The sequence below is a fragment of the Schistocerca gregaria genome, chromosome 3, assembly GCF_023897955.1.
Source record: "Schistocerca gregaria isolate iqSchGreg1 chromosome 3, iqSchGreg1.2, whole genome shotgun sequence".
In the NCBI taxonomy this organism is placed as follows: Eukaryota; Metazoa; Arthropoda; class Insecta; order Orthoptera; family Acrididae; genus Schistocerca; species Schistocerca gregaria.
This window is the reverse complement of record NC_064922.1, coordinates 200496967-201650399: the sequence shown is the minus strand read 5'-3', so window position 1 is coordinate 201650399 and position 1153433 is coordinate 200496967. Positions and strand designations below refer to the sequence as shown.

The 1153433-nt window shown below is 43.2% G+C and overlaps 1 protein-coding gene and 2 non-coding genes across 3 annotated transcripts; 1 reads left to right on the top strand and 2 right to left on the bottom strand.

The window, feature by feature from the left end:
• The first annotated feature begins 213844 nt into the window (after positions 1–213844).
• LOC126355309 (uncharacterized) lies at positions 213845–1066427 on the top strand. Its single transcript, XM_050005601.1, has 20 exons — positions 213845–214505; positions 328141–328194; positions 663740–663779; positions 745068–745166; positions 812559–812659; positions 848582–848726; positions 863129–863279; positions 887561–887787; positions 922200–922361; positions 941604–941629; positions 951071–951246; positions 958874–958952; positions 967147–967312; positions 976527–976729; positions 976820–976893; positions 990240–990316; positions 1019697–1019877; positions 1021230–1021441; positions 1044610–1044706; positions 1062565–1066427. The coding sequence occupies exons 1-20, from the start codon at positions 214428–214430 to the stop codon at positions 1062770–1062772; spliced, it is 2556 nt and encodes an 851-aa protein (XP_049861558.1). The 5' UTR covers positions 213845–214427; the 3' UTR covers positions 1062773–1066427.
• Positions 575823–575897, bottom strand: Trnas-cga (transfer RNA serine (anticodon CGA)). Its single transcript has one exon. It is a non-coding gene; the product is annotated as a tRNA-Ser (tRNA).
• Positions 576122–576196, bottom strand: Trnas-cga (transfer RNA serine (anticodon CGA)). The gene has a single exon. It is a non-coding gene; the product is annotated as a tRNA-Ser (tRNA).
• Positions 1066428–1153433: the final 87006 nt, after the last annotated feature.

Genomic DNA, 1153433 nt, shown 5'->3' with positions numbered 1-1153433 from the left:
ACTTCACACATGAGCATTAAAACAAAACAGAATAAAAAACGTCTAAACATCTTTACAAATAACATAACATAATACTAGAAAAAATTCTACAACATAACTCTCATCAGATAAACACATAAAGACAGGACGAACACAAATATACAAGAGTACATAAACACATAGAGGGATAACACAAAAGGAAAGGACAGGGTTTGTTTCACTGCAGTATTTTGCATGGAGATCTCCCTTCCTTCATCATTATTCCCAAAAAGTCATATCTGAGCCTGCTTTCTGGACCCTGTTCACATCCTCTTTCAAAAATAGTTTTTCTCCACCGAACACTAAATTTTTTAGCCAAACCATTTTCTTATAGCTTCTCAATGCATTTCTTTCAATTCATTATAGTTATTTTCTTATATAGTCTATCCTCCTCTTAAGCTAACTTAAATCTACTGAGATCAGATATAAACTAAGGGACAAGGCAATGCAGCAGCACAAAACAATTAACATAAACAGCAATGACCAAAAAATGGAAATTGGCAAAGCAAGCACCAGCAAATGCAATAACTTTTATCTAAACATGACACAGCTAAAGCAGAAAAAATATTACAGAAAAATGGCCATGCTTAATATCTATGTCACATCTTAACACTAGGGTGATGCATCACAAAAACTTACTCTGCAAGAAAGTTACCAAGTCATTCAAAAAATATTTATGGAATTCCTTTGAAGGGAAATGTCTATTTTTGCTCTCTTTTCTACGAAAGTACATCATAAAATTATTCCTTACGGGGCCTGTAGACAGAAAATAGTGATATTACTACATCTATTAAATTTTATTTTAACCCATGCTGTTGCAGCTAGAAACTTGATATTAAACAAAATGAGCAAAATCTCAACTAGAAAGACAATAGATGCAAAATGTTTCTCATCATTTCATTAGGCATTTTAGTAAATATCATAAATTAAGAGCTCCACAGTATAATCATTTCTACAAAGAAATGTCAATAGTGAGGATAATGGCCCCTTTTTTTTCTCCACCTGTGCCTCTGAAAGGAACACACAAATGGCTATTTTCCAGGCTAAAACATGTTTTACTTTCCAGAAGAATTCAGAAAAACTCTGCAGATATAAAACAGATACACCGCAAAAGCAATATTGTAAACTGTCACTCATTAGTAGCGTCGTGATAAAATCGTGTAGCTTTCACATAAACTAACCACTGTCATCTGGTATCCCACAGAAAGTACTTTAAATCCAGAATGTATTTTCAAGTAAACCAAAATGTTGCATTAAAATCTCATTAGCAGAACTGGTAAATGTTCTAAGTATGTGTGAGCTTTATAGTCGTTACGTAATCGTGCAACTAACAAGCAAGAATGTACTCACACAATCATTCGTAATTTCTGTTTAAATAAGTTCTCTTGGTTCTTGACTGGATATTTAACTTCAAACATTGTTGCATGTTAACAGATTCTAAGTCTGACAAAGCATACTAGTAATGTTAATTGAAAAGTGATATGGCAAAGACAAAGTTAAAAAGCATATTATCTGTCAATAAACGGTTTTACATGTGAAATGTGGTGTAAACCTTTACTATTCCTAGTACGCAGAGTTTCAACTTCAACGCAATTATCATGTGGTATACGTCGGATTCTGTAATGTCCATTGTAAATTAGAAACAATTTGTAACTCAAGTGTTTCTTCTTATGTGACAATGAATGAGCTTTAATGAGAACTTTCTGACCAATATATAATTTCTTTGCATTTGCTTTACCGTGTAGTTTTCTCCTTTTGTCTGCTGCAGATTTTATATTTATAATAGCCAAATCAGTTATGTCTTTGTGTCGAACTTTACGTGTATTCGACAAAGGTACAAGCTCTCTGATTCTGTTCGGTAGTTCTTCATTCTTCAGTACAAGAGTAGGTGGTAAAGCAGTGGAGTCATGAGGCATTTCATTCAGCACGTTTTGAAATAAGTGTAAATATCTGTCCCAATGCTGATGCTTTCTGTGACAATTAAGTCTGCAAAGTTTATTGATTTCTTTCATAATCCGTTCGGAGGGGTTACAATGTGGTGAGTACAATGAAATAAAAACAGGTTTGATTTTATGATTCCGAAGCATGCGTGACCAAACAGCAGATCTGAATTGCGGTCCGTTATCTGAAATGACTTTACTAACGTGTCCAGCTTCACGTAAGAAATTTTTAACAAAGGCGTTGGATACAGACCGTCCAGTGGCTTTATGTAACGGTGTGAAAGAATTTTGAAGTAAGTTCAGTAGCGACTAGAACGTACGAAAATCCATTAGATGTTCTGACAAGCGGTCCCAAGACACCTTGCGAGGTGTCGTGATTTTCATGAACCATAATTTGCAGTTCTTTTATGGCTGCTTCGTGATTCTGTAACGCATTTTCATGACGCGAAAAAATAGGTTGGAAATACTCACAAATTTGTGTTTTTACGTCATTACAGACTTTTTGACATTTCGATTCGATGTTATGTAACTCAGAAGTTAAATCTGCACGTGTTTGTTCATGCGTGGTTGCTAACCTTTGAAGATGTTGTTCCAGTGTGTCTAACTTTTGAAGATTTTTTCCATTGTGTCTAACTGTTGCTGTGTTTGTCTCTGGTGTTGTTCCATTGTCTCTAACGTTTGAAGTTTTGTCCAATTTGTTTCTGATTTTGTTCACGCGTTGTTTCTAACATTTGTAGCCTTTGTCCCATTTGTTGCATTAACTGTTATAACAGTGCATTGGTGTCTGAAACATGTTCCTCAGTGCTATTCGGCAGTGCATTTGAACCGGCAACATTCGCATTTTGAAAAGCAGAAAATGTGTCTTGATTTATGCTTCCCTGTTCACTAATTGTTTCACTGCCTACACCATTATTTGCAACCCGCTCCATTTCCCTATGCACAATTACCAAACTACTACTTTGAACATTAGTTAATTCATTACATGGTGGCGCTAACACACTGCTTTCGTCTTCACTGTCATTTCTCAGTTTGCTTTGGAGGCTAGTATTACGTTCCAGAATGAGATTTTCACTCTGCAGCGGAGTGTGCGCTGATATGAAACTTCCTGCCAGATTAAAACTGTGTGCCCGGCCGAGACTCGAACTCAGGACCTTTGCCTTTCGCAGGCAAGTGCTCTACCATCTGAGCTACCGAAGCACGACTCACGCCCGGTACTCACGACTTTACTTCTGCCAGTACCTCGTCTCCTCTTGAATTAGCATGAGCCTATGTGACGTCACCTGTTTTGAAAATGTGTCACGAAGGGGCGTATCTGTTTGTATTTTATTTTATATTAAAATTTCTTGTGATACCCGTCATTGCTTAGAGCTTATCTCATTATTGTAGTCTCCTTTTGGGAGCTTTACTGTGTACAGAATTTAATTAACTTGCGAGTAACTTAATGCTTGTTTAAAGATTAATGTTTTCCGTGCTTTTAAGGATTTTTTGCTAACTTACTTTATCACCAAAATTTTAAACATAAAATTTTGTTTTGCCAAAAAAGGGTTTAATAAAAGTGTTGTGATAAACTGTAAATGTTGCTTATGTTGCCCCGACCTCCCGCTCAACAGCAACTGGCTGATTAGGGTGAATTGACCACCACACTTACTACTGAGAGCGAAATACTCTCTCCGGGACATGTATGGTTCAATCCGCGTCCATCGGCAGTTTCCGTAAACATTGTACCCCAGAGTGGTAGTTCGTCGCAATAAAACCCATGTTTCTCTGAATCCTAACATTTCTCATTTTACGTGGAGGAAAACCTCCCCGGATGGCAACCTGAGCTCCTGATACCATCCTGACTATTCACATAACTTCACGGCAGATACAAACTGTGCCTGACCGGGACTCGAACAGGGGAAAGAAAAAGTTTAGAGGTTCGAATCCGGAACACAGTTCTAATCTGAGAGGAAGTTACAAATCATTATTATAGAGCATCTACGCTTATTTCCGTCCATTGGATAAAGCTCTTTCCAAGTCTGTGTTAGGTATTTTGTGCACATTACAAAATTAATATATCTTTTATTGGTTTTAACACTTATGAAGATGAAACTTCCTGGCAGATTAAAACTGTGTGCCGGATCAAGACTCGAACTCGAGACCTTTGCCCTTCACCGGCAAGTGCTCTACAATGTGAGCTACCCAAGCACGACTCACGCCCCGTCCTCACAGCTTTACTTCTGCCAGTGAAGCTGTAGGGACGGGGCGTGAGTCGTGCCTGGGCTCAGATGGTAGAGCACTTGCCGGTGAAAGGCAAAGGTCCCGAGTTCGAGTCTCGGTCCGGCACACAGTTTTAATCTGCCAGGAAGTTTCGTATCAGAGCACACTCCGCTGCAGAGTGAAAATCTCACTCTGGATACATTTGAAGATGTTCAAAATTTTTACGAGTTCGGTAACCGTTGTAAATAAAAATGCAACAAATGTCTGTAATTAAAAATTTTAGAAGAACGTCGTTGTAGTTAGTCTCGTATTAATATTTTGTCACGTAAAATTCTACATCAGTCGGTGTCTTTCAGATCTCAGGACTAACGTACATCTAGATGTCTGCATAGCCTCTTGAGACATATTAAGAAACTTATGAATTCAAAGTTTACAAATGTACATCTTATCTTCCCATACTGGAGTTTTCCTCACTCTCCTAATCACTGATGCTCCGATACAGCAGATCTAGTCACAGTGCTGCTCATAGATTTTTATGCAAACTGAAGCAAATACAACAGTAATGACAGAGCCGTCCCAATACCTCGCCCTCTTCCCTGTACAAAAAGCTAACTTCAGGTAAAATTGGTTTCAGATAGAATGAAGTGATTTGTGTAAATGATTGTAACTCAAGCATACCAAATTACTTTAGAGTCATCGATAGATGTACTGATAAAATGCATTGTCCATTTTAGTGTCTCCCAGATGGCACTAACTTAGAGCTAAGAAAGAGAGGTTACCTCTTTTTTTTATTGTATGTGTTGTATGCAAACTAAGTATCGAGGCACATCATCTGACTCCAGTTTTCTTCCAGTACCACAGCCATAAAATTCGATGACATATTTTTACGAAATCGATATGTCAATTAATAAGTAACTTTTCTACGAGAATAGACATTCTTAAATAGAAAACTATTCGCATCCTTTACGATAAAGGCTAGTCCTTTATTCAACTACATTTTTATCTATGAAACGAATCTTTTTCGTTCAACGAAACGTTGCACAATGTTTCATCGTTATAATTAAAATATCACGATTGGAAACGTCGCAGTAAAGAAAATTAATGTTTTCTCTGAAAGCTATCTGCAACCGATATTCAGACGCCAGCTGATCGAGATTTTCATTTCGCAGCCATGTTCCCTTTATTTTTGGTGAGCAGATCAGGACAACAGAAGAAGGCTTACAATGAAATGAATACCCCTAGCTGCATATAGGCGTTGATATACGTCAACGAGGACAGTTGGAAATGTGTGCACCGACCGGGACTCGAACCCGGGATCTCCTGCTCACATGGCAGACGCTCTACCCATCCTTTTTTTTTAAGTCTCATTTTGTTCGTTGTATCTTCTCTGGGCGGATGTCGCAAGACGCCCGTTACACTTCGTCGTTGATCCATTGACTCAGTTTTTAATTAGAGAGGGCAGCTAACCCTCTGACCGAACACGTTGAGTTACCGTGCCGGCATCCATCTAAGCCACGGAGGACACAGAGGATACTGCGATGGCAGGGACTTACCTCTGGCACGCCTCCCGTGAGACCCTCACACACAACTTATTGTCCCGCACTGTATTAATAGCGCCCCTGTTTATTCTACTCATAACTCGAAGCTTTACTGCCGTTTGCCGTAAGAGTTCGGGCACTGTTTGTGCTTACGCACAAAAGAAGATGGTCAAATGGCCGGTGATATATATATATATATATATATATATATATATATATATATATATATATATATATAAAGATGGTATCTGTTCTTTCGGACATGCAAACTGAACATGTCCGAAAGGACACATACCATAGAAGAAGGCTTGTTCATTTCTCCTCCTTCTATCAGAGGTTGTCTTGCTTAACTGTCCATTGAACTGAATAAACGGTAACTGCTTCGTACCCACAGCGACCACTTTGTACGTTAGCAGTTGCTGTTCGGACTGCCCTCAATGTGTAGCAGTCAACATTGTTGTCACTTGTCGTTTCTCCGATATTGTAATGACGCCATGTGTGGTTTTTCCTCAGATGCGTTGGCGTTATGACAAGCTCTCTCTGCGGATAGATGCCAAACGCAGCATCTGCATATCAGTAAATACGGTTCTCGTTAAAGAGCGCAGTTCTAGCTCATGTCACTTCCAACGGGACGGAACGAAGCACATAAACACCATCGCTGACGTGATGAGTGGCAAAACGTAGAGTTCTCAAAGTCTCCCATATCAACCTGTACTATTGAGGACAAACACAAACTGGCTGTCTGCATTGTCAAGACGAATAATAGATGACGACAGATCAGGTGGTTTGCGGGTACCATTACATACAATAAAATGTCAACTGCTGTGTGTTGAAGTCAGTTTGAACAGCTATCGTACATAATGGTCGTGTTGAATGCTTAGGTACTGAGTTCCATTCAGTTTTCTCAGCGTTTCTGCAAGACAATGAGTAAATGTGGGGAGCAGTGTGCAACCAACCATCTGTTCCCTCGGTCTGAAAGTGTAAAACGACTGGGACATGGCAATAGCTGCTCTTGATGGTTTGTGCATTCGTGTACATACTGCACGGAACGGGACTTGCAGAAAAACATGCAGGTCTTCTTGGAACCCACGCCGCAACATTCAGACTGTGATCTAACTGTCTTGCTGTACGGTCTGTTTCGTACTGAACTGTTAAATCTGTTATTGAAGAGCGCTGCTGGGGTCGTCGTCGTCTCATGCTAACGGTCCTACACGTTGATTACTGACCTGTCTGACATTTAATAGTGGATGTGACCCACGTGTCACTAATGGAACTGTTACTGAACTGAGATATATTTATAACAATCTAAGTGGACGCCATCGACATCATGCCAACACTGTGTTCCTCGATGTCACTGTAGAACCACGTTCAGTATTTCCTCTGGTGAAAGATCGGCCGAAACCGATAACCGTTCCCGCTTTTGTACAGGCCGTGCCTTCTCATTTAGATTGCTGTTATACAGCCTACCGAATCCCCAACGCTCCAGGTTCTGAATTATAAATCATTACTCTCTGTTGCTAGCGGGCCCATGGAGATAATATATCCTGTTTATACTTACGCACACTTACAGACAATGTTGCATCACAGAAGACGCTTAACCCAGCATTTAAACACAATCAAAACGTTGTTAGTACCAAACTGCTACTTCATACAACGTCGCTTTGTAGATCTCAATGTTCAGCTTTCTGCCTTCAATTATTTTTTCGTTGTTATTATCTTGACTTTCAACAGTACTAATTGAATAATAAAGGCACTCGACAATAGGTCCGATGAATGAAATTGCTTTTTATGATTGAAATAGCTATTAATTAATTATTAATTAATTAATCCATCGTGATCAGTAAATTCTATTAAAAAAGAGATGAATGACTGATCAACGCATACATTAACGTAAGACAAAGACTTCACAGATAGTTATCCTGTATTCTATGTTAACAATGGACTATTATTAAACTAGACTGACGGAAAAAATAATGAAGGTAGTACACCATTTTAGAGGTTTCCGATCAACTCAAGATTTATTGTTGCTACAGTGCATATGGAGTACATGAAATAATTACATGTGCACATCAGCTGCACAAGTGAGGTACACAATTGAGCTCTAGGGGTTGCGTCTCTGAGAACTAATCAAAACGTCGTATGGCCCATGTTCAAATAGCGCCACCATTTAAACTTGGAATCAAAGTCCGCATTGGAGGCAGAAGACTTCAGACGTAAGAAGTCACACTCATTCTGCCAACGGACCTGTGAAAAGTATCGGAGGAGCAAACAGAGGTTCATGGCACTCTCATACGTATGGGTTGGGAAACTGTCCCTAAAGGCGGAATTATCAACTTTAATCAATTGTATGAGGATGCGAAAGGCAATGTAAACCACTGCATTAAAGACACATAATGAGTACCCTCAGGACATGTGGCCTGTACTCGAAAAACTGTCTTGATGATCTCGCCATTGGCAAACCATTCCGGAATAATCCCCCATTCGGATCTCCGGGAGGGGACTGCCAAGGGGGAGATGACAAAGCCAAAATGATTGAATAAACGTGTAAGTAGGCTGTTTAGGTTCTTATATTGGCAGCGCCACGTAGCGCTCTGTATGAAAATCACTGGCTGCGCTGTGTGCTGGTTTGCATTGTTGTTGGCCATTTTAGTGTTGGGCAGTTGGCTGTGCACAGCGCGTAGTGTTGCGCAGTTGGGAGGTGAGCCACCAGCAGTGATGGATGTGAGGAGAGAGATGGCGGAGTTGTGAGAGCGGATGATCTGGACTGAGACAGTAACTTTGTAAGACTGGATGTCATGAACTGATTTATATAATATGACTTTTGAACAATATTAAGGTAAATACATTGCTTTTTCTCTATGAAAATCTTTCATTTGCTAACTATGCCTATCAGTAGTTAGTGCCTTCACTAGTTGCTCGCTGTATTGCAGTAGCTTGAGTAACGAAGATTTTTGTGAGGTAAGTGATTTGTGAAAGGTATGGTTTAATGTTAGTCAGGGCCATTCTTTAGTAGGGATTATTGAAAGTCAGATTGCGTTGCGCCAAAAAATTTTGTGTGTCAGTTTAAGCACAGTCATGTAGAATTTTTCTAAGGGTACGTTTCATACGTTGACCCTTTGCCAAGGATACCTCACTGGAATCTTCTGATTTTTTCTTGTAGTTTGTGTAATTAATGTAGATTTTTTTTATTGCTAGCGCGTAATCATAGAGAGAATTTCCTTTGTAGTTGCAGTCTTTCATTGTTGTACAGTAAAATAGTTGTGGCATGCATGTAGTTTTGCACCAAGTATTTCGCAGCTGCGCTTGCAGTTAACTAGATATTATTTTCAGTGCTATGTTAATGTGTTCTCTTATTTTTGCTCTTCAAATTGTTGTTTTCTGTGTTATCGTGTGAAATATTGTGACAATAATGGCGTGTGAAAAACGAAACACTAGGCTCCAAAGTAAACTGAGAAATAATAGTGACGACAAGCGTAGCTTACCAGCACCACTGTGTAATGAATTAACAGACATTCAAAGTAGTAATTTGGTAACTGTGCATAGGGAAATGGAGTGGGCGGCAAATAATGGTGTAGACAGTGAAACAGGTAGTGAACAGGGAAGCATTATCGATCGATCGGTCGGCAACAGCTCGCTTCAGGAATCGGGAATGACAGAACACCATATTGAAAATACTGTAGACTCAGGTTTTGGGTTCTCACCGTTTTCTCAAATGAGTCAAGACACATTTTCCACTTGTCAAAGTGTGAATGTTGCTGGTGCAAATTCACTGCCGAAAAGCACTGAGGAACATGTTTCAGACACCAGTGCATTGTTATTACAATTACTGCCACAAATGGGACAAAAGTTACAAAAGTTAGACACAATGGAACAAAATCTTCGGAAGTTAGTCACCACGCTTGAACAAACACGTGAAGATATAACTACTGAGTTACATAACATTGAATCGAAATGTCAAAAAGTCTGTAATGACGTAAAAACACAAATTAGTGAACATTTTCAACCTATTTTTTCGCGGCATGAAAATGCATTACAGTATCACGAAGCAGCCATAAAAAAACTGCAAACTGTTGTTCATGAAAATCATGACCTGGCAAGCTAAAATTGACTCAGTTTCATCTACCAATTCGGTTACGAACTTGCAAAAACTCAGGAAAACTTAAAGGACACAATTGGTTCAGAAAGACACATGGAGGAAATTAGTTACGTAACGACTATAAGGCTCACATACTTAGAACATATACTGGTACTAGTTACGTAACGACTATAAGGCTAACATACTTAGAACATATACTGGTACTGCTATGAGATTTTAATGCAACATTTTGGTTTACTTGAAAATACATTCTGGATTTAAAGTACATTCTGTGAGATACCAGATGACAGTGGTTAGTTTATGTGACAGCTACACGATTTTATCACGACGCTACTAATGAGTGACAATTTACAATGTTGCTTTTGCGGTGTATCTGTTTTATATCTGCACAGTTTTTCTGAATTCTTCTGGAAAGTAAAATATGTTTTAGTAGTAACTTTTGTGGTATAGCTACAATGAGACAGCCTTTTCCGTAGCACAACAATACGTTACATTATAGTACTTTCTTGACCACGGTAAGGTACGTAATAACTACGATATCTATATGCAAAGCATTTCACTTTCGTTTATGATGAGGTAAGTACATTGACTTCAGCAGAACTTTGCTTACAGAGGACGATGACTACACTTCCACAGAATTATCTTACAGCAAGACGCACATTTAGCGCTAGAGGACACGCATTTGAGTGATTAATTTTGTACTTAAACCAGTTTTTTTCAAGATTTTTCAATTAGAAAGAAAGTTTTTCGTGATACATTTCATTCCATTTCTGTAATCTGTAACACCTGAGGGTATAATTACATTAATCCTCAGGGGGTACACGCTTACTTTGTGCACCATGTGTTTGGGTAGCACAAGAAGCCCTAGCTAATATGGTATTTGCTTATACAACTTTACACATCGGTACCATATTGCTCTAACACATAAATTACACAGCTATCTGATCATCTAACTGGGAGAGACAAACATTTATTATACTACGTCAGTGACAAATGTTTACGCAATTACACACTTGGATAACTTCATACTTATCGAATTGTATTTTGTCTGTACTTAGTGAACTGTTCATATTTTTTCGGTACCATTGTGATTCTATGAGAGCTTTGAATGATGTATTTGGTATGGGATCATGGTTTTTAAAGTGCGTTTGAGGTAGATGAGCCGGCCGCGGTGGTCTCGCGGTTCTAGGCGCGCAGTCCGGAACCGCGCGACCGCTCCGGTCGCGGGTTCGAATCCTGCCTCGGGCATGGATGTGTGTGATGTCCTTGGGTTGGTTAGGTTTAAGTAGTTCTAAGTTCTAGGGGACTAATGACCACAGTAGTTGAGTCCCATAGTGCTCAGAGCCATTTGAACCATTTTTTGAGGTAGATGACACTATTGAAATGAGCATAGAATTTTTTTTAGGTTTTGACATTATTGCAGAAAGCTACGGCGTTTTAGAGATTTGGCTCCGGTGTTATGATGTTATTTTTACGACGACGATGTGTATTATGCTGTTGAGGTATGTTTATGATCAATAAGCTGATGCTATATGAGGGATTTGATTATGCTATGTATTTATTATGATGTAATATTGAAGAAGTGTCGACGAATATGTATATGTGTACTAAGGTAAGGCATAATGAATAGTGGTTAGGAACTCTGGTTTGTGAAACAGAATGTTGGAAACCAAGAATCGTACTTTAAGAGTTATGAAATGTGTGTATACGTGTGAATGTATCACAATGCCGGCGAAAATTCTTTGGACGCTGTTATATTTACAGGATTTTGTTTCTACACATTTGTAAAGCAAATTCTCGACCTGTGAAATTTTTATATGAGACTGTCACTGTAGTGCAAATTGGTGTCGTAAATATTTCGGTAAGAAAGTTAAGTGACCACCTTCACGTAATGCGTCATGGGCACCCAGTCACCTGGAAAAAAGTCATTAGTGTGTGCCTTTCAGGGGCACAGGTGAAAAACGAAAAGGTGCCATTATCGTCGCTATTGACATTCCTTTGTAGAAAGCATCGCAAATACGACACGCTCAAACTTGAAAACATATGATTATACTGTGGAGCTCTTAATTTATGATATTTACTAAAATGTCTAATGAAATGATGAGAAGCATTTTACATCTATTGTCTTTCTAGTTGAGAGATTGCTCATTTTGTTTAATATGAATTATGCTTTGTATTACTGTGTTAAGCCAGTTTTGCTACTGATTTATTTTTCTTGTTTGCTGCATATTGCCTTATATTAGTTGTAATGTTGCAATTGCCTTGCTATTTTATATTTTTTGCTGCTTTCTTTGCCAATTTGAATTTTTTTGTCATTGCTGTTTGTGTTAATTGTTTTGTGCTGCTGCATTGCGTCGTCCCTTAGTTTAGCATCTGAGCTCAGTAGATTTCAGTTAGCTTAAGAGGGGGTAGACTATATAAGAAACTAACTATGATGAATTGGAAGAAATGCATTGAGGAGCTATAAGAAAATGGTTTGGCCAAAAAAGTAGTGTACACTGGAGAAAAACTATTTTTGAAAGAGGATTTGAACAGAATACAGAAAGCATGCTTGGATAGGATTTTTGTTTGGCTGGAGCAAGTGTTGAAATAAGAGGGACGATCTATGGAATGAAGTTGTGGGCTGGACTGCAGTACCAAATGTTACACTGAAAACGAACTCTGTCATTTCCTTTTGTATTATCCCTCTATGTGTTTGGGTACCCTTGTGTATTTGTGTTTTTCCTGTCTTTATGTGTTTAGCTGATGATAGGTATGTTGTAGAATTTTTCTAATACTATGTTATTTACTTCGTAAAGATGTTTAGACATTATTTATTCTGTTTTGTTTTAATGCTCATGTGTGAAGTTGATAAGTTATTCTGATCTCTTATGTATGAACTTATGTCATAATTCCTGTAACACTGATGTACATGTATATTTCTATTCTTTTGTAAAGCCTGTATTACTACAAATGTTATCTGTGTTGTTATGTTCTTTAATTATATATTTTGTACCTTTGTTACTGTATTCTCATGTTATACTATTGTAATTGACACCAGTTCATCAAATTAAGTAACTTGTAAGCATTCATTTCACTGCACACATTTCTGTTGGTCATAGTATATACACAACATGTGAAAGAAAACGGGACTGTTAGTGTTTGGACGTGTGTTGATAATTCAGCAAGGGACTGGTTAACAGCATTGCTGGTTCCAAGGACGATTTTTTTAAAAAAAAACCTCTTTGAGTGCACAAGTGGTGATTTATGAAAGTACTATATTCTCCGCAAGATTCTTCGATGGTGATTGTGCACCTGCACAGTCTCAACAGATGGCTACTGGCCATCTCTACATGGACTACACTGGATCTGCATCTTTGATGGCCCACCAATACCATTATTTCTACAAGGGCTGCAGTGGGTCTGCAACTCTGGTGGCCCACCAATACCATAATCTCTACCAGGACTACAGTGGGTCTGCTCTGTGATGACCTACCTACCAATATTCGACAAAACGTCGGCTGACTCTGCTGTGGGTTTCCTCTGTTGTGGCCCATTACCTGTCTGCATGTCAAGAGTCAGCACTGTCTTTCCGTTGGAAGTACGACACTACTTCAAGACTGCATGGAAATCCACCACTTCCGTGTGCATTTTCTTTTACTGCTCAGACTTTGAGAGAAAAAACACTGCAATTTTACTGTGATGAATGATCAGAACTGTCTTTATGGACTGCGAGAAAATTTTAGCTTTTGCCCAACATTGTATCAATAAGTGTGTGCATTTGATACCTTTGTTATTGTAATTATGAAAAATTTTATCAAATCATTATTGACCACCGACCAAAACAATTTGTAAATTTTTTTGTTGGGAGCATGGGGGCTATGTAAGTAGGCTGTTTAGGTTTTTCTATTGGTAACGCCACATAGCGCTCTGTATGAAGATTACTGGCTGTGCTGTGTGCAGTCTGTGGCTGGTTGGCATTGTTGTAATACTCGCCATTGTAGTGTTGGGCATCTGGATGTTAACAGCGCGTAGCATTGCGCAGTTGGAGGTGAGCCGCCAGTGGTGGTGGATGTGGGGAGAGAGATGGCGGAGTTTTGAAATTTGTAAGACTGGATGTCATGAACTGCTATATATATTATGACTTTTGGCGATATTAAGGTAAATCTTTCGTTTGCTAACTATCCCTATCAGTAATTAGTGCCTTCCATAGTTTGAATCTTTTATTTATCTGGCAGTAGTGGCGCTCGCTGTATTGCAGTAGTTAGAGTAACCAAGATTTTTGTGAGGTAAGTGATTTGTGGAAGGTATAGGTTAATGTTAGTCAGGGCCTTTCTTTTGTAGGGATTATTGAAAGTCAGATTGCGTTGCGCTAAAAACAATATTGTGTGTCAGTTTAAGCACAGTCAAGTATAATTGTTATAACGGGACGTTTCAATGTGTGTGATGTCCTTAGGTTATTTAAGTTGAAGAGGAAAAGCGAGTACTCTGTTCAAGAATCACAAGAGGAGGAGGTACACTTGCAAAAGTCCGGGAGGTACGGGAAGACTTCAGTTAGTTTACACCATAGTCATACAGAAATTCCGAAATCAGGTACCGGAGTGTAAGATGTACCTAGGAGCAGATATAGACTCAGACCACAATATGGTAATGATGAAGAATACTGTGCAGTTTAAGAGATTAGCCAGGAAGAATCAATACGCAAAGAAGTGAGATACCGAAATATTAACGAATGAAGAGATACGCTGAAGTTACCTGAGGCTATCGATAAAGCGATAATGAATAGCTCGGTAGACTGGTCAGTTGAAGAGGAATCGACATCTCTAAAAAGAGCAATCACAGAAGTTGGAAATAACAGTATAGGTAGAAGGAAGCTAACTGAGAAGGAACTAAGGGTATGAAAAGAAATACTTCAGCTGATCGAAGACAGTACAATGTTCAGGTAATTTCTCGAACATAAACATACAAATCACTTAGGAATGAAATAAACAGGAAGCGGAGGGAAACTAAGACGAAATGTCTGCACGAAAAATGTGAAGAAGTCGAGAAAGAAATCATTGCTGGAATGGCTCATTCGTCGTGTAGGTAAGTGAAAACAAGCTTCGGTGAAATTAAAAGCAAGGACGGTAAGATTAAGAGGGCAAAGGAAATTCCCCCTCTATGAAGGGAAGATTTGTCTGATGTGGCAGAAGGAGAAAGCGGGATCGATTTAGAAGATAGGGGGGATCCAGTATTACAATCAGAATTTAAGAGAGCTTTGGAGAATTTAAGATCAAATAAGGCAGAAAGGATAGATAACATTCCATCAGGGTTTCTAACACCATTGGTGGAAGTGGCAACAGAATAATTATTCGCGTTGGTATATAGAACGTATAAGTATGGCGACATACCATCCGACTCTCGGAAAAACATCGTCCTCACAGTTTCGAAGACTGCATGAGCTCGTAAGTGCTTGAATTATCGCACAATCAGCTTAGCAACTCATGGATCCAAGTTGCTAACCAGAATAATACACAGAAGAATGGAAAAGAAAATTGAGGATGTGTTAGATGACGATCAGTTTGGCTTTAGGAAAGGTAGAGGCAAAAGAGAGTCGATTCTGACGTTGTTGTTGATGATGGAAGGAAGACTAAAGAAAAATCAAGACACGTTCACAGGATATGTCGACCTGGAAAAAGCGGTCGAAAATGTCAAATGGTGCAAGATGTTCAAAATTCAGAGGAAAGTAGGGATAACCTATAGGTAGAGACAGATAATAAGCAAAATGTACAAGAGCCAAGAGGGAATAATTAGAGTGGAAGACTAATAATGAAGTGCTCGGATTAAAAAACGTGTAAGACAGCTACTGATTAATCTATACATCGAAGAAGCAGTTATGGATATAAAACAAATGTAAGAGAAGCAGTTATGGAAATAAAAGAATGGTGAAAGAAGATCAATGATACGATTCACTGATGATATTGCTATCAGCAGGGAAAGTGAAGAAGAATTACATGATCTTACGAATGGAATAATTAGTCTAATGAGTGGGTAAGATCTAAACTGAAAAAGACGAAAGTAATGAGAAGTAAAAATGAGAACAGCGAGAAACTTAATAACCAGCGACGGACGGAGTAAGGAGGAGAACATCAAAAGCAGACTAGCTATGGCAAAAAGGGCATTCCTGGCGAAGAGACGTCTACTAGTATCAAACATAGGACTTAATTTCAGGAAGAAATTTCTGAGAATGTACGTTTCGAGCACAGCATTATATGGTAGTGAAACATGGATTGTGGGAAATCGGAACAGAAGAAAATCGAAGTAATTGAGATGTGATGTTACACACGAATGTTGAAAATTAGTTGTACTGATAAGGTAAGGAATGAGGAGATTCTGGGCAGAATCGGAAAGGAAAAGAATACGTTGAAAACACTTAGAGAAGACAGAGGATGATAGGACATCTGTTAAGACATGAATGACTTCCATGGTACTAGGGGGAACTGTAGAGGGCAAAACTTAGAGGAAGGCAGATATTAGAATACATCCAGCAAATAACTGAAGATGTAGGTTGCAAATGCTACTCTGATATGAAGTGTTTGCCACAGGGGAGGAATTCATGGCGGTCCACATCAAACCAGTCACAAGACTGATGAAAAAAAGTGTTTCTGAGGTACTACGTGTTGATCCACTTTGAAACACTCACATTAGTACGCTTGTAACTCTACATTAGGGCTTAACGATGATGCCATCCTGTTGGATAAAATATGATGGAGGTAAAATTGTCCCCCATTCGGGTCTCTGTGAGCCGTTTTCATAGGAGTGTTTCATTGTCAGGAAAAACAAATGGTGTTCTACGGGTTAGAATGTGGATGTTATGCACTAAGAAGGCAGGTAGGCTACAAAACTTAAGAATGAAATTGGATAGCTTGAAGGTGGATATAGTGGGAATTAATGAAGTGCAGTGGCAGGAAGGTGTGTTCAGACCTATAATACAAGTACGCCTTATAATGTATAAGAATATATGAATGTGGGTAAGCTATTATGAGTAGGATAGTGAGCGCATTGTGTAATGGTAAAATAGAGATTTAGAACCACGATTTTTAACTGCAGAACGTATCCAGCGTGAGAAGGTATTCCGAAGTTAATTTGTTTGTTATGAACTGCAGAACAAACCGGAAGGATCAGCAAAAGTACAGGAAATGAATGAAAAGTAACCTGGAACCGAAGGTTTTTCAGAATTTCAGGGGAATCATGAATACAATAGAAGACGACTGTTAGCTTTTAGAGATGCAACAGCGAAGGCAGCAGAGGTTCAGACAGGTAAAAAGACGAGGAAAATTACAAATATTTGAATGACGCAGGTTGCTGATGACAGAATGGATATTGTCTTGAAAAAGAGATTAAATTATGAACACCAACAAAAGTAAAAGGAGGGCAGTAGACTGTAGTCGAATTGAATCAGGTAATGCAGAGGGAATTAGATTAGGAATGAGACACAAATTAGCAGATTATTTTCACTTATCTGATAGCATAATAAATGATTACAGCAAAATTAGAGAGCATATAAAATGAGGACTGTCAATAGCGAGAAAAGCATTTATGAAAAAGAAGAATGTCTTAATGTCTAATGTAAACCTAAACGTGATGAAATATTTTCATCAACATCATCACACCACGTCATCCTACGTTCTTCAATGAGTTTTGCGAGAAGAAGCTCCACCAGTTATGGTATTTCAACTTCTCTCTCTTCTCTCTCTGTCCTTCTTTGTCTTTCCGGCCATGCTACGAATCCTGCTGCCTCTTTATTTCTCATGGTCCATGATTCACAACCATATGTGAGAATGGGAATGTATTAGGATTCCTAGATGAGGCTCTTACGTTTTAGCGGTACTTTATAGTATGATGTCAGGTCTTTGACTACCAGAAGTTACTGTATGCTGGAAATCTGTATTTTCTACACGTATATTTTCTGAATTTATATTTTATGGAGTGTAGCCTTGTACTGAAGTGAAATTTGGAAGATACGTAGCTCAGAATAGAAAAGAAAGAGCCTTTTGAAATATGAGATAACGTGACTAATAGAAGGCATCCGCTGATAGGATGTGCTATAACCTGAGCTATGAAGGAATTCCTAGTTTGGTAATGGAAAGAAGTGTACGTGTGTGTGTCTGGGGGGAGGGGTGCACAGTATAGACTTTTACGCCAGGTAAAGACGCCTGGTACTCACTTAATAGCAAACTGAGTGGAGCTGCCGCCACCCTGAGTGGAATGAAGAAACGTCCACTCCACTACCCAGAAGAACCGAACTGGTGTCTCGTATTCTACACACTAGACAACATGGTCACTTTCTTTGTCATTTGTATTGTTGCTTGGTCGTTTCTTTTGGTTTCGGAGGGTTTTGCCTGTCACCGCCCTCTATATTCTGGTACCGAGCGCCGCGGGTTTCGAATCCGCGCCAGATGGCATGGACCTCGATGACCACTAGAGGTCGCTGCAGCAGTCGCGCCGTGAGCCATGGCTGCACGCGCTTCTGGTGCCGAGTGTAACGTGAGGGCGCCACTGTGGAGCACGTAGTCCCAGAGGCCAATAGCGACGTACCCTGTCGTGTATTCACACTGCTGCATCTCATTGAGCAAGGTCCCTCCAGATCCTTGAGCGTCATTCACTCCACCCCGTCTTGCGTATGCGCCTCCCGTCCTCTATGATCTTATCCCTTTCCCCCATCTGCTTCTATTCCACGAACATATCCACATCCTCTACACCTCCCGCCGCCTTGAACCCCGTCACCCCCTGGTTGCTCCTCTCCTCTCCCATCCCTGCCCCCTACCACGTCTTCACTGTTGTATCCCCCCTACCCTCCATCTCTACACCCTACATCTCCTTTCCCAAGGTGGCTTTCATCAACTCTTCCTCCTGGATGATGCCCTCTTTTCCTCCATTTATCCTTCCAATCACTCTGATTCTCACTCCCCCTCCTTTCCTCTGTCCTTTTTCTGGGCTCCCTCTCCACACCCTTCCTTCCTCTTTTTTTCCCAACTCCCCTCTCGCTGCCCTCCTCTCTCCCCCGAGTCCTTTTGCATTTCCTGCCTCTGCCTCTTCTTATTCCCTCTCACGTCTGCCCTGCCCCTCTCCCCCCTTATGAGTCCTCTCCCTCCTTGGTTCCCCCCTTTCGTTTTCTCCTCTCCTCCCTCCTTGTTTTTTCCCCCTCCTCCAGTTCCCCCCCCCCCCCCATCTGCCATCTTTGGAATGTCATATTTGTGCCACCATTTTCGTGCCGTGTTTTACAGTGTGCGTTTTGAGTGTTCCGTGGTGTGTCTTTAGGGACGTGTAGCGTACAGCCATCATAGTGTCGCTGGGTGTGACTTTTTATCTCTTGTGAACAGAAACCAGACTGTCGCCATGATTTTTAATTGTGTGTCTACTATGTTACTTCTCCGATTCCTGTGTATTTTATCGACATTGCCAACCCCTTTTGCTTTCTGTTTTAACTTTCGGCATTTTTACGCTGTTTTACACTTTAAGTCATCATTTTATCGCCTGTTTTTCCTTGTTTCTTTCTTCTTCCTTTTCTTACAAAAAAGTCTGTAGGCTATAGAGCAGCGTACTAAGCTGCTGCCAGCCAGCCCCCCTTCGGGGGGAATTGCAAATCAATTAAGAAAAAAAAAAATCAGCAAGGCAGTCTCTTATTCGCGTTGACTCAGTTGACATCTCGCTTACAGACATCGTGTTTACGTTTCTTGTGTTCACTTCCCATTACGAGTGGATGTTGTTTTGATCTCGTGAGTTTGTCTTTTGTGACCGCGTGGTTTAGTACTTTGTTGTCGATCTTGGTGTCTTCCTTGGTTGTCTGTCTCCGTGCTTGTCCTTCCATTCCCGTTCGTCCGTCTTGTTTGTTTGCTGGCCGCTCCCGTCGGTCCTGCCGCGTATTCGTTAGCGGCAACCTCGCGACAGTCGCTGTCGCGGTTACAACACCTACTATCAGTTTAGAAAAACCTCACCTGACGATTTTCCCGTCTCCGGACCGTGATGGTCTCGGGTTCTTCTTCACGTATTGCAATGATATCTATTGCTGATAGAAAGTAATTGGATAATGAAGAGAACAGGAGGATACTACAGACCAATAACAGACAGCTAAAAGAAAAAACAGATATTCCCATTGAAATGAAAGGCAGTTTCAATAGAGGTAGGTGGTAACGAGCCAGCCCCCAATTGCAGACTATCTAGCCGATGCGCAAGTTTGCTGTGGGCCATGCCACTGTTACGTTGAAAGGCACAAGATACGAAAAAAGATAATGAGAACTTTTCTAATCGTTAGAAAGAGTTTCGATGCAGTTTAACATAGATGAACTGCAGGATTCGAATCACAAGCTGTGGCAAAAAGCCTTGAGTGGAAACACGTTGCGAACATATGGACAGGGCAAGCACGACAGAGACCACCCAATGTTCATCAATAAAACCGGGAGGCTGATCTCTCACCATTCAAACCGAATATTTACCTCTTAAACACGGTTGACTTTGCTATGAGCATTCTACTGTAAATGATTCGATCAAAACTGAGCGTAAAGGTGGTTGGTTGCTTCTATGGCGATGGAAACGAACACTTGCAGTGATAAACGGAGTATACTGCCGCACGACTGCTGGAGACGAAATGAAGCCTACTATGGACTGCTGCGAACTGACCCTACCAAGCACTGTCACGACCTGAGGGAGAGATGGTGACCCTCAGTAGTTTTATACTCTCAGGTCCTCACATACTATTAACTTGCTAAATCTAAACTCCGTACGAACAGGCCTTGGAAGGCTCAACGGTACCGACCGGCCGCCGTGTCACTCTCATATCACAGGCATCACTGGATGCGGATACGGAGGGGCATGTTGGCAGCACACCGCTCTCCTGGCTTTATGTCAGTTTACGAAATCGGGGCCGATACTTCTCAGTCAAGTAGCTCCCCAGTTAGCCTCACAAGGGCTGAGTGCACCACAGTTGCCAACAGCGCTCGGCAGACCGGATGGTTACCCATCCAAGTGGTAGCCCAGCGTGACAGCGCTTAACTTGTGTTATATGCCTCCTCCTACGGCAAAGGTCCCTGCTGCTAACATGAGCGAGGATGGAAAAGCCGACGTCGCTTAGGTTTTTTGTCGGGGGTCAGTTCGGCCCTCCACGGACTGGTGGGCTTTACTGGGATAGCGCCAGGCGTCTGGCCTTCGGAGGCCGGTGTCTCTCTGTGCAAAAGTCGCCTTGGCGTGGATATAACTTTTAAGAGTGGAGTAAAAAATTAATTTTAATTTTAATAATAAACAGCCTTAGTTTTACCTAGAATTTACCTAGGTTTCAGTCGGGATAACGCAACCTTCTTCAGAATAACAGTAACTACCGTTTGTCCATAGTGGACATAGTCAAACTAAAACTACACATACATAAATGATCGTTAGACTATAAAACTTATCTGGAACTGCCTCGGCGCCATTTCGCGACCGCGATGCGGCAGCCACGAGTACAGTTGCTGACAGGGCCGCGAAATGTTGAAGATACTCACTAATTACAGACGTACATTAAAGTGTTCAAGGTAGCACTCTTTTCGTTGTAAAGCAAAATAATTTTGACATAGTTGGTTTATTCAGTAACGTATTCTGTACTACGATTAAAGTTGCCTCTTAATGGCTTAGAGACACGTGCTGCAAATGCGAAGATGTATTTCTTTCAGCTTTATATCAAACGTCGAGTTCTCAGGAGGATTATATGAATTCATGAGTAGGCTACTTCATGTAACCTGTTTTGACAACATTGATCAGAACAGAAATTGACGCACAATAGAGTTCGACAATAATATTGCAAATGGTTGTCAGTTTGCTGCATTACACACACACACACACACACACACACACACACACACAATAGATATAAGTACAACACGTGGTACGAAATATTTCTGTTAGCATTTGCAGAAGAAACCCACATGGGAGATGTAGAAATTCGTAGTTTAGATGAAGCAGGCAACCGTTCTGGTAATGTCGACGTGTATAATGGCGTGCTTAAGTGTTGTTCTGATCTGATAGTTCTCTTCGTCAGTCAGTTTCTCAGCAAGCGACATGAGGTGCATGACTAAAAATAAATAAACAGTCTTTAATCACACACAGAATGACGGGAACTTTGTGCAACTACAATATGTCGAAATATGGAGCCGTAAGGAATCTGCCGGAACGCTGAAATTCGCTCTCAGAGACCATCATATAGTCCGACAGCCAGCTAACATGGAGATCACTGTACTAACTGTCTGACAGCCTGTTTTACGGCAGCTTTAATTAAGATCGCTGGTAAGCGACTACTGCTCGACGCCGTTGCTCTGTTTCAGTTACTACAACACGGCATTCGTAGAAAAGGAGTGACGCTCGTATTCGGCGAATATTTCGCCACAGTTTCCCTGCGTGGCACGCAACGTAATTTTGTTCCGCAATACAAACATTCCTCCTGAGGCAATTACACACTGCGGTGATGTGACATTCGTTATAAACACTATTTGCTGCGAACTGGAACGGAGTTACCTGTTTTGACGATCCGATTACAGTTACACGAGTGCTTTAATACCGTCCTTAAGTATTCTACATGGGTTAATACCTGCCTGCAATACTGGCTTAACACTCTCTCTGGAATTCCTATTTCGTACTAACAGTTCAGATCAACATTTGCGGCTCCTGACTACTATGTAAAAGCAGTAGCTTTCTTTCCACAAAATCGTCACGTTTTGCCGCACACAGTCACATTTAATTCATTCAGTTTTCTCTAAGGCCTGTACTTTTCACAATGCGGTCCTGCGTTTCTACATTACACGCAGCACTGCCTTCAATTTTTTTGACACGAAGAACTCGTTTCAACGAAGATAGACCATTTACCACAGTTCATTATGCGCAATTTTGTCGCAAAGTAGTCGTTGGTAGGGCACGGCAAACGATACTATCGTTCGAACGGGCTCGAGATTTCCCGATACGCCGATGCGTTCGATACAGTATCGAGCTTGTTCGAAAGATCACGTGACATTTGAATCGAGCGGCGTTAGTGCAAAGGATACGCAAGAATCAGCGAAATAGCCGCAACGCTACAAATAATTCAATACCTTCTCTTGCTGACAGTACGGGTAATGTAACTGATGATGATAAACAGAAGGCCAAAATTCTAAACCTAGCTTTCAAAAACTAGTTTACGATAGAGGACTGCAGCACCATTCCCCCTTTCAGTTATCGAACAAACCAAAACATGGCAGACATAGTGTTTAGTGTATCTGGGATTGTAAAACAGTGAAGATCCTTAGACGCCAGAAAGGCATCTGGCCCAGACGGTATCCCCGTAAGATTTAATGTTGACTATTCTACAAATATAGCACCATTCTTATTCGTCATCTATCAGAGAACACTGGAACGGGACTGGAAGAAGGCCAAGGTCATAGCAATCTATAAAAAGGGTAGAAAATCGGATGCACATAATTACCGGTAGCAGAAGATAAGATGTATATTTGTAAATGTTGAATGCATAAGTTTTTTCCAGAATGAGATTTTCACTCTGCAGCAGAGTGTTCGCTGATATGAAAGTTCCTGACAGATTAAAACTGTGTGCCGGTCCGAGACTCGAACTCGGGACCTTTGCCAGTATCAGTCTCCTACCTTCCAAACTTTACAGAAGCTCTCCTGCGAACCTTGCAGAACCAGCACTCCTGAAAGAAAGGATATTGCGGAGACATGGCTTAGCCACAGCCTGGGGGATGTTTCCAGAATGAGATTTTCACTCTGCAGTGGAGTGTGCGCTGATATGAAACTTCCTGGCAGATTAAAACTATGTGACGGGCCGAGACTCGAGCTCGGTTTCTTAATTTGTATCAAGAGACTATGCAGACAGCTAGATGTATGTTGGTTCTTAGATCTAAAAGACACCGAATGACGCAGAATTTTCACTGACATCGATTTGTTGTAGAATCATGGCACATATTTCTAGACTCTTAGAAGCTCATCTGCAGAAACCAGCACCGTTTTAGGAAACAGCGGTCGTGCGTGACATAGCTGGCCCTCTTTGTGCATGATATACAACAGGCTCTAGATACCGGGTCCCAGGTTGATGCAATATTTCTCGACTTTCGAAAGGCGTTCGACTCGGTTCCTCACTATCGCTTCCTACAAAAAGTGTGCGCTTACGGTCTATCCAATGACATATGCGGTTGGATAGAAAGTTTTCTAACAGACAAGGAGCAGTATGTCGTCCTGAACGGGGTAACTTCAACAGTAACAGAGTAACTTCAGGTGTGCCCCAGGGCAGTGTGATAGGTCCTCTGCTTTTTACTATTTACATAAACGATCTGGTTGATGGTATTGACAGCGGCCTTAGACTGTTTGCCGATGATGCTGTAGTCTACAGGAACGTAGTATCACACGAAAGTTGTGAACCAATCAATAAGGATTTGCAGAAAGTAAATGCGTGGTGTAATGACTGGCAGATATCTCTCAACATTAGTAAGTGTAATCTACTGCGTATAACAAGGCGAAAATTCCCATTAATGTATAAGTACAAAATAAATGATCAGTCTTTGGAAGCGGTAACATCAATCAAGTATCTGGATGTGACTATTCGAAATGATCTCAAATGTAATGATCAGATTACACAAGTAACGGGTAAGACGAACTGTACATTGCGGTTTATTGGTAGAATCCTGAAGCGATGCAGTCCTTCAACAAAGGAAATAGCTTACAATACGTTAGTTCGTCCAGTCCTGGAGTATTGTTCGTCTGAATGGGACCCTTACCAGTTGGGCCTGATTCAAGAGATTGAGAAGGTCCAAATAAGAGCGGTAAGATTCGTGACTGGTACATTTAGCCATCGCGAGAGCGTTACAAATGTCATAGAAAGTTTGAAGTGGGACAAACTTGCAGATAGACGACGCGCTAGACAGAAGGGGCTGCTCTCTAAATTCCGAAATCCAATCTTCACCAAGGATGCAGAGCATATATTATTAAGCCTACCACCAACTTCCATATCGCATAATGATCATCATTCAAAGATAAGGGAAATAAGAACTCGTACTGAGGCGTTCAGACAGTCGTTTTTCCCTCGCGCGATCCGCGAGTGGAACAGAGGGGGGCGGGGGGGGGGGGGGTGAAATATGACTTTAGCGCGAATTGTGCCCTCCGCCACGCACCGCGTGGTGGCTAGCGGAGTATATATGTAGATATGTAGATGTAGATCAGTAAGCTATGACTCTGCTTAAGATCTGACGATTTCGTGAAACACTGGAGAAAATAACATTAAATCCTACCACTACACAAATTCCCATTGTGTGCTACTAAATTTGCAGGATGAGTTCTCAAGCAGCAGTAGTATGTATGGATTCATAAGCATTTATGATTATTTTTAAGTAAAGATAACAAATATGAAAGTGTTATCCAAAAATGTTGCGTGCTGACCCCAGCATAATAATTTGTTTCTGACAGGAGGTAATGATTTACCATGTAGGTAGCAAATGAGGAATTTATCTCCTGTTCCCTTATAGGAATAGGTAACCCTTTCAGCCTCGAAATATCAAAAAATAAAGTTTTTGAATTTTCTTCTTTTTATTACGTCACTAGACATGCACTGAGACAGAAAAATGTGAAAAACAAGTATTACATACATTGATTGGAGACGTACCGAATGGTTTCAAGGGAGATTCGAAACATATGAAGTTGCTGAAGCTGCAGCCGCTACATTGCAGCATCTACCGAAGACGTAAATGGTGGGTACAGATGCAGCTACTGTCCATATGCCACGAAAGGAGAAAATCTCAGGTGGCTTCAAACGGAGCTCCATCGTCTGAAAGGGTTAAGATAAAAACGTTACCATAATTTAATCAGTTTGACAACAAGATGGCAACATTCAGACTAAACAGCCAAGATAACTGATAAAGAATTAAGTATGGAACTAACGAAATATCTTATAACGAAGTGACTGAATTACAGCCGTACGACCGGTTTTGGAGATAGTACCTTCAGATCTCACTACGTCGTGGCACGAGCGAAAATTCGAAAATTGGACACTCACGACTGCAATCATTTATTTATTTATTGGTCTAATGATGTTAAACATGACATGCTCCCTACAAGATACACTAGTGGCCATTAAAATTGCTACACCACGAAGATGACGTGCTACGGACGCAAAATTTAACCGACAGGAAGAAGATGCTGTGATATGCAAATGATTAGCTTTTCAGAGCATTCACATAAGGTTGGCGCCGTGGCTGCACCTACAAAGTGCTCACATGAGGAAAGTTTCGAACCGATTTCTCATACACAAACAGCAGTTGACCGGCGTTGCCTGGTGGAATGTTGTTGTGATGCCTTGTGTAAGGAGGGGAAATGTGTACTATCACGTTTCCGACTTTGATAAAGCTCGGATTGTAGCCTAAGGTAGGATTATAGCCTATCACAATTGCGGTTTATCGTATCGCGCATTGCTGCTCTCGTTGGTCGAGATCCAATGACTGTTACCAGAATATGGAATCGGTGGGTTCAGGAGCGTAATATGGAACGCCGTGCTGGATCCCAATGGCCTCGTATCACTAGCAGTCGAGATGACAGGCATTTTATCCGCATGGCTGTAACGGATCGTGCAGCCACGTCTCGATCCCTGAGTCAACAGATGGGAGCGTTTGCAAGACAACAACCATCTGCACGAACAGTTCGACGACGTTTGCAGCAGCATGTACTATCAGCTCGGGGACCATGGCTGCGGTTAACCTTGACGGTGCATCACAGACAGGAGCGCCTGCGATGGTGTACTCAACGACGAACCTGGGTGCACGATTATCAAAACGTCATTTTTTCGGATGAATCTAGGTTCTGTTTACAGCATCTTGATGGTCGCATCCGTGTTTGGCGACATTGCGGTGAACGCACATTGGAAACGTGTATTCGTCATGGCGTATCACCGGGCGAGATGGTACGGGGTGCCATTGGTTACACGTCTCGGTCACCTCTTGTTCGCACTGACGGCACGTTGAACAGTGGACGTTACATTTCAGATGTGTTACGACCTGTGGCTCTACCCTTCATTCGATCCCTGCGAAACCCTACATTTGAGCAGGATAATGCACGACCGCTTGTTGCATGTCCCGTACGGGCCTTTCTGCATACAGAAAATGTTCGACTGCTGCCCTGGCCAGCACAATCTCACACCAATTGAAAACGTCTGGTCAGTGGTGGCCGAGCAACTGTCTCGTCATAATACGCCAGTCACTACTCTTGATGAACTGTGGTATGGTGTTGAAGCTGCATGGGCAGCTGTACCTGTACACGCCATCCATGCTCTGACTCAATGCCCAGGCGTATCAAGGCTGTTATTTCGGCCAGAGGTGGTTGTTCTGGGTACTGACTTCTCAGCATCTATGCACCCAAATTGCTTGAAAATGTAATCACATGTCAGTCCAATGAATACCCGTTTATCATCTGCATTTCTTCTTGGTGTAGCAATTTTAATGGCCAGTAGTGTATTTCAGTCCGTCTTCCACGCTTATTTTTATCAACCAAATCCGTAGTGGATTAAAAATGCGAAGACGGGTCGATGTGTTAGTACCAACAATTGTCAGTATATCGCAAGTCAACCGAAAGATCTAACAGAACCGGAGATTTCCCGAGCTGTGACAAACGGTAGGAATAGTTCGAGTCATGTCAAACACAGGCCCACAAGTTAGTTTAGAAGAGACATATAGTTTAGGCAGACTACGAACGTAAACATAATACCTGAACAGATTTGCGATTGTTTTGGTCACTACATAGCAGACAGAACTTACAAGTACGTCGTTATCGATGGAGAAACTTCATTAGAAGGAAATATCGGTTAAAAGGGAAAGACAGAAGGAAGATTTTCAAATAAAAAGGCAGTCTTTGTTGTAGGAATTTATTTTTAAATGGACGCGTTTCGCGCTAGAGAAAATTTGTGACCTCGAACTTATCTAACCCCTGCTAAGTAAGTATTGCCTCATTAGCCGGTTCCTCTACGGCTAGGTAACCACCAGCAGTATATACGTTTCTCACTCCTACTATGACATCTTTACTCTTCTGATTTTCGACCCAATATTTTGGTAACTACTTTCAAGGCAGTTTTTAATAACCATAAATGTATTTAAACTGTGTGCTGCTGGTATTATCTTGTAGCATTGTTTTTAATTATCCTTCATTATCTAAGTAATGGCCACGAACCAGGCACAGCTAGCGCCATCGCTTGTTGCTTACAAGACCAGTACGCGCCTCGCTGTCACAGCCAATACATTGCAGAGCACAGTTATTGTTTATTATTGTGCAATTTGCCTGTTCACTGCAAGCCTATCCACACACCTGTCTTCTAAGTGATTCGGTGAATGTGACTAATAACTCCTGGTTAGCTTCTTCGTGTCCACAGATATGGAAAATCAATTGTAGTAATTATCGGTTTTAGATAGAATTTTTATGAGAAAAATTATTTACTTTCTGGCTTACGGTTTTATATTTGACGATTAGTGTTACGCTCCATTCCATGTTTATTTTTTTACTACGGCGGTTCAAGCTGTCTAAGGAAAGTTCTATTTATACGTTACTTAAGTGAACAGTATGGGTAGCTTTGACAGATGAAATAGTGAAGGTAGCAGAGGATCAAGTAGATAATAAGACGAGAGCTAATATAAATCCTTGGGTAACAGAAGAAATATTGAATTTAATTGATGAAAGGAGAAAATACAAAAATGCAGTAAATGAAACAGTCAAAAAGGAATACAAACGTCTAAAAAATGAGATCGACAGGAAGCGCAAAATGGCTAAGCAGGCATGGCTAGAGGACAAATGTAACGATGTAGAAGTGCATATAACTAGGGGTAAGATAGATAGTCCCTACAGGAAAACTAAAGAGATCTTTCGAGAAAAGAAAACCACTCGCATGAATATCAGGAGCTCACATGGAAACCTAGTTCTAAGCAAAGAAGGGAAAGCAGGAAGGTGGATGAGTATATAGAGGGTCTATACAAGGGCGATGTTCATGAGAACAATATTATGGAAATGAAAGAGAATGTAGATGAAGGTGATATGAGAGATATGACACTGCGTGAAGAGTTTGACTGAGCAGTGAAAGACCTAAGTCGAAAAAAGGCCCTGGGAGTAGACAACATTCGATTAGAACTACTGATATTCTTGAGAGAGGCAGCCCTGACAAAACTCTACCATCTGGTGAGCAAGATCTATGAGACAGGCGAAGTACCCTCAGACTTCAAGAAGAACATAATTATTCCAGGCCCAAAGAAAGCAGCTGTTGACAGACTTGATAATTACCGACCTATCAGATTAATAAGCCACGGCTGCAAAATACTAACACGAATTCCTTACAGACGGATGGAAAAAACTGTTAGAAGCCATCCTCGGGGAAAGTTTGGATTCCGTAGAAGTGTTGGAACACGTGAGGGAATACAGACCCTACGACTTATAAAATAGATTAAGGAAAGGCAAACCTACGTTTCTAGCATTTGTAGACTTTGAGAAAGCTTTTGACAGTGTTGACAGGAATACTCTCTTTCAAATTCCGAAGGTGGCAGGGGTAAAATACAGTGAGCGAGAGGCTATTTACAATTTGTACAGAAAACAGATGGCAGTTATAATAGTCGAGGGGCATGAAAGAGAAGCAGTGGTTGGGAAGGGAATGAGACAGGGTTGTAGCCTGTCCCCGATGTTATTCAGTCTGTATATTGAGCAAGCAGTAAAGGAAACAAAAGAAAAATTCGGAGTAGATATTAAAATTCATGGAGGAGAAATAAAAACTTTGATGTTTGCCGATGACATTGTAATTCTGTCAGAGACAGCAAAGGACCTGGAAGAGCAGCTGAAAGGAATGGACAGTGTCTTGAAAGGAGGATACAAGATGAACATCAACAGAAGCAAAATGAGGATGATGGAATGAAGTCGAATTGAATCGGAGGATGCAGAAGGAATTAGATTAGGAATTAAGACTCTTAAAGTAGTAAATGAGTTTTGCTATTTGGGGAGCAAAATAACTGATATGGTCGAAGTAGAGATGATATAAAATGTAGACTGGAAATGCCAACGAAAGCGTTTCGGAAGAAGAGAAATTAGTTAACATCGAGTATAGATTTAAGTGTCAGGAAGTCGTTTCTAAAAGTATTTGTATGGAGTGTAGCCATGTATTGAAGTGGAACGTGGACGATAAATAGTTTAGACAAGAAGTGAATAGAAGTTTACGAAATGCGGTGCTACAGAAGAATGCTGAAGATTAGATGGATAGATCACATAAATAATGAGGAGGTATTGAATAGAATTTGGGAGAAGAGGATTTTGTGGCACAAGTTGACCAGAAGAAGGGATCGGTTGGTAGGGCATGTTCTGAGGCATCAAGGGATCACCAGTTCAGTATTGGAGTACAGCGTGGAGGGTAAAAATCGTAGAGGGAGACCAAGAGATGAATACACTAAACAGATTCAGAAGGATGTAGGTTGCAGTAGGTACTGGGAGATGAAGAAGCTTGCACAGGATAGAGTAGCATGGAGAGCTGCATCAAACCAGTCTCTGAACGGAAGACCACAACAACAGCAAGAACAATTGAACAGTCGCTTAGAAGTGGTTGGATAGACTTGTGGTCACAAAGTTATGTAGTACGTACGTTATTGCCAAACAGAAAATCTGAAGAAGCGCCAGTAGAACTAAACACGTCAGTTTTCAATAAGTACCTCTAAGATAGATCACCCTTTTATTTGGAAATTGCATTTCTGTTGCTAAAACAGATGGGAGATAGACTTGAGAAATGTGACAGGGGGAAGAGATGCACGATCGTAAGCGGGCCATGGTTTTTACAGTGGCTTTTCTGTTGTGTTTATCGATCGGAACTATGGTGCTTGGCTCTGTAAAAATCTTACAGAATAAGACCAAAAACTGACTCCAATATAACATCTGCAGGTAGCCTGTTTATCAGCCAGTGTCATATTTCCAGTCACTTATCACAACACACCGGACGAAAGATTACACGTTTTGGAGAGATCTTTAATGTATAAGTTGGCTTTGTTGTTTTTCATTTTTTTCAGTTCAGAACTTGACACATTTACTGTTTCTCGCGTATGATCAGCTCTCGGCGTTTATCAGGTATCGTGAAGAAACAGTAGCATTTTCTTGACGCCACAGATCTTACGTTGTGATTGGTTGGCAAAGGCAGACTGAGCTGTTTCCTTGTTGATTTAAGTGTTTGCAAATCTAATATGCGTTTTATCTGTTTTTCTTATGTATGTTACTTTCATATTAGTAAATTATGCAGCTTAAGTAATATACCACATGAAATATCTCTCCAACACGCCTCATTTTAGCAAGGTTTGCTGTTCTAAATGATCTGGAAATCTGACATCAAACGTTCTACCGCATATTCAGCCTTTTTTAAGGCACACAATATGCTGCACTTATTCATAGGAAAATAAAATTCACAGGAACTCAGGCACCCGTAAATCTACATAAATAAACTTGCTAATAACGCTCATTATCCCGCAAACACTGCTAGCAAGAAAGCAAATTCTTAGTAACTGAAAGTAACGGCACATTTTTCCCATACTAATTTTCTCTAATTATTCGTGAAAGTCCTGCTAGGTGGTGACACTTATGTTAGCTACTATACTACACTCTAGCGAGACATTCAAAAACGAAGCATACCTTTCCTACTCTGGACAGAACTGCGATTGCCAGAAACAAATCAACTTCAACACTCTCAAAACATTAATATTAAACGCGAATAAACGACGCAGGAAAGGATTAGAGAGAGTTTCATATTCGGTAGCAAAGGTTCAGCCGCTTTGTTAAATTCCTTTCGTTGTAGGCAGCAGAGTGTGAAAATTTTGTGTAGGTTGTTACAACATCCTACGGCAGAAGGAGGTGAGCCTTTGGCAGGCCCGTAGGAGCTGCAGTCTGTAAAAGACAAGCCCCCTATATCTCTGCTGCATGGAGCTGGTAACTGGGATTTCAAGGTGTAGCCGTGCTACTGACTACTACCTATTCCAAAAATATGTCCCAGAAATGTTGACTGTCAATATTTAAATCCAATGGAATATAGCTGAAACGCGCTCTGATAATTTCAAGTCTATAATATAGGTTGAGATTATATGATAATGAATATTTTGCAGCCACTCTACCTCAGAGCCTTTAAATACGACCAACAGGTTTTCATGATACATACAGATATGTTCTGTGAGCATGAGAGATTCAGTGAAGTGTTCAAAGAACTGCAATGAGGAGCATTAAAGCAAAGATGCCTTACGTTTCAAAAGCCCATTTTCCAAAATGTATCGAGAAACATGCTTTTCCTTCAACATGCGTTACTCGTTACGACTAAGACGCAAAAAATACAAAATTTCGACTCGATAAGGATGGGAGCACGTAGTACATCCGTGAAATTAATAAGAAAAGTGGAGGGGAGGTATGTGAGCCTGGTACAGCGGTACATGAGTACTCTCGTGTATCGTACGGTAGCTTGGGAAATACAAACGTAGACTGCTCTGAGGGGAAGCAAATGTGGCCCTCCCTATCTCAAGAAACATTTACGTGGACCATAAAAGTTGCATATTGCCGGTAATGTATCGCGACAATGTTGTCCGACAACACTGTAGCCACATGAATGGCAGACACATGTACTACAACATTACTCAACAGTGTTTATGGGTTTCCGCGTTCACTAGGACCCACACTATTGCCACAGGATGGACGAAAACGAGATAGTGAAAGTGAATGTCGCTCTACCGCTTTTACATCACAAAAGAAATCAAATCTTTTTTATTTAGGCAGTAACGGTAGTTACAAAAGCGTCATTTAACATAATCGCGATTTCCATAGTAGAACACTAAAAATGAATCAAGAACAAGAGATATCTGGCTCTGTGGTTGCGTTCATTCTTAAGTAAGTGCAATGGTTCAGAAAATTTAGCCGTTGAATCGATGCTAGATAAAAAATGCTCGAGAATTTTGGCGAGGATGTAAAAACACGACCACAGCTCGTGGTCGTGCGGTAGCGTTCTCGCTTCCCACGCCCGGGTTCCCGGTTTCGATTCCCGGCGGGAAAGGGATTTTCTCTGCTTCGTGATGACTGGGAGTTGTGTGATGTCCTTAGGTTAGTTAGGTTTAAGTAGTTCTAAGTTCTAGGGGACCGATGACCATAGATGTTAAGTCCCATAGTGCTCAGAGCCATTTGAACCATTTTTTTGTTGTTGTAGAAAGCCGATTTAGAATACCTCGTACAAGCAAATGGTACCAAAATTACGAAAACCGACACAGTAACACTGTCCGCTCACTTGTCAGAAGCCTGAATAATGAACTTTAGTAGTGCGGATCGCTGTGAGACTTGCAGGAAGAGAGTCAATGAAGCCCTGAAAGGTACTGGAAGCAATGTGGAACCGTGTCAACTAAAGCGTTGTAACCAGCTGCACTAGGTTCTTGAGTTAAGGGTGCGTGGCGCGAACAGCTAGACTGAGATGGTCCACAGATCCTCCATTGGCTTTAATCTACATCTACATCTACATCTACATCTACATCCATACTCCGCAAGCCACCTGACGGTGTGTGGCGGAGGGTACCCTGAGTATCTCTATCGGTTCTCCCTTCTATTCCAGTCTCGTATTGTACGTGGAAAGAAGGATTGTCGGTATGCTTCTGTGTGGGCTCTAATCTCTCTGATTTTATCCTCATGGTCTCTTCGCGAGATATACGTAGGAGGGAGCAATATACTGCTTGACTCTTCGGTGAAGGTATGTTCTCGAAACTTTAACAAAAGCCCGTACCGAGCTACTGAGCGTCTCTCCTGCATAATCTTCCACTGGAGTTTATCTGTAATCTCCATAACGCTTTCGCAATTACTAAATGATCTTGTAACGAAGCGCGCTGCTCTCCGTTGGATCTTCTCTGTCTCTTCTATCAACCCTACCTGGTGCGGATCCCACACTGCTGAGCAGTATTCAAGCATTGGGCGAACAAGCGTACTGTAACCTACTTCCTTTGTTGTCGGATTTCATTTCCTTAGGATTCTTCCAATGAATCTCAGTCTGGCATCTGCTTTACCGACGATCAACTTTATATGATCATTCCATTTTAAATCACTCCTAATCCGTACTCCCAGATAATTTATGGAATTAACTGCTTCCAGTTGCTGACCTGCTATTTTTTAGCTAAATGATAAGAGACCTATCTTTCTATGTATTCGCATCACATTACACTTGTCTACATTGAGATTCAATTGCCATTCCGTGCACCATGCGTTAATTCGCTGCAGATCCTCCTGCATTTCAGTACAATTGTTGCAACCTCTCGATATACCACAGCATCATCTGCAAAAAGCCTCAGTGAACTTCCGATGTCATCCACCAGGTCATTTATGTATATTGTGAATAGCAACGGTCCTATGACACTCCCCTGCGGCACACCTGAAATCACTCTTACTTCGGAAGACTTCTCTCCATTGAGAATGACATGCTGCGTTCTGTTATCTAGGAACTCCTCAATCCAATCACACAATTGATCTGATAGTCCGTATGCTCTTACTTTGTTCATTAAACGACTGTGGGGAACTGTGTCAAACGCCTTTTGGAAGTCAAGAAACACGGCATCTACCTGTGAACCCGTGTCTAAGGCCCTCTGAATCTCGTGGACGAATAGCGCGAGCTGGGTTTCACACGACCGTCTTTTTCGAAACCCATGCTGATTCCTACAGAGTAGATTTCTAGTCTCCAGAAAAGACATTATACTCGAACATAATACGTGTTCCAAAATTCTACAACTGATCGACGTTAGAGATATATATAGTTCTGCACATCTGTTCGACTTCCCTTCTTGAAAACGGGGATGACCTGTGCTCTTTTCCTATCCTTTGGAATGCTTCGCTCTTCTAGAGACCTACGGTACACCGCTGCAAGAAGGGGGGCAAGTTCCTTCGCGTACTCTGTGTAAAATCGAACTGGTATCCCATCAGGACCAGCGGCCTTTCCTCTTTTGAGCGATTTTAATTGTTTCTCTATCCCTCTGTCATCTATTTCGATATCTACCATTTTGTCAACTGTGCGACAATCTAGAGAAGGAAGCACAGTGCAGTCTTCCTCTGTGAAACAGCTTTGGAAGAAGACATTTAGTATTTCGGCCTTTAGTCTGTCATCCTCTGTTTCAGTACCATTTTGGTCACAGAGTGTCTGGACATTTTGTTTTGATCCACCTACCGCTTTGACATAGGACCAAAATTTCTTAGGATTTTCTGCCAAGTCAGTACATAGAACTTTACTTTCGAATTCATTGAAAGCCTCTCGCATACCCCTCCTCACACTGCATTTCGCTTCGCGTAATTTTTGTTTGTCTGCAAGGCTTTGGCTATGTTTATGTTTGCTGTGAAGTTCCCTTTGCTTCCGCAGCAGTTTTCTAACTCGGTTGTTGTACCACGGTGGCTCTTTCCCATCTATTACGATCTTGCTTGGCACATACTCATCTAACGCATATTGTACCATGGTTTTGAACTTTGTCCACTGATCCTCAACACTATCTGTACTTGAGACAAAACTTTTGTGTTGAGCCGTCAGGTACTCTGTAATCTGCTTTTTGCCACTTTTGCTAAACAGAAAAATCTTCCTACCTTTTTTAATCCGGAGAGTTTGGTGGCCTGGCGTATTGTTGCAGGGCGTCGATGGTCGAACTCGGGGCTCCAGATGGCCGAGCTGAAGCCGGGACCCACCGCGCTGCTTTTCGTCAGGAGGCCGAGCAAGTTCAAGAGCGTCAAGGGGCAGTGATACAGCGGTATTCGGAAGTATTTGAACATTATTTAGTGTACTATGATGGTTGCAGTGTAGCATCGGCGTGCCGCCCGCAGCGTTGTCCCACGAGTCCAGTCGGCTCAGCAACTCCTAGTAGGCCGAAACCGCTGCTGCCATCTGTAAGGCCGCTCAGCTGGAGCTCGGTCGCGCTCCCCTAGTCGCTGCTCGCCAATGCGTCGTGGCTTGCGCCGCATAGCTGCTTGTGATTCTCCGGAGACTGTTACAGTCCCCGGTCCCCGCCGCCCTCCGACCATGGGGCCCCTGCTGCTCCCAGGACAGGACCGGACTCGAACCCGCGCCCTCCTGGATGCCGTGCCGCAGCTTACCACTAGTGGTGCTTGCCGGATGGCAACAACCACCGCCGACTCTGGCGCTGCCGCGCCTCTTACAGCGCACGCCTTGCCCGTACCCTGTTACCCCGGGTGGGAAGCGAATGTGGCCTGTCCTGGACCCACTGCAGACCGCTGTCGCTGCCCTCCTTTAGGCAGACCCTACAGTCTCCAAGAATCCAGCTGCCGTTCCGTCTCGCCCCGGTGTTGTGTGCCCTTAGGCGGAATACATCCAGAACAAGTACACAGAAACAAAGAACAGATTTACATAGAATATTTACAACATCGCTGCCACGCTGTCCCCTATGGGCATAGACCAGCACAGGTCTGACCCGGCTCTGACCTGTCACACACCCTGAAGCTAAAAGTGCCTGACTGTTTACACTGATTTTCCCCTCACTTGTGACTGTGTCAGCAGGGGTAAATTCGCATGTCAGCCATTTACACATCGCCCTGCTGGCTCTGACCTAGTGCCCCCGTCTCATACATCGCGATAACTTCAAGCAACGCTGCAGTTCCCTGCCTTGCTGTTGCTTCACACCAAACAAATCATGCTTGCAACAACGCCATCACAGCTCTGTGCCCTGTTTACTCTGCCTGGCCTACTGTCTGCCGACTATTACTACACACTGCCATCGCCCACCCGCGCCTTTACAGATTTTTAAAAATATTCCCCTTTTCTACGACTAAGACTAACACTAGTGCAGAAGTATTTTGAACCACGAACTTCAAAACACTACCGGCTACTACTAAATTACAACACACCGATAATATTATTTCTGGGTTGGGATATTTGAGTCACCGTGATCATGCGTAATTAGAAGGTATCGGACTGTTTTTATTTCTCTAATAATTTCTGTCGAAGGGAAGCAGAAGCAGAACAAATGGAATTCGAACGAGGGTTCTGTTACTAGTAAAATAAACTAGAATTACGCAGAAGGAACCTGTCGCCAGGCTAATTAGGCAAATTTGTACCAAATACTCGGACGGTTCATAAAGAAAGTTGAATGTTATGCTTGATTTTACTTGATACTGATCTTTTTTTTTTCAGATAAGATAGCGAGCAGTGGCGCAATTTCTCAAGCAGTGTAACGGTAATCTGGCATGAACTACATACAAGTAATATTAATAGTTTCCGCAACAAATGTCAATAGCACTTACCATCTGTATATTAAATCAGAAAGCTAACGATCATTACAAGTAAGTGATTTACTGGTGGTGTGGCGCTAATAACTTGTACTTGGTGTTATGCAAATTCTCTTCTTAGAGTCGGATTTTTTCAGTACAGAATAATGAATAATAAGCCAAATTAAATCCCCATACGAGGCTATATTATGTAATCTTGTAGTTCTTCGTACCTCGTTTAGTTCACAAGATGCGAACACATTCCTTCTAACCATCGACTACTTCTTGCCACAAAGGGGCCTTGCATTTAGACCTCTAGACCCACGTTTTCTATCCCCGTCTAGTCAGTTTTGTTTCGAAGGGACTTCCCTCCAAGTTTTACAGGATTACAGACCTATTTTCAGTATGTATGAACCAGTAATACAAGTAAAGTTCTAACATCTTCATTCTTTTATAGTGCACTACTTTTAAAATCGCGTCCATAGATTAATTAAAATTACATAAATGGTCATAAATAATGAATAAAACATTTACATCGAAGTTACATCCAAGGTAATGGCTATACAGAAGTAACATTAAGTAAAGACGGGCAAAGAAACTGGATAAGACAATTATAGGTAATATCGATAATGGTGTTACAAGGTAGACTGCGAGCTATGTGACACGTTGCATTTTTCTGCTGGTAGATGACATCGTGCCGAGAAAGAAACAAACTCCACGTCGGGTGGACGTTTTCCCCCAAAACAGATGGGTACTTGTGTTAAAATTCATTGTGCAATGCAGAATGATGAAATCATCCAGGGAATGTCGCGAACACATCCCCCAGACCACAATGCTCTCTCCTCCGGCTGGACGCTTCCTATGACCGTTGCAAGGTGTTTGTTTTCAGACGTTTCATGCCGCACACGCCAATGGGCATCTATCCAATGAAACGCGACTCATCTGAACAGGTCACCTGTCGTTATCCAGCGGGCGTTCAGTTGCGTTCGTCAATATGGGTTCGCTGGACAGTCGTTCATGAGAAAGTGTTGGTAGACCCTTTGGTTCATATGGGCTGTCAGTTGACCGTATCAGTCAAGCATGTCATGGACAGGATCTTAATGTGGTTTATTAAATATTTTTAATTTTTTTATGCCTACACCACAGTTTTCCAATCACAGAGGTCCATGATTAAAGAATTTGCTGCTAGTGTTGTCGAGCAGATGTAATTTCGATGGATTGCTCACGCGCTGCCTGCGATATGTAAGCTAGAAGAGAATCTGAGACCAAAGAGCAGTATTGACTACAGTAGGAACTTGTGTAGCAGAAGGAGTAAGTTGATGCTAGCGAGCAGTCGTGTCTGGTGTATCGTGTTGGCTGGGCCGGCCGTGTGCAGCGATGGCGGAGCAAAGCGTTGTAGGATAAGGTAAAAGCAGCCTCGCGCATATGTAGTTTTGTTACATCAAGTCCCATGTAAATGTTTTAAAAAATCTGTTAATAATAATCTTTCTCATAAAAAGTAACTTTTGACATTCATCTCAATTTAAAGAATTCACTAATTTCTCCAATCCTTGGCCATCCCGAGTATTGAAAAGAAAAATCAGTTCTTTCCTTTTATATAAGACGAATCTATCGGCCAGCATTGCACTTAGCTGCGCCAGGAAAATTTCTTATAGGAGCAGATATATACGCGTTATCCGGCGATCTAATTAAGGTAAGATTTTTCAGTTTATTCAGAATGATGTATCCGGGGCATGACGCAGCATTGCTGACGTCCAAATTTACCAGGTTAAATTGACTATCAATTATTGAAAGGTTATAAGTGACCCACATATTTTATTGAGAGATTACTCACATTTTTATTATTGATAGGTGTTGTTGTTGTTGTCTTCAGTCCTGAGACTGGTTTGATGCAGCTCTCCATGCTACTCTATCCTGTGCAAGCTTCTTCATCTCCCAGTACCTACTGCAACCTACATCCTTCTGAATCTGTTTAGTGTACTAATCTCTCGGTCTCCCTCTACGATTTTTACCCTCCACGCTGCCCTCCAATGCTAAATTTGTGATCCCTTGGTGCCTCAAAACATGTCCTACCAACCGATCCCTTCTTCTATTCAAGTTGTGCCACAAAATTCTCTTCTCCCCAATCCTATTCAATACCTCCTCATTAGTTACGTGATCTATCCACCTTATCTTCAGTATTCTTCTGTAGCACCACATTTCGAAACCTTCTATTCTCGTCTTGTCCAAACTAGTTATCGTCCATGTTTCACTTCCATACATGGCTACACTCCATACAAATACTTTCAGAAACGACTTCCTGATACATAAATCTATATTCGATGTTAACAAATTTCTCTTCTTCAAAAATGCTTTCCTTGCCTTTGCCAGACTACATTTTATATCCTCTCTACTTCGACCATCATCAGTTATTTTACTTCCTAAATAGCAAAACTCCTTTACTACTTTCAGTGTCTCATTTCCTAATCTAATTCCCTCAGCATCACCCGATTTAATTTGACTACATTCCATTATCCTCGTTTTGCTTTTGTTGATGTTCATCTGATATCCTCCTTTCAAGACACTGTCCATTCCGTTCAACTGCTCTTCCAAGTCCTTTGCCGTCTCTGACAGAATTACAATGTCATCGGCGAACCTCAAAGTTTTTACTTCTTCTCCATGAATTTTAATACCTACTCCAAATTTTTCTTTTGTTTCCTTTACTGCTTGCTCAATATACAGATTGAATGACATCGGGGACAGGTTGCAACCCTGTCTCACTCCTTTCCCAACCACTGTTTCCCTTTCATTCCCCTCGACTCTTATGACCGCCATCTGGTTTCTGTACAAATTGTAAATAGCCTTTCGCTCCCTGTATTTTACCCCTGCCACCTTTAGAATTTGAAAGAGAGTATTCCAGTTAACATTGTCAAAAGCTTTCTCTAAGTCTACAAATGCTAGAAACGTAGGTTTGCCTTTTCTTAATCTTTCTTCTAAGATAAGTCGTAAGGTCAGTATTGCCTCACGTGTTCCAACATTTCTACGGAATCCAAACTGATCCTCCCCGAGCTCTGCATCTACCAGTTTTTCCATTCGTCTGTAAAGAATTCGCGTTAGTATTTTGCAGCTGTGACTTATTAAACTGATCGGTAATTTTCACATCTGTCAGCACCTGCTTTCTTTGGGATTGGAATTATTACATTCTTCTTGAAGTCTGAGGGTATTTCGCCTGTCTCATACATCTTGCTCACCATATGGTAGAGTTTTGTCATGACTGGCTCTCCCAAGGCCGTCAGTAGTTCTAATGGAATGTTGCCTACTCCGGGGGCCTTGTTTCGATTCAGGTCTTTCAGTGCTCTGTCAAACTCTTCACGCAGTATCGTATCTCCCATTTCGTCTTCATCTACATCCTCTTCCATTTCCATAATATTGTCCTTAAGTGCATCGCCCTTAAATAAACCTTCTATATACTCCTTCCACCTTTCTGCCTTCCCTTCTTTGCTTAGAACTGGATAGCCATCTGAGCTCTTGATATTCATACACGTGGTTCTCTTCTCTCCAAAGGTCTCTTTAATTTTCCTGTAGGCATCATCTATCTTACCCCTAGTGAGATAAGCTTCTACATCCTTACATTTGTCCTCTAGCCATCCCTGCTTAGCCATTTTGCACTTCCTGTCGATCTCATTTTTGAGGCGTTTGTATTCCTTTTTGCCTGCTTCATTTACTGCATTTTTATATTTTCTCCTTTCATCAATTAAATTCAATATTTCTTCTGTTACCCAAGGATTTCTAGCAGCCCTCGTCTTTTTACCTACTTTATCCTCGGCTGCCTTCACTACTTCATCCCTCAGAGCTACCCATTCTTCTTCTACTGTATTTCTTTCCCCTATTCCTGTCAATTGTTCCTTTATGCTCTCCCTGAAACTCTGTACAACCTCTGGTTCTTTCAGTTTATCCAGGTCCCATCTTAATTTCCCACATTTTTGCAGTTTCTTCAGTTTTAATCTACAGGTCATAACCAATAGATTGTGGTCAGAGCCCACATCTGCCCCTGGAAATGTCTTGATATGTTACGCAATTTATTTTTTGGGAGGTTACACTAAATGAGAATATTATTCATATTATTTTATTTTGTGGGGAGGTTACACTTGTCGACAACCGGCCAGGATCGTATTTTTGTGAATTTCTGAGAAGTAGTCAGTTATATATCTCCTCTATTTTACTTAATATTAAAAGTAGTTTGCATCTGGCGCAACGCATTTACTAATTTGCCACTTTTTCTTTCACAGATCATCGGCAATTTATTGCTCTTTGTTATAACTGTATTTGTTCCATTTTGCTTTGTCCTTGTTTGATTTTGTCCTTAGCTTTGATCTGTGAAAATGCCACGAAAAACTGCTAGCAGTACATCGCGAGTCGTAATGGGTGAAAAAGCCGACTTTAATAATTTGACTGATAATACTAGCGACACTCAGTGTCTTGATGATAATCCTCCAGTTACAGACAATCAATGCGTATCGACCACTAGTAATGATTTTGATCCTAATGATGAACAAACAAATTCAATTTTGTCCAAGTAAATGTAACAATTTACGACGCGGCACGTTCCGTTACAATGAGCGCTGTCCAGTTTGACACGCCTGATTTGCAAAATTTACGTAGCGAACAGATAATTGTTTCTAACGAAGGTGGAAAATATACACAAAACACGTCAGATTTATTTGATTCCGATGTAGTAGCTAACAGTGCACATACAATTCACAAACCTTTTCGTGAATCAGACAATAACCAAATGGTTACACAAAACGTGACACATGCAGATACACCATCACACAGTACAGTGAATAGAGTCGCTAATTTTGGCTGGGATCAAGTTATGGCATTATTACTACAACTCAACGAAAAATTCGACAACCATTTCAAACAACTTAATGAGGAATATGGCAACCATTTCAAACAACCTACTGAATCTTGCAAACAACTTAATGAAAGTTTCAAACAGTCGAATGAAAAACACGACAACCTTAATGAACAGAACAAACAACTTAGTGAACAGATTACAGCTGTTACCGTAGAACGTCATGTTACTAAAGAACAATTACGTGAGGAAATTAAGGTTTGTGCTAGGAACCGTAGTGAAGAAATTAGATCTGTTGCACAAGAATTAAGTAGTACACATGTAACCACGACGAAATTACTTAGAGATGAAAGTAGTGCAATCGCTATACAATGTTCTGAAAACGCAACACAGTTACGCGACGAGTTTAAATTAACGTCAGGAGAACTTTCACGCACTGTGGATTCGAAAGTAGACACGAAATTTGACCAACAGAACAACCAAATTGACGAACGTTTTAAAGTGACAGAGGTGAAAAATGTTGCAGTCTCCAACACGCCACAGCATACGCCACATTGTGAATATTTGTCACATTCACACAGCCAATGTAATTTAGGTAATTTACAGAGTGTACGTGACTTAGATTCCGAACAGTCACACACAAACAGATCATCATACAATCCTGAACCTGCTCAGACAAACAGAGACGATAATTTTAATTATAAGTACTTTCTATCCGTGAGAAAATTTAAGGTATTTAAAAATGCAGAACGCAGATGCACCCTTTGGATTGGATACAACAATTTAGCTTTGCTTTTCCACCAACTTGGCCTTTAATGCATAAACTAGAATTGGACTGGATACAACAATACGCCACATTGTGAATATTTCTCACATTCACACAGCCAATGTAATTTAGGTAATTTACAGAGTGTACGTGACTTAGATTCCGAACAGTTACACACAAACAGATCATCATACAATCCTGAACCTGCTCAGACAAACAGAGACGATAATTTTAATTATAAGTACTTTCTATCCGTGAGAAAATTTAAGGTATTTAAAAATGCAGAACGCAGATGCACCCTTTGGATTGGATACAACAATTTAGCTTTGCTTTTCCACCAACTTGGCATTTAATGCATAAACTAGAATTGGACTGGATACAACAATTTGCTTTTGAATTTTCACTGGCATTGCCTTTAACGCAGAAACTCAGATTTATTTGCAGTGCTTAAGCGACCTCAGGGGATTCATTACACTTCGATGAATATGTGCCGTAGCGGGCACAGGGCCCCGAGCCGTATTAGTGCTATTTCATCTTTAGTTTTCTGCACTGCAGCCTTCTCTTAATATCCTTTCTATCTATCAAAGCAGCTCTTCAACTATCTATCTATCTAGGATTATGAATGAGTAAAGACAACCTGATACGACGAGTTTTACCTGAAAGTGACAGTTATCTTTTGACACTCCCGAAATGGCAAGAACTATTAGCATAATTTTAATCATCAGTATGTACAAAATTTTCAGCAATCTCAGACACATTTTGGCAACAATAGAGGGTTTTCACCGCAACAGCATCAAAAGCAGCCGGTTAGCATACCAAACCAACAATGTAGTCTGCAAGGTCAACCAAGCTTTAATGTTTCGCCGCCTACACGTATATCGTCGGCTCCACCAAATAGTAACGCACAGCAACAAGGAAATCACTACGTACAGAAAACACATCATTTCAACTCCTATCGCAACGCGCCGTATAGCAATGATTATCATGACAGACCTAAAAGTAATGAGCACAGCTTTCAGCGTAACAGTCGGTCTTACCAGCAGCAGAATCATCGACAACAACAGATTACCATGAATGAACCAGACAGTAGATATCATCCCGAACGTAATACGTCAGGGAGAAATAAAAGAACAGCACAAATAGTGGAAATGCCACAGCATCCTCCCGCAAATTACAGCACGTCAGATAGAATTTGACTAGATACAGCACAGGTTGAACCTTCCAGCGATGTAAGCAATACTTTTGATACACAGACTCTTGTTCACGAAAATGTTATTACTTTTGACGACATCCGAGACGCTCTTTTGCAGGAAAAACCAGTTATTCAAAAAGCATTTCCCACCCTGTCATTGAAGTAAAGATTGGATCATCCACATTTTCAGCAGTAATAGACTCTGGATCACCTATGTCAGTTATAAATGAGGAAACTTTCAACGAATGTAACGAAGAGAATACCTATCCTACGTTACCATTAGGCAAAACTAAAGTAAAAGGAGCAGTATCTGGTAAAGGAGTAGATGTAAAATTACAGACACACTTATCATTTTGTATTGCAGGTCATACGTTCCACTCAAATTCTTGGATAGTTTCCTTATTGACAACATTCGTCATTTTAGGTACGAAGTTTTTGGTACAACACGACGCAGTTATTGACTTTCAAAATTCCTATTTAATGTTAAAGGATGAAAATGTACAACTGGCATTAGAATTTCAGTACTATTATCTGCAGAAGAACAAACAATTAATCGGACAGAGGTCATTTCTGCATCATGTAACATAAACTGTAAATCCACATTGTTCGCCGGCCGCGGTGGTCTCGCGGTTCTAGGCGCGCAGTCCGGAACCGTGCGACTGCTACGGTCGCAGGTTCGAATCCTGCCTCGGGCATGGGTGTGTGTGATGTCCTTAGGTTAGTTAGGTTTAAGTAGTTCTAGGTTCTAGGGGACTAATGACCACAGCAGTTGAGTCCCATAGTGCTCAGAGCCATTTGAGCCATCCACATTGTTCAGAGATACGTATGTTCGCAACTACCATACACCAGACGAAGCCGACTATGACGTTATACAAATGATTTCGGATAAGGTTAAACAGAGCAGTGCAAATACAGACGACGAACGTACGCAACTACGCAAAATTCTTTTACAGCAAGCTCCAGTTTTTGACAACATCCCTGGTACTATGTCCGGTTTCATGTATGAAGTTCAAGTTAAACAGTACGACAGGTTCAAAGCTAAACATTATCCCATTCCGTATATTCACAGAGAACAGGTTAAGAAAGAATTGAAAGCTATGCTTGACCAAGGTATTATTGAACCGGCAGTTAGTCCGTACGTAAACCCGCTCCAAATTTTTAAGAAAACGGATGGCTCACTTCGGCTCGTACTTGATTCGCTTTACATCAATGACATTATTATTAATGAAACAGATCGCCCACAGACACTAGAAGAACTTCTACAGAAATTTCATGGTACTGATGTTTATTCCACATTAGATTTGAGATCGGGATTTGGGCAAATTCAGCTCCATCCGAACTGCAGAAAGTACACAGCATTTCTCTGTTTTGGTGACTGTTATCAATTTTGTAAATTACCGTTCGGTTTAACAATTTCTTCAGCAGCGTTTATTCGCGGTTTTTATTACTATACTTCCGACAGAACTTAAAGACAGAATCACAACGTATGTAGACGACATTCTTATTGCAGAAGCTAACTGGTCTGAACACAATTTGATTCTGGAACAACTGTTGCAAACTTTTCGTGCACGAGGACTGTCAGTTAATCTTAGCAAATCACACTTTGGCAAAACTTCTATAAAATTTCTTGGACATGTAATTTCAGCAGAAGGCATAGCGCCTGACCCGGAAAAACGTCAAGCTTTACGTGACATTACTGTTCCAACGACAAAGAAACAATTACGCAGCTTTCTGGGATTAATTAACTTTTTCCGTAAATTTATTCATTACTCTGCTTTAGACACCCCTAGATTATGCCAACTGACGGGTAAAAACACTATTTGGTCCTGGGATAGCCAAGCGCAGTCTGAATTTGTCAATCTGAAACAAGCTTTGTAGAACGCACCACTTTTATCACACCCAGATCTCACTAGAAATTTTTCCATTGCCACCGACAGTTCTAACACAGCTTTAGGCGTACACATTCTTCAGGAAATTGAAGAAGACGTAATACAGTAATTAAAAACATCGCCTTTGCAAGTCGCATTCTGTCACCTGCTGAACGCAATTATTCTGTTACAGAACTTGAAACATTATGTGTTGTATGGGCATTTACCCGATTTAGGCATTTTCTTTATGGAAGACATACTACCGTTTATACAGACCACAGAGCTATCCAGTTTTCACTTTCCGCTAAATTTACACATGATAGATTAAGCAGATGGAAACTTTATTTACAGGAATTTAATTTTACAATTGTTCACATTCCCGGTACACAAAATATTGTAGCAGTCGCACTATCCCGTTCTCTCTGCAACAATCAGCAAGACATCGCAACCGACTTCTGCCAAGCAAATTCCAGCGTCATGTATATTCAACATGTCGCATTTGAAAAATTCATTTCATTGTCATTACGAGACATAGCACAAGAGCAGAGTAAAGACAACGCATGGAAAGAAATTAAACACCTTTGGCAAGATAAGAATAACGTTACAATTAGAAACCATTACACGGTACGCAATAACATTCTGTTCCGCCGCTCTCACTCTGACGGCAACAACTGGTTATTATGCATTCCTGACGAACTTGTTAACAATTTAATTTGGTATACTTATTTTAGTTACGCACATTATGGAGCCAGAAAATGTTTTCTTACACTGAGGCAGAAATGTCATTTTGCCAACATGGAGAAACGTATTCGACGAGTTTTAGCGTCATGTAAAATCTGCCAGAAAGCTAAATCAGACACGACTTCACATATTCCTCCGTTACATCCCATTGTACCTGTTAAATTGAGACACATGGCCGCTGTAGACATTTTTGGACCGATTCCCAGAACTAATAGAGGTTTTTGCTACATCTTTGTCGCTGTTGAACTCACTTCTACCTTCACTCCGTTGCGCAAAGCTACTGCTAAATCTATTTCGAATGCACTTGCAAAACGTTTTTTATTTCATGTAGGGCATGTATTGAAAGTAATTTCCGACAATGGACCACAATTTCGATCTGCGATATGGACACGTATGTTACGAGCTAGAGACATGTCTCCGATCTATATATCCAAATATCACGCTTCTTCGAACTCTTGTGAACGAGTGATGAAAGAAATTGGTAAACTGTGTGGAATGTACTGTTATAAAAGACATATTGATTGGGATACACACATACTCTCATTCCAGGATGTAATTAACTCCATACCAAATGAATCCACTATGCTATCTCCGACTGTTATATTGAAAAATGTTGAACCACCTAACAAAATCAAAGAATTAGTATCCTTTCCTACATCTCGTCGACTACGCCACCATGAAATAATTGAGATTGCGCTCAACAACATCAAACGTGCCGCAGAGCGCCGGAGAAGACAGCAAAAACAGGTTTGTACACGCCGTGTCTTTCACATTGGACAGAAGATATTAGTACGCACACACTATTTATCCAACAGAGGAAAGAGTAGAGGCAGTAAATTTGAACTTCTATACGCAGGTATATACAGAATTCGCAGCATTCCTCATCCCAATGTGGTACATGTTGAAACTTTGAGAACCAGAAAAAGCAAAGGAAATCACCATGTCTCCAATATTAAACCCTTTATTGAATGAACATACTTTATGATTTATCACATTGTAATGCCTTTTCCGGTTATTGATATGAACACTTACTGATGATTATCCTATTTTTTCCTGGCAAGTGCCCGGCAAGGTAAGGTTAGCAGGTCGTTTTTCTTGTCGTTATATATCAGACCGTGCACATTTCCGATTTTTTGTGTATGTATGATTTTTTTCCTATCGAAAGTAGAATTTTTGTCCGTATGCACTACGAAATGTTTAAGATGTAAGAAACACCAGTTGACATTGACATTTTGCATTATGATATCTCAACATCTTGACTATTTTACATTTTTTGCTACTACATTATGATACTGTGTGTACACTTCAAAACTGTCTATGTTTTTGACCTAATATGTTTTCTGTCACGCTATGCTGTATGCTTAATTATTTTACTAGAAACAAGCTTTTATTTAATGGGTATATGAATTAAATGCAAGATATTAATCCATATTCATCATTTTTCAGAAAGCAATACCGTGTAAAAGAAATGAATTAAACAATCACAGTGGTTTACTATGAAATGGAAATTTTACCATCAGAATCAAGGAAAGAAAATGCAATATCTTGTCATGAAGAGTAAATGGATCAGAATTAACAAGCATTAACCAGAATATACTGTACACATGGTATGATAGCAGTCTTGAGTAATTATTTTTCTTTCAGAATACAAGGCGATTGATGCAGGCTGTCAGACAGAACTACAGATATTAATTTTAGCGATGATGTATGCTAGAAGTAAGAAACTCTATACTAAGTTATTATAATATGAATAATCAAGTGTCTATTTTTTGCAGATGATAATAAATGATGATGAACAGTTATATGAAGAATATGGTAATATGAATAATGAAGTTTTTCTTTGCAGATGATGATAATGATGAAGTTTGTATATTTACTGTTAGTTAAGACATGATATGTAGTTATTTAAGTATTTGTGGCAGTTCCTTTTGACAGCATGTCTTATGTCGCATAGTATAATGACTGAATGTTTTGTAAAAGACAGCGAGAGTACACACATATTAAACATGTTACATTACCTGTTAATCCGAAGTTCACTATTTTTCAGCATAATATGCATTTCTTCTTTCAGCTCAATAATCCATTTTGTATTTTTTCCGGGAGAAGCTTTTCGTGACATAATATGCTATAAGTAGTTAGTTATTAAACCCGTTCTAGTACTTGCATTTTTTTACCCAGTTGTGTCTATCATTTATGAATGTGATCACATATACTGTACTTGTTTCATAACCTTGCTACAGCTGACTCATGACGAAAGACATTAATAATCCTTATTTCCAGCAATAATTCAAAAGCACATATTTTCGTGCCCCAGTAATTAATTATCGATCCCAGTGCAATGCATTGCTAGCAAAAAAAAAAAAAAAAAAAAAAAAAAAAAAAAAAATTACGAGTCCCAACTATTACCAGTATACAACTAAATAAAGATATATTCTTAGTCCTATAGATAATGCAAATTTTCTGTGTATTGATTCCATTATGTCTATGTATTTTTGGACTACCGACCTTGAGTAATAGTTCCAATGCCTTACATTTTAAATATGTCTTATGTCACTTACATAATATCATATATAAACACCAGTAGCTTGATGCTACACTCAGTAGCTCCTGTTTTAAATGATGACTTGTGAATAACACTGAATAATGTTTTGTAACACTATACGAATACTTTGTAACTGGCCAATGAATGGCACTGATTGCTGTAATATGATGACTTATGCATAAATGTTATGCCATTAATTAAGTCTTGCTTTGAATGATGACTTCTGAATAATGCAGAAAAATGTTCAGTAACTAACCAATGAGTGCCAATAATTGTTCATATCGGTTGATACATTAGTGTAATTCTATGATGACTAGGATAAGACTTAATGTGTCCTTCACCTTCTGACCTAATTACCAGCAATTACTGCAATATCCGTTTATCGTGTCCGTCCTCATGATCATGGAGCACTATATTGGTTTTTGCACTAATTCTACGTTGCTGTAAGAGTATGGATTCTACAAGAATATGGTGTTGACATATCAACCTGTCCACCACCTTGAACGATGGAGATGTTATTATGGTCCTACTGTTTGGTGTACCTAATGTACTACCAAAATGATAGCACTGAATATTAATACAACATTTCAGTGTCTTGGCTACACTGATAAATACTTCAGGGAAGAGAACTTCAGATTGTCTCACTTGGTGTTGTGCTTCTGTAGAAAGATATGGACTTTCAGTGCAGCTACGTGCAACCTACTGTGCTACAACCATGATGCAATCCTTCCCATTCCTTTCCTGGTTTTTATAAAAAGGTAAAGACTTATACAGTGCGTTTAAAATTTTGTAAAACGATGGAGACTTATACAGTGCGTGTGCACTTCATTTCATTTGTTAACAAGATCAGTTGTCCTAAATATGCTCCACAGAGCGTGTGCACTTTATTTCACTCCTTGGTATGTTTATTTGTTGTAGAAATGCTGAGGACTTATACAGTGAGCGTACACTTTATTTCATTTCTCAATTTGTTTAAATACTTGCAAAATTGTAAAAACTTTTATAGTGTGTGTGAACTTTATTTCATTTGTTAATGTGATCAGTTCATGTAAAAATGCTAAACACTTATGCAGTATGTGTGCACTTTATGTCATTTGTTAATATATTTTGTACTCATTGCGTATATACTTTGTCATTTCTGAATATGTTTTGTACTCAGTGCATGTGCGCTCTATTTAATTTCTTAATATGTTCTGCACTTATCAATGATGTATATACTCTCTGACTGTAGACACAGTAACTAAATAGATTATAGAAAAATTTGTTGCTCATGGCAAGTCCAATTGACTCACCATCGCTGCCAAATGTTTGACCCCCAGTGGAGGGTTATGTAAGAGGTCCATGATTAAAGAATTTGTTGCTAGTGCTGTCGAGCAGATGTAATTTAGATGGATTGCTCACGCGCTGCCTGCGATATGTAAGCTAGAAGAGAATCTGAGACCAAAGAGCAGTATTGACTGCAGTAGGAACTTGTGTAGCAGTAGGAATAAGTTGTTGCTAGCGAGCAGTCGCGTCTGGTGTATCGTGTTGGCTGGGCCGGCCGTGTGCAGCGATGGCGGAGCCTGAGCGTTGTAGGATAAGGTAAAAGCAGCCTCGCGCATATGTAGTATTGTTACATCAAGTCCCATGTAAATGTTTTAAAAAAATCTGTTAATAATAATCTTTCTCATAAAAAGTAACTTTCGACATTCATCTCAATTTAAAGAATTCACTAATTTCTCCATTCCTTGGCCATCCCGATTATTGAAAAGAAAAATCAGTTCTTTCCTTTTATATAAGACGAATCTATCGGCCAGCATTGCACTCAGCTGCGCCAGGAAAATTTCTTATAGGAGCAGATAAATACGCGTTATCCGGCGATCTAATTAAGGTAAGATTTTTCAGTTTATTCATAATGATGTATCAGAGCCATTTCGCAGCATTGCTGACGTCCAAATTTACCAGGTTAAATTGACTATCAATTATTGAAAGGTTATAAGTGACCCACATTTTTTTATTGAGAGATTAGTCACATTTTTATTATTGATAGGTTACGCAATTTATTTTTTGGGAGGTTACACTAAATGAGAATATTATTCATATTATTTTATTTTGTTGTGAGGTTACGGAAATTATTTTGTTGGGAAGTTACACTAAATTATTTTGTAGGTAGGTTACAAGTTAAAGTTCTATAAATGGTTTCAGTTGCTATCGGCGACCATCTATAGATGTAGTCATGGAGAAACATACATTCGCAAGTACCAAAACGGTGGGAGGGGCCACCCAATCTTCGACATGGTGCCTCTATCCGCTCGGCAAATCCGTCCGGCGTAGTTGAAAACGTCATGGTGAGCAAGTCAATCTGTAGACATTAATTTTACAGGTTGACGGTAAGGTAGCAAATTGTTCAGTTGCATGAATAGATGTCTGATCAAAATCTCATTACTTGCAATAATACAACAGGTATTCTCGTGAGAATAGTACACACATCAAAAAAAGTTTTGCATCACCTCAGGTCCGAGAGTTCTGGAACCTGTACAGAAAATTGGAATAGGGATCAACATAAACATCTTTTACGCCCTTTTTATTGCTCATGAAAACAACACATAGCATATGCTGCCAGTATGGTTGATGATGGCATTCACGTATCGAGCAGCCGTTAGCCCCCTTCCATGAACACGAGCGGCATACGTCGGCCCCACATAATATCACTCCAAAAGAGCAGCGAACCTCCACCTTGCTGCACTCACTGGACCGTGTGTCTAAGGCGTCCAGCCTGACCGGGTTGCCTCCAAACACGTCTCCTACGATTGTCTGGTTGAAGTCATATGCGACACTCATTGATGAAGAGAACGTGATGCCAATCCTGAGCGGTCTATTCGGAATGTTGTTTGGCGCATCTGTACGGCGCTGCATGGTGTCGTGGTTGCAAAGACGGACCTCGCCATGGAGGTCGTGAGTGAAGTTGCGCATCTTGCAGCTTATTGCGCACAGTTTCAGTCGTACCACGATGTCCTGTGGCTGCAGGAACAGCTTTATTGAACATGTTGGCGTTGCTGTCATGGTTTCTCCGAGTCATAACCCGTAGGTATAGGTCATGCACTGCAGTATTAGCCCTTGGGCGGCCTGAACGAGGCATGTCTTCAACAGTTCCACTCTCTCTGTATCTCCTCCACGTCCGAACAACTTCGCTTTGGTTGACTCTGAGGTTCCTGGACACTTCCCTTGTTGAGAGTCCTTCCTGGCACAAAGTTACAATGCGGACGCAATCCTACCGCGGTATGGACCGTCTTGGCATGGTTGAACTACAGACCACAGGAGCCGTGTACCACCTTCCTGGTGGAATGTCTGGAACTGATCGGCTGTCGGTCCCCCTCCGTCTAATAGGCGCTGATCATGAATTGTTGTTTACATCTTTGGGCGGGTTTAGTGACGGTCAAACGGACTGCGTATCTATCCATAGTCAACGCCTATCTTCAGGAAGTCTGGGAACTGGGGTGATGCAAAACATATTTGATGTGTGTATATGCAACGGTTCGAAAAATTTTCAGCTGCTCTGTAGTCTGGCTTACACAAGAACGATGCTGCATGGCGTATAACGTAGCCATCTTTATGAAATATGTACAAATTGAAGGATAATATGAAATAGCCCGTACAAATCTACGTGTGTGTCGTTGAACTTTGTCATCTGTGGCGTGTGGTGCACCACAGTTCCTTGGCGACGTTTTTAGATAGCGTCATTTTGACATGCTCGGTATATTTTAACCACGGCGGCACGAGAACTCTTTGCAGACATAGCTGTTTCGGAAATGCTTCTATCTTTGGTCCGAAATCCAATGATCATGTTTTCATGGACGTCAGAAAAATCTCTCCGTTTCTACGAAAGGACATCGACTGCCCCGTTTCCCGCGTCCTTTTGACATGCTTGGTATATTTTAACCACGGCGGCACGAGAACTCTTTGCAGACATAGATGTTTCGGAAATGCTTCTATCTTTGGTCCGAAATCCAATGATCATGTTTTTATGGACGTCAGAAAAAATTCTACGTTACGACATCGACTGCACCGTTTCCCGCGTCCTTTTGACACACTTTATATACACTCCATTGTTAGTACTGTCACCTACGGTCTGTGATTACTGCGCGTTGATGGCGAACATAGGTGGTGGTCAAATTAATATGCCTGGGCGGTGTATAAGAGAGCGTATACCAGTTATAGCTCGATTGGTAATCACCCTTCCGTCTTTTTCCTGTTGGTGATACGTACAGAAGTTTAATATAGGTCTTTACAAATTCACCATTCGTCAATAAACCTCATGGTACCAGCAGTATGCAACGCTTTGGTAAGACTACAAGATTTCAGTAAGGGATATTTGAAACAGAAATACAATTTTCATTTTATTTTTGTTTTCAGACCGCTGTTTGCACTAGCTGTTTCTACTTCAGGTACGTTTCGAGATAGAATGAAAGTCATGACATAAAATACTAAAGAGAGCCACCCGCGTTTCCATTCTTCCTCTGCAGCTCTTTTATTTCGCATTTCGCGTAAATTCGAAGACTGAATTGTTTTCTGTGCTTCATCAAGCGTGCTTCCGAGGTGACCGGCAACAGCTTGCCACCAGATTTTACGGTTTTCGGTCTTTTTAGACATTACTTTCGACGTTCCACACCTCTGATCGTAGATGAACTGAATTTATAAAATTTATAGTTCTCCAGTGCTGTGCGCAACAAACGCAGCAACACGTAAACAAAACATCTGGCTACATATACGAGCGCAAACTCTCGAACAAAAGCCGGCCGCGGTGGTCTCGCGGTTCTAGGCGCGCAGTCCGGAACCGTGCGACTGCTACGATCGCAGGTTCGAATCCTGCCTCGCGCATGTATGTGTGTGATGTCCTTAGGTTAGTTAGGTTTAAGTGGTTCTAAGTTCTAGGGGACTGATGACCACAGCAGTTGAGTCCCATAGTGCTCAGAGCCATTTGAACCATTTGAACCATCTCGAAAAAAAGCGAAACGATTTTGTTTTCGCTCACGTTACTGCAGCGTTCTTGGTGAGAGAAAGACATAAATATTGCCCTGAAATACCAAATATGCTGTAACCGCGAGACCGCTACGGTCGCAGGTTCAAATCTTGCCGCGGGCGTGGATGTGTGTGATGTCCTTAGGTTAGTTAGGTTTAAGTAGTTATAAGTTGTAGGGGACTGATAACCTCAGAAGATAAGTCCCATAGTGCTCAGCGCCATTTTTGAACCAACTATTTTCTATCTTCCGGAGACAATATCTTCCACATTTCGGCAATGCGGCGGCAAGTATCTGCAATATCAACGATATCGTCCAGCCATACCGCAAAATTGACGACAACTGCACTCAAATTGTAGCAATGTTGACGGCAACAGTAGTGCAGCGAAATATGGCCGTAAAATATGGCCCATCAATACGCACCGTCACTCGCTAACACAGCAAGGCGCTCAGAAATCAGTCTAATAGTTCTGACTGTGATAACAAGCTCTCCCTCTTGCTTTACGCACCCAACACTCCTCCCTGACGTCACTTTTACTGTGCAACCACTCTAAACGTTTGTAGACGATCTCAACAAATCTGTAATGCTACTAATATATTCTTGTGTCCTTACAACTAGGAAAATTCCCTGCCAATTCTAGCATGTCACAGATTTGAAACGCTTCAGATTACAAGTGTTGGACATAAAGAAGTGCTGTGATTATTCATTGAACCACTGGAGTAATTGCATCTTGAGAGTTCTGTATAGCGTTGGAATGTTTCTTTCACTCGTTGACACTGATCATTAAGTTTCAAATGGTTCATATGGCTCTGAGCACTATGGGACTTAACATCTGAGGTCATCAGTCCCCTAGAACTTAAAACTACTTAAACCTAACTAACCTAAGGACGTCACACACATCAACACATTTAGAACTACGTTGTTCACCAGGACGGCGTTGACCGTTGGTTAGCTGTGCTTGAGAAGTGAGAGCGACGCAAAATGCCGAACTGTAAAGAGCGTTCATGAATCATTTTAATTTCGACAAAAAATGTTTTCTGGGCTTCCGCTAAGAATGAGAACCATAAACATAAAAAGTAACGAATTCTTGAGTGGTTTCATATATCACGAAAGTATAATTGTAGTTAACTTCTTTCTGTGCTTTCAGAATTCTTGTGGATTTTCGTATGTAAGGAAAGTATAACTGGAATTATTTTGAAGCTAAGACTTAATTCATCTGCATCTTTAAATTTCTGCTATAACGAATATGCAACACTACAAAAAATGTTATATAAACATGTCTCATATGTACTTTTATCAAAATGTATTTATTGTAAACCTTAAGAAACACAAATATTGCATTTTCAATTTTTTGTCTTTATTCGGTGATAATTCTGTTCAAAGAGAGGCGATATAGTAAGCAATCACTACATTTTAGTGCATCTGGCAAATATTCGAAAAGTTTAAGACAATATTTTTGGAGTTATTGCATGTTAGTCGATGTATTTTATGAGCAGCAAAAATGAGTAGTTGTAACTCAAAAGTTAGCAGTGACCTGTGATTTTTCATGAAATACGATTTCATTATTTAGATTTTTCTTCCTTTTCTATATTGACTGGTTGGTTTTGGTAAAAATAAATGATATATGAAATTACTTCTTAGTTCTGGTACACAATTTCAGAATTGTAATATGCAGTACATTCTATAATTTAGTGATATGGTGTGACTTTTAGCTATTGTAGGATTATTAAGTATTTTGCCCATAAACTAAATGATCATTTCAGAGCAGACAGTCATTCGTGTTTCATCTTTTTTTTGTAGTAGGATAATAATTTACAATGGGTTCCACTCTAGCGAAGGTCTCATCCCAGCGCAAGATTGTTTGGCTACTGCAGTGCCCCAGATGGGAAGGCGATGATGAATTTCAGTAATCAGAAGGGGTACGGTTACCAGAGGAAGCTGCTGTCACTAGGTGTTCAGAGCAGAGTTGCTCCTACGTCGAACGCGTCCATGACTTCACGCAGTCTCCATCTCGCTCCACAATCTTATCTCGGTTGTATAGGAGCAGTTGTACAGCAATAAGCGACTTTGATTTTTGAACATTCTAGCTCCAATCAAATAACGCAGTCTGAGTATCCGTTAACAACATTGTGTAGCGCTTCCCGTAAGAAAGAGGACTAGATTGGTTTTGCAGTTTGGTGAACTTCACTGAACTATGCCGACAGTAATTTACCATGCAACGTTTCTAATATACTTCAGCTGTGACGATAGCGATCCCAGAAAGACTATTGCAGGCCTATACAGTCATAAGTGACAGTCGATGAGAAATAGCTTTAGTGAGTGTAAACACGGTACGGGATATGCATTAGTGATTTTAGTTGGTATTCCACGAGAAATCGAGGAACGGCAGCTCTGTCTCTAATTTATGATTCTCACTAAATGCAACTTTGTCTGGATGTGTACATGTGAACAGTGCTAAGCGCCAAACCGCTGGCTGCCAGGAGTAGTAACATGTGTACTGTTCGTGCCAAGAAAATGCTTCTCAGTGACGATGTGGAATGATGTGAATAACTACGACACAGATAAAGATCCTGAATACGTTCCTCAACGAAAATGCACTTCACGCTTCAAACGTTGTTGTTATTCAGGTAAATATGAATAAGTATTTAAGCAAGTAAAGAATGTAAGTTGTGTCCCGTACCATTGTTTAAGTGAATTTACGTGACACTGTGATGGCAAAAATATTAAGGGTCAACTTCAATATCGTTCATCTGTTGAAGTGAGGAGACAATATAATTAATATTGTATTTTGCAGAATCATAATCAGTTTTTCAGCTTGTTATACTTCATTATTGGAAAAATTGGTAATGCAAATCTTAGTGTGAAGAAAACTGAAACAATTCAGACATTTTAAATTTGTATTTTTAAGATTTTTCACAGTTACCTTTCGTCAATTAGTCCAGCAAGTAAGCAGTGGTAAGTCAATACTGCCCCATGTTAAGTACACTCAGAAAATAAGCACTGTCAAGTATCCGTTGACGAATTATTAAGAATAAAATTTTGAATATAATTTACGATTATTCTAGAAATACTTGAAAACTGTGGTGTGCGTACTGTAAGACCTTCGGTACATACACCATGAGATCATTTGACTTGTCGTTCTAACGAAGTAGGCGAGTATCAGCAATCTGTCTCGTTGTCTTATCGTGGCGTGTTTATGTTCTGCCGTTAGATCAGAGGATAGGAATGCCACTTGCACGCTTAGAGTAGCAAATTGACGCTGACCAACTTAAAACAGAACTTGATTAATTTTCCCACACATTTATTAAAATAATAAAAAGGATAGACATTACATAACTTGATTCTAGATACTGTTTACAATTGACAACCTGAGGTTCCTTTGGTCTAGGTACGTTAATCCTATTCTCACATATTTCTGATACTCGACAAAATGTCTATACATTTGTCTTCATGGCTATGTTCAGGAATATGGTAATCTTATTAGGCGCAGACTGATACTTGACTATAGACTGGTGCAGACAAATACAGACTGGTACAGACAGGTGCAGATAGATGCAGACTCGTACAGACTAATGAAGACTGACTAATTGGAGTTCTGTACACTCATTATAATACCTCGTGCGTTCAGGAATCACTGCACGCCGCGAGGAGAAAAGGCTCTACGTTAGCAGCAATCTCACTGGCTGCGTTACATATTAATACGCGGATCGGCGGAAGCAGAATTTGGTCCGTCTCTAAGGCTGCGCCATGTCGTAGTGCGAAGACGGACGAGCGCTGCGCCTGCGCTGTTGTGCTCAGTGGAGCGGGCTCTTGTGGGTAACTTGTGTACGCGCTGACTACGCAGAACTATGTACACAACAAAAACAATGACTTACCTGAATTAAAAAATCACTGTGGATGGTTTGAGAAATATCTTCTTTATGAGATTGTATTGAAACTTTATTGTGCTGTTTCTCAAAAAATCCAGCTTGTCGCTTTGTATTGTTTACAGCTGTGGTCTGCAATTGTTAGAAAGGAACATCTATACCATATCCATTCCAAGCCAATTATTGTGACTATAAAGGACTTAGAGTCATAAACATCAATGGATCGTTTTCAGAACATTATCAGTTCTACTAAAGAAGTGTGTTAGGACATGTGGTAGAAAGAATATTTCCTTCCATTGAAGAACTTACATTGTAAATTTACTGCGACGGAGAAGTTGCAGTTCTCGGATGAGGCACCTAAAAGTTTCCTACAGTAGGGAGTCGTATGGGTACACTGTTTTCTTAGGAGTCATTACCAACAGCGTGTGTTGCCACTGTAGAATAAATAGCATTGGTGTTTTCGTAGCCAGACAGACAGTAGCAGGCTCACAGAAAGCTGGAAATTTTTTTAGAAAAACTAATTCTCCATTACCTTTCCTCTAATACAATCGATCAGCTTTAATTTCTTATGGAGCCTTGCAGATGGGTTCTACTGAAAACTGCAGGGCATTAGGTGAGCGTAGTTTGAAATGGGAAACTGCAAAAAAGTTGTAAAAATAGGAATTTAAGAGATTATCCGACAGTCCCACAGATGTACTGCCGATTTGTTGTATCCAGCAGGCCCAATTTTTCGGCTAGTAGACATTTCACCATCATCGGGTGTACTGACGAACACTCCTACAGGGGTGCATGGACGATTTACATTCCCTTCCAACAACATGGATCGTTTCGTAAGTACTATACTTCACTGTCTCTCGCTTTCCCAATAACGCATGGACATCAAAGACGAGCTCGGTTTACGGATGACCATATACCAAAGTTCTTGCCAATGTGGAAAATCACATATTCAACAAACTGTTCGATTATCTTCATGGTCCTTTCGTACTAATGGAGATAAATAAATTTAGGATAGAAAACGGCCTGCCAAGAATACTGCAGGCGTGCTCGACGTAATTGTCCAAACAAGTCGGCGATCGCAGAGCACTGTTTACCCGAGACTTACGCGAAGAAATATGAATGCGACAGGATTGTTGCACTTACGTCGAAATATTGGGACAGCGCCATCAGAGTATCCATCGAAATTCTCATGATGGCTGTCTTATCAACTGGGAAAACAGCCATAGTCTTAGCGACGCTTGGGAACAAGCACTGAGTCTAGCTAAGGAGAAGACAGTCACTAAGCATAAGGAGCTGGGGCCAGGGCGGACACAGTGCCCACATCCTCGCTGCCACAGCTCTAATGCCGCAGCCAAGCGCCCTCTGGTGCTCACAACGTTTGGAGAGGCCCACGAAGGAAGGGGCTATAAGTCGGGAGAGCGCCCCAAGAAGCAAGTTCGTCAACACACCTGATGGAGATATTTCTGACCACTTAAGTATGGTACGCACTGTACACTGTGAGCCAGCTGTACACCCAGGGACTGTTCGATCAACTAATACCCTCTGAGAAACCAACGAATCACATCTAAACAGTTGCCATTCTGACTAAAAGTTTTTGGTGTGCTCTTCTAATTCCAACATATTGTTGAAATAGTCTTCCTGGCCGTCAGCTAAGGAAGGCGTTTGCTGTCACGCGCTGGGTCAGTACAACAGCATGCCAGCAGCTCCGTAACACGACCTGGCCACTGGGCAGAGTCCAGCGTTCGAAACAATACAGCGGCGCTTGATAAGCCGCAAGGCCTGCCATGTCGTGTGTACAGGTTACATGAATGCGTTATGTCTGTTCTGTCGAACCGTTTTTATGAATGCGTACGACGGAAGAAACACAGCGCAGAATCCGCAGCTGTGAAACGTATTATGCAAATTGGAGGTGGGAGAAAGGAAATGAAAAGGCTCTGAGCACTACGCGACTTAACTTCTGAGGTCAGCAGTCGCCTAGAACTTAGAACTAATTAAACCTAACTAACCTAAGGACATCACACACATCCATGCCCGAGGCAGGATTCGAACCTGCGACCGTAGCGGTCGCTCGGCTCCAGACTGTAGCGCCCAGAAACGCACGGCCACTCCGGCTGGCAGCATCAGCAGCGGCGAGTGAATGTATGTGCCGGACCGCGATTCGAACCTGGGATCTCTTGCTTAATACGTTTTACAAACGCGGATTCTGCGTGGTGTCTGTTCTTTCGGAGATGGCCTGCGGATAGATGGCGCTAGGTGGGAATGTGCCTATGCGATAAAAACTGTGTCTGGGTGGTGCAGTGGTTAATTCAGTTGTCTAGTAAGCACGCGATACCGGGTTCGAATCCCAGTGGCCCACATTTTCACTCGTCGCCGCTGCTGCCGCACAAATTCTTGATGTAGCTGGTTCAATAACCCCTTCTCTTTCCTTTTCCTCGTTCCTCCTCCAATTTGCGTAGTAAACACGTTCGCCGTGTAACTAGGCTGACAAGATGTACCAGTCGCCTTCGAAATCGTGAGTGTAGGCTTCCTCTGCGAGGCCGTTAACTTAATTCAGCCATCTCGAATGGACCGTCAGTAGGTGGTCCAGCTGCAGCTTAATCACGGAGTCGCATCCGTCCAATGTAGTTTGTAGAGTAAGCTGTCCTGTGTATCGCGCTAAGGGTTTGTCATGCGACGGTCCCTTGTTTCCGAGAAAATCGAAGTTTTGTGGCTACCTCCTATACCAGTAACGTAAGTCATGTTTCGACCAAGTGACAGTGGTACAGTGGGTAAAGTTCACCACCATCCTGCTGGAGCTACTTGTACCTGACCGTGTACTTACTTTTCTTCAGTTTCATCGTGCAGAATATATTAAACACCGTATGTCATGCAACACTAATCAACGACGAGTAATTTCAAAATTGATCAGTCACTACAACAAATTTTCTTTTCATTTGTATTCCGTTTGTTACAGAATTGAATACAGAATCGCCTTTCTAGCTGTCGCTTCCGTCGCTAGCTGTGCTACAATTCCGGATTGAACTTGTTGTAGAAACAATCGAAACACGAAATCATGGAGAACGACGTATTTTTAATGAAAGCTACTGCTTTACAGGAAAGCGGATGCATGAGAAGCTATACCGCAGAACACAGTTCGTTTGAATTCAAAAAGATTGTTCCTTCTTCGATCAAGGTGTATCTGATCATTTCCGTGAAAGCAGGTGCACAAAACTGATGCAGAATTAAATAACGCACTTTTACGAAATTTCCGTCGAAGCGATTTCCCTATTACTTTTTAGGAACTCGGGAAAATTTTAACTTTTCTGTGTAAACAGACATCATACGTTTGGAAGAAATGGAGTATATCTGGGTAATATAAATTTTACGGTGCAGATGCGAGCGTTTCTTTCAGCTACAAAGATCTGGTTGTACAGTATCTCATGAAGTTGCCTTCCCCACGAATCAATAATGTAAAGAAAGTTTCCTTGTCCCACGTCCGGAAGAAGAATTCTTCCTACAGCACTTTCCTGAATTATGCTGATTTATTGCAGGTCACTATTATTTTTTTAAATTTACGATTAAACTCGTGATTTTTAACAATACAACCAAATGTAGCGTAGTAAGAAAACGAAGGGAATGTCTTTCCTGACGCAGTTATAGGACACTGTGGTTTGATGGAATGACTAATATTCTGCAAATCAGTTTTCGCTCTTGGTTCCGAGAGGGATCTGTTGTACCTCGACTGCTACTGGCAGCCAGTTTGAACGGTAATGATTACATAATAGAGTTCAAAATTTAAGATGGGTACTTTCGTCTGTTTCTGGAGTCCTTTCGCAATTGCTAATACTTCGCCCATCGTTGCAAACTCTTCGGAGCTGCTGCCCAAATATTTGGAATTGTAACCACGAACCACAAACGGATTACACATTTGAAGACACTGTGCTGTAATGATTAATTTATTAATTAATTATTACAGCGAAAATGACTATTTTAGCATAATTTTCCATGACATGTACTGCCGGTAATTACGTTTCGTTTACTTCACTTGTGGTGAACAAGGGAACATTTACAATCTGTGCACAGAAAATAAAGCTACATGGAAAGGTCTTAACCTGTACCACCAGCCTGATAGCCTTCATCCTTAGCCCCTCCGCTACGATCGCTGCCTCGGAACTAGATTAACATAACTATTATATGAGCTATGCATAAAGCTTCAGCATCAGTTTTTTAGGAAGCTCGTCGCATGAAAAGCCGCTCGTGATAGGTCCCTCTACAACATTCGTAAGACTCATCAAAATCCTTGATTAAATGACGTGATGGTCCCCTTGTTAGACAGGCCTCCAGCTCCAAACCACCGGGGGCCGCCACGGGCAGTCCATGTTCTCCAGCCACAGGTCTGGAGTTTGACTGCGGGCAGTGCTGCTGACTGACGATGGCCTCAAGGTTGGCCCATTCCACTCACGATTAGAACCAGAAATGCTTGTGCATTTTGCCGTGAAGTTTCCAGTGTTAGTTATGACCCAATAATACTTAAAAAGAATACACAAATCATTAAGGCAGTGAATTGCTCTTCTGTATCCTCCTGGAAGGCGGCGTGTGGGTCTGCTCCTGAAAACTGAAAGACTGGCCGAATGAAGGAAGCGAGTAGGAGCAGGAAAAGGTAAGACATGTCGGTACTGCAAGAAAGTAAAAGTGCTTCAGACCCCCTACTTGTGCATGAATATATACAGGGCATACATAACTTTGCACGTAGGTGCGAAGCCTTAAACCCCGTCGTAAGTAGAGCTTAGTATATGAAGCGAAGCTGAAGCGAAGTGTCCCGGCCGCCTGCTCTTGATGAAATGGGGTAGAATCTGGAGTGGAGCTCGTAGAGCTCTCCCGCTCCGGCTAGAGAGCGCTGTCGTCGGTGTCTGTCGTAGTGCCAACCTAGCAGAGAGCACCTATGTTGTGGCATCGTAGCTATCGATACCACATGTTCTATGGGCATGAAGTAACTTATTTTGTTGCAGCAGTTTTTTTCTGTTGTCCTGTTTGCCATCGTCACTGCATGTATCTGATTATGCGTCTGAATTGCTTACTGAAATTTCATGAGCGGTGTTTTATGGCGTTCGAGAACGAAGAAGAACAAGCTGCGACGTATAATGTGAAACTGTAAGAAAGCCACGAATGTGATTGATCAACAAGTCAAGTATGGTTTTCAGCCGAATGTTAAAACCCGACAACTCGACTTCAGTCATTAATTGTCTCGCCACATTGCCTGATAGTTATAAGAATTTTCAATTAGCTTGGTGGGAAGTGTCGTATCAACAGTCGGTCAATAAACCTGTCGATATTTGACAAAGGTGAAACCAAAGCAGGGCATATGTCAGCATATGACATGTGTCACTGGAAAGAAGCTGTGTAAACTGAAAAGATTTTCCACAGCAAATAATTTAAAGGCTGGTAGTTACGTTTAGATTACTTCAGTTGTGGTGAACAAGGGTATATTCAGAGACTGTCTATGTACAGAGAAATGAAACTACCCTTTTAATATAATTTACACATATCTTACTCTTTTACGAGAAAAGAAGTATTTCTCAGACAAGAAAAATAGGAAGCTATAATAAACAAATGAAAAGAGTTGCCACAGCAAAAAACTGGAAGGCCGGCGGTTACGTTTGACTTGCATCGGTTCTCGTGAACTGGGATAGATTCAGAGAGTGTGCACGTACAAAGAAAAGAAAAACACTTTTCTAGGGTAATTTAGACATGTCTTACACTTTTCCAACAAAGAAATTTTTCATCAAACAGTTTTGGAATGCTGGACTTGATGATATCCTTTTGAGCATAAGCTTAGGATAATAACATCAGTTAACACTTAACACATCAAAACTAGTAAGAGAGCCAAGGCGCTGTAGCGTGACACAATATTTAGAAGTAGCTTGGAATGTGTAGCTACGTGAGGTCCCTCGCTAGAGAACAGAGTGCACGAGAAGCGCTGACTCCGACGCGTCTGCGACAGCCCGCACCGGTTGGGAGTTCGTTGCTCGTACCCTGACGTCTGCTTCGCATGGATGCGTATATCCAACGACTCTCATCCATCGGCACCCTTTACGACGTGAATGCGGGTAGGAGACTCGATGAATGCCGTGACTGTTCAGTTTGGGTTGCAACCAGAACTGTCACGTACGTGTCAACGAATGGTACGAGCGAGAGCAGTCACGTAGTACGTGTCACTTGTTCGGCAGCCTGCGTCACGTGGCCAGACGTGAGAAAACTCAGCGTGCTACTACGGATGTATAGGGGACGATTCTGGTTGAGGATACTGGCGTGAAACAGCGTAGGTATCTGCATTTGTATTACCTTTTGGATGTCCATTAGTACATACAAATACTGCGATAATCTTCGTGGGGTCAGCGTAAGTATTCTTTTCACCCGATTTATTTCTAACTATATTCGAACGATGTAAATTACGAAAGATATACAATCGTAATATTAGCTAATTAGCAGATAAGCTCTAAAATGAATAGTCATCCAATGTAATTTCGCACAACTCCCACATACGTTTCAATTAAGAACTACAGACGAGAGGTAGCCCATGAAGTACCTTCAAACGACGACACTGCAATAGCTCGCATTTAATGAGCGTAAAACCTCTAATTATTTCAATTCAGTTTTTCGTTATTAAATCTACCCGAAATACGTTAAAGTGTACCAACATGTTATACCAATAAGCAAAATACATCTCTCTTAATATGCGTATCACTCGCATTCGTGAAATTGGTTAGTGTTAAAACGATTTTAGGATGTTATGAGTTATTATTTACTCTGCAGTGTAGTGGGAGTTGTTCGGAAAATTCTGAAAATTTATGTCAGGGGGAAACTATGGGCTGGTGCAGGACTCAAATCCGACTGCCGGCCGCTGTGGCCGAGCAGTTCTAGGCGCTTCAGTCCGGAGCCGCGCTGCTGCCACGGTCACAGTTTCGAATCCTGCCTCGGGCATGGATGTGTGTGATGTCCTTAGGTTAGTTAGGTTTCAGTTGTTCTAAGTCCAGGGAACTGATGACCTCTGATGTTAAGTACCATAGTGCTTAGAGCCATTTGAACCATTTGAAATGCGACTTTCGTGGGCAACGATAAATTCCTGCTGGAAAGCGTCCCTAGGCCGCATTTGCGCCATTACATCGAGACAGAATTTCTTCCAGTAGTTCTGGTGCAGCTGGAATGTACGATACTTGCTGTGAAGTATGGAAAGCAGGAGAGTGATAGCGGTACATGTGACGCGGTGAGGGTGGAATCTGTGAACTGTGTCTGCATAGTAGCTGACCTGGCCCTGCATTGAAACTCCCAGGAAGTTTCAAAACAGTGCACACTCCGTTGCAGAGAGTAAGACAGCGAGAAATTTCCCCACAGTGTTCATTCTTCTAGTCCAGCAAGATAAGCTGGCCAGCACGTGCGAGGGTGAGTCAAATTAAAACCTTAAATTTGTAATAACAAATCTAAATGTTACGTCGTTAGCCTGTATGTTGGTACCCGTGCTACAAACAGCGTGCACAATGGCCTGCAGGTGGCAGAATAGTGCAGATGCACATATACCGTCGCAGTATCAGCATAAAAATGGCCGCCACTCTTGGGACTTGCACCAGGGAAGAACAGCGTTCTGTTATTCGGTTTCTGCGTAGTGAAGGTGTGAAACCTATTGAAATTCATCGACGAATGAAGCTTCAGTATGGTGATACATGTTTGTCACAGCAGCAAGTCTACAAATGGAGTAGGAAGTTCGCAAATGGTGTGACTTCAGTGGAAGATGATCCTCGTCCAGGTCAGGCACAACGAGTTGTTACTTCACAGAACATTGTAGCAGTTGAAGCGATAGTGAAGGACACCGCCGAGTGACACTCAGTGTCATTGCAGCATGTTTACAGATTAGTCTTGGGTCGGCATACCACATTGGACATGATGTGCTCCAGTTTTAGAAAGTGTCTGCAAGATGGGTGCCTCCTGAATTGAGAGAACGACGTCTTGATACTTGCGAAGAACTTTTTCGGCTCTTTGAACGAGAAGGCGATGGCTCTCTTGCAACAATCGTTACTGGAGATGAAACCTGGGTTCACTTCCACCAACCGGAAACGAAGAGAGCGAGCAAGGAATGGGGCCATTCCTCATCACCAAAACCAAAGAAGTTTAGGACAGAACCATCAGCAGGGAAGGTTATGCTGACTCTCTTTTTGGACGGAAAAGGCGTCATTTTGGAGCATTACATGCCTAGAGGGACCACTGTCACCAGTGCATCATACACAGATCTCCTAAAAAAACCATTGCGGCCTGCAGTCAAATCAAAGCCACGTGGATTGCTGTCAGCAGGTATGCTTTTGCAACATGACAATGCAATGCCCCACAGTGCCTGTACAACAGTAGCAACAATCACAGACCTGCATTTTGAGTGTCTTCCTCATCCACCACACTCACCAGTCCTTGCCCCAAGTGATTTTTATATGCTTGGACCACTCAAAGACCCACTGGGAGGAAAGAAGTTCCGTTCTGATGAAGAGGTAAGTCAAGCGGTGCATGAATGGTTGCGCGGACTACCAAAATAATTTTTTTCTACAGGCATTTATGCACTTTGTAAGCGCTGGAGAATTTGCATTGAGCGTGGGGGAGATTATGTTGAAAAGTGAAACAGCTTTGTACTACTTCTGCGCAATAAATAATATTTAAAAAACTATTTAAGGTTTTCATTTGACTCACCCTAGTATGTTCTCAAGTTCGGGAAGCGAAGCTTCCGAGTGGGTTGCCAGTCGTTAGTACGTAATATGCCGTGAATTACGGGACACATGCTTTTCAGATCCACGTGAGACGTGGCGGCTTCTATGAGGGCTCGCGCGTGATCCTACTGGCGCGACTTGGCACGTGTTCCATAGATTCTGGCCCTCGTCGTATCGTCTTTACTTGGTGATGTGTTCTCTCTGGTGCTGTGTGGTAGTGAGTGGTGGTGGTGAGTGAGAGACAGGGCTGGACGGTGTGCCTGAACACTCGGCGTCCTGGCGATTACAGCGACTTGGAACCGTTGACCGCGTTTTCCTGCAGCGTTGAGCGTTGCTACTGGCGCGTTTATCTGGCAGGGAGTGGCTCTCGTCCTGTGCAATCTGTGGTATACTAAATAAGCTGAGTTGTACTGAGCAACTTGTTAGCAGCTATGAGCAGGAGGGCAGTATTATACGGTGCCTACCTGGTGTCCCGAAGCAATTGGACGCCTAGGCATTTATTTGAAATTATATATGAAGACAGTTCAGTAAGTACTGTACTTAAACATCGTTAATTTTGCCCCTTTTTTTGAGCGGTAATGAATATGACTCCTCTATACCTTTCAGTGATCCCTTTTGCCCATCGGTGTGTCGGTCTCGAATTTGTAGAGCTTATGGTGCAACGGCCTTGCACCAGTGGATACACCGGTTCCCGTGAGATCACCGAAGTTAAGTGCTGTCGGGCGTGGTCGGCATTGGATGGGTGACAATGCAGGCTGCCATGCGCTGTTGCAATTTTTCGGGATGCACTCAGCCTCATGATGCCAATTGAGGAGCTACTGGACCGAATAGCAGCGGCTTCGATCAAGAATACTATCATCACGACCGAGAGATCGGTGTGCTGACCCCGCGCCCCTCCTATCCGCATCCTCCACAGAGGATGACACGGCGGTCAGACGGTCCCGGTAAGCCACTTCTGGCCTGAAGACAGAGTGCTCTCTTTGTAGACCTTATGGCCTTTTCTGGTTTTGGCCTGTAACTAAAGTTGTGTGCGCGCTTGTGGGTCATTTGTGTGTGTGTGTGTATGTGTGTGTGTGTGTGTATACATACTTCTACTTACACACTTACTCCGTGCTGAGGAGCTCTTCCGGTTTTAGTTGTACATTTTAACGGGCCATCTGTCATTTGGTCCTTATTCAAATTGCAAACGTCTATTTGTCCGTAAGAGGCCACAGCAAACTATTATTTAATTTTGTTTCCATGATTATCTAACTACTATTTTGAATGACTTTGTCCATAGGTTCTTGTTATCGTTAGGAACATTGACTTGCAATGTTATGAACGGACCGCCCCTAGACTAAAGTTTTAATAACTGGTTTCCTTGAAAATACTCATTAAGTTCCCGTCGAAGTATTGCTGTGTATGTTAATTTCTATCAAACGTGTTTGCTCTTCGTTGTTTGATATATATTGACAGCCTTGTATCGGCAGCGGCTGACGCATTGGTGTTGTGCTCGTCCGGCTAAGGGACACGTTTCTCTTCTGCTTCGGCGCCCTTCCCGTCATCGCACGAGGCCTAAGCGTTGACAGGTCACACGAGCATCTGTGGATCTCCCTTCTCAGCGTTGACATGTTTTTCGAGTACCACTTGTAAGGTAATGTGTAACGCAAGTGTCTTTATATATTATGATATTAATTTGAAAACCCTTGTATGAATTTGGTAAGAATCTTCGTAACTGTTAGTTTGCTTATGATAGGACTGTTATTAAATAAAAATATTTGTTTGGGAATGATAAATGAAGCATCAAGATGGGCCACCATTTCACGTGTTTTCCTTAATCCCCATCCTTGTTTCCGGTCTCACCATAGTGAGGGATGGGGGTGGCGGGTAGGGGGGCGGAGCGAGGTATTCATCGTGATCTGCCAAAGTGTCACGCAGACGTCGGCAGCAGCTTGCGTCCGATGGTGGCGCCACCATACGGCAGCTACGCGAAATCTCAGCCGACGGGTTCCGGAATTAAGACTCCCAGAAAGAAGGCACGTTAGCTAGCGGCTAAGAAGGCTGCCAGTTGGACGAGGCGGAATACAAACTGATGCAGCAAAGCAGCGGAGGCAGCCCAGGTGGAGTTGGAGTCTGAGATTGCGGTGGCTCACTGCCAAGACCGAGCACTGGTTGCAGTCTGGACTTGAGAAAGAAGCCTGGCTTCGCGGATACAAAGTAGGTGGTGCTTCCGCGATACAAGTTGTAACCAGCCGCAGTGTGCGTTCAGTCACGACTCTTGAAGGAGTTTCAAAAATGTTTCAAATGGCTCTGAGCACTATGGGATTTAACATCTGCGGTCATCAGTCACCTAGAACTTAGAACTACTTAAACCTAAGTAACCTAAGGACATCACACACATCCAAGCCCAAGGCAGCATTCGAACCTGCGACCGTAGCAGTCGCGCGGTTGCGGATTGAGCGCTTAGAACCGCGAGACCACCGCGGCCGGCTGTGTTCGGTGTATACCTTGGTCATACACATGAGTGTGACTGGTCAATTTAAATGGTGCAACAGTTCTTGTTGCCCACTCGGCGAAGTCACTGTCTTAAACACAGAGAATCTATATTTTATTGCTTATTGTGTTCTATAAAACTGTGATCTGTTTTACTGCTGGGATGAGAGGATTGCTCTCTCATGTATTGTGGGCTGCGGTCAACAGTAGGTAAACTGGCTGACGTGTTTCATTAATTATCCACGTTTATCTTCTTAATTTATTTTCTGGTTTACGGTGTAAACTTTTGGTGGTGTGTATTTTGGGATATTTGACGTTACGTTTTAATTATTGTCGTTGTTCTTGTCATCCTCGCGCAGTTGCTCTAGTGTTTTATGAGCTCTTAATTTATAGCTGAAAATGTTCTGAGGGGGACAGGTTTTACCCTATGTTAAATTATGCTTGGTAGTAAGTTAGTATTTTGTAGATTAAGCGCTCGGGGTTTTGCTTACGATCATCTTGCGCACGCGCTCGGACTTGCTCAGTCTGATGTCTGTAACTTGTTAACGCAACCACCAATCACTTTCTACTCCTACAGTTCTCTGCACCACAGTAAAATCACTGCCAGCAAAGACAATATTTTGTTTCGAGTCCCGATTTATCACACAGTTTCAGTCGACCAGGACGTATCAATTGTAGAACATTTTTGCTAATTGCGCCAATATTCAAAATAAAGAAATACTAAATCAAACTACATTCCTGGAAATGGAAAAAAGAACACATTGACACCGGTGTGTCAGACCCACCATACTTGCTCCGGACACTGCGAGAGGGCTGTACAAGCAATGATCACACGCACGGCACAGCGGACACACCAGGAACCGCGGTGTTGGCCGTCGAATGGCGCTAGCTGCGCAGCATTTGTGCACCGCCGCCGTCAGTGTCAGCCAGTTTGCCGTGGCATACGGAGCTCAATCGCAGTCTTTAACACTGGTAGCATGCCGCGACAGCGTGGACGTGAACCGTATGTGCAGTTGACGGACTTTGAGCGAGGGCGTATAGTGGGCATGCGGGAGGCCGGGTGGACGTACCGCCGAATTCCTCAACACGTGGGGCGTGAGGTCTCCACAGTACATCGATGATGTCGCCAGTGGTCGGCGGAAGGTGCACGTGCCCGTCGACCTGGGACCGGACCGCAGCGACGCACGGATGCACGCCAAGACCGTAGGATACTACGCAGTGCCGTAGGGGACCGCACCGCCACTTCCCAGCAAATTAGGGACACTGTTGCTCCTGGGGTATCGGCGAGGACCATTCGCAACCGTCTCCATGAAGCTGGGCTACGTACCCGCACACCGTTAGGCCGTCTTCCGCTCTCGCCCCAACATCGTGCAGCCCGCCTCCAGTGGTGTCGCGACAGGCGTGAATGGAGGGACGAATGGAGACGTGTCGTCTTCAGCGATGAGAGTCGCTTCTGCCGTGGTGCCAATGATGGTCGTATGCGTGTTTGGTGCCGTGCAGGTGAGCGCCACAATCAGGACTGCATACGACCGAGGCACACAGGGCCAACACCCGGCATCATGGTGTGGGGAGCGATCTCCTACACTGGCCGTACACCTCTGGTGATCGTCGAGGGGACACTGAATAGTGCACGATACATCCAAACCGTCATCGAACCCATCGTTCTACCATTCCTAGACCGGCAAGGGAACTTGCTGTTCCAACAGGACAATGCACGTCCGCATATATCCCGTGCCACTCAACGTGCTCTAGAAGGTGTAAGTCAACTACCCTGGCCAGCAAGATCTCCGGATCTGTCCCCCATTGAGCATGTTTGGGAGTGGATGAAGCGTCGTCTCACGCGGTCTGCACGACCAGCACGAACGCTGGTTCAACTGAGGCGCCAGGTGGAAATGGCATGGCAAGCCGTTCCACAGGACTACATCCAGCATCTCTACGATCGTCTCCATGGGAGAATAGCAGCCTGCATTGCTGCGAAAGGTGGATATACACTGTACTAGTGCCGACATTGTGCATGCTCTGTTGCCTGTGTCTATGTGCCTGTGGTTCTGTCAGTGTCATCATGTGATGTATCTGACCCCAGGAATGTGTCAATAAAGTTTCCCCTTCCTGGGACAATGAATTCACGGTGTTCTTATTTCAATTTCTAGGAGTGTATATGACTGTGTGGTATGTTTTTTCATACATGTCCAAAAGAACATCGCTTCCCACGCTCGGGTTCCCGGGTTCGATTCCCGGCGGGGTCAGGGTTTTTCTCTGCCTCATGATGGCTGGGTGTTGTGGGCTGTCTTTAGATTAGTTAGGTTTAAGTAGTTCTAAGTTCTAGGGGACTGATGACCATAGATGTTAAGTCCAACAGTGCTCAGAGCCATTTGAGCCATTTCCTAAAGAACAAACGATACGCAGTTATTGACTTCATATGCTTAGCTGGTCGATGGCTCTACCTTCGTCAGTGCGGATGCACAAATATGTCCGTTTCCATGTGGGAATCTCAGAGTAGCGGACATGGAGTAAATAGATAGGGACAGCAGGTAGGTGGCGCTCAGTGGGAATGTGGATAGGCCGCGAGGCGTGTCGAGATAGTCGGCGCAGGTATAATAACGCTCTGTCCCGGATGGCGCAATGGTTACCGCACCTGTCTAGGAGGTTCCAGGGTAGAATACCAGTCCGGTACACATTTTCGCTCGCCACCGCTGATTCCTCGTAATGTCTCGCCGCAACTGACGGCACTGATCCTCTTCAATCTAGGTACAGTAAATGAAACGTTACAATGCAAAGGCTAAACATACTCTTAATATAACCATGTGCTACAATTTGTACCATGTTTAACCAAAAGTATTCGGACATCCCTGTGTAATGCATAATTGACCACTAAATGCCACGAAAGAGGTATCTGCCAGTATGAAAGGAGACAGTCAGTATTTTGATGCCAGAAGAGAAGCGGTAATAGCAGAATGGGTCGGCCAGGACACCTTCGAATGTGGACAAGTAGTTGGCTACTATCTGAGTAACAACCCCGTCAATTACATTTCCATCCTTCTAGATTTGCCCTAGTCAACTGTTGGAGATGGGATTATGAAATGGAAACGCGAAGGACGAACTATATCTGAACGAAGACCAACGGACCTCCTGTATCGAAGGACAAGAACCGTCGAGTATTTCGGAGGGTAGCTGTAAGTAATTGCTAGAAACAGCGGAAGTAATCACTCACGAGTTCGAAAGTGCTACAAGCGGTCCATCTAGGACTGTTCGCAGGAAGTTCAAATGAATGGTCACCAGCTCGAACAGAGCCACAAATCTCTGTAGACGGTGCTAAGCGACGCTTGAGACGATGTAAAGACTGACGCCACTGAGTAACTGGAAAAGGGTGATTCGGAATGATGTAATGTCTTGCTTTGGCGAATGCCTGAAGAGCATTACCTGCCATCATGTGTAGTGCTAACAGTGAAATATGGAGGAGGTGGTGTTTCCGTACAGGGATGTTTTTTGTGATTAGGTTGTGTTTCCCTTACTGCACTTAAGAAAATGTTAAATATAGCAGAATAGGAACACATTTTATAGCACTGCATACTGAGTAGAGCTGAGGAACAGTTCGGAGGACAATGCATCCTCTCATGAAGCAACATCTCTGAGTCATTGGTCCGTGGGCGACTACATTCCTGATATGGATTGGTCTTCCCAGAATCTCATTATGAACCAAATGGAGCACCTTAAAGATGACTTAGACGTTTGACTTCCCTCCAGACTCCAGTGTCCAACATAATTATCTTCCCTGTTTTCGGTTGTTGTGGAAGAACTGGCTGCCAATCCTGCACCGACATTCAGACACTGCATTGAAAACGTCCTCAGAAGACTGAAAGCCGTCATAAAGCGGAAGGGTGGTGGATCATATCAGTATAAAATGAAGTAATACATAGAAATCTACTCGATATAGATAGATAAAACGAAACTAATACACATCCGAGTCACACACAGAACGACATACGACGCCACAATAATGCACATACACATGCGCATAACGAGGAAGATCAAATGAATCAAAGGAAACGACGGGCCACAAGCACACAATATGAAAATGCAGAAAATAAAACAGAATATGACATGACAAAATGTAGAAAAAGAACAAAACCAGTACTTTTCATATACGAGCCAGCGTACACATCGCAGCCAAGCTAGAGACAGAAAACGAGAACGACCACAAGGCCACACAAGATACTAAATGCAAATGCTGTCATTGAAGACAGCAAGATCTCAAAAATATCAAACAGTAAAACAAACCTGATACAAGTACGGAAAGGTAACACAGCCACTGTAGGAATAGAAGCAGGTAGCGTATTACCTACATCATATACACTCACACGCAGAGAGAAATATCCGACTGAAACAAAACTGGATAAAGACACACTAAGAACAGACGGAAACCCAACGAGAAACGAAGCGTCACGTAATAAAGAAGACAAGAAAAGTGCAACAGGTAACAGCGAGTTAATACCTAAAGAATTTCAAAGTAATCTATAAGTAAATAGAAAATAAAGACATTTTACGAACAGCACTAAGAATGGTAATACCGAACAAACGGATAGAATGATACTCAGAATGGGAAATCTTCAGACAGACGACCACATCCTTATCAAATTCAATAAGGGGTGAGGGAATAGACTGGAGCGAATTTACGTGGATTCCGTAAGTGCTCACGGGCGTGTTTACTATGATCATAAAGAGGTAGGACAAAAAAGCGATATCTATACACCATCAACGTAAAACTTATACAATAAACTGCATGAGAAGTACCTTAGCGGGGACAGAGCTAATAAAAGTAATAGAGAGCGAAGCGGATGTAATTTACGTACAGGAAACATAAATACGCAATCGCAAAACACCTGGCACTGCACTGTAATAACAGATTCCAGCCGGCCGGGTGGCCGAGTCCTTCTAGGCGCTACAGTCTGGAACCGCGCGACCGCTACGGTTGTCCTTAGGTTAGTAAGGTTTATGTATTTCTAAGTTCTAGGGGACTGATGACCTCAGAAGTCCCATAGTGCTCAGAGCCTCAGAGCCATTTGAACCATTTTGAACAGATCCCACATACGCAACGTTAGCAATCGTGGTGGCAGGCACAAAAATAACGCACACAAATTACACAGCTGAACACGGAACACACAGTAACAATAGAAATCACACTAGGCGGGGAATACTGGGTGATATCTTCCATGTGTGCTCAATACTTACTAGAAAAATAACCATTCACAAACAAAATAACGGACATGACACAATTTGCCAGAGGCAGACCCTTTCTGATACACACCTACATCAAGGCATGCTTGACCCTCTGGCATACCTATAGAACTGACGCCAGAGGACAAGACGATGTCGACACAGTAAAACGAATGTAATCTCTTCGTGATCAATAACACAGAACAACCACCGACCGTCTGGTGGTATGTAGTTGGAACCAGTAACATTAACATTACTTTCGCAAATAAAAAAAATCCGTCACACACGTTCTAAACTGGCATGTTCTAGAAAAAGTCATACATAGTGATCACAACGTAATAGTCACAAACACACAAACAACACAGCACCCACTGTTACCGCTACGCAAGGGAAACTGGCAAACTCATAGAGGAGATCAGTGACTCAGTCCTCTATATTACACATGGTGGCACACACTGATACATAAGTTACAAAAAGACAAGTCATCAGCCATACCAGTAGTAGTAGTAGTAGTAGTAGAAGTAGCAGCTTTATTCATCCGTATATCTCTTTTTACAAGGATGTAAGACATGTCAAAGTATTTACAAGTTTAGATCAATTTAAAATAAGCTAATTCGTATAGACATATATTTACAGAATTCTAGTTAGAGACAATCGTTAGATTTACTCCTGGTATAGAATACTTTTCTTACAAATAACTTATTAAATAATGTAATGCCACACTGTTTACTCATATCTCACTATCAGCCAGTGCACACACTATACACACGTTGTTTCATAACACTTCACTCACTACACACACACACACACACACACGCACACACACACACACACACACACACTGGTGATCTCTGGGCCATTTTCTGTACCGCAACTTCCCATTTGCTATCCTGAAAAACTGAGTCAACATCCCTCCATAATGAGTGAGATGTTGAGCTCAGAAAGAGGAAGAGGTGGTAGTATTGTGCTATCCATAGCCTGGGGGTAAATATTTCTAGACAGGAAAGAAAGAAGAAAGAAACAAAAATTGAAGGTGTTCTGTGGAATGTTGGATGTATTATAATCATTATTATTTTTATTTGTATAACATTTTTTTATCAAATTCCTACTCTGTTTTATCTAAGTAATCCTTCAATGTATAAAATGTTTTGCATAACAGCTACTTTTTAGCTGCCTTTTTAAATAAGTGTATTTTTGCAATTTCTTTAATCTCTTTTGGTAATTTATTGTACAATTTTATTCCTTGGTAGAAACGAAAAACGCAGACAGGGAATGCCATGGTTCAAAACGATGAATAGACTCCGGAAACACTCAAGAGACAAAAGACGACTCTATTAAAGGTCAAATGCAGCACAAGGACGGGAAATTAGGTACAAAATCTATTGTGACGCTATAGGCAGGTATAAAACCGAACTTAACAAGGCAAGAGAGGACCAATGGAACAACTTCGTATGGACTCAGAAAATATATGTGGAGAGAACCTTACGAACTGCAGACTGATAAAATCAAGTCAGCACTTGTAATTTACATGCTCAGACGCCCAGACGGCTCCAATACGCGAAGCCGTAGCAGTTATGCAGAATGCTTTCTACAAAAGCTTCTCCCAGACGATGATCCAACGCAGGACCAACAACAACATGTCAATCTCCGCCGACAAATAGGAACTAACAATGCTTCTGACCAAGTAGTCATCTCAGGAGAAAGTTGACCTGTCAATTAACAAACTCAAACTCAAAAAAGCCTCAGGCCTCTATGGAATTCCCCCAAAAACCATCAGGAATGCTACACGGCAAATCATACCATTTCTGATTGAATTACTGAATGACGCATTACAACAAGATACCCACAGCATGGAAATCTACAGATGCAGTGATCATCAAGAAGACAGGACAGAGACCGGAAGGATCCGAAGACAAACAGACCAGTTCGGTTGATAAACGCGTTGGCAAAGTTTCAGGAAGGGCTACTGTGTAACAGACTTCAGTCGCACAGACAGCTCTTCGGCCTTAGTCCCCACGAATTCGTTTTTAGATCACAGAAATCTATAGATGAAGCCATTAACAATGTACTGCAGACAATACAAAAAAAAATCAAGACAAATATGTAGTTGCGACTTTCGTAGATTTAGCCGGTCCCTTTGATAACCTCTGGTAGTGTGCTCTATTTGCATGATTTATATTAAAGTCTCCTGGACTACTGTAACAATGGCACGCAGGCCATCAGAAGGTCGTTAAAAGAATTACGAAATGCCGCTCTTTGAGGTCTATATGCAGTCCCATATTCTGGGACATCGAAACAGAACATCTCTTAAACCCCCTTGATGAAGACAGCAGTTGCATATGCAGACAATGTAATGGTGGTTACACCCTCAACACAAGAACAAAGCTAGATATACAATACAATACAGATACAGAAAAAAGTAAATAACTGGTGCAACAACAACAAACCTCGAATAGCAGCGAATAAAAATGCCTACGTACTGCTACAGGGAAAATTTAAAAAAAATATGGTAATCAGACTTCATAATACCATCATATAACACTTACCATGAAAAATACGGGAAGATACCTCGGAGTACATCTTGACGAAGAACTCTTATTCAAAGACCACGACAATGGACGCGCTTTCTGTAGGACGACGATTCAAACCCGCGTCCGGCCATCCTAATTTAGGTTTTCGGTGATTTTCGAAAATCGATTCAGGCAAATGCCGGTATAGTTTTTTAAAAGGGCACTGCCGACTTCAAAACCCATCCTTCCCTAATCCGATGGGACCGATGATCTCGATGTTTGGTTTAATACACTACTGGCCATTAAAATTGCTACACCACGAAGATGACGTGCTAGAGACGCGGAATTCAACCGACAGGCAGAAGATGCTGTGATATGCAAATGATTAGCTTTTCAGAGGATTCACAGAAGGTTCGCGCCGGTGGCGACACCTACATCATGCAGACATGAGGAAAGTCTCCAACGTTGTTGTGATGCCTCGTGTAAGGAGGAGAAATGCGTATCGTCACCTTTCCGACTTTGATAAAGGCTACAGCCTATCGCGATTGCGGTTTATCGTATCGCGAAATTGCTGCTCGCGTTGGTCGAGATACAATGACTGTTAGCAGAATATGGAATCGGTGGGTTCAGGAGGGTAATACGGAACGCCGTGCTGGATCCCAACGGCCTCGTATCGCTAGCAGTCTAGATGACAGGCATGTTATCCGCATGGCTGTAACGGATCTTGTAGCTACGTCTCGAACCATGAGTTAACAGATGGGGACGTTTGCAAAACAACAACCATTTGCACGAAGAGTTCGACGACGTTTGCAGCTGCATGGACTATCAGCTCGGAGACCATGGCTGCGGTTACCCTTGCCGCTGCATCACAGACAGGAGCGCCTGCGATGGTGTACTCAACGACGAACCTGGGTGTACAAATGGCAAAACGTCATTTTTCGGATGACTCCAGGTTCTGTTTACAGGATCATGATGGTCTTTTACGTGTTTGGCCACATCGCGGTGAACGCAAATTGGAAGCGTGTATTCGTCATTTCCATACTGGTGTATCACCCGGCGTGATGGTAAGAGATGCCATTGGTTACACGTCTCGGTCACCTCTTGTTCGCATTGACGGCACTTTGAATAGTGGACGTTACATTTCAGATATGCTACGACCCGTGGCTCTACCCTTCATTCGATCCCTGCGAAACGCTACATTTGAGCAGGATAATGCACGAACGCATGTTACAGGTCAAGTACGGGCCATTCTGGATACAGAAAATGTACGACTGCTGCCCTGGCCAGCACATTCTCCAGATCTCTCACGAATTGAAAACGTGTGGTCAATGGTGGCTGAGCAACTGGCTCGTCACAATACGCCAGTCACTATTCTTGATGAATGTGATATCGTATTGAAGCTGCATGGGCAGCTGTACCTGTACACGCCATCCAAGCTCTGTTTGACTCAATGCTTGTTCTGGGTACTGATTACTCTGGATCTATGAAGCCAAATTGCGTGAAAATGTAATCACATGTCAGTTCCAGTAAAATATATTTGTCCAATGAATACCTGTTTGTCATCTGCATTTCTTCTTGGTGTAGCAATTTTAATGGCCAGTAGTGTATATCATTATTGGCTAGTTGATTAAAAACATTCTTTATTTATTTATTGCTATTAGTTGGTTTGGATTAGTTCCTCATTTTCTTTTATCTCTACTCCCCTGACAATCTGGGAAATATAAATATTTCGTTTTAAATACCACAGGAGAACAAGAGATGTATCCCTCAGCGGCGACAGCGGCGATATCGCGGGATTTCCTCGTCGCTATCTGCTCGACCTAAATTCTCTAAAACCTATACTCGCTAAGCAGATCGTTCGGCACAATTGTGTGGTATGTTGTTTGATGAATCTGGATGATAGGTCCAACAACTTATCAAATTAAAGCTTATTAATTCGGAGATAATCTCTCGACGAAATACGACAGTGTAAAATGCAGGATCGCACTGTCGTTCCAAACTTCACCTCCGAGCGATCTGCGTCTCGTCATATCTGTACCGTGGTAATCAACTAATTTCGGTGTGGAGATATACACCCCTTGAATACTTGATGTTATTTATTGGATTTTATTTTATGTAAAAAACTATTTGAACATTTACTACGTACCGTGATGGCGTCTCACAACAATAAAATCTCTCCCCTCCTCTTACACGATCGAGCTCTCCATTTTCTTCACAAATACTTCGTAATCTTTGTTTCGGTAAGGCACAGAGATGCGTTCGTGGCACGGAACGTCCGATTCTCGCAGTGGGTATATGCCGTTCACCTTAATATCAAAGACAATGCAAAGCTCGTAACTGATCTGGCGACTAAACTGATGCATAAACTAGACAGGCACAATTCTTCACGGTTTAAGACCTCCACCCATCGTCCCTGCATCGCATCACGCTAAACCATAGTACGACTCGGACAGAGAAGCATCCTTTTAAGAATGCCCTGCATCGCATCACGCTGATGCATAAATTAGACAGACACAACACTTCACAGTTTAGACCTCCAACCATCGTCCCTGCAACCTATCACGCTAAACCATAGTACGACTCGGACAGAGAAGCATCCCTTTAAAAATGCCCTGCATCGCATCATGCTAAACCATAGCACGACTCGGACAGAGAAGCATCCCTTTAAGACTGCCCTGCATCGCATCACACTGATGCATAAAATAGACAGGCACAACGCTTCACAGTGTAGACCTTCAACCATCGTCCCTGCATCGCATCACGCTAAACCATAGTACGATTCGGACAGAGAAGCATCCCTTTAAGAATGCCCTGCATCGCATCACGCTAAACCATAGTACGACTCGGGCAGAGAAGCATCTCTTTAAGAGTGCCCTGCATCGCATCTCGCTGATGCATAAACTAGACAGGCACAACGCTTCACAGTTTAGACCTCCAACCATCGTCCCTGCAACGCATCACGCTAAACCATAGTACGATTCGGACACAGAAGCATCTCTTTAAGAATGCCCTGGATCGCATCACGCTAAACCATAGTGCGACTCGGACAGAGAAGCATCCTTTTAAGAATGTCAGGAGCGTTAGGGACAACATCTGTAGAGGTATTATGCGTCGTCCTGGTTGTCTAACCAATAGACGTCACCATACTTTCTAGAGCTGCAGAATAACAGATGAAAATGGGAGGACAGAACAAAGTACAAGCCGGCCGGTGTGGCCGAGCGGTTCTAGGCACTTCAGTCTGGAACCGCGCTACCGCTACGGTCGCAGGTTCGAATCCTGCCTCTGGCATGGATGTGTGTGATGTCTTTAGGTTAGTTGGGTTTAAGCAGTTCTAAGTTCTAGAGGAGACAGCAAAGGACTTGGAAAACCAGTTGAACGGAATGGATAGTGTCTTGAAAGGAGGATATAAGACGAACATCAACAAAAGCAAAACGAGGATAATGGAATGTAGTCGCATTAAGTCGGGTGATGCTGAGGGAATTAGATTAGGAAATGAGACACAAAGTAGTACAGGCGTTTTTCTATTTGGGGAGCAAAATAACTGATGATGGTCGAAGTAAAGATGATATAAAATGTAGACTGGCAATGGCAAGGAAAGCGTTTCTGAGGAAGAGAAATTTGTTAACATCGAGTATAGATTTAAGTGTCAGGAAGTCGTTTCTGAATGTATTTGTATGGAATGTAGCCATGTATGGAAGTGAAACATGGACTATAAATAGTTTGGACAAGAAGTGAATAGAAGCTTTCGAAATGTGGTGCTACAGAAGATTGCTGAAGATAAGATGGGTAGATCACATAACTGATGAGGAGGTATTGAACAGAATTGGGGAGAAGAGGAGTTTGTGGCACAACTTTATAGAAGAAGGGATCGGTTGGTAGGACATGTTCTGAGGCATCAAGGGATCACCAATTTAGTTTAGGAGGGCAGCGTGGAGAGTAAAAATCGTAGAGGGAGACCAAGAGATGAATACACTAAGCAGATTCAGAAGGATGTAGGTTGAAGTAGGTACTGGGAGATAAAGAAGCTTGCAGAGGATAGAGTAGCATCGAGAGCTGCATCATACCAGTCGTAGGACTGAAGACCACAACAACAACAAGTTCTAGGGCACTGATGACCTCAGATGTTAAGTCCCGTAGTGCTTAGAGCCAGCTAACAAAGTATAGGAAATTACAGGCCACCACATAACTGACAAGAAACAACTCAATAAATGGCGAAATGACTCCTAGCGCACCGAATGGGATACAACAGACAAAGGACGCACAGTACACACATTCTTCCCGTACAGCTGGGAACTAATGAACGTGAAATATACAGATCCACTTTCTTACAGGCCATGGACCGTACCCACAACATCGTCGTTTTGGACTAAGGGACGCAGACATATGCACATATGGAGAAATCGGCAAAGCGGAACAGATCACTTTATACTGCGACTTGTTTGGACACATACGACCACAACAGCATGACAATGACGTACGACAAAGGATCGAGCAGCCAGACGACACTATCATGAACAAAATTTCACAATCTCTCCACACACCATACAGACAGGATCAACCATACATGCAACAACGAATAGGGAATAAAAATAAAAAAAAACTCAAATGGTTGTGGAATCTCATGGGACTTAACTGCTAAGGTCATCAGTCCCTAAGCTTACACACTACTTAAGCTAAATTATCCTAAGGACAAACGCACACACTGACTCGAACCTCTGCTGGGATCAGCCGCACAGTCCATGACTGCAGCGCCTTAGACCGCTCGGCAATAGGTAATCACCCTATGAGACAACATAACACGTGGAACGATTCCGACAACACCAGAACGATTGTCCCAAATGCCTCGATAAACTTAGATCATTACAACATACATACGTAGAAAAATATAAAAGTAAAAAACAGAATGTACAAAATAAAAGTGTATATAGGACATTAAGCAACGATACAAACTGTATAAGGATTGTAACTACAAATAAATAATTGTTGTTGTTCTTGTGGTCTTCAGTCCTGAGACTGGTTTGATGCAGCTCTCCATGCTACTCTATCCTGTGCGAGCTTCTTCATATCCCAGTACCTACTACAGCCTACATCCTTCTGAATCTGCTTAGTGTATTCAATATTCTGAAATACTTTCTGAAACGACTTCCTGACATTTAAATCAATACTCAATGTTAACAAATTTCTCTCTTCAGAAACGCTTTCCTTGCCATTGCCAGTCCACGTTTTATATCCTCTCTACTTCGACCATCATCAGTTATTTTGCTCCCCAAATAGCACAACTCCTTTACTACTTTAAGTGTGTCATTTCCTGATCTAATCCCCTCAGCATCACCCGACGTAATTCGACTACATTCCATTATCCTCGTTTTGATTTTGTTGATGTTCATCTTATACCCTCCTTTCAAGACACTGTCCATTCCGTTCAACTGCTCTTCCAAGTCCTTTGCTGTCTCTGACAGAATTACAATGTCATCGGCGAACCTCAAAGTTTTAATACCTACTCCGAACTTTTCTTTTGTTTCGTTTACTGCTTGCTCAATATACAAATTGAATAGCAATTTGCAAATAATAGCAATATCAAATAAATAATAGCCAAGTTTAATTTCTGAACGGCTTACATTACAGAAATACACTGAGCTAAAATTTCCTAGGATGGCGAGGCTCGACGAACTTACAAGTCTCCTCTCGCAAAGGAAAACCCACGTCATTGCTAGTAATTTTTCAAGAACGTCATGCTCCCGTCAAATGTCATCTAAGATGTAAGTTTCCCAAATCAGATTATTTTCCATAATGCATTACTAGAAACTGCTCTATAACAGAATTAATTAGAGAAATGTTTTTTTAATCTATTAAATATACGGAAAATGGTGATTACATAATTCATTATAGTTTGTACTTTGGTCTAATCTTCTGCTGCTCCATCAGGGACTGGCTCAAAGTTGTTCACATACCAACCCACCTGCCACAGCAAGGTAGTGGACAACTTTTTCCATCAAAAACCTCTCCTGCCACCTGTTAGATTCTTCTTAAATAAGCAAATTGTTTCTGTTTTCTTTTTCTCAGATTACGTTTATTTTTCATCAGTATTAATTTGTTATTGCTACTTTTGTTCTAATGCTAAAAGCGAATTTTTTTGGGACAACGCACTGTAATACGTAAAACTGTAAAATGTACGACCTGATTTTTTAAAACAGGCAGCAGGTTTTTAAACATGCAAAAAATGAAATGAGCCCGATTAATAACCTCTAATGGGCGTCCCACTACTTTCGGTGGGATAGTATAATTAGTACCAGGGAGACTTAAATTAATAAGCACACCTCGTATCATATTAGTCACACTCTTAAGGGTGCACACTGGTCGCTTTGGTACGCTGTGGGTGGCGTATAACTGGTAGAAGGACGCCATGTGAGACTCCACCGCTAACGTGAGTCGTGGCTGTGAATTCGGTTGCATGGTGTTACCTGAATGAGATGGTTCGACGCTCGGCCGTGAAAGAATGAAAGCAGCAGTCGCCTATGTACGTGCTCGTAATCAAAACATGAGCGAAGTAGTAAGGTGTGTGTTTTTGAGTGTGTTTACGTTTGTGGATTAGGGCCACTCAACGACGAGGTTATCAGCGCCAATACAAAATTAGTAGAAACGAATGTAATTTGACGGAGAAATTTCGAGAAGAGACATAAGAATCAATCTGAGATAAAATCACACACACTCTCACCCAATCTAGCCCTTTGTCATCCACACAACCACATTAGGTCACATAATGGAAGACAGCGTTAAAAGTGTTCAGATGGTCTAAAACTGTTACATAAAGCTGAGGAAGACTAGAGGAATTCTAAATTATTAGATTCATACAAAAGTTCCCAGCGTTTTAGTTTTACATCTTGGTATTCCGTTTTCTGTGTTTGATTTATCGATTGTCTTTCTTTTTAGTTCACTGTTGTGTTTTGAGTTTACATATTGTCATTTTGTCATCTGGAAGTAATGAGTGGAGGTGTGGACACTACAAAATGGAATGCCAAGTGGAGAAACTGGAACATTTCGTACGTATTCTTCTGTTTGAATTCAATAGAGAGGTGACAGCAGCGGAAGCATCCAGAAACATTTGCACCGTATATGCGGATAATGTCGCTGGACAGAGCATGGCCAGAAAATGATTTTCTCGTCTCCATGTTGAGAAAGACCTCCGGGGTTTCATGAAAATCGTTTAAACGCATTAATCTACTATGATCCACATCACTGTAATCGAGAACTGGTGTATGTGATGAACTGTAATCATTCCGCCGTGCTGTGATAGTTACATGCAATGAGGAAGGTTAAAAAATCATATACCGCAGGCTCTAAGTCAAAATCATAACAATCAGCAGTTGGCTGTATTTGCATCTCCTCTTGCTCGTCATCAATTGGCTCGTGAACAACACTGGGCGTTCGTATCATGTGCGTTACTGGTGAAGAGGGAAAGTGTCCTTATACCAAAATAAGGGAAAGAAAGCAATTATTGAGCCCCAGAAAAGCAAACTTCCCCATACAGAGACCTGTGCGCATCGACAAAAGACAGTGTCATGCATCTGTTGGAACAGCGACGGTGTCGTGTAATGCGAACTTTTTTTCCCGAGGTGTGATCATACCTTCTGACATTTATTGTCAATAAATGCATTTTCAGTCCATGAATAATGACCAGGAAGACTGCGTGAAGTAGTGCTAGTCCGTAAGGACCCGCCCACATTCTGCCAAACCGACAAAAAACAGTATACGTAAGTTAGCTTTGGAAGTCATTACGCATCCGTGTTACTGACCTGATCTTGTGCTCTCACATTTTCATATTTTTCGCTCCCTTTCGGGCAACGTTCAGGGAAGTTCCTTTGCGGATGAAAATACATTCTGAACGTGGTCAACGAGTTCTTTGCCTGAAAACCACGTGATTTCAATAGTAGCGCAATAAAAAAATTACCCCAGCGTTGGTAAACTGTTGTAAAAGGTGAAGGAGAATTTCTTATTGATGACTAAATCCTCTCTTATGTGTATCTGTTGTGGTCATTAAACTTATGGAAAAACCCTACGAACTTATGCAACACGCAATAAATTCCGAGGACACTGTAGCTGTTTGACCACTTGCACGAATGACCCTGCCGCCCCAATACCACACTGAAAACGTTGCCCTAAAATTTTTTGGGCATAAGTCGCACAAGTTACAGCATTTTAAAAGGCTTGTTTTTGTACAGCTTATATTACACTCATAGGTAGTGATAAAATAAGATCTGATACTTTCATGATATGCGGAATAGCAATACGTAATTCCCAAGAGAAATTAGTAACGCGATATAACACGAATATATATGAAAAATAATCACATGCAACGCGCTTGCATAAATTCAGCGCAACTGGAAAAAAGATTGCGGCCTACATATCGAAATACCGAATATATTACGTGAGTGAATAGTTAACATGAAAGCAACGTACTGCTTTCAATACGTCAGTTTTCCGCTTAAAGCGTCGATCTGTGGCACGGTGCAGTCTCCCTGGTTGTGTATGCATAAACTGAGAATGCAAAAGTAGTTACCTAGCACAAATGTCATTTAATAAAACAGTAATTTCCCATCGGGGGCGTAATCATAGCAGTTCAGTGAAGCAGTGCAATCAAAAGTCCATCAGTCGCTGATATGTAGCTAGCGTGTACAGAGCTTCTAGTGATCATTATTTGTACTTTTCAATGTCTGCCTTGCAGCTGAGTGGCGATTCATTAAATTGACTGAATACCATATTTCACTTTCTTAGCATGACAAAATGGTGGCTCATTACTGTGGCACATTTAAATAAAACATGTATACAGGATATTATGTTTCTGGGTAATGAATCTGCAACAAGTAACTGTAATAGACGATTTGTTGAACTTTGAAAAATTTTGAAATATTTTACAATCTCGTAGGGAAAATCTGACTTACGCTGCTCTTTAAAAACTTCATAACATAAGACAATCTCACAGTCCATGAAAATGTAACATACGTGTATTTCAGACAGCAGAGAATGAAATGAAGTTATAAATAATGCAGTAACCAGGTTCTAAGCTATTATGAATTCACAACAGCTTCGCTACCACATCACTGCCGATACTAGTACACAAAGCTAGCTAATCCGAACCAGGAAATTTAAGTTCAGCGTTGAATATAAATTTAGTTGATCTTACCAGACATCTTCTACATAGTAATAGCTGGTCAACATTGTGACTTCAACCAAACAGCATGCGACCTCGAAAATAACTCACCAATTTACAACCGGAGTCAGATTAGACGTAGTAACACAATACAGTGTCCAAATCTCCTCGAACAAGGAAGCCAAATGACTTGCAAGAAGCCCACGAAAGCTATTGTTTGAGAGAAAAACTGACTTGCCTAAAACATAGGTAAAAAAGTGTTTGTGAGAAAGCATGTATCACTATACTCTGACTGGCAAAACTTTAGGACGAAAGTAACATTCGCATGACGTGTCACTGCCAATAAACATAGCTCGATGAAGCTTGGGCCACTGTACACATCTGGGTGAGTATAGTAACTACACTGCAGTAATAACGGCTCCTTGATCACTAAAACGGGAGGGACATGGTTCTTTGCAGCGTGTGTGATTATCAAGGATGACAATGCACGGATCTGAGTAGGGTGTGTGAACACCAAGAGCGGCATTGCATGACCTGCAAAATGCTCCTATTTGCAACTTACAAGTGAATCGGACTTCGATACGAAGTACACTCATACTCATAAATTAAGGATAATTGCAGAATGTGGTGCCATACAACCTGGCACTACACAAAACTGGAGCTAACAGCATAGGCACATAGGAACACACACGACACAGATCTGTATATTTCACGGTATTGGTGATAAGTTGAAAAAACCGTCCTTAAACAGATGTGCTACAAATCGACACTGTTTCCTGCGCATGTACCCCGACATCAATATGGGATATGATCACCATGCACACGTACACAGGCCGCACAACGGTTTGGCATACTCTGGATCATGTGGTCGAGCAGCTGCTGGGGTATAGCCTCCCATTCTTGCACCAGTGCCTGTCAGACCTCCTGAAGTGTCGTAGGGGTTTGAGGCGGTGTATCCATACGTCGACCGAGGGCATCCCAGATGTGCTCAATGGGGTTTAGGTCTGGAGAACAGGCAGGCCACTCCATTCGCCTGATATCTTCTGTTTCAAGGTACTCCTCCACGATGGCAGCTCGGTGGGGCCGTGCGTCACCATCCACCAGGAGGAAGAGGGGGGGGGGGACCCACTGCACCCCTGAAACGCCGGAGATACTAGTGCAAAATGACGTCCCAGTACACCTGACCTGTTACAGTTCCGTGTCAAGGACATGCAGGGATATATGTGCACCCATCATAATCCCACCCCACACTTTATAACCACGACCTCTGTACATTAAAGTCTCGGTATCTGGTTCCTCGATCACGCCAGATGAAAACCCGGCGAGAATCACTGTTCAGACTATACCTGGACTCGTCCGTGATCATAACCTGCGACCACTGTTCCAATGTCCATGTACTGTGTTTTTGACACCAGGCTTTACGGGCTTTCCTGTGACCAGGGGTCAGTGAAATGGACCTTGCAGGTCTCCAGGCAAATAAACCATGTCTGTTCAGTCGTCTGTAGACAGTGTGTCTGGAGACAACTGTTCCAATGTCTGCGGTAAGGTGCTGAGAGAGGCTACCTGCAGCATTCCGTGGCCGTCCGCGGGCACTGATCGTGAGATGTCGACCTTCTTGTGGTGTTGGACACTGTGAACGTCCCGTACTGTAGCGCCTGGACAGCGTTTCCTGTCTGCTGGAATCGTTGTCATAATCTTGAGATCACACTTCGTGGCACTCAGAGGGCCCGTGCTACGATCTGCCCTGTTTGACCAGCCTCATAATATGATTTCTTTGAGCCATTTTCAACACGCAGTCACCAATAGCACGTTGGAAAACGTCTGCACACTTACTCGGTGCGCCTTACTCTGACATGCACCAAGGCACCACTGCGTATGTGGACTACTGCCAGCGACACCGCGCGACGACCAAAGGTCAAATGCACCGCATGGTCATACGCCGAGGTGATTTAAACCCGCAAACCACCCAGCAGAGCGTTGTTTCACCATGTAAGGTATTATGCTTTATTTAAGAGCATGACTGTATTTTAGGTACTCAATATTTAAATACTGCGCTAAAACTGGCATCCAAAGTCAACAAAGACAGTTTGTTTTGCTGTGGGTAATATAATTAGTGAAGTTAAAATCTGGATTTCACTATACGCACCTTAATCGGTTTCACATTTGCAGTGACGGGTCTATAGTGTGATAGGCACCAGTCCCTAAATAGTAGACAAAACATGTACCCCAATCTCTGAAAATACACTCCTGGAAATTGAAATAAGAACACCGTGAATTCATTGTCCCAGGAAGGGGAAACTTTATTGACACATTCGTGGGGTCAGATACATCACATGATCACACTGACAGAACCACAGGCACATAGACACAGGCAAAAGAGCATGCACAATGTCGGCACTAGTACAGTGTATATCCACCTTTCGCAGCAATGCAGGCTGCTATTCTCCCATGGAGACGATCGTAGAGATGCTGGATGTAGTCCTGTGGAACGGCTTGCCATGCCATTTCCACCTGGCGCCTCAGTTGGACCAGCGTTCGTGCTGGACGTGCAGACCGCGTGAGACGACGCTTCATCCACTACCAAACATGCTCAATGGGGGACAGATCCGGAGATCTTGCTGGCCAGGGTAGTTGACTTACACCTTCTAGAGCACGTTGAGTGGCACGGGATATATGCGGACGTGCATTGTCCTGTTGGAACAGCAAGTTCCCTTGCCGGTCTAGGAATGGTAGAACGATGGGTTCGATGACGGTTTGGATGTACCGTGCACTATTCAGTGTCCCCTCGACGATCACCAGAGGTGTACGGCCAGTGTAGGAGATCGCTCGCCACACCATGATACCGGGTTTTGGCCCTGTGTACCTCGGTCGTATGTAGTCCTGATTGTGGCGCTCACCTGCACGACGCCAAACACGCATACGACCATCATTGGCACCAAGGCAGAAGTGACTCTCATCGCTGAAGACGACACGTCTCCATTCGTCCCTCCATTCACGCCTGTCGCGACACCACTGGAGGCGGGCTGCACGATGTTGGGGCGTGAGCGGAAGACGGTCTAACGGTGTGCGGGACCGTAGCCCAGCTTCATGGAGACGGTTGTGAATGGTCCTCGCCGATACCCCAGGAGCAATAGTGTCCCTAATTTGCTGGGAAGTGGAGGTGTGGTCCCCTACGGCACTGCGTAGGATCCTACGGTCTTGGCGTGCATCCGTGCGTCGCTGCGGTCCGGTCCCAGGTGGACGGGCACGTGCACCTTCCGCCGACCACTGGCGACAACATCGATGTACTGTGGAGACCTGTCGCGGCATGCTACCAGTGTTAAAGACTGCGATGGAGCTCCGTATGCCACGGCAAACTGGCTGACACTGACGGCGGCGGTACACAAACGCTGCGCAGCTAGCGCCATTCGACGGCCAGCACCGCGGTTCCTGGTGTGTCCGCTGTGCCGTGCGTGTGATCATTGCTTGTACTGCCCCTTCGCAGTGTCCGGAGAAAGTATGGTGGGTCTGACACACCGGTGTCAATGTGTTCTTTTTTCCATTTCCAGGAGTGTATTTTGCTGCCCTTCCCGTGTTATATGCAGGTAGGCTAGAGTTACTACATGCACTGACGGCATAAAAGTCACAAAACCAAGGAGTTGTGCGACATAAACGAAAGCTGACGTGTTTCTACATCTGAAAGATGACTTGTCTTCAGATTTCACGTCAGTCGCATAAGAGAGGATCTAGCAGAGCTACTATGAAGCTGCAAGTAATGTTTGCCTTAATACACGCTGTAATGGTCATAAGCGTTAGTAATCTTTCAGATTAGACGTGGCAATGTCAGTCAAGAACGTCTTTAAGGTGACAAAGACGCCATTATAAACACCTCACAGAGTTTGAACGATATCGTGTAGCAGGCCAACGATAAGCTCGTCAGGAATACAGCCACTGTACATGTTTGCCTATGGTCGCAAGAAGACCAACTCTGAATGGCTACGTGGCACAACCGAGACGGAAGACCATCGTGTTCGGCGTATGGCTGTGGCGCATCGTACGGCATATGTATCAATAATGTGAGCAGCAGTATGTATGAAAGTGGAACAACGAACTGATACAAATCGGTTACTACAAGGACATCCCCGAGACTAAAGCCGCACAGTGTGCTTCCCAGGGGCGCCCATCCATTTCCTTTTGCGTCGTTATCGGTGACAAGCTAGAGCTCATTGGAGGACAGGGTGCAGGTCTGAATTGTCTTTTGATGAAAGCTGGTTCTCTCTCGGTGCCAGCTGAGGGCGTGCAACCAACCCGTCTGGGTGTTATACACTCTGAATCTGCACCTGGAATTATGGTCTGAGGTGCGATTTCGTAGGACAGCGGAAGACCTCCCGTAGTTATCCCACGCGCCCTGAATGCGAATTTGTACATCAGTCTGGTGATTCGACCTGTTGCGCTGCCATTCATGAACGGCATTCCAGGGGGGGGGGGGGGGGGGGGGGGGTTCGAACAGTAAACGCTCGCCCACATAGCGCTCTTGGAACCCAGGTCAGAGTGTCGAATTTGTCCTGCTCAATCACCAAATCTGTCTCCAGGCAAGCAAATATGGGACATAATCGGACGATAACTCTAGCGCCATTTACAAACCGCACTAATCGTCTCTGTATTGAGCGACCAAGAGCAACAGGTACGCAACTCCACCCCACAAACTGACTTCCGGCACTTGTACAACACAGTGCATGCACGTTTGCAGGCTTTCACTCAACATTCCGGCGGTTACACCGGTTATTAATGTACTTCACATTTGTAGTGGCTTATCTCACGATTACTTTAACCTGTGATCTTGCCCTTAAATATGTTTCCTGGTCAACCGTATTTCCGAAATGTCATTACCCTACGTTAATTATTTTTTGCTGTTGCGTTTTTTCCCGTCACTGTATACGTAGAATAGCATGCTGCTATCTGTCTAATAAAAATAATCCCGCTAGCATGGTCTCTCATTGCTGTATTACAAAAACGAGAACTGTCAGCTGCCACAATGTGAATCACTCTCGTAAAAAGTGTTTTATTTTACTCACTCGGAAAACACATGCCGAGCTACACTGCTTTCTGAAAATAAAGACGTAGCCAGTCACACGTAAGAGCAATATGGTCCGATTCGCAACAGATTACTTAAAGCAACATAGAAACTCTATTGTAATTGTATTTTGAAAGAAAAGATGTTGTCTGCAACACAATTTATGAAAGAGACATACTTGATTACTTACATTCTATTTTAACATCCTTATTTAGCATTTTGCCCAAAGTTTATCAAAGCTCTTTGCTCTTCCCTGCTTAAAATCTCACGAAAAAACGCTTTTCTGGGTACGTAATCTCAGACATGTTATTATACCACAGAAAAAGGCAACACATTTCATCCCTCCATCGAGCTACAAGATCATTTCTCTTGATAATTAATTTAACATGGCAATATGAAACAATAATTATCTTTTGTATAATTATATCTTACTGCTCATTTTAATAAAGCTTGCTGGCCAGCTTAGTTGCCCCGTTTCAACAGACCTGTCACTGTTATCTTCATTCAACATCTCTTACAAGTTCTCCTAAATCCCCACAGACGGCAATGCTCTCTTTACCCTCAGAATCTCTCTATTTTTCAATTATTTTTTTTTTTTTGACGTGAAAAATGTCAAGATTTACTCTTTCTGCAAATACACTTCTCGAGTTTGCCACCGTATCGTATAGTGTAACTCACACAATATTTCATCGATGGAACTGCTCGACGTCATCAGGTGGTGGTAACAGCTGCTGTCACTGCTGCAAGGTGATAATCGCGCGGCGGCGTCGGAATTTATCATGCCAGGATCAGGAACACGCGTGCGCGGGAAGACGCTCGTAGTTAGACGAAAGCCGCTGGGAGCCGCAGAAAGGCCGTCCGTGCGTACGCTATTGGCAATGACTGTGCTGCCGGACGCTCCTCTGAATTAAATCGTAGTAGTGTAGGCGTCCCGGGATGAGTCTGAAGTTCATTTTTTCCCTGTTTTTATTTAACGGCAGCCACTGCTGAACTCCAGGCGGTGCTTAGTTGAAACCCTGTATCCCTGTTGATAAGATTGTCTGCCTTACAGATGTGTAAGGCCTCCTTAACTTCACATCCTAGAAAGATGACGCTGGACATAAAATTTCAGTCCATCCGTAAAACATACGATGTCATATATCCAGGCAATGCTCCGCTACTGCAGATATACACTACGGGCCTTTAAAATTGCTGCACCAAGAAGAAATGCAGATGATAAACGGGTATTCATTGGACAAATATATTATACTAAAACTGACATGTGATTGCATTTTCACGCAATTTGGGTGCATAGATCCTGAAAAATCAGTACTCAGAACAACCACCTCTGGCCATAATAACGGCCTTGGTACGCCTGGGCATTGAGTCAAACAGAGCTTGTATGGCGTGTACAGGTACAGCTGACGATACCACAGTTCATCAAAAGTAGTGATTGGTGTATTGTGACGAGCCAGTTTCTCGGCCACCATTGACCAGACGTTTTCATTTGATGAGAGATCTGAAGAATGTGCCGACCAGAGCATCAGTCGAACATTTTCTGTATCCAGAAAGGCCCGTGCAGGACCTGCAACATGCGGTCGTGCATTATCCTGCTGAAATGTATGGTTTCGCAGGGATCCAATGAAGGGTAGAGCCACGGGTCGTAACACATCTGAAATGTACCGTCCACTGTTCAAAGTGCCGTCAATGCGAAGAAGAAGTGACCGAGACGTGTAACCAATGGTACCCCATACCATCACGCCGGGTGATACGACAGTATGGCAATGACGAATACACGCTTCCAATGTGCGTTCACCGCGATGTCGCCAAACACTGATGCGACCATCGTGATGCTGTAAACAGAAGCTGGATTCATTCGTAAAAGTGAAGTTTTGCCATTCGTGCACCCAGGTTCGTCGTTGACATGTGATGCAGCGTCAAGGGTAGCCGCAGGCATGGTCTCCGAGCTGATAGTCCATCGTGATGTAAACATCGTCGAACTGTTCGTGCAGTTGGTTGTTGTCTTGCAAACGTCCCAATCTGTTGACTCAGGGATCGAGACGTGGCTGCACGATCCGTTACAGCCATGCAGATAAGATGCCTGTCATCTCGACTGCTAGTGATACAAAGCCGTTGGGATCCAGCACCCACCGATTCCATATTCTGCTAACAGTCATTGGATCTCGAGCAAAGCGAGCAGCAACGTCGCGATACGATAAACGGCAAACGCGGTAGGCTACAAGCCGACCTTTATCAAAGGTGCATTTCTCCCCCTTATACGAGGCATCACAATAACGTTTCACCAGGCAACGCCGGTCGACTGCTGTTTGTGTTTGAGAAATCGGTTGGAAACTTTCATCATGTCAGTACGTTGTAGGTGTCACCACCGGCGCCAAAGTTGTGTGAATGCTCTCAAAAACTAATCATTTGAATATCACAGCATCTTCTTTCTGTCGGTTAAATTTAGCATCTGTAGCAATTTTAATGGCCAGTAGTGTTTCAGGTTGCCCCAGGCGTGTTTGACGTTGGTGTTCGACGCAGCGTTCTTGCACGATCCGGCATGTCTGCCCAATTCACGATTTTCCACATTGGCATCAGATTTTATACACTCCACGTTTCCTAAGCCCAAGGTCACGTTTGACCGAGAACAATAAATCCCTTAATTTTACTGGTGGCCACAAAACACACTTGACATCGTGCCTCTTGAGGGTTCTTTCTATTCTTGAAGAAATGATGCCAAACTGTCAAGAATGCTCTTGCAGTGGGTGCCTCCGCTTCTTCATTTGCATCCCTGCTTCGAATTTGCTTAGAACGGAAGGCATGGCGTATCTTCCTATCGGAATAGCCATTCTGTTGGAATACCGTTCGTAGGTGTTGTAGCTTACCGGGTAGACTGTCGTCATGGAGACCTCATGTGCTCTATGCACCAAAGAGTGTGAGACACTACAGCGTTGTGCCGGGGGATGGTAACCTGTGGCCTGCAAGTATAGTTCCGTATGAGTTGTTTTGCGATAGACGCTGCGACCCAGTGTACCATCAGCATTTCTTCTGACTAAGACGTCCTGGAATGGTAATATGCCATCCTTTTCCACTTCCATAGTGAACTGTATATTGAGATGGAACGAGTTCAGATGTCGGAGAAACACAGGTAATATCTCTACCCCGTGGGGTCACACCACAAAAGTATCGTCTACATACTGCCAAAAGTAAGAAGATTCGAGACTTGCCGACTGCAGTGCTTTTTCCTCAAAGCCTTCCATAAAATAGTTGGCCACCATGGGAGACAGAGGACTTCCCATGGCTACACCGTCCACTTGTTCAAAATATTGGTGATTTAATAAGAAATGAGGTAAGCACACGTTTAAATGATGCAACGATGTCTTTCTGAAACTGGCCGTTGATAAGTTCTAACGAGTCTTGCAGAGGTAATTTTGTAAATGAAGATACAACATGAAAGCTGAAACCTCCTGGCAGATTAAAACTGTGTGCCGGACGGAGACTCGAACTCGGGACCTTTTCCTTTCCCGGGCAAGTGTTCTACCAACTGAGCTACCCAAGCGGGACTCACATCCCGTCCTCACAGCTTTACTTCCGCCAGTAGCACGTCTCCTACTTTCCAAACTTCACAGAAGCTCTCCTGCGAACCTGCCAGGAAGTTCCATAACAACACACACTCCGCTGCGGAGTGAAAATTTCATTCTGGAAATATCTGTGCCTAAGCCATGTCTCCGCAATATCCTTTCTTCCAGGAGTGCTAGTTCTGCATTGTTCGTAGGAGAGCTTCTGTGAAGTGTGGAAAGTAAGAGACGAGGTACTGGCGGAAGTACAGCTGTGAGTACCGGGCGTGAGTCGTGCTTCGGTGGCTCAGTTGGTAGAGCACTTGCCCGCCAAAGGCAAAGGTCCCGAGTTCGAGTCTAGTTCGGGCACACAGTTTTAATCTGCCAGGAAGTTTCATATCAGCGCACACTCCGCTGCAGAGTGAAATTCACATTCTGACAACTTGGAAAGCTAACCATAATATCCGACGCTTGTTTCTTAAGTTTCTTCAGATGTCCTATGAAGTCCTCTGAATTCCATATGTGATGTTCACACTAGACTATCAGAGGTCCCAACAGTGTAGTAAGATGTTTGGCCGGAAAATAAGTAAGCGCTCCAATGATGATGTCGAGCAGTTGCACCGATGAAATATTGTACAATTTATATAACACGATCCAGCGGCAAACCCGAGAAGTGTATTTGAAACAGATCAGTCGGGAAAGCATCAAAATTCACATCAAGTCTTTCTCTTTATACTTAACTAAAAAAAGACATCTTACGTGATTTATTTTTCACTTTGATGCTGCGATGAATTATCTACGTTTCAGAGAATACAAAAATCACGCTGCTTGTGAACGAAATTCGCGTGAGACTATCCTCTTTATCACGCTGGACGCAAGTTCAGTAACGAGTTCTTGTGGTAGAACGTCCCATTCGCTCACCAGTGCGGCTTAGAAGTGTTGAATGGTCGTTGGTGCATGTGGACGTGCTCTAATAGGTCTCCCCACGCAGCCCAAGTTTTGGTGGTCCAGACATTATCGTGTGGGGAGGCACAATGTCGTTTAGGCGTACTAATCTCTAAATCTTTGAACACGTTATATTCACAGGTCAACATAGTACTCCTTCCCTATGTGCCGCCGGCCGCGGTGGTCTCGCGGTTCTAGGCGCGCAGTCCGGAACCGTGCGACTGCTACGGTCGCAGGTTCGAATCCTGCCTCGGGCATGGATGTGTGTGGTGTCCTTAGGTTAGTTAGGTTTAAGTAGTTCTAAGTTCTAGGGGACTAATAACCACAGCAGTTGAGTCCCATAGTGCTCAGAGCCATTTGAACCATTTGAACCCTATGTGCCATTACTTCACTTTGATGGATGACAATTCGCCACCGCATAGAACTAAGCAGGTGCCTGAAGTTTTGGACCAAGACGATATTTAGTGAAAGAACTGGCCTGACCGTTTCCCTGACATAACCTCATTAAGCTAGTGTGAGATGCGTTGCAACACTTCCGCATGCTCCAACGACCATTCAGTAATAGTCAGTCACGCTGGTTGAAGAAAAGAACGCCTCGACAACTTTGTGGCCAAAACGGCAGCGTGTTGCACAGCAAGCATTGTCGTACATTGTGATTACACACCATACTTAGAACCATGTTCCGACTTTTGTAACGTCCAACGTGCATCAAAAATCTCCCTGCACTCAGTGTAGATACTGTCTTTGGATAAAGTCCCAATTCCGTTAATCTCATTGCGGATTTCATTCAGTTACATTCTGTTCTATAATGTAGCAGTTCTTTCTAAGTATGGCCCAAGTTTCATCAAGCTACGTTATTTGATAGGGACACGTCATGCGAAAATTACTGATGTCCTTATGTTTTGTGCACCAGTATATATTGGAACAGACTATAGCAAGATCTGAAAGACAGTAAAAAATATTGAAATTCACAAAAAAGTATAAGATGTAAGGAAAAGAAACAGCCAACTAGCAGACACTTTTCAAAATTAACTAATCTATTGGTGTCGAAGTCCGTTCAAAATATTCTTGAACATTCGTAATTTCGGCCCATGATGTGTTGGAGTGAGATGCGATTGAGATCTCTGCACACGCCTCAGTTTAATGAGTAACCAGTGGAAGTCTCATTGTTATATCTCTGCTAGCTGTTGTTCAGCACTGTTTGGAGTGGAAGGTTATGTCGCACAGTCTGAGAATTTCTAGACGAAAGAGTTAGAGGGGCATTGCGTCTGCATTAAATGTCTGGTGAAACTCAAGAAAACCTTTACAGAGACACATTAAATGATGCAGGAAGCAATGGTGATAAGTGCTTAAGTCGCGCTTAGTGTTACGATTGGTCACACTGTTTAAAAGTGGCCAAACGAAAGTTAAAGATGACCGTCATTAAGGACGCGCTTCGACGTCTACCGACGACGCTCCTGCCAGGAACGTCAACGACGTTGCGTGTACCAGTCGAAGACTGACTGTCCGAGGGATTGCAGAAGAAGGTAACAATTCAGTGGGATCATGTCATGAAATCCTGACACAGCTTGTTGGAATGCAAGTTGCCGCCAAGTTTGTCCCATGGCTCGTGAGTCAAGACCAGAAAGACCTTCACCTCGCATTCTGTGAAGAGCTTTTGGAATGCGCAAATGAGAACGAGACGTTCCTTAAGACAATCATAACTGGTGATGAGACGTGTCTCTAGGGTTATGATGTTGAGACCAAGGTACAGTGTTCACACTGGACCGGCAAAGGTTCTCCAAGACCAAAAAATGTTTGTTAGGTTAGGTCAAATGTCAAAGCCAGGCTCATGGTTTTCTTTGACTTTGAAGGATTAGTTCATCATGAATTCGTACCACAGGGAGAAACTGTTAATCGACGATACTATCGAGACGTGTTGCGACTCCTGCGACAAAATATGAGAAGGAAATGGCCTGAAATGTGGCGAGACAATTCATGGGTCTTGCATCACGATAGCGCACACGCACATTCATCCCTGTTGGTGCGTGGCTACTGCACAGAAAACGAAATCACTGTGCTGCCCCATCCTCCGCAGTCACCAGATCTGGCCTCTCCGGAGCTTCTTTTATTTCGAAAGTTGAGAACCCCGTTGAAAGGACGAAGATTTGCAACGATAGACGATATGAGAGGAAATTCACAGACGGCGCTTCGCGCGATTCACCAAATGCGTACCGCGACTTCTCCCGGAAGTGGGAATGGCGTTGGAGTCGCTTATCAATTGTGGAGGAGAGTATTTCGAAGGAGACCATGCACACTGAGTAAAAGATAAGCAGAGTGCAGAGAAACATGATTCTGAGATCAGTGGGGGCATACAGGACTACACCGGGAGGAGCCCTGTTAGTTATAATGGGGCTCTGTCCCTTGGATATCAAAATTCGGGAGCAGGCCGCTTGGTACTGGGCCAAGAAGGGGAATTTGGAGAAAACTGAGGAAATTCTGGGCAGCAGGACCGAAACTAAAGTAGAGATGAGGCAAAAAGGGGAGCTGCTATGGCAACATTCGTGGGAAAGCGAAGAAACAGGTCGTCGAACCTTTGAGCTCCTACCAGATGTCAGGGAAAGGATGGGAATGTCATATTTCGATCCAACCCGGGGACTAATCCACTTTCTCACTGGACATGGACCGTACTCGACATACCTATGCCGATTTGGTAAAAAGGCGACACCTGCGTGTGACTGTGGTGTTCCGGAGGGTACTCCTGACCATGTAGTCTACGAGTGCCCCCTTTTCAATGATGTGGCCTCAGTACTACGTGACCAACTACCACACAACGACACATATAGACTGATCAGACATCGCGACACTTTTCATACCATCAATAAACTGGCTAACGCGGTATCTCAGAAAGTCTTAAAGGACTACTTGAGAGAATTATACTAGCACAAATAGGAGACAAACCCAAACAGAGTTTGATACCCTACTTCCCAACCGCCTGGGCGCGGAAAGGTCGACTTGCTCAGTCTGAATCCGCTGCGCCACAGGATTTTGGGGGAGTGGGGTGCAGCCTTACTGAACTAGAATTCGCACCGGACTTGACCTCAGGATAAGTTAGTTGTAGGACTTAGTTTTTAGACATTATTCTTAGAAACCTGCAGCGATTACCATCTTGGCCTGCCCAGTGTCAGGGGCACGCTCATTGGGGTTAGCTCAGTGAGCAAGGCTCTATAGTAGGTTTATACTAATTCAGCTGACACATTTGTAACGCTGTAGGACTTTGTAACTAGTCTTAAGTTTACATGATTGTGGTAGATTAACATATTAACTTTTGCCCATTGCTCACTCCTAATAGCTTACCTACTAACTAGTTACTAAAATAGGACTTAGAATTAGCTGCAACAAATATCTTTCTATAACTATTTTGGCCCACTAATCACATAAGGAGGTGGGCTAGATGTATAAATAACATTCATTCTGGAAATAAAGAATTTTTTTTAAAAAAAAAGATAAGCATAGATGTATTTTGTGGACAAAGTTGCGGGATTTTTTGAACAGACCTCGTATCAGCGCACACCCGCCGTCAGGTGCCTTGTAGAATATGGCTGTACTTGTAGATGTCTACAAGGAACAGTGTATATCTTCAGCCATATTACACCATAAGAGAGCTCGTCACTGACACGAGCGTGAGAAGAGTGTCAGGCTTTGTCAGTGGCAGTCTTTTCAAACACACCAGTAACAGCTTGTGTCAGGGAATGCAGGTCCACTTACTCCCAGTTTTCGGGCGAACAATGCAACGAGAGATGAATACTGCGAACATTTTGAGTCGGGTCTTTGCTGACAGCGCCGCACAGAGCTGCATATCTGCAGTGGGACAACCAACACAGAAAGTGGACAGTTCCTGAGTGGAAGAGTGTGGTGTAATCCGAGGAGTCCAGATTTTGCTTCTTCTCAAATGATGCAAGGTATCTGGTGTACCTATGCCTCAATGAGCCGTTAACACCCTTGTGTGGAGTGTGCAGCCTGAGGCGGTTCCTTAATGTTCCATGCGTGTGTTTCGTGCCATGATTTGGACTCACGTACTCATGTAGAATCTTATTTCAGCATTCTCGGTGACCAACTGTTGCCCTTTCTTGTACTTCACTGTGAATATTCTGTGAACACTCCTACTTTTCAAGAACAGCCGAGTTCACAGGACTGTACACATATCTTCCTGGCTTGACAAAGACTCAAGCAGCGTATCGTATCCCGATCGGCTTGTTAAATTACCGAGTCTTAATTCCAGAGAAAATACCCTGGGCTGTTTGGAACAGCAAATAAAAGTAACTATCAACATCGACTCAGTCTGGTAACTGTAGGGGATCAAAACATTAATAAGTCGCTTCAACTGGATGTAGAAAATGTGAAGAAGTTTGTGTAATCTATTTCTACCCGAATTATGGCCACTATCAAGACTGGACATGGTATTACGTGGCATCTGCGGGTCATTTGTGTGGTGTATTTAATACGGTCCAGTACGGCAAACTCGAAACTTTTTGTAAAATTACATGCTATTGAAGAAATGCCAACCGGCCGGTGTGGCCTTGCGGTTCTACGCGCTCCAGTCTGGAACCGCGAGACCGCTACGGTCGCAGGTTCGAATCCTGCCTCGGGCATGGGTGTGTGTTATGTCCTTAGGTTAGGTAGGTTTAAGTAGTTCTAAGTTCTAGGGGACTGATAACCACAGATGTTAAGTCCCATAGCGCTCAGAGCCGTTTGTTTGAAGAAATGACGGTTGAGAATTTTAAGTTTCGGGAGGAAAGCCAAAAGTGCAGAACTATGGACGTGACTCTGAGAAGTAAACTGAGGACAGAATAGTTGGGCTGTAGCCAGGAGCCGAACCTTATATTGAATTTTGTACAATGTTTATACTTCATCGTATGGTACGATAAATTTTGTTTACGCTTCAGTTTGCAACTTGCTTACTTTCTGGTCTTCGCCTCGTGAATCTTTCGAAGTATAGTCAATTTCGCTTGGCAGCTAAACTAGTATTTAAGTGTATTGTCGTGGGGGCGAGTCACCCTGTATCGGACATCCGGAGATTCGTCCAGATACTGCATGGTATGGCAAGCAGGAAATTTCCTTTCAGAAATGTCTCCCAGGGGCGTCTGTTTATTGAGCGACCGTTAGCATTTTCTGTCACTGTAGATGTTATTGAATAACAGTAGGTCGCAAAAATTTTCAGGAGATGGGCATTCTCCACTTAAATAACTATGTATTGATTAAGGTAAGAGATTTTTTCAGCTTTCGGTGTACAAACATTAATTATTTCCAATTTTAAACTCAGGTGTTCCGAATCCACTGATTTATTTACGATTACCGAATTTTCTTTGAGTTTGTGTGTGTGTGTGTGTGTGTGTGTGTGTGTGTGTGTGTGTGTGTGTGGGTGGGTGGGTGGGTGGGTGTTTGTACGTGTGTACGCACGTGCGCGCAGTTCGGAAGAAAGGAATGCTGCGATGCTCGGCCGGACATCTAGACAGTACACAAGTCACGCCATTAATGTTTAAATTTCCTAACATTCCGACTTCAGCGCAGCCTATACCTAATCGAACCTGTCAGCTGGAGCGCAGGATTCGTCATGTAAATTAAAGTTGTAGTAGGACATCGTACTGCACTCTAGAAAGACACAGTGCCATTTGAGAGCTGCAGAATCGATGGAAGTCACAACACGGTTTGCGACTTAGCACCGTTATTCACTTATTTCCCATGGATTTCAGCTTAGCCCTTTTTTTGACTGTAATTCATTTATCTGATTGCGTAGGACCAAGGTAACCAAAGCTACTTGATCACAGAATGTTTTAGTACAAAGTTTATAGAATTCTAGTTAGAGTATTTAAGTTAGTAAACCGAAAGAACTAATAAGTTCATTAAAAACGAAAAAAAGACAAAATAATATTTTACTGAGAAAAATTACTGTCTACTGCTGCAATGAATCCGTTCGACTTCGATCTGAAAACTGGAGGCTTAGCACTTTTCCTTTCAGGTCTGTTAGAAGCCTATTGAAAACGAAAACTGCCTTTCGGCACGATACCTAACGAAGTGTTATCACAATCTTAATCGATGTTCCATGTAGTGTTCACTGAATGACTACTGTAGTTCCTTCTGAATGAGTCAACAGTGCTAACCACAAAACGCATCGCAGAGAGACAGCTGACCAACAGCGCAAGAATATCGCAAACTGACACCGCACATATGCCTTTTTGCCATTTGGGGCCTGATCACATTCTTTCTGAGTCTACAGTGGAGCCTCACAATTTACTGTAGAGAGATAATACAGTGAATGTAAGCACAGAAGTAGCGAAGATTAATCTCATAATGAACATAGTAAAAAATGTTATGTGGACTGACGGTGTTGACACCATTCTGAATAGTGTTCGCAGTGCAGAGTTTTGTTTCGTGCCTTGTAATCTGTTACTGTTTTGTGAGTTATTTAAAAATGTGTGATGAATCAGACACTCACTCCTTTGGTGGAGGAACAAAACAGCGTTTGTGCTGTGAATATGAAGGCGGTCTACAGTCAATAAAAACATTATCATGCCGAAGCTTTAAACGTATTACACCAACCAAAGATGGTTTAATGTCAGAATAAATAAAAAATAGAATTATACATTAAGTTGCCGCTTGTCGTATTTTTTAAAATTAGCGGAAGTTATTTCTTCAAAAACACTAAATTTCTTCACGCCATGACGATCCAGAATTCGCTTTAGTATCACGCGTTTCAAAGCCAAGATATAAAGCTTCACGTACTACCGGTTAGAGACGGGCAAAACAGAGAGCGGATTACACCCTCGCAGTCAGCAGAATGAACGTGCACTTTTGCAAGACTTACTTACGCCCTCAGTTCGCCTGCTCGCATGTTATAAAGAATCCACCGCGCTAAAAGTACTACTTCGAAGGAAAGCATCAACGAGAGCTTTACAGGAATCAGGCAGGAGGAGAGCCTAAGCGCGGATTGATTAATATAATTCAGGAGAGGGTTAGGTTAACTAGAGTATTCCCTGATGGGAAGTCATGACCAGTTATACTGTATGTCATCCATACCCCTTTCTACGGACTTGTGGCCCAACTGAGAAACTTTTTTTGGAGGATTGGTATTGCGAGAGGATGTTGCAAGGGCACCGACATAGTAGGACACATAATATATTCAGAACCAACCAGTGAAGCATTGGGTACAGCAATTATCTGGATTCTCATAAGTTTGAGGAATCATTACCCCTAGGAAAATATGCTCAGATAATTGGGTTCATGATGTCCCTTTCGGAAGCGTGCGTTTAATTCTTTTCCGTAGAATTTTTTGGAACACTACTCTAAGAAAAACGGCTTTCAGCAGAATAATTTTAAAATTATGGCAAGTAACACAGTCTTGATCGCATTTGTGTTGTATGTTTCGTTTGGTGACTGGATTCGGTCTTTTATAAGAGAATAATCAGACCCTTTTTACGCCTTGGTGTCAATAGGAGAGGTTGGAGTGAAGCAGGCCGCTCTGGAGGTCTGTGGAGGAGCAGTGTTTTAGCATTGTTCCAGACGCCTGCAGAGGGGCCTGCTTCGCGACAACAACTTCTGCTCTCATCAAGGAATAAAAAATGGTGTGATGATGGTCTTACAAAAGACCGAAACCCGTCACAAAACGAAAAGCAGAGCATATATGCGATCAAGACTGTTTTACTTGAAATAATATCAATACCTTACTCTAGACCGAACGTGGCCGTTCAGTGTTGTTTTTTGTTACCTGAATGTACGAGGGTGAGTCAAATGTAAACTTTAAATAGTTTTTGAAGTATTATTTACTGTGCAGAAGTGTTACAAAGCTGCATCACTTTTGAACATAATCTCCCCCACGCTCAATGCAAGTCCTCCAGCGCTTACAACGTGCATAAATTCCTTTAGAAAATAATTCTTTTGGTAGTCTGCCCAACCACTCATGCACCTCGTTGCGTACCTCTTCAGCAGAGGAAGACACTCAAAATGCAGGTCTGTGATTGTTGCAACTGTTGTACGGGCAGTCTGGGGCCTTGCATTATCATGTTGCAAAAAGATCACCTGTTGACAGCCATCCACGTCGCTTTGATTTGATTGCAGGCCGCAGATGAGTTTTTAGGAGATCTGTGTATCATGCACTGGTGACAGTGGTCCCTCTAGGCATGTAATGTTCCAAAAGGACGCCTTTTTCGTCCCAGAAGAGAGTCAGCGTAAACTTCCCTGATGGTTCTGTTTGAAACTTCTTTGGTTTTGGTGATGAGGAATGACGACATTCCTTGCTCGCTCTCTTCGTTTCCGGTTGGTGGAAGTGAACCCAGATTTCGTCTCCAGTAACGATTCTTGCACAGGAAGCCATCACCTTCTCGTTCAAAGCGCCGAAGAAGTTCTTCACAAGGATCAACACGTAGTTCTCTCATTTCAGGAGTCATCTGCCATGGCACCCATCTTGCAGACACTTTGTGAAACTGGAGCACATCATGCACAATGTGGTGTGCTGACTCATGACTAATCTGTAAACATGCTGCAATGTCATTCAGTGTCACTCAGCGGATTTCCTTCACTACGGCTTCAACTGCTGCAATGTTCTGTGGAGTCACAACTCGTGCCTGACCTGGACGAGGAGCATCTTCCACTGAAGTCACACCATTTGCGAACTTCCTACTCCATTAGTAGACTTGATGCAGTGACAAACATGCATCACCGTACTGAACCTTCATTCGTCGATGAATTTCAATAGGTTTCACCCTTTCACTACGCAAAAACCGAATAACAGAACGCTATTCTTCCCTGGTGCAAGTCGCAAGTGGGGCGGCCATTTTTATACTGATACTGCGACGGTGTGTGTGCGTCTGCACTATGCTGCCACATACAGGCCATTCTGCACGCTGTTTGTAGCACGCTTAAGAACTTACAGGATAACGGCGCGAAATTTCTATTTGTTATTACCAAATTAAGGTTTTCATTTGACTCACCCTCGTATTGTACGTCCGCTGCTGCCCAAATATCTCTTATCTTGTGGCCTCAAGAAGTTATTATTTTCTTCACAAGTAATGTTTTCAGTTTTCCATTTGCATTTGGTAGTAATGAATGTTGGCCTAAGTGGCCCCGCCCTTGATTTCAGTCGTTACATCAACACCTTTCATTCCGAGGGTTGCCTAAAAAATAAGCACCGCATTTTATTCTGAACCGAAAACAATGCTACGAATGTGAAACGTTACGTATGTTCAAATGGTTCAAATGGTTCGGAGCACTATGGGACTTCACATCTGTGGTCATCAGTCCCCTAGAACTTAGAACTACTTAAACCTAACTAACCTAAGGACATCACACACATACATGCCTGAGGCAGGATTCTAACCTGCGACCGTAGCAGTCTCGCGGTTCCGGACTGAGCGCCTTAACCGCGAGACCACCGCGGCCGGCGTTACGTATGTATTGTTTGAAGTCTCCTGAGTGAGTACGCCAAGTTTCCGTCACTTCCGGCAGATACCATAGCTGCAGGACAGTTTTAAAATGGCGTCTGTAGGTGACGTACGTTACAAGCAACGTGCCATCATTGAATTTCTCACTGCAGAGAAAGAAACCGTGGAAAACATTCACAAACGCTTGTGCGTAGTCTATGGAGCATCTGTCGACAGAAGTACAGTTAGTCGCTGGGCATGGAGGATGAGGTCATCAGAAGGCGGCTCGGCTGAGCTCCACGATTTGCATCGGTCGAAGAGACCATCCACGGCTGTCACACATGACAAGCTGCAACGAGCTGATGTCTGTCATTCGCGACGACTCGGCAGTTGGCGCTGCATCTGTCAATCAGCAAAGGAAGTGTGGATGTTCAAAAGTTCGTCCAACATGGATCCCGCAGTGTCTAACGGTGGATCACAAATCAAACAGAAAAAATATTGGTCTTGATCAGTTGCAACGTTTTGAAGCTGATGGAGAGGCCTTCTTGTTCCGGCTTGTAGTTGGTAATGAAACCTGTGTTAACTATTTTGAGCCCAAAAGAAAACGACAGTCGATGGAGTGGCGCCATTCTCAATCCCCACAGAAAAAAAATACTGTGAAGGTGTGATTCTCATTGATGTGGTGTGGTGCCAAGAGGCGGCACCATTAATTCACAACCAATATCAACACAATAACATAACTCAAGACGGGCTTCTGGTGACTTCGGCGCCACAGTAGCCCAGGAGATGTTTTTTTGACACACAATAACGCTCGGCCTCACACAAGTCTGAGGACTGCGGAAAACATCTCAAAACAGGGTTGGACAGTGTTACCCCATCCACCCTACCGCCTTGACCTAGACCCCTCGGATTTCCATTTGTTTAGGCCATTAATGGATGCCATTCGTGGAAGACATTTTGAGGAGAATGACGAGGTGATTCATACAGTGAAGCACTGGGTCCGCCACCAGGACAAGGATTGGTACCGACAGGGCATACACGCCCTTGTTTTGAGCTGGAGAAAGACCCTAGAATGAGATGTGCGTTAAAATAGGGTGTGTAGATAAAACTGTGGTGTCACCGCCAGACACCACACTTGCTAGGTGGTAGCCTTTAAATCGGCCGCGGTCCGGTAGTATACGTCGGACCCGCGTGTCGCCACTATGTGTGACTGCAGACTTAGCGCCTCCACACGGCAGGTCTAGAGAGACTTCCTAGCACTCGCCCCAGTTGTACAGCCGACTTTACTAGCGATGGTTCACTGACTTCTACGCTCTCATTTGCCGAGACGATAGTTAGCATAGCCTTCAGCTACGTTATTTTGTACGACCTAGCAAGGCGGCATTATCTGTTACTATTGATATTGTGAATCATGTACCATAAAGAGCGATGTTCGTCATTAATGGATTAAAGTTAAGGATTCCACCAGCTACGTCCGTTTTTCTCAGTTGTAATTCCCTTGTCATGTTCCAGACCTCACGCCAGCCTACGTGAGCTAAAACGCTTGCATTTCGGCCTCCTTTACTAACTCGGTTGGCTCTCCTGCCAACCACAACAAAAACACAATTCTTTCGTTTGTGTAACTCTCATTGTGTTCGATATAGAATTGTTGAAGCACAAATGTGGTGCATTACTTTCTGGGCAACCATCGTATTATTAATTTTGGCAGGAACCGCACCCACGACTTATTTGTCTGGGTTATTAATTTTGCAATCGTTTCAGCTGAGCACAGTTTGTCGCATCACACTTCAGGTAGTGAGGGGTGATCTGAATATCGAAGGGTTTCAATCGATTCAGACCTCAGGCACAGATTTCTTCTAACCATAGCCCAGTGGTGACTTGAATTTTCGTACTCGACTCACGTTGGCACTTAGCAAATGTAAGTGAAATGATGGAAAGCAACATGACCAGGCTGGTCTAGGTGGACCCACATCTCAATAAAGTTAAGGAAACAAACATCTTACTTTGTCAAAGTATGCAGACTGTAGAGGAAACTGATTGATCAGTGTCTTCAAAGTGTGCAGGCTCTTGAGGAGCGACCTGAAACTTTAGCTATAGAACCAATTCAGTTTGCAGAATCTGAGGAGTTCTATTGAGTTATTAAGGAGGGTGACTGAGCGACAGCAGGTCACAGTGTCATTGACACCAATGAAAGTAGGTGGAGAGATGACAATGAGCAGGAGAGTTTCGAAGGTGCCTAATGTCACACACACACACACACACACACACACACACACACACACACACACACATCAATCCAATATGGGACCAGTGCAACAGTGCGCCGAATTGGGTTATGAGAGCGTCAACGAACAGGACTTTAATGACAAGGTTCTCACTGAGGTTATTCATCACTTATATGGCATGTGAAGTCCTGCAGATCAAAGCAAGGATTGGGCAGTTTAAAAATAGCCTACTGAGTTCCTGGCAAGTTTGTCGGAAGCTGCAGTGAGTGGAGATGTAACTTGAAAGGGTTATCAGCCACAAGGCACTGTATAACCCTCGCAGAACTTGATTCACAAGTCATGTAGATGCTAGCCAGTAGAGATAGGTGATTGTGGAAGAAACTGTAAATATCAGGAAAGCGGCATTACAACAGCATAGGAGGAAGGCGAAAAACGTCAAGCAACGTTTCTTCTACACACGATGGAAGGTGCTGGTGTGAAACCATCGCCTCTCCTGCAAAGTGAAAAATGAATCACGGAAGCTATCCTCTCTCTTCACTGCCTATACTAAATAAAACGTCTGGTGTTCGCAAATGCAGCCACTCTAGAGACATTGTGCATGAACTAGGTAATTCTCACACACCTCTTCTCAGATCTGAAAGCAACCACACTCTAGGATTACTTTAGTGCGGGTTGTATAATTTGTATTAATTATTTTACTTTATTCAGTTATGTGCTCCCTACCGCTGTTTTTGTTTGTGTCTAGCAGTAACTTTTTAAGTAATCCTTATATGAGACTTGTGATCTCATTATTTTATCTACTTGTTTGTATCTGTTTGGTGTAGATCGAGGGTAGAATGATGCATTGGAAATTGAAACTACTCGTACCTCGCAAAAAGAGATTTTTACTGTTAAACATAAGAATCAGTATCAAAAACGCATGCAAAATGATGCCATGTTGCATGAGCATAGTGCCTGTTATGCAAATGTTTTTGATAATGAAGTGCACCTACATTCAGCAATGATTGTCGGCGGATCCTGCCATGCATATTATATTTTTCTGTTGCGGAAGCGTCAGGGTGCAACATGACAAAATTTGATCTAAAACTATTTTTTCTCATGGTGCCTGACCTCATTTTCTTTTGGATTTCTGTCCATATTGTGTCTAATAAGTTTTGTTTTGATGTCGCACATCTTTCTTTGAAGAAACCGTTAGTTCCTGCCAATTGTTTAGAATTTAAAGCGGCAGTGGATCGTGTAGTGCTGTGAGATGTTGCTTTGTGTGTATGACGAGAAGGATTTAAGGATGTTGTATTCTGCGTCGTCAGCGAACGCGCTGCAGATGTTATTATGAGATTTTTTTGACTTAATAGTAGCTGCGAATTGGGGCATTTGCCGAGTAGTTTTGAGGATTGGTCAGTCGCCAGTTTTAGCAAACACAGTGTTGAGTGAACCTGGCTACATCTATGTTAGAAACTAAGGCATCCTCTGTGTCACTTTCGTATGTTCACTAGGTTGTATTGCTGAACATTTTGTCTAATTTTGATCATGCCACCTTATCTGGACTTACTATAGGTTGAGCACATCTATTTTAGACGATCATACAAACACACGTAAGGTAGAGCACGAGTATTCATGATTTTGGGAGTAACGAGATCTGAGTAAGACACTGAGTAATGAGCTTGACCCTATGAGGATTTGCAGTTAACGTTTGCTGTTGAAACTATGTTTTGAGTTGTTTTGATTTGTGAGTAAATTAATTGAATTAATATGTGAAGCCAAAATACTTTTATATTCCGTTTTGATAGGTTGCGCAGTGACATTCATTCTAAGGTTCAAGCACATTAATACACCGATGGAGTATTATTTTGTGCTGGGGTAATGTTGTGGATCAGAATTATTTCGTCTCCATAATGGCAACTTTTAAAACTTTTACCTATTCGGTTTTGGCTTTAAAGCAGTGTAATTTTAAATGCTATTTCTTGTACATTATTATTAAGTATTCTACACGCTATATGATCAAGTTCTTACTGCCAGTTTTAGCTATTTTAATTACAGCCATATATATTTTTGTGATTTGCTAGTGCTACCCCGGCAGCATCTGCTTGTTAAGGAGTTTTAATTCCTTTTATAGCCTGTCTCCTCCTTAGATGTTTTACGTATTTTGTATTTTTATAAGCTTTCACCTTTTTCTATTCAAGTTCTAGAAGTGATTTTACTTTGTAATTGGAGCTAATGCAGTTATTTTATGTATTTAGTTGCATTATCTGTTTATTAATGTATTTTCATTAAAGCCCGCTGCAGTTATGCATGTGGTGTACTGGTGCTGTATGAAAGTGTTTTGCTTCTAAATTTTTATACACCATATCATGTCATTTTTGTGTATTATTTTAGTATATTCGTTCTTTAGAATGTCTTATTCACTAATTTTGATCCCTATTATATGCGTTTAGTTAAAAATTTTATTTCGAAATTAGTCATGAAAAACATCTGTGTATTTCCGCCAGAACGTTCTACGGAGCACTTAGTCCCATGCATAACTGCTTACATGCTTGACATCTTCAACAGTGCTTGTCAGATTTTACTGTACTGTGTTTAAATGAAGCCACATGTCCACAATTCCATGAGTGTGGTCCTACCCCTGCACCGCCGTGCCTGCCGTTATGTGTGTGCTGAAGGTAACGTTTGCACTTTTCATTTTTTCTCTGCTATAGTACTTCTTCCTCGTTCTTTAGAGGTTTGCCTATTACTTGTTATTTTTGTGTAGGCGCACTTCCTTTTTCGAGTGATCTTGACGTATGCTTATTTTACAGCCTTACAGCAAACTTATGTTTTATTGCTAGTGGTTTGTAGACACTCCTTTAATAATTTTATTTCGAGTTGTGTATACCTTTTTGTCTTTGATTTCATTCTCTTTTTGTAGAAAATCAGATGATGTCTAAAAGGTGAAACAGTTCATTAAACAATAGTTATTGGAAACAATACCTTGCTGTATGAGATCAGCCTGGAGGAATGGGGAAAGTTGGATACAAGTTTGTTGTGTCATACCCGGTTTAGTTCAAAAGTAGATGAAGATACAGTGCCAACAGTCCTCAGAATATATCCCCCAAAGGGTGAGTTCCAGTTAACATCGACAAAATAGTTATCTAATCTACACTACTGGCCATTAAAATTGCTACACCAAGAAGAAATGCAGATGATACAGGAGTATTCATTGGACAAATATATTATACTAGAACTGACATGTGATTAGATTTCCACGCAATTTGGGTGCACAGATCCTGCGAAATCAGTACTCAGAACAACCACGTCTGGCCGTAATAAAGGCCTTGATACGCCTGGGCATTGAGTCAGAGCTTGGATGGCGTGTACAGGTACATCTACTCTTGCAGCTTCAACACGATACCACAGTTCATCAAGAGTAGTGACTGGCGTATTATGACGAGCCAGTTGATCGGCCACCATTGACCAGACGCTTTCAGTTGGTGATAGATCTGGAGAATGTGTTGGCCAGGGCAGCAGTAGAACATTTTCTGTATCCAGAAAGGCCCGAACAGGACCTGCAACATGCGGTCGTGCCTTATACTGCTGAAATGTAGGGTTTCACAGGGACAGAATGAAGGGTAGAGCCACGGGTCGTAACACATTTGAAATGTAAGTCCACTGTTTAAAGAGCCGTCAATGCGAACAAGAGGTGACCGAGTTGTGTAAGCATACCATCATGCCGGGTTATACGCCAGTATGGCGATGACGAATACACGCTTCCAATGTGCGTTCACCACGAAGTCGCCAACCATGGATGCGACCATCATGATGCTGTAAACAGAACCTGGATTCATCCAAAACCAAGACTTTTGCCATTCGTGCACCCAGGTTCATCGTTGAGTACACCATCGCAGGCGCTCCTAACTGTTATGCAGCGTCAAGGGTAACCACAGCCACGGTCGTCGACCTGATAGTCCATGCTGATGCAAACGTCGTCGAACTGTTCGTGCAGATGGTTGTTGTCTTGCAAACGTCCCCATCTGTTGACTCAGGGATCGTGACGTGGCTGCACGATCCGTTACAGCCATGCGGATAAGATGCCTGTCATCTCGATTGCTAGTGATACGAGGCCATAGGGATCCAGCACAGCGTTCCGTATTACCCTCCTGAACCCACCGATTCCATATTCTGCTAACAGTCATTGGATGTCGACCAACGCGAGCAGCAATGTCCCGATATGGTAAACCGCAATCGCGATAGGCTACAATCCGACCTTTATCAAAGTCGCCGCAATCGCGATAGGCTACAATCCGACCTTTATCAAAGTCGGAAACGTGATGATACGCGTTTCTCCTCCTTACACGATGCATCACAACAACGTTTCACCAGGCAACGCTGGTCAACTGCTGTTTGTGTATGAGAAATCGGTTGGAAACTCTCCTCATGTCAGCACGTTGTAGGATCGCCACCGACGCCAACCTTGTGTGAATGCTCTGAAAAGCTAATCATTTGCATATCACAGCATCTTCTTCCTGTCGGTTAAATTTCGCGTCTGTAGCACGTCATCTTCGTGGTGTAGCAACTTTAATGACCAGTAGTGTACATATGTTGTAAACACGTTGTGACATTTCCTTATGATTAGGGAAAAGAATCCCTAGAACTCTTCCCAAATAGAAAGAAGTAAGTTTCCTCATGCCGACTGTTGGGGACGCACCACTCCCCCAACCCCCTCCCCACTTAGCACTTTTGATCACTGACTATATTATCGGGTTCTCCTCTCAAATGGTTCAAATGGCTCTAAGCACTGTGGGACTCAACTTCTGAGGTCATCAGTCCCCTAGAACGTAGATCTAGTTAAACCGAACTAACATCCATGCCCGAGGCAGGATTGGAACCTGTGACCGTAGCGGTGTCGCGGTTCAAGACTGCAGCGCCTAGAACCGCACGGCCCCTCTCGCCAGCGTTCTCCTTTCCCTACCCCTTTTATTCACGTCCGCATGCCCTGTCCTCCTTTTCCTCACTCTTTCGTCCATGAAATAATGCATAAAATATTGTTACATGTAAATGTGCGATGTAGTCCAACATATGCCACTGTTACTTATGTTTTAGATGCTTGACGTGCAGACTGACTTTAAGGCGACTGGAGGTCGTGTATCATGTACCACGTTGTTTTAACGCACAAGGGTGTGATGTTAACAGTTACAGCCAGCCACATATATCAACAAGAATGGGAACAAATACTGGATTTTGCTGCAAGGCAACATTTACAACATGATGTGCTTGTCTGGATGAGCGTTGTGGTCTTTCACGGACTTACCTTTGTAATGAGTAATGTGAATGAAATCTGTCAAGGTTGTACGTTGCATATAAGAAGCTGCTGTCTCGATCATTTTCAGTGGACGGCCACTTAAACGTGTAACTATTGTTTTTAGCTAATATTGTTCGGTTCTCAAGTTTTGGCGATTCGTTATCGTTTTTCCGTTTGTGATTGTTGCTATCAAGTGTTGTTTACCCGTTGCTTCGCTAGTCGTGTAGTGTAAAGGAAAAATACCCTATAAATAATGCTGTTAACAATGAACTGCTAACAACAATTGCAACGCAACAATGGGTAACTACCAATCTCAGACTTAATGGAGACGAAGTACATAGTATACAACTCGATAGCACACGGTCAACGGTTTACTTCGCAATTTGTTTGGGCCGGGTTTACGAATGTGTTATTCGTGGGTGTTCAGGAAACTTTGAAATGGTACTAACTCCCGTACCTGCTTCCAGTTTTCTGTCGGTGCAATAGAAGGCAACTTGACTACTGTGGGAGAGTTCGGTATACGAGTGGAAATGCCGAGCAGAGTTATAAGACAAAAGTCACCTTATGGTAGGATCCCTGGTGTTCGAAACGACGTATGACCTATTATTCGTTTCCCGTACCCAATGACCCAATCGTTACGATAAGTAAAACCGGAATTCAAAAAGCCAGTTACATCAGCTATAAATGTATGGGACTATCAAGGCAACTCCCAGTGTGTTTCATATGCAACCAAAACGACCATCTTAAGAAAAAGGCGAAAATTTCGTATGGAAATAGATGGCACGAAACATCAGCCTCTGTTTTCGATTTGGTTGTGGGTATAACCAGAGATTCTGTTGTAAATATTACCGCCCCTGTTGTAAACAATAAGGACGTTGTTCGTCATCTCGTTGAAGCAATTGCAGTCGGTAGTTTAGAACATCACAATGACAGCAATAATGTACCAAGGGAATACCCACCGTTGCCTGCAACATATCTTATGGAGAACAGGCTTGACAATGATAACAGAAAAATAGCTTCGTCAGCAACTGCACAGAATGAGTCTAGACACTTAGTCGAGGTTAACAATGCAGTTCACATCACCAATGATGAAAGACGGAATCATTATCCACACGACCTCCTAGACAGAAGTGTGAGCAAGGGTCGGCAAAATCCAGAAACCCATCTTACCACTTCCCAGAAGGAAGCAGATCAAACCGTAGAATTATTTGTAGAGCCGGTGTCAAACTCTGAAGTGCAGAGAAATATCTATCCCACAGAAACGGGCACAGAAATACAAGTTCAGAGGACAGAGTAGCTAAAAATGGTAACATGTGAAATCCACGATGTAGGCTCAGGTACTGACACGAAGAACCTACAAGGAAGATGCCCGTCCACATACTTACACACAGAAGGAACAGTCTGAAAGCAAGATACCCGGACGTATCAATGAAGAAGCACAGGAAGAAATAGAACAAGAACTCTGAAGAGAGTCAAATACTGATCACGTTGAGTGTGGTGTGGAAGATACAGTAATGTCAGTTCACCCCCCGACTCCTCCCCCCACACACACACCTATAAAGAATCGCGAAGGCGGAAAGAAAATACCTAAACAGGAAATAATCGTGCCCACTGAAATGAAGCGTAAATACAGAATAAGGGACACAGAACCGTATCTGATCACAAACTAGAACCGATTATCAGGCACTCGACACACTGAGGAAGTGAAAATGGCGTTTCCAATTATAAAATCTGCACTTTCAACGTTATGAAAATCTCACCACAGTTAAAAGTTGATGTATCTCCAATAGTTTTTATCTGTAGCTGAAACAGACATAGCCATGAAATACAGGAAGTTGCTGCATCCGATCTCGACTCAGTTACATGTAACAGAAATGAAAGTGCTGGCACTGCTATGTTAACGAAATATGGAATACCAATTGCAGAAACAGGGCGGTATTAAACGTACGGACGTTAGCAATTTCTTTTGCAAGTAGATTTAACCGTATACTCTACATAGAAGGTATAAAATGGCAAAGGCAGAGTTCTTTACACAAGAAGTAATGCTGGTTTTGCCGATGACGCGGTACAATGTTTTAATTGGGCAAAGTTTCATCAGAGTTATAAACCGGAGGTATTAAGTGGCAAATTAAAACAATTGCGTAGAACTGGAGCATAGAAAATTCAATATGTGGGATACGTGGGAGGTTGCAAGCGGTGACGCAAATGTACCCATGTAACGTCGGAAAGTAGAGCTATAGGATCTGTGTCTCACGAGGCATAGCTGTTAATGTCTCATCTGCTAAAATATGGCTGGTAAACTTGTCGGATCAATGTGCCTACAGAACCAGAATTAATGTGAAGAAACAACAGATCTTTCGGGGAAGCGGCTATTGGAAACTAAATACCATCTTACTCAGCGGCATAGATGAGATAGTATTAGAAAAATCGATGGTTTCCATTAGGAGTAATAGGAAACACTCCAACAAGCTGCAGTGGTCGGTGGTGCGAAACACGAAAATAGAAGACGCTGCTCAGAACAGTATGGTTTATGCGTGAGTGGGAGAAGCATACCCTCTCCTTTGCGTTTGGCAACACTACCAACATGCAGAAGAAATAACCATTCATATACGAATAAAACAAATAAAAGCGCAAATAACATTATTGTAGAGAAGGAAATTGGAAGTTTCTAACGTGACATCAAGAAATGATAACACCTCACAAGAGGAAAAACGCCTTCCTTTACCACCTAGTCCGAACAACAATACGAGTTCTACAGAATATAACTGAGAAACAGTGAGGTAGAGAGAAGAGAACAGCCCAACAGCATCTTACAAAATACTGAGTTATTGAACATTTGCGGAAGCGGAAGCAGCTTTGTTTCTGCAAAATGTTGGTGCTGCCGTAACTGAAGCAGAAAACAGCGCCCCACCGACGCCTTCACAGAAGGGGAAGTATTTGAAGCCCTGTCAAGAAGTCGGAGAGGAAAATCACCTGGTTTAAACGGACTACGTGCGGAACTCAACCCTGTTTATTGTGGCATCCTAAAAGACGATCTTGTATTCAACGACGCTTGGAACACCGACAACTCCCTGCAAATTATAGGGAGGGCTAATAATTTTAGCACCTAAGAAATATTTACCAACGAACACTGAATGTTGAAGGTTAATAACTTAAACTTAGAAAATACTATATGTGTACGTATTACGAAATTCTGCACCGAACTATTTCTCCAAGCTGAATCAGATAAAGAAGAACTTGATAAGAGAACACTGTTCGTTCTCAGTACTCGAACGTAGTGTCACATCGATTTTTGTAATGAATCCGCACAAACGGACATCTGCAGATTAATAAGCCTCAATAAGCATTTGGCAGTGTCTCCCATAGTTTCCTACTGAAAACAGTGGAGTCGTTTGGAATTGGTAACAAATTCAGCCTGCCAATGAAAGTAGTCGTGTTGAACACGGGGGGGGGGGGGGGGGGGACGAGTAACGGGCAAGTAACAGAACCCGTTGACACTAAGCGATCAGTGTGACAGGTTTGTCCATTATCAGTGGTTTTTTACGCCATCGCGGTGGAGCCACCGTTGAGGAAAATGGACAGTGCGATTCAGGCTTTGACATTATTACGGCAAAAGGTTGTGTGCCGAGCATTCAGCGACGACCTGAACTGGTAAGGTTATCAGTCCCTAAGCTTACACACTACTTAACGTAAATTATCCTAAGGACAAACACACACACCCATGCCCGAGAGAGGACTCGAACCTCCGCCGGCATTAGCCGCACAGTCCATGACTCAGCGCCTTAGACCGGACCTGAGAGAATTTGTTTCGTTACAAGATCAGATAACGTCCGTCAAAACACACTTGAAACTTATTACCGAGCTACTGGAGCCGTTATCAACAATAATAATGCTCGGACAATGAACCTTGGTAGTTCTCTACAGTTAGACTAACAACAGTGGTCCCCTGTAGCGGCGAAGATCCAAAGTCTAGGGGTCGACCTTACATGAAACCGACTAGATATGGTGGCAAGCAACTGGCGATCAAATTATAGACAGCACCTAAGCTCACTCAATTCTTAGTCTAAATATGCTTCAAAAGACAAAACTGGTAAACGGCTGTGTCTTATCCAAAGTTTTCTATGTCATACACGTATTGCCAGTCCACTCAACAATAGTTAAAAGTTTCATGTCAGGTCTAGGATTCTTCGTGCGAGGAAATACACTCAAGGTCAAATACAAGACATTAACTTTACCCTGCGAGAAATGTGGAACTGGAATGACCGATGTAGAAGTGCAAGGCTTTGGAAGTACACAATATTATCAAAAGAATAAAAGTAAACTCTACAAATGTGGCTGGTATCCTTACAACTGCTATCTCCCCTGAAAGACACATGGCATCTGTTAACACTGGAATAATACATCTGACACTCAGCTTCTTGAAAAGCGTAGTAAAAGAGAGCCCAGCTACGTAACATGGAGTGTTACACTGCAGAGAAATGGTACAACCACCTCAAGACTGGGCTGACTTCTGGAAAACAACCAAAATATAATTTTTATTATGCCAATTCGTATGTAGAGCTCGCTCTACAGGCCGACCTGCCAGTTTCGCCGATATAGACTTCTCCACACCTACAGTCCACCTTGTGCACACCTGCATCGTGCAGATCAAGAGTCTTGACCGCTGTGGGGCGCAAAAGCTGGTCCCGGCGGAGGTTCGATTCCTCCCTCGGGCATGGGTGTGTGTGTTTGTCCTTAGGGTAATTTAGGTTAAGTAGTGTGTAAGATTAGGGACTGATGACCTTAGCAGTTAAGTCCCATAAGATTTCACACTCATTTGAACAGTTTTTGGAGCGCAAAACAACCTGGATGTTCCAAGTACTTCAGAAGACGGGCTGGACACCAAATCTGGCGAAGGTGTCGGGTCAGTAGATTCTTCACACAAATCAATGGTTTTGAAATCGTGCTCATTAGGGGAATCATGATGAAATATAGTGGACTGTATACCAAGCAGTACATCACTAGACATAGAGGGAGCTCACTGTAGCCAGGACGAAAACGTTTTATTTAGTGACGGTTATTTTCCGTATGATGTATCATGGCTGAAAAACATTTGTGGTAACTCCTCAAGAAAAGTTTTGTACTACAATCATGGTAAGCATAGTTTGCTCTTTTCATCGAAAGAAAAATCATTCCTAATATTCTTTTGAACATACATAGAGTTACTTAAAGTCACGTATCTAATGGAAGCAACAGTGAACCCGAAATCTCTGCATGCGTCAGTAGAGAGCATCGTGTCTCCAGTCGTGAAGAGTGGGACACGGCAGCTCCTGTGCGCTACTGTATTCACGAAATGCACTTGGCGGAAAAAACAGCAAGAAGAAAAGCTCCTACTACTGACATTATTTGCTTTTAGAAGGTGGCTTGCTTACACAGAGTGACTGTAGAGCCTCGTCATAGTGCCAGACAAGATTAGGTAACAGCTAGAGATAACTGATGGCAACAAAGATTAGCGACAACTCACAGTAGTTGTAACAACGATGCTTTGTCCCCAAGCATGAGCCACCAGCTGAGTTGGTAGCTGATGATTCGAGACAAAACTTTGTTGTTACATGTGGGCCGCGCGGGATTAGTCATGGACTGTGTAGTTGGTCCTGGCCCCCTCGGGCATGGGTATGTGTGTTTGTCAAACAATGGTTCGAATGGCTCTGAGCACTATGGGACTTAACATCAGAGGTCATCAGTCCCCTAGAACTTAGAACTACTTAAAACTAACATAAGGACATCAACACATCCATACCCGAGGCAGGATTCGAACCTACGACCGTAGTAGTCACACGGTTCCGGACCTGAGCGCCTAGAACCGCTCGGCCACAACGGCCTGCCCAATTCAGGGGAAAGACCTCATGGGGAGGGAAGTACACGCCAACTCGATACAATAGGTGCCGTGGCCTAACAGCTTGTACTCAGTATGCAAGACAACACATTCAGTACTCTGACAGAGTAGAAGACGCCGACCAACGTCTCCGGAAGTCGGAAACGTGACACCTCATATCTCCTACAGAGCTTCTGCTGGAGCTGACAACACAAGAATTATCCCAATTTGTACGGCTGGCTGCACCAGCCTGTTGTGACTTACAGGCCAGGAGTGCTACTGTTTTCAGAAATGCTAGCCAAGTCACCTTATGTGTACACCACCTGGGTCTCGGTAGTGTTCAGTTGTATACAATATGCCTAGTTATGCATGCAGGACCAGCTCTTGGTCACGAGAAGAAGACCACTTGCAGTTGGAGATGCAGCAGCCAGTGGCTTCCATCAGACTTTGCTCCCAATAGCTGCGGCCCTCTGCCTTAGTCGAGTCTGAATGCAGTCTACATGGCGCCTTCGCACTGTCGGATCACTCACAGGGTACCGACGGGTACCTCCCTGGTGGGCCACAGGTTCGAGTCTGGACCGTCTAGCTGACCAACGAGCACTGCCCTGTAGCTGTTCATCCCCCACAGCAGCAACACGCTGTTGTCGTCAGCCTTGCCAGAGGCCACAGTTTAACTCTGCCTATTCTGGTGCATTTTTGGCTGAGTTACAGAAGCAGGCCAGCAGCCTAGACTACCCCTACTGCCTATCGCCAGTTGCCACCGCTGCAGCCGGCCAGGGTGGCCGAGCGGCTCTAGACGCTACAGTCTGGAACCAAGCAACCACTACGGTCGCAGGTTCGAATCCTGCCTCGGGCATGCATGTGTGTGATGTCCTTAGGTTAGTTAGGTTTAAGTAGTTCCAAGTTTTAGGGGACTGATGACCTCAGAAGTAAAGTCCAATAGTAGTCAGAGCCATTTGAACCACCGCTACACTGCATCAGTGCTCCGCTGCTCTGCTGGTGGATGTGCGATGCTGCCCGCCGTTACCACGCCGCGTTGACCAGCAATCTGTGAATTAACGACCATTTCACTCTCATTTAAGTATATCGCTGAAAGAGTCAGCCATGAGAAATTCCGAAACGAACCCTAACGTCCAGGACCGTGTGCCACAAAGAGCGCAGATTCACCACGCGATGGGGAAATTCACAGGCGTCTGTTGTGCTGAATGAGGCATAAGCGCTGTAGTGTGCAAGTGAGACAGACAAGAACCTACATCTTAGGGAAACCCCGTAAAAGCTCTTTGTGGCCAGGGAGACGTAGCAGTGTTAAATATGGCGGACCTCCGATTGGCCATAAAGGGAAACATTTATGAATATTATTTAATTCGGTAGTAATTCAGAGAATGAAGCGACTGTAATTTTAATCTACCATCCTTCATTAATTTTCATGATGAGCCCAATAAAACTTGAATATTGATCATATTTATAATATTTTAGGATTTACTGTTATAGTGAAATTAACAAGTTCTGTAAGAAAGACCTGGATGCAAAAAAAAAAAAAATGAACGCTTCGGTCGATTTCGACGATTGACATTTCAAATAAAAGCCTATCATTAAAATGACAAATTTTATGAATAGCAACTCCGTAACTTTATTTGTTTAAAAGATGTAGTAAATTTAAATTATCAGTATTTTCAGTTAAGCATCAGATCATCATTTCCTCCACACAAAACACGCTGAGCGATGACAGCATGACACCTTATTGAATCATTAGGTAATAGAATATTTGTTGTAAAGTTTAGTGAATAACAGTTACTTTTGTTTCTTATTTATTTATCAGAAAACGCATTGGTGCAAGCCTAATGCCTGTGGCATTCGAGGCTAAGAAGGAAATTGTATTGGTTTTATGTAAAAGAATTTAACGTTTATTATGTAATGGATATTATTGTTACTTTATTTAAAGTGGCTCTGAGGACTATGGGACTTAACATCTGTGGTCATCAGTCCCCTAGAACTTAGAACTACTTAAACCTAACTAACCTAAGGACATCACACCCATCCATGCCCGAGGCAGGATTCGAACCTGCGACCGTAGATTATTTAAAGTGTGAAAGTGCTCAAGTTTTGGTTATTTAAATATGTTAAAATGGAAAATAGTGTAGCATAAGCTAAATCAAATGAGATGGACGACTTCAGCAAAGGGAACTGCCCTAGTCAGTTGAGCGAGGAAATTCGGCGCGCAGGAAACGCGGCCGGAGACGGGCAGAGGAACAGAGCTGGTGGAGACGCGAAAGCCGACTGTCGGTCTTTAGGTAGCTACGAAGTGAAACGACTCAGACAATTTCACGTTGTGTGGTATCAGTGGACTTAATCTCTGATCAGTGAGCAGCCGCGCACCTGGTGTGAACTCTAACATTTTTCTTCGTATTGGACTTGTAATTCTCGATGTGATTTTGAATGGTCGAACTGTATCAAATGGATATGCGCTCGAGTGTAATAGTAATTCGAAGCACGACCACTTTCGCTATTAGTTTGCTTTCGGAATAAATATTATTCTAACCAAATGGCAACGGTGTGCACTACATCATTAATGGATCGTTAATTTACCTCTCGATATTGTTGTTACTGTAGTCATTTGTTAACGTTGTATATTTAATACAATTTCGTAAACTTGCCATCAGCCAGACAATTTAACCAAAGGGTCACAAGTGTCTAATTTAGGTCGTGTAATGCGACACGTGTGGTTCAACCCCTAGACAAGATTGAGCCAAGACTTTTCGACGAAGAGCAACCGCATGTGAGTCCGAGCATCTTTGGGATGTTAGCTCGCAATTGGGGCCTCGTCCGGGATAGGTATTTGGGATGTGTTAGTTGAGTGATAAGAATCTTGGAAAGTGTTGGAACAGGATTGGATTTTGGAAAGTGGTAGTTACGGAATATGAACTCTGGAAAGTTTAGAATTGGATCTGAATTCTGCAAAGTATTTTATCTGAACTTCAATATGCAGAACCTCTCGCAAAAGTTGAATGTGAGTTCGGTGCAGAACTGAATATTAGGTATTTTAATATTTGTGAAATTACAATTGTAATTATCACAGTTAACGACATTCTGTGATCTAGGGCCATTCTAAGTTCTAGGGGACTGATGACCTCAGAAGTTAAGTCGCATACTGCTCAGAGCCATTTGAACCATTTTTTTTTGTGATTTAGGTCCCAAGTCTGTGTCAGTTTAGGCAGTTTGCGTGGGGGCTCTGAGCTACGAATTTTCCAACAGTTGTGTGAGTTGTGTGCACCGAGTTTTAGCAGTGGTTAGGAGTGATAAAAAAGTAACGCGGAAGATGAGGCGACATAGGGAGCACGTGGTTCCAGCCAGCGGCGGCATCTACAACGGCGATTCATCGCGCAGCATCGGTTGCCGTACCACGGCATGGGCTACGAGATCTTCAGCGTTGGCTTCAACTGCAACGTCGGCAGCAATACCATGGTTGAAGGATGCAGCACCACAAAGCTTAGTACCTGTGCTGGTGTGCCAGAGTATGTATGATTCTGTAGTTCAATCGTCAATAATAGACGTTGCTAATATTAAGCAGTCGGCCAGTTTGTGTGGGTCCGAAAATACTAGCGAATCGCTTAGCCCGAAGTCGGAGCGGGAGAGCGTGATCGGCAGTGAATTTTGTACGGCAAATAGTCCGAAATCAGGCAAGGGAGTTGAATTTGGGGGAGACATAATACCGCAATTAATGCAAATGATAAAAGGTTTGGGATCCAATATTGATTCTGTTAAAACCGGTATGGGGGCTGTAAATTTAAGAATTGATTCGGTTCAATCCTAAGTAGATTCGGTTGTGAAAGACGAAGAAGGTAAAATTACTAGTGGAATCGAGGAATTGATAGACGAAAATTAGAGACTATTTGGGATGAAATAGGCAAAATTTCTGATGAAGTATGGATACTTGACTCTAAGGAAGATCAAGGGGAGAAAAATTTCAGTGATAAGGCGGAGAAGTTGCATGCGGATCTGGGAGGGAACGCAAGAAATTGTATGAGTAGGCAAGATACTCTAATGTCTCAAACGAGAGAGGCTATTAGCAATTTATCTGTTCGAATAGGTAAAGGGGAGAAAGGAGTAGATAAAGAAACAAGTAGAATCTGAAACAAGTATAATTTAAAAAGCAAATCAATGAAATAAAAAGCGAGTTGAATTCTTTAGCTAAACATCAAACCTCTACAGTGATCAGTGTTGATGAACTCGGGAACGGTCAAATGTTTTGGAATAACGGGAAATATCACCCAGTAAATTTTCTAGCAGCGTGCAGGGATGGCTTTATAAGGGGAATGTCCGACGAGTCGAAGACAAGATTCGTGAAAAGACATTTGGAAGATGAGCCGCAATCGTGGGAAAATATACACAGTGATACGTTCACTACATACGAAATATGTGAAAGCAGTTTCCTGATCAAGTTCCGGTGTGAAGCGAAGCAAACGCGACTCCAAAATGAGTTTCTGAACTGGCCAACATTTAAATACGGGAACGAGTCGATGCGAGAATTTTGTAAAGGTGAACTTTCGAGATTAATGCATGTGTAACGTCCATTTGGAGTGCTTACTGAAATTACGACACTGAAAATGCGGTTTCCGGAAAATTTGCAGTGGGATCTAGTGCACAGTACTAGCAACTCAATAGACGAATTTTTGTACTTTGTAGAAAAATTAGAACGGACGTTGAAATTTAAACCGCGAAGTAAGCAGACAAATAGTTCTTGCAGAGGAAATCATAACTACAGTCCGATTAAGGACTACGAAAGGCATCCAAGAAGTTAACAACGGAACGCGAAAAACAGTTGTGATAAGGGGAACGGTAACAAGAACACAAACACATCCAGTGATAAATTTCAAAGGAGTAATAGGAACACATACTTTAGTGACACGGACCGACACAAAGAACGTAGATTTGAGGCTACGGCACTTGGCGAAATGAACCAGCATGATGGAAGATCGAGAAACTAAGTTTCGCCGCATCCCAGGTCCAGAGATGGCAAAATAACCCGGCGATGAATAGGACGCGAGTAAACGGAAATGTGACAGGTGCCAATAAATCGGCAGAAAGGCGCAGAATACTGAAATGAAATTAGTAAGAGATGAGAATCAAATAGGTTAAGTTTCAAATCAGATCGTACGTAAAAGGAGTAATCCTAAGATAATGAAAGATAACGATAAAGGCGATGACGACGATTCACGGCTAAATGATTTGTTTTATGAATGTGAGACGAAAGAGTATGTGAATGTTAATATAATGAAAGATTCTATGTGCCACAAGGAGGCTGAGGTGGAGCTGAATTTGGGGGAGTTAGATGATATGGAAAATTCTGAAGAGGTTCTAACCAACGGTAACGATTATAGTGATAAAGGTGGTGATGTTTCAGGTGATATTGTGACGGTGAAGGTTGTCTAGGAGGTTAATAAGGGCGGAGTACCATTAGTCTAGTCAGCCGTTGATGAATCTGTGTGTGTATCGGCGGATATTGGTGAATTATTTTTGAAGGAAGGTAGTAATGTTTTATGTGCTGAAGTTACGAAAGTTGAAGCTGCTGGTATTGATACTTCAGAGAAAGAAATCTGTGCGTATCTTTCTACTTATGAATGTGAACCCAAAAGTCTGGATGGATATGTGGATCTTGAATGTTTGAGAATAAATGTGAATCTGAATTTTATGTGAGATCTGAAGTTAATGTGGCGCAGAAGTGTATAGGAGAGGAAAAGGTATTACGCTCAGGTTTAAATCAAAGCGCAGTGGAATTTAGTGGTACTGTTGATTTGGAAATTGCACGACGCTGTAGCTACAATTTAGGTGATGTAACCCAGAGACATAGAGAATGATTCATTGAGGTAATAGTGTTTATAGCAAAAAGAAATGATTAATGTTCAGCATATCATTGAAATTAAAGCAAATGACGAGAAAGTAGACGTCCTGCTCGATTCTGGAAGTAATGTGTCGGCAGTATCGGATGATTTTGTACATACGGCAAAGAATAAGAAATTAGTGTTATTGCCTGAAAATAGTGTAAAAATTAAAACGGCAGTTGGTGGTTTTAAGAAGTACTCTTGGAATTGAAGTGCGAGGAGAGTCATTTTAGTATAGGATGCTTTGTAGTGAATGGACTTATAAAAGATGTGTTGCTGGGAACAGATTTTTTATGTAAATATAAAACTTCACTTCACTGCGTGGGAAGGCGCTTGGATTTTAAAATTAAGGATGAAAAAAGGTACGTAAAATGTAAGCATCTTTTCACGGGGGACAACCAGATTGTGCACACCATTACACATGACCGGGATGAAGAGAACAACATGTGTGACAAGGTAAAGGAAAGTAGATACAGTTGTGGGTATATCGGAGGTAGAGAAAAAGGAGTTATGTGAATAGTTGTGCTGTTATACGGAAATACTTTCTGATCGTCCCGGTAAAGTAACAGACTTCGAATACTCCATTAAAATGAAACCACACGAGCCGATTAAGTGCAAGCCCTATATAATTCATATTGTTGATCGGGAAGCCGTCAGGGCCAGGTTAAGGCAAATGCTAGAATGGGAGATTATAGAGCAGTGTAGGAGCGATTATTGTAATTGTAATTGCAAAGAAAAAATACCAATAGGTTATAATGGTGTTATATCCATGTACGATAAATAAGGTAATTGTGAGACAACTCGACAAGCCTGGTAATACGGAGGAACTACTGCAAAACTTCAGGAACATAAAATTGATGTCTAGCGTTGACTTGACCTCAGGATTTTGCAAATTCCACTGGCAGAAGAAAGCAGACGTCACACAACTTTCTTATCGAAGGATGAAGTACCGGTTTATGGTTATACTGTTCGGCTTCATGATTTCAGTGGCAGTATTTTTTAGAGCGCTAAGCCAGATCTTAGGAGAAAGCTTAATGAGTAAGTTGATAATCTATGTGGACGGCATTTTAATAGCGACGGAATCCTGGTACGAACACTGTAAATTACTAGAGGAAGTGCTTATGGCCTTAAGAGGATGAGGGATGACGTTAAAGATTGCCAAATGGGAATTTGTCCGAGGGGAACTTCGGTTTCTAGGACACACTCTTACATCTGATGGTATTTTACTGAGTACCCAGAAAATAATGTCAATCACAGATTGTAAAAGACCAACCAACAGAAAGCAATGAAAATCATACTTCGGATTATGTGGGTTTTATCGACAAATCTTGGGGATAGAGGAATGAATAACCAAAGTTTATCTAAATTATTAAAGAAAAACACATCCTGGAAATGGACCGAGGAATGTGAAAGGAATTTCAGAACATAAAGGATAAACTGTGTGCGAGGAAAATGCTATATTATCCCGATATGCCGGCCGGAGTGGCCGTGCGGTTCTAGGCGTTACAGTCTGGAACCGAGCGACCTCTACGGTCGCACGTTCGAATCCTGCCTCGGGCATGGATGTGTGTGATGTCCCTAGGTTAGTTAGGTTTAATTAGTTCTAAGTTCTAGGCGACTGATGACCTCAGAAGTTCAGTCGTATAGTGATCAGAGTCATTTGAACCATATCCCACTATGACATTTCCGTTCTGTTTGTCTTCGGACAGTTCAGGTTATGGGATAGTCTGCGAAATCTTCTAAGAAAAACAAATCTACGGGAAGATAGAACACGAGTGTGGCTTTCGCCAGCCGCATACTCAACAAACACATACACGGGTGCCGCATATAATTGAGGAGTTGCTTGCAGTCGTGTATAGATTCAAAATGTTCCGTATGTATTTGGAAGGTAGAGAGGCAACAATGCTATCTGATCTTAAGGCCCTTAGCTTCCTGCAAGATTGTAGATTACTAAACGACCATTTGTTGCGCTGGGCAATGTTTCTGCAGCAATTTAGTTACCAGAAAAGTTACATTAAAGGGACCGAGAACCGTATTGCCGATGCTCTGTCGCGGGTGTCCGTTGGAGAGGAAGACAATGGAAGGGAGGAGACAGAGAACGAATTTCAGCTGCTGTACATGGAAGGAGTACCGGGGGAAAAGGGAATTCCTGCGGTCTGCAGGGATATGCGGAGAGCGCAAAATGATGACCATGAACTGAAGAATATCAAAATCAACTTTGACAGCACGGGCTAAGAAAAAATACCCCTCTGTTTTAAGATCCACAAGAGTGTACAGTTTCGCAGAAGAGACGAGAAGACGGTTCACTGGAGACTGTGTTTCCCACACAAATATGTGGAACAGCTGATAGATTACGTCCATGTAAGTTATGGTCATTACGGGACCCAGAAGTGCACGGTACTTTTAGAGTAACACATTCACAGTAATAACCTCGGCAGACGAGTACGAGCACAGCTGGCTGCCTGTGATCGGTGTCAGCGAGTAAAACATTGCACTATATCTCAACAAGTGGAAATGCGAAGTATAGGGCGTTTATAAATGAATATCGGAACTTTAACGATTTATAATATTTATTATATTAAAGTTACAGTTATAAATGATATGTCAAATGTAAGAGCAACTCAAATAGTTTTACCAAGAAATAAATGTTCAGTATAAGCACCATTTGTCATATGGCACACATCACGTCTATAGCCGAGAGCTGGATAGGCTGCAAGGGGCCCAATGACAGGGCTTGCTGTGCATGGCCTCCATGTTTACCCGACCTAACGCCACGCGATTTTTTTCTTTGGGGCTTCATCAAGGATGGTGTGTACGTGTCTCCGCTATCAGCAGACCTCCCTGAATTAAGAAACGGGGTTGAATCAGCTGTTGCTACAATCACTGAAGACACAATTATCAACGTTTGGGAAGAACTCGGCTAAAGACTTGATCTTTGCCCTGTGACAAACGGTGCTCACATTGAACATATATAAGATTCTTTGTAAAACTGTTTGAGTTGCTCTTTCATTTGACATATCATTTATAACTGTAAGTTTAATGTAATAAACATTATAAAGCGTTAAAACCCCGATATTCATTTATAAACACCCTGTGCAATATCAACCAAGGTAGGAGAGTCACTGGCGCTTGACAATTTTGGCCCACTGCCCACAGGACGTGGCGGTACGAAGTACATATTTGTTGTTGTGGACCTCTTTTCAAAATTTATTAAACTCTATCCGATGCGGAAAGATAACAGCAAGACACTCATAGCCAAATCAGAAAAGGATTTCTTTAAAAACGTAATCAAACCCGGCTGTGATCTGACAACGGATCTCAATTTACATCAAACGTTTGGAACAAATTTATGAACGACTACGGTATAAAAACACCCGCTGAGTAACCCTTACGAGCGGTATATGCGAGAAGTTGGACATCTGTGTCGGACATATGCGCTTGATAGACACTCAAAGTGGGTGGAATACGTACGTTCATTTGAGGAAGTTCTAAACAGCGTGAAGAGTAACGTAACTGGATATTCGCCCTTGGAGGTGATGACGGGAGTCAAACTCGAAATTTCTATTAACGGAAATTGTGGAGTTCCCGCAACGCCAGGCTGAGTCGGCCGCTTATGGGGAGGAGGCGTTAAAATCTCGTATGGAGAAGTGGGCACCGGAAAGTAAGAATGGGCGGTACAAACCAGTTAAACACAAAATGGGAGACAAAGTCCTAGTACGTACGAAAGAAAAGTCCAACGAAGTGGATGGAGAAATAATAATAATAATAATAATAATAATAAAACGTTTGAGCTGTACTATGGGCCATTTGTAGTGGCACAATGTCCGCATCCTACCGACGCGAATATCCTGTTTCAGGAAAATTTATGGGATTAAGAAATGTGACTGAATTGAGACTGTACAACGAGAAGGGGAAAGTCGGTGAAGAAATAGGTATATCTGTGTTTAGATTAAAGATTATTTGGAGGGGTAATTTGCAATGTTTAATTTCAGAATTTATTGCACCTTGTTTGTTGTTTCGTCACATAAAGATTTTTTTGTCACAAAGTCTGTGCAGTTATAAAGAGATAGTTTAGATGCACATTTGGGTGCGAGGAGGTTGGAGCACTCAATTATTTGATGGATGGTTTCAAGTCAAAAATCAGTGCACAGTATGCATATAAATTAGGATTTTGGGGGTATAAAAGGGATTTACTTACGTGTATGTACGAGTTGGGCTTATGTTTTTAATGCTTTTTGTTTCTTGTAATATCAAAATTATAAGTTCTGGTCACGGGAATTTGGGTGCAAGGACGTCGGAGAAATTTGGAAAATGATAATTAATAGTGATTACCTAGGAACACAGATGTATGTTAATCTACTTACCTGAGAATATTTTTAGGGAATAACGTATTGTTGTATGGAGTATCGATTTGTTTACGCAGCTTTACTGCACAGAATTAAACGAGGGGTGAGATTTGTCCACATTTGTTGTTTGCTTGTTAGCTCTAAGGGAATTATTTATATAAAAAGAAAAGATTCATTTGCCTATGAAGCCGATTGGGAATCAGTCACCACATGCATGTCTCTAGTGGGACTTGAATAACATCTCAGAACCATTGAAGAATTTACGAGCATCTTGAAAAAGCTGTAAATCAATTGTTCACTGTGTAGATCCGTTTATATCGATTCCATTGGGGAAAGAGTTCATTGCCGATCCTGGGTGCCGACTTCTGTGGTCGAGCGGTTCTAGGCGCTTCAGTCCATAACCAGGGGGCTGCTACGGTCGCAGGTTCGAATCCTGTCTCGGGCATGGATGTGTGTGATGTTCTTAGGTTAGTTAGGGTTAAGTAGTTCTAAGCCTAGGGGACTGATGACTCAGATGTTAAGTCTCATTGTGCTTAGAGCCATTTGAACCATTTGAAGATCCTGGGTGATTTCGGAAAATGTTTGTTTTCTGGTATCTACACCTGATTCGAATTTCAAAAGATTTGTTCCCGCAAAACGATGGCGATGGAATCCAGAGCCATACAGAATTTGGCTGAGTACTCGGATTCAAATCCGTGGAGCGCCGTTGGAGACGTCATAGTGACGAAAAGTTTCTGTGAAAGTGAGAGCAATGGCGCTGATATTTCTGCGGCATTTCAATAGAGAGTTGATTTTGAGAAATGTATAGTTTTATTTGGCATTTAATTAATATGCCACAATTCATAATTTATGTTAGATATAAGTTTCTTTAAATTTAAAGCATGCTGCATCAACACCACTCCAAACAATTACACTATTGATCTGCCGCATAGGATATTTATGTTATTGTATTATGCGTTTGTGTCTTGTAAATTTGGGTGCTACTTCATAACATATATGTCACGCCAACATGTAATAAAGTGGAGGTGTGTGAGTTAAGGAGCATTTTGATCTAATTTAAGTATATAGCAGAAGGTGTCAGCCTTCAGGAATTGTGAAACGAACCCTGTCGTCCAAGACCGTGTGCCACAAAAAGTGCAGTTTCATCACGAGATGGGGAAACTCACAGGCGTCTGTTGTGTTGAATGAGGCCTAAGCACTGTAGTGTGCAAGTGAGACAGACGACAACCTACGTCTTAGGGAAACCCCGTAGAAGCTGTTTGTGGCCAGGGAGACACAGCACTGTTAAATATGGCGGACCTAAGATCGGCCGTAAAGGGAAACATTTATGAAAAATATTTAATTCTGTAGTAATTCAGGGAATGAAGCCACTGTAATTTTAATTTACCATCCTGCATACATTTTCATGGTGATCGCAATAAAACTTGAATATTGATCATACCTATAATAGTTTAGAATTTACTGTTAAAGTGAAATTAGGAAGTTTTGAAACAAAGACCTGAATGCTACAATCTGAACACTTTCGTCGATTTTAACGATCGACCTTTCATATAAAAGATCACCATTAAAATGACAAATGCTGTAAATAGCAACTCTGTAACTTTATTTGTTTAAAAGATATAATAAATTTAAATTACCAGTATTTTCAGTTAAGCATCAGATCATCATTTCCTCCACACACAACACATTGAGCGATGACAGCATGACACCTTATTCAATCTTCAGGTAATAGAATATTTGTTGTAAAGTTTAGTGCATAATAGTTACTTTTGTTCTTTATTTATTTATCAGAGAGCACATTGATGCAAGGCTACTGGCCGTGGCATCCAGAGCTGAGAAGGAAATGTTATTGATTTATGTAATGGATATTATTGTTACTTTATTTAGAACGTGAAAGTGGTCAAGTTTAGATTATTGAAATATGTTAAAATGTAAAATAGTATAGAATAACCTATAGCCAATCAGATGGACGGCATGAGGGAAGGGAACTGCCTTAGTTAGTTGAGCGAGGATATTCGGCGCGCGAGAAACACGGCCCGAGACCGGCAGTGAGACGCGAAAGCGGACGGACGGTGTTCAGGTAGCCAGGAAGTGAAACGGCTTAGAAAATTTCGTATTATGTGGTATTGCGGGACTTAAGTGGCCTGGTGTGAACTCTAGTTAACGAGGTGGAGTAATGGACTTGTAATCCGCGATGAGATTGTGAATGATCGAACTGTGTCAGATTGATATGCGCTCTAGTGTAACTGTAATTTGAAATACGACCACTTTCACTATTATTTTGCTTTCTGAATAAAGATTACTTTAACCAAATCGCAACTGTGTGGCCCACACCATTTAAAGGTCGTTAATTTACCTCCCGATATTGTTATTACGGTTGTTCGCAAATTTGCCATCAGCCAGAGAATTTAACCAAAGGGTCACAAGTGTCTAATTTAGGTCGTATAATACGACACGTGGGGTTTAACACCTTGTCGAGATTAAGCCAAGACATTTCGACGAAGAGGAACCACATGTGAGCCCGAACATCTTTGGGATGTTAGGTCGCAAGTCTGACTACTGCTAACGGCAGCATCCTTCGGCAGATGTTGTCTTCGCCGTCACGGATGCCAGAAGTCAGCTCCGATTCCATCACTGTAACTCTTGTGAATAAAAGAATTTCTCAGCCAGGATTGTTTACCTGTCGGGATTGTTTATCCGACACCTGCCACCATCACTACTGCATACACACCCTAGCACCTGAACTGCGTTACATCGTGATATACCAGCAACCAACACATCAGCCACCGACCCTAAATAGACAAATTGTACATAACTTAATTATTGTTAAGGTGGCCCTTGGCAGTAGCTGACTGTGCACTTCACTTATCTTAATTCCATTATGGACCAGTCCTGTATTGAGTGAATAGCTTAAATGGCTCTAAGCACCATGGGACTTAACATCAGTCCCCTAGACATAGAACTATTTAAACCTAACTAACCTCAGGATATCACACACATCCATGCCCGAGGTCAGATTCGAACCTGCAACCGTAGAATGATAACTAAGATCGTTTGTAGAATGTCTAGTTGGTCTTTTCACTGAAAAAATACAGCAACCAGCCACTTTTTAATGCGTTTTTTTTTATTTACGCCAATATGCATTTCGGGTTTGCACCCATCTTCAGCTGGCAAATTACATGGATCTTCAGTTACTACAGTAGTACAATGTCGACAGCAGTTTGGATGCTGCAGCAGGCCTGTGCAAAAGCAACGACTCCAATCATTTACTTCAATTTCGCGAGTAAATGATTGGAGTCACTGCTTTTGCACAGGCCTGCTGCAGCATCCAAACTGCTGTCGAGATTGTACTACTGTAGTAACTGAATATCCATGTAATTTGCCAGCTGAAGATGGGTGCAAACCCGAAATGGATATTGGCGTAAAAAAAAACGCATTAAAAAGTGGCTGGTTGCCGTATTTTTTCAGTGAAATATCATTATCCACGGCCACGGAGCTCAACAGTCCAAATAAAATGGACAAATTGTTATTGTTCTAGTTGGTCTGTTCCTGGTGGCGAGTGTTCTGATGCGGTCTTAAGGTACTGTTAATACTGTGCGATACTTTTGATACTGAGTGGAGCCAGCGTTGACATACCCATTTTCAGTGAATAAATATCCACTTAGGAACATATGGTGACCTAAGACGGAATCGTAAAATAGGTCTTCCCCATGCGTATTCTCTACTACAAGCGACCCTCAACTCATTTCCAGCTGATTTTTAGGCAACTCAGCCCTCGACTAATTACAGCTGTGTTCCATATCTTCGGAAAGCTTACCGTAGACTGTCTATTAAGAAGCTCCATTTCAAGCTCAGATCGTGTGTGCATTGTTATTATCTGGTAAGAAGGGTTGTCATCAAGGGAAGTTGCCTGCCGAATCTCAAGTAGATGTTTGCCTTAGCCGGTTTCCTGGATGGACACTCAGTTCGTCTTTGGATCTTTGAACTTCACCTTTTTCACAATACCACTTTCTACGTGTCTTTTTCTCGTGTATCTACATTACACTTTTAAATGGTATAGCATTCTGTATTTTATTTTGTTACTAAAACATCGAATCGCATCGGTATTCTTTTCGTCAGCTTCCTCTCCCTGGTTTCTTCCCTGGCCACTGCAAGCCCTCCCAGTGACCTCCTTGCATATGTCATCAGTCATTCTGTGTTCTCTCAGGACACCTGACGTATATTTCTATTTCGCAGACTGTAAACGAGCTTTTATTATATTTGTGTTGTTATGCTATTTTATGAACTTTGTTAACGAGTTGTTTTTCAACATTAGTTAATGTTACATATTTCTCTTTTTTAATATAATTGGCGAGTTTTTGCAACAATATTTTTATTCTGCTTTCAAGAAGTTTGTGGACGAATTATTCACTAACGTTAACGCATGGTGTCTATTGCTACACTCTTCGCTATTTAATCAATTCCATTATATCTTGTTTTTCGATACTATATCGATACAGCTCGATAGTGACCTTGGGGTAAAAAAAAATCGGTCGTGGTTTCCAAAACAAAAGGTGTAATGGTGCTGGTATTTTATTCAAAATGTTGTGTTCAGACAACATATGTATTGTAACAATTTACGTATGGAAATACCATTGGGGCACATTATTTGTGAGTTCATTATCATCTCTCAGACAACAAACTGGACACGTGTGAGTGTGTGTGTATTTATGTGTGCTTAAAATAACGTTGTGACACTTGATCTAATCATTGCACTGCTGACGTAGTTTTGCAGAACCTGAATTAACATTGTGACAGTTGACAAGCATCGCAGAACAATTTAAATGTGGAAAATATTTAATTAGAATACCCGTTGTACTTCACACTAAGTATTGTACAAACATTGAACTCGGCTGCTTAGAAGTGGTGATTGAGCTGCAAGTTCACGATGTAAACCTGTGTGTGTGTGTGTGTGTGTGTGTGTATTTTAAAATATAGCCAGTCACACTCTTTACGTATTTTTTCGGATAAATATATTTGAACAAAGCACAAAAATTCTGCTTCTTGGTGACTTTTTCGTACGACAAAGATGGCTGCGTTTTGGCTACGTTGTGATTAGCTGATACATTTTCATGACTGCTAAAATACTATGCTGTAGCTGGTTGTTTAGTTTTAATATTTGCTACTATTACAAGAAATAAGTTGTGGCTTCTTGGGAGCTGAGTAACGTCATAGTAAGGAGGGCGTGGCTTGTCACGTTATGATGACGACATCGTTGTTAAGGCTGATAACATCAGTGATAAGAGCGATGAAATCAGTGATAAGGACAGCAAGGCCTGTAACGTCATGGATAGGGCACTTCTTGCTAACATGGCAACACATATGTTAACAAAGTGAGCTAAAGTTCTCATAGATGTCTTGGCATATGAGCTTTTGATATTCCTACAGTTGCTTCACTTTTCTCCAAAGTTCTCTCTAACTTTCCTATAGGCGGCATCAACCTTTTTACTAGCTATGGACGAATCTACAGCCTTGCATTTGTGCTGTAGCTATTCTTGCGCAGCCAGTTTGCATTTTCAGTCGTATTTGGCTGCCCTGCAGTGATCGAAATGTAATAACTTTTTCTTAATTTCCGTCGACCACCTGCTTACATTTTTCAGTTTCCCACCAGCACTATCTTGCAATGTTTGGAGCATGTACTAGTGGCAAACCCTTGAACTGTGCTCCACAGTGACTACGTGATAAAATGTGCCGCCATCTTAGATCTTTAGAGTATATAAAGCTCTGATAGCTGTAACCGATCAATTGTATGTTGTAGTGGAATGTGTCTATATGGCATCTCAAAAAGTATATAAGATTTCTCAACTATTAGAGAAGAAGATGAAACCAACTGACGAATTCTTAGGTTTGCGTTTATTCTTCGAGAACGTGGACGATCTTGTTAGTGACATTGGTAACATAAATTAGAACGAAACTAGCTTGCTCCTTAGCAAGAATACAGAAATGTTTCGTGGCCACATAATGGTGATACGGTGGTAAGGACTGTGATCAGCGGGAATGACAAGAACAATTAGAGAATGGACGGTCTGTAACGTTAAAGAAGGAAACGTGTGGCCCTTTTAACAATTATTTATGTGGTAAATTCTTCAAGTTCATCTCTGCGAGACAGAGCATCAGAACAGAACTGCCATTACTCCTGCATGGGAACGACCATGTGGCAGCAAGAGGCATACTGGAAAAAAAGGGAAGGAAACACAGGAAACCGTATCGAAGAAATACAAAGGTTCTATGGTTGTACTGTATAAAGTGGAACTGGCTGGCACGAAAATCACTGTACTAATGAATGAACTGGTGGGATACTACAGCAGATCGTTGTAAACAACTTTTACCCTGTGGGTCTGCTTACAACTGAAAATTTTGGTTGGACTTTTGGCAAAATGTAGATGTATAATTACCTAACAACTAACCACAACTTCTTTGTAGAAAGGCCACCAAGCAAATGCAGTCAGGTTGTTAACAATGATAAGGAACTTAGGATGGGCTACTTAATGTAGATGATCTCGAGTTGGGGAAATAAATACACAGCAAATTTATACGTCAAATCAGAAGCCCAGAAGTCGACACAGATAGCGATAACTATCTTGTTAATTTCCCAAAGGTGCATCAATGAGAAGCTTTTAACACCTTACTTAGCTAAAGAAATGGTTTTTACAGAGTGGGATCTAAGATTTGTAACTACACTCTGAACTCTGTGTTTGATCCACTGCAAGACTCTCCAAGTGTATTAAACACGAACAAAAAGTATTTACAATATGCTCTCCTGTATTCTGTACCAATCCCTTCTGTTAGCTGCAAACTATTGGATAGCTTACTGAACGTTTGCTGTGTTATGTTTAATATTGTTTTGCAGGTTGTCTGCAGCACAAATAAACCTCTGAGGTCGGCCGGGTGACCGATCGGTTCTAGGCGCTTCAGTCTGGAACCGCGCTACCGCTACGGTCGCAGGTTCGAATCCTGCCTCGGGCATGGATGTGTGTGATGTGCTTAGGTTAGTTAGGTTTAAGTAGTTCTACGTTTTAGGGGACTGGTGACCTCAGATGTTAAGTCCCATAGTGCTCAGAGTCATTTGAACCATTTGAAACCTCTGAGACAATCCAGACGAAGAAAATATTGTAAGATATGTGCTGTCTGCCAATAGTTGTAATTATTTACTCATAAAACTTATGGATATTATATTTGCAAACTCCAAAATTACAACACAAGTATTCTACATAACATCCACATTAAAGCTGCAAAAAATATGTTTATATACCCAGGACGTTATTCCTCAAAATATAGCTGAATAAAGATATAAATTAATAACATTATTCTGCAGCTTTGAAGGAAAAGAACCAATGTATTGGAAAAACTTAAACTACTCCCTACCAAAGAAATTATTTCTTTAAGAAAAGTTAATTTGTTATGTGTAGACAAAAGAAAACTAGAAATGGAAGATATAGAAGTCAAGAAGTGTTTGATCCACTGGTGAAAACAACTGCAATAAATTATGAACAATATATAAGAATATAAACTACTACTGAAAAAAGAAAAGCCATTGCAGATGAGCAAGAGAGGCTCACAGTGTTGGGAGAAATCTGGGTACAACTGAGGAATACAACATAACAGCATTTAGCGTAAATATCAACAGAAAGTGGCCGTAAGTTGGAGTACCTGCAGAAATCAATGGCTCCAAGGACGTTTACTGTATTACAGGATATAAGATAAATCTGATTATGAAGATCCATACCCATTTTGACCTACTTAAAAAGGATGATGATCATGATGTTTGTGGGGCACCCAACTACTTAAAAAGGACGCCTACATTCTTTTTAGATGTGGTGGACAGGACATTGAGCATCTAGTAACCTCCAGCCTCTTCCATCGCAATAAATAATTTCCCAGCCAATTTACCATCCTGATTTTCCGACTGCTTGCACTGGGCCTGGGTTCGATTCCGAGCCGGGTCAGAGGTTTTCTCCGATCGTAGACTGGGTGTTGTGTTGCCCTCATCATCTTTTCATCCTCATCAGCGGTCGCAGGTCGTCCAGTGTGACGCCGAAGGAAATAAGACTTGCACTTGGCGGCCGACCCCGACAGGGACATCCCGGCCAACAATGCGATTGGATCATTTAATTTTATTTACCAACCAGATTAACAATTGGCATAATTGTATTTACCGAACGATGATTCATTATCTTACGTCTCCCAATTCTGTAGCAATGTTTGAAGTTGTGTAACCACTTTCGTTGAAATCACTGATACCAACGTCGTGCGCAAATCGATTTGCATAACTTAGTAGGTCACTACCATTCACAACCTGTAAATCATATAGAGCATAATTGAAACGTGCAAATACCATTTTTTCTAAAAAGTTCGTCTTGTCCTCTCTTGAATATCCGTAGTTTTTCTTATGCATTACATGGTCTTATTGCTGTGGCCTCATTCGACATCTATTCGTAGGATTTTTTCCTATGCTGAATATGATTTCCATGTATGCATTTATGTTTAGTATCTGCTCGTTGGACAACGATCGTCCTTTACTACGTTACATTGCACACGGGATTTGTGGCTCTGCCCGGCATGGATGATGAACTACATGGCTCGACACCTGTTCCAATGTCACTTTCACTTGTTAAGCCCTTATGGGCATCACTGTACTCCTCATGTACACGGTAAAGCGTACACGACACCACATTCCCCTGTCTCACCTTGTAGAAAGACTAATACTTCATCTGCCGTTTCTTTCTCACTCTGCAAAACTCGTTGTTTTCCTTTCTGACGGGATGTTAGCTTCGGCGACCATTGTTGAAGATATAATGCATTTTTGTTTTGTTTATCGTTGCTATTGTTCTGCTTTATATCAACACCACCAGCATTGTAGTACTATTGTGAATAACTCTTCAACTGAAAAGTTCAGTTACGCTCCGTAGCCTCATGCTGTGCTCACCATTGTGTACATCTGGTCCCGTTCCTTGTTACCATTAGCAGCTAAAAATGTGGCTGCATGTAAGACAATATGCGAGGCATTGAATGCCATAAACATCATTGGCCTTTTACGACCTTACTCATAGGGGGTTGAACGAATGTACGCACTGAGGATCTATATACAGGAAACAAACGTCATAACTATTTATAGGAAGCAAATGGAGAAATAGGTGAAGATGAGAAGGAAGTTATGATACTGTGAGAATAATTTGAGAGCTCAGTGGATGTCCCAAGCGGAAGCAAGGCCCTTGAAGTTGACGACTTCCCCTCTGTGTTACGAATCTTTTGGAGAGACAGAAATGACAAAGTGTATCCACACGATGTGCAATATGTACGACGTAGCAGAAATGCCCTCAGACCTCAGGAAGACTGTTACAAATACAATTAAAAAGAAGGCACGCATTGACAGGTATTAATACTACCGAACCATTAGTCTGATAAGTCATGGTTGCAAAATATTGACAAGAGTTATCTACATGAGAACTGGTAGAATCTGACGTTGAGGTAGATGGGTTTATATTCCAGAGAAAAGTATGAACAAACGAGACACTTCTAACCCTGTTACATATTCAAGAAAATATACTATGTTATCAAAAGTATGCGGAACCTGGCTGAAATGACTTAAAGTTCGTGGCGCCCTCTATCGGTAATGCAGGAATTCAATATGGTGTTGTCCCACCCCATGGCCTTGATGACAACTTTCACTTTCGCAGGCATACACTCAACCAGGTGCTGGAATGTTTCTTGGGGAAGGGCAGCCCATTCTTCACGGGGTGCTGCACTGAGGAGAGGTATCGATGTCGGTCGGTGATGTCTGGCACGAAGTCTGCGTTCCAAATCATCCCAAAGGTGAACTATAGAATTCAGGCCAGGACTGTGCAGGCCAATCCATTACAGCGATGTTATTGTCGTGTAACCACTCCGCCACAGGCCGTGTATTATGAGCGCGCTCGATCGATCTGAAAGATGTAATCGCCATTCCCGAATTCCTCTTCAACGATGGGAAGCAAGAAACTGCTTAAAACATCAATGTAGGCCTGTGCTGTAATAGTGCCACACAAAACAACAAGGGTTGCAAGCCCCCTTCATGAAAAACACGACCACACTATAACACAACAGCCTCCGAATTTTGCTGTTGACACTAGACCCGCTGGCAGATGACATTCACCGGGCATTCGCCATACCTACACTCTGTCATCGGATCGCCACATTGTGTACCGTGATTCGTCACTCCACACAACGTTTTTCCACTGTCCAATCGTCCAATGTTTACTCTCTTTACATCAAGCGACGCGTCGTTTGGCATTTACCGGCGCGATGTGTGGCTTATGAGCAGCCCCTCGACCATGAAATCCAAGTTTTCACACCTCCCGCCTTAGTACTTGCACTGGTTCCTGGTTCAGTTTGGAATTCATGTGTGATGGTCTGGATAGATGTCTGCCTATCACACGTTACGACCCTCTTCAACTGTCAGTCAACAGACGAGGTCGGCCTGAACACTTTTGTACTGTACGTGTCCCTTCACGTTTCCACTTCACTATCTCGTCGGAAACAGTGGACCTATGGTTGTTTAAGAGTGTGGAAATCTCCCGTACCCACGTATGACGCAGGTGACACCAAGTCACCTACGACGTTCGAAGTCCCTAACTTCCACTTAGTACCCCATTCAGCTCTCTCACGATGTGTGATGACTACTGATGTCGCTGATACGGATTACCTGGTAGTAGGTGGCAGCTAAATGCATCCTAATGTGAGAAACGTATGTTTTTGGGGGTGTCTGGATACTTTTGATCGCATAATGTAGGTTGAAAGAACGTGAACTTACATTTACAAGCTTTTGACAGTGTTGTATGGAACATAGTCTCATAAATTGTGAAGGGATGCAATACAGGGTATGGAAGTTAATTTGGAACTTCTGAAGAAACGAGACTGCAGTTATAAGAGCCAACAAATGTGAAAGGAAGGCCGTTCTTGAGAAGGGAGTGAAAAAAGCAATGGTTTTATATAATCTGTACATTGAGAACTGTGAAAAAAGCCCTAGGAGAAATTGGGAAATGGAAAATTGTAACAATTTCAGAGATAGTAACGGACATTGAAGAGCAGTCAAAAGGAAAAGGCGGTGTCATGAAGAGAGACTGCAAAATGAACATCAACAATAGCAGAACATGATTAATAGAATAGAGTCGAGTGAAATCTGACGACACTAAGGGAATCAGATTAGGAAATGGAACATTAAAAGTAATAGTTGATTATACCTGAATTAAGAGAATGTGAAATCCAGACTGTCAACAGCAAGCAAAGCATTTGTGAAATGCAGGAGTTTGTTAACTTCTAATGTAAATTTAAGTGTTATGAAGTCGTTTCCGAAGGCATTTGTCTGGAGTGAAGCATTGTACGGAAGTGATGTGTTGACGATAAGCAGTTCAGACAGGAAGGTACTGGTAAATTTTGGCATGTGGTGCTAATAGGCCATTGCTTAAGATTAGATGAGTAGATAAAATAATTAATGAGGAGACAGTTCAGTGAACTAGGGAAAAGGAATTTGTGACAGAAGTTGACTAGAAGATGGAATCGACCCTTGAGACACATTCTGAGATATTAAGGAATTGTCAATTTGGCCATAGAAAGAAGTGTGAGGATTACAAATTATTATTACGACTCCCCCAGACCTAGGCTCGAATACAGTAAATAGATTCAATGGGACGTAGGTGTAGGTAGTAATACATAGATGAAGAGGATTCCACAGGTTACACTAGTATGAAGAGTTTCTTCAAATCAGCCTTCGGAGTGAAGATCACACAACCAATTCAGGAATGCAACTTTGCTCTCCTGCTGTTCAGCCTACAGATTTGGGAAGCAATGAAGAGCATGAAAGAAAGGTTCAGAGGTGGATTAAAAATTCAGGGTGAAAGAATACGACTGCTAAGATTCGCAGATGACTTCCTTATCCTCAGAGAAAGTGAAGAACAATTACACGACCTTTTGAATGGACTGAGTACAGAATAGGGATTGAGAGGAAACTGGAGAAGGGTAAAATCAATGAGGAGGAGTAGAAATAAGGTTAGCGATCAATTTAACATCAACATGGTGACGTGTAGTAGACTAACAAAAATGAATTCTGTTATGTTGCAAGCAAAATAACATGTGATAGATGAAGCAAGAAAGGCATAAGAAGCAGATTAGCTCGGGCATGGAGGGCATTGACAACCGAAATAGGTCTACTAGTAAAAACATTGGCCTTAATTTGAGGAACAAAGATTTGAGGCTGTGCTTTTGAAGCAAAGAATTGCACGGAACGAAGCCACTGGCATTGGCAAAACAGGGAAAGAAGAGAATTATAATATTTGAATTAGCATATTAAAAACGTCAGTCTCTTAATCCACATGATGGGAAAGGCTTCCTCTAGGTGCATAATCATTAATAAGCCATTACCTAGTAATAAATGTCTGCACCGTGATCCGTGGATGTATATATGAAAAGAAAATAGGACAGGAGCGTAGGACATGCATTACGTCATTACGGAATAACTTTAAAGGTACACATGTCAAAAAAAAAGTTTTGCATCACCCCGGTCTCCAGAACTCCTGGAGGCAGACGTTGACCGTAAATGTACAGACACGGTCCCTTTTACTGTTCAGAGATGTCCCTAAATCCGCCGAAAGATGTAAACAATCATGAATGAGCAACGCCTATTAGGCGGAAGCGGTCCGACAGCCGATCAGTTCCAGTCACTCCACCAGGAAGGAGTTACACGACTTTTGTTGTCTGTAGTTGAACCATACCTACACGGTCAATACCATGGTTCGATCGCGTCCGCATAGCTACTTTTTGCCAGAAAGTGCTCTCAACAAGGGTAGTGTCCAGGCATCTCGAAGTCAACCAAAGCGATGTTGTTCGGACATGGAGGAGATATAGAGAGGTAAGAACCGTCAGTGATATGCCTCGCTCAGGCCGCCGAAGGGCTTCTACTGCAGTGGATGACCGCTACCTACGGATGATGTCTCGGAGTATCACTGACAGCAACGCCACCATGACCTTCGACGACAACACGCAGTTCGGTACAGATAGGCCCAACAACATGCCGGATGGACCGCCCAAGATAGGCATCACGTTCTCTTCACCGGCGAGTGTTGCATATGCCTTCAACCAGGCAATCGTCGGAGGCGTGTTTAGAGGCAACCCGGTCAGGCTGAATGCCTTAAACACACTATCCAGCGAGTACAACAAGGTGGAGGTTCCCTGCTGTTTTAGGGTGGCATTGTATGGGGCCGACGAACGCCACTGGTAGTCATGGAAGGCTCCGTAACGCCTTTACGATACGCGAATGTCATCCACCGACCGATAGTGCAACCATATCGGCAGCATATTGGGGAGGCATTCGTCGTCGTGGACGACAATTCGCGCCCACAATGTGCACATCTTGTGAATGAGTTACTCCAGGATAACGACATCGCTCGACTAGAGTGGCCAGCAAGTTCTCGAGACATGAAGCCTATCGAAAATGCCTGAGATAGATTGGAAAGGGCTGTTTATGGACGATTACACACACCAACAACTCTGAGGGATCGCAGTCGAATCGCCGTTGCGAAGTGGGACAATCTAGACCAACAGGGCCTTGATGAACTTGTGGATAGAATGCCACGACGAATACTGGCATGCATCAATGCAAGAGGACGTGCTACTGGGTATTAAAGGTATCCGTGTGTACAGCAATCTGGACTATCGCCTCTGATGGTCTCGCTGAATGGTGGTACAATACGCAATGTGTTATTTTCATGAGCAATAAAAGGAAAGGAAATGATGTCTGTTTTGATCTCTATTCCAATTTTCTGAACGGGTTCCGGAACTCTCGGAAACAGGGTGATGCAAAACTTTTTTTGATGTGTGTATTGAAATATCCAACAAATAATTGAGAACGTTGGAAGCAAAAGTGCTATTCTCATATGTAGACATTGCTTAGGACAAAAACTTGTGACTTGTGGTGGTAACCACGTCCAACCAGTCAGAAGATTGATGACACACCTCGGACCCCTCCTCGGAAAAGACCTTTTATGCGTACCTTACTTGCTCTCGTAATTGTACGCCCAAACACAATTTCTAAGAGATGCTGGTTATGTAACATATTTTGAACATTTTATTTTCACTGAAATATAACAGTTATCGACATACAGTCTGCTGCTTTAACATGAACTAGTGGCGAGTTTCTAATTGTCGAAGGTATTTTCTAAATAACAGCTCATTACAGATTGTAGATATATATTACGATAACCAAATACATAAACAATCGTCTGTATGTTTAATGACTGAACGCTCCCATATGAATTAAAACATGTTCTTATGTTTCATATGTATGTGATACTGTATCACAGTATCAAAGATACACAGAATTCAAAACCCTATACGTCTGATTACCTGGTGATGCTGTAAAACTGAAAAGGCTTAATTAAATCTCATCGTCGGTAGACTGTACGTAATTATTTTTAAGTCCACATGTTAGAGTGAAGTCAAAAATTACTGCTTTGTGAATTTCTGCACGTGGTGCTGGCTCGGATGCGTTGTGCAATAAATTGTGAGAGTATTACCGTGCCATCGCGTGTTTTTGCAGTTCTAACGAGAAATACTGCAGCCGATACCTGTGTCAACTACACGCATATACCCACACCTCATTCGAGGCTGGTTAGCACTTCTCACGGTTGCAAGCTTACCTCTTATCACATTGTCAGTAATGTTTACTTGGCGAGCTTAAGGACTCCACTGTCGAGATATGGTACTACGCTGTTTTCAAATCCTTTCTTACTGTACCAGTGTTTACAGTTACAAGTAGTACATGAAGAGTCCTTTGTGGCACACAATACATAACACAATATAAAAGATAATGCTGATTCTGAATGAGGTTGTTCAGTCATTAGTCACTGGACGTCAAGGAAGGAATTGCGCTGTCATCATACTGAAACTTTTTCACTTACTTAGCAGCAAAGATAATTATAATTCTCCAACGTATTTAGAAATGAGCGGAAATGCGTTGAACATCTTGTAAGATCGTAAGTGCAATAATACAGTGTAAACAGTAAACATATTTCAAAATAGAATGAAGAAAATATTTAACAGTCGAACAGTCATTTCCACATTCTTTGTTCATTTGACAATACATGATGAAGAAAAACTGAGAAGTGATTGAATTCGATGGAAGCGCAATCTGTGAACATTGCGATGAATCTGACAAAAGACAGACGAAAGTAATTATCGATGAGGTCTACAGGGAGCAGCGGTTCCGAGTAAGCGTATCTCTACATCTACATCTATAGCTACAACACACTCCACAGTGGTGTGTGGCGGAGGGTACTTTTGATAGCACTATCTGATCCCTCCAACCCTGTTCCACTCTCGAATAGTGCGTGGGAAGATTGTCGGTAGGCCTCTGTGTGTGGCTCTAATTTATTGAATTTTCTCCTCGTGGTCAATACGCGAGATGTATGTGGGGGAAGTAATATGTTCTCCGACTCTTCATGAAAAGTGCTGTTGCGAAATTTTAATAATGAATCCCTCCGAGATGCACACCGCCGCTCTTGTAACGTCTCCCAGTGGAGTTTGTTTAGCATCTCCATAACGCTCTCTCGGCAGTTAAACGATCCTGTGACGAAACACACCACTTTTCGTTGGATCTTCTCTGTCTCCTCTACCAGTCCTACTTGATAGGGATCCCAGATAGATAAATGATACGCAAAGAATCCGGTGAACAAGCGCCCTATGAGCCATTTCTTTCGTGGATGTGTTATATTTGCTTAAGATTCTTCCGATGTGTGTGAGTCTGATACCCGTTTTTCTCATTTTCTGTTTTATGTGGTCATTCCACTTAAGGTCACTCTGGATAGTTACGTCCAGATATTTTACGCCAGATGCTGCCTCCAGATTTTTTATTGATTGTCGACTCCATGGAGTGTTCTGTGCACCACGACCAGATAATGGATATAACTGGAAGGAGAAACAGCATTGCTCGTATTTTTTGCTTTTATTATTCGCAAATCGATTTTGCGGATAATAAAACAAAAAATACGACCAATGCTGTTTCTCCTTCCAATTATCTCCAGCTTTTTGTTATCAGTAATGTAATTTCACTGTAGTGGATTTCTTTTCCTATATATGAGCAATACGTTCCATTTAATTACGTTCAACTTCAACTGCCAGAGCCTGCACCATTAATTAATTCTCTGCAGATCGTTCTGCCAATTCTTACTATCTTCCGTCGTTGCAACTTTGGTATAGACAACTATATCATCTGCGAATAGCCTTAAAGAGCATCCGACGCTTTCTACTAGATCGTTTATATGTATTGTAAACCGGAACGGTTATTTCACACTTCCCTGTGGTACTCCAGATATTACCTTTACATCTGTAGGTTTTGTTTCGTTAAGAGCGACGTGTTGAGTTCTATCTGCAAGAAAATCTTGAACCCGATCGCAAGTCTGCTCCGATACTCCGTAAGCCTGTATTGTTTTCATTAAACGGCTATGCGGGACGGTGTCAAATGCTTCACTGAAATCAAGGAAGACGGCAACAACCTGAGCGCCGTTGTCCACTACACTACGCTTATTTTTTATGTATTTTATGTATTTCTAGATTTATTTATTGGCCTTGGTATTTTACAACATAGGCAGTGGTAATTGGATCTCAACTGGAAACGGAATTTTGTCTTCTAGTGTTGCTGCATGCAGCTCGTTACGTTGTACTGATAACTTGAACCCAAATACCATATGACCTGTATTGGCTATTTCATGTTGGTATTCTGTGCAAGGACAGTTTGCGACTCTGATTTTGTACAGATGAGCTGCTTAAGACCTATGTCAAAGCCGCATATAAAAAAAGGAGGTAATCATTCTTCTGCACCTAAAAAATGTTGGTATTGACGTGATATTTCTATCTTTCCTGTTCGTGAAAGGAGCTACTGTTGAAGCCATTGTTAATTTAAGCACGACTTGTCCATTTTTTATTGTGCGTGGAGTTTCTATAACATAAATGGATGACTCCAGGGTTCTCAAACTGAATGCTTCGCTTTTCTACGTGGTTTCTACAGGTTTTGAGGAGATTGAGGTTTCTTCGTGTGTGTGTGTGGGGGGGGGGGGGAAGGGGTGAGGTGGAGGGGGGAGGAGAAAGATGGCGATTGTGCAAGTGCTGCTACCACCATCCTCTCTGCATTCCACGCTGAGGGCGGCCTTTGTTACGACAGTTATGCTCGCCAAATGCTGAGAGACGGCGTTCTGGCTATTTATCGTTCGATTTTTCGATAACTATGCGAGAAAAAATTTGTTTGCCTATCTTATAGTCTGTTATCTTCCCTTGATAAAAAAACTGAATTTATTTTCGTTGTCCGCCATATTTACTGAGGTGCATTAAATTAAGTGAAGCACTGCAGGCAGTTTTAAACAATATACAGAGGTAAAAAAGCATTGAGTGAACTTTGCGGGTGGCTGATTTCAGCTCATACATTGCAGTGAATGAAATGTACGAGTAGATGAGATATCGCAATTTTATTTAAAATTGAGAGCAGAACGATATCTCATTTCGTTCTCGAGTTACTTCGTTTGACATCCCATGGGCGGTAATGCACTACGCACCCATTCACGTCGTTGCTCATTGCTAATCACGTGACGACAGCAATCGCAATATTTCATAAACAATTAAAGATATCGAAACGAGTATTTTTTTAAAAAATAATAGCACGCGGTGGGGCACATATATTGTACGATAAATACTCGATATTCTTTTATTCGCCGAGATATGGAAGTACACGTCTGCAGCAGTGAGAGATTTACATAGTACTGCAGGAACCCTTTTATTCAACAATTATCATAACATGGAGTGCATAATAAAATTAATACCCTTGCATCCGATCAGAGAAATATTACTCTTAAAAAGCTGCTAATACCAGATATAAACAATAATACACCCAGCCATAGAAAATAATAACTCTCACTTAAAATGAGCAAAATTAATTTACAAAAAAATTCTAAAACACGTCTATAAATTTGTATCATAGATAAATTTCTAGTTTGGCCAATGTGGTTTATCAGTGGACATGAACTAGAGTGACAGTTTATTATCTGTCCATAATAAAATTGACAAATGGACAGAGGGAATCACATTACGTTACTAGGACAAGTAACCACATCTGTAAAGATCTACATTCCACAGGCTGAGTCACTAACTATTGCCGCCAAGAATAACTCCTAAAGTATGATGGGAGCTGAAAAGTTTGTGGGACAAAAGTTGCATGGGACAACGGGGATCATAATATGACGCAGAGATTTTTTGTCTAGGTTGGGTCGCTTCAGAGATATGAAGGTCAACTTTGTTTTTTTAAATGGGATGCCATAGTTTGGTACTATTTTCTAATATCTGCTATCGAGACGAATTCAATTATGTGCAACCGAAAGGTCTTTGAAGGTCAACGAAAGTCACAAAGCTGGCATGAATGTCCATATACAGAAGGTGTACGGCGTGGTGATTGTAGGTATCAATGCAGTGCTGCAATTTTCTTATCATGGATTGAGTGGTATTCCGTATCACATCGGCTCTTACCGAAGCACATGCTCTGACAGTTCTCTCTCGCATATCTTCACGTGTAGTTGGAATGTCTTTATAAACAATGTCTTTTACGAATCTCCACAAGAAAAATGCAGAAGCGTCAAGTCTAGCGAACGAACCGGCCACGACACATCTCCTCCACGTCCAATACGATGATTTGGGAATTGTCCCTGGAACTCATTTCTAGCCATCAGCGTAAAATGTAGCGGACACCCATCGTGCTGATACCATATTCTGTTCCTTGTTCCGAAAGGTACTTCTTCCAAAAACAGACCGAATGTTTCTTGCAGGATTGTGGTGTACTTCCTACCATTAATATTTCCTTCGATGAAATAGGGAACTATAATTCTGTCCTCAAGAATCCCACACCATACATTCACCGACCACGATTTTTGGTGTGCAATTTTTCACAGCCAACATGGATTTTCAATTGACCAACAATGCATGTTATGCAACTTAACATTTCCATGGTTCTTGAATGTAGCCTCGTCAGTAAGTAAAATCAAATTAATAAATGTATAATTTCTCTGAATCTGAAGTTGAGCCAAACGGCAGAATTCAATGCGACGCATACAATGCTTACCAGTTAATTCTTGGTGGAGCCTGATATGGTAAGGATGATATTTATGGCGATGCAGAACACGAACAACACCACTCTGGCTTACACCAGATTCCCTTGCAATCAGACGCAAACTAACACAAGGAACTCGAACCACAGTGACAAGAGTACCAATTTCAGTTTCCTCGTTAGTAACTTTCCTTTGCCATATATGTTTCCGATGCATTAAAGATCCAGTTGTTTTCAGTTTATCACACACATACTTACATGTACGAAGTGTAGGGTGAGTACATTAAGGGTATCTTTCACCATATAAGTCTCTAGCGCTCACTGAATTTCGTTGCATACTCCTTAAATGAGAAGCATATTGACTTGTTTTTCGAAGGAATACATCATTCAATTCACTTGATTCGTCGATACTTGTCTTACTGTTTCTATTAGTGTTGAATTGCGAAACCATCGAATGGTGTTTACATGTCAATGGCACGTTAGATGGATACGACGTATTCGGAGAATATTTACTATTTGCACCATGTACGAGAGAGAATTGTCAGAGCATGTGCTTCGATAAGTGCCGATGTGGTAAGGAATACCAGTCAATCCATGATACGAGGATTGCAGCACTGCATTCATACCTACAGTCCTAACTTCGAACATCCTCTGTAAATGGACGTTCATGCCGTTTTTTTCACCTTCGTTGACCTTGAAACATATAATTGGAGTCGTCTGGAAAGCCGCTGTCAGAAAATAAGTACCGAAATATAGCATGGCATGAAAAAAAAAACAAAAAACAAAGTTGACCTTTATACCTCTGACGCGATACTAAGTGGCAACTAAAAACCAACATCATATTATGGTCCCCGTTGTCCCACAAACTTTTCTTCTACTATCATACTTTCGGAGCTATTCTAGGTGGCAATAGTTAGTGACTCACCCTGTATAACTATCAGCGTTTACCCTCTGCCAAACTACACTACATAGACAAAGAAAAGGCTGTGCAAAGCAGATAGTTTATCACCAATATACAATCATGAAAGTTGCTACTCACCATGTAACTGAATCGCAGATAAGCACAACGAAAAGACTGTCACAAATAAATCTTCCGGCAATCAAGGCCTTTGTCAATACTAGACGCCAAACACTCACACACAGACGCAGATCACACACGAGTGCAGTCTCAGGCAACTGAAACCACACTGCCACTCTTCATTTCATAAAATTGTTACGTTCCGTCCTGGATTTTCCACTCTTTGATATAGAATCGATGCATTACGTCTCTCCGTGGTCAATACTGTCTCAATAAACGCCCTTCTACACCTATGATTTCGGAGTATTGTCTTCGAGTAGTAATCTAAACGTCTAGGGTCCCAGGTTTGAACTTCGCCATTGTTTCAATTTTGGATAAAGTCATTAGCAATGACGGCCGAAGACTTCTGGCATGAGATATGAATATGATGTCCGAAAGAACAGACAGCATTGCTGATCTTGCAGCTCACGAAGAATGAAATTACAGTGAAATCTAGACCTTTTGGAGTTGCTTACATGCGTGCGCAGGGGCACTACAAATGTAGTACGTCGACAATAAGTTGGAAATGTGAGTCTCTCGGGGAGCGTGCCTGAGATAAGTCCCTGAAGTCGCACTATCCTCTGTGTCCTCGATGGCTCAGTCAGATAGAGAGTCTGCCATACGTGCAGGAGATCCTGGCTTCGAGTCCCAGTGGGGGCACACATTTTCAACTGTCCCCGAACCACCAGAATTTCGAAAAAAAAATCATCGAGACAATTCCAGAGGTAACGAGGGCAGGTAAGTGCGAGAACTATTGTATAATCACCTTAGCAGCTTATGCAAACCAAGTTTCTGACAAGAATTTTATACGAAAGAATGGAAGAAAAAAATTGAGGATGTTTTTGATGCCGATCAATTTTGTCCTTAGGGAAGATTCAGACAATAGAGGGGCAGTCCCTACGTTTCCCTTGATAACGGAAACACGACTGTAAAAAAAAAATAATCAAGACGTATTCATAGGATCTGTCGCCCTGGAAAAAGCGTTCGACAATGTGAAATAGTGCAAGGTGTTTGATATTATGAGAATAACTGATGTAAGTTATAAGGAAAGACAGGTAATATACAATATGTTCGAGAGCCATGGTTCAAATGGCTCTGAGCACTATGGGACTTAACATCTATGGGCATCAGTCCCCTAGAACTTAGAACTACTTAAACCTAACTAACCTAAGGACATCACACAACACCCAGTCATCACGAGGCAGAGAAAATCCTTGACCCCGCCGGGAATCGAACCCGGGAACCCTGGCGCGGGAACGGTACCGCACAACCACGAGCTGCGGACCGAGAGCCATGAGGGAACGATAATATCTAAAGACCAAGAACGAAGTGCACGAATTAAAAAGAGTAGAAGACAGGGATGCAGTCTTCGGCCCCTAATGTTAAAGCTATACGTCGAAAAAGCAATAAGGGAAATAACAGAAAAACTAGAGAGCGCGATGAAAATACAGAGTGAAAGGATATCAATGATAAGATCTTTATTTGTAATGAAGGTGAAGAAGTATTGAATGGGATGAACAGTCTAAGGAGCACAGAGTGTCGATTGAGAGTAAACCGAAGGAATTAATGAGAAGTAGTATAAATGAAACTAACAAATTTCATATCAAAATTAAGGAAAACTTAGTAGTCGAAATTAAGGAATTCTCTTACTTTGGAAGCATAATAACATACTACTTATGAAGCAAGGACACAAAAAGCTGGTTAGCACAAGAAAGGATGGCATTGCTGGCTACGAATGGACGGCCAGTATCAGACATCACTCTTAATAAGAGAAAGAAGTTTCCAAGAATGTGTGTTTAGGGCACAGCGTTGTATTGTAACGGATGACGGACTGTGGGAAGACTGGAAGAGAAACTGTCGAAAGGATTGCAATGCGGAGACACCGAAAAATTTTGAAAATTAGGTGTACTGATAAGACACCGAATGAGGTGGTTTATCACATACTCAGTGAAGAAACGAAGGTATTAAAAAACTGACAAGAAAAAGGGACAGGATGACAGGCCATGTGTTAAGATAATAAGGAACATCTTCCATAGTACTAGAGGGAGCTAAAGAGAGGGAAAACTGTAGAGGAAGACAGATTAGGATACGTCCAAGAAATAACAGGTACAGTGCAAATTTTCGTAGCGCTTTTGTTTTGGATGTTGGTATTTCAGTTGCTATGCTTTTATTTATTACTTGTCTTTGTTCATTTGTAGCTCACTGCTGCTGTATGAATTTGCGTGTTGTCACGTTAAAGTAGTGAGTGGAGTTGTGGACGCTAGAAAATGGAGTACCAAGTGGAGATATGGCAACATTTCTGACTTGTTTATTCTGTTTGAGTTCGGCGAAGGCAGAGAGAAACTTTCGCTCCTTATAAGGGGCTAATTCCATTGGATAGAGCACAGCAATCAAACGGTTTTCTCGTATTAAGAAGGGTCCTTTTGACATTAGTTACTCTCCATGTCCAGGAAGACCTTTAGGGTTTGGTAATGATCGTTTAAACGCATTAATATACAATGATCCACATCATGGAACTTGAGAAATGGCAAATGTGCTGAACTGTGATCATTCCACCGTCGTGGAACTTTTGCATGCAGACGGGAACATTCAAAAATTAGGTTTGTGCTAACATTAGGAGAAGAAAGGAAAGGCTGAGCTCACACAAAGCAGTATCTCACCGTACAAAGAACTCCGTGCATCCACAGAAGCTAATCTTACGCATTTTGTGGAACAACTGTGGTGTAGTGTACTACGAATTGCATCCCTGGGGTGTAACTACTACTGTTGACGTTTGTTGTCAACAACTGAGAGGTCTTGCAGACGTAATCCAAGAAAACGACCAGGAAGACTGCGTGAAGAGATGGTACTTCACGATAACGGCGGTCGCATTCTGCCAGACTGAAAAAAAAAACACCATACTGGAGGTGGGCTGGGATGTCATTTCGCATCCATGTTATTCATCTGATCTTGTGCCCTCAGATTCTTCTTCATTGCCGAACAAATTTCAAGGTACTTCCTTTCTGGATAAAAATGTGCACCGAACACCGCTCGACGGTTTCTTTGATCAAAACCACAACTGGGGAATCGAAAAGTTATCCCAGCGTTGGCAGACTCTTGTAGATTGTGAATGGGAACAGACTCTTGTAGAAAGTGAATGAGAATGTTATTATTGACTGAAATCTCTGTTATGTGGAAAAAACGCTACGAACTTACGAGCCAAAATTTGAAATTAGCGTAATTTATTATGAAAATATTTGAAAAAGAAATAATTAGTTATGTTTAAATCTTTCTGGACATTAAAGAGTCGATACTTTGTAAGATTTCTGTGCTGTGTGTAATGGTATCTTTGTAGTTTTTTGTGGATACATTTGTGGTATATTTTCTTCCGAACATTTCCGGAGAAACGGACACCATTTAGATCCAGCAGCTACTAGGAATTAAGAAACAAAAAATTTACAGACATTGGTAGCGAGTGGGCATTGACTGAAATCAATGGAGAAAGTTGAAAATTTTGTGCCGGACCGCTCTTGACCAATGTCTGCAATTCCTTTGTGCTCTTATTGAGCTAGATTTTTACGGCGAGTGCCAAGAGGAAATCATGTCTGGCCTGTTGTAAATATACGGTTTGTGGTGTGTGCAGCAAGGAAAAAATACACTCCTCGAAATGGAAAAAAGAACACATTGACACCGGTGTGTCAGACCCACCATACTTGCTCGGGACACTGCGAGAGGGCTGTACAAGCAATGATGACACGCACGGCACAGCGGACACACCAGGAACCGCGGTGTTGGCCGTCGAATGACGCTAGCTGCGCAGCATTTGTGCACCGCCGCCGTCAGTGTCAGCCAGTTTGCCGTGGCATACGGAGCTCCATCGCAGTCTTTAACACTGGTAGCATGCCGCGACAGCGTGGACGTGAACCGTATGTGCAGTTGACGGACTTTGAGCGAGGGCGTATAGTGGGCATGCGGGAGGCCGGGTGGACGTACCGCCGAATTGCTCAACACGTGGGGCGTGAGGTCTCCACAGTACATCGATGTTGTCTCTAGTGGTCGGCGGAAGGTGCATGTGCCCGTCGACCTGGGACCGCACCGCAGCGACGCACGGATGCACGCCAAGACCGTAGGATCCTACGCAGTGCCGTAGGGGACCGCACCGCCACTTCCCAGCAAATTAGGGACACTGTTGCTCCTGGGGTATCGGCGAGGACAATTCGCAGCCGTCTCCATGAAGCTGGGCTACGGTCCCGCACACCGTTAGGCCGTCTTCCGCTCACGCCCCAACATCGTGCAGCCCGCCTCCAGTGGTGTCGCGACAGGCGTGAATGGAGGGACGAATGGAGACGTGTCGTCTTCAGCGATGAGAGTCGCTTCTGCCTTGGTGCCAATGATGGTCGTATGCGTGTTTGGCGCCGTGCAGGTGAGCGCCACAATCAGGACTGCATACGACCGAGGCACACAGGGCCAACACACGGCGTCATGGTGTGGGGAGCGATCTCCTACACTGGCCATACACCTCTGGTGATCGTCGAGGGGACACTGAATAGTGCACAGTACATCCAAACCGTCATCGAACCCATCGTTCTACCATTGCTAGACCGGCAAGGGAACTTGCTGTTCCAACAGGACAATGCACGTCCGCATGTATCCCGTGCCACCTAACGTGCTCTAGAAGGTGTAAGTCAACTACCCTAACCAGCAAGATCTCCGGATCTGTCCCCCATTGAGAATGCACGTCCAGCACGAACGCTGGTCCAACTGAGGCGCCAGGTGGAAATGGCATGGCAAGCCGTTGCACAGGACTACATCCAGCATCTCTACGATCGTCTCCATGGGAGAATAGCAGCCTGCATTGCTGCGAAAGGTGGATATACACTGTACTAGTGCAGACATTGAACATGCTCTGTTGCCTGTGTCTATGTGCCTGTGGTTCTGTCAGTGTGATCATGTGATGTATCTGACCCCAGGAATGTGTCAATAAAGTTTCCCCTTCCTGGGACAATGAATTCATGGTGTTCTTATTTCAATTTCCAGGAGTGTAGTTCAAAGTAGCTGTAACTTTATTATCGATGTTAATATTATGCGCGTATTCAGAACACGAACATTTACTTTTGTCTTACCGCAATCAGCTAGACAACAGGGACAACGAGAAGAAGATATCTACAATCGACTACAGCGAAAGAAGTTAAGTAAAACTATTTTCTTTGAAATTGTTCATGTGATTCATGTATGAATTCTATGTTCTCCGTTCTTTTCCTTCGGCTGTTTACCGTGAAATTTTTATTTAATTTTCTAAATTCTATAAAAAAAGTTAAAGATGGAGAACATTAGAGTTCCCGGGTTCGATTCCCGGCGGGGTCAGGGATTTTCTCTGCCTCGTGATGTCTGGGTGTTGTGTGTTGTCCTTAGGTTAGTTAGGTTTAAGTGGTTCTAAGGTCTAGCGGACTGTTAAGTCCCATTGTGCTCAGAGCCATTTGAACTATTTTTTGAACATTATACCTGCTATTAAGCTGCCGCCTTACTGGCGACTCAGAAATGCAAAGAAGGGCCCCTGAACGCACTCGCAGACAATTCTCAAGAAACTGCCGTCTGCAAGCCACTAAGGAACTTACAGATGGCAGTTGCTGGCGCTGCGACTTGAAACGGCTGCATCAGCTCGCATCCTCCAGCCGCCGCACAGGCATTTCAAAGTGAGATCGAGAACGTTGGCGCCCCGTAATCAAGACTGACAGGGTGAAGTGAACCAGCATTGATCGTTCACTTCGGGACCATGAAAACTGTGCCCACCAGTTGCAAGAGGACACGTCAGAAACTTCAGTGCTGTAAAGGCAAGTGTGGTGGAAAGAGAACGAATCTCCAGAGAAGGATCATTTCTGGGATCATTCATTCTGAGAGACGTTCAGGAGATTTTCATGCAGTGTCATACTAAATGATTCTGACTCCGCATTCTGTAGGTACGTTATCTACTTCGTTTTCAAATTTTGGGTCTGATTCCTTATTTACCGCAATTTTACCGTCATTTTGTGACCCTGCAGGTTTCATTTCAGCTCGGGTGGTCTATCTTTCGGTCCAGTGTTCGAATACGTCATTATTCGCCTGTTCGCCTGTGTTTCTTTCACTTCAACATCTCAGAATAAACTTTGGACACTGTCTCTGCTGTCAATTACTGCAGACATCAGCATCAGGAGACAGCGAGCTAGCCCTGCGTCGACCTCCAGACTGTGGTTCTACCTGGGGGGACTGGTGATCAGAATGTGGTTTCAGCTCCTCTGAACGTAACCCATGAAGCTGCGGGTTAGTTACTTGTTCCATGGATCATTTTGCACCTTAAATCGTAGTGATGTGGAAATAGTCATTTTACATTCACTCCGCAAATCAATTTGTAGATGCGGTTATATTCTGAACATTTCTAATGGTCTCTTCCAAAAAGAAAAAAAGCATACGTATGTGAGTTAGTAATTCCTACCCACCACCTTTTCCATATGACAGTAATAGAAATTTTCTACAGAATAGGAGGAGTTGTTAAGTAGAAACTTTCTCAGTTTGTTATCAAATTATGCTTTGCTGTCTTACATTTAATTTCACTTGGTAGGTGATCAAAAAATGTTTTAGCACCATTGTGCGCCTCTTTTAGTGTTAAATACAACCTTAATGTGGAGAAATGAATGTCTTTTCCCCCCTGGTATTATAACAATGTCCTTCATTCTTCCTTTTGCTCTGTAGTAGATTCTTTACAACAAACGTCATGAGGGAATAAATATGCTATGAAACACTAGTCAGAATGCCCAAATTCTTAAACAGACATCTACAAGAGATAGTGGGTGAGAACCACATGTCATTCATGCAGCACGTTTTTGCGCCATGAAAACTTGCTTTCTTAAAGATGAGTTACCTCAGACCATTTTTCCGTATGGCATTATTGAATAAAAATATTCAAAATATATCAACATACAGATTTGTGTCTCCACAAGATTTCCCATGATTCTACCCATAAATGTGGCTGAACTAAGTTATTTTAGGAGTTCCAAACTGTTTTTTCCCCAATTTAAATACTTATGAATGTGGACCTGTAAGGTTGAGAAGAATTTTGAAATTTCCCATCTATTTATTTTTTCCTCATTATATCTTACACTTATTATTGGTGTACTACCTTTTGACGTGCACAACAGAAAATGTTGTGTCTTTTTAAAATTGATGGTGCCACCATTCGTAGAAAACCAGACAGTGATACTTTTACGAAATTTGTTTATCATTTTTTTTGCTTCTGTACATACGGCTAAATTGATTACAATACTAGTGCCATCTGCATAAAGGACTAATTATGCTTGTTGTATACTACATGGAAGACCATTTACATATATAAGAACAGTAGGGGACCTAACATTGAACCCTGAGGAACCCCATACATCATTTATACCCCGTCAGAATTATGCATGAATCACTATGTACATCTTTCTTCATTCTTTTAGTTAGAGATGACATTATTCATTGGGTGGCTGTACCATTGGCACATTTGTTCGCTCACTGCTTGAATATTGCTCAACAGTGTGGGATCCGTACCAGATAGGTTTGGTAGAAGAGATTGAGGAGATCCAATGGAGAGCAGCGCACTTCGTTACAGGATCATTTAGTAATCGCGAAAGAGTTACGGAAATGATAAATACACTCCAGTGGAAGACTTTGCAGGAGAGACGCTCAGTAGCTCGGTACGGACTTTGGTTGAAATTTCGAGAACATACTTTCACCGAGAAGTCAAGCAGTATATTGCTCCCTCCTACGTATATCTCGTGAAGAAACTGGAATAGAAGGGAGAACCGATAGAGGTACTCAAGGTACCCTCCGCCACACACCGTCAGGCGGCTTGCGGAGTATCGATGTAGATGTAGATGTAGATTGTTCCTACAACCTGCCAATTCATTTATTAGAGTACTGTGATTCAGTGTGATTTAGACATTCAAGCGCCTCAGAGAGGTCGCAGAAAATACCAACCGGCGCTGTTTTATTATTTGATGCTTCAAAAATTTGGTGAATGAACGTGTAAAAGGAATTCTCAGTAGAGCAACCGCTGTGGGACCCAAACTATGAAATGCTAAGGATTGTCGTGTTGCTATGGTGAGATACTATTTTTGAATATATCATCTTCCCAAAAATTTTGAAAATGATATCAGCAGTGAAACAGGTCGGGCTGCACAAAGGTGCAGAGATGAATGCTGTCAGCTGTCACTCAATGGGCAAGCGATACGGCACTGGCTCACCTGGTCACTGACATGACTTGCGAGTATCGCATGTCACACCAACAGCCTGCACCTTTACCCACTCCCATTTCCCCTTCCTCTACTGGCCCAATTACTGAATAGTCAATGCTCGGGGAAGAAGGCTTTGAAAAATTTGTATTAATATAGCTAATACATTGTTATAAATGTAAATGTAATTTATGCTACTCCCTTTCTTGGTTTTATTACATTATCAACGGATAGTAAGCAGCGTCACTTCGATTTGCTGTCCAGTTATGGAACATAAAATTGCGGACCCTGCAATTGTTTCTGTATTCGTCTGTATCCATATGTAAACGAGAACTCCTGGTAATGGTGTTCGATATTGACAGCTGTTGTGGTAATAATTTAAACAACTTAACATTGACTCACAGACGAGAACGTATAGCCGTACTAAACAACACATACCACAAAGAAGCAGAAATATGACGAATGTTGCGGTTGGAAGATTGTTGTTGTTATCTTCAGTCCTGAGACTGGTTTGATGCAGCTCTCCATGCTACTCTATCCTGTGCAAGCTGCTTCATCTCCCAGTACCTACTGCAACCTACATCCTTCTGAATCTGCTTAGTGTATTCATCTCTTGGTCTCCCTCTACGATTTTTACCCTCCACGCTGCCCTCCAATGCTAAATTGGTGATCCCTTGATGCCTCAAAACATGTCCTACCAACCGATCCCTTCTTCTAGTCAAGTTGTGCCACAAACTTCTCTTCTCCCCAATCCTATTCAATACCTCCTCATTAGTTACGTGATCTATCCACCTTATCTTCAGTATTCTTCTGTAGCACCACATTTCGAAAGCTTCTATTCTCTTCTTGTCCAAACTAGTTATCGTCCATGTTTCACTACCATACATGGCTACACTCCAAACAAATACTTTCAGAAACGACTTCCTGATACATAAATCTATATTCGATGTTAACAAATTTCTCTTCTTCAGAAACGCTTTCCTTGCCATTGCCAGTCTACATTTCATATCCTCTCTACTTCGACCATCATCAGTTATTTTACTTCCTAAATAGCAAAACTCCTTTACTACTTTAAGTGTCTCATTTCCTAATCTAATTCCCTCAGCATCACCCGATTTAATTTGGCTACATTCCATTATCCTCGTTTTGCTTTTATTAATGTTCATCTTATATCCTCCTTTCAAGACACTGTCCATTCCGTTCAACTGCTCTTCCAAGTCCTTTGCCGTCTCTGACAGAATTACAATGTCATCGGCGAACCTCAAAGTTTTTACTTCGTCTCCATGAATTTTAATACCTACTCCAAATTTTTCTTTTGTTTCCTTTACTGCTTGCTCAATATACAGATTAAATAACATCGGGGAGAGGCTACAACCCTGTCTCACTCCTTTCCCAACCACTGCTTCCCTTTCATGTCCCTCGACTCTTATTACTGCCATCTGGTTTCTGCACAAATTATAAATAGCCTTTCGCTCCCTGTATTTTACCCCTGCCACCTTTAGAATTTGAAAAAGAGTATTCCAGTCAACATTGTCAAAAGCTTTCTCTAAGTCTACAAATGCTAGAAACGTAGGTTTGCCTTTTCTTAATCTTTCTTCTAAGATAAGTCGTAAGGTCAATATTGCCTCACGTGTTCCAACATTTCGACGGAATCCAAACTGATCCTCCCCGAGGTCTGCATCTACCAGTTTTTCCATTCGTCTGTAAAGAATTCGCGTTAGTATTTTGCATCTGTGGCTTATTAAACTGATAGTTCGGTAATTTACACATCTGTCAGCACCTGCTTTCTTTGGGATTGGAATTATTATATTCTTCTTGAAGTCTGAGGGTATTTCGCCTGTCTCATACATCTTGCTCACCAGCTGGTAGAGTTTTGTCATGACTGGCTCTCCCAAGGCCGTCAGTAGTTCTAATGGAATGTTGTCTACTCCGGGGGCCTTGTTTCGACTCAGGTCTTTCAGTGCTCTGTCAAACTCTTCACGCAGTATCGTATCTCCCATTTCGTCTTCATCTACATCCTCTTCTATTTCCATAATATTGTCCTCAAGTACATCGCCCTTGTATAAGCCTTCTATATACTCCTTCCACCTTTCTGCCTTCCCAGCTTTGCTTAGAACTGGGCTGCCATCTGAGCTCTTGATATTCATACACGTGGTTCTCTTCTCTCCAAAGGTCTCTCTAATTTTCCTGTAGGCAGTATCTATCTTACCCCTAGTGAGATAAGCTTCTACATCCTTACATTTGTCCTCTAGCCATCCCTGTTTAGCCATTTTGCACTTCCTGTCGATCTCATTTTTGAGACGTTTGTATTCCTTTTTGCCTGCTTCATTTACTGCATTTTTATATTTTCTCCTTTCATCAATTAAATTCAATATTTCTTCTGTTACCCAAGGATTTCTAGTAGCCCTCGTCTTTTTACCTACTTTATCCTCTGCTGCCTTCACTACTACATCCCTCAGAGCTACCCATTCTTCTACTACTGTATTTCTTTCCCCTATTCCTGTCAATTGTTCCCTTATGCTCTCTCTGAAACTCTGTACAACCTCTGGTTCTTTCAGTTTATCCAGGTCCCATCTCCTTAATTTCTCACATTTTTGCAGTTTCTTCAGTTTTAATCTACAGGTCATAACCAATAGATTGTGGTCAGAGTCCACATCTGCCCCTGGAAATGTCTTACAACTTAAAACCTGGTTCCTAAATCTCTGTCTTACCATTATATAATCTATCTGATACCTTTTAGTATCTCCAGGGTTCTTCCACGTATACAACCTTCTTTCATGATTCTTAAACCTAGTGTTAGCTATGACTAAGTTGTGCTCTGTGCAAAATTCTACTAGGCGGCTTCCTCTTTCATTTCTTAGCCCCAATCCATATTCACCTACTATGTTTCCTTCTCTCCGTTTTCCTACACTCGAATTCCAGTCACCCATTACTATTAAATTTTCGTCTCCCTTCACTATCTGAATTATTTCTTTTATTTCATCGTACATTTCTTCAATTTCTTCATCATCTGCAGAGCTAGTTGGCATATAAACTTGTACTACTGTAGTAGGTGTGGGCTTCGTATCTATCTTGGCCACAATAATGCGTTCGCTATGCTGTTTGTAGTAGCTAACCCGCATTCCTATTTTCCTATTCATTATTAAACCTACTCCTGCATTACCCCTATTTGATTTTGTGTTTATAACCCTGTAGTCACCTGACCAGAAGTCTTGTTCCTCCTGCCACCGAACCTCACTAATTCCCACTATATCTAACTTTAACCTATCCATTTCTCTTTTTAAATTTTCTAACCTACCTGCCCGATTAAGGGATCTGACATTCCACGCTCCGATCCGTAGAATGCCAGTTTTCTTTCTCGTTGGAAGATTATTAAACATTATAATAGTGTAACGTAAGGCCATTCCTGTTCTTTCAAATATTTTTATCATTCCTGTACAACAATATTTTAAGCTCTCGTTCAATATTTCAAATCGATATGAGGAAACACTCTCATGTTAGTAATTCGTGGGGCAGTTTGTTTCTGGAACAGGACAGTGAATCCACCATCTTACAAGATGCATTCAAGTCCTAAGGCCTCAGATTTTTTTTTTCTATTTAACTACTCACCCGAAATCGATGAAACTGGCGTTACTTCTCGGCGTAATCGCCCTGCAGACGTACACATTTTTCACAACGCTGACGCCATGATTCCACGGCAGCGGCGGAGGCTTCTTTAGGAGTCTGTTTTGACCACTGCAAAATCGCTGAGTCAATAGCAGCACGGCTGGTGAATGTGCGGCTACGGAGAGTGTCTTTCATTGTTGGAAAAAGGCAAAAGTCACTAGGAGCCAGGTCAGGTGAGTAGAGCGCATGAGGAATCACTTCAAAATTGTGACTTCTGAAATTTTCCCGGCGTGTTTGTTCTTCTAATAATTTCCGGGTATGCAGCCGGATCCCGTCGACATTCTGCCACGATATTTCGGCCCGGAGGCGTCCGGCCATCATCAGGTGAGTACACAACTACTGAAGAGCCCAGGTGCAGTCGCGGTATTTATTTCGGCCCAGAGACGTCCGGCCATCATGTGTCAACACGTGACGCATGCGCTGTAGGATGCCACTACATTTCGCATGCGCGAGATTCGGCATAAATACCGCGACTGCACCTGGGCTCTTTAGTAGTTGTGTACTCACCTGATGATAGTCGGACGTCTCTGGGCCGAAATATCGTGGCAGAATGTCGATGGGATCCGGCTACATACCCGGAAATTATTAGAAGCATTTCAAAGTTGTTATCACGAAGAAACTGTTGCGTAAAGTTAGCTCGATGTGCGGGTGCGTTGTCTTGGTGAAACAGCACACGCACAGCCCTTCCCAGACGTTTTTGTTGCAGTGCAGGAAGGAATTTGTTCTTCAAAACATTTTCGTAGGATGCACCTGTTACCGTAGTGCCCTTTGGAACCCAATGGGTAAGGATTACGCCCTCGCTGTCCCAGAACATGGACACCATCATTTTTTCAGCACTGGCCGTTACCCGAAACTTTTTTGGTGGCAGTGAATCTGTGTGCTTCCATTGAGCTGAGTATCGCTTTGTTTCTGGATTGAAAAATGGCATCCACCTTTCATCCATTGTCACAACCGACGAAAAGAAAGTCTATTCATGCTGTCGTTGCGCATCAACATTGCTTGGCAACATGCCACATGGGCAGTCATGTGTTCGTCCGTCAGCATTCGTGGCACCCACCTGGATGACACTTTTCGCATTTTCAGGTCGTCATGTAGGCTTGTGTGCACAGAACCCACAGAAATGCCAACTCTGGAGGCGATCTGTTCAACAGTCATTCGGCGATCCCCAAAACAATTCTCTCCACCTTCTCGATCATGTCGTCAGACCGGCAGGTGCGAGCCCGAGGTTGTTTCAGTTTGTTGTCACACGATGTTCTGCCTTCATTAAACTGTCGCACCCACGAACGCACTTTCGACATATCCATAACTCCATCACCAAATGTCTCCTTCAACTGCCGATGAATTTCAGTTGGTTTCACACCCCGCAAATTCAGAAAACGAATGATTGCACGCTGTTCAAGTAAGGAAAACGGCGCCATTTTAAGTATTTAAAACAGTTCTCATTCTCGCCGCTGGCGGTAAAATTCCATCTGCCATACGGTGCTGCCATCTCTAGGACGTATTGACAATGAACGCGGCCTCATTTTAAAACACTGCGCATGTTTCTATCTCTTTCCAGTACGCAGAAAAAAAAATCCGAGGCCTTAGAACTTGAATGCACCTCATATTAGCTGACAACAGTTTTGATTTCAGATATGACCTTTTTTCCTCTATTGGTTGTAAGTTGACTATTTAGGTTATGTAACGGCCCAGAGTTGCGCGGATAAGTTTTCCAAGCAACGTTGGATTTAAATTACTAATATTTTTCTCTGTCGCTTCAATGTAAAAATAATGAGGAGCTGCACTATGTGCAGTCATTTTTGTAAAACCTTTGTTCACTTCTTTGCCGACATGACTCCACTTTGATTCTGTTTAGTACTACTATCTGTGAATGATGATATGTCTGACAATTACTACTTTTTCTCCCATTGTGCCACACAACTACAGAACAATCCCTGAATATACTGTCTGTAATCAAACCCCAGTTTCCCTGAACCCTAAGTGGGAAGTACACGATCTGTAAGTATACTATCTGTACCAGGTTGAAGTAAATCCATTAACATTTTTTTCCTCTGGACAATCAGTCAGGAAGTTATTATTGGAGTACCCACTCAAAATCAGATTCATGTCTGACAATGGTCTAAACGGCCAAAACGGTTAAACAGAATAGTAAATAAGAATTTATTGTGACCTGGAGTGTTGCTTTTGTTATAATATCAAGTAAGATTTCTCTGTCCCTCTCTCTATTAAATTGAAATTAAATTATTATGACTGAATAATATCTAGTTACTTGAGTAGAAACTTTTGGGCGAGAGAAGGCGGTTCCCCAATATTTTAACTCAAATACCTCACACATTCGCAGGTATAAATTTAACTCCTGTCTGAATTCTCAATTCCACAAAACAAAATGATTAGGCGGTTATAGTTCTGTCTGCCTCTCGATGTTGATAAAATCTCAGTGGCTCGGCAGAATTCCAGGGATCCTTGATTCTGAAAATTCTTAAAATAGAGGTACAATCCCTACTCTGTGGGGAAACCATCTTGGGTTCAAAGACGTACTCACTCTGCAGCACGATAATCAATGTCTAAGCTGTGTATTAATTTTGATAAAAGTGAAGAAATTAATATCCCAAAATGGAGCATAAAAGACTTTGTGCAGGCATTACTAATTTCCCTGGATACAAAGTTCCTTACGAGTTACGACACAGCAAGTAATGCTCCGAGCGACAAAGCAGAATTTAAAATAATCAAGGAATTAAAACGTACGTTTTCCGTTCATGGAACTATATTCTTCCATAAATTATCTTCATTTATGTATTTAATTTTATTTCAGGATAAATCATCCTCTTTTATAAGGTGAAATGTTATCATAATCAACCACATTATATTTCGTATTCAAAATGGCGGCTTCCAACAATACCTCTAATTACAGTTCCGCTGCGATCATACTCTCAACAATTGCTACATCAGAAGTAAGTAAGTTCACAGTACATGTAATGTTCTACATTATATCCACAGAGTTTTTATACCACGTGGTAGAGATAATCTCTGTCTGTCTATCTGTCTGTCTCTCTCTCTCTCTCTCTCTCTCTTTCTCTCTCTTCCCATCCTCTTCATCTCCCCCCTCTCTCTTTCTCTCTCTCACGCAATCGTCATGATCACTTGTGTATTTAAGCATAAATATTTGCGCTTAAAGAGGAGAAGCGTTATACTACGGTAATAGCGTTGCTCGCTTGCTACAATACATGTTCGGATGAATAATATAATGATCACGGATGAAAGAGTCAGAAACGTTACAAGTCATTTGGACAAATCGGGTAACTTCATTCACGGAATGATCACTGGTCGTATAAACACGATTGTATTTTTCTGCCATTCTGTTAAGTCTCTATGTCTGTCAGTCTTTCTGCACTGACAGCGGTACTTTATGGGCTGCTGCTTTGATGTGATGGGCAACTATACGTTTATTTTTATACTTATACTATAGAATCGAAGCCTCTCCTCATTCACTGTTTCAATCCAGGTGGTTTATCGATTTAATGAACAGTAATCAATGACAAGAGTTGGTTTTATATTCCAGAAACCTTTCTGGCAGACGAAATCAGTGGTTCCAGAAATGGTAATAAAGTCCAAATAAAATGAATTTATTTTAAAATAGCGCAAACATCCTGAGAGATTTGTTGTAAAAACTCAATAGCTGGAGTACTCGTAGGCTACAAAGCTGTCTCATTTTTCAAGTAAAATATACTCTTAGTTTTGACGCACCTATGCCGTCACGGATTTCATATGCCTTCAGTAATCTGACAGGGAAGCAGCAGCAACAAAGACTCGTCACATAAATAATGAACTTTTAGTACATAGTGGTTTGCCTTAAATCCGAGACCATTACGAATGTAACATTATGGAAAAAATTAATATTACCAAAAGGATGTTAATAAACGACAAGGATCTCATTGTTGAAAACAGGGAGAGGTACAAGTGTGGAAAACATAGAAATAGCAGCATGCTGGACACTGGATACGAATTGTGTATTAAGTCTTGCGTAATAGGCTTAGAAGTAGTATCTGCCATTTAAGTGAAGAACAAATGCGCTGTCTACACCGTATGCACAATTTGGGTTAAAACAAATGATTTAGAAACGAATCGCATTTAACAGAGAAACTTACTTAGTCTTCACTTAAAAACTTCCGGGTTGATAGGCCGTGATCGAAATATAAAATTCTCTCCTGACGTTTCGTCTCCGACTCCTGGAGACATCCTCATAGGTAAAGCGGCGAACTGCGAAAAGAACCCGAGGAAGTGCTGATTATATAGGTAGTACAGAGGGCGCCACTGTTATCCTCGTCAGTTTTGACGTTGTGTTGTTATTTACCATGATTCCGGTAAACGAAGCTATCTTGTGCATAGCGGATATTTTTCCTTCCGATATTGTGGCATTATTCCGACACTGCCTCACCACAACTTACTTTCAATACAATAATAACTTTTATGAACAGATTGACGGGGTGGTTATGGGCAGTCCTCTCAGTCCTGCTGTGGCTAACTTATTTATGGAGACTTTTGAACAACGGGCGTTGCAGGCTGCCAGTAAGAGACCAGCCAGATGGTATCGCTATGTCGATGACACATTCGTAGTATGGACACACGGAGCAGAGGAGTTGGATGTCTTCCTGACACATTTAAACAGCATTAATCCGAAAATCCAATTCACTATGGAGACGGAAAGGAATGGGCAACTGAACTTCCTGGATGTGTCTGTGATTAAACGACGGGACGGTACGTTGGGCCATAAGGTGCATAGAAAGCCCACACATACTGATCGTTATCTACACAAAAAATCAAAGCACCACACTAGACAAAAAAGAGGTGTAATGAAAACTTTGGTAGACAGGGCGTACAAACTTTGCGAACCTTTTTACTTAAAAGATGAGATTGAACATCTACGGTCAACTTTCGTGAAGGATATAGATCGAGCACTTCGCTCTAGGAAGAGAATCAGGAGTAACGACGAACAACAGTCGCCCAAGGGCAAAGTTTTTCTTCCGTTCATTAGTAAGGTCACAGACCGCATTGTGAAAGTTTTAGGCAAGTATGGAGTGGAAACTATTTTCAGACCCACCAGGAAAATAAAAGAATTTTTAAAGTCGGCAAAAGATGCGCGACGCCCTTTGGCTCCACCGGGGGTATATAAAATTCCTTGTAGTTGTGGACAGGTTTGCATCGGTACCACAAAGTGTAGTGTGAACACCCGTCTTGTTGAACATAAGAGGAATTGCCGCCTGGGTCACACGGATAAATCGGCCGTAGCGGAACATGTTTACCAGGAAGGTGATCATGAAATATAATTCAGCGAGACGAGCGTCATATCAAAAACCTCGCATTATTATGCACGCTTGTGTAGAGAGGCTCTCGAGATTGATAAACATAGTAATAATTTTAACAGGAAAGACGAAGGTGTTAAACTGGATTAAACTTGGATGTCAGCGTTGCACTTCAAGTGCGACGATCGATTACTTTCAATCGATAATGTTGACATCACCAGAGACAACCTCATAGCCGACGCCACGCGATCGACAGTGGCGCCCTCTGTATAATCAGCGCTTCCTCGGGTTCTCTTCGCAGTTCACCGCTTTTCCTCCGAGGATGTCTCCCGCAGTCGGAGGCGAAACGTCAGGAGAGAGTGTTATATTTCGATCACGGCCTATCAACCCGGATGTTTTAAGTGAAGACAGTACCGATCGTGCAAGATTACATTGTATGATCAAACTTACTTAGTATTAATAGCTTTCTATAATGTAAAACAATCACCGGTCAGAATGGCCGTGAGGTTCTAGGCGCTACAGTCTGGTGCCGGGCGACCGCTACGGTCGCAGGTTCGAATCCTGCCTCGGGCATGGATGTGTGCGATGTCCTTAGGTTAGTTAGGTTTAATTAGTTCCAAGTTCTAGGCGACTGATGACGTCAGTAGTTAAGTCGCATAGTGCTCAGAGCTATTTTTTTCTTTTTTTGTAATACAATCGCAAGGTTACAGAAGATTTAAATGGTAAATTTAGAAAGTCTTGAGCCATGCGCGGCTCGTGTTCATGCCGTTTATTGTTTGTCATCTTCTCATACGGTACTGCCACCTCGTTTTCTTATTTCATTTACTGGCTTCACTAACTTCCTACGTTACCTGTCATGAGTGGCAGCACCAGCGCTTATCGATAAGTGTAGTGTCGTACCACCTCTGGAGTGACCGACGGTAATTCTGGGTCGTCGTGTGTCTGGCAGTGAGTTCGGGACCCAGCAGCAATGAAGTCGGTGACGGAGCGTCGGCAAGGGGTGGACAGCCCGTGCTCTCCGACCGCTGGCGGTACCCCTTGAACTGTCCGACGGAAGGAGACTGGAGCGAGAACGACCGAAGGTTGGTTGTACGGTCGGTCGTCTCATCGGCCGACGTGTATTTGGTCCTTTGACCGTTTCCGGGCCTAGGCAGTCTGTCGGTTGCGGCAGAGCAGCGAGGAAGTCTTCGTGGCGCGTTGTCAGGCTGGAGACCCTGGGGGTAAGCACGCACGGTTGGAGTTGTGTGGCGCCTCTTGTGAAGGTTACGAAGTTCGTCGCCCACCGATCCTGGATACTAAAGTTGAGTGCTCACTTAACCTACTATCAAGCCTCAACTCCTATCACATCTCTTCGTTTGGTCCTGGTTATCACTTTCTGGGAGATTCCCGCGAGCAACAACTTGTGTGCATTGAAGTCGGCTAGAATTGCAGCCATATTCCTGTGTGGTGTTTAACTTAATTTAATTCATCGTTACGACGCTATAGTGATAATTTTTGGTCGAACATCGTCGTAAGCTGTTGTTGTTGTTGTTGTTGTGGTCTTCAGTTCTGAGACTGGTTTGATGCAGCATTCCATGCTACTCTATCCTGTGCAAGTTTCTTCATCTCCCAGTACCTACTGCAACCTACATCCTTCTGAATCTGCTTAGTGTATTCATCTCTTGGTCTCCCTCTTCGATTTTGCCCTCCACGCTGCCCTCCAATACTAACTTGGTGATCCCTCGATGTCTCATAACATGTCCTACCAACCGATCCCTTCTTCTAGTCAAGTTGTGCCACAAGCTCCTCTTCTCCCCAATTCTATTCAATACTGCCTCATTAGTTATGTGATCTACCCATCTAATCTTCAGCATTCTTCTATAGCACCACATTTAGGCTATCAGAAACTGGTTCGTCGCTTCGAACCGGAAACAAAACGGCAATTTATGAAGGGTCGCCACACCGCCTCTCCTCCAAAGAAAAAGTTCAAACCGCACACTCAGCCGATACAGGCATGGCAACGGTCTCCTGGGATTCTGAAGTGGTTATTCTGTTTGATGTACTCCCTCACGTCTCAGTGATAAACTCTAAAGTGTATTGTGCTACAAAAAAAAAATATCGAACGTGTTGTAGTCTTATGGGACTTAACTCCTAAGATCATCAGTCCCTAAGCATACACACTACTTAACCTAAATTATCCTAAGGACAAACACACACACACACCCATGCCCGAGGGAGGACTCGATCCTCCGCCGGGACCAGCCGCACAGTCCATGACTGCAGCGCCCCTGACCGCTCGGCTAATCCCGCGCGGCGTATTGTGCTACCCATAGGGAATTGGAGAAACGACTTCAGTGTGTTAGTGGCCACAAAAATGCAAACGAGCTTCTCCGTGACAACGCAAAGACTCACACAATTCTGCGCACCCAAGAGGAGCACACAAAATTTCGCTGGACTGTTCTTCCTTATCCACCGTACAGCCCGAATCTCGCACCTTCCGACTTCCATCTGTTTGGCTTATTGAAAGATGCATGGATGATGGAGAGGTTACTGATGTAGCAAGGCGTTGGCTCCGACGTTGACCAGTAGGGTGGTACCAAACAGGCATACAGGCCTCCCAGTAGGGTGGCGCAAGACCGTCGCATTGAAGGGAGATTATGTTGAAAAATAGGGTTCGGTAGCCAAAAGAGTGGGAAATAATTGGTTGCATTGGGATCCTTGGAATCTAAATAAAACCAACCTGCTTTCAGGAGAAAATATGTTACATTACTTATTGGAAGTCAGTCGCACATATGGAACATTATATGTGATGGAGTCACAATTAAAATTTTGGAAGACCGTAACTGTTCCTAATTTGCTGTACGAAAATGAGTCACGAGTCACATATAAACAACAACTGCATTAGAAAATACAATCCATGACAATAAACAGATCAAATTTAAATGAAAAGTTTGGGAAGACGAGAAGCTGAAGATTGCCTTTCAGAATCATAGTACACATATTTAAAGGAAGAAGCCTACCCATTAAAAGATGTGTACCGCAGGAGGCAAATGCCTGATGTTTGAAGTTTGGATGAATAAATCATATTAGCCCTTATTCGATGTTTTCATCTGTGGCTGCGGTTCTGGGGAGGCTTTCACGCCCTATAACTATTTAGCCTAACCAACAAAGATAAAATAGAAGGGTTTGCAAAAAAGATTCGTGCAGTCGCAGATTTATGCACAGTGGTATGAGGGAGTACCATAAACTTTTTTAACATAGGAACTCGCTTAAAGACAGCAAATAAGTACACATTTAATAAACCGAAAGTCAATACAGTGGGAATTCTTTTTTATATTCTCCGATTTTACGTGTTTCGCTATTCTCCACCACGAATTCGTCGCCCCTATGAAAAACTCGTAAGATCAATACTAAAAATTCTCCAATTTTACATTTCCTCCTACTACGGTATACTTCGATTATAAGTTCTAACTCTGCGTCTCGCCTGACTTCGCCTCATTTTCTTGCTATTGACATTCGATTACACTGAACAAGTTATAGCCAGCCGCTGTGGCCGAGCGGTTCTAGGGCCAGGTTTGAATCCTGCCTGGAGCATGGATGTGTGTGATTAACTTAGGTTAGTTACGTATAAGTAGTTCTAACTTCTAGGGGACTGATAACATCACATGTTAAGAACCATAATGCTCAAAGCCATTAGAACCATTTGAACAAGTAGCTCAAAAGAGATATGGTTTGCACCGTGGGTGGTGGCGGAATTAAGGGGATATTTTAGATCGTTCTGGAGAGAGATGTGAGAGAGGAAATGCTTACGTAATCCACGGTTGGTGTTACGAGCACACCGTGCATCATTTAGCTTCACCGCGCAAATATGATACAACTACTGCAAGGCTGCAGTGGTTATGGAGAAACAAGACAGTTGACTCCCAGTGTTCTGGACTGAGCCAATATGTGACGAAGGGGCCGAGTCACACATTTTCTTGTGCCACTTCTAACTCAGTCTCACCATTTTTTCTTGTGTTTCCAGCGTACAGTATTCAGCAACAATATCAGTCGTCAACCATTTAAATTCAAACACTGAGTCTCGAAGAATATGGTCGGTCATAAACCAAGAAACCTCGTCCATTTCCGGCTTGTGAACTCTTATTGGTTGGCGACTTGTCAAGTCACCCAAGAGCCAGCGCGGCCACCACACAACACAAACATACGTAAAATGACCTCACGTACGGCATGTGTGGAGAGGGGGAATGGGCGGCCTTCAGCGACGGGAGTGCAAGTAAGGGTGTCATCATTTTGTGGAGTGCTGACAATATACTTCTCGTGCAGAGGATGTGCTATGACAGGTGTCACATGGAAATACAGGAAGGGTTTTGCGATGGCACAATTCAAAGACTTTCGTGTTCAAATCTGACATTATATAGTTGCAACAGCTATATACACTGTTCATGTGTATACTTTGCACGAAACACCACACACTGTAGGTCGTAAAGATTGGCAGCAGCGATAGAGGACATGATACTGTAGTACCTGAGTTTTCTTTCAAGTTTCCATTTTACACAGTGTACGTTAATTCACTGAGCTCATTATGGTCAGCTTGTAGCATCGATTGGGGAAGTAAATTCATTTTTTTCTCGTCTCTGTTTCTCTCATGAAGAGTAATACAACAAATTGACGTCGGTGAGATATGAAGTGCACTTCATAAGAAAAGCATTAAAGAACAACAGCAATGATGGCAAAGTATGTCATTAATCAGATGTCCGAATTTATGCTTATGGTTTAACCAATTAGGTGCTGTGATGTTTTTAATTTAATTCAACATGTTCATCAATGTTTTTCTCTGGCTGAGCTTAAGTGCGTGTTTTGAAAGTATAATTTGTAGTTGTAGCATGTCGGAAAACAGCTCGATCAGCTTGTACCAACAAACCAGTTTCAGTTCTTTCGATGAAGTTTTACTTGTTGTTACACATCTACAATTTTTTAAGAACTGATGAAATTTATTACCACAAATTATTGTTTAAACATTGTATTGTACACTTGATTTCCTTCACTTACACAGATTTTGTGCAAAGTTTTCGAGAGGACTGCAGTTCTTAATCACATATGAAAAATACTTATGGTTTTGCTCATACTTTGGGGGTTTTAACATTTTCCTCAATTTTGCATTTTTTTTCAGTCTGGACCGCACAAAAACGTAAAATGGGGTTTCAATGACTATAAACAGAAACTCACTGATTTTATCTACGTACGTAAGGGAAGTGGACAAGAAGTTCTGGGAACGTGTAGACCGTAAACTGAAAAACAAGCAGCGCTCATGGTTGAGGATGCACTCATAGTAGATTTACTTAATTTCTAGACATAGGGATTTATTTCTTAGTATTATTAATAACTCATATCTCTATTCCACGTTGTGTTAACGTGCTTTGTGGAAGATAAGGTCCCCGGGCATGTCTGCTCACTATGTTGCTAACGATCCGTAAGGCGTGCTGCGAAAGATTCAGTACAACTTTATGAAACACGCAGTAGTTTGGGTACAGTGATTGACGAGATGCCTGCTCGTTCTTCTGTTTGCAGACTCATAAAGAAGGAAGTGTATGAACACAATCTGGTAACCTTCCTTCCCTTACGGTTCTTCTTTCGTCTCCTCCCTCATTCTCCCCCCCCCCCCCTCCATCGCCACTCTCCCCTCTACCCCTCTCTCTCCAACCTGTTACACCATCAGAACAGAACTTATCCCTTAATACGGCCCTAATGCCCTTTGATGTGGTGAACGCATTTAATATTGATATTCAGTGTGTGTTCTGTCCCACAGGACAGACGCCAATCTGTCACACGCAAGCGGCGCCCCGATCCATTAGCTCCACAGCTCCCAGCATTCACTAAATCCTAAAATGGATCGGAAGATATGGTGCATTCTCAGTGAAAGTACCGAGCGAGGTGGCGCAATGGTTAGCACACTGGACTCGCATTCGGAAGGACGACGGTTCAATCCCGTCTCCAGTCATCCTGATTTAGGTTTTCCGTGATTTCCCCAAATCGTTTAAGGAAAATGCCGGGATGGTTCCTTTGAAAGGGCACGGCCGATTTCCTTCCCAATCCTTCCCTAACCCGAGCTTGCGCTCCGTCTCTAATGACCTCGTTGTCGACGGGACTTTAAACACTAACCACCACCACCACCACCACCACCAATGAAAGTACCTACAACTGTCCTCGCTCGTATATACAGGGTGAACATTAACAAAACCGACTAACTGCAAGGACGGATTCCTGACTGGGAATGAAATAAAAAAAGGTCCCACAAATTTTTGTGTCTGGAAACGCATCGTTGTCACGACAGATGGCGTTGACGAATAAAAGTTCCTCTGTGTTCCGTGTGTTCCTTGTGTGTTGCAGGCTGTGTGAGTGGCACAGCGTACTGTAAGCAGCAGAATGGTCCGATATTTATGTCGGAAACAAGCCCACATGGTGTTGATGTGCGGTCAAGCAGACGGAAACGGTCGAGACGCAGCGCGGCTGTACCAAAACAAGTACTCTCACAGATACCAACCACATAAGACAACATTTCAAGCCCTTTTTGTGGTTGTGTGATCGTGGGTCCTTTCAGACATATGAATGTGCAGGGAAGCGGCGGACTGTGTGTACACTATATTTGGAGCACCGGGTTCTATACGACATTGAGAAAGACCCTAGAAAGGTTACCTTGTTTGCTTCGTGTGGCGATGTAACTTGCAGCCTGCGCGCTGTGTACGGCTTAGGAGTTGAGATCTGAGGCGGCATGAAAGAAATGCAAAAATCTCACGGTCTAGTGATCAGGCAGACGGATCGCAATTTACTCTCTTCCAGAGCCCTTAAAACACGGTAGAATTCAGTTTCTGTCACCCCCATTCGCTGGTCTTATCAGGGGCCAATTTGGCTCACTTATACGTCAGAGCACACAAGGATATCAAACGTCAAGACTGGTAGACCAAAAACGCATAGGTGTGCCCTCGACAAACAAGTACTCCGAGACGTTTGAAGACACACTGTCGATACAGTAAGAATTTCACCACAGGCTCTCCAGTCTAACTACTCGCAAGTGAAGTCAGTCTCAGGACAGGTCCCAAGCACCAACCGCACATACCAGAGCTTCGACCAGAAGTGCTCTTACCAGACAAAAGTCCAGCCCTCACGCGCCTCGTACCTCTCCAGATAAAAAAATAAAAAAAATAAATAAATAAAATAAAAAAAAACGTTTTCTCGCAAAGTGCACGAACGACAGCGCCTCCACGTCGTCTTTAGCCAATCACAGGGCTATACAGGCGCTAAATCTCCCCTCCTACACGACAGCACAAACTGCTGCCCAATCAGGGCAAGAGCTAAGGGTCCCGCATATCTAAAAGAAAAAGATACCGCCAATAACCGGCTTTTTTAAATTTTTTGCGAAGAGTGAAGACGTTTCCTCTGAAGACTTATCGCTTACCACGGCTACAAGGGAACAGATACAACCTTAAAGATCTTTATGTAAATCGCCTGTGCCTTGGAGCTTGTTACTCCCAGCTATGAGATGTAATGAAGATTCTATCTCTCAATGTTTCTCAGACGCTGCAGTTTCATACACAACCAAGGCAGCCAATGGAAGTGGGTTGCAGACCTATTTGTATTACGTCTGGATCTGCACACAATGCCTCATTTATGACTCCACTGTGTAGACGCATCCCTTCAGTCCCAGTCCAGCCTTCCACTGGCGCAGCGGCAGATAGCACGGCATTTTTCTGCTGGAGACCTGTCCTGTCTAGGGGCTGCCCTGTATGCTCTGTACAGCTGTGGACCTGTCCGGCTATATTTACTACGGGACGGGCTTGACGCCAATTGCTTTCTACTCCCAACATGATGTTCCTATGAGCTAAGAACCATATAAATACCTCATGTTTTTAGTGCCCTATCTGGCTCCATCAACGTCTGCTCAGGCCGTTAACTTTATAGAGTCTCACTCAAGGTGCATAAGATTGTAACGAAATCTTTAATAAATTTCCATATACGAAAAAATAGGTGAGAGACTGACTTGTCTGCTCTCACCCCAGTGCAAGCTCCAGGCAAGTGGCCCGCCGACATGTGTAAGCTGAAGTACGATAATGCGTATCCTGCATGGCAAACACTATTATTCCTGTCACCTGAAACGAGTGCAAAGGATTATCAGCAGCGGATTTCCTTCTATGGGAGGGATTTTGTCGATGGTTATTGTACCAGACCATCACAGTTACGAGATATCTGCCATCAGTCCTCTTTACCAACGAAGCAAACTGTAGCGGAAATTGCATTATGTATTTGAATAATCGTCATCTAGGGAATGGTTGAGGCATCTCGTCAGTGTCAGTTCAGCATCAGTGTGTGGAGAGGTATTTTTGGCTTCTACATGCTTGGACCGTTTACTTTCCAGAATTCCTCGACAGACGAACGTATATGGACGTCCTGTGGAATACTCTATCTGGACTGCTTGATACTATGTCTCTGGTAATACGACAGGTTATGTGGTTTCTGCGTGATGGAACAGCACCGCACTTACGCAATGCAGTTCACCGACACCTCAGCAACGTGTTCCCCAGACACTGGATAGGACGCAGAGATCCTATGGCAGGGCCTACTAGACCACCAGATTTAAGCCCCCTACCTTTTTACCTCTGCAGGCATCTGTCAAGCACTGAGTATGCTGATCCAGTTCCTGATGCGCAGACCCTTCAACAGGATGTTCACGACATCTGTGACACTATTTGGAGAGAGGCCGGAACGTGCGAAAAAATGTGGAAATCCATGATGCGAAGAGTGACTGCGCGCATTACATCCCATGCAAGCCACTCCAACATCTTTTGTGACGTGGATGCAGTACAGCTCTCTGCTGTGTTCTCGGACGATTTGTTGTCTTTCACGCTCACCGTCCATTTCTGGACACATGTACATAGCACCTTTTTTCCTACTTTTCCAGACAGGATGCCGTGCTGGAAGTTTGTCGGTTTTAGTAGTGTTCACTATATTGAATAACGTGTCTGTTCTGTCGGACGTGTTTTTAATATTTTGTAAAGGAAAACATGGTCCGTAGCAGGCTGTAATATTCGTTATTAACTGTGCAGCTACTGCAGATAATTTTTCTTTTACAAAATTTTTCGAGGCTGTAGACGTACCGAAGAACAAAAACATTTTAAAATATATGCCATTTTTCCTAGCTCTAACACTCGGAAACTATTAGCTCTAGAGAAAACTGAATGGGACATTTTTCAGGAAATTTAACGTAGTTTAACTGGGAGCCTAGAAACGTCTCAGAGGCTCCGACCCAGCCGCCGCCGCAGCGGTCCACAACCCGAAGACGATTACCGCAGTCCAGTTCATCCTACCGCCACCACACACCGAACCATTCTTTCAGTGTTAACGAGCGTAACCCCTATGTTGGAGTGGTAGAGTAATGGTAGTGTACATGCAGAACTTGTTTGCGCAGTAATCGCCGACATAGTGTAGCTGAGGCAGAATAGGAGGAACCAGCCGGCATTCGCCGAGGCAGACGGAAAACCGCCTAAAAACCATTCACAGACTGGCCGACTCACCGGACCTCAATACAAGTCCGCCGGGCGGATTCGTGCCGGGGACCAGGCGTTCCTTCTCAGTCCAGAAAGCCGTGCGTAAGAGTGTGGGCGGGGTTAATTTTACATTGCGAAAACTTTTGCTAGAAGCCGCAGTTTTCAAGAAAAACGCACATACACACCGCACACTCACATCGCATCTGTCGGGATTTTTAGTATTTTGTTCATGGCATTCTGTCCTACCACAGCACAAAAATTTGCGACTACACGAATGATTTCCTCTACGTTTCTTTCGCTGACTGGACTAATTTGGAATCTTTTGTCCAAAAAATGGCTCTGAGCACTATGCGACTTCTGAGGTCATCAGTCGTCTAGAACTTAGAACTAATTAAACCTAACTAACCTAAGGACATCACACACATCCATGCCCGAGGCAACCTGTGACCGTAGCTGTCGCTCGATTCCAGACTGTTGCGCCTAGAACCCCACGGCCACTCCGGCCGTCGGAATCTTGTGTTCAAACGTAGGCTACGAGAAAGAACACAACTCACTAATCTTACCCAGTATCAACAGACAGGCCTTTACACTAGGGTAGCGCAAGTCAGAGCTGGAGTCGTGCAGTTATTGACAGTGATGCGATCAGATACGATCTTGGCGTCGTTGGCGGTCGTTTGCTTGTGCGCTGTCGACCGGAGGGTAGCATTTACGAGCAGTGGCGTACGCATCGTGTCCATAGGTATAGAAAGATACACAAAATTCAAACTACTCTCCAATGTTCCGTATCCGTACCGTTACCTGCGTCCATGTACTTATAGCTATTTCTGCAATGGTGTCCTGCCTTACACTTTCCAGTTCGGTACAGTCGCCCGCTGCACGCATCTGCATTGTTCCTGCATTTATCCAACCGTCATCTGTAGGCCTTCCATTGTTTCTGTATTCGATGCTTTACTCGCACCACATAGATTAATATTTAATGGTTTTCTTTTCTTTTTTCATTTGAATCCGCACTTTATGTGAAACCGCCATTCACGCACGCCTGAATATTAGTCAATAAACTTCTACTTCGTTTAAAATACAATGTTCTAGTTTCGTCACCACTATAAATCCTGCGGGATTTTATTTATTTATGCACGGAGAACCAGAAATCCACCAAGAAACTTTAAGAAGATTTTCGAGTAAACCATCTGAGTATTTTGGGGTGAGGAACCCATGTTCTCCAGTATTTCGTTACAGAGTAATTCATAATTATGACTTATATCATTTGTTTCACCGTTCAGCTTTGTCTCCGCGAAAATACTTTTATAAAAATGGCTCTGAGCACTGTGCGACTTAACTTCCGAGGCCATCAGTCGCCTAGAACTTAGAACTAATTAAACCTAGTTAACGTAAGGACATCACACACATCCATGCCCGAGGCAGGATTCGAACCTTGGACCGTAGCGGTCGCTCGGTTCCAGACTGTAGCGCCTAGAACCGCTCGTGCACTCCGGCCGGATAAATATGTTTATAGAAAGGGCGTTGAGTAAGTAATGCAACACAATTTTTCTCGGCCTATTTTGGTTGAAAAATGCTGAATTTGTTGTGGAATATTCTCACTTCAACCCCTATGGTTTCATGAAGTTCCCATGGGTGACGCACTATACGTAGCCTTCAAAATGGCGTCTGTTGTTGAGATGCGTTCCAGGCAGAGAACTGCGATTTAGTTTCTTAATGCAGAAAACTAGGGAGCCGTAGATATTGCAGAATTTAAACAGAGACCTGGTAGTGAACAAAAGCACGGTGAGTCGTTGGGCGAGGCGTCTGTGATCAAGATAACAAGGTCGCGCAAACCTGTCCGATCTCCTGCTGGTCGGGAGGCTTTACACAGCCATGCATGACTGCTGCAGTGTTGGAACGTGAGAAAACTCTTACACGAGGCGATGAACAGATCACAATCAGACACCTTGCACAATTGGATGTCTCTGTTCACAGTGCTGATAAACTTGTTCACCAGCTGGAGCTACTCAAAGGTGTGTTCCCGCTGGGTTCCTCGTCATCTAATAGAAGACCATAAGGAGCATGTGCTTGACCCAAAGAAGGATGCCATCCGCGGAATGTAATACGTGGATGATGAGTAGATTATTCATGCATCAACACGTTGGCTCCGACGTTGACCAGCAGGGTGATACCATGAGGGCAGAGAGGACCTGTCAATAATATGGAACAAGGCCGTCGCATTGAACGAAGGATACGTTGAAAAATAGGGTTATATAGCCAAAACAGTAAGGGAATAATATGGTGTATTGGAATCCCGAATAAGACCAACCTGTTTCAGGCATAAAATATGTAGCATTATTTTTTGCACGCCCATGGTATCAATGAAAATGATTGTAATATACTATCATTCTAACACGAGAGGATCCAATTTTCCTTAGGTGCCTAAGTACAGATACCAAATTCTGATGAGGCTGTCGTCTCCGCTGGAACAGCTCACCATAACGTCGCTCATCCATTGTAGTCGATGAACCCGCACGCGAGGCGTGCTCTTCATCACTGAATGTAGTTCGAAGAGCCAAAGAAACTGATACATCTGCCGCATATCGTTTAGGGCCCCCGCGAGCACGCGGAAGTACCGCAACACGATATGGCATGGACTCGACTAATGTCTGAAGTAGTGCTGGAGGGAACTGACACCATGAATCCTGCAGAGTTGTCCATAAATCCTTAAGAGTATGAGGGAGTGAAGATGTGTTCTGAACAGCACGTTGCAAGGCATCCCAGATTTGCTCAATAATGTTGATGTCCGAGGAGTTTGGTGGCCACTGGAGTGTTTAAACTTAGAAGAGCGTTCCTGGAGCCACTCTGTAGCAATTTTGGACGTGTCGCGTGTCGCATTGTCCTGCTGGAATTGTCCAAGTCCGTCGGAATGCAAATGAACAGGAGTGGTTGCAGGTGATCAGACAGGATTCTTACGTGTCACCTATCAGAGTCGTATCCCATTCACTCCAAATTCACACGCCCCACACCATTACAGAGGCTTCACCAGCTTCAACAGCCCCCTGCTGACATGCATGGTCCATGGATTCATGAGGTTGTCTCCATACCCGTACACGTCCATCTGCTCCATACAATTTGGAACGACACTCGTCCGACCAGGCAACATGTTTCCTAACTTCCTGGTAGATTAAAAGTGTATGCCGGACTGAGACTCGAACTCGGGACCTTTGCCTTTCGCGGGCAAGTGCTCTACCATCTGAGCTACCCAGGTACGACTCACGACCCGTCCTCATAGCTTCAGTTCTGCCATTACCTCGTCTTTCTGGGAACATGTTTCCTGTAATCAATAGTTTAAAGTCGGTGTTAGTGGGCTCAGACAAGGAGTAAAGCTTTGTATCACGCAGTCGTCAAGAGTATACGAGTCGGCCTTCGAATTGGAAAGCCCATATCAATGATGTTTCGTTGAATGCGTCGCACGCTGACACATGTTGATGGCCCAGTACTGAAATCTGCAGTAGTTTGCGGAAGGGTTGCACTTCTGTAACATTGACGGTTCTCTTCAGTCGTCGTTGCTCCCCTTCTTGCAGAACCTCAATGATATCAAAGATTTGATATTTTACCAACTTACTGGTCTTTACGATACACTTGTGAAATGGTCGAACGGGGAAATCCCCACTTCATCGCTACCTCGGAGATGCCGAGTCCCATCGCTCGTGAACCGACTATAACACCACTTCCATCTCACGTAAAACTTGAGAACCTGCCACTGTAGCAGCGGTAACCGATGTGACAACGGCGCCAGACACTTGTTGCCATTCAGTGTATTTCTACTGCTGTGTATCACTGTTTATATGATATTTACATTGCTGGAAAAACAATCTCCAGGCACAATCGAGCAGTGCGGAATGCAAGATTGACCGCGTAGTCTGAAGTGGGCGTTACTGCTGTGAACAGGAAGTACCGTCAATTAGTGGAACAACTTTGATTCCAAGCAAGACAGAGTTCACAAATCGTCGACGTAGGCACTGCTGTTTACTATTTTCAGTGCAATATAGATACAAAGCTAACTGTGGCAGGAAGAGCGTCTGAAAGCTGGACGGTGTGTCCGGGATCTATTTCTTACCGTGCACACGGGACGAGACAGGTGACGTTGACTAGCGCACAGACGACATATCCCACCTCACGACATACAGCACCGCTGGCACTCACCACTACCGGTTTGACGTGCTGTCACTATCCATCGGCAGATGTTGGCTTTATCTGATTCCCAAACCATACAGTTTGCTCACTAAAACGGGTGCGCATAGAATTTATTCGTTAGTGCTATTAAAACGCACATAACCTTTCTTGACCATGTGTTATGTTGATACACATAAATAAAAATTTCGACATCCTGGAACGTGTAATAAGACCTCAATGAAACATATATGACCACTCAGGAAGGACATCACCTTTAAAAAAAGGTCACTTCTGATTGAAATCGCCCTTATGATTACATAACGTCAAATATTGACTCCCACAACCTTTCAGAGCACGCGCAGGTGGGAAAAAAATCTAGGGTACAGTGGGTTGGTTCAAATGGCTCTGAGCACTATGGGACTTAACATCGGAGGTCATCAGCCCCCTAGAACTTAGAACTACTTAAACCTAACTAACCTAAGGACATCACACACAACCATGCTCGAGGCAGGATTGGAACCTGCGACCGTAGCGGTCGCGCGGTTCCGGACTGAAGCGCCTAGAACCGCTCGGCCACACCGTCCGACTGGTACAGTGTGGCACCTGGGCTCCGTTTCATGGCGTTTCAACCAATTACGCTATGCTAATGATTCACCTCAATTATTGTCGAATCTTACATTACAATGCTCTAAAAGCTTCAATAGCCGAACTGTTATAGATATTTCAATATAACAAATCGTAGCAACAATGACACATTTACATGAAACTACCTTCAAATGGTGGTTGCTTTAATACGGCCTTCTCTCACAACACGCGAACTAAATACGAAAAATTTTCAGCCACCAGTATGATGTTTTCCGTCATTTTACTACAAAAAATCGTACGAATAACGATTCTTTCGCGAGACACTCCCTGGTCTGGTGCTTAGAAGCAACATACACTCCTGGAAATGGAAAAAAGAACACATTGACACCGGTGTGTCAGACCCACCATACTTCCTCCGGACACTGAGAGAGGGCTGTACAAGCAATGATCATACGCACGGCACAGCGGACACACCAGGAACGGCGGTGTTGGCCGTCGAATGGCGCTAGCTGCGCAGCATTTGTGCACTGCCGTCGTCACTGTCAGCCAGTTTGCCGTGGCATACGGAGCTCCATCGCAGTCTTTAACACTGGCAGCATGCCGCGACAGCGTGGACGTGAACCGTACGTGCAGTTGACGGACTTTGAGCGTGGGCGTATAGTGGGCATGCGGGAGGCCGGGTGGACGTACCGCCGAATTTCTCAACACGTGGGGCGTGAGGTATCCACAGTACATCGATTTGTCGCCAGTGGTCGGCGGAATGTGCACGTGCCCGTCGACCTGGGTCCGTACCGCAGCGACGCACGGATGCACGCCAAGACCGTAGGATCCTACGCAGTGCCGTAGGGGACCGCACCGCCACTTCCCAGCAAATTAGGGACACTGTTGCTCCTGGGGTATCGGCGAGGACCATTCGCAACCGTCTCCATGAAGCTGGGCTACGGTCCCGCACACCGTTAGGCCGTCTGCCGCTCACGCCCCAACATCGTGCAGCCCGCCTCCAGTGGTGTCACGACAGGCGTGAATGGAGGGACGAATGGAGACGTGTCGTCTTCAGCGATGAGAGTCGCTTCTGCCTTGGTGCCAATGATGGTCGTATGCGTGTTTGGCGCCGTGCAGGTGAGCGCCACAATCAGGACTGCATACGACCGAGGCACACAGGGCCAACACCCGGCATCACGGTGTGGGGAGCGATCTCCTACACTGGCCGTACACCTCTGGTGATCGTCGAGGGGACACTGAATAGTGCAAGGTACATCCAAACCGTCATCGAACCCATCGTTCTACCATTCCTAGACCGGCAAGGGAACTTGCTGTTCCAACAGGACAATGCACGTCCGCATGTATCCCGTGCCACCCAACGTGCTCTAGAAGGTGTAAGTCAACTAGCCTGGCCAGCAAGATCTCCGGATCTGTCCCCCATTGAGCATGTTTGGGACTGGATGAAGCGTCGTCTCACGCGGTCTGCACGTCCAGCACGAACGCTGGTCCAACTGAGGCGCCAGGTGGAAATGGCATGGCAAGCCGTTCCACAGGACTACATCCAGCATCTCTACGATCGTCTCCATGGGAGAATAGCAGCCTGCATTGCTGCGAAAGATGGATATACACTGTACTAGTGCCGACATTGTGCATGCTCTGTTGCCTGTGTCTATGTGCCTGTGGTTCTGTCAGTGTGATCATGTGATGTATCTGACCCCAGGAATGTGTCAATAAAGTTTTCCCTTCCTGGGACAATGAATTCACGGTGTTCTTATTTCAATTTCCAGGAGTGTATTCAACGTACAAAATAAAACCTTCCAAACAGGGGCTTCTACTGAGCACGAAAAATACAGTATGGTGTCTTGTTTACTGCCTGTGACCTAGAGAGAGTTCTCGCTTCCTATTGCTTCTACTTAAGGTGGCGCGTTGCTGAAATATAGCCGAACTTATTTTGTGTTTCATGCGACGATATAGCTCCTCAACGAGAAATAGCAAGCCGGCCGCTGTGGCCAAGTGGTTATAGGCACTTCAGTCCGGAACCGCGCGACTGCTACGGTCGCAGGTTCGAATCCTGCCTCGGGCATGGATGTGTGTGATGTCCTTAGGTTAGTTAGGTTCAAGTTCTAGTGGACTGATGTCCTTAGGTTAGTTAGGTTCAAGTCCTAGGGGACTGACGACCTCAGATGTTAAGTCCCATAGTGCTCAATGCCATTTGAACCATTTTTTTGAGAAATAGCTGGAAGTGATACCAGAAGAATCGCAGAGCTCCATGTCAACGTTACCTATCTTGTTCCGTGCTGACGGCTTTACTTAAAAAGACTAAGAATCAATAATGCAATAAATGTACGGGCTGTAGAGCGCTGATGAATGACCGGCACTTTGATACCATAAAGATTCAATCCAGTATAATCGGTCGTGAATTGCACACACCGATAGCGGTACAGAGGACTGCCGTACGGTCGTAACTTCTATGTACGGTTCAACGTGCTGCACATAATAAATAACCAAACGGTTCATTAAAGAGTGGGCTTTCCTTGACAAATATTTATAGGGAAAACTGAAAGGAAAATTAGTTTACTCATCTTTTTGTGAATCGATTGTTAAACTATTTTATTTACTTAATAAAATGTAGTTAAATATTTTCGGTTACAGCATTGTTTCGGAAAAGCAAAGTTCGGGGTTCGAATTCCTGTCTGGCACACAGTTTTAATCGTCCTGTATGTTTGATTCTGCGAACTGCTCTGCAAGTACATTTTGTGTAGCTTCGCCGTTATTACAGGAATCTCCTCTTCATACGTGAGATGGCGGTACACACGTTATCTGGCCTTTCGTGTGTAAATGACCGCTTATTTCTATGAGATAGAGTCTGAAACTAGTTTAATGTTTAACAAATAATTTATTATGTGGCGCTACTGCTTGATGGTGTGCAGTTTTCATTTCCCTCCATTGTTTTGACGTTATCATTACCGTCAGTGTCTGAGGTCACCAAGCACATTTTACGCTAAGTTCACTCTTCTCTGCAAATTACGTGTTTAAACTATTTACATAATTTGACGGTACTATTGTCTTGTATCAGTAAACAAACGTAAAATAAAGTAAAATATATGACTGGCTTACGTAATGACCTTTCGACGTTAGTGAAAAAGTTTCATCCACAAACAAACTCATCCCACGTATATTATCGTAGCGTTTGCGTGTGCTACGTGGGAGGACTCCAGCAATTATTACGATAAACTGTCACAACAACGTTAAGATTCGTATTGGGCAGAGTAACGTGAAGCGTCACTGTTACATGACGAAATCAAATTAAGGAGAATTCCAGTACTTCTAATGTTAAGGGTGAAACTCTGACAGAAAAATATTGTGCAGTAGTACAAAACACGTGCAAAGATTGCTTGGATGTTCTCTGTGTGCCGGTGTGTTGAAGTGCAGTTATTAATCAACTTTGGATCAGACCTTGATATGGCTTTGCTTTCATACAATTTGAATTTGGCGAAGCGAAATATTTCTTCCAGTGAGGGAAAGGAAGATGACCTTTTTTCCCAGCGGCGGCGGTCTTACACTTTAGAGGACGGATGTATGGCGCTTGTCTTTGAAATTAAGTCGATGAGACCGTTATTTGATGGATGCACGCCGCAGATTAGTGAATTGCATTCCTTACCTTTTGCAAACAGTTTTCTAATGATGAAACCACATGAATCATGATTTATTTTTTCATTTTGTTTTATGATTAAATACTATTTAGATTTTACGTCTCGAGCTTATACAAGAATGGAAATGAATAGCAGCACCAAAAAATAATAAATATAGAGCAATGAAATTTCTGGACTACATTTGTCCAGGTGACATATTTAAGTGATCAACATTGCAAGATGACAGATCAATGTAAAAGCGACATAAGCCATTGCAAATGTGTAGTGCCTGTACATTAATAACCGGTGTAGCCGCAAGAATGTTGAATGCAAGAATGCAAACATCCATACATTGTGCTGTACAGGTGCCGCATGTCAGATTGTGGGATGGAGTTCCATGACTGTCGCACTTGATCAGTCAACATAGGGGCGGTTATTGCTATTTGATGGTCCCGTTGGAGTTGTCCGATGACGTCCCATGCGTGTTCCACTGGAGAGAGATCTGTTGATCGAGCAGGCAAGGCAACATTTCGACACTCTGTACAGCACATTGAAAGACAACAGCAAAATGTACCAAACATTATCCTGTTATAAAACTACAAGGAATGCTATTCATGCCGGCTGCTGTGGCCGAGCGGTTCTAGGAGCTTCAGTTCGGAACCGCGCTGGTGCTACGGCCGGAGGTTCGAATCCTGCCTCGGGCATGGACGTGTGTGATGTTAGTTAGGTTTAAGTACACTACTGGCCATTAAAATTACTACACCACGAAGATGACGTGCTACAGACGCGAAATTTAACCGACAGGAAGAAAACGCTGTGATATGCAAATGATTTGGTTTTCAGAGCTTTCACACAAGGTTGGTGCCGGTGGTGACATGTACAACGTGCTACCGATTTCTCATACACAAACAGCAGTTGACCGCCTTTGCCTGGTGAAACGTTGTTGTATGCCTCGTGTAGGGAGGCGAAATGCGTACCATTACGTTTCCGACTTTCAAAAGGGCGGATTGAAGCCTATCGCGATTGCGGTTTATCGTATCGCGACATTGGTCAGAATCCAATGACGTAGCAGAATATGGAATTGCTGGGCTCAGGAGGGTAATACGGAACGCCGTGCTGGATCCCAACGGCCTCCTATCACTAGCTGTCGAGATGACAGGCATCATATCCGATTGGCTGTAACGGATCGTGCAGCCACGTTCCGATCCCTGAGTCAACGGACGTGGACGTTTGCAAGACAACAACCATCTGCACGAACAGTTCGACGACGTTTGCATGGACTATCAGCTCGGAGACCATGGCTGCGGTTACTCTTGACGCTGCGTCACAGACAGGAGCGCCTCCGATGGTGTGCTGAACAACGAACCTGTGTGCACGAATTGCAAAACGTCATTTTTTCGGATGAATCCAGGTTCCGTTTATAGCATAATGATGCTCGCATCCGTTTTTGGCGACACCGCGGTGAACGCACATTGGAAGCGTGTATTCGTCATCGCCATACTGGCATTATCACCCTGCGTGATTATATGGGGTGCCACTGGTTACACGTCTCGGTCGCCTCTTGTCCGCATTGACGGCACTTTGAACAGTGCACGTTTCATTTCAGATGTGTTACGACCCGTGGATTTAGCCTTCTTTCGATCCTTGCGAAACCCTACATTTCAGCAATATAAGGCACGAGCGCATGTTGCAGGTCCTGTACGCGCCTTTCTGGATACAGAAAATGTTCGACTGCTGCCCTGGCCAGCACATTCTCCAGACCTGTCACTAATTGAAAAAAAACGTGTGGTCAATGGTGGTCGAGCAACTGGCTCGTCACAATACGCCAGTCACTACTCTTGAAGAACTGTGGTATCGTGTTGAAACTGCATGGGCAGCTGCACCTGTACACGCCTTCCAAGCTCTGTTTGACTCAATGCCCAGGCGTATGAAGGCTGTGATTACGGCCAGAGGTGGTTGTTCTGGGTACTGATTTCTCAGGATCTATGCACCTAAATTGCGTGAAAATGTAATCACATGTCATTTCTAGTATAATAAATATGTGCGATGAATACCCGTTTATCATCTGCATTTCTTCTTGGTGTAGCAGTTTTAATGGCCGGTGGTGTAGTTCTAAGGCTAGGGGACTGATAACCTCAGATGTTGTCCCATAGTTCTTAGAGCCATTTGAACCATTTCTGCTCTTCATGAATGGCACCACAACAGGTTGAAATACCAGACTAACGTACAAATTCGCAGTCTGAATGCATGGCATCATTAACAACGAAAGTGCACCTGTTGTCACATGATATGGCAGCCCAAGATCATAACTTCACGTGTAGGTCAAGTGTGCCTGGGATGGTGACAGGTTGGTTGCAGACCCTCAATTGGCCCGCTTCTAACCGCCATAGGGGCTTCAATGGCACCGAAGGAGAACAAGCTCTTTAAGGAAACACAACACGCCTCCACCTCGCCTCTAGAGAGCTCTCGCTTAATACCCCTGTAGTCGCAAACGGCGGTGGTTTGGGGTCAGCGGAATGTACAATACAGTCTCGGAGCTGTCCTTGAAGAAACCGATTTGTAATAGTTCGTGTGGCTCTCTGGTGCCAACTGCTGCTCAAATTGCTGCTGCAGATGCAGTGCAATGCACCCGAGCCATAAGCAGAGCCTTGCCGTTAGTGCCACATAGCCGTTTGGAGGCCAGTCTTCTCGTGATCACCGCTGCCGTTAACCATGTACAACCACTTCATTCCTGCCAACTATTTCTGCAATATCGCAGAATGAACATCCATTTTCTCGTGGCCCTGTTACACAACCTCATTCAAACTCGGACAGGTGTTTGTAATTACGTCTTTGTCGCCTTAAAGGTATTCTTGACTGATATCAACTCATGACGTCGAATCTCAGAAGGGTTCTATTCGGCTTCGGCGAAACTGGAGTAGGTATCATATTTCATATGTAGTATCGCGCCTATCAACTTTCGCTTATGTCGCAAAACTCCGTCTTGGTGCTGCGACTTTTTTCCGTCCCTGTATTTCATTTGTCTAAATCAGAGGGGCAGCAGCCTTTTCAGTAGTTGCAGGGGCAACAGTCTGGATGATTGACTGGTCTGGCCTTGCAACAGTAACCAAAACGGTCTTGCTGTGCTGGTACTGCGAACGGCTGAAAGCAAGGGCAAACTACAGCCGTAATTTTTCCCGAGGACATGCAGCTTTACTGTATGATTAAATGATGATGGCATCCTCTTGGGTAAAATATTCCGGAGGTAAAATAGTCCCCCATTCGGATCTCCGGGCGGGGACTACTCAGGAGGATGTCGTTATCAGGAGAAAGAAAACTGGCGTTCTACGGATCGGAGCGTGGAATGTCAGATCCCTTAATCGGGCAGGTAGGTTAGAAAATTTAAAAAGGGAAATGGATAGGTTAAAGTTAGATATAGTGGGAATTAGTGAAGTTCGGTGGCAGGAGGAACAAGACTTCTGGTCAGGTGACTACAGGGTTATAAACACAAAATCAAATAGGGGTAATGCAGGAGTATGTTTAATAATGAATAGGAAAATAGGAATGCGGGTAAGCTACTACAAACAGCATAGTGAACGCATTATTGTGGCCAAGATAGATACGAAGCCCACACCTACTACAGTAGTACAAGTTTATATGCCAACTAGCTCTGCAGATGACGAAGAAACTGAAGAAATGTACGATGAAATAAAAGAAATTATACAGATAGTGAAGGGAGACGAAAATTTAATAGTAATGGGTGACTGGAATTCGAGTGTAGGAAAAGGGAGAGAAGGAAACATAGTAGGTGAATATGGATTGGGGCTAAGAAATGAAAGAGGAAGACGCCTAGTAGAATTTTGCACAGAGCACAACTTAATCATAGCTAACACTTGGTTTAAGAATCATGGAAGAAGGTTGTATACGTGGAAGAACCCTGGAGATACTAAAAGGTATCAGATAGATTATATAATGGTAAGACAGAGATTTAGGAACCAGGTTTTAAGTTGTAAGACATTTCCAGGGGCAGATGTGGACTCTGATCACAATCTATTGGTTATGACCTGTAGATTAAAACTAAAGAAACTGCAAAAAGGTGGGAATTTAAGGAGATGGGACCTGGATAAACTGAAAGAACCAGAGGTTGTACAGAGTTTCAGGGAGAGCATAAGGGAACAATTGACAGGAATAGGGGAAAGAAATACAGTAGAAGAAGAATGGGTAGCTCTGAGGGATGAAGTAGTGAAGGCAGCCGAGGATAAAGTAGGTAAAAAGACGAGGGCTGCTAGAAATCGTTGGGTAACAGAAGAAATATTGAATTTAATTGATGAAAGGAGAAAATATAAAAATGCAGTAAATGAAGCAGGCAAAAGGGAATACAAACGTCTCAAAAATGAGATCGACAGGAAGTGCAAAATGGCTAAACAGGGATGGCTAGAGGACAAATGTAAGGATGTAGAAGTTTATCTCACAAGGGGTAAGATAGATACTGCCTACAGGAAAATTAAAGAGATCTTTGGAGAGAAGAGAACCACGTGTATGAATATCAAGAGTTCAGATGGCAACCCAGTTGTAAGCAAAGAAGGGAAGGCAGAAGGAGTATATAGAAGGTTTATACAAGGGTGATGTACTTGAGGACAATATTATGGAAATGGAAGAGGATGTAGATGAAGACGAAATGGGAGATACGATACTGCGTGAAGAGTTTGACAGAGTACTGAAAGACCTGAGTCAAAACAAGGACCCCGGAGTAGACAACATTCCATTAGAACTACTGACGGCCTTGGGAGAGCCAGTCATGACAAAACTCTACCAGCTGGTGAGCAAGATGTATGAGACAGGCCAAATACCCTCAGACTTCAAGAAGAATATAATAATTCCAATCCCAAAGAAAGCAGGTGCTGACAGATGTGAAAATTACCGAACTATCAGTTTAATAAGTCACAGCTGCAAAATACTAACGCGAATTCTTTACAGACGAATGGAAAAACTGGTAGATGCGGACCTCGGGGAGGATCAGTTTGGATTCCGTCGAAATGTTGGAACACGTGAGGCAATACTGACCTTACGACTTATCTTAGAAGAAAGATTAAGAAAAGGCAAACCTACGTTTCTAGCATTTGTAGACTTAGAGAAAGCTTTTGACAATGTTGACTGGAATACTCTTTTTCAAATTCTAAAGGTGGCAGGGGTAAAATACAGGGAGCGAAAGGCTATTTACAATTTGTACAGAAACCAGATGGCAGTCATAAGAGTCGAGGGGCATGAAAGGGAAGCAGTGGTTGGGAAAGGAGTGAGACAGGGTTGTAGCCTCTCCCCGATGTTATTCAATCTGTATATTGAGCAAGCAGTAAAGGAAACAAAAGAAAAATTTGGAGTAGGTATTAAAATTCATGGAGACGAAGTAAAAACTTTGAGGTTCGCCGATGACATTGTAATTCTGTCAGAGACGGCAAAGGACTTGGAAGAGCAGTTGAACGGAATGGACAGTGTCTTGAAAGGAGGATATAAGATGAACATCAACAAAAGCAAAACGAGGATAATGGAATGTAGTCCAATTATATCGGGTGATGCTGAGGGAATTAGATTAGGAAATGAGACACTTAAAGTAGTAAAGGAGTTTTGCTATTTAGGAAGTAAAATAACTGATGATGGTCGAAGTAGAGAGGATATAAAATGTAGACTGGCAATGGCAAGGAAAGCGTTTCTGAAGAAGAGAAATTTGTTAACATCGAAAATAGATTTAAGTGTCAGGAAGTCATTTCTGAAAATATTTGTTTGGAGTGTAGCCATGTATGGAAGTGAAACATGGACGATAACTAGTTTGGACAAGAAGAGAATAGAAGCTTTCGAAATGTGGTGCTACAGAAGAATACTAAAGATAAGGTGGATAGATCACGTAACTAATGAGGAGGTATTGAATAGGATTGGGGAGAAGAGAAGTTTGTGGCACAACTTGACTAGAAGAAGGGATCAGTTGGTAGGACATGTTTTGAGGCATCAAGGGATCACAAATTTTGCATTGGAGGGCAGTGTGGAGGGTAAAAATCGTAGAGGGAGACCGAGAGATGAGTACACTAAGCAGATTCAGAAGGATGTAGGTTGTAGTAGGTACTGGGAGATGTAGCAGCTTGCACAGGATAGAATAGCATGGAGAGCTGCATCAAACCAGTCTCAGGACTGAAGACAACAACAACAACAACAAAATCAGAATGAGGGGAGTGCGCGATATGTGGCGATGGTGTAACAGAGAAAAGTGACATGAAAGACAACATGTCCTGTGATTATGCGAGGCAAGGCAGAGATCAGCTCTGTAGGTGAACTCTCTAATGAGATAGAACGACGTTCAGTGTTTGTGCCATGACCTTCGTAGGCCTCTGCCCTTGTCGCCTGGGGCCACAGATAAAGCCGGAGGTCAACTGGGCGTGGCCTTACTAAGCCGCTTCCCTAGGCGGCTCTTTTGTTTTTACGAGATCATGGCGGTCTTCTGCTGTTCCCTGACGCTCTGACGTATTTTCGAAATAGAGCTCAGGGGCAAGCAGTAGGCACCATGAGGGCACCCCACTCTTATATTTCATAAACGTCCCACAAGCCGAGACAGAGCACATGGCCCACACTGTCGATCGTTTTGCCAAGTTATTTTATGGAAAATGATCCGTACGATTGCGGGATCGATGATGTGTGTGAGTGTTTGTGTGTCTTTATCTTCGCTAGATTCACGAGTACATGTTTATATTCCTCGCCCAGAGCGGGCAATTGGCATATGCCGATTTAAGCGGAGCGCTCGTGCTCGCCAGGTTAGTCGTATGCAGGAGCAGTGCCTTCGCTCGTGAGTCAGACGTACCGCTTGGTCGTACCGCTCCTTGTTGTGATCGAGTGGGATGCTGCTGCTTGGTACCTTTGTTTCGGGTGCATTTCCTGTACTCCACACCCGGCTGTTAACTTAGAGAAGCACCTTAAGAAGGAAGTGGGCTAGAGTACGTTAACATTCTCACACAACGGCGACTACTGTGAAATCGTTATTCTACGAAGGTCACAGAAGGAAATAAGTTTGTCGAAAGCCTTATGTAAAATTTCATTTTTTTGTGTCTCACCGGAGATTGGTGATGAACTTTAACCTATTGCTCTCAGCTGTTGTGGACATTTTGTGTTTCTGATCATGAGTGTCATTTAACCTGAGCGATACATACTGGTATATACTGAGTCACATGATTTCGGTTGAATTATTTCTTCTTTTTTTTAATTATTACCACAGTTATGGAAACGTCTTAATATAACAGTAGTTTATTTTTTCAAAGGTAAGTTAATGTCGGGAGTGCTAAAGCAGAAAACATTTAAGAGCACTCAATCGTAACTATCTTTTGTTTGTATTCTGCTGTAATTTTCAACATTTTAAATTTTCATCCATACATGTTTGATCACTCTCCTCGCTTTTAGTGACCATATTTGATTTGTGTTTAAATTCTTATTTGAATGGTGTAAATGCTGTTTTTAATTATTTTGCTTTCTATCTGTTACGACCATCAGTTATTTTATCCTGTCCGGTTGCTGATACCATTCCAAACGCCATTCGTCTCATTATGCCCACCCCAGTGAACCAGGAGTATACTTCATTTATTTTTTTCAAAAAAGAGTGTTTAATTAATAGTTATTTAAAGTATTGTTTAATAATTTCACTGATATTTTAGCTAAGTGTTGCTAAACAATTGCTAAGCAGTTCATATACCTGAATGTTGCACCTGTAATTAATTTCTTATTTCTTTCACTTTTAATTAAAAAAAAATGCTTCAAATGGCTCTGAGCACTATGGGACTCAACATCTATAGTCATCAGTCCCCTAGAACTTAGAACTACTTAAACCTAACTAACCTAAGGACATCACACAACATCCAGCCATAACGAGGCAGAGAAAATCCCTGACCCCGCCGGGAATCGAACCCGGGAACCCGGGCGTGGGAAGCGAGAACGCTACCGCACGACCACGAGATGGGGGCACTTTTAATTTGATTAAACATTCACAGATAATAAAATTCGAGTATATGCTCAAATAAATTTAATATTTTTCATTTAGTAAAGTAATGAGTCAATAAAAGTTTTGTGCTAACATCCTGGTTAAAATTATCCCTAGTAATTCAAACCCCCTCCCTTCCCTTACCAGAAATAGTATCGGAAATCCCCAAGTTCATTGACCTCCACATTACAAGATTAGATTCAAATTTAAATGGGCCACATTTCAATAAATAAAGGAATGTAAAAGATGTGAGGGTAAGAATACTTTCCAAAACAGATATAATAGTTAATCAGAAGAAGTGGTGACTTTTAGTAGGCTCTTTGACGCAAAGAAACCGACACTCAGCTACCGGAAAACTCACGCTAGTCTGCAGGCAGTTCCATAAATATACTGAAGTCAACACCCTTGATGTCGATCAGAGTGCGGAGAATTTTGGGCAAGTATTGTTCATTTGCAAAGGAGACTGCATGCGAGGCTAGCGTGACCTGTTCTTGGGCACTGCTCGAGTGTTCGGGATCCGTATTAAAGGAAGACATGGAATAAATGGAAAAGCAGGCTGCTAGGTTTGTTACCAGTAGATTTGAACATGTAGGTTTTACGGAGATGCTTCGAGAACTCCAGTGGGAATCCCTGGAGAGAAAGCGATTTTCTTTTCGACGAACGCTATTGAGAAAATCGGGAGAGTCGCCATATGAAGCTGACTGCAGAACGATACTGCCGCCAACGTACATTTCACGTAAGGACCATGACGACAAGATACGAGAAATTAGGACTCATACAGTGGCATGTAGATAGTCGTTTTTCCCTCACTGGTTTTGCGAGTGAAACAGGAAAAAAAACTAGTAGTGGTACAGGGTTCCCTCTGCTACGCACCGTATGGTGACTTGCGGAGCATGTATGTAAACGTAGATGTAGAGTGTAAGATGATAACAATTTAGGCGTGGTCTCCATTCGGTGCCACCTGTTTGAGATCCGGGACCATCAGGTCTAGATGACGGCTCGAAGACCAGCGGCTAGTTGATTAGCTGCTTGCCAAATTGGAGGTTGCTCGGTCCCGCATTGTACGAACGGCTGGAGTGGAGACTGTCAAGTCAGCTGAAGTACATGTGCTGTAAACGACTATGTGGTAAGTACTTAGTCACTGTGGCCACCAATGTCGGGGCAGCAGACCAGCTCTTGTCACATAGGTGGTTACCGAACTATGTGGAAACCCAGTCCATTCTCACAGCAGACTACTGTGTTTCAGAGTTCTGTGTCAGCAGTCCTGGCACCCTGTGGTAGAATTTCGCAGGCAGCTTACCTGCATTCCCTCGATGAGTTACGAAGTCAGGTCTGTGGCAGAACCACATCTTCCCTCTCAGTTGAATTTGGTCCTTGAAATCCAGAGTCTTGCTAAACCCTCGAATATCTAAATCAGCCTCGTACTATTGTGTCTACGTTTCCCCCTGCTCACGTGATGCACACCCTTATTTAGACTTTCGACGTAGTATTTCCTTCTTATGTGTACACTTCATCACACAGTGCAAGGTGATCGGTATGACCATTCAGACCTTGTGGTCGACGAATTAGATTAGGAGATAAGGTACTGGAAGTTCAGGTGGGTGGATGCTTCTTCGTTGTTTATGGAAATAAGGTGTAAGAACGAGGACCGGGATTAAGATAGTTCCTGAGGATTAAAGTCCTACCACCATGACCTAATGCTGGTACCTGCTGGGGTCCTGGACGCTGGAACATGTATTCGGTACTTACGCACCCATTCCGTCCGGCTATAAGCTCATCCAGAGAACTACTCTTAAGTTTAATGGTATTTAAGTTATTATGCATGTAGTATTGGGCTATTTATAACGGATTGTTGGGTAGAAACAGCAGAATATACGCTAGGTGGAGTCGCTTCAGATGACCGCTCGAATGGGTCATACACTGTAAGAGAATGGTCCAATAAGACATGTCGAAATCTACGATGAAATTTTTTACACAGGAAGAAGACAACGAAAGAAATGCATTGTCATAATTTTAGCTGCTAAGAGGCACTCCAGTATTAAAAAAATTGCCAGGTGGTGGTATAAATGTACACCACTACTGGCGCTAAAGTAACTGCGTTTGCGCGGCTAGGCACACACTGAGCCGTGGTTGGTTGTATATATGTAAACAGGCAACACGACACAAACAGATCGTAATTTGTAATTGACGTTTCCGATTACCGTTCGTTGACAATTTCTCTGACACTACAGTACATAGTTACTATTCTCTCGAATTAGTCACTCAAGTAACATCTAATACAAACTATCAGTTCTTCTTGCAGGCAATACAGACACAGCTGAATTAATGTTTATTGTGCTTTCGTAACGCATGCCTGCTAATAGTACGTTTTTTCCCCATCCAGTTTCACAGTAATGTGGAATCCAATTAACGTTCTCAGTTTCGCAATTATGAAATATGAAGAAAGTGGTCTGTACCCGAAATCACCTACTTCTCCTGAGGACGTAGATATATCTCATTTGTTAGTTGATTTCCTTGATATTCATTCGCATGATATGGACATTTCGTTTGAAATTGTGGATACGTTAGAAGAAATAGGAAATAACTGTGACGATTCCATGAATTGTGGTTCGGATGACACCAGTTATGCCAATAACAGTTCTGAACAGGAATACCTTCCAAGCCTAAAAAAAAAAAAAGAAAGTTGTGCACCAGCTTTCAGCGGCAAAGAAAAGGGGCAGTGAAATATTGCCTAAACGAAGGGGGGAAAAAGCGCTTGCAGTTATGCAGTGAGCAAAGGCGTTTCCATTTCGTCAAATCGGAGGGTGAATTGTACAAATGAATGAATTACACGAAGTAAGAAATATGCGCCAAATGGAAAGCCGAAACCATCTGAGTGAAAAACTGTTCAAAAAATTTAGAACTGCTCATGAGAGGCTATAGACCGTTACCGATGGAGACCTACGAGACTGGACCCTCCGAATTGCATCAGACATGAACACTGCTAATTCCCAGGCTTAGTCTACCTGGATAAGCAAGTTCAAGAAATTGTACCGAATAGGAACTCGCACAATTATCAAGTTTACGTGACGCAAGCGCGTAGAGCAGCTGCCAGCGACGGAGCGACAGACAATGTTGTAGAGAAATTCATAACTGACGCAAATGTTGTTTCTAGCGCTGCTCAATCAGGTTTCGTGAAAGAAGTGTGTGCACACAGCACTTTTTCATTTCTGAGTGAAGAAAAGACGGATACATTCACATACGATAATGCCAGTGATATGAGTACCTTCCGTTTTTTTTTCTTTTTTGTTTTTTTTTGGGGAAATTTGTTGTAAGTTCTGAAACGTCCCCTTAGAAAAATTTATACGAGACTGTGCTTAAACTGACACACAATATTTCTAGCGCAACGCTATCTGACTTTCAATAATCCCTAAAAAAAGAATGGCCCTGACTACTGATAGGCATAGTTAGCAAATGAAAGAATTTGATAGAGAACAAACAATGTATTTACCTTACTAGTGTTCAAAAGTCGTAATGTATATAGCAGTTCATGACGTCCAGTCTTACAAATTTCAAAACTCCGCCATCTCTCTCCCCACATTCACCACTGCTGGCGGCTCAACTCCAACTGCCCAACGTTACGCGCTGTTCACATCCATCTGCCCAACGCTACAATGGCGAGTATTACAACAATGCCAACCAGCCACAGACTGCACACAGCACAGCCAGTGATTTTTCATACAGAGCGCTACGTGGCGTTACCAATAAGAAAACCTAAACAGCCTACTTAGAGTTCTTATGGGACCAAACCGCTGAGGTCATCGCTCCTTAGGCTTACACACTACTTAATCTAACTTAAGCTAACTTACGCTAATTGCAACACACGCGCTCATGCCCGAGGGAGGACTTGAACCTCGAACGGGGGGAGCCCTGCGAACCGTGGCAAGGGGTCTCAGACGGAGAGGCTAAGTAAAGTGGTTAACTGTTTCCGCAGTTGGACATCTGTCTTCAAGAACCGCAAGGCAAATTAAAACCAAAAATAAGAAAAGGACTGTTTAGTTGCAAAAATCTTGTAATCGACTGTTCAAAATCTGGAGAAATAGGAAAGAACGCTTTTCAACAGTTCGTTCCAAACGTTCCTATCAGCTGCAGAAACTAATTCATTGCTTTTTTTGGATTTATGGTCTGGACATAACGAAGCCTCTGTTTTTGTGAAGAACGACGAAAGGTCCGTAGATATGATGTGTATTCCGTCTGAAACTCCCAGCGCGATTCAACCTCTCGGTAAGGAATTTTTTTTTAGACAGTTGAAAGCATTTTTCAGGAAATTATGAGACAATATAATTTACGATATGTCTCCTTTCAGGTTTATCAACGGAACAGTATTCTTAAGCTTCAGTCATTTGTACATTGGCAGTTTTCTCCGCCACGTTTTACGAATTTGATCAAGTATGCCTGGTATGTAGCACAACATGCAAAAAACGGCTGGGACCATTTCTGACTCCATCCCAGTTCAGTGATTACTGCGAAGTGTATGACTGCATCAATTTTTCCTTGCGTGGTGTGCCTGGGGTTAGAAAAATGTTTTCTTTTATCATTCAATACGCACTTCGCGTTTTTGTGACGACTACAGGGAATAAACAAAGAAATGTTTCACTGATAGTCATATGTACAAACATTACTGTAAGGAATGGCCTACAGGAATTGTCATAAAATCTAGGACCGCAAGACACATTTAAAGACATTACAAGTCCTCATTGATGGAAGCTGTCTGTGACATCAAACACTGCCATGATTTGATTTTATCTGCTAGCCTATTTTATCGGAATTACATGTGCAAGAACTGAACAGTCGATATAAAGTCATTCAAAAAATATTGTTATAGTTTAAGCCAGGTTTTCACCAGAGAAAAGTCCACCCCCGGTAGCTGAGTGGTCAGCGCGACAGACTGTCATTCCAAAGGGCCCGGGTTCGATTCCCGGCTGGGTCGGAGATTTTCTCCGCTCAGGGACTGGGTGTTGTGTTGTCCTAATCATCATCATTTCGTCTCCATCGACGCGCAAGTCGCCGAAGCGGCGTCAAATTGAAAGACTTGCACCAGGCGAATGGTCTACCCGACGGGAGGCCCTCGTCACACGACATTTCATTTCATACCAGAGAAAACTCGCTAACAAGCACGAGCAAAAGAGAATTTTCGCTGGTACACTCCGTAGGCCTCTGGCAGCTCTTTCAACTGGGCGCCACTGCAGCCACTTATGTGTCCCTATCCTTCCCCAGTTTGCTAATTGGTAAATGGAGACTTGCAATTTAACATGGTATCCGACCCACCTGTTTTTCGTGGCCGCTTCAACACCTGTGAGAAGTGAATGCTCGGTCAAAAATCATAGTGAAAAAGTTATCGTCTGAACGCGATTTGATTCCGAGCTCTCTGGATCACGAAGCGTGCACTTGACCGCCGTTTTTTTTTTTTTTCTTTTGTCGTTCGTAGCAGGCGTCAAACAACTTCCATTGTTTGAAGGGGCAGCCAGCCCCCTGACCGAAAACGCTGAGCTAACGTGCCGCACAATTAGACCGTTTTTGTTTTAGAGAGAGAGAAAAAAAAGACCATTGGACCTCACACACGTAGTGGAAGCTCTAACTGTGTCAACCCTTGAGATGATGCTCGACGTTGGTAACTAGTATTCTGTTTATAAATTTCCTCTCAATGGTAATGAGAAGTAAAGGAGAAATGGCAGCCGACATACAAGGAGAATTTTGGATAAATGCTAAGGAGAGATCTAGATGCAATTCATTGTAAAGTGCACGATCTCCACTCATGTCACGCTTCCATACAAACTGACACACTGAAATTCGTCCTTCCCTGTGCCATTTTGCATACTCCGTTGACAAAACTGCGCTCGCCATGCAAAATAATCCTCACTGGGCAGCAAAGTTTCGCATTGTGGCTCTAACAACATAGAGTTGTATCCTGTACGCTGAATTTTAGCTCCATAAACTAAAAACTAATAACAAAGCGTTCATAGGCAACGTCCGCTACCTCGTGTTCTCTTCCATTCCCTCCAGTATAAACGATTCTACCCATATACGAGCGAATGATCGTGAATTGTCTGAAAATGTTCATTCACAGGTGTTTGTTTCCATTCACTCCATTATAAACCAGGCTTTATGTGCTTAAAATTGGTGTCTGTGATATCTGGATAATTCCGTTACCCGCCGCAGAGTGAGTGATTCGCCGAGTCGCGCACTAGACGGGCAGGGCTGTACAAACTACTATTATAAGCTGTTCTTTGCAAGGCAAAAATGTGTAGCTTCAACAATTTTTACACAATACTTTCTGTGTCTCTAAGCAGCTAAAATTTTGGCAATTTACTTCTTTCGTTAGCTTCATCCTGTGTAAAAAAAACTTCAGGGTAGTTTTCGACATGTCTTATACGACCGTTTCCCTGTGAGTATACCTTCTGAAAATATGGCTGATTCGGATATCCCATGGACTTCCTGCTGCATCTGTTCCCCGATAAATGGTTGTATCTCCAACGTCTACTGCGATCGTAACCTGGAGCCTCTGATGACGTTCCATATTAAGTCTACTGCTGAAAAGACTAACAGATCTACTTCACATACACTACATTACTACGAGAAAATAAACAAACAATTTGCTGTCATCTGAAGCTGAATGCAAGTCAAAAACAAAACTCAAACTTACTTCACTAACAAGATTGATTGATTGATTAACTGAGGGGTTTTGTGGGACTAAACGGCTAGGTCATCAGTCCTGCGACTCCATAGTTATACAAGGAAGAGAGAGGGTTCGCTAAAAGTGAATGGATGCAGTCAGAGAAGTCAAGCTATAAAAACGATGAAGTTAAATGGTATGAGACGGTAGCGCAAATCTAAAAACTAGGAAAACGAATAAAAGAGTGATCTTTGAAGTGGAAGTGGTCATGGGTCCCAGACCACGAAAACATGAAGAGAGGACCCAACCACAACCACCCTATACCTGCTCCAGGAATAAAGCAAAACCTTATATCTGAAAATGAAAACCACTAAAACTAAGGACCAGTTCAATCGTCTGTGAATGGTCAGCTAATATTAAAATTAAGGAACCTGCAAGACTATACTTAACACGAAGGTCTAAAAAAAGTGGACAGTTCATCAGTATGTGGGATATTGTCAGTCTGGCTCCACAGCTACATTGTGGGGGAGGTTCGTTAAGCAAGAGGTTCATATGGCTCTGAGCACTATGGGACTCAACATCTTAGGTCATAAGTCCCCTAGAACTTAGAACTACTTAAACCTAACTAACCTAAGGACATCACACACACCCATGCCCGAGGCAGGATTCGAACCTGCGACCGTAGCAGTCCCGTGGTTCCGGACTGCAGCGCCAGAACCGCACGTCCACCGAGGCCGGCTAAGAAAGAGGAAACAATGAGTGAACCTGGTATGACCAATGCGTGGACGGCATAAGACAGTGGATTCATTCTAAGAAGAGCGGGCCGGCCGCGGTGGTCTCGCGGTTCTAGGCGCGCAGTTCGGAACCGTGAGACTGCTACGGTCGCAGGTTCGAATCCTACCTCGGGAATGGATGTGTGTGATGTCCTTAGGTTAGTTAGGTTTAAGTAGTTCTAAGTTCTAGGGGACTGATGACCACAGCAGTTGAGTCCCATAATGCTCAGAGCCATTTGAACCATTTTTTTCTAAGAAGAGCGGAAGTAAGAGCCCCAAACTACAGTAGGCTCCATTATTGTGTTGAGTTTATTATTGAGAGCAGTAGAACACCACATGTCATTCCACTTTCGGGCGAAGACAGATCTGAAGTAGATCCACATAGCTGCATCTGGAGTCATGAAAGGGAATGGAGGGTAAGTATTTGATTCTCTAGCCAAATGGTCAGCCAATTCATTTCCTGGCGTTCCCACATGTCTTGGGACCCAGACAAAGACAATTGAGCAGGCAGCACAGCCAAGGACAGAGAGAAGGTCATGAATAGCAGAGGCAAAGTGTGAAGAGAGTAGCTTCAGTCGATAGCCTGCAGGCTTCTCACTGAGACGGTGCATGTTAAAACACTGTGGAGGAAGACCTGAAAAAGAAAATTTAGAGCCCTGCTGTGAAAACATGACATGATAACACCAAAAAATGACGTTCTTAGCAGGTAGGAGACGTGAAAGCGTATCCCGCCTTATGCATCATGTTGGAACCATCATGCTAGAAGATGGTGGCACCCTGAACTCTGCAAGGACGGAAAGTACAAGACGCCAGAAAACCATAGGGGCGATAGCGACCTAAAGACCCTGGAACTGGTCAGTTCTAATCTGGTCTAAGCACAGTTTTTCAGAAAGGCCGTAAGATAGATCCACACAATTATAAACCTATATCGTTGACTGTAGAATTATGGAACATGTTTTATGCTCAAGAACTGTTGCGCATTTAGAAAATGAACATCGCCTCTATAAGAATCAACATCGATTCCGTAAACAGATATCCTGCGAAACTCAGCTCGCTCTGTTCCTCCGTGAGATCCACAGCACAGTGGACAACGGCGCTCAGGTTGAGGTGGTGTTCCTTGGTTTCAGTAAGGTATTTGACACTTTACCGCATTTCCGTTTAACGAAAAAAATACGAACTTACGGAGTATCAGAGCAGACTTGCGATTGGGTTCAAGACTTTCTTCCAGATAGATCTCAACATGTCGTTCTTAACGGAACTAAATCGACAGATGTAAAGGTAATATCCGGAGTACCACAGGGAAATGTGATGCGACCGTTGCTGTTTACGGTATATATAAATGATCTCGTAGAAAGCGTCGGATGCTCTTTAAGGCTATTCGCAGACGATGCAGTTGTTTATACCAAAGTAAAAACGCCAGAAGGTAGTAAGAATTTACAGAACGACCTGCAGAGAATTGATGAATGGAGCAGACTCTGGCAGTTGACCCTGAGCGCAAATAAATGTAACATATTGCGCATACATAGAGAAAGAAATTCCACTACTGTACAGCTACACTATTGATGACAAACAGCTGGAGACAGCATCTGCCGTAAAATGTCTAGTCGTAACTATCCAGAGCTACCTTAAGTGGAATGACCACATAACACAGATAGTGGGACTTTTACGGAAATGTAAATCATCCAAGAAAGACGTGGCTTATAAGGCGCTTTTTCGACCCATTCTTGAGTACTGTTCATCTATCTGGGATACCTATCAGATAGGACTGATAGGGGACATGGAGAAGATCCAATGAAGAGCGGCGCGTTTCGCCACGGGGTCGTTTAGCTGGCGAGAGAGCGTTAAGGAGATGGGAAACAAAATCCACTGGCATACGTGACAAGAGATGCGTCGTGCATCACGTAGAGATTTACTATTGAAGTTTCGGGACAGTGCTTTTCAGGAAGAGTCGGAGAACATATTACTTCCTCCCACATACATCTCACGTATTGATCACGAGGAGAAAATTCGAGAAATTTGAGCCACTACAGAGTATTATCGCCAATCATTCTTCCCACGCACTATTCTCCAGTGAAACACGGTTGGAAGGATCAGACGGTGATACCGATATTACCCTCTGCCACACACCATTAGGTGGCTTGCGGAATATGATGTAGATGTAGATTCAAGGGGGCAGGTGTGTGCGCCTATCAGGAGGGAAACATCCTTCGTTTGCAAAGGGGACATGGTACACGGGATGATTACGGAATCGGCGAATGGCCATTGTGTAAAGAACCGGGAGTTGGCTTCATCGTACTTGTAGAGGGGTAATCCCCACTTCTGGGAGGATACTGTCAATGGGACTAGTGTGATAGGCACCGTTAGGCAAATGCACATCACACTGTGAACATGGTCATGTATTTTCAGAGTGGACGGAGCCACTGAGCCACAAACGTGACTACCGTAATATAGCCTGGACAAGATCAGAGCATGGAGAAGAGTAGCACAGTCTGCATCCAGAGATGTGTGGGCCAGAAGGCACAGGCAATTAAGCTTCCTAAAGCACGTAGTCTTCAGGTGGAGAATATGGGCAACCACATCAGTCTTTTATCAAAAATAATGCCCAAGAAACAGGACTGTGCTACAGCATCGAGGAGCTTGTTACCTAAATAAACTTCTGGTTTGTGGTCACTGTGGGTCGACGACAGAAATGCATACCACGCGCTTTGCAGGAAGCCATGGGAGACAGCCCGTACAGAGGCATGTTGGAGGGCACCTTGGAGCCGGTACTTCGCAGATTCTACTACGTGGATGCTGCATCAAATGCAAAAATCGTGAATACACAACGCTAAGATACAGTATGTGATCAAAAGTATCCGGACACCTCCACAAACATACGTTTTTCGTATTAGGATGCATTGTGCTGCCACCTACTACCAGGTACTCCAAATCAGCTACCTCAGTAGTAATTAGACATCGTGAGAGAGCAGAATGGGTGCTCTGCAGAGCTCATGGACTTTGAACGTACTCAGGTAACTGAGTGTCACTTGTGTCATACGAGGGTACGCGAGATTTTCACACTCCTCAACATCCTTAGATCCACTGTTTCCAATGTGATAGTGAAGTGGAAACGTGGAGGGACGCGTACAGCACAAAAGCTTACAGTATGACCTCGTCTGTTGACTGATAGAGGCCGCCGACAGTTGACAAGAGTGGTAATGTGTAATAGGCAGAAATCTGTCGAGAGCATTGCACAGGACTTCAAAACTGCATCAGGATCCACTGCAAGTACTATGACGGTTAGGCAGCAGGTGAGGAAACTTGGATTTCATGGTCGAGCGGCTGCTGATAAGCCACACATCACGCCGATTAATGGCTGTTGATATACTTTCCGGGATGTGAGGTCGTGGTCCAAGAACTTTTCTGCTCCTTACGTTTCGTCCAGCGCAGTTCTGGATGAAACGTAAGGAGCAGAAAAGTTCTTGGACCACGACCTCACATCCCGGAAAGTATATCAACAGCCATGTCACCCGGTCGTGAAAGCCTTCATTCTACACGCCGATTAAGTGTAAGGAGCGTAAACATTGGACGATAGAGCAGTGGAAAAACGTTGTGTGGAGTGACGAATCAAAGTACAGACTGTGGCGATCCGATGGCAGGGTGTGGGTTTGGCGAATGCCCGGTGAACGTCATCTGCCAGCGTGTGTAGTGCCAACAGTGAAATTCGGAGGTGGTGGTGTTACGGTGCGGTAGTGTTTTTCTTGGAGGGAGTTTGCACCCATTGTTGTTTTGCGTAGCACTATCACAGCACAGGTCTACATTAATGTTTTAAGCACCTTGTTGCTTCCTACTGCTGAAGAGCAATTCGGGGATGGCGATTGGATCTTTTAATGCAGCTGTTAATTATGCACCGCCTGTGGCAGTGTGGTTACACGACAATAACATCCCTCTAATTTACTGGTGTAGAAAGAGTCATGACCTGATTCCAATAGAACACCTTGGAATGTTTTGGAAAGCCGACTTCGTGCCAGGCCTCACTTACCGAATCTATACCTCTTCTCAGTGCAGCATTCTGTGAAGAATTGGTGCCATTCCCCAAGAAACCTTCCAGCACCTGACTGAATGTGTGCCTGCGAGACTGTAGGCAGTCATCAAGGCTAAGGGTAAGCCAACAACATATTGAATTTCAGCATTAGTGTTGGAGGGCACCACGAAATTATAAGTCATTTTCAGGCAAGTGTCCCGATACTTTTGATCACATAGTGTAACTACAAACCCAACATAGTTATAAGCCCATTGATGGGTGTGACGAAGAGTGTCACACTTAACACAGAGCCCTGTGGGATAACGTTCTCCTGAATCCGAGGTGTGCTGACTGAAGAACCAACTCGAATCTAGAAGAGCTGGTGGAACAAAAACTCCTATATAAAAATCGAAACAGGTCGGCGAGAGCTGCAGTGATGGAGGGTAAATAAAATGTGATGGCGTCAAGCCGTGTTGTATGCCTTAGGTGGTCAAAGAAGACCAGAACAAGATGCCGTCAGTTGTCTGTTTCCAATCTGAGTCAATGGTCAGCTGGTGATCGTCCTTCGTGGAGGCTATACTGTTATGGTGACAAAAGGCCCCGAAATTCGAGTACCCAACATTATCAGAAGCTAACCATCCTCTCAAGCTGTTTACAAATTACATTCATCGGGCTGATCGGGTGGCAGCTGTTGAGAGACGTTAGGTTCTTCCTGGGCTTAAGGCTGGAGAAAACTATACGTCTCACCACTGCAATGGGAAAGCATCCATGAGCCAAGCGCGGATGAAGACCCTGAGTGGATGTTGCATGTGGGTAGCGTCCAGTTGTTGGATCATCTGGTTTGGGATGAAATCCAAGTCTGGGGCCACGTCATGTGAAGAAGTGAGAGCCTGTAAGAATTCCTATTCAGTGAAGATCTCATTATAGGATTCAATGGGGAGGGAGGGGGATTGAAACAGAGAGGGGTCTGTTCAACTTGGAGTTTCTGCCACAGAAATGTAGCGGGATAGGAAGAGAACGCCGACGCCAGTGCGAAGTGTGTGGTGAGATGTTCTGCAAGGATCAGTGGATCAGATCACAGAGCACCTGGGAGGATAAGACCCTTGACAGGTGACCGTCACTTTCGCCCCAGAAGGCTATGCAACTTGGACTAAACCTGTGAGGAAGAGACATACGTCCCCATGGAAGAAACCTAGCGCTCCCACGATTCCCTCTTACTATGGTTAGTAAGATAACAACCCTTAACACGGAACCGCTTTAAAGTGAGTAGTCTGTCAAGAGTGTCGTTTATATAGTTGCAGCAGCCGACGGCGATCCTGGACAGGGACTGCTACATCCTTGGTCCACCGTGACAGCAGTCGACAATGAGGGGTACGTGTAGATAGGAGACAGCATGAAGAATAGTGGCAGAGACGCACTCTACGACTGCATCATTGCAATTCGAGAGAGGCGTCGAAGTGCACAGCAGGCGTACAAAATTCAGATTTGCCCTGTGGAAAGCAAAATGTAGGGGCCTATCTGCCTGACGGTGGCAAGGAAACGACGGAATCACCGAATGTGGTCACAGTTGCAAAGATCATCGTTGGGTGACCTATGTGGTAAGCGACAAGAGCAGTGGAAGACATCGTGAGATCGATAGCAGAAAAGGTGCCATGAGTGGCGCTGAAGTGGGTGGGGGAACTGTTTTGAGGAGACACAAATGAAAGTCTGTAGTACGTGGTCAATTAGGAGACCCCTACCCTTTCAAGTGGCACTCTCCCACAGGGGTTGGTGTGCGTTGAGGACCTTGAGGAGAAGAAATGCCTGTATTGCTGTATTATGGTAAACAGTGGCCTACCTGGCGGGAGGTAGACATTGCAAACGGCGATTGATGGTCATTTGCACTCTAACCACTATTGCGTCCACGCTGAAACAAAGGGAGATCCAGTCGCTAATGACATCAGGAGCGAATCAAAGTGCAGAGCCCTCCAGATGCTAACTAGAGCTGGCATGCTTCTGACAGAATGCCCAATAACCACGAAAGTGAGTGGTCATCACAGAAGTGTTTTTCTTGAATAGCAAGACAGAACACAGAATCGGAGTAGAGGAAGATAGAGCTATCGAAACCCTCAGGCTTTGATACGGTATGTGACGTTGTTTCAGTGATTACACAATCGAGTCAGATTTACAAAGAATTTGACAATATGACACTACATCTCACTAAGACGTTGCACGCCCTCTGAAGTGGATGCATACACTGATTGGTTGGATAGGCCGTCATAAAGCCGATGTATCTTCTACTGAGCCAAAATGGCCCAAAACTGTTGTAATTGGTTTTTGACATCCGGATACTACATTGTACTGGGACAGAATAAATGTTCGAACTGATCCTAGCATGTTCCGTGCGGGGAAAGGCCTGGGGCACGGGAGTGCATCACACAGAGATCTCATAGATACGTGTCACGTGCGACGAGTACTCCGCGGTATCAACGTTCGATACCACACTTGTTAGGGGTTGCAGTTATCCGTCGCGGTCCGTGTTAGTATCGCTGGACCCGCAAGGCAACCAGCGCCGCTAGCGCCTCTCAGCGGCTTGCATCAAGTTCCTAGCGAGCTCTCATCCACTCTTGCTCGGGACGTCAAGTAGTAAAGTAGCACAGCCTTCAGCTGATAGGAAGCAACCTCTAACAAGGCGCTTAGTAACGTACGGCCTAAGTGAGGCCGCAATAGCTATCTGTTTATATGTATGCAGCCAAGAAGCATCCTGTACAACCAGTTAAGTACAATACATATTATTTCTTACCAACTTCTAATTATTTTAGTCGTTGCAGTTCCATACCATGCTGCCAGCACCTTATCGAAGTTACTGACAAAGCTGCTATGATTTATATGTTTCTGTTCATCATTCGCCACCAGTCATCATAACATACGCTTCTCCCGAAAAATAATACTATGGTGCTGACGCTACGTAGATTAAACATGAGGATCCAGGATGTCCATGGCGTACCGTTTTGGTATCAAGATTTCCTTAGTCATTATCAGCCGTGACCCGAAAGGCAATGCGCGTGAGTGACAAGCTAACAAAAATACGTTAGCGAAACATACACGGATGGGGGATCACCCTTGCGAAGATATGGGTTGGAAATTTGGAAAGTCATTGAGAAAAGCGACCTTAACTAAAAGCAGATTATTATTGCTCAGAGCATGTGAAAGCGTTTGTCGAAAATGGGGAAGCAGGTCGAATGTTCACGTGCGACTACAGTGAATATCTAAGGATGGAGGAGTCTTATCTGGTATGTAAAGGAGGATAGAAGGCGATTTATGGCATCTCTGCTGAAATAGAACAATGCTGGAGCACGGACAAGTGTTTCGTAGTACATAGTTCATCGTAGATCGTTGAACATGAAGCTTCGCAGCAGACCACCCCCAAACGTATTCACACGTTGACTCAACGACATCTCCAATTGCAATTGCAACTGCAGTGAGCAGGAGACCATCGGAATTCGACCGTCGATCAAGGGAAACGTGTAGGCTCTTAGAGTGAATCTCATTTTTGCTACGCTAGGTCGATGGTCGTCTGCATAACCGCTATAATGGGGGTGAACGGCTTCATGAAACGTGCAGTGCGCCACGGACGCAGGTTGGTGGGAACAGTATTATGCTATTCTCCAGAGCTTGCATGGGACCTGTGGTAGTAATCGTAGACAAGCTGACAGCTGCGAACCACCTGTTTGATGTCTTCCCCGACTGGGGACACAGGGAAAATTGTCGACTGGAACCGTGCTAGAGTGGTTTGAGCCGCATTATAGTGAACTCACTCTGATGTCCCGGCTAGCATATTCGCATGATGTAAATCCTATGGAACCAATATAGGTCGCAATAGCGCGTCATCACTGCGTAGACAAATTTATTCGTGTTACTTACGCGAATTACAAGACCTGTGAGCATCGATCTAATGCCACATGCCTCCACAAACGTAGCAACAAAATTCTAATCCCCGATATGCAGAATAATTTATGTATTTCTCTCCAAAAACGGCCAGACAAGCTATTAAGCAGGTTGTCATAATGTTTTGGCTCATCAGCGTGTACCCTCCCTGTCTATAAATAATAAACACCGACAACACATGTAAAGTGCAAAAAAATTGTGTTTTACAAAAATTGAATGTGCTGTCTACCTACGCAAGACTAACATACGCTCCATAGCCATATATTTATGTTCGTGTCTGGTCTTAGTACACTGTTGTTGCTATGAGACACTGTAATTCACCCAAAGTTGGTGGGGGGAAAGAGGATCTCTACAGTGTGAAAGGAAATTGGTTATCTTCCCGCCCATCGCCACGCTCTACGCATTGATGTTTCTCACCGTTATGGAGGGCGTCTAGCAACTGAATCTCTTTTGGTCTGATACACAGACGTAGTCGTAAAGAGCAGTACAGACTCATGGAAAATATCTGAAGTTCAAGTGCACGAAGAGCAGACTTCTCTGGACTTCGTGTAAGAAACTGTTGAAGGCTTTGTTGAACTAGCACTCGGAGAAGGCCTGCAGATTGTCTTTAAACTGCCGATACTATGCTTTAACGGGGGAACCGCGCCTATTTGTCGTCACTGAATTCGACCAAGTTTATGGAGCATATAGGGCTTTCCCATAGATGAAAGTGACAGAAACGGGAGCTCCAAACGGCTTAGTATTTAGAAAAAAAAAAAAATCGCAAGGTTGTCACAGGTCGCAGGACACATGAGCCATTTAATATAACGTATTTCCCAGGCAGTGGTTGGTGCACTGGAAAGAGCACAGAACGGTAAACCGAGGGTCGTTGGTTCGTGTCGCTACGTGGAATCTTTTTGTTTTTAATTTTCAGTTTTTAAATTACCTATTGTGGTGTGCGTACTGTAAGACCTTCGGTACGCACACCATCAGATTATTTGAGTTGTCGCTGTAATGAAGTAGGCGAGTGTCAGCAATATGTCTCGTGGTCTTATCGTGGCGTGTTTATCTTCTGCCGTTAGGTCAGACGATGGAAATGCCACTTGCACGCTTAGAGTAGCAGATTGACGGTGACCAACTTTAAACAGAACTTGATTAATTTTCATACACGTTTATTAAAACAATAAAAATCATAGATATTACGTAACTTGATACTGGGTGCTGTTTACAATTGTCTTGGTACGTTAATCTTATTCTCACAAATCTCTGATACTTGACAAAGTGTCTATTCATTTATTTTCATGGCTATGCACAAGAATATGGTAATCTTGTTAGGTGGAGACTGAAACTTGACTATAGAGTGGTACAGACAAATGCAGACAAATGCAGATTAATGCAGACTAATGCAGACTGGTACGGACTGGTGCAGACAAATTCAGACTAATGCAGACTGGTAGGGACTGGTGCAGACAAATGCAGGCTGACTAATTGGAGGTCTGTACACTCGTTATAATACCTCGCGCGTTCAGGTATCACTGCGCGAGTATGATCCACGAGGACAGAAAGGTTCTACGTTAGCAGCAATCTCATTGGCTGCGTTACATATCAATACGCGGATCGGCGGAAGCAGAATTTGGTCCATCTCTAATGCAGCGCCATCGCGTAGTGCAGAGACGGACAAGCGCTGCGCCTGCGCTGTTGTGCTTAGCGGGGCGTGGTCTATTGGGAAAGTTGTGTACGCGCTGACTACGCGGAACTATGTAAACAACACCTATACTCTAAATAAACTGATATAATGTCCAGTGTACGAGGGCTATACAGAAAGTGAGGCTCCATCAGACGCGAAACGAAAACCATGGTGAAAATCAGAAATGTTTTATTTGAAACAGTTTGCTACACCTTTCAGATACTTCTCTACGTAGTCACCCCTCCGTCTTCAGCGTTTGTCGTAGCGTTGTACGAAGTTTCCAGTACTTTTTTCATAGACGGCAGCCGCCTGTGCTTTCTCCCACTACTGTACACTGGTCTTCAGTACGTTGTCTGTGCCAAAACGTTGTCTTCATATCCAGCGGTAAATGTGACCAGAGATGAACATCAGAGGGAGCTAAGTACAGGCTGTGTGTTGGCTGATCAAACATTTCCGATCGCAGAAGCTGGAGGGGTGTCTTCATTTTGCCCGTGTAGTGTGCGGTTGAGAACTGCTATGAGGAAGGAACTGCATAACAGTTATGTCATGTGGTGTTGCATGAAATCAGGCGAAACCTTTCAGTGGACACGCACACTTGGCCAGACAACTATTGCTCTGGGCACCTTTACGCGCTCACTGTGTGCCCAAATTGAAAAGAGTGAAGTGACGTGATAGACAAACATACTAGAGACACAGCCCAACACATATGTGCAAATATTCATCGGATTTTCAACGTCAGATCTTACTTTATAAATAGCTCTCGTAATGTACTTCTTGATATTTTCATAAAAGACATGAAAAGGAAAAGCAAACGAAAATTTCGGATTTGAAATAAACTTCCAGAAAGGGTTTTTAGGACGCATACGAAAATTTCACATACAAAACTAGATAATTTTATTACTTTACAGTTGATGGTTTACACTTGCTGGGTTAATATTCATTGCAGGAACAGGGGAAGCAGAAATTGTCTCTGCATCTTGCACACATCATAAACGCTACATTTTCTCCTATTACATGGTAGCATTAAAATTTCTGTAGATGAACTACCTTGGTTTTCATTCATAAGAGAATGTCTCATCGCAGAATTTGTCAGCACACTTCGTGTAACGCATCATTTCACCAATTATTAGTGAGGGTAGCTGATGAATTACAACGGAATGTATTTTGATACACTCTTCTCAGGATGTGATTTCCCTCTCTCTCCCAATGGGCCGATGTTAACTACACCGGCAACAGATTGTTCGTGTGCAGATTCCGAGGGCTGCTGTAGGGGCAAAATGAAACTAACGGAATACGAAGTTCCCCAAGGTGCAACTATTATCCTACTTAGTGGCCATTTGCAGAGACGTCGTGGTCGCTCTAAGTAGAATCATTTATGGGAATTTTTTTCATTCCAAATTTTCCTTTGCCTTTCCTTTTCAAGCTTTTCATGAAAGTATAAATAAATACAATGTAATGATAACTACTGATACACCTGCCTAATATCATATAGGTCCCCCTCGGGCACGCAGAAGTGCCGCAACACGACGTCGCCTGGACTCGACTAATGTATGAAGTAGTGCAGGAGGGAATTAACACCATGAATCCTGCAGGACTGTCCATAAGAGTGCGAGAGGGTGGAGATCTCTTCTGAACAGGACGTTGTAGGGCATACCAGATATGTTCAATAATGTTCGTGTCTGGAGTTTCATGGGCAGCGAAAGTGTTCAAATTGAAAAAGAGTGTCCCTGGAGCCCCTCTGTAGCCATTCTGGACGTGTAGGATGTCGCATTGTCCTGCTGGAAATGGCAAAGACAGCTGGAATGCAAAATGGACATGAATGGATGCAGGTTATCACATACGATGCTTACGTACGTGTCACCTATCACAGTCGTATATACACGTAACAGGGTCCAACTGCATACACCCCTACCATTACAGAGCCTCCATCAGCTTGAACAGTCCCCTGGTGAGATGCAGAGTCCATGGATTCATGAGTTTTTCTCCGTACACGTCCATCCGCTCGTTACAATTTGAAACGAGACTCCTCTGACCAAGCAACGTATTTCAGGCCTCGACTGTTCAATGCCGACGTTGGCAGTCCAAGGCGAGGCGTAAAGCTTCGTCGCGTATAGTGATCAAGGGTGCACAAGTGGACCTTTGGCTCCGAAAGTCCATATAGATGATATTTCGTTGAATGGTTTGCACGCTAACACTTGTTGATGCCCGAGCACTGAAATAATTACTTGCTCTAAGTAATTGCACTTCTGTAACATTGGATGATTCTCTTCAGTCATCGTTGGTCCCGTTCTTGCAAGATCTTTTGCGGCCGCAGCGATGTCGGAGATTTGATGTGTTACCAGATTTCTGATACTCACAGTACACTCGTGAAATTGTCGTACGGGAAAATCCCCACTCCACCGCTCCCTCGGAGATGCTATGTCCCATCTCTCGTGCGCCGACAACAACACCATGTTCTAACCACTTAAATATTGATAAGCTGCCGCTATAGCAGCAGTAACCGATCTGACAACTGCGCTACACAGTTGCCTTATTTAGGCGTTGCCCTCACTCGTATCCGACCTGCTGTAGTATGTCCAGCTCACTACGTACTTAGTGCGTTATTTTGCTTTCAGAGTTCCTCCGCTTCATCTACTTTGAAGCGCCAAATTTTGTTGTTTTTGTCGCTAGATTTCTGCCAATAATCTTACGTGTGGTTTTCTTTGGTTTACACTCAATCCATAATGCTCCTGCATTACACTATTCATTCCATGCACTCCTTTCTCACTTTCGCTAACAAGTGTCACCGAGCACACAGTATGAACGTTCCTCCGTTGTCTCTCACCAAGTGACCGTCCCCATCCGAGCTCTAGTCTCCTCCTATGATGGCTGCGCAGAATGCTTCAGGCGGTGGACTACAGGGAACAGCGAGTTAAAATGGTCCAAATGGCTCTCCCCATCGCACCCACCTCAGTTTTAGTTATAAGTTGGCACAGGGGATAGGCCTTGAAAAACTGAACACAAATCAATCGAGAAAACAGGAAGAAGTTGTGTGGAACTATGAAAAAAAATAAGCAAAATATACAAAGTAAGTAGTCCATGCGCAAGATAGGCAACATCAAGGAGATTGTGAGCTGAGGAGCGCCGTGGTCCCGTGGTTAGCGTGAGCAGGTGAGGAACGAGGGTTCAAGTCTTCCCTCGAGTGAAAAGTTTACTTTCTTCATTTTCAGATAATTATTATTTGTCCGTCCTGGGCATATGCAGTGTTTGACGGTCTACACACGGAAAAATTTGAAAACGTTAAAAACATGTTGTGACAGAGCACAGGGAAAACTGTGCGACTGTGAAACTGTTGCATTCATTTGTTGCAGTTTATCTGACAAAGTCTTATGTTTTCATCACTTTTTTGTAGTGATTATCACATCCACAAAAAAACCTAAATCGGGCGAGGTAGAAGAATCTTTTTACTCATTCGCCAAGTGTACAAGTTAGGTGAGTCGACAACATTTCTGTCATGTGACGCACGTGCCGTCACCAGTGTCGTATAGAATATATCAGACGTGTTGTCCTGTGGAGGAATCGCTTGACCTATGACCTTGCGATCAAATGTTTTCGGTTCCCATTGGAGAGGTACGTAGTTTCGTCTGCTAATCGCACGGTTTTGCGGTGCGGTTGCTAAACACAGACACTAAACTTATTACAGTGAACAGAGTCGTCAATGAACGAACGGACAGATCATAATTTTGCGTAAATAAAGTACACTTTTTACTCAAGGGAAGACTTGAACCACGGACCTCTCGTTCCTCACCTGGTCACGCTAATCACGGGACCACGGCGCTTCTCAGCTCTTACTATCCTTGATGTTGCCTGTCTTGAGCATAGACTACTCAGTTTGTATATTTTACTTATTTTTTTCATAGTTCCGCACGACTTCTTCCTGTTTTCGCGATTGATCTGTGTTCAGTTTTTCAAGTCTTATCCACTGTGCCAACTTATAACTAAATCTGAGGGGGGTGGGATGCGAAGGTTCCCTTGTGTGCACTATGGGACGTAACTTCTGAGGTCATCAGTCCCCTAGAACTTAGAATTACTTAAACCTAACTAAGGACATCACACACATCCATGCCCGAGGCAGGATTCGAATCTGCGACCGTACCGCTGGCGCGGATCCAGACTGTAGCGCCTAGAACCGCTCGGCCACTACGGCCGGCAACAGGAAGTTACCCTCAAGTTTAACCGAACCCGCTGTGCAACTGTAGGAGGAAATGAGGGCTTTGAAGGTTGTCTAGCAGGTCCCTCGAACAGGACCGCGTGGGCGGACGCGGCGTCACCTGTTGCTTCCGGCGGCGCATGCGCGCTAGAGACGGGAGAGACGCCCCGAAGCGTCGGCTAGGAACACCAGTCGCCCACCGGCGCCCAACACGAGCGCTGCCACGGAGCCGTCGTCGTCCGACAGCGCTCTCGCCGCGGCGTACCTCCTGCAGGTCTCACGACACCACTCATGATCTCCCCAGTCTGCCCAACTCACCGCTCGCTGCGCCCGTATGTACGCGCCGACATGGTCACTGACGCGCCGTAATATCGAGTAGAAAACGTAAACGAAACTGTTTCGCCAGTCACAACCGCACGCGGCGGGAAGGCGCGTATCAGAAGTTTGTATTACCAAGTAGCGCTTGGTTAACTGTGTAATTACGCGAATCTGAGATGCGATAAAGTGGCACAGTTGCAGTCTACGGATCATATCTGTGCGATAGCCTATCAGGTGATACGTTCCTCTGACGTCGCCAGTAGCTTCAGTCTTGAGTCTGAGACAGTGCGAAACACACACTCGTTCTGCCGTCGTCCGGGCGTCGGACTTCCAGCAGTATGTAGTACCGGATCGGAGATTCCCCCTGTGAAAGTTGTGAGGGAGGGTTTGGTGACCTGTGTGAAATTCCTTCGCGATTTTCTTTGCTAGTGGACGGAGCAACCTTCCTCCTGTACACCACCACTTCGGATGCCGGAACTGGTCGCGGCCGAGCACCGTTTTCGTCGATAGCAACCAAAACTTCATAGCGGCTCTCGCTTCGTAGTTCCGAAAGCAGACGGTTGCGTTCAGGCAAGTGAACAGAGAAGCGAAATTCGTTATATTCGCTCTCTGGTGCGACACTCGCGAAGCTCAGCGACAGAGGTGCGCCTACGTCGCGTTCGACAACACTGTGCGCGGGAGACAGTGGCAAGCGGCGGTGTTTTTGAGCGCCGGCACGTCACTGGTCGCCAGCGACGCTTGTTTGCTCAAGTGGTCTGCTGTCGACGGCCAACGTTTCTGCAGGCGTGCTGGCGTCTGAAAGGGGCGGCGGCTGCCGATTCCCACGAGCCTGCTCTCCGATTCGTAGTTCTGTGGCCGTGACGGGGCGTGGAGAACGGACACAGTTCACTGCGTCTGTTCCTAATAATAATAGGAAAATCATTCTCCTTCTCGTCCCATTGTCCTCTCCCATCCATTCCCATCTCAACAGCCGCACCTCCACTCCTCGTATAACGCAACGCAATTAGGATCAACCAAATAATCTAGTTTGAAGTGAAGTGCAAAGACAGTTTGAAGCACTCTTTTGTGGCTTGCTTTCGTGTGGAAAAAGTACATACATATATTGTTTTTGGGCCGTATTTGTGGCGGAAAGTGAGAGTGAATTTTGGTGCTGTGAATCGTCGTAAGTGTACGGAAAATTCGTTTTGTGGAACACGTGCGGAATTTCTGGCGACCACGAAATGGACAACGTAAGACCGTAAGTCATGAAGCCCCATCTGATGGAATTGATAGCTTTCTGGACCTTGATGGCGGTGTTTCCTGGCAGCATCATCGGCGATGCGGTAAGTACCACACACACGCTCTCTACGTTTCAAATCATTGTTTGTTTCGTCTCCACGCAGGCTGATACCCTAATGGGCGTAAAGGTGTGCGTGAACTCGCGTTACAAGGATGGTTCGTGAACTGTAAGAATCAGATGACTTTAAAAACGTTATTTTCAGCATCTCCAAGGAGATACATAATTATTTGGTGTCACTTTGCGAAATGCACTATAACACCACGTTCAAACTCATGTAAATATTGACCACCTGCCATTGAAGCGGCATTAACCGATCTAACAACTGCGGCAGACACTTGTTGCTACAAACGCTTCATTTGGACGAGAAAACTTGGCACAAAAGTAAAAATTACCCCTGAATTAATATAAGAAAAGAATTCCATGACAACTGAACTCCATAAAACAAGATCGTTAAAAAACCATTATATTCCATGACTGATTTCGTCAGATCTATGCTGTCATCATTGGATAGTAGCCTTTAAAATTTTTTACAACATGTTGTCCATCGTGATACAAGTCACTGCACATCGTGTATGCACTCACCATTACCATGACGATCACAACAGATCAGCATGTCAAATATAAAAGTAGAATAGGAAGGAAAATCAGCATTGGCTGTATTTTTTTGTTTTATTGTCTGAAAAAACGATTTTCGGTCACTTAGTGACCATCCTCAGTGGTGTAAAATACAATTAAAATTGGTAGGCACTGGTGGCAAGCTATAACCACAAGCTTAGAGCGCTCACATAAACCCAAAATAAGAAAGTAAAAGCATTATGCACAAAACCTAAACATAGCTATATTGATCCGATTACAGCTGTTTCACCACCTACTGTCAAGCGACAGAAGTGGTGTAAACAGAACGATCACTATGTGCGTACACCGCCACATATATAGCGTGCTATATGCAAGGCGATAACCCAGTCGACCCCCAAGTGCCACCTGGCGTACACACATGATCGTCATCGTGTTTTCACCACTACTGTTGGTTGCCAGCTGGTGGTGAACAGAAACAGTTGTAATCGGCAACATAGTTGTGTTTATGTTTGGACTTTAAATTTTTATATGTGAATTTTAAAGTATAAGAACCAATGATGAAAACATAGTTCTGTCGAAACTCGCCATCCTGTAAAATGTGTTTTTAGTTATCTCCTCTTGCAAAATTTTCTCCAGTTATCATACACTGCAGATCGCCCCCACTCTGACTATAAATCAGTTTCACACAGGAGCTGTAAAAGATTCTAGTAAAACACTGTAATTTCAGCAACCAAACAAGCAAGTAACACAAACGCCCGAGTAAACAACGGTTAATAAATTCAGAATAAAAGACCAAGCTAGTTCTACAGATTTTACCTCTTGAAAGGTGCGTTCCGCTATTTGTTTTCCGTTTTTTCCTTTGTTTTCTCTTTAATAAATCTACCACGAAACACATGAAAGAAACTACTGAGTATCATTTGCGTCTGCTGAAACTTTTACAGGGCAGGGTAAGGGTCTAAAATTGTAACTTTTTATATAAACGAGTTGGTCAGTTTCGAGAAACTGGGTGCCATAAGAACTACTTTCTATAGGTGACATATAAAAGGTTATTATATCCCTGAAAATTGATCATTATTGAGTCAATATATGAAGAAAAACTTTTTACAAGGACCGGGGGAGTGTGTGTGTGTGTGGGGGGGGGGGGGGGGGTGTATCCCTTCTTTCCCGCCTTGTGGGCGCCTATGTTGAATATAGATCTAAACCCTTACGAAGACGTATCCCTATTGAGGACACCGTGGCCTTCGTCTCCTTCCGTTCTTGACCCACTTCTGAAGCCTTTACGCTGCTGGCTTTTCCACTTGTTGCTTTCCCTTCGTTGGAAGGAGCAACCTCAAATTTAAAACACGTTGTTTTTCAGTTGTTTACAGTCCTGAAGGAGAGGCTGTTTTTAACCTCAGTTCGTTCGTGCTTCTTGCGTTTAATATCTTGTGTGTCCCTGTCTCATGTTAGAGAGAAGCAACTCTTCTAGCACCTGAAACAAGAGTAGCTCTGAGATGTTGTTATGCGCAAATGAGCTGGAAAGTTATCGCTGTCGACAGTCTATTGGTTAAACAGGTATCTGTCAATGGAACATAATTCTACGTACACTGAAGTAACAGGAGGTGTACCTGACTTTCACAATGTTGTCGTTGTTCAATGGTTTATCGTACTGCCGGAAATCGCATTACGTGGGTTATACTGATCTGAGGGGCTCGCCGGAGTTGGTTCTAACAGCTTTGCGCCGTTAGCGTGTTTGTGGATCGGGGGACATTCTACCTCCGCGCAACTAATCCACGCAGGGCACGGCGCCGGAAGATAAACCTGTTTGCTTTTCATTATCGCTCTCCTCAACGTCTGTCGTTCGTAGGGCGGCACTGCGAGCTGAAAGCTTTTATACCACTTCTTTCTCGTATTGTTTATATTGAGAGTGGAGGTGCAGAGACGTAACCAGGCAGTAAACACGACACGTTGCCTTTAAACGGCTGTGACAACATTTGCATTTCGTATTAGCACCCCGGAATTAGACCCTGAAATACAATTCGAATTTTGTTAAGAGCCATGGCAACAACCACGGTCCAGTCGCGTAAGAACAACAGCTCTTGGAAATTATGAGATAAACTGTTACAACTGATGAGTTAGTCGGAAAAGAGTTTATATAACAAAAATATATTTTTTTCATGGGAAAGCTTTTAAGAATCAGATCAAAATATTTAACCGTACAGATGCGCATGTAGGTGTAATATTTTTGTTAGAGAAACATAGCGACTGTCAAAAGATCCACGTAAACTAAATAGTTAAGTGTAACAACACATATACTGGTCTCTTCGTTACGTTGTATACTGAGCTAATGTACTACATCTTGTGTCTTCTATTCGTTTTCTAAACCTTACCTCCTACTTCTTTGCTCTCACTTTCTCCGAAGCCTTGATTGTTAATTTTCTTTAAAGTTGATGTACGCAGTCCGCTGAGGTGGCCGAGCGGTTCTAGGCGCTACAGTCTGGAACTGCGCGACCGCTACGGTCGCAGGTTCGAATCCTGCCTCGGGCATGGATGTGTGTCATGTCCTTAGGTTAGTTAGGTTTTAAGTAGTTGTAAGTTCTAGGGAACTGCTGACCTCAGAAGTTAAGTCCATAGTGCTCAGAGCAATTTGAACCATTTGATGTACACAAACACAACGCCTTTTTAAACTATGACATCTTAAGTTCTTATTACTTCAAAACAGTTTGTCCATTGAAGTAATGGACATTTAATGACTGAAAATCGATTTTTTTAGTCTTCTGACTATTTTCACGCAGCCAGCCACGAATTCCGCTCCTGTGCGAACCTTTTCATCTGAGAGTGTCTACGGCAAACTACGTAGCTAACTCCCCAATTATTCGCTGGATGTATTCCGATCTCTGACTTCCGCTACAGCTTTTTCGCTCAGTGTAATGGGCCCAAAAAGGACTGCGACTGACTGTATGGGTGACAAGGTCGCATTACTTCAGTCCACCCAGCAGCGAACAGTAGAGGAAAAGAAGACGGATGCAAAACGTTTCCCCTGATTTTGCAGTAACTGCGTGTCATGTCACAATATACTCTAAGTATCTAATGTCAGATTAGGCACATTACAAAATTCTATTTGAGGATGATGAAAATTGCAAACAGTAGATGTTAATTACATCTCATGAAACGTCTAAGCAATTTTGATTTCTTATAAAAAGTATTTCTCATGGAAGACAAGTTCTTTAATGATGATTTACAAAAATTTAATTTGATGACCCATTTGCTGATCACGGTGAACGGATGTTTTTGCACAGAAGCTAAAACTGTCTGCGGCAACTACCTATATGTAACACTTAAATACTTCTTTCTGACAAACATAGCGACAAACTACACATGTTGGAAAATTTTTAAACCTCGTACCTACAAACAGTCTTGACCTCGTCGACGATGTCAGATTAAAGAAATGGATTAGCACGATGTCATGAAGGCCACGGTGATAACTAAAGACAATAAATCCGTCAAGAATGTTAGAAGAATTACTATGCTGGAAAGCAGATAAGCAGTCATTAGCAGCTCACGTAGTGGTTTAATACAAAAATTTGCAGAAAAGGAATTTGTTGCATTCTCGGTCAACAAAACAGCTAAGAACTGTAGAGAGACAAAAAGAAATAGTAGATATCTGTGTACCTGTCAAGATGTGCGACGCATACAGCGATTTCCTCTGCAACACGATGGTGAAATATCTAGCCTAGAATATTACACTGCTGGCCATTAAAATTGCTACACGACGAAAATGACGTGCTATGGACGCGTAATTTAACCGACAGGAAGATGATGCCGTGATATGCAAATGATTAGATTTTCAGAGCATTCACACAAGGTTGGCGCCGGTGGCGACACATACAACGTGCTCACATCAGGAAAGTTTCCAACCGATTTCTCATACACAAACAGCAGTTGACCGGCGTTGCCTGGTGAAACGTTGTTGTGATGCCTCGTGCAGGGAGGCGAAATGCGTACCATCACGTTTCCGACTTTGACAAAGGTCGAATTGTGGCCTTTCACGATTGCGATTTATCGTATAGCGACATTGCTGCTCGCGTCGGCCGAGATCCAATGACTTTTAGCAGAATATGGAATCGGTTGGTTCAGGAGGGTAATACGGAACGCCGTGCTGGATCCCAACGGCCTCGTATCACTACCAGTCGAAATGACAGGCATCTTATCCGCATGGCTGTAACGGATCGTGCGGCCACGTCTCGATCCCTGAGTCAACAGATGGGGACGTTTGCAAGACAACAACCATCTGCACGAACAGGTCGACGACGTTTGCAGCAGCATGGACAATCAGCTCGGAAACCATGGCTGCGGTTACCGTTGACGCTGCAACAGAGACAGAAGCGCCTGCGACGGTGTACTCAACGACAAACCTAGGAGCACGAATGGCAAAACTTCATTTTTCGGATGAATCCAGGTTCCGTTTACTGCATCATGATGGTCGCATCCGTGTTTGGCGACACGGCGGTGAACGCACATTGGAAGCGTGTATTCGTCATCGCCATTCTGGCGTATCACCCGGCGTGATGGTATGGGGTGCCGGTCACCTCTTATCCACATTGACAGCACTTGGAACAGTGAACGTTAAATTTCAGATATGTTACGATCCGTGGCTCTACCATTCATACGAATCCTGAATAACTCTACATTTCAGCAGGATAATGCACGACCGCATGTTGCAGGTCCTGTACGGACCTTTCTGGGTACAGAAAATGTTCGACTGCTGCCCTGGCCAGCACATTCTCTCACCAATTGAAAACGTCTGGTCAATGGTGGCCGAGCAACTGGCTCGTCACAATGCGCCAGTCACTGCCCTTGATGAACTGTGGTATCGTGTTGAAGCTGCATGGGCAGCTGTACCTGTACACGCCATTCAAGGTTTGACTGAATTCCCAGGAGTATCAAGACCATTTTTACGACTAAAGGTGGTTGTTTTGGCTACAGATTTCTCAGGATATATGCAGCCAAATTGCGTGAAAATGTAATCACATGTCAGGTCTAGTATAATATATTTGTCCAATGAATACCCGTTTATCATGTGCATTTCTTCTTGGAGTAGCAATTTTAATGGCCAGTAGTGTATAATCTTTTGCTCCTACATAAAATCTCTAAGTGGATTCGTTACACATCGAGGCGAATCAACTAGACGAATGAGTTACGTCTGGTCTATCGGACATGTCGACCACCTTCATTGCAGTTGCCGAATTACGTCCGGCCTACTACGGCAGTTTCAAAGTAGCGAGCTTTGAGGGCATGGATGGGGACTGCAGATAGGTGGCGCTAAGTGGGAATGTGGGTCGCCCTATACGCGCACGGAGGTAGTCAGTGCAACTGCGATGAACAATGTGTCCGGGCGACACAACGCAAATGTCTCCTACACAGGAACTCCCGTGTTTCCATCCGTGTCTGGCACACATTTTGACTCTTCGCCGCTGATTCTGCATAAAGTCCCGATGTAGCTGACATCAACAGTTCCTTGTCGGTTCTTCCAAGCATGTCCGGAAGGACATACACCATACATTCATATGAAAGTCAGTTCTGCGGTCAGATCGCATAGGACCTCGGATGTCGTTGTTGGTGGCCAAGCAAAGGTATGGTATACGGGTGCGTATGGAGTGCACAGTGCTTAATTAGTCTGTCACATCTGCTGGAGTCGTCTCGTTACGTGAGGCGTCGGCTCGCTAGCCTCAGCGGAAAGGCTCAGTATGGGAATAGTTCTCAGGGCTCCATTGGTTAGCCGAATTCCATCATGGTGCACAACGCCCAACAATTTTAAATAAGAGGATCGTGCAAAAGCGTATACCGTGCACAGGTTATCAAGCCAAGATCGCTCGAAGACTCTATAAAACTGGACCACATAGGTAGCTCCGTGAACTCAAATGAATACTCTATGGTAAAAATGACATTCTTCTTGTGAAACACTACTAACAAGGAATAGAGAACGGATACGTTCGACGGACTACACAACAATCCCACTGTGTTGTGGCCAGAGAGATCAAAAGTAGTGCGAAAATTTATAGATAGTTGTTTTGACTGGCTACACTCTACGTCCTACTTGACTGTGTAGTTTTCGTTTAGGTGGTTATCACAGAGGTCACACAAACAATGTCAGGCTATTTCTGGATCCCCTCATTCTCGAATAGTCGGCCGGTGTGGCGGCGCGGTTGCAGGTTCGAATCCTGCTTCAGGCATGGATGCGTATGATGTCCTTAGGTTAGTTAGGTTTAAGTAGTTCTACGTTCTAGGAGACTGATGACCTGAGATGTTAAGTCCCATAGTGCTCAGAGCCATTTGAACCACTCTCAAATAGCAAGTGGGGAAAACGATGCCTAAATCTTTCCTGCAAGTTCTGATTTTTCTCTTGCGATGGTCATTTCTTCATACTTAGGAGAAGAAAGATGTTGATTGAAATTTCTTGAAATTATCTTGCTGCAACGCAAACGCTTTTGTTTTAATTATTGACACCCCAAACCCGCTTATCATATCTGTGACATTGTCTCTTCTCTTTCACGATTGTACAAAACAAGCGCCCTTCGTTGAATTTTTGCGAAGTCTACCGTCAATCTTAGGATAAGGGTCGCATAAGGCGTAGCAATACTCCAGAAGAGGATGGGAAAGGGTGGTGTAGGCATGTCGTTAGTAGATTTGTTGTATCCTTAAGTGTTCTAAGAATAAAATGCAGCTTTTTGTTCAGCTTCCTCACAACATTTTTTGTGTAATGGTTCCAGATTAGGTTGTTTGTAATTTCAAGGTCTTTAATTCAGTCGAGTACCTGGAACATTGTGTGATTTTTTGTACAATTGAAATACACGGAATTTTATTAGACTCTTAGCGACACCACACGCTCTTTATTGTCCACGGCCAATTGCCACTTACGCGTAATGTAGGCAACCTGCTTATTTGAGTGTTCTAACAACAAAACGCCTTTTTATGTTCACCTTCCTCACAACATTTTCTGTGTGATAGTTACAGTTTAAGTAGCTCGAAATTCCAAGGACTTCAGTTGAATGAGAACCTTGACGTTCGCGTTATTTGTTTTTACATAGCTGATATTTTTTTTAGACTCATGTGGAGCGCTTCACACTCTTTGTTGTCCGTGGTTGACTTTTGCTTTTTGCACCACGCAGATATCTTTTCTAAATCATCACGACCGATGTCAGTAGACGGCAAACGAAAGCATCAGCTGCAAACCACACTCCTGGAAATTGAAATAAGAACACCGTGAATTCATTGTCCTAGGAAGGGGAAACTTTATTGACACATTCCTGGGGTCAGATATATCACTTGATCACACTGACAGAACCACAGGCACATAGACACAGGCAACAGAGCATGCACAGTGTCGGCACTAGTACAGTGTATATCCACCTTTCGCAGCAATGCAGGCTGCTATTCTCCCATGGACACGATCGTAGAGATGCTGGATGTAGTCTTGTGGAACGGCTTGCCATGCCATTTCCACCTGGCGCCTCTGTTGGACCAGCGTTCGTGCTGGACGTGCAGACCGCGTGAGACGACGCTTCATCCAGTCCCAAACATGCTCAATGGGGGACAGATCCGGAGATCTTGCTGGCCAGGGTGGTTGACTTACACCTTCTAGAGCACGTTGGGTGGCACGGGATACATGCGGACGTGCATTGTCCTGTTGGAACAGCAAGTTCCCTTGCCGGTCTAGGAATGGTAGAACGATGGGTTCGATGACGGTTTGGATGTACCGTGCACTATTCAGTGTCCCCTCGACGATCACCAGAGGTGTACGGCCAGTGTAGGAGATCGCTTCCCACACCTGTGTGCCTCGGTCGTATGCAGTCCTGATTGTGGCGCTCACCGGCACGGCGCCAAACACGCATACGACCATCATTGGCACCAAGGCAGAAGCGACTCTGATCGCTGAAGACGACAAGTCTCCATTCGTCCCACCATTCACGCCTGTCGCGACACCACTGGAGGCGGGCTGCACGATGTTGGGGCGTGAGCGGAAGACGGCCTAACGGTGTGCGGGACCGTAGCCCAGCTTCATGGAGACGGTTGCGAATGGTCCTCGCCGATACCCCAGGAGCAACAGTGTCCCTAATTTGCTGGGAAGTGGCGGTGCGTTCCCCTACGGCACTGCGTAGGATCCTACGGTCTTGGCGTGCATCCGTGCGTCGCTGCGGTCCGGTCCCAGGTCGACGGGCACGTGCACCTTCCGCCGACCACTGGCGACAACATCGATGTACTGTGGAGACCTCACGCCCCACGTGTTGAGCAATTCGGCGGTACGTCCACCCGGCCTCCCGCATGCCCACTATACGCCCTCGCTCAAAGTCCGTCAACTGCACATACGGTTCACGTCCACGCTGTCGCGGCATGCTACCAGTGTTAAAGACTGCGATTGAGCTCCGTATGCCACGGCAAACTGGCTGACACTTACGGCGGCGGTGCACATATGCTGCGCAGCTAGCGCCATTCGACGGCCAACACCGCGGTTCCTGGTGTGTCCGCTGTGCCGTGCGTGTGATCATTGCTTGTACAGCCCTCTCGCAGTGTCCGGAGCAAGTATGGTGGGTCTGACACACCGGTGTCAATGTGTTCTTTTTTCCATTTCCAGGAGTGTATATAAGAAGGCTGTTTAGGTTGTTTCATGAATCCTGTGTGTGGACTGCTGACAGCAGAGCGTGCTCCCCGCCTAGATAGCCGTGCGTGTTAAGGCACCGCTGCTGGGAAGGGGAGGTGCGCCTGCCCTGCATCAAATCCGCCCATCGGATTAAGGAGAAGCGTCGGTGTAGCAGCCAGCCGGGATTTGGGTTTTCGCCGGTTTCCCACATCCCACCAGCTGAATATCGGGCTGGTATCCAAGTGCAGCATCAGTTACACGATTCGCAAATATTTAGAAAAATTTCGCCCACTTTGACATGAATAACACTACGTGCAGACAGTTGGGGTACACATATTCCGTCCCGAGGTGTAACGGAGTGGCTACATAAGTGGTATTCGGCCAACCCTTAAAATGAACATTTCCAAAAGAACTGATAACCATGTCCACCCTGCCTGGATGCGGAATAAAGGGACAATAAAAAGAAGAAGAACAGCAGAGGGTCCAAAATAATTCCATGGGGAACCCCAGATGGTTTTCACAAGATGACTCCTCATCAGTTACTTCTAACTGTAGTCATCCTGGCTGGAAATTACCAATCCAGTCGCACATCCTAGATGATACTCCATAGGCACACAGTTTAATTAGAATTCGTTTATGAGGAACGGTGTCAATAGCTTTCTAGAAATATGTAGTAGTAAGGAGGCAACCTGCGATCCCCAGTCGATAACATTACTTCATTTGCGTAAAGAGCCAGTTCTGTTTCGCAGGAACGATATCTTGTGAACCAGTGCTCATTATGTGTCAGTAGATCGTTTTCATCGAGGCATTTGTGAGTAGAGCGGGAGAAGCAATGACTTACAGCATTCTGCGTGGTGGCTTGCAGAGAGTGTATGTGGGGGTAGACTCGAATGTTGGCCCTGAGATCTATATTCTGGGCACAGATGTACATTTAAGGAGTCTTACAGATGAAAACTATTACGTCCTAAATGATGCTTCATGCTATTTGAACGATCAATGCCTCCAGTCTGTTACTCAACCGTACTCAGTGCGCTGTGGTGTCGAATATGTTCATACGGTAGATATTTACTCGCTTCTAAACACCAATGAACTGACCACACCATAACGAGGAAAAACGTCCAAATACTGTAACACTACCACTTCTGTTCTTCAGTGTTGACAGTGGAGATGATGGAAGCTGACGTTGTCCTGAAGTTCACCAAGCGAAATCCTTCAGAGAGCGTGATTCATCATTAAAACATTATAATCATTATGAATTACCTCGAAGAGAATGTTCTTTCGATACACAGTCAACATGGACGTAAAAAACATTTTTCTTCTGAATCACAACTAGATCTTTTTTCTCGCCTGAAGCGTTGAGTGCTATCAAAAAGCGATTTCAAACTGATTCCGTATTTCTACACTACTGGCCATTAAAACTCCTACACCAAGATGCAACGCAGGTGATAAACGGGTATTCATTGGACAAATATAATATACTAGAACTGGCATGTGATTACATTTTCATGCAATTTGGGTGCATAGATCCTGACAAATCAGTAACCAGAACAACCATCTTCGGCCGCAATAACGGCCTTGATACGGCTGGGCATTGAGTCAAACAGAGCTTCAATGGCGTGTATTTTTGTGCACAGGTACAGCTGCCCATGCAGCTTCAACACGATACCAGAGTTCATCAAGAGCAGTCACTGGCCTGTTATGACGAGCCAGTTGCCACCATTGACCAGAAGTTTTCAGTTGGTGAGAGATCTGGACAATGTGCTTGCCAGGGCACCAGTTGAACATTTTCTGTATCCAGAAAGACCCGTACAGGACCTGTATCATGCGGTCATGCATTATCCTCCTGAAATGTAGGGTTTTGCAGAGATCGAATGGAGGATAGAGCCACGGGTCGTAACACATCTGAAATGTAACGTCCTCTGTTCAAAGTACCGTCACTGCGAACAAGAGGTGACCGGGACGTGTAACTAGTGGCATCCCATACCATCATGCCGAGTGATACGCCAGTCTGGCGATGACGATACACGCTTCCAATGTGAGTTCACCGCGATGTCGCCAAACACGGATGCGACCATCATGATGCAGTAAACGGAACCTGGATTCATCCGAAAAATGAAGTTTTGCCATTCGTGCTCCTAGGTTTGTCGTTGAGTACACCATCGCAGGCGCTCCTGTCTGTGATGCAGCGTCAAGAGTAACCGCAGCCATGATCTACGAGCTGATTATCCATGCTGCTGCAGACGTCCTCGAACTGTTCGTGCAGATGGTTGTTGTCTTTCAAACGTCCCCATTTGTTGACTCAGCGATGGAGACGTGGCTGCACGATCCGTTACAGCCCTGTGGATAAGATGCCTGTCATCTAGACTGCTAGTGATACGAGGCCGTTGGGATGCAGCACGGCGTTCACTGTTACCTTCCTGAACCCACCGATTCCATCTTTGCTAACAGTCATTGGATCTCGACCAAAGCGAGGAGCAATGTCGCTATACGATAAACCGCAATCACGATAGGCTACAATCCGACCTTTATCAAAGTCGGAAACGTGATGGTACGCATTTCTCCTCCTTACACGAGGCATCACAACAACGTTTCACTAGGCAACGCCGGTCAACTGCTGTTTGTGTATGAGAAATCGATTGGAACTTACCTGATGTCAGCACGTTGTATGTGTCGCCACCGGCGCCAACCTTGTGTGAATGCTCTGAAAAGCTAATCATTTGCATATCACAGCATCATCTTCCAGTCGGTTAAATTTCGTGTCTGTAGCACCTCATCTTCGAGGTGTAGCAATTTTAATGGCCAGTAGTGGAGATTTCCAGAAAGCTTTCGATACTGTACCTCACAAGAGGGTGTAATGGCTCTGAGCACTATGGGACTCAACTGCTGTGGTCATTAGTCCCCTAGGTCTTAGAACTACTTAAACCTAACTAACCTAAGGACATCACACACATCCATGCCCGAGGCAGGATTCGAACCTGCGACCGTAGCAGTCGCACGGTTCCGGACTGCGCGCCTAGAACCGCGAGACCACCGTGGCCGGCAGGGTGTAATGAAATTGCATGCTTAACAGTTATGCGACTGATTCGTATTTTTCCTCTCAGATGGGTCACATTTCGTAGTAACTGACGCAAAGTAGTCAAGCAAAACAGAAGTGATTTCTGGCGTTCCCCAAGGTAGTGAACGGTCCCTCTGCTGTTCCTTATATGAATTATGATGTAGGAGACAACCTGAGCAGCCATATTAGATTGTTTAAGATGATGCTGTCGTTTATCGTCTAGTAAAGTCATCAGAACATCAAACCAAACGAGTTAGGAAAGATATCTACATGGTGCGAAAATTGCTCATTGACCGCAAATGATGAAAATGTCTGCTAAAATGAATCTGTTACACTTCCGTTACGCGATAAATCAATGAAATCTAAAGATCGTATATTGAACTAAATACCTAGGAATTACAATTACGAACAACTTGAAACGTCCCCTTAGAAAAATTAATGGATTACCGTGCTGATAAACCTCTTACGTTATTTGATTTTCAAACAGCTGAGCAGAACTGAACGTACTCATACATTTGTCTCTTTACTTATTCTAATCAACAGTATACTGACACACAATATTTTTAGCACAAAGCAATCTGACTTTCAGTAATCCCTACAAAAGAATGACCCTGACTGACAATACCTATACCTTTCACGAAACACTTACCTCCCAAAATTCTTCGTTACTCGAACTACTTCAATACAGCGAGCGCCAGTACTGCCAGCTAAATAAAAGATTCAAACTACTGAGGGCACTAACTACTGATAGGCATAGTTAGCAAATGAAAGATTTTGATAGAGAACAAACAATATATTTACCTTAATAGTATTCAAAAGTCATAATATATATCAGTTCATGACGTCCAGTCTTACAAATTTACTGTCTGTCATGGACAAACGTCCAGATCATCCGCTCTCAAAACTCTGCCATCTCTCTCCGCACATCCACCACTGCTGGCGGCTCACCTCCAACTGCGCAACGCTACGCGCTGTTCACACACAACTGCCCAACACTACAATAGCGAATATTACAACAATGCTAACCAGCCACAGACTGCACACAGCATAGCCAGTGATTTTCATACAGAGCGCTACGGGGCGTTAACAATATAAAAAGCTAAACAGCCTACTTACAAACTTAAGTAGGACAGAGCACTTAAACAATGTTGTGTGGTAGGCGAGTACTTTTGGAGTACTGTTGCGAAGTGTGAGATCGTTACTAGATAGGATTAATGTAGTAAACCTGGAAAGTTGAAAGAAGGGCAGCACGTTTTGTGCTATCGCAAAATAAGGGAGCGACTGTCGCGGACATGATACAGGATTTGGGTAGGACATCATTCAAAGAAAGGCGTTTTTCGTTTTGGCGAAATCTTTTCACGAAATTTCAGTCACCAACTTTCTCTTCCGAATGCGAAAGTACTTTATTGACGTCGACTTAACAAAGAGCGAAACGATCATCATAATAAAAGAAGGGAAATAAGAGTTCGTACAGAAAGATGTAGGTGTTTGTTTTTTACGCGTTCTTTTCGAGAGTAGAATAATAGAGTATTTTTGTGAAGGTGGTTCGATGAACCGTCTACTAGGCACTTAAGGGTCACGCTTCTGAACGGGCTGCATTTTTAGTATTATATTTCCCCCCATGGTGCAACTGATCTATAAATGAGAGATAGCTCAAAATTCTTACACACAATCGGGGTCATTAGTCAAACTATCATTGAGATATTTATTATATTTTAGTACTGACAACAGTATTTATAACAGTATAAAAAAGGAACACTATTTCACTGCGGCACCATTTTCTTTGGAACCACTGACTGCACAGCTTGGAAAGAGAGTCAGAGTACAGACAATATTCACTTGTTTTATGCCTCCAGTTTCTTCCCCTGATTCTGATCTGTGAAAAATGCGAGTAATTTATTTTACTACGACAAAAATAATTAAAAATGATGCTCAAATATCAATGACGTTATCGTGTTATAATTTTTTCAGGAAATAGTAGGCAAGGGAAGTAGAGGAGGTCATTCTAAATATCTGTACCAATTTTTGTGAGTTTAACTTCAGTCATTTAGGAGAAAAGTGTACCTGAATGATGAAAAATATAGTTTTCGGTAAATTGCAAAAGAATATTTACAGATTTATTAACTTACCAATATGCTCGTTTAGAACATTCTAACTGCATACTCCAGTTGTCCTCCTGTTTCCTTATCCTCCATACTCTCCCTATTCATATTTTTCTTTATCCTTGACTCCTTGGTAGCAGCTACTGCAGCTGTCCCTGCTTCGGTTACCCAGCGCTTATCAGAGCTGAAGCTATATTCCTTCCCGTCTGTATGTTTAATTTCTTCATATCCTTTAAATTGCACCATCATTGAATGTTATTATTGCATCCATTACACCAATCAAATGGTTCAAATGGCTCTGAGCACTATGGGACTTAACATCTGTGGTCATCAGTCCCCTAGAACTTAGAACTACTTAAACCTAACTGACCTAAGGACATCACACACATCCATGCTCGAGGCAGGATTCGAACCTGCGACCGTAGCAGTCGCGCGGCTCATTACACCAATCTTCAGCACTGTCGTCCCAACAAACACAGTTTTGGGTATTCTCTCCCATATACAGCTGCTGAAGCTTTCATTTGCATTCTGAGAGAGACCATGTATACATTTCCTAAGTTGATTTTTATTTGCCAGATCCCTGTATATAGGCCTAACTGCCTCCATTACCCACAAGTGGTAAGGAATGCTTGTGGGTATATTGTATGCCTGCAGCTTTGCGCAACCAGTACTTACACCACGGATCTTCCCCTTTGGGACACAAACCATGTTGTGGGTTTCATCTGTTGACACTCTGTGAAATCATGTTGCCCAAATAGCTCGTCCCATTTCTCCTTATTGCTAGTCCATAATATTGAGTCGACGTATGAATTTCACTTTTTGTGAGACGACCTGGACCAACGCTGTGTTTTCCTTCACACAGTTTTTTCCCACTGAAGTATTTACATACTTTTCTCAGCCGAGCTCCCATTCTCTTTTGTACATGCCCAACACATTTAGGCTTTTCGATCAGGGTGTCATTAACTACAGTAGCGTGTCCTTTACACTCTCCATCCCCAAAGGTGGCCTACATACCTCACACCACGACTGACCTCTGATATTCTAAAAATGTTTAGAACTCTTTTCTTTTCCATGTTTCCACTTGGGCCATCAAAGTTCTTTACACAAACATGGGTGCCAATAAAATTACTTGAACAACCCTGGCAGAGCTTTGTTAGACATTCATAATCTAGTATTTTACCAGTTTCAATAAATGTGGCAGTTACAACCCCACTCAGAGAAGTGTGACCGCTCTTCTGCCAAGATCCATCAAATGCTGCTATCATGTCTCTATTCTCAGACAAGGCTATTGCTTCTTCTGCTGCTTTTTTCATTAAATGTTCACTTAAACCACATAAAGAATTATGTATTAATTTATTGTATCTGTCAAACCTCAGTGGAAGTGGAGGCAAATCCATAACTGCACAAAAAGTCTGGGAATCCCTCCTCCCCTTTTCAATACATCGCATTGCATAAGCAAGGTGAATATTTACACTGTAATGCCGACTATCAGTTACTGTGTATGTCACAGTATCACTATCTTACATGAGGCACAGGCAATTACTAACCGACTTGAAAGATCCTTACTTGTTGAAATGTCTATCTTCACAGTTGTAGTACTTACATTTCACAGCACTATTCCAAAGTTTTGACAGCATATTTAGGTTCACAATAATATTTCCGTCATTATTGCTGCTCACAGTACTGCTAGGCTTGTTCTTATTACATTCAGAAAGCGAAAGTTTACGTCTAGAAGCACTGCCTGTAGCCACAGTTTCTGTGGGCCACTTTTGGAGCAACTTATGTGTATTATATCGGATGTCATTGGAACTGGTTGCAGCGAAACTTTCGTTTGGGACTAAATTTTTTTTTGTCTCAGCGTTTTCAGCACAGGAAACACACCCACAGAAACGAAACAACACACAATAACTTCAAAGCCACATGCGTATGAAAATCCGAAATCATACATTCTCAGATCTTTGTTTACATTCGAACCATAGCCTTCGAGACATGCCTGTACTCAGGTTCCGGAAGTCAGTGCCCTCTAGAATATCAATACTTTCAGCATTTCGCTTCCCTGTCAGTAACCGTACAAATATTAAATTCAAAATTAACAGCCTCAGTTGCGGAGTTACCTAGATTTACCTAGGTTTCAATTGGGATAACCCAACCTTCTTCAGAATTACACTTAGTAATGTTTGTCCATAATGGACAATACACCTGTGTTAATGATCCTAACTAACGAAGGAAAGAATGGAAGAACAAAATAATGTATCACATATTCTGACGCTCTTCAACCTGACAGATGAGCATAGCCATTGTGCAACATTACGTTCAACCTGAATTTTAGAACGAACAGAAAATGATAATGCCCATATATTACACATTTTTGATATCAGCATGAAATGATCTTTTCTACAAACCACGATATCTTTTTTTCGAATTTTTGGTCATTTTCAGGAGCATGTCCCCTTAAGTGTGATTTGTATCAGTGTAGATGTAGATGTAGATTCTCGTCAGCAAACAATGCCAGAAATTAAACAAGTGGTAAGTGACAGTTTTAAATCATAGGGTTCACCGGATACGAGCTGCAGACCATTGTGTGGGTACGCTGACAGTGTGGACATACTCAATTACTTAATCACGAATGTTTAAAAAATTGTATATCGCATATTGTAAAGACTGTCATTTATCCTGTAATAGAGCCATTTAGACAAATTCTCATTGTATCACAGCTGTGTGGCATCACGTGTGGTTAAGTATCTGTGTTTTGATGCACTAGCTATTTAATTGTGTTGTTACTTGCGCTATGTCGCCCGCCTCCATAACTGAAATGTCTAACGTAATACTGTGTGGTGCTTCCCGAAATGACGGTAGCCGGTTAAAATTCTGGAGAGGAGAGATGGTAACGTGAACTGCCTGACCACGACCTTTTGCCCGAGGTCCCTGTATTAAATTTCAAACATATTCACAATGTGTCATGAAGTGAGAGGACATTGACGTTGCTGGTGGTGATCTGTTGGTTAGATGAGGGACCTTAAACATTGTAAACCCCTTAGTGCTATTCGAGGGGAGCAAGCTGTGTACCGACACTTGGTTTCAAACTTTCCCGTCTCTCAACATTGCACAAAAACGACGCCACAGTTGTACATACATCTATTATTCCCAACCACACTTATACGATATTTAAGACAACATTCCTTGCATGTCGCTATAAAATACGCTGTTCTCAGTAGGGGAAGGAAACCCTATCCAATTGTGTTGCCCCTGAGCCAACAAAATCATACCCTTCTTTTCCACTGCATCGCCCTGGAGATGTGCACTGTGGACCCTGGATACAGTATGTCAGAGCAGCAGCACATTGTGGTCTCTCTTCGTGAATGTAACTAACGGTCTGCGTCATCGGTCGATAAGTGGGCCAGAACCTGTTGCATTCCCTGGTTTAACGCACGCTTCATTCAGATTTCATATAGAACACGGTCGGAGTGTGCTGTCGATTGTTCGAGCTTCCACCGGAGCATAACTGAGCTGATTACTTAGATTTAAGCAGACTTAGTTATTCCAAAGCTATTTAGCACATCCAGGAACAAGTCTTAACAGCTGCCAGGTTTTCAGCTTTGAGGTGCCAGCAGTGGTTTCGTCGGTGCGTCATCATAAATTTAAAATTTTTATTTAATAGCATGACATATTACATTTTTGGGGGGGGTCATCAGTCTACTGACTGGTTTGACGCGGCCCGCCACGAGTTCCTTTCCTGTGCTAACCTCTTCATCTCAGAGTAGCACTTGCAACCTACGTCCTCAATTATTTGCTTGACGTATTCCAATCTCTGTCTTCCTCTACAGTTTTTGCCCTCTACAGCTCCCTCTAGTACCATGGAAGTCATTCCCTCATGTCTTAGCAGATGTCCTATCATCCTGTCCCTTCTCCTTATCAGTGTTTTCCACATATTCCTTTACTCTCCGATTCTGCGTAGAACCTCCTCATTCCTTACCTTATCAGTGCACCTAATTTTCGTCATTCGTCTACAGCACCACATCTCAAATGCTTCGATTCTCTTCTGTTCCGGTTTTCCCACAGTCCATGTTTCACTACCATACAATGCTGTACTCCAGATGTACATCCTCAGAAATTTCTTCCTCAAATTAAGGCCGGTATTTGATTTTAGCGGACTTCTCCTGGCCAGGAATGACTTTTTTGCCATAGCGAGTCTGCTTTTCATGTCTTCCTTGATCCGTCCGTCATAGGTTATTTTACTGCCTAGGTAGCAGAATTCCTTAACTTCATTGACTTCGTGACCATCAATCCTGATGTTAAGTTTCTCGCTGTTCTCATTTCTACTACTTCTCATTACCTTCGTCTTTCTCCGATTTACTCTTAAACCATACTGTGTACTCATTAGACTGTTCATTCTGTTCAGCAGATCATTTAATTCTTCTTCACTTTCACTCAGGATAGCAATGTCATCAGCGAATCGTATCATTGATATCCTTTCACCTTGTATTTTAATTCCACTCCTGAACGTTTCTTTTATTTCCATCATTGCTTCCTCGATGTACAGATTGAAGAGTAGGGGCGAAAGGCTACAGCCTTGTCTTACTCCCTTCTTAATACGAGCACTTCGTTCTCGATGATCCACTCTTATTATTCCCTCTTGGTTGTTGTACATATTGTATATGACCCGTCTCTCCCTATAACTTACCCCTACTTTTTTCAGAATCTTTAACAGCTTCCACTCCTGAACCTTTCTTTATTATTACATAGTACAATAAATCTTAAAATAACATGTAACAGCAAAGCATTAAAATCCAACAACAAGTAATTGATAGATGGTAAATATTCAGTAATAGACTAATGCTCTCTATATCAGCACGTAATGCAGGAACCATTAAAATGAATTAAAATAATATCTAAAGATAAATAACATAATAAAGTACACTAGCGCGAATGAGAACAGTTTAAAAACACATAAGCAGATTCATAAATGAACTGACTGCACGTGGACCAGAGTACGAAACAGAATATTGTAACAACAGTGAGGCCATATATAGGATGAGGCAGCGAAGGCAGGCCACCCCAAATATATCCAAAGCGAATAAATATATCTGAAATGCGGTAGGGAGCTAGTGTTGAGTGGAAAGGTACTGAGCCATAATTGATTTGTTAAAGTTTCTAAAACACAAATGAATTTATTTTTAAAAAGTAAAACTCCAAGAATAGCATTAACAAATTGCTTCTAGAACTGAATAGAGAACATTTCAGTAACACAACTGAAAATAAACACAACACGGCAACAGTATAAAATCACTTCATTTTAGTAAAGTAGTAAATGAAGTAAAAATACATTTCCATAACAAACAAAAAATCATATGATCAAATGCCGGCCGGGGCGGACGAGCGGTTCTAGGCTCTAGAGTCTGGAGCCGCGTGACCGCTACGGTTGCAGGTTCGAATCCTGCCTCGGGCATGGATGTGTGACTTCAAAAATGGTTCAAATGGCTCTGAGCACTATGGGACTCAACATTTTAGGTCATAAGTCCCCTAGAACTTAGAACTACTTAAACCTAACTAACCTAAGGACATCACACACACCCATGCCCAAGGCAGGATTCGAACCTGCGACCGTAGCAGTCCCGTGGTTCCGGACTGCAGCGCCAGAACCGCACGGCCACCGCGGCCGACTGTGTGACGTCCTTAGGTTAGTTAGGTTTAAGTAGTTCTAAGTTCTAGGAGACTGATGACCTTAGACGTTAAGTCCCATAGTGCTCAGAGCCATTTGAACCATATGATGAAATCAATACACCACAAATATCAGCCATCGGCTATTGCACTATGGGACTTAACTTCTAAGGTCATCAGTCCCCTAGAACTTAGAACTACTTAAACCCAACTAACCTAAGAACATCACTCACATTGATGACCGAGGCAGGATTAGAACGTGTGACAGTAGCGCCTACAACCGCTCGGCCACAGCCGTCGGCCAGTAATTATCAAAAGGCCATTGCCTTCGAAGTACCCATAAAGACTGACCAATGTGATTCAGATTTATGATGATAGAGGCGGTGACAGAGGTGACGCCAGTGGCAACAATTCCCCCTTCTATACGAACATAGGGCGGCGGTTGCCGCTACCACAATACTAGAAACCTTCATTAAAAATTTCAGCTATTGTACACAGCCACCTTCAACTAAACCACAGTTAACAAAAGATCGAATCACCTGTCCTGTAACACAGAGACAAGTCGTTAATTAGTTAGTAAATATTGAACATACTACAAATGCAAAAACGTGCAAACATTATGCAGAAAACATTGACCTGACTACTGAGGCATAATATTTTCCTTTAATTTTTTTTTGGTAGATGCAAACGATTTAGTAAACAGCTCGAGCTCGTGATACCAACCAACAGGTAACTACAGACATACTTCAGAAATAAGGTGGATATATTAAACAATTTTCACTGACTGTAAAATACAATTCGTAAATGAGAAGACTTAGATCTGCATTCTATACCCGTAGATTCTAAAATCAGTTTGGAATAGTGACAGCCACAAACCCACACACACACTGACAGAACTGAACTCAAGTAGTAACAGGCAAAACCTTCATAAATAACACACACACACACACATTATATATATATATATATATATATATATATATATATATATATATATATATATATATATATATATATATATATCAACTGGAAACCACGATACGGAGTCAAAACAGCAACCACGTGACACCAGGTGACGTGCACACTAATCGGATGTTCCCTGTGATTTCTCGTATAATCCAACACCCGTTGATAAACTTTTGCTTAGAGAGCGGCGAGAGAAGGACGTAATGAAGATTACTCGTAGACGGAAGCCCACGGGTATTATCCAGCAGACGTCAGAGCATCCAGTACTCGCAAGGGAGGTCAGACTGCACTCTGTCCTGGCACTGCTTGCAACTTCAGTGGCATAGGACACGCCGAATAATTGTGCGTCCTGCTGATGTAGCTTTTAGAGAGCAATGTTCGCGGCTGCGATCAACTCTCGGCGCCGCCAAACCCGGAGTGAGAAAAAGCGCAACTCTTGCCAACAGGCCACAGCAGACGCTCGGCCACAACAGATCGCCGCCTCATTTGCGCTTCTCGCCGCCCGTGTCACACCCCAGGTCGCCGCAGCCCGTAACTACCTACGCCATCTACCGGCAACAGTATCGTTCCATGCGCTCTTGCTACCAGGGGGATTCCAAATCTGCGGGAATTACGCGAAATTAAACTCGACTGTAGCAGCTGCGCGGTTCGGGACTGAAGCGCCTAGAACCGCTCGGCCACAGCGGCCGGTGTTTAATTAATACGTGCACGGGACGTTATGTCCTAAATACGACAAGTTTACACACAGTAAGGTGACATAACGCACATCTTCTTTATTCAGACACTAATTCTCGCAAATGGTTGATGCAGGTGAGCAGATAGATCCTGTTCTTATACTTGTTTGGTTTGATTACTTACTGTGGGTCCTCTGTTAATAATATGGGTATTTCGCTAATGCCATGCATGTGGATTAGTGATCCCTACATTTATTAGCTGTCCCTGCTGAGTGCTCGTCTTTATATCCTCTTATCACTCCCCCCGCCATCCACAGCCCTCAAGCAGCCACCAACCGGTCGGCTAGTGCCGCGGACCTACTGCGGTGGTGCGTGACGTGTGACGGGGGGTGTCGATCCAGGGTCTTCAGAAGGGCCGCGGCCGGCGCTGTAGGCGAATCTTTGCTGGCGAGGCGACAATGCGTCTTCGTCTTCTTCCCTTGCCACGATGGAAGCGGACGTCCAAGTAGATTTCCGATGTGCTACGTTCGTGCTCAACGCTGGGTCCCAGGCCTTGTTTAATTGAAAGCCGCTGTCTTTATTCATGTGGTCAGTACCTCAGAGATGCTCCGAACATGAACGACACACAGACGACGTATAGCCGACAAAGTCCTCTGTTACAGATTACTGTATCTCCCACGGATATATCATGACTTACGACGACACGATGTTGCTGCAACAGTCCAGCACCTTCTGGAATTGTATTCTCAAAGAGACTGCAGAGATCCGACTACATGACGGACTAACGTCAGCGGCTTTCAGTTAAGTAAGGCCTGCAGCATGATCAAATCACAGCGTCAGTGTGCGTGGGAATCCGCTCCGGTTGTGACAAGAAGACGAGAGGACGCACAGTCGCCTAGGCAGCAAGGATTCGACCGCCGCCGCTACTGAAGGCCCTGGATCGACACCCGACATCTCGCGTCTCCCACCACCTCAACACTCCGCCCCCACAGGCTAAATGAAGGGCGGGAGAGGTGGGGAGAGTATGTAAACACGACATCCAGCAGATATCAGTCAGTAAACAGGAACGCTTGAAGATGGCAAGAAGTCAGCCTGCCGAAATATCAGACCCTCTGAACATCAGGCTATGCGAATATCCAAGAGATAGCCAAAAGGACTCAGTACGTCATATTGTACAAATAACACCACAAAATGACAGCACCATTGGTGTGAAACAACCTTTAATGTTAAAAATGTAATAAAATATTTATCAGACAGAGTCAGCATCTCTGTGAGGTTGTTTGCTCTTTGTTCGCAGAAAATTATCGTCGTTGTTTAACCGAAGGGAGATGTCAAAAGTTTTGAACAAGATTCCAACTTATACCAAATGGCATCTTTCCCTAAATGTGCATAAAGGTCACAGAATGCGCGAAACAAACAGAAAGATCATGATAATACCAAGTTGCCAGACCGACCGGGATGGCCGAGCGGTTCTAGGCGCTGCAGTTTGGAACCGCGCTACCGCTACGATCGCAGGTTCGAATCCTGCCTCGGGCATAGATGTGTGTGATGTCCTTAGGTTAGTTAAGCTTGAGTAGTTCTAAGTTCTAGGGGACTGATGACCTCAGAAGATAAGTCCCATAGTGCTCAGGGCCATTTGTGAACCCAGATGCGAGATAAGCAACGGACATAGTGCGTATGTCTCATCCTCTAAAACGTTTAAATTTTTTACTGATTTTTGGAAGAGGTAGTATGGACCAGAACAAGAAATAATGTCGGGAAACATGGGCTCTACAATTCATAAGATAAGAGTTACGAGCAAATGTTCAGTAGCAGAGACGTCTTGCACAGTCATAGGGAGCGCCTGAAGATGGCAAGGACTCGGCTTGCCGAAATATCACTCATTTTGGACGATGCCACCCGGTTGAGCATCGGTGAAATATTCAAGAGGACACAGTTCGCTATATTGGAAGGAGAACGACGGAAAGACCAAAAGAAAGCTCTTCAGGTATGCATTTTAGATCCCATGTTTACTGGACTTTTTATCTTGCTTTGGTCATACTGCTGCCTCTAAAATATCGAAAGTAAAGAGCTTGCAGAATAACAGAGGTGTTCCACGGAAGTGGAGATGAAAAAGTGCCCACGGCTCTCCAGTTATGCATTTCAGAGCCCACGTATATTGGATATTTGTTTTCGTTCGTGCTACGCCCTCTCAAAACTAGATCTACTTTTATTTATTGGTAGCACAAACAAACGACAGGAAATGGGACAAATAAGTAATATCTACATTAGCTAAGGTAAATGAAAGATCTACACTCCTGGAAATGGAAAAAAGAACACATTGACACCGGTGTGTGAGACCCACCATACTTGCTCCGGACACTGCGAGAGGGCTGTACAAGCAATGATCACACGCACGGCACAGCGGACACACCAGGAACCGCGGTGTTGGCCGTCGAATGGCGCTAGCTGCGCAGCATTTGAGCACCGCCGCCGTCAGTGTCAGCCAGTTTGCCGTGCCATACGGAGCTCCATCGCAGTCTTTAACACTGGTAGCATGCCGCGACAGCGTGGACGTGAACCGTATGTGCAGTTGACGGACTTTGGGCGAGGGCGTATAGTGGGCATGCGGGAGGCCAAGTGGACGTACCGCCGATTTGCTCAACACGTGGGGCGTGAGGTCTCCACAGTACATCGATGTTGTCGCCAGTGGTCGGCGGAAGGTGCACGTGGCCGTCGACCTGGGACCGGACCGCAGCAACGCACGGATGCACGCCAAGACCGTAGGATCCTACGCAGTGCCCTAGGGGACCGCACCGCCACTTCCCAGCAAATTAGGGACACTGTTGCTCCTGGGGTATCGGCGAGGACCATTCGCAACCGTCTCCATGAAGCTGGGCTACGGTCCCGCACACCGTTAGGCCGTCTACCGCTCACGCCCCAACATCGTGCAGCCCGCCTCAAGTGGTGTCGCGACGGGCGTGAATGGAGGGACGAATGGAGACGTGTCGTCTTCAGCGATCAGAGTCGCTTCTGCCTTGGTGCCAATGATGGTCGTATGCGTGTTTGGCGCCGTGCAGGTGAGCGCCACAATCAGGACTGCATACGACCGAGGCACACAGGGCCAACACCCGGCATCATGGTGTGGGGAGCGATCTCCTACACTGGCCGTACACCTCTGGTGATCGTCGAGGGGACACTGAATAGTGCACGGTACATCCAAACCGTCATCGAACCCATCGTTCTACCATTCCTAGACCGGCAAGGGAACTTGCTGTTCCAACAGGACAATGCACGTCCGCATGTATCCCGTGCCACCCAACGTGCTCTAGAAGGTGTAAGTCAACCACCCTGGCCAGCAAGATCTCCGGATCTGTCCCCCATTGAGCATGTTTGGGACTGGATGAAGCGTTGTCTCACGCGGTCTCCACGTCCAGCACGAACGCTGGTCCAACTGAGGCGCCAGGTGGAAATGGCATGGCAAGCCGTTCCACAGGACTACATTCAGCATGTCTACGATCGTCTCCATGGGAGAATAGCAGCCTGCATTGCTGCGAAAGGTGGATATACACTGTACTAGTGCCGACATTGTGCATGCTCTGTTGCCTGTGTCTATGTGCCTGTGGTTCTGTCAGTGTGATCATGTGATGTATCTGACCCCAGGAATGTGTCAATACAGTTTCCCCTACCTGGACAATGAATTCACGGTGTTCTTATTTCAATTTCCAGGAGTGTACATCCGTTCAGGTCAACTGTGTCTGTAAAGACCAGTATTGGAGTTTCTGCCTCTACGACGTTCTTAGAGAATACGCACGATAAGAGAATTCATAAGAACTGAGGGCATCGTAACGAATCATGTAGTAGGTCGGTGTAGCACTTAATGACAGTGGAACTTAGGCGCTCGAATAACGTAAGTGGTGATCTCTGGAGTAAAGGCGATGTTTTTCTCCTGAAATCCTGTTGAATAAATTTAGGGAAACGGTATTAGAGGAAGACTGTGTGAGCACTGCTGCGAGTCTCATATATCTCCCTTCAGAGCTGTGAGAACAAGGTAAGATCCATTACGGCGAGACCAGAGTCAACAGACAATCACTTCTCTCTCGTTCATCATGCCAGCTATTCTTCGCCACACACTAAACACCGACTTGCGAAGTAACGAGCTAGATGTAGAGTAACTTCAAGCGCGAACATTTTTAGTTAGGGTTCACCTTGACTATCGTTGAATACGAATGAAAAAACAAGATTATTGTTTTAGTCACTGTTTATTTACTCCCACAAGGCATTTCGAAGTTCATACCTCTATCATCAGGTGGATTTATATGTATTAATGTGGCAGGTGCGTGTTGTGTTACGAATTTGGAGTAATCTGTAATAGTTTGTAGTAGACGAAAACAAAATATTTATGTACCTGGCTCATAGTTTTATGATATCATAATTAATACTTCTGATGTTCCTAAAATGTCACCATGATTACTTAAATGTATACGAAGTATCAAGTAATGTGTAAACCCCTCTGAGAAGAACTTGTGACCAATGGAGATATTTAAAACTACATTTCTATTCATCAGCACAACCAAAGGTCTCAACAATGCTTTGAGACTTGTTCTGAAATGGTTTTGTTTTACTATATGTACCTCGCGCGTATTAGACTCAAGACGCCATCTTTGTTGACTCGGTGTTTACAGTCATGGTGAAAGGAGTCTGCGACCACTGGAGGTATTTTTGTTTTATTTATTTTATTTTAATATTGATATTTTCGTTCATGCTTACAGCCAGCTCCATAAAACTATTAGCCATTTACTGAAATAGTGTTTTGGTTTCGCTGTCAGACAGTACAACAGGTTGCTTCAGAGGCGTGAAACAACATATACTCCGGTCGGAGTGGCCGAGCGGTTCTAGGCGCTACAATTTGGAACGGCGAGAACGCTATGGTCGCAGGTTCGAATCTTGTCTGGGGCATGGATGTGTGTGATGTCTTTAGGTTAGTGAGGTTTAAGTAGTTCTACGTTCTAGGGACTGATGACCTCAGAAGTTAAGTCTCATAGTTCTCAGAGCCATTTGAACCATTTTGAACAACATTTGCATGTCATATTAATCCAGATAAATCCACATGACGACTGAGGTTTAAAACTTATAAATGCGTTGTGGAAGTACCTGAACAGTGGCTAGTATTAAGGAACTTGTTGTGTCTTTAGCTGTTGATGTTCCACGTGGATGATTTGTTTCGGTAAGTATAGAAAGCCGCGAGCGGTAATCAATCATCACACCAAATTCGTGGTCTGCTGCCTCTAAATATTTATCTCCGTAGCCGACATAGCTAGCCAATTAATAGGTGTAGTCGGTTACAATAGCAGGGAAGGGACGGAGGCACACGAATGCAGTCGCCCAACTGTTACATGGTGGACAAGTGATACTATCAATGGTAATCCGTCCTTAGGTAAGGGACATTACGCTTTCACATTTAAGGGGACTGGTTCGTGAACACAAGAGGAGTTCTTGAATAAATTGGCAGTTTTGTAAATAGTGTAGCTCAAATAATAGGAGATGTAAGACCATGTAATGCATACTATTTTTTGACAGACCTTTTGGGAACAAATTCATGTTTGAACGACAGAGTTTCGTCTGCCACTTTTTTGTCGGTTGCATTTTTCGTTTCAAGTGAAATAAAGCATATTAATTATTTAGGTACAGCAAAGGTACACGTATCTCTAAATAAAAACAAAGCCTGATTTTTCTGGAATATCTTTGCACTATTGTGTTTAAAGTAGACTTTTAAAAAGATGTTGGTGTAATTCATTATGGCTGAACAGATTTTTATTAATGATTATCAGAAATTTCAGAAATTAACTCACAGTTTTTCTTCGAAAAAGTCTTTAATTTTCATATTTAAGTCATAAGAACAGTCTACTTTCTAGCTAAGTTTGTTATAAAGCAGTATACAAACTTTCAGCCCTCTACCTTCAATAGCTTTTAACCAATGTGTACCAGAATATCAAGAAAGTGAACTTCTGGGAATTTCAAGTTAAACTCAAAGCTTGATTCTCTATCTAACCTGCATAACACTAATGCATCCCACGCCCATGTTCAACTTGTTTCTGGTATTGTTCTTCCTCTTTTCAGAATTCTTCATACTTTGCATCTTTGGTGGCTTCTAACACTGATTTCTCTGGTTCAAAGTCTCCTGCAGTCAAAGGCAATTAAAGATATTTGAATATGTAGTTCACCAGACACTCCCATCAATTCCATAAACTTTAAATTTGACACTGCAGCGTCACTGAAACATAACAGAGCATCCAGCACAGCTGTTTTCAAAGTATTTAGTCCTAACATAACAGTTTTTGGTATCCATTCCTATATAGTTAAAACTTTGAACTGCGTTTTGAGTCATACCATGTAATTACTTCTCCAACACTCTTGTGTCATTGAAATATTACACAACCCGCATCTCGTGGTCGTGCGGTAGCGTTCTCGCTTCCCGCGCCCGGGTTCCCGGGTTCGTTCCCGGAGGGGTCATGGATTTTCTCTGCCTCGTGATGGCTGGGTGTTGTGTGATGCACTTAGGTTAGTTAGGTTTAAGTAGTTCTAAGTTCTAGGGGACTGATGACCGTAGATGTTAAGTCCCATAGTGCTCAGAGCCATTTGAACCATTTTTTATAAATATTACACACTAAAAATTGTATAAAACAAACATGTGAGAAGAAAATTCTTTTTAAATCCAGCTGTGTTTGTGACATTGGGGCGTTGTCATGTGTGCAGACACTTTTAAATTCCACTAACTTTAGGCTTTCTTCGGTACAATTTCCCCGAAGAAAATTTTGTCTTGTTCAGAAAACTACAGAGACTTTTTTAAAATAAAAGCTAAATAATCGACATTTTACACTTATTTATGTACGAGTCACCTTAATACAATCAACTAAATAAGCATGGAAGAACTCACTGATGCATATTAATTTTCCTGGATAACTTTTTTGATTCAGGTTCGAACTAATGGCAGTGCGTATAAAAGGCGTGTCCCAGTGTCGGAATATATTAGTCTGAAGTGCGTAATGTGCTCTGGATCCGGTAAAGAAACGGGAGTACCAGAAATAAGCCAAGAGTGGTGCTATGGAATTCTCCACCTCATCTTCCAAAATTACCTAACCTAAAACATTGTATGATACGTTTACTTGAGTTACGAACTGCAATAGAAACTCAGTGGCAGACGGAGCAATAGAACTTATCGTGGAGACTGTCGGAATCATTCAGTAGTTTCAATGACGCTTGTGACAGAGAACATTTTGATTCTAGACCTTCTTTAGCGTTGTTCTCCCAGGTACACCATCATCTGCGAACACTCCACCGATGAGTTTAACTTTCATTTCAGACTAGGTTCGATTTTGAAGTAAGACAAAATCCCCATTTCCAGAATGTATGAGGTACGTTCTGCGCCACAGCAAACCAATTCGACAGCAATCAGGGCCGTTAGTGCTGCTGATTTATTACTACACAGAGACTATGAATATAAATGAACGTGATTCGAACGCTATGAATGTAGACGGTGTTTGAGATGACAGTGGTAATGACTCGCCATCATATAGGGTTTGACAAAGACGCGTTCGGTATTATCAAGTAAGGGTATTTTGCACCTAAACATTGCTCTGCAATAGCATTCTCTTCCAGTTCTCGCTTGTAAGTAAATCAGAAGCTTTATTGACCACGGGAACTATCTGTGCCGTTCTCTTTCCTTTTTTCCAATGCCTGCATATGATTTCGAACAACAGATTCAAAACTCGACAGACAATTAGCAGTTCAAAACCTTGTTCTAACACTCGTTTTTTTCACTGACTCTTAACTTTAGTAGGGGAAAGTTAGAATACAATTACTACCATACATCATAACGACAGAAGAATTCAACGTGTTGGACTACATAGACCACAAGTTTCAGAGTAGAAGTTCTCTAACCGCTCTCTGCGCAAAAGTGCAGTTTAATGACGAGTAACTATGGTATTTTTTGATGTAATATTCCGAGAACATCGTTATTTTAACAAATAACAGTGTATGAGACTGTGTATCTAGTGCAAGAAATTAGTTAAAATACTAAGTCCTCAAGCAGCTGTTCATACAGTGAAGTGCCAAAGAAACTGCTATAGGTCTGAATACACAAATATAAACACATGTGAACAGGCAGAATATGGCGCTGCGGTTGGCAACAACTATAGGGTATAAGACAACTAGTGTCTGGCGCAGTTGTTACTGCTGTTACAATGACAGGTTATCAAGATTTAAGTGAGTGTGACGTGCTGTTATAGCGGCACATGAGCGACGGGACACAACATCTTCCAGGTAGCGATGAAGTGTGGGTTTTCCGTACGACCATTTCACGAGTGTACCGTGAATATCAGGAATGCGGTAAAGCATCAAATGTCCGATGTAGCTGCGGCCGGAAAAACATCCTGCAGCGACGACTGAAAAGAATCGTCCAACGTGACAGAAGTGCAACCCTTCCGCAAATTTCTACAGATTTCAGTGCTGGGCCATCAGCAAGTGTTAACGTACAAACCACTCAACGAAACATCATCCATACGGGCTTTCGAAGCCGAAAGTCCACTCGTGCACCCTTGAAGAGTGATGGCTCTGAGCACTATGGGACTTAACATCTGTGGTCATCAGTTCCCTAGAACTTAGAACTCCTTAAACATAACTAACCTAAGGACATAACACACATCCAGGCCCGAGGCAGGATTCGAACTTGCGACCGTAGCGGTCGCGCAGCTCCAGACTGAAGCGCCTAGAACCGCTCGGCCACTGCGGCTGGCACCCTTGAAGACTGCACGGCAGAAAGCTTTACTACTCGCCTGGGCACAACACCGACATTGGACCTTTGATGACTGGTAACATGTTGCCTGGTTCGACGAGTCCCGTTTCAAATTGTATCGAGCGGATGGACCTGTAAAGATATGGAGAAAACCTCATGAATCCATGGGTCTTGCATGTCAGCAGAGGACTCTTCAAACTGGTGGAGGCTCTGTAATGGTGCGGGGCGTGTGCAGTTGGAGTGATATGGGACCTCTGATAGGTCTCGATACGACTCTGAGAGGTGACACGTGCGTAAGCATCTTGTCTGATGATCTGCATCTATTCGTGTCCATTGTGCATACCGACCAACTTGGGCAATTCCAGCAGGACAATGCGACACCCCACCCGTCCAGAATTGCTACAGAGTGGCTCTAGGAGTTTAAATATTTCCGATGGCCACCAAACTCCCCAGACATGAACATTATTGAGCATATCTGGGATGCCTTGCAACGTGCTGTTCAGAAGAGATCTCCACCCTTAATACTCTTACAGATTAATGAACAGCCCTGCAGGTTTCATAGTGTCAATTGCTTCCAGCACTACTTCAAACATTAGTCGAGTGCGAACCATGTCGCGTTGTGGCACTTCTGCGTGCTCGCGGAGGACTACACGATATTAGGCAAGTGTACCAGTTTCTTTGGCTCTTCAGTGTGATTCTGCTTAAGCATAGAAAATTGTTCACATCACATGGTTTAGTTCAGTGACATCTTACTTTCTTATTGATAAATTTTCCTAGTACATGATTCTATCGAACGTTATTTTATGAAAATAAGGTAACTGCGTCAAATTTCTCTTTCCTTTCTCAACGTGGTTTGATCCCTCCATTTTTTATTGCATCAGTTTAAATTCTCTTGAATGTTCCATATAAATTTACTGCCGAGTCATCTTATAAGATATTAAAATACTTAAATGTTGAGCGTTTCGGTCCTGTTGCTGCGGCTTTCCTGTAGTATTTTATTAGAAGATGCTGCAGTATACCCAGAAGGATGTTAATGGGACTGGCACAGGCCGCCAAAGCTTACTTATTTATGTCCTTTCAACACACACATCCTCAATCTTTGAGAGACTTTGTTTGCTGTGCGACAGTGAGAGTGGTGTGTATTAAAAATCTGGGCGTAGTCCATTTCCTAAACGCATTGAAATTCAATTAAAGGTGACATTTAGAATCTCTTCTAGTACTGTATGCCTACTAAGATTCACGAACTCGTTTGTTTAACTGGTAGCAAGCTAGTAAGGCACTTTTCACGCAAGAACGCCAAGCCACATACTCGTCTGACCATCCAGATCTATGTTCTCCTTGGTTTCCCTTAACTATGTAAGATAAATGCCAAGATGGTTCCTTAGAAACGCACGACTGATTTCCTTCTATTATTCACAGTGAGAGTTTGTACACCGTTTCTAATGACCTCTTCGTCTGGGAGACGTTAAGCTCTAATCAGGCTTTCTTCCTTCTTTCTGATTGTAGTTTATTAAGTTATACATAATGTGAAGGACAGCCAAACAATTGAAAATCAGAGATGGTAAAAATAGTTTACATTTAACTGAGTGTAAGTCCAAATCCCCAGTAGCTGTTTATTTTTTTTTCACTGTGTGACTACCGGTTTCATACCCTGGAGGCATATCTTTAGGTCATGTTGTTGTTGTGGTCTTCAGTCCTGAGACTGGTTTGATGCAGCTCTCCATGCTACTCTATCCTGTGCAAGCCTCTTCTTCTCCCAGTACCCACTGCAGCCTACATCCTTCTGAATATGCGTAGTGTAGTCATCTCTTGGTCTCCCTCTACGATTTTTACCCTCCACGCTGCCCTCCAATACTAAATTGGTAATCCCTTGATGCCTCAGAACATGTCCTACCAACCGATCCCTTCTTCTGGTCAAGTTGTGCCACAAACTTCTCTTCTCCCCAATCCTATTCAATACTTCCTCATTAGTTATGTGATCTACACATCTAATCTTCAGCATTCTTCTGTAGCACCACATTTCGAAAGATTCTATTCTCTTCTTGTGCAAACTATTTATCGTCCATGTTTCACTTCCATACACGGCTACACTCCATACAAATACTTTCAGAAATTTCTTCCTGACACTTAAATCTTTACTCGATGCTAACAAATTTCTCTTCTTCAGAAACGCTTTCCTTGCCATTGCCAGTCTACATTTTATATCCCCTCTACTTCGACCATCAACAGTTATTTTGCTCCACTAACAGCAAAACTCCTTTACTACTTTAAGTGTCTCATTTCCTAATCTAATACCCTCAACATCAACCGACTTAATTCGACTACATTGCATTATCCTCGTTTTGTTTTTGTTGATGTTCATCTTATATCCTCCTTTCAAGACACTATCCATTCCGTTCAACTGCTCTTCGAAGTCCTTTGCTGTCTCTAACAGAATTACAATGTCATCGACGAACCTCAAAGTTTTTATTTCTTCTCCATGGATTTTAATACCTATTCCGAACTTTTCTTTTGTTTCCTTTACTGCTTGCTCAATATACAGATTGAATAACATCAGGGAGAGGCTACAACCATGTCTCACTCCCTTCCCAACCACTGCTTCCCTTTCATGTCCCTCGACTCTTATAACAGCCATCTGCTTTCTGTACAAATTGTAAATAGCCTTTCGCTCCCTGTATTTTACCCCTGCCACCTTCAGAATTTGAAAGAGAGAATGTAACAGTATAATTAACTAAATTTTTTCGTTAACTGCTCGTGAAAAATTATAAAATCACTGCTGCAAACAGAATGTTCTTTAATCAAATGAAACTATATATGGTTTCACACACCTTTTCAAGGCCCAAAACTATGACATATAGACTGAAGCGACTGTGTCGGGGTAGCGCGCTGGTTAAGCGCATCTGCGTAATGAGCAGAAGACACGGGTTCGAAACTCAGATTTGATATACATTTTCGTTCGTTGCTTCAATCCGCATGATTTTTGTCGCGCTAGAGGGCAGAGAGAGCCCGTGGCATCGGCACAAAAACGGAGTCACCCAGAGTTCTGGCCCCATTACTCTTCGGCCCGTATGCCAATCATAAAGTAGCCCTACTACACGATCCACTTGCTGTAAGACGATATGACCGTCACAGGTAAGCGAAAGTGCTTAGATGAGGTAGAAAAAGTCCCGGTGAAAACGCATCGAGCACCATGTCACAATACTACAAGGAAAATTTCCTTAAACCAAACCCCTAAAAAGCACACGTCTGCCCTTCCATATTGGCCTAAAACGAGCAAACCGAGCAAAGACTAATTTAATTTGGCATCACCTTGCAACACACACATTAACCGGGAGCAATAGTGAACTTATCATTAACGTAGAAACATTACTGCAAAAAGTCATAAAATTGCAACAAGAAATAATGGACTGACAAGAATCAGATTTTCACTCTGCAGCGGAGTGTGCGCTGATATGAAACTACCTGGCAGATTAAGACTGTGTGCCGGACCGAGACTCGAACTCGCGACCTTTGCCTTTCGCGGGCAAGTGCTCTGCCAACTGAGCTACCCAAGCACGACTCACGCACCGCCCTCACAGCTTTATTTCTGCCAGTATCTCGTTTCCTACCCTCCAGACTTTACATAAGCTCTCCTGCGAGGCACTTGCCTGCGATAGGCATAGGTCCCGAGTTCGAATGTCGGTTCGGCACACAGTTTTAATCTACCGGGAAGTTTCATGTACTGACAACGTTCGGTAACAGCAGATGGGCAGCCAGGCCAAAGATTCTCAGATCCACAAAAAGTCATTCTGCGAGAATCGCAGTACGATACATCGCCACGTATTTCATAAACATCTTATTAACAGTATTATACTGGCGCTGTGTCGAGACGAATCCTGGACTATGGGTAAACCGGAGTAGAAGAGAGCGTTTTAGATGTGGTCCCATAGAAGGATGTTGAAAATTAAAAGTAATGAGGAGGCACTCAGCGGAATCGGCGTGGTGAGAAACATGTGGAAAACAAGGACAAGAAGGAGTGACACGATGCTAGGAAGTATGTTGAGACAAAATTTTGTACATGGCTGCACGTTCAGAGACCGTGAATAGTTGCAATTGAAAGAGAAACAGCCCTCGGTCACTATATTGTTAACAAATTAACCTGGTTTCAACACTGCTAGGAGTGTCTTTTTCAGAATTTAAACAAAGAATGATCTACATTCTATAACATGGTCACAGAATAATGACTAAAAACGTATGATAGGGTATAAGTACGGAATCATTATAAACACAGACAGTACTTATATGTCAGTTATAAGATAATAAATATGCCAAAAGGGCATTATCACAAAGCTATTTAAGATAAAGAAAACTGTGATGGCGAGCCACTAGGGGCTGTTCGTTACTTGCGTGGTGCAGATCGCAAAACTTCCAGGGTACTAAGTGAAAGGAGCTGGCAGAGGGTTAAAACTGTTGAAGAAGATAGAGACTTGAATATACATCCAATTAATAATTGAGGTCGCCTGGTGTAAGTGCTACTCAAAGATAAAAACGTTGACACACGAAAGGAATTCGTGAAGAGTCGCATCAAACCAGTCAGAAAACATGAAAATAGAGAGGAGGTAATCTCGTAGCTATCCAGACAAGCGCGCTCTACTCTCGCCCTTCTTCCTCTCTCCCTTCCTGTTGTCTCTCCCTCTCTATTTCTTCCACTTTGTCTCTCTCTTCCTCCCTCACACGCTCTCATATATGCACAAACCTTAACGGCTAGTGCAGTCACTGTACCGCAGTGTGGTCCCTAGTACGAACTGTTACTTGAGGCAACTAAATGCACCTTCTTCTGGCACGTAATTACGTGTGGTACCTCTCCTGGTCCTTTCCGAGCTTTTCCCACATTCTGGCGACCTCAGTTTCTCCAGAATATTAAAACAAACTTTCACCATCTCTTCCTTCCTGGCGAAATTTAGTAATGAACTTGAACGCTTTTTATGCTTGTGGTGCAGCTCGAGCAGGAACATTAACATAGTATGACACATTTAAAATCATAATTTGTGCTTAACGTACAGTTCTCACTGATTCTACATCGCTGTGAAGATCGCTGTTAAAACGCCAGTGAGTATTCTTACTTTTTTAACGCATGTAACGAAACGTTTGGCTGTCTTAGGCTTTAGAGAGAGAACACCTCATCGGTATTCGTTTTGATCCACACCGTTCGCACAAAAAATGAGGATTTCTCTTTCTTTTCTTTAGTAAAATTTATTATTAGCTTCTTAGGCATCAGCAATTGAAATTGTAAGGTGGTAGTGTAAATAAAGATCAATTTCATACCTTACATAAGAGTTTTATACATCATAACAGGAAGGTGAATATGACACCTAACTTACTTCGGCAGTAATGAGCAGATTTCCCTATAAGTATGTAATGCAAAAGGGATGACACTCAATCGATGGTATTAACACACTGCTCCTATATAATGCGTGTCAATGAGCAGAAGGTGAAACTAGCAGCGAGAGGAAACGTTTTGTGTGGAAGCAGGTGTGGGCAGAAGTATGGGCTGCACCAGGGAAGGCTCCACGAAAACTTCTTAGGGGGCGTCCCGCGCTGGGGGTCAGCGACTGGACAGGTGACGCATAATTGAGAGCAAGTAGCGGGCCACCAGAAATAGGATAGAAAGAAGCTTTAGAAAACTGCGTTTCGGAATTCCAAATGGATACGAACAAAACCAGTGATGCAGTTGATCATATGAACAGCGAGTGGTACACATGTCGTGTATGCACGTAACTTTTAGGTGTCTGAAGTGGGCACAAAATGTCCGATTGGCAGAAACGATCTAGGAAGGAGAAAAGTGGCGAGATTTCGATGCAGTTTAATGGTAGAGCCCTTGCGATTGGCAGAAACAGTTTCCACAATAACAAGAGACACACTCCTATTGGTCGAAAATAACCATGACATGGAGAACGAAAAAACCCAGGTGGGGAACAGTTTGGCTACGAAAAAGACAAGACAGGGGGCTCTTCTCTGAACTGGCATCAAGGGCAGAATGGGGAGCAAAAAGCTCTGTACGACACAGAGGAGAAATTTGTGTGAACAGTGCGTTCACTGCAGCTGATATTCAGCCAGATATTAGCTGTAGCGTCGTTCAGCTCCAACTGTGGATAAACAAACCAGTCAGTTAGTTAACTGTGCTTCCAGGGACTGAGAGGGCATTTTAATATGCACACTGCTCCAGCCATGTGTGTGCATGTCGCCATATCCCAAGACTGGGGACGAGTACATGTTTCCTCACATAACGAGAAACATGGGGAGAATTTCTGCTGGAAAAATCAGCAAAGGCTTAATTAGTTTTTATAGGAATTTCAGAGGACGTGAGCGGCCATGCAGATGACAGCCCATCGCAGCTAAGGTAAATACCGCGAGCAGAGGTGTAAACTTGTTGGTTCACCAGCTTACGTCCTTTGTAAACTCGAGCGACCTAGGGTAACCTTTTTCTCAACTTGTCACAAAATCAACCACCCTCCAAAGACTTGATTGTCATCCTAAATAGTACGGAACTTTGAAATGGAATCGGATGATTCATTGTGGTACTGGCCAACATCATGACGTAGTCGAAAGAATAATTTTGTAAAGGAACTTCTAGTTAAAATTTACCATTGTTGTGTTTAGGATTAGTTCACTTTCTGAGAACGATATGCGTTCGTTTGATAACTGTTGTAACATTGTCACAATGTAAACTGTGTAAATGAATGTATTTCTGAGTTAAGTTTGCAACATCAAACTATAAAATACACTCCTGGAAATGGAAAAAAGAACACATTGACACCGGTATGTCAGACCCACCATACTTGCTCCGGACACTTCGAGAGGGCTGTACAAGCAATGATCACACGCACGGCACAGCGGACACACCAGGAACCGCGGTGTTGGCCGTCGAATGGCGCTAGCTGCGCAGCATTTGTGCACCGCCGCCGTCAGTGTCAGCCAGTTTGCCGTGGCATACGGAGCTCCATCGCAGTCTTTAACACTGGTAGCATGCCGCGACAGCGTGGACGTGAACCGTATGTGCAGTTGACGGACTTTGAGCGAGGGCGTATAGTGGGAATGCGGGAGGCCAGGTGGACTTACCGCCGAATTGCTCAACACGTGGGGCGTGAGGTCTCCACAGTACATCGATGTTGTCGCCAGTGGTCGGCGGAAGGTGCACGTGCCCGTCGACCTGGGACCGGACCGCAGCGACGCACGGATGCACGCCAAGACCGTAGGATCCTACGCAGTGCCGTAGGGGACCGCACCGCCACTTCCCAGCAAAATAGGGACACTGTTGCTCCTAGGGTATCGGCGAGGACCATTCGCAACCGTCTCCATGAAGCTGGGCTACGGTCCCGCACACCGTTAGGCCGTCTTCCGCTCACGCCCCAACATCGTGCAGCCCGCCTCCAGTGGTGTCGCGACAGGCGTGAATGGAGGGACGAATGGAGACGTGTCGTCTTCAGCGATGAGAGTCGCTTCTGCCTTGGTGCCAATGATGGTCGTATGCGTGTTTGGCGCCGTGCAGGTGAGCGCCACAATCAGGACTGCATACGACCGAGGCACACAGGGCCAACACCCGGCATCATGGTGTGGGAAGCGATCTCCTACACTGGCCGTACACCTCTGGTGATCGTCGAGGGGACACTGAATAGTGCACGGTACATCCAAACCGTCATCGAACCCATCGTTCTACCATTCCTAGACCGGCAAGGGAACTTGCTGTTCCAACAGGACAATGCACGTCCGCATGTATCCCGTGCCACCCAACGTGCTCTAGAAGGTGTAAGTCAACTACCCTGGCCAGCAAGATCTCCGGATCTGTCCCCCATTGAGCATGTTTGGGACTGGATGAAGCGTCGTCTCACGCGGTCTGCACGTCCAGCAGGAACGCTGGTCCAACTGAGGCGCCAGGTGGAAATGGCATGGCAAGCCGTTCCACAGGACTACATCCAGCATCTCTACGATCGTCTCCATGGGAGAATAGCAGCCTGCATTGCTGCGAAAGGTGGATATACACTGTACTAGTGCCGACATTGTGCATACTCTGTTGCCTGTGTCTATGTGCCTGTGGTTCTGTCAGTGTGATCATGTGATGTATCTGACCCCAGGAATGTGTCAATACAGTTTCCCCTTCCTGGGACAATGAATTCACGGTGTTCTTATTTCAATTTCCAGGAGTGTATTTACAGCTTACACAGTTGTTGTTCTGTCCTCAAAACCTTACAAAATGACTTAAAATATATCGGAGTAACATGTGACCATCTTCATATGAATGTAGGGCAGTCATTCTAAAATTGTCCTTCAGGTTCAAAGTGTTGCCGACATAACATTAAATCACTATCAAAATGGTTCAAATGGCTCTGAGCACTATGGGACTTAACTTCTGAGGTCATTAACCCCTAGAACTTAGAACTACTTAAACCTAACTAACCTAAGGACATCACATACATCCACGCCCGAGGCAGGATTCGAACCTGGGACCGTAGCGGTCGCGCGGTTCAAGACTGTAGCGCCTAGAACCGCTCGGCCACCTCGACGGGCTAAATCACTATCTGAAAATTGCTAGCTGATCACTTGTTGTATTAAAGCATTTAATTTAGTTTTTATTAATTTCAATGCCCATCATTCTTATTAGATTTTGAATTTTTTTCGTGATACAGTGAACTAACTCTAACAACTGGGGCGGTACAAAATGGCAAGCAGTTACTATCAAGGGAGTAGTCCCCATTGCCCTCCATCCCCTCAGATTTAGTGGTAAAATGGTCCAGTGTATATCCCGTCAGAAACTGAACACCGGTCATTCATGAAAACAGGTAGAAGGTGTACTGAACTGTGAGAAAGAGCAAGCAAAATAGAGACAGCGAACGATCGAAGAACAAGAAATGCGATAAAGAGCAGATTGAAACTACAGCGACGTCGCGGGTAAGTGGTATGGTGTTGGACTGCCAAGCGTGCGAGTGTTCAAAACTCCCGCGTACCATTTATTCCTTTTCTTTACAACATTATAGCCTGTCCGTCCGGTCATTGGAATATTTGTTCTCTTTCTGCAGTCGTGGTTATAGAATATGAGTCATGTAGTAAGAGTACGTTACCGTCGCAGGTAAATGTGATGAATAATGAGAGAAGGCCAGACACCACATAGACGTCTCCCAGAAATGAAAACAACAAACAAACGAGTGTGAAATATGTTACGACAAAGGAATTGAAGAGTCCAGACTTCCAAAAAGTTCAAAACATATGTTTTGACAGAGCGCAGAGAAACTGTGTGATTGTAAAACTGTTGCATTCATTTCTTGCAGCTTAAATGACAAACTATTATGTTTTTATCATTTTCTTGTGTATGATCAATTTCATACTCATACGAACACATATATCGTGCAAGGAGGCATATCTCACTCACTAACCAATCGTAGAAATTAGGGGCGTCGATAAGAGATTCCTATCATATGACACACGCACTGTGTCACTAATACCGTGTATGACGCGCCAGAGGTGATTTCCGGTGGGGATCCGAATGACTTGTCGCCGTGTCATCTAACGTTTGCTGTACCATCTCGACAGCCACTTCCTTTCGGCTGTTAATATGGTACATGTGCGGAATCAACTTTCATTTAGGGCCCTACCTTACAACTAGCGGTTGCAAACGTATGTTACACTACGACACAGACGTAAATTTGAATAAAGCAAACAGCGGAAATAAAAGTGGCACGAGGGTGGTTTGAACACCTCTCGCCTTCTTAGCAGTTCAATACCGTAACCACTTAACCACGACGCCATTTCTCTTACTGGCAGTTCCGTATTGCACTTCTTGTACTTGTACCGTTCACTGTTTCTGTTTTACTTTTTTTTCACAGTGTAGTATCATTCTTCCTGTTTTCATTCTCGATCTGTGCTCAGTTTTTGACTGGCTGTCCACTTGGCCCTCTTATCACCAAATCTCAGGGGGATGCGATGGGGAGTTTCCTTTGTAATTGTTGACAGCTGCTTTGAAAACTGACTCATCATCACATTGATTGTAAGTTATGCCCAATACGGCCGATTTTATGTAAGTAGGGGGGGGGGGGGAAGATCTACGAGTGAGATTCATTCTCACAATACACTCTTATTATTTTTATTGATTATCTGGAATTTTCAAACATGGCGGTCGTGGTGTGAATGACTGTTAACTTGCATAGCATTTACCTCTCATTGTTTGACTCTCATTTCATTATTACTGACTCTGTAACATCGAGTGTTGCCTTACTTTCAAGACGATGTCTGTGTACGGTAGTTTTGCGCCAACATGTGTTCTGCTCCTATCTGCATCATTAACATTAACATGTGATACTCTCACGGGAACGAGGACTATTGTTCAGTACGGACTTAGGGCAATGAACTGTAAGAAGAAACGAAGTTTAAAATGAATTTTTCAGCTACGTGCTCAGGAAACCAAGTCATGGTGTTTTTCCAGGCCTTGTAACAACATGCTTGCTTGTCTTGACCAATCGGCGAAAGTATTTGAACATAGGTACACCTACGTGGAGTCTGACGAAAAACGCAAATGGTTCGACATTGGCCTGCTACTGTTCTTGCTTTAGTCATTTTATTTGAACCAGGCAGAATTAGTCCTGTAGTTCTAAAAATGTATAGCAGATTACTAACCATAAAATTCTGTACCTGATGAATGAATAATATATTTCAAATGCATTTAATGTACACTCCTGGAAATGGAAAAAAGAACACATTGACACCGGTGTGTCAGACCCACCATACTTGCTCCGGACACTGAGAGAGGGCTGTACAAGCAACGATCACACCCACGGCACAGCGGACACACCAGGAACCGCGGTGTTGGCCGTCGAATGGCGCTAGGTGCGCAGCATTTGTGCACCGCCGCCCTCAGTGTTGCCGTGGCATACGGAGCTCCATCGCAGTATTTAACACTGATAGCATGCCGCGACAGCGTGGACGTGAACCGTATGTGCAGCTGACGGACTTTGAGCGAGGGCGTATAGTGGGCATGCGGGAGGCCGGGTGGACGTACCGCCGAATTCCTCAACACGTGGGGTGTGAGGTCTCCACAGTACATCGATGTTGTCGCCAGTGGTCGGCGGAAGGTGCACGTGCCCGTCGACCTTGGACCGGACCGCAGCGACGCACGGATGCACGCCAAGACCGTAGGATCCTACGCAGTGCCGTAGGGGACCGCACCGCCACATCCCGGCAAATTAGGGACACTGTTGCTCCTGGGCTATCGGCGAGGACCATTCGCAACCGTCTCCATGAAGCTGGGCTACGGTCCCGCACACCATTAGGCCGTCTTCCGCTCACGCCCCAACATCGTGCAGCCCGCCTCCAGTGGTGTCGCGACAGGCGTGAATGGAGGGACGAATGCAGACGTGTCGTCTTCAGCGATGAGAGTCGCTTCTGCCTTGGTGCCAATGATGGTCGTATGCGTGTTTGGCGCCGTGCAGGTGAGCGCCACAATCAGGACTGCATACGACCGAGACACACAGGGCCAACACCCGGCATCATGGTGCGGGGAGCGATCTCCTACACTGGCCGTACACCTCTGGTGATCGTCGAGGGGACACTGAATAGTGCACGGTACATCCAAACCGTCATCGAACCTCCGTTCTACCATTCCTAGACCGGCAAGGAAACTTGCTGTTCCAACAGGACAATGCACGTCCGCATGTATCCCGTGCCACCCAACGTGCTATAGAAGGTGTAAGTCAACTACCCTGGCCAGCAAGATCTCCCGATCTGTCCCCCATTGAGCATGTTTGGGACTGGATGAAGCGTCGTCTCACGCGGTCTGCACGTCCAGCACGAACGTTGGTCCAACTGAGGCGCCAGGTGGAAATGGCATGGCAAGCCGTTCCACAGGGCTACATCCAGCATCTCTACGATCGTCTCCATGGGAGAATAGCAGCCTGCATTGCTGCGAAAGGTGGATATACACTGTACTAGTGCCGACATTGTGCATGCTCTGTTGCCTGTGTCCAGTGTGATCATGTGATGTATCTGACCCCAGGAATGTGTCAATAAAGTTTCCCCTTCCTGGGACAATGAATTCACGGTGTTCTTATTTCAATTTCCAGGAGTGTAGTAAACTGTTTTTTTTTGCACAAATGGTCTAGCCTGAAACTTTGAAAAAACAAAGTTCATCGTGTTTTGTACTGTCATATACAATTTACCTCCTATTAATCTAGTGGATCATCTAGAAATAATAAACAGGGTATAAAATTCTAAGTTATTAAGTGTGCACAGTGATTAAATGTTAAACTGGAAAAACTGTATAGTAGACCTGGTAAAACATTTCGGTTCGGCTACTGCTGCCATAAGAATAATACTCAACTTTGCGGATACAGAAGTTAGTACGTTAAAGTATTTTTGCATATTTTCATTCATTGACGTGCTATAGGATAATATTCTACGCAAAAGGTATCTATTCTGCAGAAGAAATTAATTATGAACAGGCGTGGAGATTGCAGACGTACATATTTCAGTTATATCTTAAAGCAGCATAAGCGACTGGGAATATTAAACACATAGAATAAAGGCTTTCACGACCGGATGACATAGCTGCTGGTAAACTTTTCGGGATGTGAAGTCGTGGTCCAAGAAACTCTTCTGTTCCTGACGTTCCGTCCAGGACTGCCCTGGACATCCTAAGAGGCGCTACTCGTGTATGTCGTTCTCGGACGTCCGACCGGTCAGTCGGCAAGATTTAGCGGCGGAGCGCCGCTGAGGATGTCCAGCGAAATCCTGGACGAAACGTCAGGAACAGAAGAGAGTCTTCGACTATGACCTCACATCCCAAATTATATATTAACCACAGCATCACAGTTACTCATTTACGAAATTTTTTGTCAGAAATTCATCTAAGTTTGAGAGTAGCAGTGATATTCAGCAAGATAAACACTAGAAGGAAAGGTCATATTTGTTACTCCCGTGTTACTCCTTACTTTGACACGAAAAGAGATGAAATATACAGCAATAAAACTTTTTTAACAATCTACCAGTCGAAATGAAATGTCTGACAGATAGCCGAAGTGTCTTCAAATGTTGATTAAAGATGTTTCTTCTTGACAAATTCTTCTTTACCGTAAAGGAATTCTTGAGTAGAAATAATTATTTTTGTTTATTTTTTTAGTGTACATAAGTATCCTATGCTTTTTTCTGTTAAACGTTCCATGTAATAAGATTTATCGCGAATTTGATGTATGGAACAAGTAAAAGACTAAAAAATACCAAAAGGTTTGATGTCAGGGTAGGTTCGACTCCTAGAGGTTTCAAGCATTTTTCATGGTTGGCAGATTCTTGAGCAATGAGTACCAGTAATAACTTAGCGATAGGAATTCGATTTTACTGGAAAACGTGCTCATCATCTGATTCTCCATGTGGCTGTGCACTGATGACTCGTCCCTCAGTTGATCGTGGAGCTCACTTCACTGTATTGACAAGTGGATGTGGCGTAATTGCGAAACGAGACCTTGTGACTGGTACACAGTTGCCTAACGCATGTGGCGGATGACACCTCATCCGGTAAGTGATTTGAAAGGCAGCATCTGTTCTGTGAACACGAGTCGCATTCTACACGACGCCATCCGCAGCTGCGCTTGTTACAAGTTACCTTGTCGTCTGGTGCATGTCGTCCAACCATCTTTCCTAGACACTCACTCCACTGTCTCATTGACTGCTGACCAGAAGACCACACAGAAAAACAAAAACCACGTTTCGACTCAGGCAGGGAATTTGGGAAAAAGGATAGTTGGAGCTAAACTCCTTCACAGTAACAGGACGACTGTAGACTGCAACAAAGCGGAGCACATGAAATGCTTTCTTTGTAGTATTGCAACATTTGCTGTTGCCATACGACAGCGTCATTTATCATAAATACGCAACGTAGAATGCTGCTCGGTTGTTAATGATCTCTCCCACACCAATAAGTCATAAAGTCGAACTTTAACCGAATTTAAGTGCATTTTTAGAATTCACCATACTTGCATTGCATTATTAACAAAGGGAAGAAATAATTACGAAGAATGCAATGATTAGTTATTGTTTATTCCTATTTCCAGCTCGTTACGCAAAGTCAGATGTGACTGAAACACTTTTTCCTATTTATTCTTAATTCATTTACGCCGAAACAAATTTTCATGGCAATTATCACACTGCCGGCCGCGGTGGTCTCGCGGTTCTAGGCGCTCAGTCCGGAACCGTGCGACTGCTACGGTCGCAGGTTCGAATCCTGCCTCGGGCATGGATGTGTGTGATGTCCTTAGGTTAGTTAGGTTTAAGTAGTTCTAAGTTCTAGGGGACTAATGACCACAGCAGTTGAGTCCCATAGTGCTCAGAGCCATTTGAATTATCACACTATATTTACAGCATAAAATCAAAATCAGTCTGAGATGAGAAATAACATTTATACAGGACAAAAACAGATCACGCGTTGTTCAGATGTACGTGCTGGAGACAAGAGCCAGACCAAGAATGCAGCTGGCGCGCATCGCGTGTGTCTGTAAACCCAGTTTTTGCGAGACGGTGTAAATGTGATGCCCTCTGTGAACTGCTTCGTCAGTATGTAAACTTAACTGCAAGTGAATGTCCATATCTGTATGTTCACTGACGTTGCCTGTTCTACGGATACAGAGAAAGACAAGAGCAGTTTTCCTTTTCGAATTCTGAGCACTGGTATCCGTTTATGTTGCTACACACAAGCAGAATACTTGAGCTCATCGAAAACGGGAACATAAAAAAAAATACACACACCAAAAAGGTTATACATCACCTCGGTTCCGAGCTGTCCGTGGTGGCCGAGAGGTCCTAGGCACTATAGTCTGGAACCTCGTGACCGCTACGGTCGCAGGTTCGAATCCTGCCTGGGGCATGGATGTGCCCGATGTCCTTAGGTTAGTTAGTTTTAAGTAGTTCTAAGTTCTAGGGAACTGATGACCTCAGAAGTTAAGTCCGATAGTGCTCAGAGCTATTTCAACCAACCTCGGTTCCGAGAGTTCCGGAATGTTAAATTGAAATAAAGATCAACATAAACATCATTTCCGTCATTTGTATTGCTCATGAGAACCATACATTGCATGTTGTACCACCATACATCGAGACCTTCAGAGGTTGTGGCCAACATCATCTTAAACACCGGGACCACTAATATCCAGTAGCACGTCCTCTTGCATTGGTGCGTGCCTACATTAGTCGGGGCATACTATCCACAAATTCATCAAGGCACTATTGGTCCAGATTGTCCCACTCCTCAACGGCAGTTCGGCGTAGATACCTCAGAGTGGTTGATGGGTCACGTCGTCCATAAAGAGCCCTTTTCAATCTATCCCAGGCCTGTTCGATAGGGTTTATGTCTGGAGAACATGCTCGCCAATCTAGTCGAGCATTGTCGTAATCCTGAAGGAAGTCATTCATAAGATGTGCACGACGGGAGCGCGAATTGTCGTCCATGAAGACGAATGCCTCCCCAATATGCTCCCAATTTTGTTGCACTATCGGTCGGAGGATGGCATTCACGTATCGTACAGCCGTTGCGGCGCCTTCCATGATCACCGGTGGCGTACGTCGGCCCCACATAATGCCACCCCAAAACAGCAGGGAACCTCCGCCTTGCTGCACTCGCTGGACAGTGTGTCTAAGGCGTTCAGCGTAACCTCCAAACACGTCTCCGACGGTTGTCTGGTTGAAGGCAGATGCGATACTCATCGGTGAAGAGTACGTGATCTCAATCCTGAGTGGTCCATTCGGGATGTTGTTGGGCCCATCTGTATCGCGGTGCCTGGTGTTGTGGTTGCAAGATGGACCTCGCCATGGACGTCGGGAGTGAAGTTGCGCATCATGCAGCCTATAAAGCCTAGTTTGAATCGTAACACGACATCCTATGGCTGCACAAAAGCATTATTCAACATGGTGGCGTTGCTGTCAGTTTTCCTCCGAGCCATAATCCGTAGGTAGCGGTCATCCACTGCAGTAGCAGCCCTTGAGCAGCCTGAGCGAGTCATGTCATCGACAGTTCCTGCCTCTCTGTATCTCCTACAAGTCTGAACAACATAGCTTTTGTTCCCTCCAAGTCGCCTTGTTGAGAGCCCTTCCTGGCACAAAGTAACTATGCGGATGCGACCGTACCGCGGTATTGACCGTCTAGGCATGGCTGAACTACAGACAACACGAGCTGTGTACCTCCTCGCTGGTGGAATGATTGGAACTGATCGGTTGTCTGATCCCCTCCGTCTAATAGGCGCTGCTCATGCACGGTTCTTTACATATATGGTCGGGTATAGTGACGTCTCTGAACAGTAAAACGGACTGTGGCTGTGACACAATATCCTTAGTCAACGTCTGTCTTCAGTTCTGGGAACCGGAGTGATACAATCTTTTTTTTGTATGAGTGTAGATAAGATATACTTCAGAGAAAAGGAATATAAATAATCGAGACACAGATGTCTATTGTTACATTGCGTCAGCAACGCACTATTGTTAGCTACTAAGCGTAAAGAACACTTTTGGTAATAATAACAGCTATATGGTTACTTTTCTCAGATGTGAGTTTTTTACGCAACATAAAAATATTCGGAAGAATCACTGAGTCTCTTCTACGTGTTTCATTTAGAATTCTGTCTTTATTTTACTAAACTGACAAAGTGTTTCCAGTTCTTACAACAAATCCATTTCATGGCTTTCTTTTAATTGGTGGAGGACTTAAACATTTTGAATTACATTTTCGAATAGGCTTGTTGTGTTCTGTAGAGGTAGCACAGCGGCTGAGCTTGCGTCTCTGTTGTGTGTAAATCCTAACCATTTTCTTCCAAGAGTACATGTCCAGTTCGTGTAATGTCAAATTATGGAGTTCAGTTTTTTTAAATGATTGCTGATCCTAGTTACTCCATGCATCAGTGAAGCTCGAAAGCTCGTATACTTTTCTTATTGTTAGTTTCTTATGTCTTATTGTGCGGATTGTTTGGTAAACTCTCTTGATTCCCAGAGGATATTCTTAGCCCTTGAAGGGGCGGTGAGGTTGATCTGCAGTGTCAGTCAACGAACTTCACTTAGGCCGCTGAGTAGTTTCAACCTTCATGCAGTTACTTATCAATCGGCTTTGTTATTGGTAACAAAGACTAAATCGAAAAATGTTTCAGTACTCGTTCAGTGAATACTACACAGAAAAAAAGGTATTTCGTACCTGCTCTCTCTTTGTTTACTACACATCAGAAAGGAGTGTTTTGTTCTGCACGTTCCACATACATTTCGTAGAGCTTTTATGTGCTGTTCTAGGGCGTATATGGCAAATCTGCCTCGATTTATCCTAGACGGGGTAAACTAACAAATCCCCCTCGTAGGTTTGGCGGCGTATCCCTTCAGCCAGGTATTCTGGATATCCTCACAGTCCCGCAATCCAGCGCTCTACGGATAGCAAAATACATGGCCGAAAACCTGACTACAGTACACATTTCTGTATTGTGTATTACACCGGGAACCTAGAAACGACGGAGAGACTTCGTCCCGCCATAGCCCTCAGTAGCTGACAATCCCGCAACAGCCCACAGCAGTCCACTCACCTCACCGCCGCCCCACACCGAATCCAGGATTATTGTGCGGTTCGGTCCCCTGTGGACTCACCCCGGGAACGTCTCATACCAGACGACTATACCCGAAAATGTTTGCGTGGTAGATTAATGATGATGTATCAATACACATTTACTTGAGCATTGTTCTCAGTTCAAAGTTTTCTAACTGAACTTCTAGTGCGCTTTCAAAGTTTTATGAACAACAACGATGTTTCGATTCTGCTCAAAAATCATTTCACCACCCCTGGTAACAAATAACTTAATGAGGGAGAGACGCGAGGGACATAAAACTTACAAATAATGATTTTCTTTTTTCTTCTACCCTGACGAATTCTCATGTTGACATTCATACTGCCGCAGTACCTTTATTAGACACATAAGTGACAGATGTCATGGGATACCGCCTAATATCTTGTCGAAACATATCCTGTCCCGCGCAGTGCAACAATACGACATGGCATGGGCTGAACAAGTTCTTGGAATTCCCCTGCAGAAATATTGAGCCGCGCTGCTTTTGTAGTCGTCCACGATAACCGGTGCTGGGGTTTGTCCAGGGACTGACATCTAGATTATGTTCAATGGGATTCATGTCAAGAGCTCCGATCGACCAAATCATTCGTTCTTCAAACGAGTCGCGAACAACTGCGGCCCGGTGACATGACAACGTTATTTGGGAACATGAAGTCCATGTATGGCTCCAAATGCGTCCAAGTAGCCGCAAACACCATTTCCAGTCAATGACAGGTTCAGGTGGACCACAGGATGCAGTTCATTCCATGCAAACAAAGCCCACGCCATTATGGAGCTATCACCATCCTGTACAGTGCATTATTGACTGTTTGGTTCCATGGCTTACTTAAGTCTGCGCCACACTCGAACCCTACCATCAGCTCTTACCAACTGAAATCGGGACTCATCTGAACAGGCCGCCGTTTTACAGTTGTCAAGGGTTCAATCGATATGTTCATGAGGACAGGACGGGAGCTGCAGGCGATGTAGTGCTGTTAGTAAGGGAACTCGCGTCGGTCATTCGGTACCTTCACCCATAACGCCGCACTTGCGTAACGGATCCGTTCGTCGTACGACCTACATTGAGTCTTGTCGTCATTTCTGGCAGTGTTGCTTGTCTGTTAGCACTGAATGGTTCAAATGGCTCTAAGAACTACGAGACTTAACATATGAGGTCATCAGTTCCCCTCGACTTAGAAAAACACTACCGGCCATTAAAATTTCCACACCACGAAGATGACTTGCTACAGACGCGAAATTTAACCGACAGGAAGATGATGCTGTGATGTGCAGACGATTAGCTTTTCAGAACATTCACACAAGGTTGGCGCCGGTTGCGACACCTACAAGGTGCTGACATGAAGTAAGTTTCCAACCGATTTCTCATACACAAACAGCAGTTGACCAGCGTTGCTTGGTGTAACGTTGTTGAGATGCCTCGTGTAAGGAGGAGAAATGCGTACCATCACGTTTCCAACTTTGATAAAGGTCGGATTGTAGCCTATCTCGATTGCAGTTTATCGTATTGCGACATTGCTGCTCTCGTTAGTCGAGATCCAATGACTGTTAGAAGAATATGGAATCGGTGGCTTTGGGAGGGTAATACGGAACGCCGTGCTGGATCCCAACGGACTCGTATCACTAGCAGTCGAGATGACAGGCATTTTATCCGCATCGCTGTAACGGATCGTGCAGCCACGTCTCGATCCCTGAGTCAACAGATGGGGACGCTTGCGAGACAACCATCTGCACGAGCAGTTCGATGACGTTTGCAGCAGCATGGAATATCAGCTCGGAGACCATGGCTGCGGTTACCCTTGACGCTGCATCACAGACAGTAGCATCTGCAATGGTGTACTCAACGACGAACCTGGGTGCACGAATGGCAAAACGTCATTTTTTCAGATGAATCCAGGTTCTGTTTACAGCATTATGATGGTCGCATCCGTGTTTGGCGACATCGCGGTGAACGCACATTGGAAGTGTGTGTTCGTCATCGCCATACTGGCGTATCACCCGGCGTGATGTTACAGGTCTCGATCACCTCTTGTTCGCATTGACGGCATTTTGAACAGTGGACGTTACATTTCAGATGTGTTAACACCCGTGGTTCTACCCTTCATTCGGTCGCTGAGAAACCCTACATTTCAGCAGTATAATGCACGACCGCATGTTGCAGGTCACGTAAGGGGCCTTTCTGGATACAGAAAATGTTCGACTGCTGCCCTGGGCAGCACATTCTCTAGATCTCTCACCAACTGAGAACGTCTGGTCAATGGTGGCCGAGCAACTGGCTCGTCACAATACGCCAGTTACTACTCTTGATGAACTGTGATATCGTGTTAAATCTGCATGGGCAGTTGTACCTTTACACGCCATCCAGGCTCTGTTTGACTCAATGCCCAGGCGTATCAAGGCCAGAGGTGGTTGTTCTGGGTACTGATTTCTCAAGATCTATGCACCCAAATTTCGTGAAATGTAACCACACGTGAGTTCTAGTATATTGTATTTGTCCAATAAATACCCCTTTATCATCTGCATTTCTTCTTGGTGTAGCAATTTTAATGGCCAGTAGTGTACTTCTACCTAACTATCCCAAGGACATCACACACATCCATGTCCGAGGCAGGTTTCGAACCTGCGACCGTAGTAGTAGCGCGGTTCGGGATTGGAGCGTCTAGAACCGCTCGACCACAGCGGCCGCCATTAGCACTGACAACTCTACCCAATCATCGCTGCTCTCGTTCGTTAAGTGTAGGCCGTCGGCCACCTCGTTGTCCTTGATGAGATGTAATCCTTGAAAAGTCATATTCTCGGCGCACTACTAATGCTTTGGAACTTCGAATATTACATTCCCTAACGATATTCGAAAAGATATGTCCCATTTGTCTAGCTACAACCACCAGTCTTCGTTCAGTCTGTCAATTTCCGTCGTATGTCCATAATCACGTGGGTAACCTTTGCTTACGAATCACTTGAGTACGAATGACTGTTTCGCCAATGCAGTGCTCTCTTGTATCTCGCGTGCGCAAAACTGTGGGCCTATATCTCTGACATCAATCTGTTGTAGAATTTTAGAACATGTTTTTTGCTCGCGTATCATGTCATTTCTGGAAATCCCGAATCTACTCTGTAGGAATCAACATGGATTCCGGAAACAGCGATCGTGTGGGACCCAACTCGCTTTATTTGTTCACGAGACCCAGAAAATATTAGATACAGGCTCCCAGGTAGATGTCATTTAGCTTGACTTCCGGAAGGCGTTCGATACAGTTCTGCACTGTCGCCTGATAAATAAAATAAGTGCCTACGGAATATCAGACCAGCTGTGTGGCTGCATTGAACAGTTTTTAGCAAACGGAGCACAGTATGTTGTTCTCAATGGAGAGACGTCTACAGACAAAGTAACCTCTGGCGTGGGACAGGGGAGCGTTATCGGATCATTACTTTTCAAAATATATGTAAATGACCTAGTAGATAGTGTCGGAAGTTCCATGCGGTTTTTCGCGGATGATGCAGTAGTATACACAGAAGTTGCAGCATTAGAAAATTGCAGCGAAATGCAGGAAGATCTGCAGCGGATAGGCACTTGGTGCAGGGAGTAGCAACTGACCCTTAACATAGACAAATGTAATGTATTGCGAAGGCATAGAAAGAAGGAATCTTTATTGTGTGATTATATGATAGCGGCAGAAACACTGGTAGCCGATACTTCTGTAAAATATCTGGGAGTATGCGTACGGAACGATTTTAAGTGGAATGATCATATAAAATTAATTGTTGATAAGGTGGGTGCCAGGCTGAGATTCATTGGGAGAGTCCTTAGAAAATGTAGTGCATCAACAAGGGAGGTGGCTTACAAAACACTCTTTCGACCTATACTTGAGTATTGCTCATGAGTGTGGGATCCGTACCAGGTCTGTTTGGCAGAGGAGATTGAGAAGAGCCAAAGAAGAGCGGCTCGTTTCGTCACAGGGTTATTTGGTAAGCGTGATAGCGTTACGGAGATGTTAGCAAACTCAAGTGGCAGACTCTGCAAGAGAGGCGTCCTGCATAACAGTGTAGCTTGCTCGCCAGGTTTCGAGAGGGTGCGTTTCTGGATGAGGTATCGAATATATTGCTTCCCCCTACTTATACCTCCCGAGGAGATCACGAATGTAAAATTAGAGAGATTCGAGCGCGCACAGAGGCTTTCCGGCAGTCGTTCTTCCCGTGAACCATACGCGACTAGTACAGGAAAGGGAGGTAATGACAGTGGCACGTAAAGTGCCCTCCGCCACACACCGTTGGGTGGCTTGCGGAGTATATATGTAGATGTACTACCGCCATCAGTATATCTGCATATCGCTATGCCATGACTTGTCACCTCAGCGTGTGTTCACGCCCGCTTGCCCCACTATTACACATCAACATGCAACGAGCCGTAGTCAAAGTATCACGTTCTCAGCAGACGCGGCCGAAGTACGTTATCGGATGTTTATCCTTTTTGCGTTCTTTGTGTGATATTGAAACATGTCAGCACTTCTTTTATCGAGCTCACTATCGGGAAAATTAGATAACCAGAGCGCAGCGAGCTCGCTGATAACCCAGAGCTGGAAGGTGTTTGCGGCTGGGAAGAGGCAGTCTGAGCGCATTTTTTGCAGACCCGTTAGGTTCATCTCCAAATGTGGTGCCTGTGTAAGCGAAAACTAGGTAGTGTAGAGAAGGAAACGGGAAGTTGCACCTAAGGTATTTTGTGGACGTGCAGGCAACTGAATAACAGCTGCATCTACCCTCTGCAAGCCTTCTTAAGGTGTGTGGCAGAGAGTGCTTTGTGAACTAATGTCGCTTCTCTCTGTCCCTGTTATAGCCACGAATGTTTCGTCGGGAGCAACGATTGCTAGTAAATCGTGGGCTCGAGTTCCTCTTTTTTTTCATGATGTTTTCGCGAGACATACGTAGAGGGGATCAATAATAATAAAAATTTGAAAAAAAGCTTCATTCATAATTTACATTCTATTCGTTCCCCTTTAGAAAAATCTGGTGTCTACAAAATTGTCTGCGATACTTGCTCCTCTTACTATATAGGACAAACTGGACGTGCCTTCACTACCAGATATAAAGAACACTTGCTGAGAAAAAATGGCACTACCCTCCAAAATTCGTCTTTTGCCGACCATCTTCTAATTACAGGTCATTCACCTAAAGCCATCAACGATAGCAACATTTTGCACACAGAAAAGAAATTGCGTAGACTAGATATTCTAGTAGAATTAGAGATTTTCAAACATCTTGCTCGAAAGGATAGCCTCATACTTAACGAACAGCTACAGCTACGTAACAAAATTTTTTTCAACGGTATAAAGCCGTTACTCGATATGTGACTTCGGGTCTCCTTGTGCAGGTTGCTGAAACGTTCTTTTCCTTCTAAGGTAGTGCTATGTTTTCTAATTATCAAATGTTTCGTGGCTGTATTTCACGTCAGTATTGCTTTCTACGAGTTGTCATTCAGTCCTATCTACATTTTCATAATTGTGTTTTCATGTTTTATCTTACAGTTATAAGCTTCGATGTAAACAAAATGTTATGTTGCAGGCTACTATCAAACAAACATTGCTTTCCATTATGTACCAAATACTGTTCATTTATAATCATTTCTGTCTATATTTCAATGTGAAGTAGCCTAACGGCATCTACGGCTACTAGATGGCACGCTCGTTGCAATGCCATGTTCACCTGGCCGCATTTGTTAACGCGGGCACCTCAGTCCGTTTGCAACCTGCACCACGCAAGTAACGAGCAGCCCTTAGTGGCTCGCCATCACAATTTTTTTCTTAAATATATTAGTGGCTAATACCCTTTTGGCACATTCATTATTTTGTAAATGACATATAAGTAGTGCCAGTCTTTCACGATGATTCTGTACTTACACTCTGTATCATGCGTTTTTAGTCATAATTCTGTGACCATGTTATAGACCATTCTTTGATTTAAATTCTGAGGAAGACACTCCTAGCAGTGTTGGAACCCGGTTAATTCTTTAAAAATACTGACCTCGGTTTGTTTTCTTTCAATTGTTGATCAATAAATAGTTTACTCCTCCAGGAACATACGCTCTCTGCACCTCAAAAGTAGACCACACCCTGATGCAGAACGCCTCTTTCGCAGAGTTGTCACTTGTGCTGGCTAAACACCTCCGTGACGCTTTCGTGCTTACTAAACGAATCCGTAACGAAACGCGCTGCTCTTCTTTGGATCTTCTCTCCATATCGTCTGGAAGGGATCCCAGACCGACGGACAGTATTCAAGCATACGTCGAACGACTGTTTTGGGTTAGGATTTACTACATTTCCGTAGGATTCTTCCAGTGAATTTCAATCTCGTATCTGTCTTTGTTGTGGCTGTACCCTCTTGTAATGTATTTGTGTTTCCTGGCTGGATGAGGAGAGTGTGGTATTATATGTGGTTGCCGGTTTCCCTCTCACTACAAAAGAATATGCACACGTGGTTACAATACACTTTATTACAGGAACCAATAGAGTATTTAACCTCAATGGTGTCCGTCCTGAACTTCTGTGGTTAACAGAAATCAAATAACATGTACTAATATTTGAATCTTGTCCGTGGCTGTATCACAACTATATACAGCAACTAACGTATCCTCATAGCTAGCTAAGGCACGAGGCGACGACGGACGATCACCGTGGAAGACTGGAGCACAGTGCGACGTATTGAGGTGCAATGCGAACTGAGTCCTGATGCGATGTGTACTGAGGTACTGAGCATGAGAGATTGAGACAGCTCGGTTGGCGGCGGCAGCCTATATGCACGCTGCCGAGAGGGTATCATCGGTGGGGGGGGGGGGGGGGGAGGGGGGGGGCGTGTCTTGGTCTTCTCTTGTCATAGGCGCCCTTAGTTCAGCGCCTGCTATACAATGTTTCCTAGTGCCGACCGGTGTGCCGGCGAAGGCGTAAGCCAGCAGAGCCTTACCTTCGATTAATGTTATCAGTCGAGATCGCTCCATAAGTACAAAAAAAATGGTTCTGTTGTCATCAGACCCTTAGAACTTAGAACTACTTAAACCTAACTAACCTAGGACAGCACACACATCCATGACCAAGGAAGAATTCGAACCTGCGACCGCAGCGGTTACGCGGTTCCAGACTGAAGCGCCTAGAACCCCACGGCCACACAGGCCGGCCCAAACGTACAGCCGTAGACTTTTTATGTACGAGACTGCTAGCAGTGATTGTTCTGCAATCGTGTAATCCACAACTGTGGGTCTTCCAACCTATTTATGAACATTACTTTACATCTTTTTATGTTGGGTGTTAGTTGGCAGTAGCTGCATCAACCGTCGGTACTCTACAGATCTTCTTGCGTCTCGCTGCAATTTACTAGCCTTGTGATTTTTGTCTGTACAGCAGTATGATTCACGAGATCGTCATCTGCCACCATCCAACCTTCAATGCAAAAGATAGCAGATAACTCTTGGATGGTGGCAGATGACGTCGTGGAAGACATCCGGACAACAAAAGGAAAATTACTGAATGAATCTACCAGAACCAACCATCGAGCATTCAATAATGGACCATCAAAATCGATGTGTAAGCGTTGCCAAGGGGAAGTGACTTTTGGCCATGCAAAGAATTTCCGCGGTGGTGCTGATTGTTGTTCGGCACACACCATGCAAGAAGAGCACATATTCGTAATCGCGGCATCGATTCCAAACCAAGTACAGTGCTGACGAGCAAGTTGTTTCGTTCTCACTATACCCCAATGTCCTTGGTGGAGAAGCTGTAAGACAGAGGCCTCCTTGGTGCAGGTCTTATTATATTCGACGCCACATTGGGCGACCTGCGCGCCGGATGGGGATGAAATCATGATGGAGACAGCAAAACATCCAGTCTCTGAGCGGAGAAAATCCACAAACTAGCCGGGAATCGAACCCGGGAGCGTAGGACGGCAATGCGTCACGCTGACCACTCCGCTATCGGGGCGGACAGCGCCAAAGATAAATAACGCACACGACAGTTGCAGTGTGTATTTAAAGAAAACCTGATGTGCTTCCTCACTGCGGCGCGACCGGCGATAAATATGAACAGGCATCATCTTTCAGATGTAGAACCACACCTACCAACTTTCGTTTATGAATCTCGCAACAACTTCTTGGTATTGTATGTATGACGTTAGTGGATAATCTCACATCTGTTGTGATATTCCATACGCTCTTATTTTGTTCATTAATTGGCAGTGGGCAATCTATCTGCCGCCTTATGGAAGTCAAGGACTACAGCATCAAGCTGAGCACCTGTATCTGTGCTTTCTGGATCTCGTGATCGAACAGAGCCAACTGGTTTTCACACGATCGTTGTTTTCGTAATCCACGTTGATAGAATATGCCGGTCGACATTTATTTTAAAGTACAACCGTTTTCGATTACCAGACACCTTCACGGCTTCTATGTACAGCGAATAAGAGTGTAAGAGAAATAAGAGAAGTGACGTGAAGTCAGAAAAATTTAAATGTTGCAGGCCTAGTAGCTGCCATAGACCTGTGAACTACTGTGAAGTTTGGAAAGTCGGAGATGAGGTACTGAAGAAAGTTAGGCTTTGCGAACGGGTCTCGAGTCTTGCTCAGAGCAGTTTCCTGCGAAAAGAAAAGGTCTCGCGTTCGAGTCTTTGTGTGGATTTCAGTTTTAAACTGTCAGAAAGTTTCAAATCAACACACACTCCGCTGCAGAGCGAATATTCGTTCTAGGGACGTTTTCCCCTGCTGCAGCTAAGCCACATTTCCACAATATCCTTTCTTCCGGGGGTGTTAATCCTGCAGTTTCCCAGGAGAACTGGTGCGAAGTCCGGAGGATGGGAGATGAGGTACCGGTGGAAATGTGAGAACAATTCGAGAGTTGTGTCTGGGTAGCTCAGTCTGTGGAGAACTTTCCCATGAAAGGCAAAGGTCCCTGTTTCTAATCGTGGATCGGCACAAAGTTCCAAGCTTCGAGAAAGTTTAAAATTTTGTAAGGCTACTTGATAACGGCACTGTCAATGTGAATGCAGCGATATCGCCACCAGGTAACCTGTACTTCTGCTTAATGTACTCCTCGGAAACAAATTATCCTTTAAAATCTTATTTGATGCATTCTTGTCCACTAAGGAGTGCGCCCCAATAGCTGAACGGTCAGCGTGTTGGAATACCAGGTACGGGGACCCGGGTTCGATTCTCGGCTGGGGTGGGAGATTTTCTGCCCTCTGGGACTGGGTGTCGTGCTGCCCACTATCATTTCATCACCATTGTCGACGCGCAGGTCACCAAACGTGGCGTCGAATATAATAAGACCTGCACTTGGCGGCCGAACTTCCCAGCTGGGCACTCCCGGCCACTGACGCCATACGATAATTCCCATTTGTACACTCACGAGTTCTGGCATACGTTTCACTAAAGTCAGAAAATTTGTGGAGATTGCCTTGGTACAAAGTCTTGCAATTTGCGGGTATTATTGATGTTAATTGCAGTACACGCAGGGCATGCTGGTGTTATTATACTCGTAAAATTATGTGTTTTCTTCGGAACGTAATAATTGATAAAGAAGTTATCCGCAAAAGCACTGTGGACAGTTAAGCTGCTTTCGTAATGATTCGTAATTAAGGGTAGAACTGCGCTGTTAGGGGAGCATACAAGCGGAGCTGTAGGCATTGTATTGTTCACGATATTGAATGCTGGTCTCTACCAGGACGAAAGATTCAGTACGTAGCATCTGCATGTAGACGAGGTGCAGTAGAATGTTTCTGAAAACAAAAATCTAAAATTTCCGGAAACGACATATTAACAAACATAATGCTTCCTGGTGTTCTGTGTATTTCACATTTCAACACCATCGTATTACTGAATTCCTGCACTACCTAATTCCACGCGATAAAATTCACTTCCGATATACTACTATTGTCACTGAAGTTTGGAAGGCTGGAGAGAGCCACTGGAGGAAGTTCAACTACGAGGTGGGCCGCGTATCGTGATTGGATAGCTCAGTCTGTAAGAGTATTGCTCGCGAAAGACAAGGGTTCCGGGTTTAGGTCACAGTGCCGCACACAGTTTCAACCTGCCAGGAAGTCTCACTCCTGTTATGATTTCAGCTCGGAACGGCTTATGAATTATGGACATAATTATACGCTGTATCACTGAAATAAAGTAGCTCAACTTGTACTCATAGGGATGACACGACGTAGCACGTGTGACTGAGCCGCTTGTAGAAGGCTTGCGACGAAAGTCAAATTTGATGACATTATTAGTGAGACAACGCTGGAGATCAAACGTGGCTGAAAATGCCATTCCTTTTCATTAATGCATAAAGATAATTTTGCTAAAAAGACTCTTCGATCGGAAGCATAATATCGGATACTTCACCATCAGAAACAATTGTTATATCATCGACATATCCCCTGTAAAAGTGAATTTTTGTGGAAGTGTAGGAGGCCCGTATGAAATAGGCAACATCAAGTAGTTCACGATTATACCTGCAAGACAGTTACCCATCGACAAGCCATCTGACCGCCTACAGGATTCGTTATGAAAAGTGATGTTAGTTGTACCCGGTCAAGGGCCTAAGAATACTTACAACCTCGACAATTTCATCAGTGGACAGATGTTGGTGCCTAAAAAGGTTATTCTGAATTACTCAAATAACTTCTTCTAGTAGACCATTTATATGTAAATTTTTTACATCAAACGACAATAAAGTGCACCCTGGAGGGAAAAATTTATCGTGTAAGAGTCATAAAAGTTTCCTTCTGTTAGAAATCTCAAAATTTCACGAACTGTGAACTCGCTTTGAATCAAGTGTAGCAAATATTTAGAAACCAGGTCGCCTGGATTCCCAAACCAGTTAATAACAGGACATAAAGGAAAAATATACTTAGTGAGTCCATGCTTGTTAGGCACCTTAGGATTCATTATTTTAAAACTGGGTAAGAGATCAGAATTCATTATATATGCGCATCCATCTGAGGAAGCCTTAAGCTCTTTACTGCAAATGTCGATATTATCATAATCTATACCTAGAATATCATTAGCCTGGGAAAACCGCTGGATTTTATCAATGTAGTCACTTTTATAAACGACAACAGCGGTGTTCACTTTGTCAGCCGGACTACACTGCCATTATTCGAGTGATGCCTTTTATTGATAGAAGCCAGAATCATACGGTCTGTATTATAATTGTTACCATGTGTGGCCATCGCAGTAAGTTCACTGGCTTTACTAACGATTCTCAGTTTATCGGATTTGCTACAATCTGAAGCATCAGTGGCGATTACGATGTCCAGTACCAAGGAAGCGGCAGTGAAATCGTATAGCCTTGGCTGTATGCTATACTTAAGGCATTTGTTGAGCATGTTCAGTTGTTTTTCACTGAAAACAATATCAGTAAGGTTGATAAGACGCTGCACAAAGGAAAATGGGCCTTCAGCTACTTATCTCGGTAATATGCAGTTGTCGTGGTTGTTTTTGTTGTGGTCTTCAGTCCGGAAACTGGTTTGATGCGGCTCTCCATGCTACTCTACCCTGTGTAAGGTTCTTCATCTCCCAGTACCTACTGCAACCTACATCCATCTGAATATCCTTAGTGTATTCATCTCTCGGTCTCCATCTACGATTTTTACCTTTCATGATGCCCTCCAATATTAAATTAGTGATCCCTTAATGCCTCAGAACATGTCCAACCGACCGATCCCTTCTTCTAGTCAAGTTGTGCTACAAATTTCTCTTCTCCCCAGTTCTGTTCGGTACCTCCCCATTAGTTATGTGGTCTACCCATGTAATCTTCAGCATTCTTCTGTAGCACCACATTTCCAAAGCTTCTATTCTCTTATTGTCTAAACTACGTATCTTCCATGTTTCAGTTCCATGCATGGCTACACACCATGCAAATACTTTCAGAAATGTCTTCCTGACACTTATATCTATACTTGATGTTAACAAATTTATCTTCTTCAGAAACCCTTTCCTTGCCATTGCCAGTCTACGTCTTTTATCCTCTCTACTTCGACCATCATCAGTTATTTTGCTCACCAAATAGCAAAACTCCTTTACTACTTTAACTGTCTCATTTCCTAGTCTAATTCCCTCAACGTCACCCGATTTAGTTCGACTACTTTCCATTATCCTCGTTTTCTTTTGTTGATTTTCATCTTATATCCTCCTTTCGGGGCACTGTCTAATCCGTTCAACTTATTTTCCAAGTCCTTTGCTGTCTCTGACAGAAATACAATGTCATCGGCAAACCTCAAAGTATTTTTTTTGTTCTCCATAGATTTTAATTTCTACTCCGAATTTTTCTTCGTTTCCTTTACTGCTTGCTCAATATACAGATTGAATGACATCGGGGATAGGCTACAACGCAGTATCACTCCCTTCCCAACCCCTGCTTCCCCTTTCACGCCCCTCAACTCTTATAACTGCCATCTAGTTTCTATACAAGTTGTAAATAGCCTTTCTCTCCTTCTTTTTTTAGCTCTGCCACTTTCAGAATTTGAGAGTATTCCAGTCAGAATTGTCAAAAGCTTTCTCTAAGTCTACAAATGCTAGAAACGTAGGTTTGCCTTTCCTTAAGATAAGTCGTAGAGTCAGTATTGCCTCACGTGTTCCAACATTTCTACCGAATCCAAACTGATCTTCCATGAGGGAGGCTTCTACCAATTTTTACATTCGTCTGTAAAGAATTCGTGTTAGTATTTTGCAGCCGTGACTTATTAAGCTGGTAGTTCGTAATTTTCACACCTGTCAAATCTTGCTTTCATTGTCATTGGAATTATTATATTCTTCATGAAGTCTGAGGGTATTTCGCCTGTCTCATTCATCTTGCTCATCAAATGGTAGAGTTTTGTCAGGGCTGACTCTCCCATCGCTATCAGTAGTTCTAATGGTATGTAGTTTACTCCCGGGGCCTGGTTTCGACTTAGGTCTTTCAGTGCTCTGTCTAACTATTCACGCAGTATAATATCTCCCATTTCATCTTCATCTACGTCCTCTTACATTTCCATAATATTGTACTCAAGTTCATCGCTCTTGTATAGACCCTCTACATACTCCTTACACCTTTTTACTTTCCCTTATTTGCTTAGAACTGGGTTCCATCTCAACTCTTGATGTTCATACAAGTGGTTCTCTTTCCTCCAAAAGTCTCTTTAATTTTCCTGTAGACGGTATCTATCTTACCCCTAGTGATACAAGCCTCTACAGCCTTACGTTTGTTCTCTAGCCATCCCTACTTACCTATTTTGCACTTCCTATCGATCTCATTTTTGAAACGTTTGTATGTCTTTTTTATGCTTCATTTTTATATTTTCTCCTTTCATCAATTAAATTCAATATTCCTTCTGTTACCCAAAGATTTTTGCTAGCCCTCGCCTTTTTACCTACTTATCCTCTGCTGCCTTCACTATTTCATCTCTCAAAGCTAGCGATTCTTCTTCTACTGTATTTCTGGTCTCTGTTCTTGTCAGTCATTCCATAATGCTCTCTCTGAAACTCTCCACTATCTCTGGTTCCTGAAGTTCCGACCTATTTGCAGTTTCTTCAGTTTTAATCTATACTTCATAAGCAATAGATTATGGTCAGAGTCCATATCTTCCCCTGGAAATGTCTTACAATTTAAAATAAGGTTCCTAAATCTCTGTCATACCATTACACAAGGGTTGGAACTTGAACAGTGGCAACTATTTAATCACAACCGATACAAAAGAGTTACATGTTTGCACGTGTTACTGTTCTTCAAAGTAGTCACCAGTGTTGTGTAGAGCCCGTTACCAGCGATGTGGGAGACGTAGTGTGCCGTTAGCATAACCTTTTCTGTTGATGGTGTGAATGGAGTGGTCTACTGCCTGTCGAATCTCTTTAACAGTTCTGAAATTAATACCACGGAGTGGTTCCTTCATCTTCGGAATTAAATCAAAGTCACAAGGACTTAAGTACTTCCCAGTCCCATCGGCCAAACAGAGAAGCCACAGCTTGTGCTGTATGCACCCGTGCATTGTCCTGCAAAATGATTGGTGGTTTGCGCAGAAAGTGTCGCCGCTTCTTTCGCAAAGCTTGTCGCAAGTATGCTCTAAACACCAACAGTAATACTGTGCATTGACGGTCTGCCATAGAGGAGCTTGATGCGTTAGGGTAACACCCCCACAGTCGTACACGAGAATCACCATAACTTTCACCATACTCTGGCTCTGACTTTCGCGGCACTCATACTGACGATATCTTTGGATTGGTCTTTCGGTTTTGGCTCTTACGATATGCCCATGTCTCATCCAGTGTTACGATACGGCGTCAGAAAGCCTCTCCTTCGCGCTCATAGCGCCCCAAGTGGGTCTGAGCAGCGTCATAACGCATCCATCCCTGCATTTCCGTCAAGTCATGCGGAACCCATCGTGATGCAGTTTTTAGCATGCCCAAGCGTTCCTTCAGGATGCGAAGAACAGTTGTATGCTCTAATCCGGTTTCGTGAGCGAGCTCACGAATCATATGGCGTCGATCACTGTCCACTACCGCGGCAACAGCATTCACTTCTTTCTGAGAGATGTTGGGACGCCTTTCCCGATGCATGTCTGCCACAGTTTGCCGACCATCGTTGAAGGCTTTTACCCAACGTGCCACTGTTCTGTATGGCAATGCCGATTCCCCGTACGCCTCTTGAAGACCTTGATGACACTATCGTTCTGTAAGACCTCTGGAATATTCGAAAACATAGTGACACCGTTACGTTAGACCGCTCGCTCACAAATGACTTTGTTTCCTTCGATAGCGCGCACGCCGGTGACGTGGGACGGGCGAGTCCATTTGCTCGGAGGTAAGGTAGGTGTGTCAACAAAGTGTGCTATCAGCGACAATAGTAGATTCCATTGCATAGTGTCTCCACAGCAGTGTTGCCACTATGTAAGTTCCAACCTACGTATAAACAACCTGAAACCTCATATACGCAGCAGTATGGCAATAAATTTTCCCAATATTAGTTAGTTTACGCTGTTGTGAACTAATCATCAGTTGGACACCCACTCATACATACATGGGAACATGAGAAAGTGTTACATTTCTATATCAGCATTACGCCTTTAAGTTGTAAGGTGCCACTCCGTATTACTTACTGATTCATACTTGGTTATTACACTCCTGGAAATTGAAATAAGAACACCGTGAATTCATTGTCCCAGGAAGGGGAAACTTTATTGACACATTCCTGGGGTCAGATACATCACATGATCACACTGACAGAACCACAGGCACATAGACACAGGCAACAGAGCATGCACAATGTTGGCACTAGTACAGTGTATATCCACCTTTCGCAACAATGCAGGCTGCTATTCTCCCATGGAGACGATCGTAGAGATGCTGGATGTAGTCCTGTGGAACGGCTTGCCATGCCATTTCCACCTGGCGCCTCAGCTGGACCAGCGTTCGTGCTGGACGTGCAGACCGCGTGAGACGACACTTCATCCAGTCCCAAACATGCTCAATCGGGGACAGATCCGGAGATCTTGCTGGCCAGGGTAGTTGACTTACACCTTCTAGAGCACGTTGGGTGGCACGGGATAAATGCGGACGTGCATTGTCCTGTTGGAACAGCAAGTTCCCTTGCCGGTCTAGGAATGGTAGAACGATGGGTTCGATGACGGTTTGGATGTACCGTGCACTATTCAGTGTCCCCTCGACGATCACCAGAGGTGTACGGCCAGTGTAGGAGATCGCTCCCCACACCATGATGCCGGGTGTTGGCCCTGTGTGCCTCGGTCGTATGCAGTCCTGATTGTGGCGCTCACCTGCACGGCGCCAAACACGCATACGACCATCATTGGCACCAAGGCAGAAGCGACTCTGATCGCTGAAGACGACACGTCTCCATTCGTCCCTCCATTCACGCCCGTCGCGACACCACTTGAGGCGGGCTGCACGATGTTGGGGCGTGAGCGGTAGACGGCCTAACGGTGTGCGGGACCGTAGCCCAGCTTCATGGAGACGGTTGCGAATGGTCCTCGCCGATACCCCAGGAGCAACAGTGTCCCTAATTTGCTGGGAAGTGGCGGTGCGGTCCCCTACGGCACTGCGTAGGATCCTACGGTCTTGGCGTGCATCCGTGCGTCGCTGCGGTCCGGTCCCAGGTCGACGGGCACGTGCACCTTCCGCCGACCACTGGCGGCAACATCGATGTACTGTGGAGACCTGACGCCCCACGTGTTGAGCAATTCGGCGGTACGTCCACCTGGCCTCCCGTATGCCCACTATACGCCCTCTCTCAAAGCCCGTCAAGTGCACATACGGTTCACGTCCGCGCTGTCGCGGCATGCTACCAGTGTTAAAGAGTGCGATGGAGCTCCATATGCCACGGCAAACTGGCTGACACTGACGGCGGCGGTGCACAAATGCTGCGCAGCTAGCGCCATTCGACGGCCAACACAGCGGTTCCTGGTGTGTCCGCTGTGCCGTGCGTGTGATCATTGCTTGTACAGCTCTCTCGCTGTGTCCGGAGCAAGTATGGTGGGTCTGACACACCGGTGTCAATGTGTTCTTTTTTCCATTTCCAGGAGTGTATTTGCTGAAGTGTGGCCGGCTGCTGGGGCCGAGCGGTTCTAGGCGCTTCAGTCCTTAACCACGCTGCTACTACGTTCGCAAGTTCGAATCCTGCCTCGAGCATGGATGTGTGTGATGTCCATAGGTTAATTAGATTTAAGTAGTTCTAAGTCTAGGGGACTAATGACCATACATGTTCAGTCCCAGCTATTTGAACCATGAAATAATTGGTCATCCTATTTACGTGCTATACGTACATATGTTTACGTTGACATTTAACGGCAGATCACTGCGCTAAGCGTTGATCCTCGGATGTTCTTCCTGCATCAATTAAAATTTTATAGCGTGGCGACTTTTGTCCGTATGCCAGTACATCAGCGAACAGCCTTTTTGAACTTTCGACATCATACATTAGGTGATTTATATGTACTTTGAAAACTTATGGTCCTGTAATACTCCACTCAAGTACAGGCAAAGTTACTTTTAGGTACGATGATTTCTCGCCGTTAAAAACATCATGGTGTGTTGCTTTTGCTGTTCACTGCTACGGTTCATTGTGCTGCAGCTCTCTATAACGTCTGGCTAGACTTCCTCTATCGTCGTCTTTGCTACAACCATCATTAACTGCTAGGCCTTTAGTCGTGTAATACACCTTTCTTTCTCTCTTTTCTTTTTGGCTTTCATATAAAGATATCTTACCTATATTTTCTTTTATATGTTCAATACAAGCTGCATAGTTATGTCCCCTGTCGCCTCTAACTTGAGACTTGGAAAAATCATAATAATAAAATACTTTGTTGGCTCTTCATGAGTGTGGTTCCGAGGGGAAAAAATCTTTTGCGTTAATAACATACACAAGACAGTGCAACTTTCGAGATTACCTTAGTATTTTTTTCCACAATATAACCTCGAGCATGATCTTGCATTTAAACACATTTCTTCTCTTGCAGTAATTTGAAGTACCCCCACGTGCCAATATGCTATCTTATAATTATGAATATCTGACAATGGAGGAACCGATAAGGAAAAGCATCCTATAGTCTTCAACGACGAGCTAGAACTAATTTCTGTGGCATCATCTCCGTCTTCGAAAACAGACGGTCAGAAGAATGCACAGAGAATAATATGATCCTTTGTCCTGCTTCATCGTACGTGGAAAATCTATTTAATATCAAGAAATTGCGATGTATGTTCGGGGCACCTAAAAAATACTAGACTCACACGCACGATAGGGCGGTATTTCTCCTAGTGTGTAATAAAACTGAATAACTGCACTAATATCCATTTAAACCTGCATCTCGATAAAATATCATGTCGGTGTAAAGGATGACAGCTAGCTCTTAACGTTCACAAATGGAGCCTTATGAACTTCGTTTTGTTTGACTGTATGATGGATGACTCACTTATGTAGTCGGTCATCTCATTCAAATATTTGAGAAATATCATTGTGTATAGATATGAACTGATACGATTGCATGGGCTCGGTTGCAAGTAAAGCAAATTACAAGCTCTGATTCATTGGTAGGACACAGAGAAATAGCTGGTTGTCAACCAAACAGCGATGATGGAAATGCAAAGTCTATCACCATAAAGCGTCAGTCGTATTTTTATTAAATTTCGTGCATATGAAACTGGCAGGTTAAAACTGTGTGCCGGAGCTGATTTTTATCCTTACGGGCTATACGCTTTGGTGCAGAAGAGAAAATTAGAGAACCAGTGGGAAAAGTGGGAAAATGCTCCTATGAGAGCACAAAAATGTTAATATGTTCCTGGTTATTAAAAGGCTTTGGCTGAAAAGTTGGGTACCAGTTAACTGATTCTACCTTCGTCATAATCTTTAACAATTTTGACAAAAATTTTGGTGTGCGAACATATTTGCGCTTTGTTATCCTAAGAGTGAAGAAGATAGTGGCAATGGCAAAGAGACGGAAAAGTAATAAATACTGGAAGCAAGTAGACACTGGTAGTGTTATGAAAAGAGCGGGAGACAACGGCGGAGTAAAAGAAACAGAGAGAGACAAAGTGGCAGTGGAACATAGTTGACTGTGACAGAAGAGTGCGAGGAAAAGAATGAAGGAGACCGTACTGGGGATGCGGGAGCGGAGGGGTGGAGGAATGAAGAGAAGGAGAAACTGGAAGTGGATGAGTGGCAGTGGTGATGAGTGACAGTGTGACAGGGAGAACGGGAAAGTGGGAGATAGTGAAAGGGAGAAGAGCCAGTAGCAGTAGGAACAAAGGAATGAGATGTTGGCAACAAGACAAAGCAAGAGGAAGACAGTGACAGCGAGAGAAGACTGTAATAATAGAACAGAATGGTAAGAACTGCAGCTGTGACACGCGAGGCAATGACGGAGAGATACGGAGAGATAATGAAAACGAGTTAGTAATTTTTGAGAACATTTTCCGTGGAGAACAGCGGTGTTTCTTAGTACTTGAGAATGAACAGAAACACTATTGACCGCAATAAACCTTAATTTTTGTGGCTACCGATTCTGTTCAGTTACTGAAAATCTTCAGACCCCATACCACTTTGGTGGCGGTGAACGCAGCATGCGTTACGAACTCTATTGAAGGCAGCTGACTTTCGTGGAGATCGTAACGCTGCTGTATTGACTGCCACTGCCTACCAACGTGGCATGTGGTCTGAAGATGGTCACTATCTGACCGAAACCGGTAAGCACAGAAACAAAGGTTCTTTTCGGTCGAGACTCTTTACGTTCATTTCAAACAATTGGGAGCTGATGGGTATGTGCGAGGTGGACTAGTGGGTGTGAGTGAGTTACAGTTATAGGCGCTTGTGGGAGTTTGAGGTGAGCTGCATGTTCAAAAAAGAGCGACTGTGTTTGCATGTCTACATTCTTGGGGCAGGTAGAAATAGGCAGCTGGTACCCCTAGTTTTAGTTAGTCTTTTAAATAAACGGGACCATATTCGCATTTCTTGTGCTCCGATAGAGGTATTTGCCGTTGGCTTGTGTATGAAGATGAAATCCAATTCTTTCTTCACTTGTATGGCCATATTGTCCGTATTTGCTTTACAATTCGTGAGGGTATTTATGTTCTGTCGTTACAACTGCAAGGAATGCGTTTCTTTTTTCGATCTTGAAAACGAATAGAATTGTAAATACCTTTACTACAGACAACTGATGATGCCTTGCCTCAATAAGACGAAACGCATCTAGCGAAAAAAAAACTTGCATTTTCTTGGAGCGTAGGAACGAAAATACCATCAGAAATCCAATTCTGACTGAGCAAGACATCCTCTGGGCCTTGACTCTTAGATCGTGGGAAGTCTTTAGTGGTTTTTAAACCCCTCCCACAACCCCCTGTAGTTTTACGTCCTGTTTTCTGATCGGTACAACCATGACATGTTCATGGTGACCCACGTCTCGGAACCGTATTTCACTTGTGCCTCACAAAAACATCGTAATTTTTCTCACGTGCTTCCTCAATGGACAACAAATAAACGTTGGATGTGTACAGTAGACACGGTTTCAGTGCCATCTCCGCGAGATGCTTTTGCAGAGTGACACGTAACAAAGGCTACCGGCCGTAAATGTCCCGCGCTAACGGCGGCGAACGGTTCAGCGCTCCCCGCCCACGGGGAGGGGCAAGGTCGCCGGCTGCTCCAGGGGTTAGGCGAGGTGACACGGCGCGCTATTCCTGTTCGCGCGGGCGTAAACCGCGAACACACCGTCGAAGCCCCCGGGGTTCCGCCCGTAAACACACGGCGCTATTCGCGCGGGACGCAAATATCCTGCGCGACTACCGGATCGCGGGCAAAGCGCGCGCACAGACAGCGTGCATTGTTACGTCACTTCTCTGTACTCCCACGCACTCGAGTCTCCGGCAGTGCTATAACGGCCGTCACGAAATAGCTATGTCAAGGTTATCACACTGCCCTAAAGCATCGCCACTTGTTACAATTCCAAATTGTAGTAAAAATTCCGATGAAAAGTTAGACGTCTCTATTTTTAGTCTAAAATATGATAGAATATTTTCTAAAATCAAATTCTTGTCAGCTGCTACGGAAAAAAGTTAAAACAAATGTTACAACCAATTCTGAAGAAACACATTTTTTTTTTAGTTCAAACATTCTCAAAGTGTATATTTATTTAATCGTATGGCTAGGGCTCTCCGTCTGGCAGGCCGTTCGCCGGGTGCCCGTCTTTCAATTTGACGCCACTTCGGCGACCTGCAGAAAAAAAAAAAAAAAAAATAAAATAAAATAAAATAAATAAAAAAAATAAAAAAAATAAAAAAAATGTGGCTTTGAGCACTATGGGACTCAACTGTTGTGGTCATCAGTCCCCTAGAACTTAGAACTACTTAAACCTAACTAGCCTAAAGACATCACACACATCCATGCCCGAGGCTGGATTCGAACCTGCGACCGTAGCCGTGGCACGGTTCCGGACTGCGCGCTTAGAACTGCGAGACCACCGCGGCCGGCACGTGCAGTCGATGAGGATGATAGGATGTTGATAAGGACAGCATTACACTCAGTTCCTGGGCGAAGAAAATACCCCGAAGCAGCAGGGAATCGAACCCAGGCCCAGAGGATTGACTATCCGTCACGCTGGCCACTCAGCTTTTTTTTTTTTTTTCGCTGCGGACGTACGATGACGCTTGTTCAAGTTCATCGGTGATCCAATACTCAGTTTTTTTTTAGTTACAGGGGGCAGCTAGCCCTCTGACCGAACACGCGCGCTGAGCTACCGTGGCGGCGCTACCGGGGGCGGTCCCGAAAGTGTATAGATGCATGTGATACATTTTTATCATGAAAACATAAAAGTATTCCGAGATAAAAAATAAAATACCGTAAGAGATGTGAAGATATTACGCCTGTTTAACGAAGAATGTCGCCGCCGATGAATCTGTGTTTTGTAGTATCCTGCAGAAACTTCCAGAATTGAGAAAACTATGAAATTAATTTCCTAATCTCTGAGACATCATTACTGTATCGTGTCATGTATGAAAGCATTTTGTTTATGAGAGACTGCGTGAGCGTCAGCGCACGAGTACCTCTGTGCCACCACCAAGATTTTAGTTCCGGCGGCTTGCCATAATACCACCGAGAATATTACATACCTACCGAAAATTACTACCCTTCGTCACTATAGCGTACATCCAAATCGCCGACATATGCTATACAAAAGTAATTGTAGGTATTTTCAGGTTGATATTTCCATTAAAGTCGAGCAAAATATGTTGCCACGTGAGGTTTTCTGAAACCCAAGTCTTATCGAAGTACACTACAAGACTTTCTCTGCACGCATTTTACGCAAAACATTGTTCTTTCTTTAATAGTGTCTCTGCATTAAAATCTTTTGTCCATATTAATACCTTCTGTTTCATAAACCAAGGGTGAGGAGAAGGCAAAGAACGGATATCTCTGACCCAGATTATTGAATTGATTCACGGAGATCATTCTGTATTTTTCTGGCTGTCGAATACTTTCGTCTGTCGTAGTTTTGAAGTACAGTAATACACAGTAACTTTTTGTCAAGATCGCCAGACCCGTAATTTCCATTTTTATTGACGCTGGTGAACCAAAACATGACGACAACCTGCTTAATAGCTTCTTTGTATGTCTTTGGAACGAAATACATAACTGATCATGCGTATAGGGGTCCAACAGTTCGATGATACATTTGTGGAGGTATCTGCCATTAGATGTCTACAAGCAGGTCATGTTCTGATGGTTCAAATGGCTCTGAGCTCTATGGGACTCAACATCTGAGGTCATCAGCCCCTTAGAACTTAGAACTACTTAAAACTAAACCTGAGGCAGGATTCGAACCTGCGACGGTAGAGTTCGCGCGGTTCCGGATTGAAGCGCCCAGAAAATAACGGGCCGCTGGTTTACGTACTAGGTAGTGGCTCCCGATAGCGACACAGATGGGTTCCATAGGATTTACATCAGGCGGAGTTGGTGGCCGAGACATCAACATGAGTTCATGATAGTGCTCCTCAAACCACTGTATCAAAGTTCTGCTGGGTCGGACAGTCATTTCCTTTCCGATTTCTCCTTTTTTTTCGTTTTGTAGCCATTTCGCCTTAGCTTCACTGAACTTTCTATTTATTTCCTTTCTATGTGACTTGCAGTTCCTTATTCTTGAATTGCCTTGACCATTTTTGTACTTCCTTCTTTCATCGATCAGCTAAAGTATTTCTCCTGATATTCATGAGTTCTTCGCAGGTACCTTCTTTGTACCTATGTTTTTCTTTCCATCTTCTGTGATTGCCCCTTTTAGAAATGTCATTCCTCTTCAACTGGACCGCCTTCTGAGCGATTCGTTACCGTAGTATCTATAGCCTTCGAGAACTACAAGCGTATTTTTCATTTCATAGTAATTCTGTATCACACTGCCTTCTGCATTGGTTCTTACTGACTAGTCTCTTAAACTTCTGGTGCTGTTCATCAATACTGAATTGTGGTCTGTGTCTCTATCTGCTCCTGGGTACGCATTACAGACCAGTATCTGATTTCAGAATCTATGCCTGATGCTGAAGTAATCTTACTGCAATATTCCCATATCTACAGGCCTTTTCCTAGTATACTTCCTCCTCTTGTGATTGTTGAACAAAGTATTAGCTGTTACTGAAACCACTATAACGATGTTGGGCTGAGCAGCGTTCCTGCCACGTATGTCATATGTCCCCAAACGGAAGCAGGACAATCTTTAGGAAACTCTCATCAACTTCGGGAGTAAGATTACATGCCAGTATTGAAATATTCCACTACTGTGTTTGCGAAAATAACTATACTATTACAATCATCATTGTGAGTAAAAGCGACTTCTTGTCGATGCTGCAATAGGAGCGCGTCAAGCTGAAGTGTCTGTAGAAAGCTGACATAAAAACACATACCGTTTCGGAATCTAAGTAAACCATGTAAACCTGTTCTAAAATTACCTTGATCATTCCTACAAGCCAATCGTGAATCTCTAATGAAGTTGGCTGCGCGTGCCTCGTGGACTTGTCAAAACAAAAACTGACCGTACCAGCGTGTGGAATGTTCCCCAGGAGCCATGAACGACATCTCGGCGTAAGACAACACCGTGTCAAAATTGAATCACAAACACGAGACTCTGGGAGACAAACAACGACGTGACGCACACGAAGACTCACATGACTCTCATGGAAAGCGAGGGAGCTCTCGCAGTGCTACGACAGAAGCAGGAACAGGCAGTACTTATTCACTCAACGCACGAAGCGGGAATGAGCTACTAGACTACTCACAGCGAACATGTGGCAACAAAGCTTTGAGGCACCGGGTGACTGAAGGGATCGAGTGTGACCTTGTGTCTTATTTCGTGACGGTATATCATCTCAGGTCTCCCTCTTTCAGACGATACCCGCCCTTTGGGCGTATTATTAAAAATATTTTATCATCGCCTTTATCGGATGTGTGAAAACTGCAGCCAGTGAAACTGGCGAGCAAACAGAAATTTGTGAAATTTGAACTTTGCGCCCAGTCTCCCTGGAAACTATCTGCACACCGAGAGTTCTTGTCCAGCGGAAATACTCTCTATGAGCCATGGTCTATCTGTACTCACCTCATCCACCACTGTGGATAACCTTAAGAAGATTCTTAACTGGCATACATGATTAAATTTCTGTGCTGCCTTCTCGAATCCGCTCTGACGTCGCCATGGAAATGATTAGCAGGGTAAACAACCAGCTGACGGAAAAAAGAGCGCACCACCAATGGTCGACATAATGATCTACAATGCACCCTTTTACATGCAAATATTGTTCTGGTTCTATCTTGCTTTACCTCCTTTGTTATGCATACTCTGTCTTAACATGGAAAATCGTGTTATTCACTGTCGCAAAAAAGTTTTTTTTTTTAATGGTATGTAGTCTGCCTTTTAAAGTTGTTGTTGTTGTTGTCTTCAGTCCTGAGACTGGTTTGATGCAGCTCTCCATGCTACTCTATCCTGTGCAAGCTGCTTCATCTCCCAGTACCTACTGCAACCTACATCCTTCTGAATCTGCTTAGTGTACTCATCTCTCGGTCTCCCTCTACGATTTTTACCCTCCACGCTGCCCTCCAATGCTAAATTTGTGATCCCTTGATGCCTCAAAACATGTCCTACCAACCGATCCCTTCCTCTAGTCAAGTTGTGCCACAAACTTCTCTTCTCCCCAATCCTATTCAATACCTCCTCGTTAGTTACGTGATCTATCCACCTTATCTTCAGTATTCTTCTGTAGCACCACATTTCGAAATCTTCTATTCTCTTCTTGTCCAAATTAGTTATCGTCCATGTGTCACTTCCATACATGGCTACACTCCAAACAAATACTTTCAGAAACGACTTCCTGATACATAAATCTATATTCGATGTTAACAAATTACTCTTCTTCAGAAACGCTTTCCTTGCCATTGCCAGTCTACATTTTATATCCTCTCTACTTCGACCATCATCAGTTATTTTACTTCCTAAATAGCAAAACTCCTTTACTACTTTAAGTGTCTCATTTCCTAATCTAATTCCCTCGGCATCACCCGATTTAATTTGACTACATTCCATTATCCTCGTTTTGCTTTTGTTAATTTTCATCTTATATCCTCCTTTCAAGACACTGTCCATTCCGTTCAACTGCTCTTCGAAGTCCTTTGCCGTCTCTGACAGAATTACAATGTCATCGGCGAACCTCAAAGTTTTTACTTCGTCTCCATGAATTTTAATACCTACTCCAAATTTTTCTTTTGTTTCCTTTACTGCTTGCTCAATATACAGATTGAATAACATCGGGGAGAGGCTACAACCCTGTCTCACTCCTTTCCCAACCACTGCTTCCCTTTCATGCCCCTCGACTCTTATGACTGCCATCTAGTTTCTGTACAAATTATAAATAGCCTTTCGCTCCCTGTATTTTACCCCTGCCACCTTTAGAATTTGAATAAGAGTATTCCAGTCAACATTGTCAAAAGCTTTCTCTATGTCTACAAATACTAGCAACGTAGGTTTGCCTTTTCTTAATCTTTCTTCTAAGATAAATCGTAAGGTCAGTATTGCCTCACGTGTTCCAACATTTCGACGGAACCCAAACTGATCCTCCCCGAGGTCTGCATCTACCAGTTTTTCCATTCGTCTGTAAAGAATTCGCGTTAGTATTTTGCAGCCGTGGCTTATTAAACTGATAGTTCGGTAATTTTCACATCTGTCAGCACCTGCTTTCTCTGGGATTGGAATTATTATATTCTTCTTGAAGTCTGAGGGTATTTCGCCTGTCTCATACTTCTTACTCACCAGCTGGTAGAGTTTTGTCAGGACTGGTTGTCCCAAGGCCGTCAGTAGTTCTAATGGAATGTTGTCAACTCCGGGGGCCTTGTTTCGACTCAGGTCTTTCAGTTCTCTGTCAAACTCTTCACGCAGTATCATATCTCCCATTTCGTCTTCATCTACATCCTCTTCCATTTCCATAATATTGTCCTCATGTACATCGCCCTTGTATAAACCTTCTATATACTCCTTCCACCTTTCTGTCTTCCCTTCTTTGCTTAGAACTGGGCTGCCATCTGAGTTCTTGATATTCATACACGTGGTTCTCTTCTCTCCAAAGGTGTCTTTAATTTTCCTGTAGGCAGTATCTATCTTACCCCTAGTGAGATAAGCTTCTACATCCTTACATTTGTCCTCTAGCCATCCCTGTTTAGGCATTTTGCACTTCCTGTCGATCTCATTTTTGAGACGTTTGTATTCCTTTTTGCCTGCTTCATTTACTGCATTTTTATATTTTCTCCTTTCATCAATTAAATTCAATATTTCTTCTGTTACCCAAGGATTTCTAGCAGCCCTCGTCTTTGTACCTACTTTACCCTCTGCTGCCTTCACTACTACATCCCTCAGAGCTATCCATTCTTCTTCTACTGTATTTCTTTCCCCTATTCCTGTCAATTGTTCCCTTATGCTCTTTCTGAAACTCTGTACAACCTCTGGTTCTTTCAGTTTATCCAGGTCCCATCTCCTTATTTTCCCACATTTTTGCAGTTTCTTCAGTTTTAATCTACAGGTCATAACCAATTGATTGTGGTCAGAGTCCACATCTGCCCCTGGAAATGTCTTACAACTTAAAACCTGGTTCCTAAATATCTGTCTTACCATTATATAATCTATCTGATACCTTTTAGTATCTCCAGGGTTCTTCCACGTATACAACCTTCTTTCATGATTCTTAAACCAAGTGTTAGCTATGATTAAGTTGTGCTCTGTGCAAAATTCTACTAGGCGGCTTCCTCTTTCATTTCTTAGCCCCAATCCATATTCACCTATTATGTTTCCTTCTCTCCCTTTTCCTACACTCGAATTCCAGTCACCCATTACTATTAAATTTTCGTCTCCCTTCACTATCTGAATAATTTCTTTTATTTCATCGTACATTTCTTCATCATCTGCAGAGCTAGTTGGCATATAAACTTGTACTACTGTAGCAGGTGTGGGCTTCGTATCTATCTTGGCCACAATAATGCGTTCACTATGCTGTTTGTAGTAGCTTACCCGCATTCCTATTTTCCTATTCATTATTAAACCTACTCCTGCATTACCCCTATTTGATTTTGTGTTTATAACCCTGTAGTCACCTGACCAGAAGTCTTGTTCCTCCTGCCACCGAACTTCACTAATTCCCACTATATCTAACTTTAACCTATCCATTTCCCTTTTTAAATTTTCTAACCTACCTGCCCGATTAAGGGATCTGACATTCCACGCTCCGATCCGTAGAACGCCAGTTTTCTTTCTCCTGATAACGACATCCTCCTGAGTAGTCCCCGCCCGGAGATCCGAATGGGGGACTATTTTACCTCCGGAATATTTTACCCAAGAGGATGCCATCATCATTTAATCATACAGTAAAGCTGCATGTCCTCGGGAAAAATTACGGCTGTAGTTTCCCCTTGCTTTCAGCCGTTCGCAGTACCAGCACAGCAAGGCCGTTTTGGTTAATGTTGCAAGGCCAGATCAGTCAATCATCCAGACTGTTGCCCCTGCAACTACTGAAAAGGCTGCTGCCCCTCTTCAGGAACCACACGTTTGTTTGGCCTCTCAACAGATACCCCTCCGTTGTGGTTGCACCTACGGTATGGCCATCTGTATCGCTGAGGCACGCAAGCCTCCCCACCAACGGCAAGGTCCATGGTTCATGGGGGGGCCTTTTAAGGTATAACTTGCTTAATACGCATTTTTATGAAAGTCATATAGCTTCCACTTGTTCATACTGACAATGACACACATAATTATAATTACTAAAAACAATATTTTCATGGTCTGAAGTCACATTATTACGATCCATGCGTGCAGAGCAAGGAGTAACAGGAGAAGCATGGTGTAGCTTACCCCATTCTCGTATCTGCGTACATCTGTCGTTTTAGCTTTTAGAACAGTACATATTACATATAATACAAGTATAATTCATTGACCTACTACTGTACACCATATCGCCGGCCGCGGTGGTCTCGCGGTTCTAGGCGCGCAGTCCGGAGCCGTGCGACTGCTACGGTCGCAGGTTCGAATCCTGCCTCGGGCATGGATGTGTGTGATGTTATTAGGTTAGTTAGGTTTAAGTAGTCCTAAGTTCTAGGGGACTGATGACCACAGCAATTGATTCCCATAGTGCTCAGAGCCGTTTTTTTTAGACCATATCTTGAGTTAATTATGAAGTATGACATGGATATGGCTTTTAAACTGCGTGCTTCTAATTTCCTTTTTGTGTTTTCTGTTATACTTTCTGAAGATCTGGTCATAAGCCGAAGTTTTGAGGCTGCGTCAGACATATTGTAAAATAAAATTTAATCATATACGAATTTTGGATTTATAGTGATTACTTATTATGAAACAAAACACCATGCAAGATCTGTTGGCTCTTCTGCCTGACAGGGATGTAGTGGCTTGGAGAGGAGGATTAGTGTACCCTTTCTTGAGCTTTTCTGGGCGCATATTTCACTGGGCGCAGTTGACTGTGTGAAGATATTATTCCTGGTCGCTTTCGGGTGTGGCTGGCTGGCGCCTGGGGTGGAGGGATTGAGGAAGTAGACGACTAGGAAAGAGGCGGTTCTTTCGCTTGGCTGCAGTTATCCATGGATATCCGCGGTAGTATTTAATTTGCGGAAGGAAGTCCGCTCCGCGAGTGTATCTGCTAATTTCTGCTGTAGTGATTACGTTTCGGGTAAAAATTAAAGGACAATGTCAGTAAAACCATTTTCGTCTATTTCTTGTGCAAGCGAATTATTCTTTAATTCATTACTATTTCACTCTGTGGGCAGAATGCCACTATTCTTGCTTGAATACGTGTCCTGGAAATATTAGATGTCTTTCTGACATCACGACAGTAAGCACATGTTCCAGGTTCTTCAATGTACTCCCAGACACAACAGTCCGAGGTCACAGAATTAATAAACACACTCAGAAAACTACACGGAGATTGTTGCATGAAACTCCGTTTGTTAGAATCCTGGCTTCATTACTTGGCTCCTGTTTGTGTATCAAATATGGAACGTTTAGTATAACGTAAGTGATCAAGGAACCCGGGAAAAACTTTCACACTTTTTAGTTTTAAATAACGACAGCATTTGGAATAAATGTAGTCGTTTGGATACGGTAGTCGTGGGAATTAAAACATGTTTAAAAATGAACCAAAAGGCGTGAAACAATAATCATGGGTTTATGATACATCCCTGTGTATAAAAAAAATTTCGTTCACATAATTCTGTGATCGGAGACTTTCCAGGCGTATGTGTGGTTTTCAGGCCTCTCGTGTGTCCAGCCGGATGCGATCGTTGAAGTCCGATCGCATCCGGCTGGACACCCGAGAGCCCTGAAACAACACATAATTCTGAACAAAATTCTCTACAGAGCATTACAATACTTTGGCGTAAACAGTATTTGATGTAAAAACGTAATTTTGGTATAAATCTTGTTTTTCGCTTTCTTCAAGTGGTACAAAAATGTTAGTTAGTTCAGTTACTCCTGGAAAGGTACATTATCTGTAAGAAATGCCAGTATTTTGTAAATACAATCCTGATTATTAAATCTTTAATCCAAGTGATATTTTTTATAGTAATCATACATGCAATTTCAGTAGGCTAAGCTGGCCGCGGTGGTCTACCGGTTCTAGGCGCTCAGTGCGGAACCGCGCGACTGCTACGGTCGCAGGTTCGAATCCTGCCTCGGGCATGGATGTGTGTGACGTCCTTAGGTTAGTTAGGTTTAAGTAGTTCTAAGTTCTAGGGGACTGATGACCACAGATGTTAAGTCCCATAGTGCTCAGAGCCATTTGAACCATTTTTTTCAGTACGCAACTGTCTTCTCGACAATTTAAAAGGCATGCTTGGGTCAGATGGTGTTAAGTTTATATTTTGTATTACAACAGTCTTCCCGCGGTCAACCATCTGAGCATTCAATAAAAACAATACCAATCGCCGTTGTATAAACTTATTTCTAGGCAACCAGTTTCGACGTTACGTATATAACGACGATTGGTATTGTTTTTATTGAACATTGAACAGAAGTAGCCCCATACTCCACCAGAAGATTGAGTTATATTCAGCGGAGCATTGGTTGTAAGAAGACGACCCATGCGAAACTTCCGCGCTTTTATGACAGTAAATACTGACAGTATTTAGAATAAGTGTAACATCGTCAAAAATGAATTGAACAACGAAAAAAAATAATTCAGAATTTATGATACATCCTTGTGTGTACATTTCCATGCACATAATTTTGAACAAAATTCGAATACAGTAGTCGCGTTAGGCCATAGTCGCAATAGGTAAATCATTATCCAAGCCGGACAATGACAAATATGTTCCTAGTTTCGGAAAGAATATTCGTTTATAAAAGTGAACTTGTATGACAGGCAGAGAGATCAATAACAATGATGTATACATAATTATCCAATTAATAAGTGCTTTAAAACAAATTAAATGGTATATGTGATAAGGTAATATGATACGAAAACAGATTCTCTTATTTGGGGTTAATAAGTCAGGTTCGCAGAATACGGTACAGGCTTGAATCTGGGCATCAGTGATTCCATTTTCCCTTTGACACTTAAAAATCTCTTTTGTGTTAAAATTTTCAACAAATAATAATTTTTTTGACTTTCAGTCAGTAGGCGGTGTCAGAATCCGTTTAGAAAGCCTTTCTAGTGATACCCCACTCGTCCCTACACGATAAATATGTGTTGTGAAAAAGGGATGTTGACTTGAGAAATACGAATGATTTTCGGAAAGTAAGGTCCGATCGGTCGTGAACTTGAAACCACAGTGAAGGTGACAACTGTTTTATACCTAATAGTTTGCTACACCTTCAACTTACTTATCTACATAGTCGCCGCTCCGACTTAGCCATTTGTCGTAGAGTTGTACCAACTTTCGAATAACCTCGTCATAGAAGGCAGTCGTCTGTGCTCTCCATCACTGCTCTACGCTGGACTGCACTGCGTTGTCTATGCCAAAATGCTGTCAAGGGAGCCAAATCTGGGATGTATGGTAGGTGATCAGATACTTCCCAACGGAAAGGCTGCAGGGAACTCCCCATTGTTCCTGCAGCGTGTGGCTGAGAATTGGCATGAAGAAGGAAATGCATGACAGGCACGTTATGTGGAGTTGCATGAAATCAGATGAAACCTTGCAGCAGAAACTCATACATGGCAGGAGTCACTATAGTTTTAGGCATCCTTACGTGTTCACTGTGTGCTCAGAACTAAAAAGAGCCACGTGACGCGATCGACATTATACACACTGCCCAACACATCTCTGCAAAGATTCATAGGATTTTGACTGTCATTTCCATTTCGCAAACCTATCGGAACTTACTTGCCGAACAGCCCGCTATGTGATCAAAAGTATACGGACATCCAAAAACATACGTTTTTCGTTTTAGGTGCATTGTGTTGACACTTATTGCCAGGTACTCCATATCAGCGACCTCGGTAGTCGTTGGACATCGTGAGAGAGCAGAATGGGGCGCTCCGCAGACCTCAAAGGACTTCGAATGTGGTCAGGTGATTGTGGATCAATCGTGTCATACGTCTGTACGAGAGATTTCCACACCCCTAAAAATCCCTATATCCACTGTTTCCGACGTGATAATGAAGCGGAAACGTGAAGGGACTCGTACAGCACAAACGCTTACAGGCCGAACTCGTCTGTTGACTGACAGAGACCGTCGACAGTTGAAGAGGGTTGTAATGTGTAATAGGCAGACATCTATCAAGACCATCACACAGGAATTCCAAACTGCATCAGGATCCAGTGCACGTACTATCATAATTGGGTGGGAGGTGAGAAAACTAGGATTTGATGGTCGAGCAGCTGCTCATAATCCACACATGACACCGGTACTTGCCAAACGACGACTCGATTGGTGTAAACATTGGACGTTTGAACTGTGGAAAAACGTTGTGTGGAGTGACGAATCACGGTACACAATGTGGCGATCTGATTTCAGGGTGTGGATATGGAGAATGCCCGGTGAACGTTATCTGTCAACGTGTGTAGTGTCAACAGTGAAATTCGGAGGCGGTGGTGTTGTGGTGTGGTCGTGATTATCACGGAGGGTGCTTGCAACTCTTGCTGTTTTGCTTGGCACTATCATATCACAGCCCTACATTGACGTTTTAAGTACCTTCTTTGTTTCCACTGTTGAACAGCAATTCGGGGATGGCAACTGCATCTTAAAGACGATCGAGTACCTGTTCATAGTGCACGGCCTGTGGCGCTGTGGTTACACGACAATAACATCCCTGTAATGGACTGGCTTGCACAGAGTTCAAATGGTTCAAATGGCTCTAAGCACTATGGGACTCAACATCTGAGGTCATTAGTCCCTTAGACTTAGACCTACTTAAACCTGACTAACCTAAGGACATCGCCCACCTCCACGCCCGAAGCGGGATTCGAACCAGCGACCGTAGCAGCAGCGAAGTTCCGGATTGAAGCGCCTAGAACCGCTCCCCCATAATGCCGACTCACTGTATTCAGTAAGGAGTATCCTACAGTCAGAGCGCATTATTTCTTTCAAAACCATGAACTGTGTTCTAACTACATCGAATACGACAGAAAATTACCGTCGTTTAAAATCATCGTGAATTACAATATGTGATACCACTGCTTAAGCTATAATCCACAAAATCTGTTTCAGGAAATTATGGCTTCAGTAACGAATTTTATTACTTTGAAGGATGGAAATACCTGCTTGACTTTTTCTCCGTTCCTTCAGAGCTTAGATCTGTTCTCCTGAATAGCGCCTCAGCGTTTATTTAAAGCTCTAGGGACTGAACTATTAACAAATATAGACAAAAATTGGTAAGTGCCCTATTTGGTTACGTAATATTCACAGTAAACACACTTTGACATAAATATCTATTATCTATATTTATATAATGTTAAATTCACTGTTACATATTTGTTAAAGTAGAAATATTAGTTTAATGATGAATTAAATATTGGTTTCTGAATAATTACAGATTTACTTATCTAAGAAAATACACAATAATTCTTTACTTTTGAACTGTATAATCCTTATTTAATGCGCAAATCGAGAAAAACCGTTCCTGTTTTGTTGAAGCACGGATCAGCACTACACTAATCGCAGACTTGCACTTCGGTGTTTTATATTCGCCTCTCGTGTCAGGTACACCTGCAAATGCTACCGTCGTGAGTAACTTGACTCTGAGAGTTTCAGAAGAACTACACAAATGTCTGTCTTTCGAGAAGTACTAATACAGAAACAGTTCTAATCAACACCACAGCACAAAACCAGATAAATGCGAAAACCAGCAGAACCAGTCATGCAGGTATCAGCACTCTATCTTCTCTGGCTGCCACACAGCCACTTCAGCCTTCTTTCTATTAAATGATGCAAGAATGATTGTCTACCACAGCAAATGAGTTGACAAACTTGGAACCTTTAAGAAAAAGCTCGCAAATTTTCGGAATATTATCTACCGTAGCAATTTTTTTGTCCAGACGCCTCTCAAAATTACCTTTCTCGTAGAATATTTTTTAAAACTCACCACTTATTCATTTTAAGATAATGAATATCAACAGCTGAAAGTAATTTGTCCACGTTAGATAGAACTTCCGAGATGAAAACTGCACAAGTGGTTCAATAGAGTGCATATCCTCCTGTAATCATACACGTTGCAAATCTGCGAGGTGACTTGCGGCAACCGCGCGAAGATGCTCCTCTCTACGCGGATACGACAATATTTCTGAAGCGTTACAAATCTGCCGAGTTCGTCCACAGAGAGTGTGCCACCTCGCCGCTGTTGGGGAGTACCCCTCCCCACCCATTCCCTCCGCGCGCTTCACAGTTCATAAAGAGCTTGCCTAGGTTTAAGATGTGATTAGAATTAAACTGCGCCTGGGATTTAAAGTAATTCCCTGCTCCACTACCGACGGTCGAAATCGTCACCCGTTTGAAAAATAAATAAATAAGGATAGCTGTCTGCCCCGGATTTGCAAAGGACAGCACTAAATATCTACTACAGACGACGCTTCAGCCGCAGAGGAATTATATACACAAACTTCCCTCGTGAATCGGTCTGCAGTGTGTCAGTGGAATACGTATCAAAATATCTGTAGTAGTTCCTGATATTAGCCTTGGCATTAAGACAGAAAAACGCAGCGAGCGACCTTAAATTCATTTATTTCTTTTTCCTTTGTTGAAAGATGATTGGTTTTATTTAGACTTCCAATACACCACGTTATTCCCTACTCTTTTGTCTACAGAACCGTATTTTTCAACACTTTGTGCGTTCAATGCGACGGCCTTGTGCTACATTACTGAGCGGCCCCGTATGCCCACGTGGAACCCCTCTACTGGTCTACGTCGGCACCACCGTTTTGCTGCACCAGTAACCTCCCCATCTTCTATGTACTGCTTCCCGCGGAGTGCATCCTTCATTGGGCCAAAGGACTGGAGGTCGGAAGGTGTGAAATGCAGATTACAGGGCGCAAGAGGAAGAACGGTCCAACGAAATATTGTGAGCTCCTCTCTGGTGTGCCGACTTATGCCAGGCCTTGCATTGTCATGGAGAAGTTCGTTTGCATTTTTGTGGCGACTGACACTGTGTAGTCGTTTGTTCAGTTTCTTGGAGGTAGCACAGTACACATTTGATCGTTGCACCATGAGGAAAGACAGATTGAATTAACGTCTTCAGAGTCCCAGAAGCCCAGAAGACCGCCACCATGATTCTAATGGCTGAAGATGCGGCTTCGAACTTTTTTTTTTTTTTTTTTTTTTTTTTTTTGCGCAGATGATCCCTCACTCCTCTTTACGGTTTCCTGATAGGCCGCGAGGAAAGAAGCGGACACACACCCCAGAGTACCCCAGCTGGTGAATTTATGTGTCAGCACTGCCAACAGAGACGTCCAGTTGTTCAACGAACAGTTCGAGTATCATCTGTTGGTAACCAACATTAAGAGTGTCCGTAGGTCCTAACACTACAGGAACCACATTTGTATGCGGCCGGCCGTGGGAGGTTGCACAGGTTTTCGCGACCATGTTGCGTCGATGACAGGCGCCTCGCCCAAAAACTCACCGTGCTTTTATTCAATGTCAGATCTCAACAGACGTTCTGCCAGGGCCTATGATTATTTGCGATGCCCTGGTTGTCCGCCAAAAGATACTCAATTGGTGACTTGTAACGCACATTCACTACAGACGCCATTTTGAGGGTTTGGTATAGCGCCAACACACATAGCAACTTCATGAAATTATAGACGCGTCTCACGACAAACTCTGCTTTCTTCAATTGAAAGTGGCCAAGAAAGACGTTGAACTACGTACAGTACACCTCTTGTACATATAGAGCCAAAGAAACTGGTACACCTGTTTAATCTCGTGTTCTGCACCCGTGAGCACGCAGAAGAACTGCAGTACGACGAGGCATGAACTCAACTACTGTCTGAAGTACTGCTGGACGGAATTGACACCTTGAATCCTCCAGGACTGTCTATAAATCCGTATAGGCTCAATAATGCTCATGTGTAAGTAGACTGTTTAGGTTTTTATGTTGGTAACGCCACGTAGCGCTCTTATGAAAATCACTGACTGTGCTGTGTGCAGTCTGTAGCTGGTTTGCGTTGTTGGAATATTTGCTATTGTAGTGTCGGGCAGTTGGATGTGAACAGCGCGTAGCGTTGTTCAGTTGGAGGTGAGCTGCCAGCAGTGGTGGATGTGGGGAGAGAGATGGCAGAATTCTGAGAGCGGACGATCTGGACGTATGTCCATTGGAAAGAGTAAATTTGTAATATTGGATATGATGACCTGATATATATATGATGACTTTTGAACATTATTAAGGTAAATACATTGTTTGTTCTCTACCAAAATCTTTCATTTGGTAACTATGCCTGTCAGTAGTTAGAATCTTTTATTCAGCTGGCAGTATTGGCGGACGCTGTATTGCAGTTGTTTGAGTAACCAAGATTTTTGTGGGGTAAGTGATTCATGAAAGGTAAAGGTTATTGTTAGTCAGGGCCATTCTTTGGTAAGGATTATTGAAAGTCAGATTGCGTTGCGCAAAAAAAAAAAAAAAAAAAAAAAAAAAAAAAAAAAAAAAAAAAAAGTGTCACTTTAGTGATGATCAGAATACGTAAAGGGAGAAGTGTCTGAGTACGTTCAGTTTTTCTCAGCTGTGTGAAAATCAAAGAACGTAGAGGTTTTCCAGCACTGTAATTTATAAAAATTTTCTAAGGGGATGTTTCACACTGCCAGCACAAGTATTTAAATTGAGAATGGTGTTCCTGGAACCACTGTGTAGCAATTATGGACGTGTTTCGTGTCTCATTGCTCTGATGTAACTGCCGAAGTCCGTCGGAATGTACAATGGACATGAATGTCGATGGAAGTTGTCGATTTTAACAATTTTCTGCACGGTAGTTTATTAGCAATAAATACTAATTTTGCTACTAATGCAAAGGATTTTATATAGTTTATCTCTCTCCAAGCTTCGCGGTGGTTGTGGAGCTCACATGGCACAAGTATTTTATGTTATTCCTCATCTCTCTATGACAGATAAAAGATCTAAGGCGGAAAAAACAACTGCAGTACTTTAAACAGTTTGTATCTCCAAGAGTTTTCCGCTAGTTGCGCACCTCACAAGCGCATCTCGTTGTGCAGGATCGAAGTAACACAAGCAAAATATCTAATGGAGGAAAATTTAGTAGTTGACAAGAAATCGTATTTCACCGTATTGCAATTCAATGGCTCGTTCTCAAAATGCTTTTCCAGTGTTTGATGCTGATCGTCACTCGTAAACGAGTAAATTCTCTGCTAACTGGCTTACACGAGAACGACTGGGGCAGCGTAATTATTGGATGTTTGTTGTGAGCAGATATTATGAAATTGTGACAAAAAGGGAGAGAATAAGAAGACTCCTGCTTCCAGGTCGATGAATTTTACGAATCGATGACAGTAATTTGATACAGACGCTAGAAACGGAGAAGGGGTATGTACAAAGGTCACGTGACTCATTTAGTAGCGAATAAATGGATTAGTTCCACGAACCAGGACAATACGTCGGAGTGTTTGCAGTTCGCTTTCTGTCGATGCCATTGGTACTGTCTCTATTGGCTCTGTCGCTGCGTAAGGTCACACCTATGTCAACTCAGGGGCTGGCGACGCGGAGCCCGTTGCTTTCGCAGTAACCGTGAAACGCACTAAACAGCTGGCGTCGTACCGCACTCATAACGTGCAGATAGCTGCAGCTTCTACACCTTCTATCCATCTACGCATCAAATTCAGAACGCCGGCTTATTCATCGTTCATAAGTTTAGAATACAGTACTCCGATGATCTGGTTTACAAGTGATTGCGGAATCTGGATTTGACGTCGAAGCATCGTGCGATCTTGGTACAATGCGACGGGAAACCGAGAACGTTTCCTTTTACATGTCGACTGTGAAAGACTTTAGTCAGACACAGTGTTATCTGCAATATCAACGTGACACAGCCTGGTAATAAATTGTGCTAGGATGATGTACTAGGAATGCTCATAGATCGCAAGACAAGACCACAAGACTACGTCACAATACACGTTTGACATCTCGTCATCACATTCCTAAGCCTAAGCCTCGTCGTTGTCCTGGTCTCCCTTCATCTTTCACTTTTCATCACTTGATTTCTCCGCACCCTCTTCAGCTTTTCCAAGTTTTAAAAATCTTGTATTCTCTTTCTACATCCACCCCTTTTAACTCACTAATTTTTGCCACAGTTTCTTTATTTGGCATTTATTGCGCCTAGACATGTGATCTGTAAGCTACATATTTATCCTCATCAAATGTATTCGTAATTGAGAATATGGACATCCATTAACTGTATATTGGAATGACAACTGTGAAGGTTTGTGGCAGACTGGGACTCAAAGCCGGATTTCATTCTTATCACTAGCAATGTTCTTACCATTAGGCTATCCGAGTAGAGCACGACTCACGGTCAAACTCAAAACTTCAATATGCATGCATATCGCCCGCATCTCGAGGTCCTGCGGTAGCATTCTCGCTTCCCGCGCCGGGTTCCCGGGTTCGATTCCCAGCGGGGTCAGGGATTTTCTCTACCTCGTGATGGCTGGGTGTTGTGTGTTGTCCTTAGGTTAGTTAGGTTTAAGTAGTTGCATGTTCTAGGGGACTGATGACCATAGATGTTAAGTCCCATAGTGCTCAGAGCAATTTTATTTGCATGCATGTCCAAGGGAACATTGCATCGTAATTCGGAATAGGACAGGCACTGCAATATCGTATTTTAATTGGAAGGCGCCTGCCCTGTTTCGGCGGGTGAATATGATATTGCAGTGGCTGTGTTCAGAAATACGATGCAGTGTCGTTCGGACATGCGTGCATGAAACTGGGCAAGCGACTTTCAATTGAAAATGCTGAAATGTACAACATGTATGTTCGAGTGCAGATTGTAGACACATTGTTGTCGACACAATGGAAATATGGATCCGGTCGTGGATTGTGCTAGCGTGCGACCGCTCGCTGTAAGCGGGAAATCAGGGTTCAAGTCCCGGTCTGGCAGAAATTTTCACTGTCGTCATTCCATTAATTATCTGATGGTTGTCCATATTCGCCGTTGCGAATACATTTCATGGATTTCAAAAACGCGTGTAGTCGCCACAGTGCCTGGTTCTTCGGTTGCATCGAACGTTTGAGCAACACAAGCACTATATATATTATCGTATCGTCGTCACATTTTAATCGTTCCTGTTTATTTATTGCTATTACGAATTCCAGATATCTGCTGTGTGCGACAATAAAAATTGTTACCGAAGAAATATTCATTCTCTTTCAATGGATAAACTGTTTAACAATGTCACTTTCCACAATTCAAGCATATAGCAGACAACGAAAAAGTTTCAGGTAGTGGAAACAAACCATGCTTTTGTCATAAAGTCATCATCATCAGTTTTCTGCTATATTAGCAGGTCCTTTGCCTCTCCATTTTCTGCGATCCATTGCTTCCTTCTTGAGACTGCTGAATGTTGTACCGTCCATCACGTCATCCAGTATCTTAAATCACATCACTCCTCGCTTCCTTTTCTCTTGTAACCTACTAAAACTGTTTTTATCAGTCCACCATTCTTTCTTAATACATGCCCAATCCTATTTCTTATTTTTATTACTTCTAGTAACTGTCTCTTCTCTCCCACTCTTCTGAGTACCTCTTCATTTTTTACTGTGTCCATCGAACTTATTCTTTCCATCCTCCGCCATGTCCATATTTCAAAAGCCTCCAGCCTCTTTCTTCCTCAAAGTCCACGTTTCAGTGCCATATAGAAGAACACTCCATACACGACATTTTATGAGTCTCTTCCTGAGTTCTCTGTCCAGAGCGCTGCAGAAAATTCTCCTTTTCTTATAAAATGCCTCTTTTGCCATTACTATCCTCGTTTTAATTTCTGTGGTGCACTTTCAGTCGGTGTCTATAATGCTTCCAAGATACTTAAAATTTTGCACCTGTTCTGGTGTTTCTCCGTTCAGCACAATTTTTATTTCTTTAATTTCTCCCAGTGCCAATACTTTTGTTTTCTTTGTGTTAATTTTCATTCCATAATTTTTTTTCCGTTTGCTTCAATGGTGTCCACTAAACCCTGTAATTCTTTTTCCCCTGGGGTTAGAAGGACCATGTCATCAGCAAACCTCAAACACCCTACTCTTTTTTCTCCAATTTCCACTCCTTTGTCATCCAATGAGCATTGGTCAGTCATATTTTCTAAGTAGAGGTTGAAAAGATTAGGTGATGGACAGCATCCTTGACTTACTCCTCTTCCTAGTCCGCTCCAGTTTGTACTTTCTCCTCTAACTTTAACTGAGGCCTTTTGTTTAAGTTTTAATATTTAGAAGTCTTCTGGTTTTCCAGTCCACTCCATTTTCCTTCATTATAGTCACCAGCGTGTCCCAAACCACACTGTCAAATGCCTTTTCTACATCGATGAAGCACATATATAGGTCTCTTCCTTTTTCAATTAACCTTTCTCCCAAGATTCGTAGGAGCCGTACTGCATCCCTGGTGCCCGTATTCCATCTAAAGCCAAACTGCTCCTCGCCAAGATTCTTCTCCACTACTTTTTCAAGTCTTTTATTAATTACTCTTAACGTCACTTTGGATCCTTGTGAAATTAGGCTGATTGTCCTGTGTTTACTGCATTTATTGGTTCCTTGTTTTTCGGTAATGGAATCATTACTGTTGTCAGAAAGTTCTCGGGCCATTCACCACTGTCATATATTTTATTACATAACCTCAATATTTCTCTTATTCTATCTTCGTTCAAGCATTTTAATATTTCTCCCGGTATCGTATCTGTACCTACCACTTTGCCATTTTTCATTTCAGCTACGGCAGACTTTACTTCTTCCATTATGATGGTTAGTCCTTTCCCATCATTACTTACACCGTTGTGTGATTCAAGTTCCAGAGTTTCTGGTTAGCGATTTGTGTCGTATAGCCCTTTTAGATATTCTTGCCATCTATGGAGGACATCGTCACGGTCTTTGTACACCACCTCTTCATCTCTACTAAAAAATTCCACAGTAGCACTTCCTGCTCTGTTTTGTTCCCGCGTCATAGTCTTCACTCTGTTTTATAGTAAGTCGTATCTTTCTTTGCTTTCAAGTTCTTCAGTTGCATCGCATTCCTCTTTTAGCAATTTTTTCCTAGCCTGCTCTGTTTCTCTTCACAGTTCATTATTTAACCTTCGGTATTTATTTCTTGCATCTTTAGTGTTCTTGTTTTTAAATTTCCTACTCTTCTCCATCTTGGAAATCTTTCTTGTGTGACCCATTGTTGTTTTTTTTGACCTTCTCCCTTTTACATATCCTATATTTTGCTGTCCTGTTTTAATGATTCCTTCTTTCAGCACATTCCACTACTCTTTGACATTATCAGGTGGTTTTTTGTATCCTAATGTGTTTAGATACTCACGTAACAGCATTTCCCTAATTTGTTCATTGTTGGATCTTATCTTCTCTAGATCCTACTTCTTCGCCATGGTCACCTTCTTCAGTTTTTTTTCATTCTTATTTCTATTTCTGCCATAAGTAAGTTGTGGTCGCTATTAATATCTGCACCTGGTAATTTGTGTACCTTCTTGATTCCATTCCTGTATCTTTCTTTTATCAGTATAAAATCTATTTGGTTTTTGTATTTACCCCCTGGTGATTTCCAAGTGTAGAGCCTCCTCTTGTGGTTCTTGAACCATGTGTTCGCCACTATCAGCTGCCTTTCCCTGCAAACGTTAGTTAGCCATTGACCTCTATCATTTCTCTTTTCAAGACCAAGACTGCCTACTTTGTTTCCCTCTTTCCCTTTTCTCACAATGGTGTTTCAGTCTCCCATTACTATTCTGCAGCATTTTTTATTTTCATCCATTATTCTTTCTATTACATTGTACGTTTCCTCTTCAATTTGGTCATCATGTTCTGAAGTTGGCATATACACCTGGACAATCAGTAAATCTTTTTGTGCTCCTTTCAGCCTTACACCAATAACCCAGTCATTTGCATAGTCCACATATTCCACACATTTAGCCAGTTCTATTGTCATAATCATTCCTACTTCATTCATTCCTCTTACTTCTCCTTCTGAGTAGTACATAACTTATAAAGTACGTAACGTGAACCCATATCTCATTTCTGAACAATTAACTCCCTCTTAATTCAACTTTGCTTGTATTAAACGCAAGAGCATGCAGTAATCAAAAGGGCTTATATGAGTTTGCTCCACTTACAGCCTATAGTTATTTGTCGGAAGGGCAGATTGTGCACAATAATGAAACAGTATTTTGGAAAAAAGTGTGTCCTATAGAGAATAATAATTGACATGTGTTATAGACTTACTTTAGACTCTACAACAGAAAATGTTTAATTCTGAATATGGTCAATATGTGTTCCAAAGAGGTGTTTCGTGATTGTATCTACAATAAATTAAGTAAGCGTATAAAACAATATTACGAGAATGATCAAAATGTATACCTTAATTATTTAATATTATGGCAATGACATACTACAGCAAAATTATATGTACGTCACTTCCCATGATATATTATGCGTTACACCGCTTCGGAAGTGGACGAGTATCTCGTGAGAAGGATTCGTTTGTTTTGGGGATGCATCCACTAGAGTATCACAATTTTCAACTTTTCATCGAAGAACAATGCCTCCCACCCGACGTTAATCTTTTCGTTTCAGTTTGGTGACAGTGTCCAAGACTTAATCTCTGGTAACATTTCTTCCACCTGGAAATGATAAAAAAGAAAAAAAAAAAACGCACACGTACTGACTCGACGAGCTCTCAATTCATCAGTCAACTGACGTGCCACCAATCTTACGGACACTTTACTGATTGAAAGCGCATCAAGTACAATATTGTGTGCCTCTCTACCTTTAATATCGAAAATAATGGCAATTTCGTTAACAGGAATACCCTTATACCCCTGTTTTCATTCAGAAGCGCTTCTAATGCGGCAGGGTTTTAGTTCGTCGCTACACAATGTGCCTCGCCCGGACACCGAGTGTCTTCCGTAGACGTTACATAGGCTGTACCACTCGCACACTTTGATACAAACACACAGACGAGTAACCGTGCTGTACTTGATTTCACTCTGAGTTGCATTCGCATACGTCTGACAGATTAAAAAAAAAGTCGCTCAAGAACAAGCTGCTAACTGTTGGCCCTCAGGCGCGATACGTGGACAACTCCTGCCAGACGCCAAAACGAGAGCACAAGTTTTAGGAACTGTACTGCATTTATAAGGTTCTCATTTGAATCGCCTTCGAATATGCAAAAGTCAGTATCGGGTTGAAACTCACACATATTGCGACAGGACCCTCCCCCCCTCCCCCCTCACACGACACTGCGACAGCCTTTCAGTGTGTACCATTCCAATATTTCGCTCTGTTGGCTATCGAACGAGTGCCAAAAACATGTCGTGACTGATGAAATCTCGCACATGGTCAACTGACAACATGTCCTGTGAAATTCTTTATTCATGTGTCTATTTAAGTCGTTATTTAAGCCCCCCATCTGTACCGCGTGAAGAAATACACGCACACAGTCACAGGAGCAGCAGATGCAAGGGAACTGTGTAGGCAGAACACAAGGTACATACTTGCCAGATCCAAGACGAACGTCAGCCCTGGCAAGCAGGTTATGTCTCTCTCATTCCATGCTGAGTTCACATTTTACGGGTTGCTCTCAAGCTTAGGACTCGTTCAGTTCAGGTCTCGTCCCCAATACGGGTGTTAAAAAATCCCTGACGGTAAATGTGCACTTCAGCAAAGTGTCACACTGACATACCTCGTGAATCGGACACAGTAATATTCCCCCTGTGGCTCAGGTTTCGTGCAGCGTTACAGGCGTCAATAAGGCGTTCCAGATTGGCAGTGACGTAATTGGGGATAACAGCAAATGCCTGTCCGTATTGGGAAGCGTACCTGTTGGAGCTGGAGCAGGCGTGCTCCAATTGGCTGGCCGATACCTGTTCGACATGCCGACTGCATTGATATGAGGAACGTGATGGTTTGCAGGCATTCACAGACGGAGCGTCGGCCGCGCGTTCTGAGTGAGGGCTTTCTGAACGTTAACCATGCTCGGTCCAGTAATTAGTGCGTACTGTCACATCTTTAGTAACTTATCCAGGACGATTGCTAGTAATTTCGCGCAGTTTGCCCACAATATTTGTAACATGGCCATGTCCTTGAAACCTAACATTTTTACTAACACACATTTCATTAATTATTAATATGTAAAGCAGTATTTGAATTTGCCCCTGGACTCAGATCCTGGAATAGGGAACCAGCCAGGGAAGTCCACTGGAGGAGTTTCCTCCTTGTAGCCTTCGGGGCCACTACCAGTCATATTATCCTAGCTGCTGAGCTAGCTGTTGCGTTGGTACACTGTTTTCGTCAGTCATCGTTGAGGTCTGCAATCTGTTAATCTTCACAATAAGAAAAAAAAAACAATGGGATGGATCCATGGGCAAACGGCCTAAGCACAAGGGTAGGACCAATATTTACAATTCTGGATCGAGCAAGAACGAAAACCTGGAGTGTAGCAGAACTGCGAATAAAGGAGTCAAACCTGAACACGATTCTAAATAATGTATATACAGCGATTATTACATAAAAATTAAAAGGTACTGTAGAATTAGAAGCTTATACGCTAGTACATAGTGGTGTTCCAGAAAATAGAAGAACAGGCTTCTGAGCAGCAATTTTAATGAATAGTACATTGGGAAGTAGCACAATAAATTATAATAACATAAATGAGTAAACTTGCAACAAGCAGATTTAAAATAAACGGTTGATTTTTCACATGGTAGGTGCTTACGCCCCAGAAGAAAGAATGAAAGAAGATCAAAAATTTTTGTGATGCCCTGAAGAAGGAAGTAGATAAAATACATAAGAAAGATCATGTATAATATCTAGAGACTGAAATGCACGAATTGGCAACCATCCGATGAGAGAAGTGGTTGCCGCTTTTAAGACATTCATGATAATGAGGGACAGATGAAACAGTTTGCGACACATAATCAGCTAAAAAACATGCAGCTTATTCCGCAGGAAAAAGGATAGACATAAATATAAGTGGTTGGCTCGAGGCTTAAAATCTATAATATATTATTTGATTGTAACCTCAAAATGACAAACCAGGCACAAGATGTAAGAGTTTAGAGGGGAAAGGACATATATTAAGATCATTTCCTGCTAGTGTCAACTGCAACATAAATAGCTAAATGGAAGATATTTTTTTAAAAGAAAACAGTTTTTAGAGAAGTATTCGAAGCATATTTGATGGAGGAGGAAAGTGTAAAAAACCTTTATCAAACAGGTTCAAGCAACATTTTTGAAACACTCCAACATTCAATGTAATAGAGATTAAGTGAGTGGAATAATACTAAAGACGGTGTACAAATGCAGCACTTAAAGCGGTCGGAAGAAAGAAAAAAATAAGAAGAAAAAGGGAACTTGTGATATAGGAAGCCTTGAAAGAAAAACAAAATGAAAAGTGCAGGATACAGGAAGCCTTGAAAGCAAAACAAACTCTAAACGAACTTCTACCACAAAAATAAACGCAAGGACAGCGGCAATACAAAAATAAGCGAAACCACGCAAAACAACTAATAAGGATAGGGAAAGAAGAGTTTTCGGATAAATTGATTACACATGGGACATGACATACATGGAAAACAGAATTTTGTTATATAATTTTGAAAAACATTCATCACTCTAAAAGAGAGAATGGCAGAGTTAATAAACCAATAAAGAGCAACGCATAAAGCATTACAAGAATCCTATGCTATATTGAAATTTCCAGCAAGGCAGTAAGATAATTGACTCAGTAACATCAGACGAGCTCCAACAGGTTTTAAAAGATCTAAAAATTCGTAAAGCGTGCGGCCCAGATTTAATAAATTTGACGCTGCGTGAGTTAAGGCTCTTACATTTATTCAATAGATGCTGGCGAAGTTACAAAGTCTCGGATGACTGGAATGACGCAGACGTAATTTCTATTTCTAATTTCTGAAAGAGTATGTGACAGTTACAGAGGTACTTAAAAGTGTTTTAAATTCAATTTAGATAATCTACTCAAAAATATTAAATAATCTCTTGACGACAATGGAAGATGTATTTCTGCTAGAAGAACAAAGAGATTTTGGAAGGGACACAAGGATAATATTTTTAGCATTAACAGTGTTCTGGCGTAACCACAAGCGCCAGAACGAAGATGAGGAGTGCGAGAGAAGAGATGGCGGTGAAACGACGTCGGCCAACGGTTCGCTGACTATGATGTCACTACGACAGGAGCGGCCTCTACAAGAGGAGAACAAAAGCGCCGCTCCTGCCAGTCTCTGCCGCTCAGTATTCGGACAGCATTAACGCGGCCTAGCAGAGAACGCTACGATAGCACTTATTAGTGTTACACATCCATTGCTTGTTTGGAACTCTCTATAGCGAAAAACATTACTGTTTGCTTGTCGCTCATCGCTTGCGACACTTGTGGTAAAGAGAAAGTTAAGTATTGTGAATCTGATTCATTAAAATACACTACTGGCCATTAAAATTGCTACACCACGAAGATGATGAGCTACAGACGTGAAATGTAACCGACAGGAAGAAGATGCAGTGATATGCAAATCATTAGCTTTTGAGAGCATTCACACACGGTTTGCGCCGGTGGCGACACCTACAACGTGCTGACGTGAGGAAAGTTTCCAACCGATTTCTCATACACAAACAGCAGTTGACCAGCGTTGCCTGGCGAAACGTTGTTGTGATGCCTCGTGTAACGAGGAGAACTGCGTGCCATCACGTTTTCGACTTTGATAAAGGTCGGATTGTAGCCTGTCACCATTGCGGTTTATCGTATAGCGACATGGCTGCTTGAGTTGGTTGCGATCCGATGGCTGTTAGCAGAATATGGAATCAGTGGGTTCAGGAGGGTAATACGGAACGCCGTGCTTGGGTCCCAACGGCCTCGTATCACTAGCAAACGAGATGACAGGCATCTTATCCGCATGGCTGTAACGGATCGTGCAGCCACGTCTCGATCCCTGCGTCAACAGATGGGGACGCTTGCGAGATAACAACCATCTGCACGAACAGTTCGACGACGTTTGCAGCAGCATGGAGTATCAGCTCGGAGACAACGGCTGCGGCTATCCTTGACGCTGCATCACACACAGGAGCGCCTGCGATGGTGTACTCAGCGACGAATCTGGGTGCACGAATACCGAAACGTCATTTTTTCGAGTGAATCCAGGTTATGTTTACAGCATCATGATGGTCGCATCCTTGTTTGGCGACATCGCGGTGAACGCACATTGGAAGCGTGTATTCGTCATCGCCATACTGGTATATCATCTGGCGTGATGGTATAGGGTGCCATTGGTTACACGTCTAGGTCACCTCTTGTTCGCACTGACGGCACTTTGAACAGTGGACGTTACATTTCAGATGTGTTACCACCCGTGGCTCTGCCCTTCATTCGATCCCTGCGAAACCCTACATTTTAGCAGGATAATGCACGATCGCGTATTTCAGGTCCTATACGGGCCTATCTGGCTACAGAAAATGTTCTACTGCTTCCCTGGCCAGCACTTTCTCCAGATCTCTCACCAATTGAAAATGTCTGGTCAATGGTGGCTGAGCAACTGGCTCGTCATAACAGGCCAGTCACTACTCTTGATGTGTTGAAGTTGCATGGGCAGCTGTACCTGTACACAAAAATACACGCCATCCAAGCTCTGTTTGACTCAATGCCCAGTTGTATCAAGGCTGTATTACGGCCAGAGGTGGTTGTTCTGGGTACTGATTTCTCAGGATCTATGCACCCAAATTGCGTGAAAATGTAATCACATGTCAGTTCTAGTGTAATATATTTGTCCAATGAATACTGGTTTAATCATCTGCATTTCTTCTTGGCGTAGCAATTTTAATGGCCAGTAGTGCAAAACTACTAATTGTTATTTGCTTGAATCGTTGTATAAAATTCTGAGAACGCAGCATCCATTAGGCACCTTGTACGGTACGAGAGAGGAAGACCCCACAAACAGTATTTTGGGAAAAGGGTGCAAACTAATTCTACAAACAAATGTGGCTTTTATCGACTCCGGAAAAGCTTTTTACTCTGTCGTTAGAAACCTACCGCAGACAGTAATGTACCAAGGGAGATATCCCATACGTGTTGTACAGCCAACCAAAATCTTAAGGTTTCAAAATAATCAGAAACACAGGCAACTCAAAAACAGAAGAAATAATAATAATTCAAATTGTCGGGCAAACGAGCAGCTTGTCAACTACACTCATTAACATCTATATCGAGGATCTTATAAGAAAATGGAAGAATGAAGTTTATTTTGTATACAAGTGAAAAGAAGCTACCATCTTAATGAGATACGTTATGCAATCAATGTAGTCTTAATGCAGAATAAAGAGGCAAGCTTACAGCATTCGGCTTGTGGGTTATTTGAATTAGGATGACGATGCTGCAATCTGAAAATACCCACCACTAAAACTGAAGTGAGAAAACTCACTATCGAAAACACCCAGGCCGATCAAAAATTGCCATTTCTAGACAACGCACATTACCAAGACGCCAGTTTTAGATGTTCAGAGCGCGGTACCAGTCTAAAAAACGATAATGAATCACAGCATAAAATCAGTAAATTTCAACACATATGTGGAATGGAAATGGAAAAGCCATGTGGCAACGGCCTCCCGACGGGTAGACCGTTCGCCTGGTTCAAGTCTTTCGAATTGATACCACTTCGGTGACTTGCGTTTCGATGGGGATGAAATGGTGATAAGGATAACACAACAATCAGTCGCAGAGCGTAGAAAATCTGCGACCCAGCCGGGACTCGAACCCGGGCCGTTAGGTATGTCATTCCACCACTTAGCTACCGGGGGCAGGCATATGTGGAATTATACATTCAAATGACTGAAGTCAAGGGATACCTCCTAATATCGTGTCGAATCTCCTTTTGCCCGGCATAGTACATCAACTCGACGTGGCGTGGACTCGACATGGCCGGCCGGAGTGGCTGAGCGGTTCTAGGCGCTACAGTCTGGAACTACACTACCGCAACGGTCGCAGGTTCGAATCCTGCCTCGGGCATGGATGTGTGTGATGTCCTTAGGTTAGTTAGGTTTAAGTAGTTTTGAGTTCAAGGGGACTGATGATCTCAGCAGTTAAATCCCATACTGCTCAGAGCCATTTGAACCATTTGACTCGACATGTCGTTGGAATCCGCTGAAGAAATAATGAGACAAGATGCCAAACAACCGTTCATAATAGACAAAGTGTTGCTGGTACAGGGTGTTGTGTACGACGTCACCTGTCGGTTATGTCCTACGAATGTTCGATATGATTCATGCACGTTCATACGGATGGCCAAATAATTCTCTCTAATTCTCCTGGATGTTATTCATGTAATGGAAAATAATTGTAGCCCAGTGACGTGACATCGTTATTTGGCAACATGAAGTCGATGAATGGCTGCAAATGGCCTCCAGGTAGCCGAACATAATCATTTACATTTTATTAATCGGTTCAGTTGGACCAGAGGATCCATTCGTTCCATTTAAACGCAGCCCACAGCATTAGGGACCACCAGCATCTTGAAAGTGTCTTGTCGAGAACTTGGTCCGTGGCTTCGTTGGATCTGCGCCACACACTAACCATACCATCAGCTCTTACCAACTGAAATCATGATCCATCTGCTCAAGCCCCATTTTTCCAGTCGTCTAGGGCTCAAGAGAGACGGTGAGGATGGCAGGAGAGGCGCAGCAGGCGATGTCGTGCTGTTAGCAAAAGGCACTCGCGTCGCTCGTCTGCTGCCATAGCCCATTAACACCAGATTTCGACTCACTGTCTAACGGATATGTTCATCGTACGTCCCACATCCATTTCTGCGGTTGTTTCACTCAGTGTTGCTTGTATGTTAGCACTCACAACTCTACGCATACGCCACTGTTCTCGGTTGTCAGGTGAAGGCCCTCAGCCACTGCATTGTCGGTGATGAGAGATAATATATGAAATTAGGTATTCTCGGCCTACTCTTCAAACTGTGGATCTCAGAGTACCGAATAATTGCCTAACGATTTCCGAAACGGCACGTGCCATGCGTCTAGCTCCAACTACGATTCCACGCTGAAAGACTGTTAGTCGCTGTCGTGCGGCCATGATGTCGTTGGACACCTTTTGCACTTGTATCACATGAGTACAAATCACAGCTGTATCAATTCGATTCCGTGGTATACCTTGTGTATTCGGTACTACCGCCATCCGTATATGAGCATATCTCTATCACATGGCTTCTGTCACCTCAGTGCAAACAGAAGCTTGAAGAACAAGACTGGAAAATAAATAAATTAAAAGATTTACAAATCAATGGCTGTGACAAAATTTCTGTATGACAGTGTATCTTCGGTTGACAAAAAGAAAGACAACATCAGCATACAATCGGCTGAAATGAAATTTTTGAGGTGTGTCAAACATTGGTCAAGCAGGTCTCTTATAAGGAATGAGATTATACGAGAAGAATTAGGGATACTTAACTTGAAAGGCGGTGTGCAAGAAGGCAGGCAACAAATTAATCGTGTGGAATAAGACTGAACTCCAGTCATTGTAAACAAGTTTAAGCCGTCAGGAAAAAGAGAATTTGGAAGAATGAAACAATGTGGTTGAATAACACTTAGGCCGTTTTTTGTTCTACTGAATTTTATGTGTATGAACTAGTTTTCGGCTTATTAGGCCATCTTAAGGTAACTACTGGCTATTGTTTACAAGGAGCCTGTATTCTTATGAAACAGACATTCTGGACTAAGATTCAACGCACTTACATACGATCTTTAGTTGTGGTATTGTCTTTGGAATTGTCAAATGGATCTTATGACTTTTTATTCTGTAAAACTGTTCTTTAACATAATAAATCATTTTTTTATGATTTATCAGTATCATGTATGAGAACAATTAGAATTATTTAGAATACACATTACTACAAATTACAATTTTTTGCTATTTGTTGACCTTGAAACTAATTGTTGACAATTCCAAGGACATTACCACAACTAAAGATAGAATGTAAGTGCGTTGTATCTTAGTCAGGAAGTTTGCTTCGTAAGAACACAAGCTCTTCGTAAACCATAGCCAGTAGTTACCTGAAGATGGCCTAATAAGCCGAAAACTAGTGCATACAAATAAAAATCAGTAGAACAAAAAACCGCCTAAGGGTTATTCAACCCTCAATATGGAATTGTTCTATCAAGAAGCGGCGGAAGAATCCATAAATAAAAAACAAGGTGGTGCTTAGTATGTAAATTCTTGTCAGAAATATTGTCTAAACTTTGATGTGAAGAAGAAGAAGAAGAAGAAGAGCTAGACTCTAATCATGCCTGATTTAATTCTTCGGTTATGAAAGCAGCGAGAAAAAAAGTAATAAATCAGAAAATTATTGTGCTCGTCTCACTAGCATGTGACAACACACATGGTTTTCTAGAGTGAAACAGGTCGGAGTGGCAACAGTGATTGGTATGTAGTCACGGTCTGGAATATGAATGTGGAGATATGACAAAAACTTGTGTTTGTAAAAGTCATTCAGGGAATAGAGGATAGATGAAACAAACTTTAAACCTGAGAACAATAAGATTCTGTATTGAAGAGACACTGCTTGTGGCAAACTCTTTTTCGATCTTACACAGAAGCGATTGGCCAGAGCCTACAAGCAGGGTACCCGAGTTGCGGTAGCGTGGATGTAGGAGCAGACGCCTTTCCGCCGCGTTTTCGGCCGTCAACGCTCGTTCTCGAGCGCGGACTGCGAATGGAACGGGCCGAGGAAGGGAGGGGATAAATATCAGTCGTGCGCGCCCTCAAGGTCAGTTGTTCAGTGCGCCTGACGATGGCGACACGTCTGATGGCCGAAATATTGTGCCCATTCGGCACTGTGCACTGAGATGACAAAAGTCATGCTACACTGATGTGCACATATACAGATCGAAGTAGTGTCACGTACAAAAGGCATAATAAGGCAGTGCATTGACGGAGCTGTCATTTGTACACAGGTTATTCATGTGAAAAGGTTTGCGACGTTATCATGGCCACACGACGATAATTAACAGACTGAACGCGAAATGGTAGTTGGAGCTTGATGCAGGGGCATTCCATCTCGGAAATCGTTAGTCAATTCAGTTTTCCGAGATCCACAGTGTCAAGTGTGTGCCGAAAATAATAAACTTTAGGCGTTACCCTCGCCACTGACACCCCACTGGCCGACGGCCTTAATGACCGAGAACAGCGGTGTTTGCGTAGAGTTGTCCGTGCTAACAGACAAGTAGCACTGAGTGAAATAACTGCAGAAATCAATGTCGGATGCACGACAACCGTGCAATATATGTGATTAAAAGTATCAAGACACCCCGCAAAACATACGTTTTTCGTATTAGGTGGACTGTACTTCTACCTACTGCGAGGTACTCCATATCAGCGATCTCAGTAGTCATTAGACATAGTGAGAGAGCAGGATGGGACGCTCCGCGGAAGTCACGGACTTCGAATGTGGTCAGGTGATTGGGTGTCACTTGTGTCATACGTCTGTACGTGAGATTTCCACGCTCCTAAACATGCCTAGGTCCACTGTTTCCGATGTCATAGTGAAGTGGAAACGTGAAGGGTTACGTACAGCATAACAGCGTACAGGCCAACCTCGTCTGTTGACTGACGGAGACCACCGACAGTTGAAGAGGGTCGCAATGTGAAACAGGCAGACGTCTATCTAGACTATCACACAGGAATTCCAAACTGCAACAAGATCCACTGCAAATACTATGACAGTTAAGTGGAAGGTGAACAAATTTGGATTTCATGGTAGAGGGGCTGCTCATAAGCCACACATCACTTCTGTAAATGCCAAACGACGCCTCGCTTGGTGTAAGTAGCGTAAGCATTGGACGATTGAATATTGGAAAAAACGTTGTGTGGAGTGTCGAATCGCGGTACACAACGTGGCGATGCGATGGCAGGGTGTGGGTATGGCGAATGCCTTGTGAACGACATTTGCCAGCGTTTGTAGTGCCAACAGTAAAATTTGGAGGCGGTGGTGTCATGGTGTGGTCGTGTTTTTCATGTTTGTTAATTTGCGAGGCACTATCATGGCGCAGGTGTACATTGATTTTTTAAGCACCGTCTTGTTTCCCACTGTTGACGAGCAATTCGGGGATGGGGATTGAATCCTTCAACACTATCGAGCACCTGTTCATAATGCACGGCTTGTGGCGATGTGGTTACACGACAGCAACATCCCTGTAATGGACTGGCCTGCACAGAGTGGTGACCTGAATTCTGTAGAACAACTCTGGGATGTTTTGGGACGCCAACTTCGTGCCAGGCCTCGCCGACCGATATCTCTCCTCAGTGCGGCACCCCGTGAAGAATGGGCTTGTCATACCCCAAGAAACTTTTCAGCGCCTGACTTAACGTATGCCTGCAGGAGTGGAAGGCAGCATCAAGTGTGCCAACACCGTATTGAATTCCGGCAGTACCTATGAGGACGTCACGAACTTTTAAGTCAGTTTCAGCCAGGTCTCTGGGTACTTTTGATCACATAGTGTATGCTTTAGGATGGTGAGTTGGGATCTGGCGTTAATGGGCTACGGCGGAAGACGTCTGACCCGAGTGCCTTTGTTAACGGCACGACATTGACTGTAGCGCCTCTCCTGGGCCCGTGAAGATATTGTTTGGTCCCTAGGCGACTGTAAAACGTTGTCCTGGACAGACGAGTCCTGATTTTAATTCGTAATATCTAATGGTAGGATTCGAGTAAGACGCAGACCCCACAAAGCCATGGTCCCAAGTTATCAAGAAGGCACTGCGGAAGCCGGTGGGGGATCCATATTGGGGAGGGCTGTGTTTACATGAAATGGACTAGGTGCTCTGCATGTTCGGCTACTTGGTCACCATTGCAGCCATTCATAAGCGTCATGTACTCAACAATGATGGAATTCATGTTAACTGAATCTTCCGTGGGTTCTTGGTGGATCAACATTATAATAAATGAAAAGCGCCAGTTTACTTTTGTTCAACAGTACTAGCTTTATTATGATAACAGGTTTTCCCCCTTCAAGGCCATCTTCAGACATTTACTGAATATTGTCATCAACGAAGTTGCAGTGTTTGTAAACAACATTTGAGGAGAAGTTGCACGTCTAGATTGAAGCAGAAACATACAGTGAGTAGCATCTTTGGCAGTGTGGTGGTAATGCAACGAAAAAGTAAAAAATTGAACAGTAAATAAATAAAAAATCGAATAGGCAGGAAAAACCATATAACAAAATAGAAACAGCATGTCTACATAACAGTTTCTGTTAATAAACAAAACTAATAAAATAAAGTAAAATTAGTACTTGACAAGGCTACTTCAGGAGGCATAAAACATGTAGAGTGAGAAACAAACCAATTAAAAGACGAAACAATTATCAATGTAACTACATAATACATAAGGAACTTAATCGATGTCAATAAGATAAATATAAATAAATAAATGCAGCAAAGTGGAGGAATTTGATGAAACATACAGTAAATGAAATCTTTGACAGTGTGGTGGTACGACTTTTTAAAAGGTAAAAAGGCTGAACAATACACAAATAGAAAAAGAGGAAACATATCACTCCAATACAAACCAGTGGTCCGGCAAATATCTACAGAAATGATTTCCAACATTTAAATTTATATTACACATTTTTCAAAAACCTCATCTGCTACTTGTCGTGTCTCACTTTCATATCCAATACCCTCACCATCGGTCGATTTAACTGTATTTCATTCTACTACCCATCATTTACTTTTGTTTAAATTGCTCTTGTGATCTCATTTCAACACACTGTCCATCCGTTCAATTATTCCTCCAAGCCCTTTACCCATTGACGGAATTATGATGTAATCGTCAAACAAGAAATCGTTATTCAAATGGAACTATATGGTTCCACAGACATTTTATAATCTCAAGTATCTTTGGTGTATGTATGCAGATTGAAGCAAAGGACGAAAATTTGCACGAAGGCCTGGATTCTCCAGCCGTCTTGGAATAGCACACCAGTACCGAACGAAACGGGAAATCCTGACTAACCTGACTGACCTTCAACATCAGCATTGGACTGTTGATGACTGGAAACGGAGGAGTCTCGTTTCAAATTGTACGTGTACAGGTATGGAGAAAAACTCATGAATCCATGGACCTTGCATGTCAACAGGGGAACTGTTCAAGCTGGTGGAGGCTCTGCATTGGTGTGTGGCGTGTGTAGTTGGAGTGATATGGGACTCCTGGCATGAACAGACGCATTCTGTCTGTTCACCTGTATCCGTACATATCCATTGTGCATTCCACGGATTTGGGCAATTCCAGCAGGACAACGCGGCATCCCGCGAGACCAGAATAGCTACAGAGTGGCTGAGTTTACACACATCTTTTGGCTACCAAAAACCCCAGACATGGCCATCATTGAGCATATGTTCAATACCTTGCAACGCGCTGCTCAGAAGAAATCTGCATCCCCCTCGTACTCTTACGGTTTTATGGACAGCCTTGCAGGATTCATGGTGTCAATTACCTCCAGCACTACTGCAGACATTAGTCGAGTCCATGCCACGTCGTGCTGCGGCACTTCTGCGTGCTCGCGGGGGCCCCACACGATATTAGTCAGGTGTACTAGTTTCTTTGGCTCTTCAGTGTATACATGCAGAATGAAACGACGAACGAAAATTTTTAGCAAGCCCGTGATTTGAACATGCGGCTCCTGCTCACTAGGCAGATGCGGTAACCAGTATCCCAACCTATTCCTGGGTTTCAGGCAGGATCTAACGTTTCGTTCGATGCTGAGATGCTATTCCCTTAAAGTTGGAGAGCCTCTGCAACGCTTTTCAAGTATGGGTAGGGATACCAAGTGGGCTGAGGTGTGGACTGGAATTTGGATTGAGGGAGGAGGTGATCTATGGTATTCCATGTAGGAGTGCAAAGCCACTGTGGCAGGGCGGCATAGTGGTTAGCGCATCTGCCTAGTGAGTAGATGAGTCGGGTTCGAATCCTGCTCTTCGTAAGAATTTTTATTCGTCGCTTCAGTTTGCCTGTTACATCAAAACACGTCATTCCTTTCATTGTCAACGTTTCACTTTCATAAGTTAGTAGACTCCAAACTTTCCAGTTCCAATTCAGTATTTCACAGCAGTGAACTAACGTACTAAAACAAATCTCTCTTTTTCTATACCAACCTTCTCTGTACGTGTTTCTTGGTTTTAATGCTGTAGTCAGTCTGATGATATTATCTTATTTTCCTAATTCGTCCATATTTTCAGCAAGATGCAGATTTAGCACTGGCTGCCTTTTCCTTTTTCATTTTTATTTATGTTTTCAACTGTTTATAAGTTCTCTGAAAACAAAACTGTTTAATTTTATCTCTAACTTACAATCGTTGTTATACTATTTCTTTGCTTTCTCTCACTCTTTACTTTGACATTTCTTTCAAAGCCACTCACTCTTAAATTTCACTTATGTCGCCCTAAAAACTATAAATAGTGATTTCAGTTCATATGGATGGTGGCGTTCTTTATGTTCTCATATAGCATGCATGTCCTCCAGTCATTCCCTGAACAGCTAAACGGGCCTCGAATGAGGTGATTTTCCTCCTTATTCCTTCAAGGCACTGAGAGGTAAGTATCTTACAGTTTCTCGTGTGACAGTGGAGAGAGTCACGTCGAAATCTGATGTAAGACAGTGACGCGAAAGAAATACATGATGGCTACATGATGGCGTTAAATCTATTATGCAGCAGAAAACGACGCAAAAAACTTTCTCACCAGACAGTGACACACGAAACAAGGGAAAATCTCTTACATATCTACCATAATTTTAATATGAGACAGTGACCATGAGAAACACATTAAAATGTAATGAAGTTGCGTTATCAGTGATAAATGAAAGATATGACGAGTGAGCTAATCTCCACTCAGTACCAACGTTCAACTACAACACGGAACAAAATTGATACTGGACGCATAAAAGGCCGCAATCAGGAACGAAACGTTAAAACCTTTCATCACATGACTTTCGGGATAATCAGCACTTATCGTGGTACATTCGTTGAGTACTAAACTCTACAGCTCTGAATCGCACTGTTATTAACAGCATACAAAGTAGCAGTAAGAAACAGAACTGAAACTTCCATCTTAAAGACTGAGAAAGTACATTAAGTACCAGTAAAAGAAAGTTATTGAGAAAAAAACACAAGTAATATGTGGCGTTCCCCAAGGAAGTGTTACAGGCGCTCTGCTGTTCCTGATCCACATAAACAATTTGGCAATATGAGCAGCCTTCTTATATGTTTTGCGGATGAGTCATTTACGATCTTGTGAAGTTATCAAATGATTTGGACAAGATATCTGTGTGGTGCGCAAAGTGGCAATTCACTCTAAATAATGAAAGGCGTGAAGTCATCCACATGAATACTAAAAGCAATCCGCTGAATTTGGGTTACACGATAAATCACTCACATCTGAGGTCTGTAAATTTAACTAAATCTCAGGGATTACAAGAATTACGAAAAACTGCAAACAATGGTTCAAATGGCTCTGAGCACTATGGGACAACATCTGTGGCCATCAGTCCCCTAGAACGTAGAACTACTTGAACCTAACATGACACACATCCATGCCCGAGGCAGGATTCGAGCCTGCGACCGTAGCGGTCACGCGTTTCCAGACTGAAGCGCCTAGAACCGCACGGCCACGAAAACCTGAAATTAGAATGATCACATAGACAATGTTATGGCCAAAGCAAACCACAGACTACAATTCATTGACAGAACAGGAAATCCAACAGATCTGCTAAAGAGACTGCCTGTACTAAGGTAGTACGACATCTTCTGAGGTACTGCTGTGTGGTGTGGGATCCGCATCAGATAGAACTGACGATGGACATTGGGAAAGTCCAAAGAAGTGCAGCTCGTTTTGTACTGTCACAAAATAGGGAAGCGAGCGCCTCGGATATATAACACGCGAATTGGTGCGGCGGTCATTAAAACAAAGGCGTTTTTGGTTTCAGCAGGATCTCCTCGTGGTATTTAAATCGCAACTTTCTCCTCAGATTGTGAAAATATTGTGACAAATTCATGTTAGCTAAAAGATCCTTGAGATTATCTGCTAACTCTGCGTTTCTGCTTTAGATATTTGCCTTGGTATTACGTAAGACAGGACACTTGCTTTTTAAGGAGCTCCTGACACGAAAACCTAGCAAGCTCAAAAGCAGAAACAACATTCTACGTAAACTCAGCAGCACTCGTTGGGGACCGTTAGCAGACTTTCTTCGGGTCGACCTGGCATACTATGCAGCAGAGTTCTGTGCGCCTGTCTGACTTACTATTTTCCACGTAAAAAAGATAAACGTGCAGCTCAACGAGGCCAAGACCAATGTTAGTGCGTCAATACGATCTACTCCCACATTCTGGCTACCTATCTTTCCATATCCTGATATCAATCGGAAAGCGCGCTACTGCGTAGATATCAGAAGACTGTTGAGAACATTGACTTCCCAGTATTGTACAATATATTGCCCGTAAAGCGGAAAAGAACTCAAGACATTCCACTCTCATCACAGTCAAGACTCTCTTGAAAAGTTAATTCAGTATCGTCAATGAATGGAAACGCTTCTGGTAACAAAACTGTTTTCCACAATGCCTGACAATGCCTTACATGTAGAAGAAACCCCCTGCATTCGACCAGCCTCGGGCAATTAGGACTAACCTGAACCGCAACCGAACCGGCCACGACAGATGTCCAAGACATTTTACACTAGCCCGTCAAAATCTTCATGACTTTCGTGTGAATGCGTTTCGGAACGACAGAAAGTTGCCCATATTGTACCAACATGTTCTGCACGGGCCTACAAGGGTCCTTTCGAAGTTTTCTTGACAGCGACGAGTGATACACAAAAGAACTTGATATCTCTAAGTAACTGTTCTCCTTTGTGTCATTTAATGCTGGAGTGATGTGTTTAAATGAAAGTTCCTGGCAGATTAAAACTGTGTCCGACCAAGACTCGAACAAAGGTCCGAGTTCGAGTCGCGGTCCGGCACACAGTTTTAATCTGCCAGGAACTTTCATATGAGTGCACACTCCTCTGCAGAGTGAAAATCTCATTCTGGATGTGTTTAACTATTGACACACAGTTTTCTAATCTTTATACATGTATCACCAGATGGTAAATTAAATAAAATGTGAAAATATTTTGTTGGCGTCTACCTACATGACGAGAAACGGTCATCATAATAAAATAAGAGAAATCAGACTTCGCACGAGAAGATTTAAGTTTCCGCTTTTCCAGCTCGAGAGTGTAAAGCTAGACAAAAAGCTTGAAGGTGGTTCGACGAACCCTCTGCCAGGCACTTAACTGTGAATTGCAGTGTAATTATGTAGATGAACATGTAAACACTATAACAGCGAACGTAAGTCCCACTACGCTTTGGACGCCATCACACTCCTATATTTGGCGAACTGAAGAAGAATTTCTTTTGGCTTGTTGCGAATTGACTTTTTCTATAAGCCTCATCTGAAAGATTTTTCTTCACGCGTTGTGGTGTTCAGTACTTACGCTGAGCTTCTTTTCTTTCTGTGTTGGCATCACCTGGGACTGTCATCTCGTTTTACGTATTGTATAAGGTCGATGGGTCGATGCAATCTTGACGGCATGCAATGGAACATATCCCACAGTGCATTTCGAATGGTGGCATTAACAAACGCCATCAAAGGTGCGGAACGGAACAGAACTTCGCTTTCAAAGCTTTGCGGGAAAAAAGTTTAATGTTACCATGGTCTACTAACATCAGAAGTTAAACTCTTCTCGTGGCTTAATTTCATCTTATAGCAGAGGATACTATCTTTCTGTCTATTTATCTTTATTTTATTGACTATTTCATTTTCGTGATGCGGTATGAACGTTGTATTTGTTCCAGGAAAGAGGGTCAATGTCTGAAAGTGACAATTAATTTTGGTTTCACAATACCCCAAAATTAGAAAAAAACTTACACTGTGCATAAATAAAAACGTAAAAATATAGAAAAAGTTTCTTTAATCAAAATACTTCAAAAGTAAAACAGGGAGCTCCTCAGAGAGAGAAATATAATTATTTTGCAATTTACGAATCAGAAACGAAAGAAAAAGCAAAGGCTATGGAAAATACGGCAAATACGAGGCCGTGCTGGAAAGTAATGCCTCCGAAATGTGTATTCGAAAAATCTTAAAGCTTTTTAAATGAAACAAATGTTACTACCATTATACATCTTTATACTTCATGCCTGCATATTAGCAGTCCTCTACCGCTACAGGACTATGAACTGTAGAGTGTAACATGGCGGTGTGTAACGTAACTATGTCGGTGCTTGAGAAATCCTCAGAAAACTGAATGCACAAATTGGAAGTGTGCGTCCACACGTGGAACACGTTCACCTTCTGCATGTAATGCCAGACTACACACGAGCGCTGCAAGATCAATCAGACGCCTTGGCTTTACCGTCATCGATCATCCCCCATAGAGTACCAACTTGGCCTCAACCGATTTTCAACAGTTTCCAAAACTTAATGAGCGCCTCCCCAAGGACTTCATTTTAATAGTGCTGAAGAAGTGTAAGTAGAGGTAAGGTTGTGACTCCGTCAACAACGTCGAACTTTCTACTGTGACTGTATCAACAAACTAGATTCTGGTTGGGTGAAATGTTTTCGTTGCAAGTGTGACTATGTTGGGACACATGTGGAGATATGAGGAATAAAGAGGTATAATGTTAATAACTTTTGTTTTATTTTAAAAGCTTTAAGGATTTTAAAATTACAAATTCGGTGGCATTTCTTTCCAGCACGCCCTCGTAGATGTTGCGCAGTGCCGTCCAAACATTGTTGTCAAAATTGCGCTTTGTCGGCCTCGGATAATCGGTTTCGACTTTTCACAAGCAATCATCTACTGCAATATTATTATGGCTTTAGTGTCCAGTTATGACAAATTGCCTGTTGGCATTGTAGAGACATTTACTGTTCCAAGACGACTGTTTTCAACAGTCTTATGTTGCCATCACCTGATCTTTTCACGCTTTGGCTTCATGTAACGTAACATGGCAATTTTATCGCCAGTTCCAAAAGATTAGATAATGGTGGCATAAAACTGCCGATCCTGTACCGAGCGACGTGGCGTTGTGTTGATGTTCCGTCTATTATGAAAACAACACAATTTGAAGTTGGTGTTACTCTAAACATTCATGGTGGTGTCTGTTTGGTGGTGGTTGTTAGTGTTTAACGTCCCGTCGACAACGAGCTCATTAGAGACGGAGCGCAAGCTCGGGTTAGGGAAGGATTGGAAAGGAAATCGGCCGTGCCCTTTTCAAAGGAACCATCCCGGCATTTGCCTGAAACGATTTAGGGAAATCACGGAAAACCTAAATCAGGATGGCCGGAGACGGGAGGTGTCTGTTTGTTATATATCGTGTCTCCCTACCACTTTCGCGCAACGACTCTCTGAGCGTGTTTTTTTAGGAAATTGACTAGATTGAACCTGGGATCTGTTGCTGGTAAGGAGACGCCAGACCACACATGACATGTAGAATTCAGAAGAGTTCAGTGAGACTAGCGATGATATAACCAAATACTAAATGATCTCAGCGTCAGCTCCACTGCACTCCCTGTAAAAGAATCTTAATACTAACTAAATATAGTGGAATTGGTTCAAGGCTTTCCTATTTTTAGTTAGCTGGTAAAATAACGTCGAAAAAGCAGTTAAGTTTACCACTGGAAATTTTATTCTACTCACAAAACATCGTTTATAAATTGCACTATAGATAAAAGGAAATGTTTTAATACAGGATGGTAAAAACCAACTGCGTTCAACAAAAATGTGAACGAATATTCCCTAAATGGGTTTCCAAGTTCTACAATCGATCGAAGGATGACCTATGGCATATCACATCTATAATCTAGGTTTAATTTAAGTTTCACAAAAGAGAAAACTATCAAAATGGTCTACAGTGACCCTCAATTATCTTTAATTACTTATCTAACTTGTCGTAAATTACAGTGGCTGATGTGGCTTCTCAATAACTATATAAAAGAAAAATCATCGCGTTTCAGATCTGTTCTTCAAGTGGCAAATGTGAACACCGTGAGTTTTAATTAACGATCGACACTAGTATTACGCAAAAAGGGGTGTACCAGATGAGTCTTCTGCAGTTCTGAGTGAAGCCTTATGCGCTCAAAAATGCGGCATCGCGTGCGTTCATTACCTTGTCGGTGTTTAGGCAGCGTCAGGGCGACAGCGGCCGGCGCAGCAGCCATCCAGCTCGCCGTCTCGGAACTAACTCTCCTCTAACTTCTCCTTACTACAATTTACCGAAGTTAGTTAAAAAAAATATCTGGCTATGTTTTCATCTGAGCAATCAGGGTCTCAATGTTGACCTTAAGCTCCGCCTACAAAAATTCTGTCTATCCAATGAGAAACGTTATACTTTTCGTGGTGGGGCAATGTTTTTAAAGTTTGCAACGCAACAGAGACGCTAAAAAGTCTCACGCTAAAACCTGTAGCTAGTGTGGTCCTTTTAGCGTTATCGTAAGATCTATACTGTTCTTCTGGAGGGCTCTAGCTTTTACCATGGGCTGGGGGGTGGTCCTTCACGTACCTGAGACGCGAAAAAGTCTCACGCCAAAACTTGCGGGTGGTAGTGGCCCTTTTTGTGTTATCGTAAGATCTATACTGTTTTTCTGGAGGGCTTTAGGTATTAACATGGGCTGGGGGGTGGTCCTTGACGTACCTGAGACGCGAAAAAGTCTCACGCTAAAACTTTCGGGTGGTACTGGTCCTTTTTGTGTTATCGTAAGATCTACACTGTTTTTATGGAGGGCTCTAGCTTTTAACATGGGCTGGGGGGTGGTCCTTGACGTACCTGAGACGCGAAAAGTCTCACGCTAAAACGTGCCGGTTGTGTGGCCCTACTGGTTAGTTGGCGCCGTAGGTGTCCAGACCTTCCCTTATCGTCGGGCCTTCTAGCTTAACACGGTTCTGCTCTCGGCTTCTGTCCTCGTTTCTCCCCTCGGAACTGCATCTGCCTCACGGTGGGAAGGTACGACATGCATTTAGGCATTCTTGTGTTAGTCTGTGGTATTCCATTTTGCTCACTCGTTATTCGTATTACTTTGGTTAATTTAATGTCACGATTTATTCGGAGCTATGTGACATACTACTAGATTTGCTTATTATGTCAGGGTTTTCATGGAAGGTGTTGGATTTGCCTGACACCTTACATTACTTTCCATCGGCTTTTCCTTCTCTTCGCTGTGAGTTGCAATGCGGATCGGGCCAACACCCCGCGCCCCAGACCGTGGCTGTTTGAGCCAGAATTTTTCGAAACTTGTCGCTGCAGGCGCGTATAGTGGTCAGTGACCTTTGGGTGAACGCGTGGGCCTCTACCCCGGGGGCAGATCTAGGGCTAACTACGGTGTGAGGCTTTCTGTGCACTGGCGCTGCCAAGCCTGTACTTCGGCTTCCGTGTGCGTGCGGCTACCCAGGGGTTCATGTGCGCGACACAGTGGTTCGCAGTGGCGTCAGCTACAGCTTGACTTCCGGGTGTGGTGGGAAACGGCTTTGTTCTACATTAACAGCAATCAATTTACTGTGCAACACGTGGAATGGGTGACCGATGTGACACGCGGTGCCTCGCGTTTCACAAAGGGCATATTACAACAATGTTCTAAAGATAAAACAATTTAACATACTCGCTTAGTACTTCGGATGTACAGAGAGAACCTCTTTACTCAGACACCACGCGCACCTATCACGTCTATCGTGATAAGGATTAACAGTGCTCGATGCTATATTCTGGTCATCGCAATTTTAACACAAAAGTAAAGATTACTCTTTGAATTCGTCATTGGAGTCTCATTCCCGCGCAAACTTAAATTACACCCTTGTCGAGTACAGTCGCGTACTTATGTGCTGCAACGGGAACAACCAAGCCAAATGAAGAGTACAAACTAGCGCTTCCTAACAACTGAACACCAAAACGTCATATATATGAGAAAAATATCATCACAACGGTATCTTGAGAATGTCTTTATTCTAACACATGACAAGTTTCGGCGGCACATTACCCTGGGATTCTAGTTACTAACCCACGTTTGCTAATAACAAGGATCCCATAGTAAATGCGCCAAGGAAATCATATAACCTTTTGGCAGTGGTGGGGCATTAGGATGGCGGTAATGTGCTGCCGAAAGTAGTCTTGCATTAGAATGAATATATTCTCAAGATACAGCTGTGGTAGTACTTTCTCTCATGTATATCATCGTCTGAACTCCCTTGTTCATACAATAAGATGGGCATGCATAAATTGAACAAAACGTTAATTTCATTCTATAAATGAGTCATACAAACGACAAACAGCACGAATACATTTATTTCTATTTTGGAGCATGAAATAGCACACGGCAAAACTCAGTAACGGTCTTCACCGAGTATCATGTGGTAATCGGAAGTTGCGAGATAGAACATGCAGCAGAAAGGACCTGTCGAAACGTGGGATATTTTATCTGCGTCAAGGAAATATGATATAAAAGCGTGTTGTTAACATTTCACCGTTTAACCGAGGGCTGAAGTAACAGAAGTAAAGACTACAAGTAATTTCTCAACTCGATGCATTTGGTAATTGGGTAATCCATATCGCAACTGTAGCTATACTGATAACGAGCCGATCAACCAAAACCTGTAGCCATCCGATTCTGATGCATCCACTTTCAATCACAAAGGTATATTTTTCACAAAACCATCATATTTTCCCAGCACACGCGATTCTCGTCTTTTCGTCTGTTCCGTAGGCAGTTTACATTTCATTTTTCTTTCCGTGCACTTAATACACTCGACACAGAAGATTCGAAAAACTCAGTGTCACATAGGTAGCGGCAGATGCTACTTTTCAATAAACTTCACGAATTATTATGTAAATTGACGCTGGAGATGGGAGAAAGGAGAGGATAAGGAAAGAACAAATGACATCAGCTCATCAGCTGCATCGAGGCTTTTTGAGGAGTCAGCAGCGACGACTGAAAATTTATGCCGGACCGGGGCTTGAACCGAGGATCTCCTCGTTATTACGCAGTTGCGTTTACAACTACGCCACCTGGGCTCAGCGTCAAACGCAAATACGTGGACTATTCTGGTTCATATAATCATATACATGTACTTCTCGAAGACATTAACTACTATATATGTCTCGCAAATTTTTAACGGTTTTCTGCGTACATGTTTGAGTACAAGAGAGGAGGCAACTCCACACATATTTACGGCGCTTATGAGAAACAAGACCACACGAGAACGACTAGCGAAAACAAGTAAAACATGAGTTAAGCATTTAACACTGTTATCAGCAGAACAATGAAAACTTTCTACGCTTTAGCGCTGCTCATTGTTTCATATAGACTATAATAACAACAAAGTTGATAAATAGTACCTACCTGCAGTCGCGTCGGAACATCAGGCGTAAAAGCACCACGCCCAATGAGCAGTCTCCGAGTGTACTGAGAGTCCGTTTGTTTACTTCCTGATGGAACTTACGATCAACAAAGTATACTTAACTGGGGGGAGGGGGACGTTGACGAAACTTGACGATTCAATTGCTGAAATACGTAAATAACCCTTCTCGTCGCTAAACAAAGGATAAGAGTCAACTCTTACCTTCTAATTATGTGTGACATCAATTTATGTTTGTAGTTATGAAGCTCTGCTTTGATATTCGATATGGAATGATCATTCTGAACAATGATTCTGTAATGTGGCCGTTGACGCTCACTTCATAATTTTTCATTTTACTTCGTGTCACAGGTACAGCAGTTCAGCCATCACATTCCAGTACTCAAGAAATCTTAGTAAAAATATTTTCCTCTGTGGTAACGGTTTCATTATTCGTATTTCACAGAAAATTATTACTATGTGGTTTAAACAATAATTAGGATTTACAGAAGCCTTTTTACATTATGCGTCACCTTTTGGCAGTAGCTCTCAATTATATTTTCTGTAGTACTTCTCTTTTCTATTTATACAACTTTTATTTTACAGATTCTCATGCAGCCATCTCCAACAGAAGTTCCTCAGAGCGATGTTAAAAGAGACGTAAGTCCAAATATAATTTTACAGTAACAGACTAATTATTACGAAAAACTGTTGCATGGCTCAGAATCATGCTAATCTGTACGTACTAGGTTGTCGGTAAAATATTAGGACTACATTGTGAATGGAAAGTTACCCTTGTTATTTAAAAAAAATTGTCCCAAATATTTCGCTACGAAGCCTTAAAAATCGGTATATCGCGGAACTCACTATTCTATGTTTCGAATGATGATCTCCATAGATTTAAGAAACACCATAGATTTCTTAGTAGCTTTATAGATAAAAAGGATACACTGCTTGAAATACACTAAAGTACAAGCGTTTTACGCATTATCATTCGCTAGAAACTGCACCTCACTACATGTAACCGTTTACAAGATTTTCAGTGTGCCCATGTTACGTCGTCTATTGTGCGCTTTCTGTCTCCGTTTTGCCAGAGACTCTGAGGTCCAGAAGTTAATAAAAATCTGTCAACGTTCTAAATTTAATCAAATGTTGATATTAGGAAAGAAAAACAGTTACTGAGAGCACGTGAAGCAAGGCAGGAACTTAGTTCAGCAGAGATAAAATACAACCAAATGTTACTGCGAGATCACTTTGCCTACTATTCTAAAAGCAAATTTTATTTCATTTCCAGCTTATTTGTTGATGGTTACGGTTGATATCAGTGATTAGAGACGCTTAAAAAATAAAATTTGTGGTTCTGTACACATCTCTATTTAAATGAAGATGGGTTAATCGCTATCTAATAACAAGGCATCGAGTCTATAGGCAGAGTGCTTGAAATGGGAGAGTGAACTATAGCCATGCACCGCCCGCTGCGAAAAGAAAACTTGGCTCTTTTTCACGGAAACAGGCGCCAGTATCAACATTTGTGTTTTCCTTCGATTCAGCTGAAAGCCCAGGCCATGTCTGCTTATTTTTGTGGTACATACTCCACTGAGGCTGTCTTCCTCGCACCTTCAAACTATTAACAGCCCTCCGGGAAGTGGCAAAGTAAACGTATGATACAGCAGCTGATTCACACAATCCTAACGCAGCCTATGGGGAACATCAGTGATAACAATTGTATAAGATACTGATCGGAAACGATGCCAGTGATGTTAAGTCTCATTATTGTTCTTTGTTTCCTCCAAACTTTCAAATATTTATTTAACTTTAAGGTCTTTGAAGGACTACCAAGAAAACCTATATCACTGTCTAAGTGGCCTTTTTTCTTTAATTCCATTAATTTTAATGGCCCAGTTTATAACATCCTATTCAGATTCCAACTAAGAAATTCCACGACAAATTTCCTTACTTTAGGAAACTTTTTAATAAGATGTCAACTATCTAATTCCTGGCGAAATACTCTGGCGGTTACCCTACACCATTAACGATTTAGTGCCCGTTCTAAACATACTGTATAACTGCAGAGGCTGTAAGGTGGTTTGCTAGCTGCATGCTGCCTTGCCACAATACAGAGTGGCACTTGTGGACAACACTATATAGGAGCAACGTACTGGTCGCCTTTATACACTATGTGTGACAGATATTTTCAGTATCCACACGCCATGCAATTAGTTGTAAAAATTATCAACTACGTCTACTCAAACGCAAAAACAGACTGACAGTTCAAATCTTTCATAGAAGAGATGTACAATGACGAGTTTCCCTGTGCTTTTTGACTTCGCTTAGTTAAACGCGTGTTGTTCCAATTAATCGATTTGATCAAAGAATTTCGGCAAAAAAGGAAGCTCTTTCCCTGACTTGATGACCCACAAGGACTATTAGATATGGTTCATATTATATATGTCGTTTGGTACTTGCAAACGCAAAACATATGGTAGAAGCGGGTGAAATACTTATTTCTGATTTAGAGCTAAAAGTGTTCAGCTCTTATACCAAGTTAACACTGTTTCGGATGGACCATGAGACTAAACTTTTCGCTCGTTTTAAACGTCTGAAGAAAACTGACGATACTCTAACTGAATTTCTGATGGAAACAGCGGATTATTTATGTAAAAGGTGTGAATTCAGTGATGAAACAAATGTTAGATTAAGTGACTTGAAAACACGTGGACCTTAATGCTCATTATTTGAGAGTCGATCCTGGCGCTGGAAGTGGGGAACAAGGAACAGTCCCGTTTCACCGCCAGTAATCAAAAATCCAGCAGCTGTGTGGTTGAAACTACTGCAACTGCAAAATAGACTAAAAGGACAGAAGCGAGAAGGTTTCTCAGCTCTTGAATTTTGAAGCAAGATACCACTTCAAATATTAAATGAAATTTGCATTTATGTTATGAAATGCTTTCAGTGTATATGGAAAACAATATTTTTGCAGTTTTGAACTTGGCTGTTATTGTGGAACCGTATACTGGTTTCAACAAAGGATTAAACAGCCAACCGGTTGCACATAAACGGTAGGTACATTGACCTTAGTTTCGTTACCTACTAGGGGTGTCTTCATCATAATAAACGTTGCTAAATCGTAAAATTACATTGCTAAGAAGCAATAGTCAGAATTTGGAGCAGCAATGCTCCTGTCAAAACTAGGATATAACGTTGTAGCCACGAATGCCCAGCTTGGAACAACATAAGTTGCCTGTTGTTTTTTTTTTCGTAAATAAGGCATGGTCTCCGTATTGCTCGTAACAAAAACGGTAAATGCCGAGTGATATCGACAAATTCCACAGAACTGTGTACTGTGTACAGTAAAGGAACAGTTCGGAGATTAAGTTTGCATCAGCACAGCAGTAAACGCTGTCGTAAAGAAGGGTCTGTGAGGCAATGGTCTGTTAACCGGAGTGGCCTGCCCATAGTACCTATTTGTACACAATGGAACATCTTTGGGATGAGTTGAAACATCGACTACAGTCCAGACCCCAGCGTCCAACATACCTTCTCTTGTTTCAGGTCTTGAGGGATAATGGGTTAACTGACATCCAGACACCTCATTCAAAGTGCATACACCCCACGTTAACGTCGACCAACACGTGTGCGAATACTTTTCGTCACAGTGTATTTTAGAGTCTCTATCAAAGCAATATAATGTGTCATCTGGATCATTAGTTCCTGATTTTGTTTTTTAATTACGTCCCTTAATTTAAAACAAATGACACATAAATCGCGAAATTCAGTTGTAAGTGAGCATTGTAATGAAAATTTACCCAACCTTAACTCGTAACTGCATTTCGACCCCTAATAAGTACAACCTACTTGAGAGTGTACACTGATAGGCCAAAACATTATGATCACTGCCTACCCAGTCGTTGGATGCTGCCTGGTGGTGTTGAGAGCACTTGACGCGGTAAAAAAAGTATGTAAGCGGACGATACACGGATGGAGGATCACTCTGGGGAAGGTAGGGGCTGCAAATGGGGAAATCCATTGAGACAAGCGACACTGACGAAGAGCACATTATTATTACGCAGAGCCTGTGAACGAGCATCTCGAAAATGGCGAAGCTGGTCGAATGTTCTCGCGGTATTGTATCTACAGAAAGACGTAGAAGGTCAGTGGAACTACCACCAGGTGCTAAATGTTTGGACGTCCACAACTCTTCAGACAACGTGGGGTTCGGAGGGTTGTCTGCTCTGTAGTGTAGGGTAATGGTGATGTGGGGCATATCTGTCAAAAGAGCTCAATGCTGGTGCACCCATAAGTGTTTTGGAGCACACCGTTCATCGTACATTGTTGAACATGGAGCTCCGCAACAGACCAGCCGTACGTATTCACCTGTTGATCCAACGACAACGTCAGTTACGATTGCAGTGGGCCCAGGTTCATACAGATTCGACCATCGATCAATGGAGACGTGGTGCTTCTTTGGGTGAATTACATTGTCGTTACACCATGCGACGGATCGTTTTCACAAACGCCATCAACGAAGTGAACGGCTGCTCGAAATCTGGAGCACCTGCAAGGACACAGGCTGATGGGAGACATACTCGTGTGCTTGCATGCGACATGTGGTAGATGCATCCCTTCACACTTGATGTCTTCTCCGACGGCGATGTCACCTTTCAGCAGTATAATTGTCCCTGTCTCGGAGCAAGAACTTTGCTACAGTGGTCTGAGGGGCATTGTAGGGAACTCACGTTGATATCTCGGCGACTAAATTCGCCAGAGGTGAATCCTATGGAACCCATCTGGCTCGCTATTGGGAGCCATCACCGAGTACGCTTATCAGCGGCCAGTTATTTACGCGAGTTAAGTGACCTTTGTGCGGACATCTAATGCACATAACTCCACAAAACTACCAACAAACTGTCGGATTCTTGATACGCAGAATCAGTGGTGTATTTAGTTCCAAAGACGGACGAACTAGCAACTAAGCTGGTGGTTGTAATGTTTTGGCTCATCAGAGTGTATTTTGTATGAGAAATATGCTTATTATTCTGCTGTTATGCAAGTAACAACTGAATGCATGTGAGTATCTTTTATACTTACAGTTTTAGTAGTTTTCTACATAAGTTTGTGATACGAAAGGAAACGTCATGAACTGAACGTACTACGTTATTGCACCCTTTAAAAACCAGAAATCACAAGCGCAATAAAGACAAATGATATAGTCTTTGAATTTGTTAATGTTGTATTTTTTTATCTGCGAAAGGCACAGTCGTTTAGTGACAGAAATACGAGGTTACCAGATTTGTAATTGAATTCATTGCGGCCTTGCAGACAGGACAGGAGAAGTAGTAAGAACGTAAAGATGTGCATATACGCATGCGAAACTGTCGGATAAGCCCCTGCATCAATGCATCACATTCGCTTGAAAGTCGGTTATGCTGTCAAAGCGTGAACCCTTCAAATAAATTTCTGCAATTTTCTGTATTGTGGTAGTTTCGTACTGACAATATGAATCTCGTCACCTATGACGATTTTTTCCAGAAAAGGGCTTTCCACGTTTTGCATATGATTGCACTCACAATAGGCCTCGTACTTCTGTTCGGGAGTCAAGGTGTGCGGAACAAACTTCCCCGATAATTTTTTCTTCTTCAAAGCATTCTTAAAATAGTCTTGAACAATTGATTTAGAAATTTTGTGGCATTTGCGGTCTCTGGCACTACAATTTTGACACACTGTAGCTACACGTCCACTACTTAACACTCCCTGTTCACAACTGACTGGTGAAATACACATCTGTTATTTACAGTTGTTAGTTCAAGCCGCTACCATAGATACTGCGCTGAAGTCGCTTTCACGCCATGAAAAAAAAAATATCTGCCTCGGAACGTTTTGAACGGATTGCTTATATCAGAGACGACATACAACTTGGAAGAGGACTTGAATTGAGTGAGTAGTGTCTCGAAATGTGGTTTTAAATTGAACAAAAGGAAAAGTAATACAAGGACGAAGGAATATAGTGAAAGAAAATCAAATGATACAGGGAAAGTAAGAGATGAGATGAATTTTGCTACATTGGTGGCTAAATAACTGAACACGGAAGAAGCAAGGAGGACATCTTAACAACGCATGTAAGACAGCTTTTCTCAAAGTGTTCTTCTGGAGTGACGTATTATAAGCGAAACATTGTTGACAAGAAATATGCACAAGAAGAGATTAACAGCTTTTTAACCGTGGCATTAAGAATACTGAAGATAAAACGGGCAGATCAGATAACAAACGAGAGGGAACTGAATTGAACCGGGATATACCGGGTGATCAGAAAGTCAGTATAAATTTGAAAACTTAATAAATCACGTAATAATGTTGACACAGTGGTAAAAATTGACACACATGCTTGGAATGACATGAGGTTTTATTTGAAGCACCCCATATTGCTAGACGCGCCAAAGATCTCTTGCGAGCGTCGTTTGGTGATGATCGTGTGCTCAGCCACGACTTTCGTCATGCTTGGCCTCCCAGGTCCCCAGATCTCAGTCCGTTCGATTATTGCCTTTGGGGTTACCTGAAGTCGAAAGTGTATCGTGATCGACCGACATCTCTAGGGATGCTGAAAGTCAACGTCCGACGCCAATGCCTCACCATAGCTCCGGACATGCTTTACAGTGCTGTTCACAACATTATTCCTCGACTACAGCTATTGTTGAGGAATGATGGTGGACATATTGAGCATTTCCTGTAAAGAACATCATCTTTGCTTTGTCTTACTTTGTTATGCTAATTATTGCTATTCTGATCAGATGAAGCGCCATCTTTCGGACATTTTTTGAACTTTTGTATTTTTTTTGGTTCTAATAAAACCCCATGTCATTCCAAGCATGTCTGTCAATTCGTAACTCTCTATCTACGTTATTCCGTGATTTATTGAGTTTTCAAATTTATACTGACTTTTTGATCACCTGGTAAAGAGCTGAAATCAGAAATATGTTGACAGAACACATGGTGACGCATTAAAGAATCGGTAGTTTGGTAATGGAAAAAGGTGCGTGTGTGATAACTGTAGAGGGAGAGCACTGCTTGAATGGTGTTATCAGGTTCAAATAAACGTAGGTTACTGTGGTTATGATGAAGTAAAGATACTTGCACAGGTCAAACTAGGGTGGAGAGACGATTCGAATCAGGCTGGTGACTTAAAACTACAAAAGATATAGTAAATTATCTTGGAGCTGCCAGTCTAATTTGTAGCGAAAACAGAGATGGATTATGTTCTAGAAATCGTCATGCCACTCTCCTCTCTAGAACGAAGTTGACTGTCTTTTGGATATGCGCGTCGCTACGCACAGAACGTATGCGTTGCCGGACAGCTTCGCCCGAGGCAACAATTACAGAAAATTCCAAGCTGAAACTCTCCCCAGGATTGCGAACCCGAGTCTCACGCTGGGTCCAATAACGGCAGGCAATAAAATTCCTTAGTGTCTGCAAAGAGCACAGGAAGTGAAAGGTCATCCGAAATAGCAGTTCAGCTTATGAGGTAGGACTGAACTCACCAACATTCCACAAATGTTTCCAGATGTGTATCTATATTTACGCTCTGCAAATTTGTGCGAAGTGCGCTGCGGAGGGCACTCTTTTGTACAGTTGATTAAGATTTCTTTACTTTCCATTCACGAATGAAATGCTGAAAAACTACCATTTGTACACGTATGTACGAGATGTTATTCCTTGACATTATATACTCGACCTCTATTGAATACGTGAGTAAGAGACAAGAGTACTAGTACTTTCTGTTGAGGGAGAAGTGTGTGAAAGTTTTGCTAAATAGGTTTCTCTTAGATGTATGTTTTCCGAATGCAGCCGATTAAGATTTTTCTCCATTTCTGTTACACTGTGTTGCTAGGGGAACAAGTTTGTGAACATCTGGGCTACTTTTCTTTGTATCCTCTTGAGGTAGAGGGGGCCAATGTAACTTGGCTCGTACTTGCACATGTGGCACATTAGGGAAGGAGACAGCGGTGGGACTCCATTCTGATCGAGCACCACCACGAAGGGCAGGTGAAGTTTGACAGATGAAGCCTATGCATAACTTATGAGCTATAGCTAGCGAGTTTGGACACTATCGCATTAGTGCGACCAATAATTCCAGAAAAAATTAAGTTCAAAATCAGCACTTTCTCAATAGAGCAGCTAAAAGATATAATCGCATACTCAATGAGCTGTGCGTGGCTCTCGTTCGTGCCGTTTATTGCTTGACAGATTGTCTTTGCGGTGCCGCCGTCTCCTTTTCTTTTCATTCGATTTACTGGCGTCAATAAGGTGCTAGTTTGCTTGCCCGGCAGCGGCAGCAGCAGTAGCAGCACTTATCGATAGGTGCACTGTCGTACTATCTCTGGAGCGACGGCTAGTATTTCCGGCTCATCGTGTGTCGGCAGTTCAGTCGGGACCGAGCGCCAGTGAGATGCGGACAGCCAGTACTCGTCTACCGCTGGCGGTACACTTGAACTGTCCAGCAGAAGGAGACTAGAACGGGACGACCGTTGGTTGGTCGTTCGGTAATTCGTCTCATCGGGCGACGTGTATTTGGTCGCCGACAGCTTATGGGTTCTCTGTGTGTTTCGACATGTGATTGCTTTTAGGATAGTTCGAGTTCTTGTGGAAGTGTATTCTTGCAACTGTGTCTAGCCTGTGTGAGTTCGACTGAGAATTTGTGTTAATGCTAACAATGCACTAGAGTTGTCAGTCGGTCGGTGGGACAGAGTCTGTCACGGCGTGTAGTTTGGCAGCCTTTGGTTTTGTTCATGTTTTTGTGTTGCGGTTGGCAGGAGAGCCAATACCGTGTTAATAGAGGAGGCCGAAAGCCACGCGTTTTAGCTCACGCAGACTGGCGTGAGGTCTGGAACAGGACAAGGAAATTAGAATTTAGAAAATCGGATGTAGCTGGTGGAATACTTAACTTTAATCCATTAATGATGAACGTCGCTCTTCACGGTACATGATTCACAGTATTAATAGTAACTCAATATGGCGCCTTGCTAGGTCGTGGCAAATGACGTAGCTGAAGGCTATGGTAAAGTATCGTCTAGGCAAATGAGAGCGTATTTTGTCAGTGAACCATCGCTAGCAAAGTCGGTTGTACAACTGGGGCGAGTGCTAGGAAGTCGCTCTAGACCTGCCGTGTGGCGGCACTCGGTCTGGAATCACTGATAGTGGCGACACGCGGGTCCGACGTATACTAACGGACTGCGGCCGATTTAAAGGCTACCACCAAGCAAGTGTGGTGTCTGGCGGTGACACCACATTACTCCCCCGCAAATCGGTTCTGGCATAGGGCTTCCGCCCGCCGTGGGGAGGACCCCATATTGACGTATGCGACGAGGTGGGGAGCCTAACAACAGACGAGGCTGTACCACCCGCACCCTGCCATTCGGACGGCGGGGAGCTAGGAAACGCCTGAAAACTTGCTCCAGGGTGTACGGCAACATGCGGTGTATGCGCCCGTAGAGAGGCAGGAGGGGCCGAAGGGTCGACCTCCATCGGGCTGTGCACCCGACGGGCGAAGACGACACATGGTCCGAAGCGGGCAATAGTTCCATGTAGGAGGACAACTAGTCCCGGGAAGCGATCGGCGGCGCGTGACCCAGGGAGGCGCCCGGCGGTTGCAGCGACGCGTCCACTGCGGGCGTCGCCGGCGGGAGAACAGGCGGCGGCGGTGGCGGGTAGCCATGGGGCAAAACGGAAGGCAGCTTCGGTAACACCTGTGGCTGAGGCGAGCCAGTAGATGGGTCCCCAAGGCACTGACCGGACGGCACCGACGCTGAAAGCAGTCGGCGAGCGGCAGATCCCGTGCGACGACAGAGGCGCAGCTGGTTGAGATGCTGGCGCACCCCACCAGAGGCCCCAAAACCAGATACATAGCGCGTCCGAGGCAGCGAAGAATGCGCCCTTCGAGCCAACGCCGTGAACCTCGGTAGTGGCGATAGTAGACAACGTCGCCTGGGGCAAAAGCAGGTGTCTGCCGCTGTACAGGAAGCTGATGCGGCGGATGTAGCAAATACATCAACGTTCGATGAGGGCGACCGTGGAGCAACTCAGCCGGTGAGCGACCATCTCGGGACTGAGAGCGATACGAGGACAAAAGGAGCAATAACGCGTTCTCCCGAGAAATCGACTCTTTCAACTTCAACATCTGTGACTTGAAAGTCCTGACCAATCGTTCAGCGGCACCGCTTGACTGTAGCGAAAACGGCGCGGACGTCAGATGTTGAATACCATTGGCCTTCCAGAATAACTGAAATTCTGCGGACATGAATTGTGGGCCATTGTCGGAAACAATAGTCCGTGGAAGACCTTCAATGCAAAAGATAGCAGATAACGCTTGGATGGTGGCAGCTGACGTCGTGGAAGACATCCGGACAACAAAAGGAAAATTACTGAATGAATCTACCACAACCAACCATCGAGCATGCCAGAATGGACCAGTAAAATCTATGTGTAAGCGTTGCCAAGGGGAAGTGGCTTTTGGCCATGCAAAGAATTTCCGCGGTGGTGCTGATTGTTGTTCGGTACACACCATGCAAGAGGAGCACATATTCGTAATCGCGGCATCGATTCCGAACCAAGTACCGTGCTGACGAGCAAGTTGTTTCGTTCTCACTATACCCCAACTTCCTTGGTGGAGAAGCTACAAGACAGAGGACTGTAACGAACGTGGTACCACGACCCTCGACTGTTCATTATCAGAACGCAACAGCAAAACACCACGTCGAACAAAAAGTCTCTCCTTGTGAGCAATAAATCGGAGAACAAACGGGTCCCCGATCTGTGACTTTGACGGCCATTGCGTAGCAACAAAACGCAGAACGGAAGCAAGGACAGGTTCGGCAGCTGTGGCTGTAGCTACACGACGAAAATCAATCGGAAACGATTCGACCACGTCATCGGTTTCCACATCAATGAGCATGCAAACAAGTTCGGAGGAAACGAATGCCCTTTTTTATAAAGGATGGGGCTCTCCACGCCCACACCAACGTGGTGACCAAACCAAAAGTTCTACTGTCACCTCCGTAAACATGTTAGTTTTCGAATCAGGCGTCACAGGATGCGGGCTTTGATGTTGTCCATGCGTCTGGGTAAGATTACTCATTAACATGGTCCATTAGGAGATAGAAGTGGTCGGAAACGATTTAAGGGTAGCGGTTGTAAGGGCAGAGGAAAAAAAGTGCCAAGGCAAGCGCCAAGGGGAAAAAACCTCTGCGACAGTGGGACGGGTAGTAAGGGCAGTAGCGGCTTGCTATCTGCGACAGTGCATGCAAGGTGTGGTTGTGTTAGTTCGAGGTATCGTGCATCGTTACCTTTGTCGTTGTTGGAGCTTGTTACGGCGCTTGCTGCAGTTTCTGCGTCCCTCCAACAGTTCAAGGTCATTGTAGATTAGTGGGCGATCGGTCATAGATCGGCTCACAGACAGTGTAGGGGGTGTGTGGCTGGTTTGCGTGCTCTGTACAATACGGTTTCCCTGCGGTTGCCTGTTTTTCGGCTGGTCGCACATTTGGGTTTCCAGTAATAACTGTGTTGCAGGGGCTCGCCAGTACTGTCGTGTTAGCGTTCTATGGACCATAGATGTTTAGTTCCTAGCCAGTAATGTCTTTGGTCTGTTATGCTTCCATCTATGGTTGTGGTCGTAGTTACCCAGAGAAAGGATAAACGGGTTGCGCAAGTGTCTCGTGTTATTGTACAGTCGTGTGGACAGTTTTTGGAATACCTGCAAGATAGTATCTAGCCGGTATTACCGGTGAAGGTCCGCGATGCGTACGAATGCCCTATCCTCAGCAACAGGCAAGCGGGACAACGCATTGGCTTTTCCGTGCTTAGCAGTGGACTGATACAAGGTATCGTAGCGGTACTGCGAGAGGAAAATAGACCAGAGAATGAATTTCTGCGCAGTACATGGAGGTACAGGCTTGTTCGGATAAAAAAGCGATGTCAAAGGTTTGTGGTCTGTGATTATGGTAAAGTGACGACCATACAAGAAATCATGAAACTTTGTAACACCAAATACGAGAGCCAATGCTTCTTTCTCGATCTGTGAATAATTTCTTTGCGCCGACGAGAGCAATTTGGACGCAAAGGCAACAGGACGATCGTGCGATTCATATTTGTGCGCAAGCACAGCACCGATCCCGAAATCCGATGTATCCATCAACAAAAGGGGCTTCTGGGGATCGAATGACGTAAGGCAAGTGTTGGAAAGCAACGCCGATTTCAACTGGCGAAATGCACGTTCGCATGCTGTCGTCCAGACGAACGGAACACCATTACGGCGTAAGCGATGAAGCGGAACGGAATTGGAAGAGGCATGTGGCACATATCTGTTATAATAATTTATTTTTCCAGGCACACTCTGTAGCAGAGTCTGCGAGGAAGGCCTGTATGGCACAGAGGTGCTCGGGACTGGGATGTATGCCTTGCGCATTGAGTACATGTCTCAGGTATTGCAAGTCACGAGCAAAAAACACACATTTGTCCTTCCGTAAGCGAAGACCATTTTGTTGCAAGACATGAAATAATGTTCAGAGATTGGCCAAATGTTCTTCTTCCGTGTTTCCGCAGATCACAATATCGTCCAGATAATTTGCTGCAGTAGGGACCGACGCACAAACAGTTTGTAGATATTGCTGACACAATGCAGGGGCGGGTGGACACCCGAATGGCAGTCGTTTGAATTGATACGACCCAAGATGCGTGTTAACCACCAAAACGCGCTGGGATTCTTCGTCCACCGGTATTTGCAAGTACACATCTTCGAGGTCCAACTTCGAAAAATATTTACCCTGGCAGAGTTTGTAAGAATTATCTTCTGGACGGGGTAAAGGAAAAGTTGCAATCAGTAGTTGTGGATTCACTGTTGCCTTGAAGTCCACACAAAGGTTTTGGAAAAATTACTAAGGGTGATGCCCAGAGAGAAGCCTGCACACGTTCAATTACACCTTGTGATTCCAAATCGTGTAATGTTTTTGCGAACTCATGACGCAATGCGTGGGAATACTTCGCGCTCTGAAAAATTTCAGTTGCGCGTTTACTTTCAGTTCCTAATGTGCTTTATAGTTCTGAGCGGAACCGAGGCTCGGTGCAAAAATGTCTGCAAATTCTTCACATAAACGAGAAACACAGTCAGAAGTCACAGTCTGGTTCACTGATAGGACCTGATTTACTATAGACAAGTTAAACAACTGAAATAAATCGAAACCATACAAGTTCACTGCAGAAGAAGAATGAAGGACGTAAAATGACACAAGTTTTGTTTGTCTTTTGTATGTTGCAACAAGGCTGCACTGTCCTAACACAGGGATCTCTTGACCTGAATGGCTAGTTAACTTAACATTAGCGGCACGCAACGGAGGTGTGCCCAGCAATTTGTGTCTTGATTGATCAGTGAAACTGCAGCTCCGGTATCTAGCTGGAATGGTATCACTTTGCCGTTAATGTCCAAGTCCACAAAAAGTTTATTGTCCTGCTGATGACAAGAGCGACTGTCTCATGCAACGTGAACTGACAGTGGTACTTAATCACTTGCGACTTGATGGGATTTCCGGCTATGTCGACGTACACTATTTGTGGGACGAACACAGTCAGTGTTAGAGAGATTGGCACTGGGCGGAGTGGAATGAACTACATGAGTTTCCATGGGCGAAGTTTCGCAGGCCTGAGTATCCTTGGTTCGATTCCGATTCCGGCGCGAAGCAAAGGGCTTGGAATGGTTTTGAGCTTCCGATCTGACCTTTTTCTGGCAAACACTCTAAACATGTCTTTTTTTATTACAGGAAAAGCAAATAGTTTGGTGCGACGGGCAATTCTCACGCAAATGTCTAGTAGCGCACCGCGTTCATGATTTTGGCACTATTTGCGTGCCTGCGCGGCACACGTGGCTGAGAGCCTGGAGGCAGCGGCGCGGCCGTGCGCGAGGGCTGTTTACTGCTCGGTACAGCTCGCCCGGCGGGCCGGGTAACCTAAAACATGGCTGGTTAAGTTTCAAATGATTCCTGAGCAAAGTCAAGTGTGTCCTGCCGATCCAATATGTCCATCACTTGTTGAAGGGAGGGACTGACTAGTTTCAAAATCTGTTCCCTTATCCGAACATCAGAAACGTACTGTGCAATTGCATCACGTACCATAGTATCTGAATAAGGGAGTCCACTTTGACACTCAAAAGCACAATCCGTAGCAAGGCCTTGCAAGGTTGCAACTCACTCCCGATTAGTCTGCCCTGCGGTACGTTTTGTACGAAAGAAGGTATACCTTTTCGCAACTACATTGACTGATTCTTTGAAATATGCATCTAATGCAGACAAAATTTCTTCGTAGGACAGAGTCGCTATGTCGCGTCGGAGAAATAATTTGACTGTCACACAGTACGTTTGTATGCCGACTGATGATAAGAGATAAGGCTGCCGCTCGTTACCTTGAATTCTGTAGGCGGTGAAATGGAATGCAAATTGGCGTGACCACTCCGTCCAGCTTTCCAGTGCAGCATCAAAAGGTCGAAACGTGGGTGCAACAGCGTGTTGTGGCTGCGTTAGCGGTGGAGCGGCGGCTGCCGCATCATTTTGCGTTGCACGTTGATCCTGGACGAGCTGTCCAAGGGCATCCAGTAAGGCCTGCGTCTGCTGATTCTGTAAGCGATAAAATTCAGACAGTATATCTGGAGATTGTGCTGAAGCCATTACACAAGTAAATCAGGGCAATATCGATACAAACGCGGTTTTGCCTCGTCGCCAATGTTGTGGTTGGCAGGAGAGCCAACACCGTGTTACTAGAGGAGGCCGAAAGGCACGCGTTTTAGCTCACGCAAGCTGGAGTGAGGTCTGTAACATGACAAGGAAATTGGAATTTAGAAAAACGGACGTAGCTGGTGGAATACGTAACTTTAATCCATTAATGAAGAAGGTCGCTCTTGACGGTACATGATTCACAATATCAATAGTAACTGAATATGGCGCCTTGCTAGGTCGTAGCAAATGACGTAGCTGAAAGCTATGCTAAACTATCGTCTCGGCAAATGAGAGCGTATTTTGTCAGTGAACCTTCGCTAGCAAAGTCGGTTGAACAACTGGAGCGTGTGCTAGGAAGTCTCTCTAGACCTGCCGTGTGGCGGCGCTCGATCTGCAATCACTGATAGTGGCGACACGCGGGTCCGACGTATATTAACGGCCTAACCTACCGAGTTTGGTGTCTGGTGGTGACACCACATTTTGAGTTGTTATTGCGCCTCGCTAGCCATTCTACGTAGGACGAGAGTTTCTTTATATAGGCATGCATAGTCTATATGGAAAATTATTTTTACTTACTATATATCTGTGAATTTCGCAGTTCGTCCCAAGCATGCAACGCTTACAGGTTTTGTGGGCTGCATAACTTTACATTTCTGTAACTTAAGATTAACTCGTAGACGCCGCTCTATGCTGTAGGTTGATATTTTGTCGCGATCTGACTGCATGTTACAGCAATATCTACAGCATAAAGATATCACACAGATAATTCCAGTACCCGCGCGTTTCCTGAGGCTGTAACTAACACCATCCGTGAAGTTACTAACGGGTAACATGAACACTAGCACCCATGTAACACATCTGGAAATTAATGATCGTGAAGGACACTCAGAGCAACTTGGAGGTCCGTTAGTGATGCCTCCACAGCGTGAGCGAGCAGAAATCGAGAAGCACACATTCTTAGTAATATTTTGTAGAGACCTTTCAGCAACAACGAATTATAAAGATTAGTATGTAAGTTTGAGACAGTAAGCAGTCCAAGTGAAAGTGGATTATGATCTACGAAACGATTGTCGATACATTGTTCAACAGCCGGTAATGAGAAAATGAATTTTCAACGAAACGCAGCCTAATGACTTTAATCGAAAATTGATTACTTTCATATTTTCAGTGTAGCATAATTCTCTCATATTTCTATGAAATCGTTTAAATGAATAACTATTCTTAAAGAAAATGTGTAATTTGTAGTGGAACGTTTCTGTTTGGTACGTTTTAGGAGGCACTGAGAACATAATCGATCCGAAAGGATGGTTCAAAACGTACAGACAATGTTTAAGAGGTTAATGTGGTTCCCTTACTGAGATATTGGATACGACATGCCATTTATATGCAGTGGCTTATTGCAACGCAATTTCTTCAGATGATTATCCCTGTTATCCTTGGAGCTTTGCAGCCATATTAATTGTTTATGATGCTTCTGAAAACGGATTACTATGTAGGATGACCTGTTTATGTTATTAACTATGGACAAATGAGAGGGAAAGAACAACGATTACAGTTTAACGTCCCGTCAACAATGTGGGTATTGGAGGAGCAGCTCAATCTCGGATTACGAAAGGATAGAGAAGGAAATTAGCCGTGTACTTTTCAAAGAAGACATTTGCCTGAAGCGATTTGTGAGAAAACCTGGAAGGCTGGATGAGAATCTCAACCGTCGCCGTCCAGAATGCGAGTCCAGTGTGCTTACCACTGCGCTGCCTCGCTCGGTCGCTCAAATTAGAACCGGTTACGATATGAACATCGATGTTCACTGGAATTTATATTCCCCATTCGAAACATTTTGCTGAATTATAGGTGCAGGGGATAGCAAGATACTCTTTTCCTCAGGCGACTTCCTACGCAGGAAGTGTCTGCCGGCAACATTTGCACAAAAATATAAAATTCCATTCTGAAACCTAGACAGGTACGCATATTCTAAATGTATACTTTCTATATTTCTCTGAATTTCGCAGTGCATCCTGAATTTACTCTATTAATCACAAATAGAGGGAGGGAGTAAAAGTATTAATGAATGAGTGTAAGAATCCCAATGATCCAGAAGAAGCTTCTGTAATGTGTTAGATTAACAGCCCTGTATAACTTTAGTGTCGTTGACTTCTGTACCGGAGTTTGCTCAAAAGCAATACCTTCGAATTTTTTATATGAAAACTCATTGTACATCTTGAGTCTTCATGTCTACGCTATTTAATTCTCAATATAGTCACGCTGGCGACGAACAATTTCTCTCAACGAGCAACTGTAAGTGTTTGACTTTATTGACGGACCCACAACCTCACCTCAGCTTGAACCGCTTAAGTGAAGTCTCCGAAGGTGTTCTTTAACTTTTGGCACCAGATGCCCGCATCCCGTGGTCGTGCGGTAGCGTTCTCACTTCCCACGCCCGGGTTCCCGGCGGGGTCAGGGATTTTCTCTGGCTCGTGATGGCTGGGTGTTGTGTGATGTCCTTAGGTTAGTTAGGTTTAAGTAGTTCTAAGTTTTAGGGGACTGATGACCATAGATGTTAAGTCCCATAGTGCTCAGAGCTATTTGAACCATTTTTTTTGGACTGTCAACAAATGATAGTCAACACAACGAGTCGGATTGTTGTAGATGTCGCAGCGGTCGTTAGTGAGCCGGGATTGTCATGCTGAAGGAGAGAGTGCTTGATGTGTGGACGAACTCTTCGGATTCGGATCTCCATTACAGCATCGACGTACTTACGTTACTTACCGCACTGTCACAAGCTACAGTTCGGAGCCTCTAGCGCAGAGGTCTGTAAATATGACATGAAGAATAAATATGTAGAATCTTAATAACGGCCGCCCGAAGTGGCCGAGCGGTTCTAGGCGCTACAGTCTGGAACCGCGTGACCTCTACGGTCGCAGGTTCGAATCCTGCCTCAGGCATGGCTGTGTGTGATGTTCTTAGGTTAGTTATGTTTAAGTAGATATAAGTTCTAGGAGACTGATGATCTCAGAAGTTAAGTCCCATAGTGATCAGAACCATTTGAACCATTTCTTAATAACGTTCGTTTTATTTAACAAGCTTTAAGAGAGTTCGGATGAAAAAATTCGAGGGTATTACTTTTCGTCATGCTTTCGTATAGTAAGTAATGTTTTGACTTTATCAGCATAGCCCCAGACGACTACACCATAGAACAGCTGAGTGAAAGTGTAAGGTGTCAGGCAAATCCAACACCTTACATGAAAACCCTGACATGATAAGCAAATCCAGTAGTATGTCACATAGATCCGAATAAATCGTGACATTAAATTAACCAAAGTAATACGAGTAACGAGTGAGCAAATGGAATACCACAGACTAACACAAGACTGCCTAAATGCATGTCGTACCTTCCCACCGTGAGGCAGACGCAGTTCCGAGGGGAGAAACGAGGACAGAAGCCGAGAGCAGAACCGTGTTAAGCTAGAAAAGAGAGGGGCTGGGCACCCACGCCGCGAGCCTACCTGTACAACTATACAACCCGCACGTTTTAGCGTGAGGCTTTTTCGCGTCTCAGGTATGTCAAGGACAACCCCCAGCCCATGTTAAAAGCTAGAGCACTCCAGAAAAGCAGTATAGATCTTACGATAACATAAAAAGGGCCACTACCACCCGCAAGTTTTAGCGTGAGACTTTTTCGCGTGTCTGTTACATTAGGATCACCCCCAGCCCATGTTAAAAGATAGAGCCCTCCAGAAGAGCAGTATAGATCTTACGATAACGCTAAAAGGACCACAGCAGGTTTTAGCGTGAGACTTTTTAGCGTCTCTGTTACGTTGCAAACTTTAAAAACATTGCTCCACCACGAAAAGTATAACGTTTCTCATTGGATAGACAGAATTTTTGTAGGCGGAGGTTAAGGTTAACATTGAGGCCCTGATTGGTCAGATGAAAACATAGCCAGACAGTTTTTTTTAAACTAACTTCGGTAAATTGTAGTAAGGAGAAGTTAGAGTAGAGTGGGTTCCGAGACGGCGAGCTGGACGGCTGGTGCGCCGGCCGCTGTCGCCCTGACGCTGCTTAAACACCGACAAGGTAATGAACGCACGCGATGCTGCATTTTTGAGCGCATAAGGCTTCACTCAGAACTGCAGAAGTCTCATCTGCTACACCCCCTTTTTACATAATACTAGTGTCGATCGTTAATTAAAACTCATGGTGTTCACATTTGCCACTTGAAGAACATATCTGAAACGCGATAATTATTCTATTTTTATATAGTTATTGAGAAGCCACATCAGCCACTGTAATTTACGACAAGTTAGATAAGTTATTAAAGATAACTGAGGGTCACTGTAGACCATTTTGATAGTTTTCTCTTTTGTGAAACTTAATTTAAACCTAGATTATAGATGTGATATGGCATAGGTCATCCTTCGATCGATTGTAGAACTTGGAAACCCATTCAGGGAATATTCGTTCACATTTTTGTTGAACGCAGTTGGTTTTTACCATCCTGTATTAAAACATTTCCTTTTATCAATAGTGCAATTTATAAACGATGTTTTGTGATTAGAATAAATTTCCAATGGTAAACGTAACTGCTTTTTCGACGTTATTTTACCAGCTAACTAAAAATAGGAAAGCCTTGAACCCTTTCCACTATATTTAGTTAGAATTAAGATTCTTTTACAGGGAGTGCAGTGGAGCTGACGCTGAGATCATTTAGTATTTGGTTATATCATCGCTAGTCTCACTGAACTCTTCTGAATTCTACATGTCATGTGTGGTCTGGCGTCTCCTTACTAGCAACAGGTCCCAGGTTCAAACTAGTGAATTCCCTAAAAAACACGCTCAGAGCGTCGTTGCGCGAAAGTGGTAGGGAGACACGATATAGTACAACCAGACACCACCATCAATGTTTAGAAAAGTATGCAAGGTATGTCGGATATTTCGTCTACAGGTCAACGCAGCGATACATTTTTCTGTGTGACAAATAGGCAGAACTAAATTTGCTAGCTAGATTATCCACATGATACCCGCACATCACTTTCTTACACACCTAGATGACTTGAAGTTTCATACCTTTCGTTTCATTTAGTCTCTCCAGTGTTCTCTGCATCTCGTATCTGTAAGAAATTTTTATTGTTTTGTAATTGCAGAACACAAATCTTCGTCAGATTAAGAGCTCAGCTTGCTGCTGTGGACCATTTGCACTATGTCCTCGTATTCTGTTGGGTGTCTCTGTATCTTTTATGGCTATATTGATCTCCTTTAGCAGGAGGGGTGAGTATTATACCTAGAGGATAGTGTAGCTAGGGACATATGATGGTTCTTTGTCCAGATCCCAGTCTACTAACTGATTTTGAATCACATAATGGAATTCGCGGTAGGGACGTACACAAGCAGATTCATCCATTTCCTAAATGTTTGGTATTGTTCGACAAGGTTGTATTTTGTGCAGACTTTTCAAACCTTTCACACTCTATACAGTTATGTGCTTTATAATACATTAAATGCATTTGAAATATACACTCCTGGAAATGAAATAAGAACACCGTGAATTCATTGTCCCAGGAAGGGGAAACTTTGACACATTCCTGGGGTCAGATACATCACATGATCACACTGACAGAACCACAGACACATAGATACAGGAAACAGAGCATGCACAATGTCGGCACTAGTACAGTGTATATCCACCTTTCGCAGTAATGCAGGCTGCTATTCTCCCATGGAGACGATCGTAGAGATGCTGGATGTAGTCCTGTGGAACGGCTTGCCATGCCATTTCCAACTGGCGCCTCAGTTGGACCAGCGTTCGTGCTGGACGTGCAGACCGCGTGATACGACGCTTCATCCAGTCCCAAACATGCTCAATGAGGGAGACCTTGCTGGCCAGGGTAGTTGACTTACACCTTCTAGAGCACGTTGGGTGGCACGGGATACATGCGGACGTGCATTGTCCTGTTGGAACAGCAAGTTCCCTTGCCGGTCTAGGAATGGTAGAACGATGGGTTCGATGACGGTTTGGATGTACCGTGCACTATTCAGTGTCCCCTCGACGATCACCAAAGGTGTACGGCCAGTGTAGGAGATCGCTCCCCACACCATGATGCCGGGTGTTGGCCCTGTGTGCCTCGGTCGTATGCAGTCTTGATTGTGGCGCTCACCTGCACGGCGCCAAACACGCATACGACTATCATTGGCACCAAGGCAGAAGCGACTCTCATCGCTGAAGACGACACGTCTCCATTCGTCCCTCCATTCACGCCTGTCGCGACACCACTGGAGGCGGGCTGCACGATGTTGGGGCGTGAGCGGAAGACGGCCTAACGGTGTGCGGGACCGTAGCCCAGCATCATGGAGACGGTTGCGAATGGTCCTCGCCGATACCCCAAGAGCAACAGTGTCCCTAATTTGCTGGGAAGTGCATCCGTGCGTCGCTGCGGTCCGGTCCCAGGTCGACGGGCACGTGCACCTTCCGCCGACCACTGGCGACAACATCGATGTACTGTGGAGACCTCACGCCCCACGTGTTGAGCAATTCGTCGGTACGTCCACCCGGCCTCCCGCATGCCCACTATACGCCCTCGCTCAAAGTCCGTCAACTGCACATACGGTTCACGTCCACGCTGTCGCCGCATGCTACCAGTGTTAAAGACTGCGATGGAGCTCCGTATGCCACGGCAAACTGGCTGACACTGACGGCGGCGGTGCACAAATGCTGCGCAGCTAGCGCCATTCGACGGCCAACACCGCGGTTCCTGGTGTGTCCGCTGTGCCGTGCGTGTGATCATTGCTTGTACAGCCCTCTCGCAGTGTCCGGAGCAAGTATGGTGGGTCTGACACACCGGTGTCAATGTGTTCTTTTTTCCATTTCCAGGAGTGTATTATTCATTCATCAGGTACAGAATTTTATGGTTAGTAATCTGCTATACATTTTTACAACTACTTGTATAACATATTGGGAGTTAAGCCGTACTTAGTCGACTGTGAATCATTATGTGCCTCGTCTTAAGCAGTTTCTGAGTCTAGTACCGCGTCATAATGTAAAAACGTATACTGGAGAAACGAACGTTTCAGTCGTGGTTACAGTAGCCCAGAGGAAGGTGAGAGCAACAGTGGCCGAAACGTTCCTTCTCCAGTATACTTTTTTGCATTATGGAGCGGTACTACACTCACAAACTCTCATGTCAACTGATTCCGGCTGCGGAAGCCTACGCAATTGCAGCATGTGCCTTGATGCTGATGAAGGTCTTTTACTATGGACCATGTGACACCTGCAAATTAACCGAATTTCTTTAGTATGTTAACAGTTTTACCTGTCTTGAAACGAGAAAGTAGTTTGATAAAATCTTCCCGGGTTGACAGCCGAGTCAAGGCGTTGTACTCCAGAAACGTTTCAGCAAGTTTCTTACTTGCCATTTTCACTTTCCCTGAAGATGGCAAGTAATAAACTTGCTGATACGTTGCTGAAGGACAACGCATTGACCTGACTGTCAACCCGAGAAGATTTACATCGAGATTCGCCGAGAAAGCCTGCATTCTCATGGAAAGTAGTTTACTTCCCAATAGCTCCTATTTAAAAATGTATTTAACTTGCAACTGCTTTTATAGTACTTACATTTAATGCGATTTCTCTTACTTGTTATTGGTGTGTAGTATAGTAATAATGTATGACATAGACTATTGAATACAGTACTGAAAAGTTTTATCAGGGCTCCTAGATAAATGAACGTGTTGTACCTTGGAACATGTTTTCTCATTTGAGTAAGTATTGTAATTTCAAAAAAGACTGCTGCATATTGAAAGCGAATGCCAACATTAACAAATGGAATAAGAATGTATGTTAAACTTCTGTTATAGGCTGAGAGTCTGACAAGTGTACCAATGTACTATGTAGGGTGCACTATACTTAATTTTCCCCATTCCAAATGTAATTTTATTCTTGTTACGTAATTTTTTAAAATTTGACAAGCCGTACTCTGCAACCATGATAAGAGCCTGTTAATAGAAGGGCGATGTAGTTAACAAAACTGCGTTTTATTTTAATTGGCAGGAATTATGATCTACGTAATCACAAGGTAACAGGTAATGCTGATAGAGTAATTATTCTTGCTTACTTCTACCACACTCAGTTTATGAGACAACTTATTGTTTCTTCTGAGAAAGTGTAGAAAACTGCCGGATACTTGGTCCAGTATTTTATTATAAGCTACATTCTTAAAAATATTTCAGTAAACGAAAGGAATATAGACGGTCCTATACTGAGGTAACAAAAGGCATGGAGTAACTCTTGTTACCCTGTCGACCTTCCTTTGCCCGATGTAGTTCAGGAACCCGACATGGCATGGACTCGTCTTTGGAAGTCTCCAGCAGAAAAATTGAACCATGCGGCTATAGTCGCCCCTAATGGTTAATATGTTAGCGGTGTAGGATCTTGTGCACGAACTGACCTCGATTATGTCCCGCAAATCTTCATAGTATTCATGTCGTGAGATCCGGAAGGCCACATCATTCGCTCGAACTCTCCGGAACGTTCTTCAAACCAATCGTGAACAAATGTTAGCCGGTGACATCGTAGATTGTCATCCATAAAAATTCGGACCTTATTTGGGAACATGAAGTTCATGATTAGCTGGACATGGTCTGCAAGTAGCTGAATGTAATCAGGACCCAGTTTATTCCATGTAAACACACCACTATGGAGTCACCACTAGCTGGCTTATAGACAAATGGTTCAAATGGCTCTAAGCACTATGGGACTTAACATCTGAGGTCATCAGTCCCCTAGACTTAGAACTACTTAAACCTAACTACCCTAAGGATATCCCAAACATCCATGCCCAAGGCAGGATTCGAACCTGCGACCGTAGCGTTCGCGCGGTTCCAGACTGTAGCGCCTAGAACCGCTCGTCCACAGCGGCCGGCTGCTTATTGACAACTGGAGTCCATGGCTTCGTGGGGTCTGCGTCACAATCGAACCCTACCATCAGCTCTTGCCAACTGAAATCGGAACTGATCTGACCAGGCCAGTATTTTCTAGGTTTCAATCGATATGGTCAAGTGTCCAGCAGGGCTGCTGCAGGCGATATAGCGCTGTTAGCAAAGTCACTCGGGTTGGTAATCTGCTGCCATGGCCCACTACCGCAAAATTTCACGACAGTGTCGTAATCGATACGTTCATCGTACGTCCCACATTTCAAGCAGTGTTGCTTGTCTGTTAGCACTGAGAACTCTACACAAACGCCGCTGCTCTCGGTCGTTAAGTGAACGACGTCGGTTACTGCGTAGTCCGTGAGGACCAAATGCACGAAATTTGGTATTCTAGGCGCACTCTTAACAGTTTGGATCTCTGAATATTGAATTCGTTAACGATTTCCGAAATGAAGGTCCCATGGGTCCAGCACCACTTCCCATTCCGCGTCATAGTCTGTTAATGAGAAGTAGTAGAAATGAGAACAGCGAGAAACTTAACATCAGGATTGATGGTCACGAAGTCAATGAAGTTAAGGAATTCTGCTACCTAGGCAGTAAAATAACCAATGACGGACGGAGCAAAGAGAACATCAAAAGCAGACTCACCATGGCAAAAAAGGCATTTCTGGCCAAGAGAAGTCTACTAATATCAAATACCGGCCTTAATTTGAGGAAGAAATTGCTGACGATTTACGTCTGGAGTACAGCATTGTATGGTGGTGAAACATTGACTGTGGGAAAACCGGAACAGAAGAGAATAGAAGCATTTGAGATGTGGTGCTACAGGCGAACGTTGAAAATTATGTGGACTGATAAGGTAAGGAATGAGGAGGTTCTACGTAGAATCGGAGAGGCAAGGAATATGTGGAAAACACTGATAAGGAGAAAGGACACGATGATAGGACATCTGCTAAGACATGAGGGAATGACTTCCATGGTACTAGAGGGAGCTGTAGACGGCAAAAACTGTAGAGGAAGACAGAGATTGGAATACGTCAAGCAAATAATGGAGGACGTAGGTTGCAAGTGCTACTCTGAGATGAAGATGTTAGTACCCCCCCACAAAAAAAGTCTGTTCATTACTTGAGTAGAAATGGCAGTTCCGTCGATGCATACCTTGTGTATGCGATACTCTCACCACCTGTACGTGCGATGTCGCTATGACGTGACTTTTGTCATTTCAGTGAAGAGCCATCTATGTAGAGGTGAATATCCGAACTCCTTGCACATAAATTACTCTATATTTCAGTGAAAACGGTGTCAAATCCCTATAGCAGATTCTGACATTTACCTAAACATACAAACAGAACCACGGTGGCTGACTTTAGTTTGCCTATGTAATGATGATCGATGGTGGTCATACAATGTCAACAGTAACGGCTTCGAGCAAATCCTGTGCACTGTTATTTGTTCTCATGCAGAACACATCGTTTATTCGTTTTCTACCGCTGTTACAGTATCCAGAAATAGTCAGCTAACAACAATTTTAATGTTAACACTTTGAAATATACTGAATGCATTCTGGGCGCGACTGCCGTTTGGTTGGTGAAGATTTCAATTAAAATATTGTGGCCACATACTTACGTCACACATCTCAAGTGCAATAAGAAAACGAAATTTAAAATATAGGTATAAACCTTTTAGTAGTATGTAAAAGTAATCTATAATAGTGTGGTAGCCCTTAGCTGCAATAATTAAGTAGACCAGCACAATTTCTACGCTATAGCGATACTAACAACCTGCTCACATCACTAATGCACCCGCACGTCCTCGTTTAACAAAATAATAATAGCTATGTGCCAAAAAAATGTTTTCACAGGCAATTTTTCACGAACAATGGAAGGGAGGCTGTACCTGTTTTGTTTCTCCAAATCACAGCACTAAAACAACCGAAATTAAAGAGCCCAGTCTGACAGGAGGAAAAAAAAAGAAGGCCAAATTTTAATTTACACGTGGAACGATGTCATTTCGCTTTTTCCGGTGAGCCGGCAGTGTTGGCTCACCGAATATTACGTTTGTAACTGCAAATACGGCTGCAGAGTGCGTTTCGTTGCTGTTCCTCTATCAAATTAGGCAACCTTTCAACTACTATTTACTCGTTGACGTACGGTCTGAAGTTACTGTACTGTGACCCTTAGCGCATATTACATTTCACGGAAATTCACCGTCAAAATAATTTTGGTATGAAAAATAATTCTAGTTAACAGCCTAGCAACAAGGTCGGGAAGGTGAGTGTGCGTCCCTAAGAGGAAAATTAAGTACGGCTACTGGCTTCCCTACCTCCATTGTGGAGCGGTTCGCACAAAAATTCAGAAAAGACATGTCATCCAGAAATACTTCCTTCCAACGAAATAGAGATTGGCAGTTAACTACTAAGTGCTCTTTCTCAGATTTTTATGTTTTGGGTTAAGTCATTTTGAATCCTAGAAGGTCCGATTTTAGCCCCTCATGACAGCAATGAAACACTATTACGATATGAACACAGTTTTTAGCTATGCTCTTTTATTTCAATTACCGCACATGTATAAGAGATTTCTCACTAAATCTAACGTGGACTTGGAACGGGACGAGTTTTATGACGCCACAAAGTGTAATTTCACATTGAGAAGCTGTTTCGTCCACAAAAAAAAGCGTCAAGCCTTCTAGGATTGCAGCAAGATTCTGCGATATGATGAAGTAGAAGCAACGAATGCAGTATGATGAAGTGGATTTTTTTTTTTTTTTCGCTCTTCTGACTGGTTTGATGATGCACGCCACGAATCCCTCTCCTGTGCCTCCTCATACCTTACCTCATCAGTCCACCTAATTTTCAATTTTACTTTCGTCTTTCTTCGATTTACTCTCAGCCCAAATTCTGTACTCATTAGACTGTTCTTGGCATTCAGCATATCCTGTGATTCTTCTCATTTTAACAGAGGATAGCAATTTTATCAGTGAATCATATATCGAATTTTAATCCATATCGAATTTTAATCCCTCTCTTGAAAGTTTCTTTTATTCCTGTTATAGTTTTTTCGATGTATAGACTGAACAATAGGAGCGAAAGACTGTGTCGTGGCTTACACCATTTATAGTAGGAGCACTTCGTTCTTGGTCTTCCAGTCTGATTGTTCCCTCTTGTTTCTTGTACTTATTTTATATTACGTGTCTTTCTCTAGAGCTTGACCCTTTTTTCAAAGAATTTCAAACATTTTGCACCATCTGACATTGTCGAACACTTTTACGAAGTCGAGAAATCCTATGCGTGTCTTGATTTTTTTTCAGTCTTGCTTTTACTATCAACTGCAATATAGAATTTGTATTTTCTTATGCCTTCACCTTTCCTAAAGCCAAACTGAACGCCATCTAGCAGTTCCTTAATTTCCCTTTCCATTCTTCTGTACATTATTTTTTGTCAGTAACTTTAATGTATGATCTGTTAAGCTGATCGTGCAATAATTCTCGTTCTTGTTTGAGTCTAAACCACTTTTATATTCAGATTACAATACTGAATCCCCTATTACTTCCCCGTCGGCTCCTGTTTCTTGCTCCATCGTATCGTCAGACAATTCCTGCCCCCTTACAGAAGACAATTCCTGCCCCTTATAGAGGGCTTCAGTGTACTTTTTCCACCTATCCGTTCTCTCCTTTCCATTTAAACGTGGAATTCTCATTGCACTCTTAATATTACCATCTTTGCTTTTAATTCCACCAAAGGCTCTTTAGACTTTTCTATATGCTAAGACAGTGTTTCCAAGACTTATTCCTTTTTCGATTTCTTCACATTTTTCATGCAACCATTTCATCTTAGCTTCCTTGTACTATCGATTTATTTCATTCCTGACTTGCATTACTGTATTCCTGAATTGTGTACGCAATTTTGTACATACTTCTTTCGCAATCACCTGAAGTATTTCATCTCTTACTCATGGTTTCCTAGGATTTACCTTCCTTTTACGTGTGTTCTTCTTTACAATTCCTATAACTGCCCTTTTTAGTGATTTCCATTTAACTGCCTATTGAGCTATTCATTACCGCAGTAACTATAGCCTCTGATAACTTCAGGTGTCTGTTCCTTCCTTAGTACTTCTCTGCACATTGATTCTTCCTGACTAGTCAAACTTCAGCCTATCGTTTACCATCATTAGCATGGTCAGAGTCTATATCTAATCGTGGGTATGCCTTACAGTCCAGTATCCGATTTCGGATACTCTGCTCGTCCATATGCAATCTAATTGGAATCATCCCATTTATCCCGGATTTTTCTAAGTATACCTCCTCCTCTTCTGATTCTTGAACAATGTTTTCGCTTTACTAATTGAAATATATTGTAGAACTCAATTTGTATTTCTCCTCCCTTATTGCTACTACCAGGTCTGTATACTCCCATAAGTCTTTCTGCTATTCCTTCACCTGCAACCGCATTCCAGTCCCCCATGATTGTTAGATTTTCATCTCCCTATGCGTACTGCTGAATTCCCTGTTCAGTATCCTCACATGCTCTACCTCTCCAACTTCTGCTTACTACGTCGGCATGTGTAATTGAACAACTGTGGTCGGTGTTGGTTTTCTGCCGATTCTTATGAGAACAACCTTACCAATGAACTGTTCATAGCAACTCACTCTCTGCAGTGCCTACTTATTCATAATGAACCCTATTCTCGTTATACCATATTCCGCTTCTTGATATTGCTCTTTCCTCGTCTCACTAGAAATTCTTGTCGTCTTTCCATTTCCCTTCACTGACCCAACTACATCGAGACACAGATATTATCTCTCTTTTCAGATCTTATAGTTTGCCTACCATCTTCTGACATGTGATATTCCGCCCCCCGATTCGTAGTACGTTACCCTTTCCTTGGTAATTCAATCTTTTTGTCATATTCGCCTCCGCATTGGCAGTCCCTTCCGGAGATCCGAATTGGGGACAAGTCCGGAATCATTTGTCAACCGAGAGATTGTCATAACATTTTTTCAACTTCTGGCCATATTCTCTGTGGATACACATTATATGCCTTTAATGAAGTGGTTTCCATTGCCTTCTGCATTATCATGCCGTTGATCACTGCTGATTCTTCCGCTTGTTATGGGAGTTTTACCACTCCAAGGGCAAGAGAGTGCAATGGACTTCTGTCCGTACCTCCGCCTACTTTGACAACGCCACTGGCAGAACGAGGGTGAATTCTTAAGCCGGAAGTCTAGTTATACAAGTTATGACAAATACTGATGGTTTCCTCTCGAGTTAGTTTTCAGAACTGCTTCTGGTTTATCAATTAGCACATAAACTGCCAATATTCTACTTTTCCCGGCTTTATGTTCGTAGTTCAGATTTACATTTGCAAGACCAGTGGTGGTGGACAAAGGTGCATCACAGAAAGAGACACGTAAAATAAGTATTCAAATAACCCTAATAATTTTTGTGATACATTGTACTGTTCAGTATGACATGTGCTGTTTAATACGCACTGAACTTTGGACAGAAGTGGCTCAGCTGCTGCATTCTTCCCTTCTCCATATTCACGAAACTTATTTCAGTAAAGGTTGTGGTTTTGGTGATCATAGAGTCAAACGATATAGATTTCCGTGTCGGTAAATTCGTAGGCCTCACAACACAATAACATGATGCGTCAAGGTCTTAAAAATTACAGAATATCTAGTGACTATCAGAGGGCACATTCCACAAACACAAAATGTAGTTTCCTATATAATACGCATAGTTAATTATAAAATTAACGGTCAAAACATTTTAGCTGCCTGAGTAAAAAATTACAAAACCAAGGAGGTATGATACGCTATTAATATGCGTTGTCCATCTCGACAATCCACAAAAAAGATATACAATTGTAATTCCAAACCGTGAAGTCTTTGAAATATATTACAGAATTAAAATGATGGTTACTACGCTACGCACAGTACGTGTTTACCGAACACTCCATAAGATAAAATAAGTAGCAATAAGTGAAACATCTCTGAAAAGATTAGGTTATCAAACATTGACATTTGCATCTGTCTGAATGAATGGATTGCAGACCTCATATGTAGTGAGGAATGGCAAAAATCTTAATATTTCTTTGACAAGATTCCATTAAAAGTAGTGATATAAAGCACAATACGTAGAAACCTAATGTCCGAGTGAACTTAAACAGGTTAAAATTGCAAAACTAAGGTCATTTACGTAATTTATCTAGAGGTTCTTGCGAAATACAAGTCTGGAAAACGTGTCATTTCACTGACCAATCGAAAGTGAAATATTCATTACGAAAATAATTCTCCAGGAGAATGTTTCTACGAAATAACAACGCAGGAGGCTGCGCATCTGTTAAGCATTCTGGTGCGAATTTCAATGCCGCCCCTATCCAGTGGAAATTATGTGGCAATCGCAGCAAGCAGACTTTAATTGCCAAACTTACCACGCAGTTAGCGCCGGCCATCAAGCGTAATGGACTCTAATTGTCCTATTTTAGGCTCTTCGACGCGCAACATGAAGTTAGGAATATCTCTGTTGGATTTCAATTACGATAAAACCGATGTGGTATTTGCCGTTAAACACTCCAGAGGCCTACAGATGTCTACTGTGTGATGGCTACTGTGTGCCGGCTTCCTGAATAAATAGCACTAACGTTCAAAAAAGAAACAGCAAACAAAATTCGACCTCTGTTGTAATGAGGATTCGGAAACCAATCGGTACACCGCGCTGCATGTTCGGCAGGATCGCAGGTTAGCTTTTAACCCTCGCAATACTAAGGAGAGAAGGGTATTTCGTACATACCTTTTGAAAATGCTGTAATGCAATCAGTTACTTAATATTTTAAAAATTAAAAAGAAAATCTAGTGTCTTTAACCTATTCATCCAGCAGATTCCACAAATATTTTAAATTCTTCGATACCACTTAATCTAAAAATTTAACTCTTAGTAGTATCCGTCACTAACTGGGGAATGTCATGTTCAACACGTTCAGGGTCAGAACCTTACTTACGCAACAATATTTCTTTATAAAGTTCATAAATCGCACCCCCCCCCTCCCCCATTCGTCGCGATAGTACACGTTACAGACAGTGCGTTGATGTTGTTTAACACCGCCCGAACAGGCCATGAAGGCCCAACGATACCGACCGGCCGGCTTGTCATCCTCAGACCATAGGCGTCACTGGATGCGGATATGGAAGGGCTCTCCCGGCCGTATATCAGTTTCCGAGACTGGAGACGATACTTCTCAATCAAGTATCTCCTCAGTTTACCTCACAAGGGCTGAATGCACCCCGCTTGCCAACAGCGCTCGACAGACCTGATGGTCACCCATCCAAGTGCTAGGCAAGCCCGACATCGCCGGGAACTGGTGTTACCACTGCGACAAGGCCGTTGGTTTGATGTTACTTGGAGTGTGCTAAAATTTATTTTCATGTTCAAGACAACGCTAACACATCTGCACGTCTTTAAAAATGTTGTTGTTAATATCTCTACAAGAGTTAACGAATTTTGTGCTTTCCTTTTCAACTTCCTAGGGTGTTCGTTAGGTACAGCCCACCCCATCACCTGGTAACAGGCTTTATATAAAATAAGTTGGTACTGATAGGGTTAACGTTCTGCTGTCGACGAGAGAAGGACCGCAATTTCGGATTGTAAGAAAGGAATCAGCTTCGTTCTTTTCAAATAACCATCACACTATTATCCTTAAGCTGTCTGCGGAAACAATGAATGCTTCAATTGGCTTTAAGCACTATGGGACTTAATATCTAAGGTCATCAGTCCCCTAGACTTAGAACTACTTATACCCAACTCACTTAAGGATATGGCCCACATGCACGCCCGAGGCAGGATTCGAACCTGCGACCGTAGCAGCAGCGCAGTTCCGGACTGAAGCGGCTACAACCGCTCGGCCACAGCGGCCGGCGGAAACAATGGGAATCTGGATAACGTTGTCAGGACAAAATTTTGAAAAGGTGTCCTCCTGAATGCTAGTAGCTTACGTCACAATTCCGCCTCCTTGTGCTAGAATGCGTGTAAAAGTGGAGGTTAATAGTCAATCCTTTGCCAAGAGGTTCACGAGGAGACTTCGAAAAGTAACTCACACATTATCACGGTAGGCCAAAGAAATTTTATTGAATGTTCCTCTACGCTTCAGAGTGACACAGATATATAACACTATAATGCTACATCGCCATCAATCCTCTGGGAACAAAGCTCAGGGTACTGTACCCATATTTCAGTTCCTCGGCGATAGAAATCCCCTCGTTATTCAAGGAGCCATCCGAGAGCCGCAGTGTGAACGTCCCCATTATTGGACAATCTCTCTCCTGGAAGTTTGTGTCGTCTTGCCAAAAAGGTGAAAGTCCAACAATGAAACATACAGATTTCCCTTTCAGCATAACCCACGACTGTGCAGCCTTGGTCACATTGTTGAAATCGTTTTATTACTGCTGGACACAGGCATTTAGTCCACGTGTCACCAGAATTTCACAGTTAATACGTTCGAAAATTTAGACCTTTTCCCCTCAAGAATCGTACCGTTCCACGTACTTAAGCTGCGGAGTACATTTAGAATTTCCATGCCATTTGCTGCACCCCGACATTAGCCCTTTGACCACGGGCGACAGGAAGCATAAGCTCCCTCACACAGTGCGATACTCTTGTTGCGTCTTTGTCTCACCATGAACGATAAGTGTAAATCACTTTCTGAAATCCGTACATACTGCGCACATGACACAGCATGCAGTGGGTCATTCGTAATGGACAGAACTTTTCAGACGTTTGCTGGAATAAGCTGTCGCCAGCACACCGATCGGCAAAGAGATCGATAGAAGATGGATAATAGCCGCTGAATGAAGTGCGCCTATGAGGAGAGAGGCCAAAGACAGACTTGTATGCAACGCGCCGCCAACGCCCTCTCGACCGCCAATATTGAGATCTCCAACAGGGCCTGGAGGGCCTCCCGTGTCCGGCTATCCTGATTTAGGTTTTGCATGATTTCCCTAAATCGCTCAAGGCGAATGCCGCGATGGCTCCTTTCAAAGGGCACGGCCGACTTCCTTCCCCGTTCTTATGTAATCCGATGGGACCGATGACCACGCTGTCTGGCCTCCTTCCCCAAACCAACCAACCAACCAACCAACCTGGAGGGCCGGTCAGTCACAGAGAGTTACCCCTGGCGTAGACGGAGTTGCAGTCAGTCGCAATTACTAGCGCAGTCACAAGTTGACGTCTGCAAGTTTACATCTTCAGTTACAAGGGTGTTGTATTTATAACGGGACTTGTACCTCACCAGCTTAAAGATAAGTGGCCTCTTGTTCTTGTTAATGAAGAATGTTGTGGTTGGCAGGAGAGCCAACCCCGTCTTTCTAAAGGAGGCCGAAATGGACACGTTTTAGCTCACGCAGGCTGGCGTAGGGTCTGGAACATGACAAGGGAATTAGAATTGAGAAAAACGGGGGTAGCTGGTGGAATACTTAACTTTAATCCATTAATGACGAACGTCGTTCATGATGGTACATGATTTACAATATCAATAGAAACTGATCATGGCGCCTTGCTAGGTCGTAGGAAATAACATAGCTGAAGGCTATGCTAACTATCGTCTTGGCAAATGAGAGCGTAGAAGTCAGTGAACCATCGCTTGCAAAGTCGGCTGAACAAATGGAACGAGTGCTAGAAAGTCTCTCTAGACCTGCCGTGTGGCGGCGCTCGGTCTGCAATCACTGATAGTGGCGACACGCGGTTCCGACGTATACTAACGGACCGCGGCCGATTTAAAGGCTACCACCTAGCAAGTGTGGTGTCTGGCGGTGACACCACAAAGAACCCTGTTAAAACACGTGTGCAGTTGTTGAAAGAGTTTACCGACCATCAAACAATATCCTCTCTCTTGCTTCCCCTGGTACAAGACTCTACAGTGACAACGATGACAAAAAAAGATTCGGGCAGGCTGCAAAGGAGAATCAATCGCCGATACTTTTCGTAATCATAGATATTATTTCTCAAAGTCAAAATCCCCTTTTCTCAACACATACTAATCGTACAGGGGTGAATAATAAATTATGTGGTTTCTGACATGGCAAGCCAATTTTGCCCTAAAGTTTGCAACACAGACAGAAACAAATTCGCGACACCAAGAAATAATTAATGTAGAGTAATTAAATTTGTGGAATAGGTTGTCTGGGTAACATATGTAAGTGATCACCGGTTAATGTACGTGCCAGATGCCCGGAACGGAATGGGAAATACAGTGTATATTGGTAACTGGTGTAACGCCCGAATGTTGAATGCAAGAATGGAAATGTGCATACATTGTGTACAGGTGTCTGATGTCAGTTTCTGGGATGGAATTCCATGCCTGTTGCCCTTTGTTGGTCAACAGTGACGACTAATACTGTTTGTGGATGACGCTGGAGTTGTCGTCCAATGATGTCCCATATGTGTTCGGTAAGGAGACAGTTCTGGGGATCGAGCTGGCCAAGGCAACGTGTCAACAATCTGTAGAGCATGTTGGGTTACAACAACGGTACGTGGGCGAACGTTTTCCTGTTGTAAAATACCCCCTTGAATGCTACTCATGGATGGCAGCACAAAATTTCGAATCACCAGACTGAATTACGAATTTGCAGTAAGGGAGCGTGGGATAACCATAAGGGTTCTCCTGCTCTCATAAGGAAACACACCAGAGGCCATAACTCGAGGTTGCTTGCAAGCGCTCATCTGGCCTCCTAGTAACCGGCACATGGCGATCACTACCACTGAGGCAGAACCAGCATTCATCAGAAAACACAACAGATCTCCACCATGCCCTCCTATGAGCTTGCGCTCGACACCACTGAAGTATCAAATGGCGGTAGTTTGGGGTCAGTGGAATGCACGCTAGAGGGCGTCTGGCTCGGAACTGTTTTGAAGTACATGATTTATAACAGTTCGTGGTGCCAACCGCAGTACCAAGCGCCAGAGCCATTTGTAGTACACGATGGTCTTCCGCTTCGGTAGTACCACATGGCCGTCCAGAGCCCTGTCTTCTTCCGATTGTACATTCTCGTGACCACAGCTGCTAGCGATCAAATATGTAGATTCCTGTCAAGACTTTCTGCAGTATCGCGAAGGAGCTTCTTGTAGCCCAGTTACATGACCTCGTTCAAACTCAGTGACGTGTTGATAATGGTGTCTTTGTCGCACTTAGGGATTTTTGACTAACATCAACTTATCTCGTCCAATCTCAAAGCCAGATAAACGTCCGTAACAGTATGTGCTTAAATCAAACCTGATTCGCATTCAGGTAGTTGCTATACTAGAACCATTCTGATGCGACTAGTGACAAATTCGAACAAACATCATTTTTGAGATGTAGAAACACGTGTGTTGCATAGCTTCTTCCTAGTGTGCAGCAACATTCTAAATTTGCTCTTCGATTTCTGTTATGGGTCGAAGTTGATGACTCGTGGCCGGGCAATATTATATGGAGTGACGAGACATATTTTACACTAGGGGTAGCAGAACTGCTGAGTTTAGAATACTGCTAAACAGCGTGTTATGCACGAAGAGCCATGGCACTCGCCATACGTCACTGTGTGGTATTCTTCGTCCGTTCTTCTCCGAAGACAATACACTCAGAGCCCTGTCAGGTGTACCGCTACGTCTGCACGCTACTGAGACCTCCTTGCACAGATTTTACGAGGCAACACCTCACATTCGTCACCCACGGACGTGTAACGTCCAGAGGTTTTTCATCTGCATTGTCTGGAAGATCACATGACCCGAACCCATGTGACGTTTGGCTCTGGAGATATCTAAAATAACGTGTTTACCAGTTGACGGGGACAAGATGCTCAGATTTCACCACAACTGCTGCGTATAATTGTTAAACACGTCATTCCAAGGGTGCAGCATCTCGTCGACGTCTCCAGTGCTGATAATGAACAAACTTTATAAGCGATGGTTAATAGTGAAATAATGTTATGACTCTCTCTTTTGTTTGAACTTTTCTGGCCACATTAATGTAAGAACAAGCGGCAAGTGTCTGAAGGTCAGCAATGTGTGACCACGTGCTGTTGAGGAATAATGTACAGGTCAAAAATTAATCATGCGAAAAAAAAAAAACACCGAGAGGATACATAAAGGGAGGAATATAATAGTCTATGAAGAAAGAACACTCAAACGAAATGCTCATACGAGCCTGTACACAAACAAAATTGCCAGTATACGTTAAACAAGTTACGGTATAAGTTCTGGATTCGGGATAACACTTCGACCAGACTGTGACTTAAATGCTCCCCGATGGTTACCACATCGAGATAACCCTTCACCCTGCTCTACAACGCATGTACATATACGCATACACATACGATATTTACACTCCTCACGCATGCACAACATTTAAATTTTTAGCTGGGACAACGCCGTCAACGAAGATGGACGATGCCCCAGAAATAAATCAATATACTTCCAATACCCCAGTTATGATCAAGGTTTTTGGAAGGGTCCCTCGGTTGTAAGGCGTGTTCTGAAGCCAGCAAGCCCTCCTATTTATTCCCATTTCGGATCTCCCATTTTCCTCAGCATAAGCTTGTCTTATAAATGGCTGAATACAATCACGAGTCTTAACGGACCAGATCTGGGACAGCCCGCTCCTGTTCTTGGAGTGGAGAACGAAAAGAGTAATAAAGTAAAATAAAATAAAATAAAAAATAAAAAATTGCCACATTTACATCCACATGATTACTCTGCAGTTCATGTGTGTTTCGTACAGGGCACATAGAACTAATTTCAGTTTCTCTTACGTTCCAGTTCCGAATAGCACATGGAAAAACGAACAACTAAAACTTTCCGTGTGACCACAGATTTCTCTTAATTTTATTACCATGGTCATTGCTTCATGTGCAAATGGGTGACAACAAAATGTTTTGACACTCGGAGGAGAAAGTTAGTGATTATAATTTCGTGGAAAGATACCGCCGCAACAAAAAAGTCGCGTATCATGTCCGCTATATTCTCTTCCTTATTTTGCGATGATACAACATGAAACTTCTGTCATTGAACTTTTTCGATGCGCTCCTTTCTGTAAGGATCCCGTAACAAGTAGCACCCCAGAAGAGGGTGGACAAGCGTAGTGTAGGAGTTACTTTAGCCAAGTTGTTGCACTTTCTACGCGCTCTTCAATATAATGCAGTCGTTTCTTCACCTTCCCCACAACGGTTATTAAGTAATGCTTCCAGTTTAAGCAGTTTGTAATGGGAATCGTAGGTGTTTGGTTTAATTTTCACATAAAAATATGTATTATTTATAATGAACAGAAGTTTAAGGGCTTTTTTGTACGTTTTCTTTGTTGGAGATATCTTCTCTAAATTATTTTGCTGCTGGGTTTGATCTTCTGACGGCTTTGCTGGACGGTAAACGTCATCATCATCGGCAAACAATCTAAGATAGTGCTCGGATAGCCTCACAAGAGTTTCTATACATTAACAGAGGAAGATGGCCTACAACACTTCATTGTGGATCACAAGCAACAAGGATAGGTATGGACCACATTGGGCTCACAAAACATACACTAGTTCCACAACAGAGCCACTTGTATTTGTCGGGAAGACGACTGAATAGGTGTTAAGTGGATGTCAGCTCGATTCGCACAGATATGCAACATTTGTACAGTCCTGTAAAATTAAAATCTCCGGAAGGCCTTTGTCAGTACGGGAAGTAATAAACAAAGATTTTGCTACCAACTCCACTGTGGATAGCACATTACATTATACCGTTTCTCATGAAATCATCTTCTGTGGCTTCAGCAAATCACAACCGACCTGTCATCTTCCAGCCTGACCTAAACTTCAGATTGTGCTGCAGATCTCCTTGTTCACCAAAACCTACACGCCAAAATAATTATTTTAATAAATATAAATTTTTAATATGGAGTTCTTAAAATCAGACTGAAAAGTATAAAATAATTCCTCCCACCCTAATGCAGATTGAAATTCCCACACGCATAGTTCTGATAATTTGGGATTTTGAATTTTTAATGGCTGTAAGAATGCTTGAAAGGTTGATAACGAAAAACGTGGGGTATATGGAGTAGATAATAATTAGGAGGTGAACCATTGATGCACCAGTTGTGAACTGTATGCGGCTCATGTTTTTCGCTATAAGGCCTTAGAAGTTTTTTCATAGCCATTGAAAATTCACAATCACATATTTTCGTAATTCAATGAAGGGGGATTTCAGTCTGTATACATCTAAAAAAAAGTTAGTTCATACTTTTTAGTTAGATTTAAAACATGTTATATTTTTATTCAAATAATTATTTTCTTCTTTCTAGTCTGTATTTCTGAAATTTCTCTTTGGGTTTTAAACATTTTGATGAGATTATAAGAAAGAAGTATGTTAAATTTCAGGTTTATTTCAGAGTATTTTAATCTAATAAAATGTTAAACAGAACCGTGTTATACGTTTCTATGAATAGTACAGGGTGTCCATAAATTGTCCATTTCCATGTCAATTCAAGCTCTCCACGGTGACATGTTCAAATGCATCGCAAAATCGTGCCTTCAAGTCCTGTAGTCTCTGACATTACTTCAGTACACTAGATCACAAAACCCCACAAGAATAAGTCTAATGATGTGAGGTCAGAGGCTCGTGGCGGCTATCAAATTGGACTATCTCGTCCAATCCACCATCAGGAAACTTTTCATCTAGAAATTGACAGGCATTTAGGGACCAACGGTGAGGTGCCTCATCCTGGTGGAATATGATATCTGGCAGCAAGTGTTTCAGTTGTGGCACAGCAAACTCTTTTAACATGTCCAGGTAAACATCACCGTTGACGGACCACTCGATGAAAGAGAATGGAACAGTGATGCAATTGCACATCAGTCCCCACGAAATGTTAATCTTAGAACCGCCTCTTTCCACTTCATGCGTAACATGAGGATGCTGTGAACTCCAAACATGAACGTTACGACGATTCAGTCAACGGGATACATGAAACGTGTCCTCGTAATAGAAACGAATCTTTTCCGGAAAATCATCGTTCGCGTCATTCTTGCCTAGCATTCCCTCTGCACACTGTTCGCGCTGGGCTGTATCCGTAGGCTAACGGCTTAAGTAGCTGCATCGTGTTGGGATATGGGCGTAACTTCTTATGCAAGACATTGTCCACTGTTGATCGTTTCATTTCCAGGTCTCTGGCTGCTCTACGCACCATTTTGATGGACTCATTGCGAACGCCTGCCATACCTTGTTTTGTATCCGCGGCCTATGGGGCTTCTCCTGAATTCAGAAAAAGAGGCACAAGGAAGGAAGCGAGTAGGTTCAGGTAAAGCACGTCGCTACAGCAAGTAAAGTAAAAGTGGTTTTTTACTAGTGTATACACATATGCAAACATATTAGATAACTTTAGGTGATGAGCACGTAGGTGAGCAGCCGAAGTCCAGATAATAAAGTCTCAATAGCAAGTTAATCCAAAGCGATGGTTCTCGGCCTCTGCTCTTCATGAACTGCGGCGAAAGTGGAACGGCGCTCGTAGAACTGCACAACGTCGGCTAGAGGGCGCTGTCGTCGGTGTAGAATGTCCCCTCTCATAGTGCCAACCTACGCTGTGGCATCTTTACTATCGATACCATACCTTGTCCTCGTTGGCGCCTGAAACAAATGGTCAAACCGCCACCATTTTATGAAGAGGACTACCTGTTTGCGTAAATGACGTATGCCAGGTCCGAACAGTTGGTGTACGAAAGTTTCGTTGGCCTCGGGTATCGAACCCCGTCTGTATGAACCAGGCCACACACCACACACTGAGCTTCGTTTTGTGGTATCCACACTTTATCAGGTTTTCACGTTCTATTTTGTGCTAAAACTTTGTCAAGTGGAAGACTGAAAAAGCTTTAGGTTATCGTGTTAAAAACCATTTGTCAATATCTGGTATAAGTTTTAAGTTGTAAAGATAAAACATGGACACCCTGTATATCGAACGTTTGTTATTTTCCTAAAAAAATAAGATAAAGAAGGGAGCAAGATTAACTACTTACTATATGATTAAATACTTTTATTTTCATTGTTGCGAGCTATTGTGACTATAATCTGACAATGATCAATAAGAGTGAAACAACCAGCAGAGACAGGCGGATTGGCCAGGCGCCGTCAACAGTGGTGGTCTGTGAACGGGAGGACAATAAGACGAAAATGGAAAACGAGATGGCACGGCAGGATAACAAAGGTCAAACGAGTAATCTGTGAGCGAAAACCTCAGGTGTAGCGAAATCTGAGACCAAACCACCAGTGTGTAATGAGAACGAAAGTGAAGCGAATACACAGCTGGAGGAAGAGCCGTGGCGCTGCCAGCTTTGTAGTGAAGCCAGAGGCACTAATTGTCTGGCAAGGTGGGCAGGGCCCTGTAGCGGCGTGTGTCCACCGCTGCAAAGGCGATACCAGCATTCCTGATGTGGCAGTGCGCCCTCGCGGCCGTCATCGAGTTCCACGCATACCGCCTGGAACACATTCCGATACTACCCGCACAACAAGCCAGCCCTGCTGGCGTTACCAAAGGTGGGATCTAAAGTGCGCCTCATTTACGACGTAGGCCGAGTTTAGGTCTGTTCTGCGCATCGGACGTCACAAAACACAGTCAGCCAATGAACAGAGAACGATGTTGCCAGAGCTCGACTGCAGTGCAGAGCACGGACGAGTATTTTCAGTATTAGAAACATTCAGTCATAAATAAAGTAATTTAACGAAAGCAATGTCTTCATAGCAGATTTTCTTCTATAGAAAGTTTGGGAAAAGTATTCTTTAAACCAATTGCTTCATATTCTATTAATTAATTAAACCAAACAAGAAATAAGCCTCCTAATTCAGGCGATAGCAAGGAAAGCTGTTTGTATCATTCTGACTAACCGCTTTTTCGCAATAAAGAACAGCAGTAATTGTTTATTTCCTGTTGTACTTCGACGAAACGTGAGTAATCCATAGTCATACTAACAGTGTTCGTCGGTATTTTGCGTGACGTTTAAAGTGCTCTGGGAAATCTGAATTAGCGTAATAGTTAAAGTGTATGGCTGCTATGTGAAAGGTTCTGAGTTCAAACCGTGTTTGGTGCTTAATATTTTCTTTATTTAAAAACAATATCGAAGTGTCTTACTTCATGAACTTTGTTTGAATGTAACTTTTGAAATTTTTAGTGGCAACTAAAATCGACCATATGGAAAGTATACACTATGGACTTTTACCTCTGCAAACTCTTCAAAATTTCGTGCAATGGTTTAGTACATCTAATGCCGCACAATAACTGCATTGAACATCGAAACCAAATTAAGTCATTTATGAGGGGGATGGTATCAGTTAAGAATATGTGTAAAAATCAACTTTTGGGCCAAATGGTTTTTGTGAAATCGAATGATAAAGCGTGTCAAAGCAGTCGAAACACCATGTGTCTGCACAGGCGAGCAGTGCAGCGATGACAAAATCGCGCACAGCGCGGAATGCGGGGAGCACGTCTCTGTGGCAGCGAAAGGGTTAATGCGGCCGTGGTGGCTTTACTTCATAAACTTCGTGCTCCCCTTAAACGTAAGTTTGCGAACTATACTATGGCGCCGCTTCTCTTGGCGCGTACAGCTGGCAGTGCAACAATCTCCTGCGTCTGGGCGGGCATGTGCGAACCGCCAAGATAAAAGAATTGAACTATAGGTGGAACAGACAGACAGGTGAGAGAGTTAATATTGCATTGTCATCCAATTCTGTGTATGTTTAAAATTTCATGTCTATGGCTCATTGCGATCTTAGTTTAAAATGTGTACCTTCTAAAAGGCTTTAAAGTAATACATGAGCAAAATGAATGTTTCCTGCGTTCTTTTCCGTCTCTGTTTGCACATGTTTGTCGTTACACGGCACATCATTACGTTACTAGTCGAAGTCGACGTTCGGTTTTGGTAGATTCAAACTACCATTTACAAGTTAGGAAAACAGTTGTCTACTGCTATGGCAAATAATTTTTCACCAATGACACTGTCTATAATCGTAAAATTAATTTTGCTTTTACTCTCATCTAACAGCGTTTGGAGGAACTCAGTTAACCCAACAGCAGAATGCGCTAGTTCCCTGTCTTTCTCTGTCTCTCTCTTTCTCTTTCTCTCTCTTTTACGTACCTATAGATAAAATCAGTTCGTTACAATCACTAACTACGCTCAGGTAGTAACCACACTGGCAGTTTACTGCCTACTGGTGGGTTTACTGGCGACTTGTCATCATCGTTTTACTGCTTACCAGCTAAGCCAATAATTTTTTTAAAATTCGAACGCTTCAAGATATAAAATGTTGAAACACCAAAATTCCTTCGTGCTATAGGACGATTAGTATTAACAAAGTACGTAAATGACTAGAGGATATCGTCGGAAGACCCACAAGGTCGTTTCCATAATAAGCTGTTACCTACAGTGAAATGGCAACGCTAGGTAATGCAAGACGACCTGACGGTAGTTGCAGAGACTGACAGACGACAACATAAATAAATATATCAATCGCCCAAAAATAGGTAGAAAGACCCATTATTGCGTGACTACACTACGGGAAAGCAATCATTGGATGCAGTCACATCCATTGAAGGTTTGTGAGTTTGTATACGAAGTGATTTAAAATGGACTAATAACATAATAAAAATCGCAGAAAAAGTAGATGCCTGAAAGACGCATTGGCAGAATCCTCAGGGTGTGCATTCTGCCCACTAAGGAAGTACTGAACGTAACATCGTTCGTCCCACACTTATTTTTCGTGCTTCCGTGTCCAGACAGCACTGATAGATTAAACCGAGGAGATCCAAGGAAGAGCAGCGCGTTTCGTCGTCTGTTCGATTAGTAAACACGAAAGGGACTCAGAGATAATCAACAAACACTACTGGTAGGTGCTTCGAGAGCGGTGCTGTACATCGCGGTAAGGTTTACTGCTGAAATACAGAGACAGTACGCTCTTCGAAAGATCAAACAATACATTCCTGCCTCCCACGTAAATGTCGCGAGGCACATCATAAAGCGAGTTCCGGACTATGTATATACACAGAGGCACCAAATAAACTGGTATAGGCATGCGTATTCAAATACAGAGATATGTAAACGGACAGAATACGGTGTGCAGTTGGCAACGTCTACATGAGACAACAAGTGTTTGACGCAGGTATTAGGTCGGTTACTGCTGCTGCAGTCGCAGGTTATCACGACTGTACCGTAAATGTCACGAATCCCGTAAAACATCAAATCTCCGACATCGCTACGGCCGAAAAAACATCCTGCAAGAAAGGGACCAACGACGATTGAAGAGAATGTTTCAGCGTGACACAAGTGCAACCGTTCCACAAATTGCTGCATATTTCAATGCTGGGCCGTCAACAAGTGTGAGTGTGCGAACCATTCAACGAAACATCGTCGGTATGGGCATTCGGACATTCAGAACCGAAGGCCCACTCATATATCCTTGATGACTGCACGACACAAAGCTTTAGGCGGTGTCTGGGCCGTCAACAGCGACACTGGACTGTTGCTGACTAGGAACATGTTGCCTGGTCGGACGAGTCTCGTTTGAAATTGCATCGAGCGGACGGACGTCTACGGAAGTAGAGACAACCTCATGAATCCATGGACTCAGCATGTTCAAACTGGTGGAGGCTCTGTAATGGTGAAGGGTGTGTGCAGTTTCAGAGATATCGGACCCTCGTACGTCTAGATAGGACTCTGACAGGTGACACTACGTAAGCACCCTCTCTGATCACCTGCATCCATTCATGTCCATTGCACATTCCGACGGACTTTAGCTATTCCAGTAGGACAATGAGAGACCCCACACGCCATAATTGCTACAGAGTGGCTCCAGGAACACTCTTTTCAGTCTAAGCAGTTCCGCTTGCCACTAAACTCCCGAGACATGAACATTATTCAGCATATCTGGGATGTCTTGCAAACTTGCTTTTCAGAAGAGATCTCCAGCCCACCATACTCGTACGGATTTATGGACAGCCTGTAGAATTCATGGTGTCAATTGCCTCCAGCAATAGTTCAGACATTTGTCGAGTGCATGGCACGTCGTGTTGGGGCACTTCTGCGTGCTCGCTGTGGCTCTAGAGGATATTAGGTAGGTGTATCAGTTTCTTTGGCTCTTCAGTGTAGATTTAGGTTTCCAAAGTATTATGAAGACGATTTTGTGATACTTGACTATCTTTGGGATTGGAAAACGAGTCTTCCCTGCGTAGTGAGAAATGCTGAGACTGTTGACACACTCTTCTACATTTTTAAAATACCAAGTATTACTAATAGGGCGACACATTTTCATTCCAATAAATATACAACAGCAAGTTACCAAAGTGGCTTCATACAGAAAGACTTGCACCAGGTGGCGGAACAGCATCAGACAGAGTCTCTAGGGCAATAATGCCATACCATCATTTCACTGAAATTCCCGATACAGCGTTTACTTCCGAAAGCCAATACCAGGAGATAGACTGTTATTCCAGTCAATTTCACTGTGTCACTGAAATCACTGGCATTTTCCGCCTGCGCTGCCTTGCGCATATTTGTCCTTTCTCGATAAAAGCATTCGCTCTGATAACCAAACAACATCTTTCACCTCCATTGTTTATTGTCTACAACTGCACAGCTATCAAAGTGGGCGCTCTTTGTTGTAATGAATCAGGGATGGGACAGCTGTAGGCGCGACGTTTCCGGAGCCCTGGGGACGCCCACTTGCTTTGTTTCCTTCATCTTGGTTTTATTGCTGACTGTACAGAAGATGTCCATTATATTCTTAGCCTTCTGGCTTTTACTGTTTTACTGTATATATCCCGACTAGACCAGCAAACGTTCTCAATGAACATCTCTACCACTGTACACACCACTCTGGGACGGAGGTACCTCTTGTTGGTCAGTTCCATCCCGCTCACTCCCAATCATGCTACCAAATATAGTAAATTGTATTTAATTATGAAGAAACTATAGGGTGTCTGCAACCAAATCATCTGCCTTAAATACCTGAGTTGTTTTTGATTAAAACAACAGTCGAGATCTCAATAACATTTGTTCCTTATGACCTGTTTACACTTATGTTAATGCCATCCTCTGATTTTTTGCCCCCCCCCCCCCCCCCCCCTCCTGTGGCTGGTGATGGCGGCGCCTCGGTTTTGCACGTGATACCACAATCGTATTCCGTACACAGGGTTATCGTGGTATCACGTGGCATACCGAGGGCTTGCTATCGCCAGCCATATAAGGAGCCCGAAAAATCTGACGATGGCTTTGACGTAAGTCTAAACAGTTCAGCCGGCCGTTGTGACCAAGCGTTCCTAGGCACTCCAATCCGGAACCGCGCGACTGCTACGGTCGCAGGTTCGAATCCTGCTTCGGGCATGGATGTGTGTGATGTCCTTAGGTTAGTTAGGTTTAAGTAGTTCTAAGTTCTAGGGGACTGATAACCTCAGATGTTAAATCCCATAGTGCTCAGAGCCATTTGAGACATTTTTTTCTAAACAGGTCACAAATAAACAAATGTTATTGCGAACTCGACTATTATTTTAATGAAAGTATAACACCCGACCGCTGCGCTCTGTGGACAATGTTGCCTAAATTTATGTACCCGAGATACATTGTAATTAATATAAAAACAGACACGGTTGAAAGGAGGCAGGCTATTCGGAAAGTACCGTTTGATAGTATAAGAATATACAGCCTACAGTTGCAGGTTAACTTTATCGTTTACCTAGGTTTCAACGTTAGTAAAAACGTCTTCTTCAGAACACAAAATATTTAAATGTTTGCCTAAAACAAGTCATGTCCTATGTCAACTTTATAAAACTTGACTCATAACCATAAGGTTTTGTCACTTCTATTAAACAAGCTGTAGCAAATTCACTTTAAGACCGTTGTATGGGCCTCGTCGAGTGACTAGTCTCTTAGTTCTTCAACCGATTCAGAAGGGGTGCTGTGTTCTTCACTTCTCAGATGACCACAGACAGAAAAATTCAGAGGACTGAGATCAGGTTCTGGTAAACGGCCCAGTGATTGGGAAAGTCCGCCGGCGAGCTTGGACTTGGATCTCGGCCGCTCAGTAAGGCTGTCACACCCGCGAGGGCCCCGCCACCACACAGTTGGCCAGCTGGAACTCACGGTCACCATTACGTTTGGAGACGTAGCAGGATAGGGCTCAACAGTGTATTCGCGTCCCTATTGTCTAGTCGTGGCTACACACCGTTGGTTCTTCGTCTCCACCTTCTTTACGTCTCAGGTTCTCTCTCTCCGGATCAAATGGTTCAAATGGCTCTGAGAACTATGCGACTTAACATCTGAGGTCATCAGTCGCCTAGAACTTAGAAATAATTAAACCTAACTAACCTAAGGACATCACACACATCCATGCCCGAGGCAGGATTCGAACCTGCGACTGTAGCGGTCGCTCGGTTCCAGACTGTAGCGCCTAGAACCGCACGGCCACTCCGGCGGCCGGCTCTCTCCGGATCGATCACTGGATTTTGATAACCTGTCAATCCGTTTTGTGTGTGTGTGTGTGTGTGTGTGTGTGTGTGTGTGTGTGTGTGGGTATGTGTGGGTGGGTGGGTGGGTGGGTGTGGGTGTGTTTGTTTGGAGCTTGAGGGTGCTCACGCCTGAAAAGAAAAAACTGTGAATAAACTCACGAAAATGTTAACATATCCCCTAAGATAACGAATAAATAGTAAAAGGTACTATACAGAACATTAAAACACTAATACAACGACAGAAGAGCAAAAAGAGAGGCACAGGAAAATGTGAGTGACTGACCGCTTACAAAAAACATCGGTGTGTCCGTCACCCTGTTAACACGTTAAAACCATCTCCCTAAAACCTTGGGAAAAATGTTTCACAATTCACAAAATTTTAAAACTCTCCCCACATTCGTTTGGACGTTACCTGAAATGGACGGCAGATCCGTCGGCAAATTCGCCGCGGCCCACTGGTCTGAAAATAAAACACAGTTCACTCAAATGTGGCACACAGTGATGTGTACGCCACAAGCACCACAATTTGGAGGGTTTTCTCGCCGGAGCAAGATATTATGCTTCATAGGGCTGTAGACTATGGGAAGACGAGTAAGTAGGACCTCGTCCCGTAGACGTGGCTGGAAAAAAGTAACCCACGGCCGAGTTGTGGGCTTTACTAGACGGAGCTTATTATCTGTCACTCCCAGTCATTAATCCTCTCGCCACACAAAAGCCTGGATCAAAGTAAAGGGGCTATAACATGGGGATAGAGCACACGGCCGGCCGCGCAGCTGATACGGACGCATGTTCGAATCCTGCCTCGGGCATGGATGCGTGTGATGTCCTTAGGTTAGTTAGGTTTAAGTAGTTCTAAGCCTAGGGGACTGATGACCTCAGATGTTAAGTCCCATAGTGTTTAGAGCCATTTGAACCAGTTTTGATAGCACACGCCTTTTCGGTTGCCAGATCCGCCCTTTAGCTCCGCACAATAACCACGTGCCGTGGTACCCAGCGGAAATACGCCTCTTTCCTCAGTCGTTGTAGTTGGAGAAGGACGTCCTGGATATTCTCGATTCTTCATCTGCTGGCTACAAATGCTGTTGAAATGGAAGGGAATAAAGAGAATTGGAACAGACGAGAAATTTAGCACCGGATGAACGTCTCATCTGCTCCATTGCCCACAAGATCGCATATAATTCAGCGTCGAAGGGAGTAAGGTTGTGAGGAATTCGGATCTTGAGGACATGATCCGGGAAAACAACAGAGCAACCATCAGTTTCGTGGCGCTCATTTAAAATAATGTATTAGAAACATTTGCAGGAGTGCAATCTGTTCCGTAATACACTAAACCTAAAATTAAACGGACGAACAACATTATGGCATGCGGGTGAAGTCGATGCTGCTCTCAACTTACATGCCTGAGGAGTTGCAATCAGATTGTAAGTGGCGGTTCACGAGCGTCAGCACAGAGACTGGGTAGGGGGGGGGGGGGGGCTGGTTTTGTGTGCACCGCGGTAGCCTAATCCCCTCATGGAGGACAGCGTCAATGATCTTCAAATAGGAAATCCTCGTTGATCCATAAATTGTGCCATCATAGTCTAACTGCTAAGGCACGAAAGACCAATAAAATGGACCAGACGCGCCCTGTCTGTTCAACAAGACCTGTGGCTAAGGAACTTCATGATGTTGCCTTTACGGTTCTCTGGCTTTCAGGTCATAGAGGTGTGGGAACCACGACAATTCTGAGTAAAAAATAAGTACCAGAAACCTAAGTCTCTTAAAAGTAGGATGGTGTCCCTCAATCCGCTGTTTACGACTCCAGTTATCGAATATGGTTCAAATGGCTCTTAAGCATTATGTGACTTAACATCTGAGGTCATCAGTCCCCTAGACTTAGGACTACTTACACCTAAATAACCTAATGACATCACACACATCCATCCCCGAGGCAGGATTCTAACTTGCGTCCGTAGCAGGCGCGCTGTTCCGGACTGAAGCGCCTAGAACCGCTCGGTCACAGAGGCCGGCTTCCAGTTATCGGGTTCCTCTGAAGTCGTTCCCGACATTTGGGAATGCAGGTGATCTTGGGGGACAACAGAGGTCACGCTGGGCGTATATATTTCGTCGGGGCATAATGGCGCCCCAGACGTCTTCTTGCATGAACAGTAAAATAGCTCTGCGCCTCATGGTACATGTACCACACTCCCCAGTGGGAAACTCAAGTAGTACTGAAAGACATGACCGCATAAATCGAAAGTATCGTTGTGAATCAGATTTTATTGGAAGAACATGTGGCCCAACGAGACGATCACCTGCTACCTTTAACTAGGGATGGCGGTTATCGCTGAATCAACAGGTTTTCGATTATCTCGTTTTTTATTTCACGCCAACTTAACCTGAGCATTAAAGCCGCTCAAACTAATAAGTTACTGAGACAACTATTTCTTATAACAGATGCCGAAATCGAGCAAAGGTTGAAAAATTCTGACATGTTCTGAGATACATAGAATCCGAATATTATATGAAATAGGCAAATAGAAGGAAACTTAGTCCGTCCCCGTTCGCTGCTTTCTCGAAAAGTAATAAGTGGTTAATACTACAAAAAAGTCACCAGTATTCTGTTATTGACTAAGTTTATGAGTCTCCGCTAAAAATCATGTTTTAATCGGAGATCATTACACTGGTTGAACATTATGAATAGTCAGTGATAAAAGGTGAAAACTGAGGTTAAAGAACTTTGTTTCACGGATTACTTTATCCGTTTTGAAGGGATACCAGGAGATGAAGACATGTTGTGTAGACGCAGGCAGTAGATCAGCTACTTTCTGTTTTCATTACATACAGTAAACGCACTGCGTTAATTTTTTAACTTCTTCTTGTTGTAAGTAGGCTGTTTAGGTTTTTTTATTGGTTCAAACGGCTCTGAGCACTATGGGACTTAACTGCTGTGGTCATCAGTCCCCTAGAACTTAGAACTACTTCAACCTAACTAACCTAAGGACATCACACACATCCATGCCCGAGGCAGGATTCGAACCTGCGACCGTAGCGGTCGCGCGGTTCCAGACAACACGCCTAGAACCGCTCGGATGCTCCGGCCGGCTTTTTATTGGTAACGCCATGTAGCGCTCTGTACGAAAATCACACTGTGCTTTGTTCAGCCTGTGGCTGGTTTGCATTGTTGTTTGCTATTGTAGTGTTGGGCAGTTGGCTGTTAACGGCGCGTTGCGTTGCGCAGTTGGAGGTGAGCCGCCAGCAGTGGTGGGTATGGGGAGAGAAATGGCGGAACTTTGAGAGCGGATGATCAGGACGTGTGTCCATCATTTGTAAGACTGGACGTCATGAACTGATATAGCGCCAATACTGCCAACTAAATAAAAGATTCTAACTACTGAAGTCACTAACTACTGATAGACATAGATAGCAAATGAAAGACTTTGATAGAGAACAAACAATGTATTTACCTTAATAGTGTTCAAAAGTCATAATATATATATCTCAGTTCATGACATCCTGTCTTACAAATTTCCTTTTTCTGACGGACACACGTCCAGATCGTCCGCTCTCAAAACTCCGCCAATTCTCTCCCCACATCCACCACTGCTGGCGGCTCACCTCCAACTGCGCAACGCTACGCGCAGTTAACAGCCAACTGCGCAACACTTAAATAGCAAACAACAATGCAAACTAGCGACAGATTGCACACAGCACAGCCAGTGATTTCCATAGAGAGCGCTACGTGGCGTTACGAATAAAAAAACCTAAACAGCCTACTTACACTGTAACCATAATTTCCTCCCTCTTTTATTATTTCGTTGAAATTTCAGAAAAGTCTTCAATCTTCTAAAGCAAATGAAACATTGTGCTAGGGTTGGTGCCATAATGTAATTAATACAACGGATGTCCAGCAACGACAGCAGGACATTACCCCACCTACGTGCAGGCCGACTATTCTTGTACACTGCACGTACCCACCGACCTTAAGCCACGACACATGGCGACAGAGACAGCACAGGGCTATTCAAAGAGAAAGAACAGGTTTCAAACATTAATTGCTTCTAAACTTCAAAAGACAGAGACACTGTTCCAAGGTTCCTGCAAAGAGAAAAGTTTAAATTTTTATGCACTCAGTGTAAGCGCCACGTGTTATACGGTGGCTCATTCCCTGAAACACGCGAATCAGTTGGTTTCACGTTATCGAATTCACAGCTTTAGTAATGCGTTGCCGCAGACTTTCAAGAGTGTCAGCCGCAGGGGAGATAAAAACGCGATCTTTTACGTAACCCCACAGATAAAAAATCACAAGGTGTGAGGTCTGGAGACCTGGGGGGCCACCGGCAATGTTCATCTTCTCCTGCTCCTCTTCCAACCCATGGTGCTAACTTTTGTACCCTGGTTGATATAAGTGTTGGAAATCCGTTCCTTCTTTACCAATAATCCTTTTTTTGTCTCAGCAATGCTGTACCTATTCTTATACCACGTATTTGTTGCTCGTTTCTGTCTGAACTGTTATTACCTCTCCAGTCCTGAATTATTTTAAAAATAGAATAAAATATTCTTGCATTTTTTCATGTGTTTATGGACCTATATTTGAGCAAACTTAAAATTTGTCATACGTGGTTGAAAAATATAACAAAAAGTTGACCAACAAATTAGATATTGGGCCTGAAAGGTAGTTGAGGACGCTATATAAGAAGTTAACGGTTTTCACAATCTTAATCTTTATAGATACCTCATTCTCGACATATTTTTTGAGCACTAGAAAGGGTGCATATTATGGTAATTGATGCGTAAATATGACTTTCCTGAGTTGAAATACGACTAATTTCCGTAATAACTTAATATTTCAGACCACTGCAAATTTTACGAATAAAAATACTGTCTTTTTTAAAAAAAACAAAGGTTTGCTGAAAAACGAAATGTTTCAGCACTGCTGTTATGGGTAATTAATATTTTAGCTATTTTTCTTTGTTATTAGTAAAAAATAAGAAAGGCAGCTGTTATAATCAATAACAACAAAAAACAACAAATACCGGTTATTCAGAATTAAAATACTGGCATCGGTTCCAGCCGTTCTGTTTTTTCCCATCCCTGCAGGAGATGTAAGTTGGGTTGTGTGTCTTAAGATTAAGGACCAGTTTTGTTTTGCAGTCAGTAGCGGCTTTATTGGTTCAAATGGCTCGGAGCAATGTGGGACTTAACTTCTTAGGTTATCAGTCCCCTAGAACTTAGAACTACTTAAACCTAACTAACCTAAGGACATCACGCACATCCATGCGCGAGGCAGCATTCGAACCTGCGACCGTAGTGGTCACGTGGTTCCAGACTGTAGCGCCTAGAACCGCTCGGCCACTTCGGCGGTCGGCTTTATTGGAATATCTGCAGGGATGGGAGGTTTAAAATAACACTCGGTTGGCGTACAGCAATGAATTTCTGCTTTACAACGAACGACCGCTAAGTGGACCAACATTCAGATGCGTTTGTAACAATAAAGGCTTGCCTTTCTCTTTACCTCCTCTTTCTCAGAATCATACAGTCATGAAGACAAGTTGAGGGTAAGGATCGTACGTGGTGCAGGAAACCGCTAATTTCAGAAAATAGGAAAGTGACTAAGCAGTCGTTAGGTTCGTTTCGTAGAACAAGCGAGTACTGTGTCAGGAAAATTTGCAGCTGCCAGCTGCGGATTGTCTGTGGTTATGGTGGCGGCCTCCGGGCCCCAGAGAGGAGCAACAGTTTATACTGGCAGGTAGAGTAAACTCGGCACGCCGCCGTTGTTTCTGCTGTGTAAACTGACACTGGCACTCTGTAACCAAGGCCGAGTCGAAGACTACAGCGCAGAACGACGTGGGCTGCAGTTGAGCCGATGACTCAAGTCACAAGTATCCGATCGGATATCGCAGTAACCTACTCTGTGATGGGGATATTGCCCTTTTTTTTACGCAAAGTCGAATGTCGAGGTCGTTTGATACCCTTGACACGTAATCTGAAGTTGTTGGACATGTGGACCAGTTTGCCTTCCATTCTTTTGACAAATCACGCAAGACGAGTGCGTAGAAACTCAGTGGTGGTGTGATCCTCAGTCCGAAGAGTGGTTTGATGCAGCTCTACACGCTGCTCTACCCCAAGGAAGCCTCCTTCTCCGAATAATTACTGCAACCTACATCCTTCTGAATCTGCTTACTGCATTCATCTCTCGGTCTTCCTATACGATTGGACACCCCTCCACACTTTCCTCTAACACCTAACTGGTGCTCCCTTGGTGTCTCATAATGTGTCCTATCAACTGATTCGTTATTTTACTCAACTTGTCTCCCAAATTCTATTCAATTGCTCCTCATAACTTAAGCGATCTACCATGTAATCTTCAGAATTCTTCTATGGCACCACATTTCAAAAGTATCTACTCTGTCTAAACTGTTTATCGTCCATATTTCAGTTACCTATATACTACACAGAAATGCCATCAGAAGAGACTTCTTAACATTTCATATGCTCGATGTTAGTAAATTTATCTTTTTCTGAAATCTTCTTGTCATTTCTTCCTTACTTAGGCCATAACCAGCTATTTTGCTGCCAAAACAGCAAAACTCATCAACTACTTTAATTGTGTCATTTTCTAATCTAATTCCCTCAGTATCACCTGATTTAATTGGAGTACGTACCATTATCTTTGTTTTACTTTCGTTTATGTTCATACAGTATCCTTCTGTCAGGACATGTCCATTCCGTTAAACTACTCTTCCAAGTCTTCTTCCTTCCCTGATAGACTTACAATGTCATCGGCAAATCTCAAAGTTTTCATTCCTTCTCTCTGAACGTCAATTCCCACTCCAAATTTTTTTTTTGTTTCCTTTACTGCTTGCCCAGTCTACAAATTACATCGGGGGTAGGTTACAACCCTTTCTCACTCCATTGTCAAACACTGCTTCCCTTTAATGCCCCTCGATTCTTATATCTGCCGTGTGGTCTCTGTACAATTTTGCAAATAGTTTTCCACTCTCCGTATTGTACCCCTCGTATCCTCAGATTTACAGAGAGAGAGCGTTTTAGTCAACATTGTCAAAAGATTTCTATAAGTCTACAAATGGTATAAACGTAGGTTTGCGTTTCCTTAACCGACCTTCTAAGATATGACGTACAGTCAGTATTGGCTCGCGTTTTCTCACATTTCTGCAGAACTCAATCTGATTGAGATCAGCTTCCACAATTTCTTTTCCATTTTTCTGTAAGGAATTCGTGAAAGTATTTTGCAACCATGACTTATTAAACTCAGTGAGTATACGCAACGAAACGTGATCTAGAGAGAGGGGAAATACCACTACAGTTCTAAAGCACGGTTCGATACTGCGTCCATAATTATCATGTCATCTGTCACCGTGTTCTAAGAATATGATATTTTAGTCTTTACGTACCGTAGCTGCTAAAAGCAACAATATTTATAATTTGCTGTCCACTGTCCATATTCTATTGCTTGCGTGCCGCTATCCTATACTGCTTCTTCGAAAATAAAGTAACAGATATGCCATGAAAGACTTGGAACCTACACCCTAAAAGGACATTGATAGAACGATAACCATTTATGAACGCCTGTAGCAAAGAAAATTGTAATATTTTCGGCTAAAACATCATTCACATCCTTCGGTAATCAATAAGGGCACAAATTTGCGTATCAGTTTCATTTACAATGATAGAGATGGTTTACAGATATTGATATAGGGATATATTACCATGCTTTTTTGAGATGAAACATAGTTATACTAAGTTACTAATTATCATCAAGATGTTTTACCTGAGGAGCTCACGACAGGAGCCGCAGAAGTTACTGTTTATGAAGGAGGATCTAGTTTAGTTTTTGTTTTGATGCCCTTCTGCGAAGAAGTGAATTGTATCTGTGTGCTTTAGTGTACTGACTAGTGTATACTAACTGATTATAAGTTTTTGCGTAATTCTTAGTGCATTTGCATTGTGTGAGCTTAGTCTGAAGCGTAGTATAAACCACAAGTAGCGTAAGAGCATTACTTAAATTGAGTCCAGCGACTGTCTGGGTTATCGTTATATACCTGTCTGTTATAATTAAACTTTCCCTATTTAACACGTTATAACACGGAAACTAACTACCGTACGAGTACCTATCTTGGTAGCATTATTGTCCAGAGTATGGGGTTAATAATTCCCATGCGTCACAGCGCCACCGCCAGGTTCAACAATGAATCATAGTCTCACACACCCGACCTGCCGCAGCGTGTCAACATAAACGTGGATAAAAGGAGCAGGGCATTCTTAGTGAAGCTCCATTATCAAAACAATAGTAATGCTGCAGGTGCACTTCAAGAATGTCGCTGGCAGAAAGGATTACGTAAGGATCCTCTTCCTCCACCTGCTGTGCGAAGCATAATGAGGAAGTTCAAATCAACTGGAGAACTGGGCGTCGTTTCGGGAAAGAGTCCGACAACCGGATGCATCACAGGTGGTTGAAGATATCGCTGTTACTATGGCAGACAACGCTGCGTGCCATTCCCGATCTTCAGGCAGTGCGCGTACTGAGCACGACAGTTGAACATCCGTGGTCCACTGTACAGTTTTCATTATCAGTTCCGCTAATGGAACTTAGTGATGGTATTAATTCTTCTCTCGTATCCACCCATCTACACAACGTTCTTTCCCCAGCGACGGCTGACTTGGCAGAGACCTTCGTTGTAGAAGTCTGCATTGTGCATTTTAGAAAATGCACCTCGTCGTTATTATGAAAATGCCCACCACGTAGGTGCTTCGTCTTTCGCCGAAAGAGGAAGATATATGTGGATGCAATGACTGCAAACAAAATGTGCTAGCAGAAAGAAGCACCTGTAGTGGTGGAGAAAACACCCTGAAACTCGTTACATGACATACATTCGATGCACCTGAGACGGTTTCCAACTTACGAGGATAATCTGCTAGCACCTCACCTTGGAAATGGTAAAAGGCTATTAGCATCACCTAGTGCGATCACGACTGGTTTTCACCTTATCAGGGGACGGTGAATCCCCACGCTCTCACAGTTTGCTTTGCACCTTCGTCTCGCAGTCATAATATACGCCAAGTACTTGTCCAGGTGAATAGGTGGCTAGAGAGGGCACCTAGATTGATCAGAGACAGCTGCAATATTTCCATTCTGTCTCGGTTCGGAGGGCTTTTTCAGTGGATGTGAGCCTGAATGGCGCCTTCTTCTATTATGCTCAAAATGTGGAAAACTTGCCCACCTGTTCCACTATCGCTCTGAGTGTGAAACAAGTCTTCTTCTCGTGCAATGTCCGATCTTGCATGGAGATTCGATCTGCAACTTATGGCCATTCTAGTTGCTTTAAGCTTACACCAACTCAGCAACCTTGGATCCAGGCTCAGATTCGCGTTCACATTGACCTCAGCTCGCTCCCAAAGGAGGTTACCCCCCGTTCGGTATACCACTCCCATTTTACCGAACTTCGTTCGTTAATATGACCTTCATTTATACAGATGGCTCTCAGACCAATGACGGTGTCGGGTGTTCTTTTATTTTCGGGGCACAAAGTTTCAAATACGGGCTCCATGGCCATTGTTCGCTCTTCACAGCTGAGTTCTTTTCCGTCTACCAGGCTGTTCTTTACATCTGCCGCCACCGACATTCTGGTTATGTCATCGGCTCCGATTCCCTGAGCACCATCCAGAGCCTCAGTGATCCGTATCCGGTTCACCCTTTCGTGCACCGGATCCAACGCTCTCTTCAGCAGCTGCTGGACGACGGTTCTCCGGTTAGCTTTATGTGGGTTCCTGGCCATGTCGGTATCCCTGGGAACGAAGCTGCAGATGCCGCGGCCAAGGCTGCGGTCCTCCAGCCTCGGGCAGCTTCTTGTTGTGTCTCTTCATCAAATTGTAGCAGGGTCATTTGTAGGCGCATTTTATCGCTGTGGCATGCCGATTGAGCTGCACTTAGGGACAACAAGCTTCGGGCCTTGAAACCTCCTCCCGCAGCTTGGACGTCCTCCTCACGTCCTTCTCGGCGGGAGGAGGTCTTTTTGGCTCGGCTACGAATTGGACACTGCCAGTTCAGCCATCGCCATCTGCTGACGGCTGCGCCGGCGCCGTTCTGCCCATGTGGGCAATTGCTGACGGTCCGCCACATTTTAACGTCCTGTGCGGATTTTAATACACTGCGTCTTGATCTTGGCCTGCCATGTACTCTGGATGCCATTTTAGCGGATCACTCAGGAGCAGCTGCTCGCGTTCTTCGTTTTATCAATTTGACAAACCTGTCTAGGGATATTTGGCTATGCTGTTTTTTTTTATCCTCTGCCTGCCTGTCTTTTATAGTAGTGTCCCTTTTAGTTGCTGTTTTAACCTTGTGCCTCGCGGTGCATTCCTAACTTAATCTGGGCGCTAATGACCATTGTAGTTGTGCGCCCTAAAACCACACGAAAAAAACCAACTCAGCAGGGCTTGGTTGCATCGTTGTTCCCACTGAAGCACAGAAAATGAAGTCATTCACAATACCCCATTATTTTTGTCAAACTGGTACGCCATTTTGTCTTGTCTTCTCTAGCAACGTGTTGTGGCTCTATAGCGTGAGGATTTCGGCGTACACCACGACTGCAAATAATTAAAAAAAATTAAGTACGCAATATTTTTCGAGGTCATAATGGAAACTTTATGACTACTCTCTGTGTGGAAAGACATGGGACACATTTATCGATCAAGTTATGTCACTGTAAGTGCAACACTAACGGAAGAAAAATCGCAACACCAAGAAGTAGGCCGGCCCCTGTGGCCGAGCGGTTCTAGGCGCTTCAGTCCGGAACTGCGTTGCTGCTACGGTCGCAGGTTCGAATCCTGCGTCGGGCATGAATGTGTGTGATGTCTTAGTTACGTTTAAGTAGTTGTAAGTCTAGGACTGATGACATTAGTTGTTAAGTCCGATAGTGCTTAGAGTTATTTGAAACAAGAAGTAGTTGTGCTACATGAATGAATGTTGGAGGCGTGTTTGTACATCTGAAATATGATATCTGTTCAAATTTCGCGCCAGCAGCTTCATTCCTGCAAGTAGTACCACTATGAGGATGCAAATCAGGTTTTCTTGAAGTAAACGCTGTAACGGTCCTGAGCGTTAGTTACCTTTGAGATTGGATGTGGTGCGTTGAAGTTAATCAAGAATGCCTTTAAGGCGACAAAGACACCGCTATCAACACCTCTGGAAACTTTAGTTGGGCAACGAGGAGCTGGAAGCTGCCACTGTACATGACTACTGGCAACGGTGGTAAGGAGAATGTACAGCCGCAAGAAGACCGAGCTCGGAACGCCACATGGCCCTACCGGGAGGGAAGACCATCATGTTCGATGTATGGCCCTGGTGAATAGCAGCGCATCTGCAACAGCAATTTAAAGAGCAGATGGCGCCGCAGTAAGACATCGAAGTGTTATAAAATGTTTACTTCAAGGCAAGCTCCGAGCCAACCACGCTGTAGCGTGCATTCCACCAACCCCGAACCGCCACCATTTGCGACTTACGTGCTGTCAAGAGAGGGCTCATTGGAGAGCACGGCGGAGGTGTGTTGTGCTCTGCGATGCAAGGTGGTTCTGCCTCGATACCAGTGGTGCCCCTGTGTTTGATACAAACAGGACAAGTGAGGGCTTGCAACTTATGTGTCCGCATGCTAGATTCACTGGACCTAGACCTGCAGTTATAGTCTGGGCTGTGATTTCGAATGACAGCAGGAACACTCTCGTCGTTATCTCACGCACCTTGACTACAAATTTGCGCGTCAATCTGGTGACAGGACATGTGGTGTTGCCACTCATGAACAGCTTTCCAGGGCGTGCTTTCCAACAGGATAACGCTGGCCCACATTCTGATGGTCTAACACAACATGCTGTCCAAAGTATCCATATGCTGTCTTCAACTGCTCGATCACTAGAAATGTCTCCAATCGGGCACATAGGGGAAATCATCGGGCGACTACTGTAAGTAGGCTGTTTAGGTTTTTTTTATTGGTGACGCTACTTAGCGCTCTGCATGAAGATCACTGGCTGTGCTGTGTGCAGTCTGTGTCCGGTTGGCATTGTTGTAATACTCGCCATTGTAGCGTTGGGCAGATGGATGTGAACAGCGGGTAACGTTGGGCAGTTGTAGGTGAACCGCCAGCAGTGGTGGATGTGGGGAGAGAAACGGCAGAGTTTTGAAATTTGTAAGACTGGATGTCATGAACTGCTATACATATTATGACTTTTGATCATATTAAGGTAAATACATTGTTTGTTCTCTATTAAAATATTTCATTTGCTAACTATCCCTATCAGTAGTCAGTGCCTTCCGTAGCTTGAATCTTTTATTTAGCTGGCAGTAGTGGCGCTCGCTGTATTGCAGTAGTTCGAGTAACCAAGATTTTTGTGAGGTAAGCGATTTGTGAAACGTATAGGTTAATGTTAGTCAGGGCCATTTTTTGTAGGGATTTTTGAAAGTCAGATTGCGTTGCTCAAAAAATATTGTGTGTCAGTTTAAACACAGTCATGTATAATTTTTCTAAGGGGACGTTTCACTACTCCAGCGCCATCCACAACCATAATAACCAGTTCCTGTACTGACCGACCAAGTAGAACATGCATGGACCTCCATATCACAAACTGACATGTATCACTTGTAAGACACAATGCACGCACGTTTGAGTGCTTACATTCAACATTGTGGCAGTTACACCGTTTATTAATGTGTTATTACCAACGTACCAGCATTTCACATTTACAATGGCTTGTCTCGCAATTATATTAAACTGTCACCTTGCTATGTTTATCACTTACCCATGTTACCTACACAAACGTATTACCGAAATTTCGTTACTCTACATTAATTTTCTGCGTTTTTTACCGTAATTGCATTTACGTATTGTCGTGGGCTGCAGATCGAATGTCTCCTGGCGTCATCAAACTCCAGCAAATCAACATTCTACAATGCGGTGCTGAGCATGCTCCAGTTTCGGCCGTCCCATTGGATAGATGTATCAGGCAGTAGATATCTATGTCGCATGTTCAGTTCGCACTTCTCCAGTACCTGTCAGGAAGTCACGAAGGACGGACTATGGACTTCGATGGATGTTGTTACATATGTTCTTACGCTTATCGCCATACACAGTCATATACTCGCACTTCAGGTTGACAGTGAATTAGATCTCATGTCGTACAAGCAGTCGACCATGATCTACTCATTTTTCGTGTGTTCTCAGAGTAAATCGGTGCATGTGAAACTTAGTAAAAATTTGAAAACAAGTTAATGGGACTTATCTTCTGAGGTAATCAGTCCCCTAGAACTTAGAACTATTTAAAAATAACTAACCAAAGGACATCACACACATCCATGCCCGAGGCAGGATTCGAACCTGCGACCGTAGCGGTCGCGCGTGAAGACAAGTAAATCCATGAATGTGAAGCTACAACTGTCGTTATAGCATTGGTGTTTACAGGCGACCATTCGAGATGTAAATTCCACTTCCCAACGAGACAATTTATGTTGTTATTGCCAGTAAGGCAAACACGTGCGGGCACGAAGAGGTTTGTCGAGCTAGAGCAAAATATAGGTTAGGTCATAGCTGTGAGAGAACCGCATTTGCTTGTTCAAGAGGTCAGCGTTGGCTCGTAGAGCAAAGATATACAGTCACGCTATTTGCATTTTGAGTCCATTCGTACCAAGATACATAAATCGTGTACCCACATTCTCCGAAACTGATGAATCCTTCTCGTACAGCAGAAGTCGTCAGGAGTGTTTAGTTTTCTTGTCTACTCTCGTCACCAGCGTTTTTTCCCACAGGATATTTTCTCAGCAGAATGTGTGCCGGAAAAATTGTACGCCCTTTTTATGGTGTCCATATCTATGTAACTGGAGAACTGTAAAAATGTCGTCAATGTATCATCCAGACTATTTATATAAAGTCCAACTTTTTCACACTGCGAAAATATTATGAAGATAATATCAAGACCATTTATGTAAAGTGTAACATTTTAGGCTATCAAATTATCGTGAAATATAAACGGCATGTTTCTCTACAAAATATAACGGCCCATTTCCTCTCGTACTCTTGTTTATTCTGTCCGTCGTATTGCAGGAATGAAGTCTTTAGATCATAAAGCCTCGTAGTCAGCTCTATATGCTTGATTACATCAGCTTCTCATTGGTACACAACGCCCCTCCCCCCTCCCTCTCCCTCGCTCTCTGAAGACTTGTTAACTCCACCTGTTATTACCAATTAGTATGCCTATTTTTGTAGAAGCTTACGATAGATGGTATAAAAAAGCTTGACAGATCCAAACATATGCTTGTGACGCAATCATCCTTGCAGAATAATGGAAATTATACTGTATCTGATTGTGTACCTTTCCCAAGACGGAAACCAAAGCAGTAACCACGATAATTTTTGTAAGGGCTAGGTGTATGTGGGTAGTTACCCACAACATGCTTATGGCTCGCGATAAGCAAGAAATCCAGGTTCGTAAGCCGGTCTAACGCAAATTTTGTAATATTTTCTGTTTTCACAATTTATTCATTTTACTTTTTCGAAACATTTTCTTTCCATTTTCCTAATTACATTGTCTATGGTTTGTTATAACATTATTGCACTTAGAGCCTTATTATTTACAAGTATTGTATTGGTTTTTAGAAACTCTTATCGTAATTTATCTGTGATACTTAAAAGATACTTGTTCACATAATATATTCCTCTATGTCTCTTACCTATATATTGATATGAGTTTGTTTGTCTCTCCCTTTCTACTTTTTTATGACTTACCACATTTCTTTGTTTCAGGTCTACTGATTACACCTAATTTTTTCCTTAGATGACTGTTCTTCACCAGTCAGTGTTCTCCCAGCCCCCTCCTTTTATTTTGCATTATTGCCGTTATTTATCTTGGAACATATATTTAAAGTTCAGTTTTTTACTGTGAGTAATATTGTGAATACTTTCTGGTGAGTTCGTTAGAGATCCGATTTAAGTTACTGTTGAGATTTTGAAGAATTTCCCATTTACATTGAACCTCAACTGTATTTTGCTACTCCTCTTGGAAGTCTTACAATCTGAACTTTGATAAACGTCTTTAGCAGGGATTTTTTCCAAATCTAATTTTTCTGTAATTATGTTGACCGTTGAGAAGCAGCAAAAGTGAGATTAGCAGCAAATATAAAATCACAATTGGGAATTGCATTAAGAACTCTGGCAAGACATAGAGAACAAGGACAATGTATGAATGAGACTAAAATTCCTAGAGATCTGATGTGTGTCACTTGCCTCTAAAGTGGTCAAACATCCGCTACCAGCTATCGCTCCGTTATATAGGCGACACACGAACACGGCGGATCACTTCACAAAAGCTGTTACTGTGTAACGCGGAGCAATCTGGATGCAACCGCCGCGAGATACAACGGAAATGGGAAATGCTCTGCCAACAGCTGATTTTGAGTGACCAAATACTGAACTGCCGCAGACTACGCGTTTTGCAGCCCTGAATATACACTTATATCGCAACCTGTCCACAACCTTGTTCTGTCCAATGTATTAGAAAAACGGTGATTAACAATCTGCGGAAGAACTGAAATCACGATTACTTCGTTCACGGCTATTAAAGCTAAACTCTAAGATCAAACTCAATATAATAATTTGAGTCTCAGCGCTAAAAGCGAAATGCAATGTCTCGGCATCACTGGTTGCCTGGAACTATTCTCACACTGGATACACAAACTGCATCGTCACAGTCGTGCTTGGTGTTAGTTGCAGATTCTAGGTGACACTGGCGGATTAAAAACGAAAAAGGAATGATAGGAAGAAAAATTAGAGCAAATGAAAACGTGCGTACGATGATGAAAACGACGCCGCAAACTGTTAGAGAGCTAAAATACATTTAAACCAATTAATTCAATAAAAATGATAATCATAGTCTTTCGATTAGATTAATAAATAAAAACAGTTTCGTTACATTCGAACCTACTACCCTCAGCACATTTGATTTATATGCTAAACACTTCCCTACGCCACAACACTACATTGGCTTGTTATATTTATACCTCTGGTAACCGACTCGCTATGATGAGTTGCACCCTTCAAAGACTGGACTTCATACAATGTAGTGTGACATAGTATGAAGATATTCTTGAATTTATTCTTGAATCGGTGAACTACTATCGTAGATAAATTTGACGAGTTGACGCTACTATTATCGTTGATAAGTCTGTCGAGTTGACAATTAAAACCTATAATCGTTGATAAGTTTGTCGAGTTGACACGTATCTTCAGAGGTTATGGAGCGTCTTATCGATATAAATGAAGTGATATAATCGTTGTGATTTCGTATTAGTGTCTTCCTTCGTTTAACTTATTTCATTCTTGAATTCATTCTGCGAGTAGTAATAATACCTTGCCCGCGACATCGTTTGCGTGGATCTTGTTGATCCCTCATGAGTTTTCAAAAATCCGGAAGCTTATTGTCGATAAGAACAACGGATATAAAAACTGAAGGTGAAACTGCCAAAAGGGCAGAACGGTAAAGAACTGATGTTTTTAAAAGCACATACTCTGTAATTTTCGTAATTTCTTTTAAATACAGCTCTAGGCTATTCCTCTACCCAGGCCCATTCTTACTCCATACTTATAATGCCTGTATCTGTGCTTAACCAAGACATCTATTCTTTACAGTTGCTCTCTTTTGACAGCTTCATCTTGGTTATTTTGTATCCGTTTTTCTCGCCGACAGTATAGTTAAGGACTTTTTAGAATTCATGTGGGTTCGAAATCCACGCGAACAAAGTCGCGGGCAAAAGCAGGTACGTACTGAAAGGCCTGACTCAAGATTCTGTATCAAAAAACTCCAGAAAAGAAAACTAAACAAGGAATTGTAAGTGAACTGGCCAATTGTTGTGCCTGTTTGGCAACGATGTATGGTACAGGTCTGACGTTGAGCGCTCTGATTGGATGAAACCAGCTCCCAGGCATGAAGTGTCAACTAGCAAGTAATTTTAATCGGACTACAGTAAGCGCTACGAGAGAATTTCTCACTAAATGGTGTGCTGGTATCAAACATAGACCGTAATTAGGGGAAGAAATTTCTAGGAATATACGCGTCGAGAATCATGCACTGTAGAAAAGCTGGAAGATACGTTGTATTAGAGAAGTATACTGAATTTCAAATGGTCTATTGAGATTAGAAATGAAAGGGTTCCAGCAGCGAATAAATGTAGAGGTAAAATGTTGGGACCTTATAGCTAATTCACTCTCCCTCGTCTATCTTACATTCAATGTTCAGTACCTTTCATCATCTTCGGCTTCATTTCACTTACATATTAAATACATACAAATTACAATAATTACAGTGATATAATAATCAATGAATAATCACAGATGAAGATATCATTTGTGGATAGAGTGAAAATAAACACTAGAGTTTATTGTGGTGTCACCTTTTAAAACAAACCGCTTTAAATTTACGGGTCGCACCGAACCAGTGAGAAGGTGATGACTCTAAATAAAAATAAAGATTAAAATATGGCGGATAATGGATTAGCTAAAGCCTAGGGGTAGTTTTCAGAATGACCTGGCAATTCCACAGCACATATTAGGCTTTAACGATACTCTCAGGTATACGAAAACTGTGTGTCGGAATGGGATCGAATTCTGTCGTTCAACATCCACAGTCAACGCTCTTAACAAGTGAATACTCTGATTTTCGTGACCCCAATCCATAACAAGCTAGTAAAAATATCGTAGATATTTTTTACGATGAGAAATCTGCAAAGTAAACGGCCCACTTGACAGACATAAAGTAAAGCATTAATTATAATTGTTAAGCAAGAATATTCATTTGTAGAATTTTATTCTTTTAGAAAAATCTTTTGGCAGCGTTTCAACAGGCAATGTGTTCAGTATTTTATTCATTTGTAGGGTAAATACGTCAGTAGACTCTCATACCTTTGTCAAAGGAAAAATAGAAGTGGCTGTTACTTCAGACTCTCATACATTTGTTAAAGGAAAAATAGAAATGGCTGTTACTTCGCACACATACGGAAACTGCATCGCCAACTACTTACTGTTCAATAAACATGAAGTTTGTTCTTCTGTTTCTGTGCTTTAGTATTCAGACTACCGAGAAGTTTAACAGCCAGAAGTTCTCTATAAAAACAAGTGTTTGAATCTTGTTTGTGAATTGAGGGCTGCCAAAGAGAAAGGTTAGTTGCCTGCGTCGCGACGGCTGAAGTTAAATTTCTTGGGAGATGGAAAGTTCATTCGCAGTAGCATTTCGCCCTAGCTCGAACTAAGGAGAAGCTGTTCCAGCCTTGATCTGGGAATTTTCCTGTGTAAAAGTTACGAGTTAACGAATATCATATCTCTTGTAAATTTGACACTTGCTGTTTTGTTTTCATCAGTACAAAAATGGCCATACAGACCTCGACAGTAATGCAACCTCGTAGGGCTACCACGTGGTACATTGAATACCACGGTATGGCTGCCCTAGCCATCTCCGAACTCCCGTCTCATGTCTCTCTCTTGTGACATTAACTGTGTCAGAAGAAATTCTTCAACTGCTATGTAGTCAAGATTTTATGACTTCTTTACGTTTTCCTCTCACTGATGTTCGGTTTTCGAATTCCACCTCGTCCTGCACCTCTTAGCTTACGGTGCTCTCCTTGTATTGTTTTGTGCTGACGTGAGACGCGAGTGTGACTTTCTGAAGTGACTTCTGTAGCTGTCGTCCTCTTTCTTTTCATTACAATCCTCTTCAATGACCTGTCACAATGCACGACGCACACGTTCGTCCGCTTTATGACTTAGCGAACGTTAATTTCCATCTTTCCCTGCATGTTTAAATCTTCAATACGGCGTCTCTTGAAACACTAAACACTTCGTTGGACTTGGGTATGGAAGCACCAACCTTACGAGTACACATTTGAAATCACTCAGCTCCGGCGTAATGCACTTACGACTGTTCTGGCCATGACAGACGCTTGCAACATATTGAACAATAACGGCAGGTGCCGTTCAAGGTCAAATAGAACAATGCGAGCTGCAGGCCTCTCTAGCATCTCTGTGTTCGAGCATACATTTTTCTCAGCGTTTTCATATTTCTGTCCATCCTCTTTATTTTCTGCCGTAGAATAAAACGGTGGTGCTTCTTTGGAGAGCCACCGAAAATGACACGGAGATTTGTTAGGTGCAACGGAAAGATCAACACTAACACCTGCGAACTGAAAGTACCCAACGCTGATTCAACTTATTTCGTAAATACACTAATTAAAGGACTGTTTTGTGTCTTATGTGCGATTCCTGTTATCTGACATCTTCCAAGGGAGCGCAACTCGTCTGTAGTAAACTAAATGAGTCTACTATTTCAATGAAATTTATCGCACATCAAGAGGTTTTTCGAGACAAAAATTACAAGTGCAGTTGTAAGCCACACAAGTAATTGCTTAGTATTGCTAGCAATCGTTGCTTTTTTTCTACTGTTTAGAAGAATCGCGAATGACGAGAGCAACCAACAACTCGACAGGGTAACAACCTTGAAATTCTGTGTATTGCAACTCGTATATTCAGGGGCATTTGACTACTGACTGGACTCTAGCTCCGTTAAATTGTTGCGTACTTTTGAACTGAAATCTCTTCTACGTCTTCGTCTTCCTCAGTCATGCGCTAGGCCTTGCTCAGCTTGCTGCAGCTACATTTGTTTTTTCTATCTTTGTGCGGTCTTCCAATCAATCTTTCACCTTGTATAAGATATTACCAAAAATGTAATCTTTTCTTCATTCGCAAGGGGTGGGCTACCAGTTGTTGCCTGTTTTATTCAACCTTTCCATTTGTATCGAATATTTTCAATTCCTTCCTTACATCTATATTTCTTTTATTTTACAGTTTGGTATCCTGTTACGTTCTTAAGGAATTTCATTTCGTTGGCCTGTAATCTTACAATTTTCCAGTTACAAAGATTCACTTCCACACAGCAGTTTCTGTAGCGGCATGGTTTCATAAAATTTAAGAGAAGTTTCGGTTCTTGCTTTCTTGTTTCTTTTTTTGGAGATATCTTCTAATGGTGGCCCTTATGTAACTGAACTTCTCAGTTTTGTATTTCTGCTCTGCTTCCCACTGTACGATAGTATTTCGAACATTTGGGTAAAACATGGGATCTTCATGGATCTACAACAATTATCTTAATGTTTCTTCCACTTTTAGTCGACGCCCCGCGAAAACTGTAACACGAAAATACCGATTTTTAGCCACCAGCTGGCTAAATTCACTCACATTTATTACCATGGTAGTACTCACTGGATTACCCTCGCATCTGGCAATGAGTAATTGCTGCTCAAGCAGTTAGTCAAGATGAGCAATGAGTGAACTCATTAAGACCAGGCCCTGAAAAAGTGTGGAAGTCTTTACATTGTCATATGATACTTTGTACTAGAAATTAAGTGACTAAATGAATTTGCCCAATGGAATGGTGGCCATAATAATGCTGATGGGGAGCGTTGAAACTGCGTAAATACGATTTAGTAAATACTGTGTAACTCACGGTGTTTTATCGAGAAAAGAAGATTAACTACGTCACTTGTAATCTTTATTTCTATCTTAATGTACTGGAGCTAATCAAGTCAAATTATTCGCAAAAAGTGTCTGCCTACTAACGTTACTGTTGATATACGCTATTTTACGCAAAAAAATGACGAATAATTTTCAGTATTTACATTATTCATCAAGAGCTTGAATATAATGCAGAGAGAAATGAGTTAAAATAAAAATCAGTAATGATGCACAATTAATGCACTCTGCCATTATCCATAATTTTCAGCTACGTATATTTAGAACATTACGTTCATTGTACATCTGATTTTGGTAACTTCATGTGAAACAACACACATCACGCGCTCTTATGTAAAAAATCATTTTACCCTGTAGCTATTATCTTTGCATTGTTTTCGTTTTTCAAATATTCTCTTACCTCTGAACTGAGCCCCACTGAATTGACTGTGTCTATTTACACACACAGACACACACACACACACACACACACACACACACACACACACACACACACACACACAAACACACACACACAAACGTATATATACACAAAAAAAAAACTTTTGCATCACCTCGGTTCCGAGCGTTCCGGGAGCTGTACAAAAAATTGGAATAGAGATCAACGTAAACATTCATTTCTGCTCTTTTTATTGCTCATGAAAACCACACATTGCATTTTGTACCACCATACTGCGAGCCCGTCAGAGGTGGTGGTTCATATTGGTGTACACACGTACACACTGGTACCTCTAATACCGAGTAGCACGTCATCTTGCATTCATGCATGCCTGTTTTAGTCGTGGTATACAGTCCACAAGTTCATCAAGGCACTGTTGGTCCAAATTTTCCCACTCCTTAACATCCATGAAGATGAATGCCTCAGCAATATGCTGCCAGTATGGTTGTATAACAGTCGGATGATGACATTCACGTTTTGTGCAGCCGTTAGGCTCCTTCCATGACCACGCGCGGCGTACGCGGTCCCCCATAATATCATAATATCACTCCAAAATAGCAGTAAACCTCCACCTTGCTGCACTCACTGGACCATGTGTCTAAGGCGTTCAGCCTGACCGGGTTGCCTCCAAACACGTCTCCGACAATTGTCTGGTTGAAGGCATATGCGACACTCATCGGTGAAGAGAACATGATGACAATCCTGAGCGGTCCATTCGGCAAGTTGTCGGGCCTATGTGTACCGAACTGCATGGTGTCGTGGTTACAAAGATGGACCTCGCTATGGACTTCGGGTGTTAAGTTGCGCATCATGCAGCCTATTGCGCACGCCACGTCGTGTGGGTGCACGAAGTGCATTATTCAACATGGTGGCCTTTATATCAGGGTTACTACGAGGCATAATCCTTAGGTAGTTGTCATCCACTGCAGTAGTAGCCCCTGGACGGCCTGAGCGAGGTATGGCATCGACAGTTCCTATGTGTATCTCTCTTTGGTTCGCTCCGAGACGTATGGACACTTCCCTTGTTGAAAGTCCTTCCTGGCACAAAGTAACAATGCGGACGCGATCTAACCGTGGTACTGACCGTCTAGGCATGGTTGAATTACAGACAAGACGAGCCGTGTATCTCCTTCCTGGTGTAGTGACTGGAACTGATCGGGTCGGACCCCATCCATCTGATAGGCGCTGCTCATAGATAGTTCTTTACATCTATGGGCGGGTTTAGTGTCATCTCTGTACAGTCAAAGGGACTATGATACAATATCCGTAGTCAGCGTCTATCTTCAGAAGTTCTGGGGACCGGGGTGGTGCAAAACATCGAAGAAGAACGCAATATTCTGAGACAGGTACTCTTCCCCGAAAGAACAGATGATGGATACAAACTACAATACCGACAAACTTCGCGGTCGGCATAAGAAAAAGAAGACAAATTTTGTAGGCATATCCACAGACACCCAACAACAGGGATCACTTACAAAACTGAGAGGTATACAAAGCTACTGAAAACACGTTCTCGTTGCAGCAGTTCAGAAACGTTTCTAAAAATAATACTGTACATTCACACCTCATATACACATGCAATTGACAACGCATTGGTTTTTTGCATTTCATCCTACGAAGCAATTTTCCGTCACATGGATATGATGGTGATGAACTAACACGAACTAGTGATGCAGTATTTGCGAGTACGCTACATATCCTTTTCATGCCGAATGCAAACATTGTAATAATTGCTGTGTGATCTGCTCGTGCGATGAGACTGCTGCCTTTCCACTTTTAACAGAAGTTTCTAATTTATAGCAATACTTCTAGTGAATGACCCAATCAATTTTAATATACTTTTTCGGAGAAACGTACTGTAAACATGTAATGCAGGTAATTATATATCCTGCCAAACAGCAAATCCATTATATTTCTCCCTCTTTCCATTCCCGTCCCCTCCGTTACCACATTCTGCAATAACACATACTTTCATTTTGTTCCCTATAATAGAGTTGCAATTAATAAGAATTAAATTTTCATTGACGATCACGTGCACTTCCTGAAAGCACCCAGAAGAATAGTAGGATGTCAACGCAAATGTCACTTTGTACACTAACACACGGTCCGTGGGTAAGTAAATGATGAGAGTAGCAATTCTATATGACGGTTAGAACGGCCACTGGGACTCGTAGAGTGTATAGGGGACGTCAACAGCTTCAGATGTTGAGTGACCACTGTCAAGGGATTTCAGATGCCACGTATTTGTGTGAGACGACATTATAAGAACCTGACAGAGCTTGAAATGTGCCTCATTTTGGGTTTCCATTTGGCCGGCTGGCCGAATCGTGCAATATCGACATTTTTTGGGGATTTGGATGTTACAATAACCCGATGTTTGACGGCGTGGAGACGTGAGGGCAGATATACTCGGAGTCAACGTTTCCAGTCCACCACGCGTGGCCCCTAGAAGGGAGGATCGCCTTATGGTGCTTCAAACATATCGTAGCCCCTTCACATCTAACAGGACATAACCCATTCTATGAGAAAAAGTACCACCACAGCTGTACCTTGAGAATGTCTTTATTCTAAGGCACGACTAGTTTCGGCGGCACGTTACCGCCGTCCTCAGGCCATGTTAACCAGAGAACAATTACACAATCCCAGTATTTAAAAACTTTATCTGTCGAATGCCGATCCACGTTTACGGGTATTTTATCGACCTTTTAACGACCATTTCGCTGCTTCTTGTCTTACCATTTCGGTGTAATCGTGATAACGAGTTCAAATGGCGCTGAGCACTATGGGACTTAACATCTATGGCCATCAGTCCCCTAGGACTTAGAACTTCTTAACCCTAAATAACCTAAGGACACCACACAACACCCAGTCATCACGAGGCAGAGAAAATCTCTGACCCCGCCGGGAATCGAACCCGGGCGCCGGAAGCGAGAACGCTACCGCACGACCACGAGCTGCGGACGATAATGACTTCAGCTGTGATTTGTATTTCACCAGTCGCTTTATAATTATCAGCTAACATACTCGTTATAAAGTACATTATGTGTTCCACAGTTCGCTTAGGAGTTTCTAGGGTCAGCAGTTCTTATCAGGGCATGCTCTTGTGGTGGTACTTTTTCTCATATATACCCTGATGTTCCTCGTCCATGCAATAAGATGGACATTTAAAAACTGAAAGTAACGTATTCCCTGCGACATGTCATGTTATGTGAACCGTGGACCTAGAAACGAAGGAGAGGCTCCATCCCCGCCGCAGCCGCAGTGCTCCGCAACCCCACGACGAATACCGTAGCAGTCCATCCCTCCGCCGCCCCACACCGAACCCAGGGTTATTGTGCGGTTCGGCCCCCGGTGGACCCCCCAGGGAACGTCTCACATCAGACGAGTGTAACCCCTATGTTTGCGTGGTAGAGTAATGGTGGTCTACGCGTACGTGAAAACTTGTTTGCGCCGCAATCGCCGACATAGTGTAACTGGGACGGAATAGGGGGAACCAGCCCGCATTCGCCGAGGCAGATGGAAAACCACCTAAAAACCATCCTCAGACTGGCCGGCTCACCGGACCTCGACACAAGTCCGCCGGGCGGATTCGTGCCGGGGACCAGGCGCTCCTTCCCACCCGGAAAGCCGTGCGTTAGACCGCACGGCCAATCGGGCGGGCCTCCCTGCAACATACAGCGTCATCTCGTACCACTGAGTGAAGACGAGCAGCCAGCGCAAGCACAGGCCTCCATTAACATCACAACACAAAACGACTGCGTTGAAAGTTACGCAGCGATCGGGAACTATGCTGAGGAATGTCGTCGACTGCCTTCACTCATGAATCGCGCTCCAGTAGCATCTCATCCGGACAGTGTCAGCGATTATGGAGGTGACGTCACATTCTTCCAGTTGTTTGGAGACGGTCGGTCACGGCTGGTAGTGACTGATGGAACACTGACGGTAAAACCTACGTCACCGACATCCTACGCCCTTGTGCGTTACCTCCCACGCGCCAGTATCGTGGTGCCACTTTTAAACAAGACCACCCCTCAAGATCTGCAAATCTGTCCACGATAGAACATATGTGGGATCAGCTCCTAGGACAACTCCGCGCCCATGGTAGTGTCCAGGACAACAAGAGCCACAGTAGTTGTGGGCCGGCATCATCACAGCCTCCCGATATTTTTTCCTCCTCGCCTCATAAACTGAAAGTAAAGTATGAGGGGCTGTACTTATTTTTTAGGCAGTAGGTTTTGGCTTATTTTCAGCCTACAAAAGAAGAAGAATTTCGATCTCTGTGACTTTCATAGCAACTCAGTCTTTTAACTAGCTTTCTACTCATAACGAATCCCGCGCTTATTACGCCAATCAGTGGTGCTGTTGTTTTACAATATCGGGCGTCCTAGCGACCCGACAAGGTATGCGCTCAACAATCGTTTGAAGTCCGCTGCAGAAATATTCAACCATGATGTTTCGATAGCCGTCCATAATTCCGAAAGTGTTGCGGTGCAGAATTTTTTTGCTCGAACTGACACCTCGATTGCGTCCCGTATCGGGCGTTTTGGGTGGTCAAATCGAATGGTTTAAATGGGACTTAACAGCTGGGGTCATCAGCCCGCTAGACTTAGAACTACTTAAACCTAACTAACCTAAGGACATCACACACATCCAAACCCGAGGCAGGATTCGAACCTGCGACCGTAGCAGCCGCGTGGTTCCGGACTGAAGCGCCTAGAACCGCTCGACCACAGCGGCCGGCTTTGGTCAAATCATTTGCTCGAAATGTTCAGATAGCTCTTCAAACCGATCGCGTACAATTGTGGCCATTTGACAAGGTTCATTGTCATACATAAAAATCGCATCATTGTTTGGAAACATCAAGTTCACTAATGGCTGCACATGGTCTGCAGATAGTCGAACTTAACCATTTCCAGTCAATGACCAATTCAGTTGGACTAGAAGACCCAGTCCATTTCATGTAAACGCAGCCCACACCATCATAGAGCCGCCATCAGCTTGCACAGTGCCTTGGGTCCACGGCCATGACAACAGTTCCTTTAGCGACCCACTGTTTCGTGGAAGAGTACACATGTTTCTTGAAAAGAGGTAAGACCAGAGCTAAATCCACGGTGATACAACCTGCTGGTGGAAGGCGCCACCGTTGATACGTGTGAGTTGAAGCAGTTATTCTGATGAGGTTAACGAGAACAGAGAAGGAAAGACCTAACGCTGTGCGCGTCGCAGCTAGAACTCTGGATGATATACGGTATCTTGAGAACGTAAAAGGAATGCGTAGCGTTTGATTTCGTAGGAATACAATGAGGTGACAAAAGTTCTGGGGTTGCGATATGCACGTATAGAAACGACAGTACCATCGCGTACATGAGGTATAAAAGTTCAGTGCATTGGCAGAGCTGTCATTTGTACTCACGTGATTCATGTGAAAATGGTTTCCGATGTGATTATGGCCCCATGACGCGAATTAACGGACTCTGAACCCGGTACAGTAGTCGAAGCTAGACGCAAGGGGCATTTCATTTCAGAAATCGTTAAGTAATTCACTACTCTGAGATTCAAAGTGTTAAGAGTGTGCAGAGAATACCTCATTTCAGGCATTACATCTGACCGCCGACAAAGCAGTGGCCGTCACCTAACGACCAGGAGCAGCGGCGTTTGCGTAGTGTTTTCGCAGAGTTGTCAGTGGTAACAAACAAGCAACATTGCCTGAAATAAGCGTAGAAATCAGTGTGGCACGTACGACGGACGTATCCGTTAGGGCAGTGCTTCGAAATTTGGTATTAATGGCCTATGGGGTGATGGACTATAGAAGCAGACTTACAACAGGAGTACGTTTGCTAACAGCGCGACATTGCCTGCAGCTCCCTACCTGAGCTCTTTACCATATCGGTTGGACTCTAGACGACTGCTGCTCAGTTTAAAGAATCGGTACGACGAGAGTTTTGAAAGCCAACTTTCTCGAGGATGAATAACATTCCGCAGGATTCTCCTAATGTTTCTCGTACTGGTATCTACCAAGGATGTCCTAGATGGCTAGTGTTCATCGGAGGTGAGGGTATCATCTGGAGTGCCCCATGGAAGTGTGGTAGGTCCACTGCTGTTTTCTGTCTACATGAATGATCTTTTGGATAGGGTGGATGGCAATGTGCGGCTGTTTGCTGATGATGCTGTGGTGTACGGGAAGGTGTCGTCGTTGAGTGACTGTAGAAGGATACAAGATGACTTGCCAGAATTTGTGATTGGTTTAAAGAATGGCAGCTAACTCTAAATATAGATGAATGTAAATTAATGCAGATGTATGGGAAAATGAATCCTGTAATGTTTGAATACTCTATCAGTAGTGTAGCGCTTGACGCAGTCACGTCGATTAAATATTTGGGCGTAACATTGCAGAGCGATAAAAAGTGGGACAAGCATGTAATGGCAGTTGTGGGGAAGGCGGATAGTCGTCTTCGGTTCACTGGTAGAGTATTGGGATGATGTGGTTCATCTGTAAAGGAGACCGCTTATGAAACACTAATACGACCTATTCTTGAATACTGCTCGAGCGTTTGGGATCCCTATCAGGTCCGATTGAGGGAGGACATAGAAGCAATTCAGAAGCGGACTGCTAGATTTGTTACTGGTAGGTTTGATCATTACGCGAGTGTTACAGAAATGCTTCAGGAACTCGGATGGGAGTGTCTAGAGGAAAGGAGGCGTTATTTTCGTGAAACGCTACTGAGGAAATTTAGAGAACCAGCATTCGAGGCTGACTGCAGTACAATTTTACTGCCGCCAACTTACATTTCACGGAAAGACCACAAAGATAAGAGAGATTAGGGCTCGTACAGAGGCATATAGGCAGTCATTTTTCCCTCGTTCTGTTTGGGAGTGGAACAGGGAGAGAAGATGCTAGTTGTGGTACGAGGTATCCTCCGCCACGCACCGTATGGTGGATTGCGGAGTATGTATGTAGATGAAGATGTAGATGTAGATGTGGAAGGATGCGACGGATATTTAATCATACCAGTTTATTTCGAATGGCAGCAACCAGAAGCAGAAAAAAAAGTAACCAAGAAGGTTGAGGCTCAAGTGAGAGCATTCCAAGACGTAATTAAGTGTAAGGAAAATAATATGAAGGTGCCCCCACAAATATGAAACGCAGTTTAGAAAGATGGAAAGAAAAGTTGGTAAGCCAGGAGCCGTTGACTGGAAATGGTTAATACGTGTCAACGAAAGAACGAAAGTAAAGTAGGAAGAAACCTGAAGTTTGTACTGCGCAGAAAAGCTGCCACACAGCATTATCGAAAAGGTGGCGGAGTGTAATACGATCCGACATAAGGAGAGCACAGAATGAGTCTGAACAGCTTCGGACAAAACGCTACGGTGATTTCATTTTACCGCTTTTAGTTATTTTATAGAGCGTCCACTTTTCCCCGTTTTACTAAGGCTTTTATGAAATCCCGAGGCGATGTTACAGGTTATTAGAGTGCCGCTTCCTGGGGGTAATTCTTTGTCAGCTAAGGTCACCATTTTCCGTTTTCCTCTATTGAGTCGCTGACGCTGTAGTGGCTGATGCTAAATTAACTTTAAAGTAACTGAAACCAGAAAGCTTATACCATTTACATTAACTGCACAATTTTGGAACATCACTGCTGTTCGGCTGTGAACAATGCGGTAGTAACTGACAGATTCCAAAAGCTGGACAAGAATAGATGAAAGGCTTTTCATGTAAACGGTTAATTATTGATTTCCATATACTCTGCCCAGCATCTCGATATTACACAGATTTTCATACGAATAAAGTGCAAAGTAGGTGGTTCTATTGTGTGGACGAATAGTTGCGAATGTTATCGATGAAAATTAGTTCGTCCTAAATTCTGTGGCCTCCTTATGGTAAGTTGCACGTAAGAATCTCTTTATACCTATTAAATTACAAACACACATGTCATAGTTTGCGATAAATCTGGAGCGGAATCACTGCCTAGTTATATTGAGCCTAAGTGGGAATAATTACCAAACGGTTAATTAATCTCAGTTGACTTTTTTTCGGTAGAAGAAATGTTGAAAGAGAGCGAAAACGAAGTTTCGCGTTTTACGACGCTATGCAGATATTTTCGTAAATGCAACGAATCTGGTCTGGCTACTTCTATTGTATTTGTACTTCAAATACAATGCTTAGATAAAGTATTCCGTAACACAAATGTGCAATGAGTTGTTGAAGTATACATGATGTAGAATACGGGCAAAATAGCAGCCGCAGAGGAACTGTAGTTTACGTATACAGAGTTATGAGTTGTGATTAGTTTGGTTTGTACGTTGCCATGAAAAGTTGCCGTATGATAGGAAGGTAAGGATACCATCGTATCAGCAAAAACATACTGCATTTAACAACGCAGTACGAAGGTAAAGCGCGCACATACTCCCCTCTGCCATCCAGTTACAGGGTTTAATCAGGAGTTAGGAAGTTGGAGGAATCCCGATATTGGATTTTCATCTCCGGAATTTTCCTAACCTGGAGAGGAAATGTGATGGCCAAAAGCTCGTCATGCGCTAATACTTAGCTTAAATTCATTAGGCTTCCGTAGTGCTTTATGTGAGAGAGTTGTACTAGCTTTCATGTCGGTAAAGATGTTGGGGTTGAGCATAGGTAAAAAAAAAAAATCAAGGATAGGAAATGTAGTGCTACAGAAGATGTTGCAAACTGCGTATACGATATGTAGAACGAAATCAGGATCTATTAGTAAGTGCTAGTGAGTCAAGAAATTCGTGGAAAGACGTCAGTAAGGTATTTCTAATGGCAAAGAAATCTGAAACTGACAGCAGTGTTAGCAGCAACGTCATCAACGACACAGATGCGGCGCGACACGCACTGACCATAGCCACCAAAGTTAAGCAGCTGCACTCACACACAACACGCATGTTTCCAGAAGGAATTGTTGCTATGTACACAAAAAGTTAAATACTCCATATTTCCAAACAATTCAGTTAATAATGCAACTGACAGGCGTGATAATTAATTTACTTTGAGAGATCGGCTTCAGCTGTACTAAGTATTTATTTAAATCACGGCTGGTTTCGATATTTTAAAATCCCAACTTCAGGTGTATTAAATTATACTGAAGCCGTAGTTGGTGTTCATATTGTGCGGCTGCCCAGCGGTGGCCAATTTCCGCCTACATGTAGTGGCAAGTCCGAGGGCATGTTATGTGTTACCAAACACAATAATCTATACAACTGAAGCTGGGATTTTAAAATAACGAAACCGGTCTTGGTTTGAATAAATAATTAGTAAAACTGGAGCTGATCGCCCTAACTTAATCAACTAATAATGGAAAAACCGTGCCAATCGGTTTACTTACATCTCATCACTGTTCAATGCACACCAAACAAATACTGCACACAAACACACATAAAACAACTGTACAACTACAACCGTGCAACTAACAACTCGGTATACATAGAAATACCATGTAGCTATGAAACACTTGCTGCTACACAATTTTGACACAGCTCGAAGGGTATAACGTGAGAATGACATCTTGCCTAGTGTCTTTTGGCTTTCATTCCACTTCATCCGATAATCTATAATCTACTTTCACCGAAAAACAAAATTCGTTATACCATGGAAGCATCGTTTAGCTTAATTACACAGTACTGATTTTCCCTGTTTAGAATGAAATTCTTGCTTGTTTTCTTCTTTAAGTTCAATGTCTATCCATTACATAACGAGTAAATGTAATATTGACTGTACTCTCTACAGGGAAAGATGATTTATCTGCGTTTGCAATGAGATAATTTTTCACTCAATGCTCATTAGGTTAGTCACCGGCTCCTCGAAATTTCCAAACAACAACGTTGCCGTATTCCGACCACGTACCAATCTGTCATCGGAAAAACATTCCCTCGTCAAAAACATTTACGGGAAGCAAAATAATTGTTATTATTCTCCTCGTCATCAACCGAAGCCTCATTTGACGACCGTTTACTCTGTGCAGCTCTCCACGCGTACCGCAATCTAGAGCTAGCTGAATCTGTTTACAAGGAACACCACGAATGCGAGATCGCAAAAGGCCAATGATGTTTACAGGATTCTATGCTCCACATAGTGTGTACCGTGCAACCGCAATATTGGCTGCTGACGGTAGCGGGAAGCGGGAATGGAGATATCCAACGTTGAGTACAGCATGAAGCTACGAGATGTAGAAGAACTTCTTAGATGACAACTCACAACAGCGCTTTAGTCGTAGTGGTGTTGATACAAAGCAGAGCATTGGCAACGATAAGCAAAGCAAACATTGCATCATATCTACTACAACAGTTGCTAAAGTTGACATTTCATCGTAAAGAAACCCAAGGATTTTGAAATTAGAAAAACATATGCGGTTGGATAGAAAGCAGTTGGATAGAGAGCAGTATGTCATCCTGAATGGGGAGACTTCAACAGAAACTAGCGTAACATCAGGTGTGCCCCAGGGCAGCGCAATAGGTCCGCTGCTTTTTTACGATTTAAATAAACAATCTGGTTGATGATAGTTACAGCGGCATTAGACTGTTCACCGATGATGCTGTAGTCTACAGTAAAGTAGTATCACACGGAAGTTGTGAACAAGTCAGTGACGATTTGCAGAAAATAAATGCTTGGTGTAATGGCTGGCAGGTATCTCTCAATATCAGTAAATATAACCTACTGCGAATAACAAAGCGAAAATCCCCATTAATATACGAGTACAATATAATTGCCCAGTCTTTGGAAGCGGTAACATCTGTCAAGTATCTGGATGTGACTATTCGAAATGATCTCAAATTGAACGATCAGATTAAACAAGTAAGGGTCAAGGCGAACTCTAGATTGCAGTTTATTGGTAGAATCCTGAAGCGATGCAGTCCTTCAACAAAGGAAATAGCTTACAATACGTTAGTTCAACCAGTCTTACAGTATTGTACGTCTGTATGGGACCGTTACCAGTTGGGTCTCATTGAAGAGATTGAGAAGGTCCAAAGAATAGCGGCAAGATTGATAACTGGTACATTTAACTATCACGAGAGCGTTACAAATCTTACAGAAAGTATGAAGTGGGACACACTTGCAGATAGACGACGCGCTAAAAGGAAGGGGCTGCTCACTAAATTCCGAAATCCGATCTTCGCCGAGGATATAGAACATATATTATTACCACCAACTTTCATATCACACAATTATCACCATTCAAAGATAAGCGAAATTGGAGGTCGTACTGAGGTGTTCAAACAGTCGTTTTTCTGACTGCTAATCTGGATGGTAAATTGGCTGGAAAGTTAGTTATTGTGCTGCGAGAAATTGAAGGTACTCTGTCCCCTTTGATTCTTTCTCGTGTGCTAAATCTCGTAAGGACAGTAGGGGATGTATATACATCAAAGCATGCAGCAGTGGGAAAATGGACGGTAGAGAACAATAACTATGGTATGAGCACTGTTTTAGGCCAATAGCTTTTCAAAACAACTATCTTTTGCTTGATTCCTGGTCTGTGAATGAAAATTATACTCCTTTAAAGGAAATTGTTCCTCCTAAGAAGCGAATGACATTGCAGTTCCTACCACCTGCAACCACTGGAAAAAGGCAGCAGCCTCTAGATGTTTGTTTTTTTCCTTGCCTGTGAAACATATAATCGAACTACCTGCGGCTACACGTTAACGTGTAGCCAGTTTCGTGATAATCTCCACGACAGACTGTTTCACATTCGGTTGCACACCATCACATTCCATGAGTTCCTATCACCCTGTTACACCAATATTATTCTACACTACTGGCCATTAAAATTGCTACACCTACAAGAAATGCAGATGATAACCGGGTATTCATTGAACAAGTATATTGTACTAGAACCGACATGTGATTACATTTTCACGCAATTTGGGTGCATAAATCCTGAGAAATCATTACCCAGGACAACCACCTCTGGCCGTAATTACAGCCTTGACATGCATGGGCATTGAGTCAAACAGAGCTTGGACGGCGTGTACAGGTACAGCTGCCCGTGCAGCTTCAACATGGTACCACAGTTCTTCAATAGTAGTGACTGGCCAGTTGCTCGGCCACCATTGACCACACGTTTTCAATTGGTGAGAGATCTGGAGAATGTGCTGGCCAGCGCAGCAGTCGAACATTTTCTGTATCCAGAAAGGCCCGTACAGGACCCGCAATATGTGGTCGTGCATTATCCTGCTGAAATGTAGCGTTTCGCAGGGATCGAATGAAGGGTAGAGCCACGGGTCGCAACACATCTGAAATGTAACGTCCACTGTGCAAAGTGCCGTCAGTGCGAAAAAGAGGTGGCAGAGACGTGTAACCAATGGCAACCCATACCATCACGCCGAGTGATATGCCAGTATGGCGATGGCGAATACACGCTTCCAATGTGCGTTCATCGCGATGTCGCCAAACACGGGTGCGACCATCATGATGCTGTAAACAGAACCTGGATTCATCCGAAAAAATGACGTTTTGCCATTCGTGCACCCAGGTTCGTCGTTGAGTACACCATCGCAGGCGCTGCTGTCTGTGATGCAGCGTCAAGGGTAACCGCAGCCATGGTCTCCGAGCTGATAGTCCATGCTTCTGCAAACGTCGTCGAACTGTTCGTGCAGATGGTTGTTGTCTTGCAAACGTCCCTATCTGTTGACTCAGGGATCGAGACGTAGCTGCACAATCCGTTACAGCCACGCGGATAAGATGCCTGTCATCTGGACTGCTAGTGATACGAGCCCTTTGGGATCCAGCACGGCGTTCCGTATTACCCCCCTGACCCCAGCGATTCCATATTCTGGTAACAGTCATTGGATCTCGACCAGTCCGCAGCTCGTGGTCGTGCGGTGGCGTTCTCTCTTCCCGCGCCCGGGTTCCCGGATTCGATTCCAGGTGGGCTCAGGGATTTTCTCTGCCTCGTGATGACTGGGTGTTGTGTGATGTCCTTAGGTTAGTTAGGTTTAAGTAGTTCTAAGTTCTAGGGGACTGATGACCATAGATGTTAATTCCCATAGGGGTCAGAACCATTTTTTTTATGGCGACCAATGTTCGCAGCAATGTCGCGATACGATAAACCACAATCGCGATAGGCTACAGTCCGAGCTTTATCAAAGTCCTAAACGTGATGGCACGCGTTTCTCCTCCTTACACGAGGCATCACAACAAAGTTTCACCAGACAACGCCGGTCAACTGCTGTTTGTGTATGAGAAATCGGTTGAAAACTTTCCTCATGTTAGCACGTTGTTGTGTCGCCACCAGTGTCAGCCTTGTGTAAATGCTCTGAAAAGCTAATCATTTGCATATCACAGGATCTTCTTCTTGTCGGTTAAATTTCGAGTCTTTAGCACGTTGCACGTCATCTTCGTGGTGTAGCAGTTTTAATGTCCAGTAGTGTATATGCATTTATTAAGACTGGATAGCTAGCTTAACGTTTCGCACGGTTTGTAACTCCAAGGAGTTCACCTACGATCTTGCTGGTGCGAACCTCTGTGATCGCTGTAGCGGGCCATTTTTCATTCGATGTTCACGATGCAAGTTAATGGTTTGTTTTGAACATTTTTAAATTTCGACAATGTCCATGTTGTGAAGTGTAATACGTACATCGTGTAGAACGTTGATCTCTGCACCTCCCGGACACTCATTTTCAGTCGCTCTTCTAGTGCACATGGCAAGTCATTTGCAGTTAGTATTTTTCCTGTCGTAACTGTTAACACAACACTTTTAAATGATCCTTAATAAAGATTAAACTTGCGACTCGAATTCAAGGGATTCGTTGACAGTCAAGCGAACTTCCCCTCCATTACTAAGTTTCTGATACTTTCAGGCATGAGGATCCTTCGAATCAACCGATGTCCCATGTTAGTCAAGTTGTACCATACATTTCTTTGCTTACCATTTCAATTCATTTCCTATTCATTCGTTCTCCCAACCACCCTTCTAATCTTCAGCATTCTCTGTATCACCACATTTCAAATGCACCTAACCTCTTGATGTGTGAACTGTTTATCGTTCACGTTTCACTTCCAAAAGGATAATTACGCTCAGAAAAAGAGTTCCTACCACTTAAAGTTATTTTCCCAGTTAACAAATTTCTTCTTTCTTGCTATTCACAATCCCTGTTTTATATCCTCTTTACTGCTGCCACTGATAATTATTCCTCTGTAAAAATAGTAATGCTCACGCGCTATTTTCAGTAGTTTATCTCATAATCTAATTCCCTCACTATTGCTGAATCTAAGTTACTACATTCCATTGTCCTATTTCAGTAGCGTTTATGTTCTACTATTACCTTATTCCAAGGGACTAATCGTTTCGTTCAACTGATTTACCAAGTTATTGAATAACGTGAGAGATATGCTGTAAGTCGAACTCTTTCGGCTACTGCTTCCCTTTATTGTCCAGCTATTATAATTATACTCATCATCTTGTATAGTGTATTCAGGTGCTCATTCCTTTTCATCTGATAATCTGCGCTCACTGCAAAACGAAATTCGTTACACCATCTATGTAAGCATCGTTTACTTTAATTTCACAATACTGGTTTTCCTTTTTAAAATGAAAATCTAGCTTTTTTTCTTATTTAAGTTCAATTCTGTTCATTGTAAAACGATTAAATGTGATATTGCTTGCACTCTCTACCAGGAAAGACGATGTTTTATCTGTGACTCCAGTCGCATAATTTTTCACTCAATTCTCATTGAAAAACTCATAGATAACATTTCCCTCCCTGTAATTGAACCCTCCTATTGCAAAAGCGTACTCTAAATCGGCCAGTACTGTACAAGTAGGTTCATCTTTCCTTTGGTCTATTTTCTAGGGTAAATCATAGGGTCGGTGTTGTTCCTACATTTCTCCGCAAGCCGATTGACCTCCCGAAAGATGGTTTCTGCCACTTTTTCCCTTGTTCTGTAAGTGATTTGCGCCAGCATTTAGCTAGTGCGGATTATTAAACTGCGGAAGCCTTAATAATCACATCCGTCAGCAACTGCATTCTTTGGGCTTTGAATTAGTACATCATCGTTTTTTGATATTTCGCCTGTCTGAGATCCTGCCGACGCGGTGGAATACTTTTATGATGGTTGTTCTATCAACGATCTCAGTAATTCTGAGGGAATGATGTTGAGGGAGTGATGTCTACTCCAGGTATCTTGTTCCGGCTGAGTTCTTTCAGGGCTCTGTCAAATTCTTTGCACGGTATCATGTCTCACTTTCAACTTCATCCACTCAAGTTTAGATAACTGTGTCTCCATTTCCTTTGTGTAATCCTTCTGTTCAGCATGTCTCATTTATCCTTTGCACGCCAAATAACGGTTTTCATAAGTAAAGTTAGAAATATATCAAAGAAGAGTCCAGGAGGACAGCTTTGATACCGTTTTTTTCTATTCTTATTTGTTACGAAAATAAGTTCTTTTTTAAACAGGACCCCGCATTTTGTATTCGATAATCCACTTGCTCGCCTGTAAACTTGTTTAAAAGCGTATCATATTATACCATGCATGTAAATATGACGTTATGAAAAACGTAACGCAAAACAAACGTTGTCTTTCCTGTAGTAGTACACATTTTTAATAACTTCGTGTTTAGTTGAATGGTACATATTTGAACAGGTTTTGAGGAGAGGAAATGGATTACCGAGTAAAATATACTGAATCCAACATGAAAAAGATATTCGGCAGAAATGCAGTCATCCCGCCACTCTGAAATCTAAAAGAGAACACTTGATAATAAACTTTCGACTTTGCTTCTGGACAGAAAGTTATGTAGGTTGTATATTCCTGTATATTTCTTAGACATTTCAACCGTCCCATCTTCGTTTTGTACTGGCTTGCCTTCTCAGCTCTTGATGTTTGCACACCTGAATTTCTACTTCTTTTTGTACCTACTTATTCTCCACAGACAACGATGCAAAAAATACCAGTACCAAGAAGGAATTGTAGGACGTCACATTGTATGTAAGTAGTGTTATGAACAGGTTACTATGTGTAAATTCCTTACTTCCAGATATGAATAAGAGTTAATTAATATATAGTTTATTGGACACTTTTCCTCTTTTTTCTCTTTTTGTGGGGCGTGGCCTGCCATACTTTATAGTATATATAGTATGCATAGCATTTATAATATGTAAGTAAGTGTATGCGAAAGTGTTCTTTGCATGGGTATTTGATTAGTAATAATAGTACAGTTGTATTGTAGTAGTAATGAGTGGTTATACCGTGGGACTGTGTGTGCGCTGCTGCGACAGCGCTATCTGGCGGCCGGTTGTGAACCACTAGACTCGTAGTTGGCAAACCGGCGCGAAAGAGGCCCACCGTTGTTTGTCGAGCTACGGTCACATGTGAAAAGTTTTATCGTGTGACTTCAGTTTTATATATCTGACGGAATAGAATGACCATGAGAGCAGTTGTTTTTTTATTTTTATTTCTGCGACAATGATTTTATATCAGCTGGTCTGCCTCATGTATCATTATATCCAAATGATTTATGCAAGTTAAACTATATTCAGGTGTGCGGTGATGTACTAATAGGAATGTATATAGTGTAACTCATGTAAGGCCTCCCTCAAACCTGTCATGTTATATCTTCACAGATCCGATGATGGCACCTTTAGTGTTTTGAAACCGGTCGTCTAGTAAACAGTGTTTAAGCGATCTTGGTTTTTGAATTATACGACAAAGTGATTGACCCACAACACACTATGTGTTCACTGCAAAGTTAGTTTTTGTATATAGGGACAACAGCTGCAAGCCATGAATTTTACGAATCTCTGATGATGTACGTAAAAGAGATACGTAGAGTATAAATATTCCTCGTGTCGTCACTATAATACACTCCTGGAAATTGAAATAAGAACACCGTGAATTCATTGTCCAAGGAAGGGGAAACTTTATTGACACATTCCTGGGGTCAGATACATCACATGATCATACTGACAGAACCACAGGCACATAGACACAGGCAACAGAGCATGCACAATGTCGGCAATAGTACAGTGTATATCCACCTTTCGCAGAAATGCAGGCTACTATTCTCCCATGGAGACGATCGTAGAGATGCTGGATGTAGTCCTGTGGAACGGCTTGCCATGCCATTTCCACCTGGCGCCTCAGTTGGACCAGCGTTCGTGCTGGACGTGCAGACCGCGTGAGACGACGCTTCATCCAGTCCCAAACATGCTCAATGGGGGACAGATCCGGAGATCTTGCTGCCCAGAGTAGTTGACTTAAACCTTCTAGAGCACGTTGGGTGGCATGGGATACATGCGGACGTGCATTGTCCGGTTGGAACAGCAAGTTCCCTTGTTGGTCTAGGAATGGTAGAAAGATGGGTTCGATGACGGTTTGCATGTACCGTACACTATTCAGTGTCCCCTCGACGATCACCAGAGGTGTACGGCCAGTGTAGGAGATCGCTCCCCACACCATGATGCCGGGTGTTGGCCCTGTGTGCCTCGGTCGTATGCAGTCCTGATTGTGGCGCTCACCTGCACGGCGCCAAACACGCATACGACCATCATTGGCACCAAGGCAGAAGCGACTCTCATCGCTGAAGACGACACGTCTCCATTCGTCCCTCAATTCACGCCTGTCGCGACACCACTGGAGGCGGGCTGTAGGATGTTGGGGCGTGAGCGGAAGACGGCCTAACGGTGTGCGGGACCGTAGCCCAGCGTCATGGAGACGGTTGCGAATGGTCCTCGCCGATACCCCAAGAGCAACAGTGTCCCTAATTTGCTGGGAAGTGGCGGTGCGGTCCCCTACGGCACTGCGTAGGATCCTACGGTCTTGGCATGCATCCGTGCGTTGCTGCGGTCCGGTCCCAGGTCGACGGGCACGTGCACCTTCCGCCGACCACTGGCGACAACATCGATGTACTGTGGATACCTCACGCCCCACGTGTTGAGCAATTCGGCGGTACGTCCACCCGGCCTCCCGCATGCCCACTATACGCCCTCGCTCAAAGTCCGTCAACTGCACATACGGTTCACGTCCACGCTGTCGCGGCCTGCTACCAGTGTTAAAGATTGCGATGGAGCTCCGTATGCCACGTCAAACTGGCTGACACTGACGGCGGCGGTGCACAAATGCTGCGCAGGTAGCGCCATTCGACGGCCAACACCGCGGTTCCTGGTGTGTCCGCTGTGCCGTGCGTGTGATCATTGCTTGTACAGCCCTCTCGCGGTGTCCGGAGCAAGTATGGTGGGTCTGACACACAGGTGTCAATGTGTTCTTTTTTCCATTTCCAGGAGTGTATTATATCACGCAGGAAACGACATCAAACCGAGTCCACAATGTTTTCCATAGGCGTTCACAGTGGCATCCACAACGGTCGTCAGACGCCGTCGCCAATGATTGCCCGATAATATTTGTTGACAGCTTTAACCCTGTGCGTCCGGTGTCATTCGTCAGTTTTTGGTGACGTCAGGAAGGTTAGGTGAGCATAATAGGTTACGTTAGGATATATTCCATGTATGAAGTAGGGGTACCTGGCGACTGGAAGAAAGCGCAGGACATTCGCGCTTTTAAGAAGACCCTTAGGACAGATGGCACACAATTATAGACCTATTCTGTTGTAGATAGGTGGTACATGTTTTACGCTCAACAATTATGACGTTTTTGGAGAATGAAAATCTCCCCTATGAAAATCAACATACATTCCGCAAAAAGAGATCGTGCAAAACTTAGGTCGCTGTGTTCCTCCGTGAGATCCACAACTCTATGGAAAACGGCGCTAGGGTTGGTGTCGCGTCCCTTGACTTACGGAAGGTATTTGACACCGTTCCGTACTGCCTTTTAGTCAAAAAATACAATCTTATCATCGGAGCAGACTTGCGACTAGATTTAAGACTTCCTTGGAGACAGAAATCAAGACATCGCTCTTAATGCAAATCGGCAGATATTTCCGGAGTACCACAAGGAAGTCTGATAGGATTGTAACTGTTTACAGTATATATAAATGATCTATTGGAAAGCATCAGATGCTCTTTAAGGCTGTTCGCAGATGATGCGGTTACATCTGCATCTACATCTACATGACTACTCCGCAATTCACATTTAAGTGCTTGGCAGAGGGTTCAGCGAACCACAATCATACTATCTCTCTACTATTCCACTCCCGAACAGCGAGCGGGAAAAACGAACACCTAAATCTTTCTGTTCGAGCTCTGATTTCTCTTATTTTATTTTGATGATCATTCCTACCTATGTTGGTTGGGCTCAACAAAATATATTCGCATTCGGAAGAGAAAGTGGGTGACTGAAATTTCGTAAAAAGGTCTCGCCGCGACGAAAAACGTCTATGCTGTAATGACTTACATCCCAACTCGTGTATCATATCTGCCACACTCTCTCCCCTATAACGTGATAATACAAAACGAGCTGCCCTTTTTTACACCTTTTCGATGTCCTCCGTCAATCCCACCTGGTAAGGATCCCACACCGCGCAGCAATATTCTAACAGACGACGAACGAGTGTAGTGTAAGCTGTCTCTTTAGTGGATTTGTTGCATCTTCTAAGTGTCCTGCCAATGAAACGCAACCTTTGGCTCACCTTCCCGACAATATTATCTATGTGGACCTTCCAACTGAAGTTGTTCGTAATTTTAACACCCAGGTACTTAGTTGAATTGACAGCCTTGAGAATTGTACTATTTATCGAGTAATCGAATTCCAACGGATTTCTTTTGGAACTCATGTGGATCATCTCACACTTTTCGTTATTTAGCGTCAACTGCCACCTGACACACCATACAGCAATCTTTTCTAAATCGCTTTGCAACTGATACTGGTCTTCGGATGACCTTACTAGACGGTAAATTACAGCATCATCTGCGAACAGTCTAAGAGAACTGCTCAGATTGTCATCCAGGTCATTTATATAGATCAGGAACAGTAGAGGTCCCAGGACGCTTCCCTGGGGAACACCTGATATCACTTCAGTTTTACTCGATGATTTGCCGTCTATTACTACGAACTGCGACCTTCCTGACAGGAAATCACGAATCCAGTCGCACAACTGAGACGATACCCCATAGCTCCGCAGCTTGATTAGAAGTCGCTTGTGAGGAACGGTGTCAAAAGCTTTCCGGAAATCTAGAAATACGGAATCAACTTGAGATCCCCTGTCGATAGCAACGCCAGATTATAGTAACGATTTTCAGAATTACCTCTCAACATTTATGAATGGTGTAGGCTCTGGCAGTTGACACTGAACATAAGTGGATGTAACATATTACACATATATTGGGAAAGAAATCCACTACTGTATAGCTACACTTGATGACAAACACTATCTTCCGTAAAGTATATAAGTGTAACTATCAAGAGCGCCCATAAGTGGAATGACCACATAAAACAACTAGTGAAAAAAGCAGATGCCAGAGTCAGAATTATAGGATGAATCTTAAGAAAATTTAACCAATCAGCGAAAGAAGTTGCTTATAAGGCGCTTTTTCGACCAGTTCTTGAGTATTGTTTGTCTATCTGGGATCCCTTGCAATAGGAATGATAGAAGCGATAGAGAAGATCTAACGAAGAGAAGGGCGTTTGCTCCTGGCATCGTTTAGCCGGCTAGAGAGCGTTACTCCACTGGCAGACGTTACAGGAGAGGCGTTGTGCATCACGGAGATATTTACTATTCGAGTTTCAAGAGAGCACTTTCAGGGAAGAGTAGGACAAAATATTATTTCCCCACACCCCCTCATACGCCCCGCGGAATGACCACGAGGAGAAAATTCGGGAAATTAGAGCCAATACAGGGCCTTATCTTCAATCATTCTTCCCATGCTCTATTCGACCGTGGAACAAGGTTGGAGGGCTCCGTTATTGTACGAAAAGTACCGTCCGCCACACACCATTAGGTGGCTTTCTGAGTATGACGTAGATGTATATGTCTTCGGTTACTGGAATTACCAGACAAGTTTTGCGAATACACGAGATGAAGAGAAAAACGCCAGGTCCCAAAAGTTAAAAGCGCCTTAACTTTTTGTTCCAACTTTCCTTCTCTCACCACCGATTAGCGTCAGAAGGGGCCCACCTCCATAGCTAACACGCAGTAACTGGTATTTTACATATTTATACATGTGTATTACGAAAATATGTTGCTTGAATGATACGCCACACAAAGAGTCTTTCCAAAACAAATTGTTCAGAGTATAGTTCATTATTCTACAGTGGAAGAATGTGCGTCTTCGATGTGTAAAGGTCTACCAATGAGGTTATCAGCACATAATGGTTAATTTGCTTTGTGAACGTAAATATTTCTGTTGTACGATGCATGAATAAAGTTTGCGGGTGAATTAAACAAGTATTATTTGTTTAATTAAAGGTACATTTGCGGTTTCACAGCAGCTCTTTTTATTCTAAAGACTGTGAATATCAGTGCAACACTGGCAATTAATTCAGATAATCAGATTAAAATACACTTCACTGCTCTTTGGATACTCGCCCAGTGGGTTTGGCAAAGGAAGTAAAAAGATCCGTGGTGGCAGCATTATTTGAGATTCAGTGTAGCCTTTAGTAAAGAAAATCAACAATATTAGAGCATCTTATAATGCACATGCAGGATGCGTAGCATAGAATAAGATAAAATTTCGTAGTACCGGTATCTGGGGTGCAAGAGGAAAAATATTAGAAATTAGTATTTGGGGCATCTTAAATGCCATTCAACATACCAGAAAAAGCTTTAAACCCGTAATTCGCAAAACGTAATATAGGCGTAATTATTGGAAAGATACAATCGCCAGATATCAAATATTTGTCACTTCTAATTTTACTTGTTCCAGAACTGCATCTGTAATGTATGTGGTTTTTGATAGGCCTCGAATCACACCTCTACAAGTTCTTGGAATCTGTTTTGCTGAATTTGTTGTGCAGGTATACGTCAGCTAACCTTCAATGCTTGTCATTCAGTATACATATTCGTGAGAAAGACAAATATGAAATTCAGAATAGATACTCCGAACAACTTAAATACTGAAAAGTGTACATATGAACGTACTCCACATTTACAAACACTTCATGTAACAGAACCACCCCCCTACTGGCATAAAAACGCCAGTAAGAAGCAGTAATTAATTGTAGAAGCTAATGACCACCTACCACAACCCCAAAGGTTCCACTACAGTAACTTTAAGCATAAGATGCGCCATCCTTGTCACCTGAACAAGTTATTTTTGGAGATTACAATCAACACCTATAGTTTCCTATAAAGATTTTTGCCTACTTGTGGTTTCATCCATACATTCCAGTCGATATCCCGATTGTGATATTTTTCATCCTCCGTCTTTGACTAAACTTATCAGTTTAGCAGAGTCCATCTCTCGTGACGTGTCGGCCATCATGACCGAAAAACTAGCTGATTTGAATTTCACCGACTGTCGTCCGAAATCTGTGCGTTTGGGCGATGAGATCGGCTACAATGTGACCGCGCGCTCAGTGGCGTACTTATTTGAAAAGATCTGCCGTTTTTGGCCGATGCCGGTCGTCGGCGGAATCCACCGATATCGGTGTCTCTGTGGTCGCGGCCATAATTTTGGAGCCTTCTCTGGGTTTTCCCGCCGCTCCGTGTGCATATAGCAGAAAGCGGTTGCGCTGTCTACATCTTCAGCGGCAGATGAGGACGCGGGATACATTTCGGCGAATATTTGCCCTCGGTTTCCCGTCTGCTGGCTATCCCCACACATCCCTGGAGGGACACCGGCTGTACGTGAGTCGCAGAGCTTCTTATTCAGCTGCAGTAAATTATCGAAACTTGTTCCGCCGCCTGCGCTTTTCTCTCCGCGTAAGCTACAATTTGAATTAGGGAGCGATTTGACGCAGTGGTTAGCAAACTGCACTCGCATTCTGAAGAACGACACTCCACATACATTCCAGCTTTTCCATGATTTCCCTAAATCGCTTCAGGAAAATGTCAGGATGGTTCATTTGCAAAGGGCACGGTCGGTTTCCTTCCCCAGTCTTTGTTTACTCGAGCCTGTGCTTCGTCTCCAATGTCCGCCTTGTCGTTAAGTTCTAATATTTATTCTTATTTTGTGCAATCTGAATTATATTGGAAAGTCAGTAGTTTCTGTCCCTTTTAAAGAATCTAAATGGGAGTGCAGTACTACAATTTATTGGAATTTGGAAAGGTTGCCGCCAAATAGGGGACAGGCGATACGTAAAATTCCTTCGGAATAGCTTAACTCATTTGGCGAAGTGGAAACCATGCCATTATTCAAGTTTGGCCCTGCTGTTCAGTCCCTACAATGAGATGACAATGCCGGCCGGGGTGGCCGAGCGGTTCTAGGCGCTTGTCTGGAACCGCGTGACCTCTACGGTCGCAGGTTCGAATCCTACCTCGGCAATGGCTGTGTGTGATGTCCTTAGGTTAGGACTGATGACCTCAGCTGTTAAGACCAATGTGCTCAGAGCCATTTGAACCATTTGAACCTAGGTGACAAAGGGCATTGAGAACCTCCTAATATCGTGTCGGACGTCCTTTATTCCGGCTTAGTGCAGCAATTTGACATGGCATGGACTCAACAAATCGTTGGATGTCACCTACAGAAATATTCAGCCATGCTGCCTGTACAGGCGTCCACAATTGTGAAAGTGTTGCCAGTCCAACATTTTTACATTTTGTGGCGAACTAGCCTATTGCGTCCCATAGATGTTTGAAGGGATTCATATGGGGTTATCTGAGTGGCCAAATCATTCGCTCGAATTTCCCAGAATGTTCTTCAAACTAATCGCCAAACGACTGTGACCTGGTGACATGGCGCATTGTTATCTACAAAAATTCCACCGTTCTTTGGGAACTTCATGAATGGCTGCAAGTCCTTTCCAAGTAGCCGAACTACTTCCAGTTAATGATCGTTTCAGAGGACAGCCCACACCTTCATAGAGTCGCCAACTTGCACAGTGCCTTGTTAACAACTTGGATCCATGGCTTCGTATGGTCTGCGCGACACTGGAACCCTGCCATCAGCTCTTACCAACCGAAATCGGAATTTATCTGACCGGACCACGGTTCTCCAGCCATCTGGGGTCCATCCCATACAGCGACGACCTCTGGAGTGATGTTACAGGCGATGTCGTGCTGTTACCAAAGTCACTCGAGTAGCTCCTCTGTTGCCAAAGCTCGTTGGTGCCACATTTCGTCCCACACTGATTTCCGCGGTTATTTTACGCAGTGTTACTTGTCTGTTAGCACTGACAACTCTACGTACACACCGCTGCTCTCAGTCGTTATGTGAAGGCCTTCAGCAACTGGTGAAAGGTAATGTACGAAATTTGTTATTCTGAGCACACACTCGGCACTATGGATCTCGGAATACTGAATTCCCTAATGATTTCCGAAATGGAATGTCCCATGGGTCTAGCTCCAACTACCATTCCGTGCTCAAAGTCTGCTAATTCCCATCGTGGGTCCGTAATACCGTCGGAAACCTTTTCCACATGAAACACCTGACTTCGAATGACAGTTCCATCAATGTACTACCCTTTTTATACCTTCTGTAGGCGATACTACAGTCATCTGTACATCTGTTCATATAGCTATCCTTTCACTATTGTCGCGTCACTGGACATCGAAGAAACAGTGATGCAAATAAAAGGATCGAAAGTGGGCTTAAAATCAGCGTTAAACGATAACAATAATAAGATTCGCTGATGACATTTGCTGACCTGCTGAATGGAATGAACAGTCTTTAGAGTGCACAATATGGATTGAGAAAAAACTTAAGGAAGCCCGAAATAAGGAGGAGTAGCAGACCATGAGGTAACGAAAGTAACCCTGCTACCCCCGAAAGAAAAATACACAGGAATCAAGGAGGATATGAAAAGCAGATTAACATTGGCAAACATTTTATTCCCGTCGTCGGAACGTCTGTTAGTATGAAATATCGGCCTTTGCTGGAGAAGAAATTTCTGAGAATGCACGAGTACATATGGAGCACGAGTGCATATGGCAGTGCCACATTGACTACTAGAAAACCAGAACAGAAGAGAAGCGAACCGTTTGTGATACAGTACTATAGAAGGCAATTGAAACTTAGATGAGCTGATAATGAATCAGAAGGTTCTCCAAAAATCGGCGAAGACAGCAGCTTGTAGAAAACATTGACAGTAAGAAGGGACAGAATGACAGGTCATGTTTTAAGACATTACGGAATAAATTTTATACTAATATTTTGAGCTGAAGAGGGTAAAACCTTTAGCGGAAGACAGAGATTGGAATTAGTCTCAACAAATAATTGAGGCTGTATGGTGCAGGTGCTACTCTGAAATGAGTAGGATGGAACAGGAAAGGAAATCGTAGCGGGCCGCATAAAACCAGTTAGACGATGGTAGACAGAACGGGAACAGAACTGATTCTATCCTTTTAAATTGATAAGTTAAATAAACCGACAATGTCTGAGATTAGAGTCCAGAATTTTGTAACTACAACATTATAAATGGTAATACGCAAATGGGCACGTATTATTGTAGCATGACTAATACATGTCGCAAGGACGGAGTTACTGGAGGAAGTCTGTTTTCTTTAAGTAAAATTTACACGTATAACATCATAGAAATCCCTTGGAAACACGTGGCCAGTGAAATAACACTTGTTAATGCATGCCCTTGTGCGACCTCTTTTGTCAAAACCGTCACACTTCACAATTAAATTCTAATAAATTAATAACTCCAGTCATTCTTAATAAATCACAGGTTAGAAACAAGGGTACAAGTTTGAAATAAAAGTCAGTGATTGTCATATCTAATAACTACATTTCCACATTAAATTCTTCTTATCCTAAATGTAATTGGAAGTTCTACTGACTACAGGTTTAAAGGGACCCCGCTAACTCAGGACTTCCGACAATCGTTTCCTTCTCGATTTCCACGCATTTTTCAGGGAGCCATTCCGCTTTAGCTTCCCTGTACTTCCTGCATTTCATTACTAATTTACTTGTATTTTTGTATTCCTGAATTTCCCTTAATATTTTTGTACTTGCTTCTTTAGTCGATCAACTAAAGTATTTCTTCTATTACCAACGCTTTCCTCGAAGTTACCTTTCACGTAACTAAATTTTTCTTTCCAGCTTCTCTGACTGCTCTTTTTTAAGGACGTCCCTTCCTCTTCATTATCACACTATGTGTAGTCTCAGAAAATCAGAGGCGAATCTTTTTGGTCCTTAGTACTTCCGTTCCCGCTTCTTTGCGGATTGGTTCTTTTTAATTATTCTCTTGAACTACAGCCTACTCCTCATCACTATAAACTGTGACCTCAGTCTCTATCTGCTCCTGGTTGTGTCTATTAATCTAGTATCTGATTTCGGAAACTCTGACTGTCCATGGTATAACATAACTGGTATCTTTCCGTATCTCCTGGCCTTTTGCAAGTATACTTCCAAGTTTACCTCCTGCTCTTCTGATTCTTGTAGAGAGTATTCGCTATTACTTGCTGGAATTCATTGCAAAACCCAACTGGCCTTTCTCCTCTCCCACTCCTACTGCCAAGCCTACATTCTTCGGTAACCCTTTCCTCTGCTCCTTCCCCTACAACTGCATTCCAAACCCGCATGACTATTAGGTTTCATCTCCATTTAAGTTCAAAAAAATGGTTCAAATGGCTCTGAGCACTATGGGACTTAACATCTATGGTCATCAGTCCCCTAGAACTTAGAACTACTTAAACCTAACTAACCTAAGGAATCACACAACACCTAGTCATCACGAGGCAGAGAAAATCCCTGACCTCGCCGGGAATCGAACCCGGGACCCCGGGTGTGGGAAGCGAGAACGCTACCGCATCAGCCATGGGATCCATCACTTACTGTAAGGGACGTCTCGTCACTGTACCAATAACTTCAAAATCTTTCGAATTCCATTAAAAATAGTACTTTGTACCATTCAAAAAAGCCGTACGATCCGTTGATATGAGACTTCAGTTAGCCATTCTACGTAACTACCTGTCTGTAGGCAACACTATCATTTGTTATAAATGTTGTTTCAATATCTTGAGCAGTTCACGAAGTATAAGTGCTGTTCCGTCTTAGGCTATTCATAGGATGATTTAGCTAAAATGTTTTAGTTAAACATTTCCGGAACCATTGTGTTTCCACGCAGATTAATCGTGAAAAATTTATCACTAAACGAGTCATGATATCTTTTCGTAGCTATATCAATCACAGAGATGTAGGTATCAAATTCGCTTTGTTTAATGTAATTAGTTAGTGTCGTATATCTAAAAGAGATGTAGTCAACGGAGTTCCGGTCTTCAAAATCCGATTATTAGTTTCTGATTTCTCCGTTTGCAACATAAAAACCACCGGTAGCTGAGTGATAGCTGGCACGGTAGCTCAGCGTGTTCGGTCAGAGGGTTTAGCTACCGTCTGTAACAAAAAAACTGAGTTAATGGATCATCGACGAACTGAAACGGATGTCTTGCGACGTCCGCCCCGAGCAAATGAAACGAAAGAATACCAACAAAATGAGATTAAAAAAAGAAAAAAAACAAGTGGTAAGCGCGACAGACTGTCAATCCAAAGGGCCCGGGTTCGATTCCCGGCTGGGGCGGAGATTTAATCTGCTCAGGGACCATCAGGGACCATCATTTCATCTCCATCGACGCGCCAGTCGCCAAAGTGGCGTCAAATCGAAAGACTTGCACCAGGCGAACGGTCTACCCGACGGGAGGCCCTCGTCACACGACATTTCATTTTTCAACATAAAAACCGTTTGTTGCCGTTTGTGTGATCTTCCATCCAAATAATGAAATATGTCACTTTGGATAAGTAGGAAACAGAATACTGCACCGCCGCGATACCGATGTAAAAACGACACGGAGAAATTGTAGCGTTCCTTTTATTTGTGTCATTTACACTTGTCGACTACTGATAGGTCTGAAAAAAAGAAAAATGTGACCTTCACAAAGCAAGAGAAATGGAATATGCTGTTTGATCGTAGACTTTACCGGCGAAGCAAATGTTTGCACCGTTTTCGAGAGTCCACCCGGCTGCAGTTGTTACCGTAGCACGGTATTTCGACAGCGTACCTTGCAGCCATCTTCAGGTTACACCGGTAGAATAAGCGTCTTTGCCACTTCCCGCCTCCTTCATACTCTTATCGGCCTCCACTACCGGTCACACGAAGAGACGGGTGGAGTGGTGGGGAGGGTACAACGCCGCCGGGTGCTGGGCACTAACTCTGGTGCCTCAGTACTCCTGTGGCCTGCGTCGAACCGCGGAAGTTGCGATTTCAGACGGCTGTGTACTGTCTCCCACGCCTTGCTGAGAGAGAACCTAGAGTCTGTAGTGATCATCCCGTCAGCTACTCGCATTTAAATAGCCTCCTTCAGAACACACCCCGAAACGACGTGGTGTGCCTTACCACATCCGTTTCTTCATACTCATTAAGTCCCCTGCAGTCATGCAGTGTTCTGCAACCCCACATTTTGTTGGTTGGTTAAGTTTGGAGTGTCTCCCGTGTTCATTGCATCTTTCTTCGACTGCCCGTACTGTGTTCCCGACGTACACTGATCCGCCAAAATATTATAACCAATGTCCATTGCCAGGTTAGATACCTCGTGATAGCGTGCGGGCACGCAACGCGTTAACAAAAGTATGTAAGAGGACCAGACAAGGACGGGGGATCACCCTAGCATAGATATGTCCTACAAATGGCGAAATCCATTGAGATAAGCAACTTTGACAAAGGGTAGATTATTATTACACAGAGCCTGTGAACCAGTTTCTCGAAAACGGCGAAGCTTGTTGAATGTTCACGTGCTGCTGTCGCGACAATCTATGGAAAGAGGTAGAAGGACAGAGAAAAGGCACTAAATGATTGGACGTTCACGACTCTTCACAGAACGTGGAGTCTGGAGGCTTATTTGCTCTGTTAAATAGGTGATCTGTGGCATCTCTGGCGAATGAGTACAATGCCGGAGAACGTACGTGTGTTCCGGAGCATACCATCAAGGCAACTTTGTGGAACAAGGGCCTCCGCAGCAGACAACACTTGTAGTGCGCTCTGGGTCGTCGAGATTTCACCGTATATTAATGGTAACGTGTCGCATCGTCAGATGAATCACGTTTATGCTACTCCGATGTTGGTCTTCACAAAAGCCATTATCCAGGCGAGCAGCTACTCGAAACGTGCAGCGCGCCACTGGCGCAGACTGGCAGAGGCAGTATTATTCTGACAGACATTCCCTTGGCCTTGAATGGCACCTTGATGGTAATCAAAGACACCATGTCAGCTGCAAAAACCTGCATCCCCTCATGATTGATGTCTTCCCTGATGACGCTGTCATCTTTCAGCAGAATAATTGTCCATGTCTCGAAGGCAGAATCGTGCTACAGTGGTTCGAGGGGCATGATAATAAAATCAGGTTTATGTCTTAGTCACAAAATTCTCCTGATGTGAATCCGATGGTTACCAAGTGGGTCTCTATCGAGCACCATCACTACGTACCCAAATCAGCGTCCAGTTATTTACAGGAATTTCACGTCTGTGCGTAGACACCTGGTACCACACAGCACCACAAAACTAGTAACGAACTGTAGAATCGATGATATGCAGAATCGGTGATATACTGCGTTACGAAGATGGCCCAACAATCTGTTAAGCAGGTGGTCATAACATTTTGCCTCGTCTGTGTTCGCCTTACCGCATTTACATGGAATATGGCAAACACCTAGTTTACGATCTTCAAGGCATCTTTCACCGTAACTGATAGGGCACACGTTTTCAGAGGTTGACGGAAAACGCAATGAATGTTACGCCGAGGCAGGTTTCTGCCGACTTTAGTTGATACTTTGCCGGCGAACGGCAGATACGCCGTTGTCTTCTCGTTGTCATCGTTTTCTGTCTGCTGGGCGAGTACTTTCTGCCTGAAAGCACGTCGGATTTGTCGCACGTCGTACCCATTCTTCTTGAAAAACGTCCTTACGCTCTTGGCAGGCTTTCATTGTCCGATATTGCGCGGGCCTTGTGTAACAGTGTACGTAACGCACCCTCGCAATGTGAAGGATGAGTCCGCAGCGCGAGGTCGTGCGGTAGCGTTCTCGCTTCCCACGCCCGGGTTCCCGGGTTCGATTCCCGGCTGGGTCAGGGATGTTCTCTGCCTCGTGATGACTGGGTCTTGTGTGATGTCCTTAGGTTAGTTAGGTTTAAGTAGTTCTAAGTTCTAGGGGACTGATGACCATAGTTGTTCAGTCCCATAGTACTCAGAGCCATTTGTGAAGGATGAAGGCAGCTGGTAGCGTGGAGATACAAATCAGTGTGAGTGACTTTCCTGTACACACTGCGCCCTCTAGTGCCGTTCGTCCAGCTCTTGACGATGACTTTCAAAAAGGAAAGTTCGTTGTTCTCTTCGAGCTCGGGATGAAGCTAGGGTGAAGACAGTTCACATATTGGAGAAACTCCTGATCTCTTTCACTCCCATGCGGCCAAACCACAAACGTGTCATCAACATATCGAAATATCGTGTTACAAAAACGACTGAACCCGGCTCGACACCCGACTACAGCAGTAACATGAAATATGTCAATGCTTTAATGAGACTGAAAGAACACAAAGCGAAAAGTCATGTTGTATCCCTACAGACGGTGTTGAAGAAAAATCGCAAATCGGCAAATGTGCAAAAAATATGTTATTTCGAAGGACAATGGAAAACTACGCAGATGGTAAGGAACGTGGCTGGAATGAGCGGAGCGAAAGAAATAGAAGTTCTGGCCGCCGTTTCTCATAATCCAAACGTTAATGGTAATGGATCAAGTCAACCCAGCGTTGTTCAAATTTTGCGCTCAAGTGACTACCATCCACCAGAAGATTAACCAGATGGACTAGGGAAGACTCATGGAATTCTTTGGGTCGGCACTGCTGCGACATTAAGACAATAGGCTCTCTCTTCAAAGAATTCTCTTTCCCCATGAACTTTCCTTAACGAACCATGAGAAAATGAAACCAATAAATATACATTATGGGGTGGCTGATAACCCGCGTTGGCTGAAGCAGACTGTAAATCAGAGGCAGTGGAGTGGTGAACGTACGGTACGGGATTATTGAAGCCCACAAACTGGTCCTTACTTCATTTTAGAAACCTTAATGGGTGAAAGATATTCATAATTCGTTGGCGAAGTGCTGTCGGCCCTCCAAGTTCAAGTACCACTTAAATATGTAGACGGTTGTAGCACCAGCTTGATAGATGGACACCCGGGTCACTGTTTGCATGTGACTAGGAAAGCACTCATTCAAGGCTCTCCTGATCGCTGGATAGGAGACGAAGGCGTCATCAGCCAGCCTGCACGTTCGCCCGATATGACGCCATTGGAGGTTAGATCAAAAGAAATTTATGCAGAAATTTCGACAGTACAAAAGGCATCGTATTGTATTTCCACATTATGAGAGTATTGAAGAACGAACTGCCTTAATTGTTGAAAACCATTCAAAAGCTGAGATCGCACATAACATTTTTTATTCAAGACAGCCGGTTTCAACAGTTTTAGCTGTCATCTTCAGGTGTTAAACATTTTTTTGTAGTAAAACAATTCATTTTACGCTGACCTCATGAACAAGATGTCAAGTGGGTGATGTGCTGAGTTTTATCTACTTGACATATTGTGCATGACGTCAGCGTTAAATGAACTTGCTTTATCACCAAAAAAATGTTTAAGACCTGATGATGACAGCTAAGACTGTTGAAACCGTTTGTCCTGAATAAAACAATGTTTTGTGCGATCTTGGGTTTTGATTGATTTTAAGGCATCGCAAAACAATAATAAGAAACGAGTCTCTTCAGTCTATACGGAAAATTTTGCACGATGCGATTGCTATTGTGTATTGCAGTAGATATTGGAAACTAGGAATACTTGATTTCATACATGGAATTTTAAGGAAGAGTTTATGACTACATTGATTGCGGTTTCCTTTTCGTTACCAATGTAATTTTAGAGTGTAAGTGTTTATCTTGACATTAAACCCATAACGCGAATCTGCTACTTAAAAATATCTATACTTAATTTGCCTGTTTCATGAAACCATTCAGGTTTGATGTGCATCTTTGTTTCAAGGGTCTGGCACAAACAAGAGCAGGTTACCGTATTTAGCTGGTGAGCCACCCTCAGATGCTACGCCTTTTTGTATTCTAGTTTGTGATATGGCGGGATGAGTACGAAAACTGAATGACCACAGTGAATCAACACAGCTGATGGTATTACTGTGGCGTTAGGTAACACTTCAGTGTAGACACGCGTGATAATTTTAACCTTACCTGACGGACCAGATGCTATCAACACTGCCTTACCCCTCACCGCTTAAACACTACCGAAAAGAGATTAGATCTTAACGAGCACTTTCCCAGCTCTCAGATCGTATCATCCGATTCTTGACTTCAAAATCAGGTACGTCCGCCAGTTTGAGCTAAACTGTGAGTGCTTGCTAACGTGAAACCACTCTCGGTCAGTAGATCTAGTAATAAACAGAGACGTCAAGATGTGAACAGACGAGCACAGTTGATGGTATATCACGTTTGGGTTTGTCTTTATTTGCGTTTTAGGTTGAGACTCTTGTACGATGAAATGTTACAGCCAATGTAAAAACTTCTTTCGTTGTTGGTTGTAAGAGAAGTGTCCTCTTGAAAGGGAACTAAATCTGTGGCCTACCAACATGACGTGGATTTCGCAACAGTGTATTCCCCTGCCTCCCGGTTCACAGTTACGAGGACATAGTGGCATTATCTACGTTTCGGCATATCTACGTTTTTTCTTCTTTTTCTTATACATTTGTTCCGGATCGCCACAGGGTCATGATGGTTAATAAAGGGTATGGCGCCGTTGAGTTTATTCGCGTTTGGAATCGACAAATGTAAATTCGGAGGCTCCAATCATTCACGCCACAAATCGAGCTTCTGAATTTCGTCCGTGTCATGTGACGATTGTAATGGGTGCAGTCGGTACCAGGATCTTCGTCGCCAAGTTCGCTTCTTGTATAAGTGCCACAATGTAAATATTGACAGATAAAAACATGTCTTCATAGCACAGTAGTTATTCCTCGAACAATTCACAAAAGATGGTTACAGTCATCACTGTCATTCCTCATGTTTCTCTTCTACTGCCAATTTGCTTAGCTTTCACAAAAACTTTAAGTACTGTGAGTCTACATGACGTACCACATCATAATTCTACTCTAAAGTGCCGCTTTGTGTCTCTGAAAAATTGTTTAAACGCGTGCCTCTCATTGCCAGTTTAAAGGATGTGATGCCACAGAACGAAGTACAAACATGTATTTAATTACAGAGTAAAGTCGCCAGAAGACTAGCGCTAATTTGATTAAAATTAGTATTAACTTAAAAGTCTTTTGGTGTTGCATATCTGATTTGTTTGAATGTATGTTCATGTGGTAGCAACATTATTTGAGACCAGTATTATTTCTACAAACCTGTCTGCCACCTTAGCAAAAAATATTCGGTACGACCGAGAATGGATGTGCAATGTTTCTAATCTTAACGAAATTTTATGTCGATACCCAAATTAATTGTAGAGTTTGTGAGAATGAACTATTACCAAAGCTATGTAGAATTTAAAACTATGATTTTTATTTTAATAAAATTCATTCAGTTGATACACTCGAGTTGCAGCTGTGTCTAAAACATGATTTTGTGTCTTCCAGCATCTGCTGCACAAACTTTACTTCTTAGAACGGTCGTTTAACTGGATTTTAATACAAAACTACAGATTTACTTATTAATATGTCACACAATTATGGAATTAGTGGAGTGAGGAGGACTCCCATGGAACCTTTATCCCTCAGTCGTTGTGGATCCCTCAGTTGATGATACCAAAATACGGGATAATGCATTAAACTGGTTTGAAAATTCGAAATATCGATTTCTTATTGGAAATCTTCAATACCATTTCAGAAGAATTGTTTTGCTAGCTATCGGAATTAGCAAGTAACCTGTAATTTCGTCATAAAAGAAATAGAATTTACTTAATGCTAATTTCGTTTTCTTGATGTCGCTGTTGAAATTGTTTCGATACTCGATTATAAAATCAAATCACAATATCAATTGAAGAAAATGCTGCCACATAAAATACCCTATAAGTTTTGCGACTGTATCAACATTATCGTGCATGCTAAAGTACTTATACAACTTAGCACCTCTGGACGAATGGAAGCAAATCTTAACGATGTTGAATGAAATGAACGGCATTTGTAGCTCGGAGAAAGGCCTAATAATCAGCGATGCAGGCGATGAAGATCAGCAGACCGTCGGAAGTGCAGAAGACATTCGTATCACTTGCGCCGGCCGCGGTGGTCTCGCGGTTCTAGGCGCGCAGTCCGGAACCGTGCGACTGCTACGGTCGCAGGTTCGAATCCTGCCTCAGGCATGGATGTGTGTGATGTCCTTAGGTTAGTAAGGTTTAAGTAGTTCTAAGTTCTAGGGGACTGATGACCATAGATGTTTAGTCCCATAGTGCTCAGAGCCATTTGAACCATTTTTTTGAACTTCCCACGCCCGGGTTCCAGAGTTCGATTCCCGGGGGGGGGGGGGGGGGGGGGGGTCAGGGATTTTCTCTGCCTCGTGATGGCTGGGTGTTGTGTGATGTCCTTAGGTTAGTTAGGTTTAAGTAGTTCTAAGTTCTAGGGGACTGATGACCACAGCAGTTGAGTCCCATAGTGCTCAGAGCCATTCGTATCATTTAAAATTGTGGTGCTATTGCAAAACATAAACCCGCTACTAGCGTGACGTTTCTTGAGGGGGTGGATCTGGGGGGGGGGGGGGGGGGGAGTCTGGTTTGCTTATTTGGTTCAGTTTTGCAACAGACGAGGGAAGCAGGAAATTTTACTCGGCTTGGTAAGGAAGAAGAAGGATATCGAACGTGTAGTCTGTAAAGAAAACGTTCCAGCAATTGTCTTAACCCATCTAGGGAAACAACGGAAAGAGTAAGTCTAGTTGCCCAGGCAGGGATTACAGCTACTGTACTGCCAAATATGAGTCAAGTGTCTTACCAATGCAGTAACTGTCACGCTCTGCGATGAATTATATCAAAATGCGTACAGCTGAGCAGTTTCCAATTGGTTCCTTTTTATTTGCGATTTAGTATAATATTGCAGCTGTCAACAGCAATGTATCCGTTTTACTGGCTGTTGAGGTCCATGCCATGGATTACATTATTTTAATAAATACGTCAACCAGCCACTTTTTTACGTATTTTTATATTAGCTACTATGCGTTTCCGGCTTTCACTCATCTTCAATTAGTCATGTCTGAGTTTTTATTCAGTACGTAGTTACACTATCGACAGTAAATTAGACTCTACAGCTGCCTTTCTACTCCGATTCTCACCCTTACGGATGTGGATGTATTTTTCACAAAAACAGAAGAAAAAAAGTGTTTCTATCACATTTCAATGTAAAATTGAAATTGTTTGTACACGGCATGTTAAGAAAAATCGTCGAGTTGATCAGGAACCGTTCGTCAACTTCTTGTGTTTATCTTAAGTTATTTTAGAAGTTTACTAATTTTTTGAAATAACGATGAGCTGTTACATTTTACTTGTTTTACGCTTCAAATTAACATTTCTACCTTTTACAAAAAAAAATAACAATTAAATTCCGAGAGTTAGCTTTATGCCCACTTTGAAGGGTCGTTTTAACATCAGAAATAGTTAAATTAAGATCTGATGAATTTTTGGAGGAGCAGTTGTTAATGCAGTTTAGTTTAAGAGCTGGTGGTATATTTTTCAAAGCGATTGGGCGCGAGAGTGCTGTCATCGTAAGTTGCAAATTATGTTCCAACAACTTCTGTTCTTTACATATTCTGAGGTAGGAGTAGTAAAATCAGTTAGCTACACATCCCAAAACAGTGTCTCTGCTGTTTCAGATCTTCATTAAAGACGGTTCTACCGATACTAACAGGCTTCTATTTTACTCGAAGTCGTCCAATCGAAGGATGCCCGTAACGTGTCTCATCTACACACACACACACACACACACACACAGTGTAAGCGGAGCAGCCTGCCTTCGTCAGCGTTTCCCCCTGCGGTAGCAGCAGTAGCGGACGGCCTTTCCAATCCCGTGCAACAGCCGCGCCCCACAGCTGCAGCCTTTGCGGTGATGGACCACTTGACCCGCGGATAACTCAGAGTTAAACACCAGCTGTATCCGACCGAGCCAAGCTGTCGAACTACAGGTCGTGATTGCTGGAGACCTCAAAGGTAGCACATTGTGGGTCTCAGCTTTTTCCAACTGAGCGCCCGAACGCTGCCATCGAACGGTGGCCAACTCTAATAACCCATAGAGTAAACCACAGCCCCTATCCGTCATACACCTGATCACAAACTCCAAGTTCACCTTGCATGCAATCTGTGTTACGTACTTAGTAGTAACATAGTTGGCCCCGGTAGCTGAGTGGTCAACGCGACAGAATATCAATCCTAAGCGCCCGGGTTCGATTCCCGGCTGGGCCGGAGACATTCTCTGCTCAGGGATTCTTTGTTGTGTAGTCCTAATCATCATCATTTCATCCCCATCGACGCTAAAGTCACCGACGTGGCGTCAAATCGGACGACTTGCACCCGGCGAACGGTCAACCCGACGGGAGGCCCTAGTCACACGACCGTTCATTTTAGCAGAAACATTTACGGGAAGAAGAAATGAAATGAAACTTCACGGACTAAGAAGGCATGTGACGTTGTTTTAGTGATTACAATATCGACTCAAATTTGCAATGAACTTAGCAGTACGAGCCCGATTATCAATATGACGTTCTGCCCTGAACGGCCTGGATGCACGCACTGCCAGACTGAGATTCATAGGAAGAATCCTAAGGAAATGCAGTCCGAAAACAAAGGAAGTAGGTTACAGTACACTTGTTCGCCCACTGCTTGAATACTGCTCACCGGTGCGGGATCCGTACCAGATAGGGTTGACAGAAGAGATAGAGAAGATCCAACCGAGAGCAGCGCGCTCCGTTACGGGGTCATTTAGTAATCGCGAAAGCGTTACGGAGATGATGGATAAACTCCAGTGGAAGACTCTGCAGGAGAGACGCTCAGTAGCTCGGTACGGGCTTTTGTTGAAGTTTCGAAAACATATCTTCACCGAGGACTCAAGCAGTATATTGCACCCTCCTACGTATATCTCGCGAAGAAACCACGAGAGTAAAATCAGAGAGATTAGAGCCCACACAGAGGCATACAGACAATCTTTCTTTCCACGAACAATACGAGACTGAAATAGAAGGGAGAACCGATAGAGGTACTCAAGCTACCCTCCGCCACACACCGTCAGGTGGCTTGCGGATTATTTATGTAGATGTAGATGTAGACTGTTTCGGATGCATCCTTGAGGTAAACTAACCACAGCTGTTGTAAATGGTCCTTGATACCTTGTAATTATGACATAAAGTCATGTCGGAAGTATGCGACGATATTGCAAATCAGTAGGAGTACTGCCCAATTGCTATATTAGTCGCTAAATGAGAAGGTACTTGCTGATAAAGCAATGACTTCACTTGACCCGTTTCATATAGAACCCGTCATAAGATTGTCTGAAGATTAGAAATACTTAGCAAATAATAGGTAATGTTCTATACAAACAATATACGAGAGTAAGAAACAATAAGTATCGTCGAAATTACGCAGTTGTAATACACATAATGAACATCTTGGTGATCAGATGTATAAACACAGTACGTAAAAAGCAAAGTTGTCATGGCATGACCTCGGAATAACCAGCAAAACAGTGTAAGCCACCAGAGCCGTGATGAATACAAAAGTAGTCCCACGTGACGACAAAACCAGATATTTTTCTTTTTCATAAGAAATGCAGTATACAAAATTGGACGATTTCCGTCAGCTAATCTTGCGAGGGTTAGAGTTCTTGCCCTATCTTACGATAGCCTTTATTATCTCTGTTGTGGGCCTCATGGAAAAAGGGTGACCTGGCTGAATCACAAAATTTGACTCTTAGTCTGATCACGAAGTGTGGCGATTAATTGCACGAGTTGATCAGGTAGGCTGACGTGAGGATCACTGAACTATACTTGACGTGATGTATCTCAACATCTTAGGTGATTAGAAAGTTTGCTGACAGGAATACAATTACATACTTAGCTTTACTTCAGCATCAGCAGTGACGTCAGTCTTGACTGTGTAAAATAATATTTAAAAGTGCCGTTCTGGACCGAACTGCGAGTACTTCTTTACAATTCTGATGGCTTCACACATATAAATCAATTGTCAATGCGTAGCTACTGACTCAGCTGAAGGCTATGCTAACTAGCGTCTCTGCAAATGAGATCTCTGAATCTGTAACTAGTGAACCATTCCTATTAAAGTCGGCTGTAGAACTGGGTAGTACGCTAGCTTGTCTCTTAAGACCAGCCGAGTGGCGGCGCTCGGTCTGCTAGCGTCGACAGTGGAGACTCGCGGTCCGATGTGTACTGACGGACCGCAGCCGATTTGAAGCCTACAACCTAGCCAGTGTGGTTCCTTGCGGTCACACCACAGTCTCTATGTCACTCTACCTTTTTAATCTGTTTATCTTCAGTTGTTTTATTTATGTAGTTTTTCATCAAGTTTTGAATTTATGTAACTGACCGGAATTTCTGTTCTGTTTATCTGTTGGTTTACATGTGTGTATTTTTTGTCAATGGTGTTCTTTATATAAGTGTAAATTTCTATTGTTTGTGTCCATTATTATTCACTCTTTGTAAACTTTTGCAAAATCTTAATTTTGAATACTACATTCTTTATGAAAAAGACATGACATGGGACTACTTCTTTATTTGTCACTGCCATCTAGAGGCTTAAATTGTTGTAGCCTCTCACTTAGTCTGCCACGACAGTTTTGTTCGTTTCATATACTGTCTTTATACATCTGATCACCAAGACATTCCAGGTGTGTACCTCAGCTGTGTAATTCTGGTGATATTTGTAGTTCCATATTCTTGTATATCTTTTGCGTAGCTACATTTTCTGTTATTTGCTGTGTATTTCTGGTTTGCAGAAAATCTGATGATGAGTTCTACCCGAAACGCGTCAAACAGTCATTGGTTTATCAGCTGGTGGCTTCTTATTTAGTCACCAATACAGCAATTATGTAGTTGTCCTTTTTGGTCCTTGATATCATGGATACTGACAGTGGGACGATGTCGACATCTGAGCTGCTTCTGTAGCTGTTCTATAAGGACACGTCTGTGGCTCTTGCAGACAATTCATAGAGACATATGCCTTGTGCAGACGAGCATTGTTCCATAGAAATACGGTGTTGCATGAGAGATAATAAGTAGAACTGTTGATTTTATTTAAATATCGGAATTCGATACATATATTTTTAAAGGTGTCATTAACGGTCGAAGTATCGATTTATCGACGCAGAAAATATCGACATACCGCCCTCTAAAAATATCGGCTGCACATTGTTAATACACTGACGGATTTAAAGCTGTATACTTAAGTATTGATTTATTATTAAACACGCTGTATATCAACAAGCTAGGAGCCTGCCTTTCCCTTTTAGAGGAGGAATTGAAAGGAAAACGATGCACTTTACGCTTGGCGATAACAGCCTTGCTAATAATGGTAAATGCGTGGAAGAGGCACAGTAAAACGTGTCCAATGGGTCAGCCGTTTTCCCGTCACGTACCTGATTTGTTTGGAATACTTCCCTGTTTTGTCATTTCTGCCAATGCCAGCAACATAACGGCTGCAGTGTCAAATTTGCGTGACGAAGTTAAGCGTTGCCGTTTCTGTTGGTAGCGCCAAGCGGCGACTAAGTCAGCATTTCTCCTGAAACGTCTCTGCTCACCGGAAAGGCCAATCTTGTCAGTGTGATTTCTGTTCATTATTCTCGGCATTGTTTTAAGAAGAATGTTGAAACGAAGAAATAGCACAGGAGCTGCATTAATATAATTGCTTTTTGAACGCAGTTGGTGTGGTATTTCTTCATATTGCAAATCTGGTTATTCCATTCACACTGCCAGCTCCAGAGATGAATCAGTGTTCTTCTTTTTTGTCACGTACACTTGCTTCGTACACTCAAAAAGAGAGGTTGTACGGGAAGAAAGTCGTAAAGTAGTAAGACTCCTTGACACAGTGAAACTAAACTAGCGTCCTTCTGAAATTTCAAAGGAATATCTTCCAATATTTAGCGAAAATTGTGGAAAAGGATGTACGAAATAAAAATATAGTCACTTGATATTGCCATTTAGAAATCGATATATGGGTATGTTCGTAGCTAATAAGCCTCCGATAACTATTGATATCCTTTTGAAGCAATATCGTTATGTATATATTTTTGTCAGCAGCCTTAGTAACAAGTTAACACATGAGGATGCAGGATGTCCGTGACCTAGAGTTATTCCGTCAGAATTCCCTCAACCGTTATCATCCGTGTCCTGAAGTCACACCAGATGGCATCACCACCATGATGCCAGGAGTAGCACCACTGTGGCTCTCTAAAACGCTGGCAGAATGAAACTCTTACACGTGACTGCCTTATTCGCCTACGTTGGTCAACTAGACAGTTATTGAGCCATGATGTGTAGCTGGACACGCTGGGATGACATTCATTTGCTGTCCATCCTTACTGATCCATGCGCAGTTTAGGCAAGCGACGGTAATTCCCTAGTTCGGCCTGCTGCTAGTCTCTGATCAGCGGTGCGGGTTGACACAGAATGTTGCGGGGAGTCCATTACTTGCTCTCGGCCGGCAGGCGCAGATGTTAAGAGCTTACCATGTGCTTACTAAACAGTACTAAGATCCACCCTTGTGGAGGTTACACATAGTCGACCAGAAACCTGACGTCGAGAATGCCTGTCTTCAAGGTCCCCTTGATGTCAAACATCGATCCACTGTCAGAGCGGAATAATGCACAGATCTGGATGTTGCACGGTTCCACTAGCCGGCCGAACGGAGCAAACAATAAGACCACTTTTAAACTCTGTACGGCGCTGATAACGCTGTCTCGCTCTCGTACGCGGCACCACCGTGTTCTTCACAGTGATCACTCGATATCTGATAGCGTTCACGCCTCTCATATATTTTACCAAACCTGGTAATAACACTAAACAGGCACAACAGTAATGTATTCTGACGGCCATTCTACCTGCCACACTGCATCACATCTACATCTACATCTATGTAGCTAGTCCACAAGCCACTGTACGGTCAGTGGCGGGGGTACCCAGTATAACTGCTAGTCATTTCCTTTCCTGTTGCACTCGCAAATAAGGCGTTCAGATGCCGATTCTCTAAATTTTCTCAACATTGTTTCTCGAGAAAAGCTTCGCCTTCACTCCAGACATTCCCATTTGAGTCCCTGAAGCTTCTCCGTAACACTTACGTGTTGTTCGAACCTACCAGTAGCAGATCAAGCAGCCCGCCTCTAAATTGCTTCGATGTCTTACTTCAATCCGACCTGGTACCGATCCCAAACTCTCGAGCAGTAGCCAAGAATAGGTCCCACCAGCGTCGTATATGCGGTCCACTATACACGTGAGCCGCTTTTTCCTAAAATTCTCCAAAAAAACTGAAGTCGACAGTTCACCTTCCCTACCACGCTTCTCACATGCTCGTTGCATTTCATATCGCTTCGCACCGTTACGCCCTGATATTTAAACGACTTGACTGTGTCAAATAGGACACTACCGAACATTTTTTCCTCCTACTCATCCGCATTAACTTACATTTTTTCACATTTAGAGCTAGTTGACATTCATCACACCAACTAAAAATTTTGTCCAAGTCGTGTTTTCCTACAGTCACCCAACTTCCACACCTTACCGTACACCACGGCATCATCAGAAAACATCCACAGGTAGCTGCCCGCTCTTCATCAGACCATTTATGTGTGTAGAGATTAACAACGGTCCTATCACACTTCCTTGGGACACCCCTGACGATACCCTTTGCCTCTGATGAACACATGACATCGAAGATAACACACTCGGTTCTCTTACATAATAAATCATCCAGCTAGTCACATATCTGTGAACGTATTCCATATGTTAGTACCTACGTTATCAGTGTGCTTAAAGGGCAACGTGTCAAATGCTTTCCGGAAATCTAGAGGTGTGGCATCTGCCTGTTGCCTTTCATCCATAATTCCCAATGTTTCATGTGAGAAAAGGACAAGCTGAATTCCGCACCAGTGATGATTTCCAACACCATGCTTATTCGTAGACAAAAGCTTCTCAGTCTCAAGAACGTTTAATATGTTCGAACTCATATTTTGTTCAAGGATTCAGCAGCGAGACGAAGTTAAGAATTTTGGTCTGTAATTTTGCGGGTCCGTTCTTTTACCTTCATTATACACTCCTGCAAATTGAAATAAGAACACCGTGAATTCATTGTCCCAGGAAGGGGAAACTTTATTGACACATTCCTGGGGTCAGATACATCACATGATCACACTGACAGAACCACAGGGAAATAGACACAGGCAACAGAGCATGCACAATGTCGGCACTAGTACAGTGTATATCCACCTTTCGCAGCAATGCAGGCTGCTATTCTCCCATGGAGACGATCGTAGAGATGCTGGATGTAGTCCTGTGGAACGGCTTGCCATGCCATTTCCACCTGGCGCCTCAGTTGGACAAGCGTTCGTGCTGGACGTGCAGACCGCGTGAGACGACGCTTCATCCAGTCCCAAACATGCTCAATGGGGGACAGATCCGGAGATCTTGCTGGCCAGGGTAGTTGACTTACACCTTCTAGAGCACGTTGGGTGGCACGGGATACATGCGGACGCGCATTGTCCTGTTGGAACAGCAAGTTCCCTTGCCGGTCTAGGAATGGTAGAACGATGGGTTCGATGACGGTTTGGATGTACCGTGCACTATTCAGTGTCCCCTCGACGATCACCAGAGGTGTACGGCCAGTGTAGGAGATCGTTCCCCACACCATGATGCCGGGTGTTGGCCCTGTGTGCCTCGGTTGTATGCAGTCCTGATTGTGGCGCTCACCTGCACGGCGCCAAACACGCATACGACCATCATTGGCACCAAGGCAGAAGCGACTCTCATCGCTGAAGACGACACGTCTCCATTCGTCCCTCCATTCACGCCTGTCGCGACATCACTGGAGGCGGGCTGCACGATGTTGGGACGTGAGCGGAAGACGGCCTAACGGTGTGCGGGACCGTAGCCCAGCGTCATGGAGACGGTTGCGAATGGTCCTCGCCGATACCCCAGGAGCAACAGTGTCCCTAATTTGCTGGGAAGTGGCGGTGCGGTCCCCTACGGCACTGCATAGGATCCTATGGTCTTGGCGTGCATCCGTGCGTCGCTGCGGTCCGGTCCCAGGTCGACGGGCACGTGCACCTTCCGCCGACCACTGGAGACAACGTCGATGTACTGTGGAGACCTCACGCCCCATGTGTTGAGCAATTCGGCGGTACGTCCACCTGGCCTCCCGCATTCCCACTATACGCCCTCTCTCAAAGTCCGTCAACTGCACATACAGTTCACGTCCACGCTGTCGCGGCATGCTACCAGTGTTAAAGACTGCGATGGAGCTCCGTATGCCACGGCAAACTGGCTGACACTGACGGCGGCGGTGCACAAATGCTGCGCAGCTAGCGCCATTCGACGGCCAACACCGCGGTTCCTGGTGTGTCCGCTGTGCCGTACGTGTGATCATTGCTTGTGCAGCCCTCTCGCAGTGTCCGGAGCAAGTATGGTGGGTCTGACACACCGGTGTCAATGTGTTCTTTTTTCCATTTCCAGGAGTGTATAATGAAGTGACCTGCTCGTTATTCCATTCGCTTGGGACTAGGTGATGGGCGAGAGATTCACTACAAATACAAGCTAGGTAAGGGGCCAATGCTGTAGAGTCCTCTTTGTAAAACCTAATTGGGATTCCATCGGGACCTGGTGATTTATTTCCTTTCAAATTTTTCAGTTGTTCTTTACGCCAGGGATGGTTATTACTATGTCGTCCATATGGGAGTCTGTCCGAAGGTCAAATGAGGTATGTTTGTACGATTTCCCTAAGTGAATGATTTCTTCAACGCGAAATTTAAAATTTCGACACCCCTTTTGCTGTCTTCAGCTGCTACACTTGTTTGGTCAACGAGAGACTGAATGGAATCTTAGTGTCACTTAGCGATTTTACATAGGATCAGAACTCTAATCATTAACATACCTGAACGAAATTACTTTGACATCTTACCGTGTCTTCCACGTGCTTCTCTTATTTTGTCACGAAACGTAATTTACACATAAATTTAAGGTTACGTCTTGAAATTTGCTTTTAATTAGAGGCTATTCGTTTATTATGGTCCTATTGATTGCGAAAGGAAACCGCAGTGAAAATCAAAGAAGATATTAATTACAATATTTAGCTACTTCTCTACATAGTCGCCGCTCCGAATTAAGCATTTGTCACAGCATAGTACTGACTCCCCCCTACCCTCGTCACATACCTGTAAGACACCAATCCTTGGTTTCCTCCAATACTCTACACTTGTCCACAGCTCGTAGTCTGAGCCAAAATGTTGTGTTCATAGCCAGCGGTTCATGTGAGCAGAGATGAAACTATAGGAAACCAGTTCAGGTGTATATGGTGCATTAGCAAACTTTTACCATCGAAAACGCTGCAGGAGCGTCTTCATTGCCCATTCAGTGAGTGGCTGAGAATAACTGTCATGATGGAGGAAATCAAATTGGCCGAAATCTCTCAGGAGTCACTCACACATGGAGGGAGACACAATTTTCTAGGCAAAGTTACGTGTTCACTGTACGCACACAACTGCAAAGAAGAGCGACCTGGCGCGATAGATGGGCATATTAGAGAGACTGTCCAACACATATGTGCGAAGCTTCATCGAATTTCTGCTGAGGCTTAACAAACGAATACTTCTCGTACTTTCAATGTATCTTTTGGTGAGATGTGTTATTAATTGTATACAATACCGTTTCGTTGACCCTTCACGGCACTGAATGAGTTGATATCATATTGGCCCCTGTGTAGTATTGACGATGGCATTAACTGAGTATGTGGGGGGTGTTCAAATGAAAAGGTATGAAACGTAGTAACAGCCAGGCCCGCTAATGTTGGTATTTGCCGCTTTGGGATAACGTAGTGAGACATCTGGCAACGTGAATGTAGTGTCGTTACCTCCCCTAAATAATTCAAAACTGCTCCCTCAGCAGGCAAGGAAGTATTGACCATGTCTTTCGACGTCCGAGGACCGATACTAATCGAATTCTTCCGGCATGGAAAAGAATTAAAAATGACGTGTACTGCGAGACACTTCGTAGCCTACGCAAGTCCATCGAGAGCAAACGGGCTGGGCTGCACACAAAACGTAACCTCTGCCCCACGTTAATGCTCGTCCACACGTTTCTAAGGTCACACAAAGTCTAACGGCCAAGTTAAGTGGAAGCAACCTTATCATCTGTCCTACAGTCCGAACATGTCGATCCGTGTGTCAGGTTTCCTAAAAAAGGAACCTCAAAGACAAGGGTTTTAATTCGAACTGAAGGTCACACTGGAAGACTGAATTCTGTCACAGCTACATGAATAGTTAGGAAACTGTGGGTTGTGCTCAGACCTCTGGTGATTATTTTGGAATAACAGTTTCGGTTATACCCACAGTGTTGTTTCGTACCTTTTCCTCTGCATATCCCCCAACACCAGTTTTCCCGACAATATGCGAACTTCCACAGGAATTATGACGTTGGTGCATAGAATGATTCAAATGGCTCTCAGCACTATGGAACTTAACATCTTAGGTCATCAGTCCCCTAGAACTTAGAACTACTTAAGCTTAAATAACCTAAGGACATCACACACATCCATACCAGAGGCAGAATTCGAACCTGCGACCGTAGCAGTCCCGCGGTTCCGGCTGCAGCGCCTAGAACCGCACGGCCACGGCGGCCGGCGTTGGTGCAAAAGTTCGTAGAATTTCTGTATTGCATCTTGTTATTCCTGTTGCTTTGGATTTATTTAAAGGCTATCATTTTTTGTTTGTAGTTCGTTGTTTGCTGTTTGAGTTTACATATCGTCACTTTGTCATTTGGAGGTAGTGAGTGGGGTTGTGGAAGCTAGATAATTCGGTGCCAAGTGAAGACATCGGAACATTTTGTTTCAATTCCGTAGAGGGGTGACAGCAGAGCAGACAACGAGGAACATGTGCGCTGTGTGTGGCTTTGTTCAAATGGCTCTGAGCACTATGGGACTTAACTTCGAAGGTCATCAGTCCCCTAGAACTTAGACCTACTTAAACCTAACTAACCTAAGGACATCACACACATCCATGCTCGAGGCAGGATTGGAACCTGCGACCGTAGCGGTCCGCTGTTCCAGAGTGTAGCGCCTAAAACCGCTCGACCATCCCGGCCGGCCTGTGTGTGGGTACACTGCCGTTGGCCAGATCACGGCAAGAAAATCGTTTCCCGTTTTAAGGAGGAACTCTTTGATATTAGTGACCCTCCACGTTCAGGAAGACCTTCGAGCCTTGGTGAAAATTGTTTAAACGAATTAACCCATAATTACCCACGTCATTGTACTCGAGAACTAACAAATGTGATGAAATGTGACATTGCACCATCGTGCGATTTTTGGATGCAATGGGGAGGCTCAAAAACCGAATGTGTGGGTATCGCATTCTCTAAGCGAAAATCACAAAAATCAACGGGTAGCCATATGTGCATCTCTGTTTGCTCGTCATCAATTTGATCGTGAATCAGACTGACCAGTCCTATCCTATATAGTTTCTGGTGACGAGAAATGGTGTTCACGCTAACATGAGGGAAAGAAAGGAATTATTGATTCCAAACAAAGCGGCAACTACCCGTAGAAATATTTGCGCGCTTACACAAAAATAGTGTTACGCATCTGGTGAAAGAGTGACCGTGTGGTGCGCCACGAATTGCTTCTCTGAGGTGTAACCATCACTGTTGACATTTATTGTTAACAACTGAGACGTCTTGCAAACGCAGCCCAAGAACAACAATCAATAAGACTGCCTGAATTGTTGCTACTCCACCATAACGCCCACCCGCATTCAGTTAGAGTGGCAATAAACTCTGTGCAGGAATTGCGTTGGGATGGTATTCCGCATCCACCTTATTCCCCTAATCTTGCGCCCTCAGATTTTCACCTTATGGCCTATTCAACAACCTTCAAGGAAATTTCTTTCTGTGTGAAAATGCTCTTTGAATATGGCTCAGCGAATTCTTCACCTCAAAACCAAGTGAATTCTACAGTCACGGAATCGCAATGTTACTCCAGTGTTCGCACACTGTTGGTAATAGTAAATATATTATTGATGACTAAAGTTTCTGTAATGTGTACCTGTTGTGTTTATTATTAAACTCGTGGGAAAATGCTACTAACTTCTGCACCAACCCACTTGCAATGCGATATTGTAGAAAGATAACAGAGCTTCATTGGTAATGAGAGCACAATGTTCGAAGAACTTGCATGGAAAAATTACCAAAATATGGACTTTGTAGGGGTTATTGGCACACTGGATTTCTTCCTCGTTACTGAAATAAGCATTCTTAATGTTAGCTGTAAATAAATTCGAGGGTTGGTTATTATCTTTTATCTACGAAGCAAGGACCATGAATGTTCATTGTGCTTGTCCTTCTGTGCGTAATAACTCTTCAGTGTCATACACGTTTTGCAGAGGTGATTGGGTCGACCAAGGTCACGGTTGCAGAAGTCTGCATTTATTTTGTTAAGGTTCCACTTCAGTTAGGTCGGAATTCGAGAAATGTTTCTCATGCAATATTTCTTTCATCTGAGGAAAGATGAAGATGCCAGTGCGTTCCATGTCAGAAGAATACGTGGGATGAGACAATTTGATAGCCGAAGGACTTGCCCTACGCAGAATTACCTGGGGTGTTATTGTAGAATAAGCACACACTCGTACAGCTTCAAGTGACGTTTCTTCTCGACAGCGTACCGTAACCTCGTCAAGAGCGTAATTTGTTAGTACCACACCGCGGCAGTTTCAAAAAGACAGTATGAACTTGCCCGATGATGGAGCCTCTTCGCTGAGTTTAGAAGAGGCCAATCAGCGTGTTATCACTGCTTTCTTGCTCATTCGTCTCGTACACATACAGATACGTCCAGCACTCGTTCATGGTGATCAGACGGCCAAATGAGTCAGCTCGAATGTCCTAACTCAACAGCGGCTTTTCCGCTGTTATACGGTTCGGTAGGCATCTTGAATGGATGTGAGGTGTCTCGTAGTATAGCGGATGACGACCTGTGTTACGTTCAAAATGTCATGCACGATGTTTAAAACTAATCAAAAATTGATTCTCAATGTTCCACTATCCCCTCGATTTCGTCGTTTCCGGCTCTTTACAGAGAGATGGTCTGCCACTTTGTTCTTCGTCATTCAGCCTTTTTTGACAAACTGGAAGCCGTTGTGGGTTGTTCCGCTTCGAACCCAAAAACCGAATTACTACGAAACACTTTGTCAAGGGGATGATCACTTTTGTTTCTGATTCCCTAGCGCCGTGTTACGGGGTAGAGCGCCGCGGTTCTTTTATTGTACATCTCAGCAAATCACAGTTTGGATTTCAGAAGAGCTGCTCTTCTGAGAATGCCATTTACATGTTCTCTCACACCAAATTTTACAAGCATTAAATAACAAAATAGCGCCAGTTGGTATTTTCTGCGACTTTCTAAGGCATTTGACTCTCTGAATCATTCTCCTACATAAACAGAACTTTCAGGGAATTGATGTTATAGCCAAGCAATAGATAACGTCATATCTGACCAAAACACACAGTAATCCTACCAATAATATCACGAGAGATTCGTCTAACAGGAGAGAAATCACGTATGGGCTTCCTCAAGGCTTAGGTCCTGTGTTGTTCTTCATCTATACAGTATGTTAAATAAGACCGTGGTCGGGTTAATCGGTAGAAAATTCTGTTCGAGAACATTAAAATATATACATACATCAAACGTGAACAAAAGGAAAATGCAGTTACAATCAATAATACGTACTATCAATCGCAGCGTCTATAATTGCTTGGCACCTCCGAGGTATGCTTGACACCAAGTTTTCCGAGTATTCACGTGGAAGAGATATCCAAGTGTGTCAAATCAACGTTGAGAGCTGTATCAAAGTGGAAATCCTTATTTCCTTGCAACTTCTTTTTCCTGTAAGACCACACGTTTTCAGTGGGACTAGTATCAGGCGACTGTGAGGGCCAACCAGTACCTGCACACCTTTCTCCTTTTTCCCACCGCTACAAACCATGCTTGTGCTTCCGCTCATTGTCCTCCTATTATATCAAATATTCATTTTTTGTCAATGGACCAGCGTTTGGGAGTCGGCATCAAACATCTCTGATATATTTTAACATCTTCTGGGCCGTGGGTAAACTCGTGCAAATCTCAGTCAAGAATTCAAAGTAAACTAATGCTTTATGGATATTTCATGAAGAACAGAAGTTCACTCTAGTAGGCTGTGAAAGAACTAAGGTGATATCTTTTACGTTCTGTGTGTAATGGTAACAGGTTTCTTATTTTACAGGCTGTAGGACCTATAAACGGTCTTCCGCGTAATATAGCACAAGCAGAATTAGTTCTATTTTGCATACGACACTAATAATGTAATCAATCCAAGCACACATACAGCAACAGAAGAAATAATAAAAAGAGTCCCTAAAAGTACCATTGACTGGTTTCCTCCGAATGGTCTCATCCACAGATGTAAAAAGACTCGCCATATTAAGTTCCTCACATCTGAAGACCCTACATCATTGATAAGGCTAACACATGGTGAGGAAACAATAAATATGGAGGACAGTTAAAAATTCGTATGTGTCCGTATTCATGGGAGATAAACCAGTAACCTGATATATTTTGTATAGTTTCATTCAGTAATATCGCTTGGAATAATATTCTAGGGTAACTAATAGTTTAGAAACAGTCTTCATTGCTTAAAAACAAGCTGTGAGAATAATATGTGGGCTCACCAACGAACATCTTATAAACATCTGTTTAAGTTGTTAGGCAGTTTGATTACCGCTTCTCAGTATAATTATTCCCTCATGAAGTTGTAAATAAATCAGTGCTGCTCAAAAGGATCAATGATGTACAGAATTACGTGGTTGGTACGAATTACTAACGCAAATCTGTATATTTGATAATAACTGTAATAATAATATCAATAACAACAAAATAAAAAAAAAACTTGTAAATGATCACCATTCAGGCATATTTACAAAATAATTTGTGATGTCAATGTAAAACAACTCGTCCCACATCATTACTATTTGTTGTGCAAATGATCCATGGGACATGAAATAAATTAACCAACCGACAAGACATGTAATTACGTAACAATATTTTTAATAAAAAATTATGACTACCGCATGTGCGACGAAAGTGTCGCTACTGAATGAGCATTACAATCATGTATTCATTTGCTTGAACGGAAAGAAAACAGTTTGTTAAATTCTTGGTGCAGAATATCGGAAACTCTTGCGTTTCACCAATACGACATCGCTCAACTGTTTTGTGTAAACCCAGCGCCGTTTTATTGAAACGCACGGCTGCATGTTTGAAGGCATACGATAACGTTGCACATGTTCAGTGGAACAATGACACGTAATGCCAAGCCGGTAATAGTAGCGTCATAACATTTCGGTAACTGAACAAGATGCAGCGACTTTGGCCTAAGCAACTGGACGGTGGTCTGTGTTTGCAGCTACTGGACTTCGTGAAGACTATTATTTCTTGGCGTTCCGCCGTCCTATGGTCTCACAAAGAAGCACTGCATTCTAGTATTCGAGAATGTTGCATAAGGATAATTTATTCCCGTAGTAAAGGCTACCTTATTTGCTTCTTTTTATAGCGCGATCGAACTACCAAATTTCATTTTAAATTGCATCTGTACGCCTTAGTAACATCACGATGTAACTCCACCGTTCATGGAAATCTTGCGAAAGAGAAGGATATGGTGCTTGATCACGGACGATTTTATGTGTGAGTACTGTTCGAACGGCCAGAGTTCGGTATTTCACGTTTCCTCAGTGAGAGTAAACACCTACTTTCAATCTACTGCTGGTAGTGAAATGCCTTTGGCATGTCCTGAGATGAAAGTTATGTAGTCAGAAAAACTTCTACGTTGTGTTGACGAAGAGGTCCTGAAAGTTATTCATTAACCGGTAACAGTTCATTTACCTTTTTCGGAAAGGCTCTTCATAGGCGTTTTTGGTTGATTCGTGTAAATGAATGTATCGTAGTTATTATAAATCAGAGATACACATATAAGCGGACATAACGTGTTTATACGAGACGTACCACATACACCTAAGCTGTAATTGATTAACATGTCTCTGAGCAGAATATTTCCGCTCCATCGTAATTACTCCCTTTGGCGTAATACAGCATTTGAACAAACGCAATATAAAACAGCCACGTAATTAAGATAGAAAGAATTAAATACGACTTCTTTCATTAAGCCAGTTCGCTGGCTACTCCGTAATATACTCTTTACAATGTACACCAAGTCAAGTTTCACGTTATATCTCTCTGCTCGAAACGACGGCTTTTGTTTTATACGACCTCGAAAGCGATATAAAATTGTTGATTTGAAATCAAATAACCATTGCGATCTAGAGTGTTTTTCACTATTTTGGTTTTTGTGTTTTATAGTTGCATTTAGTTTCGACGACTCAATTTTATTCAACATAGGAAATGAACCTACAAAAAGAAAGAAAGAAACTATCGTTATTACACGATCCGGAGTGATTCATGCAAGTCTGTAGCCTAGTTCACGATTGTCCTTTAGGTAGCCGCAGTGCATGTGATAAAAATGCGAAACTCTTTTGATTAACGCATTGCCGTTGTTCTGCCCCAAGACACAACGTCACTTTCCTATGTTACATTCCGCTTTGACTGTACGTAGTGGAAGTTAATGCGTCTATAGCTCGAAGTTACCAGACGACTGAAGTCCGAGGTGCAGTAGAAATTCTTAACCGTCTTCCAAGGCAATAGTTTCTTAGCAACAAGATTTCCAATACGCGTATGCTACGAAGAACCTCTGACAAACTCTTAGGGCTTAAATCACTCGCCTTCCTTATAAAGAGCGCCCCAGACGTTCAATGAGCTTCCTTTCTCGCCGTCCCCGGAGCGCAGTTCCCCACACTGTTCCTCTTGTCATTTTCCACCTTCAGTTTTACTTTTTCTTCCTGCGTTCCGTCTTTCCTTCATTCTCCTTGCCAGTCCCGAGAATTTCTGCGCAACAGCGAGCCACATTTCCTCAGGGCACATTGTCTGATTGCCTTCTACATTAAGGAGGTAATTTCGGTTATTTTGTACGGACTCTACAATTACTCATGTTCCGTTTTATAGTTAACATCTCCACTGCACAAACATTGTATACAGGTTGAGGCCAGTTCCAGCATAACCACAACGACTATTCAAGGTATAACAAGTACATACGCTGACTGTATTTCTACTGGAGAGTGAGGACGGTGTACTCAACAACATTACACAAGTATTATGTCATTTTCAGACTAATAATTACAGCCAATACAAGTCACATGTTTTTAGGTTGGGTACTGTCTACCACAGGCACATGTGGCAAGAACAAATCATTAATGCTTGTTTTCCCCTAGGCAGTAGGTCAGGTATTGAAATATGGACACGTCAACGCAAAAAGGTGTCTATTCTGACAGGCGTAGTTGCTACCATATAAATGTGTTGAGCGCTGTTGACAAGTGATTTGGAGTTTATTCCATATCTCTAGACTTCCAGAAGGCTTTCGACACTGTGCTACATCACAAGCGATTTTTAGTCAAATTGCTTGCTTATGGAATATCGTCTCAGTTATGCGACTGGATTCTTGATTTCCTTTCAGGGAGGTCACAGTTCGTAGTAACTCATGGAAAGTTACCGAATAAAACAAATGTGATTTCTGTCGATCCACGAGGTGGTGTTATAGGCCCACTGGTTTTCCTCACCTGTATAAACGATTTAGGGGACCATATGAGCAGCCGTCTTAGACTGTTTGGATATGATGCTGTCCTTTATCGTCTAGTAAAGTCATCAGATAATCAAAACAAATTGCAAAACGATTTAGAAAATATATCGGTACGGTGTGAAAATTGGCTGTTGACCCTAAATAAAAGAAAGTATGAGGTCACCCACATTAGTGCTAAAGGAATTCCGTTCAACTTCGGTTACACGACAAATCAGTCAAATCTGAAGGTCGTAAATTCAGCTAAATACCAGGAATTACAATTATGAACAACTTAAATTGGAAAAAACTCAGTGAGAATGTTGCGCGGAATGCAAACTAAGGACTGCCTTTTTTTGGCAGAACGCTTAGAAGATGCTACAGATCTACTATAGAGACTGCCTACACAACATTTGGACGTCCTCTTTTGGAGTACTGCTGCGCGGTGTGGGGGGATCTTTGCCAGATAGGATTAACGGATTACATTAAGGAAAGTTCAAAGAAGAGCAGGACGTTTTGTGTTTTCGAAAGATATGGGGACAGAGTGCCACTGACATAATACAGGACTTGGAGTGTATATCATTAAAAGAAAGGCGCTTTCGTTGCTGTGGAATCTTTTCACAAAAATTTCAATCACCAGCTTTCTCCTCCTAGTGCGAAAATATTTTGTTGGACCGACCTACAAAGGGAGAAACAATTATTATAATAAAACAAGGGAACACAGAGCTCGCATGGTAAGATATAGGTGTTCGTTTTCTCCGGGTGCTATTCGAGATTGGAATAAAAGAGAATTATTGCGAAGGTGGTTCCATGAACCCTCTGCCAGGCAATTCAGTGTGATTTACAGAGTATTCATGTAAATGTAGATAACATATGATGTGGTTGGGGGAAGACTATTCAACAGAGAGAGAGAGAAACAACCAGCACAGTATTGTGTGTAATATTAAGATACGAAATATACACTACTGGCCATTAAAATGGCTACACCACGAAGATGACGTGCTACAGACTTGAAAATTTAACCGACAGGAAGAAGATGCTGTGATATGCAAATAATTAGCTTTTCAGAGCAATCACACAAGGTTGCCGTCGCTGGCGACACCTACAACGTGCTGCCATGAGGAAAATTTCCAACCGATTTCTCATACACAAACAGCAGTTGACCGGCGTGGCCAGGTCAAACGTTATTGTGATGCCTCGTGTAAGGAGGAGAAATGAGTACCATCACGTTTTCGACTTCGATAAAGGTCGCGATTGCGGTTTATCGTATCGCTACATTTCTGCTCGCGTTGGTCGAGATCCAATGACTGTTAGCAGAATATGGAATCGGTGGGTTCAGTAGGGTAATACGGAACGCTGTGCTGTACCCCAACGGACTCGTATTCTTAGCAGTCGAGATGACAGGCATCATACCTGCATAGCTCTAACGGATCGTGCAGCCACGTCTCGATGCCTGGGTCAACAGATGGGGACGTTTGCAAGACGACAACCATCTGCACGAACAGTTCGACGACGTTCGCAGCAGCATGGACTATCAGGTCGGAGACCATGGCTGCGGTTACCCTTGACGCTGCATCACATCAACGGCGAACCTGGATGCTCGAATGACAAAAAGTAATTTTTCCGGATGAATCCAGGTTCTGCTTACAGCATCATGATGTTCGCATCCACGTTTGTCGACATCTCGGTGAACGCAAATTGGAAGAGTGTATTCGTCACCGCCGGCGTGATGGTATGGGGTGCCATTGGTGACACATCTCGGTCACCTCTTGTTCGCGTTGACGGCACTTTGAACAGTGAACGTTACATGTCAGACGTGTTACGACCCGTGGCTCTACCCCTCATTCAATCCCTGATAAACCCTATATTTCAGCAGGAAAATGCACGACCGAATTTTGCAGGTCCTGTACGGGCCTTTCTGGACTGGTGCCCTGGCAGCACATTCTCCAGATATCTCACCAATTGAAAACGTCTGGTCAATGGTGGACGAGCAACTGGCTCGTCACAATACGCCAGTCACTACTCTTGATGAACTGTGGTATCGTGTTGAAGCTGCATGGGCATCTCTACTTGTATACGCCATCCAAGCTCTGTTTGGCTCAATGCCCAGGCGTATCAAGGCCGTTATTACGGCCAGAGGTGGTTGTTCTGGGTACTGATTTCTCAGCATTTATGCACCCAAATTGCGTGAAAATGTAATTACATGTCAGTTCTAATATAATATATTTGTCCAATGAATACCCGTTTATCATGTGCATTTCTTCTTGGTGTAGCGATTTTAATGGCCAGTAGTTTAAAAATATCTGCATTTATACAAGTTAAACCGTGTGTAATGCAGCCCTGTGCAATGCAGACTCGACTACCAGATGTCATAAGAGGTGGACCCGCCAGTATAAAAGGTGTGGCGCGTATTGTTTTGTGAGTGGAAAAGCAGCGACAGCAGAATGGGTCGATCAGGAATTTCGATTGACTTGGAATGTTGAGTCGTCGCTGGACGTCACCTGGCAACAAAGCCATCAGCGACGTTTGAAATTTTGTAAAGAAGCCCAAGTTGACTATTGGTGATGTGGCTGAAGCGAAAAGCCGAAAGAAAACCCATAGCCAAACAAGACTAGGAAGATCTCATATGTTGACGGACAGGGTCGTCGAGCATTGTGGAATGTGGTTGTAAAAAGTTCGGATGAAATCATAAGAAGGAATCACTCGTCAGTTCCAAAGGGTTACAGAGCAGTCCGGCTAGGAGAATGAGTATAGGTAGGGAGTTAAACACAATGGGGTACAGAGATGAGGTAGCATCTCATAAGCCATATATTTCTGTAGTGAGAAAACAAAACTGCTACAGCCGTCCCCATCATTTTATTTATTTTGTTACGACCTGTTTCGGGGGCTTCAATGTGCCATATTCAGGCTGTAGTTGAAGCGGAATATATAGATTGCATCACTCTAACCAGCACTGTTACCATAAACTGTCAGTAGGTGGTTAGAATGCTGACACCAAAGTTTGCAGATAGTCTGCGTAACGAGTTATTCTGGCCACTGATGCGATATACACAGGAATCGTGTCAACCCCTTCCGCATTAACTACAGCATGAAGATGGCGCATTGCAGCGCGGAAATTTGTTGCAACAAAATAAATAAAATCGTAAGGACGACTGTGGGCGTTTCATTTTCTCACAATAGTAATCGGCGACCACCACAAGCACCTCCTGTCAAAAGGATGAACTTACAAAAGCTGTATATATTTCTGTAGTCAATGGTAAGCAATAATGGAGGTGGTGTAACAAGGGAATATACTGCACAGCAAACTGGAAATGAATTATTGATGGTGATGAATCACGCTGTACCCCATGGCAATCCGATTTAAATGTTTGGGTCTGACGAATGCCTGGACAACAGCCCTGCTTAGAAAACGCTAAATGCGGACGTATATGAACACATTTTGGATCATACTGTACGGTGGACAGTGGAGGACCAGTTTGGATACAATTATTATATGAGAATGGCAGCGCATCCCGACATAAAGCAACTTACGTGAGGCAATGGTTTGTGGACATTAACATGCCCGAAATGGGATGGCCTGCCCAGGCTCCCCACCATAATTCAAGGAACACTTTTGGTATGGGTTAGAACGTCGACTTCGCCCTACACCCCTGCGGTCAACAAACCTTGGTGGTTTCAGCTCTTGAGGGAGAATGAGGGGTAATTCATCCACAGACATAACGACACTACAGTTCAAAACATCGTAAAGGCTAATGATGGACGTACTCCATATTAATTCAAGGTGTCGGATACTTTTGATCAAATAGTGAAATGTGTCGACGTGTTTGTTTTGCTAATTAACAACGATTACTGTGGCACATTTTCTGCCGTATATTAGTAAGTTTAACGATTACAATTGCATTTAATTTTCTGTGTTGTTTTTGAAAACTGTAACAATATTATTAGAATAAGTCATCTTCGAAAAAGTCTTCAGTGACATAAGGCGTGTTTTATCTAAACAAACAGTAACAACGTAAAAATGTTGCAGAACACTTCCGCGCCGTCAGGAGTGCAGGTGGCACAAACAAGTTCCCAAGCAATCATGTACCTCAAGTATATCTCGTGTGTTTATTACTATGACTGTAATATTAAATCTTCAATAAGTTACCTTAAGCATTCACGTAAACACATCAAATAAGGTTTGCATCACCTAGGTTCCGAGAGTTCCGGAACCTGTACAGAAAATTGGAATAGAGATCAACATAAACATCATTTCCGCCCTTTTTATTGCTCATGAAAACCACACATTGTATGTTGTACCACTATACAACGAGACCTTGAGAGGTAATGTTCCAGATTGCTGAACATACCGATACCTCTAATACCCAGTAGCACGTTCCTTTCCATTGACGCACGCCTGTACTTGTCGTGGCATACTATCTACAAGTTCATCATGGCGCTGTTGGTCCAGATTGTTCCACTCCTCAACGGCGACTCCTCAGATTGGTTGGTGGATCATGTCGTCCATAAACAGTCCCAGGCATGTGAACATGATGGCCACTCTAGTCGAGCGGTGTAGTTATCCTGAAGGAAGATGTGAACGATGGGGGCGCAAATTGTCGTCCATGAAGACGAATGCCTCGCCAATATGTGTGCCGATATGGTTGCACGTCGGAGGGTAGCATTGACGTATCGTACACCCGTTACGGCGCCTTCCATGACCACCAGCGGCATACGTCGGCCTGACATAATGCCACCCCAAAACGGCAGGATACCCATATTGCTGGTTTCCCTGGACAGTGTGTCTAAGGCGTTCAACCTGGCCGTGTTGCCTCCAAATACGTCTACGACGGTTGACTGGTTGAATGCATATGCGACTCTCATCGGTGAAGAGAACGTGATGCCAATTCTGAGCGTTCCATTTGGCATGTGGTTGGGCCCGTCTGTAGTGCGCTGCATGGTGTCGTGGTTAAGATTGATCTCGCCATGGACGTCCGGAGTGAAGTTGGGCATCAAGCAGCCTAGTGCGCAGAGTTTGAGTCGTAACACGACGTCCTGCAGCTGCACGAAAAGCATTATACAACATGGTTGCGTTGCTGTCAGGGTTCCTCCGAGCCGTAATCCGCAGGTAGCGGTCATCCACTGCAGTACCAGCCCTTGGGCGGCCTAAACGAGACATGTCATCGACAGATCCTGTCTCTCTGTATCTCCTCCATTTTGGTTCACTCCGAGGCGCCTGGACACTTACCTTGTTGAGAGCCCTTCCTGGCACAAAGCAACAATGAGGATGCGATGGAACCGTGGTATTGACCGTCTAGGCATGGTTGGACTACGGACAACACGAGCCATGTACCTCCTTCCTGGTGGAATGACTGGAACTGATCGGCTGTCGGACCCCCTCCGTCTAGTAGGCGCTGCTCATGCGTGTTTGTTTACATCTTTGGGCGGTTTTAGTGACATCTCTGAACAGACAAAGGACTGTGTCTGCAGTACAATATCCACAGTCAACGTCTACCTTCAGGAGCTCTGGGAACTGGGGGTGATGCAAAACATTTTTTTATGCGTGTATGCCGCAAATCTATTCCGAGCAGACACACAGCGTTATACAATGGTTCAGGTCTTCGGGGATGGTCGGTGTTTCCTTCCAAAGATAATAGTTCAGACCCGTTTATTCTGGTGAGCATACGGGCAGTTTAGTGTTCCCAAACGACCATTAATTCGTTGTATTGTGACACATAAATTAGCGGTAAATAATTTTCTATGTCTCCAGTCTCTTGTTTTAGTTGCCTCAGTCCACGTGTGTTACTCTGTGTTAACTGCTCATTGTTAGCGTGGATTTCAAGTGTCTTTAATTCCATCGATATTGCAGTTTTCCGTAACAGGGACATGGCAAACAATTTCACGTTTCATTAATATATATTGTGGGGTTACTGCATTTCCCTAGGTGGTAGTTTAAGTTAATTTCCCCCATAATCTGACCTCATTTATTTCCTCTGTAAACTGCCATACGGCTTGCCAGCGCGTGAATTAATTATGGGCATGTTACATGGCGACTGGTAATACTAAAAACAACGCAAAAAAATAGAAATAGAAGGTTTGCCACACGGGTTATCATAACAGACTGAAAGAAAATTCGGATGACTTTCATGTCCAAGCTCTAAAAGTGAAGCTGTACTTCCATTGGCCTGTTTCAGTAATGGCTATACAGTGATGGTCAGTAAACATTTCTCATCAGTGCTCAACACACATTTTTATTTGTACTCTATGAAGAACATTGACACGAACGTAAATTTCTGGCTTCGCCTACCCTAACTCACATCTTTACACTCTGTTCCACTATTTACAAGTACATGAGTGTCACCGCACCTCTGTGGAACGTAACACTCATTCCGAGTCTTGCCGCTTCTGGGGCAGTGTCAGCCGTCTTCTAAGACGGAGCTAAGAGTCAGGTCCTGTCACGTGGTTTTTGACAGGCTGGTGTCCGTGTTGCACCCAAGTGTTAGATGGCACCAAATCCTCTGCCACAATCCAGGCCTATTCTTCTTGTTCCCAAACAATAATATTTCATTATTTTTAACTCGAGAAGTCTCTCTTCCTTCATGAGGAATCTATCTGTGCTTTTCAGGGTTCCGTAACTCAGTCGGTAAGAAAGAGAACCCCAACAGGATGACTTTGTTACCAGCTTGTCTCTCTGTCTGTCTCTGTCCGTCCGTTCGACTGTTTAAAAGCCTTTTTCTCAGGAACGGGAAGACGTATCATTTTGAAATTTATGTCACATACTGACGTCTATCGCACCTTGGCGGTATAAAACATTGAAGCTTCTAAATAAGACCTGTCAAAAGATACGGTGATTTGTATCACATATTTTGATGCTAGCAAACTCACTCATCAAAACTTACAAGGTACTTTTCCTTGGTATACAATCATGAAATTTGTCTAAAAGGGAGTTTTCGCAGTGAAAAGGGAACAAACCAAAAACTGTAATTTTGTAGTTATATCACACGACTTTTTTTTGCCATTTCGTATCTGAATCTTTCTCCGTCTGTTAATATACTTTTTTCCTATGGACGGGTAGATGTATCAAGTTCAAATTTAAGGCATATACGAGGGCCTACAGTGCCTTGACAACATAAAATATTTAAGTTTCTAAGCCAGCGCAATCAAATGATAGGCCCATTTATGTAACATATTTTGATGCTCACGAACTCACTCACCAAAATCTATACGGTTCTTCCAGTTGATCGAGAATCAAGAAATTGGACAAGAAGAAAACTTTTACAGTACAGATGAAATAAATTAATATAATTTATAATCATATAACACGAAAAAATATATCTTTTGTCATTTGTTATCTGACGTCAAACTTGAAATTAAAATAATCATTAGTTCTACATTCTTGCTGACTGGGTCGCAACAACATTATTATATCAAACATCAGACAAGAATGACTTTACTTCCCATATGGTGCGTTTCGGAATTTGTCCACCATCAGATATCCATCAGCGGTAGCTGAGCGTAGATATGGAGTTTCATGTTGTATGTGAAACAAACATTCGCAGTAATCGATCCAGGATGGCTAATGATGATGGATGGATTTCGAGCAGTAAACTCATTCCTCCGCTGACGTTTGACTTTATTATTGCCGTACATTCAGTTTCAGTGAAAAACTACTGATTATTGTAATAATGGTCGCCTGGCTGCTTGAGTTTCCGTCACATTTATATGACTGAAATTCTCGAAAATCTTGGAATCCGTGGGACCGATATCGTATCAGTATCGATGTTGACAACAGGCAAAAATTGTCGAGATTCTAATATTAATTTTCTGAGGAGTCCTTAGTGCCCGAGTTCTTCATGCACTGGCCATTTTTTTTATTAAACCAAATCACTCACTGTGCTAATTAATTCTAGATTTAGAACTCGCGATATCGCTCCACGGTCTGGTTCCACAAAAAATGTTCAAATGTGTGTGAATACCTAAGGGACCAAACAGCAAAGGTCATCGGTCCCCTGACTAACACACTACTTAAAGTAACCTATGCTAGGAACAACACACACCCATGCCCGAGGGAGGACTCGAACCTCCGGCGGGAGGGCCCGCACAATCCATGTCATGGCGCCTTAGACCACGCGGTTTCGCACACTCTCTCTATTCTAAAATTTCTCTTCGCTCGATGTTAGCAGGTCGAAAAGACTGTTGTCCGTCTAGCAATAGCTGGTTCGAAAAATAATAAAATAACTCCGGAATGTGCCCCCTTGGTGCTAGACAGAAATCGTTCCTGCTGTATTGACTGGCTACGTGTGCCCCGTGCACACCCTACACTCTCGTTACAGTCTTCGTTCTTCATTTTCCTAGGTCAAACTTCTGAAGACGTACCCTGACACTACAATGGTGATTTTACAGATTTTGAGAGTCCATGCTGTCAAAATTATTCTCTCTAGAGGATGCCTTCATAGCCTTCATGTGGGCAAATAAAGGAGGCATTTGTATTAACGGAACATTCGTAAGGCGCCGTAGCGTTCTGCATGACAGAGTACAGCAGTTTGGGTCAAGTACAGACAAACTTCGACAACCAATGCATGAACTTAATACAGCATGTTTGATAACGGACTGACGATACATTCATATGATAAAACATTATGACGTTGAATGCCGCGTCGTTGTGTTGTGGGCAACTGACGCAGTAACAAAGGTATGTAAGCGGACCAGACAGAGATGGGGAATCACCTTAGCGAAGATAAGGGCTGCCGGTGGAGAAATCCATCGAGTTAAGAGACTTTGACAAAGGAAAGATTATTATTACGCAGAGCCTGTGAACGAGTTTCTCGAAAACGGCGAAGCTCGTCGAATGTTACGTTCTACTGTCTTGAGCATGTACGCAAAGAGGTAGGACACTGAAACTTCGACTTGGCGCTAAATGGTTGGACGTCCTCGGCTCTTCACAGAACTTGTCTGCTCTGTAAAGTAAGATGCTGGTGCACGCACGTTTTGGAGCACACAGTTCGTCGTACATTGTCGAGCGTGGAACTCCGCAGTAGACCACCCCTACTTGTCGAATGTTGACCCAACGACACAGCCAGTTACCATTGCAGTGGGCACGGCATTCGACCGTCGATCAATGGAAACGTGTCAGCTCGGCCGAATCCTATTTTTGCTTCACTAGGTCGCCGGTCGTCTCCACAAACGCCACCACAGAAGTGAATGGCGGTTCGAAACGTACAGCGAGCCACGCACGCTTTATTATGCTACGGGAAATATTCTCCTGCGCTTGCAAGGGACTTGTGGTAGTAATCGAAGACACGCTGATACCGGCATCCTTTCATGTTTGACGTCTTCCCCTACGGCGATGTCATCTTCCAGCCTCTGGGCCATAAACGTACTACAGTGGTTTTAGGAGCATTATATCCAACTCACGTTTACGATTCAGGGACCAAATTCGCCCTGTCGTAGATCCTATGAAGCCTACCTGTGTCGCTATAGGGCGCCATCACCGGCTACACAGATCAGCGGCCAGTAATTTATGCTAATTACAGTACTGCGTGTAGACACCTAAAGCGTCATACCTCCACAAATCAAGACACGAACTGTCGGATCCCTGATACGCAGAATCAGTGAGGTGTTTCGTTCCAAAGACGAATAAACAAGTAATTAAGCACGCAGTCATAAGATTTCGGCTCATCAGTTCAATTTGCAATAACACTAGAATAACACCTAGAAACGTGTCTAAAATAAAACTGCATAAACTTAAGATTGAAGTTGCATTTCGGGGCCATGAAAACAAATAAAAAGGATGGTGAAAGTGGCATGAAGTGTTTTCGATAAACTGAAAGTTTTCGAAATCTTCAAGAGGAAAGTTTACAGCACTATTACCAGTATTAGCTTATAGTAATGAGATACGCAATTTTAAAACGAAAATCATACAAAAATGAGCATTGGTTAACGCTAAGTTAAGAAATCTCTGTTCGGAGCTACAGTCGGAGGTCGAAAAATAAATGGATCAGAGAGGACATTATGGTTTAAGTCATAACTATGGCGACATCTAGCTTGAAAAAGGGACGGAAAGAAATTGCTGCCACGTGACTGGATGGTCGATGGTAGACGTAGTACATAGCTGGACTCAAAGGGATGAAAACATAACGAGCAGGGCGACAGTGCCGTCGGCAAACAAGTCGCCAAGGTGTTGTCAAAGAGATGTTCTTGCAAGTGGCGAAGTCTACCGAAATGAAAGCATGTGAGAGATGAAATTCGGAACGCATATGTGATTATACACTAAGTGTGTGTGAATCATGATGGTGATGAAATGTTTATTGTCGTCGGTAAGAAGGTCGACTGATGACCGAGTTCAATCTGAATGCGAGATTTTTCAACCGAGAGGAACAGTTGATTGCTCCGTGGTGTTAATTCGATTTTTTCTGGCTTTTCTACTTGTACCACTGACATTGGATACCTCTAGTACCGGCCCCAGTAGAAATATTACAAAAACTTGAAAGTGGTAATTGAAAAAAAAGATTCTGGATTATACGTGAACACCTTATAATGCAATTTTCTCTCATGTGTATTATTATTATTATTATTATTATTATTATCATACAAAATTCTCTGTGTCATTTTCGAGTGCAAAGAATAAAAAAGATGCACTCTTCAATAATGGACCACGTAGCTGGAAAAGGAAGCATCTTCGGTCATCTTTTATCCGTTAATACTCTTTCCCTCTTGTCTTCGATACGAGTAGTCGGACATCTTGGCAGTGCTGTTGAATATAAGCATTATTGTACTTGTAATCAGATAATATATTAGTTTCCTGCTATTATTCACTTTTAATTGTAAGAGGTGAGCCTTATGTCATGTCCGCTTCCTTTGAAAATCAGTAATTCAAGTTATTTTCAGCGCAACAATTTGCAGCCGCCGTTGCAGCCACAGCTGCCATTACGTAGCAGTTTTAATTTATGAAATTAGCGGAAGCGAATTATTCGCCCGCTTCAGTTATAACACACATTTTTTCCACAGCCGCTAGCCACTGCAACGGATGACATAGCTTTAAGATTTTTATTTTCAGTTTAACAGCCGAGATCCAGAGCTACGACTCACACTACAATGCATTACGAAATAAAATGGTAAGAAATTAATCTCTCCCGCGTGTGTGGACAAATGCAAATAATAATCAGAGATCTCATGTTTGAGCAGAGATGTTTAGCCGAGGCAAGAACCTAAAAAAGCTTATTTCATTTTTCAACTTATGTGTAACGTGTTACAAGATCAGTGTGTCTTACAATTATTAACGTGATTTATTATTTTACTGAGGATTAACTTTCATTCAACAAACCTTATTACAAAACGCAATTTAATTCAAATCAAAGAAAAAATCTAAATTAGCAATTAATTTTCAGAAAAGCCACCCCGTAATAACGACATTCATACTAAAAGAAAGAGAAAAATATTTTATATTATTATAAATGACGCGAGACTCTTCAGCTCATAAACCTTTAAGACATGACGAATGATCTGTACTGTCAACGAACTGATGAGTAAATTCGTAAATCAACCCAAAAATCGATATTTTTCTCCATGCAGGAATCAGTTGCGAGCTTCATAACCGCATGTGCGGAAACGTATAGTAAACAGTGAGCATAGTCATTTTTTATGTGATTTATTCTAGTAAGCAGCATTAAAAAAGTGCTGATGAGTCATATCAGATATAAACGAATGAAACTTCCAAGAACAGTAATGTAATGACTGAGAAATTCAGTAAAGACAGTTTCTTACAAAGTCGGAGTTGGGCAAAAGAATTCATAAGAAACTGAGTCGCAATGAAATTATCATATCGAGAACAATTTAGTACTGAAATTGTTCTTATTCTGTGTGCGATGTCTCACAAACGAGTTAATAGTACTGTAAGTCACCTCTGATATCCTAATATCAAGGGGAATATTGATGCTGTACCATTTTTAGCATATACTATCAAGATGATTTATGTGCTACTGACGGTATTCCAAAATTTCCTTTCTTCCACTTTGTCAACAATAAACACAATGATCTTTAGGAAACATATTCTCATTTTTCATAGTTATCTTAAAGTGCACAGAGAACTAAGCGTACAATATTTGGACACTATATAGCTATTCCGATGTATGTGTATATGTATCATTAACACTACATTCTTTCCCTCCTCTCAATGAAAGAGATTTAAACAATCTGACTTCAGAGTACTACAGAGGTACATTATGTATGTACATTGTGGACCGCTGGGAATGTGGGTCTCACGTGAAGCGTGCAAGGGATAAGTCCCTGCACTCGCGCTCTTCATCTGTCCTCGGTCGCCGGCACGGTAGCTCAGAGTGTTCGGTCTGTAATAAAAAACTGAGTAAAGGACTCAACGATCAACTTGAACGAATGTCTTGTGACGTCTGCCCAGACCAAACACAACGAACTCTATCGAACAAAATGAAAACAAAAGATGGATAGAGTATCTGCCATGTAAGCAGGAGATCCCGGGCTCGAGTCCTTGACGGGGCACACATTTTCAGCTGTCCCCATCTTGTATGTCAACAACATCTGTCGGCAGCTGAGGGTTTCAATTAATTATCTTTTATTCTAGAGAAGCTGCACGGTAATCAATGGTATCTATTCTTTCGAGAACAGCTACTATCTTCAAATGTACTACAGATGTTTGGGTCGAGGTTTAACTCAGCCTCCTGAATGCCTGGTCTTAATGTTCTTTTTCTTTCTGGTTCTTTACATTAACAACTTGTGTACAAAAATAAATTCTCAGCCTGCCAAAACGCGAAGACGAATACTTGCAATTCGTGGAATCATCTGAAGGCATGCAGAGAACTAAGCTAACAATTTTTTGCTTCTATACGGATATTCTCATGTATGACAAAAGCAACAGCAGGCTATTTGGTCTTTCTCACCTTTCGTGGAAAGAGATTTATATAATTTTAATTCAGCCAACGATAGAGGCTGAGGACGGATTTATGCTCAGCCTGCTGAAAATACACTCTTATCACTTTTTCCCTTATCCCCTGGAGTATTTACACCCATAAATTGCGTACAGAAGCGCATCTTCATAAATCCGAAGCTACATCCTTTTGTTTTACATCAGATGAGACTCCGCGGACACAATAGATATCATTTTGAGGTGGTACCTACTGAAAGCCGCTATTTAATGTATATCTGTATTTTCGGTTGAGAATGGACTCATACAAAAACGACATGACGAAACCGCTGCAGTACGATATTTTCAAATCGAGTTAACAGCAACAGTCAGACATCTGAAACGGTTCGTGGCTCGCTGTTTCATTGTTCCCGTGGATTGCACTGGCGATTATTGTGCTCCTATCTACAGAAAGCTGCTGGAGTAATGTTCGTGGAATAGATACTTTAGAATTTCGCGGAAACTATACGTTCCACGTTGCCGTCAGTAACTGTAATAAGTTCCTCCGGCATAAAGCGCTGGAAAATGACCTCTAAAGGGTGCTTAAGCGTGTGGATCGAGTACAGCGAAAGACATATTTTGTTCTGAGCTCTGTAGAACCGCCTCTTACGCTTAATATCTACGTGAACCGTCTGCGAAGAACAAAGGATACGAGTTCTTTTATGGTGCCGATGTGAAAAATAATTTCAATGTGCTCTCTGTGCGCTAGTAAATTTTCAACTGGACGTCACTGTTATCTAACCACGCTCTTCTCATTTTTCTGCGTCTGGTACATTAATAATATGCTAAACAATTTATGTTCCAAATTAAAATTTGTTTTTCCACTTCTGTTTCTTGCAACGTCGGATTGTTTGCTTACAGTTGCTTTAATAGTATCACGACAAACTGAGTCCTGCCTATATAGCCAATCCCTACTACTACTTCCGCTTTTCTTCTGGCTGATCTGCTTCAGCTTGGTGGTGCAGGGTTTACTTGTAAGCATTTCCTACATCTCTCAGGGGGGTAGGTTTGTGTTGAACATCTTTATTTGTTTGTGTGTCATGGGTGTGGGCGGGCATGAATCAGTTGCCATCTTGGGTGCAGATTCCGTCGTATTTCGGATTGTTTTCTTTTTACATTTTTACCTTTCAAGGATGGCAATGGGTCGCGCATAGCGTTCCCTTGGCTGAGGCGGTGCTCCAAGGTGTCGTATCAGTGGGTTGGTCGAAGTTTCAGTCCTGGCATAAAATCGTCGTGCAAGCTGCTTATGTCTCTGCGGTACCTCCAATTCTTCGGATGCTTCATGAATGTATCGGTGAGGAAACTGCGGGGGAACGTGGAAAACACGGCGAAGTATCTTATTCTGGAGCGATTGAAGGCGCTGAAGATGTGTCTTTGCTGCATTGCCCCATACCTCACAGGCATAGTCAAAGATGGGGCGAATGTACATCCTGAATATCAACAGTCCGTTGGCTATCGATAAGTCCGAGCCTTCGTTGATGAAGGGGAAAAGTGCCCCTATCCTTCGTGACACGTTAGCGCGGACGTCGTCGATGTGGCGCTTCCATGTAAGTTGTTTGTCCATGGTCACTCCTAGGTATTTAACAGAGTCCGTCCACTGCAGTTCGGTTCCATAAAGTCGGAGGTTCCGAAGATGTCGAAGTCGGCGAGGGCCAGGTCTCCTCTTGGTGAAGATGATGGTTTGCGTCTTCTGTGGGTTGAACCGGATGCGCCACTTTCCTGCCCATTCCTCCAGGGCATAGCAGGCACTCTGCAGTCGTGGGACAAGGACTTCAAGCCATTTCTCCCTCGTGTATATCATGGTGTCATCGGCGAAAATGGCTTTGTCGACTCTTGGTGGTGTCGGAAGGTCCGATGTAAAGACGGAGTACAGGACTGGTCCGAGGACTGAGCCCTGTGGGACCCCTGCACGGATAGGTCTAGCCGTGGAAAGTGCATCCCCTACTCTGACCGCAAAGGTGCGTTGGTGGAGGTAGGCGGCAACGAGCTTGACGTACGCCCTGGGGAATCCGAAGGCGCTAAGCTTCCAAATGAGGCCCTGATGCCATACACTATCGAACGCCTTCATCACGTCCAGAAGAACAGCACCACAGAACTCTCCATTGTTGAAGGCTGACGTAATATATTCTGTTGCCCTAAGAATCTGCTCCCGCGCGGCGGCTACAAGGACACACGCGAGGCTCTGATAAACGGCCGACACCTTAAACTGGGGTGCCGCCCCGTTGGAGCGATTGATTAAGCTTATTAAGTTCTACGATGCATCACCGTGTGCTCCTGGGAATGAGATGCGGATGACTGCTTGTAACGCAATTTCTAAGTTGCAATATATTTTAAAAAGCGGTAAAGCGAGAAACCGAGAGGTTGCACGATTGAGTCTCGGTCAGACCACCAGCTTCTCAGTCTTCGTTAAATAGGTATATATATTGCATAAAGAGATTTTCATTCAGGAACTAAGTGTGTGCTGATATGAAACTTCGTGGCCGATTAAAAATGTGTGCCGGACCAACACTCGAACTCGGGACCTTTGCCTTTCGCGGGCAAGTGCTATACCAACTTTTTTTCCGTTATTGTTGGTTGTATTTGGTCATAGTGGACGTCATATGACACCCGGTGAAGTTCGTTGTTCATCTTCTCACTCAGGTTTCTTTTTTTTTTATTTTAATTACGTAGGCCAGCCAGCTCTCTGACCGAACACGCGGAGCTACCGTGCGGCAACCAACTGAGCTACCCAAGCACGACTCACGACCGCTCCTCACAGCTTTACTTCCGCCAGCACCTCGTATGCTACCTTCCATACTTCACAGAAGCTCTCCTGCGAAACTTGCAGAACTAGCACTTCTGGAAGAATATTGCAGAGACATGGCTTTGCCACCGCCTGGATCCCCCAGGCTGCGTCAAAGCCATGTCTCGGAAATATCCTTTCCTCCAGGAGTGTTGGTTCTGTAAGTTTTCACTGGAGTGCTTCTTTGAAATTTGAAGGTAGGAGACGAGGAACTGGCGGAAGTAAAGCTTTGAGGACAGGTCGTCAGTCGTGCTTGGGTAGCTCAGTAGGCTTACCACCACGGTCAAGCCCGTTACTGCTTCCCAGTTTCATGTTTTGGTCCGGCACACAGTTTGAATCTGCCACAATCTGCTAGGGCGTGTCATATATATATATATATATATATATATATATATATATATATATATATATAAGCACAGCTTGTGCTGTGTCTCTCCGCTCGGACGTGCGCCGTTTCGGATCCTGGCCATGAATGAAATTTTTAATACCTGTATGTGACTGGCAAGGGGAGGAGAAGAGCTGCCGTAAAGTCCTTGAACACCAGTTTGGCTCCAATGCCTGGGATAAAATCCCGAACCTCTCCGCAGTGATTCATAAACTGTGGACATGTGACATTGTTGACGGTGATCCATCCACAGGATGATGGACGTTAAGTTCGGTGGCCGCCATGGTGTTATTCGAGAGAAGTAGGCTATGTGCTGGCACTGAATTTCCCCTCTACCTTCTCTCATCACCATCATACAATACAAACGTAACACTACAGAGTGCATACATCCATTATACTCATGTAATAGTCGACCACAATATAACTACACTCGGAGTGAGGTCACTTCAGTCGGCTTCTCGTGTGTTTTCATCGAGATATTTCACGAGGGAGGAGACCTTGACCACTTGATAGTATATGCACAACTGTCCTGAAAGCATTCAAATTTTTCGTTAGTCACCGGTGGATTTGGCTACTGTTAACTCTACATGTTTCCGATAATGGCTACTGGTGCCCCAGTGCAGTAATATCGTGGTCGGGTAGTACAATCCACATATACACAAACGGAACAAATCTCAAATATCAACCAGAGAAGGAGATGGCATCCGTGGAGAAAAGGCGCCCTTTCCAACAGGCAGCTAAAGCGACCCGCAGTATATCCCAACCAATAGTGCCATGCGACATTTATATCTTTTAAGTGGAATGATGCCTCCGAGAGTGTCGTATTTATACAGCGTTTGAGCAATAGTGCACGCACGTTGGAAGGCAATTTCTAGGATGACACGGGGAATAAACATGTGTCAAGCACAACATTTTCTTAAACAGAATTCTCGATTATTTGAACATCTTAAACGTTAGAGCTATTAATATGCCGAGCAGTTAAACGAAAACACAAACCAATATGAATAGTACGCCAGCTCTGAGAGTCAAATATGCCGAAGGCAGAGGCTGCACTGGTTGCTTTGTTGTTAGTGTCAAGTACGTCCTTCTCCATCCTCTTCTGCAAGCCAAGCATCGTTTTTGTCACTTCTCCACATTAATCAGGAGGTTTCATTTCTTCCACCAAGATACTTTTCTGCCGCTTCTTTATTACTTATATTTTCCTAATTTGGCTGAGACCCTTTCTGTAAATGCCCCGTTCAACATACGAGGGCCTCGTTCCATCTTTTCACCATCGACGTTTCCATTTAATCAACCATGATACCCGGTTGAAAAAGAGTGGACTTTGAGGTCAGTGGCAACTCTCGTGTTCCACTCAGGCAGACCTCATTTGATGCCAGTACTGTCTGCCGCGTTACAAATATAAAAGCGACTGTCGTCACTTCTGAAGCGAGTGGTGTTTGCTTCGGCTGTAAAAGTGACCGAACTGAACTCCACTTTGACGAAATGAAATCTCCAGTGCCTTAAGAATGCCCTCATTCTTGACAACGTCACAGCAGATACTGTTGTTACTGAATTGATTAAGTGAGTATAGAGAGTAACTGAACAGCTTCACAGATAAATCAAACTATACGGTTCCAGAATGAGATTTTCACTCTGCAGCGGAGTGTGCGCTGATATGAAACTTCCTGGCAGATTAAAACTGTGTGCCCGACCGAGACTCGAACTCGGGACCTTTGCCTTTCGCGGGCAAGTGCTCTACCATCTGAGCTACCGAAGCACGACTCACGCCCGGTACTCACAGCTTTACTTCTGCCAGTATCTCGCCTCCTACTTTTTTTTATAGGGTTCCAGTTTTTTTTAATGTCTCAGACAGCTATGATGTATATATGCAGACTGAAGCGACGATTGAAAATTTGTACCGAGACCAGCATTCGAACCTCGGTCTCCCGTTTAATAAACAGATGTGCTAACCACTACGCCACCCAGACACAGTGGCTTTGCACAACTTCACGGACTACCACTGCACGAATCTGTGCTTTCGTAGTAGTTTTCATTCGTCGCTCCAGGCTGTATATATTTGTAGGGAAAAGCGCGACCATTAAAACAGTAAGTCCAAACTAGCAAAGGCAAATGAGAGAAGCTGAACAGTTAACAGCAAGTAGTGTGGGATGCAGAGCTGACGAGGTGATGAAGATGAGTTCCTCACTGTCTTAACTGATTAATGTTCTTTATAGTAACACCTATTATAATTGGTGGATTTGGTAGCTGACTGGTGCTGGCACCATGAACAGTTTTACATAACAACATACCTCAGACAGTGCATCCGTTAACGCGACTCACGATTGAGAACGTCCTATTCAGCAAGATCTCTCGTCTACTCCACTCACAGTCTACATGCGCATCTACATTATTATGTACTCCACATGTCAGCTTACAGTGGCGCCCCTTTGCTGTTCCGTTCACTACTGAGACGGGGGAGGGATGAGTGACGGTAAGCCTCCGTATTCGATCTAATTTCTCGTTTTTTCTTCGCTGTGGCCATTTCGGGGGACATGTTGGGGTATATAAGACGTTGCCCCATGTTTCGTGCAACGTACTGTCTCAGAATTTCAACAGTAAACCTCCCCGTGATGCACAACGCCTCTCTTGTAGCGTGTGCCACGAACTTCGCTGAGCATTTTCGTACAGCTCTTGCCTCGGCTAAACGATATAGTGACGAAACGTGGTGCTCTTCGTTGGATAGAATCGATCTTTTCTGTCAATCTAACCAGATAAAGGTACCAGAACAAGTGCTTTGTAAGCCAGTTCTAGTACTAAGTCTAGGGGACTGATGGCCTCAGATGTTAAGTCCCTTAGTGCTCAGAGCCATCTGAACCATTTTTTCCTCTGCTCTTGCTCCTAATAATGAATCCAGTACCCTACCACGACATCAATCTAATTCATCACTCTTCTTTCCCCGCCCACCATAGCCAACTCAGGTTCATTCATACAAGCAGCTTTAAGAAACTCATTTACCTCAATATTCCCTCTGTACTCAAGTGTATTTTATTTCCACTACTGTTTTAAAACCTTCATATCTTAATTGAAGATTGGGTCTTCACTAACTGCATAGCAGTACTCTTTCCAGTAATACTGTAAATATTAATTTTCATGTTTGCATCACTGAACCTTTTGTATTAACCATTAACTGAAGAATGAAGGGAAAGATATCCAGTTACTTTTAAGCTGACTGCAACAGTACAATTTGTTACAATAGCCGCAGATTTCGAAGAGTAACAGAACTATCAGTGTTGCGTTTTGTCAGTGATGGGAGACATAGGATATTTTTATCGGGTAAAATGTGGCTTTATTATATAGACCAACTCATAACAGTTGTATGTAATAATATATAAGAATTACCACAGTAAGCAGGCTATTGTACCACCTTCAAGATAAAAGATAAAATGACGACCGGCTGCAACAGACATTTCCTGAATCCATCCGAGGATGGAGGGCCTCGAATCTTAATCCTCATGTAACTGATAGTGAATGTTTATAATTTTACTCAACACGTGAGGTCTATTACTATACCGATATGATTAGCATGCACTTGATGTCGACTACGATACTGTAGCTATCGAAACAAACTCATCGATACTCACTCATAACAGTACTACCGGAACAGTCCCATTTACTTGGCCGGGAGCTGAGGGTAGATGGAAGTGTAGTATCAGATTATGGGAGTCGCCCTGGTAAGAAAGTAAAATAAAGAAAAATAGTCTCTGGTCGGCATTAACGAACCGCCAAAAGGGGGGGGGGAGGCATTACTTTTCGCTTCCAATAGTAAACTGGTCTCCAGAGGTATACTGCTCCCTTGGCCAACACTAGCGTTGAAAAACTGGAAAACATTCACACGAGTCCTCATTCTCTTTTTTGTAACAACCGAATGTTATCTTGATAGTTTCATCTTTGCGTGGGATGGAAGACAAATAAGGAAGGGAGTTGACTATGACAGTCCTTACACAAAATTATACATGAAGTCTATTTACGCTGGAAAATGAGGAAGAACTCAATAAAGAAAACGAAATGAAAATTCCTGTCAGATTAAAACTCAGTGATGGGCTAGGACTCGAACCAGGAGTCTTGCCTTTCGGGGTGTTGTCCTTACCTGCTGAGCTACGTTTTAGTGTGGAAGAACTGATGTTGGGAAATTGTTGAGGAACAACCTGAGGGATTGTTATCCAAATTCAACAGGACCGCTTCAGCCCTCATCGATGAACACGTAGGAAAACAGGTGTAATACGATGTGAAATAGACATATCGCACGCTTCTAATGGTGACGATGTTACCGGAACCAATACTCCAACACGGGGTCGCACACGACGAGGCAGAATATTGGACGTTTTTATTCCGGACATGGCCGGTGTTGCACCTGACCCTCATGGAGGCCAATACGTCAGCACATGCGGACAGGCGGCGCATTATCTACGGGAATCGGGAGTGCCCTATCGGCACTCGAGTGCAGCGACAGGCGCCCTATCTTATCTTCCCCGCCACACAGGGGCGCGTGCTCTCACTGGCCCTACTTGCTGTTTTATTATAGTCTACTTGAACCACGAACGCTCATAAATTCGCCCGTGCTGTTATTAATATTAGCTTCTGTTGGCAGCATGTGTGTGTAGGGAGCTGACTCAGAGACAGTATAATGTAGAGAGGCAACACCGAAACCAGAGCGAAGCACACTGAACAACCCTGTTTTCGGAAGTCGAAACAATGGGGCACAGTATACGACTGTGTGTAAGGAAATTACGAAGCCTATCGTAAAATATTTGGTTGATGTGTAAGTTAGTAGCGCGTTCATTTTGCCGGTTGGTATTGTGGTTGCTATGGGTGTAGTTACTGGTTGTCATTTTTTATTCGTAGTTTACTGTTCCTATTTGATTTTAGACATTTTCAATTGGAGATAGTGAGTGTAATGTGGACGCTAAAAAATGGAATGCCAAGTGGAGGAATTTCTGACTTATTCTTCGGCTTGAGGTCAGTAGACGAGTGACAACAGCAGAGGCAGCCATAAAAAATTGCACCGTGTATGGGGATAATGCCGTTCGACAGAACATGACTAGAAAAAGATTTTCTCATTTTAAAGAGGGTCGTTTTGGCAGTAGTGACTCTCCACGAACGGGAAGACCTTCGAGGTTTGATGAAGACCATTTAAACGCATTGATCTACGACGATCCAAGCCAGTGTACTCGAGAAATGGCAATGTGATTAACTGCTGTCACTCCACGACCGTCACACATGCACGCAATGAGAAAGGCTCAAAAATCGGATATATGGGAACCCCACGCTCTCAGCCAAAGTAACAAAACTCATTGGGTGGCCGTAGGTATATCTCTGTTTGTTCGTCATCAATTGACTCGTTAACAACATCGACCATACCTACCTCGTTACTTGTGGCGAGCAACTGTGTGTTTGTGTTAACATAAGGAAAAGAAACGGATGATTGAGCCCGAACAAATCAATAACTCTGAGTAATAACACGAGCACGCATCCACAAAAGATATATTATGTATGTGGTGGAACAGCGACGGTGTGTTGTGCTACGAATTGTTTCCTCGAGGTGTAACCACCACTACTGACATGTATTGTCAACAACTGAGACCTCTTGCAGACGCAGTCCAAGAACAACCACCAGAAGGACTTCATGAAGTGATGGTACTACATTGCTCTAGATTGACAAAAACTCTATAGAGCAGTCGAGTTGGGAAGTCGTTCCGCACTCACTTTCTTCGCCTGATCTTGCGCCCTTAGAGTTTACAATTTTCGGCGCTCTATCGAACAGCCTTCAACGGACTTCCTTTCTGGATGAATATGCGCTCCGAACATGGCTCGCCGAGTGCTTCGCCTCAAAATCAAGAGTCGAAAAGCTACACCTGCGTTGGCAGACTGTTGTAAATGGTAAAGGGGAATAAATTATTGGTGGCTAAAGTCACTGTTGTGTGTATCTATTGTTTATGTTAAACTTGTATGATGACGTTACAAACTTCTGCAACAACCTAATAATAAATTCGCATATGCACTTACAAGTTAAATACGTGAAAGGCCTTAATGTGCTGGCGTATAACACAATAGCACAAATCCACTTACTAATAATATTTATAACAGTGTTGACTTGAAGTAAGATGCATTTTTAGTTTTGTTACTTATGTGCATTCAGTTCCATGCCGCGCAAAAGTTAGGTATTATTTCGAAAAAAACTTCGGCAACTGTTTATCTCACAAGTTCGCATAGGTATCGTGTAGCTTTCGAAACAACCACAGAATGGCAGGTGAGTAAAACGAGAAATCTCCAACAGCTTTCGGCTGGCGTTCGGCTGAAATCGGAAATCAGTCACTTCACATCCCTCGCTCATTACTTTTGAGACGATTAATCTTATTTCGTTGTTTCAGTGCTACGACTTGCTTGTTATGACAGCATTCGGTACCAAGGCATCAACGCATTGAAGATTTATCACAAAAATGTCACTCTAGATGCGATTCGTTATTACTGAATGTCAGTTAAAGATACATCAGCTCTAAAAGTCCTTCAGAGATTATTAGATCATACTCGAAATTGCCTGCGATCGCCCCGATTATGAGGTTAAAGACGCTCGGTTGCAAAGTCGAAGGAAGTATGTTTGTGTCCTTCTACATGCTAATTTTTTACCTTCTTATTCATGTAACAGAAGTCTTTTATGCAATATTCGATGTTATTGACATATAATAGTTCAGAGCGTGTTTTATCCGGAATGAGTTTCTTCGATTTCGTGGCTTCAGTGTGATTAAAAAACGAGTGATGAAATCGCTGCGAGTGTAATAATCGGCAATGACACTTTATTATTTCCTGACACCGTATATTTGACCGTTTTTCTCCAGGACGTCGCGATTTCCGAGGGTCTGGGTAGGCAGGAATATAAGACTACAGCTTAAATTCCTGTGATTGGAATGAGCAGCAATGAGACTTACATTCTGGCCTGTTACCAATATTTGAATATTAACTTCCGAATATGCCGCTATTTTCGAGGCTCTTATTAGGCAGCAACCCAACAGCACAACTTAAATTGCTGCTGAGGAAACGAGCAGCAGTTATATTTATAGGATAGTTTGTCACATATATCTAGCTGCGATCGAAGCCTCAACAATGCCTCCGTAAATTCGGCTGTCAAAACATAGATCGCACCACACATCGAGCGATGGACGTCACGTGACCCATTTCCGATTTCAACTGGACACCAGTGGCACATCGGTGCAGTTTCTCATTTTAGTCGATCGTACAGAATGATTTCGGGGGATAATAGTCTAGCGTGGTACCGCAAGAAGCGGTAAGTAACCTACCAGAGCCTATCTATATATACTGTACCACATTGAGTTGAATTGGTCCAGTGTCATTTTGCAGAATTGATTGTTTAGATGCGACACCAGGCACTGTATTTTTCTGGCAATTTGCAGAGCGTTTACGTCTGGTGACAAAGTATGTTGTGTCAGGAGCACCTAAACCAGCAAAAGAATCGTATTTCACCACGCATTAAAACACTCCACAAATACGCGACTGTAACTATTCACTGCTATTCAGTGAATCCAGTTAATCACACCTGGACAATACTGTTCAAATGGTTCAAATGGCTCTGAGCCCTATGCGACTTAACTTCTGAGGTCGCCTAGAACTTAGAACTAATTAAACCTAACTTACCTAAGGACATCACACACATCCATGCCCGAGGCAGTATTCGAACCTGCGACCGTAGCGGTCGCTTGGCTCCATACTATAGTGCCCAGAACCGCACGGCCTTCCGGCCGGCCGACAATACTGTCGGAACGCCGAAATAAAGTAAAACTTTTATTATGCGTCTATAAATTGATGGGACATTGCTTGTCACACTGAACAAAGTCAAAGGTAATCGCGGAGTAAAATAAATATTTCAGAAATTATATAAGACCATACAATAAAATTCTTTGCCTCAATATCTGTCAAATTTACGATAACGCGCACGAAAAGTAAGCCATTGTGACTCACAGTGAACTCGGACGATAACACTTCTCCATTATGTATGAAATATCGTTGTCACATGGAACCTATCATGCTGGATGATGAAGGCACCGCAATTAAGACATACAGTGTGTTTCAAAAATGACCGGTATATTTGAAACGGCAATACAAACTAAACGAGCAGCGATAGAAATACACCGTTTGTTGCAATATGCTTGGGACAACAGTACATTTTCAGGCGGACAAACTTTCGAAATTACAGTAGTTACAATTGTCAACAACAGATGGCGCTGCGGTCTGGGAAACTCTATAGTACGATATGTTCCACATATCTACCATGCGTAGCAATAATATGGCGTAGTGTCTGAATGAAATTACCCGAAACCTTTGACAACGTGTCTGGCGTAATGGCTTCACATGCAGATGAGATGTACTGCTTCAGCTGTTCAATTGTTTCTGGATTCTGGCGGTACACCTGGTCTTTCAAGTGTCCCCACAGAAAGAAGTCACAGGGGTTCATGTCTGGCGAATAGGGAGGCCAATCCACACCGCCTCCTGTATATTTCGGATAGCCCAAAGCAATCACACGATCATCGAAATATTCATTCAGGAAATTAAAGTCGTCGGCCGTGCGATGTGGCCGGGCACCATCTTGCATAAACCACGAGGTGTTCGCATTGTCGTCTAAGGCAGTTTGTACCGCCACAAATTCACGAAGAATATCCAGATAGCGTGATGCAGTAATCGTTTCGGATCTGAAAAATGGGCCAATGATTCCTTTGGAAGAAATGGTGGCCCAGACCATTACTTTTTGAGGATGCAGGGGACGATGAGACTGCAACATGGGGCTTTTCGGTTCCCCATATGCGCCAGTTCTGTTTATTGACGAAGCCGTCCAGGTAAAAATAAGCTTCGTCAGTAAACCAAATGCTGCCCACATGCATATCGCCGTCATCAATCCTGTGCACTATATCGTTAGCGAATGTCCCTCATGCAGCAATGGTAGCGGCGCTGAGGGGCTGCCACATTTGAATTTTGTATGGATAGATGTGTAAACTCTGGCGCATGAGACGATACGTGGACGTTGGCGTCATTTGGACCGCAGCTGCAACACGGCGAACGGAAACCCGAGGCCGCTGTTGGATCACCTGCTGCACTAGCTGCGCGTTGCCCTCTGTGGTTGCCGTACGCGGTCGCCCTACCTTTCCAGCACGTTCATCCGTCACGTTCCCAGTCCGTTGAAATTTTTCAAACAGATCCTTTATTGTATCGCTTTTCGGTCCTTTGGTTACATTAAACCTCCGTTGAAAACTTCGTCTTGTTGCAACAACACTGTGTTCTAGGCGGTGGAATTCCAACACCAGAAAAATCCTCTGTTCTAAGGAATAAACCATATTGTCCACAGCACACTTGCACGTTGTGAACAGCACACGCTTACAGCAGAAAGACGACGTACAGAATGGCGCACCCACAGACTGCGTTGTCTTCTATATCTTTCGCATCACTTGCAGCGCCATCTGTTGTTGACAGTTGTAACTACTGTAATTTCGAAAGTTTGTCCGCCTGAAAATGTACTGTTGTCCCAAGCATATTGCAACAAACGGTGTATTTCTATCGCTGCTCGTTTAGTTTTTATTGCCGTTTCAAATATACCGGTCATTTTTGAAACACCCTGTATATGTCTTTTACTCATAAAATGACGTATCACAGTAAGGCGCAACTATTATTCTGACAAGTCGTAATGCAGATCTCAGCTACGTCTACAAGGTGATGACATAAGTAGAACTGTACACACCAATACTTGAGTAGTTACAATCTGGACCATATTATTACTGATGGCTTTGTTATTCACATTCGACACACTCTTTCATAAGATTTCGAGTCTGTAGTGGATATCGTGTCAAAATGGGTAAAACCCGAAACGGCTCAGTCCGTAAGTAAATAACAGCCTTCGTACAAACAATTAAAAATGTTCTTCCTTCATATATGACAGCTGCAAGATGCAAAGCACTGAAATCCTTTATACATTTAAACTAGATTTCTCAGATATTTCGTCTGCGTACTATCCATCAGCTTGTTAATGTTTGAAGTTTCACTTTTGCCAACTTATTCAAGACAACTGTGCATGCGTAACGGTAATTTTTGTCCTCTTTTGGGCTCATTCTCCTGAGTGGTTCGATGCTGCCCGCCACGAATTTTCCCCTTAAGCCAAACTCTTTATCACATAATAGTCTTTTCACGCTGGGTTCCCTAATTATTTCTTTCATATATTCCAAGCCGACCGGAGTGGCCGTGCGGTTCTAGGCGCTACAGTCTGGAGCCGAACGACCGCTAGGGTCGCAGGTTTGAATCCTGCCGCGAGGCATGGATGTGTGTGATGTCCTTAGGTTAGTTAGGTTTAGTTAGTTATAAGTTCTAGGCGAGTAATGACTTCAGAAGTTAAGTCGCATTTGAGGCAATATATTCCAGTCTCTGACTTTCTCTACTGCTTTTACACTCTACAGCTCCCTATAGTAGAATGAAAACTATCCCATTATGTTTTAACAAATGTTCTACCACCTTGACCTTTCCTCTTTTCAGAGCTTCCCATACGTTCTTTTCTTCGCCGATTCTATGGATAACTTCCTCCAATATGTTTTGGACATCCTTCCATGGGATCACATCTCAAACGCTTCGAGTCTCTTCGTTTCCGGTTCATGATTCACTACAATACAGTGGTTTGCTCCAAAGGTACGCCCTCATACACGAAGTGTATTCGTAGCTGCGAACGTGGGCTATCATTAACTGCATAACGGGATGACGGCAATGAACATTTGTGATGGACTGAGACTCGAACCCGGATTTTTCGCTTATCGCGAGCGGTCGTCTTACCGTCAGGATGTCCCAGCACAACTCATGGCCAGGCCCAAACCTCCATATGTTGTCAACCATATGTCTACACCCGCACTCGTACATTCATTACGCATATTCCCGTACAGGGGAGACGTTTGAACTGAAGGTCGCTTGCGCGCACGCATGTCCATGTTTGTGCTTCTGAACAACACAGGCACTGAGATATCGAATCTATCTACCGACACCCGGCTAGCGTCTCTTAATTACAATGTGTGCCCTGAACGAGAATTTGTATAATGGCTGTGTGTAGGTTGTACACACATGACTGACGACTTATGGCAGTTTGGGTCTCACTGTTAGTTGTGTTCGGATAGCCTAGTGATATGGCGTCCGCTTGAGACAAGCGGGAAATAAGGGTTCGAGCCTCAGTCCGGCACAAATTTTCACTGTCGTAATCCCATTATACCAGCTGATGGTTGCCAACTTCTTATGTATTTCATGTATTTCATAATATCTGTAGTCGTCACAGTACCTGTTCCTTTGTTCATTGCATCGTACTTCTGTACGTCACAGATACTGCAATAACGTATTCTCAAAAATATTTTCCTTAGAATACGGCGTATGTTTGACGACAGGCGACGTATCTTGGCCAGGAATACCCTCCTTCCCTGCTCAAATTTGCTTTTTAGATCCTCATTGCTTCGTTCCTCATGTGTTGTTTTGCTTCAAAAGTAGCCGAAACTCATCTACATCGCACTCCCCAGTTTTTATGTTAACTGTGAGAGATTGCCAGCGACGGCAAGTGGTTTAGATTCCACGTTAATCTGTAGACACTCTTTCCCCAATTGGACAGTGGAGGTTGATTTGGAGCACACAAGCGTCGAAGTGGCGTGCTGTTGGCAAAACTTGCATTGGGTGACACAAAATTAACTATCATTACCAATCCCCAAACCAACCATTCCGCCCTAATCAAACTTGCACACATGCTGGTAACACGTCCTTTGATTCTTGTCATATTTCAAAGTCATTGTAAGGATGATGTTATGGCTAAAAATAGCATTTGAGGCCGTGGCTCTATACAAAATAGAAGTTGATTCTTACAAAGAAGAAAACAGCAAACTGCCACTGTTAATAATGTTATTTATGTACATAAATAGCTCCATTTTTGGTTTCGAACCAGCAAGTTCACCCTCACACAGCTACTCAAGTTTGGGTTGTATTTGTTGTTGTTCATATTAGTTGTCGGCGTTTTTACCCACCATGGGGTTGTGGTACCCTTATAAATAAAATAACGACGGGAGAAAGGACATATTTAACTACAACTGTTGTAATCTCCCCATTTGTTTCCTTATGAAATTTAGCCCAAATTTACCTCCAGGTCTATCAAAATCTACATATTATGTCTGCAAAAGACTGTGATCCACCTCACACTCTTATGCTAAACTTGGAACAAACATAACTTAACTTGAACTGAATTGTAAATGATCTGAATGCAACTTGTCTTTATATTAAATGCACAAGTAGTTTGAGGTGAGACTAAAACAATTATCTGACCGCAATCACAACTTCCACTTACCTCGAGCCTTGACAACGTTGTTGTAGGTTCCTCGAAAGCACAACAGCACGTAGGCAGAGGATAAGATGGATTTCTATTTCTAAATTAAATTTCCTAACTACATTCAAACTGTTTCATACAACATGGTGCAATGTCGTAATGCGTAAAATAAACAGTCAGCTGGTGTGAGCAGCTATCACTATGAAATGATATTCCAAGAAACCGATTTTAGAATGAAGTATGTATCCGAAAAAGGTAGAGTAAAACTTCGCGTGATCTTCACACGCAACACAGGTGCGAACAATGCTATGCGTAACAAAGTGGACAATGCTTTTAGAAGGGTACGATGGTAACAGAAAATTTCCTTAAAAATCAAACAGCTTAATCAGTTAATATGTTAATGCATGACTCAGAGTAGCGAGGTGGTCTCTCTCTCAGCTCTGAGCAAGTTAACAAAGTTGACTAACTGCCAATAATCATATCCAAAAATTAGGTGCGCAGTGCTGTAGTCTCACCTCAAACTACTTCTCATCAAAAAGTAACATTATTCAAAATTTATATTCTCTTCGCTTTCGAATATATACATTATATTAATGTCCTTTCCAGTAAATCCTTCTTCGTCTAACAGATGCCACCGCAAGTCAACAGAGCACTACTGAATAAGCCGATTACGTATTACACTTCAGCAAAGAATGTATCAGACTGCGCAGAGGCTAAGACTTGGACACAGCAAGACCCAAGATTGTTTTAACAGTAACGGAACTTGGTCAGGCTCTGACGTGCACATCCATAGCATACAATGACATGACCACCTTACACTGTACCTAATAACGAATGAAAACGGTGTACACGAATCTCAAAGGGAGAACTGTTTTATTTGTAGGTCATTTATACCGGAATTTCAGTGTCATTATATTGCATTGTTGACAGAGAGTGGTCACTAAATAGCAAAAAACAGTAAATTTGTGAAGATAAGAATCGAAGTGTAACGTAATTAAACGAGAATTTTTACTGTACCACGAACACAATCAGTCAACATTGGGACTTAATTACACGGAAATTTCGACATAGTTAATGTGATAATATGAATTCCAGAATTAACAACAGTAAGGACAATCAGACAGTTGAGCAACTTACAGTATGTGATGAAAAGTATCCGGACATTCCCATAAACATACGTTTTTCATTATAGCTGCATTGTGCTGCCACCTACTATCAGGTACTCAATGCCAGCGACCTCAGTAGTCATTAGACATCGTGAGAGAGCAGAATGGGGCGCTCCGCGGAACTCGCGGACTTCTAACATGGTCAGGTGATTAGATGTCACTTGTGTCATACGTCTGTAGGCGACATTTCTAAACTCCTAAAAATCCCTAGGTCCACTGTTTCCGATGTGATAGTGAAGTGGAAACGTGAAGGGACACGTACAGCACACAACCGTACAGGCCGATCTCGTTTGTTGACTGACAGATCGCCGACAGTTGTAGAGGGTCGTAATGTGTAAAAGGCTGACATCTATCCCGATCAGCACACAGGAATTCCAAAATGCATCAGGATCCACCGCAACTACTACGTTAGGCGTGAAGTGAGAAAACTTGGATTTTATGGTCGAGCAGCTGCGCTTACACGACACATCACGTCGGTCAATGCCAAACGAGCCTCGCTTGGTGTAAGGAGCGTAAACATTGGACGATTGAACAGTGGAAATGAGTGACGAATCACGGTACCCAATGTGGCAATCCGATGGCAGGGTGTGGGTACGGCCAATATCCGATGAACGTCGTCTGCCAGCGTGTATAGTGCCAACAATAAAATTCGGAGCAATTCGGTGATGGCGATTGCATCTCAAGATGATCGAGCACCTGTTCATAATGTCTGTGGCACAGTTACGCGACAATATCATCACTGTAAAGGACCAGCCTGCACAGAGTCTTCACCTGAACCCCATAGAACACCTTTGGGATGTTTTGAAACGCCGACCTCGTGCCAGGCCTCACCGACCAACATCGATACCTCTCCTCAGTCAGCACTCCGTGAAGAATGGGTTGCCATTCCCCAAGAAACTTTCCAGAACCTGATTGAACATAAACCTGCGAGAGTGGAAGCCGTCATCAAGGTTAATGGTGGGCCAACACCATTTTGAATTTCAGAATTACCCATGGAGGGCACCACGAACTTGTAAGTAGTTTTCATCCAGGTGTCAGGATACTTTTCATCACATCGTTGACATTGGAGCTTACAGTCGTACCCAATGAAACACAGTGCGTAAATCAACACCTAAAAAACTATAAATTCCATGTTCTAGGTGGTATATCTGGGGAAATGCTCCAAGAAATGTGGTGGCAACGCACTGATTTGCTGCATTTATTTTGTAAAACATTATGGGAAAATGCCTCCCCCCATGAACCATGGACCTTGCCGTTGGTGGGGAGGCTCGCGTGCCTCAGCGATACAGATAGTCGTACCGTAGGTGCAACCACAACGGAGGGGTATCTGTTGAGAGGCCACACAAACGTGTGGTTCCTGAAGAGGGGCAGCAGCCTGTTCAGTAGTTGCAGGGGCAACAATCTGGATGATTGACTGATCTGGCCTTGTAACAATAACCGAAACGGCCTTGCTGTGCTGGTACTGTGAACGGCTGAAAGCAAGGGGAAACTACGGCCGTAATCTTTCCCGAGGGCATGCAGCTTTACTGTATGATTAAATGATGATGGCGTCCTCTTGGGTAAAATATTCCGGAGGTAAAATAGTCTCCCATTCGGATCTCCGGGCGGGGACTACTCAAGATGATGTCGTTATCAGCAGAAAGAAAACTGGCGTTCTACGGATCGGAATGTGGAATGTCAGATCCCTTAATCGGGCAGGTAGATTAGAAAATTTAAAGGGGAAATGGATAGGTTAAAGTTAGATATAGTGGGAATTAGTGAAGTTCGGTGGCAAGAGGAACAAGACTTTTGGTCAAGTGACTACAGGGTTATAAACACAAAATCAAATAGGGGTAATGCAGGAGTAGGTTTAATAATGAATAGGAAAACAGGAATGCGGGTAAGCTACTACAAACAGCATAGTGAATGCATTATTGTGGCCAAGATAGACACGAAGCCCACACCTACTACAGTAGTACAAGTTTATATGCCAACTAGCTCTGCATATGATGAAGAAATTGAAGAAATGTATGATGAAATAAAATAAATTATTCAGATAGTGAAGGGAGTTGAAAATTTAATAGTCATGGATGACTGGAATTCGGTAGTAGGAAAAGGGAGAGAAGGAAACGTAGTAGGTGAATATGGATTGGGGCAAAGAAATGAAAGAGGAAGCTGCCTGGTAGAATTTTGCACAGAGCACAACTTAATCATAGCTAATACTTGGTTCAAGAACCATACAAGAAGGCTGTATACATGGAAGAAGCCTGGAGATACTGACAGGTTTCAGATAGATTATATAATGGTAAGACAGAGATTTAGGAACCAGGTTTTAAATTGTAAGACATTTCCAGGGGCAGATGTGGACTCTGACCACAATCTATTGGTTATGACCTGTAGATTAAAACTAAAGAAACTGCAAAAAGGTGGGAATTTAAGGAGATGGGACCTGGATAAACTAAAAGAACCAGAGGTTGTAGAGAGTTTCAGGGAGGGCATAAGAGAGCAATTGACACGAATGGGGGAAAGAAATACGGTAGAAGAAGAATGGGTAGCTTTGAGGGATGAAGTAGTGAAGGCAGCAGAGGATCAAGTAGGTAAAAAGATGAAGGCTGGTGGAAATCCTTGGGTAACAGAAGAAATATTGAATTTAATTGATGAAAGAAGAAAATATAAAAATGCAGTAAATGAAGCAGGCAAAAAGGAATACAGACGTCTCAAAAATGAGATCGACAGGAAGTGCAAAATAGCTAAGCAGGGATGGCTAGAGGACAAATGTAAGGATGTAGAGGCTTCTCTCACTAGGGGTAAGATAGATACTGCCTACAGGAAAATTAAAGAGACCTTTGGAGATAAGAGTACCACTTGTATGAATATCAAAAGCTCAGATGGAAACCCAGTTCTAAGCAAAGAAAGGTAAGCAGAAAGGTGGAAGGAGTATATAGAGGGTCTATACAAGGGCAATGTACTTGAGGACAGTATTATGGAAATGGAAGAGGATGTAGATGGAGATGAAATGGGAGATACGATACTGCGTGAAGAGTTTGACAGAGCACTGAAAGACCTTAGTCGAAACAAGGCCCCAGGAATAGACAATACTCCATTAGAACTACTTACGGTCTTGGGAGAGCCATTCCTGACAAAACTCTACCATCTGCTGAGCAAGATGTATGAGACAGGCGAAATACCCTCAGACTTCAAGATGAATATAATAATTCCAATCCCAAAGAAAGCGGGTGTAGACAGATGTGAAAATTACGGAGCAATCAGTCTAATAAGCCACAGCTGCAAAATACTAACGCGAATTCTTTACAGACGAATGGAAAAACTAGTAGAAGCCGACCTCGGGGAAGATCATTTTGGATTCCGTAGGAATATTGGAACACGAGAGGCAATACTGACCCTACGACTTATCTTAGAAGCTAGATTAAGGAAAGGCAAACCTACGTTTCTAGCATTTGTAGACTTACAGAAAGCTTTTGACAATGTTGATTGGAATACTCTCTTTCAAATTCTGAAGGTAGCAGGGGTAAAATACAGGGAGCGAAATGCTATTTACAATTTGTACAGAAACCAGATGGCAGTTATAAGAGTCGAGGGACATGAAAGGGAAGCAGTGGTTGGGAAGGGAGTGAGGCAGGGTTGCAGTCTCTCCCCGATGTTATTCAATCTGTATATTGAGCAAGCAGGGAAGTAAACAAATGAAAAATTCGGAGTAGGTATTAAAATCCATGGAGAAGAAAAAAAAATGTTGAGGTTCGCCGATGACATCGTAATTCTGTCAGAGACAGCAAAGGACTTGGAAGAGCAGTTGAACGGAATGGATAATGTCTTGAAAGGAGGATATAAGATGAATATCATAAAAAGCAAAACGAGGATAATGGAATGTAGTCGAATTAAGTCGGGTGATACTGAGGGAATTAGATTAGGAAATGAGACAATTAAAGTAGTAAAGGAGTTTTGCTATTTGGGGAGCAAACTAACTGATGATGGTCGAAGTACAGAGGATATAAAATGTAGACTGTCAATGGTAAGGAAAGCGTTTCTGAAGAAGAGAAATTTGTTAACATCGAGTATAGATTTAAGTGTCAGGAAGTCATTTCTGAAAGTATTTGTATGGAGTGTAGCCATGTATGGAAGTGAAACATGGACAAGAAGAGAATAGAAGCTTTCGAAATGTGATGCTACAGAAGAATGCTGAAGATAAGGTGGGTAGATCACGTAACTAATGAGGAGGTATTGAATAGGATTGGGGAGAAGAGAAGTTTGTGGCACAACTTGACCAGAAGAAGGGATCGGTTGGTAGGACATGTTCTGAGGCATCAAGGGATCACCAATTTAGTAATAGAGGGTAGCGTGGAGGGTAAAAATCGTAGAGGGAAGCCAAGAGATGAATACGCTAAGCAGATCCAGAAGGATGTAGGTTGCAGTAGGTACTGGGAGATGAAGAAGCTTGCACAAGATAGAGTAGCATGGAGAGCTGCATCAAACCAGTCTCAGGACTGAAGACCACAACAACATGGGAAAATGAAGAGTGGCTAGATGAATGGTCGATGCCCAACTTCATCGCTCTGCACAAGAATGCGTCCGTCAGGAACTGCTTCAACTACAGAACTGTTGCTCTCATATCTTACGGAAGCAAAAGTTTTCTTTACATCTCTAAGCAGTATTAGAAGCCTCACATATCCACAACAAGCAGGTTTTGTTCAAGAAAAAATAAATCGTGAACAAATTCTAAACATACGACATATAACTCAGAAATATCGGGAGCTCTTTTTTTTCATCTGCTTCCTTGTCTGTCAGTAACCCTTCGACTGTATCGTATGGGAAGAGCTGGAGCAGGTGTTTGCAGATTTAGGTATCTTCCACACTTGACTGTTCTGATCAGAAATCCTGGCGCTTCTGACATCTTCAGTATATCAGAAGGCGTCAGACAGTGCCGTGTCCTATTCCTCCAACCGTATAGCATTTAGCCGAACATGCAATTAGGAAAGGTGTTGATGGTTGTAATACACGCGTCTCAAGTGGTCGAAGAACTATTAACAACTACCGATTTAACGACGACAACGTGATTTTAGCCAGCAGCGAAGTTGATCTTTCTGAGCTAATAACGAAAGTAAAGGACCTAAGTGTATGTTAAAGATTAGACAACAGTCTCCGCAAGTCAGAACTCATGATAACCTGATCGAGGTACAGAGGCCCAACTACCAGGTCATTTTAACGTAAAAGAAGATGCGCATTCTGTCATCTATCTTGGGTCAACCATCTGCGACGCGGAAGTTTTGAAGACGCAATAAGGTGGGTCACGGTAGGGTGAGTGGCTATGGAGAAGCTGCCAATATGTGTCGGAACAGTGTAATTATGAGGAGTACAAAGATACAATAATGTGTAACTTATAATTAGAGACGTATATTAAGAGATGGAGACGGCTTTATACACAAAAAAGATATGGAATGGGCGCTGACTCAATTACGTAATTTGTTTCCTTTAATAATAACGTATTCCAATTAACATGAATACATAAAATGTCGGTAAGAAAGCGTCCATTACTTTCCAAAAATTTAGCCAACATAAAATATGACTCCCGATTCTAACACACAGATCATATAGATTTATATGCATGAGTGTAGCAACGCATACGACATTTATTCTCATAATTTTATGGTAAACTTATGTTTTATCGCGTCAGCACTTCCATTATCGCGTTAGTAGGGGTCAGTCAGAATGCAGTGCACGAGATTTTCATGCACGCAGAGTCGCAATGTCTATGAGACACTCCTATTTCTTTCATGACGAACTAAACCGTACAGAAAGCTGACCTTAACGTTAATCTCTAAGAAGTGCAGACTGAATTGTGACACATGTCGTCATTATGACGCACCGTTTACCTGACGGTTTAAAAATGGTGTCATGACCAACTACGTCGAAATAATCGGCTTGAGCTAAAGGTGGGCACCATAACGCGGACAGGTTGACACATAATATGTGCCACATGTGTTACTTCCATGTTTTCGTTTGGCATAATTTTACGGCTAAACTTTGAGTTCAGCTACCTTTTCTTCAGTCAGTATCTGAGTTAGTATGTTTCTGGTCTAGTAATGACAATAAAACGTTGAACGATATTATTCATTAAACATAGCCATTGGTAATACAACAACGAAAAATCCCCCTAGACTCAAGAAAAGTCGTGGATCTAATAGCTGACCCCTCTAATTGAAGCGAAGGTTCCAGTTTTAAACAAGCAGTTACATGCACAGAAGTTGCACTTTTGCGGAACCACTTATTTACCTTACCGAGGCCTGGAATACTTGCCGAAAGCATAAGAATTTTGCTAGTGTCCTACATATCGTTTGCATAACATTGATAGTCTAATTATGTCCTGATGGGAAGTAAAATGACTTTAACCTATTCTCAGGTCGTGGGAATTCACAGATGTCGAGAAAAAGCGCGTAAATAGGTTATCTTATCGATTCAGGGCGAGGTTTATGGACCATACAAGGGGATTATGGAGATTACGTGTCGTACAGCGCCAAACACGGCAGCCATATCGGACGACAAGCAGACTTCTCCAGTAGGCCACGACCCAAATCATGTTTAAAGCACCGACAGTAAAGCAGAAGCCTATGTGTGACAGAAACGCTACTAGTTAATCAAAAATATTCCATACTGGAAAAAACCGAATAAAATGCGACATCATGTTTTTTGGTAGGTGTTTTGGTTGTATTGGGCTCTGTAGTCGATGTCGTCTTTGGGATAAATGTGTACCGTCGTCCCTGGGATAAAATTGCCCCGCAGTAAACTGATGGCATAAATTTATCCTTCAGGTGTTTCTCCAGTAATTGAAGATTACAAATAAATTTGTCACTGACCATTCTTATTATACTTATGCCCAATTGTCACGTTAATATGCACTGTTCATTGCAAAAGCAATACAGAAACCAATCGTGTTGCATGCGTTTTCGGTTTTCACGAACATTACCTCTACTAAATCCCAGTGTAACACCATCACAGCAGACAGGGGAATGAACGTTCGAGATATCGCTTGCCACAATCTCTACACTGGGATGCCCAAGGACGCTTCGTGTGATTTAAGTCCGAACGTCCGCTCCCCACTTCTTGTCACTGAACTGTAACCAGATTGCTTACATTGCGTTTTCTAGACGTTGCCCCAATTGGTTTCTCTATTGGCCTTTCTGCCATACATTCTCAGAGTGACGGACAGAATCAGCCGTGTATTGCGCAAACACGGCGTAGAGACTATTTTCAAACCGATAAGGAGGATCAAGATTGTCTTAAATCGGCAAAGGAAAAAAGGGACCCACTTGCAATGTCGGGAATGTACGGAATACTATGCAAACGCGGAAATGTTTATGTCGGAATGATTGAACGATCAATCAACAGCAGAATCAAAGAACATAAGCGACATTGCAGATTGAGGCAAGTGGAGATATCGGCCATGGCAGAGCACGCACTGTGTTAGACCGATCACTTAGTAAAACTCGCCGACACGGAAGTTTTGGCTGTAAAAAACTATCACACCCGCTTGTTAAAATAACGTATAGAGATACAAAAACACGGGAATAGCTTCAGCAGGAAAGAAGAAAGCCTCAAGGTAAACGGATGGTGGCTTCCCAAGCTGCAGCGAACGACCGTCGCAGGTAGCGAGAGGAGAACCGCACCGGAAATAAACGTGGAGAAGCCTTCGGACGTTGGCGCGTCAGATACATAAGTCTGCGGCCGCGAGCTTGGCTCCAGTTCACCATCAGCAATGTAGAGTGAAGCTTTCACAATGCCTGCCGCTTGTGCTGGCGTAATGTCAGAAAAATCAACAGACAAACGGCGGCTAAAGAATCCAAAACAGAAGCCAATAGGCAATTTGGCAACAACTGGCCACGAAAGCCTTAGCAATTTTGTAACCTTTGCTTGTACATTAACGTAATTAGAACGGTGCGAGCACGTAGCACACTGTTAATATTACCAGTCCGCCTGCTTTAAACGAGCCACCTCCTCTGCTACGTTCCTTGCTCAGTTTCTTGATGTTGATAAAATGAAAATGATCTTTTGGCGTCATTGGCCGGGAGGCCCCTTGTGGGGCAGGTTCGGCCGCCGTGGTGCAGGTGTTATTATATTCGACGCCACATTGGGTGACCTGCGCCCCGGATGGGGATGAAATGATGCTGAAGACAACACGCAGTCCCTGAGCGGAGAAAATTCCCAGACCCAGCTGGGAATCGAACCCGGTCCCGCAGGACGGCAATCCGTCACTCTGATCACTGAGCTACCTTTTTTTTTGTTGATTTCAGTTTTGTTCTTTATTGTTCGTTGAATTTGTTGGGGATGGACGTCCGATGACACCCGTTCAGGATCTTCATTGATCTGTGCACTCGGGTTTTTTTTGTTACAGAGCGTAGCTAACCCTATGACCGAACACGCTGAGCTACCGTGCCGGCTGTTATCGGGGCGGACTTTGATGTTGGTGCAGAGCTTTCGCCCTCAGGGAAGCTTTTTCTTCTCCTGATTTTAATCGGTGTGCAACTAATGGTTCTGATAGGTCATTAATATTAGTTGTAACGCACTTAAAGTCAACCAGAATATAAAAGACATACTTTAAATATCCAGCAACGACACTATAGTACTACAGGCGTGTTAAAATTCAGCAACGACACTGTGGTACTATACGGGAAACAGAGAATGCTTGGACACCTGTGTGACATATTAAGGCCAAGCACATCCAGTCTAGTGGTCCTGTTGTGTGCGTTACTGGCGGGTACGCACTCCGACCGAGCTCCGTGAACACTTCCTGGGACAGACCACCGAAATAATGCAGCTACTTAGGCTAAATGTCAGGACAAGCATCTCAGGACAATGTCGTAGTGTCTCCCTACCGTAGTGCGGAAGGTGGTACAGCAGACAGTGGGTGTGGAACGCCTCTTAACGAACCTCAGCTGCTCCTGCTAACCAAAGGGAGACCAAGGAATTAGCAGAGCAGTACGACACAGGCAGGTAGCTGGTGACGTTCTGAAAGCGTTGGGAGCCTTGCATATATGCCAGCAAGAAAGACATTTAGCGTATTGTAAAGACTATGAACAGCTCATTTCTAAATAAGGTATCCATTATCCGAGAATTTATGCTTTGGGGTCTGCGAGGGCAATTGAGATGCTCCTGCAGCGTTTTGATGGGAAGTGTTTGATAACCCACAACGCTTCCCGTAATCGGCTTGTCCTGTGTTTCATTTATGCACAGATGAAGCGTTGACCATAAAGACAACGTTTTGGCAGAGACAACGAGTTGTAAACGAGCGTAGAGATCGCAGCAGTTCGCTCTTTTCAATTCTGAGCGCACAGCGAGCACCTAAAAGTACCTAGAAAATAGTGTCTCCCGTCAATTAAGATGGTCTAGTGAGAGATTTCGCCTGATGTTGAGCATCCCACATACCTGTCATGCGTTTCTTTTTTCGTGACAATTGAAGGAATACACAGTAGGCTGGCTTCTAAGACGAGGGTAATGGGAAGTTGGTACAACGCCACGAAGAATGACTATGTCGGGGCGGCGCGACGAAAATAGTAAAATGTAATGCACTGTAAGCAAATGCGGCCTACTGTCTCATGATTAAATGTAGCATACTCCCAACGATTCATTTATTTCATTTTGAAATTCGTGGCTTGTCTGTGACTCTTAGGAACTGTGAAACATACCCTTATAAAAATTATACGTGACTGTGCTTAAACTGACACACAATATTTTTTTAGCGCAACGCAAACTGACTTTCAAAAATCCCTACAAAAGAATGGCCCTGCTAACATTAACCTATACCTTTCCAAATCACTTACCTCACAAAAATCTTCGTTACTCGAACTACTGCAATACAGCGAGCGCCACTACTGCCAGCTAAATAAAAGATTCAAACTACGGAAGGGACTAACTACTGATAGGCATAGTTAGCAAATGAAAGATTTTAATAGAGAACAAACAATGTATTTACCTTAATAGTTATAACATATATAGGAGTTCATGACATCCAGTCTTACAAATTTCAAAACTCCGCCATCTCTCTCCCCACATCCACCACTGCTGGCGGCTAACCTCCAACTGCGCAACGGTACGCGCCGCTAACAGCCAACTGCCTAACGCTACAATGGCGAGTATTACAACAATGCCATCCAGCCACAGACTGCACACATCACAGCCAGTGATTTTCATACAGAGGTGGTGTTACAAATAAAAAAACCTAAACAGCCTACTTACAACTGTTTCGTCCGCTTTTTGTCTCAGGCCAAATATGTTTTATTATGTTGCCTCACTGTTCCACTGACTCCTTACCCCTGATACGAAAATCTACTCTTGTATTACCGAAGTTTGTATTCACACAGAACCTTGGAGAATTGTTCTGTCAGCTATATCAGGGTTCCTGTGTTGAAGGACTTAGTAAGATTACAACTTCAGTGCGTGCGATTGAGATTGTGTAAATGTATTTGAGGCAGAGCAGCGAATAGTGTACCGGTGCCTGGTTTCGTTTCAGGAGTGACTACAGATATCTTAATGCAATCGTAGCATTAAGATGGAACGCTAAAATCGCCTGTAATATCTTTATGATTGATGATGCTTTTCACGTTAATCAATTACTGACATTCATAGAACGTATGCTCATTTGCACGCCAATCTATTTCGACTTCCTTATTTACTTACGATAAATAACTCAGTCAATGTGCATAAAGCGTACTATTTTTACTATTTTATTTAACATTGTACATTGTACAGAACATTAACGTTTCACGGTTTATTGAACGACATAAATTCACCTAGAGTGACTAAATCTTGCCGCAGTTATTGAAAGACCTATGCACCGGCAAGTCATTATTGTCCTAATTGATACAAAATAGTTCCACAACATCTTAGCTGAGTGCTATCTTTGGTGATCATTGGTGACGTATTGAGATTGGGTACCGGACATCGACCATAATCTTGGCACCATTTTTTGAACTGAGCTGCCAGCTCGCAACCTCGCCCGCTGGATCGACTTGCGCCTTAGAATTCAGACTGACTCCTTTACATCAAATTTTATTCCCACATAAGCTCATCTATGTGGCTGTGGAGCTACACTCCAGTGAGAATCAATACTGCGAAAAGTTCGTCTTCGTCGCAGCTTCAGGGCTGCAAGTGAGGATGAAATTTATTTTCTCCTGGCGGAGGATACAAGGGTTTACGGAATATTTCTAATAAGTCTTGGGATAAATTAGTTTCATTCAAGAAAAGACTTCCACATTAACTTACTTCCGATATCCTACATGTTTCTCTATAAACAAAAATTGTCATTCTACGTGTATTGAGGTGAAATATTAGCAACTGAAGTTTCTAACCGCAAATTAAAGTTCATTTTATTAGTTTATCGAGTGGTATTACAGTCACAGATTACGCTACTGACACATCAATTGTATCTTCGGTTTATGAAGATAAATTTACATTTTACACTTCTGTGCATTTTCGATTTTATTTGTTCCTCAACGGACCACGTGTACAGAAATAGTTAGCTCCTTTCAGGTGTCCCATTTTACTGCAACAGGTTAAGTCATTGGTGGATAGTCTCAGCTGAATTTTATGTACGGCCGTCTGAAGAGTTGTGAGGTTGCATTGTTATTTGTAAAGGTGTCTCCAAACAGAATACAGCCGAGTCATGCAACCATTTACTACCGTTTATTATAGCGTTGCTAACTCAGGACCCGCCACAACACAAACAATGAGTTGCGGCTGATGACGTTATTCTCAGAACTCATCAGGAAGAATGCATTTTGCAAGCTTTTGAAGCAAGTTCAAGTGCCAGCACATGACATATCGTATGAACGTTCGTTCAAGACAGTTCACATACTAGCATCATCTTCCATTTCCATTGGATCTGTGGCTTACCGACCAAAGACCGTGGGACAACGTGATGATTGTTTTAACTCAAATTGCGAATCTATTGTCCGCATCTTCCGTCGTTTTTACAAACGAGAAAACACGATTCTCAGTTACGCTTCAGTCCCTATTGCAATTTTCAATTACCTGATGTGTTCCCATCATTCGGGATCATTTTCAGGTGCAAGAAATTGCATCAACAACCCGTCTTGTCTGTTTTGAATATCACTACAGTTGCGAAGTCTATCGGAATGAACTGTTGGGAAAGTAAATTTTTCACCACCAGAACATCGACACGGGTGAATACCCCTATTGCAGGGTTCAGGCTAGAGACAAGAAGCAGTTTAGATTAATGTGTGGCATTTCCAATGACGAAGTAAGTCCTTGTAAATAAATGTATGCGTGGTAACACTCCCCAAAACACAGTCGCATTCTTTGAGATGCACAGAAAGATTTGAAAGATCGACATAGATCCACGAGGCTGTTATCTTAAATTATTCTATGAAGCATTAGCTGCCGATTTCGAGTGAGTGCTCATTTTGAAGCGCGCCTTTCATAACAACACATCAGAATTTATCGTAGCTAAAGACTAATTCTCCACAACCGTTTCTGATGTCATGTGTTACCAGAAATATAGTGTGTTTACTTACACTCATAGCTTTGTAAGTAATCAAACTTTTGTTTTGATAAAAAGCTCCTTCCCGTTTAGCTGTAGAGATTTTTATATTTTGTGAATTCCATTTAATTATAGTGTGCTAGTATGTTTATCAGATTCAGAAGGATGTAGGTAGCAGTAGGTACTGGGAGATGAAGAAGCTTGCACAGGATAGAGCAGCATGGAGAGCTGCATCAAATCAGTCTCAGGACTGAAGAGCACAACAACGACAGTATGTTTATAGGTACATTATAAGCACATGCTCCAAACTTGTCAGAAATGCTTAACAAAATACTTATTTCAACGACAGCTTGACGTTCTTTAAATTAAAGAGGCTTTTGTACCCACTCAGAAGAAGTCAGCTGATGCTCTGGACGATACATACCATAACAGATGAACCACCGCCATCACGCGCACGTTCGCCTGACTTCAGTGCTTTGATTTATTGTCAGTGGCGCCGACTAACACATTTCACTAATGCAGCAGATACACCGTACCTGGAGCAGAGACACTTCAATAAAGTTTCGTTATAGCATGAGAATCCTGTCGACATCCGATTTGGGGTGCCTGAAATTGTACGGTATTATATTTATGGGACTTGGAAACTTAGTACAATATTGTTTTTTCAAATTCTAAAACGAAAGTTCCGAAAATATGATTATGTCAAGACTTGCTTTTATTTCTTGTATGGAGAATCCACTCTCATATTTAGCAAATTCATTTACGTATGGTTGATTGATGGCAGCCGACCGGGGTGGCCGAGTGGTTCTAGGCGCTACAGTTTGGAACCGCGCGACCGCTACGGTAGCAGGTTCGAATCATGCCTCGGGCATGGATGTGTGTCATGTCCTTATGTTAGTTAGGTTTAAGTAGTTCTAAGTTCTAGGGGACTGGTGACCTCAGAAGTTAAGTCCCATAGTGCTCAGAGCCATTTGAACCAATTTTGACAAGTTACACAGTTCAGTTCAGAGATTTGTAAAATTGTTATTTAAGTGATACTGAGTGAGTGTATTTGGGTGTGTGTGCTGCCCCCAGTATTGTGAGGTACAGCTTTGCGAAGACAGAATATTGGGATAGTAATAAGCACAACGGACTCGCATTCTGGAGGATGATGGTTCAAATCCCCATTCCAAAATCCATATTTAGGTTTTCCTTGGTTTCCCTTAATTGCGTAAAGCAATTCTACATCTACATCTACATCCATACTCCGCAAGCCACCTGACGGTGTGTGGCGGAGGGTACCCTGAGTACCTCTATCGGTTCTCCCTTCTATTCCAGTCTCGTATTGTTCGTGGAAAGAAGGATTGTCGGTATTCTTCTGTGTGGGCTCTAATCTCTCTGATTTTATCCTCATGGTCTCTTCGCGAGATATTCGTAGGAGGGAGCAATATACTGCTTGACTCTTCGGTGAAGGTATGTTCTCGAATCTTTAACAAAAGCCTGTACCGAGCTACTGAGCGTCTCTCCTGCAGAGACTTCCACTGGAGTTTATCTATCATCTCCGTAACGCTTTCGCGATTACCAAATGATCCTGTAACGAAGCGCGCTGCTCTCCGTTGGATCTTCTCTATCTCTTCTATCAACCCTATCTGGTACGGATCCCACACTGCTGAGCAGTATTCAAGCAGTGGGCGAACAAGCGTACTGTAAGCTACTTCCTTTGTTTTCGGATTACATTTCCTTAGGATTCTTCCAATGAATCTCAGTCTGGCATCTGCTTTACCGACGATCAACTTTATATGATCATTCCATTTTAAATCACTCCTAATGCGTACTCCCAGATAATTTATGGAATTAACTGCTTCCAGTTGCTGACCTGCTATTTTGTAGCTAAATGATAAGGGAACTATCGTTCTATCCATTCGCAGCACATTACACTTGTCTACATTGGGTTTCAATTGCCATTCCGTGCACCATGCGTCAATTCGCTGCAGATCCTCCAGCATTTCAGTACAATTTTCCATTGTTACGACCTCTCGATACACCACAGCATCATCTGCAAAAAGCCTCAGTGAACTTCCGATGTCATCCACCAGGTCATTTATGTATATTGTGAATGGCAACCGTCCTATGACACTCCCCTGCGGCAAACCCGAAATCACTCTTACTTCGGAAGACTTCTCTCTATTGAGAATGACATGCTGCGTTCTGTTATCTAGGAACTCCTCAATCCAATCACACAATTGGTCTGATAGTCCATATGCTCTTACTTTGTTCATTAAACGACTGTGGGGAACTGTATCGAACCGTGACGGTTCCTTTGATAAGGCACAGTCGATTTTCTTCCCTATCCTTTCGTAATCCATGCATTTGCTCTATCTCTAATGACTGCGCTAAACTAATATTCCTTCTTTTTTTCCAGTAATAGGTATAGCAGGCAAAGACGCCCCTCGTACGTAGACTGAGACTTAAATATCCCCTTTAACAGGCTACATCCATTGTAAGCTGCTTGTTTTGCCTCTCGAGCTAAGTTGTAAAGTCCCTGAAACGGAAGCTATCGAGCGATAAGTACTGGCGCCGCATGTTTATGTCTAAAGCAGTTCACACGCCGATGTTGTGGCTGGAACGTATCCGTCACAACCTCGCAAGAAGCTCTCCTGTTGGTGAAATAAAACCATGCTCCATTAGTGACGTGATGTTTAAGCACGTCACACCTGCGACATATCGCTTCAGCATTGGAAGTTGTGAAAGTATAACGTGAATATAGAGTGATTATTACGATTGAATGGGAGGAGGAGACTCCTTTCTCTGCGATGCCAAATCAGCACTTAAGAAACAAGAAATGGAGTTATTGTACACCAACAGACTAGATGGTATATATACATTACTCCTACAATCCCGAATTGACTCGCCAAATTCCGAACACGGAGACAACAGAGGCACTTTTCGGAAGAATGGTCCGTAGATATATGCCCCTTTTTCGGGAAATAGTTTAAAATTAATCAGAAGTTTATGTAGAATATTCTACTAAGGTTTTGTTTCATTATCTCAACGCTAGAGATCTGGACAGCGTTTTCCGAATGCATGTGTGAGCAGCAGTTCTCTAAACATTCATGGTGGTGTCTGATTGTACTATATCGTGTCTCCCAACCACTTTCGCGCAACGACGCTCTGAGCGTGTTTTTTAGGGAACTAGTTTGAACCTGGGACCTGTTGCTGGTAAGGAGACGCCAGACCACACATGACATGTGGAATTCAGAAGAGTTCAGTGAGACTAGCGATGATACAACCAAATACTAAATGATCTCAGCGTCAGCTCCACTGCACTCCCTGTAAAAGAATCTTAATTCTAACTAAATATAGTGGAAAGGGTTCAAGGCTTTCCTATTTTTAGTTAGCTGGTAAAATAACGTCGAAAAAGCAGTTAAGTTTACCACTGGAAATTTATTCTAATCACAAAACATCGTTTATAAATTGCACTATTGATAAAAGGAAATGCTTTAATACAGGATGGTAAAAACCAACGCACGACAAGTTTTACGACGTATTTCCTCGGCTGATTCTGTTATTTTATTTATGTGTTTTTTTGATGGTTCCCTCATCGTACATATAATTAAGAACAGTGTTACTGTTACGATTTAATGTGTTGTGAGGATTAAAATAAGATTTTATAAAAGATACGTATCCTTATTATACCCTATTGACACTGATTTATGGGAAAGGGAGCTATAAATGTTTCTCCGAAATTTTATTTGGTTCAAATGGCTCTGAGCACTAAGGGACTTAACATCTATGGTCATCAGCCCCCAAGAACTTAGAACTACTGAAACCTAACTAACCTAAGGACAGCACACAACACCCAGCCATCACGAGGGAGGGAAAATCCCTGACCCCGCCGGGAATCGAACCCGGGAACCCGGGCGTGGGAAGCGAGAACGCTATCGCACGACCACGAGATGCGTGCTGAAATTTTATTTCTCACATTAAAAAAGTAAGTTAAAATATCTATATTATGGTAAGGTTAACATAATAGCCGTACACATGCTATTAAAATATACCTGAGAAGATTGTTATTCAAATATATTCAAAAAAGTATTTAAACTGTCCAATCTCAAATAAGCATTTTGTCTTACGATCTTACGTTCCGAAAAATACCTCATTTCAAGAGGAAAAAGTGTCGTATCACAAAAATTATTATCGGAACTGTAGTAGGAAGGTTTCAGGTAATTAAACTGCTAAAAACGAATACTTGTAGCGAAACTTAACTGACTTAAACGTCTTTTATTAAACTTTTTGCCAGCAAAAGTCCAGGACCTGTTGCGGATTGCCAAAATGAGATGAGGGCCAGTTGTTACAACAATGAGCACCAAGGTAAATAGGGTTAGAAACGTAAGCAGGAGTGTCTATATGCTCAGTAAAAGGCAAAAGGAGGAAGTTATCTCATTTCTGAGACAGGGACTAGAACCTTTTGCGGATTGCCAAAAAGAGATGAGGACCAGGTGTAACAACAATGAGCACCGAGGTAAATAGGGTTAGAAACGAAGCAGGAGTGTCTATATGCCCAGTAAAACGTATAAGGAGGACGTTATCTCATTTCTGAGACAGAGACTAGAAACTTTTGCGGATAGCCAAAATCAGATGAGGACCAGCTGCAACAACAATGAACACCAAGGTAAATAGGGTTAGAAACGTAAGCAGTGCTCAGTAAAACGCATAAGGAGGAAGTTCTCATTTCTGAGACAGAGACTAAAAACCATTGGAAACAGGAAACAGTCATGCAGAGGAACTGTGAGTGGAGTCCAGATGAATCATTGACGAAGCACTTTATTTAAAGCACTTAGAAACATAATTAATTATGACAGGCTATCCTTTGGCATACAGTGTCAGGAAGCTCTGCACGAAATTGCACTTGCAGCAGAATAGGTCCAAATCAAAAATAAATCGAAAGATAGGGAAACTGAACTGGAGTTAATTCCCCAGCCAGAAGGGTGATACATGAAGCCTTTACCGTAGCAAAATATTATTACAGGACCTGTCGCAATCGCTTAAGCTGTGGCATAGAAATTCAATGTCCAGGTATTGTCAAACAAGAAAGGAAACAAACAAGAAAACACTAAATGCGGAAGCCTTAAGTGTCCCTATACAAAGGAAATCCAAAACATGTTGCCATAATTCAACAGCCTTGCCACTGCTGAAGTACATAGTTAAACACAATAAGGCCCCAGGGCTCTATGGAGCACCAGGAAAGTTACTTGCAGCACTTGTGAGTGAATTCACTAGTGGTTATAATTTACTGTATCTATCTTGAGCAGAGATAGATTCTACGTGAACGGAGAACAGCAATAGTTACATCTATTTACTGAGGAAGTAAATGGAACCAATCCTCAGAATTATCGTCCCGCACCAGTCTAGCTGTAGCTCCAAACAACGTGTTGAAAAATAGCCTTGTGCATGTAAATCACTAATCTGAATTGCGGACGGTCTGGTTAGTTGACCCCGTGTTACTCTCCCTGACAGCAGACGGCAGTACTATTGCCAATCCAGTTTCCACTGATCACAGTAGTATCACGTACACCAGGCACAATAAAGGGGCAGTCCACAGATGGAGGTGTCATTTGTACTTGTTTATGGCAGCATAATGTAAATTAACAGACTTTGAACATGGAGCAGTAGTTGGAGCCAGACGCATTACACGTCGGAATCATTAGGGAATTCAATAGTCGGAGATCCACAAGGGGCGCGGGATTAGCCGAGCGGTCTCAGTGCGGTGCACTCATGAATTGTGCGGCTTGTCCCGGCGGAGGTTCGAGTCCTCCCTCGGGCATGGGTGTGTGTGTTTGATCTTAGGATAATTTAGGTTAAGTAGTGTGCAAGCTTAGGGACTGATGACCTTAGCAGTTAAGTCCCATAAGATTTCACACGTTTTTTTTTTTAGATCCGCAATGTCAAGAGAATGCAGAGAATACCAAATTTCGCACGTTACCTCTGACCACGAACAACGTAGTCAGCGATGTCCTTCACTTAACGACCGAGAGTATTTGCGTTTGCGTAGGGTTGTCAGTGCTAACAGACAAGAAACACTGCCTGAAATAGTCGCAGTAATCAATGTGGGACGTTAGGACAATGCGACGATATTTAGCGTTAATTTGCTACGGCTGAGAACAGCAGACGCCAGAGCCCTTGCTAAGCGCACGATATCGTCTGTATCGCCTACCCTGGGCTCGTGACCATATTTGTCGGACACTAAACGACAGAAGAAACGTGGTCTGCTCAGATGAGTCCCGAATTCTCTGGGTAAGGGGGGGGGTCAGGGGGGGGGGGGCAGTAGGAGGGTTCCATTGTGGCGCAGACAACTGTAAGCCACGGACACAAGTTTTCAACAAGGCACTGTGCAAGCTGGTGGTGGCCCCATAATGACGTGTGCTGTGTTTACACGAAATGGAATAGGTCATCTTGTCCAACTGAAGCGATCGTTAACTGGAAATGGTAGTGTTTGTGCTGTGTTGGCAGAAGAGCCAACACCGTGTTACTAGAGATGGCCGAAATGCACGCGTCTTAGCCCACGCAGGCTGGCGTGAGGAGGGAAGAACTATTACTGACGTGTAGTCTGGAACATGACAAGGAATAAGAATTTAGAAAGCGGACGTAATTACTTTCATACTTAACTTTAATCTATTAATGATGAACGTCGCTCTTGACGGTACATGATTCACAATATTATCTGTACAGGATACATTGTTGTTGTTGTGGTCTTCAGTTCTGAGACTGGTTTGATGCAGCTCTCCATGCTACTCTATGCTGCGCAAACTTCTTCATCCCTTTGTACCTACTGCAGCCTACATCCTTTTGAATCTGCTTAGTGTATTCATCTCTTGGTCTCCCTCTACGATTTTTACCCTCGACCCTACCCTCCAATACTAAATTGTTGATCCCTTGATGCTTCAGAACATGTCCTACAAACCGATCTTTTGTTCTGGTCAAGTTGTGCCACAAACTCCTCTTCTCTACCCATCTAATCTTTAGCATTCTTCAGTAGCACCACATTTCGAAAGCTTCTATTCTCTTCTTGTCCAAACTATTTATCGTCCATGTTTCACTTCCATACATGGCTACACTCCATACAAATACTTTCAGAAATGACTTCCTGACATATATATACTCGATGTTAAAAAATTTCTCTTCTTCAGAAACGCTTTCCTTGCCATTGCCAGTCTACATTTTATATCCTCTCCACCTCGACCATTATCAGTTACTTTGCTCCCCAAATAGCAAAGCACCTTTACTACTTTAAGTGTCTCGTTACCTAATCTAATTCCCTCAGCATCACCCGACTTAATTCGACTACATTCCATTATCCTCGTTTTGCTTTTGTTGATGTTTATCTTATATCCTCCTTTCAAGACACTGTCCATCTCGTTCAACTGCTCTTCCAAGTCCTTTGCTGTCTCTGACAGAATTACAATGTCATCGGCGAACCTCAAAGTTTTTATTTCTTCTCCATGGATTTTAATACCTACTCCGAACTCTTCTTTTGTTAGCTTTACTGCTTGCTGAATATACAGATTGAATAACATCGGGGAGAGGCTACAACCCTGTCTCACTCCCTTCCCAACCACTGCTTCCCTTTCATGTCTCTGGACTCTTATAACTGCCATCTGGTTTCTGTACAAATTGTAAATAGCCTTTCGCTCTCTGTATTTTACCCCTGCCACCTTTAGAATTTGAAAGAGAGTATTCCAGTCAACATTGTCCAAAGCTTTCTCTAAGTCTACCAATGCTAGTATGTAGGTTTGCCTTTCCGTAATCTAGCTTCTAAGATAAGTCGTAGAGTCAGTACTGCCTCACGTGTTCCAATATTTCTACGGAATCCAAACTGATCTTCCCTGAGGTCGGCTTCTACTAGTTTTTCCATTCGTCTATAAAGAATTCGTGTTAGTATTTTGCAGCTGTGGCTTATTAAACTGATTGTTCGGTAATTTTCACATTTGTCAACATCTGCGCTTCTTTGGGATTGGAATTATTATATTCTTCTTGAAGTCTGATGGTATTTCACCCGTTTCATACGTCTTGCTCCCAAGGCCGTCAGTAGTTCCAATGGACTCCGGAGGCCGTGTTTAGACTCAGGTCTTTCAGTGCTCTGTCAAACTCTTCACGCAGTGCAGGATACATAGTAACTGAATATAGCGTCTTCCTAGGTCTTAGCAAATGACGTAGCTGAAGGCTATGCTAAACTGTCGTCTCTGCAAATGAGAGCGTATGTAGACAGTGAAACATCGCTAGCAAAGTAGGCTGTACAACTGAGGCGAGTGCTAGGTAGTCTCTCTCGACTAGACCTGCCGTGTGGCGGCGGTCGGTCTGCAATTCACTGACAGTGGCGACACGCGGGTACGACGTAGACTAACGGACCGCGGCCGATTTAAAGGCTACCATCTAGCAAGTGTGGTGTCTGGCGGTGACACCACAGTTTGCTTACTTGGTAACCAGTTGCAACCATTCATGGACTTCAAGTTTTCAATAATGATGGAATTTTTTATTGTGACAATGCGCTATGTCACCGGGCCGCAATTGTTCGGATTGACTGGAAAACATTCTGCACAATCGAAGGGAATTATTTGACCGCCCAGACCACCCGACATTAATCCCATCGAATACTTACGGGACACAGTACAGTACTGACCATTAAAATTGCTACATCACGAACATGACGTGCTACAGACGCGAAATTTAACCGACAGGAAGTAGATGTTGAGATATGCAAATGATTAGCTTTCCAGAGCATTTACACAAGGTTGGAACCCGTGGCGACGCCTACAACGTGCTGACGTGAGGAAACTTTCCAACCGATTTCTCATACACAAGCAGCAGTTGACCGGCGTTGCCTGGTGAAACGTCGTTGTGATGCCTCGTGTAAGGAGGAGAATTGCGTACCATCACGTTTCCGACTTTGATAAAGATCGGATTGTAGCCTATCGCGATTGCGGTTTATCGTATCGCGACATTGCTGCTCGCGTTGATCGAGATCCAATGACTGTTAGCAGAATATGAAATCGGTGGATTCAATAGGGGACTACGGAACGCCGTGCTGGATCCCAACGGCCTCGTATCACTAGCAGTCTAGATGACAAGCATCTTATCCTCATGGCTGTAACGGATCGTGCAGCCACGTCTCGATCCCTGAGTCAACAGATGGGGACGTTTGCAAGACTACAACCATCTGCACGAACAGTTCGACGACGTTTGCAGCAGCATAGACTATGAGGTCGGAGACCATGGCTGCGGTTATCCTTGACGCTGCATCACAGACAGGAGCGCCTGCGATGGTGTACCCAACGACGGAAATGTCATTTTTTCGGATGAATCCAGGTTCTGTTTACAGCATCATGATGGTCGCATCCGTGTTTGGCGATATCGCGGTGAACGCACATTGGAAGCGCGTGTTCTTCATCGCCATACTGGCGTATCACCCGGCGTTATGGTATGGAGAGCCATTGGTTACACCTCTCGGTCACCTCTTGCTCGCATTGACGGCACTTTGAACAGTGGACGTTACATTTCAGATGTGTTACGACCCGTGGGTCTACCCTTCATTCGATCCCTGCGAAACCCTACATTTCAGCAGGATAATGCACGACCGCATGTTGCAGGTCCTGTACGGGCCTTTCTGGATACAGAAAATATTCGGCTGCTGCCCTGGCCAGCACATTCTCCAGATTTCTCACCAATTGAAAACGTCTGGTCAATGGTGGCCGAGCAACTGGCTCGTCACAATACGCCAGTCACTACTCTTGAACTGAGGTGTCGTGTTGAAGGTGCATGGGCAGCTGTACCTGTACACGCTATCCAATCTCTGTTTGACTGAATGGCCCGGCGTATCAAGGCCGTTATTAGGGCCAGAGTTGGTTGTTCTGGGTACTGATTTCTCAGGATCTTCGCACCCAAATTGCGTGAAAATATAATCACTTGCCAGTTCCAGTATCATATATTTGTCCAATAAATACCCGTTTATCATGTGCTTTTCTGGTTGGTATAGCAATTTTAATGGCCAGTAGTGTAAGTGTCTTAGTATTTATCCACACTTTTTTACCCATGCAGTCGTCGTCTTTCGTATTTTGTGGTGTCGCTTTGGCACTGACTTACGTTCATTACAGCTTGCCTGACCGCTGTTTTGTTTTCTCGTGCTTACTAATGCGTGTAAAAATTATTATTAGCTTCGGTCTCTTGTTTATTTTGAGTGTGACACAAGCTGATGGACAGTAATAGCCCTAAACCGGTTGTGTTCTAAGCATTCAAAAATAAAAGACCTTACAACTGAAGAGGTCTTTTCAATCTCTACCTTCTGCAAGAAAATCATCACATAAATGCTCAACCGTTTTTTTAAAAGTGCTCGCCTTGTCATGTTGGGTCATGTTTTTAAACTTGTCGACTAATAAGGTCGAAGAGGCTTTTTGTGTATCGAGGGAGAAGCAGAAACACTAAAGGAGTATTTATCTACCTCCTACACTCATGGGAAACAGGCATTGTGTTCATAACACCGGAAACCTGGACAGCCGTTTTCGAGACGCCTTTTGTGTAAAACAGATGGAGACAGATAAACCGATATTTGACTAGGCTAGCAAACCCGATGTAGTGTTTTTAACTTGTAAACACAACAGCAGAAAACGGTATATGAATTTGGTATGGACTTTAGGAAGTTACGCCGCAGGTAATCGTCCTCTCCCGCTCCTCAATAGCAGTTCACTGTCCGCGACATTCAAAGTATCGACGAAAGTGACGCCGTTGTACTGGCGGACCCGCACATGTGGAACTCTGTAAACAAACACGGCGTACGGACGCGTGGCGCATTAGACGTCCTGTTCCTGATGGTATGGAGCCGCTCTCAGATGGCCAGCAGCAGAAAGCCTCCAAGAATAGCCCGACACGCAAACGGCGGGGCATCCGCGACAAAATGTTCTGAAGAGATCACTAAAGGTGCCCTCAGACGCTCCATATTTATTGCGCAATAATATTACCGTCTGAGAGCGGTATTGACGGATTGCATAGTATATCGAGAAGACAGCTGAGCTTTAAAAATCCTGACGGTCGGCCAGTATATTGCCCAACATATTGTACCGCGTACGAGTGGTCGTGGGCAATACAGGGCAGTTCTTGCCGATATTTCGTGATTTACAGACGTGTAAACAACTGATACGGTGACGTCATATGAATATGAACGTAAAAGGCAATGCAGATGAAATGGAATCGGCTGTTGAATTGTATTAATGGGAATGGTTTGAATACTTATTCAGTAACTACCTGCGCCTGGCAGTGCTTTGTTGTGGCTCAAGTTTGCTAAACAAGAAAAGAAAGAAGAAAGAAGACTCTCGTTTGTGATATGAATCGGGAATGGGTATATGTCCTAATTTCCTACTCTCCTCTGTCTCTGACCATCTGCCTCTCCCCGTTTCTTTGCCCATCTTCTCTTTCTCCCCTTCTCTCAGTCCATAATCTCTTTCCCTTCCTTTCTCTGTCCATCGGTCCATCTACTCCTCCCCATTCTCTCCCCATCTCCTCCTGCTCCCTCTCTCTGTCCACATCCACATTACTATTTTCTATGTAATTTCCTCTCACCTCTCCGTGCACTCCTCCTTCCCCCTTTCACTGACCTTCAGCCTTGTTTATCGTTATTGCAAATTCACATTATGTAATAGGATTCTAACAATAAACCAGTAAGTCATAAATACAAATTTCCTCTTTGTTAACAATATTATACCAGGTGATCAAAAAGTCAGTATGAATTTGAAAACTGAATAAATCACGGAAGAATGTAGATGTTGTTGTTGTTGTTGTGGTCTTCAGTCCTGACACTGGCTTGATGCAGCTCTCCATGCTAATCTATCCTGTGCAAGCTCCTTCATCTCCCAGTACCTACTGCAACCTACATCCTTCTGAATATGCATAGTGTATTCATCTCTTGGTCTCCCTCTACGATTTGTACCCTCCACGCTGCCCTCCAATACTAAATTTGTGATCCTTTGATGCCTCAGGACATGTCCTACCAGCCGATCCCTTCTTCTAGTCAAGTTGTGCCAGAAACTTCCCTGCTCCCCAATCCTATTCAATACCTCCTCTTTAGTTATGTGATCTACCCATCTAATCTACAGCATTCTCCTGTAGCACCATATTTCGAAAGCTTCTATTCTCTTCTTGTCCAAACTAGTTATCGTCCATGTTTCACTTCCATACATGGCTACACTCCATACAAATACATTCAGAAACGTCTTCCTGACACTTAAATCTATACTCGAAGTTAACAAACTTCTCTTCTGCAGAAACGCTTTCCTTGCCATTGGCAGTCTACATTTTATATCCTCTCCACATCGACCATCATCAGTTATTTTGCTCCCCAAATAGCAAAACTCCTTTACTACTTTAAGTGTCTCATTTCCTAATCTAATTCCCTCAGCATCACCCGATTTAATTCGACTTCATTCCATAATCCTCGTTTTGCTTTTGTTGATGTTCATCTTATTTCCTCCTTTCTAGACACTGTCCATTCCGTTCGACTGCTCTTCCAAGTCTTTTGCTGTCTCTGACAGAATTACAATGTCATCGGCGAACCTAAGAGTTTTTATTTCTTCTCCATGGATTTTAATACCTACTCTAATTTTTTCTTTTGTTTCTTTCACTGCTTGCTCAATATACAGATTGAATAACATCGGGGATAGGCTACAACCCTGTCTCACTCCCTTCCCAACCACTGCCTCCCTTTCGTGCCCCTCGACCCTTATAACTGCCACCTGGTTTCTGTACAAATTGTAATAGCCTTTCGCTCCCTGTATTTTACTGCTGCATCTTCAGAATTTGAAAGAGAGTATTCCAGTCAACATTGTCAAAAGCTTTCTCTAAGTCTACAAATGCTAGTATGTAGGTTCGCCTTTCCATAATCCAGCTTCTAAGATAAGCCGTGGAGTCAGTACTTCCTCACGTGTTCCAATATTTCTACTGAATCCAAACTGATCTTCGTCTGTAAAGAATTTGCGTTAGTATTTTGCACCTGTGGCTTATTAAACTGATAGTTCGGTAATTTTTACATCTGTCCACACCTGCTTTTTTTTGGGAGTTGGAATTATTATATTCTTCTTGAAGTCTGAGGGTATTTCGCATGTCTCATACATCTTGCTCACCATATGGTAGAGTTTTGTCAGGACTGGCTCTCCCAAGGCTGTCAGTAGTTATAATAGAATGTTGTCTATTCGCGGAGCCTTGTTCCGACTTATGTCTTTCAGTGCTCTGTCAAACTCTTCACCCAGTATCGTATCTCCCATATCATCTTCCTCTACATTCCCACCCCCCCCCCCCCATTTCCATAATATTGCCTTCAAGTACATCGCCCTGGTATAGACCCTCTATATACTCCTTCCACCTATCTGCTTTCCCTTTTTTGCTTAGAACTGGGTTTCCATCTGAGCTCTTGATATTCATACAAGTGAATCTCTTTTGTGCAAAGGTCTTTTTAATTTTCCTGTAGGTAGTATCTATCTTACCCCTAGTGAGATAAGTTTCTTCATCCTTTCATTTGTCCTCTAGGCATCCCTGCTTACCCATTTTGCACTTCCTGTCGATCTCATTTTTGAGACGTTTGTATTCCTTTTTGCCTGCTTCATTTACTGCATCTTTATATTTTCTCCTTTCATCGATTAAATTCAATATTTCTTCAGTTACCCAACGATTTCTATTAGCCCTGATCTTTTTACGTACTAGATCCTCTGCTGCCCGCACTACTTCATCCCTCAGAGCTACCCATTCTTCTTCTACTGTATTTCTTTCCCCTATTCCTGTCAATTGTTCCCTTATGCTCTCCCTGAAACTCTGTACAACCTCTGGTTCCTTCAGTTTATCCAGGTCCCATCTCCTTAAATTCCCACCCTTTTGCAGTTTCTTCCGTTTTAATCTACAGGTCATAACCAATAGATTGTGGTCAGAGTCCACATCTGCCCCTGGAAATGTCTTACAATTTAAAACCTGGTTCCTAAATCTCTGTCTTACCATTATATAATCTATCTGATACCTTTTAGTATCTCCAGGGTTCTTCCATGTATACAGCCTTCTTGTATGATTCTTGAACCAAGTGTTAGCTGTGATTAAGTTGTGCTCTGTGCAAAATTCTATTAGGCGGCTTCCTCTTTCATTTCTAAGCCCCAATCCATATCCACCTACTACGTTTCCTTCTCTTCCTTTTCCTACTACTTAATTCCAATCACCTATGACTATTAAATTTTCATCTCTCTTCACTATCTGAATAATTTCTTTTATTTCATCATACATTTCTTCAATTTCTTCGTCATCTGCAGAGCTAGTTGGCATATAAACTTGTACTACTGTAGTAGGTGTGGGCTTCGTGTCTATCTTGGCCACAATAATGCGTTCACTATGCTGTTTGTAGTAGCTTACCCGTATTCCTATTTTCCTATTCATTATTAAACCTACTCCTGCATTACCCCTATTTGATTTTGTGTTTATAACCCTGTAGTCACCTGACCAGAAGTCTTGTTCCTCCTGCCACCGAACTTCACTAATTCCCACTATATCTAACTGTAACCTACCCATTTCCCTTTTTAAATTTCCTAACCTGCCTGCCCGATTAAGGGATCTGACGTTACACGCTCCGATCCGTAGAACGCTAGTTTTCTTTCTCCCGATAACGACGTGCTCCTGTGTAGCCCCCGCCCGGAGATCCGAATGGGGGACTATTTTACCTCCGGAATATTTTACCCACGAGGACGCCATCATCATTTAACCATGCAGTAAAGCTGCATGCCCTCTGGAAAAATTAAGGCTGTAGTTTCCCCTTGCTTTCAGCCGTTCGCAGTACCAGCACAGCAAGGGCGTTTTCGTTAGTGTTACAAGACCAGATCGTCCAGACTGTTGCCCCTGCAACTATTGAAAAGGCTACTTCCCCTCTTCAGGAGCCACACGTTTGTCCGGCCTCTCAACAGATACCCCTCCGTTGTGGTTGCACCTACGGTACGGCTATCTGTATCTCTGAGGCACGCAAGCCCCCCCATCAACGGCAAGGTCCATGGTTCTTGTTGGGGGGGTTATTGTCGATAAGGAATGCATTTATTGATATACCTAAAACAAAAGTATACATGATATCCATTTTATTTTGTTGACTTTGTTATTCAGTTCTTTAGGGTGGGCAATATTTATTGTTCTTCCGTCTTCAGGAAAAACAAAAAATTGCATGGCTGTGCATAGAACATATTACTGGTTGTGTGAAAACAGAGTATTTGAATGCAACCCACACACTTTCAGTGAGTCATCTTGTGCCTTGTTGATGGTCATTGAGAATACAAATCGAATTGGAAATTTCAGTTGTTTGAAGTCGAGTGACGTGTCGATGGGAATGATGGGAGAGTGTGGAGTGAGAATATCTTCTCCTTTAAGAATAGTTGCCTCGATGACATTCGGCATCAGTTTCTTCACAGGTAGTGTTGTTCCGTTATACAATTGGGGTGGATTAATGTTTCCGAAGAGAATAATTGGTACGCTGATTTTAGTGGCAATTTGTACAGAGGCACATCCGGAAGAACCAACGAATTGAAAAATAATTATCAAATCCATCTCATTCACTTTGCTGTCAGTCGATTCTTAGCTAATAGAATCGCCTGCAATCTGTTGTTGAATTGCGTGGTTGATTGCACAGACGTAGGTTTGTTTTTTTTACTGTCAAAATAGGACGTTCGCAAAGCCAGTTATAATTTTTATAATTGGTGACAATTTACCGATAACATTTTTGAATGAGTTGCTCGATGGATGGCACAATGCCGCAGACCTTCAATGGAAATGAAATACATTTTGTAGCTGTTTTGAAAAAGTCCCTGTCAACGCATATCGCTGCAGATGTACGCACATATTGATCCTTAACATGATTTACATTTTTTTCCTTACATGTCTCCAAAGATACGATGCTTTGGGGCAAGCGTTGAGTTCATGAGTTGGTGTTGATGTAGGTATCACCGGAAGAGTTTGTCTAAAATCCCCAGATAATAGAGTGAGAACGCCACCGAACAGTTGTGCATTTGATTGTAAATCTTTAAGACTCAAATCAAGCGATTTCTTCTGAACTAGGATGAATTCGTCCCAGACAGTGACCTTGCCATGCCATATAGTTTCGAAATGCTACATGTTGGGGCTTCCCAGAAATGGATATCCAACGGCAATATGAGCACAAAATGCTCTGTACGTCCACCGTCTAATAATGTGACCGCGATACCTGATGGAGCAAGACTCAAAGCATTTCCATTTTAAGATCGAATGTGAGCGAACAGCTACCTGATGAGGAACGTTTTTCATTGTCGCCAGGCGCATCAAGGAAGAAAAGATCAATTCCGTTATTTGACACGCCATTTGTAATTGTGTCGTAGGTTAATTTTTGTTCCTCAAGCGAAAGCTGTTCGTTCGCTTCAACAAATGCTCCCAAATCTTTAGCATTGTACTGCTTGCTATTCTCTCGCCAAATAGCGACCATAGAGGTCACGTGCAGAACGTTCTGGCGCATTCATGACAAGGTTAATGAGTTCTTTGTTGCTAATGGTTAAGCATATGTGTTGGATTTCGATCAGAGCTTGATTAAAACGTATTGTCATTCCTGACGTTACGAATACGGTGCAAAATATCTTCGCTCGAATCATCTCTGACTTTTTGTCCCACAAATCGTTCGGGTGGGAGGACGAACATGTGGTGAAATTGATAGAGAATAATTTCGTAATTTGTCGTAATTTTGCCACAAGCGTCCGTTAATGTTGTTTTCCAGTGTCGGTCATCTTAGAGCAAATTATGATTTTGGCAAGCTTCTCTGTACGTCTGTCATTCTATGCCATCAACCGCTCCCAGCGTTGCAAGTGATTAGGACCTATGGGATTAACCAACAGCATTCTCATATACCAACACTTGGCATTATTTGGCTGTAATGCGTATGTACGGCACAAAGCGTCAGACGAATATTGATATTGATAGCGTTCCACACATGTCTTGCTTACGTCGGTGGAATTTCTTGGCTGTAGCATTCCATGTATAGGCAGCCTAATTTTGAACTTACAACTACAACAAAGTCTGGGAAAGTAAATATTCCCCCACACAGCGCAAAAAATGCTGTTAGGTGTTGTGTGCGCTGGTTCAGCAACAAATTTTCGTGCAAAGTCTGCCGTGAAATGGCCTCTTTGTCCATTTTCAAGATAAACACTGAGATGAAGAACGTTGAGATGGCGAGTGTGAATTGGGAATCTCAAAATACGCCATGCAACCCCATTGCTGTTGACCTGTTTGAAACCGACTCACTTCATCGTCGCGCGCATCAGGTCTATCAATATTGCCTACTGCCATACCGCTTGCTTTGTTGACGTAGTTGCATATATATTTGATCGGTTTGATGGAATGAAAATATTCGACGTCGATGTGAGCTTTAAATGTTTTCAATGACGAAGGAGAATATGACACAACCCAGCTGTTGTCGATTTCAGTGCCAGGATTTCTCATTCTGAGACTGGTAAAAGAGGGTCTGGCATGCTGTCCGAATGGCGTTTTGGCGGCTTTTATTTGAAATGCGTAATTATCCGCCGGTAAGTCGTCAATCCAAGTTTTGAGTAACTTGATCAGTGCATTGTGTTGTTGGAAAAATGTTTGCAAATTGGATGTAATGTCGCGTTTGGTGCTCGGAACTGCATCGCAGCGTTGATCAGCTTGTGCATCGTCGCCACGTATAAAGGAGATTTGTAGCAACTTATGTCCATGAATGAAGTTTTCGTTTTTCTAACCACTCTTTACTCCACATATCACGTATTTTTCTTTTTGATAACGCAAGCAGAAATGTTGGCAAAGCCAGCACATAGTCGTCTGACCTCGACACCTTCTGGTGATCAAACTAATGACTGTACAAGCCTGCTCGAACAGTGTGTAGGCGCCAGCAATTTGTGCGTGATCGCTCAGGCACGCTTCCTCCAACCTGACTGTTAAGCATTCAGTTGCGTGTGTGGCCGCCTTTACCGGTGTATTTAACCTGCAACATTACCATCGGTCCTCTCCCTGCTGCCCGCTACGATCGTTTCCAAGTAAGGATATAAGTGTGGTCTGTAATTAAAGCAACGACCATCGTCAACGTTGTCGGCAAAGGTGGTGCGTAAACATTGTATTTCACGTATCCCCAGAGAAAACAATCAGGAACTGTAAGGTCAGGAACCCTTTGGGCCACCTAAGGAGTACCAAATTATCCTCTTTGCAGCGACCAATCCACCGAAGTTCCTCGTTCAGGCGATGTCGCACTGCTTAACAGCAGTGAAGCTTAGGACATCAGTATTCAGTTTAGGAAACAACCAGTCTTGTGATATGTATACGTAGGTGGTAACCGTCACATGCAGAAATTAGTGCCCGTACAGCTACAGGTGAATACCTTTAAATCTCCACTGTAATGTTTTGCTTTGCTGTGCCGTACATGTGGACATAGTGATGATTCACTAGACCGTTTATGTGGAAGGTCGCCTCCTCTATGAACACGAGGGAGGGGGGGGGGGGGGGGTAAATCCATCATCCGTTGCTTCCTGGGAATGTTTATTATGCAGTGTGGTCTATGATGTAGTCGCTTGCGCAGAATCTTCCACACTGCTGCGGAGTGACCAGTTCGCGACTTCAACGCTGTGTAGGTTTTTTGTGTTAGGGAGGAACGCCATGTGACCCCTCTTCACTGTTTCAAGTGCCACATAAGGTAGTCCGGAGCTTGTTCCTATACTGAGGCAACCTGTGTACTTGAACTGTCGGTACCACCGCAGTATCATTTGGTTGGTTGGTGGATGTATGCTGCACTTAGTTACGGATACAATTTTCTCTGATTGCAATACACATGATGCTTTCTGCCATTTTGCAAACTGCTGTCACTCTGCCGCCTGATGAATCACAATGGAACATGATATGACATCAATTATTTGTACAAACGTATACACATATATTTGAAGCTATAAGGCGTCAATATCGTAGGAATAATTTGTAATGACAGACACTTTATACAAATTCCTGAGTCTGAATACTTTCTTTCGATTCTTTTCCAATGCACTTCCGCTAGTTGTGTAGTTCATCTTCATGAAATGCGTGGGCTCAGGATCCCAGGCAACCCACGCGACTATCGCCCGAGAGGTCAGACAAAAAAATGGCTCTGAGCACTATGGGACTTAACATCTGTGGTCATCAGTCCCCTAGAACTTAGAACTACTTAAACCTAACTAACCTAAGGACAACACACACATCCATGCCCGAGGCAGGATTCGAACCTGCGACCGTAGCAGTCGCGCGGTTCCGGACTGAGCGCCTAGAACCGCGAGACCACCGCGGCCGGCAGAGATCAGACATATTTTTGTCTTGCGTGGGGAAGCGGTGGGGGGAGGGCGGGCACAATGTTACAGCCAGGACAGGTAATTTGATTCAGGAAATGGCCTTGGTAGCTGCAACGCAATTGTCTACACTGACAGTGCGATGCTGTCTACTGGAGCACAAAAGACTTACAGCACGGCGGGAATTGTTGTGGCTTTTGTTGACGCGAGAACAGAGAGAGACTAACCGATAGTGAAGGGCGCTACGGAAAAGAGGTACAGAGGAGCGGCACCACGTATTCTTTTCAGACAAGAGGGGGCTCCGGTGCTGCCTGCCTCGATACATAGGATACTCGATTTTTTTCTGTAGCTAGCACGTTCCACAGATCGGTCACTCACTGAAAACATCTACTCTTGGATTGCCGTGATAATGACACGCTACCTCTACGATTATTCAGATTTAGAACAGTGATGAAGCCGCGTGGAACGACGTTCCAGAACCTGTCATTCAGTCTCAGTCCGACTTGATGCCCAGATGTGCTAGCTCCTGCCAAACCTGGCAGCTCTATGTTCTAAATTTCGCACTCTGTATAACCCTCCTATGAAACCTGCAAATGTAATCGTGTATTTTCCTACTATACTGCATCGCACAATAAGTAAATTCTATTTTTTTCTAGTCTTTCCATTGTTTCAACTTTTAAGGCTGAGTGCTGTGGTTACGTAGCGATGAAAAGATTACCACAGAGTTAGAAAACACTGAGGAAAACATGGAACCAGTCGAAAGATTTACGTTTTGAGTGACATAATATTATTGCTGTCTTTAATGATGGAATGAATATCCTTCTTCTTATTTTTTTCTATTCTTCTTTCAGTAAATCTGTCCTCAGAGCGGTATCAACTAAACGTCACCGTATCTCTCTCCCCTGAGCATTCTTCTCTCGCCACAGTTGTTAGCATTCCAAATCTTCTTCCTCTCCCGCTTTTCGTTCTACTTTTCCCCCCATGATCCTGTCTAGTACATCATTCCTACGTAATATACACCCCATCCAAAATGTTTCTGTGCCATCCTCATAAATTTCCTCTTCTCCCCTACTCTGCTCAGCACCTCCTCATTTCTCATACTGTCGATCCATGTGCTGTCTCCATTCTTATTCATGACCACATTACAAAAATTTCTAATGATTTTTGTCATTTATGTCTGACTTTCCATGTTTCAGAATTATCAGACACCACACTGCACGCGAAACATTTGGCGAAGCTATTCTAAAGTGTAATGGGGATGCATTTGGCTGTCAGTAATCATTTCAGTCTCCTGAAAACTCTCTTCCCCGAGGAGATTCTGTGTCTCACTACATCTGTACAACTTCCTATAGATTCATAAATGCTAGAATGACTGAACCTGTTCTAATAACATTCAATCTAGTGATATTTTAATAGCGTCGTCTTACTTTCTGATTTTCAACACTTTGGTCTTGCCAATATTCAGTTTCATTCCAAACATTTTATCCACAGTTACAATATTCTCCCTCATTAGTAAGAGCTCTTCCACCGTTTCTGCTGGTACAATCATACCATCTACATAATATTGCAGGCATGGCACACAGAGCGCTACAGACTTCGTAAGAAAATAGTCAAGGTATTGACCAAATGAGGTAGTCAGTTTACCTAGCCCACCTGGTTAGCCGTGCGGTCTAATGCACTGCTTTCTGGGCTGAAAGCCGTGCCGGTCCCCGGCACGAATCCGCCCGGCGGATTTGTGTCGAGGTTCGGTGTACCGACCAGTCTGTGGATGGTTTTTAAGGCGATTTTACGTCTGCCTCGGCGAATGCGGTCTGGTTCCCCTTATTCCGCTTCCGTTACACTATGTCGGTGATTGCTGGGCAAACAATTTCTCCACGAACGCGTACACCATAATTACTCTACCACGCAAATATTGGGGTTACACTCGTCTGGTGTGGGACGTTCGCAGGGGTATCCAAAAAATGCTCAAATGTGTGTGAAATCTTATGGGACTTAACTGCTCAGGTCATCAGCCCCTAAGCTTACACACTACTTAACCTAAATTATCCTAAGGAAAAACACACACACCCATGCCCGAGGGAGGACTCGAACCTCTGCCGAGACCGCCGAGACTGCAGCGCCCAAGACCGCTCGGCTAATCCCGCGCGGCATGGCGGGGGTACCCAATGGGGGCCGAATCGCACAATAACCCTGGGTTCGGTGTGCGGCGGCGGTGGGATGAGTGGATTGCTGTAACCTGTTGTGGGGTTGTGTACCACTGTGGGCTATGGTGTGGACGAAGCCTCTGCCTCGTTTCTAGGTCCCCAGTTCAATACAGTACAGTAAAGTACAGTACAGTCAGTTTAGCTTTCGGCTGGATAGACTGAGAGGAACCAGAGGACTGGGACAATAGCGTGATCGTAAAGTGAAACCCATTTCCCCCTCTGCCACATGGGTTTGGCGGCTGTGTCGGCCCAGTAGAGACCCAGCCGAGGCTGAAGGCGCAGACTGGCGGCGACACTGTGCAGCGAGGAAAGTGACGAGAGACGGCGCTCCAGGCGCGTCGCGTGTGCTCTGGCAGTTGTCACCTCGCCCCGTGCTGTTTGCTCGCCGTAAACACGCGACCGCGCGGCCTTGGTCGCCGACAATTGTGTCGGCTCACACTTCGTCAGCGGATCGCGAGGTTACTGGCGCTTCCAGCAGGTCGGCGGTTTCAGACTGCGCGATCAGTCCTCTGTGGAACAGGGAACACTGGTGCACTGTCACTGTTTCAATTTTGGTCACTAGTTTGATGGAAGTCTCCTTTCCCTTCCCCCATAGGCTGTCCCTTTCGTTTCAGCGTAACTGCTACATCTCACATCATCGTTACATCCATTTCTATGCTGCCGAAGAAAGATAGAACACCCTCAAGGACTGCGTTCAGTGGCCACAGAGTATAATATGTGCATACTGAGTGGTTGTAGCGTTAGTGATTCATTTGTCACGGCCATCCGTGATCAGATGGCGCTCCGGAGGCCTGTTTCTGCCCCCTCTGTTTTGACTCTGAAGGCAGCAACTGTGCCGAGTTTAGAGATCAACAGTGTGTCCAACATTCATTCTATGGCATCACCATGTGTAAGTAGACTGTATAGGTTTTTATGTTGGTAACGCCACGTCGCCCTCTATATGAAAATCATTGACTGTGCTGTTTGAAGTCTGTGGCAGGTTTGCATTGTTGGAATATTTGCTATTGTAGTGTTGGGCATCGAATGGATCGGATTGTTTGGGGGAAGAAACCAAACAGCGACGTCATGAGTCTCATTTGATTAGGGAATGATGGGGAAGGAATTCAGCCATGCCCTTTCAAAGGAACTATCCCATCATTTGCCTGGAGTGATTTAGTGAAATCACGGAAAACATAAATCAGGATGGCCAGACGCGGGATTGAACCATCGTCCTTCCGAATGCGAGTTCAGTGTGCTAACCACTGCGCCACTTCGCTCGGTAGTGTTGGGCAGTTGGATGTGAACAGCTCGTAGCGTTGTGCAGTTGGAGGTGAGCCGCCAGCAGTGGTGGATGTTGGGAGAGAGATGGCACAGAGTTGAGAGCGGACGATCTGGACGTGTGTTCATCAGAAAGAGTAAATTTGTAATACTGGATATCATAATGACTTTCGAACATTATTAAGGTAAAGATATTGTTTATCAAAATCTTTTATTTGGTAACCATGCCTATCAGTAGTTAGTGCCTTCAGTAGTTAGAATCTTTTGTTTAGCTGGCAGTATTCGCACTCGCTGTATTGCAGTAGTTCGAGTAACGAAGACTTTGTGAGGTAAGTGATTCATGAAAGTTATAGGTTATTGTTAGCCAGGGCCATTCTTTTGTAGGGACTGTTGAAAGTAAGATTGCGTTGAGCTAAAAATATTGTGTGTCAGTGTTGACCAGAATAAGTTAAGAGAGAATGTCTGAGTACGTTCAGTTCTGCTAAGCTGTTTGAAAATCAAACAATATAAGAGGTTTATCAGCACAGTAATTCATTATTTTTTCTAAGGGGACGTTTCACATGCTCTGCCGACAAGTACGTCCTAGTGTTGAACAACTGAGCCATTTGAACATGGTCGCATTATGGATCAGCGGGGAACTGAATATTCGTATCGGCGGCTTACTGGACGTATTCGCCGTAAGGTATCTGTAGTATCAACGTTCGATACCACACTTGTTGGTGGTTACAGATGTCGATCGCGGTCCGTAATAGATATCACTGGATCCGCGAGTCACGAATAGCGCCGCTCCGCTGCTTGTGACAAGTATCTAGGGAGATCTCGTCCACTCTTACTCGAGACGTCGACCAGGAATGTAGCACAGCCTTCAGCTGATAGGAAGCAACCTCTAACAAGGCGCTTAGTCAAGTACGGCATAAGTAATGCCTCTCAAGATATCTATTTGTAATTATATGTATGGAGCATATTAAGAAGCCCGTAACACAAGTGCAACATAAAAAATCTTTTACCAACGACTACTAATTATTTCAGTCGTTGCAGGTACAGATTATGCAGCCAGCTCCTTACCGACTTTACTGCCAAACCTGCAACATATGTTTCTATTTGGCATTGGCCACCTGTGATCATAACAAATGACGACGAGAATTATAACAGTATCGGTGATGTATCGCTGTTGATGACGTTCTGGATGTCTGCGTGGTACAGACGCACATCAAGATCGACAGTGGCCGACCGAACATCGTGTAGAGAAGAAATCTTGGTACATGTTACATCTGGTACGTCACTAACGACGACTGGGAACTGTCTGCTTGCAGCAGGGCTAAGATGAAGTGTGTATCCGGCCATGCTACCACTGGAACTGTGACACCGCCAAGCCCGACAGCGATGTGTGTGATGTCCTTAGGTTAGCTAAAGTAGTTCTAAGTTCTAGCCGACTCATGACCTCAGATGTTGAGTCGCATAGTGCTCACAGCCATTTGAACCACTTTTTAACCTTGGTGGTGGGACAAACAACTCCCGGTCTCACCTGGTGTTTCTGCACGGTAGCCTAACCATTGACCACTGTACTGCACAGGTTGTTATTCACGTGCTACTACCATTTCACTGTACTTCTTCAGCAAGTCATTGTAGCTCCATGTATGCCTCAAATGGTTCAAATGGCTCTGAGCACTATGGGACTTATATTCAGAGTTCATCAGTGCCCTAGAAATCAGAACTACTTAAAACTAATTACACACGGCCATGCCCGCGGCAGGATTCGAACTTGCGACCGTATCGGTCGCGCGGTTCCAGAGTGTAGCGCCTAGAACCGCTCGGCCACCACGGCCGACATGTATGTCTCCTGCGAGGTAATATGGTCTCCATTATGTACAACAACTGTCCTGCCCAACAAGACCACCAGATCTCTCACGAATTGACTATGTCTGGGACATGGTGAAGCGTGAACTTATTCTTTCTCCACAGCCTGCAAGAACTATTGTCGAATTGCAACAGCAGGAACAGTCTGTCACAGGATGCCATTCGAGACCTTAACGAAGGTTTGGACTAGAGAATACACGCCTGCGTTGCCGCCAGACGGGGATACACCGTGTATTGATGGAACTGTTTAGGCAACCTACGTGAGTTTTCTATTTGGTCTGAGATCGTTGTCATATTCTCCTACAATGATGAATTGCGCGTCCTAACACTTTTCAATAAAATGGCCTTGTCCTTGAGTGAGTTGCGGTTTTATTCCGCCGGTGTTGATCTACATCTACGCTTATAAGCAAAAACATCATAATCACCTACTTAATAGAGCACTGGCCAAATTTTGAAACGCAGTACACCAGTGATTCTGTTTGGTATGGATTCCACATGTCCTTTATAGGTTTCTACGGTAACGGTGTGTTCGGAGATCTCAGATGTCACCTCACATTTTTATTAAAAAGCAGATGATTAAAACTGTTTACGTGTAAATGACTATCTAAAATTGTCCCTGAGCTTAACGCCCCTCTGAGATACCAATTAGAGTGTAAGTATAGTAAAGAAAAGAAACTGTCGGCAAGTATGTTAGACTTCACTGACGATGACATAGTAGGTGCCTGTTTTTTTCATTTGTAGCTGTCAACCACTGCGGATTGTTCACGCGATAACGGCTTGCGACTAAGATGGACGCACCCAAAACAAGCGCCACCAGCTCAATGAGGGTCTGATGTTAGCAGTGAAGCCATCGGCGCACGGTGCTGTGGAAATACGTGCAAAAACACTGATAAAATAACATTTGGGACAGAATGTATAGAACCGACTAAAGACTCGTGTACTGTATGTAAAATAGTGAAGCAATTGTATTTGACACCATCAACCTTGCCAGTGCAATCTGCAAAAGTCTTATATATTGATAGTTGGTGCCAACAAAGTGAAGAACAGTAATTTATAACACTATAGTAATAATTGAGAATTTAGTCATTAATTTAATCATTTTTCCACGAAACGTGATCTCTCGGAGAGCAACTCGCTTAACCGGGGCTTGCCGCCATCTTGAAGTTTAAACAGAGCACATACTTGGCATGTTCCAGAAAGCGTAGAAAACGAATCATGAGACTTTTAACGTAGAGACTATGGGATTCGCTAAAAGTAAAGTACTGCATTTAGTCCCAGACGGGCCAAACGGGCACGACCTACTGACACCTCATCCTGTGGTAATGGCGTCGTAGGTTGCGGTATTGAAGGGCATCTGGTTAGCAAACCTCTCTCCCGGTCAGTTTCTTGATCTTGCCACTGCTACTAATCGATTGAATAGCTCGTCAGTTGGCCTCGCCGGGCTGAGTGCACCCTTATCAGCATTTTCACGAAGGAAAAACCCCTGCAGCACTGAGAATCTAACAGCCAGCGAAGCCGGCTGCTCAGATGCGGAGGCGGGCGTGGGAGTCAGTGCTCAAGTTTAAATAGTGCATGTCGCAAACTCGTTCGCTAAAATTTCCTTCTGTAGTCAGATTATATCGTACAAAAATTAAAACTATTGTGAAAATACAAGTAACAACTGATATTTATCAGGTCATTAGCAGACAGTTCTCCTATGACAGCCAAACACTCAAAGTTAGTACAATCAATTAATTATACTACAATTGCCAATTAACTACGAACAAGATTTATGTGGTAATAGTCTAAAGGCTTCACTGAACCAATTAACTATGCAACCGTTGTACTACAGGTTTCCGGAGGTGTGTAGCGCAAGATATCTACGCATAGGTCAAAAAATTCCCACAAATGATAGCCACGGATAGTGTCCAAAATACACTCATAATGATAAATTAAGGATGACTGCAGAATGTGCTGTCACACAACGTGGCACTACACAAAATTGGCGCTAATACCATAGGCACATAAAGAACACACACGTCACTGATCTGTATTGGTGATGAGTTGCGAAAACCATCCCGGAAAACATGTGCTACAAAACGCCACTGTTTCCTGCGCATCAGTATGGGACAAGATCACCATGCTCACGTACACAGGCCGCACAACGGGTTGGCATATTCTGGATCAGGTGGTCGAGCAGCTGCTGGGGTATAGCCTCCCATTCTTGCACCAGTGCCTGTCGGAGCTCCTGAAGTGTCGTAGGGGATTGAAGACGTGCAGCTATACATCGACCGAGAGCATCCCAGACGTGCTCGATGGGGTTTAGGTCTGGAGAACAGGTAGGCCACTCCATTCACTTGATATCTTCTGTTTTAAGTGGCAGCTCGGTGGGGCCGTGCGTTATCATCCAGCAGGAGGAAGGTGGGACCCACTGCACCCCTGAAAAGGAGGACATATTAGTGCAAAATGACGTCTCGATACACCTGACCTGTTACAGTTTCTTTGTCAAACACATGCAGGGGTGTACGTGCACCCATCATAATCCCATCCCACACCGTCAAACCGCGACCTCCATGCATGTCCCTTTCAAGGACATTAAGGGGTAGGTATCTAGTTCCTGGTTCACGCCATATGAAAACCCGGCGAGAATCACTGTTCAGACTATAGTTTGACTCGTCCGTGAACATAACCTTGGACGACTGTTCCAATGACAATGTACTGTGTTCTTGACACCAGGCTATACAGTATCTCCTGTGACCAGGGATCGATGGAATGCACCTTGCATGTCTCTGGGCGAATAAACCATGTCTGTTCACTCGTCTGTAGACTGTGTGTCTGGAGACAACTGTCCAGTGGCTGCGGCAAGGTCCCCAGCAAGGTTACCTGCAGTACTCCGTGGCCGTCTGCGGTCACTGATGGTGAGATATCGGTCTTCTTGTGACATTGTACACTGTGGACGTCCCGTACTGTAGCGCCTGGACACGTTTCCTGTCTGCTGGAATCGTTGCCAAAATCTTGAGATCACACGGTGGCACACGGAGGGCCCGTGCTACGACCGGCAGGGTTTCATTAGCCTCTAGTCGCCCTAGTATTCTACCCCTCATAACGTCATCAATATGTGTTTTTTGAGCCATTTTCAACACACAGTCACCATTGGCACGTCTGAATACATCTGCACACTTACTCGTTGCACCGTACTCTAACATGCACCAACACACCTCTGCGTTCGTGGACTGCTGCCAGCGCCACCGTGCGACTACCGCAGGTCAAATGCACCGCATGGTCATACCCTGAGGTGATTTAAAACCGAAAACCGCCCACACGAGAGTTGTTTCACCATGTATTAGCATTATGCTTCATTTATGAGCATCAGTGTATATCGATGAGCCACAAAATTATGACCATCACTTCAGTAGCCTGTTGTTCCACTATGAAAACACAGTCCTGCTTACTACACATTCTACAAGTCATTGACAGGATTCAAGAAGTCTACGCAGATGTTAAGAAATTCCCGCAAATTACGGGATGGTGGTTTACGGGCTTGCAGCTGGCGCTCGTTATGTGTCCCCATTAGTACAGATGAGGCAAATTTGCTGGGCAAGACATCAATGTGAGTACACTATAACGCCCCTAAAACCACTGTAGCAAGATTAGGTCTTGGCACCTCACGGTCCGTTAACCTGCTGGAAGATATCATCGCCATAGAGGGAGACTTGAGGCACAAAGCTGTGCAGGTGGTCCGGAATAATGTTCAAATAGCTCGCTCCTGTCATAATGCTTTCGATTACCACCACAGACACCATGGAAGCCCAACTCAGTGGACCCCATGGCATAATTGTGACCTCTCCAGCCTCCATCTGTGGCGCGGTGCATATTTCGTGCAGCCATTCGCCTCAATGAAGGCGTGTAAGGACCCAACTACCGACCTGGTGTAACATGAAATGCAATTCGTTCGACAGGCGACACGTTTCTGTTCACCCACCATTAAAACTCAGCAACTGCAGTCACAACTGACAATATCGTTGGGTCAAGACAGTAACACGTAGGGTCGTGTGATGTGGAGGTCCCCTTTCAACAATGGCATTTGAACGATGTACTCCGAAACACTCGTGTGTGCAGCAGCATTGTACTCTGTCGTCAGATGTGTCACAGACCGCTGCCTATCCTGGATTTTGTGATGATACTTGGTCGACAAGTGTCTTACGGCCTATTCGTCATTTTACCATTTTATCAGTTTAATAAGCCATGGCTGCAAAATACTAATACCAATTTTTACAGACGAATGGAAAAACTGGTAGAAGCCGACTTCAGGGAAAATCAGTTTGGATTCCGTAGAAATATTGGTACACGTGAGGCAATACTGACCCTGCCGGTCGGTGTGGCCGGCGGTTCTAGGCGCTTCAGTCTGGAACCGCGTGACCGCTGCGGTCGCAGGTTCGAATCCTGCTTCGGGCATGGATGTGTGTGATGTCCTTAGGTTAGTTAGGTTTAAGTAGTTCTAAGTTTAGGGGACTGATGATCACCGATGTTAAGTCCCATAGTGCTCAGAGCCAAACACTGACCCTACGACTTATCTTAGAAAATAGATCAAGGAAAGGGAAACCTACGTTTCTAGCATTTGTAGACTTAGAGAAAGCTTTTGACAATGTTGACTGGAATACTCTCTTTCAAATTCTGAAGGTGGCAGGTGTGAAATACAGGGAGCGAAAGGCTATTTACAATTTGTACAGAAACCAGATGGCAGTTATAAGAGTCGAGGGACATGGAAGGGAAGCAGTGGTTGGGAAGGGAGTGAGACAGGGTTGTAGCCTTTCTCCGATCTTATTCCATCTATCTACTGAGCAAACAGTAAAGGAAACAAAAGAAAATTTGGAGTAGGAATTAAAATACATGGAGAAGAAATTAAAACATTGAGGTTCGCCGATGACATTGTAATTCTGTCAAGAGACAGTAAAGGAGCTGGAAGAGCAGCTGAACGGAATGGACAGTGTCTTGAAAGGAGGATATAAGATGAACATCAACAAAAGCAAAACGAGGGTTATGGAATCAAGTCGAATTAAATTGGGTATTGCTGAGGGTATTAGATTAGGAAATGAGGCGCTTTAAGTAGTAAAGGAGTTTTGCTATTTGGGTAGCAAAATAACTGAGGATGGTCGGAGTAGAGGAGATATAAAATGTAGACTGGCAATGGCAAGGAAAGCTTTCCGGAAGAAGAGAAATTTGTTAACATCAAGTATTGAAGTCATTTCTGAAAGTATTTTTATGGAGTGTAGCCATGTATGGAAGTGAAACATGGACAATAAATAGTTTGGACAAGAAGAGAATAGAAGCTTTCGAAATGTGGTGCTACAGAAGAATGCTGGAGATTAGATGGGTAGATCACATAACTAATGAGGAGGTATTGAATAGAATTGGGGAGAAGAGAAATTTGTGGCAGAACTTGACTAGCAGAAGGGATCGGTTGGTAGGACATAATCTAAGGCATCAAGGGATCACCAATTTAGTACTGGAGGGCAGCGTGGAGGGTAAAGGGAGCCCAAGAGATGAATACACTAAACAGATTCAGAAGGATGTAGGTTGCAGTAGGTACTGCGAAATAAAGAAGCTTGCATGGGATAGAGTAGCATGGAGAGCTGCATCAAACCAGTCTCAGGACTGAAGACCACAACAACAGGAACCATCGTTCAACCACTTTCCAAAGGTGCTCACGATAGTAGTACGCCAACAGGCGAAAAGCTTCGCCGTTTCAGTGAGTCTCGTTCCCAGCCGCGGCGCTACGACAATGTGTCATTAGTCAAAACAGCTTATATCACAGGATTTCCGTATTTGTGGTTCGCATCTTCGCTGTAATAACTGCACATTCGTCTCTCTTTCGCTTACATTCTTTCCTTACTGCGTCACGTCCCCGTAACACCATCAGCAGGCATTAAACCTTGTGGTGAAGAGTGGTCGTAATGTTTTGTCTCGATAAACCTTTCACGTGAATGACGGCGCATCCGTCCACAGCCACCATCCTCGTATGATAAGCAACAAGAATAATCCAACCAGGTGATATGTTTCCATTGCCACGCGCTCCCATTTCCACGATCCTGTGTCTCTCCAATTGTAATCGCCGATACCGATGGGGCAACGTATGAAAACGTATGGGTGCGTTTGTTGTGAAGCCACGTATTAAACAATGTGCACTGAACGGCGTTCTCCGAAACGCTTGTGCTTGCATCAACACCGTCATTATACACTCCTAGAAATTGAAATAAGAACACCGTGAGTTCATTGTCCCAGGAAGGGGAAACTTTATTGACACATTCCTAGGGTCAGATACATCACATGATCACACTGACAGAACTACAGGCACATAGACACAGGCAACAGAGCATGCACAATATCGGCACTAGTACAGTGTATATCCACCTTTCGCAGCAATGCAGGCTGCTATTCTCCCATGGAGACGATCGTAGAGATGCTGGATGTAGTCCTGTGGAACGGCTTGCCATGCCATTTCCACCTGGCGCCTCAGTTGGACCAGCGTTCGTGCTGGACGTGCAGACCGCGTGAGACGACGCTTCATCCAGTCCCAAACATGCTCAATGGGGGACAGATCCGGAGATCTTGCTGGCCAGAGTAGTTTTTCTTAATCCTTCTAGAGCACGTTGGGTGGCACGGGATACATGCGGACGTGCATTGTCCTGTTGGAACAGCAAGTTCCATTCCCGGTCTAGGAATGGTAGAACGATGGGTTCGATAACGGTTTGGATGTACCGTGCACTATTCAGTGTCCCCTCGACGATCACCAGAGGTGTACGGCCAGTGTAGGAGATCGCTCCCCACACCATGATGCCGGGTGTTGGCCCTGTGTGCCTAGGTCGTATGCAGTCCTGATTGTGGCGCTCACCTGCACGGCGCCAAACACGCATACGACCATCATTGGCACCAAGGCAGAAGCGACTCTCATCGCTGAAGACGACACGTCTCCATTCGTCCCTCCATTCACGCCTGTCGCGCCACCACTGGAGGCGGGCTGCACGATGTTGGGGCGTGAGCGGAAGACGGCCTAACGGTGTGCGAGACCGTAGTCCAGCTTCATGGAGACGGTTGCGAATGGTCCTCGCCGATACACCAGGAGCAACAGTGTCCCTAATTTTCTGGGAAGTGGCGGTGCGGTCCCCTACGGCACTGCGTAGTATCCTACGGTCTTGGCGTGCATCCGTGCGTCGCTGCGGTCCGGTCCCAGGTCGACGGGCACGTGCACCTTCCGCCGACCACTGGCGACAACATCGATGTACTGTGGAGACTTCACGCCCCACGTGTTGAGCAATTCGGCGGTACGTCCACCCGGCCTCCCGCATGCCCACTATACGCCCTCGCTCAAAGTCCGTCAACTGCACATACGGTTCACGTCTTCGCTGTCGCGGCATGCTACCAGTGTTAAAGACTGCGATGGAGCTCCGTATGCGACGGTATACTGGCTGACACTGATGGCGGCGGTGCACAAATGCTGCGCAGCTAGCGCCATTCGACGGCCAACACCGCGGTTCCTGGTGTGTTCGCGGTGCCGTGCGTGTGATCATTGCTTGTACAGCCCTCTCGCAGTGTCCGGAGCAAGTATGGTGGGTCTGACACACCGGTGTCAATGTGTTCTTTTTTCCATTTCCAGGAGTGTATTTGCCTGAGATCGCTACCTATCCTACTTTATAGAGCTGGCAAGCATCAGATTTTGATGTTGTGTGATGAGGCACGGAAGTCCAACATCTTGTCAGCTAAACGTGATCTCATTGCCTTCGCGTCAATTTCCATAGGGATCACGACAGTAGCATGCCAACATCTGATCAGCCTCTGTGTGCGACGTGTTCGTTCACAGGTGCCAGGCCAGACCGATCCGCAAGTTGTCAAAGCACCTTTCGTCAGTGGTCTTCCCCATGTGCAGTCCGTAACATCTCCAGAAAGCTCCTGACACTTACAGCGTCGCACGCAAGCAACGCCTCGAGGCGGCATTCACTCTCGAGGTGGGCTTTCGTCAAACTGTTTGGTCCATAAGTGTGTACTCCGTTAGCTAATTCATGATTACCTACTATTGACATCTTGGGTTGTCGGGTGTTCCGCCGGATATCAGCGTCGTACTTGCACGATATTTCGGTAGCGTAGTTCGTTACCTTCATCAGGTGCGACCTGAGACTCAGAACACCCGACAACCCAAGGTGCCATTAGATCGCCGGGAAAGCCTGAAGATTTACCAACTATTGTTACTTTCGCCTTTCCTCTTACGATCTTGGATGGTCCGCGGAAGAACGATTCTTAAGTAGCCTTCACAAGAGTTGAAATCTTTCTAATTGTAGCGCCATGGTCTTTTAGCAAGACATACGTAGAAGAAGAAAATATATACCTTGAATCTTGTAGGAAATCTCTCGGTATTTCAACATCAACTCACATTGTGATGGACTAAAACTCTGTTTCAGCGTCTGCCAATAGTGTTGCATGAACATCTCCAGCACGCTTTCGTCGTTGCTAAACGAACTTGTTACGCATTGCTCTTTCTTCGATCTTCTGTATTTCTTACATGTATACTGTGCGGTACGGCTCCCAGTCCGACGAGCTACATTTAAGAATCGTCGAACAAGGTGTCTGTGTGTTTGTGGCTTTCATCCTTCGAGGGAGGACTGGACTACGTGTATTTTACATGATCATGCTATAAATCACTCTGTATTGTCCCAAATATTCAGATCTAATATACGTGACTGTTTCCAGCATTTCTTCGACAATCGTCTAATCACAACATTCGTTTACGATTAGGTTCAGTAGACAATAGCTGTACCGAGAGTCGATTAAATATTCAAATGTGTGGGAAATCCTATGGGACTTAACTGCTAAGGTCATCACTCCCTAAGCTTACACAGTACTTAGCCTAAATTATCCTAAGGACAAACTCATACACCCATGCCCGAGGGAGGACTCGAACCTCCGCCGGGACCAACCGCACAGTCCACGACTGCAGCGCCCCAGACCGCTCAGCTAATCCCGCGAGGCATACAGTCGATCCTCCTCCGGTATTCCAACATTTCGCTAGAATCTTGTAACGTTGCGACTTCTCTGTATGTAATAACATCATCTGCGAAAAACCTATTGGGCCTTCCGTCATTATCCACGGAGCCATGTACAAGGTAATTCCGCAAATCTGTTAACTTTTTACATTGAGAATGAAATTTTCACACTGCAGGGAAGTGTTCGCTGATATTAAACTTCCTGGCAGATTAAAATTGTGGGCAGGGCCGAGACTCGAACTCAGGACTTTTGCCTTTCGCGGGGATTTTATTTTGTTCGTAATTGTTCGTTGGCCATGTTTCGGGCGGACGTCCCTTGACACACGTTAAAGTTCTTCGTTGATCCATTCACTTCTCTCTCTCTCTCTCTCTCTCTCTCTCTTTTTTTTTTTTTTTTTTTTTTTTTTTTTTTTTTTTTTTTTTGCAGCTATCCGTCTTATCGAACACGCTGAGCTATCGTACCGGACAGGACAACTGAGCCACCCAAGCACGACTCACGACCCCTCCTCACAGCTTCACTTCCGCCGTACCTCCTCTCTTTCCCCAAACATCACAGAAGGTCTCCTGCGAACCTTGATAAACTAGCACTTCTAGAAGAAAGGGTACTGCGGAGATATGGCTTAGCCATAACCCGAGGGATGTTTCCAAAATGAAATTTTAACCTTTCAGAGGAGTGTGCGCTGATAAGAGTTTTTTATATTTTCTGAATCGTTTAAGATTCCATTTTCCCCGAAACAAACCGTGAGAAAAGCCTCACTAAATGACGTGCAGTCTTTTTTTAGTGATGATCGTATCAATTTAACTTTTACAAAAGGAACTGTGCTGTTTTCTGCTGCTAGTACTGCATTTTGAAAAGAGACAAATTCATATGCCGTTTCACTCTTCCAAATCCGATTAGCAGTTTCGGAGGAATTACAATATTTCGAACTTAGAATTTATCCGGTCTGAGCGTGAAGCTCGTTTCTTACGAAAAAGTCGTGATATCGTACCCAAATAAGAAAATTTGTGAAATCGGATGAAGAAAGCAAGTGCTGCATCGTCGCGATACTGGTATAAAATGGTAACGGTGAAAACCTAGTTTCCATTCTTTTTCGTTGACGTGTTGTGATTGCTGGTTGCCTTGTAAAAATGAATGTTCTTGATAAACGAACAGATATGCTTCTTCCGTACCAAGAATGCAGTACGACGCGAAGAGGAGCCAGTTGTGCGCACAAAGGTATCCCGAGAAACTGCCTCCAATAAGGAGGTCAGTTCAGAGAACTTGCAAAAACACTGTAACCGGAAGAGCACTCGTCATACATAGAGCGTAAAAAGCAATCCTACAACGAGCGGAGCAAACGAAATTGACGTTGTGTCAGCCGTTGCTCACAAGGCACAAGTTAACTCCAAGGAAACTGAGAGTGCCTCTGGAATACGTCAGACTTTTCGGACAAACAACTTCCATTTGCATCATGTTTGACTTCACCAGCAGATTAACCAGAAGAATTGCAGAGGACGCATGCACTTCTGTCGCTCTGTGCTAATCAGGACAATGGGTTCTTTCTTGAAACAATTCTCCTTACCGATGACTATCTTTACAAGTCATGTGCAGAGAAATAACCATTATTGGGCCCGCAGAGAATCCGCACTGGCTGCTTTTGGTGTGGATTACTAGAGATACGTGATATATCATTACCTGATTGGAGATACCTAAACAGGTAAAAGTTTATTGCGTAAGTGATATCGGTCTTCCTAGAGATATCATTTGAAATCGCTGATTTATGTGGTACCAGCACGCTTAAATACTTACTCAGTTCAATCCCGCGTCCGGCCATCCTGATTTAGGTTTTCCGTGATTTCGCTAAATCGTTCCAGACAAATGCCGGGATGGTTCCTTTGAAAGGGCACGGCCGGCTTCCTTCCCCGTCCTTCCCTAAACCGATGAGACCGATGCCCTCGCTGTCTGGTCTTCTCCCTGAAACATCCCCAAACATCCCAACTTACTCAGTTCCCTTCTAGTCGTTGAAGAGTACGTGAATGCGTTGTTGGCTTCCTAGTTCATCTAATTTGACGGCACTCGACTTTTCCTTGTGGTTAAACTCAAAGATGAAGTATATACAAGTTCCGACGGCCCAAGAAGATTTAAAACATCGCAGTGTTGTCGCTTGTGCAGTGATAAAGGAGAAATCTCTGCAATCTCATCAGAAATTTTTGGTACTTGTAACTACAAATGTGTAACACAGTGGAATTTCGAGCGCTTAACGATAAATTGAGTTTTAAGGAAGTGTTTATGACCATTTTATTTTATGATTTCTTTGTTGTTACTGTGGCTGACGTAAGTTTGCAGTGTGTGTGTGTGTGTGTGTGTGTGTGTGTGTGTTGTTGTTGTTGTTACTGCAAGTGGGACGGTCGCGGTGTTGAAATGACGGAAAGCGCGGCGGGACCCGCGGAGTGCCCTGCAAACAACAACACAACGGGAGAGGACAAACACGACCAACGAAGGACAGAACGAACAACAACAAGATCGAACAACAGAGTCACACGAAAACCTAACAAACACGTCCACTCGTACACATAACAAGTAAGTAAGCTGTCTAACGCGAGACGATGTGTCCACAGACGTACACGAGATTAGACTGACTGGCTGAGCTTTTTCTTTCCTTTATTGATTTTCAATTCCCCCCGAAGGGGGTGGGCTGCCAGCAGCTTAGTACGCTGCTCTGCAGCCTACAGACTTTTATTTTAAAAAGCGGATGAAGAAAAGAAACAAGAAAAACAGGCGATAAAACAGTAACATAAAGTGTAAAATAGCGGAAAAATGCGGAAAGTTAAAACAGAAAGCAAAAGGGATTGGCAATGTTAATAAAAGACACAGCAATCAGCACACCCAGCACACCCAGCCGTTCGCAACACTTCCCAGAAAAAACACAACACGGAACACTCACTGTAAAACACTGCACAAAAAGGGCAGCACAAAGATGACACTCCCGAGCCAAAGGCAGCAGGGGGGGGGGGGGGGAACTGGAGGAGGGGGAAGAACAAGGAGGAAAAAACACGAAAAGGGGGGGGAACCAAGGAGGGAGAGGACCAATAAAGGGGGGAGGGGCAGGGCAGACCCGAGAGGGAATGAGAGGAGGCAGAGGAGGGAAATGCAAAAGGACTCGGGGGAGAAAAGGGGGTGAGACAGGGGAGGTGGGGAAAAAAGAGGATGGAAGATGGGGAGAGGGAGCCCAAGAAGAGAAAAGGAGGGTGAGTGAGGATCAGAGTTGATAGGAGGGATAAATGGAGGGAGAGAGGGCATCATGCAGGAGGGGGAGTTGATGGAAGCCACCTTGGAAAAGGAGATGAAGGGTGTAGAGATGGAGGGTAGGGGGGACACAACAGTGAAGACATGGTAGGGGGTAGGGATGGGAAAGGAGTGGAGCAACCAGGTGGTGAGGGGGATGAAGGCGGCGGGAGGTGTAGAGGATGCAGATATGTTCGAGGAATAGGAGCAGATGGGGGAAAGGAATGAGGTCATAGAGGATCCGCATGGGGGACGGGAGGCGTATACGGAAGGTGAGGCGGAGTGCATGACGCTCAAGGATCTTGAGGGACTTATAGAATTTGGGGGGGGGGGGCAGATGTCCAGCAGGACTGGCATAACAGAGGATGGGACTGATTAAGGACTTGTAGGTGTGGAGAATGGGAGAGGGGTGCAACCCTCATGTCCGGTCAGAGAGGAGTTTGAGGAGTCTGAGGCGGTTGTGGGCTTTGAATTGGATGGAGCGGAGATGAGGGATCCAGGTGAGGTGACGGTCAATGGTGAGGCCAAGGTAGGTGAGGGTGGGTGTGAGACGGACAGGATGGGCGCAGACAGTAGGGAGAACTGGCTGAGCGAGAGGCAGGCTTTAAGTACTCTATCGGGGGCGCCGCTATTGGCTGCTGGAACCACGTGTTCCACTGTGGTGCCCTCACACTAAAAGCGGGCCAGGAGAGGCGCGCCGCCACAGCTTACGGCGCGATGGTGCAGTGACCTATAGGGGTCTTCGATGTCCATGACGTCTGGATCGGATTCAAATTCCGTGGCGCGTGGTACCAGATGTGTCATAGCATTGAACTTATTATTCGTAGTTATTATTTAACGATTTTTCTAATTAAGTACCCTCTTTAAGAAATCCATTTAGTTTTTATGTGCATCTTTCTTTCAAGGGCTTGGTAGAAGCGAACTGTTACCGTAATTAACTGGTCAGTCATCCTTAAACGCCATATTTTTTGCCCTCCAGCTGGTGTGCTTGTCAATCCACACGGGCCTGTACTAAAGTTTGACCAGTATTTTCCCCACTGTTCTTCTGTTGTAAGTAGATTTTCTCGGATGCGTCAAGCAGGAGCGCCACATGACGCTAATAAAACAGTTCCGTATAACAACATGACCTTTCTCCTATGACAGCAATCGGTTTCATGTTCAAAACACATAAATCATAAGTTGCATATACTGTAGTTTCTTCGAAACTGCTAATCGGAGTTTGTACGGATGAAGAAATATCTGAGATAAACAGTTGAGCTGGAGCGCGCTGTATATCTTGGGAGTACACGATAGTCCAGGTCTCGTGACCAACTTAGCTTAGTGCTCGTCCATTGATTTGGGAGATCAGGTACTCTTAGAGCCCTGCAATGTGCCAGTGGAGGTTTGATCATATACTATCGTACCTCCCGCGGTAATTATTCTTTGCCAACGAGGGTAACTTGATATCGCGTTGTCTGTGGAGTCTCAAAATGTGTTCCTTTAAGTCGACGTCTGTCCGCTTGATTGGTATTGCGTTTTACATTCTCTTAGTTCTAGGTCTACAATAACCTCGTGCAGGCACTATATGAACCTCTGCGTCACGGAAAGGAGGTTATAGCGTGAACATCAACAAAAGCAATTTATAACTAAATTACATCAAATGACGTTTAGTGAATTAGATTAGGAAGTTCAGATACTAAAACTGTTGTATATGTTTTGCTTTCTTCGCACCCAAACAGAGTTGTGAAACTGTGACACAATAGCAAGAAAAGCATAAGCGAAAAATAGAAATTTTTATCATCGAATGTGGAATTTAGTGTATGGATGTGTATTGTGACGGTATTGCTCCAGAGTGTAGCCTTTTTAGAGAAGGAAAAGGTGGGTGGTAAACAGACCAGACACGAAGAGAATGTGGTGATACAGAAGAACTGTGAAGATTACATCGGTAGGAGGATTGCTCAATTCGTCAACAAGAAGGGATGGGTTGACATGACATGTGACGCATCGGTGAATAGTCCATTTGGCAATGCAAGAAAGTGTGTGCGGTAGAAAACTATAGAGACTCGCACAAGATTAACATGGTAAGAAACATAGGCGACGCTGGTCCTGATTACTCACAGATATCTGTCTCGAGAATTGTTTTAGCCTATTCTGTGTATTACTTCAGAGAGGACTAGGTATCAGTTCCTTAATAACATACTTAAGTATTAGCTTGGAGAATAGTATTTCCGTTTCTATTTGCTATCTTATTATTATTATTTCTCATTCCTGTGCCCGCATCTCGTGGTCGTGCGGTAGCGTTCTCGCTTCCCACGCCCGGGTTCCCGGGTTCGATTCCCGGCGGGGTCAGGGATTTTCTCTGCCTCGTGATGGCTGGGTATTGTGTGATGTCCTTAGGCTAGTTAGGTTTAAGTAGTTCTAAGGGACTGATGACCATAGATGTTAAGACCCATAGTGCTCAGAGCCATTTGAACCATTGAATCTTTCCTGTCTCAGACGTTATGTCTGGCTGAAAATGGAAAGTGACGAGGACCTTGATCAAGCATGACCTTCTTTTAACTATACGGTATATGTTACACTGCATTTATGAACTTTCGGGTAATTGAACATGTATCAATAATTACAGATTTCTGTAGTTGTATATATATGTTTGGATGTAGCTGTATTGCGCTGATGTACTGGTGGATGTTGTGTGGTATGACTCCTGTAGTTGATAGTATAATTGGTAGGATGTCAACTTTATACTGATGCCACATGTCTTTGATTTCCTCAGCCAGTTGGATGTATTTTTCAATTTTTTCTTCTGTATTGAGTATGAATATTTCGATTAGTTGTGTTAATTTCTTCTTTTTATTGTTAAGTATGATGTCAGGTTTGTCATGTGGTGTTGTTTTTATCTGTTATAATGCATACTTGGGAACGTGTTGTTTTATTAGTTTATGTTGTATGGCAAGTTGTTGATGTATTATTTTTGCTACATTGTCATGTCTTCTGGGGTATTCTGTATTTGCTAGTATTGTACATCCGCTTGTGATGTGATCTACTGTTTCTATTTGTTGTTTGCAAAGTCTGCATTTATCTGTTGTGGTATTGGGATCTTTAGTAACATGCTTGCTGTAATATCTGGTGTTTATTGTTTGATCCGGTATTGCAATCATGAATCCTCCAGTCTCACTGTATATATTGCCTTTTCTTAGCCATGTGTTGGGTGCGTCTTAATCGATGTGTGGCTGTGTTAGATGATACGGATGCTTGCCATGTAGTGTTTTCTTTTTCCAATTATTATTATTATTATTATTATTACTGCTGGTAATCCTTTCAGAGTATAAGGTCGTGGTCCACGAAACTCTTTTGTTCCTAAAGTGTCGTCCAAAATTGCGCAGGACATCTTCAGAGACTTGCTCCTACAGTGAGTCTTGCCGACTGACGGGTCCGACGTCGGAGAGCCACATATATACTGTATAAAACGGGCGTGGCCGGAGTTACACTTTATAAGGAAAGATGATCCTTGTCAAAGAGAAACCTTAACTAGCGACTGTCACCAAAGATAAAACACTATTTAGCAATTCTGTAGAGATGTTGCCCATATGTCGGTAAGCTTCATGGTCTCTTCTTACCTATTAAAATTATTCTTAACTTTATATGTTTCAATGGCTTCTCTTCATAGCCGTGGAGATAAAAGTTTTTGTTTCAAAAACTTTACATACTGCTTTATATGTTTTAATTCGGCTTCTAGGTATTCCTAAATGCAAATCCTTTTGGTTCTATCGGCAAGACTTTTTATGACATCTCTGTTTTGTTGTGGATGGTGATTAGATAAAATATTTGTCCGTGGCGTTACTTTTCGAAAAACATTATGTTCGGTCTGTCTCATAGCAAAAACACCCAAGAAAGGTATTTTGTTGTCATTCTCTATTTCCATGGTGAATTGGAGTTTTGGATTTATGTTATGTACAAAACCAAAGAATTCGTCCAAAGCTACTTTTTCCCATGTGGCCGGACCTCAAGTGTGTCATCCACAAACCGATAACAGCGAGATTGTTTCTTATTTGCTATTTCTAGATCTGGCTGTTCTAATTTCTCCACATATAAATTAACTAATCGCTTACCCATTGCTACACCATCAAGTTGTTCATAGAAGTCATCATCGTATTGGAACTGACTGGAACTAAGGCAATGTCTGTAAAGAGCAGACAAATCTCCGGGGAAAATATTCGTTATAAATACCGTAAGTTCGTTGACGACGATCATATTGAATAAAGGCACTATGGCGAAACTGACAATACTTAACAGAGGAGCAACGCCTCTGAAGACGACCAACGCAGTTCTGGACGAACCGTTAAGAACAGAAGTTTCGTTGACCAAGAACTTGTAGCCTGAAAGGTTTAAAAGCAGCAATGTCTTTCAGCTGTGAAGACTTTAATTACACTCCTGGAAATGGAAAAAAGAACACATTGACACCGGTGTGTCAGACCCACCATACTTGCTCCGGACACTGCGAGAGGGCTGTACAAGCAATGATCAAACGCACGGCACAGCGGACACACCAGGAACTGCGGTGTTGGCCGTCGAATGGCGCTAGCTGCGCAGCATTTGTGCACCGCCGCCGTCAGTGTCAGCCAGTTTGCCGTGGCATACGGAGCTCCATCGCAGTCTTTAACACTGGTAGCATGCCGCGACAGCGTGGACGTGAACCGTATGTGCAGTTGACGGACTTTGAGCGAGGGCGTATAGTGGCCATGCGGCAGGCCGGGTGGACGTACCGCCGAATTGCTCAACACGTGGGGCGTGTGGTCTCCACAGTACATCGATGTTGTCGCCAGTGGTCGGCGGAAGGTGCACGTGCCCGTCGACCTGGGACCGGACCGCAGCGACCCACGGATGCACGCCAAGACCGTAGGATCCCACGCAGTGCCGTAGGGGACCGCACCGCCACTTCCCAGCAAATTAGGGACACTGTTGCTCCTGGGGTATCGGCGAGGACCATTCGCAACCGTCTCCATGAAGCTGGGCTACGGTCCCGCACACCGTTAGGCCGTCATCCGCTCACGCCCCAACATCGTGCAGCCCGCCTCCAGTGGTGTCGCGACAGGCGTGAATGGAGGGACGAATGGAGACGTGTCGTCTTCAGCGATGAGAGTCGCTTCTGCCTTGGTGCCAATGATGGTCGTATGCGTGTTTGGCGCCGTGCAGGTGAGCGCCACAATCAGGACTCCATACGACCGAGGCACACAGGGCCAACACCCGGCATCATGGTGTGAGGAGCGATCTCCTACACTGGCCGTACACCTCTGGTGATCGTCGAGGGGACACTGAATAGTGCACGGTACATCCAAACCGTTATCGAACCCATCGTTCTACCATTCCTAGACCGGCAAGGGAACTTGCTGTTCCAACAGGACAATGCACGTCCGCATGTATCCCGTGCCACCCAACGTGCTCTAGAAGGTGTAAGTCAACTACCCTGGCCAGCAAGATCTCCGGATCTGTCCCCCATTGAGCATGTTTGGGACTGGATGAAGCGTCGTCTCACGCGGTCTGCACGTCCACCACGAACGCTGGTCCAACTGAGGCGCCAGGTGGAAATGGCATGGCAAGCCGTTCCACAGGACTACATCCACCGTCTCTACGATCGTCTCCATGGGAGAATAGCAGCCTGCATTGCTGCGAAAGGTGGATATACACTGTACTAGTGCCGACATTGTGCATGCTCTGTTGCATGTGTCTATGTGCCTGTTGTTCTGCCAGTGGGATCATGTGATGTATCTGACCCCAGGAATGTGTCAATAAAGTTTCCCCTTCCTGGGACAATGAATTCACGGTGTTCTTATTTCAATTTCCAGGAGAGTATTATTGTTGTTATATAACAATATAATCTCTGAGCATTTCTTGTCAGATCTAAAAAACGATTGTAGGTGATAATCTCGCCTGGTGAAACGTATAAACACATTAATAACATATATTTACCAAGATGGTATCTGTTCTTTCAGGCACGTCCGAAAGAACAGATACCATCGGTGACCAAGTAGCTCGTTAGAATGAAATTACGATGAAATGAGCACCCTTAGCTGCTTACAGGCGCTGACATACGTCAACGGGGACAAATGAGAATGTGTGCCCCTACCGGGACTCGAACCCGGGATCTCCTGCTTACATGGCAGACGCTCTATCCATCTGAGCCACCGAGGACACAGAGGATACGTTGAGAATGTGGGTTTCGCGGGAGGCGTGCCAGAGATAAGTCCCAGCAGTCGCGCTATCCTCTGTGTCCTCGGTGGCTCGGATAGAGCGTCCGCCATGTAAGCAGGAAATCGCCGTTTCGAGTCCCGGTCGGGGCACACATTTTCATCTGTCCCCGTTGACGTATGTCAACGCCTGTGAGCAGCTAAGCGTGTTCATTTCATTGTAATTGCACATACATGTTCTCTGAGCACAACGTTTAGCTCGTGGTACCTAGAGCACACGGGAAGTGGAAATAAGATCGCTGAGTTTGCACTTCACTACAGAACGAAAAGTTTCCCGTCGGAAGTTGTAAGGACTTTGTTGACTAGCTGGGAGAATCTCATTAAATTGCAAGCACCGAAGACAGAATTAAGGAGGAAGTAAGGCAGCTCACAGCGCCAACGGCATAAATGGTATAAAAGAGAAACGCGACCTTTTGACTTCACAGTGGCTTCTTGCTTTGTGAAATAAGCCAGTGGTGAAATAGCTCCTGTTTGTGAAGCGACTGGCAGGAAGCGAATATTCTTTATGAATGCTGCACGGAATGGGTAACCACACCGATCTGCAAAACCTGTTTTTGGACGAGATGCAGGAATTTGAAGATCTGGTTTGAGGCACACTTGCTGAAGTAACATGATGAAGCGAATTTGCTGAATTCAAGAGCTTGCTTTTCAGTCGGGTAACTGGTTTGTATTTTTTGTTAGCATATTTCTTCGAAAGTCTTGAGTAAGAATGCATCTTTCCTGTTACCGCGAACAATGGAGGTGATTCTAATGGTCCTGTGAATTTGTAATTCACAAAAGCTTCTCATGTTTCTCTCAACAATATGTCGGTACGACTGCACATAGGTTCTATCAGAGTAGCCGTTTATCATTTTTCTCAGTCTGTATCAGACGTGGGAGTTGTATAGCACAGCGCCATTTGTTACGGGAGAACTAATCAGTAAGAATAAAGAAGTATTTTTAGGTAACTATCGGTTCTTCGAGACACACGGGCCTCATGCCAGTTCCTCCACTTTTCGCTTATCCAAATAGAGGTACATATCTTCTCATCAAGGACCTACTACGACAGTTTCAGTTAAAAACGTTCTACTCACGGTCTGTGCCCAATTATGTTAGTAACCAACAATCTTTACAAATAAATTACTAGTATGTCGGTATCACTGTTTAATTACGTCCTAGAATCTACTCACTTATTGTGTATTTTGTGATTTTTTTGGAAAATAGTCCCATTTTTATTAATAATATGGGAACCATACTCACTTATTACTTTAAAGCTAATAGTATTTTCCATAAGGCGCATTACCAAGGGGGACAAAAGGAAGGGCTTTATAGCTATTGTGAAAAAATAAAAAGAACAAATTTCATTATTTGTTGTTAACTTATATAAAAAACTTTTTATAGAGGCAATGATGTGTTAGTAGTGCCCATAGCACGAAAATATCTCTTAGCACATCTTCAGCAATATCAGCACACTTACAGTAATATGAAATACCAACTGGGAGTATGGTAATGCACAATTCTTTGATTATTGTTGACTTTTATTGACAAGATAATTTTTAAAGAGATACTGAGGTGCAAATAAGATGCTGAAGCTGTGAATATGGAATATGAGATTAATTGGGGAGAGTGACATCCATCACTAAGAGTAAAATTTTTGGCTTTAAATTTAAATGAAAAAATTTTAAACATTTATGGAAACTGGTAAGGGAATTGATTAAGAGCAACAAATAGGACTCTCAAAATTTTAAATCATTAATAACTGAGTAGATTACAAAATTTTCAAAAGAGACTCACAGGTGCAGCCTTCACCCCCACCACTGCCTCGGTGTTGCGAGAATTAAGACTGTATGTAAAAAGGATCAGCAAAATATCTGTTAATGAAACTAAGCCACTGGACACGCACCCGACGTACCCTTTCAAGTTCTTGCGCTGTCCTGTCTCATAAATGTTATGTCAGTGTAGGGCCGTTGTCAGGCTTCATTTTCGTTTCCTTTGTGAAACACAAGCGGATGGCACGTCTTTGGTCTTCACACATACGGTGCATCCGAGTCGATTGAAACATATTTTTGAACAGTAATATATTTTCAGTACTCGCACTCACACATCGTCTCCGTGTGTGCGTGTCGCGAAACAGGAAAAAAGTGGCACTGACTGTTATAAGAGAATTCTGCGGTTTCCACCGCAGCAAGCACAGCGCAAAGAAGAAGTTCTCCGCTCTGCTGTTACAGGAGGTTTTGATATTGTGTTGCTCAATTCCAGTGGCCGAATTCACTCTGTCACCGTAGAAAACTACGCTACGTGATCAAAAGTATCCGGACACACACAAAACACATGTTTTTTAGGTGCATTGTGCTGCCACCTACCACCAGGTACTCCATATCAGCGACCTCAGTCGTCATTACAAATAGCGAGAGAGCAGAAAGGGGCGCTCCGTGGAACTCACGGGCTTCGAACATGGTCACATGATAGGGTGTCACTTGTGTCATACGTGTGCACGCGAGATTTCCACCATGAAACATTCCTAGGTACACTGTTTCCTATGTGATTGTGAAGTGGAAACATGAAGGGACGCGTACAGCACAAAAGCGTACAGGCCGACCTCGTCTGTTGACTGACAAAGACCGCCGACAGTTGAATAGGGTCGTGATGTGTAATAGTCAGACATCTATCCAGACCGTCACACAGGAATTCCAAACTCCATCACTATCCACTACAAGTACTATGACACTGAAGCGGGAGGTGAGAAAACTTGGATGTCATAATCGAGCGGCTGCTCATAAGCCACACATTACTCCTGTAAGTGCCAAACGACGCCGCGCTTGGCGTAAGGAGCGTAAAAATTGAACGAGTGAACAGTGGGAAAACGTTCTGTGCAGTGACGAATCACGGCACACAATGTGGCGATGCGATGGCACGGTGTGGGCAAGGGCGGTGAACGTCATCTGCCAGCGTGTGTAGTGCCAACAGTAAAATTCGGAGGCGGTGGCATTACGGCATGATCGAGTTTTTCATGGCGGGGTCTGGCGCCCCTTGTTGTTTTGCGTGGCACTTTCACAGCACAGGGCTACATAGATGTTTTAAGAACCTTCTTGCTTCTCGCTGTTGAAGATTAAGTCGGGGATGGCGATTGCATCTTTGAAAACGATCGAGCATTTGTTCATAATGCACGGCCTGTGACGGAGTGGTTACACGACAATAGCATTCCTGTAATGGACTGGCCCGCACAGAGTCCTGACCTTAATCCTATAGAACACCTTTGGGAAGTTTTGGAACGCCGACTTCGTGCCAGGTCTCACCGACCGACATCGATTCCTCTCGTCAGTGCAGCACTCCGTGAAGAATGGGCTACCATTCCCCAAGAAACCTTGATTGAACGTATGCCCGCTTGAGTGGAAGCTGTCATCAAAGTTAAGGGTGGGCAAACACCATATTCCAGAATTACCAACTGACGGAGATCAACGAACTTGTAAGTTATTTTCAGCCAGGTGTCCCGATACTTGTGGTCTCATATTGTATGTCTGCGGCAAGTGAAAGCAATAAGAAAATAGACCTATCAGATATCTTGGCTTGGGTAAACAAGGTACATATTAATAATCGTATAAGAGTAGCGTTCAATACGTTATGCAACATATACTTTTTCCTAGGACAGTTCCGTTGACAAAATGTAGACTTTGTCGTGGGACGCTGTGGAATATACCCGATTCGGTCCGTATGGTTTCATAAAGTTCCGGTATGTGGTGGCGCCATACGTAGCCATCAAAATGGTTTCTGTAACTGAAGTACTTTCCGAGCAGAGAGCTGTCAATGAATTTCTTTTGGTGAAAAACCAGAGCATCGCAAATATAGGCGCTTGCATAATGTCTACGGAGACCTGGCAGTTAACAAAAGCACGGTCAGGGGAGAGGCGTCTGTCATCGCAACAAAGTCGCGCGAGTCTGTGAGATATACCGCGAGCCGGCAGACCGCCCACAGCTGTGACTCCTGGAGTGCTGGAACTCGTGGATACTCTCACTGGAAGTAGTCGACGGATCACAAGCAAACGCCTGCTGCTCAACTGCACGTCTCTGCTGGTAGTGCTGACACATTCTTCCACCCGTTGGGGTTCTGTGCTCACTGGATTCCTCACCGACTAACAGTAGACCACAAAGAGAAACGGAGGACGATCTGTGTAGAATTTCTTGCTCTTTCGGAGGCTGATGGTGACATTTCTTTGCCGAAAGTCGTCGCAGACTATGAAACACGGATTCTTAATCTCTAACCTGGAACTAAACTGCAACCCTTGGAGTGGAACCCATTGGACTGTTCTTCCTCATCCATCCTACATCCCGTGTTTCGGATCTTCCGACTTCCATCTGTTTAACCCAATGAAGGTGCACTCCGCGGGAAGCTAAACATGTGGAGATTGTTGATGCAACAAGACATTGGCACCGACGGCGACGAGCCGAACAGTGGCGTATAGGTCCTCCTCAAAAATGTGGCGTTATGTCATCGCATTTAACGGAGGTTGTGTTGAAAAGTCAAAGAGAGTTTTAAAACTACTATATTTTGGATTCCTGAACAAAACCAACCTTATTTTGGAACAAATTGTGTTGTATTGCCGGCCGAGGTGGCCGAGCTGATCTAGGCGCTACAGTCTGGAACCGCACGACCGCTACGGTCGCAGGTTCGAATCCTGCCTCGGGCATGGATGTGTGTGGTGTCCTTAGGTTAGTTAGGTTTAAGTAGTTCTAAGTTCTAGGGGACTGATGACCTCAGAAGTTGCGTCCCATAGTGCCCAGTGCCATTTTTTGTGTTGCATTACATGCTGGACGCTCCTCGTATAATTCCAATCTTTGAACAGTGTCACCTCGTTGGCCTGTAAGGTCGAAAGTAGCAACGCAACTAAGAATCTGTAACATGTGGTACTATTAACGCCCGCAGCGTCGGGTAACGAACTTTGTGTTCACGATATGCATCAAAATTTTTTCGCTCTTCCGAACAATACACTGCCTATTGGAGATTTGATCTTCGAGTCCTCACGTTACACATTCGCAGTGTAGTCTACATTCGCACTCTGAAAACAGCGACGTTGTGTGTAGGGGAGGATAGACAGTGCTCAAGGATAGCATTACACTCAACCTGTTCGCTTAATGGATGATGTGTATAAGCCAAATAAAATCGCAGATTTACTCTATACGAGGTGTGCAATCATAGTCCTAAAATTACAACACTGTGATGGTGGCATGCAACAAATTGGCATCAAGGGCACAGTATGACGGGATATGCAAAAGGTTAGGCTTTAAGAGCACCTGCTAGCTGTAGATAGGAGCAATGGGTTTGGCACTACCTTACAAAACAAGTGAAACACCGAGACGCGGAAGAAGAAAAACTACATGAAACTTCACTGGTTGAGAGGATACGCGATGCTATTTTAGCGATTACAAAATCGAGTCAAATTGACGGTGAACTTTGTAGTAGCCGGCCGGAGTGGCCGTGCGGTTCTAGGCTCTACAGTCTGGAGCCGAGCGACCACTACGGTCGCAGTTTCGAATCCTGCCTCGGGCATGAATGTGTGTGATGTCCTTAGGTTAGTTAGGTTTAATTAGTTCTAAGTTCTAGGCGACCTCAGAAGTTAACTCGCTTAGTGCTCAGAGCCATTTGAACCATTTGAACCTTTGTAGTATGACCGTACGAAGTAGCACCCCATCTGGCCATGATGCAGGCACTGTATCGTTTGGTGAGGGTGTCTTAACGCCGTTGTATTCTCTTCTAAGTTAAGCTGGGCTACAACTGTTGTAAATTGTCCTTGATATGCTGGACGCTAGCACTAGGGTGAAGTTGGGAACAAAAGTCAGGGATCTTGCTGGCCACGGGAGTACCTCAACATCGCGCAGGGAGTTCAGAGACACATATGCAGTTTGAGGACGAGAATTGCCCTGTTACATACCAAACCACTTGCTGTGGCAATGTACGTGACACATGAGGAAGCAAGATGTTGTGACGTACTATGCTACTGTTCATCAATCAGTATAAATTGTGGGGCGAAGTCATACTCGATGGTTTCCCACAGAATGTAGCCAGGAGTAACATCACTGTGCCTCTCCAAAACATCGAAAGAATGGGAGCTCTCCCGTAGTTCGCCTCCACTCTCTCCGACGATGACCATCCGGTATGATGAAGAACAGCGATTCATCAGCTGTTCTAGTTTCCCCGTCGCGACACCACTACGAACGCAACCGTTTGTCTTGTGGTGCCAACGGCAGCCCACGAATGAGACGATATTTCGCCAGTTGGTTGGCTGATTTGGAGGAGGGGACCACACAGCAAGCGCATCGATCCCATCGGGTCAGGGAAGAATCGGGAACGAAGACGGCCTTGCCCTTTCAGAGGCATTTGCTGAAGCGATTTACGGAACCATGAGATCACCATGGCCAGACGCGGGTTTGAACAGTCGCCCTCCTGAATGCGAGTCCAGTGTGCTAACCAACGCGCTACCCAATTCCGACTACCATTAACGTCCAACAAATGTTATACGTAGTCCTTTACTTATTCTCGGCGTAATTGGAAAGCGGTTACGATGTGACTGGTGCACAATATGGCAATCCTACCTTGTGGTGATCAGACATGTCCAACGGCGAGTATGGCTGCCCAGACATTCCTACGCAGCCCATCACCGAGTCACTGTCACATTCGGATGCCCCCAAACGTGGATGTTGCACGATTCGAGCATCCACCCAAATGGAGGCCCACTGCGAGGATCCTTTCATACTGTGTCACGTGCTGACAATGCTGTCTCACATGCGTACACGGCACCTCCGTGTCTCCATAGAGATCTCTCAGTATCTGACGCTGTTCACGATGTTTTATACCGTTCCAGGCCTGATAACAACACTGAGGCGAACAGTACTAATGCACTTTAGTGTTCGTTCCTATTGACACGGAAAGTTACAAACGTAACCGTTTACATAGCCACCGACTGTTTGTGTACGTGTCCGAAATTACCGAGCGTGTGTTGTGGGTGCCTTTACTTTCTTTCTTTCTTTCTTTCTTTCTTTTCTTTTCTTTTCTTTTTTCTTTTATTTTTTCAAGCAGTGTACTTGCAGTATATAAGCAAGGATTTACAGGCTGTTTGTCATTTAGATATCGGATTTGAATTTTTTTCTTTGCGAGACGATCGTGTTTCTCCTGATGTGGAATGTAGCAGATGTCGGAAATCCACGGCAGTAGCATCGTGGCGCATTCAGACGTCCTTCATAGTTGCGATAATGCCGTTCGTCGAAATCGCAGGAGCGGTATGCCATTGTTGTGCCTTTGTTTGGTTTTACTTGGCCTCCAGAGTCTATTTAGCCACATTTACATGAAAAATGTAACTGTACAGAGAAAATACATTAATGCATATTTAGAGAACTGGAACTCCCTGCCGATAGCCTTTTTCCGAAACAAATGCTTATCAAATAGAATGATACGTGAACTGCAGATATTTATATTATCAATTGCCATTAATTCTTAAATTTATTAATAAGCCATACAAAATAAACTCCGGCAATAATTGCCATGAACGTCTAACGGTACCGACCGGCCGTCGTTTCATCCCGAGCTCACAGGCGTCACTGGATGTGAATATGGAACGGCATGCGTTCAGCACATCGCTCTCCCAGCCGTATGTCAGTTTAAGAGACAGGAGCCGCTACTTCTCAATCAAGTAGCTCCTCAGTTTGCCTCAAAAGCGCTGAGTGTATCCCGCTTCGCAACAGCGCCGGGCAGACAGATCCATCATGGCGCTTAACTTACGTGATCTGACGGGAACCGGTGTTATCACTGCTCGAATCACAATGTGTCCCTATGCACTTAATAAAACTGACGATCACTTTATACAAGCGAATGTCTTTCGAAACCAAAAGTGAAGCTGATTTAGAGAGCAGGTAACGCGTTCTCATCAAAGTCTTCAGAAATCCGGATCGTTTATTGTCAAATTTACAACACGAAAACAAGATGTCGTTTACACCAGATTCTCCCTCGTCAATACGTCCCGGTTTTCAGGATGTAAATCCCATTATCAGGCTTTTGACTGCATACCAGAAAGTCGTTCCTGTCATGTAAGGAAAAAATCCACAAATTTGTCAAGCAGCATGCAAGATCCCGTGCGGGTGAGGCATGAAAAGGTTCTCTGAGTGAGCCATTACCACACCGGGTAAACGAGTCCATACAAATACCCAGCCATATAGTGGAAGACCAACAAGAGCGGTCAACAAACCGCTACGCTAACCGCAAAGAGAGGACAGCCGTTCAGCACGTTTAGCCGTGCATGACAGTACATGTCACGTACCTTGAAAAACGAAATGGTCCCGTTTGCGGAGAGACAACTACCCACGCGTACTGTGGGACAACGATAGAGCACCACTGTCTGTACTGCGACCTTATGAGTCTTTGTGCCTGGTACACATGCATCCGTGTTTGGAGATTTCTAGGAGAACGAATGCTCTTTTCGAAGTGCCGGTACATAATGCTCTTTTTCAAAGTCACTTACGTCTGAGTTATCCCATTCGTTGCTACAATGATCCTCGATACATCTGTACAATGCTTATATGGGGTATTCGTTTAAACTGAAGACACTGAAATGTCTTCAAAATTGCACAGCGGATAAAACAAAAGTTGTAATACCTATTTGTTTGTCTCGGAGGGGCACATCCAATGACATCACACTCAACCTCCCGTGTATGGGTGACGGGGGAAGGGGGGGGGGGGAGAAGGCAACTTTGAAATCTTTAATGAGGACTTAAATACCTTCAACGTTTTCTGATGCACATTAGGATTCTACGGAAAATTCTACATACATTTTGTCTCAAGTATTTTCTTCGTTTTGCTACAGCTAGCGCAGTAACCGGAGGAATACAAATGGGTTCACTAAAGTAATTCTGACTGAATGACGTTTGAATATCCAATGGCGCTTGGGAACCCACCTTCACGCTGCTACTGTAGGATGACCAGTATTTCATACCATCTAATAGGAAATCCCATCCGCAACGTAGTGTTGCTCCGACATATTGAACAGTGGCCTACCCGACTCGCCACCGAGGCCGTGTAGCGAACTACGACGTATTATAACAGACAGTACACTGCGATCGGAGCTCATGTATCGTGCAGACGCAGAACAGATGGCGGCTCTAAATATTACAATATCTGCGCAGTATTTATTGCCTGCACACGAACCTTTCATTTGGATAACAGACGTGTAAGTGGACAATGCATGATGCAACCACAGAAGAAGAAACTGAAATCCAGGTTTATGGAGAATGTAGGGGAAATGTTGAGGCTGTCGTTGCCTTATAAGCCGAGCGTTTTACAGAGAAAAGTCGCTATCGTTCGTTCTTTTAGAAGGTTGCGAACGCCTTTATTTCTGACCAGCAAAAGGAAATTAAGAAAACGTGTTAGAATAGGAGCGAATGAAATAACTGCACTAGCGGCAGTGCACCACCACCCACGAATAAGAGCCTGACAATTACACTGACAATAGGTAGTATTGTCACAATACTGCATTGTCGTAAGTGTCATCCATACCACGTGCCCCTGCATAGAGAACTTCATGGACCTGATTTCCATAAACGTGTAGTGTTTTGTGAATGGGCACGTCAACAAATGCAAACGACCCTCAGGTTCTTTTCCGAGGTACAGTTTTCCGATGAATCTACATTCGCAAGCGATGGTAGCCTTAATCGGCATAACATGCATACTGGAGTGTAGACAATCCCCCACTGGTTACGGGAAGTTGACCATAAACGTCCTGCGTCAGTTAAAGTACAGTGTGGTTCGAAGGGGAACAGACTCATTGCTCTGTATTTTATCGACAGCACGCTGAACAGGCGGAAAAGTCGAACGTTTTTGGATCAGGAACTGCCGGTACTACTGCAGGGCGATGCTCTGGACATTCGACAACAGATGTGGTTTCAGCTTGACGGTTGCCCAGTGCATTCCGCAATTAAATCTTGGGAGGTATTAGACCGTGCTAACATTGGTCGGTGGATCAGCAGATTTGACGTCACCAGATTTGTTTCTGTGATGATTTTTAAAATATACGGTGTACCAGAAAGCGCCAGCAGACCGTGAAGACATGGTCAACTTCACCAGAGGCGCCTCTCCTGACATTCCCGCAGATATGCTTGTGTCCTGTGCACGGTTATTTGAAAAGTGCATTGAAGTTGGCGCGTCGAGTACTCCTCTGTTCGATATATCGGAGGAATACAATTCTGAGAATGGGAATCTACATTAGAAGTTATGAAATACTGGCATGTCCTACCCCAGCAGCATGGAGGTCGGGTCTCATGTGTCATTGGATATTCAAGGTCTATTGAGTAGCATGTCATAAATTATGATTGTGTACTCATTTCTATTTGTCCGATTACAGCGCCATCGGTGATGAAAGGAAGAAAATGCTTCAGACAAAATGTTTCTAGACTTTGTCGTGCAATTGTAATCTGCATCGTAAATCTGTGGTTCCCATTGAATATTTAAAAGTTGCCCTCCGCCCTCCCCTCCCCCCCTAACCCTACTCCCACTAACGGGTGGGGTGGGGGATCGAGTGTGGTATCGTTGGATGTGCCCCTCCGAGATAAACAAATAGGTATTACAAGTTTTTTTTAATCCGCTGTGCAGTTTTGGATATATTTCCATGTCTTCACTTAAAATGAGCACACTATATACTTTCCATACTGAAGTGTCGACTGGAGAGTGAGGTGGCCCAGCAAGGTTGGTGAGCCGTGGTAAAACATTTGCTGTTTTGAAGAGCGCGCCGCTGCGCGGCGTGTGAAGCAGTCGCCCTCCATTTCTGGCGGTGGCGTCGCTGTGGTAATCGCAGCTTTGGTGTCTCCATCTGGTGGGAAAGCGGAAAGGTTGCCTGTTCACGTGCATTTAAGGGGCGCAATGAGCTCTTGAGGATAGTCGGTCAGTCGAGGCGAGTCTATTCAGTTGGTCAGACGGCTCAGTGTGGGGCAGTCAGTGTCTGTCTGTCGTCGGAGTGCGAGTATGGCTGTCGTTTGGATCAGAAAATGAGCAACAGAACTCAAGAAGTGGTCGCCCAGTCGGGGCTGAGTTCCTGCAACTGAGTCTGCGCGTTAGGCCACCAGTCTGCTCGAGTTGCTCAGGCAACGGTCATTGGCTGTTGGATTGGTCGGTTGGTTGGTCGCGCACTGAGACTCGAGATGACTTGTCCGTCTTGAGCGTCGTCGCATGTGAGGTCCCCACGTGAGTCCAGTGGGCAGCGCCATATAGAAAGGGGTAGTGGCTTCGCGGTTCACAAGAGAGCAACAGGAGCGGAACCACGACATGGCCGGGGCGAGCTCCGACGCCGAGCGATGGGAGATCGGCGCGCCTTCCTGCGTCCGTTGAAGCGGCTGGCAGCGGACGGTTCGGGAGAGCGTTGGGGGTGCTGCGCCAGGTCTTCGCCAGGAATCGCAGTTTATTAGAAGTTAAATGGTTGGAGATATGTTGTTTAGTTTACTTGTTAAATTCTACTTGTTTTCTTGGTGAGGTCAGCAGCCGCTTTGTTTTGGGTTCGTCCAACCATTCTTCTCCGTTTGCCCACCCGGGGGAAGGTGGTTACTATGAATTGGATGGTCCGTTTTTCCCTTGTGGAATTGGGGACATTTAAAGCAAACTGCGGTTCGGATCGTTTAGTAACCACCACCCCTGGTCAATCTGCCATACATTAAAGCTGCCTCTGTCATGTTTGTCGGATTCGGTGTTAACGAATTTATAGAATTAAGGTGAGGGCCAAATTCCTGAAATATGTTTTTTATCTTGCCTATCATCTTGTGAGGCGGTGTATGTCTAATGTAGAGTGTGTTGTACAATTTATGTAAGTCTGAATTCGGTGTTAATGAATTTATAGAATTAAGATAAGGGCCGAATTCCTAAAATATGTTTTTTATCTTGCGTATCATCTTGCGAGGCGGTATATGTCTAATGTAGAGCGTGTTGTACACTTTATGTAAGTCTCAATTTCATGGGTTTTATTTAAATAGTTATTTTTATAAAGTTGCCACTCTTCCACGGTAAGAGCCCTTTTACAAACAAATTGCACTTTTGGTGGAAAATAAGTTCTTAGTGTGAGTGTTTGTACCATTTCCATCCCTCTTACGGGGTGCATAGTTAATGTGTTTGTGTGTGTTGTTAAAAAAAATTTAGTTTAAGGTATTCTGGCGTGTTGCACATTTGCACCAGTGTAGTTTTCAGAGGTCGTTGTGAGCGGTCGTGCCTACGGCCGTGTTGAAAGAGAGCAGAAGCTTCTCAGCTCGAAGGCTCCTACAGTAACAAAAATTTTTTTATTCTGCCTCTGAGTAATTGTAACTTGATATTTTGAGGGTGCTTTTCTGCTTGTAATTTTAAAACTGTTTTGAAAAGTCTTTAGGAATAAAATTCACATTTGTTAAATTGTGACTTGATATTTCGAGGGTGCATTACTGCTTATAAATCTTAAATCTGTTTTTGAAAATGCTTTTATGAATAAAATTTTCATTAGTTGAAATTTAAATTGGTTCCATCCGTTATTCCTGGGCAACAACTTCCACACTCACATAGTGTGTTAAAGTTCTTGATGAATCGCTAGTAAATAGAGTAAATTCTTAAGGAAAAGATTTAGCAAGTAAATTTTCACGGTTCAGTTGGTACCTCTCAAAACAACCACAAGTAAAGGTAGTCGCTGCAAGCCGTATCAACGAATGAGCGACATCGGCGTAGCCACGAGCCGATATGTTCCGCTAGACAGCAATGACCGCTCTTCTCCTTACGGGTTAGCACAGGACATCGACTAAGATGACAGCATCGTCTCCTAGTAGGCTACCTGTGTAGTCAATTTATTAGACAGAGCTCTATGCGACAGCTGTTAAATGTGCTCCGCGTGAGAGACTTGTGCATTTGACTGTATGAAGTGACAGTTTTAAATAAAAATGACATTCCTGTGGAACTCGATTTTACAAACTTAAGTAATTCTTCTTGTCTATGTATTAACAATTGAACAAATATATAATACACTCCTGGAAATGTAAAAAAGAACACATTGACACCGGTGTGTCAGACCCACCATACTTGCTCCAGACACTGCGAGAGGGCTGTACAAGCAATGATCACACGCACGGCACAGCGGACACACCAGGAACCGCGGTGTTGGCCGTCGAATGGCGCTAGCTGCGCAGCATTTGTGCACCGCCGCCGTCAGTGTCAGCCAGTTTGCCGTGGCATACGGAACTCCATCGCAGTCTTTAACACTGGTAGCATGCCACGACAGCGTGGACGTGAACCGTATGTGCAGTTGACGGACTTTGAGCGAGGGCGTATAGTGGGCATGCGGGAGGCCGGGTGGACGTACCGCCGAATTACTCAACACGTGGGGCGTGAGGTCTCCACAGTACATCGATGTTGTCGCCAGTGGTCGGCGGAAGGTGCACGTGCCCGTCGACCTGGGACCGGACCGCAGCGACGCACGGATGCACGCCAAGACCGTAGGATCCTACGCAGTGCCGTAGGGGACCGCACCGCCACTTCCCAGCAAATTAGGGACACTGTTGCTCCTAGGGTATCGGCGAGGACCATTCGCAACCGCCTCCATGAAGCTGGGCTACGGTCCCGCACACCGTTAGGCCGTCTTCCGCTCACGCCCCAACATCGTGCAGCCCGCCTCCAGTGGTGTCGCGACAGGCGTGAATGGAGGGACGAATGGAGACGTGTCGTCTTAAGCGATGAGAGTCGCTTCTGCCTTGGTGCCAATGATGGTCGTATGCGTGTTTGGCGCCGTGCAGGTGAGCGCCACAATCAGGACTGCATACAAGCGAGGCACACAGGGCCAACACCCGGCATCAAGGTGTGGGGAGCGATCTCCTACACTGGCCGTACACCTCTGGTGATCGTCGAGGGGACACTGAATAGTGCACGGTACATCCAAACCGTCATCGAACCCATCGTTCTACCATTCCTAGACCGGCAAGGGAACTTGCTGTTCCAGCAGGACAATGCACGTCCGCATGTATCCCGTGCCACGCAACGTGCTCTAGAAGGTGTAAGTCAACTACCCTGGCCAGCAAGATCTCCGGATCTGTCCCCCATTGAGCATGTTTGGGACTGGATGAAGCGTCGTCTCACGCGGTCTGCACGTCCAGCACGAACGCTGGTCCAACTGAGGCGCCAGGTGGAAATAGCATGGCAAGCCGTTCCACAGGACTACATCCAGCATCTCTACGATCGTCTCCATGGGAGAATAGCAGCCTGCATTGCTGCGAAAGGTGGATATACACTGTACTAGTGCCGACATTGTGCATGCTCTGTTGCTTGTGTCTATGTGCCTGTGGTTCTGTCAGTGTGATCATGTGATGTATCTGACCCCAGGAATGTGTCAATAAAGTTTCCCCTTCCTGGGACAATGAATTCACGGTGTTCTTATTTCAATTTCCAGGAGTGTATGTTGTGGTATCCACTCGGTCCCCTTCGGGAACGAACCAAAGAACCCCTTCTTTATGGAGGACTGTACTCGTACATTCGTCCGGTAAAACACGTACTGTCACGTGGCAGCAAAGCTATTAGTCGGCTTACGATGTGGTGGTAGCCACTGGTTCTAATGTTCGGCTCATTTCTATACTTTGGTCGAATGTGATTAAATAAACCTTAACAGGTATTTCTTCTTTCTCTTTTAATGGGGTCCCGTTAATGTACTTGGTCTCCGTGTCTGTGCTAACAAGTGAAAGGCGAAAAAGGAAGCCAGATCGCCAAGGCTTGAACAGGATATGAAAAAGCTGAGCTCAAATGTTCGGTGGTGTCCAGACTGGTATAATGTATCAGGCTGAAAGCATAAAGCAGTTTGCTCACTCAGTCAGCTAGCTGATTTGTCCGTGGACACTTGCCGAATGATGACCGTTGCAAAAGCAAGACATTCAAAGGAAACACTGACGGCCTGCAGAAATGAAGACGCCATCTGCCCCTAGTGGGTTTTGGTAGCGCATCAAGACGACGCATGTCCTATAGAGACCAGAAGTCACATCCGTGTTCCTGTAATGTGTTTATTGCCGCCATAAATGGTCGTGTATTTATGACTAATGATTTCGGATTTTTTCACATTGTTGTAAACGCTTCATTAGGTAATTTATTTGTTGCGTACTGACGCTGAACTTTGTTCTAAGTTTGGATCTGATCACGTCAGTAACCGGAACTGATCGGCCGATTACAATTAAATAATAGAGACTGATCTAGAGTATTTTATTCACAAAAGGTCATAAAACAATGTAATATATAAAGTAGTGCCAATATATAAGATGGGGGACAAGGGGGATGCAATCAACCACACAGGTATATTGCTACTAAGGGCCGGCTGCAAGTAGTTGCCAAAACGTCTCTTCAAGACGAGACAGAAAGTACATCTGGGACTATCAAGAGGGAGCTAGAAATGTAAGAGAATGCACAGAGCAGAAATTTACCACGGGGCAACAGACAGGACACGGGGCCGTAAGGAACAAAAAGATGGCAGTAGCCTTCGTGGACGCCACAAAGGAATATGAGTCCATATTCAGACTCTTGGTAGGATCCTGAAGGGCAGAGGGTTAGGTGGCACTATACAAAACAATAACGGTAATTGTGACAGACCCAATGGAAGGGATGAGATTAAGAGGAGCACTATCGAATGAGTTTGGGATCAAGATCGGCGTGAATTGTCAGAACTTTTGTTCGACACAGCTCTGGAAGAAACGCTCAGTGGAGAATAATAAATCAGAAAATGGAAATACCAAAGACGCAAGTAGGGGACAAGAGGTACAATGGGACCAGGTTGACTGCCTAGCCTCTGCAGAATACTTAGCGATAGAAAATGATGTGGAAGAAGGCATAAAGGTACACTTGACAGCCTAAGGAAGACAGCCAGAAGCGTGGGACAAAGGAAAGCCTACAAGACAAAGACACTGAATACCGCTGGGGATTTCGAAACACCTCAAGGCACTTTGCAAAAGGTAGGAAAATTTAAATACCTGGGAAATATATAACAGGAAGAAACAGGAACAATGGCTGAGTGATAAAGGGGATGCAGTAGATGAAATCAGCTTTGTGCGTTACATTGAATAAAAGTAATGTATCTACAGACTTTGCTTTATGAAAAGTAAAGACACCAAAAAGACAGTTCCCGCATTTGCACTTGATAAAGGAAAATCGAGATACGCCCATAGGATTTGTCGATCTAGAAAAAACAGTGTAAAATGGAGCAGGATGTTCGAAATTCTAATAGGAGTAAGCTGAAGGGGAAGACGGGTGATGTACCATATGTGCAAGAGGGAACAATAAGAATGGAAGACCAATAACGAAGTGCTATGATTGAAAAGGGTGTAATAGACAGAGGTGTAGTCTTTCGCTCTCACTGTTCAATCTATACAACTAATGAGGACATTGCTATTCTCAGTGAAAGCTCAGTGAAGGTGAAAGACTTACAAGATATGTTGAATGAAATGAACAGTCTAACGCGTACACATTATGGATTGTGAGTAAATTGGAAAAAGACAATAGTAATGAAAAGGAGCAGAAATGAGAATAGCGAGAAAAGTATCACGAAATAGACGATGTTAAGGAATTACGATATTTTGTAAACAAAATAACCCTTGACGAACGAAGCAAGGAGTGCATAAAAAGCAGATTATTACAGGCGAAGGGGGCATTACTGGCCAAGAGAAGTCCACTGGTAACAAATATAAGCGTTAATTTGAGGGAGAAATATCTTATAATGTACGTTTGGAGTACAGCATTGTCTGGCAGTCAATGATAGTCAGTGGGAGAACCGGAACAGAAGCGTTTGAAATGTAATGGTACAAAAAAGTTGAAAATTAATCGTACTTATTGAGAAAGGAATGCGGAGGTTCTCCACAATATCAACGAAGAAAGCTGATGGAAAACATGAAGAAGAAGAAGAAGAAGAAGGGACAGCATGGTAGGATATGTGTTAAGACTTTAGGGAATAATCCCCATAGTGCTAGCGAGAACTGTAGAGAGTAAAAACTGTAGCGAAAGACAGAGATTGGAATACATCCAGCAGACAGCTGAGGTCGTACGTTGTAAATGTTACTCTGAAATGAAGAGGTTGTTGCAGTGGATGAATTCGTGGTGGGGCGCTTGAAACGAATCAGAATGCTGATTGACTAAAAATAACAATAAAAAAACACAGATTCAAAGATGAGACACAACGGGGAAACAGTTACAAATAAAGTACTACACGCGTCAGAGACGATAACATTTCGAAAAATTGTGTAGAACAACTAGGGAAAGAAGGAAAAATGATTGTTGAAAATAGCAGGCCCTAAAAGAGGCGATGAGAGATGAATACGAAGACCTAGGAAAGCTCTGTAGTGGAAAGAGTGACGATTACTGGACAGCAGTAAGAACGAATATGGATAGAATGAAGAAAAGGGTATGTGAAGCAGCAAGGAAGGAACTAAGTAGGTTGTTGAACTTCGGAACTGAAGATCAGGGGTAGCGATAGCAAATTCGGAGAAACATGCGCTCCCTGACCAACATGCCAGAGATCGTCGGCAGAGAAGAATATAGGAAATGATGGAGAGTCACGAGGGTTGTAGACAAGAGAGGAGGATGCTGAAACTCCCGGAAGGAGAGGGAGACAGATGAAGAGAAAGAGGTTCTGGGAGAAGAACAGGAAAACCCAATCCATGAGGGAGCCACTCGTGGTTCTACGGAGGCCGTAACGCAAGAAGAGGAATAGTAGGAAGAAGAAGAAGAAGAAAAGTATAGAACATAAGTGATGTACGAAGTATTTTACGAAAAAGCCGCATACATCTATTGTTGCACACAGGATTGGCAGACTTAATATCCGTAACAGAATACGAAATGACGGAGCTTATGACGCTCTGCGACACGGCTCGGCTGCTCGCAATACGAGATACTACGCTGCAAATTTCTCCGGTATTTCAGCGCTACGATTTCTGTACGACGATCGTGCCAAAGAAAGAAGATACACACACTTGCGCACACGCACACATATCGTCAGCTAGACGCTGCTTTTGTTGGCACATAAACAATAGCTTTGCGTGCACCGAGCCATGTACATGCACGTTGTGCTTCCGCAACGACAGGCAGCAAAACAGTCTGTGGGAAAACACGTGCACTCCCTTAAGTAAAGTTGTCTCTGTCTCGCTAGTATAAATGTTTGGTCAAATGTATGGTATTCGCAGAGCTAGGAGCACCACACAGTTTACTTGAAACTCGAGTACACAAGATAACGATCAAAATAAATGAAAAGAAAATTTAGGATCTGTTAGAGGCACCACAAATTCTACAGAGGCGTTACGTTTGAAAATGGAGGCAACACTTGACAAACATGAAGACAGTTCCATTGGCTAGAAAAAGCGTTGAGCAATTAAAGATGTTGGTTGACTGATTTGTGGGAGGGGATCAAACAGGAAGGCCATCGGTCCCATAGGATTATTGAAGGAAGTCAGCCCTGGCCTTTCAAAGGAACCATCCCGGAATTTGCCTGAAATCATTTAGAGGAATCACGGAAACCCTAAATCCGGATGGCCAGAAGCGGGTTTGAACTGTCGTCCTCCCGAATTGAAGATGTCTGAAAACCTCTAGAAAGCGCGGAGAGCGTTCAATAACTAACGAAACATTCATTTTTCTGGACCAATTTCGGTTGAAAAAACCCGGAATTAGGTATCCTGGGATATTCTCGCTGTGGCCTCGATAGTTCCATAAAGTTCCGATAGGTGGCTGTGCTACACGAAGCCTTCAAAATGGCGTCTATAATGGAGGATGCGTTCCCATCAGAGAACTGGCGCAAAATCAGAGATGTTCATAAGCGCTTGCAGAGTGTCTACGGATACGTGGCAGTTAACAAAAGCGCGATGAGTCGTTGGGCTATGAGGCTGTATTCATCGAAACATGGTACCACACACCAATCAGATCCTCCGCGTGGTGCGCAAAGCTGACTCCTGCAATGTTGGAAAGCGCGGACCCTCTCATTCGAGATGGTTGACGGATCACAATCAAACGCCTCTCTGCTTAAATAGACATTTCTGTTAATAGTGCTGACTCACTCAGCCATCATCTGGGATATTGAAAGGTGAGTATCCGCTGGGTTTCTAGACGGCTAACAAAAGACCATAAAGAATCATTTTCTGTGATGATTTGCTTGCGCTGATGGTGACAATTTTTTTTTCGAACAGCAGCACAGGTGACAAATCATGGGTTCACCACTTCAAACGGAAACAGCGCGGCAATCCAAGGAGTGGCGCCACACCGCCTTTCCTCCGAAGCAAATATTCAAAACGCACCCTCAGTCAGCAAACTCATGGGGATGGACTTCTGTGACTCTGAAGGGGTTATTCTGTTTTATTTCCTCCCTTATGGAGCAACGATTAACTCTGCAGAGTATCATACTACCCTGAGGAAACTGAAGAGACGACTTCAACATGTTCGTGACCACAAAAATGCAAACGAACTTCTTCTCCTCCATGACAACTCAAGGCCTTACACAAGCCTGCGCACCCGAGATGAGCTCACTAAGCTTTATCGGACAGTTCTTCGTCACCGACCCTGCAGCCCGTATCTCGTACCTTCCGACTTCCACACTTTTGACCCAATGAAGGATGCCCAAAACGAACCAGCTTTCAGAAAAAAAAGTGTTGCGCTACTTACGGATAAAACGACAACTGAGACTGAATATTAAGAAATATACTCAGTGCTCGGATTAAATGGTGCCTAAGGTGGAGGTGGAAGTTTCCGCTTCTGTTGGTTAACAGACGCAACGCAGAAGCATTACACGTTGAAATACACTCCTGGAAATTGAAATAAGAACACCGTGAATTCATTGTCCCAGGAAGGGGAAACTTTATTGACACATTCCTGGGGTCAGATACATCACATGATCACACTGACAGAACCACAGGCACATAGACACAGGCAACAGAGCATGCACAATGTCGGCACTAGTACAGTGTATATCCATCTTTCGCAGCAATGCAGGCTGCTATTCTCCCATGGAGACGATCGTAGAGATGCTGGATGTAGTCCTGTGGAACGGCTTGCCATGCCATTTCCACCTGGCGCCTCAGTTGCGGACGTGCATTGTCCTGTTGGAACAGCAAGTTCCCTTGCCGGTCTAGGAATGGTAGAACGATGGGTTCAATGACGGTTTGGATGTACCGTGCACTATTCAGTGTCCCCTCGACGATCACCAGAGGTGTACGGCCAGTGTAGGAGATCGCTCCCCACGCCATGATGCCGGGTGTTGGCCCTGTGTGCCTCGCTTGTATGCAGTCCTGATTGTGGCGCTCACCTGCACGGCGCCAAACACGCATACGACTATCATTGGCACCAAGGCAGAAGCGACTCTCATCGCTGAAGATGACACGTCTCCATTCGTCCCTCCATTCACGCCTGTCGCGACACCACTGGAGGCGGGCTGCACGATGTTGGGGCGTGAGCGGAAAACGGCCTAACGGTGTGCGGGACCGTAGCCCAGCTTCATGGAGACGGTTGCGAATGGTCCTCGCCGATACCCCAGGAGCAACAGTGTCCCTAATTTGCTGGGAAGTGGCGTTGCCGTCCCCTACGGCACTGCGTAGGATCCTACGGTCTTGGCGTGCATCCGTGCGTCGCTGCGGTCCGGTCCCAGGTCGACGGGCACGTGCACCTTCCGCCGACCACTGGCGACAACATCGATGTACTGTGGAGACCTCACGCCCCACGTGTTGAGCAATTCGGCGGTACGTCCACCCGGCCTCCCGCATGCCACTATACGCCCTCGCTCAAAGTCCGTCAACGACACATACGGTTCACGTCCACGCTGTCGCGGCATGCTACCAGTGTTAAAGACTGCGATGGAGCTCCGTATGCCACGGCAAACTGGCTGACACTGACGGCGGCGGTGCACAAATGCTGCGCAGCTAGCGCCATTCGACGGCCAACACCGTGGTTCCTGGTGTGTCCGCTGTGCCGTGCGTGTGATCATTGCTTGTACAGCCCTCTCGCAGTGTCCGGAGCAAGTATGGTGGGTCTGACACACCGGTATCAATGTGTTCTTTTTTCCATTTCCATTAGTGTAATTCAAAGCACTATGGGCCTTAACATCTGAGGTCATCACTCCCCTAGAACTTAGAACTACTTAAACCTAACTAACCTAAGGGCATCACACACATCCATGCCCGTGGCAGGATTCGAACCGGCGACCGCAGCGGTCGCGCGGTTCCAGACTGAAGCGCATAGAACCGCTAGGCCACATCGGCGGGCGAAGCATTACAGGAAACGTAAGGGAGGTTAAAGAAGCGAATTAATAAATTTCGGGGAGAAAAAGATTTCATGGTTTTGCTACACTTTAAGGACACAAGGAACCGCTACACGAGCTGTTGAACAGAGTGAATAGTCTGTTGAGCACAGAATTCGGTTAGAGAGAAAACCAAAGAAGGACGGAAGTATTGAAAAGAAGGAGAAGTGAGCTTGGTGTCAAATTTAACGTCATAATGTGTACACGATTTGAAAGAATACTGCTACCCTGGAAGCAAAATAATGCAAAAATGGAGACCGAGCGAGGTGACGCAGTGCAATCCCGCGTACGGCCATCCTGATTTAGGTTTTCCGTTATTTCCCTAAATCGCTCGAGGCAAATGCCGGGACGGATCCTTCTAAAGGGCACGGCCAACTTCCTTCCCTAATCCGATGAGACCAATGACCTCGCTGTCTTTTCTCCTTCCCCCCCCCCCCCCCCCCGAAAAAAAATAAAATAAAATAAAATGGAGAAACCAAAGGGGACCTCAGAACACTAGCACAGACAGAGCATTTCTCAAAAAAAAAAAATAAAATAACGACTGGTGTAAGGCTTAAGCCATAAACTGAGAAAGAAATTTCTGTGAATTCACTTCCGGGACACTGTTCAGATGTGTAGCTGTGACCGTTGGAAGATCGGAAAGGAAGAGAACTGACAAGTTTGAGAAGTGGTGTTACACAATGGCGCTGAAATTTAAGTGGACTGAGAAATTTAGTGGATTGGTAAGAAAGAAATGAGGCAAGATTTTATCGCATCCGGGGGATTACATTTGGTACAGCTTGGCAGATTCCAGTACGGATCGCGCTTCTCGTGGTGGAACGGGGACAGAGGTTTGGGTTGCTGTTACTATTTGACCACGTTCCACCACTGTCGGTGAAGTCCTCTTCGACGGCCTGTCCAATAACACAGAAAATATATACAGATCCATTTAAGAATTTGGTGTCTTCATTCTGCAGCTGTAAATGTTATAAAATAGTTAACTTATGTCAGAAAATTCATAGCTTTGATTACTACACCTTAGCGAAACTTCCATATCAATGTATTTAACGTTCTGGATATATTTAGGGTGGCCTGTCTTAGCTGCTTTACCCCATATATTACACGTATACATTTAATATATTACTACCAGTACTATAATTATTAAGACAAACGTTCATCAAAAAAGGAATGCTTCATCACTTATTAGAGGCACCACTCTCTATCCCTCGCTTGCGTCGCCCATTATTATTATTATTATTTTTTGAACAGGCTTCTTGGGCGAGAGACCATTTCCATTTCTTCTAGTGTATGTACAACACCATGTTGATGTAGTTTTCACTACATTTAGTTACTACTATTTGTTCTGTTATCCTTAATTCGATTTCTGCGCTACTCAGCTTGCCAAGTCGATTTAATGCATCTAGACTTATCATTCGTACACTTTCATTTTATTCTCCTTCGCAACATTTTAATTTCTTTAATGCCTCGCCAAAACAGTAATACGGAAAGATGATCAAATGTATTTCGTTTCCATTCCCATTTCAGAGTTAGCCTGTACTTCTTCGTAAGAACGATACAGCACTTAGAAATTGCCATAAATGCTTTATTATACCATTTTATTCCCGTTCACATTTACATCTTGTTTTGGATGTTACGTTTCGTAAAATGGTGTGTAGTACCACATTGCACAAATACATCTTCACGTGTATTCAAATACAGAGATATATAAAGAGGCAGAATACGGCGAGTCGGTGGGGAACCCCTATATACGACAAGTGTCTAGCGCAGTTATTAGATCGGTTACTGCTGCTACAATAGCAAGTTATCAAGATTTATGCGAGTCTGAACGTGGTATTATAGTCGGCGCACCAGCGATGGCACACAGCATCTCCGAGGTAGCGATGAAGTGGGGATATTCGCGTACGATCATTTCAGGAGTATACCGTGACTATCAGGAATCTGGTAAAACATCCAATCTCCCACATCGATGGGGCCGGAAAAAAGATCCTGCAAGAATGGGACCAACGAAAACTGCAGAGAATCGTTCAAAGTGACACAAGTGCAACCCTTCTGCAAATTGCTGCAGTTCCATTGGCTAGAGAAAACGCTGAACAATTAAAGATGTTAGTTGACTTATTTGTGGGAGGGCATCAATGCTGGTCCATCAACAAGTGTCAGCGTGCCAACTATTCAACGAAACGTAATCGATATGGGCTTTCGGAGCCGATGTCTCACTCCTGTACCCTTGATGACTGCGCGACACACAGCTTTACTCCTCTCCTGGGATCGTCAACACCGACAGTGGACTCTTGTTGACTAGAAACCTACTGCCTGGTCGAACGACTCTCGTTTCAAACTGTATCGAGCAGATGGACGTCTACGCTTACGCAGACAGTCTCATGAATCCATGGACCCTGCATGACAGCAGGGAACAATGAAGCTGTTGGAGGATCTGAATGACGTGTTGTGTGTGCAGTTGGAGTGATGTGGGACCCCTGACAGTTGACACGTACGTAAGCATCCTATCTAATCACCTGCATCCTTTCATGTCCACTGTGCATTCCGACGGATTTGGGCAATTCCAGAATGCGATATCCCGCACGTCCAGAATTGCTGCAGGCTGGCTCCAGAAACGACCTTCTGAGTTTAAGCATTTCCGCTGGCCACGAGACTGCTCAGACATGAACATTACTGAGCATATCTGGGATGCCTTGTAACGTGCTATTCAGAGGAGATCCCAACGCTCTCAAATCCTTACGGATTTATGGAAAGCCCTGCTGGTTCCATGGTGTCAATTCCCTCCGGCACTACTTCAGACGTTAGTCGAGTCAACGCCACGTCGTGTTGCGGCACTTCTGCGTACTCGCGCGTCCCCTGTGCGATATGAGGCGAGTGTGCCAGTTTTTTGGTTTTTCAGTGTAATTTGCTCTCAGCTGTTGTATCCCATCAAAATTGTTCGCCTCCTCCTGGAATTCGTGTCCTTTGAGCTGAGGGTAGCGAGCGAAAGATTTCGCCTTGTATACCTGATGCCGTTATCCAGATCCACATATGCTATGAAGATTTCCTGCATTTTGATTTTGTTAAACCATTGATTCATTAGTACACGAAAATTCACAATTTCCTTATATTTTCCATTGCCTTCATTATGTAAAACCTTTCGCGCTTGTTTGTTGTGAGTAACTTCAATGTGTGTTGCGATAATGTGTGGTAAATGGCGATATGGAACTGTGTAGACGACATTAAGTGCATCTGTGCTGTTACCTATAGCGCCGGTGACATTTGCAAAACGCGCCCAGGCACAAATAGCAGTACGACTCAGAACAAAGCACTGCTGTTGAGGGTTTGGTTGTCAGCCGCCGTAAATACGTCGTTCTCACAGAGCTTTGTTTTGTCAATAAGGTGCCCACAGGGGTTTTGTGAACTTCAAACGCTCTTTGAAAGTGGAGGACGGTAGCTACAGCTGTCTTCATAGAGCCGAGAACGTAATTTCAGTGTAAAATCTATTAATTTTGTTTCGCATCCAGTAGTGACGACTCCGCCCGCCTGCTGATCTCTGGTAAACCTTACAGTAAGACTTGTGCTGCATCACTGAAATGCCGGAAGAAAGGCAATGTTATTACTATTGCGTGTCGATGCTACATTCAGTCTATTCCTCTTGACTTTCGAGACACTGTTAGTAGATTTTAAAGCTGGCCACATCCCATACTACACATGGTACGAAGAAGTGAACAATGTGTAAGTTGGAATTATGTGTAAACTCTCATCTTTCCGCACAAAAAAAAACATTATCAAAATGGAAGAATGGTATCCAATCGGAGCCCATTACACCGGTAGGTGGATCATCGGAACATCAAGGCCTGTATTGGATCGTTTTTCCTAGACACGTAGTTGTCAAGCTACCGTATATAGAGCAGTTTAAGATAAACGACTTTATGTACAGGTAAAGAAACGAACATTGAAAACAATCTTGTATTTTCAAAATTCCAAAGCGCCTGAAATATAAAGTTTAAACTTGTGCCACCTATTAGTTTTAACGTGGTAGTAAGACATGGTATTTGAAAGCGTAAACTCATCAAAAATTTGCTTTGCGAGTAATGTGGAGATAAAGGTACAGAATTACTAGAAGAAACATGGATCAGGAGACGAACTACGGTGGAATACACTCATAAAACTACTGTAGTGATGCAGGAACCGGTGGCTGGGATTATGATGTCTTAAATTCTTGACAAGTTACACAAGGTTATTAATCAGTCCACTGCTGTCCACTGCTGCCCACAGCCCACAACACACGAGAGAGCAGTTTAGCCAACACCAGCAGAAAAACAGAACAGATTGTCACAGAACACGACAAGCAATGAAATAGAGATTCTCAGGTTCTAAAACGCAACATCTACGTCATACTCCGCAAGCCACCTAACGGCGTGTGGTACTAGTACACTACCGGCCAATAAAATTACTACACCAATATTAAATGCAGATGATAGACGGGTATTCATTGGACAAATACATTATACTAGAACTGAAGTGTGATTCCATTTTCACGCAATTTGGATGCATAGATCCTGAGAAATCAGTGCCCAGAACAACCACCTCTTGCCGTAAGAAAGTCCTTGATACGCCTGGGCATTGAGTCAAACAGATCTTGGATGGTGTGTACAGATACAGCTGCCCATGCAGCTTCAACACGATGCCACAGTACATCAAGTGTAGTGGCTGGCGTATTGTGACGAGCCAGTTGCTCGGCCACCATTGGCCAGACGTTTTGAATTGGTGAGAGATCTGGAGAATGTGCTGGCCAGGGCAGCAGTCGAACAGTTTCTGTATCCAGAAAGACCCGTACAGGACCTGCAACATGCGGTCTTGCATTATCCTGCTCAAATGTAGGGTTTCGCAGGGATCGAATGAAGGGTAGACCCACGGGTCGTCACAAATCTGAAATGTAACGTCCACCGTTCAAAGTGCCGACAATGCGAACAAGAGGTGAGAGACGTGTAACCAATGGCACCCCATACCATCACGCCGGGTGATAACCAATATGGCGATGACGAATAGTCGCTTACAATGTGCGTTCACCGCGATGTCACCAAACACGGATGCGACCATCATGATACTGTAAACAGAACCTATATTCATCCGAAAAAATGACGTTTTGCCATTCGTGCACCCAGGTTAGTCGTTGAGTACACCAGAGCAGGCGGTCCTGTCTGTGATACAGCGTCATTGGTAACCAGAACCATGGTCTCCGAGCTGATAGTCCATGCTGTTGCAAACGTCGTCGAACTGTTCGTGCACATGGTTGCTGTCTTGCAAAACGTCCCCATCTGTTGACTCAGGGATAGAGAGGTGGCTGCACGATCCGTTACAGCCATGCGGATAAGATGGCTGTCATCTCGACTACTAGTGATAAGAGGCCGTTGGGATCCAGAACGGCGTTCCGTATTACCCTCCAGAACCCACCGATTCCGTATTCTGTTAACAGTCATTGGATTTCCACCGACGCGAGCAGGAATGTTGCGATACGAAAACTGCAATCGCGATAGGCTGCAATTCCACCTTTATCAAAGTCGGAAACGTGATGGTACGCATTTCTCCTCCTTACACGGGGCATCACAACAACGTTGCACCAGGCAACGCCGGTCAACTGCTGTTTGTGTATGAGAAATCGGTTGGAAACTTCCCTCATGTGAGCACGTTGTAGGTGTCGCCACCGGCGCTAACCTCGTGTGAATGCTCTGAAAAGCTTCTTCCTTTCGGTTAAATTTCGCGTCTGTATCACGTCATATTCGTGGTGTAGTAGTTTTAACGGCCAGTAGTGTAACTGATTCCAAACCCTCTCCCCTCCCCCCCCCCCTCCTTTCGTGTACGACTCATGAATAGCGCGAGGTAAGAATGATTGTCTGTGAGCCACTGTGTTAGCTCTAATTTCTCGAATATTTCGTCGTGGTCATTTCACGAGATGTATGTGGGAGGAAGTAATAAAATGTCCGACTCTCTCCGGAAAGTATTCCCTCTAAGTTTCATTACCAAACCGCTCTTCTTTGGATCTGCTCTACCTCGCGTACCAGTCATACCTGGGAAGGGTCCCTGACTGATGAACATCACTCAAGAATCGGTCGAACAAACGCCTTGCAAACCACTTCTATCGTAGATGAATTATACTTACTTAAGGTTCATTAGAAGAGTTTTGGAAGACTTAAAATCAAGTAAGACAGAAGGGATAGACAACATTCCATCCGAATTCCTGAAGTCACATTGGGAAGTTGCAACAAAAATTTTATTCACGTTGGTCCGTAGAATGAATGAGACTAGCAGTATACCTTCAGTCTTTCGGAAAAAAAAACATTATCTACACAATTCCGAAGACTGCAATAGCCGGCCAGTACGACAATTATCGCACAATCAGTTCCACAGCTCATGCTTTCATGTTGCTGGCAAGAATAATATACAAAACTATGGAATAGAAAATTGAAGGTGTGTTAGATGTTGATCAGTTTGGCCTTAGGGGCGGTAAAGCCATCAGAGAAGCAATTCTGACGTTGCGGTTGATAATGAAAGCATGACTGAAGTAAAATCAAGACACGTTCATAGGATTTGTTTAGTCGACCTGAATAAAGCGTTCACATTGCAAGATGTTCGAAAGTCTGAGAAAAATAGGGGTAAATTATAAAGAAAGATAGATAATACAAAGAATGTACAAGAACCAATAGGGAGAAATAAAAATGGATGAACGAATTGCACGGATTAAAATGTATGTAAGGCAGGGATGTACTGTTCCGCCGATACTGTTCAAACAGTGCGTCGAAGAAGCATAGACTGTGCGTAAACCGGAACGCAAAAGAACAGAAGTATTTGAGATGTAGTGCTACAGAAGAATGTTTTAAATTAGGTGGATTAATAAGGTTAGGAATGAGAAGTTTTTGCGCAAAAGCGACGAGGAAAGGAATATACGGAAAACATTGAGAAGAAGAAGGGACATGATGATAGGACTTCTGTTAAAACGCCAGGGAATAAGTTCTACAGAACGAGAGAGAGAGCTGTAGAGGGTAAGAACTGTAGAGGAAGGCCAGAAAATAATTGGGGACGGATGCTGCAAGTGCTTTGAGGACGTAGGTTACAAGTGCTACTATGAATGAAAGGGTTGGCGCAGGGGGGGAATTCGCAATTCTCAGCATCAAACCAGTCAGAAGACAGGTGAACGTCGCTCTCTGTTTGTCTTTTTCTATTTTTTTTAAAGAGTTTCTGCTATGAATCTCAATCTGGCACCTGCTTTTCTACTACTTGTCTTGTGTAGCAATTCAACTTCAGTTCACTCTGGATAGTCATTCCTCGATACATTACGGCAGGTACTGTTTCCAGTAACTTGTCATCAATATTGTAGTAATACAGTTGTGGATTTCCTTTAGTATGTATCCGCAGTATGTTACATTTATGTACGTTCAGGGTCAACTGCCAACTGGCCACGAATGGCTGAAGTAATTGAGAGTAGCATCCGCGTCGTTAAGCAGTGTGTGGATGTCCTCCGTGGATAAATAGCTCTGAGTACCGGAGGCGGTGACCGCGGCAGGATTCACGGCTGTAGTTCGAGCAGACGTCATATTCGCAGGTAAACACAGTCGCGTGTTGCCGGCAGACACTCATGTCATTGTTGTCTGTGGTTGGTGTCGTCGAACGCGTCTGCTAGACAAATACCAGCTAAGCAGCTAGCTGCAGCGGCTACACTCCTTAGTCCGAGGTTTCCACATTGGATAACTGAGGCCCATGAGAGGCTGCGTCTCTTGTGAAAAGGACAATTAGAACACTGTCATAAATCTACAGCAGCTATCGAAAATTTGTGCCCCACCTTGACTCGCATCCTGTTGTACTGCTTTCGCTAGCATTCATCTCTAGCGGTAGCCAATCCGACCAAACAGCTTTCAACGTCACTGTCGTTGCCATCTACGTTTTTAGAGACCTACTAGCAGAGGTCCTCGCACGGTAATTGTGGGAATGTCACTATAGGGGAACGGAGTCGATGGGACAGAAAAGTGTGATAGGACTGCTCTGGTTCTTGTGTACATAAATGATCTGACTTACTGATGTACAGGGTGAGCAGCAAGCTTCAGTTATTTGCCGTTGACTCTTTAGTGTGCGAAGAAGTGTGGTATTTGAGTGACTGTAGGAGTGTAGTGGACGACTTAGACTGGATTACTATTTGGTATGATGAATTACAGCTTTCTGTAAATGTGGAACAAGGCCTGTCAATGCGGGTGACTAAGAGAAACATAAGTGCAATGTTCGTATACAGTATTCGTAGTGTGCTGTTTGATACAGTCACATCGATTAAATATCTAGGTGTAACGACTTGAACTGGAACGAGCATACAAGGAATGAGTGACTTCAGTTTATTGGGAGGATTGTTTATTGGGAGGATTGTTTATTAATTCCAGGAGAGTGTAGCTTATCTACAAAGGCGACGGTATACAAAATATTTGTGCGACCCTATCTTGAGCACTACTTGCGTGTTTGGAATCTCCACCACATCGGGTTCAAGGGAGACGTCGAAGCGACGCAGAGGCATGCTTATAGATGTATTGTTGGTAGCCTCTATCGACAGGTGAATGTTACAGAAATGCCCCGTGAACTCTTGTGGGAATCCCTGTGGAGATGAAGACTTTCTCTTCGCGAGACGGTAGTGAGAAACTTTAGAGAGCCTACATTTATGACAACTACTACGATGCTCTTACACAGCCACCAACATAAACCTCACGTAAGAATTGCGATGATAAGAGAATTCAGAGGTAGTAGGAATCATACAGTTAGATTATCCCCTCGTTCCATTTGCGAGTGGAATAGGAATCGGAATGACTGACAGTGGTACAATGTACTCTCCGCTGGTCATAGTTTGTCGGCTTGTGGAGTGTCAATAAGATGTCCACGCAGGTAGACAAAAAATATGGAAACCCGAAAAACGCTACACATTACCAAGCCCAATAGGGTGTGGTAAGCCCGTTGGCATTCAACGCAGCTTCGGAGTGGATAAATACGGAGTGAACATGAATAAAACCGACAATCTGTAGGGGCGGATACCTGACTGGAAATGAAGGAACAAACGTACTATGAACATGAGTCCGGAAATGGACGGTGTGTGTGCAACGATGACAAATCGTCCCGGAACAGAGTCACATCGAGTGTATGTCACAATAGATGTCCAAAGTGGCCTCCATGGGATTTAATGCACACGTTCACACGTCGCATCATGGAATGCTGCACTTTTCGGCACGTTCCGGCCTCTCTCCGAATAGCGTCAGAAACGTCGTGAACACGTTATTGAAGGATCTGTACATAGAAACTGGATCAGCACATACGACATGTTTCAGGTGCCCAAGAGGTAAATATTCGAGGCGTTTAAAGCCGGTGATCTAGCAGGCCATACTGCAGGACCTCCGCGTCCCATCCTACGTCCGGGGAAGATGTTGTTGAGGTGTCAGAGAACTGTAATACGAAACTGGGGCGGTGATTCGTCATGCTGAAATCAACCTGTCGTATTGCTAAAAGCACACTCTCAAGCAGCCTTGCCAGAGAATTCCACCGAGAGTCCAGGTACGTTCCTCTGTCAAGGCGTTATGGAATAATACGCAGTCGAAGTATGTACTCGCCAAGAATCCACGCCCACATATTGATGATGAACCTATGGTAATGAGATCACCAACCATTCCCCGAGGATTGTCTGCAGCCCACATCTGACTATTATGCAGATTGATGACGGCAGTTCTGGCAAAGCTTGCTTCGTCAGTAAAGAGGACTCATGAATAAAATCCCATAATTGTGATAGTCTGGTGCAAAGATCATCGACAAAATCGTTCCATAGAGAGAAATCCACTGTCTATAATTCTTGCACTCGTTGCAGGTGATAGGGATAGTACTGGTTAACGTGCAGGATACACATAATTGTTCTTTGGCTTACACCATACTCGCAGGCCACTTTCGTGGAGCTTGTACCAGGGTTCGACTTAATATCCTGTAGAATCCGACTCTCGAAATCTGGTGTACGCACATTCTGCCGCCTCCCTGCACGCTCGTCTGCCTGACACGACCCATGATCGCACAAACGCCGAAAAAAAGGGCTTCACTGTTGTGCGGTGTGTTTGGTGTCTGTGAGGGTACTTTTCCTGGTAGAGCCGTGCTGCCTCTTGACCTTTCATCTGCTTGGCCACACGTGAATACCGGACCATTCTGCTGCTTACAGCACGCTGCGTCAATCACACATCCTTCGACACACAAGGAACACACAGCACGTGGTCAGAAGAACTTTCATTCGTCAGCATCATTTACCGTGGCAAAGATCCTTTTCCGAGCACAAGCGCACAGGATCTTTTCTCATCCATTTTCCAGTCAGGAATCTGTTCCTGGAGCTTGTCTGTTTTACTATTGATCATATCTATATAGGTCCTGCACGGTTTTGTAGAGAATCTTATACCATTCTTCGTGCCAAATAATGGCATATTCGGGCAACGATTATGGTGCAGGACAGCGATCAGGCACCTTCTCTCCAATGCAGACCACAAAGGCTCAATACTATTGAGATATCATGACTCAGGTGGACAGGAAAAATACGAAAATTCATTCTCTAACTTATAAAACCACTCAGCGGCACTGACGACTCGTCAACCGAAGCGGCAAAAGTATATCCTTGCGTTAAAAGAAAAGGACATTACAGTAAAAACTGTCTTGACAAATAATGAGACCTTTATTTCACAGAAAATGTCTGGGACTAATTGGAAAACTGGATCAACGTAACAATCAACATCCCCGCAATTTGATAGCTCTAGTCGTCAATAACAGACTTCAGATGGATATAGGATTTCTGAAGAAGTCTATGGACTCTCTACTTCATGGAACCAAGACCATTTTGAAGCCTACAATATTATATGTTATTAGCGAAAAGTCTCCTAACGGATATTTTTTTTAGCTGTGAGTTTGTGTGTTTAGATAATTTTATTTTGCCTTCTCGAGTTCAACCCGGACGCTGGTCGGAAGTTTCCTTACCTTCGTATTCTAAGTAGTCTTCTGTTTTCGCTGTCCAGACATATAATGGAGAAAAGCGTTTCTTTACTTGCTTCGAGATTACAAGGTTTAACGTAAGCATATTTATTTTAGGTCGACAGGTCTTTACATTACAGTCATTGGACAGATCATGGTCAGTTAATTTTGTGGACACTAAGTACACATTATTGCAATGATTTTTGTACGCAGTGGCAGTGATGCCGATGAAGCAGGTCTTCCAAGACTATACGAGGCCTCACGTTAACAGTTGATTCATATCGAGTGGTAAAAATGTTTGTTTCATCATTCTGCTTGTCCTTGAGGGAAACATTCGGACTGTTTAATAGAGCTGCACACGTGCTTTCGCAGTAAGTAGGTGGTGTACTATGGCAAAACATACTGAGGTGTATGTATTGTGTGCCGAAGAAGCTAGTTCCAGTGGTGCAGGCACCAACACAACACAGTAACGGTTAGGAACCTAAGATGACAGCATTGCATTCAACACCAGTCCTCCTTGCTTTTCAACGGCCGTTTACCATGAAGTGACTTACGACAAAAGTTTGATAAAGCAAGACTTCTCGTGGGAGGGTGTGGTCTAGGTGCAGAACGAGCAGACCTATAGTTCTCCCACTGGGCGTCCCCTAAAACGCAGGTCAAGTAGTGCCAACAACTATAACAGTTTAGATACGCACGTTTAGTTTTATTTAGAGTGCGTCGGCAACTGTCTGTAGTACATGTATAAAACGTTCTGCATATTAGCCCAACCCCGAATTTTCCGTATAAATCACAAAGGTATTTTAATCGAGCTGTAGCCCTACTTCCCTTTTTCTGTTTCCAGAGCGTTACAGCATAGCTCGACTGACTATTATGGTGCTCCTCTTTCCATGTGCGAACGTACCATTTATATTTCTGGGCATTAAGATTTTAGTAACCGTAAGGATAGCAAACAACGAAAGTCTAATTACTGTGCGTATACAGCATAGCGCGATGAATTTATGATGCGTGGAAATGTTGTATGTTGTTAGTGCACTTTTTTACAAAACGCATTTTCAGTGCTCCTGTGTTGTCTGTACACTATCGAATATCTCTAAACTTCTTACAAGTCCCAAGTTATGGAGAAAATGTTCCAAGCATTCATTACTTGTTGGCGCATGGTCTTTGTGCCAAGCAGTAACTTGTTTCCCTCTGGGGTTCTAAGTGACAAGCGTCAAGGTCTCCTCTCTTTCGCATTACTTGGTGATTCTGGTAAGCTCGAGATGTTTTGAAGAGATAACACACAAGGTTTTGGCAAGTGTGCACTGTTTTTTGAGCTGAAATAAAGATTTTGCAACTACAGCAAACGAAGAGAGTTAAGCAAGGCCTTTATTCCGCAAGATTTATGAAAATTGTTAAATCAGCTGAAGATATCATTCTATTGCTTGTAATTCAATGCATACAGCTTACTGATTGTAAAGATGCTACTGAAAAGTTGTTGAAATGCATGCGCGTAAGTTCTCCAAACATTACGATCAAGGTAACTCAGTCATTCAGGGCAAACAGCTCTTCTCTGAAACAGAGGAATCGAAAAATATCATTGTATTCAAAAGAGGAAAGACCATAGCGGATGTATGCCATACCACATTTCATCTGAAAGACCAGCCATATTTATCAGCTGCAAAACAGAAAGAACTCTTGACCATCTTCCCATCGCTTCCTCAACATCATAGGGAGTTTTGCAGTGAACTTTGCAACATCTGATCCCACGAATGTGACTGCGTAATAAACAGAAGTCAATATTGAAAGATTATTTTTTCTTCTTGAACTTAATTTTGTTATTCTCTCGTAGAAAATTTATTAGACAGAGTAATGGTTTTTGTTGGTACACTTCCACTAATTAATATTAGTACTGTAATTTTGTACACGTATTATCAAAAATGAAACATATAGCCTCAGTTTTAGTGGCAGTTTAAATAAAAACTTCCTTATTGATACTTAGAACCACTCAGTCCTCTGGTAACGCACATACAACGTTCTTAATAAATTATTTATTTTCTATTGTTTCTTGTTAATTTTTGGACTGATGGCGCTAGGAGCTTTTATCGGTCGTATCAGAATACCTTCTTTTTTATGTATAAAAATAATTACTGTATATTGTTTTTTAATTCTCCTGACAGATGTGAGATTTCTTACTCTTCGTGTAGTTAAACCTGTAGGTGACTGCAGAGTATACACCACGCAAACTTAAGCATAATGTCTGTTCATCCAGCGTTGAGGGTCGGCGCAACTTCCTCCACGGAGTCCACCCACAGTCATGGAGTCTGAAGATGGTTCTTAAATAGAATCGAAACCGGTCACTCAGATAAAAATAAAAACCTGCGATCAAGACTGTTTTTAATCTTTAAATTTTGATTCTAAAGATCGCTGATACTGTTTTAAAAAATTTTAAATCGTGAGTAATTGTGACCCTGTGACAACCCCACCGAAAACTTAAACTCCATGAATAGCACCATATTGTCTCCAAGCAGCAAATCATAGCCATTTCACGTTAATGAACTATTCAGTTGAACCAAAAGACTCGTTCTATCCAATTTAAACACAGTCCACACCGTTAAGTAGCCCTCAACAGCTTGCACAGTGCCTTGTTGACAACTAGGGTCCATGGCATCATGGGGTCTGTGTCGCAGTCAAATCCTGTCATCAGCTCTTACCAACTGAAATCGGGATTCTTTGACCATGCCAAGGTTTTTCAATTGTCTAGGGGCCAACCGACAAGGTCACGAGCCCATGAGAGGTGCTACAGGCGATGTCGTGCTGTTTCCAAAGGCATTCATGACGGTCGTTTGCTTCCATAGCTCAGTAGCGCCAGATTTCGCGGCACTGTACTAGTGGATGCGTTCGTCGTACTCCCCCCATTTGTTTCTGTGGTTATTTCACGCGGTGTTGCTTGTCTGTTAGCACTGGCAACTCTACCTAAACGCCGCTGCAGTCGGTCGAAATAAAGGACGACGGCCGCTCAGTTGTGCGTGGTGAGAGGCAATGCTACAGATCGCGCCATATTGGATTACGTAACGATTTACGAAATGGAATGTGGCTTGCATCTAGCTCGAGACATCATTCTGCGTTCGAAATCTGTTAATAACCCTCGTGTGGCCATAATCACGCTGTAAACCGTTTCACGTGAATCACCTGAGTACAAATGATACCTCCGTCAGTGCATTGCCTTTTTATACTTTGTGTACGCGATATTACAGCCGCCTGTATATGTGCATATCGCTATCACCTCAGTGTAATCTGTCAAACAGTTTAAAATCAATGGGCATTCTCCTACAGAGTGAAAATTCTTTCTGATCATCAGTTCTAGTTGCGTGTGACACTCAGGGAATCCCCACCATGTCGTGTAGCAGAATTCCGGAACTACAAACCACTGTCTCGATAAGTCATGATTCTGCCTGTCGAATTTCGATACGTGTTGGTAGATACTTCTGCTTTTTTCAAGACGCGTAACAAGATCTTCTTAGAAACAACGTTCAGACGAGATATTTGAATGAGAAACCGGAGCAAGATCCTTCCTTACTTTTAGTTTCTTCGTGCAGCTGCATTGTAATGCAAATCATTTGCATATCCAAGGTTTTATGTTCTTCACTGCAGTCTGAGTGTATGGCAAGCCACCTCATGGTGCTTCAGTTTTACTGGCATCCAATTTTTAATATTACCTAACGAGGTTATCAACTAAAATGTTCAGTAGTGCTATCCAAGCAGAATCATACGACTGAGCAAGTTAGTTAGTTAGACACATGTTGCTTATGTGATATTAATGACAAACGTTATGGTGTGAAAAGTATCAACATAACGAAAGTGGAATATACTATCGGCCCGATCCAGCTTCGCAGGGGTAGCATAAAGTATCTACGGCCGTATAACTCGTCTGACATAGCGGTAATAAATTATATACACAAACATTGCTCGTCACTCAGTCTATCTGTTTGTGAAAATGGCATCAAATTCCCTACTTTAGTTCCTGAGCTGATACTTTGTATACAGGAGCAAAAATACTGTGGCGAAATTTAATTTATAATATGTATAGATACAATTTTGAGCATGGCTGTCATTCAGCAAGTGTAAGATTCAGAGGGGAAATAATATAGGCACCTTGTTGCAAATAACTGTTACTACACTGACCTCTAAGGATGTCTTTGCAGCTGGCTGTGTTATTTCTCCGATGAGATGAACAGATAGCTAGACACTCTCATAAATCATCATTAATTTCAGAGAATATCATTCTTTTGTAGATAAGAAGAAAAAATTTAAGATCAGCTATAAGTAAAATGATTAAACTCCATTTTAATTTCTACCCAGGTAGGCCTAAATGAGCTCGGAATAACTATGTCTGTTAAGAGGAGATGTACACTTCTACAGTAGAGGTGCTCCAGCGGCACTCGAGTTCCCGCGGGGGACGCGTGTCGGCGTTCACCTTGAGTGGCATCCGAGGATAGACGGAGGAGGCCAGACGCCCCCTGGGGCGTCTCTGTTTGCTAAACAGCACAGGCCGGTTATACGTAGTCGAGTGCGCTACAAGCAACCAACCACCCTAGGCAACCAGCAGCTCCGCCTAACTTTGGGTAATTTGTGAACGTCGCGCGTATTTTCCTCCTTTCCAAGAAAGCTGTTGCGATCACGATTACGTGGCACTGTAAGTTGGTTTCCTGCAGACGACCTTTCGCAAATGCATTACGTTTACGTGTCGCATGTAAATAATCAATAACGGATGAAGAGAGTGGGTTCAGTACGTCTGTTGCGATGAATCCGCCTCCACAGGCGCGACTACTTCTGTAGTGGCGCTCGGTTTAGAGATATCCAGTTCGAATCCTGATGGTGAAATCGTATTTAAGAACCTTGAACTCAAAGCATTGTCCTTCTGGTTTGACGGAAACGCCTGTATGCTGACGCTAACAGAAGTCCGTTCCTCGACAGTGTTTACTTCTCAATGCTGTTGCTTGTGTGTTACTCAAATGGCTCTGAGCACTATGGGACTCAGCTTCTGAGGTCATTAGTCCCCTAGAACTTAGAACTAGTTAACCCTAACTAACCTAAGGACATCACACATACATGCCCGAGGATTCGAACCTGCGACAGTAGCGGTCTCGCGGTTCCAGACTGCAGCGCCTAGAACCGCACGGCCACTTCGACCGACCGCTTGTGCGTCACTGAAATACAGGATGTATCAAAAATATTTTTGGAAGTATTCGAAGAAGATGCTCCTCAAAAAATCCGCCAATAGGCTTTTGTGAATGCTGCCAGACGAACGTTCTGGGTGAAATCCAATAACAGAAGATACGTGCCAATAAGGAAGATTAAAACTAGAAGGGCCAAGACAGTATGACCACCTGCTCAATTCGCATTGTTTGACATGTGGAACGCTATAAAGCAACGATTCCGCGTGGAATGGGTTAAACAATTCCTCAATAGGCTGGAAGCGATATGAATACGTAGAGGTCACGCATTTCCCGCAAGCTATTGCCGGGTAGTTCTTGGGTGCAGAACTGATGCCCGCTAGCGGTGCTATGTATTGCATCGGGTTCAGATCAGGCGAATCTGGTTGCCAAGACATCAACGTGAGCCGGCCGGAGTGGCCAAGCGGTTCTGGGCGCTACAGTCTGGAATGGCGTGACTGCTACGATCGCAGGTTCGAATCCTACCTCGGGCATGGATGTGTTTGATGTCCTTAGGTTACTTAGGTTTAAGAAGTTCTAAGTTCTAGGAGACTGATGACCTCAGAAGTTAAGTCCCATAGTGCTCAGAGCCACATCAACGTGAGTCACTACCGCTCTCCTCAAACGACTGTTTGGAAGACGGTAACGCCACGGGGGAAAAACGCGACGCCTAAAAAAAAAAGCAGTAACGCCAACTTAGTCTACAGATGTCATAGTGCATTCAGTTACTACGACAGCTCCCATAGAATCCCAGGTGAATGTCCATTATAGCATAATACTGCCCCATCAAGCTACGCCCGTAGCGCAGTGTTTCTTTCGAAAAGCAATTCGTATGGATGACGGATTATCCGAACACGACCATCGACCTGGTGTAACAAAAGCATAACTGATCCCGTCAGGCGACAGGTTTCATTGACCCATGTAGGTGACGCAGTGCCCATTGATAAAGTACTGCAGGTGTCGTTAGCTTATCGTGGGTACCGAGCGGGGTGCCGCATGGCTAAATACAGTGGACTCGCACTGGCAACAGTTCGAATACGGGTCCGGCTATTCGAATTTAGGTTTCCTGTGATTTCTCCTAAATTGATTCAGCAAATACCGGAATGGTCCCTACGAAAAGGCATAGCCATCTGCCTGCCGGAGTGGCCGAGCGGTTCTAAGCGCTACTGTCTGGCACCGCGCCACCGCTACAGTCGCAGGTTCGACTCCTGCCTCGGCCATGGATGTGTGTGATGTCCTTCGGTTAGTTAGGTTTAAGTAGTTCTATGTTCTAGGGAACTGATGATCTTAGAAGTTAAGTCCCATAGTGCTCATAGCCATTTGAACCAAGCCATAGCCATCTACCCACCCAGTCCTTGAAATATTCGGAGCATGTGTTCCGTCCCTGATGACCTTGATGTCGACAGGACCCCAACTTTCTTCCTAGATTCAACGCAGAAACTCGTAAAGGTCATCTACCGTCGATACCCATGTTCATCGACGTGATCTGAACTGTGTGCTTGGAAACACTTGTGCCTACACCAGCACTGTACTCTCTCGTCGCATCTGCTGCTTCTCCTGCTTTACCGAGTGGACTAGCCTCCTACCTAAATGACCTGTAATGAGTCGTGAATGTCCAGCACTTCGTCGCTACTCGGTGTTTCACCGCCTTACAACAATTTTTTGTAGTTAATATCAGGACATTTCTTCATTCACGGTCCGTTTCGCCACAAGAATGATTCCCTTTTCGTCTCTGCTCCACTTATACAATTTCTTTACCCTCATCAGGTGCCTGCAAGGGCATCAGACACTCGGTATCTGGATGGGCTGCGTCGATGACGTTTAGGCTCCTCACTATATTTTACCAGATGTTCGAGTGATATTGTCGATAAATATCCATCTGCAGATGAATTCATTGTATCCCTGATATCACTGTTTTGCTATGACTTGATTTACAGCATGCCATCCATCTGGAGCACGTATTGGTCTCACAGCGGACTTGTAGTACTCAGCCACACACAATTGATATCATCATTTTGTACAGGCCTGAAGATGGCGTTGACACAATGGCGTTGACACAACTTCGAAACTAGTAGCCAAATGAGTATGAAATCTTAAGTACAACTGGAGGAGGTTAATGTTTAATAATAATTATACCAGCTGATGTCCCACCATCATTCAATTTAAATATGGCTGTAGGAAAATTTCTTTTCTGTTGACACTGGTTTACGTTTAGGTTTAGGTTTAGGTTTATCTAAACTGAGCATTTCGCAAGTATGTGTAGTTGTCACATAGCACAGAGTGCTGTATGATAATGTTGAAATCCTAGCGTCGACTTCATCTTATGAGCTCGGTGGTGAATATTTCTGTGGAAATTGGTTTGACGCAAACGTAAACGTAACCAATATTTACGGATTACGCCTTGGGCCTGTTCGGACTGATTGACTGCTTTCTACAAAGCACTATGACAATCGATCTATGATCATGATAAGTATGATCATGGTGACGCCTTTATCTCCAGATGCTATCGCAACTTCTATAGTGAAGGAGCTCCTCAGTTGGCCTCCCGAGGCTGACTTGACCCGTTCCAGATCTCCATACACCAGAAAAAAAAGAAAGGTACCTGGACTCGAGCCGGGTTTTTCCGCTCCGAAGGATCTATTTCTAATAATTTAAAACGCCTGGAAAAACGACGCTGATTTTGAGCCGATGACGGCATATACCTTCCGGGGAATAGTAGATATACTGATAATGGGTCGCCGGGCCACAGATAACGCAGTAGCGTAGCTACCAGAGCACCACCAGTGCTACCTCTTTAATAGAGACTGTTCAGAAACAGAAGGCCCAGTGTGGTGCAGGTGTGTGAACCAGACAACTACAGCACGGACATGCACTCGTTCTCCTACGGGCAACGGAGCCAGTTTCAAACAGGTCAAATTGTGGCATGAGTGGCAGGATGGTCCTTTCGGAGAATTGCCACTCAAGTTGGATATGCAGCGTGAGTTGTGCAACGATGCTGGTAACAGTGGTAACTTTAGCATTCTCACACACAGAGAGATGATGTTCAGGCGTCCAAGCAGCACAGACCTATGGCAGCGCCATCTAGCGTGCCAACCGTAGCTCCATCTGGTTTCCCCCTTCAAGCTAGACGAGTTTCGTTCTTTGTAGTTCTTCCGTTTGATGCTGATTTCGTGAGATATTTGACCCGGCCACGATCAATGGACCACCCTGGATAATTCCCTGTATTACATGTTTAGAGCAACACAGACCCCCGCCAGGATCGTCGTATTGCAAAGGCAGCAGTGGCAGATTGTACAGTTACCACCGAACAGGTAACGGCATGTGCGCCCAGACTTGTCAAAATGAACTGTTGCGAACCGTTTATTAGCAGTAAGAATACGGCCACGCACTCCACCTCTGGCCTGTCTTCCACTCATGCGACAGCATCGACGTACACGGCTCGATCGGTGCTGTTTTCAGTGATGAAATGAGATTCTGCCTGCACGCAGGTGATGCTCGTTTTCGAGTACGACATAGACCTGGTGAGCGGATTCTAGCAGACGGCATTCGTCAGAGGCACTGGCCCCACCACAGGCGTTATGTTCTAGGTTGATAAACTAGAACTCCCATTCAGCCGGCCAGAGTGGCCGAGCGGATCTAGGCGCTACAGTCTGGAGCCGCGGGACCGTTGCGGTCGCAGGTTCGAATCCTGCCTGGGGCATGGATGTGTGTGATGTCCTTAGGTTAGTTAGGTTTAAGTAGTTCTAAGTTCTAGGGGACTGATGACCTCTTATGTTAAGTCCCATAGTGCTCAGAGCCATTTGAACCATTTGAACTCCCATTCACCGTTCGTGTTCCTGGAGGGGTTGTTAACCAGCGCTCGGTGCATGCAGTAAGTTGTTAAGACACGTTATTTTGCTGTTCCTGCAGCAGGAAGGTGGTCTGTTGTTCCAACAGGATAACGCTCGCCCACACACTGTCCTTGATACTCAACGTGCTCTACAAGACGTACAGCAACTTTCCTGTCCACCAAGATCTCCGGATTTCTCTCCAATTGTGCACACGTGGGATATGATGGGTCGGTAGGTGACTCGTGCAATTCGTCAGCCAATAACTCTTATCAAACAATATTAACAGGTCGAGCAGTCGTAGAATAACGTATCGCAGGACAGCATTCGCAACTTTGTACAATCAACTGGATGCCGGAGACAGTGTCTGCATTGCTGCCATACCACACACAACCCGAATGTTTCAACATGGGTCGATACCTGGCACATGAGAAAAGTTTGTTCTCTTTATTTCCGAAAATTTAATCATGTACCCCGTACGCACTGTTGTAACAATAAATGTGGAGTGAACTGAAACTTCTAAAACCTGTACTGATATTTTTTTGCGGCAATATACACACAACAAAAAAAGTTTTGCATCACCTCGGTTCCGAGAGTTTCGGAACCTGTACAGAAAATTAGAATAGTCAACATGAACATCATTTCCGCCCTTTCTATTGCTCATGGAAACCACACATTGCATGTTGTACCAATATACAGCGAGGCCTTCAGGAATGATGATCCATATTACCGTAAAATTTGTAACTATCATACCCAGTAGTACGTCCTCTTGCATTTTTGCATGTCTGTGTTGCTCCTGGCATACTGTTTACAAGTTCATCAAGCTACTTTTGATCCAGATTGTTCTACTCCACAACGGTGATTTGGTGTAGATCCCTCAGAGTGGTTGCTAGGTGACGTCCTCCATAAACACCCCTTTTCAATCCCACGCATGCTCGATAGGGTTCATGCCTGCAGAACATGCTGGCCACTCTAGTCGAGCGATGTCGTTATTTTGAAGGAAGCCATTCACTAGATGTGCACGGTAGGGCGCGAATTGCCGTCCATCAAGACGAATGCCTCTCCAATATGCTGCCGATATGGTTGCACTATCGGTCGGAGGAATGCATTCACGTATCGTACAGCCGTTAGGACGCCTTCCATGACCACCAGCTTCGTACGTCGGCCCCACATAATGCCACCCCAAAACGTCAGTGAACCTCCACCTTGCTGCGCTCGCTGGACAGTGTAAGTAGTTCAGGCTGACCGGATTGCCTCCAAACACGTCTCCGACGATTGTCTGATTGAAGGCATATGCGACATTCATCGGTGAAGAGAACGTGCTGCCAATCCTGAGCGGTCCATTCCGCATGTTGTTGGGACCAACTGTACTCACTACGTGGTGTCGTAGTTGCAAACATGGGCATCACCAAGGACGTCGGAAATGAAGTTGCGCATCATGCACCCTATTGCGTACAGAATGAGTCGTAACACGACGTTCTGTAGCTGCAAGAAAAGCATTATTCGAGATGGTGGCATTTCTGTCAGGTTTCCTCCGAGCCATAAGTAGTAGCAGTAGCCTTGGACGGCAAGAGCGAGGCATGTCATCGACAGTTCTTGTGTCTCTGTATCTCCTCCATGTCCTAACAACTTTGCTTTACAGAATGAGATTTTCACTCTGCAGCGGAGTGTGCGCTGATATGAAACTTCCTGGCAGATTAAAACTGTGTGCCCGACCGAGAATCGAACTCGGGACCTTTGCCTTTCGCGGGCAAGTGCTCTACCAACTGAGCTACCGAAGCACGACTCCCGACCGGTACACACAACTTTACTTCTGCCAGTATCCGTCTCCTACCTTCCAAACTTTACAGAAGCTCTTCTGCGAAACACGCAGAACTAGCACTCCTGAAAGAAAGGATACTGTGGAGACATGGCTTAGCCACAGCCTGGGGGATGTTTCCAGAATGAGATTTTCACTCTGCAGCGGAGTGTGCGCTGATATGAAACTTCCTGGCAGATTAAAACTGTGTGCCCGACCGAGAATCGAACTCGGGACCTTTGCCTTTCGCGGGCAAGTGCTCTACCAACTGAGCTACCGAACCATGACTCACGACCGGTACACACAGCTTTACTTCTGCCAGTATCCGTCTCCTACCTTCCAAACTTTACAGAAGCTCTTCTGCGAAACATGCAGAACTAGCACTCCTGGAAGAAAGGATAGTGTGGAGACATGGCTTAGTCACAGCCTGGGGGATGTTTCCAGAATGAGATTTTCACTCTGCAGCGGAATGTGCGCTGATATGAAACTTCCTGGCAGATTAAAACTGTGTGCCCGACCGATACTCGAACTCGGGACCTTTCCCTTTCGCAGGCAAGTGCTCTACCAACTGAGCTACCGAAGCACGACTCACGACCGGTACACACAGCTTTACTTCTGCCAGTATCCGGCTCCTACCTTCCAAACTTTACAGAAGCTCTTCTGCGAAACATGCAGAACTAGCACTCCTGAAAGAAAGGATACTGTGGAGACATGGCTTAGCCACAGCCTGGGGGATGTTTCCAGAATGAGATTTTCACTCTGCAGCGGAGTGTGCGCTGATATGAAACTTCCTGGCAGATTAAAACTGTGTGCCCGACCTTTGGCGGGCAAGTGCTCTACCAACTGAGCTACCGAAGCACGACTCACGACCGGTACACACAGCTTTACTTCTGCCAGTATCCGTCTCCTACCTTCCAAACTTTACAGAAGCTCTTCTGCGAAACATGCAGAACTAGCACTCCTGAAAGGCAAAGGTCCCGAGTTCGAGTCTCGGTCGGGCACACAGTTTTAATCTGCCAGGAAGTTTCATATCAGCGCACACTCCGCTGCAGAGTGAAAATCTCATTCTGGAAACATCCTCCAGGCTGTGGCTAAGCCATGTCTCCACAGTATCCTTTCTTTCAGGAGTGCTAGTTCTGCATGTTTCGCAGAAGAGCTTCTGTAAAGTTTGGAAGGTAGGAGACGGATAGTGGCAGAAGTAAAGCTGTGTGTACCGGTCGTGAGTCGTGCTTCGGTAGCTCAGTTGGTAGAGCACTTGCCCGCCAAAGGCAAAGGTCCCGAGTTCGAGTCTCGGTCAGGCACACGGTTTTAATCTGCCAGGAAGTTTCATATCTGCGCACACTCCGCTGCAGAGTGAAAATCTCTTTCTGGAAACATCCCCAGGCTGTGGCTAAGCCATGTCTCCACAGTATCCTTTCCTTCAGGAGTGCTAGTTCTGCATGTTTCGCAGAAGAGCTTCTGTAAAGTTTGGAAGGTAGGAGACGGATAGTGGCAGAAGTAAAGCTGTGTGTACCGGTCGTGAGTCGTGCTTCGGTAGCTCAGTTGGTAGAGCACTTGCCTGCGAAAGGCAAAGGTCCCGAGTTCGAGTCTCGGTCGGGCACACAGTTTTAATCTGCCAGGAAGTTTCAACTTTGCTTTAGTTCACGCCGGGACGCCTGCACACTTCCCTTGTTGAGAGTCCTTCGTGGCACAAACTAACAATGCGCACGTGATCTAACCGCGGTATTGAACATCTAGGCGTGATTCAGCTGCGGACAATACGAGCCGTGTACCTCCTTCCTGGTGGAATGCCTGGGACTGATCGGCTGCCGGAATCTCTCCATCTAATGAAGGCTGCTCATGCAGGTTGTTTACATCCTTGGGTGTCCAATATCCACGTCTGTGTTCAGGAGTTCTGGGAACCGGGGCGTTGCAAAACTATTTTTCATGTGTATATATATTACAGAGTGTGGCCAGTCCTCTGACCGAACACGCTGAGCTACCTCGCCGCCTTCTGTTCGGCTGTGGAGGATTTGTGGCTGTGGCCCGATGCTGGATGGCATGGAAACTTGCGGAGAGGCACAGTCGCCGTCACGGTGTAAGCAAACCAAGGCTGGCCACTACAAGGGAATACTGCAAATAGTGAACTAAACATGTGGTAACCCCTTCACATCTGCGTCTGACTTAAAAAAAGCTTTGTGCCATACCGCATCACTGACAGCAATTTAACTAGGGAATTACTGTCCATTGCGTAGGCTGCCGTTAACACCACAACACAAACGGCTGCGTTTAGCATGGGATCGGGCACGGAGTCCCGGTTTCGATTCCCGGCGGAGTTGGGACTGGGTGTTTGTGTTGTCTGTGGCGAGACTGGACTGTGTAAACATTGGGATTTTGTACAGGCGCTGATAACCTTTCAGTTGAGCGCCCAACAAACTAAACATCATCATCACCATCGTCATCATCATCGTTTCGACTCATGACCGAAAAGCATGGACTGTCGATGAATGGCGTCGCACTGAGTCCAGCGATAAATCACGGTTTCGTTCTGCCCCATATGACTTGAGGAGAGATCCCATTTTACCAGTCTATGGAGAAACACCACGTTGCTATCCCCGCATTCACGATGGAAGGAGACAGGGGCTGTGCCTTCTCATCACGGCTGGAAGTTGGTAAGGTAGTTCTGACGGCAATACGGAACGTCACGGATTCCTGCAGCCTTAGGGCTTACCTCTCACACAGCAGTAGGCCTATCGTTTTGTCTTCAAGAGGGCAGTCCTCATCCACACATGGCAGGCGTCTCTACTAACCATTAGCGTGACCTATGGTATAGCTGTCACCAGAAATATACCCAGAAAATATGTTGGACCATTTCGGCTGTCAACTCCATCCTGATGCCAGCATCCACGATAACAACGACCAAACACAACGATTATTGCCAGCTTGCCTCAATAGAGGATATAGCAGCTTTATCACACCCTTTACAACGAAAGCAGTGCATGGATTCAGGACATAGTGGATGCAACATCATACTGCAAAGTTATTTGTAACTTTAACTCAATTTTGTAATCGCTGAAGAACAGCACATACACTCTCAATCCGTGAAGTTTCATTTAGTTTCCTCTTGCTCTTCTGGGTTCTTCACTGTCTTCCTGTGAAGCAGTGTATTACTCGAAACTGAGTTGGAGAAGAAACTTTCATTTTTGGCAGTAAGTTGATGTATGTTTCCATACTCCATTTCGGCTGTAATGTGGGACCACTTGCTACATTTTCGAACAGTCGGACCTATGATCTCGTGGTCATTATGGTTTAACCCTTCTGGGTCACGTGGTATTAAACTGAGATTTTTATGAAGGTCAGCAAATAGAAAATCAGTTATGAGCACGCAGAACTACGTTGGCAGCATCAACGACATAATGTGGGCAATTTTATGAGGAGAATGAATCACCGTTTAGCATCTCGTGGTAATTATGGTTTAACCCTTCCGGGTCACGTGGTGTTACACTGAGATTTTTATGAAGGTTAGCAAATAGAAAATCAGTTATGAGCACGCAGAGCTACGTTGGCAGCATCAACGACATAATGTGGGCAATTTTATGAGGAGAATGAATCACCGTTTAGCATGTGTGATTTTCTTTTCCACCGGGAAAACAAAGGAAATTTTAGCGCCTATTTTCCTCGCTCTCTCTTTGCAGGAGGCGGTAAATACTCAGCGTCGCCCATAGCTTGCAAATTAAACAATGTTCTTCTCTCCCTACAAGTTACGTTGCTTTTTGTACACAAGCAAATAGCTTTATGTTTTGTTTTTTTCTCTTTTTAACTCTCTTACGTTCGCTGGGAGTAAGAGGTCTGAGTCTGTCACCATGAGAAAGCTGACTCAGCGTTATACTTAGAGGGACAATTCTTCACTCTCGTTTAAGCTAGAACACTTCTAGAAATTCGTCACGATCTGTGTACAACAGAAAAATTGTGGATTTCAGAGAGAAGTGATATCACTTATCTTTTTACGGAAAAAGAACCACTTTGGCCTATAAGGATAATTCACATAAATCTTGTCGAAAAACTAGGGCAAGCGACTATAGAAAAATGTTTTTTCATTCTTCCTACTCACTTTTAACATCTTGAAAGTGACAAAAATTATTAAGTAACCATTCAATACGGTAATGGAACAGACATGCTTCCATTACATATTCTTGTTAATTTTTTTTCCTAATCATGATTGTGTTTATGCAGTTTCACGAGCACCTTTCGCTAATATGGGTAAGTATAGCGAACTCCAGTATGTGATAGGTTCGAAGAATTCTTGGAGAAGAGAATACATTATGCCATTGTGGCTAAAACGTATTGAACAGAAACAAAACATTAAGGGAAATAAAAGTTTTAATGACCCGCTGACATCTAGGTCACTACAGACAGAATAAAAGCTTCGATTATAAAAGCGACCGTGTCCTTGAAACAGAAACATTCGAGCATCTGTCTTAAACTATTTATGTCAGTGAAAGAATACTTTAGTTTTTACTGCAGGAAAGCGTTTTGAACTGCACGTACGCCGAGTATGGGTCAGTGTGTTACCACTGCCCCAACTCGCATCGTATCAGAAATAGTGGTAACGTCTAATGTGCCGTAGTGTATGGTGACCAGACAGCTGCTATTAACTACAACGAGCCAACAGAATCGGTGAGTATGGTGTTGTCTACAGGAAAGTACTCTGGCTGCATAGCTACAATGACTTACACAAAAGATTTCTTGATGAAATATTTATTCTGACAGTTTTAATATCTGGTTTTGATAAAAAAAACGTAATTAGGACTGGAAAAAAAGGGCAGGTGACTCCAGTACATAAGAAAGGTAAAAGAACGAACCTGCAAAATTATAGACAAATAACCCTAACTTCTGCTTGGTGCAGAATCCTTGAACACATTCTCACATCGAATGTAATAAAATTTCTTGAGAGTAAGCAGCTTATGTCAACGAATCAGCGTGGTTTTAGGTTTCCATTTTCTCACATGACATACTGAGAACTATGGATGAAGGGTGACAGGCAGAATGGAATTTCTATATGTCCGGAAAGAATTTGACACGGTGCCCAATTGCTGGCTGCTTTTAACGAACGTAAGAGCATATGGAATACGCCACAGTGACTGACTCGAAGACTTCCTAATTAACACGACCCAGTAAGTTGTCCTCGACGGAGAGTGTTCACCAGAGACGAGGATATCGTCAGGGGTGCGTCAAAGAAGTGTGACAGGACCACTGTTTCCCTCTACATACGTGAATGATGTGACGGAGAGTGGGCTGTAATCTGCGGTTGTTTGCTGATGATGCCTTGGCGTACGGTATGATGCCATAGTTGAGTGACTGTAGGAAGATACAAGACGACTTAGACATACACTCCTGGAAACTGAAATAAGAACACCGTGAATACATTGTCCCAGGAAGGGGAAACTTTATTGACACATTCCTGGGGTCAGATACATCACATGCTCACACTGACAGAACCACAGGCACATAGACACACGCAACAGAGCATGCACAATGTCGGCACTAGTACAGTGTAGCAATGCAGGCTGCTATTCTCCCATGGAGACGATCGTAGAGATGCTGGATGTAGTCCTGTGGAACGGCTTGCCATGCCATTTCCACCTGGCGCCTCAGTTGGACCAGCGTTCGTGCTGGACGAGCAGACCGCGTGAGACGACGCTTCATCCAGTCCCAAACATGCTCAATGGGGGACAGATTCGGAGATCTTGCTGGCCAGGGTAGTTGACTTACACCTTCTAGAGCACGTTGGGTGGCACGGGATACATGCGGACGTGCATTGTCCTCTTGGAACAGCAAGTTCCCTTGCCGGTCTAGGAATGGTAGAACGATGGGTTCGATGACGGTTTGGATGTACCGTGCACTATTCAGTGTCCCCTCGACGATCACCAGAGGTGTACGGCCAGTGTAGGAGATCGCTCCCCACACCATGATGCCGGGTGTTGGCCCTGTGTGCCTCGGTAGTATGGAGTCTTGATTGTGGCGCTCACTTGCACGGCGCCAAACACGCATACGACCATCATTGGCACCAAGGCAGAAGCGACTCTCATCGCTGAAGACGACACGTCTCCATTCGTCCCTCCATTCACGCCTGTCGCGACACCACTGGAGGCGTTCTGCACGATGTTGGGGCGTGAGCGGAAGACGGCCTAACGGCGTGCGGGACCGTAGCCCAGCTTCATGGAGACGGTTGCGAATGGTCCTCGCCGATACCCCAGGAGCAACAGTGTCCCTAATTTGCTGGGAAGTGGCGGTGTGGTCCCCTACGGCACTGCGTAGGATCCTACGGTCTTGGCGTGCATCCGTGGGTCGCTGCGGTCAGGTCCCAGGTCGACGGGCACGTGCACCTTCCGCCGACCACTGGCGACAACATCGATGTACTGTGGAGACCTCACGCCCCACGTGTTGAGCAATTCGGCGGTACGTCCACCCGGTCTCCCGCATGCCCACTATACGCCCTCGCTCAAAGTCCGTCAACTGCACATACGGTTCACGTCGACGCTGTCGCGGCATGCTACCAGTGTTAAAGACTGCGATGGAGCTCCGTATGCCACGGCAAACTGGCTGACACTGACGGCGGCGGTGCACAAATGCTGCGCAGCTAGCGCCATTCGACGGCCAACACCGCGGTTCCTGGTGTGTCCGCTGTGCCGTGCGTGTGATCATTGCTTGTACCTCCCTCTCGCAGTGTCCGGAGCAAGTATAGTGGGTCTGACACACCGGTGTCAATGTGTTCTTTTTTCCATTTCCAGGAGTGTAATTTCCAGTTGGAGTGATGAATGTCAGCTAGCCCTAATTGTCGAAGATGCAGGCTAATGCGGATGAGTACTGATCCGGTACATTATCCAGCTTGACACAGTCTTTTAAATACCTGGCCGTAGAATCTCAAAGCGATATGAGGTGGAACGAGCATGTGAAAACTGCGGTAGGGAAGGCAAATTGTCCACTTAGGCTTATGGGAGTATTTTGGGAATGAGTGGTTCACCTGTAAAGGCAACCGCATATAGGACACTAGTCCGACCTATTCTCCAGTACTGCTCGAGTGTTTGGGATCCGTAACAGGTTGGATTGAAGGAAGACATCGAAGCAATTCGGAGGAGTGCTGCTGGATTTGTTACTGGTAGGTTCCAACAAAGCTAAAGTGTTACGGAGATACTTCTGGAACTCAAATGGGAATCTCTGGAGAGGGAAGGCGGCGATCATTTTGGGAAATACTACTGAGAAAATTTACAGAACCGGCATTTGAAGCTGAGGATCACGAAAATACGATACGAGCAATTAGGGCTCATTCAGAGGCATACAGACAGTCGTTTTTCCCTCTCTATTCGCGTGTGCAACAGGAGGGGAAATGGCAGGGAGTGGTACACGGTACCCTCCACCACGCACCTTACGGCGGCCTGTGGAGAATTTATGTATATGCAAATGTAAAGCAAAGAAGGGGAACCTGAAAGGGGGAAGTGATGTGTTGAACAGCTTCACAGGGCAAAAGGAATTGAAGACAATATTATACAAACGAAAGAGGCAGTAAATGACATGAGAGATACATTCTTGGGAGGAGAGTAACACACAGCACTGAAAACGCTAAGTTAGAACAAAACCTCTTAAGCAAACTACATCCCATCTGTATTACTGAGATTGTTGGTATTCCACTAGGTACATAGGACTTCTAGAAGAAAGTAATAATTCCAGTTCCATAGAAGGTATGCGCTGGCCGTGGTGAATATTACCCAACTCTCAGTTAAACAAGTCATCGTTCCAAAATACTGAAACGAATTTAATAGAACTAAAAATAGAAAAAATTGTAGAAGTCGACCTCGGGGATGATCATTATGGGTTCCCAAGAAATGTAGGAACGTTCAAGGCAATACTGATCCTACTACTAAGCAGAGAAGATTAAACAAATTTAAAGAAACGGAAACTTACTTTTATATCATTTGTGGATCTAGAGAAAGTTTTCACTGGGCTACCCTTTAAATTTCTGAAGATATCAGAAACAAAATAAAAAAAAATGAAAGGTTACCTATGACTTGCGCCGAAACCACGCTCCAGTTATAAGAGTCGAAGGACATCAAAAGAAAACAAGAGCTTAGAAAGGAGTAGGACAGGTTTTGAGTTTACTTCAGATGTCACTCAATATGTGCACTGAATAAGCTGGAAGAAAACCAAGGAAAAACTTAAAAAAGGGGCACCAAAGTTCACTGGTTCACTGAGGAGAGCTTTGCTAATGAAACTGTAATTTTGTTACAGAAGGCAAAGTCTTGGAAGCACAGTTGAACTTAATGGATATTATTTATGTGCTGTGTTTGTTATTTCGGACATGTCTGAAAAAAAAAAAACAGACACTCCTTTGATCCTGCATCCACTATAAATCAAGACACAACGAATTAGAAATATCAGCTGCCAGTGGGTATTAATTTATGTCAATGGAGCAAGTTGAGAGGATTAGCCATACTGGGATTCGAGCCCTTATCTGCTGCTTATTAGTCAACTGCGTTGTTCACTGCACCACCTGAACGCATTGGTCACCACCACCGCATGGAGTGCCCTAGTCAGCCACGAGCCTGATCCAAATTCTCAACTTACACCACGCACTACTGATGTAGAGCCACTGCTCATCAGCTTCATTACTCGCGGCATCTCAACAATTCCCGTAAGAATCCGGCGCTGACACAAAACTTCAACTTGTCCTATTGTTATAAATCGACGTTCACTGGCATCCAGTGTCTTTAATTCTTTTGTGTCTTGATTGATAGTACCTGCAGGATCAAAACAGTATTTATTTGGAGTTTTGTCTGGTATGAAAGCGAAGCGTGGACGATAAATAGCTCAAACAAGAACAAAGTAGAAGCTTTCGAAATGTGGTGCAACATGAGAATGTTGGAAATTAAATACAATAACTAATTATACTTAACGGATTATTTTCTGGGAGAGGAGGGAGAAATTTTATGGCATAATGCGACTAAAAGAAGCGCTCGGCTAATAAGACACATCCTGTGAGATCAAGGACTCGTCAGTTTGGTAATGGAGGATTGTTTGGGGATGGTGGGGAATGAGAGAGTTTTAGAGGGAGACCACGGTTCGAATCCAGTTGGCATGTTTAAAAGGATGAAAGTTGCGGTAGTTGTAGAGATATTAAAAGAGTGGCAAAGGGAGTACCTGCGTGGAGAGCTGTATTAAAACAGTCTTCAATCTGAAGACAATGTAGCAGTAGACTTTATTTGTAGACTCACACAAATAATATTGAGTATCTTTGTTTGCAGACAATAAATTCTGCCGCATCGCAGACGGTTCTGCAGAGTCATGTGTAGTCCCATGTGTACCCACTGAGAAAGTGATAGCCATTTAGCGCCTGACGCCAGCCGCCCGCTTCACACGCTGATAGGCGCTGCCACCATACGTATTTCATCAAACTGAATCTATCAGCAGATGTAGACGGTACTTTGGTACCAGACTAGAATTAAGATATTTCTCGGTTTAGCCCAGTGTCCACACAGATCAAGATAATAGTAGACGTGGCTCAGTGCTTGGAATCTAGCCTCGTATGGAAATACACTCCTGGAAATGGAAAAAAGAACACATTGACACCGGTGTGTCAGACCCACCATACTTGCTCCGGACACTGCGAGAGGGCTGTACAAGCAATGATCACACGCACGGCACAGCGGGCACACCAGGAACCGCGGTGTTGGCCGTCGAATGGCGCTAGCTGCGCAGCATTTGTGCACCGCCGCCGTCAGTGTCAGCCAGTTTTCCGTGGCATAGGGAGCACCATCGCAGTCTTTAACACTGGTAGCATGCCGCGACAGCGTCGACGTGAACCGTATGTGCAGTTGACGGACTTTGAGCGAGGGCGTATAGTGGGCATGCGGGATGCCGGGTGGACGTACCGCCGAATTGCTCAACACGTGGGGCGTGAGGTCTCCACAGTACATCGATGTTGTCGCCAGTGGTCGGCGGAAGGTGCACGTGCCCGTCGACCTGGGACCGGACCGCAGCGATGCACGGATGCACGCCAAGACCGTAGGATCCTACGCAGTGCCGTAGGGGACCACACCACCACTTCCCAGCAAATTAGGGACACTGTTGCTCCTGGGGTATCGGCGAGGACCATTCGCAACCGTCTCCATGAAGCTGGGCTACGGTCCCGCACACCGTTAGGCCGTCTTCCGCTCACGCCCCAACATCGTGCAGAACGCCTCCAGTGGTGTCGCGACAGGCGTGAATGGAGGGACGAATGGAGACGTGTCGTCTTCAGCGATGAGAGTCGCTTCTGCCTTGGTGCCAATGATGGTCGTATGCGTGTTTGGCGCCGTGCAAGTGAGCGCCACAATCAAGACTCCATACTACCGAGGCACACAGGGCCAACACCCGGCATCATGGTGTGGGGAGCGATCTCCTACACTGGCCGTACACCTCTGGTGATCGTCGAGGGGACACTGAATAGTGCACGGTACATCCAAACCGTCATCGAACCCATCGTTCTACCATTTCTAGACCGGCAAGGGAACTTGCTATTCCAACAGGACAATGCACTTCCGCATGTATCCCGTGCCACCCAACGTGCTCTAGAAGGTGTAAGTCAACTACCCCGGCCAGCATGATCTCCGAATCTGTCCCCCATTGAGCATGTTTGGGACTGGATGAAGCGTCGTCTCACGCGGTCTGCACGTCCAGCACGAACGCCTGTCCAACTGAGGCGCCAGGTGGAAATGGCATGGCAAGCCGTTCCACAGGACTACATCCAGCATCTCTACGATCGTCTCCATGGGAGAATAGCAGCCTGCATTGCTGCGAAAGGTTGATATACACTGTACTAGTGCCGACATTGTGCATGCTCTGTTGCCTGTCTCTATGTGCCTGTGGTTCTGTCAGTGTGATCATGTGATGTATCTGACCCCAGGAATGTGTCAATAAAGTTTCCCCTTCCTGGGACAATGAATTCACGGTGTTCTTATTTCAATTTCCAGGAGTGTATTAACACGGAGATATACAGGAGATGGAAGTTTCAAGGATACGCCGTTATACAAACATATTTTCAGGAAGACGAGAAGAATAGTTGATTCTAAAGTAGGTTTCCTTCCAGCTTGTTCATGTACATACTGAGTGACATCTGGAATAGTCTCAAAATCTGTCTCACTTTTTTACCAGCTATTGTTTTCTTTCGATGTCCTTCGGCTCTGATTACTGGAGCATGGTTTCTGCACAAGTTGAAGATAACCTTTCTTTTTATTTATTTTGTTTCTGATAACTTCAGAATTTCAAAGGGTAGTCCAGTGAAAAGCTTTCTCTAGATCCAAAAGTGATGTAAACGTAAGGTTCTGTTTCTTTAAACTTGTCTAATATTCTGCGATTAGTAGTAGGGTCAGTATTGCCTTGAATGTTCCTACATTTCTCGGGTACCCAAAATAATCTTACCCGAGGTCTACCTCTACTAGTTTTACTTTTTTTTTTTTCATTCTACCACACATAATTCGTTTCAGTATTTTGCAGCGATAACTTATTTAACTGAGAGTTGGACAATATTCACACCGGTCAGTGCATACCTTATTTTCTGCTAGAAGTCCTAGCTACTTTATAGGAGAGTTCTAGCGCTCTGATAATACACTGAGGAAAAGGTTTGAAGTATAGAAACGAAATTGTTTACTTTATCATATTAAAATTATATACTATGCAAGTACTTCGAACTTATGACATTATACCACGGCGTAATGAATCGGATAAAGCAGGAAAACTAGGACAACGATCTTTTTTGTTTCCTGTCTGGTAAATTTTACCGTTTTGACCTGCCGAAATAATACGCAGTTCGATTCCAAGTTAATTTCTACCGCTTTTAGCTGGCTACAATAAGTGTAGTGTAGTGCCTAGTGCCATGAAGGAGCACTTGAGCAAGTAACTCAGGTACGGGTGTCCACAGAAATTTATCTGTGCTGTGGACGGGTGGTGGTGGGTGGGGGGCAAGTGTCCCTTCTTCACCTTTCATCCTCACGTGAATTACCGCGATAGGAGTTTAATCTATTCCCTTGGAGGTATGTCATTTGAGAGAAATTATGAGAATAGAAATAAAGGAATAAAAGATATTTTGAAATTTAGACTTCTTTAAAGTACACAAAAAACAACCAATTAACTGTAGACGATTTATTGACATTTTTGATTCTGTGTGATTGCAAATCATGTTTTGATATCAGAAGAAAAAGATAGGAACATCATGGATGCCTTCTGTATTTGTCAAATTCCAATTTATCATGCTTCGCACGTATTTTAACTCGCTAGCAGTTTTGCCATGATAATCTGGGGCCACTAGATGGTACGTGCGCTGCAGTCAGCTGTTGCTCAGTTGTGGTTGGTTTGACTTAAGCACTCTCCTTGGTGAACGTCAAGGCTCGGCAATAGGAATTCAAGGTGGTCATTGTAGGAGCAGCGTGACCGGTGTCTGAATGGGCAACGAAAGGCTCTGTCCTACTCTGTTCTGTTGTGTGTCAGATGCAAGGCTGGAGTATGGCTGCTCTGAGACATATGTAGGGGGAAAGAAACTGGTTGCTGGTTACAGTTTGAGTTTATATGTAAAATATTATAATAAGAACTACGATCTGAGTTCAGTGGTCACGAGCGACGATTAGTGAGGTGACATACGGGGTGTTCAAAAAGTCTGTTCGCAGTGCAGTCTGATTGTTGGCCGCTCGTGCCGTATCCTGCAATGTATATACCGAAATGAAACACGGTGAAATACAAGTTATTAATTTATTATTATTCATTTTTACTTACAAATTAAATGTTGAAAATATCCCCCCTGTTGTTGAATACACAATTCAATTCGTTTAATCATGTTTCCAAACACATGGTGTAACATTTCTTTTGTAACAGAAGTGGTGAAAGTGGCTATTGCAGTTTTCAATTCATCAATGGATTTTGGACTATTTTTATAGACAGTTGCTTTCGATGCACCCCAGAAGGAAAAGTTAGATGGTGTTAGGTGAGGCGATCGTGGAGGCCAAAGTCCGTGTGAAATTATGCGATCACGAAAAACATCAGCAAACAAGTGACATTGGAACTCGGGCTGTATGCGCGGTTGCACCATCTTGTTGAAAGAATCCGTTCAGTATTTCACTTAACTAAGTTCTCCTATGAATGGGTACAGAATATCGCTGCAGAGTCGTTGCGCGTTTATTGTTTTGTTGAAAAATATTGAACCCACAATCCGACATCTAGAAATTGCAGTCCAAACTCCTGTTTTCACAGAATGAAGTGGTTCCTCATGAATACACAACGGCTTTGCAGTACTCCACATACGAGAATTTTGCGAGTTCATGTACCCGGATAAATGAAACCACGCCTCGTCAGTGAAATATTGTTCATTAAGAACATCGCTTTCATTTTGTTGAACGAAATTTTTGAAACATTGACAAAAATGCAGTCTCTTGTCATGATCAGTCTTTTCCAGTCCTTGCACGACTGTCCCTTCGTATGGGAAAAGTTCCAGTTTTTTTTCTTTACAGTCATGTGGGCCGTTCCGACACTAACATCGATTTCCTGTGAAAGTTTTCTTACTGACTCGTGCGGGCTCATGGACATTTTATCGGAAATATCGAGTAATTTATTCTCAGACAAAACGCTAGGACGAACATTTCTCGGTACATCTGTCACTGAAGCCGTACTTCGAAATTAGTTAATCACATCTCGCACAGTACCGCGATGTGGTAGTGTTGTCTCCGGGAAAACTGAATTAAATGTTTGACGAACTGAAACTGTGTATTTACCGCCAGCTTTGAACATTGTTCGACTAAAATCACACGTTCTTCAATGATTAGCGTTTTAACAGTGACAAAAACGAAACAAACGAACAAAGGAACTAAATTTAAACGTTCACGTCAGCACGTAACGACACACACCAACGACACTATTGACACTGTCTGAGATAAACGAAACAGTGGAATGTTGGGAGAGTCCACTTGAAGGGAAGCAACGCAGACAGGCGAACAATCATACGGCACTCGAGAAATACTTGCTGAACCCCCAGTATATTGCAGTACGCTGCTTGACTTGCCATATTGATGCAAGGTATTCATCACCGTATGAGTGATACTCTCGCACATTCAGTTTCGATTAATGTGGGTCATAATTCGTTTTCTTTATGCTATGCATTTATTTACAGGCTATTTATGTAAATCTTTTTTTCATTCAGCTAACGATTCTTTGTATTTTCGTTGGTTTTATGAATAATTTGTGAGTGTAGTTCGAGCCTTGCCGTGGTACAGGTGATACATAGTTCATGTAACATATAAAATGGCTTTGTCTTCGGATTGCAATTAATAAAAATTGATATAAAATCTTTCTGTATTTATAAACGCTCATTCCTATTATTAATTTACGAGCATTTATATAAAGTTTCTTTTGAAGTAGCTATGTGGTAATGGGCTTATAAGCTATTCAGTAATAGCTATTCGGTTGTGATTATATACGTTAAGGAAGAGAATTTATTCACTGAGATTGTTTTTCTAAGTGCTGCATGAGACTTCTGGTAGTATTTGTCATACCATTCTCCTAGGTTCCAGAAGGCATGTTTTCGTCGAGAGCTTTGGGACAGCAAATGATGTATAAAGTTCTAGACCATGATTTTCTATTATTCAATACTTCAGTTCCTTTGTAGAGAAATGTTTAAATGTCGATTACAAGGCAGGCATGCTCAGTGAATGTGTTTCCTCCTTATGTGGGATATATTAATCATTTCGTAAGTCAGATCATAATTCTGTTAATAGAAAGTTCGATAATTAAAGCTAATTTAAACATTGTTAAAGTACAAATCAACCATAGTGAGCGGTATCTGTGTTACCTTGCTCCTGAAATGAAGTTATATCACTTTACAGTAACATTTTCACAGATCGATACTCACGGGTAAAAAGGGACATTTTAATCAATACAGTTTTCTTAGTCATTTTATATTCTCTCAGTGTTTTAACCAAACACGGTCCGCTTACGGAATTTGACATCCTGTCTAGATGACGTTATTGGAGACGGTTCGGATGTTGATTCATACAAACAAGATGGGGAGTGTGTGATGCCCAGCCTAACGAACTGACTGAAGTAGTTGCTGTAATGGAAGCTTCTGGTGGTTGGACTATAATACCTAAACTTTATCTTTTATTCAACAGTCTCATTTCCATTTTTATTTTTATCAAATACGTATACGGCGGATTGCTTGTGAAACTGCATAGATATGAAGATGATCAATAAAAAATAAATGTCCAACTGAGACGGGAAAACAATGAGGAAGAAATGTCTGAGAATGTCTTTCTGGAACACGACAATTTGTGGAAGTGAATCTTATGTTATGAGACAACCAGAAAGGAGAGGAGTTAATGTGTTTGTGATTTGGTGGCTAAGTACGATTCTGATAACAAAGTGGACTCGTAAGATAAGAAAAGTGGGTGTTTTGTAGCAAACTGGCGAGGGAAGGAAAATGAGGAAGACACTGAGTTTAAGGAAGGAAAGGATGGCAAGACCTGTGTTAAGACGTCTGGGACAATTTTCTCAGCAAAAGAAGCACAATATTGTAGGTGAAGATAGTTTTTACCGTATACGCAACGAATAACTGCGGACGTTGAATGTAAATACTTCTCTCAGTAGAATACACAGGCACAGGTTAGGAAATCGATGCGGGGCACACCTAACCAGAACGCTAACCAAAAACAGAAAAGTGCTGCCACCCATTACGTAACAGGCAACTGGACGTATAGAGGACAGTACGAAACACTCATAGTTGAATCCCCGCCACTATTCCCATAGGATACGCGATGCAACAAGATCAGAATATTTCAAATGTTCAAATGTGTATGAATTCCTCAGGAACCAACCTGCTAATTTTATTGGTCCCTTGACTTACACACTACTTAAACTAACAAGAAACCACACAACCATTCCCGAGGGAGGACTCGAACCTAAGGCGGGAGCGGCCGTGCAATCGGTGACATGGGGCATGAAACCGACCGGCCACTCCACGCGGTAGACTTTTTCCGTCACTGTATCCGAAACGAAGTTATTCGTACCCTTGTCTTTCGAAATTATCCTTATCAATCGAGCATTACGCTACACTTACGTAAACAGAAATCACTCTGGGTCTTGATATTAATCATTATGTTAGATTCAGTATCGTACAAGAATGGGGCTCCAATTTCCATCCTGTCTACACAGTCATTACTTTATATTTTGTTTCGATGTCAAGTTCATACTTGGATAGTATGACATGCCCCAATACCCACCGAAAACGTATCGCCTTATCGTTATCGAAGTAGCTGCTAAGCGATAAGCTTCGAACTGTTAAAGTTCAACAACCGTCATCTGATAGCACGTTTTGGAGCGATTGCTTTCACACTGGAAGTCTATCTTTCTTACTGACTCAAGCAATCTCGTGACGGTTCCAAAATAATCACGCCATCGAAGGTATCAAGTGGCAACATGCAGTGGGACGTCCGCACGATAGAATCTGCATGTACAAACTCTGCAAGCATCTCAAAGTGTGTATCAAAGGATACATGGCATGGTCATCCATCACCGTATTCTCTCGTTCACATTCAATATTCGTGGTTGGTATGCAGGGAGAAATATTGTCGGTGTTCTAGTATATGAGCCCGAATTTCTATAATTAAAGTGTCCTGATAATTACGCCAGATTTTTGTTGGATAAGCTACTATAGCACACGAGTCATTTTGTGCACTTGGTTACTGAAATTCCAGCTATAAACCTCACAGCTAACCACACCAATATTTCTTTTTGTATCGTCGTCCACTGCAATGAAAACATCTATATTATCCACTTTTTAATCGATTGTTACTCATTCTGTTTACGTTTTTATCAGCGATTACATATTATAAATTGCAGTCATTTTAAGTGAAACCACGTTTTGCATGCTTTGCATCCAGACGCGTTTCGCTTTAATCACAAGGCATTTTCTGAAGGTGTTCCGAAATATTACAAGATTTTTTCGTCTGTACATGCAGGATATCTAATGCAATACAGGTTGTAGATTTAAAACAATTCGCTGGAGCTTTTATAATAAAATAGAAATGTACTTATAGGTCAATGTCTAGTTAATAATTTGAAATTCGAATAGCGTTCTCTCGTGACAAACTGGGCGAAAGCTTGCAGTTTGTGTTGTGGTCCTTGTTTTTGAAATATAGCTCAGTATTATCCACTTTCTATGTCTAGAGTGTCATTAGTTTCTATAAGTGTTACCAACTTTCTCACAGTTTGCTTCCCATTGCCTCTTGTTTGACTTTATGTATGTTGATGTAAGTTCTGCCTGCCTGTGTGTGTGTATGTATGTCTTTGTGTGTGTGTATATGTATGTATGTGTGTATGTGTTATGTATGTGTGTATGTATCTTTATGTATGTATGTATGTATGTATGTATGTGTGTGTGTGTTTGTGTGTGTGTGTGTGTGTGTGTGTGTGTGTGTGTGTGTGTGTGTGTGTGGGTGGGTGGCCGGCCAGAGTGGCCATGCGGTTCTAGGCGCTACAGTCTGGAACCGAGCGACCGCTACAGTCTCAGGTTTGAGTCCTGCCTCGGGCACGGATGTGTGTGATGCCCTTAGGTTAGTTAGGTTTAATTAGTTCTAAGTTCTAGGCGACTGATGACCTCAGAAGTTAAGTCGCAAAGTGCTCAGAGCCATTTGAACCATTTTTGTATGTGTACATGTGTGTGGTGTGTGTGTGTGTGTGTGTGTGTGTGTGTGTGTGTGTGTGTGCACTCAATTTTTTATTATAATTATTACTATAGTTCCCATTTTAATTTATGTACATAGGATAAATGCAATTTGGGATCAAATATTTGAGATTTCTGTCTATTATGCACACATCGAAAAAAGTTTTTCATGTACTTGGTTCAGAGAATTCTGGTACCTGTACAGAAAATTGGAATAGAGATAAACATAAACATCATTTCCGCCATTTTATTGCTCAGGAAAACCCCACATTACATGTTGTACCACCATACAGCAAGACCTTCAGTGTGGTGGTCCAGAGCGCTGTAGTCAGGTACTTCTAATACCCAGCAGCTCGTCCTCTTGCATTGCTCCATACGGTTCATGTCTGGATGACATGCCGGCCACTCTAGTCGATCGATGTCGTTATCCTGAAGGAAGTCACTCACAAGATATGTACGATGGTGGCGAGAATTGGGTTAATGAAGACTAATGCTTCCCTACTATGCTGCTGATATGGTTGCACTACCGGTGGGAGGATAGCTTTCATGTCTCGTATAGCCGTTAGGGCGCCTTCCATGACCACCAGAGGATTACGTCGGCCCAACGTAGTGCCACCCAAAACATCAGGAAACCTCCACCTTGCTGCACTCGCCAGAAAATGTGTCTAAGGCGTCCAGCCTGACCGGGTAGTCTCCAAACACGTCTCCGACTATTGTCTGGTTGAAGGCATTTGCGACACTCATCGGTGAAGAGAACGTGATACCAATCCTGAGCGGTCCATTCGGCATGTTGCTGGCCTCATCTGTACCACGCTCCATGGTGTCGTGGTTGCAGAGATGCAGCTCGCAGTGGACTTCGGGAGGGAAGTTACGCATCACGCAGCCTATTGCGCACAGTTTGAGTCGTAACAAGACGTCCTGCGAACCTTATGTAAGGTTTGGAAGGTAGGAGATGAGGTACTGGCAGAAGTAAAGCTGTGAGGACGGGGTGTGAGTCGTGCTTGGGTGGCTCAGATGATAGAGCACTTGCCAGCGAAAGGCAAAGGTCACGTGTTCGAGTCTCGTTCCGTCACATAGTTTTAATCTGCCAGGAAGTTTCACATTAACAGTTAGTGGTAGAGAAGTTTCAAAATCAACAGTATAGGAAATAACCTGAGGTCTCTCTCTTCAGGGAGGCCCTGCAACATTTTGTGTGGGCTTACCTTCTCATCGCTCAACCGATACCTTCTCTACAAGTGTTTAACAGTCCAGAGGTACGTCTGTTGGACGTATCTGGTTGTCCTATAAGGATAGATGTAGGTAAAAATACATTCTTGTATTTAAATATATGTATCTCCAAAAATATTATAGCTCAATTAGTATAACTTTGGAATGTTATGTACAACATAATGCGTGATATTCAGTGCAATTTTTGTTTGAAAGTGCGCGTCAACATATATTTTATAAGGATTCGAATTTTTAATTACCATTCTTACTGTAACTACCTTCCTTCGTAAAGTAATCAAGCAATAAAACTGGAATCTTACAGTTTTCATCTGCATATGAGGCTACTAAAAAGTGAGGAGCAGATTTTTGTTTAAGGTCATAGTTGCTTTCAAATTAATTTTTCAGTTTTGTGTTACCGGAAGCTGCTCTACTTTTCTCAAATTGTAATGGAGACCTTTTCTCAGCGAAAAGATAACAGAAAACAGCGGCAAAGCATTATGCAGTAAGTAATTCGTAAGAACTATACCAAATTTTAGGATGTTAGCTTTTATGGTTCCTTATTAAAGGTACATATTGCCTCAAAAAAGACAGTTTATAGCAATTCGCATTTAAAATTTTTATTTCTATTTTTGACAATATTGCTTTACCTCTGGTGACTAATGCTGTTCACACACATAATGTTTATTCTCTTCCTCGTCTTCCTAGATAAATCTCCTCCCCTGCCTCCTTAGTCTATCAAATTCTGATTTTTTCTTCTGCTGCCTGAGCTTTGTTCATTCGTACTTCATCGATGTTTCTGAGTATCTTCAGTATTAATGCATCTGGATGGAGGCCTAGTCTCTGCACTCACTTAATCCTACCTAAATTTCCGCTTCTGAACACTAGACAGGCACCAGATGCAGATATCATCGCAACTGAGGACACAAATACTGCTTTTGGACGGAGCATCCATATACGGTCATTGTAGGTCACATCTGTATTCTGTGAAGCAAAATACCACAGGGCAGCGGAAGAAAGGAGGAAATACACAGCAGAAAAGCACAGAAAAAGAAGGTATTAACCTAAATCCACTGGGAAGCCAGTCTCTGGCACTGTACACGGTGTCATGAATTCCATCACTAATATCCTTCTTTGATGAACTGTGACTTTGTCGAAAATTGTTCATCACACTTAAGAACAACATCTGTAACACTGTTATACAAATTATCTGTGCCTTTTCTCCGTGAAATTCGACATTTCCTCACTTTTTTTGAATATGTGTCCACTGTTACGATCCATTTAGAGCAAAACAGGTTGATGGATGCAAAACTAAAACATGAAATAAAGTTATAGCATGTACTATAGAAAAAAAAAACGATAAACAAAGGAGATGCAAAGAAGATCACTCTCACAGCCTTCTACACTCATTTGCAGTTCGTTTCGATTGTACGAACGAAACATTAACGCACATAAAAGTTTCTAGCCTACGCTAGAAACCTTGTTTGTGGATCACAGCAGATAAAGGGGGCATAGCTACAACATATTTTTATCCAGAATTCGATTATGAAATTTTATGATTTTATTCTTAAGGAATCAATCTAATCAATTACACAACAAAAAAATAGAATGTTTTCGCAATTTTTTCCTACACCTGTCCTTAATACGACGACATGATGCAACACCGAGTTCGGATGGAATATATCGCATTTTATTTTTATGCAATTCATTTAGTAAAAAGATATGCTATTCCTTACGTCGAGAGGTTAATACGCACCACTCACGCCACAATACTGTGCTTTCCACAATTATAAGCTTAATTTGCAGCTAACATTTGCGAGGACATTCATGACTGCACGCAATTTATTGCAGCTTCGCTATTCACTGTAATGTCAGAGGGTGAAGTTTTCGGATTAAGCAACGGGTCACACTGTATCTCAAAAGGATTTCATTGTGACACTGATATGCCAAAAGGTGAATATTACTTAGCGTAATTATTTACTTACTTCTTTTTACTGAAGAGATGGACTGATATTACATTAATTACATGTGTTGCAAACGTTAATTGTTTGGATACTGACTAACGGCAAACAATCGGTACAAAAATATGACGTATTTATACCTGTGTCTTTTGCCTCCCTCATTAGCGAAATTCTGCTTTGTTATGCAAGAACTGTTTATCGACAGCAATTAATTTAGTTAAATAAATTTATAAACGGATTCACAAACTAACTTGTAAATTATTTAATTGGAGAGTGATGCTGAATATTTTATGCCATTGATATACGCAGGGATTACCTCACAGAGTGATAGCAATGATTATTTGCTTTGTTCGTCGGACCTGCCTCCCAGTAGTAAAAAATGGCAGGTATTTACGTCTGTCAGATGGGTTATAATGTACTAATGTAATAGTTCTACGCTATACATTATTAAAATGTTCACGCGCCACGGAGACTTCCTCGCTGCTCCACGCCAACCGATCAACTGTCCGTACACGGCACGGCCGAAAACTATAAGCGGGAGGCTGAAGATAGTAAAAAGGTCCGAATATCGATACACGCTGCTGCTGCGGCTCGCTGAGAGAGAGGGAAACAGCATAATCGCAATAACCGCGAGAGACTAATCACAGAATAGCAACCAAGTGTTAATGCAAAGCATAACACGAATCAGCCACCACTTGGTACCAAGAACCACGACTCGTTTGCTATGGCATTTTCTTTTGATATCGCAATTCCATTGCACGACAGATTTTCGTAACCGCATCTGAGTCATGTGGAGTCATCTTAGGTGGTCCAACCAGAGTGGACCATTGGAACAGTCATGAGAGGCATGTCAAGAGCTCAGTTGTCATCTCTCATCATCACACTGTCTGTCCTACCAACTTATTCCTATTAGTCAAATTCTGGCATAAAGTTCTCTTTCTTCCTGAGTTGATTGAATACCTCTTCATGAGCCATCTGATTTATCAATCTCGCTTCTTTGTGTTCTTTTTATCCTGCACTTTTCACTTCCAGATAAAAGTCCATAAAAGACTTTATTTATATGTCATATCACAAAATGTTTTTTACCTATTACTAAAAATATTGACTTGTGTAGGTGATATATTTAAAACAGAACTTTAGGATAATAAGCAGTGTTCAGAGAGCAAATGTTCACTACCATTTAAAAGGTGAGTATGATATGCTTAACAACAACATGCTGTTGGAATAACTAGGGAATGTGCCTTAGAAAGGTCAAGTGTAGAATTTTCCGAATCACTGATCATCTACAGTGTGTACCTACATTTGCACCGTTTTTATGACACAAACGGTTCAAGACACAGAAACGTTGTTTCCTGCAGATAGGTGGAGAGGCACGTAGATCGTTTTCATGGTTAGTGCTATCAGCTCTTGCGTCAAGTAAAATAATGAGGGAAATATTTTCTTAATGGATCGACTAGCTCAGCGCCCGCTGCTTCACTCGCATAGCGATGCAGAGATTTCTTCTTTTTCTTTAATCAAACTATTATATTTTTCACACACTGCAACACCTTCTAGACTTTTCACGCTAATTAAGGTTATAGATGCCTAGTCTTTCCCGGATGTAATTCTGATGAGAAAGCGATTCTGGTAGCTGGAGTCCGAGGTGTTGTTAATAATATCTTTAGCGTTCTTGTGGAGATATTTCTATGGAAACCTTAGACCGTAACATATATTTTTTTATACCTAAGCGAGAAGAGAAATACCAGTTTTCATAGATTTAACTTTAAAAAGTTGTTAGTATACCGGCAACCAAATGTTTTCTTAAGAATTTTCATAGCCTATTTCTCCCGCCTAAACACTGAATTTCCGAAAACAGTGAAACACATATTTTTTCATATCTAACGCAGAATCCAAACACCAGCATTCAAAGATTTTGCTATAAAATACTTCCGCAATGAAATATTTTCATAAAGTGTTTCACCGGCTTTGGGGCTGAATTTCCAAACACAGTGACATGAGTATTTTCATTTATTGGTAACGGAGAAGCTAAGTAAAACGTTTTACATTGAGCTTCGTATTTCTGTAAAAGTTTTTGTTTCGTATTTGCCCCCCTAACCCCCCCTCCCCCCTCACTCTTCAAAAACACTGAAATATATATTTCTTATTTGTAACTGAGAAGTCAAACACCATTTTTCATACATCTAGCTTTAAAAACACTTTAGAAGTCCTTCAATAATGATTTAGTTAAAAAAATCATTTGCTACTTCACCAAATAGCGGTTAAATATACGAATGCTGAAACACGTATATCTTTATTTCAGAGGGAGAAACGAAATACCAATTTACTTAGGTCTAGTTTCAAAAGAGTGTTGGTACCGACATATGTTCAAAAAATCGTTCAGCCCTTCTTTCATCCGCATAGGGGTGGAATTTCAAAATATCCCTTCTTAAGACCCTACTCCATAGGATCAACACCCTCTCAAAATTTCAGGTTCTTAACGGTTCGAGTTGGGCGATAAAAGAGTCTGTGAGTGAGTCAGTCAGTCGGGACACTGACTTTTATACACTGAAGTGCCAAAGAAACTGGAATAGGCATGCGTATTCAAACGCGGAAATGCGTAAACAGGTAGAATATGTCGCTGCAGTCGGCAGTAGGACAAATGTCTGGCGCAGTTGTAAGATCGGTTACTGCTGCTACAATGACAGGTTACCTAGATCCAAGTGAGTTTGAACGTGGTGCTATACTCGGCGCGCGAGCGATGGGACACAGCATCTCCGAGGTAGCGATGAAGTGAGGCTTTTTCGTACGACAATTTCAACAGTGTACCGTAAATACCAGTAATCAAGCAACGACCACTGAAGAGAATCGTTCAGCGTGACAGAAGTGCAACCCTCCTGCAAACTGCTGTAGACATCAATGCTGGGCCATCTATAAGTGTCAGAGTCGCTTTTGAAACAAAGAGTTGAATAGTGAAAACCGGTGTTTTGTTGGTGACTCCAAGTCCATTACATTTGTAATAGAGTCCAACCTAGTACTTAATATGAGCTTAAAATGTGTGACTCAGTAACAGTGCTACGTCAGTAGCTACCTGAATGTTCTCTATTTCTGTTTATTTTATATTCATGGTCTTTTCGGAAGATGTATGTAGGAGGAAGTAAAAGATTGACTTCTCGACGAACGTATTCTGTCGAGATTTTACGAGGAGACATCAAACAGTAAGTTACATATTATTCACTGTTGCACTTTACTTCAGAATGACGCAGATACTTTGCACTTTTTCAACATTTTCAACAAGTCTCTGTAAACAACAGTCAGAACGTTCTGCCAATCGTTCGATTCCTCGACGATACAAATTCACTTCTCAATCACGGATAAATTCTACAAACACCGTGTGAACGTCCTCCTCGTTGGAAAATCTACCTCTCTCTCCGACCCCCCCCCCCCCCTCTCGCTACCGACCCGTGGCTCAAAAGAGCTTGCCGAAGAGATGGAAACCACATTGTGGAAGAACTGGACTTGTGCTGAATTCTTCCACACCTCCCAATGAAAACGCTAATTAAACCTTGTGCGAGTCGCGTGGAGTGTTGGATTGTCGTGCAGGAGAACAATTCCGTTTCTTAATTATCTATTCCACTTAGTTTTTATGGCGTCTTTGTGTGTAGGTGACAAGTAACCTCGGTACCCAGCGTGAGCACAAGTTCCAATACTGCAGAACATCTGGGCTCATCGAATGAGCACTACCTACTGAGATGCGTTCTTGCTGAACAACGTCCACAACAACCTATCTGCGATTGCTGCGAATAAGTTAACGTATTTCCTGCACATCAGGTGGCTGCCAAATACCTTTCTTCCCGATCAGCATTATTCGCGTTTGTGCGGCATCATTTAACTACTGCTGAATGCGGCATCGCATTTGGTCCACTTAGGGAGAGGTTTTCACCGTAAATATGCGTGCAATTTAAAGTAATTTTGTCCTCTATTATCGTACTGGCTTGCGTGCCTCAACATTGGAGAACGCTGTTAACGCTCCATTTCTATCCCACCCTCTGATGACCCGGTTATCCGTACCGCAGCAGCTCTGCGTCTGCAGGCAGCCGAGAACATGTAGTCTCTATTCTGAGAATGTGCCCATGTTGCTGTGAACCATCATAGCGTGGGACGACATGTGTAATTTACTTTCTGGATATGGTAAACCACAAGCGTCTCTTGTAGCCAAATCACCATATTAGTGAAGATTTGGCACTTACTGTAGGAACCTCTCACGAAACACAGTACTCTTCTTTGGATCATGTCTACCTTCACTATAAGTACTACCAAAGTGACGAGCAATACTGAAGTATCGGTAAAATGGGGGTCTTGTAACATGCCTTCTTGTTGGGTAGACTACACTTCCTGACATTCATTTAAAGAGTAATGAGGAAAAGGGATCGTGTTTTGAGAGTAAGTAGTTACTACCATTAAATGGTGAGTTGAATATATTTAAAACTGATCACATTTTATGCAACTAAAGAAATTGGTAATGAAGTTTTTGGATGATGAAGTGTTTAAGACAGTTTGAGAATCCTGCTAAAATGTTATTCTCTAGAAGCAGGTACTTACTTGCTAGTTATTCACAATACACAACAAATTTATAGGACAACTTTTTCGAAATCCCATAACTGCCTCCAGTTCCGCTGCATAAGTTTGAAATTTGATTAAAAGTTGTCTACGAACTTCCTCTGCGGTGGTGCAAAAGCGTGGCATCTTGCGACGTAAGCCATGGTACCAGCGCTGCTGCAATCAGTAAGGAGACGTTCATATGACGTCTAAGGTGGAATAATAATGTCATTTGGGTATCACATTTCACCACAATTCTGACCAATGTACCCGCGCACGTATCACACGACTGAGCGTCGTCACACACTCTGTTAGCCACATTTCACCGCTTATATTGCTGCATCTGCGACAGAAGTCAGATCCACGACGCCCATCGTTGCAATCACACGGTTTTCTAATGCGTGGGAAACATTTCAGATACAGCACCACTCAGAATCAATAGGGGATGGCCTCACGGGGTGGCTCAAGGGGCGTCAATGAACCAACCCCTTCCCTTGGCGAATTTATTCCCAAACATTTCACAGTCGAAAACGGCAGTTTCCAGTAGGATAGGCAACAGTACCAAGTTCTTGGCACCGTTAGACACTGCTGCCGTCCCCTGGGCCTTTCAACCCTGCTCTAAGGATATCATGGGATCTCCAACCCCCCTGACGACCCCTTTGCTGTCTATTAAGACGGCAATTTTTGCTCTGGTATGTAGGGTGGATCCACTAGGAACCGTTCTAAACCATTAATTGTAATCTAAACGTGATACAAAGCACCAAATGAGTTTTATTTCTCAGCGCTTGTGTTTGACGTTCTCCTGTGACGTGATCACTGGGGTTTCCTCTAAGACCTCCAGTTCGGCAACACTCTAGGTGCCACCTACGCACCATTGTTCGGCACGTTAAAAGTGTAGCTGTCAGAAACTTTGCAACTCATTCAGCCTTGTGACTGCTCTAACGTCTGAGGTCTGGGCAACCAATTTGACATCCGTTACGTGGGGTTAGCTTGCCTTCAGACAGTAGAGCAGCCGCGAGACTAAACTGGTGTCGAACATTATGACACGTACATTCTTGAGCATTGCTGCGGCTCGCATTGGTGCTGTTTGTGGGTTTCCGTCCTCTGTTGGAGGCCAGACGGTATCGTATAGTTAGCATGCTTGCGACTGTTTGTCTTCTTCTCGTGTTGATTGGCGCCACTCGGTTTCGCGAGCGTTGACTGTCCGCTAGCGGCAGCAGCGGCGGTTATCGATATGTTGAGTCAGTCACCCATGTGGGCCCCTTAGTACATATGTGATGTTGTGACAGATTATCTTCGCGCCGTCATGTGCAGTTTGGTGGATCTGCATACCACCTAACACTATGTTCACTGCCCTTAGTGATTAAACGGTGTGGTTACTCTACTGTGAGTTATTAAGCAGTGAAGCGATTGGTTTCATTCTGCCAACCATCGTCAGAATTGTGACAGTGAGTTCAGTGTGCGTTTGTATGCATAATGAATTTGATGTTACTCATTTGGTACTTGGTTTTGGTTTGCTTTGCGATTGTTTCGGCAGTGACGTGTGGTTGCTGATTCTGGTTGGTTACATTTCAGTTCAGCCTCGCACGCAAATAGAGTGTGGTTTTAGTTACTGTTAGTTTGTCTGGTGTTCTGTACTGCGACTTGTTTCTTCAGATTTTCCGGTTTGTGGAAAATCTGGTAGTGGTTCCTTTCTCTTTTCGAGCGATCTAACCGCAGTACTCTGGGTATGTAGTGCAGACCGCTGGTTCCGGCTTTGGCGTGTTGTTCTATCGTTGCATTTGGTTTATCGGACGTCAGGTAGCTTCAGCAAGAATATCATTAGCCATTAGTTAAACTGCCACTAGTCTAAGTTACCATCTTGTGAAGTGAATGCAACTCTTGACTGCCTATCTCACCGCTCGCGAATGTGTTTGTTGCTGGACCTTCACAGAGGTCGATTCCTGGAGCACCGTCTGTGACTGGTCCTTGTGTTTTATTATTGTATTATTTATTATCATACCTTGTAATACCTGCATTAAAGATTATTTATGTCTAGTTAATAGTTCTGGTCACCTTCCGGAATAAATATAGCAGTGTAAGGGTTGTGCTACAAGGTTACCACGTCTTATTTTACCCGTTTGGTGGTGATTTTTTCTTCTCATTAAACATTGCTTGTATTTCCTGTTTTACAGCAGGTTTCAAATTTTTTTATATAATTGCCTCTCCTGGCGTGTAGGCCCTTCAGCCGTGATCACAGTGGCTTGTTTTTTTCCCCAACATTATCTGTATCTGCATTTTGCGGTAATTTGCTAAATTATAACGCACTGATAACACTATTCTTAAACACAGTAGTTTATTCCTTCATTAATAACGTGTGGTTTTTTATTTATTGTTGAGTATGGAATTACTGTTTTAAAAATAAATATGTGTAACTGTAAAAGGAAACCAATGGTGACTGATTACGGCCCCGTCCACAATCGTAACCGAATCTTGCCTGCCCTTGACTATCAGGTCTCAATTCTTAAAGTGCTCAACAAAGCTGCGTCAGTATCTCCGAGGGTGTTGTCGGCTGTCTGGTCTTAGAGGGACCTTCTGCTATTTTATTCACTTACATGGTAATGCAGCACCATCCCCTCTCAACCTCATCCCGTTGTCATCACGCCGCAGGAGATTGCGACGCAGATGCGCTGAAGAAGCGTAAAACCTATTTGGTGCTTTGGATGAGGTTGAAATTTTGTCAAATGGTTTTTAACGCTCCCTAGTGTCTCCAATCTTCATACCTGACCAAAACTTGCGGTCGCAGTAGACTCCAAAGGGACCAGATCACGTTCAATGTGGTTGCAGCTCCACGATGCCAGTAGTGTAGGGTTGAAACGCCCAGAGGGTGGCAGCAGTGTCTAACGGTGCCAAGAACGTGGTACTGTTGTTCATTGTACTGCAAACTATCGTTTCGGACAGCGAAATGTTTAGGAATCAATGCCCCAAGGGAAGGGATGTTTTAACTGACGCCCTTTGTGTCACCCCTTAGTCATTTCCATATTGATTCTGAGCGGTGGTTGTCTGATATGATTCCTTCGGCCACCTATGAGAAAACCGCGTGATTCCAACGTTGAATGCCACGGATCTGACATCAATCACAAAGGCACCAAAATAAGGGTGAAATGTGGGTGAGAGGAGGTGTGACGACCCTCGCATCGTGTGCCACTTACGCGGTGGCGTTGGATAGGACTATGGGGATATTTGGTGCTAGTGTGATGTCATTAAGCTACCTCAGACTTAACGTGAACTTCTGGCTTCCGACCCTTTTTCTCATGTGTGTGCACCACACTGCTTGAAGCGTGTTTGAGTCCGAGGGAGATGTCTCAGGGTGTCCTGGTTTTGCGTCATTACAGAGGAAGGTTGTAGACACTTTCGAGTCAAATTTTAAACTTATGCGTCGTAATGGAATGTAATTAAGGGGTTTCGGAGACGTTACCCTTTAATTTTGTTGCGCAGTGTAGAACATAGTAGTACACAAGAACACCTTCTTTCAATTTAGACTTCAAGGTTCAGTATCAGCGCAACAGTTACACAGGTTGAGTAACGTAAGACGTAACGGATCTCCTATTTCTTAATTAGCTGAAGATATCATAGCGAGGTTTCCCGAAAAATATGGTACACCAGAGGACACGTAATTAAATTGTACGGTTGATATTGTCAATTCTTGTGAGAAGCTAAATACCGAACGAGAAATTTTTAGTGTTTAGTAGATTGGTACAGTTTCTCTAACGCGTTCGAATGCACAAAGTGCTGCAACGATTTTGGATTTCAGATTTGAAGATCTTTGGCCACTGGAACTTCTTATTGCAGACCAAACATCTAATCGGGGCTTTCACGCGAAAAGGCAAGTTCCAATCGGCTTGCTTCTCAATGTTAGCAAGTATCTGAGATACTTATTCGGCAAGTTTGAAAGACGACATGAAATAAAATACACTCGTCTTTCCAATGTCTGTCGAATGCTGTTTACAAGAGTGTATGGTTACCTTAAAAACAACCGTACTTGCTGTACTGCCTCTGTTGTTACGAGAGTAATGATGTTAACCGTTGACAAAATTATGTATCCCTGTGTGTATTACTATTTACCGAAAACCTCTGCAACAGTTCTAGTGAATGGAAAAAATAGGCTGAAGTGGGTCTGACACATTCTTTTGAAACAAATTACATTTATTGCAATAATACCAAAACCCTCACTTATATTTCCTTTATTGCAAGGTTTCCAAACGCAAAAAGTCCCCAGTAAACGTTATGTACAGAGAAGGCCACACACAATTATAATAAAATGATGCAAATGGCTTCCCACACATAATTAAGCAGAACACAAATGACTTCCCAAACAGTTGTAATAAAACAGAATACAAATGACTTGAAGTATTTCGACTGAACGCTATATGACAATGTATTTAATCGACGAACAATGAGACCTTATGCAGTGTATGAAATGTATCACAGTGGCGAATATAGAGCTACCATCATCTGTATAGTGGAATAACGACCGCAACTCGAACACGGATTTCCCGCTCGCCATGAGCGGTCGCCTTAACGTTTGAATATCCAGACCTAGGTTTCCATATGTCGTCAACCATGTGTCTACACCCTGCACTCGTACATCCATTTTGCATATTCCTGTATAGGAGAGCCGATTTACTTGAAAGTCGCTTGCCTGTTGCGGATGACAAATACGTTATTCCAGTGCCTGTGTTATTCCAAAATACGATGCAATGTTCCTTCCGTCATGCATTCATGTCCAAAGGAACAGGCACAACTCACAACCAGACCCAAACTTCCAGATATCGTCAACCACATGTCTAGAACCTGTACTCGTACATACATTTACAGGGAAGGCATTTACCTTGACAGTCACTTGCCCACTATCGGCGGATAAATGCGGTATTACAGTGCCTGTATTATTCCGAATTACGATGTAATGATCGTTGCAACGTAATTCGGAATAACACAAGCACTGCAATATTGCATGATGTTATGCATATCCGCCAACTAGTTCAAATAGCTACACAAATTATAACTTGTCCACATAACCTACAGGTGATCTTCTTCTTCAGGGAAAGATTTATCCAGTACTGGCCCAAACTAGTACACAAAATGGCATTTGAATTCGATGGGAGCTGCCACTTTTACCGATACGGACAAAGTAACTCATCTGCAGTGGTACGGTGAGCAGCGCCCTGCATGGAGAAGGAGGTGACTTCCTGGTACTTCCAGATCGAAGGCTGTACGCAGAAGATGGCTCCACCGAAGTGCCTAGTAACCCGCAGCTGCAATCAGCTGGCGCCAAACTGCAGGGAGTGGCACGCGCTGTAATTCAAGCCAGTGCACATCGTGGCGACTTACGGTCGGCACACTTCGTTTCGGTGTCTTTAACCGTTTATGTTATAACGGGTGTGTTATACGTTTCGTAGCTCATCCTTATGCCCAGACAAGAAAATTTTCAAAAAGGAATTATACAGGATCTTACCCAATTCCTATGACAGACTCCCACAGATTGCAGAGGAGATGCAATGCTTCAAGTTTTGACGCGGAACCTAAGTCTGTAAATGAACAGTTTAAATGTAAGATAAATTTGAAGAGCGACCATTTTCAGTTTTCCCACTTGACGGTACGCGCACAAACTGAGAAGCCGGCGCAGTCATCATTCCCTGTTGTAATTACAGTATTCAACCAAAACATTATATCAACCTACCAAATAGTCAGTATGTCCACCTTTGGTACGGATAACATCGGTGAATCGTCGCGGCATAAAAGCTTTGTCGCATTGGCAGGTCGCTGGTGTGAGTTGGCAACACGCGTCACCTAATTCCCGTAAATTATGGGGAGGGTCTATACAAGGGCGATGTACATGAGGACAATATTATGGAAATGAAAGGGGATGTAGATGATGATGAAATAGGAGATACGATACTGCGTGAAGAGTTTGACAGAGCACTGAAAGACCTGAATCGAAACAAGGCCCCGGGAGTAGCCAACGTTCCATTAGAACTACTGACGGCCTTGGGAGAGCCAGACCTGACAAAACTGTACCATCTGGTGAGCAAGATGGATGACACAGGCGAAATACCCTCAGACTTCAAAAAGAATATAATAATTCCAATCCCAAAGAAAGTTGCTGTTGACAGATGTGAAAATTACCGAACTATCAGTTTAATAAGTCACAGCTGCAAAATACTAACTCGAATTCTTTACAGACGAATGGGAAAACAGTTAGAGACCGACCTCGGGGAAGATCAGTTTGGATTCGGTAGAAATATTGGAACGCGTGAGGCAATACTGACCTTACGACTTATCGTAGAAGCAAGATTCAGGAAAGGCAAACCTAGGTTTCTAGCATTTGTAGACTTACGGAAAGCTTTTCACAATGTTGACTGGAATACTCTCTTTCAAATTATGAAGGTGGCAGGGGTAAAATACAGGGAGCGAAAGGCTATTTACAATTTGTACAGAAACCAGATGGCAGTTATAAGAGTCGAGGGACATGAAAGGGAAGCAGTGGTTGGGAAGGGAGTGAGACAGGGTTGTGGCCTCTCCCCGATGTTATTCAATCTGTATATTGAGCAAGCACTAAAGGAAACAAAAGAAAATTTCGGAGTAGATATTAAAATTCATGGAGCAGAAATAAAAACTTTGAGGTTCGCCGATGACATTGTAATTCTGTTAGAGAGAGCAGAGGACTTGGAAGAGAAGTTGAACGGAATACACAGGAGGATATAAGATGAACATCAACAAAAGCAAAACGAGGATAATGGAATGTAGTCGAATTAAGTCGGGTGATGCTGAGGGAATTAGATTAGGAAATGAGACACTTAAAGTAGTAAAGTAGTTTTGCTATTTGGGGAGCAAAATAACTGATGAGGATCGAAGTAGAGAAGATATAAAATGTAGACTGGCAAGTGCAAGGAAATAATTTCTATATCAAAGAAATTTGTTAACATTGAGTATAGATTTAAGTGTCAGGAAATCGTTTCTGAAAGTATTTGTATGGAGTGTAGCCATGTATGGAAGTGAAACATGGACGATAAATAGTTTAGACAAGAAGAGAATAGAAGCTTTCGAAATGTGGTGCTACAGTAGAATGCTGAAGATAAAATGGGTAGAACACATAACTAATCACCAGGTATTGAATACAATTGGGGAGAAGAGGAGTTTGCGGCACAACTTGACAAGAAGACGGGACCGACTGATAGGACATTTTCTGAGGCTTCAAGGGATCACAAATTTAGCATTGGAGGGCAGAGTGGAGGATAAAAAATCCTAGAGGGAGACCAAGAGATGAATACACTAAGCAGATTCAGAAGGATATAGGTTGCAGTAAGTACTGGGAGATGAAGTTTGCACAGGATAGAGTAGCATGGGGAGCTGCATCAAACCATATCAGGCCTGAAGACCACAACAACTAAAACATGGGGAGGTGGTGATGATCTCTAACGCCACGTTCAATCACATCCAAGATGTGTTCGATCTGGTTCAGTTTTGGCGATTTGGGGGCCAGCACATGGGGAACTTGCTACTGTGTTCCTCGAACCATTCCATCACATTTCTGGCCTTCTGTCATGGCTCATTATCTTGCTGAAAAATGCCACTGCCGTCGGGAAACATGATGGTCACGAAGGGGTGCACGTGGTCTGCAACCAGTGTACGATACACCTAGGCCGTCCTGATGCCTTGCACGAGCTTCTCTGGACCCATTGATTCCCACGTGAATGTTCCCCATAGAATAACTGAGACGTCGCCAGCTTATCTCTGCCCTCAGTACAGGTGTCAAGGAGCTGTTCCACTGGAAGACGACGGATTCGAACCCTCCCATCGGCATGATGAACAAGTATCTGCTAGGTCATCATGGACAGGTGACATCGGCTGATTAAGTTATTGTCAACGTCAATAAAATCACAGACAGCCGTCTACTTTAAGGCATTATTTTATTTTATTCTGAAGGCAACCAGGCCCCATACACTTATATCCAAATAAACGAACTTGTCGTATAGAGCCGTAAATCACTGAATATCGTGAATTTAATCGTTATACAATTGCTTCATTCAAAAAAAAATGTCTCTGAACACTATGGGACTTAAATCTGAGGTCATCAGTCCCCTAGAACTTAGAACTACTTAAACCTAACTAACCTAACGACATCACACACATCCATGCCCGAGGCAGGACTCAAACCTGCGACCGTAGCAGTCGCGCGGTTCCGGACTGAAGCAATGTCCAATGCTGGAGATCACATGCCAATTTAAGTCGAGTTTCCGATATCTTGGTGTTAACATTGGCACATGCATGGCCGTCGGCTGCGGTGGACCATCGTTAAGAATGTTCGGTGCACTGTGTGTTCAGACACACTTGTACTCTGCGCAGATTTAAGTCTTTCAGATCTGCCACAGTTCTCACATGTCCTATTTTATCACTCCGCCCAGCCTACGACATTAGACATGTGTAATGAGGGGTGGCAGCCCAACGCTACGTCTGGACGTGGTATCACCTTTCTCTCACCAGGTGTTGAAGACACTCACCACCACAATCCTCGAACACCCTAGAAGTCGTGCAGTTTCCGGGCTATCCCGCTTGTACCGAACCTCCGAGCTGTCACCCTCATCCCTCGGTTAATATCCAATCTGCACACTGACACCATATTCACTTATATTACATACACTGTGAGTGTGTCTAACTAGCACTCATTCCGCGCCAGGTTGTAGTGTTTCGAGAATTTCTGCGTAAATTTTACAACCACTCGGCCTTCTACCGTCTCGGACACAAGATATTTTAGATGTGAGAGTGGGATGCTAGAAACCTACCTACTGCGCGTCACATGATTGTGTGTGCATACGTGAAATCAGTCGCGAGCAGAAGATAGACGCGGCGGACAAACTGCACCCACAAGTACTTGTCGGGCGATGCATAGAAGTTCTAGTGAAAGTATACGAAAGAACCGTGGAACTTCTAGGCTATTCTGTGCTAATCGTGTCAGTGACCATTGATGTAAATAACAAGAACAATTGAGATTCTGAAGTCAGACAAAAAAAACTCTTATCTTGGGCTTGCTGGAGGCAAGACGATTTATTTGTAATAGAGTTTTGTTAAGCCAACTCTTAAACCTGTTTCTAATGTGAGACTATACGAGAAGTCTGATGTTTATGTGTGAAATGTAAAGTTTGTTCTTTATGAAGCTCAAATGTACCGATAGTTGTAGAAAAGCATTCTTCGAGTATCTTATTATTTTGTAAGTACAGAGAGAGTCTTTAAGGTTCCTGTAACTAGCATCATTCTTCGGAGAAGAAGTTTATAGATTCCAGAAGCCGGTTATCCAGAGAAGTAGATCGGCTGTGTACACCAAGTAAGTCGACTCGTATAAGAGAAATGGGAACTTTGCACATACTCTTAGTCGTCAAAACGTTAGAAGCTGAGGCTGCCCTTGCCTGGACTGGTTTATATACATAGCATGTCGGTGATCATAATGTTTTTGCTGATCAGTATATATGACATCACACACCCTTTCCGTCCGACTGCAACAACGGCTGCAAGGAATTGGTACGTTCACAAACAGGAGAGTTGACCGTGCTGCTCCTTGGACGCGCCGGACTCTAATTTTTGAAGACGTCCTTCGACGGGTGGAAGAGAAGCCGTCGACGCGTATTCGAATCATTACCCATGCATGCGCTTATGCAGAGCGCACAGGCTTGAGGCCATTGTTCCAGCTGTGTGCGTATCATGAAGCGGCAGATTTGAAAGTGAACCGATCTGTGAACTTCTTTTACATCCAGACAGCACAGTTCCGTACACGAGTTTGTTAAACTTTATCAGCTAAGTTCCCTTTACACCCATAGAAGTCTGTAGTAGCAGTTCTGATACACACTGTACAACAGCCAGCAATAACGTTAACTGCAACCTCCAATATGAACCCCATTGTCTTTGAAACAGTTACGGATAGATGTGGAGACTAGATATGGAGGCTGTTAGCACAGAGACGCAACGCAGGCAGCGCTAAATACCACGGTTCGGCTTCTGTAGGTTCTCTGTCCCTCTGGTCGATGCCCTTTGCACTGGCGGTGGGGGAGGGGGGGAGGCATCTATCGTATCACACACACACACACACAGAAACAATATGTGACATGACCAGGCCGGGATTTACTCTGTCTGCGGACCTGCGCGGGCCGTGTATATCGAGTTAACAGCGCAGACCCCTCCGGAAGCTTCAGAGGTAAGCCCGATATTACATTCTTCATCAGCCGACCAGCATCGCCTATTACGGGGGAATCGCCAAACTACGGACGCCGCACCAGGTCATCCGGCCAGCCGACGGTACAGAAATTTGGTCGATAAAACAAGGCTTCAATTTACCATGTTCAGTTTTAAATTATTGTCACTTGTTTCTTGTTTCCTACAATGTTCAATTATTTCACGCCATCCCAAACCTTTAATCTATACAACTATATAGAGACCAGTCGTTGTGTAATGTTGGTACCAAAACTCTCGAAATGATCTTCAGTGATTTACTTCAAAAAATGGTTCAAATAGCTCTGAGCACTATGGGACTTTACATCTATGCTTATCGGTCACCTACAACGTAAAACTACTGAAACCTAACTAACCTAAGGACATCACACAACGCCCAGTCATCACGAGGCAGAGAAAATCCCTGACCCCGCCGGGAATCGAACCTGGGAGCCCGGGCGCGGGAAGCGAGAACGCTACCGCACGACCACGAGCTGCGGACTGATTTACTTCAGATTTTTACACATTACTCCAATCAACACAGGGACGGACGTAGGCTATATATTTCTGTAACATACATAATATATAAATATATATGCAATGTATATAGGGAAAATGTTGTTAGCAAAACCCTTGACCGATTTACTTCACATTTTTACATCATCTACATCTACGAGATTATTCTGTCACATTAAAAGTGTCTCGCAAAGACTAAAATGAACATTCAAGTGGTTTATATACACTGTGTCAAAATTAATGCAACGAAACGAGAGGTTGCATTTTCTTTTAGCACAGAACAGTATAAACAGATGATAGTAAGGCACAAGCAATATAAAAAAATTCCAGAACGCAAACAATTGCATAAAGGTAAACAAAATGCTTTTCGTTTTCTCCTACATAACGGATTTACACACACATTCCGACAACTGATTAATGTGCTCAATAAGGGTTGTGAAAACCTTTGGAAACAATAAAGGCCTGACTACGGCGGGCCATGCTGTGAGTGATAACAGTCTCATGTTGAGAGTGACGCCGGTTCTTCCTGCAGAGCTGCCCGCAGTCTTGTAGAGTGGTTGGTCGATACTGACGTGCGACAAGCCGTCTTCCTAGTGCATGCTCTACGAGATTTAAATCGAGATAGCGAGCAGGCCACGACATACGTGCAATATCTTTCGTTTCCAAGAGAACATCAACCATCCATGCTCTATGAGGTCCATCAATACGAAGTCTTGGCCGGCAGTACCCAGCAGGAACTGCAGATGATTGCCCAAGATTTTTTTCACGATACTTCATAGCAGTTAAACCTTGCCGATTCACAATTTCATATAGTGGGGTTCGTATGATAAAGATAATCACTGTCAACATTGTAAGTAGGCTATTTAGGTTTTTATGTTAATAACGCCACTTAGCGCTCTATATGAAATTCACTGAGTGTGCTGTGTGAAGTCTGTGGATGGTTTGCATTGTTGGAATATTTGCTATTGTAGTGTTGCGGAGTTGGAGGTGAGCCGCCAGCAGTGGTGGATGTGGGGAGAGAGATGGCGGATTTTGAGAGCAGACGATCTGGAAGTGTGTCCGTGTCCGTCAGAAAGAGTAAATTTGTAATACTGTATATCATGGACTGATATATATGATGACTTTTGAATATTATTAGGGTAAATAAATTGTTTGTTCTCTATCAAAATCTTTCATCTGCTAACTATGCCTATCAGTAGTTAGTGCCTTCAGTAGTTAGAATCTTTTATTTAGCTGGCTGTATTGTCGCTCGCTGTATTGCATAGTTCGAGTAACGAACATTTTTGTGAGGTAAGTGATTCACGAAAGGTATAGGTTATTGTTAGTCAGGACCATTCTCTCGTAGGGATTATTGAAAGTCAGATTGCGTTGCGCTAAAAGTATTGTGTGTCAGTTTAGTTTTGATCTGAATAAGTGAAGAGAAAAATGTCCGAGTACGTTCAGTTCTGCTCAGCTGTTTGAAAACCAAATAACGTAAGAGATTTATCAGCACAGTAATTCATTAATTTTCCAAAGGGTACGTTTCAACACCATTAGGAAATCTCCTAGATCTCGGTCTCTTTACAAACGATTTGGGGTCCCGAAATCGTGCTCCGTGTTTCCTCCAGATGCCAATCTATCGAGAAACGCGCTCCAGACTAAATCGGAACTCATCTGTGGAAACAACATTCGCCCAGTGTTCGACCGTCTAGGTGACATGTTGATGACTCCACTCAAGTTGTTCCCTTCAGTGATGATACGTCTGAGCTACACATAAAGCAGTCCTTCGACAGTAAAGGCCACTTTCCCGAAACCTTCTGCTCACCATTTGCCTCGATGGTACACGCCCAATGGATGCTACGAGATCACAAGCCAGTTGCCGTGCGGTACTAAGGCGGTACTGCCGTGCCCTTACAGCCAATTAACGCTCCTCTCTTCCGAAATCACACGTGGTCGACCTTCCCTGTTCTTTTGGGATACGGTTCCGGTCTCTGTCGCCACATCCGAAAAACAACAAAACCATTCACATTAATCCATCGGTCCAAATCGTTTTGCAAGTGTCCCGCTCCCTTTCTTTCTATGGCCCTCCACAGCAAGGAGTCTGGTGGCATCTTCTATGTGCCATATTGCACCGTCTGTGTACACAGTGAAAGCGAATGTGGAGCTACCCGGCAAACAATACCTCATTTCATAGGTGTCGTGACGTCATCGCTGGGATGGCTATTCGTAAAGATCCTGTATACAGAGAGAGTGGCCATAGGTGAAGTTGTCCGTGATTGGTTGATTAGCTTTGGCAGAAAAATGGCGCCAAACGTCTCTCGCGCTTCCTATGTTCGCCGTGCTTTTGAGTTGAATTGAAGTTCAGAGGACTTTTGGAAACGATTAAAAGGTATTTCAATTATTGAGAGACTTGTTATGCGTTGTTCATGCATATTCGATTTAGTTGTATATCGTTTTTAATACGTAATTAGCGTTTGCGATCTTAAATACGAGTTGAAATAATGAAGCGTTTTGTGATGAAGTCGGTACGCCTACATGTTTGAAGGAAACACGTTAGTAATTGTACAGTATTGTTTGTGACATCTGTAATTCGTTATACAGACGTTCGTAAACGATGCCAGGTTGTGCTGCATTTGGTTGTTCCAATAGAGTCGAAGGTGAATTTCGCCTGTTAGCATTTCCACGCAATGAAGAAAGACGAAAGCATTGGGCAGTTGCAGTCAACAGGGCTGACATAAATCGAACAGGAGCCTTATGGAAACCAACCAAGTACCCTTAACTATGCGAAGTAGGTCATTTTTGCTTTTTACTGCATATAAAACAACTTGCAATATACATAGTTAAATTTGAAAACAGACCTGTGAATTGACTGTGTGAAAATTATTATAACACATTATTCTTATAAACAAAGGCATTTAACGAATGACTTCGCCATATTCTCTTGTGCTTTTGATTCTGTTAGTGTGTACTCCAGTACTCCACTAGTGGCCATTCAAAACTCCCGCTCGCCGTTTGGCAGAAAAATGGCCGCTGTATCGTCCGGTGGGCCACTCTCTCCCTATACAGGCTGTCTAGCTATTCGTTGACCGGAATGCCATCTACCGTGCAGAACACGGTTGTACGGACATTTGGTTGACAGTTTGAATGATTATACCGTGAATCAGACACAGTACGGGGAAACAGAGGTTTGTTGCTCCACGATACACTAATAAATAATCAGAGTTAGGCTATATATTTTTAAACGATAATGTATAATTATCTGTTAAAACAGACTACGAATATCATCCGAAGCATTGTAATTTTATCCATTCCCAGATTAAAACCATGTGAAATACGGTCACTGGAGGCACTACTATACTTCGAAACCCAGCAACTGGAGAGGTCTGGCTCTTACCAATGCCCTACGGATTTATAAATTCATTTTAAGCGATTTCAGTTCGCTATTACAATGAAGAAAACTCATGGTCAGAGAGAGGGTAAGAGGGCCGAGAGGGGGGGAAAGGAAATGGACATAGAACGGGGTAGAAGTAGATGGGCAAGAGAGGAACGGGACGAGTGCACCTTAGGATATATATATATAAAATACGCATATATATTTATGAGTAGAAATATTGAGGCACTGCCTGGTTCGTTAGTTATCTTTATAATTCGTAGTCCTTTTCATGCTCGTAACCCGTTTGCTTTGCCCTTCGTTACGGCTACTAAGAAACTGTAATTCGTCGCAGGGTATCGCGTTTTGAATGAACAGTATTTATATGGACCATAAAACTACTTGCTTAATGTGCAGTAAAAGACCTTTTGAAGCAATACAATGTTCGGCGTTTCTATGAAGGAAGACGTCCATCTACATATTCAAAGTTTTCTGGAAAGTTACGCACAGAGAATTATGAGTCCATGAAACGTAATTTAGAAACCCAAGGAAATCTCTTCACGAGAAAATGAATCTTCACTCGCGCAAGTTACAAAACTTACACAAGATGGCAGAACGAGAAAAACTGTTTACCGACGTCAGTTTCGTCAAATAGTGTATAATAGAGCCAGAAAATGAATGAAAGCCACCTTGTTTCGAAGCAACAGTGTTTCGTCTAGTTCTGTTATGCGGAGAACAAAAGAGAGTGGAGAGGTCATTGTGCAACAGATACGTGGAAAAAGCCGGGAAAGATTTTCAGACCTCGACAGTTCTGAAAGAGACGTTCTTCTGTTCCAGAATTCGTGAGACTGTAATCTTGATTGTAAATAAGTTGGAGCTCATCGATATGCAAATAAATGTTTTGTTGAAAGAGACGCACCGGAGAAGGAAAACTTTTCAAATTTTACCGCTATTTACCAGATGTCAGGTTTCCGGTACTGAAAAATTTTCCGTTGGTCTGGTGTCAGTGTTCGGAAAAAGTTATGCCTGTGAGGAAAAATTTAGGAAAATGAAGTAGGTAAAATCAGCACATCGAACGAGATAGACTGATGAACATTTGAAAGGATTCGCTCGACTGGTTGTAGCAATACCAAACAAAACTGATGATATCTTAAACGTCATTTACTCAACTATCACCAACGTTTTTGCTGCTTAGGTTTGTGATTCGGATGTGTACACACTAGGCCTTATGCAACTGTGTTTTCGCTAATATCACCTTCTTCGATAACACTTTAATTATATAATGTTGGTTGGCTTTACTGTCTGGGCATTGCATGCCACTCACCTCTAATTAATAGGCAATGGTGAACTTAGATTTTGTCCTTTTTCCCAGAACTTTCGTTCTGGCATGCATGAATTGAACATAATGTTAACGAGACCCGAGCGGTTCTTCATTTTCTCCGTTATCTGGCCTCCTATGGGAAACGTTTAGTTACCTGTGGTCTATAACTGCTACTTTTTCCCATCATACACAGTTTTCAAATATTTCTAGAGGCGGAAAAAGTTTTTCGTATTATTACATCAGCAATAGGTTAAGATATATTACAGAAAAATTGTCGAAGGAGACTACAAATAAGCAACTAAAGGTCTCTACGTTGCTCGTTACGTTGTTTCTACGTTTATACGTACCTATAGCACTGCAGACGTACCGTGAGATGACAACATAGTATCACCGCTTTTACCGCAATAAATACGTAACAGTTATTGTTGTCGCACTGATTACTATGTTCTGGGATATTATTGCGTGGTGGAATGACTTTCTTGTTGAAACCCAACCTTTCATACTCATCTGAGAACAACGTTTTCAGGGAGGTTGTACGTTCTATTAAGACCCGGTCCTGGCACGTTACTGATGGGTTTCACCAAGAAACTGATCCTACCAGCGCATAATACACGTGACATGTCCGGTAGTGAAAGTTTACATTTTACAAGCCTTTGATGTTACCAAGTGAGCAACACCGTGATACATAAGGAACAGGCATTAACTGAACTTTGCGGTTCAACTGCACTGTTATACAAAACTAGGGACTTTTCGTTGTTAAACAAAGTAACCAAACGAACACTCTCCATAAAAGACAGCGAACTTGTAGTTTCATTAAGACTGCTGACTTTGTAAGAAGGAGATGGCCGACATGACCAGAATAAGATTATTTTTAAATAAAAGCCAGTCGCGGTGGCCGAGCGGTTCTAGGCGCTACAGTCTGGAACCACGCGACCGTTACGGTCGCAGGTTCGAATCCTGCCTCGGGCATGGATGTGTGTGATGTCCTTAGGTTAGTTAGGTTTAAGTAGTTCTAAGTTCTAGGGGACTGATGACCTCAGATGTTAAGTTCCATAGTGCTCAGAGCCATTTGAACAATTTTTAAATAAAAACAGTGATCGACATATTTATGTATATAAAAATGTAAATATTCGTTTGTTCACAATCGAATAACTCCGAAAGTTCTCCAGCAATTGCTTTGAGATTGTAGCGCAACGTTTCATCCAATTATGTGTGTGATTTCATATAACTATTTTTACACACAGGCACACACACAGTACATATAAGTCGTAACGCCATAAATTCAACTTTCCTACAACTAGTACAATATAAGCCTATTTTGTTATTCGTCTTAAATTTGTGTAACGTTTACATTTACCATTGCATTCGTGTACTCGAAACGAAATGAATCGCATTCAATGATTCTATAACTACAGCAGTACAGCGTCACAAGTGGAATACTGAAACAGAATATCCATTTGCTCCATGATAATAACCGCAGTTTCCGAATCAATTCAGGCCACTTGGTGTGTTCAATTAGCCATCGTATGTCATATCATAAACGTACAATGTGATCGAAACAACTGGTACTCACTCTACGAAGCCTAGCATCTTTCACCTCAGAGTAATGTACCAGATGTAAGGTATCTCATATGCATCTTGTTTTTGTGATCTACTTACATACTTGCACTATAGAATTTTAGTTTTAATTGCTGAGGAGAACGTATGTGAATAAAATGTTCAGTTTGATTTCCCTTTTTCTTTAAATACTGTGAAAAAATGGAATTGGATTTTCCTATTATCAAACAAAAACATCGTAAGGCTTGACATTGTAAAGTACGTGCAGCACCAACCTTAATTTTCAGTGAAACATTTGTTAGTCTAGATTGCGAGTTTATAAATGATACGATCGTTTTAGACTGTGCTAGCAACCATCTACAGATCATAAAATGTCATTACACAGTATAACACGTCACACGATGTACAATCAGGTACTCAAATGACTCAGTAGATGATTGTAACCAGATGCGACGTCTTACGCTCTATATTTTATGATCTGAAGAAAACAGCTAGCACTATCGAAACCGGACATATGGTTCTATAAACTCAAACTAGACAAACAAAGCCTGAAAACATAAACATCTACACAACTGGCCATTAAAATTGCTACACCAAGAAGAAATGCAGATGATAAACGGATATTCGTTGGACAAATATATTATGATAAACGGGCATTCATTGGACAAATATACTAGAACTGACATGTGATTTCATTTTCACACAATTTGGGTGCATAGGTCCTGAGAAATCAGCACCCGGAACAACCACCTCTGGCCGTAATAACTGCATTGATACGCCTGGGCATTGAGTCAAACAGAGCTTGGATGGCGTGTACAGGTACAGCTGCCCATGCAGTTTCAACACGATACCACAGGTCATCAAGGGTAGTGACTGGCGTATTGTAACGAGCCAGTTGCTCAGCCACCATTGACCAGACTTTTCCAATTGGTGAGAGATCTGGAGAATGTGCTGGCCAGGGCGGCAGTCGAACATTTTCTGTATTCCGAAAGGCCCGTACAGGACCTGCAACATGCGTTCGTGCATTATCCTGCTGAAATGTAGGGATTCGCAGGGATCGAATGAAGGATAGAGCCACGGGTCGTAACACATCTGAAATGTAACGTCCACTGTTCAAAGTGCCGTCAATGCGAACGAGAGACGACCGAGACGTGTGGCCAATGGTACACCGTACCATCACGCCGGGTACGGCGATGACGAGTACACGCTTCCAATGTGTCCAGCACGGCGTTCCGTATTACCCTCCTGAACCGACCGATTCCACTCGATCTCGACAAACGCGAGCAGCAATGTCGCAATACGATAAACCGTAATCGCGACAGGCTGCAATTCGACCTTTATCAAAGTCGGAAACGTGATGGTACGCATTTCTCCTCCTTACACGAGGCATCCTAATAACTTTTCACCAGGCAACGCCGGTCAACTGGTGTTTGGTTATGAGAAATCGGTTGGAAACTTTCCTCATGTCTCCATGTTGTATGCATGCCCTGAAAAGCTGATCATTTGCATATCACAGCATCTTCTTCCTGTCGGTGAAATTTCATATGTGTACCACATAATCTTTGTGGTGTAGCAATTTTAATAGCCAATAGTGTGTATTACTACGTTTTTGTTGAAATTCATAGGATGAAGCCAATCAGATACTCTGTCGCGGAATAGAAAAACAGTAATTTCATATATTGCAGAGACAGTAATGTACTACCTCATATTTAAAGTACACAATCTTTAGCGTTTCCAAACATTTCATGGGCCCACCTCTTAATTACGAATTCAGTTATACGCATTGTTTTAAATACGTTTTGGTCAACATCTCGATATGGAGTACACGGTTATAAGCCGAAGCCATTAATGTATTACGATGAAATGGCATAAATTCTGACTTCGTTCGCAACTGGACATTGAAATGAATTAAATGGCAAAAAGTGGAAATTTGTGCCGATCGCCGAATACGAAAGACTGGCAGAACCTTTTAGCAGTTTTAGATAATATATTTTCATAAAAATAAACAAAATGAAATATCACTTCGATTTGTTAAACATTTTGATACGTGCAATCTGAAAAATTTTATTGTGTTTAAAACGTTTCATTATGTTCATTCGTAAGATAACTTCCAAACTGTACTGGAAAACTAACATTACTTCTACAAGAAGAGCCATCTACGACATCAGAGTGAGGTAATCTCGACAACAGCACTGTATCGGATAATTTCGCAGCAGGATATTTAAGTCGCATTTTAGTTGTGTCGTACCTCCAGCGACCCGGCATTTCCGAATATCAAGATAACACATTACACCGACGGATATTTGGGATGGGAATTAACCATCCATCTGATGTACACGCAAAGTTCCATCTCGAACAGGTCTACAGAATTTTCCCATATAGCATCCTACCGTGGTCACATTACATACAACAGTATAGTGAATTGTTGCATTTTGTCGCCAAGCTACTGAGTCGCTAAGTGTGATGACGTTCTCTCTTTGTGGTTCTGTACGGACTTTCTTTGTCGAGGTTTATCATACAAATCCTAGTTAAAATTCTCCTCTTGTTCCCACACCTGATGAACCAATAGCTTCTACACAATTTCTGAAGTGGTGGCTGGTGGAAAAAGATGAAAAACTCTTCTCAAATTAAGTCCTCACGTTGTTTTCCTTTTTTACAATAATCTGGACGAATGAAAAATGTATTCAGACGAATTTTTGTTGGTTTACATTTTAATGTTGAATCGTTTCATACAGATTTCCTCCATAATTTGAATGCGTAGTTTTAAACATGTTTTGGTCAACATCTGGAAATGGAAAAAGTTCTGTGATAAAATTTTGGAAATTTATGGTGAGATCTGATGGGACCAAAATTGCTGAGGTCATCAGTCCCTAGGCTTACACACCATTTAATCTAACTTAAACTAAGGACGACACACACACCCATGCCCTAGGGAGGACTCGAACCTCCGACCTACGACGGCGTGAGACGCGCGGACCGTGACAAGACGCCTCAGTCCACCTGGCTACCCTTCAAGGCATTGTTAGAACATGAGCCCATTAATGTACTTATATCCATCATAGGAAAGTAACTACGATGATAAGCACAACGGGATATGGGCAAATAATGAAATGAGCGTATGGCATCGTTGGCAGGGAGGCCCCTATCTTGGGAAGTTCTGGCCGCCAAATGCAAGTCTTATTTCAGTCGACGCCACATTGGGCTACTTGTGCGCCGGTGATGAGAATAAAATGATGATGAGGCATGTTCGAATCCTGCCTCGGGCATGGATTGTGTGATGTCCTTTGGTTAGTTAGGTTTAAGTAGTTCTTAGTTCTAGGGGACTGATGACCTCTGATAAGTCCCATAGTGCTCAGAGCTATTTGAATTTGACGATGAGGCCAACACAACACCCAGTCCCCGAGCGGAGAAAATCTTCAACCCTGCCGGGAACCGAACCCGGACCCGCTTGCATGGGAGGCGAGCACGTTACCACTCATCTACGCAGGCGGACAGGATATGGGAAAATCTAAATTTACTGCGTGTAGTTGACAAGCCAACAATAATTAACTTGGTAATGATTATACAATGTAGGCTTCGAACAACTAAAAGAAGTGTAAACACCCGCTTAGCCGAACATAAATGAAAATGTCGCTTACGACACATTGAAATATGATCCGTAGCTGAGCATGTTTTTGGAGATGGGATCACGAAATTAAATTTAATGAGGCAAGCGTTCTAGCACGAACATCCCATTATCATGCGCGCATGTATACAGAAGCAATAGAGATTCACAAACACCATACTAATTTTAATAGGAAAGAGAAAGTTTTAAAGTTGGACAAAATACGGATGTCGACGTTGCGCCAGCAGAATGACAATCAGTTCCAATGACAGGCATACCATCGGCTTCACGTGACGAATGGTGACGCTCTCTATGCGCTCTTAAAATGCGAGAGTGCCTGGAGCCTTACTGGCAGTAGCTGCCTCAGAGGATGTCTCCTGCAGGTGGAGACGAAACGTTAGGTGGAAATTTTGTACATCGACCACGGCCTCTCAGCCCGGAAGTTTCAACTGAAGACCTTGGTAATGATTATAAAGATTGAGGCTACAATACGTCACAAACGAAGATGAAAATAGTACTAAAACCATACGTTAGTCCGGAAAGAATATACAGCAATGCACCGTGTGGTCTCATTTACCTTTTAGTGGTTTCAGTTATATTTTTTTGCAATTCCGACGAATCACCGCTACCAACTGCCACCTAGCACTAATATTCTCAGAGCCAGATGTTGACGAGCATTAAACACTAAATCCGGTTTTCATTGTTTGTGGATGCGCAGTGCCCAGAAACCTCATTATACTGCAGCAGTTCGGAGAAGGATTGAGTTCCGTCGGAGGAAAACAAAGACACGCGCGAGGATTAATGTTTTTCTAATAATGAATGCAGATTTATTTTTCAGGCATTATTATGCTCGGAGTGCCGTACGGCATATCATGGCAAATTGTTTGTAAAAGCGTATTTTAAATGGGTACAGCTTCATATAAATAGCGAAATTAATCGAGTTTATGAGCCCACGCCAATAAGTTGTCCATTTTTTATTGTGTTTCTTTGTTCGGAATGATAAACCCATCCTAATTACTTTCGAAGGAAAGATAACTGTCACAATTTTAAGTTTTTGACACAAATCTGAAGCGACCTCAACTGACGATTTTCTAGAAGAGAATGCTTGCTAAGTACTGGAAATTCATTAAGATCGATTGAAACCTTAAAAATTTATGTAGTATTACTTGCAGCGTGTATAGGAAACAAGACTCGGTTTTAACGTTGCGGTGATGACGTGGTCATTAGGAGCGCTGGGGTTAGATAAAGAGAGAAAAGGCTGTGTCCTTTGCAGAGGTATCAACCAGGCATTTAACCTGGGTGGTTCAAGGAAACACACACGCTGCACATACCTGGACAGACCAATGCGCAGCATCATTGCCCACGTACGTCGAGGTTCCAGGTTCGAGTTCCGTTCAGGCACATAATTCCAAACTTAGACTTATTCCGTTACTGTGGGTCAAAAGATGTGTGGCCAGAATCACATGACGCTACGTTTGCAACATAATTTTTAAAAATAACAGGAACTGCAATTATACGAGTGCGTTAGGAAACGTTTTATTGCTATACTAATAATATAAATCATAATTGGCGGTGTTACATACATAGTCGAGAAGGTTACTTTCTAATTTGCCGCACGGAGAGAGCCATTGTACCTTCTGATGTTGTCTAAGATTGGTTTGACTTCAAAAGACTATAGTGACCAAAAAAATAGTATATTCTTGAGCCAAATATGGTCGCAGACACAATGAAAGACTTGCTGTCCAAAGCAATGGGACTGGACTTTTTCATATGAAAAACTGTTGTCAGATGTCAATGAAGCGACATACCTGTGTGCAAGGAAAAAATACTATAACCTACTGGGGACTAAGAACTAGACATTTGGATTATTGGAACTTTGCGTATTCTCGGAGTTTTTCAAGCTGCGTCAGTTCAAACAAAATTTTCTAACTCCCGATTGCCTTCTCCACCATCGTCGTCAGGAGAAAAGCCACTCCCTGCATTTTAATTTGTATATTGGTGACACTAGTTTACTATTACTGTGGCTAAGTTCCCAATGCTGACATTAGGTTTTAGTCTAAATACTGACGCTATCTGAGTATTAGTACGCACATGTTTAACTTGAGGATGATATGTATCAAAATAGTTTAATGGTATGTATCGCTGCCATACATGGGTATACATATTATATATATTTTATATTTCATGCATCACTAAGACTTGTATAGATTTAATCTTAACTAATTGAACCTGGCCGTTTACACAATATTTATATTTACAACAGATCTGACGATGACAATAAGCCGAAACCGGTCATAAAGTGTAAAGAAATCTATCTGGTCAAGACGGAGTTTGTGAAAATGAAAGTGCTAAAAACGTTTTCTTAAAATCTTCCACACTCTCATCATTGACTGCTGAAGTTCAAGACTTCCTTTCTGAACAGACTTCTTAGGACCAGAATGTAAGACGCTTTGACGCATTTAACATCATCCTCACATATTTTCGGTCGTTCCGTGCTTTTCTCTTTACACACACATCCGGTCGTTTCGAATTTTCTACGCCAACGACGGATGCTTTTTGCCTTGTGGGGAATCGCAATTAACCTTTAAAAAGCCGCTCGTTGACCTGATTCACAGATTCACTCTTAGCATGCTGCAGAACGCAGAACGCTTGATATTAAGGAGTTGACATTTTGCGTATTTGGCCTAAGTGGCTTTGCAAGCGGGAAAACAATAAAGCTGTACTCGCACCTGAGCTTGTCTAAAACTGCTTGAGTTATCCTTTAATTATGACCTCGAAATAACACAATGTCTACAGTTGATAGAATAATTTTTTTTATCTGGGAGCACTATTTTGTGGACATTCTAAATTTTCCGTGCCAGATTTCTTTTGTCCACACTATACAAGTAGACACAACAGGCCGTTGCATTCGGTTCCTGCCTCCTAAAAGAATGTGTTCACGAGGTGGGTGTCGTCATGAAAGACCAACCTATCATCCGTTGACTTGAATAAGGTTGGACAACGTGTTTATGGATCACGTCCCGTTACCGGAGAATCATCAAAGAACCTTCGATAGCCGACAGCACACGTTCCCGACATCAGTACTTGTACCAGATGTAGAAAATGGACAGGACTAACCAACTTGCTGAAGCGTAGGCTTGCGCACTGGAGCGTGGCCTACTGAACAGCATCCGAGAATGCAGGTTTACTTGTACATAATCTACAGAGATGGTTGTACGTAGTGATGTCTTCTTGTGAAAAGGATGTCGACTAAGCGGTTTCCGGAAATAAAATCGCACACTCATGCCATGCTAACCATTTATACAAGGGATGCTCATACTGATCAAGGAGGAATCGAGTAAAGACATTTGATACCTGCTGAGAACACTGTCCCTTACGTATCGTCTTTATAGCCGAGATCAATTTTTAGTTGGTTAATGTAACAAGCAGTGAAGTAGCTGGATAACGAAAGTGGCTTTTATTATGACTTCCGATTTACTGGTTGATATTACGCCAGTTGAGATTCTCTTTATAGAACATTGTCAGCAAGACGTTACACAAAATAAAATTTATTTCCTCAAACAGTGGCTACAACCCTGTCATGGTTGACCACACCTCGCACACGGGACTGAATCCCATACCCCTTCTCTAAGCTTCATTCGTTGTTCCTTCCAGTGGTTTTGGAAGGTGGTGCGCAATCCCATACCAATGACAGTTATCAAAAGGTGTAGGAAAAAGCATTCAAATACTCGAACTATACGATTTCCTACGGTATGTATAAGGGGCTACCAAAAAGCTTTCGTTTGAAGGCTTTGCCGCGAAGTATATGTAACGAAGCGCTACTCCGATGGTCTTGTGTAAGCATTGTGGCAGTTATGTCTTTCCGACGTGCGTCCGGTAAATGAGGAAAAGTGAACTGTGACGTCCCAACCAGATGAAGGTGTTATTCATTTCTCGACAGCCAGAGGACAAACACCTCTAGACATCCATTGCAGAATTAAAAACGTGTATGGGTAAGCATGTCTATCGAAGACAACAGTTGTGGAATTGTGCCCTAAGTTCCGTTATCGTTGCGATTCGACACAAGACGGTAGTCGATCTCGGAGGCCAGCCTTACTCAAGTGGTAGATTATCGAGCACCCGTCCTATAGTTCTGATCTCTCCCCAAGTGATTATCACGCCTTCGGTCGCCTAAAAAAGGGCCTTGGAGGGACGACCATTCCTGTCGGACGATGATGTGCTTCAGGTAGTTACGGACTTTTTGACGCAGAAGGATGTGGTGTTTTAGCAAATGAGTATCTTCAAGCTGGGACGTTGGTGGTATGTTGGCTCCAATGCTCAAGGTGATTTTGGCATACCGAGCTTTGAAAGGAAATGTTCTGATCGCCCCTTACAAGATCATTCCAGCCGAATAGATTTTAAACTGTAAAGAAAAATTCCTTTTATACTGACCAATCAGGCAGCAACATAGCAGTTAAGTTGGTTCAACATGAACGCAGCCAGAGTTTGGAGGATTGTGACTCCACATTTGCTGAGCATGTAATGAATGAGGATCGCAGGTACCAGACACTGCGCCATAAACTCACGTAACAAGCAAAGGCGAGTAACGTAATCTGTTGGAAGTCCTGGAAATAACAAAAGTCTGCTCCACTGACTTGATTTCATATTAAATAACCCAACACAGCTCATTACTGCCCCTCTTCTATATTTCACTTACGAACTACCTGTTTTCCATTGCTTCCCATATTTTCTGATACACTCTGTCCCTGCATTTTTACTGTGTATATTTATTTTATTATGTTTGTTTATGTACACTATACATTATGTTGTACAAACTTCAATTCTATCGTTTCAAGTTATTCTTCAGGTCTCTCGTGATAAAACAGTTCTATTTTATTGGTATTGTTAATTTAATTTAAATTGTTTTTGAGTTTGGTCGTAACGAATTTCTGGTTTCTTCCCCTGTATTTACAGTTTAACTGAAACGTTTTTAATGCTCTTAACAATACACTGTCAAAGATGATATTTACTTTGTGTTCGAATGTGACTGTCCATGTTTTACATCTTTTTCAACCCTGTTCTTGAGTATTGTATCCTCTTTGACTACGATAATAAGTTAAATTTTAATGATAACCCTGTAAGACGAAAAAAGGATAACAAAATAATTTAATACACTAGAACATACAGAATATTGTGCTTATTATTTACAGGTAAAGGAAAACATTTTCCTAAGCTGTGCAGCTTAGGATAAACTAGTCTGTTACGGTGCCCCGGGTATTCTAATCACGCGAGCATATCGCTGGGTCGTCGTGGCTGCAACAGGAGGGCATGTTCCACTGAAAGGGACCATGCCACGCGTAACAAGGTGCATACAGAGTGCAACGCTCGTACCTGGATAAACTGTTTTGACAGATTTTAAGCGATTGATGCGTTCACTGCCGCATGTAGCGGATTATTACGCACCCGGTGCAGGCAAAGAAACATGTGATGCAATCACTGCAACGGACATCAAAGGTAAGCACCCCTGGGAAGTGTCTTCAAAAAAAGTTTACGAATACCGGCGAATATTACGAAAATACGCATAGCGGTGTTGACGCATCGCTTATTTTAGCTAGCTATGAGTCAAATGATGCATTGCCCAGGACAGGTGTGTTTTAAAAACCTCGGTTTATTTACGCGGGCGCGTTCTGCTCTACCTCGACCTCAGCGCGTTTGATGTGCGTGCCGCATTCCGTTGCAAGCCTGTTTAGACGATCGCCTACCGTCCATCCTCTGGTAAAACTCGATTTTTCTGTGAGCAGCAGAGAGTATAACTTCATCTCCTGCTTGTAGTATCTAACCAAGAGTTGTAATATATTGTTCATAGTGTTCTATGAATTACCCGAAGTAACGAATTTGAGGATGCATACGTAAACCAGTCGAAACCCTTGGGAGAAAGACACAGATACTGTCCAGGGGTTATCCAGTTTTGCAATATGTTTCCTTAAAGATCACTTTGCGAAACATTTGGTCCACGATAAGGAGCTCCAGGTGGACCTTTCCAAAGGGGGTTATCTGTGAGAGGAAATGCCGAAACGGGAAGGTGAATCATCAAATTAAATTATGAAACTTCCTGGAAGATTAAAACTGTGTGCCGGACCGAGACTCGAACTCAGGACCTTTGCCTTTCTCGGGAAGTTCCTTTACCAACTGAGCTACCCAAGCACGACTCACGCCCCGTCCTCACAGCCTTACTTCTGCCAGTACCTCGTCTCCTACCTTCCAAACTTTACAGAAGCTCTCCTACGAACCTTGCAGAACTAGCACTCCTGAAAGAAAGGATATTGCGGAGACATGGCTTAGCCACAGCCTGGGGGATGTTTCCAGAAAGGAAGGTAGGAGACGTGGTACTGGCAGAAGTAAAGCTGTGAGGAAGGGGCGTGAGTCATTCTTGGGTAGCTCAGTTGGTACATCACATGCCCGCGAAAGGAAAAGGTCCCGAGTTCGACTCTCGGTGCGGCACACAGTTCTGATCTGCCAGGAAGTTTCATATCAGCGCACACTCCGCTGCAGAGTGAAAATCTCAACCGCTTACAATGCGATTTTTTAAATGCCTCTACTGTAGCTTATGTTGATTGCTTTGTAGACGGCTACTGCTTTCGCCCTCAGCCGTTTGCGCTTCGCAGTGGAAAGCTGCCAAAAGTGCTGCTTAACTTGACTCGAGTGAAGAAATGTCTTTGTAGTAAAGATAATCCAGTCAAATGGTGATTCTTTGAGGAAAGTTCTATAGAAGTTTATTTGACACGCATTCTGTATGTTTTCTAGGGTACTGAATCCGAGTTGTGAAAGTTCCGCCAAGATTTGTTCCCGGAAGTGGACCAAAAATGGAACAACCCACGAAAAGTGTGACTTTTTCGGTTTTTCACGTATAGTTCGGAAATACGGAATTTTTGGCAAAGCTGGCTCTTTATGAAAATAAGGAGACTAGAATTTTCCACTAAGTAAGTTTCGATCCTTCCTTTGTCACACCCAATTCCTCATCTCCCAATATGGTATAATGTTCATTCAAACGGGAAAATGAAAGCTTTTACCATTTCCACAGTTAAAACATGTTCAAATAACTTATGTAAATGACATAAAAATTATGCTTTACTTTTCATTTGGTAACAACAATAATAATTTTAAAGAAATTTCTACAATGTTTCGTACCCTTCGTGCTTCGTGCACCACTGCCCCCGTCTTTACTTGATTCCATACCAATGAGAATATAGATATTTATGCTACAGCTAAGTAAGATAATAGACGAGTAATTTCAGTTCGTAGCAGATAATAGGTAAGTAATTATAGTTAATTTACAGTGTTTCTTACATTAATGAGTTCATGAGAATACACAGTGGAAATTATGACAACAACAATGAGAAGTGTGACTTACCTTCGTGTGGTGCGGTACGTTGATTTGTCGCTGATGGATCAGATACCAATCCTTCTGCCATCGTTGCTGACACGTCAAAACGCGGTACTTTTATGTAGGAGGCACTGCATCCTAAAGCAGATAGTATATCAACTAGTTTCTCAGAGCTGCCACCGGTCTACCAATAGCCCAACCCTTCGGATTGTATGATATTCAAGCCGAGATCTCCTAAAATGCAGCAAACCGAGTGCGTCTCCTCTAAGGGAATGGAAGATGGAAGCATTCAACCGGTTTTTCCCAAGTTGATAGCAAGCAGACAAGGATATCCGGCTTCAAATACAACACAAAGAAATACATGTACGTGACAATGCCTCCATCAAGTGCGTGAATGACAGTTGTTAACAGTTCTATGGCTAGTTTGACTTAAAGCCACTAAGCGAAGAACACACATCGACAGCACGCCTGGGCATGCGACACTCTTAAATCTGGCAAGTGGGGCATACTGTGCACTCTAGTGGGAGACAGTAGCACTCATTATTAAGTTTAAAAGTTCAAAAATACAACAGAGTGAAGACCGTTATTGATAGGAGGTTCACTAGCTGATAAGCGTCTCATCAGCACGTTTGTCAACGTGTCTGTAATTGAAACCAAGGGAGGGAGCAGACCATAAATATGCGAGTTGGTGTTCATTTACTTGTCATCAAAATATTTGTTTTTAGGGCAAATTCTGATGAGGCAAATTTAGTGTCTATGGGCTGCCATCGTTCACCTCTAGCAGCATAGAAGAATTGAAACAAATAATTCTAACGTAGAGTTCACCAGCAGCCCAATGGCTTACATAAAACGAGCAGCTGACGCTAGAAATTTCTGGATATTGAAGAATACAAATCATCTACTCGCATACTAGGACTTTAATTCTATACGCAGTCGACGCATAACAACAAATATAATCTTGCGGAGACATTCCACCATCCAGGAAGAACATTGCCGTTCTAAACATGTAGATAGTCCGAGCACATAAGATGAGACTTTGCATACACTAATACGAAACGTATTTCCCATACGCAATGAATACATAGAAAAATTATAAAAATGTTTAATTAATCAAAGAAAAAGGAATTTAATAGTTACTAAAAGCTAGTAATAGTTCTAAAGCCCACCATCCATTTCACATTTTCTAATTAACTTAATTTGTCCTCCTTTACAGCATTGTTGTTGTTGTCTTCCCAATTTCTGGGTCTACAAGCGAGTTTATGGTTTCGGTTATCCTCCAAAAACTTTGGACGACCGCCAAGTTGTTTTCGTTATGTGTCCAGTATAGGCATCATTACTCGAAAGGAATTCTGCACTCGACACCGACGAGAATGGGGAGGGTATCCCTTTCTTTTCCGGTACTTGGATTCATGCTACTGGTAGTCACCGTTTCCTACACATGAAATCGCGTAGTGTTATTCAGGAAACAACGAAGATAACTCCGATGTGGACCACGACCACTAAAACAGTGATTTCACTCGTCAGCTGCATGTGTATCAAGCTGAAATGCTCCTTAACATTCGGATGGAAAACAATATGTTTCTCCTGCTGTTGCTATGTCCCTGGAGTACTGTCGTTCGTTGTAGGGGTGTGCAGTAATTTCTCCTGTAGTTGACGTATTTTTCTTCGTCTCCCGCCTTCAACCAGTACTCTAACCCTCTTTCTCAATTGAGTTTGTATTGCTCAGATTCCCAGGATATCTAAGGGAATCCCAGGCAAAGCAGACTTATATGCACTTGCAAAAAAGGCGGAGTCACGCTACGCTACTTACGTAACAGAGCTTGCATCAGTTTCACCAGTTTCAGCCTGTGAGCACACATGCTAGTTCCATATCCTGTAATAGCTGTAAGAATAGCCTGGTGATATTAAGTAACGGGTGTTCGAGTCCCTTGTAACCGATTTTCGCTAATTTGTTCATCACCTGAACTGTCTGTTATGCATGGAGAGGTGTTACTTCTCGTTTATCAGCAACAGGCCACATCATTATAAAGTTTTTTTAGTATTTTTTGATAAAACGACCTAACAACCAACACTATTTTATTCAGATTGATACTAGTTGTGCAAGCCTACCAACTTAAAGTATAGGAAGTACGCTCTCTAACTATAAAGGTGAAACACTCACAAAACATGGTCGGGTGTCAATGTCATTTTGTGCACCAGTACACCATCGATGCGTATGTAAATGATTACAGAGTTGCAGTTCTTTGTGACAGATAGAACAGTCACAAGAATGCGTTAGTGTTGTTTGTGTTTCGTGTTGCCGCCAAGCCTCATATAAGGGGAGTGAACAGCGTCAGATGTATAATGATCGCTGTGAAGGAGACGAAGATGCTCCGTACGTGTTTGAGACAGCGTTATCAGCACTTGACAGAATTGGAAAGGGGTCGCATTGAGCGCCTTTATACGCTCCGCTAATTGATTCATAGAATATTCAGATTCCCGAGACAACTGGAGGGGACATCGTTAGCGTCTCAGTGTTGGACTGCATGGAAACATGAGTGCAGGCATACTTGTTGTCAGTTTTCCAATCGACGTCTGACGACCACAAACTAGGATCTCCATCTTGTGCAACATTCATACTGTAATTCCTGCACAACTAATCCTGCCATTCGAGATCAAGTAATGGACTACCTGCTACAGCCTGTGTCATTGGTTGTAGACTATCAACAGCCAGACTAGGGCTTACTATCCCGTGTGTAGCCCGCCGTTAACACCATAGCACAAACGGTTGCGTTTGGAGTGATTCTCTGACCGGAAAGCACAGACTAGTGATGAATAGAGTCGAATGTTGTCAAGCAGTGAATCGCAGACCTGCACTACCACGAATGACCATCGTTTGCGAGTGTGGCAGCTACCTGACGAGAGGTTCCAGTTGTCCATTGTTTTCGAGATATTGTCCTGGCTTCATGCTGTGAGGATCCATCTGGTGTGAGATGAGATCATGGCTGGTAGTTGTTGATGGAATTAGGACGGCATGCAGATACGTCAAGGACATCCTGCGTTCTTATGTGTTGCGCCTAATGTGACATTATTGTGGTGCCATTTTTTACCAGTGCACTGTTCACCCACATGTGGCACACGTATCCATGAACTGTGTGCGCGATTCTTAAGTGCTCCCATGGGAAGCAAGAACCCAGATCTATCCTAAATGAACACGTGTAGGATGAGCTCGGACATCGACTCCCAGCCTCCAGTAGGTCACGCACCGGCTACAACAATTCTTTGTAAGCGTTCAGAGTACTTAGAATATGGTTGTTACTGTCCACTAGCCTTGAATCACTTTTTCCTTAAAATAGTGCGAAGAAAGATTATAGCACTTAGATGAGAAACGATTTCTACAAAAACTATATGGGCTTAAAATTAATATGGAAGAAATGAGATACATGTATACAGTGTGTCTGACGTGTGAGAATATATGAAACGCTTTATCGTTAACACAATGGGGTACAAGAATGAAATTAAGGACCTTCTATTGGCCAATTCCTTCTGCTACGTAGAAGAAAATGTCTTAAGTGTAATATTTCAAGTTACTGTAGTGAACGTTAATATTTTAATACGATCATATTTGGTAGCGTTAAGTCACTTAATTGAATTGGAATTCAACAAAGTGTACATCCTTTGACTTATTCGTGGTATTGCGATCAACACTAAGTTCTTGGATACTCATCGCAGTTTGATGCTTCATGCGATTGCTGCTAGAATGCTAGCGAATCGCCTTACATAACACTGAATCTAGGAGGTTCAACACTACTGTCAAAGATGGTACTGTACGATAATCACAGAGCCTGCATGAGAAGCCACGCATTGTCCACATTAATTGACAGCTCATTGCCGATGCCGCTCTAATAGCCTTATGATGAACAGTAGGATTTGATAATGATGTTCCTCTGGTTCCCTAGTACCTCGCTGTACTATTACTTTTAGCGTAATATTATGCTTTTAATTTTCTATCAAGTCCCGCCGCAATGCGGTAGCAATAGGTGGTTAAATGCACTGGTAGTGGACACACGCTCTAGTGGGTGTTCACTGCATTGCTTCATGGAAGTCACTATTCAGAGATTGTTTTCTGTAAACTGCCATCATAAGTATTTAGTGATCTAGTCTCTTCATCCATTATTTCAGGTGCTTCATGAAGTCGCTACACGTGTAACTATATGATTACAAGCACGCACGTTGAAGCGTTTTACACAAGCATGAAGAAATCCCTCATGCCTCCACACATCTCAGGCATCCAAGTACATGCCTCAGTTCATACCTGAAATATGTGACTGGTCCTACACAGCATATGATTTTGCAAGGAGATGGAATTTTCTGTACTGCACTGGCTGCGCCGATAGAAAATATGCAGAGAGTTCCTTCAGCTGCAAGTGGCTCACTTTATTTTAATAACAAACACGCTCGCAGTATAGTTCTACTTACCACAGCAGAGAGAAGTTACAGTTTTAGTGCATTATTCAAATTGCGTAATGTTTGTTGGAGGTGATCTTCGGAACAAAAACATTTTAAGAGACTTGTGCAACTCATAGAAAATACTAAAGAGACTGAAGTCGCAAATAATTCAAGGAACTTGCCGTATGTATTCATAGGAGACGATGGTTTTACTTTGGGGTCCAAGAAGCTGAAACCATTCAGGCAGAGTGACATGAACTCTGTTGGGAAAAGAAAAATACAACTGCTGTTGGTAGGCCGTCCGCCTACCAGCCGGCAACCAACAACACATTTAAGAGAAGCGATCATATAACGTGTAGGGGCGAGTTTGCCCGAAGACATATGCAACAGCTTTGGCCGCTCACCTGGAGACTTCTCAGGCGCCGACAGAGGTCGCTAGCCCCATATTCACCTCCGTGGGCCACGTGACCTAAAGTAGTGACCGCGGTATTTTCATGTACGGGCAGCATTTAGGCCGGAGCATGCTGTGTGTGGCCGGAGCGTAGGCCAGGCGGTTCAGCTCACTCCGAGTGAGCATACTGGGCCATGTGTAAATTATGAAAGCCTATCATCAATCAAGAACTCACCTTGGAGACGCCACAGAGACGATGCCTATTTTCGTGATCAGCTAGCGGCCTTGGAAGATTTCTTGTCTTCGTTTCATTAATGCTACACTCACTGTGTTCTTCTCATTGGAACATAAATTCTGGACTCTCCTTCTGCGATTTTAGCTCACACGTCTTTGAGTAGTATTTTTCCTTTCCCTACGCAGTTCAGGCAATCTGCCTAAATGTTTTCGGCATTAGTCCTTAAAAGAAAAACTATCGTCTCCTATGAACACACATAGCAATTTTCTTGAATTATTTTTGATTTTCCTGTTGGTACTAGAAGTTCGGCTAGGTTAGTACAGTCTGAAATTTACTAGTTATTGACGTCTTCCAACAGTGGTTGTTTTCTTAAAAGGCTTCAGCGTGCAGACAATATTCATGTTGACTTCTTTGTCGAAGATCGACTGTTTATTGAGACCTAAGGTGTCCCTACAAACTTTGCGGTTATTTCAATACTCGAGAAGAGAACGTCTTTCAATACTACTTATTCTTTACACAATTAGGAATATTTTACTAAGATGATTTGTTTTATGCTGTGTGTGGCACACGTTGGAGTAGATGTATTCTCTCTTGTTAAATAAAATTTTTTCTGCCATTTATGCATGAACATTTTGCCCGTGAAGCCAGGCGGACATATCAAAAACTACGTTGTGCAAAGGGCATATTATCAATCACGTTTCTGGCCTTTTAACTGCACTGTTCTCGTTTTCTAACAGCACTCTAAATTAGGAATTAGACCGTATTGATCAAGTAATAAAAGTATCACTTCCTTCACAGAATTATTTAAAAACTGTGGATCATACCTACGCTCTTTGTCATTCCCTAGACTGTGCTGACATCGAATGTGGCATAATTAATGCTGGCGTAATACAAAATAATTCGAATGTTATCATTACGAAAATCGATCGGTGGAAGTACTCCAATTCATGATAAACATATTAAAGAGTTCATGAACTACCGGTATATGAAGGCCAAGTTCCTTGGTCAATAAACTGTGGATTAAGAAAATGAAAACGGAATAAGTAAAAATAAAACTGTATACGGCAGTTTTGTAAAAACAAGTAAAGGCAAATATCTTGAGCTCCAACAGTGTTATTGTAATTAATTCCCAGTCATCTTGACACCTTACGTCACTTACTTCTTTCTTGTATCTTAGTTGCAAGGCTCCTGTCTGATTCCTCATCACACAGAAAATTAACCAAATGAAAATAACACAGCACTGGCTAATATATTTGATGTGTAGCAGTCAATAATTTATAACTACCTACCATATTTTTCTTTTCCATATCGTAAATTTTTATCTCGAAGAATTTATGTTTTTATTATTATAACTATCTCTGCTAGAATGCGTATTTTTGAAGAAGCGTCCCAGGTTGCCTATCATGATTTGGTGTTGTACACTAAAGATTAGCTTTCATAACTAACGTTAGATTTTTCTGCTTACATTTCGCTAGTATATATGACAAAACCGAGAATCTGAAATTATATGCATTATCAACATGAACTCACCAAATTCAATAACATGAGATAAATAGAAATTTATGAATTAGGTGTCCTTATTGTGTTAGTCTTGTCTGAGAACTATTTCACGTTCAATGACCACATGCTTGAATATAAGAAGGCCTAACTATTGGAAAACTTCCTATCAGGAACGCTCGAAAATATATTTTGAGTTCACACTGAAAACAAACTTTTTCAAAACTGCGATGACTTGACTAAGAAACGTCGCTTACTATCGCCGTTGCATACATGACGCACTGTAGTCTTGCTTGATGGCACGCTTGGCGAGGACAATAGATGTCACCACCGATTTAATAAATTACATAAGGATATCACCTTCGCCACAGAACATCAAGACAAATGCAGTATTAGTTTTTTGCACCTGAAGGTAAAAAGAAGGAGGTACCCAACTTTTCAAGATATTCCGGAAACCTACTGCATCTGACTGTATAACTCACAGCAGTTGTTGCCATCTACGATTCCATAAAGAAGCATATTTCTGCTCAACGGTTGACGGATTAATCAAGCATCCTATACACGAGGCGAATATTAATACCGAATTACATACACATCTAACAATGGCTCTGAGCAAAAACTAATTAGGAATTTATACACAAAAGAATGGGAAGAACATGCTAAGGATAGAAATGAGATCATGTTATAAAAAAGTGAGGAAATAAGAAAGGATTGCTTTATAACATTACCATACTGGGGTCGCATTTCCGATAAAGTAAGCCGTTTGTTTCGAGAAACAAGGTTGCAAATTGGATCGGAACAGAGAACATTATAAGATCAACTATTACGTATAACAGAGAAGAGACTAGGATATAACGTGCCCGGAGTATATAATGTAGTGAATGTGATAAATTTTGAGTTGGGGAAACAGGGAGGAACTTCAAAATGAGAGGACTTGTTAATGTTAGTGAAGCAAACCCTTAGCTTTCAGTGGTCATTTAATAGAGAAAAACACTTTGCTAATGACATAAATAAAGACAACTCAACTCCCCATAAAGTAGAAAAAGGTAGATTAGTAAACATAAGAAACTGAGATATAAACTTATTTGACGAAACATCCTGACAAAATACTTCACGAACAAACAATTAGAGAATAAGATGTATGTACAAAACCGAGAAAGTCTGGTCTGTGGTCTTCCCATCTCCTACAAGAGAAGTTGTATAGTTTGGCATGAAATTTTGGATTACCATTGGATTCAAGTCCGAACTAACAAACTCGTTATTCAGTACGAACATTCCTATTCAACCGTTCTGGCTACGGAACTATTCCTTATATTAGTATCTATAGCCTTAGAGAACTTCAAGCTATCTCGTAATTCCTCAATACTTCGGTATCCTACTTCGTTGTGTATTGATTCTCCTGACTAATTTCTTAAACATCAGCATATTCTCCATCGCTACTGTAACCTTCAATCCAGCATCTGATTTCGGTCTCTCCACCTGAACATGATGTAATCTAACTGAAAAATTCTCTTATCGCCCATCCTTTTCCAAGTACACCACCTCCTCCTCCTCCTCCTCGTGTGATCCTTGAACGTAGTATTCTTTATTATTAACTGAAATTTATTACAGAAGTCAATTATTCTATCTCCTCTCTCGTTCGTTGTGCCAAGCCCATTTATCTTGTACCTCTTTCTTCTTCTCCTTTCCTTACAACTACATTCCAGTCCTCGATAACAAACAGATTTTCATCTCCCTTTACAAATTGTATTATCTTTTCAGTACCCTCATTTTGTCTATCTCCATCTTCAGCTTGCGACGTCGGAATCTATACCTGAGCCATCGTTGTCGCTGTTGGTCAACTGTCAATTCTGGTAACAACAACCCTATCACTGAACTGTTCACTGTAACACACTCTGTGCTCCCCTTCCTATCCATAACGAATCCTACCGATCTGCTATCGATAGAAGCCCATCCAGGCAACTGCAGCGTCATCTGTGGAGGAAACACCGCTGGTTAGACAAACGCATGGTGCATGTAGCACTAGTGATTAGGGAAGGTGCGCCATCTACCTGAGTTTGACTGAGGTCAATTTCGATGGCTGAAGGTCCGGCATGTGCATTTCAGAAACTGCACGAATTGTCGGGTATTAGAGGAGTGCTGTGGTGAGAGTGTTCAACACGTGACGAAACGTTCAGACGGCGTGGAGTTGTGCGGCCACCTCTCAATACAGACGTCGGACGTGGTGAGCTGGGGCGACTGGTAAAACAGGACGGGCGGCGAACTGTGGCGGAACTAACATCAGACTTAAATGGTGGACAGAATACAAGTGTGAACACACAGTGTACCGAATGCTCCAAACGATGAGGCTCCGCAGCCGACGACCAATGCATGTCCCAATATTAACACCGCGATATGGGCAATTGCGACTGAAATGGTCACGTGACCATCGGCACTGGAAGTTGGGGCAGTGACAGTAATCTAATGAATTACCATACCTTTTTCATCACTCCAATGGGAGGGCACGAATCCATTTTCTTTCAGGGTAACAGCTACTTCATACCTGTACTGCGAAACAGATACAGTCTAGCGCCAGCTCCATTATGCTCCATGCAGCCATGGGTCAAGCGGAGCCCGTGCGAGGCACCGTGACGGCCAAGGTGTATCGTACACGGGCTACAGACCACATACACCCCTTCAAGAAGATCATGTTTCCCTACGGCAGTGGTACTTTTCAACAAGATAATGCACCATGCCACAAGGCGAAGTGTGATGGAGTGGTTCGAGGAACATAGTAGTGAGTTCTAATTGATGTGATGGTCCGCCAACTCTACAGATTTGAATCCGCCTGAACAGACCATCTATAGAAATCCCGAAAAAATGTTTCGGAAACCAAACCCACGAAAAGCAGAAGAAACACTTGTTAATACCTTCCTTGGACGGATGACAGTGTGCTGTTTGAGTCGGATCGAACTAAAGAACTTAATAGATCAAGTTTGAAAGTAAGCCTACATCTCAGTTCTATAGAGACTTAGGATGCAATCAGCACGTCTAAAAGAAAATACTACAAAGTACCACTGAATTCATAGCATTTTTATGTAGGACAGATGAAGACAACTGGATGGACAGCGAAATAAATGTACACAACAGCAAAAATTCCTGGAGTACTTTTGTTATTTACAGAGTGAAAGTTTTCGTTTCTTAAACACACTGTCTTAATATTAAATATTTCTGTCGTGCGAGAGTATTTTTTTCCGCTGAAACTACCACAATTAAGACGACGATTTTTCTCCTTCTGCATCGATGTCATTTCTTTCCGACTGGAAGCTATTGCCATCTTCCGGTGTAAACATGCCTCGGTTTGCACGTCCCTTAACTGTTCAGAAGGTGTCTGTCAGTTTGTTCGGCTCCGTTAATGTGGCACGAAACACCCCGAGGCGCGCGCCTCGCTGTTTGATCGGCAGCCGCTTCGCAGATAACGGGAAGTCGGCCCTCCGGCTGCTGTCACAACACGTAATTGTGTCTCCGCTGCCTCTGGGACACTGGCCAGGTCTCGCAGCAACCAGATTTACGTTTCTGTAACAGACTTTTCCCAGAGTGATTGTCGAGTACTACCACCGCCGATTTTCTTTCGGCCGTACTGTAGTGGAACACCCCGTCTTTCCGAAGCAGGTGGTGATGTTTGAATCTTGCCCTTATTGTTGTTCGCTACTTGTTGGAGACTGTAAACCTGTTGAGAGACCGTTCTTATCGATCTCTAGATATTCCTCACATTCGTCTCAGGTTATTTAAATAATCCATATACGTTTGAAACTTCTTTATTAAATATTTTACTTGAACTCCTGAGTGAAAATGAATGCAAGTGAACATACTTCCTCTTTACTTTTTGTTATCCTGAAACACTGACCAACAATATTCTAGCGCAACACAATCCGACTACTCAGAAATAAATAAATAAATAAATTGCAACCTGACTTCAAATAATTAATTCAAAAGAATGGCCCTCACTAAAGAGAAATCCTAACAATAACCTATACATTTTATTAAGCAATTACCTCACAAAAATCTTCATTCAGCGAACTACTGCAATTCAGCGAGCGTCAATACTGCCAGCTAAATAAAAGATTCTAACTACTAAAGGCACTAACTACTAACAAGCATGCGGTTAGCAAAGTAAAGATCTTGTTGCAAACCAAATAATGTATTTTCTACCTCAATAATGTGACATCAAGTTCAGACACAAACATAAATCGTCAATGACATCTAGAACAAAGGTATATAATCATGAATAATATTCAATCTCCAAGTCGTACATGTACAGATCGTTAGCCTACGCTAACATTTCAGGCCTCTACCCTCCATCAATGCTAAATTCGCACATCTAATATCTATCACTACTGGCCGTTCACCTCCAACTGCCCAACAGTACTTCCATCACTGCTGTCGACTAACTTCCAACTGCCAAACACCACTGACGATTAACTTCCAACGAGTCCAACCAGCCATAGAGTCTCTTACAGAGAAAGAGCAGTCAGAGATCCAATGCAAAGCGCTACAGAGCGCTGCCAACACAGAAGCAGCCCACTTACACGTTCTGGGAATTATGGCTTGCATGTCTTCAGTTTTCTTCCTCTTATTACATCGTTATTTCGGTCACACATTTACTGTGGATCCAGACTGGTAAGTTTGATGTATGTTACGTATGAAAGTTCTAAGGTACACAGCTAGAACACGAAACATACCTCACAGACGTACTTTTCTATTGAAGACAAGTACTATTGTTGTGATTGTTGTGTGTATTTTATGCTCCATCGTCAACATTTCGATAAGGAATTTTGCATTTACACTCTAGAGACATTACTGATCACAAATCGGTAGGCATCCGGTTGTTTCTGTGTCCAGTCCAGCGGGGACTACTCAGGAGGATGTCGTTATCAGGAGAAAGAAAACTGGCGTTCTACGGATCGGAGCGTGGAATGTCAGATCCCTTAATCGGGCAGGTAGATTAGAAAATTTAAAAAGGGAAATGGATAGGTTAAAGTTAGATATAGTGGGAATTAGTGAAGTTCGGTGGCAGGAGGAACAAGACTTCTGGTCAGGTGACTACAGGGTTATAAACACAAAATCAAATAGGGGTAATGCAGGAGTAGGTTTAATAATGAATAGGAAAATAGGAATGCGGGTAAGCTACTACAAACAGCACAGTGAACGCATTATTGTGGCCAAGATAGATACGAAGCCCACACCTACTACAGTAGTACAAGTTTATATGCCAACTAGCTCTGCAGATGATGAAGAAATTGAAGAAATGTACGATGAAATAAAAGAAATTATTCAGATAGTGAAGGGAGACGAAAATTTAATAGTAATGGGTGACTGGAATTCGAGTGTAGGAAAAGGGAGAGAAGGAAACATAGTAGGTGAATATGGATTGGGGCTAAGAAATGAAAGAGGAAGCCGCCTAGTAGAATTTTGCACAGAGCACAACTTAATCATAGCTAACACTTGGTTTAAGAATCATGAAAGAAGGTTGTATACGTGGAAGATAGATTATATAATGGTAAGACAGAGATTTAGGAACCAGGTTTTAAGTTGTAAGACATTTCCAGGGGCAGATGTGGACTCTGACCACAATCTATTGGTTATGACCTGTAGATTAAAACTGAAGAAACTGCAAAAATGTGGGAAATTAAGGAGATGGGACCTGGATAAACTGAAAGAACCAGAGGTTGTACAGAGTTTCAGAGAGAGCATAAGGGAACAATTGACAGGAATAGGGGAAAGAAATACAGTAGAAGAAGAATGGGTAGCTCTGGGGGATGTAGTAGTGAAGGCAGCAGAGGATAAAGTAGGTACAAAGACGAGGGCTGCTAGAAATCCTTGGGTAACAGAAGAAATATTGAATTTAATTGATGAAAGGAGAAAATATAAAAATGCAGTAAATGAAGCAGGCAAAAAGGAATACAAACGTCTCAAAAATGATATCGACAGGAAGTGCAAAATGGCTAAACAGGGATGGCTAGAGGACAAATGTAAGGATGTAGAAGCTTATCTCACTAGGGGTAAGATAGATACTGCCTACAGGAAAATTAAAGAGACCTTTGGAGAGAAGTGAACCACGTGTATGAATATCAAGAGCTCAGATGGCAGCCCAGTTCTAAGCAAAGAAGGGAAGGCAGAAAGGTGGAAGGAGTATATAGAAGGTTTATACAAGGGCGATGTACTTGAGGACAATATTATGGAAATAGAAGAGGATGTAGATGAAGACGAAATGGGAGATACGATACTGCGTGAAGAGTTTGACAGAGTACTGAAAGACCTGAGTCGAAACAAGGCCCCCGGAGTAGACAACATTCCATTAGAACTACTGACGGCCTTGGGAGAGCCAGTCATGACAAAACTCTACCAGCTGGTGAGCAAGATGTATGAGACAGGCGAAATACCCTCAGACTTCAAGAAGAATATAATAATTCCAATCCCAAAGAAAGCAGGTGCTGACAGATGTGAAAATTACCGAACTATCAGTTTAATAAGCCACAGCTGCAAAATACTAACGCGAATTCTTTACAGACGAATGGAAAAACTGGTAGATGCAGACCTCGTGGAAGATCAGTTTGGATTCCGTCGAAATGTTGGAACACGTGAGGCAATACTGACCTTACGACTTATCTTAGAAGAAAGATTAAGAAAAGGTAAACCTACGTTTGTAGCATTTGTAGACTTAGAGAAAGCTTTTGACAATGTTGAATGGAATACTCTTTTTCAAATTCTAAAGGTGGCAGGGGTAAAATACAGGGAGCGAAAGGCTATTTATAATTTGTACAGAAACCAGATGGCAGTAATAAGAGTCGAGGGGCATGAAAGGGAAGCAGTGGTTGGGAAAGGAGTGAGACAGGGTTGTAGCCTCTCCCCGATGTTATTCAATCTGTATATTGAGCAAGCAGTAAAGGAAACAAAAGAAAAATTTGGAGTAGGTATTAAAATTCATGGAGACGAAGTAAAAACTTTGAGGTTCGCCGATGACATTGTAATTCTGTCAGAGACGGCAAAGGACTTGGAAGAGCAGTTGAACGGAATGGACAGTGTCTTGAAAGGAGGATATAAGATGAACATTAACAAAAGCAAAACGAGGATAATGGAATGTAGTCAAATTAAATCGGGTGATGCTGAGGGAATTAGATTAGGAAATGTGACACTTAAAGTAGTAAAGGAGTTTTGCTATTTAGGAAGTAAAATAACTGATGATGGTCGAAGTAGAGAGGATATAAAATGTAGACTGGCAATGGGAAGGAAAGCGTTTCTGAAGAAGAGAAATTTGTTAACATCGAATATAGATTTATGTATCAGGAAGTCGTTTCTGAAAGTATTTGTTTGGAGTGTAGCCATGTATGGAAGTGAAACATGGACAATAACTAGTTTGGACAAGACGAGAATAGAAGCTTTCGAAATGTGGTGCTACAGAAGAATACTGAAGATAAGGTGGATAGATCACGTAACTAATGAGGAGGTATTGAATAGGATTGGGGAGAAGAGAAGTTTCTGGCACAACTTGACTAGAAGAAGGGATCGGTTGGTAGGACATGTTTTGAGGCATCAAGGGATCACAAATTTAGCATTGGAGGGCAGCGTGGAGGGTAAAAATCGTAGAGGGAGACCGAGAGATGAGTACACTAAGCAGATTCAGAAGGATGTAGGTTGCAGTAGGTACTGGGAGATGAAGCAGCTTGCACAGGATAGAATAGCATGGAGAGCTGCATCAAACCAGTCTCAGGACTGAAGACAACAACAACAACAACAACCTGTGTCACCACACTGTGTCACAAGTTAATGTTAGTATTTATTAATGTAATCAGTATTAGAATCCTACGAAATGGTGGTTATGGTAATGATATTTTGAAAATAATCTAGATTCATTATCAAAACGTAATCGGATGTTACTGTTTTTACCCCTCAGAACGTTTCATACCTCAGGATGCAATTTCACCCAGGTTGGGAGGGAGCTGTAGAGGGTACAAAACGTAGGAGAAGACCGCGATTGGAATACATCAAACAAATAACTGCGAACGTCCGGTGCAAATACTACTACGAGATGAAGAAGTTGGTACAAGAGAGAAATTCGTGGCGGACTCAAAAGATTGATGACCCAAATAAAAAGAGGATATTTGTGAATAGTCCGGACAGTGAGGCTTGTGGCGAAAAAGAAGCTTTCTGCTTCTTTTTTCCATCTGAGTGTGCGCCGTGGCAGACGACGGGGTGACAAAGGTCACGCAGGCCGTCTCTCAGAATCAGCGGCGGAACCTGGGGTGCGCAGAAGGCGGCTGGCAAACAATGCGTGAGGCAAGACAGAAGGCGGCGGCGGCGGCGGCGGCGGCGGCGGCGGCGGCGGTGAAACTCAAAGGAAGTTCGCTGCGTCTGAGAACCAAGGCGCTCTTCAAACGGCTCCAGGGCGCTCTCCAGCGGAACGCCAGTGGCTGTCTCCTAGCAACATTTGTCTCCTCTCTCTACGGCGCTCTACTAGATTCCTACACAGCGATTTACTAAATAATTACGCGCAAAGAATAGTTGTTATATCCTTCATGCGGGCGAGCATATTTTTCATTTGTTTACGTTATTTAGCTATAGAACACTGCAAAACAAAAACGCGCCAGCGAGACCAGTAATTGCAACTAATAATATGAGACACACTGCCTGAAAAGTGAGGCACACAGAAGACATGATCCGATCTCATTCCAATTTCGTACACGTACACGCCATTGGCGGCTATGTAAATGATAATAGAGTTTAATTCTCTGTGACATGTAGAAAGTCAACCAGAGTGCTTTTGTGTTGTTTGTGTTTAGTGTTGTTATCAGGCCTTGTCCCCGTAAATATGTAGAAACTGTTTAAACTATTGCCTTAATAATACATATTACAGTAGTTAGTCAAAGTAACAGCAAACAATATTCTCAGCTGTTTTATGTTTTGGCAAAATCTACTTTGTGGTTTTGATTAATAAATCACCATTCGAGCAGAAACTTTTAGTGCTCATCAACTACTTTCTCATGGTTCATTTCGTACTGATTAGAACAATCATTACACTTTTTTTTCAATAGCAGTAACGCTACTCGCAGTTATTAGGATGTGGAAAGATAGATAGCAGCGTGGGAAAGATTCTGAGGGTTACTCTACAGAGAAATCATAAAAATATAATACACCAAGACGTTGAAAATTTCGAAGAACAAAGTGGATTTGGAACCGGTAGAGCACGCACATACAATACATTCTTTGTCGAATAGCTGGCAGATAAAGTAACAGCATATGGATGGGGTTACACACATACACTGATTTGAAACTGGTATGTGACAGTGTACAAAACAAAAGCTACTGGAAAACAATGAAAGACAAAAAAGTTCCTACATTGTATATTAACTCGTTCGAACAGACGTAAAAGCAGAATAAAAATATAGTCAAAACAAGTAGCCGGCCGCTGAAGTTTATACTTGACAACGGATTTAGAGAAAGCTGTTTGTTCGGAATATGTATTGGCCCTATAAACTGGTAGAAAAAATGTCAAAGTATGGGCTTTTGAGTGGAATATGAGGATTTATTTAGTCTACTGTTTGACTGCAGTTGAAGATGAAATGGATATGAGATACATGTACTGAAAATAGTGGAAGAAGGGTGAGGAATGGAATATGGCGATAAATGCTGTAGAAACGTGGTTCGTGATTACAGGAGTGAAGGGCATGACCAAACCAAGAATGTATAGTGGTTCCCCTCCATAAAACCAAATTAAATATAACAGTCTCTTCTGATATTCTCTCTACCACGATTTAGTACTGTAAATTAACACACTAAAGGGCTACGTTGTTGCTCACGTGAAGTTGCAAATGAAAGACTACGTTGGACAGACTGTAGTTTGCACTCAGAATTTAGCTAGTTGTCTGACTGGAGAGCCATTTACATCTTCTAGAACTGCCTTCTTCACATCACTGAAATTCTTCTCCATACGTCGCGGCTTCTAATGCGCCATTTTATTCAGTGAAAGCTATTGTTGTTGTTGGGATTGCTGGTACGTCTGTAAAATAATACTACAACTCTTAAAACGCGTGGGATAACACATTCTTTATTGCTCCACATTAAATAGGTAAAACTCCGGCACATAACACAATCTGTCCCATGTGGTAGTCTAAACTAATGAATCATTGCAATAACAGCGGAAATCGATGGTAGCTGTCCGAGCACCACAAATATTAAACATTAATTCACTGTGTTTTCTTCAGTGTCTATTATATTGTAATCGACGGTTTTTTTGAGCCTAAAATTGTATTTTAAAATCAATTTCTTGAATAAACACAACCGCTCTTATTTGTGTTCACATCACTGATGCTAGCTGACCACTGGTTCAAGGCTACTGCTATACTGTGTTTGTCTCCCGCCTGCTAGTGCAGGCTGCTCTTTAGTGGCAATTCGGTTATCTCCACCGTAATCGGTAACAGTAATACGATACTTTGCTTAATTTTTGCAGTTTCGTTTTTAATCCATAAAGTTGTAATTAAAAAGACACCAGTGTCGGTAAAGGAACCAGCATTGTTCATTGCTGTGTTAATCAGCCAACATTAAATATACGTACTAGCACTGAATGTTGTTGTTGTTGTCGTCTTCAGTCCTGAGACTGATTTGATGCAGCTCTCCATGCTACTATATCCTGTGCATGCTTCTTCATCTGTCAGTACCTACTGCAACCTACATCCTTCTGAATCTGCTGCCGTTGGTGGAGAGGCTTGCGTGCCTCAGCGCTACAGATAGCCGTACCGTAGGTGCAACCACAACGGAGGAGTATCTGTTGAGAGGCCAGACAAACGTGTGGTTCCTGAAGAGGGGCAGCAGCCTTTTCAGTAGTTGCAAGGGCAACAGTCTGGATGATTGACTGATCTGGCCCTGTAACACTAATCAAAACGGCCTTGCCGTGCTGGTACTGCGAACAGGTGAAAGCAAGGGGAAACTACGGCCGTAATTTTTCCCGAGGGCATGCAGCTTCACTTTACTGTAGTACTGAATATTATACATAAATTAAGTTCAATGAAGAAATTGGCAAAAATATGTACAGAGAGACTCCAACAGAGGCAAACTATAGAAATTCTTCCAATCCATCTGTGGCATGAATCAGCAAACCAGTGTTTAGTAGTATTAGTTCAAAACAGTCTTGGTTGCAGTTTTCGTTTTTTATTTATCTACTACGCGTGTCACCTTATTTAGGCATTTTAATGCTGATCTGCATAGAGAACAGAGAACAAATACATCTATTTAAGGATCGCGATCGCGTTGTGCACACATGGATAACCTAAAATCATGTATAAATAGAAGAAATACTGAAAGAGCAAATCCCTTTAGTTAGCATAATGCACGATAGCGTCGTGTTCTAGTACTGACGCCTAACACTGGATCTCCCCATTAGATGGTTCTGCCACGCAACTGCTGGTAAGAATGAGAGAACGCAAACTAGATATGCATTGCCAATAAAATTTCATAAATATAATGCACGTAAAGTATTAATGAGATAGAATTACTGGAAGCGTCACCTGTGCATTAATTTACCCAAAAATTATGCAGCAGTAAAAATTCAAAAGAAGACGGTAAATTTAAAATATAATACCAGTTTGTATAATAAAAGTCACAGATGCTGCGGCTAAACAGAACGAGAACATTACTAGTACAGGACCATAATTTCGGATGAAGAGCTCCACCTATAACACGCAATACTGCGTCATACGGAGCAAGAGCTTCTAAGAATAAAATTCTTTTTATAATAATACCATAGTAAAATTATTACACTTGAAAGATGCACAGCGTGAGAGGAAGACGTAATGCGGGTGAACTTCTTTCCCATTTCCATTTTACGCTTACATTAAAATGTGAAAGATACGTCGACATTTGAAGCGGCAAACTCGCAATATCATTTTCTAGTCAAGTGCGAGTTTCGCCTAAATAAGGTGAAACGTGTAGTTGATAAATAAAAACACTAAAATTGCAACCAAGACTGTTTTCAACTAATAACAGAGGCAAAATATTTATCCTCAAGATAAAACAGTAAATTTATAGGAAATGTTACATTATTGTTTCTCAGGAACTACTGGATTATGTGATATGCACAGCACGTAAGAAATTCAATAAGACAGAAACCTCTTGAGGAACCTTTCCGCATGTTTCGGGTAGGAGTCTGTAGACATGCGTAAAGAAAGACAACTATAAATGGACAGACTATTTTCCCTTTTACCTAGTAACTGTCTCACTTGTGTAAGCAGCTTGGTCATAAGTTGTTAACTCTGCTTTATGAGGCTGAAATGGTTTTATTCTCAGCGCCTTCTAAGTGGATTCACGTCTTTTCACTTCACGTGTCTGCTTTCGAGCCTTGGAGTCACGACAACGAATACTGGATATAGTATGCAATTTTTTTAAATTTATGATGCTCTCCAAACTGCTCTTGCACTATGTCCCAATCATAGATTTCTATACAAACGTTTTTAGGAAAACTAAAATCGTGCGCGATAACGATCAACATGATTCATAAATCCAAACTGCGAGTGCAATTACCTAATGAGCGGTTATGTAACTGTATGCGTTGGATGTGCTCTGAATTACCGCCGATCTGTGTGCCAAAATGATATGTAAACACAGAGTTATTAGTTTCCACCAATCACAGATACGATGGAGTATCTGGTAGTTGTTGAATAGTGCAACGGTGTCCACTATACTCGTATTTTCTTCAAATTAACTTTCCAGGTCACACTCATTAATCAAACTGCTATCAGTAAATATCTAAACGGGACTAGTCTGCGAATGCGTAATTCCGCTGTTAATGAAAACATTTAAGCAAAGGCAAATCAGTTGGAATTTCATTTGCAACATATCCTTCTCTCTAGAGGCCTAACGCTCCAGATAATTGTATTCATATTACGTAGAATTTGCAACATACTGGGAACGAGTAGTCGAACATTAATTTACTCTTGTACAACGGTCTCCGCTGTCGCAACGTTGGTGGCAGCATTGTTCCTGGAAACGATTTCATGATTTGTAATTTCAGTTTCCCTGTGACGCATGAATCGCAGTTCCCTCGAGGCGTAATTCTTTATTCCGACACTGTATTTCATTATTAAAAGGGTCGTATTTCATTTCCGACGGGAAGAGAGTTGAAGTTCGATTAGATAGACAAAAAAAAACAGTAGTATCTGCAAGGAAATAAGGCTATTGTTCAATATGTCAAAATAAAATATTGGAGTCTACTGCCTTAAGCAGTCAAGTAAAACTGCTAGCCAAGTAAAACTGTAATTCAAACCCATATGAGATCTGAAGGTGGCAGTAACGGTTGCATTTCTGGTTGAAAATTAAACAGAGAACTGGAAAGTTAGGTTTTAAAAACCGATCGTTCAATTGTTCCATTCATTGATTTACTCATCTGCTTCCATATATCTCAAGAAGTAGGTGGAAGAAGTAAAGTAGAATATCAACAAAAGATGAGTACTTTTTATAGACATAATTTGCAGATGTTGTTAAGAATAAGCTGTCTTGTAACGAGTAATTCTGTTTGTCCTTGAATGAGCTAAATTTAACATATAATGCTCGATTTTGAAGAAAGTTCATGTTTCCTCGTTTGTAGTAAGTAACTTCTGTTTATCTTTCGATATATTATTATTTATTGAATTGCATTGGTATTTTGTGAAGAAAAGCCTATTTACGATAAGCTGCTATTGTACTTGTAAGGCAGCTTTATAATGAGTATGTCGACATTCACTGCATCTAACCGTAATTTTAAATCCTTGTCCATATAATTAGATGATATGGAAGGGCTCGTAAATAGGTTGCTTTTTAAATTTTCTTCCGGCCTCGTAGGTATTACAAATTACTTTCATTATGTCAGATGGGAGGTCACTGAAAGTGTTTGCACAGTAGTAAGGAAGGAAGAAAGATTAACGTCGTAAGTGTACTACCATATGAGTAATTGAACTAGTTGTTTAGTTTCTTGATCCAACTAAAACAATTTTGTAACGCTATTTGACTTCAATAATGAAAAAAGGAAATTAAAAGAGCAGGTCACACTTACATAAATCGCACAACGTACTGGAAGGCAGGCAAGGTATGAATAACTGAACATTGATGAGTAGGAAAATCACTCGTAATATCGCTCTAAATGTGCTAGGCGTAAAAGTGACCAGTTTATAGTTGACCGCGTTCAGTCAGAAAGAAATAAGATTAATTAAAAAAAATTGTTTTTGAAACAGTCTGTAACTAAAGGACTTTCCAAAAGATTCAAACTAATCAGGTTGGTATATGAAAATGGTACCATCGGTGATCATGCAGCGCTCTAGAATGACATGATAGTTAAATGAAGGCCCTACGCTGTCGACAGGCGTTGATATACAACGAGGACAGTTAAAAATGTGAGCCGTGACCGAGACTCGAACCCGGGATATCCTGCTTACATGGCAGACTCTGTAGCCATCTTTTTTTCCATTTTGTTCGGTACTGTTCGTTGCGCTTGGTCAGGGCGGACGTCACAAGACATCAGTTCAAGTTGTTAGTTCATTCCATTACTCAGTTTTTTTTATTACCTAGGGCGAGCAGCCCTCTGACCGAACACGCTGAGTAACCGTGCCAGCTATCAATCTGAGCCACCGAGGGCACAGAGGATAGTGCGACTGCAGGGACATCCCTTGCACGCTCCCCGTGAGGCCCACATTCCCAACTTAATGTCCACAAACTACATTCGTAGTGCCCCTGCCCATTACACTCATACTCGTGGCAGACAATCTTACCGAGCCTCGTAAGAGTTTGGGCAGTGCGTGTGCATCCGCACAGAAGAAGAAGGTTAGTGGGCGGTTAGCCTTGTAAGCAGGAGATCCCGGGTTCGTGTCCCGGTCAGGGCACACATTTTCAACTGTCCTCGTTGATGTATATCAACGCCTGTCTACAGCGTAGGGTGTTACTCTACTTGGGCTTTCTAACGAAGGCGGAACCCAAGACGTGAATAATGTTAGCACACTTGTTTCTGTTGGCTATCAAAACCACAAGTAATAAAGAAACAAAAAGAGATAGAACTCGTGTATTTTGTCCGGACGAGCCTACGCTAAATGTTGAGCAATGGAATGTGAGTACTGGGAACTGGACGTTAATTTTTAAGATAAAACAGAGACAGGAAGCAACCACGGTTAATAATGATATTCGTTGAACCAAATTGCACCACGAGCTGTTTGGTACTGACAGGTCTATCGTAGGACCCTTGTTCACATTGATGATTACAGTGAAATAACAAAAAAATGGTTCAAATGGCTCTGAGCACTATGCGACTTAACATCTTAGGTCATCAGTCCCGTAGAACGTAGAACTACTTAAACCTAACCAACCTAAGGACATCATACACATTCATGCCCCGTGGCAGGATTCGAACCTGCGACCGTAGCAGTCCCGCGGTTCCGCAGCGCCTAGAACCGCAAGACCACCGCGGCGGCAAGTGAAATAACAGACCTTATGGGATACCTCCTATTATTGTGTCGGACCTCCTTTTGTGTCACGGGCTCAGAAAGCCGCTGGAAGAACCCCTACAGAAATACTGAGTCGCACTGTCTCTACAGCCGTCCGTTATTGCAAAAGTGTTGCTTGTTACGGATATTGTGCGTGAAGTGAAGTCTTGTTTATATCTCATATATGCCCTGTGGGATTCATGCCGAGTCATCTAAGTGGCGAAATCATTCTCTCGAACTCTCCAGAATGTTCTTCAAAATAATCGTGAGCAATTGCGACTTAGTAGTATGGCGCATTATCACCCAAAAGTGGTTCAAATGGCTCTGAGCACTATGGGACTTAACTGCTGAGGTCATCAGTCCTCTAGAACTTAGAACTACTTAAACCTAACTAACCTAAAGATATCACACACATCCATGCCCGAGGCAGGATTCGAACCTGCGACCATAGCGGTCGCGCGGTTCCAGACTGTAGCGACTAGAACAGCTCTGCCCCCGCGGCCGGCATTATCACCCATAAAAATTCCATCGCTGCTTGGGAACATGAAGCCCCTGAATGATTGAAGATGGTCTCCAAGTAGCCGAACAAAACCATTTCCAGAGGACCCAGTCCGTTTCATGTAAACACAGCCCACAATATTATGTAGTCACCAACAGCTTACACAGTACCTTGTTGACAACTTAGGCCCATGGCTTCGTGTGGTCTGCGCCACACTCGAATCCTACCATCAGCTCCTACCAACTGAAATTGGGGCTCATCTGACGAGACCACGGTTTTCCAGTCATCTGCAGTCCAACCGACGTAATCTCCAGGCCAAGACAGGAGCTGCAGGCGATGTCGTGCTGTTGGCGCTGCCATAGCCCATTAACGGAAGAGTTCGCCGTACTGTCCTAACGGATACCTCCGTCGTCTGCCCCGCATGATTTCTGCGATTATTTCATGCAGTGTTGCTTGCATGTTAGCGGCGACAACTCTACACAAACGCCGCTACCCTCGTTCGTTACGTGAATGCCGTCGGCCACTGTTGAAACGTCCCCTTTGGAAAATTAAGAATGACTCTGCTAGTAAACCTCTTACGTTATTTGATTTTCAAAGAGCTGAGCAAAACTGAACTTACTTATTCTGATCATCACTAAACTGACACACAATATTTTTAGCGCAACGACTTTCAATAATCCCTACAAAAGAATGGTCCTGACTAACAATAACCTACACCTTTCATGAATGACTTACTTCACAAAAATCTTCGTTACTGAAACTACTGCAATACATCTTGCACCAATACTGCCAGCTAACTAAAAGATTCTAGCTACTGAAGGCACTAACTACTGATAGGCATAGCTAGAAAATGAAAAAAATTGATGGAGAACAAACTGTTTTTACCTTAATAGTGTTCAAAAGTCATAATATATATGTATATAAGTTCATGACATGAGGCCTTACAAATTTCGTTTTTCTGACGGACACACGCCCAGATCGTCCGCTCTCGAAAGTCTGCCATCTCTCTCCACACATCCAACACTGCTGGCGGCTCACCTCCAACTGCGCAACGCTACGCGCTGTTCACATCCAGCTGCCCAACACTACAATAGCAAATATTCCAACAATGCAAACCAGCCACAGACTACACACAGCGCAGTCAGTGATTTTCATACAGAGCGCTACGTGGCGCTTCCAACATATAAACCTAAACAGCCTATTTACACTGTGTTGTCCGTGTTGAGAAGTAATGCCTGAAATTTGGTGTTCTCAGTACACACATGACACTGTGGATCTTGGAATACTGAATGACCTAATAGAATGTCGCATGTGTGGCTCCAACTACCGTTCCGCGTTTACAGTTCATTAATTCGCGTCGTTTGGCGTGAATCACCTGAGTACATATGACAGTTCCGGCAATGCACTGCCCTCTTACATCTTGTGTACGCGATACTAGCGTCATGTATACATGCGCATATCGTCATCTGATGACTTCTGTTACCTTGTGCAGATTCAGCGCATTTCCCTTTAACTATGTTACAGAAACTGTGGCTAGTATTAATCTTAACATTAGAATAATTTGGTGTTAACTGGGGAACCAGATATTTTTTGTTATCTTTGACATTCAGGTTAAGCTTTATTAGATTAGATTTATATTTTTTTTTTATAAACGTCTGTTGTCAGAATCTGTCGAGGTAAGCTCGATGCTGTTTTGTCGGATACTGTCATGGTAATGCCATGCCTGTGCAAAAATGAAATTAGTTTCTCCAAAAAGAGAAAACAGCACTCGGCCAATGTTAATGTCGGTTATTAAGCCCAATAGCGCTGTTGTCAGTTTCGAACAGACAGTTTAATTGTTCGGCTGTTCGCGTACAAAATTACACACATCTCATTTTACCTGAACTGCTATATAGGTCTTTTTACTAGTATTAGCTACTAACAGGAAATTTAATGCAATTTTAAACGTGAACAACTGTTTGACGCTGTCGAAAACCAGCAACGATGTTATTTATTCTTAAACTGCCTGTCGTTTTTACTTTATTGTTAGAATTAGCACGTATCTTTATTAAGCCGTGGCCTCATAACGTCAGTTTTCGATGAAATAGTACGCTGGAAATGCTATCCGCATCGCATTCGCTAGTTCCTGGTGTAGGCCCGTTAGCTTTTGAGCTGTTTCCGCCTCTGCGGATATTAAAAAACATCGCAAACCTCTTCAGTCCGTGCTGTCTGCCGGATCCGTTGGGGTAGTTTTTTGCCTGCCCTGAGTTGTTTCCCTCCATCGACTTCCGTTCACTCGGATGGGAAACTTGGCCCTGAATTAACGTCAGGATGCAGCGTAATGGAAATCACATCGACGTTAAATGGCACACTACATTTTGTTACCTAATTTTCTGTTTTATACCAATGATGGGCATATTTCAATGCAAGGTAAAAGATCGACGTTTATTACCTTATGAAAACAGAAAACCTAAGACAAATTTGGTAACGATTCAATACACTTGACATCGAAAATTAACCTTTCACACATTATTAGCTGCATATTACGACGTCCCGTTAGATCCTTTTCAAACACAAAACTTAATACAGAAAGTAAAATATAAGTATATTCGAAACTACTTTCTAACACACTGTTATCGTAAATGAAAAAGAAAAGCACGGGAAGCACTAATGTACTTTCGATATTCAGTTATAACCGGTCAGTACAACAGCTTCATAAGACTGAATGAACACAAATATCAGTCACTTCTTTTCTCAGAATACAACTTTATCTACACGTCCCCTCACTCTCCCCGCCTCTCTTTGCTTTATTTCACTTTTCGTGCAACCCAGAGCTATGAGGTACAGCAGGAAACTACGAATTAGGGACTGCACTAGCCAAACTTTTAAGCAGAGGACAAATTTACATATGGACATCGCAAAGACGTCTGGTAATGAAGTATAAATGAGCAATTTCGAAGTGCACTTTTTATTTAGTGAAATTTAACTGTGGAGGTATCACCAAATGTGTACTACTGTAATTATGCCAAGACACTTTGTGTTTATATCTTCTACATCTGTATGGTTCATAGTGACGGTAATCTGTGTTTGATGTACAATGTCTTTCTTGTTGAAGATGATTGTAACAATCTAAGCCCACAGAGAATGAGCATAAAATTTTACACCTAATGGCACAATTTTGTTTCCAAATTACTTAACAGATGTAGACAGTAACCTACTAAAAGCTATAATCCAGTACTTTTTAATCCATTTGCATGGTATTTCGAACGACAATTTCAGTCGTTTGGGACCCATGCCATTTAACTCAACTGATATTCAATCATCCCTTTTTATATATGTGCGGACATTGACAAGCACGAAAAATGGGCGAAATTTAGAATTCTTTTTATACAAGAATTGCTTTTACTAAAAAGGGAGTTTTACCACTTTATATACGTCCGTTTACGGAAAACATTTTTTATCTCATATCGAACTGAAAATGGCGACTGCAGCCCCTCTCGAAGTAGCCCTCACGGCGCATCCTAGATTGCGTGAACCCTTGTACAGACTCGTGACTATTTCTGAAACCCATAAAAATAGAAAATTCTTAAATCAAAGCGAATTTTGGAAACCATCATGATGGAGTTTTGAAAAATACCTTAAAAACATGGCTTTGTTTCCATGTTTTTCTTAGTTTAATTGTATAAAACAACTACTTAAGATTAGAATAATGAATAAAATCTAGCTAATGTCCCCTAAGTTTATTTATCATTCATTTAAAGAAATAAATTGAATCGGTTAACCTATCGAGGCGCTACAGCGCTTCGAGCACTGAAAAACGTTGTTAAAAAAATTTAAAAAAACGCGTTTAGAATTCGTAGTAACAAAAAGAAACGTTGTTTCAAAACTTACGGTCAATTTGCCATAGCCGTACAGGAATCTTTCCTCTTCCTTAAGCATACCCTGGTTCTGAGTTTCGTTCCGTATATTTTTCAGTCCGGGCTCTATTAACGAACTCAGAGAGGTCACAGTACGTAGTGATAGACAGTAAATCATCGAGTAGAACAGAAGTGATATCTGGCGTTCCGAAAGGTAGTGTCATAGGCCCTCTGCTGTTCCTGGTTTACATAAATGATCTTTGTGATAATCTGAGCAGTCCCCTTAGACTGTTTGCAGATGACGCTGTAATTTACCGTCAAGTAAACTCATCAGACGATGAATTCCAATTACAAAATGATCTAGAGAGAATTTCTGTATGGTGGGAAAAATGGCAATTAGCACTAACCAAAGAAAAGTGCGAGGTCATCCACACGGGCACTAAAAGAAATCCGATAAAGTGTAGCAATGAGAATGAAACTAGTAACAGTGCCATACTACTTGTCTCCCTAAACCTGACTGTAGAAAATCTAAATAGCCAGATATTTCTTGCCGAGTTGCTGCCGCAATTCGGTGCAGCACATTATCTCACTCGATATTTTATACCCTTGAAATTTTTTCTTATCGACGAACACGAACATTGGCTGCGAAGGAAATTATCAAAGTAAACTGGAGTGTGTCATTCATGTCCACTGTATTCAGTAAGTCGTTAAGCGCTACAAATAAGAGCCCAGAAGATTATCCTACCAGAAAAGTTTGTAATTTTGTTATGGTTTATAGTGTGCTACTTCAGCGCCATGATCTGGGTAACATGGTGTACATACTGACTTTTATAGTGAAACGAGACTGAAAGCAGACGTATGGCTACATGACATACTGACTTTTATAGTGAAACGAGACTGAAAGCAGACGTATGGCTACATGTAGAGAAAATACACATCTGTACGTTACCAGTGGTTTAAGGACTCGCTGTTTACACATGAAAAGAAGTAAACTTTCGAAATCCATCATAGATGACATTAATAGCTGTATAAATGAAGCATATATGCATTCCTGTCTCCCTAAATAAATGTTCTACATGAGGACGAGAAGGTCACATTCAAAAGAATTTGCAAAATGGAGGCTGTTCCACCTTTTACTCCTCATTTAACTTTTACGTCCTGCCTGGGCTCAACTCCCTGACAGACACTTTGTTGCAGATAGACTTAAGTTTCTCAAGCAGTAATAGATTTAACTGACGTACTGATCACTGTAATAATCGTTATCTTGTTTTTTATGAATGTGTTACGGTGTATAGCCATTGTCGGTCTTAAAGATCGGGCTATTTTTGAGAAGGTAATGCTTTATTATTGTAGTAGTTGTATCTGTAGAATCACAGCATGTACAATATCTTATAATGTAAACACCAATTCTCAAGGTTCACGTTCTGCCGGCCGCGGTGGCCGTGCGGTTCTAGGCGATGCAGTCCGGAACCGCGCTGCTGCTATGGTCACAGGTTCGAATCCTGCCTCGGGCATGGATGTGTGTGATGTTCTTAGGGTAGTTAGGTTTAAGTAGTAGTAAGTTCTCGGGGACTGATGACCTAAGATGTTATGTCCCATAGTGCTCAGACCATTTCTTGGGTCACGTTCTCAATGAAAATATTCTTTTGTGGAATTGTTATTTGGCTTAGTGTACATACTGATGGGACACTGTTGTTGCCGTAACTAGTGTCTGCTGCAGCTCAGGTGGCTACGTTCTACATCTGATAGGGTAGTGAGGTTCCTATGCTCTCTCCCTGCGTGTGACACTAGCGTTACCTCGTACACCAGTCTCTCATTATGAAACTTCCTGGCAGATTAAAACTGTGTGCCCAACCGAGACTCGAACTCGGGACCTTTGCCTTTGGCGGGCAAGTGCTCTACCATCTGAGCTACCGAAGCACAACTCACGCCCGGTACTCACAGCTTTTACTTCTGCCATTACCTCGTCTCCTACCTTCCAAACTTCTTCTGTAAACTTAGAACTTCTTAAACCAGTTAACCTAAGGACATCACACACATCCATGCCCGAGGCAGGATTTGAACCTGCGACGGTAGCGGAGCGCGGTTCCAGACCGAAGCGCCTAGAACCGCTCGGCCACCCCGGCCGGCTATGACGTTTCCTCTTGCGTGAATGATAAGCCATTCAGACTTGAGCAGTGGTTCTCTTTCTACAGTCTTTTGAACCTTGATCTTTAATTATGGACACGTTGTACATCTCGGCGGAGTACGAGAATCCTTTTTTACTTTTTTATAGTTCTAGTGCTTCTCACAATTTAAATACATTTTCCAACACACGTACTCTGTTAATTAAAGTTTGTAGTTTAGGCACAACTGAAAATAACTTTCGTAGGCACGTCACGTAGTAAGCGTAACTCAATGATTATTGATTATTCTCATAAACATCTTTTCCACCAGAGATACATTGGTATAAGAGCATTCAGAGAGGTTAACTCACTTAATGGCTCTCCTGGCTTTGGAAACGTGGTTGGATGTTTGCTTTCGTAAGAACAACTCCATGTTTTGTGTTTTCTAGCGATGCTCGTCGTAGAAAACCTTAGTTTTCCCACCATTACCTACCATTACCTACGTCCACACGCTCAACAGAAGAGCGTATGTCGTTGTCGAACGAAATTCCTTCCTGGAATTAGTTTTCTACGCTGTGCTTACGCCATGATCTGCGATATAGTTCGTAAGCTTGCTAGATAAGCAAGGTAAGCAGGTAAAGTCAACGAAGGTTGAGAAACTGGGAGAGAGTTGAGTAATTCGGTTCTCTGAAGGTGAGAATGTTAAAGTATTGTCCGGATGAAAAATATCTGGAATGTAGCTTTTGTTTAAAAATCATCTGAACGATTTAACCCAAAACAGCTCTGCAGTGAGAGTTGTTCGAATGAAAATGAATGGTCAATAATAACTCACGATTGCCTTGGAAGCTATGTGATGGCAGACAGCGTTCCGTTTACTGTGTGAACTGCAGAATGCTGAGTCCGAGTGAATATTTAACGTACAAACATTCCTATCGCTACTGCATTTCAGCGCTGCTCTCCAAAAGAAAGCCACCATTAAACGTTTCTCCCAAAATTCATGAGTGTGCCTGCCAGTGGAATTGTTGATGCAAGGAAAATTATTTGCCCGACCTCTACCCGAGGAAGTGAACAGCTTTCACACAGAATCCTAGGGATGATTACCCGAAAAGCACAGTTTGGATGTTAGTACATTTCCAATTTTTGAAACTTGCAATTAAGGAAGAAACAGAAATTTGAAACATTGCATTTAGAGTTTCCTCTTTATTACTGGCATATTATCACCTCAGTAATGGTTTGTCATTCAAGTAGGATGAGCACATGATGGGAATGAGTTGCTTTTCATAACCAAATATTTCTACGATTTGAACAATCTACAGAAACATGTGTTCTTTTCTCTGTGGTTTGGTGTATCCACCAGAGTGAATGATTAAAACAGTTTCTACCTACACGATGCAGGACAGAAAAATACGCTTGCTTAATGTATAAGAAAACGATTAACGTTAAATCACTTAATAAAAGCAACTCTTCTGGTCCAGACTGTATACAAATTAGGTTCCTTTTGGAGTATGCTTATGCATTAGCTCCATACTGAACAATCATAAAACCAGTATTCAAGAAAGGTAGTAGGAGTAATCCGCTAAATTACAGGCCTATATCGTAAACGTCGATATTCAACTGGATTTTGGAACATATATTGTGTTCGAATATAATGAATTACCGCGAAGAAAACGGTCTATTGACACACAGTCAAAATGGATTTAGAAAACACCTTTCCTGTGAAACACAACTAGCTCTTTATTCACATGAAGTGTTGAGTGGTATTGACAAGGGATTTCAGAACGGTTCCGTATTTCTGGATTTCCGGAAGGCTTTTGACACCGTATCACACAAGCGACTCGTAGTAAAATTGCGTTCTTATGAAATATCGTCTCAGTTATGTGACTGGATTTGCCATTTCCTGTCAGAGAGGTCACAGTTCGTAGTAAATGACAGAAAGTCATCGAGTAAAACAGAAGTGATTTCAGGCGTTCACCAAGATAGTGGATAGGCCCTTTGCTGTTCCTTATCTATGTAAACGATTTGGGGAACAATCTGAGCAGCTGTCTTCGGTTGTTTGTAGATAACGCTGTCGTTTGACTAATAAAGTCATCAGAAGATCAAAACAAATTACAAAACGATTTAGAACAGGTATGTAAATGGTGCGAAAAGTGGCAGTTGACCCTAAATAACGAAAAGTGTGAGGTCATCCACATGAGTGCTAAAAGGAACTCGTTAAACTTCGTTTACACGATAAATCAGTATAATCTAAAAGTCGTAAATTCAACTAAATACCTTGGTATTACAATAACCAACCATTTAAATTGGAAGGTTGGTTCAAATGGCTCTGAGCACTATGGGACTTAACATCTGTGGTCATCAGTCCCCTAGAACTTAGAACTACTTAAACCTAACTAACCTACGCACATCACACACATCCATGCCCGAGGCAGTAAGTTGGAAGGAACACATAGAAAATGTTGTGGAGGAGGGTAACCAAAGACTGCGTTTTATGGGCAGGACCCTTAGAAAATGTAACAGACCTACTAAGGAGACTGCCTACATTACACTCGTCCATCCTTTTTAAGAATACTGCTCCGTGGTGTGGGATCCTTACCAGATAGGACTGACGGAGTACTTCGAATAAGTTCAAAGAAAGGCATCACATTTTGTTTTATCGCGAAATATGGGAGGGAGTGTCACAGAAATGATACAGGATTGGGGCAGATAATCATTAAAAGAAAGGCGTTTTTCGTTAATAGCGATGGAATCTTCTGATGAAATTCCAATCACGAACTTTCTCCTCCGAATATGAAAATGTTTTGTTGACACCGAACTACATAGGGAGGAACGATCACCACAATAAAACAAGGGAAATCAGAGCTCGTAAGGAAAGATATAGGTGTTCATTCTGTCCGCGCACTATACAAGATTGAAATAATAGAGAATTGTGAAGGTGGTTCAATGAATCCTCTGCCAGACACTTAAATATGATTTGCAGAGTATCCATGTAGATGTAGGTGTATATGAAAAGATGGGACATGTCTCTCAGATTCTTAGCTTTATCAATGAAACTTTGTTAGTAGGATTACTTGAGATAGTTGCATTTGCGAGTGCTGTGTGGGATGTAACATCTGACATGGCACAAAATGGATACCGTAGTGACAATCCGATTATGCTCTGCACAGATGTGTTTTCTATTATCTCTAATATTCCAGTCATGACAGATCTCTCTTTTCAGTTCTGCGCAGTGTGAGCGCGTAAAAATGCCTAGAAAATAGAGTCTCCCACCAAGTATGAGCACCCAGTGTGACATTTCACCCGATGTCATGCAGCCCACATTACATAACTGTCATGCTTTTCCTTTCCGTGATTCTCTGCTGCACTTTGCTGGGGCAATGAGGATGCTCTTGCAGCGTTTTAGATGGGAAGTATTTGATCACCCAGCAAGCTGCAGACCAGCGTAGAGAATTGGTGGAAAGCACAATCAGATGCTTTCTGTGACGAGGGTATTGGAAAGTTGGTACAACGCTACGACAAATGACTAAGTGAGAGCGGCGTCTATGTAGAGAAGTAGCTGTAAGTTGTACCTAACTGTTGAAAAAAAAAAAAAAACAGTTTTGATTCCCACATTGGTTTCCATTTCGCAACCGATGGGACCTTATTTTCCGAATGGCTCTCAGATCTTCACATGTCTGACGTCGTGTTTCTCTGGCATAACTATGACACTCTCCCATGCGTCAGACAAAAATGTGATCAATAACGCTGCACTCCTCTGTATACTTTCAGTACCCATTGGTAGTTCTATTTAGTACAGGCACTACAAATTGGAGCAATATTCTAATACCTGTCGCACGAATGAGTTGTAAGCAGTTTCCCTTTTTAGACTGAATTCGTTTCCCTAGAATTCTACTAATGAACTGGCGTCTGCCACCTGATCATCTACGGTTGAGCCTACGTGATCGTTCTGCTTCATACCCTACAAATCGCAAAACTCAGGTATTTTTTGTGCTGGCCGATTGCAACTTCGACTCGTTGATACTGTAGTCAGAGTACTGCGTTTTTTTTCGTTTTCTGAACTGCACAGTTTGTACATTTAAAGTAAGTTGCCAGTATTTGCATAACTTTGAAATCTTATCAACATCCCACTGAGCGTTTGTACAGGTTTTCACAGCCAGTTCTTCATTCCAGATAACTGCATCATCTGCGAAAAGTGTTATGTATCTATTAAATCAATATAGTTAAATCGTCATTAATACTCCACATGAATAGGAACTGTCTCAGTACACTTCCTTGGGGCACATATGACATTACGGGTAGTTCTACATCTTTTGATGATTTTCCATTCACGACATCATGTTGCATCCTTCCTACCATGAACTCATCAGTTCCAGATTTAGTTAAATACCTCATAGGACCTTACTTCCTGTATTAAGTGTGGGTTTGGTATTGAATCTAATGGCTTACGGGAATCAGTAAGTGACTTCCTTGATTCATGCTTTTCAGAGTGTCACGTAAGAAAATTTCTAGTTTGGTTTCACATCTCTCTGTGTATAGTCCTATGCTATGTTTTGCATCTGTTAAGTATTAGTCTTTGTTTTGTTACTATTTTCTTTACGCTGACTGTATAGCACGGAATGTCCCTCCATCATAAACCATTCTATTACATAAACATTCTCAAGTGCGTAGTCAACTATTCTTCTAAACCTGTGACATAGTTTCTCTAAACGCTTCTCTCAAGAGCTAAATGTTTCTTGTACCTTATTTAGACGTGATGGGACTGCCTCTTTGTCTAATTTGTTGAACTTCTTTTAGATTCCCTTTGTACTTTGGTATCATTGTTGTTACAACTGTCTCATAGTTACGTATACCAGTTTGTATTTGGACATACTCAAGGGGGTCAGGTCTGTTTGATGTTATTAGATGAAAAATATCTCATGAATGAGTGGGCCTTCGAATAATCTATTTCGGGTAGTTCTCAGAGAATTCCTTTATTAACGTCTTGTCACGCCCACCACCTACTGAACTATAATTTTCACAGTTGATTGTTGGATACTTAAAAATCTCCTCCAATGATACCAATATGATTGGGGAACGTTTCTAGTCGTGAATTTTGGTTACATCCGGAGGTGAGTCCAGTTATCAATAGAAGTGTCCGATAACACTTTTATGCCCATCCATCATACTGAGTCTTCCTGATAATTTCCCATGCTGATTCAATTTCTGTCCCGACGGATTTGAGTTTCTTGTACACAGGTAATCAGTTTTTAATGTAGAAAGCGACCAAAGTTCTTTCTGTTTAACAGATGACTGGTTTCGGGTATCATAACTCATTCTCAAATATTCGGAGCAGGGTAAAAAAGGTGTATTCGTGACAGCACGCGGGCCATGTTCTCTGTTTGGATGGTCTGAAAATCTGGCCTGGTGTGCGAAACTGGTCATCAATTAAATAAAAAGATCTGAATAGCTTTGGATGTTTTTTATGTCAAACTGATAAACACAAGTTACAATCCTGTCATTAGCGCAGCATTTTGGATATACAAAAGTACTATCACTACCCTATCGTTTGGATATACCGCTAAATTTTCCCCAAATGTCTCATCGCAATCAGTTCTGGGTTTTAACCAACTCTCTGCTTGTCTTGGGACCCCTGGCCCGTCTTGTCATGTGTTCAGTGCAATTTGTGATAAGAAGACATATTCCATTAAGGACACTGAAGTAAAAACCTGCAATAAATGAAAACTTTATTAAGGTTTTCTTTTGTTTTCTTCTTATATTTTATCCTAGTGACATAAGATTCCCTTCGAAGTTTAGTGCAAGTAAAATTTTTCTTAAGACAAAGCGCCATTTAAGAGCCACCCTAGTCTATTGGACACAAATAGACAAAATGAATATTTCAGCATCTGTGTTGCAATAAATGCACTTACGTGCACCTAAATATTTACTTTTGTGTGTGTTAATAGGGACTCTTTTCTTTTGCAGGTAGCCAGTATCGCAGGACAGGACAACAAAATAATTACTGGTAAGTATACTACAGGAAAAATTCATCTTTCTTTCAAGACATAACATGCAATTCGTCATTTTTTCTAAGTTCCAAATGGAATATGCCCTGTTTCATTTCATTATCAATGTGTAAGGTGTAGTATTTGGTAAGTCATTTCCCACACTTCGTAGAAGTACTAACTTTTCACTTTGACATACAGTTCAATGTCAGTCTTCATTACAATGAACTGTATGCGCTATCAAGAGATTGGCACGCCTTCACTCACCATACCCTACGATTAATCATATCTCGCACAGATTTTAATTAGTATGGAATGATGTACCTGTTTCGTTCTTCAATCGATGCCCAGCTGGATTACAGCCATCCTTGCCTTGCTTTGCCATGCCTTGCCGTGGTATACGATCATTGAAGAACTATTGCCCTTATGAACCTAGTGCAGTAAGAGCTATTTAACATTGCATTATGAAGATATCAACGATAAGGAATGTCACGTCGTTTAACCGAATAAAAATTCCCTTCAGACGGCTAAGTGCAGAAATAATTCTACCAATAGCAGGTTGCATTCTGTACTGCTCAACTAAAATGTTGGGATTTTTCTTTTCAACGGAATAATTTTTGTTGCAGGCCATTTCGTTAAAAATTCAATTTGCTGTTCTTTCTAATAGTTATATTAGTGATTTCAATTCTTAGTGTTGGCACCATTAAAAGTTGTTTCTCCTTAGTACTATTTAAAACATTTGACAAGGGAAAGTCCCACTAAAGAAAGTGGCATTTCTACCTTCTGAAGGCAAGGATGGCTGTAACCGGGGTGGGCATTGATTGAAGACAGAAACAGGTACGTCATTCCATGTCGCTTTAAATCTGTGCCAGATATGATGAATCGTAGGGTGTAGCGAGTGAAGGCGTACCAATCTCTTGATAGCGTATAACTGTTTTAAGTGGGTATGACGTCTGGAGGACATTCGAACGGTGTCCGTATTGAGGTCATAGAGGCAGCACGGCTAACACATTCCTGCGTTATGTTATTCAAAGATAATGTCATGGAGTCATGGTAGGCCCACATTCACCTGAATAATACAAGTGTGACGGCTGATGTCCAAATTAATAGCTATGAGACCGATAGGTGATCGTGTTGGGTACGCAGTTGCATAGCAGACCATGATGCCAAGTATTGAACGTGTATGAGAGCGACGAACATAACGTGGTGACTTTCATTCACCTTGGAGTCTCCACAGACATACACTGAGGTGACAAACGTCATGGAATAAGTCCTAACATCGAGTCAGACATCCTTTTGTCTGGCTAATTGCAGCAACACGACGTGGCATGGTCTCATCAAGTCGTTGGTAGTTCCCTGCAGAATTATTGGGCCATGCTGCCTCTACAGACGTCCGTTATGGCGAAAGCGTTGCCGGTGCCGGATTTAGTGCACGAACTGACTTCTAGATTATGTTCCATAAATGTTCGTTGGCATTCATGCCGGCGGTTTGTGTGGCCAAACCATTCGCTCGAATTGTCGAGAATGCTCTTCAAACCAGCCGTGAAGAATTGTGGCCTGGTGACATGGCGCACTGACAATTCCATCGTTGACTGGGAATATGAAGTCCATGAATGGCTCCACGTAGCCTAATATAGCCACTTCCACTCAATGATCGCTTCATCTGTACCCAGTCGATTCCAAATAAACACAGCCCACAGCGTTATGAAACCACCTCAGCTTGCACAGTGTCTCGTTGACAACTTGGATCCGTGGCTTCGTGGGGTGTTGCACCACACTTGAACCATACCAAAAGCTCTTACCAACTGAAATCTGTACTCGTCTGACCAGGCGTCTGTATCCAGTCGTATAGGTCCAACCGATATGTTCACGAGTCCAGGAGAGGCACGGCAGGCGATGTCCTAACGGATACGTGCGTCGTTAACACACACATTTATTTTTGCGATTGTTTAACACAGTGTAGCTTGTCTGTTAGCACTGAAACCCTACACAAATTCCGCTGCTCTTGGTCATTAAGTGATGTCCGCCAGCCATTCATTGTCCTTGGTGGGAGATAACGCCTGAAATTTTGTATTGTCGGTACACTCTCGACACTGTGGATCTCGGAGTTATTCCTTTTGAATTTCCGAAATGGAATGTCCCGTGCGTCTAACTCCATCTACCGTTCTACGTTCAGAGTCTGGTAATTCCCGTCGAGAGGTCATAATCACGTCGGAATCCTTTCCAAATGAATCACCTGAGTACAAATTACAGCTCCGGCAGTGCATTGTCTTTTTATATCTTGTGTAGGCGATACTATCATATATGTGCCTACCGTTATCCATGACTTTCGTCACCTCAGTGTATAAATCAATCGTAACGCTTTACAAAGAAGCAGGTCTCGTCTGAGAAGACAACATGGTGCAACCACTGTGACCAATGTTGTAGTCGGACGCACCGCTTCCGGCACATCTGTCTCTGCTGCCGAGTGTAGGGAAGAAGCAAGAATGGCAGTTGTGCTGATAGTTCCTGCTGCTCCTAGCTTGTAGAACCTCTGATACTTGCGTTGCAGCAAAGAAGCCCATTTCCTGGATCTAGGTACGACAGTGGCTGCATGGTCCTCCGAAGTGAACAATAGCTGTCCTTTCGGGCACTAGTCGTGTGAGGGTGTAGGGATCCTTCATCGTGTTGACTACGGCCCCCCAAAGTCACCTATAGCGTATTAGCATGGTCTGCTGTACTATATTGTAGTACAAATTTTGTGATGTATAGTCCAAGACCTCACTACACAATCCAACACTACATTACACGGTACTACACTATATTCTACATTACCCAACACTGATGTACGTATTATTAGGACAAAACTAGGTGTCCTCATTTTCCCGCGTATTAAGCCCCTTTGGCGGTGAAGAATAACTCAGGATTCACAGGGGCTGTACTGCCGTGCTACCAAAATTTGAAGAGATTGGAAGATGCCTGTGAGCTTCTCAGAAAATCCTTCGTTTTCGTGGCATATCTCTCGCCTACCTCCGATAGGTTGTTGTAGTTGGATAATGTCTCATGATGCATCTCGTCGTCATCATGTATGGCCTATTCTTGGACGTGTCCCTGCCATGAATGCTTGCAGCCCGTAAGCTGACAATTTGGTTGTCAGAAAGCTCAGCTTGAATTTCTTACTCAAGTGACAGCCATTGTATAGTCGGCGGTCGAAGACGCTGAGCTCTCCTTACCTATCCATTCTCCTGTTATTTGCTTCTCTAATCACAACGAATTACTCTCGGCCTCCTTTTGAACTGGCAGGTCTGCCTCTCTTGACATCTAATGCTCCATTCCACATTACGCAGGGAACTGTGGATATTTTTTATCGGCAGGTGTGTTTACGAACTTGGTTACATACAAATATTGTAAATAAAAGTATGCTAACTTTACCCACACAGTTGTAATACTTTATAGTAAAAAGGTCATCTGGTATCGACCTTATACAACTCCAGACGCAACAAAAAAATTATGAATACTGCTATGTAATACTAAATTGTGTGTGCGTGAGTGTGTGTGTGTGTGTGTGTGTGTGTGTGTGTGTGTGTGTGTGTGTGTAAGAGAGAGAGAGAGAGAGAGAGAGAGAGACAGAGAGAAAGAGAGAGACATTGGGGCTTATGCACGCTTAACGGCGAGGTTATTAGCGCCCTCACGCTCATTAAAACAAATGAATGTGCCTAAGAGGTTGAATTTTTTCCACGCTCATGCACTTGGATCGATCAAAAAATCACACTATCTCGCATTAGCTGAAACAATGGAAAAAAGGTAAAAGTAGTTGTACATGTGATTAAAGCACAAGTAAAACGAGAAAGGAGCTAACAGAAAGGCACAGATAAATGTCAGAGGCTGACTACTTACAGAAAATACGGAAGAGCCAGTCATCCTGTTAACACATTAAAACCATCTCTCTAGAATCTTGGCAAAGGTTTGGGCAATTCGCAAAACTTAAAAACTTGAACCACAATCGTGTGAACGTTACTTAAAGTAGATAGCAGATGCGTCGACAAATCCGCCGCGGCCTGCCGATCGGAAAATAAAATACGGTCGAATAAAATGTAGCGCACAGTGATCTGTACGCCGGAATAAGAATCCATGCGCCTTAGGGTTATGGCCTATGCAAAAACGGGTAAGAAGGACCTCGTCCCGTCAACGTGGCTTGAAGGAAGTACTCGACGGCCGAGTTGTGGACTTAACGACACGGAGCTTATTGCCTGTCACTTCAAGCCACTCATCCTCTCCCCGACGCATGACTGCACTTCAACAGCGTGGTGATAGCATGCAGATGGATGGCACACTGAACGAAGAGATTCCCACCCTTTCGTCCCCCGCAATATCTACGTGCCCTAATACCCAGCAGAAAGACACCTCCTTCTCCAGTAAAACTGATACGTAGGTCAGCTTAGTGGAGTTAAAAGCCGGGCTGCTCCTCTGCTTCGCGAAATAAAGAATTGGGGTGTCAGTCAATAAAAACAAAGCATTTTTCTCTGTGCCAGGGCCTTCTCTTGAAATTTCAATCATCAACTTTCTCCTCACAGGGTGTGTGTATCCGCTCCCGGTGGCTGAGTGGTGCCGGCACGGTAACTCAGCGTGCTCGGTCAGAGGTTTAGCTGCCGTCTGTAACAAAAAACTGAGTTACTCGATCAACAAATAACTTAAACAGATGTATTACGACGTCCACCCCGAGCAGATGCAAAGAACAAAAGCGAACAAAATGAGAATTACTAAAAGAAAAGGTGGTCAGAGCGACAGACTGTCAATCCAAAGAGCCCGGGTTCGATACCCCGGCTGGGTCGGAGATTTTATCCGCTCAGGACCTGGATGTTGTATTGTCCTACCTAATCGTCATCCCCATTGACGCGCAAGTTGCCTAAGTGGCGTCAAATCGAAAGACTTGCACCAGGCGAACGGTCTACCCGAAGGGAGGCCCTCGACACACGACATTATTATTTATTTTCCTCACAGTGTGAAAATATTTTGCTGGCTACATCCTCATAATAAAACAAGAGAAATTAGAGCTCGCACGAAAAGATTTATATGTTCCTTTCTCCCGCCCGCTCTCCGAGATTAGAATAGGAGTGAAGTTGCTTAAATGTGATTCGATGTACCCTCTGCCAGGCACTTAATTGTGGATTGCAGAGTAGTCATGCAGATGAGATAGTCCCAAGACGCTTCACTGTTACCTTCCTGGACGTGTCTGCAGTAATGCAAAAGTATCGACTGTACAGGAGAGCTTAACACAATCTATCGGCAACGTAAACTTTGTCGCTTCTTCTAGTGCCGTACTTTTTATTATTTTTCAGTACTTATTCAGAAGACTAGTCACCAATGAAGACTGTTAGTGGCTCCCAATATGCTTGACATTGTACTTAAAAGTGCACGACATCGTATCTCCTTTAAGAATGAACGGATCGGCAGTCTAGGGAATTTTTCACATCCCGTCAGATAACAGGACAGGAACTCAAAGAGTTAAGCAGACAATACGTAAACAAAGGAAGGAAAATAGGCTACAGGTTAACCTACTATCACATCAATGACTGGGAACCATTTGAATCGGACAAGGTTACAGAGTGGGCAAAATAAATTTATTAAGGGAAATATTTCATGCGCCTTAAGAAAGGCAACCCATGTTACATCATCCACGCCGGTTGCGAGAGTTGTAAGTTGTGCTGCCTGTCATGACCTGCATGAAATATTTATCTCGGCAGATTTACTTTGCCGACTCTCTAGAACGGCGTTCCGGGAGGGCCGTCGCGGCACGTATTTGAGATGATATGGGAGTGTATACATGTAAGAAGCCTGCATATACTGGAAGGTCTAAGATAGATTATATAATGGTAACACAGAGATTTAGGAACCAGCTTTTAAATTGTAAGATATTTTCAGGGGCAGATGTGGACTCTGGCCACAATCTATTGGTTATGAACTGCAGGTTAAAACAGAAGAAACTGCAAAAAGGTGAAAATTTGAGGCGATGGGACCTGGATAAACGGAGAGAACCAGAGGTTGTAGAGAGCTTCAGGGAGGGCATTAGGGAACGATTCCCAAGAATGGGGGAAAGAAATACAGTAGAAGAAGAATGGGTAGCCTTGAGAGATCAAATAGTGAAGGTAGCAGAGGATCAAGTACGCTAATAGAAATCCTTGGGTAACAGAAGAGATATTGAATTTCATTGATGAAAGAAGAAAATGTAAAAATGCAGTAAATGAAGCAGGCGAAAAGGAATACAAAGTCTTAAAAGTGAGATCGACAGTAAGTGCAAAATGGCTATTCAGGGTAGGCCAAAGGACAGATGTAAGGATGGAGAGGCGCATATCACTAGGGGTAAGATAGATACTGCCTACAAGAAAATTAAACAGACCTTTGTTGAAAAGAGAACCACTTGCATGAATATCAAGAACTCAGATGGAAACCCAGTTCTAAGCAAAGAAGGCAAAGCCGAAAGGTGGAAGGAGCATATAGAGGGTGTATACAAGGGCCATGTTTTTGAGGACAATATTATAGAAATGGAAGTGAATGTAGACGAAGATGGAATAGGATATATGATACTGCGCGAAGAGTTTGACACAGCACTGAAAGACCTGAATCGAATCAAGGCCCCGGGAGTAGACAACATTCCTTTACAACTACTGACAGCCTTGAGAGAGCCAGGCCTAACAAAACTCTACCATCTAGTGAGCAAGACGTATGAGACAGGCGAAATACCGTCAGACTTCATGAAGAATATAATTATTACAATACCAAAGAAAGAAGGTGTTGACAGATGGGGCGGCCGGAGTGGCCGAGCGGTTCTAGGCACTTCAGACTGGAACCGCGCAACAGCTACAGTCGCAGATTCGAATCCTGCCTTTGACATGGATGTGTGTGATGTCCTTAGGTTAGTTAGGTTTAAGTAGTTCTAAGTTCTAGGGGACTGATGACCTCAGATGTTAAGTCCCATAGTGCTCAGAGCCATTTGAACCATTTGACAGATGTGAAGATTACCGAAATATCAGTTTAATAAGTCAAGGCTGCAAAATACTAACACGAATTCCTTACAGACGGATGGAAAAACTGGTAGAAGCCGACCTCGGGGAAGATCAGTTTGGATTCCGTAGAAATATTGGAACACGTGAGGCAGTACTGACCCTACTACTTATCTTAGAAAATGGATTAAAGAAAGGCATACCTACGTTTGTAGCATTTTTCGACTTACAGAAACGTTTTGACAATGATGACTGGAATATTCTCTTTCAAATTCTGAAGGCAGTAGGGGTAAAATACAGGGAGCGAAAGGCTTTTTAAAATTTCTACAGAAACGGCAGTTATAAGAGTCGAGGGGCATGAAAGGGAAGCAATGGTTGGGAAGGGAATGAGACAGGGTTGTAGACTGTCCCCGATGTTATTCAATCTGTATATTCAGCATGCAGTAACGGAAAGAAAAGAAAAATTTGGAGTAGGAATTAAAATTTGAGGAAGAAATTTCTGAGGGTGTACTTCTGGAGTACAGCATTGTATGGTAGTGAAACATGGACTGTGGGAAAACCGGAACAGAAGAGAATCGAAGCATTTGAAATGTGGTGCTATAGACGAATGTTGAAAATTGGGTGGACTGATAAGGTAAGGAATGAGGAGGTTCTACGCAGAATCGGACAGGAAAGGAATATGTGGAAAACACTGATAAGGAGAAGGGACAGGATGATAGGACATCTGCTAAGACATGAGGGAATGACTTCCCTGGTACTAGAGGGAGCTGTAGAGGTCAAAACTGTAGAGGAAGACAGAGACTGGAATACGTCAAGCAAATAATTGAGGACGTAGGTTGCAAGTGCTACTCTGAGATGAAGAGGTTAGCACAGGAAAGGAATTCGTGGCGGTCCGCATCAAACCAGTCAGTAGACTGATGACCAAAAAAAAAAAAAAAATTAAAATATATGGAGAGGAAACAAAAACTTTGAGGTTCGCCGATGACACTGTAATGCTGTCAGAGGCAGCAAAGGACCTGGAAGATCAGTTGAACGGAATGGACAGTGTCTTGAAAGGAGGATATAAGATTATCATCAACAAAAACAAAACGAAGGTAATAGAATGTTGTCGAAATAAATCTGGTGATGCTGCCGGAATTAGATTAGGAAATGAGACGCTGAAAGTAGTAAAGGAGTTTTGCTATTTGGGGAATCAAAATAACTGATGATGGTCGAAGTAGAGAAGATGTAAAATGTAGACTGGCAATGGCAAGGAGAGCGTTTCTAAAGAAGAGAAATTTGTTAACATCGAGTATAGATTTAAGTGTCAGGAAGTTGTTTCAGAAAGTATTTGTATGGAGTGTAGCCATGTATGGAAGTGAAACATGGACGATAAATACTTTGGACAAGAAGAGAATAGAGGACGTTGAAATGTGGTGCTACAGAAGAATGCTGAAGATTAGATGGGTAGATCACATAACTAATGAGGAAGTATTGAATCGGATTGGGGAGAAGAGAAGTTTGTGGCACATCTTGACCAGAAGAAGGGATCGGTTGGTAGGACATGTTCTGAGGGATCAAGGGGTCACCAATTTAGTATTGGAGGGCAGCGTGGAAGGTAAAAATTGCAGAGGGAGACCAAGAAATGAATACACTAAACAGATTCAGAAGGATGTAGGTTGCAGTAAGCACTGGGAGATGAAGAAGTTTGCACAGGATAGAGTAGCATGGAGAGCTGCATCAAACCAGTCTGGAATGAAGACGAGAACAACAATACGGGAGAAAGAAGTAGACGATTCAAATACACATCATACACGTTAGCTGGGGGGTCGCTGGGATGCAAAGGTTGGTGGAAAACCACTTTTACGAAGATGTGACGGTACGGCTTAGGCATCTCTCTCGCAGGCTTCATCCAGCTCATTAGCATTTCACTGACGCTGCGTTGTAGTAGGAGCCTTTGGTTCCCTATTAATCACTTATCTGTGGCGATGCGTCCCGCAATGATTTTCTATCATAGGCATTTCGTGGCTGAAGCTCTCTTTTCGTCCGTATTTACTTCCAGATATTCTGCGACGTTCATTTCACTTAATGCGGCTAAGAGTTATCTAGTGAGTTGAGACTGTGTGTCTGAGAAGCAGCCTTGCGCCCACCCTGGCGCGGCCTGGTCTTTTGCCGCCGGAACCTTCTCTGTAACCTCCCTTGTCGGCAGAAAGACCGTCGCTGTATCTCATTAGTTGGAGAAGGACCCGCTGTGGGAGAGCAGGCAGTTCGCAGAATCCGGGCAACGACCCGGTCGGCAGCTGCTGAGACTTGGGGTGGCGCCTACGTCCCCCGGGGGCAGTGAACGCTACAGCCGCCCTCAGGCATCAGAAAATAATTGAAAAATTGTGGGCCTTAGGTGGCCGAGCGGTTCTAGCCGCTACAGTCTGGAACCGCGCGACCGTTACCGTCGCAGGTTCGAATCCTGCCTCGGTCATGGTAGTGTGTGATGTCCTTAGATTAGTTAGGTTTAAGTAGTTCTAAGTTCTAGGGGGATGATGACCTCAGAAGTTAAGTTCCGTACTGCTCCAAGCCATCTGAACAATTTAATTGAAAAATAGTTTCAATAAAGACATGTTGCTGCTCTATAATACATCGTCTGACGTGACAGTCTTCGCCATTCCACTTTCACAACAACTTCGTTAGGAAAAAGCCTGCTGCCACATCTTTGCACTGGCGTTTGTCCTCACCATGGCAACCACTAGCTCGCCTATCGACTTTACAACTTCAGTAGAATGAAGTCTGATGCCTCATCTTTGGAACGGCGTGCAACTTCAACCTGGCAACCATTGGTTCCAAATGGTTCACTATCAGGCCTTGAGAGGCCAAACCAAAGTTCATTTACCGTGAATATTTAAATATTTTTAACGCTTCTTAATTGACAATAGCTGTTTAATAAGGTAAGTTTAAAGTTCTTTTAACAAAGAAATTTTACATTGTTTTTTTGACTTATAACTCATTGGTTAGCAATGACATCATGCCGTCTGAAGGGGGCGGAGCCTCCATTATATATAGTAAGACGTGCACTGGTTTCTCCAGTAGTGATTCTCCAACATTAAGAGGTTCCTAATCAATGGTAATTCATCGTTTATTGCTTTATAACTTCATGTATTTTCTTTAATGTATGTAACCCTCTAATTATAGCTTTGTATACAACTTGTAGGTCTGAAGATGACCACAGCAGTGGTCGAAACCAGTCACCTTGATAAATAAAGAGTGATCAAGACTGTTTTAATAGTAAATATTTGTAACACATTGATCACTGCCACTCCCATAATGTATTCAAAACAAATTAATTTTATTTATTTTACTTTCTGTCAAGTATGAGTTAAAATTTTGCATGATAATATGCACAGTAAATACATAGTCTTAGCATTATTTACAAAATATATATCTCAGTATCACAGATTGATAGTCATGTAGCATTGCAGTATAACTATTTCTTTACTCCAATTTGTCTTCGGGAATAAATCAGGTGTTCTCAACAGTGTATTATACATTTTTGCAAAAATTTTGAACATAAAATGAGAGTTTCGCTTTTTTCCGCTTTGGTAATATTTGACTACAGTACCGCAGTTACCTTACATTCAGCTCTGCTACAGACTAATTATCTATCTATGGTTTCATAAATTTGTTAGTGATTCGACTTCTTCATTTCAGAGCATCACTTACAGAAAATCTTTGTGTTCCCGTACAATTTTAGCTCTTTACTGCTCCCTCCAGTAAATGGAAGTTGTTCCTCGATGTCATAACACATGTGCTATCATTTTGTCTCTGCCCTTGGTTAGTGTTTTCCATAAATTGCTTTCCTCATATCGTACGACTGAGTCGAATATTATACTCTCTGTTTGACATTACACTTGTTCTTAAAAATTTTCCTTGCAGCTGTAATGTTTTTATTTTATAGGTTCTAACTGCAAGAGCGTCCAAACATCGTTGATGGAACCGAAATGCAGACTAAGCCAAGACTTTCAATGCATTTGGCGTAATGGCAACACATGAAACGGTGTCAATTTTATTTTTTACGCAGCTGCTCGATACTAGATGGTTCTTTCTTTCTGATACACGTCGTCCTTGACGGTTCTCTACATCTAGAGGACCGTAGCAACAAAGTCGAGAGATCGAGATTTGACTTCAGTGGGTCCTCTTTGACCTGTCCACTGCCTCTAATCAGCCACGTACCATCTGACTTCTCGATGGCAATGAGGTAGAGCTCTGTCTCTTGCGTGTAAAACATTTCGTCTCCTTTCAAGATTTGGATGACAGGCAAAGTCCTTGGCCGAAGCAGATCAATACTCATCTGAGCAAGTATGGTATCATCGAAGAAAAGGGAACAATCAAACTACACGTTTATCGATAAGGTGCTCCATTTGATTCAACCATATCAAAATAATGATTCTTTGGAATGCAGTAGACGCAATTGTGGAGGTTCATAGTAGAGTTACGCTTTAGCTGCACGTCATCAGAACACAAAAATTTTGTCGCAAATTCCTCATCCTCGCGGAGCATGTGTACCATCCACTCGATCCAGGATGTTCTCGTTCATCTGATGGTGAGGTTGGCTGTTAGCAGGGAAAAGATTTGGCGAGGTGCAGTGAGTCTGTGTTCAAGATGAATACGTTTGTATGGTGCTGTTGCTAATCATTTACAGAGATCACGTAATTAATACCTTGACTCGCTTTTGTAAAATTTTAAGGAGAATCGCACTGAAGCTTTCGCGACTGCAGAGCGTGTGTTCCGTGGGGAGAAACAGCCCTTGGGTATTTTGAGGGGAGTCGATTTCTGTACTACATACAGAATTTGTTTGCTAATAATCCATCCAATTGGTAGAACATTCAGTTTCGTCACACTCCCTTCCAGCGGGCTGTAGTCGTCGTTTTACGCTTTGCAAAGAATTTGTTTATTCTGATTTTCTTAGAAATGTTGAATGCTTCTTGTACGACGCATTTCCTGAACACTAGCTTTGGAATACTACAGTGCTTTAATTGCCCTTTGAGACAAATATTTTGATTTATATTCAATCCTACTTTTATAACATTTTCTGTTGCTATCCCATTCCTATTTGGAAGAGTTGATGCCGACTTTTAGTTAGCAGTTAGTTTACAGTCTCTCGGTGGGGAACGTAATATTTTCATTCAACAATGAAAAAATTATTCTAGAATTTTTACATTAATTAATATCTAAATAGTGTCAACCACTGCGATCATTATATAAGGAGCAAACAACAGTTTCCTTTCGAAGCCCGTACAGCCCAAGGTCCGTATGTCAATCAGGGAAAAAGTCATGAACATTGAGCCAGTCATCCTACCGACACACCAAGTTGAAGTTAACTTTTTGACAAAACACTATGCCCTGTTGTGTGAAGAAGTCCGTAAGTGCCTGTTGTACATTCTCGTCCGAGAGGAATCTGCGACCTTCAAAGGCTTTTTTTACCCTTTGAGCCCCAAGAACATAAAAAATAATTTTAAAACTTCTCACCAAATTAATTTTTATCACCATAGAAAGCAACGAATACAAGATGAAATTGGAAAAAAGTAAACAATCAGTTGTCTTAAGGAAATGATTTCACTTTGGAATACAATATTAAAAATTTTCACAAAGTTAACCTTTATCATCACAGTAAGCAACGAATAAAAGAAGAAGTTTGCAAAAAGAAGTAAATCACTTATTTAAAGGAGGTGATTTCAGTTTTGAGGCTCTGGGACATGCAGTTTTTTCAAACATTCAACAGTTCGTGAGATATATTTGAAAGCAAACCCGCTTTTGTCCTAGATAGAGACTCACATCTAGAGACCTCCACGACCACATGATGGCTAAAAGAAATTACATTCCTAAATAACAAGCGACGATCGGCCTAAACTTTAAGAAATCTAAACCAGTAGTACATACTGCCCCAATACTTTCGTTTCGGAACCACTGGTAAAAGTAGTGGTAAAAAGTCAAATTCACGTTACAAAAACTTTAGATATACTTATTTTCGGTGTCAAGGATCTCTTCAGTATGATCACTATAAAAAACCGCGTCACAATTTCCTACAACCACATAGTACAATCTCCGGCCGGACTTTTGATTTGAATGCTGTAAGTGACTGCTACGTTTATGGCTGCAAGTGCATCGGTGGTTTCAGAAAGAAAGAAAACATGAAAACATAATGGCGATTTCAGGCAGAGACCACTGTTGCTTAAATGGTTATGGGTTACATCTGTTTTCGAGACAGTTTGCCGTTTCAGCTGGAAGCGCCCTTCTGTATGTATAGATGTAACTGACTTATTTGCAAGGCAATTCCCTTTTTAAAGACAAATCCCTTTAACGTTAAAAGTGTCCAGGATGTTAACATTGCGTTTCTCAGCTAGTGTCTCCAAGCCTCCATAAAGAGGTTGCAAAAGGGTTACAATATTAATACCAACATGTGTGTAAAAGACATTTTTTCGACTGTGAAACTAACGAAGTCACGATTATGTGGCAAACTGAGTGAGAAAATCTGTTAAATTCACTGTGTCTGTCATATAGTAACAGTTCGTACCGGATAAAAATTATATGTCTTCAGCACACCCAAAAATAGTTAAACAATACTGCAAATTTGTTTTGTTTGTGATCTATGTTGCTGAGAAATATGAAATATAAAACAAAGGCGTACACAGCGGACTGCAGTGCGATTTAAATGCGGTGCGTTCGCAGTTCCCTCTCATGGCACTGGGGGAAACGTGCCAGCCTGATTGAGGGATATGGTACTGGTGTCATGGCATGGTCCGCTAGCCGAATCCTCGGTCACACCTGTTGTTATTTTGACTAAACTAGTAAGTAGGCTGTTTAGGTTTCTATGTTGGTAAAGCCACGTAGCTGTGGTTGGTTTGCATTGTTGGAGTATATGCTATTGTAGTGTTGGGCAGTTGGAGGTGAGCCGCCAGCAGTGGTGGGTGTGGGGAGGGAGATGGCGGAGTTTTGAAAGCGGATGATCTGGATGTGTGTCCATCAGAGACAGTAAATTTGTAAGACTGGATGTCATGAACTGATATATATATATATATATATATATATATATATATATATATATATATATATATATATATATATATATATAGCTTAACTATGCCTATCAGTAGTTAGTGCCGTCACTAGTTAGAATCTTTTATTTAGCTGGCAGTATTGGCGCTCGCTGTATTGCAGTAGTTCGAGTAACGAAGATTTTTGTCAGGTAAGTCATTCATGAAAGTTATAGGTTATTGTTAGTCAGGGCCATTCTTTTGTAGGGATTGTTGAAAGTCAGATTGCGTTGCGCTAAAAATATTGTATGTCAGTTTAGTGTTGATCAGTGTAAGTAAAGAGCGAAATGTATAAGTACGTTCAGTTCTGCTCAGCTGTTTGAAAATCAAATAACGTAAGAGGTTTGTCAGCACAACAATTCATTAATTTTTCGAAGGGGACGTTTCAAACTGTCTATAGTTGCTGGATAACATCAATAAAAATCCCATAGGTACAAGACCTGCAACCACATAAATATCTCTAAGTAAAGAGCTAGCTGTCATCAAACTTGAATTTCTACGACTGTCAAAATAATAAAACGAGGTATGATAATGTAACATGGGACTTAGGGAAGGCAGGAAAAGGTGTGGCGCTCAGTAAACACATACACTTTATTTAAGGAAATAAATTTTTAAAAACAATCATTTAAAAAAATTGAATGTAACACAAGCTACACTGACGCCTGAAAGCCTTATTAAGAAAGAATTCAAATAATTTGTCGGCTGATGGCCAAAGGCAATACTTCAAAACAGTTAACAGTTGAAGGCCTGAATTACAAATGAGGAAGACAATTAGACGTTAAAAAAATTTCAAAATAATTTTTAAGACTACCAAATAAAAAAAAATTGACTGTAACATGACCTACACTGACTGCTGAAGGTCTTATTAAGAAGGATTCAAATTATTTGCCGGCAGAAGACCACAATCAGTATGAATAATTTAAAGAAAATATTATTTTTTAAGAAATTTACACAAACATACCAAATAAAGAAGGGAGTGATCCACAGCCAGATCTCCAAGGGTCGACCTGGGAAAGTCCCTCCAACGTAATTAAGGTGGGACATGCAGCCTAGTGATATGCTCACTTAACAAGATGGCAACTCAAACCAGTCACAGTTAAACGCAAGACCAACAGTCTCGCAAAATCTACCAAACATCCGGTGCCCAATACAAAGACGGAATAACCCATGCCAGGCAGTCGGGCGGAGTACACTCTTAACATCGTAAAACGACAAACATTAGACAAGAGAAGCTGTTCAAACGCAAGGTAATCCCAACAAGTTGCCTCCATGAATCCAGTACGCAGACAGCGTTAAAATAACTGCTCAATTAAAACCACACTAGAAACACACGGATCAGCGAAAACAATTCCACAAGCAACTCAAACAATACTAAATCCAGTCTCTGTGGAGCAACAAGGACGAATTACAAGTCGACACCAACACAGAGGACACAGAAGCCGTCGGAAGACGAAATACACGTCGACCGTTGAGACGACCGACTGAACGACCAACCAACGGTCGCTCTAGATCAAGTCAGGCAAGGAAAACGTCCCAGTATGAATGGCCAACTAACAGCTTGTTGCCATGAGGTAACTTCAGAGGACGGACACACACAGACAACGGTGGCGGTTTCACTACTCGGATTTAACGATCTATTCACTTTAACTACTAGTTTGGCGTGGTCGTGTTCTCTCGTGACCACATCCTTCCATCGGGTGGTGTCCCGGCGAGTCCTGCGGCTGTGCGGACCTCACTGGTCCTCCGTCCCCACCAAACTCCGACACATGACGACCCGGAAATAGTGGATATCGCTCCCAACATAGTACCACAGTACTCGGCATCGGTAAACGCCGTTGCTGCCACTCACAGACAGACAAAGCGTGCAGTCGCAGGGGCGCCAGTGAACTTACTAAGAAAACGAGAGGTCACAATCCGAATACCAACCTGTCAAAGGCAATAACGTGAGCCGGAGCACGGCTCAGATGACATAGGTGCAACTCAAATCATCGAGCAACGTCAGAAGGTTATGAAAAAATGTCACATCCAAGAACCGCAGATAACTGTAATAGGCAGGCCGATGTGGCCGAGCGGTTCTAGGCGCGTCAGTCTGGAACCGCGAGACCGCTACGGTTGCAGGTTCCAATCCTACCTCGGGCATGGATGTGTGTGATGTCCTTAGGTTAGTTAAGTTAAAGTAGTTCTAAGTTCTAGGGGACTGATGACCTCAGATATTAAGTCCCAGAGTGCTCAGAGCCATTTGAACCATTTGAACAGCTGTAATAGTTTACTCATAGTTGACATAGTCCGTTTACCACGTCGGAACGTGGGTATAACACCCAACCATTATAAATTACATCTATGTAAAACATAAATAATTGCCATTGTTTGTAGAGATACTGATGTAGACAATCAAGCCGAAATAAGGATGGCAAAACAAAACGTCAAGCAGCATACTGTCTACTAATTCTCTGCACAATGTCCTATTGCGACGAAATACATACTGCTGCTGCCATAATAAAGAAACGAATGCTGAATATCAAATCTCGAATGCTGAACCTCGACTGCCGTCTATCGAACGAGTGTTGAATCTCACGCGTCTCAAAATGGAATGACGAGAACTTCTGCTCTATTCTCCTTCGCGGTATGATGCCTCAAAAACTGAAGTTTAATCCAATCGAAAGACACGTCCCTTACTGTCCCAGTCTTAAACCTCAAATAGCTTTATTGCAGACCTTTCAGCGCCACTTTCTGGCAGATTGCGTAGAGCGGCCTGTGGTAAATCGCCGCTCGCGGAAGTTGCGAGTGCCGACCAACCAAAGGCCGTTCCACCAAAACTTTCTGTAAATTTCCTTTGGGAGGCTTACGACTGTGGCGCCAGTGTCCCGGCAGTACGATACAAAGGCTTGATTACGAAGGTGCTCTGTACCTCAAACGCCACAGTGAAGTATTAACTTTCCCCGGCACACACAAGTGCGAAAGTGGTCAAGAACCTTCGGAGAAACTACGTATTCATGGCTGCCACTGCTGAGAGATCTGAGAGCGGTCACTGAACTCACAGCCCACAGGCGCCCTCCTTCGAGAATGTCGCTAATCCTGTCAAAGGCTCTCGCTGCGCTCGGCGACAGACAACGGGCGAAGTGTCTCCTCCTAAGAGCAAAGAAGAACAGGAACAGATCTGCTCCCCCCCCCCCCCCCCCCTCCGCCGTGCGGCCGTCGACTCGCCTCGCCTACTACGGGTAGCGAATACTGAAGGACTATAGCACCTCTCCCTACAAATCACCAAGGAAATGAACATAACAGGAATTTTAGAATTAAAAGAAAAAAATGAAATCAACAACCATCACTCACTCTCATTGATAATACTGCTCTGTACTGGAAATATATTAGATATTACGAAAGAAATTTCCCTTTGATTTTATCCATACTGGATGAGAGGTCGTGGTTGTGAATGTCACTGTTAAAAAATATATCGGCTCAACAACTTGTTTATAGTGTAAATCACTGGAAATATAGATAAATAGCGTGGATAATCATAGCTCACTGAATGAACAGCTAACTGGTGTCACAAATAACTTTTTCAAACATTTCACTGGTTTCTTTTAGTAAGTACATTTTCAGCAACTGGCAGAATACCATCATTTCATGAGGTCCTTGAAACATGTATACGTTATCTGTTTGTACAGACATCTCTGTGACTTCCTTGTTTACTTGCGCTTGAGCTCACTTGCGTTTCAGTGCCGTGTTTGGCTACGTGGTGTATGGTATCACCGAAGACGCACGGGCGGTTTACGACGATAGAGGAGAGAGCAATGTGGTTAGATGTTGAACACCATAGGCGACACCATTTCAGGGTTTTTTGTATTTTGACGACTATGTGGAGATGCACCTTGGAAGACACGGCTGCAACAAGGGAAGAAGCCACGATTTTTTAATTTTATTGTCAATTTTATTGTGCCTGGTGCATGTTCCATTTTAGCGAGTTTTAACAGGTTCTCTTACTTTTTATTATTCTGATGATGGAAGCATCACTTCCGAAAAGCGTCAATCTCAGTGTTTTACACTATAAAGAAGAGGTTGATCCGATATATTTTTTAACTTTAACATACAAATTACCCTGCTGCGTCAAGGAATTAAGGGGGGGTACTTAAAATTGGTTACAAAGGTTGAAATATTTTTGAGATCAGATGCTTGTGTAGCACGTAAGAGAGTTAATTCGTCCTACAGATAATGTAAGGTTTTCCTGTTCCAACCAACGCGCAGCGCCATGTTTCCTTTTGCACAGGATTGCCCTATTTCCAGTATTTTATTATTTCCCGCCATCGAGAGAGCAGATGTACACTATAGAAGGCTGTGAATCCACTTACGATGCGGTTAGTTACTACTTATTAAAGAAGCGCAAACACGGTGGAATACAAAACCCGTACTAAACCTTTAAAATCCTCAGAAAGTACGCTCAAACACCACAATTGCCGCCGGCCGAGGTGGCCGAGCGGTTCTAGGCGCTACAGTCTGGAACCGCGCGACCGCTACGACCGCAGGTTCGAATCCTGCCTAGGTCATGGATGTGCGTGATGTCCTTAGGTTACTTAGGTTTAATTGGTTCTAAGTTCTAGGGGACTGATGACCTTAGACGTTAAGTCCCATAGTGCTCAGAGCCATTTGTTAACCACAATTTCCTCGTCTACTGTGGTTAAAATTTCCTCATATGGTGCTTGTCTGATGTTCAGTGCAAGAATCAGGATCCTTACGAGATTAGGACTTGATGCAGATAGCTTCCTTGAAAATCTGTTGAAGAAGACCGATGATGTGTATATTCCAGGTTTAGAGATCTCAGTGAACGATATTACCAAAAGTTCACTCCAGGAGGATCAGACTAAAAGACCAAAAAGACCAAATGTACGATTATGGAATAAATAAATCGTAACAAAATTTATTCCTTCATTTCCTACAAATTTTATTTTTCAGTGTATAAGGAACATTCTCTGCTGAAGCATTTCGGATAAAAAGGTCAAATTTACTACAGACTATAAAAACTATAACACAACTTCCGCTGGTGCAATATTTTTCAGACTGCATTACTGTCGACTTTATTTAAATTTTTGGGATGTAAAAGTTGCAATGTATCATACACGTAAATTTATAAAATTGTAGCGAATGTTCTAAGACTGATATTAAAAACCTGGTATACAGATCTGTTTATCTAATTGCGATGAACATCTTATCACGATTTGAAAGTAGTACTAACTAACCTTTGAGAAAACGTTCCTCATGTGATAGTGTGTGTTCTAAAAGTATCCGGCAACATCCTGATTAAATTATTTGACAAAAAATTTGAAAAAAATTGCGGATTATCGCCAATAACATATTGACAAAATGCGAAAAATTGGTTGAATTATCTCCCAAACAGTAAAAGTTACATTATCTTATATGTACCAGTGTATTTTCTCGTTCATCCCCCCTCCTGCTTGCGCGGTAAAAAAGAATGAAACACGAGGTTGGATACAGCCCTACCTGTTACGAGGTATACAGATTGTGGGGTCAGCATTGCTGCGTCTCTATCGATACGAGAGCAAATACAAAGGAGCTGCTACAAAGCACGATTGAACAACTCTGGGCACATCAGTGAGTATTACGGTTGCTTGTCTTTGAGCGCCTGCACCACAGCAGTCATTAACGTGGACTCAGCAAGTGAGTCATAGGCCTTCTGGCTGCGTTGACGCGACTCGCCACACATTCCACTCCTGTGTCAACCTCTTCGTCTCAGAATATACCTACAACGTACGTCTTCAGTTACTTGCTGGAAATATTCCAGTCTCTGTTTTCCTCTACAGTTTTTATTCTCTACAGCTCCCTGTAGCACCATGGAAGTCATTCCGTGATGTCGTAAAAGGTGGTCGTACAATCCTGTCCCTGAGGAGAACCTCCGCATTTCTTACGTTATATGTTCATCTTATTTTCAACATTCTTCTGCAGCACCACATCTCAAATGATTCGATTCACTTCTTTTTCCGGTTTTCCCAAAGTGTATGTTTCATTACCATAATATGGTGTGATCCAAACGTACATTCTCAGAAATTTCTTCCTCGCATTATGGCCTACGTTTGATATCAGTAGTATTCTCCTTGCCAATAATGCCTTTTTTGCCATTTTTATATCCTCTTTGCTCCATCTGTCTTGGGTCATTTTACTGCCTGCACAGCAGAGTTCCTTAACTTCACCTACTTCGAGATCATCAATCAAGATTTTAACGGTCTCCCTGTTCTCATTTATGCTACTTCTCGTTACTTTTGTTTTTCTTGTCTACTATGACTCCATGTTCCGTACTTATTTGACTGTTCATTTTATTCAACAAAATGGTTCAAATGGATCTGTGTACAATGGGACTTAACTTCTGAAGTTATCAGTCGCTTAGAACTTACAACTACTTAAACCCAACTAACTAAAGGACGTCACACACATCCATGCCCGAGGCAGGATTCGAGCCTGCGACCGTAGCGGTCGCGCGGTTCCAGACTGTAGCGCCTCGAACCCCTCGGCCACCCCGGCCAGCTTTATTCAACAGATCGTGTAAATAGTGCACTGAATTTTACGGTCGCGTGTCGGACCAATAATGAACAGGCATTCCCAAGACGGAAGTATAGTCCGATTGAATCATTCGTGGAAATTAAAATTACTTTTGAATCTCGTGGTTTGATTATGTTACTATTATTCACATCTAAAATTAGGCAAAGGACAGAATAAACTGAGAGTGGCTTATGAATCGAGTGTGCTTAGTGAACTTCACCCAGCCCGTCATTAAGTAATACTAGCGATGAAACAATTCATCATCGTCAAAGGTAATTGTCGAGGAAGTGAGGTAATGCGACAGGAGTTTTCGTAGGTACAGAATCTTTCGCACGCTGACTTTTGTTGATAGTTTGTGGAAGGGTTGCACTTCTGTCGCGTTGAAAGATTTTCTTCAGTCGTCGTTGGTCACGTTCTTGCAGGATCTTTTTCCTGCCGAAGTGATATCGAAGATTTGATGTTTTACGGGATTCCTGATATTCGCGGTACAGTAGTGAAATGGTCGTACGGGAAAATCCCCACTTCTGCGCTACCTTGGAGTGTGTCCCATCACACCACGTTCAAGCTGACTTAAATCTTGATAATCTGCCATTGTAGCAGCCATCTAACAACTGCACCAGACACTTGTTATCTTATATAGGTGTTGCCGACAGCAACACCGTATTCTGCCTGTTTACATCTCTGTATATGAATACGAATGCCGATGCCAGTTTGTTTGGTGCTTCAGTGTACTCGTATTTACGAGCGGAAACTTTATGACCACTGCAGAATCCGAGAGAGAATTCCACTTGGTGCCGTTACAGTCGCTAGACGCGATAAGGAAAGTTCTAGGTGGAGCAGTGACGAATGGGATATCAGCCCAGCGTTGATACGGGCCTAAAATGTGCAAATTCATAGACTTTGCCAAAGGGCGGACTGTTATAGCCCGACGACTGGGAACGAGCATCTCGCAAACGGCGAAGCTGGTCGACTGTTCGCTTGCTACTGTCGTGAGCATCTATACAAAGTGCTTGAAGGATGGTGAAATCACGACGAGGTGACAAGGTTTTGGTCATTGATGTCTCACCACAGAACGTGGAAATCAGAGGGGTTGCCCGCACTGTAAAGCAGGTTTTGAAGCGAGCTGTAGCATACCTGACAGAGTACAATGAAACTGTAAGCGTAACGGTTTCGGTGCTCACGGTTCAAGGGACAAAGATGAACATGATGCTCCGCGGCCAAAGACTTCCATGTGCTCTCAGGTTGACGCACGGACTATGCCAGCTACAAATGCACTTGATGCAGATTCATCGGACTGGACGGATGATCAGTAGAATCGTTTACCTTGTCGGATGGACCACGTTTCTTACCACACCAGAGATCGATGGTCGTCTTCGGATTCGCCATGCTCGCGAACGGTTACTCGAAGCTTGCTGCGCTCCATCTGGTCTCCCATGGGACTTGTGGTAGCGATGTAACGCACTGTGACAGCTGTGGACTTCGTGGAAGTTACTGCACATCACTTGCATCCCTTCATGCTTGGTGTCTTCTCCGACTGCGATGGCTTCTCTATCAGGTGGACTGCCCATCTTACAAGACCAGAATTGTGACCATGATAGTGAACGCACGTTGATGTCTTGGTAACCAAATTAGTCTGATCTTAACCCGATGGAACACATTTGGGACGTATTCCTTGCGGCCAGAAATAATCGGCCTATAAATTACAGGAACCGAGGGACCAGAGTATAGACATGAAGTCCTACATATATTCGGAAACCTACCAATGACTTGTCGAATCCAAGCCACTCAAAATCGTTGTTGTATTTCGTTCTGGAAATAGAGGGAAATGCTGTTAATCAGTTGGTTATAATGGTTTGGTATTATTAGTGTACAATAGCATTCATCGTTATTATTACACTACTGGCCATTAAAGTTGCTACACCAAGAAGAAATCCAGATGATAAACGGGTATTCAGTGGACAAATATATTATACTAGAACTGACATGTGATTACATTTTCACGTAATTTGGGTGCATAGATCCTGATAAATCAGTACCCAGAACAACCACCTCTGGCGTAATAACGGCCTTGATACGCTTGGGCATTGACTGAAACAGAGCTTGGATGGCGTGTACAGGTAAAGCTGCCCATGCAGCTTCAACACGATACCACAGTTCATCAAGAGTAGTGACTGGCGTATTGTGACGAGCCAGTTGCTCGGCCACCTTAGCCCAGACGTTTTCAATTGGTGAGAGATCTGGAGAATGTGCTAGCCAGGGCAGCAGTCGAACATTTTCTGTATCCAGAAAGGCCGGTACATGACCTGCAACATGCGGTCCTGCATTATCCTAACGTATGGTTTCGCAGGTATCGAATGAAGGGTAGAGCCACGGGTCGTAACACATCTGAAATGTATTCAAAGAGCCGTCAATGCAAACAAGAGGTGACCGAGACGTGTAACCAAAGGCAGCGTACCATCACGCCGGGTGATACGCCAGTATGGCGATGACGAATACACGCTTCCAATGTGCGTTCACCGCGATGTCGCCAAACACGGATGAGACCATCGTTACGCTGTAAACAGAACCTGGATTCATCCGAAAAAAAAATGTTTTGCCTTTCGTTCACCCAGGTTCGTCGCTGAGTACACCATCGCAGGCGCTCCTGTCTGTGATGCAGCGTCAAGGGTAACCGCAGCCATGGTCTCCGAGCTGATAGTCCATGCTGCTGCAAACGTCGTCGAACAGTTCGTGCAGGTAATTGTTGTCTTGCAAACGTCCCCATCTGTAGACAAAGGGATCGAGACGTGGCTGCACGATCCGTTACAGCCATGCGGATGAGATGCCTGTCATGTCGACTGTTGTGGTAAGAGGCCGTTGGGCTCCAGCACGGCGTTCCGTATTATCCTCCTGAACCCACCGAGTCCATATTCTGCTAAGAGGCATTGGATCTCGACCAACGCGAGCAGCAGTGTCACTATACAATAAACCGCAATCGCGATAGGCTACAATCCGTCCTTTATCAAGGTCGGAAATGTGATGGTACGCGTTTCTCCTCCTTGCAAGAGGCATCACAACAACGTTTCAGCAGGCAACGCCGATCAACTGCTGTTTGTGTATGAGAAATCGGTTGGAAACTTTTCTCGTGTCAGCACGTTGTAGATGTCGCCACCGGCGCCAACCTTGTGTGAATGCTCTGAAAAGCTGATCATTTACATATCACAGCATCTTCTCCCTGATGGTTAAATTTCGGGTCTGTAGCACGTCATGTTCCTGGTGTATCAATTTTAATGCCCAGTAGTGTAATAACATTGTGCTTAAGAGTCGGCAGTAACTCGGTCGTAACCTAGCATACATACGATGGCTATGTTACCAATAGATATCCACTGTATTCTATCGAAAATTATGCTATACCACAGACTAAGGTTCCAAGATAATTGTAGCTACCTCAATCCCGTGGAGTCATAGCTAATGCCCTTTCTATAGTATTTGAACGGAGCACGAGTGCAGGACAAAACATGTCTGTCAATAAATATGATTTTACCGCCTGGTAGGCAACGACGGGCGAGTCGAACTGCTAAACTGAGATATTTTGTTGAAACGTGCAGTACAAAGCAAGATCTTCCTTCTAGTATACGCACTTGGCGCTGCAGTATGTAAGGATTTGACCGCTTCGCAGTCATTATTTAGTACAGTTATAAATGAGGTTACCTCCCATTCGGAAAGTGGATGCGCGCAGCGACTGTATGTGACTTATAAATTATAGAGTGCAGCAATCAGAATTTGTTATGGAAATCCAGATTTCGTTTAGTAGCTAGCCATTATCAATGCTCTACTTTTTATTCTCAGTGCGTGTGATACATGATGTAGTATTCAAAGAACTGTGACTGACGCCCGAACAACAGTAAATTACATAAAAAATAGCACATTCAGAATGGCTAGCTACTAGCCGAAATCTACATTTGCATAATAAAATGTAAAAAGTGATTGCTGCACTCTACAATTTATAAATCAGATATAAATTTTTATTGGAGTTATCAGTCTCTAATAATGTTCAGTTTTACCGCCTGTTGTCGCTCGGCATTAAATTCGCTACCGTACACTCCGATAATTAAGCTTGCCGTGCCAATCAGGAATCCTTCACTTTTTAATGGATGTCACAAACTGGATGCAGATTGAGACGTCTAGTAATTAAACATTCAGTTTCACAACTTTTCTTTCATTTGACTGTGGCCTTCCAGCATAGATTTATCTTATTCTTGCATTCATCCTGGCAAATTCAGGCCCATGAAGCCCTCTCTCACATCGAAGCAGTTATTCTACATATTTCCTATTTCATTCATTTCGATAAGCTTGTTATTACATCTAATATATAGTTCAACGTTTAGAAATTACTACAGTGAAAAAAAAAACTGAGTTTACGCTCGTTCATGAGAATTACACCTAAAGAATTAAATAGCTTAGAGGTAGGTAGATTTAAATTATGCGCGCTTGAAGTGACAGATGTGAGAAAAGAGATCAAAGAGAAAGAGTAACAGGAAGGTGATAAAACACAGATAATGAAGTTATTTGAGAAGAAAGTGGCAAGGGATGAAAAGAGAAAGAAGCGTAACAGGAACAAAGTGGAAGAATTTTTTTCGCAGTTTGAGAGAGAGAAACTGGCCTCATACGCTAATTTTCGGCAAAAATTGTGAAGATTGCACAAGGGAATGCTTCGCCTTCCTAAAAGCAGCAGGACTCTGAGTTATGAGCTCAGTGCAGTGTAGCTTGTTTCAGAAATGGACAACAAAAATAGAAAATAAACTTATGAATGTTTTCATTTTATGCATGCGTATCGCAGTTTCGTAACTAGTCTGTTCGCAGCTAACATAACTGGGCGTCAAACAGACGAACGTTGCAGATGCAATGCATACAAGCATTCAGACCATTAAGAGATTTCACTACTCATGCCATGCTGGATTACATCGCACTGATGGAAGTTTGGTAGAACAAAAGATTACGTGGGTTTAAGCTTCGTGCCCTATGGAAATATTTCTGGAACTTCTGATGGAGGATAAAGGTAAGCAGATGTAATCATGCATGCGACATCATTATTTTCTGTCCAGTTGATGTGCTGATACAAAGTTACACTGTAGTTCTTAACTGTTTTGTGGTGTGTTATCGGAATACCACAGAGAAAAAGTGTGAGGCAATTGCTCTCGGAATTCAGTACTTCTTGATTTCTGATGGATTTCTAAATTTCTTTCGGTCTCTTCCGCACTGAATGTCTCCCAAGCTGTAGTGTCAGTTCGAACTGTTTACATTTACTTTTACACAAAGCACCGATAATTCCAGCTATTTTTGAAAGAAAACTGCAAAGAGCGAACGTCGTCTTTTTGTTGAAGAGGGAGTTTTTCTCGCTCGGACACAAGTTTCGACTAGTTTATGGTTGTTTCTACGGCGTTTTCGACGTGATCTCCATGCTGTGAGAAAAGGACTTTCAGTAACTTCTTATCACTGGTGAATACTTAAGGACTTCTTGTCTGAAGGAGCTCGTTATGAAGTTCTTTGGAAACTGTTTTAGTAGAAGATGTTCTCCAAACAAAACTCTACAAACTTAATTGCCTGTTGTGCTCTATATGTGGAGACTAGTGCAGAGAGAGAGAGAGAGAGAGAGAGAGAGAGAGAGAGAGAGAGAGAGAGAAAGAGAAGTGTGCCGAAAGTCTCTTATTTCGTAGCACAATATACATTTTGTTGCCAGTATCGATCTTTCTTAAGACCAAAGTTTTCTTCGGCTGGAATCTTTGCTCGCTGACGCTGTTCGTCTCAGTTACGTTTTCTAGCGGGAACCACTTCGCACAAGTATTATTCATTTAATTCCTTTCACGAGGGAACTGTTCTAAGTACAAGCAACTTACAAAAAACGTCCTCGTGGCTGCATCTCATCCCTCTTCTCTGTCAAGTGCTATTCCTCTGTAGGAGATTTCTTTGCTGTCTCCTCATATTGTTGCATATACTGTGATCTCTTGAATAATCGCGCTCATTATCTGACATATATCACCTGTCTTACACAACATCTGATTAGAGTAGGAGTACGCTCAATGATAACTGTAGTTGATCCCGTTACCTTTGTCGACCAAATGAAAATTTACTGCACTTCACTCGAAACCACCTCTAACCCGTATACAAAGGTAAGACTCAATGAGCGTATATTGGATAAGGGGGAGGAAATTACTGCTATTGTTTCAGTCGAGAAATGCCACGTACGTAACATAATATACTAACATCAAAATGTTTTCCTAAGAGAGAGAAAAAGGGATTGTTACTTGGTGTATACGATAGACTCGTTTATCACTTTCAGTCAGAACATAACGACTTTCAGGGCTACGATGACAGGAGGTACCACTAACTCTGTAAACGATGACGATACTGGGAGGATCACTGGCTGATATGCAGATGATAACAAGTCAGTAGCATGCAGAGATCACGTTGGATTGTACATCGATGTGGTATCAGAGAACCCATAGAATGCTGGAAATGATAGTATCTGTCACATAGGACTCACAGCCCTCAGCTGATGGCCTGTATTAACAGTCCTAGTCTGCTCATCGAAAGCGCATCATTGCTCCAGCTCTGAAAAGTGACGCCTTGTATCCTGACGTCACCTCTAAACAGCTAGCGGCGTCAGTGGAGACACGAACTGGTGCGCCACCTACCGCAGACTAAGATTTTACTCCGTCCATTGAAGACATGCAGTAACTCTGCGTTGTCATGTACCAGTAACATCGCTTGATTATCAACCAACAGTAGTCTTACACTTATATCTAGGTCCCCCAGTTGGCTATTGTTATTTGTTATCTCTCTTACGGTTTGACTGCAATTTAAGTGCCTTCGCCTCAGCCATTGCTAGTGTGATCGAGCTACTTTATTGTTGTGCATATATCTGTCCTCAGCTCGCCAATTCCCTTCATTCACCTCTTGCACATGTAGTGCACCAAATGAAACAAAAAATAAAGTAGTATCTGAGCCATTGCTGAGTTCTAGTCGTAACAATATTATGGAAATACTTCACAGCAGTATGCACTGTAACAAACAAAACAAATAAGTAACGTACCTAATGTCTGAGCCATCGCTCAGTTCCGATCATAAAAATATCGCGCAAATACTTTACACTACCACATGATAATAGATAGTTGATAGAAAGAAAGTAACATGCAAAGGAAGGTAGGTAACAGGGACATTAAAACTGAATGCTCCCGCACCACCGCACAAAAATTCTATATCATAAATGTTTTCGTCGTGATTCGTGTTCGCCGGCCGCGATGGTCTCGCGGTTCTAGGCGCGCAGTCCGGAACCGTGCGACTGCTACGGTCGCAGGTTCGAATCCTGCCTCGGCATGGATGTGTGTGATGTCCTTAGGTTAGTTAGGTTTAAGTAGTTCTAAGTTCTAGGGGACTAATGACCACAGCAGTTGAGTCCCATAGTGCTCAGAGCCATTTGAACCATTTTTTTTATTCGTGTTCCCGCGCGGGGTAGCCGAGCGGTCAAGGGCGCATTGTGACCGTTCGTGCGGCTCCACCATCTGAGGTTCGAATCCTCCCTCGGGCATGGGTGTGTGTGTTGTCCTTAGCATAAGTTAGCTTAAGTTAGGTTAAGTAGTGTTTAAGCTTAGGGACCGATGACCTCAGCAGTTTGGTTCGATAGAACTTACCAAAATTTTCCAATTTCCATGATTCGTTTCCGTTGTGCACAATGCACAATTAAAAATAATAATACCTTAAATTAAGTTCAAGCAACTGGTACAAGTCTCCCACCGAACCCAAACAAGTTTGCAACTCACTACTCCACAGCACACATAAATGAGCTCATGTAGCTGAACAAACATTTAAATTACCTTGTTGATTATATCATCACTCATTGTCAATCATTATAGTCGTTAGAATCAGGACATATAAGAAAAAATGGTGTGTCTAGCACAGTATCATAGAAAAATTAAAGTAATCACTTCTTGACCTGTCTGGAAGAAAACAGTCATTTAATATGGGGTATATATTAAAAAATCTCACCACTTATTCTAATTAGAAACTGCTAGACAAGCATACAGAACCATAGACGGGACTCATTGGGTATTATTACAAAATCTTTCATTAATAATAAAATAATCTATACCATAACACCACTCACATATGAGACATGTATTCTCTCTCTCTCTCTCTCTCTCTCTCTCAAAAAAAAAAAAAAAAAAAAAAACCAGAAAACAAAAAAACTGGTCCATTATAAAAAACTGAATTACTACTTAGGCATAACCAAATAAATTAATCATTAGCGTAAAAAATACACCATCTTTCTAGACGGCTGGAAGTGTAAGAACATAATCTGAAATGACAAACTGCTAGTTGGTCCAGTATTTATCATCAACTTGCAGTGCAGTTTGATACACACAGGATTCATCATAACATTTCACACTTTCTCTCGCATTTTCACCTCTGCAAATCCTGGCACTTTAAACTGATTTTTCACATTGGTTGATCGTTTACCGAAATCGGGGAAGAAAGAATCTTTATACATTTTCTCAGTGCTCCAACTTCAGCCATTCTCCTTCCTCGAAACAAAATATGGTCATCAAAATTCTCAATTGGAATGCCTTATCTCAACTAATTCACCTGCCTTAAAACTTCAAAGAGATCTTTAAAGATAGCTTGGCTTTTAACGTTCTGTAAGTAAAACATTCATCAATACCTTTCCATTTGTACTGATTTACATAACGTAGCTATCGCATCTTGGGCCAAAATGAACTGTCCATCATTACTAGGTCATCAGTGTTTGACTTTCTTCCTACTTCCCCAAATAAAATGGGTGCCTGCTTCCTCGCATCGGCAAATCACATCATCCAGTGGCTTAGCGCTCTTCGTTCCACAACTAGCAAGACTCCCCTTTAAACATCCTAAGTGCCCTCAGTTTAACAACTTGTACCTACATAAATCCACAATCAACGCTGTGTTCCCTAATACCTGACAACCACATACTTACCATAACAAACTGAGGATAATTTTAAACACTCTTTAACATATTTTTACAACTGCCTCGCTTCAATTAATATAGCCACAAGAAAAAAGTAACTATGTAACCACCTCCAGCTAGATGGACCAACAAACAACACAGCTTACTTCTCAACACAGGTTGGAGTATATACTCATAAAGATAGAACTCCTTCTATGAACAATCACATCATAGGATTTCGCTTACAGAGCATTTCTCACCTGATATTCAGCGAAATGAATCACCCACCATCATACACAGTCACTTTTTTGTTGTTTTATTGTAGTCAGTAGTTGATGTAGCCAATCTTCTTTTTTCCATCGTTAACATAGCCAACCTTGCACTTATGATTTCTATTTTTGCAATATTAAGGTAGATTTTATTCAGTATTTCAATAATTATTAACCGAATTTAAATATGTGAAATGCTTTTATAATCTACTCATTAAGAGGTGTACCCTTAGTTACAGCTTTAAAACAATAAGTCAACTAAGAAAACTGCGTATTTCTTCAGACAAAATTAATCACGGTGTGAAAATTACCCAGACTACAGTGAACCAGTATTTGAGATTGAGAACACTTAGCGATTTCTAAAATGCTTTAAACATAATTTGAAACCTTTGCGAAACTTTTTCTCTCAGATCTCCCCCAACAAAAGAATAAAAGGGAGGAACTTTACAGCTTACCATTTTCTGCTGTTCATGATATTAAATTCCAGCATCAGATTTGTCGTTATAATTTATTACTTCTTTATTACTTACTCTATTCGTAATACGTTTCGCAGACGGTATCCACATATTCAGCTGAACGTAGCTGCTAAATTATACTATTGTACGACACACAATGAGTTCTGTGAAAAACTAACTTTTCTTAAAACACATCATCTCATTTACAACATAATCAGACCTTTGAAATTAGTTTATCCATCAAACTTCGATTCCTTAAGGAATTGGATATGCGGGTGTGGGGAAGGTTAAGAATTTATACTGTACGAAAAGTCTTGGACATCGATGATGCTGTTCTTTAATTGTAGTAAAGAACTCAGAAAATTCTGACGACATAGCTTTATATTCAGAATACAATGCATTCATTACTCATTATCCATCCACATTAATCATGGATGTGGTGTGACGATACAGAGAAATCCTACTACATATAAAGAGCAAATTTCCAATTCATGCCGTTCAGGTAGGAGACCTTTCAAACCGTTGTCTCTAAGTCTAGAATACCGGAGGCACATACAAACGACACAGCAATGTGTACCAATTGTATTCGCTTGAACGTATTTAGAGCAGTGGGTGCGACACTCGACCCGCGATATGAACTAATTGGATCTTGCTGGCAGACTGGAGATTAAAGGAAAAACAATCTGTCAGCCAATATTTTATTAATTACGATATACGTAATTTCTGTGAAATATTGATATAATCGCATTACAGAATTTAAACTTTAATGACGACCGAGCGAATACTGTCCTGCATCTAACATATTTCTGTCAGGATTGTTTTCAGCACTTCTTGCAGAGACACGTCGCGCATGCACGACTAATATTTTCGTATATAAAAACAACAAACAAAATTAACATTTTTTTCAAACCGGCATTGCTATATTAAATCTCCTTCAAATGGATATTATTTTTTAATTCATTAACGCATGAACTTTGCAGTGAAAATTGACTCCCGTTATCAACTATCTCTACCCTTCGAGGACGTTAGTAGGCAGAATCACTTTTTGTTCATACGTCGTTATCAGATGTAGTTTAAATGTTTCGAAGGGCTGCTACACACACCTAGGAATACTTTAAACTGTAATGATTAATGCTATGCGGTAACGCAATGGGACATAGCGTAGAAAACGACTCGCCACGAACAAAGGCACAATCAAGAAAATGAAATGATATTCGAGCCCGAATCTTTTCGTATTTCTTCGGCTTTTCATATCATTTTTATGATACCGCACTAATTATTTAGAACACCCACCCACCTACCCACCCACCCACACACACACACACACACACACACACACACGGACGCTCACGCGCGCTCACACATACAGCCAGTTATGTAACGACCAGTTGAAAAATTCAACATGATTTTATACAGGCTTGGGCTCCATATCGTTATTTCATTACTATATAACATTTACCTATGTGTTACCGAATGAACACCGCCATTCATCATATCCGAACATCGTGTACTCAGGCAAATCAGTAGTTCACATTTTTAGATCAGTAGCCTCTTTTAAGTTTATTGATTTCTGTTTGCAATTTTTTCGTATCTGAATAATATATTATTTCTATCTTCTTTGTCACAGGAGTAATTTTACGCATCCACGACGTCTATTTAGAAAGACTGTTTCTTACAGCAAACATGATTCAAGTATTTCACAAAATAATTATAAAAATTATTTGAAAGACGCAGTTGTTATGTACCCATTTCTTTCGCGGGCTCTTTGGGCTTTAGTACATTTTTCCACTCTGCCGTCTAGTTTCCTGCGAGTTTTGATTTATTTGTGACTGAAAGTCGGGTGTCACTATTTTTGTTAATATTCGGTCGTTCTCATGTATCGTTCCCGTTGGAAATTGGGTGTTTTTTTCGGAAGGATAACATTGATCGCAAGTAGCCTACTCGTATAGGGTAATGCGCAGGGAGGTGAGCCATGCACGGATTGACTCCACATAGCGGATAAAGGACAGTTACTCTGGTACACCAGACAGTTTGATTGTGGATTTTAGGCTGTTTTCCACTCTCGTTTTGGGAAATACTGGGCTGGCTCCCCATCTCAGCCATAGAAAATGCTATACACAAACAGTTGGAATACTATGACACACAGAACAGAGTTTACGAGACGCACAGACAGATGGATCGCGCAATGTCCTTCCCTTAGGTTAACTGTCAGCAATGGCGACCGGAACGACATTCGACCATAAAATTAAATAAAGTTAAAAATATGACAGATAGTGAAAACAGCAGACCCCGTGCCACAGGATATACTCTAGGAAAGAGAAAGGTGCTCACAAGCCTGACCTTAAGCCTACAGTACCTGCTGACCCTTCTGCACATTTCAAACTCACCATGGTGTCTCTGAGGTCTGTGAGACATTGATGCCACTAATAAATGCGGCAAGATCCTGAACATTTGAGCTGAGAGCAAGCAAAATAACGCTACCTCTAGAGGAACCATCCCCTGAATTGATACCTGTTGAATGTACTCATCTATAAGTCCTGGGTACATGATTGTTATCGTTTTGTTGGCAGAACTGATCACCTGTTGTACCGGTAGCAGGGTACATGCAAGAATGGTAGGCATCATCTCTCTTCGTGTTCCTGAGTCTACGCAGAAGCTCATTCATGTCTGCGTGAACCTGAATATAACATGCTAAACCATAATCCACCATCACCCGTGGGCATGTTTTGTTGATGGGAACATGTAGCTGCTGTGATGTTACACTGCCTGAAAGAAAATGGAAGTGCACCACGTAGGAGACAAATCGGATGCCAATGCAACTTTATAAGCAATTATGGCATATAAATTAGTAGATTATTAGAGTTCCCTCTGACAAGTAGAACTAGCACCAGACCAGTACTATCAGTAGATAGTGCTACCAGGCTTGATGGTATATAGCTGATGTGAACAATGTCAGTTGTTGAGTGATCACTGAAGAACATAGGAATGTCACGTACTCACGTAAGGCAGTGTTATCAGCAACTAACAGAATACGAAAGGGGTCTGTCTATGGATCTCCACTGGCAGGCTGGATGAATCATCCAGTATGGAGATTTGCCGGACATTCAGATGTAGCTTGGTGCTGGACTAAAGGGAACGAGAAGGAAGGCACATTCCTCGTCAAGGATCCCGTCGAAAACGTCTGACCACCATAAGGGAGAGTCGCTATGCTGTGCACCTAGCACATTGTATACCCTTCACATCCGTGCCTGCTATCCGACAACATTCTGTGTGATCCTGCTCCAATGGAAAGAAACTAGCAGCAGCCAGACTATGAATTACCGTCTCAAGAGTAATTTGTCTTTAACATCATAACACAAACGATTGCGTTTGGGTAATTGAACTGACTGAGTATGATAGACTGCAGATGAATGACGGCACAGAGATACATCATAGACATCATTCACCGTCACATTTTTACCTCCCAGGCGACAGTATCGTGGTGCATGTTTCAACAGGACAATGCTTGTCCACATATAACACGTACTCCTATGGATTGTCTGCCCGATGTTAAGGTTCTGCTGTGGTCTCGAAGATCTCCAGATCTGTCCCCGATAGAATGCGTGCGATGCGAGCTCGGACGTCAACTCGTCCCCAGTTCCACATCCAGTATATTAAGGGCCAGTTACAACAGTTGTGGGCCAGTTTAATTCACGAGAGGATACAGCAGCTTTATGACAATCTAGCCAAACGAATCGGTGCATGCATCCTTGCAAGAGGAGGCGCAACGTCGTTCTAATAAATGGGCTCTTAATTGTAAAGTTTGATCCTCTATTGTTATCACTGAAATAACATCACATACCCTCTTGAATAGTGAAGTTTTATTTCTTTTCTTCCTCTCTTTCTCTGTCAGGTAATGTATACAAGTGAAGGGAAACATCTTCTTTCCACTGACTTGTTCTCCGGCATATGAGTTGGAATTCGTGCTGAAGACAGCCCCTCCTGTTGAGTGCAGTGTGGTGGACACGTGACTTGTGACTCCCCTTGCAATGAACCTTCATGAAACTTTCTGCACACACATTCCGATATTCCACATTTTCCTTTGCTTATTACGCTGTTCTCATAGTCGGAGGCCTTTGTGCTATTCCCCGAGAGATTTACAGCGTTTATCGGCTATCAGATCAAGGTCCGTCATTGGTCGAACGCTTTGTACTCTTAGTTAGTATTTAGCAGTTATTGCCACAGACCGCGGATGCCACTCGTTGCAGCACCTGTGTGTTGCACGCAGTTACTACGTCATTTGTAGCTGCTTCCTCTCAGTATCGCTGCACCTCCTACCATCACGCTCTCAAACATGGAGTTGCCCAGTATACATGCTATGCAGGACGAGGTTAGGTCGCTTTGTAAGTTCTAATGCGGTAAAATCGTACATGTGCAACTTCTGTGTCAATAACTGTACCTTTATGTGTGTTTGTCACGCTTTTTCTGACTCGACCTCACTCTTTTTTGTAGGAACATGATTCTCTTAGTAGACTACATTTTTATGATAAAATAATTTTTCTGCTAATACTACTTCATAACTTATATTTAAAAAGTAATGCAACCTCATATCTAGCATTTTGAAACTGAACTGTTCTGCTTGCCCCAAATTTTGTACTGACTAAAGTGGTAGGAGTTTCAGTACAGATTCCGAAACAGGTGGATGAACTCACGTTAGCAAACATAAATACACCAGTTTTTGCTGAGGCACAGAGGCACATAGAATATCATTGAAGAAACCTAGGAGAACTACAATTTCTTGAGAAAGGAGAGTGAATGTGTTTGTTGAAAGAATTAGAAACATACAGCCACGAGTCACAACAATCATGATTGATTCTGAATGACTAGCGAGAGTTAAATAACCGTTTGTTTCTACAAAAAATTCATCCAGTTCCGTAGGTTTGTATTGGCAGCTGAAATATCTATATTGCCGTAGTTCTGTAACTCAGTTGGAAATGATAGATATTAACGTGTAAAAACAATTACACGACAGCAGTTTGCATTAGCTGTACAAATTAAATACTTAGTTATCTTCACAACCTGAGCCCATCATACACTGACCGACATTGTAGCTCTAGAGATATTCCGTCAGTGTACATCATTGGTGCAGCCATACGAACTCTTGGCTAACATACAGTGTGGCGTAAACGTAACGAATGTAAACAAACTTGTCAATATTATCCTAGTACTAGCTTGTGGTTCATATGTCACACAACAATGAAGCAGACACGATGCAATTATGGAATAACGCTTTTCCATAAGTAAGCAAAACATGTGGACCTTGTACGCAACGTAAAAACTTTTGTGAATCACAAAAACGTATATACCCGTTTACATTATGGGGCAAAACAATTGCAAATGTATACGGAAAATCGTCATTGCCTCCTGACGATGAACATTGACCTGAAACAACGATGAAAAAAATTATTTATTCATTACCAGTCTGTCTTGTTGCAGCTATTTTCCTCGTAGTGTGGATTTTTGTTCGTGAAAGACAGTAGCATACATAGAATAAGAGCAGGTAGTTTTCAACGGAGAGGTAGAGAGAGAGAGAGAGAGAGAGAGAGAGAGAGAGAGAGAGAGAGAGATGAAATCTGGAGAGCACAAACAGTGAAGAAACAGGGAAAGATAGTGATATGACAGTCTAACGAAAAGAAAAGAAAAGCTCATGGGATAACAAGTGAGCATTTGCTTCTACGTTTGGCAGAGAGAGATGGTCATATATTCTAATGTAAGAGGGAAAAGCTACAAGGCTGTCAAAAAAGAGTGTAATATAATGACACGGACGTTTATGTACGAAATATGCAGATTGGAATTTATTTGCGAGAATAATTACGGCGTCATGGTCTTAAGAATGAGTAGATGAAAGTCTTCAAACCTGCACAGTATCTAATTCTTAAAGAGAGATATTAAGCAGATGAAGCGTTTATGCAGAGGATTTTCGAATTTACTTCAAAGATTCCGGAATTGTTTGTAGAATAATATGTATAAGTCTGACTAACTTTTCATGAATCTGAGAGTCTCGTCTTTCTTTTCCTTCCTAATCAAACAAAGTGACGAATGAAGAGATTGTTTGCTCTTAATTTACAACAACGAATTTGTGCCATGCTGTTTAATGACTGTCTGATACGCACTGTGTAAAAATACTAAACTGACACAATTACTGTTAAGTTAATCTTTCTTGAATAAAGTATGGCATTAATAAATTACGTGGAACCCCACATTTCTTATTCAACTGATTTTTCTGAGCAATTAGAAAGATGTGTAACCTACCTACTTCATATACCCTCCACATAAAAAATTCAAATCCTCGTCTTCAAGGATTAGGCCTTCTGGCCTGTACCGTCTCAGAATCGTGCAGAACTGAGGGAGGTTCAACGCATCTCTTTCCCATGCTGCTATATAGTGTTGCAGTTTTAGTTATCCTATAACACTAGTCAACAGCCATTTCGCATCTGGGATGAGATACATCAACTAGTATGTATTTTGGTGTATAGAATCCGAATATGCCTTTCAGAATGTTCTAGCATCTACCACTTCTGGGTTTTAAAAGGATTTTTATTTTTCGTATTCAATATTTCGCTTTTTGCTGTTCTTCTGTTTTGATATTTAATTGTTTGTTTTTGATTAGCAGAGGAGAGCTAGATGATCTACAAATCGTCAGTAAATGGTTGATGTGGTAATTGAATGTTGTGAAAGAGATTCCTAGTGAGTGTTTCCTGTGAATGATAATGCGAACTGTTTGTGTTTAAAGCTTACACTAAGAAAAATGGCAACTATTAAATCTCGTTGCTGTCTAAAACACCCCAACTTCTGTTATGTGTGTAGGAAATTCACTCCAAATCCCCCCCCCCCCCCCCCCCCAAAAAACTACTGATTTGGTTAAGAAGGCATATAAATTGTATTTTGATTGTCCTGTTAGTGATCAAGGTAAAAATTTTGCACCTCATATTGCCTGCATAACCTATACTACAACCTTAACCGAGTGCTTGAAAGGAAAACGCTGTCCCGATGGTATGGTGTGAGCCTAAAGACCATTATTCAGACTGTTACTTCTATCTTACAAATATTTCGGGCCATTCCATCAAATCTAGACTCAAAATAAAGTATCCAAATATATCATCAGTGCATTTGCCTGTGCCCTATGGTGAGGAGTTGCCTGTAAGTTGAAAGCCATAGAACCACGCACCATGTCAAGTGAATCAGAAAGTATTGAACATGTAGAAGAGTACTGCCCTCAATATCATGACACTTCACCTCAGCACTTGAATCAAAAGGAACTGAACGATTTGTTTTGCAATCTAAATCTTCCGAAACGGCACGCTGAACTCTTAGGTTGGAGACTGCAACAACAAGCCGACTGAAGTGGCCGGGCGGTTCTAGGCACTTGTCTGGAACCGCGCTGCTGCTATGGTCGCAGGTTCGAATCCTGCCTCGGGCATGGCTGTGTGTGATGTCCTTAGGTTAGTTAGTTTTAAGTAGTTCTAAGTTCTAGGGGACTGATGACCTCAGATGATAAATCCAATAGTGCTCAGAGCCGTCCGAACCTTTCTTTGTTTTTTGTGCAACAACAGAACCTTCTAGCTCCAGGGACAACAATTTCCTGTTTCAAATCAAGACGTGCATCCATAGCTCAACATTTCGTTCAATATTTCGATATGGAGAATTCATTGTGTGTATGTAGAGACGTCAATGGTCTGATGCTGCATCTAGGTGTACAACATAATCCACAGGAGTGGCGACTATTTATTGTCTCCAGGAAAACCAGCTTGAAAGCGATACTGCTGCATAATGGCATACATTTCCAGGTACCTTTCGCTTACGCAGTATACATGACAGAAACTTATGAAACCATGGCTTTGCTGCTAGAAGCAATAAAATATAAGGATAATGAATGGCAGCTTAGCTGTGATTTGAATGTTACAAGCTGGAGTCACGAAATACTGGTGCTTTCTTTGCCTTTGTGACGGCTGTGACACCAAGAACCCCTGTACAGTCAAGCAATGGTCTATAAGGAAGTTGAATGTTCCTAGAAACGCAAATGTGAATAGTACGCATTGGTTGAGACCGATAAAATCATTTTGTCTCCCCTTCATATCAAGTTGGGCCTTATCAAGAACTTTGTAAAAGCTTTGGATAAAGAAGGTGAGGCCTTCAATCGCTTAAAAGAAAAGTTTCTAAAATTAAGTGAGGCAATGCTGAAAGAGTGTTTTTTTTTCACTTTCAAATCACTTCACGTCAGATAAATCACTTCTTAATGCTTGTGCTCTCGTTTTCTCCCAACAGTTCTTCAGTCTTTCTGATATCTTTTTTCTTTCCTCCTCTGATATCTGAATCTGTTTCCTGGTGTTGATCCTAACTTGGAACCTCTTAGTTTTAGCTTTGGTCACGGCCTTGGCTGCAGCATCCTTTAACATGACTTCGGTAATGTGGTTATCTCAAATGTCAAATCCTTTTCCACTTCCTTAAACCAATTGATTTTAGTCTCTTTTTTTTTTGTAAAAGAAGTCAAAGATTTGTTTAGTTGGTTGTTGGACCACAAATAAGAAAAGTGCTGAAAGATTCAACCTTTGATACCAAACTCAGAGATATCCAATTAGCTTCTTGGTCTGCTTTTAAAGCAATTGTGAAGGGCTTTTTGGGTAACAGAAAAGACAAAAACTATGTTAACATTGTGAATGATATGTTGGACAACTATAAGAACAAGTGTGTAGAATGTCGCTTAAAATTCCCTTTGGACATTCTCACCTTGATTTCTTCCCGGAAAATTTGACAGCCGTCTGCGGTGAGCATGGTGAACGCTTTCACCAAAAGAATTCTTACCATGGAACACCGTTACCAAGGCCATTGGAACCCTTCGATGATGGGTGACTACTGCTGCGGTGTTATTAGGGAGAGCGAGGTAAGGGCAAACAAAAGGAGAGCTCCGATGTCGCATTTTTCAAGAACCAAAGACAATTAAAGGTGAAAATATCTTCTGAACTAATTTTGACCTTCTGGTAGCATCATGCCCATATATACATACAAAACAGTATGATTCCAAACGTTCTGAATGTGTATTTTTCTTTGACTTAATTGTGTCAATTTTCGCTATTACCATTTTTTATTCTACTGTGTATCTAGGAAATGTGACGTCATAGAGAAAAACTGATTTTCCAGTGTATTCAGCACCCCAAAATTAGGTAAATCCACCCATTTGCAAACCAGATGCAGAAAAAATGTTGAAATTTGTTAACTATTGTTGATAAGGTGTTTCAAGTTCAGTCTGTATTTTTTGATCAAAATTGTAATGGGTTCTACATTTAACCCGAATTATCAGATATGAAGTTCAGCAACTTGATATGAGGATATTCATTATTTGAGCATAAAAGAAACACCAATACTAGACATTAAAAAACATAAAGAAGTTTATTTTTTCTCTAGAAAGCTGTGTGAATATCCTAACGAAATTTTGGAAATCACAATACATTAATTGAATAAACACGATTGCCAAACTTGCCCAAATTATAGGAAAGTAGTCTTCTGCACAGTACGCTATGACAGCAAGACGTCCTGAATTTCTGCGATAGTCTCCACTAAGAGAAAGTGCCTATAGGGAAAGCATCAGCATTCATATGCAAACGAAAACTTAGAAGAACTGAAGACATTAATACGTTTCAGATTTGGAAGGCAAACAGCTCTGAGATGAAGACACTACTCTTCAAATCTGTAAAATCAATTCCACCCAGTCAAAAACAAAGCTTACGTGTATACAGTTCTTATAGATTAATCTAATGTGGCTAAAAATTCAAAGAAATCCAGCACTGTTTTCATAATCAGCAACGACGTAGCAATTATACGACAAACGGACTGTGTTGAACGTCTAGATAAAAGCAGTTGTTTTTCAGTAGTAATAATGTTACGCAAATTATGTGTGTTGTCCATCTTGTTGCGTGGACCAGGGGCTTTAGCTGATGATGTATATAAGAAGAAGTATCACGACAGCGATATCTTGAGACTGTCGTTATTCTAAGACTAGTTTCGTCGTCATATTACCGCCATCCTCAGATCTACCATTGCCAAAGGATTATTTGATTTCCGTGGCGTATTTGCTATGGGATACTTATTACTAGCACACATGGGTTGGTTTTCAACAGTGGTCTATATTCGACACCGTGTTGTTTCCAGTGGCATTGCAGTGAGAGAATGATTTTAGCACATACATTGCTGATAAAATATATTGTTTGTAGTGTCTATTAATAATGTGATAACAAATTTTAATAAATACTGTTAGGTTAGTTAGGTTTAAGTAGTTGTAAGTTCTAGGGGACTGATGACCACAGATGTGAAGTCTTATAGTGCTCAGATCTATTTGAAACTTTTTTTTTTTTTTTTTTTTTTTTTTTTTTTTTAACGAATGCACTAGTCACCAAGACAAGACTACATAGCACACTCACCAGCGGCTACATCCATAGTGTGCAAATCACTGTGAGGCGCTTAGCACTAGGTTGCAAGATGCAACATTATTCAAAACAGAAATATACACTCATTTTGTGGCAAGATCTAATAAAATTGAATACCAGTTCTATCAAAATCTGCTAACATGGAGCTCTCCATTAAATGCGAGAAGTCACAGAAAACGGATGCAAACAAACATACCCTAAAATAAAATAAGTATATTTACAATGCATTTAAATCGAGTGTTTACTCAGGGCCGGCCGCGGTGGCCGTGCGGTTCTGACACTGCAGTCCGGAACCGCGGGACTGCTACGGTCGCAGGTTCGAATCCTGCCTCGGGCATGGATGTTTGTGATGTCCTTAGGTTAGTTAGGTTTAAGTAGTTCTAAGTTCTAGGGGACATATGACCTAAGATGTTGAGTCCCATAGTGTTCAGAGCCATTTGAACCATTTTTTGCATATCAGGGATTCATAAACAGAAACAAATATGCATCATCCCACTGAACACTATGCGACGAAACCATCTTCTCTTTCGTGCTGGGTGTTTCAGAAAGACGTTTTAAAAATTGGGGACTGGGTTCTTAAACAAAAACAGGAAAAAAGATGTCCGGTGAGCATGGGTTTTAAAATGCGTATATTAAGAGCTATGAATGCTTGTTCAGTAGTGAATATGAGCATGTGCTCGCAACTGTTAAGGTATGCATTTTAGGGCCAATGTTTGCTGGGCATATTTTTCTTGTTTTGATTCATACTACCTCCTCCAAAAATATGGAAAGCAAAGAGATTGCAGTAGAAAAGGTGAGGTTCGCAGTATCGAGGATGAACAAGTGCTCATAGCTCTTAAGGTGTGCATTTTAGAGCCCATTTTTACTGGACTTCTTTTCTTGTTTTGCTGTAAGGAACCGATCCCCAGATTCTTAAACCGTCATTCTCAAACACCTCCTATTAAACAAAAACTGTTGTATGTAAAAGAATAACAAATTTAGAATTTACTAACATACATCATTCTGGAATAGCCTGGGTCAGCAAATTCTGTTAATCAGAAGAATGAAAAACCAATCAAGTTGCAATTTTTTTTTTTTTTTTTACTTTTTATCATTAGATGACGAGTTTCTGGCCGAGATCCATTGTGCTGCTGTGTTTTCCTGTTCACCGCTTTTAAATAGTTCACTGTTGATTTAAAACAGTAATAATTTTGTTGTTTACTTGTGCGGTTTTACATTTAATGATTTTTACGTGCCAACATGGCATACAACTTTGTAATACTCGTGGCGCTGCTGTATTTTTCTGTTTAATGATTTTCAGTATTTGACTTTTTATGAACATTTTACAAAGTATTAATTTTATTGTTGACTTGTGCGGTTATTGTATGGAACGTTGTATTCTTGGTTGCTGGAGAAAATTTTCAATAAATGAAAGATTTCCTTTATCCTGATAGGGCGCCCCTACCTGGGTTTTCCTTATGACAGCGGAAGGATAAAAACTGCCAGTTATCTGTATGCTCTGTAAATGTTGATTGCACATTTTTGACATCTTCGAAAATACCATTTTCTACTATGTTATGTAAGTTTGGAAAAATAAATGTTCTGTATCTTTAGCGTATACTTAAAAATCTGTAGTAACTGTATTATACATGTGTGTAAATTTGGTTTTCTGACATGTAGAATATTTTGAAAATGGGTCTTGACCCGAAACTAATTATCGAATTGATAAAACGTAAAAAATTTGCAACTTGGACTGGTTCCTCGTTCTACTGAACTGTGGACTTATTTACTATGCCAAATGCTGCAGATGCTAGAAGAAATCGACCAGAATGAAAGCAACATGTTTACAAGACATTTCGGAGTACAATATAAGCAAGTACTCGTAATCAGAGAAACAATGTGCTGAACACAGCATCTGCTTACTACGAAATACTACCCAATAAGAAAGCAAGATGATGAAGGACTCATTAATTTGCAATGCTCCAAGTGGCTAGTAGCGAACCAAGTTCGTGTTGCCGGAAGGCCCTGTATGACTTTCATCCTTGTGCTTGTTCCTGAGCGTGTAGAAACACAGAACAATAGTAGTTCCACTTGTGAATCCTTGGAAAGTTTCCAGTTTCGTACAACGAAACCTTTTTATTAGTTATGTGACATAAAGCACAGTGTTACGGAACTAATTAGACATTCGTAGTTAGCCACTCATCCTACTCACGGATTACACTAAAAATCAACAGCCGTAAAAAATATGAATGTTAAACAATGCTTGTACAGACAAGGCACTTAGAATTTCCAGTTTATATCAGATGTATCATAATTAATGGCGACAATGGACACTGGTAAAAAGTGCACAATGACAGTACACGTCGGTTTGCAGACGAACCGTATGTGAGATAGATACGAATGTCTGATTAAGAGTTCCCACTGGCGTCAGAAAGTTTTTCCCATGTAGTGCAAGCGTATTTCACAAGTACACTGTTCTATTAAGTACAAATCCAATTTGGCATAAATAGCACGATTGGAAAATGTCAGCATGAAATACGATACTACTGCACCACGTCACATTCCCACATGTCAAAGGAGGTGTTTTTTAAATCTGGATGGAATTCTGTACTCGTCTTTACAATGAACTACGAATTCCTTCAAACACCTCCGGATCATCTCTTACAGTATGACAAGACTATATATTTCCCTGCTCCAGTTATTTAAAACAATGCTTTTGAAATGATTCGATAGCTAAATATGGATGATCGAGGTAAGTGATCTTGGGAGACAAGAAATAAACCGTTCTAGATCTTTTCATCAGGGTACAAATAGCGCTTTAGATTTCGTCTAACATCGTCAGCAAAATGTTACGATTCCCACGCTGCATTTACCACATTCCATAGTGCTCGAGGGGAAAATCGTCAAGCTATCACGGAAGAACCCAAGGCAGGAACCGAAGCGTTTTTGAACAATGTGACTCAATGAGACGATAAACTAGATACTCTAACAATCACAGAGAAACTGTGGTAACTCATGAACAGCGTAAGTGTGAAAGATAAATTTAATCGCAATTGGAATTCACACTTCAAATACAGCTGTTCCGACAAGGTCAATATATCATACTGAACTCATAACCACACATTCACAACAATCTCGCAACTGACTTTATTATGGTATACCTTCACCAGCGTCAGTTTTTGCTATTGGTTTTTACACACCCTTACACCACGGAATTTTTTCAGCAACTGGCAACGGTGTTACGAGATAACGCTCAGGACTGACCGATATTGGGAGATGTTGGTGCTCGAGTGCGATTTGGGGCGTTAATAAGAGGTCTTTTGTTCACCAGGACAGATCGCGCTGCGCGTTATCTGTACGGCCGATTAATTCGCATGCTTCCACTGACGTCAGAACACTGACAAGTGCACCATCTGTTTAGTGTTGAACAAGGAACATGATTCTCGGTTTCAGGACAAATTTTACGGTGCGTGATTCTATTTATTATCATTGCGTTGGAAGTGCTCATACGATCGTAAATCAAAACAATAGTCCAAGCAGATGTGTGTTGGGAATCACCGCAGCCATTAATCCGACAGCCGTGGAGTTTGAATTCGGCATCAATGAACGCCCAACGATTTCTTTCATCCACCTATTGTCACTTTTGCTGAACGTGTGCAGATGATTAAAAGTGATTGTCAGTTAGACATAACGTGAAAATTTTGTATGACACTTAAATATGAGGCAAATCGAAATGTTACTTGTCCCTTATTTGTATAGCTTTATTTTATGGTGGTACACATTTCGAGATTTCACTCATCCTCAGTTGCCGTAATATATTAAAACTCCATCAGTACAATTTTTTTTACTGTCTTTTGATCGGTGTAGATCTGTTCTGTAATATGCGGCTCCTATTTCCGCCTTTTTATCCATAGCAGAAACACTTTTATGTTCACAGATCCAATGACACAGGATGGCACTCGTCTCACTGTAATACATCTCTTTACCTGTCTTTGCATTTATCTGTCTATACTTATACTTTCCTTCCTTATCTTTTAACTGTAACATTTCATTTCAAACAAATGCTAGAGGTTCATCTGCAAATTTTTTCTACAACATTAAAATATCCGCTATTTCTTTCATAAATTACAGAATACCGTAGGCAGTATTAAGAACTCTCCAATTTATGCAGAGGTAAAGATACAATATAGATAATGGCGCAGTCGCGCCTCGAAATACAGCGATTATAGATTTGTGTTACGAAAGTAACCTTTAATTGTGAAAAGGGTAACGAACTTACAGAAATGTTTCACACAGCACTAAATGGGATACATTTTCAAGTTCCATTCCTGGCTAACACTTTTAGTTGCCAACGTTCCCACTAGGTGGTATGTGCGAATGAGTTATTCCAAGAGTCGTTAAGGAGCTCTATAATGGTGCACAAAGGTACAGTGTTTTTACTGGGTCCATGAATCCAAATCTGCTACTACTTTCCAGAGTCAATCCAGTAGTAAATATCTCAAGCCACCACCACAAAGATAAACTGTTATTAAGTGGAACAAGCGTTACACGGAAACTGGCTGTAGTATCACCTAGGATGCCAGGACGCCGCAACTGAACAACTGTAACTGGCATATCGTACCTGAACGTGTTTGAATATTATCTAATGCTTCAATTACTTTCCAGCAAGATTTTGCACTACCACATTGTCGTCATGAAGTTGTCGCGTATCCCCGTAGAAATGTGCCGACTTGCACTGGGCTTGGTGGAACAATATCCTGAGAAACTTTGTTCTTCCGCTTCTGGGAAACATCGACGAGCTGCGACAAAGGATAACACAAGCAGTTGCCACCATACATCAAGACTTGCTTCATAGGATTTGACAGGGAACAGATCACAGATGGGACATTTGTCATGCTACAGAAGGTAGTCACACACGACATTTGTAAATAAAACTTGAACTTCGGTGCTGTATCAACATTTCTGTAAGTTATTTGCCTTTTTCAACAATCAAAGGTTACTTTTTTACAACTAATTTATAAACCACCCGTATTCAGTACATCACACTTCCTACCTATGTGGGGTCCAGAAAACGACAGACAACTATGTCATCTTCACTATATACATTAAAAAAATGGTAGCAGAGGTACAACAGCTCTAAGGCAGTAGCTTGCCTGGAAAATATCCTCATAACAGAATGCAATCTCCCACAAAACAAGACTACTGCTGGCGTAGGTGAATATATAGGCTAGTCGAGCCCGATTACTTCAGATTATGATTGTGTTTCATCCCCCATTGCCCATTAATATCAGCATCTGGTGGGAATCCAGTTGTGATATGACAGTTAAGCAGTTTGTCTCTAGACTGATGTGATTAGGAAGACGAAGATAGCTTCACATCACTTTTAAACTTCTCCTTGAAGAAATTTGAAGAACAACTCCACTGCAAGCAACGCTTCTCCATGTCTCTGGCTGTTCCAGTTACACATCCCCGAGTAAACAAAGACGTCACAATTCGAATCGGTCGTCTCGCATTCATCACAGCTCACATACTCATTGTCCGTCAGTGCAGAGTTCTGTCACGGGGTTAGATTCCCGGATGGGTCGGAGATTTTCTCCGCTCAGGGACTGGGTGTTGTCCTCACTATCATTTCATCATCATCAGTGGAAGGCAACGGGAAACTATCACTGCCATTACTTACTTAGACGCTCATGTGGTGGACCTCTCTGACTACATACTCATCCCCATTGAGAACTAATTGATTTGGGCGAAATGTTCCCAAGCAGGAGGTGTGTCTTTACTGGTATTCAGAACAAGAGCAACACAATCGGGGCAGGTACGGAATGCTGATCAGACTATTCAACAACGCCCGCTGCCATCTTTCGGTCGCATCCCCGTCCATCCTTCGATTGTCCACGATCTCTGTGAGCTCAAAGTCGACGGGATGGCACATCCTGACCTGCATAACTTTACGAACAACAGTGGTAGCCGATAAAACTTAAGTAAGGCATGGACCCCGCTATTGGAACAGTCAATAAGATGAATAAGATACCAGACATCGAAATGACTTCGGGGCTGGTGGAGGAACAGCAGTGGTGTCACCAGTACGCGAATCTGGATGCGAACCAAGCACGGAGAACTGTCGGGAGAGCATTGGCTATAGGGATGCTGGGCGCGGACGGCCGCTGGAAAGTCACATCAGAGGGAGAGAGGGAGGAGATAAAACTGCAGCGCTGGCCCTCCATCAGTCAATACGTCAGCGCATCTGATGATTATAACGTAGTCGTTTGCTGGTATATTGTGCCCGTTGCACACTGAGGTCCTGCGGTTCACCCGTGAACTATTCCGATACAAAGTATGCCAGGAGAAGCTAAAGAATCACAACAGTTAAGTAGCTCGTTTGTCGCAACCATTTTCTGTTCTACATATGTACGATCGTATCTGTATTGACAATGGAGTATTTGATTTATTCAAGGGGTGTAATTATGGGCGTACCAGAAAGTTACGTTAACCGTACAGCATCAAAACAATTTTTGATGTGGAGGAATCACAAATGTCAACAGTAAACCAGTTGAAACTATTCCCAGTTGAAATAAGTTTCAGGGTTTCTGATGATAAGTTTCCGCTACATATTTCACATGAAAATGAGGTCATTGTACAAAGCGTTGTGCATATTGCAGCGAACTTATCTCAGTTGAGTAGCTCAATGAAAAAAGGCGCCATACCAGATGGAATTATTTCCATACTACAGAGTTACTGCGTGATACGGTATTATAAAACCAAACAAGTGTTTATGAGTAAATGTACAAGTGGCTGAATGATTTATCTGTGAAATTATTAGTTATTCATTGTTTCCTTCATATTTCTCGTACACAGATTGAAAAAAAAATGTTGATATATGTGTGCTAAAAGTTCGTTCTTCATCTGAAGTTATTTAATTTTGGTCAAAGCGAAATAACATGAAGTAGAGACAGTATTTCTTTGCCAATGTCACCAAAGACTGCACAACAAAATTAAGCGATCATTTGTCATGAAACATCGTAAATGTCTCCCACTGCAACGCAAAAGTTTGAAATTTGGCTTGAAAGTGCGTACGACCTTCGTCTGTAATGGTGCTAAAGCGTGGCACCCTGCGACCTCGCAATCGCGCTCGCGCTCGGCAACATTTCAAACAGCGAGGTGTCCACACGTGGGTAGTAAAAGGTCAGAGGTCACAAGTGGTTTAATGACGTCACATTGACACCAAATATCACCACTGTTCTGTCCAGTTCCATATTGGACATGTCACACTATGGGAAGGTCGACTCAGAACCTCTTACACACATTTCACCCCTTCTTCTGCCGTCTCTGCGATGGAGCTCAGAAATGAGGAAAACATATCAGCCACAGCGCCGCTGTGAATCCTCTTGAGGTAGGAAAAGTTCGTCAAAGCAACCACCCCTGGCTTATTAGAGTTGATTCCCACGCTTTTATGGATCTAAAACTACAGTTAGCAATTCGATGTGTAACAGGCTGGCATTCTTGGCAACGTTCGACATTGCTGACACGCGATTGGGACATATTGGGGCTCCAAACCCTTAGAATGTGATCCGACCCTTTTGGAGTGTAAAGTGACCGCAGTGTTTGCTCTCTAATACAGTATGAAACCACCAGGGACCATTCAAAACCGTGTTCTAAACCACGGGAATGTGTTATGCTTTTCCAGCCTCGTGTTACTAGCCCTCCAGTAGCACAACATTGACATATACGTGAATAGAACCCCCAATTCGCCCGTAGTTCGGCAGCATCATCGGAGACACCGACGCAACTTTACTGATCACGTTAAAGATATACCTGACAGACTCCGTACCCGTTCAACTTCACAGCTGTTCTAGCGTTTGACGGCAGGCAGCCTGCACCCACCAAGGAATGTAGAAGGGGTTACTTGCACTCAGATAAGCCGAATACACACACCATTACCACGGAGTCCACTGATTAGCATGAGATTGCATAGTATCACCACTGCATTTTTTTCCACTGTGCCAAACCACTATGGCACTTGACGGGATAAGGAAATAAGTGGTGCTGAGACGAATGCGGCTTGGTACAACAACCGAGTTAGAAAACTGCTGCGGAAGCAAAGGGAACTTCACAGCAAACATAAACATAGCCAAAGCCTTGCAGACAAACAAAAATTGCGCGAAGCGAAATGTAGGGTGAGGAGGGCTATGCGAGAGGCGTTCAGTCAATACGAAAGTAATGTTCTATGTACTGACTTGGCAGAAAATCCTAAGAAATTGTGGTCTTATGTCAAAGCGATAGGTGGATCAAAACAAAATGTCCACAGACACTGAGACCAAAATGGTAGTGAAGCAGAGGATGACAGACTAAAGGCCGACGTGGCGTCAAATCGAAAGATTAGCACCCGGCGAACGGTCTACCCGATGGGAGGCCCTAGTCACACGGCATTTTTACAGAGGAAGACTGCACTGTATTTCCTTCTCTAGATTGTCGCACAGATGACAAAATGGTAGATATCGAAACAGACGACAGAGGGATAGAGAAACAATTAAAATCGCTCAAAAGAGGAAAGGCCGCTGGACCTGACAGATACCAGTTCGATTTTACACGGAGTACGCAAAGGAACTTGACCCCCTTCTTGCAGCGGTGTACCGTAGGTCTCTAGAAGAGTGTAGCGTTCCAAAGGATTGGAAGAGGGCACAGGTCATCCCCGTGTTCAAGAAGGGACGTCGAACATATCTTCAGAACTATAGACCTATATCTCTAACGTCGATCAGTTGTAGAATTCTGGAACACGTAATATGTTCATTCAACACACATAGATGAACACAGATTCCTCCAGCAGACGACCCCTAGTAGTTCCCTGTGGGGTCCTGCCCATTCGTCTTTTACAGGGTGCCTAATGGATGCTGCTTTCTAGGGCAGCTTTACAAAACTTCAAGCAAATCGCATGAATAGTTTTTATTACAATAAAGAGAACTGACAATCCTTAACTTTGTATTTATAAGAAAGTTTCGCAAGTGATGGGCGACATACAAGTTAGTCAGAGTCCTTCACTATGTGTAGTTTCCATGTAAGCAATGTATATGGATCACTAATAACTGCTATCGTAGTGCCGGTCTAGCACTGTGCGGCCGAGGCTGTCAGGAGCGGCGCTTATATTCTCTTCTTGTAGAAGCCGCTCCTACCGTGGTGCGGTCCTAGTCAACGGGCTATTGGCTGACGTCGTCTTACAGCCTTCTCTACTTTTGTGTTCTTGATCTTCGTGCCGGCGCTTGTCGACACACCGGAAAATTCTCATGCTCGTTCAGCGACATCGTCTATTACGATTTGAGTGGGCACTAAGTTTGAATCTTGAGAGTCGCTAGGTGCGACAAACTACGTTTCCTGTCGATGGTCGTGTCTGAATATGTCGTCATAAAGGAAAATGTCTGCTCGAAACAATTATCACGCCACGGACGCAGACCGGCGAGGGCAGCATTATCCAATGGGGGACATTCACCTTTATATGAAGGTAGTATCAGTTCCCAAAAGAACAGATACCATTGATGACGATGCAGCTTCTCTAGAATGAAATGATAAGTAAATCGACACCCTAGCTGCAAACAGGCGTTGATATACATCATTTGGGCCATGTTAATAATGTGCCCCCGACACGGACTGCAGCGAGCGTGCGCCGGGGAGCGTGCAAGGTGTAAGTCCCTGCAGGCGCACTATCTTCTGTGCCCTTGGTGGCTCAGATGGATAGAGCGTCTGTCATGTAAGCGGGAGAATCCGGGTTCGATGTCCAGTGGAGGCACACATTTTCAACATGTCCCCAGTGATGTATATCAACGCCTGTTTGAAGCTAGGGTGTCGATTTAATTATCATTACATTCATCTTTCGTTTGTATGCACATTATTGTGGACCATCTGCATTATTTAGTGCTTGTCGTCTTCTCCGAAGCGGACGGCAGCTCCCAATAGATTAATTTCCCGTGTCACAAGGCCAAAAAACCTGCTACAATTGATTGAGGAGCATAATAGTAAACTCATGGTGATATATTGAGCACGAAATTCGTCCGATCTGATATAGATAGAAGATATCAAGGACACTATGGAAAACCAGTTCTGCGCTTATAACACCGGCCCGTAATTTACGGGAATTGCGTGACTTGGGGCTAGACATCTCGTGACATATACCTCCACTAACCCACCAAAGGGTTGTCGGACCCACTCCATGCAGAATCGCTGACCCATTGCGTTCAAAATATGGACGAACGCGCTACTAAGTGATTAGCCTTAATAAATAAACTGGTAGACAATATCGCAGGAATTCGTTTTATTCCATGATTACCGGTTTCGGATCTTAAGATGATGGCGGCTTTAGTTTCGCCGAAACCGGTAATCATGGAATAAAAAGAATTCCTATGATCTTGGCAACCATTTTATTGCTTTACAAGCATCTAGACTGCTCCCACAAGAGCACAATGTGCTCCCTACAAAAAGATTACACTTAATGTAGTAAGGTGTTGCTAGGGTTAAAGCTCTAGTCAATCTGATTTGCCATTCACGTGCAATGAGTATCGCAGCTGAAGGGGAAAGTGCCCCACGACAGTCCAGGTGTATATAAAGGAACTGTGCCCTAAGAAGATGAAAGAAAGGGTTGGGTCTAACACATGAACTGTAGTTGTGTGCCCTGATTAAACATAATTACTAAGCAGTGATGGGGAGTATCAAGTACTGTATTGCAACAAGGGTCACCAACCACGCATTTTTATTGACTGAAAACTCAATGACTGCTCAAGACAAACAAGGTTCAAATACTCTTCATGAGTGCATATACGCACATGGATGTGCAATAATTGCAGATTTTCCGAAGGTAAGTTGCGGAAAAGTTCTCATAGAACAGACTGACAAATCGTAGTAACTAACTTCAGTTCACGAAATTAAATTGGTGGTGATGATTGGAAGGTCAGTGAATAAAGAGAAATAGAACCCCAGAGAGAAAAATCATGCCCGATAGGTGACCGTAAAGTGAATGATTAATTAATCAGAAACAGTATGTCTATTATCCTGTACGAATCTTATATGCCGTTTTGCTGCGAAACTTACATCTGTTGTGGGTAACAAGGTGCGTCGTGGTCGCAGGGAGGAGGGGGGGGGGGGAGGAGGGGGGACGGACGCTGGTACGATGTGAACCGATTGCACCTCTGGAAGTCCAGACTTCAACACTCTACACCTCGCAACGAAGCAATGTTCGCTTTACGGCTCCCAGAGTGAAGAAGTGCCTTCTTCTGCACCACTCGGCGAAGAGTGTCTCTGATACTTCGCCCTCCTACATCTTGACGATGCTAACCGCCAAAACTGGCATTTTCGCCAAACCGACATGGCGTACTTTGTTTCTGCAACACGAAACTCCTAATAAATTTGTTCTGGAAGGCTCAGCGTTGTTTTCTAGAAGATAGCTCAACGACAACCTTTCAGAACGCCTCGTTCTAAAAACGTGCGATCACCGTCGTATGGCAAATCGCCGCTCCCAAAGACTGCGGACTCCAACTTCTGAAAAGGCGTCCCGCCAAAATTTTCCGTAACTTCGCCTTCTCACTGTTTATGCTCTTGATAGCGGCGGCAAGTCGCTGCGAGACGAAGGCTCGACTAGGGAAGACTCGTGCTCCCACTGGCTGCTTCACGACAGTGCGATGTTATCACATTGGACACGCCGTTCGCGTTGGTGGTCTGCTCCTTCAGAGAAAACCCCCGTATTCACATTCACCACTGGAGACGGGTGGGTGAGTTCACAGAACTCAGCAAGCAACTACTCTCTGCCTCGAACACTGATAATCTTTTCAAAGACGCAAGGCACCCTCTGCCGCAGTGAATGCGACTGCGGGTTTCCAGTCGCTCTCCTCGGTCGCTGAGGACTGGGTGAAGTGAATGGGGACTGCAAAAGCCATGCTTTCACTCCCTACTAACTACCAGAAGAATGAATTCACCACGCATTTGAGAATATAAGGAAATCAGTGGGAATATAACAATAATGCACTCCCACGGACAATACTCCTCTTTGTACATACTTCGAAATTTATCGATCAATTAGACCTACCATGTGAAGGAATGAAGCATGATGAGCGAAAAAGAATGAAACACGATACTGGTTACAGTTTGACTCATGTCAGTGTTTTCACTCTTCAGTGTATTTTCCTCATCATTTTGTACACCAAATGTGTCACCTCGATGGCGTAGCAAATCACTCATTGATAAGCTTAAGGTTGTGTAAATGTGGATAAATTAGACTGCTAATATAATGTAACTGATGCTTGCGAATATCTTTAGTATCTGGAGTCACTAATCGTGTCGCATAAACAATCAATAGTAAAGCAATGCAATAGAAACAACTTACATAGGCTGCTGAATCTGAGAGAAGTCAGTTTGCCGCATGTGTACAGAAAAATGCTGATTTGATGCCTCATTTTAGCCTCAGAAACAGCCATATCAAAGGGGCAGAACAATAACTTTCTAAAAGATTAAAGCGTTCTTCCAGACTGAGACTGAAACCCCTATCATTCGTAGAGTCATAAATCCTTCACGGTCCCATACAGACGGAAACAGTTACTCTTGTGAAATAAACGGAAAGAGACACTTTAATAGATCCCAAACGGATGGTCTCTTCGCTTCCTTCCCTCCGCACGGTAGACTGACGGCAGTTGGACAGAAATAAAAAAGAGAGGAAAAGAAATGGAAGTGGAAATTAACACGTTAGCTGGGTCACCGACGGTGATGTATGTTTCAGCGCCTCACCGGGTCTAGCCATTGCGTTACGTGTGGGGGAGAAGTCAAAGTCTTAAATAACCGAACGATTCTCCAAGATTTAAGAAAAATGTCATATCCTTGCACACACATAAACTGTGGATTTCCACTTCAAACATTGCAAGTAGTTGCGAGTCTCTCCCGTCTAGACACATGACACGCACGCTAAACACGTAAGGTAGATCCATATAATCGCTAACAGATCGATAATAATACCACCGAAAGTTATCGGCTGGGCAGGACTGCATGTGAACACAGAACGTGGTATGTTCGATGCCATGGTGTTGATATAAAATGAACACAAGGATGTATGCCTACCGTTAGTTAACACGCTTCAATATTTGGTGCAATAATTGAAGAAGCCATGATGAGAAAACAGTTCAGAAATATAATAAAATTACGGTATTGACTACAGAGAAATTCGTCAATGTCAATAAAATAAACCAACAGCCGTATACTTTAAGATATTATTTTATTTGAAAGCAACCGTTATGCAATTGCATTGCTACAACGATTGGAATTCACGATATCCAGTGATTTATGGAGCTATACGATAAGTTCGTTTATTTGAATAGAAGCATGCGGGGTCTGAAGATGCAGTAATAAAATGCCAAAATTGGTTGCTTTCAGAATAAAATAATATAATTTTTTAAAGTATACGGCTGTTGGGAATTTTATTGACATTAGCAATTACTTACCAGCCGATGTCCGCTGACCATGATGGACTAACAGAGACTGATAATTTCGCACAATCCTTCGTTGTTGCTACGGTGCAGAAAGATATTATGTGACATGTATTCATAGTTAATCAGCACTTTGTGAGCGGAATTAAGGTGATCTTAGCTGCTCGTTCCTTCTGTGCTTGCAAACCTCTTTATGTAGCTCTTATAACGCTCCTTTCATTGCCAGAACAAACGCTTGTGTACCCCTTTTGTCGATAATGAGCTCCTAATGAACCATGATTCGTTAAAAGCTAACTTCATTGAGCGTAAAATCTTCCCGTAGATGCTAAACGACCCACTTTCTAATTAGCAGAATCGTTAGCAAAAACGAGGGCAATACGGGATTTAATTGTAAAAATTAATCTTTAGTGTTTGAGTGTGTGTGTGTGATTTGAGCTTATGGGCCCTCAGCTTCGAGTTTATCAGCGCCATTACACTCATTAAAGCAAACGAATGTGGCTAAAAGGTCGAAAATCGTTCCGTACTCATGCATTCAAATCGGCGACAAAATCACTCTACCTCACATACGTTAAAACAACAGAGAAATATTAAAAGTAGCTATACATGAGATTAAAACACACGTATAACGAGAAAGGAGCTTAAAGAAAGGCACAGGTAAATGCCACTGGTTGACTACTTACAAAAAATATGGGTGAGTCGGTCACCGTGTTAACACATTAAAATCATTTGCATAAATCTTGGGGGAGATGTTGGGCAGTTAGGAAAACCTTAAAACTTGGACCCCATTCGTTTGAACGTTTCTTTAAGTAAAGGGCAGATCAGCTGGCAGTTCGCCGCAGCCAGTTGATGCGAAAATAAAACACAGTCCAATAAAATGCGGCGCACAGCGATCTGTACACAACAAGTACCACACGTCGGAGTGTCCCCTCGCAGGAGTAACAAGCCACGAGTCATAGGCTGTGGCCTATGCGGAGACGAGTAAGAAGGACCCCATCCTGTCGGCAAGGCTGGAAGGAGGTACGCTACGCCAGAGGTGGGGGCTTTACTACACGGAGCTTATTGTCGGTCATTCTCAGCCACTCGACTTCCCATCAATGCATGGCTCTATACCTCAACAACGAAGTGATCTGCTCGACGTAATCATCAACAGGCAGGGCGGTCCGGTGATTTACCACCTCGCAGTGAACAACCAGTTTAGCAAAGTTCTTGAGTTAAGACTAAATTTTAGGCCTGCCTGGAAGCTCTTTAGCGTAGTCGGTGGGAAATTTACGCCGAACACTTGTTGCAGAGTTCGTTTCATGAAACCAAATCACACAGTGAGAACACTCTGCACTAACGGAAGCAGCCAGTTTAACTTCGTATTACCCAGGGGCTACAGGTGGCTACTGCTGTACAGCATTAAACCATATTTGTGGTCGTTTGCTACAAAGTTACACATCTACCGATTCTGTAGCTTTCCTCAATTAATTTCTATATCGTCCCAAATTTGTAAAGTCCTCTCTGACGCATCCTGTGCATTCAGTATACCCTTACGTTTCGACAATAGTTGTGTTGCTTGCGCTGTTCGTGTAAGACGAACATAAAAAATAGTGTATTCTGAGACATCAGATGCAATAACCTGAAAGACGCCCAGCTCGCTTTTCTCTCAGTGTTCTTCATTCTTACTGTCGAATGATCTTACGAGACATTAATGTTCGATAGTAGTTGACTGAACAAGTAACACTGATTCATACTTTGAGTAAAATCATAAGGAAAACTATAGCTGAATTTTTCCAATTTTCATTTTTTCCTCGTATCTACGTACTTATCATTTTATATACAGGGTGGTCCATTGATCGCGACCGGGCCAAATGTCTCTCGAAATAAGCACCAACCAAAAAAGTACAAAGAATGAAACTTGGCTAGCTTGAAGGGGGAAACCAGATGGCGCTATGGTTGTCCCGCTAGATGGCGCTGCAATAGGTCAAAGGGATATCAACTGCGTTTTTTTAAAATGGGAACCCCCATTTTTTTACATATTCGTGTAGTTCGTAAAGAAATATGAATTTTTTAGTTGGGCCACCGTTTTCGCTTTGTGACAGATGGCGCTATAGTAGTCACAAATGTATAAGTACGTGGTATCACGTAACATTCCGTCAGTGCGGACGGTGTTTGCTTCGTGATACACTACCCGTGTTTAAATGGACCGTTAACCAATGGCGGGAAAGGTCGATACAGTGTTGATGTATATCTATTGTGATCAAAATGCCCAACGGCCGTGTGCTATGTATGCTGCTTGGTATCCTGGACGACATCCTCAAATTGTCAGGACCGTTCGCCGGATAGTTACGTTATTTAAGGAAACAGGAAGTGTTCAGCCACATGTGAAACTTCAGTCACGACCTGCAACAAATGATAATGCCCAAGTAGGTGTTTTAGCTGCTGTCGCGACAAATCCACACATCACTAGCAGACAAATTGCGCGAGAATCGGGAATCTCGAAAACGTCAGTGTTTGGAATGCTACATCAACATCGATTGCAACCGTCCCACATTTCTATGTACAAGGAAATGCATGGTGACGAATTTGAACGTACAGTTCTGACACTGGGCACAAGAGAAATTGCGGGAAGGTGACAGATTTTTTGCTTCGTCCACACATGGAAAAAGCAAGCTCTCCTTCAGCGTGCCAGGCCACTCACGAGCGCCGCGACATGTGCTATAAGCCGAAACTTCAGGTTCACTGTCGGCGATCATTGTCCATACAAACTCGACCTGGTTCCATCCGATTTTCAACTGTTTTAAAGTGCGCCTTAGAAGTTTACACATTGATACTGATAAATTGAGGCAAGCAGAGGTGGGGTTGTGGCTCCGTCAACGAAGTGACGTTTTCAACAAACTGACCTCTAGTTAGATGAATTGTGATCGTCCCGAAGATGACTATGTTCAGAAATAAATATTTAGATATCGAGAATACAGATGTACACTCTTAATAGCGTTTGCTTCATTTAAAAAGAATTTCAGTTTGGGATGCTACTATCCTTTACAGAAGGCTTTACGATCTCTCGTGAATATTCTGATAAGACGGGATGCTTATCCAATAGAGGGCTAAGGCAAATACAATTCCGACTCATCAAATCTAGACACAGCGAACAGGATACTTCGTGAATGACACCCACCCTTGAGTTACACGTAGCAAAAATGTGCTGTTTTCTTCCTACGCCTGCCTTTGGCTGTAAATAAATACTGACTGGCACAGCAAACACAACCAAGCCAGCATAAACAATAAACGAGACGACTCCGAAGCCACAAACCGCGACTGCGAAGGCCGAGGGAAGCAATATATTTTCAAGTGTTGTATGCATACCGCTTCCTTTGTACGGCAGTCTTTGGCTGTAAGTAAATACTGGCCCCACAGCATCCTTAACCGAGAAGGCAGAAATGAGAATGTGTCGACTCGGGAGACGCAAACCCTAACCATGAAGGAAGAGAGAAATAATAATTCTTCCGATACGATAGGCACATTTTCCAGAGGCGAGCATAACACGACGAACCGGACCTCCGTCCTCGTTGGGTGACTAAGTCACACAGCAGAAAGGTAGGCAAACACAGAAAGTTCGATCGAGCCAGCATGCCATACAATCTGTTCGTTGCGGGGCAAATCTGCTTGCTCTTGAAATTTATAAAATTCCTTCTAGTATACCTCCCACCACGGGGAGATGCTTTACAAGAAATAATTGGACACTGGTAAACAACAATACTTACTAAGGAGAACTCTTCTCAATAAAAAACATACAAATTCTTAGTCACTACAAGCGTACGCCTGGAACAAACAGTAAATAAACGTAGTGGGACGTGAAACCTGTGCCCCTGACAATCCATAACGACGGAGGCTGAGCGTTCGGCGTAGAGGGCCGACAGGTGCTTCTTGGGATACCGCTGGGAAGCTTTAGGACCTGCTGCAGTGGCTTCCGACCGGGCACTAACTAAACATCTAAGAGCCGGTGGATAATTGGGTCCTGAGCTTCGGTGGAGCTAACTGACGGCGTGTTGGCTTGCGCCGCCCTATATATCTACATCTACATTTATACTCCGCAAGCCACCCAACGGTGTGTGGCGGAGGGCACTTTACATGCCACTGTCATTATCTCCATTTCCTGTTCCAGTCGCGTATGATTCACGGGAAGAACGACTGTCTGAAAGCCTCCGTGCGCGCTCTAATCTCTCTAATTTTACAGTCGTGATCTCCTCGGGAGGTATGAGTAGGGGGAAGCAATATATTCGATACCTCATCCAGAAACGCACCCTCTCGAAACCTGGCGAGCAAGTTACACCGCGATGCAGAGCACCTCTCTTGCACAGTCTGCCACTTGAGTTTGTTAAACATCTCCGTAACGCTATCACGGTTACCAAATAACCAAGTGACGTAACGCGCCGCTCTTCTTTGGATCTTCTCTATCTCCTCCGTCAACCCGAGCTGGCACGGATCCCACACTGATGAGCAATACTCAAGTATAGGTCGAACGAGTGTTTTGTAAGCCACCTCCTATGTTGATGGACTACATTTTCTAAGGACTCTCCCAATGAATCTATACCTGGTACCCGCCTTACCAAAAATTAATTTTATATGATCATTCCACTTCAAATCGTTCCGCACGCATACTCCCAGATATTTTACAGAAATAACTGCTACCAGTGTTCGTTCCGCTATCATATAATCATACAATAAATGATCCTTCTTTCTATGTATTCGCAATACATTACATTTGTCTATGTTAAGGGTCAGTTGCCACTCCCTGCACCAAGTGCCTATCCGCTGCATATCTTCCTGCATTTCGCTACAATTTTCTAATGCTGCAACTTCTCTGTATACTACGGCATCATCCGCGAAAATCTGCATGGAACTTCCGACACTATCTACTAGGTAATTTATATACACTCCTGGAAATGGAAAAAAGAACACATTGACACCGGCGTGTCAGACCCATCGTACTTGCTCCGGACACTGCGAGAGGGCTGTACAAACAATGATCACACGCACGGCACAGGGGACACACCAGGAACCGCGGTGTTGGCCGTCGAATGGCGCTAGCTGCGCAGCATTTGTGCACCGCCGCCGTCAGTGTCAGCCAGTTTGCCGTGGCATACGGAGCTCCATCGCAGTCTTTAACACTGCTAGCATCAAACATCAAATGCACCACAACCGTTACCACAAGACATGCACGATGACCTTTTAGGTTCCATACTACAAGAAAACAGCTGACCTGCATCGCTACGCCAGTGCCTTTCTACAGGAACAGAGAAAAAGAACTCTTGCAGTAATTCAGTGATGAAGAAACTCTAGGTTACTGTAATAACATTGCAGACTTAATAAACCAACTGAGTTCCGTTAAACATGATCCAAATGAGTGGAGACTACTTACCGACTCTACGAGTAGTAAAAGAAGTCTTTACGATGAGGTGCTACACAGTCGCAATGCTCCCCCTACGAGTAGACACTCAGTGAAGCTGAAGGAGAATTACGAAATTTTGAAGTATGTTTTGTAGAAAATCAACTATGTTGAATATCTCTGCTTGTTGCGTGGAAAACTGATAGTAATATGAAAACTTCCTGGCAGATTAAAACTGTGTGCCCGACCGAGAATCGAACTCGGGACCTTGGCCTTTCGCGGGCAAGTGCTCTACCATCTTTTTTTTTTTTTTTTTTTTTATTATCAGATTGACTTGGTATATTTCACGAGAATTCAGACAACCATAGTCAAATCATCATTTAATATTAGCTGCAAAAAGAAAATCAACAAATTAGGTGAAACACAAATAAAACATTTCTTCTGAAGGGGAAGACCAACCCGTTACCCCCACCTGTATGAATTTTGGGTGTATATATATACATGCAAAAGAGAGAGAGAGAAAAAAAATTACGAAAAAATACAACAAGGGAGGGGACTCGAGCTCAGGGAAGAAACAGGAATCACAGGGGAACTTAACCAACCCCTTGACGGTTAAACACAAGAAAAAGCATATTCGCAAAAAGCGTTCGGTATTGTGGTAACCGCTGCCATTTCCAATGCGCAGTTGACAAATAATGGTGAAATACGCGGGGGTCTGGGTCATTACCGCCTTCAATGACGTAATGGACATAGTAACCCAAGAGCCAAACAATCGTGTTCGTTTTCGTCTGAGGAAAATAAGAGATGTCCGGATGTAAGAAGATGTCGTCTGGGAATGCGGTTTCAGGCCCTCTAGTGAGAAAAGCTAATTGACGGCGGACCCAGAGCCAATGATCCCGTCCGCAAGCAACTAGCCTGTGAAGTAAGGTGTCAGTTTGATGACATTCCTCACACTGATCAGTCGGACGAAGGCCAATACGAAAAAGACGATCACCAGTAGGTATCAGACGGTAAATGACCTTATACCACGTTGAAACAATCTCCATCGGCAAAATGGGAAGACTAAGATGAGACCAGACCGTTTTCCATGACGTTGACGGGGAAGCAAGTTCAACAGAAGAAGGGAAACATGCTGTACCCCAACGGATTTGTAGCATGTTGGTAGTTATATGCGTCATAGAAAGTATATCAGCACCCAGAATACCGACAAGTACAAAGTATTCACGAATGTGCCGCAATTTAGGATTAATCCGTCCAACATCAACAGGAGGGGTCAGACTGGCCGGCCGGAGGCGGGAAAGTAAACGAGAGGTGACTGAATGCGGAGCCCGCGTACAGGTTAAAACATTGCGGCGGGCAAATAAGATGGACGTCTTCACTTTGATATCTGAAAGACCCAATCCTCCAAGCTTCCGAGGCCTGGCCACAACTTCATATCGGACACGGAAGACATGGCGGCGCCACAGAAATCGACTAGACAGCTGTTTCAGCCTGCGGGCCATCATCGCGGGAAGCGGGAAGACCTGCGCAACGTAGTATATTTTACTGAAGACATAGGTCTCTAAAACCCGTGCCTTGTGAAGGAGGCTAAGGGAACGGCGGTCATGTTCAAGGATCGCCCCGTGAACACGACTCGTAACCTCACGCCAATTTAGTGCCGCCATTTTGATCGGATTACGATCCACTATGATCCCCAAGGTCTTATGGCGATCGACAACCGTCGCCCAAGGAATGACGACATGATCAAAGCCTCTCAACGGCAGGAACGTGCATTTGCGATCATTAATGCGAGCACCAGCAAGACCACAAAATGAATCCAAGGTATCCTTAAGCCGCGGTATATCCTCGGCATGTCGTACTAAAACCATGACGTCATCGGCGTATGCACGGACTGCAAAAATTTCCCCCAATATATTCCAGCCACGTAAGTGCATGGTGAGATGGCGAAGTAAGGGCTCTAAGGATAGAACAAAAAGTGACATGGATAAGGGGCTTCCCTGGGGTAACCCCCGTCTGATCGATATCCGGGGGGTAGGGTGACCGTTCACAATCACCGAGACACTGATACCGGTAAAAAGATTAGTTAAGACTTGTCGAGCATCATTATTAAAGCCGACAGCGGTGAGCACTCTCGATAAAAAATCATGGCTGACGCGATCGAACGCTTTTTGGAAATCAAGAAAAAGCAAAGCCCCTGGGATATTAGCGGCAGCCGCCACCGAGATTACATCGCGACATTCGAGAACGGAAGTCAGTATCGTGCGTCCAGGCACACAGCTTTGGTGGGCGGCAATAATGGTATCGAGCAGCTTAGAGAGACGGATATTAATTGCTCGAGCGACAAGTTTATAATCAAAGTTAAGGAGAGTAATAGGACGGAGGGAGTCAATTGCAGGTCGACCTGTGGATTTCGGGAGGAGGACCATTCTGCCTTCCTGAAAAGGAGCAGGAAGTGAGACTCCCCGCATCACTTCATTTACCATTGACGTTAAGGTGTCACCAATGAGCGGCCAAAATTGAACATAGAACTCCTTAGGAATACCATCTAATCCAGGCGACTTGCGGGACTGCGATCCTGCAACAACATCATATATGTCATCCTTCTGAAAGGGACGCAGAAAGGCGTCGTTTAATGGAGGAGTGACGACGCGAGGCAGCAAGGAGGTAAAGTCGTCAAGAGAGGTTTCCGCCGGGACATGAGTATCGTACAGATCAGTAAAATAGGTGTAAACGAAGTCAGAAATGTCACGGTGAGAGGTGAACACGCGGCCGTCAGCGGTTGTGAGGGAGGCAAGGCACCCACGTTTCCGGCGCGACCGTAAACGGACTAGATGGTAGAGTGACGTCAGTTCCTCTTGTAGAAGGGAACGTGGTTGAGACCTCGTCCGCAGGCCCTCCATTTGAATGCGTTTGAGCTGCAGCAATTTGGCTTTGATGCGCTGTATATCAGTAACCCGGAGGGGAGCATGCGTAGCACTATCGTACAGTTGACGTAAGACAGAATAGTAAAATTCTTGCGTTCGTCGATCTTCTGCCACCTTCGCAGCCCCAAAACGCATGAGAGCCCTACGGATGTGAGGTTTTGCATACAGTGTCCACCATGCCACGATAGACGGGTACCGGTCCATAGTACGAGAACAACGTGTCCAAATGTCCTCCAGGACGATACCAAGGGAGGTATCTTGCAAATACGCGATATTGAGCATCCAAGGAGGACGAAACAATTTTACCGGTTGTCGCTCGTAATTAAACGTAACGGCTACAGCGCAATGATCAGTAAAACAGGCTGGTATCACATCAACAGCCAGAAGTTGCCCACACAAGGAATCGGAAAGGTAAAAGCGATCGAGGCGACTGCTAGACGTGGGAGTAAAGTAGGTATGTCGCACAAGTGTAGGATAGCGAGAAACCCACACGTCACGCAGGTGCAAGGAGCGCACAAGGTCGTGGAGTTCTTTACTGAAATTAAAATTAGGAGACTGATCTACCGGCCGTAGAACACAATTGAAGTCCCCACCTAAAATTATCTTTGTCGGGGATTTACGAAGCAGGTAAATGACTTCTTCTTTATAGAAACTCGAGCGTGCGGTAGTACAACCCGAACCAGAAGGGGCATAAAGAAGGAGTAAACTGAGATCATAAAACGTGCACCCGATCCCCCTTCCACTGTCAAGTACTTCGAAATTCATCAACGGAATGCCTTCTCTATAAAACAAGGCAGTGCCCGTAGAAAGTTCGGAAGCGACATTAAAAAACGTCGAGAACCCAGGAATGGAAAACTGGTCGAATAGGACTTCCTGTAAAAAAACAACATCTGCCCCAGACTGATAGATAAACTGTCGCAAAGCGGCGAGCCGAAGCTCAGAACATATTCTGTTAATATTCAGAGTAAGAAATGTATATGCTTGCATGGAACTTCAACCTACAAAGAAAAACAAAGATCGGTCGAGAGCCGTCAGCTGACGGAGCAGCATACAAGTAATCATACCAGAAACACGCCCTGAACCACAGAGAGAAAAACTACGAAACAGAACCCTCATCTTCCCACTGCTTTTTCTTCGGCCGTGACGCGGCTCTCCGTGGCTGTTTACGGATTCGACTGCGGCTCCGCGATGCCGACGATGCAGCGTTCGGCTGCGTAGGAGCATCATGTAGACATTCCGTGTCAGATTGCGAGAGAGAGGCCTCTACATCCCACTCGTCCGCAGACATGAGTTCACGGTGGGACAGTTGGTGAATAACAACGGGATCCACTGGCTCTGGAGAATCAATCAGTTGTTTGATGGGAGGAGGCTGTGACCCAGAGGGGGCGACAGAAATTCCAGAAGGGGGATGCGAAACAGAGTCAATAGGAGAAGTGTCAGAGAGCACCGGAGAAGACACGTGGCAACCAGAAGCAGGTTCCGCCACTGGCGTCTCCGAAGAGGCTGCCGCGGTAGCAGGAACGTCAGATAAGGTGTCAGGGAGCTTCTGCAAAGGCGTGATAGCACCTGTGGCTTCCTCATCCACGATTTCCGACTGAGAAAGAGAGTCCTTTACCGGAGGCCCATCGGAAGGGCGAGCCAATAAGGAAGATTCATCAGCCGCATCATCCTGTGTTCGCCGACGCTTGTTGTGAGAAATCAGCGCGGGAACATCGGAATTATGGGCAGCAACATCCCTACTCAAGGACAACGGGGGAAAATCACGGCCGTTGTCGGGTAACGGATCACTGCGTCCCTCAGTAACAGTGAGCGATTCAGTCCGAGATCCTTGCGGGAGAAGATCAGCTAAAGTCAATTTTTTACGCTGTTCGTATGTAGGTTTTAATACCACCACACGCCGCGGACAATTAGTACGGAAATGACCAGTTTCATTACAATAATAACATGTTCCTTCCTGGCCACTGTACGTGATATGGACCCTATAACCACATACCTGTAGGTGAGAAGGAATAGGTTTTTTGACCACCATTTCCACCGACCGAATACCACTATATACCTGTAAGCGGTGCTGAGCAGACCAGCGTTCCTTTCGAATATGGCGTACGTCCCCATAAGGAAGCAAAACGGACTTCAGAAAAGAGTCGTCAACCTCGGGCGGAAGGTTAAATACCCGAACATTCGTATATACCACTTCTGCATTTGCCAAGAGAACCATACTAGTGGAACCATCACGGTGCGTAAAGGGTACCTGAGAACCATGACGAGAAAGTAGCCTATCAACCTGGAGCGGGTCAAGAAACTTAACAAAAAACACATATAATTCGCTGTCGAAATATGCGGTATGCACCTGATCAGTAGTGACCTTAACTGTATCGACTAACCAGTCATGTATCTCCAAAGAACCGGGCTGGACGTGACGCGTGGATTTGTCAAAGGTAAAACTGACTGTACCTGTACGCGGAACTTTCGTGGGAACCATGGTGGACATCACGGCGAGAGACGACGCCGCGACAGGAAGGGCCGCACGAACACCAAACACCAGCCGACAACCAGCGATGCGACGCGCACGGAGACCAACACGGCACTAAACTGACAGGAGGAAAACACGCTGCGCTACGGTAGAGGCGGAACTAAGAGCACGACCTAGTCGACCGACGCGCGAAGCGAGAATATTTGTTTTCTTTACGGCTCCACACCGGAGCGGACAGGCACTCGGGCGAAAGTCATTCAAAACCGGCGCCAGGCGCCAGGTGCCGCATCATCTGAGCTACCGAAGCACGACTCACGCTCGGTACTCACAGCTTTACTTCTGCCAGTACCTCGTCTCCTACCTTCCAAACTTTATAGAAGCTCTTCTGCGAACCTTGCAGAACTAGCACTCCTGAAAGAAAGGATATTGCGGAGACATGGCTTAGCCACAGCCTGGGGGATGTTTCCAGAAAGAGATTTTCACTCTGCAGCGGAGTGTGCGTTGATATGAAACTTCCTGGCAGATTAAAACTGTGTGCCCGACCGAGACTCGAACTCAGGACCTTCGCCTTTCGCGGGCAAGTGCTCTACCATCTGAGCTACAGAAGCGCGACTAACGCCCGGTACTCACAGCTTTACTTCTGCCAGTACCTCGTCTCCTACCTTCGAAACTTTACAGAATCTCTCCTGCGAACCTTGCAGAACTAGCACTCCTGAAAGAAAGGATATTGCGGAGACATGGCTTAGCCACACTCCGCTGCAGAGTGAAAATCTCTTTCTGGAAACATCCCCCAGGCAATTAAAGAAGGTCTCCTTGTGGGTCCTCAAATCGATGTTATAGCTAAAGATAATAATACTTTTAATGCATTTAAAAAAGTTATGGAAAATTTTCTAGGAAACAGTAAACATCCTGATTATGTCCAACTAGTGAAGAACATACTACAGAAATTGTGAACTTTGGGGTGCAAACTGAATCCCCAACCACACTTCCTGTTTTCATATTTGGACGCATTTCATGGCAACCTGGGTGCGGACAATGTCGAACGATAAGAGAGATTCCACCAGGATATTCGAGGAATGGAGAGGGGCCGTCAGGGACGATGGAATTAGTCAGTTGTCGCAGATTACTGCTGGATGCTGTCTGGGGACTCTATGGAAAAACGCAAAAAATGGTTCAAATGGCTCTGAGCACTATGGGACTTAACTTCTGAGGTCATTAGTCCCCTAGAACTTAGAACTCGTTAAACCTAACTAATCTAAGGACATCACAGACATCCATGCCCGAGGCAGGATTCAACCTGCGACCGTAGCGGTCTCGCGGTTCCAGACTGCAACGCCTAGAACCGCACGGTCATTTAGGTCGGCCTGGAAAAACGCAAAGGAGAATCCAGGAGACCTACATTTAGTACTAAGGAAACAAGATTTTACTGAAGTTCTGCTTACAAGCGAACGGAAATACAATGCTTAGCAATAAAAAAACACACCAGTTCACTTCTTATTCTCTTATTAAATCAACATTATATGGTTTTTGAAGAAAATATTTGAACACTTCATTCGTGATTTGTCTTAAAACCTCATGTGATGGTGGAAAACGAAAGTAAGTTCTGAAATCAGCGGTACTGAAATATTAAGGATCACCTTTCAAACTCCCAACAAGTTTTAATTTGTAGATCTGCGTAACGTCACTTTCTAAATTGGAAGGCAATATCCAAATACACGATATGACATAGTAACGACTGATTTTATGAAACACATGTTTACTATAGGAAACATATCTACACAACAATGGCACATATGAGGCATTCGATATTATTAAAGATCAGTGTGGCCATATTGCATGTCAGCACAAACACACCGCGTTTCCGCCGCAGTCCCGACACCGCTCCGTAGTTATCAGTATGATGCTGTTAACGGCCTTCACATTCCGATCACACCGCCATCTCAGGGTAATGATTTTACAAAAGGGGCTTGATGTAACCTCACGAGAAGATGTCAAAGGTACATAAGCTGTGACACTCTAACGATGAGTTGAGATGTATAACCTCGTCCAGCCATGATGTTACATAGCATTTCTCTATTCACGTTATCGAAAGCTTTTTCTGCCGGATGGGTTTCTGTGTTGAGCTCTTTTCTGTAACTTTTTTGTAGTGTGAAAACACTGTCAACAGTTGATTGTCCTTTTCTAAGACCTGATTGTTCTTCAAAGATTAACTTTTCACCGATATTTTTCAGACTCGCATTCAGGAATTTGGCATACAATTTATAGGCTGAATCCAGGTATTTAGGAAGCTTATATCTCCATAGTTACTACATTGATTTTTGTCGCTCTTTTTGAAGGCGGATATTAGTCTGGCTCTCAGTCAGTCTTTAGGTATCTTTTTATTTCTCAAACATTGATTAAATATGTGAACAAGTATAAGACGTAGGAATAATCCTCCATACTTCCACAGTTTCACATTAATACCATCTAACCACTGGCTTTCCTATTTTTTGTAGCTCTCAGGGTTTCCGTCATTTCTCTCATATCAGCACCAACCAGGCGCTTTGTGTTATTTAGTTAGGTAATGTCTGAGTTAAAGTGTCATCATATCACATTTTTAATAATTAGCCACCCATTCGTTCTCTCTTGTATTATTAATACATATAAGATCCTTTTTTTTTTTGGTCTGCGGACAATATGGGTGCATCACAGATTGCCTTACGTTTTTGTAACTCTGTTTAGTGTAATGGTTTTCCTGTTAAATTCACGAGTGATGTTTCCGCTATCAATTATGACGCACCCTTTACACACCGCCGAACGTAAGCACTCGATAGGGGCTATCGTGAGTCACTGCGTCGTTCGTTGATACAAGGACTTGTTACGCTGAGGTTCAACAATGCGTAGAACACTGTACGCCCGTGCTGACGTCACAGGCAACACCATGAATTGTGATATGTGCGTGACGCATTTAGAGCGCGCGTGGAGGGAGGTTATCGGATATTCCCTGTCGACGGCGGAGCGATCGCCTGACAGTTACACGTCCTGACGCTGCTTAGCTGTCTGCATCCAAGCTGCCCCTGTCGCGTTTCTTGCTGCTGCTGTTTAAGTGTTCAAGGACACCAGACATCTGAGGTTATCAGTCTCCCACTCACCCCGCTGGACAGGAGCAGAGAATCCACCGTGTCTGCGTGTAGAGTAAATTGTGTGTGTAAGTGGGAGAAAGTGTTCTAAATGTTTGCGTAGCACTGCGTTTCTTGACGCAGGGTTCTAAACTAAGAATTATGGCGCAAAGTATAGGAGTAAAAATACCTGGTCACACAGACATTCTTCCAGACGCAAATGGAATCACCTGCAGTGCTATATTTTAAGAAACGTCAGTTTTCCTGTGGAGGGGCATGGGGTAGCCAAATTTAATGTACGAGGGTCAGTCAAAAAGTAATGCCTCCTATTTTTTTTTTCTACGTTTAATTGTTAGGAAATTTAAATGCAATTACATAGGTTGAAAACCACAACATTGAGGATCATTTTGTCATTTTTCAATGTAATCTCCGCCCATCTCTACAGTTTTGGTCCATCTTTGAACAAGGGCATGTATCCCAGCATGGTAAAAATCACAGCTCTGCTTCCTAAGCCATTGACGCACGGATGTTTTGACGGCCTCCTCATCTTCAAAATGAATCCCACGATGAGCTTCTTTTAGTGGCCCGAACAGATGGAAGTCTGATGGTGCCAGGTCAGGGCTGTATGGGGGATGAGGCAAAACTTCCCATCCAATTTTGACAATCTCGTCAGAGGTGTGACGACTGGTGTGTGGTCTTGCATTGTCATGCAAAAGAAGAACATCTGCCATTGATTTTGTTGGGCGAACCCACTGAAGACGTGCTTTAAGTTTTTTGAGGGTTGTGACGTATTGAACAGAATTTATTGTGCATCCCTGCTCCAAAAAATCAACCAGAATCACACCCTCTGTATCCCAGGAAACTGTTGCCATAACTTTCCCTGCCGATCGCACAGTTTTGAATTTTTTCTTCCTCGGCGAGCTTGTGTGACGCCACTCCATTGACTGCCTCTTTGATTCGGGTTCAAAAAAATGCGCCCATGTTTCGTCCCCGGTCACAATTTTTTTCAGAAACTCATCTCCCTCCAAACGGAAGCGCTGCAAGTGTTGGGAGGCTATTGTTTTCCTTGCCTCTTTATTCTGATCGGTTAACATTCTTGGAACCCACCGTGCACAAACTTTTGAGTACCCCAATTGTTTAATAATCGTGATCACACTGCCTTTACTAAGAGAAATAATGCGACACACTTCATCTGCAGTCACCTGACGGTCACCACGAATGATGTCATCAACTTGCTGAATGTTGTGTGGAGTCACTGCACTCACCGGCCTGCCGCTCCGCTTTTCGTCAGTCAACGGTGTTTGCCCTTCAGCTTCCTTACAACGACGATTCCATCGTCTAACAGTGCTGACATCCACTGTCACAACACCATACACCTTCTTCAGTCTTTCATGAATGCGTATGGGCGTTTCACCTTCTGCATTCAAGAATTCAATCACACAACGCTGTCTCAAACGAACATCGATGTCGGCCATCTTACAAACTTCTGCTGTGCTGCCACCTGTTGACACAGAAAGTTACTACTGCAGTGGATTGCAGAAGAAGGTTTGAGGAATGGCACCAAATTCAAATTTTTCACTTAACTTAATTTTTTTAAGTAGAAAAAAAATTGGAGGCATTACTTTTTGACCGACCCTCGTAGATTGAAGCCCAGTAGCACAAGAAGTTAACTGACGAGTAATTCAAACAACGTGATCTCAAAGAGAATTTGGTTGCCTGTGATTGTTTAGAGTGAAACATAACAATTTTTTTTCATTTTGAATTATGTCTACTTCTAGATACATTATAAAAAATAAAAGAAAGACGTGGCACGAAGGAATGGGATGGAAATCAAAAGAATTAATATACATTTATAAACAAAAAAATGATTAACATTTCAGAAAAAATACATGACTTGTTCAAGAGAAAGAGCATCAGAAACTGAGCAAGTCAGTAACGCGTCGGTCCACTACCGACTCTTATGGAAGCAGTTGTACGTCTTGGCATTATAGAGTTGTCGAATGTCATCCTGAGGGATATCGTGCCACATCCTATCCAACTGGCGCGTTAGAACGTCAAATTCCTGAACTGGTTGAAGGGCCCTGCCCATAACTCTCCAAACGTTCTCAATTGGGGAGAGATCCGGCGACTTTGCAAGCCGAAGGACGCTTTGCTAAGCACGGACACAAGCTCTAGAAGCTCTCTCCGTGTGCGGGCGGTCATTATCTTGGTGAAATGTAAGGCCAGGATGGCGTTCGATGAAGGGTAGCAGAACGGGGCGCTGAATATCGTCGACGTAACACTGTAGTGTAAAGATGCTGCGGATGACAGCCAGAGGGCCTGCTCTGAAAATAAATGGTACCCCAGACCGTCACTGCAGATTGTCAAGCCGTACGGCGGGCGACAACGATACTGGTGTACCACCACTGTCCGTAGCGTCTCCAGACACGTCTTCGGCTTAGGATCTCGTTGAATGGAGCAGAAATGTCTTCAGTAATGAGTCCTTCTTTGAACCAAAGCTCGATAACCATCGAAGACGTCGCTCGAGACGCCCTGGACAGCGATGGGATCTGAATGTCGTTCGCCGTAGCACCCGACAACTAGGAGTGATTTTCTGACGTGCCATATATTTTCACAACAGTATAGTTTTGGTTTTCATCTGCAGCACTCTTAGAACACAGCCATACGTCGAAGATATTCTACGCCACTTTTGTTCTCCTTTATGGCAAGCCACCCTGCGCTTATAATTCGCAAAAAATTTCGAGAGTGAGAGTTTCTACAGCTTGTCTTCATGCTAGCCAAACCACACGTCGGCCAGCCAGGTGGCCGGATATCTTCTTAACTGAGATCGTTTGGGGCATGGTGAGGAGTTCCCTCCAAGCAGACCGGGATTCGGACGATCTAATGAGCCAACGGAACATAATTTGGCTCGGTATCCCTCAGGTGGACATCCAAGAACTCAGTCAATCAATACGAGGCCGAATAACTGCTGCTTGCATAACGGCCAGAGGTGGGCCAATACGATATTGTCTTGTTCACTATCTGCAGCACTTTCTCTTGAATAAACCATCCAGTTTTTCTGTAACTGTAATCATTGGTATCTACCAATTTCCGTCCCATTTAGATAATAGCTTTTTGGTGCGTCATTTTTTCATGTTAGATTATATTTCAGTAACTTACAAATATAAATGTGAGATTTTGCTTACTTAGACACACTTTTATTGCAGCATCGTATTCGGTGCCTTGTCTATTTATTTAGCATATGACGTGACACACTATATTGGAAACAGCATAAAAGAGAATATACATTGTTAAAATATAGGATACAAACATTATAAAACAATGTAAATTGTACGTTGGCACATAACAATAAATGTAAAACGACTAGGTCTACAACTTTGCTTCCGCCGATTTTTCTCGAAGTTCGACACTTTCTTGTGAAAAGCTTACAAACAATTTACGATAGCTTTAGGGCAGCATACGAATCCCGCAGCTTATAAACTGGGCATCTTTTGAGAGGAGCCATAAATCGATCCAATTTTACACTTTTTCAAATGACCGCAAGTGCTAGTCAGATAGGTCGTTTGCCATAGATCGAGAAAGGTGGCAGACAAAGGGAGGAATATCTGGAGAATAGAGCGGTTGGGGTAGAACTTCCCATTTCAATGTTTCCAAGTATGTTTAGACGGGATTTTCGACATGGTGTCGTGCACTGTCATGCAGCAAAATCATTTTTTCATATCTATCTCTGTTGTGTGATCGTTTGTCTTTCAGTGCTCTGCTCAAACACATCAATTGCTTCCGATAACGATCTCCTGGGATTGTTACCGTCGGTTGCAGTAGCATCGAAAGCTTTCTCTTTCACAATCATGTCGGTCTTCAACGTCAAAATCGCCATTCTTGAAGCATAGAAACGATTTTCTACGTAGTTCTGTCACTAAGAGCCTCTCATCATAGCTCGTACCCAGATTTTTATGAGCCTCAGCCACAGATTTCTTCATATCAAAGCAGAAAATTAAAACTTCCCACAGATGACGAGAATTGGGCTCATAAGGTGACGTATTCAGCCGAGAATAACTTTATGATGCAATAAAAAATCGACTTTATTCTCAAATGCCTAAACTTACTGTATGACACGACGAGCGACTTGCACCACGCACTACAGCCGTCTATTGCAAACACGTGGAAGCAAAGTTGTAGACCTAATATATTACAAAACAATAAAACTGCGTAAAGTTCAGATTCCAGTACTTTCAGCAATCATAATTCCACACATAGATTCTGCAGCCACTACACAGCTTGTGTTCTCGCCCTCTGGAAGTCGTCATCAGTGCCTGTGAACGTCCTCAGTGGGCACTCGCTGACGATGTGGTGGATGGTTTGTTCTACGGCATCACAGTCGCACCCAGGGTCAGGTCTCAAGTTCCGTCTGTACATCGAGGATCCGCATCAGCCATGACCTGTCAGTATTCTTTTCAGTGTTACTCAGGTTTTCCTTGGGAGGTGAAAGCCCCCTGGATGTTTGGAAGTCTCAAAGTACGCCATCTTGGATCGGCTCTGTTTCTCGAGTCCTTTCGCCAGGTTTCAACGCGCACAGCTGTTTTGGCTCAGACGTTGCTATGCAGTCCTCACAGGAGGATTTCAGGATATGAGTTTTCTAAGTACAGTAAATTTCAGGTGGATTGGCAGGGCTGTATTACTGGAGATCTTTTTAAACTCTCTTTTAAGTATGTTGCATCGTTGTATGTAAGGCGGTTCGATGTTACTGATGACTGGTAGCCACTAGAGTAGTGTGATTTTAATAGCTCCAGCAACTATTCTCACCGTCTGATTTAGCACCACATCTATTTTTCCCACGTGCGGGCTGTTTAGCTACACCGATGCGAAGGATTCAACTGTTGAGTAATCCAAGCTTAGAGCGGTGGTATGAAGTGTCTCTCCACCAGCTCCACAGGTCCTTCCCATTAATTTGTGGAGGATGTTGTTTCGTGATTTCAGTTTGCGGCCAGGTTTGATCGGTGTTTTTCATAAGAGAGATTGCGATCACATGTTAAACCCAGATATTTTGGATGGGAATTGTAAGGAAACGGAGTCCCGTTCAGAGATATCTGTAGAGGTGTTCACACCAGCTTATTGTTTAGGTGGAAGCATGAAGTCTCCGTTTTAAATGCGCTTGGAGCTAGTCGCCATTTCCTGAAATATTCAGCCAACAATTCCAGATCTAGGGTGAGAGTCTGTTCAAGAGAAGTCATATTAGTATGTGGGCACGCAGTAGTGATGTCATCTGCGTAAACAAATTTTCTGGATGTCTCTGCCTTGTCTCACATTTGAGAAGATTTTTCTCCGCTACATATAATCAGCCATCAGAAAGCAGAGCCGAAACTGGAAATAACAGTGTGTTGCATCTCCTGTAATGCCATGTATACAAAAAACCTGGCCAACAGATTTTTCGGGAATGTCGATACATATTCGTCATTAAACTTTTGTTCTACGATCAAAAGCAGTCCCCGTTGCCCCTTTTAATTTCATCCCTCGAAATATAGAAAATGAACGTTGATTTATGGTAAGTGAAACGTTTTCCCTGGTTGTACATTGTCTCAAAATTGAGTTCTACGTTGTGAGTTGTGACTACAAATTTAATAAAAAGATACTTAACTTATTAAATTCGTGTATAATGCGGTAATGTAGGATTGCGGGGCCTTCACCCATACGAATAAAGTGTATCTCGATTGTAAACAGTCTCAGATTAGACAGCGTAACCAATTAATCCGTTTGACTTTCCATTATGAAGCCGAATTGTAAACAGTCTCAGATTAGACAGCGTAACCAATTAATCCGTTTGACTTTCCATTATGAAGCGGACAACAAAGGTGGTAAGTTCAGAAAATGCAATAATATACAGATATTCGTCGTATTCCTCTTTTTCCCTTCATCATTATTTGGCTCGTTTAATGCGGACTGTCACGAATTCTTCTCCTGTATCAATCCAGAGCGTCACTTGCACGCAACGTCTTCAATTATTTTTGCATATTTGTCCCACTGTATATGTTACCCTCTATAGCTTTCTCTAGTACCATGGAAGTTAATCGTTGTCTTAGTACATATGCTATCATCCTTTTCCTTCTTCCTCTCATTAATTTCCACATGATTCTCGCCTTACAGATTTTGCTGAGAACCTCGTAATTTCTTATCTGTCCACCTAAATTCCAAAATGCTTCTATAGCACCACATCTCATACGCTTCGATTCTCAGTCTTCTCCGCTTTCTCCACAGTCCGTGATTGGAGTGCTTCATATTAAGGAATTTCTTTCAAATATTAGGACCTGTATTTGACACTAGTAAATTTATTTTCACGAAGAATGCATTCTATGCCTGTTCTACTTCGCTTCGTCAAATTTGCATTATTTTGCTTCCCAGATCGCAAGATTCTTCACTGCATCTACTTCACGGTCTCTCAATAAGCTAATCACTAAACCCATTTCTGCTATTCTTCATTACTTTTAACTTTCCTAACCTGTGTTAATCTTTTCGTCTTAACAACCTACAACCAGTATAAAATATCCAGAATGAGATTTTCACTCTGCAGCGGAGTGTGCGCTGATATGAAACTTCCTGGCAGATTAAAACTGTGTGCCCGACCGAGACTCGAACTCGGGACCTTTGCCTTTACTGGCAGAAGTAAAGCTGTGAGTACCGGGCGTGAGTCGTGCTTCGGTAGCTCAGATGGTAGAGCACTTGCCCGCGAAAGGCAAAGGTCCCGAGTTCGAGTCTCGGTCGGGCACACAGTTTTAATCTGCCAGGAAGTTTCAGTATAAAATATTTTTCGTGTCCTAGTCATTGCCTGACGCTGTTATTTCTCCTCGCAACTGCTCCTTCATTATTCCTGTATGATGTGTCAGATGTCCTACTAGCCTATCACCTCTTCTGGGAAGGATCACCCATAGAATAATTCCTCCACCTATTTTCTATATTACATCCTTTTCTACTTTAATTATTCACTTAATTTTTCACATTCTTCAATAGCTCCATATTTAATTGCTTCCAATTTTCTCTCGTCCAGATTTCACATTTAGAAGATTTATTTCAATACAGTAGCTTCAGCCAAACTGTGTAATCTTACATTCGTGGCAGGGAAATTCACCCACTTCTTGCGTTACTGTATCGCTATCAGCTTTGGTCTTAAGCAAGGAATTTTTATCTTTGCCTCTATTCTTCAACACCAGCAATAGTACAGCAAGGTAGTCTTTGGTCCACTTTGCACTTGAACACTACATTGAAATGCGTGACACCACTAACGTCACAATCACAGATGGCGAAAACGTTGCACAAAAACGTGGTACTGAACCACGCGATCCCACTAACATCTCAAGCCTCACTCCCTCTTATCGATGACGACATCACCCTTGTCGATGATGTAATAATCATGATGACACAGGCCAGGCCATTTTTCTATGACAACACGTTGGTGGGAAATTAATAAAGTAATATGGACGAAACAGGCAACAAGTATGCATCCACTGCGTTCAGTTCCGGCTACTAATATTATCTGCTTTTAAAAAATGTATAAGCTCCACCAGAGTTGAGTAAATTGAGGCTATTCTATAAGAAAACTATCTCTCTCTCTCTCTCTCTCTCTCTCACACACACACACACACACACAATGTTCATAACATGAACTTACAGGTTAAGCAACAGTTATGGACGATTTTGTATCATACTACGTATGAAGCACAATTAAATATTTACAATTCAAAACATATGTTTTACTCAAAACAGAGGCCTAAATTGTGACAGTGGAATTTCAAAAAATGTTCCACCGTGCTGATTCGGTTTCTAAGTTTTTCTATAACTGTACAAAATACATGAAGCAGACATTTTAGGCCTAAATGAGGATAGGCACAAAAACACCACAAACAAGGGTGCAACGGCAAAAAACGCGTACTTATGAACTATGCTTAAATTACTATGCTTAACAGATAAGTACAGAATCAAATAACTCTTCTGTAACTGTTAGCTGCTGGAAGAGAGATATTAATGTGTCATGCCTAAAACATGACTGTTAACCCTCAAATTAATTAACACCACACTATTTACATGTCACAATTGTTACAAAACACATGTGACTGAAAATAACTCGCTAAGAAGCCAGTTGGGAGTTTATTTTTAGGCGTAAATGAAGTTATGTCCAAAAGGAAATTTCCGAGAAATTCTTCAACATTCATCCATCGGAACGACTGTGCCAAGGCTCTCTAAGACGTTTGCAGCAAGTATTTCCTTCGTTTCCCTATTAAACTACTAAATAATACCAAAATCTAATTGTAGTGCTCCAAAATACGAGATGTAAACACGCGACATACGCAAAGATATACGAACTGACAAAGCCCTATTTTTCGGATGTTCATTTATTTAGGCTAAAGACGACATCAAGTTCAACTGAAAATTGTAGAGATGTACACGCTAGGGTATTAACTATTTCTCACACTATGAAAAATTTGTCATCTTCTGCCGACAATGCTAATTTATCCTGCCATACCGTGTCAGTTATATGACACTTCGATGAAATTGCATACTGAACAGTAGTAATACGCAATCACATAGGTAAGGTAAAAGGGTTACCATGTTTCTAATACTTTGGCTGTCTTTGAAATTATTTAAAAGCACAGTAACCCTCCTATCTCTATGAATGATTGTTACTACTGTCCAGTGCAAACAGTAATTTAGCGTATCTCCCATCTCGTCCTCACCTACTTCCTCTTCGCTTTTTATAACATTATCCTCAAGTTTGTTTCCTTGTATTGACCCTCTATATATTCCTTCCATTTTCATCTTTCCTTCCGTTTCTTATCACTGTTTTGCCATCTGAGCTCTTTGTTGTATCCTGCCTAGTCGTCAAATATGGGCGTCTAGGAACCCTCTTTCCCGGATCACTAGACAAAAATTCAAATAAATCTTATTGATGAGTTTTATTACGAAAAGTAGTTAACAATAACTACCCTTGAGAAATACATAGATGTGTCGCAAACAAAGGGCGACATGCAAAATTAGCAATGTACATCTGTATAAACAATCTTAATACAAGCGTATTGACTAGTCTTGAAGCTACTCTTGAACTGGGCCGGGACCAGTCGGACGCGGCGCTTATGTCATCTTCGCACAGAGGCCACTATCGTCGCGTTGTCGTACTGGAGAGGGGTTGGTCAGTGTGCGATTGGCTGACGTCACAGCCCTCTCCCCTCTATAGTTCCCGACTGGTGTGCTTGCGCTTGACTTTACGCCATAACGGTCCTGATATTCATACAGATGATTTTCTTTTTTCCAAGGTCTTTTCATTTTTCCCCTAGCAATACATGGTTTTACAGCCTTGCATTTTCTCTATGTCTAATCCTGCTTTGACGTCTACTAGGCCTTTTTCTTTTTACCTGTATGATACTCTACTGCCTTCAATATTTTAGCTCTCAAACCTCTCCGTTCGTTTTCAGCTATATTCCTTTTCCTTGTGCTAGTCAAAAGTCATCTAGATTTTCCTTTCAAATTTTCAGTACTCTCCGGCTCTTTTAACTTACCTATGTCCCATCTCCTTCATTTCCTCCATTTTAGCAATTTCTTCAGTTATGGCATGCAGATCATAACATCTTCTTTCATAATTCTTAAACCAAGTATTAGACATGATTAAATTTTCTTGTGTGCAAAATTTAGGAAGCCGGCTTCCTCTGTCATTGCAGGCAGCTATCGCAATTAAATTTTCGCCTCCATTAACTATCAGAATAATAGTATTTGCCTCACCACACATTCTTTCAGTCTTTCCATCATCTGCGGACGTTGTGAACATTACTGTCGTTGGTGTTGACTTCGTATCTATTTTGGTTATAGCATTCCGTACAAATGCGACGACGGCGCATGGAATATCTCCTTTAAGGAGCGCGAGTGTGAAGCAAACTGTGACATCTAACTTACCGGAAAGTTACTTATTATATTTCTTGTTAAGGTAGGTGATGTGTGGTATATGAACAATATTAGACGGAGACTTCACCGAAAAGTTTCCGTTTGAGATACTTTTGCATTAACTGGGGCAATATTTCATGCTGAAGACAGTGGCGGAGGGTAACCACATATATCACCAACGGTTCGTTCATCGGCCTGTGTTTACTGGAGAATTTTTGCTTGAATTGTCGTATAATTTCATTGTTGTGGGTTTGCACTATTAATTATGACACACCCTGCGTATTTCAGGCAATGAAGATAGTCTTAATGGTATGAGAGGAAACGGTATTGCAGAGTGGAGAGTGATTTTAGTTCGTTGCTCAGAGACATAAACTAAAATGGTTAATATTAGTGATGATTGATAGGTGAACAACAGGTAATTTCTCTGAACTCGTAACGTATTTGGTTCCGTCCTTTAGAATCGACGTAACTCCTAGATGTTGACTCAAAAGAGAGCACGGAAAGTTCTGGAACGTTTCACAAGCACTAGCAGACGGCACACATGTTGTTAGCCATTCTGAGGTGATCCCATCCTCCTCGTCGTGGAAAAGTTTGACGCCGCCATCGTAAACTACTTCGCCGTCGTAAAGTTCTTCGTCGTCCACATCTCCTTCTCTCTGTTTCTCCCTCCCCCCCCCCCCCCCCCCGCACCCACCCCCACCAGCTACTCACACTCTATGTGTGTTTGTGTGTGGGTGTGTTTTGCTTCATTATCTATTCATTTTTTAATCTTAGACAGCTCCTCTTGGCAACTAAAGGAGGCCATTGCAGAGAAAATAATAACGTTTTGTCATAGTTTTGCTTCTAAGTCCAATATCATTCTGTTTATACAGCGGAGAATGCAAAACGGTACATCACAGAGGAAAAAATGAATCTAGACTACCCCAGTAAGGCATAACCATAAAATTTCTGGCCAAGTGGCGCTTTGTAGTCTTTGAATATCCAGAGTGATTTATAAGCGTCGGAACAAACTGTAGGTGATTCGAGAAAGGAATGGGAAAGAAAAAGGATTATGCACACGTGTGTCCGTAAATTGTCACCGAGTGTGCATCAAAGCAGGTGGCACTGATACACTATACTACACTAGACATCGGATCAATTTTTTTAGTGTTACTAAAGATGTTTAGAAGGGAGGCTACGAGATTCAGTGCTATCGAGCACATGCCGCATCTCTGATCTGCACTCTTTCGAACAGTTGTAAGCTGTAGCTCAATACCATCTCAGGCTACATGCAAATGCTCTTCAAGGGTCAGCACATTGTCAACTCGTTCAACATAAACCAAATTTTTCCCATGCCACTACGAGTGAAAATCATTGGTCGCAGCATCTTGCACAACCTGTGCTTCCAAAGCTGTCTCCAAATTTCTTCATACAAATCCTGAAAAACGAGTGGAAATGTTTTGTGGATCGGGTGGTGTGACAAGGTATATGGGTGGAAATGTTTTATGGATTGGATGGCACTGTGTATCAGGGTAAGTGGCTTGGCGAGTTGGTGCAGCCTCTTGAACGTTACTATGTGTTTGGCACTAGACAAAAACCATCTCTTTTTTCTCCTGGAACATATAGTCGATCATTGTGCTTCGACGTAACTAAAATAACTCTAGCAACAACACGAGGACCAAAACAGATCATTTGTACCATCTACGTTGCCACTTATGCTTGTATATAAATTAAATAGCATGTGTTTATTCAGCAATTATTAACCGCAGATTTCACGTACATACGTTGATGTGAACTTTTTTGTACATTTTCTTGTCATGAATCGCCTCTACAGATTGGTTCTCTTACTTGATATACTGCGTAACTACCCTACATTTGAAAATGAACTTATTTATGCAAATTAATTTTTAGGAATGTTATTTTAATTAATCTTAAATGCATGTGACTGTTAATCATTACTGCGTGAAAAGAACGATTATCAACAGTACAAACGGTTACGTAATTTAAATGTGCCCTGTAAAAAAAGTGAGTGCTGTAAAGTTACAGGAAATTTCGGTAATTGTAAACTTTTTCGTCAAAATGTTCGTTGAGGACCGACTAGAAATTCTTACCTTGTAACGGATAAATTGACTCTGTTCTGGCTCCAAGGCAAGAATGTTATGCTGAAATACATCAATGTGCCGAAGATTGCCTTCTTATTCTTATTTCTTTTAATTTGCAGTTTTAGCAAATTAGCTTTTGATTCTCTTTTCGAAATTATTAATTACTGTTCACACACAAGGGCAAGGTGTGACATTGTAAATGTTACCAAACACGTTTTTCTTTGAAGAGTTAGGATATGCACTGTGAAATATTCATAAATGACAAAGGAAGTATTTTGAAACTATATTCAGTCCTTTTAATTACACAAACGTAAACTTATATTAATATGAACAACCTTCATTGCCTTTCTCTGCATCGTAATTCACCATAGTTTCTGCTGCTACAAAACATTTCTATTACAAATCTGTTTCCTTGGATTGCTGATGCAATACTATGTAAGTGATCTAAGTAAGAGAAAATTAATTAGAATACTGAACACAAGGTTGGTAGTACTTCCTTATTATCAACACATAGGTATTATTAGACACAATTAAATTTTTGCACAGCAATAATTACTGAACTCGCGCTTGCAACTAACTAACTCGAAACAAATTACCTTTTTCTGAAGTGCAGTTTTTACACTTAATCACCTTAAAGTCATCCTTTAGCGTCAGGTTACACGTCGTGGGACATCTCAAATAGACATCTCTGGGCAGCACATCCGCTATCCACGCTCCTGATTCGGCCATGATACTACACGCGCTCTCCACTACTCAACAATTACCGCTGCTCGACTGTTACCTACTTACCTGCCAGAGCTCTACGCAACAATGTAACATCTGGAAACTAGAGAATTTGTATCGCTAATGTGTTCATAATACAGAGGTATTTAAAGTGGTAAAATTCTAATTAAACTGGAAATTTTCGGTATATTTGCATTCAAAGATGCACCAAATAATAACATACCACACAGACTGTGATCTATGCCATAACACTCGGTGTATGAACTTTTCAATGAGTAGGCAATGTAGCACCTCTATGGTGATAGTAGCCTGTTCGTAGACACTACAAATGTTTTGCGACATATCCACACATTGAAAACATTGAAACTGTGTGTTGCAACGCCGTGAGACACAATACCCAACACCGAAATGTAATACATAAGCCACTACATCCCCTCCAATCTCCCCCTTCGTACTGTGAGCCGGAGTAGTACCAAAATTTAATGGAACATGCAAGATAATTTAGAGACGTATACTGTATTTCGGCGTGGTAAACCTTAACACGTGGTGCCTGTTTGTTTCAGAGCCTGTAGCACTGGTGACGAATCTGCAAGTACATCCCATGGTGCATGACAAGAAAGCGCGTACACTGCAGCTGAACATCAGCTGGACTGTGCCCAAAGGTGAGCTGCAGCATTACCTGCAATAACTTGAGTTTGTCAATATGTGCAGTTGTACATTAATTCGACAGCATCAACAGGTAAGTGGGGTGCTACTAGATGTCAAGTGATGTGGTGAATGATCTATACATCATTCAGCTGAAAGAGATGTTGTATCCTGTGGTCCCCTGGAAAAAAGTTCCTGTTGGCTCTTGTTCGATTGTTCTTAGTATATTCTGTGAGTTCCTAGAATTATTAAAAGAAACCATTATCCATTACCATTGGTTTAGTGAAATAGAACACACAGTAGTGGCTTGTATCCTGAACAGCACTTTTGGGGACTATTTTCTGACCAGGAAACGTAACTCCATCTTGTGATTAAGGAGTGTGGGGCAGTGGCTGGTCGATGATTTATACGAACAGTACTCCAACAGCCGTTATTTTTATGTCTTTTTATTTAGGTTTCCAGTTTCGACTCCTCGACAGAATTATCCTCAGAGACTGTAGTACGAATGACAAACAGCATGCAGTTATACAGATATATAACAGGCAACAAGGCGCAGATATTGTTTTCTTGTCATGTACGACTGGATTCTTTTTGTCACGAACCCTAAATAAAATGCTAAAAAAATAACGGCTGGTTGGAAGCTGTTTTTACAATTCTCTGACCAGTACAAACAAGTTATCCAGACAAAAAAGTACGGAATAACATTTATTTGTGCATAAAGGGTGATCAATGATCTGGTTCATCCATCCAAAATCACCGAACGTAAACAACATAACAGGTCGAGACTCAGGTCATATAGTCAGAATGACACTCCAATACTAGCTCTGGGGAATAATTACGTTCCTGACAGGTTAATACTGTAATGCATTAATACTGTCTCAACAGCCGTTCTTTCGATATTGTTTTGTTGAGCAACAAGTTTCAACGTTCCGATCATGTCATCTTCAAGCCCCTCGCATGAATGACACCAAGTACCATTCGTGCATGCAGAAGGCAACCAACCGATAGACATTGGTACATGGATCCGTAGATATCCAAACTTCACGAGCATGTGCGAAGTTTTGATATCTACAGAATCAGTTACGAATATCGGTGGCTTGTCTTATACGAGCAAGAATGGTACTTGGTGTCGTTGAAGTAACAGGTCTGAAGACCACGTGACTAGAACCTCGAAACTGGGTGCCTAATAAAACAGTATCAAACTAACGGCTGCTGGTGCAGTATTAATACCGTTCATCGACCTGCCGTTGCCCCAAGACTCTCAGCCAAAGATGGAGTTATATTGACTGAAACTATATCCCAAATCCGCGGTCGAACCTGGAACCTTTTCATTTCGTGGGAAAGTGCTCGATCGGCTTAGATATCCTAGAACGACGCGGGACGCGCCCTCACAGCCCTAATCCAGCCAGTACATCTCTTACGTTCCAAATTTCGGCACACACTCAGCTGTAGAGTGAAATTTCATTCTAGAAACGTTCATTTTATTCGAATCAACCAGTCAGATAAACAAGCAGGGGCCCCACTCAGATAGCGGATCGCCTTAACGTAAACCGAGCCTGTACTTGACATTTGCAAGGAGCTTGCGTCGCTGTGGATAATTGGAACACACGCCAGTAACGGCGAGGCACCGGCCACAGGATCGAATTGAGCTAGCCACTTATTACTGAAGGACAGCCGCTGACAGCGGCTAGCGTAGCCTGAGAAAAAAAAAAAACTAGAACTAGAGCACCGAAGAGCAGAAATGACCGAAGGGGTATCAACTTTTCCAGTTGAAACCAACTCTACCCGTACTTAGCATTCTATAACTTCCGGTTGCACATAAATTACTGTTTAGCAATTGCTTTCTATCCGTCCATCTAAGTAAGCTACAGGTCAGTCTTTCTTCACAATAAAAAAATTCCTTTTGATTTTTACTTGTGTGAATTCTGACTGCTTTGATACGGTCTGTCACAACTTAATGCTAAAATACAGTAATGCACATACATGTAAGGGTCAGCGAATTACCAATTGTCTGATGGTCACTATCAGTTAAAATTTGTTCCTTTTCGGGTGCTAAATTTGCGTTAGATAAGCAAAAGCTATGTTTGTCCTGTTTGAGACAAGGAAATGTAAGACATATTTGGCGACACTGTCTTTGACAAAGTGCTTGACTTTGCCAATGCGACGACCTGAAAGGCGATCGGTAATGCTTAATAACTGACAAACGGCGCAGTTTTCTTCTTCTTTTTCTTCTTGTTCTTGGTTGGCTCTACAGTCCTTGGCCTCCTGTATCATCTGCCTCTATTCCTCTCTGTCCATCGCCTTCCTTCTCCAATTTCTTATTTTCATCGCCTTTAGATCTTCTTCCGTATCGTCCAGCCACCTTGTCTTGGGTCTACCTCTTTTCCTTCTCCCGTCAGGTTTTCCTATGAAAACTTTCGTGACACTCCGAATTTCTGGCATTCTCTGTACATGTACTGCCAATCTTATTCTTATCTGCTTAATTTTAACAACAATATCCATCTGTCCAAAAAGTGCTTGTAGTTCTCGATTTGTCCTTGCTCTCCAGCCATCTTCCTCTCTCACTGCTCCAAAAATCCTTCTTAGTTTCTTTCATTCCCATCTCAATAACCAGTTCTTCCCCTTTAATGTCAATACCCAGCCTTCTGATATACATATTACTATAGGTTTTAATATGGTCGTCTATATTTTGATTTTTGTATTCCTACAAACATTCCTGGAATTAAATACATTCTGCAAGGCAAAATAGCAACGATTTCCACTCGCTATCCGTTCTTTAATTTCTACTGCTACTTCATTGTCCTCCGTTATTACAGAACCTAAATATTTAAATGTTTTCACTCTTTCATATTCTTTCCCATTCCTTACTATTGAATTCTTTTGTACGTTTATATTGGGCTCCCCGATCACCACATACTTTGTTTTGTTTATGTTTACTTCTAAACCTACTTCTCTTGCTTCGTCCTCTAACGAATCGTAGTTCCCCTTTAGAATGATGCAGATTATCGAGATTTTTGTGAACGATTATTTCTCAGCACAATCTCCCCTGCTGCACCTTTACAAGATTTTCAGACGCTTTCTGACCACGCCCACGGTGATTGTTACTGCAATGTAGCAGCACTGCTCAGTCACAATTGTAGTACCAGGTTATTCTTCGTATTTTACTGTCACTGCTGACACATATCGAAACACAAATAACGCTCTAGTCTATTTTGGTACTGCTGTGTTAAACAGGCACGCAAAATTTTGCTTTAACAATCAATTTGATTTTAAACGGAAGTAAACCGCAGCTTTCCGTCCGCACGGAAAGGCGCTAGAGAGACGTGATGAGTAGTATGTGTTTGTGCTGACTCCAGCTACACATTGCAATAGTGATATTGAAAATGTCAGGCGAAACACTAGAGAAACTCTGTATTACATTCGGTAATGAAATTCTTCGTGAATCATCCATCACAAATTGAGAGGAATAGGGGATAACTACAAACATTTTCTCAATAATATAAAACGTCTGACAACGTAGCATAGTAAGTTTCAAATTTAAAATAAAAATCAATTTCCTAGGCAACATTGTCTATTCGACAGACGAATTTATATTTAGAAACCGGTAGCCTGTAAAAAAAAAAAAAAGTGAAAGTAAAACATGAGAAACGTAGTTTTCAGTGTAGCTGCATAAGTACGACTAAAAAGTAAATTCACTGATGTTAAAATTAATCACAAATCACATATAAATATTTTGTAAAGTGACTCATTCTACATTATTTAGGTATAGAAAAATATTGAAAGGATATAGCACGTAACTAACCTCGTGTGGGAGTGCCATTTATACCTAGTGTCCTTAATTATTATATTTATAGAATAAATTTCAGTACACTTTACGCTGCCTACGGCTATCTCTGGTATCCTGTAAGTTGTTTCCTGAATTCTCGTGGGCAGAGAGAGTTAGTGATAGTCACAGTATCGTCGGGAACGTTCTGCGTGAGCAACAGTTACGTCCGTACTACCTACAAAGGGTTCATGCTATGGATCCAGCCAATTTTTCACAATGCATTGCCTGCTGCACGTCGGTCGAGCAGCGCTACACTGACGCACCCCTGTTTCCACGACGAGTTCTGTTCACATATGAATGTGAGTTTACTAATGACTGTTTTCTGAATTCGCGAAATATCAATGTCTGGGCAGACGAAAACACTCGTTCAACACCTGTTCAGGGATTGCAGCACCAGTTTAGTGTTGACGTGTGGTAAGGTATTCTGGATGGTCATGTGATTGAGTCACACCTCTTTTCACTCAAACTAACTGTTCCTGCATTCTTGATCTTCCTACAAAACGTATTGGACCCGTTCTTGGAAGCTGTGGCAGTGAATGTCAGTTGGGAAATATGGTTTTAGCATGATCGTGTACGACCTCACTTCTCAAGTGAGTTTGGGAGACATCACAACGAACAAGTTGGTGGAAGATGGATAGGTCGAAGTGGTACAACCGCGTGGCCGCCGCGATCGCCGGAATTTAACTCCCTTGGACTATTCCTTCTGGAGTCGTATGGAAAGTTTAATTTAATAGACTGCAGTAGACACAGAGGAAGATCTGCTGGCACGAGTTATGCCTGCTGCACTAGAAGCTAATGGTAAAAAGTAGCCTGTTTGATTCTTTTTTTGGCCTTCTATAAAGGATGATACTCTGTCTTTAACGTGGATTTTACGATTTATCGGTATTTTACAAATATCAATGATTATCGAATGTCCTAGATTCGCGTCATCACTGCAGTGGAAGCCGCGGCCACGGCTTTTTAAGCAGTATCCAAACAGATATTTTCGATCAGTAACACTGAGAGTAGCTTTTACTAGGATGTTAACAATAAAGCAAAGAAACTGCCGGAAAACAATGCAGCACCTTCAAGAACTGTGTCCAGTGGGACCAGCGTTTAATATGAGCATCCTGAGGGGTTGTGGTGCTAGTGATCCATTTGTCATGGTCACCGGCCATCACACGGCGCTGAAAAGGCTTGTCTGTGTCCAATATGTTTAAACTCTGCAGGCGGTGCTGAGTTTAGAGGTGAACAGTGTTCACAACATTCAAAGCTTCAGCCGTTTAACGTAGTTCACACCGTTGTCCTACGACAAGCTGGATGGACAAACGGACGGAATGCTGCGCGTGTTGGGCACAATGTATGTAGGCGTGTCACTGCTTTCAGCAGAACATTACCACAGCCGTTGACCAGGTTTTGGACGTTCAAGTAGTGCAGACGCACTTCATGATCGACGCAATACGTGAGCAGCGGTTGCCGGCCGAACATCATACAGGTCCGAAATCCGAGTTCATGTTGCACCTGATGCGTCATCGTGGGCCATTGGGAACTGCCTGCGTGCAGCAAGATTAAGACCACGTGTACCTCTTGCCAGGCTTTGACTGACAGCACAACACCTCCAGTGTCGTTATGTGTCGTGAAGGATTGACAGGTCAATGGAATGATGCTCGGTTCTCTTCAGTGATGAGAACAGGTTTGACAATATGCGAGAGATACACGCACGCGATTGTGTATTTAGTAGACCTGTTCAGCTGCTGGCCACAGTGGCCGATCGGTTCTAGGCGCTACAGTCTGGAACCGCGAAACCGCTACGGTCGCAAGTTCGAATCCTGCCTCGGGCATGGATGTGTGTGATGTCCTTAGGTCAGTTAGGTTTAAGTAGTTCTAAGTTCTAGGGGACTGATGACCTCAGAAGTTAAGTCCCATAGTGCTCAGAGCCATTTTTTTGAACCTGTTCAGCTGCCTATTCCAGAGTGCATTCGCCCACAGGAACCACTCCCTACTCCAGGCTTCATGGTTTGGAGGGGTTGTCAGTGACAACTGGCGTTCAGATGGCATGTTTCTGAAGGGTAAATTAACCACAGTTCGCTGTAATAAGAAGGCCGTTAACCCCGTGCTATTTCCATTTCTTTGGCAGGAAAGTGATATTTTTTTTCAGGAGGACAATGCAATGCACCTACTTATCGGCAATGTCCTTTTCGTGGTGCACAGTAACTCTTCTGACCAGCAAGAGCAGAAAATCCCTCTTCAATGAAACACGTATAGGACATGATGAAGTGGCAATTTATTCCTTAGGGCCGGCAAAAACCATCTACATCTACATTTATACTCCGGAAGCCACCCAACGGTGTGTGGCGGAGGGCACTTTACGTGCCACTGTCATTACCTCCCTTTCCTGTTCCAGCCGAGTATGGTTCGCGGAAAGAACGACTGTCTGAAAGCCTGCGTGCGTACTCTAATCTCTCCAATTTTACATTCGTGATCTCCTCTGGAGGTATAAGTAGAGGGAAGCAATATATTCGATACCTCATCCAGAAACGCACCCTCTGGAAACCTGGCGAGCAAGCTACACCGCGATGCAGAGCGCCTCTCTTGCAGAGTCTGCCACTTGAGTTTGTTAAACATCTCCGTAACGCTATCACGGTTACCAAATTACCCTGTGACGAAACGCGCCGTTCTTCTTCGGATCTTCTGTATCTCCTCCGTCAACCCGATCTGGTACGGATCCCACACTGATGATCAAAACTCAAGTATAGTGTTTTGTAAGCCACCTCCTTTGTTGATGGACCACATTTTCTAAGGACTATCCCAATGAATCTCAACCTGGTACCCGCCTTACCAACAATTAATTTTATATGATCATTCCACTTCAAATCGTTCCGCACGCATACTCCCAGATATTTTACAGACATAACTGCTACCAGTGTTTATTCCGCTGTCATATAATCATACAATAAAGGATCCTTCTTTCTATGTATTCGCAATACATTACATTTGTCTATGTTAAGGGTCAGTTGCCACTCCCTGCACCAAGTGCCTATCCGCTGCAGATCTTCCTGCATTTCCCTACAATTTTCTAATGCTGCAACTTCTCTGTATACTACAGCATCATCCGCGAAAAGCCGCATGGAACTTCCGACACTATCTACTAGGTCATTTATATATACTGTGAAAAGCAATGGTCCCATAACACTCCCTTGTGGCACGCCAGAGGTTACTTTAACGTCTGTAGACGGATCTCTATTGATAACAACATGCTGTGTTCTGTTTGCTAAAAACTGTTCAATCCAACCACACAGCTGGTCTGATGTTCCGTAGACTCTTACTTTGTTTATCAGGCGACAGTGAGGAACTGTATCGAACGCCTTCCGGAGGTAGAGAATAATAGCATCTACCTGGGAGCCTGTATCTAATATTTTCTGGGTCTCATGAACAAATAGAGCGATTTGGGTCTCACACGATCGCTGTTTCTGGAATCCATGTTGATTCCTACAGAGTAGATTCTGGGTTTCCAAAAACGACATGATACTCGAGCAAAAGCCATTTTCTAAAATTCTACAACAGATCTACGTCAGAGATATAGGTCTATAGTTTTGCGCATCTGCTCGACGACCCTTCTTGAAGACTGGGACTACCTGTGCTCTTTTGCAATCACTTTGAATTGCAAAAAAAGTTGCAGACCACTTGGGACAAATGCGTCACAGGATGCCATTGGGCAACTTTATGATTGTTTGCACACTAGAATCCGAAAATACCATCGCCTGGGAGGAGTAGTCTGTGTACTGATTGGGAATCTTTCCTATGACAGGGGTGTCTTTCATTCTGTCTGAATTTGTTATCATGTACTTCTGCTAACGTCACTTTACTTGTTAGAAAATGACCTGGTTCTTGCAAGTGCTGCATTGTTCCCCACCAGTGTATGTAAGCACTAAACAAGGATAATTAATGCGGCAGCGGAAAGCGGTAGTCGCACTAGAGTGTGATGTTTCAGTGTTTTGTTAAGTCACGGTTGCTGGCTGGTTATTTGTCCTGTATGTGGAGACGTAACCTTGACGACCAGTTTGTGGTTTGTGAAAGTAACGTGCGTGCCACTAATTGGCTCCCCCCTCGCTTTACTTCTTCATACGATACGGTCGCCCAGCGACACATGAACAACAATACAACCACCTCCTAAGACTGTAGACTCCACACGCGATACACGTCATTCAGGTCAAGATAAAATAACGACAAAGGTAAGATACGACCAGCAAGTATGCTTCCTCTATCAATAGTTCGTGTGACTGTTTCCAAATTTTAGTTGATTCTGTGATCTACAACGGAGGTTTTCACTTCAAGTGCTCTACTGTCGCAACTAATAGCTCGAAACCAGGGACTTAATCCGAAAGTAGGAGAAGCGGATGTCGTGTCGCTCAGTACCCATGGACATGGGAACTCTGGGAAGTAAGTTGTCTGATTTTGCACGCCAAAGATATCTGTAGAGAGGACAGTAGCGCGATGAATACATTCACCTTGATCTCGAGCTAAAGGGTCAGTGACTGCAGACAAGGGATAACAGCCTGTAGTCGGTAAATCCTACAAGACCTGGTACCTGAGAAGAATGCCTGAGAGAGTCAGGCTGCATGCGGGAAACAGTTCTTCCTCTCTGTCCCTCCCACCAAAACTCTACGTACCTGTCTTCGTTTTTACTTTATTTTAATTCGTTAGTAATGCTAACTCGCTACATATCTTTACTCCGGAACAGAAAGGGTATCTGTAATCCACATATTAAATTTCAAGAATGTACTCAACAATGGGCACCCGTAAGCTGTACAAAATGTTTTAGTGTAAAAATATTTTGTTTATTTACAGACGCAATCACATTCTTAAGACACAGTCATAACCAGTTTCGGCCATACAATGACCGTCTTCAGATTCTAAGGGCGGCATACACTGAACACGGGTTTATGCGTTGCTAAACGTTTGACAGTGCATAAACCCGTGTTCAGTGTATGCCGCCCTTAGAATCTGAAGATGGTCATTGTATGGCCGTAACTGCTTATGACTGTGTTATAAGAATGTGATTGCGTCTGTAAATATACAAAAATTTTTTACAGAATAATCAATCAATCCACTAACAAAATGTAATTTTTTCCAAAATGTTATAGTTATTGCTACTTAAAATTATAACATTACATTAATTAGTTTTTTCCTAGTTTATTCTTCTCCAGGTTTCTTCAAATTTTAGTGTGGTGCCTGTCAGATATTTTACATCACTAGAAGAAGACCAAAGAATTTAACTGCAGCACTGTGCAACACATTTTGAGCTTAAGACAACTTAAATGTGGAGTAGCCAACGCCATTTCTTCATTTATTGCGATTGCGTAAATCACTGTTTCTTTTGAATTGCATTCGACTATTTCCAAACAAATTTCACTAGAGAACAAATATACTGCCAAATGATAGTAAAAATGCCCAGCTCCTTGCACAGATATCTACAAGGTGATCATGGCTCAGCATCACATATTCCTCTTACAGTTACTTTTTGAGCAATGAAGACTTCCTTTCTTTTAGCTAAATCATGACAGTATGGAATGAAAACATTTCAGTTGACTCTCTCCGCCATTTTCAATGATTCTAAGTGCGAACGTGGCTGAAATACGCTGTTTCAGGAGTTCGAAACTGCGCTTTTTCCAGATTTAACTCTCAGCAATACCAATTTTGAAATTTCCACCCTATTTAATATTTTCCCGTCATGTGTTACACTTATCAGAAGCATTATACACATAGTGGTGTAGAATTGAATATTCTGTGTGTCATTACTATTACTGTCGCCTGCAAGCATTCTTCTAAATAAAAACGTTTCTTTTGTTACATAAAAGAAAGATGTCTTTAAACCACATACAGGTGACACTGTTTTGTTATTTTTTGCTCTCAGTGTTTTTGATATCCAAAGATCTATATATGTAGGTAAACAGGGTCTCATCATGACGTAGGAAGACGGTGAGTGAAGCAGCAATCTCTGAAGTTGTATCCAATATGGTGACTCCTCTTTCTTAAATATTACGTAATACGTCATTAAAGTTATTAATGAAGATTATATGACTCATCGCTGTAGTATAGCATTTTCTGCCAATCAGATTTATGTGCGTCAGTTTATGGTATGATGATAGGACGGGGTAGTGACTAAGTGCTCTTGGACACCGATATCATTCACATAACCCCACGCGCTCAGTTCAAGTCAATGGGAGATTATTTACTGACTGTTAATCACAAGGAATTAGCTGCAGTGCACCCGTAAAATTTATGTAGAGGACTTTACAAACCTTAACGTTATTTCTCTGAGTAAGTGTAGCATACCACGAAACACCTTCAGTAACAACTACTTTTAAACGTCACAAACCGAACACCGTGAGTCAGATGTCACTGTGCACAACTTTACACTCCAGTAATTAATTTTCAGTATTCTATGATGTCACTTTTTATGTTTCTCATGCATCATGTTGCCATCTATCCGAACAAATGGCATTTCATGTTTCTCTCTACTAAACTCTTTTTCAACTACCTCAATGTCCCTGTTCGGCTGATAACACATTTATTTTAATTTCAATCGGCACAGCATCAATAAAATAGAAAATATAGATGTACAGTATTTTATATAACATAGATAGGATAGGTGAACGAAAGAAAAATAACAATATGTAATTAACCAAATTAAATTGCAGTACAAATGGGGTTGTCTGACCCACAAAATAATGTCGTACTATTAAAATACATTGAGATACTTACTGTGTTCTGTATCCTTTTTTGCGTTCGGTTTGTATACATACAAAAGAGCAACGCATACTGCATACTGAAACACGTGAATATTTTATTCATAATATTAACTGCGTATGGAACGGATATCTCCATAGACATTCCATGTTATTCACTTAAAACATACACCAGGAGGCGATATATCTTCTGTTTCTCACTTCCGAGGGGTGCGTTGCCTGCTTGCAGATTTCAGATGAATTTTGACTTTGATATTTGTTTTTTTTCTCTGTTATCTATTTACAGCACGATTGGAAAATGTAAAATTCTAAAGAGACGTGCATGAAGTCAAGAATCCCACTCGTGGCGATCTTATAAGTGAATAAGGCAAAACGTGTCGTAAATGTTTGTTATATTTATGCCTAGCACGTAGTCAAACTGTTAAAGTGAGGGAAGAGCCGTTTCCGCGGTAAAATAATGATTTACAGTGTCAGTAATGATTCCTAGTGTCAGTCTAAAACGTTTACGGTGGTCTAATTCGTCCCTACTTGAAGGTGGCTGTAAATTGATTAATTAGGAAACTAAGTAAGTAGACAGGCGATAAAACATAGGAAGAAAAAGGTTATCGTTAACATATTCGTATATTAGAATCAGGAACTTTCGCATTGCCGAGGACAGCCTCCGTAATACGAGGTGCATTCAAGTTCTAAGGCCTCCGATTTTTTTTCCCGGACTGGAAAGAGATAGATACATGCGCATTGTTATAAAAAGAGGCCGCGTTCATTGTCAATACGTCCCAGAGATGGCAGCACCGTACGGCAGATGGAATTTTACCGCCAGCGGGGAGAATGAGAACTGTTTTAAATACTTAAAATGGCGACGTTTTCCTTACTAGAACAGCGTACAATCATTCGTTTTCTGAATTTCCGTGGTGTGAAACCAATTGAAATTCATCGACAGTTGAAGGAGACATGTGGTGATGGAGTTATGGATGTGTCGAAAATGCGTTCGTGGGTGTGACAGTTTAATGAAGGCAGAACATTGTGTGACAACAGACCAAAACAACCTCGGGTTCGCACAAGCCAGTCTGACGACATGATCGAGAAAGTGGAGAGGATTGTTTTGGGGGAATCGCCGAATGACTGTTGAACAGATCGCCTCCAGAGTTGGCGTTTCTGTGGGTTCTATGCACACAATCCTGCATGAAGACCTGAAAATGCGAAAAGTGTCATCCAGGTGGGTGCCACGAATGCTGACAGACACCACATGGCTGCCTGTGTGGCATGTTGCCAAGCAATGTTGACTCGCAATGACAGCATGAATGGGACTTTCTTTTCGTCGGTTGTGACAATGGATGAGACGTGGATGCCATTTTTCAATCCAGAAACAAAGCTCAATGGAAACATACAGATTCACCGCCACTAAAGAAATTTCGGGTAACCGCCAGTGCTGAAAAAATGATGGTGTCCATGTTCTGGGACAGCGAGGGCGTAATCCTTACCCATTGCGTTCCAAAGGGCACTACGGTAACAGGTGCATCCTACGAAAATGTTTTGAAGAACAAATTCCTTCCTACAATGCCACAAAAACGTCCGGGAAGGGCTGTGCGTGTGCTGTTTCACCAAGACAACGCACCCGCACACCGAGCTAACGTTACGCAACAGTTTCTTCGTGATAACAACTTTGAAGTGATTCCTCATGCTTCCTACTCACCTGACCTGGCTCCTAGTGACTTTTGGGTTTTTCCAACAATGAAAGACACACTCTGTGGCCGCACATTCACCAGCCGTGCCTCAGTGATTTTCCAGTGGTCAAAACAAACTCCTAAAGAAGCCTTCGCCGCTGCCATGGAATCATGGCGTCAGTGTTGTGAAAAATGTGTACGTCTGCAGGGCGATTACGTCGAGAAGTAACGCCAGTTTCATCGATTTCGGGTGAGTAGTTAATTAGGAAAAATATCGGAGGCCTTAGAACTTGAATGCACCTCGTAGTACAGTCTGAACCAAGAATTCATTACAGACAACATCTGCGTCTACATTTAACTCTACATACACACTCTGCAAGCCACCATACGGTGTATGGCGTAGGGTACCCTGCACCACAATCAGTCGTTTCCTTCCCTGTCCCAGTCCCAGATAGAGCGAGGGGGAAACGACTGTCCGTATGCCTTTGTATGAGCCCTAATTTCTTATCTTCATGGTTCCTATGCGAAATGTATGTTGGCCGTAGTAGGATCGTTTTGCAATTATCTTCAAATGCCGGCTCTCTAAACTTTCTCAGTACTGTTCTTCGAAATCCCTCCAGGGATTCACTCTTGATGTGAATGGAAAGAGTAGACTGGATAGAAACACGGATGGATTATTTGGAGGGACCAAATACTAAAGTCATTGGTCCCATCGGATTAGGGATGGATGGGGAAGGAAGTTCGCCGTGCCCTTTCAAAGCAACCATCCCGGCATTTGGCTGGAGTGATTTAGGGAAACCACGGAAAACCGAACTCAGGATGGCCGGGCGCTGGTTTGAAGCGTCGTCCTCCCGAATGCAAGTCCAATGTTCTAACAACTGCGTCACCTGTCTCGGTCCACTAGAGCTCATGATGCTTGTGCGAGACACTTGCTTGCTAATGCAACCTCTCCCTTTGTGTTCTGCCCTACGGCAGGTCTTGCCATGGGGGAAGCCTCGTTAGAGAGGTCCACATCATGTGCGTCTAGGGAAGTGATTCCAGTGGTGGTTTCCGTTTGTCTTCCACTGGTGATGATGAAATGATAATGAGTACAACACAATACCCAGTCCCTGAGCAGAGATTATCTCCGGCACTACCGGGAATCGAACCCGGGCCCCTTGGTGTGACAGACCACCGCGATGAGCACTCAGTTATCGGGGTGGACTGATAGAAACTACTTGTAACAAATCTAGCAGCTCGCCTCTGAATTAATGGCTACAGAGTAGTGGACGACGTGTCGTTACTCTAGAAGTTAAATTTCACCCCCCTCCCCCCACCTCGTCACGCGTTCAAACAGTCCCACTTTATCGCAGGTGTTATTTAATGACCAGCAACAGTGTAATGAGGCTTTAGGGGGCAAGCGCCTGATAACCGAATGCGATAACCGTTGGCATCTTCCGATCAAGTAACTGCAGACGTGGCTATCGAAAAAATTGAATAGTGTGAGACGGCCGTGTGCCACATTTTTATGACCTTGGAATCCCCTCTCCTACGTAAGCTCCTGACGTCAACAATTGGGTTACGTACCGGACGTATGGAATGAGAATAGACAAGAAAAAGACTAAAGTGATGGTATGCAGTACAGGAGCAGAATATGAAACTCCGAGAATTAGAATTGGAAGAGAGGAGCTGGAAGTGATACAGGAATTTACTTACCTGGGAAGTAAAATCACAAGGGATGGTAGAAGCCGGAAAGAAATGGCGACCAGAATACAAAAGGCCAAAATTGCATTTAATCGGAGAAGGACCTTACTCACCAGCAACAACATCAGTCTGAAAATAAGGAAACGCATCATGAAAGGTTTCGTTTGGAGTGTGGCCCTATATGGATGTGAAACTTGGACAGTTGGAAGAGCAGAGAGAAGACGGCTAGAGGCCCTGGAGATGTGGTGCTATAGAAGGATGATGAAGATCAGCTGGAGAGACAAAGTAACAAATGAAGAGGTGCTTAGAAGAGTACAGGAAACCAGATCTCTGTGGAGGCACATCCAAACAAGAAGAGACAAACTTGTAGGGCACATCCTACGACACAACAATATCATTGGAACAATAGCAGAAGGAGTTATTGAGGGAAGGAATCGGCGGGGGCGACCAAGGATATCATACATGCAACAGATCATGAATGACGTTGGATGTAACACATATGTGGAAATGAAGAGGAAACCAGACAGAAGAGAGGAATGGCGCTCTGTTGCAAACCAACCTCAGGGTTGAACACTAAAGAAGAAGAAGACCAGACGTAGAAAGCATATAATGCTGTCGTTCCTTGGAGGCCTCCCATCCTGCCTAGGCACAAACCAACATAAGGGAGGTCGTTTCCTTTATCGAGCCGCGTCTTTGGGCAAGAAGGTGCAGTTCAAATTTTCAGCAGATTCTAGCTGCTGTCACAATTTTGGAGAAATTACTCTCTCATGTCAGTCGTATCACGGAGCCGATACTGCTCAGCGGCATGTAAGGAATTCAGCTGTGATCGTTTTCTCTCAAACTTTTATGTGGGAGAAATATTCGCATTTAAAGGTACTTAGACATAGAAATAAACGTAATACTGAAAAATGGAATCACTTGTGACGACGTGATAAATTTTCATAGTAACAGGAATCTGATTTTAATTAACTACGAGGTCTTATTTTGTTACGTGATCCCTCGAGTACGCTGACACTCGCGTCTCGGCACATAACGAGGCTGGTTCAGTGGGTAGTTTCACAGTCTGTCGTACCGAAAAGCCAATTTCAGCAGCTGTGTGGTTCAAATGGATCTGAGCACAGTGGGACTTAACATCTTAGGTCATCAGTCCTGTAGAACTTAGAACTACTTAAACCTAACTAACCTAAGGACATCACACACGTCCATGCCCAAGGGAATATTCGAACCTGCTACTGTAGAGGTCGCGCGGTTTCAGGCTGAAGCGCTTGGCCACACCGGCTGGCAGCAGCTGTATGCACAATGCGAGAACTAAAAAAGCAGTTAAACTACCAGCCATCGATAAGATGGACACGAAAATGAAGACCTTCACTATTATTGTGGCAGAAGTATAAATAACTGAATACGCGTGATAGTTTAAATTACTCACGTCACTATATGTGAACAAGTCAGTCACACAGTTTTGGCAAAATTGAATTAGAGACAATGTATTTAGAAGGGCATGTACTATTTTAATCTAGACTATGTCACAATGAACACCAGACTAGTTGTCGCGTACCTGACTTGCGCACTCTTCTCAGCAGAAAGGACATACAATGCCGGCAAAGAAAGTCACAGCTCCAAGAACGGGCTCTGCGACAGAAAGAAATTTGGTACGCGTGGTTCTACATCTAAAAGATGTTGTCTATAAAAGTTTCGCTCCAATAAAGCCACAGTGGTGCCACTAGCACCATTATGAAGGTGTGTGTTATTTACCTTTGAGGCTGGACATGGTGAATTGATGTTGGTCAAGAATACCCTTAAGACGATAAAGACACCATTATCAGTACCTCGCGAAGTATAAAGGAGGTCGTGTAATAGGGCTACGAGACGCTTCATGTTCCTTCTGCCATATTGCAGAAAGACTTGGCAGGAATTAGCGACTGTGCATGATTGCTTTCAGCGATTGTTACGGGAAAGTACGACCGCAAGTAAACCGGACTCCTAAGGCACGTAGCACTACCGAGAGGGAAGACCATCGGGTTCGGTGTATGGCTCTGGTGCATCGTATTGCATCTGCAGCTGCAATTTGAGTAGCAGTGAGAATCGCAGTGAAACAACGAACTGTTACAAATCTGTTACTATGAGGAGTTCTCCGAGCCAGAGTGTAGCGTGCAATCCGCTGACCCCAAACCCCCATTTTCCACTTCAGTAGTGTCAAGCGAGGGCTCATTGGATGGCAGGGTGGAGGTCTGTTGTGTTTTTCCATGTACAGCGGTTCTGCAGCGAGGCTGGTGATGGCCGTGTGTTGGTTACGAGAAGGCTAGTTTACGGCCTGCAGCCAATCTGTCTGCGTACTAGACACACTGGATATGTTCCAGGTGTTATGGTCTGGAATGTGATTACGGACTACCGCGGGAGCGCTGTTGTGATCACCCCACGCACCCTGACTGCAAATTGGTACGTCGGTCTGGTGACTCGACCTGTTGTGCTGTTATTCACGAACATCATTTCACGGAGTGTACTCGAACAGCAGAACACTCGACCATATAATACTATTGTAATGAAACGTGCTCTACAGAGTGTCGACATGTTGCATTGGCCTGATCGATCACCAGATCGTCTCCAATAGATCACATACGGGACATCATCGGACGACAGCTCAAGCTTCATCCGCAAACAGCGTTAACAGTCCCTATATTGACAGCCCAAGTGCAAAAACAAGTCTGGAACTCTATCCCTCGAACTGACATCCGTCACCTGTACAAAAACAAATGCACTCACGTTTGCATGCTTCCATTGAACTTCCTGGTGCTTGCGCCTGTTATTAATGTAGCCACATTTCACATCTGCAATGACTTACCTCTCACTTACATTATCCTGTGATCTTGCTCAGTTAATCACTAAAATATGTTACCTAGACAAATGTATTCCCGATACTTCATTGCTCTACATTAGTTTTTTTTGTGTTGCTTTTTTTTCGTCAGGGAGTCACAGAGGAACGGCCAAGTCCTCTCCACACACTGGAAAATGTCCTTCGATGAATGCATTCGTTCTTCATCTAGAGCGCCCACGAGTGTTCATTGCAAGCGGTGTGCGAACACAATTCTGGAGATTGAATGCAAGATGTTTGATAGAACAGAGGATTCCGTGGTTTCCGTAATAGGGGCGCGGACGTGTTTAGGCACAGGATGTGGCAACTGCTGAAAGTTGCTTGTCACAGTGACAACTTTCAAAACTGGTATTCCTTCTGTGTATTCTAAGCCGCAAACATACTACAAAGATGTTTCTGTACCAAACATTAGAATCCCGTAGCATGACAGTCTCCGTCCAACTTAGAAGAAATGCCTCAATTGAAAGCCTTTTGCCGATTGGTAGGTCTAGTGAGCGTGCAGCAAGTGTGAACGCCTGTTTCACAGTGAGTACGCCGTTCAAACATCACTAAGGGAGTCTAGGCCTGGTAGAAGCTTCTTGTCAGAGTGTCGCGGTAAACATAGGAAACGACCTCCGTAAAATCGTTTTAAACATGCCAGCGGGCCCTGTGACGTCATCTGCAAACTCTTCTCCAATACTGGGGAGCTGGAGTCAGACCACAAAGGAGGCTGCTTGCAAATCACTCCTGCAACCGTTTATAGAATTTCGCTCAAGCGTGTCGATCTCGTACCAAATAGGATTAACAGGAGATATTGAACGTGTACAGAGAAGGGCAGAACGAATGATCACAGGTTTGGTTGATCCGTGGGAAAGTGTCACAGAGATACTGAAGAAACAGAATTGGCAGACTCTTACTGACAGACATAAAGTATACCGAGAAATTTTACTAACAAACTTGCAAGAGCCGTCTTTAAACGATGACTCTAGGAATATGCTACAACTTCCGACGTATCCCTCACGTAGGGATCGTGAGGACAAGATTAGGTTAATTACATCACGCACGGAGACATTCAAACAATCATTCTTTCCGCACTCTATACGTGACTGGAATGGGAGGAAACCCTAATAACTGCTACCTTGGGACATACCTTCTACCATGAACTTCATGGTGATTTTCAGAGCACAAATGGTAAATGTGGATTTAGATGTAGATAAATTACGCGCAAGCAAGCAATTCAGCGACATCATTACACGAGTATCTTCACACTTCCCAAATCATTCTTTGTTGTTGTTGTTGTTGTGGTCTTCAGTCCTGAGACTGGTTTGATGCAGCTCCCCATACTCTATCCTGTGCAAGCTTCTTCATCTCCCAGTACCTACTGCAACCTACATCCTTCTGAATCTGCTTAGTGTATTCATCTCTTGGTCTCCCTCTACGATTTTTACCCTCCACGCTGCCCTGCAATACTAAATTGGTGATCCCTTGATGTATCAGAACATGTCATACCAACCGATCCCTTCTTCTAGTCAAGTTGTGCCACAAACTTCTCGTCTCCCAAATCCTATTCAATACTTCCTCATTGGTTATGTGATCTACCCATCTTATCTTCAGCATTCTTCTGTAGCACCACATTTCGAAAGCATCTATTCTCTTCTTGACCAAACTATTTATCGTCCGTGTTTCACTTCCATACATGGCTACACTCCATACAAATACTTTCAGAAATGACTTCCTGACACTTAAATCTATACTCCATGTTAACAAATTTCTCTTCTTCAGAAACGCTTTCCTTGCCATTGCCAGTCTACATTTTATATAATCTCTACTTCGACCATCATAAGTCGTAAGGTCAGTATTACCTCACGTGTTCCAGTATTTCTACGGAATCCCAACTGATCTTCCCCGAGGTCGGCCTCTACTAGTTTTTCCATTCGTCTGTAAAGTATTCGTGTTAGTATTTTGCAGCTGTGGCTTATTAAACTCATTGGTCGGTAATTTTCACATCTGTCGACACCTGCTTTCTTTGGGATTGGAATTATTATATTCTTCTTGAAGTCTGGGGGTATTTCGCCTGTTTCGTACATCTTGCTCATCAGATGGTAGAGTTTTGTCAGGACTGGCTTTCACAAGGCCGTCAGTAGATCCTATGGAATGTTGTCTACTCCGGGGGCCTTGTTTCGACTCAGGTCTTTCAGTGCTCTGTCAAACTCTTCATGCAGTATCGTATCTCCCACTTCATCTTCATCTATATACTCTTCCATTTCCATAATATTGTCCTCAAGTACATCGCCCTTGTATAGACCCTCTACATACTCCTTCCACCTTTTTGCTATCCCTTCTTTGCTTAGAACTGGGTTTCCATCTGAGCTCTTGATGTTCATACAAGTGGTTCTCTTATCTCCAAAGGTCTCTTTAATTTTCCTGTAGGCAGTATCTATCTTACCCCTAGTGAGATAAGTCTCTACATCCTTACATTTGTCCTCTAGCCATCCCTGCTTAGCCATTTTGCACTTCCTGTCGATCTCATTTTTGAGACGTTTGTATTCCTTTTTGCCTGCTTCATTTACTGCATTTTTATATTTTCTCCTTTCATCAATTAAATTCAATATTTCTTGTGTTATCCAAGGATTTCTACTAGCCCTTGTCTTTTTATTTACTTGATCCTCTGTTGCCTTCATTACTTCATCCCTCAAAGCTACCCATTCTTCTTCTACTGTATTTCTTTCCCCCATTCCTGTCAATTGTTCCCTTATGCTCTCACTGAAACTCTGTACAACCTCTGGTTCTTTCAGTTTATCCAGGTCCCATCTCCTTAAATTCCCACCTTTTTGCAGTTTCTTCAGTTTTAATCTGCAGGTCGTAACCAATAGATTGTGGTCAGAGTCCACATCTGCCCCTGTAAATGTCTTACAATTTAAAACCTGGTTCCTAAATCTCTGTCTTACCATTATATAACCTATCTGATACCTTTTAGTATCTCCAGGGTTCTTCCATGTATAAAATCTTCTTGCATGATTCTTATACCAAGTGTTAGCTATGATTAAGTTGTGCTCTGTGCAAAATTCTACCAGGCGGCTTCCTCTTTCATTTCTTAGCCCCAATCCATATTCACTTACTACGTTTCCTTCTCTCCCATTTCCTACACTCGAATTACAGTCACCCATTACTATTAAATTTTCATATCCGTTCACTATCTGAATAATTTCTTATATTTCATCATACATTTCTTCAATTTCTTCGTCATCTGCAGAGCTAGTTGGCATATAAACTTGTACTACTGTAGTATGTGTGAGCTTCGTATCTATCTTGGCCACAATAATGCGTTCACTATGCTGTTTGTAGTAGCTTACCCGCATTCCTATTTTCCTATTCATTATTAAACCTACTCCTGCATTACCCCTATTTGATTTTGTGTTTATAACCCTGTAGTCACCTGACCAGAAGACTTGTTCCTCCTGCCACCGAACTTCACTAATTCCCACTTTATCTAACTTTAACCTGTCCATTCCCCTTTTTAAATTTTCTAACCTACCTGCCCGATTAAGGGATCTGACATTCCACGCTCCGATCCGTAGAACGCCAGTTTTCTTTCCCCTGATAACGACATCCTCTTGAGTAGTCCCCGCCCGGAGATCATTCTTTACAAAATCATTCTTGACAAAATCGTATTTCCAAAATTCTACATGCTCTTACATCTCAGTGTTCTGTTAGCTATTTTCAGACCGTTCAGTCGTTCGATAAACACCCAGCTCCCTCACTGACTTCTCACTGATTGCTACAATGGCGACGACAGTGCTACTGTGAAGGAAAGATCACACCGCATGTACTCAGAACCTCTCTGGCATTCCATATCTACTACTGACAACTTCAGTTTGAAAAATATCCAGTGTACAGATATGAAGTATGATATATCGAATGAAAGGAGAGGTCATATCACTTTCGTTGAAAACTAAAGGTAAGCCAGAAACCTTAGAGTTTAGTTTAGTAGTGTCGTTCCATGAATGTTGTACATAGCATTCTACCTTGTGCGAGCGTAGAAATTACAATAAAGTTCCTATTCGAAGCTGCCTAGTTTAAAAACCAGTCTGGCGTTATTTAATGATGTTTACAATTAATGCTACAACGCTATGTCGTTGATTATCGGTGTTTTAAGAACTTCCTGAGAGACGATGATCCACCAACTAAGCGTTTCTAGATAACCATTGGAAAAGATCGTTAAATTTACGTATCATTAAGTGATCATAGTACTTTACTATATAAACAGTATCGGCATCAGTTAATTGCGTAGGAAGCCAACGCCGTGCCACCGTTCTCAGACTCGTTATACTTTCGGAATCACAGAGGAAAGGAGAGGAGTCAGTATATACTGCCGTAACAGTGACGCCTTGATCAGTAATGTATGCAATCCTTAACATTAGACTCATAGTAGCTCCATTTCTCCTCTCTAGTTCCGGATGCAGCGGCGCTGCTAATGTATGAGTTACGTGCAAAGTTGCTTTGAAGTCGCTTTCTGTTGATCATCCTCAGATTACATGTTACAGTTTTATGAAGAGATTGTGGCTCACTTCCTGCAGTTTGGCATGATATTATGTGCAATGCTTACACATCTTTAATAAGCATTTTATCTACGTTCAAACTTAAAATTCGCTTTAATCAGCTAAGGGCTCTTACCCTCGTCGAGGCTTGTGGTGAGGGTGGTTCAGTCTGTAGGGTCACAGAGTGGTGTATGCTGTGATGAAAAGCCGCGTTTGCCACACGGGATTAGCCGAGCGGTCTCGGCGCTGCGGTCATGGACTGTGCGGCTGGTCCCGGCGGAGGTTCGAGTCCTCCCTCGGGCATGGGTGTGTGTGTTAGTCCTTAGGAGAATTTAGATTAAGTAGTGTGTAATGTTACGGAATACCTAGACCCCGTGGAAGTCGCCTTTCGGCACGCTAGCGGCACGGACGTCTTGTTTACGTCCTCGCCGCGCAGGTCGCTCGCGGAGTTGTTTACGTGATTCTGCCGTCTTAGCGCGCTATATTTCATTCGACAGAGAATGGCTTATGCCCACCGAAAATCGACACTGAAGATTAGCTTTGCACCTGAATATGCCCGACCAAAAGCACTGGAAATCGAACAGTTTATCAGAGATGAAGTCAAGATTGACTGCAACGATCTTGTTGGCATCCACCTTTCTATAGTGAGCAGTGTGGTATACGTGAAATTGGTCAACGAAGACATATGTGAAAAAATTCTAGATGCAACTCGAAGTGGTCTTAAGTTCCGTCACTCTGATGGACACATCGGTGACGTAACTGTGGAACATGCGGGACTTGGACTGCGCACGATACGTGTTTTTGAACTCCCTTTCGAGGTGCCTTCAGAGGTAGTGGTATCTGCATTCCATCCATATGGAAAAGTGATTAGCCACACAGCTGAGAAGTGGGTTCAATTCACTACATACCCGGTTCTCAATGGAGTACGGCAGATCCACATAGAACTAACCAAACATGTGCCGTCCTACTTATATATTGGTGGCTGCCGTGCAATTATTATTTATGATGGACAGCCGAAGACATGCTCGGGATGTGGCAAAGAAGGACACCTCCGTTCCAGCTGTCTGCAGCGCAGAATCACACAGTTACCGCCTGGGGACCTGCCGGCTACGACCGCTCCGACGTCGCTACCGCTGACGTTTGTCGAAGCTCTCCATAGCGACCCCCGACCGCGAACACCACTGGCTCCTACTACTGGTACATCGTCGTCTCCGGTACTGCCTCAGGCTGTTGCGGACGGACCGACGCCCTTGCCTCCTCCTCCCGACGTGTGCAGTGGTGAGCAATCTCAAGGACAGGGGATGGCCCTTGACTCCATGATTGTGCCTACCGATGCTTTTGTGCCTGAACATCCGGATCCCCAGGCGTCTTCGGACACTGAAGATCACGTGCGCAAGCAACGGTCGCCGAAGAGACGTCGGAAACGGCGGATCGCCCCGTCTGAGACCTGCAGGACGCAGTCTCAAGACGATGAAGATCAAAATTATCAAGTTGTTCCCCCGAAGGACGAATCTATGGTGGAAGCACCAACTTGCACTCCGTCGGACGTACCACCATCCTTGCATGCACCAGGCGCTGTACCTATGGACGTTGAACAACAGCTGAGCCAGGACAACTCTTCCACCACCGACGTGACACTGCCTTCGGACTCTGCTGGTACTCCACTGGACGCACACCATCCACGCACCCTTGCGTGGTCTGACGATGTAGCCGACGAAACACCAACTAGTGAGACAGCCGCGAATGCCGCTGCTCCAGCCCACGACTCCTAATCGACAGGGTTACAGGATGGGGATGTGCAGCCTACTGGGACAACATTCTTGTTCGCTGCTGCTCTTCGTGCCTCCATGAGCGTCCCTGTAGTCCCAATTCTACGACAAGCTTACAGGATTGGCTCCATCAATGTCAACACCATTGGCACCCCTGTCAAACTACAATTGCTCCGTGATATGTTGAGGGCGTCGGACCTAGATGTTGCCCTTTTGCAGGAAGTTCGCCTGGCGACGTTTCCTAATGTCTATGGCTATGTTTCCTACCTCACGCCGTGTGCCGACGGTGGCAGTGGGACAGCTATTCTTTTAAAGGAAGGCATTGATGTAGATGACGTGATATACCTACCATCGGCTAGGGGTCTTGCTGTGACTTTCCACGGTGTTCGAGTCATCAATGTTTACGCTCCCTCGGGCACGGCCAAGCGACGGGAGCGGTCGCGATTCTATTCAGAACAGATCGCTCCTTTGTTTGTCGGACGCTACGACCATATTGTTCTTGGCGGCGACTTCAATTGTGTGTTATCCCAAAAGGACCAAGATCCCCATTTCACCACATGCCAGGAACTCAAGCTGCTTGTGCATGAACTGAAACTCACCGATACTTGGGACCGCGTGCATGGTGATCGGCCTGGGTATACGTACGTCACCAGCCATTCAGCAAGTCGTCTTGACCGTGTCTACGTGTCCCCAGGACTCGTAACTGCCACGCTTGACGCTGAGTTATGGCCTACCGCCTTTTCCGACCATATCGCCTATATTTGCACTGTTTCGCTCCAGAGGCAGAAGGTGTGGCGCGGTCGAGGCCTGTGGAAGCTGAATGTGGCCCATCTCAAGGATCCGGAATGTAGGCAGGTCGTAGAGACGACGTGGAACAACTGTGTGAGACGCCTTCCAGCGTATCCTTCAACACTTCGGTGGTGGATCGACTGCGCCAAGCCTGCTTTACGTCGTTCTATGATGAATTACGGTAGCGATAAAATGTTATGGCACCGACATACCATGGAATACTATTTCACAATTCTCCGGGAACTCTCAAACCTTGCCCCCTCAGTTCAACGACAGGTTGAAATTCAACGTATTAAGGCGAAGATAATTTCTCTTATGCGTCACCGCCTTGAAGGCACAGTAGTACGCGCAAGATGTCACGAATGTGTACCAGGAGAGCTCCCGTCCATGCAACATGTTATCCGAGAGAAGCAGCGGTGTCGTAGAAAGTTGATCAACGCCCTCGACATGCCAGATGGTCGTCGATTGACGTCCCAGAATGACATCGTAAGAGCCTTTGTGGATCACTACAACGAGTTCTATGCAGCAGAGGACCGGAACGTGGCGGTAATGTCTGATGTCCTCCGTTCCTTGACAGATACCCTGGACGAGTCTGCTGCGGAGATTCTCACGGCGACAATTACGGCTGATGACGTCGCCGATGCTCTTCATAAGGGTGCGGCAAACAAAGCCCCAGGTCCAGATGGGTTCCCGCTGGAGTTTTACCACACATTTCATGACATCATGGGCTCACGCTGGACTGCGATGTATGAAGAACTGATGAACCCTGACTTTCCTCTCCCACCCGAATTCGTAGAAGGCTTGCTTATCCCGGTCCCCAAGCCATCGGGAGGTCGAGGAGTGGAACATTATCGGCCGCTGACCATGTTAAATTGTGACTTCAAGATTTTTACCCGGATTCTTGGCGCTCGCATTAGGCGCGTCGTCCCTCAAGTTATCTCTCTGGATCAAACGTGCTTTGGAGGTGATAGTAACATTCAGACGGCACTCAGCGATTACCGTGACGTTATAGCCCTGACCATGACCTGTCGCAGTCGTGGTGCCTTAGTGACAGTGGACTTCGACCACGCCTTTGATAGAGTGAGTCATGACTTTCTCGAAAACGTACTCCGAGGGATGGCCTTTCCCCACAGATTTATACACCACGTCTTGCGGCTTCTCCGAGGTGCCACGTCGCGGGTGCTGGTCAATGGCCGTGTGGCGGGCCCTATTAACGTCATGCGGTCGGTCCGTCAAGGATGTCGGCTGTCGATGCTGCTTTTCGCCATTGCCCTTGAGCCACTATTACACGGTTTGAGGAGCCGGTTGACAGGCATAACAATGAGGGGGACTTCTTTCATCTGCCGCGCCTATGCAGATGACTTGGTGTTCTTGGTTCTATCGGAGGATGAAGTGCGAGAGGCACTGGCGTAGATCAACCAGTACGGGGCTGCTGCGGGCAGCCGTGTGAACCTGACGAAATCTAGTGCTATGTCCGTCGGTAGAGGCCTTCCAGCTGAGAGTGTGGCACCATTGCCATTAGTGGACAAGCTCAAATGTTTGGGGATCACCTTCACGCGTGATATACAGCGCACGATCTCATTTAACTACAAACGCCTGCTTCAAGCTATCCGCACGAACGTTCGTGGCAACCTCCTGAGAGCATTGGACATGTTACAAAGGATGGATTTTGTTAACACTCATCTAGTCTCGCGACTACCCCATTTAGCACAGATTTTACCGATGCCAAAGGCAATGGCACACAGAATTCAGGCGGCGTTCGGCTACTTTGTTAGCGCGGGTCCGCTACGACACGCTGACACTTCCTCCTCGAGATGGCGGCCTCGGCCTTGTCAACGTACGAGCGAGAGCAGCTGCCCTTTATGTAAGTACGATGGTTAAATCGTGGATCCGCCGCCGAAACGGATTATCGGGAAACCTGATTGATGAAGTGGCCCCTCCCTCTCGAGTGGCACCCGTTGCAGTAGCCCATATTTCTTCCCCTCTCTCACATATCCGGACCTTTTTCATCGAATACAGTTATGTCCATGCCGACTTGCCTAGTACCAGACCCCCTATGGCACGTGATATTTACCGAATCATGATGAGAAATCACACTCGGAATGTTGTGGAAAGGCGATATCCTACGATCGCATGGCCCGTGGTATGGCGCTCTGTACACCATATACCTAGACACGAGCGCACGTGCGACCTGGTATTTGGTCGTTAATGGAAAATACATGACACAACTTCGTCTACATGCCATAAAAATGACAGATTCGCCGCTGTGTCCTCGCTGTCAAACGCTTGATACGGACGAACATCGACTGATGTGTGGATCTTCTGCAGAGGTGTGGCAGCTGATTCAGAAGATGCTTGCCTTTCTTCTACGTACGGCTCCCCATGCCATTACACCGAAATCTCTTCTGTTCCCAGATGAGACATACTTCCCAAGTACGAAGACCAACGCTGTGATCTGGATAAAAGGTCTCTCGATCTCTTATTTGTTCCATGAAGGTGATAAGAGTGTTCTTGATTTTTGGACATTCCTGCAAGATCGCTTTACTTTTCTCATGCACCATCCGCGATACCGTCAGTACTATGCCAACTTTTTGGGTAGTGCCTTCTTCGATCCCCCCTGCAGCTGGGGTGTCCCAGGTATGAGAAGATGACTTCAATGAGAGTGTGTAATACCAGGACTCAGTCCCATGTACCGGAAAATGCAATATTCTTCGTGAAGACGTGCCTGGAACATGCCTGACTGCCTTGGGATTCGGTGTGCGTCTACCCACAAGTTGGCGGGACGCGGATGCTGCTTTGTCTGTTCTGCCAGGAGGGCGTTTTCTTTAATTCCTATAATTCCCTTTCTATTTTATATGTTACTGATGGTAATTCCACATAATTTTTTTTTTTCGCCTGGAGGGCGTCCTATGTGATATGAACAAATATATGTAAAATAAAAAAAATTAATTAAAAAAAAAAAAAAGACTAGCGTCGCGTTTTCAAACTTTTGCACCCTGTGTTTGAAATCCGACTATTGCTTTTATTTTATTTTATTTCATTCTGTTATTTACCTACCAATGTCCGTAGAAGATTACTTTAAGAATGTGTAAAAAATAAATGAATGAGGAAATCTTAAAATAGTTTTCAGTGAAATTCCTGTTGTGTATCTTGTCAATAATATTGGTGGTGCATAAATTTCCCGGAAAGAGAAGTTTCGGTCGACCAGCAAGTATACCCACAAAAAAAAAAAAAAAAAAAAAAAAAAAAAAAAAAAAAAAAAAAAAAAAAAAAAAAAACCATGGTAGAGCACTTGCCCGCGAAAAAAAAAAAGGGGTGGCGTCTTTGACTCATAATCAAAACGTCTTCGGTCCCGGGTTCCATCCCCGCCACTTCCTAAATTTTGATAAATAATCAGAATTGGCGGCCGAAGACATCCGGCATAAGAAGTCAGCCTCATTCTGCCAACGGCCTTGTCAAAGGAGCGGAGGAGAGGTTCAGGGCACTCTCTTGTCCTAGGGGTGGGAAATTGCCCCTAAAGGCGGAAGAATCAGCAATGATCAACGACATGAGGATACAGAAGGCAATGGAAACCACTGCATTAAAGACACGTAACGTGTATCTACAGGACGTGTAGCCTGTAGTTGAAGAAGTGTCATGATGATCTCTCCATTGGCAAAAGATTCCGGAATAGTCCCCCATTCGGATCTCCGGGAGGAGACTGCCAAGGGAAGGTTAGCATGAGAAAAAGATTGAATAATCAACGAAAGGATAATGTTCTACGAGTCGGGGCGTGGAATGTCAGAAGCTTGAACGTGGTAGGGAAACTAGAAAATCTGAAAAGGGAAATGCAAAGGCTCAATCTAGATGTAGTAGGAGTCAGTGAAGTGAAGTGGAAGGAAGACAAGGATTTCTGAGCATCAGGTAATATCAACAGCAGCAGAAAATGGTATAACAGGTGTAGGATTCGTTATGAATAGGAAGGTAGGGCAGGGGGTGTGTTACTGTGAACAGTTCAGTGACCGGGTTGTTCTAATCAGAATCGACAGCAGACCAACACCGACAACGATAGTTCAGGTGTACATGCCGACGTCGCAAGTTGAATATGAACAGATAGAGAAAGTGTATGAGGATATTGAAAGTGTAATGCAGTATGTAAAGGGGGACGAAAATCTAATAGTCATGGGCGACTGGAATGCTGTTGTACGGCAAGGAGTAGAAGAAAAGGTTACAGGAGAATATGGGCTTGGGACAAGGAATGAAAGAGGAGAAAGACTAATTGAGTTCTGTAACAAGTTTCAGCTAGTAATAGCGAATACCCTGTTCAAGAATCACAAAAGGAGGAGGTATAGTTGGAAAAGGCCGGGAGATACGGGAAGATTTCAATTAGATTACATCATGGTCAGACAGACATTCCGAAATCAGATACTGGATTGTAAGGCGTACCCAGGAGCAGATATAGACTCAGATCACAATGTAGTAGTGATGAAGAGTAGGTTGAAGTTCAAGACATTAGTCAGGAAGAATCAATACGCAAAGAAGTGGGATACGGAAGTTCTAAGGAATGACGAGATACGTTTGAAGTTCTCCTACGCTATAGATACAGCAATAAGGAATAGCGCAGTAGGTAGCACAGTTGAAGAGGAATGGACATCTCTAAAAAGGGCCATCACAGCAGTTGGGAAGGAAAACATAGGTACAAAGAAGGTAGCTGCGAAGAAACCATGGGTAACAGAAGAAATACCTCAGTTGATTGATGAAAGGAGGAAGTACAAACATATTCCGGGAAAATCAGTAATACAGAAATACATGTCGCTGAGGAATGAAATAAAGAGGAAGTGCAGGGAAGCTAAGACGAAATGGCTGCAGGAAAAATGTGAAGACATCGAAAAAGATATGATTGTCGGAAGGACAGACTCAGCATACAGGAAAGTCAAAACAACCTTTGGTGACGTTAAAAGCAACGGTGGTAAGATTAAGAGTGCAACGGGAATTCTACTGTTAAATGAAAGCCTCTATGAGGGTGAAGATTTGTCTGATGTGATAGAAGGATCGGAATTTAAGAGCTTTGGAGGACTTACGGTCAAATAAGGCAGAAGGGATAGATAACATTCCATCAGAATTTCTAAAATCATTAGGGGAAGTGGTAACAAAACGACTATTCACTTTGGTGTGTAGAATATATGAGTCTGGCGATATACCATCTGACTTTCCACACAATTCCGAAGACGGCAAGAGCTGACAAGTGCGAGAATTATCGCACAATCAGCTTAAAAGCTCATGAATCGAAGCTGCTTACAAGAATAATATACAGAAGAATGGAAAAGAAAATTGAGAATGCGCTAGGTGACGATCAGTTTGGCTTTAGGAAAAGTAAAGGCACGAGAGAGGCAATTCTGACGTTACGGCTAATAATGGAAGCAAGGCTAAAGAAAAATCAAGACACGTTCGTAGGATTTGTCGACCTGGAAAAAGCGTTCGACAATATAAAATGGTGCAAGCTGTTCGAAATACTGAAAATAGTAGGGGTAAGCTAGTGGGAGAGACGGGTCATATACAATATGTACAACAACCAAGAGGGCATAAGAAGAGTGGACGATCAAGAACGAAGTTCTCGTATTAAGAAGGGAGTAAGACAAGGCTGTAGCCTTTCGCCCCTACTCTTCAATCTGTACATCGAGGAAGCAATGATGGAAATAAAAGAAAGGTTCAGGAGTGGTATTAAAATACAAGGTGAAAGGATATCAATGATACGATTCGCTGATGACATTGCTATTCTGAGTGAAAGTGAAGAAGAATTAAATGATCTGCTGAACGGAATGAACAGTCTAATGAGTACACAGTATGGTTTGAGAGTAAATCGGAGAAAGACGAAGGTAATGAGAAGTAGTAGAAATGAGAACAGCGAGAAACGTAACATCAGGATTGATGGTCACGAAGTCAGTGAAGTTAAGGAATTCTGCTACCTACGCAGTAAAATAACCAATGACGGGCAGAGCAAGGAGGACATCAAAAGCAGACTCGCTATGACAAAAAAGGCATTTCTGGCCAAGAGAAGTCTACTAATATCAAATACCGGCCTCAATTTGAGGAAGAAATTTCTGAGGATGTACGTCTGGAGTACAGCATTGTATGGTAGTGAAACATGGGCTGTGGGTAAACCGGAACAGAAGAGAATCGAAGTATTTGAGATGTGGTGCTATAGAAGAATGTTGAAAATTAAGTGGACTGGTAAGGTAAGGAGTGAGGAGGTTCTACGCAGAATCGGAGAGGAAAGGAATATGTGGAAAACACTGATAAGGAGAAGGGACAGGATGATAGAACATCTGCTAAGACATGAGGGAATGACTTCCATGGTACTAGAGGGAGCTGTAGAGGGCAAAAACTGTATAGGAAGACAGAGATTGGAATACGTCAAGCAAATAATTGAGGACGTAGGTTGCAAGTGCTACTCTGAGATGAAGAGGTTAGCACAGGAAAGGAATTCGTGGCGGGCCGCATCAAACCAGTCAGTAGACTGGGACTGATGACCTTAGCAGTTAAGTCCCATAAGATTTTACACACATTTGAACATTTTGAAAAACTGTGTTTCAGTAGTTACTTGCACATTATTCTACTCTTTCACCATACTGCGTGTATTTTGCATCCTGCATTGAACTGTTGCGTTAAGCTTTGAAGATTTTCTGCCTTTAGAGCGACTGTTATACATAGTATATACATCACTCAAAACTGCAATTGGCGGAACCCTCTTGCCAATTCTTTGGATGTTTCTCAGGCCTTTCATCCAAGATGGTTCCAATTTCTCTTTACATTTCCGATTTCTAAATACAAAAACTTAGCAGAGCTGTGCATGCGCATTGAGCATTACGGTGGATTATTGAAATGTCGTTAAAACCAGGTTTTGAACCTATTGTTTGTGAATCAGTTGTACAACTCATTCAAATATTAATTTATGCTCACCATTCTTTTGTTTCGCAAAGTAAGTTGTATGTACATTTTAAAACGTTCATTTCCTTTCAAATAACAGCCAGATAGCGTTATAAAACATTTTTGGGTCTAAACTGTATGCAGAAAAGAATATTTAATCAGGATACGTCTAGGGATAGTTTTTCATGTACTTCAGATACTTTTAGAATGGAAGCGCCAAAAACAGCACAATAGATTTCTGTTTGGGAACTCATCATTCTGTCTGTAAAATTACACTTCAACCTAATGGGTCATTATAATAATCCAGTCTTCATAATTATTTATTGTACTTTGTGCTATTTAGAAACTTATGACGGTCCCGTTGCTTATTACAATCCTCTTGTTATTTGTCTGTCTTTGGTGGTATAGTACACAAATATAACCCAACTCCAATGACAAAATTTCGGAATTTGTTCAAGGATATTTTCTGAAATGTTGGTTATAGACTTTTGAAAAATGATAGTCAATTAAATCTTACACATTTTATGCTTCTCTCTGAAAGAATTAGTGCAAATAGACACTGGAACCAATTGTACCAGATTTGTATATCATACTATATAAGGGGCAGTAAAATGCCAATGAGAGAAACAGAATAAAAATAAGTAAACAGTTTATTATTTCTAAAGTAATCAACATAACTGTTAATGCATGTATGCCATTGTGGGACAAGATGGTCAATGGCTTCGGGGAAAAATCTTCGCCTGTGGATATATGATACACTGAGGTTACCAAAGTCATGGGATAACGATATGCACATATACAGGTGGCGATAGTATTGCTTACACAGGATATAAGAGGGCGGTGCATTGGCGGAGCTGTCATCTTTACTGAATTGATTAATGTGAAACGGTTTGTGACGAAATTCTGTACGTACGACAGGGACTATCAGATTTGAACACGGAACGGTAGTTGGAGCTCGACACATGAGACATTGCATTTCGGATATCGTTTGTGAATTAAATATTCTAAGGTCCACTGTGTCAAGTTTGTACCAAATTACCAAATTTTATGCATTACCTCTCACCATCGGCAGTGCAGTGGTCGATGGTCTTCACTTAACAACCGAGAGCAGCGACGTTTGAGTAGAGTCGTGCTAACAGACAAGCAACACTGTGTGAAACAACCACAGGAATCAATGTGGGATGTACGGTAAACATATCTGTTAGGACAGTGCTGCGAAATTTGTGATAAATGGGCTTTGACAGCAGACGACCAACGCAAGTGCCTTTGGCAACAGGATGACATCGCCTGCAGTGTCTCTACTGGGATTGTGAGCATATCGGCTGGACCTGAGACGAGTGAAAAACCGTGGCGTGGTCAGGTGAGTCCCGATTTCAGTCAGTAAGAGCTGATGGTTGGATTCAGGTGTGGTGCACACCCCACGAACCCATCAACGCAAGTTGTCAACAAGGCAGTGACGCAAGCCTGCATTGTTGCAAATTTTATTCAAGATGGTGGCTGCCCACCACCACCACCTCTACCTGTGGTCCACATGTTGCAACATTTCATTTCGGGCATCACTACCGCCACTGCTCAGCCCTCCCCCATTTCCCGCCCAGCCACTTCATCCTCCCCTCTGCCACTTCCCACCCGCTCCCCCACTTGTGAATTGGCAGGAAAAAGACTTGGTCTGTGCCGAGCTGCTGGAGTGGAAAGACATGATGTACGGTCTTTATTTATTTACTTTATTTATTTTTGAGGGTTTTATACTGCTGTTGGGTTGCCCCCTACATTTTTCTGATCTCGCATGTGTATATTTGCCTCGAAGTTTGAAGATCTACTGCCCTAGTCCACAGTACCACTACATGAGGGTGCTGAAAACTGTCCTACAGCCGCCTCCACACACCCATATCTTCCGCCGGTCCCAGATCCCACTTGTAAATTGGTAGGAAAAAGGTAGTGGAAGGTAGTGTTTATATTTGGCGGTTCTGTGTGTGGTGTTCCAGTGACGAAACGCTGGTTTTGGATAGACACAACACTAAATGCTAAACCACAACGCAATTACGCCGTTGCATGTGATGTGTTCCCAGGCAGGAGCGCCAGTATATTGAGGGCAATAAATATCTGTGTGTTGAGCCCCCTACGTATGTAACCAACATTTCAATCTGTATCTGAAAACAATCCCACGCTGCGTATAAGGTTTTCCACCAGGGAACTTAGACCAACAAGATGTGGAGAAGAGTTTTGTGAAGTGTAGAAAGTAGGAGAGATGTATTGACAGGATGGAAGCGGTCAAGAAGGGACCTGAGATGTAGGTGCATAGCTCTGTTAGTAGGGGACAGAAATTCGATTCTCTGGATAAGTGTTAGTTCATCAAGAAGTTACGAATCATCATTACTTTGGTTCATAGATACAACCTCACGCACCTGATTGTAAAGTGATACCATTTATTGCTGTCAGGGTCTGACTATGACCCAACAATTCACGTGAAATGATTCATTAATGCACGTGTCTTCGTTTCGGGAGTGACAGAAAAAAATAAAGTCTCATTTTAGTACTGAAGGTGACATTACATTCTACAGTGCCAATGACGCTTTGTCGAAGGCCTGAAAATTACATGCAAACCAAATGAGGGTAGACTCTTTATATATGCCTCAAAACAGTACTGTTACACAATGGTAGTGAATGGCCATCTGTCCCTCTCTCACATGCTTCCTTAGTTAAAAAATGTTAATTAAAATGAGGTTGAATAGGTGATGTGCAAAGATTTCAAAGTCATTGTAATACTGTTGTGCTTGCAAGGGAGTGACACAAAGTGTGTCTGCTACCTCCATGAGGGGGGCAGTCTCGCAAGAGAAAGTCACTACACACAGGGGGAATGGCCTTCACCATTAACTCTGGTACCTAGGTCAAAAACTATTGTAGAAGAACCGGTAGTGATTCCAAAAAAAGTTGTTCTTCCACCACTGCACGATAAATTGGGACTCATGACACCATTGTTAGGGCTGTGCGCAGGAGTAAAGTGATGTAAGAGGTTTCCAAGACTCGGCACGGAGAAGATAATAAAGGGAATATTCATGACCGCACAGCTGTTCTGGGACAGACATAAACTTTACACTTTGAGTCCACTTTAACACGTGATCAGCTGCATGCATGGCATTGTTTTCGTAACGTAACAACACTGTTCCTAGGAAGCAGGAGAGTCAAAAATTACAAGTGACCCTGTGGACAAATTCATTCCTGCTTATGAGTCATTGGCTGCAACATGACACTGAAGACGAACTTCACTTACTGACAACTCAATATGTTCCCAGAGCAGCAAGGTGTATTCAGTGATGAGCATAGCGGATGTCTAAACGAGGGCAGTTGTCTCAAGGAAGGCCGGCCGGAGCTGCAAAGCGGTTATAGGCACTGCAGTCTGGAACCACGCGACCGCTACGGTCGCAGATTCGAATCCTGGCATGGATGTGTGTGATGTCCGTAGGTTAGTTAGGTTTAAGTAGTTCTAAGTTTTAGGGGACTGATGACCTTAGCAGTTAAGTCCCATAGTGCTCAGAGCCATTTCAATCTCTCAAGGAAGAGCGGTACACAGGACAGCGGACCACTAATATGTTGGTTGATTTCTGCTACATGCTCCAGAAAGATGCAAACACCACGTACAAGGGGAAGGTAAAGAAACGTCACAAATAAACTGTTTTGTGTACAGTGAAGAGCGAAAGAAACTGGTACGCCTGTACGCCTGCCTAATATCGTGTAGGGCCGCCGCGAGCATGCAGAAGTGCCTCAACACGGCGTGACATGGACTCGACTACCGTCTGAAGTACTGCTAGAGAGAGCTGACACCCTGAATCCTGCAGGACTGTCCATAAATCCGTAAGAGTACGAGGGGGTGGCGAGCTCTCCTGAAGAGCTCGTTGCAAAGAATCCAAGATATGCTTAATAATGTTCATGTCTGTGGAGTTTGGTGGCCAGCGGAAGTTTTTAAATTCATAAGACTGTTCCTGGAGCCACTCTGCAGCAGTTCTGGTGTCTCGTTGTCCTACTGTAATATTCCGAGTTCGTCGGAATTCACAATGGACTTGAATTGTTGCAGGTGATCAGCAGAATGCTTACGTACGTATCACCTGTCAGAGTCGCATCTAGAGGTATCAGGGGTCCGATATCACTCCAACCGCTCACGCCCCACACCATTACAGAGCCTCTACCAGCTAGCACAGTCCCCTGGGTTCATGAGATTGTCTCCATACTCATAAACGTCCATCCGCTCGATGCAATTTGAAATGAGACTCGTCTGATCATGCAATATGTTTCCAGTCACCAACAATCCAATGTCGGTGTTGACGGGTCCAGGTGAGATGTAAAGCTTTCTGTCGTGCAGTCATCAAGAGTACATGAGTGGGCCCTCGGCTTCGAAAGCCCACATTGACGATGTTTCATTGAATGGTTCACACGCTGTCGCTTGTGAAGGTCCAGCATTGAAATCTGCATCAGTTTACTAAAGGGTTACTCGCGAATGGTCTTACGAGAAAATCCCCACTTCAGCGCTACCTCGGAGATGCTGTGTCCCATTGCTCGCACGCTGACTATAATACCACGTCAAAACTCACTTAAATCTTGATAACTGCCGTTGTAGCAATAGTATCTGGTATAACAACAGCTCCAGACACTTATTGTGTTATACAGGAGTTGACGATCGCAGCGCCGTCTTCTGCCTGTTTACATATCCCTGTACTTGAATACGCATGCCTATAACAGTTTCTTTGGCGTTTCAGCGTATATATGCAGTTGTGTACGGTATCAATATACGTGAAATGTCAACTATCAATTTACTCGTACTTTAACTCTGAACTACAATACAGTTTCAGTTGTGATATTCGTATTCACCGCATCGAAATCTACAAAGACTGTCTTATTTCTGCACAAAGTCCAATATGGACCAGTGTTTTGTAAGGAGATCAGTCTCTGAATCATCAGTCTAGCTTGACAGCACGAGTTCATTTGTAGACCTCTCACACAGTACACTTGAAAGCAAGAAATAAAGTAGTAACTGGACGTTAGGATCTAGAGTAGCCTCTGTAGAATGTGCGCTGGCTAGACAAGAATTAGCTTCTGTGGAAACTCAGGCTACAACACAGGGGCTCACTTGTGCAGAGTTAATTGCATTCCTAAGACTCTAATGGGCAACTCTAGAAGAGAGACGAGTGGCTTAGCGGCGTCTGTCGCAGAGAGAAACGAAGAACTGGCAGGGCTGCGCGACTATTAGCGTTGAGTTAGAGAAAACTGTCTGCTCTCCTTTTGACACACGGTGCACGCTTTAGACGTCTATGCATAGCCCTGTCTTAACACTGCGCAGTATTGACTGCGGCCCTTCCATAGCTGCAACTTTTATCACCGTAAGAGCGATATCATCCGTACAACGCACAGAATGAATATTTGTACGAAACCTATAGTGAGAATGTGGTTTTCTACAATCATTGTTTTAGGTCTTTTTCTCTTTGTTGGACTGAGCATCAGGTGCTTTCGAAAAAACCACGAAGATCGAGAGAGCATCTCCTGAAACCGAATTTGCAGCTGATAACGACACGACACAGAAACATCGGTTTTGTCTAAATGTAGCACTGTTTCTGCTGAATGCTCATCATGTGAGAAAATATTAATCACTCCTATAAGACAGCTCATCGATTATCTGTAGCACTGTATATGGTACAGAATTGATACCAGGTGATCATTTTAACCTCAATATTACATGACTGTAAAGGCCAAAGTGATATCTAGTTCTAGAATAAAAGTCTGTCTTAATGTCATTGACCGAATGCATTCACAAGGAACACTTATAATGCTCGAAGGAAGTGTTAATATAGTCCGTTTTCTCTAGTTATAAGATGCCGTAATTATTTATAATTCTATGATGCGTCGCACTTTCACCCAGTAACAGGGACTCTTCGTAGCCTTGAGGATGCTATTGAATAATTACAGCGTTTAAGCGCCAAATCGCGTTTAAGTGCGGTTTAGGCGCAAAATGAATAGAAATTTAGTCCTTATTTCTACCACAAATAAAAACGTGCAACATAAATCTAGCTACACTGGACTCGCATTCGGGAGGACGACCGTTCAATCCCGCGTCCGGCCATCCTGATTTAGGTTTTCCGTGATTTCCCTAAATCACTCCAGGCAAATGCCAGGATGGTTCCTCTGAAAGGGCACGGCCGACTTCCTTCCCCATCCTTCCCTAATCCGATGAGACCGATGACCACGCTGTCTGGTCTCCTTCCCCAGCCAACCAACCATAAATCTAGCTACGGAACTTCAGGTCGACCGACCAGGGTTTACGCTTCATTAAATATTTCCAAGCAGTTCTCTCTTACAAGTTTCGTGAGGTTATAGACCACAGGAGCAGGGAACGTGTGCTGCAACGCACAATGTGGTGAAGTTTAATGAACTAAATAGCTGCATGAAAAACGTTTATTCAAAAAAAATAGACCTCCTTTTCTTGCTGTAGTGCGGCAGTTCGATGTGGCATGGCCTCCACAATACGCTGGAAGTCCTTCATTGTCCATCATTGCGGTGCAGGATTTTGTGCACGAACTAACTTCTCGATTCTGCCACACAAATTTCTGACAGGGTTTATGTCTGACCATCTGGATTGCCAGACTATTCGCTTGAACTGTGCGGAATGTTCTCCAAACCAATCGCGAACAACTGTGGCCGGCTGACATGGTGCATTGTCATCCATAAAGGTTCCATCGTTTTTTGGGGAAATGAAGTCCATGAATGGCTACAAATGGTCTCCAAATAGCCGGACATCGCCATTTACATTCAATGATCGGATCAGTTGGGCCACAGGACATAGCCCAAAACATGTAAACCCGGCCTTACTATTATGCTCCACCACCAGCTTGCACAGAGCCTTGCTGAAAAGTGGGTTCATGGCCCTATGTGGTCTGCGCCATATTCAACCTCCTACGAACTGAAATCAGGGCTCATGTGACCAGTCGAGGATTTTCCAGCCGTCCGGGGTCCAAGCTATGTGGTAGCGAGCCCTGGAGAGGCACTGCCGGCTATGTCGTGCAGGTAGCAAAGGCAGTCGCGTTGGTCGTCTGCTGCCACAGTCGATTTATACCAAATTTCGCTGCACTGTCCTAACGGATACGCTCGTCGTACGTCTCACTTTGATTTCTGCTGTTATTTCACGCAGCGTTGCTTGTCTGTTAGCACTGATAACTGTACGAAAACACTCACCGCTGGGTTGTCCGTGGTGAGAGATAATTCCTGAAATGTGGTATACTCGGCACACCCCTGACACTGTGGATCTCGGAATATTGAATACCCCAACGATCTTCGATACTTACCACGCGTCTAGCTCCAACTACCATTCTACGTTCAAAGTCCGCTAAATCCCGTCGTGCGGCCATATTGGCCTCGGAAATCTTTCCACATGAATCAGCTGAGTACAAATGACAGATCCGCCAATGTACTGCCCTTTTATACCCTGTGTGCGGGGTGGTACTGCAATCTGTATGTATGCATATCGCTAACCCGTGACATTTGTCACCCCAGGGTCTATGTACCTAACATTTCGATTCCTTTAAAATAATATGTTTCAACTTAACGATAACAATTATTCAGCAAGGATTGAGTAGACTAAATAATGCAACTTGGATGCATTATTTGTCACAGAAAAAGATTCCAACTTATAGTGAAGTCGAAAGCAAATTTCACCATTTTCCAGAAATGACTGAATCGTCATAGCCAAATTGAAACTCGCAGCGAATAAAATCATGAAATATAGTTCGACGCACGTTGCATGATGTGAATCGTGGCCAATTAAGAAATAACTTCAGTTGTATCTGAATCTAAATAAACCGATAGGAGAAATATCAATCTCGAGAACCTCGCACTACTCCTACCGATAGAGGTTAATCGGTAGAAAGAATGTGAACGCAAAAGTGAACTAACTCCCTTCGAAAATCGCCGTTCAAGTGCATACAGAATCGATACGCCTTCCTTACGGAACAGCGACTCTCTGCTGCGATCATCTCGTCCGCGCGGCATTTTCATACTGCCTCGTCTCGAAGCACTGATGTCGACCAGATTTAGTTGTGGCGCAGTGACCTATCACCAAGATGAACTTCCCACAAATAGCAGGCATCACCCACAATCAGGACACAGGAGAGGATAATGCCTGCTTCTTTCGCCTCGAAATTGTACACTGGGTTTAACGTCCAACATTCGAACATGAGGTCCGTACCGTGGCAGTCAGGAGGAGCTAAACACTTCGCCGCGAACTTAAAACACCTACCAGGCGTGAGCCGAGGCAGTCCTGCGCCACTGGCCTGCTTCGCATATCACACTCAATCCCCTTTCCCAGGCTGTCACTGTGAATTTAAATCACGAATTCCCACCTGAATCACCTAGAAGCTTGCATGGTAATTACACCCACATTCATTCAGTCCAGCGATCACCCGTGATTAGGACATGTACATAGTGTGCTGTCGTGAAAATGAGAATAAGACGCACTCGACTGCGGTTCCCCGTATGATTTTCTTCCCTGGCATGTAAGAGTACGAAAACACGCATACACGGGAAAAATGTTCTTCCTACTTGATGGAATCACGAAATTATAAAGCGACAAAATAAGAAAAAAGGTCGATTCATTGGTACCTTTCACAGTTATTTTATTAGTTTCAAGTACTTGTTAGTACTTTTTGGACAGTTTCGATACGTGTGGTACGCGGCAGACAAGTGGGGATTAACAACAGCTTATGGAAACGACAGGAGACAAGTAAAATCTGCACTTGCCAGTAGCTTAAAAAGGAATACTTCCATTGGAAACATTGATGAAGCATTAAAGTACAGAAGCGAGAATCGCACACAGTGACAGAAAGCCACTGGATATAATCTTGGATATTAATACAACGCTTGAGCTGTATTTACACCTTTATTTTTAGATCACTACAGGCTCTAAGCTCTATGGGACTTAACATCTGAGGTCATCAGTCCCCTAGACTACTTAAACCTAACTAACCTAAAGACATCACACACATCCATGCCCGAGGCATGATTCGAACCTGCGACCATAGCAGCAGCGCGGTTCCGGACTGAAACGCCTAGAACCGCTCGGCAGATCACTACAGGTTTCATGGCTCTAAAAGCCACATCGTAAGGTGAACATGTAACTGAAACCTTACTGAAAACCTCGATACCAAAAATTTATTGTCCGTTACTAAAAGGCTGTATGTCACTAAAAAAAACAGCCGATTCCAATGCAATGCTGTAGCAAGCGACAAGTTGTTCGTCTTCTGTGACAAACATATTGGGATAGTGTAATTTAGGTAATATCTCTACACATTTCTCTTACAAATCCGTTACAGGTGAAAACTTACCTTGTTCACGTCTTTGTAGTCTTGTCCCAGGGTCATCAAATTGAATAAACGGTGATATCTTTTAGAATATTTCTTGCGAAATTGTATCCCTGAAAACTGATCGACGTTTGCACTCATCCCATTATGCCACTTATAAACCCCTACCAATAACAACAGACCTATTTAAGCATCTGAGTCAAGAACATATATATTTTTTTCCATTTATCTCCATACACATTGATTCCTTCAGCATTATAGTGAATGCGTGTAATGTTTTCAACTGATGGAGGAAGGAACAATTTGAAAGCTGAGTATTCAGTTTTAATGCGACATGCGGCATGCTTTGTTTGTCCTGGAATGAGGTGAACTACACACCATGCTGAATGGCGTCCAAGTTGAGATACGGGTCCTGTCTTCATTTCACTTCATTAACATCGTATTAGGTTTCCGGATTTCAGCCGGATCATGCTGACCTCTTGTGACAATATTTCGGCTAGCAACCGCTCAGCCATCTTCAGGTGTCTGCCATTGTGGACACTTAACGATGGCTCAGCGGTTGCCAATCGAAATACTGTCGAAAGAAAACATGATCCGGCTGCAATCCCGAAACCTGAGAGAATACTCTGTACATCGGGAAAACTTCAACAATCACATTTCATTTATCCTTTGACATCATCTCTGCATTGCTTAGCATTTGCTGTTGTCGTGCATCATCTGTGTCTTCCAGAGAAAATGAACAGGTCATCCTCTAAATCTACCTCGTCACTGTCAGATACGTTCATCAGTTATTTTATATCTCACAAAGATCCCATTATCAGGAACGAAAATATCTTGAAAAATATATGAATTGTAAAGGTAGAAACACAATCTGATCAGAAGTGACCACTTTATAAACTGAATGCCCCCCCCCCCCCCCCCAACACTCCTTCCACAGCGATAGACATTCCATTGTCCAAAACACAATGAATTTACTTTTTTATACCCATCTTACTACAGCCAAACACGTTCCATTATTGGAAAACTGTTTTCAGAATTTGCTGAAATAATGAGGGTTAAAATACACAGGTTCTAAAAAGTACTACTTCTGTGGAGGCCAAACTAAAGATGCAAAACTATTTTTATTCTGTCACAACAACTTCACTAAAGGGCAAACAAAGTCAATGAAGGCACTTTACTAAAACTAAATATTTTCAAAATTATAGACAATCAACAATCCTTATAGGTCAAAATAGACCCGAACCCCTAACGAGGGTTAAGTTGAAATGTAGATTTACATGGAGTTACTCAGTGATTTACATCATTTTATCTGGTTGTTGCATACATTCCTGAGTAATGAACTTTTATCCTTTTGTGAGACAGTAGTACTTCTGATCAATTAAAATTGTTTAAGCTTTCCCTCTAGAATTTATAGTACAGGACAAAGGCATGGGATACTACTAATATGAAAACTTTTCCAGTAGGCTACGGCAAAAAAATATACTGACTATAACAAAATTCTGTCACAGGTGCGACAAACGTTCAAACATGGCAAACCAGAGCAATAAAACATAGATTAGCTAAATTAATGATTGCTGTCAAAAGATGTAAATTATCTGTTCACGTAACTTCTACGTTCCCGTAAGGCATGACAGGTGAAGCCACTGAAGCGACTGCCAAGGTAATTCGTGGACAGCATGACCGAGGACTATTCGGGAAGTAAGGAATCATAGGTTGCGAAATGGAAACCACAGTGAAAATCAAAACGGTTTTATCTGCAACTTCCAGCTACTTATCTCCATAGTCGCCTATCCGACTTAGACGTTTGTTGTAGCGTTGTACCAACTTTCCACTAACCTCGTTATAGAAGGCAGCCGCCAGTGCTTTCCGACAATTCTCTACGCTGGCCTACAGCTCATTGTCTGTGCCAAAATGTTCTCTTCATAGCCAGGGGTTCATGTGAGCAGAGATGAAACTCAGAGGGAAACAATTAAGGGCTTTATTGTGGGTAATTGTGGTTCAAAATGATTCAACTGGCTCTGAGCACTATGGGACTTAACATCTGCGGTCATCAGTCCCCTAGAACTTAGAACTACTTATACCTAACTAACCTAAGGATATCACACACATCCATGCCCGAGGCAGGATTCGAACCTGCGACCGTAGCAGTCGTGCCGTTCCGGACTGAGCGCCTAGAGCCGCGAGACCACAGCGGCCGGCTGGTAATTGTGGTGTGCGTACTGTAAGACCTTCAGTACATACACCATCAGATAATTTGACTTATCGCCCTAACGAAATAGGCGAGTGTCAGCAATATGTCTCGTGGTCTTATCGTGGCGTGTTTATCTTCTGCCGTTTGGTCAGACGATAGTAATGCCACTTGCACGCTTAGTGTAGCAGATTGACGGTGACCAACATTAAACAGAACTTGATTAATTTTCACAAACATTTATTAAAATAATAAGAAGCATAAACATTACGTAACTTGATTCTGAATGCTATTTACAATTGACAATCTGAAGTTCCTTTGGTCTTAGTACGTTAATCTTATTCTCACATACACTCCTGGAAACTGAAATAAGAACACCGTGAATTCATTGTCCCAGGAAGGGGAAACTTTATTGACACATTCCTGGGGTCAGATACATCACATGATCACACTGACAGAACCACAGGTACATAGACACAGGCAACAGAGCATGCACAATGTCGGCACTAGTACAGTGTATATCCACCTTTCGCAGCAATGCAGGCTGCTATTCTCCCATGGAGACGATCGTAGAGATGCTGGATGTAGTCCTCTGGAACGGCTTGCCATGCCATTTCCACCTGGTGCCTCACTTGGACCAGCGTTCGTGCTGGACGTGCAGACCGCGTGAGACGACGCTTCATCCAATCCCAAACATGCTCAATGGGGGACAGATCCGGAGATTTTGCTGGCCAGGATTGTTGACTTACACCTTCTAGAGCACGTTGGGTGGCACGGGATACATGCGGACGTGCACTGTCCTGTTGGAACAACAAGTTCCCTTGCCGGTCTAGGAATGGTAGAACGATGGGTTCGATGACGGTTTGGATGTACCGTGCACTATTCAGTGTCCCCTCGACGATCACCAGAGGTGTACGGCCAGTGTAGGAGATGGCTCCCCACACCATGATGCCGGGTGTTGGCCCTGTGTGCCTCGGTCGTATGCAGTCCTGATTGTGGAGCTCACCTGCACGGCGCCAAACACGCATACGACCATCATTGGCACCAAGGCAGAAGCGACTCTCATCGCTGAAGACGACACGTCTCCATTCGTCCCTCCATTCACGCCTGTCGCGACACCACTGGAGGCGGGCTGCACGATGTTGGGGCGTGAGCGGAAGACGGCATAACGGTGTGCGGGACCGTAGCCCAGCTTCATGGAGACGGTTGCGAATGGTCCTCGCCGATACCCCAGGAGCAACAGTGTCCCTAATTTGCTGGGAAGTGGCGGTGCGGTCCCCTACGGCACTGCGTAGGATCCTACGGTCTTGGCGTGCATCCGTGCGTCGCTGCGGTCCGGTCCCAGGTCGACGGGCACGTGCACCTTCCGCCGACCACTGGCGACAACATCGATGTACTGTGGAGACCTCACGGCCCACGTGTTGAGCAATTCGGCGGTACGTCCACCCGGCCTCCCGCATGCCCACTATACGCCCTCGCTCAAAGTCCGTCAGCTGCACATACCGTTCACGTCCACGCTGTCGCGGCATGCTACCAGTGTTAAAGACTGCGATGGAGCTCCGTATGCCACGGCAAACTGGCTGACACTGACGGCGGCGGTGCAAAAATGATGCGCAGCTAGCGCCATTCGACGGCCAATACCGCGGTTCCTGGTGTGTCCGCTGTGCCGTGCGTGTGATCATTGCTTGTACAGCCCTCTTGCAGTGTCCGGAGCAAGTATGGTGGGTCTGATACACCGGTGTCAATGTGTTCTTTTTTCCATTTCCAGGAGTGTATCTCTGATACTTGACAAAGTGTCTGTAAATTTATCTTCATGGCTATGTACAGGAATATAGTAATCTTGTTAGGTACAGACTGAAACTTGACTGTAGACTGGTACAGACTAATGCAGAGTTGTACAGACTGGTGCAGACAAATGCAGACTGACTAATCGGAGGTCTGTACACTCGTTATAATGCCTCGCGCTTCAGGTATCATTGCGCGAGTGTTATCCGCCACGAGAAAAGGTTCTACGTTAGCAGCAACCTCATTGGCTGCGTTACATATTAATACGCGGAAGCAGAATTTGGTCCGGCTCTAAGGCAAATGCAGCGCCATCTCGTACTGCGGAGACGGGCGAGCGCTGCGCCTGCGCTGTTGTGCTCAGCGGGGTGCGCTCTAGTGGGAAAGTTGTGTCCGCGTTGGCTACGCGCAACTATCTACACAACAGTAATCGAACATTTCCAATTGAAAACGATGCAGGAGCATCTTCGTTGCCCCTGCAGAATGCGGCTAACAACTCTCTCGAAGAAAAAAACGCACGACTGTTATCTAATGTTGGCTGCATAGCTTCAGGCGAAATTTCTGACTGGGCCCTCGTACTTGGCGGGAGACACTAGTTTTGTAAGTATCTTTATGTGCTCCCTGTGTGCTCAGAAGTAAAAAGAGCTACGTAACGCTGTCGACAGGCATACTATACACTGCCCAAAATACTTGTACAAAACTTCATCGGATTTTCACTGTGGTTTCCATTTTGCGGCCTGTGGTTCCTTACCTTCCGAAGGTGTACAGGTGTTATAAAGGAAAGGAAAGGGGAGGGATCAGTGCTGTCAGCTGCACTGGGACATTATGCGGAATTGGGGGCAATGAGTGAAAATGTGTACCTTTCTGGGATTCGAACCTAGGATCTCCTGCTTACTAAAATAGGTGCGCTAACCACTGCGCCATCTGGCAAACAGCGCTGTCGCCCCTGGGCACGCCTCATGGCCCATCCACTCTCTCATCGAGAGCCACCTATCTTCAGTCGCTGTCCATTTCCTCCATATTCGCTCTACCTGGATTCCCACAGGACGCCGGACGTATTTTTGCGTCCGTACTGAAGAAGGTGGATTCATGTCGATAAGAAAAGACACCACACATTCATATAATTCGATAGGCCTATCTGGTCAGTGATTACCGCACCTGCCTAGTAAAGCAGGAGATCCCGAATTCGAATTTCGGTCGGGTATACGTTTTCATTCGTCGCCGTCGATTCCGCGCAACGTCCCAATGCAGCTGACAACAGTGATCCCTCCTCCTCTCCTTTAATTTCTTCCCCTCTCCACCTTCGACTTACATATAATATTTAACAGGTGCGGATTCTGCGTGGTGTCTGTTCTTTCAAATGGTTCAAATGGCTCTGAGCACTATGGGACCTAACATTTATTGTCGTAAGTCCCCTAGAACTTAGAACTACTTAAACCTAACTAACCTAAGGACATCACACAACACCCAGTCATCACGACGCAGAGAAAATCCCTGACCCCTCCGGGAATCGAACCCGGGAACCCGGGCGCGGGAAGCGAGAATGCTACCGCACGACCACGAGCTGCGGACTCTGTTCTTTCGGACATGACCACACATTCATATAATATATTCGGAGGTAATTGACTGGTCAACATAACATGAGTCTTACGTAAAAAATATACGTAAGGAATGCAAAGAAATTGTCAGCAGCTCGATCTCAGTGTGGTTATGCTTAGCGATATTGAACAGGTAGCGACAGAACACGTAATGTCTTTGGTCGTTCTACCCTCGAACAATTCGTCACTAATATTTATTTAAGGTCTCTGAAGGGAAGTTGCAGATATTTATGGCAAATATTATGGGGTATGATCAGGTCTGGAGCTGCAATGAAATTCCACTTACACATTTCCAAAAAAAAGTATCTTGTAAGAAACATGTGTGCTTACTCTAAAACAACCAGGCGAAAAAAAGACGCCACCGAAATCAGGGAAAAAATTTATTACAGTTTCATTTACTTCACAGAAAAAAGTTATACTGAGTAAGTTTCCGTCTGGTCTATTTAGCAAAAGTCACTCTTCAACCGTTTTTATTATGATTCTAATTATAAAATATATTTGACATAGAAAAACAAAAAACAGAAATATCGCAATGTTAATATACTTCTACTGGTATATTTTCATCTCACACTTTAGGCGGTTGTGAAGTTACATGGTGGCAGTGCATATATTTATTTCGTAGCTAGCATATGTAATGTTAGAGCGTATAATACACCAGGGCTGCGGGCCCTATTAATTGACGCTGAACTTCCTGTTTATAAAGTAGGCTAATTTTGTTTCGTTATCAGCTTTTATGTTCACACACTGTAATAATGTAAATTTATTTTCTGCTTTTAATATATTAATTGTTAGTTTCTATTATATGTTTTTGACAGTAAAATTTAGTCCGGTTTTCTGTTTATTTTAAATAGTAAATTCGTTAACTGGTTTTAATATTTTTGTTTATTGCTTTTTGTGTTCATTGGGGTTGCGCAGTCACCGTGATTTAAATTACTTGCCACTGTCTCTTGCATATCGCTTCTGTTGCAGGAGCGTTACCTTGTCACTAAACTTTTGTGTTGCGCTGCCTACCCAGAAGATAAAACCATAGCGCAACCCACCCCTACCATTCCCACCCAAACCTTTACAGTCTTGATTGCAATCCCTATTTTAAAAATTAAACCTCCTCATTTGACGGGATAAGACATGACATTTAGATACCGTCTTCAAAACATGTTGCGAATGGAGTTAGAAGCAACGAAGTAACACATTTAAACGTCATGAACAAAGCGACAGTTTTTCACGCGTCTCATTCTTTATGACGTCATATCTCCTGAACTATGCCTCGTAGAATAATATAATTTTGCACTTATATTACGTGCTATATGAGTATAGTGTCTGCAAAATATGTTGCGTGTATAGTCCCCAGGAAAGAAATAATAAATTATAACGTCATGCCCCATGCGGTACGCTTACTTCATGAACATAGGAAAAGTAGTAAACGATCTACTATTTTCCTTTCATCATTCTCTAGAGGCTGTCAGCAAGAAATAGTTTCATAAGGATTTGAAATTATGTGGAAAGCTTCTTGCAGATCGATAAGTGCTCTCATTCACAAATACTGAACTTATTAAGTCTGGAAATTTACACGTTGCTGGCAGCGAATCTTTTTCACCTCCACCTCCCCTCCTCTGATAGGTAAGTGATTCTTAACTCCGTGCAGATTGACGCCTGGCTGTAAGGCATACGTGTGCCAAGGTTGGTTGAAACTGATCAAGTGGTTTACGAGAGCAACACACACACACACACACACACACACACACACACACACACACACGCACACACAGATATACGTAACTTTATCCACTTTTACAATATGTATAGATTTTTCCTCTTAATATTCTCCAGTAATGTTGAAACACAAATAACGTGACGTGCATGACGTGTAGGATCGTCGCTTCGGCAACGGTTGTTTGTTCGTGTGCAACGTGATCCACTGACAACGTGAGCTGTCTACGCGCCAGTTCCCGGTAGCCAACGTCAGCGTGGGAGAGAACTCACGTGTTAGCTGCCGGACGCCGCAAGGAGCACAGGTTCCAGGCTGGACCCTTCCTCTGTCCCCAGATCAAAGTTGCCAATGACGTGATCCCTTTCATACACCATCTTTCCCTCCGGCCTACTTCCGATTCAGAAAGTAACACCAGACTTCACAAATAAACCTGTGCGCGTCCCATTGTATTTCGAATAACTTATTTTTTGCTCACGAAACATACCACCTACAATTCAGAGGTTCCTAAAGGATGTCTACATCGTGTTTATCATGACGAGATCACTTAGCGAAAGTACAATTCGGTTTTATGGACCACAGTGTATCTTCCCTTCTTTATGCGAAACAGTAAATAATGCCGTCAGCTGTTTGTATTTATTAAACGGCCAGCGGTTTCGGTGACTAGTCCACCGTAATCAGGCCCATGCATACAGCAGCCGGCCGGGGTGGCCGAGTGGTTCTATGCGCTACAGTCTGGAACCGCGCGACCGCTACGGTCGCAGGTTCGAATCGAATCCTGCCATGGGCATGGATGTGTGTGACGTCCTTAGGTTAGGTTTAAGTAGTTCTAAGTTCTAGGGGACTGATGACCTCAGAAGCTAAGTCCCACAGTGCTCAGAGCCATTTGAACCATTTTTATGCATACAGCAAACATAGGGTTATCATCAACTTCCCAAAAATGAAAATATGCTTACTGTAACTAATGTTAGATCAATTCATGTGGCCAGTATAATCTTAAAAACCGTAAAAGGGCCATTATTACAATGCTGTTTTATTATACCAATCATAATTACTATTTAAAATCAAACAATACGAACAATAAGTTGTTCAGTAACAGCAATAAATAACATATAAGGGGGTAAATATACAAACGCATAACAAAATATCTGTAATTCAGTGCAACAAGACACAATCACTTAGTAGAAATTCCCAAATACGCTAGAAACAGTGTGATAATGTAAAACAACATTAAATAGTTTCTCATGTTCTGCAAAATTATATAGCCGGCCATGGTGGCCGAGTGGTTCTAGGCGCTACAGTTTGGAACCATGCGAACGTTACGCTCGCAGGTTCGAATCCTGCCTCGGGCATGAATGTGTGTGCTGTCCTTAGGTTAGTTAGCATTAAGTAGTTCTGCGTTCTAGGGGACCGATGACCTCAGATGTTAAGTCCCATAGTGCTTGGAGCCATTTGAACCATTTTTGGAAAATTATATTTATTAGATCATGAATCGGCTTTCGGCTTCTCAAGCCATCTTCAGGTGAGAACTGAATCAAATAAATGTAGGTTTGCAGAAGATAAGGAAGTGTTTCCTGTTTAACATTACCATCATGTTCTGCCAAGCACCGACATTGCAACCATTTCGTCCAATATTACCAAGTGCGGAGGTGTGGACGGGTTACGGGTGCTTCTGCATTGACACGACTATACTTATCATTACCTCATTGTCACACTTATAGCTTTGTGGCGGTGAATCAGAATATTCATATCACTACAGGGTCACCCTTAACCTCTCCACAATTCCTTACATTTATCTATTTTCTGCAGAAGTTAAGTCTCCGCAGAGCTCTCTCTACTGGTACTTTTTGGAAGAGGCCTTCAATAAACAATCAAGACAATGAAATAATGTGATTGATTAATGAAAACAGCAGTATAGTGACTCTGACTCTACAACGTTAATAGTTTGTTGAAAGTGACTTGCGAATCACTCAGAGCATTTACCACTAAACGGAGCGCTGCGAGATGAGAAATCTCATCTGACCACACAGATGTAAGTAAGTACACCCTCACAGAAAACTTTGGAGAATGCCAGGATGGAAACCCTCTCAGCATGGGACATTTAGTAATTAGACCTGGTATAAGGTAGTTGCAGAAGAGTAGTGCATCCCATAGTCACCAGCGATGAAAGTCAAAGAGTATCAGTGCTGGTAACCTCGAAGTTATGATCCAGTAGAAAGGAAACCTCTAACGATCTAGATTTTATTTTTCATCTTACTGCTTAATGAAATAATATTGATGGTTCTTAATGAAGTTTTGTACAGTGTATTCTTGGTCCTTAACGAAATAAATTTTATGAAAACAAGAGTTTTTAATAAGCTCTGACTGCCTTTCTAAATCATGTGCAGTCAGTCATTGAGTTTGATATTGATTAGGTTTACCAAACTCAGGAGCAATTTACGGTGCATAAATGGGATTAATAAAATTGGTTTCTCAAGTAGGATCGTATAAAAATCCATCACTACTTTAACTAACTTCTAACGTTCGATTAGAAATGAAAGTGTTCTACATACAATATTCGACTTGAATGAAAGTTTTACTGCGAGAAAATTTGCTTAAACAACGTTTATAATTCTTTTGTTCTTGTGATACTACTTAATACTATGAAAGCGCTTAAACGATAATCCCAGGATCCTTTCCCAGATCTTCGCCGTGCACCAGCCTGCGTTGTAAAACCGTTGTTGTGTCTGCAGTGCTTTTTGTATTAAGGCCCCCAACTCTCTCTTTCTGGCTTCAGGTGCTGCACTCCGTCTACAGAGAAGCAAGAGCTTAATTAAGGATGTTATCACAACATCTGGCTATAGTTGTTACTCAGAATTCGTGGAATGTTCCCACAGTTGTACGAACGGGTTAAAACTCAATAAGACTGTTTTAAAATTAAAGCTGACCTACCAGGTGAATAGACGTTATCTCGTGAAAGTATAGCGTGAAAGCCTCCTTCGCTTGTTTAAATTTAATCTGAGTGCGTTAGTGGTGTGACTTCAGTGTTAATACCATGAAAATAGCCCCCTTCGTACTCAAAATTTTGGCCCATGAACGAAAAATAACGCTATCTCATTCCCAGGATGTCAGGATGAGAAAGGAAATTCCATAGCTCACAATCAATGAGAAATATGAGGAGGATCTTAACAATGTTTTCGCAACGTAAAATCACGTCTAATACGTCCAAAACTCCTAACACAACTTGAAAGTATATTGCCTATTCTCTTATACAGAAAATGCATTTGAGACGCGTTCTCTACTTTGTTTAAAAACCCACGGAAACTGCTATTTTACTAAATGTCTGCATTGTCCTGATTATGCTATTTAATACTAAGGAAGCATTAATCGTAATTGTCACTTTCAAACTACTCTGGGTTAGGACGTGTTCATAAGTTGCCGGCAGCTCTCACCTACCTTATGTATGTTGCAATATCCCTGTGAAGGAATAAATATTTCGTCTTCTGGTGGCAGGTTATTTGAATAACGATTCCACTAAAGGCAGAACGTATTCATTATATTGTGATCGCATCAAATAAGAATGCAGATGAAAGAATAAATGGACATATGGGAAGCGACCACGAAAACGTTATAAAATAGCATCCGGATGAAAAATAATTAAATGCAATTTGAAGTAGCCTTTGGTTATTATTTAATGACGCACCAGAATTTAGTAATAAGACTACACGTGCCCTCCAAGTGACCTAGTGCAAACAATACGAAAACAAATCAATGAAATGGAACTAAAGAACGTCATATAATCTCACATCCATGTAGTTGTATTAAATAAGCAGCATATTAACAAGAGCCATATGAACTACAGGGTTCCCAAGTCTGAGATCCATGTAGTAATATTAAATAAATAGGATATAAGGCATGACCTACAGGAGTCCCGAGAGAGGTCAGCTTTGATGGATATGACAGGAACGATCATTTAAAAGCGTGGCCCCTAAAATACATACCTTAAGAGTTATGAGGTTTGTTCGGCAGAAGAAGTATGTTTCATAGTAGTGAAGATGGACAAGTGATCATCCACTGAAGCGCCAAAGAAATTCGTATAGGCATGCCTATTCAAATACACAAATATGCAAACAGACGGAATACGGAGCTGGGATCGGTAGCCCTATATAAGACAACAAGTGTCTGGCGCAGTTGTTAGATCGGTTACTGCTGTTAAAATGGCAGATAATCAAGATTTAAGTGAGTTTGATCGCGGTTTTATAGTCGGCACACGAGAGACGGGACCAGTATCCCCGAGTAGCGATGAAGTGGGGATTTTCCTCACGAATCCGGTAAAGCATAAGTCCTCTGACATCGCTGCGGCCGGGAAAAGATCCTGCAAGAACGCTGTCAACGGTGACTGAAGAGAATCGTTCAACGTGACAGAAGTGCAACCCTTCGTCTAATTACTGAAGACTCCTGGGCCCGCGGCCGCGGTGGAAGTGCGGTTCTAGGCGCTGCAGTCCGGAACCGCGGGATGTTATGTCGCATAGTGCTTAGACCTATTGGAACCATTTTGCATCATCTGCGTCTTCTATTGAAAATGAAGAGGTCATCCTCTAAATGTACTTCAACACTATCAGATACATTCATCTGTTATTTTATAACTCGCAGAGAGCCCATTGTGAAGTGCGAAAAGAAACCTAAAAAATATATGAATTGTAAAGGTAGAAACATAGTCATCTGATTAGAAGTGATCACTTTATATACACTGACTCCCCCCACCCCCCGCTTCACTCCTTCCACAGAAGTAAACATCCCATTGTCCAACACAATGAATTCACTTTTTAACTTTTTATACCCATTTTACTACCGCCAAACACGTTCCATTATTGTCAAGCTGGATATTTTCAGAATTTTATGTAATAATGAGGGTTAAAATACACGGAATCTAAAAAGAACCGAACAGCTTGGGAAGTATTGTTTCTGTAGAGACCAAACTAAAGATGCAAAACTATTTTTATTCTGTCACGATAACTTCACTAAGGGGCAAACAAAGTCAATAAAGTCACTTTACTGAAACCAAATATTTTCAAAATTATAGACCATCAACAATCCTTATAGGTCAAAATAGACCCAAAACCCTAACGAGGGTTAAGTTGAATTGTAGATTTACATGGTGTTACTCAGTGAATTACATCGTTTTATCTGGCTGTTGCATACATTACTGAGTAACGAACTTTTATCCTTTTGTGAAACAGTAGTAATTCTGATCAATTCAAATTGCTGAAGCTTTCCCCCTAGAATTTATACACTCCTGGAAATGGAAGAAAGAACACATTGCCACCGGTGTGTCAGACCCACCATACTTGCTCCGGACACTGCGAGAGGGCTGTACAAGCAATGATCACACGCATGGCACAGCAGACACACCAGGAACCGCGGTGTTGGCCGTCGAATGGCGTTAGCTGCGCAGCATTTGTGCACCGCCGCCGTCAGTGTCAGCCAGTTTGCCGTGGGATACGGAGCTCCATCGCAGTCTTTAACACTGGTAGCATGCCGCGACAGCGTGGACGTGAACCGTATGTGCAGTTGACGGACATTGAGCGAGGGCGTATAGTGGGCATGCGGGAGGCCGGGTGGACGTACCGCCGAATTGCTCAACACGTGGGGCGTGAGGTCTCCACAGTACATCGATGTTGTCGCCAGTGGTCGGCGGAAGGTGCACGTGCCCGTCGACCTGGGACCGGACCGCAGCGACGCATGGATGCACGCCAAGACCGTAGGATCCTACGCAGTGCCGTAGGGGACCGCACCGCCACTTCCCAGCAAATTAGGGACACTGTTGCTCCTGGGGTATCGGCGAGGACCATTCGCAACCGTCTCCATGAAGCTGGGCTACGGTCCCGCACACCGTTAGGCCATCTTCCGCTCACGCCCCAACATCGTGCAGCCCGCCTCCAGTGGTGTCGCGACAGGCGTGAATGGAGGGACGAATGGAGACGTGTCGTCTTCAGCGATGAGAGTCGCTTCTGCCTTGGTGCCAATGATGGTCGTATGCGTGTTTGGCGCCGTGCAGGTGAGCGCCACAATCAGGTCTGCATACGACCGAGGCACACAGGGCCAACACCCGGCATCATGGTGTGGGGAGCCATCTCCTACACTGGCCGTACACCTCTGGTGATCGTCGAGGGGACACTGAATAGTGCACGGTACATCCAAACCGTCATTGAATCCATCGTTCTACCATTCCTAGACCGGCAAGGGAACTTGCTGTTCCAACAGGACAGTGCACGTCCGCAATTATCCCGTGCCACCCAACGTGCTCTAGAAGGTGTAAGTCAACTACCCTGGCCAGCAAGATCTCCGGATCTGTCCCCCATTTAGCATGTTTGGGACTGGATGAAGCGTCGTCTCACGCGGTCTGCACGTCCATCACGAACGCTGGTCCAACTGAGGCGCCAGGTGGAAATGGCATGGCAAGCCGTTCCACAGGACTAAATACAGCATCTCTACGATCGTCTCCATGGGAAAATAGCAGCCTGCATTGCTGCGAAAGGTGGATATACACTGTTCAAGTGCCGACATTGTGCATGCTCTGTTGCCTGTGTCTATGTGCCTGTGGTTCTGTCAGTGTGATCACGTGATGTATCTGACCCCAGGAATGTGTCAATAAAGTTTCCCCTTCCTGGGACAATGAATTCACGGTGTTCTTATTTCAATTTCCAGGAGTGTAGTTCAATAGAAACGCATGGGATACTACTATTATGATAACTTTTCCAGTACGCTACGGCAAAAAAATGTACTGACTATTACAAAATTCTCTCACAGGTCCGAGAAATGTTCAAACATGGCAAACCAGAGCAAAAGATCAGTTACATTAATGATTGCTGTCAAAAGATGTAAATTACCTGTTCACGTAACTTCCACGTTCCCGTAAGGCACGATACGTGAAGCCACTGAAGCGACTCCCAAGATAATTCGTGGACGGCCTGTACGGGGGCTATTAGGAAAGTAAGCATGGATGTGTGTGATGTCTAGGGGACTGATGACCTAAGATTTAACATCTTGCTCAGAGCCATTTCAACCATCGCATGGGCCCGTCAACACCGGCGTTGGACTCTTCAAATGGCTCTGAGCACTATGGGACTTGAGTTAGTTAGGTTTGAGTAGTTCTAAGTTCTAGGTTATCAGTCCCCTAGAACTTAGAACTACTTTAACCTACCTAACCTAAGGACATCACACACATCCATGCCCGAGGCAGGATTCGAACCTGCGACTGTAGCGGTCGCGCGGCTCAAGACTGTAGCGCTGAGAACCGCTCGGCCCCTCCGGCCGGCGTTGGACTGTTGATGACTGTGAACTTGTTTCCTGGTCGGACGAGTCTCGTTTCAAATCCTATCGAATGGATGGACGTGTACGGGTATGGAGACAACTTCATGAATCCGTGGACCCTCCATGTCAGCAGGGGACTGTTCAAGCTGGTGGAGGGTCTGTAATGGTGTGGGGCATGTGCAGTTGCAGTGATATTGTACCCCTGAAGCGTCTAGATACGACTCGGATAGGTGACACGTACACGAGCACCTTTTTTGATAACCTCCTCCATTCATGCCCATTGTGCATTCCGATGGACTTGGGCAAATCCAGCAGGACAATCCGACACCCCACAAAATTGTTACTTAGTGGCTACAGGAACACTCTTCTGAATTCAAACAGTTCTGCTGCCCACCAGACTTCCGAGATGTGGATATTATTGACCGTATCTGGGATGCCTTGCAATGTTCTGTTGAGAAGAGATATCCACCCCCTCGTACTCTTACAGATTTATGGACAGACCTGCGGGATTCATGGTGTCATTTCTCTCCAGCACTATTTGAGACATTAGCCAAGTCCATGCCACATCGTGCTGCGGAATTCTGTGTGCTCATGGGGGCCCTAAACGATATTAGACAAGTGTACCAGCTTCGTTGGCTCTCGACTGTAGTTCTTAAGGCAGGCACTTTAGTGCCCCTGTTTACTGGACATTTATTTCTTGTTCTGCTCCTTACAAACAATTTTCAAAATACGGAAAGCACAGAGCATACAGCAGAAAGAGTTAGTATCGTAATATCGAACATGAAGACGAGCTCTAGCTGTTAAGGTATGCGTTTTATGACAATGGCTACTATAGTTTTTGGTTCGAATTATCGTTCCTGTCATATCCCTGAATAATGACCATTCCTGCTGGGACACCCTGTATATTCACTGCTGAGCTAATGTAGGACCGTCCCTGATCTTCATTGTAGCCAGGGATTTAACCTTGGTCACACAGAAAGCATATCTACAGAATGTTCGGAAATTCCCGTGACAAACTTCTAGGACTTATAACGGAGTACATAATATTTTGAAAAGGAACCAATAGCCGGCCGGTGTGGTCGTGCGGTTCTAGGCGCTTCAGTCTGAAACTGGTAGACCGCTACGGTCGCAGGTTCGAATCCTGCCTCGGCCATGGATTAGTGTGATGTCCTTAGGTTAGTTAGGTTTAAGTAGTTCTAAGTTCTAGGGGACTGATGACCTCAGAAGTTAAGTCCCATAGTGCTCACAGCCAGCAAAAGGAACCCATGCCCGGAAACGTAGCATTTCCGTTCTACGACGGTTTCAGTTCAGATGTTTAACTCATCCATTTCTAGTACTTTCAACATTTCAGCCCAGTTAACAATCGTGATAATCTAATATATAAGAAACTGTCAGCCTCGATTACGGTAATGAAACCAACGTTTACCTAGCTTTCAGGCCAAGTAATTAGCCTTCTTCAGAAGATGCAGCTGATTCTATTATATGTTTAAGAGGGAATGGTCTAGAAATGAAACCAAAACAGCCTGAATGGTCGTAGTCACATTTTAAAAATGTGGTACATACGTACTGTCGCGTGAGCTCCCGAGGCCCACCGCACGGCGTCCATGGAGACGAGGCGCTCGCCGGAGCTGTAGTCTTGGTGGTGACTTAGTGCCTATGTACCGCATTTTTAAAATGTGACTACCCCAATTGAGGCTGTTGTAGTTTTATTTCTAGACCATGCCTTTGTAGACATATTATAGAATCAGGAATATCTTCTGAAGAAGGTTCAGTTACTTGGGGTGAAACCTAGATAAAGGTTGGTTTCATTACCGCAATCAAGGCTTATAGTTTCTTATATATATTCTACTTCTGCTCGAAGAATTGCCTTAGACGTGATGCAGTACAGTTATCAGGTAACAGCTCAAAAGCTAGCATAACGAAACATCCATTTATTACCAAATCAAATTTGTTTGTGTTCCGGCGTAACATTAAGCGCCAGCCCATCGGCCTGGAACCTTACAGCAGAGAAGGCTGTGAGACGACGTCAGCTAATAGAACGCTGATTAACACGACACCACGACAGGAGCGGCCCCTATACGAAGAGAATATAAGCGCCATTCCGCCTATACGCGGCCGGCACTAGAAGACGAGCCGTAATCCAAGCGCTTTAACCGTAACTTGTGAACTGTATTATTTACTTGCATTGAAGTGGTACATATCGAAAGACTGTGATTATTTGTATGTCGCCATTTGCTTGCGACCCATCTTCGTAAATACCCAAGTTTAAATAATTGTCAATTTTACTTACTGTAATAAACTCCGTTAGTAAGGTTTGCTTGAATTGTTGTCTAGCTATCGGAAAAAACAGTTACCTAGGAACCCTGTACTAGACGAGTGGGCAGGAGAGGACAGTTTGTACCAACACCTCAACATTACATGTTAACATTATTCCAAAACAAAGGCATTCTGCACGTACAGTTCGAGATCTGAATTGAAATTGCCGTACAACCGATACGGTGCGTTTCCGGACACGGGTTCCTATTCAAAATATTATGTACACACCTCCTTTACGACTTCTAGAAAATTGTAAGGGAAATTTGCGAACACCCTGTATAAAGCTGAGAATATTGCGCAAAAAGAGGCAACGTTCTCACCACAAACTACTGGAATTAACAGACAGAACGCTGAAATTTACAGACAGCATGCCAGTAGCCCAAGCCGTCAGCGAAAGAAGAACGTTTCTCGAACAGGATGCTGTGTCTCTGTACGCATGACTATCAGACACAAAACTGCCCTTACGAACTACAGCTTGTATTGTATTGTACTGTATGGAAAGGGGGGCCTAGAAACGACTGAGGGGCCTCGTCCCTGCCGTAACCCTCAGTGGTTCACAACCCCACGACAGGCCACAGCGTTCCACTCATGATCCTCCACCACCCCCCACCCCCCACACACACAAGGAACCCTGGGCTATTGTGCGATCCCGCCCTCCCTCCCCTCACCTCCCCCCAGGGAACATCACACACCAGACGAATATAACCCCCAATGTTTGCGTTGTAGAGTAATTATGTGGTACGCGTACGTGGAAACAGTGTTTGCGCAGCAATCGGCGACTTAGTGTAACTGAGACGGAATAAGGCAACCAGCCCGCAATCGCCGACGCAGACGGAAAACCGCCTTAGAAACCATCCACAGGCTGCCTGGCACACCGGACCTCTCCAATAATCCGCCGGGCGCATTCGGGCCGGTGTTCAGCAAGCCTTCCTGCCCAGAAAGTAGTGCGTTAGATCCCACTGCTAACCGGGGGCGCTAAACTACAGCTTACATACAGGGTGAAATGTATTTAAACCGACAAACTCTGGGAGGTTGTAGGGGACATCAAAATAAATATTTTTCCAAAATGACATTTTCTCCTATGTGGAGTATTTAAATCGGTAGAGGAAGATTTCTCTGGCGGCAAATTAATTAAACGACAAACGCTTTTCCACTTTTTGTTGACTAATAGACAACATATTAACACTACCCAATTTCAGTTACAGTACATTTTCAAAAATGCCTCCATTGACACGTAAACAAAGGTTACAACGTCGGACCCTGTTCTGTCTGACACGGGCAAAAACCGCAGTAGTATCCTGAATTGTTTCTGCTTCTGCTACTATCTGGGCAACCAGATCCTCTTATGATGCAACAGGAGTTGCGTAAACAAGGTTGCGCATCTCTCCCCACACAAAGAAGTCTAGAGGGGACATATCTGGGGTCGAGCAGGCCATGGTACAGGACCACCTCTGCCAATTCACGTTTCTGGGAACCGTCGGTCCAGGAATCGACGCACACGACGACTGAAATGTGCCGGCGCCCCGTCATGTTGGAACCACATGCGTTGTCTTGTAGGGTGCGGGACGTATTCCAGCAATTCTGGCAATGCTTTGGCGAGAAAATTGTAATAGTGCCTGCAATTTACCATTTAATGGCCTAGGTAGCAGATACGGCCCAATTAAACAGTCCCCAACAACACCGACCCACACATTAACGAAGAACCGCACTTGGTGAGCGCTAGTAACTGTGGCATGTGGGTTATCTTCACTCTGGATAGATAATCGACTGGTTCCAGGCTGTGGACACGCTGTGAGTGAAAGGGACGTTCTTACATTCGTCTGATTCGTCCCCATGTTACGTGCAATTTCGCGAGTGCTGATTGAAGGAGCCCGCTCCACATGCTGCAAGGTAGCTTCCTCATATTGCAGCGTTATTACCGTGCCACGTCGTCCCTGTCCAGGTAACCTGGTAAATGATCCGGTCTCGCGCAGACGGTGTTACACAGCAGCGAAGGTAGTATGATGCGGGGTACGGCGATTAGGACGTTGTTGTTGGTAAACCTGCTGTGCAGCTCGTCCGTTGTGGTGCGCTAGATACTACGCACCACCCATATCAGTGTTCTCACTCCAGGTGTATCGCTCCATTAGTAAACAGAGCCCTTGCACTACTACACACTGGTGGACAGCAGTTGCCTGCAACTGAAGGTCGTAATACGGCCTCTAACACCTGAAGAGCGCAATACGGCCTGCACCGATTTACGTAATCCTCATAGGAAAAAATGACATTAGGGAAAAATATTTGTGTTGATGTCCCTTACAACCTCCCAGAGTTTGTCGGTTTAAATACTTTTCACCCTGTATACGATTTCGCAATGCAGTCAATGATATGACTTCCCTAGCAGATGTAAACAGTGCATAACGAGTCCTTGTGAAACGCCTGCAACTTACAACTTACGTAAATGTACGTTATGTCAAAGACGTTTCCCAACAGATGGAACCCCCTAAACACAGCTATTAGACCCTAGAGTTGAGTTCTGTTTCAATAGTACATGTGTAGTTCAAAATAGAAACTCGCCCACATTGGCTACATTCACCTACATAATGGATATTGTTGTATGAGTCATGCTGCTGCCATGTTAAAATAAACAGCAGTAAATTCCATTTTTTATTTTATTTATACTAGAACTAAGAGCTAGGGACAAAATTCGTTCATTATGGAGGTTAAGTAATATATTTACAACAGAGAAGTTTTTACCTCACTTACGAAACATCATGTTTTCTACACGGTGACTGGAATGTGATCGTGAATCCTATCTCTCAATATCGTAGTTTGCACACTATTAATTTTATCCTAGATTTTAGCTTGAATTAACAATCAACTAATAGAACGTTCATCAGAAATGTGCCTGATTTAGAACGGTCAGAGGCAGTAAAAAGGCACTTTTGCCTCAAAGCCATCTGCTTTAGACTGGTTTGGCGCTGACTGCGAGAGATAATTTTAGAAATCCCACGCAAGAAACACCGTATCTGTTATGTCAAACTGTTAATAGAGAAAACGAGACGTTCATGTTATTTTCACATTAAACAGTTTTATCCCGACTGTCATCCCGTATATTTATCAAACAGTTTTTCTGGTATTCTAATAAAATACCGCTAATATTACGTCGTATTCGCTTGTTTTAGTTCCGCCTGAAGGTCGTGTCGCTTGGCTGTCTGTCGCTACGGTAACACGAACGACACAGTGGAGTGGAGACACATAAAACTTAATTTATTAAATCAACTATCGGCCCTGTACTGAATGTTATTACACTGTCTGTTCCCTCTCATTGAAAATACCTGGAAACGAAAACCAGCAATGGCATAGCCATTATTTGTCCACTCGGTGAAATTACTTGGAAACGAAAAACAGCGCTATGACAGCCAACATTTAATTTAAAAAGAATTGCTAGAATACCACAGACACGCTTCGTTCAGAGTCCCCTACATTTTTTACTTTGCACCCTTCAAAACCTGAGATTTGGACATTGCATTTGTTACTATCAACATCTGAAAAGAAATTTCTCATAAGTTTGCACACTCATAATTTCGATGATATGTTCACGTTACTCGGATTTCTACATGCATATCTGTCCCTACATAATTACTTTTCAGCGCTTGAGACCTTCAAACAGCATCTAATATGTTGCAGTCGCGAATGGCGTCTGGGGGATGTGGGCACATGCCCCTTTCTCTGTGCTAGGTTTGATTTTTCCTCCGTTTATCATAGCGGCGATTATTACTCCCTATGTGAGTGGGAAGCAATAAAATATGTTGACATTAGGAGACGAATGTTGTTGAAGAAAGTTTTTGGGAGGAGAATTCGACACAGTTAAATGCACTTTTGCTTTAATGAGTGCCATACAAACTTGTGTATCATACCCGTGACATTATGACCCTGATTCGTGATAACATAATACCCTTAACCACTCCTTCAAATTTTTCATTGTCTTTTGTCAATTCTATCTGGTAAAGGCCCCGTACTGTGCAGCCATACTCCAGAAGAAGTGTAGCGCAAGCAGTTTCTTCCGAGTATTTGTCGCAGCTTCTCAGTGCTCTGCCAACAAAATGCCGTGTTTGTTTCGCCTTCCCTACGATATTTTCTGTTTGATCGCTCTCATTTAATTTGTTCTTAACAGTGAACATTTGATATATATAATTAGATGGAAAACTCTAAATTTCTGTCATTTACCATGTAAAAAAAAATTAATCGAATTTCATTAATACTCTTGAGGATGAGGTAACCATTTTTTATCATTCACAATGAGAGGTGCTCCACACCATTCATGTATATTTTCGTATTCTAATCCATGTTGATCATTTGTTGAATTCTAAACACACTAAGCGATGGTAATCATCTTCAGACAACCTAAGAGGACTCTTCAGATTGTCTCTAAATATACTGGGCGTCTGTCCAATGGAGCATCAGGCGCATTCATCAGATGTTTCGGTAGATACGTGAAATTTCGTTTTTGCAACGTGTAGATGGAATCAGCCCAAACAAATCATGTTCATTAAGTCTTTCATACGACGCCCAGCCTCAAAGAAAGGCGTCATGTTTATTTCACATTACAAACAAAATGATTTTTAAATCGAAATATTTTACCTGCCCTTTCGATAGAGCAGTCCCTAGCTAGTCTAACGCGTTATTCGCTTTGTCAGTATGTATTAAGAGTGACAGTAAAACACGAAGAACAGTCTGTACTCCAATAGTGACTGAGCAGCGCTCCTGAATTGTGCTGCATGCGTGGGGACGCAACCTTAATTTAGAAGCCGCGTGTGAGGAACGGCGTGAAGAGCATTCTGAAAATCGAGAAAAATGTAATCTACTTCAGTTCTTCTGTCGATTATACTCCGTGTAAACTGACAGTGAGCTGTGCTTCGCAAAAACGGCCCTTATTGGTAACAGTGTAATGCAGTGAAGGTGCCGAATTACCATCCATACGTCTTTCAATCTGCAACATTAGGTATGGTGTAAAATGTTTCCTGATAGATTAAATGACAGTATGGGTGACCAAACACAGATCCTAGACTTTCATGGATAATGCTCTGCTATCCTCGCAAGCTTCATGTTTCCCGGCTCTAATCCTTCAAATCATTGATTCTGCCAGTACCGCTTCCAGAGTCCAAAGATACTTTCCTCCATAAATTACTGGCCATTAAAGCTGCAACGCTACGAAGTGTACGAAACAACGAAATTGAAGTTGTTGTGTGTTTCGGTATAGGAGAAAGAATATACGATTAATTTTTTATCTAATTTTTGGTTGTAAAGAGTGCGAAAATACACTGATCAGCCAGATCATTATGACCACTGACCTACTATCGACATAAGCCCGTTCAGGTGACTACGCCGTCACCTGGCCGAGTGTGATGACCCTAAGGCTAGGAACGAGCATTTCGGAAACTGCACGACTTGTCGGGAGTTCGAAGACTGCTGTGGTGAATGTCTTCAACAGGTAGCGAAACCAAGGTGAAACCACGTCAGGGCATCGTGGGATTGGGCGGCCACCCCTCATTACAGATGTCGCGCAGACTGATAAAACAGGACAGGCGGCGGACTGTGGCGGAACTTACATCAGACTTTAGTGATGGGCAGAGTACAAGTGTGTCTGAATATACGGTGTACCTAACACCCCTAGCGATAGGTCTCCACAGCCGACGACCCGTGCTTTTGCCGATGTAAACACCATGACATCGTCAGACCGTTGCATAGTCTGATGAATCGCATTACCTTCTTCATCATACCTATAGGATGCGCAAACCCGTCGTCCTCCAGGGCAACAGCTCCTTGACACCTATACAGAGGGACGGAGACAAGCTGGCTGTGGCTCAAGTATGCTCTCGGAAACATTCATGTGAGCATCCATGGGCCCAGTAGATCTCCTGCAAAGCTCCATGGTGGCAAGGAGTATGGAGCAAAGATTGCAGACCATGTACACTTCTTCATGACGATCATGTTTCAATAAGGCAGTGATATTTTTCAACAAGATAATGCGCCATGTCACAAGATCTGGAGTATGATGGTGCTGTTCACGGAACACAGCAGCGAATTCTAATTGCTGTGCTGCCCCCCCCCCCCCCCCCTCAACTTTCCTTTAACACTTCTGGGAGATAATTCAACGTGGCGTTGGAACTCTGTATGTCTCTCCACGGAATTTACGGGAATTAAGCGACTTTTGTGTGCAGATGTCGTGCCATCTCCCTCCAGCAACCTACGAAGGCCTCATTGCTTGAAACCACGATTCATAGCAGCTGTTATCCGTGTTAAAGGTCACATACCGGCTATTAGCTAGGTGAAGCTGGTATCTGTACAGATATCATTGGTGACCTAGCAGCTCTCGAAGAACGAAGTTATAATGAAATATAGACCTTTCGCTGCTTACAGGCGTTGATAAATATCAACGGGGACAGTTGAAAAATATGTGCCCCGACCGCAACTCGAACCCGAGACCTCCAGCGTACATGGCAGACGCTCTATCCGATTGAGCCCTGCGACTGCAGGGACTTATCTCTGGCACGCTTCCCGTGAGATCCACACTTTCCAACTTTCTGTCCACAGACTACATTTGTAGTGCCCTGCCTGCCATACTCATTATTTGCGGCAGTCAATCTACCGATTCCCGTAAGAGTTCGGCCAGAAACCGCTCCATTCGCACCATCAACAGAACAGGCTCCCGCTAAGGGTATACTACGCCTTCCACATCGCTTGTAACGGGTTCTGCACAACACTAGTGACTACTCTGAAAGACAGTAATATGGAACTCTTTTGTATCAGCTGTGAATAAATACACTCCTGGAAATTGAAATAAGAACACCGTGAATTCATTGTCCCAGGAAGGGGAAACTTTATTGACACATTCCTGGGGTCAGATACATCACATGATCACACTGACAGAACCACAGGCACATAGACACAGGCAACAGAGCATGCACAATGTCGGCACTAGTACAGTGTATATCCACCTTTCGCAGCAATGCAGGCTGCTATTCTCCCATGGAGACGATCGTAGAGATGCTGGATGTAGTCCTGTAGAACGGCTTGCCATGCCATTTCCACCTGGCGCCTCAGTTGGACCAGCGTTCGTGCTGGACGTGCAGACCGCGTGAGACGACGCTTCATCCAGTCCCAAACATGCTCAATGGGGGACAGATCCGGAGATCTTGCTGGCCAGGGTAGTTGACTTACACCTTCTAGAGCACATTGTGTGACACGGGATACATGCGGACGTGCATTGTCCTGTTGGAACAGCAAGTTCCCTTGCCGGTCTAGGAATGGTAGAACGATGGGTTCGATGACGGTTTGGATGTACCGTGCACTATTCAGTGTCCCCTCGACGATCACCAGAGGTGTACGGCCAGTGTAGGAGATCGCTCCCCACACCATGATGCCGGGTGTTGGCACTGTGTGCCTCGGTCGTATGCAGTCCTGATTGTGGCGCTCACCTGCACGGCGCCAAACACGCATACAACCATCATTGGCACCAAGGCAGAAGCGACTCTCATCGCTGAAGACGACACGTCTCCATTCGTCCCTCCATTCACGCCTGTCGCGACACTACTGGAGGCGGCCTGCACGATGTTGGGGCGTGAGCGGAAGACGGCCTAACGGTGTGCGGGACCGCAGTCCAGCTTCATGGAGACGGTTGCGAATGGTCCTCGCCGATATCCCAGGAGCAACAGTGTCCCTAATTTTCTGGGAAGTGGCGGTGCGGTCCCCTACGGCACTGCGTAGATTCCTATGGTCTTGGTGTGCATCCGTGCGTCGCTGCGGTCTGGTCCCAGGTCGACGGGCACGTGCACCTTCCGCCGACCACTGGCGACAACATCGATGTTCTGTGGAGACCTCACGCCCCACGTGTTGAGCAATTCGGCGGTACGTCCACCCGGCCTCCCGCATGCCCACTATACACCCTCGCTCAAAGTCCGTCAACTGCACATACGGTTCACGTCCACGCTGTCGCGGCATGCTACCAGTGTTAAAGACTGCGATGGAGCTCCGTATGCCACTGCAACCTGGCTGACACTGACGGCGGCGGTGCACAAATGCTGCGCAGCTAGCGCCATTCGACGGCCAACACCGCGGTTCCTGGTGTGTCCGCTGTGCCGTGCGTGTGATCATTGCTTGTACAGCCCTCTCGCAGTCTCCGGAGCAAGTATGGTGGGTCTGACACATCGGGGTCAATGTGTTCTTTTTTCCATTTCCAGGAGTGTAGTTGCGACTATATAAGTTCCAACCCTCGTATCCCAGATGAACTATGGCCTTTTCGCGTCACCTTGCTGTTTGAAGGGTCTTGGGTTAAGTCGCAGGGTGTCGCCCTTTGACAGCATTACAGAGGAATTGTGGAGACTCCTCTAAGCCTAATTTCAGGCTTCTGCTTCCTAACAGGAAAAAATTATGAAGCTTCAAGGAAGTGGAACTTTAATTGCGTTACGCAGTGTACTTAGTTTTTTGGCTTTAGAAAAGGTAAAAGCGCCAGAAAAAAATCAGGACACGTTCGTGGGGTTTGTCGAACTGGAAAAAGCGTTCGACAATGTAAAATAATGCAAGATGTTCGGATGTCTGAGAAAAATAGAGGTAAGCTATAGGGAGCCAAGGAGGAATGATAAGAGTGGACGACCAAGAACAAAGTGCTCGGATTAAGAAGAGTGTAAGACAGGGATGTAGACTTTCGCTCCTTCAGTGCAATCTATACATCGAAATAGCAGTGATGGAAATAAAATAAAGTTTCAGTAGTGGAATTAAATTTCAAAGAGAAAGGATACTTTGATACGGTTCGCTGATGAAATTGCTACCTTTAGTGAAAGTGAAAAGAATTACAAGATTTGCTGAATGGAATGAACAATCTAATGAGTGCAGAATATCAATTGGGAGAAAGCTGAAGAAAGATGAATGTAATGAGAAGTAGCAGAAATGAGAACAGCAGAAACTTCACATCACGACTGAGCGTCATGAAGTAGATGAAGTTAAGGAATTCTGTTACCTTAGGCAGCAAAATAACCAATGACGGACGGAGGAAGGAGGATATCATAAGCAGACTATCATTGGCAAAAAGGTCATTCCTGGCCAAGAGACATGTCGTAGAATAAAAAATAAGCCTTAATTTTAGGAAGAAATTTCTGAGAACGTACGTCTGGAGTACAGCATTGTATGGCAGTGGAACATGGACTGTGAGACTTGAAAGTTATATCTGCTGCCAAGGAGGTGGCCTGGTGGCAGTCGACGGCGCTTATAGGTTCGGCGCTTTGTAGTGTCTTTGGATGACGTTTCTAGACATAGGTTCCTATCCTTGATTTGTTCCTCAAGACAGCCTCTACAACATCTCGAAATTTGTCGATAAATTTCTGGAATACCCTTCGTACACAGTTCTACAACGGCCCCTAATGATAGGTTTTATGCAACCCGCATCGCCACCAAACGCCATGCACTAAGTTTTCACTTTCTGTCGCTCGCTACACTCGAATTACTCTACTATTCAGACATGAGCACACATCGTAACGCTTAGGAAGACTCAAATCTTCAATATGTCTTATCTTCTCAGGCACTAGCTTATACAAGCCATTCTCTATGGCCCTCCTGATTCAATCCATATAAGCATGGCAGTCGGTGGCTCCTAACCAGCGGTACTGTAGGACAATATACCAAAGTATCAATAGGCCACGATCCTGCCACTGTCGAATTCAACACATACAGGTAAACATTTCTCCTTCTTAGACGGTGCAAAACATGGTTTTCTCACAAACAACATTTAAATTTGATTTCTCAATGAGATACCCTTCGTGTAATCTCTTCTCATGAACATAATGTTAGTGGCGTTAATCATACCCACTTAGAGTGGTTTCGCTAGTATTCTTATCATTTGCATATCCAAAGTTGTAGTACACCTGAGGCGAATTTCACACGTATTGAACATCGCGTCCATAGTGCTGCTGCTTTAGTGATCAGCAGTCTACCTTGCTGGATTAACTTTCCAGAGGGAAAGGATACAATCCTGCAGGCTGAGCGTTGCTGTGAACAAAAGAGTAAAAATTGTCTGAATTTCGTTTATATCAGCGGAACAGTGCTATACACTCCTACATGGGGACACAGTAATACTCTGAACGACGCACCTGTATGTTATTCCAACGTAGATGTCCTTCTTGACAGAAAAGACCAAGCACTGGCTTCAGCCTCTACTTAAGCCCATCTCCATATAATCCGCTCTCTACGGGCATGGGGCTGCTAGCTACCTCAGTGAGTCGCTTTGCGGCACTGAACTTACTAAAGTCCGCCCGTGGTACACTGTTTAGCGACACACTTGGAGGAACAGCAAGCGATTCTAGTCCCTGAATGAAAAATATTTTACTTTTGTACTGAGTTAGATTTGAAATAATCTAGTGGTACAGCACTCGTAAGGATGTGAACTATTTTATTTTTGTTTCAGAGGGCCGCTTACCTAAAGGCTACTTCCTGAAAGTGAAGTCCATCAATGACTCCCATGAGTACTGTGAAATAATGGACTTCATGGAGGACATAAACAATACGGTAAGTGGCAACTTCACCTTTATCTTTTTCCCTTTGTCTCTGACTCTGTGTGATTATGGTGCTTGTGTTTATTGTCATACTCAAACATGACATCGAGTCACCCAAAACTTTTTCTTTCTTTTTTAAGTTTCTGTATATCTATCGATGTAAGCGGAACCCTTATTACACCACCCCTTTATTTGTCTGTCCGTCTGTTTAGAACCCTTTTTCGCAGGAACGAGTATAGGTATGAATTTGAAATTTATGTCAAATGCTAAGGTCTACAGTTCCCTGGTGGTGTAGAGCATTTAACTACTAGGTTTATGCAGTAAAAGGATAGGCTCATTTATGTCGCACATTTTGATACTCGCAAATTCACTCATCAGAACCTACAGAGGAAGAGTCTTTATACATAATTAAGGCTGTGCACAAGCATCAGAAAGCGGGTCCTGTTCGCACTTGTCCAGTTTTCGTGAAGCACATTTCATTTGCTGATGGGCTTCTCGGGATAACAGCCGAGCAGTCTGGTCGACGAATAGCAACGCTTCGGTAAGATTAAGTGGTGCCATCTTTTCTATTCACCAAGAAATAAGAAATTTCTTGAAACGACTCTGCACGTCAGTCAGAGCAGATATAGCGTGGAAAACAATTGCCCGCACAAGGAGTGTAGCCATGCGATGTTTTTGTAAATAGTGTCTTGAAACCTGCCGAGCACCTTACGTTCACTTCTATCTTCTAATATCTGTTAATCTTAAAAATAAGTTTCTGTTATGGACGGAAACATTTATTACCAGCGTACCGTACCAACTTTAAACATACGCTGGAACACAGAAAATACTGTAATACAACACAGTAACCAAGCTACTGTAAAAGGCGCTACACGTTGTAAACATTTGATCGCAATGAACTACAGATAGCAGCATACGGAGATGTTGATTATAACTACATTTAAAATTGTAAACTTACAGAGAACAAACTGTTGAACACTAAGGCCTAAAGGCTGAAGATGGACAACATTATAACTGCAGCCCACCGCGACAATGGATGCTTTACGCGGTAGTGATGTTAGGAAGTATTCCGCTAACAGTTGGTAAAATCGTTGTTGATTAAAACATATCGGGTTGCATTTTAATTAACAACAGGTTTAACAACGGAATTCTTCCTAACATCATCCCTTTCAACAGCTGCGGATACCCGGAATACACATATCAAAAACGGTTACTAGAGTTCCGGAACCTGTAAAGAAAACTTGAAAAGAGATCAACATAAACGTCATTTCCGCTGTTTATATTGCTCATGAAATCCACACAACGCATGTTTACCACCATAAAGCAACAGCTTGAGAGGTGATGGTCCAGATTGCTTTACATACCTCTAATAGTAGCACGTCCTCCTGCATTGATGCATACCTGTATTCGTCGTGGCATACTATCCACAAGTTCATCAAGGCACTGTTGGTCCAGATTGTCCCACTCCTCAACGGCGATTCATCGTATATGCCTCAGAGGGCTTGGTGGGTCACGTCGTCCATAAACAGCCCGTATACAGTGTGTCTAATGCGTTCAGCCTGGCTGGGTTGCCTCCAAACACGTCTCCGATTATTGCCTTAAAGGCATATGCGACACATCGGGAAGAGAACGTGACGAAAATCCTGAGCGGTCCATTCGTCATGTTGTTGGGCTTGGATGTACCGCCCTGCATATTGTCGTGGCTGGAAAGATGGACGTCGGGAGTGAAGTTGCGTATCATACAGCGTATTGCGCACAGTTTGAGTCGTAACACGACGTCCTGTGGCTGCACGAGAGGCATTATTCAACATGGTGGCGTTGCTGTCAGAGTTCCTCCGAGCCATAATCCATAGGAAGCGGTCATCCACTGCAGTGGTAGGCCCTGGACGGCCTCAGTGAGTTATGCTATCGACATTTCCTGTCTCTCTGTATCTCCTCCACGTCCGACGAACATCGCTTTGGCTCACTCTGAATCGCCTGGACACTTCGCTTGTTGAGAGCCCTTTCTGGCACAAAGTAACAATGCGGATGCCATAGAACCGCGGTACAGACCGTCTTTCATGGTAGAACTACAGACAACACGAGCCGTGTACCTCCTTCCTGGTGAAATAACTGGATATGTTCGGCAGTCGGATCCCTTCCGTCTAATAGGCGCTGGTCGTGCATGGTGGTTTATATCTTTGAGCGAGTTTAGTGACATCTCTAAACAGTCAAAGGGACTGCATCTGTGATACAATATCCACAGTCAACGTCTGTCTTCAGGAGGTCTGGCAACCGGGCTGATGGAAAACGTTTTTTGATGTGTGCATAAAATTGTTTGTTACGCAGTAAGGTAGGTACACAGGATGTCCCAAGAGGAGTGGACAATATTGAGGGATGTAACAGTTTCTATCATCAGCAGCAAAAAGTATAGTAAACAAGGAGTTCAAAAGTACACGCCTGAATAGCTATGAGCACTTGTTCATAGCTCTTAAGTCAAGCATTTCAGAGCCCATGTTTACTACACAGTTGTCTCCTGTCTTATTTCATACCACCCCGTAGCAAAATATGGAAACCAGAAAGCTTTCAGCAGAAGAGATTGGGTTTATAGTATGGAAATGAAGTGCCGATAACTCTGAAGATATCCATTTTAGAGCCAATGTTTACCAGAATTTTTGGCTGCGAATAATGGTTCCTGTTATTCCACTGTCTATAGACCACTTCTCCTGGGACACCCATGTATAAGCGGGCAGAGACCTACGCAGAATCGTTCCATTGACACTACGGTCTGCAAATCGGAAAAGCAACTGACTTATAACGTAGCGTCTTTCTTATGGTCCAGCACATAGGTACCAGCATCTCGGAAAAGCCGAAGATAATCCGTTGTTGCAGGCCGGAGTGGCCGAGGGGTTCTAGGCGCTACAGTCTGGAACCGCGCGACCGCTACGATCGCAGGTTCCAATCCTGCCTCGGGCATAGATGTGTGTGATGTCCTTCGGTTCGTTAGGTTTAAGTAGTTCTAAGTTCTAATGGACTGATGACCTCAGAAGTCCCATAGTGCTCAGAGCCATTTGAACCATAATCTGTTGTTTTGCGTAGTACTACCGCGAGCGTCTATAGCTGGACCGTGACACCGCGATTAGTGACTAGGTGTTGGACGTACGCAACACGAAATGTGGAGGCTTGTCAGTCCTGGATGGCAGGAGAGACGGTGATCTGTAAGCAGATGCCGACGACTGTGTGCAATGCACGTGCTGGAGTACTCAGTTCAGCTCCGCAGCAGACGACGTTCCCACTTTGACCCATAGATATCATCAGTTAAGACAGCAGTGGACACAAGATCATCGAGACTGGAGAGTGGTAATATGTGGCCTGGTTTTGTTACATCACGTCGATGATTGCTCCTGTGTGCCCCTTACCCAGGCTTGCTGCTGCACAAAACAACGCCACTGATGCATGCAGTTGGCGGTAGTATTATGCTATGAGTAACATTCACTTGGGTTTCCGTGGAAGACGTGGTAGCAGCTGAAGTCACCTTGACAACTGCAGACTTGTGCACATGGTTGTGGACCACCTTCATGCCCTCATGCTTGAAGTCTTGCATGGCGACGAAAGCATCTTCCTGCAGAATAGATGTCCATGCTGTAAGGCCAGAATCGTGTTATAGTGGTCTGAGGACGGTGACAAGGAACTCACTTTGATGTCTTGGCCAGCAAACTCGCCCGGGCTGGAGACTTCTGAGATGCTATCGGGCGCCTATTCGACTTCCCCCCGCTCCCTCCCCCAGCTCGTAATTTACGAGAACTGCAGTGACATATACGTAGACATGTGGTGGTACATACCTCCGGAAAAATATCCGGGAATTGCCGATACCGTGCCACGCAGAATCGCTGTTGTGTAGCGTCTCAAAGGTGGACCGACACGTTATTAACCAGCTTGACATAATGTGTTGGCTTATCAGAGAATAGAAGCACGAATATATCAATTTAGCAATGTAGTGTTTCATCCAAAATCGTGTAAGTATGCAGCATAAGGGCAAAATTATTGAAAAATATTTGCTGTCAAACTGAGTTTACTAAATCATCGTAGTTTGTGGCTAAAGATGGGTTATGTATGTATGTTCATTTAAATTACCATAATCATAGTCCTTTACATCCCAGTCTATAAAATCCACACTCACTGTAGATTTTTTTATTTTTTGGGGTTACGTACCTCAGTTGGTAAAATTGGAACATTTAATGGATGACTTTGTTGTCCGTGTCTGTCTGCCTGTCTCTCTGTCCATCCCACTGTTCAAAACATTTTTCTGAGGAATGGATAGACGCATTAAGTTAATAGTTATGTCAATGAACCGTTAAAATCACTACTGGTTCACCAAAGTTTATTAATCACAATTAATACTCAAAATGTAAAGTGGAAGTAGGCGCCAAGGTATAACCGGTGAAATTATACACAATATTCAGTAACACTCTTTATTCAAATTTGCTGCAAGACTTAACGATATTAAAAAAAGACCAACAATCATTTACGAATATGTCACAATTTACGATAGGAAAGGACTTTGAAATTATGAAATAATTATAAAAAATTTCACGCCAGTAAAAGGCATGTACAGGCTAGCAGTTTAACGTATACAACGCGACGCTGTATAATATTTCAAGCTCGGCTAAATTACAGGTGAATTTCACTCCATTAATAAATGAATACAATTTGAATATGTGACTACACTTTTCGGCAGACAAATTTCCCTTTTGGTTACAACAGCCGTAGCTACGGCCGCCCAAAACAGCCTCACTCAGGCTCATTAAATGGCGCAGAATCTAACTTGTCTGCAACATATAAAGACAATCCTGTTTACAAAAGTTAGCAAAATAGAAAAACCAAAACGCATGAGTCATTCACACGGACACACACACACACACACACACACACACACACACACACACACACACACACGCACAGTTAGTAACATTAACATTTCCAAAATTTTACAAATTTCTGCCAGTTCACTAACGACAAACACACACGCTCGCAAGGTAGGACTTGCGAACTTTTACAACATTGTCCTTTCAAGGCAACAATTTCTACCAGTAATGAAATGGCAAATTTTTGCATGGCAAGAAAACCACTAATAACCAACTACCTGTACAAACACATAAGCACGTTGCGTAAAAGCTTTAAATGGTATTGAATTGAAAAAAAAAAAACAAAAAAAAAAACAGAACAGTTTTTGATGACTAGAAACAATATAAAATATCCACTAAGGCGTACATTAACATCCTTGCTTGATTATAGCCAAATATACATAAACACAAATTTGCGTAAGTTAGAGCTTCCAGATGAGCAGGAATTCGTTATGCAATTGACTAGTTCTTACCACCAGGCGAATTTTTCTTCTTTCTTAGAGTACCTTTTACACGTGAGTCTAGCAATACTAGTTACGGCAGGTGAGAGAATGGATCAGGTCTTAGTGCCTTGCATTTTAAACAGTACAGCCATTGGTGCCTTAGACTTCCACAGACATGGCAGAGGGTGACAGTCTAATAACTCGTAGATAAGGTGGGAGGGGAAAGAAGCAATCCGAACCACAGATTTACTCCCCCCCTCCCTTTCATCCTCAAAAGGTGACAAACGGACCACCCTTTGTAATATTAGCACTTTCCCGCGTTTGGGCAGACGAGAAAAAATGGCGGGAAACCCCCAAAATATACGGCTGGTATAATTAAGAATAATAAGTAAATTGAATTCAATTAAATCTCATAAAATCTTTTAACAATCAATACTCAACTTCTGGTGCGTTACGACTCCCAGGACTGAATCAGCGCAGCACCTCCAAATACTCTGCCGAGCCGCCCGCTGCCAGTCGTTTCAACGGACGCAGGAAGGCGCGAGCGCGCCGATTTTCAGAACCTCCTCCCGGACCCAAGCTCAGAAAGATTGCTTTGGCGATGAGCAGTTAACGCCCCATATCACGGAGCCGCTATTCGCGTCGCTTACGCTGATGCCGCGGTCTGCGTGCTTCTAGCACCGACAGAGAAGTCGCTTCTTGATGCCCTGACTGCCAACTCTCCACGAGAACCCCTACAGCCACTTCTTAAACCCATGCGAACAGCCCACTTTTCCCCTTTCCCTCCAGAGGGAGACACCGAAGCCTTCAATTGTGACAGAGGCGCCACCGCCAGAAAACGGAGGGCGACTGCTTCACGCTACGCGCTGCGGCGCGCTTTTTGAAGATAACTTTACTACGGCTCAGTCACATACTAAGATCTATCTTCCCTCAGTGATGTAACAAATGTTAGCTTCTCTAAGTCAGTGCTATCAAAAGATACAGCACTTATGTCACGTAATTCGATCTATATCTACTTCTACATAAAAACTTAACCAGCCACGGCAAGCTGCATGGCGGAGGATACCCTGAACCACAACGTGTCGTTTCCCCTCCTGTTCCACTCTCATATAGAGCAAAGGAAAAAAAGACTCTTTATATGCTTCTGTATGAGCCGTAGTTACTCGTATTTCATCTTCGTGGTCCTTAATCACGATGAATGTTGGCTGTAGCAGCATCGTGTGGAAGTCAGCTTCAAATGCTGGTTCTCTCAATTTTCTCAACAGTGTTTCGCGTAAAGAACGGCGCCTTCCCTCCACGGATTCGCATCTGAGATTCCAAAGCATCTCCGTAACTCGTTTTGCTCGAACCTACCGCTAACAAATCTAGCAGCCATATTCTGAACTGCTTCGATGTCTTTTTTCAGTCCGACCTGATGAGGGTCCTAAATACTCGAGCAGTACTTAAGAATAGGTCCACCAGCGTCCTATATGCGGTTTCCTTTACAGGTGAAACACTATTTCCTAAAATTCTCCCAATTAAATTGAAGTCGACCATTCACTTTCCTACCACAGCTTTCACATGCTCGCCACACCTTATTCCGCTTTGCAGGGTTACGTCCAGATAATTAAATGACAGGTCACTAGAAAAATCAGTCATTAAAACCTACGGGTGCATGCCGTAGAATCATGAAGTTTGGAAGAAGAAAGGCTTTACAGTACAAGTAATCGAAAAGCAACAGAAAATTGTTAATTTGTAATTACGTCACACAGAAAATATTTTCTTTCCATTTGTATCCTACTTCAAACTTGATATTAAATCTTCCTTTTAAGTCTTGGCATCTCTGGGACCGATTTCGAGAGAGTATCAATGTCGACAACAGACAAAAATCGTGGAGATCCTCCATTCCTGGAACGGATGAAATGCCTATGTATATAACTACAATACTGGCCATTAAAATTGCTACACCAAGAAGAAATGCAGATGATAATCGGGTTTTCATTTGACAAATATAGTATACTAGAACTGACATGTGATTACATTTTCGCGCAATTTGGGTTCATAGGTCCTGAGAAATCAGTACCCAGAAAAACCACCTCTGGCCGTAATAACGGCCTTCATGCGCCTGGGCATTGAGTCAAACGGCTTGGATAGCGTGTACATGTTCAGCTGCCCATGCAGCTTCAACACGATACCGCAGTTCATCAACAGTAGTGACTGACGTATTGTGACGAGCCAGTTGCTCGCCCACCATTCACCAGGCGTTTCCAATTGGCGAGAGATCTGGAGTATGTCCTGGCCAGGGCAGCAGTCGAACATTTTCTTTATCCAGAAAGGCCGTACAGGACCTGCAACATGCGGTCGTGCATTATACTGCTGAAATGTAGGGCTTCGCAGGGATCGAATTAAGGGTAGCGCCACGGGTCGTAACACATCTCAAATGTAACGTCCACTGTAAAAAGTGCCGTCAACGCGAATAAGAGACGTGTAACAAATGGTGCCCCATACCATCACGCCGGGTGATACGCCAGTTTCGCGATGACGAATACACGCTTCCAATGTGTTTTCACCGTGATGTCGCCAAACACGGATGCGACCATCATTATGCTGTAAACAGAACCTGGATTCATCCGAAAAAATGACGTTTTGCCATTCGTGCACCCAGGTTCGTCGTTGAGTACACCATCGCAGGCGGTCCTGTCTGTGATACAGCGTCAAGCGTAACCGCAATCATCTTCTCCTAGCTGGCAGTCCATGCTGCTGCAAACGTCGTCGAACTGTTCGTGCAGATGGTTGTTGTCTTGCATACTCCCCATCTGTTGACGCGGGGATCGAGACGTGGCTTCACGATCCGTTACAGCGATGCGGATAAGATGCCTGTCATCTCTACTGCTAGTGATACGAGGCTGTTTGGATCCAGCACGGCGTTCCATATTAGCCTCCTGAATCCACCGATTCCATATTCTGCTAACAGTCATTGGATCTCGACCAACGCGAGCAGCAATGTCGCGATACGATAAACCGCAGTCGTGATAGGCTACAATCCGACATTTATCAAAGTCGGATAGTGATGGTACGCATTTCTCCTCCTTACACGAGGCATCACAACAACGTTTCACCAGGCAACGACGGTCAACTGCTGTTTGTGTATGAGAAATTGGTTGGAAACTTTCCTTATGTCAGCACATTGTAGGTTTCACCACCGGCGCCAACGTCGTGTGAATGATATGAAAATTTAGTCACTGCATATAACAGTATCTTCTTCCTGTCGGTTAAATTTCGCGTCTGTAGCACGTTATCTTCGTGGTGTAGCAAATTTAATGGCGAGTAGTGTATAACTAAGTTTGTAGGGAATCTTCGGTGGACCAGTCCTACTTGCACCTGGCCATTTTTTAACAATTTCTCCTTCTGCAGGAAGAGCAGGATGTTCTAGTAGTGACATAAGTAGGGGCTGGGACTTTTCAATCAAATATCAGGTTTGTCGTGTCGAAACAGTGAGAGTCCTGACTGGAAATATTTGGAAGGGGACTTTCAGTTACTATGTTTACGCTACAACCAAGGGTGACCTACAGAAAATATTGCCTTGAACCAGGGCTGGGACTAATTTTTAATTTTATGTTGGGACAATATGTCCGAGACTAAAAACTTACAATAGCGTAGTGAACGTGAAAGTGTACTTCATTATGGCTATACAGAGTATAGTTGTGGTGTGCGTACTGTAAGACCTTCAGTACACACACCATCAGATTATTTGACTTGTCGCTCTAACGAAGTAGGCGTGGTCTTATCGTGGCGTGTTTATCTTCTGCCGTTAGGACAGACAATAGAAATGCCACTTGCACGCTTAGAGTAGCAGATTTACGGTGAGCAAACTTTAAACATAACTTGGTTAATTGATTAATTTTCATACACATTTATTAAAATAATAACAATTATAGATATTACGTAACTATATTCTGGATGCTGTTTACAAATGACAATCTGAAGTTCCTTTGGTCTTGGTACGTTAATCTTATTCTCACATATCTCTGATATGACAAAGTGTCTATACATTCATTTGTACAGGAATATGATAATCGTCGGCCACGGTGGCCGTGCGGTTCTAGGCGCTGCAGTCAGGAACCGCGGGACTGCTACCGTCGCAGGTTCGAATCCTTCCTCGGGTATGGATGTGTGTGATGTCCTTAGGTTAGTTCCGTTTAAGTAGTTCTAAGTTCTAGGGGACTGATGACCTAAGATGTTAAGTCCCATAGTGCTCAGAGCCATTTGCACCAGCCAATATGATAATCTTATTAGGCGCAGACTGAAACTTGACTATAGACTGGTACAGATTAATTCAAACTGGTGCACACAATTGCAGACCGACTAATCGGGGATCTGTTCGCTCATTATAATACCTCGAGCGTTCAGGTATCACTGCGCGAGTGTGATCCGCGAGGAGATAAGGTTCTACGTTAGCAGCAGTTTCATTGGCTGCGTTACATATCAATACGCGGATCGGCGGAAGTAGAATTTAGTCTGTCTAAGACAGCGCCATCTCGTAGTGCGGAGACGGACGAGCGCTGCGCCTGCGCGCTCTAGTGGGAAAGTTGTGTACGCGCTGACTACGCGGTACTATGTACACTACAATAACTGACAAATGAATCCAACCTACAGTACACCCAAGTCGCCGACATGACTCATGTTTTCGAAGTTGACCATAACGATTCAAGTAAGAGCGGCAGTTGGAAATGCGACGGTCAGGCGAGTTGCAAATTGGATACTTGCACCGAGTACTAGAGAAAGTTATTTTCTGTGCCGTTGTGTGGCTAGCGAAAGGGCTTTTCTCAATGGCCATCACGTCTGCAGGTGATCAAGAGCTTAGAAGCGCCTGCCGCGCCACGACAGTTCCATCTGAGACATAGCGTGGCAGCGTTGGCCTCCAGCCGTATTGAGAGCTACTGCGAGACGGGCAGCGCCGTTGGCAGAGGCAGCGGCGGCAGCAGCGTCACTCCCGCGGATACTGCCCACATGTCGCGGAGCACTTCGGGCGGAAAGCAGCAGGGCAGGCGTGCAGAAGAGATACGGCCCTTCCTGCTCTCCTCACAGACACGCCCCGCTGCACAGGCAGCCGTCCGATTTTGTCCAAACTGAAGAGATGAGGCGCTCCACTGCTGACCGTCGTGGGACTTGGTTACCGTTGCGCAAATTGTAGCTTGACCACATGTAGAGCTGTGGGTACCGTACTGTAAACTCCCTGTCCTGTCTGAAAGCATGACGTTAATTTCATTTACATAGAACGTTAAAAACGTATCTATGTATTCACTTTTGGCCATTGAAACTGGAGCATCAAGACGACTAACAGCTAACGAAGTTTTTAAGCTAATTCTCATGTATTGTTCCACCTCAGGTGCAAATTTTTAATTAGATTACATGTTTCGATCACTCAGGTTCATTTTCAGATATTAGTAGTTGCGTCAGCTACACGTCGTATCGATTCAGGACATACTAGAGTACAGTACTTTGATATGTGGCTATGATTAGACATGAGGGGTTGCTATACTCTGTTATGTGGTTCTGAGTAGACAAGAATGGTTGCTGACGCAGTTAATTACAAATTAGATATGAAGATGATCCTGAGTGATCGAAATACGTGATCTAATTAAAAATGTGCAAGTGAGACGGAACAATAAATGAGAATTACTGATTCTCACAAGACGAGCATGTGGGCTGTAGTACAGCAGTTCTCAGCAGTTCTGTGGTCCGTGTACATAAAAGTAGCATGAATACGTGATCAAATTTATAGGTGATTTAGGGGTTTTGCCGGGTGTGATATTTATTACACAAACTTGCCACCTACGGCAGCGAAAGCGTCTCTAACACGACTGGGTATCACGTCGAACTGAGCTTGGGTAACTGGTACTGACATGACATTCTATACTACTTCAACGCTACGCCAGAGTTCATTAAGCATAACGGATGACAAACCTTTGTGTGCCATGCTCTCGGCAAGCTATAATTAGATGATATCAATGTGTGGGAGATCTGGAGGCCATGCTCGGAAGGCTAACAGTTCAAATGGTTCAAATGGCTCTGAGCACTATGGGACTTAACTTCTGGGGTCATCAGTCCCCTAGAACTTAGAACTACTTAAACCTAACAAACCTAAGGACATCACACACATCCATGCCCGAGGTACGATTCGAACCTGCGACCGTAGCGGTCGCGTGGTTCCAGACTGAAGCGCCTAGAACCGCTCGGCCACTATGACTGGCGCTAACAGTCGAACGCCCTCTGAATGTATGTGGGTCTGGACAGCATCTGCAACATGCCGTCCGGTGTTATATTGCTAAAAGTTAGCGTTACGGACACTTTGAAGATAGGGGCCAGTCTTATCACCTTATAAATGTAGCGCCTGATGTCCGTGTTACTGACTATGAGGACCAGAAGTCTTCATGTGTAATCAGTCACATACCTACACAATGACTCTTGGTGCTTGAACCCATATGGGGATGACGAATACAGTCTGAAAACGTTCCTGATATTCGATGCGTCCAGACACACTCTCTCTCTCTCTCTCTCTCTCTCTCTCTCTCTCTCTCACTCACTCTCTCTCTCCCCCCCCCCCCCCCCCCCCACACACACACATCAGCATGGAAGTAGCCCGACGCGAGGAAAGTGGTGCCATTCGCGTATTGCTCACATGTGAATAAATAAGTACGTACTGCGAAATAAAGAGAAGCCATGTTAGTGTAATAAGAAACCTACGTAGCGTCGTATAGCCATCCCTCACTTCCTGAAGATAGCGAATGAACGTCGCGTGCATCCCAAGAGCCATCCTATCCTATGCCTATTCTATCGTCGACCATAACCCATTGTAAGGTATTTAGACATTCCTCGATGTTATCACAACACTGATATGATCACATGAACTGAGAAACTACACTAGCACCATCATGTCAGTGCAGTGTTACAGTGTTATTTAAACAATCCAGATGCAACTTAAGACGGATAAGAAGGTACATTTTCTTCCTGGACGTGCAGTAGATTCCTGTGTCGTTCTCCTGGAGGAGATAACGGTAGAAGTTATAGGTTTTTATTTAGATTTCAGTAGTCAGTAAACTGACAGATCAGATGCTACTTTCCACAAATTCTTATCTTGTGCCACTCTCTTCATCCCAGAGTAGGATTTGTAGTTAACGTTGGTCTTACTTCACTCTCTGTCATCCCCTACATTTTTTAACGCGTGCAGCTCCGTATGGTACCATGGAAGTTTTTCGCTGCTGTCTTAACACATGACCTACCACTCTGACTCTTCATCTTGTCAGCATTTCCCGTATGTTTCTTTCTTCGCTGACTCTGTAGAGAACCTCCACATTCATTAGCATTCCATCTAGTTTTCAACACCATTCTGTAGCACGACATCCCAAACGCTTGGATTCTTTTTTACTCCAGTATTCCTACTGTGAACCACTGCCATAGAACGCTGTGCTCCAAACATACTTCCTCAAATATTATGGCCTATGTTCATAATAGATGATACCTTTTGGTCAGAAATGCTGTGTTTTCCCTTGCTAGTACCGTTTTACGCCCTACTCGTTCGTCCATCATATGTAACTTTCTACAAGCTAGCAGAATTCTTTTATTCATCGACTTCGCGGACACCTATTTTGATGTTAACTTTAACGCTAATCTCAATGCAGCTTGTCTTCATTACTTTCCTCTTGTTTCGATTTATTGTCAGTTTATATACTGAACTCATTAGACAGTTCACTTCATCATGTCTTGTAATTCTTCCTTTCACTGAGGATCACATTGTCATCAGCGAAATTTGCCAATGATATTCTTTGACCTTGAATTGTAATGGCACCCTTGAGCTTATCTCTTATTCCGTTGTCGCTTTTCCGATGTACCGGGTGCTTATAGTTAAACTTTTCCTATTTAATTCGTTATAACACGGAAACTAGTTACCGTACGAATACCGAACTGGCGACCTGGGTAGCCTTAATATCAAGGACACTGAAATATTTTTAATGTGCTGATACGGTGCATCATGCCATTACATAACGGTACCATTACTGCTACAAAAGGGGCTCAGTACGGCTCTCATCAGTCTACAGAAGAGTCTGAAAGCGCAGAATTGCATTCTGCACAGCTGAAACAAGCATGTACGTAGGTGTGCTGCCTACCTCTCTCGATGCGCTGCGTTTCAGATCAGCACATGTGTGAATGTTCCTCTGGCGAATCCTGTCCCTAAGGTCACACAACTAGAAATCACAGATCAAGTGATCGTGCCCTGGCTAAGCATTTGGAAACGATCAGCTGATAATTCGATCGTTTTCAAATGTGTTTCGGAGAGAGATGTGCGATGGAGCCCAATCTCGCAAGAAAACTGTTGAGTTCAATGCAACTCTCTCCTGTAGGGTGGGTCTGACATGCTGGTGGAGGATATGGCAGTAACGCTGGTCAGTCACACTTGAGCGCCAACCTGTTCAAAAGAAATGAGCCAATGATGAATATAGACGAGAAGTCACACCATACGGTGACACGATCACCAGACAGAGCAACTTCATGCACAGTGACAAGAGGTGAAGATCCCCACAATCAGCAGCTCTGTGTGTTCACCTCACCCGTCGGAGAAAATTGTACTTCCTCTGGCCATAGGAAGGTCGAGGGCCAGCCCTCGTGAACTTCAATCCTTGCGAGAAAGTGGAGAGCGATGTCAACACGTCGTTGTGCATCCTGTGGTGCAAGCTGCTGTACGATAGGGACCTTCTAGGGATACCATTTGAGAGTGGTTCGAAGCACCTTCCATACAGTGGACCACGGGATGCTCAACTGACGTGACACAGCGCGCGTACTTCCAGACGACCAGAAATTGCTCGCAGCGTTGTCTGTCATAGCAACAGCGGTTTCATGAACACCCTGTTGTGCAACCGGTCGTCGGACTCTTCCCGGAGCGACGCCAAGTTCTCCAGTTGATTAGAACTTCATCATGCTCCGCACAGCAGGTGGAGAAAGAGAACCCTTCTGTAATCCTTTCAGCCCGCGATATTCTCGAAGTGCCGCTGCAGCGTTACAGTCGTTTTGATAATACAGCTACACCATTAATTCCCTGCTCCTTTTGTCCAAGCTAATACTGATACTTCAGCAAGTGCACTGGGACTCGACAGGAGAATGAGACTATGGATCACGATGACTGATCACTGCACTTGATGACCATAGTTAGAACTGGACTGTGGCGCTGTGACGCATGGATATCATGCTCCGTATACTCTGGACATTAATACCACCTAGTTTGGTAATCGGACGGTAGTTAGTTTCCGTGTTATAACGTGTTAAATAGGGAAAGTTTAATTATAACGACTCGGTATAGATTGACCATATTGTCTTACACTGTTTTTAATCTTCTTACTGACTTCTCCTCGTTCTTGGACATATTGTATATTACCCGTCCTTGTAGGCAGCTCACTTCTGTGTTTCTTGGCCCTGAACCATTTTACATTTTCGACTCATTCGTAGCTCCACGATTTTGCTTAGGTCACGGTCATTTTTCTTAGATCATAGATGCGTAACCCAAGCGCTGCGTTACAACTGCCTCTTTGCTGATTTTACGTTTCTGAAAACCAGTCTTATCTTTAACTACTAGATCCTAAATTTTATTTGGCATTCCTCTCAGAATTACTCTTGTCTGTAGCTTTGATACATGAGATGTAAAGATGATTGTACGCTAATTCTCAACCTTTCGTCCTTTTTACCTTTAGAATTTTGTGGTCGTTTGGTTATCCCTTTTCCCAATGATTATAGAAATATGGAAGAAATATTACCTATGACTCCCGCCTTATTTAATATCGGGTGTTCCAAAGCTATGTTCAGTTCTAATATTTGATCCATTATTTCTTCAATAATGACTTCTCATTCTACTTCTATCACGTCATCAGACGGTTCCTCCCCATTGTAGAGGCTTTCCGTGGATGCGATCTTTTCTTTGCATTTAACACTGTGCTTCCTCATTGCACTCTTAAATTTGGCTCTCTTTGTTTAAATTTCACTTAAGGCTATTTCACTTTTTTGTCCCTGAATCAGTGCTTCCGACGATCACTTCCATTCCGATTTCATAACACTTTCCAGGTGCCATTTCGCTAAGTCTTCCTATGCTTCCTACTAACTTTATTCCTAGGTGACTTACACTGCGGTATTGCTGACTTTTCGTGAATATTTTTGTGTTTCCTTCTTTTGCTGTTCAGCTGAAGTATTTCTTTTTGTTCATTTTTTCGCCGTTAGCTTCCTTGTATCTACTTTTTTTCTGTCCCACTTCCGTAACTACTTTTTTCACTGACGGTAACGTCAATCCTCCTTGCCCATTAATATTTAGTGCATAGATTCAGAACAGAGAAGACAAAGATGGAAAAACATACCTACAGTGTCTTTTAGAACGAATAGTTCACAGCCATTGGCGGAATAACTAGAGTGCGTGATCTAGTGGTACCCGATACCTGATACCTACCTTATGTTTCAATTCATTCGCTGTGGATAGGAACTGCTTCCACCTGTTACAATTCTGTCATTGAGTCATTACTCTTCTGACTGGACTGATGTGGACCGCCACGAATTCCTGTCCTGTGCCAACCTCTTCGTCTAAGAGTAGCACTTGTAACCTACGTCCTGAATTATTTGATGCATGTAATCAAATCTCTGTCTTCCTCTACAGTTTTTACCCTCTACAGCTAACTATAGTACCCTGATTTGTTAATAGATGTCCTATCATCCTCTCCGATCTTCTTATCAATGTTTTCCATGTATTTCTATCATCACTGATTCTGCGCAGAACCTCCTCATTCTTTACCTTATCAGTCCACCTAATTTTTAGCATTGTTCAGTAGCACCATGTCTCAAATTCTTCGATTCTCTTCTTTTCCGGTTTTTCCACAGTCGATGTTTTACTACTTACCTGTCCGTAACTGCTCTGCATTCGTTCTGAAGACGCACTTCAACAGTGTTACCATACCTACTCTTACCGAACACAACCAATGGAGAGGTTTGTAAACTGTCAAATGAGTAACACACGAATCTGGTAAAAAAACACTACATAATGTCTGAGTCCAGTGTCCTCCTATTGGTTAGGTGTACATCAGCAACATTATAAGCGAAAAGATAAAAGCGTCACGATCTAGAATTAATGAGCCTGCACTGTAGCCACTAATTCCTAGTAACATTAATCTCTCGTAAATTTTCCTCTCTAAGAGCTCCAGTCTCAGACCAAACAGTGACACTGTTGGCGCGAGGGACTTGATAAACGAAACGCCAGAATAGTTCTAAAGCTGCTTGTCATCTAACTATTCTGCAAGTCGATAAAAGTTGACGCCCACAATCGCGATCAAAATGTCATTTGAGATTATTCAACAAAACACAGAGAAATTGCACAGCAAGATAAAAAGCATTATCCTACTTAACAGTATCAGTGTGAGAGAAGACTTAATTGCACAAGCTTTGTTCATCGGAGCTAGCCATTTCCACATCTACAGTTCTTCTCGAAAGTAGAAGATATCTTCAGGAGTAAGGTTGAAAATCGGCATGATGCAATTTCAGTGACATGCCATTGATATCGTAAGTGAAAGCGAGGAAGAATAACAGGATATATTGAACGAAAGAATCAAAATACTGCGCACCGACTATGCAGGGTGCTTCAAAAGTAACTGTGCACACTTCATGGGTGTACTATATGCATCAAAATAAGCACAAAATGTCAAACAAAGTCTTAAGTGAAATTGCTTTTTTTCAGGTGTATGCAGTGGAGTAGGCATAAGAAGTACAACACGTACCACACACACTTATTTTTTCTCAGAAAGCAACGACACCAAGGGATCCAAATTTGAACACAACATCGTACTGTACATTTATCCCAGAACAAGTTGAAAATGGTGTTCGTGTAGACAACAGTGATGTGCTCAGCATCGTACTGCTCTCAGAAAGTTGCAGGCTATGTTCACCTTATTCTGCACATTTGCACAGCCATTCGCAGTTAGCTGCTGTAGTTGTGCTACATTCTCGACTGAAACAACTGAGGCGACCCCAAAGGTGAAGTCTATGGTTTTAAGATAGGGAGATCTGATGGGCCAAGCAGTTGGCCCTGCAAGACCTATCCTCTTTTCAGATGCTGTAGGGCATGTATTCTCGGCCTGCTGGTATTTGCTGGTACAGCTTATCTTTTAAATATCCCCCAGAAAGAAATACGACGACTCCAAACCCGGTGACCTACCAGGCCATTTAATAGGTCCACGTTTGACGGTCCACCGACCAGTGTAAACATGGTTTAACACTTCTCCTGCTTCAATTACGTAAAGCAATGCGCAGCCGTCATGTTGAAACCACACACGTTTCCGAACGTCCAGGGCAACACCCTGCAATAGTACCGGTGGTTCTTGTGCGAAAAACATTCGATATTTACGCCCATTGAACGTGACGGTGATTAAATACGGACGAATGAGTTTGTTGCCGATGGTCAGCTTGCTATAACCACTGGGGATTGTCTACACGCCAGTAATGCATGTTATGCCGGTTAACGTTACCATGGTCTGCAAATGTAGACCTACCGGAAAATAATACCTCGGCAAAGAGCGTGGGGTCGTTTGCATTTGTTGATGTGCCCATTCACAAAAAAACTACCAGGTTATGGAAACTGGCTCCATGAAGTTCTTGACGCAGTGACACGTGGTATTGATGCTACTTATGGCGATGCAGTATTTTCACAATACTACTACGGACATACTGGAATTGCGTTGTAACTGCCGCTCGCTTATTCGTGGGTTGTGGTGCACTGACGATAGTACAGCTCTTTCATTAGCCTCTCCTATAACACGTTTGCTTCGCTTCCTTTTGCTGTTGTGTACGGTGCCATGAGACATATAGGCGATCACAATCTTGTAACAGAACGAAGGAGAGCGAGCTTTGTCTGGAAAACGCTCGGCATACAACAGTAGCCTCAACACTTCTTCTACGTTCTCCTTAAATCAAAATCAATACCATTTTTTCTTCTGTGGTTGCAACAATCATCGTCTGTTTGCTAGTCTGTTCTCCAAATATTAGACAAGAGTGCAGGGAATAAAAACTGCCCAATTACTGTAATGTTTTGAGAAGTTATTTGTTGTACGTCTGCATGATATGTGAGTTCTGGTTGCAGTGTGTCACTCCTAATATGGTATGTCGTCGTTCGCTACACAGCCTCGGCGGCGTGTCAAGTTGTATCCTGTTCGATATGTCGGACGGAGGAATGTACCGTTGCGAATGGGGTTTCCAATCAGAAGTTAGGAAATACTGGCCTGTCTTATCCTCGCAGCATGCATGTGGGTTCCCACGTGCCATTGGATATTCAAGGGCCACTGATTTGCGTATCGTAAATTGCGATTGTGTACCCATTTCTTTCCTCTGATTACACTTCCATCTGTTACAAATTGAAGGAAATGCTTCAGACAAAACGTATGTAGATTTTGCCAAAGAATCGTAACCTACAATAAAAAACTTGAGTTCCCATTTAAAATTGCCCCATGCCACCCACGCAGGGGTGAGGTTGAGGGTCGAGCGTGGTATCGTTTGATGTCCACGCCCCTCCTTCCTCGCCGAGACAAAAACAAAAATTGAATCTATACCTTTTTTCGGATCCGATGTCTAGTTTTAGAGATATTTGAATGTTTTCAGTTAAAATTAACACCCTGCACATAAGAAACAGCTGTGGTGCGAGAACTGATCCCTGGGGCACTCCACCACATAATACTGCCTCAGTCAGACATCATCTCACAGTTGTTACTCTTACTGTGGACAATGGCATTTTGCTTTTTGTTCTTCAACTATGAGAGGATTCAATTGTGAGTTACTCCTCAAACAATATCTTACGATAAATACAAAGAAGTGCCATAGTTATCTCAAAGAAAGCACCTAGTGCTCGAGACTTTGTTTTAACCCGTGCATACAGCATGTTCAGTTGTAAAATAACTTCTGAAACTAAACTGAACGTTTGACAGCAAGTTACGTGAACTAAAAGGATCAATGTCTCTAATAGATAAGGGTCGTGAAGAAGTGGACTTAAAATAATCTACAATATCCCGTTCTGTTTTGTAGACAGCAGTTTCGCTACTGAGTACAACAATCGTTCAGGAAACTGATCATTGTTAAAGGGAAATTTACAAATGTTGGTTTGTATTTGTCAGCATAGAGCTTCGGCATCCAGCTAGATACCCTATCATATGCACGAGTACTTAGTCTCCAGCAATTTAATTATTGACTCAGTCTCCCCCTTGCCAGTATCAAGTAAGTGAATTTCAGCTAGGAGTATTGAGAAACCATTTTCTGAGTGAATTATATAATTCCCTGTAGAAACAAACTTTCTATTTAAATTTCCTGCTGTAATCACAATGTCGTTGGTCAAGGGTGGTGTAAGCGTCGTTATAGGAACAAGCGAAGAAAAATTCCTTTTGAAAGCACAAACTGAAACAAGTGGTTTGAGTATTATTTACGCAAATATAAAGTAATAAACCATGAACACCTTAAAGGAATGCTACCGAAATGCGAGTTCATTATTTCTACGCCTGTGAGATGCTGTGATCAAAAGCATGTAATTAGACGAGCTTAATTTCATTATTTTCAGTTCAGACAAAATCCATTGCTACAGGTGAAGGGTGGTGTGAGTACATAATGTCTATTGGGCGAATATAATGGTAGTGGATCCATTCAGATGGAAATCACGGCACATCATGCTCAGAGAACGTGCCCGTACTTTGCGAAAGTAGGAATCATTGGCATTTGGTACATGGGAGCACCGTAGCGACAGATAACGTAGACGGTTGATTGTTGTGAAATGACAACGAGTCGTGGCGAGGTGGTCTCAGGACACCAATGTGGCAAAAAAGGGGTGGGTACGTGTCCTTCTAATTGACATTAGGAACATGGATATATCATACTGAGAAATGGCACCGGCAGTTGACCGTATTGTAATGACTGCAAATCCAGTGGTGAAGTGGTGGAGTCAGGCACAAGAGAGTGGCAAAGGAAATAAACACCAGTCCTTCCAGAAGGACTATGGCAAGATAAAGTAGTAGGATTGTTCAGCTCGATGAGAACTGTTGGGATCCGAGAGAGGTTACGGGCAGAATGTCACTACTGACGGATAGAAACAGAAAACCTTGTAGATAGGGCTATTAAAGCTGTGACATATCTTCTTGGGGATTAAGAAGCCCCTTCAGTTGTATTTCATCTTTTTTTATCATCTGATCAAAAATGGTTTTGTGGCGTTGAAATCCACAGCCTCAGGTGACATCCGTACAATGGAAATGGAAATGCTGTATGGCTAAGGCCTTCTATTGGGTAGACTGTTCGCCTGGTACAAGTCTTTCGAGTTGACGTCACTTCGGCGACTTGAGTGTCGATGAGGGTGAAATTATCTTGATAAAGACAACACGACACCCAGTGCCTGAGCGGAGAAAATCTCCGACGCAGCCGGGAATCGATCTTGGGCCATTAGGCATGACATTCCGTCGCGCTGACCACTCAGTTGCCAGGGGTGGACACCCGTATAGTAATCAACCACGATAGAATAACAGACCGTAAAATATCCACCAATAAATGTAAAAAAAAGAAAACTGTTAAAATACATATAATAGAGAAAATAGTACTCACGTAAATATGTAATAATAGCTAAGACGCTCCGAATATGGAACGAAACTAACGTTATGAGACCAATCTAATAAGCCCCTAAATGGCGGTACGTCCACAAATCAAAACCATACAAATATCTGTCGACCTGCTATTTTAAAGACAAAGGAGGAACTTCCAGCGAAGTGGCATAATAAACCAGAAATGATAGATCATGTGTATGTAGCAAGTGACTTACTAACGGAAAATGAGACATAGATAAATTAAACACGGCGTGCAACAGCGTATTGTAAAATACTGACACCGCGAAAGTTAACAGCTAGCCCACAGAGGCCCCGCACATGCGCAAACGATGCGCTTGTACAACGAATGACCGGTGATCTTCTGGCGAAAGCATGAATAACCTAATAAGTACAATGAATGTTGGGATGCCTGAATACAATGTCATCAAATTGTGAAAATCAATTTGCATTAAAATGTATCACTAGTAACTTCCATACGGCAGTGTTTGCGTAACAGAAACAACTTGAACTAAGGACGTTTAATGAATTAAATAAAGTCCTCCAGGGGAGGACGACGGCTCAATCCCGTCTCCGGCTATCCTGATTTCGGTTTTCCGTGATTTCCCTAAATCGCTTCAGGCAAATGCCGGGATGGTTCCTTTGAAAGGACACGGCCGATTTCATTCCCCATCCTTCCCTCACCCGAGCTTGCGCTCCGTCTCTAATGACCTCGTTGTCGACGGGACGTTAAACACTAATCTCCTCCTCCTCCTCCTCCACCAGGTACATGCGTTTCGCCAAGGAGGAGCGATACAGCTGAACGTAGTAACAACATCGAATCAATAAAACTGAAAAATCTAAATTACAAGTCATAAAGTTATTTTGAAAACACGTAATTATCACAATTTAGAAAGACCTGCAACGTTAGAATATAAAGTTTTAACAATTTCTTTTGGCTATTGCGCCATTTTGCTACAAGATCTCCCTCTGTACTTGAAACTAGCAGCGTATCAGTTCTTAGTATGAATTTTTGTGTATTTTCATGTTACCAGTGGATTACCATGATGAAATTTGTTTAGCCTCCACCGACCATTGTGGACTTGAATCACGTCTCATAATGAAATCTATAATGGACATCAGTTCCGAACGAAATGCAAGTTTAATCATCTAACACAAATTATGAGGTGAATCTCTTCACCAAGTCAGATAAATATCAACCACGTGGGTCATGGTGTGAGACACTGAATTTCCGTCAACTTGTTATCCACAGTTCATTTCTTGAGGTTCAATCTGTCTTACGCGTCCGGTGTGTTAAGCGGATAAACTGTCTACGAGACAATATGCTGCTATTACGAATTTAAATTATCGATGTTAGACTCCCACTTCTACAGCAGGTCTATTGAGAGATTTCGTAACAACATCAGTGTAACGGTAATATAATTTAAAATAAATCGCGATACTTGTTTCCTTGACATGCTGGTATTCGCCTGAAATATTTCACACAAACCACGGACAATGTAAATCAGAAAGGTCAAACGAGAAATCGAAACAAACTCCTCTGAATGCGACTAGCGTGTCGTAAATACTACACCAGCTCAGTTGGTTACTGATGCGAGGTGCTTTTTGGCATGCATTTCAATTAACAAAGCGTGTATACACGCAGATACTGAAAGCCCGTTATTTTGCCGTTCTTCATGCTCAAAAAATCATTACTGATTTACTGCAATAAGCTGTATTGTCATACATTGCCATTATATTCGTCAACTGTGCGCAACTTCTCCTTCAGCTGAGCTTGTAATTTGCTCAGTTAAAATTACGAAGGGAATGACAGTACATCCAATATCTGTACAACACACATGATGGCAAGATTACCATCAAACAAAAGAAAAAGGAATTGAGCTCACGCATTGTGGTGTGCACAGCCGTCCCCGCACCGCCGTAGAAATGGTATATTGAAATAAACTGTCGATGTTAATTTAAGCTTTCAAGGCAACACTGCCATTCAAAAAATTGAGAACGAGTTGGAAATGAATGCGGTGAGCCGTTTAAAACATCTACAATGTTAGTACTTGCTATACGAGACAATACTAAACAGTTCAGTATTGCATTCAGACTCTTTAAAACGTTAAAGCAGAATTACATTTCAAATTTTTATTTATTTATTTTTTTGCACATTGGTTGGGAAAATAACACAAAGTATTGACCAGCCACCGTTATAAATGTAATATTTGTCAGTCAGACAAGTCTATTGGACCACGAACACCTTAATTTCATGGACAGAATACTTACGCAAATTAACGGATTTGTGAAGTTTTTAAATTAACTGAAAAACTAAAATGGCGGTTGAAGTTTAATAACTAGTCCAGATGGAAGTCATAAGAATTTAATGACGTAAGCAGAGAACCGTGTGGTTAGTTTCGCGTGGCCACACATACACACACACGCAGGCAGGTGAAGTACAATAATTTTCTAGGTGTCGTTACAGGGGCTGAAGAAGACATATTCCACTTCCTCTCCTGTTTTAGAACCATCTTTGTACACACGAGTACAAGGATTCTGTAGCGAATAATGTTCAGTCAATTACTATAGTCAGTAAATGATACCATTCCCATTTCTTAAATCTTGTGGTAAATGTGACACTGGGGATGCATTATAGATGATGTCATGTGGATTCTGAAAGGAAGCTAATTTGATGTCTTGCAAGATTTCGACGTTCCTTGTAGCTTCTTGTTCTGTTTGTGCTTTTTCTGTAAGTTGCTAGCGTTAGCCGCAAAAATCTTATCACTTACATTGTGGTGTAATGATCAGACATCGATAAATGATTCAAGAACAATGTCTCTACTAATATCTTTCTTTGTATCTTCGCTGAAATTTCGGAAGTTTCCACAAAGAAAGCGTTGTTAGGAGTTGAGTCCGTGGCTTCCGGGGAATCACCAAACAATAGAAAAACATCTATTATGGTTTATCATGGGATTTGTGGTATTTGACTTCGTTTCTCTTTTTACCGGATGTGCATCAAGTAGACTTGGCAAATAACCATCCTGAGTGTCTTTATCAGCAAAACCATTCATAATTGTCAATATTTGCCTTTGCGATTCCCCATGCAACAGCCTAAAAACACTTCTATGGGCACTTAAAAACACCAACACAATCAATCAGCTTGTGATCACGCATCCCATTTCTCAAGGTACAGCTGCAGGCTAATTAAGATAGGATCTCTATTACCCAATACAGCAGCAAGTTCTCACCTAAGATGTGTCTACTGTGTTCTAGGCTCAACATCAATAGCCACACGAGTCTGCACGGAGGTCCAGTTTCGCGTGCTAGTACGATATTTCCACCGTACCTCACATGCTGTTTCCCTTGGAACTTTTCTCTTTTTCTTCCCTGAAACTACCCTTTTTCTTTCTCTTTACTCCCTCACAGTCACTGACACTATCACTTTCACTCATTTTAAACAGGAGTATAAGAGACACATAGCCCTACGAGGAAGCTCTGTTAGTTGTCTAAGCAAACATTCAGCTGGCGTGTATCGCTTCCAGTACTCAGCACATGAACTGACAGATGGCGACTCTGAAAGTGTCATGTCGTAGGATATATGGCTTTTTCCTGCGGAACGTGAAATACAACTCTTAATATCACCCGTGTAGGAGTGAGTGGGATATGCCATTTTTACAGGGATTGCTTGTTTCTTCGAATATTTCCAGATTTTGATATGAAATGAAAATATGTTTGGGATGAACTTATGACGTTTTCAAAATGGCTGATTCAATTAAATTTTTTCTGAACCCGCATAGCTCCAGGTTTTTAAATTACGTACTACTATATGCATATGCAGACTCATACTATCTTGAATGAGATATTCCATATAAAAACATTGCATTTGGAAATTTGTGGTAAGATCCTATGGAGCCAAACTGCTGAGGACATCGGTCACTAGGCTTACACACTATTTAATCTAACTTAAACGAACTTACGCTAAGGACAACACGCACACCCATGCACGAGGGAGGACTCGAATCACCGACGGGGGGAGCCGCGCGAACCGTAGCAAGGCGCCCGGGACCAGGCGGCCACCCAGCGCGGTGAAAACATTGTAAGAAGAGAATTGTAGGTAATGTGATTGCCTCAGCATATTGGTTATCTCCAAACCTAACCTTACTCTTTCTCTTTAATTTAACTCAAACTATAATGTAACTCACACTCTGTACTGTTACTGTGGGCTGTATGCTCAATGATGCGTAAACTCAAAATAAGTAAAAATAAAAATGCTATTCTCAATTATGCTCAATCATGCACACTTAATTTTAAACAAAATTATTATTTGTGGTATTCCAACACTGCCTTCTCAAAAGGATCAGCAACTACACTCCTGGAAATTGAAATAAGAACACCGTGAATTCATTGTCCCAGGAAGGGGAAACTTATTGACACATTCCTGGGGTCAGATACATCACATGATCACACTGACAGAACCACAGGCACATAGACACAAGCAACAGAGCACGCACAATGTCGGCACTAGTACAGTGTATATCCACCTTTCGCAGCAATGCAGGCTGCTATTCTCCCATGGAGACGATCGTAGAGATGCTGGATGTAGTCTTGTGGAACTGCTTGCCATGCCATTTCCACCTGGCGCCTCAGTTGGACCAGGGTTCGTGCTGGACGTGCAGACCGCGTGAGACGACGCTTCATCCAGTCCCAAACATGCTCAATGGGGGACAGATCCGGAGATCTTGCTGGCCAGGGTAGTTGACTTACACCTTCTAGAGCACGTTGGGTGGCACGGGATACATGCGGACGTGCATTGTCCTGTTGGAACAGCAAGTTCCCTTGCCGGTCTAGGAATGGTAGAACGATGGGTTCGATGACGGTTTGGATGTACCGTGCACTATTCAGTGTCCCCTCGACGATCACCAGAGGTGTACGGCCAGTGTAGGAAATCGCTCCCCACACCATGATGACGGGTGTTGGCCCTGTGTGCCTCGGTCGTATGCAGTCCTGACTGTGGCGCTCACCTGCACGGCGCCAAACACGCATACGACCATCATTGGCACCAAGGCAGAAGCGACTCTCATCGCTGAAGACGACACGTCTCCATTCGTCCCTCCATTCACGCCAGTCGCGACACCACTGGAGGCGGGCGGCACTATGTTGGGGCGTGAGCGGAAGACGGCCTAACGGTGTGCGGGACCGTAGCCCAGTTTCATGGAGACGGTTGCGAATGGTCCTCGCCGATACCCCAGGAGCAACAGTGTCCCTAATTTGCTGGGAAGTGGCGGTGCGGTCCCCTACGGCACTGCGTAGGATCCAACTGTCTTGGTGTGCAACCGTGCGTCGTTGCGGTCCGGTCCCAGGTCGACGGGCACGTGCACCTTCAGCCGACCACTGGCGACAACATCGATGTACTGTGGAGACCTCACGCCCCACGTGTTGAGCAATTCGGCGGTACGTCCACCCGGCCTCCCGCATGCCCACTATACGCCCTCGCTCAAAGTCCGTCAACTGCACATACGGTTCACGTCCACGCTGTCGCGGCATGCCACCAGTGTTAAAGACTGCGAAGGAGCTCCGTATGCCACGGCAAACTGGCTGACACTGACGGCGGCGGTGCACAAATGCTGCGCAGCTAGCGCCATTCGACGGCCAACACCGCGGTTCCTGGAGTGTCCGCTGTGCCGTGCGTGTGATCATTGCTTGTACAGCCCTCTCGCAGTGTCCGGAGCAAGTATGGTGGGTCTGACACACCGGTGTCAATGTGTTCTTTTTTCCATTTCCAGGAGTGGATATTGAATGTTATATCTTTATTTTCTCTCTCAATTGCACTGACAATTCGGCTTAACGGGGACTAGTTTCGCACGTTTCCGGTCGCTATCGAACCTCTACCTACACTACTTACGTCAAAAGTACATAATTAGTAACAGTAAAGACCACAGATATTAGACTAGAGAAACACTTCTATGATACTCTGTACGTTGAAGCCGAAATAGTTCATTACAATGGTTATAACCTACCTGATTGGTTTTGAAATGATTAATGACGCTACATTTATACATCTGTTCAACTTCGAGAATTCTGCGACCTTAGTGTAACTGCTTGCTGTGCACTGAGATATCTATTAGCGGAATGTGTGAGAAGTATTTGACAGGTGTCATTTGTGTTTATTATGTATTCTAGCGCGCTGCGTCGTAGCACGTTATTATCACTGTTCCGCTAATTTTCAACAGCACCTTCTTTTAGTGCAACACTCGATATTTGATAATAACATTTACACACGAATTTCATGTAGCTCTCATGGCAGTTTAAGATAGTATGACAGAACATATAAATGTTTTTCACTGTATCCAGTAAATCCTTAAATTCTGGTGTGCCAATTTGTAGCGATGTTCACCTGTTTTGGATCGCTACCTACCTTAGCCCAGCCTGCAAAGCACTGTACACTGCTACTGTTATTAATGTTCTGTGATTCTTTGTTGCCTTCACACTGTTTTTTTTCTTTTGGTAACTTCGTGAGTCAAGTCTGCTTTCGCGTCCGGACAACGTCCTACAATGAATGCTCCCCGCTAACGAAGTCAAGGAAGTTTGGCGGCGAGAGGAAGCTTTCAGCACCGGTCGAGTACCACCGTTTTGTATCGATTCAACTAGGGCCTATCAGCCACCGCTCCGAATGTCTTCATGAAACGAGGGAGTAATAGTACCTTCGATTTGGGGATTCGGAAAGTTTTTTTACTTAATGATAAAGGTGTCAACATGTATAGAATGTAAAGAGTTCACTTTTTAGTAGATTACAGTACAATTTTCTGTTAGCATAAATAATTTTGTATTACGGAAAGTATTACAGATCTTTCCAGAAGTCATTTTAGTTTAGATACTGATAAGTAATATCTTTATACAGTCGTATCATCATCAGGTAGATACGTTTTGCATCAATAGCACCATGATCACAGATAAGTAGGCACAATAAGTGAGGATTTCCAACTCAGCATATTTACCTCAATTTGGGCTTGCAACACTTTCTTCTCTCAGTATATAAGTTTCAGTGAGAATCACTCAAGCTTCAATGTTACTAAATAGTTCTATTACTGTGCTAATCAATATGAGCTGTATCTTGAGGAACAAGTTTGATGATCTCAAGGGGTTTTTATCTCAATGGTGAACACAGTTGTAGATTATCAATATTCTTTTATTAAACTACGAATTTATATTATCTCGACTTAAATATAAATAAAAGCTAATAACGATATTTGATATCGTACAAACACTTTCCCTGACTTACATGGCCAGAAATAAGGAAACACTGCAACAAATGCATCCTTGAAGATAAATGCAGATTGGAGACAAGCCTCCAGGTTGCGTTGTTGTATTTAACGAACAGCAGCCATGCCATCACTTAATCACATTGCAAGTGAATGTCAGGGTGAGAACAGAGTTCTGTGTAGCTGTCAGTGTATTATGTCGGAGCTAAGTGACTCTGAACGTGCGAAATTTGTTGTTAGTCCGTAGCCAAGGTGCGCGAAGTGTTTGTTCCTTCAAGAGGCGCCTTATCGAAGATATGTATCCATCGCATACAGGGTCAGCGAAAGAACGTCGTCTGCTGAGTTACATCGCTGACGGATTTGTGCGTTGAGTGATCGTGACAGAAGAGGACTGTGATGAAAAATAGAAGCCGACAGCTGTAAAAGTCAATCTACGACTGAATGTCGCTCTCGCGCATCCGATCGGCACCAGAACTGCACGAAGGGAGCTCCGTAAGCAGATGATTCCAGGGCGAGCTAGAATTTTAAAACTAGATATCAGTGGTGCAAATGCCTGCAAGAGGAAAGTGCGGTACCGAAGACATGAAACATGTACTGTGGAGCAATGGAAAAAAGTCACTAGGTCGGATGAGTTTTGTTTTACCTTGTTTCCAAGCTCTGGTCGAGTTTACGTCCGAAACATGGCGAGGTTTCAATGACGATTTGAGCAACCATATCGTGGTATTCCATGATTACTCTGCAAGGTTGCATTACTGCCAACGATTGTTGCGACCACTTTGGCTATTCAAGTCCATCCCTTGGTACAGTCTTCGTTTTTGTGAGCACGAGGATGAATCGGCACATCTCGACTGCCCAAGAATCACCAGATTTCAATGCTATTGAGCCTTTGTGATTTTCGTTGGAGACGAGTCTGCGCAATTGTTAACCACCTCCACATAGTTACCTGAACCTGAGAGTATTTTACTGGTTGAATATAATAGGATTCCCTTGAAATCTTATAAAATACATGTATTCATCCATTCCGAGATGATTGGAACCTGTTTTGAATGACACTGGTTTTCCAATACCGTATTACGCATACTAATGTGATATATTGTACTGTGTTCCCGTACTTTGACCTCCCCTTCCATTTTATGTGGTATGACATCAATGCTTAAGGCTTTATAACATTCACTCACAGAATGGGGTCTCTGGGATTCCTATGCTTAAACCGAGATTTAAAGCACAAATCATGTGAAATTACTAATATCTGTGACATAACAATTGACCTCAGACATCATGGATATGTATGAGGCTACACCTCCCACGTACTTCTCTACATAGTCACCTCTCCATCTTCGGCATTTGTCGGAGCGTTATACCAAATTTCCATCACCATCGTCATAGAAGGCAGCCGTCTGTGCTTTCCGATAATTCTCTACGCTGGTCTACAGCACGCAGCCTGCGCCCAAGTGTTGTCTTCGTATCCAGTGTGTCATGTGAACAGACATGATACCCAGAACGAGCCAATTAGGGCTGTGTTGTGTCTGATGGAACACTTCCCATCGAAAAGACTGCAGGAGCGCCTTCACTGTCCCTGCAGAGTGCGGCTGAGAATTGCCATGAAGAAGAAAGTGCGTGGCAGTTGCGTTAGGTGGGCTGCATACATTAAGGCGAAGCCTCTCAGCGGGTCCTCCTACTTGGGGGGAAACATTGTTGTTCTAGGCACCTTTACTCGCTCACAGTGCGCTCACAACTGAAAAGATCGTCTCGATGGGATCAATGGGCACACTACAGACACTGCCCAAAACGTCTGTGAAAAGCCTCGTTGGGTTTCCACACTGGTTTCCATTTTGCGGCCGGTCATTCCTCACTTTCCAAATAGCCTACGTATATAAGGGGCAGTCAAATGAAAACCGAATACCCACCCCAATGGGAATATGGAATGGTGCCATTGGAAAGTAATCACCATACATATTATGACATTTTCCCACTGGGACGCGAGACGATCAATCCTTGTCCCACAGAGCGCGGTCGGGCGCTGATTGATCCACAACCGCATCCACTCTTGCACTTCCTCGTCCGACTGTAACTGACGTCCATGGAAGTCTTTTTTAGTTCCTCAAAGATATGATAATCACATACTGAAAGATCCTTCCTGTACGGAGGGGCGGTGGTATGGTCTCCAGAAACATGTGACCACGGAGACTTGCGGACATCAGAGATTTATGGACGCCTAACGTTGAGTAACAACCTGCAGCGCGGTAGCGGCTGCAAGTACTATTGTTTAAGGTACACACAAATAGTTGCCTTAAGTTGTCGCACGCGCCTGAGTGGTAATGGATACGTAAGTATGCTCTGCTCAAGTGATATGAGAGGTCGCTCCCGCGTGATTAATACAGGCACATACGTCTGCCCTGATCCAGTGCTCTACGGCTGCACAGTTCTTTTTGGACAAATTTGAAAGAAACCTTGTCGTCAGGGTTGCGGACGGGCTCCAGATACAGTGGTAACCAGTGGCATCTATTAATACTCTAGTTACGAAAATGTTTATTTATTCTTTAGGTAGCAGCACAAACTTACACACGTACTTAATACAAGTCAAAATTAGGCAGTTCTCTATCGTAAGAACCAACAATTTATACAATAACCTCCGCAATTTCTTTTTAAACATCATGGATATATAAGGGGTAGTCAAATGAAAACTGAACCATGGAATGGTTCCATTCAAATGACCACACGCTTTAGGGTATTTCTCCCGTTGGAAGACGATACCATCGGTTCCTGTTTTCTAGCACACGGTCGGCCGCTGAAAGTTCCACAACCGCATCCATTCTTGCACTTCCTTGTCCGACTTAAAACGACGTCCGGGCATGTCTTTCTTCAAGTCGCCCAAGGTGCGAAGACCACATGGGATAGATTCGGGATCTATGACGAATGTTGCAATGCTTTCGAACCAAATAGCGGAATCGCACCTTTAGTCGGTTGGCAGAGTGGGGGCGGGCGTTATCGTGCCTGAGGATGATTTCGTCCGACAGCATTCAGGAAGTTTTGACTATACGGTGCATGCAGTTTCTTCAATATACATCGCTGTGCAGTCAAAGAAGGAGGTCATCATGACCTTTCCGGAACTTGTGTGAAACCCTTTGTGTTTCTCTGATGGAGCAAATACGTTTCGCTTGTTGGCTTTTCACTTCGGCTTCAGGTTGACGGAATGCTGTCGGAAGGAAACATCCTGTTGTATGGTAATGCCCGTCCCCACACTGCCAATGGGAGGAAGGCCACACTTCAGCAGTTTCGTTGGGGAACAATGCAACATTCTCCCCGGAACTTCACCGTGTGATTTTCACATCTTTGGCGACAGCAAGAAAGACATGCATGGATGTCGGTTTCAGTGGCACGCGGAAGAGTGGGTGCTGTTGTCGATCCTTCAGCTGCCGACAACGTTCTACAAAAGGGGAACTAATCGTCTCCCAGTGGCCTCTATATCTTAACGCGTTTGGTGACTACTTTTGAGTGGAACTATTCCGTAGTCCAGTTGTGGCGGGGGTGTTCGGTTTTCACTTGACTGCCCTCCAAACGTGACCAGCTCACGCGTACATATCCTTTATTACGTAACCTTAAACCCATCTCCATTCCCCTCCCCCTTCCCCCCGCACCTTCACAAAAAGCAAGCACTAGCAGAAACACAAGTGTCTACTCTTACTTTGTTTCCGAAGTTTCTAGTGCGACTATCAGCATGGAAGCAGCAACATCGACCAAGGGCAGGCCGTCCGCTCATTACAAAGTTAACACGTATCGTAAAGTTAGCAAGCGTAGGAAAGGTGTTGTTATGTGGGTGTCCTCAGGCGAATAGTCCGATCATTACAAAGGTAAGATTATTCGAAAAATGGAAGAATTTTACGTGTCGTAACATGTCTGTGAACCTACTGACGAAGCAGCTCTAGAAGTGAAGAAGAGAATGGAGACGGTGAAGAAGAGGGCTCAAGAAGAAGCTACCCTGTTACGCGAGATACACGTGGATTAAATAGGAACGCTTCATAATAAAAGTTATGATTTTGTTACGGTAATACCTCACTCAGAAAATACTTACAATCCCCATGAGCGGACTTCTGACACTTTAAATGCTTCATACCCCATCTGATTCTCTTGGTGACGAGCATACCTCTTCGCAAAGAATAAAGACGTTTCATTCTCCCCTTCAGAAGAGCTGTTTGCCTAACACGTCCTCTGGTCTTCTGACTCTTTTATTGGTCTACACCCGAAGTCCTTCAATAACCTACCAGGAATATGCTTTTGTTGCACAGTAAGCATTTTTGTAGGGATACTCCGTGGACATCGCACACATTCTTCTTCAGCTGGTTGAAGACGGTCTCTCATAATGTGGAACTGGCCTTACACGCTCCGATAATACGGTACATGAAGTCTGTGTCTGCACAATAGTAGACAGACCAGGATGTGGAGAAGAGGAGGTAACTGACTCACGTTCTGGCAGTCTGGAATTATTGTTTCTGTTGTATCTGATGGTGAAATTTCATCTTCGCCAAATGCATTTGTATTAAGTGGAAAAAGACATGTCTCTTTTAAAGTCAAATGGGTCATTTTCCATTGTTGCTATTCTACTACACGCAAATCCGAAGAACTGAGATATTTGGTACTGGGTGCCACTTTCCCCGGATCGCTGTTAAGCCATGTCTTAATTGCGCGATTGTATAAAGCGTTCAATGGTCCCATCTCAAATGAAAATATGGCTCTTCAATAACGATAATTAATCAAGTTATTAGTGAAAAAAATTGTACAAAATAGGAGCAAGGTGACTGTAAATTCTATATGGAATTATTAAAACGTCTACACACAGTTATCGAACCGTTAAAAACATATACCTCTTACGTCACGCCTATGTTATATGTAACGAAGTCATGGGGTAATATCAGATGGGTCAGGTTTTTGCCACGTTATGTGCCTGAAAAGTAATGCCTTCACCTTCGTAACTCTTCAACAGTTGGCAGCATTGGTATGCGGCAGATACTGGCTTGTTCCGTAGCCTCTTCTCTACACTTCCAATTGGCGGGAAACCTTATCTTTGAAGTCACTGTTGTTACAGTGTAAAGTTTGGAACCCTGCGCAGATGGTCGGTCAATGCCATTTAAGCAACGTTCAGTCATTGAATTCTTGACCACAGAGGTGTCACCGCAAACGAGCGGTTTATGGTGATTGTATTTATGTGAGGACTGTGGGTCTGTGGGCGAGTAAGTATAAAGATGTTGAAGCAGGTACATCTGACATGTGCGACAAACAAAGAGTTGGACGTCCTATGACAGCACCCACGGAATTTCTCAAGAAAAAAGTTGACAGGTTGATTCAGGACGATCGTCGTATCACTCAGAGAGAAACTGCAAGCGCAATCAGCATTTCACAAGAATATGTGTGCCACATTATTGCTTTGCTAGGCTACCGGAAGATCTGTGCACGATGGATACTTTGGATGCTGACTCCTGAAATGAAAGCGCACAGACTTGAAAGTTGCCAGGAACTCCTCTCGCGTTACGAGAATGAAGGTGACGCCTTTCTCCATTCAGTTGTGACAGGAGACGAAACGTGGGTACACCTTTGCGACCCGAGACGAAATTTTAGTCTATGGAGTGCCGACTTCTTCCGTGACGGCTTCAGAGAACTTGATTACCGTTGGCAGAAATGTGTCCAATTGGATGATGATTATGTGGAAAGTGAATATTGGTCATTAAAGATCGCATTCTAATGATAATTTCTGCGTTTGAGCTATAAAAATATTCCCATCCAAAATGCAACTAACGAAGGTGGAGGCATTACTTTTCATTCCACCCTCGTAATACGACGTCAAAAGTTCCTTACTGAACACCAAACAACAAAAAGTAAGATACAAGACCATAAAATTTTTACACATTATTTTGCGCAACAACAACATCTGAAGCTACCAATCCTCATGGTGGTACTGAATTTACCTGCTGTCTTTACGGTCTTACGGCCAAAAAACAGTGTTATCAACTCGTAAAGGGAAGTACGAAGGTTCACCCCAACTTCCCCTTACCATATTTCATGTTTAATTGTGCCACCCTCGTTTCAATTCAGATGCTTATCAGTTTCTGTTGCGCGACTTCGAAACAGTATTTCACGTGCTCTTAGGGGAGTGCTCTGTTCCTGCATAGGTCACTGCGTTAATCTCAGGGGTGTGCTAGAAAGGTAATGTGACACGCACCGTGTTGTGGCTTGTGCACTATGTATGTACACTGATGCTCATAAATTAAGGGTAATGCTGATATATGGTGGGGGAAACAACGCTCTGGTGGGCGGTTTGCGGATTTAAATCACCTCGGGGTATGACCATGTGGTGCATTTGACCTGCGGTCGTCGCACGGTGGCGCTGTTAGCAGTCCACATACACAGATGTGTGTTGGTGCATGTTAGTGCACGTTGCAGTTAGTAGATGTGCAGACGTTTTCAGACATGACTGTGTTTTGGGTTAGAAAGTACATATTGATGATGTTATGAGGGGTAGAATACTAGGGTGACTGGAGGCTGGTCAAACACAGTAGGTCGTAGCACGGGCCCTCCGTGTGCCACAAAGTGTGATCTCAAGATTATGGCAACGACTCCAGCAGACAGGAAACGTGTCCAGGTGCTACAGTACAGGACACCCACAGCGTATAACACGACAAGAAGACCAATATCTAACCATCAGTGCCCGCAGATGCCCACGGAGTACTGCAGGTAGCCTTGCTCGGGACCTTACCGCCGCCACTAGATCAGTTGTCTCCACGCATAGAGTCTACAGACGACTGAACACACATGGCTTATTTGCCTGGAGACCTGCAAGGTTCATTTCACGGACCCCTGGTCACAGGAGAGCCCATAAGGCCTGGTGTCAAGAAGACAGTACATGGTCACTGCAACAGTAGTCCCTGGTTATGTTCACGGACGAGTCCAGGTATTTTCTGAACAGTGATTCCTGCCTGATTTTCATCTGGCGTGAAGCAAGAACCATATACCAACCCTTTAATGACCTTGAAAGGGACCTGTATGGAAGTGGTGGTTTGGTGGTGTGGGGTGGGATTATGACTGGTGCACGTACGCGCCTGTACGTCTTTAACAGACGAACTGTAACAGGTAAGGTGTGTCGGGATGCGATTTTGCTACAGTATGTCCGCCTTTTCAGGGGTGCAGTGGGTCTCACCTTCCTCCTGACTGAGGATAACGTACGGCTCCACCGAGATTCTTCGTGGAGGAGTACCCTGAAACAGAAGATATCAGGCGAATGGAGTGACCTGCTTGTTCTCCAGACCAAACCCCCATCGAGCACGTCTGGTATGCTCTCGGTCGACGTATCGCTGCACATCTTCAAACCCCTAGGACAATTCAGGAGCTTCAACAGGCACTGGTGCAAGAATGGGATGCTATACACCAGCAGCTGCTCGACCACCTGATCCAGAGTATGCCAACCCGTTGTGCGACCTGTGTACTTGTGCTAGGTGATCATATCCCATATTGATGTCGCGCAGGAAGTAGTGGCGTTTTGTAGCACATGTGTTTCGGGACGGTTTTCTCAACTTATCACCAATACCGTCGACTTACAGATCTGTGTCATGTGTTCCCTATGAGCCTATGCTATTAGCGCCTGTTTTGTGTAGCGCCACGTTGTGTGGCACCACATTCTGCAATTGTCCTAAATATATGAGCATGAGTGTGGATGTATATGTTACAGAGTACATTTCTTCTACGTGTTTGTGCAGATGACATCTTGGGCGGTGGTCCCGCCAGAGGTGACCAACGTGAAGAACGACCCGCGCGTGATGCAGGAGTGCTGCTACAACATCCGCGTGGAGTCCCAGCCGTTTGACGGCCGGCGCGCCGCCGAAGTCAACTACACCATCCCCGGTAAGTCTCGCTCTGCACCAGCAACAGACACGCCCATGGATCCGTGACCTACCCCAGTCTTCACTCCCTACTGCCGGCTTCTGTCCACGTTACCTCTCTACAGTATCTCTGGTGGCAGCCAGCAAACGACTGCGACGAGGTGTTCGTGACGGAAGTAACCCACTGCAAGGCCGTAGTAGTGAGAAAAACATTCACAGACACTATTCCATCGGGAAGGGGAGGAGAATTGATTCTAAAATATTTCCAATAACCAATTTTAACTTCAGTGTTTTCGGGTCAGTCACAAATGAGTCCGCGTGGTCTCATGGTTTGAGGCATGTGCCACACGCGATCTGTCCTTTGGATAGGTAGCTTCGGTCGGTGACACCTCGTTGCTATTATTTAACAAGCTAGTTGTTTACTCATCACAGACCACTTTACAACGGTGTTCGACGTGTCTGCTTAATATGTCTGGAAAATATACATATTGATTCAGCTGCCCCTACCGATGTCGTTTTATGCAACCCGCAATGTTACATCCCACTTTCAACAACCATGCGTGAGATTTCTATATTCTCTGGCTAGCTTAAACTATTAGTTCTGCAGAAAAATGAAGAGGACGTTTTTGTAAGTAATTTAATGAATTTAAATTTGGTATCAGGGTACTTTGTCGATAGAAGCCCTAGTTTTCGAATTATTCAAGAACATGTTTATTTGGCACGACAATAGTGAAGCCATAGTCACAAAACATTAATTTTTTCTTTTAAAAAAATGTGTTGCATTACCGGTTACCAAGGAACTACGCCGTCATTCTCAAATGTAAAACATTGGAGATTATATAATGGGAATAATTAAAAACTCCTTACCGAGCTAGATAGTACGTACTTTGACTATGGCTCCACTATTGCAGTGTCAAACACTTCACTTATAGTATAGTCTCACTCCTTTACGACAGTTATGTCGGAGTATAGAATGTCAAGAAAAACTTACAAAAGTGATCTTCAGAAATGGCCACTTTCATTACAAAAGAGGTAAGTTCCTTCTTCGTCTGCATACGTAACATGAATCCGGTAACCACAAACATTCCAGCGTGAAGGACTATGCTTTCGAACATGTAAGATATGAAAATACAACTGGAAAAAATATTCATCACTTCCTTCTCTCCACAGCACGAGCATTTTTGGAACCTGTCCACTGGAAGGTGAATACCACTGTGACAATGCAAGCGGCAGTGAGCAGACCAGCCTTTCCCACTGATATGCCGAACAATACCATAAGGAAGCAATGCCGCCTTATGAAGTGAATCGTCCACTTCGAGTGGCAGATTTTAAACTCTAACCGGAATGTACTCGGTCGCCGCATTTACAAGGTCTGGACTAAAGGAACCATTACATTGTGTAAACATCACCTGGGAAATAACCCGAGAGAGAACCCTGTCTACTTGCAAGGGATCGTGAAACTTCACAGAAAATAGCATACAAATCAGAATGAAAATAAGCAGTACCTATCTTATCAGATGCAACTCGAATCGTATCTACCCATCAAATGTGAATTTCTAGAGAGCCCTGCTGCATACGAAATGTACTCGTGTCAAAACTGAAACATGCTTTACCCCGACGAGGGATATTCTTGGGAGATTCGACGGACATCAGAGCGCAGGCAGAGAACGCCCCTGCCAGAAAGCAAACAACAACAAACTTCGCTAGGCAAGAGCGATGTGACATCGACCGATGCACATATTAGACAGAGTAAACGGAAGTTCGACACACGCCTGGATGCCAGACCGGCGGAAGTAGAAACAACGTGCTCGCTCGCCACACAGCGAGGGTACACCACGAAGATGACGTGCCACAGACGCGAAATATAACCGACAGGACGAAGATGCTGTGATATGCAAATGATTAGCTTTTCGGAGCATTCACACAAGGTTGATGCGCGTGGCGACACCTACAACGTGCTGACGTAAGGAAAGTTTCCAACCGATTTCTCATACGCAAACAGCAGTTGACCGGTGTTGCCTGGTGAAACGTTGTTGTGATGCCTCGTGTAAGGAGGAGAAATGCATACCATCACGTTACCGAGTTAAAGGTCGGATTGCAGCCTATCGCGATTGCGGTTTATCGTATCGCGACATTTCTGCTCGCGTTGGTCGAGATCCATTGACTGTTAGCAGAATATGGAATCGGTGGGTTCAGGAGGGTAATACGGAACGCCGTACTGGCCTCGTATCACTAGCAGTCGAGATGATAGGCATCTTATCCACATGGGTGTTACGGATCGTGCAGCCACGTCTCGATCCCTGAGTCAACAGATGGGGACGTTTGCAATAAAACAACCATCTGCACGAACACTTCGACGACGTTTGCAGCAGCAAAGACTATAAGCTCGAAGACCATGGCTGCGGTTACCCTTGACGCTGCATCACAGACAGGAGCGCCCGCGATGGTGTACTCAACGTCGAACCTGGGTGCACGAATGGCAAAACGTCGTTTTTTCGGATGAATCCAGGTTCTGTTTACAACATTATGATGGTCGCATCTGTGTTTGGGAACAGCGCGGCGTAGGCACATTGGAAGCATGAACACGTCATCGCCATACTGGCGTATCACCCGGCGTGATGTTAATATTATGCCATTGGTCACACGTCTCGGTCACCTCTTGTTCTGATTGACGGCAGTTTGAACAGTGGACGTTGCATTTCAGATGTGTTACGACCCGTGACTCTATCCTTCATTCGATCCTTGCGAAACCGTACATTTCAGCAGGACAATGCACGACCGCATGTTGCAAGTCCTGTAAGGGACTCTCTGGATACAGAAAATATTCACCTGCTGCCCTGGCCAGCACATTCTGCAGTTCTCTCAGCAATTGATAACGTCTGGCCAATGGTGGCCGAGGAACTGGCTCGTCACAATACGCCAGTCACTACTCTTGATGAACTGTGGTATCGTGTTGAAGCTGCATGTGCAGCTGTATCTGTACACGCCATCCAAGCTCTGTTTGACTCAATGCGCAGGCGTATCAAGGCCGTTATTACGGCCAGAGCTGGTTGTTCTCGGTACTGCTTTCTCAGAAACTCTGCACCCAAATTGCGTGAAAATGTAATCACATGTCAGTTTTAGTTAATATATATGTCCAATGAATATTCGTTTATCATCTGTATTTCTTCTTGGTGTAGTGATTCTAATGACCAGTAGAGTATAATTCTCCAGCACCTAGTGGAATGTAGTAAAGTAAGCACGGAAAACACCAAGATATAAAAATACGCATCAAGGTGGAACTCTCCGAATACGGGGGAAATCGCTGAAATTTCTAATGTCATAGACATATACAGAAAAAACAAATGATTACAATTGCAAAAAAATTCGATGACTGATTTGACTGAAAGAGCTTCACATATCGAACATGGGAGTAGCGCGTTTGTCCACCTCTGGTCCTCATCCAAGCAGTTATTTCTCGTAACATTGATTAATAAAGTTATTGGATGCACTCCTGAAGGTATCGCGCCAAATTCTGTCCATATGGCGCCTTAGATAAATAAAATCCCAAGATCGTTGGAGCACCCTGCAATTAACTCTTCAAACATTCTTAACTGGGGAGAGATCCGGTGACCTTACTATCAAAGGTAGGGTTTGGCAAGCACGAATATAAGCAGCACACACTCTCGACATGTGCATACGGGCGTTATCTTACTGAAATGTAAGGGCAGGATGGCTTGCCTCGAAGTCAACAAAACGGGTCCGAAAATATTATCAATGTTCTTCCGTGCTGTACGTGTGCAGCGGATGACAACCAAAGGCGTCCAGGTATGAAAAGAAATGTCACTCGAGTCCGTCACACCTGTTTGTCGGGTCGCACGCCGGGCTGGGGTCAGGTTGATACCCCAACGCTGCCTGGAGCTTCTCCAGACACGTCTTCTCTGGTCATAGGAGCTCAGTTCGAAGCCGGACTCATCACCGAAGACAGTTCTACTCCACGCAGTGAGATTCCAGGATGACAACGTGTCTGGACACACCTTGCACAGTGGTGGGGCCCGGCATGATGCCTGACAACCAGGAGTGATGGTCAGGTCTGGTGTTTCTTTTCATAGCGGGACTCCTTGGGTTGTCTTTCGCGACACCCGTACACCGATACGTCGACGATATTCTACGCCCCGTTTTGTTGCCTTTCACGGCAAGCCATCGTTGTCTTATTATGTTGTAGTAAGATAATGCCCTCCCGACACAACGAGTTTCTACTGCTTGTGAATGTGCTAGCCAAACCCTACCTTGGCCAGGAAGATCGCCAGGTCTTTCCCTGGTTTCGACCATTATGGGTGGTAAGTTGCGCCTGTAATACGACCTTGAAAAATCTATACCACAACTATTATCACAATGGGACACAGGATGGCGAACCATGGATGGTAGTCATACTTTGATTTACACACACTTAATTTATTAACATTTCTTCAGATAATTCCCCACAATCTTCAGTACAATGCAGCAGTTACTATGTTCTTGTTAAAACAAGAGAGTTAGCAGAAGCCAACAAGTATAACCATAAACTGCATATGAAATCAGTTAAGAAACAATAAGCAAACACAGTACTGCCGTGGCTTGGCCTCACTTAACAAAACGTTACAACTGACAGTACAGTACCTGTCAGAGTGGGTCAGCCACTTGATTGCGGTTGATTACTACACTGCACAACGACACGTAAAACGCACGTGGTTAACCACAATAGTCCGCAGCTCGTGGTCGTGCGGTAGCATTCTCGCTTCTCGGGCCCGGGTTCCCGGGTTCCATTCCCGGCGGGGTCAGGGATTTTCTTTGCCTCGTGATGACTGGGTGTTGTGTGATGTCCTTAGGTTAGTTAAGTTTAAGTAGTTCTAAGTTCTAGGGGACTGTTGACCATAAATGTTAAGTCCCATAGTGCTCAGAGCCATTTGAACCATTTTTGTTAACCACAATTCACTAGAACATGGATATCTAATAGAAGCAAGAAATACTGTAATGAAACAAACCCAGATTACACTTTACGTTGTTACACACTCAAACATAAATAGAGATGTGACATAGGCTCAACAAACACTGTGGACTGTCTATTACTACAGAGACAGATCACTGCAGTTAGCCCAAAATTACATGACAATCGATAGAGATTAATTACTTTACACCTGGACTATTTGCTAACGTCTACTTAGTTGCAGGTCTATCTTTATGTACCCAACAACATTTGTTTAAACACCAGAAAATCACAATCAAATTACAAAACGCGTTTGACCAGTGTTCGTGGAAAGGAAAGATATACTAAACTTTTGGTTTGGGGTCCTCACCCAAAGCAATCCAGCCATGGGAGGGTTACGTAAACACAGCACTGAACCGTGAATTTACTTTCAAAACTTTTTCTTAAGAATTTGCTTTATTTACTAGCAATTCATCAAGAACATTAACACATTTTATCACACTATGTGAGCGTGGAAGTAGTTGCCAGTGGGTAACTGATGAAAACAAATCAAATTTATTTCAACAAATGAAAATTTTATTCCTAAAAACCGTTCCTCCTTTTTTTCTTTTTAGACACAGATTGAAAATTATAATCAGAAAGCATCCTCTTAATATCAAGTGACAATTTATTCAGAGGCAGAAAGAACAAATTTTTGGCAGTATGGGATTCCGGGCTGGGAACCTTACCACTCCCTTTTCACAAGGCCGTAGTCACGACCGCTCACAACAACCTCTGAAGGACTACACTGGTGCAAATCTGTAACACACCAGACTACTTTAAACTAAAAATTTTTAACAACTCACACAAGCACATAAACTATGCACCCCGTAAGAGGGATGGAAATGGTACAAAACATTAACATTAAAAGATTAACTTGCCACCGAAGGTGTAAATTGATTAAAAAAAACTCTTGCGGTGGAAGGGTGGCAACTATATGTACTAAAATAACTATTTTAATAAAAACCCATGGAATCCAGTCTTACATAAAATATAAAAGGTTAGCCAAATGTGCTCTACATTACACATATACCACCTCTCAAGATGATAGCCAAGATAAAGACATATTTCAGGAATTCGGCAGTTACAGTGCAAGCAATAAATTCGTTAACACCAATTCCGACAAACATGACAGAGGCAGCTATTAACGTATGGCAGATAGACAGACAGACCGACAGACACTGACTGACTAACAAATGCTGACTAGAGAGAGACGTGCAAGCTGGGGACGAGAGACTGACCAAGAGAACAAGTAGAATTTAACAAGTAAATGAAACAACATATCACGAATCACTTAACTACTAATAAACTGCGATGTCTGGCGAAGACCTGGCGCAGCATCCCCAAAACGCTCTCCCGAACCGTCCGCTGCCAGCCGCTTCAACGCACGCAGGAAGGCGCGCCGATCTCCCGTCTCACAACGTCGCAGCTCGCGCTGGCCAGACCAATGTGGTGGGTTGACTCCTGTTGCTCTCGTGTCGGCCGCGAAGCCACTACCCCTCGCAATACGGCGCGGCCCACTGGACTGACGTGGCGACCTCACATGCGCCGACGCTCAAGACGGACCAGTCATCTTGTGTCCCAGTGCGCGACCGACCAACCCATCGATCCGACCGCCAATGACCATTACCTGAACAACTCGAGTAGACTGGCGGCCTAACACGTACTAGCACTCCAGACAACAGACAGAGACTGGCTGCCCTACACTGACCCGGCTGACCAACTGACCAGACTCGCTCCGACTGACCAACTGCCACTCGCGAGCTTATAGCGCCCCTTAAATGCACGTGAACAGGCAAACTTTCTCCCTTTTCCACCAGAGGGAGACACCAAAGCTGCGATTGCCACAGCGGGGCCACCGCCAGAAACGGAGGGCGACTGCTTCACACTGCGCGCTGCATCGCGCTCTTCAAAACAGCAATTTTTACCACGGCTCAAGCAGGACCTAGGCTCGGGTTACACCTCACTCCCTGGAAAAGCCTTGGAACTTACAGCAGCTTTTGACAAACACAGGACAGTTGTAACTCTCTGAAATACACACAAAAATACAGGGCAGAATCCTTGCACCAGACATAGTGCATCCGTCTACAATTAGAGAACAACCACTATAGTCATAAGACTTCACTGCGAAGCCAACATTTAACCAGCTCACATGGAGTTCATCTACATACTTTCGTTTAACGGATGTGTAGAATGAAATTTTCATCCTACAGCGGGGTGTGCGCTGATATGAAACTTTCCGGCAGATTAAAACTGTGTGCCGGACCGAGACTCGAACTCGGGAACTTTGCCTTTCGCAGGGAAGTGCTCTACCGACTGAGATACCCAAGCACGACTCACGCCCCGTCCTCACAGCCTTAATTCCGCCAGTACCTCGTCTCCTACCTTCCAAACGTCACAGAAGTTCTCCTGCGAACCTTGCAGAACTAGCACTCATGGAAGAAAGGATATTGCGGAGACATGGCTTAGCCACAGCCTGTGGGATGTTTCTAGAATGAAAATTTCAATCTACAGCGGAGTGTGCGCTGATATGAAACTTCCTGGCAGATTGAAACTGTGTGCAGGACCAAGACTCGAACTCGGGACCTTTGCCTTTATCGGGCAAGTGCTCTGCCAGGATGCTTCAACGGATGTGTAAGTTCCACAATCATCTGGCAAGTGAAACGCCTCGTAACACGTCGCTCAGCCCCATACACTAACGGCCAACTCAGCGGCTCAAGCAGCTTAATCACTTTACTTCAGCGACCTTTCCCTTGACATAAATCACGAGACTTGGATCTCCGAGCTGTCCCAAAACATAGCCTTGCCGACCAATACAACTCCGCGGCATATCACGCTGATAGGACACACACGGTCGCAGTCGACACTCCTTCCTCCGCAGACGTCCCGAGTCTTTTAATGTTCTTCTTTCGAAAGCTCACAGCCGACGCTTGAAGCCCGCCAACCCGAAAAAAACCAACTCTGTATCCGAAGATCACATACAACCTCCAAAATCGATCGAAACGACATAACAGGCGCCGGTCCGCTACGGCTCAATGGGCTTCTCGGAATTTTAACGATCTAATGCGACAGTTGTACAGAATTTGGCACTACATCCCTCAGGAGGACATCCAACATGTGAGACAGATTTTAACATTTCATCGTTCATTTGAGAATGGCTAAAAATCCGAAATCACGATTGTGTACAATAAACAAATAATTAAGAGTCTAATGACGGACACATCTTTAAAAATTTGAAATGACTGTAGCCCCCCCCCCCCCCCCCCCCCACACGAAGGAAGTATTGTTTATCAATCAGTGAGAAGCGGAATAACTGCTCGCATAAGGGCCAGAGGTGAATTAACGTGTCATCACTTGGTCAATCTGCGAAGCTCTGTCTCCTGAATAAATCACCCAATTTTTTTGCAACTGTAATGATTTATTTGTACATATACATCACATCTACCGATTTGCGTCCCATTCGTTTAATTCCTCATGGTACGTCGTTTTTTGTCTTAGAGATTATTTGAATAGTCCTCACTCTTTCTGGTGCGGATGAAGAGGTTCAGTGTGACGAAGCTGGGGTGTCTTACAGGTAGCAACTGTCTCAATCGAGCTCTCGAGTGCCTCATGAATAAGCAGTGTTGACATCGATTTGCGGTCGTCACGAAATGTCGCGGTCGCAGCAAATGGATGGTAAACAGTGACTCCGAAAGTACTGATAAATAAACCAAATGACCCGGAAGATCCCTGTGTTTTATTCAGAACCTAACCCACATACGACAATCAGAGGATCCTGTGGGCGATCTGTGGGTAGCATAAAATATTGCTTCAAGTTATCTTTTTATATCTTTAATGTTGGTTACTACTTCTTTTGTAATTCCTGGGAAGTTCACAGACATTTTAAAAGCAGACAGACGACAATGTATCAGATACCGTAATGAGCCAAAACATTAGTAGCACGTTGGCTCAGCTTTGGAATGCAATATAATTGCGACGCTGTGTGACACGGATGTGACAATTCCCTGGTAGGCTTTCGGGAATGTGACACCTGATATGTGTGCACTCCTCAAGAAATACCCGAAGATAACGGACCAGTGGTTTCTGAGCGTGGAAATGTCACCATATAACGTTCCATTCTATTCTGACCAGTTACCCTGCTAGAAGATACCATCCCCTTCAGGGCACACATCAAGCAGGAAGGGATGCAGGTGGTTCGCACCAGCATTCACAGCAACCATGGTTCCTGCGATTACTATCACACTTTGCGCGAAATGCCACACAAATGTGCTCCATAGCGTAACACTCCTACCACAGACCTGTGACCGTAGCGCGGTGCATGTTTCTAACCATCTTTCACCTGGTTGACGGCAACAATCCATCGTTTGTAAGTAAAAAAGTTGGTGCCTTGTCATAAACAAGCAAGAGTGGTACTTGGTGTGTTTCATGCGACAGGCATGAAGATGATATGACTGGAACTTACAAACTGATTGTCTAATAAAACAATATCAAAATGGCAGCTGTTGATGCAATATTCTTATAATGACTATATGAAGTCATCAAAATTGCGGGAAATCAAAGAACTACAGATGTCGGAGGGTGGGATATCCAAAGAAGCAATGGCGGGAACCGTAAAAAAATTTAAGATGGGCTTAATGGGAAATTTTTAGATTAGTCAGGCATACATATCGGTAAGAAAGGCAAAATGATGATTGTGGAGAAATTTAAAATGGAATATTCAAGGGTGTAGCTTGCAGTATTTCCATATCTAAAAGTATTTTACAAGCCACTAAAATGAAACAGCCAGCCACAACATGGCCATCGTAGAAACACCAATCATTGTTTTGTCAAACATCGTGTCATTAATCAACATCCATAACAGAACTAGTACGATATATACTGAAGTGTTATTAAAACATCCACTACTGGGTAATAGCAGGGTAATGGTAGTCAGCATTCGGTGTAATGGCAATCGCCACGTGTCTTTGGCGTCAAGGTTATCAACATGGTTGGGGTTATGGCAGTCACCGTCTAGGGTAATGGCAGTCATCACTCGAGACAATGGTAGTCACCATGATTCTGGTAATGGCAGCCACATCTGCTATTCAGTATGCCATGTCATTGAAGGGTCACATAGTTTCCAGTATGTGACAGCATAATTTAAATTATCAGCAGAAGATGGGAAACATTTTTTACTGCAAGATGAAGTTAAAACCCTAGCATAAAGCACTATAATGTTTGACTGACTTTGATTTCATGGATTAGAGACGAGTTTTTGTCGAATTTAAAAGTGGGAGTATCGTTGTTTGCTTTGACAATTCTCATTTCCAGCTGGACTATAATCTTTTAAGTTACATCAGTAGTGCCCGCCAGGCTCGCCGCCCGGTCTAACGCGCTGCTTCCCGAGCGGAAACGCGTGTCGGTCCCCGGCAAGAATCCACCCGGCGTATTAGTGTCGAGGTTCGGTGTGCCGGTCAACGTGTGGATGGTATTTAAAGCGGTTTTCCATCTTCCACGGCGAATGCGGCCTTGTTCCCCTTATTGCGCCTCAGTTACATTGTGTTGGCGGTTGCTGCACAAACATTGTTACCATGTACGCGTACACCATAATTACTCTACCACACAAACATTTAGGGTTACACTCATCTGATATGAGACGTTCCTGCAGAGGTCCACTGGGAGCCGAACAGCACAATAACCCTGGGGTCTGTGGGGGCGGCGGTGGGGTGGGTGGACTGCTGTGGCCTGTTATGGGGTTGTGAACCACTGACGGCTAATGCTGGACGAAGCCTCTCAGTCGTTTCTGGTTCCCCGCTTTCATACAAAACAATACAATATATCAGAAGTAGTGCGCAAGTGTGTCCTGCAACAAGACATATGTAGCATATTACGGTTAAGAGTCAAATGAATTTGGTGTCACCAAGACAGGACTTGTCAGAACAAGGAAAACGCTCAGTCAGTGAGTTCAGTATTGCTGATGCCTGCTTGCCTGCGTTGTGACAGTTGAGAACATCATAAAATAATTTAGATATGGAAAATACCTTTTATCAGACTCCATTGTGCCTTACACCATCTATGGTACAGAAACCGGAATTTGCACTTACACTATAACTGATTAACAAAATTTTTTGGACCAATACTTTCGAACATCTTGCAAAGAAAAGTTTTCAGACAGTGAAGATACTTTTGAACACGGCCAAGATGGCTGTACTGTGATTGACTGTCTCATTTTAATGGTATGTAAAGTACTTTTAAGTGTGGAAGTGGAATAAGTTACACCGTTTATATAATTATTTGCATAAATACTTTCGAACATTATACATAGAAAAACCTTTGAGTGAAAAGGCCATTTATGAAGTCATACGAAAATTTCCACTGGATCATGACGTTAGGACCTCAGCAAGCGAATATTGGTGTGGAGGATGTGCCAGAAGTGGCATAGCATTCCTTCTAGCAAGCGATAAATTTTATTCCTAAATGACTGAAATAATTTAACCACTGTAGGGTGTCAGTTTATTCCTTTAATGGACCATATTTATAAATTACATTACTGGCTGGTTTCGGCCATAGGCCATTACCAAATGTATGATACTGGTATGTCTGTGTCACATCAAAAAAATTTTTTTTGCTTGTTATATGGGCATCGATACGTTCCCACACATACACACGTGTCTGTCCCCAAATAAAACGCGACAAACATGCGTCAATGTGATACACACGTCACCGGTGTCATACATCAGCCAGTAATGTAATTTACATGCATGTGCACTAAGGGAATAAACTGACAACATGGTTGTGGAGATGAAGCAGCGATTAGCATGATTAATCAATAATTCAAAAACAGTCTTAAATGCATTTATTATTATTATATCGCCAACCAGTTTCAACCCGACGTAGGGGTCATCTTCTGGGCGTTTACACCATTGGTCGACTGCTGGTGGTGTCACTCCTGTCTACATAACGGCAGAAGATGACCCCTACGACGGGTTGAAACCGGTTGGCGGTATAATAACAATAATAAGTGCGATTAAGACAGTTTTTGAATAATTGGTATACTGACAGTTTATGTCGTTAAAATGGTTCCATCAGTTGTACTATCCATTAAGGCTGTGGATCTGTACGTGAGGAAATTCTATACTTTTCATTATCTTGTGGGCGAGTAAGCGAGAAAAAGACTGCAAAATGTTTGAAATTATGTGTAGAATTTTTTGGAAGTCGCTAAGTGCTCTCATTCTTAAATACTGGGTGCTTATAGTCCGGGTAATTTGCACACTGCGATTCACGCTGTTTCGGGACATGTTCATAGTTCTGAACTCTAGTACTTGTGTTTTTGTCGTCTTTCCCTCCGATTTGAGTCTGAGACAGTCATTTGCAAATACAGTTTTGCATGTTTCTTGTTGTGCATTATTATTGTGTTGACCTTTTATCGTAAGATTAATTAATAGTTTGAAGCACATCATTGTATAGCAGTGAAACATGGATTGTTAACATACAGGAACAGATGAGATTCGAAGCATTTGAGATAGAGTGCTGTAGGTGAATGTTGAAAATTAGAAGGGGTGATGAGATAAGGAATCAGGAGGTTCTGCTCAGAATCGGAGAGGAAAGGAATATGTGGAAAACGTTGAGAAGAAGAAAGGGCAGGATTATAGGACATCTGGGAATGACTTCCGTGGTAGTAGAGGGAGCGGTAGAGGAAGTCAGAGACTGCAATACATCCAGAAAATAATTGAGGACCCAGGTTGCAAGTCCTACTCTGAGGTGAAGAGGTTGTCACAGGAGAGGAATTCCTGGTGGGCTGCATCAAACCAGTCAGAAGACTGATAACTATAAACCGGAATATTGTGCACCGATCGAGACATCTTACATCGTACGATAAATTTGTGAAGCATGCTCTCCTACTGCGCAAAGTAGTCAAAAGAAAACATTTGAGTAGCTTACGACAAAATTTCACATGAAATACTAAAAATGAGATTTTTGTCACTCCTGGAAGGCATTAGATAAGCAGCCTGCAATTGGAAGCGACTGACCATTTTAGGCTTTTAGTAATATAGAAAGTCACAGCCAACGAAGAAACAATTTCGTAAAAGCTACAATTGTGCTCTTCTGAACACGACGCAATTTCTCATCTCTGAATAATGGATCAAAGGACGTGCTTACGCTAGAGCGGAGCTGCTGGAACATCGCTACTCGTCTGGAACGATTACTCTTCAGTTGTTCACACCGACATCTGAATGGATTACTTTCAGAGGTGTGGAGCAAAGACGATATTCTCTGCATCGTCTGACATCAGTAACAGTGGTTTGTTCGCACCAAAAGTAAGGTTACTGGCAAAGAGACTGAAGAGGAGGTGTGGCTGGAAACTTCGGCTCAGACTGTACACAACGCAGATAGTTTACCGCTTCCAGAAACAACTCAAGACTTATGCACAGCCCTTAATCCAATTCAAATATTACGACATATTGTCAGTTTGCTTCAAATACTACGGAACCATAAATAGATGCATCCCAACATTGATAATGCAGTATTCGTGGATGAGCCATTGGCAAGCCTACACTCTCCAATCCTACATTTACCTAAACTAACTTAAGCTATGAACAACTCACACCCATGCCTTTCCTCCTTCGGGTGGGAGGGGCCGCGCTGTGCGTGACATGGCGCCTCAAACCGCATGGCCACTCCGCGCCGCCTGGCTGGCCTTTGTGGCCGTGCGGTTCTAGGCGCTTCAGTCTGGAACCGCGTGACCGATACGGTCACATGTTCGAATCCTGCCTCGGGCATGGATGTGTGTGATGTCCTTAGGTAGGTTATGTTTAAGTAGTTCTAGGTTCTAGGGGACTGATGACCACAGATATTAAGTCCCATAGTGCTCAGAGCCATTTGAATCACTCCGCGCGGCCTTCCGCGGAATAATCGGCTGTTTTACGGCCTCTCGACAGTTGTGAGATTTCCCACGTTTGTGACCATTCTTGAAGGACTTTTCCTTTACGCCAGCAACAAAATCTGCAAGTGGAAGGCAAGTGCAGTAAGGAACGGCCACCACTCACATTTTGTTCCGCCTGCTGCTTCGCCATCACGTTACATGAGATAACAGAATGTCCCTTGGTCTGTAATAACTGAACACTTGTCTTGACTCTCACACTGATAGATAAAATTAATTGCAACTTGCACATCGCCTCGATGTCCTCCCCTGCCGAGAATCGCAGCTAACATGCGGCAAGCAGCGGTGCTGCAGGCTATTTTTTCACCAATAAGTCTCTGAGGTTTTCACATTATCATAGGGTCATGCCGGCAACGTGTGAGCAGCCAAACTGCAGAGAAAGGAATAGAGGAGTCAGGTGGTAAGAGAGTAATTATAATGCTTTGTTGTTACTGTTACGTGAATGTCAGTTTGCTTGACCACTCAAGTGCTGCGAAGCGACAGTGGAGAGTACAGCCCCGTCGGCGGTGTCCTGTTGCAGAGCGGGTGGGCGAGGTGTGGTCGTGCCGGCGCAAGGCGCAGCTGCCCGTGCCGCGTGAAGTCCAAGTGTCCGTCATCGACTCCAGCACTGCCCACGTCTCCTGGACCCTGGACGCCTCCGCGGCGCGGATCGCGCGCAACATCTCCCTCACGTGAGTTCCCGCCTGTCTGCGTCTCTTCTGCTGCGACCTCTCCAGGACGGAATGGTAGTGACTTTGCACTGTGTACAAGTATCGACAGTTTGAGTTTAATCAGTGTCTCAGATGTGTAGATACGGCTACTGACGTCAGGGTTCTAACTTGGTGTCTCTACCCACAGGAAGGAATGGTTTGGGAAGATCATAACTTCATGAGTAAGGTGATTGATTATCATTCTGTATTGATCAGTTATTTAGCAGTTTTTGTTTCCTTATGTGAGTAGCTTGTCCACAGAGGGTAAAATAATTAGCAGTGAAAGCTGACTCAGGATTAAATATCTTCATATAATATAAAAATGTATGTATGTTTGAATGCATATTATATCAACACCTCCTCCTAAACTACTGAATCGATTATAACCAAACTTGGTACAAATAGCACTTGCTGTCTGCAAGGAACCAGTGTGAGCATAAGAACCACCTACCTCTGAAAGGAGTGGGGTGGGGGGGAGGGGGGGAGGGGAAGTAAGCGTAACGCACTGCACGCAAGAACCAAAACTATAGTTATCTAGTATTTGAGAATGATACCACTTAGCAACCTACAACATACTTCACACATTATCTCAAACCTTTATATTTCCAGTCGATTACACTCCCTCACCCCAATCCCTCAAATTATGAAAAGAAAAAATCAGTATCGCTTACATCATATTCTTTCGCCATTCGTGCGGTAAGATATCTTCATTAGCCGTGTTGTGTTAACGTATTACTTCTTTAATACTAACAGTATTCGGAACGTATTTCGCAAACAGTATCCACATATACCACTGATTGTATCTTAAAAATTATATCATTCTATGACACATGGTTCAGCAGATACATCATAAATACTCAGATGCGTGAAGGACTAGGTTTTCTTAAAATTGACCGCAAATTACCCACACCATACTCATCCAGTGTTTGTTAGCGACTACCAAGAGACCTTAAAACATACAAACCTTTTCTAAAGTCTTTGACTCACAAGCTTGACGTTAGTATTTAACATATGCTTGAAACAGATTTTAAAGGGAGTACGATTCCTTAAGAATCTGTTGTTTACTGATTATTTACTATCTGGAAGGAAGTACTTTGGGGTTAAGAAGCAACTATACCCCATAGGGATGAGCGGGGCAGTGGACATGTACAGAGAGAGGTGGGAGAACGACTAAATGAAGGAGATGTACAAAGAGAGAACATGGAGGAAATTGACATATGGAATGGGAGGAGAAATGCGCAGAGATGGGAGGGGAGGGATGGTTAGAGAGATGTAGGGTGAGGGGTGGAAGAGAATGTGTGTGTGAGAGAGAGAGATACAGAGAGAGACAGACAGGCAGACAGACAGACAGACAGACAGGAAAGGGGGGGGGGTAGGGTGGAAGGGAGAGAGGTAGGGAAGGAAGGGTGGGGAAGGAGGAAGTGGACAGAGAGACAAGGGAGGGAGGAGGGGGCGGACTAATATAAGATTAGAATTAATATTCACCTGTGCAATGCCGCGTTTCTCAACTAGTATGATGAAAAAAGTGTTAAGCCTGTGGTACAAACCCTTGACTGGACTATTGGTTTGACTGTAAGTACAGCACAATATTTCTTTGATGCAGCACTAAGAAGAGAATGGTGCGAGGTATATCTCTACAACTGCCTTCTACTTCCATGAAAGGTCTCCAGTACCTGTTTCATAGCAGGCTGAATGGACACGAGGTGCCCTGGAGGAAACTGAACAAGAAAATATTCCCCATACCTGGGATTGAACCCGACACTTCCATGGCTAGAGTCTAGAGCTCCGCCGGTACACCAATACGGCCACAAAGTATGCGGCAGTAGAAACAGATACGGTTCGGAACACATGGGTCTGCAAACGAATGTTTCGATTAAGTCTCGTTGTAACTGGGGTCAGGCTACTGAAGTTTATGTTACATAGGCGTCAGTAGTAAGTAGGAAAATATTTCGTATTCAGTTTCTTTGGGCATATTCCCAATTATGTCTCATATGACTTATTTGCAGAGCAAACTTTTATGCTTCTGTTATTCTCCGCGTCAACTTTTGCTATTAATTTTCGTCACATCCTGTTTGGTACGCCCGGCATCTTTGCCACTTCATATACGCCTGGCGTCCCTCCTAAGAGACGTCAGGCGAATTTCCTCTTATGTTCTGCCAGGTATTCGCAATTTTGTTTTTCTCAGTATGTATCTGCAGTCGGGACAACTGAATACGGGTCATCAAGTCTTTCATGCAACGCTCATTAAAGACGTAAAACGCCGGTTTGTCTCAAATTACAGACGAAATGATTTTTAAAACGGAATTTTACGTGCCCATCCGATAGAATTGTTCCAAATTAGTCTAGTTTGATAGTTGTTTTACCTATATGTATCTATACTGACAGTAAAAACGTGAAAAGTAAACAGTACGGCAGGAGACCCTGAGCAGCACTGCTGCTTGCTGGTACCAGTCGATGCAGGCCAGGAAAATGCTGTCGCCCCTGATGTACTGGTTACCGTTATTATTCGTGTTTCTCTGTCCTGTTAATACATATCGATGAAACAAACATTGCACTACACTGATTTGCGACTACTCTATCGAATCGGCACGTGAGAGGGGAGCCAAAACGTCACAACTTTAAGATTTCTGTACTGGATGTATCAAAATTGGTAGCGCTCACTTGGAACGCCAAGCTGAGAGGGGCACCCAGGTGCAAGATTTTTATAGAGTCTGTATCATAAATAGTACCGAAAACAAACACGCGCGAAAGTGTGGAGAACAAGAGAGGGATTGGATGAGAATAGAATGGGAGTTGGAGGGAGTGGGTGGATGAGTGGAAGGAAGCAGGAGGGACAGGGTGTTTTGGAGGAAAGGGCAGAGAGAGAGAGAGGGAGCAGAATAAGATAAGAAAACATTCTAAGAAGAAACTGCTCTTAAAAAAATTGTAAGATTATTAAAAGCCATTGTAACACCACCGTTTGTTCGATCTTTAATTCACTTCGTCTGATCGTATGTACATCTCAGACTCAGAAGAATCCAAAATCAGAATTCTACAAACTGACTAGCTATGGATACCCAAATTAGCTGCAACAGAACTTGAGTACTGAGACTCCAGGAGCTGTGTGTATGCTGTGGTCTGCCGTTCCTAAATCGGGTTTATCACAGTGCAAAACAGTGGCAATTAGAGGTGTTATAATGAGTGCATTTCCGAAGCATGTTTCCTCAAAATATCTGGAAAAAGATGCAGTCAATTGTGACATAGCGAACCTGGAGAATCTTTTCACGTGCTGAGAAGTGCACATATGCATTCGTGCGATTTCATTAACAAAATCTATATATACAGAATGTGGACCCGTTCCATACAACTAACATCCCGGTGAACTATTTTTGTTAGTGGGTTTACTTCGAAGTATATAAGACTGTATATACAAATTACTCTCTCGGAAGAAAGTCAGAGAGAGGACCATTAATAATCAGATACCTGAGTACTGGCGATGAGTATTCCGGATTATGAATACTAATACCATAATTAAATGAGACCAGTAAAGTCTCTTAAACTGTGTCATTTCATCCTCTGCCTGTTCAACTGTCTTTTCAGTGTCTCCGCTGTGTCCTATCTACATCAAGATTTACCACCCACAGTACCACCAGCAATATATACCCGCGCCGGCGAAACATTGCTCTTGACGGTTCGCTTTTTGTCTAGTTAGGTTGGCTATACTGTAATAGCAATGTTGCAACAGCAGCCTCTATACACACAGCAGACGATACAATTGTCCGCCCCGTCTCGTAAATGCAAGCGATTGAGCAATTACAGTGTATATAAAAACTCGTTTTTAGTTGTACTACAATGACAGGAAGTAAACAATTGTATAATAATGCATGTATAAGCATAACAATGCACACCCTTTCGATAACGGAGCAAAGAAATACAAAATATAAGCATTTGACGACTGGTGCTTTAAAATCAATAATGTACGTAGTTTACAAAATAAATAATATCCGAGATTGCAATAAATAACCAATATTAGTAATTTTTCAGTCACCAATTTACAGCGGTAATGGCGGAATTCCATCCATCTCGCCATCGTCACTGTTGTCCGATTCATCGCCAAACCTGTCTTCATCGTCGTCGTCATCAGCAACACAAATCATTAATTGTTCATGGCCACTGATAATGCCTTCTATTTTCTGTGCTACTCGTATAAGCTTCTCGACATGCTCTACTTTTTTCCTCCATGAGGCTGCATCCACAGTCACAAGAGCTTCACGCAACAGCTTTTCCACCTCTGTTATTGTAAAGGACTTGTTGTTGTTCTTTCATACATTTTTACATCACTGCATATTAACTCTATAGGGTTTAAATGGCAGTGATATGGTGGCAGCCTTATCACAGTATGACCCTGCTCCTTGGCAATTTCGTCTACTACATATATAAGTGTCGTAGGCTTATTTTCTTTAACAAGAGAATATAATAGAACCTTTGTCATACTCATATCTGCTGCAATATTTCGAGCCTGTAACCACTGCGCCATAACTTCTTTCCGATCATTTGTGGTTGGGGCTTTGTTCTGTATCACAGAATGATATGGAGCATTGTCCATTACAATTGTTGTAGTGACAAGAAATTGTTTTAAAAGGACCCTGAACCACTCAACAAATCGTGTGTGATCCATATCTTCATGGTAATCACCAATCTTTTTTTATCAAAAATTTAAACGTGCGTCAGGGACAAAATCACTGGAGAAGCCTGCATGGACCACAATTAACAGAGCTCCTCTTCCCGCCGGCTGATGGCCGCTACTGCTGGGTGTGTTATCAGTCCAGCATTTACTGACAGCTTCCCCGGCATTAACCCACGTTCCGTCTAGCCAAATTATGGAATGAATGTGTCTGCCCACGATTGTGTGCAAGAAAATGCTACGAGCGGTAACAATATGTGCCCTCTCTAACAGTACTTTGCGTCCGTCTAGCGTTAGCGGAAACCCATATTTTTAGTACAATTTTTAGTGATGGGTTTTACCACCCCTGAAGAGTTCACATTCTTTTAAAGACACTAATAACTTCGCCACAGTCGGATACTCTTTTCTGCTGTAGTAAGCATAAACATGCCTACGAATTGCATCAGTCTGGAGAGAATATAAATCTGTGATAGGACTAGGCTGCTTTTTCTTCTTTTCCGGGGTTGTTAAAAATACATTATTTGGTCCAGACAGCTCGGAATCATTACCGCTCACTTCAGTATCTTCCAAGTTTTGTAGTAATACTCCCTTACTTTCTACGGTTCTTGCACTAATTCCAAGAGTTTTCGACGTACGTTCCACCACTTTATCGGCAGGAATTGATGGCTGTCCATGAATGCTTGCGCAGCTTTTCTCCTGCTCGTAAAACTCACGAGTTGTGCGTAGCAACTCCAGTGCCTGGCTGTTTAGCGGCACCCCTCGACGCAAAGGATTGTCACTAGGCGAACGAAGTCTTTTCGGTGGCATTTTCCAAGTATGTAAACTCACAACGTAACAAAAGTGACAACGATATAGCACACAGTACAACAAAAATACGCGGTAAACAACATACAATTCACGTTGTATACACATTCACTAAACAAAGCCGGCAACGCGGGAACTTTGACGTCACAGCACGTGAGTAACAGCAGTGCTCCCTGCGCTGTGATTGGCTGGCGCCCCACGCTCAACGCCTAGATCCTATCGTTCTTCACTTGTCACTCTGTTACGCTGCCAACTTCATACGCAAACGTCAGTTCCAACGCTTCAGCGGCCCGGGTATAGTGGAATCTATCCACCACAGCAGTGACACGTTGTCAACTTGAGTGTGTCGAAACCCCACTCCACGGTCCTCAGACGGTACAACGTGCGCGTCTGCCGCGTTTAGATGTGACTGTACAACGTCCTGCAGAGAATGGCTGCCGTTTCCTGAAAAAGAGGAGAGCATTCTGGACTCGTGCTCGCCGTGTTCGACAGCCATTGTGCCTGACCGCCGGAGCGCGCGACGCTCACGACTCGTGACGCAGCTGAAGGCAATATCGGGCAGCAGATGACCCGTCTACCTCATTCGTTCCTCACTGTGAGGGCCCGTCCTACATGTAGCGAAAATACCTCACACAATAAGGCGCGAGCATGTGTAACGCGCAAAACGCCCAACACGGGCTCCGGTAGGGTTGCAAATCAATAACCTTACAATTCATTGCAGGCAATAAAACTTGATACAGAAGGTGTACAACTTTGCTTCCGCCGTTTGCCGATAGATGGCGACAACGGTAAGTAGCGATCGGAAGAAACAGATGGAAGACGTCAGGCAGTTAGCTTGTACCTCGGTCAGCATAACCTCATCCAAACATTAGTCTATTTCTGTATGCATCATAAAGTTGTTATGTCGGTTTACGAGTATAATTTTCATCATTTCCGGCGGGTGTTACTATTTTGTTTTAATATGAAGAAAACAGCTGCTCAGTCTCATCGAATGCTCTCAACTATGTATGGTAAGGACGCTGTTAGTGAAAGAACGTGCGTGGTTTCAATCGTTCAAGAACGGTGATTTTAACGTGGTGGACCGGCATAGTGGTGGAAGAACGTTTTCGAAGATGCATAACTGGAAGAATTGCTGAAAGAAGACTCGCACCAGACTCAAGAAGAATTGGCACGATTGGTAGGAGTGACACAGCAAGCTAAGGGCATGATTCAGAAAGAAAGAACGCTTTGTATCACATCTGGAAGGCTGCGCTTGGGTCTGATCCTGTAAAATAAAGGGTGGCCGATTGTAGGGAATGAGTAGGAGCAGAAAAAGGTGAAATGCTTCGGTGCTGCGTATACGTTATAGCTCTTTTACTGGTGTATGAACATATGCAACTGATAATACTTAACTTTGGCTGAGATGAGCACGTAGGTGCGAAGCTGTACATCAATCAAATCTAGCATACGCTAGAAGTCACAAGGCAAAATCTGTAGTTGCTCTACCACTATGAAATAGAAACAGTGTTGCTTGTTCGTCTACTCGGAATCAAATGGGCTGAGTCTGGAGTGGCGTAGAGCTGCGCAGCGCAGGGTAGAGGGCGCTGTCGTGTCGGTGTCGTAGTGTCAACCTAAGAACTTTTACCTACGCCTTGGCATCGTAGCTGTCGATACCACAGAACTTGGCTCCCCTGTGAGCTGAAACCAAGAGATGTTGAACGGAGTTTGTTTGTTCGTGAACAGTTGCTTAAGAGGTAAAAACAAAAGGGATTTCTGCATTGCATTGTGACCGGGGACGAAAAATGGGTTTATTACAATAAGCCTAAACGCAAAAAATCATGGGGATATACCGGCCATGCTTCCACGTAGACGGCCAAACTGATTATTCACAGTTCTAAGATCATGCTCTGCATTAGGTGGGACCAGCTCGGGGTCGTGACTATGAGGTGTTAAAACCAAGTGAAACAATCACAGGTGCTCCTTATCGAAGGCAATTAATGCGTTTCAGTAGAGCATTAAAAGACAAACGGCCGAAATACAGCGAGTGGCACGATAAAGAGATTTTTCAGCACGACAACGCTCGACCCCCACGTTGCAAAAGAGGTCAAAACGCCCAGAATGAGATTTTCACTCTGCAGTGGAGTGTGCATTGATATGAAACTTCCTGGAAGATTAAAACTGTGTGCTTGACCGAGACTCGAACTCGGGACCTTTGCCTTTCGCTGGTAAGTGCTCTACCATCTGAGCTACCCAAGCACGACTCACGCCCAGACCTCAAAGCTTTAGTTCTGCCACTACCTCGTCTCCTACCTTCCAAACTTTACAGAAGCTCTCCTGCGAAACTTGCAGAACTAGCACTCGTGCAAGAAAGGATATTGCGGAGATATGGCTTAGCCTGGAGAGATGTTTGCAGAATGAAATTTTCACTCTGCAGCGGAGTATGCGCTGATATCATTTCTTGCAGGAGTGCTAGTTGTGCACGTTTCGCAGTAGAGCTTCTGTAAAGTTTGGAACGTAGGGGACGAGGTAGTAGCAGAAGTAGAGTTATGAGGACCCGGCGTGAGTCGTGCTTGGGTGGCTCAGATGGTAGAGCACTTGCCAGCGAAAGGCAAAGGTCCCGAGTTCGAGTCCCGGTTCGGCACACAGTTTTAATTTTCCAGGAAGTTTCGAGGTCGAACAGTACTTGGAAACGATAAAATGAAAAGTTCTACTCCACCCGCCGTATTCTCCAGACGTTACTCCCTATGACTATCACCTGTTTAGCTCAATGGCGCATGGTCTGGCTGACCAACACTTCCGATCTGATGAAGAAATCACAAATAGGATCAATTCGTGGATGTATTCAAAAGATGAACAATTGTTTCGACGTGGGCTTCGTACACTGCTCCGAAAGATGGGAGAATCTAGTAGCCACGATGGAAAATACTTTGAATGATACATGTGTAACCAATGTGTTTCATTAAAGCTTCAAATGTTGCGGAAAAACGGTGGAAGTAAATTTGTACACCTTGTAAAAGAAGAAAAGAAAAACTTGGGATGCATATCTGACATTAGGGGTAACGCAGGTGGTTAAGAAAACTCACACCTGGGTAATTGGTGGCAATAATCTTGTTCACTCCTATCACTACAAATAAAATCCGTTACTTATACTGAGTTATGGTCCAGAGTTGTAACATATAAAATTAGTTCGAGCATTTATATTCATATAATAGTCGTCACCGACTGCTACTCAATAATAAATAAATATCTAACACACATTTCTGACTTACCACCAACATATAAGTTGAACAAAAGTATGGAAACACCAAAAGCACAAAACATTACCATGGTTAATGTTGTTATGGTTTTCTTTGCAAACATTGATTTGATGCACCTCTCCGTGCTTCTCTATACTCTGGAAGCCTCTTCATCTCCGAATAACTACTGCAGCCTACATCCTTCTCTGTCTGCTTACTGTGTTCGTCTCGTGGCTTCCTCTACGATTCTTACCCCCCCCCCCCCCTCCGCCCATAGCTAACACAACTCTTGAACACTAAACTGGTGATCGTTTCATGTCTCAGGATTTGTTCCACGAACCGATCCTTTCTTTTAGTCAGACTGTGATAGAAATTCGTTTCTCGCCATTTCTAATCAGTACCTCATCATCACTTACGCGATTTATCTATCTAATTTTCAGGATTCATCTGAACCACCACATGTCAAAAGCTTCTATTCTGTTCCTGTGTAAACCGTTTATCGCCCACGTTTCACTTACATCTGTGGCTAAACTTCATGCAAATGCTTTCAGGAAAGACTTCGTAAAACTGAAATCTATACTAGATGTTAACAATTTTTTTATACGCTTTTCTTGCCATTGCCAATCCACATTTAAATCTAATCATGCCTAATACGGTTTAGGAAATCCGTTGCCGTTGAAAGCAGTTTGTAGTCGAGTGGTTTCCAAAGGAGTCTTTCTCCTTTTTACCTACAAAACAGTAGCTTGTTCGGGTAGCAGTGATACAGGTGGATAGCGATCACTCACCCTTCTCTCCAAAGTAGACCGCAAAGACTCAGTAACGTTGAAATCTTGTGACTGTGGAGGCTAGCGGAGATGCGTCAGTTCATCCTCGTGCTCACAAGAGCAGTCCTGGACAATGTGAGTTGTGTGAACAAGAGCCCCGTCGTCTCGGAACGTATTGTGGACGGATCCGACCAGTCAAAGTGGTGACATAATCGTTGGCATTAATGCGACCTTGCAGAGTAAATGTGAGGTCCACGGAATACAACGATGTGCCTGCCCATGTCATTCTCGAACCCCAACTAGATCCCTATCTTGGGGCGTAATCTCGGCCAGATATTGGAAACTTCAGATTTTATGGATTCCCGATCACGTTTTCCTGTTTCGGTAGTTTGTAGCACTGCTCACGGAGGTCCCTTCTTTATGTTTTGATGCTGACTGGATTCTGAGTGCGACATTCAATTGTGCGAAGATTTTTGCAACTGTCGTCCTCTTATTTTTCCTCAGAATCGACAGTCACAAGGAAAAAAATAACTCCGACAGTGGAGCCTTTCTCCTGCGAGCTCTTTGCTTTCCGTATTTTGGGAGGAGAGACATGGGTCAAAACAAGAGGAAATTGTCTAGTGAACATGCGTTCTAAAATGCATTCCTTAATAACTATGGGCAACTATGGAAAACCAAAGAGAGCAGAACACTTGAAGAAGGCAAAGAAGAGAAGCTTCCACTGGTACACTTACCATATGTAAAAGGCGTCAGTGAACGGCTAGGCAACTTCCTCCGCCGACTAAGTTACAAACCGGTATTTCGAACTAGTCACGGAATCCACGAAATGATTCCACCATGGATGTAGTCAACAATCTTAAACACTGCAGGTGATTACGAACTACGGTGTGAGTGCGGAGCTGCCTACATAGGAGAAACAGGGAGACCTGTCAGCTTACGAGTAGCGGAACACGAACGCTATGTATGATTACAACTACATAATAAATCGGCATTAGCGGAACACCACCGTGACTGTGGACAACCTATCAGGTTCCAGTAAGCTCGAGTACTGACGAAAGCATAGTGGATGCAGGAACGAAAAATACGGGAGGTGATCGAAATTGTTAAGCAGCCTGACAATATCAACAGAAAAGATGGCTACAAACTCCCGGCGTCCTGGCTGCCGGCCATCCCAGTCCAACGGGCCGCGAGCGGTCGCGGAGCGGAAGCTACACGGGACACGGACGTATCTCCACAGAGAGCTGTAGAGCAACTGTCAGTCAACTTCCGCGAACACCAGGAGGAAAACTTGCCGACCAGAAGCCGAACGCTGACTGACGGACAGCTACGAATCGTTAACGACATGGACATCCACGAATAGCCTCTTTTCTTCCATCTTCCCTTACGTCGTGTCTAGCCAATCATATCAGAGGGCCAATTAAAACTATTACAACTGTGACGTCAGACATCGATAGCCTATAATAAATAGAAGCACCTATCCCCATGCAAAACCAGTTGTGCCCTGAGGAAGGCCGTGGCAATTCGGCCGAAACGTCGGTTTTAGTTTATTATTGTTGTTAGTTTTTAGGAATGACACGGCATAATACCGAGAAGAATTTTAATTAATATTGGCATTTGTTCAGTAGAAGAGATGTTTTTTACAGTAGCAAAGTTGAGTAAGTGCACATAGGTTTTAAGGAATGCATTTCAGAACCCGTATTTACTAGATGTTTTCCTTGTTTTGGTCCTTACTGCGTCCTCCCAAAATATGGAGCCCAAAGAGCTTGCAGTGGAAGAGGCACTGGTGTCTTAAGTATAAGAATGACGTAATAAATAAGGTTCCAGTAGCACTGTGTAAAAAATTTGTGTATTACGACAGCTGTTTCGAAAGATTTCCATTTTCAACTAGCTGTATATATGCAGGTTCTTGAAAGTAGAAATCATCCAAAATAGCTGTCGTAATACTCAGTCAATGTTTTAACACTAGAACGGCGGAAGGAGTCCAAAAGACCCCTGTCATACTCTTTCGCTCATTGTCGTATCCAGTTTATTTACTTTGTCAATGAAACTATGTGACTGTTTCTAATTTTTCTCATCTTTCTGAACATGTTTTAGATTTACAAAATATTTCAATGTCGTTCGCTATTTCATTCAGTATACCTATAACGGCGGAAGGGGTCAATTTCACCCCACTGTAATTTCTCTTCCGAATATAAGTAAATTATCCAACAATACAGTGACAACAGTGAGCAGTAACGCAGAGCAGTTGCTCCACATTGTTGCAACATGGCACTAGTATATTTCAGTCTGCCACAACTTATGTTGTGTCACTCAGGCAGTCTTCGTCAGCGAAACACGTTTTCGAACACGTATCGTCAGCGCGGACTTTCTGATAAAGTGTTACATCTCATAGAGAATTCTGAAGTTGAATCGGAGATGGACTTCACTGATGAATACGATGATTATGTACCTGATACAAATGAATATGAGGACATTGTGGACGAAGAGTGGTTAGTGGAAGAGGATTGAGATGCTGATATACCTCTATCATCAGCTCCTTCACAACAGCAGGTACTGTTGGAAGCGTCTACAGAGATGACTGCAAGGGATGGAACCGTGTGGGAGATTGGAAATTATTCGTCTTCTGGAAGACGGTCAACTGTGAATGTTCTATGGGAGAGAGGGGGTCCCACTGCCTATACTTGCCAGCTCTGCCATCAGTGCCTTCCATCTTATTTTTGATGAAGCAATGAAGAAATACACAGAATTAAATGCTCGAAAACTACCAAAAACAATCACTGGACTGTGTCACTTGAGGAACAGGAGAAACTGATAGCCATTATGTATGTTCGGGGTGTATTGTGCACAGAAAATATGTCTGTGGATGATCTCTTTTCGCACTCTTGGGGCCCACTTTAATCACGAACATTATGCCAGGAGACAAATTTCACGAGCTTCTCAGATTTCTCTGTTTTGATGAGAAATCTACCCGGGCGGAACGCTTGGCAGCTAACAAATTAGCTCTTGTATCTGAAAATTTGGGGAAAGTTCATTGAGAACAGGTTTACACTTACCGCCCTGGAAAAAATATAACCATTGACGAGCAACTGTTTCCAAGCAAAGCAAGATTCAGTTTTACTCAATTCATGTCCTACAAACCATACAAATATTGTCTCAAATTCTGGTTGGCTGTGCATCTAACGACAACGTATGTATGTAATGCCTTCCCATACGTCGGTAAATAGCACACGCATAGAGACTAACAACCACTTGGAGAGTTTGTCGTTCTGTGTCTCATGGAGCCATTTGTAAACCAAGGGAGAAATGTCACCACAGACAATTTCCTTACATCTTTTCAACTGCCTAAAAAAAATCAAAGAAAAGGAAACTTCATTAGTTGGTAGATTGAACAAGATCCGCCGTGAAATCCCCGATGAAGTAAGGAAGCCGAATGCTGAAACACACTCCTCCACAATACTGCACAATAGTGGTAACACTGACTGCACCTTGACGGTATACCAAGGAAAGAAGAATAAAAATGTCAGTCTTCTGTGTATGCTGCATGCTGAATTAGCAATAAGCAAGGAAGGAAATAAAAAACCTGAAACTTTAATGTTCTGCAATGCAACAAAGTACGAGGTGGACGTGGTTGATCAAATGACCCGTAAACATTCTACGAAGGTTGCATGTAGGTAATGGCCAATGCATGTCTTTTATAACATACTGGACATGGCGGCAATAAATGCATGGGTCATCTATAATACAGTAACGAAGAAGAAAATGGAATGGAAGAAGTTCATACTTCAGCTGGCAAATGAACTCAAGGGAACGAAAGAACAAGAAATTAGGCAAAGCGAAAGGATATGGGACTGAAATCACCTGGAAAGTGGAGGAAGTGCCAAATCAGCCTCTGCAAAGTCAACAAGACCAGCGAAAACTGTGTAAAGTGCCACAAAGCCGTGTGTGGAAAATGTGTACGTAAAACAGAAATCACCTGAGCTGAGTGCGTCTTGCAGCTTCAAATGACCGGAGTGAAACGTAATAGAGAGCTGTTTGTAAAACGCATGTGAGAGTAAAATGGACCAAATATACTTAATGTGTCTAGAAGGTTGTATGAATAGATAATAAATTAAAATCTATAGATAAGAAACTTGTTAGCAGTAGTAACAATAAACTTGTATGATACATCGTTGTCCAAATAAATTAGTAATTATTACTTATAATTGTAAATACTTTCTGTGATTACTAATAATAAAGTGTGGATTAACAGACACTAAAAAGTACTTATTTAAGTCAAATATGAAAATATTTTATGTGGGATCAAAATGACTCCCTTCCGCCGTTTTAGGAATGTCAGAAACCCTGCCATTCTATTGTTAAGGAACCTTAAGTACTATTTGCTTTCAAGACATGTATTTCACTGCTGGCCCAATCATAAAAAACTATCAGAACCAGTTACACTTATACGTTTTGACTCGGTCGTGTCCAGACCAGGGTCCCATACCCCAGATTGATACATTTACTTCTCCATTATCATTGACAGTTTGTAATATCATCACGGAATCGCTGTATATTGACAGGAAGAATTTCTGTCCCTACGCAATTATCTGGTGCTAATTAACAAAACAAGTCATTGTTGTGGCCGAACACATTATCAGCAGTGTAATTGTATACAGTTTATGAAACTGGAGACACCATTTAATGAATAAAATACGTGGTCGGCTTACTGCACAAGGGTGTGATCGCTCTATCTGACACAAGCAATATTCCACACATCATGCAATGTCAAGATTGTCAAATCGCTATTTCCTGTACATGTAAAAGCTAGACCACATACATCTAAAATATGAAATAATCAAAGTGAGAACGACTAATGCCAAATAAACATTACATGGAAAACCAGTTTGATTATAACGAAATACTGGGTCCTTCGGATAACTTGTTTCGTTTACAACTTTCACAGTTGTAAGTGAAAAGAATATTTACTTAGATAGGGTGCTAGATCAGAAACTTTACTCTCCCTAAGGAGATGTGAAGATAGTTTACTTAATTGTTAGTAGTATTCAGAATGAAAAGGAGACTGCAGTTACATGTAAAGACATTTTAATTGCAATGTTATAATTGCAGTTCACATTGCAACTGTACATAAGTGCCATTGATATCGTTGATACTCCGATCCGGGGCGTTCTAATGGCGTGGATCGCTTCAGTTTAGTCCTGGGTTGCTGATGGATTTCCTTTGCACAGGTCAACTTCGGTCGTGTCAGAGATTGTTTTAAGAGGTCGAAGATATGCGAGTGACATGGGGAGTTATCGGGGCAGTAAGGAGAATGCACCTAGATCTACATTCGAAATTTTTGAAGGAGGTCGACGTTCTTATCGGCTAATGTGTGACCTGGCTCAGTCTCGGAGAAGCCCTATCCTATTCGAGAGCTTGCCCCTGAGGTTGTTCTTTAAGGCCTGTTAGAATCTCAGCGGCTTGGTGCAATAACGCTCAGCGTTAGCTGTTGCCCCCACGTGGTAGCCAGTCGATTAGAACTGATCCGTCTAAGTCGAAAAAGCCTTCGGGGGGGGGGGGGGGGACATGGTATTGTTTTGGGATATGGGAGCCGGTTTTTTTGTGGTTTTAGGGCGCACAACTACAATGGTCATTAGCGCCCTGACTAATTTATGAATGTACCGCGAGGCACAAGGTTAAAACAGCAACAAAAAAGGTCAACACTATAAAAGACGTGTTAACAGGCACAGGATTAAAAAACAACAGCATAATCAAACGTCCTTAGACAGGTGTGTCAAGTTGATAAAACGAAGAACGCGAGCAGCAGCTCCTGGGTCATCCGCTAAAATGGCATCCAGAGTACATGGCAGGCCAAGATCAAGACGCAGCGTAGTAAAATCCGGACAGGACGTTAAAATGTGGCGGGCCGTCAGCAATTGCCCACATGGACAGAACGGCGCCGGGGCTGCCGTCAGCAGATGGCGATGGCTGAACTGGCAGTGTCCAATTCGTAGCCGGGCCAAAACGACCTCCTCCCGCCGAGGAGGACGTGAGGAGGACGTCCAAGCCGCGGGAAGAGGTTTCAAGGCCCGAAGCTTGTTGTCCGTAAGTGCAGCCCGATCGGCATGCCACAGCGATAAAATGCGCCGACAAATGACCGTGGTACAATCTGATGAAGGGACAAAACAAGAAGCCGTCCGAGGCTGGAGGACCGCAGCCTTGGCCGCGGCATCTGCAGCTTCGTTCCCAGGGATACCGACGTGGCCAGGAACCCACATAAAGCTAACTGGAGATCCGTTGTCCACCAGCTGCTGAAGAGAGCGCTGGATCCGATGCACGAAAGGGTGAACCGGATACGGATCACTGAGGCTCTGGATGGCGCTCAGAGAATCGGAGCAGATGACATAAGCAGAATGTCGGTGGCGGCAGACGTAAAGAACAGCCTCGTAGATGGCAAAGAGCTCAGCTGTGAAGACCGAACAATGGCCATGTAGCCGGTATTTGAAACTTTGTGCCCCGACAATAAAAGAACACCCGACCCCGTCGTTGGTCTTAGAGCCATCTGTATAAATGAAAGTCATATTAATGAACTTCGAACGAAGTTCGACAAAACGGGAGCGGTATACTGAACCGGGGATAACCTCCTTTGGGAGCGAGCTGAGGTCAAGGTGAACGCGAACCTGAACCTGGAGCCAAGGTGGCGTGTGGTCTCGCCCACTATAAAGGTTGCAGGGAGTGAAAAATCAAGGAGTTGAAGGAGGCGACGAAAGCGAACTCCAGGGGGTAGCAGGGCAGAGACATACAATCCGTATTGACGGTCGAGAGAGTCGTCAAGAAAGGAACGATACGATGGGTGGTCGGGCATTGACAGTAGCCGACAGGCGTAACGACAAAGCAGTATATCGCGCCGGTAGGTGAGTGGCAATTCACCGGCTTCAGCTTGAAGACTCTCGACGTGACTAGTATAAAACGCTCCGATCGCAAGCCGTAAACCCCGATGTTGTATGGAGTTGAGGTGGTGCAAGATGGGCAGCCGTGCAGCGGAGTATACAAAGCACCCATAATCCAGCTTGGAACGGACGATCGACCGATATAGGCGAAGTAGGACGGTTCGATCCGCTCCCCACGACGTGCCACTGAGAACACGGAGGACATTTAGAGAACGGGTACAACGGGCAGCCAAATATGACACATGTGGAGACCAACTAAGTTTCCTGTCAAATGTAAGACCTAAAAGTTTTGTTGTCTCCACAAATGGGAGAGCAACGGGGCCGAGTCGTAAGCCAGAAGTTAATACAGACCGTCTTCTCGGCAGAAAAACGGAAGCCATTCGCGACACTCCAGGAGTAAAGACGGTCAAGAGAACGCTGAAGACAGCGCTCCAGGAAACATGGACGCTGCGCGCTGCAATATATGGCAAAATCGTCCACGAAAAGGGAGCCTGATACATCATCTGGGAGGCAATCCATTATTGGATTGATCGCTACGGCGAAGAGAGCGACGCTCAAAACGGATCCCTGTGGCACCCCATTCTCCTGGCGAAAGGTTTCTGACATGGGAGCCGGGATTCTACATTCATCCGTTTGGACGCAGAGTGGAAGGGGTGACATCACTTCCCATCACATGGCACTAATTTAGCAACAGTATCCGTTCTCTCCTCCATGGAACAGGCAAACATCAGTTCTCGCCATCTTCTGATTCTCTGAAAGGTGCTTGGACAAGCACTGTTTGCAACATTTTCCATAACGAAACTTCTCGTAGATTATGTGATGCGCAATTCCTTTGTTTATCAACAGTTCGACAGCAATGTCAGGTGTGGCGATTCGATTATTCCTCCATGTGAGCTCCTGGACAGCCGAAATCGTGACACTTACAGCGACAGGTGGCGCCTGCCAAGGGCGTGGTATGTCCTCGATGTTCACACTTCGCTGAGCTGACAATGCCGGAATATTGTGCACCGAGCAAGACGTTGCTCTCCGTACACTTCTTTCATCCTACGATAAATTTGTGAAGCAGACTCCGCACTCCTTATGCCGTTGAGGAGAGATCCATCATGAAAGTAACAGTGGAAACAACTCTCCAGAAATGAAGAAATTGCTGAGAAGCCATTATCTCCTTTTATGCAACTGGAAATACCACCACGCCATCTTTCGCAACACAGATTCATCCACTGGGATTACATGGAATGCTACATGAGAGTCTCCTTTCCAGTTAGGCATACCTTATACAGGGCGATTCAGCTATTCCTACCGATGTCGTTTTATGCAACCCACAATGTTATATCTGGACTTCAAAAACTACATGCGAGATTTTCACGTTCTCTCGCTCCCTACGCACAAGCTATTAGTGCTATACAAATAAAATGAACGGGACCTTTTTGTAGGAAATTTCATGTAGTTAAGTTTAGTGCTGGGACACGTCTCTCTAGAGGCCGTAGTTTTCGAGTTATTCAATAAAAAGTACAAAAGTGACCATTAGAAACACTGCAACTCCCTCATTCATCACCCACCAGCCAGGCGCTTCCTTCCACCATTGTACAAATATTGCGACTGCATGCATTATTTCCAGTTTTCGACCTTTTTTGATTTCATTAACTGGCCGTATTATGCCACCGACTGTCGAGCACTTACAAGTTTGAGTAAATTTTACCTAATGATATTGTGAATTTATGAAGCATAAAATGAACGATTACACTGTATTAGCCAGGCCTCACGATTACGAATCTACTCCACTTCTTAAGTTTAAGTATGGATCTCATTATCAAGGTGATTAGGTTTATCATAAAGTATCATCATAAAGTATTACCTCCACGTGCGCTTTTAAATTAAAAATATTAACGAAACAGCCAACTATCCTGGTGTCGTAATAACGAAAACAACAGATATAAAAAGCGGTCGAATATCGGGTAGTTTGTGTAGTCGGTAGAAAGAGGGAGCATCGCGAACAAACTACTAGAAATTGTGACTGAAGAGGGCTCAGTACGGTGGTCGTGGTGCGTTTCAAAGTCAGTTTTGTACTGACTGTTCTTGAATAAAACGGTGACCTCTAAGGAAGACATATCTCAGTACAAAATTTATCTGAACTGGATTTTCTACAAAAAGGTCCTGTTCATTTTCTATGCAGGACTAATAATTAGCACGAGCGAGAGAATATGAAAAATGTGAAGGCCAGATACAACACTGAGGGCTGCATAACATCGGTAGTGGCAGCTGAATCATCCTAGATGTTCCAGAGATTTGCAGAACTATTTACATTTTTTTTGAATAGAACATCGCTGTTTTTCCTACCAGGAAGCTGACATATTCTATCCTATAAAATGTATGCGAATACATATTAGTGAAAATTAATAAGATAAATGCTTATGCAAACAGTTCTGGTCTTAGAAACGTCGAAATGTTCCTATACTGTACGGAGCCCCTATTCTGTAACAGATATTCCTATCGTTCCGCGTGTGTCACTTTAATCGCGAGGCGGGGATCGTACTCTAATCACAAGAACACCTCCTCTTCCAACTTCAGTGGATGGCGGTCAACTGGATGACTTGTTATTTACTGATTTCCAGAAAATGTAAGACATTGCACCTTAGTGCATATTACGGGGATTGTTCAGAAAGTAAGTTCCGATCGGTTGCGAAATGGAAACCACTGGGAAAATTCGGTAAAGCTTGTCACGGATGTGTTGGACAGTGTTTCTAGTATACCCGTCGATTGTGTCGCGTCGCTCTTTTCAGTTTTGAGTGCACAGTGTGCACTGGAATATGCATATGGAACAGCGTCTCCCGCCGAGTATGAGGGCCTGGTTAGAGATTTCGCCTGAGTCATGCAGCCCACATAACACAACTGTCGAGCAGTTCCTTCTTCATGCCAATTCTCGGCCGCATACCGTAAGGGCAATGAAGACGCTCCTGCAGCGTTTCCAATGAGAAGTTTTCGATCGCCTACAATACAGTCCGTAATTGGCTCCCCGTGAGTCTCACGTCTACTCACAAGAACCGCTGGCTATGAAAACAAAAAAAAAACTTGCACAGACAGCGAGCTCCAGACCATTGCAGGTAACTGGCTGAAAGCACAGGCGGCTGCTTTCTATGACGTGGTTGTTGGAGACCTGAAACAACACTACGACAGAGCTCGAAGTTTTAGCGGAGACTATATAGAGAAGTAGGTGGAATGTGTATCTAACTGTTCCAAATAAAACGTTTCTGGTTTTCACTGTGGTGTCCATTTCGAGACCGATCGGAACTTACTTTCTGGACAACTCTCGTATTAACAAAGATGCTAGCGCAATATATGGGTTCCCTAACATGTAACAGGGGGGGGGGGGGGGGGGACGTTTTGCGTGTCCGAATCCAGTATGATGTCCTAGGTGGTGGGTGTTCATAAGAGACGTTGTGCATCACGGAGAGAGTTACTATTGAAATTTCAGGGCAGTACTTTTCAGGAGGAGTCAAACAACATAGTACTTCCCCCCACATACATCTAGCGTATTGACCACGAGGAGAAAATTAGAGGTATTAGAGCCAATACCGAGGCTTACCGACAACCATTCTTCCCACGCACTATTCGCGAGTGGAACAGGTTCAAAAAATGGCTGTGAGCACTATGGGACTCGACTGCTGTGGTTATTAGTCCCCTAGAACTTAGAACTACTTGAACCTAACTAACCTAAGGACATCACACACATATCCATGCCCGAGGCAGGATTCGAACCTGCGACCGCAGCAGTCGCACGGTTCCGGACTGCGCGCCTAGAACCGCGAGACCACCGCGGCCGGCAAGAGTGGAACAGGGTGGGAGGGATCAGATAGTGGTACCGAAATTATGCTCCGCCACACACCGTTAGGTGGCTTGCGGAGAATGATGTAGATGTAGATGAAAGGTGACGATGGAACTGCGTCAGTGAAGTGTGACAATATAGTTCCTCTTCTCCATGTAAATAAACGGTTCGTGGAATAGGGTCGGTTGCAACCTGAGACTGTTAACATCCGACAATGTTGTTTATGGAAAAATGTCTCCATGCAGATAAACGATTCGTGCATTAGAGTTGGTAGTGTGATAAACCTTTTGCCTTTCCTTTATGTTTTCGTCTTCTTTAAAGGCAAAGAGAGAAGATGAAGTGGTAGCCCATCATAGAGCCTATGCCTACCGTCATGTATTTTTGATTTTCAGTTGTTAAAAAACAATGATTTTTTTCTGGTACCAGTAGGAGGAAGGAAGAATTCGCACTCAGCTAGTGAACGAATGAGAAGCACGCCATTTTAAGCGAGTAATTGTAGACCGCCATTTTGGGGCCGCTATGAATAAGTGATGAGTATGTATTTCATATGTGCACCGTTTAGAAACATTGTTTTATTAACAGAAATGTCGTGTGAGTTGTTATTTCAAATAGTACGATAATTACAAGAACTGAAGCCCACCTGTGTACTTTGGAAAATTACGAAGATCCGATAAGCTTAATGAGAACACGGTCAAGACTTCAAAGGTGAACACGGCGACCAAACGTAGCATTATAAAGAATGGTACCCACAAATTACAGCGGAGAAAGAAACTACTTGGTCCTGAAAACTCAGCATATTGCGCTTGTCATTCATGCCGAAAAATTAATCTCATTAGTTCAATTCAGTTTAAAAAGCCACACATTTCAACATTTTTTACCATCTATTCCATTATTTTATTATATTACAGACTATGAATTTCCGACAGTGTTGATTATGAGAAAGTGTCGTCACAGACTGACTGTAGGTGAATTCATGATAACTCAGACAATATTTCTAGCTCAGTAACTAGCAATCGAGATCACAATGTTTATTTTATTTTATTTATTTTCTAATTTGGTTACTGGTTTCGATATATGGGACGATCCTCAGATCAAGGTCCAGATTATGTGAGGAGACGGTGCACGGAGCGACTGAGTGATACTTGCTGGTACCTGTCGCGAAACGTATTTCTGTTTGGTGTTATGGTCGGCAGATTGCTTTAGACGTGGAAAAATGAGATGCACGTTCCAGCTGTAATGTCCGAATACAGAATTAATGCTGTTTGATTCAGTCTCGTCTTGGCGTAACGTTGCAAAATGACGTGGAATGAAACTAGTACGTATGAGCAACTGCATTAATTGCAAATGGGCGAGTGCGATATGCTGGATGGTAAAGTTCTCGGAGAGTGTGGCGTACCGCAAAGGAGGTTGCGTAAGTAACTCTTGTGCGACTCATTCTCGAGTACAGCACGGACGCTCATAATCTTTTCCTGGTCGGACTAAAGGAAGATATCAAAGCAATTCCAAGGTTTGCTAGGAAGATTGGCTCCGCAGGTTCCATCATTACACGAGGATTAAGGAGGGCAGAACTCGATCTTCTCGAGAAACGACCTTGTGCAGTTTCAAAGAACAAACATTCGAGACCGATTGCAGAACGGTCTCCAGCTGTCGTCTCGCGTATGGGCAGTAAGGATGAAATAACGATAATGTTGACTCACACAGAAGCGTCAGGGCAATAATTTTTCCGATACTTCATTTACAGGTGGAATACTGTAGTGGTTTACAGTATGTGTTTGTATACTTATGTGTGTGTATGTGTGTGTGTGTGTGTGTGTGTGTGGGTGTGTGTGTGTGTGTGAGAGAGAGAGAGAGAGAGAGAGAGAGAGAGAGAGAGAGAGAAGGTGTTGGAGAATTTGACGCTCGTGTGGTTGCGCAGGAAAGAAGCCGAACGGTTTCCGCACGTGCGCAGTAATTAATGGAAATTATAAGCGCTTCGTGACGAGCTCTGAATTTTGAAAAGCTGTATTGCGACAGTTATTTGAAATATGGGTAGCAGCTTGTTTCGATATAATGTGCTGTGGGCTGAAATGATGTGAACTTACTTTAACGTCTGTCGTAGGCCATTATCTGACTGCTACATGTCCAAGGCGGGGAATGGGCGACTGCGAATTACGTTACTGCTGGGCTATTCTCGTACCATCTCATAATGCAATTATTGGGCCGTGTTCTGATGAAACGGTTACGTAATTACGTTCGCTGCGGCAGATCGTTCTGAGATTCAGTGCTCTCGAATGTTTAGTGGCATCCTATCCAGTCTCAATGAAAATTAGCGTCAGTTTTGTGCTGTTTTAAAGCTCCGCTGTGTATGGACTCTCGCTTTTTATCTGTACTGCCACGCTCCCCCTCCCCTCCCTCCCCCCTCTGTCTCTCATTCACACACATACGCACACGTACGCACACACACACACACACACACACACACACACACACACACACACACACACACACACAGGATACCTTTCCCTCTTACACGTGTGCTCGTCCGAAAATTACACAAGGATTAACAGACCATAATGACATCGCTGACATAAACAGCTCATGACGCAGTCAGCTGACGTGGATTGATCAACTTAACATAGAAGGAGAGTGGCATATTGTCTCTACCTCAGAAACCGAAGTTATCATTAAGAAAAGGTATTACTGGCAATAACGAATACGATGCTTGTTCATCAGCAGACGGTTCACAAAAAGCAGCATACCATCCAAATGTGTTACTAGTGAGACTATGCTGTATTGTATGAAACTCCAAAACAACCGATGTGTTTTTCATTGATGGTAAATACTTTGAAGCTTAATTTCCATGTTAGAGTTCATTTTAGTTTTGTTCTTCCACCTACGCTCAATAGAGCACGTTATCATGATTTCATACGGGATACTCTACCTGTGCTGCTAGAACATGTGCCTTTACAAGTACGACACAACATGTGGTTCATGCACGATGGAGCTACTGCACATTTCAGTCGAAGTGATCGTACGCTTCTCAACAACAGATTTGGTGACCGATGGATTGGTAGAGGCTGACCAATTCCATGGCATTCACGCCCTCCTGACCTCAACCCTCTTGATTTTCATTTATGGGGGCATTTGAAAGCTCTTGTCTACGCAACCCCGGTACCAAATTAGAGACTCTTCGTGCTCGTATTGTGAACAGCTGTGATACAATGCGCCATTCTCCAGGGCTGCATCACCGCATCAGGGATTCCATGCGACGGAGGGTGGATGCATGTATCCTCGCTAACGGAGGATAATTTTGAACATTTTCTGTAACAAAGTATTTGAAGACACGCTGGTACGTTCTGTTGCTGTGTGTTTCCATTTCATGTTTAATGTGATTTGAAGAGAAGTAATAAAATGAGCTCTAACATGGAAAGTAAGCGTTTCCGGACACATGTCCACATAACATATTTTCTTTCTTTGTGTGTGAGGAATGTTTCGTGAAAGTTTTGCCATACCTTTTTGTAACACCCTGTATAACATTCGCCCACTCATAATTGTTCTACATGGCCTGTGTGCGTTCTTTGAACAACAGAAAATGACCAGGTATGACTTTATAAGTGTCCGCAATAACTTTGATAGCGCATTCTAAACTATCCTGCTCCCAAAATTGTCCTCATGTTTATTCCAAATGTGTGGGACTAATCGATAGATGAATGGTGACTCCTGCATGACCAATGCTTCAACAAGTGTGGTGACCACCACTCAAACCATTGCTGCAATTAACTATATGGTTGGTTTCGCTTAGTACCTCCTCCTTGATCTAGGCTTGAGCCTGAATGCGGACCATTGCATATACTACTGCACCAATAAAGGGACTTGATGACAGCTTTGACCGTACAACTCCCCATTAACCAACGCTTCAACATATGTTATATTTCTCCAAGTGACTACCTTCTCAGTCTGCTTACTTTAATGAATGCAGAATGAAATCTATATTTTTACAAAAATAGTGTGAATTTCTTTTGGAGTGACCCTCGTACGTCTGGGACAGTCTACAGCTCTGCCTCAATCGCATCTAAACTCTGTCGCCAGGCTGGGGCGGCAGGTGGTGAGCTCGCTGCTCGACTGGTTCGAGTACGAGCCCGAGGTGCTGCTGGCCGTGGCCAACTGGAGCGGCGGCGGCGGCGGCGGCGGCCTGCGGATGGAGCACCTGCTGAAGGGCAACCTGCGCCGGCCCGCTCAGTACCTGGTGCAGGTGCGCGTGGTCGACCGGCGCGACTGCCGAGGGCCGCCCGCCGAGAAGCGCTTCTCCACGTTCGGTGAGGCGGCAGCCGCTGCAGCAGCCTGCGCCCTCTGTGTCCATGTCTGGCTTCAGCACCAGATCGCTCCACACTCCACTACTCTCTCACAAGTCTTGCACTGGCCATGTCCACTGCAGTAGGTCGTTTATTCGATGGAGAATCGCCTGTATCTGCAGTCCTTAGTTCCACTGGAAACGCCTCTCTACAACACTTTTATCATTTGCTTCTATCCGACTTTTCAAGAGGCTTCGAAATGCTATTTGATGTCCGTCTAGTATTACGGTCATCATATTTGAAGTTCTAGCTCAAAACAGGACCATCAGACCCGTTATTCATGGATGTTGGTGAGTCTTAGGTATGTTGTGGAGCAGGGCTACCCAAGCAAATTTCAAATTCTGCCACATTATTAGCTTTTATCACTATGGTGGACCAGAGTAAAAACCATTTTCTGACAGAACAGAACCAATATAAATACACTACTGGCAATTAAAATTGCTGCACCAAGAAGAAATGCAGATGATAATCAGGTATTCATTGGACAAATATACTAGAACTGACATGTGATTACATTTTCACACAGTTTGGGTACATAGATCCTGAGAAATCATTACCCAGAACAACCACCTCTGCCCGTAATAACGGTCAATGCGTGGGCATTGAGTCAGACAGAGCTTGTATGGTGTGTACAGGTTCAGCTGCCCATGCAGCTTCAACACGATACCACAGTTCATCAAGAATAGTGACTGGCCTATTGTGACGAGCCAGTTGCTCGGCCACCATTGACCAGACGTTTTCAGTTGGTGAGAGACCTGGAGAATGTGCTGGCCAGTGCAGCAGTCGTACATTTTCTGTACCCAGAAAGGCCCATACAAGACCTGCACCATGCGGTCGTGTGGTTTTGCAGGGATAGAATGAAGGGTAGAGCCATGGGTCGTAACACATCTGAAATGTAACATCCACTGTTCAAAGTGCCATCAATGCGAACAAGAGGTGACCGAGATGTGTAACCGATGGGAACCCCATACCATCACGCCAGTTGATATGCCAGTATGAGGAAGATAAATACACGTTTCCAACGTGCGTCCACCGCGATGTCGCCAAAAACAGATCCGACGATCATGATGCTGTAAACATAATCGGGATTCATCCGAAAAAATGATGTTTTGCCAATCGTGAATCCAACTTTGTCGTTGAGTGCACCATCGCAGGCGCTCCTGTCTGTTCAAATGGCTCTAAGCACTATGAGACTTAACTTTAGAGGTCATCAGTCACCTATCACTTAGAATTACTTAAACCTAACTAAGCTAAGGACATCATACACATCCATGCCCGAGGCAGGATTCGAACCTGCGACCGTAGCGGTCGTGCGGTACCAGACTGTAGCGCCTAGAACCGTTCGGCCACTCTGGCCGGCGCTCCTGTCTGTGATGCAGCGTCTAGGGTAACCGCAGCCATGGTCTCCAAGCTCATAGTCCATGTTGCTGCAAACGTTGTCGAACTGTTCATGCACATGATTGATGTGTTGCAAACGTCCCCATCTGTTGACTCAGGGATCGAGACGTGGCTGCACGATCCGTTAGAGTCATGTGGATAAGATGCCTGTCATCTCGACTGCTAGTGATACGAGGCCATTGGGATCCAGCTCAGCGTTCCGTATTACCCTCCTGTACCCACCGATTCCATATTCTGCTAACAGTCATTGGATCTCGACCAACGCGAACAGCAATGTCGCGATAGGATAAACCGCAATCGCGATAGGCTACAATCCGACATTTATCAAAGTCGGAAACGTGATGGTACGCATTTCTCCTCCTTACACGAGGCATCACAACAACGTTTCACCATGCAACGCCAGTCGACTGCTGTTTGTGTATGAGAAATCGGTTGGAGACTTTCCTCATGTCAGCATGTTGTAGGTGTCGCCACCGGCGCCAACCTTGTTGGATTGCTCTGGAAAGCTATGCATTCGCATATCACAGCATCTTCTTCCTCTCAGTTAAATTTCGCGTCTGTTGCACGTCATCTTCGTGGTGTGCAATTTTAATGTCCAGCAGAGTAAAACAATTTTTCAATTGAGGCTGGAAACACATATAGTAGAAAATCACAAACTTAAAATGACACAATAACAGTAAAATACGATGAATAAACCGAAAAATGTTTTTGAGTAATCAGTTTTCTGACTGATTTTAGGCCACGACTTCCTCTCCTATCTTGACTTCTTCATCTCAGAGTAGCACTTGCACCCTAAATCCTCAATTATTTGCTGGATGTATTCCAAACTCTGTCTTCCTCTATAGTTTTTGTCCTCTGAAGTTCTCTCAAGAACCATGGAATTCATACCCCTATGCCTCAACAGATATCCTGAAATCCTGTCTGTCCCCTGTTCTTGCAGTGCTCTCCACATTATCCATTCCTTTCCGACTCTAGGCATAACCTACCTCATTCCTTACCTTATCAGCTCTTCTAATTTTCAACATTCGTCTGTAGCACCACATCACAAATACTTCGATGCTCTTCTGTTCGGGTTTTTCCACTGTACACTCCATATGTATATTTTAAGCAATTTGTTCCTCAAATGAAGCCCTATGTTTGATACTAGTAGACTTCCCTTGGCCAGGAACACCCCTTTTAGCAGTGATAGTCTGCGTTTGTTGCCCCCCTTGCTCCATCTGTCATTCGTTATTTTGTTGCCCAGGTAGTAAATTTCCTAACTTCAGCTACCTCGTGACTATCAATCGTGATATTAAGTTTCTCGTTGTCCTCATTTCTACTACTTCTCATTACTTTTGTCTTCCTTCGATTTATTCTCCATATTCTGTACTCATTAGACTGTTCATTCCATTCAGCAGATCATTAAATTCTTCTTCTCTTTCACTCAGGATAGCAATGTCATCAGCGAAACGTATTATTAATAGCCTTTCACGTTGAATTTTAATTACACGCCTGAACCCTTCCATCATTGATTCCTAGATGTACAGATTCAATACTAGGGTCGAAAGACTACATCCCCATCTTATCCCTTCTTACTGCGAGCACTTCGTTCTTGGTAGGCCACTGTTGTTATTCCCTCGTGGCTCTTGTACATATTGTACATTACCCTTCTCTCCCTATAGTTAACCCCTATTTCGTCTCAGATTTTCGACCGTCTTGCACCATGTCCCATTGTCGAACGCTTTTTCGGGGTAGAAAAATCCTATAAATAGTCTAAATTTTTCTTCGGTCTTACTTCCATTATCAACCGCGACGTCAGAAATACCTCACTTGTGGCTTTACCGTTCCTAAGCCAAACTGATCGTCAACGCATCCCCAGTTTTTCTTTTCATTCTTGTCAGCAACTTCTATACATGAGCTGTTAAGCTGATTGTGAGATTATTCTCGCAGTTGTCGGCTCTTGCAGTGTTCGGAATTGTGCGGACAATATTTTTCCAAAAGTCAGATGGCATGTTGCCAGACATATACATTCTACACACCAACGCTAATAGTTGTTTTGTTGCACACTTCCCCCAATGATTTTAGAAATTCTAATAGAATATCTATCCCTTGTGTCTCACTTGATCTTAAATCTTCCAAAGCTCTGTTAAATTAGTAAACATAATAATAGAAATATCTTTTATTGTTTATACAGTTCCTCGATGGACACTTGCTGAAATGCTTGGATGATTAGAATCTGATCAGATTTGATATATTTTTATTTCTTCATAGTATTGATTCATAGAGAGGGTAGTCTCCTCAGATGCTTTAAGATTAAATGTTTTAGATGAAATTAGAGCGTGCACCTGCAGCGTAAATCCTATCCCATCGAAATGCACTGCTCTTTGCCGAACCTGTGACATTCATTCTTACAGAGAAGTTAAAACTTCCACGAAAAATCTCAAAATGCTCCCGACTTGCTTTAGTCTACTAGTAATAGCTCTTAGAGGCAAGATTCCATAAACAAACGTTCTTTAATTCTGCGTCAATCAGTGCATTTGCTGTCACAGGAATTATCAAATACATGTGGTTCGCGTCGATGTTCATTGCAGAAAAGAAGTGTGTCTTTCAATCCAAACGTACTGTGTTTTCCTGTATCGCGTCTGAAAAATCTGTCTGCTGCAAATGCAGTAGCTTTCATTAAACTGCGTAGTGCTCTATGCATTTGTGTTTCTCTTACTTCTACCACAACCCGGAATTCTGCTGTAACACAGGAAGCGATGCAACCGACATCTAATAAGACGATTCTGTAATCTATAGTGTAGCAAACGTTTTATGCATTTGAAGAAATTTTGCTGCAATGTGTGAACTATTAATGAAATTACTGCAGGGAAATAAATATTTCTGAATAATACTGCGTGGAATTTACCATTTAATGATGATATATACGATCGAAAAGAAGCGTGGGTGGGGACTGAACCAGTATAGCCTGCGTGGTAGATGTCAACCTTACCCCCTGAGCTGCACGGGCTAGGGCGAAACACCGTAAAAGTAACGGATATAGCACATATGCATGTAACTTCAACATCGATTTTATCGGAAACTTGGGGCAGTCGCATGAATGGCAGCTAGCCAGGTACACAGGACAGATGCTTCTACAACATACCTAAGACTATCCGAATCAATGAATAACACGTCTGATGAGCCCCTTTCCAGTTTTTTGATATATATGGCATGAAATCACTGGTATCCTTATTAAAAGAAACATCCGGCTGTACATAGCAATAAATCTAGGGAGTACAAAGTTGTGTGGACTGGGACTGGAATAGAATTTGATTTAGTAGATTTTATTTATTTACTTATGGCATGACGACAGGAGAAATATTGCACAACTATGTACAATATATACGCTGATCAGTCAGAACAATATGACCACCTACCTAATAGCCGGTAAGTTCACCTTTGGCTCGGGTAATAGCTGTGACACGTCGTGTCATGGAAGCAATGAGCCCTTGGCAAGTTTCTGGAGGGAGTTGGCACCACATCTGCACACAAAAGTCCCCGGAGAGGGTGGCGATGAGCACTGACACCAAGTGCAATTACATCCCTGAGGTGTTTGATCAGGGATAAGATCTGGCAAGTTGGGGGACCAGCTGATCAATTGGAACTTGCCACTATGTTCCTCGAACCACTCCTTCACACTCCTGGCCTTGGGTAACGGCGCAGAATGTTGTTGAAAAATGCCACTGCAGTAGGGAAAGTCATGAAAGGGTGTTAGTATTCGGCAACCACTGTACGATACTCTTTGGTCGTCATGGAGCTTTGCACGAGGTCCACTGCAGTCATGGATGCCCACTTGAATGTCGCCGAGAGCACAATGGTGCCGCCTCCAGCTTGTAATCGTCCCGCAATCCAGGTGTCAAGGATCTGTTCCCCTGGAAGACGACGGATTCGCGCCTTTCCATCGACATGATGAAGGAGATGTCAGGATTTATCAGAACATGGAACGCTCTGCCACTGCGCCAACATCCAGTGCCGATGGTCATGTGTCCATTTATGTCGTAGTTTCCGATGTCGTGGTGTTAACGTATCCGTATGCATGGCTCGTCTCCTGCGGGAGCCCATCTCTAGGAGTGTTCGGTGCACTGTGTGTGCAGACAAAGTTGTGCTTTGCTCAGCATTAATGTCTGATGTTAACTCCGCTACAATTTGCCGCTGGTCGTGTTTTATCAGTCTGCCCAGTCTACGGCGTCCGACTTGTGTTACGAGGGGTGGCGACCCAACCCCACTACGTCTGAACGTGGTTTCACCTTTGTTTCGCTATGTGTTGAAATCACTCACCACAGCACTACTCGAGCACCCGACAAGTCGAGCAGTCTCGGAAACGCTCGTGCCGAGCCTCTGGCCCATCACAATCTGCCCTCGGTCAAACTCAGTTGGAGCACGCGCCTTCCCCATTCTATACACGGACAGCGCGCTTACTGATACTACACTCCTGGAAATTGAAATAAGAACACCTTGAATTCATTGTCCCAGGAAGGGGAAGCTTTACTGACACATTCCTGGGGTCAGAACATCACATGATCACACTTACAGAACCACAGGCACATAGACACAGGCAACAGAGCATGTACAATGTCGGCACTAGTACAGTGTATATCCACCTTTCGCAGCAATGCAGGCTGCTATTCTCCCATGGAGACGATCGTAGAGGTGCTGGATGTAGTCCTGTGGAACGGCTTGCCATGCCATTTCCACCTGGCGCCTCAGTTGGACCAGCGTTCGTGCTGGACGTGCAGACCGCGTGAGACGACGCTTCATCCAGTCCCAAACATGCTCAATGGGGGACGGATCCGGAGATCTTGCTGGCCAGGGTAGTTGACTTACACCTTCTAGAGCACGTTGGGTGGCACGGGATACATGCGGACGTGCATTGTCCTGTTGGAACAGCAAGTTCCCTTGCCGGTCTAGGAATGGTAGAACGATGGGTTCGATGACGGTTTGGATGTACCGTGCACTATTCAGTGTCCCCTCGACGATCACCAGAGGTGTACGACCAGTGTAGGAGATCGCTCCCCACACCATGATGCCGGGTGTTGGTTCTGTGTGCCTCGGTCGTATGCAGTCCTGATTGTGGTGCTCACCTGCACGGCGCCAAACACGCATACGACCATCATTCGCACCAAGGCAGAAGCGACTCTCATCGCTGAAGACGACACGTCTCCATTCGTCCCTCCATTCACGCCTGTCGCGACACCACTGGAGGCGGGCTGCACGATGTTGGGGCGTGAGCGGAAGACGGCCTAACGGTGTGCGGGACCGTAGCCCAGCTTCATGGAGACGGTTGCGAATGGTCCTCGCCGGTACCCCAGGAGCAACAGTGTCCTTAATTTGCTGGGAAGTGACGGTGCGGTCCCCTACGGCACTGCGTAGGATCCAACTGTCTTGGCGTGCATCCGTGCGTTGCTGCGGTCCGGTCCCAGGTCGACGGGCACGTGCACCTTCCGCCGACCACTGGCGACAACATCGATGTATTGTGGAGACCTCACGCCTCACGTGTTGAGTAATTCGGTGGTACGTCCACCCGGCCTCCCGCATGCCCACTATACGCCCTCGCTCAAAGTCCGTCAACTGCACATACGGTTCACGTCCACGCTGTCGCGGCATGCTACCAGTGTTAAAGTCTGCGATGGAGCTCCGTATGCCACGGCAAACTGGCTGACACTGACGGCGGCGGTGCACAAATGCTGCGCAGCTAGCGCCATTCGACGGCCAACACCGCGGTTCCTGGTGTGTCCGCTGTGCCGTGCGTGTGATCATTCCTTGTACAGCCCTCTCGCAGTGTCCGGAGCAAGTATGGTGGGTCTGACACACCTGTGTCAGTGTGTTCTTTTTTCCATTTCCAGGAGTGTATGTATACCGTGCATGTGTCTGACTAGCTGCATATACAAGTTCTGCACGGTTTGCAGGAGAGCTTCTATTAAGTTTGGGAAGTAGGAGACGAGGCACTGGCAGAAGTAAAGCTGTGAGGAAGGGGCGTAAGTTGTGCTTGGGTAGCTCAGTTGGTAGAGCACTTGCCCCTGAAAGGCAAATGTCCCCAGTTCGAGTCTCGGTCCGGCACACAGTTTTAATCTGCCAGGAAGTTTCATATCAGCGCACACTCAGCTGCAGAGTGAAAATCTTATTCCAGTGCATATACACGTCTACACTGATACAAACAATCTCAAGTTGGTTAAGAGCTCTAAGGCCAGGCTTAAGGTCCAGTCGGAAGCTTCCACAGGCAAATTGTGAAGGTCTTGCATTGTTCCTTGGAATGCTCTGAATGTTACGTGATGTATTGTTTGTTGCTCTCCGCTGTAGTGATAATCAGGGGAGAACTTACATACCTAGTGGGGCAGCATGCTCCACGTCTTTCCTATCCAATTTTCATTCGATTCAGTATGCACCAGTGTCGTTGGGCTATATGAAAACCTCTAACTCTTACAGTTTGGAAAAAGAGTCGTGTTATGATGCAGACATTACTCAAAAAATACCAATGTTGAATGCGTAACGGTTCTTCAGAGTATTGATGCGAACTTTCCGGCAGATGACGGCATTGTTCTCTGAGTCCACATGTCTTGTTAGGCTGAACCAGGCCCATGTGAAGAAATTACAAACTGAGGCTTCAAAAGTCTTGATTCCATTTTACTCAGAACTCATATTCAGACCTGATTCGTGCATCGAAATCACGGTTTCCATTATTTTCTCTGATGCATTCTTCTCGGGTTATCAGCCGAGTGGTGGCGTCGTCTTGTCGCAACGTTTCAATGTGTTTCGTACCCATCATCTTCTTCATTGAAACGTTGCGACAAGACCCCGCCACCATTCGGCTGATAACGCGGAAAGGATTTGTCAGTGGAATACGCCGAGAAAGACTGCAATCGCATATAACATTTTCTCTGATAGGCATTTCTCCTGTTTATTAACAAGGGCCAATTCCGCATCAGTGTTATAAAATATTTCACGGTCAAGTTTTATTTTATGCACCTTATATCTGTGCTACATCAAGCAGAACCACAGCTATAAAACTTGTTAGCGTCGGTTGTGAGTTATGTAGAACATATTGCACATAATACGTGTTAAACAATTCCTTGCAGCGAGTAGGAAGCTGTTCCAGTGGATTTATGACTGTGATTTAAGGTTATCTGGAAATCGACACTCCTGTTTCCTTTCGCCAGATCCTTCCTGGTCCGTGCCCATTTATATGTGTGATCTCTGCAAACAAACTCGGGTTGTTAAGTCTCTTTGAGATGACAGTGGAGCCACTCAGAACTGATTGCAGAGCTCCTGAGCCAAACCCATTAGTATCGAAATCGCCTAATCCACTATTAAGAAAACTCGTGCCCTTCTTCTCTTCCCGTTCTCAATGGACTGAGAAACCCTGTTTAGCAAATACAAGGTAAATTACTTCAGGTGTTTCTCCTCTACCGTCATAATATAACTGAGAAGTTACATGTTCCCTCTGGAATACTCTATTTGTCAGCAGAAAATCGCTTCTGAACTTACACTACATTTTCTAGTATTCTGCACTTTCATGTCAACTATCATTACTTCATAAGGTATGAATCGTTGCTCATACTTCCTTTGTGATACAGTTACTGCAAGACCTCACAGTGTAAATGCGATATCGACACGTTTACGCCCCTTCAGAAGACATTCTATTCAAGTCAATAACTCCTCTGGTTACTTCACATAAAATAAATGTCATTTTTGTTGTTATAATAAATCCAGAAGACTCTGCTTAAGTTCCTAAGTGATGCAGTTATGGACTTATTTATTTAGGCATATTTTTATGCAGCCAAAATTGATGGTTCTACTTTTTTAAATTGTTTTTATTGTGATATTTGCTTCATTATAAAGCAAGAATATTTAATTTTTCTTTTACTGTTAACCTCTTTGTTTACTTTTTTAGATTATTTGAGCACTCAGCTAGTGTTTTCAATGTTCCTAGTAGCATCTTGTGTGTCACAATAGTTTTCGGACATTTCTTACATATGAAAAACAGTCATGTAAATTCAGTATAAACGTAACCGTTATTTTGAGTTATCTAAGTATTTGTATATAACTGAATCCTTATATTGATTAGTATTTCGTAGTTGTCAGTTGTTAGCATGTTTTCTGCTTTTGTGTATAATTTTTGTGTGTTCCTGATGCAGTATATTTTCGTACGTTCTGTGTAGCACACATTTGGGTAAATCTTTGTTAATCGTATGACTGCTGTATATTGCAGAATGTTAAGGAGTAAAGCGTTTTGTAAACAAACTTTGCACTTGTGTAGAATCAAAAATATTGTAATTTGTGTTCAGTAAACGTTTAGCATGTTTCGTCCAGTGCTTAACTGTTTGTTTGAGGGTCACTGAATGGGTTTTGTACGTAATTAATGTCATTATTTTATCATTTGGCTAAGAGTTTTATTGTTAAATGTTGAAATAAATTGTAGTGTGAACTATGGTTATTACTATCTCAAAACTTTACGCTTTTCGCAACGGCTATTACTGTACACATTAATATCACGTCCGAATTATTTTAATTTTTATCAACATAAGACGAGAGGAAGTAATGACAATTTCATTGTCTGTGTCGGTAAGGATCCACCAATTTCATTAACATCTTAGGGACAACATACTACTGTATTGTTTCGGAACTTGTACAGAGTCTTCAGCAGAACAACAGTTTTAGCCTTGCGTTTGGAAGGAATATTCTACCCCAGCAAGTTTCTGTGTTCGATCAAGATTTTGGTTCTGCAGTGAAATTCCTGAACCACTCTGAATATTCCAGTTAAACTTGTTTTGCAACGTACAATAGTTTATGCATTTAGTGTCTCTTCGCCAGCAACAAAATAATATGCAAACCATGCGATTCAAGTGTGAATAGTAGCAATACTTGATATAGACCAGTGTGTCAAACAGCAAAGGACCACAAAAAAGAAAGAATAATCTTGCAATGTTTTCTATATCGATATAAACGAAGACGACTATTTGAAATAAAAGTATCGCATAAACCTGGTGCTTGCATAGATATGATACTTAATCCAGCGTGCACAGATTTTTTCCTTGTGTTTATGTCATTTCCTGTATGTATAATGCGAAAGTACGTTGTGATGTTACAACATGCCATCTTTTCGCAATATGCATCGTATTTTGGAAAGCTCTAAAACATTCAGTTTAGTGTTAAATGGTAATTCACTCCATTCTCGCGAATAATTTTTCAAGTGGACAAGGCCCTTTTCCTTACTTATTGTAACATTTCTTGTTGTGCGGTGGGAGCGAACTGGTGAGACTGACGCTTATGCTGCGGCGCTGTGATTGCATGTCTGCTAGCTGGCTGCATGTGCCTGCGTCCAAGGCTCAAAATATCGCTTGCGGAGTGTGCGGTGTCCGTCTGTGCTTCCAGAGGTATGAATTATGGTTAGTATACAATGCGACTTTGTACATACAATATACCTGCGTTTCCCATCTGAAATAATATTTTCTTCATAGACAATTGGCAATACTCTTTGCCATTAGAGTTGATACGATTAACGTTTGCATCTATACTACACAGGTGGCAGAGTCTGCTTCATGCACTGTTGGTGACTTACCCCTATTCCAGTTCCAGACCCGAATAATGCGCTAGTCGAATGGATACTTCTTTCAGATCTTGTCTTCATTGCCTCGAGATATATACAGCGTGAGTCACCTAACGTTACAGCTAGATATATTTCGTAAACCACATCGAATACTGACGAATTGATTCCTCAGCCCGAACGTGAGGAGAGGGGCTAGTGTAACTGGTTAATACAAACCAAAAAAAATGCACGGAAGTATGTTTTTTAACACAAACCTACTTGTTTCTTAATGGAACCCCGTTAGTTTTGTTAGAACATCTGAACATATAAACAAATACGTAATCAGTGCCGTTTGTTGCATTGTAAAATGTCAATTACATCCGGCGATATTGTAACCTAAAGTTGACGCTTGAGTACCGCTCCTTCGCTGTTCGATCGTGTGTATCGGAGAGCACCGAATTACGTAGGGATCCAAAGGGAACGGTGATGGACCATAGGTACAGAAGAGACTGGAACAGCACATTACGTCCACATGCTAACACCTTTTTATTCGTCTTTTTCACTGACGCACATGTACATTACCATGAGGGGTGAGGTACACGTACACACGTGTTTTCCGTTTTCAATTACAGAGTGGAATAGAGTGTGTCCCGACATGTCAGGCCAATAGATGTTCAGTGTGGTGGCCATCGTTTGCTGCACACGATTACAATCTCTGGCGTAATGAATGTTGTACACGCCGCAGTACCAGATGTGAACGTTAGGTGACTCACCATATATATATATATATATATATATATATATATATATATATATATATAAGAGAGAGAAAAGGCAAGATGCAAGATCTGAAAGAAGTGGCCATTCCACTAGCGCATTATATATATATATATATATATATATATATATATATATATATATATATATATATAATATATATATATCAGAGGAAGCAATATGTTGGTGATCTCTTCCAGGAATCCTAGAAAAAAACCACGCCACGATGAACCCTCTCCTCTTTGGACCTTCTCTATTTTTCCTGTGATTTCCATTTGGTGATCGTCTCAGGTTGACAAGTAACACTTGAGCATCGGTCGAACGAGTGTTGTGTAGGTAACCTCCTATGAGGGTCAACTACCCTTCCCTAGAACTCTTAAAATGAACCTCTGACTGTCGTGTGCCATTGTTAAAATGAGTTTTAGTGTTCGCTCCACTTTAAATCACTGTGCGTGTGATTCCATATATTTGATGGGTGTGACTGCTTCTAGCGATTGTTCAGAATTCGTGTACGGTTCTTTCTGTCTATTTATGAGCAATATGCTACAATTGTTTATGTTGATATGCTGAGGGTCAAACACAAAGTCTCTTAGATCTACCAAGCGCCAGTTCTCTGCAGATGTTCCTGTATTTCTTTATAACTTTCAAGCGTATCGACATCTCTATATATAACAGCATTGTACACAAAATCCTCATGGAACGTTTGACGTTTTCCACTACGCCATTTCGAAAATTCCCCTTAAAAGCTTTTAGGACTTGTGGAGGGGACTGAGTATATGATATTTTAAATTGGAAACCACGTCCGGTAACACACCGTTTCTGTGCTACAGCCATTTGAAAAATGTTGCTAACGCGACGGCTTTTACAAGTAATGTACTAGTCGTGATCCGGTAAATCATTTGTTTTACAATTCCACTCATTAACATCCAAAGAAAAAAAAAAGAAACGTGATACATTACGGCATCTTCCAGTTTGGGTGCGAGGCGTCTCCTTGGAACTCCACAGTCACGTCTGTTGATGGTGAAGGTACCAATTTCTCGAAGCCGTTGCGTAATTGTGGCTAACAGTGCGAGCGATGGAGTCGGATGTTGTGGATAACGATCTCGATAAAGGCGACGAGCAGTACTTCTATTGCGGTGAGCTTTGGCGTACAAAAGGATAATGTCGACGTATTCTTCAAACACGTCAAACACATCTTCAACGAAGTTGCTCTAACACTCACAAACTCGTGAACGAGGTTCGAACCAGGACAGAGGGTAGACTTCAAATGGGACTTAACATCTGAGGTCATCAGTCCCCTAGAACTTAGAACTACTTAAACCTAACTAACTTAAGGACATCACACACATCCATTCCCGTGGGAGGATTCGAACCTGCGATTGTAACTGTCGCGCGGTTCCAGACTGAAGAACCGCTCGGCCACACCTGCTGACCCTACCTAGCAAACAAGTTTTTTAATCGGCAGTAGCACGGAAACAATTCGTTTCCTGACATGGGCTCCAACTCAAAATACTCTCAGCTTGGCCCCCACTACAAGTCCTAGGAGTTTATAAGGGGAATTTTCGGGTACCATGTATAATATTGGGAAAAGTAGTGGTCTAATAGCACTCCCTTGCGATACGTGCTAATTTGTTTTATGTCTGAAGATTTCTCGCCGTGAACTCTTCAGACCAGTTACAAAGCTCATCTGATATTGCGAACGGTCGCGTTATATTCCTCAGGTGACAGTGCTGAGCTGTCCCGAATGTCTGCACCAACCTGAGCGCCGGCCATTACTTCCTTCTGGGTCGCGTGGAGGAAATGAGCGAACTGGGTTTCACAGAATCGTTGATTAGGGAATTCGTGTTGATTTCTACGTAGGAAACATTTGCCTTCTAGAAAGGTTCTAATACGCGAATATAAAAAGTGTTTCTGAATTCTACAGCAGTGATATAGGCTTAACGTTTTGTAATGTCCTCGAAGATCTTTCTAAAACACAGCACAGAGTTGCGCAAGTTTCCAATTAGCAGGAATGCTTTCATTGTCAATCTGCGGTAGACTACCGCTAGGGACAAGCAAGCATTCTCGTATATTCTATAGATTTTCCAACTGGTCAGTCATCTGTGCTCTTCAATGAAAATATTTCGTATTTGTTTTGTAAATAAAAACCACCATTCTACACTGTATTTTTATTTGCAAAACAAATATTTCTGTGCTGGCTGTGGAAGATGGTGACGCAAACAAATTCGACATTATTTCATGACTTTTTAATTTATTTCGGTCTTGTCTCTGTCGGCAACCGTTTCCGTGTCAGTATCGCCACTGAGTGAGCAATTAAATAAATTTGTTTCTTTTATCGACATAACATTCTTAGGATTTAGACTGGTAGATGTGATTTTCCTTCTGAGTTCCTTGAAAGTTTCATGTGTGATTCTCGTTGTGCTCATTTTCACTTCGTCCAGTTTTTGACTGTGAGCAAAGTTTGGATACGTTTAAATCATTGGCAAGCAGCTTTATTACGTTGCTGTTGGAACACGATGGGTCTTGAATGACTGAATTGCCTGAAAAGAATGGCAGAAATGCCATTCGAGACATTACCTTTTTCAAAATGTCTACTTGCAATGGTTTCCAGAATTTAGGGCGAAACTCTGAATAAAAGCGAAAATTATCTGAAAGAAATAAGACAAAGCAATCAGTACAAAGTGATACGTCATGTACCTGTTGAGGCGCGGTGATAAAGCAGCATACACAAACAAAGAATAACAGTTTTATTAAGAAATACACAAACCGAAAAATTTCTCTTTAGAGGAAAAAGTAACCATGACAACTGTTCGTGATAGTTCGTAATGTGCACTGAATTTGCATTAGTGAACTTGGGCTGACGGTCCTAAAGAAGAATAAGTCAAGTCTCAGATCCACTTGATAGCGCAACAGTATACCGTGTGGTAAGGCCCCCGGCCAATACCAAAATTCCTTCCACTTCCCAATTTGGAGCTCAAGTGCCGGTAATGGTGGTAAAAGACACTGGTGGCTCCCTCAGATGGTAGTGCTGGTGCACTACGGCATCACAGGTTGCGAAATTTTCAACGAGAATCTGATTGAAGAGGTATGACTGCAGTCGAAAGTCTACTTGGAGTGGCTGTTCGCTAGCAGAAATACCCAACCCAGACAACTGCGTAGTACTGGACACACTCTTTGTGATCAGGTGGTCTACTGAAGTATTGCGGAGCCAGTGACGTATAGCGGCACTCACTCTGTCACCTGTTGGCTTAGTCAAAGGCTGCACGCATACCACAGGCGCGTAAAAGTTTACAGGACTATCAGGCGAATGGCCCATGCTCAGCACAAAGCATTTGTATTGTATCTCAGAAAGTCACAAACGTCGATACGAAAATTATAGATCTGAACTACAACAAAGAGCATGTAATGACATACGCCTACGTTTTTGTCCAGATGTAATAACTCTTTAGGAAGTGTAGGGGATTCTTCTTGCAAAGCTTCTCTAAGTGTTGTAGTGGTCCGTATAGGAAGACTACAAACTGTAAAAAGCATCATGAGAGAATCCGAAACAAGATCAGTGTCACTCATTCTCGGAAATACCATTGGTTAGTCAGAGGATAAAAATACCCACCTCGGTCTTCAGGCCGAAAACCTACTATGCAATGGGTCTCTTCTTGGCACCTCTGTGTGATCTGCTGCCATATGGTGGAGATCGATGTGGCCATCTCATACCATTATGTGATGAGAGAATCTGCAAGTTACTTATGGCAGACATCAGACATATTATAATATACCCTCCTCTGTGTGGAGATCCTAATTCTGCAGTCCGTCTTATGTATCTTCTGAATTCCTCTTATGGACCGTCTAGGTTGTCACTTTCTGTCACTTGTATCCCACTGACCTGAATTAATAGATTATTCTGTAACTGGTGTAACATTATGCTGGTCATTCATACTTCTTGCTTACTTCCAGTTTATTAGTGATTCTCGTGTGTCTCGATATTCCACAAAATTTCACAGGGAATCTGACACCCTAGGCAGTTTCTGTTACTCCGTTTTGCATAATGTATCTTTGCATTGAAAAATTGACCCGTCTCAACTGCATTCCAGCTAGAACAAAAGCTCATTTCCGATGTGTTTTTTGAATTTCTAAATACTGAATGCACTTCCTTGTAGTATTAGTCATTAGGATAACAATAGTACCAGTATTATAGTGATCGACGTTGATTTAGCTGATACTCTCAGTAATAAACCTTGTATAAGAACAAGTAATGCAACCGTTTATCCAGAAAGTAGTGGGTTATGGCAGATACTGGGAAACGGGGATATGACCAGAAAAGGAAGATTTGATGCCTGCCTCCTCGAAGAATTTTTCTCGCTTCCCCTCGGGTTCGATTCCTGGCGGGGACAGGGATTTTTCACCTGCCTCGAGATGACTGGGTGTTTGTGTTATCATTTCATCATCATTCCTGAGAGTGGCGAGATTGGGCTGAGCAAAGGTTGTGAATTTGTACGGGCGCTGATAATCGCGAAGTTGAGCGCCCCACAAACCAATCACCATTATCGAAAAATTTATGGGGAAGTATCTACATCTGTCTTGCTAAAAGCAGGCGCTGCACGGGTAACTATGTAACTCGTCCCTTTGGATGCAGTCAAGAAATGTAGCTTCACTACGTAATTTAGGTACAGGAAAACAGTTATAAAAAGAGTTTGTAGTCCTATTGACGCCGCAACCATAAGAAAGGGAGCACGACCTCAATTCTTACATGATTGATAAGGAACAGGTGGCGGCTTTATTTAGTGAATAATAGCTGCAGTCACCGACAAGAAGTCTAATTATCGAAATCCGGAAGGGAATTTCAGTGTTGCTTGTCCCATTAAGTTGTCTCGCTTGCTATATCCTATTGAACTTAGTGGCCAAAGACCACGGGGAGGTAAAGCAAAGCAAGTCGCATGCTGAAGCCTATGCGATGCTTTTCTCAGCATACAGTCCTCATGGGAGTGGGTATCTGGCGCTCAATATGCAGGCTCACATAAGAACTGGAACTTTTAAAATACCGAATAAAAGTAGCAAAAAAAAAAACCAACAAAAATTTTTGTTGACAACTGAACCATTAGAATTGTCTTTTCAGAAAGTTTTATCCAAATTATCAGTATTTGAAAATTTCGTGCGGTAGATGGCGTCCTCCTGATCGAATGCGTTCTTCCAGTCTGCTCTTGAGGCTCCCCACTGAGTGCTGCTACATCTCAGATGGGGTACCATGAATGTCACCTTGAATTTCGCGTTTCCGTTCATCCTTCGTTCATGGCCTGGTCGTGTAGAAGCCTCTTTTAAAGTAGGCACACAAGGAAAATCGCTAACTGAAAAATCAGCTGTTCCTGGGGGCTACCGAATGTCACCTAATCTTGCGATGGCGCGGTTACAGGACGATTCTCGTAGTCCTGCTGTTGATTGCCTTGCAATGTGCGATATCGCACCATTGTGTCGAACCCCAGGTTCGTGAAGTTGTGGAGAACTGTTTGAGGCACGTGCAATAAAAGATTGCAAGATCTCATCACACCGATCCGAGGTGACAGTGACTGTGATTCACTCTGTTTGAGAAAAAGTATGGTCCAATGACCCAGTGAGATGAAACTAACCACGATAATGTCACCTTGCTGACATGTAATAGACGTTCATCCACTTGATAGGATTTCTGTCTGCCCAGAAAGATTAGTTCCACTTATTTACGTAACCTGTGAGATGAAAATTGGCCTCATCTGGCATCCACAGTTCGTCGGTGTTCTCGTTCATAATTGTTGTAATTTCCCGACATAGTTCTAGTCGCAAATGGTAATCGTTCTTCCTCAGTTGTTGCTCGAACTTCAGCTTTTACAGTGGGGAAAGTGGAGAATGCGGCAAACACTCTCTCGGGACACCCTGCCGGCAGGTGCTTCCAAATGAATTGAACGCCGTGGATTCAGGTAGACCGAAACACGTGCAGCTCCATATTTTGTGGAGTGTGTGCATTTCTCGGTCGTGTTGCTGGTTTTTTAGAACAGATTTTATTTCGTCAGAATTTTTAATCCAAGTTTTTTTCCCGTGTCTCTAGGGAACCCTAATTTGAAAAAAAAAATAAAATCTGAACTCACTGTGCACAGATTCCAAGCTATAATTGTCTCTGCAAAACTCTTTTGTGGCAAGAAGACGGAGTTGACGGTTCCATTGATCCATGATTTCTAAATGGCGAGAATGTATACAGTTCAAGACTCCTGCTCCTCAATGTTGACAACTATGTATGGCTAGCATTACTCATTTCAAAAGTCACAGTGTCTGTCTAAGTCGGCGGTCTCGTGTAATTACCGAGACGCTACGACCCGTGCATCATGTGGCGTTCATTGTCTCACCTCTAAATGTGGCTAACCCGCCACGTGATTCCACGGTAACTGCACACTGGACTGTGACAGAGAAGGCAGATAACGTGTCTCTACCAGGGATACACGCTACACCTATTCACGACCTCATTCGTCCCACACTGCACGTCTTTAGTTTGGATAACACTTTGCGTGAGTACTGGCACGCTCAGCTTGATACCAAAAACACCCGAAACTAGCAAGCGGAAGACCTAAGACACGGCCGAACTAATCGGCTCATTTTTGTACCATCTAAAATGAAAACTTTTAAGATATTTTGGCTCAACACCTTCCCGTTTTTGAGAAAACCACACCTAAAGTTTAGAACGTGCATTCTACTCAATGTTCACAGGTTTTTTGGAGTCCGAAAACGCATATCTTTCCTAGAAATCGATAAAGAAGCTGTTCCAAATGTGTCTTATACACCCGTGAGGTAAAGGCTGGTAAACGAAAGCGCCGCTGGCGTAGGTACTAAGGCATGCTTTTTAATTGTATTTTTTCGTATCGAATTTGGTAGGAACAAAAGGTTAAATAAATAAAACAATAAGGAACAATAAGAAGGTACGCCAATATACTTATCAAACTACTTTGATTACTAAAGAGTTAAAATGTCATTCCTGGTTGCATCACAACAACTCTGTTACATGTCCTCACTTCCCTTCGAACAACTACACATATGGTACTTGGCATATGAACACTAGAAGCAAATATACTATCGACATCAAGAACATTGAGTGAATACAGTCCTCATGTAATTTTAGTGTTCCTTCTGAATAATCGGCGAGAAAACAGATTCGGTTTAAATTTAAAGTATTCGTTTTCCAGAAATCAATTTTGGTGCATACGAGACATATGATAATATGGCCCAAAAAATCAGTGCTGACAGTTAATCATGACTCGTTAATGCATTCGAGCGTTTGGCCTATTCCCGTTGGGTTTCCAGGAGAACATTATAATTCTGGAGCCTACAATTACAATTCTGTCACACGCCTGACTGGACAGCATCGTGCGTTGGCTGCCTATAGTTCGTTGTGACAAATCCGCAACAGTATTACATCAGAATTGTTTTCACACAACAAGACTTAAAATTTTAGTTGTTTGCTAATCAAGTTGTTCGAGAAGTGTATTTAACTACCTTATTATTCCTTGTTGATTAGCTTTCTTTACTAACCTTCCTATTCCTACCAACTTCGATAGGCTCATAAAGAACAAATTCAAAAGAAAATTGATGAATTCGTTTGGGAATCGAATACGGGTTTTCGCGCTTCAACTGAGTGCCTTGAACGCTACGCCAGTGGCGCTTTCGTCTACCAGTGTGTACCTTATGGGTGCTTCGCAAGCAGTAGTAACATTTCTTTTCTTGATGTGTAGGAAAGCATGCATTTGCTGGTACCATATATGACGATGAGAAATCCTGTCTTAATTTCTCTATCGATCCAGTCACCTTTGAGTCTGTAGCACATCGTGAAACTTAAGGGTGTTTTCTTCAAAAACGGATGGGTGTTGAGCCAAACTATCTGTCTTTCATTTTGGATTGTAAACAAGCGACCTGCCAAATATGAGACGAAAGTTTGGGCGTGGCTGAGGCTTTCCCTTTATTAGACAATGAGCCTCCCTGTGTAGATAACAGTGGATCTTCCATACAGACATTTTAAAATAGAGAGTTGAATTACTAGTTGGTTACATGGCTCATATTAATGACAGCTTACCCGAATGAAAGTCGCAGGCAGGATCCTGTTGATTGGAAATGCGTATCGCCTCCACTAAACAAGTGCGTGTTAAATATGAATGCAGCATTCATCACCTTCATTCTGTTCGCTCCGGAAATAACCTGCTGATTACACAGGGTTATCTGTGAGCATATCGGTCGCCAGAAATGGGCGATATGCGTTATTGGATTAGCGCCGCACTTGTTTGTTATGAACTCGAATGATGGCAAACAGGCCTCTTTATCGACCAATCTCTGCACTCCAAACCTGCGTCCGCGCTTCGCAAGTAAATGCGTTACACAAGAACCGGGACTGAACGCATGTTATAACATCCGCTGCTCAAGGCCCTATTATTTACCACAGGAAGCTTTCTTTCTGCATTACGGTCTTTTTAAGTGTCATGCATCTAATAAACATTAAGACAGCTTTCTCTATTATGCGGTAGCATATAAGTTAGTACACGTTCCAGTTCCATTCCTGTCAGGAAGGTCGCAGTTCGTAGTAATAGACGGCAAATCATCAGGTGTTCCCCAGGGAAGCGTCCTGGGACCTCTGCTGTTCCTGAACTATATAAATGACCTGGGTGACAATCTGAGCAGTTCTCTTAGGTTGTCCGCAGATGGTGCTGTAATTTACCGTCTAGTAAGGTCATCCAAAGACCAGTATCAGTTGCAAAGCGATTTAGAAAAGATTGCTGTATGGTGTGACAGGTGGCAGTTGACGCTAAATAACGAAAAGTGTGAGGTGATCCACATGAGTTCCAAAATAAATCCGTTGGAATTCGATTACTCAATAAATAGTACAATTCTCAAGACTGTCAATTCAACTAAGTACCTGGGTGTTAACATTACGAACAACTTCAGTTGGAAAGACCACATAGATAATATTGTGGGGAAGGCGAGCCAAAGGTTGCGTTTCATTGGCAGGACACTTAGAAGATGCAGCAAGTCCACTAAAGAGACAGCTTACACTACACTCGTTCGTCCTCTGTTAGAATATTGCTGCGCTGTGTGGGATTCTTACCAGGTGGGATTGACGGAGGGCATCGAAAGGGTGCAAAAAAGGGCAGCTCGTTTTGTATTATTACGTAATAGGGGAGAGAGTGTGGCAGATACGATACGCGGGTTGGGATGGAAGCCATTAAAGCAAAGACGTTTTTCAGTCACCAACTTTGTCTTCCGAATGCGAAAATATTTTGTTGAGCCCAACCTACATAGGGAGGAATGATCATCAAAGTAAAATAAGAGAAATCAGAGATCGAACAGAAAGGTTTAGGTGTTCGTTTTTCCCGCGCTATGTTCGGGAGTGGAATCATACAGAGATAGTATGTTTGTGGTTCGATGAAGCCTATGCAAAGAACATAAATGTGAATTGCAGAGTAATTATGTAGATGTAGATGTACATTAATGTAACCGCCTTTGTTCGATGTCAACGTGCAATAACCGCCCCTAGACGGAAGGTGGCAGCATCAGCGGTGTCGGGGCGACGCGGAAGACTCTGCATCCTTGTCGTAATATGGAAATCGAGCGATTTATCTGACATCCAGAAGGGCACGATGACTGGCTTTCCGGTCAATGGTGGAAGCATTTCCGGAACGGCTGAGTCAATAAACTGTTCGTGTGCCGCTTTGGTTAAAGAGTAAGCTATCCAAAACCGGTGCCGCGGCAACAGTGGTTCGCTACTTGCTACAGATGACAGGGGTTAGCGCTGGCTGCCAAGTACTGGTTGTACAGAACAGATGTGCAACTGTTGAGCAACTGGCTGCCCAGATGAAACAAGGAGCTCTCAGTGTCTCCTGAACAACCGTTCAGCAAACGTTGCTGGGTATGGACTTTTGCAGCAGAAGACTGGTTCATTCACCTGTTGTTCATCAGCGACGAAGGCTGAAATTTGCACGCCAGTACCGCAATTGGATGTTCACTGAATCCCGACAGGTGGCCTTTTTGGATGAATCCTTCTATGCTCAATCAAACAAGTGGGCTTTTCCGCATACGGCCCTACAGCAATCGTCGGGATGGTGTAGGTCGGAGGTAGGAGACTTACGGTCTGGTCCACCTGGCGAAAGACATCGTTTCCAGTCGGACGAGGAAGTGCAAGAGTTGGTGCGGTTGTGGATCCGTCAGCGGTAACCGCCTCTACGAGATAGGAATTGATCGCCTCGCTCTCCCAGTATGATATACGTCTTAACACCTGTGGTGACTGCTTTTGAATGGAGCCATTCTTGATTTCATTTCACTGTCTTTCATAATTTCGTTATCTTATAAATTTTTAAAACTGGGCCTTTCTGAGCAATGGTCTTAATGCTAAACAATGATAAATCCCTAATGCTATGTCTGGACAATTCGTTTGGTAGTCACTTAATAAGATACTATTGAAACATTTTCTTGTTGGGCAGCATATCAAACAACAATTTTGGAACAGGGAGCGAAAGGCTATTTACAATTGTATAGAAACCAAATGGCAGTTATAAGAGTTGAGGGGCATGAAAGGGAAGCAGTGGTTGGGAAGGGAGTGAGACAGGGTTGTAGCCTCTCCCCAAAGTTATTCAATCTGTATACTGAGCAAGCAGTAAAGGAAACAAAAGAAAATTCGGTGTAGGTATTAAAATCCATGCAGAAGAAATAAAAACTTCGAGGTTCGCCGATGACATTGTAATTCTGCCAGAGACAAAAAAGGACTTGGAAGAGCAGTTGAATGCAATGGATAGCGTCTTGAAAGGAGGATATAAGATGAACATCAACAAAAGCAAAACTAGGATAATGGAATGTAGTCGAGTCAAGTCAGGTAATGCTGAGGGTAGAAGCTTTCGAAATATTGTGCTACAGAAGAAAGCTGAAGATTAGGTGGGTATATCACATAACTAATGAGGAGGTGTTGAATAGGATTGGGGAGAAGAGAAGTATGTGGCCCAACGTGACTAGAAGAAGGAATCCGTTGGTAGGACATGTTCTGAGGCATCAAGGGATCACCAATTTAGTATTGGGGGGGGGCAGTGTGGAGGGTAAAAATCGTAGAGGGAGACCAAGAGATGAATACACCAAGCAGATTCAGAAGGATGTAGGTTACAGTTGGTACTGGGAGATGAAGAAGCTTGCACAGTATAGAGTAGCGTGGAGAGCTGCATCAAACCAGTCACAGGACTGAAGACCACAACAACAAACAACTTCTTTAATGGAATGAACGATGATGATCCGTAATACGGGGTGATTAAAAAGTCTCTCCGCAGTGCCGTTTTATTGATAGCCGCACGTGCCGTGTGATTGTTCGCCTGCGTGGGTTACTTCCCTTCAAATGAACTCTCCCAATATTCCTCTGTTTCGTTTATGTCAGCCAGCGTCAGTAGTATAGTTGGTGTGTGTCGTGAACGTCTAAGTTTAGTTCGTTTGTTTCGTTTTTCTCACTGTTAAAATGATAAACATTGAAGAACGTGTCTTTTTAGTTGAGCAATTGTTCAAAGCTGGCGGTAAATACACAGTTTCAGTTCGTCAAACATTTAATTCAGTTTTCCCGAAGACAAAACTCCCAAATCGCGACACTGTGCGAGATTTGTATAACAAATTTCGAAGTACGGGTTCAGTGACAGATCCACCGTGAAGTGGTTGTCCTAGCGTTTTGTCTGAGGATAAACTACTCTATGTTTCCGATAAAATGTCGATGAGTCCGAACAAGTTAGTAAGAAAACTCGCCCAGGAAATCGATGTTAGTGTATGAACGGCCCACACAGCTGTAAGGTAAAAACTAAAACTTTTCCCATACAAAGTAACACTCGTGGAAGAACTGAAAAATACTGATCATGGCAAGGGACTGCATTATTGTCAATGGTCCAAAAATTTCGTTCAACAAAGTGGAAGGGATATTCTTCATGAAACGTTTTTCACTGATGAGGCGCGGTTTCATTTACCCGGTTACATGAACTCGCAAATTTCTCTTATGTGGAGTACTGCAAATCCACTGTGTATTCATGAGGAACCATTTCAGTCTGTGAAAATAGGACTTTGGATTGCAATTTCTAGACGTCTGAATGTGGGTCCCATATTTTTCAACGAAACAATAATTCCACAACGATACCGCAGTGACATTCTGTACCCATTCATAGGAGAACTTGTGTTAAGTGAAATACTGAACTGTTATTTTCAACAACGCATACAGCTCACGTTTCAGTGTCACTGCTTACAGATGTTTTTGGTGACCACATAATTTCACAGGGACTTTGGCCTCCACGATCGTCTAACCTAACACCACCTGTCTTCTTCTGGGGTGCAGCGAAAGCAACTGTCTATAAAAACCGTCCAAAATCCATCTATGAATTGAAAACTGCAATATCCACTTCCACTGCTTCTGTTACAGAAGAAATGTTACATCTTGTGCTTGGAAACATGCTTAGACCAATTGAGTTGTGTATTCAGTAACAGGGGGGACACTTTCAACATTTAATGTGAAAATTTGTAAGTAAAAGTGAATATTTAATAAATTAATAACTTGTATGTCTCTGAGTTTCATTTCGGTATATTCACTGCGGCATACGGCACGCGCGGCTATCAATCATACGGTACTGCGGAGAGACATTTTGAACACCCTGCAGCATGAGGTCGTATGATCTGACATTTTGAACACCCTGCAGCATGAGGTCGTATGATCAGTCCGTATCGGTGTCTGTTGGGTACAGCAAGGGGTGTGCCTTGCCCCGCTATATGATCTCCACGGGGAGAGGATCAGTGAGGGAAGAGAAGCGCCGATTCATTCCCGCAGTGCTGGCAACGTTACATGTATTTTGTGCTTATACAAAAACAGTACTGATACGAACGGAAATATTGACAGCGTTCTGAGACAAATGAGTCTCTTCCAACTAGAGCTCATTTTCTCCGCTAATGGCAGCACTAGAAAAAAAGTCTACTTAATGTGGATTGAGGTGACGAAAGTCATGGAATACCTCTTACTATCATACAGGGTCTCCTTTGGCCCTCAGTAGTTCGACTTGGCGTGAACTCAAAAAGTCGTTCGGAATCTGCTGCAGAAATATTGAGCCACGCTGCCCCTACAGCGCCATAACTGCGAAAGTGTTGCCGACGCTGTATTTTGTGCACGAGATGTCAAATAAATGTGCGATGGTATTCCTGTCAGAAGATCTCGGTGGCCAAACCATTCACTCTACGTGCCCAGAACGTTCTTCAAACCAATTGCGAACAGATGTGGTCTGGTGACATGGCGCATTGTCGTCCATAAAATTCCACCGTAGTTTGGGAACATGAAGTCTATGAGTGACTGGAAACGGTCTCCAAGTAGCCGAACACAACCATTTCCAGACAGTGATCGATTCAGATGGACCAGAGCACAAAGACCAGTCCATGTCAACCAAGCCGACGCCTTTACGAAGCAGCCACAAGCATGGCTTCGTGGGATCTGCGCCCCACACTAACCCTACCATCAGGCCTTACCAACTGAAATCGGGGCTCATAAGCCCAGGCCACCGTTCTTCAGTCCTCTAGGGTCCAAGTGATACAGTCACGAGCGCAGGAGAGTCGCTGCAGGCGACGTCGTACTGTTAGCAAAGGCAATCACGCCAGTCGTCTGCTGCCAGAACCATTAACGCAAAATTTCGCCGCGCTGCCCTAAAGGATATCTTCGTCGTAGGTGCCACATTTGTTTTTGCGTTTATTTCGCGCAGTGTTGCTTGTCTGTTAGCACTGACATCTCTACGCAAACACCGCTGCGCTCGTTAGGTGATGGCCGTCGGTCACTGTGATGCCCGTGGTGAGAGTTAATGACTGAAATTTGGTATTCTCAGCATATTTTAGACACTATGGATCTCGGAGTATTGAATTCCATAACGAATTTCGAAATGGAGTGTCCCATGAGCCTAGCTCCCACTATGATTCCGTGTTCATAGTCTGTTAAGTCCCGTCGTGCGGCCGTAATCACGTCGGAAACCTTTTCACATGAATCACCTGAATACAGATGACAACTCGGTAAATTTACTGCCCTTTGCCCTTTTGCACCCTGTGTAAGCAATACTATAGCCACCTGTATTTGTGTATGTCGGCGTTTAAACGGTTAAAATGGCTCTGAGCACTATGGGACTTAACTTCTGAGGTCATCAGTCCCCTAGAACTTAGAACTACTTAAACCTAAGTAACTTAAGGACATCATACACATCCATGCCCGAGGCAGGATTCGAGCCTGCGACCGTAGACTGAAGCGCCTAGAACCGCTGTCGGTGTCCCCTGACTTTTGTAACCTTAGTGTAGAGTTGAATGACTTCATAGAACGCATGGCAAAATGAATGAAAAGAGAGCTGTAATCACGTTTGTTACTTCAATGTATACCCCTACGATCAGGAGGTCCTGCTGTAAACATGGTGAATGAAACTTATCATACCTAATTAATTATCAACAACTCATCTAACTTCAGCACAATAAACTAGCTTTGGTGTATACGAGGTGTATGGAGGTGGAGTGGCTCGCATAAGTCTTATTATTTTTAGATGCTCTAAGGTGGACGGAGGAACTGCGACAGTGTCAACAAATTAGTGACACGCAAATATACAGTTTTTTGCGCTGCTATGCATAAGTTGTACAACAGCTCCGTAGATGATTCAACAAAGGAATCGCCAGTCAAAGATTGCATTAACTGAAAGACTGTCCGCCCTGGGCGCCACACTGTCAATCACTGTAGTAAATACTCGTCCTTCTGCGAAGCCTACAGATGGCTCTACCTGTACACTAAGTCTGGCAGAATGATCTCCACTACGAACTGCAACCCTGGAACTCCGAACTACAGCTGTTGTACTGCCAACGCCGAACATTAACCGTTCGTTGCTGCCTGTGGCCGTCGCTTATCACAACACGGGGTCCATCTCACTGTCGGGTGCGCGGAGGTTACTGGTCGAGCAGCTCTTGTGCTTGCCGGCGAACTTCAAAGCGGCACAAGTCGGAACTAACTCAGAGTTCCAGCTCCGGTTATGTCCAGTGGCGAAGACACAAGCTCCCCCCCCTCCCTCTGCCCCCCCCCCACCTCTGTATTGATTGCTGCTTTGACGTTTGATTGTTTGGGAGGGGAGGGGAGGAGAGGGGAGGCCATTAAAGCAGCAAGCGATGACGGAACGGGAGCTGAGTTTGCAGCTGACGCCGAGTCCTGCTTGTGGCCGAGCATTCGCCTTGTTACAGCCCTGGAACGCTAGCCGTAAAGCACTCCATTCGACAAAGGAGTGCAAGCTTCATGGTGTTGACCCGCAAAGACGTCATGACGTGGGATGGGGGCCCTTGGCTGGTTGTGGCGTGGAGTGGACCATCCCCAGAAGACATATGTTGTTCACTCAGTACGGGGTGAAGTGTCAGGTGCAGCTCCATGGTTTGGAGCTGGGTAGTGGTCACACAGGACCCCAGATCGACGATGGAGTGCAGGCTGCATCTATATCTCTTATATAGTGTAAGACCGAGAGAGTGGGATTACTTTTTTCTTCAGCATAAAATCTGGGTGTTTTTCAGCTTGACCTCTCGCAGCATGTTTGTATAAAGTGTCATAAAAACCTAAGTACAACATATTTTTCAGGCACTGCCACTTATAACACAACAGACATGACAAAATGTAAATAGCTGTATGATTGAGATGGACCAGGGAGAGACAGAGCATATAAAAATGATTATACGTGAAAAAAAGAATCAATTAAAATTACATTTTTTTATCTGGAAGATATTTTAATGCATACAGAATTACACCATCAAATGTTGTTTTGGTATCCAGTCACACACTTGTTTGATGCAGCTCTCTCTGCTACTTTAGGTTAAGTTAGGTTAGGTTAGGTTAGGTTATCCTGTGCAAGCCTCTGCATCTCCGAGTTACTACTGCAACTTACGTTCTTCTGAATCTGCGTAGCGTATTCATCTCTTGGTCTCCCTCTACGATTTATCCTCCACGCTTCTCTCAAATACTAAATAAAGGAAGCAGGTGTTGTCAGGTGTGAAAATTACCGAACTATCAGTTTAATAACTTGGTTGCAAAATACTAACACTAAGTCTTTACAGGAGAATAGAAAAACCTCGGGGAAGGTCAGTGTGCATTCTGTAGAAATACCGGAACACGCGAGGCAATAGTGACCCTACGACGTATCTTAGGTTAAGGAGAGGCAGACCTACGTTTCTAGCATTTGTAGACTTAGAGAAAGCATTAAAATATTCTGTCAAATATTTTAGTCAAAACAAATTTTCATTCTACTATAAATCTTGATTTCTATTGAAAAAAAATGGCTCTGAGCACTATGGGACTTAACATCTATGGTCATCAGTCCCCTAGAACCTAGAACTACTTAAACCTAACTAACCTAAGGACATCACACAACACCCAGTCATCAGGAGGCAGAGAAAATCCCTTACCCCGCGGGAATCGAACCCGGGAACCCGTGCGTGGGAAGCGAGAACGCTACCGCACGACCACGAACTGCGGACGATTTCTATTGAAATGTTGGTTTTGTTCAAGCAGTAGCCGATGTTTCTGTCATCACAGCAAGCACTGTAAACCAAATGTTGAACAACATTCATTTGACCATTGTGAACAGGCAACCCACTGATTCGTAATAGATTTCACCACACCTATCACGTTCACCTTCTACTCAGTCATCAAAGTTACTTTTGTAATCTTCAATATTGTAGCTTTCTGCAGCCAATTAACATAGTGAGCTATCGGCAACGATTTTCTTTTTAGCTTTTCAGTCTGTTTTTATCTTTACTAGTAATAATCTTTTTCGTTTTGGTTTCACTATTTTCAGCATACTTTATCACTCTCGATACAGCTCCTGCCCTCCTTTTGAAATTCAGGGTTTAGTCAATAGAAGAACAGTTGATATTTTGTCCAAAAGTTTTGTCTTTCTTTGCTTACGAGTAGTCAGTATTGAAGTGGTGGTAATCATCAAAGTTTTAGTTTTAGGTGGAGTGAGGTCCGAAGCCGTGTCACTGCCGAAATTCGACTTGTGAAGATAACTCTCTTCCTTTGATGTGCTTGGGATCATTAGTTCTTTAGATGGGCTTTGAAGTGAATGGTTGGCCTTTGTGTGAGATAATGATCTTCCAGTTTTTGACACAGACGTATCTGCCGACAAATTAGAGACTGCTGCAGTCTTCAGTGGGATTATTGCACATGACTTGTGGCTAAATTTTATTGTGCTCCATCTCCGTCACACTGAAACAAGCCGTCCATCTCTACCAGATGACACTGTCCATCTCGCCGTGTATCTGCAGGTAGGTTAGTTTCATGCCTACGCATCTGTCAAGGTCACAGTAAAAAACCTTCATCAACGTTGTGCAAAAACTGCATCAACGTTGTGCAAACGAAGCCTTAATACTAAAATTGTGAAACCACACAATAAAGTTTTCTGCTTACCAGAACAGAGAATGTGTTTTTTCTCCAGAACTAACACAACCCTTTCGCACGAGTTTCTTTCACCAAACAGCTTACTCACAAGTACCTGCAGCCGCTCTCTAGAGGGGCATTTGTCAAATACTCCACTGGACTCATGTTAGAAGAACTGAGGTAAGCGGCACCCAATTATTTTCGTATTACCGGGCTAGAGAAATACTTTCCTGGAATCTTCCACCCTAACGACGTTACATATGATTTTATGTAACATGTCTGAGCTTCCACATTTCGCATTACATGACAGTGCGATTGTGCCACCTGTTATGCAAGTCGTGAGTTTAGGAACATCCGGCAACATCTCGCCTGTGCGGCATCCCTTTGATTAATTAGCAGCTATAGTGAATCAATTAGTAGCAGCACAGACTTTTGGGATTTTTTTGGGGTCTCAAATAGGTGGCTATGTTTCTGTGCGAATTTTCGTATTTTATACTTTGTACCGAATTACTTCATTACTACATACAGGGTGTTCCAGAGGAAATAGTAAATATTTTAAAAAGATGATTGCACAGAATTTTTTTTATAAAACATTGCGTATAACTATATTGTGAAGCTGTATTTGAATTTTCATGATTTAGCTTTTCAACTGTGATTATGACTGAGATTTGGTGGCCATTTCTGCTGTATCTTTAAAGCGGGCTACACGTATTTACAAAGAATGTGTAGGCCTATACCCTAGTTGTGTACGGGTTATGCAATGGAATCTCTGCTTTCGTTGATAGTTGCTGAGGAATAACTGCCAGTTGCTACAGAACCACAGAAAAGTGCTACCGAACACCCAAGTAATGACAGGAAAAGGAACTGTAGAGGGCGAGACGTGTTCACGTGTTATCTGCAACGTAGACTTTGCACGAATGCTCTGTAATCATTCGGCAATTCATGCAACAAGATGTTTGAGGAAGATTGTTGTGGAACCAATTAGTGCGACATTCCGTGTGGTAGAGCAACATGTCCTCAAGACATCATTTGAGTGCTTACGAACGCGGACGAGCAGATCGATGGATCGAAGGCAGCCAAATCTTAAGTACTGTGGCTGGAGTGATGGCTGTGTCCAAAAGCGTCATCTCGCGATTAAAAAAAGGATGTTGAAGCTAGACATGCTATTCGAAAGCATGTCGCTGATCATAGGCGGCCACTGAACCGCAGTAAGATCGATATGTAGCTCTAATGTCGAAAAGGAACCGACATCTCACTCCTAGGCAGATCGCTGCAGACATCACAGCCGCTACCGGTACACGTTCCTCTACCGGAACCATTTCGCGCTGATTAAATCACGGTAGTTTGTACGCTCGGAAGCTAGTTGAATGCTACCTCTCTACAAACAGGTCATCGTCAAGAAAGAGGTCGTTGGCGTAGGGAGCATTTTGGTTGGGGCCAGCTACAGTGATCCAGAGTGATGTTCTCCGACGAATCCCGCTTCACTGTGGCAAGTGATTCTGGACACCATTCAGTTTGGAGTGAGAAGGGAAGACGTCACACTCCACAGAATGTTCATGAACGTCATTGGTGTGGCATAGGCGGTATGGTGTGGGCAGGCATTACGGCACAATGGCCATTGCTTATCTTAGGGCGAGGTAGCGTTACAGCAAAGCGATATTGCAGGGAGATTATTATGGATAAGATCCGTATGTTTAGGGGTGCGGGCGGTATATTCCGATGACGATGATGATGAAGTTTTGTTTGTGGAGCGCTCAACTGCGCGGTCATCAGCACCCGTACAAAGTCCCAATTTTTACATAGTCCACTCTTTTTCACAGTCTAGTCAAGCCACTATCACGAATGATGATGATGATGATAATGATGATGACGCAATGATGAGGACAACACAGACACCCAATCCACGGGCAGAGAAAATCGCTGACCCGGCCGGGAATCGAACCCGGGACCCAGTGATCCAGAGGCAGCAACGCCAGTCACTAGACCACGAGCTGCGGACAGTATATTCCGACTTTTTGTTTGTAGACGACAACGCCCACACACACAGAACCGTTGAGGCGTCTATAACCCTGGAAAGTGAAGTGATACAACGTATGAAATGTCTTGGGTATTCTCTGAATCTAAACGCCACGATTCATGCCTGGGCTGCAGACGTCTTCCTCAACGAACATCCTCGGCCGTGCAAGAACTGAAAACACATTGAATGAGGCAATATCCCCCCAAGGACTCCTCAACAATTTGATAGATAACATGTGCAAAAGGTGCAAAATGTCCAGGAGGGCATACACCCTACTCAGAGTCCGATATCGACTTTTATGCTGGCAGTCTGACCCTTCTCACAAATGAACGTTATTTTTTGCTTTCCCTTGTAGTGAAATCTGTACCGTTTCTTAAATAAACATATGACTTTACCACTATTACATATGCAGTGTGATTCATGTCGTCCATATTTGTCTCTGATTATTCCTGTCCAACAGTGTCACTGCTCCTCAATAACTGCCATAGAGTGAAGATAACAAAGTAGACAATTTTCTAACTGCAAAAAATCTGATTCAAGAATGTTTACTCTTGTTTTCACTACACTGCATGAGACTGGTGTAGTACCCACGAATCGTATTTCATCACAAGGCACAAGAATTACAGCTGAATAGAGGACATAATTCAGCGAGTAGATCGTAGCCCTTCAAGGAGCACATGCAGAATATGTACACGTATCGGTCTCTATAGGTATATTTTGTAGCAGATTCGACAGCCGCAAGATGGAGATGATCGTAGGCGATTGGAATTTCGTCGTTGGGTGGAAAATCGCCGAGTAATCTCAATAACACTGTTTATTAATGAAAGTGCTTTCAATCATTAGGGTATGAATAACATTCGTAACTCACATCGCCTCTCTAGAGACACTTTTTTAAGATCACTGAGTGATGTGGTACGATAGACGATGAGCTTTCTTGTAAACGAGCTTTCAGAACTTTTGCGAGAGGTCCCTTTGGCTACCTGAGAGAAGCCCTCCAAGAGTTCTGTTGTCAGATGACATGGCATCAAAACTGAACATTTCCCGGAAGAGGTATGGTCCTATGGGTCTGAGCACTGTGGGACTTAACTTCTAAGGTCATCAGTCCCCTATAACTTAGAACAACTAAAACCTAACTAACCGAAGGAGATCACACTCATCCATGCCCGATGTCTCGCGGTTCCAGTCTGTAGCTCCTAGAACCGCTCTGTCACACCGGCCGGCGGAAAAGGTATCGGCAGACATTGTTGCGTTTCTTAGCTGTCAAGGTTCCCGGACTTAACTGATTCAGATTTGGACCTCTGAGGATAGTTAAAAGTGAAGCCTATAAAAGAAAACTACAGGCACGAGACCAATCGATCTTTGTAATTATGAACAGTGAATCTTTCACGAAAGAACTTGAAGTTGACGTGGATCTGTCAAGAAAGCCAAAAGCGAATTGAAGTCGAAGGTGGAATGTATGAAAATCCATTTTGAACTTAATCATTCCTCTTTGGACAATACCTTCCTTATTATTTGTATGGATTATATTTTAACGTTCACCCCGATAGATGAGTGGTCAGCACGAAGGTACCAAGGTTAGATTAACGGCTGAGTCGGAGATTTTCTCTGCTCAGGGATTGGGGGTTGTGTTGCACTCATTATCATTTCATCACCATCGAACACGAAGTTCATATTCTAATAGCTGCATCTCCGTAATCAATAAAAATTTCACATATGTTATATGGAATTTTTATTCGAATTCTTGTATACTACCGCAATATTTATCGTTCTGCTGAAACATCCAGTACTTTCAAAGCTCCAATGATAAAATGAACGCACCTGTAGGCTTAAAACGCCGATACCATACCTCCTCCGTATTCTGTTTCGCTCACGACTGTCCTTTCGAACAGCGCTTATTTACTTTACTGCAGTGGCTTTCAAGGCGACTGATATCAGCGCAAGTCGATATAATTTGTACAATGATGACGTTGAGTAAAGCCATCTCAGTTTGGAAGCCACATAAAACCACATGGCATTTTGTTATCCGTCGTTGTGGTATTAATGTAAATATCTTCAACATTCCGCGGCTCTGTCAGCAACTGTATAAATATTAATTTTAATTTTAATAACGAACAGCCTCAGTTGCACCGTTTACCTAGAATTTATCTAGGTTTCAGTCGGGATAACCCAACCTTCTTCAGAACAACAGTATCTATCTACTGAAGTTGCGTTCCAGTACACCACTCGTGGCTGTCGCATCGCGGTCGCGAAGTGGGGCGGAGGCAGTGCCAGATAAGTTTTACAGTCTGACGATAATTTATGGATTTGTAGTTGTAGCTACACTATGTCGACTATGGACAAACGATAAATAATGTTGATCTCAAGAAAGATGGGTTATCCCGACTGAAACCTAGGTAAATTCTAGGTGAACGGTGCAACTGAGGCTGTTCATTACTAAAATTAAAATTAATAACTAATGTAAAAATTGATTAACTTGAAGAAAAGTTTGATAAAGCCAGCGGTACTGAAAAATAATTAGCAGACCATTTCTCCACACAGATCTTCAACTGTGAAGCTACGGCTAGAATTATCCACAAGGTAAAATGACATATTCCTGCTTTATTTATTACGTCTAGATGAAAATGTATTTGACTGAGAAAATACCGTTTCAGCCGATAAACACGAGAAGACTGTTCAAGATGTTCTACTTTTGTAAGAGTGGTCATCGGAGCGTACAGCAATTTGCAATCAATGTAGGTGCCAGTCTTCCGACCGAACGCAGCAGTTACGGTTTTCGTCACCATGATTCTTTATTTCTTTTTAGTGATCTTGTGTGGAAGTATTTTGTATTTCTCACTCTTTGTACATTTTTTACAAGCTTGCGGGTCGCACGTGTGTCGTCAGCATTGCACGTATTGGTAGTTAATGTTGTGTTTTTGTGTTCGTCTTGAGGGTTTTCACGGACGCTGTAGTCGCCCAAACGCACCATACAAGTTACGTCTCATTGGTTGCTCTTCTGTGTGGGAGCATTGCTATCATGTAGAAAGCACAACCTAAGAGATGCTTTGGGTGCTTGAGATATTAAGCCATCGACCGGCAGTGCTTTATTCGTTTGGGCAAATGCCAGTTGCCGCTGTTTCGTATGGGTTGTGCTGGTCGTCCAGGGTACGTGGAGGTGTCGTCCATAATGATAGATCCTTCCGCTGTACATCGTTTTGCTGACATCGAGTGTTTTATAGTCAATGTTACAACAACTACAAGGAGAGCGCCGGCGTTGCGTTCATCTTCGACCACCGAGACTCCTCCAGGTACCGCCATTTTGTCCCCTGGCGGTCAACAACAGTGGACCACGACGGATCTCTTCAATCAGACACTGACCGGTGCAAACGAATCTTTGGCAGGTAAGAAGCGAGCGCATGTGACGTCAGATTCAACTCGCTTTTTGTTTGAACTGCCTCTCCACAGGCTGATGTCAAACTTTGGCGAAGTGTGCGCTGTTGCTAAATTTGTCAATATAATGTTTGTATCCAGACACAAAATATTTATGTTTACATACTACCTTTTACATTTAAGTTTATGTATCAGTTTTTCGATAGATTGCTAACTCTTTCTATGTAATAACATTGACTGAACACGCAATGAACCCCAAAAGTGAAATTTTATCTTTAACAGAATAAGAATGGCAGAATAAATCATAACATCCACAGGTAATATGTATTTAATGGTTACGACTTCTTTAGAAATAGATAGCATACTAGGTTTTCTTTCTTTCTTTATGCATTCGCTCAATGTCTTCTTCGAGGGGAGCAGAAAATAATAAACTACAACATACATTTTGATTATCAATATGTCAAGGATACAAAAATAAAATAGTCAGTGCTTTCGTAATTTTCACCAGAATAGGATGTTTTGTTGTCCTCGAATGTATAAAATATCGACTTAATTGCAAGTAACAAATATTTGTGTCTTGTGAGTATAATGCTTCAAAGAGAATAAAATTAACTTTAGTTTTCCTCTACGAAATGGAAATCAGCAAGAAAAAGTACATGGGATGGTAAAGATTAAAATTACACGGTCTGCGTATCTGGTGTAGTAAACACATACGCTGATAGAAACAGCATATAATGTATTTCCTCGCAAAGCATTGTATTTTGTAATATAATTTGACTGAGACGTTATATATAACGCTTTCATCTTCACATTGAAAAATCCTTTATCTAATTTCACATGTGCCAAGTAATATACAATTATTATTGTAACATAACACAATTTCTTAAACATACATGCAGCGAAGGAAGACCAGGCTCGCCGTAGATGGACAGTATGGCGATTGCGCATGTTCCTCCTGTACAGAACGTTATGAACATTTTATTGTTTTATAACAATTTAAATGTCTCACATCAAATAATACAGAAGATGGCCTTTATGAGACCGTCGAAACCGGTAACCGCAGAACATAAGAATCATACTTCCTGGATATGAATAATATTTGACAAAATTGTGACGTAGTAGTGCTATACAGTTGTTTTCTGATTTATCAAATTGCTTTTGGCAGAGAAATTGTGGTTTTTACATAAATAATGTATTGGCAAACGCATACATTGAGATGCAGTGAAAGAGCCTGAGTAATGACACGAGAGAGTTAAAGACACCTAAAAGAATTTTCAGTTCAACAGAAGTAGCTGTCTGCATGATGGGCGGACTTGTATTCCTACAATCTAAGAATATAGTGCAAAAATACTTTCTATAGAAATATTTGCGAGGTTTAGAATGACATCCAGTATCAGCCACAGCGGTACAATATTCTCAATTTTATTTGAACTATAGTTTCAATGGAGCTTCAGACGTTCAAGTGAACAGAAGGGGAATGTTGTAGCACTGAACGATCAAAAAAAAAAGTACGAATAGACATGCGTCAATTCATTTTATTGTCAAGGGCGATTTGCGATAATACCGAAATATATGTGGTTGCCATCTAAATGACAGCGATAGTAGTTGAAGTGTGATAGACTATAAACTTCAGTGATTAGAACAGGAAAAATAGAGAAAAACAAAGAAGTTATAATGTAGATTCACGTAAACGGACTTCTACATGTAACGATCCGTTGTTATCAAGAAAGTTTGATAAATAGATACATTTCAAGAATTAAATAATGACAATCATCAATAACTTTAGATATGTTGGCTCAGTTGCCATACGTAATGATCTAGATTTTCTTTTCCAGATGAGAAGAGAAGCCGGAGAAGCTCTTGCAGCCCCTGAGATTCTGCCACACATAGTTAAGATACAAATCGACATCATCACCGTTGATTCAATCTTTAATCAACGTTTGTGAAACTCTTGAGACAACTATCTTAGCCAGGTTCACCACGTGTCAAGGGTACACATGTGCGTTCGCATGAGGTCATCCTGAGTAAGTAACAACCCCTATGTATCACTGCAAGAGTGAGACCCGTTCTTAACGAATAAAGGCCAATTGATACTGGGCGCACGACGGCACAGTGACGTCACGACCCGCTCATGTCAGGGTATATTCACATTGTGATTCACTTCACAACACATCAAGTCAGTTGAAGTCATGTGATCTCAACTCGCGTGCCTGTCCTTCAAAAAATATTACTCAAATGGCTGTGAGCACTATGGGACTTAACATCTGAGGTCATCAGTCCCCTAGGCTTACAACTACATAAACCTAACTAGCCTAAGGACATCACACACATCCATGCCCGAGGCAGGATTCGAACCTGCGACCGTAGCAGCAGCGCTGTTCCGGACTAAAGTGCCTAGAACCGCTCGGCCACAGCGGCCTTCGTGCCTGTCCTTAACTGCTCTTTCGCTGGATTTGCGATCTTCGCCAGATGATACTTTTTCTACGTGTGCAATGTAAGTACATAAAGCGATGACTTATATACGTGGACGCCGGTGTCCTCACTTGTACGAAACTGACTTTTTTTAAGTCCTCAGTTTTCTGATTAGTTTGTCGCGGGGCGCCACAAACTCCTCTCCTGTGTCAACCTCTTCATCGCAGAGTAGCGTTTGCAACCTGCGTCCTCAATCATTTGCTGAATGTATTCCAATATCTGTTTTCCGCTACAGTTTTTACCTCTTCAGCTCCATTTGGTACCATGGAAGTCATTCCCTGATGTCTTAACACATGTGCTGTCATGCTGCCCCTTCTCCTTGCAGTGTTTTCCGTATATTCTGTTCGCTCCGATTCTGTGCAGAACCTCCTCATTCCTTACCTTATCAGTCCGTCTGATTTTCAACGTTCGTATGTAGCACCACATCTCAAACGCTTCGATTCTCTTCTGTTCCGGTTTTCCCACACTCCATGTTTCACAACCGTACAACGCTGTGCACGAAAGGTATATTCTCAGAATTTCTTCCTCAAATTAAGGCCTAAGTTTGATACTAGCAGACTTCTCTTGGTCAAGTATGACCTTTCCGACAGTGCTTGTTTGCGTTTGATGTTTGCACCGGGTGGTCTCGCGGTTCTAGGCGCGCAGTCCGGAACCGTACGACTGCTACGGCCGCAGGTTCGAATCCTGCCTCGGGCATGGATGTGTGTGATGTCCTTAGGTTAGTTAGGTTTAAGTAGTTCTAAGTTCTAGGGGACTAATGACCACAGCAGTTGAGTCCCGTAGTGCTCAGAGCCATTTGAACCATTTTTGTTTGCACCGTTCCGCAATGATGATTTATCTGCCGAGATAGCAGAATTCCTTAACTTCATCTACTTACTTACCATCAATCCTGAAGTGAGGTTTCTCACTGTCCTTATTTCTGCTACTACTCATTACTTTCGCCTTTTTCAATTTACTCAGTCCATATTCTGTACTTATTAGACTGTTCATTCCATTCAGTAGACCATGTAATTCTTCTTCACTTTCACTCAGGATAGCAATCTCATCGGCGAATATTATCATTGAATTTTAATTCCACTCATCCTGAAACTTTCTTTTATTTCCATCATTGCTTCTTCGATGTACAGATTGAACAATAGGGGCAAAAGACCACTTCTTTGTCTTACAACATTTTTAATCCGTGCTCTTCATTCATGCTCGTCTACTCTTATTATTCCCTCTTGGCTCTTGTACATATTGCATTTACCTGCTTCTCCCTGTAACTTATCCCTATTTTTCTCAGAATTTCGAACATCTTGCACCAATGTAAATAGTCGAACGCTTTTTTCATGTCGACAATGCTTACAAACGCGTCATGATTTTTCTTTAGTCTTGCTTCCATTATAAACCGCAACGTCAGTGTTGCCTCTTTGATGCATTTACCTTTCCTAAAGCCTATCTGATGCTCAGTTTTCTTTTAAATGCTCCTGTATATTGTTCTTGTCAGCAACGTCTATGCATGAGCTGTTGATCTGATTGTGCGATAATTCTCGCACTTGTTACCTCTAGCAGTCTTCGGCACTGTGTGGATGATATTTTTCCGAATGTTAGGTGGTATGTCGCCCGACTCATACATTCTACACATCAATGTGAATAGTCCATTTGCTGCCACTTCCTCGAATGATTTTACAAATTCTGATGGAATGTTATCCAACGCTTCTGCCTTATTTGATCTTAAGTCTCCAAAGCCTTCTTAAATTCCGATTCTAATGCTGGATCCCCTATATGCTCTAGATCGACTGCTGTTTCTTCTTCCAGCACATCATACAAACCTTTCCCCTCATATAGGCATTCAATATACTCTTCCTACCTAACTGCTCTTTCCTCTGCATCTATAGGTGTAATTCCCGTTGCACTCTTAATACTACCATCCTTAACCTTGGTTCTGATTTCCTTGAAGGTAATTTCGTCTTTCCTGAATGGAGAGTTAGTCCTTCAGAGAATCATTCCTTTCTAGATTTCTTCACATTTTTCATGCCATCACTTCGCCTTAGTCTCCTTGCACTTCCTGTTTATTTCATTCCTCAGTGACTTGTATTTCTGTACTCCTGAATTTCTCTGAACATTTTTGCACTTTCGTCTTTCATCAATCAACTGAACTATTTCTTCTGCTACACATGCTTTCTTTGCTGCTACCTTCTTTGTACCTACGTTTTCGTTTAGAACTTGTGTCCTCTGTGGACAGAAGACGTTGTCTGTTCTCTAAATCGCAGCAGGTAGACCTTGGCTTCTGCCCCTTGCTGCAGTTGGTACTAGTACTGTCACTGGAGCGTTATCACTTCAAGGTAACAAATGCCGGGAGCATTGTTAGCCCAGACCCATTTGGCAGCTTCACTTTCTGCCCGGTTGCATCAAGACGAATTCAATGCAGACGCGCTGTGTCCTTGGCTTTTACCGTCTCACGTTTGCCTGTTTTTCACTTTGAGCACATCACGTTTTTCACTCGGCATTTGCGATGACGTGGTGCCCCTACCATGAAGCTATATCTTCCGCCATGTGCTAACAAGTCGCCGCTACCGCCCGCTTTTGTTACTTCCATCACCATTTCACGGAGGTAACTGTCTTTCTAGCATGTCAGGATTCTCACATGTATTTTGCACTACCCAGCACGTTAATAGTACTGGTGTCTTTGAAGTCATTTTGTAACTTTACACGAGTCCATACTTGGTATTAACACGTCAGTGTAGGCTGCTCTTGGTTCTAATCGGTTCTGTTTATGAATTCCGACAGAATACATCTTATTGATGAACACTGATCAGTTTTATTAGTGTTAAATGGCCTGTCCACTTTTCTCGGTCTCCTAATTAAGCCACTCTGTATGTAGGACTGAAATCGATTGCCATTAACTGACGAGAATGAGTAAGGAATCCGTTCGTTTTCTAACGCCTTGTAAATTTACTTTTCAAAAGGCAGAGCCGGATACTGCGGCTTGGTAATTCTGGGGCGCCTTCTTTACTAACTACCACCCGGTGTTTGAACGCAGTGGGGCTAACAAAACATTGACAGCGAGGTAGGTGGATAAAAAGAAACTCGATATTTTAGAAAATAGGATGACGAGGAAGATCTATTTATCTTTGAATGCGAAAACAAATACAGGCAATGGATAAATGAAGATGTTCCCTGGCGGGTAATACAGTTGTACAAAATGCCTAAAATGACAATACTTGTGCGACCGACTGTATTCTTTGTTTGCCTTCACTGTTCGCCAGTTTCGGCTGTTTTTACGAGACCCTAAAGACATTTAGCGTTTTCTCATACGCGTCGATTATACTTGGAATCATTATTACACACCTCGAACAAGGGGTATCTTAGGTTGTATTTCTTCCAAAGGTAGTTTAACGAGTTTAAGAGTGATAGTACTGGAATCCCCCAAAGGTGTCCGTAACAGCTTGATAATAATTTAACATTTCTTTATTTCGTTAAAACACTCCAACACAATATCTTTACCAGGAAGGGCGCCCTCCAGATTAACCTTGTATTTTATTAATAATTAAGAAACCAACAAGCCAGTGTCATAAATATGGTATCTACATCTACATGACTACTCTGCAATTCACATTTAAGTGCTTGGCAGAGGGTTCATCGAACCACAATTATACTATCTCTCTACTATTCCACTCCCGAACAGCGAGCGGGAAAAACGAACACCTAAACCTTTCTGTTCGAGCTCTGATTTCTCTTATTTTATTTTGATGATCATTCCTACCTATGTAGGTTGGGCTCAACAAAATATTTTCGCATTCGGAAGAGAAAGTTGGTGACTGAAATTTCGTAAAAAGGTCTCGCCGCGACGAAAAACGTCTATGCTGTAATGACTTCCATCCCAACTCGTGTATCATATCTGCCACACTCTCTCCCCTATAACGCGATAATACAAAACGAGCTGCCCTTCTTTGCACCCTCTCGATGTCCTCCGTCAATCCCACCTGGTAAGGATCCCACACCGCGCAGCAATATTCTAACAGAGGACGAACGAGTGTAGTGTAAGCTGTCTCTTTAGTGGACTTGTTGCATCTTCTAAGTGTCCTGCCAATGAAACGCAACCTTTGGCTCGCCTTCCCGACAATATTATCTATGTGGTCCTTCCAACTGAAGTTGTTTGTAATTTTAACACCCAGGTACTTAGTTGAATTGACAGCCTTGAGAATTGTACTATTTATCGAGTAATCGAATTCCAACGGATTTCTTTTGGAACTCATGTGGATCATCTCACACTTTTCGTTATTTAGCGTCAACTGCCACCTGACACACCATACAGCAATCTTTTCTAAATCGCTTTGCAGCTGATACTGGTCTTCGGATGACCTTACTAGACGGTAAATTACAGCATCATCTGCGAACAACCTAAGAGAACTGCTCAGATTGTCACCCAGGTCATTTATATAGATCAGGAACAGTAGAGGTCCCAGGACGCTTCCCTGGGGAACACCTGATATCACTTCAGTTTTACTCGATGATTTGCCGTCTATTACTACGAACTGTGACCTTCCTGACAGGAAATCACGAATCCAGTCGCACAACTGAGACGATACCCCATAGCTCCGCAGCTTGATTAGAAGTCGCTTGTGAGGAACGGTGTCAAAAGCTTTCCGGAAATCTAGAAATACGGAATCAACTTGAGATCCCCTGTCGATAGCGGCCATTACTTCGTGCGAATAAAGAGCTAGCTGCGTTGCACAAGAGCGATGTTTTCTGAAGCCATGCTGATTACGTGTCAATAGATCGTTCCCTTCGAGGTGATTCATAATGTTTGAATACAGTATATGCTCCAAAACCCTACTGCAAACCGACGTCAATGATATAGGTCTGTAGTTAAATGGATTACTCCTACTACCCTTCTTGAACACTGGTGCGACCTGCGCAATTTTCCAATCTGTAGGTACAGATCTATCGGTGAGCGAGCGGTTGTATATGAGTGCTAAGTAGGGAGCTATAGTATCAACGTAATCTGAAAGGAACCTAATCGGTATACAATCTGGACCTGAAGACTTGCCCGTATCAAGCGATTTGAGTTGCTTCGCAACCCCTAAGGTATCTACTTCTAAGAAACTCATGCTAGCAGATGTTCGTGTTTCAAATTCTGGAATATTCCATTCGTCTTCCCTGGTGAAGGAATTTCGGAACCCTGCTAAAATTTGAACAGTCACAACAGAGATATTTAAAGGACTTTCTAATAATAGATGGAACAGTTTTGTGCCATTAATTCTTATTAAAAATACAATCTACAGCCAGATCTAAGCCTGGAGAATATCAACTGAATACAGGCGTGCAAGAAGTTACCTCAGGAAATAATGTGCCGCAGGGAGTGGTATTCTAAAACGCCAAAAACTGCTTTAAACAACTGAGACAACTTTCTTGGAATAAACGTTGAATGTCGGCCACCAACACTGTCCTCACCAGTTGCATTGCTAAATGTTCTGACGTCACTTTCTCACAAACTACAAAACCAAAAAAAAAAAAAAAGATTGAAATGGCTCTGAGCACTATGGGACTTAACTTCTGAGGTCATCAGTCCCCTAGCATTTAGAACTACTTAAACCTAACTAACCTAAGGACATCACACACATCCATGTCCGAGGCACGATTCGAACCTGCGACCGTAGCGGTCGCGCGCTTCCCGACTGTAGCGCCTAGAACCGCTCCGCCACCCAGGCCGGCTACAAAACACAGAATGTAATAAATCCATCTTCTGATTAAGCAGAATATCCGCAAGTCAGAATAGTACAGCGAAATTACTTGCAAGCCATGCAGGATCATATTTCTCTCGACACACGATGTAGCAGCTTTTCGGTCACCAGTTTGAAGTGCACTCAATGCACGGGCACACCCGCCATCGGAACGCAACGCCTAGCTGTGTGTAGCCGCACGGTCGTCCTCGTTTGAGAGATATGTCGAAGTTCATCGAACCACACGAAAAATTCTTCTGCTGCCTGGAGCGCTGTGTTGCTAGTCCACTCAGCGAAGCGATTTCCCAGCAGTTGTGGGTGCTCATGACGGAAATAAACTGTCACAGAAAGAAATGGCTTAGCAAAAGCGAGTGGCTTCATAGAAAAACTAAAAATGTTTCAGAACAAAAGCAGTCACGCGTCTCATTCCATTGGGGCATCGTCAGATTGTCTACGAAAATAAGAAAACCAATCAATTAGATACAAGTGGAGGAAAAGGACATGGTCCTATCGTGCATAGCGAAGCAGACAACGTGGCTCTATCTTGTACATCCACGGTGGAGCCGGCCGGTGTGCTTCCAGGTACCATACCATAACTGTGGAAAAATTTTCTGAGACATATTTGTACTTTCTCGGTGCTATTCTGGCAGTTTTTATCCTTTCGCTAGGGCCACTTGATGGTTTAGATGTTTCGTTACGGATGGATTATATATCCGGATACCTTGGTGTCTATTTTACATTATATGTGTTTTTATGACTGATGGGCCCCCTACGGTTTTTATTACTTTCAGTCCACGTTGTCTGGGTAACCATGCCATTTTCCTTCACTTGTATATACTTGATTAAGTTTTCTTACTTTTGTGGGCAATCTTATGATGCGCCAAATGGGTGGAACGCGACATTGTTAACAAATAATTTTGCAACCGAGACTGTATTTTTTCTTAAATCCTTTTAAAACAGTTGCTATAAGAGGATGCCAAGATGGAATTGAAAAATTTTACAAAAAATAAAAATCTCATTGGTCCATGCATTTCGTAACTCAGGCCCATCCCATTCGTATCAAACTGTCCCGAAAAGACCACATAAATTCCATTATGAATTGTTACCGCACGTCCTAAATTCACCAGAGACGGGTCTCTGCAACCTCTCCAAATATATAAAAATTGCTTCCAGGTAAGTGTATGCAGACGATATGTAAATGTCATTTTAAAAAAGCACAAAATGAGAGAGATAGTGGATCTATTCTGAGAAGCAAATAGAAAGAAGAGAAAAAAATCGCTTCCGACCAGTGAAAATAGTGAAAATATGGGTAATACCATATTTCACTTTAAGCCTATCGAATGGATAAATAATCGAACGGCATTATTGTCCAGTAAATTCCGACAGTTGTTCGGCCGTCGTACGCAAGCGTTTCTGTCTGACATTAGTTGAGTCACTTGCACGACTTGCGCGTCGGTGATTATCAAATGAAATATTTAGGACGACACAAACACTCAGTCTCCGAGCGAGAAAATATCCGACCCATCCGGGAATCTAACCCTGGACTCCACGATCTAGAGGCAGCCGTGCTTACCACCAGACAAAAAACTTGCGAAGTCTCCCAGATACTTCTACATCTCCTCTACTACCAATCTGTATGTGCATTCCTTTTACACAGAGGACTTTTTTGTTTATATATAATTCTGTGACGTTAATGTGGAGGCTCTCTCACTGCCCTTGGCATATGCCTTTGAAAACACATTATTTTGCTAAAAAGTCACAGTTTCTGCTTCAGGAACAAAAGAATGAAAGAGAAAACAAGAACATGATCCATTAAGATGTACAGCGTAACTTCCCCAAAGTTTAATAAAGTATGTTTTATTTCCAGCAAGATTAAGATGTCCTGTAATGTTAAATAACCAAAGAATCTTCCAACAGCCGTAAATTTCTATTGCTTCTACCGGCATCCGAAAGTAAAACTGGATAAACAGAATTATTCAAATATTAAATACTAGCCTTCCGTTTTAACCAGTGACGTACGAAACATGCCATAAACAACATAGCGACAGTAACGTCACATCGATGTCCATTTGTTGAAACGGTTTAAGACTTTTTTTTGGGTCATCAGTCTTCTGACTGGTTTGATGCGGCCCGCCACGAATCCCTCTGGTGTGCCAACCTCTTCATCTCAAATTAGCACTTGCAAGCTACGTCGTCAATTATTTGCTGGATGTATTACAATCTCTGTTCTCCTCTATAGCGTTCGCCCTCTACAGATCCCTCTACTACCATGGAAGTAATTCCCTCAAGTCTTAACACGTGTCCTATCATCCTCTCCCTTCTCCTTCTCAGTGATTTCCACATATTCCTTTCCTCTTCGATTCTGCGCAGAGGCTCCTCATTCCTGATCTTATCAGTCCACCTAATTTTCAACATTGTTTGTGGCACCACATCCCAAATGCTTCGATTCTCTTATGTTCCGGTTTTCCCATAGTTCATGTTTCCCTGCCATACAATGCTGTGCTCCAAAGGCATATTTTCAGAAATTTCTTTCTCAAATTAAGGCCTTTGTTTGATACTAGTACACTTTTCTTGACCAAATGGTTCAAATGGCTCTGAGCACTATGAGACTTAACTGCTGAGTTCATCAGTCCCCTCGAACTTAGAACTACTTAAACCTAACTAACCTGAAGACATCACATACATCCATGCCTGAGACATGATTCTAACCTGCTAACTTAGCGGTCTCGCGGTTCCAATCTGTAGCGCCTAGAACCGCTCGACCACCCCGGCCGGCTCTCTTGGCCAAGAATGCCCTATTTGCCAGTACTAGACTGCTTTATATGTCCTCCTGCTCCGTCCGTCATTGGTTATTTCACTGCCTAGGTAGCAGAAGTCCTCGTCTACTTCGTGACCACAGATCCTAAGTTTCTCGCTGTTTTCATTACTTTTGTCTTTCTTCGATTTACTATCAATCCATACTTTTACACGTTCGACTGCTCATGCCATTCAGCAGATCTTGTAATTCTTCTTCACTTTCACTCAGGATAGCAATTTCACCAGCGAATCGTATGATTGATATCCTTTCATCCTGAATTTTAATTCCACTCGTGAACATTTCTTTTATTTCCACCATTGCTTCTTCGATGTTCACATTGAACAGCACGGGTGAAAGACTACGTCCCTCTCTTACACCCTTTTTAATCCTAGCACTTCGTTCTTGCTCGTCCATTCTTATCATTGCCTCTTGGCTCTTGTACATCTTGTATATTACCCGTCTCTCCCTATAGTTTACCTACATTTTTCTCGGAATTTCAAACATATTGCATCAGTTTACATCATCGATCGCTTCTTCCAGGTCGACAAATCATATGAACGTGTCTTGATTTTTCTTTAGTCTTGCTTCCAATATAAACGGTAACGTCAAAATTATCTCCCTGGTGCATTTACCTTTATTATAGAAAAATTGATGGTCACTTAACACAGTCTCATTTTCTTTTCAGTTCATCTGTATATTATTCTTGGATGCATGAGCAGTTAAGCTGATTGTGCGAAGATTCTCGTACTTGTCAGCTCTTGCAGTCTTCGGAATTGTGTGGTGATACTTTTCTGAAAGTCAGATGGTATGTCGCCAGATGCACACACACTGTACAGCAAAGTGAATAGGGGTGTTGTTGCCACCTCCCTCAATATTTTAGAAATTCTGATGGAATGTTATCTATCATTTCTGTCTTATTTGACCTTAAGTCCTCCAAAGCTCTTTCAAATTCAGATTCTAATACTGTATTCCCTATCTCTTCTAAATCGAGTTTCTTATCTCATCACACAAGTGTTCCCTCTCGTAGAGACTTTCTATGTATTCTTTGCATCTACCCGTTCTCTCCTCCGCATTTAACAGTGGAATTCCCGTTACACGTTTAATGTTACCACACTTACTTTTAGTGTCAGCGAAGGTTGTTTTGACCTGCATGCTGAGTATTTTTTCGATGCCAACACATTATTCATGGACTCATTTCATCTTAGTTTCCCTGCGCTTCCTATTTATTTCATTGCTTAGCGTCTTTTTTTCTGTATTCCTGAGATCCCCGGAACATTTTTGTTCTTCTCCCTTTTGTCGATCAACTGAAGTATTTCTTCTGTTGCCCATGGTTTCTTCGCTCTTGCCTTGTTTTTACCTATGTTTTATTTCCAGCATCTGTGATTTCCCTTTTTAGAGATGGCCATTCCGCTTCAAATGTACTGCCTACTAAGCTATTAGTTGTTGCTGTAGGTTGTTGTTGTTGTTGTGGTCTTCAGTCCTGAGACTGGTTTGATGCAGCTCTCCATGCTTCTCTATCCTGTGCAAGCTACTTCACCTCCCAGTACCTACTGCAACCTACATCCTTCTGAATCTGCTTAGTAAATTCATCTCTTGGTCTCCCTCTACGATTTCTACCTTCCACGCTGCCCTCCAATACTAAATTGGTGATCCCTTGATGCCTCAGAACATGTCCTACCAACCGACCCTTCTTCTAGTCAAGTTGTGCCACAAGCTACTCTTCTCAGCAGTTCTATTCAATACCTCCTCATTAGTTATGTGATCTATCCATCTAATCTTCAGCATTCATCTGCAGCACCTCATTTCGAAATCTTCCATTCTCTTCTTGTCCAAACTAGTTATCGTCCATGTTTCACTTCCATACATGGCTACACTCCATGCAAATACTTTCAGAAACGACTTCCTGACACTTAAATCTATTCTTGATGTTAACAAATTTCTCTTCTTCAGAAACGCTTTCCTTGCCATTGCCAGTATACGTTTAATCTCCTCTCTACTTCGACCATCATCAGTTATTTTGCTCCCCAAATACCAAAACTCCCTTACTACTTTACGTGTTTCATTTGATAATCTAATTCCCTCAGTATCACCCGACATAATTCGACTACATTCCATTATCCTCGTTTTGCTTTTGTTCATGTTCATCTTATATCCTCCCGTCAAGACACTATCCATTCAGCTCAACTGCTCTTCCAAGTCCTTTGCTGTCTCTGACAGAATTACAATGTCATCGGCGAACCTCAAACTTTTTATCTCTACTCCATGCATTTTAATATCTACTCAGAATGTTTCCTTTGTTTCCTTTACTGCTTGCTCAATATTCAGATTGAATAACATCGCGGAGAGGCTACAAACCTGTCTCACTCCCTTCCCAACCACTGCTTCCCTTTCATGTCCCTCGACTCTTATAACTGCCATCTGATTTCTGTACTAATTGTAAACAGTCTTTTGCTCCCTGTATTTTACCCCTGCCACCTGCAGAATTTGAAATAGAGTATTCCAGTCAATACTGTCAAAAGCTTTCCCTAAGTCTACAAAAGCTAGGAACGTATGGTTGCCTTTCCTTAATCTATTTTCTAAGATAAGTCGTGGGGTCAGTATTGCCTCACGTGTTCCAATATTTCTACGGAATCCAAACTGATCTTCCCCGAGGTCGACTTCTAATAGTTTTTCCATTCGTCTGTAAAGAATTCACTTTAGTATTTTGCAGCCGTGACTTATTAAACTGATAGTTCGGTAATTTTCACATCTGTCAACACCTGCTTTCTTTGGGATTGGAACTATTATTTATTCTTGAAGTCTGAGGCTATCGCCTGCCTTATACATTTTGCTCACCAGTTTCGTCAGGACTGGCTCTCTGAAGGCTGTCAGTAGTTCTAATGGAATGTTATCTACTCCCGGGGCCCTGTTTCGACTCAGGTGTTTCAGTGCTCTGTCAAACTCTTCACGCAGTATCACATCTCCCATTTCATCTTAATCTACATCCTCTTCCATTTCCATAATATTGTCTTCAAGTACATCGCTCTTGTATAGACCCTCTATATACTCCTTCCACCTTTCTGCTTTCCCTTTTTTCTTAGAACTGTGTTTCCAAGAAAATGGTTCAAATGGCTCTGAGCACTATGGGACTTAACATCTGTGGTCATCAGTCCTCTAGAACTTAGAATTACTTAAACCTAACTAATATAAGGACATCACACACATCCATGCCCGAGGCAGGATTCGAACCTGCGACCGTAGCCGTCGCACGTTTCCGCACTGAAGCGCCTAGAACTGGGTTTCCATCTGAGCTCTTGATATTCATACAAGTGGTTCTCTTTTCTGCAAAGGTCTCTTTAATTTTCCTGTAGGCAGTACCTATCTTACCCCTAGTGAGATAAGCTTCTACATCCTTACATTGTCCTCTAGCCATCCCTGCTTAGCCATTTTGCTCTTCCTGTCGATCTCATTTTTGAGACGTTTGTATTCCTTTTTGCCTGCTTCATTTATTGCATTTTTATATTTTCTCCTTTCATCAATTAAATTCAATATTTCTTCTGTTACCCAAGGATTTCTACTAACCCTCGCCTTTCTACCTGCTTGATGCTCTGCTGCCTTCACTACTTCATCCCTCAAAGCTACCCATTCTTCTTCTACTGTATTTCCTTCCCCTATTCCTGTCAATTTTTCCCCTATGCTCTCCCTGAAACTCCGTGCAACCTCTGGTTTAGTCAGTTTATCCAGGTCCCATCTCCTTAAATTCCCACCTTTTTGCAGTTTCTTCAGTTATAATGTACAGTTCATAACCAATAGATTGTGGTCAGAGTCCACATCTGCCCCTGGAAATGTCCTACAATTTAGAACCTGGTTCCTAAATCTCTGTCTTACCATTATATAATCTATCTGAAACCTGTCAGTATCTCCAGGCTTCTGCCATGTATAAAACAGGGTGACAAATAAACTCTGCTACTTTGAAGATACGTATTCTTAATAAAGCGATCTGACTCGATTATGTGTAGAGTACTGTCATTTAACACAATCTTTATAAATTCAGAGCAACGTGAAGAAATGAGGTTCTGCATAACTAATAAGTGTAAGTAGTACTTTAATGAATTGGTTCGTGGACGCTGCATGTGTTACCACTCCGTTTATAGCATTCAACTGTGCCATGGGCCTGTCTCTCCTTCTGTGTGTGCACGTAAATGTCAAAAAGAGTTTGTTATCAGTATGAGCACTTGCAACACTAATCACTAATTCGTTTCCTGCATCAACGTGGCGTTGGGTGAGTCAGCCCACACAACACAAGCTATCGCTGCAACAGACAGCAGCCAACTGTACGAAGACCTACCATTTTTGTTTTACCAGCAAATGAAAACTGATTAGCATTCAAAGAGATTCTACTTATTATTATCTATATTTGTTTTTGAGTGGAGATCCGGCTAAGTAGCTGCGACTTGTGTATTTAACCTTCGTAGCACGATCAGATGGCAGCTTAGCAGAGTAACACATTCAAACAGATCAAGTAGAAGAGTGATATAGTTTTGGCAAATTCTTACGACGTATGTTAAGTAAAGCAAAAACCGTATTGACTTTAAAGACAACAGAAAAAATTCACAACATTGTTATGATATTCCAGCCTACATTCAACTTTACAGAGAATGGGAGCATCACCTGAATTATGTAATTTTGATTTCTTAAAAAAAAAACTTACACTCCACGAAAAGCTAACTTCGACGATTTTCTAATAGCAAGGAACTGATTAAAGCAACCAGCGTTGCAGTAACCAGCTTCCAAGCATTTATGAACAGCAATTTTTCAATTCCTATTGCACTGCGCAGAAACTCGCTATCGGTTACCTAAGCTCGGAGTTCTGCAAATAAGCATCCCCAAAATAATCTCGCCAAGCGGAGATAACCTTCATCACGTGAAGGAAAATCGCGTTGGTCTCACCCGGTCCTTGTGCACAGCAGTGCCTGCTCAGTTTCATGGGCTTAGGCTAGACCAGCATGGCTTCTTTCTCAACATCACAAACACAGCACAAGATGCCTTTTCGTTAATACTATACGAGTTGGGGACAAGAAAAGATCACCAGTAACACCGGACTCCCTTCAAACAAGAACTCCCCCCCCCCCCCCCGAACGAATACTATTGTTTGAGAGGAAAAACGAATCACCAGAGACTAAAGTTCAAATAATGAGCATGCAAGGAATTGGCTAAAAGGCTGGCATCGATATACCGAAACTAGTTAGAGCAAGATCTCGTAGATTATAGGAAATAAAAGCACCGCGACACATAAAAAGACAAAATACACAGTGTGTGTATGGACTGTTGGCTGACAGGCACCTTTCAATTGTAAGTTCGTCCATAGATCCAGTTAAAGGAATAAAGTAATAAATGTGTAAAGTAACGTATGTGATTACTTGAAATATTGCATAGATGGGAACGAAACTAAGAGGTTTCTTCGTCTGAAGCTTAAAATGATGAGTATTTCGTTTCAGAGTTCTGAGCTGTTTAGGTATGACTCACAACCTCCCTGGCACTGTCAGTTGTACCAACACCTCTGTCCTTTCAAATCGTGACCTGTGTCCAAACCATTTCTCCCTGGTAGTCTGCTAGTCCAGTAAGACATACAAACGACCTTTTGTTAAGTTTGTAAACTAGGACAGAGGGCGATCCTGTTGGAGGAACATTCGCAACTGACCATTAAACCAGAGGTTGAAAATACCGCCACAGCTGTAAAGTTCTTTTATTATCACACGACCGGTTTCGGGCTCTTATAAGTCCATATTCAGGTGTTGTACTGAAAATAGCAAGGGACGGGGGATAACTTTTACACGTAGCAATACACATAATAACACGAAATTTCTTTAAAAAATTTTAGAAACATTTCGAAACTGCCGGTCGGGCTACTTGCTGTGAAACTTATGCCAATATGAAAGTGACATAATACAGTGCTATCGACGACTGCCTGGGTAGAGAAATATACAAATAATAGCAGGACACTTACATTTTGTGCTGTGACCCCCAAGCGCGGCGGTAGACGTGAACACATGTAAAGGGAAAGTTTCATTGCGTTTTACGTTTTATATATTAATTTTATATCGCTGCTTGCACTCAGTTTTACTACAGTTCTGTACTGACCTGTTCAACATGCTTCTTTACTTCACCTAATGCACTTTTAGCGTCTTTCGCGTATTTTTTATGATTTTTTTCGTCTTTTCTTCATTTTAAACGTAAACCACTAATTCAAACTGTGAACGGCCGGGCTAGTGGCCCCGTCTTCTTCTCCCCATAAACAGATGGCAGCACTTTTGCCACTCTGGTTCATCAGTTTGCTTTCTCCTTCGCATTCGCTTCTTCCTGTTCTGCGCTCTTAGGTAGCACACCGCGCCTTGTACACATCCACTGAGACGCTCAGGGATCATAGGACAAGGTGTAAGTGTCCTGCCACTATTTGTATATTTCTCTACCCCAGCAGTCATCTGTAGCACTTTCGCATTGACAGAGGTTTGACAGCACCTAACCCGACCGGCGGTTCTGAAATGTTTTCAATTTTTTTAAATTAAATTTCTGGTTTTTATGTGTATTACTGCATGTAAAAAGTATCTCCTGCCTCTTTCTATTTTCAGTACAACACCTCAAGATGGACTTATAAGAGCCCAAAACCGGTCGTGTGATAATAAAAGAACTTCACAACTGTAGCAGTATTTTATTTTCAACGAGCCCGAAACCGGTCGTGTGACAATAAAAGAACTTCACAATTGTAGCAGTATTTTATTTTCAACCTCTGGTAGGACGGAGAGCCTGGCAGAGCCTAAGGTTTGGGGAAGGATCGTCAGTTATGCTTGCATAGCTCCGTCGGTAAGAGCATTACCCGCCGTACACAAGGTTCTGTGTTCGAGTACCAGTTTGGCATACGGTTTACGTCTGTTAGGAAGTTTCAGAACAGTGCACTCCCCGTTGCAGATTGATTTATCCTGGAAAAATGAATATCAGTTGATCATTACAAATACGAAAATGTCCCTTATGAAGAGCATAGATAACAACAATCCGCTCACAAACGAAGCTGATCAATGCAGAAAATAAGATGTCAGGAGGTGAGAACAGTATAAAATTTGTGAAAAACCGTCTATATCGCAATGGTTATTTTATTTAAAATGGCTGGTTTCTGTTTAGTCTTAGGGCATGTTCAGAATAGCACTGCGAAGGATAGAAATATGATTGTTGCACACCATTTTTAACTACCTGTTCTGTCCTAAAGGCGCGACTTTTTTATAATTATTCAATTTTAGGTAAGCTGTGACTTCAAATGATGCGTACTTTATGCAAATCGTTCCTCGTTGGCTGACGTTGATGTCACACACAAGGAAACGCCTTCGCCAGGTTTACATAAAGCAATGCTGTCTAGCCAACAGGAGCACTTGCAGTGACTAAGGTCTAGTGACCGTTCTGAACATTGTCCACTTCAGCTGATGGGTAACGACTCTTCAATTTCAATAAGTATAAATTACTTTATTTTAAGCCACTGACTTATTTAAGTACGATTTCTGTCCTTCACAGTGGTGTTCTGAATATGGCTTAAAACTAGGCCAAAACCGGTCATTTTAAATAAAATAACCTTTGCGATCTAGACTGTTTTTCCATAATTTTTTATAACTTACAAGATCGAAGTCTGAAATGAGAGTGGGGTATCGTGAACACAAACCATTTTCCTCGTCAGTGGAATGATATGGATATTAATGACAACCTTTTCATAATTCAGTAACATGTATAGCAGAAATCGGAATAACTTAATGTGACTAAGAACTTGTCTCAGAGGAGGCAGTACACGTGGTTAAATCCTTACTTCATCGCAGGAGCGACAATTTAATTAACGGGAAAAGACATTGAAAAAGGATATAGATCAAATGCGGCTGACAGTTTACTGTATTTCGAATTGTGGTCTTAAAATGTTGAAAACATTGGAAGCTCGACATACTGTTCGCCATTACCAGAGCGTCATCTAATGAGGGTTGAAAGTTACCATACTGAACGCGGAGAAACCTCAGTTACTAGCTTCTTAGCGCATTTGAAATAGGATTATGGAGATCAACGTTATTGATAAACATACCGCGCAGAAATACACTTAGTTTAGTTAATAAGATGAAAAGTCGAAGTAATAGATTGACCCGCATTTCTTCTTTGCACCTCCTTGAATCCCTTGTAGTGGCGGCTGAATATTTATTGCATGGTTACCACACAAGGAACTTGAAACACTGTACTAGTAATAAAACTCATTGCTCTGTTTTCTTCTCTTTCAGATCCAAACGCCAGGTCAAAAGTGGAGGTAAGAGGAAAATTCACTTTTTTGATTAATACTGTACATACGTAGATAAGATTCGTAAATAACTATCGAATTTGCAACAATAGAACATAAAATTTTATCTCAGTTGTCTCAATCAAGTTGGACGTATATCACGGAATATAATTTTTTAACATACAAGTAATGCAGTAATCAATTACTGACACTTACGTTACTGAGAGGAGGGAGACACCAGTTCTATCTGTATTGCAGAATTTTATACCTGAACGCTTTGAGAGAAGAAAAAAATTATGACATATCCCATGTTTCTACAGCTGCAGTTAAGGGAAGTTAGAACGGGATTTTTTTACACATTTTCGGATTTTTATCTGATTATAAAATTTGCAATTTTCCAAACAAAATTTATAAACTCACATGGGAAGAAACGTCCTGGCAGCTTAAATCTGTGTGCCCGACCGAGACTCGAACTCGGGACCTACGCCTTTCGCGGGCAAGTGCTCTACCAACTGAACTACCGAAGCACGACTCACGCGCGGTACTCACAGCTTTACTTCTGCCAGTATCCGTCTCCTGCAAGGTTCGCAGAAGAGCTTCTGTAAAGTTTGGAAGGTAGGAGACGGATACTGGCAGAAGTAAAGCTGAGAATACCGGGCGTGATTCGTGCTTCGGTAGCTCAGTTGGTAGAGCACTTGCTCGTGAAAGGCAAAGGTCCCGAGTTCGAGTTTCGTTTGGGCACACAGTTTTAATCTGCCAGGAAGTTTCATATCAGCGCACACTCCGTTGCAGAGTGAAAATCTCATTTTGGAAACATCCCCCAGGCTGTGGCTAAGTCATGTCTCCGCAGTATCCTTTCTTTCAGGAGTGCTAGTTCTGCAAGGTTCGCAGATGAGCTTCTGTAAAGTTTGGAAGGTAGGAGACGGATACTGGCAGAAGTAAAGCTGAGAATACCGGGCGTGATTCGTGCTTCGGTAGCTCAGTTGGTAGAGCACTTGCCCGTGAAAGGCAAAGGTCCCGAGTTCGAGTTTCGTTTGGGCACACAGTTTTAATCTGCCAGGAAGTTTCATATCAGCGCACACTCCGTTGCAGAGTGAAAATCTCATTTTGGAAACATCCCCCAGGCTGTGGCTAAGTCATGTCTCCGCAGTATCTTTTCTTTCACGAGTGCTAGTTCTGCAAGGTTCGCAGATGAGCTTCTCTAAAGTTTGGAAGGTAGGAGACGGATACTGGCAGAAGTAAAGCTGAGAATACCGGGCGTGATTCGTGCTTCGGTAGCTCAGTTGGTAGAGCACTTGCCCGTGAAAGGCAAAGGTCCCGATTTCGAGTCTCAGTCGGGCACACAGTTTTAATCTGCCAGGAAGTTTCATATCAGCGCACACTCCGCTGCAGAGTGAAAATCTCATTTTGGAAACATCCCCCAGGCTGTGGCTAAGCCATGTCTCCGCAGTATCCTTTCTTTCAGGAGTGCTAGTTCTGCAAGGTTCGCAGAAGAGCTTCTGTAAAGTTTGGAAAGTAGGAGACGGATACTGGCAGAAGTAAAGCTGTGAGTACCGGGCGTGAGTCGTGCTTCGGTAGCTCAGTTGGTAGAGCACTTGCCCGTGAAAGGCAAAGGTCCCGAGTTCGAGTCTCGGTCGGCCACACAGTTTTAATCTGCCAGGAAGTTTCATATCAGCGCACACTCCGCTGCAGAGTGAAAATCTCATTCTGGAAACTTCCCCCTGACTGTGGCTAAGCCATGTCTCCGCAGTATCCTTTCTTTCAGGAGTGCTAGTTCTGCAATGTTTGCAGAAGAGCTTCTGTAAAGTTTGGAAGGTAGGAGACGGATACTGGCAGAAGTAAAGCTGTGAGTACCAGGCGTGAGTCGTGCTTCGGTAGCTCAGTTGGTAGAGCACTTGCCTGCGAAAGGCAAAGGTCCCGAGTTCGAGTCTCAGTCGGGCACACAGTTCTAATCTACCAGGAAGTTTCATATCAGCGCACACTCCGCTGCAGAGTGAAAATCTCATTCTGGAAACATCCCCCAGGCTGTGGCTAAGCCATGTCTCCGCAGTATCCTTTCTTTCAGGAGTGCTAGTTCTGCAAGGTTCGCAGAAGAGCTTCTGTAAAGTTTGGAAGGTAGGAGACAGATAATGGCAGAAGTAAAGCTGTGAGTACCGGGCGTGAGTCATGCTTCTTTAGCTCAGTTGGTAGAGCACTTGCCCGCGAATGGTAAAGGTCCCGATTTCGAGTCTCGGTCGGCCACACAGTTTTTATCTGCCAGGAAGTTTCATATCAGCGCATACTCCACTGCAGAGTGAAAATCTCATTCTGGTTCACATGGGAACTTTTTTTTTTAATATAGTCTGCACCGGTTGAAAATTTTAAAATTTTTACGTGCATTACTTCAAGATCTAATGAAGTTGGTAATTTTGTATGTAGAAGACTGGCGATTCCTGTGTTACAACGGTCATGTCCAGAAGTGAATGGGCACCAGGTTGATGAAGTTGAAACAAAGTTTAAGAGACAAGAAACTTTCTATCAACTTCTCATGGTTGGGATTCACAGTCATATAATATTTCTTAAAAAACATCATAGTCGCCGTTGACTGTATGGAATATTTATTATTGCGATAGCGGTTTCGGCCTTAGGCCCATTTTCAAGTAATACTGCAAAAGTTACTTTCTGTCTGAATATAAGACTATCTGACATGAGTGCATGTCGTAGTCAAAATGCATCCTTTTGAATGCGAAAGTCCCACAAGATCCGATGAGCACTCATCGGATCTGGTGGGACTCTTGCATTCAGAAGGCTGCTGCATTTTGCCGACGACATGTAACTTTTGCAGTGTTCTTGTAAATGGCCCTAAGGCCGAAATTTCAATCGTAATAATAAATACTCCATACAGTCAGCGGTGACTATGGTGTTTTTAAGAAAGAAAGTTTGTGATGGTAAAACCATGAGAGGCAGGGTGACAGACAAAATGATTGATAAACTACAGTAGTATTATGGGATGGCCATCAGAAATAATACTGAGGATATGAAGCGGGCAGTACGGGCTACCTTCGTCCACCGACTGTCAACTGAAGAAAAGCCAGTACACCACCTTTACCCTCCTGGACCTGATTCTTGGTGCAACTACCGCAATGCTCATTACTCAAACATTTCGTACAGCCATAAACACTCCATCCCAGCAGCAGTCACGGATATCGTAAAACCTATTCACAGAGACATGGAAAATCCTGAATTACTGAAGAAATGTCTGCATGGTCAAACTCAAAATCCCAAAGAGTCGCTCAATAATCTTATATGGACTTTACCAAAAAATGTTCTTGTTGGAATGAAGACACTACATTGGGGGAAGGTGGAGGGGAAACCAGTGATGCTGTTATTGCTTTTAATGATGGTAACATTGGTAGGGTGAAAGCGCTACAGGGTATGGGAATTAACCCTGGAGCAAACTGCATCAGAGAACTTGAACAGATGGACAAGGTTCGCATTGATAAAGCAGAGTATGCAGCACAGTTGGCCACTAAGGAGTCTAGAAAGAATAAAAGAAGAAAACCCTCGGAAAAAGATAAAGAGTATATATATACAGTATGGCGCAGGGTGCTTCTGAGTGACTAAAAATAAAATAAATAAGCATATGTTGAGTTGCAGTCTTTTGAAACTTTAGAAGCCGTTCCTGAAACTTTTCATTTTCTGTTGCATTTTCCGTAAATCTCTACTCGAGTAGAGTATTCAAACTGTCAGGGAGTAATAACGTACGTATCCTGTGTCTACTGTATTAAAAGGAGAACATAATGTTATGTATAATTAAAATTATTTAGGAAAAGGTACAGAAACTTTTAACAGTGTGATGAAAAGAAATGTATTTCCAAAAGCAGTGGCTGAAGTACAATTATTCTAGTTCAGTAGACTCAAAACATACAGTGTAATGTACTGTATAAGTTTCATGTCAATGACTACAGTGGTTCCTGGAATACACGAGAAGAATGCTGACTTTTTTCTGGAAGAACTATTCATTTACCTGGCGACGAGAGAACAAGAACATCGGACCACCTATTAAAATTAACCATGCCACATCGGTAAATAGCCGTTCCGAACCTGCCCTGCTGCTGGACAAAGTCACACGAAAAGGATGAAGTGAAAGCGATATCGTATAAACTGTCAGAATCTTCCATCGCCTTTAAAGCTGAGATGCCTGTCAAATTCACGTGTAACCCAATCTTCACAACTATTTCTCTCTCTGATTTTACGCACTGTGTCGACGCAAGTTTGAGCGTGTCTACATCAAAGCCTCTCCGCGTGTGACGTGCACCCCTGGTGAAATCGCTGATGACGTGGGAGGTGAGGCTAGGCAATATTGGAACCGCAGCACTCGCGAAAATTGGGCACGTGACTCTTTTGTCACGCCCACATGTTACACGAGTCGAATATTGAGGTAGCGCCCCAGCGTCCCACCGAGACCTGCCGTCGCTATAATGTCGCCCTTGCTGTGCCTTCGATGTGAGCCCTCTCAAAGGATGTAACGAATTGAAATACTACACGGCTGACTTGTTCGCTTCTTTCACATCTCTTTTGAACTACATTGCAACCAATATGCTAGCTGGGTTTTTCCATAAAGACTTAACCCTCGATGGAAGAGCTCCAGCCACTACAGTCTGGAACCGCGAAACCGCTCTTTCGCAGGTTCGAATCCTGCCTCGGGCATAGATGTGTGTGATGTCCTTAGGTTAGTTAGATTTAAGTAGCTCTAAGTTCTAGGGGACTGATGACCTCAGCAGCTAAGTCCCATAGTGCTCAGAGCCATTTGAACCATTTTTTGAAGAGCTCCACAAATTTGTGATGCCTAAAATCGTTGCTGTATCTGCACAGCGAGAACATTTTCTCGCAGTTACCATGACAGGTAGATTCTTAACCTTCGTGACAGAAATATGGGTCGTTGCGCTGCACTGTGGGACGTCCATCTACCTGAACAGTTACGAGTATATCTTGGGAGTTCTGCGCAGCGTTTCAACTGTTGATATTTATTATTACTGATCTTGAATAACGTAAGTTATCGAACTTGTACAAATATTACGCAATGGAGGTAACTTCGAGGTACATCTGTGTAAAAATATGGATTATGGTAGACGTTATCCTTAGAATTTGTGAGCGTATTTTTTTAAATTGCAAGTTTATCAACTTATGTACTCTCAAATAAACTCTTATTTTTTTTAGCTAATGAATCCTGCGCCAAATTTTATGGAAAGAAGAAGAGCATTGTCGCTCGTGGGCCGGTGGAGAGAGCGATGAATGTTTCATGTGTGCCTCCTCCAGCGAAAACACTAAATTGCGTGAACCGATGGGATAACAAGGCCAAGGGAAGGCTTGAAGCTGACTCTCCATTAATTATTCTTCTCTACAACAACTTTATGGGAGGAGTAATTCTATTACGTTTACTACACTACTGGCCATTAAAACTGCTACACCACGAAGATGACTGCTACAGACGCACCGGTGGCGACACCTACAACGTCCTGGCATGAGGAACGTTTCCAACCGAACTTCCAGTCATATGACGAAGCAAAGCTACATCTGTCTCTCTACTTAGGTTCTCTGTATCGGTTTTATGTTTCCTGAAAAAAATTAAAAGACCACAGTTTTTAGGTTCGTATACGTATGTTGTTTGCTATGCGGTATTCCTCACTCGATTCTAAGGAAACTATTCAGTACAGAATAAAGTTACACATCTTATGGCCTTATACCACAGCATGACAATCAAGTTTTTTTCTTTCCTATATTGCTTGTAGATATTGTGATACAGTAAAACACCGTGGGTATTTCGAAAAGTTTGCAGTGAAAAATGTAGTCAGTGGCCAGTTTAGCTCAGGTGCATTCTATGTCGGCATTCCCGTGTACAAAATGTAGCTAACATAGTGAAATTGATTTTAATGCTGTAAAGGTGCGCCATACCTCTTCGCCGTCTTGACTACATTGGTGATGCACTGTATCTATTGGACGTCATTCATGATGAGGTCAGCAACTACACGCTATTGCCATCTACTGTACTATGTCTTGTTACTTGTTGTATTACTCCGGTGATAACATTAGTGTTACACAGATACGCACCGCATAAGGTGAACTTCTATTTTATTTTATTTTTTGTAAGTGTCTTTTGGTTCTTGCCGGTTCAGCAACCTTAGTCGTGGAAAGACGATACGATAGCGTACTGAGGACGAGTATTGTTGCCAGTTATGATGTGAACGTAAAGACAACACAATATCCAGTCCCGGAGCGAATAAAACCTCCGACACGTCTGGGAGTAGAGCGTGGGCCCCTTCAGTTAACAATTGGCCTCCCCAATCGCGCAGATACCGAGGCAGACTGCGAGTTGTGTTTTCTGTATCACACATCGCATCCCCTCAGGGGGAACCGCGCCTACGAGAATAGAGGTGTGCGGCAGAGCGGTTAAAAAAAAAAAAAAAAAATAAAAAAAATAAAAAAAGAATACGTCGTACTGTTGAAAATAAACGTCCACCTTTTTCTACAAGTCCCTTGACTCTGCAAGCGCAGATACTTCGTAGACGGCGAAAAAGCAGCGCTGGAAGAAACGCCGCCTAACATCTGTCCTACAAAGTCTGCGTAAACTCTAGTAGTATTTCAGTTCCTGCAATCTCACATATATCAAGATTTCGGGTAGTGACATGGTGTTTTTCTTTTCTCACAGTAAATGTTCAAAAAATTTGTAGATAAGCCTTTTTCTTGCTTCTAGCACACATGAAAAAGGGCTATCAAGTCCGCATTTACCTAACTAACGTATCCATATTCTCTGTTCACAGGTGATACAACCAATTTCACACGCAATGCAGCCAGAATTGACACAGGTCCGACCCAATTGATGACACTATCTCACAGTCACATATCCGCTACTATAAATGAGTTTCACATTCGCTCCTTTTCAGTGGGTTTCTTTAAAAGAAAGTGCTCACCAAATTCTCCATAAATGATTACTGAATATGCCATGCGGATTATTCACAAAGGCCGAAAGTTCACACGCTCGTAACTTTCCATCAAACCAATCCAAAAACGCCAAAATTTCATCAGACTGTTTGTAACTAAATCAGCGCTAGTCACACCATTTATTAAATGTGAAGAACTCAATATTCCTTCATTTTACACATAATGAGAATCATCACATTTAACATGTCCTTCCGTGTTTGAAGTTGGCGAACAACTCTCCTGGTACTGCCTCACTCACACCATATCTAACTTGCTGTGTGCAGGAACTGCTTAATTCTCATAGGCTGATCAGTCTGACGGACCAGTCAGAATGATCCTTCGAGATCATTCTTCCGGCAAAATTCGCCTAAGCCAGACACTGTTCAGAAAGTAATTTATTTCATCCCAAAATGCAAATACTACCACAATGTTTAATAAAACAAAAAGAAATGAAATTAATCTTGAGAGTAATTTAGAAAACGATTGCACTTTAAACTGATATTTTAGGTGCATTCTTACAAAATCAATCACCCCTAGACATACGCCATCTGCAATGTGGGTCAGTTACATCTTTCCCGTGTTCCAATTATGTAATGTTGTACATATTATAACATTGAATTTTTTCGTAGGTCCCACATACACCCTCTCACTCATTCTCATTTATTCATACAACAACATAATAAACAGATACTAATTTTTTCAGAATTTTAATACTACGAAATGAAGAATAATTTGAGTTTAGAAAATAAAAATCCGAAATAATTGATTTGATGTATTGAGAACTCTGTGAATGATTGCAAATGGTAATTACAGACAAACTTTAATCGTTCCTAGCTGAACTTTTCAAACTGTCGGTTTGGTGGGTTTTAGGTAATTTTCTGAATATCCGAAACTACTATATGTACAGCTTTGGAATTTGGAGGAGATGTTCTTCTGAATAGCAAAAAATGGTATACCAGATTTGAAAATATCGGTTAATATTTAATTTGTTTAATTTAGATTCGTATGGGGGTATGAATATAGGGTCGTTCTAAGAGACACAAAAGCCCGTTCTCACGCTGGCTAGTAGCGACACATGTGCTATGAGTCGTGGCTAAGACACATGTTTTGCAGCCTCCTGTACATTCACCAGGCTCCTTGTCTAGGTATCTTACTGCAATATGTGTTATCCCGTAAGAACCTGCAATGTCACCGGTGCATCACAGTAATTTGACACTTGCACTATGTGCTCTGTGAAGCCAATACCTACGAGTATTTTCTAAATTAATTGCCCAGAAAAAAGACGAAATAATGTGAGATTAGTATATAAAGGATGGGTGCTACTCAGCAGCTATCGAAGATGTTGAGTCGCAGATATACAAAAGAAAAACACTGTCAGACAAAGCTTTGGGCCAAACAAGCCTTCATCATAATAGACAACTGTGGTGTGTGTACTGTAAGACCTTCCGTACACACGCCATCAGATTATTTCACTTGGCGCTCTAACGAAGCAGGAGAGTTTCAGCAAGATGTCTCGTGGTCTTATCGGGGTGTTTTTATCTTCTGCTATTAGGTCAGGCGATATAAATGCCACTTGCACACTTGGAGTAGCAGATTGACGGTGACCAACATTAAATGGAACTTGGTTAATTTTCACACACATTTATTGAAATAATAACAAGCAAAAAAATTACTTAACTTGGTTCTGAAATCTATTTACAATTGACAATCTGAAGTTCCTTTGGTATTGGTACGTTAACCTTATTCTCACATATATCTCTGATACTTGACAAAAGTGTCTATAGATTTATCTTCATGGCTATGTACAGGAATATGGTAATCGTATTAGGCGCAGACTGAAACTTGACTACAGACTGGTACAGACTAATGCAGACTGGTACAGACTAATGCAGACTGACTAATCAGAGGTCTGTACACTCATTATAATACCTCGCGAGTTCATGTATCACTGCACGAGTGAGATCTGCGAGGATAAAAAGTCCTACGTTAGCAGCAATCTAATTGGCTGCATTACATATTAAAACGCGGATCGGCGGGAGCAGAATTTGGTCCGTGTCTATGGCAGCGCCATCTCGTAGAGCGGAGACGGACGAGCGCTGTTGTGCTTAGCGGGGCGCGCTCTAGTGGGAAAGTTGTGTACGAGTTGACTACGCGGAGCTATGTACACAACAACAACATACACAGGAACACTCAGGCAAACGCGAATTACATACATACACGACCTCAGTCTCTGTTTGCCAATGCCAGACTCAGTCTGTTTGCATTTGCGTGAGTGTGCTGTGTCTATTCTGATGAAGTCCTGTTTGGCCCAAAGCTTTGATCTGCCACTCAGCATCCCCTCTATATGGTGTGTAGTAACTACCCCTTTCATAACATTGTTGTTATTCCATCCCGTACTTTCCCTTGTTTGAGGAGATAATGTAAAGTGTTTATCGAGTCGAGACGTGTATTTTCAAACATGTACTCGGTGACGGTGTGAGTAGCCGGTGTGTAACGGCCGTGGTGTCGCAGCTGGTGCTGGTGGTGGTGCTGCCCACGGTGTCGTTCGTGGTGGCGGCGGCGCTGGCGGCGGCCATGATGTACCAGCGCTGCGGCTGCGCGGGCTGGCTGCGCCGCAAGCTGGGCGAGGGCCGTCTGCGGCCCGTCTACAGCTGCCGCGGCGTCTACAAGGCAGTCAGCATCGACAGGTAGGCCAGCGCTGACCAGCTACTGCACGTAATACAGTGGTCAGCTCTGGTGGTAATACTACGTCGCTAGCATTTGTAGAATTAGAGAAAGCTTTTGGCAATGTTGACTGGAATACTCTCTTTCAAATTCGAAAGGTGGCAGGGGTAAAATACAAGGAGCGAAAGGCTATTTACAATTTGTACAGAAACCAGATGGCAGTTATAGGAGTCTAGGAGCATGAAAGGGAAGCAGTGGTAGGGAAGGGAGTGAGACAGGTTTGTAGCCTCTCCCCAGTGTTATTCGATCTGTATATTGAGCAAGCAGTAAAGGAAACGAAAGAAAAATTCGGAGTAGGTATTAAAATCCATGGAGATGAAATAAAAACTTTGCCGGCCGCGGTGGTCTCGCGGTTCTAGGCGCGCAGTCCGGAACCGTGTGACTGCTACGGTCGCAGGTTCGAATCCTGCCTCGGGCATGGATGTGTGTGATGTCCTTAGGTTAGTTAGGTTTAAGTAGTTCTAAGTTCTAGGGGACTGATGACCACAGCAGTTGAGTCCCATAGTGCTCAGAGCCATTTTTTTTTTTTTGAAATAAAAACTTTAAGGTTCGCCGATGACATTGTAATTCTGTCAGAGACAGCAAAGGACCTGGAAGAGCAATTGAGCGGAATGGACAGTGTCTTGAAAGGAGGATATAAGATGAACGTCAACAAAAGCAAAACGAGGATAATGGAATGTAGTCGAATTAAGTCGGGTGATGCTGAGGGAATTACATTTGGGGAGCAAAACAACTGATGATGGTCGAAGTAGAGAGGATATCAAATGTAGACTGGCAATGGCAAGGAAAACGTTTCTGAAGAAGAGAGATTTGTTAACATCGAGTATATATTTATGTGTCAGGAAGTCCTTTCTGAAAGTATTTCTATGGAGTGTAGCCATGTATGGAAGTGAAACATGGACGATAACTAGTTTGGACAAGAAGAGAATAGAAGATTTCGAAATGTGGTGCTACAGCAGAATGCTGCAGATTAGATGGGTAGATCACGTAACTAATGAAGAGGTATTGAATAGGACTGGGGAGAAGAGAAGTTTGTGGCACAACTGGACTAGAAGAAGGGACCGGTTGGTAGGACAAGTCCTGAGGCGTCAAGGGGTCACAAATTTAGCATTGTAGGGCAGCGTGGAGGGTAAAAATAGTAGAGGGAGACCAAGAGATGAATACACTAAGCAGACTCAGAAGGATGTAGGTTGCAGTAAGTAATGGGAGATGAAGGAGCTTGCACAGGATAGATTAGCATGGAGAGCTGCTTCAAACCAGTCTCAGGACTGAAGACCACAGCAACAACAGTTTGAATGAGACGCTTACTTCTAGAGCCATCACTTCCTCTAACGTGATTAGATGCTATCCCTGCAATACGATTTTGACTGGTATTTGAAACACCCACTGCGCACTTGATAATCTCTTCAGAAGACTCGGAAGGTTCTTTAATCGAGTATGGTACCCAAATTTCAGTGTTACGTGATGAAGTTGGGACACTCTAACAGGAGAAGAAAACGACGCACCAAGAAGGAAATATCCGAATGATGAGGATATCGGTAGATATGATGTACATGTACAGACTGCCAAATGATTACAACTTCAGAAGAAATGGATGAGTTATTCAAGAGAAAGAGCTTCACAAATTGAGAAAGTAAATAACGCGTTGGCCCATATCTGCCCATCATGAAGGCAGTTATTCGGCTTTCCATTGACTGATAGAGTTACTGGATGTCCTCTTGAGGGATATCGTGCCAATTTCTGTCCAATTTGTGAGTTAGATCGTCCAAATCCAGAGTTGGTTGGAGGGCCCAGCCCATAACACACGAAACATTCTATTTGGGGAGAGATCCGGTGACCTAGGCGATCATTGAGGCTCAGTTTTAAAGCGGAAATCGTGACTGGAGATAGCTGTCTGCTGTGGCCGAGCGGTTCTAGGCGCTTCAGTCTGGAAATGTGTGACTGCTACGGTCGCAGGTTCGAATCCTACCTCAGGAATGGATGTGTGTGATGTTCTTGGGTTAGTTAGGTTTAAGTTCTAGGGGACTGATGACCTCAGATGATGAGTCCCATAGTGCTCAGAGCCATTTGAACCATTTTTTGACTGAAGGTAATTTTACTTCAGTCAGTGAGATTCCAGGCCGACGACATGTCTGGAGACGACTACGCAGTAGTGTGATACTGACGTGACTGTCACCCACTGAACGGTCTGACAGTCAATAGTCATGGTCTTTAGTGACATTCCCTTTCATAGTAGGTCCCCTCTGGTTGTCAGCACAGCGGCACGTCAGAGATATTTTACGTGCTATTTCGTTGCCCTTTATTATGAACCACCCTGGGCTTACACGTCATCAAAATAATCCCCCCCCCCCCCCCCCACACACACATGGAGACAGTTTCTACTACTCTTGGTACTGGCCGAATCCTAACCCTTCTCCAGGCAGTTGGCCTGATTGTAGTCCAATTGAGGATCTTTGGAGCATCCTCGGCCTGGCCCTCCAACCAGCTTGGAACTGTGACGACCTGACGTGCCAATCGGACAGAATCTGGCAGTATATCCCTCAGAAGGACATCCAACGAATGTGTCAGCCAATTCCAAGCCGAATAGCTGCTTGCTTAAGGGCCAGAGATGGAACAACGCACTACTGACTTCCTCAATATATGAAGCTCTTCCTCTTGAATAAATAATCCTAGTTCTCTGACATTGCGATCCTTTGTCTGTAAATGTACATCACCTTTACCCATTTCCATCGCATTTGGATAACACCTTCCTGGAGAATTTTTTTTTCTTTTGTTGTTAAAATTAGCATCTAATTTACCTACTGACGCTTCGTTAGGCACTAGTCCAGGAAGGTAATTACATGGTGATTATTGTTATGTTTTCCATATTAAGAAACTTATTAGATGTGAAGGTAGAGGTAAAGTACGTGGTGAAAGCCTCTGACAGTGCGACTGCCCTAATTGAATGTACTGCAGAGGTTCTCCACCGGAGCACCATGAGCGGGGGGGGGGGGGGGGGGGGGGGGGGAAGGGGTGGTGGCGACCGCATTGCCCTGGCTATGTTTCATCCACGGGAAAGTAAGCTGGTACTCATGTGATAACAGGATGGGCGTACTTCTGGCCGTCCCGCAGAGATTCCTCGCTGTAATTGAATCTGGGACCTCCAGGGCTGGAGTCAAGTGCTCTATCCACTGGGCTACCATAGCCACATAAATTATATTTATTAACTGTACGCTTAGCACTTGAATGCAGCACATAGAGCGAAGTGTTAGATGTGTCAGCTGTAGAATGTCATTAGTTTACAGCTCAGTATATTTGTTCTCGCGTATTGTATTTATACTGAACCACAGATACACTAACTGCAATTACCCTTTTAAAAAGAACTTGTTCTGAAACTGTCGTCGTATTTCTGTTACATGGCAATACTGCGAATATTGCATTAATAGTTATTTCAGGATCACTTTCTTTGGTGCTAGTCATCGCTCTGAGAGAAACAGAAGATTACCAGTTTGACTGTTACTGGAGCACTTTAGTGTCTGTAGTCTCCAGGTTCTTCGTGGTCAACTGACACCAAAGTGACAGTTGGTTGAATTCCTTAATTTCTTTACTGGCTTCGACTGTCCCCGGCAATCAGTTTCATGCTCCAAAACTGTCCTGAATGACTTTATATCTCAAGTCAAGACGCCTTACATGAGGCCTAACAGCAAAATATCTCCTACTAGCGCTTGATTCTCTCCTATAGCTGAGTCTCTCTCTCTCTCTCTCTCTCTCTCTCTCTCTCTCACACACACACACACACACACACACACACACACACGCTCGTACCAAGAATGTTCCATTATAGAAGCATTCCATCGTTTACTAGCCACACACACACACACACACACACACACACACACACACACACACACACACACACACACACGCTCGTACCAAGAATGTTCCATTATAAAAGCATTCCATCATTTACTAGCGTTTTGTTTGGAGTTATCTCAGAATTTATTTTCCTGTTTGGTCATTGGGTCATAAATTGCCAGCTGCCCCCGACTGGCGTCTGCATTGTATTATTTTAGCCAATCATCAAGACCAATAAAACAATGGGTGTTTCTCTCATGTATCAGAACATGCGACAGCGCTTGAAAGCTCTACTGCAACTTTTTATATCACCTTGACATTTGGGGTTCCCTCCTACACAAGTATTGGAAGTGCGTGTTCCAGTGATTCATACTTCTAAATCCATAGATATTTCTCCATTTGCCAAAGCATATTAACGGAAAAAAGCTAAACTGTGTAATGTGCCATTTGCACAAAAGATTATTCTGATCGTTAAAACAAGTGTACTTACAGGGCTGTATGACAGCTATAGGTGAATGCTAATGTCCGTTCGCTCGAGGACACTGTTGTGCTACAGAAGTAGTTAAGAAGACACAAATGTCAGCTACATTTTAAAATACTTCATTTATCAAACATTTTATTTCCATTAGTGGACTGTCGGAGAGTTTTACAGGCGGATATTTCTCTCATTTGAGTGCCGAATTTATATTCAGCAAGGGAAAGTGGAGATCATATCTCCTTCTAGTATTTTGTATGTGAATACTACTACCACACTAAAGTTACTGTACGTAGTTGATACCATATTTAATGAGAAAGTAAGTATGCAGGGTAGGTTGTAGAGATAGTATTTCTAATCTTTTCAACAGATCCTTTGAAGATGAAATTGTGTGGAGGTCACTCATAATACTAATTATTTTGTTTTGTGCAACGGGTACTTCTTATGTTACGTGCTACGACTTAATTCTGTCTATAGGACACTGGTAAATGAAAAGTGCTAAATATCTTACGTTACTAATTTCTTTGTGCTCATGGACAGAGAGTATCTCTGTGGCAGAAATAGCATGTGTAATATACGGCCTTCATTGGTTTTATCAACAAAACAGACATGAAAATAGTACATTCATTATGAGTGAAAAAACACACGGCAATGCTCTGATATGCTATAATGTTTATTATTTTATGAAGCGCTTATCAGCTGTTACGCTACCGTCAGGTAGAAGGATAAATATGTGTGGTTGTGAAATTTTTGTCGAAGAAAGTGGAAGGAATTATTTCGGTAAAAATAAGATGTAAAACAATGTAGTTTATATGAGAATGTGACTTGAAGTAACTATATGACAAATTACAACAGTATAAACAAGTTCAAAAAATTGGTTCAAATGGCTCTGACTGCTGGGACTCAATTGCTGTGGTCATCAGTCCCCTACAACTCAGAACTACTTAAACCTTACTAACCTAAGTACATCACACACATCCATGCCCGAGGCAGGATTCGAACCTGCGACCGTAGCAGTCGCACGGTTCCGGACTGTGCGCCTAGGACCGCGAGACCACCGCGGCCGGCTAAACAAGTTCCACGTGGGTGACTGAAGAAGACAATCTTGGCTCAATCGAGTATGGTAAACTCCGGCAAATATTCCAGTGGAGTGTCTGAACAAGGTATTCTTGTCCTTGATAAGTCCAAAATAACAAACGAGCAAAATATTACAATGAGACTAAGCAGCTAATTGAAACAATTATAATAACTCAAAATAAAATTTTCATATGGTGAGTGAAGCTGCAGTATCCGATATTAAGAAAAATGGAGCCTGTCAGTAGGAGGGGTAGATTACAAAATCTACCAGACTAGATAATTAACAGTATCAGCAGTTGGAAGTGGCGAGTAAGGGAATTGTCTCTCATGATTCAGTTCTTAGCCTTGGGTAGTGAATGTAAGTTTATTACTTTCCGTTATTTTAAGGTAGTTTGCCTTCCACTCTTTGTGTACTTCTTGCTGCACCTTGTAATCGTGGTCATCATTAAGCGGCTGGTCTTCAAAAGCACAGTGCCCTTTTCTAAGTATCCTGTTATACGGCGTTTCTTTCCAGTGGGCGGTTATTGCCCTGCCAGACTGTTCGTAAAGTAATAAATATTGTAGAATATTAATACAGTGTCGTTTGTTTTTCATTTACAAGATATAAAATATCCTGCCAAGGAACAATGGAACAGTCAACTAATGCGCAGTCCATTCAACCCTCTTTGTTGTATTTGACAGTACAAAACAGTATGAGCTGATAATTTTTTCTCCACAGTTTAAAGCTATACCATACATATACTATCTAGCATGATGTCTTCTTTCCAATCTTCCTATGCCTCAAATGTGCAGGTAACGTACTATGTTAATGGAATTATTACATTACTGCATTTTTACACAGACGGAAAACAGAATACATTAAAAAATTTTCCTGGCTATTGATTGAAATGCTGAGAAAAATACACAATGTTAGGTATCAACAGGAGATGGCGTATTATTCATATTCCAACAAGGCGAAAAATACGTGTTTATAAAGAAATTTTGGTAGGTTTTGTCTTTGATGTCTGTTCTGATCATTTCAAAAGATTTGGTTCTCTTATTGTTCTCCCACTTTCTTGTGTCACTGCTATAATGTTTCTTACTCCCCAGTGTCTTCCATCCCCGGCCCTCTCCAACCCCCCCCCCCCCCCCCCACCCCACCCATCTACTCCCCAAATACACTCTTCGATGAAATTTGTGTCTCAGTTTACGGAGCAATATGATTTTCATGATGCGAACTATTATGCTTGTATAAGATTCTAACTTTCTATCATTTAATAATAACGAATTTTAAAATTGAAGAAATGTTTGACAATGTTCACTTCACAGTGCAACGGTTCGCTTTAATGATTCCAAAACGTTAAAACGCAATTAGAAATAAGATTAAAACTTTGTCTTTATTTTCTGGCTGCATGTTTCTTAAATGAGTTTCTCACAACTTGCGGTCAATGTGGATTGCAGGTCCTTCGTTCAGCTAACCTCTGAATATGATGTTTTCTGCTTTTAGAAAGAGGTCACTGGATTCATAATATTTTCTTTGTTTAAGTTCAAATGAAGAGATACAGGAATTTAGTTAGTTTCTCCACATTTTAATCACTGCTTTTAGATTCAGTAGTTACAATACAGCAATTCCATTGGATATGCACAAAAATACGCTACTTCTTAGTCGACTCACAACATCGCAGTCCCACCAAAAATGAACATAGGTCAATTAGCTATACATATACACTATTTGACAATATGATATAATTATGTTTGTGCATTTTTGATTTGCACTTTGTTATTTTAAAATTCGGCTATATATGAAACATAAACATAATAATTAATGATACAAGTTTTTCAAAAATCCTAAGGAATTTTGTTAAGTTTTTGAACATTATGATATTTCATTGGAAATAACTTTTGAATTACGTTGTTTGGATGAAAAACATCTCATTCACATTAGTAGACAAGCAGACAACTTGACTATATCTGAGTAGAGGCAAATAAAAATGAAAACCTATATTATGGAAGAAATGTTACTGGGCTGATTGGTGAATTTATTTTGTGTATTGTGTTGTATACAATCAAATAAAAGTGCGTCACTAACCAGTTTCATTATAAGGTATTGCAAACTATATCCTTTCATTTACAGGTGCGTCGTTCTCTGAGGAGTTTAAAGCCCCTTCTCTGTACAAATCATAGCAAAAATTTTAGCAACATCGTTTTGTGCTCTCTTGTTTTAGTAGTAGCAGCCGCATCACGCGGGTGTCCTTCCCGGCCTTACAGGAGCGCAGCATACTCTACGTAGAGAAGGAGATAGAGGTGAGTCGCTAGACTGGAGCTTACCAGATATTCGACAGGTACTTTTGTCATTTAGGAGGAGCACGTACTTTGTCACAACAGTCTGGCAAAACTTCATGATCGGCACTTATTGTCATTTTGTTACGGTAAATCCTGGCCTATATCGTGTTACATGAAGTAGGTACATCTTTCAGAGTATATTTTCCACAGTTTTTATTGAAGTGATATTGAAGTGATATGACGTTAGTCAGCTTACACGCTACATGTACATGATATGTTTGCTAGTATGGCTAAATACTGATGATTTACAGGTTATTAAACAGTACTCTGTTTTAATTTTTTTAAATCAAGATATTAGTCTATCTCCTAATGTATACTAGTGACAAACTCAATTGTTTTAGTCCAGAGTTGCTGAAACGAAAAGTTTATGTGAGAGTAGGAGATGTCCACAAGAAATGATAATAGGCTAGATTTCAAATTTCCTTTACTATCTGGGAGTTTAAGTTATTGTACAAATGAGAAAAGAATCTAGTGGCTGCTTGTAGGTTTACTTTATGAGCCACTGAGAACTGAGCAATGGTCATCGTTTCTTCATGTGTTTCATCGGTGACATCACAGTTATTGTCAAATTGTGCAGGATTATATGAGATTTTATCACAGAGTATAAATACCCTTCAAGATGCGCTTGCAAGGTGACTGTGACCGCTCACAGCCTATTGCTCACACTTCCAGGTCTTATGCAGTCATTAATTTCTTTCTAAGTGATGAGGTTCCCCAAAAAATTATCCATTCGTTAATAACTTATGGCATAAGTGCAAAATACGTTAAAGTGCTGATTTGTTTCCAAAAGCAGCAACTGCATGAACAGCAAAAGTTGATGAAATTAGTTGTTCCAACTGCTCAATAATCCGTTTCATTTAGTTCAAGATCTTATCAATATAAACACTCAAAAACTTGAAAAATGTTATTTACCGACTACCGTTCTTGAGAAACAATAAATTTGTGTTACTCTGTTTGCTGTATAGAGTTCAATATACTGATTTCCTCAAAACTGTCCTACATTTTCATTGAAATAGTTATTAGTTCCTTAGAAAATGGTGTTAATATAGTGTTTTATTGCTTTCTTTTCAACAGAATGGATCGTAATGTGTGGGTCGTCTATAAAAATTACTATCTCTGTTTACTGAATGTTAACTTGATGGTCATTCACATACAGGGTGCTCAAAAATTCAGTGACCAAACTAACAGTGGTGGTGACAGAGACAAAAACAAACATATTTCGTTAAGCAACTGCAAATTGTTGAAGTAATAATTCTGCAGGAAGTTATTGTGTGTGAGTGAGTGTAAAACGTTGTTCAATGTTTTTCATTGCTTCATTGTTCTGATCACTACTACGTCACAACGAAAGTTCATAATGAGCACCATTAACTTCAGTGCAGAGCTGCTATCGACGTACCAGGGAATCGCGTACTCTCTGCGAAATTGCATAGTGTGTTCTGTGTTTATGTGTCTGCTGCAAAAAATCTTGCTACCAGTTCTGCCACCGAGTCAGAACAGGTGGAATACAACATATCTGCTTTCATGTAGCCCCAGAGGTAGAACTCTAATGAGGTGAGGTCCGGAGACCTTGCAGATCAATGCACGGGTCATCTTCAACCGATCCAGTGACTGCCTAAAGTGCTGGTTTGCTAGTGCTAGGACGTATTCTGCGGAGTGCACTGGGGCCACATTATGCTGAAACCGCGTTCTTCTGATATCTAAAGTACCTCCACCACAATAGGCGGCAGGTGAACTTCCAAGAACACTGTGTATGTTGGTCAACTGAATCGAATAGGCAACATGTAAGGACGAAGTAATTAGTCGCCTACGATACCGGCCCACATGTATACTGCGAACGTCTCTGATGACCTTGCACACCAGTAATACGTAGATTTTTATCCGATCATAGGGTATTTTCGTTCCGTCGTTACAACTAAAAAAAGTCCCTGTCTTGTTTTTTCACCTGGCGCTTTTCGCTTTGTTGAGGTAAAACATCATCAGCATTGGCACAAAATAAACAGTTGCTCAAGGGCCAAATAAATATTGGAAAGTAGTATATAAAACAATTGAAAAAATTCCATGGAAAAGAGAAGAGCCAAACTTCACCCTCTCCTGGTCCAACATCCCCCCCCCTCACCCCCCACCCCCCTTCACAGTTCATTTCACTTCTTGTCCCTTACATTTTCCTCCAACTCACACTATTATACACTTACATCCACTCGTCATGGTTTCTCCCTCCCCCACCTAAAATGAAAAACACTCCTTCATTATTCCTTCAATAATCTTACACCGTATGTAAATACACAACAGTATAATTAAAGAGAATAACACACATACATTTAATTATAAAAATCAAAAAGCTATAGGTTAAAGATAGACTAGAGGCAACGTTGATTTCTCAACACTACAAAATACAATAAACACTTAAACGTATGTCCTTAGGTTAGTTAGGTTTAAGTAGTTCTAAGTTCAAGGGGACTGATGACCATAGATGTTAAGTCCAATAGTGCTCACAGCCATTTGAACCATTTTTGAACTTAAAAGTATAAAAAACAGTTAACAGCGTTGTGCCAAAAAGTGGCTCTGTAAAATGTAAGATATGAAAAGTTCTCCAGAGCAACGTAATATTAGACATGTATCAGTGTCTAGTGATGAAAGACACCGAAGATTTGCTAGCAGACGGAATTTACTGATATAAACGAGAAACCAGTAGACTCACCGTAAGTAAAAACCAACATAAAGCCTAGGCTTTCACGGCTGGCGTCTTCATTAGTTAATGAAACGTTGGCAACGAAACGTCAGCAAGAAGTAGTTTCACAGATCGACCATGCACTCTCAGCCCGGAAGATTGAACTAATAAAAATCAACATATTGTTAACGAGCTGGTTTTTGATATTGAAAATAAATCAACTTGTAATTATCTATAATTACGTACCACTGACACTGCTCTACCTCATTAAAGCGAAACGCGTCTGATGGAAGAACACGAACGTTCTTGTAGCTGTAAGGTCGGAATGAAAATGTCCTCAAGAACCGTGAAGCAAGCACGGACAATATGGCCACACAAATGAAGGATTTCATCCGACAATACATGCGAATTGTGAAAACGTTAGACATAACGTCTTTCATCTGTTCCAGTCGAGTATTATCTACGCATGCTCAGTGCTCAATCAAGATGTGTTTCTGACACATGGTAGCTTTACAACAATATTTGATTTTGTAAATTATAGATTGCAGCGATCAGTCATCCTTTTTAAATTTTACTGTGGAGATCTAGATTTCGGCTAGTAGCTAGCCATTCTCAATGCACTAGTATGAATGGCTAGCTTCTAGCCGAAATCTAAATCTGCGCTATAAAATTTAAAAAGGACGACTGATCGCTGCAATCTATAATTTACAGGGCAATATAACAGTCACTGAGTGCAACAGATTTCTGAATGGAAGGTAACCTGATATTTGATTTTGTCTCCTGTGTCATCCCTGTTACTTCGGACACTGAAGTTTTGAAAACCCTGTGTTGTTGGCCTATAAGGAATAGGAGACTCAAAATTGCTGTGCAACTCCCTTAATGGTATCTTCCCTTACACTAAAATGTTAATGTGTATGTACACAAATGGTGGAGCCTGCCATCTACTACGGATACTAACATTAGCATTACTGTAGATGCCGCTTTAACGAACCGGTCTGTATAGCACAATAACGCCAAATCATGAAACTATTTTCGATCTAATATTATTGCAGATCACAATAAAATTAATAAGCAATATTTGACGAAAAGTACAACAAGCGCAAGATATGAAACTGTACACCACTGAAATAACAACATTGCTTTTAGTCACGTAGATTAAACAACACAGAGGAAGTATATCGCATACAAGTTTATAATGAACCGAAATTCAATCGTTTTTACATACACATAAGCACAAGCGTACAGAAAAGTACATTACGTCGTAAGGCGAGCTACACAATTCCTGTTAGAGGCTTGGGGTTATAGAGCGGTCTTGGTAGATAAAATTTTGATAAGGAACTCATGCAAAGTATTGTAGCGCTTGGGTGTAAAACAACTGTAAATAACGTACCTCTACACAGTCGCGCCGTGTACAAATGGCTCTAAGCACTATGAGACTTAACGTCTGAGGTCATCAGTCCCCTAGACTTACAACTACTTAAACCTAACTAACCTAAGGTTATCACACACATCCAGCCCGAGGCAGGATTCGAAGCCGCGACCGTAGCAGCAGCCCGGTTCCGGACTGAAGGGCCAAGAACCTCTCAGCCACAGCGGCTGGCTGGATCACTTTAAAATCGCGTCCTTCGTGGTAGAGAGCGGAGACCAGTCTCTCACCAATCTCAATAAGAACCCATGACATGGCAACGTTTCAAGTACTCCTCGTCGGATTCTCTTGTACGTAACGAAGGAGCTCCTCTTCAAAGTAGAGACTGCAGCGCGTCCGTGGAGTACCACAGTCACGCCACGTAGTTGCGACCGTACCAGTTCCTGACAGTCTGGTGAAATGGTGTGTGACTTCGTAATTGTTACATGGACTCACAACGGTGACATCTTCCCAGTTTGTGTGCGTTTCGTGATGCGAGAGATTCGGAAATATCCAATCTTGAAACTTATTTTACATCCAAACTTCACATTTCTGGACATGATTTCCTTATCAAAACTTCATATATTAAGCTCGGCCTACAATCGCTAGAAGTCTGTAATAACAATTGTGAAACAACGTGTATGATTTCGTAGAGAGGAAACTAAGGGCAACTGACGTACTTGAATAGCATAAACTAGTTCACGGAGTTACATTCGATATTGTACTTTATGTACAAACAGGCGGTAGTAGTAACAATTTCTTCAACAGTTTCTTGGATAGTTTTTTTAAGATTAGCGTTAATACGACGTACGTGAGCAGGTTTGCTTAGATGACTATTGGTATGTCTCTTCACATCTCATGTATCATCTCTGGAATGCTGTGGCACGGCTGATGGCTCAGTGCAGTCTCTTGGGTCCCTTTAGGTGATTCTTGTACTAGTCGGTGCGCGGAAGGCAGCTGCGAGACATGAACCGCTATGCGAAAGCAACACACTTCAGTCAGTGCGCGGAAATATGGATAAGCGGAACAGGGAATTTCGTGTTGCCGTTTTTATGAGGAAACGAGCACTTTATATCCAAATAACTTTCTTTTTTATGTGCATGCTTATGAAAGGTAAACAGAGACGCCAGGTGGTTGGGGCACGATTCCAGAAATGCATTACTGAGGATTACACTTCTAACATTAGTTGTTGTATGCCAAATGAGCTATAACTATCACCTTCGCAACCAGTACTTCAAGTCCTTAAGATGGGTAACATTAGAGAAAGTGCCTGTTTTAAACTTATTTACACCACTGTTGATTTGAAGTAGTTAGTCTTGAGAAGTCCTGATGTTCAGCCAGTAAACAGCATGTAACGCTGTAGTGCTTGCTTGACGGTGGCAGTACACGTGCAGAGAAATGCGAGACATACAGTCCGATGGACTTTTTTCCCTGGGACTACTTGAAACGCATGTGTAGTCGGAAGACGAATTAGTTGCAAGAATTATTGCAGTGATCACATTCGTGCAGGACATGACACACCCTGTTCCACTGATAACGGTTCTGCGATGTAGCTAATATTACTCATTTTGAATATTTATTGTAGCATAGATCATAGCAATAACTGATTGAAAAACATTTAACACAGCTTTATTATCAATCCCACTCAATGACGTCCTAGATACTCCGTGCCTACTCAGCTTGAAGTTTCAAAATTGTTTCTAGCTTTGCAAAGTACACTGAAACGCCAAAGAAACTGGTATAATAGGTATGCATATTCAAATACAGAGATATGCAAACAGGCGGAATACGGCGCTGCGGTCGGCAACGCCTCTATAAGACAACAAGCGTCTTGCACAGTTGTCAAATCGGTTACTGCTGATACAATTGCAGGTTATCAAGATTTAAGTGAGTTTGAATGAACTGTTGTAGTCGTCGCACGAGCGATGGGAGACAGCATCTCCGAGGGAGCGATGAAGTGAGGATTTTCCCGTAAGACCATTTCACGAGTGTACCATGAATATGACGAATCCGGTAAAACATCGAATCCCCGACATCGCTGCGGCCGGAGAAAGATCCCGCAATAACGGGTCCAACGACAACTGAAGAGAATCTTTAAACGTGACAGAAGAACAACCCTTTTTCAAATTGCTGCAGATTTCAATGCTGGGCCATCAGAAAGGGTCAGTGTGCGAACCATTCTACGAAAAATCACGGATATGGTCTTTCGGAGCTGATGACCCACTCGTGTACCCTTGATGACTGCACAACACAAAGCTTTGCGCCTCGCGTGGGCCCTTCAACACCGGGAATTGACTGTAGATGACTAGAAACATGTTGCCTTTTCGTACGAGTCTCGTTTCAAATTGTTCAAAAAATGGTTCAAATGGCTCTGAGCACTATGGGACTCAACTGCTGTGGTCATCGGTCCCTATAACTTAGAACTACTTAAACCTAACTAACCTAAGGACATCACACACATCCATGCCCAAGGCAGGATTCGAACCTGCGACAGTAGCAGTCGCACGGTTCCGGACTGCGCGCCTAGAACCGCGAGACCACCGCGGCCGGCTCAAATTGTTTCGAGTGGATGCTCGTCTACTGGTATGGGGAGAACGTCACGAATCCTAGGTCCCCACTTGTCAACAGGGGACTGATCAAACTAGTGGATGCTGTGTAATGGTATGGGGCGCGTAATTTGGGACAACTGATACGTCTAGATACGACTCTGACAGGTGATACGTACGTAAGGATCTTGTCTGAGCACTTGCATCCATTCATGTCCATTGCGCTTTCCGAAGGACTTGGGCAATTACACCAGGACAATGCGACACTTCACACGTCCAGAATTTCTACCGAATTGCTCCAGGAACGCTCTTCTCAGTTTAAACACTTCCGCTGGCCACCCAAATCCCCAGACATGAACATTATTGAGCATATCCGGGATGCCTTGCAACGTGCTGTTCAGCAGAGATCTCCATCCCTTCGTACTGTTTCGGATTTGTTGTGTACTTAGTTCCGCGTAGTCAGCGCGTACACAACTTTCACACTAGAGCGCGCCCCGCTAAGCACAACAGCGCAGGCTCACCACTCTTCCGTTTCCGCACTACGAGGTGGTGCTGCCTAAGAGACGGACCAAATTCTGCTTCCGCCGACCGGGTATTAATATGTAACGCAGCCAATGAGATTGCTGCTAATGTAGAACCTTTTCTCCTCGCGGATCACACTCGCGCAGTGGTACCTGAACGCGCGAGGTATTATAACGAGTGTACAGAGCTCCGATTAGTCAGTCTGTACCAGTCGGCATTAGTCTCTACCAGTCTATAGTCAAGTTTCAGTCTGCGCGTAATACGATTACCATATTCCTGTGCATAGCAATGAAGGAAAATGTATAGACACTTTGTCAAGTATTAGAGATATGTGAGAATAAGATTAACGTACCAAGAGCAAACGAACTTCAGATTGTCAATTGTGAACAGCATCCAGAATCAAGTTAAGTAATTTCTGTGCTGTTTATTATTTTAATAAATGTGTGTGAAAATTAGACAAGTTCTGTTTAAAGTTGGTCACCGTCAGTCTGCTACTCTAAGCGTGCAAGTGGCATTTCTATCATCTGACCTAACGGCAGAAGATAAACACGCCACGATAAGATCACGAGACATATTGCTGACACTCGCCTACTTCGTTAGAGCGACACGTCAAATAATGTGATGGTGTGAGTACTGAAGGTCTTACAGTACGCACACTACAGGATTTAAGGACAGCCCTGGGAGAGTCACGATGTCGATTCTCTCAGAAACCACTTCTGACATTAGTCGAGTACATGCCACGTCGTGTTGTGTTATTTCTGCGTGCTCGCTTGCTCCCTACACGATATTGGGCAGGTGTACAAGTTTCTTTGGCTCTTCAGTGTATATTTGTTGTTTTCTCTTGTCTCCGCCATTATATCTGTGAGGTGCAGCAGTAAATTCTTGAACAACGTGTATAGTTGCTAATGGGCTGAGTTAAGTAGAAAAATCATTTGTGTTTTTCCTTTAGTACAGTGTTAGCCTCAATTTGAATGTGCCTCACGTTGGACGCGGTGCCTGGTGTCTGTCCCGCAGGAGGCGAAGGCTCGCGGCGAGGTGGATACGTTCGAGGTGAGCTACGAGCGACTGCAGCTGGGCCGGCAGATCGGCAAGGGCGACTTCGGGCGCGTCTTCCTGGCGCGAGCCGAGGCAGTGGGAGGCGTCCCAGGCTGGCGCACGGTCGCTGTCAAGAAACTCAAGCGTGAGTACCAACCTGTCTCCTGTCTGGAGGACCATACACCACGTGCCTCCAGTCGAACATGTTCCGAGGTCAGACCAGCTGATGAGGGACCATGCACTTCAGTCGCACATCCACAGGCACTCAAAATGTCCTCAATATTGGAATGTGTATCTAGATTATCACCTGTCGGTCAGCTTCCCCGTTAATTCCAAGTTTCGCTGCAGTGACACTGAATACAACGTTCTCGGGCTTCTAGCTCCGTCAAGTGGTTAAAATGCTACAAGCTTGTGACCAGTACTGTTTGGCCATTGTCAGTGGATTAACAGCTGAAACGTCAGCTGACACGTCATTTTTTCATTAAAAAAATGATCCTAGGATACTGTTTTATATTTCTTTCTACACACCGGAGACACGCTCGACGGAGACGCGAGAAACTTGAACAATGTCAGAAACGTCCCAACACAATTGACAGTAACATCCGGTTCACTGAAGATGTAGCAAAGGCGATGCCTTGGCTTTCTTCGTCGTCCTCGTCTGCAGCAAACAAAACAAATGTCCTGTCCACAGCGTCTATAGATAACCTAAAACTGTATTCCACCTGAACAGGCGCTGAAGGCCCATAGGTACATACCGGTCGTGGTGTCATCCTCAGGTGTCAGTGGACGGGGATGTGGAGGGGCATGGGATCACCACACCGCTCTACCGGAAGTATGTCAGTTTATGAGATCGGAGTCGCTACTTCACAATCAAGTAGCTCCTCACAAGGGCTGAGTGGACCCCGGTTGGGCCGGCCGTTGTGGCCGTGTGGTTCTAGGGGCTTCACTCTGGAAACGCGTGACCGCTACGGCCGTAGGTTCGAATGCTGCCTCGGGCATGTATGTGTGTGATGTTCTTAGATTAGTTAGGTAGTTCTAAGTCCTAGGGGACTGATGACCACAGGTGTTAAGTCCCGTACTGCTCGGAGCTATTTGAATTTTTGACCCCGATTGCCAACAGCACTCAGCGAACCGGATGGTCACCCATCCACGTGCTAACCCATACCGACAGCACTTAGCTTCGGTGCTCTGACGGGAAGCAGTGTTACCGGTAACGCAAAGCCATTGGCCTAGGTTAGTCATTCCCATGCACAGTGTCAAACAGCGGCAGTCATTGCCGCTTGCACTGGTATCCTCGTCTGATCTGGACAAATCACTGCACACAGTAAATGTTCTGTTGTTTTTTCTCTTACGTTCACAATGAACATACTCGCACGATACACTTTGCGAAGTAATGGAAAACACTGACTCACCCCCTCAAAAACGTCTGCGAAAATCCTTACCTTTGTGTCGATATGGTAATTAAAAGTGATCTTGAGATTTTCATTAACACATAGTCATATCCTTCATCTTCTTTCACTTGTGAAATGCAATGACGGTCTACTTCACGGGTTTCTAATGGATATCTTTGATTCCTGTAATTTCTTTATGAGGGCAGCCTCTCCTCAATATTACGTATTATTATTATTATTATTATTATAATTATTTCTAACCCTTTCTAGTTTTTTTAATTTTAGTGTGAGACTGAAGTATAGTAATAATATCAGAAGAAACCTTGTGAAAGAATAAGGACAGTCATTCTAGCAGTGGTCCAAACGCATTTCCCTGAATGAATCATTCACTTTTCATCATAAACAATGTTATTTTGAAATTCCGTGGCATTTTAAAACTGTGTGCTGAGCCAGAAATCAAAAGCAGAACCTCTGTTGCCAAAAGAGAAATTCATTCTGGAAAGAATCTCAACAATATCTAAGCCATTTCTGTGCTATCCGCTACCTTAAAGGAATAACAGAACTGAACGGTTTATGGTGAAGCCTCTGTAAAGTTGGGAGAGAACCACAGAGGTACTGACAAGTAAAAATTTTATACATTTACATTTCAGCAGATAAATCAGTTTATCCTTTTATTTGTTATCAACTGCAAATACCGCGCTCAAGTAAAAATACACTCCTGGAAATGGAAAAAAGAACACATTGACACCGGTGTGTCAGACCCACCATACGTGCTCCGGACACTGCGAGAGGGCTGTACAATCAATGATCACACGCACTGACAGCGGTGTTGGCCGTCGAATGGCGCTAGCTGCGCAGCATTTGGGCACCGCCGCCGTCAGTGTCAGCCAGTTTGCCGTGGCATACGGAGCTCCATCGCAGTCTTTAACACTGGTAGCATGCCGCGACAGCGTGGACGTGAACCGTATGTGCAGTTGACGGACTTTGAGCGAGGGCGTATAGTGGGCATGCGGGAGGCCGGGTGGACGTACCGCCGAATTGCTCAACACGTGGGGCGTGAGGTCTCCACAGTACATCGATGTTGTCGCCAGTGGTCGGCGGAAGGTGCACGTGCCCGTCGACCTGGGACCGGACCGCAGCGACGCACGGATGCACGCCAAGACCGTAGGATCCTACGCAGTGCCGCAGGGTACCGCACCGCCACTTCCCAGCAAATTAGGGACACTGTTGCTCCTGGGGTATCGGCGAGGACCGAGGACCATTCGCAACCGTCTCCATGAAGCTGGGCTACGGTCCCGCACACCGTTAGGCCGTCTTCCGCTCACGCCCGCCTCCAGTGGTGTCGCGACAGGCGTGAATGGAGGGACGAATGGAGACGTGTCGTCTTCAGCGATGAGAGTCGCCTCTGCCTTGGTGCCAATGATGGTCGTATGCGTGTTTGGCGCCGTGCAGGTGAGCGCCACAATCAGGACTGCATACGACCGAGGCACACAGGGCCAACACCCGGCATCATGGTGTGGGGAGCGAACTCCTACACTGGCCGTACACCTCTGGTGACCGTCGAGGAGACACTGAATAGTGCACGGTACATCCAAACCGTCATCGGACCCATCGTTCTACCATTCCTAGACCGGCAAGGGAACTTGCTGTTCCAACAGGACAATGCACGTCCGCATGTATCCCGTGCCACCCAACGTGCTCTAGAAGGTGTAAGTCAACTACCCTGGCCAGCAAGATCTCCGGATCTGTCCCCCATTGAGCATGTTTGGGACTGGATGAAGCGTCGTCTCACGCGGTCTGCACGTCCAGCTCGAACGCTGGTCCAACTGTGGCGCCAGGTGGAAATGGCATGGCAAGCCGTTCCACAGGACTACATCCAGCATCTCTACGATCGTGTCCATGGGAGAATAGCAGCCTGCATTGCTGCGAAAGGTGGATATACACTGTACTAGTGCCGACATTGTGCATGCTCTGTTGCCTGTGTCTATGTGCCTGTGGTTCTGTCAGTGTGATCATGTGATGTATCTGACCCCAGGAATGTGTCAATAAAGTTTCCCCTTCCTGGGACAATGAATTCACAGTGTTCTTATTTCAATTTCCAGGAGTGTATTTTGTAAGCAATATTCATAATCAATACTAATTTAATGCCACACTGTCCACAGCCGTCATGAACCTCATGAAAGAAGTTAATTTCCCACTTTCGGAGTTTTCTATATCGGTTCTGTTTTGTTTTGTTTTGTATACTACGAATTATTGCAAGTGCCATGTCATGGAAAAATGTTTCACACACCGATTACTTGATGGGTCTTGTTAGATGAAGAGGAAACAAGGCCTTTGTTCCACGAGATTTACGCAGGACTGTCGTGTCAGTTGAAAGTATGAAGCTATTCCATGGATATCCAATGCTTATAGCCGACATTTTTTTATTCTAAAGGTACAGCTGAAACATTGTAGTCAATGCATGCTTGTAAGATCTACAAATGCATTGCCATCAATATGTGAAAGGCATCCGTTCCAATTACCTATTAATAATTCTTATTCTGAAACAGGAAAATGGAAAAGGTCATTGTCTTAAAAAGAGGAAATACTAAGGCCGATGTGCGCCATGGTATGTTTCATCTGAGAGACGAGACATATTTGTCAGTTGGAAAACGGAAAGAAGTTATAACGATATTTGGAATCCTTCCTGAATAGCACAGGGAACTGCGCAGTTAACTGTGCATCTCATACTACGCAAGGCGTCAGTGCTGAAAGATTTTACAGTTAATGTGGTTATTAGCTTACAAAATTTTTTAAATAAATCCAAAATGTTTGCTGTTGACTGTAATACTACTCATTGACCCTTTGGTTGCTGCAGCTGCTCATCCGGTGGCCGTGTCGAGCGCGCCCTTTAGGTCACCTGATCCATTTACCTGCGGTGTCAGCCGTGCACTGCTGTCTATGCCTGAGCCCTTCGCTCCCCCGACCTTGCCCTGTGCCAGGGCGCTCGCAGCTCTCTGGCATTCTGAGTGCGATTACCGACGTTACAAATAAACACAGTGTATCTAGATACTTACTTCGTAGCTTTGAATATGGAGATGAATTGCTCGGCAGATAAAATGAACACTGAGACCTGCCGATGATGCTGTCTCCTCATCAAAGGCTTCCTTACATTTGGAAGTAGTTTTTGCGAACAATGACAAGATTTCTGTATACGTCTGAGTCTTATCTGAAGTACTGATACTTAATTATCAGTTTTTGTACGTAACTTACGATGTAAAGGCTGGAGAATCCGTAACGATCAAACTTTTACGTTCGTCTGTACTAGCGCAATAATTCGCCGCACACAAATTTCCAGGGAAATAGTCTGGATGCCGAGACACAGTTTCGGAGCTAAAGACTATATTTTCGGGTCATTAACGAACAAATTACCCCCATGGACACTTCAAAAAGTCAATATTTCTGAATTCCTTTCATGCGTGACGCAATTGTTATCATACAGTAGAAATAAACCATGTTGTACAACTTAAGAATTCGAGAATGAAATACTAAACTCATCACACTATTTAATTAAACGTCAACTTTAATTCCTAAAGACATTTTGTGCGTCAGAAACGGGCGAGTGTGTGCATCTAACCATAGTCTAATGAAGTTAAATCTCCATAAATGAAAATGAATTGCTGCGCATTAGTCTCACTAAAATCAAACCATAGCTCAAAGAATTTGAATGATTCTTTGGTTGTTGCATTCGTAATTGTTACGTCAAGGTTTGTATAAAAGAAAAGTTTGGAAAAGTTGCCAAGAAAATGGGAAAATTCTACAAATATTGAAACAGCTTTTTTCTACAGGATTTTGATTATTTTCGTTATTCGCAACTGAAACAATCGAAACGAAAAATTCTTTTATTGTTTTGTTCATTATTGTCTTGGAATGGAAGCATCCCACGCGACCGCTACGGTCGCAGGTTCGAATCCTGCCTCGGGCATGGATGTGTGTGATGTCCTTAGGTTAGTTAGGTTTAAGTAATTCTAAGTTCTAGCGGACTGATGACCTCAGAAGTTAAGTCCCATAGTGCTCAGAGCCTTTGGAACCATTTGAAATTGAAGCATCCAGTCTGTGTTTGTCAGCACACTGCACCCATACTAGCATTGCAGTCGACAACACATTCCGCCTTGATCACTTTCTCGCCGTGTGAAGCATTTCCGTAGTGGTACAGGTAGTCAGCATCCACACATATCCCTTGTCGCACCACTTCATCGCCAGCACTGTGTCAGTTGACATAAATTCAACTTCTCCTCGTTTCGGTTTCTTCTGTAACTTCGCAAATCGCTTTTGTTGCTACGTACGGTACAGTATGCTGCTGTTCTATGGTTGTGAAGCCAGAGGAACGTGTCTTGACTTATATACCATCTGTCGACATGCAGAGTTTGTCCACGTTCACAGTACGGCTTCGTTGGTGTTGCCACTATAGCACCGGATTTTCCCAAACTACGGACTTCAATTTCTGTTGTTGTGCCTAGGTATGATATGAAACCCAACAAGTATCCAGTTTTATAGTTGTACAACACGAACGTCTCGAGTCCAAATCTACTTCGTTTCGAAGCATTGAATTGTTTAAAAGATAAGCGACATTTGAACAACAATAGGCTTTCATCGACACAGAGCTTATTGAACGGATTAAACGCACTGCGTAACGCCATACGAAATATATCAGTTATTTTCCTAATTTTAAACAGACTGTCATCTCCACGACTGTAGAGTTGTCACTAAAATGGAACATTCTCTTAAATAACGTAAAACGGTCACGGGACATAACTTCCCCAAAACTGCAGTGCTCAGAAGTAGGTCTCTGGACCAATAATTCCTTATTTTCAACTTTCTTACCACGGGCCATGAGAAAGCAGAAACTAATGAAGCGATACATTGCCTCAAAACCAGTACCTTCGCAGTTGTGCAGTCGAGTATGGATTGATTCCGATATATTTCCCATGGTGAAAGCGCAAAATCAGTTTGTTTCAAGTGCTATAAACTTCATCAGATTTTGTGATTGAAATAGCATGAAATAAGATAGAACGCATGAATCAGGCGCTAGTTCGCAATTATGTCGTAGAGATGACTCATCAAAAGCATGCACTGCTGGACTGAAATCACGCTTCTGCCAATCAAATTTGTCACTAAGGCATGGCCTTTTACGGATCGATTCGTCTTCAGGTTCAGTATCTCAAGAAGAACTATACTGGTGAGCTGTATTAGGTGAAGTACGTGAACACGTATTGCTACGAGATTCTTATGAAGAACCATCACCATCTATACAGTCATTGAAGATGCCACACTAACTGTCACTATCACTCCTTGTGCGTTTCTCCAGTCTCTCTTCGTCAGTGCAACCACGACAAAGCGTCATTTGTTAGTGGAACACGTATTATGTTCGAGTATAATGACTTCTCTGGAGACTAGCAATCTACTCTGTAGGAATCAGAATGGATTTCGAAAAAGACGATTGTGTGAAACCCAGCTCGCGCTATTCGTCCATGAGAGTCAGAGGGCCATAGACGCGGGTTCCCAGGTTGATGCCGTGTTTCTTGACTTCCGCAAGGCTTTCGATACAGTTCCCCACAGTCGTTTAATGAACAAAGTAAGAGCATATGGACTATCAGACTAATTGCGTGATTGGATTGAAGAGTTCCTAGACAACAGATCGCAGCATGTCATTCTCAATGGAGAGAAGTCTTCCGAAGTAAGAGTGATTTCAGTTGTGCCACAGGGAGTGTCGTAGGACCGTTGCTATTCACAATATACATAAATTACCTTATGGATGACATCGGAAGTTCACTGAGGCTTTTTGCGGATGATACTGTGGTATATCGAGAGGTTGTAACAATGGAAAATTGTACTGAAATGCAGGGAATGGCAATTTAATCTCAATGCAGACAAGTGTAATGTGCTGCGAATACATAGAAAGATAGATCCCTTATCATTTAGCTACAGTATAGCACGTCAGCAACTGGAAGCAGTTAATTCCATAAATTATCTGGCAGTACGCATTAGGAGTGATTTAAAGCGGAATGATCATATATAGTTGATCGTCGGTAAAGCAGATGCCAGACTGAGATTCAGTGGAAGAGTCCTAAGGAAATGCAGTCCGAAAACAAAGGAAGTAGGTTACAGTACACTTGTTCGCCCACTGCTTGAATACTGCTCAGCGGTGTGGGGTCCGTGCCAAATAGGGTTGATAGAAAAGATAGAGAGGATCCAACGGAGAGCAGCACGCTTCGTTACAGGATCATTTAGTAATCGCTAAAGTATTGCGGAGATGATAGACGAACTCCAGCGGAAGACTCTGCAGGAGAGACGCTCAGTAGCTCGGTACGGGCTTTTGTTGAAGTTTCGAGAAGTTTCGTATATTGCTCCCTCCTACGTATATCTCGCGAAGAGACCACGAGGATAAAATCAGCGAAATTAGAGCCCGCACAGAGGCATACCGACAGTCCTTCTTTCCTCGAACAGTACGAGACTGGAATAGAAGGGAGAACCGATGGAGATACTCACGGTACTCACGGAACTCAAAAGCGACAGCACTCTAAAAATCCTTATGAATAGGTAGGAAGCTAAACGACACCACAAAAGCAAAATGCAGATGATCACAGGACCCAGCTAGCATGAACGGGGAACGGCAACAGTGGAATCCGGCGAAAATACAGATGAGCGGCTATAGACTCCCGCAGGACCAGAGGTAGCGGAACCGGCTGATGGCATTAGGATTCAGGTATCTGCAAGGCCGCGACGGTGGAGGCCGTCTGCAGCGGCCGTGGGAAATACCACTGCAGCGGCTGACGTCCGCAGCCAAAGAGGGAAGATGGAACGCGGTGGGATTTGTCTGCAGAGCTCAAAGGGTTAAAAGACTACAGCAAGTTTTCTGTACTTGTATTATCACAAATAAAACGTATTGCCTTAGTAGTATGGCTCTTGAAACAAAAATTTTCTTATTGGTGTGATATTTAGTACGTTATTATTATTTTTTTCTATTTTATAATTTGTCTCATTATTTTTTGAAGAGATGAGGTAAGTAGTGATGTCAAAATCTTCCGCTACATTCCGCTACTTTATCATCCTTGTAATCTTTCGTTTGGATGAGTGTTGGGCCCTCTATGAGCGTACTTGTATTGTAAATAGGCTGTTTAGGTTCTCATAGGTATTTTTATTGGTAACGCCACATAGCGCTCTGTATGAAAATCACTGGCTGTGCTGTGTGCAGTCTGTGGCTGGTTAGCATTGTTGTATCAGCTATTGTACTGTTGGGCAGTTGGTTGTTAACAGCGCGTAGCGTCGCGCAGTTGGAGGTGAGCCACCAGCAGTGGTGGATGTGGGGAGAGAAATGGCGGAGTTTTGAGAGCGGATGATCTGGACGTGTGTCCATCAGAGACAGTAAATTTGTGAGACTAGATGCCATGAAGTGATATACATATATTATGACTTTTGAACACTATTACGGTAAATACATTGTTTGTTCTCTATTAAAATCTTTCATTTGCTAACTATGCCTATCAGTAGTTAGTGCCTTCAGTAGTTAGAATCTTTAATTTAGCTTGCAGTATTGGCGCTCGCTGTATTGCAGGATTTTTGTGAGGTAAGAATGCACGAAAGGTATAGGTTATTGTTAGTCAGGGCCAGTCTTTTGTAGGGATTACTGAAAGTCAGATTGCGTTGCGCTAAAAATATTGTGTGTCACTTTAATGAATGTCTGAGTACGTTCAGTTTTGCTCAGCTGTTTGAAAAGCAAATAATGTAAGAGGTTTATCAGCACAGTCATTCATAAATTTTTCTAAGGGGAAGTTTTGGTATCACCTGCTAAAATAACCATTTCGTAGAGCCGTCCAGTGTCTTTGGCAAATCATTTGTGTTGGTCTCGGGAAAGAACGAGCTAAGTAACGAGCCTTGCGGGACTGCGGGTTCAGGGTGTAAGTCACCTTTCCTTGGATGACGTTTCAGTGCGCGCTACGGCGGAGGAGGTGGAGGAGTTCCAGGCAGAGATTGCGATGCTGAAGCACGCGGGCCGGCACCCCAACGTGGTGGAGATGGTGGGCTGCTGCACGCTGCGGCCGCCGCTCTGCATCCTGATGGAGTTCGTGCCGTGCGGCGACCTGCTGCACTACCTGCGCCGCCTGCGCGTCGAGTACGAGCGCCGCACGGGCGCGCCCCTGCCCTTCTCCAGCACCCGCGCCCGGCCCGCGCCCGCCCCCGCTCCGGCGGCCGCCCTCGCCGCCTCCGCGGCCGCCTCCGCCGTGCCCCCCGCCGCCCCAACCGCTGGCACCGGCGGCAGCCACGAGCCGCGCTACATCGACCTGTTGCTGTCCTCGTGAGTACAGTCACCTGCTGGCCACACCGGTAACGGTTGTTTCCATCCGCTCTTCTCCACTCTGTAAACTCTTCAGCAGTTTTATTCTTCTTCTTTCAACCCATTACTGGCCATTGTCTCTTTTTTGGGACGCATATATTTTACTTGTTTCTACGAAAGCAATGGAGCTTTTAGTCTTTATTGTTGCACCTGTATGTTCAACTAACTGCTATAATGCCTGTAAATGTAACATAAATAACCTTTTTCTAACAAGAGGAGGCCGCCAATTGTGAAATTCGGATTCGATTCATACTGCGCATAGTAAAAGCTCATGGCCAGAGGTGTAATGTGGCACAACACCAAGATGCACTTCTCAGGCGTTGTCGAGAAAATCGACAGTTAAAAGAAACCGTTGCGGTGAAATACTCTCTAAGATTAATAATTTTCTACAACGCCGTGGCGCAGCGGTAAGCGCTCGGGTTCGTAATCCGAAGGTCTCGCTATGATGTAACTTTTTTTTATTATTTGTTTTTTGTAATTCAAATGTACACACACACACACACACACACACACACACACACACACACACATTACAAAGTTGTATTTCACAAATGTTATTCATTGTCTTCATAATGTTTACCACCTGTAGTTAACGGAAGACGTAGAAATCGTATTTCGAAACGAATACGTATAGTGTAAGTCAAACGTTGGAATTAGAATAGAGACCCTATGAACACAAATTGGCTGTGGCAAGTACGAAATACAAACTCCGTTACTCGCTCATTACACTTGAAGGACAGATGTTGAATGGGCCGAAACGAGCCGCCGCATAACAGCGTAGTTGCCTGCTAACTTCGAAAGAAGGTAGATGCGGTCCCTTTCGCAACTTACAACATCGTCGAAAATAGTGCGTACGTGAGAGCTTTGGGACACCCTGTTAAACAAACGGAAACATGGAGGCGGTATAATTGGAGAGCGATCCAGGCCCTTCACATGAAAGTGCTGTGATCGAAGAAGATTCTATACACAGTGAAGTGGCGAAACAACAATGTGTGTGTGTGTGTGTGTGTGTGTGTACATTTGAATTACATAAAACAAATAATAAAAAAAGTTACATTGTGCGAGATTCGATCCGGCGATCTTCGGATTACGATCCCGAGCGCTTACCGCTGCACCACGGCGTTGTAAAAAATTATTAATCGTAGGAAGTGCATCTTGGTGCTTTGCCACATTACACCTCTGGCTATCAGCTTTTATTATGCGCAGTATGAATCGAATCTGAATTTCACAATTGGCGGCCTCTCCTTCTAAGTACTTCACGTCAGGAAAATTATAAACTTGCTGATTTTTTGTTCTCGCACTTGGCAGCACTATATGTGTGCTGGTAGTTCCTGGAGGACAATGAGCTGTGATTTAGTTGTCTGGGAGTGTCTGTCATGAACATATGGATGTCCGTGTAATTTACGTATAGTTCTGATTTTTTCAAGGAAGTGCAATATCGATATTTTTTATGCGTCCCAATAATGGGACAATGGCATGTTACACTATCATTTATTTCGATGTGCCCATAAGGGTGGCGTAGACCTACTGGACAAGCAGATATCACTTTATAGGACGAGGATAAGGTCAATGAATGGTGGTGGCCATTATTCACACAGATGATTGATACCTGCGTAGTAAACACATGGCCTGCATGCCAAATTACTAACTCTAATGAGAAGCTCTCACATTTGGATGTCCGACGGAGAATAGTGATGTTTTACCTATCAAAGAAAACAGGATCAGTAGCAAAACGCAGAGAATCACAAGGAAGCAAATTGATGGGAGGACGGGTGAGCACTGATCTACGACTAGATCTTGGAAGTCATTTCATTGTGCCAACTAAAACACAGAAGAGACGCGCTTACTGCAAGAAAAAAAAAAAACAAAAGTATGTGATAAGTGCAATGTTGGTGTACACGATTAGTGTTTTGCTTCATTTCATACTGAATAGACATTCAATAATATTACAACATTCTTTATTTATTGTTTGTGTTGCTTCTTACAATATTATGCCTGGAGAATAAGGTTGTGAATTTGTATAGCGCAGTCGGCCAATGTCCCAAAAATGAGACGGTCTGTAGTTTTTGTCCTAATAAACTGAAAATATTCAAAACAATTTTTTATTCAATTAATCACTCGGTGTAACGTATTTATGTATAAAAGTTTGTAAAAAATGATCCGATAGAGTTTTGGCCAATAATGGGTTAAGACTGAATCTTCTCAATCCAAATATTAGGTGATCGTTTCTCTCCTCATATTTGGTATCCACTCCACTATACTCTACTCGTCATAAGATTAAACCTGATGTAAACAAACACAAACCCCATGATTGATCAGAAGTCGTATCAGAAGTACACTGGTTTTGTTACGTTCTTGGAAGTGGGTCCTACTTACGTATCAGATATATTATAGATACTCTAATGTATTAACAGCTGTCATAGACTTAGAGAAAGCGTTTGACAATGTTGACTGGAATACTCTGTTTCAAATTCTGAAGGTGTCAGGGGTAAAATACAGGGAACGAAAGGCTATTTACTATTTTTCACACAAACCAGATGGCAGTTACAAGAGTCGAGGGACATGAAAGGGAAGCAGTGGTAGGGAAGGGAATGAGACAGCGTTGTAGCCTCTCCCCGATGTTATTCAATCTTTATATTGAGCAAGCAGTGAAAGAAACGAAAGAAAAATTCGGAGTGGGTATTAAAATCCATGGAGAAGAAATAAAAACTTTGAGGTTCGCCGATGACATTGTAATTCTGTCAGAGACAGCAAAAGACTTGGAAGAGCAGTTGAACGGAATGGATAGTGTCTTGAAAGGAGGATATAAGATGAACATCAGCAGAAGCAAAACGAGGATAATGGAATGTAGTCGAATTAAGTCGGATGATGCTGAGGGAATTAGATTAGGAAATGAGACACCTAAAGTAGTAAAGGAGTTTTGCTCTTTGGGGAGCAAAGTAATTGATGTTGGCCGGAGTTGAGAGGATATAAAATGTAGACTGGCAATGGCAAGAAAAGCGTTTTTGAAGAAGAGAAATTTGTTTACATCGAATATAGATTTAACTGTCACGAAGTCATTTCTGAAAGTATTTGTATGGAGTGTAGCCATGTATGGAAGTGAAACGTGGACGATAAATAGTTTGGACAAGAAGAGAATAGAAGCTTTCGAAATGTGGTGCTACAGAAGAATGTTGAAGATTAGATGGGTAGATCACATAACTAATAAGGAGGTATTGAATAGCATTGGAGAGAAGGGACGTTTGTGGCACAACTTGACTAGAAGAAGGGATCGGTTGGTACACCAATTTAGTTTTGGAGTGCAGCGTGGAGGGTAAAAATCGTAGAGGGAGACCAAGAGATGAATACACTAAGCAGATTCAAAAGGATGTAGGTTGCAGTAGGTACTGGGAATTGAAGAAGCTTGCACAGGATAGAGTAGCATGGAGAGTTGCATCAAACCAGTCTCAGGACTGAAGACCACAACAACAACAACAACAACAACAACAACAACAACTGTCAATGTTTCTCTCAATCAAGCCTTAGCTACTTAGTTGTTATTTCAAAGATCGTGTTCAGTAACAGTCACTGTACTGTTGTGTTCTGATTGTCGAGCTGTTAATTCGCAATATGAAAATGACTGAGGCTGCTTCCTGTTCCGTAGTGATACATGCGTGTGGGTCACGGTTAAAAAGTGCCGAGAAATGGGTCGTTCTTAATATTTTTCACAAATTTAACGCAAACAGATCGGTTTTGAAGCTTTCCTAGGACTGTATTTAATACTGATGTGATATTTATATCCATCGGATGATAGAAGAAGCGTAGCTAGGACACAGTACCATTCGTGTATCGGTGGTTCAGGTCTCGCCGTAGTTATCTTTTTTTGTCGTTGAATTCAAAATGCCTACATCTCGTAATTTAAAAAATTCATTAGATTTTTTTTATGAATAATGTTGTTCGTCTTGTTTCTAATTGCATACTGCATGCAAATTTCGTACTTAAGTTTCAAATATAAATTCTTAACTATCGAGGTCTGTAAAACATTGTTAATAAAGGCACCTTAACTGAAAAACCAAGTACTCTTTGTCTGGACTATGACCCTTGTTTCGCACCACAGATTTAGTCTGACGCGCTCACTATGCAAACGCTACATCCTTACATTAGCTACTGTACCATTACGTTATGAAAGCAACATTACCGATCTGGAGCCAAGTTAAGGGATTTGTCCCGAGAAACAACTAGACTGTTAGGCTGCCAGACATCTGGAACTAAAGCACGCAGCTTTTCCAAGTGTCACTGCCGAGCGTTGGCGGGATATAGAACGGTAATTAATAAGAGAAGAGGAGAAAACGGGGCGCCTGGTTGGCTTCGTGGAGTCTGTTGTTGATCGACTTGTTATCAACGTAGCAGGTTGTTGTTGTTGTCTTCAGTCCTGAGACTGGTTTGATGCAGCTCTCCATGCTACTCTATCCTGTGCAAGCTTCTTCATCTCCCAGTACCTACTTCAACCTACATCCTTCTGAATCTGCTTAGTGTATTCAACTCTTGGTCTGCCTCTACGTAGCACGTAACAGTTCCAAAACTGAAATATGTTTCTTGGATTCGGATAAGGAAGGAGCTAAGAGATTACCAGACGACTGATTGTAATTAATACCTTCTGTGGCTTCAGTATTCAACAGTATGGTGAAATCCCTGCAGTATGCTGTGTTTAAGCCAGAAATTTTCGTCACTCTTGTTTTTAATTAAAATGATATGTAATGTGAGAACGAGAGCATTTTATGTTTTCCGTCTCGTTACACAAGAAGCGTACGGCAGTGCTGGAATTTTGCCGAATATTATTTCATTCTCTTTAAAAATTAAATTACATTGGAAGCTGTATTATTTCTTTGCCCGTATTTTTTTACGACTCAACTGCAACTGCTTACATCATTGCAGGTTAGTTGGACCACCTGGCTGCACAGTGCTCTCCGAGTTTAATGTGCCGGTAAAGTTGTTGTCCCGCGTTATCGCTCTGTCTACGGGCGTGTAACACACTGTAAAACGTATCCTTATGATCGTCCTTGATTGTACTAGACACAGCTCGGCATCCGCTCCACGTGAAACGAAATCCAATGAGATTGAAGCATACGCAGAAGAATACATGGCGTGATGTTTACATCAGGTTTATTCCTATGATGAACAAAGTATAGTCTGGGTGTTTGATTATTGTAGATACAGCTGAAAGGCGCGAATTAGATGACAATGAAACAAGCAAATAATCTTGATAGGGAGCTGGAAACCTGCGTTTCCCGTAGCAACATCTGCGCAAGTGGAGTCATACCAGCGCTGTTGTGGTGAAAGAATGTGTATGTGACAGACGCATTAATATTCAACCGCAGCCTTTTCAGTGGTTGCTCGGGAATACGCAGCACGAGTCTTCGACAAGTGGTACATCGCCTTGTCACTGCCACGGCCTCTCAAGTCTCCCATCTTGAACATGTTAGACATTTTTGTGTAGAGATATTTACCTTCTTTGTTGTAGTATGTTTCTGTTGACGGTGTCTATGAACTCAGTGAACCCATTGTGGATTGTTGCCAACGCATTTCGAACATATGCGGGCATTCATGAGGACGCATGCTGAAGCCTGCCTTCACAAGAATGGTGACCGTGTCGAACAAATGTAATCTGCTTCTCTTAAAGTCATATCTGCAGTTTCGGTATCGAGGGACTCTGTTACAATGTGTTCATGTATTCAGACGTAACACTTTGACCATTGGTGTCGGACGTATATTTATCACGATTATTTAAGTGTTTCATTATCCTCAACTCGCTCCTTTTCTTTGTAGTTTGAATAGTCCAACACCCTGTATATACTGGGAGTCTTTCTTCATATATCCTTCGACACGTCCATGTAGTTGCAGTTGTTTCTCATGAATAAAATAAAAATCAGCATCTTTTAACACTAAATCAGTATTTTATTACTTCATTTCTATTTGATGATGTTCTGATGAAACAGCAAATGTGACAAAAAATCTCTGGCTCTTCTTTAATAATCTCTCTGTTAATCTTTCTTCAATTTTATGACAATATAGCAGAGCTATAAAGGAAAACATGAAATACGAGTACGTATTAATTTTGAGAAAGAACTCGACTAAACTTAAAATTAATTATCTTATTACTTGCAGTGTAGTCATACAATAACGCCATAGTACAACTGTAGTAATCAGGTCCTTAAAAGCAATAACAGAAGTACATAATATATAGAGCTATCATTTTAAAACAGAAAATTGATCAACAATTTTCACTTCAAATTCGTAAAAATGTAACAAACGATGTTTTTACTGTAATTGTTTACTGTTTACTGTTTCAAATTTCAATTAAATGTAAAATTCAATTACAGACGTTTGCAAGGCGAAAGTGAAAATTAACATAGAAATAATTTTTGTCAATATTCTAATCACATTATTCAAAAATACAATTTATTTTCACATTCTTTAATGGACATAAACGTAAATTTCATGTAGTATTCAACATTTTTAAAGTAATTTACTGTTGTTTTACTCGTATCATGCTAAGAATACGATAAACTTTTATTCGCTAATCATATATTTGGTTCTTGGCTTTGCATATGCTGAGATACTGATGATCTTTTCAGTGATTCTTTGATTATGATTAGATAGTCTGTTTTGATCCAACTTACATCTCCTTTCGAGGATAGTGAAAATGTGATGTTAATATGCAATCACCATTTTCATACGTGTGGTGGCTGTACATTCAGGCTTGTCTGAAAGAACAGACACTACACGTATCAAAAAATGTTTTGCTTCATCCCAGTACCCAGACCGTTTGAAGAGAGTCGTTGACTGTGGGTATTGCATCACAGATACAGCCCCTTTGACTGTTCCGAGATGTCACAAAATCCGCCCAAAGATGTAAACAACGATGCATCAGCACCGCCAATTAGACGGTGGGGGTCCGACAGTTGATTAGTTCCAGAATTCCTCCAGGAAGGAGGTACACAGGTTGTCTTCTGTAGTTCAACCATGCCTGGACTGTCAATACCGTGGTTCTATAGCGTCCTCATTGTTACTTTGTGCCAGGAAGGGCTCTCAACAAGGGAAGTGTGCAGTCGTCTTGGAATGAACCAAAACGATGTTGTTCGGACATGGAGGAGATACAGAGGAACTCACGATGACATGCCTCACTCAGGCCGTGCAAGGGCTACTACTGCAGTGGATGACCGCTCCTACGGATTAAGGCTTGGAGGAAACCTGACAGCAACGCCACCATGTTGAATAATGCTTGTCTTGCAGCCACAGGACGTCCTGTTACGACTAAAACTGTGAGCAATAAGCTGCGTTATGCGCAACTTCACTCCAGACGTCCATGGCGAGGTCCATCTTGGCAACCACGGCACCATGCAGCGCGGTACAGGTGGGCCCAACAACTTACAGAATGGACCACAAAGGATTGGCATCACCTTCTCTTCACCGATGAGTGTCGCATATGGCTTCAACCACACAATCGTCGGAGACGTGTTTGGAAGCAATCCGGTCAGGCTGAACGCCGTAGACACACTCTCCAGTGAGTGCAGCAAGCTGCAGATTAACTGAAGTTTGGGAGGTCATAGTGTAACCATATCGGTAGGTTATTGGCGAGGCATTCGTCTTCATGGACGACAATTCGCGCACCCAACGTGCCTCATCTTGTGAATGACTTTCTTCATAATAACGACATTCTTCGACTACAGTGGCCTGCATATTCTCCAGACATGAACCCTATCAAACATGCCTGGGATAGATTGAAAAGGGCTGCTTATGGACGACGTGACCCACCAATCACTGTGGGGGATCTACGCCTAATCGCCATTGAGGAGTATCTACAGGGTGTTTCAAAAATGACCGGTATATTTGAAACGGCAATAAAAACTAAACGAGCAGCGATAGAAATACACCGTTTGTTGCAATATGCTTGGGACAACAGAACATTTTCAGGCGGACAAACTTTCGAAATTACAGTACTTGCAATTTTCAACAACAGATGGCGCTGCAAGTGATGTGAAAGATATAGAAGACAACGCAGTCTGTGGGTGCGCCATTCTGTACGTCGTCTTTCTGCTGTAAGCGTGAGCTGTTCACAACGTGCAAGTGTGCTGTGGACAACATGGTTTATTCCTTAGAACAGAGGATTTTTCTGGTGTTGGAATTCCACCGCCTAGAACACAGTGTTGCTGTAACAAGATGTGCTGGAAAGGTAGGGCGACCGGGTACGGCAACCACAGAGGGCAACGCGCAGCTAGTGCAGCAGGTGATCCAACAGCGGCCTCGGGTTTCCGTTCGCCGTGTTGCAGCTGCGGTCCAACGTCCACGTATCGTCTCATGCGCCAGAGTTTACACCTCTATCCATACAAAATTCAAACGCGGCAACCCCTCAGCGCCGCTACCATTGCTGCACCAGAGACATTCGCTAACGATATAGTGAACAGGATTGATGATGACGATATGCATGCGGGCAGCATTTTGTTGACTGACGAAACTTATTTTTATGTTGACGGCTTCGTCAATAAACAGAACTGGCGCATATGGGGAACCGAAAAGCCCCATGTTGCAGTCCCATCGTCTCTGCATCCTCAAAAAGTACTGGTCTGGGCCGCCATTTCTTCCAAAGGAATCATTGGCCCATTTTTCAGCTCCGAAACGATTACTGCATCACGCTATCTGGACATTCTTAGTGAATTCGTGGCGGTACAAACTGCCTTAAACGACACTGCGAGCACCTCGTGGTTTATGCAAGATGGTGCCCGGCCACATCGCACGGCCGACGTCTTTAATTTCCTGAATGAATATTTCAATGATCGTGTGATTGCTTTGGGCTATCCGAAACATACAGGAGGCGGCGTGGATTGGCCTCCCTATTCGCCAGACATGAACCCCTGTGACTTCTTTCTGTGGGGACACTTGAAAGACCAGGTGTACCGCCAGAATCCAGAAACAATTGAACAGCTGAAGCAGTACATCTCATCTGCATGTGAAGCCATTCCGCCAGACACGTTGTCAAAGGCTTCGGGTAATTTCATTCAGAGACTACGCCATATTATTGCTACGCATGGTGTATATGTGGAAAATATCGTACTATAGAGTTTCCCAGACCGTAGCGCCATCTGTTGTTGACAATTGTAACTACTGTAATTTCGAAAGTTTGTCCGCCTGAAAATCTACTGTTGTCCCAAGCATATTGCAACAAACGGTGTATTTCTATCGCTGCTCGTTTAGTTTTTATTGCCGTTTCAAATATACCGGTCACTTTTGAAACACCTTGTATATAAACAATACCAGTGACATTTTTTTCCCTGAAGAATGAAGAAGCGTACATTTTCAGTTTACTTTGAGCAAAAAACACATTAATTTTGACTATTGATTTTCGCCGCTCCATGTTCTGTAGTTGTAGGTGTTCACCATACCACTGATATGAAATTTTTACTCGTCGCTGAAAATGGTTGTGATCAGGAATGTCCAATGCAACATTACCACACATAATTCTCCATTAGCACTTTCTCTGCATCACTATTGCGCTGTTTCATTGTGAATCTTCATGGTTGCAAGTGTAAACTTCGAAGTACTACTCTCCAAACTGTATTTTGTGCAATGCCAGTCTCGAAAGACTCACGTCGTGTTGGTTTTTGTGGGTCGCAGGCAAAGCTCTCCGTACCCCGTTCGAAATAATCATCAACAAACGGGTGACCTTATGATTTATCATGTCGTAGTGAACAATCTGTCTCAACAAAGATCTTGTGCCAAGAGTACCAGATGTAGAAGTATGAAACCGGAATTTGGCTGCAATAATTACACGTCTGTTGTTTGAAAGTGATAAACAATATGTTATTCAAAATAATCTCCATTGATATATATATACACTTCTCCGGCAGGCCATGAATGCCACGCCGACAAAATAGTTCTTCTTTGGAAGGGAACCAGTCAGACAGCCATTTTCGTACATTTTCATACAAAGCGTTGTTCAGCGAGAGCATGTCCCAGTGATGGAAATAGATAATAATCGGATGGAGCGAAGTATGAAGAATAAGCTGAACTCCTCGATCGTTTCCCTGACCCGCTGTGCTGTGTGTGTTAGGGCGTTATCATGGAGCAATATGGCTTTGTGTTACCTTTTTCCATATTCCGGCAGTTTTTCACCTAATGTTCAATTTAAATAAATCATTTGCTTTTGGTAGCGATCAGTGTTATGGTTTCAACAGGTTTTAGTAGCTTGTAATAAATGATACCCTTCTGATCGCACAAATCCCAGAGTATTGTCTTCTTTCCAAAGCGATTTGGTCTTGCTGTAGATGTCGATGTATGCCTGGATTCATCCATGATTTATGACACTTAGGATTCTCAAAATGTAACCATTTTTCGTAACCTGTCACTCTTGGATGGAGAAACGACTTTCTTTTATATCTGGCGAGTAACATTTCACAAGTGGTCTTTCGATTTTCTTGATGCCTTTCATTCAGTCCATGCGGAATCCATTTTCCCACTTTCTGCACCTTTACCGTAGCTTCCAACCGAAGAGAAACGGCTCTCTGCGTCACATTGAATTGTTCCACGAGTTCCTATTGAGTATGAGGATAATATTTATCAAATGTGTCCTGCAATTCGTTGTCCTGGAACTTTTTCCGTGGTTTACGGCGCTCGTCGTTTCTCACGTCAGAATCATCACTTTTCAATTTATTGAAAAACTCAAAACACTGTTTTCTCAAGATCATGTTCGCCGAAAGTTTCAACAAGCATTCGATGCGATTCTGCAGCAGTTTTCTTCAAATAATAACAGAAACCAATGCTGTCCGCAAATTGTGGTTCGTAGGCACATAACTCGACATGTTTACGGGTTTGAACCACCGATGTATCTAACTTGGGTTACTTTGTGTTGACAATCGTTGTCAGCTGTTACAGGAAGCAGGTTGTGCTGCAGACGCGATCTCATGGGTCCTACACAGACGGCTAGCACCATTAGGGAAATACTGGTTTCATGTTAAATTGGAGGTTTTTTTAGCGTATTTGATACGTAAATTACGTTGAACAATTGTTGCACAGTTCATTTCACAAAACCAGAACATACAGGGAGCACGCTTTTCACCAGTGACAGTATCCGTTTTCACTGCATACTACTCTGGAGCTCCTGGTTGTGCAATGAGCTACTGATGCAACTTGAGGTTGTTTGCAACAAAATGAGATATCTATCAATTCTGTTAGTTACCTTTCGGAGATGTCCGAGCACCAGGTGTGTCTAACGACTACGCCATCTGGGGCGCAGCGTTGTCGCAACTGCGATGACTACCTTGGCACGCCCCTTCGCGCAGGAGATCTTACGTATTTGAGCATCTGCTCTAAGTAAGGTGGCTCCATCATCCAGCTAGGCGTATCATTTATATGAATATGCCGGCCGGAGTGGCCGTGCGGTTCTGGGTACTACGGTCGTTGGTTCGAATCCGGCCTCGGCCATGGATGTGTGTGATGTCCTTAGGTTGGTTATGTTTAATTAGTTCTAAGTTCTAGGCGACTGATGACCTCCGAAGTTAAGTCGCATAGTGCTCAGAGCCATTTGAACCATTTAAATGAATATGTGTTGTCTGTCCTTTCATCTACATCTACATCATACTCCGTAAGCTTCCTAATGGGGTCTCTCATTCGGGAGGACGACGGTTCAATCCCGTCTCCGGCCATCCTGATTTAGGTTTTCCGTGATTTCCCTAAATCGTTTCAGGCAAATGCTGGGATGGTTCCTTTGAAAGGGAATGGCCGATTTCCTTCCCAATCCTTCCCTAACCCGAGCTTGCGCTCCGTCTCTAAAGACCTCGTTGTCGACGGGACGTTAAACACTAACCACCACCATCTAATGGGGTGTGGGGGAGAGTATTTTTGGTACCAGTATCTGATCCCTCCAACCTTGTTCCACTCGCGAATAGTGCGTGGGAAGAATGATTGTCGGTAATCCTCTGTAATGGCTCTAATTTCTCGAATTTTCTCCTCACGGTCAATAGGCGAGATGTATGTCTGACTCCTGAAAAGTGCTGTCCCGAAATTTCAGTAGTAAATCTCTCCGTGACGCACAACGCCCCTCTTCTAACGTCTGCCTATGGAGTTTGTTTAGCATATCCGTAACGCTCTCTCGCCAGCTAAACGATTCCATGACGAAACGCGCCGCTTTTCTTGGATCTTCTCTATCTCCTCCATTAGTTCTACCTGATAGGGATCCCAGATATATGAACAATACTCAAGAATCACGCGAACAAGCGCATTTTAAGCCACTAGGAATGTAATCCAGAAACGGCAGCGAAAGTAAGGAGTTGTTGCTAGTTTTTTTCGTTTTATATGATTTCGTTTCAAGTGAGCAGAAATTTGAAGAACTGGAGTTTATTGCAACGTGTAGTTCATAGAATAACATAAAATAATACCACATTCCTCTCCATCACAGTTTTGACTGTATGCCAAGAAACAATCCCATTTGTAGCTGGAACACTTTCAACATTTACCGTGTGGGAAAGTTATAGATTTACTGCCTTAGATGGTGATGAGTTTGTTAGTTTGTTTGCTAAATATTGTGTAGATCATTTGCACGATATTTATAAAAATGATATGGAAGTATTCAATGCACAACTCCAAGCTAGCGATACATGTTACTCATACAACAAATAATACACTTAAAATTAGTATTTTTTTATTTTTTGCGAAACATGATCCCAGCATTTAACTAAAAAATTTACGGGATAGAAGAAATTATCCAGAAAGTATCATTCGAAGCGCAATTACGAAAGATTTTTGTGAGTGCATACTGACCTCATTTCCACGCCATTGGCAGCTTTAGTAATGTGTAATAAAGATAATTTTCTCCTCTAGTGCTGTAGATGCGGACATCACTACAATTCTCAAATTGTGATGATATATTTATCACGAAATCCATTAACGAATATTCAAATTGCGAAATGACGGCTAAAATGCACAACTCCTTGAGGAAACTTCTAGAAGGTGGGTGGACACTGCACAATATTCTCACTGACCACTTTCGTCCAATCGATACTTCCTAAGTGATGGAATATCCCAGAATGGAATGTAATTAAATATTAATATGTGTAAAACAGGAAAACATTTATTTGTTTCTTTCCAATACAAGCAATTTTAAGAGCGCCAAACGTTGCTGATCTTCGTTGTTTGAGCTGCTGAGTAATTTGTTTCTTACTGAATACGTACGTACTTTGGAGCATTCTACCTTACAGGTACACTCTGATATATCAGTGACGTGTGGAGGCGACAGCCGCTGCCAGCTGGACTCTCACTGTGCTGTTGTGTTGCAGGGACTCGGAGAGCTCCTACGTGCAGCCCGACCCGCGCCTCAGCTTCTCTTCGAGCGGCCGGCCCTCCATCGCAGAGAGTGAGTACCCTGTCACCTGGCTCCTCCTGCGGCACCAGTGCTGATAAATCCTTGCGATACGTCTAACTGCTCTCTTGTTTCAGTTTTCCTCCATCTCTTTTATGAAGCGACTAATCTGTTTCCTCAAAGTGGATGACAGCTTGAGACCTCCCAAAATGCATCTCTCTAGACAAATGATATTAAAATGTTGACCATTACGGAGCAGCCAGTGGACGCAGCCGAGTCGGTCGCCCGACGCCCTGTGACCGCTGGCGGGCTCGAACTCGGCTCTACTCAGTACAGTACATCTTTGGACGGCGTTTTTGGTACATAGTTACAGTGACATGCGGCTTTGCGATGGACTATGGGCCAACGTGGCACGTAAATGCGAATTCGTCTTGGAACCTTTTCATTAGCGTAGCCTTGGACGGAGTTGTTTAGAGTTACATTCCTGCTTGCCGTATATAGAGTGAGTAAAGAAAGTGAAGCTCAGCGTTCTTGATCCTGACCGACCGCCCTGGCATTCTGTGCCAGTGCCATCGTCGGATGCAGTACGGTGGGACATGTCATCAGCACACAGCTCTCCCACTCGTTGTAAGGGTTTCTTGGCCTTGAAAGTACTGCTGATCGGAGGAGTAGCTCCTTGGTTGGCTTCAAGACGCTGAGTGCAGCCCGTACCTGTCCTATCACCAGCACAAAATCCTTGGTAGTACCGGCAGTCAGCTGCGTCGACCACTCAGATACGCAGACGGACGATTTCTTAGCGTACTGTGGAGTTTACAACTATATCTACATAGATGCTCCGCAAACCACCGCACGGTGCGTGGCGGAGGGTACTCTTACTACTTCTAGTCATTTCCTTCGCAAATGGAGCGAGGGAAAAACGATTGTCTACATGCCTCCGTATGAGCCCGATTTTTCCGTATCTTTATGGTCATTACACGCAATGTACGTTGGCGGCAGCAGAATCGTTTGGCAGTCAGCTTCAAATGTAGGATCTCTAAATTTTCTCAGTAGAGTTTCTCGAAAAGAACGTACCTTCCCTCCAGGTATTCCCATTCGATTTTCCGAAGATTCTCCGTAACACTTACGTCTTCTTCGAACTTACCGGTAACAAATCCACCAGCTTCGAAGTTTTTCTTGAATACGAAGTGGTACAGATCCAAAACACTCGAGCAGTACTCAAGAACAGGTCGCATCAGCGTCCTACATGCACTCTGGTCTACAGGTGAACAACACCTTCCAAAAAATTCCCCAAAAAATCGTTGTGGACCATTCGCCTGCTCACCACGATTTTGTCATGCTCGTTCCATTTTATATCTCTTTGCAACGTTACTCCCAGATAACAGTGGCTTGCCGCAATGGTAACACCGATTCCCGTCAGATCACGGAAGTTAACCGCTGCCGATGGGTGACCGTCCGGTCTGCCGAGCGGGGTGCACTCAATCCTTGTCAGGTAAACTTAAGAGTTACTTAACTGAGAAGTAGCGGCTCCGGTCTCGTAAACTGACACACGGCTGGGAGAGCTGTGTGCTGACCAAATGCCCATCCATATTCGCATCCCGTGACGCCTGTGGGCTGAGGGTGACACGGCAGCCGGTGAGTACCATTAGGTCTTCCAAGGCCTGTTCGGACGTAGTTTAGTTTAGTTACTCCCAGATATTCAAGCGACGTGACTGTGTCGAGCAGGACATTAGTAACACACTATCCGAACATTACAGGTTTGTACTTCCTACTCATCCACATTATCTCACACTTCTTCACATATAGAGCAAGCTGCCATTCATCACACCAGCTGAAATTTTGTCCGTCTTGTACCTTCCTACAGTCACTCGACTTCGACGCACACCACATTATCGTCAGCAAATAGCCGCAGATTGCAGCCCACCCGGTCCGCCACACCTTTTATGTAGGTAGAGAATGACAGTGGTTCTATCACACGTTCCTTGGGCACTCATGACAGTACCCTTATCTCTGATGAACACCTGTACTTCTTGACTGGGATGACACCGATGTGCAGGGAACCGGCCACGATTTTTTGTCCAAAGTTCTTTAGAAGCCAAGAAGGAGTACCACAGTCTCATGGTCTAATAGTAATAAATAAATATCAGCGACATTCAGTTACAACAGAAAAAGAGCTGAAATAAATAAGTGAAAAATAAATTTCAGATGTGCTACTTGAAGATTTCTGAAAGTTTTGGAAACTGTGAATGTTTGAAATGGGTGAAGAAGGTAGTGACATTCTGATAAAAACGAATATATCCGCCCGCCTTTTTAGTCAAAGATGCGCTGATTGCCGTGAACCTGCATCCTCAATTCTACTCTCACACTAAATAAACTGTACATTACCGCAAAAAAATGCAACACCATCAAAGACTGTGTTCAGTGGCTGCACAGCGTAGTATGTATGTAAATACTGCGGAGTGTGAGAGTCATCGGCGATCAAATGACACTCAAGAGGCGTTCTCTGTTTTGGCTCAGCAGTCAGCTAGCGTGTTTAGTTCATAGCTCTGCAGTATTCGAAACATTCATTGTAGGGTACAATCGTGCCTCGCCGACCAGTTCTTACTCCTGTTCCACAACCTCAGCCATTTGGCCCGAATCGTATTGTGAGCCTCTGGAAGCTGACGGGACGTTTCGACGACTGTTGTACACGTTGACCACGGCGTATCGTTGGTGTGTTGCTGTCGTCCTGCACCTACAGACCACGATGTGGGCGTCCGAACATGTGGAAAGCTTCCAACCGATTTTTCATACACAAACAGCAGTTGACCGGCGTTGCTTGGTGAAACGTTGTTGCTATGCCTCGTGTAAGGAGGAGAATCGCGTACCATCACGTTTCCGACTTTGATAAAGGTCGGATTGTAGCCTATCGCGATTGCGGTTTATCGTATCGCGACATTGCTGCTCACGTTCGTCGAGATCCAATGGCTGTTAGCAGAAAATGGAATCGATGGGCTCAGGAGGGTAATACGGAGCGCCGTGCTGGATCCCAATAGCCTCGTATCACTAGCAGTCGAGATGACAGCCATCTTATCTGCATGGCTGTAACGGATCGTGCAGCCACGTCTCGATCCCTGAGTCAAGAGATGGGGACGTTTCCAAGAAAACAACCATCTGCACGAACAGTTCGACGGCGTTTGCAGCAGCATGAACTATCAGCTCGTAGACCATGGCTGCGGTTACCCTTGACGCTGCATCACAGCCAGGAGCGCCTGCGATGGTGTACTCAACGACGAACCTGGCTGCACGAATGGCAAAACGTCATTCTGTTCGGATGAATCCAGGTTCTGTATACAGCATCATGATGGTAGCATCCGAGTTTGGCGACATCGCGGTGAACGCACGTTGGATGCGTGTATTCGTCATCGCCATACTGGCGTATCACCCGGCCTGATGGTATGGGGTGCATTTGGTTACACGTCTCGGTCACCTCTTGTTCGCATTGACGGCACTTTGAACAGTGGACGTTACATTTCGGATGTCTTACGACCAGTGGCTCTACCCTTCATTCGATCACTGCGAAGCCATACATTTCAGCAGGATAACGCATGACCACATCTTGCAGATCCTGTACGGTCGTTTCTGGATACAGAAAATGTTCGACTGCTGCCCTGGCCAGCACATTCTAAAGATCTCTCAGCAATTGAAAAGTCTGGTCAATGGTGGCCGAGCAACTGTCTCGTCACAATACGCCAGTCACTACTCTTGATGAACTGTTGTATCTTGTTGAAGCTGCATGGGCAGCTGTACCTGTACACGCCATCCAAGCTGTATTTGACTCAATGCCCAGGCGTATCAAGGCCGTTATTACGGCCAAATGTGTTTGTTCTGGGTACTGATTTCTCAGGATCTATGCTCCCAAATTTCATGAAAATGTAATCACATGTCAGTTCTAGTATAATATACTTGTCCAATAAATACCCGATTATCATCTGCATTTCTTCTTGGTGTAGCAATTTTAATGGCTAGTAGTGTATATCTGGCCTTCTGACATCATTGCACAAGCACACTTGTTATCGACAGCAGTTCAGATATGTTGAAACTGGATAGAGTGTACCACAACTAACAGCAAAGACTGACATGCGTGAAGGTGTACAAAAACAGAAACACTTCCGTGAACGTGGGTCGGCCTAAGTACACTATCTGAATCAATCTGTCTAGTCACCCCTATGTAAAGCGGAACTGGCCCTAGATGTCACAAGAGTATCAAAGAGAACGTGGACAATTGTTCTATCAGCAGAGAAGCATTAACAGCATAATGGTTCAGTGAAGTGTACTTAATGACTTCGAACGTGGACTGCTCATCGCATTTCACATGAGTAAATACATCTATTAGTGACTTTCACGACTTTCAACCTCTCTAAACCCTCCCAAGTCAACTGTTGATGGTGTTAGTGTAAAGTGGAAACGCGGAGGAACAGCCAAAGCTTAACCGAAAGCAGGCAAACATCTTCTACAAACTCACACTGGCCGTCGAGCATTGCGGAGGGTTTTGTGCGTAGGGTGTTGAAAATAATGGAGCACAGTGACAGAGCGACTCCTCATAAGCCACGGATTTCTGCAGTCAGAGCTGAGAGATGCTTAAGTAGTGTAAACAGCTACGCTGTTCAACAGTGGATGACTGAAAACGAGTGATACTTAAGATGATGCGGCACGCTCTACGTCTGGGTTTGGCGAACGTTTGCAGAACGTTACGCGCTCTCATGTGTAACACGAACAGTGAAGTACGGTGGAGGTGGTGTTACGGTATGCGGGTGTGTTTCGCGGTTACGGCGTTGTTCGTAAATTGTGCCTACGCCAAAGCCAAATGCGGGAGGATGTGAGCACTTTTTATAGTATTGTGTAGTGCGTGCAGCTGAAGAACAGTGCGGAACCGATGACTGACAGGGCAGCAAATGTGGGGCAATGGCTTGTGGTCAATAATACTCCTGAACTGGACAGGTCTGTCCAGAAGCCCGACAAGAACCCAGTGGAACACCTTTGGGATGAGTTAGAGACTGACTTTGCTCCAGACGTCAGCGTCCAAAATCACAATCCATTATCACTATCTTCTCTGGTTTCGGCTCCTGAGGAAGTGCTCAAGCCATGACAAAGGCGAAGGAAAGACACGCCGAATATTAATGTCAGGTACTAAGAATACTTTGGATCGGAAAACGTATTTGAAATGTGAACTCCTCGATTAAGTCCTTCTCTGACTGGGCTCAGTACATTAAACGCTACAATTAACTGTACACGCCTGTCTGTTCATACACCCCTCGTTTCCATGTGTCGGTGTAAAGCTGCACCTGAATCTGCAATGGGTAACTGAACTGAGGTGAGAAAACTCATGGGGTGGCGATATGCACATGGCTGCAGTACCGCGAACACATGATATAAATGGACAGTGCATCTGTGGAGCTGTCATTTATACTCATGTGATTAATATAAAAATATTTCCAACGTAATTATGGTCACACGACAGGAATTAATAGAATTTGAATGTCGAACGACGGACTTAGGTGCGTGGGACATTCCATTTTGGACATCGTTAGAGAATTCAGTATCCAGAAATCCACAGTGTCAAGAGTGCGCCGATAATACCAAATTTTAGGTGTTAACTCTCACTGTGGACATCATCATCATCAATATCATCATCATCATCACCAAGACCTCCTCGCCATGTTCGCGACAACGACTCCATTAGTCGTTTAGTTAGTATTATGGTGGAGTCGAACGTGGCCTGCAAAACCGAGTTTTGCTTTGAAGATCCGGTCGCACGAAGTGCAATACAGTTTCCCAGTGGAGTTATACGTATAGATGTAATTGGGCTTGGGCTTGGATTTGCGGAGCTTTCGTTTATCGTCCAGGTTCTTCAGGCGGATACGCTCGAATTTTTCCACACTCTTGTGTACAGTTGAGCGCCACTCTGATCGGTGCAATGCAAGCTCTTCCCAACGTTTGCTCGAAATGCCACAGACTGTCAGGTGGCGTTTGACGGTGTCTTTATATCGCAGATGTTGGCCACCTTGCCGCCGCTTTCCACACGAGAGCTTTGAGTAGAAAACGGCTTTGAGAAGTCTATCATGGACAACGCAGCAACCGACGGCCTTCACTTTATGTCCGAAACCAGCGGCGTTCAGGAAGAATAGACAGTGCTAACAGAAAAGCCACACTCCGTCAAATAACCCCAGAAATCACTGTGAGACGTGTGACTAACTTATCCGTTTGGACAATACTGCGAAATTTGGCGTAAATGGGCTAAGGCAGCAGATTACCGACGTGAGTGCCTTTGCTAATAGCTCGACATCGCCTGCAACCACTCTCCAGGGCTCATGACCATACTTGTTGGATATATTAATGGACTGAGATCCCCTCGATTGCGAAAAAACACCTAGTGTTTACCTAGGTTTCGGTGTAGATAACTACACCTTCTTCAAAACAATAAACTCAAAAGTGTCTATAAAGACCTTTGTCAATAATTAAAAGCTCAGCATAGCTATATATTTATAAAAGAAAAAGATGACACATAAAAGTACATGTGAACAAAGTCAAAAGAATAACTTAACTTAATGGTGTACACTCCACCTCACATCAGCATGTGTTCGATGGGCCGTGTCCCGTCGCAAACTGCGGCAACCAAACGGTAGCTCGCTTACCAGCTAGACACGCTATCTATGCACATGCGCAAGAAATAGGAAGTTACTTAATGCGCATGCGCATAAAAATACGAGAAAGCCCGTATATTCCCAAACGTGGATCAACGTATGCCAAAATTAAAATGGACATAACCCGAGACGAGCTAAATACAAGATAAAACCTAAAGATCAGCACACAGGGTTACTGTATCTCGGAAGAGTAACATACATGATTGCTGATTATGACCTTTTTTTTTTTTTTAGAATCTGTATGAAAAGTCAGTAGTTAGTCAAATGAGGGGGGTTGAGGGGACGTAGTCTAAAGACGTCGTGGAGATAAGAATATAGGGATAAAACGTGAGATGTTCACCTGGCTAAAACCACCTACATCGTAAAAAGAATAAAAAGATAAAAAGAAGATGAACAGCTTGGCCAACCGCGCTCGCCATATCATCAAAACTACGAGTGAAAAGAACGAAGTAACGGCGCAAAACCATCAAAAAAAAATTTATTTCTGAGTAGGAGTTGGTCATTGAGGATATTGTCTCTATCATGTTGCAGATGCTTAAAGATCTGCATTTCTTCTAAGATATCTAATTTTAAGCCCTTGAGCTCAGCATGAAGTAGCTCAATGTTAACTGGAGGGCTCGGCGCATGAGCCGCTTGCACAAGATGTTCCGCATAAGTAGAGCCCTTAGTACCGTCACCGCTTCGCGTAGGAATATGCTCTTTATATCTGAGACCCAGAGCTCGCCCTGTTTGCCCGATGTAAAATTTTGGACAATCCCCGCATGTAATTTTATATTCTCCTGATTTGGAAAGTTTATCGCTCTTACTCTGCAAGGAGTGAATTAAATTCCTATGTAGACTGTTGTTAGTAGAATAGGCGATTCTGAAATTATGGGCTCTGAGTAAACGCCCCAATTTGTAACTTATATTGCCTATGTAAGGGATAGATATTGTTGCCACCTGTTTGTCATCTACCGCATCCCCTAGGGTGGAAGACGTAATATTTTTTCCATTTACTTTCTTATTATACATCTGTCTTACCAACTGAGGTCTATAGCCATTATTTATAGCAATATTCTCAAGTGTGAAAAGTTCAGCTTCTACCGCATCTGGTGCATGAGGAATAGCTGTAACTCTATGAATACTAGAATAAAAAAAAGGCCATCTTATGGGCGTACGGATGGGCCGAGTCTGCAGGTATAATATCGTCGGAAAACTACATTAACAGTAGTTGACAACCACATTGAATTTAGTATTTTTCGGAAAAACACGTTTTCCGACAATATGAAATGCATCAACAAAATACTTTAAACTGTATACAGCCTAAGGGTAAGTACAAATAAAATGTAGATAATACTGAGTGAAAAAAATAATTGTCGCCCGGCTTAACATAAACATTGGCAAAGGGAACAAAATAGAATAAATGAATAAAGTGCGGTACCGTCACACCGAAACGACAGTCAATATCCAAATCGGATAAGAGGGGCATCCATGAAATACAATTTTTACCACTGAAAGCACCTTTATTACTGTCACCGACATATAGCGGGAACAGAAGTAACTTCCAGGACACAGGGTGCAGCTACTTGTACAACATCAGACACTGTAGATTATAAAAACATAACATATTTCAAAAACATCTCGGATACAATATATACTCAATAAGAAATAGTTCGTGGTGTGCGGTTTTTAACTGGCGATCCGCCACATAATAACCAGCAGTGCTAATTATTCTGCCACACTGCATGCAAAATAGCGTGCCCCAATATTAGTGAATGACGGAGAAAAATGGAAGCACGAAAAATACCAGATCTAGATTAACGGAGATGTTGCTGGGTCAGATAATAATATACCTTTGAGGGAGCAAAAGTAAAGTGTCTGGAGAACAGCATGGTTGGGAAATGAAAAGTGGAACACAAGAGATTTGCAGAAGAAACAACAACAAGCACGAAATGTTGTGATACGTGAGGCATCAAAATTGAGGGCACACGTCAGATCACCTAGGAGAATAATGACCTCGATGGAAAACGCTTACCGTTGGAAATGACAGTTTAGACGGTGACATTCTGCTGGATGGCGTTTCCGACACCGATATAATTCTCAGTTCTCGTGCCACATCAGAACAAAAGCTATTGTCTTGAACAAAATTGTCGTAATGTTTACTAAACGAGGTGCATTCAAGTTCTAAGGCCTCCGATTTTTTTTCTCCTGACTGGAGAGAGATAGAAACATGCGCATTGTTTTAAAATGAGGCCGCGTTCGTTGTCAATACCTCCCAGAGATGGCAGCACCGTACGGTAGATGGAAATTTGCCGCCAGCGGAGAGAATGAGAACTGTTTAAAATACTTAAAATGGCGACGTTTTCCTTACTTGAACAGCGTGCAATCATTCGTTTTCTGAATTTGCGTTGTGTGAAACCAATTGAAATTCATCGATAGTTGAAGGAGAGATGTGGTGATGGAGCTATGGATGTGTCGAAAGTGTGTTCGTGGGTACGACAGTTTAATGAAGACAGAACATCATGTGACAACAAACCGAAACAACCTTGGGCTCGCACAAGCCGGTCTGACGACATGATCGAGAAAGTGGAGAGAATTGTTTTGGGGGATCGCTGAATGACTGTTGAACAGATCGCCTCCAGAGTTGGCATTTCTGCGGGTTTTGTGCACGGAATCCTGCATGACGACCTGAAAATGCGAAAAGTGTCATCCAGGTGGGTGCCACGAATACTAACGGACGATCACATGGCTGCCCGTGTGACATGTTGCCAAGCAATGTTGACGCCCAACGACAGCATGAATGGGACTTTCTTTTCGTCGGTTGTGACAATGGATGGGACGTTGATGTCATTTTTCAATCCAGAAACAACACGCCAGTCAGCTCAATGGAAGCACACAGATTCACCGCCACCAAAAAAATTTCGGGTAACCGCCAGTGCTGAAAAAATGATGGTGTCCATGTTCTGGGACAGCGAGGGCGTAATTCTTACCCATTGCGTTCCAAAGGGCACTACGGTAACAGGCGCGTCCTACGAAAATGTTTTGAAGAACAAATTCCTTCCTGCACTGCAACAAAAACGTCGGGGAAGGGCTGCGGGTATGCTGTTTCACCAAGGCAACGCACCCGCACATCGGACTAACGTTACGCAACAGTTTCTTCGTGATAACAACTTTGAAGTGATTCCTCATGCTCCCTACTCACCTGACCTGGCTCCTAGTGACTTTTTCCAACAATGAAAGACACTCTCCGTGGCCGCACATTCACCAGCCGTGCTGCTATTGCCTCAGCGATTTTCCAGTGGTCAAAACAGACTCATAAAGAAGCCTTCGCCGCTACCATGGAATCATGGCGTCAGCGTTGTGAAAAATGTCTACGTCTGCAGGGCGATTGCGTAGAGAAGTAACGCCAGTTTTATCGATTTCGGGTGGTAGTTAATTAGAAAAAAAATCGGAGGCGTTAGAACTTGAATGCACCTCGTATTATATGACCGTTCTTGGTCTTCACGCTTTGTCGTGACGTAATACTGCTGGAAATCGTGTCGATATCAACCGTGGCAGTAGCAACAGTTGGAACTTGAACGACTTGGTGAATCTGGTGGTAATAACACAAAACGTGAACCAGCTTCCACACAGGACCAAGCTTCTGATCGTGACAGCGGTTGTAATATTAGTGATACATGGTACCGGGCTCTCGACGGAAAAGGAGTACAGAGAAATTCAACGAATTGATTACTTTTACCTCAACATGCCTTCTGGGTCCCGAGGCACGTAAAAGTAATCACTCAAAAAGCGGATGCCACATTCTGCGATGTGAATGCCTTATGCAAGTACTCAAGAGTGTAAATTACGAGAATCGTGTACGTTATGAAGGAATTTGATGTAACTCAGAGGGACGAGAACGGACACGGAGAGGTATTTTGAAACGACAGAGCCAAAAGCAAACATCAAATTAGAGTTTCCACAAGTTACGGATGTTGAAAGAAACTTGGTTTGTAATCTCGTTTGAATTTCCGGGAAGAGCAGTGCAAGGATCCTTCTCATTTTGTTTGAACTGAATTAAGCTGGCTCAAGGAATGTGATTGCAATAAGTGGGGGTGGTATCAAAGAAATATCGCTCAGAATTACTGAAACTGCGTTGTAATGAGTATATTCTTGCAAATGATAATAGTGCTATATTGGAAATGGAATCCGCATCTTGTGCTATCTGCCCTAACTTTGTTTTCAGTGTCCTCCACAGACCTCACCACTTTCGCCATCTTTGTCGTTACTAATATAATTTGCGTCTCATAACTGAACTATCCTTCAGACGTTTTCTACTGCTATATAGATGGTTGCAAGAAATTTTCCAATCAAATTAAATAAAATCCTATTTCTCCTTTTCCAGGAATTTATTCCGTAGTTCCACTGGGTATGTGTGTTAATCTGGGTTTGACAGTGTCAGAGGTTGGCCGGATGTCCGTTTTGTCCCTATCAATTTCATCCTGGGACGGAATTTGTGTACCCCATCTGGTTGTGTCTAATTCTTTTCTTTATTTTCTATGCTCCATAGCTCTCTCTATTACGCAGTAGGTTTTGTCGTGATGTCTTAACACACGTGCTATCATGCTGACCCTTCTTCATGTCAGTGTTTCTCACATGTTACTTTCTTCGCCAAATCTGCGTAGAATCTCCTTATTCCTTACATTATCAGTCCGCCTAATTTTCAACACTGTACGAGGGCTGCTATATATATTTCTGGCCTAATAATGAAAATACGAATATTTATCAACGAAAATGGTTTATTGTTTTTCAAAATATTCTCCATTAAGATTTATACACTTTTGCATGCGCTCAAACCAATTTTCGAAGCACTTTTTCCACTCCGATTGAGACACCTCCAAAACATGGTTTTTGAATGCTGCAACAGCATCTTCTGGCGACGAAAATCGTTGACCACGCATTTTTTTCTTGATGTGTGGGAATAAAAAGAAGTCATTGGGTGCCAAGTCAGGGCTGTACGGCGGATGACCCATCACTTCGACGTTTTGGCCGGTCAAAAAGGCGCTGGTTTGAGCCGATGTGTGACAGCTCGCATTGTCATGGTGCTCAATGATTCGTCTTCTCTTGTTCATTTTTCGAATATCTCCGAAGACTTCAGGCAAACAAATGGTGGTGTACCACTCAGAATTGACCGTCCTACGTTGATCAAGCGGAACAGTCGCCACATGACCAGTTTTGCCGAAGAAACAGGCGACCATTTGCTTCGAAGTGCTTCTTCCACGAACAACTTTCGTTGGATTTGGCTCGTCTTGGAAGACCCACACGGTCGATTGCTGTTTTGTTTCGGGCTCATACGCATAGATCCATGATTCGTCACTTGTGACGATCTTATAAACGTCTTTTGAAGCACCGCGATCGTATTTTTTCAGCATTTCTTTACACCAATCCACACGAGCTTTCTTTTGAGCGATTGTCAAATTGTGCGGGATCCAACGAGAACAAACCTTTTTTACAGCCAGGTGTTCATGCAATATCGAATGTATGCTGGTGGGAGAAATGCCTAGGCATGCCTCTATCTCACGGTATGTCACATGACGGTCTTGCATTATCAGTTCACGTACGGCATCGATGTTTTCTGGCACAACGGCTGTTTTTGGACGACCTTCACGGAATTCGTCTTTGAGCGAGCGTCGGCCACGATTGAATTCGTTGTACCTGTTTTTCACAGTGCTATAGGATGGTGCTTCGTCGCCATACAAAGATTTAAGTTCATCGATGCACTCTTGTCGTGATAATCCACGTCGAAAGTTGTGAAAAATGATCGCACGAAAATGTTCACGAGTTAATTCCATTTTTGTGCCAAACTGATTTCTTCAAGTCCCTGTAAAAGAAAAAAAAATTGTCGTAAGTCAAAAAGTTCTGAGTACATTTATGCTAAAAAATGTCAAACTTTCCAATGGAAATGTCAGATTGCACCTGGCAACACTTAGTGTTGAAATATATATAGCAGCCCTCGTACTGTAGCACCACATGTCAGTCGCCTCGATTCTCTTCTGTCCCGTTTTCCTTACTATTCATGATTCACTACCACACAATGCAGTGCTCCAAACGTACATTCTCAAAAATTTCTTCCTTAAATTAAAACCTATGTTTGATACTAGAAGACTTCTCATGACCAAAATTACCTTTCTGAGACTGCAAGTCTGCTTTTAATGCCCTCCTTTCTTCGTCCGCCGTGTGTAATTTTCTGCTTAGGTAGCAGAATCCCATAAATTCTCATTTATACTACATTACGCGCAGAAGACAGCATCCCTGTCTTACTCTCTTTTTAATCAGAACACTACGTTCATGGACTTGCTCCCTACTGGTTCTTGTACCTATTGTATATCACCTCCCTTTCCCTACAGCTTACTCCTATTTCTCTCGAAATTTCAAACATCTTGTACCATTTTGCACTGTAGAACGCTTTGTGTAGGTCGACAGATCCCTTGAAGCGTCTTGATGTTTCTTCACTCTTGCTTCTTGCGTCAAGTAAAACGTCAGAATCATCTCCTTGGTGCTTTTACCTTTCCTGAACCAGACTAATTCTATACAAAACATCCTCAATTTTCTTGCCAACAGGATGGGTGCATGGACTGTTAATCTTCTCGTACATACCTGTAATTGATGACATTGTGCGGATGTTATTCTTTTGAAAGTCTGATGGTATGCCGCCATTGCTGCAGCTTCTACACACTAACTTGAATAGTCACTTGGTTGGCAATTGTCCACCAATTATTTTAGAAATTACGAAGAAATATTATCTATCCCTTCTGCCTTACTTGCTCTCAAGTTTTCCAGAGCTCTTTCAAATTCTGACTGTAATATTAGAATCCCCTATGTCTGCCATATCGACTCCAGTTTCCTCTTCTACTACGTCGTCAGACAAGTCTTCTCCTCATAGAGGCTTTCGATATACTTTTTAAACATATCTGCTTTCCCCTCTTCGTTTAACAGTGGCATTCCCACTGTACACTCAATGTTATCAGCTTTGCTTCTTATTTTGCAGATTTTGACATTTCTGTATACTGAGTGAATCCTTCCAACGATCATTTCTTTTTCGTATTCTTCACATCTTTCTGCCATTTACCCTCGGCTGCCCCGCACTTTTTGTTTATTTCATTCCTAATGGATCTATAATGCTACAGTTCTGTCTTTCCCTGAACATTTTTGTTCTTTCTATAAACATTTTTGTACTTCCTACTTACGCCGGTCAGGTGAAATATTTCTTCTGGTACTCAAGGTTACTTCGCAGCTACCTCCGTAGTACCCACGTAGAACAATACCTATAATGCCCATTTTTAAACATATCCACTCATTTTCAACTGAAATGCCTGCCATGGTATTCCGTGTCGCAGTATTTACATCTTTAGCGAATTTCAGACGCGTCTCAACAATTCTTTATTACTTCAACATCTCACTTCTTACCACAATGATTCATTCGTACAACTTTCTTAATCTTCAGTCTACTCTTCATTCGGCACCTGGTTATGGCTTACAATCCAATATCTGATTTTGGAATCTCTGTGTGGCCAACATGTAATCTTGTTGGAATCTTCCGGTGCACCGGCTCTTTTCCATGAATATGTCCTCCTCTTTTTGTTCCTGAGCGGAATATTTGCTGTTACCATCTGAAATTTATTGCAGAACTCACTTTATTCTTTCTCATTCCTATTACCAGGCCCATACTTCCTGTAAACCTGACTTGTAGTCTAATTTGATCATTTTCAGAGTATTGAAGGACGATTTGTTTTAATTGATGAAACCACTCAAAAGCCAAAATCGTATTTTTTTATTTGAGACAGCCTGTGTCAACAGCCATTTCTGTCATCTTCAGGTCTTTAAGATCTTCTTGTTGCAAAAAGTGCTAGTTTTACGCTGCGCGTCACACACAACGTGACAAGTGGTCAAGTGGGTAAAGTGTGCTGAGTGTTATCCACTTGGCATCTTGTGTGTGATGTTCAGCGTAAAATGAACTTAAAAAAAAGAAGATGTTAAAGACCCGAAGATGACAGCAATGACTGTTGGTACCGGTTGTCTTAAATATAAAAAAAATGGGATCTTGGATTTTGAATGTATTTGAACAATTTCTTCTAGTCCTTCCTCTACAATCGCATACCAGCATACCTGCCCCAATGATTACTAAATGTTCACCTCTCCTTACATAGTGAATTAAAAGTTCACTTTCATTACGTACACTGGTGTTCAAAATTAAAGCAACAAACCGCTGTTTCCCCTTCCTGTATCTCATTCACGATATAGTCAAAGAAACTGCCAACAGATATCCGTAGGATCGTTTCGCACGGAAGAGAACATGCTGGTCAACGGACAACCACGCCAGCGATGTTGTCAGGGCACCTATCAAAGAGACTAGTATTTGTCGTGTAGTCCCACATCCACAATCGCTGTGTACACTGTCTGGTGCCGTATGGCACAGAGTGACGCCTACCAGGCTCTCTGAGGTGGCCATAGGAAGAATGGAAGCAGGACAATCGCAAACTGGTGTGACCCGCAGGCTTGCTGTCAATCGTTCTGTTGTGTCCCGGATATGGCGACGGTTTGTAGAGACCGGAACTGTATCTCAAAGACCAGGGCAGGGCCGATCATGTTTGACATCAGAGAGGACCGTTATTTAGCTGAAAGGGCACAACGATACCACCGTAGTACTACACGGCAACTGGCACTTGTCTTCGTAGCATCCACTCGACGTGTTATGTCGCCAGCGTGGTCTTTATTGTCAGAGACTTGTTGTATGTGTACCTCTGACGCCTATTCACAGAAGGGAACGTCTAGAGTGGTGTCGTTACTATGCCTCCTGGATGGACAAACAGTGGGTAAATATTCTTCTCACAGATGAGTCCCTATTTTGTCTGGAGGTTGATTCTGGACTGATTCATGTCTGGAGGGAACATGGAACACGATTACGGGATCCAGACTTTGTGGAAAGAGATCGGTATCGAGGAGGATAATGGTGTGGACAGGGATTATGCTGACCACTCGATCAGCTCTTCATGAAATTGTACGGATGTATCAGTATTGAATAACCGCTGTCAGGCATCGTGACGGGATCTTGGGACCTCATGTGTGGTTGTCGCGAGGTTCTGCGGGCCCAGGGCTTGTACTGATGGACGATAATGCTCGACCTCGTGCAACACGGGCGGTTATGTTTTCTTCGAAACGCATGGCGTGGCCTGCATGAACATGAGATTAATGACGTGATTCACTGCATGTCCGGTCATTTTCAGGTCTCTGTTCTCAGAGGTGGTCACACCCCATACTTAGTACATTAATCAAATGGCTAAGTTGCCAAATGAAGAACATTTTTGTTTACCATTATGCAAGTTGCAGTTGTTTACGTTCTCTATTCTTTACTTGTTCATACTTTACTTTACCTGTTTATACTGTTTTGTGGCAAAATAACCGGAACCTTGCAAGATTTCCGCATGGTCCTTTAAATTTGGACAACAGTGTTGCTCCTCTCTTTCATCTTCTGATTGCGACGGTAGCATTACACCTGGACTATCGTTCAAGGCGTTGGTTTGCTGTATAATCTGATGAGAACAAACCTATCACTGAATTGCTCACACTATCTCTCTTTCTGATCAACTTTCCTATTGACAATGAACCCTACTCTAGTTATATCGTTTTCTTCTCCTGCTAATGTTGGCCTATATTGCTCTGACCAGAAATCCTGGTGCCTGTAAATAGAACTAAAATCAGAAATGAATATTCGTGAGGGGAATCGTAAGGATTTGAGCGTCTGTTAAACGCTTCTACCGTAAATCAAATTTTCAGGGTCTCCCACGGTTCTGTCTGTGGCACAAGAGATTCTTTGCCGAGTAACGTGCAGAACATACGGCTGGGAACCAATTTAACTTTTATTTATTTACTAATGCACTTACTTCATCACGCAGTATCAGAGTACCCCAACTACTTTCTTGAATCAAAATATGCAACATTAGTACGTTAACATAGCAGTGCATGCAGCGAATAAACAGTAAATAATATCAGTAACAGGTATAGTAACCATTACGACATAAACACTGCACTATCAGTAAATGGCAATGATAAAAATAGTGGTAACGGAGGCAGGAATGTCAACTTCATGGTTAAATACTCATCATCTCTCTAATTTTCATATTTACTCTGACATTCACATTTTAGGAAGATACTGCTCGAAATTCGGAATGCTTGCGATGAAAAATCGAGGTCACTAAGATTTTGCTTTTGGTGCATTTTACACCATATGCTTTTGTATACATTGAATTTTTCTTTAGACTTGGGAAGCTCTGTCTATATTCAATATCTTAAAACTTCGACATCGACGGACGTTTGACCCTGATCTTCCTTTCTTTCAGACTCTTGGCCTCATCGTCCCCAGTTTAATCCTGGGTAGAGGCGGTCACTTTTTCCTGTTTCAGGCCCTGAAGTACGGACCTATACCCACTCATTAGCCTAACAGTCAGAATGAGCAGCGTGGCTCTCCCTGAGGATAAAAAGCGTCTTCATGCAGTGAGTAGAAAGGCTACACTCTACCTGCAGTCATAGGATTACGTCACCGACCTTACCCTCTCTTTACTTTTTCCTCAGTGGTGGTGTGCCCAGAAACCCCTTTGGAGAAGCTGTAGTTTACAGCGTTCAGCACTGACAGACAGAAACATGTGGAGAGTAGAAATCTGAAACAATCCCAGAGGCATAACCATTTGACAAACGTTGCAATTTGGCTCAACACATTCACTCTCTTTAATTTTTAAAGGAGAAAAAGAAAGAGTGCATTGCTCGCCCATCGGCAATATAACTGACAGCCACTGCTGCGTTCACATGTGGAGCACTTTTGCACCAATGTCGACGTCGGCCTTGAACTTCACTGGCAGAGGACCACCCACGCGACCGCCGTAGCTTTTCGTCCTTAATTTGATTGTGTACCATCAGCGCCGTATGTGGCGCGTGCGCCAGTAATTGAATAGAAAGTCGCTCGAGCTGCACCAGCGGCTGCGCTCGGCGAGCCGTACACATGTGGCAATGACCCCAGACACCGCCCCCGCCAAAACACTCGAAGGCTCGCCAGACTTCGCAGTGACTCTCTGTAGTGCCGAGTTCACAGAGCGCGCAAGTAGTTGCAGATACGTATACATAGAGTGGCGAACGCCGCTACGGCGGCGATGTTTCCTCCACACAGCGACGAAAGGTACGGACGGGCGATAGAAAAGTGCAAAAATCAGCTGAAATACGTCTTGCGCTGAGGCAGGAACACGATATGAAATTGAGGAAAGTAGTATAGTAAATGTGTATAAAACGTTCTTCTTGTCGCGTCAGTACAGCTTCCATCGAGTAGTCCTTTTCCCTTCATCTGTCCAGGTCCCCCCACCCCTCCAATCTGCCCTTGTTGTGGTGTGTAGCCGGCCGAAGTGGCCGAGCGGTTCTAGGTGCTTCAGTGTGGAACCGCGTGACCGCTACGATCACAGGTTCGAATCCTGCCTTGGGCATGGATGCTTGTGATGTCCTTAGTTAGGTTTAAGTAGTTTTAAGTTCTAGGGGACTGATGACCTCAGATGTTAAGTCCCACAGTGCTCAGAGCCATTTTAACCATTTTTTGTGGTGTGTCATCTTCGTGCCGAATTTTTAGTGCAGTGTTTTCATTGAGTGTTCAGTAGTGCGTCTTTTCCGAAGTGTTGCGAACGGATATCATACTGTCGCTGGATGTGATTGCCGTGGTTTTTGATTGTCTGTCTACTATTTTACCTGTCTACTTTCTGTGTGTTTTACAAGCATCGCCAAACCTTTGTTTTATGTTTTAACTTTCCACAATTTTCCTCTGTTTTACAACTTAAGTCACACTTTTATCGTCTGCTTTTATTGTTTCTTATCTTCTTCTCATGTTTTAAAAATTCTGTAGGTTGAAAAGCAACGTAATAAGCTGCTGCCAACCCACCTCCTTCGGGGGCAATGGAATTCAATAAAGGAAAAAAGAAATCGAGTAGCTCCATCATCTTCGTCAGGAGCAACTGACTGTAAAAACTGCTGCTGTAGTGGCCTTATGTAGCCCTTAGACGCCTTCTAATTAGTGGTCAATTGCGTAAAACTGTCGCAGATAGTGCATCGTCTGCCTTGGTAACGAAAACGCTCCAGAAATAGCGTTGTTATTGCAACGGATGTATCTGCCTCTTCACTGCATCGAAAGCTCGCCTCCGTGCACCGCTAAGATTGAATCTGCTGTCACGTTTGAAGTTCTTCTCGCACATTCTTATTTCTACACCCTCTTTAATTCCAGAATCCCAGTATGAAGATGCCTGACAGAAACCTTCCATTTGTCAAATAATATTTAGTGTTTGTTTGTATGGCCGCGCTCAGCAACTCAGATTTCTACAGTTCTGGATTTTTAATGTGCCTTGGATGCCATGCACAGCGGTCGGAAAAGGTACGGATGAACTGACCAATGGAATTGCTTCCCCACTCACAAAGGATATTATAAATTACAAGAATCCTGAGGTCGAGGCTGTCCTTAACAGGGTGTAGCATCTCCTCTGTTTATCTTTATTCATGCTACGCCGCCGGTCTCAGTGTTTCTGGCATTTAAACAACAGTGCCTTCACGTAAAACTTCCTTCTGTGTAGTAAACTGTTTTTTGAACTGTCCGATCGTTGTTCCCTTGTGTTACTTACGCTTACAGTACCTCTACCTCACACGGTGAATGTAAAAACTATTTACGCACCTAGATATATGAGCTGTGGAATTTGTTCACCATATAAATCAGTGCTCTAAAGAACAATGACTACAGATTTGAGTCTTTTCCAAGTCAGGTGCAAAAAGTGAAAAAATGTGAAATAAACGTCACGTCGGATAATATAAATTTGTAAACAATCGTCCGTTTCTGATGGTCAACAAGAGTTTGAAGGTATAACAAAAAGTAATTTTACGACGTTTTTGCAGAACCATTTTCAGATTCAGCCTGTATTGCTTTCATAGATTCCATAATACCAAACTATATCGCAATATAAAGAACTAAGAAAAATTTACAAGAATAATATACCACAAGAAAGATCACTGTCTTATTTACGCAGCGCATCAGCAGGTGCAGTGTGGCATGAGACTAAAATATGTTGCTAAGACAATTTGTACAGCAAACAAATCTTCAAATGTGCTCTTAGTTAATTTAAAATGTGCTCAAGCAACCAGCAGAAAATCTTCCTCTTCTTTTTCTTGTGTCTTTGTCCCGCATCGGTGCAATGTATGCTTGGTTATAAACGGATTTGAGATGTTTAATTTAAGGGCTGGCCAGATGCTCTTCCTATCGCTACCCCGTTATCCCACGAGACGGAATACGTGTACCCAACTGTCTGCATGTGGTGTTAGCCGTGTGAAAGTGAGCGAGAATTTGCTAAATGTTTGTGAATCGTGTGAATTTGTCAGGAATAGGCTACCAGGGCGATATTCAATACGTGGGATGTGAAAAACCTCCAAATAACGACATCCAGGCTAACCAGCGCATCGTCCCTCGTGGGTGTTCACTGGACGCGTTCAGTGCGGGTCAGGCCCCTCCCCGTTTCGAAAACGGCGCTTTAGCACGCACAGCTATCCAGACGTCTAAGGAAGCAGCTACAAATGCGAAAAATATGTGCCAACAACTGGTCCGCCCAACAGTTTATGGTAATAGCGAAACGGAACAAAGCATGGCGTTCCGAAACGTAATAACATATATTAGAACACCCAGGCAAAGAAATTAGCGAGATTTTACGTTAACAGCAAGGTCTGGTGCCTATAGGTTTCGTAAAGCCTGTTTGTCATATGCAAGAAATTTTAAATGAACGTAGTACGTCCAAAAATCACTTAATTGAAATACTCGATGGTGCGAATGACGTCTAGAGGAACAAGCGAAAGCAGTCACATGTAACTTTATGACCGAATATGAATAAAGGAAACAGGCGAATATTTATAACGACAGGCATCCCTTACAGCTGTTATCTAACTCTGCTTGTGAGGAAGTTGTTCTAAAAGTATAATAGCGTCTACAGAGAAATTTACTAGTCAGCTGGAAACCCATAACCACCTCAATCATTCGTTTTTTAAAAAAGAAATAAGGAAAGGAGATAAGGATTTTTATTGTCTATAGTAAATCATACAATCGCCGTTGATCTTTATTTTACAATTTCCATTACCAACTTTGGCCCATATAAAGAGTTACTCATCAGCATTTAATTTCATCTTCTTTCTAGTACTCAAAACAAATGGCATGCTTGGAGCCAAGTACTACCTCCAAACACTGCTTGTACATCAGTGGTAAAGTTCAGATGGAGTCCACGAAATACATTCGGACCTCCAATCAACTGCTGTTTATTAAATTGAATAGCAAGGTCAATATCAATAGCCTTCAAACTGAGATACACACGTACACTGCTCCGCCAGCGACGACGCCATGCTCGTCGCAGAGGCATTGCTGTGGCACGTTAACACAAGTTAACTCTGCTTACTGTAAGTGTCCACAGATTTCTTCTTTCCTCATTCCGTGACAATAGGAGCGTACGAAATCCACCTTCTCTTCCGTGAATGGGAGTTGGTCAAATACATACTGCACATAAGTTGACGTGCTTGCTTCAGAACCGTATTGGTTTCACGATGAATACATTCATATTTGAACTTCGAAAACATAGTTCTCACTGTCAGGCAGAATCACATATTTATTCTGGAACGCGTAAAATCTGTAGAACCTTCTGACTAACGAAAGTGCAAACACATACAGAGTCCATAACAAATCTGAAAATAATTCAAGTACGATACTGCAGTCGTTTGAAGCAGATGGAAATCAGACTGGGAATATGATACTGCAAGAACAATTAAAGAGAGCATTGAGAGACCTTTGTGATGGAAACAAGGTCGCTGGAGCACACAGACGACGTTCCCTCAGAGATACGACGTCCTTGGCAGAGACAGCCATGACAAAATTATTGCACCCGATGTGCAAGACGTGTGACACAAGCGAAATACTGTCAGACGTAAGGAAGAATGTAATGGTTCCAATTCCAAGAAGGTACGTACTGACGTGTGTGAATATTGCCGAGGCACGGTTCAAAATACTTATACGAATTATTTACAGAAGAGTGGAAAAACTGGTAGAAGCTGACCTCCGGGAACATCATTTTGAGTTCCTGGGAATTGGAGGAACACGCTAGGCAGTAATGACCCTGCGACTTATCTTAGAAGGCAGATTGAAGACTGGCAAATGCACGTTTATAGCATTTCTTGATTTAGGGGAAAAATTTAGCCAATAATAGACTCGACTGCACTCTTTGAAATTTTGGACGTATCAGGGACAAAATACAGGGCGTGAAGTGTTTTTTGAAACTTTTTATTCTGTCTGTACACTGAGTAAGCACTGAAGAAAAGCAAGGAGAAATGTGTAAGTGTCATTAAAGTTCAGGGGCAAGAAATAAAAATATTGCTCATTGCCGACGGCATTGTGATTTTGTCAGAGACAGCTAAGGGCTTGGAAGAGCAGTTCGACGGAATGTCTTGAAAAGATATTTCAAAATGAACATCAATGAAAGTAGGAAATGTAATGAAGTAAATCAGGCGAGCTGAGAGAATTAGATTAGAAAATGAGGCACTAAAAGAAGTAAGTTTTATATTGGGGCAGAAAAATTCAGGAGGCGATCAAAACTTTTCCATTTGAGAGCTTAGCTGGCGCATATCTGCAGCGCAACGAAACTGATATGCGGCTGTATAAGCACTGAAATGTGGGCGAGAGGTTAATACAGCCTCCGACGGAAAGTTTTTGATTAACCCTCATGGCCGAAGTATGGTAGAGAGAAACTGCAGACTGGCAATGGCAAGAAAAGTTTTCGTGAAGAAGATGGATTCGTTAACGTCTAATATAAATCTAGAAAGTTTTTTTTGAAGATATTTGTGTGGCTTGTAGCCTTCTATGGAAGTGAAAGGTGAACGGTAGGAAATTCACTCAAACAGAAGCTTCTGAAATACAGTGCTATAGAATAATGCTGTTGGTTAAATATGTACGTCGAATAGCAAAGGAGAAGGTACTGACTCGAAATGGGGAAAAAGAAATTTATGGCTCACCTTGTCTAAATGAAAGTATTGACTGGTAAGAGGCTTCTTAATGCATGCAGCACACCACGAAGAAATTCGCAGGCACGCTGCTGAGACGGTAACGGATCGGTATAGCTCATACGAAAGTTAAAAAAAAATGTACGCCTTGTTTTATGGGGCTGGATTTGCACATTACTTGGTGAAGTTAGGCAGCACACAATGATGTTAGCACTGTAAGGCATTTAAGGTAAAATCTTCTGGGTTATTAGATCGTGTCATTTTTCTCTTCCAAATTCTTCATCCACATTCGACGCTTCGGTTCCTCTGCTGGAAACTTCTCAAGGATTCTTCACTGTTCAGCCAGTGCTGGACTCAGGAATAAAAATCCCAGCAGGGAGATCGAACGGCCGCATACCATAGAAGAAGAGGACTTAGCCTAGTTACCCAGAACATTGTACATTCAGCTTAAGCGTTACCTGTGCGTTAAATTAAAAGCGGACTTCATGGGACGCAACAATTATTTTTGGCAGTAAAGCTTCAGTCTCTTACTGTTGGACCGAGGGGTTTCCGCCAGATATTTTCAGTTTGCGTTTGTACTGTTCTTTCGTTACAGTATGGAGTTCCGACACTAATCGTCGGATTTGACCATGTAAGCTGTCTGCTCGTCAGTGCAATACGGATTACATGCAAATCTATATCCTAAATGTTCACTGAAATTGTAAGGCGTCTCATATATAGTGTTTCGACATATTAATGCGTATAGTAAAGTGGTCTCACTGCAGCTTTAGTGAAATTTGAACAAGAACAGAAGAGATTTACTTTACGAAACGTATTTATAATGGAAGCAGCAAATAGTTAACTGATTTGAGTGAACCAAACAAATTGTAAGAAGCAGCGGAATTTACGTGAGCAATGTAGAAGCAAGTGTGCTTATATCGCAGTTGCTTCGTTCAGGCACGCTGGGCCAGGTTTTTAAAAAGGCTAGGCGTAAGGTAATCTCGCTCTGTAGCTGCAGCAACTCACTTTTCTGTTCTGAAAGAAACATGCATGGAAAGACGGGCCCTTCTGCTCACAGTATTTTCTGAATGACACAACGTGAATCGTAGAAACAGGCCTAATTGTAGAAAAAGTTATTAGCTCTGCTGAAGGTTAAGATCTGGAATAGTTTCACACCGACTGCAAACTGCAACCCGCGCGAGAAAACGCCACGGCTAGATAAATAAAGGCAAGGAAATTATACTGTTTTGGAGAATGTATGATTAGAAAAACATAAAATTGCTTCCAAAAAATAGTTAAGCCACCATGGTTCAAAAATGGCTCTGAGCACTATGGGACTTAACATCTGAGGTCATCAGTCCCCTAGAACGTAGAACTACTTAAACCTAACTAACCTGAGGACATCACACACATCCATGCCCGAGGCAGGATTCGAACCTGCGACCGTAGCAGTCGCGCGGTTCCGGACTGAGCTAAGCCGCCATGGCATACACAATATTTATGCGTAAAGTACAAGATATAAAAAAGCCACAACACGTGAAGCATTTGCACAAAAAAAGACTATCCCAGAAAATAATGAAAAAAGTCATTGAATGGGAACGTCGCTAGTTTAAATTGCCCTAATATTCGGATGAGTTTTTGCAAACTCGTTTCTCTAGCGTGCATCGAAAATCACCCACATTACAGAGTCACAAGTTAGAAAGCTCGCCATATAGGTCTGAAAACTATCACTCCAAGCCGTGCAGTGGGGGCCAGTAAGTGGGCACGCGTTAATCGTGCAGTATTTACGAGTTAACAGCAGAATCTGCCTTCAGTTCTCCTCAAATATCACACAGCGGTATACATATATCAACAAAAGCCTTGCAGCTTCTCCTTATTTTCGAAATGCATGGCACAAAGAATCAAGAATTCGTTATTAAGCTTGCGTGCATACTCATTTGCAATGAGTTGAGATCACCAGATCAAAAAGAAAAACATTTGTGTAATGAAAGCGTCGTACATTTAACAAGTGGGTTTTTTTCACAACACTGCTGAACATCGTCAGTATGTGGTGGAAAGTCCCCTTACTCAGCTGTATGCTTGAGTAGGTCGTGGCGTACCATTGATGAGAGCATCAAGCCCGCCTTCGTCCATACTGCCCCACTCTTCAATGAGGATTCTGCTAAGCCGCGGACAATACGAGGCCGATGTCGACGTCCACAAACAGGTCGTACTAATCGACAGCACACAAGTTCGATTGAGTTCATGTACGAGGCACAGGCAGCACGCAGACACTCTATTCTGGTGGCCCTAGGATGCTGAAGGTGCATTGTCTCGAGAACAGCACGATGAGTGCTTCAGTTATCAACCATCAACATGAAGATGTCACCGAAATATTGCCGATGAGGTCCCATTACTGGTTGTAGAATCTCGTCCTTGTGTCATAGAGAAGTGAGAATGCCCTCAACAACCACGACATTTATACGATGGCGCCATGTAATGCCACCCCGGAACATCGATCCACCTACATCACATTTAAGTGCCTGGTACAGGGTTCATCGAACCACATTCACAATTCTCTATTATTCCAATCTCGTATAGCGCGTGGGAAGAATTAACACCTATATCTTTCCGTACGAGCTCTGATTTCCCTTATTTTATCTTGCTGATCATTCCTCCCTATGCACGTCGGTCTCAACAAAATATTTTCGCATTCGGAGGAGAGAGTTGGTGATTGGAATTTCTCCTTTCTTTTAATTATGTCCATCCCAAGTCCGGTATCATTTCTGTGACAATCTCTCCCATATTTCCAGATAATACAAAACGTGCTGCCTTTCTTTGAACTATTTTGATGTACTCCGTCAGTCCTACCTGGTAAGGATCCTACACCGCGCAGCAGTATTCTAAAAGTGGATGGACAAGCTTAGTGTAGGCTGTCTCCTTAGTACGTCTGTTACATTTTCTAGGTCTCCTGCCAATAAAACGCAGTCTTTGGTTAGCCTTCCCCAGAACATTTTCTGTGTTTTGCTTCCAATTTAAATTGTTCGTAAATGTAATACCTAGATATTTAGTTGAATTTACGGCTCTTAGATTAGACTGATTTATCTTGTAGCCGAAGTTTAACGCGTTTCTTTTAGCACTCATGTGGATGACCTCACACTTTTCGTTATTTAAAGTCAACTGTCACTTTTTGCACGATTCTAATATTTCTTCTAAATCGTTTTGCAGTTTGTTTTGATCTTCTGATGATTTTATTAGTCATCAGCAAACAACTGAAGATGGCTGCTCAGATTGTCTCCCAAATCGTTTATATAGATAAGGAACAGCAAAGGGCCTATAACAATACCTTGGGGAGCGCCAAAAATCACTCAATGGCTTTCCGTCAATTACAACGAACTGTGACCTCTCTGACAGGAAATCACATAACTGAGACGATATTCCATAATCACGCAATTTCACTACATGCCGCTTCTGTGGTACAGTGTCAGTCGCTTGTGTGGTACGGTGTCAACAACAACTTGTTGCACATCTGAGATAGTATTTACATCGAAATTTTTTTCTTTCCACATGTTGGAATGGGGCAGAAGAGACCAAAACAAGAAAAAACTTGAGTCGCAAAAATAGGCCTTAAGATGCGTACCTTAAGAGCTAAGAGCGTTTGTCTAGTAGAACAGGTGTATTTTACAGTAGCGAAGATGAACAAATTTTCATAGCTCTTACGGTATACACTCTAAAGCCCATGTTCACCGGACTGTTTTCCTAGTTTTGATCCATACTACAACTTCCGAAAATACGGAAAGGGCAAAGATTCCAGTAGAAGAGATTTGTTTCACAAATAAAGTTTTCATAGCTCTTGAGGTATGCATCTTATATCAGATGTTTTCTCTTCGAATGCTCGTTCCTGTAACATCTCTGAATATGACTTTGTTCCGTGGGCTAAGGCTATTGAACCACCGATATACGCTTTGTCCTGTGGGGCATGGCTTTTGAATCAACCTAGTATGTGCAGCAGTAAATCCAAAAGTGTTTGACAAGAAAAATTTTAACTATTTATCGGAAACTAACCGAAGCGATTACTGTATAAACAGCTCTACTGCTGTAGCGAAGGCCACGACACGCAAATCGGACTAAAAACAAATATTTGTCTGAAAGAAAAGGTAGCTACTGTCGGAAAATGCTCTTTAGTAATCTAGCTCCAGGGGAGACTGCGGCATGCAGCTACGAATATGTGTGCCTATCAACATCTAAATGGTTATAACACGAAGATCCTGAACTATTTACCGGAAACAGGGGTTTTACGACCCATACTACAACAGAACGAACTGAATCGATGTTGTTTAAGGCATTTGTCGCTTGTATGACCGGCGGATGTGGTCGAGCAGTTCTAGGCACTTCAGTCCGGAACCGCGGTGCTGCTACGGTCGCAGGTTCGAATCCTGCCTCGGCATGGATGTGTGTGATATCCTTACGTTAGTTAGGTTTAAGTAGTTCTAAGTCTAAGGGACTAATGACCTCAGCAGTTAAGTCCCATAGTGCTCAGAGCCACTTGAACCATTTGAAATAATAACGGCAGTCATTCTAGTAGTGGTCCAAACACATTTCCCTCAATGAATCATTCACTTTACATCATAAACAGTGTTACTTTGTAATTCCGTGGCAGATTAAAACTGTGTGCTGGGCCAGAAATCAAAGCCAGAACCTCTGATGACAAATGAGAAATTCGTTCTGGAACGAATCTCAACATCTAAGCCATTTCTGTGCTATCTGCTACATTAAAGGAATAACAGAAGTGAACGGTTTATAGTGAAGCCTCTGTAAAGTTGGGAGAGGACCACAGAGGTAATGACAAGTAACAATTCTATACATCGCGAGCCTAATTCTTGTTACACTACTGGCCATTACAATTGCTACATCAGGAAGATGACGTGCTACAGACACGAAATTCAGCCGACAGGAAGAAGATGCTATGGTATGCAAATGATTAGCTTTTCAGAACATTCAAACAAGGTTGGCGCCCGTGGCAACACCTACAACGTGCTGACAAGAGGAAAGTTTACAACCGATTTCTCATACACAAACAGCAGTTCCTTCGCGTTGCCTGGTGAAACGTTGTTGTGATGCCTTGTGCATCGAGGAGAAATGCGCAGTATCAAGTTTCCGACTTTGATAAAGGTCAGATCGTAGCCTACCGCTATTTTGGTTTATTTATATCGCAACATTGCTGTTCGCGTTGGTCGAGATCCAAAGACTGTTAGCAGAATACGAAATCGGTGGGTTCAGGAGGGCAATACAGACCGCCGTGCTGGATCCCAACGGCCTCGTATCACTAGCGGTCTAGATGACAATCATCTTATCCGCATGGCTGTAACGAATCGTGCAGACACGTCTCGATCCCTGATGGAACAGGTGGGTACGTTTGCAAGACAACAACCATCTGCACGAACAGTTCGACGACGTTTGCAGCAGCATGGACTATCAGCTCGTAGACCTTGGCTGCGGTTACCCTTGACTCTGCATCCAGACAGGAGCGTCTGCGATGGTGTACTCAACGACGAACCTGGGTGCATGAATGGCAATACGTAATTTTTTCGAATGAATCCAGGTTCTGTTTACAGCATCAAAATGGTCGCATCAGTGTTTGCGTCATCGTGGTGAACGCACATTGGAAGCATGTATTCGTCATCGCCATACTGGCGTATCACCGGGCGTGATTGGATAGGGTGCCATTGGTTACACGTCTCGGTCACCTCTTGTTGTCATTGACGGCACTTTGAACAGTGGACGTTACATTTCAGGTGTGTTACGAACCGTGGCTCTACCCTTCATTCTATACCTGCGAAACCCTACATTTCAGCAGGATAATGCTCGACCGCATGTTGCAGGTCCTGTACGGGATACAGAAAATGTTGGACTGCTATCCTGCCCAGTACATTCTGTAGATCTCTAACCAATTGAAAACGTCTGGTGAATGGTGACCGAGCTTCTGGCTCGTCACAATACGCGAGTCACTACTCTTGATGAACTGTGGTATCGTGTTGAAGCTGCATGGGCACCTGTACATGTACACGCCATCCAAGCTCTGTTTGACTCAATGCCCAGGCGTATCAAGGCCGTTATTACGGCCAGAGGTGGTTGTTCTGGATATTGATTTCTCAGGGTTTATGCACCCAAACTGCGTGAAAATTTAATCACATGTCAGTTCTAATATAATATATTTCTCCAATAAATACCAGTTTATCAACTTAGTTTCTTCTTGGTGTAGCAATTTTAATGTCCAGCAGTGTATTTATCAGTATCTAACCGATGTTATTACGGTATAAACTGCGCTACTGCTGCAGCGGCGGCCACGATACGCAACACGAGCTAAAAATAAATATTTATCTAAAAGAACAGGAAGCTACTATCGGGAAATGTTCTTTAGCTGTCTAGCTCGAGTGGAGACTGCCGTACGCCAGCTACGAATATGTGTGTTTATCAACATCTAAATGGTTATAACGAGAAGATCCTGAATTACTTACCGGAAACAGAAGAAATACAGTACCCGAGAAAGGACCTATATCTGTAATGGGGATTACGACACACAACGAACTGAATTGATGTTGTTTAAGGCATCTGTCGCATGTGTGCTTTGTCACTGGTCAAAACCGACTGCTAGTATCGCAGTTTTCCACCCATCGGAAGAGTGTGCGTGCTGGCGGTGACAGCTGCCGGTGACAGGTGTGGTGCGTCGCGTGTTGCAGCCGAGTGGAGCCTGGTGAGCAGCGAGGGCGGCGCGCCGCCCACGCCCACGGAGCGGAGCCCCTGTCCGGGCCGCCTGGGCCCCGGGCTCGACTACGTGCTGGACCCGGCGGAGCTGCAGAGCTTCGCCGTGCAGATCGCGCGCGGCATGGCCCACCTCGAGCAGCGGCACATCACGCACAGGTGGGCGCGGCATCTCATATCGGTTGGGGCTTTTGACGTTGCTGTTCGGTAAATAGCGTTTTCGGTTCTGATCTGTAACACTGTTAAATCGCACTTTGTACGACTGGCATGTCATTTCGATCTTCGTAAGCTATCGCTATGCACATCAGAGAGAGAGCAAGTTACGTTACAGTGAAACAATCTTTGGTCTTGTTGTGGCGCAGTCTTTGTTTCTGATACATTCCTGATATATTCCTACTCCGAAACATTCCTAGTCTGAAGAGCCAAAAAAACTGGTACACCTGCCTAATATCGTGTAAGGTCCCGGTGAGCACGTAGAAGTACCGCAACACGACGTAACTTGGACTCGACTCATGTCTGAAGAAGTGCTGGTGGGATATGACACCATGAATCCTGCAGGGTTTTCCATAAATCCGTAAGAGTACGATGGGGTGGAGATCTCTTCTGTACAGCACGTTGCAAGGCATCCCACACATACTCAATAATGTTCATGTCTGGGGAATCTGGCGGCCGGCGGAAGAATTTAACCTCAGAAGACGGTTCCTGGAGCCACTTTGTAGCAATTCTGCACGTGTGGGGTGTCGCATTGTCCTGTTGGAATTTCTCAAGTCCCTCGGAAAGCACAGTGGGCATGAATGGATGCAGGTGATCAGACAAGATGCTTACGTACGTATAACCTGCGCAGAGTCGTATCTATAAGTATCAGGCGTCCCAATGTACTCTATACAGGGCTCTTTGGTGCCCTCGCCCGAATCAGCCAACCACCAAATTATTTAGTGGTCAGTCTGGCACGTCACACACTAGAAAACAAATTAAGATGACACTCTCGTGTCCAGTCGGTCGTTTTACATAGTGTTACCAGTCAGATTATGTTCAAATTTGAATGGTTAGAATGACGCTCCAGACTTTCCCCAGTCTTCATTCTGTACCTACTTCGCAAGGATCCACAGATAGTTATGCTTCATCTGTAGGATTCAGGTGACGGTAGTAATAAAATTCCTCTCCCGTTAAACATCTGTACATACTGACTGGTTAAATGAGTTCAAAAAGCATGTACAGGTCTTCTTGGCGCGTACGTAGTCATCTTGACGCTTCTCAATACACGAGAGGTTTTTCTGTCGAGCACATCTAGAACGGCTCGACTTTTCGTATGGCCAATGTTCGCGAACTAAGGCCTGCTGTGATTGAGCGAAACGGCAGTGAGTACTATGCCACAAGGAGTCCACAATCCAAGTCCTCAACTCCGTTAGCTATAGCTTCTAGGATACATCCAATTCAGCTGCTCACTGGAATAAGTCACGAGAGCGGGTGGGCCACATATTGAAGCTGTCGGTGTGATTTGGTGTGTGCAGAGACCTGGCGGCGCGGAACATCCTCATCGACGAGCACAAGACGCTCAAGATCTCCGACTTCGGGCTGTCGCGGTCGGGCATCTACGTGAACACGCGCGGCAAGAAGGTGCCGCTGCGCTGGCTCAGCGTCGAGGCCATCCGCGACAACCTCTACTCCAGCAAGAGCGACGTCTGGGCCTACGCCATCGTCCTCTGGGAGATCGGCACTCTCGGTAAGTCCCCACAATCGAACTCCAGGCAGGTACATTTCAGGCACTCTGTTTTCCCACTTTCTGTAATCAGATTAGCTTATTACGAGGGAGTGTTCAATTTGATCACTCCTAACCATAAGGTAAGTATTTGTGCGTGGATTCTCGGCGATATGACCGGATAAATTTTTCTCGTGCTTCCAGCCGTTGCAATTACCCCCCCCCCCCTCCCCCCACCCCCACTTGAACTAAACCTCCAGAAATGTCTCAGCTTAGTCAGTGAGTCCATAGAGAAAGATATAAATGACGTAATGTATTCAAAATCTTTGGTAAAAAGTGATCTTGTAATCTAGGTCGCATTGGTTATTTTATTAAAAATGACCGGTTTCCTTCTGGACTTAGGCCATCTTCAGAATAGCACTGTCTTGTTCCATAAATAAGTCAGTGACTTACAATAAAGTATTAAATCGAAGATTCATTACCCATGTCCAGAACAGCCAGCAGACCCCAGTCTGGTGTTGGCTTGGCAGCATTGCGTTATATAGATCTGGCGAGGGCGCGTTTGTGCCGGCCGCGGTGGCCGTGCGGTTCTAGGCACTCCAGTCCGGAGCCGCGCTGCAGCTACGGTCGCAGGTTCTAATCCTGCCTCGGACATGGATGTGTGTGATGTCCTTAGGTTAGTTAGGTTTAAGTAGTTCTAAGGTCTAGGGGACTGATGACGACAGCAATTGAGTCCCATAGTGCTCAGAGCCATTTTGAGGGCGCGTTTGTGCTGTATGATGTCAACGTCACCCAGTGAGAAACGATTTCCATAATTACTTATCATTTGAACATACAGTTGATCTAAAAGTGAATCATTACAAAAAAGTAGTGCCTATGGACAGAACAGAATGTCAGAAATAGTGCGTAACTGTAATAAGATTATTTAAAAATTATTTCTCTGTTTTCCATCTAATGGAAATATTTTATTTAACCATTGGGATGTATCCATAGCATCGGCTATTTAATCAATAGAATGTGTGAATAGAATAACCTAATGGATTTGTGTAAATAATTATCATCTATGATACTTATGCAAAAATTACACTCCATGCCGTATTATATAGAAATTTATGAGGGTCGGTCAATAAGTAATGCCCACATTTTTTTCTCAAAATATATTTATTCTGGACGCGCATTCGGGAGGACGACGGTTCAATCGCGTCTCCAATCATCCTGATTTAGGTTTTCCGTGATTTCCCTAAATCGTTTCAGGCAAATGCCGGGATGGTTCCTATGAAAGGGTACGGCCGATTTCCTTCCCCATCCTTCCCTAAGCCGAGCTTGCGCTCCGTCTCTAATGACCTCGTTGTCGATGGAACGTTAAACAACACTAACCTAACCTAACCTAACATATTTATTGTTAAGAGTCAGAATTTGGTGGCAATATACATCAACATGTCTTGTTCATGTCCTTCTTTTCTACTTACTCTCCATCACGTTGTATGGCCGTACGCCAACATTGTCGAAGAGCATGTATCGCCTGTTGGTAAAAGCTCTTGTTTTTCAGGCGTAGCCATGTTTTCACTGCATGACTGACACTCTTGTCATCCTCAGAGTGTGTCCCCCCCCCCCCCCCCCCCTAGAGAATCTTTAAGCGGCCTAAAGAGTAGGAGGTCCGAGGGTGCTAGGTCTGGACTATGGGTGGATGAGGCTATAATGTCCAGCCCAGTTTGGTGATGTGTTCCCGGGTGTGTGTGGGCCTGTATTATCGTGTTAGAGCAAGATATCTGCTGGATTCTTCTCCGATCTAACACGTCAGTAATATGTCTTGAGTTTATTCAGAGTCTTCACGTATGCCTCTAAATTGATGGTTGACCCTCTTGGCATCACATCCACGAGAATAACGTCATCGCAATCCCAGAAGACTGTCTCCATGATTTTTCCGGCAGAGGGGGTTGTCTTGAATTTATTCTTTTGTGGTGAATGGACTGCCATTTTGTTTCCGGGGCAAAGTGATGCTCCTAGATTTCGTCCTCCTTAACGATCCGTGACAAACTGGCCTCTCCGTCGGCCTCAAAACGCTCCAATAATTCATATTAAATGGCCTTTCCTCGAATCTTGTGGTCAGCTGTGAGCATTCGTGGAACCCATCGTGAGCAACTCTTTGAATATCCAAGAGTCTCGACCACTGCAGACGCACTTACAACGCTGACTGACAACTGTAGAGCCAATTGTCGAGTTGTGGTGCTACCGTTGCTGATCATGGGGCTCTGTTTCTGCATTTCCTGAGGCTGTAACTTTCTTTTCCTATCGTCCAGCTGTACTCGTATCAACTCCATCATTGCCATACACTGCACACAAACGTTTATGGATGTTCACTATGGTTCCTTTTTCTACACCCAAGAATTCAATAACAGCGCGCTGTTTGTAGCGTGAGTCGTACGTAGACGCGAATGTGGAGCTGTACTACGGCTCTGCTACGGGCCAGAACGGTTCGAAACTTTACCGGCGCAGAGAACCAACATGGGAAGCACCAACAAGGACGTAAGGACGTATATATATATATATATATATATATATATATATATATATATATAACGACCCACGTAGTAGAACATTGGCGCTCTCTTCTGTCCTGAACATGCTATTTTCGGACTCCGTTGGCATGGAGACGTAGTAAGATGGCCACCAAATATCAGAGATGTATATCATGGACGTCATGTGCTATCATAACGACTTAGGTCGATCGCAGCTGTCTAAGTCAGGGTGTCGTCTTCTGAAGTGTTGCCAGCAGAGTATGATTGGCCGTGCCTTTTCATCCAAATTCTGTGGAGATTAAGGCAACCCGTTCTTGTACTAACTTATACATTAAATGTGTTAGGAATGGCAAACATGGACAACAATCAGCTGTAGAATGGAATGGCCTCATTGCACATTTGTGCCGGACCAGGACTCGAACAAAGATTTCCCACCTTACCATTTGGCTATCTGTGCACGAGTCACGGCCAGTCCAAAACTTCCATACGTCTTCAATCATGCGTCTGCAACCTGTATTCCTTCATCCATTCCGTATATTCCCGTAGAGGGGAGACATTTTGCTTGGAAGACGCTTGCAGTGTTGTGCTAGAGCCGGCCGCTGTGGCCGTGTGGTTCTAGGCGCTTCAGTCCGGAACCGCGCTGCTGTTACGGTCTCAGGTTCGAATTCTGCCTTGGGCATGGATGTTTGCGATGTCCTTAGGTTAGTTAGGTTTAAGTAGTTAAGTCTAGCGGACTGAAGACCTCAGATGTTTAGGTCCCATAGTGCTCAGAGCCATCTGAGCCATTTTGTTGTGTAGACTACCTTAATGAGTCGGTTTGCAGAGTAGCCCTCGATGCAGTATCAGCGCACTCGGGTTCTCAGTAAAGTGCAATTCAGCTTCCTGTTATTCTAGATGAAGAAGCGGGAAGCTAGATTATTCGGGATAAAGTTCAGGAGGGATGCCATTGTGATGTATTTATTTATTAAACGCGACAACCTGATAATATCGACACAATTAATAAAGATTAACTGAAAACGAACAATTTACTGAGAACATGCTGTTACGACAGAGCTAGATGGGAAGGCATCCTATCAGCTCTCGTCTTGCTGTTACACTCGTGATATTTCGTACATTTTCGTTAACTTAAACATTATTCATTTATTTATTAAGATGATCAATTTCTGGGCTTGCAATATTGCTGTAAGAAAACTCTTACAATCCGTAGGCTTCTTCTAATATCTGTACAGGAAAAACTACTTTTATTAGCTAATACTCCTAATTATTAAGCAAGATTTATTTGCTCCACACTAGAGCAACTGTGCTTTACCTGTGTATCTTGCTGCTGATGTAAAAGGCGTTCTCATACCTAGCGACAGCGCCTCACACCACCGTACGTTGACAACTCCATATGGTCTAGCGGCTCCTTCATCCAACGTGGGAACTGAACTCTCACTCCCGACTGTGTGCGTTTTGCAGTACCGATTTACTCCCTGAAAGCTATATGATATCTGGAGGCGTGATATAAAATTGTTGTAAAATTCGTAAATAAGGAAATAAAATGTGGTTTGAATATAAGGGGCATCATACATCTTATCAAGTGATTTTGCAGGGCGTTGAAAAAATGTTGGTATTTCATAGACATCCATTCTTCAAACTTAATTTACATCAAAGCTGTACGATTGCAGAGATGGATTCCTTACGGAAACTTTATCCACTAAGTCCTTTGTACAACTCTTCCAAGCCTTCAGTAGGAACTGTGAAACACCCTGTATACAGAGCGTTTAAAAGATGCAAGGTAATTCTGAGACGCAAGGTGTAGCAGCTAAGTTGGTAAGGCGACGGACTACCGTGTCAAACGACGTAGGTACTTATTCTTGTCGATGCGAAAATATTTTTTTTCCTCTCTGTGTTGGCAATGCAATCTGAGACATCGTTAATCGTCAAAGTTAAGCATTCTTCTGAAATATTTGTTGCAAATTTATACGTTGGCCTTTCTCAGTAACGAGTATCTCCGATTTCGTGACTTCCATATGTTCAAGAAATGAAAGATGAAATTACTGTGTGTGAAACAACTGACAGTGACATTTATACCTGTAACTCTTCAGGGTTTCCCGGCGATCTAATGACATCTTGGGTTGTCGCGTATTCTGTCGGATATCAGCGTCGTACTTGCACGATATTTCTGTCACGTAGCTCGTAACCTTCATCAGGTGCGAACTGAGACTGCTCCTCGAGTGGACCTGGTCCAGTATTTATGCCTATGACCTTCCCCCTCCACCAACGGTTGCAGGCGCTTCCTCTGTCCCAGTTCTGGGTGTTCCATCTTCGGTCTGGTGCGCCTGGCAGTCCGATAGGGGCTCGTTTTCCATCTCCATGTCTCTGGTTCTTCTGTTTGTGTAGTGTTGCAGATGGCCCCATTGCTACTTTTACAATTCCAGAGCTGGATCCCAGGATCTGCTTAGCTGATACTCTGTATCACGGTTCAGAAGATCGTCAGCCATTTTTATTTCTATGGATTCTCTTATAACACTGTCCCACTGTCCACTGTGCTAGAATCTTGGTATCCTCATACTTCATGGCATGATATAGTTCTAGACAGTGTTCAGCTATGGCTGACTTAGTCACCTGTCTTAATCTAGTGTGCCTCTGATGTTCTTCGCACCTGATCTCCACAGTTCTTGTCGTCTGGTCAATGTAGGACATGCCACATTGACAAGGTATATTGTAAATCCCTGGTTTTCGTAGCCCCAGGTCGTCTTTGACACTCCCCAGCAGTCCTCCGATCTTGTTGGATGGACAGAAAACACACTTGATGAAACACCCAGAAGTAGAACTGGTGGACGCGGACCGCAGAGGGAACATCCAGAGTAACACGTAAATTACGGCGAGTGAGACTAGCAGCAATCGTCTTTATACTTCAGTTTGTCACAAGTATTTATCTGCGATCGAAACGTTAACAACAGTAGACAGAGATGAAAGGTTCTCACACAATATTTTCAGACTATACCACCATATATGAAACATTTTGATTCATCAGATCCATGTTATAAACTACAACGAACTTCTGTAGCTGCACTCGCGACACGCTCTCGAAAAGCTGATTTCTTAAATTTTGTTTTTATGAACGAAATCTTTGATTTATCATATAAGGAAGTAGGCTACTTCATCATTTGCATCTCATGGAGCGAGCTACAACCACTTTCTATGCATCTTCTTATTCTTTGACAATCTCTTTAAACAATTTTTCAGGCTCTTGGAGATGTGTTCCATCTATGTAACTAATTGAAGGCAGTTTCTTCCTATACGCGTTTCGCTTCTTTTATTTGTGAAGCATCACCACGAATAAAGGAAGCGAAACGCGAATGGCAATAAACAAACTGCCTTCAGTTAGTAGCATGGACGGAACGTACCTCCACGAATGTTAAAGCAACTAAGGGACGGCGGAAAACAGAAATATGGTGAATTTTTCGTGTGTTTCTATAGATGTATTTGTACAATGTGGTACTACACTCCATTCCTAACTCGTTTTCCGAAACGTAAAATCCAAAACAAGACATCGATGTGAATGCGAATGAAGTGACATAATACGACATTTACGACAGTTTCAAGAACACAGCTAATACTCTATCGTCGCCTGTGCTCAGCGAAATTTGAATAGTAGTACTACTCTAACCACGCTTTTCGGTACTGTGAAAAATGGCACGCCTGTGTCGGCTGCTGGACTCATCGAGTGCGTGCCGCTGTGGCGCTGCAGTGCGCATGCGCAGATCTCAGGAAGGTTGCTTTTTATTGGTTGGCTTGAGGAAAACTGACAACAGCGTTTCGGTTCACTAGGACCGTTCGGCATCGCTTTCGAAATGCGTACTGAATAATTTTGGGGCTGTGTTTCGAAAACAAGACCGTTCGGTGCGCTCGCGTACCGAATCGATCGACAAAATGGCAGGAAGATACAGCATGGGTCCCCTGAAGATGGCAGGACGTGTCCAGTTGAAATGTCGCGAAGTCTATGAGGGCCAGCTGAAATACCGAAATCTCTTCAAACATTTAATCCTCCGAAAAATTTTTAAATAACAAAATCGCTGAATCATTATTATTCATTTCAGATGTATCTGATCGAGCCTTGTCGCAATTGTGAGTCCCAGTCATGATAATCTGCACCCATTTTTTTCATTTAAATTAGTTTAGATTGAGGTCTACTGATTAGGGAAGAGCTTGTCTTGTTTCTGTTGTTAGTCTCCATTCATTCCATTGTAATGATCTTTTTATGGAAAACCTCTCTGTGTCGAAATCATGTCCCGGTATGATTTTTTTCTTGTTTAGGGTCAAACGGTAGTGTCTTTAACATCCTGGTTCCTGTGTTCCAACCCTGCCATTGTTTCGAAGAAAACCCATCAACAATAGTGTCTGAAGACTTCAAGGATGGGGGTCCCCTCATTCTGCTATCGACATCGTTAGAGTGTGCTAGTGAACGGTCGTACTTTTAGGGCAACCTCTTGCGCTTCGTGTGGGGAACTGTTCTTAAAAGGCAAAAGAATCAGTAACGATCATCATCTTGAGGACGCAAAAGGCAATTGAAACAACTAGACTACAAACACATAACATTTATCCATAGGAAATGTGGCCTGTAACTGAAAAAGTGTCATAATTTCTCCATTCAGATCTCTGAGGGAGGTCAACCAAGTGGGATGTAATCAAAAGAAAAACACTGAATAACAAGGAAGGCCAAAACAAAATGGCTGCAGGAAGAATGTGAAGAAGAAAAAAAAATGGTTCAAATGGCTCTGAGCACTATGGGACTCAACATCTTAGGTCATAAGTCTCCTAGAACTTAGAACTACTTAAACCTAACTAACCTAAGGACATCACACACACCCATGCCCGAGGCAGGATTCGAACCTGCGACAGTAGCAGCCCCACGGTTCCGGACTGCAGGAATGTGAAGAAGTCCAAACATAAATCGTCGTCAGAAAGACTGATTCAGCATATACAAAAATCAAAACTGCCTTCGGTGAAATTAAAAGCAAGGTCGTCAACATTAAGAGTATAATGGAAGTTCGACTGTTAAGGGCAGAGTAGAGAGAGAGAAAGAAAGAAGATAGTGAAAACGCCTCTATGAAGGGGAAGACTTGCCTGGTGAAGTAATTGACGAAGAAATGGGAGTCATTAAAAACAAAATAGGATACTCAGTGAAGGCAGAGATTTAAGAGAGCTCTGGAGGACTTTGATTAAATATGGTGGCAGTGACAGATAATAAATATATAACATTCCTATGATATTTATGAAATCAGTGGAAGAAGTGACTATTCAAGCTGGTGTGTAGAATCTATAAGTCTGAACATATACCATCATACTTCCTGAAAAGTATCGTGCACAACATCCCGAAGATAGCAAGGACATATAAGCGCTCTAACTACTGCAAAATCTCGTTAAAACCTCTTGTATCCAAGTTACTAAGACGAGTAACACACAGAAGAATGGAAAAGGAAACTGAAACTGTACTACACGGGATCATGTGGGGTTTGGGAAATATGAGGGCACTAGAAAAGTAGTTCTAGAATTTGTCTACTTGCAAAAGTATTCGACGCTACAAAATGGTACAAGATGATTTAAGCTGAGAAAATAGGAGTATCCCTTAGGGAAACGTTGATTATATACAAGATGTGCCAGAAACAATAGGGAAGTATTAGAATGTAAGACCAACCACGAGGAGCTTGCATTGAGAGTAGTATTTAGTCAGCGATGCTGCCTGTCGACCCTAGTTTCAGTCTATACATCGAAAGAGGCAACGACGGAAATAAAAGCGGGGCATAAGAGCGGAAGTGAAATTCAGGATAAAATGATAACGAGGACAAGATTAGCTGATGACATTAATATTCTCGGAATAACGATTGACAGTACATCGAAAAAAAACAGAAGTAATGAGAATTAGGAGAAATGAGAACAGCGAGAAGTTTACCATCACAATTTGTGATCACGAAATATACGAAGTTAAGGAATTCTGATAGCTTGGAAGCAAAACAACCCATTACGGACGCATTAAGAGCAGAGTGGCATAGGGAAAAAGGGAATTCCAGGCCGAGAGAAGTTTGTTCTATCAGACGTCGTCCTTAAAGTGAGAAACAAAGATCAGAGAATATATGTCTGGAGCACAGTATGGTATGGTTTTGTATGATGAACAATGGTAAAACCGGAAAAGAAGAGAATCGAAATTTTTTAGATTTGGTGTTATGGACCGATGTTGAAAATTACATGAAGTGGTAGAATCAGTGAAGAGAGGAGCATACGGAAAACACTGGAACCAGGAAGGTACAGGATGATAAGAGATCCAAAAATTTCACTAGTAGTAGAAGGAGTTTTAGAGATTAAAAACTATGCAGGAAGACATGGTAATACATCCAACAAATAACTCGGGGCGTAGCGTTGTAAGTGCTACTCTGAGACAAAGAGGTTGGCACAAAAAAGAAATTTGTGGTAGGCCGCATCGAACAAGTCGGAAGGCTGATGACTGGAAAAATCCGGACAAGTGCGAGTAATAATATAATATAATAATCATTATTATTATTTCGTGTGGCTCAATGTCCCAAAGCAAGTTTTCCCTATTGCAGGCCATTTCGGTGACTTGTGTGTTCCATACTTACCCCATTCATCCAACCGGGAAAAAGGCCTTAAATTTAAAGATGGAATCCGACCTACATGTTGTTTCTGGCGACTCCAGACGTCGTAAGAGGTGAACGTTAGGTTAAAACCAAGACTGAAGTCTATGTAGTGACAAAGATTCGAGCCGAGACTCCTCTGTTTCACGCACGCGCTTTATAGAAAGCGGGGTAATTTTTCACGACACCAAGAGACAGTAGGTCTTCGTCTGAGACACAACCGGCCGTTGTGGCCGAGCGGGTCTAGGCGCTTCAGTCCGGTACCGCGCAGCTGCTGCGGTCGTAGGTTCGAATCCTTCCTCGGGCATGGATGTGTGTGATGTCCTTCAGTTAGTTAGGTTTAAGTAGTTCTAAGTCTAGGGTACTGATGACATCAGATGTTAAGTCGCGTAGTGACCAGACCATTTAAGCGAGTTTTGACAGACAGACAACAATGGGATCCTATAAGGATTGTGTTTCTACCGACTGAGGTGCTGAAAAGGATTTAATTGCTACTTTTAAAGCAGTTTATTGCTATATTATATAGAAAAAGTAAAACATCTTTCAGTCAGTCTGTTTCCATCCGTTTGTTGCAGAGACAATGGTATTTGTGATTTTTAGTTTCACTGTAAATTTCAATGTTCGAAAAGTGTCCCAGTATTCCTCAAACGTGTCGACATTCCTTCATCGCTTTCACAAAATGTATAGTAACCAAGAACCAATAATAAGAATGGGAGGGCAAGATGAAAGTCCTCAGTCTGAAGTGGGTGTAATACAGAGATGCAGTATTTCTCCTCTCATTTTCAACCTTTAAATCGAAGGAGCGTTGAAGGAAATAAAATAGAGATTCAGTACTGGAGTTAACATTCGGGTTGTAACGATATCAATGTCAACGTTCACTGCTATATGTATCTTCCCTCAAAATGAAGAAGAGTTATAGGACTTGTAAAATGGTATGACGAAGAAAAGGCGACATACGTACACTAGCACAGGATATGAGAACTTTGCTTCCCAAAAGCACTCTGCTAATGGCAAACATAAGCCTTAATATGAGAAAGCGGTTTCTGAAAACGTACATATGGCCCTGATAAACGATAAAATCGAAAATGTTACAGAGAGGCACTGAAAATTAAACGACGATCAACGTGGAAAGGATTAGGTGGACACCGATGAGAAGAAGAGAGTACAAGTACCCGCAGAAATTATAGGGGAGGATCAAGGTTGGTATATACGCCAAAAATTATCAAATATGAATCACACCAGCTGTGACTCGTGCTTCCTCTCCAGAATTGGATAACTATCAAGATTTGAAGTTGTGCTCATCAGCCCCACAAACCAGCATCCCGTTGGCGGAACCAGTTTAGCATAAATAATGTCTAGTAAAAATCATGAAAACGAAACGAGAAACAGTCGCTACTGTGGAATATTAAATGGGTACGTCGTGTTCACAGGAGTGTGCTATATCATCATTTCATGTACAGTCATCTTGAAGTATACTGTCAATTGTTTTTGCTGAATTTCTCGTGCATATACAATGTCATTTAATGACAAGTATTTTCATACTTTCAAATATACCTACCCACGTAAGCTAGTTGCATGTAATTCAAGGTCTCTCCTTGAAGGAACGAAAAACTTAAGAAATCTTAAATTCTTGCGAACTATGGGGGAGCAGTATCTCAGGAATACAGAAGTTCGTTGCCATTCTCTGCTACAGCAGAATCTCTCCAGAAAAAGGGTTCAGGGGCAGAAGGCCTATGCTGCATATAGTTCGAGCGGCGCTTTGAAAGCCCACTTCCGCGATATCTTAAAGGCCTCTAACGTGTGACAAAGAGAAAAAGGGTAATGAGTTCCTGCGCTAAGCCTGCGGAATTCAATAGCCTTTCGGACACGTTCCGGGTACGAGTACCAGGAATTTTGAGCAACAACACCGTCGCTACTATGTTGAAATAAAGGTTCAGTGTCGAATGTCGCTTCTTATGGATTTGGACCCGTTTGTAGAAAATACATCTTGCTAGTTAATAATGTTCATTAACGATGCAATATTTTAGCGTCATTCCTCGAACCTGCTCAATGATTGTGGCGTTCCATAGTTGGCGTATTTTGCTACGAATTTTGTAGGAGTTATTTTTCTGTGAAGGTAAACCGATGGTTCTAATTCTTCAAGCTGAAGTGCATTTGTAGCGGACATTAACATTGGCAAGCAGTAGCGTTTAGCCAATCCACCTCACAATGCTTCTGTGTAACGACGCCACTTTAGAAAGAACATCTACACTGACTCGGACGAAACAACTGCGCCCACTGTGAATGTTGACCATATGAAGCGTAGGGATAAACTAATGCTTTACTGGGCGAACTCCCTGCTCTTGCATCTGGGGTTCAACGGATACAGGAAACAATCCAGTGTGAATCGGCACATGGAACCAAAGGATATACAGGAATTCAGAGTATTCTCGAATTTCTTTCCGATAGTGGAAGTGACCATCTCTCCCACAGCAGGGACACGCAATTTCAGACATTTTTTTCATTGTTATTTACGCAAGGTAGTGCACCGCACATTGATTTGGGTCACGATCTTGTTCTTGATTCACGAAACTGTCCCTAAAGGGGAAAGAATCAGCAATGATCGGCAGCAAGAGGATATGGAGGCCAATATAAATAACTGAGCCATATAATGTGTATTCACAGGACATGTGACCTGTAATGGAAAAAAGTATAATGATGATCTCACCATTGGTAACAGACTCCTGATTAGTTCCCCATTCAGATCTTACGAAGGGGACTGCCAAGAGGAAGGTACCTATGAGAAAAAGACTGTAAAATTAACGAAAGGGCAATATACTGCGTGTCAGAGCGTAGACTGTCAGAAGTTAGAACGTGTTAGGGAGGCTAGAAAATCTGAACACGTGAATGAAAAGCTTCAGTTTAATATAGTGGTGGTCAGTGAGGTGAAGTAAAGTGGAAAGAAGATATTAATTTCTAGTCAGATGAACATAATCTTATATTAGCAGCAGAAAATGGTTTAAATAAATGGTATAAAGGGAATAGGATTTACTATGAATAGGAAGGTATGACAGAAAGTGAGCTATAGTGAACAACTCAGTAAAAAATGAGCGTATTGCATTGGCGGCCGGGAGACCCTTCGCAGGGCGATTCGGCCGCCGCTCCACAAGTTCTTTAACGCCACTACGGCGACTTGCGAGTGAATGAGGATGAAATGATGATGAAAGACACACAACACCCAGTCATCTCGAGGCAGAGAGAATCTCTGATCCCGCCGGAAATCAAATCCGGGACCCCATGCGCGGGAAGCGAGAACGCTACCGCAAGATCACGAGCCGCGGTCAACAGTTCAGTAATAGAATTGTTTTCAGAATCGACAGCAAACCAACGCCAATAACCAGATCCTAGGTATACATAGGTATACATACCGACGTCAGAAGGAGAATATTAATAGTTAGAGAAAATACTGCAAATGAGGATAATGAATAGGTATTTAAGTATGAAAAGGAAGAAGATAATTTTATAATTGAAGGGCAATTGGAGCGCGGTAGTATGGGGACGGAAAGAAAACAGAGTAAGGAGAGAATATGGGCCTGGTAATAGGCACGAATGAGTGATGAGACTGATTGAGACCTTCAATAATTTTCAACTACTATTACAGAATACACTGGTCAAACAAGAGAAATGGAAGTATACTTAGAAAAATCCTAGAGACTCGAAAATACTCCAGCTTGATTACATCATGGTCTGACAGAGATTTAGATATCAGGTACTTTACGGTAAGGAATAACCAGGGACAGATATAGAATCGGAACATATTTAGTAACGATGATGAGTAGAGGTAACTTTAAGACAATCACTTGGAAGAATCAGCGTTGAAAGAACTGGGATGCCAATATACTAAGAAATGTGGAGTCAGAAGTTGTCCAAAGAAGGCAGATGCTACGATAGTGCATACCACAGCAGGGAGTGGAGCTGAAGATGAATGGACATCTCTAAAACGTGCAGTCACTGAATTTCGACTGACAGATATACGGAAGGCAGCTACGAAAAAACCGTCGGTAACAGAACATACCCTTCAAATCATCGACGATAGAAAGAAGCACATAAAAAGTTCAGGGAAAGAAAGAATTACAGCAGCGTAAGTCACTCAGAAATCAAATAAAAAGGAAGTAAAAAAAGACAAGGCGAAATGGCTATGGGATAAATGGTGAAGGATTTCGAAAACAGCTGGTTGTTATAACGGCTGATTAGTATACAAGAAAGTCAAATAATGTGGTGACATTAAACGAGAAAGAGGAACTCCATTGTTAAATACATAGAAACCAGAGCATTGGTGGAATGAGAACAATGAAGGCTACTACGACGGGCAGAAACTGTCACTTCACGCGTAAAGGCAGAAATGAGAGTCGATATAGAGTACATAGGGATTCCAATATTAGAGACAGAAATCAAATAAGACAGAATACACAGAAATCAATCCTTTCGAATTTCAGAAATCATGGGGGGGAAGTGGTTACCAAACGACTATTGAAGTTGGTGTGTTTTGAACATAACACATCGCGTAGATTTGGTACCTGATGGCCATGTGAACCTTCATCGCAGTCGTAAGTCATGACAGTGAAGCTGTGTTTGAGAGGAATCGGTAGTAAGCAGTACATTCAGTAAGGTAGATCGACGTGTTGATTAGACAGAATGACAGAAAGCGTCTGATGTGTTGGGTCGTGATCATCACCGTACCTTGAATGAAGCTGCCTGATTTGTTTATCGATACTGTAGACAATCCATCGTGTCTACAATGAATGGTGTTTAAATGACACCCATCTATAACAACGTAAGAACAACGATTGTCAGTAAATATGGAATATTTGAAAATATTTGAGGATTTTCTTCTTCAACGAATTGAGGCCATTATAAGAGTTATGGAATTTGCTTCACAGTTTTAGAGTGATGTCTCCTGGGGTGATAAATTGTTTTCCTATTGGTGTGTTTTTGTGACACACTCTTTATTTTTGTATGAGTCATTAACCTAGCCAGAGCTGTTGAAATACCTCACGAAGAACTGACTATGCAGGTTTATGAATGGAATGATGAGCATGATGGAGAGACAGAAGAGAGGGGGGGGGCGTAGTGTTTGGACGTGTGAGGCTGTTAAATCTGTCGTAGAGTGCCTCTCCCGAACGCCAGTCGACGTCTGTGAAACCTTCAGCTTCTTTCATTTGAGATTATCCCAGCGTATAAACGTTCTGCCAACTTAAGGAAATGCAGCAGTGTGACTTCTTCGCAACCACCCACATTTCGACAGGAGCACATCCTGTCATTTTCAAGGCATAAATGCTACGAGAGAACGCTGTACAAGGAAGTTTATGATTTTCATGAAGTTTGTGTTGTCTTGTTTCAAGTGTCCTGCATATCGAGATTATAAATTTCTTTACACGGCGGTCTCGCATGGCATTTGCGCCTTGAAAATAACAAGCGTGCTCCTGTCAAAATATCGATGGTCTCCACTACGTCACCCGGCTGGATTCCCGTAAGCTGTTTATAGATTATTTCCACTAACGAACTGTGGGGGGGGGGGGGGGGGGGGGGGGGGTATAAAATTTATGTTATTATTATTTTTTTTATTTGTGTTATTATTTATTATTGATTATACATATAAGGACAAAATGAGACATTTCAGTGATTTTTATAATGAGATTGCAAGTACAAATCCAGAAGAAAAGGGGAAATCATAATGTTTCATTAAAGATTACTGTAACACAGGGTATTCGGAAGCTGGTGTGCAGTTACTACATACGTTGGAAATGACGTTTACGGGTGGATATACTAGTCTGAACCCACTTAATTCTGCTGATCTTATGGTGATCCGCGCTTCACGCAAGCAAGTATTTCAATTTTTAAGTCACAAAACGGGCCTTGACGATTGCTATACATTACACATTTTGCTGTGCCCCCGCCCCCTTCTCCTCCCGGTAGAAGAGAGGGGTTACTGAAGTAAGAACTGACGAATGAGCGGACATGTTCCCCAATAAACGCTTCCAGAATACGCTTGGTATTGTTATCTGTGTGCAGTATCGTCATTTTATTAAGACAATGAGTACTTCGTGTTCCTTCAGCTGGCCAGTGTAAACGTGCATCATTCAACAATGTTCGGTCTTCACGGTTTCCTCAAGAACAGAAAGCCCAATCATGTGCTGTCTGGATATTGCTATTCCGCGTTCCAATTTTCTGCTCGTCCATAATATTCAAGCATAGTACGATGATTCTCCATTGACCATAATCGCGTTTTGTGTGTTAATATGACCCAAGAAGTGGAAACATCGTCTTTATGGAAACTGACATAAAAGTATGAGTTGTATCCGCATCAATAAAAGATATATACCACTTGCAGCAACGGATTTTGACTTCACACCGAGACACTTTAAGTGTTTGCCTAACCGCTTAAAGCACGGTTGCAAGCCCGATAATTTTTTCTTGTGCCATCTTGCGCAATAATTTTGCTGCACAGAGGCAGAAACATCGAAAAAATTTTGTTCGTTTGGTTCAGGTGGTCTTCCAGTACGTTCGGTATCCAACACTAAAACTGTTTCTCGACTTTTCTCAATAGGTCGACTAACAGGATTAGAATTAGGAACAGCTCATTCCATAAATTTTTCAGCAAATTTTTCACACACTAAATCCGTGTATGTATCACCTAGTTGTAGCACATGTTCAACAAGAAAAATACGTTGCTCAATCGAGGGCAATATCATTTATAAACAAATTGAACATCTAAACTCAACACACCACATTCAATTGCTTTCATCATATGTGGGATTATTCAAGTGGCAGTCAGGAACTTCTTACCTTACTCTAGCCAACATCAAATCGAAATTTATGTTGAGGAGAGAAATTTTTGAACAGACATGCTTACGACAAGGTGACTGTCTACCACAAGGCTCTAACAAAAACTTGGATAACAGAAGAATTCCCGGAACATTGCACCACGGCCATTATAAGGGCAGTCCAGACAATTGCAGAGGAATCTCTTTCCTAGACTGCACGTACAAGATTTTACCCAAGATCCCATATGGAAGAATCAAGGAACAACTAGAACAGGAGTTAGAGAATACCAAGAAGATTTCAGATCATGGAGAAGCTGTACAGAGTATATCATTAGTTCGAACTTGATTACGGCATACTACATGAAGCGGAACAAACGTTATGCAATAACATTATGTTAGCTGCTCCACTACTTGCAAACACAATTCCAACAGAAGAAAAACAAATTAAAATTGTATATAAATATTTAGACGGAATCGTAACTATCTAAATAAGAACCATCATGGAAAAATAGAATAAAAAATAAACAAAACAAATTACATTACCAAATCACACACAGCAAAAAAGCCTATCCATAGATGCAAAATTAAAACATTATAAAGCAGTTTCGCAACCAGAAATAAGTTATGCCGCAGAAACCATCTTCAAAACAACTAATACAGCAAAAAACCACAAAGTATTAAAGATAGAAAGAAGAATAATCAGGACTTGCATAAATAAATAATATCAAGTTAAAGGGCGTTGGAAAATAGCTTCAAATTAAGCAGTGGACAAGAAAATAGAACCAATAGTGAGCGGGATCGAGAAGAGGCGATTCTCATTCTTTGGATGCGTGATGCGAACACCAGGCTATAATAGAAAAATTTTGGAATAGTAAGAATAACATTAAATGGGTCACAGAAATTAAGAAAGACGTAAGAGAACTCCCAATTATAGTAGATTACTTATAAAACAAAAGGGAGAAAATCAGAATACTGCAAGACGTAAACCAGGCTATAAACGAAGATCAATAAAAGGGCTATGGGAGAAGTAATGTCAGAGGAAGAAAGAAAGCAAATATCTAAAAGAATGAAGAAGTATTAGGCAGGCTCAAAAGCAAAACACCCCTCATACTGTAATAATTTATAATAATCCCTGTGTAAACAGTACATTATTAAACGGTATCATTGAGTTATTATTTAACTGTAGTGTATTGCTGAATAACAAACACCTGTAAAATCCTTTGTACAACTGACTAGGATGGTCCTGTGAAGACCATAAAATAAAAATAATAATAAATATACACAATGGAGCTCTGTACTTCATTGGTAGCGCACCTCGAAAAATATAATCAGACAAGAGATTGTGTCAATCTGTAATACAATTAGTTTCGGACGACGACGTCTTGGAACTATCACACAGACGAGGTGGGGGAAATCTCGCATACTCATTATGCCCGCGTACGATCAATAGGCCGGCCCACATAGCAACAATCACATTATTGTCTCAGTAGTGCTGTACCAATTCTTACGCCAGGTGTTCGTTGCTCATTTCTGGCAGCATTGCTATTAAAATAGCACTGACCACTTTTCCCATTTTCTGTAACACAATGTTTTAAGGCATTGGGGTTGCTACGAATAAAAATTACACCCATTTAAAAAATATTAATTTAAAAACCAAAAATGTTTGCACTGCTGCTATGTCTAATTGATATTTAGGGTTTTTACTCGATTATTTGTAACAAATTAAAAAATAACTGTTGTAACTCTGGCTTAATAAATACCAAAAATTATAGGTTATTCAGAACTAAATTACAGGTATCGGTTTCAACCGGACGGTTTTCGCCATCCCTACGCAGTCAAATTCTATGACACGGAGCTGCGATCTACACTCCTGGAAATTGAAATAAGAACACCGTGAATTCATTGTCCCAGGAAGGGGAAACTTTATTGACACATTCCTGGGATCAGATACATCACATGATCACATTGACAGAACCACAGGCACATAGACACAGGCAACAGAGCATGCACAATGTCGGCACTAGTACAGTGTACATCCACTTTTCGCAGCAATGCAGGCTGCTATTCTCTCATGGAGACGATCGTAGAGATGCTGGATGTAGTCCTGTGGAGCGGCTTGCCATGCCATTTCCACCTGGCGCCTCAGTTGGACCAGCGTTCGTGCTGGACGTGCAGACCGCGTGAGACGACGCTTCATCCAGTCCCAAACATGCTCAATGGGGGACAGATCCGGAGATCTTGCTGGCCAGGGTTGTTGACTTACACCTTCTAGAGCACGTTGGGTGGCACGGGATACATGCGGACGTGCATTGTCCTGTTGGAACAGCAAGTTCCCTTGCCGGTCTAGGAATGGTAGAACGATGGGTTCGATGACGGTTTGGATGTACCGTGCACTATTCAGTGTCCCCTCGACGATCACCAGAGGTGTACGGCCAGTGTAGGAGATCGCTCCCCACACCATGATGCCGGGTGTTGGCCCTGTGTGCCTCGGTCGTATGCAGTCCTGATTGTGGCGCTCACCTGCACGGCGCCAAACACGCATACGACCATCAGACCATCATTGGCACCAAGGCAGAAGCGACTCTCATCGCTGAAGACGACACGTCTCCATTCGTCCCTCGATTCACGCCTGTCGCGACACCACTGGAGGCGGGCTGCACGATGTTGGGGCGTGAGCGGAAGACGGCCTAACGGTGTGCGGGAGAATGGTCCTCGCCGATACCCCAGGAGCAACAGTGTCCCTAATTTTCTGGGAAGTGGCGGTGCGGGCCCCTACGGCACTGCGTAGGATCCTACGGTCTTGGCGTACATCCGTGCGTCGCTGCGGTCCGGTCCCAGGTCGACGGGCACGTGCACCTTCCGCCGACCACTGGCGACAACATCGATGTACTGTGGAGACCTCACGCCCCACGTGTCGAGCAATTCGGCGGTACGTCCACCCGGCCTCCCACATGCCCACTATACGCCCTCGCTCAAAGTCCGTCAACTGCACATACGGTTCACGTCCACGCTGTCGCGGCATGCTACCAGTGTTAAAGACTGCGATGGACCGCGATGGAGCTCCGTATGCCACGGCAAACTCGCTGACACTGACGACGGCGGTGCACAAATGCTGCGCAGCTAGCGCCATTCGACGGCCAACACCGCGGTTCCTGGTGTGTCTTCTGTGCCGTGCGTGTGATCATTGCTTGTACAGCCCTCTCGCAGTGTCCGGAGCAAGTATGGTGGGTCTGACACACCGGAGTGTATGTCTCTTTCCCCAGAGGTCGCGAACACCATGTGTGCCCAGTGACTCGTAGACACTGAATGCTACGAACCTGGCTACAAAAACAAAAAATAGTGCCACCCTTGGGAAAAGTGAGGTGGAGAACGGTAGATGTAATAGCCTGAAATATGGAATTGACTTATTAGAAAACCAATTAGGAAAGGAATACAGGCTAGATTAGAGTATGTACATGAAGTAGGAAGTAACAATATGAATACAACACCAAGGCAGATGTACTCGGATTAAAATAGACAAGAAACCGGGATTCGATATCTCTCTCTCTCTCTCTCTCTCTCTCTCTCTCTCTCTCTCTCTCTCTCTCTCTGTCTCTCTCTCTCTCTCTTTCTCTCTCTCTATTACTTTTCAACCTCAGTATTGGAGACGCAGCAACGGAAATAACGGAAATGTTAAGGAAAGGGATCAAAATCCATGGTCAAAAGACATTGATAAAATTCGCAAAGCACACTGCAATCTTCAGATAAAATGGGAAAGAAGTACAATGATCACTCTGATGAACAAGGGTATAAAATTAGAATGAAGGAAAGGAAGCCTAAGAAATGAGGAGCAACATTAATGAGCGATACATTTAAAATAAAAACTGCAGACTACGAAGCTGGTGATGTAAGGAAATTATGCAATCTTGGCTGGAAAATAGCTCATAAAGCATGAAGCAAGAAGGGTATGAGAAGCAAGTAGCGGAGACGAAATTTCCCCCTGAAATAAAAAACTCTAATCTGAGAAATATGTTTTTCAGAATATACGTTTAGAATAGAGCATTATTTGATAATAAATCGTGGAGTGTAGTAAACAGGAGCAGAAGAGATTCGAGGCGTTTGAGACGTGCTGTCGTAATGAGTTACGGAAAATACAGCGAACTGATATAATAACAAATGTGGTGGTGCTCTGTAGGATCGGCACGGAAAGGAATATGTGGAGACTAGAAGATGCGACAGGATCGTAGAAGTTAAGACGTCGGAAAATAACTGTCACGAGAGGTAGCAGAAACTTCAGAGGAAGACGGGGCGCGACATCAAATACTTGGATGTAACTCTGAGAGGAAGTTGTGACGGGTCGCATCAAATCAGTCAGAAGAGTGACAGCCCAAAAAGAGTTTATGGAAGAAATCCGGCTGTGCACAGTACGCAGGAAATAGTCCATCACCCAAAAATTTGTATCTAGTTCCATTTGAACTTCCATCCGGCCAATTTCGATTCTATGCCTCACTCAGGAGTCCGCAGCTCGTGGTCTCGCGGTAGCGTTCTCGCTTCCCGTGCACGGAGTCCCGGGTACGATTCTCGGCGGGGTCAGGGATTTTTCAGCTGCCACGAGATGACTGGGTGTTGTGTCGTCTTCAACATGATCATTCATTACGGTCGGAGGAAGGAAATGGCAAACCACCTCCACTAGAACCTTGCCAAGTACGGTGCTCCGGGTCTCCCGCTTCGTTCCCCTACGCTCTATCTACATCCACATCCATACTCCGCAAGCGACCTGACGGTGTGTGGCGGAGGGTACCTTCAATACCTCTATCGGTTCTCCCTTCTATTCCAGTTTCATATTATTCATGGAAAGAAAGACTGTCGGTATGCCTCTGTGTGGGCTCTAATCTCTCTGATTTTATCCTCATGGTCTCTTCGCGAGATATACGTAGGAGAGAGCAATATACTGCTTGACTGGTATGTTATCGAAACTTAAACAAAAGCCCGTACCGAGCTACTGAGCGTCTCTCCTGCAGAGTCTTCCACTGGAGTTTGTCTATCATCTCCTTAACGCTTTCGCGATTACTAGACTATCATGTAACGAAGCGCGCTGCTCTCCGTTGGATCTTCTCTACCTCTTCCATCACCCCTATCTGGTACGGATCCCACACTTGTGAGTAATATTTAAACAGAGGGCGAACAAGCGTACTGTTACCTACTTCCTTTGTTTTCGGATTGTATTTCCTTAGGATTCTTCCAATGGATCTCAGTCTGGTATCTGCTTTACCGACGATCAACTTTATATGATCACTCCATTTTAAATCACTCCTAATGCCTACTCCCAGATAATTTATGGAATTAACTGCTTCCAGTTGCTAACGTGCTATATTGTAGCTAAATGATAAAGGATCTTTCTTTTCGCAGCACATTACACTTGTCTACATTGAGATTCAATTTCCATTCCCAGCACCATGCGTCAATTCGTTGCAGATACTCCTGTATTTCAGTACAATTTTCCATTGTTACAACCTCTCTATATACTACAGCATCATCCGCAAAAAGCCTCAGTGAACTTCCGATGTTATCCACAAGGTCATTTATGTATACTGTGAATAGCAACGGTCCTACGACACTTCCCTGCGGCACACCTGAAATCACTCTTACTACGGAAGACTTCTCTCCATTGACAATGACACGCTGCATTCTGTTATCTCGGAACTCTTCACTTCAATGACACAATTAGTCTGAAAGTCCATATGCTCTTACTTTGTTCATTAAACGACTGTGAGTAACGGTATCGAACGCCTTGCCGAAGTCAAGAAACACGGCATCTATCTGGGAACCCGTGTCTATGGCCCTCTGAGACTCGTGGACGAATAGCGCGAGCTGGGTTTCACACGATGGTCTTTTTCGAAACCCCTGCTGATTCCTGCAGAGTAGATTTCTAGTCTCCAGAAAAGTCGTTATACTCGAACATAATACGTGTTCCAAAATTCTACAACTGATCGACGTTAGAGATAAAGGTCTATAGTTCAGCACATCTGTTCGACTTCCCTTCTTGAAAACGGGGATCACCTGTGCCCTTTCCCAGTCATTTGGAACACTACGCTCTTCTAGAGACCTACGGTACACCGCTGCAAGAAGGGGGGCAAGTTCCTTCGCGTACTCTGTGTAAAGTCGAACTGGTATCCCATCAGGTCCAGCGGCCTTTCCTCTTTTGAGCGATTTTAATTGTTTTTCTATCCCTCTGTCATCTATTTCGATATCTACCATTTTGTCAACGGTACGACAATCTAGAGAATGAATTACAGTGCGGTTTTTCTCTGTGAAACAGCTTTGGAAAAAGACATTTAGTATTTCGGCCTTTAGTCTGTCATCCTCTGCTTCAGTACCCTTTTGGTTACAGAGTGACTGGATATTTTGTTTTGATCCACCTTCCGCTTTGACATAAGACGAAAATTTCTTAGGATTTTCTGCCAAGTCAGTACATAGAACATTACTTTCGAATTCATTGAACGCCTCTCGCATAGCCCTCCTCACACTAAATTTCGCTTCGCGTAATTTTTGTTAGTCCTCTGTAAAGCAGCATGGGTCTTCATCATCACATTCGGGAAAATTTTAGCTGGGAGGCTGTTATACAGTGAGAAGAATTTCATTGTAATAGGTCGGAAATTAAGTGGTTGTTGTGTTCTCCAACAGTTTATTGAACGTAAATTCTTCTACAATACAATAGCTGGCTGTACAATAGATATAGACGTCCGTCGATCTAGCCGGAGATGTGGTTCCTCTCGGTCGGGTGGTACTTCGATCGACGATGCAGTACAGCGGCTTCGATGATATGTTCTCGGATGCTGTGCTATAGCTGTTGTCATTAGCAGCGGACGAAGACTCGTCTGCCTTCGACCGGCCGGGCCTATACAGTGAGCAGGAGCCAATAGAAACCCGGCGTAGGAATCCGTGGCCGGATATGTCGCGGCGACCTCTGTAAGGAAAGGTTCCTATAAATCGACTGGAATCTTCGGCGTGTTTATCTGATGTCTCCACCTGTTTGGCTGTTGATATGTTTCCCTCATAGAGTGGCTGTTATGCGGTGCTGCCTGCCAGTTAGGGGAACCTTATGGCAGGCAGTACAGTGGTCAAGTTACACGAGATCTTGCTTCATTTTATGGAATGTAGCTATCTGGCGTCGTCAAGTCAATAATCCGATATTGGGCACATTTTCATGAAAATGAACCAATAATTGACAAAAGTGTGTGTGACGTGTGTTGCAGGAGGCTTCCCGTACCCGACGGTGAGCGACCACGACCTGCTCAGGTTCCTGTTGGAAGGTCGCAGGCTGGAGAAGCCGGACAACTGCACCGATGAACTGTGAGTAGCCGACGTCCCTTTCGCAGCAGTACGCATTCATCACATGCGCAACAACTAAGTCGGCTGATCGAAGAGTGTCGCACAAAGAATTAAACTTCTGAGAAATCCGCAATTTCTGTTCTAGTAAGGTGACAGCACTTTTAACGATTTTCATCTGTTTTCTATATGGTTAGATCGGTCTTAATCTGTCATATAGCTTTGTCAAAGATATACGGAAGATATTTATGTCAAATAAATTTTGTAGTGTAGTAGAAAACTCTGGCAAATCTCGCATTTCGTCAGAGAAATACGAGTAAATCTAATGCCTCGCCCTAGATTTTGTCGTAAAAGCCGTTCGCCTTCTGTTCAATCCAATGTGAAATGCAACCGCTTAGAGCGCTGGAATCACTACTGATATTTGACGTCTGCTGTGTAAATGTGGCTGTAAAGTTTTGTTGGTGTGTTCATTCGACTCTTTTTAATAACCTTGCGTCGAGTAGGGTGGAGGGTGAGCAACTGGTACAAGACATCATATTAATATTGTGCTGATGAGCAGGTGGGATACGCGGCAGGTGACTTTAAATCCACAATCACAGGTACAGCCTTCCACCTCTACATCTGGAAATATCCAGGCAGCTTTTCAGTAAACCGGAGTAGAGGAGAATTACAGACCCTAAAAATAAAAAAGAATTCTTACCTCTTCCTTCGACTTTGTCTATTTTTGAAATATGGATTATACAAGTTAAAAAGTGCTTCATCGTTTCGTACTTTTTATCAGATTTGTAGTTACGGGAACACAAATTCTGTTAGTTAAATTATTCAAAAGTAAAAAGTTCTTAATGTCTATGTATTGTACTACACATCTATTTACCTTCCGACATTCCTCCTTCAGTGCTTTATTTCTGAAATTATTTCGGTTAATATGCCCTCTGCTATTAGAGTGTTAGATTGTAAGCTGGTGTAGCTCTCTCCTGTGGTAAGAATCGCAGTGTTACTGCGAGGCGAGCATGTCTTGTGCACACATAGCATTTCTCAAGTGAGTAAAACGCTTTTTAATATGAGAAGCCACTTTGCTGTGTAAATACTGAAATGCACACTTATTCATTAGTAAGTATTTCATATTAGACTTGACGTCCTCCACATGCAGCTCTCGTAATAAATTTTGCTCAGTGCTTTTCTTATAGCAATAAAACCCACGGCTTCACCCAAGTACGTTTCATTTTTCCACTGCTTCCATTGCAAATGCACACACAATGCAACCGTAGTGAAAGCAAATGCGGCACATGCTAACATGTTGTTCTTGTCAGCCATCCTGAACTTCGACGAAAAACGTGATGACAGTGTACTATTTCTTTTTAGCGTCACGTAAAAGATTTTTGTCAAAGAATTTCGACAAATGTATGATGACCGTTGTTTGTGAAAGAAAGGAGATCACACACATCCATCCCCAAGGCAGGATTTTAACCTGCGGTCATAGCGGTCGCGCGGTTCCAGACTGAAGCTCCTAGAACCGCTCGGCCACAACGGCCGGCCGCCTTCCCTAATACAAACATTACGTGATTGCCCCATTTGATGTTACTTCATGCTATTGCACCAAAATACTTACGAAATTTACTGCGCTCAACTTTCTCACCGATAACTTTGTTATCAGTTACAATCGAGTACATTCTCTTTGTTTTATGCATTATCTCATATTAATTTTACCAGGAGATGTCTTTTACATGAATGTATTGAAAATTCTGTGGTACTTTTTACAGTTCCGGTAAGACCAAAGCTTCCATTTACATTTCACGAACGTTAAATATGCTCTCAGTTGGATGCGAGAGACACATCCAGACAGTAACCAGCCTTCTACCAGAAATTTGCAAGCATGGTTGGAGATACTTCATTGACTGGTGTTTCCATGAGGTCTTCCAGTTCTGCCCGAGCTTGTGTAAAGCTAGGCAAAACGACGGAATCTTTTATAACCCACTGGAATAAAAATCTCACGTAATTTGAGGCGAAAGCTGATAGTTCAATGTGATATCCGTGCGCTTATTGTGGCCAATATAGCGTTGAGTCATCTCGTAGTTAGGAACTTCAGCTTTACCTGAATTGCAACTGTTGAAATTGAGACTGAAAAACGCCTTTTCTTGCTGTGTTACTGCCTTCGCGACTCAACACACAATATGAACAAACGAGCAAGCTCGAGTGAGAGCCTGCCCGACAGCACACTTATAACTGGCCCCACGGTAAACATTTGGTTTAGATTCGCCATTTAACGTTCACCTAAGGTTTCTGGTTACTTCATGTAGAAGATATAGTCTATTAAATTCGGATGAATCGTCTTGAAATACGGCACAAAGGGTATATATCCCCAAATATCTTTACTTGTATTACGTAGCATCGTTTTCAGAATTAAAAAAAATACAGCTACATCTACATCTACGTAATTACACTGCTATTCACAATAAAGTGCTTGGCAGAGGGTTCAATGAACCACCTTCAAGCTGTCTCTTTACCGTTCCACTCTCCAACGGCACGCGGGAAAAACGGGCACTTAAATTTTTCTTCGCGAGCTCTGATTTCTCTTATTTTATCGTGATGATCATATCACCCTATGTAGGTGGGTGCCAACAGAATGTTTTCGCAATCGGAGAAGAAAACTGGTGATTCAAAATTCATGAGAAGATCTCGTCGCAACGAAAAACGCCTTTGTTTCAATGATTGCCACTCCAATTCACGTATTCATGTCTGTGACACTATCTCCCATATTTCACGATAATACAAAATGAGCTGCCCTTCATTGTACTTTTTCGATATCATCCGTCAGTCCCACCTGATGCTGATCCCACACCGCACAACAATACTCCAGAATAGGGCAGCCAAGGGTGGTGTAAGCAGTCTCTATAGTAGACCTGTAGCACCTTCTAAGTTTTCTGCCAATGAATTGCAGTCTTTGGTTTGCTCTACCCACAATATTATCTATGTGATCGATCCAATTTAGGTTATTTGTAATTGTAATCCCTAAGTATTTGGTTGAATTTACAGCCTTCAGATTTGTGTAACTTATTGTGTAATCGAAATTTAGCTGATTTCTTTTAGTATTCATGTGAATAACTTCACACTTTTCCTTATTGAGGGTCAATTACCACTTTTCGCACCATACAGATATCTTATCTAAATCATTTTGCAAGTCGTTTTTATCATCTGATGACTTTACAAGATGGTAAATGGCAGCACAATCTAAGATGGCTATTCAGATTGTCTCCTTTGTCGTTAATATACAATAGAGGGCCTGTAACAGTTCATTGGGGAACGCCAGATACTGCTTCTGGTTTACTCGATGACTTTCCGTCTATTACTACGAACTGTGACCTTTCTGACAGAAAATAACGAATCCAGCCGCAAAACTGAGGCGATACTCCGTAGGAACGCACTATTTGTTAGAAGCGCTTGTGGGGAACGGTGTCCAAAGCATTCCGAAAATCTAAAAATAGGGAATCAATTTGACGTCCCCTATCGATAGCTCTCATTACTTCATGTGCATAAAGAGCTAGTTGTGTTTCACAAGACCGATATTAACCGTGTTGACTATGTGTCAATAAATCGAGGTACTTCATAATGTTCGAATACCGTACATGTTTCAAAACCCTACTGCAAATCAACGTTAGTGATATAGGCCTGTAACTCAGCGGATTACTCCTACTTCGCTTTTTGGGTATTGGTTTGACTTGGGCAATTTTTCAGTCTTTAGGTACGGATCTTTCTGTGAGCGAGTGGTTGTATATAATTGCTAAATATGGAGCTATTTTATCAGCACACTCTGACAGGAACCTCAGGAGGCCTTGCCTTTAATAAGTGATTTAAGCTGCTTCGTTGCTCCATGGATATATACCTCTATGTTTCTCATCTTGGCACTTGTTCTTGATTGGAATTCAGGAATGTTTACTTCGTCTTCTTTGGTGAAGGAGTTTCGGGAAACAGATGTGATTTGTGATACCAGACACAATACCATTATGTGTCATCTAAAACTACACCTAAACTGTGCGATACAACTCACAGAATGTAGTGGAGAGCACTTTACTTCCCGCTTTCACTGCCCCCATTTGCCGCTCGAGTCGTGAATTCCGCCGCAGGAACAATTAAAGGGAAGTGTCTGTGCGGGTTCGAATCTAAGTTGTTTTACGTTCATGGTCATAACAAGAGATAAACGTAGCAGGAAGTAGTTACGTGTGACTCTTCTAAGAACATGCGCTCTCGGAGTCTTAACAGTAAACCACGTCATCATGCCGCCCCGTAGCGTCTGTCAATGGAGTTACCTGAGCGTATATGTGACGATTTCGCGCTTAGCAGACGAACCCGTAACGAAACGCGCTGCACTTCCTTGGAACGCCTGTATTTCCTCTGTCACTCCTTTGTGGCACGGAGCGCAGACTGACGAGGAATATTCATTTATTGGTCTGACGAGGGTTGTCAGTGCAGTATACTTCCTGAAGATTATTCCCGCGAATCTCTGCCAGGCACAGCCTTATCAGCGATTCGCTTCTTGGCGGTCATTAAACTTTAAATAATTTCATGCACATACTCCCAGATACACTACTGGCCATTCAAATTGCTACACCAAGAAGAAATGCAGATGATACACGGGTATTAATTGGACAAATATTTTATACTAGAACTGACATGTGATTAGATTTTCTTGCAATTTGGGTGCATAGATCCTGAGAAATCAGTACCACCTCTGGCCGTAATAACGGACTTGATACGCCTGGGCATTGAGTCAAACAGAGCTTGGATGGCGTGTACAGGTACAGCTGCCCATGCAACTTCAACACGATACCACAGTTCATCAACAGTAGTGACTGGCCTATTGTGACGAGCCAGTTGCTTGGCCACCATTGACCGTATGTTTTCAGTTGGTGAGAGATCTGGAGAATGTGCTGGCCAGGGCAGTAGTCGAACATTTTCTGTAGTCAGAAAGGGCCGCAGAGGATCTCCAACATGCGGTCGCGCATTATCCTGCAGAAAGGTAGGCTTTCGCAGGGATCGAATGAACGGTAGAGCCACGGGTCGTAAAACATCTGAAATGTAACGTCCACTGTTCAAAGTGCCGTCAATGCAAAAATACCATCACGCCGGGTGATACGCCAGTATGGCGATGAAGAACACACGCTTCCATTGTGCGTTCTCCAAGATGTCGCAAAACACGGATGCGACCGTCATCATGCTGTAAACAGAACTAGGATGCATCCGAAATAAATGACGTGCACCCACGTTCGTCGTTGAGTACACCATCGCAGGCGCTCCTGTCTGTGATGCAGTGTCAAGGGTAACCGCAGTCATGGTCTCCGAGCTGATAGTCCATGCTGCTGCAAACGTCGGCGAACTGTTCGTACAGATGGTTGTTGTCTTGGAAACGTCCCCATCTGTTGACTCAGGGACCGAGACGTGGCTACACGATCCGTTACAGCCATGCGGATAAGATGCCTGTCATCTCGACTGATACGAGGCCGTTGGGATCCAGCACGGTGTTCCGTATTACCCTCCTGAACCCACCGATTCCATATTCTACTAACAGTCATTGGATCTCGACCAACGCGAGCAGCAATTTCGCGATACGATAAACCGCTATCACGATAGGCTACATTCCGACCTTTATCAAAGTCGGGAACGTGATGGTACGCATTTCTCGTTACACGAGGCATCACAACAACGTTTCACCACGTAACGCCGGTCAACTGCTCTTTGTGTATGATAAATCGGTTGTAAACTTTCCTCATGTCAGCACGTTGCAGGTGTCGACACCGGCGCCAACCTTTTGTGAATGCTCTGAAGAACTAATGATTTGCAAATCACAGGATCTTCTTCCTGTCGGTTAAATTTCGCGTCTCTAGGACGTCATATTCGTGGTGTAGCAATTTTAATGGCCAGTAGTGTATTTATGTATGGTCTACATGCACCTCTTCTAGCGGTAATTAAAAAATAACGCGCCTTAATATCTCTTTATGCTCAGTACGTTACTTTTGAAAATGTTGAGAGCCCGTTGATAGTCCTTACTTTAAGGTCATCTTGCATTTCAGCACGGTTGTTGAAGCGCTGCGTCTTGTTTGTGTATCACAGCTGGAAAAGCCTCATAGAACTTCCGATGTTATCCACTAGATCACTACCTTCGCGTACGCCAGAGGTTACTTTTTCGTCAGAAGATCTGCCTCCGTTGAGAATCGCATTCTATGTTCTGTTTTCTATAAACTCTTTACTGCACTAACGCAATTGGTCTGATATTCCGCAAGCTCTTACTTTGTTCATTAGACGAAAGTGCAGAATTGTACCGAACGCAGTCTGCAAATCAAGGACACACCATCAACGTGAGCCCCGTTATCTTCTGCTTCTTGCGTCTTGTGGACAAATGGAGCGAGCTGGATATCAGACGATAGTTGCTTTGGAAACCCGTGGTAATTCATATAGAAAACGATTTCGGTCTCCATAGATGTCATAGCTAGCGAGCTTAAAATATATTCCAAAAATCTGTAACAGCTCAATGTCAGAGACAAAGGGCGCCGCCCGCTGTGGCAGAGCGGTTCTAGGCCCTTCAGTCCGGGACGGCGCTGCTGCTACGGTCGCACTTCGAATCCTGCCTCGTTCATAGATGTGTGTGAAGTCCTTAGGTTAGTTAAGTTTAAGTAGTTCTAAGTCTAGAGGACGGATGACCTCAGATGTTAAGTCCCATAGTGCTTAGAGCCATTTGAACTCTTTGACATAGTGCTATTTATAAACGTAGGCTTCCGCGGCCATAGTCACGATCAACAAAAATTTTCTGGGTTTGTGACCAATTTGCCAATATGTAAAACTACCGTCGTTTCGGTCACTATTGCAAGTGACCTTCTTCAGGATGGTTGTACGAAAACAATAACACCCTGAAAAAGGTCACATATTGACAATGCTTTCACAAACCCAGAAAAGTTTTATTGACATAGGGCTACAGTTTTGTGTGTCTGTTCGATGAACTTTCTTGGAGACGGGAATGATCTGGGCTTTCGTCCGATCTATAGAAAAGCTTAGCCCCTGTAGCCACCTACAGGACACTGTTGCTAGAAAAGAGGTTCTTTCGCATACTTTACGTAAAATTGAATTTATGTCATGCCAGATTCTGTGGATTTTCCTTTGTTCACCAAATTCGGTCGTGTTCATATTCCATGGTGACTTAGTTCGATTATTGTTGTTCTTATGTATCTTTAAAGGAGGAACTACATCACAGTATTCCTCGGGGAAATGGTTTTGTAAAAACGCGATTTAGTATTTCTGCTTTCTCTCCGTCATCCTCTGTTCCGATCCCATCATGATCATGGAGTCGACAGATGGTTTCGATTCCTACATTGGTGTAACATAAGACCAAAACTCTTAGGACTTCCTGTCAAGTTGGTGGATAGAACTTTATTTATGAATTCGATTATTGCTTCCCGCGTGGTTGTCCTCACGCTAAATTTGGTTTGGTTCGTTTTTTGTTTGTCTAAAGGGTTCTGGGTACGTTTAACTTGCAGTGAAGCAAACTTTGCTTTCGCATCAGCTTTCTAACGTGACTGGCGAACGACGGCGAGTCTTTCACACTTGTCATAACCTTGCTCGGCAAATATATTCGTATATCTTAGGCGTACCGCACTGCACTCACGAATTTTGTCCTTTGATACTCATCATTATCAGTGCTGGAAACGGTTTTCGTGTTGACCGCTCATAGTCATCCAAAAACTGTTTCCTGTCGCTCTTGACAATCGGAAATATCTTCCTACGTTCTACATATTATTATTTGCAGTCTTATTTAGTGATACTGTGACATTCTTATGATCACCGATTCCCTATTAAACGCTAATTGAGTCGAAAAGCTGGGAGCTATTGCCCTCACGAGTTAGTTCTCTGATATGCTGCTTAGTGCATTTTTCAGATAAGTATTTAGAACATTTCACATGATTTTTCATCCCTGTCACTGCTCCGTAAGTAGTGGCGTCTCGAAGTCTACTTCCAGTAAGTTGAAACCTGCGCCTAGTACTTAAACATTACCAGAAAAGAAAGTAATCTATTACGTGAAGATCGCTTAGTAACTACAGGTCCAGATTACGGCTATTGATTGCTGTCTTCAGAAGTGGTTAATCAATGAACAGCTTCGTCGTGATATTTGACAGTTCTAGTTACGCACTGTTGACATCGTAAAGACGTGTAAAGTAAGTCACTGGATTATACATCACATTATCACGTTTTAAAAGGGAATGGTTTAAAATGCTGTCATGTGCTATTTATACCGAAATTATGGAAGAGAGGGCTACAGGAAATGAAGGAAGGGAAACACTTTAGGCCATAGGGTAAACAGGGAAGATAACAGCACCCATTATGTCCACTTATGTTTCCTACATGCATTTTTTCTAAAATAATATCTTAAAAGGATAAGCAAGGTTCAAAATAATGGCAGTTGTAAAATGTTAAAAACTTCTATTTATTATTGAGTTGCAAATTCAGTAGAATGAGCGCTAGTTTGAACACCTCCTCAAATGAACAATTCGCACCCAAAAATCCATCTAAACACAGAAAGTTGTGTACGGAATGCTGCATCTGCCCCTAAAACTTCGATTTCTTTTATCTTCCCAACTGAAATTGTTATAAATTTGATTTAAACTGATTTGTGCGCAACTTGTTAAAATACATCATCTACATGATATAAAAATTAAATTATAAAGCTTTTATTCATTCTGGATTTGGAATAAAAATTGAAGAATAAACGGCGATTGGTTGCAGTAATTCCTGAAACCTTTAAAAATTACATTGTCTTGAAAAAAGTATATTTCGTTGGTGTAATTCTCTTGAATAGGTACATAAACTGTTTTCTTTTCTCCGCAGAAAGAGTAATGTTTCTTACGTTTATCTATCTCAATAAATATTCTCTCACTTATTGTTTCGTAAATTAGAGAGAATAACAAAATAATTTGAAACACCCTACGTAAATATAAAATTGCATATTTGTGCAGCAGAACGTCTCATTTGCCTCTTTATCTAACAGATTCTGATGCAGAATCAGAATAGCTGAATAGCTGAAAGGCTTAAAAGTGTATGTTATAAAAACATTGGTCAACACGGAATATTACATTTACTAGGTGATAATACATACCCTCTCGACATTTTGTAAGCTTACCATACTATCGCTGCCCGCCTAAAAATCGATAGTTGCCTCTCTAGAGAGGGCTGGGTGTGATTGTGTAGAGTGGTGCGTGACCTTTCGCTGTGGACGCCACTAGCATTTCTAGACGGGTGGCGTAAAAACGCGGCAGCTGTTGCGTTGCCAAAAATATTAAAACCCTTACCGTACATCTGTTTGTTTTACATCGTGTTTCAGCACCAAAATTATTTGGATATTATTATGAAAAGTATAGCTTCCGCATTCCTGTGTCATGTCGTCGAAGGAAAATCATCCACATCAACAGATGAGGACTCGATCACAGCTCAGTGGACACTCTAATTGAGAGAGGCTTATAAACTGCGTAATCAAAATTCACGAGAACAGATAATTTCGTTTGCATATCATGACGTGAGATCAACAACCAGGCACGTCGCGAAAAGGTCACCCGTACGCTCGTGAATGTGACTGGTAGCATCATTAGAATGCACTAATGTTAATCATAAGAAAATGTACCGATAACAAATTATCTCAACAGTGATTTGTAAGTGACTGAGGTGGTAGGTAACAATCAGTGTGAGTGAACAGCACGGCAGTAGATTTCAGTGCACTGTTAGTAAAGCCGCTGTGACTAATGTGCTAATTGCAACATACATCTATTGTAGGATCAAAACTGTCTGTGACTGGTCCAGCCCACATTAGTGCCTTTCACTGGTAAAATAAACGTGGATCTTTACAAGATATTTGTGTTCCTCGTTATGTGCGTGCTCTTCTATCCTGCAGCTCATTAATTAAACAACTATGGCATTAAATTCCGGTTGCTGGTTGCAGCATTGAGAAGATAAGCGCCGAGTGGAAACAGCTACCTGCGATCTAGGCAGACCGTCATTAAATATTGCGACCCACGGGTCTGTATCGTGAAACTTTAGTTGTGTGTAAGTGATCATCGTATTTAATGAAAATTGATGAAAAGATTACACCACTTCCTATCTTTTAAGCTTCCCCTCTTGAAGGTTCTTTAGTGACTAGATGCACAAAAAAGCAACAACAGCGCAATATAATATTCAAATTAAAGATCATTTTCTTCATGTAGGGTATCACAGCCGCATATTTCTTACAGTTCATTTTACAGTTTTCTACCTCTGATGCTTTTCACAAGTACACCATTTATCACACCTTGCCTGATTGGTGAATTGCGGGCTGACGGCCCATTTTCGAGTGCCGTGGGTGTCGATGTGTTGTACAATTGTCGCCCACCTGACATATGGAGAAATGATCATCACACGAAAATAACAGAAATGAAAGAATTTAAATATTCGTTGATCCCATGCTCTGTTCGAGAGTGAACGGCGAAGAAGTACTAGTAGCTTCAGGGTCGTTCGATGAAGCATCTGGCAGGAACAAAATTGTGAACTTTTGGAGTGGTCACATAGACGCAGAATGGTTTTTCAAGCGAATCCTTCTTGCAAAATATTGGCAAGTGAAGGTAACGATTGTGAAACTGGATAGCGGTCAAAGACACGGCTCTCCAAAGTAAACCACAAACGCCCAATAACACTGACATGGGGTGACTGTAGTGGTCGGAGGAGATGCGAAAATTCATCCTCGTACTCACTAAACCAGTTCCGAACGATGACCGAGTGAGGTGGCGCAGTGGTCAGCACACTGGACTCGCATTCGGGAGGACGACGGTTCAATCCCGTCTCCGGCCGTCCTGATTTAGGTTTCCCGTGATTTCCCTAAATCGTTTCAGGCAAATGCCAGGATGGTTCCTTTGAAAGGGCACGGCCGATTTCCTTCCCAATTCTTCCCTAACCCACGCTTGCGCTCCGTCACTAATGACCTCGTTGTCGACGGGACGTTAAACACTACCCACCACCACCACCACCACTGAACGATGCCAGCTTTGTCAACAGGGGCCCTGTCGTCATAGAACACGGCATCACCATTGGGGAACAAACACTGTGCCACGAGATGGACCTTATCAGCCAAAATGGTCACTTAATCCTTGGCCGTAATGCAACCTTGTGCAGTAACCATGGGGCCCATTGAATACCACAGTACGGCAGAGCAAATCATCACTGAAACCCTACCAAATTTCACTCCTGCGACGTAGGCTCGACCGGAAGTAGGAATCAATTTGAAACAAGACTAATCTGACAAAATGTGTTTCTTGCTTTGCTTAGTAGTCTAGTTCCAAGGCTTCCGCACCACTTTCTACTGTTACGGTATTTGCACGGTCGATGAACGTTTTTGAAATTTCAGCTCCCCCTGAAATTTCCTGCTGTGGAGGAGCTTCGTTCCTGTTGTTTTGGTGCTGACAAGATTCGCGAGTGCGACATTCAGTTCTGCACCGACTTTTAAAACTGTCGTCCCATTATTTTTTTATCACATTCCTCTTCATTGGCATTCTGTAACGATCCAGCAGGACATAGTTTCGGCCACGTGGTGACTTACCAAATGATGTGTTTCCACTTTTCTTGAATGAAGTATAAATGTTCAATGCCGTATCTCTTGAAACACGAAACACTTCATCTCCCTCGGTTACAGAAGCGCCCCCAAACGAGCACCAACAATTCGCCCACGTTAGAATTCACTTAGCTCTGACGTAATGCACTCGCAACCACACAGAACACTGTCCTCACAGCGAAAGACACTTGCATCATATTGAGGAAGCTTCACGGGTGCCTTTCGTGGTCAAATACAGCACCACAACCATAGGGCTTGGCTAACGTGTACGCTTATGTTCAAGCAGGCATCTCTCGCGTTGTTTCCATGTTTTTGTCCAATCACTGTCTACCTGTGGTTTGTAATTCCGGGCTGATGTCTGTCGCGTATGATTCTGTGTGCCACATTTCGTAGCTTGTGGGTGGTTCATATTTACTACTGTATGAAACAGTAAATAGTCCAAATGGTTCGAATGGCTTTGAGCACTATGGGACTTAACTTCTGAGGTCATCAGTCCCTTAGAACTTAGAACTACTTAAACCTAACTTACCTAAGGACATCACACACATCCATGCCCGACGCAGCATTCGAACGGCGACCGTAGCGGTCTCGTTGTTCCAGACTGTAGTGCCTAGAACCGCTCGGCCATCCCGGAAGGCAACAGTCCTTTGCAGCCTTCTTAATTTGAGCTTCTGTTGCAGGTACCACGCCATTGCCGTCTTGTAAATAATCTTTAAGATGATGGTGAGCAGAGTGTTACTCTTTGTGATAAAAGTGCAGTGCGCTGCTGCCATTAATGGCGGCAATAATAGTCTTTTAACTAAACGGTGTCCTACTTTATGACACCGGCGTGGCCTGGGGATATGCCAGCATTTCCAGGTATCTTGGAGCCGAAGTGCTTTTATTAATGTTTTAAAGTATTTATTAAAATTCCTATTCACCTCGCTACAGCACACAGTTGAATTTTCCATCTGAAACAACTGGGGTACACACATTGTTAAGTAACTTGACTATGGCTCCAGTATAAAATTGTCTTCCAGATTGTGCACTGGTCTTCGATGGTGCTTATATGTTTATTACATGCATATCCTGAAATTGAAGGCAACAGTTTCGTCTGTTTTTAGTAATGACATGGTGGTATTTCTGAATCCTTCTTGTTTAATATTGCCTTACGCACTGCATTGTCTCTTGGGTCGGCCCTGCTTGGTTTGTGGGATGTAGTTAGTGATCCGTATCGAGCTTAATGAACGGGCACACGTAAGATTTGTTACACGCAGAAGTGGGTCATCTACTGTCCCTTGTCTTTTATCCATCAGTGTTGATTTAACGTTTTCTATGTGTCTTTTGTCCTTTACGTTTTCGGCGCTGGTTGGCAATCCAATTGACTCCTTTTGGATGTCCTGTGTGAATGTTGTCTTCCAGTTTTGATTCAGTTTGTTCACTGGGATAGCAGCATTTGCTTCGCCAATATTCGAAACATCGCCTCTTACGCTGTTAACTGCAGTCGTTTCGTTATCGGACTCGAGCCCCGATAGCTGAGTGGTCAGCGTGACGGATAGCCGTCCCACGGGCGCGGGTCCGATACCCGGCTGGGTCGGGGATTTTCTTCGCTCAGGGACTGGGTGTTGCGGTGTCTTTATCAGCATTTCACCCCCATCCGGCGCGCAGGTCGCCCAACGTGCGTCGAATGTAATAAGACCTGTACCAAGGCGGCCGGACCTGCACCGTAAGGGACATCTCGGCCAATGACGCCAAACGCTCATTTCCACTACCATCGGACTCGAAAGGAGTGTTGTTAGGTTGACGGTACACACTTCATTCGAGTGTCGGGCTTGGAATTTCAAGTTGTGAAGCAATGTATGCATTATTTGCTGACTCAGTTTGGGTTTTACTGTATTATTTAATTGTAATGATTTATTCTTGCATTGATTCTGAATGCTATTAGCGAATGTTGGTTGACGAAGTGCTTCGGGAAGGTTCTTGACTCGTGGCTCTGCCTGTGTAGGTTACGGGCTGTGTTTGCATTCGCAAGGTGTCATCCCGTATGACGGGTTTTATTCGTTGTGCTTTTGGTTTGGGGGCGAAAGATCAGCATGGAGATAACCTGCGGCTCCGTAGCACTCACAGGTACGGCGCTGTTGTTCAGATTTTATTAGAGCTTCGTATTCCTGTATATTTCGATAAGACGGGATACGTTTAAGGAGGTCTTGACGTACTGCTCGGATACTGGTGTTGACGTTATAGAGTTTCAAAGTAGGAGTAAGGGCAGCATCGGTTGTAAATATTTAATCCAACTATTTCAACAAACAGATACTTTCACACTCGGAGGAAAATGTTGGAGACTAAAATTTCGTGAAAAGATCTCGCTCCAATTCCCTTATCGCGTCCGTGCACTCTACACCTACATCGATAATATGCAATCCACCTTACGGCGCACAGCGGAAGTGACTCTGTACCACTAATAGTCATTTCCTTTCCTGTCCCACTCCCAAATAGAACGGGGAAAAACGACTGTCCATATGCCTCCGTATGAGTACTAGTTTATCATATCTTATCTTCGTGATCCTCACGCGGAATGTGTGTTAGAGGCAACAGAATCATTTTGCAATAAACTTCAAAAGCCGATCGTCTGAATTTTCTCATCATTGTTCTTCGATTAGAACATCGCCTTCCTTCCATGGATTCCCATATGAATATCTGAAGCATCGCCGTAACATTTACGTGCTGTTCGAGCCTAGTATCCTTTACAGATGAAGCGTACTTTCCTAGCATTCTCCCAATAAGCCGGAGTCGAACATCCGCCTTTCCTCCTACAGTTCTCACCATATCGTTCCATTTCATATCGCTTCGCAACGTCACTCCCAGATATTTGAACGACGTGACTTTGTCAAGCAGGGCACTATTAATGCTGTCTCCGATCATTACGGGTTTGCTTTTCCTACTCATCCTCATTAACTTACATTTTTCTACAGTTAGAGCTAGCGCCCATTCATCACACCAACTAGAAATTTTGTTAAGTCGCCTTCTATTCTCCTCCAATCACTCAACTTCGACACCTTACCCTACATCACAGCATCATCAGGAAACAATCGCATATTGGCACCCACCGTGTCCGCCAAGTCATTTGCTTATGTAGATTTATTTACTTTTGCCGCCTATAAGTTAGCGACCTCTATTGCATTTGGCGTTGCATGCAGCAGGTCTTCTGTTGTGCATTTTTGCTGGACATTGGGTACACTGGAGCAGGTGGTAGGTCGTCTGCATTGCTCCACACTCAGAGAGTGGCGGCTCCTCTAGGAAATCCCATTTAGTCAAATTGCTCTTACATTTCGTGACACCCGAGCGTAGTCTGTTGAGGGATCTCCATGTAGTCCAATTCTCTGTGTAGCCGGGTGGTAGTTTTTCTCTTGGTGTAATTCATCCCACAGTACTAGTAAGCGTTGCACGCCATAGTTCGATTCGGCATTGATGTGGTGCTCCAACTAGAGCCTCGGTAGATCTGAGGAAGCGGATTTTAGTCTTGGGTTTGCTGGTTGATAGCCATCTGGGGGGCGGGGAGTGACCTGAAATTTCTGATTTTTTATTCTCACTTTTTGTGCTACATCTCGGCGGATGTCGGGGGGTGTAATTCCCTCGTGGCTGTACAATTTATCCAGAGGAGTAAGCTTCAGGCACCCGGTGCCGATACGACAAGTATCATTAAGAGCGACATCTACTGTTCTGGCGTGGCAAGAATTGAACCACACTGGGATTGCGTATTCTCCGGCAGAGTAACACAATGCAAGGCAAGAGTTTCTCACAGTGTTGGCGTGTACTTTCTAGTTTGTACCTGCTAGCTTTCTGATGGAATTGTTCCTGGCTGCCACTTTTTGCTTGGTGCAGTGCCTCTCTTAATTGACGGTCAAGGGTGACCGCTAGGTATTTGGGATACGTACAGTGTTCTAGTGAAGTTTCTTCACAGGTGAGTTTGAGGGCTCTAGCTGCCTGCAGGTTTCTGAGATGCAAAGGGAAAGTGTGCGTTATGTAGAGAATAATAGCGATCCTATGACTCTTTCCTGGGCTTTCCTAACGATCCCCGTGTCTCTTCACCATTTCGCGATAATACAAAACGAGCAGCTCTTCTGTGGATTCCCTCCAATTCTATCTGGTAAGGGTATCACAGAGCTGACCAGTGTTCTAGCAGAATAATGTAAGAATCTCTTTAGTAAGTATGTTGCACCTTCCAATTGCTCTGGCAATACAACGCAGCCCTTGGTTTGCCTTCTCCACAACATTATCTATGCAACCATTCCAGTGTCACGTGTTCGTAATTGTGATTCCCAGGTATTTATTTGAACTGACAGCCTTTAAATTTCTCTGATTTCTTTTGTAATCGAAACAGTTTGCATTTGGATGACCTCCCACTTTTCTTTATTTGGGGTCAATTGCAACTTTTCCCATCATAAAGCTCTATTGTCTAAATCATTTTAGAGTTTGTTTTGATGATCTGATTACTATACAAGACGGTAAATGACTGAATCATCTGCAAACAGTTTAAAGGGGCTGCTCAGATTGTCTCCTAAATCTTTTATATAGATATAGAAAAGATAGCTTTGTGAAACTGGATGTATATTATAGAATCCTTGTGCTTTCAGCATTGCAGTACAGTCAGCAATCGCGATAATCTAATACATAAGAAACTATCAGCCTCGATTACGGTAATAATTGAGGCTTCTTCAGAAGATATACCTGAATCTATAATATGTCTAAGAGAGCATGGTCTAGAAATAAAACTAAAACAGCCTGCATAGGCGTAGTGACATTTTAAAAACGCGGTACATAAGTACTAAGTCAACATCAAGACTTTACTTAAGCTCTGGCGTGCGCCTCGTCTCCATGGATGCCCTGCGGTGGGCCTCGGGAGCTCACGTGTAACTAAGTAGAACTAGTGAACGCGCAGCAAGTCAACATGGCGAGGAACATTGCGCATGTCTGAGGCCATGGCTGTCAAAGATAAAAGACCAGCGCAGTAATATCTTAAAACAAATAACTTATAGAAATGTAGAAAATCTTAAACATAAAGCCTCTGCGCCGGCCGGAGTGGCCGAGCAGTGCTAGGCGCTACAGTCTGGAACCCCCCGACAGCTACTGTCGCAGGTTCGAATCCTGCCTCGGGCATGGATGTGTGTTATGTCCTTAGGTTAGGTAAGTTTAAGTAGTTCTAAGTTCTAGGGGACTGATGACCTCAGCAGTTAAGTCCCATAGTGCTCCGAGCAATTTGAACCATGAAGTCTTTGCACCAATGTAACAAAGTATGCATGGATTTATGTAAGTTCGAACACACTAGCCGGACTTACACAATTAGAATATATCGGCCCTTTAACAACGAATTCTGCGTAACGGACCCATCGTTCTAATGAAAGATGGCATAGGACATAAAATAATGATGGGTGCGTTGTGAAAGGGCCGATATATCCTAATAGTGTAAGTCGGGGTAGCGTGTTCGAACTCATATAAATCCATACATAGTTCGTTACATTTTAGTCATAACCTGGTGCACAGGGTTTATGTATAAGATTTTCAACATTTCTATAAGCTATTTGTCCTAAGACATTACTGCGTTGGTCTTTTATCTTTGACAGACGTGGTCCCAGTCAGACATGCGCCAATGTTCCCCGACATGTTGATTTTCAGTGATTTATCTAGTCCTGCTTAGTTTCACGTGAGGTCCCGAGGCTCACCTAATGGGCTCCATGGTGACGCCAGAGCTTAAGTCTTGGTATTGTTCAAAATGTTCAAATGTGTGTGAAATCTTGTGGGACTTAACTACTCAGGTCATCAGTCCGTAAGCTTACACACTACTTAACGTAAATCATCCTAAGGACAAACACACACACCCATGCCCGAGGGAGGACTCGAACCTCCGCTGGGACCATCCGCACAGTCTATGACTGCAGCGCTCTTGGTGTAGACTTAGTACTTATGTACCGCATTTTTAAAATGTGACAACGCCTATTCTGGCTGTTTCACTTTTACTTCTAGACCATGCCATCTTAGACATATTATAGATTCAGGTATATCTTCTGAAGAAGGCTCTATTATTTGGGTTGAAACCTAGGTAATGGTTGGTTTCATTACCGCAATCGAGACTGATAGTTTCTTATATATTATTGAACCCCCCTGTCGACTGACTACTGATTATAAGTGCCATGTAATGTTTTCTGGACTGTACATAGCCTGTGTGATTTAAAGCGGAAAGTGCGTCTTGTATGAGTGCACACGTCTAACACCGCCGTGACGTCGCTGTCGGCAGGTATTCGCTGATGATGATGTGCTGGTCGCACAACGCGGACGACCGGCCGTCGTTCGCGACCATCTCGAAGCACCTGGAGGGCGCCCTGGGCCGCAGACCTGTCTACGTCGACTTCTCCAACCTGAGTCCAGACTACACGTTCCCTCCCACCGAACAGCAGCAACTTCAGCAGCAGCAGCAGCAGCAGCGACCGTCTTTCAGGATGTGATATCAGCAGACGGCTCAGCCAGAGTACGCCTTCCTCCCCCCAACAGGGCAGCTGCAGCAGCGGCAGCCGTCCAAGAGACCCAAGGCGCCAGGCAGATCGACCAGGCGCCACCGAGTCCCGCACCGCACAGCTGCTGCAGCGGCGGCTGCAACCTCAACAGCGGTCAACATCGTGACGTCACACGGAGTTGAGCCAGTCGTCATACACCCTTCCACTGAAAACTAGCAGCCGCAGAAACAACAGTCGTCGGCGTCACCTTCCAGGAAATGATGTCACCATGGAGTACCACCTCGTAACACTTTTCCTCACACCATCCAGAGACCACCGCTATCCTTTAGAAAACTGCAGCTCGGACTACAAATTACTTACAATAGCAACAGCGGCATCGTCGGTCTGTACAATGTGATCCAGAAAACTGAAGATCCTGGTGTTATTCTGCTCGTATGGTGTCCAAAACTAGTTCATTCCTCTTACAAATCAGTGTTACAATAGAAACTATCACTTTATGGCCTTCATGTACAGCATTCACCTGTGTGCCCAGTTACACTGTACATTTCTCCCAATAAAGCGTTGCCGTAAGCAGCACCTTCATTACCAGCCCACATATGGACAGTTTTGCCTGAATTCAGTGTGGTCCTCCTTTCAGTTTCTCAGCCAAGTACAGGACAACTCAGACCTTGTTTTGAGGAAGTTAGACCACCAATGGCGCAACTCTACAGGATCGGTAAAATAAAACTGACCCGCAAAATGTTTCATCCACATTGAGGTAGGCACCCCAAATTACACAGTCCGCTGCGGATGACATGCGTGGTTTGCCTGCCATAAGGTTCATGAAACATTTTCTGAGCCAGTTTTAGTTTGGACACCCTCCAAATCACCAGTAAAGGACTGACAGCAGTGTTCGTCCTCCAAATCACTGTCAGAAAGACAACGTTCTGATCAGTGCCCAGAAAGCTTCTGGCTGGCATCGTAATCAGTTGTTGGCAATCAGATGAAAGAGTGATTTACAACAGAATGTCACTGAGCACAACGTGACTCCGAGAACTAACATTGTGACACCTAAACTCGCTGACAAATTCTGCAGTAGGATCAGTAGGATGCCAGTGTTACGTCGTCAGCAGTGTTCAATGTAAAAAGTTTCTGACGCTGCTTCTGCTCACAAGGACAACACTGACTCCCGAAAATATACCGGCAAACATCATGAACAGCTTTTTAGTCGACAGACGAGAGTGCAATTTCTACCATAGGGGCGTCGACTACACCGCAACTCCATGTACAAGGCACCCCAAAAAATATCACTGCGGCGACCAAAGGTGCACCATCACGACAGTTACCAAGTGTGTATACACTTCTCCATCAAAAAACAGAGTGTCTGAAACAAGCACAGACAGATGTAGCCACCTGCGGAAAGCGGCGGAACAGAGTGGTAAAAGCAGGTGCTAAGCACACAATCACTGACCAAGTCAGCTCAACTGACGCCAAGTTGGCGCCGGTTTATATGCAAGGTCATCCACACGTCATGTCGCATATGCTTTGTTCATTTATTACTATTTCAGAAACTAAAAATGGTGTTCACTGATTGTCCAGCTGTCATTACTACTTCACATATTCAAAGAAAAGCTTTTGAAAGCTACGTTTTTGGACAATGTGATTAACGATATTATGCTAATGCTGTTCAGAATTTTGATTCAGACGTATCTAAATCAAGTTATAATATTAATGTCATCATATAGAACCAATTGTGTGAGGCAGTCTGAAGAACATGAGACTTCATTGTCTTAATTGATGTTTGATGTTTCTGTTTTGGAGTATTAAAATTCAGTGCGCCGAAGAATATAAAATTCTCACATTATGTAGCACCTGAATTAGAATTTCACTGGAATGATTTGTGTATATTCCAGTTTCTTCCACAAAAATTACGCCTTTATGAAACGAAGAGCTTAAGCATTCAAGCTGGTGTGTACATAGCAGATTAATAATACATGTTTATGACATGAGTGTATAGCAAGTGATCATAAAAGAAAGGCAAAATATAAGAAAGGTAAAACAAACTGGTAGATGTAAATAATGATACGAAATGTCTGTGTATGTCTGTGTGCGTATTTATGTGTATACCTGAACCTCGAGAAACAAATGTTATATTTTCTTGCTCATTGCAGTTGAATGTAAAAGTACGTTGAACTCCGATGTGCTGTCATATAGTTTGTGTGCATGTATGACTTCGTTTAAGTGGACTAAGTTAATTCGTTGTCACATACAGTGCAGATATATTGTGTGTTTCTGAGTACTCATAAATGCTTTCAGAAGTCCTACGACATTTGTTCCTTGGCGTTACAGAAATGGAGCTTCTCGAATCACACAGGCAGTGATTTCCTTACTTACAAAATGCAACTCATCTTCTTTTTAAGCCTGAAACATCTTGTTTCCAGTTTATTGAATTTAATACTTAAGAGACCAAATGTTATGAACATAGAAATTTAAAATTAAGGAAGGTCTGGAAAACAAATACAAATTATGTATGAGAAATAAGATATAGTCGAAGTTGCTCCTAGAGGGTCCAGTGGTTGCAATGTTACGAAAACACCGCACAGTTTCATATTAATCACACCTTCTAAGTTGAACACATTCATATCTTCTTCTTCTTCACGTTGAGAAACTTCACGAAGTCCTGTAATCGATGCTGTAGCAATTCAAAGCTACTCCTCAATGAAAAACAGCTCTCTGCCTATTTTTAGTGCATAATTTTTTCTGTTGACTCGAGACAGCAATTTCAATGGATATTCACTTAGAAAAATGTTTAGCAATATGCACCCGTTTCCCTATATGGTAACCACTTTCTAAAACTATTAATAAACCCTTCTTGCGATACCATTCTAAAGAACTATCACTCAAGAAATTCCGCTAATTGTGTTGGCGAATATCTTGTATAATTGCGTAATTATTGTCATTATGTGTGACAGGAATAGACGAATGTTTGACCAATACGTTTTAATAAAATCGGAGTGATAAATAGTTTACTTGTCAAATTTTGTCATGTTCTAAATTTAGGAAAGACAGCACTTCTATGCACTGACCTCGTTATATAAGCAAAATTATCATAAAAACGTGTCATCATTGTACAACTTGCTGGCGAATTAAAACTATCTGCTGGACTGCGACTAGAACTGTAGTTCGTGTATTGGTCCGGCACACAGTTTTAATTCGCCAGCAAGTTTCATATCAGCGCACTCTCTGCTGCAGAGTGTCATCAATCTGATTTGTTCATTTAATTGTTACAGTTCCTTCACCCGACAAGAAAATATGCATATATAAATGGAGTAAATGTTCATTGAAAAACAAAACATTGTCTGTACACAAATCAGCCTTAGTAGTTAAGTATCAGTCAAATCTTCATCACATTCACAACCCAAAATTTGCCGATTGGGACAAGTTGTCTGTTACTTATGACAGGAAAAACTGCAGAGGCCATTCTAAAGTGTACAAAAGTTTGTGTATGAACTATCTGTGATTACATGACTTGTATATTGACTTTAGTGACATATGGACCTTCAATTCTCTATGTTTTTACCTATTAAAAGACAAATTATTGATGTAAGACTTTTGACTAAAGCATTTATTTTTTTGTCTGTAAACCAATGTTTTCCACGTGGAAAATAAATACCATAAAATCAAGATAATGGTTTATAAATGAATATTTATCACAGTTAATTTCGGTTAAAGTGATAGAAAAATCTGGATTCTAATTCATTGTACCTGGAAATTTTGTTTACTATGAAATTTTGAAATCGTTGCTAGCTGGATATTTTTGTCTCTAAAAGAAATTGAAACTACCTCTTTGATTATTTTTATAAAACACTGACCTGCAGAATTTTCCCTGACACAAACACGCAACTCAAACTTAACGTGTTAATTTATTACCCGAAATATACAAGCCCAACGCAATTTGACTGCTATACAATAACACGACTTCAAATAATTAATACAAAAGAATAGCCCTGAACTGTGAGAAATCCTAAGAGTAATACAAATCCAATAAATGTGAAATAAAAGGAGTATGAAGCTACCTCAAACTCTGTTAATTGCCTAAACTCATTTGAATCATGAATCCCAACAGTGAAAACCTAAACCATTTTCATAAGTCACTTACCTCGCAGAAAATTTTCATAACACCAATTACAGCAAGAAGCAACTATAGCTAGCTATATTTAAAGAGTCTAACTACTACTCTTTTTGGCGTATGGTTAGCGAAAGAAAGATTTAGCTGAAGAGCAAACTATGTATTTATAAAATTTTACCAGCATCGTGACACTTCGCTAGAAGATGATGGGTACGAATATCATTGAAACGTAGCGACAAGACGACGCCACTACTGGGCTGACAACCCGAGAAGAATTCATCAGTGGAATACGCCGAGAAAGACTGCAGTCGCTTAAATTTTACCTTATTCAAGTGACATCCAGTTCCAAAATATTATTCAGTTATCAATAATTCCACTGCCCAAACACTATTAAGAGGACATCCATCATGATACATTTCCTCACGTATTTTGTTATAAACACATCATTTCGTCCCACTTTACAATGCATGTCCTACCAACACAGAGTCTCCACTAATAATATCATGTCCATACACTTCCATATCCACTCCCTAACTGCTAGTCCGTCCAACCATTGAACCTCTTGCCGACGACGCAGAGCATTGTCAGTGATATTAACAGAGTCTATAGCGCTGCCAACATACAAACAGGCTACTTACAACATATTTGTCTCCACTCCGAATATCAAGACTTCAAAAAATTGGTTCAAATGGCTCTGAGCACTATGGGACTTGTAACAAGCTATAGTGACGGCTGAAGGCCTCACTAATACAGGGTGGAAAATTATTGTCGGCTAAAAGCCACAAGCAATGTTACAAACAATTAATGGCTCAAAGCCTGATTAAGAAAGGATTCAAAATTATTGTGGGCTGAAGGCCACAAGCAATTTTCAGAATACTCAACGGCTGAAGACCTGAATGACAAGTAAGGAAGGCACTTGCATGTTAAAATACCAAAACCTTTTCTAGAACAATCTTAACGAACTGTAACAGGCTATAGTGACGGCTGCAGGCCCTATTAAGAGAAAACTGAAAATAATTTGTTGGCTGAATGCCACAAACAGTGCCACACACAATTAACGGCTGAAGGCCAGAATTAAAAGTGGGGAAGGCAATAACATGTTAAAAAATTGGGGTCAATTTTAAGCAATTATGACAACTCGTCCAAATGAGACAGAGTGATCCACAGACAGTGCTCCCTGGAACGACATGAGGAAGGTGACTACAGCTATGTTAGCGGTGAGACAGGCAGCCAAGAGTTGTACTCACGTGACAGGATGGCAACTCACACTAGGGGTAGCTTAAGCTCCGACCGACCGACAAACCAATCCGCCTAACGTCCTATCACCGGTATAATGATGGAATATTTGTAGGCAAGGGTGAAGAGATGGACAACATCACGTCTTCAGAAACTTATCCAAGGCCGAAGGAAACACTAGAACCATGGTAAACCTCCCAAAAACAAATGCACAGTACGATTCAAGAGACTGTCGAACTACACGCCGTGTCGGACAGCATCAACACTGCCGGAAAAGTACGGTAACATCCAGGGCAGGTAACTGGGTCGTCAGCGGCTACATGACAGAAAATACCGCCGGTTGCATTTCATTAATAAGAATAACACTAAATCCAAACTAACATCAAGGAGTAGAAGGCGCCAACTTGACAGACTCCAGTTGTTGCGGTTGGTCTCACCGTCCCTGGGAACAGCAACACGCAAACAACACCGAGATCTCTAACAGTGGTGGTTTCAGTATTGGAATCGGTTCACTCATCTTCAAGTGTCCTGGGTTCGGTCGTCATTTTCAGACCCTCGGCCCGACAGAGCCTGCACACCGCCAGCAGTCCCGGCCTGCCCTCGTACTGCGGACTTCCTTTATACTCTGCCCTAAGCCGAACTGCCTCACACACGCGACGACATAAAAATAAGGCGCCAAAGATAGTACCATTGTATTGGCTATCGATAACCGCTGGTGCTGCCACTCGTTGACAAACAATACTAGCAAACTCAGTTGTGCCATTAACACAAGAAGGAAACAAGACGCCACTACGCTATCACAAGACGCCAAGTTATGCACAGCAAGAACAGGAGCCGCACATGGCTCACCTTTTTTATTATGCACATGGGAGGCAGCGAATTCGTCGTCTTCCAGGGCAACAGCTCCTAGGCACCTGTATTTCGCGACAGAGACAAGCCGGTGGCGGCTCCATTATGGTCTGTAGAACGTTAAAATGGGCATCCATCGTCCAATAGAGGTCGTATTAGGCAGCTGGACGGCCAAGCAGTATCGTACACCCACTGGTTGCAGACTCCGCGCACTCCTTCATGACGATCACGTTTCCCGAAGGCAGTGGCATTTTCCAGCAAGATAATGCTCTATCTCACAATGCCAGGAGTGTGATGGAGTTGTTCGAGTGGTGAGCTCCAATTGATGTGCTGACCCCCTAACTCACCAGATCTGAACCCGATCGAGCGCAACTGGGATGTGATTGAATATGGCGTAAGAGCTCATTATCCCTCTCCTCCGAATTTACAGGAATTACGTGACTTGTATGTGTGTGTGTAGGTGTGGTGCGAGCTTCTTCCTGCGACCTCCCAAGGTCTCATTACTACTGTGCTATTGTTATCCGTGCCAAAGGTGGCTATTAGATATGTGGACATAATATTCTTGGTGATCAGTATATTTGAGGTTGCTGAGTGGCATTGTTGGTTGTTGCTTGTCTTAAGAGCAGCAGAGCACTAACCAAACATTGGTTAAATCTTAGTTCTTCAAATACGAAATGAAACTCATGTCGTTAATCAGAATAATAGTGGATAAATAGACTGGAAGATCTTGTTGCTCATATTGTGGTCTTCAGTCCACAGACTGGTTTGCTGTAGCTCCTGATACTAACCCGTGCACTGGATGTCTCTTCATTTCTGCATAATTACTACAACTTGCATCTATTACAAACTACTTCCTGTAATCTGGCCCCTCAATTTCGTCCGTTAGCAAGTTGACGATTCCTCGATGTCTCGGGACATGTCCTATCTTTTCCTTTGGCAGTGAAATCGACAGCTATCTATATTTCTCTAATTCCATTCAGAACTTACGCTACCCAATAATCAATTACGTTCTTCTATAGCACTACATTCCAAAATGCTTCTATTCATTTTCAGCTGAACTGTTTATGCTTTACGTTCCACTTCTGTACATGGCTACAGCCCAGACAAACGACTTGTTTAAGGGATAAATGTATTTCGATGTGAAGAAAGTTTTATTTTACGGAAATGATTTTCCTGTTATTGCCTGACTGCCTTTTTTTTCATCTGCATTTCGGTTATAATCAGCTATTTTGCTGTGCGGGCAACAACGCCTTTACTGTCTCAGTTACTAAACCAATATATTTAGCACCACCTTAGCTAATTTGACATCATTCCATTACTCTTGTTTGTTATTCTTCATATAATCTCTATGAATTCTGCTCTTCTATCTAATATCCATTCTGCTGTTCGCAGTCCTGTACTGCCTCCGACAGAATTAAAATGTCATCAGTAAACCTCAATGCCTTCTTTTTCTCATGCAGTTTAATCCCCTTTTGAAATGTCTCCTTGGTTGCCTCTATAGCTTGCTAAATTTACAGACTTAATAACATCGGGAGTACTCTTCAACCGTGTTTCACCCACCTTCTCAGTCATTGCTTCCCTTTCAAGTCCTTCAACTCTTACAACAGCAAATACTCACAAAACGTGTCAGGATTTCTATGTCTTTACTACATCTTTTGATGCCTATGTCCGAAATGCGCCATGGAAAATAATAAGCACATCGCGATCCGAAGTCTGTTAAATGATAGCCGTGGTCTGTATGGATTTGTCACGCCTTGCAGAGAAGACGCAACTCTCCTGGTGCACGCAGAATACGCATGCAGGCAGTGCACGTCTGCGCAACATTAAGATCCTGAATCTCACATACGGATCTGAGAATTATAGTGTAGGTCAGTGACGTCCATGCTTTCAGGTTACCTTTTCCACCTTGGAAGAAGACGAGTATTTTTGTGTAGCACGTGACATCGGATGTAAAAGGATAACAGTTTTGGGTTATTTAGAATTTATTAATTAATGATTCTTTATTCTAAAAAAACAAGAGGAAATTAATTTGACATTTCATGCATAAGATTTCATTAGTAACTTAATATGTAAGTAATTACAATGGTGTCTCCACAATACTCTTTAACTGGAGTAAAATATTCAGCTGTGTTTAAAACGCTGCCTACCTGTTTTGACAGTAATACACAGAAAATTAATCATGGGTGATTCATGCTACCCAGGAAGATAGTTCGTGAGCTGCCGAATGAAGAAAATTGCATTGAATTAAAGGTAATGTCTTACTGCCTGTTGTGCTAGGTGGCATGGTTGGATTATTAATGCCAAACTGCAGAAAACCTTTCGCCGTTCTGCTGCTGCCACGCTCAGTGTACGCTGACACACATTAATGTGTGCCGTACTTTATTTAATTTCTTTCCTTGATCCCAGCATCTGTCCAAATTCCATATTGTTTTACGAGCCTTGCTGTGAATAAGAAGCCTAGGAGGAGTCACTGAAAGTACGAGTAGCGACTGACCTTCACGTGTGGTCTCTCATGTTCAGTCAGGTAGTTTAACCCATAGCGCTGCTAATAATGCGGTGCCATCTACATTTGGTTCTTTTCACAGTAGTTCTATGACGATTACTCCCGTCATCTACTGATAAACATCCATCAGAGACAGGGGCCAATTTGTTTGCACAGACAGTAGAGCGCAACTATGGGGAACGAAACGAAGGGAAATGCAAGCTGCTTCCGCCTTCATGTGCAGTACCAACACGTTTTTATTTGTACAAAATCTGCTATGGTAGAAATTGCACATGAATGTTAAAAGATTTCGTGGAAGCCCATCAAAGAGACGTTCACGTTCAAATGTGTATTTGTAGCAATTGATATGAAATCAGATTAGACGAGTCTTAATTACGGTACTGTTAAGACAGCAAATCACAGCAGTAAATGCAATCCACATGAAGATTTCTAACTTCTACCGACCTGTAGCGATCAGAACTACGGTGAACTATATACAGGAGTAACAAAAACTTCCTTGTACTTTCATAAACTAATTTCATTTTAGGTGTCTAAATTTCTAGTTCCGCAAATGCAACTGAAGTAACATCAAGATGACAGAGCAGCGCGCCTGACTAACTGGTAGATTATAAGAACGAGACTGCGGAGGTTCTGGTGTATCACGAGCGGCAATTTTGAGAATGAGATGGACCAATAAGAGACTAGCATCGTTTCTCATAACTTTGTGTGTGTGAAATCTTATGGGACTTAACTGCTAAGGTCATCAGTTCCTAAGCTTACACACTACTTAACCTAAATCATCCTAAGGACAAACACACACACCCATGCCTGCGAAGGACTCGAACCTCCGCCGGGACTAGCGGCACCGTCCATGTTTCTCAAAACTTTACGTAAACGTAATTTTATGGATATATTTTAACGATCGTATTATAGATGCTCACTTCTTGAGCCACACTAATACTTGCTTTTTGTTTCATGTGGCACGCGGGCAGCGTGTTGGACAAAAATTGGTTCAAATGGCTCTAAGCACTATGGGACTTAACTGCTGAGGTCATCAGTCCCCTAGATCTTAGAACTACTTAAACCTAACTAACCTAAGGACATCACACACATTGATGCCCAAGGCAGGATTCGAACCTGCGACCGTAGCGGTCGTGCGGTTCCAGACTGTAGCAACCTAGAACCACTAGGCCACGCCAGCCGGCGGTGTTGGACACTCCTGGTCTAAGCGTAGTTCGCAACACTGCACCTTTACTGGGCAGCCATCTCTAGTTACCGTAGAAATCCCCAAAAAGATCATCCAGTCTCTCGAAGGCCCAAAATTTGTTTTTCTCCAAAATTGTCGTTCTGGAGAAAAGAGACACGATTACATTCTCTGGGCATAACAATTGCTTGCCTCACACAATGAACAAAGTGAACCAATTCGCTGTGTCAGTTGTCTCTTGAAGCTAAGACGCTCATTACAGATTTGTGTCGGTACAACTCCATCAAGTGCTGGAAGCATCTGTTAGTACCAAAGAGTGAATATTTTACGCAGCAGGTCCTCATTTTTCTAGGGCTTATATTTTATCTCAAGTCGAATCATTTACATCTTACCTAAATCTCAATGTGAAATCTACATTCTGGCAAATAACTTCTGTGAAACCATTCAACTGATTCATATGTATATCTGATAACATCGCGGCTACTTAAGGCAACTACGTAATTCCACGCGTATTCAACATCAGCAACAATTTTTTCCGCTGTCTGACTGTATCTCTAGATTTCTAGATCGCGCCGCCACTATCAGGTGAGTTTATAAGATAAATTAAATTATAATTATGATGGCTGTTTCTCATATACATAAAGTAACATTTCTGAAATGAAACTTGTGACTGATAAAGTATCTCATTATTGCTATTTCGATGGGATTTACTGTACACTGATACGCCAAAACATTATGTCCACTGCCCACCGCGATTTCTGAATGCCGCCTGGTGGCATTTCGGGCACGTATCGCGGCAACAAAAGAGGGAGGAGAATGGGGAAATCCATTGAGACGAGCGACTTTGACAAAGAGCAGATTCTTATTACGAGGGGCCCATGAACGAGTCTCTCGAAAATGGCGGAGCTGGTCGAATGTTCACGTGTTTCTGTGGTGAGCATCTACGGAAAGAGGTAGATGGACAGTGAAATTACCACTAGGCGCTAAATGGTTGGACAGCCGCGACTCTACACGGAGCGTGGTGTTCGGAGGTTTGCCTGATCTGTAAAGTAGGATTGATGGTGTGATCTGTCCCATCTCTGCTGAAATACATAATGCTGGTGTTTCGGAGCACGCAGTTCATCGTACGTTGTTGAACATGTAACTCCGCAGCAGACCACCCCTGTGTGTTCACACGTTAGACCATCGACATCGTCACTTACGATTGCAGTGGACACGGGACCATCGGGATCCGTCTGTCTATCAATGGAAACGTGTCGGTTCTTTCGATGATCACATTTGTGCTACACTGGGTCGATCGTTGTCTCCATAAACGCCGTCATAGAGGTGAATGGCGGCTCTAAATGTACACCGCCCTAAGGACGCAGGCTGGTGGGACTAGCATTATGCTATGGCAGATATTCCCCAGCGCTTGAGTGGGACCTGTGGTAGTAACTGAAGACAGGCTGACAGCTGGGAAACATCTGCATTCCTTCATGTTTGATGTCTTCCCCAACGGCGATGCCATCTTTCGGCAGTATAATTGTCCGTGTCTCGTACTGAGAAACGTGCTACAGTGGTCTTAGGAACATTGTTGTCAACTCAATTTGTCTCGGCGTCCAAATTCTCCTGGACCGCTATCGAGCACCATCACTGCTCACGCAAATTATTTACGCTAATTACAAGGCCTGTGCGTAGACATCTAATGCCACATACCTCCACAAACCTAGCAGGAAACTGTCAGATCCCCGTTAGGCAGACTCAGTACTTATTTCGCTCCAAGAACGGATGAACGAACTATTAACCAAGTGGTGGCAATGTTTTGCCTCGGCACATATTACCTTTTAAAAATTAAAGAATATTTCTCCAGAAGCAGTACTCTCTTAATCACTGTGGAATCCCCTATTTAACAGAGAGTGAGAGAGAGAGACGTATTAGGAGTATTGTAATTTAAGCCCTAATTCCGGTAACAGCCACTTTTCATTTTATTAGAAGCTTGCAAGGTACCTTGCAAAAGGCCACGCTGTGCCTGATAAAACTTTAATGTCTGGTTTCAGGTCGACTTCCAGGCAGTAAGAACTCTCCCGGCTCATTCAAATACGTAATTTAAAATTTAAGTTTGCGCAGCTGATTATAAAATAAAAAGGACCTAGTACATGAATAATGGATGCCAGCTTTACTGAAGTAATGGATATCACAGGGAAGGATTATACAGTCTGAATCACCTAAAACTTGCAGCGCATGTATTGCGGAAACGGAAAGTGCTACCGATGTGTTGTTTTCACAGAATGGACTGGTAGTCAGGGGCTCGTATTGCTGGCCAAAAATAGATTGTAATACTGCTTAGAAAGAGTACTTTTTGCTCAATCATGCACTTCTCTTAAATGGAACAATTCCTATTGACATCAACAAACTAAAAGTAAGGTAAATTAGAATAACAGTGATGTTTGTTGCAGGATTCTAGTGCGAGTCGTTAACGATATGTCTTATTTTGAAAAATTAGAATTAAATTAATACCGTCAACTGCGCACGGGCGTTGATATAGATCAACGAAGACGGGTGAAAATGTGTTCCCCGACCGGGACTCGAACTCGCGACTTCCTGCGTACATCGCAGACACTGTTTCCATCTTTTTTATTTTTTTATTTTATTTCTTTATTAATTTTAAATTGGGTAAAGGTGATATGAAGCTCATACTGAGACTTCAACGCTACTTTCATTTTATTTTTATTTTTTGTTGTTTTTTATTTTATTTATTTTTTATTTTTCTTTATTTTTTTCCAGTGTCAGACTTACAACCTTTGCTGACATACATTTTACTGTACTACCGCATAAATATTGTCTACACTGTACAAATAGTGAAAAATAGTGGCTAATTGGAAAATTTAGTAATTAAGGGAATGAATGAAACTGAAAATGTCCAAATGAAAGACATGAAGACATTGCGGATAGTACAAATACAAAAGAAACATGCTCCTGTAGCAATGAAATGAAATTCGTGTCGGGGGCGACACCTGCACACGACCCTGCGTTCGATAGAGCAAGAGAGCCATCTATAGACTCGTTCTCCAGACGTTGGTGTAAGACTGGGTCGTCTTCTCGAATATAACTAAGTGTCCGTAAGTGTGATCGATGTCTATCTCGGCTTCTTCGTCTATCTCATCTCTCACCCGTCACACCCCATCTGGCCGGCGGGTCGGTAAATGTAAGTCGCATGTAATTAGCGAAGTCTGGCCCATATTTCTTATGCTGTTGATCTGAGCCACCGAGGGCACAGAGGAGAGCGCGCCTTCAGGGACTATCTCGCGCACGCCTCCCGCGAGACTCACATTCTCACCTTGTATGTCCACACACTACATTCGTAGTGCCCACCCCAACACACTCATTACTCGTGAAATACATTCGGACATGTCCGAAAGAACGGACACCATATCCATATAAGTATACATTTTGAAAAAATTCCACACCGATACTAGGTACGATGTTGTTATCTTTGATTGTGTGTTCCTTGAGTGCAATGCTACTTTCTGGTCAGTTAGGGAGCGACAGTCCAAGCAGTAGGCCGTGAGTGGAAGATGGGATTTACCAACACAGAAACAGGCCACATGTTTGTGGTGTACGGCGAGTGTAGGAAGAATGCAGTCCTTCCTTGTATGGTGTATGCGGCAAGATATCCCGACAGACGTCAACCATATCGGTAATTATTTACCTACCTCTTCCACCAGTTACGTGATAGTGGGAGTGTAACACACGAACAACGTAAAAGAAGGGAACAAGTGACCACAGAAAAGGTAGAAATTATTGTTCTTGGCGCTATTGCAGTTTATTCGCACGCTAGCTCAATCTCAGTCGCACGAGGAAGTGGCATGAGTCAGGCAAGTGTCCTACGGGTTTTCCATCGACAGAGGTTCCACCCCTATGAATTTTGTATCCATCAAGAGCTGCATTAATACAATTGTCAGAATCGTGTTAACTTCTGTATGTGGGCATTAAGATAGGACACTCCAGTTGTATCATGTATCTCATTTAGCGATGAAGCCTCGTTTACCTAACATGCCCAGGTAAACCGCTGAAACATGCACTATTGGTTTATTGACAATCCCTGTTAGCTTCGTTAAGAGGAACATCAGTGTCCATTGATTGTAAACGCGTGAAGTAGGATAGTAAGCCATCAGCTCATAGGTCCGCCTTTCATATGCGGAACACTGAACGCGTACAAATATCGCAACCTCCTAACAGATAATCTTCCATGGATGCTAGAAGACGTTCCTCTGTAGAGTGGGAGGAACCCATGTAACCAACCTGACGGCATAGTGCACGAAATACTACAGCATGTCTTCAAGAATTGTTGCCAAATCACTGGACTGGATGCAGAGTGTCTTTACCTTGTCAAGCAGGTTTCCAGGATTTGGCGCCTCTAGACGTTTTTCTGTGGGTAACGCTGATAAACTCTGTCTACACAGACACGCCAGCCACATCCGATGATAAGCAATCACGTATTACAGCAGCCTGCTCGGAGCACGTGTGCAGCAGTCGTTCCGTGCCTGACTGGAAGCGTGTTTCGCCGCTGCCGGCGATCATTTTTATCACAATCTGTGAAGGTCAGTTGTCTCTTTACTGGTCAGAATCCACGTAACTAGAGTAGCACTTGTGTTGTTCTTTGGGGTGTGCTACCACGGATACTGTACAAGTGTCGGTGTGGGAACCTTTAAAAATACTATGACTCGTAAATTAATCGCTCTAGAATTCCGCAATACGCCACTGACATTCTAATTTACCACACGTATAGATCGTGAATGTCAGTGAGGATTCTTCCATTTGAAACGTACATATGCGCCCATAAAATAAACTTGCTAAGTTTTAATTGCAGTCTGTTTATTGGCTTACAATACGTCCCCCTGAGTACCAACCCACTGTGTGAAAACCGCACATCAACAGCAGTTTCTCTTTCCGTAATATTTGTGGTGCTAGTCTTATGTGACTCACCCTGCATAAATAAATACATGATAAAAGAAAAGGTCCAATACTTCCTCGTTCATTTGTCACAATGCTTACACACACATAAATTGTACATCAAGAAAATTTATTTTCAAACGGTATTATTATATACGGAAAAACATTTTAGATGCACGGAACAGTCACGGAAACACTTTGAATGGACCGCAGGATAAGAGCGTGAAAATGAAACACTAGCTAAACTGTTCATCCTTCAATCTTCGTCCGTCTGTACCACATAAATGATTCAATCGACTATTCTCCAAGCATTGTCCCTTTGACTGTTCAAAGATATCACTAAAACCATCCAAAGATGTAAACAACCACGCATCAGCAGCACCTATTAGACGGAGGGAGTCAGACAGTCGATCAGTTTCAGTCATTTCACTAGGAAGGAGGTACGCGGCTCGTGTTGTGTGTAGTTCAACCATGCCTAGACGGTCAATACGGCTCCTCGATGGCGTCCGCATTGTTACTTGGTGCCAGGAAGGGCTCTCAACAAGTGTCTAGGGGTCTCGGAGTGAACCAACCGTCGATGGCATGCCTCGCTCAGGCCGCCCAAGGGCAATTACTGCAGTGGATGACCGCTAACTACGGATTACGGCTCGGAAGAACCCTGACAGCAATGCCACCATGTAGAATAATGCTTTTCGTGCAGCCACAGGACGTCGTGTTACGACTCAAACTGTGCGCAGTAGGCTGCACAATGTGCAACTTCACACCCAACGTCCATGGCGAGGTCCATCATTGCAACCACGAGACCATGCAGCGCGGTACATGTGGGTTCAACAAAATGCCGAATGAACCGCTCACCCTCACCGATGAGTGTCCCATATGCCTTCAACCACACAATCGTCGGGGACGTGTTTGGAGGCAACCCAGTCAGGCTGAACGCCTTAGACACACTGTCCAGAAAGTGCATAAAGGTGGAGGTTCCCTGCTGTTTTGGGGTGGCATTATGTGGGGCCGACGTTCGCCACTGGTGGTCATGGAAGGAGCCGTAACGGCTGTAAATACGTAAATGTCATCCTCCGACCGATAGTGCATCCATATCGGCAGCATACTGGAGAGGCATTCTTCATGGGCGACTATTTGCGCCACCATCGTGCACATCTTGTGAATGACTTCCTTCAGGATAACGATATCGCTACACTAGAGTGGTCAGTATGTTCTCCAGGCACGAACCCTATCGAACACGCCTGGGATGGATTGAAAAGGGCTGTGACCCATCAACTACTCTTAAGGATCTACGCCGAACCGCCTTTGTGACAGTTCCTTTGGGACAATTTGGACCACCAGTGCCTTGACGAACTTGTGGATAGTATGCCACGACGAATGAAAGAGGACGTGCTACTGGGTATTAGAGGATTAGTGGTACTGGTGTGTACACAAATCTTGACCACCACCTCTGAAGGTCTCGCTGTATAATGGTGGTACAACATGCAACCTGTGGTTTTCACGAGCAATAAAAACGGCGGAAATGATATTTACGTTGACCTCTGTTCTAATTTTCTGCACAGGTTCCGGAACTATTTTGATGTGTGTATTACTTAAAGTCGATGTGACATTTACATATTACTGTGTGCGAGAATGAAGCTTGCTCTTTATGTTTCAGATGTACAAACGAAATGAAGGAAATTAATAAAACACATAAAGAAGAAACAGTTAACGCAGAACAGGGAATCAGCGAGCATAAAGCGGTTACAGAATCGGTGATTTCAGCCGCAAATAGAAATATAAAAAAGACAGAAAGATTTTTTGTTTAAAAAATGTTCAAATGTGTGTGAAATCTTATGGGACTTAACTATTAAGGTCATCAGTCCCTAATCTTACACACTACTTAACCTAAAATATCCTAAAGACAAACACACATATCCATGCCCGAGGGAGGACTCGAACCTCCGCCGGGATCAGCCGCACAGTCCATGACTGCAGCGCCTCTGACCGCTCGGCTAATCCTGCGCAGCTTTTCTGTTTAGCGAAAGTGACAAACAGCAGATTTGAGTGTTTGACGCCTCGACACAAAAGTTTTATCTCAAACACAGATAGTGTTAGACACTCTGTGACCAAAATGGTACTGAAACAGAGGATGACAGACTAAAGGCCGAAACACTAAATGTCTTTTTCCAAAGCTGTTTCACAGAGGAAGACTGATTGTCACACAGATGACAAAATGGTAGCTATCGAAATGGATGACAAAGGGATAGATAAACAATTAAACTCAGTCAATATAGGAACTGCAACTGGATCTGATTGTATACCAGTTATATTTTACACAGAGTACGCGAAGGAACTTGCCCCCCTTCTTGCAGCGGTGTACCGTAGGTCTCTAGAAAAGCATTGCGTTAGAAAAGATTGGTAAAGGGAACACGCCATCACCGTTTTCAAGAAGGGACGTCGAACAGATGTGCAGAACTATAGAACTATGTCTCTAACGTCGATCAGTTGTTGGGTTTCTAAAAAGACGATCGTGTGAAACCCAGCTCGCGCTATTCGTCCACGAGACTCAGAGGGCCATAGACACGGGTTCCCAGGAAGATTCTTTGTTTCTTGACATCCGCGAGGCTTTTGATACAGTTCCTCATAGTCGTTTAATGAACAAAGTAAGACCATATGGACTATCAGACCAATTGTGTGATTGTATTGAAGAGTTCCTAGATAACAGAACGCAGCATGTCATTCTCAATGGAGAGAAGCCTTTCGAAGTATAAGTGATTTCAGGTGTGCCGCAGACAAGTGTCGTAGGACCGTTGCTATTCACAATATATATAAATGATCTTCTGGATAACATCGGAAGTTCATTGAAGCTTTTTGCCGATGATTCTGTAGTATATCGAGAGGTTGTAACAGTGGAAAATTGTACCGAAATGCAGGAGGATTTGTAACTAATTGGCGCATGGTGCGGGGAATGGCAATTTAATCTCAGTGTGCTGTGAATACATAGAAAGAATGATCCCTTATCATTTAGCTACAATATAACAGGTCAGCAACTGGAAGCAGTTAATTCCACAAATTATCTTGGAGTAGGCATTAGGAGTGATTTAAAATGGAACGACCATATAAAATCAATCGTCGGTAAAGCAGATGCCAGACTGAGATTCAATGGAAGAATTCTAAGGAAATACAGTCCGAAAACAAAGGAAGTAGGTTATAGTACACTTTTTCGCCCACTGCTTTAATACTGCTCACCGGTGTGGGATCCGTACCAGATAGGGTTCACAAAAGATACAGAGAAGATCCAAAGGAGAGCAGTGCATTTCGTTGCAAGGTCATTTAGTAATCGCGAAAGCATTACGGAGATGACAGATAAACTCCAGTGGAAGGCTCTGCAAGAGAGAAGCTCAGGAGCTCGGTAAGGGCTTTTGTTGAAGTTTCGAGAACATACATTCACCGAGGAGCCAAGCGGTATGTTGCTCCCTCCTACGTATATCTCGCGAAGAGACCGTGAGGACAAAATCAGAGATTAGAGCCCACACAGAGGTTTACCGACAATGTTTCATTCCACGAACAATACGAGACTTGAATAGGATGGAGAACCCATAGTGGTACCCTCCGTCATACACCGTCAGGTGGCTTGCGGAGTATGGATGTAGATGTAGATGAAGAGGACCCCAAGGAATTAGTTAACATATTTTGATAAATAGGAAAATCTTCTGCGTTGAAGATCGCGTGGTATTTTTATCTTATGTACAATGACCGTTTTCGACAGAATCTTGCTGTCATTGTCACATTTACAGTGTACCAAATCTTAACACATTACAAAAAACATTATTTTTGTGTACAACTCCAGATATCAAAGATAATATGTACATAATCGTTAGTTTACAAATCTTCGGAATTTTTTATTAACATGCATACATGCCACCAATGCAATGAAATAATTTTCCACTCTTAGGAAACGACACCACACTGGATTGTCAAACAGACAAAAAAACAACATAAAATATCCATTGCACCAACTGTGTGCTCAGGAGTGATGCAGTTGTGGCAGTTGTGGCCCAAGCACATCACAGAATAACTGAGTTGGCAAGCAGCCTACGGCAGAGCTAGTCATTACGTGAATAGTCGACATGTGGTGTATATGTGCACATATATGTACCTGACATCTCACAGACCTACACTGGAGAATCATTTACTGAGATTCTCACACAAACCACACAGGAGAATCATTACATCATGGATCCAAAATATGTAATATGGTACAACAAGAATTTGACATACAAGGAAATACTAACTTAAGGCAAATACTGCCAACTCGTGTTTGAATAGACAGAGTAGTCAGTGTATGATAGTAGAATATACCAATATTCGCACACTGTTGCATTATGACACACACTAAGTATGACCTCACAAACCAGAAAAACAAGGATACTGGCAAAACAACCAGATATCCAGCGATTGGTCTCAGTCATAACAACAAATGTGCGTAAGTGTGTACGTAAGTACAAGCCCATACACTCCACAAGTTATTCGCCTGAGGTCTGTTTTTAGCCAAGACGGAGTAAGGACAGATACTCGTTTCATTTCACCTGTGCGTGATTCTTTAGTCCCATAGACAGTTTAGCAATTGCAATCCCTTCTTGGATAGACAAATTATCACCGAAAATTCGACAAATTGTTTTCAGATATTGTGCAACCATTTCTGACACTCCAGTGCTTTTCATATTTATCAGACATTAGCAGAAACACCTTGTGAGTGCGTTACCGTCACTAGACTTAATGACTGGAAACAGGAGTGGACAATTTTTCTATGACATCGGTGTTTAGCTATACACAATTTGTTTACTTTCTAAATGGTGCAAATGGCTCTGAGCACTATGGGACTTAACTTCTGTGGTCATCAGTCCCCTAGAACTTAGAGCTACCTAAACCTACCTATAACCTAACGACATCACACACATCCATGCCCGAGGCAGGATTCGAAACTGCGACCGTTGCGGTCGCGCGGTTCCAGATAGTAGCACCTAGAACCGCTCGGCCACCCCGGCCGGTGTTTGTAATTTGAGAATTATTGTCAAAGAAGTACACGAATTTACATGTATTGTAACATGACACTTACAGAACCATTGCCAATATAATGCGTTACGTCCTGTTCAGCAGAAATAACAGTAAAACACAACAATATCAAATTTAAATAGATAATACAAGAGTTTTCTTTCTTGTACACTGGGAAGTTGGTCAATATTACGACAAATCATCTGTTTCCGGTTCAATACTATTTAGGATGACAATCAAGTCTACATAGGATGAGCAGGAAGATGAGCAAAAGATTCCTCAAGGTTGCTCGGGTTCACAGTGGATGAAAGCTGGTGAACGAACAAGTTTACGCCTTTGCCAACGGAATTTAACTTTCAGCTGCGATATGCTGTCTGGTGCATGGCTGCTCTCGCACTCTGAAAATCCTATGTTTCTCGTTAGACGAGAAGATATGCTCTCATGGAAAATATGGCGATATACACGTGCATAGATGGTGCAGCGCGTATACTTGAATGCCCTCTCAGTTCTCACAAGAACGGCTGTTTCGTTTCTCTGCCATCGGAGCTCAATGACTCTTCAGCTAATTTCTAGCGGAATGTCAGTCAAACTGAACAGAGTGTTCAGACAAAATTCCTCTTTTGGAGTCGTACAGAGCGGGATGCGCCCTGTTCTACACTTGACGCTGGTTCAGAGGAGATTCCATGAAGTTTCATAGCAAACTGTGCCTCACCTGTGTCCTTTCGTGCTTCACGTCACGGCTCTTTCAAACCAATGGGAACGTTCCTTTCATCTCGTGGAAATTACCTCTGCAAGTCACAAAGGGCCTACCTTTAAACTGCGACGAAATATCGACCCTTTCTACTCCTTCCAGGTTTATATCAGCCAATCAGACATTTTGTGCCAGCTCCTGACGCCTGAAAGTTACACACGTATATCGCGTGCATACCACAAGCATTTCACTAGACCATCTGCATCTGAGGTCTGTTTGTATCCATGTGGAAAATCCTCAGCGCAGTTTTCTAAAGAATTTACATTTTGATTTGCAGATCTACACATTATCACCAAAGTATGTCAGATGACTTATTCATCTACTTGTGACGTATAAAATCTCATCTAAGGTTGTGAAAGTGATGTTCATCCAAGCTGCCACCTTACACATTGACTAGAAAAAAATGTTCAAATGTGTGTGAATTCCTAAGGAACCTTTAGTACCTCCCGCCGCGGAAGTTGAACACGCGCCAGAACAAATGGACGTGGCCAGCCCATAGAGGGCTCGCTTCCGCGGCGGCTATTCCGCGCAGCGGCTCTCGCGCACTGAGGGCTTCACCGCTACACCACGTGCAGACCGCGGCCAATAGCCGCTCCCTCCGGTTTCGTATATAGGGACCTGCTCTGCCCTAGTCCAGTTCCTTCTCCACCGACGACCAGCTCTTTAACCTAACCAATCTTCTTTCTCTCCAACTCAACTCCCGTCGCTCCGCTATCTTTGTTTTCCTTGATCTCCAGAACGCCTATGACCGTGTCTGGCATCCCGGGCTCCTCTTCAAACTTCAGACCTATGCTCTCTCCATCAACTTCGTCCGTCTCGTTGCTTCCTTTCCCATCGTCCCTCCTATATGAATATCCACAATTCCAACTCCCGTACTTTCTACCCTTCTGCCGGCGTGCCCCAAGGTTCTGTCCTTTCCCCTCTCGTCTGTCTCCTGTACACTGCTGATATGCCCAAACCTCCCCCTCCTGGTCATCATCTCCAGTTCACTGATGACACCGCCTTCCTAGCCCTTTATCCTACCCTTCAACAGTCCCAACGTACCCTCCAAACCCACCAGACCAATTCACCGCTTGGTGCAACCAGTGGTTCCTCCGTGTTAATCCCTCCAAGACCCAGGCGATCATCATAGGCCGAACCACCCGCTCCTTCCACCTCCATGATTTCTACCTATCCACCTACCCTCAAATACCTTGGCCTCACACTCGACCGCCACCTCACCTGGACTCCCCATCTCCTTACCATCCAAAACAAAGCTCACAACTGCCTCCGCAACCTGAAACTCCTGTCTGGCCGGACGTGGGGTCTGCATCCTTCCACCATCCTTCACACCTACAAATCCTTGATCCTCCCCATCCTCTGTTATGCCAGCGTCACTTGGATTTCCACCCCTCCCCGATTCTATCAAGCCCTCCAAATCCTTGAACGCCATGTGCTCCGCCTCGCCTTCCGCATCCGCCTTCCGTCCCCCACGCGCATCCTCTATGACCTCATCCCCTTCGCTCACATTTTCATTTTCCTTGAACACATCCGCACACTCTATATTGTCCGCCGCCTTGATCCCCCTCAACCCCCAACCAGTTGCCGCGCCTTTACCGTTGTGTCCCACCCTCTCTCCATCTCCACACCTCTCCTTTCCCAACACAACTTCCACTGTCTAACCCTCCCGGATGATGAGCTACTCCCTGACATCTACCCTTCCTACCAACCCTAACCCCTTCATCCTGCCTCCTCCTCTGGGCTCTCTTTCCTCCCTCTCCCTCCTCCCAAGCGGCTTCTCCCTCGTACTCCACTTCCATCTCTTGTGCCTCCTTCCAGTGTCTCTGCGCTCCCTCCTGTCCTGTCTTCCTCTCCCACCCCACGTGTCTCCTGCCTCTTCATGAACCCACTGATGACCCTCCTCTCTTCATCCCGCCGCTTCCCCAGCTGCCCCTTGCTCTCCCTTCCTTTTCCATACTCTCTGACCTTTTCCCTCAGCAGGTCTCACCTGGCAGTTTTATTGTTTGTCGTGTGTGCTCCTCGTGGGTTTTAAGTGTGTTGTTCTCGGGTGTTTTTACTACTGTGGCGGACTTTTAACCTGTGCCTGTGCATTCAGTGTCTTCTCTGTATTTTAAGAATCGCCACTTGTGTTAACTTCTGGTGACTTTTTTTAACTGTGCCCCATGAACATCTCCATGTCAGTGTATATTTTACCTCCATATTCTCCCCTTACTCTGTCTTATGTTCCCCTTTTTTATCTCATTATGTATGTATCATTTTATTCTTGTTTTATTTGTAGCGTCACTTGGCTGAAGAGCGGCGGATTGTGCCGCTGACAGCCATTCCCTGCCCATATTGGGCAGCGGAATGAAATCACCATAAAGAAAAAACACCCTAGTCCAGTCAGTCTGGTACTCCCTCTGTATTGCGTCTCTATCGTGACGATACTGCGTTCTGGTCGTTCCTCATTGTTGACATTGCCTGGCTCTGGTTCCAAGTGGATTTACTGTTGGTGTTTGGTGTTGTGGTTTCTACAAGCCTCCGTTGTTTGTCTCTTCCTTGTTGTGTCGGCCATTGTCGGTTTTTGTCGGTTGTCATTAGTCTGTCCTTGTGTTTACCCAGTGGTGGGTGCACCACTGCCGGCGGCTTCCCTGCCTGGCGGCTCCGATCCGCAGCCCAAGGCGTTCCTGCGGTTGGTTTTGGTTATTACAGGACCAAACTGCTTAGGTCATCAGTCCTTAGACAAACGCTCTACTTACACAAAATTATGCTATGAACAACACGCTCACCCACGCCCAAGGGAGGACTCGAACCTCCAACAGGAGGGACTGTACAAGCCATGACATGGCACCTCAAACCTGGCGGCCACTCTGTGTGGCCATTGACTAGATTACTGAAAAACTTGGTTGCGTTTTAGTGAACAGCAGAATGTCTGGCAGCATTATAAAATTTAAAAAAAAGGGACTAACATCAAATCCCATATTAATTCTTCCTGGTTTTATTAAAGAATCTGTACTTTCATGTATTATCGTCAATACTGATTTCAGCATCATTTCAGGTCAACATGTAGATGGACAAGAGTATCCACTAGCTTATCCATTTTACAGCAGAATAAAGCTGAGTGCAATTATTCTACTATAGAAAAGGAGATGTTAGCTGTGATGTGTGATACTTTGTATTGCCTTTTATACCTATATGGTCGCAAATTTAATGTAGTTACAGATCATGCGTATTTGAAGTGGTTATCGGGACTAGAAGACACTTTAAGTAGATTAACAAGATAGGCAAATGGAGTAGTTCGTAAACCATATGTCAGGCACACAAATGTGGACATGCTCATTAGGAAAATTGGAGCATTGCAAGTGTTATGATTGAAACCAGAAGATTTGAGAAAAAAGGTACAAGCAGTGGATAGAGAATGCCCTATATACAGTAAACAATCATAATTTCTTATGAAAGAAGGTGTGCTCTGTAAGTAAACTAAATACAGGCCATGCATCGTCAGTCTTGCAGGACTAAAGACAGAAGTGATATTGCGCTTGACCATGTATTACCAGTAATGAGGGTAGGAGAGCTACTGATGGTCAAACTTTGGACAGATTTTGTTGGGAACAATGAGATGGTGACGGAGAAATATATAAAAAAAATTGCGTTACTTGTGCTCAATGATTAAATTGGAGTCACCAACAACGTCACAGATCACCAGAATTTTAAAAACTTTTTAATATGATAAGATTTGACATGTTAGGACAGTTCAGTAGGAGTTTAGCTGGTAATGAGTATGTATAGACGATGATCGACCGTTTTTCAAGATATCGGGTAATAGCAGGAATAGTAGATCAAATAGCGAGCACTGTAACACAAACTGTGGTTAAAAGACGGATACTTGGGTTTGCTATATCAGAAACTATAGTCACACATGGAGGAACCAATTTTACGTTTGATATGATGAAACAGTTATGTCGTCTACTAAGATGGAAGAAATTGCAGAATAGTCCATTCCATCCTAAAGCTAACGGTTGTACAGTATGAGTCCATCATATCACAGCTAAGATGTTCAGTGACTATTTGAGTAGTCAACATTTAGACTGGGATGTCAATTTGGACTACGTGGTGACTATGTACAACTCAAAAATCGATACAGGAACAGGTCTTTCACAATTAGATCTAGTGAATTCCGTGCAGTCAAAGATAGGAAGACAGGCCAAACATGTGAGTTAGCGTAATCGTTAAATAAGTTTGGCAATGAGTGAAACGTGCCAACAGAAAGGCATTAGTGTCAAGAGCGGATTCGGCAGGGTACGAGTAGATGACCTCAGTACAGAGTGGGACAGTGGATTCTACCAGCAGGTACATACATCCCAAAGGGTAAAACCCAATAAATTTGAAGGACCGTACCAAGTAGTGGAGATGTAGTGGAAATTGCTTCACAAGTCGACGTCATTTTATAGTTAGCGATGAAAGTATCGAATGCATATGTTAGCCGAGTTCAACCTTTTAAGGGTACAGTTGATGAGTAACCCCAAATACCTGCAGCATTGCCACAGAAAAAGAAATTATTACATGGAACGAAAGAACGCAGAATGTACCTTATGAGTTTACATCTAGGGATATGTGATAAAATAGCAGTACGAAGATTGCCCAAAAAGCTATACACCGACTGTTTTTCTTAGCCGAAAACAATTCTACAAATGCGAAAGGTTGCGTATGTATTATTTGACGTTTCCTGAGTGAACGCGCTGATTTTCCGTCACTTTCGACAGATAACATACCTGCAGGACAGTTTCAAAATGGCATCTGTAGGTTACGTACGTTACAAGCAACTTGCCGTTATTGAATTTCTCACTGCAGAGAAAGAAAATGTGGCGAACATACACAAACGCTTGTGCAAAGTCTATGGAGTATCTTCAGTCGACAGAAGTGCAGTTAGCCGCTGGGTGCTGGGGGTGAGGTCATCAGAAGGCGGTTCGGCGGAGCTCCACGATTTGCAGCGGTCAGGAACACCATGTACGGCTGTTACACCTGGCTTGTTGCAGCGAGCTGATGCCGTCGTCCGTGAGGACAAAGGGACTCCACAGTTGGCGATGCATCTGTCAATGAACGAAGAAAGTGTGGATGCAATTATCCGCACTCTTGGATATTCAAAAGTGTGTTCAAGATGGGTCTCGTGGTGTCTAACAATGGACCACAGATCGCACAGAAAAACATTTGTCTTGATTTGTTGCAGCGCTTTGAAGCTAAGGAGGAGGCCTTCTTGTCCCGGATTATGACAGGTGATGAAACCTGAGGTCACCATTTTGAACCCGAAACAAAACGACAGTCGATGTGCCATTCCACACAGAATAAAAAATTCAAAGGAACTGATTCCACCGGTAAGGTCCTGATCACAGTCTTCTTGGATTTTGAAGGCGTGATGTTCGTTGATGTGATACCAGGAGGTGAACTATTAACGCAGAAGCTTACGTCAACACATTAACAAACCACAAGACGGGCTTCCGGCTACTTCGGTGCCACAGCAACCCAGGAGATATTTTGCTGCAACGCGATAACACACGGTGCCATACAAGTCTGAGGACTGCTCAACACATCGCAAGGCATGGTTGGAAAGTGGTAACCCACCCACCGTACAGCCCTGTCCGACTTCCACTTGTTTGGGCCAGTAAGTGATGCCATTCGTGGAAGACATTTTGAGGACGATGAAGAGGTGATTCACACAGTGAATTTCTTTCTCCTAGATGATGTCACGATATATTATCGTGGGTATAGCATTCTTGCAGCTATGTGAAGCAGAAGTTATTAAAATCTAGCCGTTGGAATCTTGTTATCAGGCGAACCATATGTACTTCCCACGAGGCACAAGATGTCAATAAAACTCAAGTTTGACATTTGGGAGGTAAGGTAATGAAACTCGACGTTTACGGAATATGTTCGTAAATGTATCCACGGAAGTGGACAAAAGAAAAATGTTAACATATAAACAGAATGAATACCAGGAATAGATTATTTCCTACGAGAAGCTTCGGGCTCAGTGACAGCATATGATAAAGGTAGCTCCAGAAAGGCTATTAAGAAAGAAAATAGATTGGTTAGATGCTAGTGGGAAATTATGAAAAATCACAGGTTTGAAAAGTACGACAGGGATGGTACAAGAGAGGGCAAGGAACAGAAAAACAATAGTTATTTGCCGTACGGCACAAGTTACATGTAAGGAACAGGGAGTGTTAAACGTAACGAGAAATATGGACGAAATAACAACCGAGCTGCAACAGTATACGAAAGGAACGTTGGAAATATTGAATAAACAGTTACAAGAAGCGATATGCCATGCCCCATATGTAGAGTCACGTACAACATTGCTCAGACAACAACAGCTTGTTTTGGAACTGCAGAAAGCGGAAAAAGAATTTCCAACAGGGATACGACACGATGTACCACTAAAGAAAAGTAATACAGCATTCCTGTTTCATATTTTTATAGCTAATGTTTGTTCAGAACTAGCTAGGGTGTATGTTAACATAGGGTTTCCTTTTGCTAGTTTAAATTCCCATTACCAGTGTTTCACTATCCATCCGTTTCCGGTCAAATGGAAAATTGTTGATAAAGGGGCAGAAGTGCGTACTAATGAAGTGTTACTTCTTTAAGATTGGAGACATGCACGTGTTATTATGTCAGTAAGAGATCTTAGCAATCGTGTCAACACAGTTCAACATAGATACTTCGATTCGACAAACAATCGTGTAAAATTCTTGTTCCTGGAGAAAGCAGCAGCACCAAGGTGTCAAAACAGAAGTGTCGTTGCCGCAGCTACATTTTCAGACGGTTTACATTCACTGTTTATATGCTATATTTTCGCATGAGAAAATTAGAGTTAAAACAAAGTGGATTATCATTAAATTAAACCAATTGTGATGTAGCCGTAGCAAAGTTTCACCGCCCTACTACAATTATCACAGGAGGACTGCAGTCTCAGTCCAAGAAATACGTTACAGCCAGCAATCAGTTACTGTTTATTAAATTGGCCAGCCAGATCGATCTCTATTACCTTCAGAGATCTATACACAGGTACACTGCACCACCAACTGCGACAGTAGCCGCGTCGCAAAGGCATTGCAGAAGCACGTTAAAATCTAGCCGTTGATGCTACCACGATACGTACAGGAACTCGATCAATGTTGCATTGGCCGGAGAAAACTTCCAGCGTGTTACTCATGCAAAACCTACCCTTAGGCTAATTAATAATTTGGATCCCACATTACTATGGTCAATAGACGAGTTACTCCTTGCAGAAAGAGGGCAAATTTGGGAGATCGACTATTGGAGCACGTGCAGATATTTCAAAAGAAGCGTAAGCAAAATATTGCTTCAATCAGTGTAACAAGCACTAGTGACATGGTGATACTAGTTTTTATTTGTCTACTCTGCTTTGGCTAAAAAAAGAAACCACTGTCCACGAAATCCCTATGGAATGGATTAGTACTAGTGGGTAAGAGGTTTCAAAGTAAAATGAAAAAAAAAGCTAGAAAATAATGTTGACCTAGGATAAGATGCTTTGTGATCAAAGAAAGAAAAGGTTCAAAGTAAATAGTAGTACGAAAGAGAGTTAACCAAACAGACATAAAATGGTAAAATTCGGGGAGAATTTCACTAAAGTGGAGGGGAATGTTACGTGACAAAATTAGTAAGGAAAGGCGGAGGAAATATTTTTCTAACAGCTGGCGTTACTCATTCATGCGGAAGTATAGCCAGTCGCCAGCTGGGTGCACGACACATACTGCGATCCATTTACTATTATTTTATATACTTTAAAGGCACTCGGAATTTACGCACTAGCTTGTATTTACAGGTAGTAACCCATGTTTATTTACGGTAAACATAAATCACAGTTAATAAGTATTTGCACTCAGAATTCCGTTAAGAATGTGCTGCCTTGTCAACTTATTTGGGCAGCAAAATAACTTATGATAGAGAAGAGGACGTACAAAATGTAGACTGACGATGGCAAGGAAATAAATTCTGAAGGAGAGAAATTTGTTAACATGAGTACACATCTAAGTGTCAGAGAGTCGTTTCTGAAAGTATTTGTATGGAGTGTAGCCATGCATGGAAGTGAAACATGGATGATAAGAAGTTTTGGTGGAGACTATCGATATCTACTGTGAAATCCGTTCGCATTGGCTATGTTCTGCAAGCAGAATGATGCGTCTCGTCAGCAGTGCCAGCTTGTATCTCTGTTCCCCTCTTGTGGCGCTACAGACTGGAATAGAGCGACCGCTACGGTCGCAGGTTCGAATCCTGCCTCGGGCATGGATGGGTATGATGTCCTTAGGTTAGTTAGGTTTAATTACTTCTAAGTTCTAGGCGACTGATGGCATCAGACGTTAAGTCGCATAGTGCTCACAGCCATTTGAACCATTTGAACCTCTCTTGCGTTTTCCTTCATTTTTACGTTAATAATCAGTATATAATTCTTACAGGTTCTTCAGATTGGATTCCGAAAAATGTAGGAACACGCAAGGCAATATTGACCTTATGACATTTCATAGAAAATAGGTTAAGAAAAGGCAAACCCATGTTTATAGCATTTGTAGACTTAGAGAAAGCTTTTGACAGTGTTGACTGGAGTACTGTCTCTCAAATTCTGAAGGTGGCAGGGGTAAAATAAAGGGAGCGAAACGCTAGTTAGTCCGCAGCTCGTGGTCGAGCGGTAGCATTCTCGCTTCCCACGCCCGGGTTCCCAGGTTCGATTCTCGGCGGGGTCAGACATTTTCTCTGCCTCGTGATGAGTGGGTGTTGTGTGATGTCCTTAGGTTAGTTAGGTTTAAGTAGTTCTAAGTTCTAGGGGACTGATGACCATAGATGTTACGTCTCATCGTGCTCAGAGCCATTTGAACCATTTGAAACGCCAGTTACAATTTGTATAGTTACAAGAGTCGAGGGGCACGAATTGGAAGCAGTGATTGAGAAGGGCGTGAGACAGGTTTGTAGCCTATCACCGATGTTATTGAATCTTATGGACCAAGCAGTAAAGGAAACAAAAAAAAACTTGGTGTAGGCATTAAAAACCGGCGAGAAGAAATAAAAAATCTATAGGTATGCCAATGACATTGCAATTCTGTCACAGACAGCAAAGGGGTAATAACAGCAGTTGAAAGTTGAGTGTAATGGACAGTGTCTTGAAAGGGAGGTATAAGGTGAACATCAACAAAAGCAAAACGAGGATAATGGAATATAGTTGAATTAAATCAGGTGATGTTGAAGGAATTAGATTAGAAAACGAGACACGTAAAGTAGTAGATGAGTTTTGGTATTTGAGCAGCAAAATAACTGATGATAGTCAAAGAAGAGGGCGTACAAAATGTAGACTGACGATGGCAAGGAAATAAGTTCTGAAGGAGAGAAATTTGTTAACATTACACATCTAAGTGTCAGTGAGTCGTTTCTGAAAGTATTTGTATGGAGTGTAGCCATGCATGGAAGTGAAACATGGATGATAAGAAGTTTAGACAGAAATAAACTACAAGTTTCTGAAATCTTGTGGTACAGAATAAAGCGGAAGATAAATGATTAGATCTTGTAACTAATGGCGAGATACTGAATAGATTTGGGGAGAAGTGGAATTTGTGGCAAGACGTGACTAGAAGAAGACATCAGTTGGTAGGACACATTCTCAGGTATCAAGGGATCACCAGTTTAGTTTTGGAGGGAGGTTTGGAGGGTAAAAATCGTAGAGGGAGACCAAGAGATGAATACAGTAGGCAGATTCAGAAGGATGTGGGTTGCAGTACTTATTTAGAGATGAAAAGGCTTGCACAGGATAGAATTGGATGGAGAGCTGCATGAAACCAGTCGTTGGAATGAAGATCACAACAACAACGATAACAACATTTCTTACAGGAGAGGGAGACAAAATACATACCCAGGATTGTGCTAATAGCGCCAGTATTGAACTACATGTGTGATGTTTACGTGCCATCGCCATGGATGTTCCGACTGCCATACCCAATTGCACCCCATTTCTATGTTGATGTGCACTACATCACATTCGACTGTTTTGTTCCAGAGGGACGAGTAAAAAGTAACCTACATGCAAGTATGACATATAAATTTGCCGGCCCCTGTGGCCGAGTAGTTCTAGGCGCTTCAGTCTGGAACCGCACTGCTGCAACGGTCGCAGGTTCGAATCCTGCCTTGGGCATGAATATGTGTTATGTCCTTAGGTTATTTAGCTTTAAGTAGTTCTAAGTCCAAGTGACTGATGACCTCAAATGCTAAGTCCCATAGTGCTTAGAGCCATTTGAACCATTTGATATATAAATTTCTAGTCGTAGAATGTGTATTTACAACGTACTGTAACTGAACTGTAGTAGAAGCAGCAGAACACCAATATGGGCTATTCCTTGCTCAAGCTGCAAGCACAAGATGGAGACAAGTACTGTGCACTATCGCTGTTAATTGAAGATGGAGACAAACACATAAGGCCTGTTGTAATGATTACTCTTAATTCTCCATTAGATGCATGTCCAGAGGAAAGAAAGATTACTGTAAGTGAATTTGTAACTGAACTTAAAAGAAAATAAAGTGATTCCTCCATATCTACTTTCGTAAGGAGTAGTAGGTACCCTAGCACTAGTGAAATCATAATTGGAGGGACAGACAGGCATCATAAGCAGATAAAATATTAAATTAAGACAACAGGTAGAATTGCTTACTCCGATAAACGTGCTCCTCAAACCACAGTCTCTTCATGTGCTCTTTGCCATCATTACTTGTGTGGCCTACAGGCATTCTCGGGGAACAGAAAGAGAGAATATGACAACAACTAGAGGAGCTAAGAGTTGACAACGCAACAAATTCGAGGGATTAAGCAGAACACTTAAAGAAGAAACAGTGAAAACTGGGAGTGGAAAATAGTAAACCTCACAACACAGAAGAAGAATACTGCCACTATATTTCACGTCTGTAGTGGCAGTCGGAATGCAAATCACAGTATAACTGAGGTGGCAGGAAAAAAGGTGAAGGTAACCCAAGCCACAAGCTTGTCAATTAAGTACACTAACGAACAGGACACAAAAGCAAGTAGAGATAGCCTAATTAGGGAAAAAGATTACAGACATATAAAAGCTAAGATTTAAGGTGGTCGGCGCAACACTGACTGTTGTGAGACAGTGATGCAACAAGACTGTAAAAATCTAGCAAAAGCAGTAGCCATTTGAAATATCAAGTTTGGGGAAACTAAAAAAGGCAGATCATTAACATGCAAATATACAGAAATGGATGTGTCTGTGGGTGGTGGGTGGGGGGGGGGGGAGGGGGGGAGGTGTTCCCACATCTCCTACTAAGTCAATGGATCGAACTGAACCAAATTTTGAAAATATACAACGTACTATCTGGGGAGAAGTACTACTAGGGTGAAACCTCTCTAGCTCCCATAGTGTTGTGTGTGGGGTGAATACATTTAGTAACTCCTGACATCTAGGTTTTTCTGCATGACAGACATATTTTGTGGGTAGCATTGGATTGTGTTTCAGGGCTATATGTTTGGATGTTCATGGCAGAGGATAGTGCGTAGGGAGGAGAAGATGAACAGTCAGAGGCGGACTATGTGATGGACAGAGAAAGGGGGCAAGATAATATGAACAGATTGTGGTGGTAGTAGGAGATTGGTAGATAGGGGAGCAAGGATGAGATGAACAGAGAGGATGAAGTGCTGATGGTCAGACAGAGAGGAGGAATGGGAGGAAGAAGAGGAGATGGACAGAAAGAGGGCAAGTGAGAGGTACTGAGGTAAAGAGGGAGGGGAAATTGGTCAGAAGGAGGAAGGGGGAGAAGTGGCAGGCAGGTGGCAATTGGAGAGTGTTCAGACATAAAACGAGTAGAGATTGAGAGAGGGATGGACAGACATAGAGAAAGGACGAGATAGAAAGGGGGAAGATGAAGAGAGAGGCAGAAAAAGATGTGACAGGGAGATGGACAGACAGAAAGGGTAGGTGGATATATATGCATTATTGTGCTTTATATAACTCTACAGGCCTTCGTGGCCGTTGTCACTGAAGTTTAAATCTTCTGGGCTACTAGGTCTAGTCATATTTCCTCTACAATGATCGACGTTTCGACCCCTCAACTGGGATCTTCTTCAGGACCTTCCAGTGTCCACAATTGCTAGAACACTGTTAGAGACGAGTGTCGTGTCCTCGTATAAAGGAGAGTTTTCCTACGCTCGTGTTGTAGAAGTGATAATCTTGGTTAAAATTCTTATGGGTACCATTGTTGGGCCATAGTCATAGGCTATTATTACTGCACTGATGCAGAAGAAGGAGCGTTGTTGGATACTACTGGTGGCCCATCGTCATTGGATAGAAATGCACTATTCCACACGCTGGAGAAGGGTTATTGGTTAAAATTAATCCTACTACTATTGATTGGCCGTCATCATTGGCTAGATGCGAAACAGACAGAGATAGAGAGAGGGAATATTTACCTAAAGTATTATTGTCTGCCTAGGTGACTTGCAGCGCGTTGTTTATGTCGCTCGCTCACCACGGCCGCAATTCACTTCCTTGATGGGGGGAGCCACGAGACCGGAAGCCAATAGCCTTCATCTCTGTTGAAATTAGATGCATTGTTGGAAATTTCAAACGCATCTCGGACCTTTTTTCTATAAATATTTTTTTCCTAAGGCAGCACACGTAAATTGTTAAGAATGATAACAGAGCCACAGTTCCCATGATGTTCCGCTACCGCCGAGTTTACACTTTGATTTAGCCGCATGTGCCGTTCGTGTTCCTTAATGAGTTCTTTAACAGTTTTTCCCGTTTCGCCTCTATACACTTTGCCGCAGCCACACGTTACTCGATAGACGCTGTGGATTATAACAAGAAGTTGGAAACTGCTAGCTTATGCTGTGAATCCCAAGATACAAAGCGATTCTACAAACAGAATCGTTCGGAAAGAGAAAAAACTGATGTCAGACTCCAGACTGGACAGCTCTTTTGCAAAGAGTCTAACACCTCAAATACCTGTCTCACCCAGGATATATGGACTACCCAAAATACACAAAAAATTGGTTTCTTTGAGGCCTATCGTCAGTGCGATTACCTCGACGACATATCTTTTAGCACGTCATTTATCTGGTAAACTGAGACATATAGTTGGTAAAACAAATACTTCAGTCAAAGATTAGAAACTATTTTTAGAAATTATACGCATACTGAAGATATCTTCAGGTGACATTCTTGTTACACTAGTGACCATTAAAATGGCTACACCACGAAGATGACGTGCTACAGACGCGAAATTTAACTGGCAGGAAGAAGATGCTGTGACATGTAAACGATTAGCTTTTCAGAGCATTCAAACAAGGTTGCCGCCGGTGCCGACATCTACAACGTGCTTATATGAAGAAAGTTTCCAACCGATTCCTCATACACAAACAGCAGTTGGCCGGAGTTTCCTGGTGAAACGTTGTTGTGATGCCTTGTGTAAGGAGGAGAAATGCTTACCATCACGTTTCCCACTTTGATAGAGGTCGGATTGTAGCCTATCGCGATTGCGGTTTATCGTGTCGCGACATTGCTGCTCGCGTTGGTCGAGATCCAATGACTGTTAGCAGAATAACGAATCGGTGGGTTCACGAGGGTAATATGGAACGCCGTGCTAGATCCCAACAGCCTCGTATCACTAGCAGTCAAGATGACAGGCATTTTATTGGCATGGCCAATTCTCGATCCCTGAGTCTACAGATGGGGACGTTTGCAAGACGACAACCATCTGTACGAACAGTTCGACGACGTTTACAGCAGCATGGACTATCAGCTCGGAGACCATGGCTACGGTTTTCCTTGACGCTGCATCACAGACAGGAGCGCCTGCGATGGTGTACTCAACGACGAGCCTGGGTGCACGAATGGCAAAACGTCATTTTTCGGATGTATCCAGGCTCTGTTTACAGTATGATGGTGGTCGAATCCGTGTTTGGCGACATCGTGGTGAATGCACATTGGAAGCGTGTATTCGTAATCGCCATAGTGGCGTATCACCCAGCGTGATGGTATGGGGTGCCATTGGTTACACGTCTCGGTCACCTCTTGTTCGCATTGGCGGCACTTTGACCAGTGAACGTTACATTTCAGATGTGCTACGACTCGTGGCTCTACCCTACATTCGACCCCTGCGAAACCCTACATTTCAGCAGGATAATGCACGAGCTCATGTTTCAGGTCCTCTACTGGCCTTTCTGGATACAGAAAATGTTCGACTGTTGCCATGGCCAGCACATTCTCCAGATACCTCAGTAACTGAAAAAGTCTGGTCAATGGTGGCTGTGCAACTGGCTCGTCACAATACGCCAGTCACTGCTCTTGATGAACTGTGGTATCATGTTGAAGTTGCGTGGGCACCTGTAAGTGTAGACGCCATCCAAACTCTGTGTGACTCATTGCCCAGGCGTACCAAGGCCGTTATTACGGCCAGAGGTGTTTGTTCTGGGTACTGATTTCTCAGAATCTATGCACCCAAATTGCGTGACAATGTAATCACATGTCAGTAATGTAGGTGTCCAATGAATACCCGTTTATCATCAGCATTTCTTCATGGTGTAGTAATTTTAATGGCCAGTAGTGTAGCGTCGATGAGACATCGTTATCGACTAACGCCACAATCAGATACAAGGGAGATTATGAGGGAGAATGTTGCTCCAAATGTTATTTACTTAACTGTATTATGTCTTCTTTCGAGCTACTTTAAATACAATGGTGAATTCTATGAACAGGCTTACGGACGAACTATGGGCTCACACATTTCGGCAGTTGCAGCAGACATTTTTATGGATCATTTTTAGAAACAGGCATTAAGTAGTGCTCCTTTGAAGCCTTCTTGCTGGCTCCGCTATATGGACGATACATTTGTTATATGGCCACACAGCGAAGAAGAACTTCACGCATTCCACAATTTCGTAAATGGAATTGACACCATAATCAAATTTACCTTGAAGGTTGAGAGTAAGGTCGGTCTCCCGTTCTGGTGCTGGTATACAGAAGATCTGATAACACTCTATGTCACAGAATGTGTAGAAAGCCGACTAACACAAACAGGTATTTAGATGCCAGCACCTAGCCAAGAAGCAAGCAGTACTCTAGACACTGTTTCCACGTGCCTTCCGTATCAGCGATGAGGACAACTTGGAATTGAATTCTCTAAAGAGGACATTGAAGGCAAATGGCTATGATAGTTATTCAATCGACAGAGCTTTAAGGCGGAATATCAATAAGGTTAATAGCAATGACGGGGAATCGTCTTCTCCCTGCGTAAGGTTAACGTTCGTTCCTGGGGTCACTGACGGCATAAGAAGAATTCTAAAGAAATATGTAATTCAGACATCTTTCTTTACTCAAAACAAAATTTAAAAAAATTGCGACGGCAAACGGGTGCAACTGATTGCCTCCACAATGCAGGCATCTATCAAGTGACGCGCGGCTGCGGCAAAGTGTATATAGCTGAAACGGGAAGAACTGTTAAAGAACTTATTAAGGAACACGAACGACACATGCGGCTAAAACAAAGTGCAAAATCGGCAGTAGCGGAACATCATGAGAACTGTCGCTCTGATAGCGATATTAATATCGTACGTGTGTTATCTAAGAAAACAAACATTTATAGAAGAATGGTCCGAGAAGCTTTTGAAATTTTTAAGAATGCATCTAATTTTAATACAGAGGACGGCTATAAGCTTCCGGCATCGTGGCTCCCAGCCATCAAGGAAGTGAATATGCGGCTGCGGTCTGCGAGTGAACAACGCGGTGCAAGTAACCTCGATGGACAATAATATTTTGGGTAAACATTCCCCCCTCTCTTGCTCCGTCCGTTTCGAATCTAGCCAATGACGACGGCCAAGCAATAGCGGTAGCAGGCATTTTAACCAATAATCCTTCTCCAGCATAAGTGTGGAAAAGTGCCTTTCTATCCAATGACGATGGACCGCCAATGGTATCCACAGGAGCTCAGCCAACAACGCCCCTTCTTCTGCATCAGTGCGGGAATATTAGCCTATGAATATGGCCCACCAATGATAGCCATAAGAATATTAACCAATGCTACCACTTCTCCAGCGGAAAAACTCACCTTTATAAAAGGACGCGACACTCGTCTCTGACAGTGTTCTATCAGTAGGGGACACCGGGAGATCCTGAGGACGGTCCCAACAGAGGGATCGAAACGTCGAACATTTTAGAGGATATATTACACGGACTAATAACACAGTAGATTTTGACTTCATTATACGCGCTGTTTGCGTCTAATGGTGAAGTCATGGCCAAAAGCTAGTAGTTACGGGTAAAGTTCCAAACACGAGACGAAAAAATTCCTTTTACAACCAAATGAATGAATTCTTACAAAAGAACTTCGGAGAAAAGGTGAAAATAAAGTTTATAACCCAAAACCACCACAAATTCCCCTTTGAACCAACCAAAAGGTTGGCAAGAGAAGAATTTTATCAACTAACCTCTGATTACCGACCTTTTTTCATTCTTCGTGCACTGTGCAGTGCCTTAGAAAATTTAGTCCATGACCAACTAACAAACTCTCTAACCATAATCGGATTACTGGACAAATACCAATATGATTTGCGTAAATATCGCAGCACAGCATCTGTCTCAATTGAAACACCAGATGAGCTGAATCTTGGCATGCTTGCACAAGAGGCGACTATCATGTGCTTCTTATATCACAGAAGCCTTTGACACTATCGACTTCGACACTTTATTTCCCAAACGTAGGAGCCTACATTTCTCGTCAAATGCAGTGCAATGGATTCGCTCATACGTGACGTCTCACCTGTAATTCGTCATTTCCGGTATCATAAAGTTACATTTTGGCAACTATTATCAAGCGTCACACAAGACTCGGCAATTGGTCTCATACCCTTTTCAGTGTATGTGAATGATGTGTCAGCCTTTTTGTCCTTCTGCAAATACCACATGTACGCTGATAGCTCTAGTTGTATCTGAGTGCAATACCAATAATCCTCAAGACAGATATAGAGAACCTCAGCACTGATCAGTGTACACTATCAAGGCGGGCGAAATATATAGTATTAAAGCTCAATCCATCCAAAACTCAAGTTGTACTGGTTGGTCATTCTACGTTCAGTAGCCCTAAACATCGGGAATCGCTACCATCTCAAACCGTAAATGCGTCAGCTGTTTCTGAAATGAGGGGTGACGTGGAGGTGGGAGGCAGGGGAGGCGAGCACAAAGTTAGTCCGGGGCGCCAGTTACTATGATTAGGCCAATTTACCAGATCTCTGAACTATAACGTATAGAGTCAAAACGGGCTATCACTTAGATACTGACAGCACTGAGGTGCAGCACATCCCAATTTTACAAAAATAACCCACAAACGGAGTTATTGAGGTATGATAATGCACAGTTACAAAATTTTTTATGCAGAAACAGAACAAAATTACATCTTAACAGATCGAAGTGAGCATAATGTACATTGAGGCAAAATACAGGGTGAATTTTTCACCGTGTACGAGCTCCAGGGGTTGATGGTAGTAGATGCCAAAGTGGCGAGGAACGACAAACTATGTGTGGGGGTAGACATGTTCCCAAGAGGTATATGAATACTTGAGTTGAATCACTGTGCATTCCAGAAAGAATAGAACACCCAGTGAAAGACACCAAAACCTTCCCCAGACCACAACGCCCCCTCCTTGTGCCTTCATCCTTCCGAAGATTGTTGCAGGATGTTTGCTATCAGCTCGATGGAAAATGAAACGCGATTCATCTGAAAAGGCCTCGCCTTGCCACACAGTTGACGTCCAGTTGTGGTACTGGCGCGCGAATTCCAGGCTGCGTTGCCGATGAGCAGCAGTCAGCAAGGGTGCATAAACTTGGTGCCTACTGTGGACGCCCATTCGCAGCAACTTTCGCTGAATGGTCGTTTAGGTGACACTGTTAGTATCCTCTGCTTTCATTAGGCTTGTAAGTTGGTCAGCAGCCATACGTCTATTCGCTGGAGCACATCTCCGCAGCCACCGTTCACCCCTTTCATCTGTGGCCCACGGTGCACCACAGTTGCGTTGTCGCCTGTCATGGATTGCGCCAATTTGCCACCGTAATACTCGCACGGTCCATAAAGTTAGTCTTTGCGGAAATGCTTCCAACCTTAGCCAGAAATCCAATTAATCGCTCCGTTCTCGCAATACGCCAACAGCTACACCGTTTACAAGGACACCCTTTACATATCCTCGAATGCTAGTGCTGCCACCTGTCGTCTGTGAGTAGTTATTCGCGTATACGTGGAACACTGACGGTGACCACATTAACGAATCGTGTATAGGCTAGTATTCACCAATCTCTTTTTTTGTTGTTTTAGGCAGTACTGAAATAATTATCAGCTTCCCTTCAGACATCAGACTCGCATTCGGGAGAGAGGCGTTTCAGGTGTGTGTCAATCTCTCTTCGGTGTCTTGCAACACAGAATTAGTGTAATTGAAGACAAGCCCTTTCTGGTATAGCAGGCGTTCAGGTTGTAGGAGACCACGAAAATTCCCAACGGGAAATTCTTTTGTGATACGTAAGTGGAATGACCATATAAAACAGATAGACAGTGGCAAAAGTAGACACAAGACTCAGATCCTTCGGAAGAATCTTTAGGAAATGTAACTCATCCACGAAAGAACTGATTTATAAGGCGCTTGTTAGCCCGATTCTTAGGCTCTGTTCAACTAACTGGGATCCCTGTCAGGTAGGGCTGATTGACGGGATAGAGAAGATCCAACAAAAAGCGGCGCGTTGCGTCACGGGATCATTTAGCTGCCGAGAGAGCGTTACGCAGATACTAAACAAACTCCACTGGCAGATGTTACAAGAGAGACGTTGTGCATCACGGAGAGATTTACTATTGAAATTTCGGGACAGCACTTTCCTGGAGGAGTCAAACAACATATTAATTCTCCCCACATACATCTCGCGTATTGACCGCGAGGAGAAAATTCGAGAAATTAGAGCCAATACAGAGCCTTACCGACAATCATTCTTCCCATGAACTATTCGCGTGTGCGTGAGCGTTGGTGCGATCAGATAGTGGTACCGAAAGTACCCTCCGTCACACACCACTAGGTGGCTTGCGGAGTATGATGTAGATATAACGTCGGTTTAATACAAGGTGTTAGACAGGCTTCTCATAATCTCGAGTTTTAGAGATCCAAACTCCTTCACTGATGTCCCGGAACCTGTGAAACTCAGACCAGAGCACGTAAGGGGCTCTCATGGGATAACCCGCTCTCCATCTTAGATTACTGCAAGGGCTAATTACCCCTGTCTCCCACCGGACTTCTAGGAGTAATTGGTGTTCGTCGTACAGGACGATTTCGAGAAATGTGATCCGACAAAGAGGGCCAAACAGGAATCAGGGACACACTTCATGTCACAGATCCTTTCCAGATTTCGAAGACGAATATCCCGACTTGGTGTAGGTCACAGTAAACGATGAATATTTCCCATATTCGCATAAATACAATACGCTTTTCTACAAACCTGAAAGGTTATTGAGCATTAAATATAAAGTAAAAAACTAGCAAAAGGATATTAATGAGTGGAATACGAAGCGTAGTGATAATGGCGATAAAATCTGATGAACACATCAAATAGATGCATTCAATTCTGTACTAGATCAACTATTTTTTACATACTATTATACACCGGTTTTATTACGCCGGTATACATATAATTCCTAAATTCTTTAACAGTGTGAGGATTCCCCTCATGCGATACGTGTAGGACATACAGTTATAGACATGTTTTTCGATTTCCAGGGTGTTGCATGAATTAAATGACTGCATCTTACGCAAACCATTTCGATATAGAAACAGTCAAAGTTGCAAGGTAAATTTTTTGTATCATTGATGACTAGTTTTGCGCTACCATAACTAATTTTCAAATCATCCCTTGAGTCGGAAAGTTAAAATTACAATTAATCCAAGAATCTGCTACAAAAGTTACTGAATACATACACCAAAGACACAGAACATACCTTAACAGGATGCACGTACAAGACAGTCAAAACAGTATATTCCGAAATAGCATACACACTAAGTCAAGTTTATACATATACTTGCAACAATGTCAAGTTTTACAAATAAACGAAATGTTTTACTTTAGTTCAGTTTACTTTTAGTAAAATAATCTGCGTCCTTTTTACTAGCGTATGGTTTACGTAAGAATTTTAGGAACAGTCCATGTAAATGATATGCCCCTTACATTCCTGAGTATATTCTCAGTTCTGATTATTAATTAATCGTAAGCAACGAACCGTATAATGTGGCATTTTTGTTCCAACTTTTAACAAGTTTGTTTCACTACTTTGAAATTCAGATTGTTTTGTATTCCCTTCAGGCTATTACTACGGTCTGCACGGGTTGCCAATTTTTGGGTATATTTATCAGGTCTGTTTTTATTTCGAATTAGTTCATTTGACTGGGTAACATTTTGGGTAGTTCATAAGGGCACTTCACGTAACACCAATCGCCTCTTCTGTCTACACTTCGGTCTTGCGTTTCTTCCCCCCTTTCCCCTCCCTTGTCCTCTGCCTTTTTTCAGGAGTTGTTACATTTCTTGCCTCTCCCTGGGATAGCTGTTACCCTTTGACTTTAAACCCCTAAATATATTTTACGTATGTGATATTTACATACAAGTTGTTATGTGAGCTTATGGGCCCTAACATTTGGTACAATGTAGGGGTTAAACTAGACTTTTAATATCTGTCTTTACTTATGAAGCGTCATTTAGAAGGGTTTTTATAGTTACATGTTGTATTAGGTTTCCTTCTGGTTAAGTATTTTACCAGTATGATGTGATTTAAGAGGTGATGATGATTTTTCGATGCCATACTATTTTAGCTTCTTTCCACCCTACTTTATGGTCCGCCATGATTTAAGTTACGTTTCGCTATGGCATATGAATTTTGTATATGCCATATGTGGCACTGTTGCTCTTTACTGTTAGTTGGTTTTAAATGTCCTGCTACTTTTGGAGAAAATTTTAAAAGTGTGTTAGTTTAATTGTACTTTTATTGTATTTAGTTTTATCCTTAATGACTGAAAGTTGGGTTTTGCATACTCTCGGAACGTGAGGGTTTCAGTTGGAATTTGTTTCCATTCCTGCTGCAGAACATCCCGCAGGTGTGTCTCCACTCATGAATGCTCCTCTTCGGATCCTCCTTACTAACTCCTCCCACAGTAGCTAGATTTGGTTGGATCAGGGGACCGGGGGGGGGGGGGGGGAGGAGGGGGGATGGGCATTGCATGTTTTCAGTGTACCTCTAGAGACTTCACAGAGTTCTGACACAACCGGGATGTACGTATCGGATCGTTGTGATGCTGCAAAGCAAACCATTTCCCAATGAGACGCAAACCAGACGTTTTGGCACGTTGCTGGAAATTGACATGATAATCCTTTTGGTTAATTTTTCCATCTGCTTTACCCAAATCTGCGACTTTCAAGATCATCATAGGAACCGTTCCACACTTCACATTTCGAAATATGCGTTGAAGGCTCAAGCGTTCGTGCGGTCAACGGCATACGAATTGACGGCGTTTACTTCGAAATATTTCAAACTTGGACTCATAAATGAATAATATTGTCCCCAGTCCTCTGTTGTCAGATATTGGGGTCTCGTAAACCGTTTAAATCTTGTTAACAGGGAGCAACAATCGTTTCCCTCATGATATCTATCCATGGAAGTTTGTCTCACTATTGACTCACTCACTGGTATACCCCGGATGTATTCAGTTCAGAAGTTTTAAATATATTACGTTTACTGGCCATTACCAGATTCTTTTTCTGGCCGTCTGATACTTTCCTGACTGATCCAGAGCGATGACGAACACCCTAGGAGCCTGTGTGTGGGCTTGACAACTCCACTGTTGGAAATCTTCACTTTCTTTGATATTTGTCGGACACTATTGCTGACTTAGTGCAAAATTATTATCTTTACCCGTGAACCATAAGGAATCTGACACTTCGAAACTATTTTCGATTAATGTTGTTTTGCGGTGTCTGCTGCTTTCATACAAACGGAACTAGAACTGAACACAACTGTAAACAACGCACGTCTACACAGTCCTGCCGTCTACAGGCACCAACGGCGTGTTTAGTTGAACTGCTTGGATAGGATAAGTCAGGTTACAAAATCCTGATTAACATATACAGGGTGGTCAGAAAAAGTGTGAAATGCTTGTAGGGATGTTACAGGGCAGGTTGCACTGAGGCATAAGCGGCCTGCCAGGGGCGGTGTTGCCCAACGAGTGCTTTGTCACTTTAGCTGAAACTTGAATGTACGCCCGCGACGATCTGATTGGCTAACTTCAATGCTAAATAACTCGGAAACGGAGCAACGTATCGAATTTTTTTCTTAACCATTATGCCTCAGTACAACCCGCCCTGCAACATCCCTACAAGCATTTCACACATTTTCTGACCAACCTATATATATATATATATATATATATATATATATATATATATATATATATATATATATATATATATATATGTGGTGTTACAAAACGGTACGGCCAAACTTTCAGCAAACATTCCTCACACCCAAATAAAGAAAAGATGTTATGTGGACATGTGTCCAGAAACGCTTAATTTCCATGTTAGAGCTCATTTTAGTTTCGTCAGTGTGTACTGTACTTCCTCGATTCACCGCCAGTTGGCCCAATTGAAGGAAGGTAATGTTGACTTCGGTGCTTCTGTTGACATGCGACGCATTGCTCTACAGTACTAGAAACAAGCACATTAAGCACATTTTAGTCGAAGTGTTCGTACGCTTCTGAACAACAGATTCGGTGACCGATGGATTGTGTGTGTGGGGGAGGGGGGGGGGGGGTGCAATTGTCATCTGTATTTGCAAACTTATGGTGTTTGCAAACTTATGGAGGGTAGTGTATCACCTCTGCCTAGTTTGCTGCCTCTAGTTACTATTCACCACACTAGCACTTTATCCTTCGGTAGAATTTGCCACTTATACGTAAATACTATGCAAGCCACTGAGCAGGACGTGGTGGAGGGTAAATCGTATCCTTGTTACCAGTTTCCTTTCCTATCCCATTCACATAATGAGGGAAATAAGAAGGTCAAAATGGTTCAGCACAATCGGCAATGTCTGTTGTCTTTCTCATACGACAAAAACCTGGGATATGTCAGTTGCAACACAATAGTCGAATCTATGTTCCTTAAATATACTCGTCGGGGTTTCACAATAACGACGTCTTTCTTCTAAGGATTCATATTTCTCGGAGCTTCATACAATGTAAGCTTTCACGGCTGTTACTGACATCGGACAAATAAGCAGTTGTCTATGTATGAAACTTCTACCGTTTCCTCTGCGGGATACATCAGAATTAAGATGGCGAATTGCAGTCAGAACTCGAGAGAGTGCAGAATAAATGGGCAATGTACAGGGCACCAGAGGCCGTTACATGACGTCCGCCACGAGATTATCTCTGGTAAAGCCAGCATTCTCTATTGGAAATAACCGATTGTCATTCGTAAGCTGCAATGTTAACATTCAGACTTTATCTAATTTAACGCCTTCCTCTTTTCTTTTAAAATGATTACGGTGTTTATAAATCTCAATAGCCTCTTTACACATGCGCACACGATAATGCGATGTTTTGGATATGACACTCATTTCAGTGAATTTTATTTCATGACTACCCTCTCAGCAAAGATTTTCTGCTACTACCGATTTAATTGTATTTTCCAGGTGGAAATTCCTCTTGTGTTCAACCACACAAATGTTATCACTTCTGTCTGTGGTACCAGTATAAACCAATCCACAACTACAAGGAATTTTATATACACCCAGTGTTGCAAAAGGGCATCATATATTGTTTGCCCATCTGAAATATTCTTTTATCTTCCTGGTGCCCCTGAAGATACTTTCCACATCATATTTCCTCAGCACCTTCCCAATGCGATCTGTAATGGTAATGATGAATAGAAGGAAAACCTTACCCTTTGGCGGGCCATCTTTTCTCGTTCTTCCTGATTCTCTTGCTAGGGCGAAGTGATTGATCTATGTTCTTGTTACATTAATCATTCTTCTTTAATGTCTACCGTAGATTTGAGAATCTAAGAATGACGATCGAGAATGTCGGCATTGCCAAAGAGAATCCCGTAACCGACATCAAGTAATGGGCTATGTTGCCCTCTATACTGCCCATATACACTATGTGATCAAAAGTATCCGGACACACCAAAAAACATACGTTTTTCATATTAGGTCCATTGGGCTGACATCTACTGGCAGGTACTCCATATCAGCGACTTCAGTAGTCATTAGACATCATGAGTGAGAGCAGAATGTGGCGCTCCGCGGAACTCACGGGCTTTGAAGGAGGTGAGGAGATTGGGTGTGACTTGTGTCATACGTCTGTACGTGAGATTTCCACACTACTAAACATGCCTAGGTCCACTGTTTCCGATGTGATACTGAAGTGGAAACGTGTAGGGATACGTACGGCACGAAACCGTACAGGCCGACCTCGTCTGTTGACTGACAGTTGAAGAGAGTTCTAATGTGTAATAGGTAGACATCTATCCAGACCATTACACAGGAATTCCAAATTGCATCAGGATCCACTGCAAGTACTACGACATTTAGGCGAGATGTGAGAAAACTTGGATTTCATGGTCGAGCGGCTGCTCATAAGCCACACATCACACCGGTAAATTCGAAACGACGCCTCGCTCTGTATAAAGAGCGTAAACATTGGACAATTGAACAGTGAAAAAACGTTGTGTGGAGTGACGAATCACGGTACACAATGTGGCGATCCGATGGCAGGCTGTGGATATGGCGAATGCCCGGTGAACGTCATGTGCCAGCTTGTGTAATGCCAATAGTAAAATTCGGAGGCGGTGGTGTTAAAGTGTAGTCGTGTTTTTCATGGAGAGGGCTTGCACTCCTTGTTCTTTTGCGTGGCACTATCGCAGCACAGAACTTCATTGATGTTTTAAGAACCTTCTTGCTTCTCACTGTCGAAGAACAATTCTGGGATGGCGATCGAGCACCTGTTCATAATGCACGGCCTGTGGCGGAGTGATTACAAGACAATAACATCCCTGTAATGAATTGGCCTGCACAGAGTCCCAACCTGAATCCTATAGAACACCTTTGCGATGTTTTGGGACGCCAACTTCGTGCCAGGTCTCACCGACCGACATCGATATCTATCCTCAGTGCCGCACTCCGTGAATAATGGGCTGCCATTCCCCAAGAAATCTTGCAGCACTCGAATGAGATTTACACTCTGCAGCGGAGTGTGCTCTGATACGAAACTTCCTGGCAGATTAAAACTGTGTGCTGGACCGAGACTAGAGACGAGATACTGGCAGAATTGAAGCTATGAGGACGGGTCATGCTTGGGTAGCTCAGTGTGCAGAGCACTAGCCCTCCAAAGGCAAAGATCCCGTCTCGGTCCGGCACACAGTTTTAATCTGCCAGGAAGCTTCCAGCACCTGATTGAATTATGCCTGCGAGAGTAGACGCTGCCGTCAAGGAAAAGGGTGAGCCATCGCCATATTGCATTCCAGCATTACCGATGGAGGGCGCCACGAACTTGTAAGTCATATTCAGCCAGGTGTCCGGATACTTTTGATAACACAGTGTACTGGCCACTCCCTCGACCTCGGATTGCATTGTGCCACTTTACCTCTGAAGTTGTGTTCCGCCGACGGAGAGGACACGTTAGGTGGAAGTTTTATACATTCTAGAACTGTATCTCCCATGTGTATGGGTTGTATCGACTTATTACGATGTTAGACACAATAAAACTGTACTCAAGATTATTTCATTTGTTGCTCAGAATACAAGTCCTTGGCATGTCTTTTGCGACGGCTGGTGTCTACGTAATCCGGAGAGGAACCGGCTGAATCCTATACCAGGCTCACGGCTACCGAGGGCGCATCATTAGTTCGGAGCGGAAGCCACAACATCCTGCTGTGGCGGTTCGACATGCGCGGTGGAGGTAGGCACGATTCGTTTTGTAGCCCTGGTTGTAGATGGTGTTTTATCGTGACGTGATGGCTTGATTCACACGCCCTTCCGGTAGCAACACTCACTGGTCACACATGAAAATTTGTGAAGGACATGGGCTCTACAGCGGATTTCCCACTTATCGCAAGTGGTCTCCTTAACCATCTCCACTACCCGTGTACACTACTAGATCCGATCAAAACCTTTAAATGCTTCGGCGGCCACGACCCCAGTGCAAGTATGTCGGAAGGAACAGACGTTCCAAAAAGTAAATTATTCGCACTGGCATCTCGTATGCTACCCTGACTTTTTTTAAATGAAAAAACCAGCACCTTGATTGAGTAGAGATAGGACGTTTATATTCACACGATATGTACATTAGTATGTTCTGCAGAAATGATTAGCATTTGAACCATGCTGGCACGCACGTTCAAGGTCAACATCGATATCTCTGCGCAACACCACCTCCTGGTAAAATGTGCCCGCAGCTTCTCCTTGAGCTGTAAACCTAAGGGAATGGATCAGTGTGACTTCAGCAGACGAGCAGGATGCCTCGCAGACGTATGCGTGAACTGGATCGTCAAATCAGAGAGTTTGAAAGAGGGCGCATTACTGGCGTGAGAGAATGTCATACATACGTCCGAAAAAATGCTACTCGTTGGGGACGAAGTGTTTCACCAGTGCAACGAATGTGTGAGAATGATTCACATTAGACGGGAGAATACAAGGGGATAGGTCGGGTCGCACCACTGACACCATGTCCCAAAAAGATCGACCCCTGATCCCAATGGCATTGCAGGACATATCTGCGTCCTCCTCGCCTCTGGCGCAACATTGGAACAGTGTAACACATCGTTCACTGTCAGGGGTGACGGTTTGTCGCCCATTATTATGACATGGGCAACTGCGCGTCGTGCACTTCTCCGTCTACCTTTGACCAAAGTGCAAAAACATGTTAGACGGCAACGGTGTATGGACTGACATCACTGAGGACAGGAATGGCATCAGACAGTGTTTTGAAAACGATGGCTGCATTTTGGTTCGCCGCAGGCAACGGGAGCGGCATTACAGTGACTTCATTCGCGCAAGACATACAGCGCCAACTCAAGGCCTACTGGTATGGGATGCTATTCGGTACAAACTCAAACCACAGTTGCTCCGTGCCCAGGGTGCTGTGACGAGTGTACCCAATGTGCATGACCTCCTGCGACCCTTTCTACACAACATCTCAAAAGCCATTTTTCAGCAAGACAATGTATGACCACATGTAGCTGGACGAACATGGTGTCACAGGAAGTCAGGATTTTGCCCTGACCCGACAAATCACCAGATCGTCAGCAATAGAAAATGTTTGAGACAGTCGGCCGGTGTGGCCAAGCGGGTTCTAGGCGCTTCAGTCTGGAACCGCGCGGCCGCTACGGTCGCTGGTTCGAAACCTGCCTTGGGCATGGATGTGTGTGTTGTCCTTAGGTTAGTTAGGTTTAAGTAGTTCTAGGGGACTGATGACCTAAGATGTTAAGTCCCATAGTGCTCAGAGCCATTTGAACCATTTGTGTCAGACATGGTGAAACGACGGGTGCACCGCTGTCACGAAATGCCAGCCACCATAGATGAACTTTGGAACTAGGTGAGTGCAGCATGGATCGTCATACCACAAGACACGAAAATTTCTGTTCCGACACTGACAATGTTGAGTGTTCATGGAAAAAGTTCAAGGCAATCGTAAAATGCGTTTTAGACAGGTACGTCCTGAGTAAAACTGTGAGGGACGGGGAAGACCCACCGTGGTTCAACAACAAAGTTAGGAAACTACTGCGAAAGCAAAGAGAGCTTCACTGCAAGCAAGTTTAAACGCAGCCAAAACCTCTCAGATAAACAGAAGCTAAACGATGTCAAAGCGTAAGGAGGGCTATGCGTGAAGCGTTCAGTGAATTAGAAAGTAAAATTGTATGTACCGACTTGACAGAAAATCCTAGGAAGTTCTGGTCTTACGTTAGATCAATGAGTGGCTCGAAACAGCATATCCAGACACTCCGGGATGATGATGGCATTGAAACAGAGGATGACACGCGTAAAAACTGAAATACTAGACACCTTTTTCAAAAGCTGTTTCACAGAGGAAGACCGCACTACATTTCCTTCTCTAAATCCTCGCACAAACGAAAAAATGGCTGACATCGAAATAAGTGTCCAAGCAATAGAAAAGCAATTGGAATCACTCAACAGAGGAAAGTCCACTGGACCTGACGGGATACCAATTCGATTCTACACAGAGTACGCGAAAGAACTTGCTCTCCTTCTAATAGCCGTATACCGCAAGTCTCTAGAGGAATTGAAGGTTCCATATGATTGCAAAAGAGCACAGGTAGGCCCAGTCTTCAAGAAGGGTCGTCGAGCAGACGTGCAAAACTATAGACCTATATCTCTGACGTCGATCTGTTGTAGAATTTTAGAACATGTTTTTGCTCGAGTATTATGTCGTTTTTGGAAACCCAGAATCTACTCTGTAGGAATCAACATCGAATCCGGAAACAGCGATCGTGTGAGACCCAACTCGCTTTATTTGTTCATGTGACCCAGAAAATATTAGATACAGGCTCCCAGGTAGATGCTATTTTTTCTTGACTTCCGGAAGGCGTTCGATATAGTTCCGCACTGTCGCCTGATAAACAAAGTAATAGCCTACGGAATATCAGACCAGCTGAGTGGCTGCATTGAAGAATTTTTAGCAAACAGAACACAGAATGTTGTTATCAAGGAATAGACGTCTACAGACGTTAAAGTTACCTCTGGCGTGCCACAGGGGAGTGTTATGGGACCAATGCTTTTCACAATAGGTATAAATGACCTAGCAGATAGTGTCGGAAGTTCCATACGGCTTTTCGCGGATGATGCTGTAGTGTACAGAGAAGTTGCAGCATTAGAAAATTATAGCGAAATGAAGGAAGATCTGCAGCGGATAGGCACTTGGTGCAGAGAGTGGGGACTGACCCTTAACATTGACAAATGTAATGTATTGCGAATACATAGAAAGAAGGATCCTTTATTGTATGATTACATGATAGCGAAACAAACACTGGTAGCAGTTACTTCTGTAAAATATCTGGGAGTATGCGTACAGAACGATTTGAAGTAGAATGATCATATAAAATTAATTGATGGTACGGCGGGTACCAGACTGAGATTCATTGGGAGAGTCCTTAGAAAATGTAGTCCATCAACAAAGGAGGTGGCGTACAAAACACTCGTTCGACCTGTACTTGAGTATTGCTCATCAGTGTGTGATCCGTACCAGATCGGGTTGACGGAGAAGATAGAGAAGATCCAAAGAAGAGCGGCGCGTTTCGTCACAGGGTTATCTGGTAACCAGTGATAGCGTTGTGGTGATGTTTAGCAAACTCAAGTGGCAGACTCTGCAAGAGAGGCGCTCTGCATCGCGGTGTAGCTTGTTCGCCAGGTTTCGAGAGGGTGCGTTTCTGGATGAGGTATCGAATATACTGCTTCCCCCTATTTACACCTCTCGAGGAGATCACGAATGTAAAATTAGAGAGATTCGAGCGCGCACGGAGGCTTTGAGACAGTCGTTCTTCCCGCTAACCGTACGCGACTGGAACAGGAAAGGGAGGTAATGACAGTGGCACGTAAAGTGCCCTCCGCCACACACCGTTGGGTGGCTTGCGGAGTATAATTGTAAATGTAGATGTAGACACTATTCATGCCCTATACGCATGGATACCATCACGCATGGAACAAATTATCAAGTCCCATGGCGGATCCTGTGCCTGCTAGGAACAGGACTCCTGTTGAACTGAGTTGACTGGAATAGTAACCATTACTGCAGAACATTCTGATGTACATGTCCTGTAAATATGAACGTCCTTTCTCTAGTTGTTCAAGGTGTTATACTGTTTGTGAATATGAGCGTATATCTTGTAAAGGAGCACCACACTTCCCCATAGGGTCTCCAACAAATCAAAGTCTTCCAATCGCTTAAGCTAATATTGATTTTCCGTGATCGTACTACCTCATATCGCAGCCCAAGGTTACTCTGAAGTATACACACAATGCCTCGTGCTGAATAAACTCCCCAACAATCTTGAAATGGGAAAAAACACGGTTCTTTACCTTCGTTACAGACACTATCAATGTGTAAAGAGAGCTACCATTCATTATACCTAGGGAAATGTTTTCCAAGATTTTTTTGCAATTCCTTAGGATAGTCCGGCGATGATCCTTTACTATACACAGCTGAATCGCCAGTGGACTTTCTTCTGGTGCTGCTAATTCTATCTGATAGATCGTTTATATACAAGGTGTTAGTACCAGTGCGAGCCTCCAGTTGACCTGCATCAGTCTGGGCTTGCTGTACAGCATATCGTTCCTTCAAGCTCAGTGCGTAATAACAGTTACGATCTGACTAACTCAGTTAATGGAAAACAAAGGTGGCCTAACACTAAATACCAGGTACCTCTATTCTCATAGTTTACTGTTAACTAACTTCATTAAAGACTAGTTACAAATCAAAAGAAATGATATATCTTGAGTTTTGTCCTACTGCAAATACCACATCGACGGTGTTGACCTCCACTTGTCTATAAGTGGAACGCCAACAAAGCTGAAGTTAACTATCAAGACTCTCAATGCCAACCTGTGTGTACTATCAAACTGGTCCCAGGATATAGGGATAAAAGTCCACCCATTGAAAACCCATACAGTGCTGGTTGGTCATTGTATGCTGTTTAGCCACAAAATATCAGGAATCCCTACCGTGTTTAACTCCAAGCTAGATAAATGTCAGCTTCTCTCTTACAGAAAATGGTCTAGGAGTAATAACAGATGAAAATCTAAGTAGGACTGAGCACGTGACTGCAGTGTACAAGAAAGGACCAGCATCTTTTCATGGCCTATAAAAATGTAAAAAGCTATTCCCTCTTGAGCTGGAACATAAATTTGTACAAACACTTACAGTTCCAATTATTGATTTACTTGTCCTGCAAAGCCATTAAGAGGAAAGCTCAAGACGCCTGGAACCGGTCATGAACACCTGTGTTGGTTATATTTGTAATATTCGACTCTTTGGCAATATTTCACCATCATATGCACAGCAATTCCGGCTGCATGCGGACAAGTTCAGAGATTTTCATACCCTCCGTCTTCTTTACGGTCTTATCAACGAACACTGTCCCTCACACCTCTGATATACCTTAATGCTCGTGTCGGGACAACACGGCAGAAACACGCATTCCCATCAGAGCAAAATCCTTTCTGTCCCACTCCGTCGTTCAGCCACTTTCTCGAAGTCCTTCCAGTAGCAGGAACCCATCTCTGGAATAACTTCCCGCAGTATAATAGAGAACTGAATAACATCTCCATCTTCAGAAGACAGTCAATGACATATCTACTGAAGCAGCAATAAGGATTTCCATTGTGCCTGTACTCACTCGTTACCCTCGTATATCCTTCTTTCCCTTGTAATAGTATTGGGCTATCCGTCGTATGAAATGTGTGAGTATCCCTGGAAAGGCATTCACCTAGCTGCGTATTAGATGATCAACTTATGAGATGAGACCTATTATTTGAAAGATATTTGTTTTACATAATTTACGTAACTGTAAAGATGCGCGGATGCTAATACACCGAATGTTCAGTCAAAGAAACATTTTAACAGAAGCTGAAGTGAGCGTTCCGCTTCGATCTAAATTAAAGATGATAGTAACAACCTTTGTAGGTCATCAGATTTTATCGTACTTCTGCTTGTAATGTGAAAGCGTAAAGAAGGTCGTCTTTAAGTCATAAAAGTGAGCGGCCATGCAGCGTGCATACATTATTATTTAATAAAATTCAAGTATACGTTCGATACTGTAAACCCGCAAGTTATTGTTATGAAGGTGTTGAAGGGTGCTAGAATTGTCTGGAAGAAACGAGAAAAGTAATGACTGTAATTTGTGACAAAAACGTGTACTAAGATGCTAGCACAGGACTGGCTAAAATCTGATCGCACCATACCGTTAGAAAATTACTTATGTAAGTTATACTGTTTATAAATAAGCCCTAATTGCTTGTGACAATTGTTCGAATATATTTAGTGTTTACCAGATTTCTTATTCTATTCTTTTCCTTTTTTTACCTCCATGTCATATTATTTTTATAACTGTCAACCAGCCTTTACTACAGCAGAGAATACTGCGGCATCCTGGTCGTAGACAGAAGGCCGCTCCTTGTCTTCTATACAACTCATAGTTGCCCCATTTATTAATGATTTCATTTTCAAATGCAATTTTTTTATTGTTCATTGTTAAAGGTCCCTTAGGTAATTACAAATTTCATACTGATTACGTAAAGAAATCCGGGTTGTTCTTTTCGGAATAATAGGAACCTTTGCGTAGTCAAAAACTAGCCTCCTTCTGACAGCGATCTGGAGCCGACCAGAAGACGGACGTCTTCGACCGCTTTCGTGTTTGCTGTGGCAAAGCTGTGCCAAACTGGGAACATGACATTCTAGTATGAAACACAATATATATAATTATCAGATAAAAATTGAAAAAAATGAATTGTATTTAACTTATTATTTGTTTTCTTTTATCATACTAGACCCTCCAGATTTTCCTCTCTCCCCAGTATTCTTAGCTGATGCTCTCTCTTTAAGTTTCCTTTCGTCCGAACTCGCTATAACAGAAAACGTCATTTTTGTACACCTATAAGTTCTTTTTACATAAGCCGTCATTGTTGTTATTACTGCTATAACTGTTATTATTACTATTATTATTAGTATTAGAATTATTGCTATTACTGGCAGCAACTATAGTGGTACAAGTACTGCCAGCATTAGCTTTTAGTTCACTGTCAGTTTCATTTACTCATACTGCCACTTCAGACACTCAAATCATTTTGGTACTGTTTATCATATCATATACGTTTTCTCCTCAGGATGATGTCAAAAAGGTTAAATAAATGCAGTACAAGATTTCTAAAGGAGCACACAGGGAACTATAGATTGAGTTCTTAAACTAATTCAGAATGAGCAATGGTACAGCTGGCAAAAATGCTTCGACAGAGAAACGCATCTCGTTCAACTCAACTTCCTGACGTGATATACCGTACAATATAACAGCAAAATTAATGCACTGATCGCACTGGCGTGCCGGAAAGAGTACATGAGATTACATACAACTTGCTTGTTCGCTTGGCCAGCCGGTCGAAGTGGCCGTGCGGTTCTAGGCGCTACAGTCCGGAACTGCGAGACGGCTACGGTCGCAGGTTCGAATCCTGCCTCGGGCATGGATGTGTGTGATGTCCTTAGGTTAGTTAGGTCTAAATAGTTCTACGTTCTAGGGGCTAATGACCTCAGAAGTTGAGTCCCATAATGCTCAGAGCCATTTGTACCATTTTTTTCGCTTGGCCATGAAAGGCCAGCGTCAACTTACTGAAACGTTATCAAATATCTAACTTAGTTCCACCCCGACCATCCGACGCCGCAGGAGCATGTGGACATGCAGGGGGAGTGCTCCAGATGGACGCCTCCCTCCAGGCTGCTCTGGAAGACAGCCCTGTCTCTCCGCCTCTAGGCCTTGTAAGCTTTGTTTAAAAAGTTGTCTGTATGTGAGAAAACTGAAAAATCTATTGGCTCCTAACACTTTCTCTTCATGTAACGCGTACTTGAGTTATGGTATTCAATAGCTGAGCAAAACTGACTATTGGTTAGTCCTGCGTTGCGTATGTGAACAGTATCTGAAATAAAACTTTAAACATCATGAAATGCAAATTATAAATAAAGAAAATGAATCTAATTAAGTTCCAAAATAATTGTGTGCTCGGTGAAACCTATATAACTGAAACTCAATACCGAAATACATTATGAGCTTTGTGTGACGTGACGTGCAGTCGTTGACTTTGAATGTCCACAAAAATAAATTACAGCTCTACTAGGAAGAAAGTAGGTGTCTGATACAACCAGTCCCGTTTACTGAAAATTCATCTGCTTGCCAGCACGTCACTTGTCAACCATTACTGTACACTTGTTGCTCAAGAAGGCAAAGTGAGTTCCTCCCTGAAATAAACGTGACTTACCCCTTGCTCAGCCCCCCGGTTGGCCGTGCCGTCTAACGCACTGTTTTCCGGGCGGGAAGGAGCGCCTGGTTCCCGGCACGAATTTCTGTCAAGGTCCGGTGAACCGGCCAGTCTGTGGATGATTTTTAGGCGGTTTTCCATGTGCCTAGGCGAATGCGGGCTGGTTCCCCTTATTCTGCCTCAGTCACACTACGTTGGCGATTGCTGCTTAAACAAGTTCTCCACGTACGCGTACACCATCATTACTCTACCACGCAAACATATGGGTTACACTCGTCCGGTTTGAGACGTTCCCTCCCGAACCCCACAATAACCCTGGGTTCGGTGTGGGGCGGCGGAGGGGTGAAGTGGACTGCAGTAGACATGGTGGGGTTGTCGACCACTGCGGCTGTGGCTGGGACGGAGCCTCTGCGGCGTTTCTAGGTCTCCGGTTAACATAAAATACAATACAATACCACTTTCTCAGCGTGCTGTTTTTGGGTCTTAAGTACTGACGTTCTTAAAAGGAAATACAACTTAGCAGATGTAGCACCTAAGGAAACAATCTACTTTCTTTTTGACTTCGTGTGGTGGAAGGTTCAATGCAGCTAGGATAAAATCTTTACAACTTTACCAACTTTACTAAGATTCGTGGAAGTATGTTGTACTCTACAGAAAATAGTTCTTGAGAAATCAACTCTATCTATTGAGATAAAGGCAAAACAACATAAGACTAACAATTACAAAATTCTCTCATTACAAAAATTGTATACAGATCTTTAAAATTCCTCCAAAATCTTCTCCCTCATTATAAATAACAATAAAATATTACAAACGGATTTTCATCCCCTTAATAGAACATTCCACGCAGCTTCTGCCAGATTCACAAACAACAGATCTCATTGTCTGAAAAACTCAACTGCTCGCAACTGTACCTGAAATAAGAATGTACCAGCGCTGCACGACTGACTGACTAGCAACTCAACCACAGATAAAACTAAACAGAGTCAGGCTTCGTATTGGCTCATGCAGTGCGCTCATTCATTTTTGTCCTAGTACAACAGAGGTGAACTATTAACATCGAAGAGCAGAGGGAACTGGTACATCTGCCTAATATCGTGTAGGTCCCACGCGAATACGCAGAAGTGCCGCAACATGACGTGGCATGGACTCTACTAAAGTGAAAAGTAATGTTGAAGGGAATTACTACCATGAATCCTGCAGGGCCAACCATAAATCCTTAAGAGCACGAGGGTGTGAAGACGCTTAATAATGTTCATTTCTAGGGAGTTTGGTGCCCAGTGGAAGGGTTCGAACACTTATGAAAGTGTGGGGCGTCGCCTTGTCCTGCTGAAATTTCCCAAGTCTGTCGAAATGCACAGTGGATATGAATGGATGCAGGTGATCAGGTAGGACGCTTACGTACATGTTACTGGTCAGTCATATCTAGATGTATCAGTGGTCTCATATCACTCCAACTGCAACCCCCTCCCCCACCCGCTCAACAGTCTCCCGCTGATGCAGGGTCCATGGATTCATGAGGTTTTCTCCATACCTGTACACCATCCGCTGAGACTCGTCCGACCAGCAACATGTTTCCAGTTCTGGAAATCTGTCTCGATACAAACGTACCGCGCCACGGCTATTGCCCCGTGCTAATCCATCAAATGGGCATCTGCCAACTCCGCATTTGTTAACATTGCACTGACTGCTAAACATGAACACTAACCTGTTGATGCTACGTATCTAATGTGCTTGATGCTAGTACTGGAGCATGTCAACACAAGCACCAAAGTCAACATTACCTTCCTTCAAATGGGCCAACTGGAGGGGGAATCGTGGAAGTACAATACATACTGACGAAACTAAAATGAGCTCTAAAATGGAAAGTAAGCGTTTACGGACACGTGTCCACATAACACCTTTTCTTTATTTGTGTGTGAGGAATGTTTCCTGAAAGTTTGGCCGTACCTTTTTGTAACACCCTGTATAGGCAAGCCTATACCAGCTTCTTTGGCGCTTCAGTGTACAATTGCTGAAAATATATGTGAACCATACAGCCTGTTCTCTAAGAGTCATCTGCTGCCGGAATTGAAGTACGCTGCGAGTAATGAAAGCTACAGCTTGAATTAATTCTAGAATGTGGAAGCTGCTAAACAGCCGTCTGCTGGCAGAATGAGAATAGCACACTTCTCTCTCCTGACAGTGGCTCAGAGCCACCCGCCCATCCCCCAGGAAAAAACATCTCCCACCAGTGAGTATCAACGTCACATGACCCTCTGCACAGCTCAATTTTTATATTCTTTTCTCCCAATATGAGTTTTCTAAAAATTGTCCTCCAACGGTTTTTTCTCCCGAATGCACAGTTCGGGTATTCTGGGAAGAGGGCTATTGTCAGAACTTCGTGCCTTACACTACAGATCGACAGTCTCCTTTCAAAAATATTCAGAAAAGCAATCAGTGATCTCCGTTTCTTTAACTGTCTTCACAACACCCAAGTCGAAGCTCTCACGACTAGAGGATACCTTCCACGAACTCGCGAGCTATTGCACAATGCCCTAGGCAGAAGGCAGACTGCCAGAAGGGGCATATTGCAAAGCGATCACTATGCAGGCGGCGAGTCGCCAGGGTCTCTCTTTTCATCGTATTCAGCACGACCGTGTGTAGTACTATGTTTTCCAAGTTTCTCGTAAAGAGCTCGCGGCCTCTGGCACGGCGGTGCCAGGAATACAAAGAGTTTTCAGAGTCTCTGCCAAGAACGAAGTGTTCAGATTATAAAGGGTGTAAGATTGCCATGTTGTCTCTCGCCTCTACTGTTCGATCGAAGAAGCAATGACAAAATACTAGAAAGAGTCTAGAGTGGGATTAAAATTCAAGGTGAAAGGATATAAATGATAACATTCGTTAGTGACATTACTGTCCCCAGTGAAAGTGAAGAAGAATTGCCGGCCGCTGTTGCCGAGCGGTCCTAGACGCTTCAGTCCGGAGCCGCGCTGCTGCTACGGTCGCAGGTTCGAATCCTGCCTCGGGCATGGATGTCTGTGATGTCATTAGGTTAGTAACATTTAAGTAGTTCCAAGTCAGGGGGACAGATGTTAAGTCCCTTAGTGCTTAGAGACATTTGAACCATTTGAAATAGAATTACATAATCTGTTGAATGGAATGAACAGTGCAACCAGTACAGAATGCTGATTGAGAGTAAATCAAAGAAAGACGAAACTAGTGAGCAGTTGCAGAAATGAGTACAGTGAGAAACTTAAAACCAGGATTTTTATCACCAAAGTAGGTGAAGTTAAGGAATTTCGCTGCAGCAAAGTAATCCATGACGGATGGAGAAAGGAAGATATAAAAAGCAGACCAGCAATGATTGAAAGTGTATTCCTGGCCAGTAGAATTCAACTAGCGTCAAACAATGATCTTAAATTGAGGAAAAATATCTTAAAATGTACGTTTAGAGCTCAGTATTCTGTGGTAGGGAGACATGGACAGTGGAGAAAATGGAAGAGTTTAGAAGCATCTGAAATGTGCTACAGAAGAATGTTGAAAATTACGTGGACTGATAAGACAAGAAATGAGGAGGTTTTCCGAAGAATTAGAGAGGAAATGAATACATGTAAAACACTGAAAAGAAGAAGGGACATCTGCTAAGACATCATTGAATAAGCTGTAGAGGGCAAAAATTGTAGAGAAAAACAAGGATTGGAATACATCTAGCAAATAATTGAGGACTTAGGTTGCAAGTGCCGCTTTGAGATGAAGAGGTTGGCACAGAGAAGGAATTGATGATGGTCCACATCAAACCATTAAGATGGCAGAAGAATCCCCATCCGCCATCATCCTGCTTTTAAGTTCTCCGACTGCGCCTGGAAGAGGAGCTGCAGTGTTTGCCGTTTACTGGCCCTCGTTTTCTGTTGGAGCTCGTCGTTCGCGGCTTCAGTTTGATAGCGAATACTCTACATAAATGCACCAATTTCCAGTTACCAGATAGAACGGAGATTAATAAACGTGAGGTATAAAGTCGAAGACTGTCAATGATTCTTGTAAATATGAGTAGATCTGTAGTTAAGCTGGATAGGTCACATAAAAAGCCATACACCAGATGAAGAATCACCTTATTGATCACAAAGTGTTTTGGAACTATTTCCATCTCCATAAATCCAGCTGTAACGGTGGCATAAGGAAGAGATCGTCACCAGTTGTTTGAGTGAGTTGTCACCTCATGTTACACAAACGAAACGCGTCAGGCGCACACTGAGGTGAGAAAGGTCACGCGATAGCGATATGCACATATACTGTTCCGGCGTAAGGACATGCTCCCACACGACGATCAGGAATGGAAGAGCAGAGAGGGCTGTGAGACAACGTCAGCCAATAGTACGCTGAAGAGTCCCTCTCTAGGAAGACGTCAAGACAGGAGTGGCCTCTACAGGAAGAGAATACGAGGGTTGTCCAGAAAGTAAATTCCGATCGGTCGCGAAATGGAAACCATAGTGAAAACCAGAAACGTTAAATTTGCAACAGTTAGGTACACCTTCCACCTATTTCTCTACATAGTTGCTGCTCCAACTTCGAGTTTAGTCGTAGTACTGTATCAACTTTCCAATGTCCTCATCACAGAAAGCAGCCGCCTGTGCTTTCAACCAGTTACCGGCATTCGTCAGCAGCTCGTTGTCTGTGGAAAAATTTTGTCTCCATAGCCAGTGGTTCTTGTGAGCAGATATGACGCTCAGAGGGACTGTATTGTGGGTGATCAAACACTTCTCATCGGAAACGCTGCAGGAGCGTCTTCATTGCCCCTGCAGTGTGCGGCCGAGAATTGGCATGAAGAAGTAACTGCTCGACAGTTGTGTTATGTGGGCTGCGTGACACAGGAGAAGTATCTAACCAGGCCCTCATACTTAGCCAGAGACGCTATTCGCTGCGCATCTTTACGTGCTCACTGTTCACTCAAAACTGACAAGAGCGACGCGACACAATCGACGGGTATACTAGAAACACTGTCCAACACATCTGTGACAAGCTTTACCAAATTTTCCCAGTGGTTTCCATTTCGCGACCGATCGCAACACTTTCTGGACAACCGTTGTATAAGCGCCTGAATAGAAATGTTTGTGTTCTGTTACTTGGAGACCATTGCAGGCATCCATGGATTTAATATTCCCAGACAATGATGAAATTCTTATGAATGAATATGCGCCATATGTTTTGGCAACAGTTGTTCGCGTATCGTTTGAAGAACACTCTAGGCATCCTGATCGCTCGATAGGAATCGCATCGAACATTTATGAGACATAATCGAGATGTCAGCTGGTACACAAAATTCTGATTCGACATCACTTTCCCCATTATGAAGGGTTACAGAGACAGCATGGCTCAGCTTTTCTTCAGGGGACTTAAACGATTTGTTGAGCCCATGCCACGTATAGCTGCTGCAATACGTCGACCAAAAAGAGGTGCGCCACGATACTAGGGGGTATCCAATGACTTTTATCACCTCAGTGCATGTTGATAAATTTTGGGATAAGAAATGTATCGCCGATGTTATGCAAATTACGCAGTTATGTAGAAGTCGGTTGGCTTGCTAGTGATATGTGTTCTGTCTCTTACCATCTTCCGTGCCATCAGATTAAAATGACCTCACTGGATACTTTCCTACTCCCTAAACCGTAGCAGCATCAGATCTCTTAATTTATTACAACGATTTCAATTGTCAATTAAAGCTAACTGATTAATGGAGGGGAACACTCGGACACTACAGACCAGTAACAGTCAGACAGCTTGAGTAAAATTGGGTATCTTCTTGAAAACACATAGAAATGCGATTAGTCTCATACAGACCACAAATTTTGACTACACAGGCAACCTGCATGCTTGATATCGACGAAGCAAAAGTACATGAGAAGACCTGAACACAAGAGCATTAGTGATAGCTAGTCTACATCCTACAGAGAGTATTAATGAAGTAATTAGAGGTAAATGAAATGTCGAGTATCTGAATCACAAACGCGCACATATTACCGCTCTAGCGTTGCAAATACCGTGAAGCTTAATCACGGGCAAATGTGTTACGAGCGTTCTACCACGAATGTCTCCAATAAAACCGAACGTAACGATATAGTGTATGTTTCCACAGTGATGGAAACAAACGCATCGCGAATATGGCGGCAACTACCGTACAACTGCCGGTGGAGAAGTAAAGCCTACCAGTAACTGAAACTACCTGAGGTCGAGAGATCGTCTCTCAGCACTTTTTGTTTCCTCGATCCTAGGACACTGTGCGCTTCCTCCGACAGCAAAGGGTCCACTACAGCCAACTTAGCTGCAGGCTCACTTCACTTTGTCTTTCTGCCGACAGTCAGTTTGGCCCGCCCAAGCAGAGGGGAACGTCCCAGGACAGTGGTGTCTCACTGCGGGACAATTGGTGTCCCTAAGCGCAAACATTGTCTTGGCGTGAATTTTCTGGAACCGCTGCAGACATACGCCATTTTGTGTATTTTACAATTTAAATGACCGGTAATCAGGAAAATTGCTCCTCCCTGTCACTCGATAGGCAAGCCTCAGCTGGCTTAGGAAAATGGCTTTTAATTTATAATCAAGCAGATAAAATTTAACTTGCATAATTATTAAAAGGTATTCAGCGTACCACCTACTACTGAACTAATAACTGCATAAGTAGTCCGAATCTGTGGTTGGAACCGCAGTTTTAATTTAGTTCTACTCTCTTTCTCTTTGTAAAGGAACTGGTCTGGAAAGTTACAGAGACTCCGTTACCTGCTCTAAACGTCTTCCAAAGTCTCTGTGTTGCACTATCATGTAACTACGTCAGATACTTGTTATGTCGTTGAAAGTACTCTGGAGGGGTGTACTGAGACTCCTAAGTATCCAAAAAAACAACAGATAAAACCGTCACAGATCAATTAAAAGAAAGTAGGTTTACTGAAAGATGAATTATCGTGTTACATTACTATAGAATTAACTGGACTGTGAACAAAATGTAGTTACTCGGAACTGAAATGCTACACGTAATGCACAGAGAAATGTTGTTGTTGTTGTGGTCTTCAGTCCTGAGACTGGTTTGATGCAGCTCTCCATACATGGCTACTTTCATGGCTTTACTTTCAGAAACGACTTCCTAATACTTAAGGGGACACAGTCGCAAACAGGCTAAAAAAATCGAATGTTTTTTTAGTCTTAATCTATGCTCCAATTATTTGGCTACAAAATGCCGTTTGTTTAATACAAATCTGATTATTAGATTCGGAGTTATTCATTTGTTCGTGAAGCATGATAACTAGCGCCACGTCCATTTTTTCTGTGTCTTGCGCAGTACTCAGATTGCAAGAGAGAATTGTTATTCTGATGTTTGCCAGCCTGTCAGCATTGTCGACTAACGTCTGTCAGTTTCTTGATACTAGTTGTTTACGTTTTGGTGATACAAATGTAGTGATTTTGTGAAACGTTATCACACAATGGGTAGAATAAGGAAGTTTGGATATAACCCTAAGTTTTGTGGAAATAAATATGTAAAAATAAACCGCTAAACTGCTAGTTTTGAACAGAGGGCAGAACATAATATTCATCAACCCAGCTACATCTACCAGCTATAAGCACAAACATTCAATTACAGAAAAAATCCTGCTAGCAGTGAATCCTATTTTCAGAGACCTTAGCCAACAAGATCTCTTGAAAAAGTGTCTCCATGGAAAAACTCAAAACCCAAATGAAAGTTTGAATTCTGTCATTTGGACAAGGCTACCAAAAACTGTTTTCACTAGAAAAGAAACACTAACATTTGCTGTTCATGATGCAGTGGTGTGCTTCAATGCTGGTGTGTCAAAGAAGACTGATGTGTTAAGGCTCTTGGGAACAAAGGATGGTATCAATACTGAAAGGGGACTGAAAAAGATTGACATGGACCGTATTCGTTATGAGGATATTTCTGCAGGAAATGCTACGAAGCAGGCCAAGATAGCCAGAAGATCAAAGAAAAGAAGAAAAGAAGATAAAGATCAAGGAGCTGAGCCACAGTATAGCCCTGGAATGTTTTAAAAGTGTGTCTGTATGAAATTGTACATTACTTTCCTCCATGTAAAACTTTAATACCATTTTCCTCAAAACTACATTTTTTTACTTTCTCGTACACATTTCTCAAAAACTATGACTGCTACAGACATCAGACTTACAGTATCTCTTGTTAATACAACGATGATTAATTAGATAAAACAACAGCCCAGTAGTGATAAAAAGAACAGATTTACAAGCTCCAAGGCGTTAAGAAAAGTTTTAATTTTTTTGTCTTATAGAACAAAAAAAATGATTACTCATAAAATAAATAAAATACATTAACCATTTTTATGTGATTTGCGAATGATGTTTCAGCTGTACACTGTAAAAGTTTCAGGTCTTTATCTCCATTAGTTACAACAGAAAGTGTACCTGACGTTTGCTCGTTTCAGCATTGATTCCTTATTGGAGTTCCCTCGCGACTGTGTCCCCTTAAATCAATACTAGATGTTAACAAATTTCTCTTCTTCAGAAACGCTTTCCTTGCCATTGCCAGTCTACATTTTATATCCTGTCTACTTTGACCATTATCAGTTATTTTGCTCCCCAAATAGCAGAACTCCTTCACCACTTTAAGTGTCTCATTTCCTAATCTAATTCCCTCAGCATCACCCGGCTTACTTCGACTACATTCCATTACCCGTGTTTTGCTTTTGTTGATGTTGTTCTTATATCCTCCTTTCAAGACACTATTCATTCCATTCAACCGCTCTTCCAAGTCATTTGCTGTCTCTGACAGAATTACAATGTCATCGGCGAACCTTAAAGTTTTTTATTCCTTCTCCATGGATTTTAATACCTACTCCGAATTTTTCTTTCCTTTACTGCTTGCTCAATATACAGATTGAACAACATCGGGGAGAGGCTACAACCCTGTCTCACTCCCTTCCCAACCACTGCTTCCCTTTCATGTCCCTCGACTCTTATTACAGCCATCTGGTTTCTGTACAAATTGGAAATAGCTTTTCGCTCCCTGTATTTTACCCTTGCCACCTTCGACTGCAGAATTTAGCTTTGATAATTACCTGTTAAATGTTGTTGATAATATGGGTGTTTCATATACAATTTTATCCAGTCATCACGATACATACTTCAGGATAAAGCACGTACTTTAAGGTGACCTTACCGCTCGCCCAGAAGTGAAGTCAGCCGCTCTGCGCAAAAGGAGCGTACATAATCTGGCCGCCATAGATGACAAACGTGAAACTGTTTTACTAACTGAAATTCTTTTATGTGCAGGAATATACTGTGGACTGTAGATATAGCTCTCAGTAACAGTACTGTAATATTCTAAAGATTCCTGTAAGTATTGGTAGTAAATGTGGCAGATATGAATAGAGCCTGCCGTTGTGGCCGAGTGGTTCTAGGCGCTTCAGCCCGGAAACGCGTTCCTGCTACGTTCGCAGGTTCGAATCCTGCCTCGGGCATGGATGTGTGATGTCCTCTAGGTTAGTTAGGGTTATGTAGTTCTAAGTCTAGGGGACTGATGACCTTACGTGTTAAATCCCATAGTGGTCATTTTGAAGCTATAATTTAAGTGAGAGACAAAGGTTTTAGATGCAGAATAAATTCAGTTGAAATGTATTGATCAAATACACTAAGTCGTAGCTAAAGAAGGAAGTAGACTTCAAGTTAGTGATAGTCAGTCTACAAAGGAGGATGCTTACAATGGAATCTTGGGGCATACCTTAGAATACTGCTAAAGTGTGTGGCACCCACAACAAATGAGGCTAACAGAAGATATTGAACGTATAGGAAGGATGATATGGCCGTGGTGGGTTAGTGGGTCGAGCTCTGAATTCCGGCCTTGAAGGTCCCATGTTAAATCACGGAGAAGATCGTGGATCTACTTTCGTTCCGCCCCTGCAGAATGAACCCAGGTCCACTCAGCCTACTATCATATACCTGTGACGTTTCCCAGGCTAAAAGGTTGTCAGTGCGATGGAAACGTCACCCTCCCCCTCCTACTGCCGCGGCTAAGAAAGCCTGCAGTCAGACCGACAGACCGGTCATGAGTTTGTTCCACGAACATTATCTGCACATACTACGACAGCATGGACTGTTTGACTCATGCAAAGGCGGCTAGGAAAATACAGTGAAATCGTCTGCAGGAAGACCATTGCAGTACACTGTTTATTTCGTCGTAATTTTTATTAATACTTGATAATTCTTTAATTTTTAATTCATATCCTTTTTCTGCTCTTGCTATTTCCTCTAATGCACAGTTGAAGAGGACAGGAGATAAAAATTAACATTTCTTGTCACTTTTATTTATTCTTAAAAGGTCGTAGAATGTCTCCCATGAACTACATTCTTGAGGACCTATTTCCACGCTTTTGGCAGACAACATTTCCCAATTTAATTTTGAAACCAAATTCTCGGAATGATATGTGTGTAGTTTTTCTACCAACAGACTCAAATGCGTTCTTGATATCGACCTATTTTAAATTTTTAGAGTTCAGTAATCTGTGACAGACTATATAGTTGAAATTGAATATCATTTCTGAGCCGGATCAGCATTTTCTAAACATTCTTTGATATTCGTATAACTGTCGGTCTTGAGTTTTTTCAGTTCAGTTGAATTTTTGAATACACCAGAGGCTTTCAATAAGTAATGCAGCACTTTTTTTCTGTCAGTTTCAGCTGATAAAATGCGGGATTTACTGCAGGACCTACAGGATATTCCAGCTTCAGCCACTACAGTTTCATAAAGCTTTAATAAGTGGCGTTGCTTTAAGCAGCCTTCAAAAGGATTATGTAACAGAGATGTGCTCCAAGCCGAGAGGTGTAATTAAGTATCTTTCCGCCGAAAACCAGAGCATCGCAAATACTCATAGGAGCTTACAGAATGTCTACGGAGAGCAGGCATTGAACAAAAGCACAGTCAGTCGTTGGGCAAGGCGTCCGTCTGTCTCGTCCCAGCCATAGTTGTGTCGCAAACATATTTAAAACAAAACAAAAACTTGGAACGATAAGTGTATCTCACGACGGAATAAATGTACACGAACCTTGTGTGATTCACCAACCGCATAGGTTGCATAAAATATCCATGTTTTATAGTAAATATTAAATTTAATCGTGGTATCAAGGAGTAAACTATTTATGTAATAACTTCTATGACGTTAATAAGGGAGAAGACTGTTCTTCTCTTCCTCTTTCTTCGCTTGTTTCTAGTGTTAAGAAGCAGACATCTTTTTGTAGCACAAAAGTAATTGTAACCATTCATGAAGTTAATCTTGTTAATACAGTAAGTTAAATTTTAGATGTGGGTTATATCGATGTACAGTCAGCCCTCTGTCATGTACCTTGCATTGATTAATTTTTCTTAAGTCGTTTACAGCACAACAGTTTTAAATAAATGGTTCAAATGGCTCTGAGAACTATGGGACTTAACATCTATGATCATCAGTCCCCTAGAACTTAGAACTACTTAAACCTAACTAACCTAAGGACAGCACACAACACCCAGTCATCATCAACAGCTTTAGCGGCCGCTGTTTCATCGGAGGCCGTTACGCGTCGTTAAAAAAATGATAATAATGCGAAATCACAGCGGAAGCGTAGAGATCACCAGCTTTATCATTTAACAAACATTTTTTCCCAGCAATGAGCCGCAGCGGTGAGCAACATTAGTTATAAGATTTTACTTTTAAGCTTACGCCGAGAGCCAGGTTTCGACTAACACAGCCTGAATATGATGGTAAGAGGAGAATTCTTCGAATGTTGTGTGACTCCATAATACCTTCAATGTCTGAGTCCATGCACTTTAAAGCACAAATACGCCGAGGCTAATTGTAATACTGTCGTATTTTCATTCTCACGTAATACTCTTGGAATTAAAAGTCAGTTAAGAATTTTTGCATATTGATCCACACAATTACATTTGCTCGTGTTTTCACAGACACCAAACATATAAATAAATAAATAAATAAATATACTTCCCTCGCGAAGAACAGCCACTTCATTTGGCGCCCAACTTTGGCGCATGGAAATGTATATATGTATATGTATGTGATTTATGTACTTACATAACCATTGTGTGATATTGATGTGTATGTAAAACTTTTTTTCATGCACAACAACCGACACCCCTACACGACAGAAAGAAGATATTCTTGAGAAAGGAAACAAAAGGAATTGAAACAGTAAAACCTGTATAACAAAAAGGTAAGGCTTAAAGTGCAAGAGTCCTGAAAAATTTTGTGCGAAATATCAAGGCCATACGCAAATGAGGAATCCTCGGTAAAAGCGGCAAGCAGTACTTAAAGTGTAGTGAGTGCATTTGTGTGTTTTATTTTGGAAGGGATATATGCACATTTGTGTTAGTGTTTGAACATTTAGTTGTGTCACATTAAATTCATGATGGGTAAAGTAGGTCAGGCAAAGGCACCTGTATCTGACGAGCACCATTTGCTTGATGTGGAAGTAGAAAGCAATGTTCAGAATGGAAATTAATTCCATTCCACCGCATCGGAAAACATACCTTCCGTAGCGGTGTGGAGAGGGGGTGGGGGAGAGGGGTAGGCGGGCTATCTGGATACGAAATAATGAACAAGTGGCACCTATAAAACTGTACTGCATGCGCAGGGAGGAGAGTCAAGTGATAGGAAGGGTGGAACACCGGTGTGTTCATTTATTGCCGACTCCTTCGCAGAATTTTTGCGACGACCCGATCAGAAACCTGAACAAAGAGAAAACATTTTAGAGAGAAATTTGAGTAGCATACATTTCGAACTTATGGAAATGCGTGACTTATGCAAAGAAATACCAGTTCCAGTCCAAAATTTAATTTACAAATAGCTCATACTGCTATAAAAATGAAGTTCACAACTTGGCAAGTCGTGTCGAAAATGTAGAGCTAGAGGCACGTCAGAACATAGACAAACATCGAGACGCCAAGCACTAAAGGACGAAAAAAAGTTTGGTGAGTGGCTATCTGTAAAGGATCGCGAAATCTCAGCATAAAGCATAAAATCAGCTGTTGAACTAGTGATAGCGGATATGAGCGCGGAAACTATGTAAATAGGCTGTTTGGGTGTGTACCAGCGGAGTTACACGTTTGGCAAGGAGATTTCGCTTGGAGACTAACCGAACTGGAAAAGCAAGTTGACAGTCGAAGACCCGTAACCTGTAAGATTCCTGTGTTGCAAATAATATAATATTAATATAATATAATAATAATATAAACAATGTGCAGACCGCTTACGCGTATGCACCACCGGTTGACGACAGCAATTCACAGTGCGGAATGCCTTAGGGTTCACCGACGGGTATGAGGATGGATATGGACAGCCGTAATTCACTGTACCTTGAAGAGGACAGTGTTATTAACTATAGGCAGTTTCAACCGTTCAACAATGAAAAGCAGGCCGTACACCACGTGGTATTCATTAAAATTTTCCGTAATGGTTTTCCACGGGGATGAACGGAAAGCCAAAGAATTCAATTCATTGTATCACTAATACAAGGTGACGCGGCCCTCTGAGCAACCATGCAGCAGTTTGAGTTTCCTACAAAAGTTCTGGTCCAATTGTACACAGTAAAGATTTAGGAAAGAGTTGTACAGTTCTGAGATATTCAATCCAAGACTAGGAACCCTCCGCAGGTATTTGGAACCTATATTAATAAGACCAGATACTGAGATGAACCAGTATCTGACCGAGAAATAATGGGGTTAATTACAATGAAATTACCTAGTGACACAAAAAGTACTTCATTAGTGTACAGGAATATGACATTGAACAGTTTATGGAGGTTGTTGACTCTGTAGATTTGTTTATTGAAGACATGAAAAGCGAACTTAATCATGCAGGTTGTAGCAAACAAAAAGCTGAAAACAACTGCAACGGTGTTAATCAAACACCTAATGTTAAAAAAATGGTTCAAATGGGTCTGAGCACTATGTGACTTAACATCTTTGGTCATCAGTCTCCTAGACTTAGAACTACTTAAATCTAACTAACCTAAGGACATCACACACATCCATGCCCGATGCAGGATTGGAACCTGCGACCGTAGCAGTCACTCGGTTCCGCAATGAAGCGCCTAGAACCGCACGGCCACCGCGGCCAGCACTCCTAATGTTAATGGAAACCGTAACGAATGGAGGCAACCGAATCGGGGGCCGAATAATTGTAATGGGTGTACAAATCAATGTAGGAAAGGCGACACGACGCGCACATGAACCACGGATACAATGGTAAGAGTAACCCGCAGTGGCGGAGTAACCGTATCCCAGGGCGCGAGTACAATGAATGGGCACAAAATTCCAACCAACCTCCGAATATGACGGCTGGTTACAGCAACTAGCAATAATATCAAAATAAAACCGATATCAAACTACACCACAGAGACAAAACAGCCGACGCAACAATCATCAATCATTAATAAAAATCAACACGTGAAGACAGCGGAGGTTGCCAACGACAACTGTCAACCCACTATAACCGATGCGTCAAACAAAAACCAGCCACAATCTGCTCTCCATTGCTGACTGTGAGAGGGTGTAGTGAGGACACATTCCACACACAAGACGCAAATCTAAAAATGCTCGGGTACAATATTGGAGTCAACATTGAAGATGAATTAATGAAACATATCTCAGAAGTGTCAGCAAACCGATGAAGATGTTGTGCAGGCCGTATTCCAAGCAGATATCTACGGCGTTTCAATCCAGGTAACAGTGTATGCAGGTGCGTCGGCAAACGTCTTGAGTCCAGAATTGTATAAACACATAAGTTGAAGTAACAGTATACCTGTCTTACCGGTTAAAAATTGCCGAGTGAGAGGCGCAATCGGCGCACAGTCTCATGTGATACGTCACCAGATGCAAGTTGAGTTAAGAGTAGGAAATGAAGCTATAAAGGGCTCGTTCCTATTAGTCAAAGGGTTGATGGATCCTTGCATCATGGGAAAAGAGTTCCTACTCCAGAGTGACGCAATAATCGACCTTTTGTGCGGAGAACTAAGTCTTGTAAATAAGGGTAAGCGGATCGTATTGCCACTGTCACGCACGCAAGAAAACGACGGCAAGTACTGCCGAAGCTTTCGAGTTAATTATCAAAGTTTACGGGCTATGCATTCAGACGCACGCTTATGTGAACCAAAGGAGTATTACAATGACTTTACAAATGAGAGCACCGAAGGAAAAAAGGAACTCATAAAAGCTAAAGTGCTGGAATCGGAATAGTTGTCTCCTGCAACCGTCCGCAGTGACCGAGCGGTTCTAGGCGCTTCAGTCCAGAAAACCGCGTTGCTGTCACGGTCGCTTGTTCGAATCTTGTCTCGGGCTTAGTTGTGTGTGATGTCCTTTGGTTAGTTAGGTTTAAGTAGTTCTAAGTCAAGGGGACTGATGACTTCAGATGTTAAGTCCCATAGGGCTTAGAGCCATTTGAACCGTTTTGTCTCCTGCACACCAAGAAGAACTGAGTCAGTTGGTAATAGAATCTGAGAATGAGTTCTCAGAGAGGGATAGACCTACAACATAGAAGTAGTGCCTCATAGCACGCTTTGTGATGCTAACTACACCGTCCCACAGTCCCAACATGAGGCAGTAAATCAAAGGACTACACACGTATAAAGATTTGTCAAGTAGAACAGTACCTAAATTTGTAAATAGTAGTTTAAACTTGTGATGTTCCTTTTTTTTCTAGTGGGAAGTCTCAATATTTCAATAGTTGTATTTAGAGAAAACCATGCATTGAAAGATGTTTATGTGAGTAATTATACCAAGCGCAAAGCATTACTGCTGTTGAAACCATGTCAGATGTTGAAAAATATGATGTATGCCATAAGTCAGTGTATATTCTAAAGACTTATCCAAGCGTAAATGATAGCACAAAATTCTAAAAGAATTTTAATTTGAATTTTCCATTAGTGTCTAGAAAAAGTGTTATTTCTTGTTAGTGAATAAGTATGTAGATATAAATGTTGTGTATTATGTCCTTAGGATATATGTTGAAAAAAGTAGATGAGCGAAAGCTTATTTTAAAGGCGAAAATGAGAGTAGAGTGCGCTGACACCAAAGATACCTCATCTGTCGTGTTTGCAGGAAATTACGCATTTAACATAAAGATAGGCCCTAGTAAAACGCAACCTTGATTGAAATTACTAAGATTTTTCTTCTGTACATAATTATGACTGATTTGCAATTCCTCAGGCAGCCCTAAACATAGGGGCTTGCACTATGGGCCTATATGAACGTCTTAGACGTCAAAAAATAAATTAAAAATACGTAGATAACAGATGGACGAAGTTTATGTAAACTCGAGCCCGGCTCTGGGAGACAAGTGGGAAAAAGTGCAGACATGACATGGGACTCACCACAGATAGGACGAAAATACAATAGTATTGTCTAAAATCTGTTGGAGGCATTTTGTATGTATGCAAACATAATTATGAACTGTAGTTTGTAAACGAGAGAACTGTAGAACCCTGAGTGAACTGAAAAACAGTCTGACTTGAATTTATAAATGTCAGTGCTGAGTTTGCAAGCCGAAGCAATTACCCTTGAACTATGTGAAACTGTGAAAGCTAAACTCTTTATTATAGTCAGTGAAGAGCGGATACTGAATGTTATATAGTGAAAAGTCACGAAAGACGACAACATCTTACACGAAAAATTGTGTTTCTTTTCTCTAAAGGTGTGTAAACTTTACCACGAAGCGAACACAACGCCGATGTCTTTGACACAGACTATACTTTCATTTAGAATAACAATACGCATTTGTTCTGCTGTGCGCGGACTGTTAGAAACACAGCGAACGCAGACGCGCAACGAATGCTTGGTAAATAGTAGCGTACTCGTCATTGGACGCTAAAATGTGCCTGCGAGTGAGAAGTGTGCAATAAAGTGTCATTCACGAAACTAAAGTGAGACGTGTACGCGAAAATATTATAACGTGTGAACGGCATGTCAGCACAAAATATGTCATGAGTTCTGCCAAGATATGCTATCTTGTGACTTCAAGACGGGTTACAGCTTCACATTGTCTGTCACATTAAGGATTCAAATGCTCCTAAGCACTATGGTACTTAACATCTGAGGTCATCAATCCCATATACTTAGAACTAATTTAAAACTAACTAAGCTAAGGACATCTCACACAGCCGGCCGCGGTGGTCTAGCGGTTCTAGGGGCGCAGTCCGGAACCGCACAACTGCTACGGTCGCAGGTTCGAATCCTGCCTAGGGCATGGATGTGTGTGGTGTCCTTAGGTTAGTTAGGTTTAAGTAGTTCTAAGTTCTAGGGGACTGATGACCACAGTAGTTAAGTCCCATAGTGCTCAGAGCCATTTGAACATCTCACACATCCGTACCCGTAGCAGCAGCACGGTTCCGGACTGAAGCGCCAAATTAAGATTCGTTTTCCCACTAGTTATAACGTCTGTAGCGGGAAGGGAATATTACGTTGCATGCATATTTTTCCATGTACACTGACGGAGACGAGTTGCTGTGCGGAGTCCTGTCATTGAGCGGGTGGAGCGGACTTCACTCCACTCCGACTCGCTCATCAGCAGACCCGACAGATAACGATGGCGAGGCGCTGCATCAGCTGTCCACAACAGACGCGCCAACGCACGAACAGGGCGTCGACCTCCAACGGTTACCTGCCTGCACCTACCCGCACCGCCAGGAACCAGCCTCAACAACACGACGCAAAACAGCTTTCTCCGCAAAGAATGAACAATTTGTCGTACATAACTTCATATACGCCTATATCATGGCAAAAATCAAATACATACTATGACATTACCGAAATCTTGCATTAAGTAATAGTTCGATAACTATGAAAATGGGCAAGTCTAGCGCTCCGCTTATGTTTCCCCCCGGTATTTCCTACTGGCATCGCGAAATGAGGAAAGAATAGTCACAATCCCTGGAAATTTCCAAAATTTTATTTAACCCATATATGAGTACCTGTAAGCACAACCTGAACTGCAGCAGCCAAAGCCAAAGCAGCCAAAGTAAGATACGACCACTGTATAAAAATATACATTGTAATTTCGCTACCTGTGTATGTAATATTTATCTTATTTAATACTGCGTAATTTCATGTTTTGTTTAGATGACTACGGATGTAAATGAAAACCAAAAGGACTTGTAATCTCGACTAGATGTTGAAACTGTTACTAAAGTGTGAACCGTAAAGAATGATATTAATAAAGGAGAAGAACGCTCCTAGATTGTTCTTCTCTTCCTCTTTCTTCGCTTGTTTCTGGTGTTAAGAAGCAGACATCTTTTTGTAGCACAAAAGTAATGGCAAGCATTTATGTTGTTATCCGTGTTAATGAAGTACGTTAAAGTTTATATGTGAGTTATCTCGATGTTTGCATTGGTTTAATTGTTCTTACAACGTTTACAACTCAAAAAGTTTAGCGGCCGCTGATTCAACGGACGCCATTATGCGTCTATCAAAAAAGCGAAATCAAAGCAGAAGCGCAGAGATCGCCCGCTTTATCATTTAACAAACATTTTTTCATAGCAATAAAAGAGGTGGAGACACTCCACGAACACACCGGCATGATGGCCAACCCAAAAGGTCTACTGCCATCTCAGCATAAGGGTCGGTTTTCCCTAAAATGCAGTGTCGCAGCATGTGTGCACTGCTATGTTCGCGAGCGTCTGGTTAACCATTAATACTCGCCCATCCAACGAAGGGTAGCGGCTTGAAGGGCAGAGGAAAAAAGGTGCCAAGGCAAGAGCCAAGGGAAAAAAACCACTGCGATAATTAGGTCGGGTGATAAGAGCAGTAGGGGATGTGTTGCTGCCTGCGACAGGTCATGCAAGGGTAGGCTTTGTTAGTAGTGGGTATCACGCAGGTCGATACCTTAGACGTTGTGCCATGCTGTTACTCGGCGCTGCCGCTGGGTGCCGGTGTTGATCTCTCGTCAGCGTCAGCAAACCTGTATCAGTTAGGTTGCTCATCGTTTTGTCTCCGATAGGTCATATATCAGATGCACAGTATAGGGGGAGTTGGCGATTTGTTTGTGCGTCAGTAGGCGAGCTCGTGGGTTTCCCTGCTGTAGCCTTTTGGTCGGCTCTAATATCAGCTGGTATATCCAGTCAACGTTGCTGATATGCAGGGCTTGCCGGCGTTTGTCGCTTGTTGGTGTATGTTAGCTTGCCATAGGTGGTTATGCCCTAGCTATTAGTGTCTTTGGCAGCTTATGCCTCCACCTACGGTTGTCATCGTAGTTTCCCAGAGTAAGGATGAAAGGATTGTTCCAGTGTCTCGAGTTTCGGTATAGTCGTGTGGTGTGGTGTGGTGTGGTGTGTGTGTGTGTGTGTGTGTGTGTGTGTGTGTGTGTGTGTGTGAGTGGGTGGGTGGGTGCTTTCTTTTTTAATACTTCCTTGAGGTTTTCAAGGCGGTATTCACTGTGGAGATTCACAGCGTGTGTGTAGCGCGGAGCGTTGCTAATATTCGTAGCACCTTGCTCTGTATGATCTGCAGGCGGAGCAGGCGTGTAGGAACTGCGTATCTCCAGACGGGAGCTGCGTACGTCATCCGAGATCTAATCAGTGTCGTATAAATGGACCTCGATACCCTCCTATTCAGTGCGCTTTCCCTCCAGAGCAGCGGGTAGAGTTATTTGAGCCTCGCGTGCGCTCTGTCGGCAACGTATTCGATGTTGTCTTCCCCATGTAAGTTTCCGGTCCAATCAGACACCTAGATATCTCACTTTCTCTCGGAACCGTATTGGGCGTGTATGTAGTTTTATCTGTCCACTCTGTCGATGTTTGCGCAGTAGTTTCGGTCTGCGTGTAAACAGAACTGCTTCGCACTTGTCGACATTTACTTTAATAGGCCATCGCTCCAACCAAGGCTCGTCAATTCTGGGTGCCTCCTGTATTCGTGAATCAATGTTCGACGGTTTCCAGTCTTGCGCAAGAATGGCTATGCCATCCGTGTAGATAGCTAACGTCGTGTTTTGTGTTGCTGGGAAGTCGTTAATGTACAGGTTGAACAAGACGGGCCCTAATATGCTTCCAGAGGTACTCCAGCTTGGATACCTTGTTGCGTTGATTGTCTGCCGTGCCCGTCAGTATTGAAACATCTGTTCGTGAGACATCAGTGTATGACACTTACGAGTCAGTCTGGGAAACCAGCTTCGCTTACTTTGCGTATAAGGCCGTTGTGCCAAATACGGTCGAAAGCTTTTTCGATGTCCACGAACACCGCCCCTGGGGCTTTGTCCATGTTGTAGCCGTGTGTTATACAGTATTGTATGTTGGACTACGCGGAGGAGTTGTGTTATTGAGTGGTGATTCGTAAAGCCGAATCGCTCCGGTCTTAGGGTGTCATTGGCGATGCAGTGCCTAGTGATGCGGTTTAGTGTCACGCTTTCAACAATCTTGCTGAGCGAGCACTGCAGACTGAAGGGTTGGTAATTTTGTGGGAGGGAGTGGTCTTTCCCTGGCTTCCTGAACATCAGGACCCTGGCCGCCTTCCAAAAGTCAGGGAAGTGTTGGTGTTTTAGGATGTCATTCGTTATGTGTGTAAGGTATTCTACGGCCCTATCGGTGAACTCCTGGAGGACAACCGAGCGAGGTGGCGCAGTGGTTAGACACTGGAGTCGCACTCGGTAGGACGACGGTTCAATCCCGCGTCCGGCCATCCTGATTTAGGTTTTCCGTGATAAATCTCTCCAGGCAAATGCCGGGATGGTTCCTTTCAAAGGGCACGGCCGACTTCCTTCCCCGTCCTTCCCTAATCCGATGAGACCGATGACCTCGCTGTCTGGTCTCCTTCCCAAAACAACCAACCAACCATCCTGGAGGACACGGTTTTCAATGCCGTCAGGCCCAGGGGCTCTCCTAGTGTAGGTAATCTTGATAGCGCATGTAATTTCATATGCTCTAGTGCATCTAATTTCGTCACGCGTCGTGGGCAGGGCTACAAGTTGTGTAAGCTTCTGCTCCGTTTCAAGTGTGAATACTGGATCTGAAGGGGTCAGATCCGGCATGAAAGACGCTACAACTGTTATGGCCATAAGCTGTGACTTCTCCGTCGCGGAGTAAGCTGGTCCTTGTAGAGTGGGAATGTAATGTTTCTCCCTGGTGAAGTGTCTGGCTACCTTCCACACGCCGCGACATGTGGTATCTAGCCCAGCGAGTTTCTGTCCCCATTGTTCGTTTCTAAATCTTTCTATTTTGTCCCGTATTATACCCTGTAGTCTGTTGACCTGCAGTTTGTAGAACGGGCGCCTGCTACACTGCCAGTATCTCCTGAAGCGATTCCTCATTGAGATAAGGCCCAGGATCTCCAGTGGCAGGGCCGTCGAGTGTTGTTTTGGTGTTGTACGTGGAATGGAGTCAGTCACTGAGTCTTGGACTGCAGTAGTAAGAGCCTCCACAGCCTCATCGATTTTGTTGCGTGTTGTTAATTTCGTTGGTGTCAGGAATACGACTAGCGTTTCCTTGAACAATGCCCGATTAGCGCGCTTGTAGTTCAGTATCCTGCGTGGTTCTGCGTCCTGCAGTGTTCCCTCCGTGTGGCGTGTGGTCTGAGTCGAGGTCGTTTTCAACCATAAAGTTGAGTGTGCATGCGATGTCCTTGATGAGGGCTATGTCCAGCACGTCTGGCCTTTGTTCGGCCCGTGTAGGCACGAATGTGTTGAGGTCTGGCCCAAGTAGCTACGGCCTAGTGCGTGTTCGTATAGTAACTTGTCGTTGGAGGTACTTATTCGTGAGCTACAATCGGGGAGGTTTTGCGTTTAGGTCTCCAGCGGCGATTACCCGCGGTGGTATGTTGAGAACTGTGCTGATATTACGTGTTACTATGTCATTAGGAGGACTGTACAGCGATACCAGTGCCGTGTTGGCTCCGTTGAACGTGACCCTGACGTGCGTGATTTCTCAAGCGCAGGGAGCTCGATGTTCGTGTGTTCTATGTCTCTGCGTATGATGATTGCTGTGCCGTCGCCCTTCCTGCCATACGCTCGGTCGGTACGGTAAACTCAATAGCCTGGGATGTTTAGCTGTTTGCGCGGCGTAAGCAGTGTTTCGTTCACTAGGGCGATTTGGATACCCTCTCACTCTACGAAACGCGACCATTTCGGCTCTTTTGTCTGCGATACCGTTGGCGTTCCAAAATAGGATCTGTGAGTTTGTGTTAGCGTTTGCGTTTCGGGGCGGTGTGCTGTGTCATGCATGTAGTGGTGCAAATTTAGGCGCGATAGTGGCTTGGATGCTAGTCCAGTTGAACGAGCCCGACATGAACTGCGTGAAGAGTTGTGTGACACACACCATAATCTTCATGACTACTTCGGTGGCCGTGAGTCTGGGGAATAATGTTTCCATTATTGTCTGTAATGTTGAGCGTGTCGGCCTGTGAGTTGTTGGTTGTGCTTGTGTTGGCGTCTGGTGAGGGCTAGCTTGTGTGTCAGCTGTTTCAGTGACAGTTGTGGGTGCCTGTGTTGTCTCTGTGGTGAGTGGGAGCGTTGTGTGGGTCGTTGTGTTAGTGTCCGGATTGTGTTCGTGAGGATTGGTGTCCTGTTTGTGTGATTGTTGTGGTGTGGTCGTGTTCCTCGTGTTCCGATCGTTTGTGCTTCTCCTTCTCTGGCCTTGTGGTAGTCCCTGTGTTGCTGCGGTTCCTGTATCCCGTGGCGGGCTGCAGTCCGCGATCTCAGGGGGTAGGGTGTTGTTGTTGGTGTTGTGTGGTGTATCCGATGCGGGTGTAGTGTTGAGTGTTGTGTGTATTGGTTGTGTGTCTGTTTCTGGGGGTGCTTGCTGTGTGCGTCCTGAGATCTGATGGTCGTCTGACTGTCCCACGCTGCTGGGACTGCCAGCGACCACTCCAGTGAATGATGATCCACTTTTTATTGGGCAGGGGGGGGGCGGTTTCGGAGCTGCGATGGCGGTAGCTTTGGTGTGTTTCGCTATTTTGCGCCTCAGAGTATACGTAATGCACCCCCTGGATGGGCCGCATTACTGTTCGAGCATTTGAGTGGTGCTGTGTTGGGAAGTTTGCACTGTTGCGTCATGTGACCACCAGGGCTTTTGCGACAGTATGGAGGGAGACCGCATCGGATACCCGAGTGTGCAAAGCGCTGGCAGTTGTGGCATTGTTTGGGGGGTGCGCGGCGTGTTGTAGATTTCTACTTTTACGACCATGTGAAGAAATAATTGTAACTTCAACAGGTCGCGGGACTTGGCTGTGTCGGCCAACCCCACCATGTGAGATGGTCTTGCTGTGCCGAACACTACCATTCGATTGACATGAATGGACTTCCACTTTGTCCACAGCTCCAGGTCTCGCGGTAGCGTTCTCGCTTCCCGCGTATGTGGGCTCGGGTGTGATTCCCAGCGGGGTCAGGGATTATCCCTGCTTCGAGATGACTGGGTGTTGTGTTGTCTTCATCATCATCATTCATCCCCATTACGGTCGGAGGAAGGCAATGGCAAACCACCTCCGCTAGGACCTTGCCTAGTCAGCGGCGCGGGTCCTTCGCATCGCTCCCTACGCTCCTCGGAGTATGGGACCTCATCATCATCAATTCCATCCGAGGGCTGTGAGTTCCTCGTGTACCGTCTCGATTGGAGTTCGTATATTCCCTTAATCACGTACTACTGTGTTTTTTTATAGGACTGTCCTGTACGTGAAATTTTCTACCATTCTTTCTTTCAGAACAGCAGATTCGAGTATTCTGATTTTTTTGCCACGTACAGTGTGACGCGGTCGCCGGTGAGTTTTGAGTAGAATGTTGTGGGGTTGTGTTTCTTATTAAATTATTTGTTTAGCAGACTAAGATCTCCGTAGTTGTGTATAATGACTGGTGGGAAGCCAGCCGTGGATTTGTTCGGGTTCTGCGTAGCTGCTAGTGCATTTGTGTGCGCTGCAGTCGCAGGGTTGTTCGTATTGTTCGCTGTGTTGCTGGTGTTGCAAATTTGCGATGTTGCCAGAGTTGGCAGCAGCACTCGGAGGTTGGCTCGTGAGTTTGTGGACTCACTGGTTTGTGCGTTTGTTGGCTGTTTGCGACGTGGACCGACCTGTTGCCACGGTCCGTCTTCGCAATTTTTAGTGTCTTCTGTCGGCTCTGGGTCCGATTCCGTCGGTGCCTGAGCCGCCAGAGGTGCGAGCGGCGGCTTATCTCTCGTGTTTACGGCAGGCGCTTGTGTGTGTGGAGTGTGTGTGTCTGTGAGTGTTCACTCCCCATCAGCAGCTTGATGAGATGTTGCTGATCTGCAATATACTGGTCCTCCGAGGCAACTGTCTCTTGGAAGGTGAAGAGTGTGACGGAAATGCTGGCGGGAACAGCCGGCATTCCCGCCTCTTGGGCTGCAGCTTTACTGCGGGCTACTGGTGGGGATATCCAGGAATGGTCAGACACCTTTCCTGCATTATTTGGATTCGGAGAGGTGTACGACAATTTTGCTCTTTTCGAAACGACGACTTTTGCTTTCTTCGGCGAGTGTGAAGTATATTGTGTACCTAGGGAAGAGGAGAGTTCCAATGACATATCTGTGCGAGTCGAAGAGAGCGGCCTACAGTGAGCGGGGATATCCGACGTGAAGGGCCGCTGGCACTGAAAAAATCCTACCAAAGGACCGGAGAGTCCTGCTGGGGGGGGGGGGGGGGGGGGGGGTGTCTCCAACCGAGGTTGCGGATTGTTGAGCCGTAGCTCTTGCCGCCTAGCGCTCGGGAGAGTTAAGCGGCTTGCGTTGGTTCGTGGCGCTCAGAAGAGCGTCACCGGGAGCTACGCCTGTTGCAGCTTGTTAGAGACCACTGGGAAGAGCTTTCAGGGGGCGGCTACGCCAGGTGCAGATATAAGCGGTGTGCTCGGGTCGGCTGATAGACTGCGAGTGATTCTTTAACTTTTCAGCTTACGCCGAGAGTTAGGATTCGACTACCACAGTCCGAATATAATGGTAAGAGGGGTATTCTTCGAATGTTGTTCGGGTCCACAATAACTTCAGTGTTACAGTCCATGCTCTTTAAAGCACAAATAGGTCGAGGCTGATTATAATACTGTTATATTTTCATTCCCAAGTAATATTCTTGGAACTAAAAGTCAGTTAACAATTTTTTCATATTGGACCACACAATTCCATTTAAGCGTGTTTTTACAGATACCGAAAAAATAAATAAATATATTCCCCTCTCGAAGAACAGCCACTTTACGTCATAACTGCAACAAGATTGCGCAAACCTGTCCGATCTGCTGCGTGTCGGTCGGCCGCACAAACTCTCAGGAAATAGTAGAAACGACTTCACTGTGTTGGTCACCACAAAAACGCAAAGAACTTTTATTTCCCCATGGGAACGCAAGGCCTTACACAAGTCTGAAAACCCGAGAGCTCACGAAACGTCATTGGACTGTTCCTCCTCATCCACCCTACATCCCGGATCTCACACCTTCCGATTTCCACTTGTTTGGCCCGATGAAGGATAAAATCCGCGGGAAGCAGTACGTGAATGACGGTGAACTTACTAATGCATTAAGACGTTACCTCAGACGTCGACTACTCGAGTGGTACCATGCGGGCGCACAGGCCCTGTCAGTAACGTAGCGTAAGGCCGTCACATGGAGCGGACATTTTGCTGAAAAATACGATTTTGTAGCCAAAGGAGTGGGGAATAATACACTGCACTGCAATCCTGAGTGCCGTCCGGAGTGGCCGAGCGGTTCTAACCGCTACAGACTGGAATCGCTCGACCGCTACGGTCGCCGGTTCGAATCCTGCCTCGGGCATGGGTATGTGTGATGTCCTTAAGTTAGTTAGGTTTAAGTAGTTGTAAGTTCTAGGGGACTGATCACCACAGCAGTTAAGTCCCATAGTGCTGAGAGCCATTTGAACTAATTTTTGGAATCCTGCGTGAACCTTACCTGCTTTCAGAAGAGAAAGATGTTGAGTAACTTATTGAACACGCCTCGTACTTTACATCCAAGTTGTTTGAAAGATATTCATTTATGATTACTGATGCCTTTCCGTTTGAGCGGTATTTATTTACGTAGGTTTCCATTCTCTTGTAATCTTTTCTGTTTTCCATATTTCCTCAAAAACCTTTTGTAGATATTTTGCAATAGTTGTTCATTATCGTTTCAAAAGGGTGGCTGTTACGGAACCTTCCTCACTGGCTATGATATTTTACAGAGTTTTTGTTTCCCGGATTTTTTCGTCGGTTTATGGAATATCACCTTCTCGGTTTTCACAAAAGTGAATTTGCTCCTGGACAGTTTATCAACTATTTAAAGTCATTAGTATTATTTAAGCTATTTCTACGGTTGAACAATAGAAACAATTACTTGGTGCTTCGTAATATTATAAATTATTATTGAAGGCATGATAAAAATTTCATGAATTATCTTTATAAAGAGTGGCATCATCATTAGTATTCTGTTTTCCCTATGGTAACTCAAATATTGGTTAAAATTTGGATGATTTATGTTTTAATAAACTAGCGAAAAAATCGAAGTCTATATCCAAACCACTCTTTTCCGTGAAAGGTACGAAAGACAAGTAAAAAGATTTTTAGAAAAAAATTGACTATCGAAATGAATAACAGTAAAGGCCGTGTTAACAGTTAAGTAACAATAACAACTAGAACGATGGGAATTACAACAGTAAAATACCAGCAAAGACTGGAAGGATGGGAGTGACGAGGTCTGGGAATCTCGTTGACAGCTGTAGCTATGTGGACGCTCCTGTAAACACTCTTATGTCAATAAAGATTCCTGAAACGAGCTACTATAACTGCCAGTGTCCACATCATTGTGCTAGAGAATAACTGCTTTATTTGCTGTCGTGTTACATTGTGTACCAATGGCTGTGCTGTGAAGTAGGTGCGTTTCCATTACTACTGCCAAAGAACTAAACTGTTTGCCTCTGTACAACCAAAGTCCACCAAGAGTGTCAGTGATTTTGACCTTTATGTTATCCTTACGTAAGCAAACACAGAGCATTGAGCAGTTAAGTCCTAGCCACTGTGGACGGCATTCACCGACTTAAGTGTTTGATGTCTTCAATGAGGAGAAGCGGAATATTCCACACTTGGGAAATAACTTCTGTGATTTGGAGACACATAATACCGTGTTTATTTATTCTTTCTCTGACAGTGGGTGAGAAACATATACATGGTGAGGAAATATTTGCACACAACGCAATTCCTTACTTATTAGAAACACAAAAATGACGGTAATGACAATATTTCCTTTCTCGTATATTTTCTTAAGGAAACGGATGTCAATTAAATGTCATTAGGATTGTAATAAGAGGTACAAAAAATTCCTTTAGTCAGGACATATAGGAAATTGTATTCAGGTGAAACAACAAATATCTGACATGTTGTTCTTGAGCTTGAACTTGAATTTTCTAGGACAAGTAAGATCAGCAGGAGAGGACTATAAAAGCAGGAGTTTGGCAAGAAGGAGATATTCTTCCTGAGGCTGAAGCTTACTACTGTGTCCGCGTTTGCTAAAAATAAATTTATTTTCATTCCACATTGAGCATAAACAACCTTTCCTTCTTTTTTACCCAGGAATTTTGTACTGAAGTAACAGCACCCTCGGTTTTCTGTCAAACAGCGGGAATAATTGCTTATTTACTGTATGGAAAACAGAATTTCGGTTGTTACGTCAACTGAAATGCTACATTTACAGACTATAAATAAGCATTTTTCTTGTTGTTTGATAGAAAGCAAGTAAAAAATAAATAAAAATGAAAGAAAGCAGGATATAGCAGTTTCAGCAGAAATGTCTTAATGGCAAAGAGGAAAAATTTGTGTTTTCTCAAGACGGAACCTATCGAAAAACAAGTTTTAATAGGAAGTAGATGGAGTTAGTGTTTCTGTGGTGACACCGCCAGACACCACACTTGCTACGCGGCAGCCTTTAAATCGGCCGCGGTCCGTTAATATACGTCGGACCTGCGTGTCGCCACTATGAGTGATTGCAGACCCAGCGCCGCCACACGGCAGGTCTAGTCTAGAGAAACTCTCTATCACTTGCCCCAGTTGTACAGCCGACTTTGGTAGCGATAGTTCACTGTCTACATACGTTCTCATTTGCAGATACGACAGTTTAGCATAGCCTTCAGCTACGTTATTTGCTACGACCTAGCAAGGCGCCATATTCAAAAAATGGTTCAAATGGCTCTGAGCACTATGGGACTTAACATCTGTCGTCATCAGTCCCCTAGAACTTAGAACTACTTAAATCTAACTAACCTAAGGACATCACACACATCCATGCCCGAGGCAGGACACGAACCTGCGACCGTAGCGGTCACGCGGTTCCAGACTGAAGCGCCTAGAACCGCACGGCCACACCGGCCGCGCCATATTCAGTTACTGTAATTTGAACAGATAATATTGTGAATCATGTACCGTCAAGAGCCACATTCATCATTAATGGATTTAAGTTAAGTATCAGACTAAATACGTCCGCTTTCTGAATTCTAATTCATTGTCATGTTCTAGGACTCACGTCAGTATAGTCCTTCCCTCCTCACGCCAGTTGCGTAAGGTGTAACAAGGTGTTGGCTCTTCTGCCAACAAAACAGTTTCTTTTTACATTTTGGAGAATGGTGCAAATGAGAGAAGCAATGAGGAAAATGAACCGGGAAGGAATTAAGAGTGTAGTTTTAAAAGGAGAATGGTGATCAAATTTTTAGGAGGAGAATAGAACTAATAGCTCTGTATTCGTATTGAGATACTGTGAGTATTTTGTATGAAACATATTATAATGAGCACGGTTCAACATATACAGTCGCGACACACACGGCTCTGAAAATTGTCACCGGCATGCCGTCCCTTACTGCGAGAAATTACCCTAAAATTAAACTTCGTTTTTAATTAGTTTTCTAGTTAATTAGCGAAATAGTTATTACATTTTTGCATTCCAAGAGTTAGCAACCCATGAATAATCATGAAACACATATAAAAACAGCCGAATTTTCCTGATTCAGTGACGTAAGCTACAACTTAATGAAGAAGAAATAATTTCGGATATGCGTATAAATGCAGCTTACTCCGCTGGAAGCAAGATAATATAAACACATATTTCATACAAGAGAAAAATGCATTTATTTCTAAATTCTCATTACGACAGGAACTTTCCTTGACACGTAACTACTCTGTAGGGATCCTAATGTCTCGCACAGTCTTACACTTCAATCGACTTTCTGTTACACAAATATCTTTGAATATGTCATTACTTTTTATGCAAAAGCGAATGTGTTATAAAGTCTTCCCGTTTGTTGCTCAGATGCAACTACTACTGTGGAATTAGTCTCTTTTGTGTTGAGAAATAGTTTTATTGCGTTTGTTCTTCTCTTCAGTACAGTTGTGCGAGCTTATCTGCTACGTTAAATAATGTAGGTATCACGTTCCAAACACGTTTCCTATGTTTCACTATAAGTGTAGTGAAGAAAACGTCACGTTTTTGAGTGGATATACGACACATTTATGCAAAAGGTTGGATCTTCTGTTGTTTATTAGAAATTTTTTTGTTCTTTAATAACACAGCATTCTCAAGTAAGTATCTGTAGATTATTAGAAAATCGTAAATAAACTGTTCTGTAATGTAGCAGTTCACACCCCTTTGGATCGTTAGGAAACCTAAAAAAAGACAAGTGTGGTACCTTCCTGTTGCTGCTTCAATTTATTGGACTACAGACGCTGTAGACTGTATAAACTATTCTACAGAGCAATGTAAACAAATACGATTCGCTTTCACTTTCAAAAGATACCGCCGAATTCAATAGTATCACTTCCTGGCCGCTTGGGGTGCTGCCACCGCAGTAGGTAACAAAAATGAGACAGTGTGTCGCTACTGTTGCGTTAGACAGTGGAAATTACTATACAACAACATGGAAATAAAATGCCAAACAATGTAGGCTAAAGTTGGGAAATACAAACAATCTAATAATTCACCTCGAGTGGTCTAACTAAATACTGTGTCTCTTCCAGTAACTGAATAACAGTAATATAATGCCTTGCGTGAAGATACTTGTCGTGTATTCGATTACATTGTAACCAAAAGGCCATTCTTACTTTTTTTCAGCGAAATCTATGTTGTTAGTATGAAGGGAAGTGCGCCGCTGGGCCCTCAGTGCACCAAATTTTCTTCACATTGAATGTTGCATTAACTATCTCTCAATATGTAATACACTCCTGGAAATTGAAATAAGAACACTGTGAATTCATTGTCCCAGGAAGGGGAAACTTTATTGACACATTCCTGGGGTCAGATACATCACATGATCACACTCACAGAACCACAGGCACATAGACACAGGCAACAGAGCATGCACAATGTCGGCACTAGTACAGTGTATATCCACCTTTCACAGCAATGCAAGGCTGCTATTCTCCCATGGAGACGATCTTAGAGATGGTGGATGTAGTCCTGTGGAACGGCTTGCCATGCCATTTCCACCTGGCGCCTCAGTTGGACCAGCGTTCGTGCTGGACGTGCAGACCGCGTGAGACGACGCTTCATCCAGTCCCAAACATGCTCAATGGGGGACAGATCCGGAGATCTTGCTGGCCAGGGTAGTTGACTTACACCTTCTAGAGCACGTTGGGTGGCACGGGATACATGCGGACGTGCATTGTCCTGTTGGAACAGCAAGTTCCCTTGCCGGTCTAGGAATGGTAGAACGATGGGTTCGATGACGGTTTGGATGTACCGTGCACTATTCAGTGTCCCCTCGACGATCACCAGAGGTGTACGGCCAGTGTAGGAGATCGCTCCCCACACCATGATGCCGGGTGTTGGCCCTCTGTGCCTCGGTCGTATGCAGTCCTGATTGTGGCGCTCACCTGCACGGCGCCAAACACGCATACGACCATCATTGGCACCAAGGCAGAAGCGACTCTCATCGCTGAAGACGACACGTCTCAATTCGTCCCTCCATTCACGCCTGTCGCGACACCACTGGAGGCGGGCTGCACGATGTTGGGGCGTGAGCGGAAGACGGCCTAACGGTGTGCGGGACCGTAGCCCAGCTTCATGGCGACGGTTGCGAATGGTCCTCGCCGATACCCTAGGAGCAACAGTGTCCCTAATTTGCTGGGAAGTGGCGGTGCGGTCCCCTACGGCACTGCGTAGGATCCTACGGTCTTGGCGTGCATCCGTGCGTCGCTGCGGTCCGGTCCCAGGTCGACGGGCACGTGCACCTTCCGTCGACCACTGGCGACAACATCGATGTACTGTGGAGACCTCACGCCCCACGTGTTGAGCAATTCGGCGGTACGTCCATCCGGCCTCCCGCATGCCCACTATACGCCCTCGCTCAAAGTCCGTCAACTGCACATACGGTTCACGTCCACGCTGTCGCGGCATGCTACCAGTGTTAAAGACTGCGATGGAGCTCCGTATGCCACGGCAAACTGGCTGACACTGACGGCGGCGGTGCACAAATGCTGCGCAGCTAGCGCCATTCGACGGCCAACACCGCGGTTCCTGGTGTGTCCGCTGTGCCGTGCGTGTGATCATTGCTTGTACAGCCCTCTCGCAGTGTCCAGAGCAAGTATGGTGGGCCTGACACACCGGTGTCAATGTGTTCTTTTTTCCATTTCCAGGAGTGTACATTTGCAAGTCGATACGGGGCGGCTAGTTTGCATCTAATAACGTACAATGTTTAATTAACCAACGGAAACGATGTTAGTGGCCACAGGCAGCTATTGTTGTCTCCAATGGAGGACGAAATATTTCTCGTAGGTTATGCTCATAATGCTTGGAGTGGTTTTGCAGCATCATTAACTTATTTCTGGGACATTTATTAGTCTTTGGATAAACACAGGTTATATTTATGATACTGAATGTAAAATTTTCGAACGGAATAAAATTCAAAAACTGGCCGTAATTCAAGAATGGTTGAGAGATTTGAAAAGCAAATGATCAGTGAAAATAATGTGTAGACTACCTAAGACTGATAAGATACCAAGTATTCACACGAACCCGTCTACAGGAAGAGAAAAAAGGCACAAAAACTCTTTTACTTCCTTGCTGACTTCTCACGATTAATACAGAAGAATGGGAAGAGCAACATATGAGATGGTTGATAACCGTCAGTTTCACTTTAGGAAACGTAAAGGCACAAGAGAGGTGTTTCTGATATTACTTTCATAAAGGCAGAAACATTTTTAAAAATCAAGTTTATTATAATCAGAAAGTGAAGAAAGTACAAGAAAAGGTGACGAGTGGGATTACATGTCAGAATAAAAACATATTAGTGATGAAATTGTGTGATGATATTGCTGTCCGGTGTAGAATTGTAGGACCTGTAGATTGATACGAACGGTCTATCGAACTCGGAATATGTGCAGAGCAGACTAACACGAATGTACTGAAGAACTTGAGGCGACAAACAGATATCGAAGTTGTGTACAATGTGGATGAAGGACATATCTTCTCTGTACTAGTGTGCTTCTTTTGTGATCCTTGACAGCGAAATAACCAATTCTAAGATAGGAGGCCATTTATCTCCCGAGCCGTCCCCTACTTCGATGTTAACGTTTCTGCTCATATCGCCCTTGCTGTTCTTCAATACTTTCGTCTTGTTTTAATCTCTACACATATTTCGAGTTCGTTGAACAGTACATTCTTCTCCACTTTTGGAGGATAGCACTATTAGTAGCACATCTTTATCACTGATATACTTTCACCCCATGATCTAAGCCCGATCCTGAACACTTCTTGCATTTCCTTCAATGCTTGTTTGAATTACAGTTTCAGTAGTAGAGGAGACCGTCTGTTTGCCGCACAGGTTCCAAACATGAGTGGCTCAGAATCAGAGATATAATTAGGACGGTCGTGGATCATTTTGTGACAATTAATTCAATAAGACACGGGGTAAACCCTCAGAGTACACGTAACTGTTCAACACTCTGTTGCAGAAGCGGCAAGAAAAGGACATCAGCTTTAAAAGTACTCAAAACCTGCATGATTGGCACCGGTTTAGAGAATCTCGAAATTTAATGCCTACTTCAGTGCCGTTACGAAGCCATTATCTCGAAATCTAGCAGGAAGAGGTGCTGGTCGTATGTAAAATACATGATTGACTACAAGAAATCAGTGCGTTGGTTCTAACTAGCAGACGAAACTGTAACCAAAGTAAAGTTATTAAACACGGTCTTCTGTAATTATTCCATCTAAGAGGATATAGTAAATGTTCTGGGATCTGAATGAAGGACAAATTGAACAATTAGAAAAGATCCTTTCGCTCTTTTATTTTTGTATTTAATAAGAGACAATAACATGTGCTGTATACAATTCCGTGACTGCTTTCTGTTAGCCCGCCGGCCGCTGTGACCGAGCGGTTCTAGGCGCTTTAGTCCGGAACCACGCTGCTTCTACGGTCGCAGGTTCGGATCCTGCCTCTGGCATGGATGTGTGTGATGTCCTTAGGTTAGTTAGGTTTAAGTAGGTTCAAATGGTTCAAATGGCTCTGAGCACTATGGGACTTAACATCTGAGGTCATCAGTCCCCTAGAACTTAGAACTACTTAAACCTAACTAACCTAAGGACAGCACACACATCCATGCCCGAGGCAGGATTCGAACCTGCGACCGTAGCGGTCTCGCGGTTCCAGACTGAAGCGCCTAGAACCGCTCCGCGACACCGGCTGGCTAGGTTTAAGTAGTTCTAAGTTTAGGGGACTGGTGACCTCAGATGTTAAGTCCCATAGTACTTAGAGCCATTTGAACCTTTTTTTTTTGGTTAGCCAGGGGTTATCTATAGATCACAGCCGTATATTGCAAGCAGTGGGAAACATTTTTCTTTGCTCTTTCGCGAAATATCACCGTTTGCAGCATGTGTCTGCAGCCTGGATAAGACTACTGGTTGCCCGAAACCGATCACGGCATTATGAAATGCTCATATCAACATGTAGTACAATAAAATAAATAAATAAAATAAAATAAAATAACGATTAATCATTTATTTAATCACCTAAGGCACTATTCCAATTTCCCCAAGATCGTTACACCCAGGTAATTTAAATCACACTGGATGAACATTAGTAAAGGCAATTAATTGAATGGACTGATTTCTGGCTGGAAGTGGAGGAAAAAAGCTCTATGGCGTACGGCGCTATACCGTCCGTCTAAGTCACTGAACCAAACTATCCAAAACCATGTCCAGGTACAGCGCTATGCAGTTCGTCTAAAGCGCTGCACTACCCCGTCCAAAACCGCGTCCAGGCACACCTAGTGCTTTGTGCCATTCCGTCTGTGTGGTTCATCTGTTTAGTATATACCTGATCAGCCAGAACGTAATGACCACCTGCCTAATAGCCGTTATGTCCACATTTGACATTGATAAAAGTGGTGATGATTCGTGGGATGAAAGCGACGAGGCTTTGGTAGGTCACCAAATTACAAAAATTCCTGCAAGGGGACCATGAGCTATGACACCAGGTTCCATTACATTCCAGACGATGTGGGGAACTCGCTACTCTGTTTCTCGAACCACTCCACCACACTCCTGGCCTTATGAGATGGCGCATTATCTTGTTCAAAGGGACCACTGGCGTCGGAAAACATGATCACCGTTAATGGGTGTACGTGATCTGCAGCCAGTATACAATATCCCTTGGCTGCCGTGGTGCCTTACGTGAACTCCATTGGACCTACGGATGCTCAAGTGAATGAAACTTCCTGGCAGATTAAAACTGTGTGCCCGACCGAGACTCGAACTCGGGACCTTTGCCTTTCGCGGGCAAGTGCTCTACCAACTGAGCTACCGAAGCACGACTCACGTCCGGTACTCACAGCTTTACTTCTGCCAGTATCCGTCTCCTACCTTCCAAACTTTACAGAAGCTCTTCTCCGCAGTATCCTTTCTTTCAGGAGTGCTAGTTCTGCATGTTTCGCAGAAGAGCTTCTGTAAAGTTTGGAAGGTAGGAGACGGATACTGGCAGAAGTAAAGCTGTGAGTACCGGACGTGAGTCGTGCTTCGGTAGCTCAGTTGGTAGAGCACTTGCCTGCGAAAGGCAAAGGTCCGGAGTTCGAGTCTCGGTCGGGCACACAGTTTTAATCTGCCAGGAAGTTTCATATCAGCGCACACTCCGCTGCAGAGTGAAAATCTCATTCTGGCCCAAGTGAATGTTCCCGAGAACATAATAGACGCGCCGGCAGTTCGTCTAGGAGCTGTTAACCTGGAAATGAAGGATTCGCATCCTCCCATCGGCATGATGAGGAAGGTTCACCAGATCATGCAACTGTCTTCTACTGCGTCAACGCCCAGTGCCGATTTTAACGTGCCAGTATTAGTCGTAGTAGCCGATGTTATGGTGTTCACATTGGCACCTGCAAGAGTCATGGGCCACGGACTTCCATAGTCAGGAGCGTTCAGTGCACTGTGTGTTCAGATACTCATTAACGTCTGATGTTAGTTCTGTCACCGTGCGCCTCCTGTCCTGTTTTTCTAGTCTGCCCAGCTTACGACAACTGACACCTGCAATGAGGGGTGACCACCCAACACCACGACATCCGGAAGTGGTTTCAGTTCCAATTCGAGTCAAGAACAACCGCCAAGATGAGAAACATAGAAGTAGATATCCTCGGTGTAACGAAGCCGCTTAAATCCCTTAATAAAGGCAAAGCCTCCGGTCCAGATTGTATACCAGTCAGGTTCCTCTAAGAGTATACTGATAAAACAGCTCCATATTTACCAGTTATATACAACCACTCGCTCACAGGAAGATACGTAGCCAAAGACTGGAAAATTGCTCAAGTCACACCAATACACAAAGAGGGAAGTAGACGTAATAAGCTTAATTACAGGCCTATATCAATAATGTCGATTTGCAGTAGGGTGTTGGAACACATACTGTATTCGAACATTATGAAGTACCTCAAAGAATACGATTTATTGACACATAGCACGCATACCACGGTTTCGGAAAATATCGTTCTTGTGAATCACAAGTAGCTCTTCATACTCGTGAAGTAATAAGTGCTATAGACTGGGG

Coding starts and splice junctions, on each gene's coding strand:
- LOC126355309 (XM_050005601.1), top strand. CDS start 214,428: ATGAAGCCCCATCTGATGGAATTGATAGCTTTCTGGACCTTGATGGCG. Junction 976,894..990,239: donor ATCGACCTGTTGCTGTCCTC/GTGAGTACAGTC, acceptor GTTGTGTTGCAG/GGACTCGGAGAGCTCCTACG. Junction 1,019,878..1,021,229: donor CAGCGGCACATCACGCACAG/GTGGGCGCGGCA, acceptor TGGTGTGTGCAG/AGACCTGGCGGCGCGGAACA.